At 46.8% G+C, this 1,113,218-nt stretch overlaps 2 protein-coding genes, 1 long non-coding RNA gene and 1 pseudogene across 6 annotated transcripts; 2 read left to right on the top strand and 2 right to left on the bottom strand.

Moving 5' to 3' along the window:
• Positions 1-138,954: 138,954 nt before the first annotated feature.
• MANBAL (mannosidase beta like) lies at positions 138,955-343,839 on the bottom strand. Its single transcript, XM_069652373.1, has 3 exons — positions 343,725-343,839; positions 268,502-268,671; positions 138,955-139,573 (listed from the first exon to the last, which is right to left on the bottom strand). The coding sequence occupies exons 2-3, from the start codon at positions 268,649-268,651 to the stop codon at positions 139,466-139,468; spliced, it is 258 nt and encodes an 85-aa protein (XP_069508474.1). The 5' UTR covers positions 268,652-268,671; positions 343,725-343,839; the 3' UTR covers positions 138,955-139,465.
• A 42-nt stretch (positions 343,840-343,881) lies between these two features.
• Positions 343,882-445,690, top strand: LOC138581204 (uncharacterized). Of its 2 annotated transcripts, none has more exons than XR_011304472.1 (3): positions 343,882-343,997; positions 443,791-443,923; positions 444,926-445,690. It is a non-coding gene; the product is annotated as an uncharacterized lncRNA (long non-coding RNA). The 2 variants fall into 2 exon arrangements; XR_011304471.1 differs by lacking the exon at positions 343,882-343,997 and adding an exon at positions 436,841-436,952.
• LOC138581511 (5.8S ribosomal RNA) lies at positions 359,249-359,400 on the top strand (annotated as a pseudogene).
• Positions 436,416-943,424, bottom strand: PPP1R16B (protein phosphatase 1 regulatory subunit 16B). 3 transcript variants are annotated; one of them, XR_011304470.1, is made up of 12 exons: positions 943,173-943,424; positions 853,686-854,074; positions 684,100-684,209; positions 622,064-622,209; positions 561,163-561,266; positions 551,596-551,720; positions 495,413-495,538; positions 480,188-480,263; positions 449,187-449,316; positions 446,409-446,583; positions 440,054-440,824; positions 436,416-438,813 (listed from the first exon to the last, which is right to left on the bottom strand). XR_011304470.1 is itself a non-coding variant. In XM_069652371.1 (11 exons), exons 2-11 carry the CDS (start codon positions 853,933-853,935, stop codon positions 440,342-440,344), a joined length of 1,725 nt encoding a protein of 574 aa, XP_069508472.1. In that variant the 5' UTR covers positions 853,936-854,074; positions 943,173-943,424; the 3' UTR covers positions 436,416-440,341. The 3 variants fall into 3 exon arrangements, 2 of the variants coding, with proteins under 2 accessions (XP_069508472.1, XP_069508473.1); XM_069652371.1 differs by having other exon boundaries at positions 436,416-440,824; XM_069652372.1 differs by having other exon boundaries at positions 436,416-440,824; positions 684,139-684,209; positions 943,173-943,423.
• Between the last annotated feature and the right edge of the window lie 169,794 nt (positions 943,425-1,113,218).

Below are 1,113,218 nucleotides of genomic sequence, written 5' to 3'. Positions count from 1 at the left end.
TCAAAGGCCCCAAACCAACGGAACTGAAGGGACCACTAAAAAAATGACCTGCCAACCTTTATTACAAAACCTTCACACTGAAAATATGCCTATCAAAGTAGACTGTGGGGATTCTGCAAGTAACAGAAGGGAATGCCATGTGAGAAACACCTACCTGTCATTACAAAAGAAAAAGCAGCATTTGAATTCACAGTGGCGGAAGAAATGCAAAGTCCTTGTCACGTGGAAAGCAGGATTTTCAAACACTGACACCAAAATGACTTTTGCATGGGCGTTTGCAGTTTGAAGCAAGACATGAGAAAAATGTACACCTGCTAACATAAAGATGTCCGGGAAAAGATATGGTGTGTGTTGACAAAAAGTTATGTGTTTTATGGTTCATATGCAAAATACCACCAAACATTTGAAAAGAAAAGCCCACTTTATTTCCATGAAAACTCCCAGTCGGCCTGAGGCAGACCCTTTTGCTTGTTGTGGGGCAAATGTCACAAAGGACTCATTTGTTGAAAGCCTGGCTTGCATCCCAGCTGCTTACAACTGCAAAAAGTGTGGCCGCTAAGGTTGTTGAAAACAAACTTCTCCCACACTGGGAGACTCTGAAAGCTCCTTTCTGTGCAGGGCAGATGATCTAGCCAGTGCATGACCGGAATGTAGGGGTGAGGTGTGAAAACAGTGTCTGCAATCAAGGCTGAACTCTGGAAAAAAATACAGGAAAATGGAAGCTTTCCAGGTTGCCATGGTGGTCCCCTTCAGGTAAGAGGACGGGATGACAGATGTCTGCAGTGGGGGATCTCTGTGTTGGCTGGTGCATCCCAGGTATTTACGATCTGCAGCCTACACTTCAAACAACAAAGAGATTAATAAAAAAATCTTTGGCCACAGGCTGGTCAAGAGAGCTACAATTAGCATTACATGAAGATTTGCTAATCATTTAAAAGGGCTATTATCATTTAGGCATTTTTTCTCATCAGCCATAAGTCATACTGCCTTCATTTTCGTGTCATGTTTAGATCATTTCCAGCCGATTTTGTTGAAATAAAATTCTCCCACCTGCAACTTAGGGAATTGTAATGGCCAGCTAAAAGGTGTTCCTGGCTGTGCTGAACCTGTCCCGGATTTGAGAATTGGCGTGCTGATGGAGGGTAAAATTAGGAACGTGGGGAGAAAACATTACATGTTCCTAACTGTTATGCTTTTTGGAAAAACAACAGAAAATTATCAAACACCCATGCATAATGGTGCAGACCCAGCTGTCATTTTATGATTCCCCTTGATTAGCGGAATCGTAAAATATATACATTATGGCAGTTACTAGTAAATCACAAAGTTTCTGATATAACTAGATATTTTCCAAAAGTTGACATGGAAACAAAAGGGGATTGCAAATGGGCATTGCCATATGTCTGCCCCAGACACCAAAACCAATCGTTAGATCAAGGCTGGATTTCGGAGGAGAAAGAAGGGTAACTGTTGAATCCTGGTTGCGAGAACTCTTGTAGGGAACTGCCCAATATTGAGATCTTGATGGTGTCATCACTGGTATATAAGGTGGATGCAATGTGTGAGAAGGGAGAGAGCTGCTGAAAATGACCATCTGACTGCCACAAGGAAACACCAAAGGAAAATTGAAATTGCATCTGGGTAGAGCTGTCTATTGCTGGGGAGGCCTAAAAAGCAAAGTGGGCCCTATGGTGAAGAGCTGGGGACCATCCTTGAATGTGGAGTGACCAAATCCATGCCCTGTCCTCCTAGAGGGTCCTGAAAGGCAGCTGGCTTTTCTGAACTTTAAACAGAGGTTTTCAATGTAAGTAGAATTGAACCAATTGAAACCAAAGGTGGGGGATCCTGCTTGCCTTAAATCCTTTCCATCGATTTCAACATTTCCAAAAGGTCCACGTGATAAATCTGTGTTTTGGCCCTTCTATCTGGCTGTGACACCTGATAATTACAGTGTCTCATTTGTTCAACAATGTCATAGGAACCATGCCAACGGGAGAGCATTTTATGTTCAGAGGTGGAAAGGAGTACCAACACTTTCTGACCAACAGAAGAGGAACGGGTGATGGTCTTCCGGTCATAGTTGGCTTTTTGATGTTCTTGGGATTTACTAAGATGCAATTGTACTATGGATTGAACTATGACATATGTTCATTTAGACGTTAGGTGGTCTGGGATAGAGGTAACATGGCCTCTTCTCACTCTTCCCATGTTTCTCTTAGCATATCGAGAACATCCCTAGGGTCTTGTCCATTAGAGACTCGAATGGTGAGAAACATAGGGACGCTTGGGAGTTTTTCTGAACAGCAAACGGGGCCCATGGTATCATAGTGTCCCAATTTCTTCCATCAGCTTTGACTAACTTTTTAAGGACAGATTTCCAGGTTTTATTAAATCATTCTACTAACCTGTAGGTTTGTGGGTGATAAACGGACATTCTTCGGGTTTTGATCTGTAGAACTTCTTTTACTTCGGCCACAAGCCGGTTCATGAAAGTAGTTCCCTGTTCAGTCAGGATTTCTTTAGGAAAACGTACTTGGGACTGGAAGGGAAGGAGGTGTTTGTGGATTGGTTGTGTAGTGTTAGACCTCATGGGAAAAGCCTCTGGATATCTGGTGGCATAATTTACTATGACTAAGATATATCGGTTTCCCAGTTTGGAAGGTTCTAGAGGGCCAACAATGTCCCTTCCTATTCTTGAAAAAGGGACATCATGGGGCGTGGCTAGGCAGCACGCCATGCGGTCGTGCTTCCTTTGACCTCCATAGTACAGCGCCCAAGTCAAGGGATTTTCTGCTAATAATGTAGGAATTTTCGTCCGAGGAGCAGCGGAACTGAAGATGGAATTGTAGCACTGCTCCTGAAAGGATAAAGTCACCCGATCACTTTGTCTAGAGTCCTGTTTTAATGAGAAGAGACTGGCCGGCGAGGCTCTCCAAAATGGCGGCACATGTAAACTGGATTAGCATCGGAGAGGAGGACCCCGATCGGGACCGCGTTGGGTTCCGGCAGTAGATCTGGGGACTCGCTGCACGAGTGCGGGTGAAACGAAGTTGGTGAGGTGGAGGAAGATGCTGTAGCCCCCCTGGTGCACCGACGGCGCGGCGGTCCCCTGGTCTGCTCGGGGAGTGGAGGTGGGAAACCACTAAAGAGGAGAAGCGGCTGCCCTGATCGAGGCAGGATCCTGCGGATCCCTCACTTAGAAGCGGGCCCCGTGCTTGACGGTCCACGTCCGGGAAAGGACCTGCTCCTGGAGAAGCGAAGAGGACCGGATCCATCTCGGCTTCATCTACAGCGGGTCGTGGACGCCTTTGGCCTCGCGGGCGGGCATCACGCAAACGGCAGTGAGGACATCAAAGAATGCCGGCGAGTGGCCGCGGCCGGGGCGGCTCCTGACCCTGCCTCCTCGCTGGAGGTGTGGGTGAGCTAGGCGGGTCGGGGGCCTGCACCGCGCGGAGTCGCCCCATTGCGCCCATGTCCTGGGCCGTGTTGTGGAGCGTTCGAACAGCGCCACGGAGCTGCGACCCGGAGGCTGCGTATGACGGCACCCCCGCTGTCCACAGGTACGGAGTGAGCGGGAGGAAGCGGGCTCCAGTACTCTATTAAGCATCTGGTCCCCCTTTTGTACACCTGAGACTCAGCACCCATTCAGGCAGGGGAGGCCAGGACCACTGCCCCTGGGAAAGCTAATCTTCTTTGTTGAATAAAGAGTACCACCAGCCCTGCCAGCATAACAACTTCGATTGGCCTCAGAACAGCCCTCATTGTCCCGCATACAGGCTCTCAGAGTCCTCATGAACCGGGAGGGAGAACAGCTCATCTGGGCAGCTTTTGGTCACGAGCACGGGTCCCAAGATAACTGCATTTAGAACAATTGGACACTCATTCTAGTTCCTGCCTCAACCTCAGAGCAACGTGATCGCCTGGGGGTGAAGGGAAGTGAACCCTGCTCTCGGCTGGGGCTAGAACTTGGAGGGGGACCTTCAAATTTCACGCACCCCCAAGCGCCCTGTGTTCAAGAATATAAGCTGGAAACCCTCATAGGCCACACTTGCTGATAGCATCCGGAGATATCAAGAGGTCAACAGAGCGACATTGGCGACTTTGTTAAGGAATGCCCAAGAACATAACCAAAAAGAAGCTTCACAGCATTCAGGCTTATTTGAAACCACAACCGGGGGACCAACTTCACTCATACCCTACTGCAGCTGATATTCATCCGCCCCCATCTCTGCATCTGCCTGACAACATGGCGGTATCCAGGGAGGACTTGGAAGGAATGTTTAAGTCTTTAAAGCAGGACATTACGCAAGAAATAAAAAAAGAGATTAAAACATCCAAAGACTCTTTGGCGCAATCCCTGGCAGAACTCACATCCCACGTGGGGGGACTAGAGTCCAGAGTCAACGATCTGGAGAACGTAACCTGCGTTCAATCTCATGACACCTAGGAACTAGCGGGAAGAGTTCGGGTCATCGAAGAACACCTTGAAGAAATCTGGGCAAAACAAGCAGATTTAGAAAACAGATCACGGCGGAACAATGTGCGACTACGGGGGATTCCCAGGAAGATACCAGATCGGGACTTAGCTGAATACATGGAAACATTTTTCAGAGCCCTCCTGGAACTGTCACCAAACGAAGAGCTAAAGCTGGACAGAACGCATAGAGTGTACTCCAGGGCGCAGATGAAGAAAAACCTAACTCCAGATGTACTCACCCAGGTGCACTTCTATCGCCAAAAGGAAGACGTCATGGCAGCAGCAAGGACCTCAGACTCATTTCGGTTCCAGGGTTCGGAGATTCAGCTTTTCCAGGTCCTGGCCCCTTACACATTGGCGCGCAGAAGGCGGCTCCAGAAGGTCACAGCTTGGTTGAGAGAGCGGAAAGTCAGATACCGATGGGGCTTCCCATGCAAGCTGATGTTTGAGCTCCATAACCAACATTACATAATTTCCTCAGAGGAAGAAGCGGAAGGTCTGATGGGCGAGACATCACCGGAAGAGGGGACCGCAAACCTGCAACACTGGGAAAAGAATGGATCTGCCTCTGGTGCTCTACCAAAAGCCAGGCGGGGAACATTGCGGCGCCGGCAGCAGCACACCACATCCACGATTCCAAAAGGCGATCCAGGGAAGACATCGGCAACCCCAGGGGAACCATCACCCCAGCTTCATCCGAGGGAGAAAGCTGGGCGGCAACTTGATCAGCCAATGGGGATGTGTAGGAAGGTTTCTGAGGAGGAGCAAGCAGGTTATAGGCCCCGGCTGGGCATTTGTGGACACTCAGGGAGATTGAACAGACCAGCAGGTGTGAGAACTCTGGCCAGCGCTGAATTCTTCTCTTGATTAAGATTATGGAGAGAATCGCTGATCTTCTTGATAGATGTTTAAATCGAAGTCTAGTGAAAGGCTAACACAGAGTGGTTGCAGATTCGGAGGGGGGCAGGTGTGTTTGCATCCCTCTATGTTTTCATGGTTAAGTCAGATGGAATCTGGGCTCGGAGATTCTAGTTACTAAGTTGACTTGGGCGTCGATATGGATGGCGCCCGACATGTTGTGTATCAGATGTAATACACCCTTGGGTCTAAGGAGGTTGCAATTCTTGAGGAAAGTTACATGCTTATTGGTTATGATTTGTTTCTATTATAATTTTTCACTCAATATTTTTGCTCACACCCTTGCCTTAAAGGGGAGAAAATGGCATCTTACTTGGCTTCATCACAACACTCATTTAGATTACACTTCTAGATCCAACCCTAGAAGTTACACCTCTGGGTGGTCGAAAAGAGGCTATATAAGACACACCCTTGTGCTACTGCATCATGGCAACCGCTAGCTACAAATTCATTTCGCTTAATGTACAGGGGTTAAACTCCCCCTGAAGCGCAAAGCCCTCTTTCATAGACTGAAATCCTTAGATGCATCAGTCTTATTCCTGCAAAAAAACATCTACAGCCGTCGGATGAATTTCGCCTCAATGATAGGCTATATCCCACCAAATTTTTCGCATCTAGCGGATTGAAAAGAGACGGGTCGCCATCTTGGTGTGCAAGGGGATTTCATTTAGGACTCGGGGAGTGGTTCGAGATGAAGAAGGGAGATTTTTACTGGTCAATGCCATACTAGAGGGCCGGAAAGTATCCCTGATCTCCATTTATGCTCCTAACACCAATCAAAGTCAATTCTTCTCGAAGTTATCGAAAGCTATATTTGATCAGAGCGAGGGGGAGTGATTCTAGGTGGGGACTTTAATGCGGTGGGCAACCCATTAGTAGATAAAACCTTGCCTCCTACAGCACATGATAGGAATAATTTTAGGGCCCTCACCACCTTATTGAAAGACCACTCCTTGATTGAAATATGGAGATTTTGTCATCAAGAGGAAAGGGACTACACATACTTTTCGACAGTCCATGGAGGGTTTTCAAGGTTAGACATGTTTTTATATCGGATTCCCTGATTCATGATGTTTTGGCAATAGATATACTACCCGGAGCTCTAGCAGATCATTCCCCGGTTATGCTAACTATAACCGCCTCCCAGACCAGTTCCTCTCACGAAAAGTGCCTGGAAGTTAAATGATTTCTTGTTAGACGATCTATCAACCCGGGCTCACATTAGATAAATCATAGGGGCATATTTTAAAGAAAATGACACGGGAGAAGTAAACTGGCATACAATCTGGGATGCAAGTAAAGAAGTACTCAGGGGTCATTTAATAGAACAGTCAGCACAACGGGGAAGAGCCAGGAGGATATTAAGGGAGCAACTGGAAGGGGAAGTCCTCAAGCTTGAGGAGGAGCACAAGAAGAAGCCTTCCCGGCAAACATTAAGAGACCTGAAAATGGCGAAAAAGGCCCTAGAAGCGCACTACATGGGGAAGGCGGCTTATGGGATGTTACGTACCAAACAATTCTTCTATACAAAAGGAAACAAAGCTAATAAATTACTGGCAGCCAAATTAAGTAAACAAACTAAGCAGAACAGGATAGATTGCCTGCGAGATAAATCGGGCAAATACACTCACTCTGAAGAGGGCAAATGTCGTATTATAGAAGAATTTTTTTAGGGAACACACCAGCCCACACAGGGGAGACCCACGAGCAGTTAAAGAGTTTGTAGCTAAGGCGAACCTCCCACAATTGCCACAAGCTTCCTTAGATGTCTTAGAGGCCCCAATATCGACAGAAGAAGTCGAATCCGCCATTAAAACTCTTCCAATAGGTAAAGCTCGGGCCCAGACGGATTCACAAACAAATTTTACAAAACATTTGCAAAAGAACTCACTCCGCACCTCACTAAATTGTTTAACTATATATGGGAAACTGGATCCGTCACCCAATCCATGGCTGAATCAAACACAACTTTACTCCTAAAACCCGGAAAAGATCCGACAGATTGTTCCTCTTAACGGCCTACAGCTCTCCTTAACACCAACGCCAAATTGTTTAGCAAAATCATAGCTCTACGACTGGGGGAAACACTTCCCACTCTAATAGACAGGGATCAAACGGGGTTCATCCAAGGACGATCGGCCCATGATAATATTCGGAGGGCAATAGATTTAATAACCATAGCTCCCTCGATACCAGGCCCCCTTTCCCTGCTCTCGTTAGACGCCCACCGGGCCTTCGATAGTATGTCATGGTACTACTTATGTCAGGTTCTGCAGGGTTTTGGCTATAGCTCACACTTTTCCAAATTGATCCTGGCCAATTTTCAAATCCCCTCTACTCAAGTACGAGTAAATGGTCACTGGACGTCACAGATACGGCTTGAAAAAGGAACAAGGCAGGGATGTCCTTTATCACCTTTGGTATTCGCGTTGGCTATGGAACCTCTAGCTCAGCACATCCGTCTCCAGCATTAAATTCCAGGGTTCGAGGTAGGAGACCAAAGTCATAAAGTAGCATTATATGCGGATGATGTGCTATGCTTTCTGAGAGAGGCTCAGACCTCGATCCCCCCACTCATGAGATTACTGGGAAGGTTTGAACAGGTAGCCGGCTTCAAAATAAAAATGGCCAAGTCAAAAGGCCTGAATCTCTTGGAAACACCAGAAGTGCTTAATGGCCTACAGAACACCTTCGCCCTTGAGTGGGTAAACACCAAGATAACATACCTTGGGGTACATTTAACCCCAACATACGCTGGACTAGCGAGAGCCAACATTCCTTCCCTGATATAAGACGCGAAGGATTCAATGCTAAAATGGGACTGTTAGGAGATATCTTGGCTGGGGCGGGTAACAGCCATCAAAATGACACTACTACCCCGACTACTTTACACCTTTCAGGCGCTCCCAGTCCACATCCCCGAATGAGATTTACACAACTTGCAGAAAGATATAGGCAGATTTATCTGGCAACATAAAACACCCAGACTGCAGTGCAAGATCCTCACCAGAAGTAGGCCACTGGGAGGTTCGGGGCTCCCTTCAATCCTAAGATATTACCGAGCAACGCAAATCGCTCCCATGCTGAGCTGGGCAACGCAAGAGGATCCCCCGAAATGGAGAGACATTGAATGTTTGCAGGGGCTCCCCTCTCTTACCTCCCCTTTCTACCACGGGAAGTTAGGAGTTCTCAGAGGCCCCTTCTCCGAGCTACGAACGCTACACTTCGGTGCTGGGACAGGCAGACAATTTTAAGAGGGCTAACCTCAGGGTTGGGCCCACTAACCCCGATCACTCAGAACCCACTATTCACTGCCGGGCTTCAGCCTAATGCATACCTCAACTGGTCAGGTACGGAGACCCTAATATTACAGGATCTTTATACTGATAATGACCCATTAACTTTCATTCAGTGTAAAGAAAAATTCAACCTCCGAGAAACGGAGAGATTTAAATACATTCAACTTAGACATTGGGTCACTAACCGGGAGGTGAAAAATGCGGCCACTAGACATCACACGGGCCTAGAACTAACGGTTGCAGAGGGACAACGCCTGCATAAAGTGGCTACCTGTTACCGCCTGCTAGAAAACGCCCCGGAGGAGGAAAAACTGTCATACATGCTAGCATGGGAGAAGGAACTGGGGAGGGAGGTAGAGCCGGAGTCATGGCGGAGAATCTGGGACAGAGCACATAGGTCCTCTAGATGTACAACAATCAGGGAGTGCGCACTTAGAATATGTTACAGATGGTACTTGACACTGCAGAGGTTACATGCGATGAATACAGATTACTCTGATTAGTGTTGGCATGGCTTTGGGGGTAGGGGGGATCTGGGGCACCTATGGTGGTATTGTCCGATAATTCAAACCTTTTGGTTAGAGATCAGATCTAGAATTAGGGACATATGCGGTACCCTCCTTCCCTTGGACCCACTCATAATGGTTTTGGGGGACACTCCAGACGATGGATCCTACCCACAATCTGGTCCCAGAGCGCGGCTAATCACACACCTGCTAATGGCAGCCCGCCTCAAACGTGCTCATTTCTGGAAAGAGCTAGAGGGCCCTCACATCGCTCACTGGTGGGTCAAAGTCTGGGAAATTCTGGGAATGGAGAAGTTAACAGCTGCTTTAGAAAACCGAACTGACAAATTTCAGAACACCTGGGGTCCATTTCTAGATCATGTGGAGGAAAGGGAACGCATGTTCTTCCAACCCAGACTGACCAAATTCCTCCTCCAACCCTGAACTCTGTGAGAATAAGGAGAGGACATATGGACCGTAAGCAAAGAAAGGGGGTTCAGAAGGAACCTGGGGCCAATATTTGGAGCTAAAGACGAAATGGTGGAAAGTGTAATCTTAACGGTAACCAACTGCACCCAACTAGGACTGTGGTGAAGAAAACAATCTAAATGAGTTCTCGTTCTTCTCTCCCTTTTTTTCTTTTTTCTTTTTCTTTCCCTTCTCCTCCTTCCTTTCTTTCTCCCGTCTTTCCTCGGGTCAGGCACGCTATAGATCACAAAATGGTGAGATCAGACCCCAAGGGTAACTATGAAACATAGTTGTTAACAAGAATTCTAAAGTTGATAAAATGGAATGTTAATGCACTGACATAGACGAAGTGGAATGCAATGTAGAGTGACAAATGCTGAGCGGTATGAAGTTACAATAAGTGATTTTAGGGACAGGCGCCAGAGAGCGACTGACCGAGGCATTGTTTCTGCTGATTTGCACTGTTACTGTCTTGTTATATTGATGAATTCAATACTTTGACATATCAATAAAAAAGATTTTGACAAAAAAAAAGAAAAAGGGACATCAATAATGGGGAGTGGTTGTAAAGGATTTGGTGGGGCAGTAGGAGTACTGGCTTTCTGACAGAGTGGACAAGTCAAAGTTTCTAACCTCTGCATGTACACCTGGCTATTAAAAGCAATTCAATATTTGTGCATGTATCTTAGCGGCCCCTAAATTTCCGACTGTAAGATGGGCGTGAGCAATTTCTGGAACCACTCTGGTATGGCTGCATGGTACTACAATTTAAAGCGTGAAGTACCATCTGGTCTGACATCACCCCTATATAGTAAACCAAGCTTAAGGAAAAATAAGTTGACCTTCTTTGGTTCTTCCTCTGGGATAACCTTGAGGAGGGCCTCTGCTAACACTGGGTCATTATGCTGTGCGAAGGCCATATCAGAAATGATTTCAGTGTCATCTTCACCAAAGGGAATTTTTCTCACCTCAGTGGCAATTACTAGTTCTATATCGGCCTCACCAAAACCTTTGGATCCTCTCTCAGTATCTTATAGTTCAGTTGTTTCCATTATTCTGGGAAACAGGGATTTTTTCCCCAAAATACCTTCAACTACTTTGTCCCTAGGCTTAATGTGATAGGTTTGTGTGCCATTAGTTTGTAGTAGTAATTTGACATCCCCTCTGAAATCTGGGTCTATTACATCTGTCATTACATCTAAGCCATAATTCCACGCCAGACCTGACTTTAAGGTCAACTTGATTTAAGCCCCATAGGGGGGAAATCAGTACTAAATCTGTTGGTATCAACTGTCTTTCACAAGGTTCTAGGACTGCTTCCCTACTACTGGGGAGATCAAATCCTATTGATTCCTTAGTGGCCACTGAGGGAGTACTAGCATGCTCACTAAGTCTGGTAAAAGTAAGGGTCCCCCAATTTGTATCAACCAAGTCTGATCCCACTCTGACACCATATGTAGGGGTTTAGAAGTAAGGCTCAGTCACAATGGTAGCATATCTTTGGGTATAAACATTATTTGATCAAGAAAGGGTTGGACACATGCCTCTCTATCCCTAAAGCTAAGAGGGGTTTCACTGCCTCAAAGAAAACTAGTTAAATTCTCAGGATGTCCAACACTAAAAAGTCTTTGGCTGTCGTGTCTCAAAAGACTACCTCTCTCCGTAACACTAATAACTTAAATCAACTGTGCAAGGATGATCTCGCCCCAAAATAAAGTGTTCATGGTAGTAGTAAACCAACAGAAAGTTCCCAGTCACGTAATCAAACTGACGAAATAAACAATGTTCACAAATATAACACTCCATGTCAAGGCTGGGGTGGTGCTCCTTTCCCCTAGACTTCCTCTTATTTACTTTCCTTCTTTTTGGGCTTCTGAGCCCAGTATCCACTTAGGTAAATATCACTGGGCGATTCACAAAGATATGAATTTCAGACTCACAGTCCTTTTCCCACCCACTTGGCACACTTACCTACCAAGTGTAGGATTCCTTGTAATTAGTCCTTTTCAGTTTTAGGGTTCTTGACCCACTTAATTTCAACCTCTCATGTGGGTGTGGGTCCCAGACCCGCAATATTCTGAACGGCTTGGTTTATTCTCCTGTCAAGCAACCATCCTCTCATAGACTGTCTCTCTCTCACAGGGTCGCAGACCCTCTTACTCGTCGATACTTTAGACTTTTGTCTCTATATGGGTGTATTCCCAGACTCCCAATGTAGCATTGTATTTGCTTGGTTAACTCCCCTGGCAAACAGATAATTCGTCCATGTTTGCTTCTTTTACAATCAGGGTCCCAGAACCTCTTATACTCGGTTTCTCCTATGGGTGCAGGTCCCAGACTCACAATTCTTTATTGTGAGTGACTGCTTTGTTCATTCTCCTGCCAAACATACGATTCCTCTTTCTCTATCTTCAGACCATCTCATCCCAGCTTCTGCTTTCACCCTCTTGCTTCCTGGACCTCTAGCCCCTCTCAGGTAACCTGCGTACCTTTTTCTCTCTTCCGTGCAGTGTGAGAAACCCAAGGGTGTTCTCCCGAAATAGAGCCCAGGAATCCCTTATTCAGGTGGCCAGGACACAGCCATTGCTGTTGGATCCAGTTCTTGGGGGTGGGCCAGTGGGGGAGGATCACCTGGATGGGGGTGCCTGGAGTTATGCTCGGGGAATCGTCCCATATGAGACGCAGTATTGTACCTGGGAAGGAGAGGAGGACGGTATACCGAGGCCTTTGTATGCTATAATGCACTCACCCACCTTCTTCCCGTTTGATCTATCTCGTCCAAATCTACCATCCCTTCCATATGTAACAAATCCCCTTGGATTCCACACCCTGTTGCATTTAGAAACAATTTCTCTCAGATTCCCTGCTCTCCTGTTCCATATCCGAATACTCCCAATCATTATTATTCCTGTCGCTCTGATTATTATTTCCTGCGCTCCCAACCTGCCCAGGCTAAATACTACAGTCCCCAAAATCCCCTATGTGTCATGATTTCTGCCCCTCATGTCCCCAGCCCTTCAAGATGTCAGGCTGGAGCCAGGCCACGATCACCTACATGGCCTTCAAGGGCCTCTCCATCCCTCCAAAGACCCACTTGGAGTCAGACTTGGTGCTCGTGGCACCAGACTCACTCACTCCCATAAGATAACATTGGGGATTGGATTTGTAGTGCATTGATGGGGACAAGATGGATGCCCCCACATATTTTGGTTGCCAGAACTGCATGTGCAGTCTAGTCTTTTGGGTGTGGTTCAACCCAGAGACACCTGGGATACCCAGAGACTATTTAAGCCACGCCCAAGCTGAGAAACATGCTTTGTGTTTTCTGCACCTGCAGCGTGACACTCACTGTGTTCGGATCGGTCTCCAGTAGGCCTGCATCTTTCTTCTGCGCTCAGCTCCTGCAAGAACAAGAACAACGTTAGGAACAGCCTTACCTTGCGGCGCTTCTGCCCATCATTCATCGCTCCTTCTGTTCTGCGGGCATCTTCGGTGGTGTCATTCCCATCCCGGCACGCCGCTTCCTAAGGAAAAGGGAAAAGAACAGAAAAAAGGCATTAGTAAGCATTCAGCAAATCTTCACTTATTTTTAAAGACTGTACGAGCTTCAAAAGCTTGCCGGAATCCAAGCCGCTCTGGGGGAACTCTTGTCTCCGGAACTTCTTATCCATCTGCAAGAGGGAAAAGAGACTCCAGGTTAGCGTGGAAACATCTAGAGGCGCTGCATACCGTACTTACTCACCGCATTTCTTCTTCATAACCGGCATCCACGCTGAAAACGTCGCGGCACCTAAAAGACACAGAAAAAGAACTCTGTTCAATGCAAATACGAAAAGGTCGCATCGCGCATCGCGCTCTCACTCACCTTCAGCGCTATTCATCTCAGCAGCACGTCCCCATCCCCGGACGCCGGCCATCATCTAAGGAAGGAAAGGAACGAAGTTAGATAACTGTTCAAAAGACTCATTATACTTACCTGTCGGACTCTTGCCAGTGAAGTAACTAGGCAGAAATGAGCCTGCATCAATCAACGCGCCACTGCGCTGAAAGCAGGGCTGAGAGCACACTTTCCAAGAAAACAAGGTGAGCTGTGGGTCAAAGGGGAGGGTTGGACCCGAGGAAGAAGGGGCTCAAGCACACAGAGACAATAGGGAGTTAAACTCTACCAATCCTGTGTTTCAGGCCCAGTCTCCAGTCGAGTAGACTCCAGGGAAGGGTTTGAGGTCGTAAGAGGTCAGAACAGGCTGAGTGACGTCCCTGTGGATACCAGGTGAGCGTTACACTATGTTCTGTTCTCTATCCCGGTTATTCCCGTCCATTTCACAAACCTTCCCTATCCCGTCCCCTAGGATACTCCGACACTCCAACCTCTACCCTTTCCAATGTAAAGACTATCATTTCCGATACCCACACTTTTCCCAGATGTAGGGAACTTGTAATACACCTGTTTACCTGACATGTCCCAACGCAAGGGTCAGGCAAAGTCAGGCAATTAACTTGAATCACGCACACCTGATGGCCTTTCCTTTTCCCCGCAGGGATAAAGGGTGGAGTGAGAGAGCACAGTACGAGCAGGGCAAGTACAGCAGACAGCACGACAAGACGGCTACCACGTGGCAGTTCAAACGAAGGAGAGAGGTGGCAGGAATTGAGAGGGTGGCGAGGAGAGAAGTGACCTTTCCCTTTTCGTCCCAGGCCCGCGGAATGTTCGTAGAGGAAAGCCTAAATAATGCTTTAAAAAAAGGAGGCCCAAATAATTGGGTTCCTCTTAAGAACCATGTGTACAAGCCCATTTGGACCAGGGGCTGTGGAAGATTTTAAATCCTTAATCGGTGTCAGTAGAGTGTCAATGAACCTATCGATCGGCCAGCGCTCGCTGTACATAGCATTGTCTAAGACCTCAAGAGGGCAATACTCCTCTGGAATAGGGGTGATTGGTAGGGACCTCATCTTCCCAATGATGTAATCAAGCCATATCCCCTCCCCAATGGGGTTTAAAATACACTGTTCCTTAGAACGCTTGGCAGCAGTTAATAGTCCATATAGTCCTTGCGTTCTGCTACTTAAACACCTATCAACCACTGCCATTGTGTATTTTGTACCAAGCTCTTCCAGTCTTTTAATCATCTACGGTAGCGATTTTGTATTACACTTGTTTGGTGGTGTAGTTTGGGGCCTGGTGAAACTCTCCCCCGCAGGTCATGCAATTCGCCACACATAGCACGTTTAGAATGGCAGATCTGGACGTCGAATGGGTTTCTGCGGACCTTGACCACAATCGAGGGTCGGCCCATTTTGGTGGATGCCACGCCAGAGGCGAAAACACTTATCCAGTGCTCCATCTCATCAGCACTTAATGATCTCATCAGCACTTAAAGATAGATACACCTGCCAGCAGTCCCTACCCAAGTTGTTTACCCATTGTGTGGCACTGTCAGTACTAGCACCAGACCATCGGATACAATTTACAGAATGACTAAGAGGTCTTTGCGCTTGGAGCTAGTGATATCTGTAAACAGAAGGAGCAAACTTAACCTCAAGGGAGAATGGTCACTATGAGTATGGGGAGATATTTCAAGAGATTGTACACATGCCAAGATATCACTACTACCGAATAGGTAGTCCAAGGTTGCCCAACAATGGCCATTTCTCCAGGACCCCCTACATGGGAATCACCTCTTGCTCGACCATCCGAGAGTACCAGACTCCATTCCCTAATGAAGTTTACCCATTTTCGCCCACAGCCATTCCCTCTCTGCTGCAGCAAAGTGCGCTTCGCATGATGTTCTCAAACGACGGACAGGGGACGTTATCTCTGCAATAGGCATTTAAATCTCTTTCTACTAGTATCAGCTCATTACTGCTTACACCCCAGAGCCACAGAGGTATTATTTCCTATGGGCTGTGCTGCTCGCTTTGCTCGGCACCATTCTTTGTGAGATTTATAGGTGCAGGGAGAAGCCTAAGCAGCGCACCCTGCCAAGTAAGCACCAAGAACGCCTTCATTGTCATCAGCCACAGGCCCCTGCATAACCTCTACCACCTCACTGTCATTGGAAAAGACAGTTGCTCCCATAGTCATGGGCAAACTATACTTAGCCCTGCGCTGGAGTTGCTTGAATTGTGACATCAAATGTTGTAGAGTCCCACCCTAGTGTTGCACATCTTTGTGTATACAGCCACAGAGTTTAAGGAGAATTTTCACAGCAAAGTGCACTGCACCAACATTGAGGTCAGGTATGGAGCTCCCAGTGCTGATGTTTCCTGCACTAACTTGGACCGTCTCTCCTAAATCCCTTATAGGCAGGTCTACTTCTGTAGCTGGATATAAATCAGGAGTTAACTCATGGCATCAGCAGGCCTCTGTGGCCCTGTCCTAGCTTGGTTTTCATCTTTTCTATCTGACAGGGGTCAATCCCTCTCCCTTCCTCCTTTTTTGTCTCTGCCTGTTCACTTGTTTTGTGGTGTCCCCCAGGGCTCCACCCTGTCCCCAATGGTATTTAACATTTACATTGAGCCATTGATTCATCTCTCCACTCCCACGGCTTCTGGTGCTACTCCTATGCCGATGACACCCAGATGCTAGTCCCTTTAGATATTGACCAGGCTGGGGTGTCTTCTCGGCTGTGTGAGTGCCTGTTGGCTGTGAGGAGCTGGATGAGCAGCAATTGGCTGAAATTAAATAGGGACAAGATGGAGATCCTGGTGATGGGTTCTCCTCCTAATTCTTCCCTTTGGTCTGCCTCTTTCTGGCCCACTGATTTTGGGGTTCTACCTACTCGAGTGACGGTGGTTAAGGACACAGGCGTCCATCTCACCCCGTCTCTATCCATAGACGGCTCAGGTTAACGCAGTATGTACGCCAGGTCACTTCCTACTGTGTGGAGTATTGTCCTACTTCCCTATCCATCTTAACCCTCGGGTTGTCGCTGAAGTTGTCATCTGCCAAATTGACTACTGGAATGCATTGTTCTTGACTCAGCCATTCAGTGAGATCCTCCAAGCTGCAACGTCTCCAGAACCTGGCTGCTAAGGTGGCCACCTCTACTGCTTACAGGGCCCATATCAGTCTGGTACTTTCTGCCCTCCACTGGCTCCCACTGCCAAAAAGGATTGAGGTTAAATCCTTGTGCATGGTGCACAAAGCATATTATCATAAAGGGGCCCCTTACCTGCGTGACAAATTTAAGCCCTATGTGCCAGGGCACACTCTTCAATCAGGTGATACACTCCTCGTGGCCATTCTGAAGTTTCATCATCGGAGAATTGGGGGACACACTTTCTCTGTCTCAGCAGCCAAACTTTGAAATGGTCTGCCAACTCCTCTTAGACGTGATGAGAACCCTCTGAACTTTCGTCATCTTCTTAAAACTTGTTTTTTTTAGGGCCCACGGTGGCTTTGATACTCAAGGCGACCATGTGCGTTAGAAGTATTTTTAACATAACAGTATAACAGTCAATGACAACCTCAGTGATTTTCCTGCCTGAGAGACAGCTGAGGGTGAAAGAGGTCGTATTGCAGGTGGAACTCCTTTGTTTGTTAGTACTAACCGCTGATGAGCACAAGGGTGTTGGGCAGCCTCTTGTAATGAATAACAAAGAGCAAGCCGGGATTGGTTGTTGTCTGTCCCAAGAATTGACCGGTTCTCACTCCCAGAGGCTTCTTCATCAATCAGATTTCTTAGTAAATCAACGCCACTCACTTCATTAACCCTACTAGTGCCTTGCACCGTTTTGGGCAAAAATCCAACGTGATTTGACCCTGGGCAGATTTATCAGGCAACAGTCTTATCGCAGCTTCAGGTAAATTGATGTGAGCCAAGCCTAGCATTTCCGTACTGGTCGAACATGAACACGTGTTTGCCTTGATATAGGGCTTGCCCTTGCGTAAATTGTATGCTTTAGACCAACTTGTGGTCTTGCCTGGCATGGTTAAGTAGTCACACCTTATGGATGGCTCAGGCATCAGTAGGGGTGGTTTATTACCAAATATCCCCTGGACACACAACAAATTCAAAATAAGCTCAACGGCTTGTAGCAGAATAAGTTATGTGTCAAGATCCACTCGTACCTCTTCATATGACTACAGTCTGTATGTAGGGAACACCTTCCCCTCAAACAACCTCCAGCGGACCACGGCAGACCATGATCCACTCAGCCCCACAATGGGTTTAATCATTGCTTGACGCTACCCGTCACATGGAAAAAAAAGAGGAGATTTTGCCAATACATAAAAAAAGGATTGGGGCGACTGTGCAAATATAGGACCATATATTTGTTAGGATTCTCTCTCAAAGGTCCATGGTAAGATTCTGGTGACCTGGATGAACTATGGGCAGAGGAGCACCATGTTCTGCCTCACTGCCAGGCAGGCTTCGGGATGGGTATTTCCATTGTAGACCACACGTTCAATTTGTATATGCTCCTCCTGAAATATGTCATTTTTAAAGGTTCAGCATATCTGGTTTTGTGGGCCTGAATGTTGCCATTGCCACCACGCCAAGAGATCAATCGTGTGCCACTTTGCAGATAAAAGGGCTCCCTAGAGTTTGTTGAAAGCTATCTCAAAGTACAGTAATTTTGTGGTGATTAGGTGGGATGGGGTTTGGGGGGGCGGTGTGGTGGGGGACAAGAGAACAGATAATTTCCCTGTTACAAGAGTTGTTAGGTAAGTTTATTTCCCTACCCCCTTTTCATAGCCTTATTATTACATTTTGTGGTAGAAGCCATCATGGAGTTGGAGGTGGATGTAGTGGTACAGATGGGTGCCCAGAAACAGTTTATTCGTTTTAATATCATCTGTCAAGATGAAGGCCTCTCCACTGGAGTGTGTAAAATAAAGTGCATGGTAACAAAAACGAAAGCTTCTATTTTTCATAAATCTAGAAGCAAAGATAGTGAAGCAAGTGGGCAGGTTTGATTATGAGGATTACCAGGAACGCAAGTTGGTGAGATCAGGTTAATAAAAGTGTTTTAATTCTAGCGTGATATGAGGTCACAGTAAAGAAATTTAATACAGGCTTTGAGGGAAGATCTAGTAAGCAAGATATCCATGTCTTTGAAACTAAAGCAGAGAAAGATGCAACTTTTAGTGCAGAAATGTGAGGTGCCAGTAATTGTTCAAAATATAGCAGTCAAAGAAATTAAATGTATGAAAAGCTTATTGATTTTTCGGGCTAGTACACAATCTCCACCACTTTTATTGGAACTTGGTTATCAAGCAGTGAATTATTTAGTGAAACATCAAATACTTTTATATTGGGTAAAGTTATGGTGTTCTCCAAAGCATGTCAATTACAAGAGGGCATTGCTCGATGTTCTACCAACCCCAGGGTCAAACCAACTATACGGGTTCAAAGAAATGAGGTCTTCATTAGTGAAACTGGATTTGTCCCCTTTTTTTGTATAATACTGTGGCCACATGGACCTCAGTGAAGGTGGTAGTGAAAGAAGTCTTTGGGGAATGGTATTGAAGAGACATAAGGAGTATGTTGCTTACCTATAACTCTTGTTATCCAGCATTGGTATCTTTCATGGATTCACATGCTTTGAATATTCCCCGCCAATAGGCTGGGAATCCTCTGGAACATTGTATTGTAGTTTATTATAGAACCTTTTTTTTAACGTTCTTCATTAGTACACTTGGTATCACACAGTGCAACCTCACTGCATACTAAGACAGCAATACAATTATCACATACAGCAGGGACGGTCATGCCTGAACGTGAACCTTCCAAACTGTATTAGGGTAAAACATGTAAATGTAAAGGTATATGTCCATGCAGCTCATGTAGCCAGAGTTCAACGACATGAAAGCAGTTCACTTTTATAATAGGGACTGGGTTGCATCCAGTTCCGTTGTTGCACGCCAGAGATACCATTTAAGTGCATCCCAAATGTCTTTTCGTCTGGATTCAGGTGGCTGCATGTGTGCCCATTGTTCTTCCATATCGTTAGCCCATATCACATCCTTTAGCCAGTGGTCTTTGTTAGGAGCATTCACTCGTCCAGCGCAGAAGGGTGCATCACTTGGCCAATAAAAGACATAGTCGCACAATCTTACCCATATAACCCAGTGGACAGTCAGAAGTATTAAACAAGCAAAGTAATGGTAGAGGGGTAACATTTAGTCCCGTCATTTCTGACAGCATCTTACACACATTGTTCCAAAAGGCAGCAGGTCGTGGCCAGTCCCATAGCATATGGAAGTATTTAGCACAAGGGAATTACAACGTGGGCATGCCCCAGTCGCCTCAGTGGAAAACATCTGCAATATATCTGAAGTATAGTGATAACGGTGTAGTATTTTAGGCTGTATCAGCTGAAATCAGGATTTATATGACACTTTGTGTGTTTGTGCGCACTTGTCGGTCCAGAGGTGGTCAGTGACATCTTTTTGGAAATCGTCTGCCCATTTAGCTTGTACATTGTGACGCAATGTTTCCGAGTGGGTTTGGATTAAGTGATACAGGGTCGATACTCAACTTCTACTGTCACCCGCTGTCAAGACAAATCCTAACAAGGAATCATTTGCAGGTTTGACTGGGAAGCAACTCCATAATTTCTTACATGCTTTGCACAGCCCTGCATACAGCAACCACTGTGAGGACGTGTTGTATTTGAGCCCTGGGACATCAGTAGTTTGTATGAAGTTGGCTTCCATATACAGTGACCCCAGTGTGTGGGACCAATGGCGTGTCCACGTCCCATGCGAGCCAGCATCAACTGACGGTAGGGACAGAACACAGTTTCAGAGAGGGAAGTTTTCATGGTATGGGTCATGTACGCCCGTCTCCTTCCATATTTTGCGCCAAGCTAGTGTGACACTTGTGGGGTCAAATCCGCAGTCATCTGTAAATCTCACGGGAAGAACCAGCGATTGCAGGTCATTGTCCCCCACCGAGTATTTTTCAAGTTGTGTCTGGGGTGTGGGTGAGTTATCAGCAAACAAGAGGGCTGCAAATTGTGCCTGTGCCACCATCCATTACAAACAAAAGTTGGGGAATGCACACCCACCCTTATTTTATGACTGTACTAGTTTGTCCGATTTCAGTCGCACAGCCCCTGAATGGCAGAAGAATTTGCAAATTTAACTTTCTAATTCTTGGAAGAATGATCGCCCAGACCACAACGGTATGTTAAGGAAGAAGTATAAGAGCTTAGGAAAAACAGTCATTTTGAGGAGTGCTATCTTACCAGCTATCGTAATGGGGAGATAAGTCCAGCTGGACAGCTTAGATCATAGGTAAGTCATCTATATCCCGTAGTTGCAGTCATGTACTTTAGGGCTATGTCTTGCAACTATAACCCCTAGGTAGCGTATGGATTCTGAAGCCCACTTGACTCCTTAAAGGTCCTCAGGTCAAGTGATGGTATCCGTGAGGGGAAAGAGTTCGGACTTACTGCAATTTATCCAGAGGCCCGACAACTCCCCAAAATGTAGGATATCTTCCATTACAGGTCGTAGGTGTGTTAGTAGGTGTTGAATATATATCAGTGCATCATCTGCATAAAGCGACATTATCTGTGGTTCACCTGTTATTCTGATCCCACAATGCCCACGCTGAAGCCTTATCATACCTGCCAATGGTTCTATAATGATAGCAAATATCAGAGGTGACAGTGGGCATCCCTGGCGGGTGCCTCTGCCAGTCTCAAATCGTGGGGAGAGCAACTTGTTCATATTGACCCTGGCCGTTGGTGCTGTGTATAGGGGGCACAAGGCCTCGAGGAACCTGTGGCCAAACCTGCATTTAGATAACACAGTGTACATGAATTGCCACTATACAGAGTGAAATGCCTTTTGAATGTCTAATGCGGCAGCCACTGCTTGAACCCTAGGATCGATTTTTGTTAATATATTGAAGAGGCGATGTAGGTTCACACTGAAGCAAAAAGATAAAATTAAGACTAAGGAGAAAGGAACTTTCCCATGTATGACATGTGGCAACTACAACAGCATCATGCTGTAACACCCCCAGAAAAGGCGAGAAATCACACTTCAAGATTATTCCACATGCAACTCCCAATGTGTCATATATTCGATTAAGTGCCCCTGTGGCCTTTTGTACATAGGGTTCAATGCTGTGGACCTGCCCGGGATAAACCCTGTTTGATCCGGGCAAATAATGTATGTCATAAATGGCATCAGCCAAGTTGCCAGAATGTTTACGAACAGCTTTACATCTGTGTTAATTACGGATAGGGGCTGGTAGGATCTGCATTGGTCCACAAGCTTTTCGGGTTTCACCAAGACCGTGATAACTGCCTTGCGTATGGTGTCAGGGAGTGATAGGGATATGAGAGGCTCCCGCCAGACCTGGAGAAGGTGTGGAGCAAGGGTTTCCTTTTAGCGTTATTAAAAATCTGCTGTGGAGACTGTCAGTACCTGGTGCCTTTCCAGATGGCAGGTGGTCTATCGCCTGAGTAATGTCGGATAGAGAGATCGGGTGGTCTAATAGGGCCTTGGTATCATGCGATATCTAACGAAGTGTGAGGGCATCTAGGAATGTATAAATTTCTTCCTGCGTACACATGTCTTTGTTAGTGTATAAATCCTTATAGAAACCTGCAAATACCACATTGATAGCCACAAGTGTGTGAACTGATTCACCCCAGGTGTTCATTATGAGTGGAATGCAACGGTTGCTGCTCTCTTGCCTGTGATGGGAGCTTGCAGTCTGCCAGGACTGTCTCCCTCCCTGTATCTCCTACCGGACATTGGGGTGTCAAAGAACTTGACTTAATGGGCTACATGTGTCCTAAAGGTGTCAATGGCCTCTTTGATCTGTGCCAGTGTCATCATAGGGGGAGTATTAGCTAATTCCTGTTCTATCCTCTGTAGCTCGCCTTTGCTTTTTACTATGTTATGTCGAATGATTTTGAGAGCACTGAACTCTGCCGAAATCGCTATCTCCCAGATGTACACCTTAAAGGTTTCCAAGAGCACACCAGCCGAGGGTACAGAGCCTACATTTTTTTCAAAGAATAGTTGCACATGTTCATCAATGGTGGAGGCAAACGCCACATCCTGAAGTGCCAGTGGTTTAAAGTGACAGTTGCTGCGGAGCCTAGAGAACGCCGGCAGTGTCAGGGAGATACTAACAGGGGAATGGTCAGAGTAGGTGTGGGAAAGCATGTTGGCATCACTGACCCCTCCTAGTAGAGTGTCAGTGATAAGCCATATGTCAATATGGGAGTGGGAGTCATGACTCGACGAATAGCAGAAATAGGAACAGTCCTTGGGGTGTAATGCCCTCCACGCATCCACTAGTCCCAGGGTATGCATGCCCTCTTTAATGGGAGAAGCAGCTTGTGTAAGTGTTCTCTGGGTGTGGATGGATCTGTCTAGTTTCAAATCTAGGATAGTATTAAAGTCACCCCCACACAGCACAGGAATGAGTGGATATTGGGATAGCTCATCTAGAATGTCAGTGTAGAACTGAGGGTCATCTATGTTGGGGCCGTAAAAATTCAGCAGCAGTATTTCTCTCCCTGCAAGAACACTGTACACTAAGACAGATGTGCCTAGGGGGTCCGCCTTTGCATGTTTGTACTGGAATGGGAGAGATTTGTGTATCATGGTCATGACCCCACCCACTAGCTTGTGAGGAGTATGTAGTATAGAAGCGGTTACCAGCTTAGTTTTTAGCAAACCCTTTGTAAGTCTCTGAGAGAGCATGAGTTTCTTGTAAGTAAATAATTTGGGTTTTGTGTCTGTCAATATACAGGTGTATCTTCCACCACTTATTTGGATTACCTAGGCCCAGACATTCCAACTCAGTGTCATGATGCCTGCCCCCGGACATCAGGATCAAGTCCATCTGCCCAGGAAACAGGCATCCAAGCACCCACTGGGATTCCCACAATCCCAGTTAGGGGCTATATGGGTGCGATCCTGGCGCCATAGGCGCCAGGCTCATATTGTTAAACTTACCTCATGCAGACCATGCTGCAAGGAACTTAAGCATAGGCCATTGTGAGGCCTGGAAGGGAATACTTTTCTTTAGGGACTATTTTTTGCTTGGGTGTGGTTTTGGGACTTCTTACCTGGGACTACTTTGAAGGCTATTTAAACCACGCCCGATGAACAGCACACGCTTCGCGTTATTCTGCCTTCTGCAGCGTAACGCTCACCGTGCCTGCAAGCCAAGCATCCTGTCTTCAGCCACGCCCGCCTCGACTCCAGACCAGATCCTAGAAAGAAGGGAAAGAAGAAGGAAAAGTTAGAACAAGGACATTACCTTTTGATCATCAGCAGTTCTCAGAGCTGCCGCACAATCGAATAGAGAAAAAGACTTAAAATTCAAACGCGGCACATCGCCAACTGAAGCACCGCGCCATACTAACCAGTCTTCACAGCATCTCCACGACCCGGCGAAGCCTCCATTGCCTCGTTGCCGAAATCCTGGCATCTGAAAAGACAAAACAAATAACAAGGTGAGCCGAATGCCAACAAGGACAATCTTCTTTCACCACAAGATACTTACTTGAGTTCATCGCCCGAGGCATTCTTCTTCTGCACACCATTTCTTCTTATGCCGCACCTGTAGGGAGACAGAAGGTAGTCAGTTAAATACATTTGTACCATTATTTTTCGCCGGAAAGTTTGGGTAATACAGACTCTTACCTAAGCGCTTCTGCTTCCAAAGAGGTGATCATCCCTCGGCTCAAGCTGCAAGAAAAAAGGGAGAAAAGAGGGGCAAGAGTGAATAACAGACATTTTGAACTCTAAAGAACTATATGCTACTTACCTCTGAGTCATCAGTTGTCTGGAACTCGCCCAACTCCTTCAGACCAATGAAGGAACTGGTTTTCTACGCGCCCCTGCCTTCCACGCAGGATGGAGAGCTCATCTTTTCAAACTATAAGGTGAGACCAGTAAAAGGGAATACAGGAGGTGTTCAGTGGGGAACAATTGAGTGTGTGTATCCTCTCGCCCACGGGTGGCTAATTCCCTTTTTCCTACCTTTAGGAGATTATTCTTACGGGTCAAGCAGTCGAAACTAGGAGGGCCAGTCCAGTCAGCCATCACCGCACTACGAGAGACGCTGGTGGAGTCTGTAACAGTCCAGTTCCGTTCGACGCCCCGGTGGGGTCCAGGTGAGCGTAACAGAATGCAAAGCCTCTCTACAAACATCCACCCGGGCGTCATGGAGACCTCTGAGACTGACCAATTAGCCCAACTACTAAGCAAACTTAGGGCAGAAGTGCATTCTGCCCGTCAAGAGACTAATGCTCTTAGAAGAGAACTGATTGTGTCCAAGGAACGTATGGATGACCTTGCCAGGCAATTACTTCAAACCCAAGTTGGGCACACACCTTTACCTGGACTCGTGGGTGCTGCTGCTCCAGTTCCATCAAGCAACCCAGTACAGATAAACCTACCAGCAACAGTTCCTTTAGCACCACCAGAACGCTTTGCAGGGGACCCAAAAAGGTTTGCTGTGTTTATGAACCAATGCTGCCTGCATTTTTTGTGTAGACCAGGAGCCTTTCCGAATGACCAAGCGAAGGTGGCCTTTGTATTATATCTCAGCGGCGGTGCTGCCGATTGGTCTATCCCATTAGTCAATCAGGATGACCCCATTCTTCGGGATTTCCAAGGTTTTCAACTAAGCATGGAAAAACTATTTGCCCAAAATTCCCAAGGCCAGGCCTTGGATAACGAACCTTTGTCTTTACGGCAGGGTAACCAGGATTTGTTAACTTACATTGCAACTTTCAACAGATTGATAGTAGAAACTGGATGGCCAGAGGTCAAGCGAATTACACTATTTCATCATGGTCTACGAGGTGAACTAAAAGACGTACTGGCACAAGTAGTGAACCCACCCCAAGATTGTGCAGAATACATAGATCTGGTGGTCCAGTTGGATCACAGACTTCAGAATCGTAAGGTGGATCGAGCCAGGTTCGAGAATCGTGTATTGGTAAGACCTAAAGACAACATTATCCCCAAAGGAACTGATGTATCTGAACCTATGCAAATTGGAGGGGTTAAAGGACCTTTAACTCAAAAAGAAAGGGAAAGGAGGTGGCAGTTACAACTGTGTTTGTATTGTGGAACCTCGGGACACTTTTTACGGGATTGCCCAGTGAAACAACCCAAAAAGATGGTAGGAGCTGCTGACAAAAGCAATATAGAGTCTGAGTCGGGAAACAACCACGCCTGACAAGTGTAGAGGTCCGCTTGCCGAGCATGAAGAAGGACAATCCGGCCTCGCACCTAATTATACCAATGGTCCTTATTGATTTCAGGCAACCATCTCGTATGCACGGAGTGAAAGCATACATTGATAGCGGAGCTATAGGAAATTACATGAACCACGAATTGGCTACAAGGATGAACCTACCTCTTTGCAAAAAGACCACAACTGATGTCATTACCACTATCGATGGGACTGGAATTTCGTCCGGTCCAGTGACTCATTCAACTTCGGAGATGACACTGTTGGGTCAAGATGGGCATCGAGAGAGCATTGTGTTTGACTTAATCAAGGCCCCCCAGTTCCAAATAATTCTGGGAATGCCATGGTTGGAAGAGCATAACCCTTGTATTGAATGGCGAGAAAAGAGAGTGACCTTCCCGGATTGTGCACACACTTGTTACACAGTAGAAACCTTGGACAAAGGCCTGGCCACGGTCGCGAACCCGATGACTCAGTTAGCTCAGGAATATCTGGAATTTCAGGATGTTTTTCAGAAAGACCAAGCAAACACGTTACCACCTCACAGATCATATGATTGTCAGATCAATCTCTTACCCGGTGCCCAAGTTCCATGCAGTAGGATCTACGCCCTCACAGAACCTGAAAACCTCCACCTACGGCAATATCTGGATCAATACCTTGCAAATGGGTTAATTCGTTCATCCAAGTCTCCAGCAGCATCAGCTTTATTCTTTGTGCCAAAAAAGGAAGGTGACCAAGGACTTGCATAGATTATCGCGCGCTAAACCGATTTACGGTAATAACCGATACCCGCTGCCCCTGATCCCAGAATTACTGGACCAAGTAAACGATGCCCGTAGCTACACTAAGTTAGACCTTAGAGGGGCATATCATCTGGTACGAGTTAAGAAAGGCGATTAATGGAACACTGCCTTTCGCACCAAGTATGGATTGTTCGAATACCAGGTGATGCCTTTCGGGCTGTGCAATGCACCGGCAGCCTTCCAGTATTTTATGAACAATGTCCTTCGTGAACTCATTGACGTCTTTGTTGTTGTGTACATAGACGACATTTTTGTATACTCCTCCTCAGAATCAGACCATGTGAAACATGTTTGTGCTGTCCTTGAAGAACTACGTAAGCATTGGCTATATGCAAAATTGGAAAAGTTCGTCTTCCACTCTAGTGAGGTTGAATTCCTTGGATTTATCCTGACCCCAAATGGAGTTCAAATGGATTCACGAAAGGTGAACGCTATCCTCAAGTGGCCTTTACCCACCTCAGTTAAAGAAGTACAAAGCATGCTCGGAATTGCTAATTTCTACCGCAGATTTATTCCTGAATTCTCACATATTGTACACCCCATCACGTCCCTTTTGCGAAAGAATAAATGCTTCCTATGGACCGAAGGAGCAGAAAGGGCCTTCCAGGATCTACAACAAAAATTCACTTCTGCTCCCATTTTAAGACATCCACGTCCCGAACTTCCATACGTGGTGGAAACTGACGCATCCAGGTTAGCCATGGGGGCCGTTCTTTCTCAGAAGGATCCTGAGACTGGCCAACTTCATCCAGTGGAATTCTGGTCAAGAAAATTCTCAGCACCTGAACTAAACTATGCTGTTACCGACAAGGAGCTACTGGCCATCAAGTCAGCATTCAAGGCTTGGCGGCATTATCTTCTCGGTGCTAGGTATACCATCACTGTAATCACTGATCACAGGAATTTGCAATACTTAAAGACAGCCAAGGCCCAATCATCACGTCAATTTAGGTGGGCCTTATTCCTTGCGGAATTTGATTTTGTGATTACTTATCGAGCAGGTTGTCGAAATGGCAAAGCTGATTCCCTATCCCGTATCGGAATGGGAGAAGCATGTTCAAGCCCTGACCCAGTACCTATTATTTCGGAGAAAAGAATCCTTGGTATATCCACTCTACAAACTCTAGATGACGTCCATATTAAAATCCATCAACTGTTCGACCCAGCAGCATTACGAGACTAGTTAAACAAGGGTCAAGATTATTCAGTCATTGATGGTCTACCCTACTATCAAGGTTGTCTATTTCTACCAAACAAGGAACTACGGGAATTAGTTATCTCCAATTACCACAACGCTCTGATTGAAGGACACCCTGGAATCGCCAAGACTGAGGCCAAAATCAAAAGACAATTCTGGTGGCCGTCTTGGCGGAAGGACGTAAAATCATTTATGTTGTCTTGTGGTATTTGTGCCCAAAACAAGTCCCAGAAGAAGAAAACAGCTGGTCTTTTGCAACCCTTGGACATTCCACCTACGCCCTGTCACACCTTATCCCTAGACTTTATTACTGACCTTCTCCCATGTAATGGATTTAACACCATTCTAGTTATAGTGTACCTTTTTTCCAAGATGGCTCATTTCATCCCCTTGAAGGGGCTACCTTCAGCTTCAACCTTGGCTAAGGAATTTCTTGAAAATATTGTTCGAATACACGGATTCCCCTCCGTATTGGTTTCCGATCGAGGTAGCCAGTTTATTTCACAGTTTTGGGAAAAATGCTGTTAATTGGCCCAAATCGACATGAGATTATCAACCAGCCACCACCCCCAGACCGATGGTCAGACGGAGAGGACCAATCAAACTCTTGAGCAATACCTACGTTGCATGTTACACCAAACCGAAGGCAATTGGAAGGAAATCTTGTGGATATCCGAATATGCATACAATAACTCTTTACATTCAGGAACTGGACAAAGCCCTTTTTATTCCATATTTGGGTGACATCCACGGACCTCAGAACTCGACTCACCCCAACACTTAGAAATGCCCGCTGTAAACCATCTACACACCACTATTACACAAGCTTTTAAAAGAGCGACTGAACATTTTAAACAAGCTAAAGAAAGATACAAGAAGACTGCAGATCAACACAGAAGCGAGGCTCCGCTATGCCAAATAGGAGACCAAGTTTGGCTGGCTACAAAACACATACCTCTGAAGGGAACTCGGACCTTTAACCCTAGATATTTGGGACCTTACACTATTAAAGCCATTATCAATCCCGTGGCCATTAAATTGAAGTTACCTTCAACTATGCGAATACACCCCGTCTTTCATGTTTCACTTCTGAAACCATTACAACCTGGAACAAGACTCACCAAGCCACCTGATCCCATCCTAATAGACGGGGAACCCGAATTTAAAGTTAAAAATATTTTGGATTCAAAAATAGTCAAATCAAGGCTCTTTTATCTAGTTGACTGGAAGGGTTATGGGCCACAGGACAGGTCATGGGAACCGAGTGACTACATCCATGCACCAGGGTTGCTAAAAAAATTCCATCGGAATTTTCCAGATAAACCCGGACCAGCGAGAAGAACAACCTTAGGAGGGGCCTTGGGGGCAGAGTGCTGTCATGATGCCTGCCCCCAGACATCAGGATCAAGTCCATTTGCCCAGGAAACAGGCATCCAAGCACCCACTGGGATTCCCACAATCCCAGTTAGGGGCTATATAGGTGCGGTCCTGGCACCTTAGGCGCCAGACTCATATTGTTAAACTTACCTCATGCAGACCATGCTGCAAGGAACTTAAGCATAGGTCATCGTGAGGCCTGGAAGGGATTACCTTTCTTTAGGGACTATTTTTTGCTTGGGTGTGGTTTTGGGACTTCTTACCTGGGACTACTTTGAAGGCTATTTAAACCACGCCCGATGAACAGCACACGCTTTGCATTATTCTGCCTTCTGCAGCGTAACGCTCACCGTGCCTGCAAGCTAAGCATCCTGTCTTCAGCCACGCCCGCCTCGACTCCGGACCAGATCCTAGAAAGAAGGGAAAGAAGAAGGAAAAGTTAGAACAAGGACATTACCTTTTGATCATCAGCAGTTCTCAGAGCTGCCGCACCATCGAATAGAGAAAAAGACTTAAAATTCAAACGCGTCGCATCGCCAGCTGCAGCGCCACGCCATACTCACCAGTCTTCACAGCATCTCCACAACCCGACGCAGCCTCCATCGCCCCGTCGCCGAAATCCTGGCATCTGAAAAGACAAAACAAATAACAAGGTGAGCCGAATGCCAACAAGGACAATCTTCCTTCATCGCAAGATACTTACTTGAGTTCATCGCCCGAGGCATTCTTCTTCTGCACACCATTTCTTCTTACGCCGCACCTGTAGGGAGACAGAAGGTAGTCAGTTAAATACATTTGGACCATTATTTTTCGCCGGACAGTTTGGGTAATACAGACTCTTACCTAAGCGCTTCTGCTTCCAATGAGGTGATCATCCCTCGGCTCAAGCTGCAAGAAAAAAGGGAGAAAAGAGGGGCAAGAGTGAATAACAGACATTTTGAACTCTAAAGAACTATATGCTACTTACCTCGGAGTCATCCGTTGTCTGGAACTCGCCCAACTCCTTCAGACCAGTGAAGTAACTGGTTTTCTACGCGCCCCTGCCTTCCACGCAGGATGGAGAGCTCATATTTTCAAACTATAAGGTGAGACCAGTGAAAGGGAATACAGGAGGTGTCCAGTGGGGAACAACTGAGTGTGTGTATCCTCTCGCCCACGGGTGGCTAATTCCCTTTTTCCTACCTTTAGGAGATTATTCTTACGGGTCAAGCAGTCGAAACTAGGAGGGCCAATCCAGTCAGCCATCACCACACTACGAGTCACGCTGGTGGAGTCTGTAACAGTCCAGTTCCGTTCGACACCCCTGTGGGGTCCAGGTGAGCGTAAAACTCAGGCAGGTTATGTCTCCCATTTAGGTGCAGGGTAATTAATGGTGTCTCCATTAACACTTAAATCTGACCTTCCACGTGCCTTTAAGTTCCTGCTTGTGGTTTTTATTATCTTAATTGGAGGTGCAGTGTGCACACCAAGTGCTTTTTTAACAAACTTAACAAACCCCTCCCACCACCATCCTGCATCGTCCCTGGAACTAAGGAGATGATACCACCCAAAAACCATCCCAAACTGTTAACGCAACATTGCATGGGGGAGCTGAGGCACAGGATCACCCGGGCCAGCACAGGACTTAAACACAAATAAGAAGGATAAGTGTTCACGTACTTCTTATATAATTGTCCCAATCAGAGGCAATACACCCACCATCAATTGTGGGTCCACATATAAGAGGGTGACCATTCTTAATATCGTAGTGGATAATACAGTGGCAGTATACAAGGTGCACAACATTTTGTGTGTAGCAAACCGTAGGACTTGGGTGGTCGGAGGTGGGTAGGCCACCATTTTAAGAGCAGTCCTGAGGGATCGTGTTTGTAGTTCAAAGCGTCAGTACTGTATTGTCCAGAAACATCATGGCCTCGCCGGACAGCGTGAATCAGAAAGTCTTGGTGTTCCACTACACATGTAGCTTGACAGGATATAACATTCTGTACTTTAAACTGTGGTCACGCAGTCATTTCTTGACTGCTAAGAAAGATTTCTTCTCCTGCTAAACAGCCACTTTGAAATTAGGATAGACGTGTATTCTGTTTGACCCAAACATCAGGTCTCCCTGTTCGCAGGCCACTCGGAGGATCGTGTCTCGGTCGTGGTAGTTAAGGACACGGGCAATGATGAGTTGTGGAGGTGCCCTGGGTTTAGGTCTTGGAGCCAATGATCTATGTGCACACTAAATTGCAAACTGCAGTGATAGCATTGGGTTCTCCAGGAGCAGCAACAGGGTGGTCTCAATCCACTGCTCCAAAGGTTGCTCAGTATTGTTTTCAGGAACTCCTATGACGCACATCATGATTCTAAGTCGTCATTCTCTCTTTCAACCTGGAGCACACGCCTGGAGAGTGTAGCGAGGTCATTTCCCATGGTGGATACATCATCTTCCCCTGTGCTCACTCTCGTTTCAGGCTCCACTAGGCATTGATCGGTTTTGTCCATGCAAGTTTTGATTGGTCTATGGTGGTGGTCATGTCATCAAGTTTGCTGTGGACCTTGGCAAACCCATCCAGCATGCATGCCATCATACATTGGTCGAAACTAGGAGGGCCAATCCAGTCAGCCATCACCACACTACGAGTCACGCTGGTGGAGTCTGTAACAGTCCAGTTCCGTTCGACACCCCTGTGGGGTCCAGGTGAGCGTAAAACTCAGGCAGGTTGTGTCTCCCATTTAGGTGCAGGGTAATTAATGGTGTCTCCATTAACACTTAAATCTGACCTTCCACGTGCCTTTAAGTTCCTGCTTGTGGTTTTTATTATCTTAATTGGAGGTGCAGTGTGCACACCAAGTGCTTTTTTAACAAACTTAACAAACCCCTCCCACCACCATCCTGCATCGTCCCTGGAACTAAGGAGATGATACCACCCAAAAACCATCCCAAACTGTTAACGCAACATTGCATGGGGGAGCTGAGGCACAGGATCACCCGGGCCAGCACAGGACTTAAACACAAATAAGAAGGATAAGTGTTCACGTACTTCTTATATAATTGTCCCAATCAGAGGCAATACACCCACCATCAATTGTGGGTCCGCATATAAGAGGGTGACCATTCTTAATATCGTAGTGGATAATACAGTGGCAGTATACAAGGTGCACAACATTTTGTGTGTAGCAAACCGTAGGACTTGGGTGGTCGGAGGTGGGTAGGCCACCATTTTAAGAGCAGTCCTGAGGGATCGTGTTTGTAGTTCAAAGCGTCAGTACTGTATTGTCCAGAAACATCATGGCCTCGCCGGACAGCGTGAATCAGAAAGTCTTGGTGTTCCACTACACATGTAGCTTGACAGGATATAATATTCTGTACTTTAAACTGTGGTCACACAGTCATTTCTTGACTGCTAAGAAAGATTTCTTCTCCTGCTAAACAGCCACTTTGAAATTAGGATAGACGTGTATTCTGTTTGACCCAAACATCAGGTCTCCCTGTTCGCAGGCCACTCGGAGGATCGTGTCTCGGTCGTGGTAGTTAAGGACACGGGCAATGATGAGTTGTGGAGGTGCCCTGGGTTTAGGTCTTGGAGCCAATGATCTATGTGCACACTAAATTGCAAACTGCAGTGATAGCTTTGGGTTCTCCAGGAGCAGCAACAGGGTGGTCTCAATCCACTGCTCCAAAGGTTGCTCAGTATTGTTTTCAGGAACTCCTATGACGCACATCATGATTCTAAGTCGTCATTCTCTCTTTCAACCTGGAGCACACGCCTGGAGAGTGTAGCGAGGTCATTTCCCATGGTGGATACATCATCTTCCCCTGTGCTCACTCTCGTTTCAGCCTCCACTAGGCATTGATCGGTTTTGTCCATGCACGTTTTGATTGGTCTATGGTGGTGGTCATGTCATCAAGTTTGCTGTGGACCTTGGCAAACCCATCCAGCATGCATGCCATCATACATTGGTTTTCAGTGAGATCCATCAGTGTTGCTTCTGGTTCTATGCCTGCGGCCACTCCGCTGGTGGTCGGTTGCTCAGAGGTGTATTGGCTCATAGAGCGTTGGTTTTTAGCGCTTCCTTTTGTCCTGCTGTGTAAGGGCAGGGTATACCATCCGAGGTCTAGACAGCCTCAATGGTATCCAGTGCCCTAATCCAGTGATCTGTTGAATCACAATGGTGATAGGTCAATGTTTCTTCATTCATCGTGTTGGTGCAGGTGAGGTTAGCCCTTGGGTGGTAGGGCGGGGTAGAATGATCTCCCTAAACCTCAATCAAGCCCCTCTGTAGTACTAAGTAATCAGAGTGCAAGGTAATGCCAATGCTGCGTGAAGGCCCGTCAAGCAACTGTCTTTGTACTAGATGTTAGGTACTCATTCACCACTGCAGTTGCCAGTAGATGGGGTATGCCGGAGGATCCCCTGCTGTTGTCTATATGTCTGGCAATATTCGCCCAAGAGAGTTGCAGAGCTTAACCTGTGCTTGTGACAGGTTTGGGGTTGAAAGACTGAGTCAAAAATGTTCGAGAGAGAAAACACTGAAGATTATTTTTTCGAAATAATATTCGGTCTTTTCTCCCCTGAACATTTCTGACTTGGCCACACTCCTGCCCCGCCACCACCCCCACCCCAACATACCCCCAAAACAACAACACCCCCACCCCCCTAATTACCTTCCCTCCGACTTGCTAGTACCTGCTACGCCTGTTCCCTTTCACTTCCATATCCCCCACAGCACCTGGTTAGTTCTAAAAAAAAGGTACTACCAAATGTTCTACCCTCCAAAACTCGAACTTTTGATAAGTAGAACATTTGGTTGTACCTATTTTAGAACTTTTAGTTGGGAGGTCTTTTGAATTCGGTCTTTTTGGACGAAACCCTGGTGATGTTACGCTCACCTGGTCTCTGCGGGGGCGTTGGGGCACAGTTGGAGCCTCCATGGACTTGGCTCCCCTGGATCAGCCTCTTTCCCCAGTTGCTGTAGTGTGGGCTGCTCTGGTTGCTGGCACTGCCCCTGAGAGAAGATGAGAGGCAGTGAGAATGGTGCGGTTGGATTGCGATTCCCCTTGAACCCTTCGTTCCAGAATGAGGTGAGCATGCATTTACCCATATAGTCTCCCCTGTTTTCTTGTGAGGATGAGCTCTCCATCCTGCTTCTCATCAGTAGCGGCACCGTTGATGGACCTAGTTGCTTCACTGTTCCGTGTGTGTGGCGGTCCAGACCGGCTTTGACCGAACCACTTTGAAGGTAAGTGTTCGTAACAAGATTAGTCCAGTCCAGAAAAAGTAGACACCCCTCAATGATAGAGGGAATGTATTCTGTTGGCCGAAGACCAACCACCTCATGTGTTTTAGTATTAGAAATACATAGCCATAAGCTTGACTAAAGTGCGGCCATTTTGATGTGATTGAAGTCGCCATTTTGTTTTCTAACATTTGCCTCTTGCTTTCTGTTAAAACTGCTTTGCTGAAAACTTATTCTGCTCCACTAGTACATTATTGTTCATGCATAGGGGGGCGTGGCTTGGAAGCCATGTGAAAGGACGTGCCTGTACGGGAGCTCCCGCTGATCCGTACATAATCCGACTGATACCGCGCAAGGACCGCTCTGATTTGGCGGAAAGTGGGAAGACTGTGAACATGAAGTCCGGCTGCACGCGAAGACACATTTTTACACGGGTTCGTGGTGCGCACGTGTACTTAAGAGCCGAATGAAGCACTGGTGGCGAGATCTCGACGGACGACAAAATGGCCGCCGCCGCTTGACGAGGGGACAAAGGAGCGGTAGATCGGGACCACAGCATACGTGCGCCCTCTCAGCGGAACGAAGGGGGCAGCGCGACCCTGCCTATCTGGGGGGAGCGCCGTACAACAGCGGTGCCTGAGGCTGTCGGGCGAGCTGGGACTCTCAACTGAGTCGTGGTGTATGGGCACGGTGCCTCCCTGGCCTGGACCGGAGCGCGGCCAGAAGGACGCTCCTGACTGGAGATATGTCGAACAAACCTCGTCGCCCAGCCTGGAAGGTGCCAGGAGCAAGGATAAGACTCAGAACAAGGAGATGGCCGCCGGGGGTGCGAACCAGGAGGTCCTCGCTGCGATCGCGGACCTGAAGGCGACGTGGGAGACCAAGCTCCAACTTGCTGTGGTCGAATTGAAGACTGCGTTGGAACTACAGGTCGGGGCGGTGCAGGAGGACGTGAACCTCCTGAGGCAGGATGTAGGAGCCCTGGCTGAGCGCACGGAAACTCTGGAAAAGGAGATGGGCCCTACTGTGGCGGACTGCACTGCATATAAGCGCGATATCCATGCCCTGGTGCAGCGGGTGGGTAACTTGGAAAGTAGGGCTGAAGAGGCGGAAGGACGCGCTCGGAGAAATAACATTCGCATCGTGGGCCTGCCGGAGGGGGCTGAAGGCCAGAATCCCACGGAGTTTATTGAGAACTTGCTGCTGCAGGAGATCACTGGGGGAGCCCTGTCGCAGGGGTTTGCGGTGGAGAGGGCGCATAGGGTCTTGAACAGGAGACCACCGCCGGGGAACCCACCTAGGCCTGTGATCGCCAAGATCCTTAACTATCGGGATCGGGAAAGGATCCTTGAGCACTTTCGTAAGGGGGGCACCATACAGCGAGGAGAGGCGACCATTACTGCTTACCCCGATTACACCCGGCAAGTGCAGCGTAGTCGCATGAACTTTGGGGCGGTCAAGAGGCGATTGCGGGCAGCGGGGTACAAGTATATGTTGCTTTACCCGGCCAGATTGAAGATATTCTTCAAGAATAAGACACTGTTTTTTGACACTCCGGAGGAGGCCATGGAATGGCTCGATGCACAAAATTGTCCTCAAGAGCCAGATGAGCGGATGGCGGATGGAACGGGAAGAGATAAGGGACGCTGCGGGCCCGGTTGGGCTATGAATATTGGGACTGGAATATAGTCGGTGGGACTTTGTTATGGTAGTGTATGCGTTAGGACTTTGAAACATGGTCCGTGTGCGCGGATACGGAAGTGTGGGAGGGGAGCCTCCGGGGGCTGTTCTTTGTACCTCAGTTTGAGTTTAGGTTAGTCACGGTGTGTGGGGTGACACCCTGTCGGGTTCTCTACTTGGGTTCCAGAGAGAACCGAACACAGGGATGCCTGAGATCCAGGGATGGAGCTGGGCAGTTGGTTGGGTTAGGGGGGGGGGGGGTGGGTCAGTTTTTTATATGAGCCTGGGAGAGAAACTGGGGTGGTGGCCCTTGCGGTAGGTGGGAGGCGAGTGGACCTGGGAGAGGGATGGGAGCTACTGATACATCATGGGGGACCTTAGGATACTAACGTGGAACGTTAGAGGGCTTAACAGCTACCTTAAGCGTAACAAGGTCATGTTACACCTAAAAAGACAAAAGATAGATATCGCCTTGTTACAGGAGACACATCTGACACGGGATAAACTGGAACTGGTGGGGAGAAAGTGGAGAGGGACAGTAGTTGGATCTACATATTCTGCCTATGCTAGAGGTGTGCTGATTTGGGTTGCACCACATGTCCCGTTTAAGCTACTTGGGGAGGTTGTGGAGTCTGATGGGAGGCTGGTCATGGTAAGGGGGCTTGTGGAAAATAAAGCAGTGTGCATTATAAATACTTATGCTCCCAACCGTGACACGGCGACATACTTTAGGACACTGACCACAAGACTGGGTGAAGGGATGGGGGGTCCTGTGATTTGGGGAGGGGACTTTAATTGTGTACTAAACCCCAAAGAGGACAGGTCGGATGACAGGGTGAACAGGCCCAGCCCGGCGGCTAGGGTACTGTAGGCGCTGCTGGTAGACCTTGGCCTGCAAGACGTGTGGAGGACGAGACACCCTGGCGTGAGGCAATATTCGCATTACTCGGCCCCGCACCAGTTACACACAAGGCTAGATTACTTTTTCGCCATGCCGGACGTCGTCGCGGAGTGTGACCAGATAGACTACAGGGCGAGAGTCCTTTCGGACCACTCGCCCCTGGTCATGCGTTGGCAGCTTTGTCCCCCACGAGCGCGAATTCCAACATTGCGCCTTAGGGCGGAAGCGCTCAGGGACCCAGTCTTCAGAGAGGAAGTGAGGGAGGAGATAGTTGCTTACTTTGAAGCGAACACAGGCAGCGTCAAGTCGGCGGGTACTTTGTGGGAGGCCTTTAAGGTTGTAATGAGGGGGGTTGCCATTGCTAAATCCAAGGGATTAATGGGAGGAGTCCTGGCAGATCTGCGTAGAGCCGAGATTGAGTTGGAGAGAGAGCTGGGGGAGGGGGGGACGGACACGGAGGAGGTCATTAATCTGCAACAGAGGTGCGCAGAACATTGGGACAGGCTTTGTAATCTGAATTACAGGAAGTACCTTGAGAGGTTGCATGCCGGGGGAGACAAGACGGGCAGGCTTCTTGCTTGGCTGTATAAGAGTGAGACCCCAAGATCCCCGATCCGATCAGTTATCACTGAAAAGGGAGTGGAGGAGGACACCCAGGAAGGGGTGAATGGAGCATTCGCGGAATATTATCAAGCATTATATGAGGATCGAGAGGGGGGAAGTCGGGAGGAGATAGAGGTAGTACTTGAAGACATAGGCCTGCCCAAGATAAGTGACGAAGAGCGAGAGGAGATGGATGCTCCGATCACTCTGGAGGAGTTGCGGGAGATTGTGCGGCAGCTACCCACTTGCAAGGCCCCAGGAGCGGACGGGTTCCCCAGTGAGTTTTATAAAGCTTATGGGGAGGAGGTGCTCCCGTCCATGCTGGAGATGTTTAATGAAGCGTTCGAGGTGGGGCGGCTGCCGGAATCACTCAGGGAGGCGATTATAGTACCGCTCCCCAAACCCAATAAACCGGGGCATGATTGTGGCTCCTACCGGCCCCTGTCGATGCTGAACCAGGACAGCAAGATCCTGACAGCTGTCCTGGCGGCCAGAATGCGGAGGGTAATAGGCAAGCTGATCCATCCTGATCAGACGGGCTATGTCCCGAACAGGAATATTACTCACAATCACAGACGCCTTCACAGGGTGGTGGAATGGGGGGGCAGTGAGGACAGCGAAATGGCGATAGTGGCGCTGGACGCGGTTAAAGCGTTCGACTCTGTTCGATGGCCATGGCTGCTGGCGGCTTTGGGGCAGTTCGGACTGGGACCATGCTACATGAGGTGGGCCGAGCTATTATATAATGCGCCTCTGGCTAGGGTCCGTACGGGTGCAGTGGTGTCAGATAGATGGCAGTTAGGCAGAGGCACCAGGCAAGGGTGTCCTTGGTCCCCAATGTTATACATACTGGCCCTCGAACCCTTAGCAGTTTACCTCCGGCAGCAGTATGATCCGGTGGGCATAGAGGTGGGAGGAGAGTGCCATCTTATATCCCTGTATGCAGACGATATGCTGTTATACCTGAAACATCCGGAAGAGAATTTGCAGTATATCTTGGAGGTATTGGAGAGGTACGCCTGGTTGTCCGGCATAGCGTTTAACCCTCAGAAATCCGTACTATTCCCGCTAGGCAGTTACGTGGGGATACCGGCGGAGAGGTTGCCAGTGCTGCGGATTCCGTGGGCTACGAGCTCCTTCCGGTACTTGGGCATTGACGTGTATCACACGACCGAGGAAGAACACAGGTATAATACTGAACTAGCTGTGGTAAAGATTGAGAGGTGTATGAGGTTCTGGGAAAGATTGCCTTTAGCTATGATGGGTCGCGGATGTGTGTAGGAATTTCCTGTGGCACGGCACGCGCAACAGGGTCGCATTATGGAAATTGCAGAACTCTTACGAGAAAGGTGGCGTGAAGCTGCCGAACTTTGAGTCCTATTATATTGCGGCGCAACTGCAATATGTGGCCAGGTGGCTTTCAGATGAAGAGACCCCCGAACATAGGCTGCTAGGGAGAGACTGTTCCCCCTTCTATCTGCGGGAGGTGATTTGGGTGACTGGCTCATGGATGAGAGAGCGTCCTAAGATGCTAGCCCTTGGCAGGAATATATGGCGGCGTGCCTGTCGGATGATGGGTGACCCCTTGCCGTGTATGCCGCAGTTGCCTTTGATCGCCCTGGCAAAGGAGGACGGGCAGCTGAGAACTATTATCCGGACGTATTGGGAGTCAGTGGGATTGATCACTATGGGCGACATCTGGCAGGATGGGACCCTGATGGAGTTCGATGAACTGGAGGCAGGGTCGGGGCTACACAGGGGTCAATATGTAACATATCATAGGGTGGTCTGGGAGGTCCGGAGCACGTGGCCCGAAACTACTTTGGCCGATGAACCGGATGCCACGCTGGAAATAATGTATGACGCATCAGAGGGTGGGCACGAGGTCTCTAGGTTGTATGAGATGTTGATGACAAAGGTTGGGAAGGATTTGGGGCACCTGAGACTGGAGTGGGAAGCGGAGATGGGGGCCCCGATGTCGGATGGGATGTGGGAGCGCGCCCTGGGGTATCACAAAAAGGTATCGAGGAACGCCAGGTTCAAGCAGATACAGCTCTATATTACGCACAGGGCATATATGACCCCCCTTAGAATTTCCAAATTTCTAGGTAGTGGGCGCCAGGCGTGCCCCAAGTGTAACGAAGAGAATGCGGACATGATACATATGTTCTGGGCGTGCCCAGTGATTGCAACTTACTGGGGTGAAGTGGCGCGGAGGCTGGCAGGGAGGGGTATCACACTTAAGGTGGATTCGGCTTGGGCTTGTCTGCTGGGAGGGTATCCCAGGGCGCGTAAGCTTCGACATGTTGAGAAACTTAAAGATCTGGCCTATGTGCTTGCCAAACGTAGGATAGCCATGGAGTGGAAGAAATGCCACAAGCCGCGAGTGGAGGTCTGGTGGCGGGATCTCCAAAAATGGGCGGATGCCGAAACGACAGCGTGGCAAGATGGCAGTATGGCAGGGGATGAGGAAGAAATAGGCTCTCTCACGGCATGGAAGTTATTGTTAGCTGAGCTGTTCGGAGCGGGATCGGCCTCGGCTGGACTTGAGAGCGATGTGGCCCCACCGCACGGAACGGACACTGATGGCGGACACTCTACAGGCTCATAGGGGGGAGGGATGGGGATTGCAGTGCCTTATTTTTTGTTTGTTTGGTTTTATTGTTTGAAGTGTTTTATTTATGTTTCGTTGTAATGTTGTTTGGTTGAGATAAAATAAAAATATATTTAAAAAAAAAAAAAATTATTGTTCATGCATAGAGCAAGGCCGCGAGAGACTTGTTGAAACATAACGCAGCGACCCAGACAGAAATGCCCGGTCTCCTCCCTCACAAATCCTTTAAAGTAAGCAAGAAGGCATTTAATCATTACACAGGTGCCAGCTAGTCTCGCTAATGTAGTAGAAATGTTAGAAGCGAACATTAAATGTCTTGAATTATGCTCTTCTTTGCGGCCCCCCTTTTCTGAGCCCTGGAGAGCAAGTTGACCCCCAGTACACGAATAGAAACTAGGAGATAGCGAGGCCTGGAATGTGTTTCTCCCCTAGACGCAGCTTGCTTGCAGAGAACAGAAGCAGTGTGTTCTTATAACAAGGAATTGTGTCTGCAGGCTCATGAAATTGCAAACTGTTGCTATATAAATGTCTGAAGGTGTCATACTCGTCACAATTGTCAATCATTGAACCCAATTCAAAGGAAATACATTATGGGCGGTATTGAATGTGTCACCACTGATTGTAAGATGCTTGCTTTGTATATATGTAACTGTTGTATGATTCTCACTCTCTTGCGTCCCTCGGGGTCTGGAAACACACGTCGCGGAGCGTGGGATCCAGTTGGCCAACTGAGACTATTTGCTTTGCAATAAACCCTAGCTTTTGGGAATACAACCTCGTGTCTGTCGTATCAGTTTATGTGTGGTGATTGTGCCTTGTTTCCATTCGCAAGGGGCCCCTACGGGCCCCTTCAAGATGTCGCCCGAATAGGGACCCTCCCCCACTTGTTCCATCGTGTACGTTGTAAAATAACAAAGGCGGAGAGAATGGCGAGGACGGGACGATCGAGCCAGGATCAAGAGGTGTTCGGGGTGCCCCTGTGAAAGTGATGAGAGACTCCTTTGCAGATCTGCACACAACTGATCCCTGATCGACATGCCCGGCCAGAGAACAAGGAGGCGAGGGTCCCGAAATGAGGCAGAGTGAGCCAAGATACGCAGACACGACAATTATTGGTTGCGTCAGTATACGAACGAATCACTTCTTGAAAGACAACTTGATTGATCAGGTGAGTCGTGCCCCAATTCGAAGTAACCCTGATATTGGTTGAGAATTGATTTTGCAAAATCAAACACCCAGTGTAAGGTTGATTAGCCGAGGGTAAGGTTAAAACATGCCTGAGGTATTGTCCACCTTAGCGGGATTTTTCCGCTGTGGTAGACAATCTTTGGAAACTGGCCAGGTCGCGCCACCCGAGGGGTTGCCGGCGTATGAGATGTATGTGAATTATGGTGTAGGGGCGATAATGTTTTGTGAGATTTGGCATAGGCAAACCAGAAAAGAAGAAGATTTGCGGTGGCCGAATCACGGGAGTTTCGAGATCTTGAGGATAGATTACTTGGAGAAGGTGTTGTTAAAAAAGAAAACACGTCCTGCGGCATTTGATATCCTTAGAGACTGGAGAAGGGAAGCTATGCTTCGTTTGAAAAGTAGAGAGAAGAGTGCGCGCAGGCATAAGGCGAAAGCAGAAAGAGTTAAAGAAAAGCAGGAGGAGGAGTGGGATGATAGTTTGAGAAAATCAAATAGACGTGGCAGTTGAGTATAGATAAAATATACCCACAACAAGAGTTGCATTCATCAGATGAATTAATAAACAAAATATTAACTGATACAAAGCAAGGCCCAAGGAGAGAGACTAAAAAGACCGCGCCAGTGACTATTGCTCAGCCCCCTCCAGTTGTTCAGCCCCTCCCTACTGCTCATACCCCAGCGCAGCCACAGATCCTACAATCAGCGCCTCCCATTAGCCAGCCAGCGCCGCAACAGTCACTTCCTGTTCCCGTTGTCCCATCCGCACCTCCCACCCAAGAGATTGTTTCTGTCCCATCCGGCCCTCCAATAATTGAACTTGAACTCATTGAAACAAGAGAGGGGACCGGACAAAGTGAATGCGCTAGAGTGACCCGTAGTGCGATCAGCAAGGAGAGAAAACGAGAGTTGCAAGAACAGGCAGAGATGTATATAAACGGGAATAATGAAACGTCACGCTAGCTTCGATGTATGATTTCAGGAGGAGCAATGAAAGACAGGTATTGTTGGAATGCATGGGGGAATATTTAACGGGGAGATGGAAACAGTTAATTGGGAGACTACCGCCGCAACAGTTGTTGGATTTGAATGCATTAGCACATTGTAGAGAGAGAGATGAAGAGATAAGGGAGCATGTAGACAGACTTTTTGAATTTAAGAATGAACTTGATGATGACTATGCTGAAATGTTTGCCACGCCGGGGAAGAGGAATAAAGATTAGGAGAGATAGGAGGGAAGCGGCGATACCATATGTACAGAGGCAATTTCTGCCGTCGCCAATACAAACAGGTGATAAACTAAAAGTATGTATACGAGAGGCGTTAAGATGGATTTCAGATCCTAGTATTCCCACAATGGAAATACATGAAATAATTTATTGAATACCCCTTGACCATGAAAAGAAAAGCACTGCAGACAATGGTTGAATATTTGATAGACAGAGATATAGATGATAAGAAAGCCAGCCCCCCCAGAAATGATGGCAGTATAAAAGAGAGCACTAGAACGTGGAACAGGAGAAACAGCCTTATCACTTGATTTAGGAATAGTATTGCATATGAAAGAAGGGGGAGGAACAGTGAGTGCGGTATTTTGCATGATAGAAGTCCCACCTACTTTTGTGCCTAAGGTAGAGATTCCTGCAACAGGTGACCAACCAGCGCGGGTAACGGAAGCACATTATACAGCACAATATGTGCATGTCCCCTTCTCCAGACAGGAAGTGAATAACATAAAACAGACGATTCCCAATATAAGAAAGAATCCAGTGGGATTCTATAAGGAAATAGAGTCCTATTTGAAATCATCCATGTTCACTATGAATGATATAGATTTAATATTCCCAGTAGTTGTACCAGCAGATATATGGAAGCAGATAAGAAAGGTGGATGATGAGGTGGCCTATGGCGCCACGTGGGCGGAGCTAATAGCAGAGGATAAGAACAGAGAAGCGGGTGGAAAACCATCAGCAAATATGGCGGCGTTACCAGCACGGATAATACAAACATTGAAAGAAATTGTTCCAGAAAAAAGGATTGTATGGGACAAATTGACTGCATGTGTTCAGGGCAAGGATGAGTTAGCCACAGATTATTTTAATAGATTTGAGGAAGTATTTACAGATTTTAGTGGACAGGATGTAAGCACAGAAGCAGGTAAAAGACTGTTTGTCGATAAGTATGTGAGAGTGTTAATACCTCCAGTCCAAAACCTAATAAAGACATCAGAAAGTGCATGGCAAGCAAAAACGTTGAGTGAAGTATTGCATATGGCCCAATATTATGAGAACAGGGTGGATACAGAGAAAGAGAAAGAGGTGAAGGATAGGGCGAATTTGAAAACAAGAGTGTTACTTCAGCAAGTGGCGGGACACAATAGAGGAAGAGGAAACGCACAAGGCAGAAGTAATTCGAACATGCATGGAGGGCCTCTGGGACTAAATCAGTGTACGTACTGCAGAGAGGAAGGTCACTGGCGAGCACAATGTCCACAGTTACAAAATAAAAATGGGTATGGCCAGAGAAGACAGCATAGGGGGCACGCAGGAACAAATGGGCAGAATAGAAATAATATGCAGCAGCACCAAAATAATAAAGGGAATGTTACCCAGAATCAGAACCAAGCTCAAAATCAGACTGCTTTTAGCCAAAACCAGGGCCAACAGAACACGCAAAATGGAAATAGAGGGAGGGGTGGGAACATTTTTGATACCCAACCAAATACGTACTATAGTAATAGTAGTGATTACACATCGGATCATGTGCTATTTCCTCAATAGGACAGCCCAAGACAGGGGTCGGAACCTGTGTCTATTCCCGTGAATCAAAAAGGACCCTACGTAGAAATGAAAGTCGGGAATAGGGAGCATAGCTTTCTAGTAGATACGGGGGCACAAAAGTGCTCGATAGACCATCACCTGGTTCCGGAAATACCACTGTCAGGGCAAAGAAATATTTCAGTAGGGTTCGCGGGTACACCAGTGATCAATCCAGTGTCCCAACCAGTAGCAGTGACGTTAGGTCAATTCACTGAGTATTGTCCATTTCTCTTAACAGAAAATTGTGGGGAAAACCTTTTGGGTTTAAATCTATTGAAAAAACTGAGTGCAGTTATCAATTGCACTTCTGATGGAGTGTTTTTGAAAATTTCGCCACAGAATGTACCAGTATCTGAATTTTTGTCCAAACCCTTGCCAGGAGAATTGAGTAAAGTGCCAACTTGCACATGGGCGATGAATGACAATGATGTTAGATGCTTGAAAATAGAACCAGTAAAGATTGTTTTGAAAGAAGGAGTAACGTTACAGCGTATTCCACAGTATAAAATTTCAGCAGGAGAGAAAGGGTTGAAGAGTATTGTTTCAGATTTGGTATAATTGGGGGTGATTGAAGAGATTACAGGCAGTACATGTAACAGCCCCATTCTCCCGATGTATAAGAAAGGAGGGAATGAGATACCGTATTGTTTGATGATTGATCTGCGCGCATTATACAAAGTAGTAGATCCTTAATTCCCATTGGTTCCAGACGTCACCACAATTTTGACAATGATTCCCGCCTCGGCAGAGTACTTTAGTGTTATTGACTTGAAGAATGCCTTCTTCAGTATTCCAGTACACAAGGAAAGTAGATATCTGATTGCCTTCACATTAGGAGGACGATCATTTACATTCATGCGCATTCCAGAGGGCTACACAGAGAGTCTGAGTATTTACAGCAGAGCATTGAATGAACAGCTAGATATGCTAGAATTACCGACAGGTTGTGTATTGTTACAGTATATAGATGACCTATTAATCGCTGCTGATACAGAGGAGATTTGTAAAACAAAGTACTGTTTTATTATTGACACATTTAGCAGCGCATGGCCACAAAGCGAGCTTAAAGAAATTCCAATATTGTCGAAAGGAGGTGGCTTATTTGGGCTACCTACTTTTGAGAGAGGGGAGAAGGCTGACCCCGGAAAGGATAGAGAGTATTTATGGTATGCCTATTCCAAAGACACAGAAAGGAGTCAGAGCTATAATATGCATGGCCCCCTATTGTCGGCAGTGGATTGTGAATTTTGCATTGATTGTGAAGCCAATGGTGGCATTGACGTAAAAGGATGCTGTGGTGCCCTTGCAGTGGAATGAAGAATGTCAGAGAGCATTTGATCTGCTCAAAACTGCATTGTGTTGTGCTCCAGTTTTGGGCACACCAAATTATGAGAACATTTTCAGATTGTTTGTACATGAAAGTGAGGGCGTTGGCTGTTTTGACACAGGAAAAAGGTGGAAGAAATAGACCATGCGGCTATTTTTCTTCCGTGCTGGACCCTGTAGCGCGCGCACTACCACTTTGTTTTCAAGCTATTGCAGTGGCTGCTGCATCAGTGAAACAAACCGAAGGAATGTTGTTGGGGCACACCTTGATTTTGATGGTGCCACATGCCATAGACGTTCTATTAAATAGAACGCAGACGCAACACCTCACCTCTGCTAGATTGACTAGATACGAAATTGTCCTCTTTGCGCCACACATCCAAATTATGAGGTGTAGCGCTTTCAATCCTGTAGAATTAATGCCACTGCCCATGGAAGAACTAGGTGAGAATGAATCACCTCCCCATTATTGGTTAATGGTTACTGAGGAAGAAACAAAAGGAAGAATTGATTTAACAGATATCCCACAAAAAGAGCCAGATGGAGAACTGTTTTGTGACGGCTCCTGTTTTAAATTACCTGATGGCACATCAACTGCTGCCTATGCTATCACTACGTTGAAGAGCATTGTAGAGAGTAAAAGAATCCCCTACAACTCTGCACAAGCTGCAGAGATAATAGCTTTAACCAGAGCCTGTGAGATATCTGAAAATTTGAGTGTAAACATATATACTGACAGCCAATACGCCTTTGGCGTGGTTCATAACTTTGGCCGACTCTGGGCTGAGAGGGGTTTCTTGACATCACATGGGGCCAGAATTCAACATGGCCCTTTGATTGTACGGTTACTGTCTGCACTTACGTGTCCGAAGCGCCTAGCAATAGTGAAATGCGAGGCGCATAAAAAAGTAACATGTAAAGTGGGAGAGGGAAACGCATTTGCAGACAGGATTGCGAAGCAAACTGCCACTGATTTGAATACCAAAATGTTGACAGTACAGTCAGAGGAAGTGCCTTGCATGATAGAAGATGGAATTGCTACTGTCAGAGAGATGCAGGCAGATGCCACTGCTGATGAGATACGAGGGTGGGCTGAGGGCTATGCTGAATTAGATCTGGAAGGTTGCTGGGTATACAAGAAAAGTAAAAATTGGATGCTGCCCAACTTCTATGTAACTGCAATGGTCACAATGGCCCACAGCCCTACTCACATTTGTGCCAAAAAGATAGTTCAGCATCTAACCACAGTATGGGAGAACACACACAAAGAAAAATACACGAGAGGCTGGTCCAAAATTGTATCACGTGCCTACAACACAATGTGGGGAAGGAAACGGTGACTCCAACAGGCAGTTTCGGCCCTCCCTCTATGCCATTTGAGGTAATGCATTTTGATTTCATAGAGATGGAGAGGTACCAAAACTTGAAGTATGTTTTAGTGGTTATATGTGCATTCAGTAAGTGGGTGGAAGCATATCCATTAAAAGACTGCACCGCCATGAGCACTGCAAAAGTAATGTTGAAGGAGTATTTCTCCCGGTTTGGTCTGCCCCGTGTCATATCGTCAGATAATGGCCCGCATTTTGTGGGCGCAGTGATACTAAAGATTTGCGCAGGTCTCCAGATTGACAAGAGATTCCCTTGTTCTAGGCACCCCATGATGCCGGTCTTATTGAACGTCACAACGACATTTTAAAGGCCAAAATAAGTAAAATTTGTGCAGGGAACAAGTTGAGCTGGGTAGACGCATTACCGCTAGTGTTACTGTGCATGCGCACATCTGTGCAGGCAAGAACTGGGTTCTCCCCATACGAGATAGTGATGGGGAGGCCGGCGAATGTTTGGTATGCACCACAGCCAAAACGGCTAAAGGAGATTGAATATCCTGTGCTCAGCATTTACTGTAATATGTTAATTCAAAAATTGCGTTGGATTCATCAGCAGATGCAGGAGGCTCTACCCATCAGATACACTGGTCCGGGGCATTCACTGGAACCCGGAGAATGGGTTCTTGTCAAGAATTTTGAGAGAAAAACATCACTTGCACCCAGATGGCGTGGACCCTACCAGATACTTTTAGCAACACAAACTGCAAACTGCGTAGATGGAAGGAAGGCATGGATACATGCAACGCACGCTAAAAAGGCCTCATCGCCGCTTGAAAAGCTGCCTGATGGAGACGACCAGAAAGAGACAGCGGTCCCAGAAACAAAAGAAACTGTTGCCAGTCCTTTGCCACAATATCTGTCTGATCCTGAAATAAAGCCTGGAACGAAGCCTGAAAAGATTGCTATGAAAGAGGAAGGGCAAAGAGTGCCCCAAAGTTGTCCAGCAGAACCTGCATCATTGCTGGCTAACATAAAACGCATACCACTTTGGCGCCCACCATCTTTCATTGCGCCGCAGCCTGAAACAAAACCTGCATCACCACTTTGGCACCCACCACCATCTGCCATTGCGCCACAGGCTGACTCCGAGCTCGAGTCTGGAAGTGCGTCCGCACTATTCATTGATCACACGATACCAGGAGCAAGGCGCTATAATTTACCGGAACCGGAAGAAGGAGTGATCAAATCTTAATTTCTTTTGATCTTTGTTGCCTCTGTTTCCTATCACGGATGAAGTAGGAACCGGAGGCCTAGAGGAGAGCGGCTTGAGGGTTGTGCAACTCGGACAGCCCAAGAGCGAGGCTCCTCGGTGCTAAAAAAGAAAAATCCATGTGCAGATCACCCCTTACGGACAAGAGGGGCTCACATGGTACGAAGGCAATTGATAACTGCTATGGAGTTCTTTGAGCAATGTGCAGATGCACAGAGATCTTGCCCAACGTATAGCAATCCAGGTTGCTAAGAAATGGCAGAACAAACTGTTGACAATTACTGAACTTATTGACATTCGAGCGAGTGCAACGAGAAGAGACATTCACGACGAACATTGGTGGAGAAGAAGAGCGAGAGAAAAATGTCGGAACCAGCTTTTGCCCCCTCCTGCACCACTGCTGATAATGAGTTAACTATAGAGACTGGAAGGTTACAAAAAAGAAATTGCCGAAAAAATGGTATGCTGATCTTAATGATAGTCATGTATGTAAATGGGTATATTAGCCCCAATAATGACAGTACTGGTATTATGGTACTTAGAAGAAATACACCCCTTGGAAGTACTCTTGCCTGCTGGAAACATCTCCACTACTGAAAGCCCGGTCCATGTAATTACTTACACTCTGTCCCCAATGGAAGAAAGACACAGGGAAGGTTATGGGAATAACACATTGCTGCTACTAATGAATATGACTCACTCAATATTCAGAAAAAATAATTGCTGGGTATGTGCCCACTTGCTGCAGCATGGTGGTAAGTGAATTGGTTGGTATGTGCAGCCGTTGCCATTGAGTTCTGCATGTTACGCATCCTAGAGTGGGAAATGGAACGAAAGTGAAACTGGTCAATTAGGTAGAACACATATGAATGAATTCGAAGAGATTATTATGAAACCTGTAGGTTGTTCTATATTTCACAAAGCACGACTGGTCACACTAGTAGTGATGCCACAAGACAGATTATTTGTGCCTTATAAATCATCTGTAATCACGTTTCATATGAACCCAGAAGGAAATAAAGATACAGTGCCCTCCTCCTATACAGTAAATTACAGTCCATGCTCTGTCCCCTTTTGCCTGAGAAAAAAGGGTTCCTATTCGGTGGGGACATTTACTAGATGCATGATTGATGCATGAATATAGCATTCCTTGATAAGGAGGTAGAGCCAGTTTATGTAGGTGATCTTGTTTATTTTATATGTGGAGAAAAAGCATATCCATGGTTACGTAGAAACTGGGAAGGTACTTGTTAGTTGGGATTTTTGTTCCCGGGGGTATTCCTTTCAAGAACAACAGATATAGCAAAATTGGCCAGGTCAAGACCACGGCGAAATGAGGAAGGAGCTTTGATCGCGGAAGACATAGCAAAATCATTCATACCATTTTGAGGCCAAGCAATAAACTCCTATAATATAAGACAACTGTCCAGAATATTATAGAAAACAATAAATGGAACGACAGTTATATTATACAATATGGAGGAAAAAGGAATTAGATTAATGACACTCCAAAATAGGATGGCTCTTGATGTAATCTTAGTTGATCGTGGGGGAGTTTGTAAAATCATGGGATCAGCGTGTTGCGTATTTGTAAGTGACTCCTCCCCTACGATTTTCGAAGCAATAAGAAGACCAACCGCCTCATGTGTTTCATTATTACAAATACATAGCCATAAGCTTGAATAAAGTGCGGCCATTTTGATGTGATTGAAATCGCTGTTTTGTTTTCTAACATTTGCCTCTTGCTTTCTGTTAAAACTGCTTTGCTGAAAACTTATTCTGCTCCACTAGTACATTATTGTTCATGTATAGAGCAAGGCCGCGAGAGACTTGTTGAAACATAACGCAGCGACCCAGACAGAAATTCCCGGTCTCCTCCCTCACAAATCCTTGAAAGTAAGCAAGAAGGCATCTAATCATTACACAGGTGCCAGCTAGTCTCGCTAATGCAGTAGAAATGTTAGAAGCGAACATTTAAATGGCTTGAATTATGCTCTTCTTTGCGGCCCCCCTTTTCTGAGCCCTGTAGAGCCCTGGAGAGCGAGTTGACCCCAAGTACACGAATAGAAACTAGGAGATAGCGAGGCCTGGAATGTGTCTCTCCCCTGCACGCAGCTTGCTTGCAGAGAACAGAAGCAGTGTGTTTTTATAACAAAGAATAGTGTCTGCAGGCTCATGAAATTGCAAACTGTTGCTAAATAAATGTCTGAAGGTGTCATACTCGTCACAATTGTCAATCATCGAACCCAATTTAAAGGAAATACATTATGGGCGGTATTGAATGTGTAACCACTGATTGTAAGATGCTTGCTTTGTATATATGTAACCGTTGTACGATTCTCACTCTCTTGCGTCCCCCGGGGTCTGGAAACACACGTGGGACCCAGTTGGCCAACTGAGACTATTTGCTTTGCAATGAACCCTAGCTTTTGGGAATACAACCTTGTGTCTGTCGTATCAGTTTGTGTGTGATGATTGTGCCTTGTTTCCATACGCGAGGGTCCCCTAGGGGCCCCTTCACTCCGACTTGCTGCTACCTGCTATGCCTGTTCCCTTTGCCTTCCATATCCCCCGCAGCACCTGGTTTTTGTTTTGGGGAGGGGTTGCGGGGGACACACCCGCAGCCCTTTTTTTAGTTCTAAAAAAAAGGTACTACCAAATATTCTACCCTCCAAAACTCGAACTTTTGATAAGTAGAACATTTGGTAGTACCTATTTTCGAACTTTAAGTTGGTGAGGTCTTTTGAATTCGGTCTTTTTGCACGAAACCCTGGTGATGTTACACTCACCTGGTCTCTGCGGGGGCGTTGGGGCATGTTTGGAGCTCTCCCTGGACTTGGCTCCCCTGGATCAGCTTCTTTCCCCAGTTGCTGTAGTGTGGGCTGCTCTGGTTGCTGGCACTGCCCCTGAGAGAAGATGAGAGGCAGTAAGAATGGTGTGGTTGGATTGTGATTCCCCTTGAACCCTTGATTCCAGAATGAGGTGAGCATGCATTTACCCATATAGTCTCCCCTGTTTTCTTGTGAGGATGAGCTCTCCATCCTGCTTCTCATCAGCAGGGGCACCTTTGATGGACCTAGTTGCTTCACTGGTCCGTGTGCATGGCGGCCCAGACTGGCTGTGACTGAACCACTTTGAAGGTAAGTGTTCGTAACAATGATTATTGTCCATGTCCTTTTGCAATGTCCTTTTTTCAATGATTATTGTCTATAACCCTTGTAATGTCTTTTCCCTCCCCAATAGGTGTGAAGATGGCCACGCGGAGTCGCGGTGTTGCAAGCAAGTCCAAATGGTGCCATAGGGGGTTGGGCCGTCCCAACTTAGAAGGTAAGTAGGGTTTCAAGGTTGTATGCAAGGTTCATATGTTGCGCGACCAAGCGTAAGGTATTTATGCAGTCTGTAACCGTGTGTGTTCCTTTTCTCTTGCAGGGATGGCCTGGCGGCGTCAGATGGGGAGCGGCTATCCGAAGACCTGCCGGCGATTGCTGGATGGATGGATCTGTGATGGTGCTGGGCGAGAAGAAAGCTCCCGCGTAGCTGGACACTCGGAAAAGTTGTGGATGCGCCCCAACTTCGATGACAATGGGAATCAGGTAAGATGTGATGCACTGCAGGCGATGGGATTGCAGAGACAGGTAACATGCGCGTCCGACGATGGAGTTGCTGGAGTCAGGTAAGCTGCACGTCAAGCCATGGTATTGCTGGAGGCAGCTAAGATGCGTGCTGAAGATGCAGTGTTGGAATTAGGTAAGCTGCACTTCAAGCAATGGTGTGGCTGGAGTCAGGTAGGTGTGCGCTGAAGATGATGTCTGGAACCTGATGAGATGCATGCTGAGATGATGAGCTGGAAACAGGTAAGAGTGCTTCAGGCAGGGGTAAGCGTTACGCTGCAGAAAGCAGACTAATGCAAAGCACTTGCATGCGGGTGGGGCTTGCTTAACTAGCCTGGCCCCAGCCACTCCCATTTTTCCCCGCCTTGTGGCTCCACCTTGCCCCTCCCACAGACTTCTGCACATGCCCTCCAATGTTTCTTAATGGCCACACCCGGCCTGGATGCGCATGCCCTTGACACAAAGGGTGTGAGCTTGGCGCCAAGGGCGCCAGGACTCCGGCCATTTGGACCCTTTGGATGATAAAGGTAGTGGCTCTTGACTAGTGGCCATGACAAGTGACCAGGTTGCTGGGTGGCTATGCGTCTGTAGTTTTAGTTCTCTGGGCCTTGCAGGGCACAGGATGGTGGGAGGGCCACTGGTACCCCAGAAGGCTGTTTTGCGCCGGTGTTGGATTAGTGGTCTTCCAGGATGCTGCGTAGGGAGGCCCCCCATGCTCAACCCGTAATGGCGACCAGGCTGTCGGTTGGCACTGCGCCTGTAGCCTCAGTTCTTAGGGCCCTGCGGGGTACAGGATGGGATGGACCGTTGGTTTATGTCCATCCAGGGTGCATCACCGGAAGGGCGTGGCCTTTCGTCATACGTATGCCGAATAATGGGCTGCCCCACAGTGCTGGCAGACCCTTTCAACAGTGCTGGTGTCCGGGCGCAGGACCCAGCAGGGTGTAACAAGGTGTTTCTCACTGTGAGGGGAGGAGGGGCTTTATGAGCCACAGCCAGGGGCTACCGCAAGTGTGCTCAACAGGGGGCAGCGGTCCGCCAGCTCCCAACCCTGGCCCATGTAGCTTCACCATGTTAGGTAGCTTGGTTCAGCCGTCCCCGTGGTGTGACAGGCAGCGTGGGCTGCGCTGCATCCCTCACCACTGCTCCGGAGAGGGTCGCTCATCCCTCACTCACCAATCACTGATCGGGCTGGGAAAGGGTCTGTGGGCTGCCAAAGTTGTCTGATTGCTCGTCTCTCGGACGTGGGTGTTGAATAATTGCAGGAAAAAGACGGATTTTACCCCAGCCGGCCTCAGGCATAGAAGCTCTATACGAGGGTATCCATCTTGTTTGTTGTACAACAGCGGCCCCTTCTTATAATAGAACATTTAAACTAACTTTAGTAGCCTATCCATATCATTTTGGGTACATTTTAACCTCAACCCAATGGAAGTCGAGTGACAAGCTCCAACCTGGAGGCCATCTTCAGAGTCTAACCCCAGAGGGATGAAAGTTGGCGTAAAGTAGCCTTGCTCCCTTAGGGGTAGTAGGTGGGCGCATGTGAATCCATGAAAGATACCAATGCTGGAGAACAGGAGTTACAGGTAAGCAACATACTCCTTCTCCAGCATTGGATCTTTCATGGATTCACATGCTTTGAATAGATTGCCACAGCAGTTAACATTTGTAACACGAGGTGTAAAAGGAGAAGGCATACCTTATTGAAACAAGCGTTGTAAGATGGCTCTTCCGACCCTTGCTTCAGCCTCTCCTTGTCCCTGCATGCAGCAATGCTTGACGAAGGTGTGCGGAACTGCTCAGGTTGCTGAGCAGCATATGTCTGACATGGGGACCCCCTGCCCATAGTGCTGCCGAAGACCCCACTACCCTAGTGGAATGAGTGTGAATGGGTCCTTGTAGCGGTCGCTTGGCCTGAGTGTGCACCAGAATAATTGCGGTGGAGACCATTTTGCAATACCTTGCTTTGAAATCGTCTGACCCTTGTTATAGGGGTCGAAAGCTACAAATAGTTGAGATGTTCATCGAACATCTTTGGTTCCGTCTAAGTAGAACTTCAGGACTCTTGGAAGATCTAGTGAATGTACAGCTTGTTCAGCTGTGTGTAGAGAACATGTAGGGTTAGTTCAGTTTGCTGGTGGAAGTTGGACAACATCTTGGGAATGAACGTAGGATTTGGTTTTAAGATGACCTTGTTCTTCTCAAACCGTAGTTATGGGTGTTTAATAGATAGTGCATGTATTTCTGACACCGGTCTGAACGTGATTGCTACTCGAAAGGTAGTCTTCCAGGACACAAACTTTATGTCTGCTGTTGCCTTTGGTGCGAGCTGAAGTTTCATTAGGGCTGACAGCACAGTGTTAAGCTCCACTGAATTGGTGCATTCTTTTGAGGGGGATAGGTGCGGAATAGACCTCTCATGAAGTGTTTTACAAGGAAAGCTACGAAAAATTTGAGCTTTTCCTTGTTTTCTGCTGTATCTAGAAATTGCTGCCAAATGCACTTTTATGGACTAAACCACCTTTTGCTAATCGTAATAGGTATGGTAGGATTTGGTGAGGTTCCACACCTAGCGGATCTAATTGTTGTTGAGAACACCAAGTGCAAAACCAATTCCATTTGTATACATATGACCTGTTTGTGGACTGCGCCCTGGTGACCTTTAGGATGTTTCTTCTTTCTTGCGTGAGTGTGACATCCCCCGAACTCGTTGAAGTCAGGAGCCAGGCCTTTAAGTGTAGTTATCCTGGGTTGTGGTGACTCAGGAGCCAGGCCTTTAAGTATAGTTATCCTGGGTTGTGGTGTCTCACCTGTTGGTTGCACATAGTCAGCAGGTTGGGGTCTTAACCCAGGGGGATTGGACGGTCCTGGGACAGGTGAAGAAGCTCTGAGAACCATGTTTGTCTCGCCCATGCTGGTGCCATGAGAATTACTGTGCACTTGTATGTGGCAATCATTTGTATGACCTTGCATATGACTGGCGTTGGAGGGAATGCAGAGGCGGATATTTCTTCCCATGACATTGCAAACACGTTACCTTGCGATTGAGGGTGCGGCTATCTGCATTTCTTGTTCTGCAATGACGCAAACAAATCGATGGTCTGTGTTCCCCACTTGTTGAAGATTAGTTGGAGATTCCTGCCCGTCAGTTGCCATTCGTGTGACTGGTCGCTCAGTTGATCTGCAGTTTCACTTTCATTCCCTGGAATGTGAAATGCTTGTAGTTGCATGTCGTTTTCAAAGGCCTAGTGCCACAGCTGTCGGGCTTCTCTGGAGAGCGCCCTTGACTTCGTGCCTCCCTGTTTTCGCACATAATACATTGTGGTTGTGTTGTCCGTAAACACTCGTATCACTATGTCCTTGAGCACTGGTTGGAATGACTGAAAGGCGTATGCTACTGCCTTCAGCTCCAGTATGTTGATGTGGAGTTGGGTTTCGGTCAGGGACCAATGGCCCTTTACTGATAACTTGTTTGTGTGTGTGCCCTATCCTGTTATTGAGGCATCCGTGATCAGGATATTTTGAAAGGGCAAATCCATGAATGGGACTCCATTGGTGATGTGTGATGGTGTGAGCCACCATTGAAAGCTGTCCGTTAGTGACTTTGTAACTGACAGCTTGTCATTCCATGTACCTGTTCTCTGGGACCTCCGATCTGCTAGGAATTCTTGCAGCGATATCAGCGTATTTCTAATTCTCCGATTCCAAAGAAATAATGGAAAGCAGGAAATTATCATAGACCACTATATCCGACAGTGATCATCCATAGCTATATCCAAGTAGCGAACATAGAAAAGGTCTCATAGTGATCTGGCAATCTAGTCAATTTGGAGGTCCTCCACTTCCTCCACTTCATGACCTCTGCCAAGGTGACCATTTTGAACTTTTGTTTCTTGACGTATTTGTTCAGACTTCTTAGGTCCAGAATTGGTCACCATGAGTGGTTTGGTTTTTTGACCGCGAGCAATCTTGAGTAGGTGCCCTTGCCCCTTTGATGCTGGTTTTCTCTCCTTCAGCTCTCTCAGAAAAGCCAAGAGGATGGATGTTAGGATCACCTATGACATTCTAATTATTTCTATGCCATTCTCAGCTCATCTATTTGCAAATATAGTACGTAGAAACAATCCGCTGCAGCCTCAACTTTGCCCCCATCTGTCAATGAGTCCATGAATATATGCATCACAGTTTCATTACCATCTCAATGTGTCTTTATGTCACATGGATTGTAGGGTTTAGGGAGGCTAATTGTTGGAGGAGAAAGTCCACTGTGGTCTGCTCAGTTGATCTGGCATCTATGTGTCCTTTGACGCCAGTAGCAGGCATGAATCATCCACTTTGAGTTGGCTCCTATGTCTAATAATCAATTTCTAGATAATGGATCTGTTAGTAAGCATTCGATGGGTGTCAATAATGATATTATCTTAGGTACTCCAAGAGTAATGTAAAATGAAATGTAACTCGGCTTGAAAACAGCATACACCTAGAAATAGAACTCAAACATACCACCTTCTAGAGTGATACAAGAAGAAGCAATCACTGGAAGCCAGCAGGATAACCTCACAATGATGCTATTGCAGGCGGTGGGGTCATTCTCTTTCCCTCCCATGCAAACTACAATGTTGCAGACTTTAAACATGGAACCCCCCTCAGATCAACTTCACTGGTTCTAGGAATTATACTTATATCACAAGTAGGCTTATTGAGTTCCATTCTGAGTATAATAAGGGAGCAGGTCGGAAGAATCACGTACCTCTAGGTTAAAACCCCTTATGAGCCAAGGACCAGTATGCTCGTCCTTTTTGCATAGTCTTGCATATAAGCCTGACACCTAAGGTGTTTCAGCGTATTTCTAATTCTCTGATTCCAAAGAAATAATGGAAAGCAGGAAATTATCATAGACCACTATATACGACAGTGATCATCCATAGCTATATCCAAGTAGCGAACATAGAAAAGGTCTCATAGTGATCTGGCAATCTAGTCAATTTGGAGGTCCTCCACTTCCAGGGGGATGCCACTAGCAGGGACAGTAAAGCATGCCCCGCCTATGTTTCATTCAATGTCTTACCATCACTTCTGGCTATCTACAGTTCTCTGCAGATGAGCATTAGTGTGATTTGGGAGGCATACACGATGTGGCCATTTCATCAATCACCTGGTCCATTACTTCTGAGCATTTATTTTGGTAGTTGCTGCAGCATTTCTCCTGTTCTGTTTCGACATTTATCACCACTATGCAGCATGCACACATCTCATGCAGTTTATCGTTGCCATCCTAAAGGAAGTGGGAAAGATTAACCAGAGGAACCATTGGGGGAGTGTCTTGGAATTAGAAAGCCATTTTGCTTAGCTGCTAGCCATGCCTTTTTGTCACCATGTTTGTCAGTCTCCATTTGCCAGTGCAATGTTTTACAGTACCAACAGCCACCCTGCTTTGTGTGTTTGCGCTCCTTTTAGATGGGGCATTGCATAGGCCCTGCTTTTTTTCTGGACCTTTTTGTGGCCTCAACCTTAAACAATTCAGAGGGGAAGACACAAGCTTCATACGTATCTTTTGCCAGCAGTTTTGTTATGGTGCTTGTCCATGCTGCAGCCGTTTGCACAACAACTGAATAATTACAAACTCATGCTCCTTGGGCACTGTTATCTACCCTGCCTGTGTTGACTCCACCTCAATATCTTCTGAATTGGCATACTGTGCCTCCATTTCATAGGCAGTCCAACATTGTTGCGTTCTGCACTGTTGACCCAACAGTGCCTAACAACTACTGCCCGATCACAACAGTCCCTTTCCTCCTAAAGATCCTGGACAGAGCAGCATACAAACAAATACAAAACATCGTAGAATCCAACCACATCTTGGGTGTGCGTCAGTCAGGCTTCTGCCTAGGTCATGGGACAGAAACAGCACTGCTAGGGCAAAAAAATATATTTATATAATACAAATTTTAAAAAAAGAGTAATGTTATATGAAATGGAACTCGGCTTGAAACAGTATACGCCTAGAAATAGAACTCAAACATACCACCTTCCAGCGTGATATAAGAAGAAGCAATCACTGGAAGCCAGTAAGATAACCTCACAATGATGCTATTGCAGGCGGTGGGGTCATTCCCTTTCCCTCCCATGCAGGCTACGATGTTGTAGGCTTTAAACATGGAATCCCCCAGATCAACTTCAATGGTTCTAGGAATGATACATCACAAGTAGGCTTAATAAGTTCCATTCAGAGTGTGTTAAAGCAGCAGGTCAGAAGAATCACATACCTCTAGGTTAAAATCCCTTTTGAGCCAAGGACCAGTATGCTAATCCTTTTTCAATAGACTTGCATAATAGCCTGGCACTTAAGGGGTTTCAGTGTATTTCTAATGCTCCAATTCCAAAGAAATAATGGAAAGCAGGCAACTATCCGGCATGCACACAACTCCTGCAGTTTATCGTTGCCATCCCTAAGGACGTGGGAAAGACGTGGGAAAGATTGACCAGAGAAACCATTGAGGGGAGCGTCTGGGGATTAGAAAGCCCTTTTGCTTAGCTGCTTGCCTTGCCCTTTTGCCACCATGTTTGTCAGTCTCCAGTTGCCAGCGCAATGTTTTACACTACCAACGGTCTCCCTGCTTTGTGTGTTTGCATTGTTGTGTTCTGCACTGTTGACCCAACAGCGCCTAACAACTACCGCCTGATCACAACAGTCCCTTTCCTCCTAAAGATCCTGGACAGAGCAGCCTACGAACAAATACAAGCGAAGTGTAGTGAATACTATTTCAAAGTTTGAACTTTTAGTATCAAATATTTCAATTCATATGGTTGTTTCAATCAACCAACGGTGGTTGAATAAATGCTGATTTGCACTTTTGTTTGAGCTTATACACATCAGCTTTAATTTCTTTCAACATTCATGTGCAGAGGCCCTTAGCCGATGCATTTCGGACAGTTCGTCCTTCATCAGGGCGGGCTCTAAAACAAATCAACAAATAAGAGGTTAATAAACCTCGGTTACTCATAATCCACCTCTCAAATATTTTAAACATAAAAATTATACAGTTTCTCACCAATACATACCAGTCAAAAAGTAGAAATCCTAATTATCAGAATGTTGTGGTCCGTTTACATTACATCATTCTTTTGGTCATAAATCCAACATCTTTACATGTATCCTGCATGCTGCAATCAAAACAAAATAACAATGACATATTGTCAATCTGTATACTAATATGCGTGCATCTAACGACTGATTGGTTGGGATCTAAATTTACTACCTTAATCTTATGCAGACCGTGGCCTCGTGCTTAGTTACAGGAAACTGTCTATTGTAAATGCCAATGCAAAGTGCAGCCATCGCCTTTCCTCTCTGATGTATCTAGGGAAAATAAAATAATGCCATGTTCTAAAAGGTATTAGAGGTAAAAACCACCTGATAAGATTGAGCTTCAGGTTTAATATCGTGGTGTGCTTACGTTAAATGAAGACATCTTACCGATTCAAAGCTGTATTCTAAGTCAAGAGCGAAGTAATGGGTCAGCCTTGCTGTATTGGAGTTGCTTAAGTACTTCTTATTTTTTTTGTGTAAAATGGAAAAATACGCATATCAGTAGATTTGCTATGCTTCATATTACAGATCAATGTATGGAACACTTAATTTACGTCTACATCATGGTACACTTACCTATAGTGCACGCAACTCTTGACTTGTCAGGAGTGAGTGTAACATTGGTTAATCTGCTTGCAGAATAATGAAGCCTGGTCCTGTTTAGAAGAGAGCGTGCGTAAATACTTGTAATGCAACAGTTCTTAGCAGTGTATCTCCGCTGTGAGCGGCTGCTATCTTACCTGGTTAATGGGCAAGCTTCTGTGTGTCAGTTTCTGTGTGTCAGATGGAGGTCGGTCGGCGTCTCCGCGTTCGCATCAACAGTGGTTGCCTGTGCCAACGGGGACGCCGCAACCCTCTATCGAGATAAGTATGGAAACGTCATTGTGTAATGGCACTATGCCATTCCATGGCTATTACAAGGCTCAGTGGGAATTGTAGTTGCAAAGTGGCTTGAGTGTGTCGTCTGTGTTAATGAAATAGTTTACCCTGTCATAATTATATAACCATGGAGATTCACATCGGATATCATGATATGTCAATGAAAGACAATTAGATGGCTGTATTTTCCTTGACAATTAATTGAACCGAGCGTTCGCAAAAGGGCATTGTTTGTACATACAGACGGCGTCTTGAGCATTGCATTATGACTGGACCAATGGAAATAGATATTGTGTCACTGATATCCTAATAGGACTCTGCTCATTCAGGCAGTTAATGCTAATTTACAAATATGATACATGTTGACACGTAAGAGGGCTTACAACAAGAGAACTCGCAATACGAAGACAAACTAGTGAACTTTATTGGCATAGCATGCCAATTAAATCTTAGAGAAAGGGGTAGTAAAGTCCCATTTAAAGAGATTTACCTGCATATATTCTGCATAGACGTGAAGCAGAAAATGTGGTTTATGAATGGTTAGAAAGTATTCAGAGATAGACATGTTTGACTTATTTGGATTACAGAAACCCAGTACAGTTGAGACAGATGACACGTTCTTAAATATAAAGCATGTTCGAGTATCTTTGTTAGATTAGTCTGAAGATCCTTGATTTTAATCACTTCTAATATCTGAAAGCAAATTTGCACAAGCTGGTGTTTATGTTCTTGGAAATACCTTGCAATGGGTGAATGGTGATTGTTAGTTCTTATATTTGACTTGTGTTCATCCCATCTTACTCGGGATTTGCGACTGGTCTGTCTTACATATGATGATACACATGGACATTTGATGGTGTATATAACGTTCTGGCTTTCACAAGTTGCATGGTCTTTCAATTTGATTTTCTCCCCTGTTCTGGAATGGGTAATGTTACCCTTGATGACGTTCTTGCATGCTAAGCATGGATAAGTTCCCGGATGCTTGCTGCATTGATACGAACAAATACAAAACATCCTAGAATCCAACCACATTCTGTGTGTGCGTCAGTCAGGCTTCCGCCCAGGTCATGGGACAGAAACAGCACTGCTAGATCTAAAAAAAATGGCTTAATGCCTTGATTGATGAAGGTAAGCCTCCCCTCCTACTACTCCTGGACCTCTCTGCTGCCTTTGACTTGGTGAACCACAAAACCCTCTGCAACCATCTCCTAGCCTCCACTAATTTCTCACATAAAGCCACTGCTTGGGTATCCTTCCTAGAAGATGGATCCATGAGAGTCTTCTCTGACACTGCTCATGCCTCTCCCATCTCCATTGCCTTTGGAGTTCCCCAAGGCTCATGCACCTTAAGATATTTACGAAACCCCTCTTTGATCTCCTGGACTCCATTGCCATAACCTACACCAATTAGGCGTCACTCAAATACTAGTTCCACTCACAGGCATCTTTGACGCAGATTCCATCACTTTCAATAGAATCGACTACACAATCCGAGCATGGATGGCCACAAGCCACCTATGACTCAATGGTAAAAAGACACAGATGCTGTTAGTAGGGTCCGTAGCCATGCTAAAAAATAAACTCAACCGTAATTCTCTGCCTTCAAAATAGATGGCATTGTCATCACAGTCTCACCATCAGTCAAATTCCTGGGCGTTTTTCTGGATGCCTCACTATCCCTCTCCAGGCAGGTCAATGGCATCACCTCCTCCGAAGCGGACACAACGAAACTCATCAACTCAGCCAGGCAATTCCTCACACCTATAGTTGCCTCACCATCACCAGAGCAATCACAGGAACTTGACTGGACTACTGCAACGTCCCATTTGCAGGGACCTCAAAACAAAACATTAACAAAATGCAAATAATCCAGAATAATGCCCTCCGAGCGGCACTCAATATACCAAAGAAAGATCACATCTCAGCAGCCAGACAGGAGGCGCACTACCTTCCAATCGGAGAAAGAACGATCTTCAAGACACACTCCATCACACACAAATGCATATAAAACACTGTCCCGGAATACCTTACACAGTCAATCACAAAACCACCATCCACCAGTACAGTAAGGATGATCCACGCCCACCGCCGCGCTCATCCTACACTGCCAAACACTGGAATGCCCTACCCCGCCCTAGCCCCCTTACCACCTCCCTCCTCGCCCCAAGAGCAGAGAAGTCCTACTGGCCATTCCACAGAGCCTTGAAGACCTGGCTATTCACCAAAAGACTTCACTCATGATGACTGGGAAATGCCATGGTCTAAGCACGAAATATCCCGCCTGACACACTCCACTTTCTCTTGTCTCTTGTAATAAGATGTATATGTGTAACTGGTTCTCTCAACAGCACCTTGATGTCCCCGGGCTTCGCCGCTTTACAAATGTGAAAAATAAATAGTAAGAATAAAGGACTCCAAACTGGTGCTCAGACCAGGGTTACTTCTCCCTTTGTTCTACAGCAGCTGATCTGAGGCCCGCAGACCCGACCTGCTGCAACACGACCGCTGCAACACGACCGCTTTATTGCTCATTGTACGACAGATAGCTACCCAATCCATCCCATCTGTGTCCTCTAGCTGATTTTTGGTGGCTCTGGTGAGATCTATCATCTTTTTGCAACTACTATGGCAAATCCATCCTTATCCGACATTCTTTATGGACTTCATATGCACCACGGCCTATTCTAAGATGGCCAGCGTAACGCGGCCTAAAAACGAGGCTGCATTTGGTTGCTAAGCAACCCAACCATTTATTGGGCCAACCGGATCTGCCGGCCGGCGGAAGCCGGCCATGGAGAAAGCAAGGAAAAGGCTCTGTGAGCCCCCACGCACCAGCGCCCTGCGACGAGAGCGGGCCAGATCCCATCTCCCTTTGTTCTACAGCAGATGATCCGAGGCCTGCAGACCCGACCTGCTGCAACGCGACCGCTGCAACACGACCGCCTTATTGCTCATTGCACGACAGATAGCTACCCAATCCATCCCATCTGTGTCCGCGAGCTGATTTCTGCTGAGACCTATCATCTTTTTGCCACTACTGTGGCTGATCCATCCTTCTCCGACGTGCTTTATGGACTTCATATGCACCGCCACCTATTCCAAGATCGCCAGCGCAACGCGGCCTGAAAACAAGGCTGCATTCAGTTGCTAAGCAACCGCAACCGTTTATTGGGCCAACCAGATCTGCCGGCAGGCAGAAGCCAGCCACGGAGAAGGCAAGGAAAAGGCTCTGTTTGCCGCTGTTTGCTGCAGTGAGCCAGAAGCCCCCCTTCTGTAGGGGTAAGTTTTGACTCTCGTTATACTGCCACTAGTCGACATTTACTGTCAAGTATTGGCAGAACTCATCGGTGTTAGGACGCCGTAATTATCCGGCTTCCACGGCTTCCACGAGACCTAATACTTATGGATCTCGTATTTGCCGACGAACGGTGGTTACGGTCACTTTAAGACCTCGTCTGCCGGGAGCTTGGAAGTTGGAATGGAGACAATGGCGTCCTCTCACGGCTTTCAGTTTTCACCGTGCACGCTGAAGGACGTATTGTGCTCATGTGATTCCTATTTAAGCCACGCCTGTACGTTTTGCCGAAGCTTCTGAATCTTGTATTCTAGCGGCTTGCATTTCCTCGTATCCAGGTTCTTGTCTTTTCTGCCTTGTTTTCCCCGTGTTCCTCGACCTCGGACTGCCACCGGACCTGCCTTGCTTACTCCCTTGTACCTTTACTGCCAGCCTTGCTCCCTGACCTCGGACCACCACCGGACCTGCCTTGCTTACTCCTTTGTACTTTTGCTGCCAACCCTGCTCTTCGACCTCGGACCGTCAACGGACCTGCCTTGCTTACTCCTTTGTACTTTTGCTGCCAGCCCTGCTCTTCGACCTCGGACCGCCACTGGACTTATTATACCTTGCCGGCCAGCTTTTTGTACTGTTTCCCGCTTACGGTTTCCACTTCTGCATTGGAACTTTGCACCACTGGTACACGAACTAGAGACTGCCTTAAATGTACCTTTAGGCGTCCTCGTGCCGTAGGGTTAGGTGTTGCTCTTTGGACATCTGCTTGGATCCGCCTCCTGTTTCCTGCTTTGCCTTCACTTCTGGTTGATTCCTTGTCATTTCGTATTTGGGTTTGCCACGAACACTTCCACATTATTTCTTCTCCTTCCTGGGGATATTCTGACACTCTGAAGAACTGCACAGGTTAGTGGTTGGTTTCTCTTTTGATGTCTGCATTTTGGCATAGAATTGCACCATTGTGATTGTTGCTCTTATTGCAGTTGTCTGGGGGTCTTGCCTGTACACCTTGAGAAGACGTCTCGTACCAGTATCCTGTTCCATGCGGTTCTGGGTTCTTCGTTGGCATTCCATCTTTCTGCCAATCAATTGTTCTGGTTGTTCATTGTATCAACTAGTTCGGTAGATTGGCGAGAAGAATTCCTCGGCTACACTACGAAGGCAAGAGCGCTACTGACATATTCAGAAGCCTTCTATATAAATGGATGCCAATGAGTCTTTGACAGCCATCATGCAACTGGTGGCGGATTTACGCAAAGAAATGGCTAATGCCCATGCTGCCACCGAAAGACGCATTGATGAGCTGCAGGCTGGTTTTCAGCCCACCGGTGCCGGGGCGCCTTCGCCCGCTGTGGCATCGGGTTCTGGGCTACCTCCTGCCCATTCTGACACTGGGCCAGTGTACATGACTGCTCAGTTTCCCCTGGCTCCCCCAGAGCGGTTTTTAGGTGACCCTAAGGCCTATCGAACCTTCCTTAACCAGTGTAGGTTACACTTTCTAAGTAGGCCAGCCTCGTTTCCGGATTCTACCACAAAAGCGGCCTTCTTGTTGTCACACTTGGGTGGTACGGCGGGGGCATGGGCCAATCCACTACTGGAAGAGGGCAGTCACCTCTTGTACAATTGTGACGCTTTGATTGAGGCTATGAGTTGGGTTTTTGATAAGCGGTATGCCACGCAAGCCACCGACTTACAATTATTGGCCTTACAGCAGGGGACTTCTACCCTTTTGGCTTACTTAGCCAAGTTTAATCAATTGGTTGCCGAAACTAATTGGCCAGAGGAGAAGAAGGCATCCCTATTTTATAAAGGGTTGTCTGATTCCCTTAAAGATACTCTATCCACAGTACCTGTAATCCCTACCGCTTTCCCTGAGTTGATTGACTTGGTACTGCAGATTGACTCTAGACAAGCAGAGAGAAGGGGGAAACGGAGGCCGCTTCCTCCTTTTACGACCACCACTTCCACTCCTGCCACCGGGTCCTCAGAACCAATGCAAATCGGAGCATTGCGGGGACCTTTGTCAGCAGAAACAAGGGAACACAGAAAAAAGAATGGCCTTTGTTTCTATTGTGGGTCATCGGATCATTTACTACGATCATGCACTAAGAAACCTGTTAAGAAACAGGGAAACGCGAAAGCCCGGCAATAGAGGGGGTTCAGTTGCCGGGTGGTTTTTGCAGTGACCCCCTCATGTCTACACCTTACTGTTTTCCATTACTCTTGCTTCCACCTCCCTCGGTAGGCGGGTGGTTCCAGTTGTTTTGGACTCAGGTGCCACGGGTAACTATATTGACGGTGATTATGCTCGAGAGCTGGGTATACAGATTGTTTCCAAAGACTGCCCCGAGGTCGTGAATGCGGTCGATGGCTCATCCCTGGTTTCTGGTCCTGTGACTGAGCGTACTGCTACTTTGGTCATGAGGACGGAATGTGGGCACACTGAAGAAATCTCTTTTGATCTGATTGCCGCCCCACAGCTTAAAGTTATCCTGGGGCTTCCTTGGTTGAAACTACACAACCCCGTGGTGGACTGGCAGTCGGGAGAAGTGAGCTTCCTTTCAGAACATTGTGACCAGTTCTGTTTGACATCAGTTCAGAAAACCTCTAGCCCAAGCCATGCACTCATGGATTCTGCCTCCACGATAGGGGCTGTTATTAACACTCAATTACCCCCAGAGTATCGAGAATATCTGGATGTCTTTGACGCAAGTGGGGCAGAAATCCTTCCTCCCCACAGGCCTTTTGATTGTCCTATAGAATTGGTTCCAGGGGCCAAGATACCATCTGGTCGGATTTATTCGTTGACACCCAATGAGGATGTCATCCTTAAAGAATATATCGACAAATCCTTAAAATCAGGCTTCATTCGGCCTTTGCGTTCTCCGGCAGCTTCCCCTCTGTTTTTTGTTCCGAAGAAGGAGGGAGACCTTCGCCCTTGCATTGATTATCGGGCCTTGAATGCTGTTACGGTCAGGAACCAATACCCGATTCCCCTGATATCAGTCTTGCTCGATCAGCTCGGCTCGGCCAAGGTCTTTTCTAAGCTAGACTTACGTGGGGCGTACAACTTTGTACGCATACGTGAAGGGGACGAATGGAAGACCGCCTTTAAAACAAAATACGGTCTATACGAATACACTGTAATGCCCTTTGGTCTAAGTAACGCCCCGGCCACTTTCCAGTTCTTCATCAATGAAGTCTTTCATGACATGTTGGATCAATATTTGATTGTTTATCTAGATGACATCCTGATCTACTCCCCCAACCATGAAACCCATGTTGTTCATGTCAGTAGAGTCTTACAACGTCTGCGGGACAATCATTTGTATGCTAAACTGGAAAAGTGTCTCTTCCACGTACAAGAGGTTGAATTCCTTGGCTATAACATCACCAACAAAGGGGTTAAGATGAGCAGATCTAAGGTCTCTGCCATTCTGGATTGGCCGGTTCCCAACAATCTGAAGGCGTTACAATCCTTTTTAGGCTTTGCAAACTTTTACAGACGTTTTGTTCAAGACTTTTCAGCCATTGTTTGTCCCCTTACGGCTCTGACTAGCTCTAAGAGATCTTTTCATTGGAATGGGGAAGCTCAACAGGCTTTTGATTGCCTGAAGTCCGCCTTCACCTCAGCACCTGTGCTCCAGCATCCGGACCCAACCCAACCGTTCATAGTCGAGGCTGATGCTTCAGATGTCGCTTTGGGTGCTATCCTGTCTCAACATTGCCCAGATGATGCAGGTTTACATCCAGTAGCCTTTCATTCGAGAAAGTTAACGCCTTATGAAAGGAATTATACTATCACGGAGCGCGAATTGTTGGCTATCAGGGACGCCTTCTTGGTTTGGAGGCATCATTTGTTAGGTTCTCGAGTGCCTGTCCAGGTGTTCACAGATCATAGGAATCTCTTGGCTCTTCACTCAGTGAAGTGCACTACTGCACGGCATGCTCGTTGGCATGAGTTCTTTTCGATGTTTGATTTCACTATTTCCTATCGTCCTGGTTCTCAGAATTCTAAAGCGGATGCTCTCTCTCGTCTACATGGACCCGCCAAATCCTCTCACGCCACTGGTGCACCTTTATTACCCACTCAGGTGGTGTGTGGTTGCTCCTTACTTCCGTCACTTAAGTCCTTTATACAGGAATGGCTTCGAAACGATCCGCCAGAAGTAGCCAAATACAGACTGGAGATTGTAAATTCATTACCCTATAACCAGGGTAAAATATTCCTGCCTACTCCGGGGACGCGACGTACTGCTATACAATGGTGTCACGATTCGTCTCTGGCTGCTCATCCAGGTATTAGGAAGACGGTTGATCTACTAAAAAGATGGTGTTGGTGGCCATCTTTATTGCAGGATGTTACTGATTACATAAATACATGTTCGGTTTGTGCTCAGTATAAGACATCACATGGCAAACCCGTGGGTTTGCTACAACCTATGCCTCTTCCAGATCGCCCTTGGTCCTCCATTTCCATGGATTTCGTTGTGGAACTACCTGTGGTGGAAGGTTTTGACACTATTTGGGTGGTCATCGACTATTTTACTAAAATGGCACTGTTTGTACCTTGTCAGGGGATCCCTACTGCTCCTAAACTGGCGGATCTCTTTCTGCGGAACGTTTTTAGGTTGTTTAGTCTTCCTTCTATGATCATCTCCGACCGCCGTCCTCAGTTTACTTCACGCTTTTGGAGAGCCTTGTCAGCTGCTTTAGGTATTGAAGCTCGGTTTTCGAGTTCCTACCATCCTCAGACGGATGGGCAGACCAAACGTCTGAATGGCACTATGGAACAGTATATAAGATGTCTTATCTTTCAGCACCAGGACGATTGTCTTTCTGTACTGTCAATGGCTGAATTTGCTTATAACAATTCGCTCCACACTGCTACACAGGTTTCTCCTTTCTTTGCCCTTTATGGACAACATCCACGTTCCTTGCCTCTTGCCCCTGAATTGCCGACTCATAACCCTGCTGCTCTTGCCTGTGTTAGGGACATTTCCGGCACCCATGTCCAGGTCAAAAGACAGTTGGTGGAGGCTCAGAACAGGACCAAGCTTTATGCAGACCGGCATTGTACCCCCGCTCCGGTATATCACCCGGGCATGAACGTGTGGTTATCAACTCGCAATTTACGCCTGCCTGGTCAGAGGAAGTTACTCCCACGTTTTGTCGGTCCATATGCTATATCGCATGTCATTAACCCGGCAGTGGTGCGTTTGGTTCTCCCACGTTCGTGGAAACTTCACCCAGTATTCCACATGTCTTTGATTAAACCATGCCGTCATGATACCCGTCTCCCCTCTCATCCTCCGCCTGTTAGGGTTCGGGGTGCTGTGGAGTACGAGGTTTCAGCGATCTTGGACACCAAGGTTCGGAACGGTAATAGACTCTACTATGTTGACTGGAAGGGTTATGGTCCGGAGGATCGCACCTGGGAACCATATGAGAACATACATGCCCCGGTTTTGTTGTCCCGTTTTTGGAAATCTCGGAATGTGGGGGCCTCCTTGGGGAAGGAAACTGTCAAGCATTGGCAGAACTCATCGGTGTTAGGACGCCGTAATTATCCGGCTTCCACGGCTTCCAGGGGACCTAATACTTATGGATCTCGTATTTGCCGACGAACAGTGGTTACGGTCCTTTTAAGACCTCGTCTGCCGGGAGCTTGGAAGTTGGCATGGAGACGATGGCGTCCTCTCACGGCTTTCAGTTTTCACTGTGCACGCTGAAGGACGTATTGTGCTCATGTGATTCCTATTTAAGCCACGCCTGTACGTTTTGCCGGCGCTTCTGAATCTTGTATTCTAGCGGCTTGCATTTCCTCGTATCCAGGTTCTTGTCTTTTCTGCCTTGTTTTCCCCGTGTTCCTCGACCTCGGACTGCCACCGGACCTGCCTTGCTTACTCCCTTGTACTTTTACTGCCAGCCTTGCGCCCTGACCCCGGACCACCACCGGACCTGCCTTGCTTACTCCTTTGTACTTTTGCTGCCAACCCTGCTCTTCGACCTCGGACCGCCACTGGACTTACTATACCTTGCCGGCCAGCTTTTTGTACTGTTTCCCGCTTACGGTTTCCACTTCTGCATTGGAACTTTGCACCACTGGTACACGGACTAGAGACTGCCTTAAATGTACCTTTAGGCGTCCTCGTGCCGTCGGGTTAGGTGTTGCTCTTTGGACATCTGCTTGGATCCGCCTCCTGTTTCCTGCTTTGCCTTCACTTCTGGTTGATTCCTTGTCATTTCGTATTTGGGTTTGCCACGAACACTTCCACATTATTTCTTCTCCTTCCTGGGGATATTCTGACACTCTGAAGAACTGCACAGGTTAGTGGTTGGTTTCTCTTTTGATGTCTGCATTTTGGCATAGAATTGCACCATTGTGATTGTTGCTCTTATTGCAGTTGTCTGGGGGTCTTGCCTGTACACCTTGAGAAGACGTCTCGTCCCAGTATCCTGTTCCATGCGGTTCTGGGTTCTTCGTTGGCATTCCATCTTTCCGCCAATCAATTGTTCTGGTTGTTCATTGTATCAACTAGTTCGGTAGATTGGCGAGAAGAATTCCTCGGCTACACTACGAGGGCAAGAGCGCTACTGACATTTACTATGTATTTTCACCTCTGCCTGCCACGTCTGCCTAGACATGATTAGGACTTGACTCTCTCACCAAGTACGCCTCCAAACCTGATTATCTGTTATCGCCATTATTCATGTACTTGCCTCACATACTGGCGCTGCATCGGGCCATCATGCTCGTCCACTGTATTCATGTCACTCTAATATAATGTGTTGAAAATTGTTCCTGCTTGGTGCAAAGTATGAACGTATCTACCATTCTTTCTTTGTGAGCCTGCCCACTGCTCAGAGCTAACTAGCCTGCGGTGTATGTACTGAACTAGCCCTTTGTTCTTGAAGTAAACTAGCTTTCTGTATTCAAAGTGAACTAGCCTACTGTCTCCTAGTGAGCCTGCCCACCACTCAAAACTAACTAGCCTACTGCTCACCTGCTGAACTAGTCTACTGTACTCATAGTGAACTAGTCTTCTGCATTCATAGTGAACTAGCCTTCTGCATTCATAGTGAACTAGCCTACTGTACTCATAGTGAGCTAGCCTTCTGCATACAAAGTGAAGTAGCCTACTGCACTCATATTGAACTAGCCTATTTTATATTAGTGTGCCCACACATTGCTCTCAGCAAACTAGCTTACTGCTCATGCACTGAACTGGCCCACTTTATTCATAATGATCTAGCCTTTTGTATTCAAAGTGTACTAGCCTACTGTATGTATAGTGAACTAGCCTACTGTCTTCTAAGGAGCCTTTCCACCACTCTATTTCACTCAGAACTGAACTAGCCTTCTGCACTCTTGTTTAACCAGCACCACCAGCCCACCTACCTTTCACACCAAAACACCCCTGTCTACATGGCCGCCCCTAATCTTGGCAATTATCCTCCCTCTACTCAATTCTAATTCATCCTGTCTGATCACCTACATCCATGCAACCTTCTCCGTTGCTGCACTACCGCCCCCCCAGGTCATATCTCAACCTTTGAGGAAGATATATCTGACCTACTGACCAATAACACAAAACCAGGGTCACACATAATCCTGCTTGGTGACTTTAACCTAGGCCTCCTTGACTCTTACGACCTCAATGCCACAGCTCTGGAAAACTCAATCTCCCAGCTCGACTTCAACCATCGCGTCACGGCTCCGATGCACAATAAAGGAAGAACATTGAATTGGCTGGCAGACCTCAACTGCTCTACCACCATCCTTCAAAATGAACCCACAACCCGGTCTGACATCACTTCATTTTATTTACCATCAAGGGGAATGCACCCACCCCTCCAAATCCCCATATTTCCCCGCAAGTCCTCGCTAGAAACAACCGAAACATTACGCCCCCTGATATAGAACATCCTAGACCCAGCCAACTACAAGGATCTGGATTCTAACAAGCTAGTTGACCTCTACAATAATACACTCGAGGCTACTGTGAACAGCATCGCCTCCATTAAACTATCCAATGCTAAACCAGTAGCCCATCTCAACAAATGGTTCACCCCTGAACTAAACGTCCTCCGGAACGCCAAAAGAACAGCAGAATCCGTATGGAGAAATTTGCCCAATTCCACTAACAAGGCGCTATTCACCTCAGCTGCCTCCTCCTACAAATCTGCTATCCTCAAGGCAAACAAGGAAACCTATGACAACCGAATCCTCAATGCCAATTCCAAAACTAAAGAGCTCTTTAGCATTCTCAGGGAACTTGAGTCCCCAGCACCACCATCAGATACCTGTGTGAAAGACGCAGTCTGGTGCGCTAACGTACAGAAAGCTCTCGCAGACAAAATTGCTATGCTCCAATCTAAAATTTAGCAAAAAAAAAAAACAGCCTGGCCAAGAACGCCAACCCAATTCCTCCAACTATCCACTGTGTCCCAGACTGCCCATTCTTCTCCTTCTCACCGGTCTCCGCCAAAAAAAGTGGAAAAGATCATTAAAAGCCTCAAACCTTCTAGGTGCCAAGGAGATATCTGCCCAGCGGCAATCATTCAGGAAGGCACCGAGGACTTGGCCCCTTTCATCTCTGCATTAATTAACTCCGAGACTAGTATGGTACCCAACAACCTTAAGGAGGCTTGGGTCATGCCGCTCTTAAAAAAAACCTAACCTTGACCCTAATACACCTACCAATTACAGGCCCATCACCACTGTTCCCTACATCCTAAAGATTTTAGATAGGCTACTCGATCTTCAAATCCAGAAACACTTGGAAGACTATAACTTACTGGGCCTCAGCCAATCGGACTTTAGGCCAAGACATGGAACGGAAACAGCCCTCTTGAACCTAAAAATTCAAATGGATGAGGAAAAGGACAATGGTAAGCTAGCCATGCTCCTGCTGTTAGATCTATGGGCAGCATTCAATCTTGGTGATCACCAGATCCTCACTGATCACCTGCCTACAGCAGCTGCCTTCTCCAGCAACGCCTCTACCTGTATACAGTAATTCCTGTCCAATCACACTACCAGAGTCTTCGCACCATCAGCCTAAGCTGACCCAATCCCTATCCACTGCAGCATACCGCAAGGCTTGTGCGTCTCGCTAACGCTTCACTAAACTCCCTTTTGACCGTCTTGATAACCTGGGTATCACATACACGAATTATGCAGATGACACCCAGGTCTTCATTACGCTATCAGGGTGCTATGAAGATGATTCTAAACGGATTAACGAGATATACTTGGAAATCCGGGGGTGGATGGCAGACCACAGCCTTTGCCTAAACGACGAAAAAAACGAGATTCTGATCGTCGGTTCCCAAACACGGCTTAACAAATTAGACCTTTGCTATGCTTCCATCAACATCGATGGAATCCCGATCAAAGTGGCCAAAGAAATCAAAACTCTGGGGCTATACTTAGACTCTACCCTCTCGCTCAAAAAACAGTGAATGCCACAGCTTCTACTACTGCCTACACTAACAAGCTGATTAACGCCTGCAAGTCATTCCTCTCGCCTAGTAGCTGCATTACCTTAGCCAGGGCTCTAGAGTTGTCCAAAATTGACTACTGCAACACCGTTTTACTAGGCACTTCTGAACGGAACTTCAACAAACTCCAGGTCCTTCAAAATAATGCCTTAAGATCAGCATTAAGCATCCAGAGATCTACTCACATCACTAGCTTCAGACAGGACGCCCACTGGCTTCCAGTACGGGATAGAATTGCCCTTTGCACGCTCGTCAGCACCCACAAATGCCTATCAAATTCCACCCCGAAGTACTTGGCAAAGTCAACAAACACCAAGCAGCTAGACTGACCAGAGCTGTGTACTCCCATTGTATTACCGTCCCTAGATTCCACCTAAAAAGAGCGGGGGAAGCGAGCTTCCCTGTGTTAGCTGCCAAACAGTGCAATGCCTTACCCCTCAGCCTTACAATGGAACCCTCATTCTGGACCTTTAGAGCTAAAGTAAAGAGTTGGCTCCTAGGTAAGAAACGCTGTTGATCGGCTATCTCACCTCTCAATATACCTGCCTACTTAATCTCTTTTTGTCTTTCTGTATCACCAGCAGCCTGGTATTGGAACTGATTCTCTTAATTCTCGACCCCCATGTAACCTTGACCGACTTGCACTTATTGTTGTTTTTGTTGTTGTAAACTGTCTAACATTCGCTTAAGCTTTTGGCGCTCAGTTACCTGAGGGTTTGGTGCACGGTACAAATAAAGAAACTAAACTTCACCCAAAAAAGGGGGCGGGGTGGCTGGCTTTCTGACCTTCCACCAAGCCTCTGGTAGTTCCCAAAACAACAAAAAACTGTTCTTACAAAGAAAAACTGTCTTTCAAAAGTTCTTCTTAAGTACAAACAATCTCGTCCACTCCAGTCCTTGTGCTTCATCCTTCATATTGATATTGATATTTCATTTATATCACGCTCATACACCGGTGTTTCAGAGCGTGACAAGGCAAGACAGGGGAACAGGGGAGGACAAAACAACAATCTTGCTAGGCCCAGTGACATTGAGAACACGCAAGTGCATGGGGAAGGGAAACGTGCATGGAAGAAACAGAATAAATAAATAAATAATAAAATCAAAAAATGGTAGTGCATCCAGCATGTGGCAAGTGCTGAGTCTAAGGCAGCAGACAGGCTAGGTGCAGGAGGAAGAAAAGGGGGGCTCTATGGGTACAGATACAGACCCCAGTGCAAGCGGTGGCCTGGAGGCAGTGCGGTATCGTGGCAGGGTGAGCAGAAACCTAGGCCCGGAGGACAGAGTGTGTCCAGGCGCACAGTGCCAAGAGAGAACAGATCAGCAAGGGAGAGGAGCGGGGGGCGAAGGCAGAAGCAAAGAGGAAGGTCTTGAGGTACTTCCGGAACCTGAGATGGTTTTCCTCAAGTAGGTTTTCATCCAGGGATAGGTAGACTTGACAAGACTAGGCAATTACAAAATGTTCTGTTCCTAGCCCTTCCAACACTTTCTCGTACTTCTAGTGGGGGTCGTCCCCCTCTCAGTCCCAAGTGGACTCCATGCGTCTCCTGCCCTGCTATCTTCTCGGCTTTGTCAACCCTGCATTTCTCAGGTTGGTGCTGTGCCTCTTTGTAGAGTAAAATAGCTAGAATAGAAATGTTTTCAATAGGCATTTAAAAGCTAAATGATTCTCAGAAGTCCTCAAGGATGGTGGCAAAGCCTTCCATAGCTTTGCAGCTACAACCAAGAAGCCATGCCCCCCAGTTCTAGACAGCTGTTACAGATGCATCTCGAGGAAACTATCCATTCTGAGATTGGAGATGTTGTCCCGAAATATACAGACGGATCTTTGCTTGGAAATATTCTGCACCTTTACTGTAAAATGCATGGTGAAAAATACACTAAGCTTTAAATTCAGTCCACTTTACTACAGGGAGCCAGTGCAAATTATGGAGCTGGGCTCCATATGGAGTACCAGTAGCTACTCTAGCCCCAGATTTCGTAGAAGCTGGAGATGACGAATAAGGTAATGTGGCTGGGCTAAGTACAGGGAGTTACAATAGTCGATACGACTCAGTACCAATAAAGCCACTACCGGGGCATCAAGTGATGAGGAAAGAAATGGCAGGAACTTCCGAAAGATCTTAAGGTGGAAGTACCCTGATTGACACATAGCACTAACTTGAGCCTCCATGGATAAGGTGGAATAGATTTTAACACCAAGATCCTTGGCCACAGGGACAGGAGAGATACTAAAGAAGAAGTCCAAAAAAGGAGTCCATAGAGAAGTGGCAGACGTAGGGCCAACAATCAGAACTTCCGTCTTGTCCCCATTTAACTTTAGCCACAGTCTCCAAGCAACCCCTAAGCTGATACAAGGTGTTAGGTTGTAACAGATCAAGCTGTTCAAAAATCGTAGTATCATCAGCATAGGAGTAGCAGCAGAGACCATGGGAGTGGATGAAACCAGATAAGGGCTGGATGTATACGTTGAATAACATAGGGGATTAGGCGGTGCCGTAGGGGACGCCACAGGAGCGAGGAGTAGAGCAAGAAAAAAAAAAAGAGGTAGAAAGAGTTGACCTCTATCCTACAGAAAAGAGGTAAACGAGGACAGGCGTGGTCGACCGTATCGAAGGCACCTAAAAAATCTAAAAGGAATTGGAATATCTTCTCCCTGATCAAACATCTGAGCCAAAGACGCACATGGTGACTCGTCCAGGATAAAACCCTTATTGGAAAGAGTAAAAAAAAGTGCGAGTCCTCCAAAAAGAAAAACATAGGCGAAATAGGGATTCCAAAAGCTTCAGAAGAAAGCGAAGGAGAAAGATTGGATGGAAATTAACAGGGACAGTAGGGTCAAGATTGGGTTTCTTCAAGAGTGCAACAACCAAAACCTGCTTGAGCTCTGAAGGAATGTAATTTAAACAGTGCTGCAACAGGAATTAACAGTTTGAGTAACCCAAGGAGTAATGTCGGGCATAATCTCTTTCAAGACCCCCAAGAGGAATGGGATCAAGAAGGGAGGCAGACTTGAGTTAAGCAGTGACAGTCATAATATTTTCAGAAGTGAAGAGTGGAAAAGCAGTAACTGAGGGGCTTGCCAAACTATGAAGGGCAAAGCCTGTAGGAAAAAAGGTATCTGGAGGAGCCAGCTGCAATAAAGGATCCCGGGGTACAAACCCATGTTTCTTCAGAATCGCCGAGTTAGAAGATATGACCGCCCAGGACGTGCACAGACAGGCAACTTTGGCACAGGAGGCTCGAGCCTGCTGCACTCATCTGCTTCGCTTCCAGCCCTCAGTGTTTCTAATAAAACACACGATAATGCTGGCGCCAATCCACTTCCTCCTCCAGAAGGGTAGGGAGAAAGACTTCCGCGCGGGCTGCGTGCGGGGTGTTCGGTGTCCCCCTTGTGGAGTTGTCTCTCCTTTAGCCCTTTCCCGGGAAGTGGACTCCTAGGGCCTGTGCCGTGCCGTTTCCTTCCCCATAGCTCCTCTTGGGTTTTGGGCTTCTCAGGCCCTGGTGGGTTCATTAAGTGTGACCCTCTTTGGGCTCTAGTGGCCTGCAGGCCCGAATGGCTTCCTTATCTGGGCAGCCTCAGTGTAGGATGTAGTACCTTGCCCCTCAGGTTATGGTGCTTCCTGCCTTAGCAGTCTCTCTGTATCTGTGGACTCCACCTTCAAATCTCCACCGTCACGTATGCCTCCTCCTCCTTCCTCCCAGCACAGCATTGATCTGGAACTTGGCTTCTCCCCTGCACGTTTCTGTGGATTCTCGTTCGCTGGCAACTGGCAGCAGCTCCTCCTCTCTATTTTGGGTTTCTGGTCCTTGGAGGCTGGTGAATCCATTAGTCCATTAGTCAACATGACATTCCCGTACCAGTGAAGATAACAGGTCAGTTCTCCAAGCAACCCCCTAGAAGGGTCCCCGATTATTATTGAGATGTTCAGTGCCCATGTAACCATCAAACACTGGGTTTGAATGAATGGGATGTAGGTTGTGAGTATCAACTTGGCATACCATATTCCCAGAGGTGGACTTGCCCCCCCTACCCCAGTGGGATCCCACTTGTCCTGACACCAAGGAGGGTGTTGTGTAGTGGGCTCACCTCCCTAGTCCCAAAGGCGGTGGGCTACCCTTTTGGGGAGAATCCAAGGGGCAAATTCACTGGATTTGTGAGAGTTTTTTTCAATGTGGGCTCTGAGAAAACAATGGTGGCACCTTTTGGGCATCGAGCCACAAGTACCTTTTATTGCAAATTGTCATTATTTAAATGGAGTTCTCCACATGGATAATCAGGGCCAGGGGCTAGAAGCCAACAACTGTCAAAAATCATATGGGTAATTTTCTTTAAAACCTGCCCTTATGCTGAATATCTGTTGTCTGAGGGTGTTGACTTGCATGAGCATTGTAGGGAAATACACACTTAAGATTGGTATAGATTGACAGGAAAGCTCCTATTGATGCCATGTTTTACTTTGTGTTTAACAACTTTTAATATTCAGTCCACCCTCTAGTGGTTGGTCCAAAGCACTGCATGTGAATCTTAACAGATTTACTAGGCCCAAAAACACAACTTAATTTTAAGGCTACAATAACAAAGCTGTGTACTGCCATCTAGAGGATTGTTTCTACCGGCCGAACCTTATTGGGCATCTTAACATTACATTATTTAATTGTTTAATTTTAAAATAGCACGGATGGCACAGAAAATACTTGTCTTGAGGACAGTTAAAGGATTTCTTTTCAAGGAAAGGTCCAAAGGCCGCCCTCTTGCTCTTGTCGGCCTATGAACCTCCTCCCTAATCCAGGCGTCTAAATGGCAACCCCTACTGTCTATGATCTTTGCTTCTTCTATAGAGGTTACCTACATGCAGGCTATCTAAAATTCCTCAGGCATTTCCTAACTGTACCTGCTTTAGCAATGGGTTAGTGCTCTAATGGGAGTTTGGGTAGTGCCTTTCACTCACTCATGCATTCAGGCTAGATCAGTCATGTCTAATCACCATTTCCTCTCTACTCTTACTATCACTCCCCTCAAATGAGTCCTCCAGTTCTTTGTCCCACCAGTGTTTCACTACTCCTATGCCTCACCTCCACCTATTGACATAACAACTCCTTCCAATCCACTTCACCACTCCCCCATCTGTCACTACCCCTCTTCACCCCATTACTCCCCTCCTCCCACTAATACACTCCTCCCAGACTATTTCTTACTACACATTCTCCTTTCACCTGTTATTAGTCACTTCCCAGACACTCCTTACACCAATGTCCTCTTTTCACATGCCACACTCAAACCAATAACTTGCCTACTGTATCAACCCCCTCCATAATCCACTGCTCTTTCCTTTCCCTTGGTTGTCCATCACTGATCTCACCCGTTATTATTATGGCTAGGGTTTTTATTGAACACAGACCTAGCTTCAGGAAGAAACTGAGGACAATCGGAGGGGGGAGAACAGAGTGAGGGAAGCAGAAGAAAATAGTGGGGGGCTAAAAGGGGAGGGCCTGGTGGGCAATTGGCAGAATGGGATCTACAAGTAACCGGGGGTGGGAGGGTGCAGACAGTTTGGAGCAAAAAAGACTGGGGTGGGGAGTGCAGGGTGTATGGATCAAGATGCTAGGGGGGGGGCATTCCTTGAAGCGGAACGTCTTGAGCACTTTCCTACACAGCAGAAATAATGGGGAAAGTCTAATGTTGACAGGAAGGAGGTTCCAGAGTCTTGGAACATAAGAAAGAAGGCCTGTCTTTGGATTCATTCCTTCCTGCACTGTTGTAATTCAAGTCTGCACATTCCCTTATTTCGGTTGGATCGCAGGCCTCCGGAGATGCTGAGTTACTGGGGACTTCAGGGTGACAGCCCTGCAGATGATGCAACAAGATTTGAAGATGATACAGGCCTGCAGTGGGAGCCCGTGCAATTTGATGAGGGTCGGATGATGTAGTTGAATTTGTAAGTGTGAAGAGCCAGGAATGAGACACAGAGGTCTCAAAGTGGCTGTTACAGACTTTTATTGAAACAATAAAGGGGTTGGAAAATGCCTCACTATCCCTAATTTAGGAGGTATTTCCCTACCTCCTCAAAACTAAGGGTCTGTCAAGTCTCCATATGTCCAAAGCAAAAAATATCCAGTGTCTGAAATCCTATCCTAGCCTTTACATTCAAACACTAACTCTAAGGTGTAAAGGAGCATTGTCTTATTAAAATAAGTAGTTCAGCAACTGGTACAACTCTGACATGAAGGTTCCAAGAATCAATGTTCACAATTCCAAAAGGGATGTCTCCCTTCCCCAGGATTTGCTTCAGAAAAAAACAAACATTTCAAACAAGTAACCACATTCTTTCAGTGCTCAAGAGGTTAACCCCCCCCTTGTATTGAAGCTCTCCCTTGCCCAAGATTCCACATTCAGTACAATGTGCAGCTTTTGATAGGGTCCATCGACCTAGACTCTGGCATAAACTGGATCTTTTGGGCTGCCCGCCATATCTTCCCCAGATTATTAGCTCACTCCACACAGACACCAGGGTACAGGTCAGGCTTGATGGTGGGGGTCAATTTACTGATTGGGTCACCACCACACAGGGGTGAAACAGGGCTGTTTATTAGCCCCTCTTATGTTCTACCTATACATTTGTGATCTCTCCAAAGGTTCAGGGCAGTTGCCCACCACCCTCCCAGAGTAGAAAAGGACTTGGTCTCCTCCTTCATTTATGTAGATGATCTGGTCATATTTGACCTTACCTATATGGGTATCCTCAGTGCTCTTAATACTCTGGGCACATATGCTAGCTAGATAAATTATTGTAAATTCGAAGCAATGCTTCTTAATGTCCGGAAGATTAGAAAGCTGCCACTGGTTTTAGACTCAAGTAATTGAGTATGTGCCTAGTTATAGCTACTTGGGAATTGAACTGGGTTTAACAGGGTGCTATAGTGAATTGCCCTCTATAAAATCCACAAGCGCGGGACAATTGACTAGCCAATTCTCGAACTTTGCTGGGCGGACAGCCGGATACAGCTTGGCCAGCATCAGAAAGTTTTAAACACAATGCTACTGTCCGGCCATATTCTATGGCCTGAAATCAATAGTACTTGCTAATTATGACTGGCTAAATGTGCTGGAGGGTCGCTTTTGGAAGCGATTACTTGTGCTTCCCCAGTTTTTGCCTATGAACTTATTAAGATTGGAGCTGGGTTTGACCTCGCTCAAGACCATGCCTTAAAACATTGGGATGATCTTTATTTCAAATCACAGTTCTTCCCCTCTTATCCTGAATACCTTAGCAGGTTACCAGGGAAATGAAATCAAAGTAAGGAGGCAAATGTAGTTCCGCTCAATGAAACATTGTTTTGAGCTATAAATTGGTCTCCCGAGGCTTACTCCCTTGAAGAAAAGGAGAATTATCATATGTTTAAAAAGTGTTTTAGTAATAACATTTTACTTTAGGCTTGGAATCTCAACTGTTCATTATCTTGACATTTTAAATCCTATTCTATGGTGGGGCGACTCTCCGACTCATTTTTGGCACCTCAAAATTATTTGATGGAATGCCCAGATATAAAAGTTAGACAATTGATTTTAAAATTACACGCAAACCAGCTTCCGGTATTATCAATTATAGGACCTCGATTGGGCCTGGATCATAGCTAGAGATCATGCAGAATGTGTACATTTTCACATATTCTTGAGACCATTTGACACATTATTAATAGGTGTCCGAAATTAGGAAATGTGTATATATCCAACTTGGGGAAATGTGTATATAACTATAATGAAAGCAAGATTAAACATTTCTGGTTCTACTGCTTGAACTCTGGCTTGTTACAATTACAGATTGCTTTATACCGAATATGGGTAATAGTTGAAAAATATCTGAATTTAGAAACTTATTTGTTGTATATTTTGTGACCTTTATTTTATTGAAGGAAATATATTATTAATACTGTTTTATATGTATATGTTTTAATGAAGGCTATGTGATAAGTTCAATATGAGCTAAACACATTAAAATAAAAATAAAATAAAAAAAACACATCAATTCTAAGGAGATGAGTCTTCCTTAGGATTCTCCTTTGACTCCCTTACCCAGGATTCCACATTCAATACAATTAAATTCTTAAGGGTATGAGCCTTCCTTAGGATTCTCCATCTAAGATTAACAACTTGGGTGCGAGTCCAAGACTCGCAAAGCACGTGGTATACTCTCCTACCAGGACATAAAAATGCAATCACTATTTCTCATTCAGCACAAGGGGGGAGGGGACTTCCCCTAGTTACTTTATGTCAAAGTACTGTGACGATGAAGATGACACCGATACCAAAGAGGATTACTTGTCTCCCCCCCCCCACACTTGGCAACAAGCAATTCACTCCTTCAGTGCCATTTTGCTTCTGTTCCTCTGTGAGTGTATGTAGGCCCCTCACCCTCCTCTAGTCCCCCGTGAGTGTATGTATGTCCCCCACCCTTCTCTGGTCCCCCGTCAGTGTATGTATGCCCCCAACCCTCTCGTGTCCCCCGTCAGTGTATGTATGCCCCCCATACCCTCTCTGGTCCTCCGTGACTATGTATACCCCTTATCCCCCCTCTGGACCTACGTGACTGTATGTATACCCCCCATACCTCCCTCTGGACCCGAATATATGTATGCCCCCACCCCCTCCCATTCTCCATCCCACCCCTCCTCCCCTCGTCAATGTCAATAGCTCTTACTCCATCACTAATGTCTCCCAACCGGCTTGATAGCAGCTGTTTGTCTTTCCCCGCCACCTCATTTATTCTCCTACCTCTCCCACTTCAGCACTATCTGAAATGTCGTCAGGCCTAGTGGGATTGTCGCTTGTTTTGTTCGTCTCCTCTCCCTCACTCACTCCAACACTTCCACTCCCCACCCCCTCTTATTTATTTCCGGCACTACCTCAATTGTCATCAGGCATAGTAATGTAGCCACTTGTCTGTCTCACTCTTCCTCCCCTTCCTCATCATTGTCTATAGCACTTGCACTATCTGAAATGTCGCCATGCCGATTATGATATTTAATTTTTTCACATTCTGATTGTATCAAGGACTTGTAAGAACGTCACTGTATTCTTCCATGTTCCCTCCCTGCTTTGAAACACATTGTGTATAGGCGCTATATAAATAAACAATGAGTTTCTGCATCCCTTCTGGGCTTACCAGCAACTTCTGCGTTCTCTCAAGCCACTCACATTTATTCGGTTCCTTGCCTCTGTGTCTGCTGGTCGAGCGGCTTTCCCAGTCAGCGGCATGAAGCATTCTCGCTCCCTGCATTGGAAGGAAGCCCGTCCCGGTTTTCAGTTCCCACTGCAACTTCCTTCTTCGGGCGCTTCTACGGTTAACTGGCACCGCTGTTCTACCCGGACGGTCCGCAGTTCCCCTCTTCACTTTGCCAACGCTCTACAACCACGTCTCCCGGTCCTGCCTGCTTCTTGGTCTGCCCGACCAGTGCAGAGTGCTGGGGTTGGCTCCCTCTCTCACTGCCTCCATTCGCCTGTCTTAGGGGTTTGCCTCCAGGTTAGGACACAGTCTGCACTGCACTGCAGTGCATGCCACGTCTCTTGCCAGCTTCCAAGCAGATGCTTGGAAAAGAAAGGTCTCCATCTTCGTTCAGCAGCCGATTTAAACTCCCGCCTTCATGCTGGAAGATACCCTGGACCAATTATATTCCTCCAAACACTAGACTGCTCATTATGGGTTACACTCTTGCTCATTGCAGTCCTCTTCCTCGTCCCAGTACATGTTGCTTCAAAAGGTGAAGAAGGTTAATGAGTTTTGTCATTAGCTTTTGCAGGGTGTGGAATGGGTTCATCACAATATGCCATTAAGGCATGGGGAATAGTGGGGGTATCCCTAAAATGAAATGGGGGATACCAAGTCTCATCGGATGATGCCTGTCCTTCTCCCTGAGGGTCACCTTCCCTCATGTGATCCTTCCTCACATAGCCATAGTCAGGATCACGTAGCTGCTACCATTCCCCGGCCACATGAGAGGCTACCCCCGGGAAAGGAGTGATGAAATCATCAGATTCATCACATTGAGTCTTGCTGCAGCATGCAGGACACAGTTCAGGCGTGCTAGAGTAGTCACTGGAACGATCTGTGTAATCCGACCGCAGCTTCTTTAACCGCAACAGAAAAGTTTGCTTGGGAAATGCATGAACACAAAATGTTCGTACATTTCCCATGCGAACATATTAAAAACACTACAAAACCCCCATCCACAACACACCCCCACGCACACCCTACTTACCTTGCACCAGTTCCCTTTCACTTTTGTGAACGGGATCTGGCGCCGCTGGGTCCTTTTCTTTTCTTTTGCAGGCAGCTGCAGAGGTGTCCGCCTGCAATCCCGGGCACTATACTTTGTAGTATAGTGTGCGGGGTGTTGCAGGGGACACCCCCGCAGCGCCCGTTTTTTTTCTTTTTCTCTGGAGTGCTCTGGGGGTGTCCCCCGCAACACCCACTCACCATACGTTATAGTATGGTGAGCGGGGTGCTGCAGGGATATCCCTGCAGTTTTTTTTGTTGTTTTTTTAAATGCATGCCACCAAAGGTTCAAACCTTTGGTGTTGGAACCTTTGGTGTCATGCATTTACGACCTTTTGTATAGGTTGAACTTTTTTTTTCTTCGTTAATTTCTACCGATACCCACTGGAAGGCTTTCCAAATGGGCACTGCCAGTCATGCCAAACCCACAGCTTCCTTTTCCTGACTTATATTACCCCTGTTCTAGTGATTGGTCCTCTTTTCTTAGCCAGTAGTTTCTGGTGGTTTCTACCAGGGTTGGGTATGTGCAAGAAGGGATAAAACGGGGACTACACCCTTCCCACTTCTTTCATTCCTTCCAGCCGTATAGATTCCCTGGTGGGCCTGGCCAATTTTGTATGTGGGGGCTGGCTTCCTATGCTCTCTAAGGTAAGTCTTTGCACCAGGTTCCCTAACTTGTTGCTGGTGGTCTAGCTTTTACAGGGAAGCAATATGTGCTCACCCGCCAGTATGATGCAGTGAGTCGCCAATTGCGCAACGAAGTCCTGCAGCTCAACTCCCTATCATGCCATGCCTTTGGGTTGCTGGAGCGGTATGTCTTCTACATTGGGTCCAAGGTGGTTGGTGGTCCTCACAGATATCTCAGTTACCGGTTCTTGCCCCGTGGAGGTGTGGGGCATTAGATCTCTCTTTCCAGGTGTATCGTCTTCCTCTGGTGTGCTAAAACAAATGGAAAAAGACTGGCGAGCATTATGTAATGGAGCAGCATCCGTCAGTCAAAATAATGTATTTCGGCATACATACCATTAAAAAAATAACATGTATAAATACAGTTCATGTACTAAAATATTTACATTTAAAACAATCCAACAATTTAATACATGATTTAATTTAGGTAGTTAAAATTACTACAGACAGCAAGAGATGTCACACACCCTATTTTTTCAATATTAAATTAAATTTTTAAAAAATGATATATTTAATTCAGTCAAATATTTTTAAAACAATGTACACCTCAGCCACCAAGCTTTTTGAAAATATTGTGTCATTGCCCATAATGTTGTATCTTCTTGGGAAATAAGACAAACAATTAAAGCCTGAATAATCATATTTATATAGGAGTTCCTGAACAGTGGAAACAGTCATTTCTTTTCCTCAAGTTACTGGTGACAGAAAAATAAAAAATGTAAGTGCGCCTTTTGTCCATAAAGAAAGTTTATTGTACAATGGCCGTAGGGCTGGGGGGCAGCTTAGATGATATCCAACAGTCAAACTAACCCTGGTCTCCATATACCACACAAAGAACACATATTATATAAAGTTTGCAACAGTTAATACACTCCCTCAGATACTGTTACAGAGGCATCCCCCCAAACATTATAGGTTGCCCTGTACAGAGAAATCTAAAACCCGCACAGTTCATTAGACACAGACATTATAACACAATTCCCTAAACTAAAAACATAAAATAATAATAATTACAAGGTTTAAGTTTTCAACACACCCCTTCCCAACAATCTCTCCATATTTGGTGGCAGCCTTGTCTCTTAGTTACACAATAACAGAATTCCTATTAATGACGCACACGGACCTACCCTAAAAATACCTAAGCACATAAAGATGAGAGAAAGACACGTGGATTCCCTTTGACCTATTCGTGTTGGCTAACCGAATTGTCCAAACCTGTCCGGTGTCTGATTTTTAGGCCTATTGACCCTTCCTATTCACATGAGTTCCGCCCACTCCATGACAACACAATTGCTCTCCTGAAATGTATTACTACTGATCTCCGTAAGTGTCCTAGGTGAAGCCATCTGATCAAAGAACCCCATGGGTTTCACAAATGCCTATCCCTTACAACAATGAGCTCTCCTGTTTACCGGATTTCATATCTTTCCTTCGCCCGCACTTGAGTCATCTGCAAACTGACCACAACCACCCTGTTGACCAGTTTACGAAACCTGTTCCCTGACTGTTGACGGGCCTTTGATATGATTGCGTAAAATACCTGTCACGGATGGCACTCTGTTAAGAGTGGCACAGGACACCCAGGAAGGGTTTTGGGTGGTTGTGCCGAAGTAAGGTGGACAGATAAGTACACAGAGCTGAAAGCAATGAGAACGAAGAGTAGACAAGTGTAGCAAGGAATAAGGTACAACAGAATGGATTCCCTCTAGGGGTGTATGCAGATATAGGAAAAGAGTATTCCATGGACCTTAGGAAAAACTCTAGCCTTCTGCACAGTTTTCTATAACAGGGGCCCACACTGTTTGCTCATGGCTTGGAACAACAGCTATGGGTGTCTGTAATGTAGAAACGAGACAAGGGAAGGGGCAGAGGTTGCCTGACGGAAACCAACAGACAAGCTCTGTACAAAAGGGTCTACAAACAGTACAAGAGAAGATACTAACAGACAAATCCAGGAAAAGGAAGTCGATAGCAAACTAGCAGAAGGAAATGAAGGAAAAGTTGTATAACAGGATTGGATAGCAGAGGACGGTAGGGAACAAGGTTGAGAGCTCAGAGGAGCAGGAAAGCAATGAGCAAGCCCACAGGAGCAGGGCTGTAAGGTAGAGAGACCAGAGGGATAGGGCTTAGGGTAGTGGAGTAAAGCAGGCTGCACGGCAAGGAGCCCAGAAGGGCCGGGAAGCAAGGAGTGAGCCCTGGGGGGCAGGGCCGCTGACCGTAGAAGGCTGCAGAGGACTGTAGAGGGCTGCTAGGCTGAGAACCCAGCGGACAAAGGCTGTAGGTAGCAAGCAGCGGAGCGTGATCGGCTGCAAGGTAGGAAGCCCCGAGGACAAGGGCTGTTGGCAGCGGAGAGAAGCAGACTGTGCAGCAAGGAGCCAGAAGGACCGGCAGCAAGGAGTAAGCCCAGAGGAGCAGGGCCGCTGACTGTAGAACGCTGCAGAGGACTGTAAGCTGCCAGGTATGGAGCGCAGAGGACAAGGGCAGTAGGCAGCCGGAGTGAGACAGGCTGCAGAGCAGGGAGCCCAGAGGACAAGGACTGTAGGCAGCCAGAGTGAGGCAGGCTGCAGGGCAGGAGCCTGGAAGACCAAAGTGGAAGGTAACAGCTGAGCGTGACCGGCTGCAAAGCAGAGAGCCCGGCAGAGCAAGGGCGGAAGCAAGAAAACAGCAGAGCGTGATCGGCTGCAATGTAGAGAGCCCGGCAGGGCACTGGAAGAGGCTGGAAAGCAGCAGAGTGTGATCGGCTGCAATGTAGAGAGCCTGGCAGGGCACTGGAGGAGGCTGGGAAGCAGCAGAGTGTGATCGGCTGCAAAGCAGAGAGCCCGACAGGGCACTGGATCCAAAGCCGGAGTAAGGAGGAACCGCATACAAGATCCGTAGCTCGAAGCAAAAAGGTGCCGGAAGGACTATTAATGCAAGAGACTGAGCCCCTGCAGGCAGTAGCTTTTATGCCGCCCTACCCAGCACAGAGGCAGACTAATTGGTCGCACCTGGATCAGCACACCTGCAAACAATCGGCCACCTCCCTCTCTGTTCCTGAGCTGGTGGAAGCAGAGGAGATCGCTAGGGCTTCTGGGGATTGTAGTTCCGAAGATGACGAATAGGAATGGCCAGGAATAGATGGTTATAGCCAAATGCATTTTGGTAAGTGTAGTTTGTTGGGAAAAATAGAAAAGCACCAAAGTCTCGCAAATGGAAAATAAAGTCCATATTGATCGCAAATGTATGCGCCCATGTCGCAGGCATGACAATACCCTTCTAATTAATCCGCAATACGGAGACGCATGATACACAGAGCAACCACACCTCACATATATAATATTTTTTACTAAATTCGAGAAATACTTCCAATACATGTATACCATTATGTGTGCATTTTATACCCATTATGATCTCCTCTCATGACATGCATAGGTTGATCGCCTGCAATGTTTCATCGTTTTATTTCTGCACGCATGTAAATCTACAAATGAATCACCTCTACACAAAATAACACACAGTAACCTAAATATAACACTTACCCAATTTACCATAAATATTGTAATATTTGTAACAATTTGCAAAAGTGACAATGACAATGATGACGTGTCCACCCCCCACTCAGTGGTATGGCGCGCAAAGTTCAAACTTTTCCAATTTCCCAACAAGAATTTCCCAACATTTGTTCCATAAAAATAGTCAGATTGATGATTTGGGAATTGGTTTGTTAATGGATTAACTAAAGGGGGCATTGAGCCCCCCTTTAGTTAATCCATTAACAAACCAATTCCCAAACCATCAATCTGACTATTTTTATGGAACAAATCTTCACAACGGTTTTTCCATAATCCTCAGCTAGACAACTCCAATTTGACTGAACATTTGTTCTGCAATCTACCAATTGTTCCACACATTCACTCCAACCTGGGGAAGGACGCAATCCCCCCACACTACCTTCAATCATTCCAAAATCATTTTGAGTGCCCATGCGAAGAGCATTTGTCCTATACTTAGCCTTAGGCAGAGTTACAAGAAATATGGCAGTACTCCTCGACATATGATTCAAACAGTTAACAAGAGCAAAAAAGTGTTAGAGGAAAAATCATAACAGGTGAAAGTACTTTAAGATTATGTTCATCCACTACGTCATCCAAGAGAAAAGAGTCCAAAAAGGTATTGTCAGTAATTCCCGCCTCCCTTTCCACGCACCCTTCAGAGTTTGCAGTTCAGTAATTGAGCCGAAGTTCCGTCATCCAAGCCATTAAGAGGCACATATGTGCAGCAAGTATTGCCCAATTTTCGGCACATCACACCCTCCATAGCTGTTAGGAGGTCCAAGATGTGGCAATTTTGCAGGGCTACAAGACACAAAGCCCGAAGTTCTTCTTTGATGGCACTGAACGCTAACAGAGAAATTGACAAATAGTAGGAACTCGTAAGGGTTATCTGAAGCCATTTGCACGCCTGGGGCCAATAGGGGAGAAAAAAAGTTTCTGTGTGGCTAAACAGTCAAAAATTCCTTAGAGCCTCAGAAGATACTGCTGACACATAGTTAGATTCCGTTTCTTCAGAGTCCTGCAAAGTTCATAGATTGTCCATGTCCGATATTACAAGGGATGCAAGGGGCACAGAGAACAAAGGTGGCACAAATGTGGACTCAGACAGTGTCAGGTGGCTCTGAAGAACCACGAGGACGGGCCCGTGAAAAGTGGTGATGCTGCATACACCTCTCCAGACCGGAGGCTATTGCTTGTACGAAAAAGGGCCCACATGACCAGAATAAAATCGAGAATCGCTCCCTTATCTCCTGCCAAATCAGGATAACTCAGAGCGGTGCCGCAGTTTTGATTTATGCCCACAGGCACTGTGCCATCGCCCCTAAAATCTGGTTACTTAGATGTTCTTTCTGAGTTTTAACAGGTTTCTCAGGCTCCTTGAGCCATCTTAAGAAATTCACATATTTTCTTCAAATATTTCCAAATGCCATATTAGTTTGTGCTGCCCTTTCTTCAGAGTCCCAACATCTCTCCAGCCTTGCAACTCATTACCTCTTGCTCCCATTTGTTTTTCACAATTATCTGACCCTGAAGGTTAAGCTGCACTCTTTGCATACAAACATCTTTGCAATCTTCCCCAGTTGAAATTGAACATTCATCGAACGGAAAGACAGAAGCTGCTACAGATTGCCCCTGAAACTGCCCTTAAACCCTGCATAGGACTAGGCGCACCAGACACCTTACATTCAACATACATACAGGTTTGTGTCTCTGCGGCATCTAACAACTCGGCCGAACTCTTTAAAATCTGCAAGGAGCTGGCCAACCCTGCAGCACTCTCTACCCCGCCTGTTGCCTCCCAGGCTCTTTGCAATGCCCTTGCCTCTCACTTCATTTCAAACACCCAGGACATCCTGTCTACCCTCTTCACACACACCCCTCCTCTCCCCTCCCCATCTGTGCTTGCTGACCCTCCTTTAGCCACCCCCACCATCCTTCTTGTCCTTTACTCTTTTCTCCCCTGACGAGGTCGCTGGAAAAGTCTGATCTATGAAAGCCTCGTCAAAACAGGTTCATCCCTGTTCCTCCAAAACCATCAAGGACCACATTGACACCCTCGCTCTGGCCCTTGCTGATTTTAGCAACCACACCTTTGGCTCTGGATCCTTCCCCTCCCCTCTGAACCACTCCTTTGTGCATCCTCTTCTCAAGAAACCCACAGCTGATCCTTCTTGTCCAGCTAACTATTGCCCAATTCCCATTACTCCCTTTCTTGGCAAACACCTGAAAGAATTGGCCATCTCTCAGCTTAACCTTCATTCTAATTCTGTTGGCTGTCTCCATGACCACCGGGCTGGCTTCAGAGCTGCCAGAAGCACGGAAACTGCTCTCCTGAACATTTGTGAAGATCTGCTCTCCAACCTTGACTCTAACATTCCCTCTGTCCTCATCCTCCTCGATCTCTCTTCTGCCTTTGACACCGTCAACCATACCATCCTGCTCAACCGTCTCTGTGAAAACCTGGGTATCACTGATCACGCTCTGGCCTGGCTGAACTCTTCCCTCTTCCTTTCATCCATCTTCCTCTCTACCTGTGGTGTTCCCCAGGGGTCTAACTTCTCGCCCTGGCTTTTCAACCAATACCTGGCAAATCTCGCCCACTGCATTGCCACTTTCTGCTCAAATTTCCAGTGCTACGCTGCTGACACTCACCTCATTTTCAGGCTGCCCTCTGCTACCTCCTCTCCCTCTCTCCTCTCTGATTGCCTAACTGCCATTCAAGAGTGGTGTGCCGCCAATGATCTTTGTCTGAATGCCAGCAAGACGGAGATCCTCCTCATCGGCACACCTTCACCATCCTTTCCCCTCACTCTCTGGCTGGCCTCCCTTGGCCCTCCTCCTACCCCCACCTGCGAGACTAAGAACCTTGGGGTCATCTTTGACTCCACCCTTTCCTTCTCCGCCCACATCGGAGGTCCCTAAAAAGTCAAATTTCCGACTGCACCTCCTCAGAGGTATACTGCCTTGCCTCTCCTTCCCCCAGAAGCTCATGGTATCCCAAGCTCTGGTTCGCTCTACCTTGGACTATTGTAACAGCCTCTTTCTAAATCTACCTGCCTCTACTCTCCACCCTCTGCAACTAATCCAGAACAGGACTGCAAGACTTGTCCTTGGCCTCAAGCCCTGGGATTGTATCTCTCCAGCTCTGAAATCTCTCCATTGGCTCCCAGTGGATGCAAAGATTAAATTCAAAACCCTCTGCATTGTCCACAAGGCTTTCTGGGGCCTGGTTCCAAAATACCTTTAGCTATCCCTCCGCAAATATCTCCCCTCTCGAGCTCTTCTCTCCTCTACCTCCAACTCCTTCAGGGTCAGTCGTTTTTCAAAGAAACGAGCTGGGGGTAGATCTCTGTCTTCGTCTGTGGCCTCCCTCTGGAACAGCCTCCCTGTCACTCTAAAACTTGAGGAGAACCATTTCTGGTTCCGGAAGCACCTCAAGACCTTCCTCTTTTCTTCTGCCTTCGCTCCCCTTCTTCCCTGCTGATCTGTTCTCTCTTGGCACTGTGCACCTGGCCACCCTCTGTCATCCGGGCCCAGGTACCTGCTCACCCTGCCACCCTCCCGCACTGCCTCCGGGCCACCCCTTGCACTGGGGTCTGTATCTGTACCCATACAGCACCCCCTTTTTCTTCCTGCACTTATCAGACCTACCCTGTCTGCTGCCTTAAACCTAGCACTTGCAAATTTCTGGCTGCACTAAAACTGTTGCCTTTATTATTTATTTATTGTTATTTATCTGTTTCTCCTCTGCTTCACACTTTCCACTTCTCCCCCTTCCATGCACTTTTCCCCTTCCCCTCTCCCATGCACTTGCGCGTTCTCAATGTCACTGGGCCTAGTAAGATCGCTGTTTTGTTCTCCTCTGTTCCCCTCCCTTGCCTTGTCGCGCTCTGAAACACTTGTGTATGAGCGCGATAGCAATGCATACCACTTCTACCTCATTAGGAATAAATAATCTAGAGACACCAGAGGCATGGAGAGCAAATGTAACATGATCCAGTTACTCTCTCCCTTCCAAATTCTCTATGTGCTGGTACCATATATTATCAGGTGCAAAACTGTGTGCATCATTTACAATTTATAAAGTCCCATCAGAATCGTCAGATGCAAAATCAATTCGAAACATTGTTGCATTTCTGATAGTGCATCCATTGTACCCAAATATCCCAATGTTTCCTCCCCCTGTAAACATTTTCCGTCTAACACATTTGACCCAAAAAGAAAAGAACTCTATAAATTGCTGAACACACTGTCCTTCAACAACCAATTCCTACTAAAACAATTCTAAATTTTAAGACAATCTTTTAAAACAATTCTCAGATTTTGTACGCTCTCCTCCCCCATGGATTGAACCGTGATTCCTTAGATTCCAACTTAATTATTAGTGGACTCCTGTTCCTCAGGCATCAGTGGTAGCGTACCAGTGTCCCTCCGAACATCATGGAGATGTACCCATGCTTTAATGCCTTCCACTCTCACAGCCATAGGAGTAGAGAAGATGACCCTATGGCGTCGGTGGAATCGATGGTCGTTCCAGCGACAGACAAAAGAGCGAACAAAGACCCTCTCCCCGGAGAGTAACAACGGATGCTGATGCTTGTTTGGTCCCATGCCACCTTCGCTCTTGTTTTGCTGATGAGATGCAGTAGCCTGTGAGGGCACAATTCTGACACACTTTCTTTGCTTAAAGCCTTAAGATAGTCCCCAAGCTTATTCCGCAAACAAAACAATGCCAATGGAAGGCAATATAACCATGACTTATTCAAATCAGAACACATTTTTGACAATTGAGTTTTCAACAAGCAATTGAGACGCTCCACAACCACGTTGGCCTGAGGGTGGTACACTGAGCACAACCTATGCCGTATACCCAAAAGCGAAGTAATTTCAGTGAACAAAGCATTAAATAAGTGAGTCCCATTATCAGACCTTAACACTTCACAAATACCCCACTATGGAAATACCTCCCTCACCAAGAAGCTGGCTGCTGATTTGGCACCAGGATGGGCGCAGGGTCCAGCTTCAAGCCATCGGGAAAATGGACACACAAACACAATTAAATAAAGATAGGTGCTGCACCTTTGCACCATATCAATGAAATAAACATGTTATTCCTTAAAAGGACCTGAAGGTCGGGGTATAACCCCTCTTACCACCCTCATAGTATTTCCTGGATTTAATTCTATACAGAGTGTGCAATTACCAATAAACCTACAGGGTGGGCACAAACCAAACCTCCTGAAGTTCTGCTGTAATTTTTTGCTGAGGAGTATGTGCCGGGAAATGCAGTTGTTCCAAAGCCACAAGAAGCTACACTATGGGCATCACTAGCTTCCCCATTAGGTCCTGCCTCCACAAAAAATTGGTGGTCTAGAACGTAAAAACCCCTCTTTGCCCAAAGCTCCTATTCCTCCTGTGGTGCTTTTCCCTGCAGTTCAACAATTTGTAACAAGGGGACTGCAGTATACAGGACCAGCAACTGTGCCTGTTGGGACATCATTTCAATTTTTGCAATATCTAGTAGGGGCAAATAAGCTGCAGCCTTTGCCAATCAGTCCACTGCATCATTACCAAGTGCTACAAAATCAGTTTTGCTAGTATGCTGTTCTGCTTAATTCATGTTTGGTTCAAAATGGCACGGGCGCGCGATGCATTCTGGGAGCGCTCAGAGCCATGTTGGATATTTACTTCACTCTGCAGTGAAAGGCTGCACACATTTTGCTGAAGTGCTAGATTCACAGTGCTGAGACAAACATGCTTTTTCAAACTTGGTATGCAGTCAAGGCCATTTCTGCGGGGGAAAAGCTAACGTTGTTATGACTTGCTACTGTTCTCCGTGGAGCATGTTTTTAGAGCAGGGAGGCCCTGCGTTCCTTGGGGGGAGCTCTCGATTGACCCAGCTGGCAACTGACGGCTGTTCCTCAACTGTACAGGTGCAATTCCAGAAGGTTCGAGAATTAACTCCCCTTTTGTGGAGTTCCTATATATGCGGAAACCCGCAGGGGTCAGGTGAGACTTCAGCCAGAGAAGGACGCTCTGTCTGGCCTTCCTGTGAGCTGTAGCACTCTCTTCCTGGCTGCCCCCCGGAGTCTTCCAGCCGCTTCTGGATGAGATGAGGACAAGAATTACGCTCACGGTGATGTATTTCTTTTGACTTCTTTATTTCTTCTGCGATCTATGTCCATGCTAGTTTTGTGAGTTATTCCTGTGTACTTGTAAATTTTTAATAAATAGCTGATTATCTTCTAAAGAGTGCGTGGTTGTGAGTTATTGTGTCTGTCTGTTTATGGGTTGAAGTATTTGCTCTATAATTGCATTGGTGATTTATGGTGGTTCCGTGCACTTTTCAGAGGGGAGCAATACATTATGGTGCTGTGAGCAGGGTTATTTGTGATGAAGTGTTCCAAATATTCCAGCATCTGTTTGAACATAGATAGGCTTCGGTTATCTTGCAAACCAAAGTAAGTTGGCAGTGAGTGTTGAACTGTGTTACGCTGTTTTTTTTCCTGCTGGTGTGTGCGTGCTTGTGCGAGTGATTGCAGAGAAAATAAATAAAATTGATATAAAGAGGTTTTGTACCATTTTGCAGTAATTAATAGTTTGTCCGGAAAAAGAGTGTTCCCGCTGGTGGTGAATGCTCTGATGTTGTCATTCCCGGCTGGACTAAGAGTCCATATGATAAGTTGGCTCAGGCATGGGCCTGTAGTGCCGGACTAAGTGAGACTTGGGATCAAGGATTGGGGGATGCCGATCCGGCTGATGTAATTGTATGCTTACAACAAGTTTTAGTAGAACGTGGTAAAGAATGTGTGGCATTGCGCAGGCGAGGTTGGGTTCTTTTGCACGCTTATAGGAAAATACATCAGAGACAAATGGATATGAAAAATGAGGTTTTGCGATTAGAGAGAGAGCTAGCTGCAGAACGGCAGACTGCGTTAATGCAGCAGATTTAAATGAAACTGTTTAAAGATAAGGCCGACACATATCAGGCTGTGGCCGAGAGGGCAGCAGTCAGAGTAGCTTGTTATAAGTATAGGAAAAGACGGGAGGGGTCAACAAAAGAAAGGTGGCAACTGTAATCGCTACCGCTGGCGCAGACTGGGATCCAGACAAATGGGATGGGGATATTTTTGATTCCACCAGTCTAGAAAGTAGTTCTGCAGAAGAGTCTGACCCCAAACCAGAGGTAAAACAGAAAACAGTGGCGGCGAAGCCTGTTAGAAGGCGGCGAGCCGGACCACACCCGCAGAATCCTGGTGGTGGTATGGTGGATTTAACTACTTTGGAAGATTACACACAACAGGAGGTTGGGGAAATTATTACCCGTTTGAGGCAAAAATCAGGGCTCCTGATCACATGGGAGCCGTGCTGCTCTCAGTTTCAACTCGCAACATGGTGATTAGAACTGCGCCACCCGCATACAAAAGTATCATTATGACTTTGCTCGTAGGTATGACGGGCAAGGCTACTGATGAGGTAGCAGATGCCATTAGGCAACTTGCAGATTTGGGAGAGTGGGACAAGAGCGATAAGAAGCCACGGGAGAGAGAGGGGCGCAGTGAGCGAAGAACTGAAGGCAGGCAGCAAGGTAGCAGAGACTCCCGAGTGTCCCGAAAAGGCATGTTTTTGGCTTTGTTAAAAGATGGTGTGCCACATGAAGAAATTGATGGCATTGAAACCAGAGTAATGTACAAATTATACAAAAAGCGAGGACTTGCAGCAAAAGAGCGCTATAAAGAGGTTACGAAACAAGTAGTCACCACACCACAGGGGGATGCCTCACCTTCTGCTCCCCCTGCAGAAGAACAAGATGAAGGGTCTATGGGGACACCTTCCCCGTACCAGCCGACATACGCTGATTTGCGAAAGGTGGTGAGTGCAATGCTAGAGGCGGAGTCACACTCATTCGAAGTTTGACTAGGACTTCGGCCAAGCTCCGGCAGCGTCTGCCCACATAAAAGTGGATAAACGGCCTCATGTTGATGTTAAGATTTTTTGGGGGCCAGGAAATACACAAGGGGTGCAAGCATTGATAGACACCGGGGCGGAGGCCTCTTTGGTTCATGGTAATCCGACACGATTTAAAGGCAAACAGTTTACGATCACAGGTTTAGGGGGAAAGGAGACCCCCGTAGTGCAAACGCAAGTGGAGATGAAAATAGGCAATTTAAAGAGGCAGAAATACCAAGTGTTGATTGTCCCGATACCTGAGCATATAATTGGCTTTGACATTTTGGAAGGGCTAACCTTGGGACTTGGCGATAAAACGTACCAGTTTGGGGTGAGTGCACTGATTTGTACTCCCATTACTGTAGGCAAATTGAAGATGGCCCCTGTGCAAGTGCCAATAGCAACCAAGCGGGTAGCAATGAAACAATACCGCATTCCTGTGGGGCACAAGGAAATTTCAGACACCATCAAAGAGTACGTGGAGGCGGGTGTATTGCGCCCTATTACCACTGTGATGCTGGAAATGCATCGGAGGGACAGGGCCTCCGTATCCTTGTCCTTTGCTGCTTTTTATCGTGTGTTCTGTCGTGTTTTCCACACAGGCGTTCATGTGGGACTTCTGGCGGTGCAGCTCTCTCTCTTTTGGTTTGGTGAACGGACCCGTGGGATACCCTTATGGCACCCATGGGTGGGGGTACAACCCTGTGCCCCTAGTGTATGTTTTTGGGCACCTGTGGGTGGCCCGCAGAGCAGGGTATGGGCTGGTGGCAGCTCCATGCTGAAATTGACAGGTGCGCGGAGTATCCTCCATTTTGGGATACCCCGGCCCATCCATTGGGATCCGTTGATTCCTTTTGGAAAACAAGATGGCCCCTGTGGCCTCTTGCTTTCTATTCCCCATTACCTTGTTTTCCCAAAGTCCTGGGAAGCCCCGACTCTGTCCCTTCCCCCTGACTGGCTGTTGGGTGGAAGTGCCATATATGGTGTTGTTGTGAAGGCCCGGCCAGACTAGCTGGAGCCTTCCCGGTGATGTATGTTGTGGGTACCTCCTGTGGGTGGGACCTGGGTGAATAGAGTGTGTGACGAATATGCATTCTGTGTTGTGGGTGTCTAGTATCTGGTGGTTGACACAATGACTGAGGCAACCCTGCCCGAAACCGGTATGAATGCGGCTCGGAGTGTTGAATGGCTCGGTACTTGTCCCAATACACATAACTTGTTGTGAGTGTCTGGAGAGAAGTGAATGGCCCGAATACCTCGTGTGCCTGATTGGCTGCCTGCCTGTATGAATGCCCGTAGTCGTGATTGGATGCTTGAGTGGGACCCAGCGGAATGAATGGGAGATCAACAGTTTATCTGGGGACCTCTCACTGCTAGGAATTGTGTTCAGAAGCTGAAGTCCACTATGACAAGTAACTGGAGTAACGGACGCTTGACCTTGAAACCCCCCGCTGGATGAGAAGGAGTGCTGTGGCTCTCCCTCGCTATCTGAAGGCCGCTGTGTTTCCAAGGACTGACCCAGAGAGGACCTGCTAAGGCGCCCTCTTCCCGAGCTACAAGGGACCATCGTGCACAGCTGATCTTTGCCAACGCTCCCTGGTAGACAGACCTTCGACAGCCTGCCGACCCGATACGGGGACTGCTGCGGAACTCCAAGGAGAAGCACCCGGACTGTTGTACGCCACTGTCGACAACCGCCATCGCCGACCAGAGCCACTGTGCTCCCGTTTGCCTAAGAACTTCAATTGATCATCGGACGCTCTCGTCTGCATCGACATCCGCTTGTCTCCTGCTGGAGAAGGCCCGACTGTCGACGCGCCAAGGAGCATCCACCGGTGGGTTTCCCGCCACCTAAAGACCACAGAGACGCCGACGACTCGACGCCCTTGCTGGGCCACAGTTCTTCATCATCTTTTTGCGGTCCAGAACTATCGTCACCGAGGTGCCCCGCAAGCCTCTTCCTTGCAGGACGCCAAAGCTCTGTCGTCGACGAGCACCGCTAGGAACGAAGCTGCCACTTCCCTGCCGTAGTTCACCCTGTTCACCGTCGGACGTTCGACGACCCGTGACTTCTGCCTTAAAGGGAGGGCACTCAAGAAGGGCCGCTGATTCCTCGACACCGAACGCCAAGTTCCCCGACACCTCTCGACTATCCGCGGCTCTCACCTGAAAGGGAGGCACTCAAGAAGGATCGGTCGACGCATCGTCGGAGAACTCTACTCCACCAGGTATATTGGGGGGGGGTAAAACCTTAATAGGAAGAAGTAAGACTATCGAACATTATATGGGCTGGGCTTGCGCTATATATCTTTATTTACAGGTTTCCCAGGTGGGGGGATCTCCACACAGAACTGTGCCTAGTGGTAGGGGTCAGTATTCTGCCTATTGTTTCAACCATCTTGCGTTCCTTCCTATCTCTATTGCTGGTTTCCTCGTTATTAATCTGTGTGACATTTTAACCATACAGTTGATGCACTTTAATGAGATTTGATAACATTAGTGGTACCACTTTAGAATTGTATATATTTATCATTATTGACTTCCGAGTACAAAGTGAGTTATTGTGATCGTGTACATACCTTTGAATATTAATTATATAAAGACTGTGTTTTCAGTAATACAGTGTGTGGACATTCCTTTGTGGGGGTTCGGGGACTACACTGTACTTAAGAACCAGCCCGCATCACCTCCTGAGAAGCTAGGCCTTAATTGCTCGTCCATTGCTACCTTATAGAGAATCTTGGTTTGGGTCTTCTGTGCCTCTCCTCTACCATATAGAGAGCAGAAATACAGACACCCCCTACCAGTCTTTACAACCACATCATGGAACAATCCGCTCTGGCCCATTAAAAAGGGGGATGGGTCGTGGAGGATGACAGTGGATTACAGGGAGTTGAATAAACATACTCCCCCCTTAGTGCCCGCAGTCCCAGATGTCATTACCTTGATTGAGAATGGCCAAAAGTTCGAGGGGACTTGGTATGCAGTGATTGATTTAGCCAATGCATTTTTCTCCGTGCCAATTGCTGAAGAGTGTCAAGAGCAGTTTGCATTTACGTGGGGTGGACGTCAGTACACTTTCACGAGACTACCCATGGGGTACATGCACAGTCCGACCATCTGTCGCCGGCTGGTGGCAGAGCACTTAAGATACCGTGTAAACCTGACATACAAATCTCTCATTACATTGATGACATTTTGATTCAGGGCAAGGATGAGCACAGTGTGCAAAGTCAGTTAGATGTCATTATAGAAGGATTGAAAAAGGAAGAGTGGGAGATTAATCAGAGTAAAATTCAAGATCCAGCTTAAACAGTGATATTTTTAGGGATCCAGTGGCATCATGGGCATCGAGAAATGGTGCCTAAAGCTCGACAGAAAATACTTGAATTCAACACTCCAACGAACAAAAAGCAAGCTCAGCAGTTTATAGGACTGTTTGGGTTTTGGAGACAGCACATTCCGCATTTAGGGCAGATATTGGCCCCCCTCTACAAGGTGACACGAAAGAAATATGAGTTTCAGTGGGGGGAAGAGCAGCAGAGAGCCTTTGAGATGGCGAAAGACACCGTTCAGCAGGTGCCTGATTTATGGCCCTTAAAGGAAGGCGAAGTGGAATTAAATGTGTCTGTGCAGGACAATTATGCTAACTGGAGTGTGTGGCAGAAACAAGACAGGAAACGTGTGCCATTAGGGTTTTGGAGTCGTAAGTTGCCCAATGCTGGTAACTCATATACTCCGTTTGAGAAACAATTGCTGGCATGTTATTGGGCTCTTGTTGATACTGAGCAAATGACGGTGGACGATGATGTGTTGATGAGGCCAGAAATACCAATCATGCAATGGGTACTGAGCTCTCCTAAAACACATAGAATAGGACATGCTCAAGAAGCCAGCATAATTAAATGGAAATGGTACATTCAAGACAGAGCCAAATCAGGAAAGGGTGGAGTGGCAAAATTACATGAGCAAGCAGCCACCATACCGCCCTCAGATTACATACGACCGGAGTGCCTGAAAAACGTGAGTCTCCCGTGAAATGGGAAGTACCTTACAGAGATTTGACCGTGGAACAAACAGAGCATGCTTGGTTCATGGATGGTTCAACCCGATACGTGGGAACTGAGCGGTACTGGAATGCAGTGTTGTACAATACCAAAACCAAAAAGATGTTGACAACGACAGGGAAAGGAAAGAGCAGTCAGTTCGCAGAACTTTAAGCAGTTTACCAAGCATTGAAACAAGAGACCCCTGGTCAATGTTATGTGCACACAGATTCATGGTCAGTGGCGAATGGATTGGCAGTGTGGTTGCCAACTTGGCAAAAGAATGGATGGAAGATTAATTCAAAAGAGTTGTGGGGAAAAGAACTGTGGCAAGATATTGCAGAAAAATGTTGTTACAAAGTGAAGTCACTGTATATCATGTGGACGCGCATTGTGCCACAGATTCATTAGAACGTTGGTTTCATTCTGTTGCAAATGAACACACCAAGATTGCCTCAGTGGATGCAGAGGCTCGGGAGGACGATCTGGAGGGTTTGGCCAAATGGGCCCATCAGAAATGTGGGCACCTTGGAGAAAAGGCTACTATCTGGTGGACACAAGCTCGAGGCATCAGTCTTCCTTTAGAATTAGTGAAAACCATTATTTTGCAGTGTCCTGTGTGACAACACCAATTGCATAGACCTATACCTCAAATTGTTCGAGGCACATTGAGAAGAGGAAAATTACCAGGTCAAATTTGGCAGATTGATTATATCGGTCCTATGCTAATCAGCAGAGGTTGTCATTGTGCATGCACTATTGTAGATACATACTCAGGATATTTAATGGATTTGCCGTGCAAACGTGCAACCCAATTGAACACCATCAGATTGTTAGATCAGATCATATTACATTATGGAGTGCCTTTGCAGATTCAAAGTGACAATGGGTCACATTTCAAAGGCAAATTAGTGCAGGAGTTTTGTCAGGAAAAGGACATTGAGTGGGTATATCATATTCCCTACCACTCAGCTGCAGCAGGGCTAATTGAACGAATGAATGGGTTACTGAAAGAACAGTTGCGCAAATCTGGAGAAGGCAGTTTGGCAGGCTGGCGTGATCGTGTGTTTGATGCGGTGCAAGTATTGAACAATAGGCCTGTGTATGAACATGAAACTCCTTTGATGCGATTAATGACTCCTACTTTGCAGGTTCAACCCAATTCAGTCAGAGAAAAACTGTTATACTGGGAAATTACACCAGGTTCTTTAGCTCCCTATCGAGCAACTCCAGAGTCAGCAGGGGTAGACTTGCATTCTAATGAAGAAATCAGATTAGATCCAAGAGGAATAGTTGTCATTGAAACAGGGATTGGAGTACAGATTCCCCCAGAGCATATGGGATGGATTGCCCCTAGATCTGGCCTAGCATTGAAGGGAGTTCAAGTGTTGGGATGGGTAATTGATGCTGATTACCAAGGCGAGTTTAAAGTCATCCTAATGAATAGTGGGGATCAATTGTTATCAATCCACAAGGGTGATTGAGTGGCCCAATTGATAGTCATTCCTATTAAGTTGTCCTTGATTAAGAAAGGGGAGCCTCCTAGAGTGTTAACTACCCATGGGGATCGCGGCTTTGGATCTTCAGACAGCATGGTACCTGGTGCAAAGCTGTGGGTAGAACAGCCAAGTGGTCCACCAGTGCCAGCAGACGTCATTGCATCAGGCAAAGATCATGGCGCCTCGTAGAAGGAAATGGCAATATGTACCCGCAGACAAATGTTACCTAAGAGAGTGATGTACAACACTGATATCTCTTTTCTGGGTTTGCTTTGTAAATCCTGGGTCTGGTTGGTGTGACTGTGGCACTAAATGGACTCCATTTGGACGGGTTAAGAAGTCTTCTGTCACCAGCAAAAAATGTCACATCTGTGCCAGTGATCAAGGGGATATGGATAGTGATGAATAATGTTGTCCCCAAGCAACCCTATGCCAGTGCCGACAAGCCCGCCAGACCGAAGACATGGATCCGTGAATTGCGACAAACACATCAGGAGCAAGTGAAAACCTTGATGCCAGTTGCACAGGAGCCCTTTGTAGGACAGAGAAAACACTCTCCTATGATTACTCAAGAAGAAAATATGTGGACCTATTTAGCACAGCAAGTACTGAATATATCATACTTTTGTTTATCTGATGTGCCCAATGCTGAAGCTTTATTGGCTACATGTTTAGTAGAGGTGCCAACACCTGTTCCGGTTTTAAAGCATATTTTCGGCATCACACATAATGATTCTTTAGTTCAAGACTCAGACATTAGACAATCTTTTTCAGTCTACGAGTATTGCCGATTCTGCCAAGAAACCGACAAGAAGTGGAGAAATTTGACACGTGTGATCACGTACAACGTAACCCAAGGTGATGTGTGTTATATTAGGACGTGCAAAGCACAAGAAATTGGTAAATGCAGACAAATAGAGTTGACCGATCAATACAATCATACCACATTCGAGAGGAGACGGTGTTCACGAATGTCACGCAAATGCACCAGTGTAAATAACACTACGTCTTGCAATCATACAGTGATAACTGCTGGCCATTTGAATCATGTGAAACTTCCAACAGGATGGCTCTTTTCATGTGGTAACATTACATATACTTATATTCCAGCTAACATTTCTGGAGGTCCATGTGCTTTGACTCGATTAGGACTAATGATGTTCCCTTTACACTCAGCGATAACTCGAGGTAAAAGGTCAACCTTTGAATCTATGGGACTATCTCCTGACTGTGATTCACATGTACATTTGCTATCAGAAGCTGAGGTTTTAGCATTAGCCCTTTCATTAGTAGGTGTCTGGGGTTTAGCTGCTGGAGGTTATAAATCTTTGATGAAATTAGCGTGTTTAGCAGTTAAAAGTCTTAACTATACTTCGCAAGCTTTAGAAGAATTACTCCTTGATAGTCAAGTTATTAGAAAAGCTACTTTGCAGAACAGAGCTGCTGTTGATTACTTATTGCTGAAACATAATTTAGGGTGTAATGCCTTTGAAGGTATGTGTTGCTTCAATTTGAGTGACCACTCACTATCCATTGAAAGTCATATTCGAGGTTTGAGGGAACTCATTTCTCAAGTGTCTCAAGATCAAAACAGAAACTGGTGGGATTGGTTATTTTCATGGATACCTGATATTGGGGGTACACTACGTTATATTTTTGCTTGCATTTTTATTATTCTATTATAATTGCTTGTTGTTGCTGCCTTCAATGTATTCCCAATTTAGTTTTAACATTTCGTAGGTTTCAGAGACCAGTTCCAGTGCCACCTGGCTATGGAAGATAAATATCCAAAGGGTGGAAGTGTTCTGCTTAATTCATGTTTGGTTCAAAATTGCGCGGGCGCGCAGTGCAATCTGGGAGCGCTCGGAGCCATGTTGGATATTTACTTCACTCCGCAGTGAAAGGCTGCACACATTTTGCTGAAGTGTTAGATTCACAGTGCTGAGACAAACATACGTTTTCAAACTTGGTATGCAGTCAAGGCCATTTCTGCTGGGAAAAGCTAACGTTGTTATGACTTGCTACTGTCCTCCGTGGAGCATGTTTTTAGAGCAGGGAGGCCCTCCGTTCCTTGGGGGGAGTTCTCGATTGACCCAGCTGGCAACCGACGGCTGTTCCTCAACTGCGCAGGTGCAATTCCAGAAGGTTCGAGAATTAACTCCCCTTTTGTGGAGTTCCTATATATGCGGAAACACGGAGGGGTCAGGTGAGACTTCAGCCAGCAGAGAAGGACACTCCGTCTGGCCTTCCTGTGAGCTGTAGCACTCTCTTCCTGGCTGCCCCCCGGAGTCTTCCAGCCGCTTCTGGACGAGATGAGGACAAGAATTACGCTCACAGCGATGTATTTCTTTTGACTTCTTTACTTCTTCTGCAGTCTATGTCCATGTTAGTTTTATGAGTTATTCCTATGTACTTGCAATTTTTGAATAAATAGCCGTAAAGAGCTGATTATCTTCTAAAGAGTGCATGGCTGTGAGTTATTGTGTCTGTCTGTTTATGGGTTGAAGTATTTGCTCTATAATTGCATTGGTGATTTATGGTTGTTCCGTGCACTTTTCAGAGGAGAGCAATACATATGCGCAGTGCATTTAGCAATCCCTACCTCAACAGGCAATGTTAACGCTTCAATTGATCATGAAAGCAGCGCAGCATGCTGGACAGGGGTCTCATCAGATCTTCTAAAACCTCTTCTCTGCCATCTAGATAACCCAGAATGTAATGTTGTGGTAACATACGCAGAGTCTGAGTAGATAGTGACTATATTCCCCTTACTCATTTCCAGCTCCTGAATAAGCATCACCAATTCAACTGCTTGCGCAAAGTAATGCGACGGAAATTGCTTCTCCACCTCCACCCGGTTTTCACCACCCACAAGACTTACAACTGATGCTCCTGTGTGTCACTCAGTGTCCAGATCAATTGATGATCCATCAACAAAAAGTGTTCCTCTGGTCTCCAAAGCATCTTCTTTAATACTTTTTCCCTCATCTCCCTCAAAGGTCCCACAATCATTAACATCACCAGGCTGCACTGGGTCAACCAAAAAAAGTCTCTGGGTTTACTACGTGACACCTCACTGGTCGTACAGAAGCATTTGACAAAATAATCTTGTACCCAGAAACTCTGAGTAGTTTGAAATTGATTTTGCGTCTTATTGGACTTTAGAAATTGTAAATGACGCACACAGTTTTGCAGCTGATAATATATGGTACCAGCACATAAAGAGAGTGGAAAGGGAGAGAGTAACTGAGTCATGTTACATTTGTTCCCTCATTCCTCATATCCCCTGCCAACTCTTTGCCTTTATCCCTACAAACCTGTCTAGGTCATGCTGTACTTCTTTAGGAAGTCCCTTTTTCTACAAATGATTAAAAAAACATAGCCACATTTTTGTCTCATGCTTCTCCAGTCTCTGCTCTCTTCACATTTCTTGAATCAACTGAATGTGGGCAGTGGGATCCTCGTCTATCTTAGTTGTTTTGGCCAAAATGGAATTTATGTCTGATGTATCAGGATACATTATCCTCTCGGCTCCCCAAACTTATGCCCTATAATTATTGAAAACAGCTCTATTGTGGGTATTTGTGTCTAATTGAATTCCTGGATACCCCGTTTTCTTCCACAACTCGTCTGCCCATACCCCTATCATGGCCGTGAAAAGGTTTACCATGTCGCCAATTGCCAAAATGACACAGGCAGTTTGTTTTTCTAGAGCATAAATCCACTTCCCCATCCCTGCAGTGAACAAAGGAAGCGTCTTCATTAAGTTATTCCAGTCCATTTGTGACCACAAGACATAATAAGCCCTCTCCTGAACCTTCAGAAGTAGTGGGTCACTTGTGCTTTTACTAGGGCTTCCCCTATCTGTCCTCGCCCTCTTGCCATGCAGGCTCCATGGTACGTCCGAAGACCCCATGGTGTACTTTGCAGAGTCCTTACTAGAGCAGGAAGCGTAGCCTCAGTTTCCTATCCTCCTTGCTCGTTGTCTGCCTCCCAGTCATCCTCCTCTTCCTCCTCTGTCCCTTCCATCACATACCCTGATCCTTTTGTGCGGATAATCACACCCTCTGGACTGCTATAGCAGGCTGCCTCTCTTCCCCTTTGTTTTAATTCTGCATCTATAGTGGCGCTTTCTTTTTCCATGTCCACACGTACTCTCTTGACAGATTTATCTAACCGTACGAGAATCTGACCATGTCTCCATCATCCTTCCTCTGCTTCCTGCATTTCCCTGTTCTTGTCTTCCTGCGTTTTACCCTTATCCTGTTGTACCCATGCCACTTTGCTCTCTACTAACCTTGCCACTTCTTTCAGATTCTGCTGTTCTTGCCTTTCCACTACTCTCTGTAATCTAGCCTCTATCCTGGAACCGGGGGCAATTCTCCCCTGGCTGACTTTACACCTGCTCCTTATAACCCTCTCTCGCTCTGGCCCGGTGTGGTCCCAAGGTTAATGCCGATTTATCCTTAAGATACACTTTTCTTGTTTTCTCTTCCCTTTGGGGCCTGCCAACAACCTTTTATAAAGAAGGCGTCTCTCCCATTCTTGTCTCCCGAAAATTGGTGCAGACGGAGGTGTTACCGCTGACTGTTTCGTAACCACCGGAGTAGTCACGGGAGAATATGGAGGTTCAAACTCTGAATTTGTATACCCTTCTGCAGGTGACAAAGAATAGCAGTGATATGGGGGTAGTGCAGAAACAATTCCTACACCTTCCCTCCTAGTCCCTTCTTCCATAGCCACAACCTTCTGGTCCTCCATGCCCTTCTCACATAACCTCCACAGCTCCAAGATATTAAGTCTATTGTCCAAATGTGACCCCTTATGTTTGGTCCCTAAGAAAGTACGCAGATTTTCCAATATATCCTTATCATAGAACCCTTCACTAGGCCATGGTTTAGACATCTTGCCCTTCGTTTCCCTCAACCATTCCTGATATTTCAAAATGTTTATTTTATGACCAGGGAGCACTTGATATAAATGATTTAATGGAGTTTCCATGTTTTTTTAAAAAAAAACAATTCCCCCAAATCCTGATATTATATTAAAAAAAACCCTTTCAATACAAAAATTACTAACCAAAAATTCCTTTTCTGGCCCTTAAAGGATTTTCCCCACACTCACTCTCTGCACTCACTGCTTCATCATAATCGCCTCAATAACTATGTATTCCTCAACCGTACACAAAAGACAACATCTTATTAAAACATGCCGGCCCAAATACTTTACATTTCTTTGAGATTTCACCTTCACTTAAGCATAGAAGGAGCACAATGTTTTCCACTACAACACCACTCTATCGCTTCCTCTTTTCACTAGTATGGCCCTTTCTAATAAAGATCCACCTTCCCTGAAACTACCAGAGGAGAACCACACTACGTTAGACTAACCAAGAAACTGGAGGTGCTGGGTCCACTCATGCAATTAGTACAAGTAAGGCCTTACCATGATATGCCTCAGAAAGGTTATCTACGGGTGGTTTTACCATAAGGTGCCACCTCACTCAAAAGTGAGGGCTCCAACCAACCAGACAAGCAACCTGAAGGGTATCAAGCCTATCCCCATGAGTAACACACTGCGCTGAAAGGCTACACCTCTAAAATAAGAAACTAGATAAAAAAATGTTTTAGCAACATAAAATGATTCATACGCTTCCTTAACACATTCAGTCTTCAACCTGTTTAGTCCCTTCTAATTCCACAAACATATTTCTTGCCCTACCTAAAAACCCTGTTTCCCTTTTCTCCTATTACACCCCACTTGGTTTACCTGACAAAGATGCACTTAAGTGGACGTCGAAACCTCAAAGTGCTCTGAACTGGTGCTCCCCCCAAACAGTTCTGCTTCACAGCTGGGCTGCAGAACTTCCGCCTCAGGACCAGACAGGCCTCTTGGTGCCTGCAAACCGCTTCTTTTTCGTGCACGAGCCGGTCCCTGCAGAGAAGGACCACAGTCGAGCTGGATGAACAGGAGACCCCCAATATTATTGGAGAGGCTAAGGCTCCTACCTGGCTCGCCAAAATTTAGGCGTGGACCTTTAGCTCTGCCACCTTTACCCAAATTAGGCCCACCTTTAAAATTAGGAAGTGCACCTTTTGTCCATAAAGCAAGTTTATTGTACAACGGCCGGGACGGGGTTTAGATGACATTGACTAGTCAAACTAACGCTAGTCTCCCTGAACCACACACAGAACACACATTTTATACAGTTTGAAACAGTTAATACACTCCCCCAAACAGGATTGGTTGCCCGGTATAGAGAAATCGAAAACCCACACAGTTCATTGGACACAGACATTTGAACACAATCACCTAAAAACGTATAATTACAAGGTTTACATTTTCAAAACACCCCTTCCCAAAAACCTCTCCATATTTGGTGGCAGCCTTGCCTCTTAGTTACACAAGAACAGAATTCCTATTACTGACACACACAGACCTGCCCTAAAATTACCTAAGCACATGAAGATTAGAGAAAGACGCGTAGATTTCCTTTGACCAATTCATGTTTGCTAACCGCATTGCCCAAACCTGCCCGGTGTCTGATTTTTATGACTATAGACCCTTCCTATTCACTTGAGTTCTGCCCACTCTCTGACAACACAATCGCTCTCCTGAATTGTATTTCTACTAATCTCTGTAAGTGTCCTGGGTGAAGTCAGCGGGTTTCACAAATGCCTATCCCTTACAACAATGAGGTCTCCTGTTTACCAGAGATCATATCTTCCCTTCCCCCTCCAGCACTTGAGCCACCTGCAAACTAACCGCAACCACCCCGTTGACCAGCTTACAAAACCTGTTCCCTAACTGCTGACGGGCCTTTGCCATGATTTCGAAAACATCCTTCAAAATAATCCACAATACGGAGACCCATGATACACAGAGCAACCACGCCTCATATTTAATAGCTTTTACTAAATTCGAAAAATACTTCCCATACATGTATACCATTATGTGTGCATTTTATACCTATTATGATCTCCTCTCATGAGTGCCATTCATACAGCTAAACTCTGCATGCACATATTGATCGCATGCCTCACCTGAGTGTGGAGGGGCCCTCAGTGTGACACCGTTTCATCATTATGTTTCTGCTTGCATGCCAATCTACAAATTTATCGCCTCTACACAAAGTAACCTAAATGTAACACTTATCCCATTCACCTAAAATATTGTAATATGTATAGCAATTTGCGAAAGTGACAAAATGATGTTGATGACGTGTCCACCCCCAGTCAGTGGTATAGTGCGCGAAGTTCGAACTTTGCCAATTTCCCAACAGTAACTACAGTTCATATACTAAAATATTGAAATTTAAAACAATCGAACAATGTAATACACGATTTCATTTAGTTAGTTAAAATTGCAATAGACGTCAGATACCCTATTTTTAAAGATTAAATTCCATTTTTTTAAAACTAAATATTTCAGTCAAAATATGTTTAAAACTATTTACACCGCAGCCACCAAGCTTTTTCAAAATATTGTGTTATTGCCCATAATGTTGTATCTACTTGTGAATGAAGACAAACAATCAAAGCCTGATTAATCTTATTTATATTGGAGTTCCTGAACAGTGGAAACAGTCATTTCATTAAGTTAAGATAATGATGACAGAAAAATTTTAAAAAATGTATTGCGTCTTCTTCAGTGTCTTGACAGAAGATACATTCCTCTTGCAGATCATCTATCCATTTTCTTTTAGGACTTCTCATTTTCAACAATCTATTTTAAATAAAAACAGGCCTCACTTTCCCTATTTTATAGCTATTCCTGCCTAACAAAACTAACTACAGTGCTTATAGTCAATTTGTGAAGTCCAAAAGCAAAGTCATTCTTCAGCCTAAAACAAAACTATGCTGACCCTACCACCAAGACAAAACAACTAAAGCACAAGAGAATGACTCTGTTCTCCTGGAGTGGCTTCCTCAGCCTTAATATAGAATCTTAAGATAGTTCTTGGCTATCAGTTGCATCCCCCTTCTGCCTTTGTGAGATCCTCTTTCTCTGCGTTCCTCACCTTAGAGTTTCCTTCACCCCGCCTTTCTCCCTTGTATTTGAAAGTCTCTTTCTCTAGTATCAACTTTATCTTTTGAGAAGTAGAACCAATCTTCCTATTGTTCCAGTTCTTAGTCTTCCTCTGGTTATTTGACCACTCACAGGGACAAGTATGATGCTTTACATAACAATTCTCAATCTCTTGTTCACTTGCACTCTCTCTCTGGGATAGTAGGATGGACCCAGTAATGATCTCACTCTCGTGGTCACTTGCTGTATCACTGGGACAAGCAGGAAAACCCCAGTAATGATTCTCACTTTCTTGGTTAATGACTATCACTGGGACGAGTAGGTTGAGCCCAGTAATGAGTCACAGTCTGGTGACATTTCACGCTCTCACTGGGATGAGTAGGACGACTCCATGTATGATTCACAGTTTAACTTTTCACTCTCACTGGAATGTAGACGATTCTGGTACTCAGTATTTTTGGGCTCCCTCCCGGGTCACCTTCTTTTCTATAAGTTTGCAGCACCGGCCTGCTTGCAGGGTGGGGATTACTTTTTTTCTCAGGACAGCTTCTTCCTTCTCTCCGACACTGCGCTGTGCTAAAGTCATAGCGGTCTTGGTGTAGTTGCCTGACTGCACAATCCACCACTCCTGGGTCACACCACCACTCACAACTGGCTCTCTTCTTTGGGGTTTCCTTCCCCTGATTTCTCCTGCTTTAAGCAGTCTGTGCTTCCCTCACACGCCAGCTGGTTGCCTCATCAGCATGCTGGACTTCCCTGTTTCTATCAACTTCTACAACAATGCTGGTTTGAACATCCAAGGCTTCTCTACTCTCTGATAACGTTAATTCCTTCTCTTTTTATGACACATGGCTGGGCCCTCCCCAGTGGAGGATCATAGCCCCCTTTCTCTTTCAGTTGAGCGCTCGCCAAAACACGCTCATCATTCTTCTTCACAGTATTGCCATTTTCTGACAAGCGAGGGATCTGCATCAACCATTCACTCCTCTTCATAATGTTTGAAACCTTTATTTGGCGTAGGCCTCTCGGTACATAAATTAAATAATTACATTCGATTTAAAAACCACAATACAGGATGTTAAAAAACACTTCAACGAATAAGAACCAATATACTCTAGCATCACTAACAGAGGATTCGAAGGGATTGTGTCCTCCGACGTATTCCTCATCTTAGATATCTCCTTCCAGCTCTGCTGGCCTCGGAAAATTTTTTCTCTCTAGAGGGCGCTGCGCGTCGACGTCCTCCGAGTCGATGTCCCTCGACAGCCGCCGTATCGACGTCATCCTGCCTATAAAGGCAGCGCGCAGCGTCCGTTGCTCAGTTCCGTTTTTCCGCGCTTACTCAGTGCCTCGGAATACCGTTGCTCAGTTCTTAGTCAGATTAATCCTATTTACCTCGAGTCATTCGATCCGTACTCGATGGCTTCCTCGTCGGAACCGACAACTCCTCGATCCGGCTTCAAAAAATGCCGAGATTGTGGGAAAAAGATGTCGTTGACTGACCCTCACAGAGTTTGTCTGTGGTGTTTGGGAGCTGAACACCATTGTTCGGAATGCGAGGACTGTATGTCCATGACAGCTAAGGCCCTGAAGGAGCGCAGGGGGAAGCTGGAGAAAGGTAAGACTTTTAAAGCTTCTTCTTCGTCGACGAAGTCGAGACACTCGTCTCCTCGTCACCATTCGCGCTCCAGGTCTCGGAGTGGGTCCCATCACTCCTCGAGATCGAAGCACTCGAAGAGGAGACGCCGAAGATCCCCTTCTCCGTCTTCCTCTTCCTCTGTTTCGCCAAAAAGAATCCCTTGCCCCACGAAACATAGTTCCCAGGCTGAATGGGAGGAATTCCGCAAAAATATGATGAGCGTCTTCGAGAAAGCGGCCTTGACCCCCTCGAAGACTGCCGAGAGCGATGCACTGGTCTAAAGACCCGAAGGTCAAAAACGCCGCGAGTCGCAGTACCCGGCGAAGGAAACCTCTCGAGCGCGTCTCGAACCCTCGAGTAGGACTATGACCTCCAAACCTTCCTCGAAGGTTCCGTCGACGCCGTTGTCGAAGGGACCTTCGACACACGGGTCTGTCGACTCGACGCCAGCTTCGACACCAAGAAAAGTCACGGTTACGACACACCCAGTGACTATCCCCAGGTCCTCGACGTCGATGGCTTCGAGATTGTCGAGTAGAATTCCAATTCTGTCGAGGTCTTCGAGGCCTCCGCCTTTGTTTTCGACGCCACGTTCGAAGCCTTCGACGTCGGCGTCGACGACATCGACGTTTTCGAGGCCGATAATGACAAGTTCGGTACCCTCTGCCTTGGAAATGGGATTTACTCCCTTTATGAGTTCAGAACAATTGAAAAATATGATGCTATGGCAAAGAAAGTCTTTTCAGCATGTAGCATGGCGTTAAAATCTGTTAATGCTACTTGCACCCTTGCTAGGTTCAGCCATACACTTTGGGAGAGTGCTTCTACAGCGGCTGACTGCATCCCGGAGGGAGAAGAAAGGGATGCATTCCTGAATATTATACAGGACGGTAAAGACGCTATGTGCGAATCCCTCCAGACGGGCATTGATTCGTCTGACAGTATCAGCAGAGCAATGGCGGCAAGTACATCAACCAGGAGATTCGCTTGGTTGAGAAAGTCTGGTTTTGCCCCAGATGTGCAAGCCAGGCTCTTGAACATGCTCTTCTTTGTTTGCGAAAAAGGCGGATGACAGTTTAGAGAAACTGCAAACTTCAAAAGCAGCAGCAAAATCCCTAGGAGCTGCAATCCGTCAGACTCCTTTTCGTCCCACAGGAACCTCTGCGAGGGGCAAGTCCTTTCGCTTCTACTCCGCATTCGGAAGAGGTAGAGGACGACCGGCTCAAAGGGGACAAAGAAGAACTACCCGAGGTGGACGGGGTAGATATTCAAAAGCCGCAGCAACAGCAGGTGCCTCTTTGCCATCGGCATCTGCATCAGCCGCCCCAAAACTACTCTGAGGACTTCCCTCACAGGACACCTGTAGGAGGCAGGTTGACTCAACATCTGGCGGTATGGCAGGCTATCACGTCAGATGCTTGGGCATTGGAAACAGTTGCCCAAGGTTACTGCCTGCCTTTCCTACGTATACCTCAGAGTCATCCACCGGGGATCAGCTCTCAGAAAGCTCCAGATCCGCTCCTCTTGCAGGAAATTTTGGACCTGCTAGAGAAAGGTGCCATAGAACCGGTACCTGTAGCGGAGAGGAACAAGGGCTGGTACTCCCCTTACTTTCTCATTCCAAAGAAAGACGGAGGACTGAGACCCATCTTGGACTTGCGAGAATTGAACAAATTCCTCAGAAAAGACAAATTCAAGATGGTCACTCTTTCTCAGATCCTCCAGGCCCTTCAGTTCCAGGACTGGTTGGTATCTCTGAACCTTCAGGACGCTTATTTCCATGTGCCTATCCATCTCAAACACAAAAATACCTGAGGTTCACAATTGGCAACTCTCACTATCAATTTCGTGTTCTGCCATTTGGGCTGACCTCCGCCCCGAGGGTCTTCACCAAGTTAATGTCGGTAGTGGCTGCAAGTCTAAGGAGGGAAGGGATTCACGTCTACCCCTACCTGGACGATTGGTTGATCAGGGCTGTTTCTTCGGAACAAGCTCAGATCCAGCTAAATCACGTGTGCCACTCCCTTCACAGACTGGGCTTCTCCCTCAATTTAAAGAAGTCACAAATGATACCATCGCAGAGACTCCAGTTCATAGGAGCGATCCTGGACACCTCCCTGGGAAAAGCCTTGCCACCAGAGGTGAGGGCTCAAGATATTCTACAGATGGTTACGAAGTTCCAACATGCCCAACGTCTCCCAGCCTTCGACTTTTTGAGGTTGCTAGGCCTCATGGCATCCTGCATTTTCCTAGTGCCAGAGGCTCGCCTGAGAATGAGATCCCTCCAGTGGGCACTGAGGACTCAGTGGTCACAATTCTCCGGGAGAATGACAGATCTTCTTCAGGTTCCCGGCAGGGTGGCTCGAGACCTTCAGTGGTGGGCCTGTCAGGAGAACATTCTGAAAGGAGAACAGTTTTGGCAACCCTGGCCGGAGAGAACAGTAGTCACGGATGCCTCACTCACGGGGTGGGGAGCCCACGCCAACAACTTGACCATCAGCGGTCGTTGGTCTCCATCGGAGTCCAGACTACATATCAACCTGTTAGAGCTGAGAGCCATCAGACTTGCGCTGAAGGCGTTCCTGCCAGCTGTACAAGGGAAGAACGTCCTGATAATGACGGACAACACGGTGGCCATGCATTACCTCAACAAAAGAGGAGGCGTAGGATCACTACCCCTGTGCAGAGAGGCGATGCAGCTCTGTTTTTGGGCAATCCAAGAAGGAATCTCTCTATCGGCAGTTCACCTTGCCGGAGAGAAGAACTTGACAGCGGACGCTCTGAGCAGGCAGAACACAGTCTCCCACGAGTGGGAGCTAGCTCAGGAAGTCCTTCAAGAGATCTTCGCCCTTTGGGGAACCCCTCAGGTAGATCTGTTCGCCACCAGCCTAAACAGGAAATGCGACCTGTTCTGCTCAAGGGAATTTCCCCCGAGAGGAGCTCTGGGAGACGCGTTCGTAGTGGACTGGGAGTTTCCGCTTCTGTACGCGTTCCCACCGGTCCCTGTCATTCCTCAAATGATCAGGAGGTTGAGAAGATTCCGGAGAACCATGATCCTAATTGCCCCGGATTGGGCCAGGAGAACGTGGTACCCGGACCTTCTAGACTTGTCCATCTGCCCTCCAATTCGACTTCCACTCAGAGAGAACCTACTCTCACAGAAGGGAGGTCAGGTTCTCCATCCAGACATCAAAACCCTCAACCTTCACGCTTGGCTTCTGAAAGGCTGAGGTACAAGGATTGGGACCTCCCTGATGATGTTATGGAGGTGTTGCTTTTGGCAAGGAGGCCAGCAACAAAGTCTTTATACCGCTGCCGTTGGAACAGATTTTGCAGCTGGTGTAGAGAACAGAATATCGACCCTTTTTCATGTGGTACACCAATGGTTTTGTCCTTCCTACTATATTTGGCAAATTCAGGCCTTCAAGTTGGCACCATTAAGGGCTATCTCGCAGCGCTATCCATCTTTAAGCGTACTGCGGAAGAACCATCCTATTTCAAATTACCCTTGGTAATACAGTTTCTAAAGGGGTTAACCAATGTTTATCCCCCAAGACCATTCCAAGTTCCCCTATGGGATTTAAACTTAGTACTAACTTTCCTGATGGGCACACCTTTCGAACCTCTCCATTCTTGTTCGTTAAGATTCCTTACCCTTAAAACTGTTTTATTAATAGCACTTACATCTGCTAGAAGGGTGAGTGAATTACAAGCTCTTTCTTGTAAACCCCCCCGCACAATATTTCATAAAGACAAAGTTGTCCTGCAAGTGAAGCCTAATTTCCTCCCAAAGGTGGTTTCTGAATTCCATATCACTCAGAAGATTACTCTACCATCTTTCTATCCTCCTCCTCACCCGGGGAAAGAGGAAGAGAGGTTACACAGGCTAGACCCTAGGAGAGCTTTAAGTTTTTACATCAGTAGACTAGCCAGGATAAGACAGGCAGACCAGCTGTTTGTAGGTTACGCAGGTCACAAGCTGGGGTTACCAATAACTAAGCTGACCATTTCCAGATGGATCATTCTAGCCATTCTGGAATGTTATAAACTGGCAGGGAAAGAGCCCCCTCAAAACCTTAGGGCTCATTCGACCAGAGGTATTGCAGCTTCATCGGCCCTCAAAAGAGGTGTGCCGGTTAAAGACATCTGTGCGGCCGCTACATGGTCGTCTGTCCATACCTTTACACGTTTTTACAATTTGGATTCCTCCTCCAGTCAAGAGACTAGGTTTGGAAGGGCTGTACTGCATTCTATTCATCAATAGAAGACAGCGTGAAGTCAGTACTCCCTCCTCCGATAATAGAATACTGCTATGGGAGCCTATCTAAGATGAGGAATACGTCGGAGGACACAATCCCTTCGAAGAACAAGTTACTTCTTACCTTGTAACGTTCTTTCGACGGGATGTTCCTCCGACGTATTCCTCATCGACCCTCCCATCCATCCCCGCAGTTCTACTTCCCTTGTTGTTGCAGCTTACGCTCCTTCAGGGTGATTAGTTTAGTCCAGAAAGTATTATTGTGGGCTACAAAACGGAACTGAGCAAAGGACGCTGCACGCGGCCTTTATAGGCAGGATGACGTCGACACGGCGGCTGTCGAGGGACATCGACTCGGAGGACGTCGACGCGCAGCGCCCTCTAGAGAGAAAAAAATTTCCGAGGCCAGCAGAGCTGGAAGGAGATATCTAAGATGAGGAATACGTCGGAGGAACATCCCGTCGAAAGAACGTTACAAGGTAAGAAGTAACTTGTTCTTCTATGGTAACAATGACAGTTGATCAATAACAGTTCAAAAATAAAACACTAGAAATATTTGGTTAGATTAAAACCTCCCTACCTTACTATGTGCATATTCTCTAAAATGAGTCAAAACCCTAAGCCATTACACACAAGAGCCTTACTTCTCCTTATCAAGACTCTATGAATGTATTTCCAAACAAAATAGGCCACACTCAAATCTGTGCTCTGCTTGCACAACTGCAGAGCATCACCGGTTGTAAGAGCACAATGCAGTCGGAACAGGGTTTCATATACCTTTCTCTAAGATCTTTCAAATTGTCACATAGTAACAAAAAATTAACCATTGTTTCCAGTGCATTTTCACACAAAGGGCACCCAGAATTTTCTGTCCCAGCCCAGCTTTTGGTGAGTTCTCATACTGGTAAGGATCCAAAGCGTAATCGAATGTGCAGGGCCCAAGCACATGCTGGATTTAAGCATGTTAAGATAGCTTTAAAAAGCCTGAGACTGTTTCATAGCCAGGTACCTTGGCCCACAGCTAAGGCCACTGTGACTGTCATAGCTCTCGTCATGTTGTACCTCCGAAAGGCTTCTTTCACCCTGGCCTTTGCATTACTGTCCATTTGGCGTGGGTTTTGCCAATAAACAGAAAGACCCAACAGGGCTAGCCATCCTTTGACAGCGATAACACATGCTCCAACATCTTGCAATATTTCTCTAGGCCCTGGTTGCCCCAAAGCCTAACCCAATAGATTAAAGGTTTTATGGCTATTTCTTCATCAATGGGGCAAGATCACACTCCATGCGAGTGGAACTATTTGGAGTGCTTTGGGGAGCAACAGAATTGCATTCAAGCATTTGTTTTCCAACGTTCTCAAGGTTGATGTATCTGCATAACCCCAAATCTCAGCCCCATACGATGCCTTTGCTTGTGGCTGGTAGAGATTGAGAGCCCGTTCTAGGCCCCCAACACCCCTCCCATGTCTTGCATGGTATGCCTTTACCACCCCACTGGTTTTCTGTAGGATGTGTTGGCCTTCTTTACCTGGTCTTACCAAAGTCCGCCATTTGAGAACCGGATCCCCAGGTAATCATACCAATCCACCTGCTCCAAGGCGCTGCCATTCACTTACAAGTTTAAGGGTTTTCTCGTCACCTGTTTTAATGCAAAGACCATGGCTTGAGTTTTTGTTGCATTGATCTCTGGCCCAGCTTACCACACTCATACTCCAATGCGGCCAAAGACCGCTACAGTCACATCGGAGAAGTGGACAGCAGTACAGCGTTGTCTGTAAAAAAAGGGGACTGGGATACATTCCTTCATCCTCGGGGACCCGTGTTCTCCTCTAGTAGCCCCTCAATAATCTAGTTAATATAGAGGCAGAATATAACGGGGGAAGGATGCAACCCCCTAGCCGCCCGGAGTTTCTCAGTGACTTTGCACCCCAGTCCCCATCAGACTACTTCCATGATATTTCCATACAAGAGTTGGTATGGATGTAACAGCAGGACGGTCCAAAGAATATCTCGCCTTTAAATCCACTAAGACCCCATACAAATGTTCTATTGCAATCTTAGATGTTTTTGGATCACTAGGTGAAAACGAAAGCCCTGATCAGCAGTGCCTTTTCCGGCTTGAAACCCAGCCTGTAAATGGCTTAGTTGATTAGTTTCCTCGACCCATGCTGTGAGATGCTGCAAGAGAACCTTTGAAAGGTTTTTCCCGCTGCATCCAACAACTAAATGGGCCAGTAGTTGCCGGAGTCTGCCCTGTCCCCCTTCTTGAATATGGGGATGCTCACAGCTGATGTCTAGCTTGCCGGTACCTGTTCCAAAGTAGATAGTAGATGCCCGACTGCCTCCTGCATAATGGCATAATTCATACCTATATTTTTGAGGAGAGTATTTAAATTGCAAATTATTTCGATTTGAATAAGAATGTTATTATATAGCACTGGAGCCAAATCCTCCAAGTTAACGTTCGCCCATTTGACAGAGTGTCGGGCGTGCCCATGCACTGACATGTTGACCGGCTCTATCCGGCAATACAGCCAGTAGTTTGACTGGATTCTTAAGAGAAAGCATAATCTGTCTATGGTCACTTTCTAGTCAATCCAGAAACTCAAACCCCTCCGCTTGATGCCATTCTACACCTGAGACCAGGGCATAATCTATTCTAGAGGTGCCATTTGGCCCACAATATGTGGATTTTACTGGTTGATCGGTAAGAAACCAACCATTACAGCAACTCAAGCCAATGTTATTGAGTCTCCTTACCGTCTCAAGGGTCTCTGGGTGTGCTCTCCCTGCAACAGTCGCCATTACATCAGGAATGCCCCAGGCCGCGTCCTGATCGTCCCATGAACCATCCAACATTCTGGGCAATTCCAGTGAAATATGAAAATCTCTCAGAATAATGAAATTTGGTCCCTTGGTGGGCATCCCCATTTGCTCTATTATGTCACACAGGGCCAACAGTTATTTGTTTTGACCTGCAACCCGTTATAGACATTAAACTGCAGTGCCCTTCCCAGGTTTGGTACAGCCAACTCCAATAAGAGTAGGTCCTGGTACCCTGTATTTAGCTGCCTGGCTTCCCAGTTGAGTGCTGTCTTAATCCCGACCACCAACCCCCCAAAGGGTCTCCTTTTTGGGCCTTCACCGCAAAGATCTCATAGCCCTGAATCCCTATGTCCTCCTAGGCCCATGTCTCTTGGAAGACGATGATATCATATGGCTGCAGGGAGCCGACCCACTCCTCATCATAGAGGTGTTAGGTGAGGCCTGCTATATTCCAAGACAGTAACTTGATTGGATGCAGTCTTTGCGCCTTAGGCAGTGTCCACCTGCGCCAGTCAATCAACACCTTCGAAGTTGGTGTCTCTTTCCGGGGGGGCCACCTCCATTGGCCGTGACCCACGGGCCCTGTACGTACCTTGAACCTGTAGGTCCCCAGGGATTATCTCTTTTGGGGGCGGGGGCAAGGCCAACCCAGGGGCAGACAATCCCACGAAATTCTGGAGGCTTTTATTACGATGTTGCAAGCCAATGGGGGGCTAGGTTCGTGTTTCAATGCCTAACAACCCGTGAACGAACCATTCCGTGTTTAAAAAAAAACCTGCATGCAGTCTGTTCCTGCACTAGATGAGGGGATTCTTCTGCAGTATGAGATGTCATCACGTATAACCGTGGTGCATCCCATAACGTAGCCAGTGTATTACTTTGTTAACAAGTGCTTCCTGGTACTTAAAACTCCCCTCTGTGACTTTCGGAACTTTGATTAACACCACATAGTGGTTGTTTTGAGTAGAATCATCAGTCCTAATGTTAAAAGCCCCCGCGGTTAACCGTGTCTGTTTCTCCCCGTGGCCTGAAGAATGTAATGGGACAATGTGGCTAGACAGTGGAATTCTTCGGGAAATCAGGTTACCACGAGACGGGATGCTCGCTTTGTCCACTGGACTCTTATAACCTCTAATAAGGGTTTGGCCCAGCTGCCGCTTCGGCCTCTTCCCCTGAGCGGAACCCTGTACACTACACTTTCAGATGTTAGTGGTGGCATTTCTGTAGGCTGGAGTTCCATCACATTTGTAGGGGAGTAGTGTACGGGTTATGGAATGCCAGCTACCAGTCCTTGGGCCAACGGTCCAGGGCAGGAGATGGGCCTTTTATTGAGGAGTTTTGACAATCTAGCTAACTCGGTCAACATTTTGGCCATAACCTTTTCCATGACTGTCACCCCCTCCTTAAAGGGATGGTCTAGTAAAAAATATTATTTAAAAAATAGATAGGCAACATAAAAAAAAAATACTAGCATTCTCCGTTTTAAAACTTCCTATGTAAAATTTTGAGCTATTCAAGCTCAAAATTCGCAAAAGCAAGCACATGGGCGCATCCATTTTGTGAAATGGAGGCCCTCCTGTGCTGGCTTTTGCTTTTGCGGCACTAATGAAGGAAAAGCCAGCCAGCTGTAGTAAAAGAAAGCTACCGCTGGGTGGCTTTCCCTTCATTAGTGCTGTAGGCGGAGGACGGGGACCGGAGACCAGAGCAGGAAAGCTGCAGCTGAATCTCGGTAAGTGCTATTTATTTATTTTTTCAAAATAAGCATTAGCTGGGGTTTTTTTTTTTTATTTTCCGGGCTGGAGGAGCCCGGAAAACTTAGAAATAAAACCGCAGCTTTAAAAACGTTGTATTTATGTTTGCGGTCGCTTTTGAAGCGACCGCAAACATAAATACAACGTTATTGTGTTGGAAAACGCTGCGGTTTTTCTTTCCAAGTTTCTCAGGCTCCTCCGAGCCAACACAACCGCGTGTGTTTCTGCCTGCTGTGGCTATCACTTTGGGTCTCTGGTGCTCCTAGGGGAGCACCGGAGAACCAAAGTGAAAGCCACAGCAGGCAGAAACACACGCGGTTATGTTTACATGCCGCGGAGTGTTTCTACCTGCAGCTGATTTCCCATTTGGGGCTCTCGGGCTCTCTGTGGGGAGCCGAGAGCCCCAAATGGGAAAGCAGATTTAGGCAGAAACAATGCGGTTGTTTTCCGCAATGCCGCGTTGTTTCTGCCTAAATCTGCTTTCCCATTTGGGGCTCTCAGGCTCCCCACGGGGAGCCGAGAGCCCCAAATGGGAAAGCAGATTCAGGCAGAAACAACGCGGTTGTTTTCCGCAATGCCGCGTTGTTTCTGCCTGAATCTGCTTTACCATTTGGGGCTCTCTGGCTCCCCGGGAGGAACCCGAGAGCCCCAAATGGTAAAGCAGATTCAGGCAGAAACAACGCGGTTGTGTTGGAAAACGCTGCGCTTTTTCTTTCCGAGTTTCTCAGGCTCCTCTGAGCCGGAAGAGCCTGAGAAAATTGGAAAGAAAAACCGCAGCGTTTTCCAACACAATAACGTTGTATTTATGTTTGCGGTCGCTTCAAAAGCGACCGCAAACATAAATACGTTTTTAAAGCTGCGGTTTTATTTCTAAGGTTTTCTGGGCTCCTCCAGCCCAGAAAACTTAGAAAAAAAAACGCAGCTAGTGCTTATTTAAAAAAAAAAAAAAAAAAAGCACTTACCGAGATTCAGCTGCAGCTTTCCTGCTCTGGTCTCCGGTCCCCGTCATCCGCCTACAGCACTAATGAAGGGAAAGCCACCCAGCCGTAGCCTTTGTTTACTACAGCTGGCTGGCTTTTCCTTCATTAGTGCCGCAAAAGCCACCACAGGAGGGCCTCCATTTCACAAAATGGATGCGCCCATGTGCTTGCTTTTGCTTTTGCGAATTTTGAGCTTGAATAGCTCAAAATTTTACATAGGAAGTTTTAAAACGGAGAATGCTAGTATTTTTTTTTTTATGTTGCCTATCTATTTTTTAAATAAAATGTTTTACTAGACCATCCCTTTAAGTACTTCAATGGCCCCATCCAACCCTTTGGTAGCGCCATCGGTAACCTCCTTCCCCTCAGGTTTCTTCCTTGCCCCTTTCCCCCTGGATTTCTAGTCGATTGCCCTAGAGATTCCCTTCGCACCACACACAGAGCAACCACAGTGACCCTGGCAAGGGTTTGGAGCACCTTTCCCCTGTTCACAGCATGCTTTTTTCAGGGTAAGGTTAAGGGGTTTGATCCCTTTGTCAAAATCCCATGCATCTACCTCCATCCCTCTGTCTTCTTCATTCGTATCAGACCTGAGGTTTACAATCTTGAACAAAAGGAATGGGTGCCCTTTTGGACTGGTAGCAGATGGGGCAAAAAGACCTAAGAAACAACAAAGAGAGGCCTGCTACCGTTGTTGGTACTTTGTTGCTTATTTAGTTTAACCTAATTGTATCAACATAACAAATTATTTGTTTCATTCGTTGTCATACCTCCAATGTGTCGTAGAAACCAATCGGATATAGTAAATGAGACAAGAGGTTAATGTTACCAGGTGAAAAGCACACATGAAACTGGTACAATTAAACCCTACTCTTTGAGTAGAAAATAAATAACATTGAAATGGAAAATAAAGGGAAAAGTTGAAGGAAAGAAAAGACCGAGTGAAAATATCGAAAAAGAAAATCAGGAGTAAAAAAGGAAATATAGCAGAGCCTAAAAGACAAGGTAAATACTCATGACAATTAAAGGTTTTGAAAAAGCTAGCACATTCATTGATCATCAAAACTTTAGATACTTTAGAGATGACAATACGAGTTCTGAAGTTGTGCAGCAAATACAATTTTTAAAGACATAGTAATTCAAACTATGATTATTACTGCTGAAACAACGTGGAAACAGTGAAAAGTCACATGCACTCCATCATTAATTTGACTGATGTGTATAATTGCTCTCAAATAATGTCCATTTGGATCCCTTGCCAATTTAAAAGGGGATTTTTCTAAACCAAAAGAAAGAAACCAATGGGTGTGCCTACGTGACAGTAAAAGGGAAACTTATTTCCGTGCTGGGGTGGGGTTGTCTTGAATGAAGTGAGAAGGGACCCCCAGTCCAGGTCACGTTTCGGCGGCGTTCAGTTGTGCAAGGCTGCCTTCTTAAGGGCATGGCTAAAAAGACCCTGTAGATACATATATGAATCTCATTAGAGCTAAACATATGTAGGTATGGAAATGAGAATAAATCTGGAGGAGATGGGATTTTAGCTGGAGAGGGAATTCCGTAGGGGTTGAATTTACCCTGGAAAAATAGAGCTCCAAATCTCATAGTCTGGGTGGCTTGGGCACACTCAATGGTACGTGGTGGGGACATCCACTATAAGCAAGCATAGCCCTAGCCCTGGTTGGCGAGGGCTGCTTTTAGAGTGAAAAATAGGGGGCCATCTGTCTTCAAAATGCAGAAGATCCTGGTTGTTAGGCTCTGAAATGGAAGCAAGATAGGGGTGAAGGGATACATTAGCCTGTGGGTAGCACACTGGAATGGACATGTGTGAGAAAACGCAGCTCAGAACATGAGTGGACAGGGACCTGCCACTGTGTACCCCAAAGAGCAGGAGGCTTACCGAAATGGAGCCAGCAAATGGCAAGAGTCGGTCAGTGGATCATCGTATGGATGGAAACGCAAAGGGCCTTCGTCTTGGGAATGCGGAGGATCCCGATTGTTAGGCTCTAAAAAGGAAAAGGTGGGATAAATGCCCCTATGGGTAGCACACTCACATGGGTATTTCAGCGTGGGCTGCTGTTCAGGGCAAAAATGAAGAGGAGACATGCCTATTTGCAGATTCAAAGAAAGGGTAAGCTTACCAAGATTCGGCCAGAAAATGGAGTGCGTAGGTCAGAGGGTCATCATGTAAGGATATACATCGTGCTTCAGTGTTCATGTGCTGAGGTGCTGTCGGTAAGGCTGTGGTGTCCTTGGACCGCAGGGGGTCCCGCGATGAGTCTGCTGTGTGTCAGGGAAACATCAAAGGCTTTTACGTACGGCTACTGGTAATGCGAGACACATCCGTTGTCGTGACAATCCGTACACAGTACTCTGTGTTGCTAAGCAACTGGAAACGCAGGACGTGTCGGGCCGTGGGTGGGTCTCTGAGTTGGGGCGAAAGGGGTGTCTCAGACCTACTATGAGAGGTGGATTCAATCTGCAAAGGCAATAAAGGTGAATCCCTTTTGGTGTACCGTGCTGTGCTGTGAATGGTGAGTGGAGCTTGAAACGCTAGCTCGGTTCCGGGGTCGAGCAGCTGTGTGCTGCTGTAAACCCATGCGCATGCACAGTGCGCAGAAAATGAAAGCTAGCACTGGTGGTGTGGTCATTGGCTGGGGGCAGTGTGGCCCGGAGCTCAATGGTTGGTTGTTGGGAGAGAGACAGTTCAGAAATGAGGATGATTTTTTCTTTGCCAGTGATTTCCGGCCTGGCGACGGGGAATGTTCATGGGCATGTGAATCCAGGCCAGACCCATGCTGGAGAACAACAGTTACAGGTAAGTAACTTTTTCCTTCTTTCCCCTCTGGTTACAGTTAAATCTTTCTAGAAATGCTTGAAATTAGGCTGGTTTGATTGCGTCTCGCTTTTATTCCAATGTGGTTATAGATGTGAAATCAGAAACAGCCTTATTGTATTTGTCCACATTACCAATATGTCTAGAAATCCTATTCCCTCCTGGTTCGCAACTAGGTTCGCGAGCCAGGATAGATTGGTATGAGGTACTTCATACACCATTCTAAGTGTGATCATGTGATGGTCCCTTAACTCTGACTTTTAGACCCTCATTTCCTAAAATGGAAGAACAAGGCAATTGAGACGGCGAAGTAGTCCAGGAATGAGGACTTCTGACCTGACCACCACCTGTTCTTAGGCGAAGAGTCCCCAGATACTCATCGTTCATCATTTTCAAACTTCCAAGTAGCAAAATATTCCACCCATAGTTTACCATCGACTAGTGATCTGTTATTTCCCAAGACTTCCCCTTTCCCTCAATGATTGATAAGCTATCAGTATTTAGAACCCTGCCACCATAACATCTGTCCCATTACTGTCACAAGAGAGCTTCTCACAGGAGGCACCCAAATTCTTCAAATTATTTTCAACTGCAACACAGCTTGGATTGTTGTAAATATTCACCAACAGGACAGACCTTAAGGATGGTATTGGATTCCAGCAGCATGGTATTTTTTTTTTTTACCACATATACTATGCCCCCGAGGCTCCCCCCGTTAACTCTTTGCTGCTTGTTTAAAGACCATCTATGATTGGAGAATCTAATAGCCACACCTCTTGCAAATAAAGGCTTTCATATTTCTCAAAGATGTGTTGCCTCTCGTTAGTCCCCAAAGGTTCTAGCTCAAAATGTGAAGATTTTTTTGACAGTTTTTTGGCTCGAGGCCAGTTCCATGATCCCCCCCCCCCCCGTTTCCTTTTGGAGTGGGTGAGTGAATCGGCAATCTAGTGCCAGTCCTAATGGGTCTTTGTTCGATCTCTCAAAGTGTGACCCAGCAAATTCTACCCTCACCACTTGCTGAGCAAAAGATTTTTACCGGCCTACGGGAACCCAATTGGAAAGGTCCAGGTGCAGCTTTTCCTCCGTCGTAGGCAAACTGCTCTCCTTGGTGGACACTTTGCAGGTCATATCCCAATGATCAATGATCTTCAGTAATCTATTTCAGAGAAGATCATGGCCACCACACTTCTTGATTTGAAATCCAGCTGCACGTAGTGGGAAATGCACTCTGTCCATGATTCATTAGCATGGCAATCTCAACTGTGGTTTCTCATGGAAAGGTTAACCTGATTACATCTATTGAGCAATATTCTGCGTTGTCCGCGTTAGGCACAACCATGGGGGAGACTACACCAGCCTTGTCCTCTTCGTATTGGGTAACCCACCTATTAGGTCTGTACTACCCAAGTCGGTAGTGTGACTGAGCAGCCAGACTTATCTCAAGAGGGGTAAATGTGAGCTGTAGAATTGAAATTCACCAATAGAAGTATCCAAGTAACACTTACACTCAAGGTTTTCTAGTAAAATAATTATGGTTTTAAATAAGCATTCTTTAAAAAGGGCAATGTGCAACAATACAAATTCACTTCAAAATACGTTGTCAAAGCAAGTAGATTCTCTTTAGAGATGCTTCATACACACTTCCTACACCCCGAGGTGACTTCACTAACTAGGACAGTAATGGCATTTCTCCAGCATGGGGTCTGGCATGGAGTCACATGCTCATGAATATTCCCCATCAGGCTGGGAATCCAAGGTAAAGAAAAATTCAGTTTCATTTCTGAACTGTCTTTCTTCTAATCACTGGTCTCTGGGTCATACTGCCCCCAGCCAATGACTGCCCTCTACCTAAGCCCCTCCTCTGGCAGCCATCTTCAGATTTTTACTGCACGTTCAAGTGTTGGGAGTCCTCGTGCTTAGCTCTCGAGCTTTTACTGCGTTTTGTGTTTTTTGAAAGAGTTTACACATTTTTTTTTTCAGTCAATCGAGCTTTGCGCTCCATCGATCTACCTTCCGATTAACTGGGACCCGTTTTTCGGATTCTTCAGCACCCCTAAAGGGTGGATTTCGTCAAGTTTCTTCGTGGAGTATTTTAGGAGTTTCTCCAAGGCCTACAACGCATGGACATGTCGGAGGAGAAGGATTCAACTCCCTTTGTCAAGATTTGCTCTGACTGCGGCTTGCAGAATGTCTTCTCGGACGACCAGCATTCCAAGTGTCTCTACTGCCTGTACCCGGACACAACACGCGTGGAGGAGGACTGTCTGTTTTGTCAGGAGATGGTGCCCTGGACACTGAAGGATTGGCATTGGCGGCTCAAGGAGTGGCTGCAGGATAAGGCCCCTGCTCTGGGTGGGTCCCAGCAGCATGCCTCCCTTGCTACCAAGAACACTGAGCGGTCTTCTAAGACCTTTGAGGGCGCCCCTCCCTCGGGGGCCCAACAGAAGGCCAAGCACCGCAAGTCCACCGTCAACGGGATCAGTGTTGCGATGGGCTCCTCTGCGGCCAGGGCAAGTACAGCGGCTTCGGTCACCAGCCAACGCTCGGATCTTCATGAAAGAGGGAGTCGGACCATCTGGGCAAGCTCAAGGAGTTGCCCAGGCCTGACCCGCCAGAGAAGGCCAAGGGGGAGCGGGACGCTGAACCTCCCCCCAAGGATAAGGCCACAGGTCCGACCAAGGCCGTGAAGACCCAAGTGCATACGACGAAGGCCCAACCGTCCATCGAGGGGGTGGTGGCATCCCTCATGCAGGCCACAGGACGCATCCCAGAAGGCTAGAGTCTCCCTGCCTGCAAGGAGGGAGTCCTTTTTTCAGCCCTTAGAGAAGACACTGGAGAAGATGCCAGTCATTTCACCAAAACCCTCCCCCCAGGTCGCGGAGAAAGGGGGGAGGCTAGGTAGTCCTCCAGGGCAATGATATCTCCTCAGAGGAGGAGCTTACTGGCCTCCAGACCATCCAAGAGGAGCGGTGCGTCGAGGGCAGGCCCTGCAGCAAGGTTTCAGCCGAGGGCGATGATTAGGACAATGAGGATGACGAGGAGACCGACGAGGAACAGCAGGGCATTGGGGGGCTTGGGCCACTGTCACCGGCTCAGTGTTTGCCTCCGTTACCACAGCAGCCTAAGCGGCCATCTGGATATATCTCGGCAGACATTCTCTCTGTTTGCATACTCTGGTCTCGGAGATCCAGACAAGGATGCCTGTTGCACCCGCGGCACCGAGACAGACGAGGAACCACCTACCAAGAAGAGGAAAGTCCACCCTCCACCTCCTTGCTACCCTTCGCCCTCCCCGCCCCCCCCCCTGAAGCGATGACGGCAGGTTGGGGGACCACTCATCTCCACCTCCTAGATCTTAGCCTCCTGGCGAGATAGGCTCATTTCATGCCATGATCTCCAGCTCGTCCCTGAGGAGAAGAAGGATTTCCTATACCAGTGCCGCGAGCCCAGGAGGAAGACCGTCCTGTCAGTCCCACTCTTGGATGACATTTGGGACAAGGGGTTGGCTCTCATGAAGAACCCGTCCACAGCCCCGGCGAAGAGGGACCGTTGCAAGAACAAGTACAGGGTGCCGGACTCTGCGCTCAAGTGCTTGTGGGTACAACTGTCGCCAGACTCTGGTTTGAGCAGCAGCCAAGAAGTAGTCTTCGGTCTCCTCTTTGATGGCCTCCACCCCCCCCCCCCCCCGGACAGTGGGGGGAAGAAGTTGGGTGGCATGGGGCAACGAGTTATTTCATGAGCAGCGACTACTATCAAGGCCGCCAACGTGCTCGCCATTGTGGCCCGCTACGACCGGGAGCTGTGGTTCAAGATCGCTCCCCTCCTGGACTTCCTTCCCGACGACAAGAGGTCAGAAGCTTTGGAGATACCGCTTGCTTTGTTGACTGCCATGAGGAAGGATGTGGCAGGGAATCCAGTTTGGAAGCAGCTTTAGGGGCTGGTTGATGCTGAGTGAGTAGTTTGACAATGATTGTAATCTGTTTTGGCCTGCTTTATGTAGTGTTGAGTTTTTTTCAATCGTTTTTAGTGAGCACTGTGTGCTAATCTGGTGGGTTTGCCTAGTGTTTTCGTGGCCTTTCACCCTGTTTATCTGTGCTGGCCTGCATCCTGAGGGTGCAGTCCGTGGTTTGTGTCTGGCCTTTTCCCAGTCCCACCCTACCACCTCCCAAACCACCACCTCCCCAGATTGGTTCTTCCACCTGGTCATAACTGACCTTCCCAGGGAAACTCTCTGCCCAGCAGCCGCTGCGTCTAGGGCCCGAAGGCAAAGGGCAGCTCCCACAGAGGCGACTCCAGATTGTGTCTGCAGGTGTCAGCAGGGGAAGCCAGTGGCCAGCCGTCAACCAGCAGCAGCTCCCAAAGTAAGTGTGGCACAAGTGGGGAGTAGAGCAATCACTCTACTCCAGAAAGCCCTGCCACTCAACATTACCTTACCTCCCAAATGCGTCGCGTCTAGACAGGATTGTGAATGTTAGCAATGCCGCACTTAGCATGATTTGTGAACATTAGCCTGCGCCAGACCCAAACAGTATTGTGAATGTTAAGCTGTCCATCTTTTAGAGAGAAATGCGAACATTAGCCTGCGTCGGACCCGTACAGGATTATGAATATTGGCAATGCCCCACTCAGTTAGAATTGTGAACATTAGCCTGCATCACATCTAGACAGGATTGTGAATGTCAGCAATGCTGCACTTAGAGATAAATGTGAACATTAGCCTGCACCAGACTGCGACAGGATTGTCTAGGTTAGCCGGAGTCACTTCTAGATTGAAATGCAAATATTGGCATGTCCAACACTTGAGTGGAGCTGTGAACATTAGCCTGATTTGCAGCTGGATAGAAATGTAAATGTTAACATGCCCCACACGTGTATCACTGTCTACCCTGCTTTCCTGTTCCCCATGCTGTTGCTATATATCCGTATCCCCCCTTCTGTCGCTGTAAGCCTAGCCCCCTGTCTCTGTATCCGTGTGTTCCCTGTCATCCTGTTCATGTGCCTGATCTCAGGCACTATCACTACGCTTACTCACTGCTATACACCATCATTCAACTAGAACACAGCTATACCCTGGATTAATTCGACCTAGCTTTTCACATACAAATACAAACCCATGAACACCTCATCACCCTAATAGAACGCAGCTAGCAGAACACTTTCCGGCCTAGTTGCGCTCACATGTGTCCTTTCAGGCCTAACGCAGCCAGAGCCCACTCTGGGTATCCACCCACCAGACTGCACACATCCAACTGATATCTTCAGCACCACACCTAACGCTAGGATGCAGCTACCATCCGGCAATTACATCAGCTGCACACATCTGGTGCACCCACGCACCTTACGACACTATCTCTCTCTCTTTACTGACCAGAACTACGGTTCCCAAGGGCGTTCAACCTACCAGCGCTTTGAGGTCATACCAATGATATATAGAGCAATATATAAATGCCAAGTAACATAACAGAACATAACTGGGTTATGTAGAGGTGCCAGGCAGGCGACCACATGTCGAGGCGTTTCTAATCTCATCATCCCAAGCCAAGGGCACACATCTATTTGCTGCAGATATAAGCAGAGACACTTCCACCATCACCACAACCTCCACATCCTGGCCCCTATCACCACTCCCCTCCCCACATCGACGCTGTAGATTTTTCTCAAGGATGAGTTGGTCTTCCAGGGGGGCTGGGCATCGCACCTTCAACATTATCTTCCGGGAACCCGTTTGGCACTAAAGTAGATAGTAACTCGATCACACAAGGCGCAACCCTTTTTCCGGAATCAAGGTTCCCCTACCACAAATATGTACGCTTTTTCCTCTTGCTGCCCAGCATTCTTCTCTATAACAAACTCAGCAAGCTTTTCCATCTGTATGGGTGGGATCTTCATTGCGCCAACTCTTACTAGTGGTTGGTTGCTCACTGAGGTGGGACAGTTTAATCCAATCTCTGTAATGCCATTGTCCTATTCCCAATCACACAATAGGATTTGAACTTTCTATTCGTGGGGCCCTCCTCAATATGATACAAAAGATCCTCAAGTTCAACTATTAAAACATTGGCATCATGTATTGGTTTAAACATTAAAAAAAAGTCTCTTGGATCCTGATATTTCAGTGGTAGCCTTCCTTTTTAACAAAGTGTCTCTGCCACTTACAACCACTTACAGCATAGTTTAGGGTGAACAATAAAGCTCAGGCTGTTGGGGGTCGCTCTAGATCCCCCCCCAAACCAGCCACCAACCGGCAAGCACAGCTAGGACAGGTTGGAAACTGCTCAATGTGCCAATCAAAGTCCGTCCCAGGTTCCACCTCTGGGAGAGGATGAGGATAAGTGGCAGAGCAAGGCACATCCAATAGCCTACGGGGCCGCCTTAGTCCTTCTCCACCTTCTCGCTGCCGCGACCCTCTGGACTACCAGCCTGTGTCGGTTACTTGAATCAGTTAAATACCCCCTTTCTCCGGCCCTCCAAAACGGGACTACGGACTACACACTCAGCCGGCTCGATGCCAATGGCTTGGTTTCTTGGTTATTGGATTCAGAAGGCCCTTCAAGTTACAACTAAAATGGCAGGGGCTCCCCAAAACCCCAAAGTACTTGTGGGTTACCGGAGGTTACTTCCTTGTTGCTTGGCCATGAAGAAACAAAAAAAAGGCTTGCAGGAAGAGGTATGCACCACTGGCTCATTCGAATGGTTAGCAACCAGTCGATGGAACGTAGATGAACATTGCTTCTGATGCGCCAAGTATAAGTCGGCCGAAGTGCCTCGGTCACGAACAGCCACGACAGCAAGCAGCGGCCCTTACATCTGCCAGGCCGCTCCGGGGCTTCGGTCCAGTTATTGTAGTGGGGGGGGGGGACTCTTGGCTCTCAGCAATCCCGGTGGGTGAAGCAAGCAGCAAACAGCCGCCCTTACGCCGGCCGGGCTTTCTTCTTCATAGTATTATTACAATATATTTCTTCAGGTTGAATTTGGGGTCTGATGGTACAGTAACAAATAGTGGTTGGATCTTCCTGGCCCGCCTGAAGCCTTGCTGTTATTGACGGTTCGAGAGTGAGTAACCTAGGGAGTTCTTCTGTGGAACGGGAGTTCTTGTCCACAAAGGGGTGGAGTCTCTCCTGGTGAGGTCCCGTTTGCCTCAACCCCTAGGGAGGGTATTGCATAGTGGGCGCATACTCCTAGCTTTACAAAGGAAAGCTCCCTTGATTAATTACAGCGGCCAATGGTAATATACCCAATCTAAAGTTTAGAAATAATCTTTCTGCCGCATTATCTTCCACTTTTATCAGACAGATTACCTGGCCAAATTGATTTTTATTTTCTAGATATTTACTAATCAGGCCTGTTCATTTTGTTTGAGAATTGACAACTACAATACCATCCCTCATATTTCTTTTTAATTTGGATCTTAGAGATGGACTACTTTTGCAATTTCTCTTTTAATGAAGCCAAACTGATTCTTTTCGAGAGATCTATACCTTAATCTAGATTCTTCACAAGGTTACTACTGTGGAAATGGCAGTATCCATATGTCACTGGTTTACTGTGGGTTTTCATTTTACCAATGTATTGCATGACTTTCATGTTTGCCAAATGTATTTTCCACCTTGCACTGTATATGACTGTATATTCAATGCACTGTTTATGCTAGCTGGGTGACCCTGCCTTGCTAATTCAGGGGGAAAGAGGCATAAGGGGGCAGAGTCCCCTTCTTGGGGACTTTAACCTAGGTTTCCAAGACATTACCGATACTAACACCTCAATGGTAGCCAACACGATTCACGCACTAGGCCCAACTCAAAAAGTTGACAAGCACACGCACTTGAAGGGGAGAACGCCAGATTGGATAGCAGACTGTAACTGCTCAGCCACTATCTCCTCCATAATGCCCTTACCCTGGACAGACCACTCACTGGTTTCCTTCAACCTAGCCACCTCCAGACCCAACCCTATGGCCCCTCTACTAGCGCCACCATGTTTAACCAGAAACAAAAAATGCATTACTGTAGAGAAAGTTATCCCAGCTATATTACCCACCCTCAACGCACTAACAGAAAATCTAAATCCTAGTACCTTAGTGCATTAATTCAATAATATTATGCTCTCTACTCTAGATAAACTGGCAGCTTTCAAACTTTTCCATACTAAAAGAACTTGAGTGCCCAATCGCCATACAGGACACCTGCAACAAGGACAAATCCTGGTGCACAGATATCCAACAGGCCCTAGCAAATAAAATGATCACACTCCAAAATAAAATTCAGCTAAAAAGAGAAACACTGAAAATTCAGGATTTGCCTAAAATGCTCCACACTAATAATCCTTTGGCGCATAGCAATCCTTTTCACTTCGCCAAAATGACTGCCCTGGAAGCAGAAAAAATCATCCTTTCGCTCAAACCTTCCAATTGTAAAGGTGACATCTGCCCAGCACAACTTATAAAAGACGCTGCCAGAGAATTATCTCCCTTTATCACTAAGTTAATGACTCCTTTCCTCAGGCACTATCCCCGCCAACCTTAAACAGTCTTCGGTGCTCCCCCTCCTTAAAAAGCAGACCTTAGACCCCCTCATCCCTACCAATTACCGCCCCATTACCACGGTACCGTTTCTTCTTAAGATACTGGACAAACCTGCGTACAACCAGATTCAAAAGCATCTAGAACTACATAACCTCTTAGGAGAGAGACAATCAGGCTTCCGTCCTCTACATGGAACGGAAACTGCCGTAATTGATTTGAAATCCGAAATTGACGAGCTGAGAGACAAAGGGAGGACAGTACTCTTGCTACTTCTGGATCTCTCAGCTGCCTTTGATCTAGTGGATCATAAAGTCTTCCGTAGTCACCTGGACTCTGCAGCCCACTTCTCCTCGGAGGCCTTCAGATGGATTGAGTTATTCCTGAGCAAAAGAACCATGAGAGTCTTCTCTCCCTCAGCAGCTGCAGATCCCACCCCCATCTCGTGTGGTGTCCCCCCAGGCTCTTGTGTCTCCCCAACTCTATATAACATCTTCACCAAGCCCCTGTTTGATGATCTGGACCATCTAGGTATCACCTACACTAATTATGCAGATGATACACAGATCCTCCTCCCGCTTTCTGGGGATCATGTGAAGGACACGGAATTGGTGAATAAGGTATATCTTATCATCCAGGCATGGATGGCCACTCATGGCCTCTGTCCGAACGATGATAAGACAGAGTTGATAATCTTGGGCACCCATGCCAATATTAAAAAACTAGGCAAGGAATTCTCCTCCTTCAATATAGATGGGAATATCATCCAAGTGTCCAAGGAAGTAAAAACCCTTGATTCTATCTTGATTCCACCCTATCACTTGATAAAAAGGTAAAATCCTTGGCCTCCTCTACGGCCTACACCTGCAAGTTGATAAGAGCCAGTAAACCCTTTCTCTCTAATAACAGTTGTTTAATCCTGGCCAGAGCTCTAATACTCTGCTGAATTGATTACTGCAATGCACTTTATTCTGGAGCCAATAAAACTATAATTCAAAGATTACAAACATTACAAAATAATGCCTTGAGAGCAGCATTAGGCATAAACAAAAGAACCCATATCTCCTCCGCCAGACGCCACCACAAATGGCTGACCACTGATAACAAAATACAACTCAAGATGCTATCTCTGACCCATAAAGCCCTCAATAACTCCACCCCCAGCTACTTGATAGACACATTTCACAGGAGAACCTCTCTCAGACCGACCAGAGCTGTCAATTCTAACTGTTTGATAATACCTAACTTCAGACTTACCACGATCGGTGGAAATAGCTTCCCTGTAAAGGCTGCTAAAACTTGGAACTTACTGCCACAAGACTTGAGAGGGGATCTGCCTTACCCTCGTTTCAGAAAAAATGTCATTCAACTCCTTACCTCCACTGCCCTTTAGCTGACCTGTGTCGCCTACCTCCTACTGTAATCATTCGTGGCATACCTTGCAAACCATACTGTATATTTCTGTAATTCCTATTGACCATACCATGAATATTGTATATTCTGTAATTATCTGTGATTTGGAGACTTTTATTGTACATTGCATATCATTCTATGTTGTAACCATGTAAACTTTGCATTTTCTTATTGCTGCGCCCTGCTACCCATGGGTCTGGTGCGCATAAAAAGTGAATAAAGCAAACAAAGAGGCAGAGGGGGGCAGAGGCAAAGGGGGGCAGAGACACGAGAGAAGCAGGGGAAGAAGAGACAGCCAGGAGACCCACTGGTGGAAAAATAGATTTGGGGAGGAAGGGAACCAGGGGAAGGCCAGACAGGGGGAAGGGTACCTGCCGGAAGGGCCTCTGCCCCGAACCCACGTCAGCACACCACACCACCAGCAGCCAAGGAAAAAAAAGCCCCCAGGTCCCCCTCCACAGACTTATTTAAGGTTGTTGTTGCTGCCCAATGCCGGGCCGATTTCTCACAGAGGCAAGTGTTTGTTTGGGCAAGTGTTGCCAGGGTCGTTTCCAGGAGAGATGGGATGCAGAGGGGGACCTACACTTTCAGGTATTCTGTGCGTTTCCAAGGTGGGGGAGTCAGCAGTTTGAGCCCAGAGTGGATGTTAATTGTAGGGTATGGGGAGATGAAATTATACAGTGCAGAACAGTTGGGGTCAAAAGGCAGGCTAACACAAGTGGGACTGGTTTTTCAGGGCTCAGAGAGGCCAACAGGCCATGCAAAGACAAAAGGGGGGATTGAAAATGGTCAGGCCAGATTGTTCGCTCTGGAATTCTGGTAGCAGGGCGGGAACAGGTTTAACTGGTTTTTGGAGTCCTTTACCAGGGCTGGGGGAATTCCACCAATCCCCCACATACCCCAGGTGCAGGGGACAGAATGGACTAAACCCAATGGCAGAACTAGCAAGACGGTGTCATCCAGCTAGCATAAACAGTGCAGTGAATATACGGTCATATTGAGCAAGGTGGAAAACACATATGGGAAACATGAAAGTCACGCAATACACTGGTAAAATGAAAACCCACAGTTAAAGTGACACATGGATACTGCAATTTCCACAATCCTGCCACACCCAAGGAAGAGTTTTAGCACTATTATGTTGCAATGCATATTTACAACATTTTGGTAAAGGATGAGCTGTTTGGACGACCTCAGTGTCAAATGTGCCAGTTTCGTCACTCACCTCTGACAACACCTCTTCATCCTCACCGGTCTCAAAAGAGCTGGTGTGCTTCTCCTTTCCTCTTCTCCTTCCCTGTGGTCTCTTCTTCTTGTGGTAGAGGTAGGGTCTTTCTCAGAGGGAAGCCACTATGCCTGCCTACTGAGATTGGCTGGCTAGCGGCCTCTTCTCCGAGAAAGCCGGAAAGGGGAAAAAGCCTGTTCAGGCTGAAGAAAACGCTTGTTGTCGTGAAGATCCGACTGAGATGGTGCGCTTTAAATTCCTCACAAATGTCCAGATACAGGTGAAGGAGTCCCAGATCGGAAGAGAAGGAGCGTTGAAGTGGAGAATCCATTAAGATAACAGTAATATTCCCCTCGTGGAACTAACAGGAAAGCCTCTTGGGAGACGAAGGGCGAAAGGAACCCTTGCAGAGCAACGAGAGGCCAGATGTGGGAAAAAGGAAAGCAGCGAAAAGTGAAAGAAAGGAAAGAGAGAAGTGCCACGCTGAAAGAGAAGCGCTGGGAATTTGCCACCTGAGATAGCAGCCCCAGAGGAAGGGTGCTAGCAGGGAGAGACGGGAGAGAACAGAGACCCGGGAGAGCACCAACTGACAAGCGGCAGAGCCGCAGAGAACCAGAGAGAGATCGGAGCCAATAGGGAACGGCAACGAAATGGGCAACAGATGAGTGAAAGAAAAGCCAGAAGGAAGGCAAGACAGCTCAGGGTCGAGCGAACACAGGAAAACTAGTGCTTTACCCAAAAAGACAAAAAGGCAGCTGGGTTGCAACGCGCCGACCGCCGGGTGCATAGTGAATAAATGCAGCCCGGCGGCAGCCATGTTGGAAAAACAACTAGACCCGCAAGCACATTAGGAAAAGAACGTCCTGTGCATGTCAATGGAGCCGCATTCTCCATCTGTTCCCAAGGCGCCACCGGGGGGGGGGGAGTCTGAAATAACAAAATAAAGTCTTTAACTTGGCCCATTATAATTTCAAACATAGCAGCAATGAAGGGGTACGTTTGGGGAGAGCCAATGCATTTAGCAAGGATTCTTCCTTAGATCGAAGCCTATGTACACCCTGGCATATCCCCAGATCTCGGCCCCATAAACTGCGGCTGAATTCGCTCAGGTTTTCAAAACCTCCACTTCTCATTTGGTTGTCCTACAACCATGTTTATGGGAAAACACACAAACTGTTCCTCCTTGACTAGCATAGGTTAACATACTTTTGTTCTTTGTTTCTACCACAGACGACCTTCATCCAATCCAACCAAATCATTAAATGCAACTATCAATTTCAAAATCAGTTCAATTGAAATTTAGGGAAACAGTTCTCCTTTTGGACCAAGTACAGCATTTGGTTTTGGTTACATTTAATTCTAAACCCAATTCACTAAACTTAGCTGTAAATATAGTGAAGGACTTTTGTGCCTGATGGGTTCTTACTGATTAGCACCGAGTCACCTGCGAAAAGCAGAATACCCAGTTTCTTAGCCCCTAGAACAAGTGCATCCATATTAACATCTTCTATTGGGGTAGCAAGTTGGTCAATATATAGACAAGAGTGTTGGTGCAAGCAACTCCACCATTTGTTAATAATGATTTTGTATGTTCCCCACCTAAGCCAAAACAAACCTGTGCATTATCATTCTAGAGATTGGCAATGGTTGCTATTAAATCCATCCGAATACCTACCTTTATTAAAGGTAACCACAGCAGGGATTAAGGAAGGCATTGAAATAAGTGCAAAGATCAACATAAATTTAAAAAATACAAATTCTGGCTCCTTCAGTGTCGTATATTTTTCATGCAATAAAAATAGGTGAAAGATTTGATCTACTGGGCCAACACCAGATTTAAAACCCGCTTGGAGGTCTGAAATAGCATTATTTTCATTTGGCCATGTTTTATTTATCCACTGGGTGTGATCTTCTCAACCAAATCTTTCCGTACATTTTGCCACCGATATCTAAAAGGGAAATCGGCCGATAATTGGTAGGATTACTCAAATTTTCCTTTTTCATGTATGTGTACAATCCCTGCCCCTCTCCATGTATCTGGGATCTCAATACCAGAGGTTCTATATTCTGAAACATTTTATGTAAAACCGGAGCCCAAATGCGAACTTCAGATCTGAATAATTCTGATGGAATAGTATCCAACCCTGGATCTTTGTTGGCCCTCTGAGCAACTATTGCATCTCAAATTCTGTTAATGAGACATTTAATGTATAAAATGTGGGGATGATATTTTTAATATTAATTCTAAAGTGATTTTTTTCTTAGCGTCATGGGATTTGTTTTACAGATTCTTAAGTGGTTCTCCCACACACCTTTGGTGATATGCATATCCAATTGAAATATTTAATCAATTTTCCTATATGTATTTGCCACAAAGCCCTGGGGTCTTTGTTTATGGTTGCCACCTTCAGTTTCCTCCCTCTAGCTCTCCTGGGAATAAACTTCTTTTTTTAATTTACTGACTCCTTATCTTCATTTCTTCCCAGTTCTAACTTCAAGTTTGACTTCAAAGGAGTTTTTAAAGGCATTGCACTCTCCTTGTCGTAGCACCTGGATTGCCGCATCTATTATTTAAGCATGTTACAACTCCTTGCAACAAAAAAAAAAAAGAAAAAAAAGGGGGACAAAGCTTTCAAAATTCCATGCCATACGATCCTGTACTTAAAGTTGGTATTTTCTAAAAAAAGAGCTCCTCTGTAAAGGGTATTACAGTTTCATATATTTTAGAAGTTATGTCTCTACAAACAATCTCACCCCCCTTGAGTACTCTCCTCCTGTTTGGTGTTTGTAATCAGGGGCCTGCAATCTGCGACTCTCCAGATGTTTTGGACTACAACTCCAATGATGCCTCAGCAGTGACTATGCTGACAAGCACTGATAGGATTTGTAGTCTAAAATACCTGGATAGCCAAAGGTGTGAGACCACTGTAATTGAGGCATGGCTGGAGAAGGGTCTGCAGATAGGCACTGTAACACAAAAGGTGGGCCAGGAATGGGGGCGCCCTCTGTTGCCACCTTCTACCTTCTCAGGGGCATGACTGTCTCTAGATGGCTCCCTGATAGCCCTCCTCTCCAAACCCAGCTGAGAGCGGTTGTGTCCCCTCTGGACAAGCCCAGATTACTAGCCTTGTCACACAAGTTAATGCAATACTTTTGAACACACACTATACATTGTTTCATTGTATTGTTGCCCCATGATATTTTGCTCCCTGTTGACCACTGCTCTTACCTGTTTTCCTAGATTGGTGCTCTACTGTATGAATTGTTAGCCCGAGATGTGTTCTGGGTATTTTATTTCCTGGTGCTCACTCTACTCAACCTTTGCCCTAGATCAATTGCTGCTCCACTGCATAAATTGGCAGGCCTACATTTTTTACCCCATGGTATTATGCTCCCTGGTGTCCTACATGGTTGACCCCACTGCTTCAATAGTTTGCCCTATATTGTTACTTGCTATACTTAACTGTTGTCTTAGACACAGGGTTTGAAATGCCAGGAGCTGGGAGCCATTTAGCTCCTGGTTATATCCAAGGGGAGCCTGGTCAGCGTGAAACCAACATCTACCAGGAGCTGCTTTTCACTCCTGTGGCAAGTGGGCCCATTGGAACATAGCTATGCAATATTTACTGTGTATGTTTGGGAATGTATATAAAGGAGGGTAAAGAACACACCCAAGAGACTTTAGAGCATAGTTAATAGTTAATCATATTAAATGGACAAAAAGTTATTTGCATTTTGCGCAAAGATAGAGATTTGATGTACACTATATTCTAGCTCCTGGTTAACCAGAGGTAGCTCCTGCCTAACTCGTTATGCCCAATACCCAGGAGCTGCTCTTTGCTCCTGGTCAGCAAATCCCAATTTTGATCCCTCTAGACCAATTGTATGAATTACTCCCCTCCCCCCTAGACAAATTGCTCCCCCCTCTGTATTTTGCATCCTGTCATTCCAGATTGATTGTTGCCCTAAGGGAGTCCTTAATATTTTGCTCCCTGGTATCAAAGGGCAATTCATGCCCAATTATTCCACTGTTACCCAACTTGCCCACCTTTTTCAGATCCACCAGGGTACCTGTAGACCAGGCAGTGGGGCACAATATAAATTTAAATAACATTACATACTGATTCACAATAAATGTTTAGATTATAGGTTTACATTTGAGAAACAGAAATACATGAGGAGCTACGCATCAATTGAAAGGAGTATTCTGTATCAGTAACATTTAATAATGAACTCTTTTCACAACTGAACATGAAATGCTATATCTGAACATCAGATTGCCAATAGCAAGGATACACAATTGCTGAAAAGAGAATAATGTGTTATGTCATGTTGGTGCTGCTGTCTGCCAATATCGCCAAGAGGTTACTACAAAGCGCATCATTGAAACACATGATGGAAGAGGTTTCATGAAAGGGAAATCTGTAATAAGTAAGAGAAAGAAAGAACAAACATTTTAGGTTTGGTTAGTTGTGGGAAGGTGAGTGTTTGTTGAACCTTTCAGGTGTTAGGGGGCTGTGCCCTGCATCTGTCGGCTGCAACTGTTTGGCTTAAACTGACCTTCTGCCTTTCCAAAATGTTGAAAGGTGGGGGAAAAGGAACGGGCAGTGACAAAGAGAAGGAAGGACACAAAACAATCAAAATAAGACTAGAGCTCTCACAACAACACAGTTCATAATATTGAGGCAGTCAGGACAATGGAATTTCCCAGGTGAACACAGCTAGAGAACCAGAAGAGTTTCAGATAAAGTATGACATTTTCCACTGGAAACATTTTGACAGAAATTGCTAACTTGATATCCCACGATGAACACATGCTCGAATTGTGAGAGGTGAAGGCTTCATTGAGGAAGGTCTGCCCTTTACAACTTTCACTAAAGGATAGAAGAACAGAAATAACGACCCCCTGAAAATGCTTAATTGGTACATTTTCAACATCTTTATTTAGTTGTCAAAAGCTTCACTGAATCAGTGATAATACATGCTACCATGCAAAGAAAAATTTAACCAAAATATCCTTATAAAAAATAATGTGCATCAAAATGCTGATGGGCAATACATGAGTCAAGTAGTCTTCAAGTTGAAGGGCAAGAGAATATGAATAACATTCATCAAAGCATCAGGAAAACACAGTCAACACTAACACACAATGGACACTTTGAATGTATAAAAGAGACTGTCCTAGGAACCTGGGTAAAGCAATCAATACTTGTTGTGTCGGCACAATCTTCATTCAAATAATGCCTTTTGTCTGAAGGTTGGTTTGAAAGGATGTGCTGGTAACTCATAGCTACCCTTGCAGCACAACAGGTGAGAACCACATTGTCTTGTCCCAAGGGGCATATGCATTGCGTGATGTTGGGACAGTCTGGTTAAGGTCACTCAATAGGAATCTTGGCTTGGCTGGGTGGTGGCCAGGCTCCATGCCATGCCTTTTATCGCTTCTTCTTTGGTTCCTTCTTTAGCTTCTTGCCGACCTGCGTAGTTACAGGCTTCTGCTTCTTTGCCGGCTCAGAACATTTCACCTCGGAATGATCAGCATCCTGTAGATTTGGGAGAAAAGGAAGAGTGAAACACAATTAGACCATCCTACTTTGTAAACACCAGTTTCTGAATACATTAAGATTCATCAAAATCAGTAGCCTGGATACTCCAAAAGGAAGCTTGTGGGAGGAGCTAGTGTAAAAAAGCGACATGTATTCAGGCCAACTTCCTTGAACAAGAAAAGGTATCTGAAAGAAATTGAAAATGGTGTGCAGCTTCCACAGCTATGTAACCACAGCAGAAAGGACTATAAAGAATGGCTTTTCTGTGGTCTAACTGCAACTAGTTGGTTGTCCCAATCCAGTAAATAGTAGGGACAGGCTTTTGATCTAGAAGTAACTCACTGACTCAAAGATTTCCCGTCTACCCTGCCTCACAAAAAGTGAGATCCTAGAGAACCAGTATCCCCAACCCTCCAAAAAAATAAAATAAAAAAACAAAACAATGACCAAACCTTTGCGATTCAGGAATTCACCCCACAATTCCTTTGTGAAAATTGGGTGAGCTGAGAAACAGAAGATAAACACCAAATTAATGCGCAATATAAATATTTCAACAAAGTGATTACTGACAGTATGCATATCACCAGACGCTCTGCAGCAGTACAAGTTTCCTCACATGGTACTCTGTTCAAATGCAATGTCATCAGCACAGGTGAAATTGCAGAGCTACTGTTACGTTGGGCTAACATCGGATACATTTGTTTAGGGCAATACCTAACTTAAGTTTTGCTATATTGTTTGGAATCCCTTGCAATTAGAAACATAAAACATTAATGCCTCTAACCAATAAGGTATAATTATAAACATTACCAATTTGAATAATAACTGTGTTTGCATTTCACTCTTTCAGCCCAGGTCAAATTCTTCAATGAAGCCCTTTTGCATTTAGGCACGCCGCTTCAAAGCCTCAAAATGGAATCCCATTTTAAATTTCTGCTCTTCTGGTTCGTAGTTCTGTATTGGGCAATTTTCTATTCCTGGTCTTTGGGTTATACTGAATCCTACACTTATTAGTGGCTTTTTAAGAATATGTTTTATGTAGCACTTTGCACTGGACTCCTCCTCCTTCCAAGAAGCTTAATAATTAAGCATTATAGACTGCTACAGGTATCAGATAATGCCCCTTCCCAGGTCTTTAAGGCAATTTGCTGTTTGTGATTAAATGAAAGTGTATGCAATACTGGCCGTTTGGCAAGGCCTTAAGTCGATGCTTGGAATGTGGTCAATAATAGATTACTGTCTGCATGGCAAGATTTTCGACTGGTTTAGAGTAGGTCAGTAAGGATTTCCATATGTTAGGGAAGGGTCATTATCTCAAGCTATAACGACCACTTGCAAGGTCCATCAGGCTTTTAACACACGATTTAATTGCACTAAAATTGTAAATTGGCTTTAAAAAAATACAATGTTTATTTTGTTTGCTTTCCTTGAGACGCGCTCTTTTGAAGAAAAGAAAAAAAAGGAGGGTTATCATTCCAAGGTGCACAATCTGGTACACCCTTAATGTGCGGTTTTGTAATACCCCTCGGTCAAATGGCATTAATGAGGATTCCTGGCTGCTGTGCATAAAATACAGGTATTGCGTAGACTTACGAGGTGGTGTGTGAGGGTATGGCCCCTTATTCTCCCCTCATTCTCCCCTCCAGAACTATCTGAAATGTTGTCAGGCCTAGTACGATAGTCACTTGTTTTGTTCCTCCCTTCCCTTTCTCCACCACTCTCCCTCACCCTTTGTTTTCTCCGGCTCTACCAGAAATGTTGCCAGGCCTAAATCCGTAGTCGCCTCTCTGTTTCCATTTCCTTCCCACCCCCCCCCTCTTCCTTATCTATGTCTTAGCTCTTGCACGATCTGAAATGTCGCCAGGCCAGATAGTTAATTTCAGATCCTTACTGTTCATGGCCTGTAAGAATGTCATTAGGTCCTAAGTGTCACTCAATGGTGTAGGGAGAGAAAGGCTCCCTCTTACGGTCTGGTTACAAAGCCTTCTTTAGCCATACACTGTCTGTGGTCCCTATGTTTCCACAGATATTTAATCCGTGGTATCAGGTTATTAGTTGTGAAGCGTGATGTTTGGGTACTGCTGCCTAATATCAGTCATGTTTGACTGCCACTAATGTACACAGTAGGTTCCAAGAGTACTTTGGTGTCTTTTAAGGCTGGCACTCATTCCTGGTGTTTGGAAACAGGGCATTTTGTCGAGTTAGCGATTTCCGATCAGGCTCGGACTCGCTCATAGGGCAATACTAAAAACGCAAAATCCTTGCGTGGGCCCTGTTTTTTGGGTCAAAGTGGGGCACTTTTTTGGCCAATGTGGGGCAGTTATATTAGTTACGTACTTTGTGGCGAATAGCTTTGACAAGTATTGCTAAATAAATATGGTTTAAAATCACCTTGTATCAAAAACCTCCCCCTTGGATACTATTCAAACAGCATCACAAAAATAATTAATTAAAATTTGCAACCGTGGGCTACTTTTTTCGTTGGAGTCCGAGACATTATGTTAATGTCTTATTTTCCTTTGCAGCAAACAAATAGGATTTCCACCTGATTTTGAGAAACTGGTCATCAAGCAATCAGAATAGTAGTCACCTGAATTCTCCCAAGGTAAGTTTACATATTCGTTCGTCCAGCTATGTTCATTTGACCAAGCACTTGCTGTTGTGTTGTTGTGATATATTTCCCTGTTATCTACATTACTGCATGGCAGCTCTTCTCTAGCCATAAAAGACAGCAGTCAAATGGCGAACATTAGTGGCGTCACGTGTTATCACTACGTGACATTATGTAGGTAGCTGAGGTCAACTGATGTTTTTTTAATTCATTGTATCTAATTATTTCTATAAATCACAGGGAAAGCGATGCACTTTTGGTACAAAAACAGAGCAGGGCATAGGTCGTTGACAATGGGGTGAGAGAATCTGACTTGCAGACCATATGTTGCAGGGGAAGGTACTGAGACTGAATTTGAAGGACAAAGTGAATGTCATGCTGAATGTCATGCTTCTTCGAAGTGTAAGTAGTCTCCTCTTGTAATTTTTCCAATAGGCTTCTCTGACATTGAGCAATGCCCCACAAAAGCAAGAACGCTGAGGATTATGCACGGGAACACAAAGATTTTACAGTAGAGGAACGGAAATCAATTGTTAATTTGCAAGGCTTGCAGAGTAACAATTGTATTAGTTAATGGAAAGACCTCAAGCTGAATCGCTGAGCATGTTTCTTCGAAAACGAACTTAAGGTTAAAAAATCCACCAAAATTTGAAAGTGGTCTGTGCCAAATGTCCCTTACAGAGACACTGACCCGTTTTAAAAGAAAACGTGATGAGGAAAAAGATGTGGCCCATGAATTTGCACGCGCCTTAGTGCAGGCAGGAACCAGCTTGCACCAGGCAGATGGCCCGATTGGTAATCTTTTTCACAGACGGGCCCCAGCAGCCACAACATTACCACGATCCACGCAAATGTACGAGAAATACCTACCTGAGGTTTTTATGACAGACATTGCCCACATCAAAGAGTTAGTCCAAGGCGAAGTAAACATTTCAATCACTGTCGATGAAACGCCCGAGATGCATGGTGATCCGGCAGTGGCAGTCCTCTTCACTTTTTGTGATCCAAAAAGTGGATGAGTGCGCCGTACTATCATGGCAGATTTAGAGGTGGTTGAAACTTGCAATGCAGTTTCAGTTGCAGCATTACTTCATAAAGTCCTCAGCAAGTTTGGGAAAGACTGGAGAGATGTAGTGTGTGTTTGTAGTGATTCAGCAAGTTATATGAAAAAGTTGTGTGATGATCTGTCCAAGGGCAATGCTGATTTCAAGGCCTTCCCCATGCGCGACCCCTGCCACTTGCTTGATGGAGTCCTTAGATTTGGTTACAGGTGTAGTTGACTTTGTGGTCCGTTCTGGTGCACTATTTAGATATGCACGTGAACTGAAACGCAAATACCTATCATTTTGCACTTTGTATGGCATGAAAGAAAAGGTCATCCTAACTGTCTCCTTTAGCTGGTGGTTCTCTGTATTAGAGGCAGTGAATGTCATACTATTGATGTGGCGACCTTTTACCGATTTCCTCCTTAGTGATGATGCCTCAGGCAAGAAATGTGAGGATCTGAGGGTGCACATTGATAGTGAGGTGAAGAAAAGTACTGTCTGCTCAGATTTTTGCAAGAGAACATGACCGCTGTAGTTGATATAATGAAGAGGTTGGAATCCGAAAACACATATGTTTACCAAGTGTACAATGTCATTAGTGTGGAGGTCAAACTCTTATTTGAAAGAAAGCTGGGTGACACTTTCAGTGACTTTGGGCCCATGACATGTGCACTGTTGGAATGTCTGCCACTTGTCAAACAAAGGACTGTTGAGGAAATGTTTAGGATATTCTACGCAACAATGCATGAAAAATGGAATGCTGTGTCGAAATATCCCATCAGCCACCATGTCATTCGAACTGAGTGAAGCCTCTTTGTGGTATTCCATACAAGTACTAGATCCCTTCCGCAAAAAAGAATTTAGTCAAAATTTTGAAAATTATGCATTTATTTTTAACCATTTTAAAGACACTGAGACTGTGTGCAGCCAGTTTAATGCACATTTGGCAGAGCCTGTGCCTGAGAATCTGCATCTTCAGGTGCATGAGTATTGGTTGGGAAAGCGCCAACAGTGGGCAGATTTATCAGCTTGTGTGTTGGATATTTTGGCCCTGCCCGTGTCCAGTGCCAATGTGGAAAGGTCTTTTCCCAAATAAAAGTCTTTATGGGAAGAAAAGAAAGGGCACAGATGGGCAAAGAGTCCTTGAAGAAGTATTGCATGATTTATTACAATAATTATGACTTGTAGGAATGCAACAGATTACTGGATTAAGATGAAATTGTTTAGAACATCTCACATTGAGAGATTACCCTACATTTGCATGCAATGAAGCAATAAAATAACATTTCTGTGTTTACACCTGGAAAAACAGTTGTCCGCGATTTTATGAAAGGGACAAATGGGTAAACACTGATAAACACAGATTCTGAATTTTTAGAAAACACAGGAAAAACACCCCCAGAAGTAAAAAAAAAATAAACCCCTAAAACAGGAAACCCTAGTATGAGGAATACCATCCCTTGTTCCTCTCCTCTACAGGCACTCGTTCTATAGCACCTTTCTCCAGCAGGGTTAAGATTTCCTGCACAAGGAGCGGATCCGAAAGCTTCAAAGAGCGACTCCCCGGTGGATTGTCGTGAGGCCGCTTTAGGAAGGGCAGGCAGTAGCCGTGTGCTATTGTCTTTAGAACCCACTCATCTGAAGTAATAGCTCGCCATTCTTTGAGATGCTGAGACTGTCTGCCCCCAACCGGCGAACAATGGAACATGGCCTCATAGTTGTTTTGGAGCAGCTGTGGCAGCACCTGAAGACAAAGAGGCTGCTGCTGCGTAAGCGGCTTTGGCTCCTCCATTTCCCCGACCACCATGGGTACTGCTACGTTGACCCCTTGGATTGCTGGCTACTCTCGTCCTACCAAAAGAGGAATAGTAACGAAAGGAACCAACCCTCCACTGTTGTCCCTTAGGACGAAAAGGCGGAGGTTGACGCACAGCTGCGCTCAAAGATTTAACAGCAGCATTGGAGGTCTGCAACCTCTCATGGCTCTCGTCACCCTTGCTGCCAAACAAATGAGAGCCATCAAAGGGCATGTTCAGAAGACGGGCCTGTACATCTGGAGCAAAACACAACTTCCGCAACCACGAAAACCTGCGTATAACGGTGCTCGCAGCCATGGACTGGCTAACACTGTCGGCCATGTCCAACTCAGACTGAAAAGATTCACACATGGCATCCTTGCCATCCTGCACGAGAGCAAGGAACCCATTATTACGCTCACCTGGCATCCACGGGGACGCCACCCAGCCAGTTGGTCACTGGTATCCTCTCAATGATTCCCTGGATGATTCTCGTGGAAGTTCTGCCTGGAAATACAGGAGGACTGTGTTTAGGACTGGCCGACCAAGGTAAGTTTCCCCCCCCACCTCCGGTGTGACTTCAGCCCCTCTGGACCCTCTTCTCACCTTGTTGTAGAAGTTGGCGTGCTCTCCGTCCTGCTTTCTAGGCAGGGGCGCGTTGACTTTAGTGGGCGTGTGCGGTCCAGTTACTTCACTGATAGTGGCCCAAGTAATGTCTTTCAGGTAGGGCTTATTGCTGTTTATGAGTTGTTATTCTTGCATGCCTTTCTCGGTTTGATAATGTCTCTTATCTCCTTTAGGTGTGCGGAGCATCCACGTGGCGAACAGGCTAGCTGGGCCTCGCCGGCCAACGATGGCGCACAATAGCGCTATGATGCGGTAAGTAAGCGCTATGCGCAGCAATGTCTTGTCTTTGCTGACCTGTGTTTCTCCTTTTTTCAAAGGTCGCGGTGTGCTCCCAACGCATGTGGGTTTCCGGAGCGATGCCGGCCGAAAGGCGATCAGCCAGGTAAGTCTTTTCAGCAATTCGTGGTTGAAATGTCTCAGATACCTCCTCTAATGAGGTCTTTTCTTCCTTTTTCAGGTCCTTTGGTCCGGGCGAAGCGCAGATCCAACGGAGCAACCCAGGAGCTGCGAGCAGTGAAGGATGGAGATTGCAGGTAAGATGTTGCTGCTAACAATGTTCTTTTGTCTTTCTGCAGGTTCTGATTTCACAGGCTCGCGAGTAAGCTGGACACAGTGAGCGTGTTGTCTTGTTCGGGTGTAGTTTAAATAGCCTCTGCAGAGTAGTCCAGGTAAAGTAGTCCCTAGGCCACCACACCCAAAACACTATACCGCATAGCTTGGTTCTCAGGAATCAAGCTATGTGGATGCCTCCATGTTGGATAAAAGCCTAAATAAAGTAGTTCCCTGAGCAGACATCTTTCACTGTGCATGAGCCTGGTGCCAAAGGCGACAGGACTGGCCCCAAGAGGGCCTGAGGCATGGATGCCAGGCCTTATTTGAGATCAGAGTCCTGATTTCACCTGGCCAATGAGCTTGCCAGTGGGGATCAGGGCTGAGGGTTGTGACAGCACTCTTCCCCCCCAATGCCCCCCCCCCCCAAGGCCCCTCTCACAGTGTTTCTTCTGTCTGGTCCAGGTTTAGTTGGGAAGTTACGATGAAACTTTCTGAACAGACATGGTGCGTGGATGTTCTTACTGGGCTCCCTGGATCTATCTTGAGGTCCAAATCCCTTCCAGTCGACGAGATAATATAACTTGGCTCTAGAGTATTTAGAGTCCAGGATGCGTTTGACTTGGAATTCAGGTTCGTTCTCCATCAATAAGTATGGGTTTTGGTGGTGTCTCAAATCGTGTACTGGGTTGCATTGGTTTTAAGAGGGATACATGAAATACCAGATGGATTTGTAGATTAGGTGGTAAGTCCAATTTGACTGCTGCCAGTTTGATAATTGCCTTGATGGTATAGGGTCCAAACATCGTGGATGGAAGGTCCGGGTCCCTTTGATGGGTATAAATTTGGCAGCTAACCAAACCTTGTCTCCCACTTGATAGTCTGGGGCCTTTTTTCCGATGTTGGTCGGCGAAATGCTTTTGCTTTTCCTTAGCCTAAATGAGATGTTCCTTCGCTTTTCTGAAAGCCTGAGTGATGGTTGTGTGGAGAGTCTTTACTGCAGGCATTTCCAAGCTGGCTGGAAGGTCGAGTTCTGAGGTACGTGGATGCCTGCCATATAGGGTGTAAAAAGGTGTTTGTCCTGTGCTAGAATCTACAGAATTGTTGTACGCATACTCGGCTATCCAAAGTAGGCCTTTCCAATCTCTTAATTCATGGTGCAGCATGCACCGTAAATACTGCTCGAGGGTCTGGTTGGTCCTCTCAGTTTGGCCGTCCGTTTGGGGATGGTGACTGGTAGATAACCGGAAGTCAATCTGCGCCATTGCACAACATTTTCTCCAAAAGTTGGATACAAACTGGCTGCCTCGATCAGAGACCAGAATGGATGGAAAGCCATGTAGCTTAATGTTCTCCAGAAACACTTTTGCTAAGGTGGATGTGTCTGGGAGGCCTTTGAGAGGAATAAAGTGTGCCATTTTAGAGAATAAGTCCACGACTACAACAATGGTGTTAAACCCTTGACTGGGAGGCAGATCAGTGATGAAGTCAAGGGAAAGTGTGTGCCATGGAGTGGGAGGAATGTCCAATGGTTGTAGGAGACCCGATGGTTTTTGTGATTTATTTTGTGCGCAGACACCGCAAGACTGAATATACTGGACAATGTCCTTTCGCCAAGTAGGCCACCAAAAGTTGTGTTTCACTTTAGCTAAGGTTTTGGCGATCCCAGGTTGTCCTTCGATCAGAGAGTCATGCTAATCTGAAATAATATGCTGTTGTATTTCCTTCTTGGGTACATATAGCCGGTCTCTAAAGAAGAGCAATTGATCCTTGATGCAATATTGTTCTCCTTGAGTTTGCCATGTGAGGAAGGCATCAGAATCCATCACCTGTCTAATTTCGCTTGGTAATTCTGCTTGTGTTAAGGCTATCATGATACCCAAGAATTTGTCTTCAGGTATGATGGGCACTGGGTCTGGGGTTGTATATACCATTTCATTGATGCCCATACGAGATAAGGCATCAGCCTTTCCATTCTTGACCCCTGGTCGAAACGTGATTACAGTCATATTTGGCGAAGAAAAGGGCCCACCACAATTGGCGCGAGGACTGGGCCTTAGCTGTTTTGAGATATTGCAGGTTTCGGTGGTCTGTGAGGACTGTAATGGTGTGTCTAGCCCCTAGAAGATAGTGTCGCCATGCTTTGAAAGCGGATTTGATGGCCGTGATGGCTTAATTCATCTCAGGAGGTGAGAACATTTTTGACCAAAATGCCACAGGATGCAGATGGGCAGTTTCTGGGTCCCTCTGTGAAAGGACAGCTCCCATTGCCATACTGGAAGCATCAGTTTCCACGACATAAGGGAGGTCTGGACGAGGATGTCGCAGGATTGGGGCAGAGCTAAATCTTCGTTTCAGTTCCTGGAAGGGTTTTTCCGCTTCTTCGGTCCAAGCACATTTTTTATTGTTTTTTCGTAGCAGTACAGTGATCGGGTGCACAACCTGAGAGAAGTCTGGGATAAAGCGGCAGTAGAAGTTTGCAAAGCCCAGCATGCTCTGTATCCCTTTTAGAGACGTTGGTGATGGCCATTTTAGAATGGCGTCTACTTTGTGTACGTCCATTCTGATGCCTCCTGGCGTAAGGATGAAACCAAGAAACTCTACTTTGGTGACGTGAAAAAAGCATTTCTCGAGCTTTGCATATAAACGATGTTGACGGAGCTTGGTGAGGACTGAACGAATGTGCCTGATATGATCTTGTTTCGAGGCTGAGTACACTAAGATGTCGTCTATGCACACTAAGGCGCAAACATCAATCAATTCTCTCAAGACGTCATTTGTGAAATATTGAAAAGCTGCGGGAGCGTTGCACAACTCGAAAGGCATGACTTGTTATTCGTACAAGCCATATTTGGTACGGAAAGCGGTTTTCCACTCATCTCCGCTTCTGACTCGGACCAGGTGGTACGTACCTCGAAGGTCCAATATGGTATAAATCTGGGCATCTTTGACTTGGTCCAGCATTTCAGGGATAAGTGGCAAAGGGTAGCGGTTCTTCACAGTGATCTGGTTTATTGCGCGGCAATCAATACAGGTTCTCAAATCCCCTTCTTTTTTCGGTACGAAGAACAAAGGACTGGCTGCCGGGGACTTTGATGGGCGGATAAATCTGTTTGCAAGGTACTGGTCTAAATAGGATTTCAAATGAAGGTTTTCTGGTTCGGTGAGAGCGTAGATCCTGCCGCAAGGGATTTGTGCACCAGGAAAAAAGTCAATCTGAAAGTCATATGGCCTGTGCGGCGGCAATGTGTTAGCCTGGTCCTTTTGGAATACGTCCTGAAAATCGTAGTATTCATGTGGCAAGGTATTAGTTACTCCTAGGGTAGATGAACAAGTTACTTCTTACCTGGTAACGTTCTTTCGACGGGATGTTCCTCCGACGTATTCCTTAACTTTGATAATACGTTTCCAGCTTGCTGGCTTCGGAAATTCTTTTCTGTAGAGGGCGCTGTGCGTTGATGTCCACCGAGTCGATGTCCTTCAACGGCCACCGTATCAGCGCCGACGTCACCATGCCCATGAATAGCCACGCGCTGCGTCCGTTGCTCAGTTCCGTTTTGTAGCATAAGAAAAGTCATGCCTGAATTGGTTATTGACCTTGAAGGAGCGTAAGTTGCAACCACAAGGGAAGTTATCACTGCGGGGATGGATGGGAGGGGCGATAAGGAATACGTCGGAGGAACATCCCATCGAAAGAACGTTACCAGGTAAGAAGTAACTTGTTCTTCGAAGGGATTGTGTCCTCCGACGTATTCCTTATCTTTGATAGACTCCCATAGCAGTGGCATGTAATTGGAGGTGAGAGCGTTATGTATCCCTTTAGGGATGGACCGAATGTAATACGGCCTTGCCAAATCTGGTCTCTTGAGAAGTGGAGGAATCCAGATTGTAAAAGTTTGTGAATGTATGTGCGGAAGACCATGTGGCAGCCGCACGTATGTCCCAGACCGGTACCCCTCTTTGGAGAGCCGAAGAGGCTGCGATACCCCTGGTTGAATGAGCCCTGAGATTTTGGGATGGCTCTTTCCCTGCTAGTCTATAACATTCCAGGATGGCCAAAATAATCCACCTGGAGATGGTTTATTTTGTTATGGTAGTCCCAACTTGTGACCGGAGTATCCTACAAACAGTTGGTCTGCTTGCCTGGTCCTTGCCATTCTGCTGATGTAAAAGCTGAGAGCTCGCCTAGGGTCCAGCCTATGTAGCCTTTCCTCCTCTTTCCCCGGATGGGGAGGAGGGTAGAACGAGGGTAAGGTAATTTTCTGAGTAATATGAAATTCAGAAACCACCTTTGGGAGGAAATTAGGCTTCACCTGTAGGACAACTTTGTCCTTGTGGAAGATTGTATGTGGGGGTTTACAGGAGAGAGCTTGTAGCTCGCTCACCCTCCTAGCAGATGTTAGTGCTACCAATAGGACAGTTTTAAGCATGAGAAATCTCAGCGCGCAAGAGTTAAGTGGTTCGCATGGAGTGCCCATTAAGAAGTTTAAGACTAAATTTAAGTCCCATAAAGGAATCTGGAATGGTTTTGGAGGGTAAACATTAGTTAGTCCCTTGAGAAATTGTACCACTAGAGGAAGTTTGAAATACGATGGTTCCTCCGCAGTGCGCTTGAAAATAGAAAGCGCTGCGAGATAGCCTTTTACAGTGCCCACTTGAAGGCCTGAGTTTGCCAAGTAGAGTAGAAACGATAACACCGTTGGTGTACCACATGAAAAAGGGTCGATATTCTCTTCCCTACACCAGCTGCAAAATTTGTTCCAACGGCAGCGGTATAAAGACTTTGTTGCCGGTCTTCTAGCCGAAAGCAACACCCCCATGACGTCATCAGTGAGATCCCAATCCTTGTACCTCAACCTTTCAGAAGCGAAGCGTGAAGGTTGAGGGTTCTGGTGTCTGGATGGAGAACCTGACCTCACTTCTGCGAGAGACGATTCTCTTTGAGTGGAAGACGGATTGGAGGACAGATGGACATATAAAGAAGGTCCGGGTACCACGTTATCCTGGCCCAATCCGGGGCAATTAGGATCATGGTCTTCCGGAATCTTCTCAACCGCCTGATCATTTGAGGACTAACAGGGACTGGAGGGGACGCGTAAAGGAGTGGAAACTCCCGGTCCACTACGAACGCATCTCCTAGAGCTCCTCTCGGGGGAAATTCCCTCGAACAGAACAGATCGCACTTCTTGTTGTTGCTTGTGGCGAACAGATCCACCTGAGGGGTTCCCCAAAGGGTGAAGATCTCTTGAAGGACTTCCTGAGCTAGCTCCCACTCGTCGGAGACTGTGCTCTGCCTGCTCAGAGCGTCCGCTGTCAAGTTCTTCTCTCCGGCTAGGTGGACAGCCGATAGAGAGATTCCTTCTTGGATTGCCCAGAACCAGAGCTGTATCGCGTCTCTGCACAGTGGCAGTGATCCTACGCCTCCTCTTTTGTTGAGGTAGTGCATGGCCACCCTGTTGTCTGTCATTATCAGGACATTTCTCCCCTGTACTGATGGCAGGAAAGCTTTCAGCGCTAGTCTGATTGCTCTCAGCTCTAATAGGTTGATGTGTAGTCTGGACTCCGATGGAGACCAACGACCGCGGGTGGTCAAGTCATTGGCATGGGCTCACCACCCCGTGAGTGAGGCGTCTGTGACTACTGTCATCTCTGGCCATGGTTGCCAAAGCAGTTCTCCTTTCAAGATGTTCTCTAGATAGGCCCACCATTGAAGGTCGCGGGCTACCTTGTCCTGAATCCGGAGGAGATCTGTCATTCTCCCTGAGAATTGCGACCACTGACTTCTCAGTGCCCACTGAAGAGATCTCATTCTCAGGCGAGCCTCTGGCACAAGGAAGATGCAAGATGCAATGAGGCCTAGCAACCTCAAAAAGTCGAAGGCTGGGAGACGTTGGGCATCTTGAAACTTGGTGACCATCTGTAGAATATCTTGAGCCCTCACCTCTGGTGGCAAGGGTTTTCCCCAGGGAAGTGTCCAGGACCGCTCCAATGAACTGGAGTCTCTGTGATGGTATCATCTGTGACTTTGTTAAATTGAGGGAGAAGCCCAGTCTGTGAAGGAAGTGGCAGACATAATCTAGCTGGGCCTGTTCCGAAGATACAGCCCTGATCAGCCAGTCGTCCAGGTAGGGGTAGACGTGGATCCCTTCCCTCCTTAGACTCACCGCCACTACCGACATCAGCTTGGTGAAGACCCTCGGGGCGGAGGTCAGCCCAAATGGCAGAACACGAAATTGATGAGTCACCAATTGCGAACCTCAGGTATTTCCTGTGTTTGAGATGGATTGGCACATGGAAATAAGCATCCTGAAGGTCCAGAGATACCAGCCAGTCCTGGAGCTGGAGGGCCTGAAGGATCTGAGAGAGAGTTACCATCTTGAACTTGTCCTTCCTGAGGAACTTGTTCAATTCTCATAAGTCCAGGATGGGTCTCAGTCCTCCGTCCTTCTTTGGTATGAGAAAGTAGGGGGGAGTACCAGCCCTTGTTCCTGTCCGCTACAGGTACCGGTTCTATGGCACCTTTCTCTAGCAGGTCTATAATCTCCTGCAAGAGGAGCAGATCTGGAACCTTTAGAGAGCTGTTCCCCGGTGGATGACTTTGAGGAATGTGTAGAAAGGGTAGGCAGTAACCTTGGGCAACTGTTTCCAATGCCCAAGCATCTGACGTTATAGCCTGCCATTCCGTCAGATGGTGAGTTAACCTGCCCCCCACAGGTGTATTGTGTGGAAAGGCTTCAGAGTGGTTTGGGGGTGGCTGATGCAGATGCTGAGGGTAAAGAGGCACCTGCTGCTGCTGCGGTCTTAGTACTTTTGACCCGTCCACCTCGGGTGGATCTCCTTTGGCCTCTTTGAGCCGGCTGTCCTCTGCCTTTCCCGAATGCGGAATAATAGCGAAAGGACTTTCCTCTTCCAGAGGTTCCTGAGGGGCGAAAAGAAGGTTGGCGGATAGCAGCTCCTAAAGATTTTGCTGCTGCCTTAGAAGTCTAAATTTTCCAGACTGTCATCAGCCTTTTTTCCCGAATAATGAAGAGCCGTCAAAGGGCATATTCAAAAGTCTGGCCTGTACATCTGGAGCAAAGCCCGACTTTCGCAACCACGCATGCCTGCGGATTGTTGTACTTGCTGCCATGGCCCTGCTGATACGGTCTGCGGAATCAATGCCAGTTTGACGTGATCGCACATGGCATCCTTGCCATCTTTAATAATGTTAAGGAAGGCTTCCTTTTCCTCTCCTTAGGGTATGCAGTCAGCCGCTGATGAAGCACACTCCCATAGTGTGTGACTGAACCTGGCGAGCGTAGAGGTGGCGTTGATGGACTTCAAAGCCATACTACAGGCAGAGAAAACTTTCTTCGCCATAGAGTCGTACCTCTTGTCATCTCTATCCTGTGGGACAGTAGGGTAAGCGGTCCTACTGCTCGATGAAGTTGCCGCTTGAACCACCAGGCTCTCTGGAGTCAGGTGTTTTGATAAGTATTCAGGGTCAGCAGCCGCTACCCTATACTTGGTTGACAATCTTTTATTGACTGCAGGGATAACTTCGGGAGTTTCCCAATTAGATGCAAGGAACAAGTTACTTACCTGTAACTGTTGTTCTCCAGCATGGGTCTGGCATGGATTCACATGCTCATGAATATTCCCCGTCGTCAGGCTGGGAATCCTCGGTAAAGAAAAAACCAGTATCAGTTTCGTTTCTGATCTGTCTTTCGTAGTAATAACCAATCACTGGTCTCTGCGTCATACTGACCACAGCCAATGACTGCCCTCTACCTAAGCACCGCCTCTGGCAGCCATCTTCAGATTTGGAAGCACGTGAAGTGGCAGTATGACCAAGTGAAGAGCCGCAGAGGGGTAGGCGGGAGGGTTTGCATGTGAATCCATGCCAGACCCATGCTGGAGAACAACAGTTACAGGTAAGTAACTTGTTCCTTCTCCAGCATGGGGTCTGGCATTGATTCACATGCTCATGAATAAAGAATACATAGCAGTACACACATGCACAACCACGGGAGGTGGCAAAGGCTCAACATTAAGCATCACATCAACTCAACATTAAGCATCTTACCTCCTCACCAGGCTCACCTCAGGCGAACAGGTTGCGCAGCACTGCTTGGCCGACCCTGGACTCCTCCCTGGAATCCCGGTCGACGCAGTAGAATTTCGTGAAGGTGTGCGTCGACCTCCACGTAGCAGCCCTGCATATGTCCAGCAGGGGCACACCAGATAGGAACGCCGTGGTAGCTGCGATCGCTCTGGTGGAATGGGCTCTCGGACGGCCAGGCAGCGGTCGGTTTGCCAACCGGTGACAGCACATGATACAGCCGGAGAGCCATCTGGAGATGGAAGCCTTCGAGAGAGCCTTCCCCTGATTGATAGGTCCAAAGTTCACAAAGAGTTGTGACGTCTTCCGAAAACCCTTCGTGCGGTCCACGTAGAACTTCAGCGCTCTAGCTACATCCAGCGAGTGCAAAGTCCTCTCAGCCGGCGACGAAGGCGACGGGAAGAACACAGGTAACACCAAGGGTTCGTTGAGATGGAAGTCCGACGGTACCTTGGGCATGAAGGAGGGGTGCGTCCTGAGCACTACCCTCGTGTCGTGGAAAGTCAAGTACGGGGCCTTGCAGGAAAGGGCCTGGATCTCTCCCACTCGTCGTGCGGAGGTGATGGCCACAAGAAAAGCTGTTTTCCACGATAGAAACTTCAACGGGGCCGAGTGCAGAGGCTCGAACGGAGGCCCCATGAGCTTGGTCAGCACCACGTTGAGCTCCCACGCCGGGGCCGGAGCCTTCACCGGCGGGAACGATCTGAACAGTCCCTTCATGAACTCTTTCACCAGACAATGAGACCACAAGGACGCCCGCCCCGTGGTTCTGGTGTATCGGGAGATCGCAGCAAGATGAATCTTGATGGACGCGTGTGCCAGACCAGCTTTGGCCAGCGTCAGCAGGTACGGCAGTACTTGGGGAGCCGTAATCCGTAGAGGGTTAATCTTCTGTGCGTGGCACCAGACAGAGAACCTCTTCCATTTGTGTCCGTAGCATTTAAGAGTCGAGGACGCCCTGGCCTTTGCAAGAACCTCTCTGCAATCGGCCGGTATGTCGTATCCTCCAAACTCTAGCGCTGCAGGAGCCAGGCCTGCAAGTTCAGCGACTTCGGGTCGTGGTGGAGGATGGCGCCTCCTTCCCTGGAGAGTAGATCCGCGTCCGCCGGCAGCTTGATCGGCGGGGACGCTGACAAGTCCAGAAGGTCCGGGAACCATATCTGCCTCGGCCACGCAGGTGCGACGAGGATCATCCTGCACCGTGACCTCTTGAGCTGGTTGACGAGCCGGATTAGCAGAGGCAAGGGAGGGAACGCGTAGAGGAACAGGCCCTCCCAGGGGAACGAGAAAGCATCGCCCATGCTCCTCGTCTGGGGAAACCTGCTGGCGAACCTCCGGCACTTGGTGTTCGTCGCCGTCGCGAACAGGTCGATCTGGGGTGTGCCCCACCGTCGGAAGAGGCGATCCACCAGATCCTGCCGTAGTTCCCACTCGTGGCACGAGCGCAGCTCCCTGCTGAGTGAGTCGGCGATGGTGTTTTTTATCCCTGCCAGATGAAACGGCACCAGAAAAATCCCTTGGGCGACGGCCCAATGCCACAGGTCCTGCGCCTCCTTGGACAGCGCTGGGGACCTGGTTCCGCCCTGTTTCCTGATGTAAAACGTGGTGGTGTTGTCGGTGAAGATCCTCACCACCTTGCCCTTGAGGGACGGGAGGAAGGACCTGAGGGCCCAAAACACTGCACGGAGCTCCAGGACGTTGATATGCAGGGACTTCTCCGTCGGGAGCCAGAGTCCCCTTGCGTGCAGATTTTCGGTGTGCGCTCCCCACCCTTCCAGGGAGGCATCCGTGGTCACAGTCTCCTGGTGGGCTGGGGTCTGGAAGTACATGCCCGCCGTCAGATGCGTGCGGGTGCCCCACCACCGTATCGCTCGTCGGAAACTCTCGTCGAGCTTGATCCTTTCCTCGAAGCTGCCCGTCGTCTGGATCCAGCGCGCATCCAGGAATTCTTGCAACGGGCGCATCCGGAGCCTGCACATGGGAATGAGGTAGATGCAGGAAGACATCATCCCGAGGAGGGACTTGATGGACCTCACTTTGGCCGCGTCGGCCACCAACATCCGTTGCACCTTGCCCAAGATGGTCCTGGTCCTCTCCTCCGACGGGGAGGCCAGAAGGGACACTGTCGAGCCTCGCTCCCAGAAACAGTGCGACTTGCGCGGGCACCAGGTGGGATTTGGCGTAGTTCACGGAGAATCCCAGGTCCGTGAGGAGTTGGACGGTCCTTGCCGTGTGGACCACGGCGAGCTCCCTCGTCTTGGCGCGGATGAGCCAGTCGTCCAGGTAGGGGTAGACGTGAATCCCCTCGCGGCGCAGCTGCGCCGCCACCGGTGCGAGGCACTTGGTGAATACCCTGGGTGCCGACCGTAGTCCGAAGGGAAGGGCTTTGAACTGGTAATGACGCCCTTGGACCACGAATCTGAGGAATTTTCGGTGCCCCTTTAGGATGGGAATGTGGAAGTAGGCATCCTCCAAATCCAACGACGATAGGAAGTCTCCTTCCTCCAGCTGACCCAGGACGTGCTGGAGGGTGACCATCCGGAACTTCTGCGCCTTGATGAACTTGTTCAGACGTCGCAGGTCTAGGATGGGGCGCCATCCTCCCGTCTTCTTCTTCACAAGGAAGTATCTCGAGTAGACTCCGGAGCCCCGAAGCCTCTTTGGGACGAGTTCGATGGCGCCCTTTCTGAGCATCGCCTTTACCTCCAGGAGAAGTTGAGGGACGTGAAGTTCTTTCCTGGCCACGAGGGGGACGCGCGGGCACCTTCTTTGAAACTCGAGCGCGTGGCCCCGGGCCAGGGCGTCCAGCACCCAACGGTCGGTGGAGATGGACTCCCACACGCTGACGAAGCCCGCCAGCCGGCCTCCCACCGGGGTGCTTCGGTGGGGGCCCGACCCCACGGCCGGTTCAATCCTGCTTGGACGCGGCCTTGCCGCCTTGACCTCCTTGGCGACGACGGCGGGGTCCGCTAGACTTGCCTCGTCCTCTGTAGGCCTCTTGCGACGACGAGCGGGCCGCTTGACGGTAGGAAGCGAAACCGCCGCCGGAACCTTTGGAGGCGCCCTTGCCTCCGCCGCTCCGAAAGGGCGTCCGTCGTTGCTGCAGGACTCCAAGGGCCCGGGCCGTCTCAGTATCCGCCTTGATGTCCTGAAGGGAATCGTCCACTGTCTTCCCAAACAGGTTGTTCCCGTCGAAGGGCATGTCCAGGACTCTGGTCTGGACGTCCTGCCGGAAGTCCGTAGCTTTGAGCCATCCACGACGTCGAAGGCAAACGCCGTTGCCCAGCTGGCGGAACCCAGTGTCGGCGATGTCCGTCGCCACGGTGATGCGTGGTCCGAGGCCACCTCACCTTCCTGCAGGATCTCCAGGGCCTCCGCCCTCTTGTCGTCCGGCAGAAAATCCAGCAGGGGAGCTATCTTGTACCAGAGCTCCCTGTCGTAGCGGGCCACGATAGCCAAGGCGTTGGCCGCTTTAATCGTCGTCGCTGCCGACGAGATGACTCTACGTCCCATAGCATCCAATTTCTTTCCCTCGCCGTCCGGCGGGGAAGTCGATGTGGAGGCCGCACCCCCCCCCGCTTTCTTCCTGGCTGCCGCGGAGACGACGGAATCCGGGGTAGGCTGCGCCCGGAGGCATAGGGGGGCCGTGTCCGGGACCCGGTACTTTTTCTCATACCGGTCTCTTCTAGCTGGCGTCGTGGAAGGGTTCTTGAGGAGGGAAAGGCCCTCATCCCAAATGTCGTCCAACAGAGGCACTGCGAGGACCGTCTTCCTCTTGGCCTCGCGCCGCTGATAAAGGAAGCCTTCCTTTTTCTTCTCCTCAGGGCAGAGTTGGAAAAGCTCGGAAGCCCTGGAGATCATGGAGTGGAAAGATCCGATCTCGTCGGGCGGAGAAGCCCTGGTGGGAGGCGACGACGGAATATCCTCGTCGAATGCCTCGTCGTCCGTACCCGTCGCTGCCGTGTCAGTCCCCGTATCATCCCCTCGGGTGGACGGGGAGGAGGGCTGGACGGGGCGCGACGGTTGAAAAGGAGGTGGTGGATGGATCCTTCTTTTCTTGGTAGGGGGAACACCAGAAGGTCCCGGTTCTGGATCCCCCGACGGGAGAGGTTCCTCCGTCGGTAACGGTAGCCTCGTCCTTATCTCGGAGCATAAGGACTGTATGGCCAACAAAATGGCCGCCGAGTTGTCTTGCGGCGCTGGCAGAGGGGAATCCGACGGGCGAGCAGGGGCCCCGTCGGTATCCTCGACGATGTCGTCGTCGTCACCTGCGTCGGGGTCCATTCCGACGGGCTGGCCTTCTTCCACGCCTAGGCCGTGGCTTAAGACCTCGATCAGCTCCTCTTCTGAGGTTGAGGCCGAATCTACGACGACGCCCTGCCCCCCCTTCTTCTTCCCCACGGAGGGTTTCACGGGGGTCCTATCGATGGGCACAAAAGAAGACTCCCTCCGAGGAGGCAGGGAGATTCTGGGCCCTGAGGTCGCCACCACTGGTGCAGCCTCCACAGGCTGAGCCAGGGCCGCCGCGACCGTTTCGATAGAGGGCTTGGTCGGATGGATCAAGGCCTTCACCACCTTAGGTGCGCTCACCGCCTTATCCTTGAGGGAGGGGGCACTGCCACGCTCCTCCTCTGCCTTAGAGCTCGACCGGGGCCTCTCCAGGAGCTTCGCCGGGTGCTCGGCCTTCCTCTTACCCGACCCAGAGCGTTGGCTCGTGGTTGATGGTGCCGGGGAGGGTGCGCCCTGCCTGGCGCCCGTAGAGCCCGACCGTTCGGCGCTCCCGGTGCCAGCGGACTCGCGGTGCTTGGCCTTATGTTGGGCCCCCGTCGCCGGGGCGCCCTCAAAGGTCTTAGAAGACCGCTCGGATTTCTTCTTCTTCTCGCCAGACGGGCTCTTACCCTCCAGCCAGTTGGCGAGACGTTGATGGCGGTCCTTCATGGTCCGTTCCGACATGTTGCCGCAAAACGCACAGTCCTTCTCCACGTGCGTCTTGTCCTCATGAAGGCAGTAAAGGCAGAAAGAGTGTTCGTCCTCCTTAAAGACGTTCTGCAGCTGGCATCCAGGGCAGACCCTGAACAGCTTTCCGGGCGTCGAGCTTCCCTTCTCCTGGGCCATCTCCGAGACCGGGCCTGAGAAGCTTCTGGAGTCCTCCGAAGTGTAGCTCGACGAAATCTTCACCCTTGAGGGGCACAGACGAATCCGACACGGGTCCCCGTTGATCGGATGTAGGATCGGTGGAGCTCGAGGCTCTTTTGACCGAAAGAATCGAAGTTTTTTGTGAAAAAGCGCGAAAAATAGCACTAACGCTCGAGAGCAATAGCACGAGGATCCCAACACATGAACGTGCGGTAAAAATCTGAAGATGGCTGCCAGAGGCGGTGCTTAGGTAGAGGGCAGTCATTGGCTGTGGTCAGTATGACGCAGAGACCAGTGATTGGTTATTACTACGAAAGACAGATCAGAAACGAAACTGATACTGGTTTTTTCTTTACCGAGGATTCCCAGCCTGACGACGGGGAATATTCATGAGCATGTGAATCCATGCCAGACCCCATGCTGGAGAATTTTCCTTTGTAAGGCTGCATGGAAGGGGACCACCACCGGGTCCTCCTGTGGGCCTTTGTCTAATATATGTTAGGTCATCCTGTTGAAAAACAGGTGAAGGTGCAGACCAACCCATAAATTCAATATTTCTTGCCATCAGGGTTCTATAGGGTGTTTCGGCATGCTCCCCTGGGTCTGGCTTAACAAATTCCACTTCTGGGGAAGTGTCCAGTCCACTTGCCTCATGTAGTGATTCCTGTAGGTCCTTCAGCCTTCTTTCCTCAGAGGTGAAATCCTCTGCAATAGGCAGTGTGGTCCTCTGTTACCCAAATGTTTCCTGGTCAGAATCTTCCCCCTCTTCATAAATTGAAGAAAGTCCAGGGTACTCTGACCTCTGAAATGGAGTAAAACCCATCTCTAGGGCAGAAGGAGCCAAACTTGTCGTTATTGGACGAGAAAACGTCGATGCCGATGGAACAGGCTTCGAAGGCGCCGAAAACGGCATCGAAAAAACTGGAAGGGGTCTCGAAGAACTCGAGAGGATCGGGATCCTACTCAAGGGCTTCGACGACGGTCTCGGCATCGTGCCGGAGGCCCTTGGAATCACCGTTGGCTGTGGAGTGGCCTTGGTCCTCTCTTTCATCGGCGTCGAATCGATCGACCGATGCATCGAGGAACCCTTCGACAACAGGGTCGAAGGCTCCGATCCGTGCGTCGAGGGAATCTTCGACGACGGCGTTAAAGATGGTGCCTTCTTACCCAATGGCTCATGGTGCTCTCGGGTGGAATGTTTCGCCGGGTGCTGCGACTCGCAGCGTTTTGATTTTTTGGGTTTTCCACCCGGGGTATCACCCTCAACTGTCTTCGAGGGGGTCGAGGCCGCGTTCTCGAAGACGCTTAACATTTTCTCGCTGAATTCCTCCCACTCAGCTTGAGAACTGCGTTTAGTGGGACAGGAGACCCTTTCTGGGGACACAGAAGACGACGAGGAATGGGACCTTCGACATCTCTTTTTTGAGTGTCTTGATCTCGACGAATGGTGGGAGCTACTTCGAGATCTAGAATGGGAATGTTTTCGACGGAGAGGAGACGAATGCCTCGACTTAGCCAACGAAACTTTCGAGGAGGTTTTGGCTGACCTACCTCTCTCGAGCTTCCCCTTGCGCTCCTTCAAGGCTTTCGCCGTCATGGACATGCAGTCCTCACACTCCGAACAATGGTGCTCGGATCCCAAGCACCATAAGCAGATCCTGTGTGGATCCGTTATTGACATTTTTTTACCGCAGTCTCGACATTTCTTGAAGCCGGATCGCGGCGTCGTCGGTTCTGATGAAGAAGCCATCGAGAACGATAAGGAATATTCAAGTAGAAATAGTTATCCTGACTGAACTGAGCAACGACGTTCCGAGGCCCCACGAAGCGCAGAAAAACGGAACTGCGCAACGGACGCAGCGCGTGGCTATTTATGGGCATGGTGACGTCGGCGCCGATACGGTGGCCCAAGGACATCGACTAAGCGGACGTCGACGCGCAGCGCCCTCTAAAGAAAAATATTTCCGAGGCCAGCAAGCTGCAAACGTATTATCAAAGATAAGGAATACGTTGGAGGACACAATCCCTTCGAAACTGCTGTTTTGGAAGTCTTGGAGATACAGAAATCGGGTTCCGGCTTTGGATAATATCAGGCCAGAGAGCAGTCACCGGGGAAGGTTAATTTACGTGCCCGCCAGTCTATCAAAGGGTTGTGAGCAACTAACCATGGCATCCCTAGTATTAACCGGAACTGAGGTGCCTTAATGAGATCGAACAAAATACACTGCCGATGTCCATCCTGGCACAGCAGGGTTACTCCAGCTGCGCACAGGGTTACTGGTCCGGAGGCGATTTCTGTCCCATCCACGGTAGTTACCTTAACCCTGGTTGACTTGGAACATAAAGGAAGTCCCATCTGTGCTGCCAGCTCTTGATCAATATAATTGCCAACTGCTCCGCTATCGATGTACGCTTCTATTGCATGCACCTTTGAGGACTGTTGGTGGTTTATTAAGATCACTGGTATTGCAAAGTGCGAGGTCGGTGGCTCTTTCTCCTCACTCAACAAACTGACCTCTACGGTTGCCGAGCTTGGTAGTTTTCCCGATTTCTTAACTCCCTCCTTTTCTGTAGCCCGACTGTCCTCCTTGGGGGTTTTACTGGGCAGTCCTTCAGGAAATGTCCTGGTTTTCCACAATACAAACAAAGTTGTTGCTATCTTCTTTTATCCCGCTCTTGTTTTGTTAATGGAGGTCGTATCCCTCCGATCTGCATGGGTTCTACAGCATTTTCTGACACCCGTGGTGCGTTGTCCCTTGATCGAACATAAACCATGCAAGAGTCTGTTTTGGACCAGTCTGCTTTTCGATCCTGCAACCGGTGGTCTAGCTGCACGACCAGATTTATGAATTCGGTACTGTCTCTGGGGGGGGGGGGGATTCAATCAACTACCTGGGCTAAGACGTCCTCTAGTTCGCCTCACAAGCCTCGATGGAATAACGTGGTTCTTTTGTTTTCTGCCCACCTGGCTTCGGCAACCAGTCTATTAAAAATAGCAATGTACGTCAACAAGTCCTGATTGCCCTGCCGGAGAGGTAAGAGTTTGTTATCAACTGCTTGTTCCTGGGTAAGGGGAGCAAAGCGTTTTTCCATTTCTCTCTGGAACCCCCCAAAGTCCTGTAACAGTGGATCATCATGGGTTACCAACGGCACTGACCAATCCGTTGCGCTTCCAATCAAGTATTGTAAGACAAAAGCTACCCGAGCTTGGTCGTTTGGAAATGCTCCAGAGCGACAAAGGAAATGAAGACGACACTGATTTATGAATGCTGCATACTTCTGTGGGTCGCCTGAAAACCTTTCTGGTGGAGCCAGGAGAACTATTCCAGATAACGTGATCTGTACTGGAGTAGGGGTAAAAGATGAGGAGGTGGGATTTTGCATTGATGGATTTCCCCCAGGCAGAGGAGTCTGTCCTGCCTGTGATTGCAAGAACTGTCTACCGATCTCCTCGGTGCGATCTTTGGTTACTATTAGGTCTCTTTGGAGTGCATTAGTCTCTTGTCGGGCAGAATGAACCTCGGCACAAAGGTCCCCCAACAATTGGGCCAATTGGTCAATTTCCGATGTCTCCATGTCTCCCAGGTGGATTAGTCATGGTAGGCCTCGCATTCTGTTATGCTCACCTGGTATCCACGGGGACGCCACCCAGCCAGTTGGTCACTGATATCCTCTCAATGATTACCTGGATGATTCTCGTGGAAGTTCTGCCTGGAAATATAGGAGGACTGTTTAGGACTGGCCGACCAAGGTAAGTTTTCCCCCCACCTCCCGTGTGAATTCAGCCCCTATGGGCCCTCTTCTCACCTTGTTGTAGAAGTTGGTGTGCTCTCTGTCCTGCTTTCTGGGCAGGGGCGCGTTGATTTTCTTGGGCGTGTGCGGTCCAGTTACTTCACTGACAGCGGCCCAAATAATGTCTTTCAGGTAGGTTTTATTGCTGTTTATGAGTTGTTATTCTTGCATGCCTTTCTCCGTTTGATAATGTCTCTTATCTCCTAGGTGTGCGGAGCGTCCGCGTGGCGAACTGGCTAGCTGAGCCTCGCCGGCCAACGATGGCGCACAAAAGAGCTATGATGCGGTAAGTAAGCACTTTGCGCAGTGCAGTCTTTGCTGACCTGTGTTTCTCCATTTTTCATAGGTCGCGGTGTGCTCCCAGCGCGTATGGGTTTCCGGAGCGATGCCGGCCGAAATGCGATCAACCAGGTAAGTCTTTTAAGCAATTTGTGGTTGAAATGTCTCCGATACCTCCTCTAATGATGTCTTTTCTTCCTTTTTAAGGTCCTTTAGTCCGGGCAAAGCGCAGATCCAACAGAGCTACCCAGGAGCTGCGAGCAGTGAAGGATGGAGATCGCAGGTAAGATGTTGCTGTTAACAATGTTCTTTTGTCTTTCTGCAGGTTCTGATTTCCCAGACTCGTGAGTAAGCTGGACACAAGTCCATTGGGCGCTGTTTGAGATCTTAAGTATTCAGTCATGATAGAACCATGTAGTTCTGTCCTTATTAGTTTTTCCTTAGTACCTCTAATTCATTCCATTCATCACCTTTTGTTTGTAAGCCAATTTGTTCATCTACCCCCAGGATAGAGGGATTTGCTAAAATGCCTTCGACTAGTTCTTCCGCATATGCCAAAAAAAGTTGCTTCTGTCATGATGGCGATGTCCTTTGTCCTATTTGTATCCGTCCCTGTAGTCATGGACTCCAATGGCCCGATATGTACCTTTCACTTCTCCATTTTATAGTGTCCTTATTGGTACACTGACTCACGGTGTATCAACACCGCTCGATAGACCATCAATACACTTGAAGTCATGTGGGTATTCGGATTCTGACTCCTTCCCTATACATTTTATCACATCCTGAGCAGAACCAATTATGTCACTTTTTTTATAAAATTAAACCTTACGCTTTTGTACTGTAAATAACTAAATGTCTTGCTCCAATAAGAGACTCGAATGATCAGGAACCATATATTCAGTATGTGAAATGTATATATAAAAAATAACAAATAATAAATATGAATGAATCGCAATTTGAACTGAAACTTAATTTCTCTTTGAGATCAGGTACAATTGTTGGGCACTCCGTAGCCTCAGAACCGTGCTGATACATTGAACGTTAACATCGAGCACAATCTAAAACGAAGAAATAGCCCTTCCTATTAGGAAACAGATGACAAACCAGAGATGAGGGGCATAGAGACTAAAAAAGGACTAGGGTCCCGGAGACAAGTATATACGGGACACACTCCCAAGATGGCGGTTGAACAGTACGCAGAAGATGGGAGGAAACAGACGTTAAGCGATGAGATCCACAGGAGCAGGTAAAGACTGGCACATATGCGAATCACCATCCGGACGGGGAATATGATTCTTTCCCCCCCTGTTTTTGTGTAAAAATACCCGCTTTAGAACTACCCGCTGGAATTTAAAAAGAACGCCGACATAGCTTGGGGGAAGATAAAACCTGAGAAATGAACAGGTGATATATACCTGTTTCACAAATACTGGACTATGGTGGAATAAGGGAGAGAGCTTTTAGAGCAATTCCAGTCCGTTCCGTGTACATGCCAGAAACAACCACTTGTAACCGCATGAGAAAACACACCTCTTTATGACATTCTGTTGCTTCTAGGTGCCCCATGAGATGACCTACATGCAAAATATGAAAGCACTTTGAAAGGACATGGACACCCTGGACATATAGAACGCACAATTTGTGCCTAGCCAGGGTAAATGCTTTTCTCAATACTTAAGACCGAAAAATGAATAATAACATCAAGAATATGATCCAGGTAGAATGTAACACTCATCAGTGACGATTCTCCTCATAGGGTCCCATCAGACAAAACACCAGACAAATCACAGCAACCGGAATCACAGAGATCAAGCCCCAAAGGTTCCGGTAAGATTTATTTAGGAGATCTGAATATTGGGAATAGTAGTCATGCCACCTCCAATCCCCTGATATGTATGTATTTTCCCTCACAGGGAATGGACGCAATGAAGAAATGTCCCATTTCTGTGGAAGAGATCCGCACCAGTTAAAGAAATTAAAAGACAGCCAGAACCAGAACTGTTCTTTTTAAACTAAGTGCTCACATAGGGCACTAAAATAGGTCCTGAAGAAAGCGGCAAACGAGTTACCCCGCTGAAACTGGTCGACACAACCCACCAGACTCACGATAATTCAATAGTGTTCTGGGTGATAGGACATAGAGAATAATTTTTGAATCAACAGATTGGAAATACTTCTATGAGACGGTGGCCATACCACCTTTTTATGATAAGACACAAAGGGTTAGCAACACCATTAAAAGAGAATTGTTGACTGACCTCAGTGTGCATTTTTAGCATAGGATAGTAGTGAGCCAGGATAGGGAGAACGTTCTACGCCCCCTTTTCCCTTCCCTTCCCATATAGATAGAGGCGACACACCAGCGCCTAACTAGGGACACTACACTCCAAGGAACAGTGAGCTTTTTTCTGGATAGGGACATTTAGATATTTACAGGGACAAAAGCGTAAGGTTTAATTTTATAAAAAAGTGACATAATTGGTTCCAATCAGACTCAGGCCTGCCAACTTCCACCTCCGGAGATGTGTCCAAGCCACTTGCATCACAGAGTGATTGGTGCAACTTTTTCAACTGACTGTCCCCAGAAAAGATAGGAGCCACATCAGGCTCAACAGGGTCAAACTCCAAATCAGACCTCTCCTCATCCTCATAGATATCATCCAGAGGAAGGAAGAACTCCTGCCTAGGGACAGAAGTGGGTCTGGATTCCTTAACAGGCTTTACAGACTTGGATTTAGCCTTCCTTGGAGGATCCACAGTACTAGGGACCTCCATCAGCAAATTCCGGCCAAAAGGACCCGAAGGCACCGATGGCTTCGATCAACGGTACCGAGGGCTGGTGTGAAGGCAAAGCTTCGTCGTCCATATCCGACGGACACGGCGCAGACGGACGGAGCGCCAACCTTGAGCCCTTACCAGATTTCTGCTGTTTCCCCGGGACGAAGACCGAGACCTGGATCTAGCATGTCTCTGGCGATCAACCTGAACCTTGTCCGAACATGACCTCAACGGTTTCCGATGAGTATCGCACAGAGGACCCGGGTCCAAAGGCGCGCAAGCATCGGACCGAGACCGTTCCCTGCTGGCTTCTTCCCCAGGCGCTGACGGAACTGTGCCCTGGGATTGAAAAATAGCCAGCATCTGCTCCCTGAAGGCCTCCCATTCCTCCGGAGTTGAGGACTTAGTGGGACAAGCCACTTTCCTCGCTGCGCCATCATCTGACGAGGACGGGAAAGGCGACCAGTGACGCCGTTTCCAGGAGTGCCGAGACAAGGACGAGTGGCGGGACCCACTCTGGGATCGAGATCCCCAGGACTCCTTCCGATGAGGAGTCACCCCTCGAATCGTCGATGGACATCCCTTTTGCAGATTTTAGGGACTTACTGGGTATGCTACCCCGACCTACCTAGGACTTCCCTTACGCTCCTACAAGGCCTTAGCAGTCAGCGACTGGCATTTTGAACAGTCGTCGGTGTCATGACTCTCGCCCAGAGACCACAAACAAATGCAGTGCGGGTCCATAATCTTAGTCTTACAGTCCCGGCAAGTCTTAAAGCAAGACCGCGGAGTGGGAGGGGTAGATGAAGACATTCACGAAGAATACACGAGGCGCGCCGAGTTCTCGAAGCAAACACATTTGCAGAAAAAACAGAACTGGGGCTATGGGTGCTGTGCGTCCTATTTCTGACATCCGGTGACGTCGCCCTCGACGGAGGCCTTTGAGGGACATCGACCCGACAACATTGACGCAGGACGCCCTGTGCTGAAAAATTTCCGACGTAGCACAGCTGTGGACATTACATCTCAAAGATGTAGAATACGTTGGTGGACACAATCCATTCAACTTAAAATATGAATCCTCCTCTGAAGGGCGCTTGAAAATGGAAAGCGCTGCTAGGTAGCCCTTAAATGTTCCAATCAGGAGCTCCAGATTTGCCAAATTTAACAAAAAGGAAAGCACCGTAGGTGTGTCACATAGAAAGGGATCTGCATTCTTATCCCTGTACCAGTTGGTGAACTTCCAACGGCACAAAGATTTTGTTGCTGGCCTTCTGGCCGTAAGCAAAATCTCCATTACGTCATTTGGGGGGGTCCCAATCATTGTATCTCAGCCTTTCAGAAACCATGTGTGAAGGCTGTGTGTCTTGACCTCTGGATGGAAAACTCGACCTTCCTCTTGCGAGAGAAGATCCTCTCTTTGTGGAAGACGTATTGAAGGGCAGATGGACATGTCCAGAAGGTCCGGGTACCAATCCAGGGCAATGAGGATCATCAGTTTCCCAAACTTTTTTAACCTCATGATCACGTGAAGAATGACGGGGACTGGAGGGAACGCATACAGGAGTGGAAATTCCAAGTCCACCACGAACGCGTTCCCTAGAGCTCCTCTTGGAGGAAATTTCCTCGAGTAAAACAGTTCGCACTTCCTTGACACCAGTCTCTAACAGATCCACTTGAGGGGTTCCCCAAAGGGTGAAGGATCCCTTGAAGGACTTCCTGAGCTAGTTCCCACTCGTGGGAGACTGTGCTCTGCCTGTTCTGCTCTCCGGCTAGGTCAACTGCCGATAGAGAGATTCCTTCTTGAATTGCCCAGAACCAGAGCTGCATTGCCTTTCTGCACAGTGGTAGTGAACCTACGCCTCCTTTCTTGTTGAGGTAGTACATGGCCACTGTGTTGTCCGTCATTATCAGGACATTCTTTCCCCGTACAGAGGGCAGGAAGGCCTTCAGCGCTAGTCTGATTGCCTCCTGCTCCAAAAGGTTCATATGTAGTTTGGACTCCGATGGAGACCAACGACCGCTGAATGTCAGATCGCCAGTGTGGGCTCCCCACCCCGTGAGGCGTCCATCACTACCGTTATCTCCAGCCATTGCTTCCAAAAAGATTCTCCCTTGAGAATGTTGTCTTTGCAAGCCCACCACAGAAGGTCCTGACCAACTCAGTTTGGTACTTGCAGGTGGTCTGACATTCTGCCTGAGAACTGGGACCACCGAGTCCTGAGAGCCCATTGAAGGGATCTCATTCTCAGACGAGCCTCTGGCACCAGAAAAATCTAAGATGCAACGAGATTGAGCAACCTCAAAGAAATCGAAGGCCGGAAGATGCTGCGCACTCTGGAATTTGGTAACCATCTTCAGAATGTGTTGAGCTCTCAGCTCGGGTGGTGAGGCTTTCTCAGAGGATGCATCCAGGACAGCCCCAATAAATTGGAGTCTTTGGGATGGTATCAAGTGAGACTTTTGTAATTGAGTAAGAAGCCCAGTTTGTGAAGAGTGGCAGGTTACGCTGAGATGTTCCTTGGCCTACTCGGGTGAATGAGCCCTGATCAGCCAATCGTCTAGGTAGGGGTAGATGTGAAGCCCCCCTCTCCTGAGACACGCTGCCACCACCTTCATCAACTTGGTGAAAACCCTCAGGCCGGAAGTCAGCCCGAATAGCAGAACTCGAAATTGATAATGAGAACCACCAACCGCAAACCACAGGCACTTTGTGCTCGAGATGGATTGGTACATGAAAGTAAGCATCCTGAAGGTCTAATGATACCAACCAGTCTTGGAATTGGAGAGCCTGACCGATCTGAGAAAGGGTAACCATCTTGAACTTGTCCTTCCTGAGGAACTTGTTCAAGTTTCTTAAGTCCAAAATGTGTCTCAATCCTCTGTCCTTTTTGCGAATCAGAAATTGTGGGGAATACCAATCCTTGTTCCTTTCCGCTATAGGTACATGTTCTATTGCACCTTTCTCTAGCAGGGTCAAAGTTTCCTGCACAAGAATTGGATCTGGAATTTTTAAAGAGTTGTTCCCGGGAGTATGATCCTGAGGCCTTTTTTAAAAAGGAATGCCATAACCTTGGGCCACAGTTTCCATTGCCCAAGCATCTGAAGTAATGCCCCGCCGTTAATTCAGATGCTGCGTAAGTCTGCCTCCTACCGGGGTCTTGTGAGCCAAGGCCTCAGAGTGGTTTAGAGGCGGCTGAAGCAGCGGATGAGGGTAAGGTTGCCGTTACTTGGGCTGACTTATCACCTCTCCCTCATCCACCACGAGGGAATCTTTTCTGACCTTTGACCTGCTTGTCCTCTTCCTCTTCCCAATGAGGAGTAGAATCGAAAGGACTTACCCCTCCAGAAAGATGAGCATGAATATGGTTGTTGAGGCTGTCTAATGGCGGCGCTAAGGGATTTAGCCACTGCCTTTAAGGTCTGCAGCTTTTCTAAACTCCCATCCGCCTTGCTGCCAAACAGCCTCGAGCCGTCAAAGGGCATGTTGAGTAGTCTAGCTTGCACATCTGGCGCACACCTGGACTGCCGCAACCACTCAAATCTGCGTAATTCTGTGCTAGCCGCCATGGATCTGCTGGTACTGTCTGCAGTATCCAAACCTGACTGGATACATTCACCCATTGCCTCCTTGCCATATTTGATTGACAGGAAGCCATGTCTTTCCTCTCCTTCCGGGATGTGGCCAGCTTCCATAGCAACACAGTCCCAAAGGGTAAACGCAAATCTTCATAATGTGCAAGTCACATTTATCGACTTCAATGCCATACTATCCGCAGTGAAAACTTTCCTCGCCCAGGCATCCACACTCTCATCATCCCTGTCAGGATGGATGGATGGCTGGCTGGATGGGTAAGCTTGTGAAACCAGATTGTATGGAGAAGCCTGGTTTGTTATCATTAGAGAACCATTACCCATTGTTACAGAATCATTACCCATTTAGGGATTCAGTTATCCATCAGTCATTGTGATTAGTAGTGACATGAAGTAGTGACATTAGACTATCCACATATATGTAGCCATTTGCATTTGCAATAGAAAGAGGCCTGTTATATTTGAAGTGCCATGTAGAGACACATGTTATATTCTTAGACACATGTAGAGATATGTGATGTATTATGTATGCATTGTAGAGAGACACGTACGAGTATGCATTGAGTCTGCATTATAGATAGTGCTTGGAATGAGTGAATGTGTTAGGCACTACATTTGAGAATAGAAAGCATGAGGCCTATGATTTTGAAGCCATTCCATTGAGACAGAAGAGAAGCGCCACAGACTGCGAAAGATGTTATGAGTTAGAGTGTGCGAAGAATGTGTAAACAGTTTCTTAGCAGACACAGATAAGAGGTTGCCTTTGCCTTAGGAGAGAGCGGAGAAGGGCATGGTATTTTCAGCCCTGGGCTGGTGTTCGCAGACAGAGATGGTGGGGGCCATGCAGGGAGTGCTTTTCCTCACATAGAGACATGCAGCAGAGAGGGATTTCAGTGGAGTCAATAGAGAAATATGAGGAGATGGTAGGATGGTGAAAGCAGACAGAAGAAGGCCATGGTATAGATATGATGTAGAAATGTCACGATGACAGAACACACACTAATTGAAAAGTACAAAACATGCATCAGAGACTTTTAGGCACTGCTCAGATTTAGAAATGCTGACGGATAGACAGAGGCATTTTAGCTTAGAGAGACATGTAACCATGGAGTCATTGAACAGTATAATGAGAGGTGAGGCTGTGGTAGTTTCTAGTTCAAGTTTGGAGTTCTAGATGGAATTTTGGATGGAGCTGCTCTCTGAGATGGAAGAGAGATGTTTGGCGGTTGCATAGGAGAGACGTTTGGATGACTCAGAGGAAGCATTGGGGAAGCATTCTGATGAGAGCTGATGAGATCGATCTGGCAGAGAGAGACCACTGAGAGGCCTGTCCCTGACTGACTGGTTGCAGAGTTTGCTGCAGAGGAGAGACAGAGCAACAGGGGAGTATTGAGAATAAGACACATGCATGGGGAATTAGGACAGACACTCGCACAGAGCTTTGGCTGACATGATAGATGGGGTAATCAGATAGGGATTGTCTGAGAGAGAGTGTGAAGTGTGGTGTGAATTGGAGAGGAATGGTGTGGATTGGAGTTGCTATTAGATTGCTTGCATTAGAAGCCTGTAAGGCTTATAGTTATTACATTGTAGATTTTCACCAAAAGCATAAAAAGGTGCAAATTCGAGATTTGCATTATAGTAGTGTTTGCATCATGCATTGCTGTGCATGAACAAATGTATTCTATTGTTATAATTGAAACTGACTTGTGCGTTTACATTTTGTGTCCATTGTGCATTTTATTTTATTTTGGGTCTATTCTTATGGTTATGGTAATAGCTTATGTTTCTGTGTCCATAGTATAGTAACTTAGCAGTAACAGTCCACAAATCGCCCTGAGATGCAAGAGCAGGGGGGGGAGGTATAGTGATCCACACCCCCCCCCCCCCGAGGTAGATTTGTCTGGGCATGACAAGCTGACTGTAGCAGCCTGAACCACCTAGCGTTCTGGTGTGCAATTCTTAGTGAGGTACTCCGGGTCACTGCTGGATGGTCTGTACTTCCTTGCAAAGTTTTTATTTACTGCAGCTGCAGTTTTTGGTGTCTCCCAATTTGCTGGGACCCTTTTCTGTAATGCCATGTGAAAGGGCAAAATTGTGTCTTTCTGAGGACCCTGGTCCAAGATGTCCGTCCCCTTCTCCTGCTCAAAAGAGGAGTAGGTCTACTCCATCATAGAAATTCCATAACCATAAGTTTTCTATACGAGTCAGCATGCTCAGTTGTGTCTGGTTTGCCAAACTAACTCTGCCGAGGTATTCAACCCACAGGCTGACTGAAGGTCATCGTATAAATCTCTTGACCTGGACTCGGATATTAGTTCCTCTGGCACATTAGGGGAGACAAACTGTAATCCAAAAGGTGGTGTACTGTCATCAGAAGGAGGTTCCTCCTCATACATGGCTGACAAACTTAAAATAGTCCTTTTTAGGTAAGTCTATAAACCTTTTCCTGTACCACTACAGGCTTCAACAATGTTGAAGTGGTATCCGGTCATTGTATCGACAACCAAAGCATCGACAGCCATACCATCTAAAAAAAAAGCATCTAAAAAAGAAGGTAAAGGGTTTAGTTTACTAGAAATGGGTTTTAACGGTTAAAAAAAGGGGGGGTGTTTGGGGGAGGACCCCCCCCATTAAAAAAAAATAAATAAAAATGCATTAGATGTTTTTTTTTTTTTTTTAGAGATGGTATGGCATTAGATGCTTTGGATGTCGATGGCATGACTATAAACCGGAGTAGTCGTCATAGTCGACGATGGCTTCGAAATCGGTGCCGATTTAGTTGGCGTCTACTTCGGTTTTAGGCGCTGCCGGCTCCAACACTGACAGAGTCGGCGAAGGCATTGAAGTTGTCTACTAGATGGGCTAGGTACTTCACTCGAAGACTTCAACGATTTCTCATCAGATCGAGAACTTTCTCGATGCAAAACATACTTCAAGATTGGTTTCGAAGATTTAGTCTTCGACTTCCCATTGTCGTCCTTATGCGGAGCGACTGGGGCATGGCTTTTCTGCTTGTCCTTCGAGGGGGTCGTGGCCGCATTCTCACTAAGAAATGAGTCCCATTTAGCAGGGGAATCAGATTTCGTACAACACCAATTTACCTTTACGCTCCAGGAAAGCCTTCTCGGTCATCGCCAGACAGGAGCCACAGTCTGAGGTACGGTGCCTGGAACCCAGACACCACAGACATAAGCTGTTGAGGTTGGTGATAGACTATCTTCGACCCGCAGTCTTGGCACTTCTTAAAAGCCTGACTTGAGCGTCGATGGTGTTGACCAAGAAGACAATTAAAACAAAAATCACTATTTCACTAAAGCGTGCCGTATTTCTCTCGAAGCATTGGCTTGGAAAAACAGAACTGAAGCCAACGGGCGCTGCGTGCCCTACTTATACTGATGATTACGTTGACCGTTGAACAGAGTCCTCGAGGGACATCATCGATGACACTGCACACCGCACCCTCTGTCGAAAAAGAAATTTGAAGCAGCTGAAGCTGGACAGATAATTATAAGATGAGGAATACGTGGGAGGACATGATCCATTCGAATAAGGTCATTCTATAGGACCCCTTCGCACAGGAAATTCCCGGAATCAGTGGGTCATCTTTAATCGCCTTCATGATAAAGGGGATGTGTGCAACCCTGTCTTGTACCTCGTGTGGGCCCAAATCTCTTGGAAAAGGGGTCATTGACCATTATCATATCTGTGGGGGTGGAAACAGAGGGAGAATAGTTCCTTAATAAATGACTCCCCAAGGCACAATCCATAGAAAGGCTACACGACTAAAGGCTTTTTTCAGCCTCAAGTGCTGCCAGACGCTGATGCCTTTGTCTTGTGGGCGATGTCCATCAGGTTAATGACCCTTCTGACATTATCCGCAAACTGCTTATTTGCAATTAAATCAGAGTTCTATATCCCAATGAAGTCAGGTAGTACTTTCTCTAATTGCATTGCTAGTACTTTTACATATATTTTTCATTTGTGTTGGGAACCGCAATAGGGTGGTGGGAAGCGCAGTGTTCTAGGTTTCATCCATCCTTGTGTACTATTGTGATTTTAGCTTCCCCCTACATGGTGGGAACGTCACCCTCTTCCCATATGTAGTTATAGAGCTCTAGCATCTGACAAAGAATGGGTTGGCAAGAAGACGGCCGAGAAGCCATCCAACCCAGGAATTTTTCCTATCTTTAGGAACTGTATTGCTGAAAGCACTTCTTCCCTGTAATTTCCTTCTTAAGGGTTATCACTTATCACAGGAAGTCTGATCAGATTTAAAAATGTGTCCGTCAGTCTGTGCCGGACCCTCTGATGAACACACGCCTTTATAGAACTGCCTGATTTTCTCTAGCTTTTCTAAATCTGACTCCAACATGACCCCCCCTTGTGCCTGATCACACCTATGTCAGGAGCCATAGTTCTAGCCTTTAACATATATACAAATATTTTCCCTGCTTTGTTGCCCCATTCATAATATTTTATTGGGTTCTTAGCATGACATGTTTTGCATCTCCCTAAAAGCCTTACGAGAGCCTGGTTCCTAATATCTTTTTTGTGTCCAAAGTTTCTCTCCAAGTGTTTCTTGCTGTCTAATATTAATGAGTCCCATCTCCTTTCTATTACTAAGCCTGTCATATAAGCTTTAAATGCATCTGTAAATCTACCTGGTCTTTTGGGTTGTTAGTAAATAAGTTTTGCAGTTATTTTCGTATCACTGGTAAGTAATGCCAGATACAGACTCCATAGCCAAGGTTTCCTCACTTGTTGCAAGGATTGTATAACAAATAGGGGCATGGTATGAGAATCCTATATACTAGTTTGTTACTCTTTATATGATGATCTTGGTCGATTGTTAAGGTTGAGGGGTGGGATGGTACATTCACCCAGCCAATAATTGACGGCCGTTCTTGCATATGATAATGACTGGATGAGAAGAGATGAACAAGTTACTTATCCATGGTAACGTTCTCTCGACTGGATGTTCCTCTCACGTATTCCTAATTTTATGCTATCTCCATATCCAGCTTTAGCTGCTCCGGATTTTGTTTTCCAGCAATGGGGCGCGAGTAGACTCGATGTCCCTCAAGGACCTCAGTCTCGGTGTCAATATCATCGATGGTATACAGCACGCGCAGCAACCGTTGGCTTCAGTTGCGTTTTTACGTGTATTGGCTTATCCTACACTCGACAGCTACTCGCCCTGGAAGAGTGTAAGCTGCAATGACAAGGAAATTCTACTGCCGAGTAGGTTGGGAGGGGCGATGAGGAATACGTGGGAAGAACACCCAGTCGAAACAACGTTACCATGGGTAAGTAACTTGTTCTGCGAATGGATTGTGTCCTCCCACTGTAAGGAAGGCATGGCATGGCATCAACAGTAAGACAGACACAAGTGACCACAGCTCAAGGGTGTTTATTGAACTAAAAAAAAGGGTTTGAAAAACGCCTATCTAATCCTAAATCTACAGATGGGAGCCAGCTACGACCATCAAATAATAACACAGTCCTAGTAGTTTCTTGTCAAAATAAAAGGGCCTATACTAATAAACCCATTGCCAATCCTTACTCCAAATACAAATAGTGTGGGAAACAATGTTACAAAAAAGAAAAGTGTTCACAAAATGATATGTCAGGATGTTCAGGCCGTTGGCCTTGCTTCCCCACATTTTCAGCACGAGACAAGGTTTCAGGACCACTTTGACTTCACAATTCTTTATCACTCTTCACATTTGTCACCTTTCAGCTGAACACCTAACAGAGACTTTTGAATGAGCACCCATGTGGTGCCGGACCACTCTGTCTAGGGTATCGTGTCTTGGCTTCAAAGTTCAATCACTCATCTGCTTTTTAATGGTGTGTGCGTTGCTTGCCACCTACGCTTCATACAATGTTCTCTTCATTTTTCCCTATACATTGTTGCCGCTTGCAACCTTGGCTTCAACACAGACTGGTCTGGTATCAGTCTACCCAACTCACCGGCTGTGCTGACTTCACTGACGCTGCTTTGTTGTAGGAGCTAAGAACAGTACCACATCAGCAAACGATTCTCCTCGCCTTGACCATCGATGCAGGAGAGCCCCGGGTACCTCTGACACATAATGCAGGATTTTTCAGCCTTGATTCCCAGCTTTAAATTTCCTATTCTCAAAGGTTCATGAAAGTAACAGTTTGTCATTGAAAAGGTCAAGGGCAGTTCCCGCATTGCAATCCTCTTTGGTTTTGCCATCTTTCGCCTTGCATTAAACTACCATCTCAGAACTGCTGCTTCTTTGTGTGCTTTGCTTTGCTGAGAGTGTGCTTTCGTGCTCCACCTTTTATCCGTGTGGGGAAGTGTAATGGAAGTCAGGTGTGTGTAATGGTCAGTAATTGCCTGATCCTGCCTGACCATTGTATTCGGACAGGTCAGGTATACGGCTCGGGTGTAAGTATTTTCTCTCATAGTGAGCCGTCTGTGAGAAAGTGTGTTGGGAAGGGGGTATGGGGGGCTTGACTTCCTAAGTATCCTACCTTGTAGGATGGGGTAAAGGTGTTACAGGAAAGGGGATACAGCATCTCGCCTTGCGGTGTCCCACTTCCACTCCCGAAGACCCCACACCCAGGTGGATCCTCCCGCACTGGTCCACCCCAGGAACTGGATCCAAAAGCAATGGCTGTGTCCTGGCCAACTGGACGACAGATCCGCAGGGACTAGCAGGCGAGACGCCTTCTGGTTTCTCACACCACATATTCCTCATTTTATGATAGACTCCCAAAGCAGTATTTGCATCTTTGGAGGAGGGAGTCAGAACTTACAGTTTCCAATTAGAATATTGGGGTTACTTATTGGTCTGCATGTACAGAATGTAACACTGCCTTCCAGAAAACACCTTCTGGGCTTGAGGAAGAGTCCAGACTATAATGCTTGGTGAAAGTGTGGGCTGACACCCATGTTGCAGGCGCACACATACCCTTAATTGGGACTCCCCTCTGTAGAGCAGAGGAAGTAGCCATGCCCTTGGCCGAATGTGCTCCGGGGCCCTCGGGAGGATCTTTTCCAGCAAATCTGCAGCATTCTGAGATTCCTAGAATCATCCACCTAGATAAAAGTTTGTTTTGAGACCGCCATACCCAACCTATGGCCTATGTAACCAACAAAAAGTTGTTCATCTTGTCTTAACATTATGGAAATGTAGAAACTAAGTGCCCGCTTTGGGGCAAGCCTATGTAGCCTCTCCCCTTCCTTTCCAGGATGAGATGGGGGATAGAAAGCAGGTAGAACTATTTTTTGAGCTAAATGAAACTCAGACAAATTGTGGTATAAAGGTAGGTTTAACCTTAAGGACCACTCTATCCCTAAAGAAGACTGTATAAGGAGGCTTGCAGGACATAGCTTGAAGTTCACTCACCCTATGGGCTGATGTAAGTGCCACTACAAGGATGGTCTGTAAGGTTAACCATCTTAAAAGGACAGGAGTGGAAAGGCTCGAATGGAGCACACTTTAGGAATTTCAGAACTAGGTTGAGATCCCAAACCGGGACTTAAAAAGGGACCGGAGGAAAAACATTAGTCAATCCTTTCAAAAACTGTATAACCAGTGGAATCTTGAAGAAAGATACCTCTTCAGAGAGCTTGAAAATAGATAGCGCTGCTAGATACCCTTTAATTGTACCTAGCTGGAACCTGAGATTGGCCAGATGTAATAAGACTGATAACACCATATGTGTACTGCATGTAAAAGGGTCCACATTCTTATCCCTGCACCAGCTGCAGAATTTGTTCCAACAACAGTGGTACAAGGATTTCGTTGCTGGCTTTCTGGCAGAAAGCACACGTGAAGGCAGAGTGTCTTGACCTCTGGATGGAGAACCGGGCTCTTCTCACGCGAGAGAAGGTCCTTTCTTTGTGGAAGACTTATTGGAGGGCAGATTAATTTTATTTTAATTTTATTTATACCGCGCTCAAGACAAAGCCCGGAGGCATAGGGGCACCAACAAAACATAAAAAATACAGAGGAAAGAATCTACAGAGAAAAATAGAGGTAATGGAGAGTACGTAATTAAAAAATAGGCATGAGTTTACTCAAATAGGTGAGTTTTCAATCTGCTTTTAAAGAGCTGCAAATTGGAGCAGGATATAAGATCCGGTGGAAGGGCATTCCATAGCCATGGGGTAGCATGGGGAAAGGATCTGAACTCAACATAGGAAATGTGCACTCTTGGCGTATTTAACAAGTCAGTCTTAGATCTCAATACTCTTCATGCTGAGAGGCGCGAAATGCGGCTGGCCAGATATTTAGGAGCTTGCCCCGAGATACCGTTGTGAGTAATACACATCACGTGATAGATAATGCGGCTGTGAATGGCTATCGAATGTAAAGCTCTCCTAGCCACTGTGACGTGTTCTCTCCTCTGCAGACCTGTGACAATTCGCACTGCATTGTTCTTAACCACCTGCAACCGGGTCATATCTTGCTTGTTGATTCCTAGTAGTAGGCTAGAGCAATAGTTCACTTTAGCTCCTATGATGGCTCGCACCACTATTGCGCTATTGGCTGATGACAGAAAGGACTGTAACTGAGCTAAAAGCTTCAGATGGTAGCATGTACAGGAAACAAGCCCATTAATATGATTTCTCATGGACAATTCTTGGTCGAGGATCACGCCAAGAGTCTTAACCTTGCGCTGAGTGTTAATAATACAGTCTGCAATTTTGAAGGAGAGGTTCTTCGAATTGAGCTTCTTCAGCTGCGTTGCAGTCAAGTTCTGTGTTAGAACTATTGAGGGCAAGCTTATTGACTTGTGTCAAAGATTGAAAGATTTCATAGGTGGAGTTTATCGAGGCAGAGTCAAGAGTGTAGTCCCCTGTCAGGGGCACAAGGCACTGTGTATCGTCTGCATAATTAGCCTACACCACTCCATGTTTGTCTAGTTGCTCAAATAGAGAGAGTATAAAGATGTTAAGAGTGGGTGCAATGAAAATCCTAGCTCTACAGTCTGTCAGTAATGATTTGACCCATTCGATCGCTGTATCAGAGAAATGTGCTGCTGTCCGCAACACCTCTGCCAAAATTACGTGATCAATGAGATCGAACGCGGCAGAGAGATCAAGAAACATAAGCATTGTGATTTTGTCCCTGCCATGTCCTGCATTATGTTTTAAGTTCTGGAAGAGTGGTTTCCATACTATGAGCTTTTCTAAATTCTGACAGTTTAGGCCCCAAGATGTCATGTGCGACCAGGTAGGCTTCGATCTGTAGATGCACCACTTTATCCAAGATGGACATGTCCAGAAGGTCTGGGTACCACGTCCTCCTGGCCCAATCCAGGGCAATTAGCATCATAGATTTCCCTCTTGGAGGAACTTCCCTGGAGCAAAACAGTTTGCACTTCCGGTTGACATTGGTCGCAAACAGATCGGTTTGCGCCCAAAGGGTGAAGATCTCTTGAAGAACCTCTTGAGCTAGTTCCCACTCATGGGAGACCGTGATCTGCCTGCTCAGAACGTCCGACGCCGTATTCTCCTCTACGGCTAGGTGAGCTGCTGATAGAGAGATTCGTTCTTGAATTGCCCAGAACCAGAGCTGTATTGCTTCTTTGCACAGTGGTAGTGACCCTATGCCTCCTCTCTTGTTGAGGTAGTACATGGCCACTGTGTTGTCCGTTATTAATCAGGACATTCTTTTGCTGTACAGAGGGCAGGAAGGCCTTCAGAGCTAGTCTGATTGCCCTCAGCTCTAACAGGTTAATGTGTAGTTTGGACTCAAATGGAGCCCAACGACCGTTGATTGTCAGATCGTTGGCGTGGGCTCCCCACCCGGTGAGTGAGGCGGCCGTCGCTACTGTCACCTCCGCCAATCATTGCCAAAAAGGTTCTTCTTTCAAAATGTCCTCACAGGCCCACAATAGAAGGTCACGTGTGACTCTGCTCGGAACCTGAAGGTCAGACATCCTGCCTGAAAATTGGGACCATTGAGTCCTGAGGGCCCATTGAAGGAATCTCATTGACAGGCGGGCCTCAGGCACCAAGAAAATGCAGGAGGTCATGAGACTGAGCAACCTAAAAAAAAAAAATTCAAAAAAATATTACGTTTTAACAGAAAACAAAGGCAGAAGACGCTTGTCACTCTGGAATTTGGCGATCATCTGCAGAATGTCTTGAGCCCTCACCTCAGATGGCAAGGCTTTTCCCAAGGAATTGTCTAGGACAGCTCTGATGAATTGGAGCCTTTGGGATGGGTATGTGGGACTTCTTGAAGTTGAGGGAGGTGCCAAGTCTGTGAAGGGAGTGACATGTAGAGCCGAGATGTTCCAGGGCCTGTTCGGGGGGGGGGGGGGGGGAACATGCCCTGATCAACCAATCGTCCATATAGGGGTAGACGTGAATCCCCTCTCCGGAGATTCGCTGCCACCACCGCCATCAACTTGATGAAAACCCTTGGGGCGGAGGTCAGCCCAAAAGACAGAACTTGAAACTGACAAATAGGATCGCCAATAGCGAACCTCCGGTACTTTGCGCTTGTGATGGATTGGCACATGAAGTAATCATCCTGAAGGCCCAATGATACCATCCAGGGGAGGTCTGAATAGCACCATTCTCTAGCTGGGTAAAAATTTCCTGCATAAGGAGCAGATCTGGAACTTTGAAAGAGCTGTTCCCCGGTGAATGATACTGAGGCCTTTTTGGAGAGGGGAAGGCAGTAACCCTGGGCAACTGTTTCCAATGCCCATGCATCTGAAGTAATACCCTGCCATTCTTTCTGATGCTGTGAGAGTCTGACTCCTACCGGTGTCTTGTAGAGTAAGGCCTCGGAGAGGTTTTTAGGCGGCTGAGGGTAAACCAGCTGTTGCCTGGGCGGTCTTAGCACCTCTTCCCCGTCCACCATGGGAGAATGTTCTCTGCCCTCTTTGATTCAACAGTCCTCTCCCTCTTCCAACTGAGGAGTAATAGCTAAAGGACCTACCCCTCCAAGGTGTTTTAGTAGTGGCTGTCTGATTGCAGCACCAAGGGATTTGGCTGCTGCATTTTGATTTGATTTATACCTCACACCACTGACCCTGAGGCTTAAGGGTGCCGACATACAGACAAGTACAAAAAATCAATAGGCCAAGTACTAAACATAAAATCCAGAAACAAAGGCAGGTTAAGCAAAAACACCAAGCACAAGACAAACAGCAGATATAAGAAAACATAAGCGGATCAAAAAAAACAAAAATCAATTCAGAACAATTCTTAACTTGTTGGACGAGGGCAAGTCCTACAGTTTTGGGATTCTCTTCAAAAACATGGGTAAGCTACTGAAACCAACCTATAATAATGCAATCAGTATTATCAGTGGAACAGTTCTACGGAGAGCAGGTCTGCAGCTTCTCCAGGCTCTAGTCAGCTTTGCTGCCAAGAAAATGTGTGCTGTCGAAGGGCAGGTTAAGAAGTCTAGACTGCACATCTGGAGCAAAACCTGACTCTTAACCAGGCAAATTTGCGCATTATAGTGCTACAGTCTGGAGGGATTTGCACATTGCATCTTTCCCATCCTTGACAATGTTTAAGAAGCGGTCTCGTTCTTCCACTTCGGGAATATGTTCAGCCACCATCGTTATGCAATCCCATAAGGTGAAAGTGAACTTGGCCAGTGCACAGATTTAAGGGCCATACTCCCCAAAGAGGAAACCTTTCTAGCCAAAGCGTCATAACACTTGTCATCTGTCCAGGAGGTGTGGAGGGGGGGGTGTAGTTGGGTATGCATTTTGTTTGGATGTAGAATGGGCAGCCTGAACTACCAACATTTTTGGGAGTTGAATGTTTAGTTAGATAGTAAGGGTCACTGCTTGACGTTCTGTACTTGCTAGTCAGCTTTTTGTTCACTGCTGGAATTAATTCTGGCATCAACTCTCCTTTGCAAAGCTACATGGAAATGAAGAATAAGGTCCTTCTGCGGTTCCTTATCTAAAATACCAGTGAGGTCGTTCTGCTCAAAATGTGGCGCAGGCCTTTTCCATCCCAGATAGTCTATGGCCCTAGACATCAGCTGTCTCTGAGATCCATTGGCATGGTCTGAAGGATCTGGTCTGCCAAACTATCTCTGGAGAAGTTTCCAAACCACTTCACGATTGCAGGGTTTCATGAAGGTCTTATATTCTTGAGTCCTCTGAGATGAAGGCCTCTGGAACATTTGGCGTCCCATACTGTGACCCATTCATCCAAAGATGGCTCATCATCCTCAAATTGAGGAAAGCGTCTTTCTTAGGCACTGGAGTGAAAGTTATCTTTACTTCTTCGAGGGTTTAGCCAAATTGCATCAACAATGGCTTCTAAGTCTTCGACGTCAAGGGTTTCGACTGTTGTGGAGTCGAGGGAATTTAGGCATCGACTTTGAGTCTTTCGGCGCTGATGGCGTAGATGATTTTGGCTTACAAAGAGTCTTCTCTACCCGAGGGAACCTTTGGGGGCTCCCAAGGAGTTTTCTCCTGGACACTCGGGCCCGAAGTCACACAGGTTTGTCCTTTGCCTTTTTCTTTGAGGGGGTCAAGGCTGCATTCTCAAATACTTCTCCCACTCAGCCGGTGAGTCCAATTTGGTCGGGCACAAGACCCGTTCCAAGGAGGGACTCAGAAGACAAGGATCTGTGTTGCCTTTTCTTCAACTGCCTTGAGGATGACGAGTGGTGTGAGCTACTGCGTGATCGGGACTTCTAGCTTTCTTCCGACAAGAAGAGTCGTGTCTCTCCACTCCTCATAGGATCGCTTTTTTGACTGGGTTGTGAAAGGGGATTTATGAGACCTACCTGCAGCTAACTTCCCTCTACGCTCTATCAGGGCTTTCGCTGTCATCGATAGGCAGGACCCACAGTCCGATGTTAAATGAGTGGATCCTAAGCACCACACGCACACCCGATGGTGGTCCGTAAGGGGATTTTTTTGCCCCACAGTCGTTTATTTGAACCCCAATCGCAGAGCCGAAGATGCAAGCGATCTTTTTCACTAAATACAAAAGGCTTTACAAGAAACCGAAATGCGCCGATATTCTGAAGTGATGGCTCTCGTGGAAAAATGGAACTGAAGCTAACATCGCTGTGCCTGCTATATACCATCGATGACGTTGAGACAGAGGCTCTCGAGGGACATCGAGTCGACAGGCATCGACGCGCAGCACCCCCTGCTGGAAAAAAAAATCCAGAGCAGCTAAAACTGGATATGGAGATAAATAAGATGAAATACTTATGAGGACACAATCCATTCAAATGTGAGGTTAAGTAGGAAGCCACTACTCTGATAAGAATTCAAGTTAGAATTGTTTAATGTGAAGGGGTTAAAACTCCCTGAATAAAAGGATGCAACACATTCACTTCCTGCAAAGAATGCACGCGGACATGTTTTTTTTCTCTCCAGGAAACACATCTACTATTAAAAGATACCACCAGACTAAGAACTAGATTTCAGCGAAGGTAAAGAAAGAAAAGGGGGACGGACATAATAATTGTCCTCAAGCAAAACTTCCAGATGAAAGATATTAAGCAAGTGAGAGAGGGCAGATATTTACATGCAACAGAAGAGCTAAATGGGGAAACACTAACCATAACCACCATGCAAGTCCCGAATGACTGGCAAAATAAATTCATACAAGAAGCTCCAACAGATCTGGTGGCATTTGCAGAAGGCCATGTTATTCTACCTGGGGACCTGAACCTGGTCATATACACAAACTTGGACTTTCAGAAAGGGTCCTATTGGAAAATCACTGAAAGTTTAAAAGAGACATTGAAAAACATCAGTCTCATGGATTCTTGGACACACACCTCCGAAGGATAAAGATGATGTTTTATTCACAGGATGGATATACTCCAGAATTAATTATATCTTTGTTGGGACAGTCTAATTGGGAACTTGAAAGAAGGAGAAGTAGGCAGTATAGGATTCATTGTCAAGAGCGTACACCAAGAAAAGAGTAGAGATCCTCTACAACAAGGATTTGAACCCAAGTAAACAGAAAATAAAATATGATTTATAACCACATATAGTTTGAACATCCTTACAAGTGAGAAAGATCCATAACAAACATTGGAATATACTCTGTTTAGACAAAGTGGAAAAACGGACCTACCGCAAAGCCCCCACAATAAAAACAAGCAAGCCCAAGTTTCTTGAAGCCTAAGTCAGTAGAGCAAGGTACCATATTACAATCTCTTTGGAAACGGCCACTTCTATCTGGTAATTCCAAATTTGGCAACTGCAAGATCTGCCCAAATGATGTATAAGGAACTACCAAATGTACACCACAAAATGCAATACACAATTTGTTATATAATGAATTAAAAGCCATTGTAATAAATGGTACATTGAAAGCCCAATACACCATCTACAATTGCGAATATTGGAACACTTGAGAGCAATCAAGAATGTTGACAACAGATACCCTTTGGCAGTAGATCATAATACAGAACAGCGCAATGAATCAGTTGATAATCTACAATTCATTGGACTAGAGACAGTAGAAGCATCACCTTGAGGGAAGAGAACTAACATTAAGTCAAGAAGCAAGGTGGATACACATTGTGGACACCTGTAATACAGGTTTAAATCAGGACAATTAATTCTATACCTACCTCTAAGACATCAATACAGGTCATGAATTAACCCATTTGTCACATTGGCAATCTGATTGTGTCAAAAATATTTGCAATCAATGTTTCAATTTATTTTGAAAATGAGTAATAATGGTGAAATGATCTACCATCCTTTGACAATTGTGAATATTAGAACTCAGATAATATCCTTTAATATTTAGCAATTGTGCAAAATAAGAATTTTGGTTAAATCGATAAGCAAAAACCACAAATGTGATTAAGAAAAATACAAGTCAAAATGGTCGATCTCTACATGGGAATTCAGTGACGTCAACCTGTTTAACGTAGACGTGATGCCATCATTCCCGCAAATAAATAAGAGCGCGCCATTTTGGAATGTCATTTCTTACACACGGAACAGCATTTCACAACCCGCCACCAACGAGACTATCACACTGAGAAACTGATCTCTAAATCAAGAGGTAAAACAATATACAAATTATCTGCATCCCCACTGGGTGCAGACCTACACTAATACTATCCCTTTGTAAATATTACATGTTAATGAAGATCTCTTGGAATAATATGTGAATTAAGCACCATAGTGAGTGTTCAATTTGCAAACATAAAGCTAACATTAGCTACAATTATTTGGCCAGTTGCCAAGAACATGACACAAATGTTCTTTTGTTTTTCTTTTTCTCCGTTTGGCACAAACAGACATTGTAACAAAAAATCATCCTGATGAGTTACTACACAGGGTGGTGAGACACGTGTTGAGGTCTCCTACTATTCAATACAAGGCTGAAATTGACTAAAACATTTTTAAAAGAGCAAGAATTTTTGTGAAGAAAAACCTCAACACAAGCCTAGATTTGAACACAATGTATCTGAATGAGATATTTAAAAGTTTGGTTTTAAGAGCCATTTCAAACACTCATTAGTATAAACAACGACCAAAATAAATCCATCTGGTGCTCTGTCAACCCTAAAAATATGACTTCATCTATGTATTGGGCAGACACAATCAAGTGGGTTGAAAGCAAGCAACAGGATTGCTGAAATTCAACAGATCATCGCCAACTAGATAATGTAGGTTTGCAACTTTAACTGGTCATTACACCAGACTCAGATGTATGAATCAAGACTCTGAGCCACCGCTCTTTCACACAGCGTCTCCACGAGTAGCAGGCTCCGTAGGAGCGGGAAAAAATATCCACTTATCGTACTCAATTTTGCTCACTTGCTTCTTAGTGAGGATCCTTGGAGGTTGCTGGCTGTAGTGTGGCACCCTCCTTCGGTTGTCGAGGACCAATGACCTGTCTCTCCATGTGGGTTTCTTGAGCTGGTTTCTCTTCCCGTACTGACACTTCTGGATTGTTTCCATCTGGCGCACTACGCTCCTGCCACAGAAGTGAGAGCTTCATACAAGGATGCTGGCATGTAAGGAATTTACAGAGGAAGGGAGAGGTTGTAACCCCATGCCTTCCCCACTCCCACCCAGGTCATCATAGTTTCTTCAGAAGGCAGCCATCTTGGGCGCTGCTGACCATGCCCTGGCCTGCTCCCCCAACAGGTGGATTTTTACAGTTTTGTTGAAAAATAGATAATGGAAGAATTTACTCTGATAATTTATTTGGTGCTGGAGGAAAGTCTGTCAGTTGAGAACTCTGTTTCTTTTCATTGACAATAAGAATTCCTTGTCTTTTTTTGGTGTGGAATGCAATTTTGGCGTTTTGAGGTGTAGCACTGTGCCTTTTAAAGTTGTGTGATTAAATGCATGTTTTCATGAATATGCAAATGAAAAATGGGATATCAGGATACGTGGATATTAACAGTGGCAATGTGCCCACGGTGGCTTTCTTTATGCACGAGAGTGCACTGCAAGGAGAAACCTTGTTCTTTACTATTTAATAATGTCGAAACACTGATTTATGCAGGTGTTCATCTTTAAACAATCACGGAAGCCAAACCCGTGAGTAATCAAGTTTAGACAAAAACCAATGGATGAATAAGGAGGAGGAAGAAAGGAATGTGCAACATGCCGAGACTCGGTGTGGCTCACCGCACTGCGAGATTGCATGCTGAAGCCAATAAGGACATCTATAAGGGTATGGTTCTGGCACCCTTTACAGGAGGAGTGTGTAGCTTCTCATTTTGGAGCGATAAGTTGCTACACTTCGCCTGCGTATGTGTGCGATGTTTGTATCCTCAATGAGAAAGGCCAGGACCTGCGTGTCATTAAAGTGCAGCCGCTTTTCTCAAAAGACATTGAAAGGTCAACGCGGTCATAAACTCCCTCTAGACCAAAATGATGCCCATAAGGCTAGGTACTGCTCATTCGTGAAGCAGAGCCCATGTCGAAATGCATAACCGGGTAGAGCCAGAGAATTCATAAGGGCCGAGCCTGAGGCTCTGGCCTGCCTATTAGAGCCAAATCGGAGCAGAGCCTTGGGAAAGGTTGAGCAAAACCGGGGGAAGGGCACGTGCTGCTCAAGAAAAGGGTCTAAAGCGGATGGGGTAACAAAAAGGGCGAAAGGGGCAAGAAAGGGGGGGAGGGGCAAGAAAAGGGGCCGAGGGACAACAAAGGAGGGGGGGGGTGGCTGGAGACAAGAAAAGGGGCTTAAGGTTTTCAGAGAAGAGAAAAATGGGCTGAAGGGGTATACGGGCAAGAAAGTATACGGGCAACAAAAAAAAGGGCTAAAGGGGCTAAAAGAAACTGAGGCAAGAAAAGGGGCAAAATGAACATGGGGCTGTTAAAGGGGTTGAGGGGAAATGAAAGGGGTTAAATGGGACATGAGGATCAAGAAAAGGGGCAATACAGGTCTGGAGCAGCTAAAGGGGTTAATTGCATTTTATTTTTAGTATTTATGTAACGCCCAAACCCATGGGTATCACGAGGAACAGAATACAAACAAAGGTTTGCAAGGTAAGTTGGTCATATTTGTCAAAAAGACAGGTTTTCACAAGTATCTTGAAGGTAGGGTAGGGAGTTCCAAAGGGGGGTGAGGGAGCTGTGACAGAAGAAACCAATGCCTCCCGTTCTGGCGTGTTTAAATCGTGCAGTGACCAGTGAGAGGTCGCTGGATGAGTGGAGTGAACACGTCGGTTGTCTCTTGGCAATGCTATTGTTCAGGTAGAGAAGGGGCAATCCAAGGGGCTAAATGGGATGGGTGTCAAGAAAAGGGGCAAAACGGTTCTGGGGCAGCTAAAAGAGTTAAGGGGCATAAAAAAAGGGGGCCCAGAGCACCAAGTGGATCTCAGGCCGGCCTAAGCCCGGCCAAGCTAGCCCAGCTCTACTAAAGGATGTGGCGGGTACACACTGCCATTTCCCCTCAAGCACAGCAAAGCTCTCCCAATGCTTCAAGAAGCTGGATAAACGGGAAGGGAGAAGTGAAGTGAGGCAAATGAGTTAGCGCTTCTTTTTACTGGTTCTGCAAAAATAAAAGTGGAGGCATAGAAACTGATAGGAAATTGCACATTTACACTGAGGAGAAAACGACATGAAGGGAACAGCTTTGCCAAAAGGGCTGCAGGGGGAGGTGTAGAATACCACCTCACTTTGCATCCTGAAGACCATAATCTCACTGCCTTTGCCATCACTCCAGTGTATTTCTGTGATAAAACTATTTACCGCTTCCAAACACGATTACCATCACTCTTCATTCTTAACGACAATATCACAGTGGGGACAGGATCAAGGCTTGGAACCCACCCACTGTCCAAGTGCATCCTGGGTTGCAATGCCAGCATCTGTTACTATGTGCACAACTTACTCTTCAAGGTGCCAGCAGCTGCTCGATTACTTTCTTGCCCTCACATCAACTTGAGGCCGTCTCTACTTCACATGCCCCAGCAAGAAGTGATGTCACTGCCAATTCTCTGCAGAACTCAGTTGGGCCTACATAGTTGCCAACAAGATCCATTCCAATCCGTAGGTGCTTATCCAGTCATGGTTTTTTCTTTGCATTGTGGGAGTTGTATGAGTTTTATAATGGCAAAAGCATAACTACATGTCCTGGAATAAAGAAAGAAAAGTGCTGGATAAGCACCTACAGATTGGAAAGGATCATGTTGGTAACTACCCCTGGTCCAATGCAAGTACCCTGGGTCCCAGGCATTATACCGACAAATCTTGAGGCCAATGATGAACAATCCAAGCCTGAATGACAGCCTGCCACATTTCACAAAAACCTGGTAATAGAGCGACAGAGGCTCTTTACAATTACTTCACCTGCTGCACAAGCACCTAAGGCAAGCAGTTTCATAAAAATACAAAATGCAGTAATTGAGCAAAAGAAATTGTACAATGGCCATCAGCTTCTGGATCCATTGACGACTTTGTGACTGCGCGTGTGCTTTCAGAGATGTCAGTGACCAACTCATTTAAGACCAGCTCATTGTCCAGTGCAATGATCCCAAGATCCAGAAAGCCTTATGAAGAGACAAGAGCCCTCCTTTACCAATCACTCATGAAAGAAAAGGTTACTCACCGTAGTGATTAACGTACTCCTAGTCCAGAGTCCCCCTTCCTTCATACTTATGGGACACTCCATCCATTGGGACGGGTGCACTAACACCAAAAACGCTGTCTTCTTTAATTTAATTTTTACACAAGGGCCAGTGCATGTGCAGCCTTACCTCGACCTTCCTGTGCCCAATTCCAAGCCTCACGCTTCAGTTCTTTTCCGATTGCCAAGATCAGTGATTGAAGGTTATTTTTAAGATGGTAAGGTGGGCGGGCATATGGAGTAAAGGGGACTCGGGCCTAGGAGTACATTAATCACTACAGTGAGTAACTTTTTCCTACTTCTACGTCCCGTCCCCATTCCACCATACTTATAGGAGATTTTCAAGCACAGGAACAGGACTATTGGGCGATGGTCCCAATACAAAATTAGTTTAAAAGCTTTTTGTTAACCGCCTGCCCAAACTGATAATCTGCTATGGAGCTCTAGTAATAGGGGTACTGCTCGCAGAAGGGCCACAGGGATGTCCCTTGCAGTTGTTTTGCAATGGACTCCTAGGTAACATATTTCCGACAGGCATCCAAGGCTGCTTTGCCCCCTACTAGATGTGCATGAAGGCCCTTCAGTGGTGGAAGACCCTGAACAGAGTAGGCCTCCAAGATACAGGAAACTAATCACGTGGAGATGGTGGCTTTAGAGGCCCGAGTACCTTTTTTTGGAATTCTGAATGCGACAAAAACATTTGACAACAGTCTGCAATGTTTTGTTGCGTCGAGATAGAATTTAAGTCCTTGCCTAATGTCTTAGTAATGAAGGATCCCCCTTTCTGTGGCAGAAGATGGACCAGGAAAGAAAACAAGTAAGGACATTTCTTGATGGATATGAAATTCCACCACAACCTTCAGTAAAAAAAGAAAAATGGACGAGTCCGAAGGATAACTTTATCCTGATGAAAGGTTGTGAAAGGTTCCTCGGTGCAACGAGCCTGGCACTCGTTAACCCTTCTTGCAGATGTTATGGCCACAAAAAAAAGAGAGCTTCCATGAAACCAACTTAATGTCAGTAGTCATGTTCTCAAAAGCTTTATGGCAAATTGTATAAAGTTGCGTTCCCACTTAGCACGAGGGGATTTAACCAGAGGATAAAGATTACAAAGACCACCTAAATGGTGTTGACGATCAGATTTGACAAAGAGAAAGAATATGTTCTGGCCAAGTTATTCGAAAAAAGTTCAGTGAAAGGCCGATTTCATCGAACAGCGGCCTCTTGGGGAACTGCGCATGTGTTCACTGCGCACCGCACAATGAGGAAGACGGGATCTACTAGGCAGGCAAATGTGAGGGGTAGGGGTGTGTGTATGTCGTGCTTGTGTGTGTGCGTCGGGGAATGGCTGGCAGAACAGACCACTAGGGCTGAGAGAGAGAGGCAGGGAATGAGAGGGAAGTGGGTGCAGAAAGGGAAAGATCTTTCTCCTCGGAGTGGACATCGGGCCTGAACAAACCAGGCTTCGATAAAATAGGCCTGTGGGGATACAACGTAGAAGCAAAGAATGAGTTTCAGAGCTTAGATATGCAGCTCCAAGAGCGGAGAGATAGATTCTGCATGAATCCATCAGAATCCCTGTAGCCGCAAACTATAAGATGAGTGATAGAACCGGATCTAAAGAAGCTGACAAAGGATGCATCTCCTTTTTTAGAGGCCGTTGGTAAAAACAAAGTCATTTGTTGTTAAACCGAAGTAGTCTAGAGGGCTTGTGTGCTGCTTGAATAATGCAAAGATTCTCCTCCGAAAGGCAATGGGGTCTTAGAGACCCGATCTCAGTAACCATACTTTGACAGTCAGTGATCGTGGGGAGGGATACAATATTAGCCGATTCTGCAAAAGCAGGTCGGGAAGACATAGGTTGACAAATCAAGAGGCATATCAGGTCCCAGAACCTGGCTGGCTACCAAGGGGCCATGAACACCAGAATGCAATTTGTTGTATTCCCGAGTTTCAATAATGCATGATGGATAAGTGGTAGAGGAGAAAATGCCCACAGCAACATATTGTCCCAGGAGATCACCAGAGCGCCCCCACAGTGAGTTTAAGTCTAAACCCTCTCTCGAGGCATACATGGGAAGTTTTCTCTGGTCAGCCATTGCAAACAGACTGACTTGGGGGAATGTCCCACTCACTGAAGATCTGATTTAAGACATTCATGTCCAGTTCTCATTTGGGATTTGCTTTTGCCCGGTGACTGAGGGAGTTCGGAGCTGAATTCTCCAATACCGGAATATGAACGGTGAAAGTAGGTAGTCCCCAAAAATGCAATTCAACTCCCCAATGAGAGTCAATAATGGACACACCCCAGGAGGGAATGAGACCAAGACCAAGTGCGGGTGAAAGTAAAATTAAAGTTTATCTAAAATCAAAAATAGGACAAGCAGAGAACTCTGCAAACCCAGAGAGCGCTCGGCCCAACATTACTCTAACCATACTTTAAAAAGGGTTACAGCATCATAAATGAAGACATTCCATATGTTACATAAGTTACATTTTCATTGGTCGAATCACGGATCCAGTATGGCTGTGTAGGTGCCGCCTCCAGATGATTGGATAGTTGCTTGGCGGGAACGTTCATCAGCCGGGCTGGTCAGTGTGAGGTAAAGGTCATGGAGCTCCAGATACGGTGATTGATACTAACTCTCTAATTTAAACACCACTTCAAAGTATGCAATAAAAAGACACTCATAAAAAGTAACCATTGAAACCATGATAGTTGGGGGGAGAATCATATTTCACACTTATGTATAAAGCATTTGTCTTGAGTCCATGAGAGGGGGAAAGGTATGGGGTCATCTTTGTGTCAGGGGCAGGGGGGGGCGACATTCTGTGCGGGCTTAGCGGAAGTAGGAGAAGATACATTTGTTACAATAAGGAGATATGGGCCTTTGGCCGCAGCACTATCATAGGAGGAATAAAAGGTGGTATCCCTACAAAATATCCCCACTAAAAATATCGCCATACTTATGGCCGTTTGTCTCGCCATAGGCAATATTTTTGGGGGGGATAATTTGTGGGAGCAGGGGTTGCAGGGATGTCCCCCGCAGGGTCCATGGGTCAATATCGCTGCAAAAATATGGCGATATATTTTTATCGCCACTTCGTGCGTGGCACTGCTGGAGAGGGGAGAGGGAGCCCTTAGGCTCTTTCTTCAAGCGTGGCCCAGTTTGATTCGTGGAATTATAAGTAAACCAGTGGAATGGGGTTCAAACATGTTTACTGTCACTTCATTTACAACAAGTAGAAAGCAGGTTCTGACTATATCGTGGGCTCTGTCTTTACATATAGCATGGTCACCTGTGCTACAGAATTGCTTTTATTTACATTAGTCTTGTGGCCGCACCTTTTGTATACAGGAACCTTATAACATCTTAATACATTTGTGAATATGCGCAGTACTTAAAAACAAGGGAGTCTGTGGACTATACATTTTACATCATAACATATGTATCACCTCGCACCTAATACATTTGTAAGAGCATTTGGTACTGAAAAACATGTAACCCATAATATAGAACACCAATATGTGGATCATGATACCGCATTCATTGCATTCAGGTTAGATGGATTAAGTATTGATCATTCTTTTACATCTCATAGGGACAGCTCCCTTACACGTTAACACAGGAGGGAATTTATGACCTCATATGGGATTAGCGTTGTGGGTGAAGCTGGGTGGCGCACAGCCGTGGGGCATGCATCTGCCACATCAAAAGGGGTGTGAGGTTAGGGGGTTATACATGTTATATATCTTAAGGGTAGCATCTGCAAATAATGAGGCATGTTTATGGAGATTAATGATTTTTTCCAGGCCCAGGCTCTTGCCTGATCATTCACAGGTCAATGATGTAAGGAAGAAGGCGAGAGATACAGTGTTCAACTTGTAGCTGTTCGTGCCCAGTCTTCTGTGAGAACAGGGCAGCTACAGGGACACCAGAGAGGAGGAGGTGTGGGGGTGTGGGGGTGGGGGGTGGGGGGAGTAGCTGGATAACTGTGCGCAGCGACGGGGGAGAGCTGCAGGCTGGCTTTGCTGTGAGACCTGCTTTGCCATGTACAAAATGGAGTCGGTAATCAGCCATCTTATGGATGCTGCACCTGTATGTGTCGTCTCGAGGCTGACGGCACCTCTGGCCACACGCGCACGTGTAGGCGTGGGCCGAGCATAATGTGCGTGCGTGAGAGAGAATGGAGGGGAGGGGGCCTGAACGACATTTCCTCCCATACATTCCCCCCTTTGGTTACTTAAGTTACGAATATTGTAATTCAACCAAGCTTTTACGCTCTTCTTCCTCTACTACTGCCTCATCCCATGCGGATGTTCCCTTTCGTGGCATCCAGGCTCTGCATACTGCCCTCAGGCTCTCTCCTGCCTGGGCATACTCATCCGGGGTGCAGGTCATAAAAATGCAACCCCCATTCCCTTCCAGGTCAACCCACACTTCATCACACCATGCTAATTCACAGGGTTCTTTAATTGTTGTGTGATACAGCCTGTCTACAATATACCGTGTGTTGTATATGGCCGTCATGCTATATTTTGGCTCTGAGTCATCTCCTGTTTGTACTTGTGCCTCGTGTGTCATTGTCACCATCATCATTGCACTAGCACCGAAGGCCTAATTGGCGCAAACAAAAAAAAAAAGACAAGAAAAACGTTGGTGGGTATTAATAGTTTGACAGTCATTCCAGGCCAGGACGGTACCCACGAAAACATGTCGTCGAACCAAGTGCTGGGCTGTACCCCTCCTTTCATACGCTCGCCAAGATTGTGCGCGACTGCTATGACATGCAATAGAGTTCCTTTGTCCACGTCTGTAGAAGGTACGAAAGTGCAACATGCGCTCCCGATTTTTTGGTAAACACCTCCATCCATAGCGGTCAAAAGGTCTAGGACAGGGTTCTCCAAACGGTCGTTTGAGCCTTTTCAGTCGCTTGCAAGCTAAACGCAGAGAAAAAAACCCACTGTTTGCTGCACATGTTGCAAATGAGCCCAGAACGAAACAAGACATTAAGTATAATGGCTAAATGTCTCAGTTGTGTCCTGGGCTCGTTTTAATTCAGAGGAGCCACAGTACAAACGCTGGGGCTCTGGCGAGCAAGCCCTGGTAATTTCTTAAGTGTGCCAGGCTGAAACGGTGTCTGTGTGAAAGACTGCCATACGGACAACGTTTTCAGCTTGGCACAGTGGGGAAATGAGCAGGTCTAGCTCGCTGAAGGCCCATCGTTTCTGTGCTTGCTTGTTCTGTGGGTGACAGGTGGGCAAGTCAAGAGAAAGTGGTTGCTAGTTAGAATGACTTTCTGCTTTCCATTTCCCTGCAACCACCTAATTCCATGGAGGCTCCTTTTATATCCTTCCGGGACGCAGCCTGCCTTCTTTTCTGTACTTACCCGGCTTGGTGATTCACAAACCCATACTCTGAAGTGACCCCACGCTGTCACATGTCGAGTCAGGCAAAATGAACACTATGTATAAAATGTTAAATAAAAAGCGCTGCGGCTGGTGTCCAAGTCAATCGCCTTCCCCCTCAATGCCAGTCTGTGTGATTTAGCCCCAAGGCTGTTTGACCGATTTGCCTCGCCTTTGGGTTGCTTCAAATTTGTGTGTGTGTTGATGTGATGGCTTGTGCCTTTTAGCCAGAGCACAGCTAGCTCTTAACCAGATGCTTCCCCTCGTGTCATGTTTTTATAGCACCTTGATGCAAACTGTGCTGTACTTGTTCCCTTTTGACCTCGGTAGGATGAAGGCTCAAGCTGGCCATGCCATTGTGATACGAAACTGCCCTAGCAGGCTCAACAGCGATATCTGCTGCGAGCGCTTCCCTGACAGAGCTGCCCTATTTCACCTGTGTCCTGTACAATAAGTTATGCCCCCGAGTTTTCCTTCCCAGCGAATGTGCCAAGCGGGTGCATGACTCGTGCCACAGCCCATTAAAATCATTTCCCTACACTGACCCAGAGTCTGAATTCACCATTTGAAATCACTGCCCTTATGTTTATAGTGCCTTAATGCTGGATTACAACCGCTGCTAAGAGCTGGGTGATAATGGTCGGGTCTCAACTCCCCCAACCCACACACGCTGACAGACTGGCCGCAAATGGTCAAGTAATTACACCCTTTCGACCTGAGGACGATGAAGGCTCAATGCCACTGTGATTCCGAACTGTGTGAGCAGGCTCAACAGGTCAGTTCAGCATGCTTTCCATGCTGACACAATGCTGGAAATAAAAAATAAAATAAAAAGACTTTTCTATTTGAGGTGTAAGCAGCCGCTTGAGCTAGAAGTTAATTTGTTTATTTCATGTGGACCCGCTTACTATTGAACTAAAAGAGAAGTGTGAAAGGAACTTTAGAAGAAATCTGTATACTTTTTTTCCAGCCCTTTCAAAAGTTATCCTCAATGTGGAGCGCAAGGAAAAAAGTCTCCAGTAGGACTGGGGTTTTGGATTTAGCATGTCTTCTTAATTGTATTCCTTGGGACAGAGAGGAAAGCAACCACGTCCTCTGGTTGGTTGCATTTGTCAGAAAGCTCTTAGTACTTTTGCTAAAAAATGTTAACACTTTAGCATATATCTGACATGATTTAACCATATGCATATATAATACCTTCTCAGTTACTCATTTGTTCGCCACAAAGTGCCTTCCCTATTAGCATCAAAACGTCAAGTCTTAACCACAGAAAGTGACAGGGGAATCTCAAATGCCGGCTGCACTGGAGCACTGAGAGGTTCACAATGCTGACACAAATCTCACCCTGCACGCAAAACCCAAATATTCTTCTCCATCTGATTAACTGGTGGGGAGAACCTGCACCTGCCCACTTGCCACCCTGTTCTCCAGCAGCAGATGGGTAGCAAAAGAAACACTGGGCTTATAAGAATGACTGATTAGCTTTTAGGCAGCAAAGCTAAATGCTTTGGCTGTTTTCTGTAGAAAGATGGGTGGGCAAGCTCAAGCTACAGCAAAGCACACAGATGCAAATAAACCACCCAAATGATTAGGGGTACAAATTCTGATGCTTATGGACATCCCCACCCCGATATCGCCCGTTAGTAGCTCTCCACTATTGTCCCTCAACTACAAGTAGCTCCAGCTAGCATAAAGGTTGGCGACCCCTGACGCAGAGGCATCAATTTGCATATTCTGATCTCCCCTCCCTGCTGAGGTAGGTAAAAGGTAACTTTATAATCGAATATGCCATAGAAACTCGAAGGAGATGGTTCGACAGATTATCTAGAGAGGTTAGTACAAAACTAAGAGCTATGGTGTAATCTTCAAGCAAGACCGAAGCGGTTTTCGAATTTGCAACCCCACTGCTCATCTGCATTTCATTTAAGTGAAGAGACACAGGAATATTTAACCATAATGTTACTGATGCCCTCACATCTTTCAAGGTTCGATTCATTAAAGGCAACACTTGATATTTTTTCAAAGATGCCATTTTAAGGCAATAGTGTTTGCCAATAAACAATTAGAATGATCAATTAATCATGAAGACTTCCTGGATGGATTAGACTCATGGGGGTACCACCACTTGCCGAGTGATGCCAAATGCCTCTGACTTGGACAAGATCTTATCATTAGTAGAATCTGCCCCCCCAACCCAAAAAAACATAGCAATTATTAACAAAGTTTGTTTTTTCACCAACTACAACAGAGGTACTTTAGGTTTCTCAATTGTATCCCATTCTAAATTAAAAGGCTGCCCAACAGGTGTAGAAGGAACAAGTTACTTACCTGTAACTGTTGTTCTCCAGCATGGGTCTGGCATGGATTCACATGCTCATGAATATTCCCCGTCGTCAGGCTGGGAATCCTCGGTAAAGAAAAAACCAGTATCAGTTTCGTTTCTGATCTGTCTTTCGTAGTAATAACCAATCACTGGTCTCTGCGTCATACTGACCACAGCCAATGACTGCCCTCTACCTAAGCACCGCCTCTGGCAGCCATCTTCAGATTTGGAAGCACGTGAAGTGGCAGTATGACCAAGTGAAGAGCCGCAGAGGGGTAGGCGGGAGGGTTCGCATGTGAATCCATGCCAGACCCATGCTGGAGAACAACAGTTACAGGTAAGTAACTTGTTCCTTCTCCAGCATGGGGTCTGGCATGGATTCACATGCTCATGAATAAAGAATACATAGCAGTACACACATGCACAACCACGGGAGGTGGCAAAGGCTCAACATTAAGCATCACATCAACTCAACATTAAGCATCTTACCTCCTCACCAGGCTCACCTCAGGCGAACAGGTTGCGCAGCACTGCTTGGCCGACCCTGGACTCCTCCCTGGAATCCCGGTCGACGCAGTAGAATTTCGTGAAGGTGTGCGTCGACCTCCACGTAGCAGCCCTGCATATGTCCAGCAGGGGCACACCAGATAGGAACGCCGTGGTAGCTGCGATCGCTCTGGTGGAATGGGCTCTCGGACGGCCAGGCAGCGGTCGGTTTGCCAACCGGTGACAGCACATGATACAGCCGGAGAGCCATCTGGAGATGGAAGCCTTCGAGAGAGCCTTCCCCTGATTGACAGATCCAAAGTTCACAAAGAGTTGTGACGTCTTCCGAAAACCCTTCGTGCGGTCCACGTAGAACTTCAGCGCTCTAGCTACATCCAGCGAGTGCAAAGTCCTCTCAGCCGGCGACGAAGGCGACGGGAAGAACACAGGTAACACCAAGGGTTCGTTGAGATGGAAGTCCGACGGTACCTTGGGCATGAAGGAGGGGTGCGTCCTGAGCACTACCCTCGTGTCGTGGAAAGTCAAGTACGGGGCCTTGCAGGAAAGGGCCTGGATCTCTCCCACTCGTCGTGCGGAGGTGATGGCCACAAGAAAAGCTGTTTTCCACGATAGAAACTTCAACGGGGCCGAGTGCAGAGGCTCGAACGGAGGCCCCACGAGCTTGGTCAGCACCACGTTGAGCTCCCACGCCGGGGCCGGAGCCTTCACCGGCGGGAACGATCTGAACAGTCCCTTCATGAACTCTTTCACCAGACGATGAGACCACAAGGACGCCCGCCCCGTGGTTCTGGTGTATCGGGAGATCGCAGCAAGATGAATCTTGATGGACGCGTGTGCCAGACCAGCTTTGGCCAGCGTCAGCAGGTACGGCAGTACTTGGGGAGCCGTAATCCGTAGAGGGTTAATCTTCTGTGCGTGGCACCAGACAGAGAACCTCTTCCATTTGTGTCCGTAGCATTTAAGAGTCGAGGACGCCCTGGCCTTTGCAAGAACCTCTCTGCAATCGGCCGGTATGTCGTATCCTCCAAACTCTAGCGCTGCAGGAGCCAGGCCTGCAAGTTCAGCGACTTCGGGTCGTGGTGGAGGATGGCGCCTCCTTCCCTGGAGAGTAGATCCGCGTCCGCCGGCAGCTTGATCGGCGGGGACGCTGACAAGTCCAGAAGGTCCGGGAACCATATCTGCCTCGGCCACGCAGGTGCGACGAGGATCATCCTGCACCGTGACCTCTTGAGCTGGTTGACGAGCCGGATTAGCAGAGGCAAGGGAGGGAACGCGTAGAGGAACAGGCCCTCCCAGGGGAACGAGAAAGCATCGCCCATGCTCCTCGTCTGGGGAAACCTGCTGGCGAACCTCCGGCACTTGGTGTTCGTCGCCGTCGCGAACAGGTCGATCTGGGGTGTGCCCCACCGTCGGAAGAGGCGATCCACCAGATCCTGCCGTAGTTCCCACTCGTGGCACGAGCGCAGCTCCCTGCTGAGTGAGTCGGCGATGGTGTTTTTTATCCCTGCCAGATGAAACGGCACCAGAAAAATCCCTTGGGCGACGGCCCAATGCCACAGGTCCTGCGCCTCCTTGGACAGCGCTGGGGACCTGGTTCCGCCCTGTTTCCTGATGTAAAACATGGTGGTGGTGTTGTCGGTGAAGATCCTCACCGCCTTGCCCTTGAGGGACGGAAGGAAGGACCTGAGGGCCCAAAACACTGCACGGAGCTCCAGGACGTTGATATGCAGGGACTTCTCCGTCGGGAGCCAGAGTCCCCTTGCGTGCAGATTTTCGGTGTGCGCTCCCCACCCTTCCAGGGAGGCATCCGTGGTCACAGTCTCCTGGTGGGCTGGGGTCTGGAAGTCCATGCCCGCCGTCAGATGCGCGCGGGTGCCCCACCACCGTATCGCTCGTCGGAAACTCTCGTCGAGCTTGATCCTTTCCTCGAAGCTGCCCGTCGTCTGGATCCAGCGCGCATCCAGGAATTCTTGCAACGGGCGCATCCGGAGCCTGCACATGGGAATGAGGTAGATGCAGGAAGACATCATCCCGAGGAGGGACTTGATGGACCTCACTTTGGCCGCGTCGGCCACCAACATCCGTTGCACCTTGCCCAAGATGGTCCTGGTCCTCTCCTCCGACGGGGAGGCCAGAAGGCACACTGTGTCGAGCCTCGCTCCCAGAAACAGTGCGACTTGCGCGGGCACCAGGTGGGATTTGGCGTAGTTCACGGAGAATCCCAGGTCCGTGAGGAGTTGGACGGTCCTTGCCGTGTGGACCACGGCGAGCTCCCTCGTCTTGGCGCGGATGAGCCAGTCGTCCAGGTAGGGGTAGACTTGAATCCCCTCGCGGCGCAGCTGCGCCGCCACCGGTGCGAGGCACTTGGTGAATACCCTGGGTGCCGACCGTAGTCCGAAGGGAAGGGCTTTGAACTGGTAATGACGCCCTTGGACCACGAATCTGAGGAATTTTCGGTGCCCCTTTAGGATGGGAATGTGGAAGTAGGCATCCTCCAAATCCAACGACGATAGGAAGTCTCCTTCCTCCAGCTGACCCAGGACGTGCTGGAGGGTGACCATCCGGAACTTCTGCGCCTTGATGAACTTGTTCAGACGTCGCAGGTCTAGGATGGGGCGCCATCCTCCCGTCTTCTTCTTCACGAGGAAGTATCTCGAGTAGACTCCGGAGCCCCGAAGCCTCTTTGGGACGAGTTCGATGGCGCCCTTTCTGAGCATCGCCTTTACCTCCAGGAGAAGTTGAGGGACGTGAAGTTCTTTCCTGGCCACGGGGGGGACGCGCGGGCACCTTCTTTGAAACTCGAGCGCGTGGCCCCGGGCCAGGGCGTCCAGCACCCAACGGTCGGTGGAGATGGACTCCCACACGCTGACGAAGCCCGCCAGCCGGCCTCCCACCGGGGTGCTTCGGTGGGGGCCCCGACCCCACGGCCGGTTCAATCCTGCTTGGACGCGGCCTTGCCGCCTTGACCTCCTTGGCGACGACGGCGGGGTCCGCTAGACTTGCCTCGTCCTCTGTAGGCCTCTTGCGACGACGAGCGGGCCGCTTGACGGTAGGAAGCGAAACCGCCGCCGGAACCTTTGGAGGCGCCCTTGCCTCCGCCGCTCCGAAAGGGCGTCCGTCGTTGCTGCAGGACTCCAAGGGCCCGGGCCGTCTCAGTATCCGCCTTGATGGCCTGAAGGGAATCGTCCACTGTCTTCCCAAACAGGTTGTTCCCGTCGAAGGGCATGTCCAGGACTCTGGTCTGGACGTCCTGTCGGAAGTCCGTAGCTTTGAGCCATCCACGACGTCGAAGGCAAACGCCGTTGCCCAGCTGGCGGAACCCAGTGTCGGCGATGTCCGTCGCCACGGTGATGGCGTGGTCCGAGGCCACCTCACCTTCCTGCAGGATCTCCAGGGCCTCCGCCCTCTTGTCGTCCGGCAGAAAATCCAGCAGGGGAGCTATCTTGTACCAGAGCTCCCTGTCGTAGCGGGCCACGATAGCCAAGGCGTTGGCCGCTTTAATCGTCGTCGCTGCCGACGAGATGACTCTACGTCCCATAGCATCCAATTTCTTTCCCTCGCCGTCCGGCGGGGAAGTCGATGTGGAGGCCGCACCCCCCCCCGCTTTCTTCCTGGCTGCCGCGGAGACGACGGAATCCGGGGTAGGCTGCGCCCGGAGGCATAGGGGGGCCGTGTCCGGGACCCGGTACTTTTTCTCGTACCGGTCCCTTCTAGCTGGCGTCGTGGAAGGGTTCTTGAGGAGGGAAAGGCCCTCATCCCAAATGTCGTCCAACAGAGGCACTGCAAGGACCGTCTTCCTCTTGGCCTCGCGCCGCTGATAAAGGAAGCCTTCCTTTTTCTTCTCCTCAGGGCAGAGTTGGAAAAGCTCGGAAGCCCTGGAGATCATGGAGTGGAAAGATCCGATCTCGTCGGGCGGAGAAGCCCTGGTGGGAGGAGACGACGGAATATCCTCGTCGTATGCCTCGTCGTCCGTACCCGTCGCTGCCGTGTCAGTCCCCGTATCATCCCCTCGGGTGGACGGGGAGGAGGGCTGGACGGGGCGCGACGGTTGAAAAGGAGGTGGTGGATGGATCCTTCTTTTCTTGGTAGGGGGAACCCCAGAAGGTCCCGGTTCTGGATCCCCCGACGGGAGAGGTTCCTCCGTCGGTAACGGTAGCCTCGTCCTTATCTCGGAGCATAAGGACTGTATGGCCAACAAAATGGCCGCCGAGTTGTCTTGCGGCGCTGGCAGAGGGGAATCCGACGGGCGAGCAGGGGCCCCGTCGGTATCCTCGACGATGTCGTCGTCGTCACCTGCGTCGGGGTCCATTCCGACGGGCTGGCCTTCTTCCACGCCTAGGCCGTGGCTTAAGACCTCGATCAGCTCCTCTTCTGAGGTTGAGGCCGAATCCATGACGACGCCCTGCCCCCCCTTCTTCTTCCCCACGGAGGGTTTCACGGGGGTCCTATCGATGGGCACAAAAGAAGACTCCCTCCGAGGAGGCAGGGAGATTCTGGGCCCTGAGGTCGCCACCACTGGTGCAGCCTCCACAGGCTGAGCCAGGGCCGCCGCGACCGTTTCGATAGAGGGCTTGGTCGGATGGATCAAGGCCTTCACCACCTTAGGTGCGCTCACCGCCTTATCCTTGAGGGAGGGGGCACTGCCACTCTCCTCCTCTGCCTTAGAGCTCGACCGGGGCCTCTCCAGGAGCTTCGCCGGGTGCTCGGCCTTCCTCTTACCCGACCCAGAGCGTTGGCTCGTGGTTGATGGTGCCGGGGAGGGTGCGCCCTGCCTGGCGCCCGTAGAGCCCGACCGTTCGTCGCTCCCGGTGCCAGCGGACTCGCGGTGCTTGGCCTTATGTTGGGCCCCCGTCGCCGGGGCGCCCTCAAAGGTCTTAGAAGACCGCTCGGATTTCTTCTTCTTCTCGCCAGACGGGCTCTTACCCTCCAGCCAGTTGGCGAGACGTTGATGGCGGTCCTTCATGGTCCGTTCCGACATGTTGCCGCAAAACGCACAGTCCTTCTCCACGTGCGTCTTGTCCTCATGAAGGCAGTAAAGGCAGAAAGAGTGTTCGTCCTCCTTAAAAACGTTCTGCAGCTGGCATCCAGGGCAGACCCTGAACAGCTTTCCGGGCGTCGAGCTTCCCTTCTCCTGGGCCATCTCCGAGACCGGGCCTGAGAAGCTTCTGGAGTCCTCCGAAGTGTAGCTCGACGAAATCTTCACCCTTGAGGGGCACAGACGAATCCGACACGGGTCCCCGTTGATCGGATGTAGGATCGGTGGAGCTCGAGGCTCTTTTGACCGAAAGAATCGAAGTTTTTTGTGAAAAAGCGCGAAAAATAGCACTAACGCTCGAGAGCAATAGCACGAGGATCCCAACACATGAACGTGCGGTAAAAATCTGAAGATGGCTGCCAGAGGCGGTGCTTAGGTAGAGGGCAGTCATTGGCTGTGGTCAGTATGACGCAGAGACCAGTGATTGGTTATTACTACGAAAGACAGATCAGAAACGAAACTGATACTGGTTTTTTCTTTACCGAGGATTCCCAGCCTGACGACGGGGAATATTCATGAGCATGTGAATCCATGCCAGACCCCATGCTGGAGAATAAGAGCATACGCTTGCTTTGTATCTAGCGAGGATGTATTTAATGTCATGTATAAACCCTTCACACTGTGCCAAACGCGACCATAGGGTTCTTTACGCATAGATATAGTGATGAATCTGGAGACTTCGTCCCTTATTCCCTAAGCAAAATCCTCTCTAGGAGTTTGCGAACATACTGGGAGTGACTCCCCTCCAAGGGACAAGGACTTCCATTCCCATGGGGAACTCCCTACACGCCAGATATAATCTGTTTACGTACATTGTAATCTGCTTGGCACATGGTAATTATGAACGTTCCACCTGTTCGCCAACCTGTGCAGAACGTTATACCATCTCTCATTACAGAAGCGAGAATAAAGAGCCAGTGACCCTTGAGTGGAGGAGGAGAAACCCCACGCAAAGGCAAGGATCGGATGTGAGTACGTCAGCAAGGGGCGGAGTGTGGGCTTTAATCAGAGACCCAAACAAACATAACTGAAGAGCCCACTAGCAAAATGACCCGTCAGCCTTCAAAAACATTCACACTGAAAATGGGCCCATTAAGACAGACTATGTGGGTGCCTTTCCGCAGTTAAAATCCAGAGAAAGATGAAGATCATGTAATCAGATTGGAGATTGGAAAGGCACATCACATTGCTGGCTGAGAGATATATGCAGCATTGTCACTGAAACTGCCACTCATCAAATTATGAAAACTCAGACCCACTTTTCAGCATAAAAATGAACAGCTGATCAGTAAAATACACAGTATTTCAAAGGATCAAGGCTGATGTTAGAAAACGCAATATGTGAGTTCATTCAGCCAAGGACAATCTGTGGGTCTCTGGGCAGAATTCGAAAATGGCTTCTCCCACTGCAAGCCTGCAACTCTTGATCTGGAGAGGGAATTCATTTGAAGCTATTGCATCCCAGCTATTTACAACTACAATAAAGTGTAGCCTGCCCCTAATGGTGTTCAAAACAAACTTCCTCCATTGCCAGACCCGTTGTCTCTGAAAGCTCTAATCTTTGCAGGACACATGGCCGAGTCAATGCATGACTGGATGTAGGTAGGAGATGTTTATGCAAGGGCTGCAGTTAAGGGAAGCTGAACTCTGAAAAAAAATACAAGAAAATAGAAGGCTTTCAGATTGAAATGCTGTCAACTTCAGATAACAGGACAGAATGCCAGATGTCAGCATAGCCTTGACACATCACAGAGCCGGCCTGGCTCATTGTCTGCAGTGGGAGATCTCTGTAGCCGATGCATCCCAACTATTTATGACCTGTAGCCCACCAAATTCAAACAGCAAAGAGGCTAATGGCTTTTACCCTGGCCCTAAAAGAAAAACAGCCTAGAAGGCCCTAGTCGCATATTGGCCAAGAATGGAAACTGGCCTGAAGAAAGGGGAGCTAACGTTTGCATACATATGAAGATTTCCCATTAGTTTAAATGGACTATGGACTACGATGACTGATGCATTTTCTCAGCAACCACAAGTTGCTAAAAATTGCCACACACAGGTGCCACATGGTGCGGTCCGGCTGTCATTTTCTTAAATCCCCCACGATTAGCTGAAGCACATATATATATTACACGGCCTGCGGTAGCGGCCGTGTAGTTATGGTCAAGTTGCTCAACCCATAGGAAGCGCACATTTTGGCCGGGTTATAACTTTGCCTTCCCTGGATGAATCCTCACAAACTTTTCAAAAGAAGTATATGGCCCTGTGGGATTGATTGATTCCTTTAGGTTTGTTGAGGTTTCATGCAGGGGGGGCAAAGTTATAGAGGGGGGCCAGAAATGGGTGGTTTTCCCCACAGACGCAATGGAAAAAAAAATATATATAAATTCAAACCGCTGAATGGATTTTCATTAATTTGCGGCAGGAGTGGCGGCTTGGTCCCGAAAGCATTCTTTTGTAAATACATCCACTAGTTTTATTTAAAACGACCAAAAAGCATGTAAAAAAAATAGTGATATCTGGTTTCGGTCTGCAGACGGGTCTCCGATAGGCTCAAATGGACGACGTAATGGCCGCAGACATCGGACGCGCCCGCTGATTGGATGGTGAAAAGCGTGAGGCGCGTCAGATTTTTGGAAACGCTGCCTTGTTGGATTTGCGGGCAGAGGCTGGTGTCTGTGGATAGCGAGGTAAAAACATTAGAAAACACAACATTGCATTTGTCAAACTAATGAAACAATCTCTGGGGAGGAGAGAGGTGATGAGGATGGGATGCGATTTGGCCTTAAAAAGCCCCAAAAAAACACTTTTTTTTCAACTCCGATGTCCGCAAACAGTCCAGATGTCCGGGCAGTCCTGTGATGCTCGCGAACATCCGAGACGTTCGGGGACATCTATGCCTATTTCTGCATTATAGGGTTGGTGAAAAACTGTTTTTGGATGGCTTATAACCTTGGTGCCACTCAATGAAACTGCATGAAATTTGGGAATTCATAGTGTGGTGCTGTTTTGTCAAGAGGGAATAAAATTAGAGGAGGGGGCTTGAACCAACATATTTTAAAGGCTTTAAATGTGGTGCCATTTGATGAATCTGCACAAAAGATTGCAAAGAGATTTTAGACCTAGATATACATATTTTCGAAAGGTTTGGTGGGATTTTGTCAAAAGGGGCAAAATTAGAGGGGGGTCTCAACATTTTTAGATGGCTTAACTTTGTTTCCGCTTGACGAATGGGGACAAAAGTTTGCAGAAAGAATATAGACCCCAACCTTGAATGTTTGGCCAAATGGATTCTGTCAAGTGGGGGCCAAGTTATAGGACTATTTTATGTATGTACATTTTACAAAAAATAAAACATGGCGGATTTGCAGCAAACATTTGTAAGTAGCATTGGCAAGGACCTGAAAGCATGGTTTTGCAAATGTGTCCGTGTTTTATGTTTTGAAAAGTGTCATAATGCAGGTACGAAAAATAGTAATATACCTTTGGTGACTGAGGTATAGCCTGTGGCCATGGGCAGTGGCCATGACCCAGACAATCTGGCTACTGGCCATGACCATGAGGGACCAGCAATGGTTAAAGTGGGCATGCCCACCATGGACCGGCTATGTGGTGAAGTTTTTTTGAAATTGGTATAGGTTTGAATGGGAAACAAAATTCTGCTCGAGGGTACAGGTTGAAGTGCTGGATGGGATTGCAGCAAATATGCATGAGGAGGGTCAGGAAGAACTTCAAAGCATGGTTTCGCAAATATGTCCTGCGTTTTATTTTTTTGAAAGTGTAAGTACACGACAGTGATATAACATTGGTGTTTGGGCAATGGGCCTGGCTGTCAGCAAGGAGAAATGTGTACTGTAATTTGCTTATTGGGGCACGCAGCATGGCCAAAGCGGTAGGTTTGAATGGGAAAAAATATTCTGCTTGCGGTAACAGCCTGAAGTGGTGGAATAGATAAACTTGCGTGATGAGCATTAACAAGGACCTGAAAGCATGTTTTTGGAAATATGTCTTACATTTTTACACTTTAGGAAAATAAAACACAAGTGGAAAAACTAGCGATACACATTTTGTGTTTGGGTATTGGGCCTGGCCATTGGCAAACACAAATGTGTACTCATTTGCTTATTGAAGAATGCAGCATGGCCAAAGCCCATGCCGCATGGATTTGGAGACTGGCCATGGTTTGAAGCCATGAGCAGTGTTCATTGGTTAGATTATTAGGGTACAGTGGCCACTGAGCTAAGATGCAGGGTCGGTGCAGTGAATAATAGGGGTGGTTTGGTTGTGCTGTTGTCATGTTTGAGCCTTACACCGTAGGCAATTGATGTTACGGTTAAGATCATCCCTCTCTTGAGACTCCTCTGCTCCAGTAGTTAGCCAGTGGCGTCACACCTTGGCATCCATTAGCATTTCCCTCCTGGGTTCTCATGAGCACTTGCCCATCCATACTACCCCTCCTATTTATGCACTTCTCTCACTGCACAATGCATACGTACATCTATAGGAGCACTGTGTACAATGTATTTGTAAAAGGGAAAACAGAAGCAAAAGATTTGTAGATATTTGGGGTGTTTTTTTATTTTTTATTTTTTTTGCAGAGGAGTTCAGAAAGTTAGGTGGGAAGGGAAATGAGGGAACAGTCACCAACCATAAATATGGAAGTGCAGGTAGACAGGGGAAGATGTTGCGCATATGTTCCATCCAAGGTAGGAGGCAGCGTTTCTCATGCTCCTTGATTACAGCTTCAAAAGCACTTTCAAATTGCTCCCCCCTGCAGAGTGGTGTGTTGCAGTATATATAGAGTACTGTTATCTTCGAAAGATCTGGTCAACAGCCTCTTTTGTCGCTTGGAATATAGATGGTGGGATTTTGTGTCCCACAGAAGTAGGCTGTGTGGTTACAGTATTGGTTGAGGAAGATAAGGTGAAGGAAGACAGCCTACAACTTCCATTGCAGTGGTTGGATTTGGTGTTGCGGTGCAAGGAGGTGGTCCCGTAGGAGTACTGTCCAAGTAGTCCGCAAAGGAGTACACCGTAGCACTCTGTGCATTTCACTTTGGCAGCTTTAGCCTTTGGTACATTCCCAACAGTGGTAAATAACTGCCACACAGATGATTCCCTCTGGGTGCTAGAAGTAGGCACTTCCTCTACCTCATCTTCTTGGTCCTCTTCATTGTCTTTTGACGTACTGAGATTTTTGTTTGTTGTGTGGGTGCTTCAGCTGGTGGTGGCAGCTCTTGGGGAGGAGGGATGGCAATAGATGATGCCATTTTTAAGTTAAAAAGCAGTTTTGCTAATATTCTTCCAAGTGTGTGCTGTGTGCTAGATTGTTAATGGATAATGACTAAGAATAGGTGTAGGAGTTGTGCAAGGGTACATTTTGAACTTCAAAATTACTAGATAGCTGAAAATGCAATTCCGAACTGTTCTCGAAGTGCGGACGCGTTCACGGACACATGACACTGTCCGGAAACTCTGCAATGACGTCAGCCGTTCACGGACCGCGAAGAACACAAAAGCAGAGGAAAAAGTTGCAAAAAGTGTATAGAAGTGTTCAAAATGATGCTAGAAGGTGGGGAATGACAGTTTTACGGTGAAACTTTGTAAATTAGACAAAAAGGTTGATATATTGGGGTATGTATGATATTAGTGAGTTGTAGGAAGTTAGCGTGCACTAGTAAAAACCCATGAAATTTACTGGAAAAAACGTTGTTAAAAAGGGACGTTATAGTTGCAAGGAAAATCGAGAAAAAAAAACAAAATTTGCGAGTTATGGTAAACTAAGCAACTTTAACTTACGCCACCACCGTGCACTGCTAAGACTACCACCCAGGACATGAAATATGACATCACAAATGTCAATTATGACATCACTTATGACATTACACATTAAATTAATTTTAATCATCAGTTCCTAGAAGGGGTTGAGTTTATAATGTTGGAAAAAAGATGTTAGGGGTGATTGGAAGACCTATCATGAACTACTTAATGTATCAAAGAATGTACTCATGTAAACAAATAATTATATTCTAGTATTGTTAGTAGATGAACCTAATCATGCATACATATAGGCAAAGGTTAAGTACAATGTTTATAATCTGGTAATTTCCAATAGTAAAATAATAAATGCTACCTTATGAGAGTTTTGAGTCATGTTAAACATGAAATAAATAGGTAACAATTGAAAATGTACCAGGCACTTGTGTTAGTAGAACAAAAAACATAAAAACATGCAATGCATACAAATTAGAGGCACATAAATTAGAAGCACATACAGGGAAACTAAAATAAGGAAGAAAGAAACCGTACCAAAAAATTACAATAACAGAGTTAATCATCATGTACACAAATTGTGTGTTTGAGGCATGCTTATTGCTTCATGTATGTGCACTAGGAGCTCAGATTAAACTCCAACAAAAGTACTTTAAGAACATATAAAAAGGTTAATGTTTAGATATATAGCACCCTAGCCTAATCATGTTAGTAAACAAAAAGAAGTAGCCCAGATAGAGTAACCTCTCTTGGCCCTCTTCCTGCTCCCACCAGCAAGGATATCAACCTTGGGGTCATCTTCGACTCACATTCTCCTTCTCTCCTCACATCTCTGATGTCTCTAAGAAGTCACACTATCAGCTGCACCCTCCTCAGAGGCATTCTTCCTTTCCTCTCCTTCCCCCAGAAGCTCACTGTCTCCAGAGCTTTGGTTCTCTCAAGGCTGGACTATTGCAACAGCCTCTTTCTAAATCTGCCTGCTTCTACTCTCCGCCCTCTGCAACTCATCCAGAACAGGACTGTGAGACTGGTCCTCGGCCTCAAGCCCAGGGATCGCATCTCTTCAGGACTGAAATCTCTACTGGCTCCCAGTGAGTGCAAGGATTAAGTTCCAAACATCTGCATTGTCCACAAGGCCTTCTAGGGCCTGGGGCCTCAATACCTTCCACTCTCTCTTCCTAAAGATCTTCCTTCTCGAGCTCTTCCCTCATCCGCCTCCAACTCCCTGAGGGTCAATTGCTTCTCCAAGCAACGAGTTGGTGGTAGATCGCTTTCCTTGGCTGGGGCCTCCCTCTGGAACTGCCTCCCTCTGGAACAGCCTCCCTGCCTCTCTGAAACTTGAGGAGCACCATCTCCGGTTCCAGAAGCACCTTAAAACCTTCCTCTTTGCTTCTGCTTTCTCTCCCCCTCCCCCCTGCTGAATTCCTGGCTGTAACTGAAACTGCACTGGTTACTTGGACACCCTTCTGGTCTCGGGCCCAGGCCCCGCCAGTTGCACTGCCTCCATGGCATCCCCCGCACCTGGGGACTGTTTTCTGTATCCCTACAGTCCCCTGCCAGCACTTATATCTGTACTTACCTTGCACTTGCCACCAGCTGACCGTATCTTTTATTTCTCTTATTTATTCTATTATCCCATGTACTGCACTTTCCCCTGCCGCACTTTTCCCTTTCCCCCTTCCCATGCACTTGCGTGACCTGAATGACACCTGCTCTAGTAAGATTGTTGTCTGTCGTCCCTCTGATCCCCCTCCCTTGCCTCGTCGCGCCTTGAAACACTTGTGTATAGGCACGTTATAAATGATATATATATATATTTCAGTGAACAAAAACTTTAAAAGGGACGTTATGGTTCCAAGCAAAACCGGAAAACCCCTGAAATGTGCCAGTTCTGGTAAGCTAAGCAACCATAACTCGCGCCACCTCCGTGCAGGACACTAAATATGACATCACAAATATCACTGATGTATGGATATGGCATTTATAACGTGCACGGTGGTGGCGCGAGTTATGGTTGCTTAGCTTACCATAACTGGTGAATTTCAGGGGGTTTTCGGTTTTACTTGGAACCATAACGTCCCTTTAAAGTATTTTTCATGGAATTTCATAGGTTTTTAGTAGCGCAACTTAACCAGAACGTTCCTGTTGCAAAGTTTTTTCACTGAATATAGATATATAAATAATGTAAATTTGATAAATGTTTACTAGGATGCCCTTAGTTTATATACATATAACATAGAACATACTGAACCCCGTACCTGAGCTAGTGGGTCTGATATCCGTGGGCCATGCGCCCGTTCGCAGACGGACCCAAAAGAAAACGAAAAATATAAAACAACAAAAACCAACAAAAAAAAGAAAAAGGCTCTTTTCAGAGCACCCTTTCACAGTTCAAAAAGAGAAGTGTCAATGAAATGCGCAGGGCCCTGTGCATTTTAAGAAGTCCGCTGACTGTCCGTGGACATCTAAAATCTGCCCTAAAACAACCATTGCACTTTTCTCTGGGAGGAAGTGGTGGCTCTGAAAAGAGCCTTTTTGTGGTGTTTTTTTGTGTTTCGAAAAACTTCAAATGGTCAACACCTACTGCAAAATAGATTGCTATAATTCCAAAAAGGGTCGCAATGCATTTTGTATATTCTGCATAAAGATCTGATAGCCAGCATAAGTAAGATGTACTCCATCTCTGCGAAAAATGTGTGTACCGCCAAACATAATATTTTCACTGTGAAAAGAGAACATGGCAACATCTCTCAAAAAGGCACGCACAGCCTTGTTGACATTGTGCCTTGCTTTCTCCATTTGTGGACCAAATGAAGAAGAACGCAGCCACATTTGTCTCTGTGCAATACGAGAAAAAAATTACTCGGGACATTGGAAACATGTCCATGACTTTCCCCAAGTCCTTCTTTCATTGCAAATTGCAAAGAGATTTCAGAGACATGTCGTAAACTGTTCCCTCCACAATGAATAATAATGACTGGATGACACTGTCACCAAAGTAGCACAAAGAGGTACCAAACCCAGCCACTTCATTCGACGCACTCCATGCCAGTGCACTTGCACATGAGGGAATCCAAGATGTGCAGCCACTCCACAGCGATCTGCATGCACCTCCAACCAATTTATCCCACGCAGCCCTGGTTGGATGATTTGCACTCTCGAACCCTCTCCCGGTCCCTTGGTAAAGCCTCTAGTTAATGATGGGTCTGCAATATAAGAGAGCTGGATTCAATACCAGATTGTCTTTAGGTTTTCCCACCTCCCTTGGCCTCAACTCCTTCCTCCACCTTGGGCCCTCTCCTCACTTTAATATTGTAAAAGGTGGATTCTCTGTCCTGCTCCTCGTGGCAGGGGCGCGTAGATGTGGGGGGCGAGCAGCGACCAAGTTACTTCACTGGTGCAAGCCCCCCTGTGGGAATCCAGGCCTGCTGCGACTCCGTAGGTTTGCTGCTTTACAGTCTTTATATGCAGTTCTTATGTTCCTCTTAGTAAGAATAATAATGTCTTGCTTCTTTCCTTTTAGGTATGGAAAGGTATTTTGGTGTTGTCATGCAGTTTGAAGATTAGCATGGGCCGGTAGGCGAAAGCGTGGTGTGCGCGATGCTGTCCGGTGAGTAATGCGCAAAGCTCTGCGCTGTTTCGCCTTTTATATTGCTAACCTGTGTCTTTTCTCTCCTTGCAGGTTGCAATGTTCCTCGCTGAGCGCCGTAATGTTCCAGCAATGATACTGACCAAGAGATGACTACCCAGGTAAGAATTGCATGGCTTTCTTCGATAGGGAGGAAACGTGAGTAAACACTTACTATGCTGTCTTTCTTTCTCCTCTTTCCAGGTTATGGTATTCCAGGATGCATGCGGTGCCGGATGATGGAGTTCGTACCTTCAGATGAGTGGAAATGAAGCCGGCGATGGATTGAAGATAGGATACTGTTCCAGGTAAGTTTCGTAGTGTTCTTTCCCTCTCTGCAGGTCCTTGGTTTCAGGTAAGCTGGCATCAAAGAACTGGACACGGTGAGCGGTATGCTGCCCACAGCAGAATAACGCAAAGCATGTTCTGCTGTTTGGGTGCGGTTTAAATAGTCTCAGGTAAAGTAGTCCAGGTAAAATAGTCCTAGGCCTGCCACACCCAAAGTAGTCCAGGTAAAGTAGTCCCAGGCCTGCCCCCCCCAAAAGACTAGACCGCATAGCTCAGTTCCTTGTGACTGAGCCATGTGTGTGCCTCCATGTTGGCTGAACCCCCCCGCCCCCAAGTTAAATAGTCCCAAGTAAATAGTCCCATTCTAATGTTGGTATTCATGATGGTTATGAGCCTGGCGCCAAAGGCTGACTCCAAGAGAGTCTTGGATGAGGTTTTAAGGCCTTTAACCTGGCCCTAACTGGAAGGCTGACTTGCCAGTGAGGGCCAGTGGCAAGGGTCATGACACAAACCTGGTGTCTTTCAAGGCAAAACTCAAGGCCCATCTGTAAAATGATATTCACAGTAAATTAAAACAGTGCGATTACGGACCCTATTCACCCAAGCCATAATCAATGCATGCAAGAAGACACCACTTAAAGCGAACACAACCCTTCCAAGAGGCACATGTTTTTTTCTGGGGACCTTTTCTGTTCGGGTGTCTTCCATTTGATGACTGAGTTTGCTTTAAAAACACAACTTGGGGGGCGCTGTTGAGCAGCCAAAGGAAATGGCTGCCTAGCCCTTGAGCTCCGTCTCTGCCCACTACAATCCATCGGACATCGGCGTAATACTGCTAAGTTCACCCACGAGACTAGCACGATTCTTGCCCCCCTGTCTCCCTGCACACTAGGCTGAAATTTGGGGTGGAGACGTCGCTGGTGGACGAAGACACGGACCTTTGCCCCTGCGGGGCGTCATTGCCTCCTGCCCGGCCCCGGAGGCGGCGGCCCGCGGCCTTCTGACGTCTCTCCCCCGCTGGCCCGGAGGCCTCCCTGCTCTACCCGCGTCCGAGCGGACCCCCCTGGAGGCACCCGCTGCCTGATCCTTCGCGCTGCGAGATCCGCGGCTCGCTGTCGCTCCGGCCATACCTGCAGCCTCTGATCGCCCGTTGGAGCGGGCCCCTGCATGGTGGGCGGCCGGCTCCTGAGGGGCCTCCTCTTCATCGATCCCCCCCGCCGACTGATCCGTGGGCTGCGCCGTGGGACACTGCGAGTATCGCTGGCCCGTGCGGTGCGGCGCAGCCCTTGCACCGATCCCAACGGTGTGGGGCCGTGCCCCCCTGCTTCGCCTTCCCCCCGGAGGCGACGGAGCCTCGGCCGGGGCCTTCATCCGGACCGCCTCGGGGCGGCGGCGCCGGAGCGCCTGCGCGGCTGTCTGGACGCGGCCTGGCCTCTGCGGCCGCCTGGGGCCGCGGCCTCCTGGGGCCGTGCTGGTGCCCAGCGACTGCTCCCATCGCTGGAGGGTACGGGCGGACTGCGGCCCCGACGTGCTTGAGGTGGGTGTTCGCTCCGGATCGGCGCCGTCTGGTCCCCCGGCGCTGCACATACACGGTTTGGGACGGCTGGCTGGGTAATTACGTACTGTACCCCTCCTCCACTTGACAACTCTACGGGTCGCTTCTACATCTGGGTTACGTCTTGGCCTCCTTGGGCGCCACGGCGGTGTGTGGACTTTTGCGAGGACCCATTCTGCAGGTGCCACCATACCCGGGCCGAATTTAATAACGCCACGGCCCGCTAGAGCATCGGGGGTATGCATTGACCGCTGCGGGAGCTACTACTGGGGGTTGAGTACTGCGAGGACCCATCCTGCAAACGCCACTATACCCGAGCAGACACCCCTCCCACCACTGTAATGCCCAGTAAGTCGAAGCCCAATGGTAAACCTGGCGCCATGGACAAATTCACCAAGTTAGCGCCTAGGGCGGAGCATGCTTCGGCGCTGCACGAGGAGGATGAGGGTGGGTCTGAGTCCAATCGAGCTGACCTTACTAAAATGATGGAATCCATGGCCAAGAACTTTGCAGCGGTTCACGAAAAACTGGACGATATTAACGCAAATGTGGCCTCAATGAGAGTGAAGATTGATCAACATGGGTCTAGAATTGCTGAGACTGAGCAGAGAATCGGGTCTGCTGAGGACAATGTTCATACCTTGCAAAACACGGTCTCGGAACTGGTCAGGGACATGAAGCAGGTAAAAGCTAAGTGTGACGACTTGGAATCACGGTCCCGGAGAAACAATCTCCGCATAGTTGGGGTTCCCGAATCGGCACTGAGGGGCTGCATGGAAACGGCGGTCGAACAACTACTTAAAGACCTCCTCGGCGACCCGCCATTATCTCCCTTCTTCACTGTGGAGAGGGCACATCGCTCCCTGGCACCTCGCCCTAAACCCGGTGATTTCCCTAGACCGATCATAGCAAAACTTTTGAGCTATAAGGACAGAGACCTTATCCTCCGATTGGCCAGGGAAAAAGGGGAACTTAGGATGGATTCTCAAATCATCAGAATCTTCCGGGATTTTTCGGTGGCGGTCCAGGCGGAGAGGCGACAATTCAATGGCGTAAAGAAACTGCTAAGGGAGCGAAAGATTGAATATGCAATGCTCTTCCCGGCCCGCCTAAAATTCACCCACCACAATAAACACTACTTTTTCACGGTCCCAGATGAGGCGGTCAAATTTATCGAAGCACAGATCCCGCCGGCTCCTCCTCCAGAGGAGCGCATGGAAGACGACCAACCGCCAAACCTGTGATCTACCGCACTGCATAATGTATTTATGGTGGCAGAGGCACTATAAGCCACACTGGCGGGCCAAGGGTTTTCCCGCTCTCTATATGGCGGGGGTCAACTTGTGGCCCTGCAGCACTGCACTGCGGCCATACTTGTCCATGCGAAATACGAATGAGGTCCGTTCATATATAAGTACACGCACCGTTCTAGTGCCCTGCAATTTGGTGCGGGGATGTGTAGCACTGCCATTGGGTGTGGGGGCCATATTTCTGTGGCTCTTCTCCGCTGGGGTGCTGCATATAGAAGCTATAATGCTCCAGTATCCGCTCCCTGAAATTGTTTATTTGTTAGCTGATGTCCAGTCATATATGATCCAAATGTAACAGTAGTCAGTACAAGTGGGCAGAACGGCAGCGGCAGCCCCCACTGCGATTGCAATTCTTATTCTTCTTGATCTTAAATGTTTGTGTTCTGGCCCCTGTTGGGCTACTTCTCCTGTGTCTCCAAGTTGGGGATGGCGCGCAGGTGGGATATGTACGGGTGGGGTTTCATGCACTGCTGGTTGGGGTAGGGCGGTGAGGGTGGGGCTTGCTGAAGTTGGGGTAAGTTATACACAAAATGGCGGAAGAGTGGAGACGGGCTCGAGAGGTTGGCACCCGCATGTTGTTGCGGCACGCAGGTTGGGCACGTATGATGAAGGCTTTCACTGGGATGTTCCCTAGTGTGGGACATGGCGGTTAGAATGATGTCCTGGAATATCCGGGGGCTGACAAATTTTACGAAATCTCGCAGGATTACAGCCTATGCACAGAGACACGGGGTTAAGATCCTTCTACTACAGGAGACTCATGCTCTAAAACATCTATCGTCAAATATAGCACACAATTGGGGCTCTAATAGGCACTATACTCAATACTCAACCCAGGCTAGGGGGGTCCTGACCCTTATTCATAAATCCTTACAGTTCACACTCCACGTGTCCCACATTGATACTGAGGGCAGATACGTTATTTTACACTGTAGCTTGAACCATGAAGACTGTATACTGGTCAATGTATATGCGCCCAATACTGATTCCCCCGAGTTCTTTGACAAAGTGGCCTCCATCCTAATGAGATATCCGGACGTCCCCACCGTATGGGCGGGAGACTTCAATCTGATACTCAACAATGCCCTAGATAGAACTACAACCACCCGCAGAACCACCTCGCGCGCAGCTGAACGGCTCCGTGCACATATGGAATTCCTAAACCTGCATGATATATGGAGAACTCTCCACCCCCACGATAGGGACTATACGTTTTACTCCTCGGTGCACGATAGTTCTTCTCGAATAGACTTGTTTTTGCGCTCGGGCGGGTTAGTGGGCAGGACGTTGGACATTAAGATCCTCCCGCGCACGCTATCTGATCACTCCCCGGTGCTGCTACAGATACAGACTGGTAATGTGGGCCCGCCACGTCCTGCGTGGCGTTTCAAGTCTACCGCCCTCTCGGATATTGTATTCAAGGCTGAGATATTAGCGGACATTACCTCATTCTTTGAGAACAACAGGGTGGCTGACACCTTGGAGGCGGTCAGGTGGGAGGCATTTAAGGTGTACATCCGGGGGATGTGCATCTCTAAAGAAGCAGGAGTCTTGAAGGCCATCAGGCAAGCCCTGAATGCTTCAGAAACTAAACTAAAAACCCTCGAGCAGAGATACCTCACTACTCCTTCCCCGGGGATACTGGCAGAAATCAGGGTGGAGCTGGAGCAATTCGAATCACAGGCCTCTATGGAGGTGCAATATCATGCCCGTCCCATAGCCGCCCGTCGTTATGGAGAGGGGGACAGACCGGGCAGAACACTGGCTAGACTGGTGCGGGCGGAGGGCGGCGGGACCCGGATTGATTGCATTACGGATGAACAAGGACTAAAACACTGGTCCGACCAATCCATACTTGACATATTTGCCACCTTTTATGCCGATCTGTATGGGCCCCGCCTTGGCCACTCTGACCAAGATCTAGATGACCTCCTAGAGAGCATCCCTATGACGATAATCTCCCACGACACCAGAGAGTGTCTTGAAGCACCGTTCACCCTGGAAGAGATAGTCCAAGTAATATCGGATCTTCCCAAAAATAAGGCGCCTGGTCCGGACGGACTCACCGCTGAGTTTTATCAGGAACATGTGGCCGCTCTGGCTCCAGTACTACTCGGGGTCTGGTCCGAGGCGCTCCGGCTGCGCACCCTCCTGCCCTCCTTAAGGGAAGCCTTAATAACGGTCCTCCCCAAACCGGGCAAGCCTCCTGAAGAATGCGGGTCCTACAGACCCCTATCCCTAATTAACACTGACATGAAAGTTTTCGCTAAAATAATAGCAAATAGGTTTCTCCCCTTTATGTCCCATATGGTGCATCCTGACCAGAGCGGGTTCATACCTGGCAGATCCACGTCCCTCAACATCCGTCGCCTATTCAATGTGATGGCCAGAATCGACCCGTGTGCAGAGGCGGTTGCTGTGACCATAGATGCCCAAAAGGCCTTCGACATGGTCTCCTGGCAGTACCTGTGGGCGGTGCTGGAGAAGATGGGTGTGGGCCCGAACATGCTCTCTTATATAAAGCTTTTATACACAGACCCGGTAGCCAGGGTCCTGGTAAACTCTATCCCTTCCTACCTCTTTAAGCTTCACCGTGGAACCCGCCAGGGCTGCCCTTTTTCACCCATACTCTTCGCCCTTGCCATCGAACCCATGGCGGACCATGTCAGAGGGCGGCATTCCAACAAAGGCATCCGGTTGACTGGGGCCCCTGAGTTAATCTCACTCTACGCGGACGACGTCCTTCTATATGTTAGAAACCCATCCACTAATCTGAACCCGATCATTCGCGACATCACGAAAATAGGCACGTTCTCCGGGTTCACAATTAACTACTCCAAATCTGAAATTTTCCCCCTCACCAAAACAACACAGCAACCGGCATGCGAATACCCCCTGCGCTGGTCTCCTGAGGGAGTCAGGTACCTTGGGGTTCATTTGTCGTTAACCAAAAGTGCCCTCCTGAAGGATAACTACGAGGCCATGGCCCAGCTTATCGTCACCAAATTCTCCAAGTGGCGGCATTTACCCCTGTCCTTGGCGGCCAAACTCTCCCTGATAAAGATGACAGTGGTTCCCAAGCTCCTGTATGTGTTTGCCAACGTCCCTGTCTGGCCCGGAAGGCAATACTTTGGGAGGCTCCACTCCGAATGTGCCCAGTTTCTTTGGCATCCGGGGTCGGTCCGTATGAAGTGGCACCACATGACAGCACCATGCGACAAGGGTGGATTTGCGGCTCCTGACCTGCGACTGTACTGGCACGCGGCCCAGGCCCAACACGCCTCCCATTGGTATACATTCCAAAATCCGCCTCCGCATGTGAAACTTGAAAAAATGGCTGGAGGTGGAACCAACATTATGACCCTACTGTTACACCGCTCGCTCCGTACAGATTCCCACGCAGACCCAGTAACCACCACGATTAGAGCATGGAACGCTATTCTATATACTGAGCAGATTGATCTCCCGTATTACAAGTGGCTCCCCCTGTGGCAATTTCCTGGTCTCTCCCCCACACACAACCAACACCTTACTAGACACTGGGAGGGCCTGGGATATCGGTGCCTGGCAGACCTCTTCCCAGAAGGTAAATTTGTTACCCCTCAAACGTGGCGTCCAGGTCACACTGATTCTCTCCTTGAGATGTTACAGTACTACAGACTCCGAGCCGCGGTACGCTCCGCATGGCCGTCATATCCGGATGAACCCCCGGAATCGCCCGAACTCCAATATATAGCAAACTCAGCGTGCTCCAAAGGGGTGTTATCCAACCTGTACAAACGGCAATTGGGTGGGAGAATGTCTGGGGCCCTCAAACCACGTATGGCTTGGGCTAGTGAGCTCGAAATGGAGATACCCGATGGACTCTGGAACAAGATGTGCACAAGTACACGCGGGGTGTCCCTATGTGCCAGATTCCGATGTATCCAATTTAAATTTCTTAACAGGCTCTATTATACACCAACGAGGGTGGCGAGATTTGCTGGTGCAGTGTCCGGTACATGCCCAAAGTGTAAATCTTCTGATGCTGACCATATCCACATGTTCTGGGCGTGCCCTGCGATCAGCGCCTTCTGGATGGAGGTAGCAGAGGCGCTCTCAGAAATAGTGGAATCTCCAGTCGACCTGGACCCGCTTGCCCTGCTGTTCGGGGTCTGGGAAGGCGAGAATGTACGGAAAATGTCTGAATTTTTGAATGTCGGAGCTATTGTGGCCAAAAAATGCATATTGCTAAACTGGAAACATCACAGCCCCCCCCCCACCTTCGCGATGTGGCTCACAGCCCTTACCTGGACACAAATGCGCGAAGAGGACTACATTGGATCCTTGCCTCCCACATCGCGACCAAAAAATGTGTGGTCTGCATTCCGCACCTATCTGAACAATAGAGACGATGCGGAGGAGGTAGCATCCCCTCCCCACACACCCCCTGCAACTACTTGATACTGTAATGTCTCCTCTTTGTCCTGGTGGTCACACTACGGATGCCGTTTTTTTTTTTTTTGACACACACAATGATACTGCCCGACTGTGTTGTACTGTGTTGTATTGATGTGCATGTTGCAGATCCGCTTGTTCAATGCTGTGTGCCTTGCCCTGTGCCTGTCTTAACTTTGTGCCAATAAATAAAGTTAAAAAAAAAAACAAAAAAAACCCCAACTTAAATTGTGTGAAACACTGCATGCTGTCCCCGTGAGCCTTATGGCATCTCATGCACTATGTACCCTTCTTTGCTTATCTTGCTTTCATCACTACCCTTGCTTCCTACCCTTGGTTCCTACTCTCGCTTCATTCCCTAACCACACTTGCTACCCTCGCTTCTCTTTCCTTGACACCTTGGCTAGCTTTCCTCACCGCCCTTGCTAGCTTTCCTCGCTGCTACACCTGCTTGCATTTCCCAGTGAAGAGCCCTTGGCTGCACTTCTAGCCCTGTTTGAGAGAAGGGATACAAATGCCAATGTCTCCAGGGACGGACTGGCCTGTAGGCCTTGGCACACTGGCCTCTTGTGTGATATTTCCACATATTCCCATAGGAAAAGGGTTAGGCCTGCTGAAAATGTGTAGTATGGGGCCACTTTTAACATTATTTCCAGGGCCTCTTTTGGTTCCCAGTCCACCCCTAAGTTTGACAGCAGCATTTCAAACCTCTGCTCTTACAATTAAAAAAATACACAATAGCAGGAAAATTGTCCATACAGACTAAGGGGAATGCGTTTCCTTTTTTACACATTTACATGCGCATCAATGTGAATTTAGGATGCAAACTAAAATGTGTAGAAATGCCTCCTTATTTGTGCAAATGCTCAAATGGGGTTGAAAAGGGCATCTGAATGGGTGCATCCATGACGCGTGCATTCACATGTTTTTTACTGTCTTGAGAAGCAGTATTTCTCATGTGCTGGAAAATGTTTTTAGAAAACCAACAATTCGGCTCACTATTCGGCTTTGGCCGAATACTTTGGCCAACTATTCGGAATTCGGCCAAATAGTAATTTCATTATTCGGTACACCCCTACTACCAAATCAGTGCTCACATTTTTTAAAACATTTCCCCTAAGCAGCCCAAATACCACAATCAAAATGTTTGGTAGCATCGTAGAGTTATGCTGCGGTGGTTGGGGCCAGGGCCTAGAGTCTTGGGTGCATGGCCTACGGCCTTTTGCCATGCACCCAAGACTCTAGGCCCTGGCCACAACCACTGCAGCATAACACACGGATAGAAACAAACATCTACCAAATGACCACAACCCAAAAACATAATACATCCACCTCAAAATTATGCACTTCAATTAAAAATCCAAAAAATAATTACAACCAACGTACAAACTCTTCAATACATACCGTCTTCACCCAATGCTCTTCTAACGACCCAAAACCAACATCATACTAAACTAAAATAGCAAGTAGTGCGTCCAGTGTTTAGTATGTCCGCGGACAACCGCGGTGACCGCGAACACATCACGGCCTTCTCCCACCTAAACAAATACAGCACTTGACCCATCTCTTACTCCCCCACCCTCTTCAAGCACTCATACACACCAACACAATCCCCAAAATTGGATTCATGCTCGCTTCCAGTGCATGTCCACGCATCCAATAAGGCGGGCGCATCGAAACAATTTGACGCACCTCACGCCTCATCCCAGCCAATCAGAGAGCACGTCACGTGTCTGCGGACATAACGTAAGCCAATTATCCAATCGGTGTCCTGTCTACGCAGCGAACAGGGAAGTGTGTCCGCGGAGCGGACATAGATATCATATTTTTTTAGACCTACTTTTTGGCCGTTTAAAAAAAAAAAACTACTGGACGGATTTTCACCAAATTTACAAAAGCACGCTTTCGGGATCAAGCCGCTGCTCCTGCCGCAAATTTGGTGAAAATCCATCCAGGGGATTGGGCTGTAGGCGTGACAAATGTTTTCTCCATTCAGTCTATGGGAAAAAAATACATGTTGGGACCCCCCTCCTATAACTTTGTCCCCCTCCCGCCCCCCCGCATCCCTGGACCAAACCTCACCAAACCCTTGCAAAAAAACTCTCAGAGTGGGCCATATACTTTTTTGCAAAGTTTGGTGAGGATTCCTCCAGGGGGGAGCGAAGTTATAAGCCGCCCAAAAAGTGCTCTTCCTATGGGTTTAGCAACTTAACCATAACTACACAGCCGCTACTGCGGGCGCTATATATATATATATATATATATATATACACATATATACATTACTCACCGTAATCGTATTTCTGATGCTTGTATCTGCTTAGATGCACATGCTGTGCATAGGCCGACATCTAGTGGAAGCTGCGGAGTATTACAGTTTGTTTTTCGAAACTCGAAAAGGGGCATCGAACTAGGGCGTGCCAGTAATACTATCCCTAGTGTGACGTCCACTGTACCCATGATCCCTCACGTGTGTAGGACCCTCAGATTGTATTTTTTCTGACATGAGGTAGCATGAGGAGCAGCGTGAGTACAGAGTATCCAAGCAGATAGATAAGACTACAAGCATCCATGCGCCTTATCTCAGAGGAGAGGAAGGGCGGGCGCATGTGAATCTAAGCAGATAAAAGCATCAGAAATACGATTACGGTGAGTAATGTATCCCTTCTGGGGCTTGTGGAATCTGCTTAAATCACATGCTGTGCATAGATTAGCAAGCAGTGCTAGAAGAAGGAGGTGGGATGTGAGAAGGGTCATGAGCGAACAAATGTCTTAGAACCACTTGTCCCACTTGAGTATCTGTCTTGGAATGAGTGTCAATGCAGTAGTGCTGAGTAAAAGTGTGAATAGAGCTCCATGTAGCTGCTTTGCAAATGGTGTCAAGGGGTACATTTGTAATGAAAGCCAGAGTGGCCCCAGTACCTGTAGTGGAGTGGGCCCTTGGCGTAAAAGGCAGTGTCTTTTCTGAAAGGGAGTAGCACAGCTGGATACATTTAACTATCCATTTAGAGATGGCACCCTTAGAGACGTGATCTCCTTCTCTGCCTGTAGCTACGGAGACCAAAAATTGATCTGTTTTTCTTAGCAGTGTGGTCTTATCTACGTAGTAGCGGGCCGCTCTTCTCACCTCTAGTGTGTGTAATTTCAACTCAGCTGAGCTTTTGGGTTCTTGAAAAAAGGCTGGTAGCTCAATGGACTGGTTAACATGGAATTTGGAAATAAACTTAGGTGAGAACCTAGGGTGAGTTTGTAAAACCAGTTTATCCTTATGTATGGTAAAGAAAGAATCCTGCACTGCCAGAGCCTGAATTTCACTGACCCTTCTTACGGATGTAATGGCTACTAAGAAGGCAGTCTTATAACATTAAGGTCCCACCCTGGTGGTGGGTTAGAAATTGGATGGTGGAGTCTCCTCACCCCTAGAACTAGAGAAGGACTGGGTTTTTATTTAAGAGAGGTCTAGGACGGTGCCCAAAAAAAACGTATTATCAAAAACAGAAGGGTCCCAGCTCCTCTCGTAACTGCTCCCTTAGGGATACAAATTCAACTATTTGAAAACCTTGCTGCTACACCCCCTCAGTTGCAACTAATTACACTTACAGCTGTGGTTGAAAAAATATACATATTATTATACTTTATTACAAAATTTCATGTTATAAAAATCCATTTAATTTTCTTTTCTTAAAAATAGCATACCGACCACAATAATCACAATGTATTCGAGCAGGAACAATCAATGACTGAATGCAAAACTAATGAAGAATAAGTGGAGATAAGAGAAGTACTCCTAGAATTCCATGTGTGCATGAAAAAACTACCGCCACCAAAATAGAAAAGCGTAAAAAAAGCAAAAAAACAATTATGATTACAAATACTGCTATATTGTGGTGGTTGTTACACGACTAAAAAGACAACATCCAATTGCATGATAAACAACAAAAATGACATAAAAAAAAAATATATAAAAAGCATTAGCATCCTGGATTAACCCACATTATGGATGTCTAAATTGCACCTCTTTAGTAAATGATAATTTCCTATTACTAGTCCTGGATCCAAAGCGACTCTCAATGCCTTATTATAACTGCGACATCTTTCTCACAGAAAAAAACCCTTCCATAAAGGCTTTGACAACTGGCACCTTCCACCATGACACCTTGTTATGGGAGGTGGTGTAGGCTGACAGCGCCGCCAGGTTTACCTTGAGTGAATTAAATACCAACCATGCGTCCAGTAAGTGGAGCATGCAGGTGACAATATTGGAAGGAGTGCAATCAACTGGGTTGATTTGTTTAATCTGGCACCAAATAACAAATCTTTTCCACTTATCAAAGTAACAGTGGCTTATGTTAGGTTTCCTTGATTCTTTTAAGATATCCATACATCTCTGTGGTAAATTGAGATGGCCAAACTCTATGACTTCAGGAGCCATGCTGCCAAGTTCATCGAGCTGGGTTGAGGATGCACTGTTTGTCCTCCGTGCTGGGAGAGTAGGTTGTACCAGCACGGGAGTCTGATGGGTTCGCACACCGCCAGTTTGCGCAGGTGCGGGAAACACGGTTGTCTCGCCCACATAGGAGCAACTAGGATGAGCGTCATCGATTCCCTGTGTATCTTGTTGACCACCTTCCTCATCAGAGGGGTTGGTGGAAAAGCATAGGCAAACATCCCTGACCAGTTCATCCATAGAGCGTTCCCCTTGGAGCCTGACTGGGGGAACCTGGATGAGAATCCTGGGCATTGTCTGTTATCGCTTGTGGCGAATAGGTCTATAGTGGGGGAACCCCACTGTGAGAAGAGGTCTCCTACGACATCTTCGTGTAGACACCATTCGTGTTCTTCTGGGAGGGGATCTCTGCTCAAAGCGTCCGCTAGTGAATTGAGATCCCCTGGAACATGTTGAGACAACAGGTAAATGTTCCGTCTGAGTGCCCATATCCAAATTCTCTGGATAAGTCTGGACAGATTTGGTGAACGAGTGCCCCCCTGTTTGTTTATGTAAAACATTGCGGTTGTGCTGTCTTTTAGGATCTGCACTGACAGGTTGATTAGGTGGGGTTCGAGCACCCGAAGCGCTCTGAAGACTGCCAAAGGTTCTAGCAGGTTGATGTGATTCTGAGCCACTGTGTGAGACCAGAGACCCTGAGCTGTGTGTTGAAGGAGGTGTGCTCCCCACCCTGACAGGGACGTGTCTGTTGTGACTAGGGCCTGTATTTCTGGATTGTAAAAGGGTTTCCCCTTTGAAAGATTCTCTCTTGTCCACCAGCGAAGACTCTTTACTAGTGTTGGCGAAACGACCACTAGATCGTCCCACTGACCACTTGCCCGAGACCACTGTTTCTCCAACCATTCTTGCATGGGACGCATGCGCAGGCGGGCGTGGGGAACCAGGTAAATGCATGATGCCATCAGGCCTAGTAAACACATCGCTTTGTGCACTCTTATCTGGCGACTGGACTAATATTGAGGAATTTGCAGTAACAGATTCCAAATTCTTTCTTCTGATAGAAAGGCCAACCCCTCTTTGGTGTCTATGACAGCTCCTAGGAACTGTTTGGAGGTGCGTGGCACCAGGCTTGATTTTTTCTCGTTTATTGAGAAGCCCAATTGAAAGAGGAGGTTGATAGTTCTTTGAATGTTGGATCTGCAAATTACGGGGGTTTCCCCTGTGATGAGCCAGTCGTCCAGGTAAGGGTACACTGGGATTGCCTCCCTGCATAGGTGCGCCGCCACCACTGCCAGTACCTTGGTGAAAACCCTTGGAACCGAGGTTATACCGAAGGGCAGCACCTTGAACTGGTAGTGCTGGCTGTCTACCTTGAAACGCAAGAACCTTCTGTGCGCTGGGAACATGGAAATTTGAAAATAGGAATCTTTCATGTGAAATGTTGCCATGTAATCTCCTCTTTTTAGTAGGGGGGAATTACCTCTTAGAGTGTAGTCATGCAAAATTTCTGAGGCTTGACATAAGTCTAATACTGGGCGCATTGCTAGATCTTTTTTTGGCACAAGGAAATAAGTTGAATAAATACCCTTGTTTACCTGGTTGCCCTGGACGAGTTCTATCGAGTCCTTTGCAAGAAGAATGACCATCTCCTCGAGGAGGATTCTTTGGTGCTCCAAGGAGTGTATTTTCTGTCTTGGAGGATGGTCGCGGGGGCGTTCCAACAGTTCGATACAGTATCCCGCGGACACTGTGGACAGCACCCATCTGTCCAGAGTGATCCCTTCCCATGCGTGGGTGAAGGTGGAAATGCGCCCCCCTACTGGGGATGCATGGGAAGGGACCTGGAGCGGAATGTCACTGTTTGTTGGGAGGCGTAGTGCCTCTACCTGGGCTGCCTCTCCCCCTACCATGGCCCCTCTGACCTCTGGCGAAACCCTGGGTAGCCTGTTGGTTGCCTCCCCACAATGGTCCTTGGCCTTGAAAGTAATTAGACCCTCTCTGGTAATTTTGGCTGCGAGAGCGACGAAAATTATTATTCCCTCGTTGGTTTGTGGGTTTATTAGTTAGTTGTCCAAGGGACTTCAGGGTGTCATTAGTCCTTGGCTGTTTTGAGCGCCTCACTCCACCGCCTTTCCAAACAAGACATTTGGTTCCACCGGCATGTCGATGAGGGTGGCTTGGGTCTCGGGTTTAAACCCGGACTGCCTCAGCCAAGCACGTCTCTTGATTACTGTGCTCTCTGCGATAAGCTGGCCTGCATTGTCTGCTGTGTCAAAGGTAGCCTTGAGAATGTATCCGGATACCGATCTTCCTTCCGACGCAAACTGGGCAAACTGGCCCTTTAGAGGTTCAGATACAGAGGCAATGAGGGCAGCTACCTGTTCCCAATGGTGACAGTTGTAACTTGCCAGCAGAGTGGTGGTATTAGCAATTCTTGCCTGGTAAGCAGAAGTGGAAGCCCATATATCTTTTTGCTCTCCTTGTCTGGGGGATCTCCAGAAGATGCTAGAGGTATCCCCACCCTCATCCTGGTGGTTGTAACCACTAATGAGTCGGGTTTTAGCTGACCCCTTATGTAAAGTGGATCGGAGGGGGCAGCCCTGAATAATTTCTCTATTCTTGGGTGAGCAGAGAAGGGTCAATTCTGCGTTAAATAGTGTTCAGAATTGGTATGGCTTGGGCAATGGATTTTTTGTGCCCCATAATTTGCTCTGCAAAGTCCCTCTCTTCTTGAGCGCCCTGAGTGTATCTGGAAATGGGCTGCAGCTTCAGCTAAGACCTCGTTCAGCAATGGCTGATTATCCACAGGTGAGTCATTCACCGGTGGGTCCTTGGGAATAGGGGAGTCGAGACTATAGGCCTCTGCCTAGTCTTCTTCCTCCTCCTCCTCCTCATCCTGGTCCTCATCGTCTCCATAATAGTCGACCCCTGCCTGGTCGTCCAGTGTTTGTATCTCAGGAGCCTCACCATACTGCCGTTAAGGTTCAATAGTGAATGGGTCTGAAATCAGCCCCTAAACTGGAGTCTCAGTACTGAGTCCCTTAGTAGGAGGTTGAGGGTCTTAGGATCCCGAAGGGGCAGAGGTAGCAGGGGTATTCTGATAGCTCTGGAAGTAATCAGGGTTTTTTTTCTCGTAAAAATTTGCCATAAAAGACATTCTCCTCACTACTCTGTTGATGTCTTCCGAGCTCCATTCTTTGGAACTGGGAATGACCCTTTCCTGCTGTGGTTCCTCTTCTATTGCCATATACTGGGGAGTGGGAGGGACAACTTTAGGCCTAGTGACAGGGTCCTTGGACTTCTCTAAAGATTTGGGGTGTTTCTCCTTCTGAACCCGGTGTTCAGAGGCTTTTCTCTGTTGTTTCTCCCCTTTCTCATGTGTAGAGGCATGTTTTCCTGACTCTTTGGCTTTCCCTGAATCTTTCGACGTCTGGCATCGAGATTCGGAGCTGGGTTCACGAGGTTATGGAGTCTTAGAGGAGGGACTTCGAGACTCAGAGACAGACGTCGAACGAACTGCCGGAATCGATTTCGAACGTGCTGCTTGGGGTAGAGGTCTAGAGGTCGGATTCATCTTCCGACGACCATACCTCTGTGAACTTAGGTAATGTGGCACTCTTAGCAATCGTAGACGGTTGCTCTGTGTCATGGGGCGACCGTGACCTGGAACGCCCAGAGGACACCGATTCTGCGGACCGCTCTCTCTGTGCCTTTTTCTGCCGATCACTCGACACACGTGTCGAATCTCGGGTGGGGTTAGTGTGCTTAGATGGTGTGTGGTTAGCGCTCTTGCCGCCGGTTGTTGTCCCCATAACTGCCCCGCCGGACCGTCCTCTGAGGTCGGGGGCTTGCGTTTGGGTGCCTATGGACACCCCTGTGCCCTCGCCGTTGGATATGGCGGCGTTGCTGCCATTACTGAAGGAACCCACAGCGTCCATGGCCTCAAGCTGCCTGGGGTAGTGGGCCCAACGTTTGGTGGAGCGGTCCTTAAGTGTCTTTGCTTTGAAGAGCTTACAAGCTCTGCAATTTGCTTCAGGGTGGTCCCTAGGAAGACACAGATTACAGATGTTATGCTTATCTACCCAAGGGAACTTCCGGTTGCACTTGGGGCAGAATTTAAATGGAGTACTCTCAATATGTTAATATCTGGCAGTGGGCGAGTATGTAGGAAAATAAATGAGTGTATGTCCACCCCCCACTCTCCCTACTTGCAGGGCCGAGACCAGAGGCCTTCCGAGGCCCAAAGTCCGTTGTGCAGACTCGACGGCTGTTCGTTCTCCAAGTACCGGCACCTATCTTCGGAATCTCAACGTGGGATTTGAGGAACGGGGATTTTTTGTTAAATTTATGATAAATGGCTAAAAGCCAGGGAACTCCGCAACTATGCTTCCGACAAGTATGGTGGAAAAAAACAATCTGAGGGTCCTACACGCGTGAGGGATCATGGGTACAGTGGACGTCATACTAGGGATAGTATTACTGGCACGCCCTAGTTCGACGCCCCTTCTCGAGTTTCGAAAAACAAACTGTAATACTCTTCAGCTTCCACTAGATATTGGCCTATTCACAGCATGTGATTTAAGCAGATTCCACAAGCGCTATATATATATACACACATATATATATATATATATATATACATACACACACACACACACACATATACACACACACAGGATACATTACTCATCGTAATCGTATTTCTGATGCTTGTATCTGCTTAGATTCACATGCTGTGCATAGTCCGACATCTAGTGGAAGCTGCAGAGTATTACAGTTGTTTTCGAAACTCGAAAAGGGACGTTGACAGGGCGTGCTAGTAATACTTTCCCTAGTGTGACGTCCACTGTACCCATGATCCCTCACGAGTCGAGGTCCCCCAGATTGTTATTTTTCTGACATGAGGTAGCATGAGGTGTAGCGGGAGTACAGTTGTATCCAAGCAGATACAAATATATCAGACAAGCTCATAAGCATCCATGCGCCTTCTCTCCGAGGGGAGGAAGGGTGGGTTGCATGTGAATCTAAGCAGATACAAGCATCAGAAATACGATTACTGCGAGTAATCTATCCCTTCTGAGGCTTGTGGAATCTGCTTAGATCACATGTTGTGCATAGATTAGCAAGCAGTGGAAGAAGGAGGTGGGATGTTAGAAGGTTTGTGAGCGAATAAGTTTCTTAGAACCGCTTGTCCCACTTGTGTATCTGTCTTCGAATGGGTGCCAATGCAGTAGTGCTGAGTGAAAGTATGTATAGAGCTCCATGTAGCTGTTTTGCAAATACTGTCTAAGAGGACATTTTCAATGAAAGCCAGAGTGGCTCCAGTACCTCTTGTGGAGTGGGCCCTAGGCGTAACGGGCAGTGTTTTATTTGAAAGGGAATAGCACAGTTGGATACATCTGACTATCCACCTAGAGATGGGATGCAATCTCCTTCTCTGCCTGGTGCTATGAGACAAACAGTTGATCTGTCTTTCTTAGCGGTCTGGTCTTGTCTAGGTAGTAGATGTCATGCATGTACCCACACCAGGCACCCCAAACACACCATGCACCACAAACACACCTTTCGAATGGATTGTGTCCTCCCACGTATTCCTCATCTTATGATAATTCGTTATCTCCAGCTTTGCAGCTTCGGAAAAAATGTTTCTCTCTCGGCAGAGGGCGCTGTGCTCGAGGTCGTGGCGTCGATTGTCCCTTGACGGACTCCATATTCTGTCGACGTCACCGATGGTATAAATAGCTCGAGCCGCGCCCGTTGCTTCAGTTCCGTTTTTCCGATCGCTTCGCTATCGAGAACGGCGCGCTTGAGATTTTCTGTGAAGAAAATGTCATCATCTTCGACTCCTTCGACACCCAAGACTGGGTTCAAGAAGTGCATAGATTGTGGATCAAAAATGTCGATCACGGATCCTCACCGGGTTTGTCTCTGGTGTCTCGGTTCCAGTCATCGGACCGACGACTGTGGTTCCTGCCAATCCATGACCGAGAAAGCTCTTCGTGAGAGGACAGGTAAACTGTCGGTGGGGAGGGAAGCCTCTAAGAAGGCTTCATCCAAATAACATAAGAAAGCGACTGATTCGAAGGAATCGGATCGCCATAGGCACTCCAAGAGATCTCGATCTAGGAGTGGATCGAGACACTCCTCTTCCTCGTCCAAACAAATGAAGAGAAGATGTAGATCTCCCTCATCATCAACTTCAGAGTCGCGAAGAAATTCAATGTCCGACAAAATCGGATTCTCCCAGAAAATGGGAAGAATTTCGTAAAAAGATGGAGGCATTCGAGAATGCAGCCCGACCCCCTCGAATGAACCTCGGAAAAGCCATACCTCTAAAGTCGCTCCATTGGACGACAAAGGGAAGTCCAAGACTACCATGGTAAAAACCGGTAGTGTCGAGGATACTCGAAAAACTCGGGTCGACGCCAAGTCGTCGAGGACTCTTCGAGAGTCGAGCACCTCTCTGGTGCCATATAAAAAACATAAGTCGTCTAAAGGTTTCGACGATTTCATCGATGCCGTCAACTGTTTCGGCATCGAAGCCAAAGACAACCTCGAGGCCCGTGTTGAAGTCATCTTCGAAGTCATCGAAGATTCCTTTGACAACTTCGAAGGATTTCTCTATTCCTTCAACGCGTATGGTAGAGGAAGAAAGATGATTCACTCTGTTGCCCAGATCAGACTTTTTTAAGTCCATGTCCTCAATTTATGAGGAATCTGGCTCAGAGGAAGACGAAGTTACTCCTTTTGGAGTTCCATATGGCACAAAGCAAGTTCCTGAGGAACTCATTGATCAAGAATCTAAAATGAGAGACCTGAGTGACACTCTACATTCTGCCAGTGGAATTGACACCTCCCCAGAATTAGAGTTTGCCAGACCTGATCCTGCAGAGCATGCAGACGCTGGGAACAGGAGTCTTATGACCAGAGTAATTGAGTATATGGGTTGGGGTAACACTTCACCCGTTTTTGAACAGGGTGACATGACGGATATAATTGTCAGAGGTCCTCAAAAAGATCCAGTTCTCCCCTTTCACAGGGCTCTTCAGAGGACGGTGGAGAAAAACTGGGAAAAGCCTGAGAGCATTGCTGCTGCAGATAGTAATTTTCCCAAGAAATACAGACCAGCTGGTACGGATCCCGAATACTTAAACAAGCATTGGACTCCAGAAAGTCTAGTCATTTAGGCAGCATCCACATCAAAGCAAACTGCATATCCCACTATCCCTCCAGATAGGATAAAAAAGTGAATGCCTGGGCACGTAAAGTTTTCACGTCAGGCAGTATGGCCATTAAATCTACAAATGTCACCTGTACCCTGGCCAGGTTTACCCATACCCTGTGGGACTGTATTTCGGCGGCAGCTGATCATATTCCGGAAGGCGAGGAAAGGGAAGGCTTCCTGAATATAGTCAAAGACGGGAAGGAGGCAATGGGGGAATGTCTGCAGTCTGGACTGGATACTGCTGATAGTATCAGCAGATCCATGGCTGCAAGCATTGTGCTACGCAGATTTGCGTGGCTGAGGAAGTCGGGTTTTGCACCAGACGTGCAAGCCAGACTCCTTAACATGCCCTTTGATGGCTCGAGGCTGTTTGGCAGCAAGGCTGATGAAAGCCTAGAAAAACGTCAGACCTCGAAAGCGGCAGCTAAATCGCTTAGCGCCTCCATGCACCAGCCTCTAAAACCCTATTCCGGCTCATCTTCCTGGAGGAGTTGTTCTTTTCGTTACTACTCCTCATTTAGTAGAGGAAGAGGACAGGCTTCTCAGAGGGGCAAAAGAAACTTCCCTCGTGAAGCACGAGGAAGAGTGTCATGATGCATACACCCGGGCATCCAGACCACGTCCATCAGCCTCGGGAGCAGGCATCATGTTGCCTTGAGAAAACCTGGCAACCCCTGTTAGGGGCTGTCTGGGTTCAGTCCTGGCGCCTATGGCGCCAGGCTCATATGGGACATCAGTCCTGGCGCCATAGGCGCCAGGCTCATAGGTGCTCACTTACCTGATGCAGACCATGCTGCAAAAAGATCCAAACCCATGTGAGGCCTAGAAGGGATTACTTTACCTTAGGGACTATTTTGTTACTCGGGTGTGGTCGTGGAGGAATACCTACCTGGGACTACTTTGGAGGCTATTTAAACCACGCCCGAAGAGCAGCACATGCTTCGCGTTATTCTGCATCGAGCAGCGTAACGTTCACCGTGCCAGCAGCAGCATCCAGCCTTCTGCCACGCCCGCCTCGAACCTGGAGCACCTTGAAAGAAGGAAAGAAGCAAAGGTTAGAACAAGAGTATTACCTGATTTCTTACCCGATTCCGGATTCATCGCATCTTCAAACCAGAGGAAAGACTTTGTTTTAAAAGCGTCGCATCGCAGCAGCATCGCCGCGCCATGCTCACCGTTCCACGCAGCATTTCTTCGATCCGGCGCTGTCTCCATCTTTACATCGCCGAATCCTGGCACCTAAGGGAGACAAGAAACAACAAGGTGAGCAGAGAGAACAGACAGACAGAGACAATCTCTTTAGCCGCCATATGCTTACCTGATTTTACCGTCGGAGGTATTATTCATCAGCACGCCACATCTTCTTATGCCGCACCTGTAAGAAAAGGAGAAAGCAGCAAGTTTAACCCTTGGCATTATTTACCGGACAGTGTTGGGTAACAGACTTTTACCGGAGCGCTTTCAGCAGTCAGTCTTCTTATTGGGTCAAAGTTGCAAGATAAAAGAGGAATTGGGCAAGAGTGAATTCCAGACATTTTGAACTCTTACGAACTATACACTTACGGCTCTTCGCCAGGACCTTTTGGAGTCAGGATTCGTCTACAACTCTTCCAATATCTTCAGGCCAGTGAAGTAACTGGTCATCAACGCGCCCCTGCGTGCTTCGCAGGATGGAGGGCTCATCCTTCAAGACTATAAGGTGAGATTGCTGAGAGGGCACAGAGGTGATTAGTGGGGAGGACAGCGGGGGAGCTACCACTTGAATACACAAGTGGCTAAATCCATCTCTCCACTTGTAGGAGAATATTTCTACGGGTCAAGCAGACAAGATTAGGAGGGCAGATCCAGTAAGTCATCGCTGCACTACGCATCACGTGGGTGGAGGCCGCAGCAGTCCGGGTCCGACCGACGCCCCTGTGGGAGCCAGGTGAGCGTAACAAAGAGGTGCAAAATCAGCCTCAGGAGCGGCATCTCTATCCTCAGCCACTCCTGGAGCCGCCTCCAAATCCCTCTGAGACCTTGTTGCACAAAACACCAGTGGGAGGCAGGATCTCTCAGCATCTGAAGGAATGGCGGGACATTACCTCAGATGCTTGGGCACTGGAAACAGTAGCCCAAGGTTACGGTCTCCCCTTCCTAAAAAGACCTCAGAATCATCCACGGGGAGGCAACTCCGTCAAAATTCCAGGTCCGCTCCTGTTGCATGAAATTGTAACCCTGCTAGAGAAAGGTGTCATAGAACCTGTAGCGGAAAGGAACAGGGGTTGGTACTCCCCATACTTTCTCATTCCAAAAAAGGACAGAGGACCGAGACCCATCTTGGACTTGAGAAATTTGAACAAGTTCCTCAGGAAGGACAAGTTCAAGATGGTGACTCTTTCTCAGATCCTTCAGGTTCTCCAACTCCAAGATTGGTTGGTATCATTGGACCTTCAGGATGCTTACTTTCATGTACCAATCCATGCAAAGCAAAGAAAGTACCTAAGGTTCGCGATTGGCAATTCTCATTATCAGTTTCGAGTTCTGCCATTCGGGTTGACCTCTGCCCCGAGGGTTTTCACCAAACTGTTGGCGGTTGTGGCAGCGAGTCTCAGGAGAGGAGGTATTCACATATATCCCTACCTGGACGACTGGTTGATTAGAGCAAGTTCTCCAATACAAGCTCAGGAACATCTTTCGATCACCTGCCATTTTCTCCACAAATTGGGCTTCTCCCTCAATTTCAAGAAGTCCCATATGATACCATCCCAAAAACTCCAGTTTATCGGAGCAGTCTTGGATACTTCCTCAGGAAAAGCCTCACCTCCCGAAGTGAGAGCTCTCCACATCCAGCAGATGGTAACAAAGTTCCAGAATGCCCAACGTCTACCGGCCTTCGATTTTCTCAGGTTGCTCGGCCTCAGGCATCCTGCATTTTCCTGGCACCAGAGGCCAGGTTGAGAATGAGATCCCTTCAATGGGCACTAGTTGCTCAGGATCTTCTATGGTGGGCTTGCAACAACAACATTCTCAAGGGAGAATCTTTTTGGCAACCATCGCCGCAGATAATAGTATTGACGGACGCCTCACTCACGGGCTGGGGATCACACACCAACGATCTGACAATCAGCGGACGTTGGTCTCCATCGGAGTCCAAACTACACATCAACCTTTTGGAGCCGAGGGCAATCAGACTAGCGCTGAAGGCCTTTCTGCCCTCTGTACAGGGCAAGAATGTCCTGATAATGACGGACAATACAGTGGCCATGTACTATCTCAACAAGAGAGGAGGTGTAGGGTCACTACCACTGTGCAGAGGCGCAATGCAGCTCTGGTTCTGGGCAATACGAGAGGGAATCTCTCTATCAGCAATTCACCTAGCCGGAGAGAAGAACACTGCGCCAGACGCTCTGAGCAGGCAGAGCACAGTCTCCCACGAGTGGGAGCTAGCTCAGGAAGTCCTTCTGGAGATCTTTGCCCTTTGGCGAACCCCTCAAGTGGATCTGTTCGCCACCAAGATCAACCGGAAGTGCGATCAGTACTGCTCAAAGGAATTTCCTGAAAGAGGAGCTCTGGGAGACACATTCGTGGTGGATTGGGAGTTCCCCCTACTGTACGCGTTTCCTCCAGTCCCCGTGATTCCTCAAGTAATCAGGAGGTTAAGAAAGTTCAGGAAAACCATGATCCTAATTGCCCCGGATTGGGCCAGGAGGACGTGGTACCCGGACCTTCTAGACATGTCCATCTGCCCTCCAATACGTCTTCCGCAAAGAGGATCTTCTCTCGCAAGAGGAAGGTCGGGTTCTCCATCCAGAGGTCAAGACACTCAACCTTCACGCATGGTTTCTGAGAGGTTGAGATACAAGGATTGGGATCTTCCGGATGATGTAATGGAAGTTTTGCTTTCGGCCAGAAGGCCAGCAACAAAATCTTTGTACCGATGCCGCTGGAACAGGTTTAGTAACTGGTGCAATGATAAGGATGTGGACCCTTTTCAATGTGGCACTCCAGTAGTGCTCTCTTTTCATTACATCTAGCCAATCTGAGGCTCCAGATAGGAACAAAAGATACCTTGCTGTGCTGTCCATTTTCAAGCGCACCTCGGAAGAGGTTTCATATTTCAAAATACCATTAATAATTCAATTCTTAAAAGGGCTTACTAACGTATACCCTCCGGTACCTTTTCATGTCCCAACTTGGGATTTAAATTTGGTACTAAAATTCTTGACTTACATACCTTTTGAGCCTCTCCACTCCTGTACATTGCGGCTTTTAACACTAAAAACTGTCCTTGTGGCTCTATCATCAGCCCGCAGGGTTAGTGAACTTCAGGCTCTCTCATGCAAACCACCATATACTATTTTTTATAAGGGTCGTCCTTAAAGTTAAACCTTCCTTTTTAGCAAAGGTAGTTTCGGACTTTCATTTGTCACAAAAAAGAATACTACCAACATTTTATTCTCCTCTTCATTTGGGCAAGGAAGAGGAGAGACTACATAGACTAGATCCCAGGAGGGCTCTTAGTTTTTACATCTCGAGGATGTCTAAATTACAACAAGATGACCAATTGTTTGTGGGTTATACTGGTCATAAACTGGGCTTATCAGTAACAAAACAGACCATATCCCGCTGGATCATTTTGGCCATAATTGAATGTTACAGATTGGCGGGAAAAGACACATCAGATGGGCTTCAAGCTCATTCTACAAGGGGAATGGCTACTTCTACGGCTCTAAAGAGTGGAGTACCGGCAGCAGATATTTGTGCAGCTGCAACTTGGAAAACAATGCATACTTTTATCAAGCATTACTGCTTGGATACTGCCTCCTCCAATGAGGGGTTATTTGCCAAAACAGTTCTGCATTCTGTACATGAAAACAGTAATTAGTACTCCCACCTCCAAAATTGCCACTGCTATGGGAGTCTATCATAAGATGAGGAATACGTGGGTGGACACAATCCATTCGAAGAACAAGTTACTTACCAACTGTAACATTCTTTCGACTGGATGTTCCTCCCACGTATTCCTCATCGACCCTCCCATCCTACCCCACAGTACAGTTTGCGTTTTCTTACACTTTCCTCTCACGAAGAGTGCATCAGTTATGGGGCACGCCTGGGTGTTCCTCCTATATCTTTCATCGAAAAAACAGAACGGAAGCAACAGGCGCGGCTCGAGCTATTTATACCATTGGTGACGTCGGCAGAGTACGGAGTCCGTCAAGGGACAATCGATGCCACAACCTCGAGCACAGCGCCCTCTGCCGAGAGAGAAATTTGTTTTCTGAAGCAGCGAAGCTGGCGATAACGAATTATCATAAGATGAGGAATACGTGGGAGGAACATCCAGTCGAAAGAACGTTACAGTTGGTAAGTAACTTGTTCTTCCCTGTCTCTCTTGTGCCAGTCCAGCAGCGGCATGTCAGTAGAAGTCGCTGCTTTCTCCCTTCGACAGGACGGGTACCTTCACGCTATTTCCTCCGGTGTTCCTGGCGGCTGGGGCTGCGTTGGAAGGCTCGGTCGCCTTGGAAACTGAGGGAGGTGCTCAGTGCACATCGACCCTATCAGCTGCTACGACGGGCTGGTCAGGTGACGTGGCTCTGGTCACGTGATCACTTGTTGTCGTGATCGCGTTGCGGCACAATAAAGGAAGCCTGATCCTACCCTTCCTTGCTTATCAGCTGTTCTGACAGTCTGCTACGCACCTCCACATTTTGATACTTTGTTTCAACCAGAACTTTGTCTATGCTCTTGGATCTTCCTTGTCTCACCCTCGGCTACGACGACCCGGCTGCATCTACTTGACTCAGTTTTGGATCTCTGCAAACGTTATAAGGACTGCCTGCACGCCCCTTTTGCTTCGATGACTCGGCTACATTGCATTTGACTACAAACTCACTCAGATTGCTTTGGGCTACCCTTTTCAGGCATTTTGACCTCTGCTCCTGCCTGGTATATTCTGTTTCACCAGCCCTTATACCCCTGTGCCTCTGCTGCTGCCCTGCAACTGCTGGATACGACACTCGTAACTCCTGGTACCTTTTTCATTTCGGGGTGGAGCCTCCATCTATTGGGACCCCCAGGCAGTTCAAGCCTTACTCAGCTACATCTTAGGTAGGTGTCCTTTAAATCCTGACCTATCAAGAAGTTCGTTAATCTTGTACTTGGCACTTAATCACCGTTTTTCCTTACATCTACCTGGGGCTCCAGCACTTCCGTTCCAGCCACCTGTGGCCCCAATAACCAGTCAGCGAGTGCTTTTTCATCTTTCTCTGACTGGTGCTTGGGGACGGAGGTATTTATAGTCTATGTGGATACCGATTCATGACATCTAGTGTGTGGAGTTTTACCTCAGCAGAGCTTTTGGGTTCTTGAAAGAAAGCCGGTAGCTCAATAGACTGGTTAACATGGAATTTGGAAATTAATTTAGGTGAGAACCTAGGGTGAGTCCGTAAAACCAGTTTGTCCTTATGTATAGTAAAGAAAAGATCCTGCACTGACAGAGCTTGAATTTCACTGACCCTTCTTATAGAAGTGATGGCTACTAAGAAGGCAGTCTTATAAGTCAGATGTTTTGTGCATCGGCTCGAATGGGGGCCCCATGAGCTTAGCGAGTACCATGTTTAGGTCCTAACCTTGCGGTGGGATAGTGATTGGAGGGTGGAGTCTCTTTACCCCCTACATGAATGCCTTGATGACAGGTACCTTCCACCATGAGACTTTATTCCGGGAAGTGGTGTAGGTTGACAAGGCCGCCAGGTGGACTTTTAGGGAGTTGAACACTAACCCCGCATCTAGAAGGTGGAGCATGTAGGTAAGCATGTCAGATAAGAGTACAATCAATGGGATCGATTTGCTTATTCTGGCACCAAATTACGAAACGTTTCCATTTATCTTAGTAACAGTGCCTAGTGTTTGGTTTTCTTGATTCTTTCAAGATATCCATGCATCTCTGTGGTAGATTGAGATGCCCGAACTCTGACTTCAGGAGCCATGCTGCCAAGTTCATAGAGTGCGGTTGTGGGTGCACTGTTAGTCCTCCGTGCTGGGCGAGTAGGTTGTACTGGCATAGGAGTTGTATGGGTTTGCACATCGCCAGTCTGCACAGATGTGGATACCACGGCTGCCTTGCCCAGATAGGAACAACAAGGATCAGCATCATTGGTTCCTTGTGTAACTTGTTCAGCACCTTCCTCATGAGAGGAGACGGGGGGGTAGAGGGGAAAGCGTAAGCAAACTTCCCTGACCAGTTCATCCATAGGGCGTTCCCCTGGGAACCTGGCTGGGGGAAACTGGACGTGAAGTCTGGGCATTGACGATTTTCGCTTAAGGCGAATAGGTCTATAATTGGAAAACTCCACAGAGAAAAGAGGGGTTCTACGACATCTTAGTGTAGACGCCACTTGTGTTCCTCTGGCAGGAGATCTCTGCTCATTGAGTCTGCTAGAACGTCGAGTTCCCCTGGAACATGTTGTGATGATAGGAACATTTTCCATATGAGTGCCCATTTCCAGATTTTCTGTGCAAGTTCAGATAGATTTGGAGAACGTGTCCTCCCTTGTTTGTGGATAAAAAACATTGCTGTGGTGCTGTCTGTTAGGATCTGCACCATCAGGCTTGTTAAATGGGGTTCGAATACTTTAAGGGCTTTCAACACTGCCACAAGTTCCAGCACACTGATGTGGTTCTGAGCTGCAGAGTTAGACCACAGACCCTCAGCTGTGTGGTGAAGGTAGTGAGCCTCCCACCCTGCCAGTGAGGCATCTGTTGTGACCACTGCCTGTATTTGTGGATCGTAGAAGGGTTTCCCCTTGGTCAGATTCTCTCTTGTCCACCAGTGACGACTTTGTACCAGTGTTGGCGAAACGACCACTAGATAAAGATGTGTTATTTATATAGCGCCTTAATCCAAAGCGCTTTACAGAGCACATATTTACATACAATATCACCCAACCGAAATTGGTACTCATTTATCGACCTCGGAAGGATGAAAGGCTGAGTCGGCCTTGGCGAGATTCGAACCTGCGACCTGCAGATCACGCTCAGATCGCAGCAGCGAGCGCTCAACCCGCTGCGCTATCTTACCGGCCTACTGCTAGATCCCACTGACTGTTTGCCTGAGACCATTGTTTCACCAACCACTCCTGTAAGGGTCGAATGCGCAAGCGCGTGTGGGGAACCAGGTAAATGCAAGATGGCATCATGCCTATTAAACGCATCGTTTTGCGTACCCTTATCTGTTGGCCAGCATGATAATGTGGTATTTGCAGTAACACATTTTTTATACTTTCCTCTGAGGGAAAGACCAACCCTTCCTCTGTGTTTAGGATAGCTCCTAGGAACTGTTTGGAGGTGCTGGGCACCAGGCTTGATTTTTTCTCGTTGATCTAGAAGCCCAATTGAAAGAGGAGGCTGATAGTTGTTTGGATGTTTTGTCTGCAAATCGGAAGCGATTCCCCTGTTATGAGCCAGTTGTCCAAGTAAGGGTACTCTGGGATTGCCTCCCTGCGCAGGTACGCTGCCACCACCACCAGTACCTTGGTGAATACCCTTCGAGCCAAGGCTATGCCGAAGGGCAGCACCTTGAATTGGTATTGCTGGTTTGCTATTTTGAATCACAAGAATCTTCTGTGCGCTGGGAACATTGAAATATGAAAATAGGCATCTTCCATATCCAACGTCGCCATGTAATCCCCCTTTTTTAGAAGCAGCATTACCTCTTGTAGCATGGTCATGCAGAACTTTTGTGGCTTGACATACTTGTTTGCAGGCCTCAAATCTAATACAGGGCGCATTGTTAGATCTTTTTTGGGCACAAGGAAGTAAGTTGAATAGATACCCCTGTTTACCTGGTTGGCTGGGATCATCTCTATGGCGTCCTTTAATAGAAGCACTGTTATTTCCTCTAGAAGGATCCGCTTATGTTCTTCTGGGTGGACCTTCTGTCTCGGGGTGATCGCAAGGTCGTTGAAGTTCTACACAGTAGCCCCCTGCTACCGTGGACAGCACCCATCTGTCTGAGGTGATACCCTCCCATGCGTGGGTGAAGTTGGAAATGCGTCCTCCTACTCGAGACGTATGGGAGGGTACCTGGAGCAGAAGGTCACTTGCTCTGAGGTGGGGTGCCACCTCGAGCTTGGCCTCTGCCCAGAGTACCACAACCTCTTTGTTGTCCTCGTGGATAGCCTTGAAAGGATTGTCCTTGGTTGTTGCCATAGGAACCCTGGCCGTAGTTGTATCCTGACCCCCTGTGAGAATTTTGACCCCGAAAGCGGCATAAATTGCTGTTACCTCTCTGTCCCGTGGGCTTGTTCGTGAGCTGGCCTAAAGACTTAAGAGTGTCGTATTCATCTTTAGCAATTTTAAGTGCGTCTTCTACAGCCTTGCCAAAGAGCACATCTGTTTCCACTGGAATATTAATTAAGGTGGCCTGTGTTTCTGGCCTGAAGCCTGATTGGCGAAGCCATGTGTGTCTTTTTATGATAGTGCCCTCTGCGATGACTCTACCTGCATTGTCTGCCGCATCACCATTTGACTTTAGGAGGCAGGTAGACACCACTCTACCGTCTGCTGCCATCTGGGCTAATTGAGACTTATGTGGCTCAGGTGCGGATGAGAATAATGCGGAAACCTCCTCCCACTTGTGGCAGTTGTAGCTTGCCAAAAGTGTAGCATTATTTGCGATTGTTTGGTAGGCCGCAGAAGAGGCTAACTTTCTGCCCATTGCATAGGTTTTCTTGCTCTCCTTATCTGGAGGAGCATCCAAGGAAGCAAGGGGAGTGCCTGCTCTTTTACGTGTGGTGGTAACCACCAGAGAGTCTGGTCTTAACTGGCCTCTTATGTATAGGGGGTCAGAAGGTGCAGGTCTGAACAGTGTCTCCACACGTGGGTTAACAGCCCGTGTGAGGTTAGGTGCCTCTATAAACCGGGTTGGATTCTGCGTTGCACAGACTTTAGCAGTGGAAACATTTGTCCTACTGTTTTCTTATCTCCCAACAATTGCTCAGCGAAGTCTCTGTCTTCTACAACTTCTTGTGTGTCTATGTGGAAATGTTCTGCCGCTTTGGTTAGGACTTCGTTGAGGAGGGGTTGATTGTCTACGGGGGAATCTACCACAGAAGGGTCTTGATTAATGGGTGAACCTATGGAATACACATTTGCCTCCTAGTCCGGGTCCTCATCGTCCCCATAATAAAGTCCTCATCAATAAGTTGAGGGTCAGATGTATCGACAAACGAAAGGCCATCCTGTTTTTCTGGATGAACTTCAGGGTCATATAGATCTAGAACCTTGCCCTGAGCTGGGGCATCAGAACAAGCCCTCTTGGTAGGGGGTTGAGAGGCAGAGGGTTGAGAGCCTGAAGGGGCTGAGGTGGGCCGGGTGGCCTGAAAACTTTGAAGATAATCAGGATTTTTTTCAAAGAAATTTGCCCTAAAGGTCATTCTTCGCATGACTCCGTCGATGTCCTGCGAAGGCCAAACCTTCGAGCTTGGATCGAGAATACCCATGTCTTCATTAGTGGAGTGGCTGCAGAGTGGCAGTCTCTGCTGTGTTCTACGAGCTCCTGCTAATTTCTGTGTTGGAGTCTGTCTTCAGTGCTTACTACTGAGAGAGGGTTGGACTTTCATACAAAACCCCTCTTTCCCGCGGAGCGGCCGCGGAGTGGCTGCAGAGTGGCAGTCTCTGCAGTCTATGGCAGCTAGGGCAGGGCGGCCTGCTAGCAGAAAAAGCCGCACTCCCCGAGTGTCCCTAGTGTCCGCTGCTGCGGTGACCAAAAAGTCTTTGACTGGCGGTTTGATCTCGGCCGCTTACTCGGTGTCAACATCACTGCAAACTGAGACACAGGGTCCCCGACTGCGGAGCGCCAAAGCAAAGATGATCCTTGCGCCTAATCAGTCTCACCTGGATTCCGAGGCTGACTCCGAGGCTGACTTTTCCGGAACAAGGCCGGTCTTCACTGCATCCAGACCTTCTGCATCGGCACACCAAGACTCGGGAGCACGCCGGCTGGACGCCCGGATGTCTTCACCATCTGCTAGCCCCCCGGCTTGTCTTCTTGCCTGCCCCCAGCCAACTGAGAAGTCCCCCGCGGCCACCGGTCACCCCCCGCCGCTTGAACCGAGTGCGGAGTTCCCCCTCGGAGGAGAGGAAGCACCGTGTGCTGCAGGTGAGGAGGGACTGGTGGGCCGGGGGGGGGTGAAGAGAGGGCGGCGGGTGACAAGCTCCCTTCCACCGACCTTCGGTGTTAATCACGCCCAAGGGCTCGAAGCCCTAATCTTCAGGTGGACGTGGAAGTCAGTGGACCGGCAGCACCGGCAGATGATCTGTCAGCTCAGATAAATTTGGACGTAAACCGCCTTATAGTGGCGCCGACCCTGCATCCCCCCCCCCCAGATGGTGGAGAAGCTCAACTCGGGGCACTCCCTCTAGAGGTGGACGCGCTAAGGGGAGCGATCCTAGCGGTTTCAACTGAAGCGGCTCCTCCTGACCCGGGGGTGTTCGACCCTCTGATAAGGGCTGCTAGAGCCGATAGGGTAAACAAACCAGCTCAGGCCCCCACACGCGTTTTGCATCCAAAAAAGAAAGGAGGACCGGTCCGTAGGAAACGTTGTGCACACCCACCTCAAAAGTTGGGGCTGAAGGTCTATCAAACACAGCGCCCTAGACTTTCTTGCGCCCCGCCTTACCTTCAGCATAACCAGCAGAAGGACGACAAAATACATCAGCCGGTAAACAACCGATTCTTCGCAAATCTTCTAAAAAAGAAAGTTTCACCTTCAGAGGAACTTTCGGATGCAGAGATTTTAGAAGTAACAGCGGACCAAAACACTCCCATACTTGGCAGGGGAGGCCCCACTGACTTGCGCCCAGTCTTTTCACTTGAACCAGCACGCTTTTCTTTTGCAGGAACCGTGGCAGATGCTAACATCAGGTGGCACTTTGGCTCTCCCCGTACTGGTGTACCACCCTCGCAAATTCCCTCTACCAAGTCCACAATTGATCTGGAGAAAGCTACTAACCCTTCAAACTCCCATTTATCATCAGCTGTCTTTACGGCCCCTGAAGCAATGGACCCCCTTCCTAGGCCACTGCCGGATGGGCCAGGGGCTCTAGCAGTTACACCACCGACAGCAAAGTCTCTATTGCAGAAACAGGGCTGTTCAAACCCTCCAATGTCCGTTATCATTGACTTAAGTGATGCCGAAGATTCTGCCTCCATTTCCTCTCAAGTAAACGACACAGAAATCAGTCCCCTAGCACCTACGACTCCGGATCTTTTTGACCAAGGGTCCAGTGAGGTGCCCTGTTTAGCTACGCAAGGTCCAGTCCGGGTCCCCACTGAGCCTTTCCCGCAAGAAAGAGGCCGCGCAGCGGGGGCACAAACGAGTCCTGGTTTCCCTAGTCCTTCAACTGGCTCGTCGTTTGGGAGCACCCAAACGGTATCAAGCTCAACGAGCCCTATACGTGTAAATGAGAGTGGAAGAATACACACAAAAGACACCTCGCCCAAAAGGACGGATTTAAGACTCATTATGTCAACGGTAACTCTGGCCATGGCCCCTTTCTATAAATTATACTTGTCAATAAACGACTCCATGAGAGATCACACCTCCATTATAGCAATGATGAATAGCCGTCTAATCTTCTTGGAAGGCTACATCAACGCACTGAACAATAAAATGGAAAAGGGTGCCAAAGACGAGGAGTCTGGTAAGTCCGTACCACAACTAACGAAAGGACCATTGGTGGATGTCAGCTCCCAGACTTTGGCCCCAAGCTCGCAACTCTTATATGAGGAGCCAAGAACAACGGTTAGCCACAGGCCTCGGTGTGAGGGTCCGATAATGACTAAGTCATTGCCCACCAAGTCAAAGGGAAATGGAGCAATACGTGATGAACCAGATGAAATCACAACAGATAAGGGGGCTGTCCTGGATAGGAAAGCAAAGGAGACCACTCTGGTAACGAAAGGTCAAACAGCGACCCAAAAGCAACTGACTATTAAGTTCTTTTCCCCGCAATCGACCACTAACAAAGTACAGGCGGGTAAAGACAAAGGTGAATGGCACTGTGGCTCTGGGACCCCCCTTACTCGTGAACCATCCAAAGCAGCGGCTGAACGGGAAACCCGAAATCTGAAGTTGGGGCCAAAGGTACTAGACAGCGTACCTGTAAATAAGGAATCTGAGCAGGTGACAGACGAGGACCTATTGAATTGTAGTGTTTACACCCTATCTGATGATCAGGAATCACTCAACAATTCTTATCAAATGGACGAGGAGCCCTCTCCCTTTTGTACTTTGGAAAGTCGTTGCAAGAAGCTTCAAAAAAAGTGTAGCTGGGGGGAAGGTTTGCGGGATGACAGTAGCCCCAAATGGCATTTTTCTAACTTCCAAGTCGAGGGTAGGAAAGAGTCAAATTCCGATAACCCTCACTCAAGACTGGAGGGTAGAAGAAATGATTCTCCTGCGAGACCAAGTTCTCCCTCTGAAACTAAATGGGTGCACGCCACCCGCGATAAACAGCTTCCGGTCAAGCAAATTTTCCCAGTTACAAATCGGAAAGAGAAGCAAAAGTCGCACCAATCTAAACTGGGAGAAAACAAAGGTCGAGGGTCATCGGCACACGTTTATAAATCAAAACGAAACTTCAAAATCGAACAGTTGCCAAACAACAGAAAGTACGTGATACTGAATAGAAGCTGCCTGTTACAACTTCTTAAATGCGTACCATCACTCCGAAAAGTCGAATCAAACGACCTTGCCAGGGTCGAACCTTTCCATCAAGGTAAAATGGCATGCGCGTATCTACACGTGCAGACGAATTGGGCCAAAGTGAGGATCTCCGAGGCGGCTGAACATCTACTAAAAATGGGTTTCGACCTGTTTGAACTGGAAGAGACTGCTCGATTTACCTCGCCCAGGAAACCATCAGAATCAACAAAGTCTGCTACGGACACGAGGAGTAACAAACCACAATCGCACTTAAGACCTGGTGAGGAGAGAGGATCCAGACTTATTTCAATACACACTGAGCCTTCTTTACAGAACGCCTCTCCCCGGTCTTCTCTTTCGCACCCTAGCGGTAAAGAGGGGAGCCAGTGCCCTAAAACGGCCACAAAGATAGAAGGAACTGCCCTAAAGGATCCTTTGGGTATAAGAAGGTGTCCTCAGGGACCCAGGCCGAGGATCGTAAGGACCATATATCAACCACCGGGGGGAAACAAGACTGGCACCCATGAACCTCAGAAACAAGCCTCACCAGCGGAACAATGGGCATTGTTGCCCAATGCATTGACAATAAATAAGAACAGATAGCAACCCGTGGAGCGCTTGTCCGCTCCACTCGCCTCTACACTACTAACGGGTAAACCTGATCTCTCCCTGGGGTCATGGAACACTCGTGGATTCCAGCATTTAACGAAACAAGGAGACATAAACTTGGGATGCTTAGACATCATTTGTCTGCAAGAAACTTGGATGATAGAACGCCCCTCCATAGACGGATACGACTTGACCTTCGCTCCAGCTGTCAAAGGTCCCTTTGGCCGACCGTCATCAGGCCTTATAACTGCAATACGCTGCGGATCCGGTTTACATCTAATGAACACTCAGAGTGTCAACTCACCTATTGACCACGGAAATTATCTGGACTGAGGCCGAGGTGAAAAAGGGTAAGCCTAAAACGCAAGTTATAATCACCCTAAATGTTTACTGGAATCCGGCGAGTATGACCGATCCACTCCTCATAGCACTGATTGAGGATTCAATCGATGAAGCACGAGTAAGGTGTCCTGAGGCCCTGTTAATCATCTGTGGAGATCTAAATGCCACCTGGTTACCACATGATTCAGCCGGTGACCCTCCTCTTTTTTCGACCTTAAGAAGTAAACGCGGTGTGGCTTGGCTGTCCTTGATGTCATCCCGTGACCTGCTATGTGCTGAGGATCTATTCCCCAGAAGTGACAGGCCACCCACCTGGGAAAGAGGAAACTCTTCAGCAGACCTCGACCACATCTTCATAAGCAGGCTCTTAGCAGCTTTGACCACTTCGTTCGAGGTATGGAGGTCCTCGGCTAGCGACCATAACCTGCTTGTACTGAAATGGACGTCCACGAAGCTCGTGAACTTATTCATGCCTGCACAAGTGGAGGTAAACAACCAGCAAAACCGCTTAAGACTCTCAGAATCCTCGATCCTAAAGATACAGGCACAATATTTGGCAACCGGAAACGAGCACAACCCACTGAGTGACCTGCAATTACCAGATTACCAACCTCTTCTGGTACCTTTCAGAGCTAAACCTGCTGGCCCCAGACAAAACAACGAAGGTGCTAGACATCAATACAGCAAAGAACTTGTCCTAAGACGGAGATCAGTAAGGCGTGCCAGAAGAAAATTTGGTGTCTTTCCTTCACCCGAAAATCTGGCAACCTTGAACCAAGAAAAGAAATCTTACAAATCATGGCTCAGGTTCCATCGTAGTAATCTTTACCAACAAGACGCCGAAGCGATGCTGAAGCTTGTCTGCGGTCACCACCCCCGTGAGTTCTGGGCGCTCTTAAGATCTTCTCTGTCACCTCACGAGACCTTACCATCAAATCCAATCGGGGAAATAACCTGGATAACATTCTATTCAAATCTGTTCAAAGCTCCCGCATTGTCAACCTCTTTTGAACTTACAACAAAACGAGTACCATGGATAGATTTGAGCGATGAATCTGAGATTCTCAAAGTCCTGCAGAATTTGAAACCATCGCGAGCACCTGGCCCGGACGGAATAACAAATCTCGACCTAAAAAAATATCCAAGTCAGTGGGCTGTGTTGATTAGTGAAATCTTTAAACGCTGCAAACAGGCTTGGCAAATTCCGGCATCATGGACAACATCCATCATAGTCCCGATATTCAAAAAGGGAGGGAAAGAAGATCCTAAAAATTACCGCCCGATCGCACTTCTGGATACGGTTGGCAAGGTGTTTGGTTCTCTATTACTTCAAAAACTTCAGGACTGGGCCAGGGAGGCCGAATGCGCCGACCCGTTTCAAACGGGATTTACTAAAAACAGCGGTACGACCACTAACATCATGTTTCTCAGTACACTCAAAAGCAAGGTGCTGGGAGGAGGCCCTAGAGTGTTTCTAGCGTTCATAGATCTGGCTCAAGCTTTTGATCAAGTAAATCGTGAGCGCTTGTGGAGAAAACTGAGTCTTTGGAAATGCCCGGCCGAACTGCTTCAACCGATTCAAGCTCTACACCAAGAAACAAGGGTGCGAGTGAGACTAACTCAGGCTGGTTTGTTGTCCTCTGAAATCCCGGTGGATCGCGGTGTGAAACAGGGTTGCCCCCTTGCTCCGTCACTCTTTATTGCTTACCTCGGCGACTTCAAAGCCTCGGAGCAAACGATCCGCTCCTTTCCACCGACTTTGGGCAAAGTGAAAACATCGAGACTACTCTACGCTGATGACCTAATCTTAATGGACTTGACTCCTATCGGTCTTCAGCGTCAACTCGACCATCTGGCGGCATATATTCAAACGAACGATCTAACTATAAACACGGCCAAAACAAAGATCCTGACAATGGAAAAACACAAGCGACCAAAGGAAAAACTTGCCTGGTACCTGGATGGGGTAGCACTGGAAAAAGTCACAAACACCACATACTTGGGAGTAGCATTGGACTGCTCAAGTATAAATGCAACTCTCCAAAGTTGCCTAATGACTAAAGCAAGAAACCTAGCGGCACAAGGCAGGGCATTGGACAACAAGTTTGGAGGTTTTTCCCTGTTACCCCTGATAAAATTCTACAAAATGAAGGTGGTGCCATCCCTCACCTATGCCGCAGAAGCTCTCCCGCATACACCTACAAATTTGTGGCTGAAGTTAGAGGGTCTATTTTGGCGCACTGTTCTAGGTTTCCCCAAGTCTGTGCCGGCTTTGTTGATCAGAAGAGAGCTTGGCCTATTATCGTTGGAAGGGACCATGGAAACTAAATCGATGATGCTGTACAGGAAGATGCTACTTTCGGACTGTCCTTATGTGCTAGCTATTGTACGCACGGAACTATTGACATCTTCCTCTTCTGTGCTCAAATCTTGGGAAAGGGCTCGTAAAATGAAGCTTGCGGAAATCAATTCCTCGGAGCAGGATCTTATCAGCAATCCGCTAAAAATAAAAAGGAAAATCAGTGAGCTTGACTAGATTGAAACCCTGAACAATGCATCTAAAGCTAAATCAGTCAGCCATTTGCCGCCCCATGAGAGCAAATTAAACACTGTTCCGAATTACCTGAGTAAATTCCCTAACAAAGCCGCCAGAAACTTGTTTTTGAGAGCGCGTCTAAATTTACTGCCGACACACGAGATACTAAAACTCAGAGGACAAAGTAATTCGAACACATGTCGTTTTTGCAAAAATGAGACACACGTAGAAACTATACGCCATCTCCTTTTAAATTGCCCAGGAACCAGAGCCGTAGGCGAGAAATTTCTGTTACCACACCTTTCTGCATCGTATATCAGGGAAGAAGAAACGTGGTGGACGCGCCTGATGAGCGGAGAAAGAAATACCTGGACTATAGCCACCACACAGACTTTGAAGTTTATTCTATCTCTCTGAAAATCTAGCCCAATTTTTTTTTTAATTTATTTATTTATTTATTTTTTAATTTTTTTTTTTAATTTTTTTTCTCCCACTTCAGCTTCACCTCGCTTCAGTTTCTTTTTCTTTCTCCCTCTTATTCCTTAATTTCGAGCTTCATCCTTTGTTCTTCACTTCGTTTTGATTCCAATTTCGTTTGTAAAAATCATTAATTTGATTAAATCAACTAAATAAATAAAATAAGAATACCCATGTCTTCATTAGGAGGAGGAATAGGCCTAGGCCTAGAGTCTTTAGGTTTCCCTATTGGTTTGGATAAGATACCCTTTTGTGAGGACCTGTCCCTAGTAGGGCTTTTGTCTCCATGGGTGGTCTTAGAGGGTGTCTTATGGTGTTTTTCCCCACCCTGGAGCCCAGAGGAGTGTGTAACTGACTTTTTGGGACCTGACGTCTTACCAGATGAAGGTCGAATTTCGGGTGTGGGGGCCAAGGTTTCGTCTGCACACAAACAACCTTCGGACAGTGTTTTTTGTGTGACACCCTACCGTCTTTCGACATCTTATCCTTGTCATGCAGCGATCGGGAAAGAGATTGCCCAGAGGACAGGGATTCGGTGGACCCTTCACAGGGTGTTGAACGTTGCCAGTTATTCGACTCATCTGTCGAATGTCGACTGGGGCGTGTGTGTTTTGTGGTGTGTGCCCTTGGAGCACTTCCGCCACCGGGTGTAGCCCCCACAACATGGCTGCCGGCCTGTCCTACGGGGTCAGGGGCTTGCGCTTGGGTAGCTAGAGCTACTCCAGTGCCCTTGCCATCCGAAAGTGCGGCGTCAATGCCATCGCTGAAGGCTCCTTCTATCTCCATGGCCTCAAGTTGGCTGGCGTAATGGGCCCAGCGCTTAGTGGAACGGTCCTTCAACGTCTTGGGCTTGAAGAGCCTGCAAGCTCGACAAGACGTCTCGACGTGGTCTCTCTGGAGACAAAAATTGCAAACTAGATGTTTTTCTACCCAGGGGAACTTACGGTTGCACTTAGGGCAAAACATAAATGGAGTGTTCTCCATAATACTGGGTAAAGGGGATGGCAGCTCGGCGAACAAAGTGTAGGAAGGGGAGAATATGTATTCTAAAAAGGGCCTCCTAACAATGACCCTACCCCCCTCTCTCCCTACTGTCTGGGCCGAGGCCCTAGGCGGTCTTCCAAGGCCGTACGGTCCGTTGCGATGTCTCCAATGGCAGTATTTTTCTTCGGCGTGGTGTTACTAAGTCGAAGAAAGGATAGAAAGAAAAACTATCGTAATTAACAAATTCAATGGCTTATCGCCGAAAGTAACTCTGCTGTACGTGTCTGTCTAGCATGGCAGAAAAAAACAATCTGAGGGACCTCGACGCTGAGGGATCATGGGTACAGTGGAGGTCACACTAGGGATAGTATTACTGGCACGCCCTGTCGACTTTTCGAGTTTTGAAAACAACAACTGTAATACTCCGCAGCTTCCACTAGATGTCGGACTATGCACAGCATGTGATCTAAGCAGATTCCACAAGCCTCAGAGAAAATATATTTCAGCTGTCTCTCATAGTGCATTCCACTTTATATACCAGTGATGACACCATCAAGATTTCAATATGAGCAGTACCCTGCAAGAATTCTCGCACCTTTGGTTGGTCCTTCACATTTCTCTCCAACTCCCAAGCCCATCTCCTGTTTAAGGATTGGGTGAGGAGTCGCTATATGGAGATTATATATATATATATACATACATATACATATATATATATATATATATATATATATATATATATATATATATATATTGGAGTGAATGCACTATGAGAACAGGGAAGAGCTGCTAAAAATTACAAACAGAGAGCCGCTTAAAAGATTACAAAGAGACAGCTGCCAAAATTGCCATAGGAGATTTGCTGAGGTTTCATCTGTGTGGAAAGATTGCTGTGGCAGGACAAAGACTGATATGTAGTGGACATTTCTCTTCTGTGAAAGGATGGTGAGCTAAAGCATCTGGTTGAGACTCTAACCAGGGATATATGCCAGTAGAGACACACTCCCTGGACCCCCCTTGTTTGTGCATATTATGTAGCTTTCACCCTAAGATATTAGGGTAATCCAGAGGTGGAACCCTTGCTCACTGTTCTTAGAGAGACACAGCTCCACCTCACTGACGAGGCCCAACCAGGCTGCAACAAGTGTTTGGGGTTGCCATTTGTACTCTTGTCCAGAAGAGAATTGCCTGGCATTTCGGTGATGGACTGCCCTTGGGCAGGACACAGAGTGATATGCAATGGACATTTCTTTTCTGTGAAAGGATGGTGAGCTAAAGATTCTGGTTGAGACTCTAACCCGGGATATAGGCCAGTAGAGAGTTACACCCAGGACCCCCCCTTGTTTGTGCAGACTAGAAAAGCACAAGCTATGATTCCTCACTGGAGCCAGAGAGAGAAAGTGATGTGGGATCCAATTGACAGAAGTGCTGGCTACAATCCAGTTTTTCCCCTACAAGCAAAGCTACTCAGTCCCTGAGTGCCTAGCCTTGAGATTGATCCAAAAGTAAGTAGATTATCCAACAAAAGGTCAGTGGGGGTGGGGGGGTTGTTCTATTTAATTAACCCATTTCCTTTAATTGGAGGGTTCTTTCCAATTAGTGGGTGGGAGGGGGCAAGGGGGGTAAGTAGATCCTTAGCCTATTTGACTGATTATAAATCTAATTCATTCCCATTTAGCAAAACACCCCGGGGGGGATTTTTGTTAACATTCGGAATTAACAAAGCTTATTCCCAGTGTGCGCTGAAAACTATAGCCTGTAATGTCATTGGTTAATCCTATTTGTCCTGTTGACCCACACTTCGTAAAAGGAAAAGGGGCGTCTTTGTCCATAAACAAACAAAAAAAATCCCTAAACTGCAAACTTCCCCAGGTTTGGGGTGTGATCAGCGTCTGAAAATCCCAAATTTCTAAATTTTCTAAATCGTCCCCATTATACGTTCCAACTTCCCCAACACAGGGCCTTAAGTGGGTGGGTGAGTCTGAAAAACAAACTTGTAAACTGTCCCTATTCCCTAGACCTGGCCTTTGAATAGAAGGGTGCTGAATGTAATTGATGCTTGTGTTTTTGAGGTGGGGCGGCTTGGGGGGGGGGGGGGGGGTGATTGCAAAAGTGAGACCTTGTCTACCCCACATCGTAAACCAAAACTGCTAGCCTTTTTAAGCATGCAGGAAAATCCAAATTACACAGCATTGCACGTGTAAACTGATTTTGTTCATTGACCAGTGTTGATTCCTTGAATTGAAATCTGTGTAAAGTAAGTTTTGTGATTTGTGTTTTCCAAACCAACTTGTGTGATTTATTTATGTACAAAGAAGTTTAATTGTGAGCCACAGACAAGGTGGTGTGTGTAGTCTTAGTGCAATCTCCATTACCTTGAATTAAAAAATATGTTTTCTGTACACTGGCCTAGTTCTTGGCTCATTGGTGGCACAGGGGGAGGGTTCCAAGGGTCATGATAGGAGTCTGAAATAGGGCTGAACAAAGAATCCATTAAACAGTTTGTTGTGGGACACCTTGATTGGGGACGGAAGGGACTCCCCATGTTGAGAGTGTCCTCTCAATAAACTGTTACAAATTGGGGGTTGGGGGGAGGCGTCGTCCCAGGATTTGGCTGGCTATTTTTGCCTCAAGTGCATCGTGACAGACATTTTGATGTAATTGCATGGAGGTGGAGGGTAAGTCATCTTTGCTTTGTTAAACTGCTGTGAGAACTAGACACCCGAGTTCCAGGAAGGTGTATAGGTGAAAAACGAAGATGGAGTAAGAATTGATTTGGCATTGTGAGTGGAAATTAAGCGGCAACAGGGCAGGTGTGTGTGATGCCAGGAAACATCTCACAAGCACTTCATTTGTGGAGAGTGGACAGAGGTGGATAAGGGGAGCTGGCAATTTAAAATGATGCAAGAGTTTACATCAGTAGGAACTGACATTTGTCTCGAAGGTGTGGGGGGGGGGGGGTTACACAAAGCGTTAGAGGCATTTTACATGACCGAATCAAGGAACAGATTCAAATGGCTCAACTCACGGCTAATTTCTGTTATCAATTAGCTGCGATTGCAAATGAAATACCAGTGTCTTAAGTCAAACTGACAAAAAAGGCTCATCATTGATGTGAACAAAGGAGAAATGGCAACAGCGCCTAATTCTGGAGGTGAAACATGAAGTTATCGTAGAACAACTGAAAAGTGAGTTAAAACCCTATTTGCAAGCCAGTGCAAATCGAGAAACAGAGTTTGCTACACTCTAAGACACCTAAAGGAAGTGTGCAGGAACTGTAACCCACATTCCAGGTAAAATTGAATGTTCAGACTGTTCATAGTACTGCATTGCTGAAGGAAATAGTGGCTTCCAAGCAAATCATCAAGGAAATGAAATATGGAAAAAAACAGTTAATTATGAAATGGGTTGACACCCAGAATGAATTTGACCAGTTGCACCAAGATTTAAAGTCTTTAAAACAGAAAATGAAACTGGTGAAAGAAAAGGAGACCTTACAGTAGGACAATAGTGTCCTGTTACAAAATGAAAACCAACTGAAGATAGATACATAAAAAAGTGAGCGTGGGTTCCAGAAACTCACCAGAGTGAGAGAATAAAATGGAGAGCTTCTATAGCATTTGATGTGCTGACCTATTTCAGGCAGCCCAGAGATGCTCAGGAGAAAGAAGTAGCCAGTCTCACAGAGAAGCGGCGGGAGCAGGCGCACATTTTACAACAAACTCAGAAGGAAAATGAAGCCCTCCAGGAAGAGGTTCAGGCAGTGAGGAATGGGTTTGCGGGGCAAAGTGTAGAGGGGGAGCCAAATACTCCCATCAAAATCTTGGCCCCCATGTTGCCCATATTTTGGGATCCAGAGAAGAGTACACAAGCAGTGCCAGGGGGTATACCTATACCGCAAAGAATCTTCGAAACAAGGTATCCATTTAGACAACCCTACATACACGCACAAAGAAATAGTGTTTTTCTGGCTGGGGTTCCAGAAGTATGCATTTGAATAAGAAAGGAGACTGGTGAGGTCATACAAAGAAATGACTGACGCGTCCTGAAGAATTGTAAATAAAGAAGAATATAGACATTCTATAGAACTGAAGATGAAGTATAGAATTCTAGCAGCATTTCAGGATCATAATGAAGATGCTTGTGCAAAGAAGCACTGAAGAAAATGCTAAGTCATTTTACACCTGTACAGATGCAGTAATGCAAGTAGGGAAAAATAATCGTAAAGGCTGACTATGTAGTGAATTACATGTGGCGTTGCGCCAATGTATACATATAGGAATGTACAAAACCTGGGTATGCACTTTAGCAAGGCTTGAAAACTCATACTTGGAGAAGATTTTTGTGTGGCGCAGTTGGATTTAAAACTGATGGCGAAGGAGAATTTTGAGAAAGGCTTGGCTGGCCCAGCGCCAAGAAGATGAGGCCACAGTGAAATTGGGCGCCTTTCAAAAGGATACAACTAACGTGAGAAAAGAACAAACTTTGAAGCAGTATGAAAAAACACTGAAGGCACCAAGAGTTCATTTAATAGAATTAAATACAGCAAAAGGCTCAAAAGAGTTGTCTCCAGTCATATGGTCAAGATCGAAAATAGCCTGGGCCAAGCTACATCGAAACCAGGAGATAGAATGATGCTACACTCTTTATTTCTCAGGAACAAGCAGCTTCTGCAAGGCCAAGTTCAAAGCCTTAATTGACTGGCAGACTGTAGGAGTGATGATAGATGTTGAGCTAATTGGTGGGGAGGCAAGACTACGCCAACAATACATGCACCTGGGATGCTTGCCTGCGTACTGCTAGCGTGTGGAATATTCCAGAAGGGTACAAATGTGCCAAACCAATTGTAGAGGGCGACTTAGTTTTCCCCATTCAGATAAATGACTTTAGGAGCCCTATAGTTTGTACTACCAATGAATCGTCGTGTATTTAGTGACGATGAAGATGACCTTTCACTTGGGATGGGCTTAGTTGCCCACCTGACAGACACCCAATTAAAACCCTCGGCTATATAGAACGTATACTTAGATGTTCCCTGAAAGCCAATCACCATTACTCCTAGGTTTTTGTAGTTTGCCACGTAACATGACGGCAGTGAGGACATTTATTTGGTTAAAAAGTTGTGCTTTTCCTAAATCACATTGAGACTGCTTTGCGATGTCAGATGATGCCCATTGTAATTCCCCGTTTTAGATAATGGATTTTAAAACAGAAATTAACTTTGCAAACTTTGAGTCATTTTAATTATTGATGTTAGAGTAATTTCTGCATCCCCGTCCACCTCTAAGTGTTGCTGCCTCATGTTCTCGGGTCAGTTCAAAAGCATCGCTCTTGAAGCCAGCCAAGCATCAGTGTCAGAGCTAAAAGGTCAGCTCTCGGGGTACCAGAAGGAAATCTGGACAGAGAAAGGCAAGAATGAAAAATTAGATGAGGAAATTAGGAAATCCAAACAGGCTCCGAGGCACCCCGACCAATCAGGATATGGGACAAGTCCCACTGATTGGTCGGGGTGCGGTGCCCCTCCCCCATCAGGGGCCTTGGGCCAGTCATTTGCAATCTCCCAGGTACAAATGGGAACGGACCTCATGCATGCCACGGAAAAAGAACAGGAGAACATGAGGCAGTTGGACTTACCCAGGTTTAGCCCAACTGACCCAGAAGGCCAGTCCTTGTCCGATCCCGATGAGTCGTACCTCTGCCATACAGAAGGGAAGAGGGCCAAACCAACATGCCCTGCGAGACTAAAACGACTACAGTAATTACTTCAGACCATGAAAACTCCTATGACGAGAGTCGGGGCTTTAGATTGGCTGAAGATGAGACTACAAAGAGACCATCTTGCCCACTTTACTGAAGGAGAAAAGCGAGACCCTGAGAATAGAAAGGTCATTCTAATAACCCTTGTACACTAAGGGGAAGGAGGGAATTCCAGACTCCTTGGAAGGAGGGATGATGAAAATGTATTATCTCCTGTGCCAAAAAGTTACTACAGGGAAAATGACCCTGAGAATTCACAGCGGCACAGGCAAGAAGAGTCCAGACTCTCTGGTTCTGGGAGACATTCCCAGTCTCAGAGATAGAAAGCGACTAGAAGACAGGGAATGGGGTACCAGTAGCAGCTCCGAGTCAGAAGGTCAATAGACTCCGGTGTAGAGGAAGAAAAAGACAGGGAAACGGAGCAATGGTTTTGTGAAAGACCCAATAAGACAGATCAAGGTCATAAAGAACTTCCTGACCCCAGACCACAAGAATGCCAAGTATTCAGTTGGGAGCGCCTGGAACTTTACGAGTAGATGATGGCACCATTTCAGATCACAAATGATGTAAATTGCATCGCATTTGCGAAGTGGACATTCTCAATCCTGTTTTTTTGCAGGACAAAGATTATAAATGGTCCACCTATACGGTGGCCATTTTAGAACATTTCTTTTCACACAGAAACCCAAAGGAGGCCTGTAAGGCTGCATTCAATTTGCAATGTGGGGTGGATCCGTCGCCTAGGGAGTTTGTGCAGGAGCTAAAACAAGCATTTGCTCAGACTTCCCGGTGAGTGACACACATAGTAGGGAGTTCCTAACCACCTATTTCCATGCGCTCCGCTCCCCAAATACATAAATAATCATCTTGTGCATGATTATCATGAACACAGGACCCTGGATTGGGTAATTGAACAAGCCACCAGGATCTATGAGGTACAGAAGCCCACTGAGAATAAAATCCCACAAACCCCTAAACCACCTAACCCATCTGCTGCTGCAAAGTTACTACAGGGAAAATGACCCTGAGAATTCACAGCGGCACAGGCAAGAAGAGTCCAGACTCTGTGGTTCTGGGAGACATTCCCAGTCTCAGAGATAGAAAGCGACTAAAGACAGGGAATGGGGTACCAGTAGCAGCTCTGAGTCAGAAGGTCAATAGACTCCGGTGCAGAGGAAGAAAAAGACAGGGAAACGGAGCAATGGTTTTGTGAAAGACCCAATAAGACAGATCAAGGTCATAAAGAACTTCCTGACCCCAGACCACAAGAATGCCAAGTATTCAGTTGGGAGCGCCTGGAACTTTACGAGTAGATGATGGCACCATCTCAGATCACAAATGATGTAAATTGCATCGCATTTGCGAAGCGGACATTCTCAATCCTGTTCTTTTGCAGGACAAAGATTATAAATGGTCCACCTATACGGTGGCCATTTTAAAACATTTCTTTTCACACAGAAACCCAAAGGAGGCCTGTAAGGCTGCATTCAATTTGCAATGTGGGGTGGATTCGTCGCCTAGGGAGTTTGTGCAGGAGCTAAAACAAGCATTTGCTCAGACTTCCCGGTGAGTGACACACATAGTAGGGAGTTCCTAACCACCTATTTCCATGCGCTCCGCTCCCCAAATACATAAATAATCAGCTTGTGCATGATTATCATGAACACAGGACCCTGGATTAGGTAATTGAACAAGCCACCAGGATCTATGAGGTACAGAAGCCCACTGAGAATAAAATCCCACAAACCCCTAAACCACCTAACCCATCTGCTGCTGCAAAGGTGGCAGAGGTGAGTACTCCTCTCTTGGATCTGCAGACGAGGCACAGGATAGCGGGGGAGATCTAAAAGTAACCCTCCTGCCAACAAGCAAAATGGAATGCAGAAGAGACCACCCACACCGGGACAATCGAATGGTATTCAGGCAGGGGCACAGAACAATCATCTCTTAGACTCTGCCACCTATGTAGGCCTTAGGTACAAGGGTACTAAGCCAATCCTAGGGTATGTATACATTCCGCCGGCCAGGGGCGGGTTCAGGAGAGGGAGACCAATCAGGTTAAGTACTGCCTCGGGAAACTTCCCTCAGGAGAGATGTATTACTACACCTCCCAACCTGAACTTTTTCCACAGCTATCCCAGGAACCAGAACGTCCAAAATAATACTCTCTCTCCCAGATTCCAGGACAATAGATCCCTGAACCCGGGAGAAGGGAGATTCAGGATGGAAAATTAAAAGGGGGACATTTCCAGTACCAGAGCTACTATGGGAGAAGGGACAGTTACCTTTTTCAGGAGCAGCAGAGTTATGGCTCGAGACCTCCTTACAACCCAGAAAAGGTCTGGCAGCTGGAGTCCAGAAACTGACAGACGATTTGGGGAGCATGCTGAAGGCTCAGCCAAACCCTCAACCTAACCCTACTTCCCAGAATTCCCCAACACCCAGGGCTGATGCCCCAGGAGGGAGAGGGGGGGCAGTAATGATGGGAGGAAACATCCTACAAACCACAGGTTCCTGAGGAGGTGGCTCGGGTCGAGGGGAAAGGCAGAGCCCTAGACAAAGCTTCCTTTCTCACCCAGAAAGAACCCCTAGATACCTCTCAGCCTCAAAGTGACTCTTCTACCCCCAAAGAGAAAAGGGTAAGTAAGTGAGGCCAAAGAAGAACGCCCCCTCAAGATTATCCCCTTTATTTAATGTTTTTTTTAAGTGCATAATCCCATACCCGAGTTCAGTGTCTAAGCGTGGATCTGGGATTCGAACCTCTATTGCTCTGCATGGGCTTGCTTTTAAGACCAGCGCGTTGCCCCTGTGCTATCCTCCGTTCACTCACTTTGAAGGAGAAGAGTCCCTGGAGGATTCAGGTAAGCAAACCTTCGGTTTCAGAAATGGGACAGGAGGGGGGGGGGGAAATCCCTCCCAAAGAAAAATGGCTCCCAAAAGACCCTGATTCGGACAGGGTAATTATGGAGGCCGACCCAGGACTAGAAATTATTCAACCGCAAAAATGTGATCCAGACAGAACAGAACTGGAGGTGTCCTTCCACTAAACAGGTTCTGAGAACTGCCTCCAGGTAAAGGGGGACAGCAAAGAGTCGGGGGAGAAAGAGGATTCCCCAAATCCACCCATTGTTAGTTGTAAACATTTTCTTACAGATTTCCAAACTCCGACATGAAAAACTGCCCAAGATCACACAGTGTCAGAGTTCAATCCTAAGAAAATGCACACCGGATTGGCAAATATCTAACTTTCGAATGGATTGTGTCCTCCCACGTATTCCTCATCTTGTGATAATTCGTTATCTCCGGCTTTGCTGCTTAGGAAAAAAAAAATCTCGGCAGAGGGCGCTGTGCTCGAGGTCGTGGCGTCGATTGTTCCTTGACGTACTCCGTACTCTGTCGACGTCATCGATGGTATAAATAGCTCGAGCCGCGCCCGTTGCTTCAATTCCGTTTTTCCCATCGCTTCGCTATCGAGAACGGCGCGCTTATATTTTCTGTGAAGAAAATGTCGTCACCTTCGACACCCAGAACTGGGTTTAAGAAGTGTGCAGATTGTGGATCTAGGATGTCGATCACCGATCCCCACCGGATTTGTCTCTGGTGTCTCGGTTCCAGTCACCGGGTCCTGCCAATCTATGACTGAAAAAGCTCTTTGTGAGAGGAGAGGTAAACTGTCGGTGGGGAGGGAGGCCTCAAAAAAGGTTTCGTCAAAAAGACACAAGAAAGCGACTGATTCTAAGGAATCGGATCGCCATAGGCACTCAAAGAGATCTCGATCTAGGAGTAGATCGAGACACACTGTCATCATCGAAAAAAATGAAGAGGAGACATAGATCTCCCTCATCATCATCATCATCATCATCTTCTTCAGAGTCGACCAAAGAAATTCGTTGTCCGACTAAATCGGATTCTCACAGTAAGTGGGAAGAATTCCGCAAAAAGATGGAGGTTTTTGAGAATGCGGCCCCGACCCCCTTGAAATCCCTCGAAAAAGCCATACCCCTAAAGTCGCTCCACTGGACGACAAAGGGAAGTCCAAGGCTACCATGGCTAAGACCGGTAGCGTCGAGGAATCCAAAAAACCCCGAGTCGACGTAAAACCGAAGACTCTTCGAGAGTCGAGCACCTCTCCAGTGCCATACAAGAAACACAAGTTGTTGAAGACTTCGACAACTTCGTCGACGCTCTAGACGTCGATAATTTCGACGCCAAAGCCAAATGCGTCAACAACGCCATTATCGAAGTCATCTTCAAAGACTTCGAAGACACCTTTGAAAACCTTGAGGGATTTGCCAATTCCTTCGAAGCAGATGGAAGAGGAAGAAAGGAGATTCACTCCTTTGCCCAGGTCAGACTTTTTCAAATCTATGTCAGCAATCTATGAAGAGTCTTGCCTCAGAAGAAGACGAGGTTACTCCTTTGGGAGTTACTTATGGTACAAGACAAGTTCCTGAGGAACTTATTGACCAGGAATCTAGAATGAGAGACCTGAGTGATACTCTACATTCTGCCAGTGGAGTTGACACATCCCCAGAATTAGAGTTCACCAAACCTGATCCTGCAGAGCATGCAGATGCTGGGTACAGGGGTCTTATGACCAGGGTAGTTGAATATATGGGTTGGGGGTAATACTTCACCCATTTTTGAACAAGATGACATGACGGATATAATTGTCAAGGGACCTCAGAAAGATCCTGTTCTCCCTTTCCACAAAGCCCTCCAAAGGACTGTGGAGAAAAACTGGGAGAAGCCAGAAACTATTGCTGCTGCAGATAGCACTTTTCCAAGAAAATATAGACTGGCTGGAACAGATCCTGAATATTTGAATAAACATCCAACTCCAGAGAGTTTAGTCATTCAGGCAGCATCTACTTCAAAACAAACTGCTTATCCAACTATCCCTCCAGATAGAGAGGATAAAAAAATTGATGCCTGGGCACATAAAGTTTTCACATCAAGCAGTTTGGCACTTAAGTCAGCAAATGTCACCTGTACCCTAGCCAGGTTTACCCATACCGTGTGGGACTGTATTTCGGTGGCGGCTGATCATATTCCGGAAGGCGAGGAAAGGGAAGGCTGCCTGAATATAGTCAAAGACGGGAAGGAGGCAATGGGGGAATGTCTCCAGTCTGGACTGGATACTGCTGATAGTATCAGCAGATCCATGGCTGCAAGCGTTGTGCTACACAGATTTGCGTGGTTGAGGAAGTCGGGGTTTGCACCGGACGTGCAAGCCAGACTTCTCAACATGCCCTTGGATGGCTCGAGGCTCTTTGGCAGAAAGGCTGATGAAAGCCTAGAAAAACTTCAGACCTCGAAAGCGGCAGCTAAATCACTTAGCGCCTCTTTGCGCCAGCCTCTAAAACCCTATTCCGGCTCATCTTCCTGGAGGGGGTTGTTCTTTTCGATACTAATCCTCTTTTGGTAGAGGAAGAGGACAGGCTTCTCAAAGGGGAAAAAGAAACTTCCCTCGTGGAACACGAGGAAGAGGTGCAAAATCAGCCTCAGGAGCGGCATCTGTACCCTCAGCCACTCCTGCAGCCGCCTCCAAATCCCTCTGAGACCTTATTACACAAAACACCAGTGGGAGGCAGGATCTCTCAACATCTGAAGGAATGGCGGGGCATTACCTCAGATGCTTGGGCACTGGAAACAGTAGTCCAAGGTTACTGTCTCCCCTTTCTAAAAAGGCCTCAGAATCATCCACCGGGAGCCAACTCTGCCAAATTTCCAGATCCACTCCTGTTGCAGGAAATTTTAACCCTGCTAGAGAAAGGTGCCATAGAACCGGTACCTGTAGCGGAGAGGAACAGGGGTTGGTACTCCCCATATTTTCTCATCCCAAAAAAGGACGGAGGACTGAGACCCATATTGGACTTGAGAAACTTGAACAAGTTCCTCAGGCAGGACAAGTTCAAGATGGTGACTCTTTCTCAGATCCTTCAGGCTCTCCAACTCCAAGATTGGTTGGTATCATTGGACCTTCAGGATGCTTACTTTCATGTGCCAATCCATCCAAAGCATAGAAAGTACCTGAGGTTTGCAATTGGCAATTCTCATTATCAGTTTTGAGTTCTGCCATTCGGGTTGACCTCCGCCCGAGGGTTTTCACCAAACTGTTGGCGGTTGTGGCAGCAAGTCTCAGTAGAGGGGGTATTCACATATATCCCTACCTGGACGACTGGTTGATCAGAGCAAGTTCTCCAGAACAAGCTAAGGAACATCTTTCGATCACCTGCCACTTCCTCCACAAATTGGGCTTCTCCCTCAATTTCAAGAAGTCCCACATGATACCATCCCAGAAACTCAGTTTATCAGAGCAGTCTTGGACACTTCATCGGGAAAAGCCTCGCCTCCCGAAGTGAGAGCTCTCCACATCCAGCAGATGGTAACGAAGTTTCAGAATGGCCAACATCTACCGGCCTTCGATTTTCTCAGGTTGCTCGGCCTCATGGCATCCTGCATTTTCCTGGTACCAGAGCCCAGGTTGAGAATGAGATCCCTTCAATGGGCACTCAGAACTCAGTGGTCCCAGTTCTCAGGGAATATGTCGGATCTTCTGCAAGTCCCGAGCGCAGTTGCTCAGGATCTTCTATGGTGGGCTTGCAACAACAACATTCTCAAGGGAGAGTCTTTTTGGCAACCATGGCCGGAGATAACGGTAGTGACGGACGCCTCACTCACGGGGTGGGGAGCACACACCAACGATCTGACAATCGGCGGTCATTGGTCTCCATCGGAGTCCAAACTACACATCAACCTGTTGGAGCTGAGGGCAATCAGATTAGCTATGAAGGCCTTGCTGCCCTCTGTACAGGGAAAGAATGTCCTGATAATGACAGACAACACGGTGGCCATGTACTACCTCAACAAAAGAGGAGGAGTAGGGTCACTGCCACTGTGCAGAGAAGCAATGCAGCTCTGGTTCTGGGCAATACGAGAAGGAATCTCTGTCGGCAATTCACCTAGCCGGAGAGAAAAACACGGCGGCAGACCCTCTGAGCAGGCAGAGCACGGACTCTCACGAGTGGGAGCTGGCTCAGGAAGTCCTTCTGGAGATCTTTGCCCTTTGGGGAACCCCTCAAGTGGATCTGTTTGCCACCGTGATCAACCGGAAGTGCGATCAGTACTGCTCAAGGGAATTTCCTCAAAAAGGAGCTCTGCGAGACGCATTCGCAATGGAGTGGAAGTTTCCACTGCTGTACGCGTATCCTCCAGTCCCGATTCCTCAAGTAATCAGGAGGTTGAAAAAGTTCAGGAAAACCATGATCCTAATTGCCCCAGATTGGGACAGTAGGACGTGGTACCCGGACCTTCTAGACATGTCCATCTGCCCTCCAATACGTCTTCCGCAAAGAGAGGATCTTCTCTCGCAAGAGGAACATCGGGTTCTCCATCCAGAGGTCTAGACACTCAACCTTCACGCATGGTTTCTGAGAGGTTGAGATACAAGGATTGGGATCTTCCGGATGACGTAATGGAAATCTTGCTTTCAGCCAGAAGACCAGCAACAAAGTCTTTGTACCGATGTCGCTGGAACAGGTTTAGTAACTGGTGCAAAGACAAGGATGTGGACCCTTTTCAGTGTGGCACCCCAATGGTGCTCTCTTTTCTACTACATCTAGCTTATCTGGGGCTCCAGATAGGAACAATCAAAGGATACCTTGCTGCGCTGTCCATTTTCAAGCACTCCTCAGAAGAGGTTTCATATTTCAAAATACCGTTAATAATTCAATTCTTAAAGGGGCTTACTAATGTATACCCTCCAGTACCTTTTCATGTACCAACTTGGGACTTAAATTTAGTATTAAGATTCTTGACTTGCATACCTTTTGAGCCTCTGCACTCATGTCCATTGAGGCTTTTGACTCTAAAAAAAAAAGTCCTCCTTGTGGCCCTATCATCAGCCCGCAGGGTTAGCGAACTTCAGGCTCTCTCATGCAAACTACCATATAATATTTTTTATAAAGATAAGGTAGTCCTTAAAGTTAAACCTTCGTTCTTGCCAAAAGTAGTCTCGGACTTCCATTTGTCACAAAAAAAAAAAAAAATAGTACTACCAACCTTTTATCCTCCTCCTCATCTGGGCAAAGAAGAGGAGAGATTACACAGATTAGATCCCAAAAGGGCTCTTACTTTTTACATCTCAAGGATGGCTAAATTGAGACAAGATGACCAACTGTTTGTGAGTTATACTGGTCATAAATTAGGCTTATCTGTAACAAAACAGACCATTTCCCGCTGGATCATATTAGCCATAGTTGAATGCTACAGATTAGCGGGAAAAGAACCACCAGATGGGCTTTGTGCCCATTCTACAAGGGGAATGGCTACTTCTGCGGCTCTAAAGAGGGGAGTCCCAGCAGCAGATATTTGTGCAGCTGCAACCTGGAAAACAATGCATACTTTTGTTAAACATTATTGTTTGGACACTGCCTCCTCTAACGAGGGTTTTGCAAAGGCAGTTCTGCATTCTGTCCACGAAAACTGAAATTAGTACTCCCGCCTCCAAAAATTGATACTGCTATGGGAGCCTATCACAAGATGTGGAATACGTGGGAGGACACAATCCATTCGAAGAACAAGTTACTTACCAACTGTAACGTTCTTTCGACTGGATGTTCCTCCCACGTATTCCTCATCGACCCTCCCATCCTACCCCACAGTACAGTTTACGTTTCTTACACTTTCCTCTCACGAAGAATGTATCGGTCATGGGACACGCCTGGGTGTTCCTCCTATATATATATATATTTCATCGAAAAAACAGAACTGAAGCAACGGGAGCGGCTCGAGCTATTTATACCATCAGTGAGTACGGAGCACGCCGAGGGACAATCAACGCCACGACCTCGAGCACAGCGCCCTCTGCCGAGAACATTTTTTTCCGAAGCAGCGAAGCTGGAGATAACGCATTATCACAAGATAAGGAATACGTGGGAGGAACATCCAGTCGAAAGAACGTTACAGTTGGTAAGTAACTTGTTCTTCTCCGCACCTTGGAGGAGAAAGAAGGCCAATTTTATGCTCTGGTCAAGGTGCAGAGTCAGTGTGAGTCATCAGTTCTAGTGGACACTTGATTCCAAGCCACCCTCCTGTCCAAAATGGCCTTTGACCAACTAAACTCAGGATGGGGAGGGTCACCAAATTCCCCTCACACCACTTCCCGGACAACTTCAAAATTTCAACGGGAATGACATGTCTGTCGAAGGGACTGCAGCTATGTAAATCAAAATTGGGCGACATTGATTAAAACATACATATCACCTCTGATTAACTGTAAACAAAGTACACTGGAGCCGGACTAACCAGCCTATAAAATTAAAAAGGAGTCCCAATTATGTAATCATGAATGGTACCTGCCATTTAATTGATCAACTTTCTGAGAAAGTAGAATTCCATTTCAAGTATAACCAAGTCCCAGACATCACTGTCGTCTCTGTAGGAGAACAAACTGGAGATGTGAACCCTTCTCCATTCTTGAAAAATCAACCTTCCTCCCAGTTTTGTTTGGCAATCCACACTGGAAGGGAACACCCTAAAATGTAACACCAGCCCAAAATCAGACGAAACCTTGAGTCCAGTGAAACCAGACAAGGAAGAACTCGCTCAAAGTCTGACGGGCATTCAAAAGAGGGCGAACAATTGTTTTTCCCCATTCAGATAAATGAAGGGGGGGGAGCCTGTTTTCGTCAGAGTATGCCCGAACAATGGAAGGAGCTTCATCAGCTGAGGATTATTCAGAAAACTCTCAAACTATCAGACCATTCCCACATTTAAATTGATTGACAAATGGCCTGGAACCCCCACATGCGACACATCAACTGCCTAGCAGGAACATAATCGGGACACCTTCTCCATCCTTTCCCCTCATTCTCTGGCCGGCCTCTCTTGGCCCTCCTCCTACCCCCACACCTGCAAGAACCTCAGGGTCATCTTTGATTCTACACTTTCCTTCTCTGCCCACATCTCTGAGGTCTCTAAAAAGTCAAACTTCCTACTGAACCTCCTCAGAGGTACTCTACCTTTCCTCTCTTTCTCCCAGAAGCTCACTGTCTCCCAAGCTCTGGTACTCTCTAAATTGGATTATACTAACAGCCTCTTTCTAAAGCTACCGGCCTCTTCTCTCCGCCCTCTGCAACTAATCCAGAACAGGACTGCTAGACTTGTCCTTGGCCTCAAGCCCTGGGATCGTATCGCTCCAGCTCTGAAATCTCTCCATCGGTTCCCAGTGGATGCAAAGATTAAATTAAAACCCTCTGCATTGTCCACAAGGCTTTCTGGGGCCTGGGTCCAAAATATCTTCAGCTACCCCTCTGTAAATACCTCCCCTCTCGAGCTCTGCGCTCCTCCTCCTCCAACTCCCTCAGGGTCAGTCGTTTTTCAAAGAAACGAGCTGGGGGTAGATCTCTGTCTTCGGCTGGGGCCTCCCTCCGGAACATCCTCCCTGCCACTCTAAAACTTGAGGAAAACCATCTCAGGTTCCGGAAGCACCTCAAGACCTTCCTCTTTGCTTCTGCCTTCCCCGCTCTCCTCTGCTGATCTGCTCTCTTGGCACGTTGCACTGGGACACCCTCTGTCTCTGGTCCCATGTTCCTGCTCATCCTGCCACCCTACCGCAGTGCCTCCGGGCCACCCCTTGCACTGGGGTATGTATCTGTACCAATACAGCCCCCCCCCCGTTTTTTCCCCTCCTGCACTTCTCAGACCCACCTAATCTGCTGCCTCACACCTAGCACTTGCCACTTGGCTGCACTACCACTTTGTGCTGATTTTAATATTTATTTATGTGTGTTATTATTTATCCTGTTTCTCCTTTGCTCTGCACTTTCCACTTTCTCCCTCCCTTCCATGCACTTTTCCCCTCCCCCTCTCCCATCCACTTGCACGTTCTCAATGTCACTGGGCCTAGTAAGATCGTTGTTTCGTTCTCCTCTGTTCCCCTCCCTTGTCGCGCTCTGAAACACCTGTGTATGAGCATGATATCAATAAAATATCATATCTTTCTGCAGTTGAAATCCAGAGAAAGCTGAAGAAAATGTAATCGGAGGAGTAGTGAGAAGATTATAGAGGCGGATGCCTGAAGAGATGAGAACATCTAAGATGTGTCCTGTAGACTGAGCTGGACCGGAGGGTAGAATGGAGAGGGAAAGAGTTGCATAGTTTGCGGAAAAGCCCAGAGGGGTCAGGGGAGTCCAGGTGGATGTTGAGATCCCCAAGGAGGAGAAGTTGGTAAGTAGAGGAAAGGAGTGAGGAAGGGAGGTCAGCCCATTCAGAGCGGAAGAGGTGGCCTGTAGATGGTGGCCAAGGTCAGAGAGAGGCCAGGAGAGATAGAGAGCCTGCAGACCAGGCATTCAAAGGAGGAATAGGTCTGAGTGGGGATGATGCAAGCAGGGATCCACTCAGGAAAGAACAGGGCCACTCGCCTCTGGGACCATTGGGCCTGGGCTCGAAGAATATCTTGTAGCCCTCAGGGGGGAGTGTGTCAAAACTTGTGACAGAGCTGGCCTTGAACCATATCTTGGTAAGAGCGAGAATACCCAGATCCAGGAGTTCAAGGAGCTGGTAGATGTCAGAGGAGTGTGACAGCAGAGCGAGAATTGAGAGTTGCCACATGGAGCAGGTTGCCACTTTTGAAAAGACTTCAAAGGGAGGCGTACAGGGGAGAGGAGTACCCATCGGAAGTGACAGAGGAGCCAGAGAGGTGGAAGAAGGAAGTGGGAGAGGAGCCAAAGAGGTGAGGCAGATGGCAAGGTAGCCAGGGGAGAGGTAGCTGGCAAGGGAACCAGAGGGGAGCCAGATGGCAAGGAAGCCAGAAAGGTAGCAGATGGTATAGGAGCCAGAGCAGTAGAAGGAGGAGGTGGCAGAGGAGCCAGGGAAGTGGTAGAAGGAATAACAGGAGAAGGAAGTTGATGAGGCACCCATCAAATAGTAGGAGATTGGGCTCAGGGCTCTGGATCATGACAGTGCCGTTTAGATAGCAGTTAAGGAGGACTCTGGAGGACTGGAAGGGAGCCGAGAGGACCTCCTGCCTGGTGCCACCATTAATGGGAGAACAGGAGGAAGAAGTGCAACCATATAAAGGGTCCATAGGTCGGGAGAAAGAACGACAAAGAGGATGTTGGTGAGAGTCTGTCTAGAGGAGGAACTGACATGTGTCAGCGATGGGAAGGCATGGATTGGAGACCAGGGTGTCCTTCTTGAGCTTCTTCCTTCCAGTCTTAGTGAGAAGAGTAGAATAGGAGATAGAAGAGCAGATAGAGAAGATGGGGGAAATGGAGAGGAAAGAGAAAGGGCAGACAAGGAGAAGAGGGACACACTGCACAGAGCTACGCCACACAGGGTGCACAAGGAGGGAATTGGGAAAAGCTGAGGGTAAACACAGGGAACAATGGGCATTAACAGCGCAGACGGAAACCAGTACACACGGGCTGCAAAGGCAGTTAGTGGAACATAATCAAATATGTTTTTTTTTGATAATCAAGAAATGTTTAACAAACTCTGCTAATCAATTTTTGAAAACTAATTCATGCCCTAGAAACAGATCCCACCCAGTACCATTGCATTAATAACTTTGTGTATTTCCCCACAGAGCATTACATGACTCCTTCATAGAATTCCTTCATAAGAGGTTGACTAGGTAACAAAAGCAAACTATGTCAGATCCATTGCAATACCATTATCCCCTCCAACTCTGGTGTAACTCTTAAAGCTGAAGGCCATGTTGGACCTCCCAGCACCATAAGACCTCTACCTCAGCGCCTGCAATGGGGCTTGTATTGAAAGACTTGCTGCTTAGCAGCGGCATGCCAGGAACAAAGATTATGTAATTTAAGTGGCCCATAGGAATTTGGGCATCTATTCCTTCATACCTCAATCCCCTGCATTTTCTCTGGGCCAAATCTGGTTGCAAGTTTGGATCCCCAACATAATAGTACAAAAAATGAACAGTTGTGGGTCTAAGGAATATGTAAGAAATTGAGACAGTGATATGATATATGATAGGTTATTTATAACGCGCTTAATACACAGAGGTTCCTAAGCGCAGACCCAGGGATCAAACCTGCGTTGCTCTGTGTTGTCTTGCTTCCAAGGCGAGCACGTTGCCCCCGAGCTATTCTCCCGAGATCACAAGTGGTCACCATTGCAGATCTTATGAACCAAAGGATGGGTTTAAAAAAAAGAAACAAACAAATACTACTTGCTTACTTTGTGAAAACGTTACCTTACCATCTGCTGAGACATCTTAGTGGGATAGATTATGGCCAGAATGCACACCAGCTGGAAAATGGCCCCTATAAAAAGCCCGTAGTGAAGCAGATTCTCCAGGAAGGTGGGTTCAGGTATGTCTGGAGGAGAAAGGTCCAGCTCAGCTGCCATGGTATCAGATCCACTGGTATCTGCAGAAAGAAAGAACAGTTACCACAAAACCAGGGATAAATGCAGTTAGCATTGTCCACATAATATATGGGGTTGGACACTGGAGCTGTACTATAGAACTACATAAACCATCACTATAGTGATGAAAATAAAATCCCATTATTCTATGAATTCCCATAGAGACAGTATTGCAAGGTATCAGTTCACAAGTGGGTAATACATGCTCACATTCATATAAGCTACGCCACAACTCATCTGTATGTTTCACATTTCTGCTATCATTAAAAAAGAAAATGGATTTATTAACAACTGGTAGACTACAAGGACGTACCTACCGAACTAAATGTACAAGTTTACAGTCACAAGCAAAAAAAACATTTCACATGTCACTGGAACTGGACCAGTAGAGCACAGAACATCCATGATGATTTGTTAGTTATTCTATTTTACGTTAAGAGGAACAACCAGTACCACAATGCACCTTGGTCCATATGACAAGACCAGGCCTGGAACAGGAGTAATGAAATGGTTACCTTATTGAAACAGGACTAGTCCTTCCCCATTCAAGAACCAAATGAGAAACCCAACACAGGGTCCCCAGAATCACTACAGGGGAATCGTGGAGCGGGGGCACTGGAGGCCGTCAGGGAATGTGCTGTAGGGAACCCAGGGAACACTTTCAATAACCCATTGGAACAGCTACCTACTTGATCTAGGAAAGAAAAAGAGTGCAAAACAAAGAAACGGACACTGTATGGCAGGCTGGAATGAAATAAAAATTGAATAGGGGACGTGGCTTAAAGCTCTTAAGATGACACCCTGGGGAAATTCAAATATGCAAGGGCAGAGATGGGAGGAATTGGAATTAGTTTAGAAAGAGACTGGGCTATACAGGAAGGGGAGGGATATAAAATCCAGCAGAGGAAGTTGTCATAGAAGAGGTGAAGGAGGACCAAAAGACCAGATGATTGTGCAGCAGGTAGAGAAGGACTGAAGAAGAGTTGTGAGTGGCATTTTTCTAGACAGTGAAGATAGGATTTTGGGGATTGGTAGAGTGGTACCAATTAAGGATGTTTGTATGTGGGTGGGCGAGTTAGAGAGAAGACCAGGCCAGGAGGATAGCTCAGGGGCAACGGGGTTGTCTTGGAAGTAAGACAATGCAGAGCAACACAGGTTCGAACCTTGGCCCAGTGCTTCGGGACTGGTCTCTAGTATGGAGCTTGGTATAAATTATTAATTTAAGACAGAGGATAAAGGAGGAAGAGAGGTTGGAGAAGGAGCATGGCATTACATCCCTGGGTGTGATTTAGTGAGGAGAGCACCATATCCTGTTGGGTGCCTTACCCACGTTTGGACTATTATGCTGCAACACTTGGTGCTGTGGGTTTAGGAAATCCAAGAGGGCGGAAAAGCCCACATTTGCGCCAGAATCCTGGAGAACCGCGTAGTCTTTGCGCACAACAAAATGGTTGCCTGACCTGCCACCCACCAGCCTGAGCGTGAGGGGCCAGAAGCACCATGAGCGAAATAAGCGCTAAGGAATATGGTGCTGTTCAAAATCTGTGGTTATTAATGTCAAAAAAGGGGTGCAATACTGGTGCTCACCACTACCAGAAAGCCGGCGTTTTAAAAACACCGGACACTTGTGTAAAACTGAACAAATGAACCAAACCAGGCCAAAGAAAGACTTACTAAGAGGTGGATACAATGTAAAACTATATTCTGAAATTACTTGAAGGAAGTAATTGTCTAATGTATGTATTGAAAATAGCTGGGGATGTCAGCAGCTTAAGTGAATTTGGGTTTAAAGACACTACAATCGAAATGTTTAGAATAAATGAGTGACCTACTTTTGAGTAGCCAGCGTTTTAAAAACACCGGACACTTGTGTAAAACTGAACAAATGAACCAAACCAGGCCAAAGAAAGACTTACTAAGAGGTGGATACAATGTAAAACTATATTCTGAAATTACTTGAAGGAAGTAATTGTCTAATGTATGTATTGAAAATAGCTGGGGATGTCAGCAGCTTAAGTGAATTTGGGTTTAAAGACACTACAATCGAAATGTTTAGAATAAATGAGTGACCTACTTTTGAGTGTCACATAGGTTGCAATTGTTTAAATGTCATAGTTTTGAACTTCGAATCAGTGTTCTAGCTGCATGTGTAAAAATTGCAAGTTTGGTTTGAATGTAGAAAACTGGGAACCAAAGTGACATTTAGCTGATGCCTGGCTTAAAGAGATTGAATTCTGCTTGACAACTACCCCCGACAGGAATTGAAATTTGATCATCAGCTGTGTTCCCAGGCCTGGTTGCATTCTGCTGCCCCTGCCAAAAGGAGATGACACCTCTCTGATTGAATTAGGGGAGTGGCACCTGGGGACTGCAGGAAACTGAACAAAGCACTGTCTTGGGCTCAGGCAAATGTTATATAGGGGGGGGAGATCGTAAAATAACTTCCTCTTGGGAGAAATGGGAGGAGAAGTGCCTCTGTGAGCAAGCTGAGCTTGGGCAAAGTGGACAAACCAGAAATTCCACCATGTGCTTTGGAAAACCACACCCCTTTGGGGCCAGAGCATAATTTTAAAAAGATGGATAATTCATAGTGCGGACTTGTAAAAATTATATAAATAATATCATTCTTGTGATTTTTCTGTGCACACTTTAAGAGGTGTCAGGACTCTGTGGTATGTTCTGGGGAGTAGTAGCGGAAAATAAGGTTGTTAATCCAAATGTATGCATGTTAAAAATCTGACATTATCATCTGAAACCCATATCCCTTGTGCACATTTGTGTAAAATCTGGAAAGGTTTAGAGGTCGTTATCTGGATGAAAAGGGCAGAATTCTGTCCAAAGGGGACACGACATCTTACAAAGACAGGGATCGGAGGGTTTGGTGCTACAGAAAATATGTTAACTGGACATATAATATTAGAAAAATGGTACATAGATAAATGGGTATTTGGATCAGAAATAGATTTGTGTGCAATTTGACAAGGGGAGGATCCTCTGACCATAAATCTACCTCATCACTCTGACTCACTGTTCCCTTCTCAAATCAGGTCAAAGAGAAATCCTTGACCTATCAAATCGTGAGTGGGTTGAGCAAAGAAAGTTAGCATCCACACCCATTTTCAAAAGACATAAAAAGAGCCACTGGAAGCCAGACAGCGACATTCACTTTCCACTTTCTTGCGGGCGCTTTGCCGGGAGACTCCAGACTTCAAATCCATCAATCTCCAGAGACCGGAACTTTGAATCCAGAACTTGTAGCAGAGAGGCCTGAATCCACAAGCTGAATCCTTTTTCAGCAGGCCTCAAAATCATTTGCAAATTATTCAACAGCCGGGCGAGCTGTTTGAATTCTTTGCCAAGAACTTTTGCCAGAACCGATAGCAGACCCAGAAAGCAGTGCTGTAACCAGAGAGACCAGAGATCCAGAGAGACCAGACCCAGACCAGATCGCTGTGCAGTGCTGAGAGCTGACCCAGATCGCTGTGCGCAGAACCAGTACCCAGTGGCGAGAGAACCACAGCCAATCCTGATCCGATCCGTGACAAAGTCGCATTCCTGTCCAAAATATAGTGCAAGTACTAAGCCAGAACTGTGCAAAACCAATCTCTTAGTTTAAAATAATCTAATTCAAACTATTTTAACCTATTGAGAACTGCATCATAGAAATTGTGTCCCTCCTGTTGATTCAAAGCTGCAAAACTGTCATCTATCATTCTGAGCTTTACTTTTATTTTGAGAATCTACCTTCACGAAATCGTCCCTATCTCTTGAACCGTTTGTGCTAGAAGCGAGATTTAACTTTCATTTTAAAGCTAAGATTCTGGGCTTACCCAGACCCGACTTTCTATTCATTATACTTTTTCCGTAATCGCGCTTGACGCACTCGGAAAAAGTGCCGCGATTTGGCTCAAATTTCTTCACGTGTCAAAATAGCAGCTTCTTGCTTTCCTTTGCTGAAATTCGTTTGCAACCTGACAATCATTCATTGAGCATTGCTAAAGTGATCCTGAACAAATTTGAAGTAGCTATCGCTCACCCTGAATCTCTTATAGGGAATTAAAATCATTTTTAGCATATTTTTCCCTTCTTTACATACCACCTTTAAAGTACTTTGCTGTGTTTAAAATCATCCCCGTTTCTCTGAGCTTGCTAGGGGGGGAACTGAATTCGTATTGTACTGTGATTGTATTCCTGAAAACTGTGTGCGTTACTTCCACCTCCTTACAGGGGGGGGGGGGGTGAATTGCCAAAAGGGAAAAAGTGATTATATGTTTTGCTGAAATCATATCAAGTTTATTCCTGTGTTGCTTCTTTTCCACCTTGCATTTTCTTGTACCATATAAAGCATTCTCAGCTACCTTATCCTCTATACTACTCCTAAGTAATTAAACCAGTGTGCTAGTATATCATCATCCATTGTTGATCACTCACTGTCATATCTCTAAGTGTGATATCAAATATTAATTTATTATCAAATTTATTATCAAACTGTGATATATATCTATTGTTTAATTTTTCAAATAAACCTTTTTAATTTGCAACACAAACCTACTTCTTGGCTCAGTGGGGTCAGGGGATTCTAAGAGAGGGGTGTTATACAAGGGTTCATCACCCAGATTATAACTTGTCATAAAAATATATAAATAAGGGCTTCCCTTGAGCAATCCCAGCCAAGGCACTGACTTAGTGGGAATGCTTGATTGGAGTCATTAACAATCCCTAGAGGTGGTTGGATGGGAGTAGAGACAGGAGTAGTGATAGGAGCGTGGTAGAGATTACAGGCAGGAAAAGGGAGAAACAATAGGTCAGGGGATGGAGGGTAGAAGGGGAGCGAGAGAGTTAGGATGGCACAGAACAGTGCAGACAAGTATATTGAGAGGGGAATGAGATTAAAAGGTTTAATAAGATTATAGAGCCCAGTCTAGAACACTTGGGAAGTCACTGAGGACTAGCAGAAATGATCCCTAGCTCTCATTAATCAAAGCTATGACCTTTAGGCACTTCCTAAATCAGAGACAGACTAGATAGTAATTGTTGCCGGGCTATAGAGAATCTGTACTTTGATAAGGGCCGCAGGGAGATTGAAGCTTGGGTGGAAGACTCCATCAATGAAGAGGGGAAAAAAGTACAAGGACCACCCCTCGACTTGGAAATAGTTAATTTTTTTGCATATATTTAATAAAAATTGAAATTATATTGCAGGCATCAAGCTGCCCATTATCACAGTCAGTGAAAACACTGTCACAACACACGATGATGTGTATAAAAAGATAATGCAAGGCTTATGGCTCTCCTCCGGAAGCAGTGGACATGGTGGCAGTTCCAAGTTATTGTGATAAGGAAAGTGACGTTGACAAAAAAATGATACCACAACTGCGACAGAGATAACAATGTCAAGTTGCCAGCTACCAGTCAGGCATAGAAAGTTACTTGCCCCCTCAATGCTCACATGCAGAGAGAGCACCATTTCTTACTTGCAAAGAGTCCATGATCACTACGAACAACTAGTGACAAGTGCACATTTTCAGGCCTGCTGAGAGAGGTGTGTTCATATAGATGCTGTTTATATTGTACACACACCTATGTGCGAAATTAGTTTCCTTTGCAACGATTCAGTTCTCCATCTCCTATGTTGTCAGTATGATAGAATTTAATAACATCACCAGTGCAGCCAGTCACGAGCTGTGGTATAAAACAGCAAACAAGCTATATAAGTCCGAATATAGGTTGATCTTCTTGAATGTCACTTTAGGCACCCTCAATTTCTCATTACCATGGCCTGCCTTTCAGGTCACGTTTAAGTATCCACATAGTTCCACAGGCACAGCATTTATGTCTGGCACAGGAGAAAGCATATTCACCATGAGTAATAAGACGGGTATGGAGGGTTGGGTACGGCCCCCTGCAAATTCTGTGCTTGAAGTGTTTACAAGGTACAATTAATTGATGAACATTTGGTCACTTAGAGAAAGTGGCTGGTTTTATCACTGTGGCACAATGTCATATGTTGATTAATGAGAGCTAGGGATCATTTCTGCTAGGAGCATTGTCACCAAGGAGCTCCTGATGAGCCTAATCAGGAATGTAGGGTTTGAAATTGCCAGAGGATGGAGGCTATTTAGCTTCTGGTTAGAGCCGGGCCAGCTTGACACCAACAGCTACATTTGGCTCCCTACACCAACTGGTGACATAAAAACAAACCCTTGTGAGTTTTACTCAGTGTATAAATGATCACTAAGACACACTTGAAATACATTTAAAAGCATAATGGGCCATATATAATGGACAAAAAGTTTGTTTGCATCTGTCTTGGGGGAAAACAAAATTGTTCCTCCATTGATGTGCTATTCAGCCATTCACATACAAACGCTCGGCCACTAGCGGCTGCCATGGTAATCTGTGCCTTACTGCCTTTAAATGCACTGCCCTATGCTGTTGCGAGCATGTTAAATGAGATGCATTTGGCACAGGCAAATATGTTTTAGATCACTGCTACGCCAGGCAAGATGGCTGAACAGGCAACATAAGTTGGACAAACACTACCTAAGCCATGCGAGGACCGCAGTTGCAGTAAAAAATGGTGACTCACTAAGAAACGGATCATGAAATGTCTGCTTCGAAGGGATTGTGTCCTCCGACATATTCCTTATCTTAGATAATTCGTCTCCAGCTTGCTGGCCTCGGAAATGTTTTCTCTGTAGAGGGCGCTGCGCGTCAACGTCCGCCGAGTTGGTGTCCCTTGACAGCCACTGTATCGGCGCCAACGTCACCATGCCCATAATTAGCCATGCGCCTCGTCCGTTGCTCAGTTCCGTTTCTCCGCGCTTCGTGGGGCCTTGGAATATCGTTGCTCAGTTCAGTCAGATAAACCTCTTATATTTCCTCGATAAAACCAACTTGTACTCGATGGCTTCCTCATCCGAACCAACGACTCTGCGGTCCGGCATCAAAAAATGTCAAGACTGCGGGAAGAAAATGTCGCTAACGGATCCTCACAGGATCTGTTTGTGGTGCTTGGGAGTCGAGCACCATTGTTCGGAGTGTGAGGACTGCATGTCCATGACGGCGAAAGCCTTGAAGGAGCGCTAGGGGAAGCTCGAGGGAGGTAAGTCAGTTAAAACCTCCTCGAAAGTTTCTTCGGCCGGGTCGAGGCATTCGTCACCTCGCCGTCTAAAGCATTCCCATTCTAGGTCTCGAAGTAGCTCCCAGCACTCGTCGAGATCTAGACACTCAAAAAAGACGTCGAAGATCCCCTTCCTCGTCATCGTCTGTTTCCCCAGAAAGGGTCTCCTGCCCCACAAAAAACAGTTCTCAGGCTGAGTGGGAGGAATTCAGGAAAAAGATGCTAAACGTCTTCGAGAAAGCAGCCTCGACCACCTCGAAGACAGCGGAGGGTGATAGCCTGGGTGAAAAACCCAAAAAATCAAAACGCCGCGAGTCGTTGTACCCGGCGAAAGAGTCCACCCGAGAGCACCACAGGATATCGGGTAGCAAGGCACCATCTTCAACGCTGTCGGCGAAAGTCCCTTCGGCTCATGGGTCGGCGCCATCGACGGGTTCTTCGACGCATCGGTCGATCGAATCGTCGACATCGACGCCGATAAAAGAAAAAAACCACGGCTACTTCACGGCCAACGGTTATACCCAGGGCCTCCAGCACGACTCGGAGAACGTCGTCGACATCCTTGAGCAGGATCCCGATCCTCTCGAGTTCCTCGAGGCCTTTTCCAGTTTTCTCGACGCCTTTCTTGGCGCCTTCGTAGCCTTTCACATCGGCATCGACAACAATCGACTTTTTCTCGACCAATAATGATAAGTTTGGCCCCTTCTGCTTTAGAAATGGCTTTTACACCATTTCCGAGGTCAGAGTACCCCAGATTATCTTCAATCTATGAAGAAGGGGAGGATTCTGATCAAGAAAGACCCTTCGGGCTGCAGAGGACCACACCACCTGTTTCAGAGGATTTTACCTCTGAGGAAAGAAGGTTGAAAGACCTACAGGAATCCTTACATGAGGCAAGTGGGTTGGACACTTCCCCAGAAGTGGAATTTGCCAAACCAGACCCAGGGGAACATGCCGAAACCCCCTATAGTACCCCGATGGCAAGAATTATTGAATTCATGGCTTGGTCTGCGCCTTCACCTGTTTTTCAACAGGATGACCTTACAGACATACTAGATAAAAAGTCCACAGGAGGATCTTGTGGTCCCTTTCCATACAGCTTTACAAAGGAAAATGTCATCAAATTGGGAAACTCCTGAGGTTATCCCTGCAGTCAATAAAAAATTGTCAGCCAAGTATAGGGTAGCTGCGGCTGACCCTGAATATTTATCAAAACACCCGACTCCAGAGAGCCTGGTGGTTCAAGCGGCAACTTCATCAAGCAGCAGATGCGCTTATCCTACTGTTCCACAGGACAGGGATGACAAAAAGGTACGATTCTATGGCAAAAAAAGTATTTTCTGCTTGTAGTATGACGTTGAAATCCATCAACGCCACTTGTACGCTCGCCAGGTTCAGTCACACACTCTGGGAGTGTGCTTCATCAGCGGCTGACTGCATACCGGAAGGAGATGAAAGGGAAGCCTTCCTTAACATCATTAAAGATGGCAAAGATGCCATGTGGGAATCTCTTCAAACTGGCATCGAGTCCGCTGACAGTATCAGCAGGGCCATGGCGGCAAGTACTACAATCAGCAGGCATGCGTGGTTACGAAAGTCTGGCTTTGCTCCAGATGTACAGGCCAGACTTTTGAATATGCCCTTTGATGGCTCTTCTTTATTCGGTAAAAAGGCTGATGGCAGTCTGGAAAAGTTGCAAACATCTAAAGCAGCAGCAAAATCTTTAGGAGCTGCAATCCGCCAAACTCCTTTTCGCCCCTCAGGAACCTCTGGGAGAGGAAAGTCCTTTCGCTATTATTCCGAATTCGGGAGAGGCAGACGACAGCTGGCTCAAAGAGGCCAAAGGAGATCCACCCGAGGTGGACGGGTCAAAAGTACTAAGACCGCAGCAGCAGCAGGTGCCTCTTTACCCTCGGCATCTGCATCAGCCGCCCCCAAACCACTCTGAGGTCTTTCCTCACAAAACACCTGTAGGGGGCAAGTTAACTCACCATCTGACGGAATGGCAGGCTATTACGTCAGATGCTTGGGCATTGGATACAGTTGCCCAAGGTTACTGCCTACCGTTTCTACGCATCCCTCAGTCATCCACCGGGGCAGAGCTCTCTAAAAGTTCCAGATCCGTTCCTCTTGCAGGAAATTGTAGAGCTGCTAGAGAAAGGTGCCATAGAACCGGTACCTGTAGCGGAGATAACAAGGGCTGGAACTCCTCCTACTTTCTCATACCGAAGAAGGACTGAGGACTGAGACCTATCTTGGACTTACGAGAATTGAACAAGTTCCTCAGGAAGGACAAGTTCAACACTCTCTCAAATCAAATCCAGGACTGGCTGGTATCTCTGGACCTCCAGGATGCTTATTTCCATGTGCCAATCCATCTCAAACACAGGAAATACCTGAGGTTCGCAATTGGCGGCTCTCATTATCAATTTCGAGTTCTGCCATTTGGGCTGACCTCGGCCCGAGGGTCTTCACCAAGCTAATGTCGGTAGTGGCTGCAAGTCTAAGGACGGAAGGGATCCACGTCTACCCCTACCTGGACGATTGGCTGATCAGAGCTGTATATTGGGAACAAGCTCAGATCCTGCTAGATTATGTCTGCCACTTCCTTCACAAACTGGGCTTCTCCCCCAATTTAAAGAAGTCACAGATGATACCATCACAGAGACTCCAGTTCATCGGAGCGGTCCTGGACACTTCCCTGGGAAAGCCTCGCCACCAGAGGTGAGGGCTCAAGATATTCTGCAGATCGTCAACAGGTTTCAAAATGTCCAACATTCCCAGCCTTCGACTTTTTGAGATTGCTATGCCTCATGGCATCCTGAATCTTCCTTGTGCCAGAGGCTCGCCTGAGAATGAGATCACTCCAGTGGGCACTAAGAACCCAGTGGTCACAATACTCAGGAAGAATGACAGATCTCCTCCGGATTCCGGACAAGGTAGCCCACGACCTTCAATGGTGGGCCTATCCAGAGAACATCTTGAAAAGGGAACTGTTTTGGCAACCATGGCTGGAGATAACAGTAGTCACAGACGCCTCACTCACGGGGTGGGGAGCCCATGCCAACGACTTGACCATCAGCGGTCGCTGGTCTCCATCGGAGTCCAGACTACACATCAACCTATTAGAGCTGAGAGCGATCAGACTAGCGCTGAAAGCTTTCCTGCCATCAGTACAGGGGAGAAATGTCCTGATAATGACGGACAACACGGTGGCCATGCACTACCTCAACAAAAGAGGAGGCGTAGGGTCACTGCCACTGTGCAGAGAGGCAATGCAGCTCTGATTTTGGGCAATTCAGGAAGGAATCTCTCTATCGGCAGTTCACCTAGCCGGAGAGAAGAACTTGACAGCGGATGCTCTGAGCAGACAGAGCACAGTCTCCCACGAGTAGGAGCTAGCCCAGGAAGTCCTTCAAGAGATCTTCGCCCTTTGGGGAACCCCTCAGGTGGATCTGTTTGCCACCAGTACCAACACGAAGTGCGATCTGTTCTGTTCAAGGGAATTTCCCCCAAGAGGAGCTGTAGGGGATGCGTTCGTAGTGGACTGGGAGTTTCCACTCCTTTACGCGTTTCCACCAGTCCCTGTTATGCCTCAAATGATCAGGAGGTTGAGAAGATTCCGGAAAACCATGATCCTAATTGCCCCGGACTTGGCCAGGAGAACGTGGTACCCGGACCTTCTGGATATGTCCATCTGCCCTCCAATCCGTCTTCCACTCAAAGAGAATCTTATCTCGCAGAAGGGAGGTCAGGTTCTCCATCCAGACATAAGAACCCTCAACCTTCACGTTTGGCTTCTGAAAGGTTGAGGTACAAGGATTGGGACCTCCCTGATGACGTCATGGAGGTGTTGCTTTCGGCCAGAAGGCCAACAACAAAGTCTTTATACCGCTGCCATTAGAACACATTTTGCAGCTGGTGTAGAGAGGACAATATCGACCTTTTTTCATGCGGTACACCAACGGGGTTATCGTTTCTACTCTACTTGGCAAACTCAGGCCTTCATGTTGGCACTGTAAAAGGCTATCTCGCGGCGCTATCAATCTTCAAGCGCAATGCGGAGGAACCATCGTATTTCAAACTACCCTTAGTAATACAATTTCTCAAGGGATTAACTAATGTCTATCCTCCAAGACCATTCCAAGTTCCCTTATGGGACTTAAATTTAGTCTTAAATTTCCTAATGGGTACTCCCTTCGAACCACTCCACTCTTGTTCGCTGGATTTCTCACTCTTAAAACTGTCCTATTAGTAGCACTAACATCTGCTAGGAGGGTGAGCGAATTACAAGCTCTATCTTGTAACCCCCCCATACAATTTTCCATAAGGACAAAGTTGTCCTACAGGTGAAGCCTAATTTCCTCACAAAGGTGGTTTCTGAATTTCACATCACTCAGAAAATTACCTTACCTTCGTTCTACCCTCTTCCCCATTTGGGGAAAGAGGAAGAAAGGCTACATAGGCTGGACCCAAGGCGAGCTCTAAGCTTTTACATCAGCAGACTTGCTAGGATTAGGAAAGCAGACCAACTGTTTGTAGGCTACGCAGGTCACAAGTTGGGACTACCCATAACAAAACAGACCATTTCCAGGTGGATTATTTTGGCCATTCTGGAATGTTACAAACTGGCAGGGAAAGAGCCCCCTCAGAATCTTAGGGCTCATTCAACCAGGGGTATCGCAGCCTCTTCGGCCCTCCAGAGAGGGGCACCGGTCCGAGACATATGTGCGGCTGCCACATGGTCGTCCGCACATACATTCACAAGATTTTACAACCTGGATTCCTCCGCTAGTCAAGAGACCAGATTTGGCAAAGCCGTATTACATTCGGTTCATTCCTAAAAGGGATACATGACATTCTTACTCCCACCTCCAATTACATGCCACTGCTATGGGAGTCTAAGATAAGGAATACGTCGGAGGACACAATCCCTTCGAAAAACAAGTTACTTCTTACCTGGTAATGTTCTTTCGATGGGATGTTCCTCCGACGTATTCCTCATCGCCCCTCCCATCCATCCCCGCAGTAATACATCCCTTGTGGTTGCAGCTCACGCTCTTTCAAGGTCAATAGCCAATTCATGCAAGACTTATCTTATGCTACAAAACGGAACTGAGCAACAGACGCCGCGCGCGGCTATTTGAGGGACACCAACTCGGCGGACGTCGACGCGCAGCGGCCTCTACAGAGAAAACATTTCCGAGGCCAGCAAGCTGGAGACAAATTATCTAAGATGAGGAATACGTCGGAGGAACATCCCATCGAAAGAACGTTACCAGGTAAGAAGTAACTTGTTCTTCTTGTTGCAAAGCTTACTCGCCAAAGTGTGAGAACCTTAATAATGCTTCTAGGTTGTATTATGAGAATTATGTTGTTCAAGCTGTAAACCACCTTAAACATTTAATACTGTTTCCACCATATGATGCACGGACTAACCCCTTTCAAAGAAGAACCGGTGTGCATTACTTTATAAAAACACTTTAAACCCAAGAAGGGGGGCATGAGGGGGATTGCTGCACCTATAGAGTTTGATCGTTGGTTCTGTGCCCGGTCCTGTGGAACTTTATGTGTCCTGCCTTGTTGTCTGCCATTAAAGACATGTACCAATCTACCCGAAGAGTCTGTGGTTAATTTGCCATGACAGATCGCATATGGGCTGTACATTTGTGGCATGCAACATAGTAGCTCCTGGTTGTCTGGAAGTAGCTTGCGTCTACTGGGAGATGCCGAATACCTAAGAGCTGCTTTAGCTCCCGTTAACTCAATCCTTGTTTTCGCTCCCTGGGAATGTCACCATGGCTAGACAAGCAATGGAATAGGACATTGCCTGTACTGAAGTCAGATTTTCTGAATGTACAGCAGCTAACTATCTGTGAAGATGTACAGGATCACGTCTGGCCCAAGGAACCCATTGAAGAGTATGTGTTCCTCATCAACTGTGGCTATGGAGAATCCTCTAGACGTACAGCAGCTGGAACTGTCAGTGATTTCAAGGCTCCATTACGGTTCATTTGGCAATTGAAGATACTTCGGCCCCTGCCAGCCAGATCCTGCCAGGTCCACATTGAGGTTTGGGTCGGATGGTACACTGCATTGTGTGGCAGATAAAGATTGCCGGACAGTATGCTAGTTTTGTGCTCAGTGCCCCAGAAATAACAACCACACGTCAGGACTGGTCTCCGAATGAATGGCAGTTTTGGCCCTTCGGACTAGCCCAGTTGTAATATACCGGAACACTGGAGCCAGGTCAGAGAGTATGATAGAAAGTAGGATGTGTTGGAGGGGTTGGGCCAAGGGTTCTCACCAGAGGGGATGGTATCCCCTAAGAGATATACATTTTATTCTACACACATGCACTTGTCCCCACAATGTATTTTGGCCTGTGGACAGGAAGAGGTTGCCAATTCTCCAGGATGATATTCCCTTCGATTTGTCCACATACTTTCCTCATTGTTTCCCAAAACCTTAGAGATTATGCCTCGGGTCCAATAAATATCTGAGATACGTAGGCAAACACACCTCACGAAAACCATATTTGATGTGGAAAAAAAGAGCTTTTCAAGTTGAATACCGATAAGCCACCCTGTGCACTCCTTCAGATTTGTTATGTGGGGCAACAAAGTGTAAAAGGCAAAACGTTTCGCCTCTTGGAGGGGGCGGGGGAAGGTTGCGTGAAGAATATTTCCTGTTGCCTGAGCAGGTATAATAATGTGTTGTTGATGTGCTAATAAAAGATCAGCAAATGTTTACAATGTTAGACCACCTGAACATTGCATATTCTATTTGCATAGAGAAAGTGATGATGCATTTGAATCACATATTGATGTGCCCTGAAAGTGACGGAAAGCGCAAGGCCTGATAAAGTGACGATTGATGTATTCAAATCAGAGCTAGAAATGTAGGTGCCCATACTGGAACACCTTTTTAATGCCCTGGCACCGAACTGTGTCCCAGGGTCCTGGACCAAAGCAGAAATTGTGCTCCTGTACAAAAAAAGTAGAGCCTGTCTTTATGCTTTCTTCACTGTTTTGAAGACCGCAATTGACGGGCTACCCAGAGTTGTACTATGGAATGAGCTTACCTCTACAAAGGTAAACGCCCACCAATTTTTTGTTAAAGGGGGGTCAGTATCTCAAAACAGGAGAACAGGGATAGAAGCACTATACTAAAATGAGACAACTGACTACCCCACTCAATGTCAATACAGGGCAGACTTGGTGATCTATGGTATTGTCTTCATTATCAATTACCACCTTCTAGGTGGATGAAACAATCCAAGGTTAATCTACATACTACCTCATGTGACAAACGCCACATACACTTGAAGGAAGAAGAACCATCGTGTTTACATACATTAAAAAAACACTAAAAGATTACCGTTCTTAAATTAGTCCATACAAAATTATTTTAAGACCAATTTAGTAAAACTAAACAAAGAGAGGACGATTACATATGTACAAAACAAACCAGCAATACATGATCTTCTCAATCTATTCTTAAAAACAGTATAATCTGTAAGGGGTTAATTGCATTAATGAAAAACCGACTGTTCCCTTAAGCAGTATAAAGATACAAGACTTCATAAATTCGTGAGTCTGTTGTCATGTGTCGACATGTTTCGGCTCAAGATCAAACAGAGAGATTAAGGGACAACAACCACAAATTTATGAAGTCTTGTATCTTTATACTGCTTAAGTGAACATAGTCGGTTTTTCATTAATGCAATTAACCCCTTACAGATGATACTGTTTTTAAGAAGAGATTGAGAAGATCATGTATTGCTGATTTGTTTTGTTCATATGTAATCATCCTCTCTCTCTTTTCTAACGCCCTGGTTCATTCCTTTTCCGTCAGCTCCCAACCAATATCTGCTTCCCATGCACCAAGTCTTTCGGAATGGCCTCCACTAAACCTTAATATAATCTGGACACTGTGTCCTCCTTCTGACACATCATAGAGCAATCCTAGCATTCCATTCTCATTTTGGGAGCTTGGGAGGGGCAGCCATTTCCTACGCATTATATATAGCATTCGAAGGGATTGTGTCCTCTGACGTATTCCTCATCTTAGATATATCCTTCCAGCTCTACTGGCCTCGGAAAATGTTTTCTCTAGAGGCCGCTGCGCGTCGACGTCCCTCGAGTCGATGTCCCTCGACAGCCGCCGTATCGACGCTCGACGTCATCCTGCCTATAAAGGCTGCGCGCAGCGTCCGTTGCTCAGTTCCGTTTTTCCGCGCTTACTCAGTGCCTCGGAATACCGTTGCTCAGTTCTTAGTCAGATTAATCCTATTTACCTTGAGTTATTCGATCCATACTCGATGGCTTCCTCGTCGGAACCGACAACACCTCGATCCGGCTTCAAAAAATGTCGAGATTGTGGGAAAAAGATGTCGTTGACCGATCCTCACAGAAATTGTCTGTGGTGCTTGGGAGCTGAACACCATTGTTCGGAATGAGAGGACTGTATGACCATGACAGCTAAGGCCCTGAAGGAGCGTAGGGGGAAGCTGGAGAAAGGTAAGACTTTTAAAGCTTCTTCTTCGTCGACGAAGTCGAGACATTCGTCTCCTCGTCACCATTCGCGCTCCAGGTCTCGGAGTGGGTCTCATCACTCCTCGAGATCGAAGCACTCGAAGAGGAGGCGTCGAAGATCCCCTTCTCCGTCTTCCTCTGTTTCGCCAAAAAGAATCCCTTGCCCCACGAAACATAGTTCCCGGGCTGAATTCCGAAAGAATATGATGAGCGTCTTCGAGAAAGCGGCCTCGACCCCCTCGAAGACTGCCGAGAGCGATGCTCTGGTCGAAAGACCCAAAGGTCAAAAACGCCGCGAGTCGCAGTACCCGGCGAAAGAAACCTCTCGAGCGCGTTTCGAACCCTCGAGCAGGACTATGACCTCCAAACCTTCCTCGAAGGTTCCGTCGACGCCGTCGACGAAGGTCCCGTCGACGTCGATGTCTTCGGCGCCGTTGTCGAGGTCCAAACCTTCCTCGAAGGTTCCGTCGACGCCGGCGACGAAGGTCCCGTCGAGGTCGATGTCTTCGTCGCCGTTGTCGAGGGGACCTTCGACACACGGGTCTGTCGACTCGACGCCGGCCTCGACACCGGCGTCGACGCCAAGAAAAGTCACGGTGACCACACATCCAGTGACTATCCCCAGGCCCTCGACGTCGATGGCGTCGATATTGTCGAGTAGAATTCCAATTCTGTCGAGGTCCTCGAGGCCTCCACCTCTGTTTTCGACGCCACGCTCGAAGCCTTCGACGTCGACGACATCGACGTTTTCGAGGCCAATAATGACAAGTTCGGCACCCTCTGCCTTGGAAATGGGATTTACTCCCTTTATGAGTTCAGAACAATTGAGAACTATATCCTCAATTTTAGAAGAGGGTGATTTGTCTGAACAAGATACATTTGAGTTACAGGGACCTGTAACCCCAGTTAGAGAGGAATGGTCCTCTGAAGAGCGCAGATTAAAGGATCTTCATGATTCTTTACATGAGGCAAGTGGGTTAGACACTTCCCCTGAGGTGGATTTTGCTAAGCCAGACACGGGGGAGCATGCTGAAACCCCCTACAGAGCCTTAATGGCCAGGATTACAGAGTTCATGGGGTGGTCTGCACCTTCACAATCTTTCCAGCAAGATGACCTCACAGATATTCTTGACAAAGGCCCACAAGAAGATCCAGTGGTGCCCTTTCATAAAGCTCTTCAGAGAAAGATCATGACAAACTGGGAAACCCCAGATGTAATACCAGCAGTAAATAAAAAACTGTCTGCAAAGTACAGGGTATCTTCCACAGACCCAGAGTTTTTGTCAAAACACCCATCCCCAGAAAGTCTGGTGGTATAAGCAGCATCCTCTACCGATGTCAAGACGGCTTATCCTACAGTCCCACAGGACAGGGACGATACAAAATATGATGCTATGGCAAAGAAAGTCTTTTCAGCATGTAGCATGGCGTTAAAGTCTGTTAATGCTACTTGCACCCTTGCTAGGTACAGCCATACACTTTGTGAGTGTGCTTCTACAGCGGCTGACTGCATCCCGGAGGGAGAAGAAAGGGATGCGTTCCTGAATATTATACAGGACGGTAAAGACGCTATGTGCGAATCCCTCCAGACGGGCATTGATTCGGCTGACAGTATCAGCAGAGCAATGGCGGCAAGTACATCAACCAGGAGATTCGCTTGGTTGAGAAAGTCGGGTTTTGCCCCAGATGTGCAAGCCAGGCTCTTGAACATGCCATTCGATGGCTCTTCTTTGTTCGGGAAAAAGGCGGATGACAGTTTAGAGAAACTGCAAACTTCAAAAGCTGCAGCAAAATCCCTAGGAGCTGCAATCCGTCAGACTCCTTTTCGTCCCACAGGAACCTCTGCGAGGGGCAAGTCCTTTTGCTTCTACTCCGCATTCGGAAGAGGTAGAGGACGACCGGCTCAAAGGGGTCAAAGAAGAACTACCCGAGGTGGACGGGGTAGATATTCTAAAGCCGCAGCAATAGCAGGTGCCTCTTTACCATCGGCATCTGCATCAGCCGCCCCAAAACCACTCTGAGGACTCCCCTCACAGGACAGGTTGACTCAACATCTGACGGTATGGCAGGCTATCACGTCAGATGCTTGGGCATTGGAAACAGTCGCCCAAGGTTACTGCCTGCCTTTCCTACGTATACCTCAGAGTCATCCACCGGGGATCAGCTCTCAGAAAGCTCCAGATCCGCTCCTCTTGCAGGAAATTTTGGACCTGCTAGAGAAAGGTGCCATAGAACCGGTACCTGTAGCGGAGAGGGACAAGGGCTGGTACTCCCCTTACTTTCTCATTCCGAAGAAAGACGGAGGACTGAGACCCATCTTGGACCTGCGAGAATTGAACAAATTCCTCAGAAAAGACAAATTCAAGATGGTCACTCTTTCTCAGATCCTCCAGGCCCTTCAGTTTCAGGAGTGGTTGGTATCTCTGGACCTTCAGGACGCTTATTTCCATGTGCCTATCCATCTCAAACACAGGAAATACCTGAGGTTCGCAATTGGCAACTCTCACTATCAATTTCGAGTGCTGCCATTTGGGCTGACCTCCGCCCCGAGGGTCTTCACCAAGTTAATGTCGGTAGTGGCTGCAAGTCTAAGGAGGGAAGGGATTCACGTCTACCCCTACCTGGACGATTGGCTGATCAGGGCTGTTTCTCCGGAGCAAGCTCAGATCCAGCTAAATCACATGTGCCATTTCCTTCACAGACTGGGCTTCTCCCTCAATTTAAAGAAGTCACAAATGATACCATCGCAGAGACTCCAGTTCATAGGAGCGATCCTGGATACTTCCCTGGGAAAAGCCTCGCCACCAGAGGTGAGGGCTCAAGATATTCTACAGATGGTTACCAAGTTCCAGCATGCCCAACGTCTCCCAGCCTTCGACTTTTTGAGGTTGCTAGGCCTCATGGCATCCTGCATTTTCCTTGTGCCAGAGGCTCGCCTGAGAATGAGATCCCTCCAGTGGGCACTGAGGACTCAGTGGTCACAATTCTCAGGGAGAATGACAGATCTTCTTCTGGTTCCCGGCAGGGTGGCTCGAGACCTTCAGTGGTGGGCCTGTCAGGAGAACATTCTGAAAGGAGAACAGTTTTGGCAACCCTGGTCGGAGATAACAGTAGTCACGGATGCCTCACTCACGGGGTGGGGAGCCCACGCCAATGACTTGACCATCAGCGGTCGTTGGTCTCCATCGGAGTCCAGACTACACATCAACCTGTTAGAGCTGAGAGCCATCAGACTTGCGCTGAAGGCTTTCCTGCCAGCTGTACAAGGGAAGAACGCCCTGATAATGACGGACAACACGGTGGCCATGCATTACCTCAACAAAAGAGGAGGCGTAGGATCACTACCCCTGTGCAGAGAGGCGATGCAGCTTTGGTTTTGGGCAATCCAAGAAGCAATCTCTCCATCGGCAGTTCACCTAGCCGGAGAGAAGAACTTGACAGCGGACGCTCTGAGCAGGCAGAACACAGTCTCCCACAAGTGGGAGCTAGCTCAGGAAGTCCTTCAAGAGATCTTCGCCCTTTGGGGAACCCCTCAGGTTGATCTGTTCGCCACCAGCCTAAACAGGAAATGCAACCTGTTCTGCTCAAGGGAATTTCCTCCGAGCGGAGCTCTGGGAGACGCGTTCATAGTGGACTGGGAGTTTCCGCTTCTGTACGCGTTCCCACCGGTCCCTGTCATTCCTCAAATGATCCGGAGGTTGAGAAGATTCCGGCGAACCATGATCCTAATTGCCCCGGATTGGGTCAGGAGAACGTGGTACCCGGACCTTCTAGACTTGTCCATCTGCCCTCCAATTCGACTTCCTCTCAGAGAGAACCTTCTCTCACAGAAGGGAGGTCAGGTTCTCCATCCAGACATCAAAACCCTCAACCTTCACGCTTGGCTTCTGAACGGCTGAGGTACAAGGATTGGGACCTCCCTGATGATGTTATGGAGGTGTTGCTTTCGGCAAGGAGGCCAGGAACAAAGTCTTTATACCGCTGCCGTTGGAACAGATTTTGCAGCTGGTGTAGAGAACAGAATATGGACCCATTTTCATGTGGTACACCAATGGTTTTGTCCTTCCTACTATATTTGTCAAATTCAGGCCTTCAAGTTGGCACCATTAAGGGCTATCTCGCAGCGCTATCTTTAAGCGTACTGCGGAAGAACCATCCTATTTCAAATTACCCTTGGTAATACAGTTTCTAAAGGGGTTAACCAATGTTTATCCCCCAAGACCATTCCAAGTTCCCCTATGGGATTTAAACTTAGTACTAACTTTCCTGATGGGTACACCTTTCGAACCTCTCCATTCTTGTTCGTTAAGATTCCTTACCCTTAATACTGTTTTATTAATAGCACTTACATCTGCTAGAAGGGTGAGCGAATTACAAGCTCTTTCTTGTAAACCCCCTCATACAATCTTTCACAAAGACAAAGTTGTCCTGCAAGTGAAGCCTAATTTCCTCCCAAAGGTAGTTTCTGAATTCCATATCACTCAGAAGATTACCCTACCATCTTTCTATCCTCCTCCTCATCCGGGGAAAGAGGAAGAGAGGTTACACAGACTAGACCCTAGGAGGGTTTTAAGTTTTTACATTAGTAGACTAGCCAGGATAAGACAGGCAGACCAGCTGTTTGTAGGTTACGCAGGTCACAAGCTGGGGTTACCAATAACTAAGCAGACCATTTCCAGATGGATCATTCTAGCCATTCTGGAATGTTATAAACTGGCAGGGAAAGAGCCCCCTCAAAACCTTAGGGCTCATTCGACCAGAGGTATTGCAGCTTCATCGGCCCTCAAAAGAGGCGTGCCGGTTAAAGACATATGTGCGGCCGCTACATGGTCGTCTGTCCATACCTTTACACGTTTTTACAATCTGGATTCCTCCTCCAGTCAAGAGACTAGGTTTGGAAGGGCTGTACTGCATTCTATTCATCAATAGAAGACAGCGTGAAGTCAGTACTCCCTCCTCCGAATATAGAATACTGCTATGGGAGCCTATCTAAGATGAGGAATACGTCGGAGGACACAATCCCTTCGAAGAACAAGTTACTTCTTACCTTGTAACGTTCTTTCGACGGGATGTTCCTCCGACGTATTCCTCATCGACCCTCCCATCCATCCCCACAGTTCTACTTCCCTTGTTGTTGCAGCTTACACTCCTTCAGGGTGATTAGTCTAGTCCAGACAGTAATACTGTGGGCTACAAAACGGAACTGAGCAACGGACGCTGCGCGCGGCCTTTATAGGCAGGATGACGTCGAGCGTCGATACGGCGGCTGTCGAGGGACATCGACTCGAGGGACGTCGACGCGCAGCGCCCTCTAGAGAAAAAATTTTCCGAGGCCAGCAGAGCTGGAAGGATATATCTAAGATGAGGAATACGTCGGAGGAACATCCCGTCGAAAGAACGTTACAAGGTAAGAAGTAACTTGTTCTTCTGGAATACGTCAGGAACTGTCTGTTGTGTATCGCAAATCTATCGATCACTTCCTGAAGCGTGAAAAACTGCTCCGAGGAGAGCAAGTCTCCAACCAGCATTTACTTTCCCAATGTGATCTAACCTGCTCCAGGTCTTTGGTGTCCCTTCCGTAAATGGCCGTCAGCGGTATCTGGCAAGTAGAGTTCTTTCAGTTTCAATATTGCCTTGGTTCTAGCCCAGATCTTCCTGACTAGCTGTAATAATTCCGGGGATCAATGATCCTACCTTCTCCCAACAACAATGCTTCTTTCAGCAGCAGAGGGTGAAACGGAGGGAACGGACGAAGCAGAGGAATGGACGAAGCGGACAGGAACGGGAAGGAAGCAGACGGGAACGGGAAGGAAGCAGACGGGAACGGGAAGGAAGCAGACGGGAACGGGAAGGAAGCAGACGGGAACCGGAAGGAAGCAGACGGGAACCGGAAGGAAGCAGACGGGAACCGGAAGAATAAGATGGAATGGAAGAAGAATTGGATAGAACGGAATGAAGAGGGAATACAAGAAGTATCCTGAACAGATGAAATGTAACGAACGGATCAAATATAACAAACAGATCAAATATAACGAACGGATGAAATATAAAGAACGGACAAGTAGATCGAAAGTGCTGGAGGGATGGAGTGGACGGATAAAGTAGATAAAGGAATGAAAGGTTGGTTGAATTAAGCAGAGGGAGTAGATGGAACAGATGGAGTGGATAGAACGAATGGATAGAGCAGATGGAACGGATTGAGTGAATCAAACAGATAGAGTGAATGCAACGGATGGAACAGAGAGCTGGTTGGAATAAGTCTACCTGTCAGAACGAACAGATGGAGTGGATGGAGCAGATGAATCGACGGAATAGAGTAGACGTACTGGTTGGAATTAATGGAACGGATGCTATTGATGGAACAAAAAGGAATAGATGGGACGAAGGGAATACGGAACAAATGGAGCAGATGGGAACGAAAAGAAAAAAAAAATGGAAGTGGATAGAACGGATGAAGTGACAGAACAAATGAAATGGATGGTACGGATAAAATGGATGGAATGAAGCAGTGGACAGAATGGATGCAGTAGATAAAACGGATAGAATCGATAAAAAACGTAGAGTAGGTGGAACGGGCGGAGGGGATGGAACACAGATGGAGTGGATGCAACAGATGGAGCGGATGGAACTGATTGAGCAGAACACACAGAGCGGATCGAATTAATAGGAAGGATGGAACGGATGGAACACACTAAACAGATGGGAAGGATGAAATGGATCAATGGATTGGATGGAGTAGTTTATGCGGATGAAGGATTGAGTGATGGAATGAATGGAAAGACCAGTAAATTAAATGATCAACCAGACGAAATGGAATGAACGGACAGAGTGAATAAAACGGAAAGATGGTAGATGGTACAGATGGAGTGCTCGATCGCAAGCGCCTTACTGATAACCATCATATCACACTACCACGCTTACTCTCTCCTATACACCACCACTCAACTAGAACACAGTGATACTATGACACATTCGGTATAGCTGTTCTCATACGAACACCCGCCACAAACTCCAGGCTAGCTGAGCACACACCGCTAGCTTAAGCGTCTCTGTTAAGACGGATTTCTGAACTCTGTCCTGGTGGCGCAGAAGTTCAGAAGGCCAACCTAATTACTTGGAACAGGGTAACCTCTGGACAAGCCAGACCAATCAAGGTAGCGATCGCGGCGGTCAAGACTAGGTCTCAAGAGGGGTGAGGGTGACTGAAAGCCCGCAATGAGCACACAAAGCAAGAGCGCTTACAAACTACTCCAAACAGTTGTTATATCAAAAATAGATACACATTTATTTTAAGGCCTTTAAAACAATGACCGTAGCGAGAAAATCACAATATCACAATATTAAACCAACACATACCATATCAACACAATATATATACAAATACACAGTCGCAAGCGTTTAAAGCACGAAATATGTAGTCCACCTGAAAGGAAAGGAAAACAGGCAGTGCGATAACGCTTTAGACTCAGTTCGCCTTCAGAGGCACCTAACTAGATGGAAGTCCGAGCCCTGCGAAGAGTGGAGCCTTGTGCTCAAAGTACCTGCCACGCCGGTGCCAACGGGCAAAAGGGGAAGCTCTTCGGAGGAAGTCAGGCAGTTCGGGTTAGGGCACAGCAGAAGGAGAACAGGATCCGCAACTCAAGCGCAGCCTCCACAGCGAGCAGAAGCAGAGCGCGAGTACGGCCAAAAGGGTGCTGTTTTTACACAGCAGGGAAAAGCAATGGGATACTGCAGGAGGGCGACCAGGTCCTAGCTAAACTACTCACCGGTCCCCGAAGCAAGCAGACCCAGGCTTCTCCACGTTAGTTTCAGCAGCTGGCAGGTTCAGAAGAGCAGGGAACGCCTCGTAGTCGTGTAGAGCAAAAAGACGTCCCAATCGACGAAACCAGCACAGTTTTGTTGCCGCAGCAGGACAACGGAGCGGCTGTGTGTATTCAAGCCAAATGTACACTCCTCCCTTCAGACCTGGGGACGCCAAGCGTACGAAGCGTGGGAGAGTGACAAGGACTCGAAATACAACACAACCTGGCGGCAGTTGCAGAGCAGGACTCCCTTGTAAGCTGGTCAGTCAACTGGATGGCCCAGAGACACTTCCGAAGGCTTACTTGGCAGGAGATGATGAAGTCGCCGAGAATAGCTGTTCCTGCTATTCCAAAGGTCGAAGCACCAGTACAGGCCTTCTGGTTCGATCCAAGGAGGAAAGGGTTTCACAGGACGACAGCAGTGCAAAGGAGGATTCCTTCAGCGGGTCACCAGCGATTCCTCGGTCCAGCCTCTTGGTTGCAGGATACTTGGCTCCTGTATTCCTTCGTTCGTGAGAACTCAGGAGATCGACATGGTAGTGGTGTTTCCAGCTCCCTCTTATCCACGGTTCCCTTCGCGCCAAAACGGAGGGGAGCCAATGGGAGATCCGCTCATCAACACACATACCATACGTGGACCAATCACGGACCACGGTGGTCCCAGGCATTCACACTACCCCAGACTCTCTGGCACCAGGATGTGTATTGGGACCAGACATCCCAGCCCACACCCTGGAGGAACACAAACGACATGTAGAAGCCCGCGAAAGCAACCACGTTTCGCGGGAAAGTACATGCCCAAATAAGGAAGGCCCCGGGTCGTCTGACCTGGGGAAGGTGAAGGGAGCAAGACGGTCAGTGGACAAGACAAAGGAGCCTCGCGGCCTGGCCATTTTGGAAGCCAGGCCACCATTTTGGGTTCAGTGCAAAAACGTGCTCAGAACGCCAAAAGGAGCTCAAAATAAACAAAACGATCGCTGCCACCATTCGAGTCCCTGAATGACTTGCACCGATCAAATACCATCCTAAAAGAGTATCTAGGGCCTGTAGAAGGCTAGAGACCCAAGAGAGCTGTAACTTAGCTTACAGTGCCCTCTTGTGTCGTGTTGCACTAAAGCTGCGACACGATAAAAGAAACTACGGGAAACCACGTTCCCCGGTACTGACTGTCTTAAGGGCATGTCAGTTTCCCCGTAAGAAAGGAGCGAAAGCCCAGAGAAGTGCGGCAGAAGGCTGTACTTCTCTGGCAAAGTCAACAACAAGGTTAAAAACAATAGCAAAAAGTTTAGGGGTTGCCACATGGAAGGAAAATTCCCTACAATTACGAAATCTTTCCTAACACTCGCCCCTCCCAGACCTTGGACAGGGGGAACTAATCCACCCCTGGATGAGTCTCTTGTTCAGGTCGGTTAAACATTCTGGACAACCCATCAGCATTGCTATGTTGGACACCTGGTCTATGCTCAATAGTGAAGTCGAAGCCTTGAAGACTTATGGACCACCTAAGCAACTTTGGATTCTCCCCCTTCATGTTCATTAGCCACTTTAACGGCTTATGGTCAGTCTGCACAGTGAAGTGGGTCCCATAGAGGTAGGGCCTCAGCTTCCTTAGGGCCCACACAACAGAGAAACATTCTTTCTCTACCGTGGACCATCTGAGCTCTCTGTCCTTAAGCTGGCGACTAATAAAACCGATAGGGTGTTCCTTACCCTTCTCATCTACTTGTGATAGTACAGCTCCTATCCCAGTGTCAGAGGCATCCGTCTGCACGATAAAAGGTCTTTGATAATCAGGGGCCCTGAGCACAGGGGCCTGGCACAAGGAGTCTTTTAAGCCATAGAAGGCCTTCTCACACTCGTCGGTCCAAGTTACCTTCTTGGGTTTCTTCGGAGTTGTGAGGGCAGTCAGAGGAGCAGCTATGTTACCATAGTCTGCCACAAAATTGCGATAATACCCCGTGAGTCCTAAGAAGGCTCTCACTTGGGTTTGCGTAGTGGGGGTAGGCCAGTCTTGTACTGCTTGTACTTTACTGGGTAGAGGCTGTATCCTCCCTCCACCTACTTCATGTCCAAGGTAAACCACTGAGCCTTGTCCAATCTGGCATTTACTAGCCTTTATGGTCAAGTGGGCTTTCTGAAGAGCCTGGAGCACAATCCTGAGGTGTTTCACATGGTCTTCCCAGGTGGCACTGAAAACTGCTATATCGTCCAGATATGCAAGACAGAATTCGTCCAACCCATTCAACACATGATTCACAAGCCTCTGGAAAGTGGCAGGTGCATTCTTCAACCCGAACGGCATTACCCGGAATTGGTAAAGGCCGTCTGGAGTAGAAAATGCTGTCTTCTCCTTGGCATGTTCTGCTAAAGCTATTTGCCAATAGCCAGCAGTGAGGTCAAACGTGCTGAGGTACTTGGAGGCACCCAAAGTATCCACCAGCTCATCTGTTCGAGGCAAGGGGTGTGCATCTGTCTTGGTGACAGCATTCAGAGCCCTGTAATCCACGCAGAACCTCAATTCAGAAGTGCCTGCTTTTGGAACCAAAACCACAGGACTGGACCAAGGACTACTAGAGGGTTCAATCACCCCAAGGTCTAACATCTTGTTGACCTCGGTCTTAATATAAGACCGTACTTTATCTGACATCCTGTATCCCCTACTTTTGGTAGGTACACTGTCTCCTGTGTCAATGTTATGTTTGCACCAAGGTGTCAAACCAGGGGACTGTGAAAACAGGGGGGAAAACTGCCTAAGCAAACTTTTCACCTCAGCCTGCTGATCAGAAGTCAGGTGAGGGGCCACTCGGACACCCTCAACGGAGCTATCTGAAGGACCGCTTTGGAACAGGTCGGGGAGAGGTTCTGACTCCTCTTCCTCAACATCTGAAGCCAGTAGCAGTGCTGCGATTTCGACTTTTGGGACGAAAGCCTTCAGCCTATTTACGTGAAACACTTTTGGAGCCTGTCCAGGCCTTCCAAGGTCCACTAAATAGTTCACCTCACCCAGGGGCTCCACCACTGTGTAAGGGCCTGACCATTTGTCCTGTAAAGCGCGAGGCCTTATTGGATTCATGATCAGGACTTGCTGACCAGGTGTAAAGTTGATGAGGGAAGCTTTCTGGTCGTACCAATGTTTCACCAGCGCTTGCCCTGCCTTCAATTTATCACTAGCCAAGCCCATCAGAAGTACCATCCGTTTTCTGAGCCCTAGCACATAGTCAACTACATTGGTAGTAACAGGGGGAGTGGGCATCTCCCATCCCTCCTTGACAATGGCTAAGGGTCCCCGTACGGGATGACCGAACAGAAGTTCGAAGGGGCTGAAGCCAACACCCTCCTGTGGTACCTCTCGGTAGGCAAACAGTAGGCATGGTAAAAGAAGATCCCATTTTCTTCTCTGGGGCTCCTCCAGAGCCCCAATCATGCTCTTTAACGTTCTGTTGAAACGTTCCACCAGACCATTGGTCTGGGGGTGATATGCAGAAGAGAACTTGTAGGTGACCCCACATTCTTTCCACATAGCCTGCATATACTTCGACATAAAGTTGCTGCCACGATCTGACACAACTTCTTTAGGGAAGCCAACCCTAGTAAATATGCCGAGTAAAGCTTTTGCAACTGACTTGGCAGTTACAGTTTTCAATGGGATGGCCTCAGGATACCTGGTTGCATGGTCGACCAGCACCAGGATAAACCTATTGCCCGAGGATGTTTGCGGGTCAAGGGGACCAACAATGTCGATCCCTACCCTTTCAAATGGTACCCCCACAACTGGGAGCGGTACCAACGGAGCTTGGATTGTCGCGCCAACCTTACCAGACAACTGGCAGGAGGTGCAACTCCTGCAGTGACTTTCTACTTGCACCCCCATCTTGGGCCAGTAGAAGTGCATGGATAACCTTTGCTTGGTCCTCTTCATACCAAGGTGACCAGCAAGGGGAACTTCATGCGCCAACTGCAGGAGGAAGGGTCTAACAGCAAGGGGAACCACCAACCTCCTATGGTCTCCTTCTGTAGACTCTGTGGGCTCACTATACAGGAGTCCACCTTCCCAATAAATCCTATGCTTCCCAGGAGGTTCACCCTCAAGCTGGGAGCAGGCCTGTCTCCTTAGGCCTTCCAGAGATGGGCACTCACGTTGGCCTTTACTGAATTCGTCCCTATCAGGACCTCCTTCAACTAACAAGTCTTTTAGTTCAGGATGATCGTTGGGGTCGAATACTTCAGGCATCGCCACCTCCTCGTCAGGCCCGGGCGATTGACCAACTTCCTCCACCGCAGTGGTAGGCGAGCTCGGGGGAATATTCTCTTTCCCTCGTCTTGACTTGTAGACTCCTTTTGCCTTGGGTTTCCCCTTCGGCTGGGGCGGCGTATTGGACATGGCCAATGCTGCCCGTGTTTGAGACCGTGTGTAGGGTCTTTCGGCAGTGTCTCCTACGAGCCCTAAAGCTCTGAGATCATTACCCAACAAGACCTTTCCCGGGACGTTTCTCTGAATGCTCACTGGAATCCTGACTGCTGTACCATTTAAAGTTAGATTAACAGGGATCACGGGAAACATACGGAGGGGGCCGTCAGCCAACTTAGTGGGCATCAGAGTAGCTCTGGCAACTTCCTCTGAGTCCACCAAGGTAGAATCCACTACAGTTCGACTGCACCCACTATCCCTAAGAGCTGGAGTATCCACTCCATTGATCAGCACACTGTCTTTAAAGTAGTGCTTGGTATTATCCGGAATCCTAGCATAAGCCTCTGCGACTTTAGGCTCCCAGGAACCCAGGGACACTAAAACTACCTCAGCCTCTATTCCGCTGGGAAATGAGTCTGAGGAGAAGGATGCTCCTGTAATCTCTTCTTCCTCGTAGGAGGAGAAGGCCAGATTAGCGGAGTGGACCCCCAAAGGTCTAACCTTACAACGGGGATCCCCCTTCACATGGTCAGTTGCTCCACAAGAAAAACAAGCCCCAGTGGGTCTGTTTACGTAGGGAGGCTTATTGTAACCAGAGTTCTGTTTTGGAGGCGGACCTCCACTACCCTGTGAGTTCTCTTGTGTCTTACCCTTGTTTTTCTTTTTGTGGCCCTTATGGGAAGAAGATTTAGCAGATTCCCCACCCTCCATATCTTTGGACTTTTTCCCTTCCTCCTGCTTACCAGGATGAGTTTTGTCCTTATGGGACACTCGATGTGACACCCATAAGTCTGCTGCAATGGCCAGCTTCTTAGGATCTATCTCCTTCGAATCGGCCAAATGCTGCTTAAGCTCCGGGGAAGAAGAAGCAAAAATGTGTTCCAGCATGACCAGATTGATCATGCCTTCGAAGGTAGAAACCTTATAACCTTCGACCCAGCCAGTTAAGTTTTTCAAAGATTCAGCGACATAAGATACCCAAGTACCACCTTCCTTTTTCTTATACTCTCGAAAACGCTTTAAATATTGGGCCGGAGTCTTCCCAAACTTTAAAATGAGAGTCTGCTTTAACATTGCGAAATCAGCCCGCTCAGCCTTCGACATTTCCATAATGGCACTACAGCCAGAATGGGGCAGTCTACTGAGCAACCACGCAATCTTATCAGCATTGTCAACTTCCTGGACCTCGCATGCATACTCAAACGCATTCAGCCAGTCCATAATGTCATTCCTCTCTTCATACACACTGAGCAGATCTTTTGGAAACCGTGGATGAGAGGAAGCCCCAGAACCATGTCCAGGACCCTTGGATCCATTTGCAACCTGAAGCTTGGCCAGTTCCAACTGGTGATCCCTGTCTTTCTGTTTTTCTGCCTGTTCGATTTTTAGTTTGGCTATGCTGAATTCAAGCTCCTGCTGCCTAAACCGCAGCTCTTGCTTCTTGAATTCAAGCATAGCCTCCCCATCAACACTGGCAGAGGAAACATTAGACATTACATCCTCCCTGTCCTCGTGGTCGCGATGGATCAGTGCAGCGGCAGAACCGTCGGTTCTGCCAGTGAGAGCAGCCCCACCACCTTCTGCACTGTCCTCGGAAGTTATAGCGTCAAGCTGCGCTTCTTGCCACGCCACGATTCTCTGGATCATTTCCAATTTTGTGCCTTGAGAGGAAACACCTCTCTCCGCACACATCTTTTTCAGCGTTTCTGATTTGGAAGCATTTAAAGTTAACAACGTACTTGTTTCCATACTGTTTGATAGGACTATGGCCTTTTTAAAGTTATATTACAACAATTCACTACGTGTACTGTTTGGAATAACCTGAAATGCCCTAGTTCGAGCGCAACACTGGATACCTTCAGTCGTATCCCACCGCTGTACACCAATTTGTTAAGACGGATTTCTGAACTCTGTCCTGGTGGCGCAGAAGTTCAGAAGGCCAACCTAATTACTTGGAACAGGGTAACCTCTGGACAAGCCAGACCAATCAAGGTAGCGATCGCGGCGGTCAAGACTAGGTCTCAAGAGGGGTGAGGGTGACTGAAAGCCCGCAATGAGCACACAAAGCAAGAGCGCTTACAAACTACTCCAAACAGTTGTTATATCAAAAATAGATACACATTTATTTTAAGGCCTTTAAAACAATGACCGTAGCGAGAAAATCACAATATCACAATATTAAACCAACACATACCATATCAACACAATATATATACAAATACACAGTCGCAAGCGTTTAAAGCACGAAATATGTAGTCCACCTGAAAGGAAAGGAAAACAGGCAGTGCGATAACGCTTTAGACTCAGTTCGCCTTCAGAGGCACCTAACTAGATGGAAGTCCGAGCCCTGCGAAGAGTGGAGCCTTGTGCTCAAAGTACCTGCCACGCCGGTGCCAACGGGCAAAAGGGGAAGCTCTTCGGAGGAAGTCAGGCAGTTCGGGTTAGGGCACAGCAGAAGGAGAACAGGATCCGCAACTCAAGCGCAGCCTCCACAGCGAGCAGAAGCAGAGCGCGAGTACGGCCAAAAGGGTGCTGTTTTTACACAGCAGGGAAAAGCAATGGGATACTGCAGGAGGGCGACCAGGTCCTAGCTAAACTACTCACCGGTCCCCGAAGCAAGCAGACCCAGGCTTCTCCACGTTAGTTTCAGCAGCTGGCAGGTTCAGAAGAGCAGGGAACGCCTCGTAGTCGTGTAGAGCAAAAAGACGTCCCAATCGACGAAACCAGCACAGTTTTGTTGCCGCAGCAGGACAACGGAGCGGCTGTGTGTATTCAAGCCAAATGTACACTCCTCCCTTCAGACCTGGGGACGCCAAGCGTGGGAGAGTGACAAGGACTCGAAATACAACACAACCTGGCGGCAGTTGCAGAGCAGGACTCCCTTGTAAGCTGGTCAGTCAACTGGATGGCCCAGAGACACTTCCGAAGGCTTACTTGGCAGGAGATGATGAAGTCGCCAAGAATAGCTGTTCCTGCTATTCCAAAGGTCGAAGCACCAGTACAGGCCTTCTGGTTCGATCCAAGGAGGAAAGGGTTTCACAGGACGACAGCAGTGCAAAGGAGGATTCCTTCAGCGGGTCACCAGCGATTCCTCGGTCCAGCCTCTTGGTTGCAGGATACTTGGCTCCTGTATTCCTTCGTTCGTGAGAACTCAGGAGATCGACATGGTAGTGGTGTTTCCAGCTCCCTCTTATCCACGGTTCCCTTCGCGCCAAAACGGAGGGGAGCCAATGGGAGATCCGCTCATCAACACACATACCATACGTGGACCAATCACGGACCACGGTGGTCCCAGGCATTCACACTACCCCAGACTCTCTGGCACCCAGGATGTGTATTGGGACCAGACATCCCAGCCCACACCCTGGAGGCACACAAACGACATGTAGAAGCCCGCGAAAGCAACCACGTTTCGCGGGAAAGTACATGCCCAAATAAGGAAGGCCCCGGGTCGTCTGACCTGGGGAAGGTGAAGGGAGCAAGACGGTCAGTGGACAAGACAAAGGAGCCTCGCGGCCTGGCCATTTTGGAAGCCAGGCCACCATTTTGGGTTCAGTGCAAAAACGTGCTCAGAACGCCAAAAGGAGCTCAAAATAAACAAAACGATCGCTGCCACCATTCGAGTCCCTGAATGACTTGCACCGATCAAATACCATCCTAAAAGAGTATCTAGGGCCTGTAGAAGGCTAGAGACCCAAGAGAGCTGTAACTTAGCTTACAGTGCCCTCTTGTGTCGTGTTGCACTAAAGCTGCGACACGATAAAAGAAACTACGGGAAACCACGTTCCCCGGTACTGACTGTCTTAAGGGCATGTCAGTTTCCCCGTAAGAAAGGAGCGAAAGCCCAGAGAAGTGCGGCAGAAGGCTGTACTTCTCTGGCAAAGTCAACAACAAGGTTAAAAACAATAGCAAAAAGTTTAGGGGTTGCCACATGGAAGGAAAATTCCCTACAATTACGAAATCTTTCCTAACAGTCTCCTCAGGCCTAACACAGCCAGATATCAGTCTGGGTGTCAACCCTCCAGAATGAACACATATACCTGACCTTCCAACCACCACATCTAATGCTAAGAATCAGCTATCATGCAACACCGGCTGCACACATGCACCTTATTTATGTATATGTCACTCACTCATAACTGACTTGAACTACGGTTCCCGAGGGCGTTCAACCTACCAGCGCTTTGCGATCATACCAATGATACATAAGGCGCTATATAAATGCAAAGTAACATAACAGATAAGCAGATATTCCTGCACCTGACAGGGTGTGCTCTACGTTATCTGTACCAGCTAGCCATCTCGCTACATCCTGTAGCTGTCCTGCTAAGTAATAGAGCCCAGAATGTGGAAGCTGCATACCCCCATACTAATATTCCATGTGCAAGATGTCCAGGGCCACTCTGCATTTACCCACTCCCCATACAAACCCCCAATCATAGAGTGTATTTCTCTGAAGAAGGACCACAGTATAAGGTAGGGTACATTAACAAAGTGATACAGCAATTGGGCAAGGGCCACCATTTTCAGAAGCGCAATCCTACCCGTCACAGACAGGGGTAATCGCCCCCAAAATGTTATCGATCTTTCTAGTCTAGATCTTATCCGTAGTGTATTTTTCTGATGGGTTTCTGCCGTGTCACGATAGATATCTATTCCCAAGTACCTAAAAGTTCTAACCTTCCATTGTCGTCCTAGACATGGAAGTCTCGCTTCCTCTACTCCCACCCAGCTTCCCAGCGGAAAGATACAAGACTTTTCCTTGCTAACTGATATTCCTGACAATGCAGCAAAGTTCTTTAGGACCTCTAAATACAACTCTGTTATCCTCCGGTTTTCGCACATATAACAACATGTTATGTTGTGTTAAGGTCACTTGTATAGCGCACGGCCGCCAAAGGGCATCATGGCGCTGGAGAGGCAAGTAACTATACACTAGACAGAACAAGCAAGTCATAATCGATCTCTGTAGAAACAGAATAGATGGGTTTTTAATGCTTTCCTAAAAGCTAAGTGATTGGACAGCAGTTTCATTGGCAATGGAAGACCATTCCAAAACTGAGATGCAGCAATGGAGAACGCATGTCCCCCGACCCAAGCAAAACAAAAAGAAGGCACACAACAGCCCAGCTGCAGCTGAACGCAATGGCCGAGTGGGGATGTTGCATACAAACTTGGCACCGAGATACTCTGCTCCCTGGTCATGCAGAGCCCGGTGAACAATACACAGAGCCTTAAATTATATACGCTGAGCTAGTGGGAGTCAGTGAAGGGAGCACAAGACTCAAGAAATGTGAGCCCCGTAAGGTGTTCCAGTAGCCACCAGTGCAGCCAGATTTTGAAGGCGTTAAAGTCGACAGACCAAACCCTTGAGCTGCGCAAGGTAAAGAGAATTAAGTAGTCCAGCCGACTTAAAATCATAGCCGCAACCACCGGAGGACGCAGAGATACTGGGATAAGATGGAGCACCTTTCTTAAAATTTTCAACTGGAAATGGCCAGTCTGACATACAGCCTATACTTGGCTGGCCATGGACAGATTGGCCGACATGATTACCCCAAGATTTTTTACCTTAGCTGAATGCTCCGGGAGCAACCCCAAAGAAGGTGGCCAAAACAAGGCATGTCAGAGTGAAGGATCAGGGGGGATACCCCAGCATCAGCACTTCCGTTTTGTCCCCATTCAGTTTCAACCAGTTGTGGCCCATCTACACCCCCATGGCCGTCAGGCACTTATGAAGACCACCGACACCTCAGACTGATAAAGATCAATACAGATCACAATCTGGGTGCCGTCAGCATATGAATAGCACCAGACGCCGAAGGAGTGGATGAGACGCAACAACAGAAAGATGTAAATGTTGAAAAGAATGGGGGACAAAGCAGACCCCTGTGGGACACCCAGCTGAAGGGATAAGAATTGGATGTGAAAGGAGGAATGTAAAGAGATTGAGATCCATCAGATAGAAAGCAGAGCACCAAGCCAACACTTGACCCGCAATAACAATCTGGCCTAGGCGGGTGAGGAGGGTAGCGTGGTCTACGGTATGGACCGCCGCATCTGCACAGGTCATCTGCGTATAATGATATTACACGGTGCACCCCGTCCACCTGCAGCCCTGTGTCTCTAAATTGCCTTGTTAGGAATAATGCAAGGGGTTCCAGGGCTAAAATATACAACACTAAAGGGCTTTCTGGTTTCGTGCCTTTTTGTATAGGAAATGGCTTTTATATGAATCTGCCCATTTTTACCCTTGCTACTGGTCTCGAGTAGCACAGCTGGACCCATTTCAGAAACTTGTCACCATTCCAAAGCTTCTTAGGGAGGCAAATAACCATTCCCACCTGATCAAATAAACGGCTTTGATGTCATCTAATGCTACTACTGCACATCCCTCTGGCCAGTCTTGTGTCCTGTCAATTACTACGTGTAACCTTCTCAAATTGTGTGTCGTAGCGCTACCCCGGATGTATCCCGTGTGGTTCGACTGTATTAGTGTTCCAATTACTCTCTTTAGTCTATCTGCCAGAACTGCTGTGAGAATCTTGGGGTCCTAATTCATTAACGAGATTGGTCGATATGATTCACATTGTTTCCCTTCCTTTCCAGGCTTCAGGATTGCGATTATAATAGATTCCTCCATACTCTGGGGTAATCTACCTACCTCATACACCTCCTCAAAGGTTTGTAATAATTACAGGGTCAGGCCGTCTATAAACTCTTTATAAAATTCTGCTGGTAGGCCGTCTTCCACAGGAGTCTTGCCTGTGGGCAGCCCAAGTATAGATTCCCTGCACCTCCTCTATTGAAAGTGGTGCTTCTAACAGTTCATGTTGCGCCACACTTAGGGTGGGCAGATATATCTCACTAAGTGTCTCTTCAATCTTTCGCCTCTTTGTATCTCCCGATTCCCCATATCGGTGTCCGTAAAAAGCCTGAAAGGTCCCATTAATCACTTTCTGCAACTTCCACACTTCCCCGCACTCATCTTCTATCTGAAGGATGACCTCTCTGTTGTCCTCACCTCTACATAACCCCGCCAATAACCTCCCTGGTTTTTTTCCTTGCTCATGGATTTTCTCTGTATATTTCGCATAATATTTTCCCAGCCTTTCCCAGTATGTCAAGCATTCCTGGCTGAGTATAATGAGCTTCACTTCAGTCTCTAAACTTCCCTCTTCTGTGCTCTCTATCTGCTTGATCTGTACTTCAGTGCCTGCTAACTTGTGCTCCAGCTCCTTCTGCAGCACCCCCCCCAGCTTTGGCAATGGCCGCCCCCGTACTATCACCGTAAAGGCATCCCAAAGGGTTTGTCCACTCTCTACACTGCCTGTGTTGAAGTCAAAGTAGTCTGTCGGCTGACCATACATTTTCTAAAGGGCCCATCTCACAGGGTCTCAGCTCGGAGCTTCCACGTGGATATCAGGGCAGGTTTACCCATTCCACTATCAGGGGTGAGTGGTTCGAGAGGGTCCTTCCTTCATATGCAGCCCCCATAAATTCCCCCAGCTGATCTGTTTCCATGAGGAAGTAGTCAATTTGCGAGGAAGTAGTCTATTCGTGTGTAGACCTCATCCACCCCCGAATAGAACAAGAATCCTGTCCTGGGACCCCGCAGACTTCTCCATGTCTCCTGTATTAGGACCTTTGGGGGGGGGGGGGGGGGTGGGGTGGCAGTGTAGATTTGCTGTAGCACCCGTCTAGCCTTGGGTCAATCACACAGTTGAAGACCCCGCCCCAGAGCCAGGTAATTCCCCCTGGAAGGGGCAAGCCTTGCGTAGAGGAAATGAAGGAACGTAGCAGCGTTGTGAATGGCTGCATATGTATTGATTAAACAGAACATTTTGTCCAAAAACCTGTGTACTAAAACCATTCTCCCTTCGTTGTCCGTATGTTACAAATAACTACTCCCCCAACATAGCTATAGCATGCCGATCCATATCCTTTCCCTCCCCACCATTTTATCACCTTTGCTTGTGTTGCGGCTGTAAAGTGCGTTTCCTGGTGGAGTACTATCCTAACCCCCTTCCAGCGCAAGTGCGTTGCCACCTGTATTCTTTTTACACAATTCTTTAAACCTCTCACATTCCAAGAGGAGATTTTCAACACCTCAGCCGTTTGGTCTACTGTTGTCCCCCCCCATTCCCTTTCTCTCGCTGACGTAACTGCAGGGTTCCCATCCCTTCATTGAAAACTTCGGGGGCGACTGCCAGTTTTCTATTGCTCCTTTGAACCAAGCCATGTCGTAACTGAGAACAACCTTCACTAACAACAACATAAATCAACTGCCCATCAGAAAATTCCAGTAGAGGCTGCTCCACCATTTGATCCGCCCATTTCTTTTGGGACCTGGTGGTCGGGTACCTGTCGATACCCTAGCATGACTAGATCCACGGGTCACAGTCAATGGTGACAGTTCAACCTCGAAAACCATAAAATCACCCTCCATACCTCCCATTCTACATTGTAACATTTAGGTGTCTGTGCACTTTAAATCAAAGTTATACATTACAAGAACTCTTCTCGCAGCAGATCATCTAGTTTCATCATTATTCTGGCATTTGCTTTATCTGATTGGAATGCATCTAATTGTTCACCTCCTCTGCGGTGTCAAAAACAAAGACTTTCCTTTATATAGCACCTTCAATTTTGCAGGGTACAGCAGCATATATTTGATACCCTGCCATCTCAGTCATTCTTTCATAGGGATGAATAGGCCTCTCATTCTTTGGACCTGTATTGTATAATCTGGGTAGATCACCAGAGAAGCCGATCCTCTGCAAATCACTCCTCCAGTTTTGGAAATGGACAGGATCTTTTCTTTGTCACGGAAGTTCAATATTTTGGCAATGATAGGACGAGTTGGGGCTCCAGAAGGGGATTTTCTTGTCAGTGCGCTGTGGGCCCTTTCCACTGTAAAGCCAATATAGTGCGCCTGGGCCAATCTTCTGAAGGAGCATGTTTTCCACATACGTGGTGGCAACGTTTATTTCCTCTTCTTCAGGCAGCCCCAAAATTCGGATGTTACTTCTCCTCGCCTTTCCTTCAGCATCCTCCGAGCGGGCTTGCAGCTGCCTCAGCTTTACCTTCAAGTCTTGGACTGTTTCTTGCAGTCCTTGGAAGTAGCCGACAACTCCTCCCATCCTACTTTCATTTTCACACGCTCTGCCTGCTAGGTTATGCAAATCTTGCCACAGCAGTCCTACGTCGCTCTTAACTTCGCTTATATGAGTTTCCATGGGCGCTCGCAAGGCTGTGTCGTTTGTACAGGTAGACGGAGGCCTCTGGTCATCCTCCATCGATTGGCCATCATTCCTCCAGGGCATCTACTTAGGCTCCCCTTTCCTGGTAAACGCATCCAACTTAGTCTGCCATGGCTTCAGTGTGCTCTTCTTTCACCCTTTTTCCGACATCGGTCTTCTGATCACTGCCGGGCCCCAGCCGACTGCAGCTAGCCTGGAGCTCTGCTCTTCCACGGTCAGTGCGCTCCCTGTCGTGGTACGTTTGCCGCCCCTGTGCCGCACCCCCACTTGTCTGTAGTCTTATTCCGGAGTCCCATTGGCCGGCGACGCACCCATAGGTTATGTGGCTTCCCCATGTGGTTGGCTCTTGCCCCTCTTTAGTCGTGGGCTCCGTATGGTTTGGGCGCTGGGCTACATCACCGTGGAACCAGGGTTACCCTTCACAAGAACCCACCGAACTTGGCCCTATCTTCTTATAGACTGGGTTGGAGGGTAACCCTGGGTTAGTAGGCATAAGTGCTAAGGAAAGCACCTGCTCACATTCTCAGTCATCTACAGGTGCAACTCTCAGCTGCATCCAGAGTGTCTTGTTTCCCCGCTTTCTGCACCGGTTTTTGGTGCTTCACGTTATTGTGCTTAGCGGTGCTGCAGGTGTCCCTTATTCAGCCTACTCTGCCTTGAAACCTCGCATATCCTCTTTGTCGTGGGGGTTCGCCCAACCCTCTTCTCACTGCGTGAGCCTGCCTCCGATCACTGTCACAGCGTAAAGTTTTGGGACCGTACTGCCCGAGCTTCGCTGATCCAGCACGCTGCAGTTCGCTCAGCCCCACCGTTTCCAACCTGTGATGGCTTTATGGATCTCTTTTCATGCGCCGCAACGCGCCGCTCTCTTACCGCTCTACTCCGTGTGTCGAGCGTGTACATCTGCCTCCCCTCTTCTCCGGGTCGGGTCGCCTGAACCGCCGCCTCCTGGATCAGAGATCTTTGTATCAGGGTGTCTCTGATCTTCCGGACGGCCCTTCACATCCCACTGAGCTACCCGACTCTGCGTCTTCCCACTCAGTAAGTTGCGCCCGCCATTTTGGATCCAATGGGCCAAGCCTTCGACTACAATTTCCTCCTCCCCTGGAGGGTCTGGATATCCTTTTTGCCGTTTTATAATTGCTGGGGAGTCGCTGTTCATGCTTTATTGATCGCTTGGGTGCACGGAGAGTGTTAGGCAAGATTGTATGCCGTATTCCTGTGGGAGACTGCACCCTGCCTTGTCCTCTTTGCAATAGTTAACCCAACCTTTGGTATAGGCCTGTACTACACAAGTTAGTAGTGTGACTGAGTAGCGAAGCTGATCTCAAGAGGGGTCAACATGAGCTGTAGGGTTCTAACAGAGATTCACAGTGACAGGTATTCAAGTAACACTTACACTCAAGGCTTCTTGGTAAAATAATTATTTATTAAAATGTAACAGTCAGTTTAAAGTAAGCTTTCTTTAGAAGGGAGCAAACATGTAACACTTAATGTTTCAATAAATCGGTAGATACCCTTTTGGGATGGCACACAGACACTAACTACACCCTCAGGCGACTTCAGTAACAAGGACACTGTGGACATTCATATATCACTGGTATATTTAGAGCAATACTGAGTTTGGTGTCAAAAAGGAAAAAGTTATGGAAGGAAACAATGGTTAATAAGTTTCTGAAACAGGTATGCACTTTTGAACCTCCCCACTCCCCAAATGCAATGTAGATTAACCCTTTACCAGTGATACGAGTAAAGAATGTATGACTTTTTGGAGGGACAGATCAAAGCACAAACTCAGACGTTTGAAGAGTCTATCATGGAGCAAGGACAGCCAATGTCACTTGAGCAAAGTCTGGTGGAGTTGAAGTTCTTCTTGAAGGTAAGTAAAAAGTCTTGTACAATATTATAAAGAGTTTTTGTTGAAAATGAAGTCACTGTTGGGCCACAAGCTGGTAGGCTTTTGAAGGGCAGAGCTGTAAGGCTCTCTTTTTTTTCTCATGACTGAGTTGGGCTGCCAGGTAGTACCTCGCCAGGTTTGGCAATTCCCCCCCCCCCCCTTTGTCGTATGGTCAATATAGCGTTGTTAGTGCGAGTCTGTGACGGGCAGTGCCCCACAAAAAACTCTCGGATCAGCACTTTCTAAGCAACTCTCCAAAAAGCAGTAAATGCAAGTTTCAACTGAGAGCAAGCAAACTACACAAGAGGTAAGTACCCCTTAGTTCACAATACCTTAGGTCTGAAGAAATTGGTTCCAGCTAGCTTCTGTTCCTGTTGAAGTATGGCAGATCCTGTTTCTGGGCCTCAGTCGTGGGGACAAGAGGGGGGACGTCTGGGGACTCATTCACTACGATTCGAAGGTCAGCGGCAGCAATGGGCAAAGTTCAGATCAGCAGCACTTCGCGGTTTCAGCTTCTCGCGAATAGCACCACCGCGGTTCTTGGACACCTTTGGACTTTCCTTGCTTCTGGGGTCCAGCACTCTTGAGGTGGCTCAGGCTTGGTCAGACCTGCTTCTCGGGAGTCTGGAGGAACTGCCTGGAGCTCAGGTCCGGCTTAAAAATGAAGCACTCGATTCTGGTGCTCTTCTCCCTGGCACTCGATTCCTGCAGCAGCAATGGAAGTGCAGCCAGCAATGAGAGGATGTCCAGATGTGTTCGTCTTGGGGTCGATTGGTCCCACCAACACAAGAGGAAAAGTCATCCTTTGCAGGTTTGCAGGGCTTCTCTAGTTGAGGTGAATTCAGAGCTTCAGCACTGCAGCATGGCTTCACCAGGCAAACCAACAGTCTAGGAGTTGCAGCAAGTGCCTCTTCCAATTTCTTCTTCGGATTCCTTCATCCAGTAGTCGACTGCTTTCCAAGCAAAAGACCTCCCCTTTTATGCAAGTCTCTCATTCATTTGCAGCCTAGCTGTCCCCGACAAAGCAGAGTGGCTGTCCTACAAAGACAGCCAGCCAGCCAGCCAATCAACTTTGGGTGCATTCCTGTAACCAAGGAGACTAAGCACAGGGAGTTTCTGGAACCTCCCTCGCTTTCTGCCCTGCCAGACACACTGGCGGCAGAGGCGGGCTCCAGCAGTGACCCCAGCCAAAGACAAAACGAACAAAGAGACCAAACCTAGTTTGGCACGCAGAGTCAATCTGAAGAAGGACCTTTACAAGAAGGACCTTTACAACAAGAAATGGCGAAAAAAAGACCGGGCCATTTTGACAAAATGGGCACACATGGGTGCAATACTGCAGCAGAGGCTTCAGTCTGCGGTAAAAACACACAATGGTAGGAAAAAGTAAACCTCTGCCACCCGCCATTAATTGTAGAAAGGGTAACATAAAAATGTTACACAAGAAAGTAGACAAAGGGAATACAAAGTAACCCCTCTAGCACTCTATGTAAGATAGTGTGTGCTCGGTCTAAAAAAGTTACGAAAAGTAAAGTCAATTTCACTTTACTGCTCTTGGAAACAGTAGTTTATCGAAGAGAAGGTATTTAAACCTTTGGGAAGTCTAAAAGACTGCACCGAATGTGCTGTGTGTCACAAGGTAAAAAGATTGATTCCTATGGAGATTGTCAGACTCCAAAAGAAACAGTGTTCAAATCAAAGAAAAATACTTGAGTGGGAAAAAAGGTTTCACTCTCTCCAGGATAGAAATTAAAAGTCATGAAGTCCAGCAAAAGAGCTGGCGGTCTCTGATCATATTTGGGAGGACAGAAGGTAGAGGTCTTTCTCACATCGCCGCTGGCCATGCCCCAGAGTCAAGGTTAGTACCACATGCTTCGCCACACCTCCCCAACTCTGCGGTTCACCTGGGAGGGTCGCTGGCATCCTTGAAACACAATGCAATCTTCACTTGTGGGATATTGCCTTCTCCACATGTCTTTCGCAGTATGTCTGAGGCAACAACCTCCAGTAGGGTACCCTTTGGTTTTCGGCCGGCTGCTCTCGTCCCTTGGTCCGTTCCTCTGTTCCAGTAGGTGTGACTTCGTCCTGGAAGTTCTGCCGTACTCGTGTTCCGCCTTGCTCAGAGTTTGTCTTTAGCCTTTTATTTGTGCGAGGAGAGCCAACTGGTAACAGGTCTATGCACTTAGTGTAAAGTGCCTGACTTTGCCTGACCCAATTAACGGGACCAATCTAGTACGATGTGAGCAGGGTCGTACTGGGATAAGAAATAGGCCCAGTCACCCAAAAAAGAAAAGTGGCCCAGCCCTCGCCTCACAACCCTTGACCTCTGATGACATCACCAGAAGTGATGTGATTTGATCCCACCCCAAAGGGACATCCCGGGAAGCGATGAAACATGACATTTCACAGGAAGTGGCATCAAATAGCATTGTTCCTAAGTACACTAAATTACTGTGAATCCATGCAGACATCCAAGGCCAAATGATAATATGTTATTGTATAACACTTAAGATCTTTTTTATAGAACATATATGCATACAATATCACCCAACCTGTGTTGGTAGCTTTTTGAAAAAAAAACAGGAAAAAAAATAAAAATTGTTTTTCCAATTTTTTTCTTCTTTTAAAACGGCCCAGGCATGGCTAGAAACCGGCCCACACTCCCCAGGGACGAGGGGCTAATCCGACCCTGGATGTGAGAGAGTTAGTCTGGTTACTCTCAGTCACCCTCTTCCTCAGCCTAGTGTTTGTGTAAAAAGGGGGCAAGGGAGGAGATGGGACTCGGAAATTCCTACAAAATAGAATGGGGTAGATGAACAAAAAGGGGGGGTAATACCGCGTCTCACCATCGGCTGTCTCACCCCACTCCCTGAAGACCCCTCACCCAGGTGATCCTCCTGCACTGGTCCACCCCCAGGGTCTGGATCCAAAGGCGATGGCTGTGCCCTGGCCACCTGAGAGAGCGAGCCACCCGGAGGGCTAGCCGGTGAGACACCCTCTGGTTTATCCCAGAGTCAGACAGGACTGTGTACTGGCTCCAACTCTATTTTGCATATTCGTTAATTGGATAATAGATTAGCTCATACAGACTTCCAGCATTTCCTTAAAAAACCTTTTGCTGATAATGCGATCTTGATAGCAACACCACCACCTGGGCTTAAAAAAGAAAAACCACGGCTGTTTAATGAACAATGCAAGACCACAGGCTTGGAAATAAATATTAATAAGACCAAAGCAATGGTCTTCCATCAGCCGCACAAAGACCCCTAGACTCTATGTATACTTTGGTGACACAAGATTAGAACAAGTCTCTGCATACAACTATCTTGGCATCACGGACCTGGCACTGGACTGGTTGACATCCCTATCTGACCAACCATTTTCTCTCCTCTGCCACACTCTCCACCTGCAGCATCCCTCAGGGCTCTATCCTCTCGCTCTAGCTCTTCAAGATCTTCCTTGCCCCTCTGGCCCACCTGATCCCCACCCTCTCTCCTCACTTCCAGTATTATGTGGACGAAACAGCTCTCCTTAAAGCTTCCCTCCACTGCTTCCTCTTCTTCCTCTCTCATTCCTGACTGACATCTATTCAGACATGATGCGCTGCTAATGATACCTGCCTTAATGCCAGTAAGACTGAGATCCTTCTCATTGGGTCCCCTGCTCCCTGCTTCCCTCCTACTCTCTGGCCGCCTCCCTGAAGGCAGGCCCCTAAACGCTCACACCAGAGAGAATACAACCCGCTGGGGACGAAAGGCCCAGTCGATCTTGTAAGGATTACAAGTTTTAATCTCACACGCATATATGATGATATGATAGGTTATTTATAACAGGCTTAATACCCAGAGGTTTCCAAGCACGGACCTGGGGATCGAACCTGTGTTGCTCCACGTCATCTTGCTTCCAAGGTGAGCTTGTTGCCCCTGAGCTATCCTCCCGAGACAATAGGAGAGCAACAGCAAAGAACTCTGCTGCCAAGAACTTTCTGCCAAAAAGAAGTACAAGCAAAAACCTTTAAACAGAGTGATAATAATGCAACAACATACAGTAAAAACCTGCACGGCTGATTGTATAGACCCTATACACGTTCCACCTTTAACCATAGGGGGTGCCAGTTTATTGGTCCCAGTCAGTCCGTCTTCCATCACATGGGTGCTCCAGGGCTCATCTTCTCACGTCGAAAGTCAGAAAAAAATTAATTGTACTCCTACCATACGAATATTTTATCCCTCTCCATGTTCACTTGGCAGGCCTTGAAATGGACTCTGGGGTTCTGGGGAACTCTAACCTTCTCACACACATTTCACTCACTCCCCTCCACGCCATTCAGCTCCAAGGTCTCCACCTTGATTTTGAACTAGAATGTATCCCTAATCACAAAGGACTTGTTATGGGGTTGGTGGTCAAAGGGCACCTGGTGCCATGGAATTCAGGGATCTTAAGGTTGAGTCAGTTATATGGGCTACAAGTCATGGTGACCCGGGAATGGGTCGGGTCATGCTTTGGCCAGTGTGCGATAACATGCTCATCAGGCGCTGGTCTCTGATCGCGGCCTTGTAGGGCGCATTTTCTCTTTGCAACACTGTTAAAACAATGAAGAGGCGTGGCGGTTGGGGGTGTGAGCTGTCCTCATGGGGCAAGGCTGGGGATTTATGTGGTCTTGTGAATTTGGGTATAGTGCACGCAATGCCGCATTTTTGGCGCAGGCCTTCACTTCCACCTAGGATTACTAATATCTACGCAAAAATAGTAATGCTGCTCTCGCCTTGGGCCATATTATGTAGTTAGACTATTTGGTTATATTAAAATTGGGTCCCATTAGACGGGACGGCCTCCCTCTAATTGCCCCCCTCCTCACTGGCCTCTCAGTGCCTCAAATGCATCTTCCATCACTTTAAAGCACCTACGGGGGGGGACAGGGCTATCCCCTTCTCAACAACCCCCCTTTCGTTACTTCTACAGTTATAAACTCTGGATGGAATGCTTCTGAGCTCCCGCTTCCCCGTTTCTGCACCCATATATGGCAGAGTCCCCTTTATTGGCGCCCAGGCCCTACACACCAATCACAAACCCTCCCTTCTCCCCCTTGCGCACATACTCTTCAGGTGAGCAGGTCCTATAAATACATCTCCCCTCCCCACCCAAACCTCTGAAATGTTCTGGGTCAGCAGGTGGGGAAAATAATGGTGTGGTATAGAGGATCAACTGCATTTCCATACGGAATGGGGAACATTCCATACTTCGGGCCATCCTGTAAAATATCAGTTTGTACCTCAATATTTTTGTTTCGCAAGGTGTTTTTGGAACCCCAATTGATACCAATATTCTTGTGCCATCAGGTGCCACAGCATCGAAGGACCAAATGGCAAGTGCAGAAAATGACCAGGATGAACGCAATGATGAACATTCACTTCTTCACGATCGTTCCAAGCCACAACGGGGCCGCAGTTAAATGCCAGTCAGCCAATCACTGTCATGTTTTCCTCCCTCCTCCTTTATGGAAACACCCAGGCCATGTACAGATGGAATGATGTGCGATAATGATGTATTCTCCACATCCTCTGGAGGCACGAATGTATAACAGGATTCGCCACATTTTTGCAAACCCCACCTTCCATTGCTGTTACCATGTCCAGCAGGCAACAATTTTGCACTGTTATAAGCCACAAATCCCCCCAGCTCGACAGTCATCGCATTGAACCCATTCTCTGTGTCATTTGTGAGCTGTACCAGTTCCCACCTTACTATCTGCAACCATTTGGCATTAACTGCGGCCTGCACTCCCTGCAAGAGTAAGGATGCAAAAAAAGGTTTCTGCTGAGCTGAAAAGCTTGTATTCTTCTGTTATTTAAGCAAGCAATGCAGAAGAGTTTTCGGATCTGTAATTCTATCTTTTCACCCTCTGGGGTTGTTGGAACTATCCTTTTCCAAGCCGGATGTGGGGCTCTTGTGCGAGTACCAAGCTCTTTTCTTCATTTTCAACTGTGGTGAAACTCGTTGGCCCCTCTTCAGGCAGTGCTCCCCCTTTAGGCGTTCTTCTGGGATTACTAATAGCGCCGAGTGCATTGTGGCCAGAGAACAACAGCCCCTCCATGATGGTGGGAGGTGCAAGTAAGCTTGTTAGCCGCAGACCCAGTAGTAATCCATCAGCGCCGCCGTTCCTTTCTTCATGTCTGATCAAGAGAGTCTTATTGTAATGTTCATTTGTGCTGACACAGACTGTACCTTTGCTGCGGAAGCAGAGTCTATATTGTTCTTCCTTTGGCACTCGCACCGGCTTTTCCATTGTTGTAATCCACGTCAGCTTTGTGACATTCTCTTTCCAGATTTGCGCACAGAAAGTGTCCACTCATGCTATCCTTTCCTTCCTATATGTCACAAGTGCCTCTGCCAAGCAAGATAGTGTGATGTCCTGCCAGTTATTGACATGTTTCTGCCCTTTCACCATCAGACAGGGTAGCTCCGCACACTTGATGTTTTTTGGATCGTCGTCGTACTTTTCAAAATCTGAGCCCAACATTTGCAGTTGCACACTACGTACCTGGAACGCCCCTTTTATTCTGCATAGCGCAACATGAACTAGGCATTGTGCCTCCATAATTGGGACTGCTTGCGGTACTAACACCGTGGGAGTCCCTGACGTTTGTGGAAAAAGAATGAAAGCACTCCCAGAAAAAGAAAAATACAGAGCTAGCAGTTGAGCTTTGGCCAGTCACTTGAGCTTGCCACCACACCCGTATCGCCCCTGGATAGGCCAGTGAGATAGTCGAGGTGCAAGTACCGTTACCCCGCTTTTCAAGATAACTGATGCACCAGTGTATTCTCTGTAGGTCCCCTACGAACGTCAGAGAGGTGGACCAAGCAGCGCAATTCCTTCATTTTCACTGCGAGGGGAGTACAAAACACCACCTTGTAATGCCCTTGGAACTGAAGGTTATTCCATCTGCATACAGAAATGCGGACATAAGTAAAGTCCCCAGGCAGCAGTGGTCATTTGGTCAAATGCTCTGGGTCGGTCACCGTAGTATTCTTGGCATCTGTCGCCACAATCCTGGGAGGAGCAATCTGTCGGGAGACATGTTTAATGGCCCTAGTTGGTGTAATCAAATACTCTTTGAACTCCTAGCCTAGCACTGCTGCAGCCCCATGTGCGTCTGAAGCCCCTCTTACAGGGGATATGGGAGTATGCATATGCTGCCAGTGACCACTTTGTGATGTGACAAATGGTGGTCTTTGAATGGCTGCGTGCATATTCTGAAGAGGGCCAGGGGCAAACAGTGCACCTAGTTTTTCTTCAATGTGGTACACAGTTTGGATAATTTACTTTTACGGTACCCATTAATTCTCTCCACAACGCTATAGGCCTGTGGGTGATAAATCAAACACATCCAATGCTTGATGCCAAGTAGTGCTGCGTGTTGAAATCACACATTGCAAAAATGCGTGGAATTATATGACCTTAAAACCTCGCACACCCACCGTCATGGTAAAACTTCCTGCACTAAGAATCTTGCATCACACTTGCCATCTGGATGTGCACACGGCCCTGCTTCCACCCACCGTGAGAAAGGACAGACCACCACAATGAGGTACCTAGATCCATTACAACGCTCACCCATATCTGTGTAATCTTATGTGTAATTCACTGAACTGCCCAAGGCTGTAGTGTTATCCCTGTCCAGAAACTGACATGTAGTGCAATGTATGACCATTTCTGTAATGCTTTCCTGGATGTTAGGTATAACCCAAACCTTCTTTATATCTGCTGCCATGTGCTGCTTTGAGCTGTGATAACTGTTTGAATCTTACTGCTAGCAGCTCCTGGGGCATTACTGTCTTCCCAGTGGTCTCTTGCCTCCATAACAGATCTGTCGGGGATTGCTTGCAACCTATCCGTAACCACAACTCTTTCTCCCTTTCAGGTGCCCTTTCTTGTAGCTTGATAGTCTGGGAGATAGGCAATGCTGTGTAAGGTGCTGGATGTTCGCTTGTGGGCAGGGCAGTCACAACATACTCAGCGGGTATTTCATTTGGCAGATACGCCGCCATTTTGGCTGCCGCCTCTGCGTTCCCCATTGATATTTCGTATGTCCTGTTAGTGTGGACAGCGCCTATAACGACCGCCACGACAGATGGCTGTGATAACGCTTCTATCAACATTTCTAACAGTGCTGCATGCTTCACTGGGGATCCACCGGCCCTCCGAAAACCCCTCCTCTTCCAGTGGGATAAACCAGCATGTACCGCTTTTGTAACGTACGCCGAGTCTGAATATATTGTGACATGACACCCTTGTGATGCTCTTAGTGCTTCGATGAGCACCACAAGTTCTGCCGCCCGTGCAGAATAATGCGTAGGCAACCTTTTCTTGACCACCGTCTTGTACTCCCCTTCCTCAAGTCGTACCACTGCTGTGCCTTTCCATCTCTGCCCACCCTCTGATCAATTGTGGAAGACCCGTCAACAAAAAGTATCTCACTCTCCAACAAAGCACAGTCCCTTGCTTTGGGAGTTTCATGCTCCTCCCCCTGGTATGTGGCGCAGTCAAATCCTCTGTAGTAGGCAAAAGTGGAACAGAGTCCCTTAGACTGTGCTGTTCACTGCACTAGACTAGCAGATCATCCACGTAATGGATGATCGTGCTAGGCACCTGAATATTCCCAAGATCGGCATCCAGTATTCTGTTAAATATACTCATGCTCTCGTAGTACCCCTGAGGTAATCTAGTGTGTTTGGACTGCATCCGGCCCTGTGTAAATGCTGTGAGGTACCTCGACTCCGGATGGAGTGGAATTGAGGATAATGCATTTTTCAAATCCACTACAGTAAAACATGGGGCTTCTTTGGGGGATGCTGCATGAAGCAGGATTCGTAACGACTGGACATTCTTTCTGTACAACATCATTTAGGGGGTGCAAGTCCTGAATCATTCTCCAATTGCCCCCTGTTGATTTTTGGACCGGGTATATTGCTGTGTTAAACGTGGACGTAGATGGCACGATAATCCCCTGGTCCAGTAGGGCCTGTATTGTTTTTTCTAATCCCCCTCATCTGCCTCTCTCGATAGTGGATATTGTCTTACCCTGGGAAGCAATGCACCCGTCTTCAGTGTTATACGCACAGGTGTTACATCTTTCAATAATTCGACATGTGGATTTGTAGTCCAAAACTGTGACGGCATATGTTGTAAATCATCATCAAAAAATTAAGATGAGTTAATACTGCCATTAAGGGACACTGCACTCTTCGGTACTGTATCATTATGTCACATGGGATGCAGAACCCTAGGATTTTTTTCCCCTCTTTTTGTTGTTATTTTCAAACAATTTATCATCCGTCATTTCTTTTAGCTGCACTATTGGATATACACAGAGCACTGTGCGCACATCACACCTGTCCCTGTCCATTCACAATAGGACAACCCTCTTGTCCGAAACCAACAACCCCTGTACATCCAGTGATAATATCGTCCCCACCTCCACCTCAGGTGACACCGCTGGATGAAAGATAAAATCAGTGGGCACTCGACAACACTGTTTGGCAATCTCAGGCTCCGCCTCCGCAAGCACCGTAATACCATAAATTAACATGCTGGATCTACAGGAATCCTGCGGACTACCACCTCTCTGGTCATCGTGAACATCGCCCTTACAGCGCACAGCTGTCATGATCCCTGCTTCCAAGGGGTCAGGACTTGCCCCACGACCTTGGAAGCAGGCCCATAACTCTGATCCCAGGAACCAGCCAGTCCCGATTGGGACCTTTTGGACCTTGTCCTGGCGTCAGTGGCGCCAGGCTCATGATGGTGACCGGTCCCGGCACTGGAAGCGCCGGGCTCATATCTCATATTAGGTAAGAGTGCTTGGTGGACCTACCTGTAGCAGACCATGCTGCTTACTTACCAGCTAACTGGTCTCCTGATCCTTCTCTGCCTGGGACTACTTTTCTGTCTGGGTGGAGCAGGAGCCACTCCCTGGAAGCAGAACACAGGAACTCTTCTAGAAATCTGGAACTCTTTTCTTACCTGGGTGGGGCCGTGGAAGAAGACGCCTAAGCACTACAGAAGGCTATTTAAATCACACCCGATTGGTTTCACGTGCTTCGCGTTATTCTGCATCTGCAGCAGGACGCTCACCGTGTCAGCTCCAGGAAACCTCCAGCTCCAGATCCTGTGAATCCGAAATAACCTGCTGGGATCCAACCTTCAGTCTTCTTCAGTCTTCGGCAGCTCCTGCAAGACAAGGGCACAGGTTAGGCTAAAGCAAAGGCAGCGAATCTACTTACCTAATCCAACGGCAGCATCCGAAGCGCCTTTTTCTGCCTTTCTCTTCCGGCATCCGACATCTGCAAAGAGAAAGAACATCAGTCAGTAATATTTAACTACAGAGCCTGCTTACCTGTGTTACGCCCATACCAACTCAGCTCGCGCTGCATTCCGGCACCTGCAAGGCAAGAAACTTTGGTTAGTAACGCTTACTGCTCACCTGTGTTACGTTTGCTTCCAATCTGTTCGCGCGGCTCCTCGGCACCTGCAAAGACAAAAGAGACATTACGGTGCATTCTACAGCGCTAGAACAGTCTTTCTACTTACGTGCCATTAGAAGGATAATCTTCATCGCCACAGCATCTGAAAAGGGAAAAAGACATAGACTTTAAAGACTTAAGACTTTTGAAAGAGAAGAGAACAATCTAAAAGGAACTTTATTACTTGCAAGGCACGCTCGTGCATTAACGGCGTCTTCGCTCTCAGCAAATCCTCTGCTATCAAGAGGCAGAGCTCGCATCCAGTGAAGCAACTGGACCCAGCGCCCCTGCACAAGACGCAGGATGGAGAGCCCGGCAATTACCTATATAAGGTAAGCGCAATATCAACCCAGTTCCACGGGGAAAGAAAGGGCAAGAGGGGCAAGGAACTTTCCAAACCTTTCAAACACTAATACCTTGGTTTACCCTTGCAGACATCTCACTCTTCAGCTTAAACTGTCGGTGGGAAGAGGGCCGAGTCTGGGAGCAAAACGAACCCTGCGCCTAACACTGAAGACAGTATCCTCGCCAGATCAAGACCTGCGCCTCCGGGGGAACCAGGTGAGCGTTACAGAACGCGAAGCCTTACCACATAATTCCCGCCCAGGCGCAATGGAAACCTCAGACACAGACCAGTTGGCCCAATTACTCGGGGAGTTGAGGGCGGAAGTACACGCTGCACGTCAGGAAACAAATGCCCTAAGGAGAGAGTTAGTGGTCTCCAAAGAGCGAACAGACGATTTGGCTAGACAATTGCTGCAAGCCCAAGCTGGACAAACTCCTCTACCAACCCCAAGTGGGGGCCACGCTCCTCCAGCTTCCTCGAATCCGGTGCAAATCAATCTACCAGGAAATATACCTTTGGCTCCGCCCGAACGCTTTTCAGGTGATCCGAAAAGGTTTGCTGTGTTCTTCAATCAATGTCGCTTGCACCTTTTGTGTAGACCCGCCGCTTTTCCAACGGACCAGGCTAAAGTGGCCTTCGTGCTCTCTTATCTCAGTGGCAGTGCCGCAGATTGGTCTGTTCCTTTAGTGTCTCAAGATGACCCCATTCTCCATAACTTCCAGGACTTCCAAGCCATTATGGAGAAACTGTTCGCAAGGCACTATCAGGGACAGGCCTTGGACAATGAACTTCTTTCACTACGACAGGGCAATCAAGATCTTCTGACTTATATTGCATCATTTAACAGACTAGTGGTGGAAACCGGATGGCCGGAGGATAAGAGGATCACACTGTTTTACAGAGGTCTGCGTGGGGAATTAAAAGACGTTCTGGCTCAAGTGGTAAATCCTCCACAAGACTGTTCCGAATATATCGATCTGGTAGTGCAATTGGATCATCGTCTACAGAATCGGAAAGCCGATCGATCCAGATTTGAAACCCGACTTTTTTCAAGGCCACAAAGTTCTACGAAAGGAACTGATTCTGTGGAACCCATGCAAATAGGGGGTGTAAAAGGACCTTTAACCCAAAAGGAGAGAGAAAGGAGGAGACAACTGCAATTATGCCTCTATTGCGGAAACTCAGGGCACTTTCTTCGAGATTGTCCAGTGAAGCCCAAGAAGAAGATAGTAGGGGCGTCTGATAAAGGTACCGAGAATTCTGAGCCGGGAAACAACCTCGCCCGGCAAGTGTAGAGGTCCGCTTGCCGAGCGTTAAAACCAGTTCTTTGACCTCGCATTTCATCATGCCCATGGTCCTCGTGAGTCCTGAACAACCTAATCGTATGCATGCCATTAAAGCATACATTGATAGTGGCGCAATCGGGAATTACTTGGACTGTGAACTGGCCGCCAGGATGAATCTATCTCTTTGTCCAAAGACGGTGAAAGACGTCATTACCACCGTGGATGGGACGGAAATAGCTTCCGGACCCGTAACTCACACCACCATGGAAGTAACGTTAGTAAGCCAAGATGGGCATCAAGAGAAGATCGTGTTTGATGTGCTCAAGGCCCCGCAGTTTCAAGTCATCTTGGGAGTTCCTTGGTTGGAGAAACACAATCCTCAAATTGATTGGCGAGCAAAGACAATCCGGTTTCCAGAATGCGCTTCTACCTGCTACCCTCAGCCCTCCACCAAACTAGCTGCAACTGTTTCTGAGAGTTCACAACTGCCTCCTGAATACCAGGAATTCCAAGATGTCTTTCGGAAAGACCAAGCTAATTCTTTGCCTCCCCATAGATCATACGACTGTCAGATAGACCTGATTCCCGGATCCACTCCTCCGTGCAGTCGGATTTATGCCCTTACTGAACCTGAAAATCTCCACCTAAGGCAATATTTGGACCAGTACCTGGCTAATGGATTCATCCGTCCTTCGAAGTCCCCGGCCTCCTCAGCTCTGTTCTTCGTACCAAAAAAGGAGGGAGACTTAAGAACGTGTATAGACTACCGTACCCTGAACCAGATTACAATTAAGAACAGGTATCCATTGCCATTGATCCCAGAACTACTTGACCAAGTCAAAAACGCCTGCATATATACTAAGTTGGACCTCAGAGGAGCCTACCATTTGGTGCGAATAAAGGAGGGCGATGAATGGAAGACGGCCTTTCGTACCAAGTATGGAGTGTTCGAGTATCAAGTGATGCCTTTCGGGTTGTGTAACGCACCGGCCGCATTCCAGTTCTTTATGAATGACGTGCTCCGTGAACTCATTGAGGTGTGTGTAGTTGTATATATTGACGACATTCTGGATTATTCGTCCTCTGAGGCAGAACACCAAAAACACGTCACCGCAGTACTGGAGAGGCTCCGCAAACACAAACTTTTTGCAAAATTAGAGAAGTGCGTCTTTCATGTCACTGAGGTCGAATTTTTGGGATTTATTTTGTCACCTAACGGAGTTCACATGGACTCGAGGAAAGTAGACGCAATCATCAAGTGGCCCTCACCAACATCTGTAAAAGGGGTTCAAAGTATGTTGGGCTTCGCCAACTTCTATCGCAGGTTTATTCCAGACTCCTCTCGGGTAGTCCAACCCATTACAGCTCTCCTCAGAAAAAACAAACGTTTTGAATGGTCTAACGAGGCAGAACAAGCCTTTCAGGAGCTAAAGACTAAATTTACCTCCGCCCCGATTTTAAAACATCCCCGCCCGGAACTACCTTACATCGTCGAGACCGATGCCTCCAGCCTTGCTATGGGAGCAGTGCTTTCACAAAGAGATCCAGAAACCAACCAGTTGCACCCCGTGGCGTTTTGGTCTCGCAAATTATCAGCCCCAGAAATCAATTACACCATTACCGATAAGGAACTGTTGGCTATTAAGTCCGCCTTTAAGGCCTGGCGGCATTATCTCCTAGGTGCCCGACACACAGTCACTGTCATTACTGACCATCGTAATCTACAGTATCTTAAATCAGCCAAAGCTCAATCCTCCAGACAACTTCGCTGGGCATTATTTTTTGCCGAATTTGATTTTATAATCACCTACCGACCAGGCAATAAGAATGGTAAAGCGGATGCCCTCTCTCGAATTGGAGTAGATGAACACATGGTTAACCCTGAGCTCGTACCCATTATTCCTGAACAAAGAATCCTGGGTCTGATCAGCATGCAATCCATTGAAGAAATTGAAGCCCAGGTTAAACAACTTGTAACTCCAACAGACATACAAAAATGGCAGCTTCAGGGGGAAGACTTCACAGTAAAGAACGACTTATTATACTTCAAGGAACGACTTTATCTACCCTGTACCAGCTTACAAAATCAAGTCATCTCTTGTTATCACGACTCCTTAATGGAAGGACACCCCGGAATGGCCAAGACCTCGGAAAAGGTCAAGCGTCACTTTTGGTGGCCATCTTGGAGAAAAGACATCAGAAACTTTGTCATGTCCTGTGGAGTGTGCGCCCAGAACAAGAGTCCTAAGGAAAAACCAGCAGGCCTCTTACAACCAATTGAAATCCCACCTCATCCCTGGCATACCCTTTCCATGGACTTTATCACCGACTTACCTCCCTGTTCCGGATACAATACAATCCTGGTAATCGTAGACTTATTTTCAAAAATGGCACATTTCATCCCACTAAAGGGGTTACCGTCAGCAGCAATCCTGGCTCGAGAATTTCTTGAAAACATCGTTCGGTTGCATGGCTTTCCTTCAGTTTTAATCTCAGACAGAGGAAGTCAATTCATCTCCCACTTCTGGCGGAGTTGCTGTCGGGTGGCTCAAATTGATGTGAGGCTTTCCACCAGTCACCACCCACAAACCGATGGTCAGACCGAAAGGACCAATCAGACTTTGGAACAGTACCTACGCTGCATGCTGCAACAGACAGGAGGAACTTGGAAGGACATCCTTTGGATAGCCGAGTACGCTTACAATAACTCAGTCCACTCTGGAACCGGAAAGACCCCGTTTTTTCTTTTGTATGGTAATCATCCTCGAACCTCTAACCTGGATCCACCTCAGGATCTTGGAACACCAGCAGTTGACCACCTACATTCAACCATCACCCAAGCCTTCAAGGAAGCTACTACCCACCTTCAAAGGGCCAAGGAACAATACAAGAAAGGAGCAGATCAACATCGAAAGGAAGCCCCTCAATACCAAATAGGAGATCAAGTCTGGTTATCCACCAAATATTTACCCCTAAAGGGACCACGCACCTTTAACCCAAGATACCTGGGACCCTACTCTGTCACTGCCATAATAAATCCAGTAGCGGTCAAGTTGGATTTACCCCCTCGCATGAAAATGCACCCAGTCTTCCATGTTTCACTACTAAAACCTGTTCAACCAGAAACCCGATTGACTAAATCTCCTGAACCTATCCTAGTCGACGGAGAACTTGAGTTTGAAATCAAAAATATCCTGGATTCCAAGATATCCAAATCAAAACTACACTACCTGATTGACTGGAAAGGCTACGGCCCCCAAGAAAGATCTTGGGAACCTGCAGAACATGTACATGCACCCCGACTAATCAAGAAATTTCATCGGACATTTCCTAACAAACCAAGACCTCCGGAGAAGTCAACCTTGGGAGGGGCCTTGAGGGGGGGTGCTGTCATGATCCCTGCTTCCAAGGGGTCAGGACTTGCCCCACGACCTTGGAAGCAGGCCCATAACTCTGATACCAGGAACCAGCCAGTCCCGATTGGGACCTTTTGGACCTTGTCCTGGCGCCAGGCTCATGATGGTGACCGGTCCCGGCACTGGAAGCGCCGGGCTCATATCTCATTAGGTAAGAGTGCTTGGTGGACCTACCTGTAGCAGACCATGCTGCTTACTTACCAGCTAACTGGTCTCCTGATCCTTCTCTGCCTGGGACTACTTTTCTGTCTGGGTGGAGCAGGAGCCACTCCCTGGAAGCAGAACACAGGAACTCTTCTAGAAATCTGGAACTCTTTTCTTACCTGGGTGGGGCCGTGGAAGAAGACGCCTAAGCACTACAGAAGGCTATTTAAATCACACCCGATTGGTTTCACGTGCTTCGCGTTATTCTGCATCTGCAGCAGGACGCTCACCGTGTCAGCTCCAGGAAACCTCCAGCTCCAGATCCTGTGAATCCGAAATAACCTGCTGGGATCCAACCTTCAGTCTTCTTCAGTCTTCGGCAGCTCCTGCAAGACAAGGGCACAGGTTAAGCTAAAGCAAAGGCAGCAAATCTACTTACCTAATCCAACGGCAGCATCCGAAGCGCCTTTTTCTGCCTTTCTCTTCCGGCATCCGACATCTGCAAAGAGAAAGAACATCGGTCAGTAATATTTAACTACAGAGCCTGCTTACCTGTGTTACGCCCATACCAACTCAGCTCGCGCTGCATTCCGGCACCTGCAAGGCAAGATACTTTGGTTAGTAACGCTTACTGCTCACCTGTGTTACGTTTGCTTCCAATCTGTTCGCGCGGCTCCTCGGCACCTGCAAAGACAAAAGAGACATTACGGTGCATTCTACAGCGCTAGAACAGTCTTTCTACTTACGTGCCATTAGAAGGATAATCTTCATCGCCACAGCATCTGAAAAGGGAAAAAGACATAGACTTTAAAGACTTAAGACTTTTGAAAGAGAAGAGAACAATCTAAAAGGAACTTTATTACTTGCAAGGCACGCTCGTGCATTAACGGCGTCTTCGCTCTCAGCAAATCCTCTGCTATCAAGAGGCAGAGCTCGCATCCAGTGAAGCAACTGGACCCAGCGCCCCTGCACAAGACGCAGGATGGAGAGCCCGGCAATTGCCTATATAAGGTAAGCGCAATATCAACCCAGTTCCACGGGGAAAGAAAGGGCAAGAGGGGCAAGGAACTTTCCAAACCTTTCAAACACTAATACCTTGGTTTACCCTTGCAGACATCTCACTCTTCAGCTTAAACTGTCGGTGGGAAGAGGGCCCAGTCCGGGAGCAAAACGAACCCTGCGCCCAACACTGAAGACAGTATCCTCGCCAGATCAAGACCTGCGCCTCCGGGGGAACCAGGTGAGCGCTACAACATCCCAGACGTGCAACAGACTACCCCATGATCTGTAAAGGATATAGACATGCTTAACTTGCTGAGCAAGTCCCTACCCAGTAAATTGAAACAGGCACTCTCGGAATACAGCAAGGGCGCCCGTACTACGTTCCATCCCATGTTTACATATAGCTGCTCACTGTATGGACCTTGGAAATAGCATAAAAAATATTTTCCCGATAGTGGAAAGTGTCCTTCCATGATACATGATTTAGTTACACCAGAGTCCACCATGAATAGGAACTGTTAATTTCCCCATCTCCGCCCCCACCAAAGGTTCCTCTTCAGGGAAGGTAGTCAACAAGACCGGACATGAGAGAGCTCTCTGTGGGCTGTCCTAATCAGGATATGCGTTTGTTCCAGGAACGAGAAGAGGCTACCTCCTACCACTGCTGCGTGAGCGGCAGCCCCACCCGGCACCCGGTTCACCACCACCCTGCTGTTGTTGTGGCAGGTGCTGCGTTTGTGTATCCAGTGCTTGGGGCTGCCGATTATAGTTTGGTATTGCCCCAGTCGATACTCTCGATTTTGAAACCCTGACCCCCGGGCCCTTGGCCATGCTGCTGTGAGCCATAATTATACCAGATTGCAAACCTGCTCCTGCATTACCTTGTGAAATGCCCCCACCTTAAACAATTCCAACATTCTGACTGTCCGAACTCCCCCTCCTGGGTCCAAATCCTCCTCCTCTTGCTCCTCAAAATCCTCCTCTTCCTTGATGGAGCCCCCTTTGCTGCCACTGTGTGCCGGGGTACTGTTGCCCCCACCCACTGTACTTGTTCTTCAGCCCATAGTGCCGCAATAGTGGCACTCATGTCTTGCTGGTTACACTCTGATCCTTCCACGTGTACTGGTGTCGATACAGGACCTTTGCCAATTTTTTCTCCACCAATTTCATTTCTTCCCCCTACCGCCTTTGGATCGTTTTCCACTCCCACTCCTTAACCCTCTTACAATCATACACTATTATACTCTGTATTTCTGGCCACCCGTTTGTCTCAATACCCAAAATCTTATCCAACACCTTCTGCACTTCCTTCGGCAAGCAGCCTCTTCACAATGAAATTAGAATAATGGTTTTGACTGATACCAAGGCCCTCCCATCTTAGCTCTCCACTTCTCTTGCATATTAAGAATAAATCTAGCTGGATCCTCGTCACCCATAGTATACTGCATCAAAGACTGTAAATCAGGGGTATCTGGGAAGGCCCTCTGTAGTGTGTCCTATACCATTACCCTAACGCCATTGACTGGTGCTCCTTCATGTGCATCGCCCCCCAGGATTACACCCGGGTATCCAGCCTTAACCCACACCAGCGAGCTCTTAAGATCCCCCCTCACCAGCGGCACCCCTGCTGTTTGGTTTTCGAATTCGTATATCCACTTGCTCGCCATTGCTGTGAGAGTGCCTTAATTAAATTATTCTTATCCATTTGGGGCAAGGGCATATACTGTGCCCTCCGGCCCCTTTATGTATGAAGCGCATCTGCATCTTTGCCCTACTTCCCACAACCTTCTTCATGGCTCCTCTTTTCTTTACCTATGCCATCCGGCTGGCCCTATTCCTCAACCTGCCCCATGCCCATAGACCTTCTACTTGGGGGGGATATTCTCAGCCGCCTCTTCACCCCTCCCTTCTCCTTCACTCTGATCCTCTAAACGGATCATCGTCCTCTTTTCTCCACATTCTCCCCTTCACTGCATTCTCCTCTCCCATGATTCTTTCTCAACACCTACACGTCTTATTCCTGCAGTAGCCATCTTAAGCTGCACTTCCCCCAATCCTTCTCTTGATGCCCCTATATCTCTTACTGATCTTGGGGATGTCTGTATCCTCAGTTCTGTTAGTAATCCTGTCAACCTATCCTCAAACTCCCTTGACCTATAGCCCACCGAAGCCAGCCCTTCAGGCAGATGGGTATACAGAGGTGGGGGCAGTAGCCTGCAACGAGGGGTCCCTATTGCAACAGGTACATAGCTTGGATGAGTGTACCCTTCTGCTGGACATGTTGTCAAGAGATATATCCCCCCCCTACCCTCCACTGGCGCCCTGCTTTCTCCTTCTCCCTTTCCGCACTTCCCATCTTTCTATCTCTGTACCTCCACTCCATTCCCATGATCTTCTGCATCTTCGAACATATGCCAAAGATCGAGATTCTTTTTCCTCTTCTGTAGCTGCTTACCTATTTTGCTACTAAAAATGTAGACATGTGTTCCAAACTGCTCTTGTGTTGTGAGCCCTGCCATGGACAGGGCATCCCCCCGCCTCGTGTCTCCTCAAGCCACTTCTTATGATATTTCTCCACCCTGTCACGATACAGTGGTAGGGCCTTATATATATGCTCTATTGGAGTTTCTCCGCCCCCATGCTAGCGATGTCCATCTCTTACTGACATCGCAAAAGTCCCTGTAACGCACCGTGCACGCTGCGGCTTGCTTGCGACAACAAAAAAAAAAAAGAAAATCAACCCCCCCACCCGTCTCTATCACCCTTGCATGCACACACACACTGCTCCACAAAAACTGAACACCCCACCAGACCGCGACGCAAACAATTACTGCTCTTCTAGGGCCAGTTTTTCAACCAAAAAGCACAACCACAATAGATTGAAACAACACGCTAAACTACCAACCACGACTTATTCCAGGCCTACTACTTATACAAGGTCACCTCAACACTCCATTCGCAATACGAATTTTAACAACCAATAACTCCGACCTCATCCGCGTCACATCAATGACCTCGCTCTCCACGCACTCCCACATTTCAAACTTGCCCACTTTCACATCAGTCCCCTACTTGTTATCTCTTACAAGAGTCTACTCACATGTGCATGCTCATCCGAACTCCTCCGTCACAGGGTTCCAACACCGGCCTGCACTCCCCTCGAGCTGCGCTCCGCTTCAAAGAGCAGAGAGGACTTCTCTTAAAATGGCTCTTGCTAAACCACTCGGAATGTGTTTTTTTTTGGGACCGGTCGCTGTAGGTAGCGTGGCTCCTTCTGGAGAAGCGGTCTGGAAGCGTCGGCAGGTACCGGGGAAACTGGGATCATGTCTGGGTCACCAATTAAAGGCAGGCCCCTACACGCTCACACCATCGAGAACACAACCCGCTAGGGAAAAAAGATCCATGTCTATCTTGTAAGGATAACAAGTTTTAATATCAAACGCATTTCTTTTTTGGCAGGTCATTAATCTTGCTGCTACCTCTCATTTAGTCTTTACTTATCTTGGCACTACATATTTCTGTCTCCTTACTGCCACATTTTCTCTTGACACCTCTTTTTCTGTGATGTGACCTCTCTCACTCACTCTCTGCTGCTGAATCTAGAACGAGGCCCTAAAAACAAAGCATGTGACAAATCTAACGTCAAATGAGAAGCAACTACACTTTGTGTTGCAGGTCTTTCAGTAGTTTACAAAAGTGTCTATTTTTTGTTGCATCATTGGGCATAGAGAGGCAAAAGTAGCTCCTGGTAACTGTTGATGTCACGCCAACCAGGCTCTTCTAGATCCCATCCAGGAGCTAGATAGCTCCCAGCTATTGCAAACCCTGCCAGAGTTGGAGTACTCACAACAAAATCACTTGTCCCAGTGAACAGGTTTTTTTTAAAAAAAATGCGTTTTTGCACCCTCTAGATATCGGCCTTTCTTGTGCGTCCTCTATGGCCTCACCACACTTCAAGTGAAAGAATTTCAAGTATTAGGGATAGGATGGAGTGGGGATTTCCTGGGTAGCATTCGCAGAGTGACTAATGTGCGTACACGGTCATACCTGACATAAAATTGTCTCGGGCACCAATCAAAAAGTGTCCCACGGTTGCAAATGGCAATTCATTCCTTTTGTGATAGACTATTTAAGTAGCTCCCAGGGGGGAGGTTTTTAATCAAATGTGATGCAAATTGAGTATTTTAAAGAATATTTAAGTAACACTGGTCAAAACGACTAGCCGCATGGTGAAGCAACTTATCAAACTGGTCCACATGGGCCAAAAAAGTGTCCTACTTTGACCCAAAAAACTGGCCCACACTAGCATTTTGTGTTTTTGGTTCGGGCCTTGCGCTATAGGCCACCCTGCTCTAAAAGGATGACTTTAGAGACCATCCTGAGGTCATCTGATGATCATCAAACCACACTAGAAGTCATTCCCACATCAGACGTCATCACGCTGTTAAGTCATCCGCAAATATCTCAGAATAGTTGGTGATGATTTGGGGATGAGCTTAAGATGACTTAATCAATATGCCGACATCATTCCTATTTTAGAAAACTCTTTGTTCCTGATGCTTTAAGGAGGACTTGCTGATCACTTCAAGAGATTGCACGTTTGTCCTTGATGATTTGGGGAGGATTCTGGGTTTCTCATAGTGGTCGACTCTGCCTCTAGTCCCAAAACCCTCGCCTTATAAGCAGATTTCGCCCATTCATGCATAGCCTAGGCTGTCAATCACACAGAAGGGTGGCTGTCCTGAAAGGGTAGCCAGCCAGCCAGCCAGCCAGCCAGCCAGCCAGCCAGCCAGCCAGCCAGCCAGCCAGCCAGGACTGGTTGCATTCAGGCATTCCTAGAGACAAAGGACAGGGGAGTTTTGTGACCCTACCTCACATCCGGTCATTCCAGACACACTGGAGCCCGCCAAAGGCAAGACAAAGGGCTTCAATCTGTTTCGGCGCACAAAGTGAAAAAAGACCTCACAAACAAAAAATGGCGAAAAAAGAAAGACAGGGGCCCTTTTGATAAAATGATCACCCATGGCTGCTATACTGCAGCTGGAGGGTTCAGCCTGCGGTAAAAAAGCACAATGGTAGGAAAAATCAAACCACTGCCACCAGCCATTTTAAGTAGGGAGGGTAACATGAAAATGTTATACGAGAATGTAGGATAAGGGGCTACTAGGTAACGTCCCAGCACTCCACATAAGTTGGTGTCTGCTGCACCCACAAAGAGAAAAGGTAAGTAAAGTCAATTTCATTTCACTATTCTTGGGAACAGTAGTACACACAAGAAAAGCCATTTTAAACCATATGAGAAATCTAAATTATTTCAATCCGACCCTAATAAACAGAACCCAATTCAAGTGAGAACACATAAGGGAGTGGGAAAAAGGTTCTCACTCACTCCAGGGTTAAAATTAAAAAGTTCTACAGTCCAGCAAAAGAGCTGGGGGTCTCTAAGGAATTAGCACAGAAAAGAGAAATCTCCCTAACTTAACTGCACCAATATAAGCCAGTATTCACATGTACTCCTTCACAAAGTATTCATGTTTGCTTTGCGCAAAATCAACAACCATAACCAAAAGTACCTCCAGGATAAGAAAAACACACAGGATCCAAAAAAGAACGAAGGAATAAACAAATGGAATCACAAATTCCCATCAACCGAGGTCTCAACTACCCACAACCTATCAAATACAAGCAACAAATCACAAATGGCAAAAACTAAACCCAAAAAACAGGAAAAACACGAATCGAAAGAGGACACCCACTAAGGAACACAACCCACACATCATGCCGCGCCACAAGAAAGACAAAGAAGCCAGAAAAGACAACAGCAATAATAATAAGTCCCAAACCACTTGGGAAGTCACCGACCAGCATGATCCCAGAACGCCAAAAAACTCGACAAACATCTGAGATGTCCCAAGGAGGCACACAAATAACACAGCAAAGACAGACTGCAATAATGCTCACTACCTGTCCACGTACGACAACGTGGTAAAGAAAAACAGCACAGCAACAACGAACCGACAGCCAACAAGCGGCACAAATACAGACCCAACCAGGACACCAAATGGAAAACGACAACTAAAACCATCCCGGTCTCAAGCATGGACTACCACAACCAGAACAAGGAACACATTGGAATCCATCACACTCTACACCCCCTATATCACCAAAACTGGAACAACAGAGGGGTAACCAACCCTATTTACCACCCGGAATGAACCAACCCTGCCATAAACCTTATCGGTCTACTCAACAAAGAAACTAACCAACAAAGAACCACCCCACCCAAAAGACAACCGGCAAAACACACTGGTCAGAACAAACACTAACAACAACACGAAAGGGAAATCAAGCAAACTACACTGCAGCCTCCTCAACGTTAGATACATGGCAAAACACTTACAGAAATCAATGACCTAAGCGAAGGAGCAGAAACCTGGCTATCAGACAACTATAAAGCCATCGCCAACAAAGCAATACCTGACAATTATAAATTAATACATGCCAAGAGAGAAAACCGAAGGAGGCGGAATCGCAATTATACACAAAAAACATGCCTGATCATCTCAACTAATGCAGAAGATTATGAATCCCTCCTAATCAAGATAGAACTCAACGACCAATCCAACATAGTATTCCTCCTGATCTACAGACCATCTTCCTACAACCCTAACTTTTCAACAAATTTAGCGGTTTGAGGCCGCCATGCTGTCAACCCACCACGACAACCTAGGCGAAAGAGATCCCACCGATACAAACAGATACAACGGCAGACATACTCAACAATTGGATCGCCAAGGCCTTTGACCAATTAGCACCAGCTAAAACATTAGAAGCAACACCCAAAAAATAAATACATAAAAAAACGCTAAATGGTTCACAGAAGAACTGAAAAAAACGGCAAAATGAAACTAAATGTAGAACAATACACCAGACAAGACAAAATAAAATACCAAAGGCAACTCAAACTGTACAAAGCAACAGTGCTCAAAGCAACAAAAAAAAACTAAGCCACAAGAATAGAATCGGCAAACAATCCACAGAAAGAATTCTTCAAAATGAGAGATGAAAAAAAACTCTTCCTGGAAAAATTCTATCACCCCTACACAAACACGTTGTGACAAAATCACCAACCACCTGAGAGCCAAAATAGACAATGCAGGAGACCATCAACTTAGCCTGGGCAAATACAACCACGGTACCAGACGAAACACAGATTAAAGCAAAACTCATCTGCCTAGAACCAATCACAGAGGAAACGTTTGCCACACTGATCGAGGACACCAACCTTGCAGGATATCCAAGGGACTTCTGCTGCCCCGCGGTCTTCAAATGAATCCTCACCCACAGAACCCCAGCGACACGCTTCCAAAACCTAATGAATCTATCACTTAAAATAGGAATAGTACTGTCCTCCTTCAAATCAGCATACATCAAATCACTGACAAAAAAAAAAAAGAAAAAAAATCAGAAAGTGCAGAAGACCCAAGCAACTACAGATTGATAGCAAACCTGCCCTATCCAGCGAAGACCCTGGAGAACCACGTCTACAAAATTCATCTTAAACACATAGAAACAAGGGGGTGCTGTCGAGCAGCCAAGCAAGATGGTCGCCTGATTCAGGAGCTCTGGCCCCACGATATGCCCAACGTTTGAACAAACTGCTAATTGCTGTGGCTGGGGATAAGGCCAGAGCACCTGGGGACTTAAATTGGCATTGATCCATGGTGCGAGTGAGGAGCAGCCGTTACTGTGCCGATGACGAGTGCTGCGTACCACTGGAGGCCCAACGGCTTCTACATGCATCCTGACTGAAGCGGCTTGGCGGACCGAGTTGAGAGAGGTGCTTGGAACCTGTCTCTCAGCGAGTATCCTGCCACAGAAAAATCGGTGGCTACTTCCGAATTGCCCTGCGGGTGCCGGCTTATGGTGAACGCCTGCGGACGTGGCTGCGGGCTCCCTTACTAGACAGGAGGAGCGCAGACAATGTTGCCACCGGCCCCTAGTGCCATGATGTTGATGGGAGGTGCGGAGTGCCACAGAGGGCTCGGGTGGCACTGCACCCCTGTTGAAAAGCTACTAGCGACCCAGAATCAACCATCAAACCTCTAGGTCACCTGGGCTCCCGGTTGTGTCCGGGGATACAGGAGGTGGCAGGAGAGGGCGCAGGGGGGCACACAGATCGCCTGATCACACACTGGCAAGGAGGTGGAGTTAATTGTGCATACCATGCCTCTGATATATATTGCTGCCCTCTGCGGTCGGCTGCACAACTACGGGTAAATACTACGCACTGCGCTTGGGCATTGGACTCTGGGTGCTGGCCTGAGAGGTGCAGAGGCACCTTTATAATCATCGTCGAGTTGGACCTTGAATTCTGCTACGAACCCTACTTCAAATGTGGGATAGTCGTCAGCTGAACTTGCAGCGTACCCTACTTCACACAGTGAGATACTTGTCAGCAAGACTCACTGATGCCTACCACTTGCAAATGCACATGCCACCACCCATGATCCTCTGCACACCGAGGCCATATACAGAACAGCTTCAGGCTGCCGCTGAACCGTCCCTACTGCTGAATTGTTACCTGGACATTGGGGGAGCGTGCCCATTGTCTTGAGGTCGGGACCTGCAGTGAGGTGGTGACCCTGCCTCCCCCTCAGCAGCCGAGACCTGCGGCGGGGGCCACGGAGTGGAGGTGAGTGGGGCCCCGGTGAGCCATTGTCCTTTTTATCGCACCCCTGAATCTGACGCACATAGAACACAGGGTATAAGGGGGATACCAGTGAACCTCCTGGCCAGTTGTAAATTGTGCAGGCATTGGAGTGCCACAAAGTCCTTGCACAACACCCCAGACACTCTTCAAAAGTTGGGCTTAGTGACATAACACCATAACCCTTGCATAACCCTCTGGAGTTGGCAGAGATCAGGCGGACAGACATTTCCAATGAGAGGTGGTCGTGGTGCCTTTACTAAAACATAAGGACTGTGGAGTGTGGGCGCTCTGGGGTGACTGCGGGCCTGGCCCTTGTGCTGGTCATTACTGTGACAAGCTGGTGTCCTAGCTGAAAACACTGAGGAGCAGGGCCCAGTGTGCGGGGGGCACGTCTTGGGGAGCCTGTGCTGGACTGATAATACTAGGCTGATGTCTAGATGAAGATCGAGGAAACACCCTGAGATTCTGGACACTTGCCTGGTCGAGAGGCACTTCATACAGTGGGTCTAGTAACCTTATTGAGCCTAAAGAAACATATGCCTCTGGCAGGTGCGACTTATGGACCAAGCCCATCTGACCTCTTTTCCACTATTGTGGTGTAAAAAAAAAAAAATTATAAATAAACGCAGTTAGGTTGATTTGCTACTGGTCGATAACTGGCGCTTTGTCCCTCCGAGCTAGGATACTACAGTAGGATAACTGGAGGCGTGTGTCATTTTTTTTTTTTTTAAAGAAGTGCCCTGCATGTACTCTGTGGGGAGGCAGTATGATAAAGGGCTCTGGAGCCAAGAAAAAAGTACCAATGGACTCTACACTAACACCACAGCTAAAACCCTGGGACCTACAGAGCCGCCAGCCGATGAAGAACAGCATACCGCTTCCAACACCACCAGAGGTGACCGCCTTCTTGCGGCGATGCAGAATGGCTTCATGGCAGTGAACATGAAATTTGATTACATTGTTTCGACCACAGGATCTGGAGAAGGTGGATGCTCACATCAAGGAGGCGGGTGAAGATTAGCGAGGCAGACGATAAAGCTGCTAAACACGAACGTGATATAGCGTACTTTCAGCAGGAGGTCAGCAAGATCCGCAATAAATGCAATGACCTGGAATCACGTTCCCGATGAAATAACATCAGTATCATTGGGATTCCGGAGGCGGCCTGTAAAGGTCTGATGGAACACTTTGTTGAGAATCTGTTGAGAACAATGTTCGATCCATCTGAATTCTCACAACACTTCCTGGTGGAGAGGGCGCACTGCGTTCTGGCTCCTGTCCCCAGGTCGGGGCCTGTAGCACCCTTGCTAAGCTCCTAAACTACAGAGACAGGAACCTAATTTTGCGCATGGCCAGAGAAAAAGAGTCTCTGCGGTATGAATCCTCAGATATCCAAACATATCCTGACTTCTCCGCTAATGTACAGGCTAAGCGCAAGTTGTATGGCTCAGTTAAAAAGCTACTGCGCATGAGGCAGGTCCCATATGCGCTACTATACCCAGCAAATTTGCAAATGGTGCATTTCTTTGAAAATCCGACAGAAACAACAGCTTACATCGAATCCTCCCTTCCCATACTGCTCCCGAGGAGAGACCGAGGTGGTGGGGACAGACGGTCTGCGTGCAATAACGAGCCAGATAATATGGACAACAACTGATATTTCACATATGGTGCTATGTCATTCCCCATCATTAACTATGGGTTCACAAATTCTGTGAATTGGTGTGGGCTGTTATAGGGCGCCCATCTGATAAGTACCATTCACTGCTCAGGATGCTCTCCAGGGGATATCCAAGTGTGTTGTATTGTTTTATGGGTTCTATCGTCGAGTTGGGGTGATGATGACGGTGGGCGGGAGGGAAAGTGTCAAGATTGGGGCTGATGACACACAAGTAAGGCATAGATTTATCGGAGTCACAAGTTTATGGTTTGATGTTGTTACATATAGGGTTGGAAAACCGTGCAGACTGCTCCTCGACTAGACATTATAATCTTGTCCTAGGTTTCGTCCATCTATACTTGGGCCCCAATTTGCCACAATTATGACATAACAGATAATAACATTGCATTGATGTCATGGAATATCCAATGGCTCAATCCCCCTATTGAATCACGAAAGGTGGTGGAGTACATGAACCGCCAAGGCCCTAGGGTGATGATGCTACAAGAGGCGCACACCCTCGGGGTCCTTTTGCTCCGGCCCGAGGTCCTCAGCGAGGCTACACTAATTATGCATCGCAATCCCGTGGGGTCATGACGTTGATACACCGCTCTATCCCTTTTCAAGAAACTAAATGCTGCAAAGACCCACTAGGCAGATATGTTATTTTATGGGGGGAATTTGCAGGTATCACCACACACATATTATTTGGGGAGGGGACTTCAATCTGATATTAGACTGTGTGTTGGACAGATCCAGATCCACTCAATGGGAATTAACAAATGCAGGCCGCACAGTTTTGAACATAATGCAACACTTTGATCTTCTAGACGTATGGAGACGCCGCAACCCTGATATACGAGAGTACACTTACTATTCATCGGTTCACGACACCCATTCAAGAATTGATTATTGGCTGATACCTGCCGCACTGATGACACAGGTAAAAGATAGCAAGATTCTCCCTCGTACAATTTCTGACCACTCCCCTATCACTATGACGTTGATGTGGGATGAACATGCCACTCCCCTTCCCCATGACGTATGCCCCATGCCCCCCGCATGCCTGTTAGACCCGGTCTTTCGGGAGACGCTTCATAGTGGAGAGAGTTTCCAAAGAAATGACGGAACGGTACAGCAGCACAGTCTGGGAGGCCTTCAAGGTGTGGGCCAGGATGGAGATGATCTTTATTTCAATCGGGTACTCTGAAGGACACTGGATGGGAGCTGGGAAGGGTAGAAACAGACCTCAAGAAGCTAGAGGACGAATATGGCAAAACACAAGATCGTGCCCTGTTGGGTTGTATTAAGGATAATCTCTTGAAGTTAAGGGAATTGCCGGATGTGGTGGTCCATTTGTTGTATTATCCCTTTCCAGCGCGCAGATACGGAGAAGCCGATAGACCGGGCCAACATCTTGCTAATGCGGTTAGATCTGAGAAGGGGGTACAGCATATTACGGCAATAAAGGGATTCGCTGGACTCACTCTTACTACCCCAAAGGCGTTTAATGTGAATTCCATAGCTTTTATGAATCTCTCTATTCAAGATCCAATGGCTGTTCGGCTACCGAGGTATTTAGACGAGATACCGCTTTCACTATTGCCATTAGAGGCGCGACTGACAATCAGCCAATGACCAACGGGGAGATTACTGATGCCATTATGTCACTTCCGCCGGGCACATGTACTGGAGCTGCCCGCGGGTAGCTCAGTTCTGGCAGCTGGTTGCAAACTGTTTCTACGAAATTACAGATGTGCCTCACACGCTTTGACCCCCCCCCAAATACTTGCTCAGTGACATTGGCAACGTATCAGCTAAAATATGCTGTCTCGTCAATCTGGGTTGTTTGATTGCCAAAAACTGTATCACTGGAAATCGAAGGTTGCCCCAGATATTCAAATGTGGATTAGAGAGATGACCTATGTTAATGAGAGTGAGGTGGGCTACGTTTTCCTGGTGACACCAAGTTGCAGGCCTAAGGACGTTTGGTAACCTTTCCGTGACTACCTGCGAAAGCAGAGATCAACTCAATAAATGTGTTGCAACTTGATGTTAAAATCAATGCAAGCTTAATAATGTCCGATTATATGTCTACAATTGTGCTGCTCAAAGTTGATGGCAACATAATGTTGTGTAAAAGGTGTTTGAGGATGTATGCCTTGTACTGCACTAAATAAAGTTTTTTTTTTTTAAACACGTCGAAACATATGAAATACTTGACCAATCACAAGCTGGCTTCAGACCGATGAGTGTAACAGAATCAGCACTTCTATTGGTATGGGACGACCTGAAAATAAACACAGACAATACCCAATCAGCCATCCTTCGATTGGACATTTCAGCGGCTTTTGACACAATCAGCCATGCAACACTAATAAAAAGACTGATGGAATGCGGCATGCAGGAATCCGCACTAAAGTAGATTACCTTATTCCTAGCAAACTGAACTTAACCTCAAAAACCAAAAATATATCATGCAGAGTCCAACAGGGCTTCAGCCTCTCCCCTCTGCATGTGCCCACTGATGAAAATCATTCGATTCTACGGATTTACCGCCAACAACTACGCAGACGACACAACCGATTGTGAAAACAAAACACAGGAACAAAATAACAACCCTCAACAAATCCCTCACAGACATATACAACTGGATGACAATAAACAACCTCAAACTGAATCTGGAAATAATGCTCTCACCCGCAGGGTTCGACAAAGGGAACCCACAATTGGACTGGCCAATTGGCATGGGAACGCAACCAGAGACTACCAATGTAGTAAAGAACCTAGGACTACTCATGGACAACGGACTATCACACGAAGCACAAGTCAACGCAATCACCAAAAAATGCTTCTTCCTCCCGCAACTACTCAGATCCCTGATACTCGCAAGAATTACCTATGCAAACAGCCTCTACCTAGGAATGCCACACAGACTCACAAAGAAACCTCAAAAGAGTGTAAAATACAGTAGCCAGGATCCTACTAAGACTAAACAGAAGAGACCACACAACTCCAGCACTGAAAACACTACACTGGTTACCAGTAAAAAAGTGCATCAAATTCAAAGCACACTGCATCGCCCAAAAAGCATTGCACAGACAAGGAGCAGAATTCCTCCAAGACAAGATTAGCCGGTATCGGCCAGGAAGGGAACCGAGATCCTGCAACGATCTACAAATAGAGGCAAAACACCACGAAAAAAGGACATTCGTTGGACCAGCGTTCTCACGTATAATTGCTAACACCTGGAACAACATGCCAAAAGTAATTAAAACCACAGAAGACCGCATCACCTTCATGAAACTGCACAAAACCTGGCTATTCAGCAGACAATGACAACCTAGAAGGGACACCAGCAACAAAAACATTGCAGACAAACAAATACAGAGGAGGCGAGAGGGGAAAAGAACTGCAAACAAGAACCTGGCTAGATACGTCAAGCGGCATCCAAAGGGTCGCCCCAGAGAGACCACAATGAACTGACCGACTTTACTAACCCTCTCCCTTTCCTGCTCCTCCTACATAACTGATGCCTCTACACCAGATCTTGGACTAGCCACACTCATAAAAATACAGAGAACCATTATTATGCCAACATCCAGAGTGAACCACCCACATAGCCCAATACCATCTAAAATGCAACACACCAAGATGCCGGACTACCTTACTGCTATGACCACCTGTGACTCTGAATCCCTTATGGACACTATCCAACCAGTGCACACGACCAACCCATCATAATCACACAACACGAACACCAACACAAAACACTACCACACACCAGAGGCATAGAATCTTACCCATATGGTTACAATGCGCGAAGCCGCTCACAAGTGGCCACATGCAAAACACTCACAGACGCCACTTCCTCCTGGTTCTGAACATATCCTCTCACCCCCCCACACCAGCCCCCACCCCACTTTTTTGCAGATCCACGTGAGCACCTGGAGACTGCCCCTGGGTGGTAGCGGTGCGGTACAAATCAACTGAACATAAACATAATGCCAGTAATGATACTATAAGAAAAAATGCCCATCATGGCTCTGCATCACACTCCTGTTGGCTTTGCCCTTAAAAATGTCTTGTCCCAAAAAGAAAATATGTCCAAAATGGCTGCACAATGCAGGCGAGTCTAGATGCGTAATAATGATATGATTTGGAATTTATAACGCACCTATACACAAGTGTTTTAAGGGGCGACGAGGCAAGGGAGGGGAACAAAAAGGAGGACAGACAACAATCATACTAGGCCAGGTGTCATTCAGATCACGCAAGTGCGTGGGAAAGGGGCAGGGACAGTACAGTTCATGGGAAAAGATAATAACAATAAGTAAGTAACAGCAAGCAAGTGGCAAGTGCAAGGATGAGTGCAGACACCAGGTGTCAGAGGTTGGTAGGGGGGCTGTAGGGATACAGAAACAGTCCCCAAGCGCGGGGTTTGCCAGGTGGGCAGTGCAGGTGTGTGATGATGGCGGGGGGAGGGACCTGGGCCAGAGATCAGAGGGTGTCCGGGTAGCCAGTGCAGTTCCAGTTACAGCCAGGAGGTCAGCAGAGGAGGGGAGGAGAAAAAGCAGAAGCAAAGAGAAAGGTTTTGGAGGTGCTTACGGAACCGGAGATGGTTCTCCTCAAGTTTAAGGGAGGCAGGGAGGCTGTTCAAGAGGGGTGCACCAGCCGAAAAAAAAGATCTACCACCAACACATTGCTTGGAGAAGTGACTGACCCTGAGGAAGTTGGAGGCGGATGGGTGAAAAGCTTGAGTAGGAAGGTATTTAGGGAGAGACAGTTGAAGGTATTGAGGCCCCAGGCCCCAGAAGGACTTGTGGATGATGCAGAGGGTTTTGAACTTAATCCTTGCAGCCACTAGGAGCCAGTGCAGAGATTTCAGTCCTGGAGAGATACGATCCCTGGGCTTGAGGCCAAGGACAAGTCTCGCATTCCTGTTCTGGATAAGTTGCAGAGGGCGGAGAGTAGAAACAGGCAGATTTAGAAAGAGGCTGTTGCAATAGTCCAGCCTAGAGAGAACCAGGGCTCTGGAAACAGTGAGCTTCTGGGGGAAGGAGAGGAAAGGAAGAATGCCTCTGAGGAGGTGCAGCTGGTAGTGTGACTTCTTAGAGACTTCAGAGATGTGAGGAGAGAAGGAGAGTGTGGAAGATGACCCAGAGGGTCATAATAATAATGCTCATGTTTGCTTTACCCTTGATACCCAGTGATAAAAGCCACGACACAGTAAGAAATGGCTTGACTGGCTGCCCTAAATTGCCAGTCTACACACATAATAACACACATCATGCTTGCTTTGTCATAGAATCCGTCGGACGGTGGAGGAGCCCATCAGGAAGGAGCTGCCTGTGGTATGGGAGGCCCACCGGGGCTGGATTCATGGAGCAGGGGCTCCACTGCTGGCGAGCAGCAGCGGGAATATCGGGGCGGGACCGATCCGCCCCTGTGAAGCAGCACCTCATCTGAGAGATCAGGAGGATCTGGAGGGGCAATACCCGTAGCCCACTGCTCAGAGCTGCGCAGCGGAGAAGATCACCCGGAACATCCAAGAGGCCCGGGAGGGGACGCACAGCAGAGGCAGCAACCCTGAGGGGCTCAATTCCGTTACCCCCATTTGGGGGGAGAACCATCACAGATCAGCGTGCACCCTGGCCCAAGGAAAGAGTGCAAGCAGGCAGAGGCTGGCCAGTGCAGGCAGTGATCAGCAGCTTTGAGCAGAGTGACGTTGAGGAGTGGGTGAGCGTGGCGGGAGGGCCTCTGCATAAGCTTTGAAGGTAGCACTTTGCAGAGAGGACCAGGGGAGGCCCTGTGGTGTTACAGCTGGGGCGGCTGGAGGCCCATTTGAGGTACATTTTGGATTTTGGAACTGCATATAGTGCCTTAGCCAGCGCACACCCATCCCGAAGCACGACAAGGGAGCAAGAGATAGGAGACAGTGACTGGTGGGCCTCTTCCCCCGGCCATACCTGAGGCCGAATAGAGGGCTAAAGAGTCCATCTACATCTGTGGTGGGCAAGGAAGAATAAGGGAGCGGCCATTTTGTCAGCCTCAGGGCAGAGGGATCCTGGTACCAAGGCCAGGAGGAGGGTCATTTGAAACCCGAGGAGGACAAACAGTGGCTCAACTGCGCACAGTTAGAGGGGAGTTCCAACCCACCCGAACAGTCAAGGGCAGACCCACAAAGCGGCAGAGGTTGGAGGTTCCTTCCAGGGACGTCATTTGGGGGTTGCCAGGGGTCGCAGGTCTCGTTTGCTACCCCTGCTCCTTGAGATTAGAGACAAGCCATATGATCTTCAGAAAGAAATTAAAAACAAGCTTATTCAAGTAAGAGATTAGCCCTATTCTATAAAGAACCCGGCTTTCCCGTTCATTATCCGTTTTCCGTGTCTATATGTACGCGCCCTGATGCCTGTAGGCTCCAGCGCGATATAAATAAATAAAAAAAATATACCCCTGTTGTCTCCCTGGCTACCACTAAAAAAAAAAGAAAGAATTTTAAATGTTTTTTTAAATATAAGCTCATGGGCTGTGCCCAGCGCTCTGTAACTCTTTATTTGTGGAGTGCTAGCTTTCTTGTTCAGGCCGCTAAAGCAAACAGGGGGTTCCGAAAGTGTAACACTCTGAGCAGTGACTCTATATATAAAAGAAAAAAATAGGAATAACAAATACATTTGTCTTTCTGGAATGCTATATGTCATAATCACGTGCATGGGGTCGGGCGCGTGTGTGATGTGCGTGCAGGTGATTGTGACGTGAATGGGCCTGCAGCGCGATACTGAGAGTGACAGCTGGAGTGAGCGGAGGTATCTGCAGGGATGTTGGGAGCTGGTGTTTCTGTCGTCCCTTCGCGTCTCGTGTAACCTGGTGTGATAACTGAACTTCAACAATAAACGTAAGAACATAAGTACCGGAGTGGCAGTACTTTTATTTACGTCACTATACAATAATTGCTAGACTCATTATTAAAAGTTTATTTCAGGCACAGGGGCGAGTCCCCGATTTAGTCTGGTCATACACCTCAACTCAGCCTTTCATCCTTCTGAGGTTGATTAATGAGTGCCAACACTGGTTGGGTGATATTGTATGTATATTATATATAAAGCACTGAAGTGTAAATGCTATATAATAACAAATCATTATCATTTGCCCTTGGACATCTGGTTGCATTCACAGTAATCTGGTGATATGGGCCTAGACACTGATATTAACACTACATATGGTAATCCATTCTTGTATGAAATGCATATCACATAGTGATATTGTAACTATATTTTTCATCGTGTTCTATGTGACACCACTTCCTGTTTTGCCATGGGGTGAAAAGGTCATGTTCCATCGCTTCCTGTGATGTCACTTTGGGGTGAGGGTTAAATGACATCACTTCCAGTGATGTCAAAGGTTGTGTGATGTCACTTCCACTAACCCTGGAACTTTGGTGAAGTTACATCCCTGGTTCCTACACCCTGAACATTTTTCCAGAAGAGGTCCTAAGGATGTGAAACAATATCAGGGAGAAGAGGAGGGGCCAGGGCTCCCTCCCATCAGACCTGCCTACGCACAATGTCCAAAAACACAGGGATGGCCTTGCAAGCTGCCCCCAAGTCTGTGAAGAAACAACAGGAGGGCAATCTGCAGAGACAGCGAGCTACCGGCTGGGGTTGATCAGGGGCAGGAGAGGATTTGGGGGTGCTGGCTACTCTCCCCACAGCAATCACACCCCACACTCAGGGAAATGTCACCCTCCAGGGACCAGGGCAATTGGACCCCGGGCAGCTGCCTGCTTCACACGGGTCAAGAAATTGGTCTGATTATTATATAGCTCCCAACTCACACGCTTTTGGCGGGTGTCACCCGCCTTGTAAACAGCGGACTCACCCGCCAAACCTCATGCACGCCCATTCATTTCAATGGGCCTCTCACCCGCCAAAAGTAAAACCGGGTGTTTTCACCCGCTTTTGCGACATAAATGGTTGAGAGCTATGTTATTATATATGTAGTCACTTACACCAGAGCAGGGTCTGTGTAGTAGCTGCACAGCAGTGGTGTCATTAGGGGGTAAGAGAAGGGGGGGGCGTTCCGCGCCCCACTGAAATCCTGGACCCCGCCCTTTTGTTCCTCCCCAACTCAGCTGGGCTGCTCTCTGCACTGTCAATGCAACACAACACAAGAGCTGAACAGGATGGTGTACCATTGTGCAGAAATCGATAGTGGAGACTATCATAAGTCTTCATAAGCTCTCGGCTTGACTCATAAGCACAACAATCAAAACAGTTCAGTTCCCTCTGCAACTAAGACCAACCCCCCAATCAGAATGCAGCACACGAAACTGCTAATGATGGGCCATTAGTCACTGAATAGTTTCGTGCCCGCATTCTGTTAGGAGGTGTGGGTAGTTGGTGTGCACAAAAGCCTCTGCAGGAGGGCTTGTGACATCACACACTCCGTTTCATAGGCACTACCCCACCTACTTTTGTCTTTGGCTCCCTCTGTGCCCCTCCTAAATTTGATTCCTGCAACACCCCTGCTGCACAGCATTTACTGCGTCCACGAGCCTTCCATAGCCTGAACCGTACCGTAAATGCGTTTCGGAGCAGCTACTGTGTCTAAAATGCCAACAACAGGCTGCCCCATGTGATTAATAACCAGATGTTTAGAAAGTCACGTACTTACAATGTTTAATTAAAACATGTGATTAGTACAATATAAGTAATTACAGCTTCAACGTGCAATTCTAGAGGTTGCAAAAGGGTTCCTCTTACCAACACGTGATTAGTACAAGACAAGGAATTACAGCTTCAACGTGCAATTCTAGAGGTTGCAAAAGGGCTCCTCTTACCAATATAACAACAAAGGGGTGCGAACGTCTAGGTTAATGGATGCTAAAAGAAATGCATATAAAATTCACTACAAGAGTAGGATGCACACACTCACCTGATGCTGCCCGGAAACAGGAAGTGAACGCTACTTAAAGGGTAGTGTCTAGTTGCCATCCGAGAAACGGACCATAGCAACGCTCCGCCTCCACTTCATCACGTGGGCCGCTTTCATCACGCGGACTGCTGTGCATCACGTGGGCGGCCCTGCATCACGTGGGTTTCAACGTTCCCTTCGTCATCTTTTTTGCACGAGCGGGAACGAAAGGCGCGGGAGAGATTCTGCTGTTACAAAGCATATTTCGTATAGATGTTTGTTATTTGGTTTATGGTGAGTCTCAAAGTTATCTCATGTTGATTGATACTTTAATGCAGAGTGGCAAATTTGGGAGGGGATATTTCTGTGTATTTCGGGGTTTAGGCGGATTCCGTTTTTTATTTTTAGTTATTTCAGTGTATTTTGGGTATATGTAATGCGCATCACATGGGTGAGGCAATATTGGTGAGGGGGTATTTCTGTGTTTTTTTGGGGTTTCTAATGTGCATCACAGGGGTGAGGCAATATTGGGGAGGGAGTATTTCTCTGTATTTTGGGAGTTTGTAATGTGCATCAGGGGCGAGATTCACTTAAAGTACAGATGGATTCAGTTGTTTTTTGGGTTTTCTCATGCAGGTGGGCGATTTGCCCGGGTGAGATGTGTGGTTTATGGAGTAGGGCTGGGCACAGTGCGTTCCTCCCTTCCCAATGGGACTTGCACTGCACCAGTATAGCGAATATAGTTAGTTATCCTCCCCGCTGGAGAGGGGATGGGGGGCTGGAGGATTTGTTATGTGCAGCAGATGGGATATGTGTTTTATGTAGACAGACACATTTGGGTACGAATTTCCAGCATAACAGTTCAGTTATTTTTTCTCCTGCATGGGGGTGATTTGGCATTCTCCTGGGAGCGGGTTGTTCATTTGCCCCTTTGTAATGTGTGCTAGAGAAGGCTAAAGGGAGGGTAGTGACTAGTTCCCATCCGAGAAACGGACCGCCTACTCTTCCTCACGTGATCCTACGTCATCATTGTGATTTTTCCAGAGCAATGAAGCAGTTCTGGAGCAATAACATGAAACTGGTAGGCTCTGGCTGCAGGTGCAAGTGCAACCGGACTCTGCGTGCCTTTGGCTCCAGCTGGAACTCGAGGAGGCCCTGGCTGCCAGGCTGCAAGAGCAGCAGGAATCGCGGGATGGCTGTGGCTGCCGGTGAGAGTGTAACCAGCCTTTGGCTTGCAGCAATTGGGGTGGGCATTTTCTTCAGGATACCGGAAACGTTTCTGCAAGACCCCCAATGGAGTGTCCGACTTCGTCTTGTCCCTCTTCGTCATTTTTCTGAGCAGGCACCGGGAAGGCTCTGGCTGCAAGGGTGCAAGAGCAGCAGCAATCTGTGTGCTCTTGGCTGGCTGCAGCGCTGGTCATTGGGCCGGCTCTCGCTGGATCTGAGATTCGGCACCAGATGTGTAGCAGGATCTCGGGATTCGGACAGAGTCAGCCATGCTCTGCGCTGGATAACATTGGAGAGAAAAACATTTGGAAAAAAAAACGCCCGCAATGGCACGGAGTGGGGGTGGGTGGCGGAGCAGCTAGCCATGACGGTCTGCTGGCTCTGCCCCCCTACATGTACAAAGCAGGACTTTCGATACAGGTTGCAGTTGCAGGACATGCAAACTAACTTCCAGAGGAAGTTTATAGTCCTCGGCCACGACTGGGTTTATTTATTTATTTATGCAATGTTTGTCGGATACAATGACCCAAATTATTTATTTATTTATGCAATGTTTGATAAACATTGCATAAATGAATATATCCGACAAACGTTGCATGAGTAAATAAATACCCCTATTAACAGTGAAACTATCCCACATGATGCAGCCACCTAAGTGCTTTCAGAGGGGAGCTGCAGGAGCTGTGCCGGTGTGGGGTTCAAGTAAAAGAAAACTTTGCTTATGGCGAACAGAAAACAGCTGGTTTGAATAGTACCCACGGGGGAGTTTTTTATAATAAAATGGGATGCAAATTGTGTATTTTAAATAATATTTACTCAGTGGTTTAAAGTTGAATTGATATATAGTTTGGTAACGAAGCAGCATGAAAGCAATTGTGCCATTTTAAACTATTATTTTGGACATTTCCTCTGATCGGAGGTCAACTACCAGCTCTACCAGAGAAGGCGGATTGCACCATCTGAGTGTGAGGTAGAGGTAAAGCATATGGGTGTGGCTCTGGGGGGTGGAGCTTTTTTTATAGCTTTTGGGAGTTAATTCCAGAGTACAGCCGCTGCTACAGAAAAGGCGCGGCCTCCAATCCGCGCCCGGCGAATAGAAGGCACGCATAAGCGATTGGCAGATGCTGATCGTAGGTTGCGCATGGGACGGTAGCAGGTGAACTTGGCTCTGAGAAATTCTGCCCCCTGGTCGTGAAGTGCCCAGTGAACAATACAGAGAGCCTTAAAATCAATGCGAATGCACCACAGGAAACCAATGGAGAGATTGAAGCACTGTGGAGGTATGAGCTCCATAGGGCGTGCCATTAGCCACCCGGGCAGCAAGATTCTGGAGGCACTGAAGCCGCTGTATCAGCCTCTTAGGCTGTGCCAGATAGAGGGAGTTGCAGTAGTCCAGCCGGGATAGCACCATGGCTGACCCCAATGGAGGGAGAAGAGGAGCTGGAATCATGGGCAGCACTTTCTTAAGCAATTTGAGCTGAAAATGCCCTGACTGACAGACAGCTGACACTTGATTATCCATGGACAAAGTGGCGGACAGGACTACGCCCACATTTTTTACTTTCACCACCGGTGTTGCCAAGGGGCCGAGAGAAACGGCCCAGAAAGAGGACACCCAGAGTGAAAGGTCAGATGGGGATGGGGACATCTTGGTGTGGTTCTGGAGGGAGTGGATGTAGGCACATTGGTGTCGGTTTGATGGGAGGGATGGGGCGCATTGGTGTGGGTTTGATGTGATGGGCGGGGCACATTGGTGTTGGTTTGATGGGAGGGACGGAGAACATTGGTCTGGGGAGGGATGGGGCACATTGGTGTGGGTCTGGAGGGAGGGATGGGGCACATTGGCGTGGGTTTGATGGGGGGGATGGGGAAATTGGTCTGTGTTTGGGGGAGGGATGGTTCACCCATGTGTAGGGCTGGAGCGCAGGATGGCGGCATCTTGCTGTGTGGATGGAGGGATGGAGGCATCTTGGTGGGGTCTGCAATGGATGGGCTCACATTGGCGTTGGTCTGCCGGGAGGGATGGGGCAACCTGGTTTGGGTTGAATGGGGACATCTGTGTGGGTCTGGATGGAGGGGATGGGGGCACATTGGTGTGGGCCTAGGGAGGGATGAGGGCATATTGTTGTGGGTCTGGAGGGAGGGATAGTGGCATCTTGGTGGGGTCTGCAATGGATGGGGGCACATTGGTGTTGGTCTGGAACAGGTATGGGGCATCTCTTGGTCTGGAGGGTAGGATGGGGCATCCTGGTAGGGGACATCCGTGTGCACCTGGAGGGTGGGATGGGGAATCTAGGTGTGGCCCTGGAGGGAGTGGCTGAAGGCACATTGGTGTCGGTTTGATGGGAGGGATGGGGCACATTCGTGTGGATCTGGAGAGAGGGGTGGGTCATCCTGGTTTGGGTCTGGAGGGAGGGATGGGGGCATATTGGTGTGGGACTGGAGGGAGGCATGGGGGCATATTGGTGGGGTCTGCAATGGATGGGGGCACATTGGTATTGATCTGAAATATGTATGCACCATCTGTTGGTCTGGAGGGTGCTGTGGGTCATCTGAGGGTGGGATGGGGCATATTGGTGTGGGTCTGGAGGTAGGGGATTGGGCACATTTGTGTGGGTTTCATGGGAGGGATGGGGACATTGGACTTTGTGGAGGATGGATGGTTCATCTAGGTGTGGGTCTGGATGGCGGGATGGGGGCATCTTGCTCTGTGGATGGAGGGATAGTGGGATCTTGGTTGGGTCTGCAATGAATGGTGGCACATTGGTGTCGGTTTGGAACAGGTATGGAGCATCTGTTGATCTGGAGGGTGGATTGGGGCATCCTGGTGAGGGTGGGATGGGGACATCTGTATGCAACTGGAGTGTGGAATGGTGCAACTTGGTGTGGCTCTGGAGGGAGTGGATGGAGGCACATTGGTGTTGGTCTGGGGAGGGATGGAGCACATTGTTGTGGGTCTGCAGGGAGGGATGGGGCATCCTGGTTTGGGTTGGTTAATCTAGGTGTGGGTCTGGAGGGCAGGATGGGGGCATCTTGCTGTGCATGGAGGGATGGTGGCATCCTGGTGTGGTCTGCAATAGATGGGGCACATTGGTGTCTGTCGTAACAGGTATGGGGCATCTGTTGGTCTGGAGGGTGGGAAGGGGCATCCTGGTGTGGGTGGGATGGGGACATCTGTTTGCATCTGGAGGGTGGGAATGGGGGCACATTAGTGTGGGTTGGATGGGAGGGTCGGGGCATATTGGTGTGGGTCTGGAGGGAGCTATGGGGCATGGTGTGGGTCTGGAGGGATGGATTGTCTAGGTGTGGGTGTGGAGGGCAGGATTGGTGTATCCTGCTGTGTGGAGGGACTGATGTTGGCATTTTAGGGGGTGCAATGGACGAGGGCACATTAGTGTCGATTTGGAACAGTTATGGGGTACCTGTTCTGGAGGTTGGAATGGGTCATCTAGGTGTTGGGAGGGTGGGATGGGGCATCCTGTTGTGGGTAGGGTGGGGACATCTGTGTGCATCTGGAGAGTGGGATGGGACATCTTTGTGTGGGTCTGGAGGGAGGGATGGTGACTCTTTGTGGGTCTGGGAGGGATGGGGCACATTCGTCTGGAGGGAGGGATGGGGCACATTTGTCTGGGTCTGAAGGGTGGGATAGGGTATCTTGGTGTGTGGAGATAGATATCTTGGTTCTGGAGGACAGGGTGGGGGCTTCTTCCTGTGTGGAGGAAGGATGAGGCATCATGGTATGGGTTTCGAGGGGGGATTGGTGGCATCTTGGTGGGGTCTGGCATGGAGGTTGGTGGCATCTTGGTGGGCTCTGGAATGGAGGGATGGGGCATTGTGGTGTGGGTCTATAGGCATGTTGGCATCTTGGTGTGGGTCTAGAGGCATGGTGGCATCTTGGTGTGGGTCTGAGAGGGAGGTATTGGACATCTTGGTGTGGGTCTGAGAGGGAGGGATGGGGCATGTTGGCGTGGGTCTGGAGGGAGGGATGGGGACATTGTTATGGGTGTGAAGGGAGGCATAGGACACATTGGTGTGGGTCTGGAGGGAGTAATGGGGCACATTGGTGTGGATCTGGAGGGAGGGATGGGGGCTCATTGGTCGGGGGAGGGATAGGAGCATCTTGCTGTGCAGAGGGAGGATGGGGCATCATGGTATTGGTCTTGAGGAAGGGATTGGGCAGCTTGATGGTGTCCAGATCGGAGGGGGGCATTGTTGATCTGGAATGGAGGGACAGGGCATATGATGGGGGCATGTCATTATATGCTGTTGAAGAAACCCACATTGGATCCTAAAACACCAGGGAACTACAGGCCTATAACTACAGTACCCTTCCTACTGAAAATCCTGGATAAAGCTGCATACCTTCAAGTCCAGAAAAACCTTGAAACCCATCACCTACTGGGCCTAAGACAGTCAGGCTTGCGCCCTAACCACGGAACGGAAACCGCCCTCTTGGACCTCAAGAACCAAATAGATGACCTCAGAGATGCAGGCAAACCTGCCCTATTATCACTTCTTGACCTATCCGCAGCCTTCGACCTGGTCGACCACGACACCCTCTGCCATCATCTCTCAACCGCAGGCAACTTCTCACCCAACGCCACGGCATGGATCTCCTCCTTCCTTAGCGGTAGAGTAATGAAGGTTTTCTCAGACCAGGCCTGCGCCCAACCACATCTAATCAAATGTGGAGTTCCTCAAGGGTCCTGCATTTCTCCCACATTGTGCAACCTCTTCACAAGGTCCCTATTTGGTGTACTCCATGGGCATCACGTACACCAATTACGCTGATGACACGCAGATCCTCATTCCTCTCTCGGGTCATTATGAAGCCGACCAAACAACCCTCAACACCATCTACGCCGCCATCCAATCCTGGATAGCAGAAAACTGGCTCTGTCTGAACAGCGAAAAGACCGAACTCCTTATCATCGACTCCCCGAGCACAATCAGAAAGTTGGGCTCTCAATACGACACCTTTCTCATCGACAACACCCGCATTCCCACATCTCAGTCAGTCAAAACTCTGGGAATATACCTGGACTCAAACCCACCATGACCAGACAGGTTAATGCATTATCATCAGCAGCTGTTTACCACCGAAAACTTATCATAGCCGTCAGACCATTCCTAACGCAACAAAACTCCCTCACCATCGCCAGAGCAATCATTGGATCTCGCCTCGATCCTTCTAGGCACGTCAACAAAGAACATCAGGAAACTACAAACAGTGCAAAACAATGCCCTCAGAGCAGCAACAGGCGTCTCCAGACGAGAGCATATCTCATCCACAAGGAAATCGGTCCACTGGCTTCCCGTTAAGGAACGTATCCTTTTAAAATCTCTGGCACTGACCCATAAATGCCTCCATGATACGGCACCACGGTCAGAGATTCTCTGCGCCCCCTGGAACAGACCCACTCGTTCCAGTTACTCCAACGGCCTCGCCATCCCCAAAAGCCTTAAAGCCCAGGCAGGCGGCTCAAGCTTCCCAGAGCTAGCAGCCACCAACTGGAACCAACCCCCTCCCCCCTCCACAATCAGAAGCATCGAATCCCACACTGCCTTCAGAAAAGCAATCAAAACTAAACTGTTTGTATAACCTCACCCAGGATCTCAGTGTTAGGCATTTGCTACCTGTAACGCTGGCATTGCCTTTTACCGTTTGTACCCCAATGTAGGCACTTTCTACCTGTAACCACAGCAGTGCCTTTACTTCTTGTAACTAAGTCACTTTCTTGAAATAGCGCCTCGATGCCTCCGGGCTGCTAGGCGCTTTACAAATACAAAAATAAAATAATAAATAAATAAATAAAAATGTCAGGGAATGATGGAACATGTGGGTCTGAGTGAGGGCTGGAGCACTCTGGTGGGAAGGAAGGTGGGCATCTGGGTGTGAATGGAGGGATTGGGTATGCATGTCTAGTGAGAAGGATGTTGGTTTATCGGAGGGGTAGGAGCATGTGTGTGTCGAAGGGATGGTAATCGGGTGTGGGTATAGAGAGAAGGCGGGTGGCACCATCTGAGTGTGAGCTTGAGGTAGAGGTAAAGCATATGGATGTGGCTCTGGGGGGTGGAGCATCTTGGTGTACGTATGGAGGGACGGACGTTGGTGTCTTTGAGTGGGTTTGGAGGGAGGGATGGTGGCATGTGGGTCGGGAGGGAGGTGGCATTTTAATCTGGAATGTGTGTTTGGAAGGAGAAATGGGGCATTTGAGTGTGAATTGGGACATGTAGGGCTGGGGTATCTGCTTGTGAGTGGGGGCATGAAGGATCATTAACAGCGTAGCAGCTGGAGGGAGAGCCGCAGGCCTGACCTTGGTTGCATCCCAGACATGCACACCCACAGCCAGGGGCACCTCTCGCAGAGCGGTCTGGGGCGCGTGGGTAACCGAGCGCCGGGTAGCGGGGATTGCCTTCCACCGGAGGGGGGTCCGCGACACAGCAGATGGACAGGGACGCCTGGCAGGGTTGGGTTAACCTGCTGGGGATGTCCCCAACCGCGCACTGGAAAGGGATCCCTGTGCAGCCTCTTCTCACTGAGCTGGCCGCATCGCTCCTCTCTCTGAAATGCCAGCGGGTGGGCATTGGTGGGCGCACACCGGTCAGCAGGGAGCCGAGGGAAACCTGACTGCTCTCGAGGGGCGCATCCCCAGGCAGACAGGGGCCCCGCACACCAGATGCAAGCCCTGAGCCATGGCGCAGCAGGCTTACTCGATGGGCGGGCATTGAGGCTCCAGCCGCCCACATCTGTGGGTGAGCGACGGCCAGGCCTGCCGGCACGGCGGGTGTCCTTCCCTCTTGCCCAGGAAGCTGGAGCTCGATCCTGTAGGGCCGGGCTGGGGTTTGAAGACTCTAGCAGTACCACCAGACCCCCTGACTGTGCTGTCTATGGCCCGCCTCGCCGTCCGTCCCTCATCCCCCCACAAAAGGGGAGCGGAGGGGGTTGGGGACGGAGTCGGGGAAGGATGAGTGGATCGGGCCGGGTGGGCCGGTGGCGGAGCGGCCTGCCTCCAACCTTTTGGAAGCACTGTGTTGCTGCAGGCGGTGGGCAGGCTTTCCGGGCTGAACACCTGGATTTCTTTTTTTTAAACCACAATTGTCTCGGCCGAGCTAGACAGAGCACTGGGCTGTCTTGCCACAGGCGGTGCTGCCTCCCTGTCAGGTCCAGTCTTGAATCTTCCTGCAGGAGTGATGCTGGCCCACCAGACCCCCTAAGTATGCTTGCCCAATAATCTCTTGGTATAAATAACTACCAAGCTGGCAAACCAAAGGGGAAAGGGAGAAAATAACAGATACAGATCTTCACTGGCTCTCATGGTAGCAAGCCCACTGGAACTGGATTGATGGATGATTCATCAGTGTCTGTGAAAATCTAAAAACAAATGTACACAGATTAAAATGTACTCAGTTCTACATTCTAAACTACTGCTATAGATATGATTTACCACCCGTGTCCAAAATACCTGTTGCCTATGCTTGATTGCTGATAGGCTTCTATTTACTTGCAAATTAATCTTCTTTAAATCTTTAATACGTCTTTTCCTTTTTCTTAACTTCTTAGAAATCTTTGTTTTTCACTTGGATCAGTATTTATGTAGTTACATAGTATTGATCTTGCTTGCTGATATAATTCAAATCTTTCTGAGGATATTTCTTAATCTAAAATGTTCAAAAGTCTTTTTGTTGTTAAACTACTCCTTTCTTTGCAGGATAAAATATTGAAAATATATATACAAAAAATGTATTGAAATAACAACTTAAATATTTAAAGTTCAAAAGGAAAGAAAATGAACTACTTTGTTTGCGATTGCTGAAGACACCCGACGCTCTGCAGAAAAAATAAACAAAGACAACGCTCTGGACACGTTTATTTCCAGCTGATCTGACGAACCCGAAGCATAGCGCAATCAGGAAATTGAGATGAACATGACGAAGCGCGCAATCAGGAAGTAAAGATGAACACGACGCACCGCGCAATCCGCACAATCAGGAAGTAATAAAGAACACGATGCTCAGGACGCGATACACCCGTATCGGGCCCTTTCCTCTAAAGTTCAGTTGAATAACTCTTGTAAGAGTTCCAAACTACCTCACCACTTCTCTCCTCCAATCACTGTTGTTCGAAGGGATTGTGTCCTCCGTCGTATTCCTTATCTTGATAGATTACATCCCAGCTTGCTGGACTTGGACATTTTTTCAGTAGAGGGCGCTGCGCGTCGACGTCCCTCGAGCTGGTGTCCCCCGACAGCCACCGTCTCAGCGCCGATGTCATCATGTGTATAAATAGACTTGTGCAGCGACCGTTGCTCAGTTCCATTTTTGTGCGCTTCGTGGGCCTCGGAATCGTGTTGCTCAGTTCTTTCTTCAAGAAGATTCAACGTATTCCTCGAAGATATCATCTTTATTCGATGGCTTCCTCATCCGAACCGTCGACCCCACGGTCCGGCTTCAAAAAGTGTCATGATTGTGGGAAGAAAATGTCGTTGACGGATCCTCACAGGATCTGATTGTGGTGCCTGGGATCGAAGCATCACTGTTCGGAATACGAGGACTGTATGTCCATGACGGCGAAAGCCTTGAAGGACCGTAAGGGGAAGCTAGAAAGAGGTAAGACTCTTAAAACTTCTACTCCTTCGAAAGTTTCTTCGGCAGAGTCGAGACATTCGTCTCCTTGCCGTCACAGGAAACATTCCCGTTCAAGGTCTCGAAGCGGTTGCCATCAGTCTTCGAGATCGAAACACTCTAAGAAGAGGCGTCGTAGATCTCCCTCTTCTTCGTCTTCTACTGTTTCCCCGGAAAGGGTCACCTGCCCCACGAAACACAGCTCTCCAGCTAAGTGGGAGGAATTCCGTAAGAAAATGCTTAGCGTCTTCTAGAAAGCGGCCTCAACCCCCTCGGAGACGGCTAAAGGTGATACACTGGGTGAAAGACCCGAAAAATCAAAAAGCTGCGACTCGTTGCACCCGGCGAAAGAAACTACCTGAGAGCGTCATGAACCCTCGAGTAAAGGCAGTAAGACTGCGTCATCGACGCTGTTGTCAAAGGTTTCTCCGACTCATAAATCTGCGTCATCGACGCCTTTGTCGAAGGGTCCGTCGACGCATAAATCGGTTGCATTGACACCGTCTTCGACGCCATTGTCGACTCCGATAAAAGACAGACCTACAACTGTCACTACATCTCAGTCAGGAGAGGTGCCGAGGACTTCAACTATGACCTTGAGGATGCCGTTGACAACTTTGACGACTCCGAGTAGGATTCCGATCCTCTCGAGTACTTCGAGGTCTCTTCAAACTTTTTCGACACACTTTTCGGGTTTGTCGAAGCCTTTGACTGCCACGTCGACAACTTCGACATTTGCTCAACCGGTGACAACAAATTTGGCTCCTTCTGCTCTAGAAATGGGTTTTAAACCATACCCTAGGTCTGATTACTTTAGAGCTGTGTCCTCTATATATGAGGAAGGGGAGGATTCCGACCACGAGAGACCCTTTGGGTTGCAAAGGACCACACCACCCATACCAGAGGAATTTATCTCTGAAGAGAACAGGTTAAAGGTTCTTCAAGACTTTTTACATGAGGCAAGTGGTTTAGATACTTCTCCAGAAGTAGAGTTTGCTAAACCAGACCCTGGGGAGCATGCTGAGACCCCTTATAAGACCCCTTATATGGTTCTGATGGCCAGAATAATAGAGTTCATGGGGTGGTCTACACCTACACCTTCTTTTCAGCAGGATGACCATACTGACATTTTAGTTAAAGGTCCACAGGAAGATCCTGTTGTTCCTTTTCATACTGCCCTGCAAAGAAAAATCTCTGCTGTTTGGGAAACTCCTGAAGTTATCCCGGCAGTTAACAAGATACTATCTGCCAAATACAGGGTATCTGCTACAGACCCTGAATATTTGAGCAAACATCCAACTCCAGAGAGTTTGGTTGTACAAGCAGCAACTTCATCAAATAGTAGATCTGCATACCCTACTATTCCACAGGACAGGGATGATAAAAGGTTTGACGCTATGTCTAAAAAAGTCTTTTCGGCATGTAGCATGGCGCTTAAATCTGTTAACGCCACTTGCACGCTTGCAAGATTCAGACATACACTTTGGGAGTGTGCTTCATCTGCAGCTGACTGTCTCCCGGAAGGAGATGAAAGGGAAGCATTTTTAAACATCTTTAAAGATGGGAAAGATGCAATGTGCGAGTCCCTTCAAACAGGCATTGATTCTGCTGACAGTATCAGCAGGGCCATGGCAGCAAGTACTACAATCCGCAGATATGCGTGGTTGCGAAAGTCTGGTTTTGCTCCAGATGTAAAAGCCGACTTTTGAACATGCCCTTTGACGGCACTTCTTTATTTGGTAAGAAGGCTGATGACAGCCTGGAGAAGTTACAAACATCTAAGGCAGCAGCGAAAACTCTTGGGGCTGCAATCCGTCAGACTCCGAATTGCCCCTCAGGAACCTCCTGGAGGGGTAGGTCCTTTCCCTTTTACTCCGCATTCGGAAAAGGCAGAGGACAGCCAGCTCAAGGGGCCAAAAACGATTCACCCGTGGTGGATGGGTTAAAAGTACAAAAGCCGCAGCAGCAGGTGCCACTTTACCCTCGGCATCTGCATCAGCCGCTTCTAAACCCTTCTGAGGTCTCCCCTCACAAGACACCAGTAGGGGGCAGGTTAACTCAACCTCTGGCAGAATGGCAGGCTACTACGTCAGATGCTTGGGCATTGGAGACAGTCGCCCAAGGTTACTGCCTGACCTTTCTACACACCCCTCAGAGTCATCCACCGGGGAACAACTCTTTGAAGTTTCCAGATCTTCTCCCTATGCAGGTGATTGTAGACCTGCTAGGGAAAGGTGCCATAGAACCGGTACCTGTAGCGGAGAGGACAAGGGTTGGTATTCCCCCCTACTTCCTAGTACCAAAGAACGACAGAGAACTGGGACAAGAATTGACCAAATTCCTCAGGAAGGACAAGTTGAAGATGGTAACTCTTTCTCAGATCCTTCAGGCCCTCCAGCTTCAGGACTGGTTGGTATCCCTAGACCTTCGGGATGCTTATTTCCATGTGCCAATCCATCTCAAACACAGGAAATACCTGTGGTTTGCAATTGGCAACTCTCACTATCAATTTCGATTTCTGCCATTTGGGCTGACCTCCGCCCCGAGGGTCTTCACCAAGCTAATGTCGGTAGTGGCGGCGAGTCTAAGGAGGGAAGGCATCCATGTCTACCCCTACCTAGACGATTGGTTGATCAGAGCAGTTTCATTGGAACAAGCTCAGATCCAACTAGTTTATGTCTGCCGCTTCCTTCACAAGATGGGCTTCTCCCTCAACTTAAAGAAGTCACAGATGATACCATCACAAAGACTCCAGTTCATTGGAGTGGTCCTGGACACTTCCCTGGGGAGAGCCATGCCACCAGAGGTGAGGGCCCAAGATATTCTGCAGATGGTTACCAAATTTCAAAATGCCCAACTTCTTCCAGCCTTCGACTTTTTGAGGTTGCTAGGTCTCATGGCATCCTGCATCTTCCTAGTGCCGGAGAATGAGATCTATCCAGTGGGCGCTGAGAACTCAATAGTCGCAATTCTCAGGAAGAATGACAGATCTTCAAGTCCCGGACAGAGTGGCTCGAGACCTTCAGTGGTGGGCCTGTCGGGAGAACATTTTGAAAGGAGAACAGTTTTGGCAACCATGGCCGGAGATAACAGTAGTCACGGATGCCTCACTAACGGGGTGGGGAGCCCATACCAACGACTTGACCATCAGTGGTCGTTGGTCTCCATCGGAGTCCAGACTACATATCAACCTGTTAGAGCTGAGAACAATCAGAGTAGCGCTGAAGGCTTTTCTGCCATCTGTACAGGGGAAAAATATCCTAATAATGACGGACAACACAGTGGCCATGCACTACCTCAACAAAAGAGGAAGCGTAGGATCACTGCCACTGTGCAGAGAGGCGTTGCAGCTCTGGTTTTGGGCAATTCAAGAAGGAATCTGCCTATCGGCAGATCACTTAGCCGGAGAGAAGAACTTGACAGCAGACGCTCTGAGAAGGCAGAGCACAGTCTCCCACGAGTGGGAGCTAGCTCAGGAAGTCGTTCAGGAGATCTTCGCCCTTTGGGGAACCCCTCAAGTGGATCTGTTCGCCACCAGTATCAACAGGAAGTGCGATCAGTTTTGTTCAAGGGATTTTCCCCTGAGAGGAGCTCTAGGGGACGCGTTTGTAGTAGACTGGGAGTTTCCACTTCTATACGCGTTTCCTGCAGTCCCTGTCATTCCTCAGATGATCGGGAGGTTGAGAAGATTCCAGAAAATTATGATCCTAATTGCCCCGGATTGGGTCAGGAGAACGTGGTACCCGGACCTTCTGGAAATGTCCATCTGCTCTCTGATTCGTCTTCCACAAAGAGAGGATCTTCTCTCGCAGAAGGGAGGTCAGATTCTCCATCCGGACATCAGAACCCTCAACCTTCACGCCTGGTTTCTGAAAGGTTGAGATACAAGGATTGGGACCTCCTGGATGACGTCATGGAGGTGTTGCTTTCAGCTAGAAGACCAGCAACAAAGACTTTATACCGCTGCCGTTGGAACAGATTTTGCAGCTGGTGTAGAGAGAAGAATATCGAACCCTTTTCATGCAGTACACCAATGGAGTTATCTTTCTTGCTCTATTTGTCGAATTCAGGTCTTCAAGTTGGTACGATCAAGGGCTACCTCGCAGCGCTGTCAATCTTTAAGCGCACTGCGGAGGAGCCATTATATTTCAAATTACCCCTAGTAATCCAATTTCTGAAGGGGTTAACTAATGTCTATCCCCCAAAGCCGTTCCAAGTTCCCTTGTGGGACGTAAATCTAGTCTTACATTTTCTGATGGGTACTCCCTTTGAACCACTCCATTCTTGTTTATTAAGATTTCTCACCCATATGCATATGTCAGAGGAGTGAGTGAATTACAAGCTCTTTCTTGCAAACCTCCTCATACAATTTTTCACAAAGACAAAGTTGTCTTACAAGTGAAGCATAATTTCCTCCAAAAGATGGTCTCTGAATTCCACATCACTCAGAAAATAACCTTACCTTCATTCTATCCTCCTCCCCATCCAGGGAAAGAAGAAGAGAGGCTACATAGGCTGGATCCAAGGCGTGCCTTCAGTTTTTATATCAACAGACTTGCTAGGATAAGGCAAGCGGACCAACTATTTGTAGGCTATGCAGGACACAAATTAGGATTGCCAATCACAAAATAGACCATTTCAAGATGGATTATTTTAGCCATTCTAGAATGCTACAAATTGGCAGGGAAAGAGCCCCCTCAACATTTTAGGGCTCATTCAACCAGGGTTATCGCAGCCTCTTCGGCTCTCCAAAGAGGGATACTGATTCGGGACATATGTGCGGCTGCCATATGGCCGTCCGCTCATACTTTTAGAAAATTCTACAGTCTGGATTCCTCCTCTAGCCCAGAGACAAGATTTGGCAAAGCTGTGTTACATTCTGTTCATTCTTAAAGGGAAATATTCCATTTTTACTCCCACCTCCTCTTTCACACCACTGCTCTGGGAGTCTATCAAGATAATGAATACGTCGGAGGACACAATCCCTTCGAAGAACAAGTTACTTCTTACCTTGTTCTTTCGATGGGATGTTCCTCCGACGTATTCCTTATCGCCCCTCCCATCCATCCCCGCAGTAAAACTTCCCTTGTAGTTGCAGCTTACGCTCCTTCAAGGTCAATAACCAATTCATGCACAGCTAAATTTCAAGCTTCAAAACGGAACTGAGCAACGGTCGCTGCGCAAGTCTATTTATACGCATGATGACGTCGGCGCCGAGACGGTGGCTGTCGAGGGACACCAGCTCGAGGGACGTTGATGCGCAGCACCCTCTACTGAAAACATTTCCGAGGCCAGCAAGCTGGGATGTAATCTAACAAGATAAGGAATACGTCGGAGGTACATCCCATCGAAAGAACGTTACAAGGTAAGAAGTAACTTGTTCTTCTATGGAAACTCCATCTTGGCTTGGGGAAACAGATACTTCCTGTATATTCTTTCATTAAGGAAAATTGACATATTCACAATCTTAATTCATACTAAATTCAAAACCCCAAACATTCTTTTACTAACACCTTCACCTAAAGTGTGTAAATGTTGAAATTAAAAATCTGCATGAACCTCCTTAGTGAAAGTTTTCTGAAGTAATATGTTTTTGGAAATTTGTAAATATACCATGGAATCCTGACACTCCCCCCCGCCTCTCCTGCACCGGCAGGGTCAGGCTGATGTCTGGAACAAAGAAAGTTGCCAGTGACTCTTGGCGGTGGATCACTCGGCTCGCGCGCCGATGAAGAATCAGCTAGCTGCGAGAATTAGTGTAAATTGCAGGACGACACATTGATCAACACTTCGAACGCACCATGCGGCCTGGGTTCCTCCCAGAGCTATGTCTGTCTGTGGGTCGCTTGTAATTCAATCGTCCGGGCGTTCCCTCCCAGGGGCGTGGCTGGGGCTGTCGCAGGGACCACATTCCCCATCGTCCCCCTAAGATCAGAGCACGATCAGCACTCTCGCAAGATCCCTGGACCTGGCTTGCGGGCTCATTGCCAGCGTGTCCCAGCCTCCCAAGTTTCCCTGCCTCATGCTGGTTTCGGGAGGGCTGGCGTGCCCCGGATGTGTTGACGGCAGCGGGCCTTTAAAAAAGGCTGGTGCACCTTCACCCTACCCCTCACTGGCCGTACTGTGTGTGGTGTCCCAGGGCTGCCGGCGCAGGATGGCCATGGAGCCTCGGGACCATTTGGGCTTCGGCCGCAAATCGGGACAGCGCACACTCGGCTGTGCCAAAGGCACAGGGCTGGGGCTACCCCCCGTACGGGCTCGAGGCCAGCTGCCCCGAGCTATGTGCTCCCCCGACTATGGCCTCAGATCAGACGTGACGACCTGCTGAATTTAAGCATATTACTAAGCGGAGGAAAAGAAACTAACCAGGATTCCCTCAGTATTGGCCAGTGAAGAGGGAAGAGCCCAGCGCTGAATCCCTGTTCAGCAGCAGGCATGGGAAATGTGGCGTACAGAAGACCGACTCTCCGGCATCGCTCAGGGGGCTCAAGTCCTTCTGATAGAGTCTCACCCCGTGGACGGTGTTAGGCCGTAGCGGCCTCTTGCATGCCGGGATCAGATCTTCTTGGAGTCAGGTTGCTTGGGAATACAGCCCAAAGCTTGTGGTAAACTCCATCTACGGCTAAATACGGATGCAAAACCGATGGCTAACAAGTACCGTAAGGGAAAGTTGAAATGATCTTTGAAGAGGGAGTTCCAGAGGGCGTGAAACCATGGAGAGGTAAACTGGTTGGGTCCATGCAGTCCGCCTGCAGGATTCAACACGGCAGGCAGGTTGGTCACCTGGAATGGTGGATGCCCTCACAGGACTGCAGCCCGGGGACAACAGGCCCCCGCAGGGCGCATATCCTCTGTGGCGGTGCACCGTGACCGGCTGGGAAGGCCCCGGGGGGGCAGGTGGCTCTTTGCTCCGGCAGAGAGTGTTACAGCCCCCTGACAGCAGTTTTGCTGTGTCTGCTGGGCCGTGCCCTTATCCGGCAACCGTCCTGGCCCCTCTTGGGGTCAAGACTGGCCTGCTGGGGGTGCTCTTCTGAGCACTCCATGGGATCGATTTGGCGCACTTGGTCCGTCTAGGGTTGGACTGCTTGGTCAGCCTCTGCTGTTGTTTCAAGCAATTCGCTTCCACTGGCCTTGGGACTGTGTCAAGGGTATTCCCCCCTTGGGGAGGGCCCCTCGTGTGGGTGGCTCTGCACTCGGAGCAGAGCGAAGGCCGAGCAGAGTGAAGGCCGAGCAGGCCGGCCGTTCCCCAGTGGTCAGATCAGAGTGGATGGGGTCGGGTGGCCCTAGTCCCAGTGTGGGCCCCGCAAGCCACAATGTGGCCCCTCATCCACCGAGCACGTTTCTCCAGCAGTTCAGAGCGCAAGTTCTGTGGGGTGCTGACCCCCTCTGTCGCCACACCGGTGGCGGTGTGCGGGCGAACCCCCTACCGCTTCAAGTTGTGGTGGCGCCCACGTGACCAGCCTGTCCACCCGACCCACACGCATCTGGGGACGCTCTTTGATGCTTGGGTCCTGCGGACGGCCCCAGAGGATGCGAAGGTCAGCTCTGTGGTGGGCGCGCAGCACTCCCCGTTGACACCCTCCGGCAGGTGCGGCTACCTGGTTGATCCTGCCAGTAGTAAATGCACATCTCAAAGATTAAGCTGTGCACATGTTGGTGCACACGGCCGGTACAGTGAAACTGCAAATTGCTCATTAAATCAATTATGGTTCCTTTGATCGCTCCATCTGTTACTTGGATAACTGTACTAACTCTAGAGCTAAAGCATGCCGACGAGCGCTGACCTCCCGGGGTGTGTGCATTTATCAGAACGAAAGTCGGAGGTTCAAAGACAATCGGATACCGTTGTAGTTCCGACCATAAATGATGCCGACTAGCGATCCAGCGGCATTATTCCCATGACCCGTCAAGCAGCTCCCCAGGAAACCAAAGCCTTTGGGTTCCGAGGGGAGTCTGGTTGCAAAGCTGAAACTTAAAGGAATTGACGGAAGGTCACCACCAGGAGTGGAGCCTGCAGCCTAATTTGTCTCAACACAGGAAACCTCACCCTGCCCGGACAAAGAAAGAATTGACAGATTAATAGTTCTTTCTGGATTCTGTGGGTGGTGGTGAATGGCCGTTCTTAGTTGGTGGAGTGATATTGTCTGGTTAATTACGATAACTACTGAGAGTCCTCCATGCTAACTAGTTACGTGACCCGCAGAGGTCAGCGTTCAACTTCTTAGAGGGACAAATGGCGTTCAGCCACACGAGACCGAGCAATAACAGGTCTGTGATGCCCTTAGATGTCCAGGGCTACACACGCGCTACACTGAACGGATCAGCTTGTGTCTACCCTTCACCGACCGGCGCGGGTAACCCACTGAACCCTGTTCGTGATAGGGATTGGGGATTGCAATTATTTCCCATGACAAGGAACTCCCAGTAAGTGCCGGTCATAAGCTCGCGTTGATTAAGTCCCTGCCCTTTGTACACACCGCCCGTCGCTACTTCCAATTGGATGGTTTAGTGAAGTCCTTGGATCGGCCCAGCCGGGTTGGCAATGGCCCTGGCGGAGCGCCGAGAAGATGATCAAACATGACTATCTAGAGGAAGTAAAAGTCGTAACAAGTTTTCCCGCGGGTGAATTTGCAGAAGGATCATTAACAGCGGGGCAGCCGGAGGGAGAGCCGCGGGCCCGTCCTCGGTGCGTCCAAGACGCGCACACCCACAGCCCGAGGCGTCCCTCGTGCTATGGTCCGGCCAGCGGAGCATTCCGCAGTCGGGGCGCATGGGGGGTCCAGGCGCCAGGGAGCGGGATTCCCTTCCGCCGTAGGAGGGGTCCGCGACCCAGCAGACGGACTGGGACGACAGGCAGGGTTGGGTTAACCTGCCGGGGAGCAGCCCTCATCCTCTCCTCACCAAGCCGGCCCCTGAGCTGCGGCAACGGGTGCAGGCACGCTCCACCCAGAACAACCAGCGGGCGGGAGTTGGTGGGCACACCCCGGTCGGCAGGTAAGTCCCAAGTAGGAGCAGCCGGGAGCCGAGGGAAGCCAAACCGTTCTCGTGGAACGCCTGCCCAGGCAGACAGGGGCCTGGCCCGCCGGACGAGCCCTGAGCCATGGCGCAGCTGGGCATACTCGAAGGGCGCGCGTCGAGGTTTCGGCCATCCACCTCCGTGGGCGAGCGATGGCCAGGCCCGCTGGCACAGCGGGAGACCTTCTCTCTTACCCAGGTAGCTGGAGCTCGGCCCCGTGCGGCCAGGCTGGGGTTTGAAGACACTAGCGGTCACACCTGACTCCCTCCTGTCTGTGCTGTCTCTGGCCCGCCTCTCCATCTGGCCCCCGAAAGGGGAGCATCGGAGGGGGTTGGAGTTAGGGAAGGATGAGGGGGATCTGGCCGGGTGGGTCGGCGGCGGAGCAGCCTGCCTCCGTCACTGTGGGAAGCCATGCTGCCATGCTGCTGCAGGCCGCAGGTAGGCTTCCCGGGCTGAGTGCCTGGATTTTTGTTTTCGTTTTGTTTTAACACCATGATGGTCTCGGCCGACTCCCAAGTGGGGAAGCTAGATGGGGCACTCGGCGGTCTCGCCACGGTGGGTGGGACGGACGGCATTGCCTCCCCCAGCCTCTCCTGCACCGGCAGGTTCGGGCCGACTTCTTTAGACCCTCTTGTCCTGTATAATTTTCGTCCCATTTTGCTTCTTCAATGTCTTTTTTTTAAAACATATTTATTTTAAACCGGTTGCACAAGTGGATAAAGGGAACACAAGCGACATTCCAATAATTAAGACTGAGCAGTCATAGTCCGGACATTCCAGAATCCTCCCCTTCCTGCCCCCCCTCCGATCTCAGTTGAAACCCCTTCCTGGCCCAGCGGGACAGAATCGTCTGTGAATAGTTCCGTGCCCGACTATAGAGCCAAATGGGCCGGACGAGGCTTGCGGGTCAGCACAAGGGTAGTTTCTGTCATATTCCATAAGCGGGGCCCAAATGTCCGTGAACCGATGTAAAAGACCGCCTTGGCTGCGATGACCTTTTCTGCCACCAAGATATCCCAGAGTTTGATCCACCACAGTATCATAGAAGGGCCCTTAGTGGTTTTCCAGGTGCAGGCAATGGTGATTCTCCCGCCAGCAGGAGTTGTGTAAGGAGCTTGGCCTTTCTCCCCGATCTTGGGTAGACCTCTGGAGCCTAGTAAGATAATTTACGGCTCCGTAGGGATCTTCACATGGGTTATGTCTTCTATTGCGGAGATACACTGGTTCCAGAAAGTTTGTACTTTGGGGCAGGTCCACCACATGTGGAAATACGAGCCGGGCCGTCCACATTTATGCCAGCACTCGGGTCAAGGGATTGGTCGAAGTGATGAAGGCGGGTTGAGGGAAAGTACCATCACAAAAGCAGTTTGTGGGCACATTCACGATTAGTGATGCAAAAGGAGGAAGCGTGGGTCCTAGACCATATATCTACCCAGGTTTGGTCTTCTAGAGGGTGTCCCAGGTCTGCTGCCCAATGTGCCATATAAGGGGGCCTGGTGGTAAGCGTGTCCTCCTGTAGTACTCTGTAGAGAGTGGAGGTTTTTCCCCTAAGCAGCAATCCCTGTAAGGTAAATTCAAGAGGAACAGCTTGTTGAGTCTGGGATAAGAGCACCAATGCCGGAGTTGCGAGTAAGAGAACCTCTCGGCTTCAGTTAGTTGAAAGGTTGATTTACAGCGTTCAAAGATGCAGGGTTGGCCATCCTCAAATAGTTGTCCCAGGGATTCAAGTCCCCCTGTGGCCCAGTTCCTAAAGTTCAGCGGGTAGGATCCAGGAGAAAAAGCGGGTTGTGAAAAATCGGGGAGACAGGGCTCAGGCCACGTGGGATGCCTTTCTGTTGGTTCAATGCCCAATCCCATACATCAAGAGTGTGTTTGGTGGAAGTCCGGGTCCACACCCAAGTCCTCCGTAGGGGGGGGGAGCAATACGTGGAAGAAAGCAAAGGGGAAGCGTGAGGCGGGACTGCTCCAGCTCCACCCATTTCTTTGGCCCAGTGATCTTGTCCCAAGCTTAAATGTGTGCCAGCTGTGCCGCTATTTGGTATTTACGTAGTTCGGGGACCGCCAAGCCACCTAATCGCGAGCTGTTCATCATCGCCGTCTGAGATATCCTTGCCTTCCTACCTCTCCACATAAACTGAAGCATTTCCCTCTGCATACAGCGAAGAGGAGATAGTGGAATCGCAACGGGTAGGGAAGAGCAGGCATAAAGGAACCGTGGGAAGAGACACATCTTGCAGACAGTGATCTGCCCAATGAGAGAGAAATCTCCTGTGAGGTCCAACGTTCACGGTCCCACTCCAGCTCTTTAAAGAGCCGGGGGAAGTTCCGCAAATATGTGTCTTTAGGGCAGGCCGGGATCTGGACTCCCAGATAGGGGATAGATTTCCCACTCCATTGAATCAGGCATAGGGGCCTCAAGTCCTCCCATTCCCAGTGCTCCATGCCCACCCCCAATGCTGGCGATTTTCCTGAAGTTGATGGAAAACCCTGAAACCTTCCCAAAGTTTTGGTACTCACGAAGTTTGTCAATGATTCATTTCAGTTATATCTAGTGCCAGACAATTAAAAAAATGCCTGGATTACGCCTCTTCTAAAAAAGCCAAATCTGTGTCCTTTAACATCCTCCAACTACAGACTGATTACCAACACCGCCTTTCTTTTGAAAATCTTGGATCGAGTTGCGTACATTCAGATATCTGTATTTTTGGAACAAAATCAATCTTGCACAAATACCAATCAGGCTTTCGTACTAACCACGGAACAGAGACGGCTCTTCTTGCCCTTAAATCTCGCCTTCTTCAAGGCATGGATAAGGGCCAGATTGCCCTCCTGATGATTTTAGATCTCTCCGCAACTTTTGACCTGGTGGACCATTCCATCTTTTCCACCAGGTTAAGGAAGAATGTATCCTTCTCTGAAGATGCAATCCAATACATATCCTCTTTTTTGAAAGATAGACAAATTAGAGTGACTAGTGAGTCGGCAGAAGCCGATCCCATGCTCTTATTGTATGGGATCCCACAGGGAGCATGCGTGTCACCATGTTTTTATAACATCTTTATGATCCCCTTCTTCCAGATGTTGGAAGAGAAGGGGATAATATTCGCTAATTATGCAGATGATACGCAATGTGTTCTACCTATTTCGGGCACACATCAAGAAGACGAAGCATTCATTAATAAAATCTACCTTTAAATCCAAAATTGGATGGTCTCCAATGGGCTGGCTCTGAATAGTGCCAAAACTGAATTTCTTCTGGTGGGCTCTCCCAGTAAATTGGATAAACTGGGGGCCGACTATAAGCATTTCAATTTGGATAACTGTCATTGAGACCTTGAATAAGGTGAAAACACTAGGTGTGTACCTGGATAAACACATGAATATGAAGGCTCAGGTGAATAGTCTTATTTCTTCATCCTTCTATTTCATCAAACTCTTCCGCCACCTATGCCCCCTTATTTCTGAAAATAATTCTGAAACCTTGGCGAGGGCCCTTATTGGATCCAAATTGGATTACGGGTGCATCCTACTGGTGGGCCTCCCACAGGCAGAGATTCAACGCCTCCAGGTGATCCAGAATGGGGCGGTGAGAGAAGTGAAGGGCCTAAATAAAAGGGATCACGTCTCTGAAGCTAGGAGGAGCCTCCATTGTCTACAGTTCGGGGCAAGAGTTTTGTTTAGGTTTCTTCTCATTACCCAAAAAATTTAACATGGGTCAAATGCCATCTTATCTGAAGGAAGCTATTGTCTTGAAAGATAACGCTAGGACCTTAAGATCAGATAATACCAATCTTCTTAAGGTCCCATGTAGTTATTCTAATAAGACAAGACGGGTCATTTGAAGTAGCAGCTCCAACAGCCTGCAATGCCCTGTCGCCCACGCTAAGAATGTTAGCCTCGACAGAACTGTTCAAGAAGCAGCTGAAGACCCTGCTCTTTGCCTAGAGAGTTCTTGTAGTCACACATGCCTCTGCTTATCGTTACTCTGAGTTTTGTCTTGTCCTCCGTTTGTTCTATGTTTCTTGTGTGATAGTCCACGCCCAACAGCACAAGGGTACCAGGTGCGCTCTATAAATGCTTAAAACATAACATAACAAAACAAATTTACAAAGCTCCTGTAGAGCTGATGTCAAGGAAGGACAGATATCTGTTATGGATAACAGTACGTCATCAGCATAGAGTGAGATTTTGTGCTGGGAGGTACCAACTGGAAGACCTTTGATGCTTGATTCTATTCGAACTCACTGGGCGAGGGGTTCCATATCAAAACAAACAGGAGGGGGCAAAGAGGGCATCCTTGTCTGATGCCACAGATTAAGGGGATCGGATCTGATAGGTTGTGGTTAACCCAGAGAAGAATTTTTGGGGACTGGGCTAAGACCATTTTGCGAAAGCTCAGGCCAAAGTGAAAGACTTCCAGGGCACGCTGCAGGAAGGCACAGTCTACTTTTTCGAAGGCCTTGGTGGCATCCAAAGCTAACAGAGCCAATTTATGCGAGTCTTGGGTTGCTATGTCCACCAGGTTTAGGGCTCTTTGAATGTTGTCTCCGGTTGATCTATGCATTATGAACCCCACCTGGTCGACCAAGGTGGGTGGCCGAGATGGCAGCCAGGCGATTTGCCAGAACATTTGAATAAATGTTGGCATCAATGTTTGATAAGGAAATGGGCCTATATGAACTGTTTTCCTTCTGTCTTTGCCGGGTTTAAGCAAGAGCCTGGTTACAGATGCTTGCATGGATAGGGTGATAGAGCCAGAAATCCCAAATGAGTTAAAGAGGGCTGTTAGTGGGGCTACCAGTTGGGGGCGAAACAGTTTGTAAAATCTAATCTTGAATCCGTCTGGGCCAGGGTCCCTGGCCTTTAAAGACTTGATGGATTCCTCCACCTTCTCACCTGTAATCGGGGCGTCCAATCCCTCTATGTCGGGCTCTTCCAGTTGTGGAAGGGCAACATCCTGCAGGCACTTAATCTGCTCTGCCCTGTCTCAGGGAGATGCCGACATTGTTTCGGAGAGAGATGGGCCGCTGCCATATGTAGTTTATCACGATCAGTGTATTGGACCCCTGGGAGTCGCAGAGGCCCACTATCGTGTTCTTTCTCTTGATCTTAGCTAGCTTCTCCACTAGAAGTCTATTTGCTTTGTTGTTCTTCGTGTAGTAGCCCTGCTTGGATTTGGCTAGTAAGTATGCTGTTTCTTCTGCATAATGGCCCTCCAGCTTCTTCCGGGCTGTTTGTAGGACACAATGGGTTTTCAGGGACCGATCTTTTCTTTTGTGATGGGTGTCTGCCCTTTGGACCTCCTCCTGCAGCTCAATGCGGATTCGGTGTTTGCGTTTGTGGTATGCCGCCCCTTGCACAATCAATTCTCCCCTCACCACTGCCTTCATGGCGACCCAGGTAGTGGCTGGGGATGTGTCCTCCACTGGGTTCTCCTGAAAGAAGTTCCAGATCACCTTAGCAATCGAGTCCCTCAGTGGCATCTCATTCAGGATGGGGTCATATAAGTTCCACAGGCTTCGAGGAGGTGGTTCAGGGTCGTAGGCCCGAAGAGCCAGTGTAATCGGAGCATGGTCCGAGAGTACTTTCGGCCCTATGGCCACTCTGTCTACAAAAGCAAGGATTTGTGGGGAGGTCAGCACAAGGTCTATTCGAAAGGAATCCCTATGTACCTGTGAGAAGAAAGAAAAGTCCTTCTCGTCTGGATGAAGCAGCCTCCATGAGTCCACCACCCCTAGAGTCCGGAATAGGTAAAGGGGTTTTAAAGTCTCTGGGGGCCGGAGGATGTGATCTTTCCCACTGGGGGTCTGGGACCCCGTTGAAGTCTCCTCCAATAATTATTTGGCCTTCGACAAAGGGAAGGAGGGAACTCCAGTACTTCGTGGAATGCTTCCTGACCTTCGTTGGGGGTGTAAACGGAGATGAGTAAGTAAAGCTGGACGTATATAAAGTCCTTGACTGCTGAGTATCGACCCTCTGGGCATTGTAATGTCTCAAGCACCTTGAACTGCACATTTCTGGCAAAAAGGATAGCCGTATCCCCTTTTTTAGTCCCGTTAGAGGCATGGTATTGTAAAGGAAAATGCCTACTTCGGAAGCGTGCGAAATCGTGCGGGTCCAAGTGTGTTTCTTGTAGGAACACCACTGAGCTTTCCATATCCTGGAGCTGTTTCAGGGCTGATTTCCGTTTGAAGGGGAAGGTTAGGCCCCTAATGTTCAATGAAATGAAGTGTAATTTCTGATGGGGTGGGGGCTCTTCTGGGGCGTTCACATTTCCGCTGGGGAGAGGTCTGGGCCGGATGTAACTCAGTCGCCATCTAGATCTGTTATCTTCATGCTTCCCCAGTGCAGCTGGAGTTTTTTTTATTTTTTTTATTTGCTTTTATTGGTTTTTATCATATACAACAATAATTACAAAAAAATAAAAAAAATAAAAATAAACAAAAAGGAACAATGAAGAAACATCAAGATACATACGAAATAATGCACCGGTTGACACAGTTGGGTAAAAAACAAAAACAAAAAGGCTTGGTGTCAGCTCACAGTGTCATACAATTATCTCAGTTCTCAATGGAGGTGCATTTCCTAATACTCAGAAAGAAAAAACTAACTCCCCTTTCCCCTCTCCCCCCCTCACTTAACTTGGCACCAGTTCGTTTATCACAATTAGAGCGTCGAGACGTTGATAGGGCAATGTTTCCGACTCCAGTGTCTAATCAGACAGTATTCACTCGTGTCAAGAGATTTTCCCCTTTTTCTTTTTTCAGTCACCACTACCTGGGCATTGGATTTCCATTAGGTCTCCTCAGGTTCATCTGATAGGGACCCCTTATCTGTCGTTAGGTGTCGACTTCTAAAGTCCATCCATAGGGTTTCGCATTGGGTTGACCTTCCATGCAGAGCGGCCGTTATGGTTTCCATCAGGTAGATGTTGGTGGCTAGGGCAATCCATTCACTCTTCCTAGGGACTGTACCGCATTTCCATTTGATCGCCAGGAGGGCCCTGGCGGCCAGGAGTAGGTAGGGGGTCAGGCCTGTCACTCTGTTCCACTCGTCCACATCTCGTTCCAGGGCAAAAAGCACCAGGTAGGGGTCAGAATCTCTCTGAATACCATCAATTTCCTTGATCCACCCCAGTACTTCGTTCCAGAATACTTTGATACGCGGACAACCCCACCACATATGCCAATAATTAGCCGTTTGCCCACATTTCCTCCAGCATGTCGGACTCATTGTCTGAGACATTTTGGAGAGCCTGAGGGGGTCGCATTGCCACCTATGCAGAAGTTTGATGGCGTGCGATTTGTACTGACACGATAGCGATGTTCTACAGGCAGCCCTACACATTAGGTTCCATTGCTCGTGGTCTATTTCTTCCCCAAAGTCCTTTTCCCACCTAGCTTTCAGAGGATCCGTGGAGCAGTCTCCCGCTGCTATTAGTTCCTGGTACATTATTGATATGAGACCTTTCCTCTCCACTCTAGAGTCCAATATTTTCTTGAATGGGGTCAATTCTCTGTTCAGCTTGTCCTTCCATTCAGCCTTCGTCAGGACCCCTTTCAGTTGGATGTATTGGAACGTGGATAGTGTACCTATGCCCAATGCTTCCGTCAGTTCCGGGAGGGAGATATAGGAGTCCTTCCTCTGGAGCTGGCCCACTCTCTCTAGGCCAGCTTCATACCAGGATTGGTATCTGCCAACCTCTGGTATGCGATCGTTCATGCTAGGAGACCATAGATGGCTGAGAGGGGATGGCCAGGTGGTGATCCCGCGCATCTCCCGATTCGCACGCCATACACTCCTGATCGTGCTCAGTATCGGATGGCCCTTGATTTTCCGTAGTATCCTTTTGTACGGGGCTCATAGCCATTCTGATACTGTGGCCGGTGCAAAGTAATGATTGTCCATTTGGACCCATTGGAGGTCATTGTGTTCTCTGAGGTGGGGAATCATTAGTCGTAATTGTGAGGCGATGTAGTATGCTCTCAAGTCCGGGAGCCCAACCCCTCCTCTGTCCTTGGGAAGTATCAATGTGGTGTATGCAATTCTCGGTTTCTTACCCTGCCATATAAATCTCATCAAGATCTTCTTAGCTTCCCTGAAAAACGATTTGGGTATTTCAATTGGTAGCATTTGGAATGGGTACAGGAAGCGTGGGAGGAATGTCATCTTAATCGCGTTGATGCGGCCCAGCCAGGAGATCGTAAGTTTTCCCCATTTCATAAGGTCCGCAGTGAACCGCTGGAGGGGTGGAGGGAAGTTAGCTTCAAATAAGTCATTCAGGTTCCTAGTGATCTGTATACCCAAGTATTGTAGAGTGAGGTGTTCTAGCTTGAGACCTAGAGGGCGAAACTTAGAGTCATTTTCTGTCATAGTTCCCTGCAGGGGGAATAGAATGGATTTTGCCTTGTTCACTCAAAAGCCGGAGAATTGGCCATACTCGTCCATTAGTCTAAGGACTTGGGGAATTGACTCTGTGGGATTGGTCATGTGTAAGAGAATGTCGTCTGCATATAGCGCTATTTTATATTCCACCGGGCCTAGTCGGATCCCTTCTATCGCAGGGTCGGATCTTATCCTTTGTGCTAGGGGTTCTAATGAAAGGGCAAAGAGGATCGCGGAGAGGGGGCATCCCTGTCTAGTCCCTCGTAATTCAAACCAACAGGAGTATTCCCCATTTACGGCTATCAATGCTGTAGGAGCTGTATATATCGCCCGTATGCCCCTCCTAGTTTTGGGGCCTATTCCGACCTTCTGCAAAACGACTCCCAGGAAATCCCACTCGACTCTGTCAAAGGCCTTTTCGGCATCAATTGATAACAGGACGGGGTTCCCAAGGAGGTCGCGGCCCACATGAATGAGGTGCAATGTTTTGCGCATGGAGTCGGCTCCCTGTCTCCCGAGTATGAACCCCACTTGATCTGAATGGACAAGGCGGGCACTAGCGTTTCTAATCTAGCCCCCAGTACCCTGGAGTAAATTTTGGCGTCAAGGTTGAGAAGGGAAACAGGGCGATAAGATCCGCAGCTTTTGGGGTCCCTACCCTCTTTGGGAATCACCGTTATCAAGGCCTTTTTAAAGGAGTCCGGGGCCTGTCCTGTCTCTAATATTACATTAAATAGAACTGCGAGGAAGGGGGCTAGTTGAGTGGCAAAGGTCTTATAGAAACCGGCGGTATAGCCATCTTCACCTGGAGATTTGCCTAGTGTTAGCCTTTTGATCGCTTCGTGCACTTCTTGTTCATTAATCTGGGAGTCCAGAAACTCAGTTTCTGCGTTCGTTATCGTGGGCATAGGGATTGAAGACAGGTAGGCTGATGGGTCAGGTCGGCCGGGAATTATCTCAGAAGTGTAGAGTCTCTCATAAAATTTGGCAAAGGATTCTGGGATATTGGGTGGGGCATGGGGAGGGGGGGCAGGGTCCTCAATGATTTTGTTCACTCTACGATCAGCTCTCTGTTCCCTAAGTCGTGCTGCCAGTAAGGCGTCGGCCTTATCGCCTTTCTCATAAAATGTCTGTTTTAAACATTGCAATTTACGTACTACTTGATTGTGATCCAAGAGCCTCAATTCTTCCCTTTTCAACAGCGCAGTTTCCAATTTATTAGGGTCAACTCTCTGTTCCTTTTTCATCTCCGCTTCTAATCGACCTATATCGGCCCTCAACTTTAGCTCTATAATTTTCCGTTCCCTTTTCTTTGTGGCCCCCTCCCGTGTTAGAGTCCCTTCCCATGTGGCCTTCCCTGCCTCCCAGATCACTTGTTTGGAAACCTCCCCATCGTCATTAATTTTGATGTACTCTTCGATTTCGGTCTCCATCGTCGCTTTGAAAACCGGGTCCTTCCAGAGGGTTTCATTACACTGCCATTTCCCCTCCCATGGTGGATAGGTCCGCCCAGGAAATGTCAGCTTGCACCATGTCGTGGTCCGACCATGTTATTGGAATAATATCTGAGTGCTGTGTGGTTGGTATGAGGTCGTTCGACATGTGTATATATAGTCAATGCGCGTAAAAGTGTGGTGGGGATTTGAGTAGAAGGTGTATCCAGCTACACCGGGATGCATTATTCTCCATATGTCCCCCATGTTGTACAAGTCCATTATCTCGACGAGGTCGGTACGTCCCTCTTTAATCTGACTCCTTGTGTCTGGGTTCCCCGGTTTCCGATCAATACCTGGGTCTGCCCATTGGTTGAAGTCACCCCCCAGAATTACGTGCCCTGTTGCCTCCATCATTATTTTTGGGATTACTCTCTGTAGGAATGCCGTCTGACCAATGTTTGGGGCATATGCAGTAGCAATAGTCACTTTTACTCTGGCTAATTTCCCCGTGATCAGGAGGGCCCGACCTGCCACATCCGACCATGTCTTTTCTACCTCAAATTGGATGCCTCTCTTGAACAGGATGCCAACCCCACCTTTTCTCAGTGGGCCTGAGCCCCAGAATTCCAGACCTCCCCGCTTCCCGATGATGCTTCTCTCCTCCCCCTTGGCGAACTTGGTCTCTTGCACCAGCATTATGTCAATGTTGGATCTGCTGAATTCCCTTGCTACTAATGACCTTAGTTGGAGAGTTCAGCCCTTTTACATTAATGGACGCCACTCTGAGTGAGTCTTTCATTTTTGGGTTATCAAAAGACGCCATCTTTGAGTGTCTCTGCGGTGTCTCTCAAGACTGTTGGCCAGACAGTTGCTCGCTTCTCAAGGCCCATATCGACGTTGGTGTTGCAAACGAATCCAAGTGGTGCTTTCATTATTCCCACATCCCTTTCCCTCGTAAGTTGTTGAGGCTCAAAGAAGCCCACAAACTGAGGGTGCTGCATCGGCAGCTTTTGGCGGCGTCCGAAACAGACTAGGTGACAGTGTTCCGTCCATTGTCGGACCATCAATGGGGACTGTTTCCTCACGGTCCCATTCAAATTTTGCATCACAACATAAGGTTGAGCCCCCTTCCCACTCCCCGCCCCCTCGCTTCATGTAATACAACATCTATAACAACCATAACCATACAAAGATATAACAGCATAACGTTACGTGCATTCCCGGGGTCGTCTCACTCGGGTTCCTACCCCCTCTTACTTCAGAGGGGTGTTCTACTTCCCTCGTCCCCCGAGCACTTGGCGTCCCAGCTCTCGGTCTCCATATGACCAGCGTCTCATGCTTCAACCATGGGTATTGGTGCTTCTGGTCATGGCATTCAGGAGGAACATCCTCACTTTTCGTTATCGGGTGTGTTATTGGGGCGTCGATATTTTCTGGATCCTTTTACTCTTTTGCGCCTAGGGCCCTGTAGGTCCCATTGCATTCCGTCTCGTCCGTCATCCCCATTTTCGCGGTCTTTCGGGCCTGTATTCAGAAGGTCGGCGATGCATTCTTTTATGTCATCCTCTGATCTAAGGACGATTTTCTTACTTCGGAGTTCAAAAGTTAGTGAGAATGGGTAGCCCCATCTGTATCGTATGCCCTGTTCTTTGAGTCATTTTGTCAGGGGGCTGCAAAGGCGTCTGAGTGCTAACGTGAGTGCAGATAAGTCCTGAAAGATCGTAATTTGCGCCCCTCCCATCGTGAGTGGGCCTCCAGATCTGGCCTTCTCAAGAATCCTAGTCCTGTCCTGGTATCTATGAAATTTGTCCAGAACCGAGCGGGGGCCACCGGGGGGTCCACCAGCTCGATGTATTCTTTCAGTTTTGGGCTCGTCGATTTCTTCATCGGCCGTTAGAATTTTTATGATATCGTGGATCGTGTCCTTGAGATCCTTTTCGGTTTCCCCTTCATGTTCCGGAATTCCAAAGAAGTGCAGGTTATTCCTTCTTTCCCTATTTTCTAAATCGTCCATTTTAAGGCGCATCTCCTCTTCCTTTTTCTCAATGTTCCGTAACCTCATGTCCATTTGTATCTCGAGTGTATCGAGCGACGTCTGATTGTTTTCGACACCCTCCAATCTTTCTTCGAAGCTGTCCATTCTCTGGGTGATCTTATCGATCTTGCCACCAAGGTTGGAGCCCATGCTTTTGATCTCGCTTAGTAGTGCCGCAATGTCCCCCCTCGTGGCCGCGGCTCCCTCCTCCGAGGCCTCCAGCGACATGATGGAGATGTGCCGCACAGTCGAAGAGGATGGGGTGTATGCGAATCTGGAAAGTCTGTCGCACGTTCATAAGATGCACCTACCGTCAGAGGTGGCACACGCCCCTGGCTTGGGGGCCCTGCCCTCTGCGGGGTCGCGTGGGGCACTTAGCACCGGACAGATTCGGCTGCCTCACTTGTGATGTCGGTCTTCAGTGCAACCTGGGTTCTGCTTACCACCAGGCCGCGGTTCCTCTTCCTCAGGCCGTTCACTCAAGCGCAGGGGCGCTCCTCATGCGTATTCAATGTGTCTGGGTTCGTGGGTCTAAGGCACAATGGTAGTGTGGTGCCGTAGATCTTCGTGCTCCTTGATCGGGGCTCGGGTCCGGGGTGAGAGGAGGCACATGCCCCGAGTCGGGGGCCTTACCCTCTCCAGTGTGTCACCGGCGATTGAGTTGCGGGGGCGTTCTTGCACTGATACAAGGCTGTCGTTCTGGGCGTCAAGGCAGGGTGCCCACTACTAACTCGGATCCTCACCCTGTAGCCTGATGTCAGGGTTGGGCCACAGTCTATGACCGGCCAGAACGAGGGTTTCCGCTCGGGATTCTTACGGAACGGTATTCGTGGGGAACGGGCACGCTAAAGTGGCTGGGCCCTCCTTAATTACTGCGTTCCGTACCCGAGAGGCACATCCATCCACCTTCAGCGGGGGCTGGGCGATTCGCCTTCCAAGCACCGCCCTCACGATCAGTGGGCACAGGAAGTCTTCCGCCGGATTGCCGTGACGCGAGGGCGCGGTCTCACTGTGGGGGGGGGGGGTCCTCATACAGCTCCTCAGCACTTCTCAAACGGTGGGGGGGTCGTGAGACGGGGGCTCAGGTCGCCTCAGGGACCATGGGTGCCGGAGCTCACGCGGAGGTGGTGTTCATCCGCACGCCCCCTGGTGGCCAGTGGAGCAGCTGGAGTTTTAACTTGCGCTTCAAACGTGAAGTTTGAACAAAGAACATAGCGGAAGCCAACCTTTCTTGGCCGGGGTCTTCCGTAACCAACTGAAACAAACAATCTGTAACTCACCCCAAAATCGTCCAGACGGCATCCACCTTGGAGTCAGGCATGAGCCATGTGAAGCCCGCCACAGATATCCAGGCATTCTGTGTTCACTAACCTTCCGGTATTCGCCGGACCTGATGTTTGAGATCAGGCAGGTTCGGGCCGACATCTTTAGACCCTCTTGTCCTGGCTAATTTTCACCCCATTTTGCTTCTTCAATTTCTAATGAAGCTTTTTGAAGCCTTCGTCTGCCCTTGCTTGAGTAGTCTTTCTTCTTCCACATTTCCCAATCCGGTTTTCGTCCAGGATGTGGCACATAGGCGGTGCTGGTCTCGAAGCTGTGGGTGCATGGATGTGTAATAGCTGGCTCAAGTTGAATGCGGGAAAAATTGAGGTGTTGGTGGTGGGCCCTCCTTCCTCTACTGTTCTTTCCTGGTTTTCTTCATTTCTCTCTGACCGAACAGTCAATTTCCCTCCCCCCTTTTCACTCTGTGCCCACTGCATTGACATGTGGAGTCCCTCAGGTTTCCTCCATCTTCCAGGTTTTGTTTAATAGGTACATGCAACCTCTTACCAAGCTTATCTGCTCTCACGGCTTCCAATGTTATTCTTAACAGATGACACAGATTCTGGTCCGTTTAGATCTCTTGTCGAGACAGCGACCAGATTTAGGACCTGCCTCGAAGCTGTGGGTGCATGTATTTGTAATAGCTGGCTCAAGTTGAATGGGGAAAAATGGAGGTGTTGGTGGTGGGCCCTCCTTCCTCTACTGCCTTTTAGACCCCCTTTTTTTGGCCATCTTTAGGGGTAAATATATATTAGCTTTTCTGTCTGCGGAATCTCAGATAAGTCCAGTATGTCAAAGGAGCTATCTTAAACTAAAAACCCTCACTAAGGTTCTTTGTTTACTCCTTTCTCAGTTACGTGCCCCTTTGGTGTCCTCACTTGTTATGTCCACCATGGACCACTGCAACACCCTACTTCTGGCACAACCAGTCTACCTCTTATGGCACATTCAGGTCCTGCAGAACTCTTATGGTCAAGGCCTAATGTCAGGTCATCATGCCTTTTATAGAACTAGTGCAGAATATCTACAGGCCAAATTCTGTCTGTACATTCCGGCTCAGACACCCACTTGACGAATGCCTGATGTTAAAGGAATGGTTTGGTCAAAAATGTTTATTGTCCCTACGGGTCGGCCATGTGTTTTTAAGCCTAAGTCGCTCGATTTTAGAAAAATGTCCTATTCCTGTGGACCTTACCTGAGTTTTCGTCCAGTAAACGCACGCGAAAACAGGCAGTAGGGCGCCGCCATTTTGTAATAATCCTATCACTTGCCGCATCGCCCTGGCTGACCTGCTTTTGCGGCACTAAATCATATCCCCCGCCCCTGAGCCTGACATTATCAAAACATTCATATTCCCCGCCTCTCTCCGTGAAGTTACTGTGCTGCGTAGGCAAACGCGCCCAGTCGTCTTCTACGCGACTTCACACAGAACCCGGAAACCAACACAGATCAACTCACAACACAGCGCGCCACAATTCGGAATATGAAACTGTACTTTCAAATCAAACAGCAACAGGGTACATTTGGTAAAGTACATTTATTTAACATTAAATGTTTATAGAATATTCAGCAATTGGCATATTAAATCGGAGTGTCATTTATTTTCTTTTCTCTCTATCCGCAAATCCTGTTCCGTTTTATTGTGAGTCACGTGCTGTTCCTTTATGGTACACAGGGTGTTGGTTTTCGTTAAAAGAAGCACTGTGGTCGCACAGTGAACCGCAAGGCTGTTCCATCAACTAGGCACTAGGCCAGCGTAAAGGTGGATATGTTGCTTCTAGCCGCTATTACAGCGTAAGGGCATATGGGCCCTTGGCGATCGTCCCATAAAATCGTCAAAGTGGTGCAGTTGTTTACGATAAGCTGCAGCTGGCAGTTGAAAAAACCATCTGCCGGGGTCTGAAACTGGTGGCAGTAGCAGTAGGGTAGGATATACCTGTTTTGAAAACATAAAAATTATAATTAGTCTCGCCAGCCGATCCTTATTAATATTAATCATTTTATTTATCACGGCCGATCTGAAACTATTTGCTTTCAAGGATAGTGCAATGGTGTATGTTCGGCTCTAAAATCAATGCGAAAACTAACAAAATAAATTGAGGTTAACACACAGTGAGAAACGACTGTTTGTCTACATGCGTGTAGAATGTGGACCTGCATGCCCATGTGCCCGGTACAAAGACGATCCAACAAATGTTTTACTTGCTCTTCATTCATTCATCCATTCATTATTCTTCATTCCGGTATAAAAGCGTCTAAAGAGTTACCTACATTATATTTGCAATTTCCATTGTGTCTCTGCGTAATGCAGTCCGTAAATCCCACTGTGCTCTTGACAACGATTTTTCGTATACTGAACTAACATGAAACTCGGTCTAGTTTCAGAATTTTCTGCCTTATCGTCTTTTACGTTATTGCACCTCTCCTTCAAATGAAGTCCTTTCGGCATGGTCCCTGTCTCTCAAGGTCAAAAACAATAGAACCTTATACTGCCAGTGCGAGTTGTGGGCCTCTTCAGGCCGCCAGCTTAAAATCAAAGCCGCTGACCTTCACTCTAAATGAGCATACATTCTTGCTTTGAAACATCCTGTGTAAAGCCATCTTAAAGAACTTGAATTTTCGAATCCATCTATGTACTAGGACTCAATGTGCAAATGCGAACTGGCTTCTCTCCCATCTGTAACGGCTCGCTTGGCGCGTTCTGAGGCCCCCAATTTTGTCCTCGTTGTCCGCCAGCTTTGCAGCCCTAGAGAACCATAACTATGGAGACATCGACTTTTTGGGGGAAGGTCAGGGAAAGTATAACATACCCGAGGAGTTGAGTTGAAAGTGAGATTTATTGTTTGTTTTATTATTTGCAACACGCAAGCCTCCCCCCGGTTAACAGTGCGCAGCATTTACATGAGATTGTGAAACTTAGTTACAAAATATAATACAACAAAAATATATACATACACATATTGACAAGGGCAGCGATATGAGGTGAATAGAGAGCGAAGTCAATGATGATACCCAGTTTGTTCACCACCCAGGATGGTGAAGGGATGGGTTAGCATACTTTGTATGTACACGGTACAATAACATTTATTTACAAAAAGACAATCATATTACAATTATTTAAACCAGGATTTGTACTTCACAACCAGCTCTGATTTGGGTGGACATGGCACAGTGGCAATGTTTGGTGGCAATGCATCAGTGCTCTGCACAGAAACGTTTAAAATTCCATATCTGTGCTTCTCGAGTACAGCAACAATAAGGCTTTTTACAAAGTCGAACTCCATTTCCTCATAGACTGGTTTGATCACCCATTGCTTACTTCTTTTAGAAAACACCTTAGTGTAGTGAGGCATCCTTACATTACCCGTAGTCCTAGATTGTTCACGGCAGAGATTCTCGTTATGGGCCAAGACCGCAAGTAGAGTCCTATGTTTCATGCGCTGTATGCTGAAATGCAAGCACTTTGGCCTGTACTTTAGGCACATATTGTGGAACACCTCCAAACCTCCTGTGTGACAGAATTCTGTCAGTCCCCTCAAATCTCTTGATAGAGTTTTATCGAAAACAATCTTCTCAATGGCTTTGTGTGTCGGTGAAGATGGAATCAACCACTTCTTCTTCCTTGCCTCCTCTGGGGACAAAGGGCCATGTTCACATTGGTGGAAATGTAGGTTTTCTGACCAGCGGTGAACCTTGGTACAGTGGTGCATCAGTGACCGCCATTTTTCAAGTAGTATTTCCACTGACCCTTCACAAGTTTTGGAGCTCCACCAAAGATGGTTGCTGATAGACTGGGAACACTGTGAAATTCTTTCCAAACCTTTTTTTCCCTGCAGCCGAGATTTTCTTATTGATTGATTTAGCAAGATGCCATACATCAAATTGATGTTTAATATGTGGGAACTGCTCTCTCATTGTCTTGGCAATTCAAACGTGTCTGTCCGTGGCTATGAGGTCGATGTGCATTCCCCTCGAATGTAGATATTCCACTGATTTTATAAATCCTAGTTTCTCCATGGCCACTGAGGATGTACATTGTGTTACCTGCACGACCACCAAACTCAAAATTTTCTTACTATCCATGTGCTGAAAGTGGTAGGTGCAGTACTTGGCAGAAAATCCAGGGCTGTCGCACTGTCCATCGCCGGCTAGCCTGAATCGTTTCCCTTCGAATGTACTTGCTGGAGACAATTGTTCAATTTTACAAGCATCACTAATGGCCGGAAACAGATAATCATGTTGGTATTTGTAGTACTGCGTTTTAGAAATGAAATGAAGTCCCACAAACTGAAAGAAAGACTCTAACTTTCTAAAACTGGAGCCACTAAAAAGTGATGCAGCTGCACACAGTAGATTGCCTGCTGGCAGTTTCCCCAGCATCGGTTGTGCACACCATGAGAACGTATGATTTAATCTACAGGCGGCATGTATTGTGACGTTATTGCCTTGTCTTTGACGAGTCACATGAATCAATGGCTTCCCACATACTTTCCCTCTGACGGAATGCCCACATTTCAGCATACTTATAATATCCATCAAACAACTGTCGAATACTATGTATTTGCCCTCTTTCATTAGACTGTCATCCGGCATCACACTTGTTTCGGACTGCATCGTTGAGGACATATCAGCAGCATTGAAAGAAATATCGCCGATATCAGGTTCTGATGCGTCGGTGAATGCTGCTGCTGGTTCATTCTCTGTCATTTCCACATCTGTTACTTCAACATTGATGGGAGAACACAACAATGTCAACAGCTTTTTGGTGGCAATTTTTTGGCAGCTGTAGATTGTGTGAATTGTTCTGCGACTACTTCCGAGCCATCCTCAAAACATTCAGTATCATCTTCTTGTGGTGGTGCAGTCGCACTGTAGCAATGGTCCATTACAACTTTACTGGATACTCCGGACACATTCATTTCATGTTCTGGCCATTGGATATGAGCAGCTCTGGTCTCAACACGCAGCGTCTGAATTAATAGTTCCTCCATAGTGTAAATGGTCTGGCAAGCAACATCTCTCATTCGCTTCACTGTCTGTGTATGTATAGTTCGTACACCTATGCGGTAACTAGAGGACAGATTGGAAAAGGGATGTTCAGTCTAAACACAAGATAAAGTATAGTACAATTGACTGGAAAAAACATAAAATAGTCCCCAGCACAAAGAAAGTCTAAAGATATGAACTGTTTGTAACTAACCTTATTTTTGTTTCTTTTCTTTGCAACTTTTTTGACTTAACCTTCAACATCTGCACGCTGTAGCTCCGATTCGTTTCCGCATCTCTTCCCTTCCTGTTGCGCTGCAACGACTATATTTTCTGTATCTGCATAGACAGCACGGAATGAGGCTCCATCGACTCCCTGAAACATAGTACTTTCATTACTATGTATCACAATATTGATAACATAAAACACACGTGAGGACGAACACACAGGTACATCTCAATAGCTCAACACGAATGAAACATTGTGTAGAACAATCAAACGACAAGTATTCGAACTCTGATGACCTAGTTCCATGGAGCTGTCAGTATCCATACCTCTGGGTCTGCATGGACTGCCATGAATGATTGTATTGGAGAGGAGGCATCAGCAACTCCCTGAAACACAGTACTTGCGTTAGTATGGTTTTCAATATTGTAAACATAACACACACTTGGGGTTGACGGCACAGGTACATATAAAGAGATAACCACAAAGGATGCATTGTCTAAAAGAATCAAGGAATGTTTAAATATGATCAGATTTAATTGACTTATTTCTCTGATTTCTTTACATCTGCATCATCTATATGGGATCTTGTGATTGTAGTGGAAGCTCCATCGTCTCCCTGAAACACAGTACTTGCGTTAATAAGGAAGAAAGTATAGCAAATGGAATCACGTTATATGATCACGCTCGATGGAGCTGTCAGTATCCATACCTCGTGCTGCTGAAGAATATCTATGGATGTTGTAAATGTGGTGCGCACTTCCGAAAGCTGTTGCGACGATTCATATCCGCATGGTCCCGCTTCCACTTCCCCTGGAATTACTTGAATGTCAGGCTCCGCATCAAGTGCGTGGGTTGACGCTTCAACAACTGCCTGAAACATAGTATTTACATTAGTAAGGATTACAATATTGAAAACACAACACACACTTGGGGTCGACCGCAAAGGTACATATCAATGGCTAACCACGAATGAAACATGGTGTAGAACAATCAAACGACAAGTGTTCCAGTCCTGATGATCACGGTCGATGGAGCTGTCAGTATCCATACCTCGTGCTGCTGAAGAACATCTAGGGCTGTTGTCAATGTGATGGACGCTTCAGCATCTCCCTGAAAGACAGTACTTGCATTAGTATGGGTAACACTATTTATAACTGAAAACAAACACCAGGGGACGACAACTAAGGTGTATATCAATTGGAAAGCACTAACCAAACAATTGGTAAAATAATCACACGATACATAAAAGCTATTACTTGACATGCATAAAACAAGTCTGTAGCAGAATAGCCAAGTATGATTACCTGAAACGTGCTAGAAGTGGTTGATAACTGTGGGCATGTCACGGATGTAGAATGTTCTTGCTTCAGATTCAGTGGATAGTCAAGCAGTTGTAAAGGTAAATTATTGTTTGATAATGAAATGCAAATATTAAAAAATTGCCATGTAAACCGAAAGAATACTTGAGAATAATGCTTTTGAAAATGCGCATTATAGCACAGTTCCCTGTGCCCATGAATAGATTTCCTTTGGGGTTATAAAATCGAAAAATAATTTATTGATAAATGTCATTATTCAAAAAGCTATACACTCATATCAATATCGAAAGTATTACAAGGGACACAACACCTAAAGTATCAATTAATCCATTCGGCTACCTACACACTACCGCAAGGCCTAAAGCTAAATCTGGACACTTGACTCACCAGTGGCGGAATGTGGACGAATAGAGTTGGAATAGTGTTTGCGAGAAATTTTCGTGTTGTTCGCCGTTTATTCTTCTTTGTTACCCAAGATGTGGCGTACATGTTCAAGGAAAAGTGCCGGCTGCAGATGCGGTATCGATCACCCCTCTTGTCCTCAAAGACTTGCTGGACTCTACTTTCAAGCTCTTCCGGTGGATATCCGCAATGTCTGACCCATTCTCTTATTCCATCAACAGTTTTAGGGAATACATGCATTGTAGTGCCTTCAGATTTAGCATGGGTCTTCGAAGGGCAACTGCTAATCGAACAGGCAGGCATTGTTGAAAATTCTGAAAAGTAAATATCTAGATTATTATAAAACCTTGATGAATAAAAATGTCATAAAGTAAATGAACCATACCATGTTCAATGCAGGGTTTGTTTTGGTCGCCGGAACTATACCAGTTCATCATGTGCGGCTTAGTGTTTGCATAAGTTAAAGAAATTTTTTAAATGATGTGACTAAACTCTGAACATGTGACTCGTCCCTTGGATGTTCTGTCTTGCACGAGAAGGAAACATGCTTACTTTATAGACTGGACCCCCGAAGGATGCAATTCGATGACAATTGACACAGATGAAAATAAATATATCTATTGATAGCATAACAATTGAAACTCAAGTCAATAGCAATGAGACCAATGACCATAGCACTGTTGGGTACTTTAATCGCAAATAGATAGAAATGTAAAAATGACCGAAATATGACTAGGATACATGGCCTTACCTTGACCAACAAACAGTTGGATTCAGCAGCCCGAGCAGTATGTTGCAGGAGAACAGGTAGATGGCCACAGGTAGCACACTGACGAGTTTGCTCGAAGCGGTCACAGATAGCACGACGACGAGCAGATTAGCATAGATCTCAGCGCTTCTCAGGTAGAAGGTTCAGGAGTTGACTTGCAAAGCACAAAGATGTTCTCATGAGACATATCAAGTGGTTTATAAAGTATTAGAAACAGGGGTGTGTTTGTGAATGAATGACGTGTGTATGCCGTGGTATTATGTGGTTTGCAGGGGGGCGGCCTGCCTCAGGGGAGGCCTGCCTGGAGACACGGGGTCTGAGGAGGCCATGTGAGCGATGGCCCCTGGGCGTGGGACACCTTTTGAAGTGTACATGCTGTTTGGCACCTTGGCCGTTTTGCGCCCGTGACAGCCCCCCATTCCAGCGCTCATCCCTGGGTGCGAACCGCCTTTGATAGAGGGGGGTGGGATGGATGGGCCTGGGGCGTGCAGATAAGGCACAGGAAGACTGCTGAGTGGAGACACACTTATGTGGATTGCAGGGGGGCGGCCTGCCTCAGGGGAGGCTTGCCTGGAGACAAGGGGTCTGAGGAGGCCATGTGAGCGATGGCCCCTGGGCGTGGGATACCTTTTGAAGTGTACATGCTGTTTGGCACCTTGGCCGTTTGCGCCCGTGACAGCCCCCATGCCAGTGCTCATCCCCGTGCGCGAACCGCCTTTGATAGAGGGGGGTGGGATGGATGGGCCTGGGGCGTGCAGATAAGGCACAGGAAGACTGCTGAATGGAGACACACTTATGTGGATTTTAGGGGGGCGGCCTGCCTCAGGGGAGGCCTGTCTGGAGACACGGGGTCTGAGGAGGCCATGTGAGCGATGGCCCCTGGGCGCGGGATACCTTTTGAAGTGTACATGCTGTTTGGCACCTTGTCCGTTTGCGCCCGTGACAGCCCCCATGCCAGCGCTCATCCCTGGGTGCGAACCACCTTTGATAGAGGGGGGTGGGATGGATGGGCCGGTGGGCGTGCAGGCAAGTGTGTGGGATCGAGGGGCCATCAGGCCACTCTCATCCTTTACTTCCCAGTAGAAACTCGGACCAAGTGCCTTCGCCCCTTGCCCTTATGTGATGTTAACTTTGGTTGACATTTGCGTAGATGGGACCACGGAGCAGGACACGGGACATCCATTTTTGTACCCCCTTTCCACTCCATCTTGGTGACCAGGCCTCACTGCGCAGAGCACATGGCCCCCACCCTCGTTCCCACTCTGACTGGAAAACTCCAGAGGTATTTGCAACAGCTAATAAATGTAACACGTCACTCTTCCTCTGAGATCACTGTCCTGCATGTGACCCAGCCTGAACTAAGCACATAGCTCGTTCATCTCCACAAACGTGTCCTTGCCCACGCACCCTCGCCAGTGGAAGCTTACTGCCATTCTGACCCTGTGTCCCTGCAAGGTATTCTCTTCATGTGCCAGACCACTGACCACGTCATGATGCCCACCTAGCAGATCCCCAACTAACATTAGACCCCTACTGCAGTATATCGGTGCCTATCAATAACAAATGCCACATACCGGAGATTCTTGTGAGCACAGACCCACACTTCAAACAGTGTATTATAGTGGTCAAGACCCTTAAACTAAGGCCTGTATAATCCAATGTTAATTGATAGTATAGATATATGTGTGACTTTTATAGAGACATAACCGACTGAAAGACTTTGAACAAGTGTTATTTAGAGCATGCATTATTGAGAATATATTATGTTAGCTTAGATAGTGACCACCCTGCTTCACAGTGACCTGACCTTCACCCATTCGGAGCACAGATGTCTGACGTCCATCCTTGAATGGAGACACACTTGATTCATTTAAAAAATCGAAACAACCGTTGTTAAAATATATGTGGTGTTTTATTTTGTATCTTACTTTGATGACACAAAAATACAAGACTTTACACATTGTACAGGTCAGGTTGCAGCACAGCAAAGAAAATCCCCTGTACTGACCGCTGTCACTTGGGAAAGTTTTTCTTATGGCACGAACGGCACAGGCGATTACTCTTCGAACGCGGTGTCCAAGCCTCCCGTGAAGCCACCATGTAAAGGAAGGATAGGCCACCAGCCTGTACCACCTGTGAAAAGGAATGAAACAAACTGTTTTTAAATGACCAAGATATGTTTAATAAACGTTTGTTGTCAATGACAATTCTTGTAACTAATGGCATTCTGCTCGGACAAATGCTATCTAGACACTGCACACTATTGAACGACTTTCATGCGTTACAATGATATGTATATGCCATTTTGGATATAGTAGAAGACCATGAAATAGGAGTGGCATGACAAGCAGAGTATACTTACTCGTTACTCGGATTATGAGGACGAACAGTTGCGCGAAGTTCGTGCATAAGAACCATCATTATCCTCAACACGGACCGTGTGAGGCAGGCTGCCCTGAAGTCTGGCAGCTCGGTGATGCATTGCGGTCGTGGCTCGCCTTCCGAAATGTAGGCCACGCATCCCGAGTTTTCACAGCAGCAGCAGTTCTCGTCCTCGGTTGGCATTAGCTTGCACCGATTGCATGTGCACCAGGTGGAAACCCCATCCATGCGACTAGGTCCAGGCTCTTCAGCTGTTGAATCGTCCTCCCAACTGCCGTCCCAAGACCCATCGTTTTCGCGTGTTTCCCTTTCCAGTAGTTCCTCCTCGGTATACTCGGGCTCGTACATGTATGGCATTATTGTAGCCATTGTGTGTTAAACAAACTAAAATAATTTATAGCGGTGGTACTGGTATCTGTTCACACGGGCTACAAGCAACAAAGGTAGCTGACCAGAGCACAGAAACGAGTCACAGAATACTCAAAGTAACACAGAGAGAGGAATGGAATTGAAAATCTGCTACTGCGTGTTGTGAAACGGTCTGTTTATACTTATTGAGGAAAGAGGCGTCCTGCCATTTCCATGGCGACACGTCATTAGCTAAAGCGCAGCGAATGTTGACACGAGGCGTGCTTTGGCGTTGTGAAATGGGCGGTACACGTCTGCTGATGACAGGCTCAGGGGCGGGGGATATGATTTAGTGCCGCAAAAGCAGGTCAGTCAAGTGATAGGATTATCACAAAATGGCTGCGCCCTGCTGCCTGTTTTCGCATGCGTTTAATGGACGAAAACGCGGGTAAGGTCCATAGGAAATTTTTCTAAAATCGAGCGACTTAGGCTTAAAACACATGGGCGACCCGTAGGGACAATAACATTTTTTGACCGAACCATTCCTTTAAATACTGACAAAACTGCCTTGTACATACAAATCCATTATACCTCCATATAAAAGTGCTGAGTGCAAAATGTTTCATAAAGTCAATGTAGAACCATATTACTTCACCAAGGCAAATCGTAAATATTGGAAATGCCTGACTAAAGTGCAAAGAGTATAACAGATTCAAAAAGTGGCAGGTGCGCTTCAGAAAGGTGTCAAGTGTTTCTGAGTTCCTTCCACTCTAATCACATTTTTAATTTTAGGCAGTGTGAGTTGCTTTTCATGTTATTTTAACTCACTGTCCTATAAATCCATATTTCGATCGACATTTTTAACTTGAAAATGTTCTGAGATCTTTAGTTGTCTATTGTTTACCCGTACTTGTTCACACTACAGCACCATTATGCAAAGCAAATAATTTATACATCGATAATTGTGTCACAAACCTCCGGCACTGTGTATCAGCGTGCCCCTGCTGAAAGTGTGAAGTCATCATATCTGTTGATCCCTTACAGGAAATGTTGTGACAAAAGATTGTGAACATTTGCAACAATAAAGTTTACTTTTTCTGTTATCAAATTCTTGCAGCTTTTCATGTGCAGTTATGAGAGCTATTATTCCAGAGATGTTTCACTATTCAGCTTCTTTTTCTTTCAATCCCCCCAGGTAAAGCAGGTTCACTCCATATGGCTCCACCAATTCGATCTTTGGTTTTAAAAAGGCAACTGTCAAATATACTGTGTAATGTATAGTATGTATCTAGTCTACACATGTATATGTACTATTTGTTGCTTTACAGTGTAAGGTGTAAGTACTTGTCATAATAAAAAACACTTCCATTACCCAATTGTCTATTTCTTTAAGCTAATGTGTTATTAGTTTGTAACCCCTTAACTGCCAATGGTTGCCCCGACCCCGTGCCAAGCCCTTTTTTGGTGGTTTCGGTATGTCGCCATTCAAGCCCTTGTAAGTTTTTCGTTACATGTGATATCTCGGCCAAATTTGGCCCCCTTTCTTCCCACATGTATGTGGTCCTAACACCACCAAGGAATCCCAGTTTGCTGTATGGGGGTGAGAGAAAATGCCAATAAAATGATGTACAAAGAAGACTGTGGTTTTTTCCTTGTAAGAGCTAGGAGCAAATGGTTTGCTGTGCTGAAAACGCCATTTTCCAGGCTTTCAAGAACAGGTTGAGTGGAAACCAAACAAAATATATTTTTATAAGGTTATTATCAATTTTGTGAGAGGTAGGAGATTTTACCCTTATTTCCCAATAGTCCATCAGTGGTCGGAATAAAAGAGGAGGGTAGGAAAGCTGAATGGGAAGACAGAAATGCATACATTTCTGAAAAGTAGACAAAATTGTAAGTTTAGGAAAGGGTGATTTACACAGGTCAGGCAACAACTATGTAGGGAAAATTCTCAGAGTTTGGGGAACAATTGTAAAAATGACAGATAAAAAAGGTATGTGCTGGACATGGTTGGACCTGTAAGGTAATGACTTCTGTGAATATTGTGAAAAGCAATGCCCCGCTACATTCCCCCGACTCTTCCAGTTAGGAAATTACACATTATTTGTATTGTTTCACAAAACAAGCAATACCACAAGCCAAAAATGGAGCCATGGTACACAGGATTTTTATGCTGACAGCCTAAAAAGACATACTTAGCACGTGTAAATAAGGAAAACAAATGTGAGGAATGGCAAGCCATACCATTTTTGAAAGAGCACAGGCAGACCATGTGAAGGGTAGGTGACTTGTGCAGGTTACAAAAGTGTACAGTGCCTAAATCAGCAAATAAATGTAGGTCACATTTGGGAAAACAAAGAGTTGTGTAACAAAGTGCAGTAGCAAATGTATGAACATGTTATGAAAACCAAGAGAAAACAAATGTCCTACCTTCCCACAGGTGTCCCAATGAAAATGGTACCTCACATGTGGAGGTGCACCTCCCTGGGCGCAAAGGGAAAAGGCTAAACCACTGGTAACCTCAAGTGTTTCGGCAGAGCAAATTTTGCAGGAATTTGCTCTTGTGGACAACCTACAGATTTGGGCCTGGGATGTCGCAGCCACCAAGGAAAACGGAGAACCTCATGCATTTCCAAAAAGGAGACACAGTGGGAATCCACTGAGTCTGATTTGTGCAAATCGCACCTCCAATCCACCAAAACACACTGCCAACAACACAGGTCATACCTTCCTGTGTTCCCACAGGTGTCCCAACGAAAACTGTACCTCACATGTGTGGGTGCACCTACCTGGGCGTGAAGGGAAAAGGCTAAACCACTAGTAACCTAAGTGTTTCGGGAGAGCAGACTCCAGTGGGAACCCGCAGAGGTCTGACTTGCGCAAATCGCCCTAGAATGTATTACCCAAAAGCCTGGCAAAGTCTGAAATTTAGGGACAATTTTCAAACATTTCCCACCTGGAAACTACTGAAACATACTTCCAACAACACATGTCCTCCCTTCCCACATTCCCATACGTGTCCAGATGAAAACAGTACCTCATGTGTTGGTGCACCGACCTAGGTCGAAAAAAAAAAGTGTCGACCCAAGTCCATCGGCAGTCCCAAAGAGCCCCGGCAGGGTCCCCATCCGTTCCCCCAAGGGAAATTTTGTAATGCTGCCTAGCCAAAGCTGCAGGATGGTCGAGGGTGATATCCCCGGCCTTGGACGACTCTACCATGTGGGTCCACCATCCCCAAGCGCTGCTGCACTCCCAGCGAGCCCCGACCTTTCCCAGAGCGAGAAGCTGTAACACAGGCCAGCCAGAGCTCCAGGATAGTTGGGGGTGATGTGCCTGGCCTTGTGCAGCTGTCTTCCATATGGGGCAACCATCTCCAAGTGCAGCGGCTGTCCCAGGGAGCCCCGTCAGTGTCCCCATCCCTTCCACGAGGGAAATTCTGTAACGCAGCCAGCCAAAACTCCAGGATGGTCGGGGTGATGTCCCTGGCCTTGGGCGGCTGTCTCCTATGTGGGGACAATATCGGGGCTCCTTGGGACTGCTGCTGTGCTTGGTGATGGTCGACCCACATGGGAGTCAGCCGCCCATGCCCGGGGACATCACCTCCGACCATCTCGGACCTCTGGCTGGCCTGTTCCAGCTTTTCCCCACCTGGGAGCCCCGGCAGTGTGCCAAAAACCTCCTGGAGGGAAAAGCTGTAACGCAGTCCAGCCAAAACTCCAGGGAACTTGTATAATGCATGTCAGCCCAGAGCTCCAGGATGGTCAGGGGTGCTGTCCCTGGCCATGGGTGACTGTCCCTTATGTGTTTTGACCATTCCACAAACCCAGCAACGGTTCCTCGGCAGGGTCCACATCCTTCCCAGAGGGGGAAGCTGTAACGCAACTAAGCCAGAGCTCCAGCACGGTTGGGGGTGCTGTCCCTGGCCTTGGGCATTCGTTTCCCATGTGGGTCTACTGTCCACAAGCACAGCGGCTGTCCCAGTGACCCCTGGCAGGGTCCCCGTCCTTTACCCGAGGGAGAAGCTGTAACGCAGGCCAGCCAGAGCTCCAGGTAGGGGGGGTAATGTCCCTGGCCTTCAGTGGCTGTCTCCCATGTGGGATGACCGTCCCCAATCCCAGCGGCAGTTCAATGGAGCCCCGGCAGGGTCCTTGTCCCAGAGGGAAAAGCTGTAACACTGGCCAGCCAGAGCCCCAGGATGGTCGGAGGTGATGTCTCCGGCACTTGTCTCCCATGTGGGTCGACCATTCCCAAGTCCTGTGGCAGTTCCAGGTAGCCCCCGGCAGGGTCCCCATTCCTCACTCAGCGGTGAAATCTCTAACACAGCACAGCCAGAGGTGCAGCCTGGGCTTGCAGACTGACAACCCAAATGGGAGACAGCCGCTTCCAGGGAAACACAAATGTTTTGATGGCATGGGAAGCAATTTGTGGCCTGACCCTACATTTGTGTCCCAGCCCACCAAAATACCTCCCCAGACTGCCCAATCCCATTGAATAAATAAACTACTTGCATAACGTTGCACCTCCTTGCGTAAAAAAAACCTGTAAACAAAACAAAAAACATTCATTACCTATGGTCAGCCCAGCAAAAACAAATCATAACTATCACACTGCGATCACCGCCCCCCCTCTTTCAAGCAATCCCTGGTGGTCTAGTGACCTTCACCCCCCAGTTAAAACACATTTTCCCCTTCCTAGGGGCAGATTTCTATTAAGAATATTAGTGACCATAACACCAGTTAGTGTAATTTATAGGCTTATGGATTTTGGTTGACCCCCCCCTCCAAACTGGTTGATATTCCCCTCCCCTCAATTTCTTTAAATTAGAGAAACAGCCCTCCGACCTTGAGCGGCAGAAAGGTCCCCTCGTCTAATGGGAACTAGTCTACTCATGCTGAAGCAGCTATAGAGAAACGGCCCTCCGACCTGGAGAAGCAGAAAGGTCCTCTTGTCTAATGGGAATTAGCCTACTCACATTGAAGCAGCTAATTCTGGTTGGGATGAATTTAGCTACCATAGAGAGTCTAGGGGCGGACCTAGCAATAGTGGAAGGTACTCGAGTTGCATTAGAAGGAGACAGCCTCATTACAAGTTTGTCGGTAGAAATCCTGTGTTACCGTGATGTCGGTGACACAGGTTCCGTCAACGCATGGAGGTCGAATTACGTCTTGGCGGCCGCGCGCATCAGCAAAGTGCGGAACCAGTGCCACAGCCGGTACGGTAACACCGGCAGAGACGAATGCACCTTCGCAAATGTCAGCCTTACATCCGTATCCGCCCCGTGCATGCCAGACATAGCAGAGGTGGAAATACCAGTGCCGGAAACACCGGTATCGCCGAAACCGGAAAGAGGGCAGCTGCCATTACATAAATCACAATCCACTGCAATCCCCCGGTACCAGAAGGCCCACAGCTACTGTGACAGCCAACAACTAAAGATGGAGATGTCATCCAGGATGCCAGTGAGTCGGTTGCACAAACCCTGCTTCAGTGAAGTGGAACTCACCCTGCTTGTTGACCACATAGTTGACAATGCAGGGGAGTTGTTCACAGAAGACCAGAGGTGCAGCACGCAGCTGAGGCAAAAGTCCCTATGGGCTGAGGCTGCCCGGAAGGTGTCAGCTGTGGGGGTGACACCCCGTTTGGTCAAGGACTGCCACAAGAGGTGGGATGACCTGCGTTTGTGGGTGCAGAACATACTAGCAGCCCACAGACAGCGGCGCAGTGCTACAGGAAGTGGACCACATTCCCCACTGAAGCTGCTACCGTGGGAGGAAAGGTGTAGCAGCATGCTGCACCTTGAAGGCATTGAGGGAGTCGGTGAAGCGGAGGCTGGAGCAGTGATACCTGGTGAGGCTGGTGAGTACAGACAGTGCAAAGACATGAATGTGAATCAAGCTTAACCTGTCCCCCCCAGCAATGCACAAAGAGCAAAATATATCACAGTCCCCATCAACCCTAGCACATCCAGTACCCCATAACCCCCCCAGGCTAACCAGATGACATGCATCAAAGTGGAACCCCATAAACACCTGCATGACCGCAGCACACGTCAATGCATGTAACCGCATTCTGATGCTGCTTGAGGAGTGTGTTGCATGTAATTGTACCATACACATCCTGTGACGCCACTAACAGCATGCCTATCAGTCTCCTACAGGAACATCATCTGAGGCTGACGGCGGTCATCCAGGGATGTCAAGGGGCACTGGACGTGGCCATCGTCGAAGACGACAATTGACATCCGGTGCAGGCACCTCCGACACTTGTGGTGCAACGATGGTCCAGGAGCACCACGCTCAGCAATCCATCACCCCTGCAGCGCTGGAAAACCAGCAGGCACCTGAGCCAAATCCCCCTGCAGCACCAGAAAACCAGCAGGCACCTGAGCCAAATCCCCCTGCAGCGCATGCAAACCAGCAGGCACCTCAGCGAAATCCCCCTGCTGCCACTGCAAGTACACCTGAATGTGCAGCACCACCACAAGACCTGCCTGAGTCTGATGGCCCAGATAGGACCCAAGACCGTCATGCCAGTGAGGCACCTGCATCAGGAAATGAGGGGTACCCCTCCTACCCCTGATCATCTAGGCAAATTCAGCCCAATGGGCCTCAGAAGTCGAATGCACTCCCCAACACCATCAATGCAGGAGTTAACCTGTCGTCTGCAGCGCATAGAACAAAAGCAGGACAGGCTGGCCACACTGGTGGAGCAACACCTGGAGGCGACCAGGGTCCAACGCGAGGAGTCAAGGTTGCAGTGGGAGAGCAACGAGAAGTCAGTCTGCATATTAGCACATGCCATGGCCGTGGCCGTTGTGCCAGCTCGAACATGCTGATGTCTGGAAGGGTTCGTGAGGGCAACAGCGTGCAATTCAACATCGCAGAAGCAATGTCGCTGGCCCTGCAGGCCATCATGAGCCGCCTACCCCCACAGAAACCCTGCTATGCCCTCCATCAGCACCACTCCATCAAGCTCTAAGGCAGGGAGCCCCAGGAGGAGGTCCACGCAGCTGTCGGGGCCAACTCAAAGGGACATTCATGGGCCCAAGCATGGGAAGAAATCGAGTGTACTCTTAGATACTGAATTTTCACATGTTACCATATTGTGTGTTGGGCCTGGGCAGTGGGTGGGTACGTTGGGGCGGTGGGGGTGATCCATAGTGGGAATAGGTAGTTGAGGCCTGGCCGGTGGGTGGGTACGCTGGGCAGGTGGGGGTGGTCCATAGTCAGAATATGTAGTTGGGGCCTGGGCGGTGGGTGGGTACGTGTGGGTGTGTATATTTGTTGCACCAGTTCCTATATTTATTTCATAATACGCTGGGTTGAAAATCATCAGAACTACGAGTGGACAATCGACTTCTGTGTGTGTATCAATCATTTCATTTAAGTGTCACAGACGGATGTGCACCATGTGCATTAGGAATTAATCAGAAAAAATTGTCAATAAGTGCTCCCCGTGCATGTAGTCCATCAATGGCACCCCAGCCTGGTTGGACACCCATCCCATCATCATCGTCCTCATCCTCTTCATCCTCATCTGCTGGCTCCATGTCTGGTGGCAGTGGAATGTTTCTGCGTATACACATATTGTGCAGCATGGAACATGCCAGCACAATTTTGCCTACCTTCACGGGGCTGTACAACAATGCCCCGCTGGATCGGCTGAGGCAGCGGAACCTGGCCTTCAGCAGTCCAAAGGTCCGCTCTATCATGCCCCATGTCTGTATGTGTTTCCGGTTGTAGGCCTCCTCATGCCTGTTCCATGGCCATCGGATGGGTATCATGAGCCATGGTGTGAGTGCATATCCGGCATCACCTGCATGGGAGTGACAGTAAGGTGATGTGTTTGTGGTTTGTTTTTGGCAATGATAGCATGTACAGACTCTCTGTATAAGATCAGCAATCGACATAGTACAACCCACAGATGTCAATGTGCTATATTGACTTTGATTAACTATTCAATTTTGCACACTTGGGTCACACATTCCTACAGAGACTGTTTTGTCTGATGTCTCCATTTGTGATGTGCTGCTAGGCAACTACATGTACATTACAATTTGCACAATGGTGTGTTCAGATGTACTAGGTGCCTCATGTATTGTAAGGTGCTGGCAAGATCTGCGTCAGACAGATGCGGCCCACACGATTGTAGAGACTACTGCGCACAGCACGATGAGTAGCCATTGTGCACTATTTATTCACCCGTGGAGATACTCGCTCCCACATGTTGGCATTGCATGGTGTGCCACTCCATGGCTAGGGGGTTTTCCATTAGCCAGGGTATGTATTCCCGTGACATGGCACACTGGCATTTGCCTGTTGCTGCGGTAAGATGGGTGGACTCTGGTGAGTGTCTGTTACCCCCCCCCCCACTACACAGAGGTAATGCATTGGTTGTTCTACTCACCCAACAGCCAGGGAGACTCTGGTGAGTGTCTATTTCCCCCCACTACACAGACGTCATGCATTGGTTGTTCTAATCACTCAACAACCAGGGAGATTGTGGTGAGTTTCTATACCCCCACACTACACAGAGGTCATGCATTGGTTTTCTACTCGCCCAAAAGCCAGGTCCTTTCTCCCACATAACGTGCCATGTACCCTGGCAACGTGGAGTACCGCAATACCATTGAGTCGTGTATGGACCCTGGGAAACATGCACAGCAATGCATGATGAGTTGTTGTGCATCACAGACCATCTGCACGGTGAGTGAGTGAAATTGCTTCTGATTGTTATAGACTGCCTCAATTGCATGTCTGACAGTCAACTCCACATGCGTGCAATCTAATGCACCAATGCAATTGGGCATGCCGGCAAGGGCATAGAAGCCCACTTTGGTGACATTGACTGTGCAGGGGTTCAGGGAATGGCAATGTGGTCTGACACATGGCGCAGCAGCGCATCCAGTACCTGGAAGAGTATCCTTGAAAAACAGGGTTGTGACAGCCCGTGTAGCTCCCCAAAAGTGTGCTAATAGGTTCCATAGGCAAGGAAGTGCAGTACCGAGACTACCTTAATCAGGGGTGGAATAGCAGTCTGGATGTTGATTATGCTGCTGATGTCTTCATTGATGAGGGTGACAATTGATTTGATTGTGTCGCTGTCAAGCCAGTATAATGTGTGGATTTGACTTGGGGTCAGGTTCCAGCATATGGGCCTGATGCAGGATATTGGTGGCTGCCTGCGAGGTGGTACCTGCTGTACATTGATGTTTGGGATGGCCACTGGGTTTCTCATTTGCCTCCTGCGCCTATGCCTCCTCCTCTGCCTCAGTGCTGCTTCTAACTCCACTGCTGCTTCCAGGTTCCCCATCCCAATTGCCAGCATGGTTGTGTTGGGAGGTGGGTTGGGTGTGGCCCTTTTGTAGATTCCTAGTAGTGGCCAATGATGTGCAGCTGGCCTAATTTTGCACACCTGGGGCTTGTTGCAGCTCTACTGGCACTGTTTAACGCCTGGTACGCGGTGCCGGTATTACAGGCGTGGTGTTCACAGTGCTACCGCCATTTTTATGGCAGTGTTTCCGTGTACATGGTACTCGTAATGTACCCGGTATAACTCTGTGCTGGTAATTCAGGGAGGTCCATCGAGTCGTCCCGCTGTTTGTTGTCACGGCGCTACCGGGTTCGGTAGCACCGTGGGGATCACTTTGCGCTGCCAGTGTTTACACCACTGAAGGTCTGCATGTGCCAGTCCGGTAAACGGTGCTGGTACGGTGCTACCAGCCCCGTTGTTACCGGACCTGCAAACTTGTAATGAGGACATTTAAAATAATTCTTTAGGAGGCCACCAGGGGGCGCAGGCAAGATGGCTGCCTGACTGCTGTGCTCCGTCCCCATCCTGGGGAACATAGTGGAGTTATTGAGAAGAACTTGCCAACACGCTCCCATGTACTGAAATTATTGCATGGGAACATGAAGCCAACCGACTGTGCCTGAAACAAGATCGTGAAACTGTCTCGGCACCTCAGAGAGAGCCTGGTGCGTATTGGTGCCCTTCCCCCCAGCCACGCTAAGTGTTTACAGTGGGGGAAAGTGAAACCGCTTGGCACAAGGGTGTGACGACGGCGGAGACCCGAGCTGTGTCAGAGAGGAGCCCGGACATGCAGCCGAAACTGCTGGTTGCCAGCCTTGGGCGAGCTTGGGAGAGCTTACGGGCTAACTGTGAGGAGCCCCCAGCACGGAACCTCCCGCCGATGTGAGACAGTGGGGGCAGCGACCCGGCTGAACGCCGGACACTAAGGAGGTGAGGAGGCATACGAGGCAACCTTGGCCCCCCCCCTCACGGGTGTGGTGTGTCGGCCCCCGCGGTTCCCGTGCATACTGCTGGCCGGGTGCACGCACTGGGAGTCTCTGGGCAGCCAGGCAGGGAATTTGGTGCTGCACCAATGGACCCGCAGGTGATTGCAACCCCCCTCCCCCTTAGCTTCTTGTCGGCATTTCCAGTACGGCGAAGTACACGCCAGGGATGCCCTCTCTCCCCCCTGATATATGCCCTGGTGATGGAGCCATGGGCAGTAGCGATCAGAGGGAATGAAGGCATCAAAGAGGTTAAGGTGGGGGTGGGTACATTGCAAGATAAGTCTCTTTGCAGATGATGCCCTACTTTACATCACTAGGCCGTCTCAATCGGTCCCTTGTCTGCTGGCTAGTTTGGAGCAATGCAGGAAATTGTCGGGCTATAAAGTTAATCTAGGGAAGTCAGTGATGTTTCCAATTGGAGGGATTCCAGTTGAGGAACATGAATATGTGGACGGCTCCCTTTCAGAAGGCAGAGGGAGATGTTTCCGGCATTTTGGGATACAGTTGACACAGCTTCCTAGGGATCTCTTCTCCAGTAACTTTCTCCTCCTGTGGACGGCGGTAAAACGAGATATGGAAAGATGGGCGGGATTGGGGTTGTCCTGGGTGGCGCGGTTGAATTTCATTAAGATGGTAGTTCTCTTGAAATTTCTCTTTTTGTTTTAAATGTTGCCTGTGCCATTACCTGTGTCCTTTTGGTTAGAGATAAAGCGATGTATGCTGTGGTTCCTTTGGGCGAGGACGAAGCACAGGATCTCTTATGAAGTGCTTACTAGGCCGAAGGAGGAAGGGGGAGTGGGATTCCTGGACCTTGCTACATGTTATAAAGTGTCTCTGTTGCGAGTCCTGGTAGAACACCTCAACCCGGGATCAGGGAAACAGTGGGTGGCGATGGATAGTGATGTATTAGTCCTGGTCACACTAGATGAGTGGTTATGGGTCCCCAAGGCCCACATCCCAAATAGGGCCCTGCGCCACCCATTCCTGGAGGACCTGTGGTCCGTATGTAAAGATGGAGGGGGTAGTAGATGGCTTGAGAAATGGCTGTCGCCACCGAGTTGTATATGGGCACCCCCTCTTAGGGATGGGATCAAGGAGCCATTGGCATTTCAATCCTGGTACGAAGCAGGACTAAGTAGGGCGGGCAATTATGGGTAGGTGATGCGTTCATATCTCTGGGGGAGACTGAAAGAGGCCTTGCGAATAGGCAGATTGTTGCCCTTCTGCTTCCCTCAATTGAAAGGGGTCCTGACGGAAGGAAAGTGGGGGGGGGGTAAACCTCAGGAGGGAGCTGACAGATTTTGAGAGATTTTTGATTACACATCAGGGGTCCAAAGGGTTAATAGCGGGAGCTATATAAATTACTTCTCCTGGCGGTCCCAATGGACCCCCCTTCAAGAGTCTACTGGGGTCGAGACCTGGGTAGAGATATCGAGGACTTACTTTGGACCCATATGTGCAGGCGAGCCCATCACTCCACTATGTCGCTGCAATCTATACACCAGGCCCTGAAACTGTTACATGGATGGCACTACCCCCCAGTGAAGATAGCCTGGATGTGTGAAGGATATGACCCGTATTGTTGGAAGTGCCACAGCGAAAAGGGAGATTATATACATATGTGATGCAGGCATACTGGAGGGAGGTTTTGTCTTGGATGAAAGGGGTAAATGGAACTCAATGGGACCTTTCGCTCTGGCTTATTCTTTCTGGTGTCAGCACGGAGGAGGAGCCTGAAGTTGACTCGGGTCACATGTCTTAGATAATGTTGGTTGCTGCACAATGCTACTTGGCCCAAATGTGGAAAAACTCACAAATGCCTGGGGAAAAGGAATGGGTTTCCAAGATCAGGGCCATATATGACATGGAATATCTAACCCTCCTCTTAGCTGAATCCAAGACTAATATTGAGGGTATGTGGCTCTTTCTTTGAGAAATATGGACGCGCAGATTGGAGGGCCTGAGAAAGGGTGGGGGATGGAGCTGGGAGGAGGTAACTCACCTACTAAGAGGAGGCACTGCAGGTTCCGGACTATATGGCAGTGGTGAAGGGGCTATGTTCACATGCCCAGCGTTTGGGCGTACCCGCAAGGAGGACCCTGACTTTGAAAGGAGATATTACTGTATGTCCACTCTTTGTACAATGTGGTTGTCTTATCTTGTTAAAATTAAAATGCCAATAACATTTTTATTTAAAAAAATAAAATAATTCTTGATCATTTGGAAGCACTCCCATGACGTTGAAAGGTGTACTTATGTTCCATATTCCTGTTGTCCGCTCCCTCCCTTCTTTTAGATGGTCAGCCCAGATAAAAGAATTTCCCCCAATAAATTCCTAATGCAAACATCATTACTGCAAACAAAATGGCTGTAAAGTGGAGGCCGAAATTATAGCTACACATTCTAGTGCTACTAATACTTTCTCTACTACTGCTGATGAGTATCTGGGTGAGGTCATTTCCATTGCTGGCATACCTGTAATTTGGAAAAAATGGGAAGGGGAAGGGAAAGCGAGGTGGGGAGGGGGTGAGGAAGGAAAAAAGAAAGAAAGAGAGAGAGATTTTTAATTTACATAGCTGATACTGTAGCAGCAATGCACGTTTTCTCACTTTTTACACAGGCACTTAATATAATAAGCAAGAAGCTACGCAAGTTGAGGTAGTGTTGTTGTCTTCATTTTAGACACTTTTTGTTGCGTCCAGAGGGGCCCTGCGAACGTCTGAGAGGTGTATCCAATATCTCAACCCCTTCACTTTCACTGTGAGGGGTATGGAAAACACCACCTCGTAGGGCCCATGGAACCTGAGGTTGTTTCAGTTTCACACAAAGCTTCTGACATAGACCAGTTCCCCCGGCAATAATGGCTGTGTGGAGCTGGTGTCAGTTTGTGGGGCAGTTGTAGTTTGTGCTTCTTCTGTGTGTGGCAGAGCCATTTGTTTCGCAATACATCTGATTGCACGTGTCAGTTGGGACAGGTATTGTTTAAATTCTTCTCCCAAAATTGCTGCTGCTTTATGAGCATCTGATGCTTTCCTCACAGGTGATAGGGGTGTCCGCATTCGCCTGCTAGTTACTATTTCGTGGGGGGACAGGTGGTGGTCCTTACTGGGCTGTGTGCACACATGGAACTGGGGCAGGCAGAACACCCAATTCTTCTTTAGGGTGTTGCATAGTTTGGACAGTCTGCTCTTAAGGAGGCCATTGAACCTCTCTACCATTCCATTCGCTTGTGGGTGGTAAATTGAATACATATGAGGGTTTATTCCTAACAGGGCAGTTATTTCTTTGAACAGCGTATTAAAAAAAAGGGTGCCGTGGCATCTGGTTGGGCACATGGACCAGCCTCAACCCATCGGGAAAATAGACACACCACCACAATTAGATATCGTGCCCCATTGCATTGCTCCCCCATGTCTGCATAATCAATGTGCAGTTCACAGAATGGGCCAACAGGGTGGGGCAATGTTCCTCCCAGTGTTCTTAGTGTCATGCCTGCACTGAATACCTGACATGTACATTGCACCACCATCATTGTGAGGTGCTCCTGTAGGTTCGGGATGAACAAATCTTCCTGAATATCTGCTGCAATGTGTTGCTTAGAGCTATGGGATGGATAATGCAATTGCTTGAAGACTATCTGCCATAATTCCATTGGCATTACTACTTTCTCCAGCATTGGATCTTTCATGGATTCACATGCTTAGAATATTCCCCGTCGTCAGGCTGGGAATCCCCGGTACATTATATAGACCCTTTCCCGTAGGAAAACTTTTTCGACGCTTATGCGTCCTATCCGCCTCGTTTTGTATCATGCGTGCCCGCGCCGTCAGGACGCCATGATATAAATACAGGACCCGCCCCCGCGCTCCCTCAGATTTCAACCGTCTTTCAAAGTAGTGGGATCCTCGCGGTTACTGCTAATTGAAGTTAGGTTGTGTTTTCGCTTCGGCGAAGTTACGTTCTGAAGAAAATATGTCTGGAAAAGCTTTATTCCGTCCTTGTGCGACATGTGGACTCAAAAAAGTCTATGAAGGTGATGCCCACATGGATTGTATCTACTGTCTCCACCCGCACCACACGGCGGATACATGCGAGATATGCCAGGGTTTCTCCCAAAAAACCCTTAAAGACCGAAAAAGGAGGTTGGTCGACTGGCTTAACGACGGAGCGGGTGCCTATCCGGCATCAGAAGTTGGCTCCACGGCCTCCAGGAGCAAGTCGGAACCTCCCTCGAAGAAGGTGAGGCCTGTCGAAAAATGCCCTGCGGACAAGCATGCGGGGAAGCATGCTGGGTCTTCCTCATCACACAAAAAGTCCTCCTCCTCCTCATCCTCTAAGACGGAGAGGCAAGCGGCATCAAAATCCTCCTCAGGGGACCGTCCTAGGTCTTCCATGAGTCGAGACGCTTCAGCAGGGAAGTCGGCAACGAAATCGGCTACGAAGTCTAAAGGCTCGGTGCCGGCGACTGGCTCGTCGACCCCGGTATCGCTGATGATGCCGATTACTATTCAGGCAGCAGCGGTGGGGATTCCTTCGTCGACGGGGACTCAATTTATGGCCTGGCAGCCAGAGGTTTGTGAACCGGCCCCCCCTGAGGTCCTGCTGCAAGACACGGCCTTGCTGGGGTCGTCGGTGGAAGGAGAAGGTGACATGGTTATGCAGCCGTCGGACTTGGGCCTACGGCCTTCCAATACGTCGACGACGAGTGCGAGTGGGGGTGTGGTCCCTCTATCCTCGACGTTGCTGACCCCCCAGACGGTTTTGTCTCTGGATGTGCTTAATACACTTCAGAAGCTCCTGCAGCGTCTGGATACGCAGATCCCTCAGCCTGGCACTTCATCGTCGATATTTTCTGCACCTTCCGTCGACGAACAAGCTCAAGCAGCTCGCACGACGACCAAAAGCCCTTCGACCTCCCAGATGGTGAAGGATCGTCCTCGAGCGCAGGAGGAGGGTGAGCTATCGGAGTCCGATTCTATACGAGGTGACTCGGGGTCGGACATCTCCCTTTCACCGTCGAGAGACCCAACATGGAATTCGGATGAGTCTACGAGGAGCCAGGCACAACCATCTCCGCCGGATGATGTGGGAGCCTTCCATGCAATGATGGGGAAAGCGTGTTCCGAGTTCGGCTTAATTCCTGAGGAGCAAAAGAAAGATTGCTTTCTTTTTGATCACATGGGTCAAAGGAGGAAATCGGTATTTGCCATCCCAATCCTGGACCACGTATGGCAAGAAGGCCTCAAGACGATGCGTCATCCGTTCTCGGAACCGGCTATTAAGGGGCGTATTGAGAAAAAGTTTAAAGCTCCGGAGCCCACTCCAAAATGTCTAACATCACAGCCACTGTCAGACTCTGTGGTATCGGCGGCAGCGGCTAGGAAGGCCAGAGTACAGCAAAAATGTTCAACCCCTCCAGAAAGCGAGGCAAGGAGACAGGACGCCTTCGGGAAAAAGGTGCTCTCAGTCGGCGCCACGACGGTAAGAGCAGCCAACTCCTTGGCGATTGTATCGCGTTACGATAGGGAGATGTGGCATAAAATAGCCCCTATCCTAGAACACCTGCCGGAAGAACATCGCAAAGCAGCCATGTTACTAGTACGGGATGGTGAGGAGGCCTCGAACCATGCAATTAATATTGCGGTGGACCTAGCAGAGTCGGGGTTCAAACAAATCAATCATGGTGTAGTACTTCGTCGACAAGCGTGGCTCAAATGTACTACTTTTAGACCTGAAGTCCAGTACAAAGTTCTAGACATGCCATGTGAAGGAGAACATCTGTTTGGAGACAAGGTTGATGAAGCCTTGAAGGGGATGAAGGAAGACACGGATACCGCTAGGTCTCTTGGCGCCCTCCAGACAGGTAGAAGTTTTCGTCCTTTTCGCCCCTTCAGGGGCGCCTCCGGAAACTCCCGCTTTGGAGCCTCTAGGGACCGTGGATTTAACAGGCCTTCATACTCTTCGCTAGGCTACAGACGGGCATCCCAGTCGGCACGTAGAGGCAGAGATTATCAAGCCTCCAGACGACGAGGCTCGGGTCCCTCGTCGACGAAGGACAAGCAAACCAGCAACCAATGACGGCCTTCGGAACGTCCTGGGGGGTCGAGTCTCTCATCATATCGACCAATGGGAATGCATCACCAGAGATCGATGGGTTCTGGACACGGTTCGCATGGGTCATGCGCTGCAATTCAAAAACAAGCCTCCAAGTCTTCCGCCAGTGTTTTCGGCCCAGCCCCACCTTCGAGTTCTAAGACAAGAGGTGGCGCTTATGCTACAAAAAGGAGCGGTAGAACGGGTTCCGGTGGCACAGGAAGGACAAGGGGTTTATTCCCGGTTCTTCGTCGTCAAGAAGTCAAATGGAAAATGGAGGCCCATTCTCGACCTGAGGGTACTCAACAAATGGATAAAGAACTCAAAAATTCAAAATGCTAAAGCTCCAGGAGGTTATCAGGTCAGTGCAACCCATGGATTATCTCTCGTCGCTAGATCTTCAGGACGCATATTTTCATATCCCAATACGTCCACGACACAGGAGATATTTAAGGTTCGTCGTCGGGCAAAAGCATTTTCAGTTCAAGGTCCTCCCGTTCGGTCTCAAGTCCTTCCCCAGGACGTTCACCAAGTGCTTGGCCCCCATAGCGGCCCATTTAAGGAAGGACGATCACCATGTCTATCCATATTTAGACGACTGGCTGGTCAGAGGCTCGCCCATGGAACAAACACGAAACAGTCTGGGGGCCACGATGTCCCTTTTACAGGAACTGGGCTTCGCGATAAACTTCAGCAAGTCCTCCGTAGAGCCTTCGAGGACCTTGGTCTTTCTAGGAGCGGAGTTTCATACGCACACAGGCCTTGTAAGACCATCCAGCGAAAGAACACAGAAGCTACAAAGCAAGGCGTCGGAATGGAAATGCGGTACCAGGGTGTCGGTGCGCAAATACATGTCCCTGCTAGGGACCATGTCGTCCTGCATTCCGTTGATAAACAACTGCCGCCTGTTTATGAGACCTTGCCAGGAATTTCTAGCGGACCGTTGGATGCAGAGCCAAGGTCGCTGGTCCGACAGACTGGTCATCGACGAACAACTGGTACAAGCACTCCGCTGGTGGAGAGTTTCTTCTCATCTAACGAAAGGAATGCCTCTGGTGGAACCGGAGTTCCAGAAGACGGTGGTGACGGATGCATCGCTGAGCGGATGGGGAGCTCATCTGGAGACCTTACAAGTTCAAGGCCGGTGGTCGTTACAAGAGTCCTCCCTGCATATCAACCTGCTAGAACTGAGAGCAGTGCGGTGGGCTCTAAAATCTTTTCTTCCTCAACTGAGAGACTCTGTGGTGCGTGTCATGACGGACAACACGACTACAATGTTTTACTTAAGGAAACAAGGAGGAACACGTTCCAGGTCCCTGTCGACGGAGGCACAGAAAATCTGGCATTGGGCCCTGCAACACAACATGCTAATCTTGGCGTGAGAAATGTGGAGCCAGATGCCCTCAGCAGGGAAATGAACGAGGTTCACGAATGGGTGCTGAACGACCAGCAACTACAACATGCATTCAAGAAGTGGGGACATCCTTCCATCGATCTGTTCGCGACGAAGGACAACAGAAAATGCCCGCAGTATGCAAGCAGATGGCCTCAGCAGAGCTCACTGGGAGATGCGTTCTCCTTCCCATGGACGAACAAATTCCTGTACGCATTCCCTCCTTTTCCTCTTATCCGGAGGACGTTGCAATGGATCCTCAAGTACCCATGTCGGATGATTTTGGTAGCCCCGTATTGGGCCAGACAAGTGTGGTTCTCAGACCTGCTGCACTTGGCTGCGGCGGAGCCAATGAGGTTCAGGAAGATCCCCAACCTTCTGTCTCGACAGGAGGGTATCGTTTGGCATCACGACCCGGACAGCCTCAAGTTGACGGCCTGGCTCCTGACTTCACCGAATTTGGCCAGCTAACGATTCCGGAGGAGTGTCGTCGTATTCTGCAAGCGGCAAGAGCACCTTCCACAAACACTTCATACTCGTACAAATGGAGGAGTTTCTGTCAGTGGTGTGGGGATCAACCAGGTTTGGATCCTCAGTCGATTATGCCGGAACAGCTCCTTCCATACTTGCTGTTCTTAGCTCAAAAGGGCTTATCGGTGTCGTCGATAAAAGTACACCTGGCCGCCATCTCCAGGTTTACACGTCAACGACATTCCGCACCGTTATTCAGCGACCGCCTGATTAAGCACTTCCTTAAAGGGTTGTTCAGGAGTTTCCCTCCCGAGAAGAGATTTCCTCCGGTGTGGAGCCTCAATCTGGTGTTAGCGTCTCTTATGAAACCTCCTTTTGAACCAATGTCATCGTCGTCTCTAAAGTTTTTGTCCTGGAAATTGGCCTTCCTGGTGGCCATCACTTCAGCCCGACGTATTTCGGAAATCCAAGCTCTAATGGTAGACCCACCATACTTAAGATTTTTTAAGAACAAGGTGGTCCTTGCCACTAACCCACAGTTCATACCGAAAGCGCCTTCAGTGTTCCATAAACATTCCTCTGTTGTCTTACCTACGTTTTTTCCAGAGCCATGCTCGGGAGCGGAGCGCACGTTACACACATTAGACGTGAAAAGGGCTCTCAAGTTTTATCTTCATCGCACGCAACCTTTCAGGGAAACGAGGCAATTGTTCGTGGCCTATGGTCTGGGTGCTAAAGGCAAAGCCATTTCAAAGCAAGGACTGTCAAGATGGGTATCGTCTACCATTTCGTACTGCCATTCCAAGGCTGGGAAGCCTCTTTTGCGACGCCCAAGAGCTCATTCCACTAGAGCGGCGGCATCGTCGACGGGGCTGTGGTCTGGAGTCCCTCTGGGGGACATCTGCATGGCGGCTACCTGGGCGGCTACACACACTTTTACCCGCCATTACTGCCTGTCACAACAACATGCCGAAGATACTCGGATGGGACAGGCGGTGCTTCAACACCTATTCCAATAAGGTAAGCCCCGGTTGAGGGGTTAGATCTGGTTGCAATTATGATTGAATATTGTTCGTTCTCTATGTTAACTATTGCCGATGGGTGCACGACCATAGAGAACTGGCATTGTGAGGAAAGTATGTGAGTTTGCATGCACGCCTCCTCTCTTCGGGATGGTACTGCTATGTAATCTATTCTAAGCATGTGAATCCATGAAAGATCCAATGCTGGAGAAGGGAATAGTTTCTTACTTGTAACTCCATTTCTCCCGCATTGGTATCTTTCATGGATTCACATGCACCCGCCTGCCTCCCCTGGCCATGCAAACTGGTTCCCCCACTACTTTGGGGGCCGAAATCTGAGGGAGCGCGGGGGCGGGTCCTGTATTTATATCATGGCGTCCTGACGGCGCGGGCACGCATGATACAAAACGAGGCGGATAGGACGCATAAGCGTCGAAAAAGTTTTCCTACGGGAAAGGGTCTATATAATGTACCGGGGATTCCCAGCCTGACGACGGGGAATATTCTAAGCATGTGAATCCATGAAAGATACCAATGCTGGAGAAATGGAGTTACAGGTAAGAAACTATTCCCTTCCCGATGCTCTGCTGTTTCCAAAAGACTTCCCTGGGTGATTGTACAAACCCACACTTGAGCCATATGTCCTGTTTCACTTGGGGTGCCTGACGCTGCAGTTCGATCACCTGTGCGATTGGGAGTACAGTATATACATCTGTGGCTGGCCTAGTGTTTACTGTGGTCACAACGTAATCAGCAGATGTTGGCACTGGAAGATATGCTGCAGCTTTCGCTGCCACGTCAGCAGCTGCATTTCCCAGCAATATTTCATCTGTGTTGTGTGTGCTGCACATTTGATGACCACCACCACAGATGGTTCTGCAAAGGCGGAAATCAATGTGTTGAGCAGGGAGACATGCTGTACTGGTGAGCCATCTGCTCTTTTAAACCCCCTCCTTCGCCAATGTGACAGACCTTTGTGGACCGTGGTGGTGACATAGGCAGAGTCTGAATAGATGGTGGCATAGCACCCCTTAGAGTAGTCTCCTCATTACCAATGCTTCATATTCTCCCTCCTCTAGGCATACCACTGCTGCCCCAACATGTCTTTCACCTGTGTCCTGATCAATTTATGCTGACCTATCAACGTACAGCATTTCTCCCCCCTATAGGGGGCTGCCTTTGGGGACATCCTCATCTTCCCCTTCATAAGATGCACCGTCATGCTGTTGCAAATCTTCTCCAGTGCATGGCTGAGTGAGGAAAGTGGCAGGATTTACTGTCTTGCACCTCACAACATGGATGTGGGGGCTCGACAATATTTTTTCATATGCTGATACTCTGTGTGGCGAGTGTGGACTTTGCAAGAGCTTGTTCACGTGCAAATTATCCCTGCATGACAGAGTCAAGTGTGCCACTGTATTAGGCAAATGGCCTAAAACCCATTGTGCTCTTCTGCGTCAGTGCTGCTGTCATAAGTGTGCCATTTGAATGTGAAAAAAGAAAACATTCCTGTGTGTGATCTGGGATGGCGAGGACAGGTGCTGTTGAAATGACCTCTTTTAAGTCATTGAAACTAGTAATCATCACTGGTGCACACTCTATTTTGTTGCTCTCTTTTTGTTCCTCCTTGAGGCCTTGTAGGAGTGGTCTCATGTATGCTGTGTAGTCTAGGATCCATGTCCTGCAATAGTTGCTTAATCCTAGGAATTTTTGCATGTCTTTTACTGTGAGTGGTTTGGGAGTGGCACGTAATGTTGCTGCCCTGTCAGGACTTATTCTTTTTCCGTCTTTGGAAATGAGTTGCCCTAGGTAAAGCACCTCCAGTTGACAGTATTGGAGTTTCGCCTTGTCCACTTTGTACCCTTTTCTTGCTAGAAACTGCAGTAATGTAATAGAGTCCCTTCGACAGCTCTGCTCGCTGCAGACCAGTAGATCATCTACATATTGAATTATCGTGCTGGGTACTCCGTTGTTCCCTAGGTCTTCATGCAGTAATCTGTTAAATATGCTGGGGCTCTCACAGTTCCCCTGGGGCAAATGAGTGTGTTCATAGCGCTTTCTGCCCAGGCTAAAAGCTGTGAGGTATTGTGAGTGTGGATGCAGGGGAACTGAGAACAAGGCATTTTTCAAATCCACAAGAGAGAAATGAGTTGCCTCTTTAGGGATGCTGCACAAGATGGACGCAGGGTTTGTGACAAGTGGAAACTCCTTCTGTACCACGTCATTAAGGGGTCGCAAATCCTGGATCATCCTCCAACTGTCCCCTGTTGCCTTTTTAATAGAGTATATAGTGGTATGCATGGTGCGGTGGAGGGTACTATTATTCCTTGGTGTAACGGGGCCTGTAGTGTTTCTTGAATCCCTTCCTTCGCTTCTCTGGACAGTGGGTACTGTTTCACCCGTGGAAGTACTGCTGCTGGTTTAAGTGTGATTATTACAGGGGTCACTTCTTTAAGTATTTCTACATCGTGTGGGTTCGCTGTCCATAAATGTGTGGGGACATATTGCAAGTCACACTGAATGGGGGTGGCGCTACTCCTACTACAGCCATTAGGGGGCTCTGAACTTTCCTATATTGCACCATGATCTCACAGGGTACACAGATCTCGGGGATGATTTCCCCATTATCATTACCATCCTCAAAGAGCTCTTCATTGGACAATTGTCATAGGGGCGCACGGGGGTCAATACATAGTACAGTGCGCCACTGGCACCTGTGAGTATCAGTACCCAGCACTACAATCCATTTTGTAGATACCACTAGGCCTTCCAGATCTAATGATAGGATTGTGCCTGCAACCAACTCGGGGACTACTACAGGCCGAAAAATGAAGTCAGTGGGTGCTCTCCACTCTTTTCTGGTAATCTGGGGGACTGCTTTGGCGAGTACCTTGATGTCATAAACAAACATGTCAGCTTTGACAGGGATATCTCTCACTGCCACTTCACTTACCACGGCATGTATTACCAATGAAATCGTCATGTTCAATTTGCTAAGCAGGTCCCTAGCAAGCAAGTTAACAGGATAACTCTCAGAATAGAGGAGGGGGGCTGGTACAACCTTCCCTCCTACCTTGACATCTAGATCTTTTGTGTAATGAACCGTCAAAACAGCCCCTGAAAATCCCTGCGTGTTGTGAGTCTTTCCTGACAACAGGAAGTCACCTTCACTGATGTACAAGTCCACCATTAAGATTAATTGTTTATTCCTTTTCTCTGCCCCCACCAGCAGCTCCTCTTCTGGATTTAGGGTCATTAACGGGACTAGACAGCTCTCTGTGGGCTGTCCTAGTCAGGGTACATGTCTGTCCCAGGGAAATAGAAAGGGTTTCCCCCTACTACTGTAGCTCCTTGATATGGGGCTGCTGCGCCATTGGGTGTAATGCCGAAAGGGTGTCTGTTTTCTTTGGGCTGCTGGTTGGGACGGGGATACTCATATGGTTGCTGATGGTAGCTGTGATTCCCTCCCTGCCTGCTGCGGGATTCTCTCTAAAAATGGCCCCACCTCCCACGTGTCCAGCACTGTCCAGGCCTGCCACCTCTTGGTCCTGGACCCCCAGAACCCCCTCCTCTAGGCCCTCAGAACCCATGTCATCCTTTTTCCTGTCCTCCTTGCCACTGGGGTCCTGAAAAGTGCTGGTTTCCTCCCCACTGTCCTTGGCCACCTTCAGCACAAACTGCTGCTATTCTTTCCTGGGTCACAATGGAGGTGCACCCCTCCTCTCCCATCTGCTCTGGGTGCGGCCCTGTTGACACTGCCGCTACCTTCACTAGTATATTTTGAACTAGTTTTGCTTCCTCTGCCTGCCGCCTCTGAACAGTTTCCTTCTCTTGCTCTTTGATCCTCCTGCAGTGGTGAACTATAATACTTTGAATCTCACCCTGGCTATCTTATCAAGCACCTTCTGCTCTTCTTTGGGGAGTCCTCTTTTTACAATGTAGTAAAATAATGACGTTGATTGATCCCAGGCACTGCCCGTTTCTGCTCTCCACATCTGTTGAACCCTAAGAATGTATTGCGCAGCATCTTCCTCATCCCCCGTTGTGCATTGCATTATTGATTGTAAATCTGGGGTTTGTGCCAACATGCGTCGCAGCGCATCCCATACTCGCGCTCTAACTTTGTTGAAAGATGCTCCATCATGGGCATAGTTACTTAGCGTTACTCCTGGATACCCAGCTTTAACCCACACCGTCTCTGCTTGATCTCCCACTGCTGCGACCAGCAAACTCTTGATGTCCCCTATGGCTAAGGATACCCCTGTGTTTTTCTCGAATGCATAAATCCATTTCCCTGCCCCGGCTGTGAGTGGCAGGAGTGCCTTAAGGAGGTTATTTTTATCCATTTGTGCCCAGGGCACATAGTGAGGCTGTCCCGTACCCTTGTGTATCAGGGGCATTTGCAGCGTTGCCTTTCCTTTCCCACCCTTAGTCGTTCTTCCCTTTTTTCCGTGCTGATGTTATTCTTCCAAATCTTTTCTGGAATCTTCCGTCCCATAGACGCTCTAATCTTGGTGTGGTTTGGGGTGCCTGCTCGACCCCTCCTTCATCGTCTTCTTCCGTGTCATCAAAATCACTCCAGACGTATTGTGGGGGTGGGACTATACCTGGTGTGGCCACCATAGTGCCCACCGACACATATGTCAGGTTTGTATACCCTTCTAATGGGCGTGTTGCTAATGGGTATAATCCCTTTTTCGTCTCCCCACTTTTCCCAATCTCCTCTGTACTCATCTTCTTGGTACTGTCAGGTGTCGTCCTGTCCCCTTTTGGGGCCTCTGTTTCCTCGAACATTCTCCAGAGGTCCAATACTTTCCTTCTATTCCGTAATGGTCTCCCCTTGTACTTTGCAGTCAAGTACGTAGACATATGTTCCAGGGTACACCTGTCAAAAGACCCATGTTCGGGCCAGGAGTGGGGCATTCCCTCCACTTTAGTCTCAGTCACCCATTGATAGTGGTACTTTTTTTTTTTCTCGCCATATCGGGTCAAGGCCTTACGTATATGGTCTAGGGGAGTGTCTGTCACCATGGTCGTGTTTGGCGGTTGTTTTGGGTCGGGGCTGCGCCTATACTACTGCCCCACAGTCAGAATAGAATTTGTCTAAATCAGCTAAAACATATACAACTTAGACTTGTCTTTAGTACATGTCAATGCTGTCAACTAATTTGCAGAAAAAAATAATCAATTCATTTTTCCCCTTCCCATGTTCCCCACTAGAGCTTCTTCATACACTCCCCACACGCTTTCCTGATGCACTCACACACGTCACACACACCCCTCCTGCACTTCCTCCGTACACCTTAAAATACACCAACAAAACAAACTAAAATAACAATTACTACTTCTCCCAAGCGCTCTAATTATACAGAGCTCCTATATTTCTCCTTATATTTTTCTCCTGCACTGCTCGAGACAGTGCACGTGGCGCCACCGTCCCCACTTACTGGGGGGCAGGGGATCCTGTATTCCTTTTTTCCTTATCCTTAATACCCGTAAAAAATAAATAAAAACTGGCCAGAAAAAATCAACACAATCCTTAAACAAAGCACACTCTCAATTTGAGGCACTGCGTGTTCACTCTACTCAAACTGCTCCATACACCCTACCCTACTTTGTTATCCCTTGCATACTATACTCACATGTTCATGTTCTTCTGAAAGCCTCCGTTCACGGGGAATCCACAATAGGCCTGGGCCTCTGCTTGGGGCTGCACCCCGCTCCAATGAACAGGCGGGATTCTGCAAAGAAGGCACTCACAAGGCCACTTCAGCCTACGTGTTTTGGTACTGGTCACCGAAGGTGCGCACAGACCTTTTGGAGAAGCCGCCTGGATTCCTCCACAGGTACGGGGACGATGGAATCACATCGCAAGGGTCACCAAATGAAGGCAAGTCCCCTTTTAACAAAGACTACAGAATACCACTCTCTAGAGAAATAGGCCATGAGATAGCTTGCAAGGAAAGCAAGGCTTTAATTGTACAGAATACAAAATATCAGCAAAGCACTCTGCTGCTCGAGAGCGCCCTGGTTCTCCTAGTACAAGCAGAAGCTTAAAAATCCAAATGGCGTCAACATATACAGTACACACTGGTGCCACTGATTGGTGGGACCCTACACACAGGCCTGCTCCATAGGGGATGCCAGGCTACAATTGGTTGGTTCTTTTCTGTTGATCAAGATCCATGTGGTTCAGCAGGGCTCATCTTTGCGGTGAAGGTCGAGGCACTCATAAAATACAATGTTGCTTCTAAACTGAACATGCTAATCCTACTTACTATATCGCTGTGGCATGCACCTGGGCAGCTTGGGGAGTTGGTGCCAGGGGGAAGGGAGGGTAAAATACAGTCAAGCTGACCCACACATTCAGGGCTTTGTTGATACTGCACCTCCCACACTCAAGGTGTCCACCCTGAGTTTGATCTTTCATTTATGCCTTTCTATACCTCGTGTTACAAAGGATGTATTTTATGCTGGAAGAAAAACAGTCGCGCTTGCTTAGATCTTTTATGGGTACTTGATTTGTGTTGGGACAGGAGGGTTGCCTGTTTTTCATGGAATGCAGAGGTGTGGGGGTCGGGTCAGTGGTGTGAGGCTGACTCAGGACTGGCTAGGTGCAGGTTAGAGGCCTGCTGGCAGTGTAGTGATAATGAATGGACGCTGCACAGAACCTGGTGTTGTCTCACGCTCTTGCAGGGTGCATTCCTCTGAACGATGTTAAATGATTGCAACAGTAAAGGAACATGGGGGAAGTGGACTTCCGCGGGAACTGGTGGTGTGCATTCGCTCTGCTATGAGGGTGTTGGGTCTACTAAAATCATTCCATGGAGCTCGGCTGGTGCAGCGCAGTCACACAAGCCTGTGTTTTCGCCATAACTACAAATGGCGTTTCTTTCTATGCATCTCCTAATGCCATGCATCTGCTGTTCGCGCAATATTGCTTCTGCACCGAGTTTCATAGTGCACCCCCATCTTGTATACTACACTATCTCGTAGGGGATTCGCCTCACTTAAAAGCGCTTAGGAGGGTGGGATATACTCATTTCCATCCCAACACATTGCACCTGTGCAATCAAAACACAAACATTTTGTATTGCAGATTGTGACGAATCCAGGAAATTCGTGCCTTCTCCCCAACGGGACCTACGCCCTTGGGCCTAGGGAGGTGAGCCTGCTATGCTTAATCGCCCCAGGGGACAGAGCAAGCGGGATCCCACTGGCGGTGACCCCCTTTTAGGGGACAAGGAATTCCCAAGCAGAGTTTTAACTTAACCTTCATTTAATACAGACTCTTGAGTATTTGTTGACTATGTGGGAATTGAGCAGGGCAGTAATGTACAGGCAACACCGCGCAGATGGCATGGTGGGCAGTGGAATGAAGCAGCACACGTAATGCTGCAACTTCCAGCAAGGCGGGGAGCCTTAGGAGGTTGGTGCCGCCAAGGAAAAAGGAGAGAAGACCGTCTCAGAAGCAGCCTATTGGTGACCTCCATATGCAACGCTAAAGTCCTGTGAAGCACTAATGGGAGGAATCGACAACAGAAGAGAAGTCGGAGTCACTGTTGCACAGCGGCCAGAGAGACCAACTAACCGACGAGCACTGCCACCGAGAACCAGGTTCATGACATGAAGCAAGGAGGCCAGGCCACAAGATACTCCACAAAGGGTTGGGAAACCTCATAACCAAGAAGTGCTGAGAAACCAAATAGCCCAAGCTGGGCTGAAATCCAAGATATCAAAAAACAGGGTGAGAAACCTGATGACCTGATAAGGACTGAGAAGCCAAATAGCCCAAGCCGGGCTGCAATCCAAGATACCATAAAACAGGGTGAGAAACACAATAACCCAAGCATGGCTGAGAAAGGAAAGCGACCAAAAGCAGCGAGACTCCAAGTACCCTGAGCTGAGGTGACAGACATGAACATTTACGAAGAGACGGGCAAAACCAAACAGATAGAGAGCCTATTACCCCTGAAGTGGAGAACAAATGCAGATATAATGGACAGATCTGAAATTCTGAAATTTGGGTGGAGACCTGGACCAAGCACCACCCAGAAATGAGAAACACTACAAGAGACTTGGAACTGCATAACCAGGCACGTGACCTGAGAGAGAACCGAGAGACATTTGAGTTGGGGGTAAGAAACCAGCCACCATTTTCCAACTTTAGGAAGATTCTGTTTCTAGGCTAAGTTTATGTTACTTTTCTGTATTAGTGGTAAGGACAGATTCTAGGTTAGATTTGGAACACGGGGACAGATTGTGTATTGTACAAAACCCAGACAAGCCCAACTTTGGTTTTTTTGTAGAACAGGGAACTTCACTACTGTGACGGATCAGAAGAAGGACACAGACACGGTAAAGCATTGCTACTGTGAGGTTTATTTAAAGTAAAATAAGGCTGATCTTTCCCTATGACTATGGAGTGTTCCCTACCTTTACTAACTAAGGTGCTCGTCAGTCAGTGTAATTGTCCACAACAAGTCCGTCCACTGTCCAAATCTAAGCTGTCTGACCCTACCACTAATATAACTAAGACCAGGAGAATGGCTCCCTTCACCTAGCTACTGTGTTTTTCACAGGGATTCTGATTTAATGTTTCTGTTCAACTCAGTGGACCAAATGCAAAAAGTATTTTGTTATCTATTTAGTTAAGTCCTGTAGCTCCCTTAGGCGACTGGTAGTTTGCTTATTCTCATTCTCTCTAATTATGTTAGTTTGATTCAAGTTCATTCTCTCTCTCTCTCTCTTGTAGGGTTCCAGGTCCCCTTGCATTTTGTTCTCCTCTCATATACTTTTGTCAAGACGTGAGTACCGCGTAGACTAAAATACCTCTGTCTTGAAGCACCAGTCAGGGAGATAATGGATTACTCGTCGACTGGTTATTGGGGCCACAGGTGGCTGGAACAACAGCACCGGGTCCCCAGGTAGCTGAAATAGAAACAGAGCAGGTTATAGACAAAACACAGTATTGTCAAATGCCAGAGAAAAACAAAGAAAACTAGAGGAATTGCACCTATTAGCAGAGTGGCTGGGGACAAGCACTGAAGTGAAGAAGGAAGAAGTGTCCCTGAACTCAGGAAGTAATTCCACCACTAGATACAGTGCAGTGTTGTGGAGTGGCAACAGTCCAGTTGGAGGTCAAGACCAGTCAGTAGAGTCCAATCGCATGAGAGCGAAAAAACGCCATAACTAAACAGTGTCCAAACACGAATCCGAGAAAGCTTTTGCCGAGGTCAGAATCCAGGAAGTCAGGAATACTTGAAACGAGATGTAAGGAGGTAACGCTTAGAGCCGGTAGGAAACACAGCTGAGAACCGCTGCGTCACACATACCCTGTCATTGACAGCATGCAAAGGAGCCTGAATGAGTCTGCACATAGTAGCTTGAGCCTCCTGAAGGTGGGCAAGGGTCTGGTCGTGTACAACAGTGAGATCCCTAAAACAGGCATCGGCAGCCAGTGTGGGAGATGCAGATAGATCACAATAGGCAAGACACAGGGGTGTTGACCGTACAAAGAATAGACTGGAGAGAAACCAGTGGAAAAGTGTGGTGCATTACTGTATGTGAATTCAGAAATGTGGAAGACCTGATACCATGAGTTCTGGTATTGTAGGGATAAACAACGTATCTACTCTTCGAGTGTTTGGTTAACACGCTCTGTTTGGCCATCGGTCTCGGGATGGTATGAAGAAGAGAATTGTGCATCAATACCTAGCAGTGCAGTAAGAGCCCTCCAAAATCTTGAAGTGAATTGAGATCCCCTGTCTGTGACTAAAACGTAAGGAAGTCCAAAGAGACAAAACACAGAACGAATGAACAGTCTGGCCAAGGTAGGGGATGAAGGAATGCCGCTACAGGGTTCAAATCGTGTCCTTTTCATAAAAGCGTCAACCACAACCCAAATGGTGTCATAGCCCTTCACCTTCGGCATGTCCATGATATAATCCATGGTTACAGTATGCCAGGGTTTTTGTGGGAGCGGCATAGGTTGTAGCAAGCCCAGGGGTCTTCCCTTACGGTGCTTGCACTGTGCACAAATGGAGCAACTGTTTACGTACTGAATGATGTTTCTGCGCATCAAGGGCCACCAACACCAGCGCTGGAGTGGGCCAAAGTGTGCTTTTGGCCTGGATGACCATTGATAGCTGCGTCATGAGACCATTCTTGGGCTTGTTTGCGGGTGTCTTGGTTGGGCAGGAATAACCTATTCTGAACAAACGGTAGGCCTTCATGGAAGACTGGGTTCCAGTCCTGTACCAGGTCAGGATGGTGGGGAACCGACTGATGGATATTGGTTAGTAGGCACACTGGAGGGGTACACAAACAAAATGTGACTTATCTAACAAGTGGTCTGGGAAGACAGGAATGGCATCTCCACCAGCCAGACGTGATAGGGCGTCAGCCTTGCCATGCACCACACCAGGGCAGTGATGGATGGTGAAATCGTAGGTGGAGAAAAACAAATGCCAACGAACCTGGCGACTGTTGAGGCATTTCATTGTGGCGAGATCTTGTGTGTTACGATGGTCTGAGTAAACCATTATGGGATGTTTGGCCCCGAGTAAATGGTGTCTCCAGGCTTGGAAGGCATCTTTTACAGCCAGGAGTTCTTTTTACGTGACGGTATAGTGTGACTGTGTCGGGGTGAATATACGGGAGTGGTAGGCCACAGGAAGCAGGAGTCTGGTGGTCGGACATGACTGGGAAAGAAACTCCCCTAAGGCATACGAAGAAGCATCTGCCTCTACCACAAACGGTAACTCGGCATTGGGGTGTTGCAGTATGGGAGCAGTAGTGAATGCTGATTTTAAGAGTATTGAAGGCCTCCTGGTGAATCGGGGTCCAGACAAAAGGGTTCTCTGGGCTAGTGAGTTTGGTTAATCGGGAAACAATGGCAGAAAAACCTGAGATGACCCTTCTATAAAAGTTCGCAAAACCTATAAATTATTGCAGAGACTTGATGTTGGTGGGGATGGGCCACTCAAGGACCATCCAATCTTTCGATGTGTTCATGGAGAGACCCCTGGGCGTGATGTGGAAGCCCCAAAATTCGACTTTTGAGGCATGAAAGAGACATTTTTCTGGTTTTGCATATAATGAGTTGGCCTTGAGGCGAGTGAGAACCTCCCGAACATGTTGTACGTGTATGTGAAGTGACGGGGAAAAAAATCAGAATATCGTTTAAGTAGACAATGACATAGCTGTCGATGATATCATGGAATAGGTCATTCATAAACCTTTTAAAGGTTGCAGGGGCTTTGCATAAACCAAATGGCATGACTGTATACTCATACAGACCGTGCCGGGTGCAGAAGGCCGTTTTCCATTCGTCACCCCTTCTGATGCGGACAGGTTGTACGTCCCCCTGAGGTCTAGTTTGGTGAGCACTGTGGCATGAATTAGTTGGTCGAGCAAGGGAGCGATCAATGGTATGGTGTAACTTTTTTTACTGTTATCTGATTGAGCCGTCTGTAGTCCACACAAGGGCAAAGATCACCTTCCTGCTTAGGAACAAAGAAGATGGGACTGGCAGCGGGAGATTGGGAAGGCCTGATCTGACCCAGTCGGAGAGAGGTCTGTATGTGTTCCTTCAGGGCCTGGTCCTCAGATTGTGACGTGACAAGGAGTAGATATGACCACATGGTATTACTGCCCCAGGGATAAGGTCTATAGGGCAGTCGTATTGACGGTGATGTGGCCAAGACGTGATATTGTGCGGGGATGCCAGGTGTGACTGTGCCCACAACGTGGGTTGGTGGATCTTGTGTCGCAATCAGGGATCATCTGGTGTTAGATGCACAATGGCAAGTGGTGGCATTGGGAAGTAGGGATGTTACTGGAGATAAAACTGTGTTCCTGGCAGTAAGGTGATTCAAAAAAGACTTGGCCTTGAGACCAATCAATCAAGGGGTTGTGAGCCCTGAGCCATGGTATACCTAGGATAATGCCGATCTGGGGAGTGGTGATTAGATCGAAAGCTACTACTTCTTTATGGGTATCATGAAAAATAAGCGTAAGGGGCAAAGTCTGCTGTTTGATTGGCCCTGAAATCAGAAGATAACCTTCCACAGCCTGTACAGGCTCAGGGTGACTCTTGTATTGTAAAGGCAGGTTCAGGGAAGTGGCTAACGTGATATCGATGTAGTTGCCCGTGGCACCGGAATCTATCACCAATTGTGTCTACTATCAGTTGAGGGGATCAGAAGGGCTTGGATCACCATCGGTGCCGCAGGGCTAGTGGTGTGGGTTTGAGCCAAGGGGGTCGTGATCGGGCTCATCCATGCCCCCATGTCTAGGGATTAGCCTTCTGAAAACCTGAGGGTCTCTTTGGGCATTCTTTTACGAAATGGCAGATCAGACCACAATAGAAACAGGCATTGGAAATGCGGTGTCGTTCCCTTTCTAGATATAGGGCCCTGTACCCCCCGCCCCCAATCTGCATGGGTTCCCCTGAGGAATCACCAGACGGATGACCGACAACAAAAGGCAAGGAAGGACTTCTGTCGGACTCTGATTTGCGTTCCGCTCTACATGCATCTACCTGGAGGGCTAAATCCACCACTTCCGGGTGTTGTAAAAACAGCCAAAGCGTTCTTCATGGTATCACTAAGACCTCTGTAGAAGACTACTGCCTTCTTGTTTTCAGGCCAGGCTGTTTCTACTGATAACTGATTGAATCGGGTTATGTACTCAATCAGACTGGCTTTACCATGGACCAAGTCCATTAACTCCAAATCTCAGGTTTGAGCTTTATAACGTGCATCAAACACTCTGGTCATTTCAGCCGCTAATTGGTCGAAGTCATAAAGCACTGGGTTGTTGCTTTCCAACAGTGGATTGGCCCATGCGGCAGATATGCCGCTCAGATGTGAAAGAGTAAAGACCACCTTGGTGGTGGGATTGGGAAATGCTTGGGGCCAACAAAGGAAATGTAATTTGCATTGGTTCAGAAAGGCCCGGAATTTCCAGGGATCACCTTGGAATTTCTCAGGGGCCGCCAGGGGAAATGGAGTGGGTACATAAACAGGATTCTGGGGAGGAGTGCTACCTGAAGGACCGGGCTGGACAGGTGGAAGTGCATGGCGCTCGCTCTGAATGGAATCTAAACGTTGGTGTATGGCAGTAGTGGCAGAGGCTGTGTCGCCCCGTAATACTGTGATTGCCTGTACCAGAGCGACTACTGGGTCCCCAGCGGCAGCATCCATTGTCTATGCGGTATAAAGGCTTCTCAGTCTGTCAAGACGTGAGTACTGCGTAGACTAAAATACCCCCGTCCCCAAGCACCAGTCAGGGAGATAATGGATTACTCGCTGACCGGTTATTGGGGCCTCAGGTGGCTGGTACAACAGCACGGGGTCCCAAGCTAGCTGAAATGGAAACAGAGCAGGCTATAGACAAGACACATTATCGTCAAATGCAAGAGAAAATTACAGGAATTGCACCTACCAGCAGAGTGGCTGGGGAGAAGCACCGAAATGAGGGAAGGAAGCAGTGTCCCTGAACTCAGGAAGTAATTCCCCCACTAGATACGGTGCAGTGTTGTCGACTGGCAACAATCCAGCTACCTAGATGGTAAGTCCAATGGAGAGCAGACCAGGATACTGCCACAAGGTAGCAGCGTGGATGACCAAGGTACGGGCAGCAGGAAACGTGGTATATAAGTTTGTGCTACAAGGGGAAATCCAGGAAGCAATCAAAAAGCAAAATCCGAGGTCAAGAGCAGTCAGTAGAATCCAATCGCACGAGAGAAAAAACACAGTAACAAAACAGTGTCCAAAGAGCAATCCGAGAAAGCTTTTGCCGAGGTCCGAATCTAGGAAGTCAGGAATACTTGAAATGAGATGCAAGGAGGTAACGCTTGGAGCCGGTAGGAAACACAGCTGAGAAGCGCTGAGTCGCGCATCAAGCCTCCTTTTATGTTGTTGCTGTAGTTACCGATCACATGACTGCATAAGTGCCACGTGATCGGGTGACCACGCTACCCGAGCGTCCCCTGGTTTCCATGGCAATTGCCATCGGGAGCGTGGCTGAAGCAGCCAACGAAACAACCTCCGTGAGAGGCCAAGGTGACTTCCTTGATGGCATGTGTAGCGCTTACTTACAGAACGTCCTCCGCGCCTCTGGCTGGTAGACCGCCCTTGTGAACGGTGAGCGTGCCTATTAGGCACTGGATCTTTGTGAACTGAATGCGTGACAACTTTCCTCCCGCTCCTGGTGTCAGTGTTATACAGACAGACTGCCCACCATGACTGCTTTGTGGTCCCACCTTCACCGAACTCTCTCTTCCACCGGACCTGAATTTCCTTTGCTCAGACATGCCGGTTTCCCGACATTTCTCGATTTGCGTTGGAGCTGCTCTGGCTTACGTGAGCTGTGCATTCTACGACAGCCCCGCCTTCTTCTGTTCCCTTATGTACAGCGGGCTTCTCCTGGTTCTCTCGGAGTTCCATTCTCTCCTCAGTTTCTTGTTGCTGTTGATATTGGTTCACTTTATCTTCATGAAACTGATAACACTGTGGTGTATTATACAAGGCCATGTAAGCCATCACGTGGATGGCCTCAGGGAGTTTGTCATGGTAATGGGAGTCCTTGTCCCCAAAGAGGGAGTCTCTCCGGGTGAGGTCCCACTTACCTAGACCCGTAGGGAGGCTGTTACGGAGCGGACTCACCTCCCTAGCCTCCCAGGAATCCGATTTGTCACACTACCTTAGAATTAGGGATAGGAGAGACTTTATTTCCTTTAATAAAACTGACCTTGTCCGACTCCTATGTTTGACGTACCTCATGATCATTTCAAAGAAAACTTCAAAAAGCAGAGAGAATTCCAATGTGCACTGAGTCCTACCGGTTCCCACCGGAAAGCAAGCCCAGGAGCTAGCAGCTAGCTTTCCGCCTGGCCACTGCCAACCACCCAACTTATGTGAGAAGTGCTGCTTCAGCTTACTCTGGGGCCCAAGTACCACATGGTCTCAAATAGAATCTATTGTCTTGCCACAGAGCCTCTCTCCCAATAGAGGCCCCAGCAATTCATGTAGAAAACAAAACTTACATAAAGCCACTAACCCAACTAGGACCTCACAAGCATCTGTCCTCGAGTCTGACAATAAACATGATGGACTTTGGGCATAGTGTCGTTTTATGGCTGCTCCTAATTATTTGAGGGATCTGCAGGAGCCACTTTGGGTTGCTAGGTGTTTTTAAATGTTATAGAGTCTGGTTTCTACTCAAGATAAGTACTAGGAACTAGGAAGGGAAGCTTATATGTGCTTACAAAGAATAATGTTTGATCACTTCACACACTAGACTGTATTTTTTGTATATCTGCTGTTATCAGGCACTCTTCAGGACTGTCTCTTGTTCCTCGGTGTTTCCCCACATGGCGCCTCCCACATAAGAAGGACACAGAACCAGGAGTGGGGGCTTCACCGTATTAATTCATCAGCAACTTGCCAAGACTCCCTGTGCCCCATGTCACTGCTCTCCTCCCCACGTCATTTGTAGGGGTACTGGACGGGTTGTGGGCGTTATAACGCAGCACGTGGAGCACTCTTTTAGTAATTCTTCTTGGAAACCAAAGATTCTGCCTCAGAAGTCATTTTGTTGATAAAATACCCCTCTGTCCTTCATGGGCTAGTTGCATTCCCTGGCAATGCAGTGTTGCTGGAATGACCAGGTTGTTTCCTTTGAGAAGATGACCTTCTGCTGACATAGATAACTCCTCATTGATCATTAGGAAATTCTTGATGTCGCTCTGGACCTCTTATGGTTGATATGATATTATATGAATGGTTATTTATAACGCACTTAATACGCAGAGGTTTCTAAACGCGGACCCGGGGATTGAACCTGTGTTGCTCCTTGTCATCTTGCTTCCAAGGCGAGAGTGTTGCCCTGAGCTATCCTCCCGTTCCACGTCTTTCTTGGCCTGCTTCCATCTCCCTGACTTGAGACATTCCATGATGTCCTGTTCTGCCTCTCGAAATATCTGTTGATTATCCACCCCTTTTGGATCGGCTTGTTGAACTACAAAGTGAATGTACCTGTCAGCCACTGATGGCTCCGGGAAGTCTGATTTCATCGGATGTCAGGAGAAAAAGTCAGCTGTGTTCTCTTCTTTTCCTAGATGATGTATTATCTTAAATGCATAGTATTTCAACCACAAACCCCATCGTGCAATTCCTGGGGGCATTTGCGCCTGAGGTTTGCCATACATCAACAGTGATGCCTCATGATCTGTTATTATGGTGAACAGATTTCCGTACCGAAACAGGTGGAAGTGTTCACAGGCCCACATGACGGCCAGACTTTCCTTTTCGGCTTGGGAGTATGCTTGTTCTGTTTTTGACAGACTCCTACTTGCATATGACACTATGTGACGTTGGTGAGAAGCGTCATCATCCACTTGTGCCAATATGGCCACTAGTCCCACTGGACTCGCATCCCCCGCCAACTCTGTGTCTCTCATTGTATCAAAGTAGGCCATATTTTCGGCAGTTGATATTCTCCGGCATATGCTCTCAAAAGCCTCCTGGCATCTGGCCAACAACGCACAATATTTCAACTCCATGTCACAGCACCAGGCTAGATTTCGCCTTGAAACACTTGACGGCTCAAGAAGCCGGTAGTGGACTTGATCGAGCGGACTACAGCGGCTGGATGCGCTCAACCAAGCAAGGCGCAGACCTGGACAGCGTTCCCTTCCAGCCGTGGGTCCCGTGGATTCCTTACCACTCCTGCATCCAGGATCACAAGCAGCCCGCCATTGCTGCGCTACTACGAGGACAGACATGATTTGATCACCACTTGAAGACTCAGTGTCCTGAAGAAGATGGTCTACAACTACCTATAACCATCGAAACCGGTCGACCAGACCTGTTGTGGCTCCTCCATGACAACACACGGCGCCCCCAAGACCAAGAGGGGGTACCGACAAACTGAACTCAAAACCCAGACAAGCATGGGCTTTTTAGCACAGCCCATGGACTAGTTGGACTGTGCAGTTTTAAAGAAAAAACAAAACACCTTGTTGATAAACCAGATCTTATATATTTTTTGTGGGCAAACACCCACATGTAAAGGGTTTGTGAGCCATCAGGGTGAATAAAGAACTAGCCACAGAAATCCTGATGTCTCTGACCTGCACATGTTAGCCAAAACTGCTTTGGTCCACCACAACAAGATCTAATCCCCCTCTCGTATCAACCCACCATCCTGTTGGTTGCTCCCCCCCTTTCTTGTAGGCTGTTGCTAACTCTGCACGCGGCACATATTTAACCACATGCAGAGAGCTGAATTTAGTTCCTATTCCTTCCCTCCCAGACAGGTACCACACCATCCCCTGTCCACAGCCAGGCAACCTGAGTAAAACCACCCCTCCCAATCTTTCCACCATTGGTAGGGGTTTGATTGTCTGACCAGAGGGCTAGAGCAGCTCATCATCTTGTGTCCAACGATTAGGACTACCACAACCACTTCTTTTTCCTTGCTTCTACCTGTAAGTTGTTTCCCCATTAAACCGTCCATTGTGTACCATTATGCCCTTACGGTTTGGGATGGCAGTTGCTACCCTGGCTTATGCAAGCCTTAATTGTCACAGCCAGGCTCTGAATATTCCAAATACTAAGTTCACGGGTATAGGGATTACTGTTCTTGAATTCTTTGGCTCAACCTAGTCCAGGCATGGACCGTGCATGAGACCGGATCGAAGGGGCACTTATCATTAGTCATCATGGACACTAAGCTGCCCTGCAGAGAATGGGGATGGACTGACCTTCACTCAACCCGAACATGTGGGAAAGGCCATGAACCCGACATCCAGTATGAGGCAAACAAAACCTGAGCTGTCAGGTAGCATAGTTTCATATCTGGCACGCTTAATACCCCCCTGTTCCCACGACCCTGTCAAACTGTGGTACTGCCAAAAACAGCACTTCTCTGTCTGCCTCCTTCCTAAATTGATCAAGAGCTACTCTAATCGCCACCAGATTCTCACTGGAGAGGAGCACACTCATCTCTGGATTGTAACACTTTCAATTCGACCTCCAGACCCACCAAGCGCATACGAATCGCCTTGAGAACCCCATTCTCCAAAGGGATGCAATGACCACGCAAATAAATCTTAAACGTCTCCCAAAGTACCCCAACAGATGTCATTGCTCCTGCATTGGTAGCAATGAATGAATGTACACTTCATTCTGATATACCACATCCAGGGGAGTCTGGCCTTTAAAACACCAATGGGTTAAGGACAAGGTTCTCCATTTGAAACTGCCACAGAATCAGAAGTGATTGGATAGTGTTCTTAGTAGCATAGAGTATTCTAAATTGTGGACCAGGTCAGGCCCAACCATGATATAGTCTATACAAGAGCACATATCGTGAGCTGAGAAATAAAAGGAGAACTCCCTTCCATCTGGGTGCAAAGTTCTGCAGCGATCTAGCAGCCCAAGATCATTCAGCCCCCCATGAATCACTTTAGCTGCTAGGGACAGTGGCTTCAAGCTTGCTGTTGATCTATCACATGCAGCATGCAAGATTGTATCATAGTCTCCTGCCACTATTAATTGCGTATGCGAGAATGGCAGACACTTAATTCAGAGGGAGTTGTAAAACACTGGGTCATCAACATTTGGCCGTACCCACTCACAAACGTTACCAGCTTACGGGCCAGCATCCCTGAGACAATTACATACCTCCCTTCACTGTCACATTCATGGTGTAGCGGTTGAAGCCCCAATGACTTATGGATAAGAATCATGACCCCTTTGAAATATGATGAAAATTAGGTGAAGAACCTAGAATCTCCCCATGATTTAGCAAATGCTTCATTCATCTTCGCCATTAAATGCGTCTCCATGATGCTCACTTTAGGCTACGATCCTACGCATCTTAGCATGGTTATTCAGGCCACTTACATTCCAACTGATGACCCTATATCATTCTGGCACTTGTCTTAGTCTCCATCAGCCCATTTTATGGATGTCAGTGCTTCATGAAGCTTTTTTCAACTACTCAAGTATAGTGTGCAGCATAATTCCGCTGGGGTTAGTTTTAACAAGCCGGATATTGGGTCTTTGGTTGTAGGAAAACTGAATTTAAAGAAGTCAGTCTTAAATGCAGCAAAACAATTTGTGATCCAAATGGATCAACAGGCAGGGACATCTCGGTCTCCTCCAGAGCGATGGTTACGACTGTTGATCTGAATGCTCTAAGACAATTAAACTCTTCTAAGCTAACTAGCAACACCACATAGAACAGAAAAAACTAAATACCAATGAGAATGACTAGGACAACCTTGCCAGCCGAGGCACCATTATACCTACCACCTACCACCAGATTGTACTCTGTATGTCCTTGTTATATCATTAACCAAGGTTAATGGGGGCCTATGAAGGAGGAGGTACCTAGCTTGATAGACAAGGCAATGCACTGGATGAAAAGATCTTATATGGAAGGAAGAGTAAAACAGGAAGATATCCTTATGGATAGGAGAGTGTCATGGGTGCACCAGATGAACAAACAATGGGATGAAGATTGATATGTGTTGACTCTAAGGAGGCCTGGACTAGTATTTGGTATTTTACACACAACATTCTTACCATATTGTAAAATTGTTCCACTTGATTGTTTCTATTCGCTGTCAAAGACCATCATTGTTCTGGCAGGTTTTATGGTTCATGGTGCCCATAGGTGCCAGCAAAGAGTATGAGGACTGTTGGGGAAACTTGTTTGTAGGGTGGTGGTTCACCTTTTTTGGCATTAAGAACAGATTTGTAACACACATCACTTTAGAGGAAAATGACTGACTTAAGGATACAGGAGATACTTGCATTCTACGTAATGACCCATCCTTTAATGTATCCTCCTCTACCCAGAAGCTCCTTTAATAGGTACTTGGAATGTTGCTGGTCTAGCAGCCGAGTTAACGAAAGAGTCCTTATGGGACTTTATTAGTTAGTTTGATATGTTTAAAGTGCAAGAGACCTGATTGTGCAAACATGCTGTGGTCGAGGCTTTACTTGTTATTAATCTAAAGCAGAAAGCTTTAGCTTTAGAATGCTAAAGGTAAACATCGGGGGGACTAGTGACTTGTGTCTCCATCGAATTGAAACTTCAAGATGTCAAAATTGTATTTAGCTCAAAAATCGTGTCTGCTCTTACAACATTATTTGGTACAAATGTGAGTCTAGTAATGATTAATGTTTCTAATTCTATGGGCAATACTAAGACAGGGCCACATTATCACTTTTCCAACCCTATCTGATCAATCCTTTGGAGAGTAATGATAAGCAGAATGTGTCCTTACTGAAAGGGTAGATTTTATTTTGAAGCCGGGCTCAGACAGATCTACTGATCCTGTTGATTTTTACCAGGATCAGGCTTTGGATCCTCTGCCTTCGGCTCTATTCAATATAAGAAGGGTTTGTCATGGTACGGGTTTTATTGCATATATGTTAGATGTCGGTTTAAGGGCATGTAATGGAACTATGCCCTAGGAAAATACCCATTAAAGGGTGTAAAGCAAAGAAGCAGTGCAATAGATAACTCGGTGTGTTAAATTGAAGAATATTAAAATATTGATGAAATGAACCATTTTGAGAGTGATCACAACCCTTGAGTATTCACTCATGCCTACCGATAAATGCTCCCCATATTGGCTCCTTGAGAGCATTTGTGGGGCAGACAAACAATAATAGGAGAGCTTTTAAACTGCTTGAATCACGATTTACAAACCAATGGGCACACTTTGAGCTTGATACATCCTTACGCTGAAGCTATTAATGGCTGCATTGATCCCAGGATAGTGTGGAATCTTTTAACAATATTATTGCTATATTTAGAACTATAACAAAAGCAGATCTGCCAAGCTGAAAGCCCTGGAAAAAAATGGGATATGCGGAAGGAAGTAAATAGCATTAAAACCTCAGAATTCTTCAAACTGACAAACTAGTGTCGCGGACCATCAGCAGGCTGCCATATAGGCAATCAGGCATCTGCCTAATAATTATATTCTGAACCGCATAAATTATCTGTTACACAGAAACCCAACACATGGCCGCGTTGTATTAATTAGGATGAAAACTAAAGGTTTGAAAGCCCTGAAGAAGACCTTAGCAGGTTGAAACACATGTCGGTTGACACATTGTGAATACAATTCTGAAAATCACAAATAGTTGTGACGTTATTTTTATGACTATAACTGGTGCAGGTTAAGAGTGATTAACACTCCCATGCCTCATAAAACATCAGGCGTACATTTTGGCTCCTTGTTTCGAAGGGAATATCAGGCTCTGATATTACCTCTCTCTTGAAGGCGAATATATTGGAATGTGATTGGGTGGCATATTTTTCCTTGTTGTAAGGTTTCCATATGAAAGAGACATTATATGGTACAAACAAACACAAACTGTCTGTAGAGACATGCCCGCAGGTGATTTCAATTTGGTATCTGGGACGGGAGAACTAAAATCAGTTATACTTGGAGAATCTTGATAAAAGCACAGCCCCGGATCATTATCATATGGACATGTTTAAAAACAATATTAATTTCTTGGCCCCAGTTTTACAAACTGTCTTCAAAACTGTGTTTAGTAGCTTATTTAGATAGCTGGAAAAGATCATTACTTGTACCTGTTTTTTAAAAAAGGTTACTGACAATACCCAAAATGTTACCTGAAAATGTCTTTGTTGGATGCAGTATTAAAGTTATTTAAATGATTGCTGCACAAAATGTTTTTGTAATAGTCTATAGATCAATAAACTATATCAAAAATACAATTTGGTTTTAGGAGTGGTCTTGGCACAGTCAAACGCGTGCTCAACCAGTCTTTTTCTGTTAGTATTCGCAAGAATGTGCCAGGCCTTTTTCACTGGTATTCATGAATTTATCGATCGCATTTGACTGTATTGACTGGGACATGTTTGCCCCCTCCGAGCTGCAAAGGTATTATGGCTCTCTTTTTTGCGCATGTTGAGAAAATTGAGCGCAAGTGAGATTTGACCTTTATGGTGGTCAGTCCGCTGTTTTTTCGTCAGCTTGTTGCTTTCTGAAGGGGTGCGTCTTCGCATTGCTGCTTGTCTGAGATAGCAGATGTATCAAAGCTTGCTGGGCATTTTTTTAAGATTTGATTGTATGCAAATGATGAGCTTCATTTGGCTAACATGTATGGACGCATGCAGCTGTTAATTAATAGTATAACGAATTTATGGATTCTATTGCTCTCTTGGTTAATACCAACAAATCAAAGATAGTGTGCATGTGCACAAACTCGTTTCAAGACATTGTCCTGGCATACATTTGGAATGGATCATCAAATGTGATTATTTAGGTATTAGCTTTATGGGTCACTTGAATGGAATGATGCTCTCCAAAGATCAGTATTAAAAATGAATCAATCCAGTCCTTCACTCTTTCAAGTAGAAAGTAATATGTGGCCCTGCCCGATTAAAACTATGCTTTGCCTTATCGAGCAAAGGTAGTGGAGCTGTAGCATATGAGGCGAGTATCCTTGATATGTATTGCTTAATGTGTACATGAATAAGTGCCAGGATCCAAATATTTTGTAGCATGCCTTGGCCACTTCCGGGAGGCAGCTTGCAGCCCACTGCTGCTACATCCACGGCTAGCGTCATTGTCAATATATTTAGGGTCGCAACTGCCATTAGGGGCGTGATGTGCAGCACCAGTCATGGCAAAATTACATTACATAGTAGCTGTTCCTTGCACTCAGGCACCAAATGTTTTACTGCTTCTTTAAAACATTTTCCTCATTATACATTTCTTCTTTTTCTATAGGTGACAAGTGGAATATAAATAGAGTAAATAGAGCAAAAGGGCATTCTTCATAAAGCAAAGTGGTGGACAAATGCAGAAAAATTCAATGCTAAATTGATTAACCTGCCTGTCACCTCAGCAAGATCTTTTAAGTTGACATTCAACGCAGGCACTTCTCCTTGGCAGTGGTAATTTGCTGTGGGCTGTTGACTGTCCTATTGTTCTCCATGTGCCTGTTTGTCTAAATAATGGAACCAGTGACTGTACAGCACCAAAACAATGGGGGTCATTACAAGTTTGCCGGGAACTACGGTACCAGTAAGCTTGCCGGTACCGTAGTTCCCGGACCGGCAAACTACAGGTTCTGCTCGCGGGTGCCATTACGGTCACCAGGCCTGTCCTGGAGGCTGTACCGGCACCTGCGAGCAGAGCATGTCGGATGCACCGGCACCATTTTCAATGGTGCCGGTGCATGTGCATTCGACCTCCCCATTCCCATTGAGCCTTATCATGATCTCATGGTTTATGACTAGGGAGGCTTTTGATGCCAACTCATGTTGGATCTTGAATGCCAGTTCCGTTACAAGGCGTGGATATGAAAAAGAAACCATTGAAAAAAGCAAAGCTTCTGAACGTTTTTATTTTTTGTTAAAGCCCATGTAAGATATTGGGCTTTGTCTAATGTGGGTGAAATATTTTCAGGCACATTCACTTTTCTAGATTTAGGCTGAATGATGATGCTAAGTACTGGCTATGTCCGATAAGGCCGAGGAGGACAATGTGTTGCATTTTACATGTTTTGCCTGTTTATGCTGCTCATAGACAAAGGACTTCAGTTTCGGTATGTAAAAAGGTTCCTCTTAGGCAGTGTCGTCCTGCTTTGATATTTTTGTAAATGCTTGCAGCATGTTTTGCTGTCGAGAAACCTTTGATTGACGCTTTTAGAATAAGGACATTTTATTTGAAATTGTAATGGGTTTGTTTATGCTTTTATGAACATATGAATTTTAACTGAAAAAAACCATTGTACTTTGAAATTAACCTTTTGTGGCCTGAGAATTTTCAATGTGCCAGAAGGATTGGAAACCTTGCCCTGGCTACGTAATGTAAAATCTTGTAAATGGGTGATTGTGTGAGTTACTGTGGCGTGTGAGAGGTTTCCAGGTTCCATATCACCAGAAAGGTTCTATGTCTAAACACTGCCCGTTGAAGGCTGCATCCAAAAAAGGCCACTTTTTCAGGCTGATGTGGAGCAGCCTTCAACTGGCAGGAAATGCATATTTGTTTTTTTGAAACCCCCCAAACCTCTCTTGAAGCTGCTCCCTAGACCGCCCCATCACCTCCTCCAGCGCTGTTCATCAGGGGGTTTCACCCGCCCCCTTCTTCTCCCCTCACAACCAACCCAATAAATGTACACTTACCTGCTCACGACGCTCTAACTTCTGTCTTCTGGGCCGCTGAAGAATGACTATCCGCTCCTGCGCGCACTCGTGTACAGCGTGCGGCAGGGCTCGGCCTCGGTGAGACTGTGGGCAAAGACTGTATATTGCCAGAAATGGGTCGATATTGTCAGAGAAGCAACCAATCTACCACATTAAGACCCTCAAATAAATAAATTATAAGTAAAAATGGTCAGCAATAGTGATGTATTCTCATTTAAATGTGTGCTTACCAACAAAGCTATATTCCCTTGCATTTTCCTTTCCAGATGAGAAGAGATGTCCCTCCCACTCTACCTCTTGTTTTGTAATCCCTATTTGTTTTAGTAGAAGTGGCAGGACCACTGCATACAGATGGCACTCACCTAGAAGGGAAGCAATCACTATGGTAAACATGATATTGTAGATAACCCCAGTCCCATGCATCAAAAGTTTTACTCCACCAGGATATATATAGTTTTGGTTGACCATGGCAACAGGAGGAAGTTGTACAGTGGAGGGTTATTACATATTTCTATCAATTAACTTCTCCAGCATGGGGTCTGGCATGTATTCACATGCTCATGAATTCCCTGTCGTCAGGCTGGGAATCCTCGGTAAAGAAAAAATCAGTATCAGTTTTGTTTCTGATCTGTCTTTCTCAGTAGTAACCAATCACTGGTCTCTGGGTCATACTGCCCCCAGCCAATGACTGCCCTCTCCCTAAACCCTGCCTCCGGCAGCCATCTTCAGATTTTTACCACGCGCTCAAGTGTTGGGAGTCCTTGTGTTTAGCTCTCAAGATTTTGCTGTGTTTTCGCGCTTTTTCAAAGAGAATTTCTCATTTTTCGGTCAAATAGAGCCTCAAGCTTCACCTTCTCTACATCCGATTAACGGGTATCCGTATCAGATTTTTTTCTACACCCCTCAAGGGTGAAGATTTCGTCGAGTTACGCTTCTTGGGGGATTCCAGAAGTTTCTGCTGCCTACCCGAACATGGCCCAGGAGAAAGGAAGCTCGACGCCCGGAAAACTGTTCAGGGTCTGCCCTGGATGCCAGCTACAGAATGTGTTCAAGGAGGACGAGCATTCGAAATGTCTCTACTGCCTTCATGAGGACAAAACGCACGTGGAGAAGGACTGTGCATTTTGCTGGAACATGTTGGTACGGACCATCAGGGTCCGACACCTTCGTCTCTCCAACTGGCTGGAAGGAAGGAAGGAGTCCGTCAGGTGAGAAGAAGAAGAAGTCCGAGCGGTCTTCTAAGTCCTGTGAGGGCGCCCCGGCGACGGGGGCCCAACAGAAGGCAAAGCACCGCGAGTCCGCGGGCACCGGGAGCGCTGAACGGTCGGGCTCTTCGGCTGCCAGACAGGGCGTGCCTTCCCCGGCACCATCACCCACGTGCCAACGCTCTGGTTCGGGGAAGAGGAAATCTGAGAACCCGGGTAAGCTTCTGGAGAGGCCCCGGTCGATCTCGAAGGATTTGGCTGAGGGGGAGCGAGGCGGTGACCCTCCCCCCAAGGTGAAGGCCTCAAGCACGCCTAAGGCGGTGAAGGCCTTGATTCACCCGGCCAAGGCCTCTATCGAGGGAGTCGCGGCGGCCCTGGCGCAGCCTGTGGAGGCTACACCAGTGGAGGCGACCTCGGGGCCCAGAGTCTCCCTGCCTCCACGGAGGGAAGCCTCTTTCAGACCCATCGAAAAGACCCCCGTGAAGACCCCGGTGGAAAAAGAGGGGGTGGGGGGGCGGTGGCCATTGTGGACATGGACACAGCATCCGAGAAGGAGCTGGTAGAAGTCTTAGAGGGCCTCGACGAGGGCGTATAAGAGGCCTGTCTCCACGGGAGGGATCCCGACGAGGGTGACGACGAGAGTGACGGCGGCACCGGCGAGGGTCCTAGTCACCCGTCGCTTCCGGAGCCGAAGGATAACTCGGCGGCCATTTTGTTGGCAATACAATCCTTATGTTCAGAGATAAGGACGGGATTGCCCTTACCACCAACGGAGGATCCGGAACCAGGCTCGATGGAGGAACCAGAGCCGGGCCCAGCAGGAAGCCCCCCGAACAAGAGAAAACGGATACATCCGGCCCCGTCTTCTCAGCCCTCGTGCCCTGCTCGGCCTTTACCCATGTCCCCCGTCCCTGGGGATGACACGGGAACGAACATGGCCACGACGGGTACCGACGACAGCGGTGACGACGGGACGGAGCTCCCATCACCAGCCCGGGCCTCCCCGTCCGACGAGATCGGATCTTTCCATGCAATGATTGCCAGGGCATCCAAGCTTTTTCAGTTCTGCCCCGAAGAAGGAAGGTTTCCTTTACCAACGGCGCGAGGCCAAGAGGAAGGCAGTCCTTGCTGTGCCCCTGCTGGATGACATCTGGGACGAGGGTCTCACCCTTCTCAAGAACCCGTCCACGACACCTGCCAAGAGGGCTCGGTACGAGAAGAAGTACCGGGTCCCCGACGCGGCCCCTTTGTGCCTTAAGGCACAACCGACCCCTGACTCGGCCCTCTCAGCGGCGGCCAAGAAGAAAGCAGGGAGGGGCATCGGCCTCAACGTCAACTTCCCCGCCTGACGGCGAAGGGAAGAAGCTGGACGCAATGGGACGACGAGTTATCTCGTCGGCAGCAGCAACGATTAAGGCGGCCAATGCCCTCGCGATCGTAGCCCGCTACGACAGGGAGTTATGGTACAAGATCGCCCCCCTGTTGGACTTCCTACCGGATGACAAGAGGGCCGAGGCCCTGGAGATCTTGCAAGAAGGCGAAGTGGCATCGGACCATGCCATTACGGTGGCAACGGACATTGCCGACACCAGTTTCCACCAGCTAGGCAACAGCGTTTGCCTTAGACGACGAGGTTGGCTCAAGGCGACGGATTTCCGCCAGAATGTACAAGCCAAGGTGTTGGACATGCCATTCGACGGGAACAACCTGTTTGGGAAAACGGTGGATGAGTCCCTCCAAGCCATCAAGGCGGACACGGAGACAGCTAGGGCCCTAGGCGTTCTCCGGCAACAAAGGCCGTCCTTTCGGAACACCGGAGGCAAGCAGGGTGCCTCCAAGGGATTCGGCGGTGGCTCCTCTACGTACCGCCAAGCGGCCTACTCCTCGTCGCAGGAAGCCTATAGAGTACGAGGCAAGTCAGGTGGGCCCCGCCGTCATCGCCAGGGAGACCAAGGCGGCAAGGCATCCTCCAAGCAAGATTGAACCGACAGCAGTGTCGGGCCCCCACCGAAGCACCCCGGTGGGAGGCCGGCTGGCGAAGTTCGTCAGCGTGTGGGAGTCCATCTCCACCAACCGTTGGTGCTGGATGCCCTGGCCCGGGGGCACGCCCTCGAATTTCTAAAAAAGTGCCCACGCATTCCACCCGTGGTCAGGAAGGAAAATCACGTCCCTCAACTGCTATTGGAGGTAAGGGCGTTGCTCAAAAAAGGTGCCATCAAGCTTGTCCCGAAGAGGCTCCGGGGCTCTGGAGTATACTCAAGGTACTTCCTAGTGAAAAAGAAGATAGGAGGATGGCACCCCATCCTGGACCTGCGACGACTGAACAAGTACACAAGGCACAGAAGTTCCGGATGGTCACCCTCCAGCACGTGCTGGGACAGCTGGAGGAGGGCGATTTCCTGTCATCGTTGGATTTGGAGGATGCGTACTTCCACATCCCCATTCTGAAAGGACACCGAAATTTCCTCAGGTTCGTGGTCCAAGGACGGCACTACCAGTTCAAGGACCTCCCGTTCGGATTGAAGTCGGCACCCAGGGTGTTCACCATGTGCCTAGCACCGGTGGTGGGGCAGCTGCACCTGCAGGGGATCTACGTCTACCCCTATCTGGACGACTGGCTCATCCGAGCAAGGACAAGGGAGCTCACTGTGGATCACACAGCAAAGACCGTCCAGCTGCTCATGGACCTGGGATTCTCCATCAACTTTCCCAAATCCCACCTGGTCCCGTCGCATGTCGCACTGTTTCTGGGAGCCAAGCTCGACACAGTGGCGCGTCTGGCCTCACCGTCGGAGGAAAGGACGAAGGCCATCCTACGCAAGGTGCAGCGTCTGCTGGCCACGGACGTGGCCAGGGTGAGGTCCATCAAGTCCCTCCTCAGGATGATGTCCTCCTGCATATATCTTGTGCGCCTGTGCAGGCTTCGGATGCGCCCTCTGCAAGAGTTCCTCGACTCCCGTTGGATCCAAGCAACGGGCAGCTTCGAGGACGGGATCCCGCTCGACGAGACCTTCCGATGAGCGATCCGGTGGTGGGGCACCCGCGCTCATCTGACGGCGGGCACAGACTTTCAGACCCCATCCCGCCAGATAACGGTGACGACGGATGCCTCCCTGGAAGTGTGGGGAGCACACACCGGAGAACTTCACGCAAGAGACCTTTGGCTCCCGGAGGAGAAGACGCTCCACATCAACATCCTGGAGCTCCGTACAGTGTTCTGGGCCCTCAGGTCCTTTCTCCCGTCCCTCAAGGGCAAGGTGGTGAGAATCTTCACCGACAACACCACCACAATGTTCTACATCCGGAAGCAGGGAGGAACCAGATCCCCAGCCCTCTCCAACGAAGCCCAGGATCTGTGGCATTGGGCCGTCGCCCAAGGGATGTTTCTGGTGCCCTTTCATCTGGCAGGGATAAAGAACACCATCGCCGACTCACTCAGCAGGGAGCTGCGCTCGTGCCACAAGTGGGAACTACGTCAGGATCAAGTGGATCGACTCTTCCGACGATGGGGAAAACCCCAGATCGACCGGATAGACGACGAACTCCAACTGCCAGAGGTTCGCCAGCAGGTTTCCCCAGCTGAGGAGCATGGGCGATGCTTTCTCGTTCCCCTGGGACGGCCTGTTCCTATATGCGTTCCCTCCGTTGCCGTTGCTGCTCTGACTCGTCAACCAGCTCAAGAGGTCCCTGTGCAGGATGATCCTGGTCGCACCGGCGTGGCCGAGGCAGATCTGGTTCCCGGACCTTCTGGACTTGTCAGCGTGCCCACCAGTCAAGCTGCGGAAGAACGCAGATCTTCTCTCCAGAGAAGGAGGCGCCATACTTCATCACGACCCGGAGTCGCTGAACTTGCAGGCCTGGCTCCTGCAGCACTAGAGTTTGGCGGGTACGATATCCCGGCTGACTGCAGAGAGGTCCTTGCAAAAGCTAGGGCGTCCTCAACTCTCAAGTGCTACGGACATAAGTGGAAAAGGTTCTCTGTCCGGTGCCATGTGCAGAAGATTAACCCTCTATGGATTATGGCCCCTCCAGTGCTGCCGTACCTACTGTCGCTGGCCAAGGCTGGACTGGCTCACGCCTCCATCAAGATACATCTGGCTGCGATCTCCCGATACACCAGAACCACAGGACGGGCGTCCTTGTGGTCCCATCCCATGGTGAAGGAATTTATGAAGGGACTGTTCCGATCGTTCCCACCGGTGAAGGCCCCTGCCCTGGCGTGGGAACTCAACGTGGTGCTGACCAGGCTCATGGGGGCGCCATTCGAGCCCCTGCATTCGGCACCGTTGAAATTCCTGTCATGGAAGACTGCGTTTCTTGTGGCCATCACCTCCGCACAGCGAGTGGGAGAGATCCAGGCCCTATCCTGCAAGCCTCCATACTGGACTTTTCCCAACACGAGGGTGGTGCTGAGGACGCACCCCTCTTTTATGCCCAAGGTGCCGTCGGACTTCCATCTCAACGAGCCCTTGGTGTTACCTGTTTTCTTCCCGTCGCCTTCGTCATCGGCCGAGAGGACTTTGCACTCGCTGGATGTGGCTAGAGCGCTGAAGTTCTACGTGGACCGCACGAAGAGTTTTCGGAAGACATCACAGCTTTTTGTGAACTTTGGACCTGTGAACCAAGGGAAGGCTCTCTCGAAGGCTTCCATTTCCAGATGGCTCTCGGGCTGCATCACGCACTGTCATCGGTTGGCAAACCGACCGTTGCCTGGCCGTCCGAGAACCCATTCGACCAGAGCTATCGCTGCTACCACGGCGTTCTTGTCTGGTGTGCCCCTGCTGGACATCTGCAGGGCTGCTACGTGGAGGTCGACGCACACCTTCACGAGATTCTACTGCGTCGACCGGGATTCCAGGGAGGAGTCCAGGGTCGGCCAAGCGGTGCTGCGCAACCTTTTCGCCTAAGGTGAGCCTGGTGAGGAGGTAAGAACTGCTTAATGTTGAGTTTTGATGTAATGCTTAATGTTGAGCCTTTTTTCCACCTCCCGTTGGTTGCGCATGTGTGTACTGCTATGCATTCTTATATTCATGAGCATGTAAATCCATGCCAGACCCCATGCTGGAGAAGGAACAAGTTACTTACCTGTAACTGTTGTTCTCCAGCATGGGTCTGGCATGGATTCACATGCGAACCCTCCATCCTACCCCTCTACGGCTCTTCACTTGGTCATACTGCCACTTTGCTTGCTACCAAATCTGAAGATGGCTGCCGGAGGCGGGGCTTAGGGAGAGGGCAGTCATTGGCTGGGGGCAGTATGACCCAGAGACCAGTGATTGGTTACTACTGAGAAAGACAGATCAGAAACGAAACTGATACTGATTTTTTCTTTACCGAGGATTCCCGGCCTGACGACGGGGAATTCATGAGCATGTGAATCCATGCCAGACCCATGTTGGAGAACAACAGTTACAGGTAAGTAACTTGTTCCTTCTTCGGCCCAGCAGGGAAAAATATTCTGAAAAATGTTGGTTGCTGTTTTGGGAGCATTCATTGCTTTAACGTGTACATACAAAAGAAACGTACTAGTGTTTTTATCTCTTTTTTTTATTTAAAAAAAATAATCTTTTTGGAGCGTCAGAACTTTGCAGAGAGCGCAATCAGATATGAAAGTTTGGCAAAAGAGTTTTTTAAAGAACATCCGGATGTGTACTGTTTGCGATTAAAGTCACTGTTAAGAATTACGTGGGCAACTTGATACAGTAGGAAAGACATCATATAAAAGAATGTTGAAATATATTAAACTCTGCTGATTTTAACAATATTTTACACAAAGTTGTAGACACATTTCCTTTGTCGTTCATTACATACTTTTACACTACCGTTACGATGTAGAAATACTGACACTAGACCTTTGTTTCATTGATAGAGACAGCCAATTATATGTCACATTACTTTTCTCCTGAACATGTGGAATGGAATGCATTGTTCAACGTGCCCTAACATCAGGAAACAATCAGATGAATGGCAAATGACCTCAAGTACTTTGGCAAGCTGATATATCATTGGTAGTGGAGCAACATGATCTTGCGATTTCAAGTGGAATTTTAAGTGCTTGTCTCCAAGGTAAATTTTGCAATTGGTTGATTGACGACGGTGAATCAGATTAGAATTCAGAATTAGACAGTAAGTAATGGTTATACCTGCATTGAGTGAATTGGAAGAACAAGAAATTCTCTTTGCCAGTGTGTTACATTTGAATCATTCCCTTTATATGTGCCTCTGTGTCCATTTGACAAGCGCAGTGCAATGACATGCAAAGTATAGTTTAAATTCTCTCTCTGGTGGGGCAGCCTTGATTGGCATTCTGCTTGAAATGCACTACAATGAAAGCGCTATTAAAGTAACATTGAGAATGTAGCACCCACAATGAGTTCGTCCCTTGCAGATGCCCAAGATGTCTCTTCAAGTCTGGGTTTCCGGTATTTAGTGGAGACTATAATATCCTTTGACAACTGTGGAGGGAGGTTTTTCGTCGCACACAATCCTACAAACACATGGGTGGAACGGCCTCACATTAGTTGCTGCTGACTATGGCTATAACTCCCTGTTCACTCTTGCATGAACATCATAGCAATCGTATGTGCTGGCAAAGCGTGAACAATCGAGGGTGAGCAGGGATCTGCATAGTAGCACAAGGAGCAATGTAATGGAAGAAGAAGCGTTTGTTTTGTACCAAATGCAAACTGGAGAGTTATTGGCAATGCTTGCTTAGTAACAACAGGCTTTTGCAGGTCACCACGGGCAATAGAAGGTAGTCCCGGTAATCCCCTTCTTTTAAAGTAGTCTTTCATGACTGCAAAACTTGGCAATATGGTTTGTCGTCTCAAGATTGTTCCCTGGTACTGTGACACATTGAATCAAAGGATGCTGTAGTGACTCTAGGCTTCAATTATTGATGGTATTGTAGCATGCCGTTGAACGAATCTGGCGTGAAACACCAGGCTCATTCTATAGTAAGGCAATTCAAGTAGTCCTACCAAAATATCAAACGCAGAAGGCATCAAGAAGTACATGAATGGCCTGTAAACATCAATTCTGGACCTTTTGAGAGTAAGCTGGAATGGCAAAGTGGCAAGCTGTATGAGGTGGCATAAATCCTTGCCGGCACTTGGTTAGACACACCAGTTCCATGATGGCCACAGCCATAAACCTGGGTTGTGATTGTGATCTTGTGCTTTACACTTTACATGGATGTGCATGTGTATGCATTGCTGCAAGGAGGGGGTGAGAAGTGGGCAGATAAATTAATCAAACCTCTTCTGGCAAAAAGATCTTCAGTGAGAAATGTAAACACAATGAGTGCTGTGTCTAATTTTGAAATGTTTACTTTGATGGGATGAGGTATGTGAAATGTACCTACAGGTCACCTCTAGAACTAGTGTTCAAAGCTCTGGAAACACACACACACACACGACACACATACATACGTGTGTGTTGGACATAGAGTAAACATTCCTGAGGTGCCAGGCTGATGAAATGGTGTGCAACTTTGGCGACAATGCAAAAAGAAGATCATGAAAGATACTCCATAGACCTTGACCTTGAGTCAAACCCACATTCTAAGACATTTCTTTGTGCGTAGAAAATGCCACAAAATCTACTTTTTGCCACCTATATTAGTGGTTTGAAATGCTTCATTAACCAAAGCTCTTGGGCTGCCCTTGTTGATATCTTCTTGTTACTGAACGAGGGGCGTCTGACCGTCCTGGACTAGGTCTGTCTTAATCTTAAAACTGGTGCTGTCACTTGTTAAATGGAGAGATCCTGATTAAACATGAATAGAAGAAAGTCTATGATTAGGTGACTCAGAGGAGGTGTCACATATCTGAGAATGTTGTGTCTTTGGAGGTGGTCACTCAGGTCCTGCGGATTACAACTTTATTTTTCAGTAGTCAGAAGTTGAAAGTTCTCAGTGATTGTGGCTCTGTAAACAAACGTATTTGTTCATTAAAAGAAATGAGGGGCATGGCTACATAGATCATACATGCTTTACACAATACAATGTCCTACTTGAAAGCGTAGAGAAACATCCCTTTTTTCAACACTTCTTTCTGTTGTTACCAATATTGTTTGACATGTTGCTGCCTGGTGAAATGATGTAACCTGAGTAGTGATTTGTGGTGACTATTGGCAACAATAAGTTGGAGGCGTTGTGCCTTCCTCACAACTTTGCCACCCAAGACATCAACTATTCCCACTCAATAGCGATTACGACTGACCTACAAAAAATTCACTGTCACTTCCCTTCATTTTCACATTCTCTTATCCATTTGGTCCCTCTCTTTCAATCTCTCTTCTTCCCATAATAATATATATATATATATATATATATATATATATATATATATATATATATATATATATATATATATATATATATATATATACACACACACAATATTTCTGTAAAGAAATTGTAAAGCACCACTTAATGCCGGTACGTGCCCTATTTCTGATTGTTCACCCGTCTCACTGCACGCGTGATTGTAGAAATACAGCAGTAACTGAATGTGGACGGATAGGAGCTTGTAGTTCCAGTCAAGGTGAGCTTCACCATCAAACCATGGAAACAAAGCCTTGGTAGTTGGAGGCTGCATTAGGTACACAATAATGAGGTGCCCACCGAATAGCATCTTGATAAATGTAAGCTTGATATATGAAATGTCTTGTTAAGAATCATATAGGTCATAGGACATCACAACAGAACTCAATAATACATCAGAATTGCATTGGCTGTTCACTAACATCCAAAACATATCTGCCCCCACCAAAGCATGATCTGCCAGATTACATGGTTTTACTTTTCCTTCAGGACTGGCAGTATGTAGTATAACACTTTATCGTAAAAATGTACACAACTTTGAGCAGAAAGTAAGGTGTAAGTGACATCGACAAAGGATCCCAACTGTGTCTTGGTGTACACCGTTAAGTTACCCATCTGTCCTCAATCTCCACTTTCGTTACAGTGCTACATTTGACAGTCTGGGCTAGTGTAAACGGAGGGCCATTTTATCACCAAACTCGTGGCCACCATAATCCCCTTATAGCAACCTCTGTAGCAAAGGTCTTCAGATGATCTTGCATATATGTTACGCAAACATGCAGGCTCATATTATCTGTACTGCATTTGACAATATAGAGTCGTCGGTCCCAAAGAAACTTACCAGACCTGTGTTGTTGTGCCCTGTCTTTTGTAATGATTTACTGACATGGATGCTGAGCTCAATACAGAGGTAACATATGGACTGGAAAAAATAACCAGTGGTTTGAGTCTTCTGTAGTCCAACTGTGAAAAGGCCAGTGTGCAGTTTTTTGTGAATTTGTCTGAGTGATGGCTGTGCTGTTGGGTAAAGTCTGCACATAGTAGAGAAACAGTGAGAGGGTGAAGCAAGTATGCCCTTTCTCACCTGTACGCCTCGAAAGCTATTCTTGATCTTTCCTACCCAGTCTAGTTAAGCAATTCGGCAGCACCTGTGTACTTTTTCCTCCATTTCCTCAATGGGAGCCTTGAACTTCAGGAGGGGAGGGTCCCCGCTGCTCACTGTGTAATATACCGAAGTCCCATTGGGGCAGAAGGAAGAAGTTCTTGAGCCTATTAGTTGCACCTTGGTGTCGCCGCCATTCTCTGCACCATTTCCCATCTGGGAGCCCAGAATTGGGTAGCTCAGTCTATTGATGGCTGCCCTCTGACGCTTCAGTTCAGCAAGGGTTTGATGTGTTCGATCCTTGCAGGCACTCCAGGGGGGATCTACGTCCGGGTATGTCAAAGTGCTGTAGGGAATTGCCTGGCTGGTGACACTGTCTGGGGTTTTGTGCATCGGGGAGGGGTCCCCATTGGAGACCGAATACTGGAAAGTAAATCCATTCTGCAGTCGTGTTTCGCAGGCACTGTCCTCGCTCTTCGGTAGAGAGGTGAGTTTTTCAAGACTCACAGTCTGCCAACATAAGGAAACATAACAGTAGTCAGAGTTTTGACCATAGAAAAGTGTAAGCTTAATAGATTCACACAGAGCAGATCATCAAAGCAAAGCACGACACATCTTAAAAACCAAATAGGAAAGAAATGCACAAATCATAGTAATCTTAGCTTGTCTTTGGCAAACAAGAGGCAGCAGAAAGGTATAATCTGACCCTCTTCAATTGGAGCTACAACTGCTTACAATTTGCCACAGATGGACTATGGTAGGCTCTTAAATTGGACTGAGAGGATCATGTGACATAAGACTGCAGGCCCTAGCATTTCTTCTCCCCGACATTTGAATGTGAGAGAACATTCAACAACTGTCTGCCCACTCTTGCACCCCTAAATCAACAAAGAAGAGTCTTTATCCTACAGAAGCGTTGTGATGGTACCCAGTACACGAATGGAGAAGAGGGAAACAAGCGAGAAGGGGAGCAGGATCGAGAGTTTACATCGATGGGAGGGCAGTGTCGTCGTGGCCTGTGAAAAATAATTGAAGGTCGGCTGCTTCTTTACTACAAACAGGGCAGGTGCAACATGCATTGGCAAAGTCAATAGTTTTGGCTGTGGCATAGGCATGGGGTAGGCATATTGTGAAAGTGCCTATCGAATGCTGTCTAATGCCTATACAAAAGCCAGTCTGTTGTTTTTACAAGGAATTATGTGTAAGGTACAGATGCAAGGACACACTTATTGCCTATATATAAAGTGGCTAACTCAGTTAAGCAATTGTTTTAGAACAACCAGGAGCCTGTTTATAGCTGCATAAGGCCATTATCTATCAGATGACTGAAAGAGATCACAGGGTGGTGTTTTGAGAGGGAGCAGAGCAGGGGTGTTGCTAGGTCTGGAAAAGATCAGGGGCTAAGGTAATGTCGGGAATGGTGGGATTCGGGGCTAGCTATAGCCTTTTGGTTGTAGTCCCTGAGCTTCTATCCGGGGCTACAACCAAAACACCCGGGGCTATAGCCCCTAAGCCCCCCCCTAGCAACGCCTCTGAAGCAGAGGCTAGCTGGTGGTAATGGCCATAGGTACTAGCATGGCCAAGGGTGGTAAGTGGGTGGTAAAAAGCCGTTCAAGACCCACATATTGTGTGTCTCTCCTTACTTCCCATCTCTCACCTGTCGTCACTTCCCATGCCAATAGTTTCGGCTTATAAGCAGCGCTTACAGTGCAACCCAATAGCCAAAACTAAACACTGACATTAGTATTATAACTCTAAAAGAGAGGGAAGAGAGGGGGCCGAGAGAACTGTGGCACTTATGTGGGAGGAGAGATACACTGGTCCTAATTTTGAAAAAGAGAAAGATGTAGGGAGAGAGGGGGTGTAAAATATGCTTACCAATAATTAAAAACAACATTTTTGGCGACCATTTTAGAAAGGTAAAAGAAGCCATGAAGAATGTATCCTGCAACCTATTTTTACATACATCAAAGTAATGTGATGACATTTAGGCGATGTCTCTTTCTCTATTAGCTCTTCACCATGTACATTCTCTTTACTAGTTTTTAGACCAATTGCTTGGTTTGGTTTCTATGCCCTGCACCTCAATACTGAGATAATGCTGAGTTCAAAGATTCTTTAATACCCAGGGAATTAATTTGGGGTGTAATAGTCTTAAAGGATGGCTGAGGGCATGGGGAAGTCTCATATTACTTGGAAATCGTGTTTACAGCACGGCCTCCACACAGGCTTTAGTGTCTCATTTCGGTAAAGAGATGCTGATGTTGAGGGTAGTCAGGTGCCTCAAGTTACCTGTATCCTAACTCTCCACTCATCCATCCTTGACTCTCCTTCCTCACAATCAATACTACTCTTCCCTCCACAGCATTATGTCACACAATTTTACGATAACTCATTCACTACTTATACAAATCTATTGTTGGGTCTCTGACCCACAAGGCCATTTCTGGAAACTTACCAACAGCATCCTTTTGTTTGACCTATTCTCAGGGAAACTAGGATGTCTTAAAGTCCTCTACTACCAGTTTGAGAGGCTCAGACAAATATGCTTTTGGGTTAAACGGCAAGTTCTCTTGAACAGCTTTCCTCCGAATCGTAGTGTGGAGAATAATCATATAACATTTAGTAAAAATTCCCAAAAGATCATACTTGCCTAGGCCACTTATTTTTTCTGTAATGCCTGCGCCCATGAAGAGGGTGTTACTAGGTTTTGAAAGGATTTGCGGCTACGCCATTGTAGGGACTTTTGGGACTCTGGGCTGCTAAAATTTTGGTTGTAGCCCCTGAGCTTCTATCCGGGGCAAAAGACCCAGGGCTATAGGCCCCTTCAGTCCCCCCCACAGCAACGCCTTGGCATGAAGAACAGTGCCTCGAGGCGGCCATAACTGCGTACTCACTGGCAACGTGAGCCAAGACATAATGGTGATGGAAAGGACTCCAGCATAGATGAAATAAAGTCTCACAATCCGATTCCAGATGATAGGTTGGTGCATCAGTAGTGGTAACTTTGTGCAGTAGTGACAGTGAGAGTCATATGATGTGGTGAAAGTCCTGCAGCTTTTCATACATTGGCATGGCAAAGATCTTTGGTGCTAAAAGCCAGCGGGCCTTTGGTGTTGTGGAGGTACCGAGAGAGAAATGCTTACACCCCCCTTGAAGTGCCCCCAGAAAACCACACACAACCTCCCATGACAGAAGAAAAGACCCCATCAGCAAGAAGACAAATGAAACACATTATCTTATTGGTGGAATTGCCTGGGAAGTGCTTTATTTCAACTGTAGCCAACTAGTGTACAGTCCAGGAACACCCCTTTCATCCCCAGGGGCAGCATTCATGTGAGGCAGCATTCCAGCCAATCTGCCCTTTGTGTAAAATTGCTTTGTGTGATTTCAATAACAAAAGACAGCAATGTTTTCATGTGAATTATTTGGTGAGCCAATTCTTTGTATTTTCATCTGTTGCTCATCATTTCTAGCTCACCCAAAGGAGCCACGGATTGTTCCACCTTTCTTTATCCCTCAAGTTGAGCCAGCACGATATGACCCAGAATTCTGCGTGGGCCTAGGCTCAGCACTCCATCATCTCCTCAGTGGCTGTGCCGTCATCCTGTAAGTACTTCAAATATTCAATACTGGGGGTATCTCATATGCTGCCTATTCACAGATGTGGATATGATATGATATGGCATGTATAACGCGCCTATGCACAAGTGCTTCAAGGTGTGAAGAGGCAAGGGAGGGGAACAGAGGGAGGACAGACAACGATCCTTCTAGGCCAGGTGTCATTCAGATCGCGCAAGTGCGTGGGAAGGGGGCAGGGACAGTGCAGTACAAGATGATAACAGTAAGTAAGTAACGGCCAGCAAGTGGAAAGTGCAGTACAAGATGATAACAATAAGTAAGTAACGGCCTGCAAGTGGCAAGGGTAAGTGCGGACAATAGGTGTCAGGGGCTGGTAGGGGACTGTAGGGATACAGAAACAGCCCCCGAGTGCGGGGTTAGCCAGGTGGGAAGTGAAGGGGTGAGACTAAGGCAGGGGGGACCTGGGCCCAACAAAGAGGGTGTCCGGGTAGCCAAAGTGGTTCAGGTTTTAGCCAGGAGGTCAGCAGAGGTGAGGAGGAGAGAAAGCAGAAGCAAAGAGAAAGGTTTTGAGGTGCTTCAGGAACCGGAGATGGTTCTCCTCAAGTCATTGGTTGTCCCATAGAGTTAGGGGCCATACTTACAAAAGCTAAACATTGAGATCCAGAAATAAGCAATCCCCCTGTTGATGTCATTCTGTAACGATGATGTAGCTCCATCCCAGTCTTCTCCTTAGCATTTAACTGTTCTCCTCAGACATATTTAGTATCAGTAGGCTTTTATTTGGTGCTTGATCCATGCTGCACTGTAATATTTTACTACTTCTCCCACTTTCCGCCCTCTGGGTGAGGGGTAGTTTCTTCACCTTCTAGTACGTTATATGTAATCCACCAATCATTGCTTTCCCTCTTACACATTCATCTGTCCTATTCATGTTCTCAACATTTGTCAGGATCTGGTTTACAACCACTGCCTTCACTATGAATGTTCTCTAACCCCCTACTCTTGTTTCACTTGTCTTCTCCCTCCTAGGTCAGGATATGGGATGCAGCACCCGAAATTAGCTGCGCATGTCTCTTGGCCTTCCAATCACCCTTTCCTTCCCACAGCTTTGAAGCAGTTAATGGTTGCAATGTATCACTTCAGAACATATTCAATAAAGCTATACAAGTAAATAAAAGAGCTATATTTTCAAGAATTTGGAGAACAATTCACATTTAGCAGTTTTGTTTTTTACGTTTGATTCCTGGTTGCAAATCATGTTCATGTCTTTCAAACTTTCACTTTAAAACATCGTTCTTTTGCTATATTAATATTTAAAATAGATCATTATCCTGCATAGAGCATATATAGTATAAACATTTATACCACATGGATACCATTTATCAACCTTAATACATGTGCTCAGGAACATCAGATGTTTTTATATATTAATGTTTTATGACTATTGTGTGTTCTCTGATGAAGACGTGGCTAAACTGTCATCAATACGTCGAAACCGGTCAGTCCTGATCCAAAAGCCTGGAAATGGGATCATGAAAATGAACTAACATCCACTCCAGGGAGAGAAGAAAAATTGTTATTAATTGCAATGGTTTCCAAAAATACTTTTTATGTGTGTGAATGTGACAAATGATTGCAGATATGGATATGTTTGCTCAGATTGAGGTATTATGCCCAGTGTGGATCTAACAGATAATTAGTTGTAATTTTCCTGCATTATATTGTTGTTCTTTGATTTATTCTTGATTTATTCAATATTTTTCTAATAATTACATAACTTTTCACTTTTGTAAATTGCATCCCCTGGATTATTTCTTTCTGTTAAAAAAGTTGTGTATTTCCCCAATCCAGAGAGTGGGGTTGCCTGCTCTTCAGTATGTTATGGGATCATCTTTGGGCAGGGGATTACTAGCAAATGTACATCATGTGTTCAGATCACAAATATATTTGTCTTCGAAAAAAAATATTGAAATCATTGATCTAATGAGCAAGATAAATTAAAAGTAGAAGTCGTAGTGGCTACTCTCTTGTTTCCCATGATGCACGTTGGAGTTTCACATATTAATAAATGAACCCTATGTGAATCCATTTTTAGGAGCTCTTGGGCTCATTTCAGGTTTTTGGAGTTTTCAGCCTATGAGGATATGAAGGGTTCAGTGGGATGCAGGTTAGTGTAGTCTTGTTTTAGTTGATGCTCAAGTGGAAAACACTAAAATATGAGGTATGTTATGGTCTCTTCAACCCTCCAAGGACCTCCCTAGAGTATTGGCTCTCATATCTCTCAGTGCATATTTAATTTGCATTGTATCTGTTCCCAAATGTATGCTACCTGTGTTATTGTGTTATCAAGCATCGAAGCTCTGCACACAGCTCACTCCTTACCGATGAAGTTCAATGGCTCTATCTAATTCAAGAAACTCTTTTCTGTTACTGCTTTTGCATTTTGATAGTTGAGACTCCTGAATGCTTTGCAGAAAATGGAACCCAGCAATGACAATGAGTGCCATTTCACCTGAATGGGATCAGAGTTCTCTTGGTCGGAGCAGACCTCTCGCTCATCACTGTTGAAGGCTGCTTGTCCATGTTCCTCTGTGGTACCCATCTGCTGCCACACAAAGGCCTCTGTCTCATATTCTTTCCGGTACAGGTTTGTGCGATCCGATAGGCTTGCCCGTCTCACCACCTTCCTGCATGAGAGGGTGTAATAGATAATTGAACAATACTCTACTGGAAAACAGGATATATCTTCCACTGCACATCAAGAAACAGCCATGAAGGGTTTATTTTTGTGAGTGTAGTTTCTGATACTAATGCATTGCCCAAAATGTAGTTTGTTGTAGAATAAACAAGGGGTACTCTGTAGGATCGAAAATTAAGATTAAATAATCATAAGCTAAAAGCAGAGCTGGATATCCGGCCTTAACCAGTGGAGCAGGAGCTACCACTGGGGAACAATCAGCTAGTACAAAGAGGTCCTCTAATCTAACCTTCACGTAATATGCAAACATAACAATTTGTCCATTATTTATGAGTTCTTATGCTTTACATGCCATATAGATGTGTACTAATGCCTATTTATAGAGTGTCCCAAACGCATAGAGTTAATGTCACATAGGTATGCTTGTTCGGCATTGTTGGCATGGGGAGCCAACGTTAGCGCCTTGTAGCTGTTGGTGTCAAGGTAGCCAGGCTCCTCTAGGCTACAACCTAGAGCTAAATAGCTGCCAGCTACCATCAATTTCTTCCTCTGCTCTAGTCACTTGCTATGGACCATGTCCTAATCTTAGCAAATGTAATCATCTAGATAAACAGCCCTAAATCCTTGTCTGACTTCTCTGACATAAACATGCATGTTCTAGGCCACTTCTTCACTACCACTAACCACAGCATACATGTTGGCTAGACGTAATGTTCTACAAAGCTATCCAGATCAGCCTCCTCAGCATCACCCTTCGAATTTGGTTTGACCACTTCCTCATCCTCTTGGCAGTGGCCCTTCTTTGACCTCTTGCCCTCCAGCAACACCATCCCAACCATTGCAGCTGGCAATTTAGAACCAAATAACAAGATCTTCTTACAAAACTACAAACCATACTACAAATACTCCTTCAACCACTGTCTTGCCTCTCATTTCACCGTGCATGCAACCTCATAAATACCCCACACTTTCAATCCAAATTGGAGCCATCCCAAACAATACACCCAAAGGCAGCTTTGGTGGAAATAAAATGTGGCACCAACAATGCCACTGTCAATCTTGACCAGACACAATTTTGAAAGGGCCATCATTATAGGTAACACATACCTAGACAGCAGAATCACCTTTACCACCAATAAACTAAGGTAGCTCTTTGAAGGCACTCAGTTTTCCCAAACCACCATACACCGAAGATCTGATATCGCCTGAAACACTCAAATGTTTACTTAAACACATTCTTTGTAAGAAAAGTCAAAGCCAACAAAAAGTCTGCCAACCTGACCTCCTTCTCCCCTGCACCAGGTCACAGTTTGGCCCATACCAACTATGCATCCATCTGCTCTTCACCAATTGAATCCCAGAAAACTGGATATTTCCTTAATGTCCTTCAGCCCTCTCAGACCTACAGCAAAAGACTGCCCCTGACCAACATCACAAACTGTTCCCTCACCACACAATCAGTTCTCTGTGTTTTTAGAGAACCTACATACATGCCTATGCTGAACAACCATGCCTTGACCCTGTCATCGCTTAAAACCATTGAAAAGGTAATTTCATCTCAGTCACAGCAATTCCTGGAGGAATACATTTTTTTTACAATGTCCAACTGAACATCCATCCCAGACACAGAGCTTGACCTTATCTAGGAAAATATCTATTACTGACTTACTCCAAAACTTGACCATTCTCATGTTACTCCACTGCTGCTGTCTTCTATAACTCCCTCATAGACCACCAACAGACTATAGACAGCCACTATCCCAATGGACCCAATTGTATGTAGTTAAACTCTTTTGTGAGAAACCACTCCTAGCAATTAAATCTAGACTCTTTCCTCTGTAGGCTTGTCCAGTTAACCTAAGGGGTATGCCAAGGGACCACATCTCACCAACCCATTTTAATGTCTTCATGCTCCACCACCATTCACTAATGAGAGATCAATGTCTCCCCTTCTACTCCTAGACCGTTGGAACACAAGTATACATCAACTGTCTCCACCTCCTTCTTTAACACCCCAAATTCCTATGCCAAATATTCAAGTCCTAGTTTAATATCAAGCAGAGCATGTCTGCTCGAATAAAAGCAGCAACGAAGAGTGTTTGTACCACTTCAGTGAAAAAGTCTTCCCTTCATTTTTCCCAACCTTTGCCCCCATTGGTAATGCCATTATAAACTTAAAACTATAGTATGTTGTCACTCTGCATGCAAGAAACCCTTCCTTATAAACTCAGTGGCATAAATAGTGTGGGGTGCGGGAACTTCCCCCATTTCCGCATGGCCCACCCAATATTCTGGCCAAAACTCAGCTGTGCTCAGACCAGTTCTGGATGTGCATATTTGCTTGTTTGCCACTGATATATGACGTATTCCAAGTTACATGTTGTGTCCAAAAATACCTACAAGCAAGTGACTTTATCAACCAGTGTCTTTTGGAGTTTGTCTAAGTCTTAAAAGTAGTATAATCCATTGGGCAGGCCCTCAAGTTGTACCAAGCCATGTGGGAAATAATTAACCAGTCTTCGCTTTTAGGCTCATATCATATTGCATTCTGATACTTGTAGGTCGTTATCTTTGAACCGCATGGGCACTTACCCCCGACTTCCAGCACTGGATGTCCTTCGACTGAGGGATGACTTGTTCTTCAGCTGTGATTTCATGATGATATCGTGTTTGTGCTTCAACTCCAGCAGCAAAGCTCTGAACTCTTCATCCTCACATAAATCTGCCAAAGAGAATATGAATTTTATGCACAGCAATAGAGTTCAGGTTTAAACTGTTGACACTGATTTACAGAATGCCCATGAAAAATACTGTTAAGATCTACAATCTACCTCATCTAACACAGTCAACAGATAACCTTACAATTTCCAAAATGTCTAACACACCTTACACACCCTCCACGTGCTTGTATTCTCTAGGGTTCGAGTGCTATGTAAGAAACATTCAACGTAAACAATGTCTAATGTTTAAAGCAAGTTTTTGGAACCTGTAGAGTTACTGTTACTCAGACCTTAAAGTGTGAGGGGTCATAGTGCAGCTTTGGGAATATCACCTGGTTTAACCATGACATTTACTGGCCAATCCAAGGACTACGCTCGCCAGAACACACAGGAACATGAGGGTACTGTTTAGAGTCCGCGTTTACTTTGTTTGCATAGCTCAACTGTGTCACTCAGGAGAAAGGTAAGGAGAGTTGTGTAAACAAGCAGAGTATTGAGTTGTCAAAAGGGATAGCATATGTAGAATATAATAAACATCACTTATCCAGTAATCATCTTTCTGTGGCTTCTATCTGCTTAGAATCACATGCTTTGCATAAGCTGCCATCCATCTAGTGGTTGGTGTGGGTTATTACAACTTGTTTGTCTTGTCGATTTCGAAAAGGGGACATCGATAGGGGGCAAGCCAGTTGCACTATCCCTATTTACCATGTACAGGTACTGTGATGAATCAAGGGAATTTGTCTCTTTCCCAAAGTGGGAGCCCCCCCATGAGGCTAGGGAGGTGAATCTGCTACGCAATACCTTCCCTAGGGGTAAAGGCAAGTAGGACCTCACCGGCAGATATTCCGCCTTTGGGGACAAGGACTCCCATTCCCATAAGGAACTCCCAAGAGAACCTTTCAAAGTAACTTCCTCACACCTCTATGATGACAATATATATGTAGAGACAACCTGTATGTCTTATTGCCAACAGGAGATAGAAAATCCTCTCCAAAGTTCATATTCCACTGGGAAGATCAAGAGGACGTATGGAGAAGAAAATACAAGAGAGAAAGAGAAAAAGGAACAAAGGCTTGTGCAGGAGATGCCCCCTATCGATGTCACTCCAAAAAAGGGAGGAGCCTATGGAAACGAAGAGTGAGCCCATGACTTTCAAAAGGGTTCACACACGGAGTGCAGAGAGAAGGAGAATTGAGACGCACAGCGTACGGCAGGTGTGAGAGGCTGAGAAGTACAAATCACGATACAATTGGTAGCCAGGAAGCCAGAGGAACTAGAATGGGAAGCTTGGTGTCCTGAAGCAGAGAGAGCAAGAGGGATAGAGAAAGAGCCTGGGCTGGTGACATGACCACAGGAGATTTGTGCTGGACCAAGGGTCCTAGCAACAATGCTGCCACCAGTCTGTCCCGGCAAACACAGGAGAAGCCGGTACACAAAATACAGTTTAAACATCCAAGATGAATAGATGGAGGAGAACTTGGTGAAAGGACACGAAATGGCAGGTTTAAGGGAACAGAAGCTGATTCTGAATGAGCGAAAAATCCAGCGACATTAACCCTGAGAGCGGAAGGTAAAAGGGATAACAGGATACCCGGGGGAGTGAATGCAAACCATTATTGGAATGCTCATACTCGTCACAGTCAAGAGAATGACCACATAATGAGAGTGAATTAGAATTATTATTGGAATGCTCATACTCGTCACAGTCAAGAGTAAGATAATATAACAAGTGAGCATCAGAATCTTTATTGAAGTACTCGTACTCGTCTCATCAAGAGATACATATTGTGAAGTTCATACACAGAGCAGTGAATGAGAAATATTTTGAGAACACCTCAGCTGGTATCAATCCAAAACAAGAAGGTCTAAATAACCTAGAGGCCCAAAGGTTAAAAAATACTGAAGACATGGTGCACATTGTGAAGATAGGTATAGGCAAAGAACAAACAGAAACCAAAGACTATGAACTGTCTAGAAAAATATGAAACAAACAAGAAGGAAAAGATACTTGCTTGATCAGTTTACAAGGGGAGGAAAAAAGGATCAACCCTTATAGGGAGAAACAAGTGAAGAAACAAAAGTGCATAACAAGCCTGAATGAACTGTATGAACTGATAAAAATGGTCACTAGAGACTATCTGAAGATCATCTATTAAAAAGTAGTTGCAGAAGAAACCAAAAAATCTCAGGAGAAAGGTAACCCCCTGACTTTCAGTTGTTAAGATAGTGTTAGGGTCAGATAGGCTTAGAGTTGAACGGGGACTATTTTATTTATGGATATTCACTGACAACTGACGAGCACCTTAGATAGTTTTGTTAGGTAGGGAAATCCCATAGTATAGGGAAAGATGGGCATTATTTATATTCTTTAATAAACACATCAGTGAAATGTCTGATCAGAGTTCTTGTACTTCTTCTGACCTACCACAGTACCCATAATCCCTAATGATTACAGTTTCAATTTTTCTGACCTGAGGTTAGTACATGAAGTTTTTATTTTATTTTAAATTTTTATATGAATACATGTATGATCGATTTGTAGCACTGTGCCTTTGATCCCAAGAGTGGATGGCTATGAGTCTAAGCAGATACAAACCACAGAAAGACAGTTGCTTTGTAAGTAATGTTTGTGATGCTGGAAATGCATCGGAGAGACAGGGCCTCCGTATCCTTGTCCTCTACTGCATTTTATCGTGTGTTATGTCGTGGTGTCCGTGCAGGAGTTTATGCGGGACTCCTGGCGGTGTAGCTCTCTGTTTTGGTTTAGTGTATAGACCCGTGGGATACCCTTATGGCACCCATGGGTGGGGGTACAACGCCGTGCCCCTAGTGTATGTTTTTTGGCACCTGTGTGTGGCCCAGAGAGCAGGGTACGGGCTGGTGGTAGCTCTGTGCTGAATTGACTGGTGCCCTGAGCGTCCTCCATTTTGGGATGCCCAGGCCCTGTCATTGGCCTCTTGCCTTCCATCGCCATCTTCCCGAAGTCCCAGGAAGCCCTGACTCTGTCCCTTCCGCCTGACTGGCTGTTGGGTGGAAGTTCCATATATGGTAGTGTGGGGGAAGTGCCTACCAGACTGGCCGGAGCCTTCCCAACGACCGTATGTTGTGGGTACACCTGTGGGTGGGACATGGGTGAATGGACTGTGTGACGAAAATACACTTCTTGTTGTGGATGTCTGGTATCTGGTGTCCGACACAATGACTGAGACAGCCTTGCCCGAAACTGGTATGAATGTAGTGTGTAGTGTTGAATGGCATGGTACTTGTCCGAATCCACATTCTGTGTTGTGTCTGGATGGAGAAGAATGGCCTGAATGCACTGTGTGCCTGATTGGCTGACTGACTGCTGAATGCACTTCTGAGTGATTGGTTGCCCGAGTATGACCCAGCAGAATGAATGGGAGATCATCTAGTATATCTGGGGGCCTCTCACTGCTAGAAATCGTTCAGAAGCTGAAGAGAAACTGGAGTTGAAACTGAAGCTTGACCTTGAAGCCCTACTGAAAGAGAAGAATTGCTGTTGCTCTACTTCGCCGATCTGAAAGCGGTTGTGTCTCCAAGAACTGATACAAGAGAGGACCTAGTAAGGAGACCTCTCCCCAAGCTACAAGGGACCATTGTGCACCAGCTGATCTTTGCCAAAGCTCCCTGGTAGACGGACCTACAAAAGGCTGCCGATCGGAGACGGGGACTGCCGCGGAATCCCAAGGAGAAGCGCCCGGACTGTTGTCCATCACCATCGACGACCGCCATCACCGACCGTAGTTGCAGTGCTCCCGTTGCCTAAGAACATTTGATCCAAATACGCTCTCGTCCGCATCGTCAACCACTTTGTCCCGCCGGAGAAAGTCAAGGCCGTCGACGCGCCGAGGAGCATCCGCCGGTGGGTTTCCCGCCACCTAAAGACCACAGAGATGCCGGACGACTCGACGCCCTTGCTGGGCCACAGTTCTTCACACTCTTTGCGGTCCTGAACTATCGACATCGAGGTGCCCCGCACGCCTCTTCCTTGCAGGACGTCTACACTCCATCGTCGACGAGCACCACTAGGAACGAAGCTGCCACTTCACTGCCGTAGTTCACCCTGTTCATCGCCGGACGTTCGACGACCCGTGGCTCCTGCCTTAAAGGGAGTGCACTCAAGAAGGGCCGTCGATTTCCTGACTAGGAACTCTACAACACCAGGTACTTTGGGGTTGCTGAACTATTGGAAAGACTCTTGTGAACAACATATGGACTGGGCTTGTGATATATCTTTATTCTACAGGTTGCCCAGTTGGAGGGATCTCCATACAGAACTGTGTCTAACGGTAGGGGCCAGTATTCTGCCAATTGTTCTAACCAACTGCTTTCCTCTTATAACTATTGTTGGTTTCATTTACAAACTGATTTGTGTGACATTTAACCGTACAGTTGATGCACTTTAAAGAGATTGAACATTTATTTTTTAAAAACAATTTTTTATTAGTTTTTACAATTTTCAAACAACAAAACTAAAACACACCCGACAGTGCAATCTCCAAGCTTCCCAGCATCATGTACATTTACGTATATTTACCACTGCCATTAACTAACCCCCCCCCTTAACTCGAGGCTACTCTACTGCCCTTTCAGTTGTCATTCCTCAGGGGGCTCTCCTCCTTCCGTGCCCCCGGAGGTGTCGTGTTCACTTGGACTGGCCTGGTTGGACCCAGATAATGTGGCGACAAGTTGTCTCCAGGCTACCAGTGATCCCACTTCATCATCCTCCCCCCTATTGGCTGCTTCATACCATACTACCGTTTCCGCTTCAGCCCATTTTAGAAGATTGTGCCACCACACCTCTATCCAGGGTTTATGGCACGCCTTCCAGCCCATAGCTATTCTGCGTTTGGCCAGAATGTAGGCCAAATCCCTAAGTTTGCTCACATGTTTCATGTTACGTGGTCTTGAGAATCCCCCCACCAGGCATGCCCACACGGATCCCACATCTAGCTTGATTCCTTTCTCAGTTAGGTGATGGTTGACTTCACCCCAGAATTTCCCAACCTCTGGGCATGACCAGAAGATATGTATCATCCCGCGTTCTCCTCCCTACATTTAGAGCATGTTTGTGTCTCTGTGTTCTTGAATCAGGCTATCATTTGAGGGGTCATGTACGCCCTACGGGTTACATATCACTGGATCTGTAGTAGTCTTGCGTTCCTGGACACCTTTTTATGGTATCTCTGTGCTCTTTCCCATTGCCTGTCTTGCATGGGTTCCCCTGCGTCCTCCTCCCACTCCTGTCTCAGCTGAGTCACTTCCTTTCCCACCCTGGACATTACCAGTTCATAGATGCGAGATACCTCATGCCCCCCCCCCCCCCCTCCGAGATATCATATATTGTTTCTGTAGCCATGTCTGGTTGGTCTTATAGTTCTATTTCGGACCATGTCTCTCTTACCTGCCTCACCAATCTAGTGTAGGTGATTTATTGCCCAGGGTGTACTTCAGTTTCTTCAATTAGCATTTGGAATTCCAGTATCTTCCCATGTCGCCACACATTTTCCAATGTTGCTATGCCCACCGGTTCCCAGTGTCTACGAATCGTCTTTCTTAGTTGCTCATCCACTCCCCCCAATGCCACTAGCGGTACTTGCGGGGAGCACGGAGTCGGGTCCTCCATAACCTGACATGCCTTGCGCCATGCCTTCCAGCCTAGTTCCAGCAGCTTTGAACGCCCTTTTAACTCTGATTTGGGCAACCATATCAGTTCTTTAAAAAAAGAAAACTGGCCGCATTCATCTTTCAGCAGTCTGGATTCTGCTGTTGTGTCCTCCGTTAGACACTTAGCCACATACTGTAGCTGCCCGGCCAGATGGTATATCTCGAAGTTAGGCAATTTTATGCCCCCTCTATCATACGTGTTTTGTAGTTTCCATAGGGTGATCCTATTTCTGGGATTGTGCCAAATAAACCATCTACATAAGCTCTGAAGTTTGCCAAAGAAGCGTTTGGGCAACAAATGTGGGATATTTACAAAAAAGTGTAACAGCCTAGGCAATACCAACATTTTCAACAATGTCACCCTCCCCACCATGCCTAGGGGGAGTTTAGCCCAGAACCTCATGCTGTATTCAATGTTTACTACTGCTTTCTCTGTGTTATGTTTGCATTCATCTTCTACCGCATGATAGATGTCGATCCCCAAATATCTAAGCGTTCTGGTCTCCCAGGGTATCAGTAAAACTGGTAGGTTTTCTAGTGGGATGCCTTTGTATCTCCCTAGGGGGAATATACACGATTTCCTCGGGTTGACCACTATGCTGGAGAGTGACGCGAATCGCTCCATTACTTCTAAGATGTATTGCAGGTATTCCTACGGATACCTTAGGTACAGCAGCACATCGTCTGCGTACAGTGATATTAGATGCGCCCCCCCTTAGTGTAGACTCCTACCTCTTCATATTGTTGTCTCAAGTAGATTGCTAGAGGTTCTAGGGCAAGGATGTAGAGCATCGGAGACCATGGGCAGCCTTGCCTAGTTCCTCTGCTGAGTTGCCATTTGTCCCAGATAATCGCTCCCGTTTTAACTCTGGCTAGTGGCGAGCTATACAATAGTTTCACCCACCTCAAGTACCCAGGCCCCATTCCATATTCCTTCAAGGCCGCCATCAACCAGGGCCATTTTACGGAGTCGAAGGCTTTTACCGCGTCCAGCGAGACAATTGCTATTTCACTTGCATCTCCTCTGCCTGTTCTATGATGCGGTGGAGCCTTCTATGGTTGTCAGATATACTTCTAGTCGGAACATATCCGGTCTAATCAGGGTGTATAAGTTTACTTATGACTAGTTTAAGTCTGAGTCCAGCACCGCCATGAGTATTTTGCTATCTTGGTTTAGCATGGATAGCGGTCTATACGACTGTGCTAGACTTATTAGGTTTGAGGAGCGGGATAATTATTGCCTTCCTTAAGGATTCCGGTAGTTTCCCTCTCTCGAAAGCCTCATTTAGCAATGCTAATAGCGGGGGGAGAAACTCTGACCCGTATGTTTTGTAAAACTCACTAGGGAGCTAGTCGCCCCTGGGGCTTTACTAGTGGGTAGTTGTTTGACCATTGTTTCTAGCTCTTCTATTGTAATTGGGGCATCTAGGTTCTCTCTCTCTTCTGCACTCAGTTTGGGAAACCCGATATCCTCTGTCTCCCTTATCTCTTCCGCATCCGCCCCTCTAGCATCTCCGTACAGGTGCTGATAGAATTTAAGAAATCCCTCATTTACACACTCTTGGGTATCCCATATTTGGCTTTTTTCACCCTGTATTTCTCTTATCGCTGACCTGGGCATCTGGTTTTTATAAAGCCATGCCCCGGCTTATCCCCTCCTGCATGTTGTCTTTCTATATATTTCTTGTAATTTAAATTACATAATCTCTCCCAGTACTCGTCACATTCTTGTTGTAATTGGCTCATGGTGTTGGCTTCCTCCTGTGAGGTGTCTCCCTTACTCATGATTGCTTCTAGTTTCCTTTCTGCCTTTTGCACTGCTCGTGTTATGCCCCCTTGGATTTGGATATAGCTGCCCCTCTCACCACCACTTTAAACGCCTCCCACAGAGTACCTTCCGATGCCACGCTGCTGGTGTTCCTCTCAAAATATTCTATTATCTCCTCCCTCAGGTCCTCTCTAAACCCTACGTCTTTCAGTGCTTCGGCTCTGAGCCTTCACGTTGGGATCTTCGCTCTGGGGGGTAGGTGTTGCCATGTTAGGACTAAGGGTGAATGGTCTGACAGAACCCTTGCATTGTACTCCAAGCTCTCCATCTCCCTGATGAGTTCCGGATTGACGAACATGTAATCTAGTCGCGTGTATAAGTTTTGTGGAACTGAATAGTGAGAGTAGTGCTGCCTCCATATATCCTCCAGCTGGAAGTCGCCCAACAGGGTCTTTAGCGTTTTGGCTGCGAGGGTGGGCCTGTCTAATTTTGTATCTGATCTGTGCACTCTGGGGTCAAGTGTGCAATTAAAATCCCCTCCCCATATGATCGCCCCTCCCAGGTAGGGCTAACTTTGACATACAGGGCCTTGAAGTAGGCCACTGTGTCCTGATTTGGGGCGTATGTATTGATAATGCACAACTCTCGTTTTCTAGCATTCTCTGTATCACCACCTCCCATCTGGCTCTGCCGTGGACTGCAATAGCTTGAAGGGGATGTGTGGGGCAACCCAGGTGATTACCCACCTGGCATATGCTGAATACATAGCTCCAATAGTGGTTCCCTTCCATTTCTTCTTTATCACTGCTTGCTTTTCTTTTGTGAGGTGAGTTCCCTGTAGTAAGGCTATGTCTATTTTTTGTCTCCTCAGGTACATCATGATGCTGTTCCTCTTTAAGTAGCTATTACGTCCCCTGACGTTCCAGGTTGCTATCCTAAGGTCTCCCAACTTCATCCATATCCTTCCCCGCCTCTGTCCTCCCTTGTCCTCAGCCTAATGCATGGTGGTGCGTAGGTGTAAGCTTGTTTCCCCCCTCTCGTTTTCCACATCTTGCGTAGTAGCGCATGTGTGTAAGCTCGTTCCTCAACAATTACCCAACTCCCCAACCTCTCTCCCACCCTCTCCCCTGCCCAACTCAAACTCCTCCGCTGCCAACTCCCCTCAACTGATGCCCAGCTCTATCCCTGGATCTCAGGCTACCCCGCATCTAGCCCTTTTCCCGGCTCCTGCCAGTACTCGGAACACAGCAGGAAGGTATCGTCCTATTGGCGACTCATCTACTATAACCACTGGGGGTAAGTCGTGCTCCTCATGCATCTCCCGTATTAAGCTATAGTATGTCGCGCGCGCCAGTACATGTCTGTTTTACACCCATATATATTCCAGGCCAACAAGTCCACATGTTGAGTGTGCAAAATCGTCAATAACTGCACCCTACTGAGATGCCCCATGCACCTCCATTAATTATCCCTGATACTTTAATGCCCAATCTAAGTGGTCAATGGTGTGGTGCTGGTTCACTTATCCTGTCTGCCTCGCTCTGGTCCATCCGCATCCTCAGGGCAGCCTTGGGCGTCCAACCAGTCCGTGGCCTCCTCTGGCGCTTCGAAGAAGTGTGCCTTGCCCTTGTGTAGGACCTTAAGCCTCACGGGATACAAAAGCATAGATCTGAAAACGGCCGCCCTCAGTCGCCTCTTCACTGTTACATAGCTGAAACGTTGTCTCTGCACCTGCAGAGTGTAATCCGGATACACGGTGACAGTCGCCGACGCTCGGGTTATCGTTCCACCTTTGCAACATACTCCAGGATCTTCTCTCTGTCCCTGTAGTTCAAAATGTTCTCAATAATTGCGTGGTGAGGAGCCCCAGGTTGAGGCCTCCTCGTCTGGGCCCTATGTTCTCGTTCAATCGCAAACCCTTGGGAGAGCTTACCGGCCCCTCTTTCCTGGATTAGCATATTCTCCACATAGTCTGTCGGGTCCAAGCCCTCTTCCCCTATGGGCACTCCTACCACGCGAATGTTGTTGCGCCTTGCTCACCCTTCTACCTCCTATGCTCAGTTTTCCAAGTTGCTCAGTTGTTTCAATATGTGTACCTCCTTGGCGCTGGCAGTGCTGACCTTGGTATTAGTTTTCACTGCACTTTCCAGGCCAATTGTGCGTTCCGCTAGCGCTCTCACGTCCTGTCTCAGGAAGTTGACATCCATGCCCACTGCATCGATCTTGAATTCCAGTGCCGCCCTCAGTTCCGCTATTGTGGTCACCCACGAGGATTTCAGCTCTGTTATGGCATCTAGGATCAGGTGTTCATCTCGTGACGAGGCCGTTGTGTCCTGTGCTTTAACTTTCTCCTCTGCGCGTGTGCTCGGGGATTGCGGTGGTTTGGTAAAAATGTCCATTGCTGGCTGTTTACCTTTAACTTTGCCACCCTTGAGGACCATTGTCCATGTCGTCACCAGCTGGCTTGCCTACTACCGAGGTCACGTGGCACTAATGCTGTGAAGTTCTTATGCTGGTCATCAGCCCTCCTGCAGCAGGTGCGGGGGGCTCTCAATGGCACAGATTCTTACTTGCTTTCCTCCGGGTGGGCCTGATCTTCGTCACTCATCCACTGGCCTGCCGTCCCGTGTGGTCACTGATTCCCTAGTGGGGGCTCCTAGCACCCCCTCGGACGATTTCCGTCTTTTGCCACAGTGTCGACCGGGCGCTACTTTCCATCGGCGCTGTGGTCCAGAGTGCAGTTGGAACCCATCTCTATGTGGAACTGTATTGCCTTTCCTGCTCTAGGCAGTAGTGGGCTTGTGCAGTCTCGCCCTCGTCTCTTGCACCCTACAGGGCTTATTCTGTGGCAGCTGAATGCTGTGGCCTTGTCGATGTTTGTTTATGTTTCTTTACTCGGTTATAACTTCAGGGTCTTTGGATTATTAGGAGCCCCGGGGTCTGCTTTTCTCTTCCGTGGCCCTGTAGCCACGCCCCCTTTGGCCTGTGTAGTTATTGTGTTTATGCTACACACCATGTGGTCCTTCTCTGCTCAGGAGCTTCAGCAGTTGCATTATGTAGGAGGCCCCAGCAGTGCCTCTATCATTTTGTTTGTGGCCTTCTTTTCACTGTGAACTGTGCCCGTGTGGGACTCAACCCAGTATCCCTTTTACAGAGGATCTCTGCATCTCTGGGAATGTCAGTTACTTTTGTCGTGCATTTGTATGCAAGCAATTGTATCTTCTCCCGGATACAATAATGCACTTCTTTGTGTCCGGAAACTCCCGACATGCGGTCAGCTGTTTTTGTCGTTTCAGATTACAGCCTGAGCGCTCCGCCGGTCGGCTGTTAGCGAGGGACTGCGGCTGCCCGCCTGGCAGGGTTTTCCTGGCTTCGGTGTGCCCCTCATCAGCCCCGCTATGTAGATGTGGAGTGCCCACCGTAATCCTGGCCAGCCGATCCCTGGGGCGCGTGATGTGGCTACGGGCTGATCAATGAGAGCCAGGCTCCGTAGTTCCACTTTACGGGCTCCTCGTTCTTCTCGTAAATTATGCACTGAGCCTTGCGTCTGCTCTGGGGTAACAGTGCAGTAGGTGCCGGCTCTGTCCGACCTCTGCCGTGCTGCCTTGTTGTTGTTACCCTTTGTCCTTATGGCGCCATCTTTGCTCCTTCAGCCTTCAGTGTGCTTCACTCTTCGTATGCCTGTTTCTCAGCAGCTTTTCTATCGATTTCTTACGGCATCGGACCGCTGCATCCCCAACACGTTCCGACACACGTGGGTGTCGTTCAATCCTTGTTTGCTGGTCACCAGTGCTTCATTTTGCCAGGATCATGGACAGATCTACGTGAGTACTCGAAAGCCCAGACTATTCTGTGGCCATATAGCCACGCCCCCCCCTTAGAGAGATCGAATAGTTATTGTGGTACCACTTAGAATTGTTTAGATTTGCCAGTGTAGATAACCGAGTACAAAGTGAGTTATCGTAATGTTGTACATAACCGTGAACTTAATTATATAAAGACTGTGTTTTAACTAATACAGTGTGCGGACATTCCTTTGTGGGTGCTTGGGGACTATACTGTACTTAAGAACCAGCCCGCTTCACCACCTGAGAGGTTAGGCCCTGATTGCTCGTCCATTGCTACCACCAATAGAGAATCTTGGCTGGGGTCCTCTGTGCCTCTCCTCTACCATATAGAGAGCAGGAATACAGACCCCTCACCCTCCAGTCTTTACAATGTTCGTCTTCTGAGGCTCATGAATCTGCTCAGATTCACATGTTTTGCATAGACTAGCAAGCAGTACCTGATGATGGTGGGTGAGCTTAAGGAACACTTTTGTTGCTGGGCAGATGTTGGTTAAGAGGCTGCCCATGATTGGACAGCCCTTGCCCATTTGAATGGTGCGGATTCTTACTATCTGTGGGCATGGGTTGATCCAGGCTCAAATTTAGGATAAAGGGAAGGGGTCCTGCAGCCATTCTCCAGATCACTGTTGGAAACAAGACCAGCATTGCCTCCAGCCGACTACTGGGGAAGGCCTGCATCTCAGGATTCATCTCCTAATGATCCTCTTCAGTGCATTGACCCCTGGGCTACTGGGACCACCCAGTCCAGACCCCTGCATGCCATTACTGCCCTCTGGAGCCCTCAGAAGTGTCCCCTTAGCTGTTGGCTGACAAGTTCCGTCCAAGGGATCTGCTGTGCATCAGCCCCCATCCTGCGTTTCGTTTGGGAGTTTGCGGGTCATCAGCTTGTGGCTTAAGAACAGTCCTCCTGCAGCTGCTGCTGTCCATCACGAAGAGGGGCCTTTTTGGAGCTGTTTCTTTGTGTTTGAATATAAGTGTATTGAGTAGATGACTAAATACTATACAGAGAGGGGGGTGTAAAGGACTCTCTCAAACTGAATGTAGTGGAGATAGACCCCCCATCTACCTCAAACCGAATGATTTTAAACTATTTGGGTGATCAGTGATTCTAAATGGTGTAGAAATTAGAATTATACTGCTTCGCAGGAAAGCGCTTTGAAGGACAATCCATGTTTATGGAGTCGGAAAGTTATGTGCAGTAGAGAATGTGTCAGGTAGTACATGTTATATATTATCAAATTATCTAGATCCAAATTGGGGCAGGTCCCAGGTTTTAGGTAAAAATAGGATAGTCAGGCATTTCATAAGTGATCCGGCTTTGGGACAAGATCAGGCACTCTTAAATGGATGCTTGTTTGAGCAGACAAAATGGTCGATTTTTGCTAACTCATTATGACCTCACCGGACAGTCTTTTTTTAATAAAAGTTCCTACAGGGGACAATGGTGGGGAGTAAAACATGTTCAAACTAGTTCTGAGTGGCAGATAGACCAGCGAATCACAAGTAGGAAGCGGAACTGCACATTGATCATGCCATATAAGTCGAAAAATCACAGACAGGAAATGGTTTTTACTTTTGATTAGGCTATTACCTCACCTTCTTAAAGTGTATAAAAGGCAGGGTGAGCTGAGTGATTTTCGCAGAGTCCCAGAGATGTCCTGGAAGCTGTATGATATGTCCTGCCTGGAAGAAAATAAAGCTGTCTTTGAAAACCAGTCTGAGACTCCTGATGTGCTCCAGAATGTCTTCCTGACCCAAGGGATGCCAAGGCCCAGCAAGTGGGGGTGGTGGGACCCTCCTGTAAATAGGTCTCCTGCCACTGCCTGAGCATGGTGTTCTTCTGTGCTGCCTGCTTCCATCGTGTCCTGGGGGTGGGGGGGTCTACTGACATTGTGGGACTTGTAGTGGTGTCCATGTCAAGGTGCCTGGGTTGTCCAGCTGCAAAAGAGTCAGGAACTGTCTCACCAAAATGTGAACGGACACCTGACCAGACCCTATTCCAATCCCAATCCTGAAAAGGACCTCTGCTCCCACATCTCCTGTAGCCCCTGCAACAGAACCAACAATCAATGTAAGTGGGCCTAGTGCTTCAAGGAACACTAGGGGTGGTTTCTAGTGGAATCGGATTAAGGGGGTGAGCTTGCATACTTATTTACACCCCTCAACCCACCATAGGCTTGTATGGGTGTAAAGTCCTCACCCTACCTCTCCTTCCCTGGTCGTGAGTGCAGGAGTTCTAGTCAAGGTTCTGCCCCTTCCTGCTGGCTTCCCCTAGAGTGGTGTGATTGGAAGAGTACTCCTAATCTTTGGAACTTAGCTATATTTCTACATCACTGGACATGGTTACCTACCTATTGGATTTGTCAATACTTGTGTCATTACTTTAAAGACCTCTGACTCCCTGCAAAAGGTAGCTTTTGGGGAATGTCACTTTTTGGGGCACTAAGCCTGCAAAGTACTACTTAGGGGCCTTATTTAACTGACTTCCATTGGTTTACATTGCATTTAGAGTATTGTACATTGGTTTCTTGAGTTAAAATTGCTTTTGCATTACTTACATGTTTTTTACCTGCTTTACTAAGTACAGGGTTTAATGTTTTCACATTTGAATCACTTATAACTGTATTAGAAATAAAGTAATAAAGTGTGGGTGATCTATAGTGAAATCACAAACTGTGAATTTATATATGTTTATAGTATTGTTTTAGTGGTACTAATTAGCTATGATTTTCATTGCTAAGAGTGTATTCAGGCCTAATAGTGTATTTTTAAACTTAATATCTTATTTGATTTACACAAGCGATGTGTGTGTGTGTGTGTGTCATTGTACTACTACATTACCCCCATATCACTTGAAGTCTAAGCCTTAATGTTCAGCTACTCTATCACGATTGAGTTTTGCTAGACCGTCTAGCCACTAGACCTAAGTGTCTTTTTCCCTGTTTCCTAAAATAGGGTGGCAACTCAGAACCCTCTCTCAGGGCTGCTTCTAAAAATCCAACCTTACAGCATTGTACGGCTTTCAGGACTTGCCTGAACGGATGGACTATTGTAGTGGGGAGGATCTAGACCCTCAGGACTTTCCTGTTATGTGGCATTGTGATTGTCCCTGCCACGTGGCAGGGACCTATGTAGGGTGACCAGGCGACCTTCCCCATACCACCCTTGGACACAACTTCCAATGGCACAGGGTAGCACCTGGCCCCCTTAGTCACCATCTTGACAGTCCACAGAACAAGGCATGGGCTACGTCATAGGCCTCTCTCTGGTCTTTATGAACGAGAATGTCTTTGTTGAAATTGAGACTGGCTGAAACACTGCTGCCTTTGGCCCCAAATGCCTTGGGTGGGTGGAACTCCCTGATACGACTGATGTATGACTGGAAGGGGTGGGCACTATAGCATCTTCGAGTGGTAGCAGAGCGTTGACGCTAGAGTGTGCCCAGGAGATGGTGTAGTGACTTTAGCACCTCCTGTTCATTCTCTGCTTTTTCTAATGCTTCGTCTACTTGTTTTCTGAAGAGGAGCTCTCTGTCCAATGTTTAGTTTGTCAGCTTAGCCTGGGTCTCAGGCTGAAGATCAGTAACAATCTTTAGTATGTCTTTAGGATGCTGTACTAGCTACCTGATATTGTGCAGTTTCAGCTGCCTCTTAGCTGTTCTTGATCATTGCATTTGCTGCTAGTTGACTTTCCTAATGATGACGTGCCCTAAGCCCTTCTGGGATGCCCTTTTGCAATGCCTGCATATTATCGCATTGTGCCCGGTCATATCTGGTCACCAACACAGTGGTGCTGGAAAAGCGAATGTTGTAGGCCGCTCTCTTCGACTTTTGTAACACACTGTTCATGTACAGCCCTTTGTCGGGTTCGGTTTGTTCTAGACATTATTTTGGATTGTCGGCTTCCCTCTAACGGGCTTACTCTTGCCAGCCTTTACCAACAATTCCTCATGGAACTTTTAGACTCCGCCCCTTTTCATTAGCATCCCTTGTCCGGGTTCACTCCTGCTAATTTCCATGAAACACAGTTCATGTGCTATTTTTCAACATGCAGGATTCACTTCCCTTAACTTTCACAGTTCTCTGCCGGTCAAAGACTTTCGATGGTACAGAGGATTTTATGAGACCCCTGTATGACCACTTACACCGTTCTTCTCCTCTTCCCACGGCCTTCTGGTTACGGTAGTCTTTTCAGTTGGGTAATCACCCACAGTTTCCTGTATGAGCACCCAAGTGGTGCCGGACTCCTCTGTGTCTGGTTTCCCCCTCTCCTTTGTCAATAGTATTCCTTTGCTTTTCAAAGTTCAACTTAGCCTTTGTCTTCTTTTCAATCAACACAGTTCGGTTTCTTATCGAGACTCCCCAGCTCTGATGAACTGCTTGGCTTTCTTTTACCTCGTAGTCCAGGTTGGTACCACAGAGACAAGCGTCTCTCACCGGCTTGGCAATCAGCGGCGGAGGGTCTCCCGTACTGCTGACATCTGGTGCAATACACGCTGGCTATTGTTCGCTGACTTATCATTCCCTCAGCAGAGGTTTTATGTGCCTTGGTTGGAAAGGGCAAGGTCGATTCTCTCCTTGTCTCCCTCTCGGTCTGCGCCGTCTTTATCCTTCTCTTGAACTGCTGTGTTGAGTTAGCTCTTACGTCGTGCGGTTTGCCTTGCTCGTCGTGTGCTCTTGTGCTCCACATTTTATCCCCGTGGGGGAAGGGGAAGGGCCATCAGATCAGGTGTGTGTGATTCTTTTCAATTTCCTAAATTTGCCTGACCCTGGTATTGGGACAAGTCAGGTAAACAACTCTGGTGTTTGTCCCTTGTCTTTCGTGTTGTGCAAAAGTATTCATGTGGAGAAAGGGGGGGGGGTAGTGTTTTGGAATATCCTACATGGTCGGATGGGGAAAGGTGTCAAAAGAAGGGGGATATTGCGTCTTGCCCATCGGTGTCCCCCTCCCCAAGGACCCCCCGTCCAGGTGATCCTCCCTCACTGGTCCACCCCAAGGAACTGGATCCAATAGGGATGGCCGTGTCCTGGCCACCTGGATGACAGATCCCCGGGGACTAGCCAGGGAGACACTGTCAGGTTTCTCACAGGCTCAGACCGTTTTCGGATGTTGAAGACTTTCAAATGTGTGTGGCTTTCTATACAGACCTCTGCAGGATCACTTTGACTCAGAGTTCACTATTCAACTTTTTACTCTCCCCTTCTCTCGTGGTTAATTTTGCTTATATCGCTTTTGCAGTTCATTCACTTTTATCACTACATACAATGTACCTTTCACTGAATGTACCTTTCACTGAAACCTTCGAGTGGGCTACTTCCTTGATCGTTACTCAGTATTGCTGTTTTTACAGCTGTCCTTACTTCAAAAGTTAATTAGCAGGTTTGCCTTTTGTCGCATCTCATCCACTTGCATGCAGCCTTCACTTGCGATAAAACGTTACCACTTCAAACTTTCTTTAACACACACCAGTCTCTAAGGTTGCTTGCAAACTCACCAGCTGTGTGTGTTTCTTTCTTGGTTTTACAATTCCCATTCACGAGTCAAGATAAGTGCTACAGGCTTGGCCTCACCCCCCCCAATGCTGCCTTTCACCTGGGAGGGTTGCTGGCATCCTCTGAACACAATGCAGCCTTCTGTTGTGTGATCTGGCCTTCTCCACGTGTCTTTTGTGGCCTCTCGGAGGCAATGACCTCCACTAGGGAACTCTCGGGATTCTCTACCCGCTGCTTTCGTCCCTTGATCCATCGTTCTGCTCCAGTAGGTATGCCTTCGTCCCGGAAGCTCTGCTCATACTCATGTTCAATCTTACTCAAAGGTAGGTTCTGTCTTTTAGCCCTGTGAGGAGAGCTAATCGGCATCAGGTTTATGCACTTGGAGTCAAGTGCCTGACTTTGCCTGACCCGGTTAGCCGGACATGCCCAGTACGATGTATGAGAGTTAGTCTTGTTACTCTCAGTCACCCTCTTCCGCAGCCCAGTGTTTGTGTAAAATGAGGGGGTGGGGGAGGGATGGGTACTCTGAGAATCCTAACAAATAGGATGGGTTAGATAAACAAAAAGGGCGGAATATGCGACTCACCATTGGCTTCCTCACCCCCCCTCCCTGAAGACCCCTCACCCAGGTGATCCTCCCGCACTGGTCCACCCCTAGGGTCTGGATCCAAAGGCGATGGCTGTGCCCTGGCAACCTGACGAGAGATCCCTGGGGACTCGCAGGTGAGAAACCCTCTGGTTTCTCACAGTCTATATTCTTTCTGCTAACTTTTCAGCAGATTTGTCAAACTGCAACAAAGTTATAAGCCATCCAAAATATTGAGAACCCTCCTCTAATTTTGCCCCCTCTTGACAAATTCCCACAAAACCTTGCATAAACATTGAAATCTGGATCTAAAATCTTTTTGCACATTTTTGTGCAGATTCGTCAAACACCACAAATTTATAAGCCTTTTCAAATATTTTTGAACCCCCTCTAATTTAGCCCTCTCTTGGCGAACCATTCAGGTTCGGTTTAAAATAATATTGCAGGATTCCAAGCTATTTGTTTGAGTGGCACTAAAACTATAGGCCATCCAAAAACTCCTCTTCACCGACCTAAGTATGCAGAAATATGAATGGATGTGCCCGAACATCTGAGATGTCCGTGGACATTGGAGAAAAAAACTGCTGAAGTTTTGGCTTTTTCTGGCCATATCTTATCCCATCTTCATCACCCCTCACCTCCCCAGACGTTGTTTCATTACTTTGAAAAGTCCAATGTTGTGTTTATCAATATATTTTTATCAATACATTTTTGTTGCGATTTCCACGGATAGCCGCTGTTATCCCCGGATATTGCGGTAAAAATATATTCATCATGGCGACCATTTCAAAAATGTTGATGAACCTCACTTTTTTTTATTAACTAATTGTCATGAATGGACGTCTTTGGAAGCTCTGGGCTAACTGGAAACTGCGCCATTGAAGTTTCACTACGTCTCTCTGTCAACTTTCTATCGCAGACCAGCTTTCACCCCGTGGTCATGTGATCGCTATTTCTAGGGCTTGCTCTGCCCTCTGCTTCACGTTGCAACCCTCATAGTTTTCCACTTGATTACCAATGCTAGTTTTCCTGTCCTCTGTTCCTTTGTCCTTTGATCTGCCTTCCCGGATCTCTGCTGTTTTCTAGCTGATTCTTGCCTCTCTTTTGCTCTCGCCCTTATGCTTGCCATTTTACTGGATTTCCGCTCCTGCTCCGCCTGGCTGCTTGTTCTGCACTGTGTTTACTGCAATTGTCTACCGCCACAATTGTCTACAGACTTCGACTACATCTGCCTGCCGGTAGTATCATTCAGCAGGGTTTTTTGTGCCTCCCTGGCTTTTTCCCTACTATCTGGCTGTTTCCGGGATGCTCGCCCCTGACACCCTTTGTTACCATTTGTAGGGCATATTGGCTATCTCCCGGAACATACCCTATCTCTTGGACAAGAAGGGTACCTCCAAGCTGCACTCAGAGGATGCCAGAGCAAGCCCTTCAGTTCCATCCGCCTCTTCCTCTTCAGGTGTGAGTGAAGGGGAACTTGGGGTGAGTTGTGAGACCAATCAGCGGGCGTGTGTCATGATGCCTACCACCGGGGATCCAGATCAGGTCCAGCAGCCCCGAAAGCAGGCATCATGTTATTCCAATCAAGCCCAACAACCCCTGCTAGGGGCCATTTGGATGCAGTCCTGGCGTCTATGGCGCCAGGCTCATATGGAGAGTCATGGCGCCAGGCTCATAGATTAAAACTTACCTGATGCAGACCATGCTGCAAACTTACCTGATGCAGACCATGCTGCAAGAGCTCCAAGCCAAAAGAGTCTTGAAATGGACTACTTTACCTTGTGACTATTTTCTACTCGGGTGGGGTCGTGAGGAATACTTACCTGGGACTACTTTGGAGGCTATTTAAACCACGCCCGAAGAGCAGCACACGCTTTGCGTTATTCTGCATCCAGCAGCATAACGCTCACCGTGCCTGCAGTCAGCATCCAGTCTTCTGCCACGCCCGCCTCAAGTCTGGAGCTCCTAGAAAAAGGGAGAAAGAAGGAGAAAAGGTTAGAACAAGAGCAATACCTTTGATCCTTACCTGAATTCCCGATCCACCGCGCCTTCAAGCTGGAAGAAAGAAGTTATTTTATGCGCGTCGCCTCGCCTGCTGCAGCGCCGCACTGAACTCACCAGCCTTCGCAACATCTTCATTATCCACTGCATCCTTCTGCATGTTTCCCGCCGCACTCCGGCACCTAAGGGGAACAAAAGGACAGCAAGGTGAAACAAAGGGACAAACAAGGGGAAACCTCCTCGCCACAATAGACTTACCTAATTTTACCACCGGAGGCATTATTCCCCGAGACTTCATATTTTCTCTCAGCGCCTGAATAAGGGAGAAAGCAACAGGTTACATACTGACATTATTTTATCGAACTGTGTTGGATAATACAAATCCTTACCTGAATATTACCGGTTGCCACGAGGAACTCTTCGCTAGGGTCAAGCTGCAACCTGCAAGTAATCGGACAAGAGTGAAAGTCAGACATTGGAACTCTTACGAACTACAAACTTATGGCGTCTTGCCGGAAATCTCATGTTCTGGAACTCAACAATTCCTTCGAACCAGTGAAGCAACTGGTTATCTATGCGCCCCTGCGCTCAATGCAGGATGGAGAGCTCATCTTTCCAAACCATCAGGGGAGACTATAAGAGGGGACATCAAAGGTGATCAGTGGGGAGAACAGCAGGGGTGGGGGGTTTACGCTCAACTCCACGGGTGGTTAATTCCCTTTCTCCATTTGCAGAAGAATATTCCTGCGGGCCAAGCAAACAAAGCTAGGTGGGCCATTCCAGTCCGTCATCTCGGCACTATGCATCACATTGGTGGAGACCGCAGCAATCCAGTTCAGATCGACGCCCCTGTGGGAGCCAGGTGAGCGTAACAGCGTGTTTGATGTCCGTGGACATCACGGCAGCCACTGAACCAATTAGGGGCCTGTCCGCGGACCAAATAGGGAAGTGAGTCTGCGGACTGAACCCAGATATCACTATTTTGGTTTTACCTACTTTTTGGCCATTTTCTAAAAAAACTACTAGACGAATTTACATCAAATTTACAGAAAGATGCTTTTGGGACCAAGCCACTGCTCCTGGGGCAAATTTGGTGAACATCCGTCCAGCAGTTTGGGCTGTAGGCATGTGCAACACTTTTTTTCCATTGCACCGATGAGGAAAACCACAAATGTTGGGACTCCCCTAAAACTTTGCCCCCTCTGGATGAAACCTCACCAAAGGGGGCTGGTCCCTCTCATTAATGCCTTGTTAAGGCAGGACATCCTGGCCGTGGCACAGTCTCCTGCCAGTACCGCCATAATGGCAGTGCAAAAGCCCAATTTGAACACCTCTCGCCTGGTTCAGGACCCCAGACCCATTAACATTCTAGTGGAGACCCTAACGGCTGCACTCTGAGCTGCCATCCCTGTGACTGCTTCCCACTTCAGTGATATCCATCTTTGCAGTGCCTTCTTCAGTGTTCCTCTGCATCCAGACTCCTGGCATCTCTATGCCGTTTCCTTTTAAGTGTGTACAGATGATCTGGAAAGGAATGCCAATGGGGAATATCCATGCCCCTACAGTGTTCTCCCAAATTCTACGCTAGGACTTCTTGGAGATACTGCTTCCCAGATCCAGCAAGCTTTTGATATACGTGGATGATATGCTAATCTGCTCTAAGACAGAGGAACTGTGCACTCTTGACACGGTTCATCTGCTCACTAAGCTGGCTAGCAGAGAGACGCCACAAGGCATCAAAGGCAAAGCTGCAGATCTTCAAAACTTAGGTGAAGTATCTGGGATATCATCAGCAAGCGTTGCAGGTGCCTGTATTCGGAGAGAGTGAAGGCTATCTCAATCCTACCTTCCCAGGCCACTCAGTGACCTGCGCTCCTTCCTAGGCATACTAGGGTACTGCCGGTAGTGGATCTGTGAAAATGCCATTTTAGTAAGACCACTGCAGGAGGCCATCCTGTCGGATCCGCTAGACCCTGTGCCTTGGGCCCCTGAGCAGATGGAAGCATTTGTATGAGTCAAAGCAACCCTGTGCAGTGCACCTGCATTGGGCTTGGCTGGCTACGACAAACACTTCATCCTTTACTGTCATGAGGAAAGGAATAGCTTCAGGTGTACTGCTTCAAGATCATTGTGGTACACTGCGTCCTCTGGCCTTCTACAGCAATCCGCTTGACCCTGTCGCTGCTGCCCTACCCTCTTGCTTGCATGCGGATGCAAGCTCTGTGTATCGCTGGTTCATTGGAGCATACATATTGTGCTGGACAGTGAGCTTCTTGTTAGGGTACCCCACTTGGTGCACGCTCTCTTGACACATAGCAGGAACCAACATCTTTCTCCAGCCGGCAAACTGAGATATAAGGAAACCCTTTTCAACAGTAACAACATCACTGTTGAGGGTGCTCCTGATTTCAACATTGCCTCCCTAGTGCCAGCGTGTGATGAATATCTCAAGGAGCACGACTGCCTCCAAGTACTACATCAGCAGGTTAACGTCTGCCCTGACCTGTCTGACACACCAATCCCTGGGGCCAATGCACTATTTGTGGACGAGTCCGCCAAACGGAGAATGTCTGATGGGGCCCTCATATCCAGTTATACCATTGTGTCCATGAAGTAAACAACACCTTCAATGTCCTGGAAGCAGAGCACATATCCCTCCTGTGTTCTGCCCAAGTAGCAGAGCTTGTGGCCCTCACCAGAGCTGCACACTGATGTGAGAGAAGCAGGTTAATATCTTAAATGGCAGTAGGTATGCACAAAGTGTGTGCCTAGATTTTGGCATTATCTTGCAGGAAAGGGGATGTCTCACATCGTCTGGGACCCCAGTCAGGAAGGCTTCCCATGTGGCTGCCCTTTTAGATGCTTTGCTCCTATCTGCCAATAGCTCAATAATGCACTGTAAAGCGCAAAATACCAGAACATCCTGGCAGGCAACAGGTAACAACTTGGCAGACCACACAGCTAAACAAGCTGCCAAAAGCACTCCTGAAGGGACACAGGACACGGCTCTCATACTCCCCAATTTGTCTGTACGAGATCCTGTCGCAGAACTGACAACATTGCTACGAACTGCAGGCTACCCTAGGAAGACAAGAGCTAGAGGCACTTCGAAGGATAGGGTGCACCCAGGATGAATCAGGACTGTGGCGCTGCCTGGAAGGGGAACCTGTGGTACCAATTTTGCTGAGGAATACCTCATTCGCCTGACAAACAAAAGTGGACCAGTGGGTAGCAATGCCATCACTATCTATATAAGGAATACCTGGTTCGCCCCTAGCGTGGGAGAGAGACAAAATGCTTTGTTTAGCAGTGTCACATCTGCCAGCTTTGTAACATTGGTAAGTCAGTGAAGGTTGCCACTTGCTCTTCCAACCAGCCCTGGTCTGAGATCCAAATGGATTTAATAACCCTGCCACCAATGGGTAAATACTGGTATGTTCTGGTGCTCGTTGACATGTTCAGTGGATATGTGGTGGCCTTCCCATGTATCTGACATGACGCTATCACAGTGGCCTAAATATGACTTAGGGAAATGTGTCCGAAGTGGGGAGTGACCTCTGTTCTTTGTAGTGACAGAGGCCCACATTTTGCCAACCAGGTGATGATTTACATGTATGAGGCCCTAGGGATTAACCAAAGGTTGCATGTACCATACAGAGCTCATGGAAAAAGGAAAGGAGGAATGGGGAGCTCAAGAACAAGCTGTCAAAAGTGTGCGCACAGACAGCACTAAACTGGCTAGATGTGTTGCCCCTTTCCCTCATGTACATGAGATATATGCCCAGCCACTTTGCCGGACTCTCTCCATTTGAGATCCTTATGGCAAGACCAATGTCCTTCCTGGCTGCTGCTCCTCCCTCTGTGAACAGGTTGCTTTTGACACTGACTGATGATTCAGTTCTGGCTTATTTCAAACACCTTCTGTCATGAGACAGATCTACCGCCAGGTCAGCGAGGCACAACCCATACCAGGACAGCAAAACGACATTCAATACAGGAGGGAGATCTAGTGATGCGCAAGTACTTTGCCCATGAAAATAGCTTACAACCCAGGTGGAAAGGACCATTTACTGTCATTATGACCACAGACACCGCCTTGAAGCTGCACCGTGTAAAGTCCTGGGTTCATGCCACCCATACCAAGAAGGTGAGGCTCCCTCCTGTTACTGAAGTAGAACTCCTATTAATGGCTACTGTAAACCTGGGACCCTGTCCTCCACTCCACCTGGCCCTGAAGGGTCAGGGACTCGACCCAGTGGATCCCCGCTATAACCCGAGGCCCAGGAATTAACCCAGATCCCAATCTATATATTTAGTCAAAATCTGCACACAACCCTATTCTGAAGCACTCCCGTCATGGGAACAGTCCATCTTCTCTAACCTGGGGAAGTGACCATTTCTCAAAAGACAGCACAGCCTATACATCAATATTTTAATTTTTGCATTTTTTGGGAGTGCGATTTTTATTTTTTTAAACATTTCTTTTTTTGATTCTCTGTTTTTGGAACTCAGTTTTTGATTACGGGCTCTTGATCTCTGATTTTGTTGGATGGCATTTTGTATTTTTTTTTACATTTTGTTTAATTTTGAAATGTAAGTTTCATTTTGGAATTTAAAATTTTAAATGTTTTAAATTTTATTTTAATATTAGTTGTATTTTTTATTTTAATATTTTAAACTTTTAAATTTAATATTCTATTTTAAATGTTATGATTGAATTTAGTTTTAAATTATAATTTGTTATTTTTGGATTTTAATTGTGGAACTTTCCATTTATGTTTTTATCTCTTTAAAAGCTGATATCCTTTTATATAGATTTTTTGTGAACATTTGTCAATTGCAATATTTGGAGTATTATATGTTTGCAGTTTGACCTGCATTTTTGAATGCCCCAAGTATCTCAGTGTGACCACCATACAGCTACAGTGTACCAAGATCGCTTTTCTTTAAGGTTCATTATTTTTCATTTTCTTTTCCAATGTACCAGCCTTGCCTTTCATCTTTCGTTATTTCAGTAGGTCATTGTCCTGCCTTTATATTTGATTTCTTTCCAGCTTGCTTTCCTGTGAGATCTCTGCTTTCCCCTAGATCAAGTGAACTCTTCATCTGCTCCCTGAAGGACTTAAAGGACAGAGACACCCTGACTCATCTACACACACTCTGCACTAACTGGTGGTCTTGCTCCCCGGGGGTCCCGAAAGCCAATCCGTAGTGTCTGCCCTCAGCCGGTTAATCACGCTTGCTCTGCTCCACTCTCCTGCACTGACTACCAAAAGAACTCTTTCTTCCATATCTGTCATTTGGCACCCCGCAAACTCAATCAAACCACCCGCTGGGTCTGTGCCCATATGCCCCCCCACCAGGGGGCAGAGTTCCTGCTCCAAGCCTTGCCTGCCAGTGTCTCCGAATTATTCCTCTGCCATCCCGGGAAGCCCAGTGTACACTTGGAAACAGCATCTCTAATGGTGCTGTACAAGGCCACCTTTGCTGTGTGGTTCAATTGGGAAGGTAATGAAGGGGCAGAAGATGTGGACACCACCACCAGATACCAGTTCATGACACTTCGGTCGCACAAGCGCCCCCTGTTTGTGAAGAAACTTGGACAATCTAACATGGATTGTCCTGATAACCCAGCGATTGTCCTGACAACCCAGCTAAACAAACATCCTCTCCCTGTACAAATGGGCCAACTAATTGTTCAACAATACAGCCCTGCCTCCTACCTTACATTGGATGCCAGGTAGGGACGCTACCCTTGCCTGATGGCCAGCCAACAGACACCTGGTTGGCACCTGAAGACCTCTTCTGGTTCTGCGGCAGCATAATATACAAGCAGCTGCCTCAACTCTGGAGTGGCAGATGCGCCCTAGGACACATGGTGCCCACCATCATGGTCGCCAAAGAAAGACTTCCCAGCAAGATCTGAAATGCATGTGACCTACAACAAGCCTGGAACATAGTAAACACCTACACTCCTCTAACAGATGCACAGCTGTATGGCACCGCATTAGAACCACAGATGGGTGTCACGAGAGTAGGGCAGGCTGTCTATTGGTTGCAAGCAATTCTGGAGGTCTGCTGTCTCGGGAGGATAGCCCAGGGGCAACGCGTTTGCTTTGGAAGCAAGATGATGCAGAGAAACACAGGTTCCGCACTTAGAAACCTCTGGGTAGTAAGCATGTTATAAATAACCAATTATCATAATAACAATATCACTGGAGACATTGGCCACCGAGCAGAGGGAGTTTAAAAAACTGGCTCTCCAAAACAGTTTGGCACTCAACATGATATTGGCTTCCCATGGTGGAGTGTGTGCACTTGTTGGGTCATAGTGTTGTGTATTTTGTGCCAGACTTCTCTATGGTTCAGCTCCTTCTGGGTGAAAAATGCTTTCATATGTCCTGTATGCTGTTGGGGGGTTACTTGCACAAATTGTCATCTGAAAAGTACTCAGATACTTCATATCAGAGTGTTGCCAGCCCTCTAAACCCTACTTGATCATGGCGCATATCCCCTTCACATCTTGGAATACGGACTCCCTAAACCAAGAACTTTACAGACTGGCCCAGATTGAGGTGTGATGCTGGTCTGCAGCAGAGTTGATGTGGCCTCATTCAGGACCATAGAGGGCTGTGGAAATGGATGTGCATGACTTTTTATGTTTCCCAAATGTATTTTCCATCTTGCACTGCATATGACCGTATATTTGCTCCTGGCTACAGTTTCTGCGCCGTTTCTGCTCATTGTTTAATTCTGAGAAGTGCTTGCATTTCCCCTGTGTGTGTATTTTATCTTGTGTTCAACTATTGCATTTAACGCTTCACTGTACTTCATTCCAACATTCCCTGAACACTCTGTTTTGTACTTTTACTTATAATCCCTATAGTTGCCCATAAGAGAGAGAGAGAGTCTGTCTGTCTGTCTGTCTGTCCCTACCTTCCTATGTGGACCTTTGTTGAGTTCCTGCTATTTGGTTTATTCCACTCTGTCCCCTGCACCTGTGTTATGTGTGGGGGTTTGCGGAATTCTTCCAGCCCTGGGAAAGGATTGCAAAAACTAGTAACCCATGTTGTTAAACCTGTTCTCAGCCAAGCTACCAGAATTCCAGAGCTAACAATCTGGCCTGACCTTTTAACCCACTTGTGGCCTGCCTGTTATTGCCAGAGGGGGGGACCCAGCCCATCTGCGTACACAACATACCCCTACTGGGTCTATTGACTCCCTGGCCCATAACCGTGGCCCTGTCTGAGGTCTCCCACACAGCCTGCCCCATTTTGGCCTGCCTCCCACTTCCACACGTTTGGTGAAAGTTGCAACCGTGCATTTTGAATTTAAACCGGCAGTAGCCAGTGCAAGCCGGCCATTGTCTATTTGTACCAGGCCAATGCAGCCTATACATTCACCACCCCATACATGTACAGGGGAACTAAGTTGAATATATGTTATTGATTTAGGTGTTTATTCTCCAATACCATCCTTGTCTTGATACTGGAGAAAATCAAATGTTTTAAATACCTAATGTTGAAATGTAGTTGGTATTTATACTGACGCTACTGGAGAGTAACATTTTTACAATGTCTGTTATGTTTCAGAATACATAATTTATATGTGGACTTGTAATTTGATTTCATTTTGTGATGATTGGATTTGCTGTACATATAATGTGGTGATCTCCATAGTGAAAAGCTGGAGGCCACCTTAGCTGAAGTTGCATTATTCTTTTAAATACATTTCAATTTTTTAATACCACACTGTCCGTTCCTTGCACTGAATTGAGGAGTCAGATTGTATGAATGGGGATGTTAAAATGGCATGCCACTTCTGCGTGAGCTACTAAGAAAAATGCAAATATGTCTACATACTGCCCCAAACTATTAATCTTGGAATGATAAACTTTGATTATAAAATAATTTGTGCTTTTGTTATAGGTTTTAATAATGTGTTTTGCTCAGTGACAAAAGTGTAACAGTCTTACAATTACTGCAATATATACTGGAAGTGAATTTTAGAAATATAAATAACATTTTACAACAGTAATCTTACAATGAAATAATTTCCTTTTTTAATAGTTACATTTTCCTGAGAATACACACATTTTGTCTAACAAAGTAATTTCTTCCTCATGAAGGATTATACCCAGATTAAACTCAACAATCTACTTCTTCTGTGAGAATCAAAGCAATGTTTATTTTGCATGTCAGCCATGGATTGGGTGGTAGTGCTGCTGACTCCACAAATGTGTTATAGAACACACACACACTACTAATTAACAAAAAAACAAACAAACTACAAATGCAGTACTAGACCATGCAGTGTGGTTGTCTGGTCCCTTACCAGGTCTGTCAAAGCCCAGGTCACCCTACAGGGCCTATCCACATCCCCTCACAGCCGCCAATATTGGCAAAGCATCCTCAGTGTGATGTTGACATTCCTTCAGGACACACCCAATGACAATATATGTATCCAAACACCAGCTTGAAGGATGCCTCTGGCCCTGCTGCTGTTATTCTACCTTTTAACCATAATAACATAGAGACACCCCCAAACCCTCTTCAAGATATCTGTGCTTTTTCTCGGGGGAGGCTGCTCCCAGCAGTAACTGTAGTAGGTGAAGCAAATATGCACATGACATTTCTACTCTCGCACAGAGAGAGAGAGAGAGAGGATACCGAGATATACAATGAGACAGAGAGAGATAAAGAAAGTGCAGAGAGTGAGAAAGAGGTGAGCGAGAGTTAGCGAGAGAGAGAATGCTAGATCAGTTAATGGTACGCAGGACCAGCTAATGTTTGCATCAACACACATTTTTAGGACCCAGAACAATGTAATGTTATACTCTCAATCTGACATCAGGGGGAGCAGACTGATATCACTTTTAAAAATGTGCAAAACATCAAACATCATGGCATACTATATGTAAATCTATACATGTAATGACAAGCAAATTGATAAATCTTATCACATTAAAAGTAAATATAGTGCAGCCAATATTGATGGTGTCTCATTAGCAGTCCAAAATAAGATAAGCATTCTAGGTTAGCTCGTTCATTGATAGCAGCAATCTCCGAAGGCTTCTAGCTACATACTGTTCAAATAGGAAAACATTTATCATCTGTAAACCTATGTACAATGTTGTATCAAGAATGATACAAAAAAGCTTATTGTAACAACCTTTGCTGAGAATTGCCAAAGCAATTGCTCTTGAAACCCGAGCTGAAGAGGCAGTGTACAACACTCTGGTACTGAAGATACAGCCCTCAATGTAATTTGAAATTAAATATACCAACCTCAGTTTGTGAAAACTTCAACGGAATATCAACTTGCTACATAACTGACAGAATTGAGTCGTACACCTAACTTAAGCCTTAACTTCTTCCACACCAAAACTCCATCTGTTGCATTCCCTCAGCAGTCTGTTGGTGAATGTTACTGCCAATGAACTAGTGGCTCTTCTCTTGGGGACAAAAATACAACCTGACCTCATCCAATTGTGCAGCATCTTGACTCGTTCTTTGACTATCAGGCTTACTTACCACATCTGTCTGACTCCTCTTTAATGTATGTCCTAAAAGATGACCTGCCTTTAAAGACTCCTCCTTGGTATCAAAACCTCAAACTAATTCTGTAGTTCACTAATAGATGCTCCAACTATTCAATCCATGACTTGGCAGGAGTTTGCTCTTTGGTGCTAAACCATAACAGGCACTAATTCCATGGTGGAGCAGTAGGATTCCTGTCAGGATGCCTTTATCAGAACCCTGGACACCTGCCTGTTAATCTGCCTATCAGGGCACAACATCTTCTAATGGACTACGGACCATTCCTTGATTTCTCAGACTTAATATTAACTTCTAGTGCTTTGGCATATGCCAGACAGAATTAATGTGAGGTGAGATTTGGGTTATATTATACCAATATTATACCATGCCAACATGTATGCCACATCTCCTTCCCACAGATTGCAACCTATGCTCTGCAAGTGTACCTTTTTGCAATATTTCCTCCAAGACCATATTCTAGAAGAATGTCCTGTGCTGCTATTCACATATGCTGTGCATTGAGTAACACGGTGATCAACTAAATGTGTTTTCTGAAGAGCAACAACTGTATGTAGCCTTTTTGGGTAAAAACCTTTGAGCCAAGTTACAGCTAACTTTGGTCTGTTGTTGACTTTTCAATGTATAGGAATTTGGGTACAAACTATGTACAATAGCTGGGAGAGGACAGATGTATCAGCATCCCAGGCATGGGGAGAGATTGAATAATTTATGAATAAGATGTCTGTCTAGAGGACTGTGGGTTGAATGGGAACTGTCTTCGTAAGAGAGGGCTCAGTTACGTGAAGACCTTTTAGAAAAGATCCCACTACTGTGCCTCAGTTCGCCCCAGCAGGATATTTCAATTGAGAATCTACAACTTCCCTCCTAATCCAGTGACTTCAAAGATAACACTTCTAACATATAGTGTTGGATAAAATAGCTCACTGTCCCATTCTTGCATCATGTATTAGGAGGGAAATGAATATTTGAATGCAAGATGAATTATCTCGATTGATAATTTGAAATGTATCACACTCTACGTGCTCTAAACTATCAGAGGGCGATACTGCAAATTTCTCAATGATTACAGCTGAGCCCCTCAAGACTTGGCAAGGGTTGCTCTTCATGTGCTAAACCATGCCTGGTGGCAATTCCATGATGGAGCAGGAGGATTCCTCTTAGGATCCCTCTATCAGAACCCTGGACACCTGCCTCTAAATCTGTCCAACAGGGCCCAATATCTTCTGAGAGTCCTCTGGTATCTAGAGTCTTCTGGAAGCATCTGAACTTGGGTCTACCTTTCAAAGAGCTGTTTGTTTCTAACAAGTGACTTGTGGCCACTGCTGGAAATAACACTATTGATCATCTTGGAAGGGAGTTCAGTAATCCTATCTATGAAATAAAATAACTGTTCTGACTTTTTATCCATTTGGGGGATTTGAGCCACTAGAATCGAGGAAGGATCACATTAAACATAAATGTAAGATTTTGGCACAGAGAGAACTAACTTTACTTTGACTTTCCAAGTAACAGCAAAGGATAACATTGATCTGCTTTGTTTCCTGAGGTTGTGTTTGCTCATGATATTATGCTCTGTACTTGCTCAATTTTGCGGTGAGATTACAGGAATGAAAGAACAATGAAGCTATGACGTTGACCCTTTTTCTGAATTTCATGTTGGGTGTTCTATTTAAAGGCTATTGCCTAGTTGTTCCATTCATTCACAGATCAAACCAATAACCAGAACATACCTACCTCATACCATCCATTTCAAATATTGTACCTTCCTTAAGATAAATATCTTGTCTATAACACAGGCCTCTCAAAGATCATGCCTCCTCAACGGCAATATCTTTTTCTAAACTATACCTCCTTACTGGGCAGCATTTCTTTGAGATTTCACCTTCATTTAGTTATACCAGTGATGTATACAAGAAAAGTAACTGACCTAGTGGTGTTTCATCCAACGATGTCTTGGAACTTAAACTGGCTCCATGTGACACCAGCAATTCTGCCATGAGTATCTGCAAGAGAAAATGGCAAACTCTGAAACATTAAACCTTTGCCATATGAGTCACTCTTATACAGAACATACATTTTGAATCCCCCTAGCCCTGGCATTTTGGAGATATTGCTCAAAGGAGGACAGAGTTAGGCACCTATTCCAGGTATGGTTATGAGCAAGTGTAAATGTGGGTTTTGGATTTGAGGCAAATGGAAACTTATATCCAGAAATGGGGGTGACCAGTACTGGGAGCAACACTGAATTTGGGGACAAGGGAAAGGAAATTGATGTCAGTGATAATGGACTAATGGTAAAGGGATGTTTGATTTAAACCACATATAGAAAGGCAGGTCCTGATCTATGGGGCAATATTTAAAGCAGCGCTCGCAAAATCTACTAGCCCAATCGCATTGGAAAGGAGAGTTTATTACGGTCGAGTGCCATTTGGTTGGTACTCGACTTTACTGGCGAGTATGAGGATGTGTGAAACTTATTTGACATTTACTGCAAAAAAACATGGCTTGCAGCAAAATGGCAAATAAAGGTTTCACTGTGCATATATGCACTTTGGGGAGCAGCATTGCACCAAATATTAGGTGTGCTTATGGTGGCATGCACACTTTTACAGTAAGCACTGGTAAATATTGACACCCGTCACCATGGGGCAAGTGCATTTCTCTTTGGTTGAGTATGTTAACTAAGGAACTCTCCCTTCAGATCTACTGGGTTTTTTAAGAATTTGCAAGGCCTGGAAGTACTTCAAAACAATGACAACGATGCAATTTTGTAGGAGGTGTAATATTAATGATGTGTTACGCTCACCTGGTATCCACAGGGACGCCACCCAGCTGGGTTACTCGATGGTATGCTTCTCAGCCTTGCCCTGATGTGGTCTGCGGGCAAGGTTCTGCTTTGTGATAGAATTAGGCGTGCTCTCCGTCCTGCCTTCTTTGCAGGGGCACGTTGTCTTTCATGGGCGAGTGCGGTCCAGTTACTTCACTGATGCCAGCCCGTATGATAATGTTCAGGTAGGTCTTATTGCTGTTCTTTAGTTTTGTTGCTATCCTGCATGCCTTTCTTTGTTTAAAATGTCTCTTTTTCTCCCTTAGGTATGCGAAGGTTCAGCGCGGCGAACTGGCTTGGTTGAGCCCCGCTGGTAAATGATGGCGCATTAAGAGCGCTATGATGTGGTAAGTAAGTGCTATGCGCAGCGCTGCAAAGTCTTGCCTTTGCTAACCTCTGTTTTCCTTCCTTGTAGGTCGCGGTGTTCTTCAGCGCGAGTGGAATGTCCGGAGTGGCGCCACCCGAGAGACGACCAGCCAGGTAAGCCTTTTGAGCAGTTTGTAATTTGTAAATGTCTCTACAGCTTTCTTTAATGTTGCCTCTATCTTCCTCTTTCAGGTTGTTTTGTCCGAGAGGCGTGCAGATTCGCGGAAGCTGTTCTCAGTAGCTGCAAGTGTTTAAAGATGAAGACTGCAGGTAAGATGCTGCTGCTAATGATGTTCCTTTTGTCTCCTTGCAGGTTCTGCTTCTCCGAGGTTCGAGGGAATAGCTGGACACGGTGAGCATCATGTTGCAAGCTGCAAAGTAACACGAAGCATGTTCTGCAGTCAGGGTGTGGTTTATATAGCCCAGGTAAAGTAGTACCAGGGAAAGTAGCAGAGAAAGTAGTTCCAGGTCTGCCACACCCAAAACGCTAGACTGCATAGCTTGGTTCTTTCGAACCAAGCTATGTGGATGCCTCCATGTTGGCTGAGAATACAATAAAGTAGTTCCCAAGCACATTGTTGTTCATGGTGTATGAGCCTGGCGCCATTGAAGAGGATGCCAGGCTCTAGAGGCCCGAGTCCTGACTCCACCTGGCCAATGGGTTTGCCAGAAGGGTTTTGGCCGAGGATCGTGACAGCACCGCCCCCCCTAAGGCCCCTCCCATGGTGTTCCTTCTGTCTGGCCCAGGTTTGTTTGGAAAGTTCTGATGGAATTTCCTGATTAGACGTGGTGCGTGGATATTCTCACTGGGCTCCCAGGATCTATCTTGTGGTCCAAATCCTTTCCAATCGACAAGATAATATAGCTTGGTCCTAGAGTATAAGAGTCCAAGATATTTTTGACTTTGAATTCTGGTTCTCAGTCAACAAGTATAGGCTTAGGTGGTGTCCCAATCCGTGTGCCGGGTTGCATTGGTTTCAGGAGGGACACATGGAATACCGGGTGGATGTGTAGATTAGGTGGTAAATCCAGTTTCACAGCTGCTGGGTTGATAATTGCCTTAATGGTATAGGGTCCTAAAAATCTGGGATGAAAGGTCCGGGTTCCCTTGATGGGTATGAATTTAGCGGCTAACCAAACTTTGTCTCCTAATCAGGGGCCTTTTTCCGGTGTTCCCTTTTGAAAGCCTGAGTAATGGTTGTGTGTAGAGTCTTTACTGCTGGCATTTCCAAGCTGGCTGGAAGGTCTAGTTCAGAGGTATGTGGATGTCTGCCATGAAGGGCATGTCCCATGCTTGAATGCAAAGAATTGTTATATGCATATTCGGCTATCCATAGTAGGTCTTTCCAATTCCTTTGTTCGTGGTGCAGCATTGCTGAGTGTCTGATTGGTTCTCTCGGTTTGGCCGTCCGTTTGGGGATGGTGACTGGTAAATAGCCGAACGTCGATCTGCGCCATTGCACAGCATTTTTTCCAGAAGTTTGAAACAAACTGGCTGCCTCGATCAGAGACCAGAACCGAAGGGAAGCCATGTAGCTTAACCACGCCCTCCAGGAACACTTTTGCTAAAGTGGCTGCGTCTGGGAGGCCTTTGAGAGGAATAAAATGGGCCATCTTTGAGAATAAGTCCACAACTACAAGGATGGTGTTGAACCCTTGGCTTGGAGGTAGATCAGTGATGAAGTCAAGGGAAAGAGTGTGCCATGGAACTGGAGGAATATCCAATGGTTGTAGGAGACTAGATGGTTTTTGTTTCTGTGATTTATTTTGTGCGCTGACACCGCAGGACTGAATATACTGAATGATGTCCTTATGACATGTAGGCCACCAAAAGTTCTCTTTCACCTTAGCTAGGGTTTTGGCGATCCCAGGATGCCCTTCGATCAGTGAATCGTGATAGTTTGAAATAATATGCTGTTGTAATTCCTTCTTGGGTACATATAGGCGATCCCTAAAAAAGGGTAGTTGATCCTTGATGGTATATTGTTCTTTTGGAGTTTGCCATGCGAGGTAGGCATCAGGATTCATCGTCCGTTGGATTTCTTTTCGTAGTTCTGCTTGTGTTAAGGCTGTCGTGTTTGTCTTCAGGTATAATAGGTACTGGGTCTGGAGTTGCATATACTATTTCATCTATGCCCATGAGAGATAAGGCATCCGCCTTTCCGTTTCTGACTCCTGGTCGAAATGTGATTACATAATCATATATTCGGCAAAGAAAAGGGCCCACCGTAATTGGCGCGAGGACTGGGCCTTGGCTGTTTTGAGATATTGCAGTTTTCGGTGGTCTGTGATGACTGTAATGGTGTGTCTGGCCCCCAGAAGGTAGTGCCTCGAGGCTTTAAAGGCGGATTTGATAGCCAGGAGTGCCTTGTCCGTGATGGCATAATTAATCTCTGGAGGTGAGAACTTTTTCGACCAGAAGGCCACAGGATGTAGCTGGCCGGTTTCCGGGTCTCTCTGTGAAAGGACAGCCCCCATTGCGAGACTGGACGCATCAGTTTCAACGACATAAGGGAGGTCTAGATGAGGATCTCGCAGGATTGGAGCAGAGGTAAACCTTCGTTTAAGTTCCTGAAAGGCTTCTTCTGCTTCTTCGGTCCAAGCAAAATTTTTATTGTTTTTTCGTAATAGTACTGTGATTGGGTGCACAACCTGAGAGAAGTCTGGGATGAACCGGCGGTAGAAGTTCGCAAAGCCCAGCATGCTTTGTACCCCTTTCAGAGACGTCAGTGAAGGCCATTTCAGAATCGCATTTACTTTGTCCATTCTGATGCCTCCTGGAGTAAGGATAAAACCAAGAAATTCTACTTCAGTGATGTGAAAAAAGCATTTTTCAAGCTTTGCAAAAAAGCGATGTTGACGGAGCTTGGTGAGGACTGAACGAATGTGCCTTACATGATCTTGTTCCGAGGCGGAGTATACTAAGATGTCGTCTATGTACACTAAGGTGCACACATCAATGAACTCCCTTAAGACGTCATTCATGAAATATTGGAATGCTGCAGGAGCATTGCATAACCCGAAGGGCATGACTTGATATTCAAACAAGCCGTACTTAGTACGGAAGGCAGTTTTCCATTCATCTCCTTTTCTGACTCGGACCAGGTGGTACGCTCCTCGAAGGTCCAATTGGTATAAATCTGGGCATCTTTAACTTGGTCTAGCATCTCGGGGATAAGTGGCAAGGGGTAGCGGTTCTTCACGGTGATCTGGTTCAATGCATGGTAGTCAATACAGGTTCTCAAGTCTCCTTCCTTTTTCGGTACGAAGAACAAAGGATTGGCTGCGGGGGACTTCGAAGGACGGATACATCCGTTTGCAAGGTACTGGTCTAAATAGGATTTCAAATGAAGGTTTTCTGGTTTTGTGAGAGCGTAGATCCTGCCGCAAGGGATTTGTGCACCAGGAACAAGGTCAATCTTACAGTCATAGGGCCTGTGCGGCAGCAATGTATTGGATTGGTCCTTTCGGAAAACATCCTGGAAATCGTGGTATTCACTTGGCAAGGTATTAGTTGCTCCCAAGGTTGATACTGTTGCTCCGGGAGTCATGGGGATACAGACATTGGGTTTCTCCTCTTGGTAATAGCAGGCAGGGGAGCAGTCACCGGGGAAGGTTAATTTTCATGCCCGCCAGTCTATCAAAGGGTTGTGAGCATCCCTAGTATTAGCCTGAACTGAGGTGCCTTGATGAGATCGAATGAAATAGACTCCCGATGTCTGTCCGGACACAGCAAGTTTACCCTGGCTGTGCACTGGGTTACTGGTCCGGAAGCGATTTCTGTCCCATCCACGGTGATTACCTTGTCCATAGTTGGCTTAGAACACAAAGGAAGCCCCATCTCTGCTGCCAGTTCTTGATCAATATAATTTCCAACTGCTCCGCTATCGATGTATGCTTCAACGGCATGCATTCTTGACGACTGTTGGTGGTTAAGATCACTGGTATTGCAAAGTGCGAGGTCAGCAACTCTTCTCACTCGACAAACTGACCTCTACGTTTGTCGAGCTTGGTAGTTTCCCGCTTCCTTAGCTTCATCCTTCTCTGTGGCCCCGACTGTTCTTCTTGGGGGTTTTCTGGACAGTCCTTCAGGAAATGTCCTGGTTTTCCACAATACAAACAAAGCTGTTGTTGTCTTGTTTTGTCCCGCTCTTGTTTTGTTAATGGAGGCCGTATCCCTCCAATCTGCATGGGTTCTACAGCATTTTCAGGTACACAGGGTGTGTTTTCTCTTGGTCGAACATACACGGTCCGAGGGTCCGTCTTAGACCGGTCTGCCTTTCGGTCCTGCAACCGGTGGTCTAGCTGCACGACTAGCTTTATGAATTCTACACAGTCTCTGGGTGGATCAACCACCTGGGCTAAGACGTCCTTTAATTTGCCTCGTAAGCCTCGATGGAATAACATGGTTCTTTTGTTTTCTGGCCACCTAGCTTCGGCAACCAGTCTGTTGAAGGTAGCAATGTAGGTTAACAACTCCTGATTCCCCTGTCGGAGGGACAAGAGTTCATTGTCTACTGCTTGTTCCTGGGTATGGCGTTCAAAAAGTTTTTCCATTTCTCTCTGGAACCCCCCCAAAGTCATGTAATAGAGGATCGTCATGGGTTACCAACGGCACCGACCAATCTGCTGCACTACCACTCAGGTATGATAAGACAAAAGCTACCCGAGCTTGGTCGTTTGGAAATGCTCCAGCCCTACAAAGAAAATGAAGGCGGCACTGATTGATGAATGCCGCATTCTTCCGTGGGTCGCCTGAGAACCTTTCTGGTGGTGCAAGGGGCACTGTTCCAGGTAACGTGATCTGTACCGGAGTGGGTGGTATGGCAGGGTTTTGCATCGTTGGATTGCTTCCAGGTAGAAGCGTCTGTCCTGCCTGTGATTGTAAGTATTGCCTGCTAATCTCTTCAGACCGTTCTTTGGTCACTATTAGGTCTCTCTGGAGGGCATTAGTCTCTTGTCGGGCAGAATGAACCTCAGCACGAAGTTCTCCTAGTAATTGGGCCAATTGGTCAATTTTTGATGTCTCCATGGCGCCCAGGTGGATTTGTTATGGTAGGCCTCGTGTTCCGTTACGCTCACCTGGTATCCACAGGGACGCCACCCAGCTGTTTTACTCGCTGGTATGCTTCTCAGCTTTGCCCTGATGTGGTCTGCTGGGAAGGTTCTGCCTTGTGGTAGAATTAGGCGTGCTCTCCGTCCTGCCTTCTTTGCAGGGACGCGTTGTCTTTCATGGGCGAGTGCGGTCCAGTTACTTCACTGACGCCGACCAGTTTGCTATTGTTCAGGTAGGTCTTATTGCTGTTCTTTAGTTTTGTTGCTATCCTGCATGCCTTTCTTTGTTTAAAATGTCTCTTTTTCTCCCTTAGGCATGCGGAGCTTCAGCACGGCGAACTGGCTTGGTTGAGCCCCGCTGGTAAATGATGGCGCATTAAGAGCGCTATGATGCAGTAAGTAAGCGCTATGCGCAGCGCTGCAAAGTCTTGCATTTGCTAACCTGAGTTTTCCTTCCTTGTAGGTCGCTGTGTTCTTCAGCGCGAGTGGAATGTCCGGAGTGATGCCAGCCGAGAGGCGACCAGCCAGGTAAGCCTTTTGAGCAGTTCGTAATTTGTAAATGTCTCTATAGCTTTCTTTAATGTTATCTCTATCTTCCTCTTTCATGCCATTCAGTCCGGGAGGCGTGCAGATTCAAGGAAGCTGTTCTCAGTAGCTGCGAGTTTTTAAAGATGAAGACTGCAGGTAAGATGCTGCTGCTAATGATGTTCCTTTAATCTCCTTGCAGGTTCTGCTTCTCCGAGGTTCGAGGGAATAGCTGGACACGGTGAGCGTCACGTTGCAAGCTGCAAAGTAACACGAAGCATGTTCAGCAGTCAGGGTGTGGTTTATATAGCCCAGGTAAAGTAGTACCAGGGAAAGTAGTTCCAGGCCTGCCACACCCAAAACACTAGGCCGGATAGCTTGGTTCTTAGGAATCAAGCTATGTGGATGCCTCCATGTTGGCTGACAATACAATAAAGTAGTTCCCAAGCACATTGTTGTTCATGGTGTATGAGCCTGGCGCCATAGGCGCCAGTACTGGCCCCATGAGGGCTTTTGAAGAGGATGCCAGGCACTAGAGGCCCGAGTCCTGACTCCACCTGGCCAATGGGTTTGCCAGAGGGGGTTTTGGGTGAGGGTCTTGACATGATGTGGACACACACTGGACCACATAGCCACAAAGAGCAATTGCTTGAACTGTGGCTACTCATGACAGGAACATTAAATGTGGGTCTAAAGATTGTACCTCATCACCCATTTAGTGCTAATATTATCTATATCCTACTTAAAGCTGTTTGCACGTCAGGGCATATCTCATTGTGCAGCAGATAGTGTGCATCACTGTATATAGTAGAAAGCAATGGGGGCTCTGCACATTTAAAAGGGCCAGTGACAGTATCCCCTTGTGACCAATATATATATTGGAATTCATTCAGCATCCCAAAAATGTAGCCGTCTTCCACAGATAATAGTTCAGGATGTAACCTCTTGTTCTGTGACAAAAATAGATTTATGGCACATTCGTGCTTCATTACCATTACCGTATTACTGTTTGGCATCAGCCATTCTTCTTTAAGCAAAAAAAATAGGATCATACAGTCAATGAAAAGTGGCATTTAAAAAACACATCACATTTGTCAAGTTTTCAAAATAAAATATATACATGGACTCACATATTCGTCCCGGGTCTTTGGACCGAGTGTTATGAACCACCCCTAAAAAAGGCCATCCAAGAAACGCTGCCCACAGAATTCTATGGCGCAAGAGGGCCGGCACATAACAGGCAGTGCAGGTAGGTGGATTGTGCGGTCGAGGGATTGTTGAATGGGGTGGTCACCTGGAGGTCGAGAGGTAGCTTAACCTGGAGGAATCGGGCCAGGTGGCGGAGGTGGACGAAGAGACAAGGAGGACACGACTCATCAGTCGTTGTATATGGGATATGGCTGGTGAAGCCCCCTGACGGGCGCAAAATCCCAGCCATTGGTGATCGCCCTTAGGCGGCTTTAAAAAGCTGGTGTTTTGTAGGAGCAGCCTCCAGCGGGCGTGATAAAGACATGGAACCAAAGTATGTTCTTGAACAGATTCTATGATTATGTGGATCGGTCAATAGATCAGGTCATCTGAGGGAAAGATGTGAAGGTAAATAGGCTGCTTTTTATATACTTTGACTACATTTGGGGTTCAATTAGACGGTTCTTCTTTTGACGCCAGTCATTTTTAGCAACATGAGTTTTAGCCATTCACAGTTTAATTCCCTCAGTCGCCCCTGCAGGATCTTGTTTTTGGGGCCTACTGGCATTTTTATGCAGTGCATTTGGAAAGGCGTAGGTGATGACAGAATTCGCTGGAATTAAAGTTAGGTTATGGATCTTCATATTGGCTGCAAAGGCCACGGCCTCTGTATCCCTCATATGGACTGGATTTGGTGAGTATTGCTTGGGATTGCCATTTGCACAATTACCTTAATTGCCATTATTCCTTGCACTTCGCAGGCATTTGAGACAAATCCTTTCCATTACTGTGTAATATTTGAGTTGGAAAATCTGTAAGCGCACGTTGTACTGATTTTGGGTAGTTTTATTCAATCTGGTCTTTTCTGTTATGGATGTTTGTGTCTTTATTCCTTTAAAGCCATTTTTGCATGCCCATTTCTTTCAGAAAACCCCAAAATACACAAACAGCAATCTGTTATTTTTGGCACCATCCTCTTAGATGTGCAACGACAGTCCTCTAATTTTCTTCTTTAATCTACATCATCACACGCACATGGAACAGGCTTCCACAAAACACACAGATTATTTTTTATTCACACTAGAAGCTTCTGTTCCCTGTGGTATTTTTCAGTCCTGTGCTTCAATATGAAACAAATCATGGGTTCCTGGGGATTTACCAAATGGACATAATCCCCCATTCTCTGATCCCCTCCATTCAAACGCGAGCAAAAGCAAATCAGTGGTGGCCTTTTCATGGATCCTTTCTGCTCCTGCTCACTCAGACCTCTATGTGCTTCCAGCAGTTAAACAGCTGGTGCAAGAAGACATAGGTAACGTGGCCTCTTCCCCACCCAACTGCTGACCACTGCTAAACCTTTGGTCCCATTTTGTTGGCGCTCCTCTTTGCCAAACACCTTTCTTTTGCCAGTGAAGCTGTTTTCAAGCCTCTCTTCTTTTGCAGCTGGTGCAAGTGTATCTTGGCTGCATGGCCTCTGCCCCATCCTCCTGCTTAGCAATGCCCCTTGGTTTGCTTTCTTAACGCTTAGATTGTAGGGCATCTCTCCCCTGGGTATCCATAGCAAAGGGCAGACGATGACAAGGGCAATTGCTGTCTGGTCCTCTTAAGGCCTGGAAAGGGAAAGAGCCCCGGCTCACCTGTGTCCCAAAGAGCAGGTGGATCTCGATCGTTAGCCTGTTGGCTCGCTTGGGATTAATTTCTTTTCCCACTCAGCTTGGGCGTTTAAAACCCACATTTGAGTGAGAGTTGCTATGATCACATGATCACTGCACCACTGCATCCTGGCTGCTGATTCGCTGGTTAGTGCTTCCGTCTTTTTCCCCGCACAGCTAGAGCATTCTAAAACCAGTTCCATCAGGCCGCAGCTGAGCCTGGGCTGTTTTAGTCACATGATCACTGCTCTGACACTTCCTGCCTGGCTCATTAGGACTTCATTTTTTTTTCTATCCAGCTCTGGCATTTACAAGTCAAATCCAACAGCTGACGGTTGAGTCAGGGCTGCTTTGGTCACGTGATCACTGCTCCCATGTCTCCTCCTGCCCAATGGCACGTTAGGACTTCGATTTTATTCCTACCTAGGTTGGGCATTAAAAAGCCAACTCCAGCAAGTCACATTAGCGTCTGGGCTGCTTTGGTCACGTGATCAATGGCCTGCCCTGTACTGCTTGCCCATCGGCACATTAAGTCGGTTGAGTTTGGGCTGCTTTGGTCATGCGATCACTGACTCGCCTCCTCCAACATATTTCATTGGCTCACCGAGGCATACTTGTCTCAGGCATCCTTAGCCAAGTACAGACAAAGACAAGGACTTCACCTGTTTGGGAGTCTTAGGGTCTGGCAGGCCCAAACTTGCAGGCCCAAAGGGCCAGAGTCGCTGTCCCATGGAAGCCGCTTAGACATTACCAGGTGTCTCTTATAACCACAAACCATCTCCATCCTTGCAGGGTTAATTCCTGCAAACAAACTCATCAGCTTTGTGAGGCTTGAACATCGAACCACACAAATCTCACCCAGGTTCCCCTCAAAATCATTTCACCACTCATAAGCCTGATGCCATTTCTCTCCCCCACCTTCTATTTCTTTAACATCCTTGGTCCACCCTGATACAGTATCCAACATGCTGACTGGTCTGGGAAGATTACAGGAGGGGTGGCGGTCATCCATAAGATACAAAGGCCCTGCACTGTGTACAGCCAAACAGCATGCAAATTCACGGAGCTCCCTTTATGTCACTTCCCACTATCACAGAGGAGTCCACCACCTTTCCCCTTGTATGCCGACCTCCTTATAGGTGTGACACCTTCATGGATGGAATCACTGATCTGCTCTCGTCTGCTTTGTTTGCCCACTCTACCATCAACTTCCTCAGAGACTTCAGCCTGCCCGGAAACCTAGGGAAATACAACACTAGAGATGCTGTCATTAGCCTAGCAGAATCCCTGCGCATAAAGCAACATGTGTAAACCCAAACTCACATCAGGGGAAACATCTTTAACTTTGTTTACTCCTCTTTTCCCCTCATCAAATGCCCAATCCCACTCATATGGACAAACAATGCCACAGTCCTTTTAAACTTATCAACCACCCTCCCTTCCCAAACCTGCCATATCCAAAAGTCTCGCCTTCAAAAACGTCCCAATGGAAGCATTGGATATCAGCCGGACCAACCTACTGCAGCCACCAAAATAAATTCCCTAATGGAAACCGTCAACCAAACCTCAAGGTAGCTGATCGACACACATGCCCTTTGGCACACCAGAGCACACAGAAAATGTGGGTGCAAAATAAGCAATCCTGAAGACCTCATCACTTTTAAAGCCTTAACGCTCAAAACACCATACACAGATTATTGAAAACATTACTATTAAACAATTGCAGCAGCCACTAATATGAGCAAAGCCATCTTTGTAAAACTGAAACAAAGCATGGAGCTCTTTCCAAACAGAGAAATGCCCGAGTCTTTTGAGAAATACAATGGCATTACTGATTTCTTCATTAGCAAAATCAACAAAATTAGCCACAGGGAAAAACAACAGTAAACGGTCCTACTAGGCCTTGTGACATTCTTACTGTGCAAGTACAAACACAAAGAAGTGCAGGGGGAGGGTGGAAGTAGGGGAAGGGATGCAATGGGGGCAGATGAGAGCGTGTGACGTGCAGGAGTGGGGGCCCAAGGGATGAGCAAGTGCTGAGGGGAGCCACAGAGGGCAAGTGCTGGGGGAAAAGTGGGGAGGGAGGACAGGTGCAGTGGAAGAGGGTGGACCAGATTCAGGAAAGTCTGGGAAGGGTGCCCGAAGATATGTGCTGGTAGGGATGCTGGGGGAAGAGTGTTCAGGGAGGTCCAGGCCCCTGATAGAACTCATAAGGGACCAGGCACCAGTCTCAGCAGCAGAGGGAGATTAGCACAAGAGGGGGTGAAGGAGGGAGGAGGAGAAGGGGAAAGTCTTGAGAAGTTTCCGGAATTTAAGAAGATCCGGCTCAAGTTTGAGGGGGCAGGGAGGCCATTCCAGATGGAGGCTCCAACCGAGGAAAGGGATCTGCCTCCCACTCTCTGCTTGAAGAAGCATCTGATCAGCAGAGAGTTTGAGCTAGAGGACCCAAGAACTCTAGCATGGAGGTGTTTAGGTAGAGAAAGTTAAATGTAGAGAATTCCCAGGCCCAAGACCACCTTGTGGATGTTGCAGAGGGTCTTGAACTTGATCCTTGCGATCAACGGGAGCCAGTGGAGAGATTTAAGGGCTAGAGAGATGGAGTCGCTGAGCTTGAAACCAGGGATAAGTCTTGCAGCCCTACTCTGGATTAGTTCAAGAGGGCCGATGGAAAGAAAGAGGCAGACTGAGGAAGAGGCTGTTGCAATAGTCCAGCCTAGAGAAAACCAGAGCTCTGAAGACGTTGAGCTTCTGGGGGAAGGTCAGGAAAGAGAAGAATGTCTCTGAGGAGATGAAGCTGAAAGTTGGACTTTTTGGTAAGTTCTGTGATGTGTGGAGAGAAGGAGAAAGGGGAGTCAATGATGACCCCCAAGGTTTGACGATTTATGAGGATGGCATGATTGACTGTGTCAAAAGCTGAAGAGAGATTGAGAAGGATCAGAACAGAAGGGTAGTTAGAATCCAGGTTTGATAGCAGGTCATCACAGGTGTTCAGGAGACCAGTTTCAGTGCCTATGGATGCTTTGAAGTCAGACTGGTGGTCACTGAGGCAGCCAGCTGATTTGGTGTGGTGGGTTAGTTGGGGGATGACCACCCTTTCCATGAGTTTGCCCAAGAAAGGGGTGATAAAGATAGGACGATAGTTAGCCAGGCGAGGGTCGATAGACAGCTTTTTTAGGAGAGGATGCTCTAGAGAGTGCTTGGGGGGTTGTGGGAAGGAGCCAGTGGCAAAGGAGTGGTTACAGAAGTCAGCCAGGGAAAGGCTAAGGGAGTAGATGTTGTCCTTGATAGTTCTGGAAGAGCAGGGTAACACCTGTTTGGAGGAGACTTTCATAGAGTGGAGAACTCTAGAGATCCCATCCGATGCAATGGGAGAGATGGGGGGAGGGGAGCGGGGCCAAGGGAGGCAAAGGGGGGGATTGGGGAGGGGAGTCAAGAACAGCGAGGACAAGATATTGTGAGTTTAGGTGGAGAAATAGGAGGCTAGTGCGGTGGACCTGCGAGGGAAGAGGAGAGGAGGAGACTGCAGATGTTGAAAAGTTCAGCTGTGTTATTGATGGCCCCAGAAATGCAGGCTTGGGCATGACCCCTCTTCTTGGAGCAAATGATGATACGATATTGTCTTTGGAACAGATGGCAGACCAGTTTGTCAGAGGATGTACCTGAGGCCTGCCACTTCCGCTCAGCAGCTTTGCACCTACGTTTCAAAAATGACGAGTTGGAATCATACCAAGAGTTGCATTTGGAGGCAGGCTTGATGTGGATCCTCATGACAGGGGTAAGGATGTCCAGAGTGTTAGAGATGGAGGTTAGACAGTAAACAGTCGGTAGGAGAGTCAAAGGTAGGGGAGGGAGGAGGGATGAAGGTGGCAGCAAATGCAGCGACTGTCACACGCATCATCGGTCGAAGGACGGAGAAGGAGACTGGCAGTGTGGGCAGAGGCATTGTCTGGGGGCCAGTGAGCTCAAGGTGGAAGGAGGGGAGATAGTGATTAGACCAGGAGAGAGGAGTAGTTAGAGGGTTGGAGAGAAGGATGTCTGTTGAGATGTGTCACAGAGGCCAGATCCTGAGAGTCAAGATGGATGTTAAAATCCCCAAGGAAGAGAATCTTCGGTGAGGAGGCCAGAAGAGAGGAAGAGAGGTCTGCCCATTCTGATAGGGAGAGGAGGGTAAGTACGGGGGGCCTGTAGATAGTGGCAAGAGTGAGGGAGAGGGTAGGAGAGACAGACAACCTACAGACGAGGCATTCAAAGGAAAATATGATTGAGTGGGAATGATGATGGCCGGAACCCACTCAGGGAAAATCAGGGCCACTGTGCCCCCAGACCGGGTGGGACTGGGATTGGACAAGATCTTGTAGCATTCTCGGAGAAGAGTGTCAAAAGCAGTGGCCTTGAACCACGTCTTGGTGAGAGCAAGGATGTGAAGGTCTTCAAAGAGGAGACAGATGTTTCACAGCAGAGCAGGAATTGAGGGTTGCTAAGTGAAGCTAGTTGTTCCCTTTAAATATTTCTGAGGGAGGTTAAGGGGTGGGGTACCACACTGGAGGGGCGAGGAGGTGAGAAGTTGAAAAGAGACGATAGACACTTGTCAAGAAGGAGGAGCTTGGGCTGAGAGCCCTGGGCCAAGACAGTGTCATTATGATAGACATTGATGATGCATCTTGATAAGTGAGCCAAGAGCACTTACCATCTGATATCACCATTAGTGGGTGAGAGGGAGAAAGGGGAGGGGACAGAAACCATATGAGGAATCCACAGATCAGGAGAAGGAAGGACAAAGAGAATGTCAATGACAGTCTGTCTGGAGGAAGCATTGATGTAGGTGTCAGCTATGGGCAATCAGGGTTGGAGACCAGGAGAGCCTTCTTACATTTCTTTATTACAGACTTCAAGAGAGAGGGAGGATAGGTGATGGAGAAGCGCCATAGGGACAAGAGGTGCCTGGGAGGGAGAGGGACCAAATTTTGCAGTGCACGTTAGAATTAACCAGGCAGCCTAGCAGCCGAAACAGGAGCTGAAAAGACAAGGCATATATACAGGAACCCAGTGAGGGCAGCAAGTTAGATGTAAAGGATACAGGTTCAGGTATACATGAGGAATGTCAGAGCAGGGCACACGTGGATTACAGTGAACAGAAACAATCACAGACACCCAAGCAAAAAGTCTTTTCAGCACAGAAAAATACCTTGTCAAAATCTTTTCAGCACAGAACAATGCCTAAAATCAAAATCTTTCCAGTACAGAAAATGCCTAAAATCAAAACCAGTTCAGCACAGGAAAATGCTTAAAATAAAAACTTTTCAGCACAGAAAAATGCCTAAATTCAGAATCAATGAAGCACAGAACAAATCGGAAATGCACCTAGTCAGAGAACAGAAACACAGTGAAACACATATTGAACTGAGGAAGGTACAATGGGTTAGGAAACATTAATTGTGAGATCACAACGTAACAGTGCAACAGAACAGTAGACTTCAGTAAGCAGATTTCTTTTCTTCCCATAGCCACAGAAAGAAATAGGATAATATTGTGTGTGCACCTGTCCCCAGAAGGCGGCAGCATGGAGTGGCTCCCAGTTGTCTGCATCCTTGATGTCCACCCTGGCTCCGTGCTCCAAGAGGATCTCTGCTGCATGGATGTACCCATTGGCACCAGCTATATGTAGCTGTGGTGAAAAGGAAAAGAGGACATATTCAGGCAACAGGATCAACAGGAGCAAAATGCTGAACTCTGATGTCAAATGTAAACATATGTATGTCACGGAAAACCTTTTATGACTAGAACGTATGACCGTCATGAGAGGAAGTTATATCCATGAGGTATTGAAGCAAAAGCTACTATACATGTAAACATCTTTAGACTGCGTAGGGAAGGTGTGAAACAACACATCCTTTTTCAAATTAGGTTGCAGTTTGGGATTCCACTACAATACCATCACAGAGTTTGAAATTAGGATTGGATAAGCAGGAGCTAAAAGCAGCTCCTCGGTATCCCACATTAACCAGTGACCAGGAGCTACCACTGGGGCGCGAGAAACTATTGCATAGCGTTGTGCAAATCTAACTTCCACGTAAGGAAAGGTTAGCTCAGTGGCAACGTGCTCACCTTGGAAGCAAGACGACATGAAGCAACACAGGTTCGATCCCCAGGTCCATGCTTAGAAACCTTTGGGTATTTAAGCACGTTATAAATATGCAACTAAGACAGCAAAAAAAAGAAATTCTGTAACAGCGCCTTGATGCCCCCGGGCTATGGGAGCGCTTTAAAAATGCAAATAAATAAATAAGACGCAAAAATATAATTTTGTCCTTTATTTATAGCCCTTTAAGCTTTAAATGAATATAGATGTGTCCTAATATTTATTTATAGATTGTTCCAGAAGCACAGAGTTAAATTCACAGAGGTGTGTTTGTTCGTCATGGTTGGCCTGGGGAGACAAAAGTAGCTCCTGGTTGCTGATGGTGTCAAGATAACAAGGCTCTTTTTAACTACAAGCAGGAGCTAAATAGCTCTCATCTCCCCTCATTTTCAAACCCTGCATCAATGCTTTTTCATACTTATTGGGCCACACTTTTTAGACTTGTTGCGCTAGGTGGTTGGACACATTACATGTAAAACATTGGGTACATAACGTAGGCCACTGAAAATGTTATTTCTCAGCACTGCCGGAGTTCAGAACTGTTTTTCAGTGGGTACAAGTATGCGTCCGTTTCTTTTCTCAAATGTGTTAACCTGTAGATAAAAGAGCCATCTGAGGACTGAATTCTTTGCATGCTTTTTCCTGCAGCCAATGGAGTTTAAAGTGAAAAATCCCCTCTACCTTTTTTCTTTCTAAAAGATGTGCCCCGTTTGCTGTTTTTCTTTGTTTCTCATTTTATCGTGTGACTACCTGGGACTTCGAAAGCTTATGAATCTAACCATCTCAGCATAATATTTTCAATTAGTCCAAAAAAAGGCATACAAACTTGTAGTTTGGGTGCAGTAATAAGAACAACATAAACAGCAACTAGCTTTTAAAATTGGACCATAGCATCAGAACCTCTTCAGTGACATATATTGTGATACGCCGAGTTTCGAAAAACAAACTGTAATACTCGGCAGCTTCCACTAGATGTGGGCCTATGCACAGCATGTGATCTAAGCAGATTCCACAAGCCTCAGAAATTGTGATACCTTACTGCAGACCATAATGTATAATGAATATATTTTCAGTTGAAATCCCTATGTTAACCCTGTATATGTTCAAAAATGAAATTGTGGTGGCTCTAATGTCATCCCAGCAAGAACGGTCAACACTTCACTGTGCCTTATCGAAGTGGGAAAGAGATAAGGACACACTGCTGTGAAGTGGGGAAGAGATAAGGACACACTGCTGTGAAGTGGGGAAGAGATAAGGACACACTGCTGCATGTGGGGAAGAGATAAGGACACATTTCTGCGGTGTGAGCAAGAGATAAGGGCACACTGCCGCAGTGTGGGGAAGAGACTAGGACACTGCTGCGAAGTGGGGAAGATAAGGTCACACTGCTGCAGTGTGGGGAAGAGATAAGGGCACACTGCTGCGGTGTGTATCTACAAGAAACTTGCATGATCTGACAGGAAACAAACCTATTGATGGTCAAATGTGGAACTCATTCCATATACAGAACTTGCATTTCAAATATAGAGCACACATTCCAAAGAGAGAATCTGCCTTCCAAACAAGGATATCATATTCCAAACATAAAATGTGTATTCCAAACTTTTTATCCCGATGTTATGTTAAGATAAAGGATATTTATATTGCACACTATCACCACCAGAGTGGTCCCCTGGCACTCTGGTGGATCTGAAAAGCAAAATGGTAGGGTAAGTTAGTAGGACTGGATGGGCAAAAATTGCAAGAGAGCTTTGATGCTCTGTGTTGGCAGCTTCAGTTTGATTTACACTGTTCGCTGAGCGTAGGTGTGATTTTTCAGTTGGTAGTTGTGTGCTGTTGTGCGGGGCTATGTGTGGTTAGTTTCGTTGTTGCGGTGTAGTAAAGTGCATGCAGTTCGTTGTGCTTTATAGGTGTGGTTGGTTTTGTTTAGAGTTTGTGAGGTGGAAGCAGAGGGAAGAGTTTTTTTAGCGGGTTGGTAACTAGTGGTGCTCTATCGTCCCCCCTCTGCGTTGGTCACCATGGTATGCAAACCTACCATTGTCGCCCTTCGTGGTGCACTAAGGGTGTCTCCCTCCTGTATTCTGTGCAGAGTTGTGGGTCGTCTGCAAGCCTATTTAGTGGTGATGCCTCCTTCACCCCACCCTCCCCTCGTGTTCAGACTAATGGATTTCTGGACCGCTTTGGCCCTGGCATATCATGGTGTGCAGCTGCAATGGCCTCCCTAGCCCCATAAGGGGGCGGGGAGGCTCTTGCCTGTGTCCTCGAGTTCCCTGGGCCCTGTGGTTTATTTGTTTGGTCGCTACTCTTTCCCCTTCAACTCTAATGCCCTCTGTCTGTGGTTCAACGAAGGATGCTCCCAACTCTCTAGCCTCTCCTCGATCCCTCCATGGGAATGGGTGCACCCAGGACTCCCTCCCAATCTGATGTCTCTCCAACTCCCTGCACTTTGTCGTGATAGGGTCTGGTCCTCCATCTTGACTTGTGTGTGTGTGGGTGTGTGGTGTGTGTTTTGCTCATTCGTGTTCGTCCGGTTCTCCGTTGAAGAGCCAGGTTTTCTGAATTTTAGATGGTCCTTCATGTTTTGTATTTCTCTCGGGAGGGGGTTTCACATTTTTACAGATAGGCAAGAGAATGCTGATCCACCACATTATTTCCTTATGTATGGCTTAGGTTCCAGGTGGATGTCGTTGCTAGATCTGAGTGTTCTGGTCAGCTCATAAATGGTGATTTTCTTTTGTAAGAATTCTGCTCTTTGGCCGTGATTGCTCTGTGTATTATGCACATTGTTTTGAATGTGATTTGTTTTTTGATTGGAAGCCAATGCAGCATCTTTAGCGCAGAAATGATGTGGTCCCTTCTTGAGAATTTGAGAAGTCTGGCCACTGCGCTCTGTATACATTGCAGTTTCTTCCGTAGATACTCTGGCATTATGAGGTATAGGCTATTGGCGTAGTCTATCCTGGACATGATGAGGGAGATGATGGCCAGTGTTTTGTGCCTGAAGGAGAGGAATGATAAAAATCTCTTTGATTGTCTGTAGGTGGAAGAAGCATTTCTTGATTGTTGCCTTTACTTGCCGTTCTAGGGTTAGCTCGTTGTTCATTAGGATTCCAAGGTTTTTGACCATTCTTGATGGCGTAGAGGTTGTTCCTAGTTCTGTGGGTCATGGGATGTATTGGTTGCTTCATTCGATTTTGGATATAATCATGATTACTGTCTTTCCCAGGTTGAGTTTGAGGCTGTTTGTATTCATCCATTCGTAAAGTTCTTTCAGACAGTCTACTAGCGTTGTGTTCTCCTCTTGTACATATTCGATTTTGTAGATTTGGGTGTCATCTGTGTAGTTGTAGCTGGTGAGGCCGTGCCTTTTGATGAGGTTGATTAGAGGAGTCAGGTAGATGTTGAAGAGTAGTTGGGGTAGGGAGGATCCTTGTGGTACTTCACTGGTGTGTCCCGCAGTGCAGATTTGAATGGTTGTATCCATACGGTTTCTGATCTTTCAGATAGGAAGGATTTAATCCAGAGCAGCGCTGTGTCAGTGATCCCTATTTTTTTTAAAAAACCTTTATTTAACCTAGCAGCAGACATGTTACCTTAGTGACAAACCATATGATCGTAGAGATTGCAACACAATAAAATACAAACATTGCACTACCTCTGCTTGTTGGAGTATTAGATGACATAGTATTGGTTGCAGTACATTGTCCCACACCTATCAATACTAGATGGTCAGTCCAGCCGTTCCCTCACCTTCATTTATTCGCAACACGTAATCTCGGAATGGTCCCCAAATGTCCTTTGTCCTGCATCTGGGCACAATCATTGCATTGTAGTCATCTTCCCTTTCATTAGTGTAAGTTAGTTCCTTGAGTCATTCAGTTGCAACAGAGGCAGTTCTGGATTTCAGAATACATTTTCTAGCAATCATACAACTCAAATTGAAGACCCTGCGGACCGTTACAGGAACCTTTACGTTGTCTCCCAGCAGGTATTTAGGGGGAGAGAGTACCGGAGATATTTTGGTAATATCATATAAGATGTCTCCGACCCCCGGCCAGAATCAAATAATCCGCGGGCAGTCCCAATACATATGGAGGGAGTCCGTAGCAGCCCCACCACACTCCACACTTTCATTGTTAACATTCAGTGCACAGTTTGAAATGCATGCTAGGGTGTAGTGCAAATGGTTCAGTATTTTAAACTGCATTAGCCGGAACTCCATGTTAAGGGAAACCTCTTTTGTCAGGCGACACCAGCGCAACCATTGTTCTTCATTTATGACAGTGCATAAATCTTTCTCAGGTCTCTGCTGCACACAATCATTTCCACAGGCTCACATCTATCTGGCTCACAAGGAAACAAAGGCCACTGGCGACAAGTCGCTGCTATCATTCTAAGGTATTGCAGTGTCCTAATTGGATTATCACCCAGTTTGGCAGCAAATACCTCAAGTGTAACGAACACCCCATCAGGGAACACATCCTGTAAGGTCATCACTTCCCCCACATCCCACATGTTCTTAATGTCTTTGTCGTATGTTGGAGGAAGTCCTGGGAAATTCCACAGAGGAGCAGGTCCTCAGTATGCGGCCGTCGCAGCGAGCCTCTTAAATAATCTTGACCAGGCGTTTACTGTCGTGTGTGTCGGGCCAAACAAACACAAATCCTCATGTCGTTCAGCAAAGATAATAGACTTCAAGTGTGTTGGTGCAGCACAGTATGCCACTAGGGTCTGGTATATCGGGTTATTATCGATCGAGTACCAATGGCCAGCATACTGAGCTTGTGAAACAATATAATAAACCTCGAAATCGCGTGCTGCCAGGCCTCCTTGTTCAAATGGCTCAGCCAGTCCTTCCCATTTTATTTGTGGCACCTCTGCCCCCATACATATTCAGTTGCCAGAGAGCGAAGTCTATTAAAAACCCTTGGCTGGGCCATATTGGAATATTACAGAAGTAATATAGTAATTTAGGGACTACCACCATTTTAAGTAGTGAGAGTCTGCCATATAATGACATTGGAAATGTGGCCCATAGCTGCAGCTTAGTTGCTAGTGCATCTAGATATATTTCATGATTGTCTAGAAAGAAAGAGCTATGTGAGCGGGAGATCAACATGCCCAAGTACTTGAATCTATGTTGGACCCATCTAAATCCCAACAAGTCCACCGGCATGTGCGTGACATCGGTCAATGGCAACAGTTCTGACTTTGATTTGATACCCAGAGTAGAGCGTACATTTACATATCCTTTCATCATTGGAGCTACATTTTGTTCCGCGTCATGGATATATGTGTGTATAGTCAGAAAACAAGGATATGACCTGTGGTGGCCCTGCCATGCAAATCCCCATATGTCCGAGCTTATCGTGCATTATTCCTGCCAGAGGCTCTATTTTTAACATAAAGTGTATTGGGGACAGCGAGCAGCCCTGCCTCATCCCACACTCCATATGAAAGGTGGATGACAGCATGCCGTTAGTGCAGACTTTAGCAGATGGTTTGATATACAACAGCTGCACAAACTTTATAAAATGATCACCCAACTGCATTCGGCGTAGGACTGCAAAAAGGAACTTCCATGATATTGAATCAAAAGTCTTTTCTGCATCTAGCGAGGATGCCACTGCCTTAGCCTTAGGGTTTATTTGAGAAATAATACAGAAGAGTCTATGTAAGATCCAGATTGATCTGAATGAACCAGTGCTGGGTAGATAGGTAGTAGGCGGGTAGATAAAATGTTTGCGAAGACTTTGGTGTCGGTATTAATCAGTGATAATGGTCTACACGAGGCCATTTCAGACGCCGGTCTATTTGGTTTCAATAGCCCCATAATCATGGCCTCTGAGACTATAGGTGGTAATTGGCTGACCTGCAGGGATTCTTCCCAGAATTTTAACAGTTGGGGTGCCAACAGTTGTCGAAGTTCCTTGTATAGCTCTATTCCTATCCCATAGCCTTCACAGGTGGCAGGGCCATAATTGCACCTCTGGTTTCTTCTAGTGTAAGTGGTTGAATGAGTATTGCGTGTGTCTCATTGGAGAGGCACGGAAGAGGGACGCCTTGTAAATATTGGGCTAAATCATCATAAGTACTCTCATCCGTATTAGGATATAAGGCCTTGTAGTATTGGTGGAATTCACAGTTCATTTCCTCATGTGTAGTTAACATGTTACCTGTCTGTCCTTTAATCACAGTTATATGTTGTGTCTCTTTTTCCCCTCGGATTCGACCTGCTCAGAAACTGCCTGGATTATCTGCTTCCCCATATCACCATGCCTGGGTAGGTTGGCTCATCATGTGAACCTCTCAATCAGCTAGTTCTCTAAATTGTAATAGATTCCCCTTAATGAGTCCCAATAATGCTCTGTCGTGTGAAGTACCATAGTCATTTTCAAGTTGCATCAGATCTATTTCTACCATCCTCAACACCCTTCTAATCTCTTTTCAATCTTCAGGCAGTTATAGAAATAATGTATCCCCTCAACCACACCTTGAAGGTGTGACAGACAGTAGAATAATGGGATACAGATCCCTCGTTTCTTTGAAAGAAATCCTCAATCTTATCTCGTAGTAGCTCTAACAGGCTTGCATTGAGTACGCATGAAGGGGGCATTCTCCACGATGGGCGGGGACTACTAGGGCCCTCCCACTGCATCAGCAGCAGCACTGGTGAATGATCTGAGATGGTTCCTGGTTGTATTATACAGTCCCGCACCCATGACATCACACTCCGCAGAAACCAGCCAATAGTCTATCCTAAACTGTACATCATGGACCGCCAAGTAATAGGTGTATTCTCGCACGCCAACGTTCCAGTCTCACCATACATCCACCAACTCCATCTGTATCATAATTTGAGGTACCATGCACCCGTGCTAGATAGACTGCGCTAAGGGTCTGTCGATCAGTCCAGTACACAATCCACAATTGTATTAAAGTTGCCCTCCGCCAAATAATCGGGGCGGCAGACCCCCCGTAAAACTCGGGTCATTTAGATTGGGTCCATATGTATTAACCAGCAGTACGGTTACACCAGAAACCTTCCCGCATAACATCACATATCTCCCTGGAGGGTCTGTGCATCGTTTATCCTCTTGAAAGCATACTTTTTAAAAATGTATTTGCTTTTTAAAAGCACTCACAAAGCCCGGGGGCATTGAGGCGCTTTACAGGAATATTTCTCTTAGTTGGGTATTTATAATGCACTTAATACCCAGAGGTTTCTAAGCGTGGACCCAGGAATCGAACCTGTGTTGCTTCGTGTCATCTTGTTTTCAAGGCGAGCACGTTGCTGCTGAGCTATTGAACGATGTATCAGGGTCATCACCCCCTGACCTGCGATGAATAGTCAGTATAGCCTTGTTGATCTCCCCAACCCCAAATCCCTTATTGAGCGCCCCCTGGACATGGGTTTCTTGCAGCATTACTATCTTGGGACTATGGTGATTTAAGAATGCAAGCACTTTCCTCGCCTTGATAAGGTTATTCAACCCACGAATGTTCCATGCCAAAAAAGAAACCTTGTCACCTATAATGTTTCCTTATCTCACATAATAAGTACATCTCACACTCATATTTTACACAGTGTTCTATTCTCGTGCTTGTCAGGAAACATGTCTGCTCATTTTCAAAATATAACAGCTCAACCTCATTCCCCCCCCAAATCCCCACCTTTTGATAACCGTATTCAACATTAACCCCAACTTGACGAATGTCACCCAAAGCCCTCTCATCATCGGCCCCAACTTGATGATGTAACCCAACGGTAACTATGGAAATCTCTTGGGGAGCATTGCAAACAGTCATTGGGATCGGCGAGCGACTAGTTCCAGTATTTCTTCCAGTCTATTTATGAGGATGTTGTGGTTGACTGTTTCGAATGCTGCAGAGAGATCAAGTAGTATCAGTGCTGAGTTTGTGTTGGAATCTGCGTTGGTCTTTAGATCATCCCAGATAGAGAGAAGTTCCGTCTCTGTCCCTCTCATGGGTCTGAAGCCGACTTGTGTCTGGTCCAATAGTTGGTTTTCATCCTGTTCCAGTGTTTGTTCGTGTACATAGGCCTCTAGCAGTTTTGCCGGATAGGGAATGTTTGATGTCGGTCTGTAGTTAGAGAGGTCTTCCACATCACCTGTAGCATCCTTGAGGAGTGGTTTGATGTACGCAGGTTTGAAAGACTGCAGTACTCTCCCTGTTGAGAGCGCTTGATTGAAGAGGTTTCTGTGGCATTCCAGTGGTGTGGCCTGTGTAAGGATTGAGGTATAGATGTCTGGAGGGCAGGGGTCCATCGGGGAGCCTGCTTTATTGCTATGTTTCACCAACTTGATGAATCTCTCTACTGATATTTGGTTGAGGCTTTGCAGCTTCTTCTGTGGTTCCAGGGTAGGTGGGGCATGGCGTATAATCTGTTTGATTGGACTGCGATATATGTCAGTGATTTTATTTTTGAAGTGGTCTGCAAGGTCGTTGCATGGTTTTTGTGAAGGTACCAATGTGTTGTTGCATCCAGGTGGGTTTCTCACTCATTTATGATGTTGAATAGTTCTTTGTGGGTGTTGGTAGCTTCTGTGATTCGGTTGTAGAACATACATTTCTACAAATGTATAGATTACACATTCCAAACTAGGAGTTAATACTGCAGACAGAGCTCACAACTCAAACACACAACACATATTCCAAATGTGAAACTTGCATTGATATCAAGAAGTGGTATTCCATGCAAAGATCTAACACTTCAAATGCATGACACATATTCTACATGTAGAGCTCACTTTTCAAATTGTGACAAAAAAGTCTAGATTGAAAGAAATTCAAACTCAAATGCAAACGTGGCTTGTAAAACAGAGTCTTTTTCTTTAGCTTGAGATTTTAAGCCGACGAATATCATGTTATATACATCAGTTTTCGTGTAATACTAAGAAAAAGGTCTTGCACGGCAGAACATTTTTAGAAACAATTAATATGGATGACATAAGTACTGCAACGTCAGCAAAAGAAATGAATCTTAATATTTGTAAGTCTAGAAATTATCACACGTAGATGTTTCTCTTAATGGCTTCAGAGTCCAATCAGAGTAAAACATGTTGGTTCTATATCTTTATATCGCCCGAAAAAAATAGTTTCAATTAAATACTGATGACTACATTTTGGTGCTAAAATAACGATTAAGCTTTAGTAAGCTGTTTCCACCGACTTATTGTTGCCAGAGTCAGGGCCGGTGCAAGGAATTTTGCCACCGTAGGCAAACTGTCAGATTGGCACCCCCCACCATGATCTTTACGGGGCCTAACCGTTCTCAACCAAACGTCACCATTTTGTTACTGATTGCTGCAACCCATTACGTTACCTTCACCTGTCACATTGCTTATGTCTTCTGCTGTGTATGGATTCCAATGCACTTTCTTCACATTAAACTGCAAGAGCACTAGCATGTCGCTGGCACACTGTATCCAGGCAGACTGGCTTCCTTTAAAAAGGCTATGGGATGCAGTTGTGTGTCCGCTGCACATATGCTCACAGCGGGTGATGGCAGGTTGAGAGATGGTCAGGAGCAGCAACCGAGAGCTAATCGCTTGTCCAGGGCTATTATTCAAAGGGACTCTTTCACAGTGCATGGAGCATTCATGTCAGTGAGACACTTATTGTACACATGGATGCACACAGGCTTTGCTTGTATTGATGACTGCTGCTGGCTGATAAATTAAAGTAAACACAGTCTGGCTTTCTTTTGTTTTGCTATCACTCAACTTACCCTCCACACGGAACCTGTTGGTTGTCTATGTGACCATCAGTCTGGCTTTAGAGCATCAAGAGGCACGGAAACTGCTCTTCTGAACACATGTGAAGACCTGCTGTCAAATCTTGATTGTAACTCTCCCTCTGTCCTCATTCTTCTCGACCTCTCTTCCGCTTTCGTTATGGTAAACCACAACATCCTGATCACCCATCTCTTTGATACCCTGGGCATCACAGATCAGGCCTGGCGTGGCTCACCTCCTTTCTCTCTGACCGGCCCTCCCAGGTGGAACTTGGGTCCTTTTCTCCTCTATTACTCTCAATACTTGTAGTGTCCCCCAGGGATCTAACCTATCACTCTGATTTGTCAATATCTGCATAGACCCCTTGGCCCACATGATCTCTACCTTTACCTCTAACTTTCACTGTTATGCGGATGACATGCAGCTCTCTTTCAAGCTACCCTTGGCCTCCTCCTCCTCGCTCATTCCTGACTGTCAATCTGTAGGTCAGTCTTGGTTTGCTGCTAACGATCTTTGCCTGATTGCCAGTAAGACAGAGATAGTACTCGTTGGGACCCACTCTCACACTGGCCGACCTCCCTGGGTCCTGCACCCTCATCTACCAATTAGGCAAAAAATCTAGGGGTAATCTCTCCTTCTCCTCTCACATCTTAGACATCTCCAGAAAGTCCCACTACCAACTGCACCTCCTGAGAGGTATTCTGCCTTTTCTCACTTTCCCCCAGAGACTCACCACCTTGCAAGCCCCGGTTCTCTCTAGGCTGGACTATTGCAACAGTCTCTTTCTCAATCTTCCTACCTCTACTCTCTGTCCTCTACAACTCATCCAAAACAAAACCACACGACTTAACCTTGGCCTCAAGCCCAGTGACTGCATCTCTCCAGCGCTGAAATCCCTCCACTGGCTCCCTGTGGCTGCAAGGATCAAGTTCAAGGCCCTCTTCATAATCCGCAAGGCTTTCTGGGTCAGGGGCCTGCACTGTCTACAACACACTCTTCCGAAATACTATCCATCTAGAGTCCTCCACTCGTCGTCCTCCAACTCTCTGCGGGTGAGCCACTTTCACAAACAGAGGTTTGGGGGTAGATCTCTATCCTCTGCAGGTGCCTCCTTCTGGAACAGCCTCCCTACCTCTCTCCATGTTGAGCTGGAGCATCTTAAGTTCCGTAAACTCCTCAAGACCTTCCTCTTCTCTTGCTCCTTCTCTCTCCCTCTCCCCTGCTAACCTCTGTTCTTTATCTCTCCACCCTCCTTCTCCTCCCTAACTTAGTTCAGTTTTGCTGACTGATTGCCTGGTTCACCTCCAGAGCCTTACAGGTCCCAGGCTCCCCCACCAGTCTTTTGCGCTTGTCTGCGGTCCACTGTAATATGTTCAGCATTACTGCACTTTCAGATCACGCTCCATGAGTGGAGCAATATCTCTGCACTTAACCAAGGGCCCTGCTGGACTGGACTCCCTGCTTCCCCCCAGGCTCGCACCTCCGTCTGTATGCATGCATGACCTAAATGTACCAGGACTAGTTTGTTTGTTTGTTTGTTTATTTGTATAGCGCTCAGGACCCAGGGGTATATGGGCGCTTAAACATCAAGTTACAGGCAATGGTGAGGAACATTTGTACATTAGTGCAACATATGTATAGTTACAAGAAAGAAGATAGTACCAAGCAGACATAGTACAGGATACATTCGTACATTAGGCATAAGTGGTTATTTATTGAGTAACCAAGTGATGACCTTAGTTCTGAAAGGTTGGAAGGTGGGGGTGGATTTGATATCCAGTGGGATAGTGTTCCACAGTTATGAGGCTAGAACTGGGAAGCTGGATCCACCGGCTCTTTTGAGGGAGTATTTGGGCACCGTCAGTTGTAGTTTGTTGGAGGATCTGGTGGTTCTGGTATTCTGTCTTAAGGTGAATTTATTGGTTAAATAGGGCGGGGCTAGGTGGGTGAGAGCTTTGTAAGTGAGGCAGATGGTTTTTAGGTCTATTTTTTGTTAGATGGAGAGCCATTTGCATGAGGTTCTTGTAGCCGAGATATGTTCTCTTCTAGGGATATTGAGGGCTGCACGGAGTACATTGTTTTGTAGAACTTGCAGTTTATTGATTACTGTCTTGTTGGCACCTACATAAAGGCTGTTACAGTAATCCAGTTTGGATTGTATACGTGCTCTGGCTAAAATGAGGCAGTTGTTGGGGGAGATCAGAGGTCTGCAGGCCCCAATTAGTTTATCAGTGTAAGCGGTGGCTGAGGCAGTCATATTAATTTGTTTGGCGAGGTTGGTATTCGTGTCTAAATAGAAACCAAGAGTTTTTACACTTTTGGCGATGGGAATAGTGTTTTACCGTCAATGGTGAAGCTGGTGTAACTAGGGCTAAGATTCCGGGTGGTGTTAGGTGAGCCGACAAGGAGAAGTTCGGTCTTGTCATCATTCAGGCAGAGGCCATGTGTGGCCATCCATGCCTGAATGATGGAGAAGACTTCACTGATCCGGTTGGCGTCTGAGTTGTAATTGCCGGACAAGGTGAGGAGTATCTGGGTGTCATCTGCATAGTTAGTGTAGGTGACGCCCAGATGGTCCAGCTTGTCGAATAGGGGCTTTGTAAATATATTATACAAAGTGGGTGAGACACAAGAACCTTGTGGGACACCGCAAGTAATGGGAATAGGGTCGGCCGCTGGTAGTGGGGAAAAGACCCGCATGGTCCTGTTGTCAAGGAAGGATTGGATCCATGTGACCGCGGCGTGGGAGAAGTGTGCTGCCAATGACAAGTGGTTGCACAAGATTTTGTGGTCAACCAGGTCAAAGGCAGCGGAAACTTCCAGGAGAAGAAGGATGGCTGCCCTACCTTTATCTTTGAGTTCGTCTCTCTGGCTCTTGAGGTCAACAAGGGCCGTTTCCGTCCCATGTTGAGGACGAAAGTCAGATTGGCGAGTTCTTAGTAGTTGGTTTGTCTCAAGGTACTCCTGAATTTGTAAATAGGCCACTCTGTCAAGAATTTTTAGTAGGAATGGGACAGTGGTGATCGGTCTATAATTCGTGTGTATATCTGGGTCAAGAGTTTGTTTTTTTAACAGTGGTAGGACCCAAGATTGTTTCAGATTACTTGGGACCGTGTTATTGGCGAATGACAAATTTATTAATTTGGTAATGAAGGGGGAAAGATCACTAGCTGCATCTTTTATGATCTGTGCAGGGCAACTATCCCCCTTACAGTTCGAGGGTTTCAAGGATGCTATAATTTTTTGTACTACAGGTACGGTTACCTTTTTGAAGGTGAAGCCAGAGCTCGTGGTGGTGAGTGGAGGAAGGGTGGGTCTGGAGGTAGGACCATGAGTGAGTTGTTGTCGTTTGTTTTCAATTTTAGTTTGGAGCCCTGAGATTTTGTTAGCAAGGGCATTCTGGATCCTTGTGCACCATGGTTCGTCCTTAGTGCAGGTATCTGCAGGAGGAATGGGGTTTTCTAGTTCCTTTAGGATGTTAAAGAGCTCGTTTGTGCTATAGCCTGCCTGAGTGATCCTGGAATTAAGAGATTATTTCTTAGCGCATGTGATCTCATTTTTGTAGAGGGTGGAGATATTGGTAAGATTAGTTCTGTTATCTACTGAGGGCACTGATTTCCATAGTGCTTCAAGTTTACTTTTTTGTTGTCGGAGAGTTTTGAGCTCCGGGGTGTACCACGTATTCAGGTGCACTTTTGGTTTCCCTTTGCGCATTTTTAGTGGAGCAATGATGTTGACAGCTTTAGCCATGGAATCATTATAGGCGTTGACCAGCAGGTTTAAGTCAGTTGTAGCTGGTAGAGCGTTCAGTATAGGGGTCACCAGGTGTATTAGGGCTTCCGCTGTGATGTTGCTCTTTTTCCTAGTTAGGCAGGCCGGTGCAATGACAGGCCTTTTATGCACTAGGTTACTGATATTAATGTCGAATGGGAGGAAGTAGTGGTCCGTCCAGATGAGCTGTACGGGGTCTTTCAGGGTGATGTTGCAATTAAGGGCGGTTACCCAGTCAAGGATTCTACCCTTCGAGTGGGTGGGTTTGGAACAGAGTTGTAGGAGGCCATGCTCCTCTAGTGCCGTGGCCAGGGCAGTGGCTGGGGTTTGGCTGTCCTGTCGGTTACATGTAGTTATAACGAATGAAAAATAACGAATACCATGATAACGAATACCATAATAATGAATTCCCAAATAACAAATTCCATTATCGTTGTTTTTGGGGGGGTTCTGCCTCCAAACCCCCCATTTTCTGTTCTTAATACTTTCCCCCAGCCCTAAAACCACTATCCCCCTCCCAACCCCTTTTTATGTTTTTTTCTGAATTCAATATTTTGGAATTTGTTATTTTAGGTTCGTTATAATGGTATTAGTTATTTTGGTATGCATGATAATCACTGCATACCATCCTGCCCCCCCCCCCCCCTTTTGTGTCCCTTCTCCCTAGCTTGGTCACTACTGTACCACTTCATGCACTTGCACTAGGTGAAATGCCGTCAGGCAGAATATGCTAGTTTTTCTGTCAATCACTCGGAAACTTCAAGGCCGAAGAGTGATTACGGTATTTCCTTGTTCCCTTCCCGCCTTGAAGCGCTTTGAAGCACTCCACCTGTGTATAATCACTGTATAAATGAACAATAAAATAAGTAAAAATAAATACATTAGTGTCATGATGTTCCCTTAAATAGGTTACCTTGCACTCCAGTACAAGAGGAAGTTTGATGAGCCGGCACTCCTCACAGCCCCCAACTCCCCTTTTTCTTTTATAAGCAACAACTGTCTTTCAAAGTGACCTACTTGACCAGAGCTGTGACCGAGCAGTAATAAACTGCACTTACCCAAAACATCTTTTGCCGTTGGTGCAGCCTGACTGATGGGGACGAGGGCTGACTCTGAGATGACCTCTGGTGATATGGGACTATTGGCTTGAATAAAGCGAGCTCAAAGAGTGGATGTGTTTTGGGCAGGAAGTGGGTGGCAATGGCTGGCCGTAGGGATTAGCATGGCTTTAGGTAGTCAATGGACTGCAAGCTCAAATGGGCACAAGTGTCCCACGAAGGCAGATGGGGCAACTCGGCCCGCTCATGTTCCTCGCATTTGATGTTTGTGTGTTTGTTTGTTTATTATATTTGTATGGCGCTCCAAACCTAGAGGTAGAAGGGCACTTAAGAATTTGGTTACAGCGTTGAGAAGTATCTTAGTTTTGCATACTTCGTACAATTTTATAATATATTCATATATGTACAGTGATCAGTAAACAAGAGCAAATGCGTATAATATACAGTTTTCAATATAAATACAGTGTCTAAACCAGTTACTGCAAGGTCTGGTGTTAATGGCGTTATTCTTTGTTTAGAAGCCAGTTGATGACCTGCTTCCTAAAGATCTGGAAGGATTCGACAGTTTTGATGTTAAGCGGTAGGGAGTTCCAGAGTTGGGGGGCAAGCACTGTGAAGCTTACCCCTCCAGCTCTTTTTAGGTGGAACCTGGGCACTGATAAGCAAAGAGTGTTGGAGGATCTGGTGGATCTGGTGGCGGGATTCAGCGTGAATTTATTAGCTAGATATGGTGGTGCTAGGTGATTGAGGGATTTGTACGTGAGGCAGATGGTTTTTAGATCAATTTTTTGGCGTATGGATAGCCGTTTGCAGGCTTTCCTAGTAGCGGAGATATGCTCTTATCTGGGAATGTTGAGGGCTGCGCGCAAGGCGTTGTTTTGTATTACCTGCAGCTTGTTGAGTACGGATTGATTAGCACCTAGGTACAGGCTGTTACTGTAATCGAGTTTGGATTGTATTAGGGCCCTGGCAAGGGTGAGGCAGCTATTGGGTGATAGGAAAGGTCTACTGGCCCTAATGAGCTTGCCGGTATAGGCAGCGTCTGAAGCGGTCATATTGGTGTGTTTGCTAAGGTTGGTGTTGGCATCTAGATAGAAACCAAGGGTTTTTGCGCTTTTGGCTATGGGGATGGCATGGCCATCTATGGTGATGTTGTTATAGCTTGGGTCGAGTTTAGTTAGAGTGTTGGGGGAGCCGACGATTAGGAGCTCTGTCTTCTCATCATTCAGGCAGAGGCCATGGGAGGCCATCCATGTCTGAATGATGGAGAATATTTTGTTGATCCGGGTGGAGTCTTCTTGGTAATTACCAGAGATGGTGAGGAGTATCTGGGTGTCATCTGCGTAGTTTGTGTAGGTGACACCCAGACTGTCCAGTTGGTCAAATAGAGGCTTTGTAAATATGTTGTACAAAGTGGGGGATACACAGGATCCTTGTGGGACCCCGCATGTGATGGGGATGGGGTCTGCTGCAGCTGTAGTGGAAAAGACTTGCATGGTTCTGTTTGCCAGGAAGGACTGTATCCATGTGATGGCAGAGGAGGAGAAGTGGGCTGCGGTGGCAAGGTGATGACAGAGGACTTTGTGGCTGACCAGGTCAAAGGCCGCTGAGAGGTCTAGTAGGAGTAGGATTGCGGCATTGCCTTTGTCTTTAATTTCATCAATCTGGCTTTTGAGATCAACAAGGGCGGTTTCAGTTCCGTGTTGAGGTCTGAAGCCAGATTGACGTATTCCTAGCAGTTGGTTGGATTCCAGGTATTCCTGAATTTGGATGTAGGCAACTCTGTCCAGGATTTTCAGTAGGAAGGGGACTGTGGTGATGGGCCTGTAGTTGGTGGGTATGGCCGGGTCGAGGGATAGTTTTTTCAGGAGTGGGAGAACCCATGATTGTTTTAAGTTGCTGGGGATAGAGTTATTGGTGAAGGATAGGTTGATGAGTTTGGTAATGAAGGGGGAGAGCTCTCTGGCTGCATCTTTTATGATCTGTGCCGGACAGCTGTCTCCCTTACAGTTAGAGGGTTTTAGGGAGGTGATGATTTTTTGAACTTCCGGGATGGTGACTTTCTTAAACAAGAAGCCTGTGCTAGTGTTGTTAGGTGTGGGTAGGCTAAGGTTGGTGGCCTTATTAATGAAGAGTTGTTGCCGTTTGTCTTCAATTTTAGTTTGGAGTCCTAAAATTTTATTGTTGAGGGCGTTCTGGATGATGGTGCACCAGGATTTGTCTTTCAGGCAGGTTTCTGGAGGTGAAATAGGGTTTTCTAGTTCCTTCAGAATTTTAAATTATTCTTTAGTGGAGGATCCTGCCTGAGTGATCCTGGTGTTGTAAGCATCTTTTTTGGTCCGGATTATCTCGCTTTTGTAAAGTGTGGATAAGTTAGTGAGGTTGGATTTGTTTTCCGCTGTGGGGTTAGTCTTCCAGGTGAGATGAGCCTTAGCTTTCTCTTTCCTGAGTATTGTGAGCTCAGGGGTGTACCACGAGTTCAGATGAGCTTTGGGTTTAACTTTGCATATTTTTAAAGGGGCAATTGTGTGCATTGCTCTAGCCATGGAATTATTGAAGGTGTCGATCAGCAAGTTTAGGTCAGGGTTGGCTGGGAGAGCATTGAGGGTAGGTAAGACCAGTGGTAGTAGGGCTTCAGCAGTAATGTTGCGTTTATTCCTGGTGGGACATGCTGGTGCCATGGGGTGCTTATTGGGCAGTGCCTGATTGGTGTTGACCTCAAGAGGGATCATGTGGTGATCGGTCCATGCCAGAGGTTGGGGGTCTTTGCAGGTTGTATTGCAATTGTGAGTTGCTACCCAATCAAGGGTTCTGGCTTTTTGGTGGGTAGGGAGTACAATGAGTTGAGTAAGACCATGATCGGTTAGGACATTGGCTAGGGATGCAGCATGTGCATCGTTCGGGTCTTGGTAGCCGAGATTGAAGTCTCCGAGTGTCACGTCTCGGCTAAATTGGAAACTGCCTTGGCGATTGTCTGAGCGCTATCCGGCACGTAAAACTCCTTGAAACTACAACTCCCACAACTCTTGCTATTATAGCCACGTGATATACACACATGACGTTGCTGTGTTTTCATTTGTTGGGAACTACATTTAACTCCCATCTATCCGGAGATCGAGTGCTCCTAAACTGCTGTTAGTTACGAGCTCTGTTCCCGGATACCCGTTTGAATCCTTGACTACCTGGCGCTTGAATCAAGTTATTGTCTTTGCCTTGTCCTTGTCTGCCTCCCGACGCCTGCCTCCTTCGATTGTTCCCCTTGGATTATATGAACCCGGCTTACCCATTATTGACCTCCCACTTCTAAATCCTTAAGTTTTGGTGACCCGATAACCCGAACATTTCCGTAAGGGAAATAGCGTGAGGTGAACGCTCGCTTCCCTGATCTTTTCTTTTCTTTCCTTGCCCACTCCTGTTGCTTTGAACCTTTTTGGGACGCTCTGCTGTTTACACTTTGGATTGCTTCGAACCTTTTTTGGGACGCTCTGCTGTTTACACTTTGGATTGCTTTGAACCTTTTTTGGGACGCTCTGCTGTTTACACTTTGGATTGCTTTGAATCCTTTTTGGGACGCTCTGCTGCATTGACACTGGATTACTTTGAACATTTTTTGGAACGTCCTGCTGCTTTCACCGTGGTGTTCCTAGGATACTGGCACACCTTCCCTTCACCCTTCATCCTCCTTGTTTTCTGCATTTCGATACTAGTAGGTTACTGGTATATAGTTCCTACGGAGCAGGTAAGAGTGGGTAATTGTGGGCGGTGTTGGCTGTTTATTCTCCGGCACAACTTGGCTGCATTTCCTGAACAACTGTATTGTTCTTTGTCCCTCTAGCTCTGACGATTCTGCTCCGGCCTTTTCGCTCAAGCCCCCGGCCTGCCAGGTGTATTGATCCCTGTAGGCTGAGCTCTTGGGAGGGAAGTCTTTGGCACATCACCATAAAGACCCAAGGTTCCTTGAGTGAAAGGAACTTCCCTAGGGGAAGGATTATCTGCAACGACCAGAAAACAACCTCTGAGTTGTGACAGATTTAGGAGCCTTACAATAACGCCTATTGGTTATGGAGGCTGCATCAGACCCGATGGCAGCTCTCATGCAGGCTTTTTCTGCCTTGCGTACCGATATGGCATCCGCCCATGTGACCTTACATCAACGCATGGATGTATTACAGAGCTTCGTGCAGCCATTACCCCATGATGAGGAATTCGGTGATGCCGCTGCAGCAACACCTCCTCCTGTATCCCCCCCAGCTCCAGCTCCGGTTGTCCTTCCTGGGCCCTTTCCTTTGGCCCCACCCGAACGCTTTTTGGGGGATCCCAAGGCGTATCAGACTTTCGTGAATCAATGTCGCCTTCACTTTCTTTGTCGTCCCTTGGCGTTCCCAGACGCTACCACTAAGGCGGCCTTCGTTCTCTCCTTTCTAGGTGACACTGCCGCAGCATGGGCTAATCCTTTGCTGGAAGCTAATGATCCTGCTCTTTATGATTTCGATATACTAATTCAATCCATGAACAGCGTTTTTGATATGCGATATAAAGCACAAACCTCGGATTTGGAATTTTTGGCTATTAATCAAGGCAAGACGGATCTCTTGACCTACCTGGCTCGTTTCAACCAGTTGGCGGCTGAGACCACGTGGCCAGAACAGAAGAAAGCGGCTGTTTTCTACAAAGGTTTGTCGGATGATCTAAAAGATGCCTTATCAGTGGTGCCCGCCCTTCCACCTGGTTTTCCCGAGTTACTCGACCTGGTTCTTCAAGTTGATGCTCGGATTCGGCAAAGACGGGGCGAACGTCGGTATCCTGATATTCGTACCTCTTCCCGATCAGATGGCACTACTCCTGTTTCTCAAGGCGAAGCCGAACCCATGCAAATTGGGGCCGTCAGGGGTCCATTGTCCAAGGCTGAACGAGAGAAACGGGTACTGAATAACCTATGTTTCTATTGTGGCCAGTCAGGACACTATATTCGGTTATGTCCTAAAAGACCCGCCAAACCGGCGGGAAACGCCAGGACTCGTCCGTAAACCGGGCCTTTAGGATGAGTCAAATGTACCCGGGCTCGGATGAGTGTTTTCCGTCTTCACATGTGTATCTTACTATGTGTTTCAAGGTCCCTGGCATCAAATCTTTTTCCAACCCTGTAATGATAGACTCAGGGGCTAGTGGGAATTATATGGATTCTAGGTTGGCCAAACATTACGGACTACCCATAATTCCCAAAATACGACCTGAGGACATACATGCTGTAGACGGTTCCCGTTTGATATCCGGACAAGTTACGGAGCAAACGACTTCACTACAAATGTCCACCTTACAAGGTCATTCAGAATCTATCACATTTGACCTTATTACGGCCCCCCAGTTCGGTATGATTCTGGGTCTATCTTGGCTGCAAACCCATAATCCTGTAATCGATTGGGTTGAACAAACCGTGCGGTTCTCTTCCTCTTTTTGCATACAGAAATGCCTTGGGTCTCACGAGGCAGCAGTCTTCTCTCCTTGCCTGGCCCTGGTGACTAGTGTTCCTTCCATCAGTGCCCTATCCTCTATCCCGGTCCCTGTACTTCCATTGGAATACCGAGAGTACTCGGATGTGTTCGATAAAGGCTTGTCAGAAAAACTGCCTCCACACAGAGACTATGACTGCCCCATTGATCTCATACCTGGGGCAGTCATTCCACACGGTCGTATCTACTCACTTACTCAAAAGGAAGAAGAACACCTGCGAGACTATGTGGACAATGCTTTGCGCTTGGGACACATACGTCCATCCCGTTCACCAGCGGCCTCCCCGATATTCTTCGTACCTAAGAAGGAAGGGGATTTATGCCCATGTGTGGATTATCGTGCCCTCAATAATGTCACGATAAAAAACCAGTATCCACTGCCACTTATCACGGAGCTCCTTGATAAAAATGACCTCCTCTACCGTCTTCACCAAGTTGGATTTACGGGGAGCATACAACTTGGTGAGGATACGTAAGGGGGATGAATGGAAAACCGCATTCAAGACGAAATTCGGGCTTTATGAATATTGTGTAATGCCCTTCGGGCTTTGCAATGCCCCAGCGACGTTCCAACACTTTGTTAATGATATTTTCAGGGACTTGTTGGATTGTTACGTCGTAATATATTTGGACGACATCCTGATATATTCAGAATCCTTATCTCAGCACATACAACATGTACGCTCTGTCCTACTCCGTCTAAGAGAGCACTCCCTCTTTGCAAAACTGGAGAAGTGTGTGTTCCATGCATCGTCTGTAGAGTTCCTGGGATTTCAAATATCTCAAAAGGGAGTGCTTATGTGCACCTCCAAGGTCCGGGCAGTACTGGATTGGCCTGTCCCGACTTCAGTAAAAGCCCTCCAATCATTCTTGGGTTTTTCTAACTTCTACAGACGCTTCATCGCTTCCTTTTCCGAAATAGTTGTGCCACTAACTCGGTTGACTAGTCCGAACGTCCCTTTCCCTTGGGATGAACAAGCGCAATCTGCATTTCACAAATTGAAGGAGGCTTTTACCACCGCTCCCGTCTTGCAGCACCCTAATCCGGCCCTTCCATTTATCGTGGAAGCCGATGCCTCTGCAATTGCCGTGGGGGCCATCCTGTCGCAAATTTGTCCAGCTACCCATCGACTACATCCGGTGGCTTTCCATTCTCGGAAACTTACGCCAGCCGAACGTAATTATACGATCATGGAGAGAGAATTACTGGCGATTAAGGTGGCATTTAATGAGTGGAGACATCATCTATTAGGTGCTAAGCATCCCATTACTGTGTATACGGATCATCGGAATCTCCAAGCATTGTCCCATGTGAAATGCACCAATGCTAGGCAAATACGGTGGCATTTGTTTTTTACCATGTTTGATTTCACAGTGACATATCGCCCCGGTCCGTTACATGGAAAGGCGGACGCATTGTCACGTATTGGTACAGATATGGAAACTATGAAACAGTCAACCCCAGTATTATCCTCAGGGACTGTAGTGTGTGTTTGTTCGGTTTCTCCGTCCATCCTAGATGGGTTAAGAAGATGGGCTAAGGATCATGCTCCTATTCTTAAGGAGTTGGACGCCGAACTCATCACCGGTCTTCCTTATGTCAAAGGCTTACTATACCTGCCTGATAATCAAACTCGGCGAAAAGCTCTCAAATGGTCCCATGATCTCCCGTTGGCAGCTCACCCTGGTCGGGCTAAAACCTATGATCTTCTCCACCGATGGTGCTGGTGGCCTGGTATGAAGAAGGACACCGAACAATATGTCTCCAAGTGCGCCGTATGTACACAGTGCAAAAGACAACCGGGCAAACCCGTAGGTCTTCTAATGAGCATGCCATTACCCCCGTATCCGTGGCATACGGTCACCCTTGATTTTGTGGTGGAACTCCCTTGTATCGGGGGCATGTCCACCATTCTTGTGGTTGTGGATGTTTTCACCAAAATGGCACGATTTATACCGTGCTCGGGAATACCTACTGCTTCTATGTTAGCGAGTCTGTTTTTTGACCATGTGGTACGTTTTTTTGGACTTCCTACGGTTCTGATTTCTGACCGGGGGTCTCAATTTACCTCGCGCTTTTGGCGCTCCCTTACTTCCTCTTTGGGTATCGATGCCCGCTTGTCCTCGGCCTACTATCCTCAGACGGATGGCCAGACTGAACGTACCAATGGCACTATGGAACAGTTTCTTCGCTGTCTGTGTCTGCAACATCAGTCTAACTGGTTCTCGCTACTAGGTGCAGCAGAATTTGCCTATAACAATTCGATACATTCATCAATTGGCTGCTCTCCATTTTATGCTTTATATGGTCTGCACCCAAGGACTCTGCCGCTTTTCTTGACTTCTTTAAAGCAGTTTCCCGCAGCTAATGCTGTGAAGGATTCCTTACTTGCCATCCGTAAATCAGTGTTATCCCATTTACAAACTGCACAACGTCGTACCAAAATGCAGGCTGACAAGCGACGCGCACCGGCTCCTTCGTATTCTTGTGGTGACCGTGTATGGCTCTCTTCAAAACATCTGGCCATTAAGGGTAAAAGGAAACTGTTGCCATGTTACCTGGGTCCTTATACGATTCTACGGTGCCTTAACCCTGTCACTGTTTGTCTAGAGATTCCATCTCATTGGCGGGTGCACCCGGTATTCCATGTCTCCTTGCTTCGCCCTTTTGTACCTGGCACACGGTTACCTGCTGTCCCCACCCCAGTTAACGTCCATGGGGAGGACGAGTATGAGGTGCGTGCCATCATGGACACTCGCCTATGTCGTGGGGTTCGGTCTTACCTGATTGATTGGAAGGGGTATGGTCCAGAGGACAGGTCCTGGGAACCGGCCTCTAATTTGAACGCACCCTGTTTGTTACGTGCCTTTTGGTCTCAACGCTTGCAAAGACTCAGGAGAGAGCGCTCTTTGTGGAGGGGTACTGTCACGTCTCGGCTAAATTGGAAACTGCCTTGGCGATTGTCTGAGCGCTATCCGGCACGTAAAACTCCTTGAAACTACAACTCCCACAACTCTTGCTATTATAGCCACGTGATATACACGCATGACGTTGCTGTGTTTTCATTTGTTGGGAACTACATTTAACTCCCATCTATCCGGAGATCGAGTGCTCCTAAACTGCTGTTAGTTACGAGCTCTGTTCCCGGATACCCGTTTGAATCCTTGATTACCTGGCGCTTGAATCAAGTTATTGTCTTTGCCTTGTCCTTGTCTGCCTCCCGACACCTGCCTCCTTCGATTGTTCCCCTTGGATTATATGAACCCGGCTTACCCATTATTGACCTCCCACTTCTAAATCCTTAAGTTTTGGTGACCCGATAACCCGAACATTTCCGTAAGGGAAATAGCGTGAGGTGAACGCTCGCTTCCCTGATCTTTTCATTTCTTTCCTTGCCCACTCCTGTTGCTTTGAACCTTTTTGGGACGCTCTGCTGTTTACACTTTGGATTGCTTCGAACCTTTTTTGGGACGCTCTGCTGTTTACACTTTGGATTGCTTTGAACCTTTTTTGGGACGCTCTGCTGTTTACACTTTGGATTGCTTTGAATCCTTTTTGGGACGCTCTGCTGCATTGACACTGGATTACTTTGAACATTTTTTGGAACGCCCTGCTGCTTTCACCGGGGTGTTACTAGGATACTGGCACACCTTCCCTTCACCCTTCATCCTCCTTGTTTTCTGCATTTCGATACTAGTAGGTTACTGGTATATAGTTCCTACGGAGCAGGTAAGAGTGGGTAATTGTGGGCGGTGTTGGCTGTTTATTCTCCGGCACACTTGGCTGCATTTCCTGAACAACTGTATTGTTCTTTGTCCCTCTAGCTCTGACGATTCTGCTCCGGCCTTTTCGCTCAAGCCCCCGGCCTGCCAGGTGTATTGATCCCTGTAGGCTGAGCTCTTGGGAGGGAAGTCTTTGGCACATCACCATAAAGACCCAAGGTTCCTTGAGTGAAAGGAACTTCCCTAGGGGAAGGATTATCTGCAACGACCAGAAAACAACCTCTGAGTTGTGACACCGAGGATCATGATTTGTGCTGATGGTTTGGCGTTTTCGGTGATGAGGGATGTGATGTCTTCTTCAAAGGTCCCAGGGGGGCCTGGGCGTCTATATATGAGATGGATGGGGATCGTGGTTGTGGGGGATGTTTGTAGCTTGGCTGTGAGTAACTCACAGGATGTGAGTGCGACTGTGTCGGTTGGTCTAAGGCCTAGGGCGGATTTGGAAATGATCGCTACACCTCCACCTCTGGCGTTTGGTCTGTCCGCTCTGAGGATAGAGTATTTGTCTGGGATGGCTAGCGATAAATGGGGTCCGGACGCCTCATGAAGCCAGGTTTCTGTTAGGGCTAGAAAGTCAAGGTCGTTGGTAAGGATAATGTCTGCAATTTCTGTGGGGTGGGCAGCCAGGGATCTGACGTTGAGTAGGGCGCCTTTTAGTGGGGGAGGTGTGGGCTTGTTCGAGGCAATGTGCTTTATATTAGTTTTGGTGTAAGGTTTGGAGCTGGGTCTAGAAATTGTGGTGGGGAGCCTGGAGCCTAATCTGTCATTGTGGGCTGTGAGGTTGGGAGTAAGGGATGGGGTGGTTAGGCTGGGCGGCTTAAAGCGGGTGGGAGGTTTGGTGGTCGGTTTAATTTGGCTAGACTTAGCAATGGGGCGGCTGTTGGTAGGTGGGCCATGGATGGCAATGGAGGTGGAGGTGGGAGGGTGGTTAGTGGAGGGGAAGGGGGATGCGGAGGGTAGGAACGGAGTGGGGCATGGGATGGGGTGGTGTCTAGGGCACCCTAGTTTAGCCAGGCCGTCCTGGTGGGCTATGTAGCTATTGTTGCTACAGGGTACGTTGTCGTGTATTAAGCAGAATGGGAACATGATTAGGGTGAGCCAGAAGATCATTGTCTGTAGATAGAGATGTTATCACTAAAACAACGTCAGAGAATCAGGAAGACTCCGCAACCTGCTGGGACACTGGGATTGCCTGCATTCCCGGGTCTCGGTAAACATCCCATATTTATTCCACGTGGTGATTCCATGAATTTGTTGCCTCCAGCTCCAATGGATGCTTTGAAAAGCTATATTCCGAATCCCCAAATGGGTAGGGTAGAGAACTGGCTACATTATTTGAGGTCCTGGCTCTGCCAAGAACAAGTGTTGCCCCAAGGAAGGAAATGGCAGCCATGTTATTGATTGACCTTCGAAGGTTGAAAGGTTGAGTCAGGCGTGATTGCATTAGTGCCATTGCCCAGAAGGGTTTGTACTGCACACAGGCAGGGCATCTACAGCAGGCGTGTTACCAAAGTGAGCTAAGTTAATGCATAATATATTGCACGCACGCACCTCTGCCTACACTGCGTGCTATTTTCCACTGTTATAGTCAGTGTATTTAGATTAAGGGTACAAATGGGCGTCCAACTCAAACTGTTTTAAAGGTGTTTGAAGGGGATGCACTGACTTTCGTATAGTGGAGTGTGAAGGAGACACAGGGCACACACGAGCATGCAATCTGCACAGTGTCAGTCTCCTAGTGTTACACGCGCAGCACAGCAGAGCACACATGTTAACGCAGGTACCGGTTCCTCCTAGGGGGATTTGAAGAGGAGGAGGGAGTGTACAAAGGGAGCAGGGTCGATCCTATTAAGGCAAGGCAGTATACAATTAGTGTGGAGTCCTCACCTGCGTGACGTCAGACTGTTCTCAGCACAGGCTCCAATACAGGCAGGGCCCAGCCCCAGAGCCGCTCTCACAGCTCAGCATGGGCTGCCGCTTCCAGGATGGGTGGCCTACGCGACAGGGACTCACTGGCCTGGTACACTGCACAGCAAAAGCCTGCTGCTGGCCTCCAGCCAGGGTGTGCAGGCCACCACTTCTGATGGATGATCCGGACGGTGGACCAATTCAAGTTAACAGGCTCAGGGCAGAGGGCTCAGCTAGGCTGCACAGTTCACTGCAGCATTCCCTGATAGACTCACACCATGACCATCACGATGATCGGTCGAGACTTGAGGGGGCACGTATGGTGCTTCGTTCATGGCCTGCCACGTGGAGTGCAAATGCGCAGATGCCGACCGTGCCAGCGCTGCCATGCCCATGCCACTCGTGACCCTGACCCGACACCAAACTTTGCGGTGTGGCTGTGCCGCCTGGTCTGCTGCTGCTGCAGCCAGCCTCAGCTTGCAGACAGTCAGGGTTGGTGCTATCACATGCAAGGTAGTTAGTATACAATTAGTGTGGAGGTGTTAAAGCAGATTTTGCTGCTCTAACATTTCCACATATAGGCAAGCGCCTAACCTTACCTAGTGATAGCACCGGCCCTGGCCAGAGTTATCTCCAACATCTTATCTCAGTTTTCATCGTTTGTTTCCTTCTTGAATGGAATGTAACATATTGTTTCTCTGTCCTGCATTGCCATCTAAGGGACATTTGTGATATAACAAGACAGAGACAACAATACAGGACACATTTTCGAGTCCCCCTGAGCTGAATGAAAGCGCCAAAGAAAGGCATAACTGTTACGCCTGTCTTAGTACCTCAATTTACACTGCAGGGGGTTTTCATTGATTTTAAAGACAGAGGACAGGAGCGGAGCGGGTGTTAGGTTTCTGACCCCCATTTGCCCTCTGCCTTTGAAAACAACTTGGTTTTGCGCCCGCATGAGATTTTGATGCTGCCGTGGAACCAATGATTTCCTGTGGACTACGCTTGCTTTTTGCAGTAAAAAGCAGGTAGATTTCGCAGGAAATCTTAGTAAACATCACTTGCCATGCATATCTGGCAGTCAGCGTTTACGCTATTTGCCCTGCAGAGTGCAAAGGAGAAGTGAAAAGAGACTTACGCTGTCTCTTATCTTTTGCGCTCCACCGTGCAAATGACAAAAATGACCCAGAGGGGACCTGTTTGCATGTAAGCCAGTTAACATACAAAATGAGCTCCTATATGTTCAACACTTACCCACAAAGAAGATTAATTATGTGTGTGTTTAATGTTTTTGAAATAAATGTTTAGAGAGGGGCAGTACCCCCTTAAAGCCCATTGCCCTAAAGCCACACACACAACCCCATCCTTCGTTCTAAAGTTATGTCCCTAACCAGCCACCCACAGATAATTGTTCCCAAATGAAATTTATTTAAATCGATCTATTTTGTTTGCTGTTTTTCAATTCGGTGTTTTATACACCAATAATATGGCTCAATGACAACATTTGAGTACTTTGCTGCATCCAGGGCCTTATTGATGTAATTATATAACGTGGGCTTCCCTATGGATTTTGCAGTCATGTGCAGGAGATATGAGGAGCTACGTACACACCCCCATCAGATCCCTAAAAACAATTATGATGGGGCAGGAGCATACAGGAGCGAGAGAAAGACCTTTAGATTGTTTTAATTGGCTGGAATTGCCTAGTGATGCTTCTTTCGCCCCACTGTAGACCTCTCCTCACTTTGAGAGTAGAGTAAAGGGGCACACCATTTGCAAACATATATATATATATTTTTTATTTTTATATTTATTTGTGTGTAATTGCGTTAGCAATTTTTACAAAAGTGATGCTGGTCATCTTACAAGAGCCACACGATGAAATGGAAAGTACGACAGTCAGACAATTGAGGCTCTGACTGGGGACGGTTTCTCCCTGGCCGACCGATCTCCCCTGTTAAAGTCCATGCTCCGCATCAGTGACCTCATAATCAGTCATCATCGGGGTTTTTGAGGAAATTGATTCAAAAGCACTTTCCAAGATTTTTACAGTTGCTATAGTCCATTTTGTTTTCTCCCCTGACATCAGCCTGTTCCACCACGTTTTATCTGCATCTTCTAAGATTCCAGAGTGATCCGTGCACAGACTAGTCAGGTATGTGGCTCTTGCTTTTCTTAGATAAGGACAGTATATCAGAAGATATTTTATCGATTCTAGCTCGTCTGGTTGGTTGCACAGACGACAGGCCTTTTCGTTAGTTTGTCTCCTGATAGCTTGGATTTCACGTGTCGGAAGGAGATTGAAGCGCGCCCTCATGAACAGTTTTCTGAGTTGCTTGTTTGGAAATCTGTTACAGTAACCCATTGGTTCTTTTAATTTGTTGAAATTTGGGGGGGAGCTCTTTAGTCAGTTTATTCGTCTGGGCTTTTTCCAAAGTTTCTATCCAATCCTGGGCTTCCAATTTTGATTTGACTCTTGTAGGGTTGTTTTTTAGATCCTCTTCAGTGCACATGATCTCATTAAGCTTTTCTCTCAGGTTATCTGTCCATTTATTTAAGATATCCAAGTGAACGTTTGTCATTTCGTCAGCGAGTATTTTATAGATATGCAAGCTGTCTTTTATAAGAGTGTTCCTCCAGAGTTGCATAGCGTTTAGCCCCACTGTCGCTTCGAGCGAAAGTAGACCCAAATCTCTTCTGATAAGTGCCATTGAGGTAGCATTGGGCAGTCCTAGGACCGGTTTCCAGATGTGGCTCTCTAGTTTCCGCCAGATTTCCTTTGGCATGCTCAGTGTAGCTCCCATGCCATATGTCAAGGTTGGCACCACCTTCCCTTTGTAGAACTCTATCATTGGGACTAAGGAGTATTTGCCATATTTTCGGTCTATGGTTTTCATTTGGGCCTCAAGGTTTTTTGTTTTTTCCCATAGAATCCCCTGCATTGTTACTTCCTTTGCTCAGTGGTCGATGTGGACTCCTAGGTATTTCAAACTTTGGACCACTTCGATTTCTTCTTTATCCACCGCCCAACTGTAACCCGCCTGGATCTTCTTAGCACTTTTCCCAAAAATCAGTATTTTCGTTTTCGATTTATTTATTTGCAGGTTGTTTTGCTCCATATATTGTGCCAAATTTGCAAGTTGGCGTTGTAGGCCGATTTGGGTTTGGTCTAGTAGTATTAAGTCGTCTGCATACATTAAGCGTGGTATGTTCTCCTTCCCCAGCTTTGGTGGAAAGGCTCTTACTGCTTCTTCTGACTCTTTGAGGTCCCCAAAAAAGCGATGAACAAAGCCGGGGCCAGGGGACAACCTTGCTTCATTCCTTGCTCCACCGGTATCTCTTACGATAAAAGGCCTTGATTGTTTAGGCAAACTCTTAGCTTGGTGTTAGTATGTAGAGCCATCACAGGATCTAACAGTTCCCCGGACAGTTCCATTTTTCCAGTTTGTTCCAGAGTATCCGCCTATCCACTCTGTCAAAGGCCTGTGACAAATCCACAAATGCCATGTATACAGTTGGCGTCCCTTGCTTGACCTTGCCTTTTATCAAGTTGAGAATAAAGATGTTGACTGTTGTGCTTCCCTTCTTTAAGAAACCCATTTGAAAGGGGTAATTTGCCGGTGATGATCTGGCCCAGTTTCGAAAGTGGGTCAGAAGAAGCGTTGCAAAGATTTTGCCTTTGATGTCGAGTAAGGCGATGGGTCTGTAATTACTCGGTTCTTCTTGGTTCCCACGTTTGAAAATCGGCACCACCACTGCACTTACCCATGACGCCAGGAGAGTTCTTGTCTGTCTACATTGTTCAAAGATGATACTGATAAAGGCAGCCCAAATATCCAGATTCTGTTTTAAGTCATTATTAGATAGTCCGTCTGGACCCGGTGCTCTGGATTTCTTTAGTTTCATTATGACGTTCTTTATGTCATCAGTTGCCGAAATATCGATCCAAGGCGTTTCAACTGGATTTTCGGCCCTCGATATTTGATATGGTTGTGCCTTAAACAAATTTTCGAAGAATTTCACCCAAGCTCTTTCACTCACTGCATTTACTATTTGATTTTCAGTCTTCTTCTCTGGTTTATTGATGAGTGCCCAGAAATCACCGTTTTTTTTGGTACTTATGGTGCACAGCATTTCCTCTGCGTCTTTTTGATACATTATGTGTCTATGATCTCGTATCCAAGTTTTGTATTTTGAGATTTCCTGTTTCAGTGCATTCCATGCTGTTAACGAATTCTCCTTGATAGTTTGTCTCTTCAGTTTTCTCAGGGTTCTCTTTCTTTCTACGACCTCCATGTCGTAAGTATGTATATTTTGTCGTAGCTTTTGGTTTTTACCCTGCGGCTTCATCCTGTACTGGAGTAAGAGAGGTATACAGTCCGGGCTTTGTTTCTTATCTCCTCGTGCCTGGATACCATTTTTGTATTTTTCAGTGATGCATTCAATATTTGCTGCAGTGAGCCGAATGCGGGTTTGTTGGTTATTCAGTTCAATTGAATTGTTGTACTTCTGTGGTACCGATCGTCGTGAGTTCCATTTTATAGCCACTAAATTGTGGTCGCTTTCTTGTGTTTTGGTCACCGAGTAGTCTTTTATACTTGTTAGTAGACTGTGCGAGATGAAGAAATAGTCAATATCAGCTCTGGATACGCCCCTTTCCCATGTGGGAATCTTTACCATCCAAGATTTCAATGCTGCCACATTGTGGAGATTTCTCGATTTCATGAGCCTCATCCACGATGTTCCTCTTTCTTCTGCCGGAGATTTCGTTTTCTTCGGCATAGTTGTCCCCTTATCCATGGTGCAGTTAGCATTTAGATCTCCACAGATTATTATGTGTGCCAGCGGGTCTTCCGCGATGATGTCATCAATTGTTTTGGCTACTTGTTTACAAAAATCTGGTGTCGTGGTTCTTTCCGGGTTCCAGTACGTTGTTATAAGGGCGATTTTTGCTTTTTCAGTTCCATTTCCTTGAGTTTCTTCCTGGTCACATGTCGTTAGAACTGCCAGTATGCCATATGATTCCACTATGGTTTTTACACTTACTATTCCGATCCCTGACTTTATGGCTATCAGGAGCCCTGAAGACGGTCGCCCAAACAAGCCTTTCGACGCTGGCGAAAATGCAATTTCGAAGCCATCTAAAGCTGGCTTTTCAGTTAGCCAGTGCTCCTGAAGGCATAGAATATCGTACACCCCAAGGTCCTGATTCTCCGGGTTTGTCAGGTGCCGGTGGCCTCTCGTGTTCCATGAGGCCATGGCTACAAAATCTTGCGTTGTAGTTTCTTGCTCATGATCTTGATCAGTCGTCGGAGGGGGTAGGATCTCTGGACCCACCTCCTGATGATTGCTACTTCTCGGTGTGTGGCTTTAACGTCGCTTTTAGCCAGTTCCATGGTCCTTTTGGTGTTCTGTTTTCTCGTGTGATTTCACTCTTTGGTTCTCGATCTTTTTCTTTTCTGCCATCTTTTTCTGAAATATCCCTCTTTGTCCGACTTGTCTGGCGCTTGATGAGAGATTCAGATCTGTCTCGATCTCTTCTATCCCTTGACTGACCCCGCTTCTCCAAGTGCTTTTCATTTAGATCTTCACTGACTTTAAGATCTCTCCTTCTGTATCTCTCATTCCTTGGTTCTCGTTTTTCCCACTCATAGTGGTGATTGTTTTCATATCTCATACGATACAACGGTGCCTGTCTCTTATTGTTGTATAGATCTCTAGTTTGGGATATGTAATGCACTTTATGGTCACCAGTTTTTTCTGTGGACTGCACTTTTCAGTCTGTCTTGGGTATGTGTAGTTCTGTCAGGGTGTATCCTGCTTGTTGTAAGTCTTTGTATGCTTCCTCCGCAATATCTTTTATTGCCTGATTTTTAATGTGAAGGTACGATTTGGCCTTTTGGTCCCTGTGATAGGGTTCTATTAGTTTGAAGTCATCCGACTTTAAATGCTGCAGACAGTGGATTTTGCTTCGTATGTAGAGTACTGTTTTCCTATTCAGCACGATATATTTGCTTTTACAGGACGTTTGCTCTAATTTGAAAATTCTTAGCTCCTTGTGAGGGCTATGTGGGAGCTTTGATTTCTCAGCCTGTGGTTTGTCTGACTTTGCCCTGGTCTCTTGCTCGTCTCTTCTCCTTGAGTTAACTTCCTGCTGACTCTGAAGTTGTTGTTTCAAAGAGGTTGATCGCAAGTCTTTTTCTTCTAAAGGTGCTGGTGCTGTTTTTCCTGTCACCTTTTTATCTCCTGTTTCCCTTCTACTGTCAAGATCGCCATGCTGTTCCTCTGCAGATCCCTCTAGAACCCTAGGGTTCTCTTCTTTTGCTTCTGTATCAAGGTGTACTGAGAGGTCCATCAGTGGACTTGTTCTCATAAATTCCTCCAGCGTTTTTGTCGATTTTTCTGTTTTTTTATGACTTTTCGCTGTAAATTCACTTGTGCCTGTAGGTATCGTAGGGCTTTGCATTAGATTAATTATTTTGCTTTCTTTTTTTGAATTGGGGCTCTCAATTTTCTTTCTATCTGTTTCACCTTTATTGGTGTCGCTTGCCAGTCGTAACCCCAGTTTTTTCTTTTGATTTGTCACTGCCGGTGAGGTTGTTATTCCCAGATTGAAACTCTGCTTTTGTTGCCCAGGCAGGTCACTTGGGATTGTCGCTTTCTGTTTAATGAAAATTGGTTCCATCTCTCCCCTCTCCTTTTGTGAAGTCGTCTGGGATGCTCTGTCCATAGTGTTTTTTACCATCTGTTTTTCTCTTGCAACTTCTTTCCTTTCTGCCTCTAAGATGGCCCATTTTTCCACCCATTTTGTTTCCTGTTTATTCGTTTTTGCTTCTATGGCCGTGATGTAACCCTCTAAGAAATCCATCTTGGATAGGATCTTACCTAGAATCGTTGTCTTATCTTTTGTTGTGTCTCCTATAGTTTCATATAATTTGCAAAATGGTGCAAGGGCAATTGTAAGCGCCGCCATAATTGTGGTCATATCTTGTTTATTGTTTGATGATGGTCTTGGATAGTCAGATGCAATTTCACTGTATCTTCTGTGCTTACCCGGCGTATTCTGAGATTCCCTACTGGGGCAGATGTTAAATTGTTGTGTAGAGGTTGCACCACACACTCGCCCATTTATGACTCCTGATGTTTCAGAGCCATTGAGCGAGGTTCTGAAAGGGTTCGAGTTTGACGTTATTCCTTCTTTGGTTGGTATTTTCAGCTTTTCACCCTTTTCCAAAGGCTGCAGGTGGGCTTTTGCCCACAATTGGTCAATCATTTGCATCTTTGCACCTATGTCACAGTCGTGTGATCTCCTTGACTCCATGTTTATTCCACTTTCCCACCGATTCTCAGGTCTCAAATTAGGCCCTATACCGACGTTGGGCTCGTATCTCTCTGTCTGTTCCATTCCGGGCATCTTGCGTGGGGAGTGGAGCTGTTTTTCGTTCGCCGATTTAGTTTGAGAGATCACCTCTTGCTGTGACTGTGGCTGTGAGCCGATTTCGACTGTTGCCTCATTCCTTAAGGCAGCCTCCAGACTTGGTCTCTGAGATCGTCTTTCGGCCATTGTTCCATTCCTAGACGTCGGACTTTCAGTTAGGGGGAGCGTCCCTGTAGGATTGGTGTTTTCAATGTTGGTGGGTTTCGATCACGGGCGGCATCCTCTAATCTCTGCTGGGGTTGGCCATCCGCTTCATTTGGTTTTGAAGGGATCTTTGCGTCCTCATCCATTTCCTTTGAGGCTCCCATATTGATGTGGCTTTCTCTGACATCTATAGATTGGTTGATAAGGACTGCTTTTTGTTCGGACTGTTTTTGACTCTGAGTGTTACTTTCTTTAGGGGTTGGGTGATTTCGCGTGGCTACTTCTGCTTGGTTTTCCTCCTGCGGTTTGTTTTTCCTCGGGCTTATTCCTCGCATGTCCCCAGTTGATGGCACCCTCTCCTCCTGTCTTGTTGTTTCTTCGATGTCTGTTTCCGTTTTTCTTGCTTTGATTTCCGGGAACGATCCCTCAATGACCTCCAGAATATCGGTGTCAGATATTCATCCTCTGGCTCTAATTTTCGTTTTCTTTGGTGGGTCTTAAAGAAGTTAAATACAGCATTTGATAATATGAATTTCTGGCTTGTGCCCGTGCCTGCGTCATGTTTTTTGACTACCAGACGCGTTGGTTTTTTTGTTTCTTTACTGTTTGTGTTGTTCTCGTTTTGCTTCAATTTTCCTTCATCTTGGCGATTAGGCTTTGCAGGACACCTCTGAGTTGGTTGTTTTCCCCTTTGTTTCATGGTATATTGTCGTTTTATTGCACTTGTCTTATTGATCTTTTTTGGGTCATTGGTAGTTTCGCCTGCCGGGTGGCTTAGATCCACCCATTCCCCCTGCTCGGGGTTCGTTTCCATATTAATGCTTTCTATAAGTACATCACTGGAGTCCGTAGTCAGTTTTTTTTCGAAGGATCTTGTTTGCCCCGGTTTCGACAACTCTGTTTAAGATTGTCTGGGGAATGCTGCTCCTAGTAGGGCATTTCGATCTGGCTTCCACTTCTCAATCTCTGATGGGGATGTATTTGTGTGGATTAAAGCCCTAATCATTGGCAGAGGTTTTTCTGTCAGCCCTGACGCCCCCGGCCCGTATGGTCCAGAGCCTACTGTTGTAGTATTGGTGTCTATGCTTGGAGTCTGGCTGAATTGGGGCAGATTCCCCTTTTTCTCCAAGGTTGTGGTCATTTTTGCTTGCCCGTTCTTGACTGATGTCGAAGTCAGTAGTAACGGTTCCTCTATCGTGTTCACTCCTGGATTTTCCATATGAGTATTTTCTCTGTACTTCGGATCTTTATAAGGCTCTGTGATCCTCCCGCACTTGTTGGTACACAGGACCAGGGCAAGGTCCAGGTCAGTCCACCCTCCGGCAGGCTGAGCTGGAAGACCTCTTGCCCAAGCGGCGCTCTGGTGCTGTGTTAGGTCCGCCTCATCTGAGCGGTAGCGCAGGGGGGCGTTGGCAGTCTCCTGAAAGGGGGCCATATCGATCTCCCTCGGGGTCTCAGCCGTGTCTCTGCTCAGGCGATGCTTTGCATTCCTTCTCCCGCCCCCACTGTGACCAGGGGGTGTGTCAGGTGCTGTGGCTGCCATGGGTTTAGCGTCTACGATAGCAGTCTCGAGGTTCTTACCTCTTTTCGCCGGTGATCTTAGTTCCCGTTCCCGTGGAGGAGCTGACTTAGAATTGCTCTGCAGAACTCATGGCGTGGGTGACGGGTCCAGTATATCCACCAGTTCTGGATACGGGTCTAGTTCACCATGCCCGCCGTCCGGGAAAGGCGGCCCTGCTGCCTGCATTGCCTGCAAGGACTGCAGGACTGCCGAACTTTGCGAACGTCGCGTGCTCCACGTTCTGCTCCGCTGAAGTCTGCTGGGCTTTTGTGGATACTCCCATAAACGAACTGGAAGGCAGACTCAGCTGCAGGACTGCCGAACTTTGCGAACTTTGCGTGCTCCGCGGAAGTCTGCTGGGCTTTTGTGGATCCTCCCACAAACGAACTGGAAGGCAGACTCAGCTGCAGGACTGCCGAACTTTGCGAACTTCGCATGGTCCGCGTTCCGCTCTGCGGAAGTCTGCTGGGCTTTTGTGGATCCTCCCACAAACAAACTTAATGATTTTTAAATAAATGTTTAGGGAGAGGCAGCACCCCCTTAAAGCCCATTGCCCTAAGCCCCCACACACAACCCCTTCCTTCGTTCTAAAGTTATGTTCCTAACCAGCCACCCACAGATAATTGTTCCCAAATGAAATGTATTTAAATCGATCTATTTTGTTTGCTGTTTTTCAATTCGGTGTTTTATACACCAATAATATGGCTCAATAACAACATTTGAGTACTTTGCTGCATCCAGGGCCTTATTGATGTACTTATATAACGTGGGATTCCCTATGGGTTTTGCAGTCATGTGCAGGAGATATGAGGAGCTACGTACACACCACCATCAGATCCCTAAAAACAATTATGATGGGGCAGAGGCATGCAGGAGCGAGAGAAAGACCTTTAGATTGTTTTAATTGGCGGGAATTGCCTAGTGATGCTTCTTTCGCCCCACTGTAGACCTCTCCTCACTTTGAGAGTAGAGTATAGGGGGACACCATTCGCAAACATATATTCATAAAAAAGCTTAAAGGATGGAGGGAATAGAAGCGAGGTGGAGGGGGTTAATAAATAGGTACAAGGCGGCGAGGTGGTGGGGAGTAATAAAAAGGCTGAAAGCCTCAAACTAGTCTAATGCATTTTACTTAAATAAATGGATTGTCTGAACTTGTCAGTTCAGCATTTTGCCAATGCCTTCCACCAGTCTCTGGCATCCTCAGTCCTGTTGCTTTTCACTGCAGTTCTGCCCGCTCTGCCAATAGTGGCCCATTTCCCTTCATGCAGGTAATTAGCTGACACCTTTGATATTCCTTAGACCTGCTTGCCCGGGAGTGGCTCCATGGAAGATGTAGCCTTCAGCCAATCAAGACATGTATTGCTTTAGTGAAGAGGCCAATCATGTAGGCACCATTCATCTCTGAGGACTAGTGTTTTCATTTATTTATTTATTTTTAAGATGGCAGGATGCAAGCAACACAAAACAAATGTAATTTTGGTGCTTAGTGCAGATATTACCAGCAGTACATTACACACCCATTGAATGGCTTACATTCCAATGAGGCTAAAAGTACTAAGGGACCTAATTCAACCACACAGTCATTACAAACACATACATTCAAACACGCACGCCTGAAGACCATACGCATATACACACATGCAGTCAAAACCCTCATACAAATCGATCACATACAACAATCCCATATAATCATATTTTACCATCTCTGACAGATGAGCAGAATCACAAATACTGATCTAAATATATCGGTCGCAGAAGCACACACAGATGCAAAAAGCACACAAAGATACAGAGACCGTCACACTTTGGGAAGCACACGAAGACACATAAAAACACTTCAATAACCAACATGGAAAATACCTTGTGTCAGGCACATACAGATTACAAACACACAGATATTATATGCAAATAAATCACAAACACTCACACATGCGTAGCTCTGCAACACACGTGCGCTCAGACGATTCAAGCACATAGGAACACAGATCGCAAACACAAGAACAGACTATAAATACACGAAGGTCGCAAGCCAAATAAGCCCTACATATACAAAGTGACAAACAGACCCCTGAGACTAAGAAGCACTGGCTCCAGAATACAGCTACATGCAACCCACAGGAAGTGGGAAGACGGCTGTGCAGTTATGCACTCAGGTAAAAACCTTCACAATGTCAATCCCAGCTAAGGGGGTGGAGTTGTGTACCACACCTTCTGAATGAATCACACCTCCTCCGTTTAAATGGTGAGTGTGATTCAGGCTCGGATTGGCCGGTAGGACAATAGGACCATGGACAAACCAAAAACACAAAATGTTGGTGTGAGCCAGTTTTTTTGGTCAAAGTGGGCTACTTTTTTGGCCAATGTGGGCCAGTTTGATGAGTTAATTAACTCTGCAGCTAGTAGATGTGACCAGTGTTGCTGAATAAATATTCTTTATAATGCACAATTTGCAACACATTTTATAAAAAATCTCCCCCTTGGTTACTATTCAAACAGTGTCAAAAAAGGAACGAATTTCCAGTTGCAACTATGGCACACTTTTTCATTGGTGCCTGAGGCAATATTATGTCCCAGTCCGACCCTGGTGTGATTGCAATGGGTATTTCGCTGAAAGATGTGACTTTTTTTTTGTATCATGATGAGGTCGTGTTAGTGACGGTGTGTCATTGGATTGTTAACCCGTAGCTAGGAACCAGGAAAAACAAAACCAATCATTACTCTTCTAATGGAAGTACCAGCTGCATCTTATTAACTAACAACTCAAGTTTTAGAAATCACTTTGCAATCATAAACAGGCGCGTCCCTCTATTTCTAAATTCCCCAGGCAAGTATCTCAGTCGATTATCCAATTTCTCCCACTGAGGCTAGTCATATAGTTAAATAGGCACTGCAGAGAGTGCTGCCCTAAGGCTTGCGAGTACTGGTGTCCCTACTTACTGTGAGAGTGATGTATGTTTGCCTGCGGTGTGTATGCGTATGTCTGTCATGGCCCCTGTGCAGTGTTATGGGTGAGGGCGTTTTGTTTTGCATTGCCTAACTTATTTCCACATGATTTGACCCCCTGGCAGTTGTGTGGTGCTGGACTCAGGGCATTGGAAAATCAAATCTGCAGTAATCTGAGTCTATTTGGAGCTTCTTGCTGCTTGGTGGGTTGCTGCGCCTGGTAGGTATTCTGGTTTCGATGACCTTTGCTCTACTGGCGCCACAGTCTAGCAAACCGTGGATCCAATGTGCAGGACACTTTACTATTGTTTAAGGCCAAGGGCAGTTTGCTTGCTACAGAAATGTTAATGGTATACTTTGAGCACCATGCTGTCCATGTTGCCCCTTCTTGCTTACTCTTCAGTGTCCGGGGGTTGGATGCTGTTTAATTCACTTGCCCGGGAGTTACATCAGGGTGACTGGGTCACCGTGGATGAATTGTGTGCCTGGTATGGCTGCGTGCGTGCGCCACAATATGTTTGGGTCGTTCTCTGCTGAAGTTGACTCCTACTGGATCAAATTCAGTAGTGTCATTTTTGGTTTCTGTTGTGTGTTTTGCTTGGTGCTTGCTGTCCACTGGTTAGTTTATGGGGCAGTCAGCATTTTGGTTGCTTGAAGATTGATTCGCTATGGCTGGTGAGGTATCCTTTGACCCTTTTGTCTGCCTGGTGGAAGTGTTTTTATCATTGACTCTTGTGGGGTGTGTGCTACTATTTGGCTTTTGAGGATGGTGCATTGGTCTTAATCCTGGTATGTGCGATGCGCTCTGTAAACCGTGCTTTCTCTTGGTGGTGATAGCAATATTCTTCCCATCTGTCCTAACTTTGCTGCTTGCATGTGTGAGATAATTAGTCTGTATGAGCTGCTGAATGTTCTATGTAGGACAGATAGTGTGAGGCTGGCTTGCAGAGAGGGTGTGCCGGAGGATGTCCCCGGATTCCTACTTATGCTGGGCACAATCCAATAGCCTGTAACAGCAGCTGCAAGAAGAACGCTTTCCTTTTAAATTTGGGGGCTCCTGCTGCGCTTTACTGATGTCTTCTATCTTAATAGAGCCCAGCTTAAAGATCAGGGGCATCGGCCGCGAGGCAGCAGGTGAAGGCACTGCACGCGTCCTAGTAATGTTAAACCTCAGGTTTTAATTGCAATAACCAGGGCGATGCAATAGCCCTCAAGATCCTACCTCTAAGAAGCAGCAGGGCTCTAGGATTTGAACCTTCTCTGGTGTTAATTCTTGCTTTTTTCGAAGATTTCAAAAAGCTAGATTGAGTCTGTCCCCCCGACCCTCCTTTCCCCCACTCCGCTTAGGTCTCTTGTGGAATCGCAGTATGATCGCCCCCGCTGCCAGCACTTTTCATATCTGATATCAAGTGTCCTGAAGTTCACAGGTGACTGCAACCTCCTCTACTGCTTCATCACTGACAGCACACATTTCTTCATAGGCATCCGCAACAGGCAGAACTAATGGAAAGCCCTGCCACCCTGACTATCTGCAATTAGATCTTAGATGGATGGGAAAGTGTTTCTGAAACCTAAATCGAAACAACACTGTACAACTATTCCTGCATGCCAAACCCCAACTCACCTCCCAACCATCCAACATTCACCAATCAGCCTCAGTGGGACATCACCCTTAAAAATGTGACTATAAATCCTGCCACTGTGACCACGAGTTCGGAGGAAGACACTCTGACGCCCAAACACTGCTGCTATAAAACAAGACAATTAGAATATTTCACGCTAAAACCAACCACCTTACCAACCGAACATACACTAATTATATTAATTCATTTCTCACTGAAGCGTAATACTAAGCAGACCTTCCGGGTGATTCAGTTGACCGGGCTGTGCTATGTAATCGTATTCATTCATCGTGGCTATGCTGCCACTGTAGACCGAATTCTGAGTGCGCAATCGTAAAGAAAAATATGGCACAACCTCTTGGCTAGACGTCTATGCACCCTCGCGTGTTGTCGCATTCAAAATATAATTTGAACATCTCCTGTAACAGACCCAAGTCTTTTTTCCTCTATGCACACATAAGAAAGAATTCTGGTGATTGTGTTTTGAAAGGCAGTCTTCATTCTAGCCACTAGAGGGCAGTAAGAGACCAGAGAAAGATGATGCTGTAATTCCACGTGTTTGAAGTTTGAAATGTCATGAATCTGATGTGTACATAATTGGGTATAAAGCCCACGAGTCGAACAAGGCTGCAGAATTGTCCCTGAAAACATTAGAGATTAATTTAATATTGGCTGTATTTCACAGGTACTTTCGAAGTGCAGGCGACCCCTTTATATTTTCATTTAAAAATATGTTTTTCGATGTACGTTTATTCTGCTCCAATGATGTAAATTATACATTATGATTGAACCGCGAACAATGATTATAGGTAATACTGTATACCATGTGCGCATTATGAGGAGTTTAAAAGCCAGTGAGAAGCTTTGTGCCATACAAAGCACAAGTGTGCAGACTAGGTGCTTTAAAAAGTCACAGAACTCCATGATCACTAATAATATATTCATAATTCATTAGTTAATGTTAATGTTAAAGGATATTTGTAGCACGCACTATCACCACCGGAGTGGTCCCCTGGCGTTCTGGCGGCTCGAAAAAGGGAGAGGGGGGGGGGGTGAGTTAGTGGGAGTGAGCTGGAAAAGTGCAAGAGAGCAGTGATGTGCTGTTGGCAGCCTCAGCCCGGTGGGTCTGTTGGCTGGGCTTGGGGTGTTTTACGATCGGTAGTCGTCGTGTGCTGTTGTGCAAGTCTATGTGTGGTTTGTTTTGTTGTTGCAGTGTAGTGAAGTTTGTGCGGTTTGGTGTGTTTAAGGCTTGTGGTTGTGTTTGGTTCGAGTTTCAGAGGTGTGTGCAGAGGAGTGGAATTGTTATTGGGTTGGTTATTGGTTCATGATTGCATGCTTGGTCCAGGCTTGGCAGGAGAGTAGTATATCATTCATTGAATTACATTTCTATCTAGATGCGACACAGGCTAGGTTAAGGATTCCACCTAAGTGCGGAACATGCTAATATGCACAATTCTATCCAGATGTGGTGCATGCTAAGTTTAGGAATTCCCTCTATGTGTGCACATGCCAACATTCACAATTCTGTCTAGATGCAACGCAGGCTACATTGAGGATTCCATCTAAGAACAGTATATGCTGACATTCACAATTCTATCTAGATGCGACGTAGGCTACGTTGTTATGCAGATAAAATAGCTCAATGCCCTGTGATCTATGTTTCAGGTTCGAATCGCGGCACGCTCTTTCGTCCATCCGAGGTGAAGACAAAATTGTATATGGGCCAAAATATCCTCTACTGTAAATTATGAGGATATTGGAGAGGAGTTCTGCGACCAAATAGAGGAATGAGGCCAAAAGGGAAAGTTCCTTTATAATGCCACATAACTCCGTGGTGACTTGCAATATCCCTTTTGCATGTGGTAGAGGGTATTCTATTCCTCCTAATACATGACCACACACCATCATCCCGTTTAATGCCTGGCCTTCTTACTCTAATGTAAGAGATCTTTACGTATTTGATACATATAATCATTGTAGAATCTGGATTAAAAAAAACAAATATGCAAATTGTAATGTTTTTCAGAAAAATATTTTAAGTAGTTTACTAAAAATACTTTAAAGAACCGTTTTGTTGTTTACAATAAGTTATAACATTCAGATAGATTCTTACTCTCATGTGTTAAACTTCCACTATGCCAAATTATCAATCTCAGTTATCAATTAATGAATGGCTGGAAAGTGTCACAGAAAGGTATTTTTAGAAGAGATCTTCTATGGCAAATGAAATTCTGGCTCTGCACTTTCTCAAGCAGCAGGCATTGTGCCATCACAATCGAACTGTAATAAATGATTGCAGTTGCAGTAGTGATGACATTTTACTATTACATGTGAGTGGTGATGTTGCAACAGGCTTGTATTAAGTCCATTATTTACAAGTCTTATGCATAACGTATGGGTGAGCCTTAAATTGCTTGACTCGCGAGCCACCGGAAACCTTTCACGAAAAGGTTCAAATGGGCCTGAGCCATTCGAGCCTCCATAGAGAGGGATCACAAGTCAAGCGTCCATAGAGAGGGCTCACAAGTCGAGCGTCCATAGAGAGGGCTCACAAGTCGAGCGTCCATAGAGAGGGCTCACAAGTCGAGCGTCCATAGAGAGGGATCATAAGTCAAGCCTATAAATGTCTGATTTGGCTCAAACGAGTCCAACCCAATTCAAGCCAGAGATGACTATTACTTGAATTGGGTTAAAAAAAACTTTAAAACTCCATATCCATTTTAAAGACAGTGTGGGGCAGATTCTCAGATTTATTTTGGGACACAATAGATGAGATGCTTCGCTTGCACATCTCATCACTTGCACCAAGAAAGTGCACCTTGGGGGTGCTGTTGCGCAGTGGAACTAAGCAGACGTGAGCGGCCGTAGCTCCCGAGCCATGGCAAACATCCTGCAATCTCGTCCCGACTCCCTGCCGAGAAAATAGTGGCAAATGACAGCCCCGGACAGCGGAGGTGTCGGGCTGCCGACGGCTGCGATCCAGAGGAGAATCGGAGCTGGGATCCACTCTAACGGACCGCCTAGAGCCCAGAAGGGTGACAGGCGCCATCTTTTCCCGCGCCTGCCTGCATCGAGGCCCGGGACGCCGTTGCAACCCAACTAGCCACAACTGGCCACAAGCACCGAGGTGGACCTCCCTCCAGGCCCACGGATCCCGACCCGACTCCAGTGGTGCCTGCCGGATGTCTGCCAGAGATCCTAGGACCGGCACCCATTCCCCACCCCTGTGAGGCAAACCGCAGCGCAGATCAGATGAGGAGGAGGGGACCCGACGCCGCACTCCCCCACTGCAAACAGCCCAGCGGCATACTCAGACTCCCCCGCTGGGACTTGTATGAGGGCAGAGCAAAGCAGCACACCCAGACTCCCCCGCTGGGACTCGCAGGAGGGTAGCAGCTCGGCGGCATACCAGAGGGTGGAGGGAGAGGCTTAAGTGCCTGCAGGACCAGGGCAGCCCTCACCTGCAACAGGGGTCTGAACCCGCAGGAAGGAGTGTGGGGTGGATCCGGGTCGCCAGTCCCACGCTACGGAACGGAGGGCTAGGAATTCACACTCTGGCACATATTCTGGGGAGAAAAACAAGCAGCCCCACACATGGTCCCGGGGAGCCCCCCGACCTGTGCGCTGCAAAATCTGGCAGGGCAAAACAAGGGCCCCACTGGAAGAGACCCGCTCGATAACCACCAGCCAGGAACATAAACCAGGAATAAGGCACAGGGGGAGACTGAACAATAGAGTCCAGCGCTGATGCACTGGACGCCCGGCACCATGAGGCGCAAGAACACATTCCCCTTGCAGCGGGGCCAAGCCCACCCCATCCAGACAAGGCAGAACACGAAGGAGCAGGAGGGGGCGCTGCGCCTAACTGAGCGCTACATGGATCAAGCACCCCACCAGCACAAGACCTCAGCCCCCACCGCCACAACACCTCAAGCTGAAGCCCGCAGTGCTGTGGCCCACCATCATAACACAATGGGGAAAGATAAAGTAAAGAAGGCCGGTCTTCAAAGCAAGATGGATGAGTACACAGTGGGGGCCTCTCAAGCAACAGGGGCAAGCACTAGCGGAACAGAGGAAATGGAAGTGGGGCTGACTGATTCCCAAATTACGTTAGCAACATAATGAAGGCCATAGGCGAATCCAGATCCTCTATGGAGAGAAAATGGCGGGACTCTCGTCGGAGATGAACCTCATCAGACAGGACATGAGAAACATGAGCTCAAGAGTGGGGGAAGCAGAACAGCGCATATCAGACTCAGAGGACGCCATAAAGAAAATGGAAAAACAATTAGCGGTGGTCACCCAGAAACTCACGCAACTAGAGAACCGCGCAGAAGACAGCGAGGGGAGAGCACGGCGGAACAATATCCGTATTCTCAGAGTATCAGAAAAAGAGGAGGGACCCAACATGGAGCTCTTCTTGGAACTGTGGCTGACCGAACTCTTTGCCCCCAAGAAACATTCCAAATTCTATTCAGTTGAAAGAGCGCACAGGATGCCAACGGGCGGTCCCGTCCCCGGGGCAACCCCCGGCACCATAATGGCGTGCCTGCTAAACTACTGGGACCGAGACTCCCTGCTACAGACCGCTGGCCCCATTACGTACAATGGCAACCGAATCAGATTCTTCCCAGACTACACTAAAGAAGTTCAAAAAGCCTGCCAAACTTTTGAATCTGTTAAAAAGAAGCTACACTCACTAGGCATTAAGTACGCACTCTTTTTTACGGCACAACTCAAAGTCCAGTATGTGGGTAGGGTGCACCTCTTTCACAACCCAAAGGAAGCATGGCTGTGGCTCGAAACGCATATCCTATCGCAGCCAGAACACCGTACACACAGTGGACGACCCAGCGGAAGACCACACCAAAGCTGCTCTCCAGTGTTGATTGGGGCACGGCCGGCGGTACCAGCACCTCCCGCTGAACCCGAACCCGAGGGAGAGAGCAACAGATGATCTGGGACCCCAACGGCACCCTCTCAGGTGGCACAAGAGCAGGAGACCCTAGCGGCCTCAGGACCGGAGGCAATGGCTCTCGTATTGCACTGCAGCCACCACCCTGCAACCGGTTGACTCCGTTTTTCGCACCCAGTTGGCGCAAAGTTAGGGATACAGGTGCTTCCAGTTAGGGAGGAGTACAGGGAGGGTTAAGGGGTAGATTAGAAATCACAGTTGGGTTGATTATGCTTCTATCAAAGTTTCAATTGTACGTAGCATGCATTGGCATCCCTTAGGGGACCGGTACACGCAGAAAAGGGTGGGTGGATCGCCAGATCAAGGCGGGAGGAGGAGGCACCACACGGGTAGATATGGGACTCCCCTGGGTTGATGGCTCCTGAAGGGAAAATAACAATGATGACCTGGAACGTAAGTTTGTTATGTTCGGGGATAAAAAGGAGACTGGTCTTGCAATACCTCAACAGGCACTCCCCCGACATTGTGTTCCTTCAGAGACTCAGCTGGCAGGGACGGAATGCAGGTTTTTCTTTAGGACCAACTACAAAGTGGCCTTCCACACAGGCTTCTCCCGGGGACCCAGGGGCTACTCATACTCCTGCGCAAAAGGGTCCCATTTCAACTGATGGAGGTGAAGGCTGACCCAAGGGGGCGATATGTCCTGGCCAGGGGAGAACTGGGGGGCAACACCCTGGGAATGGTAGCAGTATATGCCCCCCCACTCTCTATGGATCTCCTGACGGAACTGCAGGAACTCACGACGCAATGCCACACTGACACCTGGGTACTAGGCGGGGACTTCAACAAGGTGATGGATCGTGGCATCAGGCTCTAGAAGCCTGTCGACCTTCACTAAATTGCGATCCTTCACTGAGGCTCTGGGGTGAGTGGACACGTGGAGTTGGCTACACCCCACCGAGAGGGGATACTCCTTTCTCTCGGGGGCCCACGCCTCGATGTCACACATTGACTACCTGTTTGTCCGTGCCAATATGACACACCGGCTGCTCGCAGCTAAATTCCTAGTAAGGGGAATTTCAGATCACTCCCCCCTTATCACTGAACTAAAGAATGGGAGGGGCAAAACCCCCAAGGACCCTGACGCCTCAACGCTTACTATCTGGGGGACCCCGAGTTCGCTGACGGCCTTGCAGCCAAAACTGATGAATACTTTGAGCTAAACACAGGGACGGTAAACAGCCCAATCACATTATGGGAAGGGTATAAGGTTATGCTGCGGGGAGAGGCCCTGTCAGTGGTCGCAGCCAAAAGGTGGTTCAACAAACGTAGGTAGAGTTCCTCTCCTCCGGGGTGCAGAGGGCCAAGCGAGCACTCGTTACAGGACAAGAGTCGCTACACAGCATTGCGCTGGACAACGCCAAAGAAGCCCACCAGGTCTGTCGGAGCCGGATCCATGAATTTGGGGATAAGGGGGGCAAGACGCTGGCCTGGCTGGAAAGGAGGGAGGAAGGGCCGAGGCATGTCAGAGCCATAAGAAACAGCCAAGGAGAAGAACTCATGGGGGACACAGAAATAGCCAAAGCCTGCGCACAATACTACGAAGCACTATACAGCGTGGGTAGTGGAGACTGGCAAGACTGGGACCCGGCAGCTCTTGAACAGGTGCCTATCCCGAAATGATCAGCTCAACAGGCTTCCGGATTGGAAGCTGATATATCAGAAGAGGAAGTTTCCAGTCGCCCAGCTACAGCCAGGGAAGACACCCAGACACAATGGGTTTCCGATAGAGGTGTGGAACCGACTGGGGAATAAGATTACTGGCCATTTACATCGCCTCTTTTTACAATGTAAAACAGATGGGGACCTCCCACCCGACCTCAAGCGGGCATGCATAGTTGTCCTACCAAAGCCAGGCAAACCCCCGGAATACTGTGCATCATACAGACCAATCTCTTCAATAAACGGGGAAGACAAGGTCCTGGCTCGAATTCTAGCCAACCGCCTAATGCCAGTGATAGGCTCACTAATACACCCGGATCAGTGCGGCTTTATGCCCTCCAAATCCACCAGAATGAACATCCGCAGGGCTCAACTGTCCATTGATTTGGCCACCACAATACCGGATGAGTTGGCGCTGCTCTCCATAGACTTTGAGAAGACGTTCGACTAGGTGAGATGGGAGTCCCTCTGGGAGATACTGAATAGAATGGGATTTGGTGACTACTATACACCTCCCCCTCAGTCACTGTAAGGGTAAATGGGATTACATCCCGGACCTTCTCACTCGAAAGAGTCACAAGACAGGGCTGCCCCTTCTCGCCACTACTCTTTATCCTTGCGATAGAACCACTTGCAATACGGCTCAGGGAGGGTACAAACTGGGAGGGATTTAAATGGCCATGGGGAGGAGAGGACAGGGTATCACTTTATACGGACAACCTTTTAATTTACATGAGCAACCCCACAATCTCATGCCCTATCATGACTGGAATATTACAGGAATACCAGACATTTTCCGGCCTTAAAATCGACTGGCAAAAGTCGGTCCTCTTCCCAATACGGGGTGAAATGTCTAGGCCTCCTCGTGAATGCCCACACACGGTGTCCACAGCAGGCTTTAAATACCTTGGAATACAGATCAGCCCCCAACTGGGAGAATATACCCAACTCAATCTAACCCCGGTGAAGAACAGGTTCGCCTCTGACGTCGCCCACTGGCAATCCCTCCCACTGACCCTCCTGGGAAAGGCAGCCCTGTTTAAAATGCTGGCACTGCCCAAATACATTTTGCAAAACGCCCCACTCCCAATCCCCAAAAAGACTTTCACTAACATTGAGGCATCCCTAAGAGGGCTCCTGTGGGGTGGGAAACAACGCCGGGTGGTACTACGGACACTACAGAGGTCTGTTTTGGAGGGTGGGATAGGCCTACCCAATCTGCGAAGGTATTACTGGGCAGCACAGCTGGGGTCAGTAAACGACTGGCTGCACGGAGTCCAATCCCTTCCACACATTGCGGCAGAGAGAAGACGACTGGGAGTGAGGACACCCAGGCAAGCCCTGTATGGGGGGAAACGGTACCAGGGAACCCTACCCGGGCCAATGAAACACACGTGTCGGGTTTGGGCTGAAGCTCATCATGATATCGGATGGGGCCAAAAACCGACCCTTGCACAACCCATTTGGCACAACACACTCCTTGGGGAACTCAAGAAAGTGGGGTACCTGGAAAGCTGGGCAAAGAAAGGGATAGACACCCTGGCAGACATTACAAAGGACGGAAAGCCTACGCCGTTCCGGGAACTACAATTGCAATACGGGCTGTCCACAGCAGAGGGTTTCAGATACATGCAAATATCCCACACCATCTCAGTCTAGTTCCCACCCTAGAGCAACATCCCTAGCAACTCCCCGCTGGAAGCCAACGTATTTGGAGCAGGCATTCCCACTAAGGTAACATTCACCTTATATCAAGTACTAACGGCATTCGGGGTAGAGGACCTAGCCAACTTGCAATGCAAATGGGAACAAGATCTGGATGGTATTGAACATGAAGAATGGGTAGAGGCCTTGATGTTCCCAAGAGAAATCGGGATAGCGGTACGGCTGAGACTGATTCAATTTAAAATCCTCCACAGGGTATACTACTCTCGCACAATGCTAAATAAGTGGGGGAGAATAGATGATGACACCTGCCTCAGATGCGGAACGGAGGGCGGCCCATTCTACCACACACTCTGGGAATGCCCACAAATTAGAACCTTTTGGGCCAAATGCACCTGGAAACTGTCCATCATAATGAGGGCCCCGATCCCCTTGGAACGCAAACTGGCATTACTGGGAATCTGGGAAAGCACAGACTTTAACAGCTATGAGAAAACCTTTCTGGCGTAGCCCTAGGGCTGAGTAAAAGACTGATAGCAACCGCATGGGGCTTAGCGGAATGCCCTAAACTGAACCAATGGGTGTCGGACATGGACCGCTGTATGGGTCTGGAAAGGAGGGTATATAGAGCCAGGGGTAACCCCAGGAAATTTACGAAGATATGGGGGAAATGGGAAGATAAGGCCTAACTGGGCGGTACGCCTGAACACTAAGAACTGGTATGTTCCGCCATGAATTTTCCACACCGACGCCCGGAAGTCATGCTCTCAGACCAGCAAGAATCCTATGTTGTACCTTAACTATATCATGCATAAGTGTTGTTATGTATTGTTTGTTTAGTAAAAACAAAAAACAGATTTATTTTAAAAAAAGAAAAGAAAGTGCACCTTATTCTCAAAGGGCATATGAATGTGCACAATACAGATGCACACATTCAGACGCCCTTTTTCAACCTCTTTGGGCATTTGCGCCAATAAGAGTGTGTGTTCCTGCCAGTGGAGTAACTTTGCTGAAAAAGTTGGGGGGGACATGACATCTGAAGAAAAGTTGCCCCAGCCAAATGAATGGGGACAAAATGGTGTGCCATGAAAGTTGGGGGGCGAGGGGACAAACACCCCTGCCCCCCCTAAAACTTCCCATGGTGCCTGCACATTTCAAAGCTCATCCCAAAACTTCAAATGAAATGCTATTGGAAATGCACAGAACATTGTTGCATTGCCCTATTTTAATTCTGAATATTGCTGCAAGGGGATTAGCAATGCATGACAGGGTAATTGCAGACCCTGCCATGCATTTTATTTTAAATCTACCAGGCATAGTTTGAACTGCTGCTCTCCCTCAAACTTTAACCCATCAAACAGGGATAGAAAGGTTTTTTTCTTTTACCATTTCACAATGATGGACCCCTCAAGGGCCTGCCACTGTGAAATGGGCTAGCCTGTCATACATTAGTATTAGGAGCCGGCTTGTTATACTAATGTATAGAAGGGTGCTGGCTAGTGCACCATTTGCATTTTTCTCTAACACGTTTATGTTGTGAGTTGCATATTTTTGTGTCCACGTACCTTGTGCAGTGAGTTCTTGACAATAGGCTCCCAACCTAGAAGTGAGGCATTCAATGTGATTGTAGCCTGCACTGTTGGAAGTTTGAAGGGCCTGCCTTCAAAGAGGTTTTTTTAGTCCACCAATGGAGAGCACTATGACCTCTTCTCTTACCACCACTAGATTGACCCACTGGCCCGACATTTGGGGCTATTCAATGAGAGCCATTGTTGAATGTTTCTCATATTTCGGCATGCATGTGGTACTATGTAGATGCATGACACCATCATGCCTAGTATTTTTCTTATCTTTAGTACTGTTATCTGAATGCCTGTCTGGAAACAGTGTATTATGGTTAATTGTTTGTCTTGTGTCTAGAATGGCTCCTAAGAACTGATTTTTCAGTAATTTCGTTTTGGTTATGGTGAACCCCAGCTTGAACAGGACGTCCACTGTTCTCTGTGTGGTTTAAAGGCAGCTAACCTGTGACTCCTCTGTTATGAGCCAGTTGTCCAGGTAAGGGTAGATCGGAATGTTTTTCCTGTGTAGGTGTGCCGCTACCACCGCAAGCCCTTTTGTGAATCCATGAGATCCCACCACTATTTCATAAGGTTTGAACTGGCCACGACATTTTCCTATTTTGAATCTCAGTAATCTTCTGTGAGCAGGGAGCTTGAAATATGAAAGTATGCATCTTTCATGTCTAGAGTGGTCATGAATACCTCCCTTGTAAGGCGAGGCATGTCTTGTAATGAGAGGAATTACTTCCTGTATGTGGTCATTCTGAACGTTTGGGTCTTATGTATTTGTCTACTGGTCTTAGATCTAATACTGGCCTCTTCGTTGTTTCTTAGTAAAAGGAGTAAAATGCCCTTGTTTACCTGGTTTGGAGGGACTTGTTCAATGACACGCTTCTGTAGTTGGGCATCAAATTCTTTTTCTAAGAGCTTGTGATGGTCTTGCAGTAATATTATGTTGCACGGAGGTAGGTTGCGTGGTGTTTCTAGCAACTCTATGAAGTACCTCTTTGTGACTCTGTCTAGCACCCACTGGCCTGGTGTTATCCCCTCCCAGGCCTGGGTGAATGGTGTTATGCGACATGGGACATGGGAGGGGACATGGATTGATGAGTAATGGTTTTGAGGTCGACGACGCCCCTCTGGAGATGTGTCCTCTTCCCCTGGGCTTCGCTCTATGCTGTTGTCTAGAGGGGATGAATATGTGTGTTGCTGTTGTGTGCCCAAATGCAAGAGTTGATTGGAACTGGGCTGCTTAGTGAGAATATGTATTGACCCAAAAGAAACAGCAGTTAGCGGGTGCGCCCCATGGCTGGAAAGGTCTGCCAGACATTTGTCCCGGAGTTTTAAAGGCGTCATGAGCTTTCTTTTCCCTCTCTAGAGATTCATCCAATGGCTTGCCGAATGGAAATATGTCCTCTATTGGTTTGTCTAAAAGGTTTGCCTGCGTCTCGGTTTAGAATCCTGAGTCCATAAGCCATGCATAACGTTTTCTAACCGTGGAGATGTCTCTGCTGTGTGTGTTCTTGTTGAAGGCAATTGCCATCTTTTTTCCCTCCATTTTGATTTTGCGGATGTCTCCCTGGAACTCAGTCGGGATATGTTTCTCCACCTCCTCCATATCATCCCACTGTGGCTGATTGTAACTGGACCTTAGGACTGTGGCATTAGCAATCCTGAAACTATTTGCCACAGTGGTTGCTGCTTTTCGCCCAAATGAATATATACGTCTGCTCTCCCTGTCTGGAGGGTACTTTGTAGCTGACATAGCTGCGTTAGCTCTTTTCCTAGCTGTAGTGACAACTCGTGTGTCTCTGGGCCAAGTTGGCCTCTGGTGTACATGGTTCAGAGTAAGGCATTTATATGTCTTCTCCACCCTAGAGACTCGTTTGGATAAAGATGGTTTTATCCTCTTTCTAAATGGCGAGGGGAATCGGATACAATGTGATAACAGCATTTTTCCGCTAGATGTCTTCTATAAAGTGCTCATTCTCATCTGGTTTCTCTGTGAAGATATCAAACGGTTTAGTTGCCCTCTTCAGTAAATCTGAATTTCTGAAGTTATCCTCTGTTGGTGATGAAGTTACCGGGCATCGAGGGACCGCATTATGTAATCTTCAGGGTCAAGGTCTTGGTACTCCTGATGTGAGTCTGAAGTCTGAATACACTGTAGCCTAAAAATACTCCTAATCTGAAAAAGGGTCTGGGGCAAAATTCACCTAATGTGTGATTTTTGTTTATTATTTGGAGGTTCTCTTGGAATGTTTTCATGTTTCTCCATAAAGGACTTCATCTTGGACATGGTTTCCCTAAATTCTTGCATCGACTACTCTTTTTGGTTTTGCAGAGTGAGCTTTAATGCAGTCGAGCTATGGATGGGGGTTTTCTGATGTAGGCGTCGAGGAGACGCCACTGTAGATGGTGTTTTGGGTGTTGTATGCTTGAATCCCCTTCCCTGTTTGCTTTAGTTTTAAAGGAACCTGTGTTCTGCCTCGTCTTTCTCTGAACCTTTATCATTGGAAGCTCAGCTCGACATGGTGTGACCTTTTGTTTGTGTGACATGGTCAAACTCTTTTCACTTTTTTCTCATCTACCCTGGTGTTGGTGCCTGTGTTTGTGTGAGATGGCAGCTTCGTGAACACCAGAAGACTTCACCATAATTCACCCAGAGGTCGAGCCATCAGAAGTGGGGATCATCGCAAGGCTTTCCCAGAATGCGCTTCCTTGCAGGACTGTGGGGGTTGGGGGGGGGGCTCGACTCTGACTAATCCTGCTTGCATGGCATGCGAGGACTAGTGCTTCTGACAGCGCTCCCGAAGGGTCTTTGGTTTTATTTGTATGCATTCCCCGCAGCGAACCTCAGCGTGGTCCTGTGGAAGACAGTGAGTACACACCTTGCGTGTGCCTTATCAGGGAAACATTGAATTACACTAGAGACAGTATTTAAATGGGGTATATTCCACATGGCCTCTGGGTATTGACCCTGCCCTGGTGAAATAGTACAGGTAGTTTAAGGAGACCAAAGACATTCTTTAGGCCTCTAGGCCTGTAAGAATATCAGAACATTAATCTGTGCCCCCACTCTCCCTACTCTATGCCTCGTCTTCGTTTCGGTCGAGAAGTTCTCACGTCTGACACTGCTTCGGTGTCGAAGTTGGTCAGTGGAGTCAAAGTGTTTTCTCTGCTACGTAGCTCTGCTGCCAACCAATGGCGTAAAAAAAACCAAACTCCGGACGTCGACGTGTAAGGGATCATGTGGTACCTGTGCACTCACATACAATAGGGATAGAATGATAGATTTTTAAAATGTTTATATGAAGTATTGGATTCAGGAAATTACCTACTGATTAGTAAATGACAGACGCTCATGAATAACAACACGTAGGTCAGTCGAATCTTGTTTTTATCTCAGTTATTTCAGCAATGTAATATTTATGTTTTAAAGCTATTTATGAAATTAATTATGTTTCTAATGTATCTTACGGTTTTAGAATATACTTAATTCCTTCTTTTACCATGTTACATTTTTGGAATGTGATAACTTGAAATGCATTTTTTGCTTTTTTTTGTATTTTATACATGACTTGTGAAAGGTTTTAATTCAAAACTATATCACAATAATGATGAAAAAATTTGGATGGTATGACACGAACGAACACCCCTATTGACACCCTATTTTTCGACTTTGAAACACAAGTGTTTTACTCTGAGCCAACCACTAGATGGCGGCGTTTCAACGCATGTGAATCTATGCAGATTCACACGAAGGGGGACATTCCGGCGCAGCTGATTAGGCGCCGGCTGTTTCGGCAGAGCTCCCATGCAGGCGAGCGCTATTGGCCAGGGGGGCACAGGGAGCTGTTTGTGCTGGGATTGCACTTCAAGCAGTAATATCACAGCACAGAGACCTATCTGCGCTTGGATATTACAGTTTGCTTAAATATGCTGTCATCCTAGTCACTAATACATTCAGGGCTTTGGGTGACATTTATATTTGAGCCAAACACCACACGCTCAGTGCATGTAACTGTAAAGGGTTCCATGTACTGAGCACTTGGCGTTTCACTCAAATAGACTGACAGCCAAAGCACTGCCGTTTTTATTAGTGCTTTGGGTGACAATGGGCCTCATTACGCAGTAGGTGGTAAGGGATTACCGGCACCGGGAAAGTCACCGGTGCCGGTAATCCCTTACCACCCTATTCCGAGGTCCCTTAGCGGGTCCCTTCCTCAACGCCTGGTTTTACCAGGCGTTATGGATGGGACCCGTTAAGGGCGATCAGAGCTAATAACGGTACCGCAAATTGCGGTACCGTTATTAGCTCCATCCCCATTCCCATTGAGCCCTATTGGGGCTCGAATGGGAATGGGGAATGATTCCCGGAATGGGGACTTACCGGGTCCTACAAGGTTGGAATGACCCGGTAAGTCCCTGTTTCGGGAACCCGGACCCAGAATGCGGTAAGGGGTAGCCATGGTGCTAACAGCACCATGGCTACCTCCTACCGCGTAATGAGGCCCAATGGGCCTCATTACGAGTATGGAGGTGGGCATGGCTGCCTCCATACCGGGTTCCAGTACCGGGTTCCTCCAATGAGGATTTACCAGGCTATTCCAACCTTGGAGGACCCGGTAAGTCCTCATTGGAAAAACCCATCCCCATTCCCATTTGAATGGAATGGGGAGGGAGCTAATAACGGGTCCGTTAATAACAGGCCCGTTATTAGCTCTCTGGTCCCCTCGCGGGACCCGCTAAGGACGCCTGGGGCCTCATTACGACTTTGGAGGCAGCCATGGTGCTATTAGCACCATGGCTGCCTCCAAAGTCGCGTCCGGGTTCTCGGAATGGGTACTTACCGGATCATTCCAAGCTTGAAGGACTCGGTAAATCCCCATTCTGAAAACCATTCCCCATTCCCATTCGAGCCCCCATAGGGCTCAATGGGAATGGGGAAGGAGCTATGAACGGGCCTGCAAATAGCAGGCCCGTTATTAGCTCCCTGGTCCCTTAGCGGCTCCCGCTAAGGGCAGCTGGAAAAACTAGCCAGCCTTAATGGGACCCGCTAAGGGACCTCGGAATGCGGCAGTAAGGGGTTAATGGCACCGGCATCCTTACCGGTGCCGTTAACCCCTTACTGCCGCACTCGTAATGAGGCCACTGGTTTTACCAGGTGTCCTTAATGGGTCCCGCAAGGGAACCTCGTAATAGGGCGTCCCGTAAGGGTGCTAGTCCCGTACCGGCACCCTTCATTACGGGAGCGCCAGTGTCAGAATGAGGCCCAAAGTGTAACAGAATTTCTGTGGCTAGTGAATCCAGTATGCCGGGTTTTAGCTCAGTTGATAAGGTGCCGGCCGATTCAGCGCGGCGCCTTTGGCACAGCTCCCATTGAGGTGCGCCATGTTGGCCACAGCCAATTGTGCGTAGGGAGCTGTCCGCGCAGGGATAGCACTGCTAACAGTAATATCCCAGAGAACAGACCTATCTGCAGTAGGATATTACAGTTTGCTTAAATATATTGGGCCTCATTACGATACTGGCGCTAAACCATGGCGCTATTAGCACCATGGTTGGTGCCGGTATCGTAATGAGTCCGCCAATGTTCAATGGGGAATTACCACCCCATTCCAAGGTTGGCGGGCGGTAATTCCCCATTGAACATTGGCCCTTCCCCATTCCCATTTTTGCCCCATAGGGCTCAATGGGACTGGGGAAGGCGCTAAGTACGGTACCGCAAATTGCGGTACCGTACTTAGCACCAAGGTCCCTTTGCGGGTCCCTACTTTTAACGGCTGGTCTAGACCAGCCGTTCAGGTCAGGTCCCGCAAAGGGACCTCGTAGTAAGGCGCTAAGTGTTTAATGGCGCCGCAGCCTTTTACGGCGCCGTTAAACACTTAGCACCAGGGTCCTAATGAGGGCCAATGTTACAAAAGAATAAATAGATACAAAACAATTGGCAGCTTTCTTGCATTCTTGTTAGCTCGGCTATACATCACCACACCTGTTGGTATAGTGGACACCACTGCCCCACCTGCGTGGCGGTGGGTACCCCACTATTCATGGCCCCCGATATTGTTCTAAGACCTATGTATGTCTCTCAGTATCCGAAATATCAGAGATCTCTTACCATGAGTGTCTAAGGGTGCCCCTCATTTTGTGTTATGCCACTGGCCGCCCTGCCACAGCTCTCCCTTCAGTTTGGATCTAGCCCCTATCCCCCACTCACCAGTGATGCTCCCTGGGCGTCTGTCCTGTTCAGGTCCTGACCAATTGCCACCAGGCCACGGATGTCAGAGATCATCTGCTGTTCTGGCGCTGCCCGCATCTTGTTTATTTTCTCTTGGGTGATACCTGAAGAAAAAGAAACACAATTGTCTGTTGTTCAGGTACGTTGTGTGCTTTGAGCAGGACTATCGCTACAGGCAGAGGGTGACAGCACTGGATGGCAGCAGCACAAAGGAGACAGACGCAATGTTTTGGAGTCAGGCTTTTATTTCCGGAGCAGAGACTTTAATCTTTCCGGGTGGAAGGAAGTAGACTTTAAATACTCGCACGTCTCGTTGTGGAGTGTAACTGCATTCTTTGATTCATTCACGTAACCTTTAGATGTGCTCATCCTCTGGTTTTGAGCTCACCACAATGTTGACGTGAAAATGATCACTCCGGGAAAACCAACCATTGCGCTTTTACTGATGTTTCGAAACATCAGCCCCTGAGGAGATGACAAAGTTGATTTCCTTGTACCATCCTGTACAATCTGGCATGGACGATCCACAATCTCCTAGGCTTCAAGCATGCTTCACACCACGTATGAGGCGGAGACAGGAGGGATGTTTACACACACCTTTATTCACCAACTCGCAATCTCCAACTGCCGTTGCCCTCCCATCCCGTGTCCCACTGTCCCTTGTCACGTGATGTGAGCCTGTGAGGACACCACAAACCCCCCCTCCCTCCCCCAATACTAAACATGAAGTCCACTTAGTTCATTTATTCAATTAGCCTCTGAGGCTTCCTTCGTGCTCTTTGTGGCCTCGTGCTCTCGTGTTCTTCGATGACTTCTGGAGGCCATGGTGCTGTCTCTCCACTGGATTCTTCTCCGTCCCCTTCACAGGGTGAATCCCAATCGTGGCTGGTGATAGCTGATGAGTGGTCAGCGATTGGAATAGTGCCAGGCATCCGCCTAAAGTGCGCAGAGTTTCTGGAGATGGTTTTCCTGTTACCTTCAGCCGTGATGAGGGACCCTTTCACTCGAAATACTGTTAAAGGCTCCTCTCCAAAAGCAGCCATGCTTTTCCGCTTTTGAACTTGCCGAGCTATGACAACATCCCTAGGTTCCAAGTCATTTTCCTTGGCTCTCCGCCGTTCATCTGCCCTTCTCTTCATGTCTTCTTTGGCTTGTGAATCTCGTTCTCACATCTCATAGTCTTCGCTGTATTTTTCATCTTGTTTGTTTGTTTGTTTGTTTATTTATAGGGCGCCAGAAAACCCTTGGGTAGCTGGGCGCGCAGAATAACAAACATACTTAGAACTTGGTTACAGGTTACAGTGTTATCACATGTTGGTATTATATGTTACATGTAGTAATTACATTATATACATTCTTTACTTTACATTTAGGTACATATTATAAGCAGGAGATGCAGTGTGTCCATTTACATGATAGAGTGGGTGGGAGCGTGTGGTATCAATACACAATGCACAAAGTCTCAGGTTTTAAAGGTCATTGCGACGGAGCCAGGTGCGGGTATGGTGCCTGAAGCCTGGTAGGGCATTCCAGTACTGAGCTGCCTGCAAGGGGAAGCTATTGCCTCCTGTTTTTTTTAGTCGGAATCTTGGGGTTTGGAGGCAGAAAGAGTTGGCTGTTCTGGTAGATCGTGAAGAGGTTTTTCTTATTATTCTGTCCCGGAGGTGTGGAGGGGCAGCATTGTTCAGGCATTTGAATGTTAGTGTGACAATTTTGAAGGTGATCCTATCGCTGATTTTTAGCCAGTTGTAGTTTCCACGTGCATTTGAAATGTGCTCTCTGACTGGGAGGTACAAGGACATTCTGAGCGCGTTGTTTTGCAGGGTTTGGAGTTTATTGATGATGTGTTTGTTAGCGCCTGCATATAGAGCGTTGCAGTAATCCAGTTTTGAGAGGATCAGTGCATTGGCTAGTATAATGCAAGTAGCTTTTGAGAGGGAGGGTCTGCATGCTTTAATGAGTTTGCCTGTGTAGGCCGTGGTGAGGCCAGGGAGTTCACTTGTTTCTTTAAGGATAAGGTAGAGTCCAAGTAGAAACCAAGGGTCTTCACCTCTTTGGCAACAGGGATTATATTGCCGTCGTTATTGAAGGAGCTGTAGTTGGAATCGAGTTTTTTTAAGTTGTTAGGTGAGCCTAGAATGAGGATCTCTGTTTTTTCGTCATTCAGGCAGAGGCCATGGGTTGCCATCCATGCCTGAATGAGGGTGTACATTTTATTTACTAAAGCTGTATCCGTAGCGAAATTGCCCGAAAGGGGGATGAGGATCTGAGTGTCGTCTGCATAATTTGTGTAGGTGACGCCCAGTCTGTCCAATTTGTCGAATAGAGGTTTAGTAAAGATATTGTACATTGTTGGCGAGACACAGGAGCCCTGGGGGACGCCGCATGTTCTCTGGATAGGGTCTGCAGAGTCTAAGGTGGAGAAGACTTGCATACTTCTATTGTCGAGAAAGGATTGAGCCCAGGCTATGGCTTCACTTCTTTGACTATATGTGGTAACCTTGTCCATATATTTCTCCCAAACATCACCTCAGACAGTGCCTTTCCTGTGGTGCTGTGTGGAGTGTTCCTATAGTCTATCCATAGCTGGCATAGCATCTTCTCCAGGGGCTCTCCAGTTAAGCTATCAATTTGTGCTGTTCTTTTTATGTTGCTCATGAAGCGCTCCACTGTGCCGTTGGCCTGCGGCCATAGTGGCATCACTTTCCTGTGGTGGAACCCCATGTATTCCGAGAATGTTTTGAAGTCTTGTCCGGTGAATGGGGGCCCATTGTCTGACTTTACCACTTTCGGGATGCCATAGGTGGCAAACATTCTATCAAGTGCTGGGATGGTGTGGAAAGCTGAGGTGGAGGGTAAAATCTGGATGTCAGGGAATCGAGAATATTTATCGACTGCTAGTATGTGGTCACCCACTTCCAAGGGTCCAAAACAGTACACTGCAATTTCTTCCCACGCTCCTTCTGGAAGGGTTGTCATGCATAGGAGTTCAGGTCTTGTGTGTGAGTTGATGATTGCGTAGGTGTCGCAGTGTTTCAGCAAATCTTCTACTTGTGCGTCAAGGTGAGGGAACCAGAGTTTTTGTCTAAGCACCCTTTTGGTGGAGACAATGCCTCTATGGCCCTCGTCTGCGAGTTCCAAGATTTTCCGTCGCGGAGATCTAGGGATTACTAGCTTGGTGCCCTTTAGAAGTAACCCCCCCTCTGTTTTTGCTAGCTCATCCTTGGCGGCAAGGAGACAAGTGATGTTCTGCTTTATTTCTTCGCTTGCACTTTCTCTCAACTGACGAGTCTGTTTCCAATGTCCTGTTTCCAAGCATCTCAGGATAATTTGCAGCCCTTGATCATTGTCTGTTTTGTGGGCTATTTGATGAGGGTCGAGACCTTTTGGGGGGGTCTTACTTGTATCACGTAGTGGATATATTGATCTGCAATAGATGGGGGCGGCTGGGACGCCTTACAAAGATGCCGTGAGAGAAAATCGGTATTGTACGTTTTGACCGTATCTAAACGGTTGCACGTACAAAAAGGTCTAAAAATGCTACCACCAAAGGTTCGAACACCAAAAGTTCGAACCTTTGGTGGTAGCATTGCAGGTAAGTAAAAAAATAAAAATAAAAGACTGCCGGTGCTGCAGGGTTGTCCCCCGCTCACTATACTGTGTTGTACAGTGAGCGGGGTGTGCGGTGGACAACCCCGGAGCCCACCCGCAAAAAAAAAAAGAAAAAAACTGGGGCTGCGGGCATGTCCCCCGCAACACCCCGCTCACTATACTTGATAGTATAGTGAGCGGGGACTTGTGGGGGAAACCCCTGCAGTCCCTGTAAAAGAAAAGGAAAACAAAAAAGAAAAGGACCTTGCGGAGCCGGTTCCCGATCACGGAAGTGAAAGGGAACTGGCGCCGCAGGGACTCATCGTGAAGAAAAAGGTAAGTGGGATTTGTTTATGTTGGGGGTATGGGTGGGGGGTGTGTCATGGGTGTGTTGTCGGTGTGTCATGGGTAGGAGTGCGGGTATGTCTGTGTGTTCGCATGTGAAAGGTGCAAACTTTTGGTGGTTTGCACCTTTCTCATGCAAACTTTACGGCCGCGGGCAAATCAGCCATGTACGGATCACGTAGATCCGAGAAAATCAGCAGGGTTGTGATCCTTTCTGGATCTGTGTATTATGTCAAAACTGTAGTCCTGCAATCGTAGGGCCCAGCTTGCTATGCGCGGGGGAATCTTGGCCTGAGGATTTCCATAAATGAACAGCAGGGCCTGGTGGTCTGTGACAATTGTGAACGGTTTCCTGTATAGAAATAAATGAAAATGCTCACAGGCCCACACTACCGCTAGCCCTTCCTTTTTGGCCTGTGAGTATGCTTATTCAGTCTTGGATAAACTCCTATTGGCATAGGATACGCTGTGTCTTGATTGATTGTCCCTTTTGTCTATTTGGGTCAGGATAGCCCAGAGGCCTACCAGGCTTGCGTCCACTATCAGTTCAGTTGCCCGTCTTGGAATGAAGTAAGCCATATTCTTGGTGTCAGCTATGCGCAGTTTAATGAGGTGGAAAGCCTGTTGACATTTATCAGTCCATATGAACTCCGTGTTTTTCTTGGTTAGCGCTCTGAGGGGTTCGCTAACAGACGCAAAGTCCTTTATGTACCGGGTACAATAGCTGGCTAGGCCAAGGAATTAACGTAGATCTGATATGGAGTTGGGTGGTTCGGCGTCTGTGAGTGCACTGACTTTCTCAGTACCGGGGCCATTATCTTTGAGGAGAATATGCGTACAAAGAAGCAGAGTGTCTGTTTTCAGAACTCACATTTGTCCTTGTTTAGGGTGAGCTGGGCCTCCTCTAGGGCCATGCACACTATCATGAGTGTGTTATCGTTTTGCTCTTGGTCTTGCCCAAACACTAAGATGTCATCACTATAGTTCAGGTATCAAGAAAAAGGAGAGGGTAAAATCCCAATTTTTTGTTTACGGGGGAACAATTCTCAAAAGGGACAATGCACGTGAAAAAAGATGTTGCCAGAAGCACAGAGAATTGATTAACCCTCACTACTTTGACCCTAGGAGTAGTAGAGATTGAGCGATTGTAGTCACACAAGATTAAACATAACCATAACACATTTCAGACAACAGCAATTCTGCTAATTAGCAAAAGAAAGCATATTCAGCAGACGAAATACACAAAAAATATATATAATTTTAATAGTATAAATATTAAAAACCAAAGAGAGTTCATACATCAATGCATCAAAAATGAGACATACAACAAATATCTAACAAATGAGACATAAAACGAGGAAAAGAAGAAAGAAAAAGAAAAAGAAAAAATGGGTAATTAAATAAACCCTACTTTCATATGAAGTTGTTTAACTATAATGGCTAACTTTAGACATTATTAGAGACATGGGGTGCCAAGTTAGCCTTATAGTTAAACAACTTCATATGAAAGTAGGGTTTATTTAATTACCCATTTTTTCTTTTTCTTTCTTCTTTTCCTCTTTTTATGTCTAATTTTTAGACATTTGTTGTATGTCTCATATGGTTTTCAATATTTACACTATTAAAATTATATATATTTTTTGTGTATTTCGTCTGGTGCATATGCTTTCTTTTGCTAATTAGCAGAATTGCTGTTGTCTGAAATGTGTTATGGTTATGTTTAATCTTGTGTGACTACAATCGCTCAATCTCTACTACTCCTAGGGTCAAAGTAGTGAGGGGTAATCAATTCTCTGTGCTTCTGGCACCATCACTATAGTTCAGACAGTTTGGTATGTGCTTAATGACATTATGGATCTCAGCTTGAAAGGTTTCCGCTGCAGATGAGACCCTGAAGCTGAGGCGCTTATATTGGTATAATCCGAGATTTGTGGCGAAAGTATTGATGTATCGGGACGCTTTGTGGAGTTCCAGTTGATGATACCCCTTGTTGAGGTCTAGCTTGAAAAATATTGTTGCTCTGTTGAGGAGGTGTACCATGTCCGTTATGCGTGGTTGCGCTCCCAGACGATGGCTTCGTTGGGCCGCCGCATGTCCACACATATGCAGATGCCAGACAAATCTTTCTTGGGTACAGGGACTATAGGGGATACCATGGGTATGTCCGCTTCTAGCAGTTTCATCAGTTCTTCCTCCACTTGTCTTTGTATGTTTATGGGGATTCCCCGATAATGTTGTGTGACTGGGGGAACTTTAAGGTCAATGTGCAGTTCAATTTGGCGGCCTTTTAGCTTTCCCAGTCCCTTGAAAAGGGAGGGAAACCCTTGCTCAATTTTTGGTGCTGGGATCCAAATACTTGTGTACCATGAGTCTGTAAAGGATGTGGATGAGGCCCATGTCAATTGTGGCTTTGTAACATAGGATACACCCGCCCCCAGTAGCTGCTTCTAGCACATGCATGGGAATTTCCTTGGATTGGCCTTTATAACTGCATGATGCTGTGAAGTAACCCTTGCAAGGCCGTGACACTTTTGACCCGTATGGATCAGTAATTTAGCAGGCTTTAGACGCGGGGCATGAGGTATGCTGTTGTATATCTCTTCATTAATAACATTTACGGTTGCCCCTGCATCATCTAGAAATTCAGCTGCGGTTTTGTTTATTTGTATAATCAGTGTTGGACTGTGCTCCTTTGCTGTTGGGTTGCCCATGGCATAGAGATATCCTTTCCTTCGTGGTTCTTCCCGTTGTTTCTCCTTCGTTTTGGAGGTGTCCTCCGAGGACGCACTAGACCCACTGTGGGTTGTGAGTGTTCGACCAAATATATTACATATCTTCTGGTTCTCCTTCTTGATCTGGGGGCTGATGACCTGCTGTCCCTCCAGTCACCTGACGTCTGTTCTCGTTTTCTCTCTGGCTTCTCCTCCTTATGCCTGCGTTGTGGGGCTTCGCATACTTGGCTGTTTGGTCTTAGTGGGCTCTGTGACAGTATTTCTTTGTCCTGCAAAGGGATTCCGCCCATTTCTTCACCACGCATTTGACTGCGGAATATGCGGCAGACCACCTTGAAGTGGTTTTCTCCGCCACACGCTGCGCACTGATGACCTATGGCAGGGCATTGCCCCTCATACGGGAATTTGTATCTGCATCGATAACAGAATGGCTCACTATTCCCTTTGTGAGAGCCTTCCAGCTTTTTGATGCCCTTGCTTCTCCCATGAGTGATGTTTATTTCGCCTAGTCGTTCCACCTGTGATGCCAAAGCAGCATCTGAGGGAGCTAAATGCGAGATTTCCTCCAGGTTGGTGGTTTTTGCAACAGTCTTTTCTGAAAATCTGCGCATTTGCATCCGACTATAATTTGAGAACATAGCACCTCTTTGTTGGAGTAATTGTTGAAGTCGCAGTGCTTCATCTTAAGTCTCAAACGCATCACAAAGGCATCCATGGTCTCACCCTTCGTCTGCTTGGTCATATGAAAGATGTGTCTCTCGTAATCCACATTGGTGTGTGGAGTGAAATAGTCTGTGAGTGTTGATTTCAGGTTTACATAGGTGTCTGTGCTACTTGTGGGAAGCTCATCCATGATGTCCCTGACATTTGAGCCAATTGAGAGTGTCAATAGGCTGTGTTTCTTCTCCTCATCCACATGGCCAATTGCCTTTATGCATACTTCAAAGTCTCTCATCCACCTCTTCCAGCGTGGGCCTAGTGTGCTGGATTCTGTGAGGTCGAAGTTTGTGGGTAATTGTGTTATGAGGCTATCTTGCATCCTGGAGGGGAGTGCCTGAGCTGGCATCAGTGGGACGGTTAATGTGTCGACCTCAGACATCCGGACTAGCTTTCCTCTTTCTCTTCCTGGTATCCTGTTAGTAATCCCTTACATTATCCTACCTCACACTTCCTCATCCCTGTACCTGGTTAGTGATTCATTTCTGCCACGTCCCTCTTTCTCATCCAGGTACCCCGTAAGTAATACATTCAAGTACCCCTGCCTCCCTCTTCCTTGTCCCGGTACACCATTTCTAATCCATTACATTACCCCCTGCTTTTTTGTCCCGGTACCCCATTAGTAATTCATTACATAACCCCCAACTCCCCCTCCCTCATCCAGGTATCCTATTAGTAGTCCATTACCTTACCTCCACTTCCCTCTTCCTCGTCCCAGTAGCCCATTAGTAATCTATTATGTAACCCCTCCTCCCTCTTTCTTGTCCCAGTACCCTAGTAGTAATCCATTACACTGCCTCACATGCATCCCTGTTTCAAGTCTTTCATGGTCATCCCCTGTCACATTACCTCACAGGCATCCTCGTCACAGTCCCGTGTGTGCATCCTCACCACAGTTCTGTGATGGAATCATTGTTAAGGCCACTTCCTCTTCCTCTTCCTCATCCCTCTTCCTTGTTCCTGTCCCTCTCCCTCTCCCTTGTCCCATTTCCTCCGCTGTTGCCTCATCGGGTGACAAAGCACAAAGGTGACAAAGGGCTCAGGCCATCATCAAGGTCTATTTCCTGGGCAAAGTAGCCATGGGCCATTGCCATAGTACATGTCCCATGGCCCACGTATCCACATTGGGGAGAACCCCATGATACGTAGCTTAGACACATGATGCTGCTAACTTTGCATATGCATCATTTATGAAATCACAATGAAAAACTTTAGTACTGCATGTGGTGTGAAATGTAGCATAACAAAACCCTTTCAATTCAGTGAAAAAAAAAAACTTTAGTTAAGAATCGCGGTGAATCAGGTCAATGCAACAAAACCCTTGAAATTCAGTGAAAACACTTTAGTTGAAGTGACGTTAAGGTGCTCGTTTAATTAAATAAAACCTATGGAATTCAGCAGGTGTTGGAAGCTATGGCACCTTAACGTCACTCCAACTCAAGTTTTTTTTCACTGAATCAATTTTAAAATTGTGTATGAGCTTGACTTGTCTATGGTGAAATGGAAGTCTCCCTAAGAGGCCAGTGTCTCTGTGGAGTTGTTAAGTCTGTATCCGAGTAACTTTTGAGCTCCGTTTTCCACACGTTGAGCTTTCAATCAGTTTGTTTCATTGGCCTTGGTCACATCTGGACTGATCGGATCTACTCTGATGAGTGGTAATGAGAATGAAACACATGCCAGGCGTTATTTTACATTATTTTCGCTGTCCACATATGATGGTGGCTGTGTTAGTACAGTTTTTTAAAAACAAAACTAGAGATTATCAGTTTGGATACCTTTAATTGAGTCTATTCTCAGTTAACCCATATGTTGTAATTCTCTCCCGACCTGGTAATTACATGGCATCTTCTATTTTTGGTTGAATGGTATTTCACTAATCTGATGCTTTAAGACTTACCAACAACAAACACGTTTGACCTGCATAACAGTGTTGCTGATGGATTAACACATTATCCCTGGAATGCTCTGCACTGAGAATGGGAGCTTTCTCACCTCCCAGAGACGTGTTGCTTTCATTGATGTTGATGTATGTGTCTCTCCCCAAGCCTACAAAGAGTTGGGTTTTTCTGGTAAATAATCAACACCTATGCGCAGACTGCTGATTTACTAGAACTGCCAGCGAATGCTCACCTTAAGCCCAGCATGGTCTTCTCCTACATACCTTTATAGGCCATGCAAGTCTCAATGATGTCCAGTGTTGATTCATCTTCACAGAGGTCATAGGGCATGTTCCCGTCAGCATTCACCGCCAGAAGATCTGCTCCACTGCAAAGAGAAGGAATGGCCAGTGTGAGAAGAAAGAGACACACCTACAACATGTAACATAAAAAGCAGATGCCAAAAAACACAGGAGGCCATTGTGCATTTTTATGGACTTAGTACTGATATGTTATGTTGTTTATAACGCGTTTAATACCCAGAGGTTTCGAAGCGCATATTGAACCTGTGTTGCTCAGTGTCGTCTTGCTTCCAAGGTGAGCACTTTGCCGCTGAGCTATCCTCCCGATTCGAGAAATTAAAATGCTTACGCCTCATTCACAGGGACCCACTGTCAGGTGCGCTAAAACAGGCTGTGGTTTTTACATTGCCACACTGGCAGTATATCACTATCCCCCTCCTCCTTCCCCTTCTATCTGATTACGCATTATGCTATATTTTGATTTCACCCATTTTCTTCCCTTTTCCATAAATACTCGTTTGTGGCAGTTTATGTATGTGTTTTGTGAAAAGTAGCCATGCATGTGTGCTTGCCCGGGTGGTAGGGCAGTATCTGCGTGTGTGACCATTTCACCACGGGTTGTCTCGTTGAACTCGCCAGCTATTCCAGATGTTAAGGGGGTACAGCATACATTGCGGTGTTGTGACCTCCAAGATAGATGCTGGGCATGCTCTCGTTCTTTTCATTCGCAACGAGTTGGACAGGAAATGGGGGAGGTGGCCCTAAAATAAAGATGGAAAGATGTGTCTGTTTTGGTTTATATCAAAAATGAAGGTTTAATCACCTACCGTACTAAGGCTGAACCTCGACTTCGAAGTGATGCTTGTATAGCTCCACATTATGTGGTTTACCCTTGTGTAGCGTATGGAACTTTTTGTCCTATACCCATACTACAGTTATGCATTTGTTACCCGACATTACTCTCAGTACTTGCTGAGAATGATGTTTAGAACTACTGTATAATACCCGTAGTGCTTTTCCCAGACGCTGTCTGGGACCCAAGGTGCCGCCCCATGGCGACACCTTACGCACTGAGGCTGTACCTGAATTGTTTATTGATGCTTGAATAGCCCTACCTTATGTGGTTCACTTTGGTGTACTCCCTCACTGTCCATTGAATTTCATGTTGATTTGTGCTAAACATTGTTTGCGCATAACATCACCACTTCTGACCGTCTGTTAGAAAAAATACTCTCACGGGTCGATTGTCTATGTCCATTATTTTTGCTTTTTGATTTTATTTAGATTTTGGCATTACAATATCGAGCACTAACATGTTGGGTCTTATAAATCTCTATTATTTTCATTTATGCGGTCTTTGGCCAGTTTTACATTGTTGTTCGTGACCACCGGCATCCTACAGATGCGAGGCAGTCACGTGCCTCACAAAAGAACCGTCGTCTAGACAACGGCTTCACACGGCAGTCTGAGTTACTGCCTTGCAGCTGCACGAAGGAGGATCTGTTTGCTCCGTGTGCTGCTAGGTGAGAAACTGACCACTACTCTTTCCCCTTGCTACACATCAATGCTCCTAAAGATACGGCATCTAATTAGATTTTTTATGAACTACAGATCTGTTATCCTGTGAATACGGGTGGAGTTATTCCATTCCTCTGCATATAACGCTATCTACGACCCACTGCTTAGTGGGCATGAGCGCTGGACGTTCTGTTTCTCACCATTGGCCACACCTATGAGGTAAAACTAAGCTTGATTCGTCTTGGTTTCACTCGCTCACATTACAAACCATTCATTGGCCCTCATTACGACCCTGGCGGAAATCGAAAAACGATGGCGGAAATGCAATACCGCCATCGAATAGCGCTCGGTGCGATTATGACCCGTCACCGCAAAGTACGATGCCATTAGCGACACCGCATTGAACGCCAACGCTAACTGCACCAAATACGCGCGCGCGCGCCATGCCAAACCGCAATTACCACCATGGCGCAACGGTACGCGAATTCTGACCCCAGCGGACATGCACCTAACGCCATCAAGCACGGCGGAAAGTACCATTCCGCCATGGTGAGAAGTATGGCATCGCGAACCAACCGTAAACGGCCCTACTGAGTGCCTGTACACCGCTCCCTGGCCACATTGTACAACTCCCCGTAGGTGCAATGAAGCCACACAATGCAACCAGTGAAATGTACAAGTCATCCATGCCTGCCAACGAACAAATGAATCTCAAGAGGGGCCAATGGGAACTGCAGGGCACAGATGGCACGAATACAGATGCAACACACATGAACATGACCTCAGTCTCCCTCCAAGAAACGCACGCAAACACAGGCACCTGTGACCAGCCATATTCTGATAATCACATCATACCACCAATCCAACTGGCTGACCGGCATCTGTTACACAAAAGCCATTCCCCCGCCCCTGAGCATCACATCATCAAAACAGTCACATTGGCAGCCCTCATCCCTGACCTCACTGGGCTTCGTAGGCAAACGCGCCCAGCACAGTACCACGCAACTATACTCCGAAGCTGGAACCCAATGCAGATCTCCTCACAATACATCGCTCCCCAAATAGGAATATGACACATCACCTGCAAAGAAGAACGCTACACGGTTCATATCAGAATAGGAATTTAATGCACAACAAATTCACCAAGCCCATACAGCCATCAGGCCATGAACTCCAAAATACATTTCACCATTGTGGGCTGCATCCGCAATAAATGACCAGCTACTTCTTGTGTGACGCCCTGTACCCTCATGGCACACAGGGGCTACATTCTCGTACGAAAAGGCAACATGGAAGCGCCTCGACCCGCAGGGCCGTCCCAATAGGGAGGCACTAGTCCAGCTGAAAGGCCGAAATGTTGCTCCTAGCCACTAGTACTGCGTAAGGGCATGTGGCCCATTGGCGATCGTCCCATAAGATCGTAATGCTGCTCCACTGATTAACACGAAGCAGCAGGTGTCGGGAGTAAAATCCATCGGCAGGAGTGGCATACAGATGGCAGTGGCAAAAGGGGAGGAGATACCTGTCACCCAAACGAAATGAAAAAGAATAGTATGGCCATCAGAACTACATTTGAATTACTCACTTCAATGATCACACCAAATCCACAGCCATATGCATGCTAGCCCACTCCAAAGGAACATCACCAACCAAAAACCACTAGCGAATCATAACTATCTATATCGAGGTGAATACACTATCACAAACGCCTGCTTCCATACTCACATGACATGTGAAACTTCCATTGAGTCTGTGCGTAATGCAGCCTGCAAAAACCACTGTGCCCCAGCCCGTAATTCCAGTGTTGTGAAGCAACATGTAAATGGGAACGTCCGGCCTTATCGCCCACTTCGCTATTGCGCATCCCATACTATTCATATCAATCATTGCATCCTCGCCATGGCCCCTGTCCCAAGGACATTGAACAATAGAACGTTATATTTGCAGTCAGACCTGTGGGCATCTCCTCGCCGCTAGCTGAAAACCGAAAGCGCCGTCCTTCGAATTCCTCATTTGCAACATCACGTCGAAAAGGCATCTGTGGCCGCTTGAAATCACAAATTAATCCATCTAGTGCGGCTGTGTGTGAAAATGGCAACTGCCTTCACTCACAAATGGGACGCCCCGCCCGTCGGTGAACCTCGGTGCAGTGTTGCATGAGGGTCCACCGTTACTCGAGTACTACGTTCCACTGACCCTTCACAAGTCTGTTCGCGAGTGCAAAGATAGTATGTGAAACAATGGGACCAAAGCAGAATGAACATATCAACCAATGTTACACTGCCATCGGGTACAAATACATGATTGTAATGGCAAGATGCCATTCGTCGAATTGCAGCGTTGTGTGCGGGACGTGGTCGCCCAAAGGGGAGAGCAGCTTGCACAGGTGGAATGAATCACCACAGGTGGAGGCCATACAGGCTGGAAACACATAAATTGCACACCCAACCCCCTCCCACAACCACACCCACTCCGAAATGCTACCGGCAGGACTAGCCATGTTGGCCCTGGGGGACCTGATAGCACTGCAAGTACTCCAACTTCAAGAAGAAGACGAACACCGACTACAACCGGCCGCACGGAGGAGACGCAGGAGGAGGAGGAGGAGGAGGGCAAGGCAGGGCCAGCAAGGGCCGCCAGCACAGCCACTACCACCACGCAGGCAGCCCGCAATCCCACGCCTCCGAGCACATCCGTTCAACCTCACTGATGAGCAGATCCACACCCTCTACCGTTTGGACCGGGACACCATAACCGCCATTGTGGACATGACACAGGCTGACCTTGTCAGCATGATAGATAGCCCAACCGCCATCCCACCCCTACTGAAGGTGGTGTCTGTACTCCACTTCCTGGCCACCGGCACCTACCAGCACACAGTCGGACAGTTGCATGGCATTTCACAGCCACTGTTCTCACGGACACTATTGCAAGTGCTCGATGCCCTCCTGCAGCACGCAGACGACTACATCTCTCTACCACGCTCGGAGCAGGAAATTACGAACGCAAAAGTGGGATTCCATGCACTTGGCGGCATACCGGGTTGCATTGGTGCCATCGACTGCACCCATGTGGAATTGGTTGTCCCACATGCCATGGAGGCCCAGTACCGCAACCGAAAACAATTTCATTCCCTGAATGTACAAATGGTGTGTGACTCGAACAGGATCATTACACATTGTTGTGCCCGATTCCCAGGATCAACCCATGATTCTATGGTCTTGAGGAACTCTACTATACCACGCTACATGGAGCGACATGCAGGGAACAGATCCTGGCTACTCGGTGAGTCTCATTTCAAGCATGATAGTGTGGGGTATGTGATGCGGCAATGACCTGGCAGGAAGGGGGGGGTGCGTACGTAGCAATGGCATTCCTCAAAATACCTTCATTGTCCACATACAGGTGATGCCGGGTATCCACTGAAGAGATGGCTCCTTACACCAGTCCGCAACCCACGGGACCAGCATGAGGAGGACTACAACCATGCCCACTCACCTACCCGTGTAGTCATAGAACAGGCATTCGGCCTACTGAAGACTCGTTTCCGCTGCCTCAGCAGGTCTGGCGGGGCACTCCTGTACCGACATGAGAAGGTTGCAAAGATGGTCATGGCATGTGTCATGCTACACAACATGTGCGTACGTAGAAATGTGCCCATGCCCCCTGACGCAGAACTGCAAGCACCTGAGGATGGTCATGATGAGGGTGGGGATGTGGCAGCACCTCAAGGTGTCTGCGAGGCACAGGAGGGCCGTGACATTCGTCAGCATATCATAGATGCATGCTTCTAGCACTCACGCCTGGTGGCTGATACATGGACACGGGACTTGTGGCACTGTGTGTGTCTGGAACATGCACAATATGGACTGTACGCCTATAATGGCCTCGTACACAAAGATCAATGTCCACGCATCTCATTGTATGATCGTGCATTGTTTATGGCATATGTGATATCATGTTAAACACCCTATCGACCCGCCACCCAAGTGAGCCCAACACACCCCCTCCACCCTCCTACCGCCCCCCCGAACACCAGTGTCCAAGGATGCTCATAGTCAGTGGGCAGTCGCTATTGCAAGCCCCCTCTCCGGGTATCAGGGGCACCCCTGCCTGTGGAGCGCAGGTTCCTCCCAGATCTACGTTGGGGGCTGCCCTGGACGGAACTTGCAACGGATGATGTCTCTGCCTGCTCACGTCCATGCATGTCCCTAAGGGTTTGTGAGAGCTCAGTGAGCACACGGCGCACAGCGGCAAGTTCAGCACATACGTCTTTGGACGTCGCATGCAGTTCCCCCCTCAGGCTCTCAGTGCTTCTCTCCATTTATACTCTCAGGCTCTCGGTGCTTCTCTCCATTTGTACTCTCAGGCTCTCGGTGCTTCTCTCCATTTCTGCCCTAAGTGTCTCAGTTGATGTTTCTATGGCTGCCTTAGTACCCCCACATTCATCAGCATGGTCCTTGAGGAGCGTGGCCAGTTGCTGCTGTTGCACGATCACCTGGTCGAGGGACTGTTGCCTCTGCTGTGCCATGGCCATTTGCGGTGGTGTCACAGAGGGGCTGGTCACCTCATGTTGCCTTGCCACAGGGCTTGTGGGGGATGGCCAGTCGTCGTCTTGTGGGTGCCCCTGCGTGGTATCCTCATGGTGTACGGGATGAAACAGACAGGGGGATTGAGACAGGTCATGGATGGATCTAACTTCGACATCCCCGTTTTCTGTGTCGGAGCATGCTGCCATTAATGCAGTGTCACCTATGGTGCTGCTGCCACCAGAAGCAGTGCCTACTGTGGCATCCATTGGGGGGACCTGTGGTGGTGCTGTTGTGGGCATGCTGGCTGCTGGGGTGCCTGTTGGAGTTCCCTCCTGTGTGCTGCCACTCGATTTGTGCTGCTGCCGTGTCTTGATGCGTGCAGCTGAGGTGGAGGGTCTTTGGCCGTTGGTCTTGGCCCTCTTTGCAGGTGTGCTGGTAGGGGTGTCCTGGAGCTCGTCGTTTGAATCGGACCCTGTGGTGGAGTAAAGGAGGGCGAGCGTTACAAATGGGTCTGTGGAAATTGGAATGGCAATGTATCACATGCATTGGGGTGGTACCTGAGGGTGATTTGGGTTGGGGCCTTGGAGGTGGTTTCATTTGTGTGTGGAGTGAGGGTGCAGTTGTTTTGCAGCCTGCAGTTAGGGTGTGCCTGCTGCACGTGTAGAGGGTGTTTTTAGGATTTTTAATTATTTATGTATTTAATGTGACTTTTAAAGTGTGCTATCAGGCCTATGCATGTGGCCGTTCTCCTGGACATGTGTTACTGTTGCACTATGTGGACACGTGGTACTTCACATGATTGGACATTGTGGTTTTGGCATTGTTTAATTTGGGGCACCTACCTGATTCTTCGGTTGTCTGCACTCCTTTCTCCATCCCTCCGACTCCCTCTATACTCTCCATTCCAATGGTGGAGGCACAGATTTCTTCCCGGGGGGTCAACTTGATGGGTGATTCCGATCCCCCACCGGTAGCTGTGGCAATGTTGCGGTTGGCAGAAAGTATGCTACGGACGCGGATCCGCAGGTCGTCCCATCGCTTTCTGCATTGCTGTGGGTTGCGTGGTGCGGTCCCCACCGCACTTACCCGCTGTGCCACCAGGGCCCATATGGCCTTCTTGTTCGCAAGTGCCGTCCTGGTCATTTGCGTGGAGAAGACGGCGGCAGCATTCTCCTGGAGGGTCTCTGTGAGCACGGTGAGTTCCTCACGGGAGAAGTGGACCTGCCGCTTGCGGTCGCACGCTTTCTTCGCAACTTTTCCCATTATTCTTGGTTTCACTAGGGTGGCTAACGGGTTGGGATGTGTCTCAGGGTAGTGTTTTTAATGGTTGTGTGGAAATAGTGTTTTTATAGGTGTACGGCGTGATGTTTCCCGTTCCGGGACCATGTTTTTACTTCCGTTTCCGTATATTTCCGGTCACCGTACTTTCCGGTTGCCGCTCATTGCGGTGACCGCTAAGATGGGTGGCGGAATTGCACCTAGGGCGCCGTACGGCGGCGGTGTGGGCCGTTTTGGGGTCATTTCCGCCATCGCGGACTTTGCACTTCCGCCATGGTGTGGTGCTCGTGCCCGATGGGTCGGAATGAGCCGCACTTTGCTCCGTCGTGCAATGGCGGAAACGCTATTTACGCTATGGCGGTCCGGTCGGTCGATTTCCGCAAGGGTCGTAATGAGGGCCATTGTGTTTTTCTTTTTTGTCTTCCATATTAATCTATTATGAAACATCAACTGATTGGTATGTTCTACTTTTCCATTATTCTTTTCATGAATGTATGTTTTTATTTTGACTATCATGTATACGCATTATGATATATGTTTACACTTATTACTTGTATAATTAAACTTGCCCTGATGAAGGAAATGTTTTCCGAAATGCATTGGCTTATTTAGTCTATTACATATGGATTGTGGCAATTGCTTCCTCACTAAGAATTATTATTGACAGCTTAACATTTGAATTACTTTGGATAAACCTTCATTTTTGATATAAACCAAAACAGACTCATCTTTCTATTTTTAAGAAGTATGGTACACCATGGATACCTGAACACATTGGGCCTCATTACACGGTATTATTTTACCGGCATGAACCATGGTGCTAATAGCGCCATGGTTCTCCGCCTACCGTGTAATGAGGCCCAATGTGTTCAGGTATCCATGGTGTACCATACTTCTTAAAAATAGAAAGATGAGTCCGTTTTGGTTTATATCAAAAATGAAGGTTTATCCAAAGTAATTCAAATGTTAAGCTGTCAATAATAATTCTTAGTGAGGAAGCAATTGCCACAATCCATATGTAATAGACTAAATAAGCCAATGCATTTCGGAAAACATTTCCTTCATCAGGGCAAGTCTGATTATACAAGTAATAAGTGTAAACATATATCATAATGCGTATACATGATAGTCAAAATAAAAACATACATTCATGAAAAGAATAATGGAAAAGTAGAACATACCAATCAGTTGATGTTTTAAGAAGTATGGTACACAATGGATACCTGAACACATTGGGCCTCATTACACGGTAGGCGGAGAACCATGGCGCTATTAGCACCATGGTTCATGCCGGTAAAATACCAGCACCGCCTTGGTGGAAAGGGGAATTACCGCCCCATTCCAAGGTTGGCATGGCGGTAATTCCCCCTTACACCATTGCCCTTCCCCATTCCCATTTTGCATAATGGGAATGGGGAAGGCGCTAATTACGGCACCGCCAATTGCGGTACTGTAATTAGCTCCCTGGGTCCCTTTGCGGGTTGGTTTTTAACGCCTGCGGAAGCAGGCGTTAAATTCCCCAATCCGCAAAGGGACCTCGTAGTAAGGCGGTAAGGATTTACCGGTACCGGTAAAATACCGGTACCGGGAAACCCTTACCGCCTACCGTGTAATGAGGCCCATTGTCTTGAAACAGAAATAATTACGTGACCAAGGTGGGCCCAAATGAGAGCGGTTGTGTGACCTAGTACTTTTACTAGGTCTCTAGCTTGTGTTGTAACTATAAGTCTGGGTGTCTCTAGACTTGTCACAGCCAGCTCCTCCTTAACTGGATGAATTTCTTTGAACATTTAATTCTGACTTTATACCTACCTGAACATTTTGAATAGTTTGAACACCTCGTGGTGCCCACTCTCCTCTCTTTTTCCTTAAATAAAGATGCCCAATAACCGAAGCTCCAGGCATAATAGAGCGCACACATGCACATTTAGCCTGACTCGAAGATGGCCACCTAGACATAGGTTTGGCCGAGGCACGAAAACCATTCGCAAAGATGGACACCTTGACCTCCCAGCCTGCTCTTCACCTATTTTAGAAGGATAAACTACAAGCATTTATGGCAAAAGACTGCCACAATCACACCCCTGGTAGAGAATTCCAAGAAGGGTTATCCCGATGGGCAAAACGGGCATGCATAGAAATAGTGCCACCTTTGGACAGAGAGTGCACACAAAAAAACATTTTCCCATCCTAAATGTGTTTTTATTTTGTGAGCCTATTCTCTCTGCCCCTTCTCCCCCTTTTGTCTTTGAAACTATTAAGTCACTGCAAAGGGGGTTGTTCTTCCTTCCTAGAACGTTTAGCTAATTGCTTAAGTATTTCCAAGAACATTTGAGATGTTATGGTTTAGCCATTACCATTGATTGAACTGGATTTTGCTATTGGAAATTGATGGCTACAGAGCAAATAAATACAAAAGGAACCAAGTGGACGTTTTCAGCAGCCATTTTGGGAAAGCGATGCGTGCATGTGCCAGCACATCAGCCGAAAGACCAATGGCCTGTTAGGATGCAGGGATGATTACTTGGAAATATTGAGGGTGCAACTTCCATAAGAGGCACAAATGACTCATCCAGAGACTTGTACAATTGGGCATTGAAACAAGACAGGAGAACCTGCGTTGCCACTGCACTGAACAAAGTGGAAAATGGCAAACTAAAAGAATCCACCAAAAGCAACAACTTCAGGTAACATTGACAGCAGTAAAAACTTCAAGAAAGACACAAGAAAGCAGAACAGGAAATGGAAATGTGAAAAAGAAACCCCAATGAAAGGAGAAACACTATCCTCGCCCTCCATTAAAGTGAACCAGGAAATGTAACAAAGTCTGATTTTTAGCTAACCTGGGTAGAAGTTCAGAACCTTTTCACCATTGTGTACATTGTTATGAGAAGGATAATGTTTCAGCACTTGCAATGATAACATCAAATCGTTGTTGTCAAAACACGGACTCATCAAAATTGTAGAGGCTGCTAAGAATTCTGATTTGAGTCATGCATAAAGAGGTGTCCGCTTGAAGCACCAATAAGTCATCACAAGGATTCAAAGCACTGGCATGACCAAGTGCATGAGTAAGCCTGTCAGATGGGCACAGAAGATCTCAAACAGACATGTGCTCTATACCGGTATAAACCAACAGAAGAGTGGGATATGTGAGGTGCCGGACCGTGCAACCGGAGTTAAGGGTGTTCAGTGCAGCAAGAAGGATCATTGTGTGGCACGTGCATGTCTAATTTGGAAGGACCTATGATGCAAGCATAACCAGTGTGCCCAAATTCATGCGTGTAGCAGCATCGATGTGGATCAGGAGAGAACATCTCACTCACACACTACCAGAAGACCATTATAGGCCTGATTGCAAATTCAGTGCAGAAGACTTGCGTCCCTGATGCTATACACTGTGTTGCACATGCTTCGGGTTTAGTGGGCATAATTCAAGACACCCCCCCTAAATGACAAATGTGCAACACACTGCAGGGTGTCAAAGAGCTCAGGGCTGCCAGAGGACTATATCAGCAGTCTTGTTCTATGTACAAGATGGCTAATACAAGGCGCCCGTGCCTCCTATCGGCTGGAGATAGGGTCAGCTGACTGACCCCACCATGAGACAAAAGCAGGAACAGAGAAATGACCAAGTGCTGGATATCCACCCCTCCTCGGAAGTGATTGCCTTCCTGCCCGGTTTAGGAGTAGAATCATGGCACTGTGTAACACTGTGCAGCCTGTGCATAATGATGGGAAACAAGACGAAGGAGGGAAAGACTGCTTCCGGAGGGACTGAAATTAGGATTGCTTTTCCAGGAGCAAAAAGCAGGTCCTGGGTATCAGTCCTCACACATTAGGCAGGAGCTACTAGTGGGGAACCAGCAGCTAATACATGTCGCACAAGATGCACACTCTAATTTATTGTCTATTATATATTATCCAATAAGCTTTAAATGCCCATTAGGTGTGTCCCGAGTTCTCTTTTGTACACATTCCTAAACCTGCACAGTTAATATCACATAGCTATGTTTGTATGGCACCACTTTCCTGGGGAGTCAGAAACAGCCTCTGGTCGCTATAGGTTTCACGCTAACCGGGCTCTCCTTGGCTATGACCAGGAGCTAAATAGCCCCCAGCTCCTGGCAATTTCAAACCCTGCTGCCACTACTCACACACATGTGTTCATGAGTGGTCATGGAGGAGGATGATGCTCTCGGGCTGGCAGGGGGAGTTCTGTTGATCCTGTGAAGGGGATGGCTGGGTCCTGAAGGCAAAGCAAGGTTTACAGGGCATTTCTGGGGGGCAAAGTGAAGTGTGTTGCTTGGGAATATTCTGCTACCGCTAGTATGTGTCACATGATAGTTCTGGGGGCAATGTGGAGTGTTCTGGGACAATATGAGTGGCAATGTGAGTGTCATGGGACAGTTCTGGGGCAGGTGTCATAAGGGAATTTGGGGTATAATGTGGTATGCAATAGGGCAGCCTTGGTGGCAATAAGAGTGGTATGGGGCAATTCAGGGGGACAATGGGGCATGGCATGGGGCAGTTCTCGAGTCAAAATGGGTACCAGTGGGCAATTTATTGGCAAATAGACTTGGCATGGTGTAGTTTATTGGGCAATGTAGAGGCCTGTTAGAGAAGTTACTTACATTGTTCAGGCTGGCATTGCCATTGCTTGGGAGCAATGCAGATCTGTCTACATTGTACCCTGAAAATGGGGATGGCAGTTTAAAACCGTCCATGCCAGTGGGACAACACCACTATTAGTCTGTTGAGACTGTAATCACAATTTACTGAGGGTTTTATATACACCATCATGATATTGTGTTTTACTGTGGCAATACAGTGATAGATTTTTTAAAACTGGCATTGCAATATACATTGCCCCCAGAAAATTGTAATGCCAATTAAATAATTCTGGCTTTGCTTTCTTGAGACTGCATCACAATTTTGTGGTGGCAATGTAGATAACAGTATGGCAATTTGTTTTGCTTTGCTGTGCGGCAACCCTAGCATTGCTGTGATGAATGTAATGCAGATACCAACATGAGAATGTGTGTTACTGGCACAACACGGTCATGTCATATTTTAGACTGCCATCACATTCTTTCTAGGGAGGTGATGTAGATGTGTCTTCAGCACTCCATAATATTTTGATTCAAGTTTAAAAAAGCAGCTAATGCTGCTCCATAAAAAAAATACATAACCATACTAGCATGATAATGTGCTTTACTGGGGATACACGGCTTTGCTTTGTTGGGATTGGCATCTGAATGTTCTGGAGGCAAAGTAGACGCCAGCCTGAAATTGTGTAGGGTTGCATGTTCTCAGTGTTTGTTTTGTGACTCCTAGCAGTCTTTGTCAGTTTTTCAAGAAAGTTACAATCTCGTTTGTATTAGTGTTAATCCATGTTCCCTGGCACAATTGCACACAACAGTACTTTCCCTGCGTTTAGAAAATAGATGTTGCTTTTACTACCGCCTGTAAACATGCACATTACTTATAAAGACAAAACACCACAGGTCAAATACAGGTCGAATTGTAGCAGAATTGTTAAGGGAAGTATTTGAGAGAGCGAGGGGGTTGGGGGGAAGAGAGGGCAGGGTGTCAATTGCGAGATTGAAGATGGGAGAGACAAAAAGAGAGAAGGCAATCAAGAGAATGAGAAAAGGTTTGAAAGAGAGCGGGGCAAAGAGGGCTAAACAGAGAGAGCTAGACTGAGCGATAAAGACAGTGATGCAGAGAAAGCGAGACAGGGGGAGCGGGAGAATGATGGAGGATGGGAGAGTGAGAGGTAGATCAGGCGTTGCAGGAATTGGGTGCTCAGAATGCTCATCGTCACAAGGGTAGCACATTCCAGCCCTTTGTGTTCCTCTTACACAATCACTATCATCCGTTGTATGTGTTCGTCTCGCTCTATTGGTTCAACTAAAGTGAATCAGCACGAGAATTCCCAGAATGCCAAACCAGAAAAGAAGGCTAGATTACCTGATCAGGCACTGGACGAATATAAATCATCATGCTTGATTAAGCTGACTTGGAAGCAAGATGACACGGAGCAACACAGGTTCGATCCCCGGGTGCGAGCTTAGAAACCTCTGGGTATTAAGCGCGTTATAAATAACCTATCATATCATATCATATCTCACTCCTCCTCTGTCCTGTCCTCTGCCACATACCATCCTTCCTACTAGACTATCTGTTGTGAAGGCTGATGGGGGCTGGGAAGGATCCTGGAGCAGGGATAGGAGGAGACAGGAAGGCCAGATGATTAGGATAGGGCATCCATGGAATTTCCAGTGCTACCAATGAAAAGCAAAGAAACAGGTCCTGACTGCAAGCAACCCAACATTCAATGTAAACTACAGGCATAACAATGACCCAACTACTACCCAGCTCAATGGGGCCCATTTTATCCACCTCAGCTGATTATAAGTATATGCATCTTGCACCCAGACTTTCACATAACCCTGGAGATTGCTGGTGTTCTACATACAACACCCAGCCTCATAGGATGAATTTAACTGCCATTAGTAAATGTTTTTCCTCTCGAACCATAGCAGCCTGGATGCAAACTAGCTGCTGAGTAAGTATCTTATTACGGCTGTTGCATCTAGTAGTAATGAAAAACTACTGTCCAGTTTTGTCACCATGCACCACTTCCTAATTCTTCCTTCAGCCACAAAAATATGCACACGTGGATTTTTCAAGGGATCTTTCGCAGAACCAGTCTTTTTACCTCATTTCATTTTGCATTCATATACATTGTTAATTTCAGAGTCTAGGCCTCTTTCGCCTGAACTCCCTTTTACTTCTGTCATTGCTCAATCTTTTTGTTACAAAATATCTGTCCATAATCTTTGCATTGTTTCAAATAAAGGGGTGGTATTAAGTATTCATATGCCCCGCTCCCCCATCAGGACATTGGGCAGCAATCTGACAAATAATGTAACCACCTCTTAGTGCAACACCAAAGCAGGCCATATCCCTCCCTACCGTTTACTGAGAAGGCGAGAATTCATTTTGTTGGTGGTTTATTGATTTTTATTCAGCTTAGACAAATATTCCTAATGCATAATAATTTGTTTAACTATGTGAACACTGGCATGCCAGCTACTATTAACACTATCATGACATTGATTACCCGTTTGAAATTAGCTGTGCAATATGAAAACTAGCATGGACCTGTTTAAACTGACAGACTGGCACCTTGTGTTGAACTTTGGGATAGTTGGCAGTTATCTTGTCAGTGGAAGTGGAGCAATGCCACGGGACCCCTACCCTACCTACCAGCCAACCACTAATTGTCTATGTTTCTCACACTCTTTTCACCTGTTCAAATCGCCTCTTAACAAGGCTTCCAACTTTGTTCTCCTTTGCAGTTGTTTAGCCAGTGCAGGTGTAGCAAGGGCAGACAACTCCTGTCCCACCACCAGACAAGCACGGCTTGACTTTGGTTCCCAATGCTTTTCCCTATCCGACCACTTAACTTCCTGTCTTGCCTGTTAGCTCATAGGATGTCTCTCACACAGGCATCTCAAGCAAAGGGAAAACAAAGACTTCGCCTTCTTGGAGCGGTTAGGCCATGGAAGCGTCAAGGCCTAGGACCTTTGCCTGTCTCACCTTAGGTAGGCCGATATATATGTGCACCACACTAAACATACCACTTCCGATCTCTACCTTCGACCATGAATAGGAACAACTACCAGCAGCCAAATTCGCTGAAACCCGCTGAGCCTCATTCACATCCCAAACCTCAATACCACCACCTTCCCTTCCAAATAATCACATAACCTTACAATCATTAACACACACTCGGCAATCCTTCGTACCACCGACATTGCTGATCCTGTTGCATACCACTTAACCTTTTGTATCAGAACTTTGTCCTGATTGACCCTAGCTCAGGGAACCTGCATTTATTGATATCAAAGGGTAATCGTAGTTCATCTTCTCTCATTTTAGGTGACCAAGGTGGTGCTGCGAATGTCCCAGAAGAACACAGGATCTGTATTACAGAGCCATTAATTTATCATATTATCTCTTACCAAACGAGTGGACTCATACTACTAAGCGAATGTGAGAGCTTAGACAGATGATCCTAACATTACAGTCGTTAGGGGAAAATGTGATCTTTTGCATCTTTGAGTCCGATGGAAAAATTAAATACATTTATTTAAGACAGCCAAGGTAAAATTTAGTACATTTTGCTATAGTAGCTGTTTTGTTTTTGACATAACAATGTATTGTGTAATGAATGGTTTATTATTGATGGTGGGAAGGTAATGCTTTTGTTTTTTTATATGTCCTCGCTTGGATTAGTTAGGGTTTATGCCACTACATTTAAAGGAGTAATGGGATGTGGATGTGAAGTGGGAGCAATATTCTTGCATGGGATCCTATAACTCTAAATAATTCTGGTTCTGGAGTTCCACTGGTCCCTTGTGGGGGGCTTGAAAGTAGAAAGTGGATCAGTGGTAATAGGGGGGTAAGGGAAGCAGAAAATAGTTGTTTTTCCTTAAATGTTATAGTTGGACTGTCAGTGGGTTCATCTCAAAGGATAAAAAGCAATCTGTTCATGTATGTATGCTCTTCAATCAATGCAATGTAGCCTTCCTCCAAGAGACACGTCAATATTACAGGGAGAGACAGAAGGTATTACCTTGTGTGTGTTACCTTCTAATATAATCCCCAGGATTTCCCATGGTAGTCCTTAATCCACAAATTAGGGTGAAATAGAATGTGGAATTGCAATATTAAGGGGATGAGGAGAGTATTCCCTGATCAGTGATGATTATTTATTCTTCAATTAGAAGAATACTTGGCAGATTGACAGAATCACATTATGGTATGTTGCATTTTTTTCGTGACACTAACACTGACTTGGATGAAACATCTAGTAGGAAATCGATGGGCAGGAGGGCTCGAATGCATATCTGCAGATGTTTCCAGCGGGTAGGTGCATGGCAGGTTCTTTATCCCCAGTCTTGCAAGTTTTCGATTTTTCTAAGATTCATGAGCGATAATCACATATTGATTTAGCTTTTGTTGCAATTACTCAAGTCTCCTGGGTGGCTTGCTAGATAAAAGGAGGCAATGTTATCTGATCATTATCTGTAAATGTTACAACTTTTGGATTAAGTCTCTGTCGATTCAGCAAGAACTGGGCTATTCCTAGGAGGCCTTTGCTCATACACCTGACCTCTCTCTGTTGTGAGACACTACCAGGATTTTCTTAAGGGGGTTGGACACTGATTACTCTTTCCGTCATTTCAAATATGAACTGGGAGGGAAGACTCCTCCATTACCCCCAGCCGATGGAGATCTTCTGCATTTGGGGATGCGTGGTAAATCTGATGTGAGCAGAATAGCGAGATATCCCATGTGTGTGTCTGAGCAACTAGTGCAGCACCGCCAAACAACTGCCCACACTAAGGGCCTCATTACACGGTAGGCGGTAAGGGTTTACCGGTACTGGTATTTTACCGGTACTGGTAAATCCTTACCGCCTTACTACGAGGTCCCTTTGCGGGTTGGGGAATTTAACGCCTGCTTTTTGCAGGCGTTAAAAAACAATCCGCAAAGGGACCAGTGGAGGTAATTACGGTACCGCAATTTGCGGTACCGTAATTAGCGCCTTCCCCATTCCCATAGAGCCTTATGGGGCAAAAATGGAATGGGGAAGGGCAATGGTGGAAGGGGGAATTACCGCCCGCCAACCTTGGAATGGGGCGGTAATTCCCCTTTCCACCAAGGCGGTGCCGGTATTTTACCGGCATGAACCATGGCGCTATTAGCGCCATGGTTCACCGCCGTCCGTGTAATGAGGCCCTAAGGCTACAATGTTTGCGTCCATATTGAGAATCACAAAAGGTCATTTTAGTAGCTTCGGATGTGGGTGGGCACAAACAGTACCATAAGTGGGTGAACTGATGGCATTTGTCATTGTTTTTTCCACCATGCCCAAACCCTCCAGGAAGATTATTATTATTATAACTGCTCTTTTATAACGAACTTAATACCTGAGCTGGTTTATAAGCGCAAGACCAGGATTTGAACCGGTGTTTCTATGCGTTGTCTTGCTACCAAGACAAACGCGTTGCCCCTGAGCTATCCTCCCGATCACCACCTATGTCCAGAAAATCCCCATCCCAAGGAAGAAACCCAAAACCCAAATGTAGCAGTGGCCAGGTTATTCTCCCTGCTAAGAAGAATATGGTACTCGGGAGAAAACCTATGTGCATGTTAAATGTTATTTCCTCTTTTTTGAAAGTTCTTTATTTAAGCATGATCCAGTGTACACATGTCTCGAGCGTTTCAACTCTGTAACAGTTATTTAGGGTGTGCGCAAGCACCAGTAAATTTTGTTATCATTTTTGTAAAACATTAAATAATACCTCTAAACTCTCCCCCCTTAAGAAAGATAGGGTGCTTCATTATTCCGGCCGTAACTTGGTGGGGTCCCAAGGACAAAAACGCACATTGGTGAGAATGGACAAAGATCTTGTCGTCAGCACCTGAAAAGTCTCTGAGTCCAGGGGTGCATTGTCTCTCAGACTTGGATCTCTCTCCCTCCTGCCCGCACCCAGCATGCTCAACCTTCGCGGAGGTCCCCACCCGGTGAAACAGCTAGCAATATTTCTGAAGAAAAATCATTCATTCCATTTCTCTCGAGGGACACAGCTCGTGTAGGGCCCCAGTAATGTTTTCCATGTCAAAAATCGCTCTGCTGTTTAGATCCCGCGTTCTCGGTGGGGAGCGTATCACACTTCCATCCTATAGCAAGGCAGAACCTTGCCGCCAGTACCAGAAAATGAGGCATGTGGGGGAGATGCCCCCACCTACCTTCAATGTCCTCTAGACCAAACAACTCTAGCAGCGGGTTACAGGCTCTTTCTATTTATTCCATCTAGTTATTTTACCCATCCCAGTACTTCCTTCCAGAAGCTCTGTCCCTTTGGGCAAGACCACCACATATGCCAGTTGTCTGTCCTCCAACTGAACCCTCTCCAACACAGTGGGTTGGATCCCTGACACATTCTAGATAGTCGGATCAGGTCGTATTGCCACCTGTAGAGGAGCTTTAGCCCATGTAACTTATATTGGCAGGAGAGGGACGTTCTGTGGGCATTGCTACAGAGACGCTGCCATTGACTGTCCTGGATTACCGCCTCTACCTCCCCAAGTCTTTTTCCCACCTCTTCCACAGAGCTTCCCCTCCTCCCCCTCCGGCCCCGAGCAGGGCCCTGCAGATAAGCGTGATCAGACCCCTGGTGGTGGTGGCAGTACTCAATATTCCCTCCATGGGTGTGAGCTCTCTCTGTAGGCTATTCCTCCATTTGATCGCCATCAGGAACCCCTTTAGCTGTAAATACAGTAAGACTGACAAAGTTCCTATATTGAGCCCTTTCTCCTGTTCTCCTAGTGACGTGAAGGTAATGCCCTTTACCATCTGACCTACCCTTTTCAGACCCGCCTCAAACCACTTTTGGAAGCAGAGTAGCTTCTGAATTTCTTCCCTAATCGGGGGGAGGGACCAGATGTGGCTCAAGGGCGAGGGCCATGTGGTAACTCCCTTCATCTCGTGTTTGGTCCACCATAACCTCAGTAGTAGGCCCATTATCCTACGGCTGAGCACCTTTCGTAGGATTGCCGATTTCGGGGCCCACAACCATTCCCCTAAAGTTACCGGCCTAAAAAGGTAGTTTTCAATTCCCACACATTGTTTGTCCATATCCCCCCTAAATGCCGTCCCTGGTGCTCACACGGTACACAATGCGTGTATGCAACACGGGGTGGCCTTTCTATTGTACTCTGGCGCATGGTGTGATTACTCTTCCAGCTACGCACAGACTATGACGTACAGGTGTGTCATATATGTACAACTGAACAGAAGAAAGGAAACAATCAGAATCCTTGCCATGATCTAATCCCACACCTCTCCACAGTGCAGAAGAGTTGTGCATGTTTGCATCACATTTTTTTAAACTAGCAGAAGTACCCATTCTCCAAATTGGTTCTGTAAGCAGACATGATAACACTCTCATTAATTGTTGAAAATGAATGATCCTGTAGGTTGCTGTTCTAACTCACCCTGGCATGTTGCGGTGCAAATATCTTGGAAACCCTGCATCCTTGACCTCGAGTTTTGTTCCTCGTGTCAGGACTGGTTGAGAAACAACATTTTTTGTTTCCATTCCCTGTGAACATGCTACGTCGGCAGGCACCATCTTGCAAAAATCCTCCGGAAAAGTAATTTCACCTAATGCATGCAAACATTTTTGTGTATTACTTTGAAAATTTTGCGTTTTTTTGTTGTTTAATAATACGGGGGAGACCACCCTGTGCCTGCCCCCTCGTCTCCCTAAACTAACTTATACCCTCAACCCAGATCCCACTTATTATTTATCATAAATATACAAAAATACCGACCATTTTCGATCAAACAAATTCAGTCATTTCTCCTTTGGTTTTTTTGTATTAATTTCCCAGTGAACATGGTTTACGGCTTCGTCAGCAGGCACCATCTCGCAAACATTCTTTGGAAAAGCTGATACAGCAAAAATGTTGAAACTTCTTGAATGCTACCTGCCTTCACCTTGGTCTCTCCGGCCCATTCGCCTCTCATACATTTTTTGTTTCCCTTCCCAGTGAACACGGTTTACGGCTTCGTCAGCAGGCACCATCTTGCAAAAATTCTTTGGAAAAGCTGATACAGCAAAAATGTTGAAACTTCTTGAATGCTACCTGCCTTCACCTTGGTCTCTCAGGCCCATTCGCCTCTCATACATTTTTGTTTCCCTCCCCGGTGAACATGGTTTATGGCTTTTTTGCCAAGCCACAAACCTACAAACAAATTTTAACTTTTGGTGAAATCCGGGGAAAGGGATGTGGTGTCCAAATGGCATGTTGCCAGTAATGTCCGAATGGTCCTAACAGGTAGCTATGCAAAATGTGGTGCAGATTGGTGAAACAGTGTGGAATTGTATAAGGAACAACGCTTTGCCAAGTGACAAACCCACAAACCTCACCAATCCCACCACACACTCACAGAGATATTTTTTATATTTATAGAATAAGCAATAAATGATGCTTCGCTCGTGTTCCAACAACCTAATCAGTCTCAGAGTGTTATGTTATCACCGTTTAGGAGGTCGTCAAGTGTATTGGGTGTAAATAAGTATGTGTTTGTTATATGTTTTCTGCTGCAGGAATCTTTGATTCTCTGAAGTCAGGGCTTCTTGCAGACCCATTTAAACTATGTAACTCGCTCTTCTGCTATAAACAAGATGTGTGACATCATTCCCTTGGTAATAATCAGGAGGGAGAGGGGGCCCCCTTTGGTTACAGACGTGGTGCAGGAGACCTAAGTGTTTACGGAAGCTGTTCGTGGGAAGGGGTCTTCGAATTTGGGAGTACCCTGCACCTCCTCATTGCACTCAAGCCTCTATAATCTGCGTCAACAGAGGGCCTTACTGGTAATAGTACAATACAATTCTGAGTTCAATTGGTGGTCTGGGAGGAAGCGACAGAGACTTGCTTATCCCACCCCACCCCCCTCGTGCCTCCCCTCTCTGGCCCCCTTGTCTTATATTTGTATAGACCCATATAGTTAATCAACACCAATGCTAAAATGCTTGCCAAAATCTTAGCCGATAGGCTGCTGTGAAACAAGCCTGTGGTTGTTCATCCTGTACTGTCTGGATTCTGCATCTATTTTGTGTCCACATTCCTGGACGTGGAAATGCCTTTTAATTCCGTATGATGGAAGGACTTACGTGCTGTAATGTGTAATAACTAAGATGGGCCTACGTGAATGTTTTCTTGACTTAGTGCGCCGGTTCCATGCAGAGATGAAAGCCACGGTGTGTGCAGCTGGATTCCGAGTTAAAGATTCATGCAGCGCCTTGGGATCAGGCAGGGGTGCCTGCGCTCTCCAGTATTACTTACACCCGAACCACAGGCATCCTTGATCACAATGAAGCATGCTCAACACTTATGGTGGCTCTGGAAAAAGGCTGGGCTATTGCATCACTAAGTGCAGATGAGATGGCATGCTGCTTTCTGTTAAGAATCTTCTAGTCCGTCTTCTCCGTGTACCTCAAGATGAGACGTGTGTGGATGTTTCCATCTTGAGGAGAGAGACTGATCTAAGTCCAATTTGCGCTTTGACGGACTCGGATCTGCATCCCTCTGAAATTCCAACCAAGTAGTGACATTTATGGGTTTAAGAGCTGGAGTGAATCAAATCTCAACCATTACACCTGTTTTGAAGTGCTAGTGTTGCTCCCTTTTGCTCTATGGTTCACAATTGAAAATATGTGTGATTTACAAAGTTTTAATGTTATTTTGCAAACATACATCTTTGTCCTGGCAGCACGATTTTAGTAAACTGCACTCATCACTGGCATACCTGGCTGGGCAAACCAGAGGTCCCTGGAATTAGGTGGCATACTTTCATCAGGCCCTATCCTCAGAGTAGTCTTTCCGCTCCTGACTTGGAGTTATGCTTTATCCTGGTGCAGACACAGTTGCGTTTTTCTTATAAGGTCCTGAATCTTTTCATCTGCATTGTCCACTCTACGTACATGTGTTCCGTATCCTGTGCAAATGTCCCGGGAAAAAAGATAGTCACTACAAAATGTCGCCGGCAAAAGGCTGTGTCTCCACACATAAAGTCGACGAGTCCCATTATAAGATCAATGGCAGTGGGGGCTGCGGGCATGTCCGGTGCTCCCCTTGAACGTATCATGGGTTTGGGGGCTGCAGTGGTGTCCCTGGCTTCCATTACATGGAATGCGGGGGACAAACAAAACGAAACGCTGATATGAAGGTATCTTAACAGCTTTTTTCTGGGATATTTTCCCACGGAACCCAAGTGTTCAGCCTTACTTTCCTCCTCTGGTCAAGCAGAGTACTTAAGACCTCTAGATTTGATCCTGGATGATGCACTGGTTCAGACTGGACTAAGCAGCTATTTTTAAAAAACCCTGCACATCTCCAACACCCTTGTGGGATAATTAGATGATTGCTCCTACATGTTGCTCCTCTACTCGTATGGTGTGTGATAGATCTCCGACACCTCGGGTATATGTTTTTCTGAGTGATCTTTTGCATCTTGGATGCTATTCTCTACCTGTATGGCAGGTGGTTCCCAGAAAACACTTCCTGTATTGCCCCATTCAAGGGCCTTTAAGGGCCACTGGGATTGTTCCCGACTTGAACCTCTTGCTTTGCCCTTGTTTGGGTATATAGTGGATGCGACTGGCTGTAGGCCAGAGGGTCTTGACATTGTATCGCATGGTACAAAGTGCTGCACTGCTTAGCTCCACTGGTTGGGAAAAAATGCGAAAGGGATCACCATGGTTACTGATGAGCAGTGGCCACTTATCTGCAAATACTCTCGAAAAATATCTCACTCATGGCACAGATGAATCTAAGTGAATTTCCTGAACATGGCATGAACCTCTAGCAGGAATTGGGAATTGTAGTGTTGGATCATACACAAACTGCCCGAGGCGCAGCTCAGTACATCATCATCATCATAATCATCAATAAACGTTATTCCGCCTAAGAGCCACAAATGTTCATACAATTAAAACATAGGTACAACGCAAGATAATGTTAAAACACAACCTGATAGACATTCATTGCAAAACAAGCAAAATAATCTGACTAAAGTGCAAAGTGCACAGTGAAAAAACAATAACTGTATAGCCGCTCTCCAGAGTCTAGTAGGGAGAATACAATCGTAGCCCTGTTGGTGCTGGTTCTTAATAACGTTGGCAGCTAATCATTTTTTTGTCTTAAAAGCCAAGCTCTGTGGTCGTATCTAGCCGCACCACTCACAATGTACGGAATAGAAATTCCCCTACAAAATCCCCAAGCCTCATTGATTGTGCGAATTCCCACTTCCCTAAAAAAGGGGCGCAGGTATTGCACTCTCAGGGCTACAGCACAGCACACACAAATAAAAAAGGAGCTATTGTTTCCTCTCCCAGTCCACAGAGAGGACAAATCGTGGATCCCCCCAGTCCATTGATATGTTACGGAAGCTGTTTCTAAAGTCCCAAACCTGAGACAGACATAGAGAGATCTTGCATAAGGAGGGGTTAAATGATTTGGTTACCTTTCCAAGCAAAACTCAAATTTGCAAGAAAGGTAGTCTACACCTAAATGTAGCTTATTGGCATCTTCAATCATCTTCTTCCCCGTGAGCACAATGGCTGCTGCTTTCATTTTTCTGGACAAAGTTCCTATATTGAGCCCTTTCTCCTGTTCTCCTAGTGACGTGAAGGTAATGCCCTTTACCATCTGACCTACCCTTTCTCCCACAGTCTGGCCTCATTCAATTCGAACACGATTTTTCTAACAAAAGCCACCCAAGGAATACTTTTACCACCCTCAAGACTCAAAAGATGTTTCAGGGCATCTTGATACTTTCCCATTCCATTGGTGCTCCAAGGCCTCACCCAATACAATATTGGGTGCAAAGAGACCTGGTCACCTATAGGGCATACATCAAGCTCTAAATGTAAAAGGGCAGCATTGGGAGTACTTCGAGGTACATATGAAAGGTGTATTTTCTTCTCTATTTAGGCTTATTATAGTAGCATCGCCCCACAATTCAGAGCCACAGAGAGAGGCAGGAACGGCTTCCTGATTGTATAGCTCAATGGCAGGGTGGAGTGCCTATTAAAGAATGACATTGTAGCTCCACCGTGCTTCCACAATCTTTGAACATGTCTTATCTACCTGTGAGGTCCAAAGACCGTTCTCACTAAATCTAATGGCCAGCTGATCAAAGAATTTGACTTGTTCCAATAATCTCCCCTCCACGTTAATACTCAGTTTACAGTGCTCTGCAAATTTAGGTTTAAAGACCAAGACCTTTGTTTTTTCGGCATTCAGGCTTAGATCAAGGTCTCTACATTTCTTCATAAAAATTCATAAACAGGTCTTTCATTATTGCAAATATTTTGTGAATGCACAGTGGTCATGCATGTTTGGTGCACCATTCTATTAAAACGGAGGCATATCGCTGTCTCTTTACCAGTGGAATTTGTGAATTGTCTGTTGGAGGGCTTTTAAGATCTTCCATCCAATGCTATGAATTTGATTTCCATTGGCCTGTCGCTTGCTACGAGGCAATCCGGATGGCTTGTAAAGGAGGAGGACTGGGATCAATTTCCAAATGGCTCTGTGACATGATTTGGTTTGCTGCCTTTGGGGAGTCTTCTTGTGGCCTCTGGCCACCTGAAAAAGAATGTGTGGGAGTCTTTCTGATTGTATTCGTTGAATATTACCCGAGTGTGCCCTTCCATTGCTTGGAAGGTTAAACGCCATTTTGTACTATTCTCTTCCTGTGCTGAGCCCCTTACTCTTCCTGGACAGAGTGGCTGTCTTGTTTTACTCTGCTAATCTAATTGGCTGTACCTTATATGTGCAATTCTCTGTTTCATTGTATTCTGCTTAAATAATTTATTTGATTAGTGTGATGAATTATGCTACTGCCACGCATTGTATAAACTTGTGCATGTATTGTGAGTAATACAAATACTTTTTGAAAATGATAATGTGAAACAAAGGTAGTCTACTAGAAATAAAAGACATTCATCAGGAAATAAAGAAAAGATGAATAAAATACGCACAAATCAAAACATTTAAGACAATTTGTAATTTTTGGAGAATATGTCAGTTAATATTGTTTCATTAAACACATGACGACTGCTTGTTTCTCTAACCTCTCAGGTGACAATCTCTTTCAAATAGTTAGCTCATTATATCATAGGCTCTAGCATAGAACAGACGATCTACCCCCTAAATCAAGTGTATGAGGCCTGCCATAAATTAGACCTCTTACCTGAAGGCTGAACACACATGTCTGTGGTGAGCACTTACCTCTATGAGCAATCATACCTGGTGTTTGGTATTGCAAGGCCATATACTTATTTCAGAAGCAGACTCCACTACATTGGAGCAGTATTCTGGCCTTAACACCATGTTTTCTGTTGTTCGAGCAGCTGTCTGGGCTTAAAGTCATGTTTGGTGCCTCTAACTCTGTGTATTTTGCCACGTTAATTTTGTAGTTCTTTATCATGGCAAACAGCGGTAAACTGTTTCTTATCACCATTTGCCAGGGTTTGGTTAGAAAAGTAACCATATGTTTTGAGGTAGGCAAAAAAAGGGTTGTACAATCTGTTAACCATTCCCAACAAATCTTGTATATTCCTGATTAATATAGTGTACAAAATAGTACATATATTAATAGATTCGTTGAAAAAAGTGTATTAAACATATCCTTGCAACAAGACGGTTTGGGATCCTATTTTGCAGGCTAATCCCCTTTTCCACTCCCATGATCTCCACTGCAGTTACCATTCAGGAGGGGTCGTTTGTTACCTCTCCGTCCCATTGCATATAGAACACCCCCTCTGGACCCTCCTTTTTTTGGTTAAATTGGGCTGCAAAATCTTTTACTGCTGAGAAATTGCGGCTGTAAAGGAACCAGCTACAGACCACATAAGCAGCACATAATAGTAAATTGGAGTAGTTGCATAGTCGCATCTACGGCAAATCTCAGTAGTGTCATCGCCAGCCATCAGTACACCATATATACCAGTTCCACATCCTAAAAAGAATGTAAAGTGGCTCTGACAGATGATAATCCTCGTCAAATTGTAATGCAATTACCGTTTGCAATGTGATAACATAACATCCTAAAGAAACAGGAAAGAAGGGCCAAAGATAACATGAATCACTGAGAATTCTTGTTGGGATAGTCTTTATAAATCATACAAAGCTTGGTTCTAGTCTGAGGTTGGGTTGGGTTGGGGGATGGGAGGCGGGGGTGGAGTAGCATATGCCAGATATTTTATCCCTCTGCTGCTGGAATTCTGGCTCCAAGCTGCATGTGTGGGAATGGCAGTGCAGCCAGCTGACTGAACTGACATAAGATGCAGATCTTAGGCTTCTCTTAGCGATGCACTCTATGATACTTCGGTTGGCTAAGGGGGTCAGTCTGTTCCTAGACTTCAGTGAATAAAGCAGAGGGTCATCAATAAGATCATTTGCTCTGTTGGTAGCTAATTGAGAGTTTTAAAGAGCAAGGGTGGTATTTGAAACTCCAGTTGTTTTTTGGCATAGATAAATCTGTGTTTTATCAATTGAGGTGGGTGAATGAGATCTTTTTAGCGACCCATGTAGCTCAATATCCATCCAACGCATTTTTCTCTATGCCCATAATCCTTTGCGACCTATGCATCAGGTGTTGGTGTTTTACAGATTGATGCAAAGAGAAGGAAGATTAAAGCAACTGCATAGCTCTTTTCCAGTGCATGAATTATTTTCTCTTCATGAAAACATTTCTCTTCAGTCTCGGGAGGATAGCCAGGGGACATTGTGCTCGCCTTAGAAGCAAGACGGTTCCATGTGTTAATATCCCCGCAAAAATATCGCCATATTAAAATCTCACCATATTTTTGCAGCGATATTAAGGCTTGGAACCTGCGGGGGACACCCCCACAACCGCTGCATTATTTTTAAAGGAGCTGGGGACACCCCTGCAATCCCAGCTCCCAAAAACCCCCAAAATTATCCCCACTAAAAATATCGCCTCTGGCCGTTCCAAACGACCATAGATACGGCAATATTTTTGGTGGGGATAATATGTAGTGATACCAGCAAGACACACGAAGCAACACTGTTCAATCCCGGGGTCCGCGCTTAGAAACCTCTGGGTATTAAGGCGTTATAAATAACCAATTACAATTACAAAAATTACAAAAAGCTGGCTGGTTTCAATTGGAACCCAGATTCATTTGCACAGAGCATGTTGATTATACTCTGGGGATCATTTTACAGGACACTTACATTTCAATGCTGTATTCATTTGAATGTATCTGCAAACGGTCCCATTCTGTGCAATTGTTGTCATTTCCAAAATGGAGTGCAAATGAGAGGAGTAAAACAGCCTTCGCTCTTCTTTTGCGGTCCGTTTTGGAAAAATGTAAATGCCTCCTGCCAGTAATGTTTTGCAGACATTAGTTACAACGGATTCGTATGGAACCCACGTGCTTTCTTCAGGAGCAAATGTCATAGGCATTCAATAGGAACCCTTAGGTTTTCCACCAAAATAAAAATACATCCGGCTGGAAAACCTTAGTCCGATTTGAAGGCATAGCAGGATAGCAGCACAGAATCGTGTATTCCTTGGCCCCACTCCGTCGTCAAATTGCTTGAAAATCCCCAGATCCTTAAAATGAAGCACAAATAGCATATGTTTTGATGTTACACTTAATTTTAACGATCTGGGGTGAGGGGAGATAGACAATGATTACCTATGTCTCATCAGTTGGGTGGATGTGAACTTTTCAGGGATATGTGGGTTACTATTAGATTTCTTTAGAAGGGGTGAGATAATGGCTGCTTTCAGTATGTGTGGAACCTCGTCTCTTATTAGTGATGAATTATAGTTATTTGTCAATACTTAAAAGTATGTGAATGTATTATTTATTTATTTATTTATTTATTGATTTATTTGCATTTGTATAGCGCACTTGCAGCCCAGGGGCATCGAGGCGCTGTTACAAGAATTTGTAGGAATTTTGCTTCATATGTTAGACAGGGGACCAGCCAGAGGTCTCTTAGTTACACAAACACAAACTATAGTTACATACAGAAGCAGGATAGGAAGCTTACTTTTACAGATTGAAATCATTTATATTTCGAACAAAAAGCTTAGTTTTAGTAGCTTTGCGGAATACTTGGTGGGACTCGATCATTCTTAAGTGAGTGGGTAGTGTGTTCCAGTGGGTGGCGGCCAGAGTGGGAAAACTGGAGCCCCCGGCGGGGACTTTATGCCTTTTAGGCGTGACAATCATGTTGGAGTAGCACTTCCTTAGGGGTCTTGTGGCAGTGTGCTTGGTGAATCTTTGGGTCAGGTATGGGGGAGCAAGTTCATGGAGGCATTTGTAAATGAGGGCAAGGGTTTTGAAGACAATTCTCTCTTTGACCGGGAGCCAGTGGGCCTGTCTTCTCACTTCGGAGATGTGGTCTTTTCTTGAGGTCCCTGCGGCCGCCCTTAGTGCGTTATTTTGGACTTTGATTACTGTTGTAGGGCGGGCATGGCATTGTTCTGGCCACGATTGAAATGTCCTTTAATTATTCCTTTGTCATCTGTCCTTGATATGCCACTCAGACAAGTCCATATCCCTCTAGTGATGAAGATGGCAAGGGCCAATCAAATGGGTCGCATGGGAAAATCTCGGCGCAAGTTAAGCCCTGGGTGTTGCTGGGAAACAGATGGGGGGGGCCACAGATGAGTCCAACGACACCTGGGGGCAAAATTAAATGGCATATCCTTGAGGCCTTACTCTGGCTCGCCTCTTGGGGACTTAAAAAGTTTGAATTGTGGGTCACTGACGGTTTTTCTTTTGCTTCCACTTTCAGTCGCTTCACTGACCTACTACGTGGTTCAGGCGAGCCAATCACTGCACAGGCTCAGCAAAGGCTGCAGCCGGGCAACTACTTGATCAGAGGGCTGTGCTGTGCTACTGTGGCACAGTTGCAGTTTCAGAGCCATGCGTCTAGTTTGTTTGCAGCAATATTCTGTGCTTAGAGCTCTGTGCGGTGTTGTTACATTTTATTCTGGTTTCAGAGCCATGCTTGTGGTCATTAGGCCGGTATACTTGGTTATTAGAGTGCTGTATAGTGTCGTTGGGGAGGTATTCCAGCCATGGCTGTCATCATTGGGGTAGTTGTGAAGCCTTAGGCCTACATGGTTCTACTAGGCAATGTTCGATTTTGGCTACATAACTGTTGTCATTGAGGCAGTCCTTGATGCTGGCACTGGGGCTGTAATCTGGCTTTAGAGCCTGACTTTGTGCCACTGTTGGGAAGTGTTATAGAAGAAAAAACATCCATCTTTTTTTATTAGGGAGGTATTCTCTCTTCAGAACCTCTTCCAGAGCGGACGGGGCAGTACTCTGGTTTCCAAAACCATGTTTGGAGCGTAATTTGGGTTTCAGAAAAATGCTGCTTCGTTGAGCATTCTGGCAGATAACATCTAGGGATATTTGTGAGGCACTTTTCATGAGAAGACCGAGCCAGACACTGGAGAACAAAGAGGAACGTGCTGCAGCTGCTTTCTCTCATTCCGTCATTCCTTTCACTGGGTTATTGATAGTTCTCTTTTATTCGCAAGAAGTCTTTGTCTTTTTGCATTTCCCCTTCCGCCTCCTTCTTTGTATCCTCCAAAAGTCTTTTCTATGTCCCCCCTCTCTCTTCTCTTGCTCATCTTCATTCATTTCCCTCATTTATGGCAATTCATCTCTTTGTTTTTCCCCTTCTGTTCTGGCTTTTTGCAATGTGATCTTTTCTGCTGCTTTTTTTTTCATTTCACGTTCCGAGGAGCCCCGGTTTTCTTTCTCTTTCGTCTTATCTCTCCATTGAATCTTCTTTTTTTAAAAAAATAATTTATTTTCAAATATGTAGAATTAAAAAATATATACAAGATAAATTCGACACATCAATCATCAAACGAAAATCAGTACAGTATAAGCAGTTAGTCAATCAGAACTATGGGCAATAACAGTAAATGCATTTAAAAACAGCCCAACACCCCTCTGAACCTCACCCAACCCCCTTACCCCACTCCATCGAAGCTTCTGTCTCTCTCTCTCGCTCTCTCTCTCTCTCTTTCTCTCTATCTCTCTCTATCTCTCTCTTTTCTTCCCTTTCTCCATTTAAAACCCTGTGATAGCCGAGCTCGTTCAAACACTGAATGTGGAATCTGTTTAAAGTTTAGGATTGCAGGCTTTCTGTCATCAGTTATCATTTAATGTTTCATCCATCTCAAGACAAAACAACAACTTTAGATTGGATAGAAATTGGATGAAGTGCTTCTCACAGACGGCCCTTAAGGCTGTCTGTCCTGGTGTACCTTTTCATCTTTGGGAACCCCGTTTTGGTTTCAACAGGCTTGCTGTTTGGCATGATCAGTAATTAGGGTGTGCCCATAGTCATGTTCGTATTTCATTTCAGGATTTAGTCTCTGCTTCTGTACAGTGTTAATCTGCTGAGGATCCATATCTTGCTGTTTTTCAATAATACAATGCTGTTGATTACTTTAAAGGGTTTCTCTATATTGAAACAGTGTTATTGTTCTCACTATTGAAGTTGAATTTGTCCCAGTTACCAGCTTATTTGTTACTAGTGTAGAAGCCAGTGTAGACTGGTGAAAGTACAGGTTTACATTGGCACACTAGGACCACTACGCATCCTAAGGCAACAGCGCCCTCTTGCAGTGGCAACAGGCAAAGCTACTGCATCCGAAAGACATACAGGGACACACATACATCTGGCCTTTTATTATATTGTTAGGTGGTGTTTGTGGCATTGAAGAAGTTGAATTCCCTTCCCCCCTGTTGGTTTTTCCCGTTTGTGGAAGTCTCACTTTCTCCATCACAAGGGTTTGACCTGCAGTCTTGCAGGCATTAGTCTAACAGCGATCTGCCTCTCCTGAGCAGAAGGGGAGAATGCCCATTGCAGAAATGTTAATACCTCTGTGAGCTGCTGAGGCATCTTGCATTGCGTCAAGGCAACCCTTGCCACTGCCTCATGTCAGCTGGTGGCTTTCACCCTTTCCGACTGGCCATTTCCACTAGGATGTAGACCACTGATGTACAGTGTGTTATTCCAAAAAACTCTAGATAGTGCTCTTCATAGAAGTGAATTTGACATAATTGTGCGATACCAAGCACGTAAGGTATCCTTCACTTTCGAAGATTTCCTTAAAGAGGGACATGTTACAGCTGATAGTGAGCTTCTTTAAGAACCACAGTTCTATCCATTTTAAATTGTTAGTTGTGGGTCCTTCGTGGTACCCTTTGTTGGAGGGCAATATACTGTAAAAGTCCAATGAAGTCAAAGCTGTCTTTTCTGTATACTATGTCCATCCTCTCCACGCATTGCTGGTCATTGTTGTCTCCTTGGCATTTGCCACGTTCCCAGCATATGATACATTTGGCTATGCTGTTTTCCAACTTCATGTCCACAACTGACCACCAGTACGTTTACCCAAGTCTTGTTTTGATCAGACTAATCCCTAAGTGTTCTTCAGCTCTCCTCTTACGAGTTGTGCAAACGCTGTCCCTCTTTCTTACTTCCTTTTCATTTTCACCAATCCCTTCTTCATTTATGCTGTTGTAACCTTCATGCCCTGGGCTATGGCCCTTCAGTTGATATCTGATAACTCTTTCAATGGGGTAACATCCCGTCACCTCATGGGGAATCTTTCGATGACTGCTTAAGATTTGTGAATTGTCCTGAAGCTCTTCCCGCCGAGGCAGCCACCTTCTTCTAGTCATTAGTCCTTGATCTGGTGTGGCCACATCATTTTGCTCTCTCGCCAGTCTCTTCACATCTCTCTGGCTCACCTTCCCATTCTCAGAATGTTCCACCACTATGCATTTCCCCCATTCAATATTAACTGAGCATCAGATCCACAAGTTGGCAATAAAGATGCTCTCTATTTGCACATGACCCAAAAGTGATCTCTCTGATCACATCCCACACACATTGAACAATGGCCGAACACCGACCTTTGTGCGGAAATGTAAACCCACATCTATAACACAATCTTCTCGGTCTACTTCTGTTGATATCATTCCATGCGCTTTGACAGAGTAGCATGCTTGATTATCTGGGCTGTTTTTGTACATTACTTCTGATACAAGCTATCGTTTTCCAGCTCCCCCTTGTTTTCCATATTGAGCACTTATTTCTCAATTCTTTCATACATTTTCGCTAATTCCAGAATCTCTTTCAACGGGAAGGGCACCCTTAGAAGATGTTTCTGAAACTCCGACGGTGTGCTGCTCTCAATTATTCTCAGCCTAATTGCTTCTTCATTGTCAAAGTTTGCGAACTCACAATACGTTGCTTTCTCTTGTAATCGCAACACAAACTGTGCAATTGGTTAAATGCATATTGTTCATAATCTCTGTTAGGAGGAACTATTAAAGTTTCACTTATAGCAGCAATAAGAAGCTGGTATAATGTTCTCTCTTCAGTTGTTGTTATTGCCTTGATGACACTCTTCATTTCTTTTCTTACCAGATTCATAAATATGTCTAATTTGTTTGGAATATTCTTATTTCCTAGTGGTCTTAGAAATTCTTCAAACTCATTTACCCACTCTTGCCAGCGCCGTCCCTGGTTATCATGTGGCTCAAGATTGAGTGAGCCTGGACGGTGTAGATAATTGACTAAACTCGTGGGTATAAGGATTCCCCACATGTCTTGAGCTGGGTTTAGATCTCCACTCATATTGTCAGATGACATTTTGAACTGGTAGATAGTCTTTTCGCACTTTGACTTTTTGTGTGGGCACAGTTTGTTTGTTGCCCGGCGCAGAAATATTGCACCGGTATCGGCGGTGCTGTGCAGGTGTAGCAACTTCACTGCTTCAATTAGGGACCTTGGGCCTTTTCCTGCATCGCTCTCAGGTATGCACCAGCGATGCCACGGTGCATGGTGCGCATGCTGCATTTGTGGACTTCCTCTTCATTAGACTGCCGTGAGAAAGCACTCCCCTCATTATTTGGTGGGCACTTTCACCACTCTGCATATGTAGTCTTCCTTAATTATGCATGCATTGTTTATTTGCTATTTTGTGCCGGGGCCGAACCCTCTTGGTAAACATGCGCTATGCTGCTGTGCATGATGCAAGGAAGGCACGGGCCATCATTGTATTACTTTAGGGCTAGGCTCGCCTTTATGACTTGTGTAGTCTTTATTCTTTGTGGTTTGTGTAGACTTTGTTAGTTAACTTACCTTTCTCTATTATTCTTTAATCCTGTCTCCTCTTATAGCAGCCGCATGGATCTTGTGAATCATGAAGATGCCGTGCTGTTAAATGTCAATGAGCTTTCTTCTTGCCAAACATACGCAACACACTCCGTCACTGCCACCTTCCACCATTGTTATGATGTGCACTTTACATCCTGCATGACTTTTGTTCTGCGTATTTTCTAAATGTTGCGCCGCAACAATGACAGTAATTTCTGATTGTGTGTTTTTATTTCTGATGTCTGTAACGTCTGAGTAACTATCCACAATCTGTGATAAACTTAATGGACTTTGACTGTTCTATTCTGTTTTGACACAGTCTATTAGCATTAAAAAAAACACTGCATTAACAAGATATTTTTCCTGTTAATTGTGCACACTATTGCATTTCATTTATTTCATAGCATCTGTGATGCTGCATCCAACATTTCTTTCATTTGCACTTTAGTACTATTATGGCAACATTCATGTGTTCGCTTCCTCCACATGCCATTGTTCTCCACTCCTATTTCCATCATGTACAATTTTTATATGTGCTTTGTATTGTACTTCATCTGTCACTGTGCGCTGGTTTGATTCATTAACTTTTTCCTTGCATGTAACGTTAATGCGAATGCAATCATATCCGTAACGTTGCGTTCCCACTTGTTATGTTGTCAAAGCAACAGTTGCATATAACATTGTCATTCAACCCAAAATGGTCACACGTTTTTGCACGTGCCTGGGTCCTTTCCTCTAATGTTTTCCTTCTTGCGTGCTACGTCACACGCTCCCACTCCCACAATGCCTTTATCCCATGTCCTAGAACTTCGGGGCTCTGTGTTCTAGTAAGTTGCACGAGCACACATTATTTAAAAGATGCCTTCGTGTATGGTGGCTTACTATCATTGTTTATGTTCAATCACAATTATCGCAGAGCCCATATCTTTTTTTTTAACTTTTGTTTATTGGCAGAAAGAGAAGATAGGTACAGTACATCTTACACAGAGAAAAACTGAAATCACATTGTTACATTTGGGCATTGCATCATGCATCTCTCTCAAGATGTCACGGGATGGGGGGGAGCTTGACCACACTGGGGGGGTCAAGCGTTCAGTACTTATGGTGATGTGTCGGGCTGGCCCGGCGGAGGGGCGGAGCTCCAATCCACCTCGTCCTTATTGTTCAAATAGCTGCAAAAATCTGTCCACACATTCTTCGGGCGAGACGACGCCGGCAGGGACCCAATATACTCCTCCTCACACGTTTGTACCCACGTGAGGGCCCTCAGCCACATCTCAAGGGTAGGAGGGGAGCGGCGCTTCCAAGTCTGTAATATACATCTTTTAGTGACTATTGCACTCACATTTAAAAATTTTGACATTTTTTCGCATTTTCTCCGGACCACATTCCAAACAGCAGGGCCAGCGGGTCCAGGTCTACTGGAGACCCAATTATCTCTGAGAGCGCCTTTGTCACCTCCAGCCAGAACTATTCAGTGCAGCACAGGACCAAAACATATGCACGTGATCAGCCTCCCTAGAGTTACATTTCGGGCAAGTATGGGACGGAGTATGTGTGAATTTCGCTACTCTGTGTGGCGTGTAGTAGAGTCTGTTGAGGAATTTATATTGTATACATCGGAATCTAGCGCTGAGGGAGACTTTGCACGTGTGTGCACAAATTTTGTTCCACAACTCATCAGTGATCTCCATTTCTAGCTCCCTAGCCCAAGCTTCCCGTGGTTTATGGGATGTATTAACTCGTTTTTCCAGTTGCATTTTGTACAAAGAGGATATCATGCCCCTGCCACCAGTAGAGTTTGCTATATATTGGAGTTTGGGTGCGTCTGGGGGCTCATCTGGGTAGGAGGGCCACATTGCATGGATCGCCGCCCTCAGCCTGAAATATTGCAGTAGCTCAAGCGCTGAGTTGGAGTGTCCGGGCCTCCATGTTTGGGGGGTAAGGAATTTACCGTCTGGGTATAGATCGGTTAGTGCTCGATATCCCAGAGCCTCCCAGTGTCCCACGAGATGATGGTCATGCGTGGGGGAAAGTCCTGGGAATTGCCATATGGGGAGCCATTTCTAATATGGATGACGGTCCTGTGTTGCGTTCAAGATCGTATTCCATGCCTTGATTGTGGTGGCCACAGGGTCTGCCGGGGCGTTTGTCTGATATGTGTGGTGTAATACTAGGGTCATGATGTTATTCCCATCCACTGCCAGCTTCTCTAATTTGACGTGGGGGGCAGGTTCGATTGTGCGTACCAGTGCGTAGCATGTTGAGCCTGTGCCGCTATCCAATACAGCGTCAGATCTGGGGCCGCAAAGCCCCCTTTATCGTAGGGAGGGGTCATGTGTTGCCACTTCTTACGGATGGCTCCGGAATACCAGAGTAATTGGGCACACGCCAAGTGGAGCTTTTTGAAATATTGCTTCCCGAGCCACACTGGTACATTGGCAAAAATGTAGAGAAGCTTGGGGACCGCGATCATCTTTACTAGGGACAGTCTGCCCGCCAGGGACAGTGGGAGGTTGTGCCATCTAAGCATCTTGGATTCAATGAACCGCGCCGTTATCCCGTAGTTGTCGGCCAGTAAAGAGGCTTTTGAAATCGACACCTGTACCCCCAAGTACTTAAATGCCACCCGGGGACCAGCGTAGGGGGTATTCGCATGATGGTTGTTGGGTTGCCACAGTTAGGGGGAATATTTCAGATTTAGAGTAGTTGATGGTAAAGCCGGAGTATGTGCCTATTTTAGTTATGTCTCGAATGATCGGGTCCAAGTTTGTGGAAGGGTTCCTGACATAAAGGAGTACATCGTCGGCGTACAGGGAGATGATCCCTGGTGTATTCTGCAGGCGAATCCCTTTGTAGGTGTGACGATCCCTGACGTGGTCTGCAATGGGTTCAATGGCTAGCGCAAAGAGGATGGGGGAGAACGGACATCCCTGGCGGGTAACCCTGTGTAACTCAAAGGGAGAGGAGGAGATGGAGTTGACTAGTACTCTGGCCACTGCGTCCACCTTCGGGTCGATTCTGGACATTACATTAAACAATCGGCAGATATTAAGTGCCGTAGAGCGGCCAGGGACAAATCCACTTTGGTCTGCATGGACCAAGTGGGGCATAAATGGAAGGAACCTGTTCGCAATTATTTTAGCAAATAGTTTCGTGTCCGTGTTGATGAGTGATAAGGGCCTGTAGGAGCCACATTCATCTGGAGGTTTCCCTGGTTTGGGGAGGACAGTGATTAGGGCTTCCCGTAGGGAGGGGGGGGGGTGGCTAACCGGAGCGATTCGGTCCAAACCCCGTTCAATACGGGAGCTAGGACGGCAACGTGTTCCCTGTAGAACTCAGATGTGAGCCCATCAGGGCCCGGGGCTTTGTTCTTCGGAAGGTCGGAAATCACCTGGACTATCTCCTCTAGGGTGAACGGGGCATTGAGTTGTTCCCTAGTGTTCTGGGAGATAAGAGCCATAGGTATGCGTTCTAACAGGTCGTCCAGGTCGTGGGCATTGTGTTCCAGCTGGGGGCCGTACAGGCTGGCATAAAAGCTAGCAAAGGTGTCAATGATGGCTTAATCAGACCAGGGTTGTAGGCCTTGTTCATCTAGAATGCTATATATCCGGGATCTACCCCCTCTACGCATATTAGTTTGGCCAGGGTTCTACCAGGTCTGTCTCCCTCCCCATAATTTTGGGCTGCCACGGGGCGAGCAAGGTACCGCACCTCGCTCGGGGTGTGGGATTCAAAGAGTTCTAGTTCTCTCCTGATTTTCGCTAGGGTTGCTGGAGCTGGCGCGGAGGCATGCTCTTGTTCTAGAGTCTTGAGTTTCGTTTCGGAGCAAGTTAGGGCCTGCCTTATGGCTTTGAGGACCCCCGCCTCCCTTGAGATGCACATTCCTCTAATGTATACTTTGAAAGCCTCCCAGCGGGTCCCCTTAGGTGTGTCTTGCACGTTGTTGTTCTCGAAGAAAGTGTTTATGTCAGACAGGATTTCCGCTTTAAAGACAATATCAGACAGGGCCTCGGATTTGAAGCGCCAGGCGAGTCGGTGGTGGGGTGTTTCCAAGTTGGATCTATAGTAGCACGGGGGAGTGGTCAGAGAGCATGCGCAGGAGTATCCTGACGTCTGTCACCCCACCCACCAGGCACCCAAATAGGAGGAACACGTCTATTCTCGAAGAGCTGTCATGTACCTAGGAGTAGAAGGTGTAATCTCTGTCTTGGGGGTTGAGCACTCTCCACACGTCATGTAGATTAAGGAAGTCCATGTGTGCATGGAGTCTTTTGGCGGCTTGAGGTGTGACCCTACGGGTTATGGATGTTCTATCCCAGACATTGCCAAGTATGAGATTCAAGTCTCCCCCCCATATAATGGGAACCTCCACATATCTCATTAGGATGGCGGCCATGGCATCAATGAATTCAGGGGAGTCGGTGTTGGGGCCGTATGAGTTCACGAGCAAACATTCCTCGTAAGCCAGAGTGCAATGAAGAATAACATATCTGCCCTCTGTGTCAATGTGGGATGTGTGGAGTGTAAATTTTACGGATTTCTGGATGAGGGTCAGGACCCCTCTGGATTGAGTGGAGAATTGGGTGTAGAATCTGTTAGGGCCTCAGGACTGTGCAAGGTTGGATGATAGGTGCTTCAGAGCGTGTATCTTCTGCAATAGGAGTACCTTAATCCCGTGTCTTTGTGCATATGCCGTAATCCTGCGGGACTTTGTAAAATTCGTCAATCCCCGGACATTCCATGTCATCATTTTAATAGCCATACTGACAATTTATGGTACATCCCAACTGAAGGATATGTCTCTGTTCAAACACATGTGTACAGCGGTCTCAACAAAACCAGTCGTTCCCTTCCTGCCGATTTTTGGATAACATTCCCCAACTCCCCCCCCCCCCTCCCTCACCGCCCGAACCAAAATAGCAGTGTAGAAGTACCCACCCCTGGAGCGGCCAACTGCGTGCCAATCCAAACTTGGCAGCGCTTGACTAATAGCCCAACAGGGGCTTAACCGTATACGCTCCGCCTTTGGAGGCATTGCAGCTGCAGTGGGAGCTACCGCTGCCGTTGACCCACATTTGTTGATACATATTACATAGTACATCATTCATCTTTGAACGGCTAACATGTCTGAAGGTTACAAAATAGCAAATACGTTCTTAGGTAATGAGGACTGAACAACCATCTGCCCAGGCCGGCGCCAATGAGTAAGGCTCAGGTATCAAGGTACGGGCCCAGTGTGCGCTACTCTGGTCAGGATATTGAGGAGTGTACCCCCTCCAAAGGAAACGTTCTTAGATACAGTCATTGGGGCTATATTGGGCCCAGGATATAGTAGAGGAGGGGGGACAGGTACGCCCCAGGAGGGGGCAGCCCTTCGGTGTGGCACAGTTGGCGGGGACACCCATAGGACCATGAAAGCCATAATTGTAGTAATCGTTTACTGGCTCATCCGTGGGATCCGCTAGCGGGATCTGTGCCTCAATGAATTTGACTGCTTCATCTGGGACCGTAAAGAAGTACAGCTTGTTGCGGTGTGTAAATTTTAGGCAGGCTGGGAAGAGCATCGCATACTCGATAATCCTTTCCCTCAGCATCTTTTTAACGCCTCCAAATTGGCGTCGTTCCATCTGTACCCCTACACAAAAGTCAGGGAAAATCCTAATGATTTGTGAGTCTAGCCTTAGTTCCCCTTTCTCTCTGGCCAGGCAAAGTATATGGTCTCTGTCTTTATAGCTTAGCAGTTTTGCAATTATGGGTCTGGGGAAGTCTCCTGTTTTAGGCCGGGTGCTAGTGAGCGATGTGCTCTCTCCACTGTGAAGAACGGCGACAGTTCAGGGTTATCCAGGAGGTCTCTGAGAAGTTGTTCGACTGCAAGTTCCATGCGACCCTTTAGAGCTGATTCGGGAACCCCCACTATGCGAATGTTGTTCCTTCGTGAACTCGATTCGAGGTCGTCGCACTTAGCCTTGACCTGTTTCATGTCGCGGACGAGCTCAGTGACTGTGTTTTGCAGGGTATGAACGTTGTCCTCGTTAGTGCCGATTCTTTGCTCTGCCTCCGCGATTCTGGCCCCATGTTGGTCTAGCTTAGTTCTCAGTGAGGCCACATTCGCGTTAATATCATCTAACTTTTCGTGGAAGGCTGCAAAGTTTTTGGCCATGGACTCCAGCATTGTAGATAAGTCAGGCTGGGGGGTTTGCAGAAGGATATCGCCCTCCTCAAGTACTGTGGAAGAGGATGCCTGGTCTGCTCTGGGCGCTGCCTTCGCAAACTTATCCATTGCGCCCACCTTGCCGGCTCCACGTGATCTGTTGGACATTGCTGTGAAGGGGAGGTAGGCTGTGGAGATGGTGACCGTGGGACAGGAGCCCAGTAGTGGGATTGGTAGCTGGCCAGTTGTTTGGCGTGCTGCAATCCGCGCCTGGTGATGCAAGTGTTAGCCACGACAAGTCAGGAATGGGCCGGTCCAGGCTGGGGAGCGGCGTTGGGTGTGCTGCAGAGCAGGAATATCCAGGGGGCAGGATGCTGGTGGGAATAGAAGGTGCCGGCCTCAGGAACTACTGGTGAAGGTAGTTGTAGGAAATCAGGAGGGTCCCTGTGTAGCCCGCCTCACTTCAGGTTGCATTCAAGCTCTCTAGGCAGAAATACAGTTGGTGGGTGTGGGGGGGTCCGCTGGGCTAAGAGGCGTTATTGCAGTAGATTGGGAGCGCTCGTGTGGCGGGGTGCATTCACCCTTTATGGTGTCTTATGTAGCCAGTTCCTTAGCAGTAAGTTCCAGGCAAGTGCGGGGAAAAGCCTTCTGTTGTGGGGCAGCCTCCTGAAGTGACCATAGACTGTAATGCAGGGCTGTAGTGCCGCCCGCAGTATACGTTGCGCTTTCCCCTTTTTAAAGGTGCCCAGGATCGGGCTTCCAGTGTCTCCGCATCGCACTAGACGGCACCAAAGCCAGGATCTATCAGTCAACCCACGGCGGGTCTGAGGCCCGGGCCGGCCGCCACACACCGCCGCCACGAGCCGCAGGGGCGGGAGGGCGGGCCACGGCGGGAGTCTCACGGAGACGTTGGTCACAGGCCCGGGTCACCGCTGGTCCCCGCCGCACCCAGGTGGGGGGTGACGAGTGTTGTTGGTGCTGATGGGGGGGGGGTAGGGGTTGAGCCGCGATCACCCGATGAGTGACGCAGGGCCGGGGAGAGCACGGTGAGAGCACAGTGGCAGGGCCCGCGGCGGCAAACGTGAGGAGCTCTGGATGGTGCCACAGGGCGGCGGAGTGGCCTTCATTCCTCCACGATGGGGCCGCTTCGGCAGCACTTCAGAGGGCCCGCTGTCTGTAGTCTCTCGGTGTCCGCGACGGCGTTCAAGGGCGTCGCGGCAGCGCCGCTCCCCGGCTCCAGGAGGCAGGCCCAGCAGGCGTATAAGGCGGGCAGACCAGCCATATCTCAGCCACAGATGAGCCACAGGCGGCGGTTTTCGCACAGTGTGTGTGCTCCGTGTTTAGGGGAACAACCCAGCGCAGTTTTTGGGGTCTAGAATAGCAGGATTCCGCCGTTGTTTGTAGATGGTGATCTGTGGGTCACGGAGCTCTGAAGCTAAGCGGCCATCTTGCTGGCTGCTCAACAGCGCCCCGCAGAGCCCATATTTTATCTGCACTTCACTACAATCATATCATTGCAGAGTCAGTATTTTAAAGTGGCTGTGCTGCGCACCTTACCGCTTTTGAGCCTGTCGTAGCTTTCCTTTGTTACAGCAGCGTCTGTATGTTTCATGAGCTATCCTTCCTTACGATAGTTGCCCACTCGCAACTTGCTTTCCATATGATTCTTTACTTTTCTTGTCACCTATCCACTTCGGTTATGACCTCCTTTTTTAGGTTATTCACGTATTTGTTGTTCTCCAGCCTTGCACTTTCAGCCTCTTCCTTCAGCTATGTGGCCGCCCAGCGCTATGGGTTGCTACGCACTTCTCACCATTTTGGCTATTTCCTTTGGTATCCTCTGCACCCTCTGCACATTGTCCTTCTTCCTCACTTTTCTGAGTCTCAGCCACTCCACGCACAGTCTTCTTTTCAGGCTGCCAATATTTCTTGATCCTTTGAGTTAACCTGGCGGGTTATTTCCCCTCGTCGCCAAATGTTGTATACCTCCATCATACAACTTCAATGACATTAAATAATACCCTGAGACAGTTCACACGTCTATCCTTCTTTATTGCTCCATATTAACTGCCTTTACATTCCATCCCCATTCCAGTTCTATCCCGCTGCATTCCACATTCTACAAACCACAACAGGGTGTATCAGCATAGCGGATTCAGCTGAGCTTTCAGACACCACCTTCAAGAATGGCTGTCATTCCTGTTCTTTGTTTTTTCTTGCTTCACCAACCTTCTTGAGTGTATTGTTGTGTGCATGTAAGGGTGCAGTCAGCTGCCTTGTGCTTGACCCACTTGATTCCACTGATTGTCCCTGGTGAGTCCTTTTTCCACTAAACATATGTGCCCAACCCAGTCATCTACATGGTAGCATATACAAGGAGTGTAGACAAGTCATCAGCTTTACCGTTGCGCTAGCCTGGAACATACTTCACTTTAAAGATTAACTCCTTCCAGCATGACTGGCTAACCTTGCTGGGACCTTCAAAGTATTGCCCAGTATGAGTATGTTGACCAAGCGTTCGTGGGTGATATGCAAGAGGAGCGCCAAGGCAGTTCCAAAGATGTTCTTTTTCCCATGGGCAGGCCAGAGTTTCCTGCTCAATTGCAGAATACATATTATCTTCAAGGATTAAGGATTGTAGTGTGAATATGATTAGGTACTCACCAGACTTGTCTTTTTAGATCATGATGACACCTTTTCTGGCATTAACTGTTATGATCATAATCCTATACACCCTGGCCAATTACATTCAGCCTACAACGCGATCAATGAACAGTTTTAAACAATATACAAAGCAGATGTAACAAAAATCTGTGACCCTTAGCAGCAAAGCCAGCCCTCTGATCAACCCCTGCCCACCGAACTACAAACAGCTTCTTACAAGGAAACACCAGCTGTCTACTTCCACAAATTAATGACCAGCTCCCTCAAAACAGGAATTGTACCAAAAGCTTTCAAGACTTCCTATGTCAAACACTTCTGAAAACTCTGCTGGAGAGTCAGAAGACCCTTCCAATTCGTTATCCTATGTAAAGCTCTGGAGAGCTACCTATACAGTCAAACCTTGGAGTATATACAGTCTAGTAACTTACTAGAGTGCTCACATGTCGGTTTTAGACATATCAGAGTCACTGGATCAGCAGTTTATTCAATTTGGAATGACCTCAATACCACAGTGGACAACATATCACTAAGCAATTTTACTCCTGAACATTTTAGCAGCCTTAGACAGTGTTAACCACAAGTAAACTAATCAGAAGGAGTTAGGAAACGGTACTCTATAACATAACTCTACAATGGGTGAGATTGTTCCTAACGGACAGAACAGAAATCTCCTGGCTTCTACCTCTTGATTCAAACCCACAACCAATTACCTACGAAGTATCCCAGGGATGAAACTTCTTGCTGCTCTTCAACTTCTATATGACCTTTTAATGAATATCATAAAATCATATGGGCTCACCTTTTACAACTATGTGGATGACACATAAATCATGCACAACATGACAAACAATGAAAACTCCAGCACCACACCCTCAAAAGCCGCCTGAGTGCCTCCAAGTAAATGGATGATGACCAACTACCAAAAACCCAACCAAGACAAAACGGAAATAATGATAATCTCACCTCATGCTGCACCTGAAACACCTATACCATGGCCTTTGCAAATGCATAACTGACCTAAACCATCTAAAGCGATGAAGAGCCTAGGCATATTAATGGACAACAAACTCAAGCTGAAACCCCAAGTCATTGCAACAGTCAAGAACGTGCTTCTAGCATCTCTGCTCTATTTGGTGGATTATGCCCTACAACTTCTTAGCACACTGAGTGCTCGCTGTCATCCCCCTGCTTCTTTTAAGACTCGCATAGCAAACATTATTAGCCTAAGTATGGCATATGTTCTTTAGTCTTGGGTTTCCCCTTTGGCTTGGGTATAGTAGTGGTCTTGGCCAGTGCTGCTCTTGTTTGTGACCTTGTGAAAGGTCTTTCTGTTGTATCTCCCACAAGCCCTCAAGCTCTGAGATCATTTCCAAGTAGGACCTTCCCTGGGACATCTCTCTGAATGCTCACTGGAATCCTGACCACTGTACCATTGATAGTAAGATTTACAGGTATAACTGGGAACTTGAGCGGTGGGCCGTCAGCCAACTTAGTGAGGAACAAAAGAGCTCTGGCAACTTCCTCTGGGTCTACCAAGGTAGAATCCACTACAGTTCTGCTACACCCACTATCCCTAAGGGCAGGAGTATCTACTCCATTAATCAGCACACTACACTCTCCTTAAAGTAGTGTTTGGTATTATCAGGAATCCTAGCATAAGCCTCTCAGACTTTAGGCTCCCAGGAACACAGGGAAACTAAAACTACCTCAGAATCTATCCCACTGGGGAAGGAGTCTGAGGAGAAGGATGCCCCTGTAATCTCTTCTTCCTCATAGGAGGAGAAGGCCAGATTAGCAGAGTGGACCTCCAACGTTATGACCTTACATCTGGGGTCCCCTTCACATGGTCACTTGCTCCACAGGCCACACAAGATCCACTGGGTCTTGGGACATAGAGGGGCTTATTGTAACCAGAGTTCTGTGTTGGAGGATAACCTCCAATACCCTGTGTGTTCTCTGGTGGCTTACCCTTATTTTTCTTTTTGTTGCTCTTTTGGGAGGAAGTTTTATCAGATCCCCACCCTCTTTATCTTTGGTCTTTTTACCCTCCTCTTGCTTTCCAGGATGAGTCACCCTATGTGACAACCACAAATCTGCTGCTATGGCTAGCTTCTTAGGATCTAACTTCTTTTAATCCGCCAAATGCTGCTTAAGCTCATGGGAACAAGATGCAAAAATATGTTCAAGCATGACAAGACATATCATACCCTCAAATGTGGAGGCCGTATAGCCTTCAACCCAGCCAGTCAAGTTTTTTAAAGAATCAGTCACATATGACACCCAAGTACTTCCTTCTTTCTTTTTGTACTCTCTAAACCTCTTCAAGTATTGGGCAGGAGTCTTCCCAAACTTTAAGATGAGAGTTTGTTTCAATATTGCAAAATCTACTCTTTCAGCTTTTGACATTTCCATAATAGCACTGCAGCAAGAATGGGGTAGTCTGCTGAGCAACCATGAAATCTTATCAGCATTTACAACCTTTTGAACTTCACATGAATACTCAAGTGCATTCAACCAGTCCATAATGTCATTCTTCTCATCATAAACACTGAGCAGATCTTTAGGAAGTCTTGGATGAGAGGAGGACCCAGACCCATGTCCAGATCCCTTGGATCCATTTGAAACTTGAAGCTTGGCCAGTTCCAACTGGCAATCCCTGTCTTTCTGTTTTTCTGCCTGCTATATCTTCAGCTTAGCCATGTGGAATTCAAGCTCCTTCTGCCTAAACAGCAGATCTTGCTTCTTGAATTCCAGCATGGCCTCAGCATCAGAGCTTGCAGAGGAAACATTAGACATTACATCATCCACATCCTCATGGGCTCCATGAAGGAGGGAAGCGGCAGAACTGTCAGTTTTGTCAGCGGGAGCAGCCCCACCTCCTTCTGCACCTTCATCAGAAGCTATGGCACTGAGTTGCAACTCTTGCCATTCCATGATTCTCTGGATCATTTCCAATGTTGTACCTTGAGCAGGTAAACCCCTCTCAGTGCACATCTTTCTCAATGTTTCTGATCTAGAAGCATTTAAGGTCATAAAGGTGTTAGGAATTATTAGATTTCATACTTGTATGTAATTTTCCCTCCATGTGGCAACCCCCAAACTTTTTGCTGTTGTTTTACACCCTGATCTAGACTTTGCCAGAGAAGCGCAGCCTTCCGCCGCACTCCTCTGGGCTTTCGTGTCACGCCTGCGCCACGGCGCATCCATTTACGCTCAATATGGACTATTTGTTTATCATTTATTTACAACAGACTCTTGGATCCATCTATATTTACTTTGGGAACTTTATTTCCCACTTGCAAGACTTTGGTGCTTTATTATTTTTTCCAACAAACTACGTATACCACAATGCACCTGGCTACAAGCATCGATTCCTGGCTGTTCCTATTGGTTATCAAAGGAACTACATCCCCCAGAAGCCCTAGGGACTTGCCATGCTTCCACCAGCCCAGGAACAGAAAGGGAGGTGGCCGATTGCCTGCAGGTGTGCTTAGCCAGGTGCAACCAATTAGCCTGCCTCTGTGCTGGGCTAGGCAGTATAAAGGCTGCTGCCTGCAGTGGCTCAGCCTCTTGCATCTGAGAGTCCTTCCTCCACCTTTCGCATCTTTCTACGGATCTTTGTATGCTGTTTACCATCTCTCCTGCTTGGATCCTGCCTTGCAGCTTGCTACACTCTGCTGCCTACAGCCCTAGCCTTCTGGGCTCCCTACCTCAGTCCAGCTCCTCTGGGCTTCCTGCCTTGCAGCCTGTTACACTTCGCTGCCTCCTGCCATTGCCTTCCAGGCTCCCTGCCTCACAGCCCTGCTCCTTTGGGCTCTCCACATTGCAGCTGATCACGCTCTGCTGCCTTCCAGCTTCCGCCCTTGCCCTGCCGGTCTCTCCACATTGCAGCCGATCACGCTCTGCTGCCTTCCAGCCTCCGCCCTTGCCCTGCGGGCTCTCTACATTTCAGCTGATCACGCTCTGCTCCTTTCCAGCCTCAGCCCTTGTCCTCTGGGCTCCCTGCTCTGCAGCCTGCCTCACTCCGGCTGCCTTCAGCCCTTGTCCTCTGGGCTCCCTGCTCTGCAGCCTGCCTCACTCCGGCTGCCTTCAGCCTTTGTCCTTTGGGCTCCCTGCTCTGCAGCCTACCTCACTCCGGTTGCCTACGGCCCTTGTCCTCTGGCCTTCCTACTTTGCAGCTTATCACGCTCTGCTGCCTACTACCTATCTTTTTCCGCTGGGTTCTCGGCCTAGCAGCCCGCTACAGTCCTCTGCTACCTTCTACGGTCAGCGGCCCTGCCCCTCAGGGCCCACTCCTTGCCGCCCGGCCCTTCTGGGTTCCTTACCGTGCAGTCTGCTTTACTCTGCTGCCCTAAGCCCTTTTCATCTGGGCTCTCTAACTTACAGCCCTGCTCCTGTTGGCTTGCTCATTGCTTTCCTGCTCCTCTGAGCTCTCAACCTTGTTCCTTACTGTCCTCGGCTATCCTATCCTGTTACACGACTTTCCCTTCATTTCCTTCTGCTAGTTTGCTATCACCTCCTTTCCTGGATTTGTCTTTAGTATCTTCTCTTGTACTGTTTGTAGACCCTTTTGTACAGAGCTTGTCTGTTGGTTCCCATCAGTCAACCTCTGCCCCTTCCCTTGTTTCGTTTCTACATTACAGACACCCATAGCTGCTGTTCCAAGCCATGAGCAAACAGCGTGGGCCTCTGTTATAGCAAACTGTGTAGAAGGCTAGAGTATTTCCTAAGGTTCGTGGAATACTCTTTTCCTAGATCTGCATACACCCCAAGAGGGAATTCATTCTGTACCTTTTTCCCTTGCTACTCTGGCCTACTCTTTGTTCTCTTTCCTCTCTGCTGTGTGTGTACTTATCTGTCCACTTTATTTTGGCACAACCACCCAAACCCTTTCTGGGTGTCTTGTGCTACTCTTAATAGAGTGCCGTCCTTGACAGAATGCAAGAGCAAAACATTTCTTGTTCCATAGGCCGAAAAGGCACACACAGACCAAAGATGCTTTCCTTTCGAGTTAAGAAACCTTTGCATAAACCTATGGTTTCCCTAAAGACAGCAAATAAGAACCTTAGTCTAAAGGACAGTCTTGCCTTATTAAACAAAGATTTACAAGCACGGTACTATACTCACTGGCTAGCTGACCCTTCTTCCATGTACAATTATTATGACATTTGCGACTATGATCCGCAGTCCTTATCTGTTGCAGAGCTACAGCAAGAAAATGAATTCTTACAGATCTTGTTAGACCAAACAGTGAAAAACTTTCCTGCGTCTTCTGACAAGCCTTCTAACACCGCAACAGCTAAGGATATATCACTCATTGTGGGAGACTCTAAACCAGAATACGCTGTTGCCAGAGTGATATGCGCAAGATCAGCTTGGCAAGCCCCCCAGAATGCTGGAAAACCTTATTTGACAGGACAAGGCAGTCATTATCCTGAGGTTTGTGCATCTGGTCCTGGGTACAAAAGACCTATACTAACCATTGGTTGTCTAAATGCTTCCACAGTATCTACTAACCACAATAACCCTAAGGTCAGTCTTCCCATTGCTGCAACCGAATTTTCTACCACACCAGCTTCTGAAGCTTTAGATCAAACAAATGATACTTACCTGCTACACGAACAACTCCTACGCCTTAAAAGAAAGACCGAAGACCTCTATGATGACTTTGTTTATTTGCATTATCAGAATCTTATGAAGGGACACAAGTTACCAGACCATCTGACACTATGTCCAACACCTGACATCTTATCTTTAGAGATCGACATGATAAGGCCTGGAATTGCCACGCAGAAAAGGATACAGACTTATACCAAGCAGATGGAAGACCTAAATGTAGCATATGTATCCCTTCTAAAGACTGACACAGCTCTTTCATCTTCCAGCCACAGTAACTCAGGTTGTTGTACTGACAGAAAAGAATTAACTCCTCCGGTGGTTCAAATCACTCACACAGCCATAACACCACAAAACAAGGGTGGCCTTCTAATTGGAGATCCCTCTGAGTCAAAGGATGGTTCCGCCCTCACCCTTGCCTATTGTCCAGTACTCACACTTACAACCTCTTCTGAAATGACAACGGCAGCTGAAGAGACTGGCACAGTTCACACCGAGCATGCGGAGTTGGCAAGCGGGGCTTGCCAAAGTGTGGCTGTGCTATCAGACAACACTCTTGAGCAATCAACATCTTCAGTTTCTTCGATACCCCCTGAATCGCCAGTGGTTGTGGTACCCGATCTACCAGTAGTTGCAACACCTGAACTGTCTGTAGCTGCTACAGCACCCAAACTTCCAACTGCTATTCATGATCCTCCTGCTGCTATGGCTCCTAAACTCCCTGCCACATTTGAGACACCTGAAGTCCCTGCTGCGAATCTTGAGGTTGCTATAGCTACTGTGATTCCTGAAGCTACCGCTATTTCTGATGCTCCCGATGCCCAGATTTCTACTTCCTTTGCAGCTGTGCTCGCTGCAGCAGAATCCTCTGCTACACAACCTGATCCCGCAGCACCTTCTCTTCCTGATCCCTCATCCGCCATGCTAACTGTTGCAAAGTCAGCGAAGGGTTTCCCTGTTAAGACTACTGTTCCAGTTGTTCCTGCTGGTGTATCTATAGCACTAAGACTGCCAGACTCTACTCTACCAGTCTCAGGTGCGTTCCAGCCTGCTGGTTCTCTCATGGCACCCACACACCCAGTTGCTACAGCCTTGATACTCTCTACAGCCATTCAAGATCTCACTGCTGCTGTAACCTCTGAACTGTCTACTAATCATGGGAAAACCACCGCTGTGACTCCTGAACTCTCTGCGGCTCACCTTAACGTTGTCATTGCTGCTCCGGATGTCTTGGAAAACCTTCCTAAAGCTACCAACTCTGCTGTACCTATGGCTCCACTTTCCAGCACCATACTGTTGCCCGTCAAAGCAAAATCTATCATGGAGCCTGCAGCAGTTTTTCGCAGTTCCTCTCTTCATGCACACACAGTTGGGGTCTGTGTTCCAAGGACTTCGTCTATTCTGATTTCTACATCAAAAGTTCAGAACATTGGTACTGTCTCTGTCATTCAGGACTCTCACCTTGCAACCCGTTTCTGGTGCTTCATGATGTGCCTTTTTGGATTAAGACTCTTGTACGGTGTGACAGACATTCTTCCTGTAGGTCGGTCTTCGGGGAGCCTGGAGAGGGGCCTGGAGAGGGGCATACTGTCACACCTGCGCCACGGGCGCATCCATTTACGCTCAATATGGACTATTTGTTTATCATTTATTTACAACAAACTCTTGGATCCATCTATATTTACTTTGGGAACTTTATTTCCCACTTGCGAGACTTTGGTGCTTTATTATTTTTTCCAACAAACTACGTATACCACAATGCACCTGGCTACAAGCATCGATTCCTGGCTGTTCCTATTGGTTATCAAAGGAACTACACCCCCAGAAGCCCTAGGGACTTGCCCTGCTTCCACCAGCCCAGGAACAGAAAGGGAGGTGGCCGATTGCCTGCAGGTGTGCTTAGCCAGGTGCAACCAATTAGCCTGCCTCTGTGCTGGGCTAGGCAGTATAAAGCCTGCTGCCTGCAGTGGCTCAGCCTCTTGCATCTGAGAGTCCTTCCTCCACCTTTCGCATCTTTCTACGGATCTTTGTATGCTGTTTACCATCTCTCCTGCTTGGATCCTGCCTTGCAGCTTGCTACACCCTGCTGCCTACAGCCCTAGCCTTCTGGGCTCCCTACCTCAGTCCAGCTCCTCTGGGCTTCCTGCCTTGCAGCCTGTTACACTTCGCTGCCTCCTGCCATTGCCTTCCAGGCTCCCTGCCTCACAGCCCTGCTCCTTTGGGCTCTCCACATTGCAGCTGATCACGCTCTGCTGCCTTCCAGCTTCCGCCCTTGCCCTGCCGGGCTCTCCACATTGCAGCCGATCACGCTCTGCTGCCTTCCAGCCTCCGCCCTTGCCCTGCGGGCTCTCTACATTTCAGCTGATCACGCTCTGCTGCTTTCCAGCCTCAGCCCTTGTCCTCTGGGCTCCCTGCTTTGCAGCCTGCCTCACTCCGGTTGCCTACGGCCCTTGTCCTCTGGCCTTCCTACTTTGCAGCTTATCACGCTCTGCTGCCTACTACCTATCTTTTTCCGCTGGGTTCTCGGCCTAGCAGCCCGCTACAGTCCTCTGCTACCTTCTACGGTCAGCGGCCCTGCCCCCTCAGGGCCCACTCCTTGCCGCCCGGCCCTTCTGGGTTCCTTACCGTGCAGCCTGCTTTACTCTGCTGCCCTAAGCCCTTTTCATCTGGGCTCTCTAACTTACAGCCCTGCTCCTGTGGGCTTGCTCATTGCTTTCCTGCTCCTCTGAGCTCTCAACCTTGTTCCTTACTGTCCTCGGCTATCCTATCCTGTTACACGACTTTCCCTTCATTTCCTTCTGCTAGTTTGCTATCACCTCCTTTCCTGGATTTGTCTGTAGTATCTTCTCTTGTACTGTTTGTAGACCCTTTTGTACAGAGCTTGTCTGTTGGTTCCCATCAGTCAACCTCTGCCCCTTCCCTTGTTTCGCTTCTACATTACAGACACCCATAGCTGCTGTTCCAAGCCATGAGCAAACAGCGTGGGCCTCTGTTATAGCAAACTGTGTAGAAGGCTAGAGTATTTCCTAAGGTTCGTGGAATACTCTTTTCCTAGATCTGCATACACCCCAAGAGGGAATTCATTCTGTACCTTTTTCCCTTGCTACTCTGGCCTACTCTTTGTTCTCTTTCCTCTCTGCTGTGTGTGTACTTATCTGTCCACTTTATTTGGCACAACCACCCAAACCCTTTCTGGGTGTCTTGTGCTACTCTTAATAGAGTGCCGTCCTTGACATTTCGCTCAATTCTTATGGGGAAACTGACATGCCCTTAAGACAGTCAGTACTGGGAGACTTTGTTTCCCTTAGTCCTTTCCTCATGTTGCAGCTTTTGGGCAACATGAAACAAGAGTGCATCGTAACTTACATTACCGCGCCCTTGGGTCTCTAGTCATTCCAAAGGCCCTAGAAACTCTCGCTGGACTTATTATGAACTGTGCAAGTGTGTCACGGCGGGACTGGTGGCAGCTATTGTTTCCCTTGTGTTTTGAACCCTTTTTTGCCATGTATCCTCGCTTACCGCGTATGGCACGAATAGGTGGCCTGGCTCCCAAAATGGCCATGCCACGAGGTTCTTTGTCCTGTCTGCTGACCGCCTTGCCCCTTCACCTTCCCCCAGGTCGAGCCGACCTGGGGAAGTCCTTATTTGGTCATGCACTTTCCCGCAAAACACAACGTTTTTGCGGGCTTCTGCATGCCTTGTGTGTGCCTCCAGGATGTGGGCTGGGATGTCTGGTCCCAATACACATCCTGGGTGCCAGAGAGTCTAGAGTGTCTTGAATGCCTGGGACCACCGTGGTCCGTGATAGGTCCACGTATGGTGTGAGTGTTTGTGAGCAGATCTCGCATTGGGTCCTCTCCGTTTTGGCGCAAAGGGAGCTTTGGATAAGAGGAGGCAGGAAACACCACTACCATGTTGATCTCCTGAGTTCACACCGAACAAGGGATAAGGAGCCAAGTATCCTGCAACAAGAAGCTGAGTCGAGGACCTGCTGAAGGTTTGGCACCCTGAACTGCTGTCGTCCTGCGAGACCCCTCTGCATCTGCTCATCCTAGAAGGTCTGCGAAGGCACTTCGACCCATTGGAATAGTGGGATCAACTATTTCCAGCACCTTCATCAAAACCTGCAAGTAAGCCTCTTCGGAAGTGTCCCTGGGCCAACCAGTGGGCTGACCAGTTTACGCAGGATGCTTTGCTCTGTCACCGCCGCCGTTTCAGGGAAGCCCTCGAAACTTGGTCTGCTGCTTGCTCTGTGTCCACGGCACCCTCACACCGAATTTGTACACTTGGCATTCCCAGGTCTGAAGTGAGACGAATGCGCCTGGACCAGAGTAAACGCGGCTGCTGTGTTGCCCTGCTGTGGTAACAACCTGTGCACGTCCGCTGCATTTGGGACACCCTCTACCCCGCATCCTGCTATGCAGAATCTACACGGTGTCGAGAGGTCCTGATCATTGTATTTGAACCTGTCAGAAACGTGAACTGAACTGGAGAAGTCTGGGTCAGAGTTCAAAAATCTGTCTTAACAAATTGGTGGCAGCAGTGGGATAGGACTGAAGGTATCCAGTGTTGCACACTAGTGAAGGCATTTCAAGTTATTCCTCCCCAGGACACATAGTGACTGTTGTAGTGATAATTATAAAAGGCCATAGACCTATCTTATATAATGGAAGCAAGTACCTTTTGTTAAAATGGATTTCTGATCTCTGACCTGAAGGGGCAGAGGTTCAGAAGGCCATCCTAGGGCTAGGGCCACCGGTTATGGTTGCGATTACTCACCGAGCCCCGGCTCACTCCGGACCAAACTTCGGCAGTCGAGTCCACTTTGGTTGCAGGTTCAAACGTGGCAATCTCGCAGGCTCCTTGTTGTTTCATATGTGCATTACAAACCTTTCACAGTAGTACCTTCAGTGAATGTGTATGGGTCTCAGCGTTGATCTTTTCCAAGGGGGAGAATTGTGTGTAGCCTGAAAGACTTTAACAGCGAGGCGCTAGGCTTTATGGGTTGGTCAGTGCCAGCACCTGCCCAAGATCAAAAATAAGACAAAGACATGTCCCTGTTTGCTGGTTTAAAAATCAGAATGACTCCAAAAGCAGCACCGCCGCCAAGACTATTAAGCCGTGCAAAGCAAAAAAGAGAGAATTTCCCTGATTCAAATGAGAGGTGCAGCTTCCCCTTTGCATGTGCCTACCAATGGAAGGATACGTTTGTAAAAGGAGTGTTGGTATGCTGATGTATTGCTCAAGCACATCTGACTACCCACAATTCTTTGCAAACTCACTTGCCCTAATCATGTGAGTAAAATATTTCCTTCACAGTTCTTTGAGTAAGAGGCTGAGTCACCTATGACAAAGACTAGCAGAAATGTGTTTTCTTTATTTGTTTGGGCTTTTAAGCACCTCACCTTGGTGTGATGTACTATAAGGTCTGCCCCATCTCTATAAATTCCTTTTGTATAGCAAGCATCACCTAAGAAGTCAGGGCCCAATAGGGAGGGAGACAGGGAAGAGGACTGTGGCGAAGGAGAGTTAGACCCGGAGAAATGAAGATTACAAATAAGTAATTTGGTCATTAACTCTTGCTCACCTCTTTATCACAGGCCTATAAGTATGACATTACTTATAGGCCTGTGAGCAACAGACATTGGGGCAAGTAAAAACTTGTGTCACCAATATTTCTGCTAACACACTTTTTTTGTCATCACAATTTCTGCCTACACACATTGATATGAGTGTCTGGAGTATACAAGCAGCTGATTTCTGACTAGTATCCAAATTCAATGAATAACAAAGAACAAAGGTGGAATGAGAGGTCCAAATTGCATCCTTGCATGTTTTTTGAATTGGGACACCTTTGGCCACCACTCACAAGGCCACCTTATTCCCAGTGGAAAAGCACTTCACATGTTCAGTAAGAGGAATGTGATGCCGCTCAAAAGCCGGCATGACTGTCTCTTGAACACACCTACACAGCCCCTCTGCCCAGACAGCCCCCTCGCGAAGGACCCTGAGCAAAGGACAGCTCCAGTAGAAGCAGCTCTAGAAGGTGTCTGCCGGTGTCAGCTGGGGAAGCAAGAAGCCTGCAGCTGTCAACCTGCTACTACTACTAAAGGAAGTGTGGAGTGTCAGGGAGAGAGCAATCACTGCACCCCACTAAACTGACCCGCCCCATTTAATAACTCTCTTTCTCATCGCACCACTTATTTGCATTGCTGTCTGTTGTTAAAACTAGGCCTTTTTTCCTCTTTTTAGGAAAGTCAAATCTAGCCGTCTTTACAGTGCACTATCCCCCCTGTCTTCCGTCCACACTGCTCCTTCATTCCCCTGTGGTGTGCTGCCTGTTTTTTGCCTCCTTTGTTCCTCCTTCAGTGTGAACCCTACCCCTGGTGATTCCTGTGGTACTCAGCTGTCGGATGTGCTTCTTCCTCCCTCAATCTCCCTTCTTTCCTCCTCGTACCCTCTATGGTGCTCTCAATCTCTCCTGTCTTCTCAAACTGCTACTCTAGCTACTATTCTATCCCTCTCACTAAGACTGGATGGAAAAAAGTTAAAGAGGGATATCCTGGTCTCCAACCCAGGCCTCCCTATCGCTTATACCTACATCAGCGCTGCCTCCAGACAGACTCTCATGACATTCTCTTTGCTGTTCCCTCTCCAGACCTATGGACCCCTCATATGGTCTCTCTCCTCTATCCTCCTCTCCCATTAATGGTGGCACCCAGTGAGAGGTCCTCTTTGCCTCCTTCCATTCTTCCAAAACCATCAACAATGTCTCTCTAAATGGTACCACCTTGGTCCATGGCTCTCAGACGAATCTCCTCAGTTTCGACAGGCGTTTCCCACGATTTATCAACTTTCTCCCTTTTCCTGCTACTCCCTCTAACACTTCTCTAACTCCTCTGCCTCCTTCTTCCTCCGCAGCCTCTCTGGCCCCTATGCCACCTCTAACTACTGCCTCTGACCACTCTCTGGCCCCTCAACCACCTCTGCTGGGTGTACCCCACCCCAGAAGTCTTTAAAATGTGGCAACCTGCTCCACGTCGCTACTCTTAACTCTCGCTCTGCTGTCAAACAATCCTCTGACATCTTCCACCTCCTCAAAGACCTTGGCCTGGATACTCCTTCCTCCCACTGAGACATGGTTCACGGCAAGCTCTGTCATGAGTTTTGACACTCTCCTTCCTGAGGGCTACAAGATCTTCCCTGTGCCCAAAACCAACCGGCCTGGATGTGGAGTGCCCCTGATCTTTCTGGAATGGGTCCCTGCTTCTATCATTCCTACGGAGGCCTCTTCCTCCCTTAAATGCCTGGTCTGCAGGCTCTCTATCTCTCCTGACCTCTCTTTGACTGTGACCACCATCAAAGAGGCCACCTGGCCAGGTCACCTTCTTCGTCTCAGAACAGGCTGACCTCCCTTCTTATCTCCTTACCTCTACCTCTCAATTTCTCCTCCTCAGAGACCTCAACATCCAGACGGATGTCTCTAATCCCTCCTCAGGGCTATTCTGCAAACCTTTGCAACTCCCTCTCCCTTTCCATCCTATCCTTTGGTCAGACACATTCTGCCGAACAAACCTTGGATGTTCCATCTACTCAGACATCCCTCTCTCTAACCCTCTCACCACTCCTCTCTCTTGAACTGACCACTTTCTGCTCTCCTTCCACCTGAAACATTTTGTCATGCAAAGCCTACCCCAGCACTGCCTCCTTTCTTCTCTGTCATTTAGCCCAGGATGCAAGTGTCAGTGGAAGCCTTTGCCTCTACTTTCTCTGTCCCTCCTACTGCTGTGGCGTACTCACACTCTGACACAGCCCTCTGTAACCTGCATCTTACTATCTCCAACACTCTGGACATCCTTGCCCCTGTCATGAGAATCCACCTGAAGCCTACTTCCAAGTGCAACTCTTGGTATGACTTCGACGTTGTCACCCTGAAACGTAAGTGCAGGGTGGCTGAGAGGAAGTGGAGGGCTTTGGGTGCATCATCTGACAAACTGGCCTGCCGCCTGCTCCAAAGGCAATACAGACTCTCTGTCATCTCCAAGAAGAGGGTCCATATCCAAGCCTGTGTTTCTGCGGCATCTAACAACACAGCCAAACTCTTTAAAATCTGCAAGGAGCTGGCCAACCCAACTGCAGTCTCCACATCTCCTATTCCCTCCCAGGCCCTCTGCATGGCGCTGGCCTCTCATTTCACCACAAAATCCCAGGACATCCTGTTCTCACTTTCCTATTCCTCTACCTATCTCAGCCCCCCTCTGACCGCCTCTCCCTGTCCTCTACCTTTTTCCTCCTTCTCTCTGACAACACCTAACAATGTTTCTGGACAAGTCAGATCTATGAAAGTGTAGTCCACAAAAGGTGTTTCGCTGCTCTTCCAAAACAACCAAGGACCACATTTACACCCTTGCTCCAGCCTTGGGCGATTTCTGAAATCACTCTTCACCACTGGATCTTTCCCCTCTCTCCTCAAGCACTCCCTTCTGCACTCCCTCCTTAAAAAGCCTTCTGCCAATCCTACCTGTCAGAAAACTATCGTCGATTTCTATCACTCCTTTCCTGGGCAAACTCCTAGAGAGGCTGCCCATATTCTAGCTAACTCTCCACACCATATCTGTTGGCTGACTCCATGGCCATTAGTCTGGCTTCAGAGACATGGAAACTGCTCTCCTGATCACCTGCGAATATCTGGTCTGTAACCCTGACTCCAGCTCTCCCCCTGTCCTCATCCTCCTTGACCTTTCCTCTGCTTTCGACATGGTCAATCACGGCACCCTGATCAACTGACTCTGCGTGAACCGGGGCATCAGGGATCAGGCGCTGGCATGGTTGTCCTCCTACCTCCTGGACCATCCCTCCCAGGTCCAACTTGGGTCCTTTCTCTCCATCACCTGTGGTATCCCCTAGGGCTCTATAAACCCACGCTCCTTTGGGCCACCTGATCTCCACCTTCTCTTCTAACTTTCAGTGTTATGCAGATGACACTCACCTCTCTTTCAGGCTTCCCTCAGTCTCCTCTCGTCCCTTGCTCATTCCTGACAGTATATCCATGACTCAGAATTGGTGCACCTCCAACAATCTTTGTCTTAATGCCAGTAAGACTGATACCCTTATCATTGGGACTCCTGATCCCACATTCATCCTCTCATTCTGGTCACCCTCCTTGGGCCCTCTACCGTCGCCTTCTTGTGAGACACAAAATCTTGGCGTCATCGTCGACTCCACTCTCTCCTTCTCTCCTCACATCTCGGACCTTGCTAAAAAAGGCCCACTTGAAGCTGCACCTCCTCAGAGGTATTCTACCTTTCCTCACTTCCCCCAGAAGCTCACTGTGGTTCTCTTCAGGCTGGACTACTGCAACAGCCTCTTTCTCAATATAACTACCTCTACTCTTTGCCCCCGGCAACTAATCCAGAACAGGCAGGAGTGCAAGATTTATCCTTGTCCTGAAGTCCAGGGACTTTATCTCTCCAGCATTGAAATATCTCCACTGACTCCCCGTGGCTGCAAAGATCAAGTTCAAGACCCTCTGTATCATCCACAAGGCTTTCTGGGGCCAGAGCCTGCACTACATCCAACTCTTTCTTCCGAAATACCTTCCATCTAGATCACTTTGCTCAGCTACCTCCAGCTCTCTGAGGGACAGATGCTTCTGCAGACAGAGAGTGGGGGTAGATCTCTCTCCTCTGCAGGTGCCTCTCTCTGGAACGTCCTCCCGCTCCTCTCAGACTTGAGCCGGGCCACCTGAAGTTCCGAACCAGCTCAAGACCCTCCTTCTCCCTTCTGCCTTCACTCTTTTCCTTCCTTGCGAACTTACCTGTTTGCTGCACCTACTGGTTTCTTGGTTCCCTCAGATTTTCACTGTGTCCCAGGCCCCTCCACAACCAGTGTTCCTTTTCACTTCCTTTTGGCCTACTGCACACTTAGGGGCTGCAACTGTAACCCCTAAAGCCCCCCTGCCTCCATACACTTACCCAAAGCCTTTCTGCCCTGGCTGCACTTTCTCAGAGTCTTGCTGTGCTGATCGCACTTCCTCTCATTCCTCTCCCTTGCACTACCCCCTCTTCTTCTCATTGCACTTCTTTTGTCGCACTTGCACGATCCGTATGACACAAGGCCTTGTACGATCGGTTGTCTTGCCCTCCCTCTGTCTACCCTCCCATGTCTTGTTGCGCCTAGAAACACTTGTGTTCAGACGCGTTATAAACCCCACATCATATCATGATGACAGACAAACATCATGGTGATTTGAGTCTGGGGAAAAAAGGTCAGCAAAAATCATGCTTGGGCTGATAAAATGCAGCTGGGAAGAGAGTTTACTCGCGGATTTAACAACTTGAGTTATCACATATGTATGATAGAGCCTCCAATCACATGTATTTATGGAGGATACCATGATCATTGCCTTATCTGTTTCTCCTGCTTATATATTTCTACATCTGTGCCTCAAGATCTATTGCCTCAAAATCTGACGCTTTCCATCCTCCTCACCCCACCTTCATTTAGCCTCTCCGTTAACCCTCCTACCAATTTCTCCTGTCCATCATTTTTCTCTCTCCCTCATTTTGACTTTTTTTCCTTTCCACTGTGTCAGAATTCGTTTCCCTTTAGTTGGCATAATTCCCCTTTATTCTCGCTTCACTTTTCTTTTATCCCTGTCTTTCTATTTTCTGACAATGTCTGCATCATGTTTCTTTTAAGGTCACATTATTTTAATCGATTTTCCTCTTTCTTTTTTCTCAACTCTCTTTTGTCTGTCTGCTTAGTTGTCCTTTAATTAGTTAATGACATTAACAACATCACATTTACATACAGCCTTTCATTCCAGGATCACCCCACTTTTAGGCTCTGCAATAATATCTATCATTATTTTTTTTATTACAAAAAATAAATAAATGTTTGTGTTTCAACCAAGTAATCGACTTTTCACAAACCAAACAGCATAATATCAAAGCCACAATGCAAATTCATCTAGCTATAAAAACAATTATATACAAAAAATACATCTATTAATATTTGAATAAAATTAGATAAAGTTAAAATTCACTTAACATTTCCCTGCTCTTCATTACATTTCCTTAACCAGTGTTTGCCCCGAGAATAATTCCCATGCCTTAATGCTTTGCAATGAACGAACCCCCATTTACTAATTTTAACTAAGCTCCATAGTTAACTAAAGGGCGATTATGTTTTTATGAAGCCCAATGCTTGTAATACTTTAATAACATACGTAGTGAGCTGAACTTCATGTCCCGCAATTAATCTCTCCCAAAAAATCTCAGAAGATAGACTGTCCTCCCGTGCCACAAAACGACCCAACAGTCTGACTCTCGTCTCCCACGTACCTTTGCACTCAATCCTAATATGTTTTAGAGATTATGTGCCTTCCTCTTTACAATAAGACGAGTATGGACAACTCTTGAGCACATTTTGTGGCAAGACAAAATCTAACTCGTACCGATCACTTGAGACGGAATCTTAAAAACTCTTGTCTAAACCTTAAGTTACGAAAGTATCTCAGGTACTTGGGCAGCAAGCCTCTTGGTTTATCAAAATGGCAGAGAGATTTAGCCAGGACTAACTTGGAGATGCCTTCAATAGTACGGATCCAGACCCATCTGACCCGCGTTTTCTTGATGGCCAGTGGATTGGCGATAAGATCTGCCTTGGAGCAGTCGCACTCACTCAGAACTCTGATCACCAAGTTCTTTAGATTCAACAAAAATGGACTCATCCACCTCTCCAATGAGGCATTAATATCCTTATACAAGGAAGTTTCCTGTATGGTGACTGTCAGTCTATAAGGTGAAATAAGATGACACTTCGCGTGCATCTGCATGGAGTGTACTATCAGCAGGCTCTGAGGTAACTTCGACACCATCTTTCAAATGTCTCCCTCTATTTTGGTCCAAATGACTTTCCCCGATAATTACCTTATATCAACACCATAGAGCAGGGCGGGTAGCACCTTTGCTGTATAGAATCTTAGTAAGTAAACATGTGTAGTACACAGCCAACAATTTTGACATCTGGCAGGGCAACTGGACGACTTTACCATTCCACTCCGACTCATACTGTATCAGTGTCCGGAACGAGTACAATTTAAAGCCTAGGTACCATATCTATCACTATGAATAGTACTTAATTTATAGGCTCTGGAAAGAGCCTGTGATTTTGAACTTGCTTAGTGCATGCTGGCCCCAGGTGATAGGCAAGCACATACACCACGTGCTACCCACTAGGCTTTCGTTAAGGCCCTGTTTTCTGTGTCTGCATGCTGCCTGAAATGGGCCCAGTCTCCTTCGCCTCTCTTGTACGGTGAAACCCTTTCGGGAACAGGAGGATTACAGAAAGACAAAACAGTAATGGAAACAATACCTGGGCCAGAATCCCACAGTTAGAAACCTATGCTGTATTTGCTGAGACTCTGATGGTCTTTGCAGCACCAATTCAGACCCCCAAGTCATCTCACCCGTGGTTCATATTTAGGAGCATTTTTTAGTGATGATATGGACATTATATACCAGAAAATAAAAGGCTGGTACCACCAGGTGCATTTGTGGTTTGAACCAGGCAACTTGAAAAGTGCATAACCAAGTCTTGAATTCTAGTCTTTTCCACTAGATTTGAAATGTGTAAGACTGGTTGTCATATAAAAACAGAACTTCAATTTTTATAATTCACTGGGCTACGGATTGTAGAAGCAGGAGTTGCCTACGCCATTACATTTACATAATTAGGATTACTTTGGCGGTAGCCATCGATGCCACTTAACCGAATGAAGACTTTAAGAATAAACAAGTTCAAAATATATCAATACCCCTGGGATAGATAAGTCACTGAGTGTTGTTATATTTCACAGTACCTCAACAGCCAATGTGGGGGCTGTCCAAAGGGGTAATGAAATGCATGTATTACCATGAAATGTTTAAGGCCATTTGCACCAGGAGAAATCATTATTTGGTTAGTACCTGCTTAAGGCAGGCATTAATAATATGCCCTTATTTCTGAAAAAAAGCCCACATGCCAAATGCAGACCAGCTGCCCCTCCCCAAAGGAAAACACATCATAGAAATGTAGATTAAATAAGGAAAGAGAGTCAGGATAAGGCTGAGCAAGAACATGGCGAAAGACAGACAGGTAGAGCTAAGGATCCAAGCAGGAAATGGAAGGTGAGCACACAGGCAAGATAATCGAGCCCGGATGTAAGGAGGGAGTGAAGACACATTGGCCAAGCAGTGGACCTAAGTAAGAAATGGTAGCTCTGAAAGGATGAGACACCTACTACTGGATGAGGATCTTCACCAGGTTGATGTGGCCGCAAGTGGCCGCAGCATGTAACGGCGTCCACAGCTCATTGTCCTTCGAGTTCACGTTAGCACCATGGTTTAGCAGCAGCTTGATGACCTCTTCAAAGTTATCAATGCAACACTAGGGGGGGAGAGAGAACCGGAAATGTGTGTTATGAATTACAGGCTCAGTGCACACGAACAGACCAGCAGCACATGTTAAAGCAAAGCAAAGTAGGTGAACAGAACTGGACAAGACCTTGTTTGATCCAGTCTGAAAAATCCATATCAGATGAATCAGCTCAATGTGTGTGGCCAGGATCAATCAGGCCTATTAGACAAAACTGCACACACTAAAGAAAGAAGTACAACGTTGTGTTAGATTTTGGAGTCAACTGTATGAGGAAGGATTAATTGAGGAGTTCACTGTCTAAGGATAGCACCACATGTTTTTCCTAGTCCCAGCACCATACCTTGTAATGTGTGAACTACACGGCTGTGTGATACCTAGCAGCATATTCTGTATGGACAGAATCACAAGACTGTGCTATTCCAACCAGCAAGTTACTTATGCATAGAACCACACATCTCTATAATGCCAAGTTGACAGCAGAGCCATATGGCTGTGTTAGACCAAAGATCACACTCTGTATGGTCAGACCCTCGTGGCTGTATTATGCCTGGCAGTAGATCCTTAGTTCAGTGGCAGATCTAGGAATGTGCAGGGAAAATGTAGTGTTGCAAGCCATGTTGCTACTTTTATTTAAGCAAAGGGCACCGAAGGCTATAGCAGACACAGGAGCAAAGAGTGCAATGACAAAACTGCAATAGAGTGCATGGCAATGAATGATGTTATGCGAGCACTAGGCCTGAGCACGCTCTCCTGAACAAACTCAAATCTCATGAATTTCTGGTGATTCGTCCTGGATGACCTTAGGACACACTTCCAAAAATGTGTGTCCAAAGTTCGACCACATAGCTTAAAGGAGGACATGAGATTGGAGTGACTCCTATTCATTCTCAGCCAGTTTTTACAGAGTTAGGAGGTTTTTGCTTGAGGTAAGCTTAGTATAATTAGGGAAGAGTTAATAAACTGGAGTAGGGATACATTCGTTGTAGGAATATGTTAGGGAGAGGTAGTGAGTTATTGAGGAGTTATTGGGACCCACTCAGAGAGTGAGATTTAGGGTTGGGTTTGCTTCTGCAGAGCTGTCTGACACATTCAGTAATTTGGATTGGGTGAAAAGCACAAGTTCCACCAACTATGTTTTGGGCATTGGAGAGCGACACAACAGTTAGTGTGAAGTACACACATCTGATTTTGTTGGGAGGGAGCATGAGAGATCCAGGAAGGTGGGTAGCACATTAGTCAGTGTCCGTCTCTTGAAGTGAGTGGATGAGACACATGCCATCTGGTGACAACTGGAAGGAAGCATTGGAGGACTTGGGAAGCCTTGAAGGCAGCTTGTGGGAGAGCTACATTTGCCTGATTTTGCCCAGACACAGTGAGTGGATGCTATCTGGTGACAACTGGGAGGAAGCACGGGAGTACTCGGGAAACCCTGGTGCAGCTTGTGGGAGAAGCAAACTCACCTGATTTTGCTCATGGGTGACAGATGCGAGGAGGAGTAGAAAGAACTGGGAATTCCTTAGGGCAGCTTGTGAAGGAGGCACGCCTGCCCAATTTTGTTGTGACGGAGCAACAGAGATTCACGACATGTCCATCAATTTCCATCTATTGAAGTGAGTAGACAATACACATGCCATCAGGTGGCACCTGGGAGGAGGACTGCGAAGAGCCAGAAATTCTGAGGGCAGCTTGTGAGAGAGGCAATCTTGCCTGGTTTTTCTGGGAGGGAGCAGGAAAGGTTTAGGGGGTGGGTGACTCACAGGTTCTATGTCATTCCATCGCCTGTTTTTATTTCGCTGCATTTTTTCCGCAAAAATTAATCACTTTTTTTTGTTTTGTTGGGGGGGATACCCCCTCAAGCCCCCCTTCCCACCTATTTAGGATATAGTCCCATAATACCCCAACACCTTATATCACGCTACCCACCCCCCAATATTTTTTGATGGGTTTATGCCATAAAAAATCTGCGGCAAAAAATGCAGCGAAAAAAAACGCTGATGAATGGACGTCGTACCGACTCACAGGCCATCAGGTGACACCTGGGAGGAGCTGCAGAAGAGTCAGGAATCAGTCATGTATACCTGTGGGCAGCTTGTGTGGGAGGCATGCTCATGCGATTTTGCTCAGAGGGAGCAGAAAAGATTCAGCGGGTCTTTACACTCCTAATGCAGAACTTGGTGGGTGCACTGATGATGCCAGAATTGCATGTGATCAGTTGAAGTTATTGTCCAACTCACATTCCACACACACACTGAATCAAGCCACTCCGGATTACAAGTGCCAGTACAGGAAAATGCACAGCTATTGCACTACGAAAGTGAACATCCATCAAAACCCACAGAGGAGGTTACATTTTCAGTATCGTGCACTGTCTCAGTGGCAGAAGATAATAACAGCACAGAGTGCTTGAGCAACATGAGGGGATTGAAATTCCTGCATCACTATCTCCTCTGCCCCCATCCATTAATAGGTCAGACAATAATGTTGAGATTGCTGGTGCTATGCTCCATCAGAGTCCATGCGGGAATGAGCATTGCTGTTGGAAAGCAGTGATATGGAGGAGAAAGTGGACAATGACATCACAGACCCAGAGGCTGTATTATATGAAAAGCTTGGCCCAACCTTTATACAGCCTCTTTCGGAAACAGCCTTCCTGTTGCAGATCAGAAAAAACATCACATCATAATGTAGCACCAGCAGATTGCTGCCAGCACCATCACACCCAGATGAAGCCAGCCTGAGTGCTAGCCCGCTACAAAACACCCACTACCAAAGCATTGTTTTGGTGAGAAATTCACAGGGAATAAACAGCAACTGAATCTGGCCACTTGCACACTTGCTAGAAAACGATGTGCTGAAGGAAGTCGGGGACCACCTTGGGTACCACAACTATGCAAACGCAGATATTTCAGCACCATGCTCAGTTATGGGAAGAAGTCAAAAGATCCAAGGTGCATCCCTCTGCATACCAATAGAAAACCAGCTTTCCTCTGGTCTGCACAATAATCCTTGAAAATACTTCAGTTGTATACGTGCTTGGGGTGGGACACCACGCTCTACCCCCAGTACTCCAGCGGTGCATAGCAGTAATACCTCATTTCTTCAGGGCAGCGTTATGGAATGTTTGGGCATGGCAAAAATATGACAAGTCCCATGTCAGCCAGCACCTGCTCAATGATAACCTGGTTATGATCCTGGAAATAGATCTCTTGCCTTACTTTTTTGTGGAAAAACCCAGGATTCTGGCAGCTTATCGGAAAAGTTGATCACCACTGGGAAGTTTCCAGCTGACATTTTTTCTCTCGCAAAGCAGTACCAGAATTGTACAATGACTTTATGGCTACAATAGGTTGGGTACTACAGCCAATCTGTGGGGCAAAAAGTCCACTTCACCATGGCCATGTAGTTCAGTAGTCAGAGAGTTGATGACATGGTCATCACAGTACACAGTGGCCGTTCCTTCCTCTATAAACCAATAGGAGCACAAACTGCACAAACTGCAAGTCTGCATCTGATGCCACTGCAATCTGTAAAACCTCAGTGGGCCCTGTTAGAACCCTTCTTTGCCAATGTTGGACAGGCTCTCTGAGCAGTGCAATGCCATCACAGATTACTGCAACACTGATAGTAGAGCTGTAGAATGGGCATTTGTACACCATATCAGTGACTGCTGCATGCCACTTGGCTGGTTAGCGATCACAATCCATCCCTTAGTGAGGCTCCCCCGTTGGTGCACATGCTTGAGCTCAACCATGGCCAGGGCCTGTGCCTTTGCAGGTGATGCCAATGCAGCACAGCTGGTGATGGCCCTGCTTTCAACCACGCCTGGTGATCCATGCGTAGTTGGATTTAAAGGTAAAATTAAGTAGCTTCTGGCTCCCTTTATTGACCCATGTTTCAAAGTAAAAGTGTATGGTTTTCAAATGCATATTTCAGTGGAGGAAGATTTGCAGCAAATATCATGAGGAGACACACAGGGTTTTGCCACATTCATTGTAGAGAAGCTTTGCGAGCAATGCAGGCACAGCCTATGGAGAGGAGTATCTGTGGGACACCCTCCACAGTGACATACAGATGGATCACCAGCAGGAACAGACAGCAGACTATCAGCTCCACATATTCTTGATGCTTAACTAATGTTCACTTCACCTGTGGGAAGGGATGATGACCCATTAAAGTAGTGGTACAACAAGCAGTCCGTCTGGCCAACGACACTGGTGCGAGTTGTTATGGAATCGCTACACTTCCCACCATCCAAGGTGTTGTCTAAAAGGGTTTTAATGTGGCGGGGCTGTTCTCTTTAACTGCAGGAGAAGACTTGCAGTGGTACATGTTCAACAATTGACATTTATAGTACTAAATAGTGACTTCACTGCAGAAGATTATGGAATGACATCTATCCATAGCCAACACACCAGCTTTGATGATGGTGATGATGTATTACTTGGCACATGCCAGACACTGAACAGCAGAACAGAGTTGTGCTGTGTGTGATTTGGAAATGGATAGCTGTAGGAGTGACTGTGACTGCGAGGTCCCGACCAGTTGCTGCCTTGCTCCTGTTATTGACTACAGTGCAAGTAATGTTTTTGAATTCATTCTTGTTTGGCCTTATGATCACACCACTTGTCAAAAATCCTCATGTTCTCCCACAGGGTGAAGCCACCCACTAAGGTTCTCTGATTCACTCACTGGGTGCAGCCACCCACTTAGGCTCTCGGGATCATACTCAGGGTTTAACCCCAGTAAGGTTTGCAGGCTCTTTTACAGGACTCATCCGACCACTAAGGTTCTAAGGCCCTTTCACGGGGTGCAGACGCCCACTAAAGGTTCTTGGACTCTTTTGCAGGGGGTAGCTGCCCACTAAGGTTCTCAATCTCTTCCACAGGCTATGACCATCTACTAGTCTTCTTCAGCTCTTTCACAGGGTGCAGCCAGCCAATTACCTTCTGACGCTCTTTTGCAGGGCGCAACCACCCAGTAAGATTCTTAGGCTCTTTCACATGGCACAGCTACCGGCTAAGGTTCAGTCATGAAATTCCGCCCCTGGTCCATCTGGTCTGATTTGCGTCCCTCACTCCATTTGCTGCACTCAGCGTTCCTTCCCAAGATGGCAAATTATGCGTCAAACAGAAATCAGTTTCTTCGGTCTAGTTGTTAGAGCCGGCATCCTCCCTGTTCTTCTGGTTTTCATGGTACACATACAGTTGATTGCCCTTCAATCGCCGCGTCTCAACGCTAGGTAAATGCTAGCCCAGCGCTCCTTCAATAATTTTTTCTCGTTTCTAAACTCCCTATTGTTTCCTCAAAAACTTCCTCCTTCTCCAGTCTCGTTATTCTGCCTTGTTTTCTTGGATTGATTCCAAAATTGCTCTGCCTTTTTGCTATACCAAAATTGCAACGTAAATTGAAATTCAACTTCAACCTTTTGAATTCTGGAAACAGGTTTTTCCCATCTAATGAAGGATTTTTTCCTGGCAGTTACTCTGGGGCTTCCTTGGTCTGGCTATTGCTTCTAGCAGGCAATAGGGCTACCGGAGAAGCTCGCCCCTATCTGCAGGACTCCTGCACCCGGAGAACCAGCGGGCGCAGTCAGCAGTCAATCACTGCCAGATCTGCCTTGCAGTAAACCTAAGGTGAGCTCAAAACCTGATAGGTTCTTAGGATCGATCACAGGGCACAGCTACTCACTGATGTTTTGATGTTTTCTGGCTCTTTTATAGGACACAGCCACCCACTAAGACTCTTGGGCTCTTTCACAGGGCACAGCCATCCACTAAAATTCTTGGACTCTTTTGCAGAGTTCAGCTGCCCGCTTAGGTTCTCAGACTATTTCACGGGGTGCAGCCGTCTACTAAGATTCTCAGCCTCTTTCACAGGGTTCAGTCACCCATTAATGTTCTCAAGCTCTTTCACAGGGAGCATCCACTCGTTAAGGCTGTTGAGCTCTGTCACAAGGCAAAGTTGCCCACTAAGGTTCTTTCGCTACTTTACAGAGCATAGTGACCCAGTAGGGTTCTCGGGGTCTTTCTCAGGGCACAGCCACCAATTAAGGTGCTCTGGCTGTTTTGCAGGGTGCATCCACCCACTAATGTTCTCAGGCTCTTCCACAGAGCACAGTGACCCATTAATTTCTGTGACTCATCCACAGGCTTCCGTCCCCACTAAGATTCTTAGGCCCAGAGTGCAGACACCCAATATGGTTCTCAGGCCCGTTAAAATAATGCAGCCACCCACTAAGGTTCTCAGGCTCTTTAACAGGGCATGGTTTATACAGAGACTGGTGCTACTCTAGTGGATCGAGAATTTCCCTGCTCCTTAATTGCTGCCTCATTCCATCCCCCGGAACAACACCCTACCCTGTGTTGTCTAGATCCCCCAGCTAACTGACTCCCTGCAATAAAGGCAATAGATACCGTCATGCCTCATTCGGTAGTCCAGGAGGTCCTAACCAAATACAGGCACTGCGAGTGGGGCACCATTCTAACCCACTTGTTCGATTGCTGCCAGTAAAGGGGGCCTGCCTCAAGAAACACTGCCCCATGCCACTGGCACCAAATGGGTAGGCTGGATGGATGCAGGGATTTGGTCACCAACCATTGTGCTGCACTTCAGCCCTTAGATGTTCTACTCTGCCCCTCCTCCTCACCGCAACGGGAGGGGGCAGCGGTGGCTGCATGGTTACAAGGAGCCTTCATGGAGACAGAGGACTCGTAGGCCTGGTACACCTCCTTGTGCCACTGCCGCCCGTCGTTACTCATGGCCGTCTTCCGTAGGGCATGGCCCTTGCCCTTTCCTTCTCCAGCTTCACCTTCTTCTCACAGCCCTCTGCCATGTCGAAAATCTCAGGCCCCTCTCCCCTGATGGTCTTCCCTGGTGGCAGGGCAACATGATGATGATTTGTTATTTATATAGTGTTTTTGCTATAGCATTGTATCCAGAACATATTTACATGCAATGATCACCCAACCAAAGTTGGTACTCATTTATCAAGCTCGGACGGATGAAAGGCTGAGTTGGCCTTTTGCCCGTATTCCAACCTGCATCCTGCAGATCACACACAGAGTGCAGCAGTGAGGGCTCAACCATCTGAGCAGTCTTGCCGGCTATAATAGTCCCACATGCAGGACCATGTGGATTCTGTAGGAGGTTGAGATTGTCGCTTCCTGGGGTTCCTCCTGTGCATGACACACCTCTTCCACCATCTCCCGCTCTAGCTGTATGTTCTCCCCTGCCTCGGGTAGAAGCACCGCAAAGAAAGAGGATCTTCTGCCACATTGGTTAAACTCATTTTGATGCCAGTAAAGACAATTCCATATTAAATTCCAAAAAGATGTATTTTTACTTTTTTCGTGATTAATAAGTCAAAAGACGAACATCAAATAATAATCAAATATGACCACCATGTCTAAATACAGTATTTTAGAATTTCATATCATCATTCTAAAATGCATACTCTCTCAATCACACGCATACAATCAATCAGTCTATCAAACAATCAAAACACATCACCTATATGCACAGAGACCGTGATGCAAGAGAAAAGCATACATGGCTGTCTGTATCAAGTTAAAGAAAAAACAGTACAAATGGAACTGATTCAAGAAAAGCAAAAATAGTGAAAACCAATGATTATGGGGTACTGCAAACCAATGGCAGTATTTAATGTGTCTGTCATAGAGAAGTGCAAAGAAATGCCTAGTACTATTCAGAAGCCTGTGTAGCAGATTGAAGCGGCATTGGTCAGGTTGGAAAATAATAATGGAACTTCTTGTATCAGTTCCCATAGAAAAATTGCCTCCTCGAGTTTCGGCTGAAATGGCTCTGTCTTTGTTGGCAAGCCCAGCCTTCTTCAGGGCATAGTAAATGTTGCTTATAGTGGAAGAGATGTTAACTGCCTGCATCGTAAAAGATAGGAGAAAGTGGTGCCAAGCTCCACTATTCGCATCCCTAAATTTGCATTCCTAAATTTGCATGATCAAAATAAAATTGTGAATACCTGGTAAAACTTGGAAACTGCAAGGGTGGTCACATCCATGAGGTAGGCCTCACAGTGCCTGTCTTGGGCCAGAGACTGCCAGGGGGCGGCCTTGGACAGGTAGCCTCCTATATACAACATTGCGTAAAATAACATTGTGCATGTGAATTGATGGAAGTAGTAGTCCAAAGTAATTTCAAAACCGCACTGGACTACTAGTCCTCTATAGTTGGACCAGGGGCTTTGCCACAAGGCCATACCAGCGCACTAAGCAGAGTGTCCTGCATTGGGGGATATACTACTCACTTATATTAGTGTGTGTATCTGTGGGTAGGCTGGGCGAGGTGCTCAATCGCTGCTCACTCTTTACCCCATAGTGTTATTACACGCGGCCCAAGGTAATGTTTGTAGACCGTGCACAGAAGCTGCAAAAGCAAAAATATACAACCCTCATCAGGATTCGAGTCCTCTCATATATATAAATATATGGTGCGATTGGGGCCGTTGGCTGCTCTTATAAGTGGAATTGGGACAACGCGCAGCACTACAAACAACGGGCACTGATATTGTTCTCACTCTTCCTAAATGGTTCTTGGACCCGCAATAGTTGGTTAGAGGCTTACCCCCAATGTTGCGTTGCTGGTGTTGGCAGAGATTGCCTGCGTGGTGGGAATTGAAAGGGCATGTGTTACAGACTTCTATTGGGACACTTGTTTTGAAAATCCTGTCTGTCACCCAAAACTCGTATTGGTGCGGGTATTAGGGCAAATAAACCACCATATCGGTCATAAAGTGAAAGCTCCACACTCCTATATATGTTGCATTTGGCCTGCTGCTCTGCGGGAAGCGGCTAGCTCTCGAGTTTCAAATCACACAGATGTGTGTTAGACCTGATTCAACACACACGATCATGCATAGAGAAATATATACAAAAGCCTGATCAATACATTGCTCAAATGTTGCATTAGAGTCGCTCATCTGTCTAGTGACTGAGAGAAACCCGGATGTCTCATCTATTGCATGCTTAATCTATCTGGCATATTCACCCACTGCTTATATCTTAAAACAATATTTTTGCTGTAGTGAGGGAACTTAGGCGCGAGACCTTCAGAGCTGTCTCTGTCCTCCGTCAGCCAATCCGCGTTAATGGTAGGGTGTGATCGTCGTCGTCTACCATATAGAGAAGCGTGGAGGTTGCAATACAACAGGTCGCAACGTGTGGGCGTTGGTCGTAAGGGGGTGCTGAAGTAAAACTAATGGAGAAAAAGGCAGAGCCTGGGCCGCCAACACAGCCTGCCTCCATATTGGAGTGTGAAAAATGCTGGTGATCTTGTGTAGAAGTGCACTGGTGTCCGTGTTTGTAGAACCACCACCAGTGGCAGTTCCTCGACAGGCTGGTCCTCCCCCTCTGCCTCCTCCTGACAGACCTCCCCCTCATCCTCAGCTGTACCTTTGCCCTGCTGGGTGGAGACCACTTTTTCCTCTAAGCCACACACCTTGACAGGAGCATCCTCCATGGTGCTTGTTGTGGCTGTCCCCTTCTCCCTCATGAGGAAAACACCCTCCTGCTCCTCCAATGTCGGCTCTTCACTGACTTCTGCCTCCCCAATTTTTCAGTCTCCCCCACAAACTGGCACCCACAAAGCGAACTAGCCCCCATACTCCTTCTCATCAATTATGGGAGAATTATCTTCTTCCTGCAAGGAGAAATGCAGCTTCTTCTCACCCCCAGAATTCTTTTCCTTGCCCTCCCAGCATCGCAGCGGACCATGACAATACTGAGAACCCTAAGAACCCAAAAGTATGAATACAAAGTAGCCCAGGAGTACCAGAGTTCAAGCCCAATTGAATATTCTAAGGGGTTCTAAGTTCTTCTAAGGGGTTTCTTCCTTTAATTGGACTTCTTGAGAAGGCATTCTTTCTCTTGGGAAAAGACCTGGGTAGATGGGCTAACGTCCCTTTTTGAGTCTACCAATTTGCCAATGTTTTTTTTTAGGTATTTAGCTGCTTCAGAATGGGCCTGGACAGCCTGGATGGCTGTTTCTAGGGAGGATTGGGGCTGTTGTAACATCCCTCACTGTAGGGACAAAGGTAGGCACGCCCATGTCCAGAAGAGTCTATTAAGGTTGCGTGTCAACTACCGCCCCATGAAGGGGGGTTTTACTTGTTATATAAATGATGTCATGAAGCTGATGTTCTGGAGCTCTTTGGAGGACAAATGTATGGGGAGTGGCCAAAGGATTAAATGGCTCAAACCTCTAAATGAGTGATTCTGGACATAGCAAGAGATGTTCTTAATCAGGTAATTCATAGAATTCAGGCAACTGAAATCCAAGCAAGGTAGTTTAAACTGCACTCAAGTCTGAATACTCAAAGAGTGTAAAGATGTTTTAGTTACAGGAACAGAGTCTCTTTTTCACATGGCACAGAACAGGTGAACAACTTCATTCTGCACTCTCGAAAGATTAACACCTTGGGGCAAGAAAGTCCTCTACAGAAAGGGTTAGCATACGTCTGGTTTCCTCATCCTGCACAGCTCGGGCAGGATCAGCGAGCAGAGGAAGGCATGCAAATCAGATGCACACATTCAGGAGGGGCAGACAGAAGCAAACCCCTGCGCGCCATTACAGAGATTTCCCTGCACCACGTTTAGTGGTAGAGACCAAATCCACAAAACCGCGTTGTGCGGCCATTTCACCGCTTTTGGCAAAACAGCAGGTTTGCCAAGAATTTGTCTGCATTTTGTTGGGGGTGGGGGGTGGGGTAAGGGAACATTCATTACAGATTTCTAGGGTAGGGTTTGGTTGGGAGAGGAGTGGAGAGTGTGGGTGGGGGGTATGTGTGGCTTGAACACATAAAAGAATAAAATCTGCAAAACAGCAAATGAGACGAGGTGTCCCAGATCCGTAGAAATACTCTGCCATGTATAATGCTGAGCCACTTGCCTTCAACATCTGCAGAACAACTGATAATAACTGTGTGTAAATGAGAGCCAGATGGTGTAGCTTTCTTTTTGTCATATACACGCACCATAACTCCACAGCTGGTGACAAGGGACAGGCTTCTTCATGGTACAGAGCAAAATGCAGGTCAGCCACCCCACCACCACTGCTTCAGCCAACAGCAGGCTAGCCTGTGATGCCATGGACGCAGTGGACCCCGGTCTTTGAAATCTATGTAGCCGGCATAGGAGACTCTTTGTATGCAGAAACAAGGATAGAGGTGATGCTGCTTAACGCACTAGGAGTTGAAGGACAAAGAGTGTTTGCCGGCGTGACGGCTTTCCCTCCTCCAAGTGGCCAAACAATGTTTTACTGAAACCATGCGCAGCCTAGAAAGGAACAAAGACACACTGTTTAACTTCCTATTCATTTCTACAACCATGTGCATGGCCACGAGGAGCCAGTATCTAAGATGAAGATCGATTTTAAAGGAAGAAAATCCAATACTATATGAGGTAAATGCACTGCACTGGGAAGACAGGGCGGAGAGGCCACCTTGAGGCACAGCAGAAGTGGAAAAGGGCCGTGAGGATAGCTCAGGGGCAACGTGTTTGTCTTGGCAGCAAGACAACGCAGAGCAAAACAGGTTCAAAGGTTCAAATCCCAGTCAGGCACTTAGAGACTAGTGTGCGGTATTAAGCGCATTATAAAAGATTTGTTAATTACTGGGGTGTCAAGAGTTCCGGAAGTAACAACATGTATCAGGTGTGGCAACCATTTACACATGTCCAGATAAGCTCAAAGACTGTTCACAGTGTGGAAAGCAAATTCACTTTGCAAAAGTATGCTTTTAGAGGGACAGAAAGATCTTGAGTGGACATGCTGGGGTCCAGGAACGAAGAATCCTGGTCGGAAGATACAGGGCTAACTATGTTGATGGCCGAGTGCACCAATCAAAGATGAGCCAGAACATAATGCGAACTAAAAATGATGGCAGAACAACAAAACCCAAGCCTGACTCTGGTTTTTCCATAACTCCCTTCGTTATGTATAAGTGCATGGTTAATCAAAACAAGATCACGGTTAGGAAGATAAAGCTGGAACTGACAGCATATGGTGGAACAAAAATGTGACTCCTACAGTATCTAAGATGAAGATCGATTTTAAAGGAAGAAAAGCCAATACTATATTTTAACTTGCTGAGAGAGGTCCTACGGGCTTGGGTTGATGTCTAATTTCAGGTGAAATTAGACATCAATTTACATCCAGAAAAATAAGTCAAAGTGCTTGCCATGGAAAACAGAAGGGGCTGCGAAACACCATTTTCAAAGACTACAAACCCCTATTTTCCGATGTTATGGGATGCATAAAAGGTACTCCTATTAACCATGGCTATGTCTAAGTGGGCAGAAGAACTGAAAGGATGGGACCTAACAGGAAAACGCTTGATGGTGACGATGATGCTGTCTTCTTCGCTAAGTCGAATTCAGCAATGGAGAAATGAAATGGTGGCATTTATGCAGTTTTACTGGACTATTTCTAGAAGCCTTACATTGAAAGAAATTGCCCTGGCACCTAGCGTGTCCAAAATGCCCCCAAAGAGATTATACTGCCTCCAATGCCCCTTTATCAGTGAGTAATCAATAGAATACCCTAGAGTGGCTGGAAGGCATGGATTGAGTTGAAGTTTCTTCTGAAGGGCAATGTAATGAACATCTACGGATCAAAAATGCCCCTGAAATTGAGGATACATTGATTCATTCCAACACTACTGTTAACAAAGGCTGCTCCATGATTAACATTGTTTCTTGGAATATGGCTGCTCTAGGCTCAAAACTGGAAAATTAAGATTTGATGGCATTTTTAAAAGATGTTAATATTGTATGTCTCCAAGAAACCTGGTCTAAGTATGAAATTACTATAGACGGTTTCATGACTATTGTCAATCCAAAAGTGCCAAACCCAAGGGGGAGAAACTCAGTTGGCCTATGCACATTGGCTTCCCTGTCTAATTTTAAATCTTGCATTTGTCATGTAAATTCATTTGAATGCCTACTGGTTGGGCTAGTGACGTATAATGATCGTAGTATTTTGATATGTAATTGTTACCTGAAAAACAGGTGCAAAAAAAAAATAGATTTTTTTTTATTCAGTAGACAAGGAATTAGGTGAAAGTTGTAACAAAAGATCTTACTCCACAATTCTATGTGATGATTTCATTGGTAAAATAGGTGCACTTAACAATTCTGAGCTTATAGATGAGGAAGAAGATAGTAAGTATGATTTATCTCCATTTTACGTTAAAAGATCTCAGGAATGACGCAGATGGTCATAATTTATTTACTATGGTGCATCAATGGAACTTCCAGATGGTAAATGGAAGACCCTCATTTCCGTCAGCTGGTAATTGTACTTTGCTGGGTGCTAGAGGCTCATCAATTATTGATATATTTTTATAATAGTGGAGGAAGGGCCAGGGCTACTGATATGACTATTGGAATTTGGCCAGATAGTGAACTTCTCTCACATACAGTAGCAATTCCAGATAATCCAGATAATTAAGTGAAATCAATGATGACTCTGGAAGGGGATCCAATTGCAACCAGATGTAAATTAAGATGGGATTTTGTTATCAAACATAACATGGGGTAGCAAGGCTAGTCATTCATCAAAGTTATTTCCAAATGTCTAATCTCGGGCGCACCTGGCCTCGCAACTGGTTCCCTAGGATACCTTGTCCAGAACCTAGTGGAGCCCTTATTTATCTTCCATCCTCCCTGTACTCCCCTTCTCCATTTATGCCTTCATCTTGTCCCTTGGATTCTGAAACTTTCTTGGTCTGGCTGGCATGCAGGAATGGCCCTGCTAGGACAGTATACATTAGTTTTTCTGCCAGTACTTTTTCGATGTGATTTTTAATGAAAATGTTCCATTGAAAAATAAAGGGGTGGTAGGTAAAGGTATGAAAGGGGTAGGGGGTTAGGGATAGGGATTACATAATAGGGAAGAGGGTCTGGGGGAATGACCCCAAAAATATTTTAAAAAGTCAACTCGTTTTTTCGTTTAACCATTTTCTTTAAAAAAACATTGTGAAAGAAATCGGCGGCAAACAAACACAGAACCGCTAGGATAGTAAGGGAAATCCAGAATAATGTGGAGGGATGCTAGAGAAATTTGAAATGTGTTTACCAGCTGTTATTGGGGACTATACAGAATACCTAAGAATATTACCGTAGATTTAATCGAATACCATTTCACCTAATGAGATTTCACTGAATTCATTTCTCCGCAAATGGTAGGTGAAATGGTATATGTGTAATGCATAATAGGTGGGGTGTGGGGTAACGGTACAAGTTAGGGTAGGGAGTGGTGAGGAGGGGCTGCGAGTGGTCTCCACTGCATTAAAAAAAAAGAAGTAGAAAAAGTAAAGAGTTCATTTCGTTTTTCGGTGAAACAGATTCTGTGAAATCTCCATTAGATTAAATATTTTTGAAGAAATCACATACACCCAGAAAGGAACACATTCAGATCTGGATTTTAAAGCTTTTATGACAGTAACTAATCTATTGGAAGAGCAGCCATCATTTATGGGTGACGATTTTAACAGTGGAGGAGATTAAAACAGATATTGCTCAAATGAAGGGAGGAAATACCCCTGGACCAAATTACTTGCCTGTGGAGCTAGAGTAGAAACTAAAAGCAAAAGTGAAAAAAGCCATTTATGGAAATTATCTTATAAACTAGGCAAAGGGGTGTGTTTTGCTCTAACCTGCAAGAGGCAACTACTCAAGGAATCCACAAGGAGGGTCAATATTTAGATGTATGCAATTAGTTTATGACAATCTCAGTGATAAATGTTGAGATCAAGATCCTGACCTGACTTCTAGCCCACCACTAATCAGAGCTTTAGGAACCTGATACATGAATTTCAAAGTGGCTTGATCCCAAGTTACTTCGCAGAGTCGAATTTAGGGAGACTATATGGCCTTTTGGACTGAGCCTTTGTCTCATTTCATTGGAGCTATATGTTTGCTTTATTTGATAACATGGCCTTCGGATGGCGCATTTGCTTACATGTGTGAAACTTCGCTATCATTGAATCACCACAATGGTAAACGTTAATGGAATTATCTCAGATAAATTTCACTTAACCAGGGACAGAAGAAGAGTAAGGCTGACTCCATTGGATCTTCATCACAACCTACTTAAACAAGGAGGATGCGCGGAGCAGTGGGGAAGGCTCCATACAACCTAGTTGAGCAGTCTAGCTTTCAAGCAGGAAGTGGCTTAAAGATGGAAGAGATATTAACCAGTGTGTCAGTCAATACCATGAGGCACTGCGAATGAAGCACCCATAATGCGAATGGCAAAGCTGAAGCTGCTGACTGGGACATAGGCAGTGGAACTATAGCGTTCCTCTTTGCTCTACCAAGGTCCAGCAAACCAAAACCTGAAGAAGCAGGTAGTCCAGGTGCAGAAGAGTGTCGTATGATGTGGTAACACAGAGGTGCGCAGCCAGGCTCCAAAGAAGTGCTGTGGAGTCACGTATGGCAGTGCACAAACAGAAAACAACTTTGAAGAACCGTTGGAAGACGCATAGAAACCGGAGACAGAGGTGAGAGACCGGGAATCCATACAGAAGGTATGGTGGCAGCCCCAGAACCTCTAGGGAGCAAGAGAAGCCCATGTGAAGGGGTCTGAGACCCGAGAATGAAAAACCAAGATGAAAAGGCCTGGGACCCGAGAACGAAAAGCCAAGGTGAAGGGGTCTGGGACCAGAGAACAAAAAAAATCCAAGGTGAAGAGGCCTTGGGACAGAGAACAAAAAGCGAATGTGAAAGGGGCTGGGACCTGAGAACAAAAAGGCGTTGTGAAGGGGTCTGCGACCCAAGAACGAGAAAATGCTGTGAACTGGGGAGAACCTGGCATGGGAGTGTACCGGGGATACTGGAGGAATACCAGTTGGAAAAATACAGGGTCAAGGACCTGACTGCGACTGAGGAGGAGATCCTCAGGCACACATCTTCCTTCTGGCAGTACTTGGGGGAATATACCAGGTCTACCCAACTGAGCCACGGGAAGCCTGAGGAAGGTCAGGGGAAAGGAGACATTCCCCCTACTTTGTGAACTATACCCATCCAGAAGAAGGGATTCATTCTTCTGGACTCAGAAGAGACAAATCTAGTTTAGTTTGGTTATAGGTGTAAGGGATAGATGTAGGGTTTTGACACAGGGCAGTGGACTTTTTAGTTAAGGACCGTCAGACATTTCCTTAGTATTTTGTTGAGGCAGGGAAACCCCTCTTAGAGTTAGGTATATGTAGGTTTTCTCTTCTTTTTTGTATAAAATAAAGTCTTTGCCCGACCGAAAGCATGCCACCTTTGTGTCAGTCTCGTACTTCTGCACCTTTACACATGATAGTGGAATTTGAGCGAGATGCGGGCCTATGCAGACCGTTGGGGGAGTTGACCCTTTTCCCTGTGAAGGATGGGAGCGATGCAGTTCTAGTGGGCTCTACTCTCTGAGTGGCGGAAGAAATGTTTAAATATCTAGTGTTACAAATTTGGAAACATTATGAAATGTTCTGGGACAACACCCTCTCCTGAGCAATTTCATGCTTTGTAGCCAATGTATCTCAGTGGAGGCATCTCCCGCTGTCTATCTGAGCAATGCTGCTCTCTTCAATATGATTTCTCTCTCAAGACTTCCACACCAAATTCAAATTGATCATTCTTGTGGCAGGACAAAGTTCACCAAATTGTTATGGCAACCCTTTACACCACAGTGTGGGAGGGATAGTGTGGGGGGGGCCTTGGCCTCCCAAATTTGCAACTGTATTACTGGGCTTCCCCAATGGGGGTGGCAAATGAGTGAGAGTTCAGGAAAGGGAAGTGCACTTTTGTGGTTCTAGGGTTGTAAGTTTGGTAACAATGAACCAGGGAAAAGATGCTTTGTGGCAAATACAGGAATAATTTCTTGCAGGTCACAAGAGTCACTAATGTCTGGAAGGAAGCAACAAAGTGAGTCAGGTGTGGAATTAGACGCACCATGAAATCAGTGCTATGTTCAAATAGTACATTTCACGCAGTTTCAGGACTGGTTCAATTTGGAACTCGGAGGGATAAGGTATACAAGGTATACAAATATTGGAGAATGTCAGTAAAAGTCAGAGAATTAAAGATTTTCAGATCTTGTGGGAAGAGTTTGCGCAAGAGGCTGGTGACTTCTGTAAATACTTAGAACATCGGAATGCCCCGGGGGCACATTTCGCTCCGACAATAAACAGCTTTCAATCTTTCCCTATTGAATTGAATAGTTTAGAAAAGGCAATTGATTCCAAACAGTTCTCCAACATCTATAAGGACCTACAATCATAGGCAGCCAGTCCGCTCTACAGGTTGAGAGGTCGTTAGTCTCTGGTCTTTAGTGTTCTGTCAGAGGAGGACTGGAGAAATTCCTTCCTTTATCGAAGGGAAGTGGCTGTTTATGCAAAGTTGTCACCAGTTCAATTCAAATTTGCGCACTGGGTGTATTAGTTCAGAGAGGAACTTTTTTAATGTGGGAAAGATTAGAACGGAAACCTGTTGTAGGCAGAGGCGTTGCTAGGGGAGGCTAAGTCTTTTGGTTGTAGCCCCAGATAGACGCTCAGGGGTGAAGCCCTGGATCTTTACCGAACCTAGCAACACCCCTGGTTGTAGGTATTTAAAGGAAAGGAGTACTTTCTTTCATTATATCTGGAAATGCAAAAGAAAATCAAAGATATGGGTAAGAAATTGTTGGGAAATGGCCACTTATAGTGGGGTCGATCATAAACAGCTGATCCTCGGTTGATTGTACTGGGGATATGGGCAAATATGGATATGAATGGTTATGTCAAATTGTTTGGTACTTGCTCGAAGAAATATTGGAATGTTCTGAAACAAAGTCGGGAAGCTGACTATATTGAAATGAAGCGTGGGTATGGACACAATAAGGGCTTGGGATGAGATAGCTTATGAAAATAAAGGGTGTCCACAAATTCAGGAAATTTAAGGAGTAGTTGGAGGCAATTCCAGATAATAAGATTATCAAAATAAGGCATAAGATGAACGAAACTCATATTCATGGTCGAGGTGGATCATACATGTAATAGAGGGTCATGGCTAGATTACTACATTCGGTCATTTAACTGGTTTGTGTGCAAGATTGGAAGGGTCAGAAAAGGGTGTGGCATGCATACCTAGAAGGGTGGTATGAATGATTCAAACAATATTGTAAAATCTTCAAATTGTTTTGTTACTGTTTGTTGTTATTAAACAACAATTGAAATAAAAAACATAATAGAGATCCTCCTTGTGGCACTGTTCTGTTGGTCCAACTAATACAAATATAAGCACAGAGCTTTGTGGACAGAAGCAGAGGGCATAATCTTTTGTGCCCACTGTGTCATGTCTTTTGTTCTGAGCATTTTTACTCCTCCCAATTCTTTTGTTGGGAGTAAAAGTGAATGTAAAGTGTGCTTATCTGTAAATTATGGGGCATATTCCACCACTCCAGGTCATGTCTTTGTCCTACCAAGTGTCAAGTGAGGCCCTAGTGTTGGTGTCTGCAACCGTGTTTCTCCAGATATTTTGGACTATAACACCCCTGGTCCATCAGCACTGCCCTAGTGCACTGTAAACATGTTAGTACAACATCAGCCAATCACATTACATTATCATTATTAATATTTAAAATGGGCTCACAGAATATTAACAGACCCAAAAGAAAATATATTTTTATGGATCTGTGGCTCACATTTATGTTTCCTTTTTAAAACGCTGGACACATGTTCAGTAACGCAAGCAAGCATGTGAGTTCGCCCAGAGGCCTACTTCTTCAGGTTTGGCATAAATCCTTCCAGTATTTTTTTTCATCTAGGGCAACACTAGTGTTTAATTTGTGTGGGTGTTTGCCCGGGGGCCCAGCCCAAATTCGCAGCCCTGGCACTTATTGTCTCACACTCCCTTTGAATATGATGTGGATTTTTGACAAGTTTATTATTTTAACTGCTTGTCAGTTGTAGTCACACAGCAAACAACACAAATCCACAATGGCCAGGGTATCTGCATCCTGGCCTGGTCATTGTTATTTATAAACCTAATAACCCAGGAGGGCAGGGCCAGTTTGTGGCCTAAACACCCCGTTCCAAGGGCTGAAATGGAGGGTAACGACCCGGCAGCCGAAGTAAACAGCCTGAGCCACTTAAGGGCAGTTAACGAGGGCACCGGACCATTACCCCCATTCCAGCCCTTGGAACGGGGGTGTTAACGCCATTAGCACCCTAGGTTACCAAGGCGGTAACCCGGGGTGGTAAATTGATTTTATTTGTATTCATTGAACAGGACATCCCACGCATCCCATTCAATGAATGAAAATACTGCTTGAAAATGGCTGCCACGGTTATAGAAGGCGGGGCTGTGTATGGAGCCCCTCTTCTATCACCTTGGTGACCAGAAAAGGGAAGATGCTGAGGTCACCGTGGCGCAATCAGGTGAGTTGGGATATGAGGAGGAGGGCTAGTATATTTTTTTTTAAAAAGATATGGGAGGGCGGGTCGGCAGGGGGGCAGATGGGATCCTGCAGCGGGGGAGGCAGCCTGCGGGTTTCAGGTTTCAGCCTGTGATCTGTGGAACCTGATTGGCTACGCCACCAGCCCCAGGTGCTAATGATGGATAATAATGAGTTGGAATGTGACAAAGCTGGTTGCTCATGATGACCATTCCCACACACTGTACCGTTCAGCCTGCATGACATTGGCACAGCTATGTTATTGCAACAACCAGCAGCACTACCACTGCAGTGGGGCTTGATAACATGACAGTCATCAGCTAGTGGCCCAGCACATGTGCAAGGCCAGGTACAAGCTTACGGCCACTGCCAAAGAGGAGTGCCTGTCATGAGTGCCAACCTATACAAGATCTTGCTGCAGTTTTTAGCAGGCAAGTTCATCTGTTGAGTATTTTTCCTGCATGTGGCCATCGGTTTACCATAGGGGGGGAAGCATGCTCGCTCTTCTTTCTGTGGATATAGTGTCAACATGTTCCACTAGCTGCCTATAGAATCAGAAGAAAATGCGAACAATGATGGTGTGTATAAAGAAGGTCCTAAGCCTTTATCTGGTTTATGGTCTTTCCATCTAATGCCATTGCATCTAATGCCATTCCATCTAATTTTTTCCATCTAAAAAATGTGCATCTAACTTTTTTTTGTTCTTTTTTTGGGAGAGGGGGTCCCCCCAAACCCTGTTTTTTTTTACCCTTTATAATGCACCTAAACAAAATGTAACCCTTTACCCCACAGAAATATGCATTCGATGGACATTTTTTAGGTGGAAAAATGTTGATGGGATGGCATTAGATGCACTGGCATTAGATGGAAAGACCAGATACCGTTTATCTTATTTCAAGACACAACTAGTATCTTCTTTTTTGTTGTGTTGATTGGAATCTGTAAATTGCATCTCTCTTGGGTAGTTCATCCATCACACCCAATGTAACTGTTGGAAGTTTCAGCTTTAACCCCAAGCATGCTGAGACTGTGAGGAGCAGATGTGGGTGGCAGCAACAGTGGTCGGGGAGCTACCTGTCAGGATGTGTCAGAGGTGTACCAGAAAGCACTGGGCAGCACAGGTTGCATGTAGAAATGTGAACGAGATTTGAACATTTTTGGGGAATCTCCCCTATAACTTGCACCCCTAGGACAGAACTTTATAAAACGTTCCCAACAGATAAGAGTTGAATGCATATTTTTGGAAAGGATTTGTGCAGTCCTATCGATTGATGACCACATCGCCAGTATCCCAAAAAGTGCTGTTTTGATGGGGAGTCCAACACTGTAATACATTTGTATTTTTGCATTTATTTGCAGGGCACATAAACTGTAGGTATCTAGGTGCTAGTTTCATTGTGGAAGTGCAGGTTATTTATAAGTGCTCGTTTTTAATTTCAAGCACGGGTCCGGGATTCAAACCGTGTTTGCTCAGCATGGTCTTGCTTCTAAGACCTGCGCGTTGCCACAGAGCTATCCTCACGTAAATACTTAGCATTCATACACATTCAATGGACTAAAATGTTGCTGCAGTGAATAATTCAATGCATTGAAACACGAACGTAAATAACATGTCTTAGGCATTTCAGCCATTGTATGGGACTGCATTGTGCGAAGCTGCAATCCAGTGAACAAAAGATATGAGTCAAGGCAATCAGAGGGGGAGAAGCACAACTCGGTTTAACAACAGACAGAGATGCAACCGCAAGAGACACCAAAAATGTGACCCCCCCCCCCCCCCCGCTGCTCAGCAGGAGATTTACAAGGCCATTCCAGACAGCGAGGATGTGTGTGTGTGTGTGTGTGTGTGAGAGAGGGAATCACAAGGCAGCCTGACTCACTCGGTCTAACCACTTGACTAGCAGAATGCAACTCAGTGTCTCATGAAGAACAGCAGGAAAGGCATTCTTGAGTTTCGGATCTGCTATTTTGGAAGTAGTGCAAGGTGGGTAATATGTTATGAATGCATGTCTCTTTTGTTTTTCAAAAGTGGGACATCATTGTCAATTTGTATCTGAAAGCCTCTCTTTTGGGGATTTGCTAGAACCTCTTCTAAGTTATTGGCCTTTTGGATCAGGGTCACGCCTTCTTCCCTAAGGTTTCAACCCTACAGAAAGTGCTTACTCGGCTAGGACCTAGATTTGAACGGGAAACAGAGCACAACTGGATCCCAACCAATATCAGTCCTGGGGCAAAACACAGATCTGCTAACATGACCTGTCATGCAGTTCCCCCATAATGTTCTTACAACAAAGAACTTTGCGAGTCACTTCAGCCTGGCCCTAGAGCTCCCCTGCACTCATCTAGAATTGGGAGCAAGCCCAGCTATGCCAACAAACTTCAGTTCCAATCTGAGTTTCCCTTTACTAACAGTACATAATCTACATGTATCAATTATCCAGACTCTACACAGAACTCCTAGCACACCTTAGATGTGGTCTGAAAACCCTTATATGCACCAACATGCTAGTGTTAGGACTCTTGGCTGCATTACGAACAGGCCTCTTTCCTGACTGTGACAAAACTGGACTGTTCGTCCCTTCTCCTCGAGCGGAGGCACCCTCTTTGAGGCTAGAGAGGCGAGCCTGCTAAGCAAGACCCTCCCTAGGGCTCTGGGAAAGTGGGACCTGATTGTGAGTGACTCCCTTCTCGGGGACAAGGACTCTCATTACGATAAGGAACTCCCAGTCCAGCGTACATTATCTGCCTACATGGAAATTGGAAAGTCTGTTATGACTTCTGTTTTAAATACCTTGGTTTTGGATTCACCGAATAGTAACATTTCTTCAATCTTTTTGGCTTCAGGTTAGCCTGGATCTTGTCTGAACTCCATAGTCAAAGAGGAAAGACACACCTCTTTTTTCTCTGATGACGTACATAAAACCCAGATGAACTTTGAATAGAGAAGAGAGAATATTACGCAAAGGTGAGTCTCTGATGGGAAGACGTTCTGGAGGGGCAGAGCCATGCTAGACCGCAAAGCCAGCTGTCGCGTGGAGAGTCAACAAGATGTTAGCCGGACGCCCGAAGGCTGGCGTCCTAACCGACCGAGAAGCTAAGGTCAGGAAAGAGACGGAGAAGGGAAAGCAACTGTCTCATCTGGTGGCAGGACCAAAAAGAAGCTGTGTTGGGCCTGGGGCCCGGTAACCAATGCTGAGTCCAGATGGCAGAGGGGAGCCAGGGTCACTGAGCTCCGCAAGAGAAGTTAATTTGCCACTAAGATGAGCAACAGAAGGGAAGCCAATGCTCCAGAGGAGAGAAAACAATTCAGAGGTATGAACATTGATAATAAAGGTTGGGGAAGCCGACAGGGTTGCGGGAGCCTGGTAAGCCCGAGCAGAGAGAAAGCAAGCCCAGCAGAGGGCCATAAGGCTTCAGAGAGTCCAGAGAAACTAAGAGGCTGTTAAGGCCGGAGATGCCGCAGAATTTACGGGAGCCTGATCAACCCGAGCAGCGATAAAACAAGCCTACAAAAGCACCAGAGGACTTCAGAGAGTCCTGAAAAACGGAGATACTTTGCTTCCTTTTGGCTAAATGCTCCCGAAGAGGTAACACTGTTGAGAGAGATGGACACAAGGGTTTGCCGGAGCCTGGAAAACCTGAACAGAGATCGCAGAGAAGGAACAAGTTACATACCTGTAACTCCTATTCTCCAGCATTGGTATCATTCATGGATTCACATGCTCAAGAAAATTCCCTGTCATCAGGCTGGGAATCCTCGATATTGATTAAGCTGTTTTTCTTCAAACTTATTGGTGCTTGTGTAGCCTATTGCTATCACTTTGCATCATACAGCCCCAGCCAATGCCGGCGGTCCTCCTTAGCTCCACCCCTGGAGGCCATCTTCAAACTTAAAGTACACCCAAAATGGCAGTAGGAAACAATGAAGAGCCATAGAGGGGATCGCGGGAGGGTTGCATGTGAATCCATGAAAGATACCAATGCTGGAGCACAGGAGTTACAAGTAAGTAACTTGTTCCTTCTCCAGCTTTGGATCTTTCATGGATTCACATGCTCATAAATATGATTGTATAGCACTACATACACAACAACCAATGGGAGGTAGTACAGGACTCAACAGAAGCAATGGAAACTCACCCCTGCAGGACTCACCTCAAGCAAAAAGGTTGAGAAGCACCTCCTGGCCTACAAGGGACTCCTCCCTGGAATCCCAGTGAAGGCAGTAGAACCTCATGAAGGTGTAGGTAGACCTCCATGTAGCAGCCTTGCAGATGTCATGCAGGGGAACACCAGACAGGAACGCTGTAGTAGAGGCCACGGCTCTGATGGAACGCGCCCTTGGTCTACCTGGCAGTGGTCTGTATGCCAGTCGTAGACAATAGGAGATGCAGCCAGATAGCCACCTGAAAATGGAAGCCTTTGACAGGGCCTTCCCGTGTTCAACAGGTCCAAATGTTACAAAAAGTTATGAAGTATTGCAAATGTCTTTTGTGTGTACTTTAATGGACAGGCAACTGCCAGTGAATTCAATGCCCTCTCCACCGGTGAGGTGGGAGAGCCAAAGAACACAGGTAGGACCAGAGGCTGGTTCAGGTGAAAAGTCGATGGAACCTTTGGCACATGTAATAGCCCCCAGAAACACAGTCTTCCATGAGAGGAACTTTAGAGGTGCTCCATGTAGAGATTCAATATGCAGGTCCATGAGCTTGGAGAGTACCACATTGAGCTCCCACAATTGAGCTAGTGTTTTTACTGGAGGGAATGTCTGGTGCAGACCCTTGAGTAACTCCTTAACCAGCCTATGAGACCATAGGGAAGGTTTTCCCGCTTGTGCGCGTGTAGCGAGAGACAGCTGCAAGATGGAACTTTATGAATGTGTGTGCCAGCCCTGCCTTTGCCAAGGACAGAAGATATTGCAGTATTTGATTAACCTTGATTGATTTGAAGAGTTTCCACATGTGCTTGTAGCAGGAGAGAGTGGACAGAGCTCCTTTGTCCATCCTTGCCTCTTAAAGGTGAGTGGCTATCACTCCTTCACCTGCTTCACTTCCTCCTTCCCCACATAAATCCTCTTCTTCCTCCTCCAGACCTGCATCTGCCTAGTCATGTTACTCGTCCTGCTGGTCCTCCTTCTACTACCCGACTTCCTACTTTTGAGTGGCATACGGCTGGTGTTCCACCTCCTGCTCCTCTGCCTCCTCCAGCCCAACTTCCCCCTCCTCATGGTCCTACTCTTGTCATGGGTACTCCTTATTGTGTTCCTCCTGCTGCCCCTCCATCTCCTCCTTCTTCTATCCTGCATCCACTTCCTCGTGTTCCACCTCATATCTATCCATATACTTGTTCATCTGCTCCACTTCCACCTCCTTGCCTTCCTTCTCGTCCTGCCCATTACCAAAATCCTCCTGTTAAAACTGCTCCCCAATTGTTGCAGCCCCTCCTCCAGCCCCACAGCCACCATCTTCTGCATAAGAAACTCACAAGCTGTTGCCATCTCTTACCACACAATTTGAGAAACTTCACCCAATCACTTCATTGAACTCTGTGCCTGCTTCCTTCCCAACTCATTCTCACACTGTTGCTGTGCACTACTTGGCCTATCTTCACAATGCCCTAATATAACATTATCCACTGCACCTCTAATGTCCCCCAAACCTATGACATATACATCATCAGACGAGGTGTCTGGCTCATTCTTGATAAGTTGTGCATACACTGTGACCACATCTCTGACATCCAGTTCCTCTTCATCTGAAGGTGAAATGTTGATCCAATCTAACATCTTTTGCCCCTCTCTAAACAAAAGAGCTGAATAATAAATCAGGAAGGGTGTCACAAAGATCTTTACAAAGGTTTTTAACAAAGGGCGTTTCAAAGAGGAGTACAAATGTAAGGCATTTCACAAAGCTCACACGCTAAAAAGAAGTCGCAGGGAATCGAAATATACAAAGCTCTGAAATGGCTGAATCCCAAAATCCTGTGCTCAATCATTGTGTAGTTCAGCCTTGTTTCTCTCTTTTACAACCAAGCATAACCCACAAAGAAACAAGAAGTTAGCTGGTACTTTTATAAGGCAGCTGAGCCTCCCTCGAGAGTCAAGTGCTATAATTGGCCAACCGAATGCCCTTTAAATGTTCAGTATGTGTGATTGGCTCAATACTCTAGCTCAACTGCCTAATTCACACATGAATTAGAGCATGATTTTGTACCTCAGGCATATCTCACTAGAATTTGCGAGTCTGCTGACTCGCGACTCCAGGATTCAGTTTGACTTGTGAATTTGCTTTGGTGTAAGTTCGTTCAGCACTAGAACTGAGTAAAATCTGCGAATGTCCGAGCCAGTACACCTCTAGCATGGCTGGCAGCTCCTCTATATCGTTCAATAATTAAGAGAGACCCTGACACATTCCTTTTGGTACATCTCTACCGTACCCTTTCCTTCTCTAACATTTTTCTAGAATTGATACTTTAACACATGCCTGTTGGCCCACCTGTAATGTAGTCTTCAGCTCTGCCTTATTATTCTAGAATAGAGAGACTGAGACATTTCTGCTCCTATGCCTCTACCTTGGCCTGTACTTCTCTTATTTGATTAGGTATTCAGAGCCTGACACATGCCTGCTGATACACTTCTTCTCTGGTCTGCACATTTCCTATATTTTTTTAGAATTTAGTTGCTCCCATATTTTGGATGCTACACCGAGACCCTGGCCTGCACCTCTCCTATATTATTCTAGAATTTAGTGATGCCCCGTCACATGACTGTTGACACAACTCTCTTTTGGCTTGCGCTCTTTTATATTATTCTTTAATTAGGACACATTACATTAGGAAAGGTATTGACATCTAGGGTGCAACTAGACAACATAACTGATTCGTGGAGGAAAGCGTACATTGTACCGATTTTGAAAAAAAGGGGATGTGAGGAACCCTGGTAACTGTAGATCTATCTCAATATTGGATTCCTCCTCCAAGTTATTTGCTGGTTTGTTATTGGAAGATCTACCAACATGGACAAATGGCATTGGAAAACCCACAAAACATCAAACCGGTTTCCGGAAGAACTGTGGTACCAAGTTGAATGGACTTATTGGCCAACTATTTAAAGAAAGAGCTTTAGCTAAAGAGGCTTCTCCTCTGTATATAGCAAGTATCGACTTGGCCATTGTATTCAACACAGTCAATAGAAATAGACTATGGAACAAACTCCATGACTGGGGCATTCCAGGTGGCCTACTGCGACTTTTGGTAGACATTCATACAGGCACAAGTATCCAGGTACATCTTGATAACTTTGGCAAACTGAGTTTCCCAGTGAGTACAAATGTAGGCCTTCGACGGGGTGCGTGCTTGCCCCCTGTCTTTTTAACCTATACTTGTGAGACATTGCTCAGGGAGTGGAAGGCTGTAATGACTTGCCCCTTAGACTGGGTGGTTTAAAAATGTCAACATTGCTTTTTGCTGCCGATGTCCTTGTTTTTAATAAGACAGTAATTGGACTCCAGAGAACCCTAGATGTAGTTGCACTCTACTTGTGTGAGAATAGCCTAACAATCAATCCCCCAAAAACTACAATATTATCAATTACCAATAATAAGTCAGGCAATCTGGATCTTGCTTTTTGCAAAAGCAGAAATTGCAAATAGTGAGCAAAATGAAGTACTTAGGCTTTTTGATCTCAAGTAAGGCAAAGTGCAGGTCACTTCCTACTTGACCAAAGCAAAAACAAGGTTACTTGCGCGCCCAAGGTAGGAAAATCCAGTTGAAGTATTGTAGTTACACTCTACAGCCACTGCTAAGTTATTATAATGGGAAAGTGATGCCTATTCTGCTGTATGGACTGGAGCTCATGAAGCTGGATTGGATCAAAATAGAACGTTTACAAAGCACCTTTTGAAAAAGGTTGCTAACTTCACCCATGGCTCTCCGTATGTTTTGACCCGTCACGATCTAGGGCTAGTTTCATGGAGGCGGCTAGTTCAAATAGCCTAATTGAGGTCACATAGCAAAATCCCAGCACCCCTGAAGAATTCCTTGTTTGAGGACCTAAAGAATTAAATCAATGGAACAATGGCCAGGTCCTACTCCTTAAATATGAGATGCATTCCATTTTAGCAAATCATTACAGGTCCTATCTGAAACTGCCAGAATATATCATGAAATTTCCTGACTACAAATAGCGGTCTGTATTCATGCGTTTCCGGTTCAATATACTGGGTACTCTCTCTTGAAAGGTGGGGTAGAATAAGAGGCCTACCGAAAACTGAATGGTAATGTAGATTGTGCAAAAAAGAGCCTTTGGAGTCCATAAAACTCAGGGTGTTCTTCTGTCCTGCGAGTAAAGCTTTGAGGATGCACTACCTGGGGAGATTTGTGGCAAAGGAGGACAGCCTGGATACATATTGGTTTTGGAATTAATTATTGGAGGGGAGAAATGCCTCCTTAAGTCTATTCACTCTACCTTGGGTGAAATTGTTTATTTGTAAAATGTGTGTAATGTGAATTTTAATATGTGTATTTAATTTTGATGGAATGGTAAGTGTGTTTAACATTTTCTTTTTTCATGTGTTTAAGTTTTGTAAACTAATGACGCAATAAAAAACCTATATATATTACAGAACTGAGTAAGGCTCTGACACATACCTACTGCATGACCAGCAGTTATCTTTTTTTATTCTAGTACTAGCAAAAAGTACTTGTTCTCCAAAATGGTTCTGTGGACAGACATGACAACACTATCATCAATTGTTGAAAACCAATGATCCTGTAGGTCACTGTTCCGATTCGCTTATCGCTTGATGTGCTTTGCACTCTGAAGTAAACTGCACTGAGAATGGGCGTGTGTGGCTGGCTGACATTCCCCAGAGCAGACGTTGGGGGAGGCGAGCGTTGGTGTGCTGCTGAATACTGGTCCCTACTGTGCTTTGTCCCCACCTATTGCCTCATCCTGACATAATGCAGTTTGTTGTGGTGCATTGCGGTGCAAATGTTCCAGACACTGTGCATTCTAGGGTTGAGGACCAGTCGTTCTACGACCACATTGATGTTTCACCGATTTCAGGCAACCGTTTCATATGTGAAGATGCTGAAATCCATGGAAAGGGGTGGGGTGTCCAAATGTCATGTAGCCAGTAATGTCTGGAGGATCCTAACAGGTAACTATGCAACATTCGGTGCAAATTGGTGAAACAATGTGTAACTGTATAAGGAACAAAGCTTTACCAAGGCACAAACCCACAAACAAATTTTGACTTTTGCTGAAATCTGAGGAACGCTGTGGGGTGTCCAAATGTCACGTAGCCAGTGTTGTCCAGAGCATCCTACCAGGTAACTATGGAAAATTTGGTGCAGATTGGTGAAACAGTGTGGAATTGTGTAAGGAACAACGCTTCACCAAGCCACAAACCTAGCCACAAACCCACATGTTTTCACTTTCATAAATATAGATTGTGGCCTTGACACACAGTCCTTTCTGGAACACATCTCTCCAGCCATTTTAAGTACTGAGCCCCAGATAGGTAGCTAGTGGATCACACCTATACTGCCATTTTTAGAATCAACACTCTTGGCAGATGCCTGCATGCACACAGATAGCCTGGCCTATATTATTCTAGAATTGAGTGGCGTTCCAGCGCATGCCTGCTAGGACATCTCTGTCATCACTTGCACCTCTCTTATATTATTCTAGAATTGAGTGAGGCTCTGACTCATGGCTTCTAGAACACCTCTCTCCTGCTCCTGACCTCACCTCTCCTGTATTAATCAAGTGCTGAGATCCCGAGTGTTAGGGAGAATTCTCTGTTTAGGCTGAATTTCCTAACCTATTGAGTCCCCCAGCAGCTTTGCTGGATTTCTGGAGTTTGTTTTTTTCTCCTGCCAAGAGTTTTCTTCACACTCTTGGACATGATTTGAGGGGTTCCTTTGACTGTTAATGTGTTTTATGGGCTATGGGGTCCTTTACTCCATAGGGTCTCATGTGTTTTTACTATGTGTGTTACACAGCACCTTCCGTGCAGTGACACAGGGGTGTCATAGTGACACCCCACCATAGACTCCATACCCTGGGACTGACTACTGTCTCCCAGGGCATGTAAAGTCACCATTGGCTTTACTAGTCCCAAATTATTAACAGAAACCATTAAAAACCATCATATTGTGGACGTACTGTTTGGGGCAATTCGATTGCCCCGGGGTCTGTTAGTCGAGGGGGCACATCACCGTCCCCCCTGATCGAGTTTTGGCTGGTGGCAGTGGATACTACTTTTTATATTCGACCGCGAATATATCTCTATGGGATTTTCCCATTGTTCGAGGTTACCAACTTTAATTATTTAATTCTCATAGCCTCGAACATACTGCTGGTTTATTTATTTAATATTAATTCACCGGTTGGTATTTTTTGCCAGAACTCGATTCTAAAATGGCGTTTGTGTTCTCTTTTTTGACTCCAACCCAAGTCGAGCCCTTTGTTCCACTTTTTGGCGGGCTTCTCCACAGAAGCCTCCAAAAGTGTTGCCACTCTGTCTGGGTACCACAGGGGGTGTGGGAGGGGATTTAGGCACCCAGGACTGAGTTACCTTGGTAACTCAAGTCGCACTCTGGTGTGATTGGCCCAAGTGGTGAGCCGGCCGGCTCACCACTTAGCATGTTTGATTGACAGCTAGGCTGAGTGAATGGGGGTGTTCTGCATAAAAGCAGGGCTTTTGGGACTGGAACTTTAGAAGTCGCCACAGGACCTGAGAATCCGACGAGGGAGAAGCTGAGCCGACCTGCTACGACAACACCACCGGTGAAGCCATGCAGAACTGACTCACCACTTCCCGACGACAGAGAAGATCTCCGGGCTGGAGAGTCTTCTTCCCCTGACTGGTGGGCACAACCAGTTTACCTTCTTTTCCTCGCATCCCAGGACGTCTTGTGGTCGAATTGCCTGTGCCAAGCACCCCGGCAACCGGAGAGCCACTTACCACTGGACCGCAAATAAAAGGACCGCTCCTTTTAACTGAGAACTCCGCGGCTGGTTTCTTCCCTGGCAGTGCAACGGACTCCTGCTTTCCTCCCCGACGAGATCCTCTCTTCCTCTGGACCAAGCACCGACTTGCAACCGCTGCCAGGAACAATTGCCCCCGCTGGAGTATTCTCACCACTAAGGTACTGTGTCCGCCAGGCCTCCCTTTCTAAAGATTGCTACAAGGTAATAATAATCCCTTAACCTTCTGGACTGGGCTGGCCGCCTTGACCATCTAACTGGTCCCTGTCTTTTGGTCCAACTCTTTCTGAACCTTTTCAAGACTTTTGTGCACTTTTCAACCGTGTGACCTTGGACACATTTCGTTCTGATCCTCTTAAAGTGGATCCGGCTTTCTGACTCTAACTTCACGGTTTTATTCTGCCTTCCTCTCTTGCTGTGTTCTTGTGAAAGTGTTGGGATCTGTTTCAATTTATACTCTGCCTTTCTCTCCCTTTTAAACCGAATTATTAGAGTGCCATCTGCGTTAAGCGCTCACCGCTGTCTGAAAATAAGTGGGGCTTTACTTAAGACTTGTCTAATATTCTTTTAAGGGAGTGTATATCTTTTAGTGACTGTGTTTTTGAACTGCTTAATATTAGTGCCTTTGTGTTTTATTAGATGTGGTTTTAAATAAATAATTATATCTCTTTTACACCAAGCTCTGGTCAGTGTTTGCTTGTTCTACTGTGTTCTTTTTGACCTATTGTGAATACTCTGTATACTGCCTAACTCTTCTTGAGGGAAGTCTGACTGCACAGCCACAGCTACCAAGTGAATCTGTGTGGTACAGACTGCTACCAAGTGGGTTTACTGCCAAACCCCTGTAGTCCTAAATCATTTGCAGTGGTCCCAGAGGGAACTGCACAGGTTTCTGCCTAACACCGACATACTATAACTGATGTCTTGGAACACTTCCGATGATGACTGCATCATCCCCAAGTTATATATAAGTCTAACACATTCCTGCCAGCCCTCTCTGGAGACATCTCAGTTCTCACAGGCAACACTCCTGTCAATTCTGAACTGGAATCAATGAGTGCAAAACACTGTTCTTCCTATGCACCTTAAGCAATGCTATTTCATACGTGAACAAGAGCTTTTACAACCCCGCAACCCCTCATGCAATGACTAAAACCCAGTGCCACGATCCCTCAGTGAATGCATGTTCCCCTTTTTAAATCCCACAGACCTTGCTGTCTTCCTCAGCCCTTTCTGAAGCACAGCTTCACTATTCTGTAAAATGAGCAATCTCAGTGTGCTCCACAGCGAAGTGAAAAAAAAGGAAAGAAAACTGTAAGCATTGACAAATCAACTGATAATTATCCATTCAAATATTGTTCAACTATGAACAAGCCAGACAAAGAAAGCCCCAGAGTTGCCTGCTCTGTGAGTGTATTGTGCATCTAAAACACAGGGACGCCGAAGTGCAGAGGAAGCTACTGGCAGCAGGACCTTTGTTGGCTTCGCCAGACCTGAATGGAGGTCTTTATACTGGGGTCCAGGCAAGAGAGCATCATCTGAGCGAAGCCGCCTCCGGACCCAGCTGCACAACAGTGGATGTAGTGAGAAGCCGACCGCTCGCTCGCCCCTCCCTCCCTCCTCCGCCCCCATGGTAACCAGGGGTGGAGTGTGCACTTCCATCTCCACTGCCACATTCGACTGCTTGCCAGTGGATGTAAGGAGGCGGTGACGTTTCAGAGACACGCCACTACATCATTACTCGGCTTGTGGCTCCTGCTTCAGTTTATGTGCATCTGCTCAATTGCCTGCATGACATTGCCCAGTCATTCGGCAACACAATGTAACTCTAATGCAGTGGTCTTCAAATATTTTTGTCCTGGGCCTCTCTGAGCAAAATGTGAGTAGGCCGGATACCCAAAAATGCCAAATGGGCAGTAAATCCAAATTGCTATGAGTTATCACGTGCCGTCACTGCACCCTGCTCCCAATATAGTCCCTGGGCTTCCCCACCTGCTCCCATCACAGTCTCTGGACTCCCTCATCCCACTCCTAAACCATTCCACTGGGCTCTCCCCAACCCACTACTGTCCCTAGGCTTCCCCCACCCTGCTCCCAGCACAGTTCTAGGGCCAGCGGTGGCTGGTGAATGTTTTAAGTGGAGGGGCCTATCTATTTCCTTCAGATATGCCATTGCGACCGAGCGCAGTGAGGGAGCCCGAACCAATCGAGGAGGTTTGGGGGAGGAGCGGGGGGTTCTTCCCCCGGGAATTATTTAAAAATAATTCAGTAAAATGTTGCATTTTAAAGCAGACTTCTTTTTAATTAACCCTGTTTACCACTCTCACCTCCCATCCCTAAAATGCAAAGGTTTCTAGAACAAGTGTTATCATGTGAAGCAGTAGAAGGAAAGAAGCAGCAACATGAGTACTCCAGTCAAGATTCTCGACCAAAAAAATGCATTTACATTTTTTAAATTCAAACTGTGGGTGTGCGACCCCCTGGACATGAGACTTTGGCCCCCCATGGGATCCCGCCCCACAGTTTGAATACCACTGCTCTAATGGGTCGTCATGCACACAGGACGCAGACAGATCTCGAAGCGTGTGCATAGCGGCTTGCTTTGTATATCTGAGTTCTTGTAGAACCACCAAATCAAGAGCTTGCTCTTCTCGGAGGCCTCAGTCTATTCTTTTAATAGAAGACTGGTTGATAGCTAACTCCAGGGGAAAAAGGCAAGGACGGAGGCCTTTTGCAGGCGTTAGGCATATCCACTGATTTCATTTTATTTCTTGTATATGTTTTTTCTAAAGTGTCCAGGCTACCCTCCTTCAATTATTCCCCAAATTCCCCAAACCTCACATCAGTTTTAAAGTGGATGGATTTTGGGCTCAGAGACAAGAAACTGAACATGATAATGTGTCCTGGAAATCTATCCCCTGCTCCCTGAGTCTCTCACATGATCTAGCGATGCTACTTCGGCTTCCTTCTTATTGCCTAAAACCAACTTCCGGTGCATTGCTTTTAGTACATCTGTTTTTTATATAGTTAAGTTCTAATCTGTGTCTGTGGGCTGGATGTAAAAAAACACAGGAGGGACAAAAACACACCATACAGACAGATCATCTTCTAAGAGACTTAAGTACTTTAGAGTCTGGAGACCTTGGTCAATGGGAGGGATAAATGGCATTTCATCATCTATAAGGCCTGATATAGAGTAGAATGTATGGGTTTGACCAATGGAAAAGTGTGCTATGGCCACTTAAATACAATGTAATGGCAGGCTGCACAGCCTATTCCACCGGGTCCCCCCAAAACAGGCCCCAAGAAAATGAAACAGGTAAAAAGGTTGGTATAGGCGGGTCGCGCTCCGCCTTATCGCTATTAATTTGTCAAAGTAAATTCATATGAAAAAAAAAACAAATCTTCATCTGATGATAGTTTTTAATTTGTCACAAAGTCAGCCTACACGTGTTTCGACCTTAGTCGTTCTCAAGGCTCGTTTTGCAAGATATTGTCATCTTTTTCATCATTTATCATCAGGGGATTTCCCTGTCACTACTGGGAACTCGCCCAGATTTAAATATCATGAGATTTTAAAGTATATTCAGGCCACCACAACATTGAACTATTTCTCCAGTCAACAGGCCTTGAGAACGACTAAGGTCGAAACACGTGTCGGCTGACTTCATGACAAATTAACAACTTTCGTCAGATGAAGATTTGAAACAGACTACCTTCGAGAGTAGCTGTGCTTAGGTTGGAGCTTCACTGCAAACATAGTCAGTTTGTATTCGAGAAGTGGGCCGCTGGGGGATCTAGGCAGGTGCCAGTGTCTGTGTACATTTCGCTGGGTCCTTATGATTGCAGGTAGAGCCCGGGGCATTAATGAATACATGGTTGGGTTAAACATTTTCCTGCAGTCTTTCACCTTTTGCGAATAATATTTTCTGTCACATCCTAAATGCTTTTGTCGTCATTTATCAAAAAGATATTTATATATAAAACATTGAAAAACTTTATCAACATATCATCAAGGTTTTGCAAAAATTGCTTGTATGTTGAGCTGGTATGTAAGAATACCATACGCAGAGTACAAAGTACCTGGCCTGGTTATCACACTGGGAACTGTTGCTATTGATGCATGGTTTCCACTGCTCTATTAGTCTAAACTTGCACATACAAAGGAGATTCCAAGTTGTTTTGGCTTTGGTGATTTCTACAGATGATCTATTGCCAACAATTCCATGCTGGGATCAAAAATCTTAGAGAAGAGGGCGCTGGGAAAGAGTGAAGGGGCCCAGAGGTAGGGAGGTGGTCAAGAAGAGCCTAGCCTTTGGATATAATTGTTCGACTGGTCAAAATACTGGCAGGTTGCCAAATCCTCTCCACAGACCAGCCAGTCTTTGAAACTGCTAAGGGCAAATGCCTGACCAGACTTTACATGTTAAGGGGCATAACTTATCCTTGCACTTTCTGGAGAAGGATCCAAAGACTTGAGAAGGAGGAGAAGCAGACATCAGTGTCCTGGCAAGACCAACAAGTTAAGAAAGAAGTGTGGGATCACTCAAATAATCCAAGACTGTGGGAGCAACCACCAGGAGGATGGAAAGTTCAGCAGATAGGGAAGAACTCTGGCCCATTGCCCATAAATGAGAACTTAACTTGAAGTTTGATTTGTGTTGCCCTTTCCCACTCAGTTGACCTTTTCCCCTCTAAATACCACAACTTTACATGTTACTTAATGTTTGGTGCTCTGGTTGATCTTACTCAGCCTTGTGATGCTTTGTGTTGGGAGTTGATCATAAGATGTTTTGTAGATTCAATCGTCTTTTGTTGTTTACAGAATCTACATAAGCTATGAGAGTAGCCGAATGGTTTCCTCCTATACATGATTTCCTTAGTTTGATCTAGATTCAGTTTTAACCGCAGATACTGATTCCGATAATACGTACTAGAAAATGTCCGTAAAATCGTTTTGTAATGTATTGATTGTCTGTGGTTCCCATGGATATGGTGCCAACAATTTGTATTGCACTATGGCAATTTGTGTTGCAATCCAGTCGTTTTCTTTGACTTTGGTTTTAACTGTTGTAGAGGAGGTACCAGACATGGCCTGCACCCCTTCCCCTCATTTCGAGGTACCAGGAGTGTACACGCCAAGGTATGTGACGTATGAAGAGCAAATTAACCTACAAAGAGCTGCACTGGGAATCTGCCCAGTATACATCAGAAGATCCATACCGGTTGAAGCACCCATAACCAGACAACCCTGGGCAGCACGGTACCCTATCAGACAGCCATACCAGCCGCTGATATGAAATGAGGAGTACCTACACACGGTCCACGAAGAGACCCCAAAAGCCTTAATGGAAGGCCAGTGGAAATGACACAAGGGCCTGAACAGACTCGTGAATGAACAAAAGCGGCTATCGAATACGAGCACGCCAGTGCGAGTAACGACGGAAATAAATGTAATGGACACAGAGAAGAGACAGTGTTAAAACGTGAGGAAACGGTGCTAAGAGACAAGATGGAAGCAACCGACCTGTTAAACGTGTGTAAATAGGCTTGAAACGCAAGATGCTAAGAAATCGATAATGCTTGAAATGCTTAGTAGAACATAGAGCGGCAAGCGCTAACCATATATCTACCTCAATAAGGCACATTATACAGGTGCGACTCCATTTTGTAAAAGCAGAAATGTACCCAGGCGGCCAGAGGCCTGACAGGCCAAGTTTCGTAACCCAGCCAAGGCAAGAGAAGGAGCGGAATCGAAACTCAACAAAGAGTGGCTTATGCCTAGGAAATCGAGGTCACCCAGCGAAGAGGTACCACTGCCTGATGTCATCCAGGACCCGAGGATGCCATAACTTTTCCTAATAAGAGACTACAGTTTCGAGGCCATCCCTAGCCAACTAATTGACACATTGCCCTAAAACACTGATTGATGGAAGGGAGGCAGGGTGAAACTTGGGACACCAGGCACAGGGGTGTCCATTCTGCATGCTGCTAATTAAAAGTGGAAATTTATGTCTAGGGGTGTAACCTGCCCAATCACAATGGACCAAGTTATCTGGAGTTCTATAGATACTGTAACCAATAGGACGTCGTAGTTGTAGTGACGTCTATCACGCATGATGTAGAGGGATGGGCGTAGACGCCCACCCGATAAGAGTTATCCAATCCGCATGCCCTATTATAATATACAGATATAACACCTATACTTAAGTTACCTTTCCTAACAAATTATATTGCATGATGATTTTTTATAGAATTAGACGTCAGTGAAGATGATTTTTGCCTATAAGAATTGCTGTTCGACTGAGGTTCGAGGAAGTCGGAGCGAGACAGGTGATCGCAATGCTGCTGATTTCCATTTGTTTCTCTGTTTGATGTACTTGTCATTAAACGGACTTCCCTTTGCCAACTTACTGAGTCCTCATTATTGAGTCGTGTTGGAGTAAGTGAATCATGCACCCCCCTTCCTCACATGGTGCAGCTATCTTGTCTTACAAGTTCTAGAGGGTGAGCGCTGACCTATGGGCCCGTCAGTGATTTCCTCTCCTCCAGAACACTTGGTAGCGTGAGGACGGTTTTGGCCATTAAGTATTGATTATATAATAATAAGACACCTTAGACCGACGGCACAAAGTAACTCCGGGCCTTCGGCAAGATCATGAGTCCTTTCGCCATTCCGGCTGAGTAGACTGAGAAGCTCCCCGTGGACAATGATAGAGTAAAATTTCACAAATTTGCAGTGGGTCTGAAGGAACCCGCCTTTCCAAGCATAACCCTTCTCATTCCCACGGGCAGCCAATCGGACGAAAACCTTAAAGGCGGGAAAAGGAAGGGGCGGTGATCCCGAAGTTCCAGAGAGGAAAAGATGCGATTGGTGACCGAAACAATAAACTCGTTACTTTGGCAAATGTCTTGTAGGCATTGAAGCAAGTAGGGGAAAGGTAACGGAGGGCGGCGGAGAAAAAATAAAGTAGTTAGAAGTAGAGAAGACTGTATATATATAGGGGTAATGACTCGAACATAAGAAATAAAGAGTGGATACCGGGGGGACACCTGAGATAAAACGTAAGGATACCGGGGGGACTCCCGAGATAAAACATAAGGATACCGGGGGGACACCTGAGATAAAACATAAGGATTACCAGTGGGGCACCTGAGATAAAAACGTAAGGATTACCAGGGGGGCACCTGAGATAAAAACGTAAGGATTACCAGGGGGGCACCTGAGATAAAAACGTAAGGATTAACCTTATTCCTGCGCTTTAAAGAGTGGTCAGAAGAAACGTGAACTCATAGCCCACAGTGGGGGGACGATTTAGGCTACGGTGACAATTAAAGACGGCATCAAAGGGGTTCGTTTACACCCCAATGCAGGGTATTGATTAGAAGGCAGGTATACATGTGTCCAGCTGGTGTTCGTCTAGTCTGTCAAGTGTCTGTCATATGTGTCTTGTTGTATGTCAAATGTAAAATAATTGTATTAATGATTGGTTGAAATGCATTTTGGCTTTACGCGATTCTGTAACTAAGAGGGAATCGCCATTGAATTGATGGGTTTTGAGTAAATTGTTGGTATACATTTTGGCGGGAAAAGATTGGAATGGAGCTTGCGTATGTGGTGCTCGCTCATACTATTGGAAGGTTAAAGAACTGTATAAATACTGTTAGTGACGAAATTAAAAATGGAGGAAGTTACCCCGCTTGCGCATTTGTGCATGCAACTGCCCAAGCATGAACCAAAACTAAAGAAATACAGCACGGAGTGGGTTAAGGGTACCACCAATAAGATGTTTATGCCTTGACCCCAGAACGGGTCACTCTCTAAGGCTGTTTTACAGCATATGACTACCTTCCTACATGCCACATATACAGGCAAGAAGCTAGAGAAATGTCTTGCTGTTCTAGAATTGTGGAAAATATTTGAAGAAACGAAGGTGGAAGAACCACCCACAGACTGGATACTAAATGTATGTACGGAGGGGGGTGAGACGCCTACCGTGCCACCAGCCCCGCCTGAGCCAGTCATTGAAGAAAGTAAGTCAGAGGGTCTGTACTCACTAAGAGAACTTAAGTCAGCCACGGGGTATAGCAACCCCGCATATGAATCGCCTACGTACAGTAGTAATGATAATAAGGGAAAAGAACAGGCAGGAAAACAATATCGCCTCCACGGTCTCAAGGGACAAACAGAGATGCGAAGATGAAGGGAAAGATTGGGCACGGAGTTGTGCACCTCCAGATAAGGAGAAAGAGGGAAATAATCGTAAAGGAAATGAAGGTAGAGGTGATGAGATAGCATTCGCGAAAGACAAATGGATGGGAGGTCAAATATTACTGAAGTTGGATGGAAAAGGAAGTGATGATTTGAGGCCAAGGGAGAGGTCTGATGAGACGCAAAGGAGAGAGAGAGAGAGAGAAAGGGATGGGAGAAAGGGATGAAAGGACAAGAAAGAAAGATAGGCTAAGGCGAGAACAACTATATCGTGAAGAGCAAGAAATACCGCTCAGTCGCACACAATACGCAGCCTATAAAAAGTACAGGCAGAACATGTTAAGGTTAGAGGAAGAAAGGAGAGTGCACGAAAGGAAAGTAAAAAAGCTGGAAGACGAGGAAATTAGAAGGGCAAAGGAACGTAGAAATGAACGGATGAGGGATGTAGATAAGGCTAGAGAAGAAGGGAAGAAGCATAAGGAAATAGGCGAGGAAGTAGAACGTAAGCACAGACAGAGGACACAGGATCTCGAATATTTGGAGCGGGAAGCGATTAAACCCAATCCTGCAGTAGAATGGGAAGACATAGAAGAATTCTTTCCTGCAAGTGATGCGGTACCAGGTACAAACGGGACAAATATTGAAGATGAGTCCGACACCAGAAGCATCAGGGAAACGATCGATAAAATATACGATGAGATGGGGCTAGAGCAGATATCCGAAGGGGGAAGGGAAGATAAACGCTTAGAGAGCACTCAGCTATATGACACTGAGGATGTCACCCGAAGTAGTGGGAGCAGGGGACTGTCCCTAGACAGGCTGGAGATTGAGCAGAACGAAGAAGATGCAAGGAGTTGTGTAAACTGGGAGTATTCACAATCTGACTCTGGTGGGGAAACGGAGGATGTGCCGCATGGAGAAGGGAGACAGTGCGAAAAACGGCTCCCAGGGGACCGAGGGGTACGATGGTCAGACACTAGTGAGTCACAAGTAGGACACCGAAGTCTGCCGCTCAGTCCGGCCGACATAAAGGAACACCCCACAGTCAGAGGGGGGCGTCAGCACCAGGCTATACAGACAGACTAAGGGCATTGCCAGGCAGATGGCAAGGCGGGAATGCCACTCCGGCAATAGACCGGAGAGCTATGGGGAATGAGAAGGAGGACTGTGCATTCCAATTCCCGTTTCTAGAAAAGGGGGGAGCAAGACCACAATATATTCCATGGACACACATGGACCGAGAGAACCTTAAAAATAAGCTTCCAATGCTGACATCGGGAGCCGGAAAGTGGATACATGAGTTAGAGAAAATGACGGGGGGTGTCACCTTAGCTATAGGGGACATTAAGGGCCTCCTAACTGCCATACTTGGTGAAAGAGCAGATGATGTATGGAAAAGGGCAAGCTATCCTAGGGTAACCCTAACTAGCACCTCCCATGACAGAGCGCCATTTAATAACTGTAGGGCAGCAGTGTGGAAAGCGCTGCGCTGCTATATCTAGACACTTCTGATATGGGGGCTATAATGACTCGGAAAATGAAAGAGTCAGAGGATCTGTTGATTTATATCCAGAATTTTCAAGACGCGTGGGTGCTCGAAACGCATGAGTCTTGGACAAAATCTATCCCTGTATTCTACCACATATTATGCCTGGGGTTGCCTGAACCGGTGCAGAAGCAGCTCAAGAAATTGGTAGGAATAGAAGCTAAACCGTGGGCCGAAATACAGTTGGCAATTGCACATTACTGTAGATTGTTGCAAGAAAAGAATCGGAAAAAGGAGGCAACTCGTAAGGGCGAGGAGGCGAAGCTGGTGCAAAAGAAGCTCTCGAAGTATGCTCTCGAGGGAGCCATGCTCACCAGCCCAGCCGAACCAAGCGCACAACAAGCGACCAACCCATCACAGAATAATCAGGGTAATGCAGGATTTTACCCAAGAGGAAGGGGTTTTGGAGGAAGATGATGGCAGAGTAATCAAGGAGGGTTTCGGGGTAACCAGGGAGGATTTCAGAATAATCAAAATGGCTTTCAGAACGCGCATATGGGTGGTCCAGCTGTGACAGATGGCCCGACCACCGCCAGTGTGTTGGCTGTGTGGAATGTCAGGATATGTTGTGCGTATGTGCAAAAGCCAAGGCATTTGGCAAAACAGCCAAGGGATGGGGGCAGGCAAGGTGAATCAGCCTGCCGTCCCGCAACAGGGTGGTGCACAAAATTACACAGTGCAGCCGCAGCAAGGTGCACAGCAAGTGGTTCCACCACCTTACATGGGGAACTTGCCGCAGGGACAATCCCGGCAGGCACCACCGCAAATGTCACAGGACACTAGCTCCAGAGGGGGAGTTAACCCTGGGGCTGAGGGAAATCAACAACTATACAGTGGGCCGAATTTATATATGAAATAGTACAGCTCACGGGGGACTCTGATGTGCTCTATCCTATCAGTGAAACCAGACCCTAACTGGGAACCAAGGGTGAATGTCACCATAGGGGTAAAGAATATTCCTTCTTAGTTGACATGGGTGCAACGTGCTCGTGCATACGAGAGGGCACATTTTCCTTGTCCAGCGAGGCTATAGATACTCAGAGTTTCACTGGAGCTCATAGTAGAGTTCCCTTTACAGACGCACTCCCAGTCTCAGTGGGAGAACGCAAAATGAATGTTCCCCTATTATATTCACATCAGACCAGTAAATATTCTGGGCCGAGACCTGATGACTAAGTTAAACATGACCATCTCGTTTACCGAGAATGGTATAGTGTGCTCCACTCCAGGAATGCATTATTCAAACGTGTGCGAAATGATCAGAGCATACTCAGGATATATAGCCATGAGAGCTGTACCATTAGAGCCAGAAGTCTTTGCATATGGCGTGCAGGTGCTTATGGCAGGACTGCCAGGCCTCGCAGACAAAACTATGAGAACCTCTGATGAGTTTCTGTTCAGACCAAGAATAGCCATGAACGAAGAGGAGGCACAAGTATTTCCCTTAATCATACAATCTGCTGCAGTGCGATGGAAAGTGATATTGGTCGAAGGATATGATGACGAAGGCAGACAATGGTGTGCGATTATAGCCATCGAGGAAGGGTATCGAGTGACTGACGTCACCGATGACGATCTGTTCGAAGAGCACCCTGACCTAGAGGAGATGAGAGTGGAACTAAGTCTCACATTTTGGGTCAAAATGATCAGACGGGAGGTGCCACAGAGAATGATGTTGGCGCTGGTACGTCCAGAATACTTTGATGACGACATAGCCCAAGTGCATGCCGCAATATGGACTACAGGGCCCTATGACGTAGGTCTCCTGAAGGGGGCAGGTGAAGTGAAAATTAAACTGAAACCAGGAGCAATTTTACCACGAGCGCGACAATATCCCATGTCCAGAGAGGCAGATGAAGGGATTGCAAAGACAATTTCCACCATGATGGAGCAGGGCATCCTAGTAACATCAGAATCACCTTGCAATACGGTGATTTACCCTGTCAAAAAATCAAAGGGAGGGTCCTGGCGTTTAATCCAAGGTTTACGAGCATTAAACGATATAGTTGAAGCCGAGTTCCCTCTAGTCCCCAATCCATCCACAATACTGTGTAACATACCCACTGAGGCAAAATATTTCACGGTGATCGATTTGAAAAACGCATTTTTGCGTCTGAAAAATACGAGGTTGCCACAGGGGTATTGCGAGTCCCTGTCTATTTTCAACAGAGTCCTGCAAATGGACCTAGGCAATATTGCGGTGGACAGTGTTGTTTTACAGTACGTAGATGACATTCTGATCTGCAGCACCACTGAAGAGCAATGCAGGCGCGACTCTGTCAGCTATTGACTATACTGGCTGAAAAGGGATACAAAGTTGATAAGGAAAAGTTGCAGTACTGTCAACAGGAGGTGTTGTACATAGGGCAACTGATCTCTCATGAGGGTAAAAAGGTGACTCCAGAAAGGGCTGAAGCCATCATCAATACGGCCAAGCCGCACACGATAAAACAAATGCAGAGCTTCTTAGGCCTGTGCAATTATGTCAGAGCATGGGTCTTTGACTACAGCTCGTATACCAAGCCCTTGCTTCAGGCTTTAAAGAAAGCCCAGGCAACAAAAGGAGAAATTGAATGGACTGAGGCAATGGAGAAAGGGTTTGCAGAACTCAAGGGGGCAATTTGTAAGGCCTCAGTTCTCGGGATTCCTAATTATGCAGAGGAATTCTACCTGTTCTCACACTCTGATGGTAATTTAATGACGGCAGCACTCGCGCAGCGAACCTAGCTGGGGTACAAGCCCCTAGCATATTACAGCGGGAGTCTGGACCCGGTTATGAAGGGCCACTTCCCATGCGAACAAAATCTAGCTGCTGCCGCATTCGCTATCAAGAAGGCGTCATCCATCGTGATGGGGTGCTCCATGACATTGTATGTTGAACATTCGCTGTTCGCCATACTAGAGAAGCCAAAGGGCACACTGACATCTCAAAGAGCATCCGCCTATGAGGTGATTATCTCTAACCCATCGATCAAAATAGTGTGATGTAAAACTGTAAACCCTGCTACGTTCATAGCTGAGCCAGTCACAGAGGGAGAACCTATACACGACTGTGCGAATTATGAGGAATTCTATGATGAGATCCCCAGGGTAAAAGAAAACGCCCTGGCAAGTGGAGAGATCGTCTTTATTGACGGTTCTTCGAGAATCGACCAAGAAGACGGACAAAGGCATACAGGCGTGGCCATGGTAAAACACCTAGTGAATGGAGAGTTTTGAGTACTCGCCAGTGCGCGAATACCCTCTCACTATTCTGTGCAAGCTGCAGAACCGATGGCACTGATACTCGCCATTGAGAATCATGCAGACCAGGAAGTAACAGTGTACAGTGACTCAGCATATGTGACGTCCAAAGTACATGCAAGTCTAGCGTGCTGGAAAAGGAGGGGCTACCTCCAAGCAGACAGCACGCCAGTGCAACATGCAGCCTTATTGGACAGGCTGATAAAAGCACTACAGCTCCCAGTGGGCATAGCGGTCGTGAAATGCGCCGCCCACACCAAGGGGACAGATTTCGTGTCACGTGGAAATCATGAAGCTGATGCAGAAGCCAAGCGCATGGCATCCAAGAATGAAACAATCATGGACGTGGAGGTGGCACGTAACCATGAGCGGATTATGGTAGCGTGAGCCACACCAGAAGCCTATAGCAATATGGGGCAGGCTCAGCTAATGGAGCTCCAGGGGGAGGCACCTCAGGAGGAGAAAAGTTTCTGGAAGCATCAAGGGTGTTCTTTAAACCGCTCTGACGGGTTGTGGAAGCAAGACAGCACTGATAAACCAGTAATGCCTGTCGCCCTTCTAAAGGTAGCATTAGAACAACTGCACTACCCCATCCATATGACAAAAGAAAATCTTGCTGCAACACTCGCAGAAGACTGGTTCACACCGAATTTAGCAGAGCATGTTGCATTTTTCATGGTGAACTGCATAATCTGCCAGCAATTCACCGCTGGCACACATTAAAAGTAGTGAGAGGGATCATCCCCAGACCGAATGGACCATTCCAGCACTTGCATATCGACTACGACGACATGATTCAAGTGTGCAACGGGTACAGGTATTTAATTGTGGTGGTGTGTCCATTCTCTAGATGGATAGAAGCAGGTCCCTGCACACACCCTGACGCTACCTGTGCTGCCAAGTTCCTAGTGAGGGAGGTATTCCCTAGATGGGGGGGGTGTGCGAAGTAATGAGAACAGATAACAGGGCTCACTTTGTTAATGCAGTGTTCGAACAGATTAGCTTGTTGCTTGGTATAAAGCACAAGTTCTCGTCGGCGTATCATCCTGAGGGGAATGGGATATGTGAACGGATCAATGGCTTGCTTAAGGAAAGGATAGCCAAGTTGAAGCTCATAGCCAAGTTGAAGCTCACATTAAAGAAGGGATGGCTGTACTGTCTACCATTGGCATTGTATGCGCTTCGGAACCAACCAGGCTCGGACCATCATCTCACGCCGCACAAGATAGTTACAGGCAGAAGGATGAGGACCCCTCTTACCCCCCGAGATAGAGCTAGTTGTGATACCCAGCCGACTAGAGAGGTTCTGGGAACAGAGATGCAAAAGTACCTTAACTGTATGACATCCAGCGCCTCTATCATTACAGGCCAGCTGCATCGATGGCAAAAAGGGGACGGCGCAGCACGAAACACAGCAGGAAGTGCTGAAGCAGACACTGAGCAAGGTGTACACGCGCCCCTCATCTTTCCTGGTGATAGCATGCTTGTGAAGAACTTTACCAGGAAAAGGTGGGACGAGCCAAGATTTAATGGCCCTTTCATCGTAGAGGACTGCACCCCCTCCGCCGTCAAGCTCCAGGGCAGGAGGGCATGGATCTTCCTAAATGACATTAAACCCTATATACGAGAGAACCCTCCTGCTGCATCCAACTGCACAGACAACGGGGAATAACCTCAGCATGTGCAGACAAGATCCATGGCGAGGAAGAAGGACGCATGAGCAGAAAACCAAGAAAAAGAACCGGATGCAAGTTGTGGCATAAAACTGGACAGGTTCCCCAAGCAAAGGGGGAATAAGGACATAGCGAACACTCTGTACATCCCAGTTGCAGGGTAAAGAGAAGCACATCCAAAGCCACAACATCATTGATAAAAAGAACTTGTGAAAGCACGACATGCCCAAGTAGTACAAAGAATCAAGACTCTGATAAAGTGCAAATAAGACATTGCCTGAGAGTGAAACGCAATATCCTGAAGCAACCAGTATCAAGACTTTGTTTTGCAGAACGTATGACATCCCCCAACAGGAATATTACAAGAGATGTGCTGTCCTGTTTTCAGTTAGTGCTAGAGACATATCCATCGCTTGTAGGGAGAGTTACCAGTATCACAGACTTTGTCCAAGATCCTGCCAACAATAAAATAATCTGGCAACTACTGACTGTCATCACGCAAGCCTTCATTGTACTGCCCGAGTACAGTGATAAGGGTACAGATGCTTCCACCACAAGTGATCATTGATGAGCTGACATACTCGCTTTTCTTTCGCATCATAGAGGAATTGCCAGGACTCGTCAGGAGAACCACAGATACCTTATCCTTTATCAGAGATCCAAGAAACAACGAATTCCTAAACCAAGTGTGGTACAAAGTGAATTACGTGGTCGCAATCAACGCAGCAGGAAAGTGTAAAACCTGTTCACATCACAAAAAAGGCCTATGATCTAGAGACTATATAATAAACAAAAGAATCAGGATGACGAGATCCAGACCAAGTTCTGTGTGTGTGTGTTTATTCGCATCAACACAGAAAGTTTCAAGTAATCAAGACAATTTATTTTACAGGTCTTTCGATAAGCACGAAAGGTACAATGTGAACGGACAAGGTTTAGTGATAAAAGGTGATAACACATATGTGTGTAGACCTCGAAACTGCAGAGGTCAAAACTTCAATCAAAAACAGATTTCCCACAGTTGGAAGGGGTAACAACCCTAGTAGGCAGGGAAAGGTGTGCTCTCAGACTTGCGTCAGTCCAAGGCATGATTAACACATGGTGCACACAACACAATTTACATGAAACGTACACAAGGGGGGTGGAGTTGTGACACAGGGATCGACACGGGGTGTGTTTCGGCCAAAAAAGAGGCTAGAATGGCGCCTGTCTTTGCGCTGGCCTTCGTCAGGAGATGCACCTATGGCGGTGCTGTCCGTTGTGTCTGCTATTGTGGTAGCAGGAGGCTGTTATGAGGGTCATCCATGAAAAATGCAGGATTGACGGTGCATGAATGGCACTTGTTCTGTCGGCTGTCTCGGTGGACGGGCCGATTCGTCTCAGGGTCCCGTGCAACTGGTGTAGGCCGGGATGGGTCCTAAATCGCAGTGAGCTCGCAGGTGCTGCGCTACGTGGTACCAGGACCTCAGGAGAAGTAATTATGTTCATCAACTACTGAGGAGATCCTTGTGAAGAGGAGATCCCAATAAACTCTCCGCCGTGGAGCAGATCGAGGAGAAAGACACTGTTCTTCAACTTGTCACCGAGCGACCGATTGAAAGGAGCGGACACAAGAACTTCACCATTTTATTTTCATTTTTCTGCATTTTATCCTATTTTTTCATATGTTCACTTTTTTTTTTTTTAATTTTTTTATTTTTACACCATTTTATTTTTGTGTGATTTTTAGCAGCTCCATCTCTTCATTCTTTCGCATTGAACAGATTCCAGCATGTCCTCAGGACCAAAGCAAATTCGAGGAGTGCACTGGGATCTCACCTATTATAGATATGCATAATGGATGTGATGTAACAAAGTTGCTAGCCTAACCCTTTTACATAGTCTAGCACAGAAACTGTACTGAGTACCCAGAGACTACCGTCGTCACTCACATGAGGGGGGACATTTGGAGAAGTACCTATCACTTTAATAGTAAAGAACTCTCGAACTACTAGACCAGAGCAAGAGAAGGAATAAATAACTGACTATGAACTCATTCGAAATGGGGGACCAGAACAGTAACTTGGTTTTACCCCCAACAGAAGGGCGGCCCCACTTCCCTGGAAGAAAATGCTGCAAATTGTCGTTCCGAACGATTATGTGTATATGTATAGTTTTTATTATTGTTTTTCTGTCTTTAACAATCAGAACTGCCTTCCTTATTGGTGCGCGAAGTGTCCCAAACTCAGTGCACCCACCAGATAATAAACGTCTGTGGCCTACGAAAGCACCCAGACCCTATATAGTCATCCCAGTCCCAAGAAAACCTGATGATAAAAGTAGTGAACTAAATTTAAATGTAATAAGCAATGATTTAGACACATTTGAGGTAACAAATGAAGAGAAAAGCTGGAGACAGGGTCAGCACGGAATGAATGAAAACGCTGCACTGACCACTGCAAGCACCCACACACAGGATGCACACAGACAAGGGCAAGTGTCAATGGCTACAGGGCCTCCAAGGAAGGCATCAGAGAAGGGGAGACTGCCTACCGAACAATCTGTTCCAGAAAACAGTGGAAGTACCCAAGAGGAGCCAAGTGAAACACTAGAGAGAGAGGGCATTGCAAAATCCCTCAAAAGAACAGAAGTAGCCACAAAGGAATTCACAGAGAAAACTCAAATGCTGATAGACTATTTGTTCCCCTTCATAGTCAGAGCAAAGAAACTGCACAAGGAGTTGGAAAATAGAACTGCAGAGACTATAACGACAAACACACCAGCTCAAGCACTGCAAACAAACACCAGATCTATGACTCAGCCTCACGTTGAGGAGATGGTGAGCAAATGGCGGCCAGAGAACCATAATGAAAGACAACAAGAGGTTAGGAAGAGAAACACAAAACCTTCTCCTACCACAGCGATGCAGTCGAGGCAGCCTGCTCCACCGAGACACCCAGAGAGGAAAAGCAGCACAGACACATTTAGAGACATAGGGCCTCATCACGAGTTTGGCGGTAACCCTTAAATCCGGCGGTCGCGCTATTACCGCCGGATTTAAGGGTCCGCCAAATCAGGGCTTTGGCGGATTTCTCCCCAACTCTGAGCTGGGGGGAAATCTGCCGAAAATTCACGTTATTACCGCCGGCGAGAAATCCGCCAGCGGTAAGACTGCAAAAATTCCCCATTGAGCCCAATGGGGAATGGGGAATTCCATTACCACCAAACCCGTGATCCGGCGCTAATAGCACCGGGGGGGTTTGGCGGTAGGGCTAATACCGCCAGCGGTAATACCGGACCATAATAACTGGAGCGTTATTATGGACCATTACTGGGCGTGTGGATCCAAGGCATACATAAGGCTGCCGAAAAACCGGGGAGGCATATGCACACTAGTGAAAGTCCACGTTCCCGCGCTAGTGATCCCTAAGAATGACCTGAAGTTGGACAGTTTCCCAAATGCAGATGCTCATCTAATAAGAAGGAGATCTGTGGAACTGGTATCCAGGATGAAGAGGGAAAATTACTTTTCTACCAAATCAGAAGAGGCATTCCATGCAATCCTGTATGAACACAGGCTGTTAAGCCTCCTCAACAGTATTCACAACACTACTCTTGCCCCACATCCAAGTTGGAGTGAATGCTAAATGGTTGCAGATAACCAGATTGGAGTTATTGCAGACCATCAATACCACTATAAAAGGATTCAACGCGATCAAAGAAGAGCTGAGAGCAATCAGACTGATGACCCTTCAAAACAGATATGTGCTTGACATGATCACTGCAATGGATGGAGGTGTTTGTGCAAAAATCGGAGAATCATGTTGCACATTTGTACCATCACACGATGAAGAAAACGGAACCCTAACAGAGGCCATAAGCATGTTGACAAGCTTGAAAAACCAGATGATCGATGAAAGTGATGAAGTGGACGATGACAGCTGGTTTGGAGACCTATTCTCGTAGGTCCCACAATGGATGGCAGATATATTCAAGTTTCTGGGAGCTCTACTAGCAATGATATTGCTAGGATTCTGTGTTATCAAGTTAATCATTACACAGTGCCAGAAAACTGCGAAGAAAGCCATAGGAATGAAAATAATGGTTGATGTCGAGCCAGGGTGGAAGCACAGAGACCTGACTGATGAAGAAATAAGAGATTTTGTGAAAGCCAGCAAATTTGCGCCAGAGAGAACAAAGTTCACATACCCTAAGAAACGAAATAGGTATGAAGGAAAATGGATCTACTGCAGCCCAAATGGACAAAGTCAGCTAATGACATGGAACAAAGACGAACATGTGAAAACAGCAGCGAGTTTGAAGGGAGTGATAAAAATATGGAATCCAAAGGCTCACACATTCACACCATCATGTACAAACGCTGAAGACGATGAGCATGACACCGAAGAATCAAAAGAAATGAATACAAAGGAGGTTGCAGAAGTGGTCGATGAACTGACCAGAGGGGGAAGTGTAGAGGAGGTCCCAGACATAGCCTGCACCCCTTCCCCTCATTTCGAGGTACCAGGAGTGTACTTGCCAAGGTATGTGACATATGAAGAGCAAATGAACCTACAAAGAGCTGCACTAGGACTCTGCCCAGTATACATCAGAAGATCCATACCGGTTGAAGCCGCCGATACGAAATGAGGAGTACCTACACACGGTTCACGAAGAGACCCCAAAAGCCTTAATGGAAGGCCAGTGGAAATGACACAAGGGCCTGAACAGACTCGTGAATGAACAAAAGCAGCTATCGAAGACAAGCACGCCAGTGCGAGTAACGACGAAAATAAATTTAATGAACACAGAGAAGAGACAGTGTTAAAACGTGAGGAAACGGTGCTACGAGACAAGATGGAAGCAACCGACCTGTTAAACGTGTGTAAATAGGCTTGAAATGCAAGATGCTAAGAAATCGATACTGCTCGCAATGCTTAGTAGAAGATAGCGCGGCAAGCGCCAACCATATATTTACCTCAATAAGGCACATTATACAAGTGCAACTTCATTTTGTAAAAGCAGAAATTTACCCAGGCGGCCAGAGGCCTGACAGGCCAAGTTTCGTAACCCAGCCAAGTCAAGAGAAGGAGCGGAATCGAAACTCAACAAAGAGCGGCTCATGCCTAGGAAATCAAGGCCACCCAGAGAAAGGGAGGAGAACGTCAGCTAACAAGACTCAAACTTCAGAGCATACCAGCCTGCCTCATGAAGGTCAAGATAAGGGGGGCCCATGCAGGTGGCGAGGCTGAAACAGAATTAAATGCACTAAAAGCTGGAAACTGAAGCAGATTCATGGTGAACTAACACGTGACCAGCCAGGCACGAAGAGGTACCACCGCCTGATGTCATCCAGGACCCGAGGATGCCATAACTTTTCCCGATAAGAGACTACAGTTTAGAGGCCATCCTTAGCCAACTAATTGACACATCACCCTAAAACACTAATTGATGGAAGGGAGGCAGGGTGAAACTTGGTACACCAGGCACAGGGGTGTTCATTCTGCATGCTGCTAATTAAAAGTGGAAATTTATGTCTAGGGGTGTAACCTGCCCAATCACAATGGACCAAGTTATCTGGAGTCCTATAGATACTGTAACCAATAGGACGTTGTAGTTGTAGTGATGTCTATCACGCGTGATGTAGAGGGATGGGTGTAGACGCCGACCCGATAAGAGTTATCCAATCCGCATGCCCTATTATCATATACAGATATAACACCTATACTTAAGTTACCCTTCCTAACCAATTATATTGCATGATGATTTTTTATAGAATTAGACATTAGTGATGACGATTTTTGCCTATAAGAATTGCTGTTTGACTGAGGTTCGAGGAAGTCGGAGCGAGACAGGTGATCGCAATGCTGCTGATTTCCATTTGTTTCTCTGTTTGATGTACTTGTCATTAAACAGACTTCCCTTTGCCAACTTACTGAGTCCTCATAATTGAGTCGTGTTGGAGTAAGTGAATCCTGCACCCCCCCTTCCTCACATGGTGCAGCTATCTTGTCTTACATGTTCTAGAGGGTGAGCGCTGACCTATGGGCCCGTCAGTGATTTCCTCTCCTCCAGAACACTGCATGTGGGTTTCTTATTAGTATTTCTGTTGTCATATCTAACTGAGTCAGTTTAGCCATACATAACTTTTGCCACTCTCCTAACAGCCATGGTTGATCTCCAATCACTTTTTGCCATAAGATTTTGTAAGGTACTGCTGCATATTGCATTAACGTTTTGCTAAACAAGGCAAGGCTTTCCACAATATGATTGATTGCAGTGATTGCAGGCTGAGTTTGCATCTGATTGCTGTTATTGGCACACTTGTTGGTAAGCAAAGCACTTTTTTCCAAAAGCAACCTTCTAGAATGTTCCAAACTTCATTGGTCATATTTAAACCTGTTTCACTGCCATACATCACTGCTGGTATTACCTTCTGTTTATAGAATGTTATTATTGCTATGAACGTAAATTTTAATATGATATTTGGCTGGTTAATTGTCACCAGTCTACTGGAAGGACTCGTGTGGATATCCCACTAAATTTCTTCTTATTTACTTTGTATAGAAGTTGCTTTTTGTATTTGATTTCTTCAATAATTCTTAAGAAAATGTTGATAATTATGACCGAAATGCATTGAACAGTACAATGTTTGCTAAAGGCCTCACAAAAATACAAATGATTGAATAAAAATATTTTTACCATAAATTCATCGGAATTATCAACATTTTCTTAAGAATTATTGAAGAAATCAAATACAAAAAGACAACTTCTATACAAAGTAAATAAGAAGAAATTTAGTGGGATATCCACACGAGTCCTTCCAGTAGACTGGTGACAATTAACCAGCCAAATATCATATTAACATTTTTTACCTCCCTAAGCAACGGGGAGGGATCTGGCGACAGGACTAAATACCTCACCGAGTATAGACTACCCAATTAACTAACGAAGTAGTGCCCACTCTTTCTCTTATTTGGACATTATGAACGTAAATTTCCCATATCTGGCATGGATGATCGATCCTTCTGTTGCTAGCACTTTCCTTTTCACTCTTAATTTGTTTATCCAGACCACTTCTCCTAATGATTTAGAAAAGTGGATGCTCAAGTACCTTATTGACTCTACCTGTTCTAATATTTCATATAATATAGTCCATTTGAACACAGCTTGTTTTTTAATTCTTTCACATTTCTCTGATAGATTTAGGATTTTGGATTTTTTGATGTTAATCGTAAAGGTATTTTCTTGCATGTATCTTTGTAATTCATCCAGTTTACGTTGTAAACCAATTTGTTTTGAGAACGTCCGAAGGTCGAAACATGTGTCAGTTGTGATCAATATCGCAATTAAAAATATTCCTATAGACATGACAATGAAGGAATGCGCTTCTTTTTCTTTGTCTATGTAACACAGTCAAGTGTATGAATCCGTTGTCACAGCACAAACCTATAAGCATTAGCCCAATTTTTGAACTTTACTGTTTAGGAAGGTCAGGGGTTTCTTCCAAATGCTGAGACTGCTGCTTATGACACAACTTATAGTTTACGGTCATATCACACCCTACCCAGGTAATACCCCAAACCTTAGTTTAACTGCAATCTGCGTCTGCTATATCAGCATTAGATCATCTGCATAAATGATCCATGATGTGTGTTCATTATTTATTTCTGGGGGAAAATCCTTTACCTTGTTCATAAATTGAGGCAAGTCCGTCAAATATAAATTAAACAGCGTGGCTGCCAATGGGCATCCTTTTTTAACTGCACGCTCTGTATTTATTTTGGCAGATAACATTCCTTGGTTATTGAGTCTTACTTGGATGGTCGTATTGGAATATAATGTTTTTATTGCTTCAATCTGGTCACACGGGCACTTCCAATCTGCCAATTTCTTCCATAGAATATTCCTATTGATGTATCGAAAGCCTGTTGACAATCAATAAAGGCTAGGTAAAGCTTTCCTTTCATTTTGATCCTATGTAGTTTAAGCATATTCAAAATTGACAGATTTAATTCTGTCCCCACGTCCTTAGTGAACCCGGTCTGCCTGGGATCTTGAATATTGGCTTCTTTAGACCACTTTACTAGGTGTTTCTGTAGATTAGATGCAAATATTTTTCCTATCACGTTCAATAAATCCATAGGCCTATAATTCTTTGGGTCATCCTTTTGCCCCTGTTTGAAAATCGGAATTAATATTGCCGTTGACCATGAGTCGGGAATAATTTTCGCTTTTATTATTTGCTGAAATAATATCTCTATGAATTCACTCCATCTCTCTGGATTTTTCTTGAGAATGTTGTCCGTTATCCCATCTAGGCCAGTGGCAGTTGACGTTTTCAGTTTTTTTGATTGCTCCGCATATCTCACTCTTGTCGAAATTTCATTGACCATGGTGTCGAAATTATGTAATCTTCTATTGTTTCTTTTGGTTTTCTGTTTTGGAATACATTGTTGAAATGATCTATCAATTTTTCCTCTGAAACTCCACTACTGAGACATGCCTCTTGATTGAATATGTTTTTTTTTAAAGTGACCATATATCACCTGAATTCCCTTGAATAATTTCTTTGAGCATTTCCTCACCTTGTTCTTGGTCGCGTAATATTCAAAGGTTTTGCTGCCAATTTGTATTGCGTTGTTTTCTTTTCTTAATATCTGCTTCCATTGTTCTGGTATGCACCTTCTCTATTGCTTTTAAGTCTGTTCTGAGATGGGTTTTTTTCTTTGTCCACCTTTATTCTATAAGGATTCTTATTTTGTCGATTTACATTTTTGAATCCAGTTTGTTTTTTTTTATAGAATGCTAGTAAGGGCAGGTAGTTCACTTTCACTTCCTTCTCCTGCATCAATCCCATAAATGTGGCAGTTAGGTTCGTAATGTTGGTTTTATTAATTTGTAACCAATTTATTCCTTGGTTTAACACAATTTTGCCTCAAGTGTGGAGTTTCTTTGGTATATTCCACACTTTCCAAGTAATGAGTAACATACTATGATTACTATCTTCTGATGTTATTATATCCAATCAATCTACAAAATGCATGACATTTTGTGAACTCCAGATGTAATCTATCATTAAGCACAGGTCTCTGTTAGCCAAAGTCGGCTTCCCTGGAATATCTCCTAAATATCCTAAATATCTGTCCATTTAACATTTTGCAATGTTGTTCTGTGAGATCACTACACCATCTCTCACTTTGTTGCTCTTTAGATGTTGTCAGACTGATTTCAAAATGTATTGGTGTTGCTTTTATATCTAAGCAATGCATATTCATTTCTCCACAGATTAAGATGTGTTGTTTTTTATATTCCATATAACATTTATCCAAAGCTTTATTAATTTCTAACATGAAATCCTTAATTGTGATCATTTTCAGATTCCAATATATATTCATTAGCTCTGTTATCTCTGGGAATTCAGTGCTCTTTTGATTTTGTTGTAGAACTGTTAATTGAATAAACGGATGTGGGATTATGGTTACCACAATTTTCCATCCGGCACTTATCTTTATTAATGTTAAAAGACCAGAAAAGGGTCTTCCTCTTGGACCTTTCCTGGTGGGATTTAACAGGGTCACATATACATCCCTCTCTGGTGCTTCACAGAGCCAAGTCTCTTGCAAACATATTGCTAATACATCACTTATATCCACAGAATTGGGACCGCATAAAGGTCTGAATCCCTGAGTATTCTATAACAGGAGTAAACCCCTGATGGCCTTTCCCCTCTTCCTTTGCTAGTTCTTTCTTTCAACAATCAGTGCTCGTGGCAACCAGATCCGGTTTTCACCATTTTCCTCCCTCATATTTTGAGTAGAATTCTCTTGTTCTATAACCACATGTTTGTCTATGCTCTTAAAGGTGACAGTTAATGGTCTCTGATCAACCATTTTATTAGGGTCCTGCTTGATAAGTTTGTTTTTGATTTATATGATATATTTATATGATACTGTGTTGATGTGTTGATGATACTGTGTGATGATCTTATGTTGGAGAAATTACTTGATCAGTGTGAGGTAGAATAAATTGACACTAATTTGATATCATGATCAATAAACACAAATCACCAGCTGCATGTCATGTTAATTCTCTGCAATATACTATTCTACAATTAGCATTTAAAGTGTTGGAGTTGATAAAAAAAAAGTGCAAGAGGGGATGATAGAGTGCACATGTTAAAACAACACATGATTCTTCGGATCTGGTGACTGAACTCTAAGTTATGTGGTTGTCATGTAAGTAGTAATCTTAAGAGTGGGCCTCATTACAAGTTTGCCGGCCTGGTAACTGAGGTGCCAGTAAGCTTGCCGGTACTGTAGTTACCGGACAGGCAAACTACGAGTTCTGCTCGCGGGTGCCTTTTCACCTTCCAGGTCAGACATGTTGGGCAGAATGGCACCCGCGAGCAGAGCATGTTGTATGCACCGGCACCATTCTGAATGGTGCTGGTGCATCCGACCTCCCCATTCCCATTGAGCCCTATGGGTCTCAAATGGGAATGGGGAGGAAATGTTTCCGGCCCCTGGCAATGGGGAAATACAGGGTCTGCCAGGGTTGTAATGGCCCTGAATTTGTAAACGTGCAAGCTTGGTGGCACCCTGCCGGTTTTACTGGCAAGGTTACCACCAAACTTGTAATGAGGCACAGTTTTGCAAAAGCTTCAAGCATTACTAAGGAGTATGCAATGCAATTGTGGGAGATCTTCGTCTACTATGTGCACCGATCGAAAGGGTTTCACACCCATCTGGTGTTGGCCAAGGCAGTGGACATTGCTTTCCAAGACACGTCTCCCTGGGACATATGTAAATCAGCCACATTGGCTTTGCCTTATGCTTTCTTTGACCATTACTTCTTGGATGCGAGTTCAAGGGGTCATGCCTAATTCTGATGAATGGTACTGCAGAACATTGTTGGCTGACTATTCTCGTCGTTCTCGTTCATGAGGTCAATTCACTTGCTGCATCCTATTGGTGTTCGGTGTTTATGGAGAAATCTCCCAAACGTATGGGGGGAAAGGAGATGTGGGAGAAAGAACTCAATTCCTACCATAGTGACTACTGTACTTCTAGTCCCCTTTCCTCTACGTGGTCTTCCCTACATCTGATTTTTCAAAAGTGCCCTGGTGCGCTATAACAAAGATTGGCTTGTGGGCATGGCAGTGTGTGTGAGGGTGGGGTGAGTCATGGTCATATCAACACATGTCCCTGGTCCTGTTTTTCCTTTTTTCAGTTTGCGCTTCTTTGCTGCATGCTTTGGTCCCATGCTGCCTGTGGCCTTCAAGCATAAGGGAATGGGGACTATGGTGTAGAAGTACAATATGGTTAGTAACGTGTTCTAAATCAACACTCTTCCACATTACAGAAACCCCATCAGTGATCAAATGTCTTAAGCTCCAATATAGGATACAGGAGCCGGCAAACAGCATTCACAATTTTGGAGCACATATCAAGCTCCAGTCTTTCTAAGACCACAATGTTCGTACACTTCTGAATACTCTCTAAATCAGGATGTACAGAGATGAGGTAGATTGGCTCTTCCTTTGGCCGGATTGACTGTCTAAAAGAACTTTCACCACCGGTTTCCCGGTGTTGTACAAAGTACCTATTTGGATACTTTCTTGAAACAGTTCAATGGATCAAAAAGCACATTGTTAAATTGATCTGATGTAATACCCGAGAGTCTGAACACATTCAGGTCAGCGCGGGGATTTGGCTTTTGTTACCACAAACAATAGCCAGTCTAGATTTTGAGTGACTGGGTGTGAAGACCGCACTGGGAAATTGGCTTGGGTAGAAGAAATAGGATTGAGTCCTTATTGCCCATCTGCATATTTGTACAGTCAACCCTTCTTACTGAAGGAAGTATTTCAGGAAATACAGGCTATCCTCTCCCCAGTCACCATTGACTTAGTATCAGAGCTTGGAGAAAGGCACACTTTTCTGAACCAGTCATTCAGAGATGGTACCACTTGTAATTATGAACCATGTAGGACAGGGTTTGCAGTGGGTCAGTATGAAAGATTTCATTATGTTGAACTTATCACTGGTGAACGCACCCCACGATTTGGTAGAAAGGTACCCACCTCCATAAGTCATAAAATCTTTTGTTCTCACAAAGCACCAATTATCTGGAGTTTTATAGCAATTTAAGTCTCTTCTACAAACTGTTGTAGACACTGAAAGGTATTTTCCCCATGGGATTTTGTTTCCTTAATGGAGAGAATGTGGGGGGTTTGGGTGATGTACTTAACATTAGTATGTGTCTGGTCTGCTACACCAGGCAATGCTTTTGCTATGTGTCTCTGCTATGCTACACATGCTGTCTTCTCTATGTTCTGTCATGCTTTAAATTGCCAGGCTTTCTTCAGTTTGGTACAATACGCTATGCTATGCCATGCCATGCTTATGCTGCTGGGAATTTCGTGTAATATTGGTATATTAGTATCTATGTGTTTGGTTCCCAAATGCATCTCTGCAGGGGAAGTGAACTTGGAATTGTGCTTTTGATGTACACGTTCCACTTAGTTTTTAGTGGGTGGTGCTTCCTCCCACCCACACGCACACCCCTCTTTTGACTTCCACTTCCCCCCGCACTGCATCCGTGCGTGATCCCTACTCCACCAGGGTGTCTGACATTTCAATTCAACCTGCCCAATTGCAATCTTGACCAAATTGCATTTTTTGCATTTAAGTGAGTGTTGCTAAATTTTCACTTTTGATTATCCATTCATTTATTTCATGCCCCCTTCATTTGTATTTTTAGGGCAAAATACCTGTTTTGTAATACTAGCTGGTTATGCTGTGTCATACTAGGTTATATTATGTCATGTTTCCTTATGGCATTTCACATCACATTACTGTCATGTTGTCCTTAGCAAAAACGTTAAGCGAATTAGAAAAGCTACACAGTGACAGTTAACACTACCACAATACCCAATTAAATAATAAAACACGAGTGGCACTCATTTCATTGAAAGGCCGATAACAGCTAACATAGACTCTTGAAAGTAAGCTGCTAAACAGATTCCCGACCCCTGTGGATCCAAGATCCCCATGATGGCCTCATATTTGAACAGAATAAGATTACGGTAGCCCAGGTTGAGAAGGGTGTACAAGTCTAGATTATGTAGATTAACTTCCAGAGGAGCCCCGCCTCAACCCAAGAGGGAATTATTTTATCCATACCACTATAATTATCTCCATATGGTTCTAAGCTGGTACCAAGAACTTCCAGGAAGCCTTGCACAAGGCTTTGCTCCCAGAGGAGGCAGAGTTCAAAACTCACCCTTATCTACAAAGGCCCGCAGTTCCTCCCAGCTTTCCTGTCTGTAGCACGTGGACGTTCGTGGCTTTGTGGACTAAGAAGGAGGGCATTTGCTCCCCTCTTCCACACACTGAGGCTCCCCTTAGCACTGGCATTTTGGGAGGCTTAAAAGCCTGGCCACCCCACGGCAAAGACTTAGGTGCATCAATGGAACATTTCCCACCAGTCACTGTACACATAAGGACAGGAATCTGCCCCATCTACCACTCGTAGGCAGGGAGTTCAACATATGGTTTCTCACTATAGAAGAGTATGTGTTACTATAATTTGATAGTCTACTCCCAGATACAGCACCACGCTTTCAGACATCATCTAACATTGACCAGTCAATCTCATCCCTCATCATTTGCCAAGCAGGTGTGGGTGTGGGAGGATCAAAATACCTCATTTTCCCACTCAGTTGTCCCCTTGTATTCTCTTCACATTCACCTTTACATGGCCAACACTTGGTTCTGACACTTATAACAGGTGGCTTGGCACTCCCACATTATCCTCCTCGTGTATTTGGACAGATGTTTAAACAATGTCATGTGACGAAGCCTCCATACTTCAAGGGCTTGCTTGAGCACAAATCAAGTCCATCAAATAACCATGGGCCAATTTATTTTAATACCACTAAATCGCTGTACTAGAAACTGGCCCCACAGAACATTTCTCAGCATCAAAGGCATTCACATCCATTTCTTTCCAAAGCTTATGTATTTCACCAAATACAAATGATTACACATGCACCCTCCCCTTCAGCCCCCTTCTTCCATTCCATGTTTTCTCTGTCTCGTTCCTATCCTACTTCTGCTGCCCTTATCCCCTCAGCCATGTCCCCTATGTCCTTACTATGCACAGTTAGCCGCTATCCAGACACGCCTAAGTGCTTGAAGACCACTTTGGTGATGGGTGAAGTATAAAAGATTTTTAACACAGCATGAGATATATCATAGAAGTATAAATACTTCAGAAACCGGAAACTTCTCTGATGAACCTAATGGTCGTGGAATGGCAATGAAGAGAACATTCATTCTGAGGCAAAATAACATTCAGTTGTGTTTGATCCTTTAAGCTGAACTGCGTAAGTGTAAAGGGACTCGTTTTGAAGAATATTTTCATCCCCATTTTAAATCGGGCGGTGCGGGAAATGAAGACGTACTTGCAAGGTGCAATGCATATATGCCTCCTTTTCCCGCTGTGCCACTTTTCTTGCTGACACAGGGCAGAGGAGGAGCATGGAGCGGGGATATGATTGTGGCCGTGCTTACATTCTACGTCCTGTGTGAGCAATTTGTTTTACACCTGCATGAGATTTTCATATAGGTGTAAAACTAACGGATTCCTATGCAATCACCTCCATTTTGCACCTGCTTAAAATCAGGCGGATACCAAAGGAATCCATTATTAGAACCTGGGGCAGGGGAGTCAGCCAATCAGGTTGCTCGGATCGCAGACCGAATCCCACGATCCAAGCCTGTGTTCCGAGCAAACATGAAGGCTGCTCTCACCTGCCCCACCATCTTCCCTCACCTTCCCCTTTCCTACGGTCTCGTTCCCCTCGCTCCCCATCCGCACCCCCACTGACCCGCTTCCTTCGGCGGCGGCGGTGCTGCCGCCACTCCAGCCTCCAGGCCACCGTGGAAATGGAAGAGTGGCAGCTCATGAAGTCCACCTTCCATCTCTGTGCCGGCCATCTTAAGTAAGTATTTTGTTTGAATGAATGGGACCAGGGGTACACTGGCTTAAAGGCAACTCTGGAAATGTCCTGGTAGGCCTCTGCACCCTGGGCCTCTTTTGTGTAGTATTTTCAAATGTTCCCATAGGAAAAGGATTGGACTTGCTGAAAATGGGTAAAATGGGGTCACTTAGAAAATTACTTCCAAGGCCTCTTTTGGTTCCCAGTCCACCCCTGAATGGGATGCCGTAAGCGCGTCGTGTTCATTCAAACAAAATACATTGCTGTTTCACCCCGGATTCTTAGATTGAAAACCTGGGTTGCTAATAGCAATAACACCACACCCGGCCTGCCGCTTGGTAACAGCGCAATGGCCCATTGTTGCGGCTCTCTCTGCTCTTGGGCCTATAACTTGGACCCTGGGCCGAACCACCCGATCCGACAGGGTCGGGTGTTATTACTATAGTAAGCTCAAACAGCGTTGACTTTTCCACGAGACAGAGAGGAAAATGGAAGAGTAAAAGTGATTTTACCTTGCTTTTACACCTTCCTGGTCCTCTCCACTGGGTGGACCTTTAAGTTGAATGCATGAGACAATTTAGCATGTAAGTGCTAACGTTGGTGGGCCCCTGAATGTAATTGCCGCTTCATGTAAAATACCATGTAATGGAGTAGATTAGTTGTGAACAGCCAACAGGTGCACAAAACGTAACTAAATAACCTGAGACAAGCACGGATGACTTTAATTTGAATTAAGTGTGCGGGTGACATGCGTGTACTGCAGTTATAAGCCCTCTCCTAATAGCCAAAAAATCACCCACCCAGGAGGATGATTCATAATAAGTGGCAATATTACCAGATTAGAAAGCCAGATGTTCATGAGAGATATCCACAGGAAGCAAGCCTTCAAACCCTCTGCATCACCCCTCCCCCTTATTTTAAAAGGGAAAATCCCAGGAGCTTTGTCCCCAACACTCCCAGGCCCTGCAAGATGAGCATGTTCCTCCCTCGCCCACCTCCGCCTCCCCATCCAAACTATATCCATGGTCTACAGTCATTCGCGCGACCTTATGCTGGGCATCTCCCAGCTTCTATCGAGCTGGGCTTGTGCTGTATAAATCCCAAATGCAAGGCACTTTCACACTGCTACTCCAATGTCATGATTTTCCAATTTCCGGCTGGAGTGAATTTGCCAGTGGTCATTTCTCTAAGGAGCTCTCTACGTGAAAAGTAATTGTCTGGAGATGTAATCACAGTCCCTGTAGTAACTTCTATGACTAGTCAAACGAGCACCCATTCAGTGTGTTCCTCCACTAAGGATAAAATAAATGTAGTATCAAAACTGCACATGATAAGGCCCATTATTTAAAAGTTGAGTTCCATCTCAAGCAACAAGACCACACCCCTTTGTCTATCCAATTCTTAGCAAGCATGATTTCTACTACAAGGGCCATGTTGGCAATGCTGGGTTTACCGCTAATGACCACAGCAAGTGCAGTTCAGCTATCCTATCCAGCCGCTTGGAGGCCTGGTCTAGCATAGTGCAGTGTGCCTATGGCCCAGTAGATCTAACCAGGGCCGTTCGTCAGTTTCACCCAGTGTAGTGCAGTTTGTCTGCCCCCTAGTAGATCTCACTGGATGCAGTGCGGTTTTCTACCACTTCTACCCTGTTCAGGAGCACTGCATCCATGCAGCCACCCCTTTGGCTCTAAACTGCCTCTGCCTCTCACCTGATGAAGTGCACATGGGTAGTTCTCACTTGATCTAGTGCGGCCTGCCTCTCAGCCATGCAGTGAGGTTTGTGCGCCCCCTTGTGGGTCTCACCTGCTGCAGTGCGGTTTGTCTATCCGCTGTAGGTCTCACCTGATGCAGTGCAGTCAGCCCGTCCTCATTGCACAGGTCTGGATCCACATTATTTTTCAGCAGGAATCGCACTGCGGGACAAAAAGGAAACAATAACGCTTGTGAGTGGATGTGAAGCACGGCGATGCTCTCAAACGCGTGCTTTGGAACTGGCAGGCAGGAGGGAATATTAAGCCGCAGTCATCCATTGTCCCCTCCCATCTTATCCCTACCCAGTGTTCTGTCAAGCAATCTCTTCCCTCCCCTGAGGTCCTCGATGGCTTTCAATGGAAGCGGTACAATACATCTCCAGGTGCCTCGGGGATGGCACAGAGTCATTCACTCATTTTAAAAGAAAGATTTTCAAAACCCTGCGTCTTTTGTCCTTCGGTGCTTCATGTACCGTGAAACTAGAAGGCATTGACAAAGCCTGTAACCCTGGCCTTGTCAGGCACTGAAATGCTGCAAAGGTCTTTGGAGGTGGGCATCCCAATTATTGTTCTGAAGCAAGTCTTTGTTTACGTTGCCTGCAAATGGCCTGGGGGTAGGAATACAGGGTTGCAGATTAAGTTGCCTTAGTAAGGCCTACTCTCGCCTTCCCCAGAATAACTAGCCACCTCTCATAACACTTTGCACACATATAACCCCCCACAGAGGGCCACCACAGGCCTAGCCGTTAGCACATCAACACTAGCCAAGCCACAACAAAGCTCTCCTCTTAAGCCCTGTCACACTCTCCCACATCAGCGGCTAACCAGACCCAAAGCGCTGCAGTCTTGTTAGCTCTGGGCTCTTCCCTATGGATAACATACTCCCAAGTTTCTCCGTCAAACCCATATAAAGTAGATTGTCACTCAGAGGCATAGCCAGGAATGTCTAGCAAGTGGGGCGTGGAGCTAATGTAATTGGGCCCACCATAGTGACATTAACATCTGTAAAAGCCCGCACAGCGCTGCTGAGTGGGCATTTACAGATTTTTGGTGGGGCTTGCCCACTCAGGCCCTACCCTGGCTACGCCTCTGTTGTCACTCAGGAACCGGGTACTTCCGGCCTGCACTCCTCACCAACACCACAGGTTTTGCATCTGCCTTTGCCACTGTCCCACTAATTAATTCCACCTTCCTTTTTTCTTACAGAGCCAAGCGCAGCTAGGTCACCAACAGCGGCAGATGAGCACTATACAAGACCATTTATATTGCACTAGTGTAACAATAGATATTGACATGGCATCAGGTTACACATCTTGGTTTCATATGCATAACACAACAACATTAAAGATATAAACCTGGTCAGAATTAGAATGAATAAACATGATCAGAATTACAAGCCAGTTGCCCCCTCCCTGCTGATTGTTGCCTTGACCCCAATCAGACCTGAAGCACGAAAACCCAGCACAAGTTTATAACAAAAATCCATTATTGGCCCTTTTCGGATTACCGAGAGAACTTGGTCTAGTGAGGCCATACCTGAAAAATTACAACCTTAGTCACCTGAGAATGTATGGGTGTCTGTGGCCTGTAGAGGCCATATACCGAGATACCGAGATATTGATGGTATTCATTTGGCAATGACGACACCACCTCTCCAAGGGCATCGCATCCACATCTCCTACCCTGGCACGTATTGCTATCTGCTTCTTCTGCTTTCTTAATGAACTTGGCCACTGCAATCTGGACGGCCATGTGCAGGTGAGTGATGAGCTTCCTGTATAGTTTGGGCAAAACTATTGCATTACAGTACGGATAGGGAGGAATGGCATATGATGATGGACAAACAGCCTGTAGGTGTTGTTTGGTTATTTGCCCACCCATTGACTGCCAATGGCCATGCTAATCCCTATGGTGTATCCCACCCAGGTCCTGCCCCTCCCTGCTGAAAACACCTCCTCATGGGAACTCTTTGAGCTGCTTTAATCAAGCCTTAACAACAATCTTTTCACTATAAGTGCCTGTCAGTGTTCTTTCAAAGCAGTCTTCTGAAAGCTAATCTCTTAATTGGAGTTGTAAACCTGCTACTGGTTTAATAAAAATGTCAAACAGGTCTGCCTCAAGCCACCTGCCTGTCCTTCACTCAAGTCCTGTTGAAAACAAGCATTGGCAAAGCCAACAGTTTTGGCTTGTGCATAAGTATGTGCTCTAGCACCTTGAAGCGTCAATTGTGCTAGTTGGAATTACCAATAAAGCTCCCAGACCAAATAACCAGACAGACTCAGAAAATATGGCAAAATACTACTTTATTCTCAATTCAATAAAGCAGGGCAAACTGACGAACAACGGACTGATGCTCGCACACTCACACACAAACCTGATTATACAGAGGTTATATACCCCAATATGCATCATCTATGATGTCATGCTACATGGCAAATTGAAAAACCTATTGACGTGAAGGATTGGTTCACAGAACATATGTACCTATGTTATACATAGGGCTTAGTACTTGATTGGATGCCCCTTATCCGTATGGCATGCCTTGAACTAGATCTAAATATGTATAATACTGATTATAGCAGAGAAAATGGCAGCAGATTGTTCTACGCAACATTGTATAGCATGTTGCCCCATACACCCTCTGATTGGTTGGCATGCTCAACCAACTTTGGACTTTCGGCTTGTTAGCAGCATGTAAGCAAAAAAAAGAAACAGGTGCTTGAGTCACATCAGATTACGCCCTACTTTCCAAATTAGTCCATCATCTCTCATCAGTCCAACCATAAGCCAAAGGTTCCCGTGTGTAGTTGACCTTGTAGCCTGCTCTCTGTTCTGGGACATTTGAGGGAGTGTAGGCACATCACTGTCTTCATCCAAGGCTTAATGAAAAGCCCTTGTTTTCTACTTCTGAATCACGTGTGAGGAGATGGCAAATGTGTCAATTTCAACCTCCTATTTACTGCTATTTGATTTACTTAGAATGGGTGTTCTTGCTCCTCTTGGCCTCTAGAGACTTGCTTACTCCATTTTGTATAGACCTTGTCCATTGTTAATTGTCGAATACTTGGCTCTTGCAAATGTTTGCTTCTTCTTTAATCTAAGATAAATGTGTCTTACGTACATGGCTTATCCGTTTGGCTCCCATTGTGCCTTGCAATTATTCCTTAAAATAGCGCCATTGATCCCAGGCCAACACACACTCCTCTTTATTTTGCACAGAAAGCTGTTTCTCCAAAGTCTCCTTACTCTGCATCACTGGTCAATCTCTGAGGTAGCTGGATTGAATCTTTACACAAGCCGACATCCATCTTCCTAACATGGCCGTCCTTGCCTCGTTATATTTTGATCTATAGCAAGCTTCTATATGTCTCACCTACCTTGCGTTACTGTGTATTTAAACTTATTGGGCAGCAAGTTACTTCATCTTTTTTGTATATGATTACTTCATAATTTCGTACATGTTTCTCTTGTCACTTCAGTTACATCGTTACTTCTTAAGTATTTTCATATTGTTTCAGTATGTCCGTGTATATCTTCTTCATGACGTCACTCTGGCCTCATCAGGTTTACCTCAACACTACAAGATGTCTAAAGGTGCATGCTGATATCCTTCCACACTTTCAGTACGTTCAGTATGGTTGCCTGAGTGCATATCCACTCTCATAGACTCGATGCGTTATAGGCACAACACACAGGGTCCCACATATAGCCCTTTTCCTGCTGTTCCGGTACGACAGCGGTGAGGGTGTCGGAGGTAGGGAAAATGCATCCACCTGCTCCTCTACAAGTATTAGGCATTTGCCAGGCACTGCTATTAGCTGCGTTAAGTACTACAATCAATGGTCAGGCAATACCACTATGGCTGTGCCTGGCAAATGCCTTTTCCATGCCTACACAAAAGCCTAAACTGTTGGCATTGCCAATGCTTGTTTTAGATTAGAAGGTGTTTCTAGTTTGTTCACATTTCACACCTAGGATTAACACTCAGGCAACCTCATTTGATAAATACTTTTGATACAAATACTTATTTCCGGGAAGTCTGCCACACTGTTATGTTCTATGGTGTCAGAGAAGCCCATAATTGCAGGAAACTGTGGGGACATTCAGAAAAGAAATACAAGGGGCTGTGCAGATATCTTTAAACTGGTCACAAAGGGGCGGAGGAGTTATTATTCACATTCTTCCCTGTTTCTTATACTTTCAGTTTTTGCTCATTGATTTATTCAGGAACCATAAATATTAGTTTTAGTGGAAATTAAGGTTCATAAAATGGTGCACATGCTCTAGTTTAGGATAAGCTATATCTGCTTCAATCCACGTTTCCACTTAGGGGCATGACGTGTTTCTTGGCTGGCTCATCATCAGCTTTATCCCACAGAGGAAACCGTACACAATTGCTTCAGTCCCAATAGATCTCTGGGATCTTCGTCAGGACAAACTAAAAATAACAACAATGCTTTTGCGCATCAATAAATGTACAAAAGCAGCAAGTCTTGCTTGTAATGTGGTTGTAACATCTAGTGCTATTTCAAAGCCCATCCTGCTTGCTATATTAGTGTGGCCCTTAGTGTTGGGTTTTGAGGCTACCAGTGTGTGGCTGGATGCTAGCTACACCTAGGTATGACCATAGAAGATATGGAGATATCATAGAGTGGAGCCTCCAGATCTCTACATTCAGACTTCTGCCTATGGTGTGTGGCTGGGTGCTTGCTACACCTAGGAATGACCATGGAAGATATGGAGATATCATAGAGTGGAGCCTCCAGATCTCTACATTCAGACTTCTGGCTATGGTGTGTGGCTGGGTGCTTGCTACACCTAGGTATGACCATGGAAGACATGGCGATATCATAGAGTGGAGCCTCCAGATCTCTACATTCAGACTTCTGCCTATGGCGTGTGGCTGGGTGCTTGCTATACCTAGGTATGAACATGTAAGATATGGAGATATCATGGAGTGGAGCCTCCAGATCTCTACATTCAGACCTGTGCCTATGGTGTGTGGCTGGGTGCTTGCTACACCTAGGTATGACCATGGAAGATATGGAGATATCATGGAGTGGGGCCTCCAGATCGCTACATTCAGATCTCTACCTATGGTGTGTGGCTGGGTGCTTGCTACACCTAGGTATGACCATGGAAGATATGGAGATATCATAGAGTGGAGCCTCCAGATCTCTACGTTCAGACTTCTGCCTATGGTGAGTCTAGGTCCGAGAAGAGGAGGTGTTATCACTCCTAGTGTCAATATCGGGGGAAAGAATGGTGGCACACGGTCCTCAGCATGTTATTGTAAGAGTGGAAATATTATCCACCCATCCCATTTTTGGTCATTTGTAACACATCTGCACTGCAGTCCCTTATATACATTCATTTGATTCTGATCAGTGTCCAATAAGAAAAGTTGCTTTCTTGACTACTCTCTCACCACAATGCATCAAGAGGTCATTCAAAGGGCAGAAGCCGTGCTCAATAAGATCCAATAACACAACATGGGCTAAAATAACATAACATATATGATGTACCAGCAGCACCGGCATCCTGAATGCCCCAATACAACATGCAGACACGGCATGCGAGGATTCCAATGCAGCATAGAGATGTGGGGCAGTGGTAGCCAGGCTGGGACTAGCCTATAGGGCAATAGCGCAATGCCGAACCAAAAACTGAAAATGCTGGTGTGGACCTGTTTTTTTGGTCAAAGTGGACCACTTTTTTGGCCAATTTTGGCCAGTTTGATAAGTTACTTCACTATGCAGCTAGTAGTTTTGACCAGTTTTGCTGAATACATATTGTTTAAAATGCACAATATGCATCACAAAAAGCTCCCCCTGACTACTATCCAAACAGTCTGTCACTAAAGAAATGAATTGTCATTTGCAACTGTGAGCCACTTTTTCATTGGTGCACCAGACAATGTTATGACCCAGTCCGACCCTGGTGGTAGCACAATGCCATGAAGCAGCATGGAGACGGGCACCAGAAGCAAAACGTTGCAATGCGGCATGAATATGGATGCGCAGAACTGAACCCTGTGATCCGGCCAAGGGTCATAAAATGCTAAGGGAGCAGCAAGTTGAGTCCCTCTGCATAGTCTCTCTGGGAAAAGGCCAGAACATCAGATCAATAGGGAGGCACGGTATGCCTGCCCACGAAGCCGAAGGGGGGCTCCCCGGGGAGGTTTTTGGCACTGCACACGGCCAGCGAGTGGCCGTGGGGTGCAGAGCACCTCCCTGGGGTATTTAAGGGTCCAGGGAAGGTTCGGGAGGCAGGTGACGGTTGGACTTGGCGATTGTTGGTCAGTCCTGTCGCCTGCTCCCGAGCCTTCCCTGTGTAGCGGGGCCTTCGTTACGGCAGGCTAGCGTAGGTGAGAGGGATAGGTTAGCAGTGGGGGAGGTTAGTTGTAGTTAGGAATATTATTTACAGCATAATTTTGTTTCAATAGCCGGGGGTACCGTAGATAAGGTACCCCCTCTTACCTGCAGGCTCCGGGTCCAGTGTGTCTGTGTGCAGGCGCAGGGGGTTTTATTTAGATAGGTATCGGCAGTGCGACACGGCATTTTCCGTACAGTGCTGCAGGGGGTGGGGGTGAGGTTCAGGCAGGGGAACGCGGTGCAGCAGGGAAGGAGGGCAGGTTTAGCGGGCTGTTGGGCTCTTTGCCTCTCGCCCACGGATTGTTTCGGGGGGTAGTGGGAGGGGAACGCCTGGTCCCTGTTTTCGGCTGGGAGAGGGGAATTCTGTACGCGGTAGCCTTCGCGTGACAGAGGGGGCGGTGTGCTCCCATTTAAAGGGGTTGCGTTGTTTATTGGGTTCTTTAGGTGCGGTGCTGCTTACACGCCGCCAGGGTGCAGTGTGACACGGACGCATCTCGGCCCCTGTGCTAGTGGGACTTGTGGTGGTTGGGGCTTTCTTTTACTTGTGGCACTTTATTGCCTGGGCAGAGGGTTGCAGGGTCGAAGGCAGTATTTTTAGGGAGTAATAGGGGAATTTAAAAAAAAATATATATATTTTTTTTTATAATAATTTTTGGAACAGTAGGGGGTATTTTTATATTAGCGGGTGGGTGCTGGCAAGTACTCAGTTAAATCGCTCGTAGTTGGTAGTGGTCAATTTAGGGTACAGGTCCACGGGTAGTTTTGGCTCGGGGTTTAGTTTTGGCTAGGTTGATTTTCAAGGGGTATAGATATTTTAGTGCACAACCAGATTAGTAGTGCATGATGGTGGGCCAGGGAGGCAGCAAGAAGGGTCTGGTTGATGCTAAGGCTCTGAGGGAGGCCTTGGAAATAATTAGTAGGGCATCTAGGGCCCAGTTGGAAGGAGCAGTGGGGGAGGTCACTGGTGGAGAGGGCACGGGGGAGGGGGAGATAAGGAGTGGTAGGCCGCAGCGTAGAGCAGCGGCAGATGGGGCTCTCGCGGCAGTGGTGGCTTGCACCCCCGCGGCGGGGAGAGGGGAGGTTTGGGAATCCAGGGGCAGGAAGATGAGGAGGGAGATAGACAGGAGGGCGTCCGGGGGAGAAATGATTTCGGGTGGGCAGCCATTGAGGGAGGGAGTGAATGATAGCCCTAGGGAAGCTGGGAGTGCTCAAAAGGAGGTGGCTCAAGGGAACCACAGCGGGGCCAGTGATGGGGCGCAGAAGGGGGTGACAGGGCAGAGGGGAAGAGGGGGTAAATACCTGCAGAAGAGTGCAGGTGGGAGAAGGAGGGAGAGGTCCCCATCAATTGAGGAGGTTAGAGTGGGGCGCGGAACGCCCCCCCTGGGTAGGAGGAGTGAGGGTGGAGGGCGCTGCGCAGCCCCCGCTGGTCAGGTGGAGGTAGAGGGTTTTAGAACGGCCCCTCCTCGGTCAGCACCTGGAGAGCCTAGAGGGTGCAGCACGGCCCCTAGCAATGAGGACTCCAGGGTGGAGGATGGAACGCCTCGCCAGAGAGAAGAGGACCAGGCAGGGGTTTCCGCGCCCCCGCCGAGAAGACGTCAAAGGAGTGGCGGGGCGGACGCCCCGGGCTCGCAAGAGGAAGATCAACTCGACTGGGGCACGAGCTCACATCCACAATGGTATTTGAGGGGTGATGAAGTTGGTTTGGAGGATTATGTGGGGCAATGGGAGGTGGAAGGTTATAGGGCGGTAGGGGAAAAGGGGCAGGAGAGAAGAAGTTGGTGGTGGGATCTGGAAAGGCAGGTGCAGGGTGGTCGGGGGCAAGAGGGCGGGGGAACTGTTGGCTGGGTGAGTCTGCTGACATGTTTTGTCCCAGCAGTAGGAGCCCTCTAAGAAAAGAGATGAGGAGCATCGGTGTGGATGCCAGACCGCAGACGGCAGGCGTGGAAAGAGGTGAGCGGGAAAGGGAATGGTCATCTGCATGGCAGAGAGGGGTCACAAGAGGGGGGACGGGAAATGAAGGGTCTGGATTGCAAGGGATAAGGAAAGACATTGGGGTACAGGCCATTGGAGCCTTGGGGGTTGAGAAGGGCATTTGCTCAGTGGAGGTCCACACGGACAAGGTGGTGGAGCCATTGGTGCTCGAGGGGCAAGCTGGGAAAGAAAAGGAGTTGGAAGTGAAAGGCAAAGAGAAAAAACTGCCATACATGCGGATAACAAAACCGTTGGGGGCGCACTTAATGGCAGCAACCAGGGAGAAGATTCAGGCGGGGGAATTTGTAGATGTTTTTAAATTGCTCCATAGGGAAGTGAGAGCTAAGGAGGGGTCTAAAGAAGAAGTGAGGGAACTGGCTTTGCGCCCAAGGGTCCCGGTGACTATTGAGAAATGGTCGTCATTTATCATTTATGCCAGTGTTTATTGTGAAAAATTCCCGGAGCGTTGTGTGGCCCTGCTTAAATATATGGACGTAATTAGGAAGGCTTTCACGAGTTTTCGGGGCTTTGCCTGGGTAAGGTATGATGAGGAATTCAGAGCGAGAATGGCGGAGGATAGTCAGGCGGTCGGGGGGGAGATAGACATGGATCTTTGGCTGCAATGGATGGCCCCAACGAGGCCTGCCCCGACATTGCACACAGCAAGTGGGCTGGCGGTGCCTTTCCGGCCCTTTCTTGGTCGCCCCGCCCATGAGGGGGTGGGGGAGGAGGCAGAGGACAGTCCACAGCAGCATGTTGGGCGTTTAATAAGGACGGCTGCACAAGGACCCTGTGTAGGTTCAGGCATGAGTGTAGCAAGTGTGGAGGAAAACACCCTCTTACTCAGTGTTTCCAACAGGGAGACAGGGGGAGGGGGAGAGGTTCAGGTAGAGGGGTTGTGGGGAAAAGCTTTTACTCCAATTAAAGTGGGGGTGCTGCAAAAATGGTTGCAATTTTATCCAGACAGGGAAGGGGCTAAGATTTTGAGTGAGGGGTTTTGTCAAGGTTTCAGATTGGGGTACCAGGGCCCAAGGGTGCGCCGGTGGGCTGAAAATCTGAAGTCAGCCAAAGAAAATGTTGAAGTGGTAAGACAAAAATTGAGCAAAGAAATAGCGGCGGGAAGGATTGTAGGGCCATTTGATGACCTGCCGGGTGACTTAGTTATATCCCCACTGGGGGTGGTGCCCAAGAAAGCTCCGGGGGAGTTCAGATTAATACACCATTTGTCATGGCCGGAGGGCATGTCAGTCAATGATTTCATTGCCCTGGAAGAATGTGGGGTTGTATATGCAAGTGTTGACCAGGCAGTGGAGCTGGTAAGGAAAGAAGGGCGAGGGGCCTTCATGGCCAAGTGTGACATCAAGGCTGCTTTCAGGTTATTGCCGGTGCACCCGGAGGATTTTGGGTTGTTAGGTTTGCAGTTCGAGGACCGCATATACATAGACAAAGCCTTGCCAATGGGGTGCGCAATTTCATGCACGCTGTTTGAACGATTCAGCTCCTTCTTACAGTGGGTTTTTTCATTTAACTCGGGTTGGGAGAGTGTGCTGCACTATCTGGATGATTTTTTGTTCATTAGCGGGGCAGAAAGAGAGGGGGAGTGCAAGGGAATGCTAAAGTTGTTTCAGGAGTTAATGGAGGAGTTGGGTGTGCCGTTAGCGGAAGACAAAACAGAAGGGCCTGCAGTGGTGTTGACATTTCTAGGAATTGAACTGGATTCAGTGGCCATGACCTCACGCTTGCCGCACGACAAGGTGAGCAAACTGGTGGTACTGCTGGAGAGAGCGGTAGGGGCCAAGAAAATGATGCTGGTTGACATGCAGAGATTGGTAGGGCATTTGAATTCTGCATGCAAGGTGGTGGCCCTAGGACGGACGTTTTGTAGGAACATGGCAAGGGCTATGGCGGGAGCAAAGTGCTCACATCATCGGATAAGAGTATCAGGGGCAGTGAGGGAGGACTGCAGAATTTAGCTGCGTTTTTTGGAGAATTTTAACGGGGTGTCAATGTGGTTGCAGGGAGACCCGGTGACATGGGAAGTACAGATATTTTCTGACGCAGCAGGAGCAGGAGGTTTCGGAGTATTTTGGGGGGGGAAATGGTGTGCGGAGAAATGGCCAGCTCTGTGGTTGAAGGAGGGAAGGAGTATAGCATTCCTTGAATTTTTCCCATTGCTGGTGGCAGTGGAGTTGTGGGGGAAGGATTTGCAGAATAGGAAAGTGAATTTCAATGTCGATAATGAATGCGTGGTCCATGTGGTGAACAGGCAGTCAGCAAGGGATCAGAGGGTGGAAAGACTTATGAGAAAGTTTGTGCTGCGCTGCATGGAATGGAATGTGGTGTTTAAGGCAACACATGTGCCAGGGAAGGATAATGGCATCGCTGATGCATTATCTCGTTTTCAATGGCAGAGATTCCGTGGATTGGCTCCAGATGCGGATCAGGAGGAGCAGCAGATTCCGGAGGAGCTGTGGAAGATAGGAAGATGGGAGCGCTTGCTTTGGTGGAGGGTTCATTGGCCGGGGCGTCTATGGAGTCATACAGGAGGGCCTGGGAGGATTTTATTGGAGGGGGAGCTTGTAGTTGGAAGGGTAGATGGGATGCGGAAGAGTGGAGGAGGGATGATGTCATGAACTTCCTCCTGAGGTGCATGGACAGGGGCTGGTCAAGAGCAACTATAGCAGGGAAGTTAGCAGGGATTGCTTTCTACGGGGAATGGTTCTGGGGTTTTCAGCCGAGTGGGGGGGAAATGGCCAGTAGGATGTTGGAAGGATGGGCAAGGGAGAGTAAGAGGGACAAGGACAAGAGGAGGCCGATATCGGCGGAATTGCTGCAGAGGTTGGTTAAGACAGTGGGGGGAGTTTGCTGGTCGGTATGGGAGGGGGAGCTGTTTGCGACCTGTTTTACTTGGTTATTCTTCGGGGCTTTTCAGGTTTCGGAGTTGGTGGGGGCAATGGGGGGTCTAGGGGATTGCAGTGGGAGGATGTGCAAATTACAGAATTGGGTTTGGACATCAAGATTAATAGGTCTAAAACGGACCAAAAGGGAAAGGGTTTTTGGGTTTTGTTGGGTCAGGGGAGCAAGGACTTATGCCCAGTGCAGACAGGCAGGTTGTGGAAGGAGCGTTGTGGGGGTAAGACAGGCTTGGTGTTTAAGCATGCGGATGGGATGCCGGTTTCAGCGGCACAAGTCCTGGGGGTATTGCGTAAGGCTCTGGTAGTGCTAGGAGAAAAGGCAGGGGATTTTGGTACACATTCATTCAGGATGGGCGCAGCATCGGAGGGTAATAGGCTGGGTTTCTCGGAGGATAAGGTGAAAAGTTTGGGGCGTTGGAGGTCCGGGAGATACAAGGGGTATGTCAGGGAGTTTTATAAAGGGGAATTTTGAAGGAAGGTGACAGAGGTCTTGGTTGACAACAGCGTGTTAGGAGAATGTATTATTGTAGTAATTTTGTAATTTCTTTTTTCAGATGCTGTGCGAAAGGAGGGGGAGTTGGCGCAAGTGTGGATTGTCGGCCATTCAATTGTTAAATGGGCTGGGAAAGAAGCGGAGAAAAGGGTTCTGCGCAGGCAACTGGGGTGTAGCTATAAGGATGTGGTGGTAAGATGGCACGGGTTAGGGGGTCTGCGCTGGGACCAGTTGCTTCCTATGTTGGCAGGGTTGCGGGAACGCTATGGGGCTCCAGAGGTGTTGATTATTCATGCTGGAGAGAATGACCTGGTAAGGGATATGGGGGTGGCTCTGATAAGGAAAATGAAAAGGGATTTAGTCTGGGTGCGGGAAATGTGTTGTGGATTAAGTTGTTGCCGCGGAGAGTGTGGAGGGGAGCGAGAAGTGAGGGAGCGATAGAGCGGGCTAGGAAAGGGATCAACAGAGAGATGGTTAAGTTTTGTGCCTCTGTGGCGGTGCAGGTGATGGAACATAAGGAAATAGTGTATGAAGGTTTCATGATCTTTAGGGAGGATGGTGTACACTTGTCGATTTATGGGAATAATCATTATCTGGCGGACCTGCGCTCTTGGCTGGAAGATTGGTTAAAGAGTTGGAAGTAAAGTAAAGTGGTGGGGGGATGGGGCAGAAAGAACACTTCGGGGTGGGTTTTTCTGGTCCCGGGTGCATGGCCCCTTTTGATGTGGGGGGAGGGAAGCACAATGGGGGAATGACATGGGAAAGGATGGGGTGGTGCTGTTTGAACAAGCGGGCCACCCCGGGGGAACAGGTATTGAGCCTGGAGGGGCATGGCCCCAGGGAGAAAGCGGGACGCCTGGAAAAGGGGTAAGGAGATGGTAGGGTCCAAGGGACAGTTAGGGAGGAAATGGCTTATTTAATTATATTAAATAAAACTTAATTATAAAAATGTAATAAAAATTAAAACAACGCATTGACGAACCCACCCATATCAAGGGCAGGACGCTGGATTGGATTACTGACCTTAACTGCAACACATCCATAAGCTCCAACCACGCCTGTGCCTGGTCCGACCATCACATTATCATCTTCCACTTACCAGCGACCAACCCCCACACTGCGCCTACCATAGCTCCAGCCATTCCCACCAGGAACAAAAAAGACATCACTAAGGATATACTCCTCCCTCTCATCCTTCCCATCCTGAACAAATGTGTGTCCATGGAACATAATGACCCCACAGTTCTAGTAGACATCTTCAATCAAACACTGCTTAAAGCCATTGACAATATAACACCACTCAAACTACGGAAAGCCAAACAACAGGCCCACCTGAACTCTTGGTTCACACCGCAGCTAAGAATTCTACGCAAAGAAAAATGTAAGGCTGAATCACTTTGGAAGAGTCACTCATGTGACCTTAACAAAGATCGCCTCATCATTACTACCCATAACTACAAAGAAGCGATCCTACAAGCCAAAAAGGAGACCTATAACCAACGCATCGCTCAAGCGGAATCCAACACTAAGGAATTATTTAAAATCCTTAAAGATTTGGAATCACCATCCCCTGCGCCTGATACCTGCACTAAAGACAGTAAATGGTGCAATAACATCAAAAACGCCCTCCTCACTAAAATTACCACTTTGCAATCTAAAATTAACGCTAAACAAAATACCCTACTCACCAACCTCCCCACCAAACCTTCCTATACTCCGACGGCCTCATTTACTCACACCCCTTTTAGTTTCACCCCACTCACCATCCCTGAGGTCGAAAACATAATTGGCAATCTAAAACCCTCTAATTGCCAAGGTGACTCCTGTCCAGCACCTATCATCAAGGAAACAGCACATGACCTTGCTCCCTTCATAACTGCCTTCATTAACTCCTCATTCCGTACAGGCACGGTACCTAACAACTTAAAGGACGCGTGGGTTATCCCCCTCCTAAAAAAAACGACACTAGACCCTGAAATACCAACTAACTATAGAACTATTACCACCGTACCGTTCCTACTTAAAATACTTGACAGAGCAGCTTACTTGCAGATTCAGAACTACTTAGAAACCAATAACCTCCTTGGCTCAAGACAATCTGGCTTCAGACCTAAGCATGGGACTGAAACAGCTTTACTTGATCTCAAAACGCAAATTGATGACCTTAAAGACAACAGTAAATTGGCCCTTCTACTATTACTGGATCTATCAGCTGCTTTTGATTTGGTCAATCACCAAATACTATGCAGGCATCTGAAGTCAGCGGCCCACTTCTCTGACAAGGCTTCCAACGGGATCAAGTCATTCCTTGACAATAGGCACAAGAGAGTCTTCTCTGCTACCGCATCGGCTGATCCCACACCAGTCCCTTGTGGAGTCCTGCAGGGTTCTTGTGTTTTCCCTACTCTCTACAATGTCTTCACCAAACCTTTATTTGACGTGCTTGACTATCTGGGTGTCACCTACACTAACTACGCTGATGACACCCAGATACTCATACCCATCACTGGCGACTACATTGCTGATTCCAAAGCCCTTAATGACATTTACCTTGTTATACAGGCTTGGATGGCCCAGCATGAACTGTGCCTTAACGATGACAAGACTGAGCTTCTCATCTTAGGCACACAACAGAGACTTAACAAACTAAGTCACCTGTTCGGTTCCTTCAACATTGATGGCAATCTGATTAAAGTATCCAAAGACACCAAAACTTTGGGTATATACTTGGACACCTCCTTGACACTCACTAGACAAACCAATGCAGTGGCCTCCACATCTGCTTACACCTGGAAATTGATCTCATCCTGCCGCCCTTTCCTCACGGCCCAGAACTGCATCACCTTGGCCAGGACCCTGGTCATGTCCAAACTGGACTACTGCAATGCATTGTACCAGGGCACCAACCAGGGTAATCTTAATAAACTCCAGATGACCCAAAATAATGCCAGTAGAGCAGCCCTTAATATCCCCGATCCGCCCACATCTCAGAAACCAGGAAGAACCTCAACTGGCTCTCAGTCGCCCAAAGGATCTCCTGAAGGCACTGGCCCTCACCTACAAATGCGTCAACCACCAGGCTCCCTCATACCTAGCCTCACGCTTCACTCAATATACACCAGCACGAGCACTCAGATCTGCACAAAACCAAGGTCTTGCGATCCCTAGATTTAAGCTTCAATCTGCTGGAGGCGCTAGCTTCCCTGTCTTGGTAGCCAAGCTTTGGAACACTGTACCACTCCTGATCAGAGCCTTACCTTCATTCAACCAATTCAAACATAAAGCCAAGCTTTGGCTAGTTACTTCCTACTAACAACTTCCCCTCTTTACTGAATGGGCCATCTGGGACCCTACATGCACTGATGATCGTTTCCTGATTTGTAATGTCTACTGTTTACTTGTTGCAATTTGTCGGGACTATCGTGATGTTATCTAATGTACTGCTCCCTTACCTGTAAATATAATGTAACTGCTTTACTAAGATATGCGCCCGGTTGCCCTTGGGCCTGGCCTGCACTATATAAATAAATTAAATACGAATACAAATTAAATACAAATACAAATTGTTGGGGGAAAATGAAAAATGTGTAATTAGTTAATTGGTTGTTTAAATATTTTGTTAGTCTGTAAGGCCATGGAGCCAGGTAAGCGTTTAATTGTAAGCTTTGGCCTGTCACATTAAAGCGACCTTTTCCACTTTTAAATGAGTCTGGGTTTTTGTGCAGTAAGCCAGAACATGGCTCTCTGCCCTGGCATATAAAACACTGGGAGATGGAAGGGGTCGAACCAGAATGCCAAACATTAACACCTGGCACTTGGAATACAGAGCTTTCTCAACAAAGACCTGGTGGACTCTGATGAGCGAAAAGGGGGCAAAACCTCTTACCTGCAACTGGCTGAAAGTTCCATGGTCCATGGCCCGCATGATTTTTCAAGACCGAATGCAAGAGGGAGGATATTCTCTGCATGCTCTAGGAAGAGCTGGAAAAGGAGAGGATTCCAGAAGGAGCTCCTGACCTCTAATCTGAGCAGAGCAACCAATTAGGCCTGGGCTAAATATCAGAAAGTGTTTGCTCTTCTTCTAATACCATACCAAACTGTAACTGCATTGGTGCAAAGTTTCTGTAATGAAGAACCAGAAAGGTAATTAAAGGTTTTGCCCAATCAAAGGAGTGTGTGAGTCTCAGCTCATGCATCGTCTCCTGCTTGCCGGTACAATGAGGGCTATTAATGTGACAGTTTAATTTAAAACCCAAGACCACAAAGCAACAAGCAAGTGAGTATCCCTTGTCCAAAGAAGGGTCCTGCGGTAGATGAAAGGCTCAGCTGTGAGCACAAGGGCCTTGTGGGCTGTGTGACTTAGAAAGATAATTGCCCTCCATGTGACCAACATCTAGATATGTGCTGGCAACCTCAACCCAAATGTTTGGAGGGTTGGGTGTGCCAAGGTCTAAATGGGCTCAGCACCTCCAATGCATTCACCTGTAATGCATTTTTTACATTCCTAGCCCTATTCCAGGGGTGGCAATGTAATTAAAGAGTAGGACCACTTATGATGTGCATTAGCAATCCTCAAGCTCTGCATTGATTGTTGCTGGAATCCTCGTCAAACTCCCCCCTGCTATGGCAGGACTAGTGCCCTGCTTCCGTGCAGCGTTGGTCACTTTTTCGCCAGTCTGGCGTTGGCAACTCACAGTCCTTCCCTGTCTACCTCAAGTCAGTCTCCTTATTCCCCCTTGTGCTGTGTGCCTACTGCCACCAGCTCTTGCTCCGTATGGGATACATTACTCACCGTAATCGTATTTCTGATGCTTGTATCTGCTTAGATTCACATGCTGTGCATAGGCCGACATCTAGTGGAAGCTGCGGAGTATTACAGTTTGTTTTTCGAAAGTCGAAAATGGGCGTCGACACAGGCGTGCCAGTAATACTATCCCTAGTGTGACGTCCACTGTACCCAAGATCCCTCACGCGTGTAGGATCCTCAGATTGTATTTTTTCTGACATGAGGAAGCATGAGGAGTAGTGTGAGTACAGATAATCCAAGCAGATAGACAGAAAGGTAAGACTACAAGCAATCATGCGCCTTCTCTCGGAGGGGAGGAAGGGTGGGTCGCATGTGAATCTAAGCAGATACAAGCATCAGAAATACGATTACGGTGAGTAATGTATCCCTTCTGAGGCTTGTGGATCTGCTTAGATCACCTGCTGTGCATAGATTAGCGAGCAGTACCAGAAGAAGGAGGTGGGATGTGAGAAGGGTCATGAGCAAACAGGTGTCTTAGAACCGCTTGTCCCACTTGTGTATCTGTCTTGGAATGAGTGTCAATGCAGTAATGCTGAGTAAAAGTGTGAATAGAGCTCCAAGTAGCCGCTTTGCAAATGGTGTCGAGGGGAACATTTGCAATGAAAGCCAGAGTGGCACCAATGCCTCTAGTAGAGTGGGCCCTTGGCGTAAAAGGCAGAGTCTTTTCAGAAAGAGAGTAACACAGCTGTATACAGTTGATAATCCACTTCGAGATAGCGCCCTTAGAGACGCGATCCCCCTCTCTGCCTGTAGCTACGGAGACAAACAGTTGATCTGTTTTCCTTAGCGGTCTGGTTTTATTTACATAGTATAGGACCGCCCTACGCACATCTAGGGTGTGTAGTTTCACCTCAGCCGAGCTTTGCGGGTTTTGGAAGAAAGCCGGAAGCTCGATGGACTGGTTTACATGGAACTTGGATATGAATTTAGGTGAGAACCTAGGGTGTGTGCGTAAAACCAGTTTGTCCTTGTGGATAGTAAAGAAAGGATCCTGCACTGACAGAGCCTGAATTTCACTGACCCTTCTTATGGAGGTAATGGCTACTAAGAAGGCCGTTTTATAAGTCAGGTGTTTGAGACTACTTTTATGCATGGGTTCGAATGGGGGTCCCATGAGCTTAGCTAGCACCACGTTGAGGTCCCATCCTGGCGGTGGGTTCGAAATAGGAGGGTGAAGTCTCTTTACTCCTTCCATGAAGGCTTTAACCACTGGTACTTTCCACCACGAGACCTTGTTATGGGATGTGGTGTAAGCCGAGAGGGCTGCCAGGTGTACTTTCAGCGAGTTAAAAACCAACCCTGCATCCAGCAGGTGGAGCATGTATGTCACAACGTTGGAAGGAGTGCAATCAACCGGGTTGATTTGTTTATTCTGGCACCAGATAACGAATCTTTTCCACTTATCAAAGTAACAGTGCCTTGTATTTGGTTTCCTGGACTCCTTTAGAATGTCCATACACCTCTGTGGTAATTTGAGATGTCCAAACTCTATGACTTCAGGAGCCATGCTGCTAGGTTCATAGAGTTGGGTTCCTGATGCACTGTTTGACCCTGTTGCTGGGACAGTAGGTTGTACCAGGCTGGGAGTCTGATGGGCTCGCACACCGCCATCCTGCGTAGGTGTGGAAACCATGGTTGTCTCGCCCACATGGGAGCAACTAGGATGAGCGTCATCGATTCCTTGTTCATCTTGTACACCACCTTCCTGATGAGAGGAGTTGGTGGAAAAGCGTACGCAAACATCCCTGACCAGTTCATCCACAGGGCATTCCCTTGGGAGTCTGGCTGGGGGAACCTGGATGCAAATCCTGGGCATTGTTTGTTTTCGCTTGTGGTGAATAGGTCTATAGTGGGGAAACCCCACTGAGAGAAGAGATCTTCTACTACGTCTCTGTGAAGGACCCATTCGTGTTCTTCTGGGAGGGAGTCTCTGCTTAGAGCATCCGCTAGGGAATTGAGCTCCCCTGGAACATGTTGCGATGACAGGAAGATGTTCCGTCTGAGTGCCCATATCCATATTTTCTGGGCCAGCTTGGACAGATTTGGCGAACGAGTCCCCCCTTGCTTGTTCAGATAGAACATGGCTGTCGTGCTGTCCGTCCTGATCTGCACCGACAAGTTCAGTAGATGGGGCTCGAACGCCTTTAGCGCTCGGAATACTGCCAGAAGCTCTAGCAGATTGATGTGGTTCTTGGCTACTGAGTGAGACCAGAGACCCTGAGCTGTGTGGTGGAGAAGGTGAGCTCCCCACCCAGTCAGGCATGCATCTGTAGTCACCACGGCTTGTACTTCGGGATCGTAAAAGGGTTTCCCCTTTGCGAGATTTACTCTTGTCCACCAGTGTAGGCTCTGTACGAGTGTTGGCGAAACGACCACTAGATCGTCCCACTGACCACTTGCCTGAGACCACTGTTTCGCCAACCATTCCTGCATGGGACGCATGCGCAGACGCGCGTGGGGGACCAGGTAAATGCATGACGCCATCATGCCCAGTAACCGCATAGCTTTGCGTACTGTTATCTGTTGACCTGACTGATAAGGCGGAATTTGCAGAAGTATATTGCGAATTCTCTCCTCCGAAGGGAAGGTCAATCCTTTCTGAGTATCTAGGATCGCTCCTAGAAACTGTTTTGAGGTGCTTGGCACCAGACTTGACTTTTTCTCGTTGATAGAGAAGCCTAATTCGTGGAGGAGGTCGATAGTCCTCTGAATGTTTGACCTGCAAATTCCTGGGGTTTCCCCCGTTATGAGCCAGTCGTCCAGATAAGGGTACACCGGGATTGCCTCCCTGCGTAGGTGTGCAGCCGCCACCGCCAGTACCTTGGTGAATACCCTTGGTGCTGAAGCTATCCCGAAGGGCAGTACCTTGAATTGGTAGTGGCGACTGTCCACCTTGAAGCGCAAGTACTTTTTGTGCGCCGGGAGCATGGAAATATGAAAATAAGCATCTTTCATATCCAAGGTTGCCATGTAATCCCCCCTTTTTAGGAGGGGGATTACCTCTTGTAGCGTGGTCATACGGAATTTTTGGGGCTTGACATACTTGTTGGCAGGCCGTAGGTCCAATACTGGGCGCATTGTCAAATCTTTTTTTGGCACAAGGAAGTAAGTTGAATAGATACCCTTGTTTACCTGGTGTCCTGGGACGAGTTCTATCGCGTCCTTTTCTAGCAGAATGGCGATCTCCTCGAGAAGGATCCTTTGATGCTCTAGGGAGTGCACTCTTTGTCGTGGAGGATGGTTCCGGGGACGCTGCAGTAGTTCTATACAATATCCTGCGGATACTGTTGACAGCACCCATCTGTCTGAGGTGATCCCTTCCCAAGCTTGGGTGAAGGTGGAAATGCGTCCCCCTACTGGGGTTGCGTGAGAAGGGACCCTGATCTGAGCGTCACTGTTTTGGTGGAGGCGTGCCACCTCCCTTGTTGGGGCTGCCTCTGCCTCTTCCACTACCTCTCTTGTTACCCCTGCCGTAACTCTGGGTAGACTGCTGGTTGTTATTCCATTGTGTACCCTGTCCCTGGGCATAGTTGCCTCTTTGTGAATTTTGGCCGCGTGGGCGACGAAAATTACTGTTCCCCCTCTGGTTAGGGGGTTTGTTGGTAAGCTGGCCAAGGGATTTGAGCGTCTCATATTCATCTTTGGCATTTTTAAGTGCGTCTTCGACCGCTTTCCCAAACAATAGGTCGGGTTCCACTGGCTTGTCTATTAAAGAAGCCTGGGTTTCTGTCTTGAATCCCGACTGCCGTAACCACGCATGTCTCTTGATAACAGTACCTTCTGCTATCAATCTCCCTGCGTTGTCAGCGGCGTCGAAAGTTGCTTTTAAAATGCAACCAGACACGGCTCTCCCCTCTGCCGAGATCCGAGCCAGCTGGCCCTTTAACGGTTCTGGAGCAGAGGCAATGAGCGCCGCGACTTCTTCCCATTGATGGCAATTGTAACTAGCCAACAGGGTGGTGGAGTTCGCAATCCTTGCTTGGTAGGCGGACGTTGAGGCTACCTTCCTGCCAAACCCGTAAAGTTTTTTGCTCTCCTTGTCGGGAGGAGCTTCTGATGAAGATAAGGGCGTGCCAGCCCTTTTTCTAGTGTTGGTAACCACTAGGGAATCTGGTTTAAGATGTCCCCTTATATACAGAGGGTCAGACTGGGCTGCCCGGAAAATCTTCTCAATTCTGGGGTTGACAGCTCTGGTGAGGTTAGGATTCACCAGGGAAGGATCTATTCTTCGTTGGATGGATTTGAGGATAGGGATGGTCTGTGCGACCGGTCTTCTCTCTCCTACAAACTCCTCCGCGAAGTCCCTTTCCTCCTGTACACCGTGGGTGTCGATGTGGAAGTGTTCCGCTGCTCGAGCGAGAACCTCGTTAAGGAGGGGCTGGTTATCAACTGGAGAGTCGGTAACTGGGGCTTCGCTTAGTACTGGGGAATCTACTCTGTAAATTTCCTGCTCATCTTCTCCCTCCTCCAGGTCCTCATCCTCTGCATAGTAATCTGTCCCGGTTTGTTCTTCCATAATTTCAAACTCCTGGTCCTCTCCAGGGAAAACTTGTCCCTGGTAACTGGGGAGTGGAGTAGAATATGGAGAGTAGGGCTGAACCTCGAAGGGTTCAGGACTTTCGAACCGGGGCTTTTTACTTAGCGGGATAGGATCGGAGGAGCCTGAGGGTGTGGCCCCTTGAGGGTTATATGAAAGAAAGTGGTCTGGGTTCTTATCATAAAAATCAGCCAAGGAAGACATCCTAGACATGACCCTGTCTATGTCTTCACTGGACCATTCCCTGGAACAGGGTATTACTTTAGTAGGTGAAGATTTATGGGATTTTAGAAGGGTAGACTTGTGTTTGCTTGTCTGCCTAGGGTGAGAGGATGGCTTTACAGGGGTGGAAGGCTGTGCTTTCCGCTGTTTCCCCCCCTCCCCGTGCGTGGAAAAATGTTTTCCCTGTCCCTTGGAGGCCCCAGAGACTTTCGACGCCTGGCGCCGAGGGTCTGGAGAGGTAACTGTGTGCTTCGGGCGTGGGGCCTCACTGGTGTTAACCGCGGTCTCGGTATCTTGGAGCGCGGCTTGGGGGTGGAAGTCGTCTTCGTCTCCCGACGATCGAACTTCCGTTAATGTGTGTAGCGAGGCACTCTTGGCAAGAGTGGATGATTGCCTTGCGTCGTGAGGTGATCTCGATCGAGAGCGCCCAGAGGACACTGAGTCGGACCGTTCTTTTTGTGCCTCCTTCCGGGAAGTCGACGTCGTCGAAGTCCGGTTGGTCTTAGTGTGTTTAGTGTGTGTTAGGTGTGTAGCGCTTGCGTCGCCGGGGGTCTTCCCCATAGCCGCCCTGCCGGACGACCTTCCGAGGTCGGGGACCTGTGCTCGCCGGCTGTCTTTCGACGCCGTAATGCCCTCGCCGTCCGAAAGTACGGCGTCGCTGCCATCGCTGAAGGCGCCCTCCGCTGCCATGGCCTCCTGCCTGGCGTGGTGGGCCCAACGCTTTGTCGAACGGTCCTTAAGTGTCTTAGGTTTAAACCTACTACACGCTCTGCAGTTCGCTTCGGGGTGATCCCTCGGCAAGCAGAGATTGCACGTGGCGTGCCTGTCGACCCAAGGGTATTTGCGATTGCACTTGGGGCAGAATTGAAAAGGGGTACCCTCCATACGCACCTTAAGGCAGCGGGCTGCGAAGTGTAGGAATATATAAATGTAACTATATATCAAGAGTGAAGAGTATGTACCACCCCCCACTCTCCCTACTTGTAAGGGCCGAGGCCAGCGGCCTACTAGGCCCGGGCCGAGGCCAGCGGCCTTCCGAGGCCCAGATCCGTCGTGCAGCAGTCGACGGTCGATGACTTCTCCAGCCGTCGTCGAGGTTGAGGGTCGACGTTGGGGTGGGGAAGGGAATGAATAAGAATTATAATTATAATAACAGCAAAAGTAAGGCTAAGGCCAGGGAACTCCGCAAGATGCTTCCGACCAGTATGGCGGAAAAAAACAATCTGAGGATCCTACACGCGTGAGGGATCTTGGGTACAGTGGACGTCACACTAGGGATAGTATTACTGGCACGCCTGTGTCGACGCCCATTTTCGACTTTCGAAAAACAAACTGTAATACTCCGCAGCTTCCACTAGATGTCGGCCTATGCACAGCATGTGATCTAAGCAGATCCACAAGCCTCAGAAACTGTGTTACTCCAAACACCCGCCCTTGCTGTCATGTGTCTGCTCCGTGTACTGTTTTCATTCAGTCCCAGTCCTTGAACCCTGGGCTCCTCTCTTGCCACTTTCTCAGGTTTCTTTAGGCTCAACCTTAGCATGTAGATATATTTTCTTCTATTTGCTTATGTTTACTTCGGTTTTAGTTCTGCGTCCTATGCCCCCGGTTTCTACTTATTTCATAGCTAGATTGTTTGCAGGCCAGTGCTATGGCTTGACTCAGTTACCCAGCTTCCAGTACCTTCCTACATTTGCTTATTTCCAGTCCCTTGCCACAAGTGCCTTGTTACTAGCTCCCATATATCTGCTCTGCATTCTTGTCTCCTTAAAACCGACCTTTCTTTTTTTTCACTTTTCGTCTCCCAGTGTCTTGTGAGTGTGACCACCTGTGCCTTTGTGTATTCCTTGGATCAGAGATTTACTCTTTTATCCTAAGACACAATCTGTGTCCCTTTTTTGTCTTTTCTTGCTGTACGCTGCATTCACAGAAGCCTTCCGCGCTGAGTCCACTGTGAGTCTGGTCAGACTCCGATATGCTTGCCTTGCTTGATCATCCCTATTTCTGTCTTAGAATCCAAACACACGAGCCACTCGTGTTGCCCTAGTTCCATAGGCTTGCAAGCTGAGTATCTGTTAGAGTAATTGGCACAGAGGCACTGAGCTTCCCTTTGTTGATTTAGGCAGTCTGAAGTTTAATGTGTGCACAAACCAAGCAAGATTACAGATTCTTCATTTAGTGGTGCATGGTTCACATTTCCAATTGTTCACCATCTTGATCTGCCTTTTTTTCCTGTTTCCTTGCCTTATTTGCCTTAATTATACTTCCTCCTTGTTCACTCTCCTGATAAATGAGCTATGCTGGACTTTTTCACATAAGCTTTGCACTTTCCAAACCTAAACTGGATGTTCCTCTCCGAGCCTTCTGACCCCAGTCTGTCCATACTCTGTCTTCTACAGTTCCTGCTCTTTCCATAAGGCTGTTGTGCATGGGTAGCACTACCCAACTGGCTTGAGATCCAGCCGTCTATTTTTACGGGCCCCTTCTTTTCTTTTGGGAGCTTCACATTGACTGACCCAAAAGTTGCCTTAAAGCCATCATGGCAGGCTGAGCAGTCCAGTTCTCCCGCATATCTGTGGCCGACAGTACTTTTTGGTGTCCTCTGTTCTGACCACACAGACAAAATGTGCTCAGGTGCTCATTAGAAGCCAGAGATTGCCCTGGTTCTGAAGAACCCTTATTGGTGAGCTGGAGACCTCATACAAAGTAGACTGTTTGAAAGACCAGGCTGAGTGGTAAACACTCAAGATGGAGCTGCAGCAGCAGCATTGATTCAGAGCCACTGCTCTGCACAGTTGGTCTGTCAGTGCAACTATGGAGAAGAGCAGAGTGAACCCCAGCCATTGCCCACTCAGTTGAAACTTCAGACTCTTCATGTCTATAACCCTAGTTGAGAGTGAGGTTGGGAGCTGCAGTAGGTGAAGAAGCTGAGCTCCTAGGTTCGAAGGCAACATGGCGGCGATCAAGAGTGTTGGGCCAGAGCATTTACACTTCAGTATCTATGTGCTGGACCAGGGATCCTTGGCGGCACACTGAAGTGTGTAGCAGTTTAACGAGAGGAACAACCGCATGGAGTCATGCAGATGCTGGGTGGTTGCTGAAGCTGACAGTGATGAGGGTCGCCGGATCCCAGTGGGAACAGCAGGTGTGGGTGCAGTGATGCTGACAGACAAGGGCGTTTGGAGTTTCTTCAGCTGTTTCTTGATGGGAAAAATCCAAAATAAGGTACCTAAGTTTTGGTTTGCGACAATGTTTCTCCACAGCCATCTTGTCTCAATAGGCCATCTTGGTTAAATGGGTGCCATTTTGATTTGTGTCTAGTGTCTGTTCTAATGCTGACATCCATTTTGTGTAGAAGATCAGGTTAATATTTGTGGGTTGTAGAAATGTGACATAAGGTCTAGGTTTAATGTGCTCACATGTGTTTGGTTCAGTTACTAATTCAAGGGACGTCCTTCCTGACAAGTACATGTAAACGGAAAAGGGTACCTACGATTGCTCTGTTAGTCTTTACTGATCATAAACCATTGTAAAGTGGGCTCAGTCTATGTGCAATCCTATGTAATGAATTACTAACCAGGCCTCTTTTCTCTGTATATAAGCACTGTTGCCTTTGACTAGCATGAGTCATTTGTGTTAATCACACAGTTATGCAAATCCTCCCGGCCGTAATGCAATAATAGGGAACTTCCTTTGGAGCACGGACCTCTGTCGAATGTGATTGTGTTTTTCTTTAATATTCCACTACATTCTCTTTGAGATGATTGTATATGCTCTACACTTGACTGAATACAAAGCAGACAACCAGCAGTCCCTACATACTGTGGACTGAGCAGAGGAGGCAAATACATGATGCCCAAACACAGTAATAAAAATGACCAAAACAACTAGCATCCCAACTCTTCTACAAGCAACACTATGAAACCAGTCTGTGAATTAGGGACAGTGGCCGAAGTGAGTGGGAACGGTCGGGAGCAGAGTTCCAGTACTTTTATTTTTTACTGTTAACAGTGGCACTACTTTTTGCAACCATTTTTTCCATTCCTGAACTTCTTTAGGAATTCAAAGCACACTTCTCAACTTTACCCACCAATAGCAGTTACAGCTAAACTGAAAGCTGTTTCACCTCAATTGGCTGTCAACCAGCATGGCTGCAACCCTTGGAAAATGTGTTGCTGGGGTCACAGTTCCACTATTTTTTTTGGTGCACTCTACCACTGATCAGGGACCCCAGACATTACATTATTTTTCTGCAGGAAGCCACCTAAAGGCAACCAGCTAAATTACACTGCATTTAAAATCTATGCACTGAGGTTCCATGCAATGTGTGGCCAAAATGGATGACCATATTCTTCCACAGAAAAGGCCCTCTTGAGGCTGATATGGTATGCAAAGCCAAAGAGGGAAGGCTTCTCGTTATCTTTATGTAGCACAGCAGTCTCCAAAGAGCAGGATTTTTGCGACATCAGGGGGTTTCACCCCTGGAAGCCCCATGCCCAGCTGTATTCCCTCCCCGTACCTTTCCCACCACGTCTTGGCTACCAAATGCTCACTCCGCACTCGCCCTCCCCGAAGCAACCATTTCCCTAACCCGATCCTTCCCAGCCCCTCTAAACACTTTACTACTACCATGCTAGTGCCCTCGACTTCCTACAGGCCCCACTGCGTACCATGCCAGTTCCGGTGTGGTCTTCTTTGGAGAGCATTTCCTGTGTGGTCTCTGTAAGAGTGAACCAGGAAATGCTGTCTAGAGACCGTAAACCAATTTTACAATATTCAGCGATTGAAGACTACACACTCAAAATGGTCACCGCCAATGATCGAGCCCCCAGTGCACACAATTGTGAAACTGGGAGTTTCATGAATTGATTTTACCTGATAAGGAGCATAAAGCAAAGATGCCCCGTTTTATCCCTATTGTTTGTAGTATGCTTACAAAACATTAGTAGTATTCAGGGAGTTTCATGGGGTACAAGTCTGATAAAATAGGATTTTTTTTACTGAAGGCAATGGCTGACCCAGTCACTTTCTTTCATGGGAGCTACATAAAGTATCCGGCTTGGAAGTGAACACATCCACATTATAGGTACTGAGTCTGAACCTCTCAAAAAAGGAACGTGATGTTCTAAACCATTCAGTACCATACCAGTGGCCACAGAATCTAACAGAAAATTGGGTGGTGGATATTATTCAGTCTCATTACACCATATGCAGGGTTAACTGGCTAAAACTCTTTGATTATATACAAAAGGACCTTGCAAAAGTGAAACATCTCTTTATATTAATGGGGGTTGTGATGACCCAGCGGTAAGTACGAGATGAGGTGGCGTTAAAAGACAAATAAGAAACATAAAGACATATATATATATATATATATATATATATATATATATATATATTTATTTATTTTTATATATACATAGGCCACAATGAGTCAGACTCTCATAGGAACCCCTCAAATTATTATTGTGAATAACTTTGGATTCGAGTAACAGATTTCACAGAAATTTCGAAAAGTGATTAAGGACTCTCAGGCCACCCCAACCCCCAGACTGCAAAATTTTGTAAAGATTTGTTAAAAAATAAAGTTATTAAGAAGACAAAAAATATTTTTGGGCTTAAGTGCGGCCAACTTCCCATTCATTTTCCCATAGACAAACAAGATCAATTTTTGTAAAAGCGCACAGCCCAAACTGCTGGACGGATTTGGACCAGGTCCGAAACAACTTGGGCACAAAGCATTGACTCATAATTTGACTCACAATCCATGCATGGTATGGGGTTATTGTGTGCAGTTGTTTTTAAAATATTTGACGAAGAAGGGGGTTCCCCTTCACAAAAATAGATAGCTATATCTCGCGTATTTACCCAAAACCAGGGTTTTTTAGAAATGAAACAAGCGCCATCTTGATTTTCTCCCAATGCAAGAGATACCCGCGGCTATAGCCGAGGATATGGGAAAATGGCAACAGTCTGGGGGTGGGTGTGGCGAGAGGGCACCAAGTGAAATTTGAGAGTAAGAGGAGGTCTAGGGACTGAGTTTGCAACACAAAGCTTTCTGTAGCCTCGGCTATTGCCGACATCTCAAAGCAACCTGCGTCACAGAAACATTGTGTGTTGTGGGGCGAAAGGGAGAGGGCAGGGGAGGTGAGGAGGCCCTCTGGGGAGTGGGCGGAGCTGGCACAGGTGAGGTGGGCACTTGGTGAGGGCCTGGAAAGCATTTGTTTTCCTGCCATTTTTCCAATATTTCTGGCTATAAAGGACTCCAGATAGACGAGGGTATGTGTGGTTCAGTGCCCACTGTTACAGGTTTCTTTTTTACCAAAGGTATTTTTACGGCTATAGTGATGTCGGGGGAAAAATCACTGGCCATGGCCATTGACACCACTGCCATCCAGGTCTCCCATCCATGCAGTAACCGGGAGAGGTCCGGCTTAGCTTCAAAGTGAGAAAGGAGCCAGCCTCATCAGGCCTTGTTGCCTTATAAATTAGTCACGCTTACAATACCACTTGGAGAAACGGGCCGGGCCTTTCCTTGGTTTGAAGCGGTTACTGCAGGGATGGGCGACCGAATGAGAATCTAAATTATAGTTTTTTTTTAAACCGTTCTACTGTCAGTCCTTGAAAGTTTTGCACTCTGAGACAATTTTTTGCCTTTTGCTGAATTGCATTCTGGTATTTGTAGTTTCAGTCAATAATATAACAAAAAAACAGATATTTTTACAGCAACAGTGTGTTTCCTATCCCAGCAGTAACTGGGACGAACCCTGCTTAGCTTCGAAGAGAGGAAGGATCAGCCCTCTACGGCCGTGTTGCCAAATAAATGAGCCCAACCTACAAGACCACTAAGAGCAGCAGTATTCAACCTGTGGGGCGTGCCCACAGCAGTGGGCAGCGCCCACTTCCCTGGGGGGCTGTGCAAGCCCAGCATGAAATGTTAAAAATAATAATAATTTTAAAAAGACGTATTTCTTTTTTTTTTTTAGATTGGAAGAAATGGGCAGGGGCAGCTCACATGTTCGGGCTGAAGCACGAAACTGTCTCAGGCACCAATCAAAAAGTGGCCCGCGGTTGTAAATGGATATGCATTCCCTTAGTCACCGACTGTTTGAATAGTACCCAAGGCTGTGCTTTATGTTAAAATGTAAGTAAATTGTGATATTTCAAAAATATTTACTCAGCAACAATTGTCAAAATTACAAACTGCATAGTGAAGTAACTCATCAAACTGGCCCACTTTGGCCAAAAAGGAGGCCCATTTCGACTGGCCCACACAAGCATTTTGGATTTTTGGTCCAGGCATTGCCCTATTGCCCTATAGGCCAGTCCGAGCCTGGCAGCTCATCCATAATAGAGAGGGGGCGCCCACCCAGTGGCCCCCTTAACCGTTATGGAGGCGCTAAGGAGCCAGCCCAGTGAAACAATGAGTACTCCCTCAGCTGCTTTTTCCACCATTTCACTTTAACAGTTCAGTTTAGTTCCCCAGCCGCAAATGCTCACTGAGCCATGCAAGTGCTGGGGCGTTTTGCTTCACCAGCATTGCGTAGCTCATTGGAAATGCTGACTGGGCCACTGCATGTCTGTATGTGTGAGGGGGAACTCCTGCGCCTCCTCGCACATACGAACAGAGCAACCTGGAGCAGGGCGTTTCAGCACCCACACTCAGGCCAATGCAGAAGGTATGTTTATGTTCATTTTTTTTCTATTTAAACATGTGTATGGATGCGTGTATGCTTGTGTTATGAGTGAGTGTATGGTGATGGATGCTCGTGTGAATGATAGAGTGATTGGTTTGTGTATATAATATACAGTGGGCACGGACGAAGGCCGTAGCTAGTGGCTGGTTAGTCTTGTATAATACACTGTGGGCATGGCCGAAGGCCATTGCTTATTGCATTTTATTATTTTAAAATATACAGAGAACACGGCCAAAAGATCTACAAACTGCTCAAGGTCAAAGGCCATGGCTAGTGGCCCTTTATGTTGGAATATATAGCGGGCACAGCCAAAGATGTTGGACACTGGCCAGTAATGTGCTAAGGTCCATGTCTAGTTCCTGATTAGTGTATATAATACACTGTGGACACGGTTGAAAGCTGTATCCACTATTAAAGGGCAAAATCTATGGTTGGTAGCCTGTTTGTGTTTTAAAATATTCAGTGCACATGTGTGAATGTTGTGACCATGGTTCATAACTCAAGGACAAGACTGTATATATATGCAGCATAGTCGATTTAAGGCAAGTCACACATTCCACAACGCCACCTCGCAGCCATCGCCGGGAGTTCACCTCTAGTTCTGAGCCACAAAAGCAAGGCATTGTGGGTATGCAAATTAGCCCAAATGCAAACCTTTTGAAAACATGGACCAATGCTCCCACAAAAAGGCTGTCAGGACTAAACTAAACTGAACTGATGATCCCTAATAAGGGTGAACCCAGGTATGTAGTTGTCCTGAAAGCCTTGAAAAATGGCTGCCTTGGGTTGATTACGCTATGCATAAAGTAGCACTGCCTCTTAGACAAAGACAATTTCCTGGAGAAAGGGTTTGCATTTGGGTTAATTTTCATACCCACAATGCCTTGCTGTTGTGGCTCAGAACTGGAGGTGAACTTCCAGCAACGGCTACTAGGTGCTGTTGTGGAATGTGTGACTTGACTCAGGTGAAGTATCCTACTCTCACATTTCAGATGAAAGGTTTTTTTCAAACCCTTTCAAGCCCACCATAACTTTCTTTGTGTTTTGTATGTATATATACACAAAGACACACACACACAAAGGTCCCAAGTAACCTCCATTTGGAGAGTCCTGTCACAAATGTACCCTTATTTCGTATCTAGAAATGACAATGTTCATGCCATGACACTCCAAGATAATCCTACAGTCCAATCCATTTCAATTGAAAGTGAATTTAGACCAGCATTTGAAGTCTCATTGAAGCCTGGGAGTTTGCTCTGAGATGCATCTATTTTTGAGCAATTCTTTGGTTTGGGAGAATCTCAGACTGAAACTTAACGCTGTGTAGTCTTTTGAGATTGTAGGAGCTTGGCAATACATCCTGAGAAGTGTTCGACACTGCTGCCTGTGCAGTGAGTTGCAATTGGAATCAGCCAAACATCTATTGGCTGAGTGCTCTTCACTACTGAAACGAGGGCTGCATGTTCCAAGTTCAGCTGTCTCGACAGAAACTCTACAGCTGAGGTTCATTGGAATCTTTTTATGAATGGATTCCATGAAGTATGCATAATATTTCTCACTATTCTATCGAAAAGAATTACTAACATCATGGAGATTTGGGCATAATGTGTGTAGACGAATGCAGCGTAAGCAAGCAGGCAAATCGATGATTGGGCTAAGATCATTATTGTATGATGTTATTAATGGATTTGTTTAATGTTTAGTTTTGAAGTGATTTGGGGTTTACTACTGTGTGGCAATAAAAGTTGATCTTTTGTTAACTGTATAATACTGCAATAATAAAAAAGAAAGAGGTCTCGTTTGAGGAATACAACTGAGCTCAAGTGGCAGCACACCCCGAAGTCCTGGGCTCATGTTGAACTCATGGCTACAGATGAAAGTGCAAAGAAACGTGTAAAATAGGCAATGCAAAACGTTTCTGCTTAGGATGAATATATCAAGGTGGGTGTGTCAATCTGTGGGAATGCCAACTTGCCGTGACATGATACCATGCATTGTTGCATACCAAAAGTTTCATTATCACACGTTTTGCTAAATGTTACTAAGCACATTGTTTAGCATAGCTTTACCCATGGCTTGTTGGTAGTCCTTGGACCGTCACGTGGTATTAATCTTCTAAGTAGCCAGGCTCTGCTGCATGCCACTTATAGGAGCCATACTGATTTCCTCGAGGAATTGTGATGTATTTTTGCTTTAATGGCGCAATTACTCATGCATTAGAGTACTCGAAGTAATTAACTCGGGCAACATGATTCTGTCAATCTAACGTGTGTACCCAAAGAAATCCTTTCCAGGGGGAGTGAAACTTGATGAATCAACATGCACTTAAGCCCCCTTTAGAGCGGGCGGGAGCACTTCCACACAGTGACCCGTGCAAGCTCAGCGCACAAGGTGGCAAATGACTGACATTCTGCAATAGGCCACGTGGTGCAGCCCCCAGGTTCTTGCTGCAGAGAAAGCTGAATGGGGCAGGGCCTTGATATTGATGTGACTCTATTCTTATACCTTCAACCCGCCTAAAGGTGAACTTGAGTCGGATCACAGTTACCTTGTATAGGAAGGCTTAGTAATAGAACACTCGACATTGTGCCTTTATGCAATGTGTAGCACCCGCCTTACGCCCCCCCTCCCCACGTGACGATGAATGAAAGCTGAAACATGATCTTGTGATGGTTCTTGGGGTTGGCTATCTTACTTCCTGTACCATGCACTAGACGCTGTAACGCATCTCTCCTGCACCCACTGGCCAGGCCCTGTGATGCTCGTGCCCCTGATTAATGGGATACTTGTGTCCCTTGTCTCAGAGTGAATTATATGTCATATCTGAAAGCAGTCCGGTTGCTACCTTGCTCATCTCTCACTGAGCAACCTACTCCCCTGGCCTGCGAAGCCCCGCCTTGATTTGCCCACACCCAGTCATTTGGGCTGCCTTGCTTGGCAAATACGGTTTCATTTATATAAATCCATTACTTGTTTGTTTTATTTATATAGCGCGCCTGACCCAGAGGTATCTGGGCGCTTTATTGCGTGTTTTGACAGCAATAATATACAGATAGAGTTTGCGGGAGGATGCAGTTTATCCCCGGCCTAAAAGATGAAAGGCATGGTATTGTTATGGGGTGTCAGCTCAGCGATTGCCACACAGCCGAAACATCTTTCCAAAAGAGATAAGGGCAGCTAGTATACCTAGAAGCACCAGGAAGACAATGGGCTTAGATAAGCAGACAGCGTTATCTGAAGAGCACCCTTCGTGCCCAGAAAGATGGGTTCCCCTAATTTATAGCCGTTCGAACTGTGTGGAATATTGTGTCAAAGCACTTGAGGGTGGAGCACTAGATAGGCAGAATCAAGGAAGGACACGCGGATTATAAATTCAGCGGCAGCTCTACGGAGGCACACTTTCTCCATCAGACTGGCCAGGACTGCCTTCCCACGTCAGGGGTGCCTGACGCCCAACAAGTGGCTGCCCTCGGGATCTGAAGGAGCAGAAACTGAATCCGCGTGCACGTTTTTCTTATCCGACGCGTCTGCAGTCAATCACGCCACGCCCCATTTCCCTCCCAAACCTAGAGCCGAATGCACCGCTCACACAGGCTCAGCCACGGCCCATCCTGTCCATCCATCTTGGGGGAGCAACAGGCAGGGCCTTCCTACATTCCAAAATCAGGCACTTCCTTCATCGACTTTCTTCGTACTTCCACGAATTGTTCACACACGCACAAAAGAACATCTTGGTAAAAAAAACAACAACAACTCCCCGTTATGTTTTCCATAAAAAAATAATTGTGTTAGTCTTTTAAGAGGGGCTCAGTCTGAACATCTCGTGATGGTGAATGGCGCATACTAGTTACCAGCACAGGCTGAGATAAAACAGAAGCCCAGGCACAAAAAGAAACGCAGCCCACACTTGAGGGCTACAATTAGCAACTTTTTACAAAGAGATATACCTAAGGTGGAATATTGGAAAATAATATGTGGCAAGTGATGTGTGATAAAGCATCCTGGGCCAGTAACAATGCTCAAACGTACCAGCTGCACAGTCCACCACGCCATTAATTGGGCCCCCATTGCCACACAGTGCCTCGGTGCACTGTCCTGCTGTGCCGGACATTTGGTATTGCCCAGTTGCCCTCTAAGCTAATCAGGGGCTGATCCGTGCACATGAAATATCAATCTGTGCATTTCTATTTCTGGAATATATTGACTTCTAGGTAGCCACATAGCTTGCAACAGTTATACATAACCACTAGAAATGTCCTACAATCGAAAAAAAACAACACTTTGCTTTAACATCTCTCCAAGTACTTCAACCCACTCATTCCTTCAAGTGTTGCCAATCCTCTTACAGCAATAACTCACTAGGTGCTTGTTCTGTATAATATTTTATTTATTTATTCATTTATTGAGCGTTTGTTAGGCACTTATACAGTAAGTCAATTCTGTTTCAAAACGCCCACAGGGAATCAGGGAGCAAACATGGGATTGAAGCATTAAATACAGTGGAGGAAGAAGGACAAACCTATTATGCCTTGTGAGTATTCAGAACGTGCAGGTGCAGCAAGGAAGAGGGGAGTGGAGCTAGGTGCTGGGATGTCAGTGCTCGTGGGTGAGCAGCAGATGAAGTGCATAGTACAGTTAGTGCTTAATGGCCTGTAACCGCCTTGGGTGGAAAAGTGCAAGCCTATAGGACGAAGGCCGGAGGGTACCGAGGCAAGTGCTGAAAGGTAGACCGAAGCTGGGGCGATTGGGCGTGGAAGGCCAGGGCCCCAAGGATACATAAGGGCTCTGGTCACCAATCACAGCAAATGTGAGATTTAGCAGAGGAGGAAAGAAGAGAATGAGGAGGTGAAGAGGAAGGTCTTGAGGATATGTCCGGAATTTGAGGAAGTCCTGCTGAAGACACAGAGGAAGGGGTAGGCTGTTCCATAGGAGGGAGCCAGCGGAAGAAAGAGATCGGCCTCCTGCTCTCTGTTTAGTGAAACATTTACACACAAAGCGTTGGAGCCAGAGGAATGTAGAGGTCTAGAGGGAGAGTAGAGGGAGTACTCTCTGTAAGGAAGGCTGATGTAATGCCCTACAAAGGGATGTGTGTTAAGTATTCCTAGGGCTATAAATGGGTTTGGCCCAGCTGGTGCCAAGCCTTGGCGGTCTTCAGAAAGGGCTCCCGAGCCAGGGCCCTGCCCAACCTGACTAGCCACAGCCATGCCGACACCTCAGGCAGCCGTGTTGCCGAAGCGCTGCACAGTTACACAGACTGCCTGACAGTGTCAACATTTCTGAAGTACTGATATTAGCAGACAGCTAGTGTAACCATGGCTTCGGGTACGCAGCTGCCAGATCACTCTGAACTCTGAAACAGGAGGAGGGCTGGAGGGCCCAGTCTTTCCTTTTGTTTCCAAGTAAAGAGTAATCATGCAGCATGAAGCCTTTTAAACAGAGCTTCATAATGGGTGATGACTCTTTACTCGGAAACAAAAGGAGAGACTGGGCCCTCCAGCACTCCTCCTGTTTCAGAGTACAGAGTCATCACAAAGCAGACAGCCCTTTCATTCAAGTAGCCTGTTGTTTTTAACTATGTAGGGTCTTGAATGAAAAGGCTGCCTGGTGCTTGTGAGAGCTGGGGCACACAAGGTAATAATGCCAGTGAGCGCCAGCTCCCCTGCTATCACCAGACCCCCTCCCCCACATTGGCATGGGTGGAGACTCTTGTTAGGGGGCATGGCCTAAATACACACATACTTAGGCCACGCCCCCTCATGAGAGCCCCCCTCGATTTAGCATCCCACTTAGTCCACTGCATATTGCCCAGCACTTCACATTTATAGGCAATCTCTCCCACCACTGCACAATCAGGCGCCAACAGGGTAACTGCCCCTTTTAAGAAGGCAAGTTGGATGAAACAACCTACAATTTGCCAAAACAGAATGGCCATGACATTTGAGCCACTCAAACTGCACGTGCACGGAACATTCGGTCACTCTGTTCATATGGAGGTTCCATCAGGTCTGATTTGTTTTGGCCAATCAAAGAGTCTGGAACATTCAGGTTTCTCTGATAGGCCTGAACACAGTGATTTCCAGCTAATCCGCTGGCAGCAAAACCCTAGACCCATAAAATGTAAAAACATAAGATGAAAGCGTTACATTGCTTTCCAGTTGACAGAGAGTGTTCCCCACTCAGCAGTCCACGCTCTCATCTGGCAGTGCAACGTTCCACCCACTGCTAAACGTAATCTCTGAGGGCAGAAAATATCCGCATTGAAGAGTGACATGTAGACAAAGTTCTAGGTCAGATCACACTGTGGTTGTCATCAGTTGTGAATTTACTGAGAGATTGTCACAGCTGGTGAATGTATTACTGTGCATTGTATTGCGAAGGTCCGCCCTCCTAGCATCACATATTTTATGCCTTCTCCCCTTTCAAGTTGCTTGTGCCCCATCCAAGCCTGTATTGTTGCTTTCTTAACTCCACTGTGTATCCATGCCACACCCTGCCGTAAGCCCCTCCCCATCCTAGTGTGTGCCTCACCACTTCCCCTCTCCCTACGGCTTTAAATGTACTGCTTCCTCCCATAGCTGTGTGTCCTTGATCTGTCCTGCTCTGTGTCCTGCCATGATATGGGTAAATTGATCACTAAACTGTATCCATGGTGCTCTATTTCCACCCTTCTCTCTGTACTTCTTCCACTTGTACACTATATTTGGTGTCCTTACCCTATCTCACTGTGTCTCTACCCTTTTCCAAGCGATATGTGCCGTTTTACCCTGCTCTCTCCTCACTGCAAATTCCGTGCAACCCCCACTCTGAAATCTGTTGAATTGCAAATCTGCTGTCTGATTGTGTTGGAAACTCCTGCTGTGATATCCCTTGTACATTATCCAGAGGGTATAACCCCCACTATGAATTCACTGGTGGCATGAATGTGGCAGCGAATTCACCGACACCACAGATAATACATATGTAATCCAAATGTCACTAAATCAACTGATTTCCAGACAAATCTTGGTGACATTTTGTTAATAGGTGATTAAGTAGATATCAGCAGTGGGGATATACAACCATATATATATATATATATATATATATATATTCAGTGAAAATACCTTGATTAAGAGGGAGTTAAGGTGATCAAATGTAACACAACAAAACCCCTGAAATTCAGCAATTGCATTTTGAGCAAGTCCACCTTAACTGTGCGCCGCCTGCTGCACAGCGTATGACCACAAGGATGCCATCACAGATGTTATCACTGATGACATCACTAATTACATCAAATGTGACATTACTGATTAAATACGTTAGAATATTTGTGTTCACCTCTTTTGATACATATTTTATTTTATTACACATAATAATAACAGCAACATGACATGGGACAATACACTGATACAGAAGTATGATATGATTAGCTGTGGAGCATTCATTTGTACTATTTAACTTATAAACTTTTAAAAAAAAGATCTCACATCATAAACATTACTTGAATGTCATGTATTGGTAAACAATTGTAGAGGAGGTCCCAAATAAAGCCTGCACTCTAGTCGCCCATTTTGAAGTTCCAGGAACGTTCACACCGAGATATGTGACGTATGATGAGCAGATAAACCAGCAGAGAGTTGCAGTAGGGCTCTGCCCAGTACCTATTAGAAGAACAGAACCTATTGAAGTACCAATACCAAGAAAACCATAGACACTAAGGTATCCATTAAGAAAACCTTACCAACAAATGAAACGAAATGAAGATTGCCTAAGTACAGACCCGGAAGGAACCAAAAAGGCCTTAATAGAAGACGAATGGTGATGTCACGAGGGCCCGAACAGACTCACAGATAGAAGAAATGACGACCCGAGAATGACACAAAGAGATGAAACGCCATGAATGAGGATATTGTGAACCTAAAAGTGAAAGAACGATGCCGAAATACAAAGAAGTTCAAGCTGTAAGCAAGATGAAGATATTCGACCAGTTAACACCTGTAAATATGCTTGGAACCGCAAGAAAGCTAAGAAAACAGTGCAGCTTGGTATGCTTAGTAGAAGAATAGTGCAGCAAGCGCCATTATACATAATCTACCTCAAACGAAGCACAGTATTATAAGTATATTTCTACTTTGCACAAAAGCAGAATCAACCCAGGTTACTAAACGCCAAATGAGAAAGATTAATATTTTGCAAAATGAGAAGAGACGGCTGAATCGAAACTCGACATAGGCAACTCGTGCCAGGGAAGCCAAGGTCATACTAATAAAAGAGGCGAACAGTAGTTACATCTAATTGAAAATGAAAACAGAATATCCTGCCTCTGAAAGGTCGAGATAAGAAGACGTAGGCAGGTGGCGGGCTAAATGAGAATCAAATACACCAATTGAGAGAAAAGAGACAAATTCACGGTGTAGGAATCACGTGACGTGACCAGTCGAGCAAGAAGAAGCGAGGGTTCACACCTACGCTTGGCACCGGACCAAGCAGAGATATCAGAACATTTCCAGACAGAAGATGCAGTTTCGAGGCCAACTGCAGAGAGCTAATTGACACATGGCTACTAAAGTAATGATTGATTGTAACCATAATTGGAGGTAGGCCTGGTAACTAAGGGGCACCCTGCACCTGGCTGACCATTCTGCGTGCTGCTAAGTAAAGTGGAAAAGTATGCATGGGGTTGGTGCCAACCCAATCACAATGGACCATATAATCTAGGGTCCTATAGTTAGTAGAACCAATGGGACATCATATTTTTAGTGACGTCTACAGTAGTCCTTTTTGAAAGAAGGGCTTAGATGCCCACCTGACAGTGTTTACCCAATCCCCTCACTCCGTTACCATATACAGATATAGTACCTATAGTAAAGTTACCTTTTCCTAACAAATTGAATTGCATGTTAACTTTTGAGTGTTACAGGTCAGTGATGACGAGTTTTGAGTATAAATGTTGCAACTTGTATGAAGTTCATTGAGTTTGAAGCGAGAAGGACGATCGCATCACTGCTGATATCCATGACTCCCCGTTTTCTGTACTTTAAATTGACTCCTTTTGCCAAACCATTGAGTTGTCCTTATTGATTGGTGTTGGAGTAATGAATCTGCACCCCCAACCATTTCAAGGGTGTAGCTATCTCGTTTTAAAGTACTTCTGAGCAAACCTCGGCTCTATGCGCCGGCCAGGGGTCTCGGAGTACACTTGTTAGCAGAGATTGATGGCTATCAATTATCAATTAGAATAAGACATCCATTGACCGTCGACATAAAGTAACTCTAGGTCTTCGGCAATATCACAAGTCCTTTGCCATTCGGCTGAGTAGACCGTGAAGCTCCCCGTAGACAGTGGTAGTGTAAGAAATAAACCTACAGAACAAGGTCTGAAGGGACCTGTGTTTCCCCACGTACCCCCTTCCCATTCCTACAGGCAGCTGAGCGGGAGAAAAGCCAAATAAGGCGGTAACGAAGGCAGTGATTGCAAGGGTCCAGAGAGGAAACATGTGAACGGTGAGTGAAAAAGTGTTTTGGCAAAAGTGCATGTTTTAGAACAAGTAAAGGGAAAAGGTAATGTAGGGAGGTGGGAAAACAAAATATAGCTAGAAGTGGAGAAGGGTGTATATATATATAGGGGGAAGGGAATAATGACTCGAGAATAACGAAGTAACTAGAGGAAAGATACCGGTGAGGACACCCGAGAAGAGAGAGGTTACCAGGGAGGACACCCGAGAAGAGAGAGTATTCGCCTTATTACTACGCTAATATAGCGGCTAGAAAAAAACGTGTATCCAGAGTCCCAAATAAAAGGGGAATGAATAGACTACCACAGCGATTAAAGGTGCCGTGAAAGGGATACGTTTAAACTGCATGTCGGGGTCACTTTAGAGGCAGAGATACATGTGACCAGCTGGTGTTCGTCTAGTCTGTTAAACGTCTGCCTTACATGTTGTTTGTTGTGACATCATAAGTTGAACATTTTCTTTAGAAGAAATGACTTAAATTGTACGCGATTGAATAACTGAGATATTATAGTATATGAATTGATGTTTTTGTGTAAAATAGAAGATATAACATTTTGTGAGAAAATCTGGATTGGAGTTTGTGGTGATTGGTGCTCGCTCATATTGTGGGAATTGTTTAAAGTCATGTGAAGCCTTAACAAGTGGTATATAAGGAGAAAGGGAACAGATTCAAACATGGAGGACATAATTCCATTAGCACATCTGTGCAAACAGTTGTACGCCACATACACGGGCAAAAAGTTAGGCAAACGCCTAGCTGTTCTAGAACTTTGGAAGATGTATGAACAAGAGAAGGGAGAGGAGCCACAAATAGATTGGATACTTAATGAATGCACGGGGGGGGTGAGATGCCAACCGCACCACCCGCCCCAGCCGAAACAAAGAAAATAAAGATGAGGGGTTATACCCGTTGAGAGAAATGAAAGCAGCTACAGGGTATAGCAACCCGGCACATGAGTCACCTTCGCAAAGTAGTGACGAAAATCAAGGCAAGGAAAAGGATAAGGATATCACCTCCACAGTCCCAAGTGACACGGAGAGACGCGATGATGAGAGAAGGGACCAGGCACAGACACGTGCATCTCTCAACAAACAGAGAGAAGGCAAAAGATGGAAAGGAAGTGAAGATAGAACTGATGAGATAGCCATCCGTGGTAGAGGGGTTAACACTAACACTACCTTCCCAAAAACTTCTAGTATTCCCCTTCGTAAAGTCTCACCTTATAGTTAGGAAGGGTGAACTCTCCATCCTGCGTTTGGAGTGCAGGGGCACGTAGAACTTCAGTTACTTCACTGATCCAAAGGTATTTGGCAGAGTTCCAGACAAATAATGACTCCGAGGTAAGTTGTGTGTAAACCAAATGTATAGTTATTTTAGAGTTCAAATGTCTGTTTATTCACTCATGCTCCTTTCATACCTTTCCCCATGCAGCGTGGTCCGAGGAGCGAGCTCGCCTCGATGGTTGAAGGTAGCACCTTGGCAAGAGTCAGTTTGCACCAAGCACTGTTTAGCAAGTAATATTGTCCCAAGTGCGGTTAACCAATAGTTCTCTATCTTCGTTGCAGGTGCGGTGCCTTTGCGAAAATGTCGAGCGTAGAATGGTGACCGGCGCTGCCTCGAGCGGTAATATGCCAAGTAAGTATCTTGCGGTAAGTAAGTGAATGCCTTTGGCGGAACCCCGCTCACCTTTTGTTTGTTCTTGTTTTTGCAGATGCTGATGTTGCGAGCGGCGATTCAACGGGCCCCGCGCTGGTTCATGAAGATGCTCTAATGATAGGTGAGTATGGCGCGGCGCTGCAGCTGGCAATGCGACGCGGTTGTTTTAAATGTTTTTTCCCTTTCTCACAGGTGCGGCTGCTCCAGGAGAAGATGATGACCAAATGGGAATCTTCCCGTTCTAACCTTCTCTTTCTTCTTTCCTTTTCTCGAGGATCGGCTCCAGACACAAACGGGTGTAGCTGTAGACTGAATACTGGACTGCAGACACGGTGAGCGTTAGGCACCTGAGACGCAGAATAACGCGAAGCATGTGCTGCTCTTCGGGCGTGGTTTAAATAGCATCAAAAAAGTAGTTCCCAGTTAAAGAGTTCCAGTACCACACCCAAGTAGTAAAATAGTTCCTAAAGGAAAGTAGTCCCTTCATGGCCTCATGATGGCCTGTATGTGAGTTCTTTGCAGGATGACCTGCACAGTTTAAAGATGGCAATATGACCCTGGCGCCTAAAGCGCCAGGACGGAACCCATATATATAGCCCCTAGACAGGGTTTTGGGAATTCCTGGGTCTTCGTGGATGCCTGTTCCCTGGATAGATGGATCTGTTCCGGATGTCTGGGGGCAGGCATCGTGCCAGCACTCCCCCCCAACCCCCCAAGCCCTCTCCTAAGGCGGTTCTCCTTACATGCCCCGGCTTGTCACGGACATTCTGGTGGAACCTTTTCACCAGTCGAGGTGCATGAACATTGCCACTTGGTTCCCATGACCTTTCTTGTGGACCATAACCTTTCCAGTCAATCAGATAAAAAAAGTCTTGATTTGACTATTTTTGAGTCCAGAATATTTTTTACTTCAAATACTGGTTCTCCGTCTATTAGGATGGGATTAGGTGGTTTGGTTAGTCTTGTCCCTGGCTGTACTGGCTTTAAAAGTGAAACATGAAAGACTGGATGAATTCGCATATTTCACGGTAACTCCAACCTGACAGCCACAGGATTAATAATGGCTTTAATAGTGTAAGGTCCCAAATACTTGCGGTTAAAGGTGCAAGTCCCCTTTAAAGGTATGTGTCTTGAAGCTAGCCGAACTTGGTCTCCTAGCTGGTATTTCAGAGCTTCGCTTCTATGTTGACCTGCGGTTTTCTTGTATCTCTCTTTAGCCTGTTTCAGATGTTCGGTTGCACTTTTAAAGGCCTGTGTTATAGTGGCGGGTAGGTTGCTCACGGCGGGCATCTCTAAGTTTTGAGGCAGGTCGAGTTCAGAGGTTCAAGGATGCCATTCATATTTAGTGTAAAATGTACTCTGTCCTGTTCCTGAGTGCAATGAGTTGTTGTAGGCATACTCGGATATCCACAAAATTTCCTTCCAATTGCCTTCGGTTTGATGTAACATGCACCGTAGATATTGCTCTAGTGTTTGATTGGTCCGCTCAGTTTGACCATCGGTTTGAGGATGGTGGCTGGTTGATAGTCTTACATCGATTTGGGCCAATTGACAGCATTTCTTCCAAAGTTGAGAAATAAACTTGCTTCCCCGGTCTGAAACCAGTACGGAGGGGAATCTGTGCATTCGGACAATATGTTCTAGAAATTCTTTGGCCAAGGTCGAGGCTGAAGGTAGACCCTTTAATGGAATTAAATGAGCCATTTTGGAAAAAAGATCCACTATTACTAGGATGGTGTTGTACCCTTTACATGGGGGAAGGTCAGTAATGAAGTCAAGGGATAAGGTATGCCAAGGCGTAGGTGGAATGTCCAAAGGTTGCAATAGACCAGCTGGTTTCTTCTTCCGGGTCTTATTTTGGGCACAAATACCGCAAGACAGTACAAATGACTTAATGTCTTTCCGCCAAGTAGGCCACCAGAATTGTCTTTTGATCTTGGCCTCGGTTTTAGCGATCCCAGGATGCCCTTCTACCAAAGACTCATGATAACTGGAGATAACATGTTCTTGTAGTTCTTTACTTGGTAGGTAAAGACGTCCTTGATGGTATGGTAGGTGATCGATGACTGAATAATCTTTGCCTTTGTTTAACCAGCTTTGTAAGGCTGCAGGGTTGAAAAGCTGCTGAATCTCTTTATGGACGTCGTCCAGCGTCTGTAGAGTAGTTATTCCAAGAATTCTTCTCTCTGAGATTATGGGTACTGGTTCTGGATTTGAATATGCTTCTCCCATTCCAATAGGAGATAAAGCATCTGCTTTGCTATTTCGACAACCGGGTCGGTAAGTTATCACAAAATCATATTCCGCAAAAAATAAGGCCCATCTAATTTGCCGTGATGATTGAGCCTTGGCTGTCTTCAAATATTGTAAGTTCCTGTGGTCCGTGATTATGGTGATGGTGTGTCGAGCTCTGAGAAGATAATGCCGCCAGGCCTTGAACGCCGACTTGATGGCCAGTAATTCCTTGTCGGTAACTGTATAGTTTAACTCAGGTGCTGAAAATGTCCGTGACCAGAATGCCACCGAGTGAAGTTGACCAGTCTCAGGATCCTTTTGGGAAAGGACAGTGCCCATGGCTAAGCTGGATGCATCTGTTTCAACCACGTATGGAAGTTCTGGGCATGGGTACTTTAAAAGAGGAGCTGAAGTGAATTTCTGTTTTAGGTTTTGAAAGGCATTTTCTGCTTCTTCAGTCCACTGGAAGCGTTTATTCTTCCGCAAAAGAGCTATGATGGGGTGTACAAGATGTGAAAAATCAGGAATGAATCTGCGGTAAAAATTCGCAAATCCAAGCATACTCTGTACCCCTTTAATTGAGGTAGGTGAGGGCCACTTGAGGATTGCATCCACCTTTCGTGAATCCATTCGAACTCCATTTGGGGTCAGAATAAATCCAAGGAATTCGACTTCCGAAGTATAAAAAACACACTTTTCCAATTTTGCATATCATTTATGCTGACATAGTTTTTCTAATACAGCATGAACATGTTTCACCTGGTCTTGTTTAGATGAAGAATATACCAAGATGTTGTCTATGTATACAACAACACAGTCTAGTAGTTCGTGAAGGACATTGTTCATGAAATACTGGAAAGCTGCCGGTGCGTTGCAAAGCCCGAAAGGCATCACCTGGTATTCGAACAATTCGTATTTGGTACGGAAGGCAGTCTTCCATTCATCGCCCTTTTTTACGCGTACCAGATGATACGCCCCTCAAAGGTCCAACTTAGTGTAGATACGAGCATCTTTCACTTGGTCCAGTAGTTCTGGGATCAGGGGCAACGGGTATCGGTTTTTTACCGTTATTTGATTTAATACGCGATAGTCAATACAAGTCCTGAGGTCCCCTTCCTTTTTAGGAACGAAGAATAAATACGATGCCACCGGGACTTGGACGGCGAATGAAGCCATTAGCTAGGTATTGATCCAAATATTGCCGTAAATGAAGATTTTAGGGTTCTGTGAGGGCGTAGATTCTACTGCATGGGACTTGAGCGCCAGGTAGGAGATCGATCTGGCAATCGTATGATCTGTGGGGTGGTAACGTGTTTGCTTGGTCTTTTTGGAAAACATCCTGAAATTCCTGGTTTTCCTGGGGTAGCTGAGTTGTCGGATTAGTGACTGTAGCCAGTTTTTTTATCAAAGTTCTTTCAGGGTAACAAGTGTGTGCGCAATCCGAGAAGGTCACTCTCTTTTCTCGCCAGTCAATACAAGGATTATGAGTTTCCAACCATGGCATCCCCAAAATTATTTGGAACTGTGGGGCCTTGATTAAGTCAAACACAATGTTCTCTCGATGCCCATCCTGACCCAACAGTGTCATCTCCATAGTTGAATGAGTTACTGGACCGGAAGCTATTTCGGTCCCATCGACGGTGGTGATTACATCAGTTGTGGTTTTTTCGCAAAGAGACAGGTTCATCCTTGTAGCCAATTCTTGATCCATATAGTTTCCTATGGCTCCGCTATCAATGTATGCTCTCACTGCGTGCATACAAGATGGCTGTCGATGATCTATAAGGACCATTGGTATGATTAGGTGCGAGGTCTGAGTGTCCTTCTTCATGCTCGGCAAGCGGACCTCTACGCTTGTCAGGCGTGGTCGTTTCCCGGCTCTGATTCCATATTGCTTTTGTCGGCGACTCCTACCACCTTCTTAGGTGGTTTCGCTGGGCAATCCCATAAAAAATGCCCAGAGGTTCCACAATACAAACACAATTGTAACTGTCGCCTTCTGTCCCTTTCTTTTTGAGTCAAAGGTCCTTTAACCCCCCCAATTTGCCTGGGTTCTGGTACATCAGTTCCTTTTGGGGCGACGTTGTCCTTAGGTCTTACCAATACTCGATTCTTGAATCTAGCCTGATCAGCCTTTCGATTCTGAAGTCTGTGATCTAACTGAACAACCAGGTCAATGTATTCAGCACATTCTTGAGGTGGGTTCACTAATTGTGCTAAAACGTCTTTTAGTTCACCTCATAGCCCACAAAGAAATAGCGTAATCCACTTGACTTCTGGCCATCCGGTTTCTACCACCAGTCTATTGAAAGTTGCGATGTAGATCAGCAAATCCTGGTTACGCTGACGCAAGGACAAAAGTTCGTTATCCAAAGCTTGGCCTTGAGAATGTCGGGCAAAGAGTCTCTCCATGCTTAGTTGAAAACCCTGAAAATCCCGAAGAAGAGGGTCATCCTGGTTGACTAGTGGAATAGACCAATCGGCTACATTGCGGCTGAGATACGAAAGTACAAAGGCTACCTTTGCTTGATCATTCGGAAAGGCTCCAGGTCTACATGAAAAGTGCAGGCGGCACTGGTTCATAAACATGGTGAACCTTTTAAGGTCCCCAGCAAAGCGTTCTGGTGGTGCTAAAGGGACTGTCCCTGGTAAAATCACTTGTACTGGATTACTTGATTGAGCTTGGGCAGGAGCTCCCCCATCGACTGCACTTGCCCACTCAGTTTCGTCTGCCTGGCCCGCAAGAGGATTTTCCTAGAAGCAGTAAAGGGAATTAGCCACCCATGGTAGAGGGGTTAACACTAACATTACCTTCGTGAAAACCCCTTCGTAAAGTCTCACCTTATAGTTAGGAAGGATGAACTCTCCAGCCTGCATTTGGAGTGCAGGGGCGCGTAGAACTTCAGTTACTTCACTGATCCGAAGGTATTTGGCAGAGTTCCAGACAAATAATGACTCTGAGGTAAGTTGTGTGTAAACCAAATGTATAGTTCTTTTAGAGTTCAAATGTCTGTTTATTCATTCATGCTCCTTTCATACCTTTCCCCATGCAGCGTGGTCCGAGGAGCGAGTTTGCCTCGATGGATGAACGTAGCGCCTTGGTAAGAGTCAGTTTGCACCAAGCACTGTTTAGCAAGTAATATTGTTCCAAGTGCGATTAACCAATAGTTCTCTAGCTTTGTTGTAGGTGCGGCGCCTTTTTGCGAAAATGTCAAGCGTAGAATGGTGACCAGCGCTGCCTCGAGCGGTAATATGCCAAGTACGTATCTTGCGGTAAGTAAGTGAATGCCTTTTGGCGGAACCCCGCTCACCTTTTGTTTGTTCTTGTTTTTTCAGATGCTGATGTTGCGAGCGGCGATTCAACGGGCACCGCGCTGGGTCGTGAAGATGCTTTAATGATAGGTGAGTATGGCTCGGCACTGCAGCTGGCAATGCGACGTGGTTGTTTTAAATGTTTTTTCCCTTTCTCACAGGTGCGGCTGCTCCAGGAGAAGATGATGACCAAATGGGAATCTTCCTGTTCTAACCTTCTCTTATTCTTTCCTTTTCTCTAGGATCGGCTCCGGACACAAACGGGTGTAGCTGTAGACTGAATACTGGACTGCAGACATGGTGAGTGTTACGCTGCTGAGATGCAGAATGACGCAAAGCGTGTGCTGCTCTTCGGGCGTGGTTTAAATAGCATCAAAAAAGTAGTTCCCAGGTAAAGAGTTCCAGTACCACACCCAAGTAGTAAAATAGTTCCTAAAGGAAAGTAGTCCCTTCATGGCCTCATGATGGCCCGTATGTGAGTTCTTTGCAGGATGACCTACACAGTTTAAAGATGGCAATATGAGCCTGGCGCCTGCGGTGCCATACTGAACTCATATAGCCCCTAGACGGGTTTTTTTTAATTTCTGTGTCTTCGTGTTTGCCTGTTCCCTGGATAGATGGATCTGTTCCAGATGTCTGGGGGCAGGCATCGTGACAGCTAGACAATGTACAGAGAAAGGAGAAAAATAAGGAATTGGGAGTTGAAAGAATAAGGAAAAAAGATAGACAGAGATGAGAACATTTATATCGCGAAGAGCAAGAAAGACAGCTCGATCGCAAACAGAGAGCAGCCAATGATCAAGACAGACAGGAGCAGCGTAAGTTAGTGGAAGAGCAGAGGATCTGAGAGAAAAGACTAAAGAGACGAAGGAATGAGGAAATCCGAAGGGCAGATGAGCGTAGAAATGAAAAGAAAAAGGAAGAAGATAGGGTCAGAGAAGAGACGAGGAAGCGCAGAGAATTTGATGACGATGTAGAACGTAAGCGAAGACAGAGAGCACACGATCTTGAATATCTGGATAGAGAAGTTAAAGGACCCGATCCAGTAGTAGATTGGGAAGATATAGAAGAATTCTTCCCTGCATACGATTCAGTATCAGGCACATCTAGGGCAAATATTGAAGATGACTTCAACACCAGAAGCATCGGAGAAACGATCAATAGAATATATGACGAAATGGGGCTAGAACAAATACCCCAAGGGGAGGGGGAAGACGAGTGCCTAGAGAGCACTCAACTTTACGACACTGAGGATGTCTCCCGAAGTAGTGGGAATAGAGAACTATCCCTGGATAGACTGGAAATAAGTAGGAACAAAGAAGACACAAGAAGTGGCACGAGTTGGGCACAGACAATGTCCGACTCAGAAAAGGAGGAGCGTGAGGAAAAGGAGGAAGAGAGAAGGAGCGAAAGACGAATCCCAAGGGAGAAAAGGATAAGGTGGTCAGACACTAGCAAGTCTGCACCGAGGACATCAGAGTCAGCCACACAGTCAGACCGACACGAAGAAGTATCTCACGGCCAGAGGGGTGTGTCACCACCGCCCTATGTGAACAGGCCAGGCTTAGGTCATTGCCAGGCAGACGGCGATGTGGGAATATTACCACTGCAATAGACAGGAGAACAATGAGAGAAGAGAGAGAGAGCTATACATTCCAAATTCCGTTACTCGAGAAAGGGGGGGGCAAGACCACAATATATCCCATGGCCACACAATGATCGAGAGAATTTGAAAAACAAGCTTCCAATGCTGACATCGGGAGCCGGAAAGTGGACACACCAGTTAGAAAAGATGACAGGAGGAAACACGTTAGCTATAGGGGATATCAAGGGTCTCCTAATAGCCATACTTGGTGAGAGAGCAGACGATGTGTGGGCAAGGGCAGGTTACCCTGGTGTGACCACAATTAATACCGTGCATGACAGAGCTCTATTTAACAATTGCAGAGCTGCAGTATGGAAGGCACTACAGTGCTTTACCCAGACACTTCTGATATGGGAGCTATAATGACACGTACAATGAAGGAGCCTGAGGATCCGTTAATTTACATACAGAATTTTCAAGATGCGTGGGTACTCGAGACTCATGAATCTTGGACGAAATCTATACCTGTGTTCTACCATATATTGTGCCAAGGGCTTGCCAGAGCCGGTACAGAAACAGCTCAAGAAATTGCTAGGAATCGAGGCTAAACCTTGGGCAGAAATACAGCTGACCATTGCAAACTATTGCAGGTTACTGCAAGAGAAGAATTGCAAAAAGGAAGCTGCACGAAAGGGTGAGGAAGTGAAATTGGTGCAGAAGAAATGGTCAAAATATGCCCTTGAGGGAGCCATGACAACTAGCACAGTTCAATCGAGCATGCAGCAGGTCAATAATCCACAACAGAATAATCAGGGCAACACAGGGTTTTTCCCAAGAGGAAGAGGATTTAGAGGAAGGGGATGGCAGAGTAATCAGGGAGGTTTTCAAAATAATGAAGGAGGTTTTCAAAATATGCAACATGGTAATCAAGATATGTCAAATGGGCAAATGATCCGACCACTGCCAGTATGTTGGTTGTGTGGGATGACAGGGCATTTAGCGCACACCTGCAGAAATCAGGGCATGATAAAAAACAGTCAAGAAATAGGAGCAGGCGTGGCAAATCCACCCGCCGTCGTACAACAGGGAGTTGCACAGAATCACACGGTGCAACAAGAAGCGCCAGGAAGGCAACAAGGTTTGCAACCTCAGAATATAGTGAGTTTTCCACAAGGACAGTCCCAACAGTCACCGTTGCAATTGTCACGAACGATGAGCACAGGACAGACCATGAACCCTGGAATGGGAAGTAATACTGGGAATGGGGGAAATCCATCAGCACACAGTGGGCCCAAGCTATATATGTATTAGGACAGCTCACTGGGTACCCTGATGTGTTTTATCCCATCAGTGCCACCAGACCCTCACCGGGAACCTAGGGTGGATGTCGTTATAGGGGATAAAGAATATTTCTTATTAGTTGACATGGGTGCAACATGCTCGTGTATACGTGAAGGCAAGTTTTCCTTGTCCGGTGAGGTCATAAATACTCAGAGTTTCACAGGAGCTACAAGTCGTGTTCCCTTCACAAACGAACTTCCAGTCTCTATAGGAGAATTTGAAATGAACGTGCCTCTATTATATTATTCACGACAGACCCCAATAAACATTTTGGGTCGAGATGACAAAGTTAAATATGACATCTCGTTCACGGAGGAGGGCATAGTATGTTCAACTCCAGGAATGCACTATTCAAGCGTATGCAAAATTATTAGAGAATATGCAGGACACATAGCCATGACGGCTATACCATTAGAGCCAGAAATATTCGCGTATGGAATACGTGTGCTAATGACAGGGCTGCCAGGCCTTGCAGACAGGATCATGAGGACCCCAGATCAGTTTCTGTTTAGGCCAAGAATACCTATGCACGAGGAAAAGGGACAAGTATTTCCCTTGATGATACACGCAGCTGCAGTATGAGGGAAAATGGCCTTGATAGATGGTTATGACTACGAAGGCCGACATAGGTGCGCAGTAATCACCTTTGAAGAAGGATACCGATTGACTGATGATGATCTGTTTGAAGAACAAGCAGATATGGAAGAGACCATAGTGGAGGTGAGTCTCACCTTTTGGGTGAGAATAATCAAAACAGTAGTGCCTCATAGAATGATGTTGGCACGAAACCATCCTGATTATTTTGATGACGACAAGGCCCAGGTGCCTGTCTCAGTGTGGACCACAGGACCCTATGACGTAGGCCTATTGAAAGGGGTTGGAGAAGTGAAAATCAACCTGAAACCAGGAGCAATTCTACCAAGAGCTTGACAATATCCCATGTCCAGAGAGGCAGATAAAGGTATTTTTAAGACAATTTTGGCTATGATGGAGCAAGGCATCTTAGTGACATCAGAGTCGTCATGCAATACTGCGGTTTATCCGATCAAAAAAATCAAAGGGAGGGTCTTGGAGGCTAATTCAGGATTGACGCCCAAATGATCTTGTTGATGCCGAGTTCCCTCTAGTCCCGAACCCGGCTACAATTCTATGTAATATATCTGTTGAGGAAACATTTCACGGTGATTGATTTGAAAAATGCATTTTTCTCAATCCCGTTGCACCGTGACTCACAAGATCTGACGTCATTCACGTTCAGACAGATGTGTTTTAAAAGCATGAGGCTTCCCCAGGGGTACTGTGAGTCTCCTTCTATTTTTAACAGAGTCCTGCAAATGGACCTAAGCAATATTGCATTCCAAAGCGTTGTCCTGCAATACGTGGATAATATCTTAATCTGCAGCACGACAGAGGAGCAATGCAGGCACGATTCTGTTCAGCTACTGATTATACTAGCTGAGAAAGGATATAAGGTTGACAAGGAAAAGCTACAATCTTGTCAACAAGAAGTGCTGTACATAGGCCAGCTGATCTCACATGGGGGAAAATGAGTGACCCCAGAAAGGGCTGACGCCATACTGAACACGGCTAAGCCACACACGATAAAACAGATGCAGAGCTTTTTAGGCCTGTGCAACTATGTCAGGGCATGGGTCTTCGACTATAGCTCGTACACTAAGCCTTTACTTCAGGCCCTAAAGAAGGCCCAAGTGACGAAAGAAAAAATTGAATGGTCTGAGACCATGGAGGAAGGATTTGCTGAACTCAAAAAAGCCATTTGCACAGCACCAGTTCTAGGGATTCCCAATTATGCAGAGGAATTTTGCCTGTTTTCACACACGAATGGCAACGTTATGATGGCAGTGCTCACACAGAGAACCACATTGGGGTACAAGCCCCTGGCATGCTATAGTGGAAATCTGGACCCAGTAATGAGAGGCCATTTGCTGTGCGAACAAAGTTTAGCTGCCACAGCGTTCGCCATAGAGAAGGCTACAACCATTGTGATGGGTTGCACAATGATGTTGTATGTCGATCAATCGCTATTTGCTATTCTAGTGAAAGCAAAGGGCACACTGACATCTCAGAGAGCTTCTGCTTATGAAGGGATCATATCGAATCCATCGATTAAAATAGTCTGATGTAAGATAGTGAATCCAGCTATGTTTATAGCAGAGCCAGTCACTGAAGGAGAACCAATACATGACTGTGCGAACTATGAAGAATTCTATGATGAAATTCCCAGGGTAAAAGAAAATGCTTTGGCAGAAGGAGAAAGTGTCTTTATTGACGGGTCTTCAAGAATCGATCAAAATGATGGGCAAATATATACAGGCGTCGCTGTAATGAAACACACCGAAAATTGAGACTTTCAAGTACTCCTTAGTGCACGAATACCATCTCATTATTCAGCACAGGCTGCAGAATTATTGGCTTTGATACTCGCAATTGAGAATCACGCAGACCAGGAAGTAACGGTGTACAGTGACTCCGCCTATGTGACGTCAACAGTGCATGCAGGCTTAGCGTGCTGGAAAGGGAGGGGCAACCTCCAAGCAGACGGCACACCAGTGCAGCATGCAGCCTTATTAGACAGGCTGATCAAAGCAGTACAGCTCCCAGTGGGCATAGCGGTTGTGAAATGCGCCGCCCACACGAAAGGGACAGATTTTATCTCACGCGGAAACCAAGCAGCAGACACGGAAGCCAAACGTATGGCATCCAAGAATGAGACAATCATGGAAGTGGAAGTCACCCATACCAATGAGAGAATGATGGTTGCACGAAGTACACCTGAAAGCTATAACAGTCTAGGGCAAACACAGGTGATGGAACTCCAAGGGGAGGCCCCACAGGAAGGGAAAAATCTATGGAAACAGCGAGGGTGTTCTTTAAACCCCTCTGACAGTTTGTGGCGACAAGACTGCACTGGTAAACTGGTGATGCCTATAGCCCTGTTAAAATTAGTGCTGGAGCAGTTACATTATCCGGCACACATGATAAAAGAGAATCTAGCGGCAAAGCTCACAGAAGACTGGTTCATACCGAATTTAACCGAGCATGTTGCATTTTTTATAGCTGTATAATCTGCCAACAATTCACACCTGAGCACACATTAAAAGTAATGAGAGGAGTCATCCCCAGGCCAAATGGGCCTTTTCAGCATTTGCACGTCGATTACGTCAACATGATTCAAGTATCCAATGGGTACAGATACTTAATTGTTGTGGTGTGTCCATTCACTAGATGGATAGAGGCAGGTCCATATGCACACACAGACTCTACCTGTGCAGCCACATTTTTAGTGAGAGAGGTATTTCCCAGGTGGGGGTGTATGAAGTCATAAGATCAGATAATGGAGCTCACTTTGTAAACAAGATTTTCAAACAGATTCGCTTGCTGCTTGGTATAAAGCACAAGTTCTCTTTGTCATATCATTCCCAAGGTAACGGACTCTGTGAGAAGCTCAACTGCTTATTAAAGGAAAGGATAGCCAATTTGAAGCTTACTCTAAGAAAGGGATGGTTGCACTGCCTTCCCTTGGCACTATATGCACTCAGGAACCAACCCGGTTCCAACCATCATATTACGCCACACGAGATAGCCACAGGAAGAAGAATGCGCACTCCCCTGACACCTTGAGATAGAGCTAGATCTGATGCCTAGTTAACAGGAGAAATCTTACGGTCTGAAATGCAAAATTACCTGAATTGCATGACATCTTGCCTTAGTGTAATTTCAGACCAGCTGCAACGACGATGAAAGGGGTGCAGGGCAGCACGGAACACAGAAGGAGATACTACTACAGACACAGCTCAAGGACTTTGTGTACCATCCATTTTCCCTGGAGATACTGTCCTTGTAAGGAACCATACGAGGAAAAGGTGGGACGAGCCAAGATTTAATTGTCCCTTTGCAGTGGAGAACTGCACTCCCTCCGCAGTGAACCTACAAGGCAGGAGAGCTTGGATTTTCCTGGGCTTTATCAAACCCTACATCGGAGAACGCCCCCTGCCTGCATCCCAGCACGAGCAGACTACGAGCAACGGGGAAGAACCACACCACGTGCAGGCAAGATCCATGATGAAGAAAAAGGACGCATGACCAGCCAGACAAAGACAAAGAACTTTTTTGCAAATTGTGGCTTAAAATTGGACACTTCCTCTGAGCAAAAAAGGGGACAAGGACATAAACGAAGGACACTCTGTGCATCCTAGTTGCAGGGTTAAGAAGAAAATTGCACGTACAAGCCACAACATAGTCTGTTGAACTTGAACTTTAGAACGAGACACAGTAAAACTATGACGAGGAAATAACATGCCAAATCTTGATCGAGGACACGTAAATTGGAAGAAAATACAGTATCCAGACTCATTTCACACCGAGACCCTATTTGGAATCACTCATGGTGTCCCACAGTACTGACATCACCAAAGATGTGGTAACATATTTTAATCTAGTGTTAAGATCATACCCTTCATTAATGGGAAGGCTCACCAGTGTCACTGACTTTCTTCAAGATCCTGAAAATGAAAAGACAATAAGAAGATTGCTTACTGTAATTGCCGAACAATTTAAATGAGCTTGTCAATACATTGTTCTTTCGAATAATTGAAGACTGTCCAAATCTTATCGGAAGAACAACTGATGTACTCATGTTTCTTCGAGACCCAGCAAATACAGAAAATCTAAGCCAACTCCTAAATAAAATTGTGATCTTAGTTGCACTCCATGCAAACAGAACATGCAGATATTGTTTACATTAAAGTGAAATCATACAGTCCTAAACATCAGCAGAACGAGACAAATATCCCTGTCACCAGAAGACAGCAGGTTGGCCCACAACGTTCTCTTTCGTTTAGTCACTGATTTTCCAGAGCTATTGGGCAGACCGATCGATGTGGACATCCTCACATTCATCAGAAACCCAGCTAATATTGCACAAATGGGCATGCTCTTGCATGGAATAGTACTACAAGTGGAACTCTCTAACCATCAGCAGAACTATCTGAGAAGATTCTTAAAGTTTTCCGCCGAGGGACAGATCGAGAGAGCATTGCCAGAGATTTCCTTACTTATATTCCACTAACAAAGGCAACATGTCTTCGGGGGTGAAGCCAATCAGGGGCACGGACTGGGAGCAGACATACTTTGAACATGCACAGTAAAGAGATTTGCTGAATTATCACTTAATTTTGACACTTCCCATATTTTAGTAAAAGAACTGTATCCTAAGATAATAGACAATTCATTATTCAAAAGAGAGGGGACAATTGTGTAACACCTGAAACTCACAACAAAGAATCTGAAAGACAATATTGTTTAAAGGAATATCGTAAATAATTAACATTTTAGCGAATGATCGAGATGGGGATCCAGAGCAGCAACCTTGACCTCCCGCAGGAGGAAAGAAATCCACGTTTCTCTGGAAGTAAATGCTGCCGCCTGACATACAGGGGCATAATGTATTTGTGTATTATATTTATCATTGTTTTACTGTCATTAATGATCAGAACTGCATTTTTTGTATTGGTGCACAAAGCGTTCCAATTCCAGTGCACCCACCTAATGATGTACGCATGAAACCCACAAAAATACCCAGACCTTACATAGTCATTGCAGTGCCTACAAGATCTGATGGTGAAATGAATGAACTTGAGATGGATGTGATTAGCATTGACACACACACACACTTTTGGTGACAGAAGAATCAAAAAGCCAGAGACAGGGTCGGCAAAGCATGAATGTAACAAGATTACTGACAACCACACACATACAAACACGGAATGGACACACAACAGGCCTGGTGTCAATGACTGCAGAACAAAAGTTCAAAGCCTCAGATAAGAAGAGACTGCCTACTATGGGAAATATCACTATAAGTAAAGTAAAGAGCCAAATGAAGGAAGCAGACACAGTGGAAAGACTAGAGGGGCTGAAGAAGAAACCCCACAGAGACAGCAGTTCCAGTGAAAGGGACAAGTACAAGTTCTACAGTACAGCCATATACCGGACCGATGTCAGGGTGGATGAGATGGGCATTTATAACCAGCAGAAAGAAGATGTATGAGGACAAGGAAAGAACTGCCAGACTTTCCTCCACTCAAATGCCACAGATGAGGAGGCCTGCACCATGGACCAGGATACCTGAGAATCCTCCAGCAAGAGGAAGCCATACAGATGCATTCAGGGATGTAGTGATAGCAAACTACATGAAAACCTTAAGAATCAAGAGAAGCATGCATGGAGACGACAGCGAACTAAACGATTACTTTGGATAGCACAGCACATTTGGGAAACAACATATGGTACCAGCACATGAAAGAAGTTGAAAGACGGATTTCAGAAGGTGAATGTTTTGTTTGTGCTCCTTCCATACAGCATGGGGAAGTTCAAGATCTTCGTAGCTGTAGAAATTGATGTCCAGACAGCACACTGTCTTTCACACGTAGCCATGTGCAAAACCAGAGGCCAGTTTATGGGAAGTGATGCTTCCCTAATATGGGCAACTGAAACAGCCTATCCAGATGAAGATGATTATGTCCAAGATATAAAGACAAGTAATAGAGCTAAAAACTAGAAATCACGTGATCAGGAATGAGAAGCCTGGAGTCAAAGGAGCAGAAATCAGAAGAGAAGTGAATCAGAAGCTAAATGTCCAAGGAAAAACTCCAGAAGAGGCTCAAAGTTGGAAGAACAGAGGCCAAATGCAGATTTGTGGAACAGTGCTTTCACAAGACGGATGGGAAAAAGGAGTAGTAATTTGTATAGCCTGGATGGTCACTGGTCGTTACCAAGGCACCATCGACATTGTACAGAATGGATGCAAGCCATTATAGCCAAAGTTTGCAAAACTACTGACATGGGTCGAAGACAGAGGAGGACCCTTGCAGATAGTGCCACTGGAGAGCCCGAAGTTCTGCTTCAGGAATAATGGCACAAGAAAGATGAGAGAGAATCAGAATTGTGGACAAATCTTTGATGCCCGAGTCATGGAGCACGGAATTATAGTAATTATGGATCATTATTGGGCATGTGGATCCAAAGCATACATCAGACTGCTGAAAAACTGGGGAGGTACCATAGTGAATGTCCACGTTCCAGCACTGGTGATCCCAAAAAGTGACCTGAATATTGACAGTTTTCTGAAAGCAAATGCTCACCTGAGGAAAAGAGATCTGTAAAACTGATGACTCGATTGAAAAGGGAAAATTACTCCTCTGCCAAATCAGAAGAAGCCTTTCATGCTATCCCATATCAACACAGGCTGCTCAGCCTCACCTCATCAGTGTTAGCAACAATTTTCATGCCAAGATTCCAAGTTGGAGCAAATACTAAATGGTTACAGATAACCAGATGGGAGTCACTGCAAACCATCAACACGACAATAAAAGGATTCAATGCAATCAAGGAAGAGTTAAGAGCCATCCGACTGATGACTCTCCAGAACAGATATGTTCTTGACATGATAACAGATTTGGATGGAGGAGTTTGTGCAAAAATTGGAGAATCATGTTGCACATTTATACCTTCTCACAATGAGGAAAATGGAACCCTAACAGAAGCCATAGCTGTGCTGACAAAACTGCAGAACCAGATGATTGATGAAACTGACGAAGTTGATGGTGACAGTTGGTTTGGATCACTATTCTCATGGGTCCCACAATGGATGGCAGATGCACTCAAGATCCTGGGAGCCCTGCTAGTAATGATATTGCTAGGTTTTTGTGTTATCAAGATAATAATATCTCAGTGCCAGAAAACTGCAAAATGAGCCATAGGGATGAAGATCATGATTGATGTCAAGCCAGGATGGAAGCCCAAAGACCTGACTGATGAATAAATAAGAGACTTTGTGAAGGCCAGCATTCACACACCAGAGGGAACAAAGTTTCTCTACCCCAGGAAACATCAGAATTATGTGGGAAATGGGTTTACTGCAGCCCAAATGGACTATGTCAATTGATGACATGGAATAAAGACGAACATGTAAGGACAGCAGGAAGCCTGGAAGGAGTAATACAAATATGGACTCCAAAAAGACACTTCTTCAGACCATCATGTATAGATCCAGAAGATGAAGAAGGAATTAACCCAGGCCATGAAGTGAAGATGAATGCAGAAGAACCGAGTAAGATGAATGCAAAGACGGAAGTGAAAAAGGTCTATGAATCGCCCAGAGGGGGGAGTGTAGAGGAGCCCCAAATAAAGCCTGCACTCCAGTCACCCATTTTGAAGTTCAAGGAACGTTCCCACCAAGATATGTGACGCATGATGAGCAAATAAACCAGCAAAGAGCTGCAGTAGGGCTCTGCCCAGTACCTATTAGAAGAACAGAACCTATTGAAGTACCAATAACAAGAAAACCATGGACAGTAAGGTATCCATTAAGAAAACCCTACCAACAAATGTGTGGCCCACATGGGAGTGTTCAATCACCGACTTTTGGGACACGGGGATTATCAGTTGCGTCCCCCGGAGCTTGCATGACCTGAATATACTCGGATTAGTATGTTTGTTCGTTCTGCCCCTCCACCCCACCCCCTTTTGTCTCCTCTCCCTAGCTTGGTCATGTCAGAAACACGCAATGCACTTGCACTATGAGAAATGCTGTCAGGCCTCCATGTTCCAGTATGGTACATTTTTGTTAGATCATTCAGAAACGTCAAGGCCTAAGAATGACTACTGTATTCCCTTGTTCCCTTCCCTCCTTGAAGCACTTTGAAGCACTCCACTTGTGTACTCCGGTAAGATAGCTCAGTGTCGGTAAGATAGCTCAGCGGGTTGAGCGCTCGCTGCTGCGATCTGAGCATTATCTGCAGGTCGCAGGTTCGAATCCCGGCAAGGCCAACTCAGCCTTTCATCCTTCCAAAGTCGATAAATGGGTACCAATTTCGGTTGGGTGATATTGTATGTAAATGTGTGCTCTGTAAAGCGCTTTGGATTAAGGCGCTATATAAATACCACATCATTATCATTGTATAAGCGCTGTAGAAATAAACAATTACAATTACAAAGCCAGTAGGCTTTGACAATAGTTGTTTTATTATTGTAGAACAGTTAAACCAACCGAAGCATTTGCAGTCTTTGAGACTGAAGCAATGAGTGTCTTGTACTGAATTATTGTGAAATCAGTGTCTCTCCCTCACCATGGCTCATAGTGGGAACGTGTCAGTAGATTTTTCTGTTCCTTAGAATGGTCTAGCTGCACTGGATACCTATGCCAAAAGTGGTGTGAAAGAGATTCTAACCTGCAACTCAGAAGGGGAAGCCACGCACCAGTTTCATTTTGATGGGGCAGTTGAAATTAGATGATCTATATAAGCCAATGCACAACCACTGCCTGTGCACTCAGCAGTCCCAGGAGCTTCGACTTCTGCCTCCACTTGACCCATTGACATAGCACAGTGTATGGCAGAAAGAACTGCTGAACTGGTGCATCTCCACTTGAGCAAAACAAAAGAGGTGATGGCTGGAAGGCTTAGAATTAATCTTAACCTCTGGCATCGCTCTGGGCAATCTTCCAGACCATCGTTCTTTGCCTGCCAAGCCATTACAAAAGGGGAATGACCATATGCAAATCAGCCTTGGTCCAACCCTAAAAGGGGCAGTCCAGCCCAAACTGCTTGGTCACATTCCTTCTGCACGAGACGACAAACATCCCCAAACATGTTTCGGCCTTGTTGAGCCTCATCGGTGAGGAGTAGCTTGGGTCTCTCGGGCCAAGAAGTAGGCACAGGACCCACGTCTGGGCATACCCGTCCCACTCAGGTTAACTTACGCAAAACAAGAGAGGTGATGGCTGGAAGTTTTGGAATAAATCCTAACCTCTGGCATCGGTCTGGGCAATCTTCCAGACCATCATTTTTCACTTGCCAAGACATTACAAAAGGAGAAAGACCACATGCAAATCAGGCTTGGTCCCACCCCAAAGGGGCAGTCCAGCCCGAACTGCTTGGTCACATCCCTTCTGCCCAAGACCACAAGCATCCCCAAACATGTTTCGGCCTTGTTGAGCCTCATCAGTGAGGAGTAGCTTGGGTCTCTAGGCCGAGCAGGCCAGCACCCACGTCTGAGCATACCCATCCCACTCGGGTTGACTTACGCAAAACAAAAGAGGTGATGGCTGGAAGGTTTGGAATTAATCCTAACCTCTGGCATTCCTCTGGGCAACACTCCGGACCATCGTTCTTTGCCTGCCAAGCCATTACACAAGGGGAAAGACCAAATGCAAATCAGGCTTGGTCCCAATTAAGTACCATTTAAGTGCCATTTACAATATTATTAATGCCTTATGCTGGTCTAGAGTCACTTTGACCAATAGTGTTGTTCCAAAATACTGTTGCCTAGGGTGATAACATGCATTAATGCAGCCTGGAGAGGCCATAGTCATAGATTAGGTGTTTGTGCAACAGAAATTAGTACATGGAATTAATTGTATTTAATAAGAATTGTGTTCAGTCCCTTATCTTTGAATGCACAAACAGATGCATGTGTAATGTGGCAGGGGGCGTTTTTTTAATAACAATGTGCATGTGGCGAGGGAATAATATATCTCCAGCCTGAAAATACACTCGGTCTGAAAAGTACATACAGATACATTAAATCTAAACATACAGATTGAAGACAGAACATACGCACAAGTGAATTTAGAGCTGCATACATGTCCGTATTCAAAGTCACACACAGGTATAAACTGGAGTTTACACACCCTTACGATTAACAGACATTTTTTTTGTTAGGGTGAGTATTTTGATGAATAAACTGAGCAGGGAGCTCAGCTTCCATTACTTGCCCAGAAAGGTTTCTTGTGGAAATCACTAAAACAAACATATTTCAAATATAAAATGATATGGGCATTCTAATGTTCCCTAAATTCTCGTTTATGCAAATTGTCATGCTTGGGCTCCTTGAAGCAGTAGGGTGTGGCTGACCTGGGCTCCACCCCCCCACCGGCAGAGTACATTTTTTTACATTTCCAGCAACAGAGGTGTGAAGCTCTTGCTGCGCATTAGTGATTCTCCTGAGCACATGTCACAGGTCATGTCAGCGTGCAGATCGTGTGTGCATCCTTGCTGCTCCTACAGGAACCAGGATGGCCACTGTTAGGCACAGCACTAACACTCCCAGCGATAAATCTCTGGGCTGCTGCTTTCTGAGCCCCGCTGATAGAGCTGCAAATTTGATGCTAATATTATTAGGCAAAATTCCCATTTATTTACCAAGCCGTGCAATGGCAGATAAAAGGGAAGCGTGGTTAAAGGATAATGTGAATATCAACACATGTACTTGCGTTTCGAAAGGCAACCCCTTAAAACCGGGGATTACTTTTTTACCAACTGCTTACAGGCGATTGCCAGCGGTGCCCTCGAGAGCATCATGGTGCATGCCACAATGGTACATGCCACAGTAGAAAGCAGCACGGAATGCACCAAAAAGAACTATTTCCTCAGGTGTAGGGGCCAACCCTTTCCTTGATTGGTCTGCTTGTTACTGCCAACAGTGGCATGGTACATTCATTAGTGCGAGTAAGCAACATTCAGAAGATCACATCTATATTAAACTATGCTTAGTACTACAAAATTAGCAGAGGTACTGATGTTAATATTGCATCAGATCGTCAACTGTCCAATCAACCTGGCCACATTGTCAAACGAAATTCTCAGCAGATGGTCTTCACATTCAATCCGGCGCCTATTCCAGTGGGCAGCAAACCCCTAAAGTGGGGAAACAGCAGCTCACCCTACGTAGTGTGTGCTACTCACCCCAGAGTTCGGGTGTTGGTAACGCCTGTCGTTTCCTTGCGGGTGCTTCTGTTCTGCCTTTTCGGTGCCTGGTCATGTGTGGTCTCCTGCAGACAAAGTCAGGTGTCATTTGGCCCGGAACATGTTTTGTTTTGCCATGGAACCGTTTTCTCTTTGTGAGAGAAAACTATTCTCTTATTGACCACTGCATCATGATTGATTAAGTCACTAAGGGGACCTTTGCTGAGCAAGAACTTTCCCTTGTCGGGCACCTGCGGGTGAGGGTTGAATAACAACAAGTGGTTAAGCTCCTCGGGCCTGCCTAACACTTTCCCTTACAAAGATCTGACATATAAGGTTGTGCCAAATCTGCAAGGCCTGGTCATATTCCTGGATCTTTCATGTTTGAGATTGAGAACCCTGGAAGACATCCTAAAATGATAACCTCAGCCCCTGTAGGGAAAACAATCTTCTGGATAAAGTTCCCCTCCCGACAGGCTCTGGTTCTTGCAATAGTTTGGCTTGTGCACATCCCACACCATGTGAAGGATCTCTCCAGGTACATTATGCTGTCACGTGTCCTTTTATGAGTGTGTCACAGAGGGGCATTTGGCTTCTGTATTCTATATCGGCAGTTGAGTTTATGCTTCTCCCATCTGTGGCAGGATGAGGGCAATGGAGTGTCTGCCCTCTTGTTTCTTTAAGTACCCGGACCAATGGTGTAAGGGGGACACCCGCAGCCCATGCTGTGTGGGGGGCCCCCATGCTGCCCATTCCCAGCAGGTGGGCCCAGGGGCAGTGGGGAGGGCCTCAGCAGGCCTAGCAGGGAGGCCCCCACATGTTGTGTCACCAGTGCCCGGATCCTATGACTTTAAGAAGACATTAGCATTTTCTGTGTTTTCCGTGGTATGCCGCGGGGTGCGGCAAGACTCCGATCTCTGTTAGGCTGTCCTAAAGAAGCATGGCTTTGTTCTTTGACTGCAAAGGGTTCCTTTCTCAAAGAAACGAGCTGGTGTTAGACCTCTGTCATCAGCATGGGCCTCTCTCTGGAACAGCCTGCTTGCCACTCTGAAACTTGAGGTGAACCATCTCTGGTTCCGGAAGCACCTCAAGACCTTCCTCTTTGCTTCTGCCTTCGCTCGTCCTCTCCCCTGCGGATCTGTTCTGCTTTGGCATTATGCACCTGGCTACCCTCTGATTCCGGGCCCAGGTAATTGCTCACCCTGCCATGCACCCGCACTGCCTCCTGGTAACCCTTGCACTTGGGTCTGTATCTGTAACCCTCCAGTCTCCCCCTTTTTCTGCACTTATCAGACACCCGCTGTCTGTGCCTTAAATCTAGCAGTTGCCACTTGCTGGTTGCACTACCACTGTTTTTTTTTTTATTCCTTTGCTCAGCACTTCCCACCTCCTCCCCTCCCCCCTGCACTTTTCCCCTTCCCTCTCCCATGGACTTGCGCGTTCTCAAGGTCACTGGGCCTAGTAAGATCGTTGTTTTTGTTCTCACTTGTTCCCCTCTCTTGCCTCGTCATGCTCTGAAACAATTGTGTATGAGCGCAATGCAAATAAAATATCAATATCAATATCCTTGGATTATGTTAGCTCTTTCTGCATGGGGAAATCACTTGGGACAAGTAGACTTGGGGATTGCAGTGACTGCTCCATCTGAGTGTTCCTTAGGGAAGAAAGGGAAGGCTCTTTGTAATGTTCCATAACGAGGAAGAAAGCGTCTGCTCTGTTTGCAAAGCTGTGCCCCAACAAAGTATTCTGACATTAAGAGAGATTCTGTTAAAGGTGACACCATTTTCATGGTCCAGCTTCCATTGGATAAAAATTCAACCTGCCCTGCATTTTGCTAAGTACCAGATTTCTTTTTAGTTTGCTGTGGTCTTGCACCTAAGCAATACCGCCAGCCTCAGACACATTTCAACCTCATTAAGAGTCATCGTTGTAGTACATTCTAATATCCTATTGTTGGTACTTTGGGGTATGTTTAGCAAACACCATCAATGTTATGGTCGATTTAGAAATGAATGCAAAATACCTACATACGAGATTCAAATAGACTGCAGCTAACAAGGCACACATGCGCAGTGCCACTCAGTTGGCATCCTTGGAAGTTCACGTCCAGTTCAGAGCCACTGAGCATTGCATTGCGGGCATGCAAATTAGCTGAAAAGCACGCATTTCTGCTCCAGAAAACTGTCCTTGTATTATAGGATAGCACTATGCAATACATTGTTTTACCATCCCAAGACAGACAGGTGCACTATTTTATGCAAAGCTTTATCAAAACAAAGCCGACAGCTCTCAATGATGCAGTCACGCAGTGCATCCCTTATTGGGGATCATCAGTGTGGTACACTATGTCTTCCTCATGAATGGAGCATTGGGGTATGTTTAGCAAACACCATCTATGTTATGGTGGATTTTAAAAAATGCATGGGAAAACTCTTCTACCTGAACCATCGAAAGAAAAATAGGCCACTGACGCCAACAAGCACCACTGTCCAGGGGTGAACTGGGAAACAAAAGAGGCCCTGGAAATAATGTTCAAAGTGGCCGCCTATTACATATTTTCAGCAAGCACAACCCTTTTCCTATTGGAATATTTTGGAAATATCACACAAAAGAGATCCAAGGTGCAGAGGCCTACCAGGAAATCGCAAGAGTTCCCTATAGGCCAGTCAACCCCTGCCACGGTCTCCCATTAGCCATACATAAAAGCTGACTTCCAGTTCAGAATCCACTGCTCAATGCATTGCAGATATACAAAGAAGCTGCACAGCATGCATTATTGTTCCAGAAAGTTGCAATTCCCTTACAGTGCAATATTTCTTTATGTACAGCTATATCAAGCCAAGACAGAGAGTTCTCAAGGGTACAGGCAAGCACATACCCAGGGGACACAAATTCAAGTTGCAAGCTACTAACCAGCAATCAAAAAGTCACTTACCACCTGAATTCTGACCATACACACAACACACAATTTCTTACTCACCAAGAGTCAAATGTCACTAGCCAGTAGTGAGTGCAAATTGTGCACCCAGACATGCATACACATCACCAGTTGGATATGGTCTGACATCCTTTTGATTGGAACAATGAGGTATCTTTAGCAAACACCATCAGTGTCTTTAAAAATGCATGAAAAACCCCTCTAGCTGAAAAGGGAGAGTAGAAAGTGGTATTTCAGCTAACAAGACGCACATGCCACAGCGCCACCCAGTAGTCTTCATGAAGGTCCACTTCCTGCTCAGAGCCAATGAGCAATGTGGGTACATGGAGGTCCACCTCCTGCTCAGAGCCAATGAGCAAAGTGAGTATAAATATTACCTCAAATGCATGCAATTTTTGTTGTTTGCTAAGGCATAATTTCCCCCCTCGTGCCTGTGCCCGTGTTTGTCTACTACCCTGTTCTCTCCAACTAACCTCTAAATTTCCAACCACCTTACACTACGCACACAATTCCCCCCACATTGTTACCGTAGACCAATCGGTTACCACATCAGTATTAATTGTGCTATTACGATCCTCTCCTCTTTAACTCTAATACACCCCATACATCAGCAGCTAACAAAGACCAGGAACCCTCTAATCTATCAGATCTTGGGCTCCCCCTTAAAGAAAAACATATTCCCAAGTATCAATGCCAAACACATCGAACCACACCTGACCTCCGAATTCAGGTACTTGCGATCTGCACGCACCAACACCACAGGGTTCGCATCTGCCTCGCACGATAGCCAACTTAATCCCCCATCCCGACTCCCTCCACTAACCTTTTCTTACAAGGCCACGAACAGGGAGGCAACATGGGTGAAGGATGATGCACAAGGCCACGGTGTCTACATACATGAAATATGTTGATTGCGTAGGCAGACACAGTGCTGATCGTGCGATACCGTAGACCACCCAAGCTCATCCATAGCTGACAGCGGAGAAACTAGGAGTCATCTCCGACTCCAAGAGGAACATCTCTTTTTCAGGAAAGCACTGCAAACACATCTGTCTCCCAGAGCCTTCCCAGCTGAGCTTGGCCCTTCTACACGGATGTCTAAGGTCTGCGCCAGCCACCTCTTCTCTCATCCTACCCACACCTGGTGTGTGACAGGATTACATGCACATTCGGACCCTTGCTCTTATCACTGGACAATGGCCAGGGCTGGATGCCCACATGAACCAGCTTCCAACAAAATAAATTGGCATTAAGCAGGCAGGTATGTCGCTGCAAGACTTACTGTGAACAAAGTTTCCCGCACCTAGCCCATCCCCATCTCCTCTTATTCCCGTTAGGTCATTCCCATTCCCAACCGCTCCCATACTCGCACTATAAAGCCATTTTCTCTGCATGCAGATTCATAGAAATACGAAATCGTTGAAATAACATAAATAACTGTGGTTTATCAATGGTCCAAAAAGTAAGTTTGCTCAATTCAGTTTCTAAATGTGTGTGTGTGTGGATGAAATATTCTGGGGTGCGTGGCGGAGTGGGAGGAACAGGACAGGGGCGAGTGCATCCTTACTCCCTCAATGCTAGTGTCAAAACCAACCAAAGGAAACAACATGAACATACGCATGTCCAAAGTATTAGCACCAAAGACCTCACAAAGTCACCAAAACACTAGTTAGTGGACGACAAAAATGATCAGACAAGCCTGCCATGGTGCAACACAATAAAGGACAGTATTGCAGGAGAGTAATATGAAGGAACCGGTAACCCCTCCACTTTGACCCATTACTAAATAAAGTATTTTCTTATGAGATGGATTTAATCATATCAATGTAGAATAATTTCAAGTGTGAACGAGTGGCTTCCTAATGTACCAGGGGCCATATCACATAAATTACACGCGTGAAAGTGAAATTTTGCATGGGAGCAGTGGTAAAATGGCCCTACTGCAAAAAAAAAAACATTCCTTTAGTGTATATTTGCAACAGGGCAAAGTTTGCACTAATGATAATACCATTCCTTATTAACACTTGGGCGAATGTTGCCGTGTGGCAAAAATGCATTGCAAGAATATGTTTTTGGCAAAAGGCACATTTTTGCCCTACTGTAAACATCGTACAATACTCCACTTCCACTAGGGCAACGTTTCTGTAACACAACCGCAGATCTTTTAAAAGCATCATTTCTGAGTATCTTGGCGCCCAGGCCTTTGCTAGGAATATGGGTTACATTTCATTTGCGAAATGTAGGTGTATTTTAATTATTTAGACAGGATTTAATAAGAGAGCTGTACTGTATGCACCTTCTCTGTATCTGGCTGGAAGCCTCCCATCGTAGGCTTTTACGTTTCCTACCACTCAAGTCTAAACATTGCAAGGCGGCCATTTTCCACATCTGAAATTGTGGGAAAGACAACCTACATTGAATCATCAAAGAGATAATAGGTCAAGAACGGTAAGCAGGACACATTTTGGGGAAATTTGCTATAGCGTCCAGCGTGACGCAAAATAGGTGATGGCTAGAATTTTGGAATTAATCCTAACCTCTGGCATAGCTCTGGGCAACCCTATAGACACTCACTTTGCAGCTTGCCAAGCCATTAAGAAAGGGGGAAGACCATGTGCAAATAAGATTTGGCACTACCCCAAAAGGAGCAGTCCAGCTCGAACTGCTTGGTCAAGTTCCATATGCACAAGACCGCAAGCAACCCCAGACATGCTTCAGCCTCATTGGGCGTCATCAGTGAGATACAGCCAGTGCAGGACACAATAGCCAGATACAGTATTTGCTCAAGCCACTTGGTAGGCATGACAGCCATAAACGAAACAACATGACATGGGGATGTAGAGGAAGAGTCAAAAGCCCCTACCAGAAGCTCTGCCCCATGTTGCCTATATGTTGGGTACCAGAAATTACGACATGTGCAGTACCAGTGAGGATGCAAAGAATTCTTGAAACAAGGTATCCACTGAGAAAACCCTATATGCATTCGAAAAGATATGATGGTCTTCTGGACAGAGTCCTGGAAGAAGTATGAAAATGGATGGAGAAAGAAGACTGGTGACGTCATGCGGAGCAGAAGTGACACATCCTGAAAAGATGCACAAGAGGAAAGAATATAGACATTCTATAACATCTGAAGAGGAGGTGTCAAAAATGAGCACACTTTTGGGCTTGAAATGAAGCACCTTTCATAAAACCCTTAAAACCACCATGTTAAACTAGCCCCCTTTAGCCCCCCCTGCCACCCTTCCCCACCGACCTGGCCACCACCCCCTGTAATTGTTGCAGCCCCAAGATCATGTAGCGAAGTTTGGTTTCTGCATACTCTGTAAATACTAAGATTTGTTTTTTTTCCTATGTAACCAGCATGTATCTCTATAACAGCACCACGATGCCCAAGGGCTGCTGTGCGCCTTATAAATGCTAATAAATAAATAAATAAAGATGCTCATGCAGAGAAACACTCAAGAAAATGCAAAGTCATTTTACAATTGTACAGATGCAGTATTTGCTCAAGCCACTTTGTAGGCATGGCAGCCATAAATGAAAGAACATGACATGGGGATTTGAAAGAACGGGGTGTGGCAAGTGGGGAAAAGAGGCATACCGACATACCTCGCGTTCCCGAGTGACAAGCAAAAAAAAAAACTCATGCTGCCAGCCTGGCACAATCGCATAGATTGAAGCAGCCACTATACCTTTCCTAAAATACATCCACCTAGATTTGTTCAGGGGTAAACATTTCAAGTTGTAAGCTGCTAGCCAGCCATACAAAGTCACTTGCCACCACAACTCTACAACTACAAACAGCACACCATTTCTTACTCGCCAAAAGCCAATTGTTTCTAGCCAATGGCTTGGAGCAACAGCAACCTTTGAACATTGTATTGAAGAGAACCGCTTAGGAGGCCATGTGGCTGGTGTACGTTTTGATGCAAGAGGGGGAGAAGGTCTCCTCGTGCAGCATCGCGTTAATTCTAGGTATCACACAGACACAGACAGATCTGAAAGAATCTGTATGGGGAGGTAGGTAAAAGCCACAGAAACCTGCCATTAGACTGGCATGCCATCATGGTACTATATGGTAAGAATGCTGTCATAGTTCCATGTAAGCTGAAGACCATTTGGGTGGCATGTGACAGAAATGCCAGTAGTGGGCCAGGTAAACAGAATGCCACTGTGGGCAACATTTGAGAGTAAGGCTATGAGGGCTACACTTTGTATCAATTCCAGGATGGCATTAATGGGTAGCAATGTCACAGTCATCATGTGGTAGAGATATGACCATGTTTGCGGGGAAAATGGATGCCAGATTGTCATCAAGAGACCACACGGGAAGAAAGGTTTACCCACTGCAACCTGCATGACTTTCAATAGAAATTGCTTCGTCTGGATTCCCGGCTTTCTACAATGATCCTTTAATTTGCATGTTCCAACCTAACATGTACGCTGCGCCCTCAACTGTAGTCAGTTGCCCTAGGAGTCTATACACTTCTTAGTCCCACTACCTTGCCTCGTGTAGCGCGGCGCCCTATAGCGTACAGCTGAGTCCCACAAAAAATGTGATCCAGCTGTCTCATACTCGCTGCCATTTTTCAATACAACCCGCTCCTCTTCTCTAGCCACCCTTCGTCTTCCAACGTATCTCTACTACACAGCTCTGCTTTTCCTGAACACTTCCGAACAGCTCCTTAAACCATTATGGCTGCTGCATGCACTGCGATGCTCCTTTCTCTTGTCTTCCCAGGCTATGATCTTCAGAAGGGACCTCCTACCTGCAGTGCTTCCAAATCCTAACAAATGGCAGAGTACAAATACAAGATAACACGTAGGACACAATGGGACTCATTGTGCACAAGGTGGTAACAGGAAAAACATCTGATTTAGGCAGTTCTCTCTGTGTAAATATTCCATGTGTTTACTACGCATTTATAAGTGGTATTTTAATTTTGGTATGTATTTAGAGTACTACCGTTTTCTACTGTTACCGCTATACTATATATGTATACAACGTGCTACAGTGGCGTCGCCAGGAATAACATTTAGGAGGGGCATAGAGGGGGCCAAAGACAAAAGTAGGGGGGCACAGACAAAAGTAAAGGGAGAACATGATCACTGCTCATCTTAGGTAGGGGGGGACAAGTGGGGGGAACAGGGTTTCACAGGGGGGGCGGCCCCCCCAAGCGACGCCACTGACGTGCTAGATGGGTGGATTGGACATATATCGTGCTACCCTGCCGAAGGAATGCCAAGAATTAGGATTGCCTCGGAGCGCGACGTGGCAGTGAAGCCGTCAGCGTTTCACAAACGCGCGCCACTCCCGAGTCCAGTCAGGAGCGGTTCATTTGTGACGGTTGACAGCTAATCACCTTCATGACTGGTCCATTTAACAGACTCATTTTGGATCAACCTCAGAGCGTTAGGTGACGAGGAACTTTCGTGCACAGCGACTCATAGGCCAGCACACATCGAGCCCCCCACCCCGCCCCCTCCAGCCCTAGAATCAAAAGGCGCGGTGTGTTATTAACGTCCTCAATCTACAGAGAACAGCAGCATCAGCGTAGCGCAAACTGGATCCAAGCAGGTTGGGGTGGCCTTCTCCAGACCTCTTTACACTTGTTCCAAGCAATTACATGTTAATTATTCACCGCAAGGGGAATTAATAGAAGCGTGTTCTTTTGGCAGGAAGAGGGGAGGCGGAGTCGGTGGTGGTGATTACTTGCTTCTCATTGGCTGCACACATGAGCCTGTTTCAGTTGCCTGAGTGTAGAAAAACCAAGGACGTTTTCCGGCTAATTGCGACAGCACCGAGAGCAGCCAAGGCCTACATTTTCCAACGTTCGCCTCTCTGTTAGTTAATACAACAGTCAATGTCCTTTACTTCAGAGCACTGTATTGTAACAGCCAGTGCGTGTGGGCCTTGCACTAGCCTCCCAACAGGTGCGGCTGCAACACAACAATTTATCAGTCAATGATAGAGGCATGGGCATGCCATTCAAACTGGTGCATCTAAAATGCAAAGATAAAGCAGCCAATGACTGTGCCCATGGCCTCCATTCAAACAGGCTAATTTGAAAGGGAAAATTAGTACCCGGCGGGGGTGTGCCTTAGTCCTCCCAGCCAATGAGGAGGCATAAAAGGGGGACTTTACCACACTCCAAAGCCCCCGCCAAGCCTCCTCAGAGCAGGAGGCTGCCATATTCCCCCACTGGGTGTAAGGTAAGTGATCCCCTTGCCCACGTCCTCAATCTTCCGCTCCCAACTCCCATTTCTACTTATTTTCCCCCCGACGCCTGGCCCACTTACCTTTCTCTTCCTTCTCTCTTGCCTGCACCGGGAATAGTAGTGTTTCCGGAGCTTTTCTGCAATGGAAAGGCATAAGGGACTACAAGTAGTTCCCTTTCCCAGATCCATGGCAGACATTATTATTATTTTTTTCAATATTAATTTTATTGATTGTTTTCAAGGCATGTATCAGCCTACATTTGCATATTAAAGCTCACGTAATCAACTCAGAAAAAATTGTTACCAGTCATTTGGTCGAAAAAAAATTGGTCGACTGGACAAATGGTCGAACCAATTTGGCCGAAAACCAAATGGTCGAATTTTTTTTTTTATTATTTTCACCCCTTTCTTTTTGGGGGGGGGTCACCCCAACCCCCCTTTTTTTCTAAAAAAACCTTTTTTTAAAAAACGAAAACCCGAAAAATAAATATATAATTAAAAAAAAAAATTTGACCATTTGGTTTTTGACCAAATTGCGTCGACCAAATGTCATTCGACCAGTTTTCAGTCGACCAAATGACTGGACACCGGAAAAAATACCACTTTGTCCAACATTTAACTTTTAACTTAGTTGCAACTCCCACCCCACTTAAATTCCCCCCACCTCCCCTCCCCTGGAGACAAGATAGGTTGAGAGTGTTACTTCTTGGGTCTCGGGCGATTCAATATTTTTAAGTTGAAAAACGGCAATGATGTTGATTCACAACTTAAACACTATGGCCCTTATTACGATACTGGTGCTAAATGGTTGGTGCCGGTATCGTAACGAGTCCGCCAATGTTCAATGGGGAATTACCACCCCATTCCAAGGTTGGCGGGGCGGTAATTCCCCATTGAACATTGGCCCTTCCCCATTCCCATTTTTGCCCCATAACGCTCAATGGGACTGGGGAAGGCGGTAAGTACGGTACCGCAAATTGCGGTACCGTACTTACCTCGAGAGTCCCTTTGCGGGTCCCTACTTTAACGGCTGGTCTAGACCAGACGTTCAGGTCGGGTCCCGCAAAGGGACCTCGTAGTAAGGCGCTAAGTGTTTACGGCGCCGCAGCCTTTTACGGCGCTGTTAAACACTTAGCGCCAGGGTCCTAATGAGGGCCTATTAGTACCCTGGTACAAAGTGCCGGGGTACCAATAGCAATATTAACTGAGCAAAGGGGTCTAAAGCCGCAGCGAACTTCTGCCCGGGGGCATTACCTTGCCCTGTAATGTCCCCTCCTCCCCGCTTGGATTATATTGCTTCATTAGAAGGTTGGAATGTTTGCAGACAATGCAAAGGAAGAGTAATAATGGCTAGTGTAAGTCCTTTGTACCGACATTCCAATGTCTTGCCTTTGTCTCTCCTAGCTTTACACAGAACATTCTACCCTCATTGTGTGGAATGTTCAAATAGCAATTGTCCCCTCCTCAGGGTTTTAACTTGGGGCTGAGGCTCATTACCAGCTGGTCATGCACTGGAAATGGCCTTACTGAAGACTCATATAGAGTCACACAAATCGCCATCCCTGTGCCCACAGTGAGCCAAGAACCAGGCCGGGATATAGGAAATATATTTGTATTTATTTGGAAGATAGATAATAGACATCACACTAAAACAACACACGCCACCTTATTTGTGGCCAGAGGCATTGCTAGGGGTGGGCTAAGGGGGCTATAGCCCCAGGTCTTTTGGTTGTAACCCCGATAGAAGCGCAGGGGCTACAACCAAAATGCTAGATAGCCCTAAGTCCCAACAGTCCAGACTTTAGCGTAGCCCCAGATCTTTTCCAGACCTAACCAAACCCCTGTTTGTGGATCACAATTAAACTTCTTGTTACACAAATAAATGATGCAAGTTAGTTGGTAAAAATTCAAATCACAATACTTTCTACAGATTTCACTTCAAGGAATAATCAAACTGGTCAATAAACGCAAGAAATCTACACATGTACTGGTGAGCAATTTCGATTATCCTGCGCACTTAAAAGACTAGCAGTTGGGTTTAGAGATTGTACAAATGCCTATGGCAATTATGATTTCACCCACAACTTTGCTCAAAACAAGCCACAGGGTGATTTAGCAGTGGGTTTTTCAGACCCCCCTTACATTGGTCAGTGTTGGGGAAATCAGACAGAAAACATGGTATGATTGAAGAATTTGGGATTTCAGACCGGCCTCCACTTACAGGCCTGTGTTGGGAAAGTTGGACAGCACAAATTGGGATAAGTTGAGAATTTTGGACTTTAGATCCCCCTCCTCTTAAAGGCCTGTGTTGGGGAAGCTGTCAGTTTAGGGATTTCTTTAGTTTACGGACAAAGACACACCTCTTGCTAAAAAAAAGTCGGGGTCAACAGGACAAATAGGATCACCCAATTCAATTACAATCTATAGTTTTCAGCGGACAACAGGAATGAGCTTTGTTAATTTCTAATTTTAACAAAATCATCACGCAGTGTTCCGCAAAGGGGAATTAATTAAATTAATATTTGTATTTAAATAGGCTAAGGATCTACAAGTTTTGCCCCCCAGACCTCACTAGAGTTGGTGTTTCCCTGCAGATGGTAAATTTCAGCAGCTCTGTCTGACGGTAATTCTTAGTGGCTCTCCCCTTCCTCATTTTGCATTCCACTTTATATAGTAGCGATGACACCATCAAGTTTACAATCTGGGGAGCACCCTACAAGAGTTCTCGCTAATAGGATGGGACAGTTACCCTTCTCTCTCTCCTCCCAACTCCAGCCCATCTCTAAGGATTGCTTTAGGAGTCTGTAGCTGATTTATGGCAATTCCCATTTGTAATCGCCATTTGTTCTCATGTCAATTTTTGGCAAAAATGAGTAATGTATCAAAAACTTTGTGATTTACTAGTAACTGCCATAATGTATATATTTTCCAATTCAATAAATTAAGGGGAATTTAATAAAACCACAGCCAAGTCTGCACTATGTTGCACAGCCGTTTGGCAATTTTCCGCTGTTTTTACAAAAAGCGTGATAGCTAGGAACATGCAATTTAATATCCATATTCCTAATTTTACCCTCCACCCCTTCACCAACTCTCAAATTTGGAAAATGTTCAGATCAGCCAGAAACCCATTTTAGATGGCCATTACAGTTCCCTGAGTCGTAGGTGGGTGAATTGTGTATCACCAAAATCACCGAAGATGATAACATGTCAATCAAGAAAGTACAACTTATGGTTGCTGAGAAAAAGGCCTAAATGATAGCAGTCCTTTTTCATTAATAGCAAACCTTTGGGATATGCATATTGGAGCCCCCTGTCCTCACCGTCATTTGCATCTCTGGGCCAGTGTTTTTATTAGTCTTTTTGAAGTTGGTTGTTTGAATTCCGAGTTCAGTCTTGATTGCAGCCCCTGTTTTCACACCTCCCACCTAGATTCCGACATGCATCAGTCAAAGGAAATTGTCTTTTGCACAGACAGCAAGTCTGAAGAAAGTTTGTTTTCCAACACCCCTGAGGTAGGACCCATTTTATTGCAGTTGTAAACAGTTGGAATGCACAAACCAGGCTTTCAGTGGCAGAGTTCTTTGTGAGGTACCAACAAGCCAAAAGGGTCTGCCTTGGGACTAAATGATATCTTAATGGCAACAAAGTGGGCTTTTCTTTTCAGATGTTTGTTGGTATTTTGCATGTGAAGCATAATATACATTACTTTTTGTCAACACATACCAAGTCTCTTCTCTGACATCTTTATGTTGGCAGGGGAATATTCAGGGGAATATTTTTCTTATATCTTGCTTTAAACCGTAAACGCGTAAGAAACCATTTCGGTGTCAGTGTTTGAAAAACCTTTTTTAAACTACCAAAACAGGCAAATCGCATTTCACTCTCTAACCAATTTACAAACAAAATAACCTCTGACACTAAACAACAGACACACTGGACGCCACTCATACAGATACAGGAAGCCCCAGTGCACCAAGCAAAACGAACCCAGAAAGCCGACACACACAGGCACCAGTTGTTCCTGGTTCTGCATGCACCAACAGAAGAGCACAACATCTATCCCATCCCTCTCTCCCTCACTAACTATCCCAACCCACCTTCCCTTACACAGTCACGTGACCACCTGGAGACCATAGAAATGGCAGCGGTGTGCGGTATAAATCAACTTAAAATAACACAACAGCCTATCAGTGGACTTTTGGCCTGTCATTCAGACAGGAGCTTTGCTACAAAAAGAATGGATCTGCCTGACCTTCAATTTCTATGTATGCCTCTGCAATGAAGTGATAGAACATGAAGCGGTAGGAGCTTGTTCTAGTCTTCTCACAGGCACCTCTAAAGTCATTGAAGTCAAGCAACAGAGAGATTCCCACAGATTCTCCTGCAATTTCAGCACCTGCTAAACAGTGTCAGGAACCTAGGTCTGCCATTCTCACTGGTATCTTTAATAGACCCTTTCTTTGGACTGTGTAGCACCCACTATTTGTGACCCTAAGCGAGGAGACCAGATAGAGGATGATGAAACATGGAACAACTGAGAGATCAGGTGTTCTTCTTCAGGATGTGACTGGGAAGGAAAATGCATGGCAAATCGTAAATGGTAGGGATATTAGGGAACACAGGGTTCCAAAGGAGCCTAAGAAAAGGTTAATAACCTTATTTAAGTCTGGGATAGAAACAGTGTGAACGTCCTGACAGTCAGCCAGCAACATGTTTTATATTGATCCCCCTTAAAACTCGTCTCTTCCCGCGTATTGGTCATCAAGAGAAAGGTTCTGAACTCCCCTTCCAGGTTTGAGTCTTGATAACTTTTTCATGGCCCAACTTGCCTCAATCTCTGAATTGGCCTTAAAGGAGTGGTAGCATATTAAAAAGGAAAAAGCAGTCAAATAGCACCTTGAATCATAACAATAGACTATATGTAAATATGCAGATTAGCCCCTGAAATAAACCCTCAAAACAGACTTCATTTGGGATCCATTTTAGGATATTTCTTTGCCCCTTTGCAGGAAATGTTACAAGGTAATGATGATAGATTAATAACTGGAAGAAAGACACTGATCACCTGCAGAGTAGACATTACAACAGAAAATTACATTTATATCTATCTTGCCATCTGGAGGGATGGATACACATGGAAGCAGGTGTGTAAGCACAACCAGAGATGTTTGTGTAGGATGAGATATGTGCACATTGAGGTGTGTAAATGCAGGGCTCGAAATTGCTGGGAGCTATTTAGCTCCTGCTTCTAGCATAGGAGAGCCTGGCTAGCTTGAAACCAACAGCTACCAGGAGCTACGTTTGGCTCCCCGGGTCAACTGGTGCCTTACAAACATTTCTATGTGACGTTAACTGAGTTTTGGGGAATATGAATAAAGAAGAATTAGAGCACATCTAGTGCACATTTAAACATAATGGATCATACATAATTAGCAAAAACTTAAAGCTTGCATCTCATGTGGAAGTTAGATTTGTGGTGCGCTGGGTACTCACTCCTGGTTCCCCAGTGGTATATCCTCCCTACTGGATGATGCCTCACACCCAGGCTTCTGCTCAGTGAATCTTAATTTCAAACCATGGTAAATGTATGTGCAATTCTGTGAGTGTCGGCCAACATGGGTGTGAAGATGTCACTGCAGGTGTTCAAGCATGCATAGAGGTGTGAGTGTGTGGACAAGTGTGTTTCAGATGTGTTTGTTTATACTTCATAGGCAAGCATGCACATAGCCGTGTTTGCATACAAATCTGTGCTAGATCATGCAGCTATGTGTACACGTGCATAGATGTGCATGGGCATAGAAGTGTGAGTGCTTACAGGAGTGTGTGAGGACACACAGAGATGTGTGTATGCATGTGTATATACAAGTACGACCATGCATACAGGTTTATGAGCATTCATGCAAGTGTGCATGTGTTTGTGTGTGTGTATGTGTGCACACATACATGCATGGTGGTGTGTGTGCATGGTGTGTATGCATACATGCAAATGTGAGTGTAGGGAGCATACATGCACACAGGTGTGTGCGGTTGTGTACAGAGTTGACTGTACAAATGATGTAAAGGTGTGACTATGAACAGGTCTGCAGGTCTGAAAGTGTGAAGAAAAGTATGAGAGCATGTATGTAGAAGTATGCATACATGGAGGTTAGTGAGATAAGTGTATGTCTTATGGTGTTTGTGTATGTTGAGTAAACATGCAAGTTTGTGCACACACCTCTGCATCTGGCTACACAACTCTACATGTGGGTGCTGTGCACACATCCACACTCACACAAACTTACACACAACTAAATTTGTGCGCACACTTGTGCACACACACGTTACCAGATGTATAGTAACTTTAGACCTGAACACTTTTTAAAAATGTTGTCTACCCTTTGCATAGTCTAATGTTATTGATGGATGACTGTCTGGGTAGTGGGGTGCCCAAAATCGAGTTTCACGGCAAATTCAAATCTGCTAGTCTTGTGTTTATTGAGGACGGATTCCTTCGGGAGTGTAGGTAATGGTTATTGTGCCCAAGATCCACCAATACATTGTCAGTTCAGATGTTTTCTTGGTGTTGTTGTTGTCTGGGCTTTGTGGGAGTGCATGAATGGGAATCTAGATTGATCAGTATCAACTGGTCTTCATTTTTCCTTGGTTGCGTATTCCTGCAAGAAAAACAGGACTTGCAGGCTTTCCGCTGCTTTTGATTGAGAAGTGTGGATGCGTGGAACAGTGGGTATTGCCTTCCTCAAGGGATGCAACCATGTAGCGGCCTTATGACCTATGCAAGCGCCATTATCCGGGATGACAGTTGGGATGTATGATATGCCTTGGGCCTGGCTGCTGCCAGGTTAGAGAGTTCTCTGCCTGAATGAGTTCCTTGGAGATTAACATCAGTTGGTCTTGGGTTTCCCTAAGGAAGCCTTCCCGTGAACAGTAGAATGGAGGAATTATGACTTGTAGGCCTTACCCATGGCCCATGTCTGTGTGTTAGATCTGGTGAATGGTGTGCCTGTCTTACTACCTGTGCCGGGAAGCGTAAGGCTGTCCTTGGGTGTCTTTTGGCAGGCTGTGCTTGTGTAAGCCTTATTGAGGGTGTGGTTTGGTAGTAAGTGTCACTGAAGGCTCTCTAGAGTACACAAGGGGGTTTCACTGCCATAGTGGTGAGGTTTCTGAGATATGCCTAGTGTTGTATTGTCTGGAGGAGCCCACAAGGACAGTCGGATATAGTGCCCTTTCTTGTGCCTTAATTTGTGGTTTTGGTTTTTGTGTCAGGAAGTGTATGTTATCCCTGTGGTTGCTTCTAGTGTAAGAAGTGGCTTGTGTAGCCCACGTTGGGCCTTGCTTGGTGTTAGGCAGCAGTGGTGGAAATGGAAAAAAATGTGGTGGGGGATCCCACAACACAAGGGTAGGGGGAGGAGTTTGGGGGAGTCGGTGCCCGAGGGGCGTGGTCTAGAGGGGGCGGTGCTTGTAGTGGACATCCAGCAATGCTGGAATACGTACAAAAAAACCAAAAAAAAAAAAAACCCCTGCCACGGCAGCATTGCCTTTTCCCGTAAAAGGTAATGCTACAGTTGGCACTGGTGTGTAATGCACAACGCTTGCTACATGTACAACTGATTCCTTGACGCCCGGTTGCCAGAGCACACATCGCTGAGGCGAGTACTTCACTGACTAGCTATCTCAACAGTTTGAATCAGAGGAAAGTTGGACTGTATGGGTCATCTGTCTTCTTTCAACTTGAAAAACACCGTGAGGCCCTTTCACTAAAGGCTCCTATTGCCAGTGTATCCACTATACCTCCCGCCACTGAAGGCTCCTCGGAGCTGGAGTGGCAATGCCGTGTCCTGTTGGAGGCGCCTCCAGCGAAGACTGTCTCAACCCTAGGGCTGGAGGTATATGTTATAACATACCGCGACAGGTGCTTTCAAACCATGAAAAGGCCAGCTGTCCCCTTCCATTTGCCTTGACAGTGAGGGGTCAGAGGCCCCGCGACCTCTCCCCTTACACTGACAGCGTGTACACACTGCAAAGGCAGGTGGGCGTCTTGCAATCCGAGGCGAGCTGCCTCTCAGCAGCTGGATTTTTAATCTTAACATGATCCCGCCTGTAAGAGGAGGACGTATCTCATGGGTTAATAATAACAAGGAGGTCGCAGGGCTGCTAAAGTAGTTGATTCGATTCGTTTCTGGGGTGCGCTTTATGATGGTTGCATTTTCCGGATGACGAAACCTTTTAAGTTCAATTGTGCTCTGGGCTGAGTTCGAAGCAACCCCCGTGCCCCCCATTGCCCGCCCCCCGTCCCCTCCCACCGCCACTTGTGATTCAGCACATGCAGCAGAACACATAGTGTTCTGAAGTCGAGTGGGTGGGTGGACAGAGTCCACCCACATTTTTAAGAGTTGAACCACAGCCATAAGGTTTGCAGGCCGGACAACCCACCGCTGCTCTAAATAACCTGATGAAAAACAACTAAGGTGAAATGTCCAATTTCGGTACTGCACAATTCAAAGAAAACATTTGTATTGGTACTTGGAGTTTACATGTGCACATTTTAACGTGTTGATTTAACGGATGTCCTATGCAATTTGGGTGGTTGTGAAAAGCCAATTTAAGGAAATATGCATATTTGAATTTGAACTGCACATTTCTGAAGTCACATCACATTGCAACAGAGTTTACCTTTTTGACATGTGGGCGGAGCCATGTGCAAATGGGCGGATTCTTGTGAGACTGTGGGCGGGGCATACATCTCAGTGTTTTTGATTTTCAAATGTAGGCAGCTGTATGGTGCGTTGGTCTGCGTCTGCTGACTTCACTGCTCTTCAGGATACAGGATTCTGCTGTAACATTATGTTGGGTTACCGTACGCAGCCTGGAGAACACAGACTAAATCCCAGAGCGTTGTCTTGCGTAAGCTGACGCGAAAAAGCAAGCATGCGACACATCACCCTGGCTGTCAGCCTTCAGATCTTAAACAGTTGAGGCGGGCAGGGAGCAGGTAAGTGGGGGACAGCCATCGGAATGCATGGACCCCAAAAAAGGGATAAGCCGAGTGGAGAAACAGAAAAGGTGCCCTTGCAGGGGGCAGCTGAACAAGGTGACCCTGAAAGAGTTATGGGGGACCGGGGTCTCCGGTCCCACCATTGTGGTAGTGCACCTGCTGGTGGGGCGACCTGATGGGCCCATACGCCGTGCTGGGTACAGAACGGCAAGGAGAACACGGAAACAGCTTCAGTGGTCAACTAGCTGCCGAGCGGGAGACCGCTGGGTTCTTTTATTAGAGCGGGCCATGTGTCTACCCACGTGGCCCCAACATGTGACTTTGGCATGAGCCACAGTACTCGTGCTGACGTCACTACAGAAAGTACCCCTTTATCCTTCAAAAGTACACTTTTCACTTCCACGGCTATGCCTCAGTCAATTGGAAAACCCTTAGTGCATAGTTAACAGAGCGTTTTTGAATGGGGTTTTTCCATTATAAAACGCTTCTGTGATTTAGGCCCTTAGAATGCCTTGAAGAATATTCCTGGATAATATGTCACACTCGCCTCGTTCTGTGGGGTGAGTCCAGGATAGCATTGCATAGGACCCTACACGCTAAACTGCTTTTACGTCCATTTGCATTACAGTCAGAGCGTTCTCTTTTCTTCCCATCGCAATCCATCACTCGGCTCGGGAGCACTCATTCTCACAATATCACAGCCTGCTTGCTCCCTCATCCACATCTTGAAAAGCTGCATTTAGTGTGAAGGATGCACAAAGCCTCTTCAGTGGTTTTCAAGCACATTTCTCAACCGCACGTCTTTAAATACTCCTCTTTCCTTAGATAACAGGCAGTGCACACCGGGTGGCACCTCCCTAACTTTACCATCTTTGCGCCCACCTTTCCGCGCCTGATGTGGAATATCAGTGCTGCAATTTATTTATTTATTTACACATAAGTCAGCATCAGAAAATCGGCAGGCCCTCTGCCTGGCGGCAGTACATATGCTCCAATCTTCTTTATTCCCGCACCCCCCTCGCTTGGTATCCCATCAGGTTTTTAGCTCACCAATGTACATCTTTGTCCATAATCAAGGTCACGCTCCTTCAACCTTCCTGAGTCTCCCGCGCGGGATGGATCATGTGTCCCCCGGTATCGGGCTGTGGGGAGCACCGTTATTTCGTTTGTTTTCACCAGCAGGGGCTGGATGTTGAAAAGGGGGGTGTGGTGCACCTTTTTATAAACCTTTCAGCCCCGCTGTGCCGGGCTGTACAAGGGGCTGATTACTCATGGTCATTTCCTCTGCAAATAGGCTTCTGCTCTGCTCAATCGTCTGTGTGATCGCCCACCATCTGTGACAAAACATGTTGTAAAAACGTAACCATACCTGCAAAGGGAATTAGTTAGGGAGTGGTGGGTAGGAAACACTAACACACCGCTGCAGGAACCCGGAATAAAGAGGCAGCTCGCAGCTCGCTGCTGATATTTAAGCCCCTCGCTACTGATGCCACCTGGGCAGGTGTGAATTCACTTTCTCCGGGCCAATCCTAACCTCACAACTGCCCTCCCCTCCATGAGTGGTCTTCCTCGGGGTCAATGTGATCTCATAGGGAGAGCTCCTTGCAGCCTGGGAAGGGTCTTCAGATAGTCCAGAACAAGGCCGTGCGGAGATCGTCTGGAGCTCCAATCTTCACAAGGATAGCTGACCTTCACAGAGAACTGGACATCGAGATGTTGGACGAACATCTAGCGAAGCTGAGTAAGAACTTCTGCCAAGGACTGGACCAGACCCCAAAACCTCTGATCAGAAGACTCACTGCCACCACTGCAAACCCTTTCGACTGCTACCCGCAGCCCATCACGGCGAAGACCCTGTGAAACCAGCCCTACTGTGACAAGTCCACACAGATCAAGAAGAATCCTAACCCACGACTACATACTCAACCCAAGAAAATGGAGTAATGAGGCTCAAGCCTCGGTATCCAAAAATCACAGCTGATGGATAAAAGCTATCAGCAAGAAGATGACAGACAGCATGGGAAGGGGGTGGGGCCTAGGCCTTTCACCATGTTATGGTATGGCGGCTTAATGCCCCCATCTTCAGCGGCTACGCCATTTCCTAAGTGCTCCGACATCTTTGAGTGCTTCACACATATATGCTGCAAATCAAATAATATTTCAGCATTAATCTAGTTCCTCAAGAAATTACATTGTTGGCCAGCCCACCCATCTCACTGAAAGACCCACAACAACAGGAAGTGTGTAAGTGGAAGGTCTGCAACAAAAGAGATGACTCGCTTGTGCCACCCTTGTGGTCACAGTAACCCTCCCAGAGACCACTGCCTTTCCCTTTGGGCTAGCACGCCTCTATTTGAATGTGCGTTGGAATTGATTCTAAAACATGTGAACAAATACGCTCCAGGGGCACTTGGCTCTGCACCAGAGACTCATTTTGCACACGCCACAACCAGAAGGTACCTATACTTCGTAGAATTATGCACTTGCACACACTCTGCCTCAAAAGGGATTGCAAAATAGAGCCATTATTTAAGTTATCTACTATATTTGATTAAAGGCACAAGCACTGTAGAATTGGAAGTTCTTCAAATTGTTAGGCCCTGAAAAGTTTATTTATTTATTTTATTTTTATTTATTTGTATATTTGTTACACGCCCAAACCCTCAGGTGTCACGGCGAGGTTATAAGATAGCTTAGGAATTAGTCACAATCAAACATTACAGACAGTGCAATACATGACATAGTTTATAACATATTCACAAGAAAATATACAGTGGCCTAAGTGTTCACAACAGTGTCCGATGGAGGGGTCCTATCTAAGTGTGCTAATATTGGTTAAATAGCCAGGTTTTTAGCTGTTTCTTAAAGAGCTTGAAGGAGGGTGCTTTTTTGATGGTGATGGGTAGGGTGTTCCAGTGTTTGGGGGCTAAAGTGGTGAAGCTGCTGCCCCCTGCTCTAGTGGTTTTGAATCGAGGGGGGTCCAGGAGGAGTTTGTCGTTGGATCTCAGTAATCTTGTGTTAGTTTTAGGATGCAGAGTGTTATTGAGGTAGGTAGGTCCTTTTTTAGTAATGCATTTGTGGGTGATGCATAGTGTTTTGAAAATGATGCGGGCTTTGATGGGGAGCCAGTGGGCATCTTTCCTGGTCTTGGAAATATGGTCTGATTTTTTGATTTGTGGAAAGGTAGACAATACCTTTAACACAGAAGGAAAAATTATGTATAACGGGCCCCAAACGCTGATCACTTCCTGCATCAACTGAGGAACTACTAATAGGTAACCACAGTGCACTGTACTTCCCTTTCATGTGGAGTCTGGCCACTGCAACATGCACACACACATCCACTGTATGCTGGGCAAACAAAGCATGCAGACAGTCTTAAGTGGGTTTTTGGTAAGAACCCTGTTAACATGGGTGCTGGAATACTGGTAATATTGGTTGTGACTTGAAAGGTTAACAATGGTGACGAAGCATGGGGTGGGATGGCAGCAGTAGGCCAGCAGCACCAAAATGAGGTTTAAAAGGGGGTGGGAGGGCACAGGAGAATATCTAGGATCAGAAGACTCACTGCCACCACTGCAAGCCCTGTCGACCGCTACCCACGGCCCACCACGGAGAAGACCCTGTGATACCAGCCCTAATGTGACAAGTCCACACAGACCAAGAAGAATCCTAACCCACGACTACATACTCAACCCGATAAGATGGGGTAATGAGGCTCAAGCCTTGGTATCAAAAATCACATCTGATGGATAAAATCTATTAGTAAGAAGAAGACAGCAGGAGAGCATCAGCTCATTCTGCTCTTCCTGCCGACTCTACGACACCACTCATCACCTGGACCGCCACCACCCTCATGCCAAAAGGACCTGCAGCCCGACAGAGAAGTTCCTGTTTTCTCTGTTCCTTGTTACTGGTGCTCCTGGACATCACTGGGGGCCGCCTTCTGAGATGACTTCACCCTCCTGCCACTTCGGAACACTCCGGCAAGCCATGGGTCGAGCAGAGTACTGGCGTACGGCCCCAGGCTCGAGTGACCGGCCTGAAGAGGTAAGGAGAGGGAGGGGAGGGTGAAGTGTGGCTCCGGGTGGTGGAGGGGGGTGACCGGTAGCTTGGGAGCAGGGATGCGGAAGTGGGCAGGGTCTTCGTATGGCTATATTAACGGCTGGGGCTGGGTGACGGGATTGTGTGCAAAAGCAATGGATTTCTTTGTCAGAGTGCGGCAGATTGGCTGGGGGAGAGAGGAGGAAAGGAGATAGATGCTGTGTTTAGTATACTTACAGCACAGCTAACGGAAGTGCAATACTGACATCTAAATTTAAGTAAAGTGATACACTAGTTGCCAGTAGTTAAGGGGAGCAAGGCTCAGGCAGAAACAGCACAGCTTAAACAGACACTAAAAATAACCGCAATTGAAGTGCAGCTGTGTGTTGGAGAAAACTGGTACAATATAAAGGGGAAATCATAAGAAAATAAAGCATGACTAATGTTCGGGGAAGCCATATTAGATATTGAAAAGTGATAGCAGTACATCAGGCAATTGTAGGGAGTACACGTGGGGAAGTATTACAAAAGAGAGTGATAGGATATGGACCCAGCCAAGGTGGCAGCCTTGTTTGCACTATTGCAGGACAGGGGGATAGATTCTGTCATGGACCAGTTAGGGTCCAGCACGGGGGGGCAACCTCTGGCGGCAGGTACAGCAGAACAAGGGGTAACTCACCCTAGAAGGAAAAGGAGAAAAGGGGCAAAGCGAGGACGGGGAGAAGGGGCCTGGTAACTACAGAGGAACAAGTTGGTTCCTCGAGGACACCTGTAGGGGGCAGCGTAACAGCAGGTGCAGTACCTCCAGAGGCACCCACAATATGCAACATGAATGCAGTTGCAAGCAACATGGTGTCAGTAGCGACACAGGGAGCAGCAATTTCCCAGATTTGCAAAAGAGTTGGGGGTGGCACAGGGATCAGGACAGGGTACATTGGAGGAGCGGGGGTTGACACCACAATGTCTAGTGATGCAAATGATCCCAACAAATGCGGGTCCAGGGGCATTACAGTCAGTGACCCACCCATCCGGTAGCGCAGTAGCATGGGTGCACTGGGACAAGCAGGTGTCCCAGCAATGAGCTCCCTGGTACAGGCAACACCAACATCCATGATCCCTACACAACCTTGGGAGGCAGGAGGTAATATGGGCAACAGTAATGGGTGGTGATAGGACCAGGCACAAGCCAGTGGGGGGGTGTCCCAGGCCACGGGGGAGAAAGACCACCAGGATATGGTAGCGGGGCACCTCCGGGTGGCCTTCACAAGGGGGGCCCAGGCATCCAGGAAGTACAAGAGGCCACAGTACTGGTGAACGGGGGATCATTGGCGTGTCAATGGGCCAGGAAGCATAGGTGTGGGGGCGGGGAAGTACCGGAGCTGAGGCAGGTTCATCAGCAGGGGCCTGGTGTGCCCCAGGAACGATCCATGATACAACCACGCGAGGCCAGGAGGGCCCAGGCAGAATGCAGTAAATACAGGTACACCAATGGCCGGGGCAAGGACAGTAGGTGCACAAGGGTCAACTGGACTTCCGACAGCGGTCACCTCTGTGGGGGATACAAGGGCCCTGGCAGCTCCCATCTCCAACCCATCAGGTATGCTCACATGGCACATTTCTCTTGAATTAAAAGATAAGATATGGAGGCATACATTTGTTGATATATTTTCCTTGATCAACAACACCGTGTCAGAAGAGGTTAAGGATGCAAAGGGGGAAATAAAGAAAAGAAGGTGCAGGTGTAGAGGTCAATAGTTAACTGGCCCACAGGTTTTGCAATTTTTTTAGCAGTATTGGTCCAAAAATTCCCTGAGTTGCATCAGAAGTTATGGTCTTTCCTGCATTTAATACTGTCCATGTACTGGGAGTGCACATTCGGTGCATGGCTGAATTATGACGAGGGGTTCAGGACATCAAAGGCAGGGAGTGTGCAGCTGGGAGCAGGGTGCTGGACCTATGGGCCAGCTGCACGATGGTCTGGCCTCAGGCAGGTCGAGCTCAGAATGTTTGGTCACCAAGGCTTGGTCAGTCCTTTTCGGACCCCTACCCAGGCCGGGGAGACAAAGGGCAAATGTTGGGCTTTTAACACAAAAACATGTACCAGACCGGTTTGTAGATTTAAGCATGCATGCTCCTTCTGCGGGTTGTCTGAGCACCTGAAGCAAAAATGTAACAAAAGAACGAAAGACAGGGAACACAAATAAGACAGAGGGTAGCCTCAGGCAGCAGGGCGTCTTGCCTGCACCTTTTCTGGTGAATGCGCTACGGCTATGGGCAAGCAAATACCCGAGGAAAGTAGACGCTTGATCATTGGTGGAGGGATCTTCTGTAGGGTTTTGCATCCCGGAGCAGAGGTTGGTCTGTCCATCATTACCAAAGAATCAATGCTCTGCCGCAAGTAACATGGGAACTTTAATGGAAAATATAGGTAAAGAGAAAAGGATGGGCAGAATAGGTGGCCCATTTGGTCAACCGCCATCCCCAGCTTTTGTATGCTCCCTGGTGGGCATAGTGTTAAGACGGATTTCTGAACTCTGTCCTGGAGGCGCAGAGGTTCAGAAGGCCAGCCTAGTTTCTTGGAACAGGGTAACCTCTGGACAAGCCAGACCAATCAAGGTAGCGATCGCGGCGGTCAAGACTAGGTCTCAAGAGGGGTGAGGGTGACTGAAAGCCTGCAATGAGCACACAAAGCAAGGACACTTACAAATTACTCCAAGCAGGTGTTATATTAAAAATATATACACATTTATTACAAGGCCTTTGTAACATTGACCGTAGTGAGAAATCACAATAAAACTCAAGTAAACCAACACATACCAAACCAATACAATATATATACAAATACAAACGAGTCTAACGAGTTAGACGCACAAAATGTGTAGACCACCTCGATGGGGAGGAAAACAGGCAGTGCGAATAATAATTAGACACAGTCCGCCTTCAGAGGCACCTAACTAAAAGGAAGTCCAAGCCCTACGAAGAGTGGAGCCTTGTGCTCAAAAGTACCTGCACACGCTGGTGCCAACGGGCAAAAAGAGGAGTCTCTTCGAGAGAATCGGGCAGTTTAGTTTGGTGAACAAATGAAGATGAACAGAGCTCCGTGACTCAAGCGCAGCCTCCACTGTCGGCAGAAGCAGAACGGAAAGGCGTGCTGTTAGACACAGCGGGGAAAAGATATGGGCTCCTGCAGGGGGGCGACCAGTTCCTAGCGATGCTACTCACCGGTCCCCGATGCAAGCAGACCCAGGCTTCTCCGTGTCAGTTTCAGTGCTGGCAGGTTCAGATAGGAGCTGGGGACGTCTCGTCGTCGTGTAGATTCCGCAGCAGCAGAAGTTGAGTTGAGGGCGTCCCAAACGCAGTGAACCCGCACAGTTTGTTACCACAGCAGGGCAACGGAGTGGCCGTGTGTATTCCAGCCAAAGTGTACACTACTCACTTCCGACCCGGGAAAGCCAAGTGTACGAATCGTGTGAGAGTGACAAGGTCTCATAATACAACACAACCTGACGGCGGTTACAGAGCAAGGCTCCTGGGTAGGCTGGTCAGTCTGCTGGATGACCCAGAGACACTTCCGAAGGCTTACGTGCAGGAGATGGTGAAGATGCCGAGAATAGTTGTTCCCACTATTCCAAGGGTCGAAGTACCAGTACAGGCCTTCTCGTTCGATCAGAGGTAGAAAGGGTTTCACACAGCGACAGCAGTGCAGAGGAGCAGTCCTTCAGCGGGTCACCAGCGATTCCTCGGTTCAGCCTCGTGGTTGCAGGATACTTGGCTCCTGTATTCCTTTGTTCGTGAGAACTCAGGAGATCGACCTGGTAGTGGCGTTTCCAGCCCCCTCTTATCCACGGTTCCCTTCGCGCCAAAACGGAGGGGACCCAATGGGAGATCCGCTCATAAAACACTCACACCATCTGTGGACCTTATCACGGACCACGGGGGTCCCAGGCATTCACACCACCCTAGACTCTCTGGCGCCCAGGATGTGTATTGGGACCAGACATCCCAGCCCCCATCCTGGAGGCACACACATGCCTGTAGAAGCCCGCGAAAGCATCTGTGTTTCGCGGGAAAGTACATGCCCAAATAAGGAAGGCCCCGGGTCGGCTCGACCTGGGGGAGGTGAAGGGGGCAAGACGGTCAGCGGACAGGACAAAGAGCCTCGTGGTCTGGCCATTTTGGGAGCCAGGCCACCATTTTGGGCTAAGCACGAGAAACGCGATTAAAACGCCAAAAGGAGCTCAAAAACACAAAGAAACGATCGCTGCCACAAATCCCGTCCGTGATTCACTTGCACCGTTCATTTACAATCCAAAGAGAGTATCTAGGGCCTGTAGAAGACTAGAGACCCAAGAGAGTAGTAACTTAGCTTACAGTTCCCTCTTGTGCCATGTTGCACGAAAGCTGCAATATGATAAAGAAACTACGGAAAACAACGTTTCCCGGTACTGACTGTCTTAAGGGCATGTCAGTTTCCCCGTAAGAATGGAGCGAAAACCCAGAGGAGTGCGGCAGAAGGCTGCACTTCTCTGGCAAAGTCTAGATCATGGTGAAAACAACAGCAAAATGTTTAGGGGTTGCCACATGGAAGAAAAATTACCCACAATTAAGAAATCTTTCCTAACACATAGTTCCCAAGAAAGAGAGGGACAAATACAGAATGATACACAATATATCTTTCCCAAAATGTGCCTCAGTTAATGATACTATCAGTGAGGAGGTGTGCTTGGTAAAATATGCATCCTTTGACGCCCTCAGGCAGCTACAGGTGTTGGGGAAGGGGGCACTGCTGGCTGAAGCGGATATCGAGTAATTCTTCAGACTACTGCTAGTGCACCCGGAGGATTACCGGCTGCTGGGCTTCCAGGCATGTGGACAATTCTACTTTGACAAATGCATGCATATGGGATGTTCCATATCCTGCAGCTATGTCGAGGCTTTCAGTGGCGACGCAGCAGCTGGGAGGTGCCAGGGTAGTACACTATTTGGATGATTTCTTGTTCCTGGGGCCACCAGGGTCAGGGAAATGCTTGATACTACAAAAGTGTCTACATTCCCATTTATGAAATGGCATTACCACACAGAAACATTCATTTTTAAAGAACATTTAATCAAAAGAACATGCTTTCATTTAATTTTTCAATGACTTTTCATTTCATCAAATGTAACAACAAAGGACTGAGATGTGAAGAAAAGGAAATAATGAAAACAAATCAAAATCATAAACAGTGTGGCCTATAATAAGGTTGGCTGCGGTGGATTCCAAATGTAAAGGCCTACGCGTGTGTTCCCCAATTGTGATAAATGGTGCTATGCATCGGGAAGTGAGATAGGCGAAAAAGAACATAAAAAGAGGAAGGTTTCAAATTGTGCTTGAAAATACCATTCTCGCTTGCAGTAATAATTGTTTATATAGAACCTGAACATAAATCCACATGAACACAAATAAAGTAAATCAAATGAATTAGGTATTATGAATGTGAACAAATGATCTCCTATGTCCTGCAAAGCATATTCAATATCTAAATAGCCGGTGTCCATGTCCAAGTGAGCTATTGCCTACGTCCCCACGTAATGTCATTGCACATGACCAGCATGCGCATGTGAATAGAGTTAGATGTTGAACTTCTTTCTGCTCAAGGGCCTAATGAATAGTCCCTGGGACGTTTCGGCGGGCTGATGCTGTGCTAACTGTCGTCTTCAGGGCAGGACTACATAGGAAACCCTGCAAAAAAAAGAGAAAATGCTTTTCAGTCAAAACAATCTTATCCTTTTCGTTTTACGACAAATCTATGAGTCAGTGTGTATGCCTTTTGTACATAACTAACCTTATTGCTTGGCTCCAAATAGCTAGACCGTTGGGTCCCACGTTCCCAGGCATAAGACTTGTGAAAACGAAGGGACATTTTAAAAAAAAAAAGATCCCTCAGTGTGGATCATTGGTTTCTTGAAACCTGTGGCATAACAGAAGAGAAACGAGTGTGATATGGCGTCTGTTGCGCATAAAAGTTTATTAACCTAAAGGTACACAGAATATAAATTAAGTTGATGTTGTCCTGTTGGAGTCATTATGGAAAAGACTCCCTGGCTGCTAACCTGGGCAGGTGTACAAATGATAAGTTTCCTTGATGAGGTGTCCTCTTCTCATAGGAATCCTGGAGACAGGGTCAGTGAAGTGAAGTCTCCTGGAGCACAAAGCGAGACAAAACAAAACAAAATGGAAGAAATGCTTGAGCACACTGATGGCTTTACAGAAGGCAACCGGGCGACCATTACTTTCTTAGGTATGATATGGGATACATTACTCACCGTAATCGTATTTCTGATGCTTGTACCTGCTTAGATTCACATGCTGTGCATAGGCCGACATCTAGTGGAAGCTGCGGAGTATTACAGTTTGTTTTTTGAAACTCGAAAATGGGCGTCGACACAGGGCGTGCCTGTAATACTATCCCTAGTGTGTATCGCGCTCATGCACAAGTGTTTCAGAGCGCGAAGAGGCAAGGGAGGAAAACGAGGGAGGACAAAACAACAATCTTGCTAGGCCCAGTGACATTGAGAACACACAAGTGCAGGGGGGAGGGAAGGGGGAAAGTGCAAGGGAGAGGGGAGGAGTGGAAAGTGCTAAGCAAGGGATAAAACAACAAGTGCAATCATCAAGGTGGCAAGTGCAAGGTTAAAGAGCAGCCAGGGGGTGTCTAATAAGTGCAGGTAAGGGGACTGTAGGTTGACTCTATACAGGGGATATGCCGGCTCACGACAGGAAAGGTGGAGGAATTTAAGGAATCTGTATCCGTCTGCCTGCGGGTCAAGAAAGTTACTTTGGGGCGACTGCATCGCTTGATGAGGCAGCAAATCCTCGCACTAAGGATCATGCCTGTGGGACGCCCATTCTCGCGTGCAAAAGAGGGAGCAAATTCAGGGTTGAAGGAGAAACACCATCACGCAAGGTTGTCCACTGGAGTAAAGGAGGACCTAAGGTTCTGGGACAGGTTTTTGTCTGAATTTAATGGAGTGCAGGTTTAGCCAGAAAAAGCCCACCCTAACGAAGAGATAGGGTTGTACACCGACGCTGCTGGGACGTGGGCTTCAGCGCCATATGGGGAACACGTGGTGTGGTCAGCAATGGCCGGACAGATGGTCCAGCAGGGCGTTAACAGAGAATGTTACATTTTTAGAGCTTTTTCCCATTGTGGTGGCCCTGGCAATATGGGGTGAGAGGTTGCAAGGAAAGCATGTAATATTCTGGTCTGATAGCATGTCAGTGGTGATCAACAATCAAAGGGCATCGTGCCCATGGTACTTTGGTTATTGAAACATATGGTGTTGGTATGTTTTAAAGGGGGAGTGCATTTTCAGGCGCAACATGTCCCAGGGTGGTCAATAAGTCAGCTGAGGCTTTCTCTCATTTTAAGATGCAAGAATTTCGGAGATGGCTACCTCAGGCGGAGGTGGGGATGACCCCCTTTCCCGATACTCTCTGGAGTCTTGGTGCCCCGTTATAGCTCCATTCATCGCAGGGACACTGACGAAGAAGACAAAGACAGTTTACGAGAAAGCATTTGAGGAATACAGGGGATTTTGCTGTGACACAGAGGGGTGTCCTATTCCACAGGGATACAGTGATCTTGTTTTAGGGCACCTGAATAGCACAGGGGTATCAGCTGGGACTGCTAAGGGGAAAGTGGCAGCTGTGAGGTTTGTAGCAAGCCTTCTCAGGGTCCATAGTACCTCTAACAACTTCGCTGTTTAAAAAGCACTAGTAGGTTGGCGGAGATTGGGCAATGGGAGGGGTGACTATAGGAGGCCATGGGACCCGCCAAAACGGAGGAAATTGTTCTTGCCACTGGAGGGTATATACAGGGATGCATATGAGGTGGCACTCTTTTGGGCTGCATTTGTGATGACAGCCTTCTTTGGGGCTTTCATTCTGGGGGATATAGTAGGGGCCTCTAAAGACAACAGAGTAAATGGGCTGGCCTTCTCGGATGTACAGTTTGGGGAGGATGGCTGGGTGCACATATGGGAGAGGAAATCAACGAATGACCAGGAAGGAAAGGGGGCAAAACTCAACCTCTCAAGTAATGCAGACAGGATTATTTGCCCTGTGGCAGCATTAAGGGAGTTCATGGCGTTGCGGGGGTGAGGGCCCCTTCTTCAGGCATAAGGATAGGTCAGGTGACTCCAGGTTGCAGTTCGGAGTGGTTTTTCAGAAGGCCATTGAGGGAGAGGGCCTTGGGGGCTTGGTTTTCGTGCCACATTCTTTCCGATTAGGAGCAGGGACCACGGCAGCCGGCTTGGGCTTACAGAAGGACGAAATGATGAGAATACGGAGATGGAAGTCAGGGCTTACAAGGGGTACATCAGGCCCCATCTATCCTGCTAGGCCAAGAGGGCAGGGGTAACGGGGTGGGGGAGGGGTTGTGTCACTGGATAGCTTGTTCAAGACATGTGTACCTTGCGTAACCTATAATTTTCTTCTGTTACCTATAGAGGATGCTGCTGATTCGAGTGGTTTGGGTGATGGACACTGTTTCATAAGGTGGATGGAAAAAAATGTGAGGACTGGCCGGGAGTGATGAGATGTCCAGGGGTATCGGTACACTGGATCAATAAAGGGGGAATGCGGATTTGCGACATGCGTGGCGCAGTAGCCAGATGCAAGGCAGAGCGTCGGCTGCCCGAACCGTATTTGGTGATCTTCCATGTGCAGGGAAATGATTTGACGCCCATGAGATAGAAGGAACTGCGCAACCGGTGTCACTTTTCGGTTGGGTGGACAGGTTCTGTCCACAGGCAGTGATCGCTTGGTCACAGATTATCCTGAGGACAAGATGGAGAGTCCCAGGCCCCGCTATGCCATTCAACAATTCAGCGATAAAACAAAACAACAAACTGGCATGCTGGTGGGGTGAGCGGAGACCGCTCCAGGTGGTTGCCAATGTCTTGGTGAGAGCATAAGAGAATCTGCATCACGATGGTTTGCATCTATCAATCAAAGGAACTGATTTGTTACTAGAAAACTTTCTGGCATTAGTACACTCCACACACACATTGGGGGGAGTGCCCCCGACCGGCAGGTCGAGGGCCCTGTGGCAGGTGGGGGAGGACCATTTGGTCATTGATATGCCCCTCCCGGGGGACCCTGATGCTGGTAGGGGGCAGTGGCGAGGGCACGGTCTGCCTCTCACTGGGGGTTTCGGGCCAGTGGGTGTCCAACAGGGAGGGGAATAAAAGGGGGGACCAAGAGGTGGACAGTTTCGGACAAAGAAAGGGTGCCTCCTGGGATCGCACCCCATCATAGGGTATGGTGGGAGGTCCATGATGACACAGGGGGGCCTCACTGCTGTATAGCGCCCCTGGGGGCAGAGTTTGCGGTTCCACCGGGACCACCTGTCACATGGGAAACCACTGATGATGTGTACATAAAATGTTGATGTGTTTTTTAATAAGTATGCTTTTTGATTTCAGGGTCACTTTTATACCTCTGTATTTTGATGTGTTTAAAAAATAAAAGTGACTGTATCTTTTCCAAAAGCAATGTGTCTGTGTGGTCTCTAGTGCTGCATGATACTGCCTCCCTGCAGAGCCCAAAGCATGCAGAGAGCATGTGCCATGACCAGGTTTGGGCAACATCACATCATGAATATACCAAGAAAACCAGGACTGGATCACCTTCTTCTGATGTCCAAGCAACAGCGCTCAACCACAAGGCCACACTTACTGTGGGCATGGATGGGCAAGAGGCGAGCAAATAACACACGCTAAAGCGTGTCTTCCTTTTCAGTGGGCTCAAAGGAAGTGATGTGAGAATCAGTCGTGTGCCTTGAAGCTCTCTGGCTGTGTATTGTAGTAGGGTGAGTCCATTGTGTCCAAGTGATTAAAAAAGGGTTTCTTAAAAAAAGTTAAAGGTATCACAAAATACATGCGCTGAAATCGTCCACCTAGAACCTGACTCGCCTTGTGTAGGGACTAGCTAAAACTGGCCGTTTGGTTTGATATTTTTATTTTATTTTATTTTATTTGTATTCAGTTCCAGAAGAACATTTACAAATTACAAATCATAATTACATTAAAATCGGTCTATCAGTTCACATCATAGTATACATGGTTTGTCAGGTTTCACTACCTCTAACCTCTTATTTAGAATCTCCTATTCAATTTATAACATCACATATAAAAGGTCTTCCAGCTAATCTAAGTGCAACCCAGTGAAAGTAACCGTTCTTGTATATACATTTCCATGAATGCATAAGTGTGTCAGTGCTTAATGTACGTAGTTTATAAATATACAAATAAAACCATTAGAACATTTGACCATAAAATTACATTTAAAAATTACATTTAAAAATAGAGTTAGCTCGGCGTGTACTGATCCCATAGATTAAATTAGGATTAGACAGCCGTGCTCTAATAATACACTATAACCGGTAGAGAGCAATCTGCAGGTTTTGGTCTCAGTATTGAGACAATAATTCCTGAATGATTCCTGCTTTATTGACTCGTGATTGTGCATGAACCTCCCCAAGATGGTCATATATACAGTGCCCAGAGTTGCACATTCAGTGAAAATGTGCTTTGCTGTCTCCAGTATACCCGGCAATTTACATATACAACAGCCCCTGTCGTGTACAGGTAGGCCCAGTTGAGCACCACGAACCGTAAGTAGTGGCAGCTGGTTGATGTTCAGATAAATAAGGAGCCACAGTTAATACATAACATCATCAGTAACTTGTATATATATATGGGTTCTGTAGACAGACATAACACTCCTATCAATTGTTAAAAATCAATGATCCTGAGGGTTGCTGTTCTGAGCCGCTTATCGCTTGATGTGCTTTGCACTCTGAAGTAAATTGCACTGAGAATGGGTGCGTGTGACTGGTTGACATACCCCAGAGCAAACATGGAGGGAGGTGAGAGTTGGCGTGCTGCAGCATACTGGGACCTTCTGTGCACTCTCCCCACCTGTCACCTCATCCTGGCACAGTGCTGTGCATTGCGCTGCAAATATCTTGGAAACGGTGCCTCCTAGGGCCTTGAAACGTGGTTTCGAAGCCTTCGAGTTTGGTTCCTCACGTCTATATAGTTAAAATGTGCTTTGTCCGGTCCTTCTATGACTACATTGATGTTTCACCAATTTCAGGCAACCGTCTCATGTGTGAAGGGGCTGAAATCTGGGAAAAGGGGTGGGATGTCAAATGTCATGTAGTCAGCAATGTTGGGAGGATACTAAAAGTAGCTATGCCCACTTGGTGCAGATTGGGGAACCGTGTGGAATTGTATAAGGAACAAACTAACAGATTTTCTGCTTTATACATATAGAGAGATATTTTTTGTAGGCTCTGCCCTCTCTGTTCAATATGCCAGTGAGAACGACCAATTGATTGGATTTAAAGATAACATACATATTCAGTTGCTTTGATAATATTTGTATCTAAAGCCCAGATATCCGATCAGGCATCCCCCTTTAAGCAAAAGCGACCACCAGGATACAGTGCAAAGTGTGCCACAAACCCAACTTTCACGTGAGTTACAAACCATGTCCATTATACCATTGTATGCCAGCGTAAAAACCTTTTCACACTGACTGTGCCCATACATTTCCATTCCGGCTGTACCAAAATATGCCAATATTCTCAAATTTGAGCATACTCATGTTTTCTTTGGGCATAATGCCAGTAATGATACTATAAGAAAACCTGTCCATGTGGGTTCTGCCAATATATGTCAGTATCCCCACATTCTGGTGGCTTTGTCATTAAAATTGCCATATCACAATAAGAAAACATGTCCTAAGTGGCTCTAAAATATGGGCCAATCTAGACACTTAAAAAAACGTATCAGGCTTACTTTACAAGTGATTCCCAGTAGAAAATGTCAATCCACAGAAATAAATGGGTAGACTGGCTGCACCAAAATGCCATTCTAGCCACATGTCACATATCATGCTTACTTTAACAAGGATGACCACTAAAATTATTTGTTTAGCAAAATCCCCCTTCCCCACCCAACTCTCCCCCCCCCCTCCAAATCCCTCAACTCCTACCCTCTACCCACAAAAAAGGTCCTTGGCCCAGTATTACACATAAGTGCACACACACACATACCGACACACGCATTTACAAAACATTCACTTACTCATTTAAAAATACCCGTGACTCACACCTCCATTCACTGTACGCTCACTCATTCACTTGCACCCAATCTCCATTCATCATACATTCATTCACACACACACATTATGTAATACCTACAGACACTCCTTGCACATATGCATACATACATAATGAGCTAACAGGTAACAATGCTTCTTTCACGTCTCTGCTTAACAAAAAGCAAGTGCGCACATCAGCCCCCTCTCCTTGGATGTGTAAGAACACATAACGTTGTTATATGTTGGCTCGCATCCGTGGGGAGAGGGTAGAGGGCTGATGCGTGCATTTGATTTTTGCTAGGTAGAGATGTGAGATGTGAGGAAAGCCTTTCCTGAAACTAGCAGCTTTAAAGTTTTGCTGCGTGTGTGCAAATACATGTTTCTGCACGAACACAGTAAAACTTTATAACGCCGCCAGTTTCAGGAAAGGCTTCCCTCTCCTCTCTCCCTAACAGAAATCAAGTATGGAAGCTCTGCCCCTCAAATCGCAACTCGGGGCGGAGGGTGGCTGGAGCCCGGTTAGCTCAATGGCGTCGCGTGCCTGATATAACCCTTTGTGCCTGACTCCTCCTGCTTCTAAGCACTGTAGTAAGAGGTGTTGCTATAAGTGGTTCATGGTACAACCCATGCTATCAATGAGCACCCAGTCTGTAAAAAAAAGCCTGCTGGTTGGCATATATAAAAGCTGAACATGATAAAATGGGAAACTATTTTTAGTATGGTGAAAGAGGAAGCGTGGTCCTACAAATAAAAAGGAATTGAATAAAGTTGGTATTCTAATACCTGTATAATAAAAGTGTTATACGCTGGTTTCGCAAGGAACCAGTGTCTGTCTACCTTCCTATCAATAGCCATTATGATTGTGTACCCTATTTTCAGGCAATAATCAATTCAGAACTGAGGGGACTGGCTACCAGTGATGCAGTTATTGGAAGGTGGGGAGTGGGGGTGATGGGGAACCCAAGAGCAATGTTTAGCCTGTGGGGCTGATGCCCCCCTGCAGTGGCACGGAGGATGTTGGGAGGGGGAGGAGGTGCTAGGCCCTTTGAAAAGGGATGAAGGTGTTTGATTTTTGTAGAAAATATGAGCAATTCTAGCGTTTGGGGGGCTTACCAATAATATATTTTGTCTCAGGGGGGGCTCATTTGAACTAGCATTGCACGTTTTTCTGTCGTGTGGCTTATGTTGAGCGATGTGATGTTTATTAGCTGTTATACTGCTCCAATCCCCCACACTACTAGTTTCTGACAGTCTAAACTTGTCCCTGGAGTGGCGCACTGCGCTATCCAGAGCCCAGGGGCAACACGCTCGCATTGGAAGCGAAACGCAAATTTGAGCAACGCAGGTTCGATCTCCTGTCCGCACCCAGAAACCTCTGGGTATTAAGTGCGTTACAAATAACCAATTACAATTACCTTATGGTGCAGAAGGAACATTGAGCAGGGGAAAGAGAAGAGGATGGGAAAGAAGGGGATAGAGGCTGCAAACTAAGGGAAGGAGGGATGCAGCAGGCATTGCACGGGAGCACATCGGTCTTGCTATGTGGACCACAGGCCTCAAATGCAGAAAGAAGGGTATGTCCTAAACTGCTGTGATCATTGCATTATGGCTCCGAGACTGACTGTGAGACTCGGAGGCATTGCAATGTTCGGATGGATGAGGTGCTCGAGAATTTGCTCAGGGGGTCCTAGAAGTTTGGTGGCCTTAGTTATGCATTCACATTCTACCACGGGCGCACTTAAGAATAATCCGGAAAGCCTGAGGACATAGAGTGGCCTAGTCGAGAGATGACTGCGTAGAAAAGGTGACGATTGAATATATTAAATATTGACAGCCTGCCATTTTCAGAACAAGATGTGTAGTTAGTTATTTCTGGCGTATTCAGGTCCTGCTGGAATATATTTAATTCCCAAGATTACTTAGAAGACCTGCCTTGTGCAACCTATAATCGGCCTAGGTGCCCAATTCCGATAATCCGGGCATCTAGTTTACAGCACGACCGCCGGTAAAATGCCGGACATGCCCAAAGGTAAAAACGGCGAACGGCAGCGAGGTGGCGCACCCATCCCACTAGGGCAACCGATCCAGAGCGAGCCACATAAAATGGCGGAGCCTTCAGGTGAAGGGACCCGGATTTGACCCGATTGCATAAACTCATCCAAATGAAATACCCTGTTCAGAAATGTATGAGATCTGATGTTAAACATTGTAGGGCAGTATTTTTTATGGATGTAAAACGATGGATAAATAAACACAGAAGCTTTAAATGTTACAATCAATACCTATTAGGCTTTAATGCTAAGAAGAAAGGGATGATGAAGTAAATCAAAATGGACCAGAGCGCACTACACATGAATGTCCGTGCCATTATAAAAAAAAACCTGTTTACCTGTACAAAATTCATCTTCGTGTCGTGTGCATTCCATTGAAGGACCACAGGTACGTTTAAATATTGCTGCATGGATGACTTTATGGGGATCCTGTTTGCACAACGTATATCTTAATGTATGTTAAGGTTACCAACTCTTTATCCAACACAGTTAAACTTCTTATTCTTGACTGTGGTCTTTGAAGCGAGCGGCAAATCACAGAGAGGGCAGGCCACGCAATAATGCCATGCTCACTGAATATAGTCCGGCATTAGTGGCTCAGAGAATGCTCCTTTGTTCTATTTTTTCTACAGCAGAAGCGTTTCATCTGCTATTTAAAGTGTCGCTCTGTTACTATCTTGGCCTCGTTCTTTACGAGCGGCCTGCGGTGGATTAACCCTGGGGGAACATTTAGAAACTGTTGCTTCTTGCTACGCCCTGCTAACGGAGGGGGTGCAACTACCGTCCCCGGGTCTTTAAACGCCTAAACCAGAAGCTGCACAGATCAGTGGAGCCCGTGAGGACAGCCTCTTCCGGGGCACAGGTCATTTCCTGAGTGAGGCGCTTCTTTGTCGTTTGGAATGTCTGTAGTCTGCCGTTTTTGGACAGCTGATGGCAAATGAGTTCTGCTCTGACGTAGTTTCTCCCTAGTTGCCAAACTATCTATTACAATCTGTCGGTGCTTATCCAGTCCTGTTTTTTTCTTTGCATTCTGGGACTTGTAGTCCTGCTTTTTCCCCATTATTAAACTCACACTAGTGGGAACCTCATTTGGGAGAGCTAAGCATCACCGCCATAGCAGGGCCTCTAATTTCGTTCAATTTAACTTAGTAAAGATTCTGTGCCGTAAGCTAGACTCAGTAAAATATTTGATTTATACAGCCAAATTTGCGGGAGGATAGAAAAACGTCCCAATCTCTTATCCGCCATTTTCATTTGGGCTGCATAGGTCCTGATTACAGACAGAAAAATCTTATAACTATGATTATCCCCTTGCTTGGAGAAAAGGTTGGCCCCAGGTACTTACATGTATTCACTATATCGATCTTTTGTCCCTCTAAGTGGCAATTATTTCTTTTAATGTTTTTTCACTCAGCCGGTTTCTAGATCAGAATTTTTGTCTTCGTGACATTAATCTCCAAGCCCAGGGGCCAGATTGCAGAAATTTTGCACCAGTGCAAGTGCAAACTTGCACGGTATTAGCACTAGGGCAAAGTTTGCCCTTTTTAAAAAAAAAAACACTGGGACACATTAAAAAACCTTTGCACCTCGACAAGTGCAGTTTGGCATATTAAAAGCACCAGGGCTAAAATTGCCCTAATGCTAAAAAGATACATTTTGTATGCATTTTTGCATCAGGGCAAAGTTTTCCCTAGTGCTAATACCATCCCGTATTAGCACTAGGGCAAACTTTGCCCTGGTGCAAAAATGTACTGAAAATTCATCTTTTTTGCACTTGGGCAATTTTTGCCCTGGTGCTTTTAATATGCCAAACTGAACTTGTCGAGGTGCAATGGTTTACTTTATGTGTCCCAGTGTTTTTAAAAATTGGGCAAACTTTGCCCTAGTGCTAAGACTGTGCAAACATTGCACTTGCACCGGTGCAAAGTTTCTGTAATCTGGCCCCAGCAGGTCTCCTAAATAACTGTCCAAGTTCTTTAATGACCTCTGAAGACCAACAGGCGTCTGGTCAAGCAGTACTAAGTCGTTGGCATAGGCCACATACTGGATAGGCAACAACCCCAATCGAGGTGGGCAAGCGTTCCTTCCTTCCTGCTCCCCACAATGTACAATGTGCTTCATCTCACTGTCCAATTCAAATGGACAAATGTATGCTATGCAGTGTTTTGCTCTTCATGCTCTTTGCACACACAGAGCATGGACTTCCTTTGCTGCCCACCTGTTGTTAATGCTGCATTTACCCTAATTTATGACTCACGTGTATCTGTATGCCTTCTGTAGCCCCACATACCATGAGGCCTGGCTGTGCTGGACTTGTGTTTACACTAACTAACTGACTCACTTGTATCTGTATCTGTATGCCTACTGTACCCCCCATACCATGAGGCGTGGCTGTGCTGGACTATGCGTTTACCCTAGCTAATGACTTACATGTATCTGTATGCCTACTGTACCCCCCATACCATGAGGCGTGGCTGTGCTGGACTATGCATTTACCTTAATTTATGACTCACCTGTATCTGTATGCCTACTGTAGCCCCCCGTAACATGAGGCGTGGTTGTGCTGGACTATGCATTTACCCTAACTTTGAACCAGTCAAGTACCACCTGTACGCTGTAATGTATGCGTGGGCCTGCACTCTGCACTTACTGTAACTAGCGCCATGATACCTGAGGGTTTGGTACACTGCTATAAATGCAAAACTAAATTAAGAGCCGTTCAAATCAGCTATGTACAATTTAAGTAAAAAGGGCACTAGGACGCATCCTTACCGAAGACCTTGATATGTATTTGTAAAACAGGAATAGTTTCCTTCTAGATCAAGTCGTACTCTAACCCTTGCTTCAGAGTGCAAAGCCACCAAAATATAGAACAACAGGGAACAATACAATATGATGCTCCACTTTTCCAACATAAAAGGTGGGACTTTGAGGCAAAATGTGTTTCTTTTTATATCTGACAGCAAACACAGCATAAAAATCAGACCCCTATGTTTTTGCCCAGTACAATTATTGTTATGTCGTAATTTTATTGGTCATTTATTGGGCACTTATACAGCTAGAATAGTGTTTCAAAGCGCCACATCGCAAAAGGTAAGGGAACAAAACATGACACTGGATTAAAATGACAATGAAAAACAAATAACAGCGGTCCTACTAGGCCTTGTGACATTCGGAGGGTGCAAGTGCAGAGAGAGAGAGGGGAAGAGGGTGGGGGTAAGTGCTGGATGGGCCCCCCGGGGGGGGGGTGCCGGAGTACCAATCGCAGTGGCAACAGGTAAGAGCGAGGCAGTGACCAACTGGTAAGAGGGAGGTCAACCACCGATCCAATGAGTGCAGATCTGAGGAAAACCGTAGGCCAGTATGGGCCCAAAGACAAGTGCAGGGGGCAGATGCTGTATGCGATTGGGCAGAAGGCCAGGACCCAATAGGACCCTTAAGGGCCCAGGCCACCAATCTCAGCGACTGTGGGGAATCCATATTGCACAAGCAGCAAAGATGTTGCGACGTGTGTGGTACATTTTTAGCACTGACTCATGCGTGAGATAATCTGGCGCCAGGGATCTGCGATTTACTTTAGCACATGGACTTCAAAGGATGCTCACTCAAAAGTGAAAAATAGAAAGAAAATTGTATCAGTCCATGACCCCTCCACTTGAGCAAATCGGCCATTGAATACAAACAGCAACAATTAAATTCGAGGTTTAATTGGTCACTGAACGCAAAACTCCTGAAACAAGCCACCATCTAAACATGTTGCTGTCTGTTTTCTAGTAATTGTTCTTAAAATCTAATTCCACAATCAATATGCCATTTATTTGTTATTGTACAGAATTTGTTTCATGGTACCTGGGGTACGATACTGTGAAAAGTGTAACTGTTCTCCCATGTGCCCCCATCCACCCTCTGTTTCCTTCTCTAGCCCCCCTTGGTCTAAATCGTTTCAAGAAGCTTGCTGCTGAAGGCGGGACAGCCTGCATTCACAACAGGTGCTTTTTTCCATTTTCTGCTGAGGCTAGATGGGTTGTCTTTGTTTCTATATATGGGACGAGAGCGATTTCCGCAGTCATGCATTTTAAACAGTGAACCGGCAGCCATTTTTGGTTTTGTAACAGATTAGGGGGCTGTGAATGAAAAATACTTCAAACTGTGCAGCTGTGTCACTTGCTGCTGGCGGATTAAGGGCCTCGTTATGATGTGATGGTACATCAATGACTCAGCACCGAGCTACCTGACAGAGAGGTTCAAAAGAAGAGTTGCATCCAGACCCACTAGAGCAGCCTACACAAACTGCCTATCATTCCCCCCTTCAAAATGACTACAACCGGAGGAAAGAGCTTTCCTGTCAAACCGGCCCAACTGTGGAACTTCCTCTTGCCCACTCTAAGGACTGACCAATCCTACCCACACTTTAGATTAAACATCATCAAGTGGCTTAAAGGAAACAATCTATAAGTTCTAGCTATATCAGATATTTGACTTAGCAACCAAACTGGACCTTGCTCTTCTACTGTGAATCCTTACTTGTAAATGATTATGTACTACGTGCTGTATTCGTATTGACCTGTATTTATGTGACCATGTAACCCTGTAACTTCTAAGCTTAAAGTATTCTTGTTCTCGCGCCCTGATACCCTCGGGTCTGGCACACGCTACAAATAAATAAACAAACAATCTGTGATTATTTTTTCATGTAATAACTGCCAAACTCGCTTACTGTTACCGCCACTTGACCTGGCGGATTTACCACCAAATTACGAGTAGTGGTTACATGGTGATTTTTGTGAATTACCACAAACAGTAATTCTGCTGCATTAAAATGTACCTCCAGCTGCATTATGGAGGTAGATCCTCCACTTCAACTGTAAACTCAGAATTCGGTGAGGAGGGACAGTTGGCAGTATGGAATTACTGCCACAAATTATAGCACTGCCGTGTTCAAAATGAGGCATATATGTTGTTCCACCAGGTCACCTGGAACCTGTGAAATGGCATAATAATTCACCAGTAGTCTTATTGCTCTGAGTCCTGGTCTTCCGTGCAACATTCATACATCATTTCGTAAAGGATTGTGGCGAAGAAGACAAACAAGGATGTAATACCCCAATTATTTACTGCTAATCTTCATTACTCTGAGTCCTGGTCTTCCTCGTCACAGTGCTTAGTAAATTATGTAATACTATGACAAGGAAGTAATGGATCAGACTGGGGAATGATCAAATCCCAGGATTTCGTTTGGGCCAGAAGTCTCCCTATGGAGTTCTGAAGAAGCTGAAAAGCAGACGTTTGGTAGTTTGATTGTCTAATGTACAGATACTTTGAGTAGTTCAGTCAGGAGTATGTGGTTCCCTAATACTGCTGATTTGACGCCTAAGAGGATGAAGGCTGTCAATCATCGGAGGTGATGCAGAAATGGATGGATAAACATGGAAAATATTATGTACAAACCATGGTCGTTCATGGCCCACCATGGAGTAACTCAGCCAGCCGTGGTCTGTAAATGAACAGATACACTGGTACTGCCAGCAAGCTGATTAATTAGAGGTCGAGCTCTCTGCACTTGCATAATCTTGTGTTAACACATGTTGCAAATTCCGAAACCCTGCAGTGCTCGACGTGTTGACCAAGTGGCGTGCCATTGTTCACACTCTGCTGTGCCTGATAACTCATTTCCTCGTCTAATTCGCCGAGTTCTTCCTGAAATGTCTCAAGGGTTGCCTCGCCATTTAGAGATTCCGAGGCCGAGGGAAGGTAGATAAGGCTAATGGTCCTCAACACTCCCATTCCCCTTCACCCCATTCCCTGGAAACACAGTTAACCTTCCTGTTTGGGTGTGTGACGCAGCTGTTAAATGTCGCTTGAAAGCGCTGCGTGGAAAGCGTTTAAAGTTGTGATTTAGGAAAAGCCTTTGCACCCACATCTTTCCAGTCAACGCCTACTGCATGCGCCTTCACCGTGAAAGCCACAGCTGTCAACCACGGAAGGACACGCCGCCCCCAAGTGATACAAGTGCCCTGCTGTGGGAGGAGGGCAAAGGTTTGAGTTGAGTTGACAGCACATTTGTGAACAAATATCACTGATGAGCAAAGAATTAGAATAACATAGCGCCATTAAGCTAGCCAGGTTTATATCACACACGCTGTGCTGGAAAGTACCGTGCCGTTTCTGTAAGTGAGCAAAATACAAGGGAACCAAATATATTGATATGGTGAGTTGACATATTACTTATTAGTACCCGGCGAGAGTCAAGCAGAATGCAATACGCATTCTGATTGGCTCTCGCCGAGTCATTACCTTGCCTAGAATCCCTCGATTCTCGGCCGAGATTCCAGCCGCCTTGTCCACTGCGGGGGGCGTGTCAGCCCCTCAGCCAATGAGGAGGCTCGAAGCGGGGTCATCCCTGCTCCGAGCTTCCCCACGGCTGAGAAGCTGCCATCACCACCCGTCAGGGACTCAGGTAAGGGTTTTTTTTTTCTTCCCCTTTCCTCCCACCTCCCTGCCCTCCCCACCCCACTTTCCTACTGCCTCCTTTGTCCACAACAGGGGACGTTGGCAGCCTCCAGCCGTGTAGAGCCTCGGAGTGGGGGACCATCCCCACTCCGTGCCTCCACACGGTTGGAGGCTACCATCGTCCCACGACAGGGATTCAGGTGCGTCTATTTTTTTTGTTTCCCTCCCCCAACCCCACTTACCTTCTTCTCTGTCGTCTTTCGGGAACGGCCGCGCTGGGAACAATTTTGTTCCCAGCGCGGCGGCTCCCGATGGGTGCCATGGAAAGGGAAAACGGACTCTATTTTCCTTTTTCCGGCGGCCATTTTCTTGGTCGTTTTTCTTTTTTTTCTTCCCCGAAACGCCACCGCATTTCGGGACAGAAAACATTTATTTTAGTGCCCCAGTCACGCAGATCGCTACCGGCACCGTTGCTACCGTACCGCCACACTAAGAGTTCTGCTCGCGGGTGCCCTTGCAGACACCAGGTCTAACCTGGTGGCCGTACCGGCACCCGCAAGCAGCACAGGGTGGTAGCACAGGTACCCTTATTAACGGTACCAGTGCTACCACCCTCCCTATTCCCATTCAGCCCTATGGTGCCGAATGGGGATGGGGAGTCCCTTATTACCGGCACCCACGAATGGGCAATTACCATTCGCGGGTGCCGGAAATAAATTGATACCGGCGGCAGCCGTGCCTGTACTACAGATCCTGCCTCGTAATGAGGCCCATTGACTTTCAATTGTTCTTGATTTAGGATTGAGTAACTGAACCCTCCATGTTACCTAGTTCCAAGTGTTCAAAAATGTGACTTATTTTTCTAGGGCTCCCCAAAGCCCCCTGGCCCTCTGATTTGCTCAACTCAGCAGGATCTCTCTTGGGCATCCAGCAATCAGGTTTCACAGGCTTCCGTAACCCTTTTGGCTTCTCCAGCTTCTTGTCTTGCTCTCTTTAGTTAAGAACCATTTGCTTTCGTATTTGCTTCACTCAGGGATGTAACCGTCCATCCCTCTCCCTGGCTTTACCTTCTCAGGAGTGCTTGCTTCCCATTGCCTGTCCGGCTTGGCAGTTGTCACACTTCTCATATTGAGATAGTTGTGGGTTTTGGTCTCTCTGTTGCAGTCTGGTTTAGGTGTTGGTTAAACAACGCCAGGCCCACCACAGGTAAGATGGTCTTTCTGTCTTAGTCAGTTCTCTGTCCACGCTACCGCTGGCTCCGTGGTGTAGCGTGGCTGTGCCCCTCCAGAACAACTCTCACATCAGAGGCTCTCCTCTGCGTAGGATTCTTCTTCCATTCCAGCTTCCTCGTTGATCTCCATCCATGACTTCACAAGAATCCCAGAATTGCCTTCAGCCCAATGTCTGGGAGTAATGTTAGTATGTTGGGTATGCCAATCCACAGCAATAATATCAGTCTTTCTATTCCCATATAGGCAGACATAGGCCCTCATTATGAGGTTGCCGGTAGGCTGCCAGTACCAGCAACCTCGGCTTATCATTTCTGTCGCCCAATATCCCGGTGATACCGGGATATGATGGGTGGCAGTGGAATAGTAAGTTTGAAGCACCAGAACCATTAGTAACGGTGCCAGTGCTTCAGTGATTTATCTACTGGTAAGGGTCTGAACTACCGGCAGGACAGGCCTACAGGAAGTTCACTGCCCCTACTGGCAGACTCAGAGTATGCCGGTTTGAAAAAGGTTCTGGTAACCGATGTTAGCAGCACTTTTTTCCAGACCGGCATGCTCCTAATGAGGGCCATAGTGTTCTTTGCAGGGAGTTACTGGTAGGAATGCGAGTCTGTGTCTCCTAGAGCGAAGTCACTCCCAGTGAGTTCCCACTTTCCCAAACTTTTACAGAGGGTCTTGCTCAGCGGGCTCACCTCCCTAGCCTCAAAGAGGGTAGCTCCCCCCTAGGAAGAAAGGACAAATTCCCCAGATTCATCACAGTAGGAAGGAGAGGTTGGTTTGGTGGTGGAGTGTGAGGTGGATCAGGGGTTTCCACAGTCTGGGAAGTACATTTGGTGTGAAGTTGAGATTTCAATGTGTTGTGCACCACAGAGATACCTCATTATCTTTTACCAGTCTGGTCGACTTGGATGAATTTGAAGTTAGTGGGGATGAATGTGTGTGCTATTCAGGGCTTTAAGTGGGCCGGGGCCTGCCGGGGCTGGGCCCCGGCAGGCTCCAAAATTTCGCTTTGAGGCGGGGCCCTGCCGGGGCCGACTAATCTCCCCTGGTAGCCCCGGCCACTACACGAAAAGGCATTTTTTTCTACAGCCAGAAGCTCTCGCTCGTGTGCGAGAGCTCCGGGCTTCAGAAAAAAATGCCTTTCAGCCATAATGGCTGCGCCGCACCTGCGAGGCAACACTTTCATCAAGTGATGCACTTGGGCAGGCGCCACCATTATGGAGAAAACGTGAGGCCGCTGGAAGCAGAGGCCTTGCTTTCTAAATACTGAAGCTCCCGCGGATTCGCGGGAGTTTCAGTCTTTAGGAAAAAGGCCTCTGCTTCCAGTGGCCTCACCCTTTCAGCCTTAATGGTGACGCTGCCCCTCCCCAGCTGGCGAGGGGCAGCACCACCATTAAGGCTGAATAGGCGAGGTGCCGTCCCCTGCCAGGCAAGCCTATACAAAATAAATGCAGAGATCAGCACCCTCTCCCCCAGAGGGGAGAGGGTGCTAATCTCTACAAAAGGCTGCCTGGCAGGGGTGCCAGTAGCCCATTGAGCCGGGGCTCGTCAAGGTGGCGTGGCCTAACGGGCCATCAAGACCCCCGTTGTTAGGCCACGCCCACTCGATGAGCCCCGGCTCGATTTGTAGTGCCACTTAAGGCACTGGTGCTATTACCTTGTAGTCATTTGACAGTCAGATTTCCATTGTAAAGAGCATATCAGTTCCTCCTTCGCTAAGAGTTTCATTAATCTGCATTCTGTGTTTACAAGAGGAGCTGGCATTGATCAGGCTGCAGTGTGACATGTCTACTCCCCCTGGATCACATGTCAGTGGATTCCCTGCGTTGCTTCCATGTTCTAAGTGCAAGTCTGGGTTAGGGCTGTCAGATGGATGCATGGCTGTGGGGTTGGGCAGCTGCATCGTGTTTGATGCTTCGTTGTTAACCAAGTTAAGTAGGTTTCGGGTTGGTTTGCTTATTTCATCCAAGTCTTTCAAGAATGTGGGCAATGTTTTGTCTGTGGTGATGAAAGAAGTTTATGGGTACAGGCGTTTTCCTAAGGTCATGCGGTCTCGGGCATCTGTGCCATGATGCATTCTTCAGACTGCACAGTTCCCCCATGAACCCTTTGGTTTCACTCTCTAATCAAGGGACAAGCAGAATAGAAGCCTCATTGTTTCCAAGAAGCAGCTCAGGATAAGATCCTAATGTGTGAGCAGTATCACCTTAACCATGACCTGGTCAGCAAAAGGCAAATATATCCAGGGACTGAAACTGCTGGGAGCTATTTAGCTCTAGCTTCTACCCTAGGAGAGCCTGGTTAGCTTTAAATCAACAGTTACAAGGAGCTACGTTTGGCTCCTGAGGCCAACTTGTGCCTTTCAAACATGACTATGTGACATTAACTTTAAATGTTTGAGAATGTAAATGAAGAATTAGGACACATCTAGGACACATTTAAAGATAATGAATCATACATAATTGGCAAAAATGTAAGCGTGCACCTCGTGTGGAAGTTAGATTCATGGTGATCTGGGTACTCTCTCCTGGTTCCCCAGAGGTAGCGCCTGGCTTCTGGATGAGGCCTAACACCAAGGAGAAGGTTTTAGCTCCTGGTCATCGAATCTTAATTTTCGAACCCTGTATATCTAAGAAATATTCCAGAATTACTAATGTTTTTAATCTACTCCGGGATATCAAGTAGTTAAAGGGATGTTTCTTAATTCATTTTTTTTGTTTCTCCTTTATTTCAATTTATGTAGCTCCCGCATACATCAACACACTAAAGATCTGAATGAAGAAGGGCTGGGGCATCTAGAAAAGTAATGTTCTCATTTTGCTTTGAAAAAACTGCAGGTCAGGGAGAGGGTTCCATTCCTTGGCTGCTTAGGCTTGGAAAGATCTTTGCAGAGCTCTGCTATGTCTGAACCAAGGGATAGTTAATGGGATTTTCGCTAAAGCGGAGTGGGGAGGGATGCAGGTTTGTACCAGGTAGCTTTGTCCTTCAAGTAGGCACAGATTTTACCATACAAGGCATTATCCATCAGTATGAAAATCTTGACTATTGGCCTCATCATAAGTTGGGCGGTATCCCGTAGGTGTTATCGCCGGGATACTGCCGGGGCTAATAGCGTTACCGCCAAACCTGCCAGTGCGATTAGCACCAGATCACGGGTTTGGCAGAATGGGAATTCCCCATTCCCCATTGGGCCCATTCAGGAATTTCCATTCCCCATTGGGCCCAATGGGGAATTTTCGGCGCGACTACCGTCGGCGGTATTACCGTGCAGTAATTGCACCGAAAATCGGCAAATTCACTGTGGATTTACCCGAGCACATAGCTGGGGGTAAATCCTGTCAAACCCGTGATTTGGTGGACCCTTAAATGCAGCAGTAATATCATTACGGCCGCATTTAAGGGTTACTGCCAAACTCGTGATGACCCCGTATGACTCTGGCACTTAACGTGAGGCACCAAAGTTTGCAAAGGACGAGAGTGATGTGATTGGATCTAGGAGTAATGGTGACAATCTTGGTCGTCACATTTTTTAGGACCTGCAATTGGTTCAGGATCTTCTGACAGCCTCCCACAAACAGAACATTGCAATAGCCTAAAATGGTTTTCCCATAAATTCCTCCCATATATGGCACATGCAAGGATGATGCAAAGTATGGCCTGAAATGTCCCATTAGCATCTACTTACGAGAGAGCTTAAATGCGAGACCATAGACAAGGTTGGGCCAAAAATGTCCTGGAGAGTTTTGGCTTTGTCTCGGATTTCAATGTTGCTATCGGCGATAGGGAAGGTAGCATTAGTGGTTTTCTTTTTTTGTTGGCTTTTCCTGCATAAGTAGGAGGAAGAGCTTGGTCTTACCTTGATTTAGGCTGAGCCTATTGTTCATCCATGCTTCGATAACAGTGAAGAACCCCTTTACTTTGGTTTGATTCGTGAATAAGCTGAGTGTCACTGAAATTGAACTTCCTCGTGCAGTAAAAGATTGTGGAGTGCAGTGGAGTAACTTTGCTGAAAATGTTGGGGGGGGCATGATATCTAAAGGAAAGGGGCCCCTGCCAAATGAGTGGGACAAAATGGTGTGCCACGAAATTTGGGGGGGGGGGGCAAACACCATTGTCCCCCTGTAAAATTACCCCCATGGCGGAGTGGCTGTACAACAAAGGCAACAATCAGGACTCCTGCACCACAATCTACCAGTGGGGCAACCTATTGTTATTGTTTGCTTGTTTAGCCCCCAAACCCAAAGGCACAAGAAGATCTAAATGGCGGGCATATTTGTATTCTTCAGGGGGAGGAATACATTTGAAAGGGAACGGTTTGAGGCGTTTCTAAAAGGAAATTAAGTTGGGAGCAAGTCTAAGACATTTAGCTAATAATTTCATGTAAAGGCATCCATCATGGACCACCTTCTTCAACCGGCTGATTTTTTAAGTTCAATTTAGGGGAAGGAGTCAAATTAAGAAAGGAGTATTGTAAGGTTCGGGCAGGAATAAGGTAATCCATCAATGAAGTCAGATCCTTGGGGCAGTATTAGGAAAGCATTTGAAAATAGTGTAGGAGCTTTGAACTTGACAGTAGCCTCCAGACAACCAATGCAAATGGTAAAACAAAATAGTGTAGCCTGGGCTCTTGGAGTTGCCTTGGTCACGGTTTTGTCTATACCATTTTGTGTTGCCTGGAGTGGATTAGTAAAATAATAAAATATTTAGGGCATCTCATGTAGAGAGCTTTGATGTAGTGAAACACCGACAGTAGCTCTGCCGATTATGCCAAGGCGTTCCTCCACTACGTACGGGTGAATCTATTGGAATAGCCTGATGTAGTAGCTACAGCTACTCACAATGGCATTTATATGAAGGTTCATAGTAGGTTAAGGGTCAAACACCAAGAGTCTTCACTTTCATCCTCGTGAGTAAGGCGTGGTTAGATCTTCTGTTGTATGTTGATGGATATAATCCAACTCGTTTTTGTTACTATTCAGACTCAACCCTTTCTCATTCATGCAATGCTTGATGCTGCCAGAATTACCTTCAGCTCTTAGCTTAGCTTGAGCCGACCGGCAAACTTGCAGTTAGCCGGAGCAGAAACATGTCGGTATACGTTCATACTGGCAGGCTAATTCCACACCTGACAACTTATAATGAGGCCGTGCAACTGAAGTAAAGAATGACCCATCTCTGAACTTTATGAGGACAGAATCACCTTAGAAAGCAACAAAAAAGAAAGGAAGACATTGTAAAATAGCAACTTTCTAACTATCTCTGAAAAGGGTAAAATGGAGGGAAATCAAGAAGAAGCTGGCCTGTCCATTGTGCAAGGGGATCAGCAGTCTCAGAACCAATGAAGCCGCACCACCTTCGTGATCCCGTAATGGGCCATTTATAAAGGGAAAAAATAGGACTTTGTTGCCATGGCTGCCAATAGCCAATAGCCAAGCCCACAATCGAGGCTTGCACATCCAGGTGACATCCCCAAAATCAAATTTCCAGGGCTGCCCCCGTAAAGGAGAAATGTCCAGGCGCAGATGCCAGGATCGTGCCCACCCTTTGGGCGATGCCTCCAAATTTGAAGGCATGCCATCAAAGGACAGTATCAACTTTTCCTTTTAAGAGAGAAAACCAGAAATGCCTCTGCAATTATAATAACCAGTCATATAAACGACTGAACGCAGATCTAACCTTTTGGCGCCCAATGCATCCAATTGTAGTTTATTATGATTGTTGGATGCTCGGAAACTGCCCTGGACCTTATGCTTTGTTTAGTTGGCTCCTGTTTTTCACAGATGAATGGCCAATTTTAGAAGCCCTTCCGCCTCTCACAGGCTGCAATGGCTCCTTAATCTTCAACACCCAACCAGTCAATCCCTTGCAACCAATGAGATAAGACCACGCTTCCGTCCCACAAACAGATCAGTCTAAAACCGTGAAGGCTTCACCCTGAGTTCCTCGAACACAGTATGTATTTTTAAATGCTGCTATTCTTGTCTCCTTGAGGTTTTGTGATAAGCTCATTTACTTAGTAAAAATCCAATCTTGCTAGACTCAGAAATGTCGGATCACTCTCTGTGGAGATTTCTATTAATAGAGCCAACGAAGGAGCGCACCATTCCCACATGAGAGCCCATTTTTCATTTAACACAGTACTGCATTTTCACAGTGCTGTAAATATCAGGTGGTGCATATTCTGCAGATTTTGGAAGGACAAAGATCTGCGCTAACCTAGGGCCTCCTCCTCACCCAACGCACGGCCCATGGGCGAATGGAACACCACTTCATTTGCCCTGCAGGAGGCATACTTTGGTACTACCGAAGGGGCAAGAAAGCCCTTTTTTGTAATGTCGAATTCTGTTCATTGCAGGAGCACATTAATTAGGGCCAGCGCCCTCCTTTGCAAGGGGAATTGCGCTGTTTGAGTGCACCACCCAGAAGGTGGTAAACCTGCACACCACACTGAAAGAGGGCAGATTTGACAGGGGAAGCATGGGACCAGAGATAAAGGGGATACAATGGGTGGGGAGGCGGATGGAAAAACACTGGCATGAGACATCTGCCACAGGAGGTGGCACAGTGGAGCCTCTTGCCCTGACACCATGGGATTAAAAAGCCAGCAGCATCCTCCATATTGAAGGTATTGAGGATGTTGGGAGTGGTGAAAGGGAGCCTGCAGCCAAGGCGATGCTGGTGCGTATGAATGTTGACTTTCATATGACAATTCACTGGCTAAATTCACATCCCATGCGTGTGTCTCCCAGCATAGATGGACAGGCCAATTGTCAACCAAATGGCAATGTGTACAAAGGCACTGCTACTACATGCTTGTGCAAGGGAAGGTGCAATACGCATGCAATCTAGGGGAAATGTGTATGTGATCCCATGCAACCCTGAGAATCCCCCATATGTGCTGAAAATGGCCATCTGGCAAAGTGAACGCCCTGCGCCAACAAATGCAAAAGTCATATCAGCTGGGCAACTGCCAATGAACCCATGCATATGCGCTGTAGATACTCAGCAGACCCTACTCCCACCTTGCATGAGCCCTTCTCTTTGCTGTGCAACTGACCGTGCCTATGAGACCACGTGGGTGTAGCATGGACATATATCATATTGCATGAGTGCCTTGCTAGCCCACGTACAAGTATGCATGATGACTGACAGCATGTCATTGCACAGCCAACAGGTTCACAGTCGACTCACGGAGATGAGGCGGGGCATCAGCCTCCTAGGGCTCATCCACTGCAGCAATCACCTCAACCTCCAGCCTTGCACCGCTCAGCCATGGCAAGAGCAGGGTGATGAGCAGGAGCGAGGCACCTGGTCCAGGGCACAGCAGCAGCATGGCAGCCATGCCAAATAGACATGCTGCAAAAGTCCAGACAGGTGTGGCAAGTGACCCCTTCCACCAGTAGTGCACGTGCCACTGCTGCCACACCGCCTGATGACAGCACAGCATACACAGCTGCAGCACCCCTGGCAGCTGCAACTGCCACTCCACAGCTAGCCCCTGCGGAGATGTGTGAGGCACCACATGCAGCTACTGCCATCCATGCCTCAACACCCACACCCAATTATCTGCCCCTTGACTCCCCATCGTCACCTGAGACATCAATTCAATGCCATCAGCAGCATGGCATGGACACAGGGAGCGATGAGGATGCCACTAAGCCACTTGACACATGTGATTGGGGGTTCAGACCCTCTGCTTCAGTCCCAGCCCTGTCCGCAGCTCTCAGTGACTGCCTCAGCATTTCCATGAACCGATCTGGAGGAGGCTGTACAATATAGAACAGCAGGAAAGTACGAATTGAAAACATTGCTATAATGCAGGTGCAGCATCTGGTGGCCTTTTGTGACTCAATGCAGGACTCAACAAGCATGATTGACAGGACACTGGATCGGCAGTGCGAGCAATTGTTTGTGGCAACTGCTGCCATAATCTGTTTTGGGCCAGAGGGTGAGGGAGTTCACCAAGGGCATTTCAGCATTTGCTGAATCAATGCGCAGAAGCATGCTCCTCACCTTTCCGCACATCCGGGGCTAGGAGTCTGATCCATCCGCCTCGGTCACCGAGGGGTACGAGGGGTATTGTCTGGAGCTGTGGACACAGACTCACAGATGACATTTTCAGGATGGTTTATTAAAATCAGAATTGTAAGGCCTAACCTTTCCTATAACTATGGGGTTTCCTACCTATCTTACTAACTAATGTGCTTGTCAGTCTGTCGTGGAAGTCGAAATGAAGAAGTCTGCGGTCCGTAACTACCCTAACTGACTCTAACACTATATATAACTAACAAAGTCTCAGAGATTGGCCCTCATTCCGAGGTTGGTGCTAGTCATGGCGCTATTAGTGCCATGACTAGCACCAATACCGGTACCGCCACTGATGTGGTGGTATGGGGACTTACCGGTCCATTCCACCCTTTGCGGGACCGGTAAGTCCCCATTTGAAATGCCATTCCCCATTCCCATTTGAGCCCCCATAGGGCTCAATGGGAAGGCGGCAATAACGGTACCGCAAATTGTGGTACCGTTATTGACCCCGGTATCCCTTTGCGGGTCCTGTCCTTAACGCCTGCTAAAACCAGGCATTAAGGGAAGGACCCACAAAGGGACCTCGGATTAGGGCGCAAAAGGATTACCGGCACCGGTGTCATTACCGGTGCCCGGTATCCCTTTGCGCCCGGGTCATAATGACCCCCATTGACTCCCTTCTACTTAGGATACTTCTAGTATCAGTCTGTGAATTAGTATAGGATCCCTAAATATCCTCTTGGTACTTCTTTGATCAGTCTCTGTGTTTCTTTGCATGAATTTGTAAACTTTCCCCGTTCTTTAGGGATTTCCTTGATATACCTTTTACAACTTTCCCCGTCTTGATTGTAGGTCTCACTACCTCCTTGTCTATATTTGTGGCTTGGGGCTATTATCCCCCTTGGTATATTACAGTTTGGTTCACTTTGGTGTTTCTGAACTGGTAGCTGTGGTACTACCTGTGCTTTTCCCCAAGGTATTATTATCACTGGCTGTTCTGTCTCTTCATTCAACCTTTGAATTACTCTGAATTTACTTTAGACTCGTTTCCCTTTTCCCTGGCCATAGGAATAAAGGGTTCTTCGACCCCCTTTATTCAGCTTTGGAATAGTGTCTTCTTTCGATTTGTCACTCTTTGGATTCTCTTGGTTCAAGATTAACTTGGTTTCATAATTAGTACTAAGACGAGTTGGCTCTATAACATAACGATTCCCTCTTCGAGGCCACCCACGAGTCATGTACTTTGGTTAGCCTTTTCTTCAAGGGAGAGCGTCTTCTGGAGAAGTGTTCCTTGGAATCTTTCTCGTTTGGTGCTTTTCTCATGTCAGTGTTTGTTTTCTTTCGGCCTCTCGTCTCTTCTTGGTTTCTTGATTCGTCTTGGTTCTCCGGTGTTCGACTAGGGTATCAGAATCTTCTGGTCTCTTCCTTATGATGGTCTCAACAGAGTTGGTTGGACCAGCGGCCCACCACAGATATTTGCCTGTGGTCCTGCCACCATGTATTCTTGGGTGCTGGCCCTGCTGGATTCTCACGTAGGTGCTATGCTGCAGCTCTGGCATTCCGCTCTGTTCAGTCGAGCAAGTTTGAAACTCGAGGGCCTCCTGCAGGTGTAACGCTAGTCAGTGTCCTCCTGGGCCAGCGTATGCTTTCCTCTGTTTTTCTCCCTCACTCTTGGTTCCTTGAAGTTACGTTCATCAACGTACTCATCTCAGTCATTTGGTTATTTTCATTTAAAGAAACATAGTCCTTTTCATTAATATAGTGGTATCTCGGCAGAGTTTCTTCATCCCAGTATTGATGTAAAGGGGATTCTGGTATTTGAGAGCATTCCATGTAGGTCATGATCTGTGTAGCTTTAGGAATTTCCTCACAGGAACGGGAGTCCTTGTCCCCTTATAGGAAGTCTCTCCTGGTGAGTTTCCTCTTACCTCTACCCCTAAGGAGGCTATTGTGGAGCAGGCTCACCTCCCTAGTGTCACAGGAAGGGGCTCTCCCTTAGGGAGAAGGGATGAATTCCCTAAATTCATCATAGAGCCCACGTTGCTGTACCCTGCAAAATGTTGCCCCTTCACTGCTGGTACAGTCTGGCAAGAGCATGAGGCCACGGAAATGAAATAATTTATGTTGACACTATTTCACAGGGTACAAGTGAGGTGGGTGGAAATGCGTGTTGGGAATTGAGGGAGGTGGGTGGAAATGTGTGTGGGGGATTGAGGGAGGTGGCATTCCATTACTACCACCTTCACTGCATACTGCCCAACTCGTAATGAAGCCCTGGTCATTGCCTGCCTGCTCAACAAGTCACAACAATCTCATTCTTAAGGGTATCTCCCCTGCACACCCTGTCTTCTCTTCTCCACTGTTTCCCCCTTCTTCTCCTTCTTTGCCTCATCAACACCTTTTAATGTGATCATACCTCCACCCAGGGTTTGAAATGGAGGCGTCCTGGGGGCTATTTAGCTCCTGCTTGCAGGCAAGAAGAGCTTGGTAGCTTGACAGCAGCAGCTACCACCAGCTACCTTTGGCTCCCCAGGCCAACTGATGCTGAACAAATACATCTATTAGAATTTTACTCTGTGCATTTGGGACAATCTATAAATAAACATTAGGCCACATCAATAACATTTAAAGAATAAGGGGTGAAATAAATGGACAAAAGGATACGTTTTCATCTTATGTGGAAGTAAGATTTGCGAAACATGATATACTAGCTCCTAGTTCCCCAGTTGTAGCTCCTGGTCACTGATTAATGCTGGATACTTAGGAGCTGCCTGCTTGCTCCTGCTTACCCAAACCTTAACTTCGATACTTGCCTCCACCTTTCCTTAAATCTGCACTTTCAGGCATGTAACTTACCTGCTCCTTCTCTTCCAGTCTTCTAACGTCCTTTTTGTTCTTTCACTTCTCTTTCTACCCCATGCCTGTCCCTGTTTACCTTAGGCACCCTCCTGGGTGTCTTCCACCTCAATGTTTCCATCTCCTTCCTTCTGATGCCTACTCCAAACCCCTTCTCAATTGACTCCCCTTCTCCCCTGTGATAGTTCCAACAGCCGACTCCTTGATGTTTTCCTTTTCCCTCCTGGTTTCTTTGGCAACCACATCACCAATGTTCCCCTCCTCCTAAACTCTTCCTCTTGTGAACTCTCACTTTCCACTGTTCCTCTTAACCACCTTCACCATTTTCTTCACGTCACTCCTTTGGCACCTCTCCCCTTTCATCAACTCCCTGGTCCACTGCCACCGGTTTCTCTGTCCACCACTAATTGTGATGAACTCCCACTAACTCTCTGTCTCCTTCGCAAACATCCATCCCCTTCTTGTTCACCTAACTGGTCGTACAGGGGATTAGCCCAACCCCGGGGACCACCCATGCCTGAGCTCTCTAAAGTGTGGGTCTTAACCCTGTCTTGACACTGATGCCGGCCTCCTTTATCAATCCCTAAGGCACTCGTGGCCTAGGAGAAAGCTAATTGTATTTTGTGGGAGGGAGAGAAGCACAGCCCATTTTCTTAACCTGCTGCCATCTACTCTGAATCACCTGGGGTAACGTTACTAACATAACGTACAGTTTTGGAAATACTTTGTAATTTTTGAATTACCATTGTGTGTTTAAAAGTATTCTCTTGACATTTCTGCAACGAGCAAGCACTCGTATTTTGTCTATCTTGCTGCATTTATTTTGGAACTACAGGCTCCGGGAACTACAGCTCCCAGGAGCACTTGCCGCCTATTTTAGGATACGTCAGGCGCTTTCAGCGCCGGCGCTTTCAGGGGCAAGCCGGTCTGCGCCGGTCCTCGCCGTCCGCGGCGTTCAGGGCGGAAACCGCTGCCCGTCTTCTCATAGACCGCTGTAACATCCTCACAGGTAATCATGGGGTTGCTCCCCTATCGCGTCAGATCTCAGTAAGCTTGCGCGCATTAAACTGGTCCAAAAACCGGTGGACACTGTCCTAAACCGTGCCAGTCAGGACTCAAAGGAAAAAGTAGCCATCAAAAGGCCCCCCAAGAAAGAAAAACTGACCGTCCCCCCCCGGAACCGTCCCGAGTTTCACCCTTCAAATAAGATAGACCTAAAAATGTGCTTGCTTAACACGTGCTCTCTCAATAAACATGCACAATGTGTTCATGACAGGATTGTCAATGAACAAATAGACATTTTCTGCATAACCGAAACCTGGCTCAAGGACCCTATCGGCCCCACCTGCGACATCGCAGTCCCGGAAGGCTACTCCATCTTCTACTCAAATAGAGAAGAAGGCCAGGGGGGTGGTGTAGCAGTCATTGCAAGAGACTCTATACACATGTTTCCCAGCAGCAGAGCATGTACAGGCTGTGAAATACTGCACCTCAAACACACCCCTACGGCAAACAGTAGTTTAAACTTGATTGCCCTCTACAGGCCCCCCACGTCCATCCCATAATTCAACGACGAAATAACGCATCAACTCAATATGCTTAAAGGACCTAACACAGCCACATTAGTCACAGGCGACTTTAACCGCTGGTATGGCGATACCAAAGACAAAGAAGCTGGTAAACTTCAAAGAGCCCTAAACAACATTGACTTTGAGATCAACAACCAAGAGCCCACAATGGACAACGGCCATCTTCTTGACTGGGTCGTCTCTAACAATCTCGAAACCCGAGAGTTTAAGACGGAACCTTGCATATGGTCAGACCACCATAGCATATCCTTTCATATCACTCTGCCTCTTCCCAAACCCAAAACCCCTAACTGCCCGACCCTCTCGACATACCGTAACTACAAAAACATTGATAGGAACCACCTCATACAATGCCTAGTTGAGGTGGATAACAACCAAACCAAGAATGACTCCTGTGAAATAACGTTAGCAAATCTACTCAGTCACCTTGAAAAACTTATGGGCCAAATAGCTCCCCTCCAAACCAAATCAACTAGACCCACCCAAAAAAACAACAATGGTTCTCCAAAGAACTAGCAGAACAAAAAAAAGGACAAACGAAATAGAGAAAATGTCTGGCTAAAAGATCCTTCATCAGCCAATAAAGCCTGTTGGAAGGAAAGCGAAATAAAATATAAACATATGATAACCAAGGCCAAGAAAAACTTCTACAATGAACAGATTTCTACAGGCGCTAATTACACCAGCAAACTGTTTAATATCCTTAAATCCATAGAAAAACCCAAAGCCATTACCCCTCCTTTCCTACCCTCTCAAGAAGAATGCGATGCCACCCAGATCGCCTTCTTCAACAAAATTTCAAAAGCCAGGGACGCCATCATAAATTCTCTGACCAACAAAAAAACTACAGTTACCCTGCCAGTTCAGACCGCAACATCAGGCATTGGAACCTTCAAGTTCACAGAGATCAACAACAGCGAAATGATCAAGGTACTGGCGACCATGAAACCCACGACCTGTGCAGAGAATATCATTCCACCCAAGATAATATTGGACAACACAGACATATTCGCCCCCATTCTGACAAAGATCATCAATGCCTCTTTCAGAGACCAGGAAGTCCCTAATGCCATCAAAAAGGTCACAGTAACACCCTTGGTTAAAAACCCCAATCTTGACCAACGCGATCCGAATAACCTCAGACCCATAACAAACTGCAACTTCATCCTCAAAATCATGGATAAGATCGCCACCATGCAGCTCCAGGCACACGTAGAGGAATCTAACTCCCTCCACCCACAGCAGTCTGGTTTCCGCCCGGCTCACAGTACCAAGACGGCCATGTTAGATCTTCAGGCCAAAATGCTCGGTATTATTGACAAGGGTAAGACAGGCCTCCTCATTCTACTTGACCTCAGCGCCGCATTTGATCTCCTCGACCATAACCTACTCCAGAATGCGCTAAAAAAGACCACCAACTGCTCTGATGAAGCCATCAGCTGGATAATGTCCTTTCTAAAAAACAGAATATCCAGAGTTCACTGGGGGGACAAGTTCTCCCTGGAAAAGGAAATCCTCTGTGGAGTTCCCCAAGGGGCTAGTATGTCACCCCTACTGTTTAATCTTTACTTGAGGTACCTATGCCTTGTTCTCAACCACATAAACACCTATTTCACTAACTATGCTGACGACACGCAGCTTGTATTCGAACTAAGTGGCAATTATCAGAAAGATAGCAAGCAACTTACAACGGTATACAACCACGTGGAGCAATGGATGGACTCCAATTGGATGTGCCTAAACGGGAAAAAAACGGAACTCATGATTTTCGGTTCATCCTCTGCTCGTGCTAAGCTATCCTCATCCTACACATCCTTCCACATTAAAGATACCCCCATACCGGTCCTAAGCAAGGTTAAAACCCTTGGTATGCTGCTGGAAGCACCCTTGGGGGCGGAAGCCCAAGTACAGTTCATCATAAAAAACTGTGTTTACACCTCCGTCTAATAAAAGCCATCAGACCCTTCATATCTGAGGAAAACTGCGCGACCATAGCAAGAGCCACCATCTTGTCGCGCCTCGACTATGGCAACGCCTTCGTCCTGGGTGACTCCAAGCAATGCCTACAAAGCTACCAAATTGTTCAGAACAACGCGGTAAGAATTGTCAAGCTCAAAACTAGAACAGAGCATATCAGCAACTCCAGAAGGGAGCTTCATTGGCTGAAAATCGAAGACAGGGTGCATTTCAAGACCTTAACCATCGTTCACAGATGTATCTACGGAAAGGCACCAACCTACTTAAAAACAAGGATCAAACCATACGTTCCTAGTAGAATACTGAGATCATCCCAACTTGGTAAAATCGCAACGGCACCACACAAACTCAAAAGTGGCTTAGGCAGAGCCTTTCCGACCCTTGCAGTCAACCTTTGGAACAACCTACCAGACCACCTTAGACTGGAAACCAACTATTCGCGCTTTCGCAAACGGGTAAAAACCCACATCTTCAAATAAACCGCCTCACTGCCCAAACCTCAGTCAGTTTAAATCTATGTGATTGTCCCGTCCGCTCTGTCTAATCACCGTCTGTCTATTTTCGTGTCCTTGTTTCTGCGCCCCGAGGCTCGCGAGTTACCGGCGCAATATAAATATTAAAATAAAATAAATAAAATAAATGAAATAAATAAATAAAAAAATAGTTTGTTGGTGTCAGTACATGGGATTTCCTTTACTTCACCTGCCCCGACTCTAAATCCGCAGAGGCGTGGCCTGAACTTGATTAAGGATGGCCGACATCTTGGATCAGTCTCAGCTTTCCCTACAGAGGGAATGGTTGTTCAGGATTGTGATGGCATTTCCCCTAGAGGTACTGTTTTCAATGGGGCTTAGAGGTGGAGCAAACAAGCCCCCGAAATCATGTGGCATTCCCAGAACCTCAGGGACTGCCCCTTCCAACAGTCCACTTTTAAGTTGGGGCTCTTGATGGTCTTTCCACTTTTTCCTCACTCCTGGAACCTTTCATGACTCTGGCGGAACCATGCTCCAAACTGGGTACAGTAAGTCCCTAAAATGACCTCTTTGTGCAAAGCATTTATGACAGCGATGTCTACCTTGACCTGCTGCATGCTTGTGTTGACGTTGATTTGGGCCTTAGAATAGACCTCTCTCTCAGACATCAACTTACCCCGATAAACACAATCTCCTCAAACAGCAGTCTGTCTACTTTCTGAGTCCAAGCAGGTCAACACTGTCCCTCTGGTTCCAGGGATAGATAATGTGTTCCTTCCCTCATTCCCTTGGGTCAACATATCCTTTTCTCGTTCCTCCTTCTGTGTCCTCTTGCGATTACGTTTGTATCCACCAAGCCTCCCCTCGCTACTCTGCTCGACTGGCATGCAGTAGCAGGTGTAGTTTGGGTGGTAAAACTTTGGGACAACTTTTTGCAATGTGGACCCTACTGGTAGAAGAAATCACGGGCATGCTACCTACTCAGCAGATGGCCCATCGGTTCCGGAACACTTGTATTGAACGCACAAAATAAAATCCCTGGTGTTAAAAAACAAATGTGTCCAAATTCCATGGTTACCTGTGGCCTACCTGCTGAACCAGCATGACTTGATATGGCTTTGGTGCAGTCGCCTTTAGATAGCTAGCAATGCTATCACGTTTTGATTGTACGCATCCTTATTTGCTGCATAGGCCAACAATTCATTTAGATGCCTTGTATTAATGACGTCACTCATACGTTGATAACCAGAGGATACAGAGTGGACTTAAAAAAGTGAGGTTCAGGCCAACTGCAGGATTGCCACATCTCAGACACAACATTCAAAAGAGAGTATCTTTAGTAAAATAGTATTTTATTTGTTTTTAAAATTCAAGCAATACAGTGCAAATTACACATCAAAGGCAAAACATTTACTCGGTTTGAAGAGAAACCAGAGTATGAGATCAACATAAATAAGGGGTGAAAGGTTCAGCTGCCTTGCCAGCTGTGTATGCCACTTCCCTTTGTCATTTACATCTAGATATACTACAAACTCAGCTGGGAGATCCAAATACATCTGGGATCGTGTCCACCATCTTACGATGGGAGGTATTTTTTTTTTGTACACCAGTTCAATAACTTTACTACGTAGAAAGTGAACTCCAAATGGGAGGAAATTTGATACTCCCGCCCATCTTGTCACTCCACTTAGCATATTTTGTTCAGGAAGAAAAGAGCTGCCCGAAAATAGGGCCAAGCCATTGATGACCCATCACATTCTGCCCTCTGGAGCTTGTGAACTTCCTACTAGCTTATATTCATTATAGTCTATTTACCTCCCCCAAGGGCTACTCCGGCAGGTAATGGACCAGATGCCCACTGTAACGCTCAACCACAGCGACAAGAGTTAAAATGGGTTTAGAGTTGGTGTAGCCTGTGAGAGAGGCCTTACCATCTTTCAGTACACCGGGGACAGGCTGTGTGTTCTGCATGTGCCCAGGGGTACTACTCGTGGGCAGGCAGGTCAGAGAAAACGAAGGAGAGGCGGTATTCCACAGTGAGTTGCCGGAGTGATCCTGTGAGCCGATGACGTGAATAATAAGACTTAGGGTGTTCACGGGGCACGGCTGGAAGAGGCAGGGAAATGGAGGCACTGAGTGTGCAGTGTCCTGTAGGCTGGGATCGGAGCGGACTACAAAGTAGAGAGCCCTTGTCCTGATAGGTGCCGAGGACGGGCAGGAGGAGTTTAGCCTGCAGATTGACCAATGGGAAGGCGAGACTCCCAAGGAAGAAGGCACTAGCTATTGTGTTATGATATGTTATCACATCCATTGACACAACCTTGTAGCACGATTGATTGATGTGTTGAATGTGTGGTGGCAAAGGCTGAGGCGAGGTTGGCTGAAGGTGTGCTGACTCGTTAGAAATGGTTGCCGCAGATAATTGCAATGGGACATGATGACGAGTGCAGGTATTACAGACTTAGAGTATGCATGATGATAACAGTTGAAGGAAAGAGCTGACATACATAAGGACACAGATGAGCATATGACCCATATGCTAATGTTAGAAGTGGAGTACAGGTCATGGGTAAAGACAACTGGTGGCTTGGAGTGAGCCAATGATCTAGCAGAAGAGCTTGGCCTGGAGTAATATCCCTCCAGTTGGCTCAAGTTCAGGGCTGAGAGTGTTGCAAACATGGACACATTTCATTGCATCAGGATACCCCTAGGCTTGCGTATTGACAGTATTTGAGACTGTATTTGCGGTCAGGTAGAGGCATAGACAGGGTAGGGCATGAACAGGCAAGGCTCACCCAAAATCTGTAAATGCCCACTCAGCAGCACTGTGTGGGCATTTACAGATGTTCATGTCACTGCGGCGGGCCCAACTACATTAGCATTAGGCCCCACTTTTTAGATAATCCTGCGCTGTCAAGTCAATGAACCAAATGCTTAATTGGGGTGTACTTTGCTGATGCATTTTTTAAGGTTGCCAGATGATGCCATGTCACCCTACTATTCCAGTCCTGAACTCTGGTTTTACTTCAGTTTTACCAGCATCAATTGAAGAGGCCCAGACTACAAAAGCCAGAATGCAATTAGCGTATCCATGAATGCCTAGGATAGGGCAATGCTGTTCCTACTGAGATGAGGTCTGGTAGCCTTAGGTTAGGGTGTGTACACCGGTCTTGTTCAATAGTCACAGGGCCACTTCTACAATAATGCAAATCCAGGCAACTGCACAGAATGCATGCCAACATTCTGCATTCAATGCATGAGCTAATCGCCCAGAACTGGCTTTAACTTTGCACTCTGAGCCTTGTAGTCCGGGATTTCCCAATTATAAACTGTGGCCTACAAGTCTCACAAGGCAACGTTAAAACCAGGACTGGACTGGCATCTCCCGGCTGGAATGGGGCATGTTAGCATGTATGGCACATGTCCCAGGTGCTCCAGTACAGGCTCCAGAAGAGCCTGGTCTGGCTGTTTACAATGGAGGAAGAGAACCAAAGTGTCCTTTTCTCTTGGGCGACCCCTGCTGCACCGACCCTGATTAGGCTGTCAAGTGCAGAAGGGATTCCTTAGTGCACTTGCTACCTGGCTTGCCTTGATGTGGAAAGTTATATTGTATATTGTTGTTAAGGCCCACACGAACCTCCCTATCCTAGCCCGCTTTGCTTGGTGAGGTATTTTGCTATGCTACGCGGGCTTTGCGGCCAGGTGTCAGTGGGGGTCAAGGCGGTTTTGTACAGCGCGGGGCCCACACTCCTGCCTCCTGCCCGTAGGGGGCGCAAAGGCTGCCGGTAGCCGAAGCTCTGACAGAGAAGCACGCCTGCATCTGAAGCTGGCCCTAACAGTTGCCAGGGAAACCGAAGTGTAAGGCAACATTAGCCGCTGTCTTCAGGGAGAGAGGTGTGTGTGTGTGTGTGTGTGTGTGTGTGATGAATGGGGCGGCTACCGACTCGTAGGTCAGACGAGACAAGGGACGATGAGTCAGGAAAGGATAGAGTCGAGGAACGTCAACAAAGAGGGGGAAAGGAGGGGACAAGGTACACAGGGAGGGGAGGAATTCGGGTGGCGAGAGGTAAATGCAAAGTTCTTTCGGTACAGCGAAGTTCAGGTAAAAGGGAAAATGTCGGAAAAGGTGACAGGTGTGAGAGAGGGCATGCAGAGAATAAAACAAGGCGTTAGCGAGGGAGTTAGGAAAGAAAAGAGATTGGAAAGTTAGGCGGCTGCGGGTGAGGGAAAGCTAGAGAGAGAGGGAGAAAGACAACGACTGTGCTGCAGAGGAGAGCTGTACAGTGTAAAAGCAGAAATAGGCAGCCAAGGCCACCTCAGAGCTCACTCAGCACTCAATTTACTTCTGGCTGTTTCTTCACAGACCCTACACGTTCTCCAACGGTACCTTTGTTTACTGAGAGAGGGAGAGAGAGAGAGATAGAGAGAGAGAGGAAACGTGGAGAGTCGCAGCATAGATTTTAATGGAGAGGGCAGCACATAGAGAATGGTGGAAGAAAGGTAAAAAGATGAGTGATGGCGAATGGATGGAGAATGTGCAGAGAGTGGAAGGGAGCTAGATATCAGAAACATTATTTCAAAGAAGGAGAATAAGGCAGAATGCAACAAAAGAGAAAGGGGAACATGGATTGGGGAGAAGCAAAAAAAGAAGAATGTAACAACTGGAAAGCCACCATTTTGTCTTAGTTAAAGGCACATCCTTTGGACGTACAGACTTCCCCCAGGCAAAGAGACCAGGGAGGTGGTCTGCCTGCCAGTAGGGGCAGCGCCAAAGGAGAGGAGGCAATCATCCTTAGGCTCCCGGGGTCATACTTACCTTCCTAGGGCCGTAGCCTTTTATGTTCATGGTCTGTTGCGCCACTTATGCCATGCAACTAGAACAATAGCTTGGCTCTCTCTGTTGGTGCCAAAGCACCATATAGGAACCAAAACTAATGGGGGTGCTAAAGTACCACAAATGAGCCAAACTATGTAAAACTATGAGCCACAACTACTGGTGGCCCTAAAACGCCACCCATGAATATCGCTGTGTAACCTCAGTAGAGCGTTAAAGGCCACCTATGTGTCAGAGCAAATGGTGGAGCTAAAGTGCCACTTATGAGCCTCCACTGTGCAGCCTCACTGGGCGGTGCTAAAAGGTCACCTTCCAATCAATAATAAAGGTGATGCTAAAATGCCACCCATGGAACAAAACTAGTGGAGGTTCTAAAGTGCTATCCGTGAGCCAGAACTATGTAACATAAAGATGCATGCAGACTTGCTCCACCTCCACAGTGCCACCCCTTAGACGCACGCCTGCGTGTGCGCGCGCTCTCTCTCTCTCTCTCTCTCTCTCTCTCTCTCTCTCTCTCTCTCTCTCTCTCTCTCTCTCTCTCTCTCTCTCTCTCTCTAAACCAATATCATTAGTAATCATTAAAGAGGACTGTGGATAAGGGGAGGAGGAGTGGACACAGAAGGACAATAATGCACAGAGGGTAGGTTGAAAGGGAGGATGTGATATATTGTCATTCTGTTTTCTTTCACCAATACTTTCTTGAATGATGCGCCCCTCCGGTTTACCCGTAACAGAATCAAGTTAGTGCCAAGGACGAGTGTGCTCGTCCTTTTTGCATAAACTTGCATAATAGCCTGGCAGTTAAGGTTAAAGGCCTCATTACCATTACCACTAAACTCGGATCCCATTTCCTCCGCTCTTAATCGGGATAAATCTACCTGATCACGAGTGTCGGAATGGCAGTGTTGATCCACTTTCCTGGTGCCCATAGGACTCCGTGGGGAAGATGGAGGTAAAACCACAGTGGTAATTCTGCCAGTGGAAATCTCTCCGTTTTTCGGAGGGCAAGTGGAGGGGCTCTCTCCAAGAGCCGGGGGCATCTTGTAATGCGGGAAAGTGGCAGGGAAGTAGCCATATTTGGAATTACTATCATCTTACCTCCACCGTTTCATGCACCGCCAAACTCGCAAAGAGGATCTAAGTGATTTCCTCGAGATTGTCCCAAAGCATCAACTACACCAAGTTTGAGGGGGACTCAAGTCGCCAGAATCCAGAGGGAGCACATTAATTGTGAAACTGCAAGACAGCTGAGAGTGAAAAGCAAATAGGAGGCTGGAGTAAAGGTTAATGGCGTTAACACATGCACCTGTACACACTGCAGAAGCTTTTGAGTCAGCAGTTTAACTTTGTGCAATCAGAAACGGCTGTATACTTAATGCCCCAAATGTACTAATGTTACCTTCTAATTTGGTTAGCCTTTGTTCCAGGAATTGTTAGTCCTACACAAAAACAATTAAGTATTAGAGCATTGGATTGTTGACAGTTGCAGTGCAGACAATGCAGTGGCAGAGGGCAATAACTAAGCAATAATATCCATGGCCGTGGGCTTCGTCAGCCAATAAAGGGCAGAGGCCCTTTGTCAAGTCCCTGATTTTGCTCAGACCATAACGCTGTGCCTTGGTGCAGTTACCAGCAGATCAGGTCCGCCACCGCGGGTGTTATTGCTATCGGCACCGCACAGGGAGCCCTCCAGGCAGTGTGCCAGATAAGATTTGGAAGTGGGAGTATTTTACTCCCTATTTTTTAAAGTTTGGAGTAAAATAATGTTTTATGGAGTAAAAATGTAAGTCCAATTCTCAATGGGAGTATTTTTATGAGCGAGTGGAAAAATAGAAATGTTTTTGTAATATTTCTTTCTTTGCACCTAATTATTCAGGCACATTAAAAGATACATGGTTACTTCTTCCAATCGGGCAGTTTAAGTAGTAGTTTTATCCTGTGGTAATATGTGCACTACTGGTCCAGACATAACCATGGAGCTCTGAGGGTGGAAGCAGGGGCGCAAGATTCTACATGTCTTTTACCTATTTTTTGTTGGGTGTGTTTTTAGTCGCTATTTTTTAATTCTTGGGAGTATTTACCAATTTTTAGGGAGTTAAATTGGCTGATACACTCTGTATCTCTAGGGCTGCCTCCAGGTACTAAAAAGGGAATACTTGTGAACAAAAGTAGCACAAGCATGGCATGTGTGTCAGGCTTGAAATGGTAAATGGGGCACTGAGCATAACCCCTCCTGGCCGGGGGAATGTGACTCTAGTGTGCCGGAGGAGGAAGGTGACGTCCGTGGGGGAGTGAGATGCTAGCAGAGGAGACATCTCAGGGGGGGAGGTAAGGTGGTAGAGGGCTGGATTCAGAGTACAGAGGGCAGCAGGGTGGTCACAGGGCTAGGGGGAGAGGTTGGCAGGGAGAGCAATGTGGGTGGATGTGTGGGGTGGGTGGGGCCTGAGGGGGGGGAACAGTGAGGCGACTCTGCAGATGTGCTCGGTCAAGCAGCGTGCGAGTGAATGCAATCCTACACCGGTGAATCCAGCGTAAGTTCGATCACAACTGATTGGCTGAGCACACCTTTACGGTGGTAATGGCTGCTATAGGTTTTCTGTCTCAATATTACAATGTTCATCCTTTGTTTTCTATTATTTAAGCAGAACATGCTACCCTATAGGCATGGCATGTTCTAATAGCAATAATTCCCCCCCCCCATCCCTTAGGCCATTGTCATATGGTAACGTCCCTTGGTTTTATTTTATTTATTTGTTTGTATCGCGCCGGAGCCCGCAGGCATCGGGGCGCCCATGTGAACACAGAAAACTCTTAACAAAGAAGCAACAAGACAACGTGTTTCATAAAGATTACAGATAAGGGACCGTGGACTAACTCAGGGGGAGTTTATTTAAACAGGTGTGTCTTGAGTTTTTCCAGAAAATACTGTATGACGGCTCGAATCTTATTAGTAATGGAAGATTATTCCATGAGCTAGCAACTTTGATGTGGAAGGCTTTGCCCAGTCCATTACTTTTCCTAAACCTAGCGATTGCTAGTTGGCCCTGGGCTTCAGATCTGAGAGCACGGCCTGGCACAGAAGCGACCAACTACGTTTTGAGGTAGGAGGGGGTTTTCCCATGGATGCACCTGTGAGCCAGAGTCAAGGCTTTACATTGAATTCTGTCTTCTACGGATAGCCAGTGAAGGTTTCTCCTGTCTCCGCTAATGTGTTCCTTTTTCATGTTGCTTTTTATAATTCTCACAGAGCGCTGTTTTGAATTTCTTGGTATTTTGCAAGATGCCTCAGTATACTTACACAAAACCCAGCGCCCAAAGGAGACACTTCAGAACTCACTGTGGCTTCTATTCCTCCAACATCCTTCTCTTTTCCACATTCTCTGTTCAGTCCTACCATGTTTCCTCTCAGGAGCAACCCAAACGTGCATATACAAAAATATATTTTATTCAATGACAAAATTATATAAAAATATATACTATAAATTCCACCTGAAATTGAATTTTTACAAATCTCAATAGTTTGATCAAATGTTGTTGTGATGGGGGTTAGTAAAGTGCGCCTACATTTTCTTCTAATTGAATGCATTTTTTTCTTTGCCAAAGTTCACTACATCCAACACAGCAGGTGGTCTGGACTATGTGTCTATGCATCATGACTGGCCGTTCCAGTTAAACATAGTCACTGAACAAGCCTAGTTGGCACACACAGAAGGTCAGCAAAATCAATAGTTGGCTTTGTGTTTCCTGTCTCAGACTTGCATTTACGTAATAATGCACTGTGTTTTAGAAATGCAGAGGTCTAATTATACGTATACCTCCTGGCATTGCCCCTTGGAATGCAGCTCTATGGTCTCTAGGGGAGAAGGCACACACAGGTAGTTATTGGCTGAAGATGTATTTGAATGGTTCAGAAGCAGACTCCCTTGGAGAAAACATTTACTGTGAATCAGACCTTGTGAATTTAGGTTTGAATCAGAAAAACCTTGCAATTAAAAGTAAAGCTATTTTCTTTTTTTTAAACAAACTTTTTATTCATTTTATAACAGCAGAGAAATTCTCGTAGCCAGGTGATGCAGACAAGTAAATAAAATGTCATTATCTAGTGTTCTTCATACCGCTCAACCTCCCTTTCCAACCGGATCCCTGCCCCTCCTTTCCTGTGTGGTATAGCCTCCCCCTGCGCCCTCCTGATGATATCCGCCCCCTCTTGTCCCTCCTTCCGATTCACACTGCCCCCTTTGCTACCAACCTTCTCTCTCTCAGTCCCATCCCCCCATATCTTCTCCTACTTATGCAGGCAGCCCCTGGTCCGGTATACAAGACGGTCCATATATTTATGATGTCCATACTCATGGTTGGGGCCTCTGCTCCCATCCATCGTTCCGCTATGCCCGTTTTTGCCCGTACACACGTAATGTTCACAAATATTGAACTAGGGGTCAGTGGCAATGGGCTTTCTGGTACCCTTTCTGCTTCCCACTTCCCTTTGCACTCCCCCCACAGTATTCCCCTAATACCGGGCAGTTCCAGGTCATGTGATAAAAAGTGCCTCCCTCAGATTTCCCTGTAGGGCATGTGCCAACCTCTCCTCTCCCCATCCATCTCAATCTTTCCCTCAAGTAATAGACTCTATTTAAGTACTTACATTGTAACCGTCACAGCCTCACCACTTCTCTAGGGTGCTGTAGTGTATCTCTCCCCTCCTCGTCCTCTATGGTCCCCAGATACCTCCCCCATCACTGTTTCAAGACCTCTCATTTTCTTGTTGTATGGAATGCATGTGATTTATAGAGGCTTGAAACCCGCTTCTCTGTAATCTCCCGGTCTAACACATTTCGTTCCAGTGGGAGGCCTATGCAATATCCTCCTCCCTCCTTATAAGTGGCTCCAGGGCATGCCTCAGTTGTAGATATTTGTAGTGGTCTGTGTTGCTCAATCCTCATTCCTCCCCCAGCTCCTGGAATGATTTCATATGTACGGTCCCCACCACATTTCCCACTGTTGCTATACCCTTGAGTTGAGGCTGGGAACCTATCAATTATTGGCGGAAGGAATTGTGGCGGACCTCAAGGGGGAAACAGTGCATTCTTCCAGCTTAATTCGGATACGAGTGAATCAAAGCAAACACTGTGGAAAGCGTATAAAACAGTGTTGGGGGGGAATGGCAGTGGTCACTGCAAAAGTGAAAGAGAGAGAGAGAGAGAGAGACAATACACAGAGAAGGAGGCGAAAGGTGATAGACCTAGAGGGACAATGGAGAGAAAAACAGTCCAGGGGGTTGTGGCAGAAGCTCAAGAGGGCAGAGGAGGTTACAATTGGTGCATTGGAGAGGGCTAAGGTGGGATGGTGGTACAAGGGGTGTGGATATATGAGTGTGATGACAAAACGGGGAAGCTGCTGGCATGGTTGCACAAAGTGAGGAGAAGAGTCCGCTGATATACAAAATAGGGATGGAGTACAATGGTACCATGACGCGGGTCCCGCAGGAAATAGGACAAGCCTTTTCAGATTACTATCAGCAGCTGTACGCAACACATTTGGGACAATCGGAAATGCAAATTCAGGGTTTACTGGAGCAACTGCTGATGACACACCTCTCAGAAGAGAAAAGCAGGGCACTTGAGGGAGGATTAAAAGTAGAGGACATGGAGCTACAATGTCGCAATTGGGGAAAGGGAAGTCGGTGGGACTAAATAGTTTGCCTCTGGAACTATGCTTAGAACTTAAGGCAAAGATGGTGGGACCAATGAGAGCCATGCTGTTAGAAAGCTGGAGGAATGGGTGTTTACCACCGGAGTTGAGGGAAGCTACCATAGGGTTATAGCAAAAGAGGGGAAACCAAGGGAGAATTGTGGGCCATATACACCGATCTCACTGATAAATATCGAGACCAAAATATTGGCCACAATGCTAGCGAATAGGCTGCAGAAGGTGTTATTGGAACTAGTGAAGGAGGGAGGAGCAGTGTGGCTTTATACCAAATAGGTCCACCAGTATGAATGAACATAGATGCTTGAACCTGGTGTTAGGTACAGTGAAAGACAAACAGCAGTTATTGGGCATAATGGCGCTCGATGCTCAGAAAGTGTTTCACTCGATCTGACTCGATCAAATGGGAGTACATGTTTGCTGTGATGAGGAGAATGGGAATTGGGTAGGACTTTGTAGGCAGGGTGAGGATAATATACAAAGAACTAGGAGCCTGAGTAAAAATAAACGATACACTATCAAAGAGACTCACCGTGGAGCGTGGTACTAGACAGGTCTGCCGGCTGTCCTCCATGCTCTTTGCTCTGGCACTGGAGCCGTTAGCGGAATGGGTCAGAGGTGATCCAGGGCTGTCGGGATATATCTGGCCGGTGGAGAAAGAGGACCGAATATCGCTGTAAGCCGACATCATTCTCCTTTGCCTGACCAACCCTGGGAGATCCGTACCTAGGGTCATGGCAATATTAAAGGAGTTTGGGCAGTACTCAGGGCTACAGATTAATTGGAATAAATCATTTCACTACCCAGATGAGTGGGGAAAGGGATACCGGATGGTTAACCCACCTCTGAGGACAGAGGAAAAGGGCTTTCAATACTTAGGGGTGTTTATCCAAAAGGATGAATACTTATTTGGGGGACTCAGTCTTGAGCCGACAATACAGAGGCTTGAACAGGATATAAAACAGTGGACGACGCTCCCGATTTCGCTGATGGGAAGAGTGGCATTGTACAAAATGGTTTCCCTTATCAGACTCTTGTACATAATCTAGCGCTCACCCAGGCCAATAAGGATGGGTGAATTTGACAGGGTCGACAGAACGCTGAAAGACTTTTTAATGGGATCAAAAGACCCACAGATTCAAACTGGAGGCCCTGTGCAATTGCCAATGGAAAGGGCTGTTGGGGCTCCCGAACCTCAGGCTGTACTACAGGGGCACAGAGAGCTAAAACGCCATTGGAGATCTCCCGAGTGGGATACAGCCCACAGACCAGACCATTTTAACATTCATCTGTTCCAAGTGGAGGGCTTCCCATATTCTTTGGATTTCATTAATTCACTTTTTTTTTTACTAATATGCTAAACCCTCTTAGCGATACATTGTAAACTGTTCAAACAACTGCTCTTATTTATTTTTATTTATTTGCATTTATAAAGCGTGCAAACAGCCCAGAGGCATCGTGGGGCTGTTACAAGGAAACGATTTGCTCAGAGTTGCAGGTGGGTGGGTGTACAAGCTTAGGCACATGATGTGTTACATGGGGGCGATATGGCTTACTCAAAGGTTACATGGTGTACAGCATATCTTGGCATAGCACATTACATGTGGTAAGTTATTAAAAGTGCACACACTTCCACCTGGGCTGGAGGCACTCCTGGGGTACATAGGGGATTAATGTGAATGATGTGTTATTTATGCAGCGCCTTATTCCAAACCGCTTTACAGAGCACATATTTACATACAATATCACCCAACCTAAATTGGTACTCATTTATCGACCTCGGAAGGATGAAAGGCTGAGTTGGCCATGCCGGGTTTCGTAACTGCGACCTGCTGATCACGCTCAGATCGCAACAGCGAGCGCTCAACCTGCTGAGCTATCTTACCAGCCTCGTTTTGATGGCTTTGCGAAACGCCAGGTGCGAGGGTTCAAATCTGAGGGCGAGTCGAAGGGAGTTCCATTGCCTAGCGGCAGCGGCAATTGATCTTGTGTGACCGTTTCACATCCCGGCCAGCGTTTCTGGGTTATACAGGTTTGTCAGTCCTGGAAGCAGAGCTATCTCTCACATTAAGCAGCCATGGTGCGCAGTTGGTTCAAATTATACAGATGTAATCAAATCACTCGTTTGGGAAATCGCAGTTTATGAATCAGGCTGCACGGGTTCAACTTTGAAGCTTTAGGAGCAGCGCCCCCTCTTCCGTTGCACAATTCACACCGACTCGCTCCTTCGACAGCTGCGCTCTCTCACAGGTTACACAGACCGGAGTTTACGATGGAGAAAACAGAGGCACTGCTCATGTTACCGCCAACTGACTATATAACACGTGGGGCAGCTGGGATTTCCTCGACTTGTGCGATCGTCCGTTTCAAAAGTCACTCCTCCAGCACCAGGCCTTTTACGGGCTCACAGGGTGTCCAGAAAAGCAATGACACTGGTCACACACAGCCGATAGTCTTTTGTTTGGAGATGGATTATAAAATAAACTCCGATTTATTAAACATCACGATTCCGACTGCAGTCACATCAATTGTTACACACATCTGACATTCTCCCACCTTAGAAAGCAAAACAATCTCTCAAGTTACACACATATTGATTGCAAGCTTTAGAAAGCAATGCTAGCTATGCCTCGGGTTACACACACATCTGACCCACAAGCTTTTGAGAGAAAAAACATCCCCGAGGTTACAGACATTTGAGCTATTTAAGATATTGGCGCTACACTTTAGTTACACACAAGCGAGTTACAAGCTTCCGAGCTGCACGCTATCCATCTGGTTCCACACATATAAAACCCATGCAATTCCTCAGCTTGCACACATCTGAGTTACAGGCATTAGAGAGCACTGCCATCCCTCAGTTACAAGGTTTAGTGAGCAAAACTGTTTGAGTTACACTCACCCGAGTTCTAATGTTTAGTGATTAAAGCTACACACATCTGAGTTACACTGTTTAGTGGGCATAGCTATTTCCCAGTTACAGCCTCCCGAGTTACAAGATTTGGTGAGAAAAGCTAGTCCTCAGTTAAACACATCTGAGTTACAGGATTTAGTTAGCAAAACCATTCCTCAGTTAAACACATCTGAGTTACAGGATTTAGTGAGAAAAACTATTCCTCAGTTACACACATCTGAGTTACAGTATTTAGTGTGCAAAAGTATTCCTCAGTTACACACATCTGAGTTGCAGGATTTAGTGAGCAAAACTATTCCTCAGTTACACACATCTGAGTTGCAGGATTTAGTGAGCAAAACTATTCCTCAGTTACACACATCTGAGTTGCAGGATTTAGTGAGCAAAACTATTCTTCAGTTACACACATCTGAGCTACAGGATTTAGTGTGCAAAAGTATTCCTCAGTTACACACAGATGTTTTATACGCTTCCCAAAGTGTTTGCTTTGATTCAACCGTATCCGAATTAAGTGGGAGAATGCACTTTTTCCTCCTTGAGGTCCGCCACAATTCCTTCGGCCAATAATTGATAGGTTCCCAGCCTCAACTCAAGGGTATAGCAACAGTGGGAAATGTGGTGGGGACCGTACATATAAAATCATTCCAGGAGCTGGGGGAGGAATGAGGATTGTAACTGAGATAGTTACAATGTTTAGTGATTAAAGCTACACACATTCGAGTTACACAGTTTAGCGGGCAAAGCTATTCCTCAGTTACATACATTTGAGTTAAAAGCTTTTGGGAGCAAAGCTATCCCTCAGCTACACAAATCTGCGTTTAATGCCATGCCTCAGACAGCAGTTCTCTGTTACCAACTTAAATGGCCTCCTTGTGCTTTCTATTAATGATTAGCCAGGTCATTGAAACTCGTTTTATCAACCACAAAATGATGGCAAACTGAGTTTACCTGTGCGGGGGATACCAAGCTCACCAAGCTATCTTGCTTGCATTAATTAATGCAAAAATGCACATTAATACTTCTCACCTTTGTTGTATTTGTGTGATTTGTACTGGCAGCTCTTGCGCTTATGTATGGAGGCCACTTTTGTTTCTAATGTGATTGTCTCAACTGTGTGTAGTTTGCTAAGGCCCAGAATCTGAGTATTAGGCTCCATTTGTTTCCTGTTGGAATTTAGTCTGGTAGTATGATGTGGCTTCTGGCAGCTTGCGGCTCTTTAGGCATTAAAATGAACATGGCTGGACAACACTACAAAAGAGTGTGGGAGCCCCTCTACTGAGAACGAACATGGATCAGATACGCTGTTCTATGGAATTTCTTCCAGTCAGGAGGGTCTACGACCAGGTTTAGCTCACACCCTTCACAGAGGAGAAATACCCATTTGCACAGTCTTTGTACCGCCCGCGTGGACAGTCCTGCACCGAAATGCTAGTCAATTCTCCTCTGAACAAGAGTACCATCAGTAACCCCAGACACGTGCTTCGGCCTAGTGGGGTATCATTAGTGAGGTGAAACTGAGCCTCTCTAAGACACAGTGAGCAAGGGGTCCACTTCTGGATTACACTGGGTTACTTAGGGTGAAACCCCAACTTTTACAATATTATAAAGGAGTGTGGGACCGTCTCTACTGAGCGCAAGCATGGGTCAAATAACCTGTTCTATGGAATTTCTTAAAAGCATGGCTGGACAACAGTCTGACCCGATTTACCTGTAGGCTTGACCAGAAAAAAAGGACGGATAGGTCCTGCTCTCGTGCTTTTCCCTGAAAAATAGTGCACTTTGTCAGATATTTCTTGGCTTCTTTAATTGAGGAACTGTTTAAATATCACGTGTTCTTTTTTTTTAGCCCGGCGCACTCATTCTTTGAGGAGGTAATATTTGCAGGTCAGGTATAAATGAGCTGGCTTGGATTTCTTCTGTCTCCCGCTGGGGGCGTACTCTAGGCTTTCTCCATCAAGAGTTCCTTCCTTCCTGAAGGACTCTGAGCTCACGGATTTACAATGGAAGGAGAAGAGGAGACTTTCTTAGCACCGAAAACGTGTTGGGTGCTATTACAGAAATGTTGAGGCAGGGCAAGTGCAGTTAATACCAGGGCTACAATCGCCCTAATGCAAAAAAACATGTTTGCCCAGATTTGGGCATTTGCCCTGGTGCAAAAGTGCATTAAAGAAATGGTGTTTGCTCATGTGCTACGTGCACTTGAACCCGTGCAAAGTTTTTGTGATATGCCCCCTTGAAAGTCGGCAGTACAAATAACACATGATATTTAACAATCCTGTAATTAAAGAAAGAAATACATATTTGAAAAGGCACATGTGATCATCACATTTCCTCAGCAAACCATGACTGAAGGGATTGGCACAGGGCCTGATTCACAGAGCGTTTTCCTATGGGATTGCGCCATTATAATAATTCCGTGAATCAGCTGTTCGTCCATTTTAGTTGTGGCTCATACAGGTGGTTCTAGCACCTTTGTGACAGAAATGGTATACAAATCATATTTGGTCTTAGCGTTTTTTCTGGGAATATATATACAGTATATAACAGTAATTTCTGCCTCCAAAACATAATTCTGAAAGCTAACGGGATGAATGCCATTATTAAAGCAAACACTGGTTAGTGAAAACGTCTTCTCACCTAGAGTACCTTAAACCGCTCTATTCTAAGTAATACGGCACTCCAGCACACTAGCCTGTATTAAACAACCTACTATGTCTTAGTGTTTTCTTTTGTATGGAAAAGGTAAAAACTAGTAGTAACAAGTTATTAATTTTATTGGGATCACGTGTACAAAATAATTACAATATAAAAAAGTTATTATGTTAAAATAATATATGACTGCGGGGTGGGGGTCGGGGGGGGGGGGGGGGGTTGTCTGCCAGTAAACACGGCCAAACTGTTAGATTTGCCAATATCTGTCTGCTTCAATGCATTCATTTCAACCCCTGGACCCTCAGCATCACAATACCTCGCACGGTAAAATGTGCATTTGTTGTACCAAATGAACCCCCCTTAAGTACTGAGGGCATACATTTTGTCCTAATGTCTTTGAAGCCGCACCTCGCCCCGTATGTTGTGATCACACAGTTTGGTGCAGGGTCTTGTGCTGCTTGCAGTGCACACCCGGAGGTTGCTGAAGCAGCTGTCTGGCTGAGCAGGAGCAGCCAGCAAGCCCGGCCAGCACCAGCAGGTCGGAGAGTCAGAGTGTGTCGGAGCCGAAGAACTGAGCCGGAGCTGGAGTAGTCTGTGTGGGTGTCCATGTCTGTCTGGCTCGGCGGCAACCGAAGGGGGGGAACAAGAAAATGGAGGGCATGGGGCTGCACGGGTGGCAGCGTGGGCCTGCCAGGGTATGAAGGAAGCGGGTGCAGCATATGGTGATGGTGGCTAGGGCCATGGATGTAGCAGCACAACTCCTGTGAGTACCAGCGGGAGAACACCAAGAAAAAGACATGCAAGGCACAGAAGGTATGGCAGCAAGGTGAGGCGTGGTGAAAGTAGTGTGAAAAGAGGGAGTGTTCAAAGCCCACGGAACCAGCGGTGCCAAGTGATACAAATGCCCTCCCATCCGTGTACCCACGTACCTGTTGACATTTCTCTATAGCTTCTACCCAGCACAAGGTGGCGCAGGCCTTCTCGTGCATGCCAGGACGCTGGGTATTAGGAGCGGAACATTGTAGAGATACCTCATAGTGGAGCGGATTAGCAATCCAGGCAGTCTCTTGCAGCCCCAGCAGTCTCTAGCAGTCCCAGCAGTCTCTAGCACCCCCAGCAGTCTCTAGCAGTCCCAGCAGTCTCTAGCAGTCCCAGCAGTCTCTAGCACCCCCAGCAGTCTCTAGCTGCCCCAGCAGTCTCTAGCAGTCCCAGCAGTCTCTAGCAGCCCATTCAGTCTCTAGCAGTCCCAGCAGTCTCTAGCAGCCCCAGCAGTCTGTAGCATCCCCAGCAGTCCCAACAGTCTCTAGCAATCCCAGCAGTCTCTGGAAGCCCCAGCAGTCTCTAGCAGTCCCAGCAGTCTCCAGCATCCCCAGCAGTCTCTAGCAGCCGCAGCAGTCTCTAGCAGCCCCAGCAGTCTCTAGAAGCCCATTCAGTCTATAGCAGTCCCAGCAGTCTATAGCTACCCCAGCAGTCTCTAGCAGTCCCAGCAGTCTCTAGCAGTCCCAGCAGTCTCTAGCATCCCCAGCAGTCTCTAGCTGCCCCAGCAGTCTCTTGCAGTCCCAGCAGTCTCTAGCAGCCCATTCAGTCTCTAGCAGTCCCAGCAGTCTCTAGTCCCAGCAGTCTCTAGCAGCCCCAGCAGTCTGTAGCATCCCCAGCAGTCCCAGCAGTCTCTAGCAATCTCAGCAGTCTCTAGAAGCCCCCGCAGTCTCTAGCAGTCCCAGCAGTCTCTAGCAGCCCCAGCAGTCTCTAGCAGCCCATTCAGTCTATAGCAGTCCCAGCAGTCTATAGCTGCCCCAGCAGTCTCTAGCAGTCCCAGCAGTCTCTAGCAGCCCATTCAGTCTCTAGCAGTCCCAGCAGTCTCTAGCAGCCCCAGCAGTCTGTAGCATCCCCAGCAGTCCCAACAGTCTCTAGCAATCCCAGCAGTCTCTAGAAGCCCCAGCAGTCTCTAGCAGTCCCAGCAGTCTCCAGCATCCCCAGCAGTCTCTAGCAGCCGCAGCAGTCTCTAGCAGCCCCAGCAGTCTCTAGAAGCCCATTCAGTCTATAGCAGTCCCAGCAGTCTATAGCTACCCCAGCAGTCTCTAGCAGTCCCAGCAGTCTCTAGCAGTCCCAGCAGTCTCTAGCATCCCCAGCAGTCTCTAGCTGCCCCAGCAGTCTCTTGCAGTCCCAGCAGTCTCTAGCAGCCCATTCAGTCTCTAGCAGTCCCAGCAGTCTCTAGTCCCAGCAGTCTCTAGCAGCCCCAGCAGTCTGTAGCATCCCCAGCAGTCCCAGCAGTCTCTAGCAATCTCAGCAGTCTCTAGAAGCCCCAGCAGTCTCTAGCAGTCCCAGCAGTCTCTAGCAGCCCCAGCAGTCTCTAGCAGCCCATTCAGTCTATAGCAGTCCCAGCAGTCTATAGCTGCCCCAGCAGTCTCTAGCAGTCCCAGCAGTCTCTAGCAGCCCCAGCAGTCTCTAGCAGCCCCAGCAGTCTCTATCAGCCCCTTCCAGGCAGAGTAGCACTAAAAGCAATACGCAGCAGAAATGAGCATCGATATTTTCATCATCTTTAGCGGCACCTCTGGAACCCCCCCTTGTGTCTCTGATTGACATATTATGGGGAAATGAAAACTGTAACCACCCCCTGTGTTACCTTCAACAAGAGAAAATGTGCAATGGAATCAAGAGGTGTGTGCCTGGAAGGGTAGGGCAGAGAGATCGAAGCCTAGGATCTCACGAGTGCTGGTTTTGTCAAAGCTAGTCACATGATTGAGTTCTCATGATAGCAAAGACCTGTTTGAATTCTAACTCAATTCGTCTTTCTTTAAAGTGCACATGCAAGTGCACCAGTCTTTCTGTGCAAAGAAAATTGGGACTAGACTGAATACTGCAGTGACTTTTAGTAGCACTTTGGGAAACGTTACACCATCGTTCCAGTGCGAAAAACATACATCTTTTTTTAGATGTTATGTACGGCTGGTCAAAAAAGCCACAACATTGCCAAAAAGCTGGTTCTAAAGATCTGGCAGGAAATTCACAGCCTTGCGCCGGCCCCCATCTGCACCACATCACGAATGGACTCTGCGATTCTGGTTCACAAGGAGGAGGCGACTGCACACAGTTTCCTGTTTCAAAGACTTTGTGGCCCTGAGGAACTGTGGCGTGAAACACTTTAGCCAGTCTGGTGCATTATTCTCGACAAACTGCTTTTTTTAGAGATTCAGGAAATAGCATGCAGCTCTCTCTTCCTCTTGTAATCGCACAAGCATTATGTATGCTTTGGACACAAGTTACAGAGATAACCCTTAACCTAGTAAAACTCACTGAATTCCTATATTGCTGGAAATGATAGGACAACCGTTTAACTTAATTATAATTAGTACCCAGCGAGGGACAATCAGATTGTTACAAACAATCTGATTGGCCCTCGCCGAGTCTTCACCAGCCCGACAAGTGACCGCTCGCCGCCACGTCCCTCAGGGTTCCTTCCCCAGAGTCACGCCCATGGAAACAGAGAAGGTACTACGTGAAGTCCCTTTGCCCCGTTTCATGGTGTGAATTTGATTTGTTTTTTTTTTTTTCTTTCTTTTTAATGGCTGCCACAGAAAGGGAGAAAGGACTTTGTTTTTTTTTCTTCTCCATTTTTCATTTGCTAAGTGCCAGATCGTCTTGCAACTGAAAAAAGATGCAATTAGTACCCCGATCTCGCGGGCCTGAGTACTAATACCAATAATACCCACGCTGGGGGAGCATTACCACTTCAGGTAATGCCCGGGGCCTGTAACTATGATCCCCGGGGCATTACCTGAAACGGTAATGCCTCACCCCTTAGCTCGGAGTTTATTGCTTGAATCGAACTGCCTGTTTTCTTCATTAAAGGGAGTCCACACAGTTATACAAATGCTACCCGTTACTCAGCCACTTGATAGTGGCAGAGGCCAGTAAATGTTGGACAGTTGAGGTGCAGATTTCCCCACGCGGGAGGCCTTCACCTTCTCCATTATCTGAAGAGAACTAGCAATTGTTTCTGAGGGAACCAAAACATACGCATGTTTCCAAGTCACAGACAAATGGATGACCCCTTGAGCCTGAAAATGCTTTCAAAGTGGCAATGAGAGAACATTAAATGTGCGTGTACTGTATAATTCCCCTAAAATATTTAATCCCAAGGGATATTGTGTGTACCACATTGCCAGAGGGAATGACCCCGGGTTATCCGTATCTCTGGAACACCCCACACACAATCCTCATAACACTGGTAGGAATGTCTGCCGCGAGGCACACTTCCAGCCATTTCCAGTAATGACCCATTAGCAGCCGAAAGTTACAGTGAGACTGACAAAACCCACTATCATGTCAACATTGTAACTCATTCCGGACCATGTACCGTGCCTCTTCTTTCTGTGCGTTGCTACTGTTTAAGAGCTCAAGACAGTCCCTCCATGCTTTTATCGACTTTCTGCCACCAAAACCCATCACTGGGCCTCATTACGAGTTTGGAGGTAGCCATGCCATTCTTAGCGGCATGGCTGCCTCAAAACTCGTGTCCGGGTCCCGGAAAAAGGGAATTACCGGGCCATTCGACTTTTGCTGGCCCGGTAATTCCCTTTTTTCGGGACCCTGACCCGGTACACCCCCATTCGAGCCACCATAGGGCTCAATGGGAATGGGGAGGATGCTTACAACGGACCCGTTAATGACGGGTCCGTTGTTAGCATCCTGGTCTGCTCACGGGTGGCGGTGTGCATGTCTGGTCTGGCCCAGACGTGCATACCGCCACCCGCGAGCAAACTTGTAATGTGGCACCGTTCATTCCACGGCCGCCAGCCTCGTAATGAGGCCCATTGACTCTTTAATTTGCCCTCATCATTCCCATATGATATCACACCAACAAAAAAACTCTCGTTCCACGTTCAGCTCCCCCAAAACACCCCAAAAATGCCTTACACCTTTTACAAAACTGGTGACTTCATATAGGGCTCCTTCATTATTCAGACCCTTCCACTCCTCCCTGGGACCACTTCATTGAAAGTATTGCCACATTCTTCATATCTATCCTACCAATGTCAACAACTTTAGTTTCTTCTTGGAGTGGAGACCTTCCCCGGAGATACATCCTCCAAAACAAACGTATGGCCCTTCGACTACAGTTTACAATGTGTGTCGCACAAACACACCAAACTTTGTGACAGAGACGCATTTTTTTTGTTCAAGAAATGAGTAGAGAAGTTCCACACTGTTCATGATCTCTGAGGCAAAAGCCAACCACACCCTCATGTCTGAGACAAGACAGTGCCAAACACACATGCACCGGAATCAGTGGTAACTAAGCCCACGTGCCCCAACTTCAGATCTCCCAATTATTTATCACCGTTCTCTGATCATGTGAGAAATGCTCACTAAATTGGTTGTCTCACGTTCATGGTAAAATCAGAAGATCTTAGCAAATTTAGCAGATTATTCTGTCATCCCCAAAAACAATACTTATTGTTATTTAATGACATAACTACCTCGATAATAGCCCTCACATGCTAGTTTCAAGGTCCTATGTAGGGCATGTTTGCTGTTTGCCAATGCGTGATCTCTTAATATCCCGAGCTATTTCTCCCCAAATGGCATCATACTCCAGTTGTCCTTCCAGAGGAACAAGATGTGATCCCAGAAACAACATACAGCAACAGTATCCTCAACCAAGAAGCAAATAATGAGCTGCTTAAGCGCCACAGCACCCATAAGACAAAATGGCATCCTCTTTGATGCCATGGAGTAATGCACCGTGGGGAGGTGTTGTTTCAGGGCACAGCAGGACAAATGTCAAGGGTTGGGATGGAAGTAGTGGATGAAAACAAATGGTTTGAGCTCTTACTAAAGATGGAGCACAGCCAAGAATCTCACAGAGCGGGAGAATGTTCCAAACGCTTGAGGTGTGTAATGAGAGGCTATATCTCATATTGGCACCCGCGGGGGAGGCTTCAGCCAGTCAGGTGGCCAGGAGCACGGTCAGCCATGGCCCCTGTTCCTTCCCGGCACTTCAGAGCCTACAAAGTGGGTCTGTCTTTTTATATTCTTCCAGTGCATAGGCCTCTTTTCCCCTATCGCCCATACCTCTATCCCCACTTTAATACTGCACTGGCCGACCCACAATCTCCCCTTAGCGTTACTCTCCCACTTACCTGTGCTCCTCCAGCTCCTCTCTGTCACTCGTACCAGTGTTTCGCCCACCACTTCCTGGTTATGTAAATAATAATGGTACAATGTGGACATGTTGTTTCATAGTTTCTTTTTATTGGAATTGGGCATGCATGTGTAACTCGGAGCCACCTTTCCCTGAGAGAAAACAAATAACATTATTAGTGCACAGGATGAAAGATCTGAGCACCAATAGTGATCCTCCCTGCTTTCGGGGTTGGACAGGAGCCGTGTGTCCGCCCCCAAATGTAGGGGGGATCGCTACATTCTTCAATCAATCAATTAACTACTAATATAGCGCTCTTTCACGGAAGGCATCATGGCGCGTAAAGCAGACGATAGGGAAAAAGTGGAGGGAATCAAAACGAGAAACCAGGCTTACCGAAAAAGAAACGTTTTGAGGCTTTGTTTAAAAGAGAGAAAGTGAACAGTGGTTCTTAGATGGTGAGGCAGGGAATTCCAAAGCTTAGGCCCCGTCACTGCAAAAGCTCGGCCGCCCAGCCGCTACTTCCTATATTTGGGTATATGCAGAAATTCTGCGTTCGAGGATCTCAGGAGACGGGCTGGGGCATATCTGTGCAATTTCTCCTAAATGGCCAAGGCCAAACATCCTTTGTCATTCAGTGCCCGGTCCATGATACACAGAGCCTTTAAATTTGACTCTGGCTTTGATCGGCAGCCAGTGGAGGGATTTCCGAGCCCTCGTTACTCCTGCTCTGGCCGGGATATGTGTACCCAAGCACACTGCTGCATTTTGTAGCACTTGCAAGTGTTGGATGAGAAAGGATGGTTGTGCCAAATATATGGTGTTACAATAATCAATACTTCCATTTACGCATGCTGCCACTATGTGGGCATGGAATTTGTCAGGAACAAAGGGGAGGACTTTCATCAACTGTTTGACAAACCCTAATCCGCATACAGTATTTACCTGGGCCTCCATAGACAAGGATTGTGATATCTTAATGCCCACATTTCGAAATGTTTTGGCTGGTTCTGGTAAAGGACCCAGCGATGATGGCCAGAAGTGGCGGGCCAGAGATCCGGATCTCTGTCTTCCCGCCAATCAGCTTAAGCCATTTTGACTCCATCCAGGCCCAAACAGATTCCAAGCAATTTCCTAGTCTACTGCTCACGTCTGCCTGTTTCGGGTTCAATCTAAACAGAATTTGTGTGTCATCTGTATAAGAGAAGACACTGAAACCAAACGAGTGAATGAGAACCATCTAAGTGTGAATATACAAGCTAAAACGTAAAGGGGATAAGGCTGAGCCCTGTGATACACCACAGGTAACCGCGACTGGGGAAGAGCGATACGGTAGAGGGAGACTATTTGGGAACGTTAAGTGAAGAAGGCATAGAACCAGTCCAGTACTGCCCCGGAAAACCCTACCTCCTCTAGTCTAGCTATCAGAATCCCAGGATCAATTGTATTGAAGGAGTATTCTGCTATGTTAGCCTCCTGTTTCAATAGGTCTGTCCAAACATCCTGAGAGCCAGGGGCGTTGCTAGGGGGGGGCTAAAGGGGCTATAGCCCCTGATCTTTTGGTTGTAGCCCCGGATAGAATCTCAGGAGCTACAACCAAAAGACCAGCTAGCCCCCAGTCCCAACAGTTCCAACATCAGCTTAGCCCCGGGTCTTTTCCAGACCTAGCAACTCCCCTGCTGAGAGCCACAGGTTAAACAACCCTGGAATATGGCATTGGATGGAACTATAAAGACCCAGAGTTGGCACGAAGAGGTTGGTTGACAATGGTCTTTGGTGGATCATTCAGTCTTGCTGCATCAGAACTTTGCACTCTCTCTTTTTCCCTCTCTGCATTTCTTTTCCCTGGGCGTTATTTCCCATCTGTTCTGACACTCTGCCTCCCTATTCTCTTGCTCTCTGCTCCACGGCTCCAGCCCGCTACCTCTCACTCTCCTGGCGTGCCACTTCACACTTGTTTCCTGGCCAGTTGCTCCCCCCTCTGACACTTCCTGCATGCTTGCCTTTCTGCCCTCCCTTCCTTGTTGTTCCCCTTAACTTCGTGTGTCCTTTGTTGCAGCAGTTTTTCCCTGAGGCTTCAGGGTTGTAAGTGCCCGGACTACAGGAAACAGGAAAGGGGCGGTAAGTGTTGCCTGGGTAACGTGAATGAACGCCTTCTTTGAGACAAGTCCTCCAGATCCTTGACCTCTACTGCAGTCCTTACTTATCCCCTTGTAGTGACCATGGTATGCCTTTTTGCCTTCATCGGGGATCCATGAAGAGACTGCTATGGACCCTACCCATTTTATGCCCCCCTTCTCACCCAGCATTTCCCAGGGCTGTAGGATCTCTTGGTGTAGCATTCGCCCAGGTATTCTAGAATTTAGCAGGAAGGACGGGATTGGCAGCAAAAAAGTATTCAACAATCTCACAAGAGCATTTCTGAAAAATCTCCCTCACATCGTTTAATGTCACACTTCTTAGGATGCGCCTTAGACCTGCGCCAGAGGACGTGACAGACACTTCTCTATTCACGCCCCATAGCTTTGGTACAGTATTTTTCAGAACATCAGACACAGCGCCTCTGTCAAGATTGAGCTTTTTCTTGCCTATTGATACCACTAAGGCGCCATCTTGTTTGCATTTTTCAGTTGCTCCAATTCACCTCTTACCCACTGAACATCTTAAGGTGATTAAATTAATGTGACCAGATTCTCAATAATGAACACAAATGAAAAAAAGCCAAAAGTAGTCGCGCTCATTGTATAAATGCACAGGTCGTCTTATTCACAAAGGTGACTTGCGCATTTCGGGTGCCAGAGAGACTGGCCAGTAGCGCAAAGATGCGCTGGCCAGCTCCTTTGCATACATTAGTGTCAGGATTGCGCTCCCGACAGTAATGCATGACTGGCTCCCAGCAATTGCGTGGTTGCTGGGAGCGCATTTCCCAGAGACAATCCGTAAAAGGCCCTGTGCCTGTGAAAGGCGAGAAAAAATATATAATTTCCATCCCTGTGTGGGGGGATGGAAATGCAAGCGTGACCGCTGCAATTTAAACCACAGTGATCGCACTTCAAGAAAACTGCTTGACAGGACCAAAAATTACCCTTTCTGGATTTGCGCACTATAACCGCCCTCCCTACGCGTGTTTCCCACAGGCCCTGGCAATATGCCTCATTTCTGCACATTTATAAGGATATCCTGCTTGTGAATTAACGTGATTTTAAATGTGCAGAAACACCGCCTGATTTGCACAAATGCGCAAAGGAGTGAGAAAGGGTAACTTAAGGGGTGCATTTCAGATTCGGCCATGGAGATGCCCTTTGAGGACTGTGCGTCTCCTTTTTTTGGCGCAAGTGATGAGATGCGCTAACTAGCGCATCTCATCACTTGTGCGTAAAAATCTTTTGAGAATCTGGCCCATAGTGGCCATATTACAAGAGTTGTGAATACATAAATACATAAGTTGAAGAACAGATAGAAGCCCCAAGAAGTGGAAAGAGTGGCACATATCAAGTCCTGGGCATCCAGGTGTAAATCTCAGCCTTAACACTCTTTATACTCTTTTAATGAGCTTGCATATATTCTCTTTACAGCAGATGCCGCAAGACCTCCACCATAATATTAAGGTCCTGATTCATGGAATCGTTTGCGCGAAAATCATGGATTTGCGTGCCATTCTGCACGCAAATCCCCGTTCGTCGATTCATGGAATCGACTGCGCAGAACTCTCCCAGGACTTGCATGGATTTCGGGCCGGCCCAGTACGTCTCGGCGAGTGGCTGAGTGCCTTGAATGAGACACCACGCAAAGTGTGGGCGTGGCTTGCGCACAGGGCTTGGAAGGGTGCAGAACTCTGAAAATGGGGAAGAACACAGGAAAATGTGGGCATTACGAGGGACGGCCACAGGCAGTCCCTCGCATGCACACAATTGCGCAGAATGATATTCATTCATGGATCCTACTGCATAACCTCTCAGCAGGGAACAGGCCACGCAAAGCCCTTTCTATCTGCCACCTGAAGGCAGGCTTTCAGGCACTTGCACGTGGAATTTGCCATGCAAAGGTAAGGTTGCATGTCTTGATATAGGAGTGCATGCACACAATTGGGGTTCCGATAGAATCTAGGGGTGCGTGTAAGCGGTGTATCAGGGTGCAGGAGCATTTTCCGAGGGTTCACATGCATATTTACCGGCAAATGTTGACTTTTACGTTAAGTGCTCTGCATGTTGATGGGGCGCTGTGCGTGATTCCAGGGGACCACTGCACCCCTGCTGGTGTGCTGGCTTGGTTGTGGGGGTTCACAGGCAGTCTTATTGGGGTGCATTGATGTCCTGTCGGAGGAGTGCGCAGAGACCCTCTCCATGGCTGGTATGGCTTTGCTTATGGGCGTGTCACGGGCGTTCCTCTTGTAGCCTGTGCATTGGGTAGTTCTGCGTGGATAGTTCCATGAATATGCAGCGTGCACAATTTTCTTCTGTGCGACAGGTCGCCCAGTGTCGTTCTCAGCGCACAGCCTTTGTGGGATAAATGCACACTTTTCCATGAATCAGGCCCTAAATGTGCATGCATACTTGCTGCACAGGTGCACTTTGTACTGTAAACAAGGTAAATGTGCATGCTGCCATTCCCTGTCGCATGAGTTCCTTGTCAATGCCACCGGACAGTTTACCCTCATGGGCCGTGCCTAGGAGCTCCAATGCAATCAGAGATGTTCAATACTTAAAACACTTCAGTGGTGATCTAGTAACCGCAATCTCCTCACAAGACCTTTGCGGTGATTCAAAATGGTCTGCATCTGTAGGCCTCAGGGGCTACAGTCCCAAACAGATCCCTTTTTGTGGGGCCCCCTCACCCAGTAGAAAGGCCATGAGAAGTGCCATGGAGCAGCACACAGTCAGTGTGAACTGGTGCACTTCTGGTTCTGGCAGTGTCCTAGCCTCTATGTCCACATTGTGTCTGTCCAGCCTCTGATCGGCTCAACCTTAGAAGTGAGGAATTCAGGGTCTAGCCATTCAATTCTTGACTTCTCCCGAGGGTTGTGAAATGCGCATTTAGTAATGGCAATGAACCTCATACCCCAATGTCCTCAGTGTTGTCCTCACACTGGAGGGATCGGGGGTCAGTCATAATTTCGAGAAAAAAAAATCTAAAGACAATAATGTCGAAACAATAATATCGAAAAAAAATATTGATTTTTTTAAAAAAAATATATTTATTTTGGGGTCCGGGAATAAAAAAAAATGGGTAAAACAAAAAAAGAAATTAAAAAGGAGGGTTGGGGGGGGGAAGGGGAACCCCCCATTTCGAATAAAAAACGTCATTTTTAAAAAAAGCGAAATTTTGACTTTCGAAATGTTTGTTTTCGAAATTATCACTATAAACCAGAGGGATCACTATCAAGGCAAAGGAAAATGAGTTTTCACATCCATTCTGTCGTTGGCTTTGTTGGGATTCTGTCACCTTTAGGGTTAGAGGGGATCAAGTATTTATGGCAAGAACTGCCAGTATCCTCTTTTATTAAGAGTGGCTGCCCGGGCTATGAATACTCCTCAAGGTAACATGTAAAAATTATCTTACAGTGCTTGGCCACCCCAGAGGGGGTTAGGCCTAAAGGAAACAAACCAAAAGGGAATTCAAAGTGTTTATCTATAAAGCGATTCTTTTCAAGGGTCTGGCTCCTCGACCAACCGAATATAAAGTATAGGAGGGTTTTCAGAAGGAAAATAATTAAACTTTTGAAAAATGATATACGAATATCCCTGTGACATACTTCCTGGGTGATATATGAAAATGTCACTGGCTTTTTTCCCCCAAGGTGGACCAACGAGGCCATCCCTAACCTGCTCTCAGGGTGAAAGAGATGTACTGCATTGATCGCTCTCTCAGTCCTGCCATTGAGGGTGGGCACATCCTTTGCTCAGGCGGGATGCTCAAATCCCTGTCAGAGGCCCGGTGGCATCCTCTCCGAGCATATTTGTTATATTTCTGTTTATTTGAAAATAAAACTTTGAATTGTCAAGAAGTCGTGTCTGCATGCTCTGAAATGTCTGCCTGTTTCCTAGTGGGATCACATTCAGGGGTGATGGAGTACTAGGGCTTGTGTTCGGTAAGAAAGGGGGGCTTTCTCTGGTGCCTGGGATTAATGGGAGGGGCTGTAAATGATGTCTCTTAGTGCTTTAAGATACTGGGCGTCAGAGGGGGTTCACTCTACATGCATCTGCACTGCCTGCTTTATATTAGGTGACATCACTTTTCAGGGGCCTGGTTACCAACAGACCCAGTGTTAGCCGGGAAGTGAATGGCAGCTGTGCTAAGCCCAAATTGTGTCACTGTGTCATCCGTTCAAAACACGGACCCACTAGGTGAGGCAAGGCACTAGAATAAGTAGATCACTACGCTGATCATTAGTGGATATAAGGGACCCTGCTGCCGGTGATAGGGTTCGTAGGAAACGGCACCCTTCCGTCACAAAATTGGGTTAGACAGAGATGGGTAAGAACCCAGGTCACACAGGCGCTGGGTCATTGAGTATATCTCTTGAATAGTGTTATCCGTTCTAAAAGAAATTCAGTGGAGTCTGGACGGTCAGTATCGTGGTGATTTTAGTTCATAGTTCAGCCGACATGTGTTTTCGAAAGATCGCAGAGACCCCTCATCTATTTGCAGAGGCCCCCCCGGAACTGACAAGTTGTAAACTAACATGAGCATTCTACCCTAGAGCTCACCGGTAACATCAACCCAACACACAACTTGAAAAAGACCCAGGAGGGTCGAAACACATGTGGGTTAACTGTGTAATTAAAATCACCAAGATACTAACCGTCAAGACTCTACTGAATTTCTTTTAGAACGGATGGAACTATCCGATAGGTATACTCACTGACCCAGCGCCTGTGTGACCTAGGTTCTTACCCATCTCTGACAAACCCATTAGTGCAGCATGCAATGACAAACTGGCGGGCAGGGGTGTTGCTAGGTCTCGAAGAGATCCAAGGCTATGCGAATGTCAGGACTATTAGGACTCAGGGCTAGCTAGACTTTTGGTTGTAGCCCCTGAGCTCATGGGTGTAATTTTAGGGGAGGACAGGGGTGTTTGTCCCCCCCAACTTTCATGGCACACCATTTTGTCCCCATTCACTTGGCTGGGGCACCTTTTCTTCAAATGTCATGTCCCCCCCAACAATTACAGCAAAGTTACTCCACTGCCTGAGATTCTATCCAGGACTACAACCAAAAGACCTGGGGCTATAGAGCCCACCTCCCCCCAGCCCACCCCTAGCAACGCCTCTGCCAGTGGAATCACCCACCATGCCATTACTGTTTAGCACACGTGCACCCAACCCTCTCTTGAAAGGTAGCCAGCTCCCCAGGTGGAAACTGCACTGACCACCTCATGGGAGAGACAGTGGACAGTTCCTTGCACTCGTCGTCCTTCCTTTGAACGATTCCTAGAAAGCACCGTTAGGGAGGGGTGGGGGAGTCTACATGTGCATTATCGCACAAGTGGCACACACGCAGTGTGCGCCCATAGGGCCTGGTTTCCATTGTGCATGACGTGTTCATATGAAGCATGTGCCCCGAAAACAGGGATTGCCGCATATGCACAGGGCACGCCCCTTTCAAAATGAGCAAACACCCACAATTGAATTGGCACACACAATAACTGCAAGTGCACGTTCGTATTACAGAAGGGGCCTTGCAGTGCCTTAAGTGGCACTACAAATCGAGCCGGGGCTCATCGAGGGGGCGTGGCCTAACAGCGGGGGTCTTGATGGCCCGTTAGGCCACGCCCCCTTGATGAGCCCGGGCTCAATGGGCTACTGCCCCCCCTGCCAGGCAGCCTTTCGTAGAGATTAGCACCCTCTCCCCTATGGGGAAGAGGGTGCTGATCTCTGCATTTATTTTGTGTAGGCTTGCCTGGCAGGGGACAGCGCCTGCCTATTCAGCCTTAATGGTGGTGCTGCCCCTCGCCAGCTGGGGAGGGGCAGCACCACCATTAAGGCTGAAAGGGTGAGGCCACTGGAAGCAGAGGCCTTTTTCCTAAATACTGAAACTCCCGCGAATGCGCGGCAGCTCCAGTATTTAGAAAGCAAGGCCTCTGCTTTCAGCGGCCTCACGTTTTTCTCCATAATGGTGGCGCCGGCCGACGGGAATCTCTTGATTAAAGGGAAGACTCGCAGGTGCGGCGCCACCATTATGGCTGAAAGGCATTTTTTTCTGTAGCCTGAAGCTCTCGCAAACGAGCGAGCGCTTCAGGCTGTAGAAAAAAATGCCTTTTCGTGTAGTGGCCGGGGCTGCCAGGTGGAGATTACTGGGCCCCGGCAGGGCCCCGCCTCAAAACGAAATTTCGGAGCCTGCCGGGGCCCAGCCCCGGCAGGCCCCGGCCCACTTAAAGCCCTGGGGCCTTGTGGTCCCTTCTGTAAGATGAAAGTGTGGCCCCTTGGACGAGTTGTGTCCACCGCGTTTGCACTGGGAACACTGTTTCTGCAATCATGGATGGGCTGGCCTATAGGGAACTCTGGAGATTTCCCAGTAGGCCTCTGCACCCTGGGCCTCTTTTGTGTGGTATCGTATTTCCACATTTTCTCATAGGGAAAGGGTTGGGCTTGCTGAAAATGGGTAATTTTGGGACACTTTAAACATTATTTCCAGGGCCTATTTTGGTTCCCAGTCCACCCCTGTCTGCCATTCACCACAAGGACTAGAGGAAGGTCAGTCGCTTTACCCGCATACACTTTCGTCCTCTCTGTGCCGGTCCCGGCTCATGGTTAACTACTATTAACCAAAACATAACTATGCCATTGAAGCACTTGAGTGCATGCTTCAAGAGTGCGGGGGGAGGGGGAGGCGGTCGCGGGGGCGCACCTTCAGAGTAGTGTGCACGCTCTCGCATTCACCCTACTGAATGCTCTTTTATCACTGCTCGTGTTGTTTTTGCTGAGCTGCTTAGAACTCCATATTGTGTCATTCTTTTAAAACGATTACTTAGTGGCCTAGCAGCCACTGTGCAATAGGGACATGGCTACTATTTCCGTTAGTGGTGACCCTGAAAGACTAACAGAGTTCTGAAGTTCACTGTGTGCCGGGCACAATATCTGTCAGCCCGGATACAGCAAAGACCCATTGTCCAACGGGATCGCTGCCCATTTCACATATATAATAACAGATAATGGGTGTTGCCTTCTCCGTGAAGAGCTTTTGCCTGCTGAGAATGAAGATGTGTGTGTGGTCATGCGCGTGTGTGTCGTTTGTTTGTAGGAAATTGTGTGTGTGCTTTTGTTTATAGATTTGGGAAATTGCGTGTGTGTGTTTGTGTCAACGTGCAGCTGGACACACTCTGGGAAATATCTTCTGTGCTGAGAGGTTCAGCGCAGTATTCTCCCAAGGTCTCTTACTGGGGAGACGGCCTCTCCCAGGGCCGGGTTTAGGGGCAGCAGCGCCCTGGATGAATTGGCGCCGCCCCTCCCGGTGTGCCCCTGGTCAACAGGGGGCTGAGAGGGGGCGAGGCCAGGATGTGGCACTTTTTTTTTACCAGGTGGTAATGATGTGAATAGTGTGCACCCTATTGTTATTAAATGAGCTCTGCCGCCGCAGGTGCCTTTAATAACAAAGGGGTGCCTGCCGCTCCTTCTTCCACTACGCCAGTTTAGGGGAGCCCTTAAAAGACCCCCCAACCTGACGCGGGCGCATTTAATAGCAAAAGGCAGCCTGCCACGCCTTCTCCTAAAATGCCAGCTCAGGGGAGCCCTTGAAAGACTCCCCCTAATGGTGCCCTGGGGGGGCATGGCGCCCCGGGCGGTTGCCCGTGCAGCCCCCCCCAAGGCTGGCTCTGGCCGCTCCATCCCATTTTCACCTGAACAGCACCACTACCAAAGCCGATCAAGCCCCCTCGGCATTAGACAGGCCATGGAAGGAAATTAAGCTTGTCATACCTCTTGAAAAACGTGAATCCTTCAACACCAACCATAAGCAGAACCCAAATGGGAGCATCCGATAAATGACTTATTGGCATTCATACCTTGATATCAGACACCAGTGGCATTACACCCCAAAGAAGTCTTACATCTTCACAGAAGAGACAAGACACTAAAACGCTGATTCATGGAACTGTGCAAAGTGTATTTTTGCAGTGCAAAGTATGTCCAATGTCACTTTTCAGGAATGCAGTCACTTTGAACCGTGCTAAAAATTCCATGAATCGGGCCCTAAATGATTCATCCCAAACCTAATCTCCTCGAAAAAGAAAACCTTAGTGTTGAGAAAATCTTGAGAGAAAGTTGCCTGTCAACAGATAAAATGGCTTCCTACAGGTACCTCCAGTTTTACAGGGAGGAAACTATCAAAGCGAAAAAGGCCCATTAGGCACACCAAGTAGAATGTGCACAACGCAGGCAAAGGGACGTTTTCAAATTATCACAAATTCAAAAACCTGCAGCTTCTAGCACACCATTGACATCATTCCAAGTCCTCTGTGACTCTAATGTAGCATGCTTTGGCAAAATAATTGACCAAATAGAAGACCTCAGCCATAAGAATGGACCAACACCAGCAATTCCAGAAATGGAAAGAGCACCAAGGAAGCCACCGACTTCAGCAATTACAGCCTTTCATCCCTTCTCAATGCAGGTTCTCCTAACCGCAAAGGTAGCAATCTATGCACCCTAAACAACGACAGAGGAGTAACACCACAACCCTGACCTGCCCCCACCTTCGTGGCCCTCCCAAATGCTTTTATTGAACAAATATTGTTCTTCGAGCCTTCAAAACACCTTTCACCAAATCCACAAATGGACCCAATGAATCCCATCAATCACTAAAGCATCATTCAACTAAAAGAAAACCTCTACAACTGTATTTCCCTACAGCTACCGGAACCTGTCCGAAGCAACCGCCCCTCCATGAATCACAAGACGGATAAGGACCAATCAGAGGCACTAACTCCACACTGTATTCTAAAAAGGACGGCCTAAAGAACAATGCAGATGGATGTCAACTCGGCAAGTGCACTCATTGTTCTGGATACTATCGGCCACAAGATCCTACTAAAAAGATTAACCAACATCGATTTAAACAGCACCACTCGCTGGACTGCTACATTCCTTACTAAGAGGGCCAATACAACACACATGGCTCCCTTTACATCATACCCCTGCAATCTCACACATGAAGTACCCCAAGAATGTAGTCTACCCCCCCTAACCCGCACCCATTTTTAGCATTGACATGACGCTGCTCCTGGAATTTATTGAGAATTCAGGCAGACCATGCTTCAGCTATCGGCTGATACACACATTATCTACAAGCTCACAAACAATACACGCTTTGCTAAGATTAACTTCTGGATGATCGCTAATACGCAGAAACTTAGCCCAATCAAAAAGGAACATATGATTTGCGGCACCACAGCACAACACCACTGGACCACACATCAATCCCTTGACCAACATACATGGTGTTTTGCCCTTTTGCCGATGGCCAAGGTCAGAACCCTGATAGTCTTGATGGACAGCAAGATCGTACTCGAACCACAGGTCAAAGAGATCGTAAGGAACTGCTTCATTCAACTCATCCGAACTTCACACACATAATTATGGCAGTGATCACTTTGGTACTTTCAAAACAACCTCTGCTCCGACCCCCGGATTACCTACTGAGCAAACTACAAAAAAATCCCAAATGCTATGATCAGCAGCTAGGCTTCTTCTGAGACTTGAAAGACACAAGCACACTATCCTAGGCCTCGGAAGACTAAACTGGCTTCCAATCAACCAGATGATTCACTTTAAGGCTCACAGCAATGCCCACCAGGCCTTTTATGGCTAGAGACCAGAAATGACCACAAGGAAATGAATGCACTAAACACCATCATGAACGTTCAAAACCAGTTATGCCACCCTAGTAATGCTACCAAGCTGCAACTAAAAACACCACGGAGGAGCCTCCTTCTCAGTTATCTTAACAAAGATCTGAAATTCAGTGTCCAAACATCTATACACCGAGGAAACAACACGCCCTTCGGAAAATCTGTGAACATCTGGCTATTCAAATAAAAAACCAGCACAAGAACAGAACACAATGCTCAGCTCACTCCTCCAAATAGAATCAGACAGAATTGCTGGCGGACTTGCAATAGGCCAGCACACATGGCACCAGCCATGAAGTATAGGAGTTGGGATACTCTCCCTTACATAAGGCACCTTCCAAAAATACAGGTGCTCTGACTCTTTTGGTGGGTTTCCCCTCATCCTTTAAATGAAACCAGAACATCAAGAACCACCATCGACCAAGACGATAACCAAACACTTCAACCACACCAGCCCAGCAGTCTGAACCAAAAGGATCCTAACCAACCCCCAACTGAATCTTCATCTCTCTCTCCAAGTTACATTCTTCACACAACCAACCCTGAACACATGGCGGCAATGCCCATAAACTAACAGAGAAACACCACAGCTCACGTCTCCAGCACCATCATACACCTCCACTCCAGCGGTAACCAGGTATTCAATGACTTAACCTGACTCCAATTGATTAACCGTCTGTCCTCCCCTCAAAATGAAACACAAACCTCGAGGCTCTACTGTCCAATACCCACCTAAAATCACAGCAGTCCTCAGGACACGGGTACTTCCAGCGTGCCCAGCATGAATACCACAGAACTTGTATCTGCCTTTCCCTCTAGCCTATTAACAACCCCTTCCTCTTTTCGTACAGAGCCACATGCAGCAAAGTGGCTAGAATGGCTGAAGCGGACTATACAAGACAATAAGAGAGTACTGCTACCTATTCATAGTCTTAGCAAGAGAGGGCAAAGTTTGATAGGACATACACCCTAATCTCTAGCTTTATGCTCCTGAGCAGGTATAATGCATGCTGGTTGGAAGTGAGGCATGTTCCCAAGAATTCTGAGCCTTGCTACCATACCTTCAATGGAACAATTGCAATACCTTTTATAGGAGAGTGCTGGCACTTGTCGGCAGTGTTACTAAACAGTTAATTGGGCAGTACTTATGAGCATGGTTGCCATAATATTTTGAATATGGTTGTCTAAAACTTCTCAACAAGGCTGCTGTACTTTTCAAAATACAATATCAACAATATCCACTGGGCCTGCTGTATCATATACGAGACAATGGGCCTCATTACAAGCCTACCGGTTCAGGAATAAGGGTGCCGATAGCAGTGTACCGGCACCCTTTCTGCACCACCAGACTACAAGTACGCCTGCAGGGACCGTAGCTCCCGGCAGGTCTGACCTGCAGGCATGGTTTTCACAGAATCACCGGCACCATTAGCAACGTGTCCGATGGGACTCCACGGGAATGGGCACTTACACTTTCCACCACCTGACATCCCAGGCCACCAGGACTTGTAATGACCCTGTGGCACCGGGATATCAGGCGGCAGAACGGTATCACGAGTTTGGCGGTGACTGCCAAACTCGTAATGAGGCCCAATATCCGCACTTCTTAGCCGGTCTGATGCACTTTCTATAAGACAGTAAGGACGGCAATAACGACACTTATCCATATGCCGCTAGACTTGGAAGGGGAATATTTGCTCTTCTTAACATACTTATCTGTAGGAACGACCCTAGAACAACTGCACCATTAACTGGCAGTAATATAACGCACCAAAGAACATACCTGTGTGCTTTCAATGACGCATACCTCCTCCCACTCTCACTTTCCCAAAACAAACCCCATACCTGGGTTCTGCTTTTCCTCCACTCTGCCTCTCAACATTGTGTTTTGCAACTGTACTATCAACACTGAAAGAAACACAGTGAAAGAAAATGCAACTAAAACGGGCGCGGGTAAGTTCAGGCATTGTCACCCATGGCATGCCAACGACTACAGTTACAAAAGCATTTCCTACAAAAAGTGCTTGCCTGCTGCAATTTCATGTGAATCGTGCATTAAAGCAGAAGACCAATGCTCATTACTAGAGGTCCAGGGCTTTATGCTGTCTCGAAATAAATAAAAAAAACAAGCCAGTGTCTGCAAGATTGCTCAGCAAAATGTGGCATTAGAGCATTCCCATCAGGTTGAAGGATGAAGAAGGTCTCAGGTTCGAATCCCCAGTAGGGGCTAGGAAAAAAACAAAGTGTCCTTCAAGTACTGTCCAGCAACCGTGCACTACATGACAAAAGGTAAGGGAACAATGGCTGATTTTTCCAAAAAGTAGGGAAACGTCGGCGCCTTTATTTCCCGCCCACTTCGGCCTGTGGGAAAATCAGTTATCGGCTTGGTTTGGATGAAGAAGCCGAGTGCACATTCTGTTGAGGTTGTGCCGAATTCCGAGGACACACACTCTAGGACAGATCCTATTGGACTGAGCCGGGACTTCGGATCCCTCTGCTCTTCATGGTACATTGCAGACTGTCCTTATTGCAGCCTTCTCTGTCCATCCCAGAGCCTACCAGGGCATACTTAGTTGTATAAGTGACATTATTTCCTGCAGTAATCATGGTATGTGTCTGCTCTCAAGAAGGACTACTTGACAAGATTGCACACTCTGCTATGGAGACCTATCCTCTTTATTTTTTTTAACGTATTGTTGATTTAAACCATGCTAATCGTGAACACAGTCACTTGGCAGCATACCAAGAAGAAGGAAAGGGAAGAAGGGAAGGGAATCTGTGTTCATTCACAGCTTTGGAGCCGTCCAGATGTATTAAGAACAGGGGAGAGAAGTGTCACTTAGGGTTCCATGTCATTTCTACAACAGTAATTACTTCGACATTTTTGTATTCATTTTTTTTAAATTTGGGGGTCTACACATGCCAGTGGTCGAAGTGAGCGGGAGCGGTCGGGAGTGGTGCTCCACTACTTTTTTAAATGACCTTTCACAGCTCTTATACTTTTCTTTTAAAAAGAAACTGTTCCGAACAGTTTCGTTTTAAAATAAAAGTGTAGGAAGAAGTTGAAACTTGCACTTTCAGTGCACTGCACTGGACGTTACCTTAAGCAGCAGTTGCAAGTGTTTGGGGGTTTTGTGGGGAGTGGGTGCAGGCCAGCAGGGAACATAGTTCCACTACTTCTTTTCGTACACTTCGACCACTGCACATGCCCCCTTCCCCCTCCCAACTAGCCCTCTCCACTCCAGTTTTACCCCTTATCCCACAACTACAGGTGTCTTTCTCGAAGTATTTTCTTAGTAATTTATTTCGAAGTAATTACTGTCGTGAAAACAACGGGAGACGCCCCTTAGTTTAGAAAACAAATCGGGCAACTGCTGTGCTATGCAAGTGCAGGAAGGTAAGCAACGATTGGCTAGTTGCAGGTGGCCATACAGGTGGGCAAACAAACAATGCAGCAAACAGCTTCCTGGATCAAGAGCGATAACAAATATACATCAAAGAACACTACAAATACATAATATGATATACAATTAATACAACATTGGATTCCAGTGTAAGTTGTAACAAGCATCTACAATCAATTGCATGAAACATATTTAAGTATCTCGTGAAAAAAGAAAATCTTAATTTGTTTTTGTTGACAAGGCCGTTCTGGGTCAAGTTTTGCAAAGGTTTCCATTAAGAGTTCCAGTGTTAAACTGGCAACCTACAGGGATTGACCCGTCCCGGCCCCTAGGCAAACTACTGAAACAGTGCACTTTCAAATCGGGATAACTCTGTGATCTCCAGCCCAGGCACTGCAGTAAGTCTCTGCTTTATCTTGATCCATTCACAGATTCATACCCACAATGCCTTGATGATGTGGCTCTGAACTGGAGGTGAACTTCCAGTGATGGTTCCTGGGTGGCGCTGTGGCATGCATGGCTTGGCTCAAGCGGATTATTCTACTTTCTAGATGCATCAAGAAAGAGTGATGTCTCAGTAATGCGCAAATAACAGCAGCATGTCTACTGACCTGTGACCCCGCAACCCTTTGTTGGAGAGCTTCTGACATTACCTTTAGAAGATGCAGCAGGATTATATGCAAGGTTACTTGTTATTTGTTAGCCAAAACTACACAAAAAACAAAAAAACTAAAAAATATGCATTGTGAAATAGGAACAGCCATCGGTTGTAAATGTGTAATTTTGGCATTAGAGAGTTTCATTGTGTTTGCATTTTGGCTATACAGTATATTGTTAGGATTAAAAAGATTTGTTTTAAAACATTTAAGTAAAATACATTTCTAAGTAAAAAGGTTAGTGCTCCATTTATTGTGGCCAATTAACAGAGAAACGATTTCCATAAATGTGTGTGATTTAAACAAAAAATGTGGTATATTGGAGGGAAAACCAGCACATTTGTATTTTTAACATACATATTTTTTGGATACTGTGGTCCATTATATGATTACAAGCACAACAGTGCGACAACAACGGTCCTTGACCTATGCTGGATGGACGTGCGCCATTTTGCTATCCGGGTACAGTTCAAAGCGATCACCTATGCCCGCAATGTTCGGGCCACAGCAAAAGCGGAACTCTTTGTGCAGCTCTGCATCAACATAGAGCCTTTCTGATGCACATCTGGCAGCGTGTATCACAACATGGCTGGGATCAGCTGTTCATTCAGCATGGACGATCAGCATCTTGGGTGAGACAAGGAGCAGCTCGCCGCCAGTAAGGGGTGTCTCCAACCCTCCACCCTATGCTAGCTACAGGATACAGTGGTGCATGCAGGGATGTTTGCATTTTTATATTTTAAACAAACACTGAGTCAGGTAGTAGACATGCTTGAGGACTTGGCAGGAAGTCTGTTGGGTACCTATTCTGCTCAGCTAAAAAAAGGCTTCCTCTTTGAGGTTTCAATTTCGTTTCCTGGCAACATCTATTCAACCTACTTTTTTTTTAGATTTTCCAAAAAGCCTGCCGCTGAGATCAACATTTCAGAAGAGAGCTGCACCAAACAACCCCCCAAACACACTTTGAAACAAACCAAGAGTGCAGGAGCCCGCTACTGAGAACGAACATGGGTCAACTACCCTGTAGTATGGAATTTCTTCCACTCAAGAGGGTCTACAGCCATGTCTCAGTTCAAATGTGGTTGGAGGCCACCCTCCTGAGGGTCTTGTACACTATTGTATGCTCTAAAATAATCCACCCCCCAGGTTTTCAGATCCCCATAATCCTGCTAGGACACAAGGGGCGAGGGAGATATGAGGGTGCTGCCTTTAGGGGTGTTTACAAGCAGTCTATCTACGTCTCACTTTTTAGGATATCGACAAAATTGACCTACCACAATAAAGAACCTTCTTGTGATCTGGTTACTGTTTGTTAAGTTTCAGGGAATTTTACAGTTTGTGTAATGTTTACAAGAACAGTCAGTGAATATTTGTTTCTATGAAATGTGCGATGCAGAGGTTACGTGGCATCGTAAAGCTGCAGTTAATGGAAGTTACACATATGCACCCCCAATGGACCTCCTTGTATCTACCTTGGATTCAGTGCAGGGATTGATTGCTTTCAGGGTCTGCAGCTATGAACTGAGGCATGTCGCAGTGAACTGGTTAACTCCAATCGCACCATCAGAGGTAAGGCTGGAGGAACTTCCCCAAAAGTGTCTCGCAAATAGTTGCGGGGCTCATAACCAAAGGTTATGTTTTACGTGAATATTCGTGAGTCACGTTTGGGGAGCATACCAGCCCCATGCAACTCTGATAAGCCCCGCTATGTCTCCCTTCGCTAACACAACCGCTCTGCATTGGCACCTCTCACATCTTAGTTTAGTTTAGTTTCTTTATTTGTACCGCGCACCGAACCCTCAGGTAACTGGGCGCTTAAAGCTTATACAGTAGTTACAGATTTGACAAACAAGAAGAAGTACAACAACAGCCGTGGATAGAAGCACGTGGTAGAAAGGATGTGGAGAGTTGTCTCACCTTAAACGTATTCCAGAGGAGGCCTAGTTCACAATGGGCTGCTAGCCACTGACATACCCTCCTAACTCTAAATGTGCATCTTCGAGAAAGAGAATCTTCACCCTTGAATAACCTACTGCTGAACTGCTGACTACCCCTCAGACAACCGCAGTACTGCTATTGGTATGCAGTAATAAAATTGCGGCAAGAATATCGCCTTTACAAAAATTTGCTGCAAAAATGCCACGGTTTGACCCGTTAAGGGTGTACCCCATTATACCATTTAAGGGGAGCAGGGGTTGCGGGGGTGTCCCCCGCTCCCCCTAATTGGTATAATGGGTCTTGGGGTTGCGGGGGTGTCCCCCGCATCCTTTACATGGATTGCAGCGGCAAAACCACAGCCTTTTTTCTGCAATGTTTTGTGTAAATGGCCATTTTTGCCGCTATTTTAACACATGGAACCCTGCTATGCTACTCTTATGGGAGGATCTGTTGGGAGCAAGGCATTTGCACCCTTGGCGGGAGAAACAACCATCCAGGTTGTTCAGATCGCGGGATGACTCCCACGATCACAGCACGCGTTCCAAGCAGCCAAATGGCTGCTTCCCCCACCATGCCATCTTACCCCACCCTCCGCTCCTGTCCCTTCGGGTGTCTGGTCCCTTCTCACCCCTCCAGCCCCACTTACAAGATTTATTCAGAGGCGGCGGCGGCCCCCGCCGCCGCAGTTGCTCTGTGTCACTGCTGGCCGTCATGAAAATGGAAGAGGGGCTCACCTTCCAGATCCATGATGGCCATTTTAGGTACGTATTTTGTTTGAATTCAACAAAATACATTGATGTTAGCACGGCTGGTTTCTTGATTTAAAACCTGGGTGCTAATAGCAATAAGCCCCTGGTAACGGTGCCGGGGGCCCGGTGTTAAGTTATTGCTTAAATAATATGGGCCCTAAATTCACAGCCGAGCAACCCAACGATTACGGTCACCAGCTCTGGTTAATTCAAGGTGATTCTCGACTTAAGAGATGCATTCAGCACCTGCGGTTAAGAAGCATAGCTTGGAATCCGGCGACACAAACCCCTTTGAGCTACAATGATGTTGGCAGAGTCACTTTATCTCCCATCACTTCCGACTTGTGCCCACAGCTCAGGAGCAAGGGCTGCATTAAACATCGTCGTTCCATTACATGTCAACTTCCCAGCACACCCCAGGATTGCAGATCTGTCCCATGTACATCGCCGTCACCATGCACGCACTATATGGTGATCTCTCAACCCTTGACCTCCCTTAGAGGGGCATTGCAATGCCATAGCGAAAAATCAATGTCAGCAATTAAACACACAGATCAGCAAGACGGTTAACGTAAGCAACTCATACTATTTGACAATTAGCTGAACCTTGGCAGTGCGAAAGGACAGGTCTAGGGAGTTGCAAATCACGGGGGCTTTCATTGAGAAGGTGCTGACTGCCAATACTTGGCCTGACCGGTAGAAGCAGGCGTGCCAGCCCTCAAGAGTGCGGGACATAGTTTCTAAGATCCTGCCGTGTTGGGCAGCCAAGCATTAGCCTGACCCGTAGTCTTGCAGATCTGGAACGGTCCGGCTCATGACCTTGACCACAAAGTGCAGACTTGGCTGAGGCATTAGGGTGTTGTACTCTTATAAAACACAATACACCATTACTCAAGAATTCATTCCTGTGAGCAACTTCCAATCATATCAAAGGGAGGGCTAGCCTGTCAAATAAATAGTAAACGAGCACTGATACAGCCGATGAGGCTGGCTTTGTGTTTATTGCCGAATTATTTAGTGTGCTGTGCACACAGGGGCATTTTATTTGTGCTATTTCATTGTTTATTTATTTTATTAATGGCATTTAATAAAAACACAACCTTTTCTCAAATGGCACACAGAGCACCGTACAAATGAAGTCTGGCAAAAATAAAAAAAAAGTGTAGCAACTCAGAAGAACGGGCAGGTGCATAAGAAACACAACGCGCAGGCAGCCAAGCTAAACCGCCAAAAGCACGTATCCAGGGAACCTTTCTTCCAGAAGTAATGACAACTGTGAGTGAGCCAGCCGTAAGCATAGGAGCAAAGAGGGGGCGTGGGGGGGGTCTTCAGTAGAAGCGGGCTTGCACTGGGCCTCTTGACGGTTTGTACCGATACCTACTGGACCCAAAGCCAGTCCGGTAATGGTATGCGCCAAATGTGTAGGAATAGACACCTGCCATAGGGATGCGTCGTTATTCCCTCCTTTCGTTTGTTTTTGGCTTTGTGATTGGCTCAGATGCAAACAATGCATGTGTGCCTTAGTTGAATTGTTTTGACGCTGCCAATTTAATGAATAGTCCAGCCTCTTGATAACGCTGTGTTCTTGTTGCTATGCATTTCTTGTTTGAAGGGTGTGCCCTTTTTGTGCTAAGCAATTGATATGATAGGTTATTTATAACGCGTGTGACACCCATAGGTTTCTAAGCGCGGCCCCGGGGATCGAACCTGTGGTGTTCTCTGTCGTCTTGCTTCCAAGGCGAGCACGTTGCCGCTGAGCTATCCTTCCGAGACTTAATGATTAATTAAATGATTGTTATGCTTTGTAATTGTCCACAAATCATTGCTAAACTTTAGTCCTGGCATGGACTTTATTTGGAGCTACACTGGACAATGGGCAGCCAAACCCCTTTGCCATTGCCAATGCTTGTTTGTTTTTCGGCCAGTCAAATGTAACTGACGGCGAGGAGAGGAGATGCAAGTTGTACTCAGAATGGCTTGATGAAGAATCAGGGCCTTACAGACCAGCCAAGCTAGTTATAGAACGATTCTTGACTCAAGAGGAATCCAGGGAAGGAAGGAAGGCTACTGGAGGAGGGTATGCTCCCATTTCCTTGCTCTAATCACCAATGAGCATTGAGAGTGACAGGGGGAGGTGGGTTCAAAGTAAACAGCAGGGCATTACCCCCACCAAGAGCCTGTACTGCAGAGCACAACATATGCATCAAGCTGGGTAGCCAGCCATGTCCAAACCGAGCATTGTTATGCAATGTTATGCTGTGTTGTGATATGGTATGTTAAAAAAAGCATGTGTACTGGGCCCAGCAACAATGTGGTGGAATTATTGTGAAAGACCTTGGTGGAAAAGTGATTTCCTAATAGCTGAACCTAGATACAATTGATAATTCGACTGATGGCACTGGTCTTCAAAGGTGCTGAAGTGTACAAGTGGGCGAGCGGGATGATGTACACAGTGGGCACTAACAATCACACCGCCCCAGGCACGCAAATATAAAGCTGGAGACTAAGCAGAGTGAATGGCAGCGTTTCTCATAACCCTAGGTCCGGGCCCCACAGGGGTCTAGGGAAGTCTGTGGGGGGATGCCCTGGAGGTTGGGACGCTAATGGACCCGGTGGGGCCAATGCATTGCCAACTTGGCACATCAAAGAAAAGGAGGGCATGCTACTCAAATGTGTGGAAACCCCTAGTCTGCTTGGTTGGACCGGGCAAGGCGATGCAGCGGACAGGCAAAGCAAGATAGAAGCGCTCCCATTTCAATGTGCTTTACATCTGCAAGGATATACTAGGAGGGATGATTTGCATAAACCATTGGGAAGAGAGCGTACTGGAAAAGGAGGCGACAGACAAGGGGCAGAATGAGTGTGGGGAAGCCCCATATATGTCCCCAAGTGGAAGGAGCAGGTAGGGCAAGGGGGGAGAAGGGAAGAAACCCACAGCCAGGCCAGGAGCGGAGGAGTGGAGTCCAAACACGCCATGCCCAGCTTTAGCCTACTGCTGCAAAGTCAGCGGCTCGCTTCAGTGGTAAAATGTATACCTTTCTATAAACAATGAACTCTGTACTGCGGCACAGCAGCACGGCTTGCCAAGCAATGGCACATCAGGTGGACGGAAACATGCTGAGGGAAGGCATCAGGGATTATGAGTCCCCTTCTGATGCTATTATTTTGTACGAAGAAGATGCCCACCTCATGCCACAGAATCAAAAGACATCATTTTATGTTTTTCCAAAAATTTAAATAAATATTGGCTGAAGGGGTTCCTCCGAATACCCCGCATGGGAGAAATGCATTGTAGGCAGCATCTCCTAAGGAGGTCGTCGAAGCCGTGTGCGGCTTCTTAAATAATGAGGCCTTATCATTACTGCACAAGGAGAAGTCCACCCTCAGAACAAGTCTCATAGAGTCGCGACACGGAAAGGCTGGGGGCGGTTAACAGCTCTTGGATGGACTTACGATTGGTTGCTGGCAATTGAGTGAGTGGGGCTGATGGTGCCTTTTTTCAGGTATGGCCTATGGATTTCTTTGCACCTCTCATACCTCCTTATAAGGCCTTCATTGATGTAGCACGCTCAGGTTTTCTCAAATCCCAACAAAACATTGAAGAAAGGGTCTTAAAACCACAATTTTCAGGAAAGACTTTGGTCTTGAGACTTCACTAATAGGACCTTAGTATTCTAACTCCCTGCCAATGAGACATCTTCACCCTCCTCTGCCCTTTTAGGTAAAAATGCTTAAAACCACCAAAGGGTCAACTCCATCTTTGTCCCTTAGTCTGGAAAGGCATGTGGTCCCATGTGCTCACCAGTATTACTGGCAACTAACCAATTACCTACTCATCGTGAGAGACTGTTCTCTGCCACCCAAACCCTATAGCACGATAGCTCTCTGCCAGCAAGGATACTGATCATGGTTTGGTGATTTATACTGATCATGGTTTGGTGATTTAGCTCTCTGCCAGCAAGCATACTGATCATGGTTTGGTGATTTAGCTCTCTGCCAGCAAGGATACTGATCATGGTTTGGTGATTTAGCTCTCTGCCAGCAAGCATACTGCTCATGGTTTGGTGATTTAGCTCTCTGCCAGCAAGGATACTGATCATGGTTTGGTGATTTAGCTCTCTGCCAGCAAGCATACTGCTCATGGTTTGGTGATTTAGCTCTCTGCCAGCAAGGATACTGATCATGGTTTGGTGATTTAGCTCTCTGCCAGCAAGGATACTGATCATGGTTTGGTGATTTAGCTCTCTGCCAGCAAGGATACTGATCATGGTTTGGTGATTTAACTCTCTGCCAGCAAGGATACTGATCATGGTTCGGTGATTTAGCTCTCTGCCAGCAAGGATACTGATCATGGTTTGGTGAATTAGCTCTCTGCCAGCAAGGATACTGATCATGGGTTGGTTTTGTGTGTCATTTTGTATTTACGAATGATCCACAAGCCCCAAATAGTAAAAGAAGTGTACAGGGTCTGGAGATTTGAGGCCGTGGAAACCAACACAGTTCATTCACAGGCATTGAGATTATGAAACAAGCGCTTGCTCAGTCACCAATAAGATTCACAATTATGAATCGTAGAACTCTTTTTCTGTCACAAAGGAATTCATTGAGGACGAAAACAAATCAATGAATATGCACCGCGGAGGAAAGGGAATGTACATCTAGGCACATCAGGTGGACAGGATGAACTGGATTTTGAAGTGAAATTCACTCAAGAGAGTGCATTTGCCTCCCAGCCTTTTGCGATTTATGCAAGAAATGTAACCACTCATCCAACCTGAGACTACCACAATAAGATGTGTTTATGTTGTGTGCATGGATGTACGTTATCATTGCGAATTCTAAAAAGCTCGAATTACAAAAGAGCGAAGCCCACTTTGCTGCATTTTGCAATTTGAGCTTTTCGGAAATAACGCAATTGTCCCCTGCTTTCTCCCCCGCAACCCCTGTACCTGAAAATACCAAACTAGGGAGCGGGGGACACCCCTGAAACCCCCGCTCACCAAGTTCGCTATTTTCGGGTCTCATCTTTTTTAGCTATGCCGAATGGGACCAATGCTCGCATTGTCTCGCGAGGATAGCTCAGCGGCAATTTGCTGGCCTTGGAAGCAAGACGACACGGAGCAACACCGGTTCGATCCCCAGGTCCGTGCTTAGAAACCTCTGGGTATTAAGCGCATTATAAATAACCTATCATATCATATTCTTCATTTAATATTCGATCTTTTGGTGCAAGCCCGTGTGCATTGCATCAGAACTTGAACATGAGAATGCATACCCACTAAGCCTGAGGCAGACTCTCAGCATCTAGAGAATGGAACATTTTTGTTAGTTCACCAGTGGACGATTTGAAAGAGTGCATTGCACTTCAGTGTGTGGTTTCTTTCAGTGGTCCGCAAGATTCAGGAGTATTTCCAGCCGAGGGTCAAGAGGGACTGCCTGGGGCCCATAGAATGCAAGGTAAGCAAACCTGTGCAGGGGTTGGGGCAAAAGGGGCGGTAGTTGAAGTGGAGCAGATTTTGGATGCTAAGATGCAGGCCCCCCTTTTACGGTGCGGTAATAGCAGTGCAAGGTGTGAGGTGCACAATATTGGCGGGCCAACACAGCCAGGCGGGGGATTCAAGGAACAGCGTCCCTCAAAGCCATTCATAATCAACTTTGAGATATCGAACCAGAGTGTCAACTCATGTTAAGGGCCCTGATCAGATATTGGAATCCAGCGAGTTAGATTCTGACAGTTAAGAGGGCTTAGCCCAAATGCTCTTGTCTGCGGCTCTCACTGTGAGAATTCAAGTCTCCGAATTCCAATGTCTGATTAGGGCCTTTGACATGAGTTGGCACTCATGTTCGATTCCTCAAAGTGAATTCTGAATGGCTTTGAGTGCCCTTGTTCTCCGGCACCAAATAGTTTGTTGCTCTGAAATGTGGGGTCCGTCGATAAATCCCAGCCTTTCTTTCGAAAGTGTCATGAGCGAAATGTTATTCTCTGTTCTCTGGAGAAGGAAGAAAACTATGAATGCCATCGTTGGACTGGTTGTGCTGTAGGCCATGAGTCCAGGTGATCCCTTCCCGGCTGTATTGTAAATACAGGAACAATCAGGGTGAAAGCACAGATCCAATCCTTAGGAACACTGTAACATTCTGATCTCAGTACTCTGCTGATCTCAGTACTGCAGGAAGGAGACCATCCATTCTTGAGTGACTTGTCACCTTCCTTTGGGAAACCAAAGTGCTGCACAGACAGCCATTCATCAATAGTATTGATGGCTGGTGTCAGATTAGAAAGGACAATGGTTTAAACATAGTTCCTAAGCAATGAGGGAGAACTACTAAATGAGTACAGGCAAGAAGAACATGGTCCCTGAGGATGGACTATTAGTCCGCAATCCATTGGACCCAATTACATACTTACTGACTGTGATGTGAGAATAAAATGCGCATAATCAAGAATTGCTGTTCTAAATGTGTCTATGTAATACAGAAACCTTGGACACTTGGTCTATCTTCTGAAAGGGCACAATATTTTTATTCCACTAAGCATCACATCTGTTCACATGAGAGATCCACCCATGTTCCTGACTAAGAAGTCAGGACACAGTTCATACTAAAACAAATCGCCTGCCACCAACACAAGGGCCACCATTTTGCTGCACTGAAACCAAAACTAGGCAGATTCCAGAAAACACCATTCATCTAAATCTTCACCAGCAATGTGAAATTTAAGGTGTTAGAGTGGAAGGCACTACCCAGTCCCTTTGCCTTTAGGTGTTGCCAAACAGATCACAAATGATCATTCAGACAGGAAGGTGTTAAGGAATGAAATCCAGACTCACCCTCAAAACCCAATGATTTACAGAGCAAAACTCAAGACACATTTGATGTAATAAGACTCCCAGGAGGAGCCCCTGCTAGAACCTGCACAAAGTGCCAAGAAGCAATTAACTGAAGCAGTGTGCTAAAAAATTAAGCAAGCAAACATCAAAAGCAATTTTAGAAGCAGCAGGAAGGAGCGCATGAAGAATTGGCCTTGCCTCAGCCTCAGGAGTGTCTTCAGAAAAGGCTGGCAGCTAGATCCCTGCTCTTATGTGATGGGTCAATGTGTCATTAAAATCCCAGCAATTCGGACAGTAGACAACATCTCCATAGAGGGTGTAGCTAGGGAATCAAGCTCTTTGGCATTCTTCTCAGGGATCCAAGATGGTTCCTAGTCAGGGATCAATTGTGATTGCTAGCCAGGTCGATCTAAGGGGCTGCAAAACAACTATGTACTGTTTAAGCCATTCAATGCATGATCATGTATCAGCACATAGAGCTCGTTATTGACCTCCTCTCATCCAATCAGAATGTTCAGAGCGCAGACAATAACTACTGGTATTTCTTGCATTCTGACTTCAAAGCAGACAGGGAAACCGCAATGCAACTTCTAGGAAAAGATTCTTTCAACAATACACTTCCTTTCTGGGAGGACCTTTTTTCGATGCAACATTCTATTTCATGGCAATATTCTTTCACTGTCTTATCAATAAACTGTTTAATATTACATGATGCCTAGTGCATGCTCATGTTAAACCCACTCCAGTGTAACCAAGTTTGCAATTAAAATACTTAATTTATGAAAACAAACTTGCTGTTTAAACACAGCAAAATAAAACCACATTTAATTTAATATCTCGGATTTTCTATTTACTTTTCTCACTGTTCAAGTAACATTTTTACTTGATCACCAAAACTCCAAAACATGCATTGCTACTACCACTATGTTCTAATAGCCTTATAGACCTCGAGTGGGGTCATTACCACCTGGGATAATGTCCCTTCCCCAATTTATGGCCCCCAGTTTCACCTCAGGCCAGAACCTGGTGGCGTGTCAATATCCTGCACTAATGACTCCTTCCCGAGTCTATAAGGCTATATTATTAATGCTAGTCAAAATAGAGAAGATTGTTCAAGTACTAACAGACTGTCAAGCAAGTGTGTGTACAGCCAGCCATCAGCTTAGGCAGACTATTCCGGTGGACTTGCTAGAAGGGCAGCATCTGCTGCTAGAACTGGGAAACAAAATGTCTGATCAAATCTATTACAGGCCTCTGCTGCCATGTCTTTTACATTCATCTCCAAACACTTCCCAAAGCACCTGTCTGAGAGTCCAGCTCTTAGAATCCCAGCAGCCATGCATTGGGCACCACAATCCAGAACATACTTATGCTGCTCTCTGAGCATTTGGATCCCAGGCGGATCTGAAGCCAAACCCCAATCCACCAGGCTCCACTCACTGTTACTGTGCTATCGAATGTCAATAATCTTTTATTTGTACCGATTGCATCCACATTTTAATGCAAAATGTTGTGATACTGTATAAAACAACCAACGTGATGGTCATGCCCTGGAGTGCTGGTTCATGTTCTAGAGCTCACACACGCCTGCCACTGCATCTCAGGCATGCCTGCAATGCCACGTGTTACTGAGCACATTCCGGAAAGACACCCGGACACCTCAATCCTGACGCACACCAGATGTTACGCTGTGCCTCAGGCAAACAGGACACCCCAATCCCGGCCTGCACCATCTCTTACTGAGCACATCATGCAGTCGAAGAACATCCGAACCCTGATCTTCAACAGCACCTTGTACTGTGCCCCTCACGCAAACACTGTGCGACACCTCAGACCTGACCTGTAGCGCCACCTGTTACAGAGCAACTCATAGAGTCCAAGAAGATCGGAATCCTGACCTGTAACCCCGCCTGTCACAGTGCACCTCATGCAACCACGACAAGGCACCTCAACCTGGCCTGCAACAGGACATTTGATTGCATTCCTCGTGCAAATACGCCAGAGCATCTCATTTCATGAATGCAACACACCACCAAAGCTTATCCCTTAAAAGGACCAATTATTAAAGTGATTAGAAGCGGGAGGAACCTGGTGTGAAGCACTATATAAACACCTGACAGTATTGTGCAGACCTCAGCACTGACATGTCCTTATGCCACTTACTGGGCACCTCATGCAGAGACGACAGAACACAGCAACTGTGGCCTGCAGCTCCACCTGTTGTTGAGCATCTACTAGAAAGATGCCAGTGCACCTGAAACTTAACCTGCAACAGCACATTTACTGTGACCTACCTAGAGGTGCCGGAGCACCTTAGCCATGAACTGTTCTGCACCAGAGGCCCCTTCGCTGCTCTGATGGGGCACCTTAATGCTACTTTCTGGTACCTCAGGTGGTGCAGTACTGAAACCAACACACCTATCAATACACATGAAGCCAATCCCCCAACAGTAGCTTAGGTCTTGGAAGCTCCCTGTGCATTAGCAGTTTACATAATACCTACTGTGCAAGTAAAGTGATGCATTAATTAGATTGGTTAAATCCGCACCTTCTTCCACGTCGTTCCGCAGTGAGGCCTCCAGCAGGGCCACATTTGGCTCGAAAGACACCCTCTTCCGGTTGCAGATTGCCTTCTTCTTCTCATGCTTCCGCTTCTTGTGCTGCAGGTCCTTCTCGTACTGGGCCCACTTCTTTAGTTGTTGGGCGCGCCGCTTCCGTGCAGCCCGCAGGCGCTCCAAGGTGGGAGCCTTCTCTAGAAGTTGCAGCTCTGCCAGCAGGTCCACAGGGTTTGCCATCATGTGCACGGGGCTAGAGGGGGCAGCTTGGCGCAGTTCCTCAGGAGCTCCTGGGGGGCGGCGCCAGATGTCTCACCATGATAGGGACTGGCTGCGGTGATCCTCGGCAGGATCTTGTCTCCGAGAGGCGCATGCACAAGCCCTGTGTGGAAAAGAAAAGAAAACATGAACATCTCTTAAAACAAGGGAAGCAGATATGTTAACAGTTAATGAAAACCCTCACAATCTGGACGCACAAGTGCAACCCATATATCAACCCTGAATTTGAAGACATCCTTTTGAGATGGATTGCCTTTCAATGTCGAAACTGTCACAATATTTTCTCTTAATGTACCAGAACTTCCTTTTCATCACCCCGGGGTCGATATCACAACATATGTATGTGTATATCATTGATAGCAGCCCAGTGGCAGGGGCCTCAAACCTTCGGGACATGTGCAACCCTGCTCCCATCGCCTAAGTCCAGTGATCACCAACGTGTAGCTCGGGAGCAACATGTTTTCGCAGCACCTTAAAATGTTGCTCGCCATTTGCTTTGGGCCACTGTGTGGAGGCCAAGGAGGAGGCAGTGCTAGGGTGATGCAACATAGGCTGAGCCAGGAATGTTATGGAAATGTAGCAAATCAGCCTAGCCTGGCAAGTAGAAATGATGTTACTTGTCAAGGCATCATAGCAGTGGGATGCTAGAGGGTGGGGGGTGAGAGGGTGCAATAGACAACACGTTATTTCACTCTCTATCACAATGGGTCGGCAGGCGGGTCTGCATTGTCGGCACCCTGTCCTGCTATACCCACACTGCCTGTGCCATGTGGGTGTGCAATGTGTATTGACCGAATGAGGTGGCAAATGGGGAGAACCTGCATGCCCAAAACTCGGGCAGCCTTGAAAGCCTAGGGAAGAGCAAATGTACTACTGCTGTAATCAGCCACTGATGAACCTGCATTTACTGTGCCAACCTGCCTCAGCAGCACTCTACAATCCTGCACCACTTAAGATCCAGGAGCACTGGCTGGAGCAGGTCCTTAATTTGTTCAGCAACCACTGTAAGCAACTTGGCCTCCTCTTCTGCACTCTGGTAAGGTGCAAAAGGGCTGTTAGCAGAATCTTGCCAAAAGCATAAGGGTGAAATAAGTTGCATAAATGCCCAACCGTCCATAATTGCGTAGGTTCCAGTTAGCTTTTTTGCACTTGCAATATTTGTTTGTATCAATCATTCACATTATTGGCTAGAAATGTGTGCATGCTTAATTTGTTCAGGCCTGGTTTGTGTTACATATTCATTGCAGGGTCCTGGTAGAAAATGGTCTCATCTGATACTTTGTTCATTTGGCATTTGGATAATTGCAAAAAAGCAAGATGCATGCCACATTGTTCATGATTTAAAAAAAAATCCCCAACTGCATTACAAAAGAGTTTACTGCTAATCATTTTTAATTGCAATGCAGTACATTCCTCCAGTACAGTGGCCACTGATTGCTCCACTTTGTGACCAATATTACTGGGCGAATGTGCTTAAAAATGCACCTTTTGCCATTATGTTTGTTTGACAAATTTTCCTTCAGGAACAATCCTAAATCTCTAGTAAAAGTGTTTTTTAAATCCTGCATGTTGTGACCAGTGTTAATGGTCTTCCGAGCTTAAAAATGTGCCATCTACCACTTCGATCACTTGTAAACACTGAAAAGCCAGTCGAAAGTCGCATAGACTAGATTTGCAACACGACTAGATTATTACTCTTGATTGCTGCACAAACACGTTCAATTTATAATATTCAATGTATTCCAGTTTTGTATTGCAAACATTTTGCCACCACCTGAAAGAACATATATTGTTTCTAGATACAAATGTTGCTTACCATTTCATTTGGTAAGCAAATGTCGCTCATTGCCTAGACAACGTTGGGGACCTCTGGACAGGACTCATCACCTCTGTCTTTCTGTGCCTGGCCATTTCCGAGGTCAGCTGAGGGCCTGTACTATCACACATGTTGTCCACGTGCATCTCTGATGTCACCTGGGGGCCTGCACTGTCCCACATTCTCTATATGTGCACCTCTGATAATACCTGGCAGCAGGCACCCTTGCGCATTCTGTACCTGTGCCCCTGTGCCATCTCAGTGCATGCACATCTCCAGTGTCATCTGAGATCAGTTATACCACCCCAAAACAGCCTGTACCAATGCATCTTTAATGCCAGCGGCAGCAAGTAGTTACCCTCACACTTTATAAACATGCGCATTACCCAAGTCATCTGGATGCAGGCACCCTCACACACATGCCTCCCCATCTGTGTTGCTATCGGTAAGCACTGCAGGTGCCCTCACACATTAAGTACATGTGCAGCACTCATGTCACCTGGATGCAGGCACCCAAACATTTTCTCTACATGTGCATCTTCAGTGTCATCTCAGGTAAGGCACCCTCACACATTCTGTCCCTGTGCTTCCCTGATGCCTTCTTCAAGCAGGCACCCTCACACATACTGTCCCTGTGCTTCCCTGATACCTTCTTCCAGAAGGCACCCTCACACATTCTGTCACTGCGCTTCCCTGATGCCTTCTTCAAGCAGGCACCCTCACACATTCTGTCCCTGTGCGTGCCTGATGCCTTCTTCAAGTAGGCACCCTCTCACATTCTGTCCCTGTGCTTCCCTGATGCCTTCTTCAAGCAGGCATCCTCACACATTCTGTTCCTGTTCTTCCCTGATGCCTTCTTCAAGCAGGCACCCTCACACATTCTGTCCCTGTGCTTCCCTGATGCCTTCTTCAAGCAGGCACCCTCACACATTCTGTTCCTGTTCTTCCCTGATGCCTTCTTCAAGCAGGCACCCTCACACATTCTGTCTCTGTGCTTCCCTGATGCCTTCTTCAAGCAGGCACCCTCACACATTCTGTTCCTGTTCTTCCCTGATGCCTTCTTCAAGCAGGCACCCTCACACATTCTGCTCCAGTGCTTCCCGGATACCTTTCTTAAAGCAGGCACCCTCACACATTCTGTCCCTATGCTTCCCTGATGCCTTCTTCAAGCAGGCACCCTCACACATTCTGTCCCTGTGCGTGCCTGATGCCTTCTTCAAGCAGGCACCCTCTCACATTCTGTCCCTGTGCTTCCCTGATGCCTTCTTCAAGCAGGCACCCTCACACATTCTGTTCCTGTTCTTCCCTGATGCCTTCTTCAAGCAGGCACCCTCACACATTCTGTCCCTGTGCTTCCCTGATGCCTTCTTCAAGCAGGCACCCTCACACATTCTGTTCCTGTTCTTCCCTGATGCCTTCTTCAAGCAGGCACCCTCACACATTCTCTCTCTGTGCTTCCCTGATGCCTTCTTCAAGAAGGCACCCTCACAAATGCTGTCCCTGTGCATGCCTGATGCCTTCTTCAAGAAGGCACCTTCGCACATTCTATCCCTGTGTTTCACTAATGTCATCTTGAAGCAGGCACCCTCAAACATTCTGTCCTTGCGTTTCCCTGATGTAATCTTGAAGGAGGCACTCTCACACAGATGTTCTACCTGTGCCTCCCTGATATCACCACAAGACTGCCACCATCACACTTTCAGTACAGCCTCAACACTGACATCTCCGCGATCGTAAGAGACCCACACATTCTCTTACCAGGGCATCACTAATATCTACCACGGATGGGGAGACAGGCCCCTCACCAATGTAGCATCTGGGCCTCACTTATGGTACCACACCCACCCCCACTTGTTCACTTGCATGACTGAAATCATTCCCACGGACAAAGACCAATCTGCATTCTCTATCTGTGCTTCACTGATATCGCCCAGGAAGCAAACCTCAGACCTTCTGTACCTGGACATCAATGTTATCCATCGCACATTCTGTACTTGATATCAGCACTTGAGTCCCAGACTGATATATTTTCTCCCTGTACTTCACTCACATCAGATTCAAACCTTGCTCTCACATTAGGCCACACCACAGACCTAAAGGGAAGCTGTGCCCACAGCACAACTTCTGCTGAAAAAGCATGTACGAGATGCTCTCTGCCTGGTACTGAAGTGATTCCGATTGTGCAATCATAATACTGAAAAACTCAGTCTGGAAGGTGTGCACTGAGGTTACAGCGTGTGAACCTTTTTGCATCTACTCTACGGCAATGGTACCTATCGACCCCAAGATAAGACCAAACAAGCATTGGCCATGCTAACAGTTTGGGCTTTTCCGTACACATGGTGAAAGCGTGTGCCAGGAACAGGCGCAGTCGTATTAACTGACTATTGATGGTAGCAGGTGCAAAATGGTGAAAGTACCTGCCCATCTAATAGAGGAGCAGACATGTACGTCAGTGATAGACTCCGCCCCCTCACCTCTGTCATAGTGCATGAATAATAGGAAGGCTCTGTGCATGACACCAGGTATCATCTCAATACCCCATTGAGTGTATGAGAGATGTTCCGCGCTCAGACAACCGTATCAAAGGTACCCACGTACTGAGGTGGTAGCTGGAGATTTGCAGGCACCAGTGACTAGCGAGAGTTGTAAAGAAGATCTGACAGGTGCAAAGTGATGTCATAAGGAGAAGATAGAATGAGGCACTGAAACGATACAAGAAAACTTAAGAATGAAGATGTAACTGAAGAACCAAGAGTAAACATACGTACAAGTAAGAAGAAACCATATATACAAAGAAGATAAGTAACCAGATGAGTAGTGAGTGCATATAAGCAGAAATGCAAAGTAGATGAGTCACATAGATGCTTGCTGCAGTAGAAAACATAACACGGGTGAAGTGGTTGTGTTGAAAAGATGGACACCGGCTCTCAATGATAGTAAGTGAAGAGTTCGAAAGAGAAAGACCAGAGCTGCAGAGCCGACAGAGGCTGGAAATTCGAATTCATGCATGAACAAAGAATAGCTACAGTCCAGAGAACAAGAATGCCACAGCGACAAGGTACTGAAGGGCACAAGGTGAGTCAACGAGGATAAGTGATCTACGTAGGACATATTTCTCTTAAATTAAGTAAATGAGCATCACTGTCTTGTGGCCAATGCTGGATTTGACTTTTATGGACTTCATTTATTCACTGTGCATCACCCTTTCTCAACTGTCATGCTGGACTTCCTTTGCATCTTGTACTCATGGTGGCCCTGAATCATGCTGTTCCCATCTTCATCTTGTATCCTGGCTTGCAACATTATGTGTTACTACTGACTTCTGCAATTGTATTTGCTCTCCCCTCTTGCTTCTCCACTCTTTTTGACTGCTTACTCTCTGTTCGCTCCTCCTCTCCCTTTCTCCCTTTTCCTATCTTCTCCCCTCCTCCCCTTACTTTCTTCTATGTACTTACTCTATCAGAAGAGATGTTGGACCTTCCTGGACCTAATATGATAGCAACCTCATCTGTCTCCTCCTCCCCCCCCTTACTTTCCCCCTCCCCCGGCACTATCTTAAATGTCGTCAGGCCTAGTACGATAGTCGCTTGTTTGGTTCCTCTCCTCCCTTTCTACACCCCTCTCCCTCACCTTTTGTTTTCTCCGGCTCTACCAGAAATGTCATCAGGCCTAGTACGGTAGTTGCCTGTCTGTTTCCATTTCCTTCCCACTTTCCCCCTCCATTCCTTATCTATGTCTTAGCTCTTGCACTATCTGAAATGTTGTCAGGTACGATAGTTAATTTCACATCCTTACTGTTCATGGACTGTAAGAATGTCACTGTATTTTCCCTTGTTCCCTCCATTGCCTTGAAGCGCTATGAAACACATTGTGTATAGGCGCTATATTAATAAACTATCATATCACATCATATCATAACATTTACGAGTGCCAAGTATTGACAATGAAAGAGGAAGAAAAGCCTATGTGAGTGAGGTAGAGCAACCAAGTCTTCAGAGGCCAAGAGGAGTAATGCCCCCAGCTTAATTGAATTAAATAGCACTAAATAAGAGGGCAAAATTGACAAAATGGTGGTCTCCTCACACAGGATTCAGAACTATAAAGCAAAGCCTATTCATTCAGCTGCAAATGAAGATAGTGGTGTACTTATACTCCCTTAACAGTCCCAGAGAAGAGAACAGCCTGCAAGGTAATCTATGAAGAAGAGACCTTGGTTGAAGGCTTGGCTGATGAGGGATGGTAGACTAATTGGGCGAGTGTGTAGTAGTTTGACATTGTTCTCTGCACCTGAGTTTCATTTTGCTTCCGTGCTGCGAGTGAGCCGAGTGCCCAAGGTTGGGAGAGGATGCCAACCTTTCATGAGGGCTTATGCAACGATGAGCATACAATGTTGCATGAGCCAATCCGCTATTGTGATACTGTTATAATCTGTATTATACGTAGTTAGAGGGAAAATCGAGGCTTGCCTACCAGAAAAGGAGCAGCCACTAAAGTTACTAACATTTATGGGCTCTGTAAGTAGGTATGTTCCCATAACCAATCCCTAAACCGGATAGGTTTTATTATTTGCCATGAAGAAAGACGTCATAGCTGACACATATTGAGGTATAAAGCTGGTGTGTTACTAGTTTGCATTGTGAGTGTGTGGACTACAATTCGTTGTTTGCCAGATTGCCCCATTTTATTAAATTGATAATAAAATAGTACTTTGCCATATTCCTTGAGTCTCTCTAGTCATTTGGGTCCAAGACAGTTTATTATGGCAATTCCATTCTGCGAACAGATACACCCAAAAAGTGCTACTGCACAAGTGCCTGGCAAATGCCAAATACCAATGTTGGCCCCAGGTCTGCTAGCAGCCTGTGCGAGATGTGTGCGCCCACCACCCCCTACCCTGCCCACCACAAATGCAGAACAGCAGGGAGCTCAGTTCTGTTGTTTGGCTGATACTAGAACAAGTGAGAAAAAAGTTTGTTTGTGCCTACACCTCTTTGCGCCAATTTCCTTATGTGGTGAAATAAACTCACAGAGCCAAATTTCTTCATAAGAATATTTCTTAGTTTATTCAGTGTATGTTCCGCCCTTAATGGATGACACGTGTTTCGGCGTGTAACTAGCGCCTTTTTCAAATCCGGGCCTCGCTTATTAAAGTTGAAGTCCCCCTTCCGGGAAATATTTTTTTGTCGAATTAAGTAACCGTGGTCCTAGGGTTCAATCCCTCCTGCAAATTCTCCTGCTTATGCCTCACGCGTCGGTCCAGGGTGAGGCGTAAGCAGGAGAATTTGTAGGAGGGATTGAACCCTAGGACCACGGTTACTTCATTCGACTAAAAAATATTTCCCGGAAGGGGGACTTCAACTTTAATAAGCGAGGCCCGGATTTGAAAAAGGCGCTAGTTACACGCCGAAACACGTGTCATCCATTAAGGGCGGAACATACACTGAATAAACTAAGAAATATTCTTATTTAAAATAAAAAAAAATAAAAAAAAAAGAAATATTCTTATGAAGAAATTTGGCTCTGTGAGTTTATTTCACCACATAAGGAAATTGGCGCAAAGAGGTGTAGGCACAAACAAACTTTTTTTCTCACTTTTTCCAAACGGAGTCAAGGAACTCTATGTCTCTGTGTTGACCCACACCCCTGCGACAACTGAACAACAAAGAAAGGATAACAAAGTCTAAACACGATATAGGGAAGATATCACCAGCTTCAGAAGCATTCATTAACAGGTCGCGAGAGTACACTTTAAGATATCTCCATATAAAAAGTTCCTCCATACCTGAATTGATACTAGAACAAGTTTCAGCCGAACAACAGAACAGAGCCCCCTGCTGTTCTTGTAAAATGTGTTTAAGGGCGCCTTGCCTCCAGCTCTGTGTCATGTAAACAGTGCCTTTTAAAAAATCCCGCAGTTAGGCGCTGTTTACATGACACTGAGCTGGAGACAAGGCGTCCTTTATTAGCTGCGCGGTGGGGGCACCTTGAGCTGGTGCTGCCTAATACTTATACACAAGTAAAACATTTTGGCTTTTTCAAAGGACTTCAGTGAAGGACACACATAGTGCTGAAGGCAAACCTTAAGACATTTGTATTACACCGGCAGGGTCTACAACTCCAATTAAGTCATTGACTATGAGTAAGCTGCTTTGAGAAAACACTGGTAGGCACCTCGAGTGCAAAGTTTGATGGTAAGGCTCGATTAAAGCAAGCTCAAAGAGTTCCCATGAGGCTGTGTTTTGGGCAGCGAGGGGCAGGAGCTCGGTGGGAATGGCCATAAGGATTAGCATGGCCATGGGCAGTCAATAGTGGACAAATAACCAAACAAACTATCAGCTGTGTGTCCCTCCTCATATGCCATGCCTATCTATCTGAGCTCTAATGCAATAGATTGGGCATATAGCTGACACAAGTGCCTAATAGCCCAAACTAGAGCAGCAGAGCGAGCCCGCCATGATGAAAACAAACACACAAAGCAAAATACCCTTTGGAAACCAGCGATGACGGTTCAATGAAAAGCAGGAAAAAACACTGCGACGAAGCTGCGATCTCACTTCCCTTCCTTTCAGTGCTGCCTACCTTGTGAGTAAGGTGTCAGGTCTCGCGGCCTCCTTCTGGCTTGCTCTGCACAAAGCTCCCTCCCACGCCATCCTGCCCACTTGCTCGCGCACAAAGAAACATTTACCTTTTGCTGCCTCTGTCTTCACGTATGTTATCAACCAATGCGGCCTAGCCAAGAAATGTAGCTGCTGTCAGGGGACAGCATGACAACCCTGCTTGTATTTCTGTCACTTGTGCTCATGCCTGTCTCCCCAGGACTGATAGGAAGATTGGTTGAGAGCTCTCCAGTACGTGCCCTAAAGAGCTCTCAAATTCCCCTATGCCATACGTGATGGTTAAAAGGTTAATCCACTGGCGGTTTTAGGTAGCATTCTGGGACTTGTAGTCCTGAACGGACTACAAGTCCCACAATGCAAATAAAGAATAAAACAATCATTGGATGACCTGGTCTCATATGGCATGCAGGAGCTTAAGAGCGCGACTCCTCCCCTGATGCCGATATCTTGCGCAACTCTGCGGCTGTCTAAGACAAGAAGCGAACATAGTGGCAAAGACAAGAGTGTGAAATCACAGTTTCCTTGGCTTTGTCATCCAATGCTTAATTCAGGGCCTGGGCACACTGACAAAAACACCACCAAAGACCATGCTATGCTGTCTGTTGTAAAGTGCTTGTCTGGGAATGCATGAGCTGAGAGAATGTTGGAGTGCTGCTGTGAATGCATGTCAAGGTTCTGCAGAGTGTCAGTTGATGCTTGGTCTGCCTGGGTGATGGGACCCAGTGGTGCCCTACTAATGTTCTTACTGTAACTATCTATGTAACTAAGAATTAAGCTTAAGTATTGAACCAGCTCCTCCATCCTGCCCTGAGGAAGGCTCTGACTATTGATGCCAGTTTGGCATGCCGAAACGTGATTTATATATATGTTGTTCCCTTTAGGAACGAACGTTTGATTCTTTCCTACACGTTGGCAGATTAAATATACAAACTCAGCTAAAATAATATTCTTTTTGCATACCTACCAGGGTAATTTTTTATACACCCTGGAAGGCCTGATGTTGCAGGAACTATGGGTAGCCTGTAAGAATTGTTTTATCTTGATGTGATTAATATGTTATCCCTTCTTTTGCACTTGATGTATTTGTGATGAATGTTCTGTTTCTCTTTATCTGTTCAACTGCTCTATTCTACTTATCTTTTGTTTTAGAAATTGTGTAAAATCTCAAAAAAACTGTGCTTTTAACAATAAATTTATGGTTAGCATTTCTCAGACTGCTTCCTTGGTGTATCCTTAGTGATTTGCCTCGCAAACACTAGCCTTTAAACTACTATGGAGATTTAACTTGAATGTTGGACAGAATCTAGGACTGTCTCGAGTGTGAGTACCCTTTGGTCGGTTTTTGTAAATACTACATACTTTGCCCCCACTCACACTTGCACACAGGGGCTCCCCTATTGTTTGTTACATTAACAAGGTTCTGCAGAGTGTCAGTTGATGCTTGGTCTGCCTGGGTGATGGGACACAGTGGTGCCCTACTAATGTTCTTACTGTAAATATCTATGTAACTAAGAATTAAGCTTAAGTATTGAACCAGCTGAAGAGTACAGAGCTACCTTTTTACATTGGCGACGGAGAAAACTGAAACTAAGAGCACGCGTGCTAACAAGGAAGAAGACTGCTGAGGGGGAAGCAGCTGAAGAAGAGGAACCACTGCCCCCCAAGGAGAAAGAAGTAAGTCCCATCACCCAGGGCAACAAGAAGGGGAAAGGGTAAAGTGCCCTAATGTGATAAGAGACTCCTTCTAAGAAAGTTCTGTGCAGATCCCAAGGGAAAAATCAGAAAGTAATGCAAGACGCAGTATAAAGGAAAAACTAAAACCAGCGCAGGGTGCAGGAAAAGCCCTGCTCACGGGTGGAGGCAGCATCCGGGGCAAAGATAAAGGGAGGAAAAGCCCTGCCACGGGTGGAGGCAGCATCCGGTGCAAAGATAAAGGGAGGAAAAGCCCAGCGCAAGGGTGGAAGCAGCATCCAGGGGAGAAGAAAGGATAACCCCGGCGTAGCATCAAGGGTTAAAGCGGAAAGGTCTGTGATAAGATGTACAGCTGAGGCAAAGAAGCAGCGAGCTGTCATACGTTGAGAAGGGACAGCGTATTAGTGACTATGCATAAAACGTCTTTGAAAGTCTACAAAAGACTGCACTAATGTATTAGAGCGTCTCATGTGTGAAGAAAAAGCAGAGATTTGAGTTAGCTCATGGAAATTAAGCAGTAACCAAGTGCTAAGTGGGTAGTGCAATTGGCGTGGATGGTAAACGTAGTCCCAGCTGTGCGACGGTTGGAGCAGGAGTTGTGTTTTGCTCCTATGCTGAGCTGTGACTGATGATGTCACACGGGTGACTTGGGAGTTGGCGACAAGAGAGAACGCAGAGCCCAACGTTCTCTGTAAAATATGCGAAAGCTATGCAGTTGCTTCTGTTTTCGACAGCTGTAGGGAGTGCGTGAGTAAGGCACCCAAAAGCGTGGGAGTCTACGTAGAATAACAATTGCCTACTTTCAGCAATACACTGATAGCGGCGGAAGTGAAGGGAAGCCCACTTCCATGAAGAGTGGTTAATAAAGAACATCGGTTTTACCAGCATCCTTGCCCGAGAGAATACCGGGTGTCCTATGAGAGGATTCGGGTACCTGACGTGGGACAGATCCTAGTGAGAAAGTGAAGCGGAAAGATTTGGGACATGGTGGAGTTGGCTAAAAAGATGCCACGTATCATTTCTATACAAGTAATAGTAAAATAGGCAATGCTTATTGTTGAAACGCGCAGCAAGTGCAGGTTGAGTTGTGGATCGGCATAGAATGAAAGAGATCTGAAAGAGTGTATCTAGTAATGTTACAAAGAGTATATGAATGTTTTGCAGATTTAATTCTTTTGAGGATTTGCAGGATTTTATTGACTACTTAAGACTTTTTTAGAAATACAGTTATTGTCTTAAGAGTGACAATTAGAAGGGTGTGATGTATGCTTAGAGTGGCGAGATGTGAGTACCGTGTGTAAATGATGAGTTAGAGATAACAATTGTGAGGCTTTACAGGGTTACGTTGTAAAATACAACAAAGACTATTAGCCATATAAGTGACTTTTAACGATGCATGTTGTGTTTGGTCCTAGCAAAACCAAGCAAAATTTTAATAATTCCAATTTGTAGATTATCTTTGGTAAGGATGGTAATAGTGCACTATGTGATCAAAGGAATGTACCAAGGACTAATGAGAGGTCAATGTGATTATGGTCAGCAAATATCCAAAAGTCATCTACCTGCAAATTGGAAGGTTAAGGTTGTGCCTTAACATATGGAAACGGGGAGGTCGTGCCTACCCCAAAAAGTGTATCTAAGATTCAGAGGTGTTCTTAGTGTTTTATAGGAGGGGAAGTAAAAGTTGGTATTCTGAGGTCACGCCTTCAGCCACTTATATGTGGTGGGAGCAGTGGTCTCTCACATATTGAGTGAGAGGTCACTCCTTGTACAAGAGGGGATGATTAGGTTGCGCCGGTTGTCATCCTTTGGAAGAGGGAGTTTTCCCTAGTGGTTGGTACAAGGGGGATCACTCCTCCAAGAATTTCTGAAGGGAGGTCGTGCCTTATACCTATTTGTTATTATTGGGATCAGCAGTTACCCAATTGTGGAGTGAGAGGTCACGCTTCAAACTTCTGATGGTTTGGCCGCGCCTGCTGTCATCCATTGGTTATAGAAGTGTTTACTAATGGGAAAAGGGGGTCATGCCTCCAACAAGGGTGATGTGGGGTCATGCCTGCCACCATCTACCAGAGGTGGGATAGTAATTTCCCATTTGTTAAGGGGGGTCATGCCCACAAGTTTTTACAGAATATCACAACCTCTACAAAAGGTGCACTGTTGTCGTTTGAATGTGTTTTATGAATTTGTCTGAAAAGAAGATGTATTGTAATGTACATTTGAGAGTGTGAGTGTGTCTGTGGTAAGAGAAGGAGATGTGATGTAAGGTGCTTGTCTGGAAATGCATGAGCTGAGAGAATGTTGGAGTGCTGGTGTGGAATGTTGGTCTGTGAATACATGCCAAGGTTCTGTTGAGTGTCAGTTGATGCTTGGTCTGCCTGGGTGATGGGACCCAGTGGTGTCCAACGAATGTTCTTACTGTAACTCTCTATGTAACTAAGAAAACAACTTAAGTATTGAACCAGCCAAAGAGTACAGAGCTACCTTTTTACACTGTCCTCATCGAACTCGCCGCAGTGGTGTTCCCTTGTCCAACACAAAAGAAAGAAATTGTTAATTCGAGCTAATTTTCCTTGATGCCATTCTAACAATAGTGACCAGTGAGGTGTCAGTGGCCACTACAGCCTGTGACAGACGTGCTCTTGGGCCTAACCGACGGTGAAGTTCCCAGATGGAACGGAAATGCTTCGACGTTCTGTTTGGGGTGTCCATGCTTAAGCCTATTTTTTAATATGCATGATTTTCGTTTTTGCACCTTAACAGATTGCAAGCATAAAGTAAACGTGGGTATCAAAACCTACTTCTTTCAGCAGCACACAGCTAAAGGCTGCTTTTGGACTGTACCCATCAGCACCTCAGTGTTTCCGCTCCCGCCTTCCCTGCTATCCCACTAACACCTTGCACACCCTTTTTATTACATAGCCAAACACAGCAAAACCACAATTATTGACAGATGGACAAGATTGCTTTACCTTACCTAATTCTCTCTCATTGCATCCCTGATACCCATGGCAAAACAGGGGGTAATTGTCCCACACCTTTCAAGCTTAGTATACTGTCGTATTCTCTCATTTCAGAGGATAAGTCCAATGAGAGAATACGACATATGTCCCACCTTTTACTTGACAAGTGACACACTAAAGCAAGACATATTATCACACGTGCTGTAATGAAAAATATAAAAACTGTACGTACATTTCTACTGAAACATTATATTTGCCATTATATAGTCAAGCAATTTACTTGGTACTCTTCTAGCATGACCATATCTGGTATGCCCCACCCTCTCATCTGCACTTTCCTCCTCCTGCAATCTTTCCCAAACTCTTTCTCCTCCATCACCCATCCCTACATCTTCTTGGTTCTCCTCTAGTAGTGTCCTCATTCATTTCCTGTTCCTGATACCACTCAGTATTTGCACTGCCCCCGGCCGGGTAGAACATTTCACCATTTTCAAACGTCAACTTGTCTGCCCCACAGCACAAAGCAACCCTGTCCATACTCCACTGTTTCCCATCACTCGTTACTATGTGCTTTTTTCCAACCTTTATTACTCTTAACGGATCAAAGAACCGTAAACATCCCTTTGGAACTTTGAATGGTTTCTTGATGCGCATTAGATCCCCAACACATTTTGCTCCTTTAGGGATGGAGTTTTCTTCCACACAAAGTTACCGTGGGCACATCTGAGAATACATTTTTCTACCTCTCATTTTCTCAAAAGGTGGAACACCGGTAAGTACATGAGGGGTGTCCCTATGCGTCTTCAACGTTTCCAGCACACAATCATTCCATTTTAACCCATTAGCAAATGTCAGGTGAATTTCGTTTTTTTGATGATGCCATTCATTCTTTCAACTAAACCATTTGCTTTGGGATTGTATAATTCTGTGCAATGATTTTCTATGTGATGACTCTCCAAATAATCAGACATTTCATTTGACACTAATTGTACCCCATTGTCCAATATTATAATCTTGGGCTATCCCTCCCTTGAAAATACACTTTCCATTAATTCAATCACTGATTTAGAGGAAATAATAAATACAAATGCAACTTCAAACCATCTTGATGTATAGTCTACAATGACGATAGCAAATCTGTGTTCTGGACCGAACATGCTCATAGGGCCCGTGAAATCAATGCCCACTTTTCCCATGCACGTTCAGGAATTTCTACTTTACCTGGCTCTACTTTCTGGGTTTTAAGTGATTTGTCACTGGAAGAACATGAAATACAACACCATATTTCACTTTCAACCATTGAGTCCATGTCCAGCCACCAAAACCTTGCTCGTAACCTTATTTTAGTTAAACACTTCCCCAAATCTCTTGCGTGGGCTCGTTTAACCATTTCACAGCACAATGATAGAGGATACGTCTCTCCCCTCTTTTTAAACCCATATAAACCTACAATGTAACCTCCTTGCCTGCCTCACCTAAAAACAGCACATAGCTAAGATATCTCCAATTTGACTACAGTTACAGATATAAGCAGAGCAAATTATGTTATCGGTGTGTGTGTGTATTTTATATTTTCCAATGGAAAAAACTCTGTGGGCCCAGAGTGCCTCAAATAATACATTATACCCTAATTGGGCAGCCCCCCTACTTTGCACACATCAGACATGATAACTGTCATTCCCACATTAGCCTCACTCTGCGAGGTTGGCAAACCGATGCATGCCACAATAGATGTTTCTATGTTAGGAGGACTTGAGCTCTCTCTCACACACACACAAACACATGCACACACACTGATAACAAAATTTGCTCCCTTATCGGCATGGCACACTAGAAGCACCTCATGCTTCCTTCATCAGCAACTTTACGCCTTATCCATAATACATAGTCACGGTCCATGAAATCTCACTAAAACACCACAGTTTATCGAACCCCACTTACTTGACTCAGGCTGGCTCCTATAAAAAACACTCAGGACTCACACCGGTCTATACTTACCACTGACACCCTACCACATGCAAAACTATTTACAATACAAGATATGTCCTCGACATCTCATACAACCCTCAAGACAACACACTTAGTACTCCCACACTTTACTCACTCGAGTTCTGTACAAAAGACAACCTCAGGAGAACACACACTCACTATTATCCAACCTGCATAGCCTCCTACATACAACCCACATGAGTGCATAAACACAAGCATGTTGGGGCACACACAAGCCAGGGAGTGAAGAATGTTTGCACAATTCGCTCCCTGTACTGGGGTCACCTCATGTGGTAACCCCCTGCAACTATTTGTTTTCACATGGTTTGTGGGGAGCTGGGGTTTGTTTCCAGGTAATTACGTTTTAAAAGGTTATGCTCCTCAACTTCAAGTTACGAGCAGTTACATTACCTAACGTACTTGGGAACAGTAACACTTTTCATCTAGGTTAGTACATAATCTCTACATTTCTCTACCCACCATTGCCTTCTTTCAATTAAGCATTCATAAGAATTGAGTATTATTACTAGATCGGTGCGAGAGGAGCCCAGGCTATACAATTACTAGATGGAACCCTTTAAGTCAGCCCCTTAGTCACTTATTCTCTATGACATGCATTTATTTATTTATTTATGGCATTTGTGTAACATGTCATAAAACAGACTGCCATGATATAAAATGTTCATACAATTAGGTTTCCCGGCTTTCGCTGCACACAGGACAGATGCCAATCCTATCCCTCTTATCTTCCCTCTATTTCTCGGTTCACATTCACCTATCAGTCAGCCTATTCTTGATTTGGCTAATCTTGGTCTCTAGGTTTAGCAGTCGCAGTATAAATATTCTGGAGTTTGTTTGGCCGGAGAAGTCAAACATATTGCCTTACAATAAAAAGCCTACATGCTGCAAGGAATTCGCTTGAGCGCATCTCAAACCCACCACAAAGCCACTGAGTACATTTATACATATTTTAAGCGTCTCAAAACTGCCTTGATGTAATTACTTCCTGATCCTACAAACACCTTTAAATGTACCTTCTAAAATGTTATGTTATGTTAATTTACACCGTGCACCAATACCGCCCAAGGGCAGTCTCCAGGCGCTTATCACAACGGATTTGCAATCCTTTTTGGCTGGATCAACACACCGCTAAACTATCTCAAACATCATCCCTGTCCCTTTAGCCCATCGTACCTTTGCCTGAATCTCTCTATTTTACTATTAGCGTCTCTCCCTGCCCCATCATTTATAACGCTTATCCTACTCTTCCACGTACTACGATCTTAACACTCCTGAGGGGGCGGGGGGGCACAAAATGTCAACTTCCAGAGGAGCCTCTGTGCTTTGAGACCACTACCATGGTGACCTGGTGCAAAATAAAAACTTCATAACATCACATATTACCTGACAGCTATCAGTGCAAAGAGGCTGAATACGTTTTTGCACTCTATAAAGGCTGCACAACATAGCATAACACCCCCACAACAAACTGCAGCAGTACCACATATGCACCATGCATTCCACCAGCATGCACTCTGACCAGCAAAATACTACACCTCTCCCTCCGTATATCACCAAAAATGCCGAACGCATTGCACAACGCACAACCAACTCCCAGAACGATCCATGGCCACTGAATGGAACAGGAGACCCCAAACCCTAACACAAAATTAATCCTAGCCTTCTGCAGAGTTGCAAAGGCAAACACTCCCTCATGTGCAGACCACCATGAACCGACGACTCAAGATCCAACCCTCCAACACAACTAAATCAACACAGCAAGAAAAAACAGAACAGCACCACCAAATGAACCAAAAGACACACCATAACTGCCACTGCTATCCGACCGGATTAAGAACTACCAAGGAAACACCTTTTGCCCAGGGTTTCCCCCTCCACCCCCCTTGCAGCCTCACACACACCGACCGGATTAAGAACTACCAAGGAAACACCTTTTGCCCAGGGTTTCCCCCTCCACCCCCCTTGCAGCCTCAGAGCTGCCACACCTGAGCACAACCTTTGCTCCTCCTTGAGCAAAACAACCTAACACACCTGACCACTAAGGAACCTAAACACCTTCCGCTTGAGACTGCCACTCTGAAAGCCCCAGGGCTGCCACGCCTGAGCACAACCCAAAGGCTCTCCTCTGAGCAAGACTACAGAAAACATCCACAATCCAGCCGGACAACACCAATTCCCTAAACATACCAGAAGACCATACTTTGCACTAACAACTTCGGCACAGCATGAACAAGACCCACTAACCAGGAAAGCCAAACACAAATGACCCACCAAAATGGCAAAGAAACAAAACGTCACCCAAGCAAAGCTCCAAACTGGGCAAAATAATAGGCAACACAGGATTGCCGCCATAGATGACAAAGTCACAACTACAAAAGTGTAAGACTCAAACAAACAGATGGAAACCAACCTAATAACTGAAAAACACAGTAAACCACCCCCCCCCGCATGACCATTGCACCCAGATGAGACTCACAGAATACCACTGCACCATAAAATGACCCCATGAAGAACACAGGGGCACTCTTAAATGACTCTGTGCACCTAAAAGATGAAAATCTCCTAGTAGTGAACCACTGCACCATGGGATAACCCTCATGCACAATTCCACCGCACCATGACTGCCCCGAAAGGTCAAAATCCTTGCAAAATGTGAATGCACCTAAACTGACCCAAAACATAAAACTCCCTGCAGAATGCCACTGCACCCAAAAGATGGAAACTCCCTGCAGAATACCACAGGCACCTTGACTGTACCAAACAGTACACTCCTATGCAGAACACTACTGCACCTTAAAATGACCCTCATGCAGAATACAACTGCACTAAATGACTCCAACACAGAATACCACTGCACCATAATCTCTGAAACCGGGTAACTATCCCTGCTGCAGCGCCATCTCCCTTGCAACAACACACCGCACCGCCAACCAAGACTCCCTGCAGAAAAACTGCAGCCATGCATCCAAACATCAACATAACAAACACCAATAACAAACACGAGGAACAACCAAGTGAACACAGATTATGAGGAAACAGCTTCCCCAATCCAACCCCGACCCTCGTGTCCACATTAATTAAGGAAAGCGTCCCCCCAAGAGGAAAGCGTCCCACCAAAAACAGCTTCTTCCAACCGACATGTCCGAAAAACAGGAACCAGTAAAACGAAACACAAAGATGTTGCGACAAGTCCCCAAAACTTCACAAATGTTGCTACAAATCGCGGAAAACTTCACAAATGTTCCAACAAATCCGCGAAACTTCAGGGAAAAAACGACGTGTTCAAAATCTCCAAGTGGGCGTTGTGGCGATAAGTTAGAAATACCCAAACAGAAACGGGAACAACGGAAACAAAAACATTTTAAAAGAACATTGTCAGAACCCAGGCACCTATCATCCCTGAAATGAGGCCACAACATGGAGACTGACACAACTCTCACACCAACAAACTGTGGGAAAGGCCTCAAAACCTAACATAAACCCCTCCACCCCAGAGGAAACAAAACTACCCAGCACTAAATACAGACCACAACATGGCACGGAACATAACAATGAAACACTGGACTCTGGACACCTACACTAAAAAGTCTGCAAATTAGTCCAATATGCTATGTGGACCCTTTTGCTGCCTCGGCCCTTTGCAGTCCTTCTCCTTAGCCACCGGACATCCACACAGCGGGCCACCAGTCCATAAAAAGCCACTACAACCCGAGGTTCTGCTGTCAGCCATGCAAAGCCGACGGGAACACCGCTGTGCCCTCTGCCGTTCCATTCCAAGCCCCACCATTAAGCCCAGCGGCTCCCCAGCCACCCGTGGGTGGCCAGCACAACAGGGCGAGATATCATTGGCCCTGCTGCAGTGCGTATGCTGATTGGCTCCCGCAACTGTGACATCATCAGTTCTGCCAGAGCACCAGAGGTGAAATGATCTTTGGCCCAGTTCCTGGCGCACAACAAAGTGACCCTTTCTTCTGCAACGCCGAAGTAGCATTGTGTGCCGTCTGGCTTGCCACCACGTCAGGCAGTGGTAGGGATGACCCCATTGGGACGCGACCCTCGCCCAGGCCGCCACCTTCCCCATGCCCCAGACAGCTGTTAACTTGCTGGCACATAGATAGGGGTAACGTCTTCCGGCCACCGCAAGCTATGGCTGGAGCAAATATCCTCCTCCAGGCTGTAGGCATCCTGCAACACTGGCCCAAACAGTTCTGACACAGGGCCCCCTTGCACCTCAACCTGCGGAATTACCGGGAAGGGCTTCCTCCAGCCAGTTCCAACACTGGCCCACTTGTACCGCCTGGCCTGCAAGTTTATGGGGACCAGCCTGTCCCGGGAGGTCACCATCGTTCCTGCTGGCTATCATGGGGTGAGGATGGATCTTCCTTGAATGGACTGTGGTAATCCAGAATGCTGCTTCCCCTCACAGTCGCCTCCTCTCTCCAGACAAAGCCACTTCGTCGCCAAAATGAAGTAGCAGGGTTTTTCCAGCTAATGAGTACCAGGAGAGTCCAAGTAGGCTAAGTACTTTATTGACAGTGTCCAAGATAACGTCATGTACAGGACACATACCACTGGCATACAGCACCCCCAGCCAGCTCCTCACAACAGCCAGCAAGCAGAACCCCAGGCACCAGAACATTCACCCATGCAATGCAGTCCACGAGCTCCCGCATTAATTCCACCAGCATGCACTCTTAACCGGCCGAATACTACAAAAAGGCTTGGGTTGATTTGGTCAAAATCATTTCCTCGTGGATTTTCTCGAATTTATTGTTGTTGTCATGGTCGTCTTTCTGCTGCATATATATGCAGGGGGAGATCCACCGCAGCCCCCCATTAAACTCCCTACCTTAATTATTGCCCTAAACCCATTCCGCACATTTCTATGCGGCAAAATGTGTTGCGAAAAACGCGACAAATTCTCCTGCGAGGAAATGTAATGCGTAGTAATCTACTAACACCAAAGAAAAATGGTTAACACAAGTGGATAATAATCAACGCAGCAGCTTCCGCTGAAAAATCAGGTCCAATCCAGGTGATTCATCCAGGAGAGGTGGTTCTACTGTCTCACACAACTTTGAAATTGATATCAGCATATTTAATGGCTACCCTCAGAACTGCCTTAGGCGGGAAGGTGATCTGAAGACGACTTTCAAAATGTTTTCTAACAGTATGTGGACCAGAAAATCATGGTTGGACAGAAAATGCCTCATGCTACACTCAGACAAAACCAATGATGTGTTTGTGTGCTGCAACCCCAATCTGTGTAGCACCTGGATTTTCAGCCCTGCCCCCTGCCTGGGGAACTGGATTAAGAATCTAGGCTTGGTTATACAACACATCTCTATTCAGTTCCTCGGGTCAACGCCACTGCTCTTCTTTCTTGGACTATGAATTCTGAGGAAAACTGTTCCAAAGGGGGACTTAATAGGAAATGTCACATCTAGCCTTATATAGTCAAGCCATTTTACTTCAATACACGTCTGCAGTTTACCCAAAACGCTGATGCTCACCTACTCTCTGTCAAGATGGTCATATTTCCCCCTACGTGTACGGGCTTCACCGACATCCAATGGGGCAGCATATTGGAGTAAGGTCCTTTTATGGTGCATCACACTTGCCATCCGAGGAGTAGACTTTTAATTTTACCGGGGGGTAAAGGAGGTGGTGGACACCATTTTAGGGCGTCCCATTGAAAGTATGGGGACTTTCAGCACTGATGACCTTTTCCCGGGGGTGCCCGTGCCCTGGAGCACCTGCGTACTCTGCCCCCCCTGCTTGCTATGGCGCTGGCCCTAATTTTCTAAGTGGAAATTGCAACATTGTCATCTATGGATTCGGGCATCAGTCTCACCATCTTTTTCACCTCTAGTCCCAACCTCCCATACCTTAAGACGATACTGAAAACCTTGTTCTTCACCATCGCTCCCAGTCTCAGTGCAAGAAACTGTGACTCCCAAAATAAAGTGCCATGTTGGTGTAGCCCTCCTTTGCAATGCATCCACAGGTCATGGTGTAAAGGCCCAAATGTCACCCCATAGAGCAGGGGTTGGCAATCTGTGGCTCACCAGATATTTTGGACTACAACTCCCATCATTCCTAGGTAGCAAAGTCAATGGGGAGCAGGTGGATTCTTTGGAGTCCTAGTCCAAACACACTGAAGGTGCACAATCATGTCATAGTGCTTACCTACTGGTGACGCCCCAGGGAGTCACACGGAATTGCTTTATTTTAGTAGTGGCCCTGACTATTCAGCACTCTGTTCAAATAACTCGTTTAGAGTTTCAGCTGTTTCTTTGTACTCGAACATTAAGATCTTTATAGACCTAAACAGTCTAGCATAACAGGATTACATTGACATAGATTGGTGGAATTGTGTTGAGCATTAGTATTTAAGAATAACCGGGGTGGGGGGATGGGGGCTAGGGGGGAGGTTGAGGTAATATCTCTGCGTTTTCTGCTATAGCCTAGCAAGGGTGGTGCCAGAGAGGATGGAGGCGTCCAATCAGAGCAGTGTGTTGGTTTCAGTTCTAGGCTTTTGGTGGTGGAGTAGTTGAGAGATAGTATGCACCGTTAGTGGGATTTCATTGTTTGTTCACAAATTCATGTTGCCCAAAAACGTGCAACTGTGATTGAGTGACTGAAATGTCACCCATTCCTTTGCTCATGGGTGAGGAGTGTTCCTACCTGCACCCCCTTGGGCTTCCACTTCCCATTCGCTCATCTAGATCTAATCTTGTCTTCTCCCAACAAAGGGCTTTTCTTTTTAATTCCGATTGCGTTACCAAAGTTTTTTTTTGTTTAAAGGAAGTTTTGCTCCTTTTCAGTTCGTTTTTTTCTGCACATTACCCCATAGCAGGTTTCCTCAGTTGTGAATTCTGGGATTGCTATGAGGCTTTGTGGGTTTTCCTTTGGTGGTCGGGATGCCCGAGAAGCCTCATCCGAAAGATACTCCATAGCCATGTGACAGAGAATGATTTTTGCTCTTTGTCTCCCAGATCGGAGATGGGTGTGGTTATCCCCATGAGGTCAGACCATCTGTGAATGGGGCATCAGGAATAGCTTGAATTGAGCATCCATGCATTTTACGAATAAAGGCTAAGTAATTATATTGGCCAAACAAAAATAAGAATTTTTGTCTATAGTCGGCTCCTACTGAATTCATGGATTTGTGATAAATCTGAAAATGGTGGATTGCAATGCAGACTTACCCCCGTTTACATAGTGGAACAAGCAAACAAGACTCACAGAATCTACCTACTTTACCAATGCAGTGTTTTCTGTCAACCTGCTTATAGATTCTGGAAACAAAGAATCTCACAGTTGCTTGGCCTTAGTCCAAAGTATGGAATCCAGGTGTGCTCGACTGTAGCCACAGACTGTAGTCACACATAGGACCGCGTTATAGACCTTATAAAAATAATGTGCAGTTTGCTCTAAAAAAAATGTCACCTATTCCTGTTCCTTGAATCACTGGTACAGTCCCTTACATTTGCATTAACTGATTTCTGAAAGGGAAATGTCCTCTATAGTTGGCTTTTCTAATAAAAAAAAGTCCCTACAGACTGCTCCCACAATGTAGTCTGCTATGCAAGGGCAGAAACTCAGTTCCTCACTCAGAATGCTACTGCACGTGGGAATGTTGAGGATTTACAAGGGTCGAAATTGGAATTCATGGAGCTGGAAGTAGCTCTTGGGTGTCGTGGTATTCCTCGGACCAGGAGTTACTCATTGTGACCCAGAGCTATCAAACTTCCAAATGAGATGCAACTATCACTTTCTGTTCATTACATATGACCGTTCAAGCTTGACGTATCTTCTAAATGTTTACTAATGTACCTTTTATACAAATTCCCAGACACAGAGATAATATTCAGATAGGTATATTTAAATGTGTTCATCAGTTGAACTTGGGGTCAAAAGTAGCTCCTGGTAGCTGTTGGCATCAAGCTAGCCAGGATCCTGTAGACCCTATCCAGGAGCTAAACAGCTCCCAGCAATTTCCAACCCTGTTCTATATCCACTAACAGCTGCCTGAATGTGCTTGCGTTGACTTCTTAGATGCAATTCAAGGTAGCCTCTTAAGACCTAGAAAACAGCATATGCTTAGGGATCTGAAAGCATGGAGATCCGGCATTCCTTCCACAACTTGGGCAAGCACCATACAAGAACCACGGCTCCACTGGACCGCTCCTGTCATTGCTTCTGCAACCAATCCTGGTAGCCCTGCCCTCTGATGTGCAGACCTCAAAACCTTGAACAATCATAAGGTGGCATTGAAGTCCCATGAGTGGACATTGATTCCTCAAATCATGTAATGAGGCACTGCCACTTAAGGCCCTACAAGTGTTACAGACTTGTGGAACTGTGTAACTTTAAGAGATGATGGGGCCCATCGTGGCCAGCTTAATGATGTGGTGTAAGAAGTAGTGTTGCACTAACCTACACAATACAATATCATGATTTAGTAGGAAGGATTGCAATTCAATCTGTGGACCACTAAACATAAGGGCGTAGTCTAGCTATTCCCTAGAGAGCAGAATTGAGTTCCGTTAACAGGTATGTGTTAGGTGCACCGTGCGTGGCTCGCATAGTCTCACAGTGCTGCCTCACTTACCTGGTGGATCCTGGTGCCTGTACCAGCGGTGGTGGCCCCTCCCATGGATGGCCGCCGCAGGAAGACATAGGGGAATGCATCAGCCCCGCAATCCACAGAGGACTGGCCCGGCGGCTGGTGTTGTTGCTGCCATGACAGTACGGGACCGACGCAGCAGAGGCCCCGCCCCCCAGTTATGAAGAGTGTGGCCCGGCATCCCTGTTGTCATGGTGATGTCTTCCCGCGCTGGTATGCAGGGTGAGCGTATATGGTCTATAAAAGCTCTTTGGTGACCAGAGGCTAGTGCATCTTAACACTCCCTGTCAGCCTGGTTACCTACTGTGTGCTGCTACGTTTGCCCTGCGTTCTTTTCCTTCCTGCCCTTGGCTTCGTCTTGCTTCCCCTGGGTTGCCTCTGGCCAAACTCTTATCCAGTGTCCTCTTTCCTCCATTTCCAAGCCTTTCCTGTCCTACTGCCTCCTTCGCGCCAGGCTTTTTGCCTTTGCCTTGTTCTTCTTGCCTGGCTACTCGCTGTACCTGTGGTGTTTACAGCTGTGCCTTGCCTCTCCTTACATGCTCCTGTCCTCCCTCTCGCTCTGGAGTATCACCATCTGGAATGCAGCGACCACTAGATCATCATTGCTACCTTCTCGTTGATGCCCCCTGTCAGTGCCCCTCACTGTCCCTCTGCCACGGAGATAGAAGGGACGCCACCACATGGCATAGGGAAATCTTCCCGGGACCCTTAAGAGTGTACGATTCTCTGCGGTTTCCTTGGGGGTGCTTCCTGTGTCCCACGCGCCTTCATCTTCATCACGGCCACACCACCGAGTCCCGAGAAAGGAAGAGGACTTCATATACGCAGCTTACGCGAGCCCTAGTCCATGACAATATGTGCATGCAGTCCAGGATTAGAATACCAACAAGTATTTAGGAGCCCATGTTTCATGTTTAACAACAGAGTTTGTGGTTAAGGCTGGTTCTATGGTAGAGCAAGACAAATGAGATATCTGATACCCCCCCCCTGCTCCCAAAAGAGTCACACAAGTTCAGATTGTATCTGGCCAAGATCCTCGCTTTTACCTTTTGGCCACTGCACAAACCATCAATCCTGCTTCCGTCAGACCCACCCAAATGTGTACATGTAGCCAGCTACCCATATTGAAATGTTGATGGCTGAAATGCAATTGTTTTCACTGGAAACCTTGGGGAGGGGGCATCGTATGACGCCCTTCCACCTCCGTCCAATAGAATAATGATTCTGCAATGGAACAAGGCTGATCACCACAGTCCCTGCCCACACGACTGGTACACTCATCTCACAACCTTCTGACTTTCTCTTATGAAACCTAGACACCCACTTGTACTAGTTCTCACCATTCAAGCCTATCATTTCTACTATTCTACCAAACCGTTCCTAAGACATCCTGAACCAATGCATGGACATGGCATCTTTATAATGCTTCCTACACTTTATAGTTCAGCTTTCTACCCTCCCCTCCTACCCAGTGTTGATGTTCTATTATATAGAGCTTTGCCACCTCACAGGGCTTGGTCCCTGAAATGTAAAACATCCAAAAACATAAATGGCCTCTTTTCAGCCCCAAAAGAGTACACAAACTAGGAACTGTCAATCTCATGGGCAGATTCACTGGTATAAACTAGTATTTAGGGGATCTGCCCCCCCCCACTTTTACTTTCTCAACCCAAGTGCTTGTGTGAGGACGAAAGCCGGTCTGTACATTGAGCCCTCTTCAACGCAGAGCTCAATGAACAGTCAAGCGCTGTGGCCTGGCTACATGTGGACAAGAGTCTGGTGGTCGGGCTGATTTCTCCCTATGGTTACAGTGACATGGAAATGGCCCAAAATGTCGCCCTCGCAATTGCGACAGCCGAAATGGCAGATTATATTTTTTTAAACACCCCCTTTACACCACATATATATGTAGGGGGGGGTAAGGGATATTATATTAATATGGGGAGGCTATGGGGGGTCTCCCCCCGCATATCTATGTGGTGTATTTGGGGGTTAATTAAAAAAAATTAAAAAGTCACCATTTTCGGCCGTCGCAATTATGTGTGGTCGCAGTGATCAGATAGATCACAGTGACATTCATGTAAGTTTCCAATGACCATGATACTCTTTTGCTCATCATCTGTTTAGACCAGGGGTTTGCAACCTGCGGCTCTCCAGTCGTTTTGAACTAGGACTCCCATTGTCCTTCAAAAACCCTAGGCACTCCAGAGGTGGCAGACCCGTGTTTAGATTGAAAGAGGAGGACGCCAAAGACCTGGTCACTTTTTGTCTTCTTGTGTGGTGTGATAAGATTACAATATTTAAATTAGACTTCTAATTACTTGGTACAATACAAAGTATTCCTGTAGCAACTTATGCTCTCGAGTTACCGGTTTGATCTAATTTCATTTTGACCATGTTTCAAGGGGGAAACTGGGCTCAAGGGCCTAGGTATGATCAGGGTCGGACTGTGAAATAAAATTGTCTCAGGCACCAATGAAAAAGTGGCCCACAGTTGCAAATAGCAATTTATTCCTTTTGTGACCGACTGTTTGAGTAGTATCCAAGGGGAGGTTTTTGATTAAATGTGATGCAAATTGTGCATTTTAAAGCATATTTATTCTGTAACACTCGTCAAAACCACTAGCCGCAAGGTGAAGTAACTTATCAAACTGGCCCACATAGGCCCAGAAAATTGCCCACTTTGACCAAAAAAGCTGGCGCACAATATAATTTTGGGTTTTTGGTTCGGGCATTGCCCTAATGGCTTTACAGGCCTGTCCGTGCCTGGGTATGATATTCCACAGCAGGGCCAGGGATACGGTTCTCTTCACGATAGGCCGATTTTGAATACATGGGCAGCTAGATCAGCATCAAGGGACCAATAGCAGAGCTGTGTTTCTACAAAGCAAATTTTGGAGCTAATGCCTGGAACGCAGCTTCCCGTATAAACCTCAACTATTGAGCAGCACCCCAAGTTACTCAAGATCTCATGCGTGTGGTGCTTTTTTCAAAGTCCAAACCACCCATGTTCTAGAACGTGCTCCCCTTACAGATCTACAAGCTTGACACCAGCCTCACCATCAGGAAATGTTTTGAAACCTGACTATACTCCTCCCCTCGGACCTGAAGAGCCCTGATGTACCAAGAGCCAGTGACGTATGCATTATCAGCAGGATGACATGACTTTCCATTCATGCACGCTCACTGCTATGTATTTTCCTTGGCAACTTCTCATCAGGAGTCATTTCACATGGGAACACAATTATACCAACTAAAATGTTTAAAATGAGGTGTAGGCACGGTGGCAATGGGAATTTTCCATTTAAAGTGCAGCAATAAAAAATGGCAAAAGGCAAAAGCAAAATCACAGTCAAAACAATAGGTTCAAACAAAAAACACCAATGAAAAGACATGGAACCATCATCGTCTGACCATGTCTTCCCATTGCCAAAAGGGCCGCAGGAATATCCCTGCATGCAGGGCACCATCGCCACCTTCAGCTGTAATAACTGGGGACGCACCATTACTGGAAACCTTCAACAAATTCTACATGCCCAAGAGTCACATCCGGACACTGGCCTACACATCCGGCATGAATAGCCGGCAGGGGACCTTAAACAAGCCATTGTGGTCCCTTTAACTTAAGAAGCCATCTTTCAATGCTTCAGTGCTGTCTAATTTCTACAGTATCTCATTGCTTCCCTTCTTTATGAAGTTGATGGAAGCACTGTTCTCCCCTCTTCTCTCTTCTTTTCTGGAGTCTTCTTTAGTGTTTCATCCCTTTCAGTCTGGTTTCCGGCCAGGTAGGGGTGAGGAGAGCGTTCTGGTATCAGTCATGGATGATCTTGCCAGGCTGGTTGATGGTGGAGGAGTGGGGGCCCTGATTCTACTCGATCTGTCAGCGGCGTTTGATACTGTCAATCACCCACTCCTCCTCTCCCGGCTTGCTGTGCTTGGAATATCGGGCCCTGTGCTGGCCTGGTTTACCTCCTTATTGCCTGACCGAGGCCAGTCTTTATATCTTTTTCCTTTTCTAGCCTCTTCTCACCCTCTGTTCTGTGGGGTTCCCCAGGGATCCGCCTTGTCCCCGATGTTATTTATCATCTATATTTGCTCTATATTTGCTCTCTGATTATTCTCATCCGCTCCCATGGCTTCAGGTGTTACTCTTACGCGGACGACACACAGATTCTGGTTCATCTTGATCTTGACCGGGATGGTGTGTCATCCCGTTTGTGTGACTGCCTGGCAGCTGTGGGGATTGGATGAGTGACAGTCGGCTTAAACTCAACACGGACAAGATGGAGGTCCTGGTGGTGGGTTCATCGGTTTCTTCAGACTTTTAGTCTTTTTTCTTCTGGCCTGCCTCACTGGGAGCTTTTCCTATTCCGGTCACTGTGGTGAAGAATTTGGGGGTCTTTCTTTCTGCCTCATTATCTATGGCAGCACAGGTGAGTGTGGTATGTCAATCTGGCCATTTTCTGCTGTGAGTGTTGTGTAAGGTCCTGCCTTTTCTCCCTGCTGTCCTCCGCCCGCCGGTAGTAGCGGCGTTGGTTTCGAGCAGGATTAATTACTGCAAGGCTCTCTACTTGACCCAGCCGATTGGTTTGATCCATCGACTGCAGCTGTTACAGAATCTGGCTGTGCGGGTTGCTACTTCAACCCCTTATGGGTCACATATTAGCCCAGTGTTACCCCAGTTACATTGGCTTCCAGTGCAACAGCGGATTGTTTTTAAATCCCTGTGCATTGTTCACTGGGTGGTCTATCAGGCTGGACCTGAATTTCTTCGGGATAAGTTCCAGCCGGTGATCGTTTGATTCGTGTCCCAAGGTTTCGACTCCAGAGAGTGGGTGGCAGGGCCTTCTCTGTAGCAGCTGAGAAACTGTGGAACAGCATTCCCCTTAAACTCAAATCTAAAGAGAATCGTCTGGCCTTTCACCGTCTTCTTAAAGCAACTATTTTCTGCGCAAGTTGTTTTCCTTTTGACCGTAGTTGTTGTGCTGGTCCTCGCGCCAAGGTGCCTTCGGGTGTACGTGCGCGCCACAAATGTTCCTCACATAACATAACATAACAGGGTAACGCCTGCAGTATCCCAATCAGAGCGCGCCGTGGGCAATCATGTATGGCACCCACTTATACTACATAGTTTACACCACTGCTTCGTGCATTGCACCAAGTCACCCTCCAAATGATCCAGCGGGATTCATACGGTGCGTCTCTATAAGGCACCAACCATCTTTTGTACCTACACATGTATGCATTACATGTCTTAACACGACCGCAGCTCCTGGATCAGAACAAAGCCGCGGCCCTCACACGACACGACATACAACAACATCCAAAGATACATTCCAACTGCGTGCCCTTGCACCCAGGCTCCAGCCTACAGCACTCCAACCATGCAACAGATCTACAGGGCTTCGCCAGTGTGAGTTCTATACAAGTGACAATTAACATGAACTCCAGTTTATTGGAAATGACCCGGAAACCCGAAAGAGAGCCACAGTAGCGATCAGGACCCAGCTGCACCGTGGGGGCCGTGTTGAGCTTCTAAGTGCTGCGATAATGAAACAGGAACAGTTCAGGATTAAGTTGCTTCCTCAGAGGCCCCTGGGGCTACCAGTATTGTCATATTAGAGGCAGATACAAGTCCAGAATGCGGTGCACCGGCTCAGCTGCAAGGCCGACACCGGTAAAGGACTGCAAGAGATTCGGAAGCCGCGGCACATCCCCGAGCAGCATAAGCTCCACCTGCGTCACTTTCACATTGAAAATAGAATGGAGCACGCATCTCAAAACAAGGGCACACAGCAGGCTTGCAAAAACAAATCTGCTCCTGTTTGCTGCACACGGTTCATCAGGCAGGCTCCACACTATGATTTAATCCGATTAATCCATGAAATATCATGTTGCGCTGGCCCTGCTCAGAAAAGCACAAACTCGTTTACTGTACTTCCCTAATTCCCAGAGCAGGGAGGATGGCCGGGCGGAAGGGGCAGCTGGGACACCACTCATGTGCAGTGTCTGTTACTCCACCATCTGGCTTTAGAAGCAATGGTCTGGAATTGACGTTTTCCCTTCATGGAACCTTCATAATCCATCATCTTCCAACAAAGGCCGCTGCCAGATACACTCGAGGCTTGCCATTAGCTGCTGTCATCCCCTCAGCACACAGAAAGATCAAACACCTCAGTTGAGCTTAGTATAAAACAAGCACTGGCAACGGCAATCGGGTTTGGTTGCCTGATCACAAATGCAGCCTCAAATTCCGGATTCGGTCAAAATGACCGCATCCAAATGACCTACACCACCCAATTACCTAAAATAGATACTACTAAATGTCCTACTGACCAAATGACCTACACCACCCAATTACCTAAAATAGATACTACTAAATGTCCTACTGACCAAATGACCTACACCACCCAATTACCTAAAATAGATACTACTAAATGTCCTACTGACTAAATGTTCGTAGGAGATTTTGATGTATCTATTTGGTGGTGTAGGTCATTTATTTTTAATTTTATTTCTTGGTCGGAACAGCTACAGTATATTAAGAGGGGCTGCGGGGACATCCGTGCAGCTGACCCGACCAAAAAAAAAAGCAAAGGCCCCTGCAGTGCCATTTCCTGATCACGGAAGTGAAAGGGAATTGGTGTTGCAGGGACCAGCGAGATAGAAGGAAAGGTAAGTAGGGGGTTGGGGGTGGTGGGAGGGGGTTAGGGTTTCTATAGATTTGGGGTTGTTTTACCTTGTATGACCAAATGGGAAATGTACGAACAATTTTGTATTATGTACATTTCTCATGCGGTCTATTGACCACTCGTAGCTTCTGCTGTGCCTCTTTTTCTCTCATGGTAGAGTAAGAACCCAGCAGAAGGGGGCCCATTGAGCACTCGTAGTTTCTAACATGTCACCTTTTCTCTCATGGTGGAATGAGAACCCAGCAGAAGGGGGCCCATTGACCACTCGTAGTTTCTAACATGTCACCTTTTCTCTCATGGTGGAATGAGAACCCAGCAGAAGGGGGCCCATTGAGCACTCGTAGTTTCTAACATGTCACCTTTTCTCTCATGGTGGAATGAGAACCCAGCAGAAGGGGGCCCATTGACCACTCGTAGCTTCTGCTGTGCCTCCTTTGTATTCTCTCATGGTAGAATGAGAACCCAGCAGAAGGGGAGCCTACTGCGAAAAAAAAGTAAACCAAGTTAATTACAAGGTCAGAGAGTCAGATGAACCAAAATAGTAAATGCACCACCCGAGTGCCCATGCAAAGAGGGGCTTCCAAATTGTTGGAAAAAGGTGCACGATATGTTAAATAATATTTTTCTTTTACTCTGCACCAGTCACCGCTGTAGTGGTCTTCAAGTGCTGAGCCTTGGTTGTGTCGACGCAACTTTTACCCCCACCCAGGGTGGCATCCAGATCATGGACTTTAGGGCAAAAAGGAAAAGGGGGCAAGGCTAGAAGGATGAAGAGTGGGAAAAGTTAAGGAGAGAAAAAACTGAAAGACTTAAACCACAAAATGCAGGGGAATGAAAACATAAGGATGAGTGATAGTGATTGTTGGGAGGAATGTAAAGTTTATAGTGTTTAGGACAGAAGAAAATGTAATCAAAAGAAGGGATAAGATTGTCCCTTATATAGACCGGCAGAATCTTCATGGAAGCTATGACTGGTGCGGGGGTGCTCTTTCGTTAATTCAAGTTGTGGGTGCGTGAAGGCCTTGAGCATGCTCATACGTTCTTTGGACTGGTTGGAGCGACAAATGTGATAATCATTTTGGATCCCCTCCTTCTGATAGACGGAGGGGGTTCTGGTAAATCACAGTCTGCTGTCAGATGTGCCTGAGCCAGGAGTTTGCTGTGTGCAGAGTAAGTGTTGGGGGATACACGGATAGAGTTTGACAAAAAAGCATCATCCTACCCCAAGCCATTCCAGATTGGCCTTAGGTGGAGAAGAGGGAACATGTGTTGCTGCTCTTCGATGTAGTGAATTGGAAAATTACATGGAATGCAGTATGAGAGATTTAATTGAGAGATGAGGTTGCAAAATAATGGATGGCACTCTACCTGGGCAACAGGAGACATTAAGGACAAAGCTCTAGGAGAGTAAGTGAGGGCTAAAGTCGAGGGTACACGTGGGTGGACGGAGTCCCCCTACTTTTTTCAGGAGTCGCCCCACTTTTTTCAGAGGGCACCTTGATATTCTAATTTCTGGTGATGGCACATTCAATTGCTATGTTAATGAGTCGCCCCACTTCTTTTTTTCAGGACTTGACCCCCAAGGCCCATACACAGAGGCTGTCTGGCACCTTAGACACAGGCTTTGAGGACTTCCTGCACTGCCCAAGTGCATTCAGGGGATGCCCAAAGGAGCAGGGAGGACACACTCTCCCACTTGCTCCTTAGGCCCCAAACAGCCCCAAACTGCCAGATTCCAATAGACAGGAAAGGCGCAAGGGATCACTGGTGCTCCTAAACAAGGGGGGCTTTCGGTCTGTGGCTCCACTGGTGGGGGGAAGCCCATACACCGGGCTGTCTGGAGTAGGCCTGTTCTTGAGGCCTGCTGGTTGGTAGTTGTCGTGTGGGATGTTGGACTCCTCTTGGTCTGATGATGGGCTCTTCTAGGGAGTCATCTGCATAACGCAGCTTTGACTCCCCTTTGCAACCTAGGCTACTTTTACCTCATTTTGTTAATAAAGGGCACCAGGGTAATCTTAGATTCAGCGGGGTTGTAGAGTCTGCTTTTCCAGGTCAACAGCCGGTAAGATAGCTCATTGGGTTGGGCTCTCGCTACAGTGATCTGTGTGTGATCTGCAGGTTGCAGGTTCGAATCCGACACGGCCAATTCAGCCTTTCATCCTTCTGAGGTCGATAAATGCATACCAACTTTGGTTGGGTGATAGTGTATGTAAATATGTTCTATGCAAAGCACGCAGTCGAACGCGCTTTATAAATAACGTATCATTATCACTACGGTGGGTTACATGGCACTTTGCCTGAGTATTTTCTAATTATTTAGGAGCGTGTCTAGTGGTACATATCACCGTTCAGCTGCTTCCCAGCCCTTGTCAGCCATGTACAAAGTGGCATGAAATTGCAAATACTACATAACAAAACATGACTTAATATGGCACGGGATAACACGTTTCATTACGTTCTCGTGATAACATAACAGCTGTTATGTTCAAAGAATTCAAGAGAGCCGCAAATATACATGTAGATAAAATGAAAAATGTGCGAACCTTTCTTACAAATGAAAAAAGGCCTGCAGTATCAAAATTGAAATGTGCAAGGAAGAACTACATTTAAAAAAACAAGGGTGCAAAGTAGCAGAAGTCCAACAGGAGTGTGGTTTGGGGGGGGGGGGGGGAGCACAGAGGGGTGACACCACAATTAAGGTAGAAAGAAGTTGTACATTAAAAGTAAAATATGGGTAAAAAATAAGTATTTTCACTCCTTCCAAATGAATGACTGCAAATTGGCAGGATTGCATTTAAACCTATGAAACACAAATGAATGTCCTACAATGCAGGCTCCTGGAGCTGGGCACTTTGCCAGCAGCAATATAAAATGAGAATTCTGTGGTTCCTATGCAAGTAAGTCCTTCACAAACCCTTTCAAATAAAAGGCGAGATTACCATACAACCTGTGGAAACCCACCTTCATTTGCACAAACTCTAACCTCCAGAAAATGATTTTTTTCGAGAAGCAAAGAAAGTGTGTTTTAGTTCATTCAGTCAAAATATCTGCAAATACATGTTCCCTTCAAGGAGTTTCCAGAGGCAGCTAGGGCAAAGCATGCCGCCTTCTGTGTGTTGGTGGAGGAAGAAAGCAGGGCGAATGTTGAATGCCCTTCACCCCCTACACACATACCCCCACACCACCGAGCGCAACATTTCCTTTCTACAGAAGCAGAGGCTAACATTTCAGTTCAAGGCATAAAGTCGTGTCCTTCAGTGGAACAACTGAGAAGTCAATCTGAAGTGCTAAGGTGAAGATGGCTAACTGTCAAATGACCCTGAGGCCAGTCATTTCATCATGCTATGGGGAGGGGTAGGAAGGCTTTCACAGAAACAGCAAGGAAAGGAAGCACATACTGTTGTGTTACCACTTGGCTATCCACCAAAGGCTCTTGGGGTGCCTCAAAGCACTGAAGGGGAGTGTAAGTAAGAGAACAAAAAAAGTGAGTGCTAGAGGTTTTCGGTAGATTATGTCATGTTGTGGTGTTTTGTGTGTTAAATATGTTTAATTTATTTATGTGTTTACTAGTGTACAGGCCCGTGTACATGGGTGAAAGTACAGACTTTCATTCACACAGTAGGCCCACTATCAATCTGAAACCTACAGCTCCCTCTAGTGGTGACAATAGGTGAAGCTATGCAAATTGGCATTGTCTCTATGTATCCTAAGGCAACAGCTCCCTCTAGTGGTGACAACAGGTGAAGCTCCTGCATCGGACAAACATACAGGGACAAACATACATCTGGCTTTTTATAATATGGTTAGATTTGATATTGCTCCAGTCACCACCATAGCACTCTAGAAGTGCTGAGGGTCACCCGGAGAACGGCGTACTGTGACACCCTGCAGGGGGATACAAACAGTTTACATTTTTCCACAGGCAAACTCCAGCGCAGTAATTTGGGGCTGCCAACTCAGAAGGCCAAATGTAACCCGGTATAGAACAGACCATGTGAAATGTATTTATTTGATTTATTTTGTGCATTTATAAGAAGTGCACAAAGCCCATGGGCATCTAGGCACTGGGAGAAAAACAGTAATTCCAGAGGCCGTGGTATGGACGAGGAAGCTGGCCCCTCCCGCTATTTTCATGTTGTACCTTGGTGCGACAAGTCCGTGTTTGTAGGCAGTTCTTACTGTTCTGGCTGAGGGGTGTTTTTTTATTTTATCAGCCAGTTGTTGGGGTCATTCTTGGCAAGACACGGGTGGGTGATGGACAGTATATTGAACTTAATTCTGTCCTTGACCAGGAGCCAATGGGCAGCCTTTCTGGCCTCCGGGATTTGGGCATGCTTGCTAAAGTTCAGTGCCGCCCAGAAGGCATTGGCCCTCATTACAACACAGGCGTTAAGAGTTAACGCCACCGTTAACCCTTAACGCCTGATTCTGATTTTAACGCCTGCTTTTAGCAGGCGTTAAAATCCATGGCGCTAACCCGCCATGGTGCTAATTACGCCGCCGTAATTTACGACGGCGTAATTAGCGCCTTCCCCACTCCCATTATGCCCTATGGGGCAAAAATGGGAACGGGGAAGGGAAAATGGGAAATGGGGATTTACCGCCCCACTCACCTTGGAATGGGGCCGTAAATCCACCATCCACCATGGTGTAAACGTAGTTTACACCATGGTGGTAAAGTTGGTGCACTTAGCACCAAGGTTGTAATGACCTCCATTGTTTTGAATTCTTTGCAGTTTGTGTAGATTTTTTCAGAAGTGCCGTATAAAAGTGAGTTGCAGTAATCCAGTTTGGATCTGATTAGGGCACAAGCAACTTTAAGGCGGTTCTCGGCAGTGAGAAAGGGTTTGCTAGCGTTAATGAATTTAGTGGCATAGCCTGAAGAGGAGGCAATGTGGTTGATGTGGCGGGTCATGCCGAGCGAAGAATTCAGGTAAACGCATAGGGTCTTGACGGAGGATGCCACGGGTATAATGTTGCCATCGATGGTGAAGGTTTTGTATGCCTCGTGGAGTTTAGCCAGGCCGGCAGGAGGGCCAATGATGAGGAGCTCAGGTTTCTCATCATTGAGGCAGAGGCTGTGTGTGGCCATCCAGGACTGGATGGTTTCGTAGATAGAGTTTATCCTGAGGGTGTCTTTGAAATGATCACCAGCGAGAGGGATGAGGATTTGGGTGTCATTGCCGTAGTTGGTGCCAAGGTTATCCGGGTGGTCGAATAGGGGTTTTGTGTATACATTGTAGAGTGTGGGTGATACGCAGGATCCTTGTGGCATGCCGTAAGAGGTGGGCGTGGGTATGGCGGCAGCCTCCCCGGTGAAGACTTGGGAGGATCTGTCAGACAGGAAGGAGGAGATCCATTTGACTGCGCCCGGTGAGAAGTGGGCAGCGGAGGTGAAGGTATGGCATAGAATCTCATGGTCCATGAGGTTGAATGCAGTGGAGATATCGAGCAGTAGTAGGAGTGAGAGGGTGCTCTGGTCGTTGGCAAAGTAAAGCTGGTTCTTCAAGTCTGGGAGGGTTGTTTCTGTCCCATGTTTGGGGCAGGAACCTGATTGTTGTGTCCCCAAGTTCAAGGAATGATTGGATCTGTACGTATAGGATTCTGTCTATGATTTTCAGGAGGAAGGGGACCGTTGTGATTGGTCAGTAGTTGGTGAGGATTGCCGGGTCGAGAGAGGGCTTTTTTAGTAAGGGGAAATTCAGGATTCTTTTAGAGAGACGGCAACTGTGCCGGTCTGGAAGTAGGTGTTGATAATGGTGGCAATGAGGCGGAGTAGGGGTTCTGTACATTCCTTTACCAGAGAGGCTGTGCAGGCATCTTCATTGAAGCAGGTGGGTTTGGTGTTTCCCCACCAGAAAATAGAGGTAGTTCAATTCCTCGCACATTCCAGGCTAGACTACTATAACTGCCTCTTCGTTGTTGTTGGCAATCCAATATGCTCAATAAGGTATTAATGCATGAATCTTCTGTAACGCACGTAACAGGGGAGACCAGTCTCTAAGATCAGGATTCAAATCTGTGTTGCTCTGTGGTGTCTTGCTTCCAAGACACACACCTTGCCCCTGAGCTATCTCCCAGCCCAGGTATCTACAGCTTGTCCAGAACAGCACAACCTGAATTCTCATTGGCCTTATAAGAAACAGCCACAACTCAACAGGCCGGGAAAGCCTTTGCTGGTTTCTGCTGGAACAGCGATTCCATGTAAGGCTCACCTGCACTGTCCACTGAGGCAGCAGGCACAAAGATCCCAAATGCCTTCTCAAGCTGCTCTACTGGCACATCCCACCAAAGACGTTGAGGTCCACTAACAACAGTTTTCTTTGCATTTCCAAGTTCACTCAGTGACACAGAGATGGCATTCATTTGGAGTGTCCAGAAACACTGTATGGAACACACTCCGTCCCTCTCTCCGGCTTCAAGAAAACCACTTATGCTTCAGAAAAAAAGTGTAACTCCACTCTTCCAAAAAGCATTTCTTCCCCAGCCTTGATGTCGTTTCACACCCAATCACAACACGAGCCCAGCATAAGCGTATCCCATATTAGGGCCCAATGCACTGATTTAGGAGGTGTGGGGAAGGTGGAACCTCTCTGAGAAGATTCCCTCTCAGGGGATGCAGTCCTCATTTCCTTGAAGCCTACCCGTTGGAGGATCGCCAGCCTCCCTCAACCTTGCAATATTTGATGACACTTACCTCCCCTCTATTACTGCACTCCTGCCTCTGCATCCAAATCCTCAGGACTGCAGCGCAGTGTGTCTTTCCTTACCCCCACCCCTGCACCTTTGCATCTCAGCCTTTGCTGGCTTGACATAGCCCTCTTGTCCCTCACATAGGCAGCCTTCTCACCCCACTTTCTTCTCTGTTCTCCCCATCCCAAACCCCTCCCCCCTCCCCACGTCAGTCATGCACACTATGAACCGCTTATCTTTGTATGCTGGTGCTGTACAAAACAACTAATTACATAATACATATGAAGGGCTGTCGCAGAGCTGTGAAAATGTGGTAGTATGTCTCTGTATGCAGTCTTATTAATCTAACAATATAATAAAAGTCCAGATGTATGTTTGTCCCTGTATGTGTGTCCCACGCAGTAGCATCGCCTTGTGTAACCTTTAGAGGGAGCTGTTGCCTTAGGATACACAGAGACAACGTCAATGTTCATAGCTTTGCCTGATGTCACCGCTGGAGGGAGCTGCTGCCTTTGGATATGTAGTGGTCCTACTGTGTCAATGAAAACCTGCACTTTAGCCTGTGTACACAGGCCTTTAGTTATAATGTATACAAATGAAGTAGTTGAGCTTGCATACTGACATGTTTCACTGGGAATGCTGTCAACAGGAATAGAAAGTTTCACTCTTTGTTTTGCAAGCGGCCTATATTAGCAAGGTCCTGTTCGCATCCTTACAAGGTAAAGCATGTACATTAGCAATCTAAGTTTTCGCTCACTTATGAGCAGCATATTTGATACTGCAACGGAGTGGGATTTTCCATATGTGGTGGCCGTAGAATAAAAAACTATTCTAAATCTTAAAGCTACAATGCATGAGAATATGGGTTCAGGTGCAGAAACAGCTGTCTGTGTAAACAGGTTCACCCCTCCCTCCCACACACCCCTTTGCCCCTTAGAGAAGAACCGAAGAGGAAACCATGTGGTAGCTCTGTCCTGTCTTTATCTGATTCCGTCTCCCTGTGTTATTGTTTGCCCCAATGCCCGCAGGCTGCTGGCGCACTATGAATAGATACATAAATAAATAACTAAAATAAAGTAGCGGGTTGCCGATCACCCTGGGAGTTGTCTGTGGTTGCTCATGGTGGTAACAAAGTTGTTCTGACTTTAAGAACTTATTGTCACAAAACCCGTGGTAGAAGTGTACCGAAAAAAGTAGTGGAACTGTGTTCTCGGCAGGGAAAAGGGTTGGCAGAAGCATAGTGCAACATGTGACACAGTGCTGCGGCCGGGGAATTGTAATAGTCTAAGTGACTAGTAACTAAGGCTCCTATCATAACTTTATACTTGCACAGGGACCTAAATGTACAAATACTCTGTATAGCATAGCTCTCAACTCACACGCTTTTGGCGGGTGTCACCCGCCTTCTAAACAGCTGACTCACCCGCCAAGCCTCCTGCATGCCCATTCATTTCAATGGGCCTCTCACCCGCCAAAAATAAAATCGGGTGTTTTCACCCGCCTTTTTGACACAAATGGTTGAGAGCTATGGTATAGAATAGTGAATATGACAGTAAAAAGTAGAGAAATGGTAAACAGAAAAAAATAAAAGTAGTGGAACACCGCCCCCCGACCGTTCCTGCCGTTCCTGCTCACTTCGATCACTGCACAGAACTGTGTTTATCTAAGAGACACTTTTTTGGTTTCTAAGATGTCTTGCAAAGCACATGCTCTGCGGATATACTTCTTTTCTAAGAAACTCGGCAAAAGGGAAAAATATGCAATAATGGATATTATAGCTTTTTAAACTCAACACGATTCCCATTGAAAGACACCCCTAGCGGTGGGCTAGCCATCAACTCTGTAGCATATTTAAGTTGGCAAATGGATACAATGTTCCCTTTGGGGAGTGAGAGTTTGGTATTGAGGATAACCCTTCCCTGCCATGACGTGAAGTGAGGTGCCCCATGATTCATATGTATTCAACGTTTGGTTGGAGGAGTTGGGAGGGGGTTTCGATGTTCTACAGTGAGAGGTTTTTCCTGCTCTGATATCATTATTTTGAGTGACTTCCACCCCAATCTCTTCCCAGAACTGCTAAGCGAGGAAAGAACCTGTTTTGGTCAATTATGGTGAATTATGATTCTGCTTATTCAAAGGCGCCTTGTGTTATCTTACGATTATTGGGACTTACACCGCACACCACAGCATGGTTGCTAGGCACACTGGTGCGTCAGAAACGGAGGGGGGAGCCTTAGGTTAGTCGGGAGAAGGGGAATATGCAAGAGAACTTAGCTGTCATATTGATGCTTACAGACCAGAAGTACCCTTAGATTTTTGTGTGGGTCTGTTTCTAGGTGACTTGTGTCGCCAGCACAGAAGCATTTGTGTCCCGAGGGGAGCATTGCCATCCTTTGGTGCTGGGATGCATTGAACGGCAATGTGCTACGTACATTGATTGTAGAGGTGTAGCTTTGTTTGATGTCGCTTCTTTTAATTGCTGTGTGTGAGTGGGTTACAAGATATTTGTATAGTGTGTTTGAGCATAGAGATTGAAACATTTAGTGGAGGGAGTTTTAGTGCGGGGCGTGGTGGACAACTTGGAGATCCATACAGTGTGGCCATGGCAACGTCTCTGTAGTGGTGCCCTTCCGGTAAGGTACTTCTGACATGCCCTGATGATCCCTGGAGTTGTCTGGGATCCCTGGCAGTGGACAGTGTGCAGCAACCAGTCCTTTTTGAGAGTGGGGTACACAGGGACAAGTGGAAGACACGGGGAGCACTTAGCTTCAGCATGATACCAGGTGAAGGTGCGATGTCTGGGAGCCAGTCACAAAAATTACATTAGACATCAGAGAGCAAAAGATGTCAGGGCAGTTGCATTGTATTGTATATAAACTTGTAACCATGTACCATGAGAAAAGTGCCCAGATGCCTTTGGGTTTGGTGCGCTATATAAGCAAATAAAACAAACAAACTGGGCACAAATTGTAATGGGTGCTTGGAGGCAAAATCAGGGTAAAACCCAGGAGCAAATGCTCAGTGGTGCAAAACTGACAGTGGGACACACAGGAGCAAAGTTACAGTGGCAATGAGTAGAACCACAGTCGGGCACTTGGAAAAAGTTTAGTATTAGGCAGAAGCAAACGGGTGAGAATGTTTGTGAGAAAGATAAACATGGCCTATCAAGGCATGATAAGGGCATAACAAGTCATAACAAAACATTAGCAGGCGTGGTAAAGCAGTAAAAGGACTAACACACCTGGCCTCCGCACGTCACTCATTATACTGGCAACCTATGCTGGAAGCTTATCTCTCTCTCTCTCTCTCTCTCTCTCTCTCTCTCTCTCTCTCTCTCTCTCTCTCTCTCTCTCTCTCTCTAAGAAGTACAGTGTGCAATCAGCAACTTCCTGATTGGACGATTTTCAGTGTAATCTTAGATTGGGCAAGAAATGATCAATTGCTGCACTTGGTTGGCCAGAGTTGGGCCAAGAACCGCCCCGCCTGTTCCCATGTCAGTTCGACACCTATTGTGGTGAGCAAGATTTGCTAGCACGTGACTTTTACCACAGTCCAGGTAGGAAGCGCACAAGTTAAACACTCTTCCCTCACATGGAGCCAGCCTTTAGAGCAGTGGCCTTCAAACTTTTTGGGCCGGGGACCCCCTGAGCAAAATTTGGGCAGGTCGGGACCCCCCAGAAATGCCAAATGGACAGTATGTATTGCGCACTGTCACCTGCTCCCATCACAGTCGCTGGGCTCCCTCATCCCATTCCTACCCAGTCCCTGGTCTCTCCCCACCCCATTACACACCCTGGGCTCTCCCCACTCTGCTCCCACCACTATCCCATGTTTCCCGCCCATTGTGCTCCCACCATAGTCCCTGGGTTCCCCCATCCCATTCCCAACACAGTCTGAGGGCCAGTGGCGGCTGGTGATTTTTTTAAGTAGAGGGGCATAACTATTTCCCCCAAAAATGCCATAGCGACCGAGCATAGTGAGGGAGCCCGAACCAATAAAGGGAGGTTCGGGGGGGGGGTTTCCCCCCTGTGAATTATTTTTAAATAATGGGTTAAAATGTTGCATTGTAGAGCATACTTTTAACAAAAAAATGGGTAAATAGCCAAACAGTTTGCAATTGGTGTTGGGGGGCGCAGGGGGCAGGCATGACATTTTTTACTGGACATCTATGATAGATGTCCAGTAAAAAGATACCATCCCTGTCCCCTAGGCCCCACTGGGCCTAACACAATCAACATGATTATGTGTGTATGCAAGGTGCTGCACATTCATACAGCAATCACTCTATCATTCACACGAGCATCTATCACCATACACTCACTCATAACATAAATAAAAACAATGAACATAAACGTACCTTCTGCATTGGCCTGCGTGTGGGTGCTGAAACGCCCTGCTCCACGCTGCTCTGTCCGTATGTGCGAGGAGGCGCAGGAGCTCCCCCTTGGACATACAGACATGCAGTGTCCCAGCCAGCATTTCCAATGGGCTATGCAATGCTAGCGAAGCAAAACGCCCTAGCACTTGCATGGCTCAGTGAGCATTGTTTCCCTTTGACAGTTCAGCCAGCCCAGGAGCACTCCATCAGCTGGAAAAAGCAGCTGCGTGGGTGCTCACTGTTTCACTGGGCTGGCTCCTTAGTTCCTCCATAATGGGTGAGGGGCCACTGGCTGGGTGCCCTCTCACCATTATGGATGAGCCGCCAGGCTCGGACTGGCCTATAGGGCAATGCCTGTACCAAAAATGTAAAATGCTACTGTGGGCCAGTCAAAATGGGCCACCATCTTGGCCAATGTGGGCCAGTTTGATGAGTTACTTAACTATGCAGTTAGTAATTTTTACCATTGTTGCTGAATATATCACAATTTACTTACATTTTAACACAAAGCACCCCCTTGGGTACTATTGAAACAGTGGGGCCTCATTACAACCCAGGCGGTAGCTATGCCGGTAAAACCGGCACAGGTGCCGCCAGAGTTGCATACGGATCTGGCACCCGCGAATGGGCAATTACCGGGTCATGCTGAGCTAGGCGGACCTGATAATTGCCCTTTCGCGGGTGCCGGTACCGGTAGATTCCCATTCCCACTTGAGCCCCATAGGGCTCAATGGGAATTGGGAGCTCAGATGCACCGGCACCGTTAATAACGGTGCCGGTGCATCCAACGAGGCCTCGAGCACAACTCGTACTATGGCGGTACGGTAGCAACGGTGCCGGTAGCTTACCGTCACCATTGTTACAGTACCGCCATAGTTGTAATGAGGCCCAGTCTGTGACTAAAGGAATGAATATCCATTTACAACTGTGGGCCACTTTTTCATTGTTGCCTGAGACAGTTTCATGCTTCAGCCTGACCATGTGAGCCACCCCTGCTCTTTTCTTCCAATCTAAAAAAAAAGTAAAAAGAAAAAAAGACATTTTTTTTTTATTTTTTATATTTCATGTTGAGCTCTCAGGGCCACCCCAGTGTTGCACCCGCGGACGCCTGGGGGGTCGCGACCCACAGTTTGAATACCGCTGCTTTAGAGTATACGTTCAAGTGCAGGCTGGGCCAACTCAGCCCTTCATCATCCTGAGGTCATTACATTGCGTATCATAGTATTTTTTTTAATAACAAAAGCTACTATAGCAGAACCTAGAAGCAGAAGAAATCAGACATGAGGCTCTAAAATCCTGATATTATTAAACAGCCTCAAACTAGCTGTATGGGTTTCTGGCTCTTATGCTGGGGGAGATATCTAACAGGTTTGATCATCTCTCTGATCTGATCGGCTTTCCTAAGCGGCTTAGTTGCTGGGGTGGGGGAGGGGGGTGTCTGAGCAAGAAAGACCATTGCTTGACAGGAAGTCACGTTACTCGGCATAATGGGGCGGGGGAGCTGCGATTGAACGTTTAAAAGGCAAGAGGGAGTTTCAGCATCCTACGAGGTAATTATCAAACATGGAGCGCCAAGCACTGCTTAGAAACTAACAATCAGCTTGCCAACATCTCTTACAGTGGAAACAAAAGAGAAATGCATGACGGTATACGGGAAGATTATCTCGCGCGCATTTACTGTAATAACATGAGAGGCTTTTCAGCAATGTTTGCTAAGGGGGCAGATCATTGCAAAGCGTGTGAACAAAGTCACGTCATGCATTCAGATGGGGGAGGGGCTTTAAGTGCGCAGTAAATCACATGGTCCGTGGCTCAGTGGACTAATGCAGCCACTCCGTTGTCCTGTGTTTGAGCTCATAGTCATAGGTTCGAATCCCAGCAGGTCCACTCATCTGCTTATCATACAATGATAAGGTTGGGTAACAATAACCGTCTGTTATCTGCTACCAGCACCAAAATGCCCCTCTGGGGGTGAACATGCCATCTAAAAATGAAATGCACCTGGTATGTTATTGAGGGGAAGCGAGTACCATTGATTTGGGTGACATTAAACATTTGGTATCTGTCTATAGTGTTATGGTATCCCCGTGTGTGCTCTAAAGATACAGCTGTTATAACACACTATATATATATATATAATATATATATATATATATATATATATATATATATATATATATATATATATATATATATATATATATATATATATATATATAGGAATCAATGATGGCCAGATTCTCAAAGCTTGTTTTGACGCGAGTAACGAGATGCGGCAGGCAGCACATCTGATCACGTGCGCCCAAAGACCATCTGAATGGCACACCTCACATGTACACATTCAGACGCCCTTTATCACCACTTGCACGTATATGCATATAAAGGAGTGCGCTTTAAAATCTGCCTCCCGAATCCACAAATTGGATGCTCTTTGAAATGAGAGAAGATTATATGACATTGCCCGATGCCTGATCATTAAGGGTGCATGGGAAGATTATCACATTGCCCTATGGCTGATCATTAAGGGTGCATGGGAAGATTATCACATTGCCCTATTCCTGATCATTAAGGGTACATGGGGAGATTATGACATTGCCCATTGCCTGATCATTAAGGGTGCATGGGAAGATTATCACATTGACCTATGCCTGATCATTAAGGGTGCATGGGAAGATTATCACATTGCCCTATGCCTGATCATTAAGGGTGCATGTGAAGATTATCACATTGCCCTATGCCTGATCATTAAGGGTGCATGGGAAGATTATCACATTGCCCTATGCCTGATCATTAAGGGTGCATGGGGAGATTATCACATTGCCCTATGCCTGATCATTAAAGGTGCATGGGAAGATTATGACATTGCCCGATGCCTGATCATTAAGGGTGCATGGGGAGATTATCGCATTGCCCTATGCCTGATCATTAAGGGTGCATGGGAAGATTATGACATTGCCCGATGCCTGATCATTAAGGGTGCATGGGGAGATTATCGCATTGCCCTATGCCTGATCATTAAGGGTGCATGGGAAGATTATCGCATTGCCCTATGCCTGATTATTAAGGGTGCATGTGAAGATTATCACATTGCCCTATGCCTGATCATTAAGGGTGCATGGGAAGATTATCACATTGCCCTATGCCTGATCATTAAGGGTGCATGGGAAGATTATCACCTTGCCCTATGCCTGATCATTAAGGGTGTATGGGGAGATTATCACATTGCCCTATGCCTGATCATTAAAGGTGCATGGGAAGATTATGACATTGCCCGATGCCTGATCATTAAGGGTGCATGGGGAGATTATCGCATTGCCCTATGCCTGATCATTAAGGGTGCATGGGAAGATTATGACATTGCCCGATGCCTGATCATTAAGGGTGCATGGGGAGATTATCGCATTGCCCTATGCCTGATCATTAAGGGTGCATGGGAAGATTATCGCATTGCCCTATGCCTGATCATTAAGGGTGCATGTGAAGATTATCACATTGCCCTATGCCTGATCATTAAGGGTGCATGGGAAGATTATCACATTGCCCTATGCCTGATCATTAAGGGTGCATGGGAAGATTATCACATTGCCGATGCCTGATCATTAAGGGTGCATGGGATGGTGCAAATCATGACAGGGTCAATTCTGACTCTGTAAAAAAATTTTAAAGTGCAAAAGTACTCAAAAATCACTGCTGCCAAATTTTAATTTCTACCACTCAAACAGGGATAGAAATGCTTCTTTTTTTTGTTTAAATTTCACAGTGACAGGACGTAAATGCAAAAAGTGCTCCGAGCACGCATATGGGTGCTGAGTGCCTGTTATACATTAGCGTCAGGAGATGTATGAAAAGTGGACGGGGGCGCAGCTTTTGTGCTGCTGTCCAGCCCCATCGAAATGCAGAGATCATCTTTAACAATGAGATGACATGTACACATGCCAATCAAGCGCAAATAAAAAAAAGTGCATCCTCTGTGCTTTTATTTGCACTTGTTCATGAAAATCTGTCCCTAAATCGTCTTTTGCTTTCTAGAGCTTCAAGCGGCACTTGGCAATGTCGATGGAAATCTTTAATGGCTAAACAAAGGCATATGGACCTCAATGTCTCATTCCCAGTCATAGAAGAAATGTACAAATGGTACTAGGACCAAAGCTGTACTGGAGAAGTTGGACCACTGTGCCCAGAAAAATGATGTCATCGTTAAGAGTATAGTAACGGCAAAACCATGTGGTATTTTAAATACCTGCAATGTATAAAATGTCACCTAAATCTGTTTGGCTTGTAAGGGGCTATTTACCGCATAGCGCATAGAGAAAGCACTGCAGAGAAAAATGACCCCTACTTATTCAATGACTACTGTCTATGTGCGCCATGATATGATATGCTATTTATAATGCGCTTAATATCGAGAGGTTTCTAAGCGCGGACCCGGGTTCGAACCTGTGTTGCTCTTTTTAATTTAGTTTAGTTTCTTTATTTGTACAGTGCACTGAACCCTCAGGTAACTGGTCTTGCTTCCAAGGTGTGTACGTTGCCCCTGAGCTATCCTCCTGAGACCATGCAGTAAATGTCACATGTAATCATAACCAAAAATTAGATGGTATTTTGAACATTAGTTATTCAAAATACCACTTTTCACTGTTACTGTCATGCAAAGCCCTAAATGGGTTGTGCCATGGCGCCATCTCATTGCCCATCAGTGCCATCACATACATCTTACCGCCTGCCTGCCACTTTAGATTCTGGTAATGTGGCGCCTGCTCCACCATTGGACATGACCCCAAAAGGCAGCCAGTTAAAATGGCCGAACAATCCGGAAATAACACGGACAAGGCAAACATTCTCACTTTTGGTGAAAGGAAACATTCTGTGTTGCCCTGGAATTGGGCCCCTGGAAGTAGGGAACGGATAGGAATGCGCAGGCCTCTGATGTACGCCCACCTTTACATTGGTCATGACGTGTACAGTAAAATGATTGATAGCACAAAAAGGTGGCCTAACGCCTCACATGCTTTCACAGGACCTATATGAAGAGAGCACATGTCAAAAATAGTTGCCCATTTTCAGAATGGGTGGTGCACCTGGGTATCTAAAGCCTGTTAATGACAAAGCAAGGCGTGGAGGACAAATCTTTAGGGTAGCATTAAGGGACGTAATTTCACCAAAAAGCCAGGGGTAGCGGAAGTGACATCCCACGACCCTTGGCCTCTGATCACATCAAAGGAAGTGATGTCATTTGATCCCACCCCGAAGTGACAGCTGGGGAAGCGATGGAACATGACCTTTCACCCTTAGACAAAACAGGAAGTGGCACTGCATAGCATTGTTCCTAAGTACACTACGAAAAATATGGTTAGAATACCACTGTAATGTGATATACATTTCATACAAGAATAAATCACTATATGTATCACTAATATCAGTGTGTATAGGCCCATATTTACCAAATTATATGAATGCAAGCAGACATCCATGGTCACATGATGGTGATGCATAATATAGCACTTATGCTCAAGTGCTTTATATAGAACAAATATACTTACATTATCACCCAACCTGTGTTTGTACTCATTTATCGACCTCAGAAGGATGAAAGACTGAGTTGACCTTGCCAGGATTCGAACCCGCAAACTCCCGATCACACACACATCGCAGCAGTGAGCGGTAAACCCACTGAAGTATCTTATATAGCTCTCTTACCGGCTTCGGTAAAATGAGCAATTACATGTCTGAATGTTCTCAAAGTCAGAAAGCAAATTGCACTCTGTAGAGGATACCATTAAACTGGTAATTGAGATTTAACAGCAGGTCAGTTCATCTGCAGGTGTGGCGCAAAGTTGCCCACATGTCAAGTCTGTGTGGTTCTACTTTACATGCTTCAGAGGTTGGCAAAATACATGCCATTGGTAGGGTTCATAACTGTATATTAAAGAATTTAGAGTAGCGCAGGGAAAGCAGCGCATTGACACGCCACCCCGTACTCTGGGCACTCGTTACCTCATACATGCAAACAAACATCTCGAACAGCATGCCATGGAGATAGGAAAGATAGACACATTACAACAAAGCATTAATTGTGGCACACTGAAATTAAGGGCCACTCTGTGTGCAATGGTCAGACATTTCTGCACTGTGCAAAAGCGTTTAGACACAAAGATTTTGTCAAGTGACCGAGGACACCGAGACGGAATGTCTTGTGATGATCATAACAGAGACAACGGCAGAAAGAACATACTATAACTCAACTTGCGAAAAGCAAAATACATGGTCCAAAAGAGATGCTTCTTCTACTCTAAATGCTTTTTGGACGTTTTCGTCTGCATTATGAATTTGAAATGTTTAAGAACAGACAAAATCAGTGACTCACCCCCTGAAGGGTGCCTGAAATAAACCTTTAATGAGTCTAGCAATTATTGTATAGAATTCCATGAAGACAAATTATTTGTTATACATATTCTTTCTTATTTAGGGTCACTGCTCAAAGAGTTACACTTGTGGAACCCCGTTTTTTTAAGAGGCCTGAACAAGAAAGCCAGCCACTCCAGAAACAAAGAGCCACATGGTGCTGGCCACGGCCCAGGAGCTTCTGTTCAAGAAAAAAAACGTTTTTTAGGCGTAGAAAGGAAGAACACAGGTGCAACCCCTGGCGAACCCCAAATGAAATCCCTGGTAGCATAGGTCGAACCTGTGCTGTGATTAGGGTAGGAATTGGTCCCAAACCAGACGAGATTCTTCAGGTAAGAAGGCACTCTGGCGGCCCATTAAAAGCAAAAAAACAAAAATGATACGGGAATTGTGGCGTGTGATTTTGGCAATGTGTAAATGGATACGGCTGGATGGCTAGCTAACAAAGCTTGTACGTGACCTAGCCCCTCCTGTCCTATGGTCACTCGCCATGAACACTAAACACACACTTCACCCCTTCTCCAACCCCAATCCTTTAAGGAAGGGGGTCAACCCCCACCCCGTTAGCTCATTGCACTTGTTACTAAGCCACCGAGAAACTTGGACATCACTATGCTGTGTCATAGACAGTCTGTGCTACGTAAAACACAGTACCCTGGAGGTGCTGAGAATGGGAATATGGTTTAACCCAACATTTACCAAGGAATGGCTTAAGGGGGAAGTTAAGGGTATGTTCCAACCTGTCTGGGAATCGTGGGAAATCCATAAATGTCACACAATATTGTAGCATGAGATATATCATTCTTCTAAAAACTATCCCTTCTTGGTTATGGCTATTACGTGGCGCTAAAGCACCAGCGATAAGCCAAAACTATTGCAGTTGAGTACAGCTCGGGAGAAATGGCGTTTGAGGAGGGACACAAAGCTTGTCAGTGTTGTTTGGCTATTTACCCTCCCATTGACAGTCCAAGGGCATGACAACTCCCACCCAATTAATGACCCTCCCTGCCCAGAGCACATCCTCTTAAGATCTCTTTGAGCTAACTTTAGCAACCCTTACCTTGAAACTTTGCACTAGAAGTCATGGGCGTAATTTTAGGGGGCGAGAGGGGTGTCTGTCCCCCCAACTTTCATGGCACACCATTTTGTCCCCATTAATTCGGCTGGGGCACCTTTTCTTCAGATGTCACGCCCCCCGCCCAACATTTTCAGCAAAGTTACTCCGCTGCTAGAAGTGCTTGACAGCGTTTTTTCAAAGCAGTTTTCTCAGAGTTAGTGACTTAATTGGAGCTACTCGAATAATAAAAATGCCTGAACCTGGTCTGCCTTCAGCCACTCGATTTAAAAGCACTATGTGTGCCGTTCACTGCAGTCCTCTTAAAAACAAGCATTGGAAAAGCCCACAGTGTTTCTTGAGTATTAGTATTAGGCATTAGCGAGGCACTGCTACTATACGCCCAGGTACTCGAACCATTTTTGCACCTGCTACCATCAATTGTCAGTTAATACCATTACGGCAGTGCCTGGCAATTTCATTTCCCATGCCTATACAAAACTGTGTTGGTATTGCCAATGCTTGTTTAAATATATAACCTGCCCCGTGCAGACTATAGATTTTGTGTGTGCACATTCTGTTTTGGAAGTGCCCATAACTGGATGTTTGTTGTGTGTGCCTGGCAAAACGTACATTTTGTTGCTGACAGCCACGTGTATCACTTTTGCGCAGAATCTGTTTGCACGGATGACTTGGCAATATCGCCTTGCTTAGCCCCTTATGCTGGAAATGTGCTGTTTGTGAACATAATCACTGCACTTAGAATACTAATGAAGTCAGAGTCGTGGGATTGCTGGGCTGGCCTCGTGCAATTTTGGAGGCAGCGAACCTAGTAAATTGGAGGGCGAGAATGAAATGGTGAGTTTATGCCAATACATTTTAATTTTCATATTATTGATGTGCTGGATTTGCAGTATTGCGACAGTGCCTGCGTGACGTTTAAAAATGATCACGTGATGAGTTGAGGTCATGTTAGTGAACAGTAAGCACTATAATAATAATAATAATAATAATAATAATAATAATAATAGGGATTGTTGGTTTTATGTGATTCAGCGCTGCCTCTATGTCTTCGGCTAAAAGCAAAATGTTAAATTTAGCAAACGGTCCTTAGAGCCCCAGTCTCATGTTTTCTCCCTTACAAGCAATCCGTGTGTTCTCGGTGTCCTGGTTTGCTCCTTAAAAACAGCCCCTGCGTTTGCAGTTTCTTAATTCCCTGCTAACCTGTATTAAAGGAGTCTCTTAGGTTCGCCCTTACAAACTGCCTGTACAGGAGCAATATTGTCCCCCCTTGCAAAAAGTCGGTATTTGTACCAGTCTTTGAGTCGCCCCTTCCTAAAAGCATGTATGGTAGCCTAGGAGACACACTCGCGTAGACTTTTGCTCAAACACTTAAGAAGACAATCCAGACACTAAAATTGGTGTAAAATGGCCGCATTTATTTAACATTCGATTCAATCAAGCACTTTATGTACAGGATTGATGGTGACCTCTTCCTGTCATAGAAGAATCGAAGAATAGTGACCATTACCAAGGAGCACTTCCCATGACCAGGAAGCGCTTTCTAGGTCCTGGACAACCTTTAGATCAGATTCTAACCGGAAGTGTACTGATCAGTTATGAGACCCAGAAAAGTCAAGAATTTATGTGGCCAGTCCAGGGACCCGTTCTTCCTCAAATGCCCGGGCAGCCCGGCATACAAACCAAACTCTCTCAGCCTGTTGGCCTGCACGACAACAGGCTATACCCTCACCCACAACCAGGGGAAAACAACACCAGGATGACAATTCATCCACATTGCGGCATTTTGTTTTTAACAAAATGATATGGGGCCCTGTCAATACCAAAGATCAACCATCCATAAATGCGACAAACATGTCAAATCGATTGGCAGAACATGCAGATAAAGGAATAGAGTCATAAACCATAACACCCAATTAATATTTCTAAGCAGAGCAGCTACAGCTCAGAATAATACATCGCAAACAAACCATAAAGCAATTTTTCATGTATATTTATTACAGTAAGACACATCTTCTGGGATGGGCTGAAGAGAAAAAACAGGTCTTGTAGGGCAAAGTGAACCAGAACAAGGAGGCGGTAGCAGGGCCCTCGAGCCTCTAATATCAGAGAGCCCCTGTCGCGACACGCCCTCTACTCAGTGATATAATTTCTGTGGGGTATGCCCCAACGACAGGAAGAAAGTGAAGCAGGGAAGCTCGGCGACATTTGGTGCCCCCTAATGGCTGCCACCCCATCGGTGATGCAGTTTCGTAGCTCGCCTCTTTACTGTCTCTAAAGTAGCAGAGCATTAGTTCAGATCCTTACAACCAGCCCGTACAGTAGCAGCCCCTTAGTTCCCACCTTGAAAACACTCTGTACAGTAGCATCATCTTAGTTCCCATTCTGTAAACAGCCTTTTTAGTAACAATCCCTAAGTTCCCAACTTATAAACAGTCTGTACAATAGCAGCCCCTTAGTTCCCACCTTGTACAGCCTGTAGAGTAACAATCCCATAGATCCAACCGTGTAAACAGTCTGTACAGTAGCAGCCCCTTAGTTCCCACCTTGCATACAGCCTGTACAGTAGCAGCCCCTTAGTGTCCACCTTGTAAACAGTCTGTACAGTAGCAGCCGCTTCCCTTAGTGCACACCTTGTAAACATACTTTATAGTAGCAATCCATTAGTTCCCACCTTGTAAACAGTCTGTACAGTAGCATCATCTTAGCTCCCATTCTTGTTAACAGCCTTTTTTGTAGCAATCCCATAGTTCCAACCCTGTAAACAGTCTGTTCAGTAGCAGCCCCTTAGTTCCCACCTTGTAAACAGCCTTTATAGTAGCAATCCATTAGTTCCCACCTTGTAAACAGTCCGTACAGTAGCAGCCCCTTAGTTCCTACCTTGTATACAGCATGTACAGTAGCAGCCTCATAGTGTCCACCTTGTAAACAATCTGTACAGTAGGAGCCCCTTCCCTTAGTGTCCACCTTGTAAACAACCTTCATTGTAGCAATCCCTTAGTTCCCACCTTGTAAGCAGTCTGTACAGTAGCATCATCTTAGTTCCCATTGTTGTAAAAAGTATTTTTAGTAGCAATCCGTTAGTTCCCACCTTGTAAACAGTCTGTACAGTAGCAGCCCCCTAGTGTCCACCTTGTAAACAGGCTGTTCAGTTGAACCCATATCCCTTAGTGCGCACCTTGTAAACAACCTCTACAGTAGCAATCCATTAGTTCCCACCTTGTAAACAGTCAGTACAGTAGCATCCTCTTAGTTCCCATTCTGTAAATAGCCTTTATAGTAGCAATCCCTTAGTTCCCACCTTGTAAACAGTCTGGACAGTAAGTAGCAGCCCCTTAGTTCCCACCTTTTATGCAGCTTGTATATTAGAAATCCCTTAGTTCTCACTGTGTAAATTATGTGTTCAGTAGCAGCCCCTTAGTGCCCACATTGAAAACAGCCTTTATAGTAGCAATCCCTTAGTTCCCACCTTGTAAACAGTCTGCACAGTAGCAGCCCCTTAGTTCCCACCTTGTATACAGCCTTTATAGTAGCAATCCATTAGTTCCCACCTTGTAAACAGTCTGCACAGTAGCAGCCCCTTAATTCCCACCTTGTATACAGCCTTTATAGTAGCAATCCCTTAGTTCCCACCTTGTAAACAGTCTGCACAGTAGCAGCCCCTTAGTTCCCACCTTGTATACAGCCTTTATAGTAGCAATCCATTAGTTCCCACCTTGTAAACAGTCTGTTCAGTAGCAGCCCCTTAGTTCCCCCTTGTATACAGCCTGTACAGTAGCAGCCCCTTAGTTCCCCCTTGTATACAGCCTGTACAGTAGCAGCCCCTTAGTGTCCACCTTGTAAACAGTCTGTACAGTAGCAGCCCCTTAGTGTCCACCTTGTAAACAGCCTTCATAGTAGCAATCCATTGGTTCCCAACTTGTAAACAGTCTGTTCAGTAGAAGCCCCCTAGTGCCCCCCCTTGTAAACAGCCTTTATAGTAGCAATCTATTGATTCCCAACTTGTAAACAGTCTGTACAGTAGCAGCCCCTTAGTTCCCACCTTGGATACAGCCTGTACAGTAGCAGCCCCTTAGTGTCCACCTTGTAAACAGTCTGTACAGTAGCAGCCGCTTCCCTTAGTGCACACCTTGTAAACATACTTTATAGAAGCAATCCATTAGTTCCCACCTTGTAAACAGTCTGTACAGTAGCATCATCTTAGCTCCCATTCTTGTTAACAGCCTTTTTAGTAGCAATCCCATAGTTCCAACCCTGTAAACCATCTGTTCAGTAGCAGCCCCTTAGTTCCCACCTTGTAAACAGCCTTTATAGTAGCAATCCATTAGTTCCCACCTTGTAAACAGTCCGTACAGTAGCAGCCCCTTAGTTCCTACCTTGTATACAGCATGTACAGTAGCAACCCTTTAGTGTCCACCTTGTAAACAGTCTGTACAGTAGCAGCCCCTTCCCTTAGTGTGCACCTTGTAAACAACCTTCAAAGTAGCAATCCCTTAGTTCCCACCTTGTAAACAGTCTGTACAGTAGCATCATCTTAGTTCCCATTGTTGTAAAAAGTCTTTTTAGTAGCAATCCGTTAGTTCCCACCTTGTAAACAGTCTGTACAGTAGCAGCCCCTTAGTGCCAACCTTGTAAACAGGCTGTACAGTTGCACCCCCTTCCCTTAGTGCGCACCTTGTAAACAACCTCTATAGTAGCAATCCATTAGTTCCCACCTTGTAAACACTCAGTATAGTAGCATCCTCTTAGTTCCCATTCTGTAAATATCCTTTATAGTAGCAATCCCTTAGTTCCCACATTGTAAACAGTCTGTACAGTAGCAGCCCCTTAGTGTCCACCTTGTAAACAGGCTGTTCAGTTGAACCCATATCCCTTAGTGCGCACCTTGTAAACAACCTCTATAGTAGCAATCCATTAGTTCCCACCTTGTAAACAGTCAGTACAGTAGCATCCTCTTAGTTCCCATTCTGTAAATAGCCTTTATAGTAGCAATCCCTTAGTTCCCACCTTGTAAACAGCCTGGACAGTAAGTAGCAGCCCCTTAGTTCCCACCTTTTATGCAACTTGTATATTAGAAATCCCTTAGTTCTCACTGTGTAAATTATGTGTTCAGTAGCAGCCCCTTAGTGCCCACATTGTAAACAGCCTTTATAGTAGCAATCCCTTAGTTCCCACCTTGTAAACAGTCTGCACAGTAGCAGCCCCTTAGTTCCCACCTTGTATACAGCCTTTATAGTAGCAATCCATTAGTTCCCACCTTGTAAACAGTCTGCACAGTAGCAGCCCCTTAATTCCCACCTTGTATACAGCCTTTATAGTAGCAATCCCTTAGTTCCCACCTTGTAAACAGTCTGCACAGTAGCAGCCCCTTAGTTCCCACCTTGTATACAGCCTTTATAGTAGCAATCCATTAGGTCCCACCTTGTAAACAGTCTGTTCAGTAGCAGCCCCTTAGTTCCCCCTTGTATACAGCCTGTACAGTAGCAGCCCCTTAGTTCCCCCTTGTATACAGCCTGTACAGTAGCAGCCCCTTAGTGTCCACCTTGTAAACAATCTGTACAGTAGCAGCCCCTTAGTGTCCACCTTGTAAACAGCCTTCATAGTAGCAATCCATTGGTTCCCAACTTGTAAACAGTCTGTTCAGTAGAAGCCCCCTAGTGCCCCCCCTTGTAAACAGCCTTTATAGTAGCAATCTATTGGTTCCCAACTTGTAAACAGTCTGTACAGTAGCAGCCCCTTAGTTCCCACCTTGGATACAGCCTGTACAGTAGCAGCCCCTTAGTGTCCACCTTGTAAACAGTCTGTACAGTAGCAGCCGCTTCCCTTAGTGCACACCTTGTAAACATACTTTATAGAAGCAATCCATTAGTTCCCACCTTGTAAACAGTCTGTACAGTAGCATCATCTTAGCTCCCATTCTTGTTAACAGCCTTTTTAGTAGCAATCCCATAGTTCCAACCCTGTAAACCATCTGTTCAGTAGCAGCCCCTTAGTTCCCACCTTGTAAACAGCCTTTATAGTAGCAATCCATTAGTTCCCACCTTGTAAACAGTCCGTACAGTAGCAGCCCCTTAGTTCCTACCTTGTATACAGCATGTACAGTAGCAACCCTTTAGTGTCCACCTTGTAAACAGTCTGTACAGTAGCAGCCCCTTCCCTTAGTGTGCACCTTGTAAACAACCTTCAAAGTAGCAATCCCTTAGTTCCCACCTTGTAAACAGTCTGTACAGTAGCATCATCTTAGTTCCCATTGTTGTAAAAAGTCTTTTTAGTAGCAATCCGTTAGTTCCCACCTTGTAAACAGTCTGTTCAGTAGCAGCCCCTTAGTGCCAACCTTGTAAACAGGCTGTACAGTTGCACCCCCTTCCCTTAGTGCGCACCTTGTAAACAACCTCTATAGTAGCAATCCATTAGTTCCCACCTTGTAAACAGTCAGTATAGTAGCATCCTCTTAGTTCCCATTCTGTAAATATCCTTTATAGTAGCAATCCCTTAGTTCCCACCTTGTAAACAGTCTGGACAGTAAGTAGCAGCCCCTTAGTTCCCACCTTTTATGCAGCTTGTATATTAGAAATCCCTTAGTTCTCACCGTGTAAATTATGTGTTCAGTAGCAGCCCCTTAGTACCCAACTTGTAAACAGCCTTTATAGTAGCAATCCCTTAGTTCCCACCTTGTAAACAGTCTGTACAAGAGCATCATCTTAGTACCCATTCTGTAAACAGCCTTTTTTTAGTAGCAATCCCTTAGTTCCAACTTTGTAAACAGTCTGTTCAGTAACACCCCCTTAGTTCCCACCTTGTAAACAGCCTTTATAGTAGCAATCCATTAGTTCCCACCTTGTAAACAGTCCGTACAGTAGCAACCCCTTAGTTCCCACCTTGGATACAGCCTGTACAGTAGCAGCCCCTTAGTGTCCACCTTGTAAACAGTCTGTACAGTAGCAGCCGCTTCCCTTAGTGCACACCTTGTAAACATACTTTATAGAAGCAATCCATTAGTTCCCACCTTGTAAACAGTCTGTACAGTAGCATCATCTTAGCTCCCATTCTTGTTAACAGCCTTTTTAGTAGCAATCCCATAGTTCCAACCCTGTAAACCATCTGTTCAGTAGCAGCCCCTTAGTTCCCACCTTGTAAACAGCCTTTATAGTAGCAATCCATTAGTTCCCACCTTGTAAACAGTCCGTACAGTAGCAGCCCCTTAGTTCCTACCTTGTATACAGCATGTACAGTAGCAACCCTTTAGTGTCCACCTTGTAAACAGTCTGTACAGTAGCAGCCCCTTCCCTTAGTGTGCACCTTGTAAACAACCTTCAAAGTAGCAATCCCTTAGTTCCCACCTTGTAAACAGTCTGTACAGTAGCATCATCTTAGTTCCCATTGTTGTAAAAAGTCTTTTTAGTAGCAATCCGTTAGTTCCCACCTTGTAAACAGTCTGTTCAGTAGCAGCCCCTTAGTGCCAACCTTGTAAACAGGCTGTACAGTTGCACCCCCTTCCCTTAGTGCGCACCTTGTAAACAACCTCTATAGTAGCAATCCATTAGTTCCCACCTTGTAAACAGTCAGTATAGTAGCATCCTCTTAGTTCCCATTCTGTAAATATCCTTTATAGTAGCAATCCCTTAGTTCCCACCTTGTAAACAGTCTGGACAGTAAGTAGCAGCCCCTTAGTTCCCACCTTTTATGCAGCTTGTATATTAGAAATCCCTTAGTTCTCACCGTGTAAATTATGTGTTCAGTAGCAGCCCCTTAGTGCCCAACTTGTAAACAGCCTTTATAGTAGCAATCCCTTAGTTCCCACCTTGTAAACAGTCTGTACAAGAGCATCATCTTAGTACCCATTCTGTAAACAGCCTTTTTTTAGTAGCAATCCCTTAGTTCCAACTTTGTAAACAGTCTGTTCAGTAACACCCCCTTAGTTCCCACCTTGTAAACAGCCTTTATAGTAGCAATCCATTAGTTCCCACCTTGTAAACAGTCTGCACAGTAGCAGCCCCTTAGTTCCCACCTTGTATACAGCCTGACAGTAGCAGCCCCTTAGTGCCCACCTTGTAAACAGTCTGTACAGTAGCAGTCCCTTAGTTCCCACCTTCTATACAGCCTGTACAATAGCAGCCCCTTAGTGCCCACCTTGTAAACAGTCTGTTCAGTAGCAGCCCCTTAGTTCCCCCCTTGTAAACAGTCTGTTCAGTAGCAGCCCTATAGTTCCCACCTTGTGAACAGTCTGTTCAGTAGCAGCCCGTTAGTTCCCACCTTGTAAACAGCCTTTATAGTAGCAATCCATTAGTTCCCACCTTGTAAACAGGCTGTACAGTAGCAGCCCCTTAGTGCCCACCTTGTAAACAACCTTCATAGTAGCAATCCCTTCGTTCCCACCTTGTAAACAGTCTGTACAGTAGTATCCTCTTAGTTCCCATTCTGTAAATAGCCTTTATAGTAGCAGTCCTTTAGTTCCCACCTTGTAAACAGTCTGTACAGAAAGTAGCAGCCCCTTACTTCCTACCTTGTAAGCAGGCTTTATACTAGCAACCCCTTAGTTGCCACCTTGTAAACAGTCTGTACATGAGCAGCCCCATAGTTCCCACCTTGCATACAGCCTTTATAGTAGCAATCCCTTAGTTCCCACCTCGTAAACAGTCTGTACAGTAGCATCCTCTTAGTTTGCATTCGGTAAATAGCCTTTATAGTAGCAGTCCATTAGTTCCCACCTTGTAAACAGCCTGTACAGTAGCATCCTCTTAGTTCCCATTCTGTAAATAGCCTTTATAGGTGCAGTCCTTTAGTTCCCACCTTGTAAACAGTCTGTACAGTAAGTAGCAGCCCCTTAGTTCCCACCTTTTATGCAGCCGGTATATTAGAAATCCCTTAGTTCTCACCATGTAAACAGTGTGTACATTAGCAGCCCCTTAGTTCCCACCTTGTAAGCAGGCTCTATAGTAGCAATCCCTTCATTGCCACCTTGTAAACAGTCTGTTCAGTAGCAGCCCCTTAGTTCCCACCTTGTAAACAGCCTTTAGAGTAGCAATCCATTCGTTCCCACCTTGTAAACAGTCTATACAGTAGCAGCCCCTTAGTTCCCACATTGTATACAGCCTGTACAGTAGCAACCCCTTAGTGCTCACCTTTTAAACAGTCTGTACAGTAGCAGCACCTTAGTGCCCACCTTGTAAGCAGGCTCTATAGTAGCAATCCCTTAGTTCCCAACTTGTAAACCGTATGTACAGGAGCAGCCCCATAGTTCCCACCTTGTATACAGCCTTTATAGTAGCAATCCCTTAGTTCCCACCTTGTAAACAGTCTGTTCAGTAGCAGCCCCTTAGTTCCCACCTTGTATACAGCCTGTACAGTAGCAGCCCCTTAGTGCCCACCTTGTAAACAGTCTGTACAGGATCAGCCCCTTAGTTCCCACCTTGTAAACAACCTTTATAGTAGTAATCCCTTAGTTCCCACCTTGTAAACAGTCTGTTCAGTAGCAGCCCCTTTGTTCCCATTCTGTAAACAGCCTTTATAGTAGCAATCGATTAGTTCCCACCTTGTAAACAGTCTGCACAGAAGCAGCCCCTTAGTGCCCACCTTGTAGACAGTCTGTACAGGATCAGCCCCTTAGTTCCCACCTTGTAAACAACCTTTATAGTAGTAATCCCTTAGTTCCCACCTTGTAAACAGTCTGTTCAGTAGCAGCCCCTTAGTTCCCATTCTGTAAACAGCCTTTATAGTAGCAATCGATTAATTCCCACCTTGTAAACAGTCTGAACAGTAGCAGCCCCTTAGTTCCCACCATGTAAACAGTGTTTATAGTAGCAATCCCCTAGTTCCCACCTTGTAAACAGTCTGTACAGTAGCAGCCCTTTAGTTCCCACCTTGAATACAGCCTGTATAGTAGCAATCCCTTAGTCCCACCTTGTAAACAGTCTCTACAGTAGCAGCCTCTTAGTTCCCACCTTGTATACAGCCTGTATAGTAGCAATCCCTTAGTTCCCACCTTGTAAACAGTCTATACAGTAGCAGCCCCTTAGTTCCCACCTTGTACACAGCCTGTATAGTAGCAATCCCTTAGTCCCACCTTGTAAACAGTCTGTACAGTAGCAGCCTCTTAGTTCCCACCTTGTATACAGCCTGTATAGTAGCACTCCCTTAGTTCCCACCTTGTAAACAGTCTGTACAGTAGCAGCCCCTTAGTTCCCACCTTGTACACAGCCTGTATAGTAGCAATCCATTCGTTCCCACCTTGTAAACAGTCTGTACAGTAGCAGCCCTTTAGTTCCCACCTTGTAAACAGCCTGTATAGTAGCAATCCATTCGTTCCCACCTTGTAAACAGTCTGTAGAGTAGCAGCCCTTTAGTTCCCACCTTGTAAACAGCCTGTATAGTAGAAATCCATTAGTTCCCACCTTGTAAACAGTCTTACAGTAGCAACCCCATCAGTTCCCACCTTGCCTACAGCCTGTATAGTAGCAGTCTCTTAATACCCCGACTTGCTAAGAGCCCGTATGGTAGCAGGGTCTGCAGTGTTCTCATCTATGCAATGTTTATAGCATACAGTTTGGGAGTGGTAAAATGATCACTGCAGCGTAATAGCCCCTGCATACGGGAAGGTATGCAGGGGCCAGACAGGGGAGCCTGTAGAGCGGCGGCCTCTTCTCTGCCTTATGAACAGCCTGCATGGTAGCAGTCTCCTGGGTCTCCTTCCTAAAGACAGATCATGTGCTCTCAGTAGTCTTCTTTTCCCCTTAGGAGTACTCTCTGTTTATTAGTAGACGCATGCTTCTGTTCCCCAGGAATCAATGGCCTGTATGTTAGAAGTTGCTCATTCCCCTTCATTACAAGCAGCACACATAGGGTAAGTTAACATGTTGACTTTAACAAGGAGCATGTGCATTAACATCCTCTTAGTGCCCGTTCTCAAAAACAGCCTGTAGAGCAGCGGCCTCCCGCTTCACACCCTAATAAGCAGCCTACATAGTAGAAGTCTCCCATCTGCTTTTCCCATGAGCAGCTTCTATATGCTGTGGGTCTCACTTTTGCGAACAGCCTGTATAGCAGCAATCACGTGTTTCTCTCACTTGCGTGTAGCCTGTATATTAGCAGCCTTGTGGTTCTCCCGCGTACGAGCAGGCTGTATGTTAGAAAGAGATCGTGCCTCTTCCTCACAGGTTGCCTGCATATAATCGGTAACTTGATTCTCTTGCATAACCCTAGTCTGTTATTAGCAGTTGCCTGACTCTCTCTCTTACGAGCAGCCTGCAATTTAGCAGTCTTCTGGTTATTTGTTGAACAAGCAGCTTCTATATTTATTTATTTAATGTATTTATTTATGAGGCGCGGTAGCCCGCAGACCTCAGGGCGCACCAAAACAGATACACGATGAAAACGAAACAGAGAACACAGGACCAAGAAAGCAACGAAAACCATACATGGTCTGGTTCTCTCCCTTACAGGTAGCCCATTCTTGTTAACAGCCTTTTTAGTAGCAATCCCATAGTTCCAACCCTGTAAACCGTCTGTTCAGTAGCAGCCCCTTAGTTCCCACCTTGTAAACAGCCTTTATAGTAGCAATCCATTAGTTCCCACCTTGTAAACAGTCCGTACAGTAGCAGCCCCTTAGTTCCTACCTTGTATACAGCATGTACAGTAGCAACCCCTTAGTGTCCACCTTGTAAACAGTCTGTACAGTAGCATTATCTTAGTTCGCATTGTTGTAAAAAGTCTTTTTAGTAGCAATCCGTTAGTTCCCACCTTGTAAACAGTCTGTATAGTTGCAGCCCCTTAGTGTCCACCTTGTAAACAGGCTGTACAGTTGCACCCCCTTCCCTTAGTGCGCACCTTGTAAACAACCTTCATAGTAGCAATACCTTAGTTCGCACCTTGTAAACATTCTGTACAGTAGCATCATCTTAGTTCCCATTGTTGTAAAAAGTCTTTTTAGTAGCAATCCGTTAGTTCCCACCTTGTAAACAGTCTGTACAGTAGCAGCCCCTTAGTGTCCACCTTGTAAACAGGCTGTACAGTTGCACCCCCTTCCCTTAGTGCGCACCTTGTAAACAACCTCTATAGTAGCAATCCATTAGTTCCCACCTTGTAAACAGTCAGTATAGTAGCATCCTCTTAGTTCCCATTCTGTAAATATCCTTTATAGTAGCAATCCCTTAGTTCCCACCTTATAAACAGTCTGGACAGTAAGTAGCAGCCCCTTAGTTCCCACCATTTATGCAGCTTGTATATTAGAAATCCCTTAGTTCTCACCGTGTAAATTATGTGTTCAGTAGCAGCCCCTTAGTGCCCACCTTGCAAACAGCCTTTATAGTAGCAATCCCTTAGTTCCAACCTTGTAAACAGTCTGTACAGTAGCATCATCTTAGTACCCATTCTGTAAACAGCCTTTTTTTAGTAGCAATCCCTTAGTTCCAACCTTGTAAACAGTCTGTTCAGTAGCACCCCCTTAGTTCTCACCTTGTAAACAGCCTTTATAGTAGCAATCCATTAGTTCCCACCCTGTAAACAGTCTGCACAGTAGCAGCCCCTTAGTTCCCACCTTGTACACAGCCTGACAGTAGCAGCCCCTTAGTGCCCACCTTGCAAACAGTCTGTACAGTAGCAGACCCTTAGTTCCCACCTTCTATACAGCCTGTACAGTAGCAGCCCCTTAGTGCCCACCTTGTAAACAGTCTGTTCAGTAGCAGCCCCTTAGTTCCCCCCTTGTAAACAGTCTGTCCAGTAGCAGCCCCATAGTTACCACCTTGTGAACAGTCTGTTCAGTAGCAGCCTGTTAGTTCCCACCTTGTAAACAGCCTTTATAGTAGCAATCCATTAGTTCCCACCTTGTAAACAGGCTGTACAGTAGCAGCCCCTTAGTGCCCACCTTGTAAACAACCTTCATAGTAGCAATCCCTTCGTTCCCACCTTGTAAACAGTCTGTACAGTGGTATCCTCTTAGTTCCCATTCTGTAAATAGCCTTTATAGTAGCAGTCCTTAAGTTCCCACCTTGTAAACAGTCTGTACAGTAAGTAGCAGGCCCTTAGTTCCCACCTTTTATGTACCCTGTTTATTAGGAATCCCCTAGTTCTCACAGTGTAAACAGTGTGTACAGTAGCAGCCCCTTACTTCCCACCTTGTAAGCAGGCTTTATACTAGCAACCCCTTAGTTGCCACCTTGTAAACAGTCTGTACATGAGCAGCCCCATAGTTCCCACCTTGCATACAACCTTTACAGTAGCAATCCCTTAGTTCCCACCTCGTAAACAGTCTGTACAGTAGCATCCTCTTAGTTTGCATTCGGTAAATAGCCTTTATAGTAGCACTCCATTAGTTCCCACCTTGTAAACAGCCTGTACAGTAGCATCCTCTTAGTTCCCATTCTGTAAATAGCCTTTATAGTAGCAGTCCTTTAGTTCCCACCTTGTAAACAGGCTCTATAGTAGCAATCCCTTTGTTGCCACCATGTAAAAAGTGTGTACAGTAGCAGCCCCTTAGTTCCCACCTTGTAAGCAGGCTCTATAGTAGCAATCCCTTTGTTGCCACCTTGTAAATAGTCTGTTCAGTAGCAGCCCATTAGTTCCTACATTGTATACAGCCTGTACAGTAGCAACCCCTTAGTGCCCACCTTGTAAACAGCCTGTAGAGTAGCATCCTCTTAGTTCCCATTCTGTAAATAGCCTTTATAGTAGCAGTCCTTTAGTTCCCACCTTGTAAACAGTCTGTACAGTAAGTAGCAGCCCCTTAGTTCCCACCTTTTATGCAGCCGGTATATTAGAAATCCCTTAGTTCTCACCATGTAAAAAGTGTGTACAGTAGCAGCCCCTTAGTTCCCACCTTGTAAGCAGGTTCTATAGTAGCAATCCCTTAGTTCCCACCTTGTAAACAGTCCATACAGTAGCAGCCCCTTATTTCCTACCTTGTATACAGCATGTACAGTAGCAGCCCCTTAGTGTCCACCTTGTAAACAGTCTGTACAGTAGCAGCCCCCTCCCTTAGTGTGCACCTTGTAAACAACCTTCATAGTAGCAATCCCTTAGTTCCCACCTTGTAAACAGTCAGTACAGTAGCATCCTCTTAGTTCCCATTCTGTAAATAGCCTTTATAGTAGCAATCCCTTAGTTCCCACCTTGTAAACAGCCTGGACAGTAAGTAGCAGCCCCTTAGTTCCCACCTTTTATGCAGCTTGTATATTAGAAATCCCTTAGTTCTCACCGTGTAAATTATGTGTTCAGTAGCAGCCCCTTAGTGCCCACATTGTAAACAGACTTTATAGTAGCAATCCCTTAGTTCCCACCTTGTAAACAGTCTGCACAGTAGCAGCTCCTTAGTTCCCACCTTGTATACAGCCTTTATAGTAGCAATCCATTAGTTCCCACCTTGTAAACAGTCTGCACAGTTGCAGCCCCTTAGTTCCCACCTTGTATACAGCCTTTAGAGTAGCAATCCCTTAGTTCCCACCTCGTAAACAGTCTGTACAGTAGCATCCTCTTAGTTTGCATTCGGTAAATAGCCTTTATAGTAGCAGTCCATTAGTTCCCACCTTGTAAACAGCCTGTACAGTAGCATCCTCTTAGTTCCCATTCTGTAAATAGCCTTTATAGTAGCAGTCCTTTAGTTCCCACCTTATAAACAGTCTGTACAGTAAGTAGCAGCCCCTTCGTTCCCACCTTTTATGCAGCCGGTATATTAGAAATCCCTTAGTTCTCACCATGTAAACAGTGTGTACAGTAGCAGATCCTTAGTTCCCATCTTGTAAGCAGGCTCTATAGTAGCAATCCCTTCGTTGACACCTTGTAAACAGTCTGTTCAGTAGCAGCCCCTTAGTTCCCACCTTGTAAACAGCCTTTAGAGTAGCAATCCATTCGTTCCCACCTTGTAAACAGTCTGTACAGTAGCAGCCCCTTAGTTCCCACATTGTATACAGCCTGTACAGTAGCAACCCCTTAGTGCCCACCTTTTAAACAGTCTGTACAGTAGCAGCACCTTAGTGCCCACCTTGTAAACAACCTTTATAGTAGCAATCCCTTAGTTCCCAACTTTTAAACCGTATGTACAGGAGCAGCCCCATAGTTCCCACCTTGTATACAGCCTTTATAGTAGCAATCCCTTAGTTCCCACCTTGTAAACAGTCTGTTCAGTAGCAGCCCCTTAGTTCCCACCTTGTATACAGCCTGTACAGTAGCAGCCCCTTAGTGCCCACCTTGTAAACAGTCTGTACAGGATCAGCCCCTTAGTTCCCACCTTGTAAACAACCTTTATAGTAGTAATCCCTTAGTTCCCACCTTGTAAACAGTCTGTTCAGTAGCAGCCCCTTAGTTCCCATTCTGTAAACAGCCTTTATAGTAGCAATCGATTAGTTCCCACCTTGTAAACAGTCCGTACAGTAGCAGTCCCTTAGTTCCTACCTTGTATACAGCATGTACAGTAGCAACCCCTTAGTGTCCACCTTGTAAACAGTCTGTACAGTAGCATCATCTTAGTTCGCATTGTTGTAAAAAGTCTTTTTAGTAGCAATCCGTTAGTTCCCACCTTGTAAACAGTCTGTACAGTTGCAGCCCCTTAGTGTCCACCTTGTAAACAGGCTGTACAGTTGCACCCCCTTCCCTTAGTGCGCACCTTGTAAACAACCTCTACAGTAGCAGCCCCTTAGTGTCCACCTTGTAAACAGGCTGTACAGTTGTACCCCCTTCCCCTAGTGCGCACCTTGTAAACAACCTTCATAGTAGCAATCCCTTAGTTCCCACCTTGTAAACAGTCTGTACAGTAGCATCATCTTAGTTCCCATTGTTGTAAAAAGTCTTTTTAGTAGCAATCCGTTAGTTCCCACCTTGTAAACAGTCTGTACAGTAGCAGCCCCTTAGTGTCCACCTTGTAAACAGGCTGTACAGTTGCACCCCCTTCCCTTAGTGCGCACCTTGTAAACAACCTCTATAGTAGCAATCCATTAGTTCCCACCTTGTAAACAGTCAGTATAGTAGCATCCTCTTAGTTCCCATTCTGTAAATATCCTTTATAGTAGCAATCCATTAGTTCCCACCTTGTAAACAGTCTGGACAGTAAGTAGCAGCCCCTTAGTTCCCACCTTTTATGCAGCTTGTATATTAGAAATCCCTTAGTTCTCACCGTGTAAATTATGTGTTTAGTAGAAGCCCATTAGTGCCCACCTTGTAAACAGCCTTTATAGTAGCAATCCCTTAGTTCCCACCTTGTAAACAGTCTGTACAGTAGCATCATCTTAGTACCCATTCTGTAAACAGCCTTTTTTTTAGTAGCAATCCCTTAGTTCCAACCTTGTAAACAGTCTGTTCAGTAGCACCCCCTTAGTTCCCACCTTGTAAACAGCCTTTATAGTAGCAATCCATTAGTTCCCACCTTGTAAACAGTCTGCACAGTATCAGCCCCTTAGTTCCCACCTTGAATACAGCCCGACAGTAGCAGCCCCTTAGTTCCCACCTTCTATACAGCCTGTACAGTAGCAGCCCCTTAGTGCCCACCTTGTAAACAGTCTATTCAGTAGCAGCCCCTTAGTTCCCCCCTTGTAAACAGTCTGTTCATTAGCAGCCCCATAATTCCCACCTTCTGAACAGTCTGTTCAGTAGCAGCCCGTTAGTTCCCACCTTGTAAACATCCTTTATAGTAGCAATCCATTAGTTCCCACCTTGTAAACAGTCTGTACAGTAGCAGTCCCTTAGTGCCCACCTTGTAAACAACCTTCATAGTAGCAATCCCTTCGTTCCCACCTTGTAAACAGTCTGTACAGTAGTATCCTCTTAGTTCCCATTCTGTAAATAGCCTTTATAGTAGCAGTCCTTTAGTTCCCACCTTGTAAACAGTCTGTACAGTAAGTAGCAGGCCCTTAGTTCCCACCTTTTATGCACCCTGTTTATTAGGAATCCCCTAGTTCTCACAGTGTAAACAGTGTGTACAGTAGCAGCCCCTTACTTCCCACCTTGTAAGCAGGCTTTATACTAGCAACCCCTTAGTTGCCACCTTGTAAACAGTCTGTACATGAGCAGCCCCATAGTTCCCACCTTGCATACAGCCTTTATAGTAGCAATCCCTTAGTTCCCACCTCGTAAACAGTCTGTACAGTAGCATCCTCTTAGTTTGCATTCGGTAAATAGCCTTTATAGTAGCAGTCCATTAGTTCCCACCTTGTAAACAGCCTGTACAGTAGCATCCTCTTAGTTCCCATTCTGTAAATAGCCTTTATAGTAGCAGTCCTTTAGTTCCCACCTTATAAACAGTCTGTACAGTAAGTAGCAGCCCCTTCGTTCCCACCTTTTATGCAGCCGGTATATTAGAAATCCCTTAGTTCTCACCATGTAAACAGTGTGTACAGTAGCAGATCCTTAGTTCCCATCTTGTAAGCAGGCTCTATAGTAGCAATCCCTTCGTTGACACCTTGTAAACAGTCTGTTCAGTAGCAGCCCCTTAGTTCCCACCTTGTAAACAGCCTTTAGAGTAGCAATCCATTCGTTCCCACCTTGTAAACAGTCTGTACAGTAGCAGCCCCTTAGTTCCCACATTGTATACAGCCTGTACAGTAGCAACCCCTTAGTGCCCACCTTTTAAACAGTCTGTACAGTAGCAGCACCTTAGTGCCCACCTTGTAAACAACCTTTATAGTAGCAATCCCTTAGTTCCCAACTTTTAAACCGTATGTACAGGAGCAGCCCCATAGTTCCCACCTTGTATACAGCCTTTATAGTAGCAATCCCTTAGTTCCCACCTTGTAAACAGTCTGTTCAGTAGCAGCCCCTTAGTTCCCACCTTGTATACAGCCTGTACAGTAGCAGCCCCTTAGTGCCCACCTTGTAAACAGTCTGTACAGGATCAGCCCCTTAGTTCCCACCTTGTAAACAACCTTTATAGTAGTAATCCCTTAGTTCCCACCTTGTAAACAGTCTGTTCAGTAGCAGCCCCTTAGTTCCCATTCTGTAAACAGCCTTTATAGTAGCAATCGATTAGTTCCCACCTTGTAAACAGTCCGTACAGTAGCAGTCCCTTAGTTCCTACCTTGTATACAGCATGTACAGTAGCAACCCCTTAGTGTCCACCTTGTAAACAGTCTGTACAGTAGCATCATCTTAGTTCGCATTGTTGTAAAAAGTCTTTTTAGTAGCAATCCGTTAGTTCCCACCTTGTAAACAGTCTGTACAGTTGCAGCCCCTTAGTGTCCACCTTGTAAACAGGCTGTACAGTTGCACCCCCTTCCCTTAGTGCGCACCTTGTAAACAACCTCTACAGTAGCAGCCCCTTAGTGTCCACCTTGTAAACAGGCTGTACAGTTGTACCCCCTTCCCCTAGTGCGCACCTTGTAAACAACCTTCATAGTAGCAATCCCTTAGTTCCCACCTTGTAAACAGTCTGTACAGTAGCATCATCTTAGTTCCCATTGTTGTAAAAAGTCTTTTTAGTAGCAATCCGTTAGTTCCCACCTTGTAAACAGTGTGTACAGTAGCAGCCCCTTAGTGTCCACCTTGTAAACAGGCTGTACAGTTGCACCCCCTTCCCTTAGTGCGCACCTTGTAAACAACCTCTATAGTAGCAATCCATTAGTTCCCACCTTGTAAACAGTCAGTATAGTAGCATCCTCTTAGTTCCTATTCTGTAAATATCCTTTATAGTAGCAATCCCTTAGTTCCCACCTTATAAACAGTCTGGACAGTAAGTAGCAGCCCCTTAGTTCCCACCATTTATGCAGCTTGTATATTAGAAATCCCTTAGTTCTCACCGTGTAAATTATGTGTTCAGTAGCAGCCCCTTAGTGCCCACCTGGTAAACAGCCTTTATAGTAGCAATCCCTTAGTTCCCACCTTGTAAACAGTCTGTACAGTAGCATCATCTTAGTACCCATTCTGTAAACAGCCTTTTTTTAGTAGCAGTCCCTTAGTTCCAACCTTGTAAACAGTCTGTTCAGTAGCACTCCCTTAGTTCCCACCTTGTAAACAGCCTTTATAGTAGCAATCCATTAGTTCCCACCCTGTAAACAGTCTGCACAGTAGCAGCCCCTTAGTTCCCACCTTGTATACAGCCTGACAGTAGCAGCCCCTTAGTGCCCACCTTGTAAACAGTCTGTACAGTAGCAGCCCCTTAGTTCCCACCTTCTATACAGCCTGTACAGTAGCAGCCCCTTAGTGCCCACCTTGTAAACAGTCTGTTCAGTAGCAGCCCCTTAGTTCCCCCCTTGTAAACAGTCTGTTCAGTAGCAATCCATTAGTTCCCACCTTGTAAACAGGCTGTACAGTAGCAGCCCCTTAGTGCCCACCTTGTAAACAACCTTCATAGTAGCAATCCCTTCGTTCCCACCTTGTAAACAGTCTGTACAGTAGTATCCTCTTAGTTCCCATTCTGTAAATAGCCTTTATAGTAGCAGTCCTTTAGTTCCCACCTTGTAAACAGTCTGTACAGTAAGTAGCAGGCCCTTATTTCCCACCTTTTATGCAGCCTGTTTATTAGGAATCCCCTAGTTCTCACAGTGTAAACAGTGTGTACAGTAGCAGCCCCTTACTTCCCACCTTGTAAGCAGGCTTTATACTAGCAACCCCTTAGTTGCCACCTTGTAAACAGTCTGCACATGAGCAGCCCCGTAGTTCCCACCTTGCATACAGCCTTTATAGTAGCAATCCCTTAGTTCCCACCTCGTAAACAGTCTGTACAGTAGCATCCTCTTAGTTTGCATTCGGTAAATAGCCTTTATAGTAGCAGTCCTTTAGTTCCCAGCTTGTAAACAGTCTGTACAGTAAGTAGCAGCCCCTTAGTTCCCACCTTTTATGCAGCCGGTATATTAGAAATCCCTTAGTTCTCACCATGTAAACAGTGTGTACAGTAGCAGCCCCTTAGTTCCCACCTTGTAAGCAGGCTCTATAGTAGCAATCCCTTCGTTGCCACCTTGTAAACAGTCTGTTCAGTAGCAGCCCCTTAGTTCCCACCTTGTAAACAGCCTTTAGAGTAGCAATCCATTCGTTTCCACCTTGTAAACAGTCTGTACAGTAGCAGCCCCTTAGTTCCCACATTGTATACAGCCTGTACAGTAGCAACCCCTTAGTGCCCACCTTTTAAACAGTCTGTACAGTAGCAGCACCCTAGTGCCCATCTTGTAAACAACCTTTATAGTAGCAATCCCTTAGTTCCCACCTTGTAAACAGTCCGTACAGTAGCAGCCCCTTAGTTCCTACCTTGTATACAGCATGTACAGTAGCAGCCCCTTAGTGTCCACCTTGTAAACAGTCTGTACAGTAGCAGCCCCTTCCCTTAGTGTGCACCTTGTAAACAACCTTCATAGTAGCAATCCCTTAGTTCCCACCTTATAAACAGTCTGTACAGTAGCATCATCTTAGTTCCCATTGTTGTAAAAAGTCTTTTTAGTAGCAATCTGTTAGTTCCCACCTTGTAAACAGTCTGTACAGTAGCAGCCCCTTAGTGTCCACCTTGTAAACAGTCTGTACAGTAGCAGCCCCTTCCCTTAGTGCGCACCTTGTAAACAACCTCTATAGTAGCAATCCATTAGTTCCCACCTTGTAAACAGTCAGTACAGTAGCATCCTCTTAGTTCCCATTCTGTAAATAGCCTTTATAGTAGCAATCCCTTAGTTCCCACCTTGTAAACAGTCTGGACAGTAAGTAGCAGCCCCTTAGTTCCCACCTTTTATGCAGCTTGTATATTAGAAATCCCTTAGTTCTCACCGTGTAAATTATGTGTTCAGTAGCAGCCCCTTAGTGCCCACATTGTAAACAGCCTTTATAGTAGCAATCCCTTAGTTCCCACCTTGTAAACAGTCTGCACAGTAGCAGCCCCTTAGTTCCCACCTTGTATACAGCCTTTATAGTAGCAATCCATTAGTTGCCACCTTGTATACAGCCTTTAGAGTAGCAGCCCCTTAGTTCCCACCTTGTAAACAGGCTGCACAGTAGCAGCCCCTTAGTTCCCACCTTGTATACAGCCTTTATAGTAGCAATCCATTAGTTCCCACCTTGTAAACAGTCTGTTCAGTAGCAGCCCCTTAGTTCCCCCTTGTATACAGCCTGTACAGTAGCAGCCCCTTAGTGTCCACCCTGTAAACAGTCTGTACAGTAGCAGCCCCTTCCCTTAGTGTGCACCTTGTAAACAACCTTCATAGTAGCAATCCCTTAGTTCCCACCTTGTAAACAGTCTGCACAGTAGCAGCCCCTTAGTTCCCACCTTGTATACAGCCTTTATAGTAGCAATCCATTAGTTGCCACCTTGTATACAGCCTTTAGAGTAGCAGCCCCTTAGTTCCCACCTTGTAAACAGGCTGCACAGTAGCAGCCCCTTAGTTCCCACCTTGTATACAGCCTTTATAGTAGCAATCCATTAGTTCCCACCTTGTAAACAGTCTGCACAGTAGCAGCCCCTTAGTTCCCACCTTGTATACAGCCTTTATAGTAGCAATCCATTAGTTCCCACCTTGTAAACAGTCTGCACAGTAGCAGCCCCATAGTTCCCACCTTGTATACAGCCTTTAGAGTAGCAATCCCTTAGTTCCCACCTTGTAAACAGTCTGCACAGTAGCAGCCCCTTAGTTCCCCCTTGTATACAGCCTGTACAGTAGCAGCCCCTTCGTGTCCACCTTGTAAACAGTCTGTACAGTAGCAGCCTCTTAGTGTCCACCTTGTAAACAGCCTTCATAGTAGCAATCCATTGGTTCCCAACTTGTAAACAGTCTGTTCAGTAGAAGCCCCCTAGTTCCCCCCCTTGTAAAAAGCCTTTATAGTAGCAATCTATTGGTTCCCAACTTGTAAACAGTATGTACAGTAGCAGCCCCTTAGTTCCCACCTTGTATACAGCCTGTACAGTAGCAGCCCCTTAGTGTCCACCTTGTAAACAGTCTGTACAGTAGCAGCCGCTTCCCTTAGTGCACACCTTGTAAACATACTTTATAGAAGCAATCCATTAGTTCCCACCTTGTAAACAGTCTGTACAGTAGCATCATCTTAGCTCCCATTCTTGTTAACAGCCTTTTTAGTAGCAATCCCATAGTTCCAACCCTGTAAACCGTCTGTTCAGTAGCAGCCCCTTAGTTCCCACCTTGTAAACAGCCTTTATAGTAGCAATCCATTAGTTCCCACCTTGTAAACAGTCCGTACAGTAGCAGCCCCTTAGTTCCTACCTTGTATACAGCATGTAGAGTAGCAACCCCTTAGTGTCCACCTTGTAAACAGTCTGTACAGTAGCAGCCCCTTCCCTTAGTGTGCACCTTGTAAACAACCTTCATAGTAGCAATCCCTTAGTTCCCACCTTGTAAACAGTCTGTACAGTAGCATCATCTTAGTTCCCATTGTTGTAAAAAGTCTTTTTAGTAGCAATCCGTTAGTTCCCACCTTGTAAACAGTCTGTACACTAGCAGCACCTTAGTGTCCACCTTGTAAACAGGCTGTACAGTTGCACCCCATTCCCTTAGTGCGCACCTTGTAAACAACCTCTATAGTAGCAATCCATTAGTTCCCACATTGTAAACAGTCAGTATAGTAGCATCCTCTTAGTTCCCATTCTGTAAATATCCTTTATAGTAGCAATCCCTTAGTTCCCACCTTGTAAACAGTCTGGACAGTAAGTAGCAGCCCCTTAGTTCCCACCTTTTATGCAGCTTGTATATTAGAAATCCCTTAGTTCTCACCGTGTAAATTATGTGTTCAGTAGCAGCCCCTTAGTGCCCACCTTGTAAACAGCCTTTATAGTAGCAATCCCTTAGTTCCCACCTTGTAAACAGTCTGTACAGTAGCATCATCTTAGTACCCATTCTGTAAACAGCCTTTTTTTAGTAGCAATCCCTTAGTTCCAACCTTGTAAACAGTCTGTTCAGTAGCACCCCCTTAGTTCCCACCTTGTAAACAGCCTTTATAGTAGCAATCCATTAGTTACCACCTTGTAAACAGTCTGCACAGTAGCAGCCCCTTAGTTCCCACCTTGTATACAGCCTGACAGTAGCAGCCCCTTAGTGCCCACCTTGTAAACACTCTGTACAGTAGCAGCCCCTTAGTTCCCACCTTCTATACAGCCTGTACAGTAGCAGCCCCTTAGTGCCCACCTTGTAAACAGTCTGTTCAGTAGCAGCCCCTTAGTTCCCCCCTTGTAAACAGTCTGTTCAGTAGCAGCCCCATAGTTCCCACCTTGTGAACAGTCTGTTCAGTAGCAGCCCGTTAGTTCCCACCTTGTAAACAACCTTCATAGTAGCAATCCCTTTGTTCCCACCTTGTAAACAGTCTGTACAGTAGTATCCTCTTAGTTCCTATTCTGTAAATAGCCTTTATAGTAGCAGGCCCTTAGTTCCCACCTTTTATGCAGCCTGTTTATTAGGAATCCCCTAGTTCTCACAGTGTAAACAGTGTGTACAGTAGCAGCCCCTTACTTCCCACCTTGTAAGCAGGCTTTATACTAGCAACCCCTTAGTTGCCACCTTGTAAACAGTCTGTACATGAGCAGCCCCATAGTTCCCACCTTGCATACAGCCTTTATAGTAGCAATCCCTTAGTTCCCACCTCGTAAACAGTCTGTACAGTAGCATCCTCTTAGTTTGCATTCAGTAAATAGCCTTTATAGTAGCAGTCCATTAGTTCCCACCTTGTAAACAGTCTGTACAGTAGTATCCTCTTAGTTCCCATTCTGTAAATAGCCTTTATAGTAGCAGTCCTTTAGTTCCCACCTTGTAAACAGTCTGTACAGTAAGTAGCAGGCCCTTAGTTCCCACCTTTTATGCAGCCTGTTTATTAGGAGTCCCCTAGTTCTCACAGTGTAAACAGTGTGTACAGTAGCAGCCCCTTACTTCCCACCTTGTAAGCAGCTTTATACTAGCAACCCCTTAGTTGCCACCTTGTAAACAGTCTGTACATGAGCAGCCCCATAGTTCCCACCTTGCATACAGCCTTTATAGTAGCAATCCCTTAGTTCCCACCTCGTAAACAGTCTGCACAGTAGCATCCTCTTAGTTTGCATTCGGTAAATAGCCTTTATAGTAGCGGTCCATTAGTTCCCACCTTGTAAACAGCTTGTACAGTAGCATCCTCTTAGTTCCCATTCTGTAAATAGCCTTTATAGTAGCAGTCCTTTAGTTCCCACCTTGTAAACAGTCTGTACAGTAAGTAGCAGCCCCTTAGTTCCCACCTTTTATGCAGTCGGTATATTAGAAATCCCTTAGTTCTCACCATGTAAACAGTGTGTACAGTAGCAGATCCTTAGTTCCCACCTTGTAAGCAGGCTCTATAGTAGCAATCCCTTCGTTGCCACCTTGTAAATAGTCTGTTCAGTAGCAGCCCCTTAGTTCCCATCTTGTAAACAGCCTTTAGAGTAGGAATCCATTCGTTGCCACCTTGTAAACAGTCTGTACAGTAACAGCCCCTTAGTTCCCACATTGTATACAGCCTGTACAGTAGCAACCCCTTAGTGCCCACCTTTTAAACAGTCTGTACAGTAGCAGCACCTTCGTGCCCACCTTGTAAACAACCTTTATAGTAGCAATCCCTTAGTTCCCAACTTTTAAACCGTATGTACAGGAGCAGCCCCATAGTTCCCACCTTGTATACAGCCTTTATAGTAGCAACCCCTTAGTTCCCACCTTGTATACAGCCTGTACAGTAGCAGCCCCTTAGTGCCCACCTTGTAAACAGTCTGTACAGGATCAGCCCCTTAGTTCCCACCTTGTAAACAACCTTTATAGTAGTAATCCCTTAGTTCCCATCTTTTAAACAGTCTGTTCAGTAGCAGCCCCTTAGTTCCCATTCTGTAAACAGCCTTTATAGTAGCAATCGATTAGTTCCCACCTTGTAAACAGTCTGCACAGTAGCAGCCCCTTAGTGCCCACCTTGTAAACAGTCTGTACAGGATCAGCCCCTTAGTTCCCACCTTGTAAACAACCTTTATAGTAGTAATCCCTTAGTTCCCACCTTGTAAACAGTCTTTTCAGTAGCAGCCCCTTAGTTCCCATTCTGTAAACAGCCTTTATAGTGGCAATCGATTAGTTCCCACCTTGTAAACAGTCTGTACAGTAGCAGCCCCTTAGTTCCCACCATGTAAGCAGTGTTTATAGTAGCAATCCCTTAGTTCCCACCTTGTATCAGTCTGTACAGTAGCAGCCCCTTAGTTCCCACCTTGAATACAGCCTGTATAGTAGCAATCCCTTAGTCCCACCTTGTAAACAGTCTGTACAGTAGCAGCCCCTTAGTTTCCACCTTGTATACAGCCTGTATAGTAGCAATCCCTTAGTTCCCACCTTGTAAACAGTCTGTACAGTAGCAGCCCTTTAGTTCCCACCTTGTAAACAGCCTGTATAGTAGCAATCCATTCGTTCCCACCTTGTAAACAGTCTGTAAAGTAGCAGCCCTTTAGTTCCCACCTTGTAAACAGCCTGTATAGTAGCAATCCATTCGTTCCCACCTTGTAAACACTCTGTAAAGTAGCAGCCCTTTAGATCCCACCTTGTAAACAGCCTGTATAGTAGCAGTCTATTAATACCCCGACTTGCTAAGAGCCCGTATGGTAGCAGGGTCTGCAGTGTTCTCATCTATGCAATGTTTATAGCATACAGTTTGGGAGTGGTAAAATGATCACTGCAGCGTAATAGCCCCTGCATACGGGAAGGTATGCAGGGGCCAGACAGGGGAGCCTGTAGAGCGGCGGCCTCTTCTCTGCCTTATGAACAGCCTGCATGGTAGCAGTCTCCTGGGTCTCCTTCCTAAAGACAGATCATGTGCTCTCAGTAGTCTTCTTTTCCCCTTAGGAGTACTCTCTGTTTATTAGTAGACGCATGCTTCTGTTCCCCAGGAATCAATGGCCTGTATGTTAGAAGTTGCTCATTCCCCTTCATTACAAGCAGCACACATAGGGTAAGTTAACATGTTGACTTTAACAAGGAGCATGTGCATTAACATCCTCTTAGTGCCCGTTCTCAAAAACAGCCTGTAGAGCAGCGGCCTCCCGTTTCACACCCTAATAAGCAGCCTACATAGTAGAAGTCTCCCATCTGCTTTTCCCATGAGCAGCTTCTATATGCTGTGGGTCTCACTTTTGCGAACAGCCTGTATAGCGGCAATCACGTGTTTCTCTCACTTGCGTGTAGCCTGTATATTAGCAGCCTTGTGGTTCTCCCGCGTACGAGCAGGCTGTATGTTAGAAAGAGATCGTCCCTCTTCCTCACAGGTTGCCTGCATATAATCGCTAACTTGATTCTCTTGCATAACCCTAGTCTGTTATTAGCAGTTGCCTGACTCTCTCTCTTACGAGCAGCCTGCAATTTAGCAGTCTTCTGGTTATTTGTTGAACAAGCAGCTTCTATATTTATTTATTTAATGTATTTATTTATGAGGCGCGGTAGCCCGCAGACCTCAGGGCGCACCAAAACAGATACACGATGAAAACGAAACAGAGAACACAGGACCAAGAAAGCAACGAAAACCATACATGGTCTGGTTCTCTCCCTTATCGGCAGCCTATATATCACCAGTCTCCTGTTTGTTTTCCCCATAAGCCGCTTATATATGATGTAGTTCTCTCCCTTACCGGCAGCCTATATATCAGCAGTCGCCTGTTTGTTTTCCCCATAAGCCGCTTATATATGATGTAGTTCTCTGCCTTACGGGCAGCCTATATATCAGCAGTCGCCTGTTTGTTTTCCCCATAAGCAGCTTATATATGATGTAGTTCTCTCCCTTACGGGCAGCCTATATATCAGCAGTCGCGTGTTTGTTTTCCCCATAAGCAGCTTATATATGATGTAGTTCTCTCCCTTACGGGCAGCCTATATATCAGCAGTCGCGTGTTTGTTTTCCCCATAAGCAGCTTATATATGCTGTAGTTCTCTCCCTTACCGGCAGCCTATATATCAGCAGTCGCCTGTTTGTTTTCCCCATAAGCAGCTTATATATGCTGTAGTTCTCTCCCTTACCGGCAGCCTATATATCAGCAGTCGCCTGTTTGTTTTCCACATAGGCCTCTTATATATGCTCTGATTCTCTTTATATTAGCGGTCGCCAGGTTCTGACCTATGCAATAAATCGATCGATTCTCTACTCAGGACATAGCCACCTACCCCACTCCCTCCTGGCACCCTGCTTCCCGCTTTCTCTGGGTCCCTACTCCCAGCAGCAGGACGCCGGCCCCTTCTCTTTCACGATGAAAATACAAACAACAGTATTTGGAGTACTCCACGGGCCCCGCTTGGTAGGCCCATCTGTTTGACTTTTAAATACACACACGCACAGGGAACACTTGGGAGCAGCTGGGAATGAAGTGCTTCCATTTTTGTGTTAATGGTTTTGTCTTCAAGGCTAAGCAACACACTCAACCAAATTAGCTGCAATTCACGAGACCAAACCCCAACTGCCAGTCCACAGGAGGGCATCTTTACAGAAGAGTGACTAGCTCGGTGGGTTTAGCGCCTGCTGCACCCATCTGGGCCTAACTGGCCGTGCTGCAGCGATGCGTGTTTCTGCTGCAATTCGGCCATTTTTTGACGATTTTAAGACCGGAACAAGCCAAAAACTGTCCAATAAATGGGAGGCAGGAAGTCATACGTTTCCATAGATTGCCTTGAGTAAAACATGACTTTCAATTGCCGAGCCTCGGGAGTAGTCTTACAACACCAATGCCAGGGCTGACAATGACGACTCGCCACCAGCCAATGGCGAGTGATAACGGACTCTTGGCGAGTAAGAAATGGAGCGCTGTGTGCATGTAGAGAACTGAAGGGGCGAGTGACTTTTCTGCGTCGCTAATAGCATGTAATGCTGGTGTTAGCCTAAGTGAAATACAAGTGACACTTTCACTGTGGCCAGATGGCAGATTGTTATCTTAGAAATCCAATTGACACTTTGCCAAACATGTTCTTCCCAGCCATGAACATAAGAAGGGGAGGCAATTGTACTGGTCCTTACCCAAATATTGAATTCCTTCTTTTAAGTGAACTGAACCAATTTGACCTCTAAAGTTTTAAGAATTGAAGTATTATCACCTACAAAAATACAGCCCGGCTTCCACATTATCAAGCATGGAATTATTTGCGATTCCCTCTGCCAAAATTGTGACCTGAAGGGCTAGTGCACTTATATAGCGCATAGCAATGGGAAACCGTCTCTAAGCGCTGTGTCTGCAGCCTGTCAGTTGCAGCTTCCAGTGCTGCCCGAACCAACCCACATGTTCATCATTCTGTGCTGGGCGAAAGGTGGATCGTCGAGTTGCAACAACAACTCGTATGTAGGCCCCGATGCCAGGGCTGCCTGAGCCACTGGCACCGCACAACAGTCCACTTGGGAGCTCTGTGCTTACCGCCTAACCCGCCTTGGGGGTGGGTGCACTCGGGGGCCTGTGGTGCCATCGCCGGCACCTCGCTTAAAGCCAGAGGTTAATCTGGGTGACCCGGACACATTCCAGCACCCCTTGCAGTCTCTGCCTGCCACCGACTCCCCTGCAAAACTCCTGATAATCAGCCGACACGTGTTGCATTCCGCACTCCCCCCTCTTTTCGGCATCTCAGGACCGCAGAACAATGCCCGAGAAAGCAGATAGGATCCGGCTTGCACGTTGCTTGGCACTTATTTATTTATACATTTATAGAGCGCACTGAAGCCGTAGGCATCAACGCGCTATTACATGACACGTTATACGATCAACGTTTTTTTTAGGCCTCTGGAAAGGTGTAGCGGGGGAGACAGTGGTACCCTGTGTGAAGAGACAGGTTTTCGGGAGTTTACGGGAAACCCACACCTCATTTGTTTCTTGCTACTTTAAATAGCACGTCTCATTATTACCCAAGTCACTGGCGCCCGTTTATCGACCGTGGGAGGATGAGAGGCTTTTGCGCATCCCGTGCTCCGCACAAGATCCCTCCGGCAGGAGCTCACTTTACTATGATATCTTTCTGGCATGTTTTCTTATATCGCCAAATCATCTCCTTGGTGAGTGACTTTTCCAATGTTGGTGTACATTTTTTATTTTATGGGCCAACGTGGCGCTATGGGTACACTCATAAAAAAGCAATGGAGTAGTGATGGTCGCCTAATGGCTACTATCCTCTTGGGCGAGGGTCCGAGAGGAATGAGAAGGACGCGGACTGCAGCCTCCACTTCCAGGAGAACCTCAGACTTTCAGCAGGAGAATGCCAGCCCGGTTCTCGATAGCAGGGCGCCACCCCGCCAGGGCAATGCAGCCCCAACCCCCCTAGCCAGCACACCTAGGAGGCCAAGCTACAAGCAGGAGACAGCGAGACACTGGGGATAGGGTGGCAGTGTCGTATGCTAGTCGGCAGGGACGGGACTGGCTTTTCCTTGTGCTTTGATATGCAACAGGCCAGGGATAGGGTGGCCAACTCCTACTTGGGGCTTGGCCTCCTAGACGTGATGGCTAGAGAACCTGGCACCCATGGTTGCTCTCCTTTCAGTGAGGCTAGGGTAGTTGCCAGTACTTGTGGCTTGGTATCCAGGGAGAGAGGGCTAGCGGCTAGACAAGGGTCTCCTACTTGTGGCTTGGTCTCCATCTTCTAGCTGTGATGGATGGCTAAGGTGATTGACTTTGTTGTGGCTTGACATGCTAGACGCTAGGGATAGGGCGACTGTGTTTTACTTGTGGCTTGGCATGCTAGGCGCTAGGGATAGGATGACTGTTTTACTTGTGGCTTGGCATGCTATACGCTAGCCACAGGGTGTCTGTGTTTTACTTGTGGCTTGGCATGCTAGACGCTAGCGATAGGGTGACTGTGTTTTACCTGTGGCTTGGCATGCTAGACGCTAGGGATAGAGCGACTGTGTTTTACCTGTGGCTTGGCATGCTAGACGCTAGCGATAGGGCGACTGTGTTTTACCTGTGGCTTGGCATGCTAGACGCTAGGGATAGAGCGACTGTGTTTTACCTGTGGCTTGGCATGCTAGACGCTAGGGATAGGGCGACTGTGTTTTACTTGTGGCTTGGCATGCTAGAGGCTAGAAATTGGGTGACTGATTTGCTTGTGGCTTGGCATGCTAGAGGCTAGAGATAGGGTGACTGTTTTACTTGTGGCTTGGCATGCTAGGCACTAGGGATAGGGTGACTGTGTTTTACTTGTGGCTTGGCATGCTAGACGCTAGCGATAGGGTGACTGTTTTACTTGTGGCTTGGCACGCTAGATGCTAGGGATAGGGTGACTGTGTTTTAATTGTGGCTTGGCATGCAAGACGCTAGGGATAGGGTGACTGTGTTTTACTTGTGGCTTGGCATGCTATATGCTAGCAATAGGGTGACTGTGTTTTACTTGCGGCTTGGCAATGCTAGATGCTAGCGATAGGGTGACTGTGTTTTACCTGTGGCTTGGCATGCTAGAAGCTAGGGATAGGGTGACTGTGTTTTACTTGTGGCTTGGCATGCTAGACCCTAGGGATAGGGTGACTGTGTTTTACTTGTGGCTTGGCATGCTAGACGCTAGGGATAGGGTGACTGTGTTTTTCTTGTGGCTTAGCATGCTAGACGCTTGGGATAGGGTGACTGTGTTTTACTTGTGGCTTGGCATGCTAGAGGCTAGAAATTGGGTGACTGTTTTACTTGTGGCTTGGCATTCTAGAGGCTAGGGATAGGGTGACTGTTTTACCTGTGGCTTGGCATGCTAGACGCTACGGATAGGATGACTGTTTTACTTGTGGCTTGGCATGCTAGACGCTAGCGATAGGGTGACTGTTTTACTTGTGGCTTGGCATGCTAGAAGCTAGGGATAGGGTGACTGTGTTTTACTTGTGGCTTGGCATGCTAGACGCTAGCGATAGGGTGACTGTGTTTACTTGCGGCTTGGCAATGCTAGACGCTAGTGATAGGGCAACTGTGTTTCACCTTTGGCTTGGCATGCTAGAAGCTAGGGATAGGGTGACTGTGTTTTACTTGTGGCGTGGCATGCTAGACGCTAGCGATAGGGTGACTGTATTTTACTTGCGGCTTGGCAATGCTAGACGCTAACGATAGGGCAACTGTGTTTTACCTGTGGCTTGGCATGCTAGAAGCCAGGGATAGGGTGACTTTGTTTTACTTGTGGCTTGGCATGCTAAACCCTAGGGATAGGTCGACTGTGTTGTACTTGTGGCTTGGCATTCTAGACGCTAGGGTTAGGGTGACTGTGTTTTTCTTGTGGCTTGGCATGCTAGACGCTAGCGATAGGGCGACTGTGTTTTACTTGCGGCTTGGCAATGCTAGACGCTAGCGATAGGGCGACTGTGTTTTACTTGTGGCTTGGCATGCCAGACGCTACGGATAGGGTGACTGTGTTTTACCTGTGGCTTGGCATCCTAGAAGCTAGGGATAGGGTGACTGTGTTTTACTTGTGGCTTGGCATGCTAGATGCTAAGGATAGGATGACTGTTTTACTTGTGGCTTGGCATGCTAGACGCTAGGGTGACTGTTTTACTTGTGGCTTGGCATGCTAGCCGCTAGGGATAGGGTGACTGTTTTACTTGTGGCTTGGCATGCTAGACGCTAGGGATAGGGTGACTGTTTTACTTGTGGCTTGGCATGCTAGATGCTAGGGATAGGATGACTGTTTTACTTGTGGCTTGGCATGCTAGACGCTAGGGTGACTGTTTTACTTGTGGCTTGGCATGCTAGACGCTAGGGAGGAGTCAGCAGCCACCCTATCCTTGGCCTCCAGCATACCAGGACTAAAGTAGCAGACAGGCTCCATTGCCCCCTCGTCTTGATTACCAAAGTACAACTAGGAAACATCCAATGTAGCCCTTCCTTGTGGGAGAATACAGAACCAGTAGTAGGGTACAGCTACCCCACTGCTTCCTTTCAGGAGAACACCAATCCACATGCAGGAGACAGCCACTCAAACCTCCTTGGAATGAGAGCGCCGAAAGTAAGAGAGAGCATCCACAACTCTCTCTTATAGTAGAACTTCAAACCATTAGTTGAGACATCAAAGGAAGCCCTAGTCAGTGCTGGATAAAACCCTGTGGAGTCCCCTAAGCAGTCGAAATGTCCCCCCCTCCCTCTAACCTCCCTAGCAAATGATCTCCTAATACGTTCTTCATTTCCTGCCATGCTTTATTTTGATCCTTTGTCGCGGGGCCCCTAAAAGGAGTGGGGTCCATAGGCTGGTGTCTACTTGGCCTAATGGAGAATCCGGCCCTGGCCCCGGCAAGAGACAGCTGTAGCTCTCGCTTGCTGAGCAGCGAACCAGCAGTCGAGACAGCCCTGGATTGCTGAAGGATGCCACATCACGAGCAGATCCCCACTCGTGCGTGCCCCCTCCCCCCTCCAGGAGAGCACTACCTGTCCCAGTCCCTGACAGGAGGAGAGCGTGAGGGATCGATAGAGTATCGGAACAAGGGGCTATTCCAAATTAATAAGGAAAGACCCCAAAGAGACAGCAGTAGCTCATGCAGAACGGGTGCAGACATTTTGGTGTAGCCGAATGGGGCTGGGGAGGAGGGGCGGATTATTAAAAATCCACTGACTCACTGGTGAGCAAGAGACATCTCTCTAAAGTAAAGAAGCTAATTTCACTGGTTCTCGCTCCTCAGCAGGAAGAACAAGGGAGCACACCCCATGGGGGCATGGCAGGAAGCTGGGGGTGCACATGTAATGCCATGGCTGCTTACCCTGGCCGAGAAACCCCAGAGGCACTGCGGGGGGGGGGGGGGGGTAGGGGGAGGGGGTTTGGCTTCCTCGGTGGCTACGCTGGGAGCCTGACAGTTCCTGGCGGCGTGCAACTCCCAGAGGGCCTGGCCCTTCCCAGAGCGAAGCCACGCGCCGGGCCCTGCTTGATCACACCATCCACTGCCAGCGCTCAGTCAATAAGCGATGCCTCGTTATTAATGCACGAAAAAACCTCCACGTGCCACTGAGCGAAGACAGCACTTCTGTGCTTAATAAAGCTCAATAGCGCATGCCTGTGCTGCAGCCGCTGTGCCCCAAGTCCGAAGACTCCCCTGGGTCACCGCTGTCCAACCAGTCGCGCCTCCGTTAAAAACTTCCGTTGCTTTTTGTGTTTATTAGAAGAAGGACAGAGCGCTTCAACCAAAAACACTGTACAATCGGAACCAGGCGCATAGCAGCAGCCCCCTAGTTGGGTGCACGCCCTTCAGAGAGAGCCAGTTGAGGGCAAGGGGCAGAGGCATTGCTATGGGGGGGGTGGGCTTCGGGGGCCATAGCCCCAGATCTTTTGGTTGTAGCCCGGGATAGAAGCTATGGGGTTATAACCAAAAGGCTAGCTTTTAGCTAGCCCCGAGTCCCGACAGTCCCGACATTAGCGTAGCCCGGGATCTTTTACAAACCTAGCAACACCCCTGGCAAGGGGATATTGGTAAAGGGAACTGAGACAATACCGACCAACATTCTGATGCATTGTTTATAATTCTGTGCAATATTTACAGCGTGTTGCCCTGTTGATCCACCTAGCCGCTTTGAGTGTTTTAGATCATCCCACAAACACAAGATGACCGCAGCTGCAACTTCACCTTGATTATGATGAAAACACTTTCAATAAAGCGGCACCAACGTCTGCAGGTCAGTTACACCCGTTGCACATCGCACCGTGTTATGTCTCTGTGTAGCTTGATACATGGTATACTTCCTGCTGGGGAAGGAAGTGACACAAGGAAAAAAAACACGGGTGGGTTTTTGTTTTGGATGGGTTTGTTTTTTCCTGGCCACGAGTGTGTCTTGTATTATTTATTTATTTATTATCCATTTGTATCGCGCCAGAGCCCGCAGCCATCAGGGCGCAGAAGAAAAAGAAAGAAGAGAAGCTTATTTGAAAAGGGAAGTTTTTAGACGTTTTCTAAAGTTTAACAAATTTGTTTCAGCACGTAAATCCTTTGGGAGTTTGTTCCATGCCGTTGATGCCTGAACTGGGAAGGATCTCCCACACCTCTGACCCGTTTGCTGCATGGAACAATCATGCGTGCTTCCTCACAAAGTCTAGTGGTTCTTTTGGCAGCGTGTATTTTCATCCGTTTGTTAGAGTATCTAGGCGCCTGTCCATAACAGCACTTTTGCATGATGGTTAAGGCCTTAATGTGGGTCCTAGCCTTCACCGGAAGCCAATGAAGGTTTTCCAATGCTCCGTCTGTTCACATATTTTTACCAAACGGACTGCATAATTTTGCAGAACTTGAAGAAGACCTAGACTACTTTTGTCTTGCACCCAGAGGCTTTGCTAGGGGGGGCTAACGGGGCTATAGCCCCTGGTCTTTTGGTTGTAGCCCGGATAGAATCTCAAGAGCTACAACCAAAAGGCTACCTAGCCCCCAGTCCCCACAATTCCGACATTAGGATAGCCCCGGGTCTTTTCCAGAGCTAGCAACACCCCTGAGTTCTGCCCATATGAAGGGCGCTACAATAATCAATTCTGGGCATGATCATAGCCCTGATGAGAGTTTCTCAGTTGGTTTCTGAGATATATGGCTTTACCAAACGCAACAGTCTCAGATGATACTGAGTTTTATTCACAGTGTTTTCAATGTGGGCCTCTGAGCTGAGGCTTCAAAAGTAATCCCCAGAGTTTTCACCTTAGGGGAGGAAAGAATATAGTGATTATCAATAGAAAAGTCGGCATACGAAGCCCCAAGCTTCCCTCTTGCCTAAGATGATCCAAAGAGAAAAAGCTCAGTTTTTGCAGCATTCAAACACATATCGTTATGTGTCATCCAATTTTGGATTTCTTCATAAATGTGTGTTACTTTCTTAATGTCCGTTTCGTAAGTGCCACTTAATTCTAAAACCAGCTGAGTATCATCAGCGTAGTTAGAGAAGTGGACACCAAGTCTTTCAAGTAAGGCACGTAAGGGTTGACAATAGACATTAAAAAGGGATGGCTACAGACAGGAACCCTGCAGAACCCCACACCTCAGAACTTCATACGAGGAGCAGGCATCATCGTAGACCACTCTGGAAGTTCTTTTATCAAGAAAAGACACAATCCAGGTGGCTGCTACCTCTATACATCCACCAACTGACTTCAGCCTCATCGCAAGTTTTCCGTGAACCACTAAGTCGAAGGCTGCTGAAAGGTCTCATAATATCAGCAGCCCCACCTTGGCCTTATCAACGAGAAAGAGCATCTCCGTATATAAGTACATGAGTGCACATTCAGTGTCATGATGGGCTCTAAAACCGGATTGCCTCCATTGCAAAGACTGTGTTTTTTCAAGATGTTCCTGAAACTGAGCCGTGGCAACCTTGTCAATAGCTTTCAGGAGAAAAGGGGCATTCGAAATAGGTCTTAGATTAAAATAATCTTTAGGATCCACGCCTGATTTTGTTATGAACGGAGTCACTGACACCCTTTTAAGGGAGCATGGAACTCTATTTGCCCTAAAAGAGGCATTATCCAGGTGTCTGTGGAAAGGGGTAAATAGTTCACTATAACAAAGAATTATTTTAGCAGGAAGAGTTTCTCCCGCACAGGTAGATGGTCTCATAGATTTCAGGGCCTTAGCTACTTCTTCGACATGCACAGGTCTAAATGAGAATCTAGGGTGCTCTGTCAAATCCCATTGAGTCTCCTTTTCCATAGAAGTGTAAGCATTCAGCTGTTCGTTACTTTGAGTGATTTTAGTGTGTGCCTTAGATAATTTATCTGCACACGCCTTCTGGATATCAGCACAATCAGAATTAGAAGGTGGACTAACGCCTGACATAGCTTTTGGTTTTTCTAATTCTCTTAAGGATCTCAAATAGTTTCTCAGAATCGTGTTTAGCTCTAGAAATTTGAGAATCATAGTGATTTCTCTTGGCCAGAATAATTTCTGCATGGTATTTTTTCTCCAAGCCTTTCCAAGCATCCTTATTCATCTGCGTAGTATTTTCCCAGGTTCTTTCTGCTTTACGTTTTTCTTTCTTACGGCTATTCAATGCTGCATTAAACCATTCATGGTTAGTTGATTTAGCTCTAATAATCTTAGTTTTATTAGGAGATAGCTGATCAAGTTTAGACACTATCTTGGTGTCAATTCTTGCTACCAGCAATTCAGGGGAGTCAAGGTCAAATGTTGTTTTCATGACATTAGCTGAGCTCATAGCTAAGTCTTCCTGAGTAATTTTGTTAAAATGTCTATTGCACACCTTCTTCAAAGGTTTTTTCTTATCCCTTGATAAGGTGGGAAGGTTGAAGTCAAACAATACAAGAAATGGTCAGACCAGATACACAGACTAATGATCAGGGGTGTTATATCAAGGTTCTTACTGACTAACCAATCAAGGGTGTTGTCACGCGTATGTGTAGGCTCTTTTCTATGAATTATCAAGTTATTTGCAATGAGCTGTTGAGCCAAACTAGATGCGTCAGAATCCTGTGCATCATTATATCATCTATTAAAATCACCCAATACCACGGTAGCAGCATTTGATTTATTAAAAGAGGAGAGCAATTCCAATAGGTCATCAGTAAAAAGAGGCATATCCCTTGGAGGTCGATAGAGAAGAATAATGTTCAAACAGTTATTAGGAGTGGGAGTAACTTTAATCAGCATAATTTCACAGTCATTACAACTGATAGAGGTCTGAAAAAATGCAAGTCCTCCTGACCAATGTAGAAACTCCTCCACCTTTTCCTGTATCCCGATTCTGACCATAAAACGTATATCCTGGACGTGTAGCTAAGAGAATGTGAGGGCCACTTAAGTATTGCAACCAAGTTTCTGTTAAACACATAATATGTATTTGTTGGTTAACATAATATTCACCTACGTCCACTGCATGTTTGTCTAATGATCTAGTATTAAGAAGGGAAACTTTAATTGGCTGGGTAGGCAGTAGGCCCTGGTGAATGTACATAGTGCCAACTGTGCAGGATACTCAGAGACCCAGTCTCAGTGGCAAATCTGCGGGATACTCAGAGACCCCTATACACAGAAAGAGCCAGCTGTTGGGGTATACGTAACTGGCGAGCCCTGATGGCATAACGAGGAAAGGCAATTCCGTATTGAAACATCCTGTATTTAATCAAGAGAGGAACCGGAATGCCATCCACCTGGAAGACACAACAGAGCATAGTTGGCAAGTCCTCTAGATGGGGGATAGTAGGATGTAAGTCGACCCTCACCTGGAGTAGTTGGAGGTCCACAGCATAGAGCAACATGGCCAGCGCTGGCGCGTCACACGGACATGTGCAGACTTGCTGGACCCTGACGCGCCGACGCTGACACGCCTGAAATCAAACAAATGCTTTCCCGAACTACAGTCCTGATGGGAACTGAAGTTCGTGGCCCAACTTGTTAAGAAAAAAAACGCAATTCGGGCTAACGGAGGGTTGCTAAGCACAAGACCCGCCTCAGAAAGGACCTGCATATGTTCACAATTTAGCTGACGCAGGATTTGCAAATTAACAGTTTGATAAAAGTAGATACATGTTTAAAAGTACTTAAAATGGATTCTAGCAATGTTCCCTTTCACAAACAACATGGCAGTTAAAAATATATACTAAAGCCCTAAAACACAAGTTTCTACCTGATTGAAATACAGAAAGAGCCAAATATAAAATAAATGAGTTTCTACAACATGATTTACTATATGCTATTTGAAAGTATGTACAGCGGAGTAAGGTCTGTATGGGACGTGTTTGCGTGCTACAGCAATTTGAAACAAGCATTGGCATGTCTCGGTTATGGCTTTTGTGTGTGTGTACTAAGTGACCATCGAGCGTAGCAGCTGAGCACTCGTGTGAGCACCCTGGGCATATAATACCAGTGCCTGGCAATTGCCTAATAATAATACAATAGGCAAACCTGTTGGCTTTGCCAATGCTTCTTTTTAACAGGACCTCAGGGAAGGACACAAATAGTACTTATTAATCGAGTGACTCAAGGCAGACTCGGTTGACGATTTTATTACACCAGTAGCATATTTATATCAGACATTAAGTCATTAACTGTCAGAAAAATGCTTTGGAAAAACATTGGCAGGTACTTCGAGGAAAACGTTTGAGGGTAAGGCTTGGTAAAGATAGCTCAAATAGACCCAGGAGGATGTGTTCTGGGTGGGGACTGGCAGAAAGTGGGTGGAAATGGCCACAGGGATTAGCATGGCCAGGGGCAGTCAATGGGTGGGTAAATAACTAAACAAGACCTACAAGCTTTGTGTCCCTCCCACAGAGTTCTAATAAAGAACTAGAGGGCCAACATTTCATACTTTACAAGAGCAAAAAGTGAGGCAGCCATTTTCTATTAATTTAGCAGCCATGGACGCCATGCTGGTGGCAAAACTGCCATAGGAAACAATGGAAAGTGCCCTGTTTTACCACCAGCATGGCATGTCGTACAGGGCTGACATAGCTTCTGGTGGAATGGTGGCCCTCTAGTTCTTCATTAGAACTCTTTGGTACCTCCTCATATCCCATTTCTTCCTAGCTGTACTCAAATGCAATCGTTTTGGCTGAAAGGTGGTGATTTAGCACCACCTAATAGAAAGAAATATAACCATCAAGGAGGAGAAGAAGCAAGGCAGTGCAGGACTGACCAACCGGTAACTCTGGAGATTTTCCAGTGGCCTACTGCACCATGGGCTTCTTTGGTTGTGGTTTTCTGCTCCACATATCTCTCTCCCATGCACCCCACCCCCTTGCCGCCATTCCCCACATCCCTTTGAAATAAATCATTTCTTTTAAAGCTTTGCAATTTGTTGTTCGTGTTAACACATGTTATATGTCATGTTTTATGTTTATCTCTACTAATCCTATATAGGGGCAAATGTCCTTTAAAGTACACTATTTCGACCCATTTTTCCAAATGTTCCTGCGGGAGAACCCCCTAAACCCTAGATGATTGAGCTTGCTCACGCTGAGTAATAGGGGACCACTTTGAGAAAAACAATCCAATCCAGCCCATACCTGAAGCTAGAATGTTGGGAGTGACATTGGCTGCTACCAAAAAAATGATGAATACGAGTATAAGCCTGTAACACCCCAATGTCATCGTTCGGGACCCCAGAGTCTGCCTAGTGAATAGCCCACCACATCGCACAGCGCCATCTGATGGCCATGGTACCTTGCCCAGGGCTTGCTTTACTAATAGATGGTCCCCATCTGATGGGCTTTAGGGGGTCCACCCGAATGAAGGGATTAAAGGGGCACTTGGATTGTGGTGGTACCTGGACACTGGAGGCTAGGGGCAAAGAGAGTGTTGGTCTGTCGTGTACAATAAAATAACCTCTTACAACATCACGACACAGTAGACACCAACCCCCAAGACATTCCTCTGTGGGCCCACTTTTGCCTGGCGAGGCAGGCATTACCTAGCGGTGCACCCACACAATATAGCCATGTGGTAAGAGAGGGTGTTTTATATTTTTGGTGTAAACTATGTGATGTCCCTAACATAAACGGCAGCACGCTGTTATTGCACCCATAACCCGGCCCCAAATTTGGCCCACCCTGGCCCTTACTCCCATTCACCCCAGCAGTGACAACAGATGCCTCTGGGGCGAGAGGCGAGCCTGGGAGGCAGTGGGCGCTGGGCTCGTATCCATAATACCAATGTCTGGTCTTTCTACAACCACGTCTCGCTTGCTCTGGACTCTGGCCATGGGCGACACAAGGACCGCGACCACCGCAGCTCCCTGCACCGGTGCCACCGCGGCTCCCACCCTTTCACGCGGTGCAGCGCCAGACGCCTGCAACAGAAGTGCTTGGCTTGGCTCTAGCGTGCGCCCCCACACTATGGCATAGCGCAGTAAAACCAACAACTGGCCCTAACCCCGTGACAGCACGTTTTCTGTCACTCACATGGCACGCGTCTCGTTGTACTCCTCAGTGTAACCTGGCCATGCCCCTGTTCATGCCCACTTCACGCACTGCAGTGCAGCAACAGACCGGCCTAACCTTTAATCCGACCATCCAAACCCCCCTTACCATGGCTCCAGTTCGCCGCCTGCTGTAACACCACTGCATCTAACATGTGCCCGCGCGGCCGCTTAGTGATCGCCCCTTCTACTGCCATTTACGCGCTGTGTAATAGAGGCAATTCGGTTTCAGTGATCTTTTAAACATAACATTTAACGTTACAGCAATGCCCCTGCCTGGCCTATGGCAACCTCTATGAATGGCCTTATCGATCGTGGCCGTGGACCAGCAGCTGACCACCACACCTTTGCCCCCATCTGAACCATATAGTAAAAGCGACCATTCACGGACCCCCGTGGGAACATAGCCCGTGCAGCGCGCGCCCACCCCCCAGCCCGGACCACCATTCTAAGTCCGCAGCGGCAGCCGCTGCAGCATCCCCCGTGCCCTGCCACGGGGAGGATGGCAGCCGCTCGCTGTCACTCACCCAAAACCCCAGTACCTACCTGGTTCTACAGAGCCACTCTCATCATCCCCGGTGTGCCTGTCGCAGGAGCCGCCGGGATCCGGGGCAGGTCCGAGCCCCCACATCCAGAGGAAATGGAAGAATAGGGCAGGGGTGATCCTGTGGGTCCCCCGGGGCGGAAAGGTCCGCGAGCCTGTTATCCACAGGGGAGAAGGCTGTCCAGGATCTGAAGGCTCAAGAGATGTGCCTCTGCGGGGATCGCCCCGCCCCCTCCAATCCCATCGCGGCAGAGCTCCTCCCCTGGGCGGGGCTGTGAGAGAGAGAGAGAGAGAGAGAGGAGGAGGAGCACTGCGCGAGAGGGGAGGGAGGAGCACGAGGGAGATAAGCGGCGTTCTGAGGAGATTTATGAAGAGCGTATCCGTGATGGGGTGAGGATTGGTAGGCGTCCAAGAAGGAGAGGCGCAGGGGCACGACTAGCGAGAGGAAAGAAAGAAAGGGAACACAGCGATGAGCCTGGGCTGTGAACAAGAGGGTGGGCATTTCTCCCCAGCGCGAGAGGAGAAGGGCTGTGATGGTGTGATGAACAGGACTGCCGGAGGAGGAATGATGAGGCGGTCTCCCCGGGATGAAGGAGCAGAGTTGTGAAAGAGAGACTGAACGAGCAGGGCTATGGGGTGGGAGGGGGGTGGGGGGACAGAAGGAGCAGGCCCGCTATAGGCAACAGGTGTTAGGTTGGCTTTGCCAGTGCTTGTTTATATTGGGAATCAGTGCAAGGAACAGACACAAGTGCACACATATTGCTTCTAATTACGGTGGATGAAGGCAAACTTGGCTAATATATTTTGATCATGCCAGTGGCTGGTTTATAGCTGTTATTAAGTCACTTTTCTGAAAACTGATTAGGAATAACATTTTGACACTCCCTTAAAAGTACAGAGTAAGCTCAACAAGACCTCAGATGTGTGCCTTTTCCTTTTTTGGGGCGAGTAGTCAGTGGAAATGTCCATGGAGAGTCTCATGGCCACCAGAGGTAAATGGGTGGGTAAAAAGCCAAGAAGCACTGACAGGCTGTGTCCCTCCTCACATCCCGTCTCTCTTCTATCTTCTCTTCCCATACCAATAGTTTCAGCTTCTAGGCAGCTCCTTCATTGACACCTAATATCCAAAAACAAAAAGTGGCTCATATATTCGCGATTTGCATTTTTTGACTTTTCACAGCTGTTTGAATCATGCTAGTGGTGATTTCTTTTGGAAACGTTGTAGGAAATGGTTCAATTTGCAGCACGTTACCCAGTAACATTTTAAGACATTTCAACCGCTCAATCATTAAATTGCCCACGTTGTCCCAGACAACTGGACGACACTGATCTATCATGCATGACCTTCTGGCATTGCTTTTTGCCCTATAGGCCACAGTGACATAATGCCATCTGGTGAGGTTGGGATATCCCATTTTTGATTTTTGGAAATACACTGACGCAGGTAATTCTCTTTCTGAAAGGGAGGTGTGCTAATGCGATCCCCCTTTCTGATGTTCCATTCCAAATCATAGGGCACCCATGTACCTGTGTTGTGGTTGTCTCATGGCATCACCAGCAACTGCCCTGCAGTGGTGGCAGCGCAACTTCAAATGACACACATGCATTCCTGACAGCTTGTAGAACAGAAAGTTACAATAGGTAGAGGTGCCCTTTTAATCATCTGCACCTCATATTAAAAACATAGTAATTGTGTACTTTTATCACAAAGATGTCATGTTAAATTGTAAATATAAGCCAGGTCTGGTTACGGGATGGTGCATACTGGGGACACACAGTTATATAGCTGTAGAATTTGGATGCACTATTGGTGTCAGCTTGCTGAGCAGTGCCCTAGTCATGACAGGGCAGGTGTGTATTAGCTGTCTGGTCTCTCTCCGCAGAAAAGCAAGCAGAACCCCGCCCCAGGAAACTGCTCTTTCGATCTCCCAGAGGGAGGAGGCACCTTCCATCAGGTCACATGCATTCTTCTTGGGAGTTCTCCTGGGAAAAAGTGCTTCAAAGAGAGGACTGACATTAAAAAAGCCACTCTCACACCTGGGTGCTGATCATGGGGTCCCTCCAACAAGGCAGGCATGGAAAAAGGAGTGGAATTAGAGTAGCCAGAGGACGGGTTTAGGCCAAAGCGAGGGGTTCAGCCATGTTGTATTCATACACTCCCTATCCCTTGCCCACTTGCAGCAGACTAAGCACTCTGTGTATGACATCAGGCAGCAAACAGCACTTGTTACATGAGCCATTGTGGTCCCCCTACACCAGGCTTACCTTGGTCCAGTCCACCAGGGCACATTTCCTTTATAAGTGAATGAAATACTAACTTTAGTTGATTCATCTTTGGATTCCCAGAAGAAGACTAAGGATTTGCTGGAACTCTCTTGGGAATACAGTCTGTTCCAAAGTCCTCTGCCATAGAGGCGAAGACAGATGGCTCAAAGTCCACGGCAAGCTCTGCTTCCTACCCATCCCAAGAGCAGTTTTGGGGTGACCTGTTGGCTGGGCCAGGCCTACTGTAACTTAGACACTGGCTGTGATGAAGTCAATTCTGCCCTGCCAGAGTACAAGGATCAGCAGAGGCTAAAATGCCCACTCAGCCTTCACACCTCTACAAAGCAAGAGAGAACACAATCATAATGGTAAAACAGGGACAGTTAAAATATATACCTCCTTTAGCTTTTGTAGTAACGTGGGCCCAGGGAAGGATATACCCTCAATAGGGGTATTAATGTGGTCCTGTAGCAACTCAAACACTGGCTCTCTTCAATCAATACAGAAATAAAACATCACTGTGAGCCCCATCATTATTAGACTATAAAACTCAAACTTTAATCTATCCCTGTTCATTCAATTAGGTTTCAGCTCCCTCATGGAGTGATAGTTTGTGAGCCTCATAGTTTTTGAATAAAATAAATAAAATATCATAAAATATCATCTAATATATAACTTGAGTAGATTATAAAGATATACACATTTCATTTTATATAAAAAAACCATATGTGAATTATAATCTACTCAAATGAAGATTGAGTTACTTAGAACTCCTCTAGTTCATTAATAGGTCAATCCTCATCTGAGTTATATAAACCAGGGCTCCTGGTGGGGAACCTATTCTGCCCAGGGAGGCTAATTTTAGAACAAAAACACAGTTGAATAGGTTTGGGAATTCACTTGTGTACTCTCCCTTTTTCTTAGAAGGGAGATTGTGTCCCTTCTAAGGTACCTGTGGTTATTTACTTCCATAGCACTCTAAGAAACATCATATCATACAGCCCCCCGTCCTGAAGAAGGCCGTGTCAGATATGAGGCATATTTAGCCCCTACAGATGGCTGAAACACCACGGTGTAGACACATTTTTTAACCACAGTATATTGTCACTGTCCTTTGAAAGAGGATTTTGTTACTTGTTTTGTTGCCACTATTTTTGCTAAAAAATATGTTCATGTCCTCATTATGTGACACTGCCTGTCAGAGAATGACAGTGAAGGATTCATCCCTTGTTTTGATGCACAAGCAACTAAATTAATTATGGTTCATATTATTGTGTTTTTTCTTTCTGTATGATCAAAAACATGGGATATTTTGTGTTATCCATATGATGTACCTTTCCTGATAAAAACCAAGAAGGTAACATGATTTGAGTGTTGATTTAATTGTTATGGTGATAGAAAAAGGAGAGCACACAAGTGAATTCCCCGACCTATTCAATTGTGTTTTTGTTCTAATCCTCATCTGAGTCAATTTTAAATACATATAAGAATATAGCAACAAATTCGATTTGGTAATTTCATGTGTGAGGTGCATTTGAAGGTCCCAAACATAAGTCCCTTTCACATGAATAGTAAGATTTTAAACACTGAAACAAAAACAGCCTGGCCTTCGTTTTTGTTTTTCAAGTAAAGTTAAAGAGCCACGTGGAAAGGGGACTACCTGTCATTCCCAATGGACAAGCAGCATTTTCATTTACAAAGGAAGGAGGAATCAAAGATCCCTGTCGCGTGGAAAACAAGATTTTTAAACATTGAAAACAAAAAACGCCTGCACATGTGTGTGCAAATCAAAAGGGCTTGAAAAAAGTGAAAGAAAATATCACTGCTCACTGAACAATGTCAGGAAAACAAAACATGATGCGTGGGTTGACAAAAGCAATGCTTATGTTTCACCTACATTTGAAGAGCCAATTTATCTTCATGGAAAATGCCAGCCCAAGGTAGACCATGGTTCTGGCTGTGGTCAAAACTTCACAAAGGAAATCTTCCACTTCTAGCCTGGATGTCACATCTCCCATCAAATCACCACCCACAATAACATTTCCTGCTGAAGGTGTCAACAGCCCAGTATTATCCAGACTTTCTGGCTCTGAAGCAGGAACTTCAAGGAAAGTCATCCTTGACTGGAGCACGACTAATATGTGTGACAATGGGGGCAGCAACTTCAGAACTTTCTCTGAAGTTGGTAGAAACTACCAACTTCAGAGAAACTCATGAAAAACCTCTTGTCACAGGCTGGCTCAGGGAGACATATGGCTGTGCTGGATGAAGCAGACCTCCTATTTGCTGAACATAAAGACTCACAATTAAGTTTAAAGGATTATTATCATTTAGGCCTTTTTCTCAGCAACCATAATGTTGTCGGGGGGAAATTCTGCCGGGGTCGGCCGGGCCGTCCGCAGACCTCCGGGCAGGGAGGCCCCAACTCCTCCCGTATATCCCAAAAGAGATAGAGTATGAGACACACGCAAGAAGCAAGGTGACTCTGCTGTTTATTAGACAAACGGCAGGGATGGGTCAAGGAGCGTACGCGTCCGTCCTGACACACACACAATCGTGGGGCTCGCAGGCCCTTTTTACCTTAGTATGACACGCTACTTGCGTCACTTGGAAAGTTTAGCAAAAAACCTATCTCCACTCTGGATTGGTTACTCAGGTGGTAGGGTTAGTATAGCATACATATAGAGAACGGTATTAGTGGTTGAGGGTTAGTCAGGTGGTATACCTGGGCTGTCCCTTCAATTTGATACATGAAAATTGTTACATGAAGACCTCTGAGGATTGGTCAATGTTAATGGCGTCAGTGATAAGAGCCCCATGTTCTAATTGGTCCACTCGCGAGCCTCCCAGTCTGGGACTATCGCTGTTCCCAGCTCGCGGTGCACCTGTAATTTGCAACAATGTTTTAATATGGGTAGGTGTAAACAATGTGAGGATTTATTCATATGTTGGGAGGTCGACTACTCCCACTGCTGCAGATGTCCAATGAGTCTTTTAATTGTATCTGCCTGTGTCTTGAAACGTGGGATTCAGGCGTCTCCTTCCTCCTGGGCTTGGCATCTTGTCAGGTTTGGCTTTGTCACGTGAGGTGGGACCGTGTTTGAGGCAAAATTCAACACAATTAATATTGTTTTTCCTACTGTGTGCCTGGTTTATCTTGCAGGTGCGACATTGGCGTTGGCTTGCAGCGTGCGAGATTGCAACATCGTGCCCTTGGCGGTGTGCTTTCGCCGGGCTCATTCTGCAGGGTCAGCAGCCCAGTTCTTGCTCATTCAATGTTCATGGAAGCTTTTGCTTGCGGCCTACTTGGGCCTGGTGCATAGGTGGAACCGTTTGATGCAGAGCGCTTTAGGTTACGATATCATATTGCTCTATCCTCAGTATCGTGTCTCCGTTATATTCTTCATTATGGTACATGGTTCTTATAAGAAGCGTGAGCAAGCCTTTTTAGATAAGTTCATGATGCGTCTTGCGTTTCTGTATTTTGAGAGCCTATGTGGAAAATAATAAAGATGCACGTCCGTGAGTATGTCTGTCGCCTACGTCATAGCACTGAGTATATTCTTCGTGTAGATTGGTGTGGGAGTGTCCGGTGTGTATATTTGCACAGGTGTGCTGACCGTTGGCTAGGTCGTCATGGCATCTCTAACGACGTGTAGGTTTAGTCGAGTTGATCCGTGCCGCAGGTGTCGGCATGGACAGGGCGGGCTGCTGGGCAGGTAGATGGGCGCATCCGTATGTTCCTGTACCAGGGTATTTGGTCGTCTGGTAGATAGGCAAACTCCTCTCGTGGCGGGTGTCTAGGCCGTGATCCTCTAGGCCAAGCGCGAGAGGGGAAGGGCGGGAGCCTGGTCTTCCATTCTCCCACTTCAGTCCCCCCTCTGGTCGACTTGTCGACCACAAACATATCCTTTTCTTTATCTCCTCTTACTCTCCATATTTTAGTTATTCCTCCCAAATGTCATATATTCACAGGTTCCTCCAGGCCAGGATGTATTATTGAGGAGAAGAACATAGCTGCTCTGCTGAATAGTCTGTGTTCCGGCGGGATTGAGGTCAGTGCTGTTTCCGACCTTCCCCACAGGTAATTTCCTGTCAGAGGTTCTCTGAGGTCTTTTCCTTCTATTGAGGACAGTGTTGTTGCCATTGCGTCTGTTCTCTGGCCCTTTCCGAGGCTGTGCAGATCTCTTCTTCCTTTTGTTCCCTTCATCCATCTTGGGGAAATTCGCCATATTCACATGCTTTTGGGGTACCACTAGTGATGGTACATTAACGTGTACTATAGTGCATACACCATTCCACAAAGGGGGCAGTGTGTGATATGCCTTGTCTCCACAGGCCCAGTAATGGTCCATTACTACTGCTGTTCCTGCTCCCCCCTCAGGTAACTCCATCACGCTTTCACAGTTGGTATTGTATCCTACATCCACCTCTCCTTTATGTTGGTAGCATACCTTAGGCGCAGTTAGCGGCAGTATTGTTATTGGGTCTTCATCCTTCTCCATCCACGTGAGCATGGGTACGTACTTGATCCAAGTCATCCAACATCTATGGTTATGTCCATCAATAGTTGAAATATTTTCTCTTGTTACCATGTTGCTGCCAACCACTCCTATGTCCCATTTGTTGTCCATGTACACCTTCCCTGTTATTATCATCAGTGGTCTTTCTCAACATCCGTTTTTACCAGGGACTTCAGTGGCGTACCAATCACATGGTAGGTATTGCAGTGTTACTTTCTTTGTTTCTCCTTTTTCAGGACCACTTGTTATGTATTTGAATCCTTCAGCATGTAAACTGCTCTTGTGGTAACTCAAATAAGTCTTGAGGAAGTTGTTTTCATATGGATATGTATCTCGTGTTTTCCACACCAGATGCACCACTGTCCCTTGAAATCTTCCTTTCGTCTGGAACAGTGCCAGGTATATTATACATCGTGCTATTTTTCCATCTATCTCCGTGGCAACAAATGTTCGAGAAGCGCTCATGGCGTATGGGATCAATGAGCAAACGTAGCAGCTGTCTTCTGTTGTCTGCTTACCTATGTGGGTCATGTGTTGATACCATATGTTGTTTGAGATGTGTGCTGAATCTTGTACGTAGTTGTCAATGCCTTTATTATCTGAGTATGTGCTGCGTTTAACTCTATTTTCCTTGTGTGGGATTTTACTAGTACCACCTGACATAACACCTGTTGCAGCTGGGGGTGGGGGTATATTAGGTTTGGGTACAGCAATAATATCAATAGCATAGCTGTACTGCCATACAGAGGCAGCCAAGAACCCGGTGATCATTAAAATCCCTATCAATTTTATTACAAATGCTAATTTCACCGGCATTTTGCTCTTACCTTGCTGCAGTCCGGCAGCTTATTCTTGCGACGTTACAGTTGCCCGCCTGAAAATTCTTAATATGCTCGTTATTAGGGTTAGTTATTGTTATTAAGCTCTCCCTATCAAGTAGTCATTCAGTGCCCAGGCGAAGAGCTGTTCCCACGCCAATCTAAGCGATCTATCTCTTAGGGCAGGCAAGTATGGTTGGAGGTGGGGCATTGAATGTTCTATGGCCAAGAGGAATGCTGTGTAGTAGACACGTACCCTCCTTCTTTTCAGGTACGTTGGCCGTTTTATTTCATATACAAATTGGTGTGACAATTCTCCTAGGTAATTATCATCTGAGGGTACCATATACTCCTGGGCAGTGAATTGGTTAGTTATCTACTTTCTTAACAGTACAATAATACGCTGTACCTGCATGTGCGAGAGAAAAGAAAGAGAACATTCAGGTGTTTACATGTGTATATGTGCAAAACAATGTCCTTCAGTTCAGTTGTTACTACAGTGGGTAGGGGGTCAATGGGCAGAGGGTTTGGGGCTCAACTGGCGGAAGTCTCTTTACCCTTTGATCGTGTAACCATGGGGTGAGCGGTATGGGGATCACCCCTTTATTTTCTAATAGTTGTCTCTGGGGAATCTGGGAGGTGGCAGGGTATGGGGACACTTAGGCCGTTAGTTGTGGTAGAAGTCTCTTCCTCCGTTGGTGACGCTGTCGTTGTTCTTCCAGTGGCCCTGTCGGTGGCACTGGGGCGGGTCTGGAGTTTGTAAATCTTTACGTCGTGTAGGTGGTTCCAGGCACGTTTGTCCTGTAGCTTTACTGCTCTCGTTGATACCTCCTCTACCAGATGGGGGCCAGTGAATCGTGGACTGTTCCACTTTCTGTTGAAATTGTGAAGTAGTACGTGGTCACCTTTAGCAACTTTGCACAGTCCTTCCTTTTCCAATTCTTTATCCACGTCCTCTTGTTGATCGCTGTTAGACCTGCCTCGCGTGCGCTCGAGCTGTTGAGACACAAACGCTACACTAGTAATCAAAGAAGACACATATTGGTACATTTCATCACCAAGGACACTCGCAGTACTCTCGTGGTCGGTAAATGCTCTTGATGTTGGCGTTAGGGGAAGGCGCATTTGACGTCCGGTAACCACCTCGTGAGGGGTGAGGTGGTGGTCGGAACCTGGTCTATTCCTTAGCTCAAATAGGGCTAATGGAAGGCAATACAACCAACTCTTCTTTGTTGTTTGCTGTATTTTTGCAATTGCCTCCTTTAATAGGCCATTCAGGCGTTCACATATACGATTGGCCTGTGGGTGGTATGCACATGCAAATTTATGCTTGATGTTCAGCAAGGATGTGATGTGCTGGAACATTTCGTTTGCGAAATGTGGGCCATTGTCTGACCTCAGTACCTCGCACACTCCCCACCTGGGGAAGACCTCCCTCACTAGGAATTTAGCTGCTCTAAATGCATCTGGGTGTGAACAGGGCCTTGCTTCAATCCACCTCGAAAATGGGCATACTACTACAATCATATACCTATTTCCTTGACATACGTTGATCATATCAACATAGTCAATATGGAGATGCCGGAAAGGTCCCTCTGGCCGGGGTATAGTACCTCTTATCACCTTCAGAGTGTGGCCGGCCGTAAACTGTTGACATGTGAGACAATTGCTGATAAAATTTGACACATGAGAATTTAACTCGGGGCAGAACCAGTCTTCCCTAATTCGTGCTGCAATTACTTTCTTGCCTGTGTGGGCTGGGTAATGTAGTTGGCTCAGGGCGGTGTTCAATAGGGCCAATGGTATTACAATCTTTCCAGTGTCACCCTGCCGCCATAGTGCGTCGGTTGGTGACATTGTGCATCCTCTTTTTACCCATATTTCTTTTTCGGCCATTGGTGCAGCCGCTTGTAGCTCCATAATCTGTGTGGCTGGGAGATGGGTGTACCCTTCTCTTATCAACATCTCCTTAGCCATTCCCCTCCCTCTCCCTCTCTGTGACTCTGGGGGGTTCCATATCTCACCAAAGTATGCAGCATACTTCGCATGTGCGTCTGCTGCTGCATTCCCTTTTGAGATGTGGTCTTCACCATTGGTGTGTGCGGTGCATTTGACCAAAGCTAATTCTTGGGGGGCATTTATTGCTTCAATTAGTTCAGCCAATAGGAGGGCATGTTGCACTGGAGTGCCATCAGCTCTCCTAAACCCTCTTCTTCTCCTTTTCGACAGCCCTGAGTGGACAGTGGATGTAACATATGCGCTGTCGGAATATATGGTCACTCGTTTGTCAAAGCTTTCCTTCAACGCCAAGATCAGTGCAACTAATTCTGCTGCTTGAGCGGAATAATGCTGTGGTAGTTGTACACATCTCATTGCCACACACACCCGTACCTCCATCATTTTTACCACTGCTGCCCCAGTCCTCCTTATACCATCCCTTTGGTCGATAGTTGATGACCCATCAATGAACAGGAGCTCACCTCCCTCTAGTGCGTTTTCGTCAACCTTTCTAGTACATGAGTACATTTCAGTTATTTGAGTACAGTCGTGGGCATAATCTCCCTCCTCAATTACTTCTGCTAGGAACCTTGCAGGGTTGACCGTGCTACATCTAACAATTGATAGTTCAGCTCTGGATAAAATGATCTCATAACCTGATGCTCTTTGCGTGTTTAGGGTGGACTTAGGTTTATTCAATATCGCAAATAGTGCATGTTCCACAAACAGTGTAGTTGGGCACCCCATGGTGATTGCTGATGCTTTCTATACCGCAAAAGCAGCTGCGGCGAGACCTTGTTCGCAAGGGAAGTGACCTAACATCACAGGATCTAAGTGGCCGCTGTAAAATGCTACTGGTTTGTAGCCCATGCTTGTTTTTTGAGCCAACACTGCTTTCATTACTGCTGAGTCGCAATGTGAAAATATAAAGAATTGTCGCTCATAGTCTGGGGTTGCCAGTACCGGAGCAGTTGATATCGCATCTTTCAGTTCATCAAAAGCCTCTCTCCTTTCCATTGTCCACCCCAACTTTTTCTCCCCTTTATTAGCTTCCTTTAACGCCTCAAGCAGGGGTCCTATGTATGAACTGTAATCAAATACCCATGCTCTACAGTAGTTGCACAGACCCAGGAACTGCTGCAGTTCCCTCACTGTTTGTGTCACTGGTGTGTTTGAAATGGCCTGTGCTCTTTGTGGTGCAATCTTTCTTCCATGTTGGGATATGAGCTGACCAATGTAAAGTACCTGTTCTTGACAGTACTGTAACTTTTCCATGTCTACCTTGTAACCTTTCTCAGCCAATATTGTCAACATCTTTAATGAGTCCTCTCTGCATGTTCTTTCGTTGGTACTGCAAATTATTATGTCGTCGACATACTGCAACACTGTGCTTTCCACTTCAATGTTACCCAAATCCATCTGTATTACTCTGTTGAAAATTGAGGGTGATTCGCAATACCCTTGTGGCAATCTAGTGTGTTTCCACTTTGTGTTTCTGTAAGTGAAGCTTGTCAGATCTTGTGAGTCTGGGTGCAATGGTATTGAGAAGAATGCATTTTTAAGGTCGATCACTGTAAATCGTGATGCTTCTGCTGGAATGCCACACAATATTGTGGCCGGGTTTGCGGCTATGGGGTATTCTGCTTCTACTATGTTGTTCAAAGGCCTGAGATCCTGTATGAAGCGCCAAGACCCCCCTTTAGCCTTGCGCACTGGGTATACAGCCGTGTTACAAGGTGATTCTGAGGGGACCAATATGCCATTATTTATAAGGGCCGTTATGGTTTCACATATGCCCTCATCTGCCTCTTTTGATAGTGGGTACTGTTACACTCTGGGGAGTATTGCACCTTTTTTCAATTTTATCCTTACTCCCCCTATACTTTTTATGCACCCCACGTCATAGGGGCTAGTAGTCCACAATGATGTGGGTACCTTTGTCATATCCTCCTTAAAGAAGGGAACTGTGGTGGATGTGGGTGCCTCAAGTGCCATTGCAATTTTCTGTGCTACTTGTTTGTACGCCACTCTTAGCCATATTTCCACACTCATCATAAACACCATTTCACCTTCCTCCTTTTCTTCTGAGAACAGCTCCTCATCTGACACCTGGGTGAGTCTACATCCTTCTGCTAGTGCTATCACTGCCCTCCATGCTCTTCCTTCTCTGTCTTGGGCATGTACAGCAATGTAATCAGCTGTTGCTATAATGCTCTCAATGTCCACTGGAACCACCTTTCCTTCTGGTTCATTGACTGGTGTTTCTGGTCTGAACAAATAGGCTGCTGGCCTCCTCCAGATCTTTCCCTCTATTCCTGGCATCCATGCAAACGCCATGTCTGTCCTGTACTGGAAGAGTTCGCCATCTACTGGCTCCGCCCTAATCGCTGTCTGTCCGCAGTATGCTTGCATAAACTGTCGTGCTGTGAGCATGTTAATCCCTGGAGTAGAGCAAATTATGCCGTCCTCAGTAAAGGAGATCGTCATATTCAACCTGTTCATTATGTCTCTCCCCAGTATATTTACTGGTGAGGCACTATAATATAAAAGTGGAACTGACATGTCATAATCTCCTATAGATAAGGGAATGTTATCAGTAAAAGGAACCAACCCTCTAGCCCCAGAAAATCCTTGGGTGTTCATGGCTTCGCCTGACATCTTAAATTTACCCTCCCTTATGCAAGACCGGGTCGCCCCGGTGTCAACAAGGAATGATAACTTTTTGTCACCTATCGTTACCTCTATGCGTGGTTCCTCCGCACTATTAGGTGTTACTGACAGGATGGGACACACCAAGGCCGTCTGTGGGCTGTCCTATTGAGGGTACAACGATTGACCATTTCCTGTGTAAGGGTTGTGTCCCAGGACCATCACCCTACCCAGTTGTGTTTGTTGTACTTGGGGTTGTTGTGTTATCGCTACCTGTTGTTGTGTCAGTGAATGTGTCTGTGGCTGTTGTTGTGTTATTAGTTGTTGCTGTTCATTTCCCTGTTGCAACGTCTGCTGTTGCTGTATGCCCTGCTGTTCCTGTGTGGGCCTTGGTTGTCCCTGTTCACTCCATGATAGTGTTCCTGGTCTTACTCTACACGTGCGTGACATGTGCCCTAATAATCCACAAATCCAACACACCGGTGGTTCCCTACTCTGCCATGGAAAGCTCCCTGTGTTGTCCTGGTATACTGGTTGCCCTGTGGGGTAGGAATTTCTAAGTCCTCCCACCTGTTGTTGTGTGTTATATCCGTATCCTCTCCCTCTCATAATTCCTCCTCTTCCCCTGTTGTAATTATAATACCCAGCTCCTGGCATTGAGTATCCTCCTCCCATGTTGGTCGTGTATGGTTGGAGTGGCGGCACCTGTTGTGTTATAGTCTGTGAGGGTGGTATTTGGGAGGGATCTTGTGCAGCCACTACTTCTGTGGGGCTTTGGGTCATTGTTGTAGGCGTAGTTATTAGTGCCCCTTACATTGTGTATTTAGTAAGTTTTTTCTGTACTAGTTTGGCCTCTTCCATTTTCCTGTCCTCTTCCTTTTGTTTCATTTTTCCTTGCCATGTCCTGCAATGATGCACTATTGTCAGTTGTATTTCTGGCCATGCTTTTGCTTCCATTCCCACTACTTTCTTCAGTTGTTTCTGAACTCCTTCTGGGAGCCCTTGTACTAGTATATGATAAAATATTGCTGGTGTTTTGTCCCATTGTTCTCTAGTTTCCATGCGCCACTTCTCTTGGATTTCCTGGATATAATCAACAGGATCTTCATTCTCACGCATCTTGCGTGAGGTAATTGCTCCTATGTCTGATGTGTCTGGGTACTGTACACTCAGTGCCTGCCACAGTGCATGTCTGCAGTTTGCGAATGGTGCCCCATCGTGCGATGTGTTTACTATTGTTACCCCAGGGAATCCCGCTCTCTTCCAAATGTCATCCGCTGCATCCCCTAATATCGATATTAGAAGGCCTTTTACATCTCCCACTCCCAGTTTCTGTCCTGCGGTGTGTTTTTCCATTTCATATATCCACTTACCCGCACCTCCACTTAATGATGGGAGCCTGCATTTTATATTTTCTTTGTCTGTATGCTTCCAAGGGACATACTGTGGTCTAACCCCTCCCCTCTCCAGAAGTGGCATTAAGCTATGTCTCGTTTTACCCTTTGTGTTCCATAAAATCGAGTCCTCACACCCTTCCTCTTCTTCCCTCTCTTCTACATCGTCAATTTCGTCCGTATTTCCCCTGCTCGTAACTCTTTCTTCTCCATCTTTTCCCTTTCTTCCATCATTTCCTGTATTTAATGTGGGCATGTGTATTCGTCCTTCCTGCCTGCGTCTAGGGAGGTCCCTAAGCCGACATGCATAGGGTGTCAGTTTGTCTGTGAAGGGCGCAAGTTTTATTGTACGTAACGAGCGTGAGGTGGTTGAGCATGTAGGGTGGGATGGGAGAGGGCGTGATGGGGACGGTGCGGCCTCATGTGTCTGTCTTTCCGCTATTCCTTGCTCTCCCTCCTCACTTCTCTCCAGTTCATCCTTTCTCCTACGGATCCATGGTGAGTCTGTGTTGGTCCGGGTGATGTATAGTTTATCTAGGCTTTCCCTTTCACTGTTTCTTCCTTCCTTCTCCACTCCTTCTTCTTCCTCACTACAAAAGTCAGTCATAAACGGCACCCCCCACTCGGTCTTTTTCCCCTTGATTGTTACTGTTTTTAAGTCTATTAGGTCCAGTTCTCCTTTCTCTCCTTTATCAACCGCTCCCCTTTGCGCTGATGTTGTTGCTACTTCCGTGTCTCTATATACATCCCCCCATACTTCACTCTCACTTCTCCTATCTTCTCTTTCTCCTTCATTTCTCTCCTCCATCTCCCTACCATTTTCCTCCCTTTTCCTTTTTAATTCCTCCATTACTTCACTACTCACCTTTTTCAATATCCTTTCATCCTCTTTCTTCCTTTCCCATCTCACCCTCTCCCTTTCTAATATACTCTCTATCACCCTCCCTTCTTCGTATTTCTTAGTCGTTTCTGATAGTAATCTCCTCTTCCACATTGCCATTTCTCTTTCTTTCTCTTCTTCTTCCCTTTTCTTTTCTCGCAGCACTGCTCTTGATACCCTTTCTGCTGCTGCTTTTACCCTTTCAGCTTCTCTCCTTTGCTCCTCAGTTCGTTCCCTTATTTTTTCCAATTCGTTCTTACCTTCTTTCCTTTTCCTCGCTCTCTCTCTTTCCTTCCTCTGGAGCTGTTTGATCAGTTCATTCTGCTCATCCCTTAACTCTGCTAGTCGTTCCTCCAAAATCTCTTCCTTTTGTCGTAACAGCTCTTCCCCTATCATTCCACTCTCCCTGGTATTATCCTCGTCTGTTTTCCTTATTACCTCCTTCTCTTCTCCTGTTAATGAACCTCATAATTTTAATAGTATCTGTGCAGCTACCCACTCATCATTTCCTATTTCCACAGTTTGTTCTTCTCCAGTCCTCCCCTCCCCTGCTGGCATCTTCCTATGAGCCACATATGGTGGAGGGCTGTATGCCGGGTTCGAGTACCCCTCAGCCGCCCTTAACTGACCTCTTTCTATTTCTCCTAATTCTCTTAAAGGGTACAACCCCCCTCCCTCTGTTTTCACTCCCTTTGCTAGGGGTATATCGTTGCTCGGTTCCTTTTTTATTTCATTTGATTTATTATTCTTTTCTCCTCCCTCTTGTCCGTTCCCCGTATTCTTTGGGTCTTCACTCCCCTTTTTCCCATCCTCTCCTTCCTCCTTAATCTCTTTTTCTTCCGGTATTTCCCCCACAGTGAACATTCCATTTGGTCCTGGTCGGGACCCTTGGAACATCCTCCATAAGTTAAACACCTCCACGTGGTTTGCCAACTTCTTCCCTTTGTATGTATTATGCAGATGGTTTAATAGTGAATGTTGGGCATATGGATCGAAGCTACCATTAGGCGGCCATGGTGTTATCATTTTGTTGTCCGTCCCCTGTGTCCATTCTATGCTATACTTGATCAGTTTCTCCCTATGGGGTGACAGTGTGGTACATATGTGTTGTAGTGGGGTAGTGAGGGTGTTCCCCCACCCTCCCGATCCTGTCCCGTGTGACATAGTAGCGCCCCACTTGTTACCCTTCCCCTATTTGGTAGCGGTTATCTCACTAGCAGTTTACAATATACAGCCTTATATCGTTACCTGGCCCCGTAAGTTTGGGGACTTGCGATAGTCCGCTAAGGAAAATTATTAAAAATATAGTATTTACATTTGTATATTTTCTTCCTTCTTTCTTCCTTTACACAACACCCTTAAGGCCCCCTGCGGCCGAGGCGCACGTAGCCCCCTGCGGCTGCGTACCCCTTATGACGTTCTTATACAGTCGTCCTATTTTCACTTGCTCCTCCTCCTTCTTCTACACTTGCCGTGGCCGGCGTTCTCCGTGCGCCGCCACGTCCCCCGTTTCGCCTTTCCTTGGTCAATTCATTACCGTTTATCTCCGTTTCCACTCCCTTACCACAGTTCTCTTCCCCACCACTCTCAGAAGGAAAGATCCCTTGTGCTCGGGATATCCTATGAAAGCCCTATTGGTGACGTCACCGATCTCTTCGAGCTACTGGTAAGTTCTTCATATATTCTTTAAGTTCAAAATACACTTGCAATCTACCCCCGTTAACCTCACAGCTGTCTTCCTGTCACTCCTGGAACAAGGTAATCAATAATATAATCGGACTGCGCACGCTGCGTCGCCTCACGTGTGATACGCCCCTCGACAGGAGGGCTTAACCAGCCAATTATCTTCCGTATTGGGCAACTAACTAGCTACCGCCTACAGGGAAACGTCATCTACCTATCGAGTTTCTTGCTCGAACAATAGGGATCCTCATCTACTCATTGATCAATAAATTCCAAATTGTAGGAAACCACACCCACACACACACACACACTTACACGTAGTCGCAACCTAGGCCAATCAGTGTCTACGAGCGGCCGCACGTGATGTTTTCATGCTCCGACCCCCTCTCTCGCGTAACTTAACCGACTGCTCTCGCACTCGTTCGGCTACCATTCATTTCATTGCCAACACTAAATTGTCAAAACCTTCGCCGCGCACCTGTGCAACACCTCCCACCTCCCGTATTTAATTCCTCCCCCCTCCCTCACAATTTCACATTGCTTGTTGTGCGTGGCATGCTCACCAAGTTCTCCTGATGCGGGGCCGCTCGACTGCGTGCACCTCTCCAAGCGGCTCGCCACCTCCCCTCGTCTGGACCACGTCTGGACACTCGCCAACCGCGGGCGGGATACTTCTCAACCGGCTCCCGAAGGCCAATATCCGGATTGCGCTGTCCGGTCTTCTCGCAGTTCCGCGATGGTCCTGTAGTCCTCAGAAGGGGGCAACGGCAGAGGGGGCCGCGCCGCCGGGCCTCCTCGCAACGGTAGTACTGGGAAAAAAGTAAAAATAAAAAAGCAGATCTTAAACAGATCTCAGCAGTGCCTCCAACTTGTCGGGGGGAAATTCTGCCGGGGTCGGCCGGGCCGTCCGCAGACCTCCAGGCAGGGAGGCCCCAACTCCTCCCGTATATCCCAAAAGAGATAGAGTATGAGACACACGCAAGAAGCAAGGTGACTCTGCTGTTTATTAGACAAACGGCAGGGATGGGTCAAGGAGCGTACGCGTCCGTCCTGACACACACACAATCGTGGGGCTCGCAGGCCCTTTTTACCTTAGTATGACGCTCTACTTGCGTCACTTGGAAAGTTTAGCAAAAAACCTATCTCCACTCTGGATTGGTTACTCAAGTGGTAGGGTTAGTATAGCATACATATAGAGAACGGTATTAGTGGTTGAGGGTTAGTCAGGTGGTATACCTGGGCTGTCCCTTCAATTTGATACATGAAAATTGTTACATGAAGACCTCTGAGGATTGGTCAATGTTAATGGCGTCAGTGATAAGAGCCCCATGTTCTAATTGGTCCGCTCGCGAGCCTCCCAGTCTGGGACTATCGCTGTTCCCAGCTCGCGGTGCACCTGTAATTTGCAACAATGTTTTAATATGGGTAGGTGTAAACAATGTGTGGATTTATTCATATGTTCGGAGGTCGACTACTCCCACTGCTGCAGATGTCCAATGAGTCTTTTAATTGTATCTGCCTGTGTCTTGAAATGTGGGATTCAGGCGTCTCCTTCCTCCTGGGCTTGGCATCTTGTCAGGTTTGGCTTTGTCACGTGAGGTGGGACCGTGTTTGAGGCAAAATTTAAAACAATTAATATTGTTTTTCCTACTGTGTGCCTGGTTTATCTTGCAGGTGCGACCTTGGCGTTGGCTTGCAGCGTGCGAGATTGCAACATCGTGCCCTTGGCAGTGTGCTTTCGCCGGGCTCATTCTGCAGGGTCAGCAGCCCAGTTCTTGCTCATTCAATGTTCATGGAAGCTTTTGCTTGCAGCCTACTTGGGCCTGGTGCATAGGTGGAACCGTTTGATGCAGAGCGCTTTAGGTTACGATATCATATTGCTCTATCCTCAGTATCGTGTCTCCGTTATATTCTTCATTATGGTACATGGTTCTTATAAGAAGCGTGAGCAAGCCTTTTTAGATAAGTTCATGATGCGTCTTGCGTTTCTGTATTTTGAGAGCCTATGTGGAAAATAATAAAGATGCACGTCCGTGAGTATGTCTGTCGCCTACGTCATAGCACTGAGTATATTCTTCGTGTAGATTGGTGTGGGAGTGTCCGGTGTGTATATTTGCACAGGTGTGCTGACCGTTGGCTAAGTCGTCATGGCATCTCTAACGACGTGTAGGTTTAGTCGAGTTGATCCGTGCCGCAGGTGTCGGCATGGACAGGGCGGGCTGCTGGGCAGGTAGATGGGCACATCCGTATGTTCCTGTACCAGGGTATTTGGTCGTCTGGTAGATAGGCAAACTCCTCTCGTGGCGGGTGTCTAGGCCGTGATCCTCTAGGCCAAGCGCGAGAGGGGAAGGGCGGGAGCCTGGTCTTCCATTCTCCCACTTCAATGTGGATTGATTTCATTTTTGTACAATTTTCTATGTAATTTCTAGGCAATTCTGGGGATATAAAATTCATCTACCTGTGACTCTGGGAACTGTAATTGCCAGTTAAACTAGGTTTAACATGTTCCAAATGTGAGAGTTGGTGAGCAAGTGGAAAATGAAATTAGTGATATGCTTATTAACTTACATCTTCATAACTGTTGCGCTTTTTATGGAAACGGCAGAAATGGGCCACAGGGACATGCTACATCGTACGGATTTGAAGGTCGGCCTATCTATTTCTCCATGATAAGCTAAATCAGAAAATATGTTTAGTATGGCAGTTGATAGTAGAGTTCTGAAGTTGTGATACATAACTAGTTTTTGCAAAAAAGTTGAAAGGTGAACAAAGGATGATGACAAATGGGAATAGACAGATGTTGCTCCACACCCCTAAACCAATCCTGACTTGGACTCTGGGTTGGGGCGGACAGAGTGAGTAACTGTCCAATCCTAGTGTCAGGGATTATTGCAGGGTACTTCCCCAAGATTGTAAAATTGGTGATGTAATTGCTGCTATATAAAGGGGACTGCACTAGGACAGGACACACGAAAAACCAGACAGACAGAAAAAGGGGAAAGACAGGAGGATAGAGAGAAGAGACAGACCATCAGGAAGGCTGCTGAAACTTACCACCTGACAGCTGTAAGGAGACACCAGAGGAGATTGCTGAGAGTGCATCTGGGTGGAGCTGTCTATTTCTAGGAAGGCCTCAAAGCTGACTGGATCCTGTGGTGCAGAGTGGGAGGCCATCAATGGGAGTGGAGTGACCAGACCCCTGCCCTATCTTTCCAGAGTGTCCTGAGATGCAGCTGACTTTCCTGAACCTTAAAAAGAGGCTTTCTATGTAAGTAGAACTAAGCTCTGGAAAACCAAAAGGTGGGGGGAGTCTGCTTGTCTTGAATCCTTTCCTGTTGTAGTGGGCTGTGGGGGTCAAAATTGTGTAGATCCTTAGCCTATGTAACCAAAAATATTAATGTAATTAATTCCCCATTTGACAGAACGCTACAGGGTGAATTTTGTTAAAATTCAAAATGAACAAAGCTCACTTCCCAGTGTGCACTGAAAACTATAGCCTATAATTGAATTGAGTTATCCTTGTTGTGCAGCTGACCCGACTTCTTTAAGAGGGGTGTCTTGGTTCTTTAATCAGTCCAACCTTTTTATCCAGCTTCCCCAACACTGGCCTTTCAGTGAGGGGTGGGGGGTTCTGAAATCCTAACTTCCCCAAAGCATTCCAATTTTTCTGCCTGACTTCCCAACATAGACCAAAGCAAGGGGGGGGTCTGAAAAACAAAGTGATAAATCACCCTGTGTTTGTTTCAAAACCTGTCACGATGCCTGCCCCCAGACATCAGGAACAGACCAGTCTGCCCAGAGTACTGGCGCCCATGGGGACCTGTAAGGCCCCAAAGGATTGCCTAAGGGCTTCCTGGACTCAGTCCTGGCGCCATTGGCACCAGGCTGATATTGCCTTTTCAGGCAAGTCAAGTTATCAAGTGGTGAAACCATGTACAGCCCACCTTGAGGCTGTTTGAAGGGACTACTTTATTTAAGGGAGTATTTCATTGGGTGTGATACAGGGACTACTTTAGCTGGGAAATACTTCTGGGAGGCTTTTTAAACCACGGCCGGAGAACAGAACACGCTTCGCGTTATTCTGCACTCCTGCAGCGTAACGCTCACAGTGCCTGCAGCTCCAGTCCAGTATTCAGCCACGCCCGTCCTGTTCTTTACGATCCGAACCTGCAAGGGGAGAAGAGGGAACAGATCAGAACAAGAGCCTTATCAGATTCTCCATCGCAATCATCTGGGAGTCTCCGCACCTGCAGGAAAAGGAACACTGGTTACCCGTGCTATACAAGAAAGCATCTTAAGAACAATTAGCATAGCGCCGCGTGATACTCACCGATGCTCCGTTCGTCCATGCGATCCAGCGATGCACTCTAAAGTGATCGCCGCCCGCAGTAGCCGCATCTGCAAAAACAAAGAAAAGACAACAGGTGAGCTGTACCTCACTAAAAGACATTCAACCTCGCGCCGCAAGATACTTACCAAAGCAGTATTCATTTGCGGTTTAGCTAATTACCATCACACGATCTTGCTCCGAGAAAGTGCCGCACCTACAGAATAAAGAGAGGACAACTGATTAATCGTGCGAATGAACAATATCGCATGCTAAGACATTTTTTTCTTCACTTCGTGCAAATACTGAAACTTTCCTTGGCATTTACTTCGTTCCCTCGGAGAAGGGGTACCTGTCTTCGGCAATTCTGCAAGGGAAAAAACTATAAAGAAATGGTACAGGAATGGACTGTAAGACAACCAGAACTCTAAAGCAATACATGCTACTTAGGATTGGCATAAGACTTACCTCTGAATCATTGTTGTCTGGAACTCTGCCATAAGATTACGGGATCAGTGAAGCTAACTGGATACCCAAGTCTCAACGCATCCCTGCATACAGATGCAGGATGGGGAGCCCATCCTTCTTAACAATAAGGTGAGACACAGTAAAGAGAACACAGGAGGTCACGGAGGTAGAAAGCAGAAGTATACCTCCTCATATCGGTTAGCTAACCTGCCATTTCGAAGGGATTGTGTCCTCCGACGTATTCCTCATCTTAGATATATCCTTCCAGCTCTGCTGGCCTCGGAAATTTTTTTCTCGAGAGGGCGCTGCGCGTCGTCGTCCCTCGAGTCGATGACCCTCGACAGCCGCCGTATCGACGCTCGACGTCATCCTGCCTATAAAGGCCGCGCGCAGCGTCCGTTGCTCAGTTCCGTTTTTCCGCGCTACTCGGTGCCTCGGAATACCGTTGCTCAGTTCTTAGTACTATTTACTTCGAGTTATTCGAATCGTACTCGATGGCTTCCTCGTCGGAACCGACAACCCCTCGATCCGGCTTCAAAAAATGTCGAGATTGTGGGAAAAAGATGTCGTTGACCGATCCTCACAGAAATTGTCTGTGGTGCTTGGGAGCCGAACACCATTGTTCGGAGTGCGAGGACTGTATGTCCATGACAGCTAAGGCCCTGAAGGAGCGTAGGGGGAAGCTGGAGAAAGGTAAGACTTTTAAAGCTTCTTCCTCTTCGACGAAGTCGAGACATTCGTCTCCTCGTCACCATTCACGCTCCAGATCTCGGAGTGGGTCTCATCACTCCTCGAGATCGAAACACTCGAAGAGGAGACGTCGAAGATCCCCTTCTCCGTCTTCCTCTTCCTCTGTTTCGCCAAAAAGAATCCCTTGCCCCACGAAACACAGTTCCCGGGCTGAATGGGAGGAATTCAGAAAAAACATGATGAGCGTCTTCGAGAAAGCGGCCTCGACCCCCTCGAAGACTGCCGAGAGCGATGCTCTGGTCGAAAGACCCAAAGGTCAAAAACGCCGCGAGTCGCAGTACCCGGCGAAAGAAACCTCTCGAGCGCGTCTCGAACCCTCGAGTAGGACTATGACCTCCAAACCTTCCTCGAAGGTTCCGTCGACGCCGTCGACGAAGGTTCCGTCGACGTCGAGGTCTTCGACGCCGTTGTCGAAGGGACCTTCGACACACAGGTCTGTCGACTCGACGCCGGCCTCGACACCGGCGTCGACGCCGAGAAAAGTCACGGTGACCACACATCCAGTGACGATTCCCAGGCCCTCGACGTCGATGGCGTCGATGGCGTCGATATTGTCGAGTAAAATTCAAATTCTGTCGAGGTCCTCGAGGCCTCCACCTCTGTTTTCGACGCCACGCTCGAAGCCTTCGACGTCGGCGTCGACGACATCGACGCTTTCGAGGCCAATAATGACAAGTTCAGCACCCTCTGCCTTGGAAATGGGATTTACTCCCTTTATTAGTTCAGAACAATTGAGAACTATATCCTCAATTTTAGAAGAGGGTGATTTGTCAGAACAAGACACATTGGAGTTACAGGGACCTGTAACCCCAGTTAGATAGGAATTTTCCTCTGAAGAGCGCAGATTAAAGGATCTTCATGATTCTTTACATGAGGTAAGTGGTTTAGACACTTCCCCTGAGGTGGATTTTGCTAAACCAGACCCGGGGGAGCATGCTGAAACCCCCTACAGAGCCTTAATGGCCAGAATTACAGAGTTCATGGGGTGGTCTACACCTTCACAATCTTTCCAGCAAGATGACCTCACGGATATTCTTGACAAAGGCCCACAAGAGGATCCAGTGGTGCCCTTTCATAAAGCTCTTCAGAGAAAGATCATGACAAACTGGGAAACCCCAGATGTAATACCAGCAGTAAATAAAAAACTGTCTGCAAAGGTATCTTCCACAGACCCAGAGTTCTTGTCTAAACATCCATCCCCAGAAAGTCTGGTGGTACAAGCAGCATCCTCTACCGACGTCAAGACGGCTTATCCTACTGTCCCACAGGACAGGGACGATAAAAAATATGATGCTATGGCTAAGAAAGTCTTTTCAGCATGTAGCATGGCGTTAAAGTCTGTTAATGCTACTTGCACCCTTGCTAGGTTCAGCCATACACTTTGGGAGTGTGCTTCTACAGCGGCTGACTGCATCCCGGAGGGAGAAGAAAGGGATGCGTTCCTGAATATTATACAGGACGGTAAAGACGCTATGTGCGAATCCCTCCAGACGGGCATTGATTCGGCTGACAGTATCAGCAGAGCAATGGCGGCAAGTACATCAACCAGGCGGTTCGCTTGGTTGAGAAAGTCGGGTTTTGCCCCAGATGTGCAAGCCAGGCTCTTGAACATGCCATTTGATGGCTCTTCTTTGTTCGGGAAAAAGGCGGATGACAGTTTAGAGAAACTGCAAACTTCAAAAGCAGCAGCAAAATCCCTAGGAGCTGCAATCCGTCAGACTCCTTTTCGTCCCACAGGAACCTCTGCGAGGGGCAAGTCCTTTCGCTTCTACTCCTCATTCGGAAGAGGTAGAGGACGACCGGCTCAAAGGGGTCAAAGAAGAACTACCCGAGGTGGACGGGGTAGATATTCTAAAGCCGCAGCAACAGCAGGTGCCTCTTTACCATCGGCATCTGCATCAGCCGCCCCAAAACCACTCTGAGGACTTCCCTCACAGGACACCTGTAGGAGGCAGGTTGACTCAACATCTGGCGGAATGGCAGGCTATCACGTCAGATGCTTGGGCATTGGAAACAGTTGCCCAAGGTTACTGCCTACCTTTCCTACGTATACCTCAGAGTCATCCACCGGGGATCAGCTCTCAGAAAGCTCCAGATCCGCTCCTCTTGCAGGAAATTATAGACCTGCTAGAGAAAGGTGCCATAGAACCGGTACCTGTAGCGGAGAGGAACAAGGGCTGGTACTCCCCTTACTTTCTCATTCCAAAGAAAGACGGAGGACTGAGACCCATCTTGGACTTGCGAGAATTGAACAAATTCCTCAGGAAAGACAAATTCAAGATGGTCACTCTTTCTCAGATCCTCCAGGCCCTTCAGTTTCAGGACTGGTTGGTATCTCTGGACCTTCAGGACGCTTATTTCCATGTGCCTATCCATCTCAAACACAGGAAATACCTGAGGTTCGCAATTGGCAACTCTCACTATCAATTTCGAGTACTGCCTTTTGGGCTGACCTCCGCCCGAGGGTCTTCACCAAGTTAATGTCGGTAGTGGCGGCAAGTCTAAGGAGGGAAGGGATTCACGTCTACCCCTACCTGGACGATTGGCTGATCAGGGCTGTTTCTCCGGAGCAAGCTCAGATCCAGCTAAATCACGTATGCTACTCCCTTCACAAGCTGGGCTTCTCCCTCAATTTAAAGAAGTCTCAAATGATACCATCGCAGAGACTCCAGTTCATAGGAGCGATCCTGGATACTTCCCTGGGAAAAGCCTCGCCACCAGAGGTGAGGGCTCAAGATATTCTACAGATGGTTACCAAGTTCCAACTTGCCCAACGTCTCCCAGCTTTCGATTTTTTGAGGTTGCTAGGCCTCATGGCATCCTGCATTTTCCTTGTGCCAGAGGCTCGCCTGAGAATGAGATCCCTCCAGTGGGCACTGAGGACTCAGTGGTCACAATTCTCAGGGAGAATGACAGATCTTCTTCAGGTTCCCGGCAGGGTGACTCGAGACCTTCAGTGGTGGGCCTGTCAGGAGAACATTCTGAAAGGAGAACAGTTTTGGCAACCCTGGCCGGAGATAACAGTAGTCACGGATGCCTCACTCACGGGGTGGGGAGCCCACGCCAACGACTTGACCATCAGCGGTCGTTGGTCTCCATCGGAGTCCAGACTACACATCAACCTGTTAGAGCTGAGAGCCATCAAACTTGCGTTGAAGGCTTTCCTGCCAGTTGTACAAGGGAAGAACGTCCTGATAATGACGGACAACACGGTGGCCATGCATTACCTCAACAAAAGAGGAGGCGTAGGATCACTACCCCTGTGCAGAGAGGCGATGCAGCTCTGGTTTTGGGCAATCCAAGAAGGAATCTCTCTATCGGCAGTTCACCTAGCCGGAGAGAAGAACTTGACAGCGGACGCTCTGAGCAGGCAGAACACAGTCTCCCACGAGTGGGAGCTAGCTCAGGAAGTCCTTCAAGAGATCTTCGCCTTTTGGGGAACCCCTCAGGTAGATCTGTTCGCCACCAGCCTAAACAGGAAATGCGACCTGTTCTGCTCAAGGGAATTTCCTCCGAGAGGAGCTCTGGGAGACGCGTTCATAGTGGACTGGGAGTTTCCGCTTCTGTACGCGTTCCCACCGGTCCCTGTCATTCCTCAAATGATCAGGAGGTTGAGAAGATTCCGGCGAACCATGATCCTAATTGCCCCGGATTGGGCCAGGAGAACGTGGTACCCGGACCTTCTAGACTTGTCCATCTGCCCTCCATTTCGACTTCCTCTCAGAGAGAACCTACTCTCACAGAAGGGAGGTCAGGTTCTCCATCCAGACATCAAAACCCTCAACCTTCACGCTTGGCTTCTGAACGGCTGAGGTACAAGGATTGGGTCCTCCCTGATGATGTTATGGAGGTGTTGCTTTCGGCAAGGAGGCCAGCAACAAAGTCTTTATACCGCTGCCGTTGGAACAGATTTTGCAGCTGGTGTAGAGAACAGAATATCGACCCATTTTCATGTGGTACACCAATGGTTTTGTCCTTCCAACTATATTTGGCAAATTCAGGCCTTCAAGTTGGCACCATTAAGGGCTATCTCGCAGCGCTATCTATCTTTAAGCGTACTGCGGAGGAACCATCCTATTTCAAATTACCCTTGGTAATACAGTTTCTAAAGGGGTTAACCAATGTTTATCCCCCAAGACCATTCCAAGTTCCCCTATGGGATTTAAACTTAGTATTAACTTTCCTGATGGGGACACCTTTCGAACCTCTCCATTCTTGTTCGTTAAGATTCCTTACCCTTAAGACTGTTTTATTAATAGCACTTACATCTGCTAGAAGGGTGAGCGAATTACAAGCTCTTTCTTGTAAACCCCCTCATACAATCTTTCACAAAGACAAAGTTGTCCTGCAAGTGAAGCCTAATTTCCTCCCAAAAGTAGTCTCTGAATTCCATATCTCTCAGAAGATTATCCTACCATCTTTCTATCCTCCTCCTCACCCGGGGAAAGAGGAAGAGAGGTTACACAGACTAGACCCTAGGAGGGTTTTAAGTTTTTACATTAGTAGACTAGCCAGGATAAGACAGGCAGACCAGCTGTTTGTAGTGCTACGCAGGTCACAAGCTGGGGTTACCAATAACTAAGCAGACCATTTCCAGATGGATCATTCTAGCCATTCTGGAATGTTATAAACTGGCAGGGAAAGAGCCCCCTCAAAACCTTAGGGCTCATTCGACCAGAGGTATTGCAGCTTCATCGGCCCTCAAAAGAAGCGTGCCGATTAAAGACATATGTGCGGCCGCTACATGGTCGTCTGTCCATACCTTTACACGTTTTTACAATCTGGATTCCTCCTCTAGTCAAGAGACTAGGTTTGGAAGGGCTGTACTGCATTCTATTCACCAATAGAAGACAGCGTGAAGTCAGTACTCCCTCCTCCGAATATAGAATACTGCTATGGGAGCCTATCTAAGATGAGGAATACGTCGGAGGACACAATCCCTTCGAAGAACAAGTTACTTCTTACCTTGTAACGTTCTTTCGACGGGATGTTCCTCCGACGTATTCCTCATCGACCCTCCCATCCATCCCCGCAGTTTTTACTTCCCTTGTTGTTGCAGCTTACGCTCCTTCAGGGTGATTAGTCTAGTCCAGACAGTAATACTGTGGGCTACAAAACGGAACTGAGCAACGGACGCTGCGCGCGGCCTTTATAGGCAGGATGACGTCGAGCGTCGATACGGCGGCTGTCGAGGGTCATCGACTCGAGGGACGTCGACGCGCAGCGCCCTCTGGAGAAAAATTTTTCCGAGGCCAGCAGAGCTGTAAGGATATATCTAAGATGAGGAATACGTCGGAGGAACATCCCGTCGAAAGAACGTTACAAGGTAAGAAGTAACTTGTTCTTCTACCACTTTAGGAAAATCTTCCTATGTGCCAAACAGATGAAACTAAGTGGGCAGGTGCAGTCTCTCATCACTTCACTACGAGTCACGCTGGTGGAGACCGTTGCAGTCCAGCTTCGTTTGGCACCCCTGTGGAATCCAGGTGATCGTAACAAAACCAAAGGTTTGGGCAAAATTATATTATTGATCAGTGTAATTGTTTTGTGAAGTGAAACTGGCAGAAAGTGTACAATTGTGATTGTGTTATTTTTAACTCACTTTTGTGATTTATTCATTCTGTGAGAATTTGATTGTGTTGCGCCACGGATAAAGTGTTGTTTTCAATATTTTCATGCTAATTTCTATTACTGTTAATTTAAATAAATAATAATCTATTTCTCGTACACTGGCCTGGTTCTTGGCTCTTTGTTAGTTCAGGGGAGAGGGATCCAAGGGGCATGATATTTGTCTGAGATAGGGCTAAAAAAGAATCTGTTAAACAGCTTGTTGAATAAACACTTGAGTGGGGAGGGACGGGACTCCCTGTGTTGAGGGTGGCTTCTCAATACACTGTTACAAAGTCGGGGCTCGGGCTGGGATTTTGCTTCCTACTCCTGACCCATGACAAGTACATTGTGACAGTCTACTCATTTTGATGCAATTGCATTAAGGTGGAAGGAAAGTCATCTTTGTTTTGTTAAAGTGCCATTAGGACTTGACTCCTGAGTTCCAGGGAGGTGTACAGGTACAAAATTAAGAGTGTGTAAGAATTTATTTGACTAAGGAAATCAAGCAGGAACACGGTGAGTTTGTCTCTGCAGAAAGTTTTATTAAAGCGCAAAAAGCCAATTGTGAAAATGACTAATGTACAAATTGGGGAAGCCATGGAGCTCATGAACTGGACATAAAGATATATCAATAAGGGTTTCCATTCAGTATCCCAGACTAGGCATTGACTTAGCTGTAGTGCTGGATTGAATCCTCTTACAAGGGTCATCTTTGACTCCACACTTTCCTTCTCCGCCCATATCTCCAAGGTCTCTAAAAAGTCAAACTTCCTACTGCACCTCCTCAGAGGTACTTTGCCTTTCCTCTCCCTCCCTCAGAAGCTCACTGTCCCTCAAGCTCTGGTTCTCTCTAGGTTGGACTATTGTAACAGCCTCTTTCTAAATCTACCTGCCTCTACTCTCTGCAACTTATCCAGAACAGGACTGCGAGACTTGTCCTTGGCCTCACGCCCTGGGCTCGCGTCTCTCCAGCTCTGAAATCTCTCCATTGGCTCCCAGTGGATGCAAGGATTAATTTCTCAAAGGAGAATGGGTTGAGGACGATGCAGGAAACTGGCAAACCAGAATTGTGCTGGAGGTAACCTTGGTAAGCAATGATATTTGGCTCAAAGTCTCAGGATGATCTGCTTTCAAGCAATATCTACAATCTTTACTGGTCGATAGTACCCTTCTTTCCGGTATTACATTTGTAGGCAAGATGTTGAGCCTGATCCTTAAAAAGAAGTTTCTGTACGTCTTATTCGGGAATCTTTTCAAGTACTCGGATAGCTGGTTCACTTCTGGGAGATATTCTCAGTCTCATAGAGACAGGAAGCACAGAGAAGACAGGGTAGGGAGTACTACTAGCAGATCTGAGTCAGAAGGTGAATGGACACAGGTGCATAGGAAGAAAAACACAGCGAAGCAGAGCAAGGTTTTCGTGAAAGACCCAATAAGACAAATCAAGGCCATAAAGAGCTTCCTGACCCTATACCACAATAATGCAAAGTTGTCAATATGAGAGCACCTGGAACCTTATGAGCAGATGATGGCATCATTCCAGATCAGGAATGATGTGAATTGTATAGCATTTGCTAAATGGACGTTCTCACCTGAGTATGCCAGCTTCTTTGCAGACTGGAGGACTAGGATCATCACAAATGGTCCACTTATAAGGCAGCCATTTTAATCAATTTTTGCACACATAGGAACCCACAAGAGGTACGAAGGGCTGCTTATAACTTGCAGTGTGGGGAAGATCAGGCGCAGAGGGAGTTTGTGCAGGATCTAAAGCGCGCATTTGTTCAGAATACCCGGCGGGTGAACACCAATAGTAGGGAGTTCATAACGACATATTTCCATGCTCTCCCCAAATACATAATGACTCAATTGGTGCGTTACCTTCATGAGCATAGGACCCTGGATTGGGTGATTGAACAGGCCACCAGGATCTATGAGGTCCAAAAGCCTGCTGAGACCACAAATACCACCAAACCCCCCAAACCATCTAACACCCCTGCTGCTGCAAAGGTGGTGCAGGTAAAAACTACCCCTGATATGATATGATATGCTATTTTATTTGTATTGCGTTCGTACACAGGTGTTTCAGAGCGTGACTAGGCAAGGGAGGGGAAACAAGGGAGAACACAAAAGCAACAACGATCTTACTAGGCCCAGTGACATTGAGAACGTGCAAGTGCATGGGACGGGGACAAGGGAAAAAGTGCATGGAAGGGGGAGAGTGGAAAGTGCAGAGCAGAGGAGAGTAGATAGATAAATAATAAATAAAAAATAGAAAGGAGGCAATAAACAGTGATAGTGCAGACAGCATGCGGCAAGTGCTGTGTTTATGGTGACAGACTGGATAAGTCTGATAAGTGCAGAAAAGAAGAAAATGGGTTGGGGGGCTGTATGGGTACAGATATAGTCCATCCAGTGCAAGGGGTGGCCGGGAGGCAGTGCAGGAGGGCGGCAGGGTGAGCAGGTACCTGGACCCAGAGAAAAGAGGATGGCCAGGTGCACAGTGCCAAGAGAGAGTGGGTCAGCTGGGGAGAGAGTGAGAGAAGGCAGAAACAAAGAGGAAGGTATTTAGGTGCTTCCGGAACAAGAGATGGTTCTCCTCAAGTTTTAGAGTGCCAGAGAGGCTGTTCGAGAGGGAGGCCCCAGCTGAAGATAGAGATCTACCCCAGCTCGTTCCTTTGAAAAACGATTAACCCGGAGGGAGTTAGAGGTAGAGGAGCAAAGAGCTCGAGAGGGGAGGTATTTGCGGAGGGATAGCTAAAGATAATTTGGACCCAGGCCCCAGAAAGCCTTGTGGACAATGCAGAGGGGTTTGAATTTAATCCTTGCATCCACTGGGAGCCAATGGAGAGATTTCAGAGCTGGAGAGACGCGAGCCCAGGGCGTGAGGCCAAGGACAAGTCTCGCAGTCCTGTTCTGGATAAGTTGCAGAGAGTAGAGGCAGGTAGATTTAGAAAGAGGCTGTTACAATAGTCCAACCTAGAGAGAACCAGAGCTTGAGGGACAGTGAGCTTCTGAGGGAGGGAGAGGAAAGGCAAAGTACCTCTGAGGAGGTGCAGTAGGAAGTTTGACTTTTTAGAGACCTTGGAGATATGGGCGGAGAAGGAAAGTGTGGAGTCAAAGATGACCCTTGTAAGAGGATTCAATCCAGCACTACAGCTAAGTCAATGCCTAGTCTGGGATACTGAATGGAAACCCTTATTGATATATCTTTATGTCCAGTTCATGAGTTCTGGATGACTACCCCTATATAACACCCCTCTCTTGGAACCCCCCTGAACCCACTGAGCCAAGAAGTAGTTCTGTTTTGCAAGTTTAAACGGTTTATTTGAGAATGTAAACAATATATATATATCACACTTTATAATAAATTAATAATTAATATCACACTTCAGAACATGAGCAGTTAACAACAATGGGTAATGTTCTACTAATAAACTGATTTGATTACCCAGGAGTAGTATAAAGGATGAGGTAGCACGCTTGGGAATAGGAACAGAAGAATAAGGTGGTAGAGAATGCTTTATCTAGTTTCAGATGGATGCAATGTTGAATGAAAATGCAATACAGAAAATACTCAATATGAGTTCAACAAAACAATGTAATCACTTTTCTATGGGAATCCACTCCCCCCCCTTATGCAATGTAAGGAAATGAAGAGGAGAGCACACAGTTCTTAGAAATACAATCAAATGTAATTCAGTTCACCCCAGCAAGCTTAGACTACAGAAGTTTGAAACACAGGCCCACAATGCTTTTATATGTGCTGGCAATGAAGTGAGGAATATGCTGAAAATGGTTTTAATTCCCTTTAGGAGGTTCAGGGTAAGTGAAATATACTTGGGATGAGTTCAGGCTCACTTTAGCAAGGATCTAGGAGTAACTAGCAGGTTAAACGAATTTTTGGCAAAGGAAAGCAAGGAAGCTGCTGTTTTCACACGTGGCTGGATTTTTAACCAAATCGCGAATCGCGGCAAAATTCGTGAATGCGTGTATCACGATTACGGCAGAAGTATAAGGAGCCGCAAGTCGGTCCTAAGCCTGTTGAAAAGCTGAGATACTAAGCTTTCAGAGGAAAGTTAAACCAAGTTCCTAGCCCAAACGGTTCCAGAGATACGGACGATTAAATAAAGGTAGTTTTTCGGATTTGAAATTTTAAAAGTTCAAAGCGACAGGTTACAGCTTGCAGCTAGAAAATGACAGGTGACAGTTCTACTTAGGTTAAATAGATTGAATTATATTATATTAAACTAAGGGATAGGTTCTGAGTTTTGATGAGTACTCACAAGAGATTTTGGACATGAAGGCGACTTTGTCACGGATCCGGTCACTGCGCACAGCACTTCACAGCGATCTGGTCTCCGGTTCCGAGTACAGCTCTGCTTTCTGGGTCACCGGCACTGCTCCTGGATCTTGGGTTCTGCTGGTCTGGTCTAGCACCGGTCTGCTAATATGTCTTTAGGTCAAATATAGATTTGTGGGCAAACTGACCAGGGGAGGATCCTCTGACCCATAAAACCTACAGCATCACCATGACACACATTTCCTTCCCCCAATCAAAGCAGTGCGGAAAGCTTGACCAATGGGCAGTTGAAAGAGGGGCTGGCTAGTGATGCTGCACACACACTCCTAGTCCCGCTTTCTCCGGACACAGCAATGTTCTAGGCAGGAAATTCAAACAGCTTGCCCGGCTGTTGATAGTCTGCAAATGATTTTTGGGCCTGCTGACAAATACTTTTGCTTGCAGTGGGCCTTCTTGGTTCAAAGTTCTGTAGTCTCTGTTTAGCTTGGAAGTCTAAGTATAGGATCTCTGGATGTGAAGTCGTCGGTCAGCATGCTCTGCAGCAAATGGAATTGAATGTCTTCTCTAGCTTCCAGTGGCTCTTTTTATGTCTTTTGAAAGTGGGTGTCTGTGCAGCATCACTAGCCAGCCCCTCTTTCAACTGCCCATTGGTCAAGCTTTCCGCACTGCTTTGATTGGGGGAAGGAAATGTGTGTCATGGTGATGCTGTAGGTTTTATGGGTCAGAGGATCCTCCCCTGGTCAGTTTGCCCACAAATCTATATTTGACCTAAAGACATATTTCATAGATACACAGTGGTTTGAAATTACATGCACCCATCACGTATCACATGAGGTATACTCTGTTCAAACTCTGATGTTTCTAAGAGCTTGCATTCAGAAACGGCAACATTTTGCGTTTTTTAACTGGTTTTGCAATATTGGTTTTTCATTAAAAATTATACACATATACACGGCCTGTCCATACATACTCCAGTAAATTCCCATGTCTCTAGCTTAAACACAGAGTCTGTAGTATACATAAATAGCAGGGTTTTGCCCCAGAACATCACACAAATTCCCAACGCGTCTTAAAACGTGTACAGAAAAATCACAAGAATTATGGTATCATTTAAATAATTTTGACAAGTCCGCACTGTGAGTTATACATCTTTCTTGGAATCATATTCTGGCCAACAGGGGTGTGTCTTTTCAGGTCACATGGTGTAGAAACCAGTTTATCCAGTTTCTGCCAAGCTCAGAGACCCTGCCCCTCCCAGCTTCTGCCAAGAGGAAGCTATTTTACAATTCCCCCAATAAACCATCTGCCTGGGCCCTGGAAGGCCCATTGTTCAAGAGGAAGCCATTTATGACCTCCCCCCAATAAACCCTCTGCCTGGGTCCTTTGTTTAGTCTCTAGCAGTCCCTTGGTAATTCAATCAGAGAGGGGTAACCTCCCCTCAGAATGCAGCCAGAAGCTGGAACTCGCAAGATCTGGGATGTTCTCCTCATGTTCGTCCAATAGATGGTGCAGTTCAGCATCTTTTTCTCCATCCGGTCGGATCGATCGGTTCCCCTCGCCGGTCCTGATGGGAAGATTGGGCGGTACCCCGGGCCCTCGGGTCTCTGCTCCCGGTCTCCGGATCGTCCTCCTTGGACAGTCTACAGGTTTTCTTTCTCCTAGGACGACAAAGGAAGAGCGGCAATACCTATTCATGGACATTTCTCTCCCACCATTGATATAGTGGGGTGGCATATATATTTTAGAACTCAACAGATATGAACATGCACATTTTTTTAAATTAAGAGACAGGAACACATAAATTTGAGAAACACAGAATTTGATAGGCTATATGTAGGATCTTTTAGGGTTGGAATTGAATTACTCTGGAGCGGTACCCTCTGGGATTGCAGAGGACTCCTCCAGTTGCTGCAAAGTGTGCCTGGGATGGCAACACTTCAACTGGTTTATGTGGACCCACTTGTCTTCCCCCTCTGCCAAACCGCCTTTGGGGATGCGGATCTTGTAGGCCACAGGGGAGATCTTGTCTATAATCTCATAGGGTCCCTTCCATGTAGGCAAAAAGTTTCGCTGCTTTGCCTGGTTTCTTTGGAAGTTGTATAAATAGACCCGGTCCCCCACCTGATATTCCTTCCTGGAAGTTTTCAGGTCATAGTGGGTCTTCATACTCTCGGCTGATCTTTCTAGATTCCGCTGAGCATAGGCAAAAGCATGCTGAAGGTGTTTCCTTAAATTCTCCACATACTCATGAGTTGTGGAGGCATTTATCAACGTTTGCTCTTGGGTTCTGTAGAGCAAATGCTGAGGAAGCACCATCTTGCGTCCAGTCATCAACTCAAATGGTGACATTTTGGTTGCAGATGAAGGGGTAGATCTGATGGCCATTAGGACCAGAGGTAATCGGATATCCAAACTTGGCCCAGAATCTGCCACAAACTTTTTTAAGATGCTCACAATGGTTCGGTTATATCTCTCTACTGCCCCAGAAGAAGCTGGCCGGTAAGCAATATGCAACTTCCTTTTGACCCCCAGTATCTCCCACATCTTTGTCATTACTTCACTGGTGAAGTGGCTACCTCTGTCTGACTCAATCCTTTGAGGTAGACCAAAACGGGAAAAGATGTGGTTAATCATCAGGGCAGCTGCTGTTTCTGCCTTGCAGTTTGGGCTGGGAGACATTCCACCCACTTGGTAAACAAGCATGTAACGGTCAACATGTACTTGTTTCCTCTAGACGAGCGAATCACAGGGCCTACAAAGTCGATTTGCAAATTTGACCATTGCAGTGTCATTCCCCTCTTTTGGAGAGGTGCCTGGTGTGTGAGGGATGTTGGCTGAAATTGTGCACACACAAGACACCCCGTCCAGTATTGGTCGAGGTCCTGCCCCATGTGTGGCCAGTATGCAACCTCTCTTAAGATTTCCAGTGTTGTGTGAAACCCCCTATGACCGGCGGTGGCCGCATCATGGGCGTGACTTAACATCAGGCTTCGGAATGAGGTAGGAACCACTGACTGATCATGGCCAGCTTGGGATTTCCTTACCAGCAAATCGTCTTGGATCCGGAACATTTTTGGACATTTCATCAACACTCTTAGGTCCTCTTTCCCAATGTAATCGGTATCCGTCAGGGGAAAGTTCTCAGGGTCCTCAAGGTGTTGGTAAAACTTACCAATAATTGGATCCCCCTTCTGAGCTGTAATCAAATCAGCATCAGGGGTCTCCTTGCTCCATTGGGCAGTTGAAAGATCATTGTGAGCATATGTCTGGGACCTAGTGATAGCAGTGACCTGGATTTCCCCCAACAGGGACTCAATCTCAATTAGATCCTTTTGGATGGCCCCGGTTTTGACCAGCTGATCAGCTAAGTCATTTCCAGTTTTGTCTGGTCCCTCTACTTTGGAAGGACCCTTGATCTTTTTACAGTAGATGGTCATCCCATTCGATGTGACCAGATCGTCAATGTTTTGGATCAACTTCCCATGTTTCAAGGGTTTGTTGTTAGCACATAACATGCCTCTGGTTTTCCAATTAACCAGGTGCTCCACGAACCCGTTCCGTACATAATCAGAATCTGTGACTATGACCAGTTCGTGGAGTTGATGCTGGACAGCAGTGAGGATGGCCTGATGCACAGCCATCAATAATGCCACCTGACTACTTCAGGGACCAATTCTGTATCCAGCGGAGGGTTCTGGGAACTCCTTCACCCATGCATTCCCTACGCCAGCCACCAGTTCTTTCTCCCCGTCGTTGTCAACATGGTAAGAGCATCCATCCACATAGACAGTGGGCATTCCCTCACACTTGTCCTCTTCAAAGACTTTGTGTGGGGAATTAAGGTATGCCTCAGTGTTGTCCTTGATTTTTAGACTTTCGTCCTCGAGACAGTTTTCTCTGGCACAATCATGCAAGTCAGCCAGACCTTGCGCGAGGGGACTCTTCTTGTTTTGGCCATATCTGACCTCCACAGGAAAGCCTTGCATTGACAGAATCCAGGAAGTATTTCGGGAATTACTCACATTTCCGGCCCGGATTCTATCACTTTGGAGATATTGCAGAGGCTGGTGTGGAGTCTCCACTATGATGTGTTCCCCCTGCATAAACGGGCGGTAATTCTTCAATGCCCACACCGTTGCCAGGAGTGCCTTCTCACAATTGTTGAATTTTTCCTCCACAGAGGATAAAGTTTTGCTCGCATCGGAGATTACGTTATTGACCTTGTCATGCTTTTGGTATAATACTGCCGTCAAGCACGTATTAGAGAACCCTGTCTCCAGGAAGAACTCCTTGTTTCTGACAGGGTAAGCTAGGCAAGGCGCTTGTGAGAGGCTTCTTTTGAGTTGTTTTACCGCCTCGGCTTGTTCTGGACCCCATTCCCACTTGACTCCCCCCTTCAGGAGATGAATCAGGGGTCTGGTGATCTCTGCGTAGCCCTCAATGAACTTTCTGCTGTAATTAGTCAGTCCAAGGAGGCTCCTTAGTTCCCGCAGAGTTGTGGGGTCTTTCAGTTTTTGGAGTGCTTCCACCTTCTTTTCCTGGGGACAGAGACCCTGAGGAGTAATCTCATGCCCCAAGAAATTAACACGGGTTCTACACCACTGTGCTTTCTGAAAGGAAAGTTTTGCTCCGGCGGCCCTCAACTGGGTCAGAACATAACGGATCTCCGCTATGTGTTCCTCCACAGATGAACTTTTGATGAGGACATCATCTACATAAGCCAGGTTACCCCTTGCACCCAGGTCGGGCATGGCCTTGTGTAGGAAAATGTTGAATTCATTGCCGGAGTTGAGGTATCCGAAGGGAGTCCGGGTCCATGTGTACTGCTGGCCCCCAAAGGTAAAAGCCAGCTTGTATTGGTCCTCCCTACTGACAGGCACAGTCCAGTATCCATTGGTCAGGTCTATTGCAGTGAATACCTGTGACCCCTGGATCTGGGCCAGCCCTTGGTCAATGTAGGGCAGAGGCCATCGGGAAGTATGGACCCGTTTGTTGAGCTCCCTGAGGTCAGCACAGAGTCTCCACTGGCCGTTTGGCTTCAATATTCCCAGCACCGGATTATTGAAGGTGCTGTGTATTGGACGAATTATTCCCCGGACTCAAGGTTCTTAATTATTTCAGTAAGGGACTCCATGGATGCAAGAGGCAAACGATATTGCTTCACAAACACTGGAGTCATGCCAGGGTCCGTGGGGATTGTTGTTGTGTGGATGTCGGTGCGGCCACAGTCATATGAGTCTACCGCAAAGAGATCTTGGAAATCCAAGAAAACTTGTTTTAACTTTTGCTTTTGTTCCAGAGTCACACAGGCATCAGCTAGGTTGACTCTCTCTTCCACCATCTGCCTGAAGCCTGGAAAGACTTCTGGTTTGGCTATTTCAGCGGCCTCCTCCAGCTGGGTGGAGAAGTCCCTGGTCAGAGTGCTGATTTGGACTGGAGGCTTCAGGTGGGAAAGGCAGCCCTCATGGACCTGGAAAATCACCTCATCCCTCCTGAAGTCACAAGTCACATCTTCCTTACCATAAGGGCAAGAAGTGTACACCAGGAAGTTCCCCCCATGCCGGGTAAAAATCCTGTCTGGTGTTCTATTGTCATCACTGTCACTGTCAAAGCAGTCCTTGGGGATTGGTCCTAACAGTTCATTTCCTAAATCAATGGAAAAATGTCGGTTATCAATCGCCATTCCAATAATGGTGCCTGCGGCTAGAGTAATACTCTTTAAGTCGCTGTTATCCACCTGTATAAGAATGGTGTCATGTTCTATGTTGACTAATGGAGTTGGGTTTACCCCCAACCCTTGCTGTTGGAGAGAAGCGTTTAGATGTATATAAGCATCAGGGTTTTTCAAATGTTGTCCTCTTTTAACTTTCACTTCCAGGGAGAATTGTCGGGTCCTTTCTGGGATGGTGACTTCCTCTTTGATCTGAATTTCAACTGCATAAGGTAGCAATTGAGCTGACCTAAATGCTTTTTCTGGATCATCAAAGCCCATGGGATTATCCGCTAATCGGGACCAAGCTTTGAAGTTTATTAGGTCCAAACTAATGGCAAAGCGATTGAGAATGTCAAGGCCTACGTAAAAAGCGGCAGTGACGTCTCGCACGACCCAACAATTGTTGACTATGCTCTTGTTGCCAACGGAGATTTTGAGCATACACCTGCTTGGCAGGAGATGTTTGGAATTGGGTGCTTCCAGGTCCATTTCCCATTTGTCTATCAGTTTGAATGTGGGAATGGCTGGATCTTTTGGGAGTTGGCGGAACATGGCTTCGCTGATGAAGCTCTTACCATTGTTCACGCACACTCGAGCGAGAACAGAGTCCTTCCCATCATTTAACTGAACAGGGATGAACAACTGCTCTCCAATTCGCTGAATATCAGCCAGGCTCTGAGCTGATTTCACATCTTTCTGGACTATTGGAGTGAGAGTTTCTGATTGTGGATTAGTAAAGAATTTCAGGGTGTTTCCTTCCAGTGTGGAATACCACCTTAAACTGGAAGGAAGGTTTATTTTCAGAAATAGAGAGGACCCCCATCACCAGTCTGTTGTCCTACTGCTATTACTGTCACGTCTGGAGTTTGGTTGTTCCGGAAGTGAAATTCTACTTGGTCAGATTTTTGTTCAACCATGTGGCAGGTGCCGTTTAAACTAACATGGTTAACACTCTGTTTTAATTTTATTGGTCGGCTAGTCTGGGTCCAGAGGACCTTGTTTACACAATCTATTAGGGGTGACAACCTTCTCAGGAGGTCATTCCCTAGTAAACAAGGGGTGCCCTCTGGAGTCACTACTATGACCGGGTGTTCCACCTTGTGTCGCCCAATTTTAATGTCCAAGTCTGCAGTCCCCTCAACGGGAATTTCCTTCCCGTCAAAGTTCTGCAGTTGTCCAGGAAGAGAGGTGAGAGGAATATGGTAATTCTCCCCCCTTCCTGCATTTAGTTAATCAAAGGCCCTTTTGGACAGACGGGTAGCTTGGGATCCAGTGTCCACCAGTGCCGAAATTGTACCCTGCCCCTGTACTTGTACCGGGGCATAGTATCTTCCCTCCTTCTCCTCAAGGGGGCACAGATAATGCACATTTTTAGACAACTGGTGGGCTAACTTTCTGGTGTTGGACATTGCTAGCGAAGAGATTTGGGCAGAATTCTGTGGAGAGCCTTGGGAATCTGAAAGAAAAAGTTGGCAACTGGAGATCAGAGCCATCGTGGGTTCCCCTGGTTCCGGTTCTGGGCCGCCCCCCGCTTTTTGGAGGCAGTCATCAGGATGGGTTTGAACCAGGGGATTTTGGTATTGTGGGTTCTGGGATGAGATGATGGGCGGCGGTAGCTCAGTCTCCATATCTCCCCAGTCTGGATTGGAATCCCTTGGGACCCATTTTTCCTTGGGAGGAGTTCCCCCATCTCTGAAGGAGAAGATCCTTTTCCCAGGATCTTCTGAGGATCCCTCTCCCTCAAATTGGAAGACCTGTACCTCCTCCACAAAGTGGGTCTGTTTGGGTCCTTTGTTTCTCCTACCCCCCTCTGCTCCTTGGGAGGCAGGCTTTCAGGGACAGGAGATTTTGTTTCAGGTTCCTGGTTTTCCAGGGGCTGTTTACAAGTTGGGAAGGAAGCTTCCTCCAAGGCTTTACACCCCCCTTCCCCTATTGCCTCCTCCCTGGGAACCGGTGGGTTATCGGGGTGCTGCCCCCGTCATTGTTCTGGAGCACCAGGTCCAGAGTTTGGGGAATTCTGTGGTGGCATGCTCATCTGAGATTCTGTTGAGCCCTCAGTATGTGACCCAGATCTCGTGCCATATTTTGGACGTGGCGCTCAAGTTGTGAAACCCGCTCAGGCTGATACGGGGCTCTATTTTCTCCCCTGGGCTGATCCCGGGAAGGGTAGCTATCCCTTCTCTGGTAGTACTCCTGGTTGGGAAGATTTTGGTACCCCTCCACCCTTGGCCTCCCCTCTCCCGGATTAGGTTGTCTGGGCTCAGGGAATTGGGGAAAGAAGGATGGATGATTTTGGGGCGGGAAATCGGGTGGATACCTGGGGAAAAAGTTCTGCCCAGGATTTGGAGAATTTCTGCCCTCCTGTGGGAAGTTGGGAGGGAAGTTCCCTGGGTTAGGTGCTTGGCTGGAGGAGTCCACACATAACCCAGGATTGGTCGGTTTCCCTTATAGCGGGGACTTACATAGTCAGGGGAACGGGGGACCCCATTTGTGGGACTACCTCCTCGACTCCCTGTCTGTGACTGGCCCGAGGGCCTTCTGGGCTGTGAATTATTTGGTGCAGGCAGGTTTTTAGGCCCCCCCATCTCCAAATCTAAAACGGGGGCAACCTTTACCTCTGCCACCTTAGCAGCAGCAGGGGTGCTGTTGGTTTTGAGGTTTTTCGGCACGTTATTTTTATTTGCGATAGGCTTCTGCACCTCATAGATCCGGGTAGCCTGTTCAATGACCCAGTCTAAAGATCTTTTCTCGTGAAAATCTCTCACGAGATGGGTCATGATGTATTTGGGCAAGGCATGGAAAAAAGTATTGATAAATTCTCTGCTGTCTGTGCGCACCCTTCTGGTGGACTGCGCAAAAGCACGCTTTAATTCTTGCACAAACTCTTGTGGGGCCTGATCCCCCCCACACTGCAAATTGTAGGCTGCCTTGCGAGCCTCTTGGGGATTTCTGTGAACAGAAAAAGGTTTTAATATGGCCGCCCTATAGGTGGATCACCTTGAATGACTTTGGTCCTCCAGCCCCGCAAAGAAACTGGAGTACTCTGGGGAGAATGTCCACTTTACATATTGGACACACCTTTGGCTGTCCTTCAAATGAAAAGTCTCCATCATTTGCTCATAGAGCTCCAAGTGTTCCCAAACAGAGTACTTGGCGTTCTTATGATAAGGCGTGATGATACTCCTGATTGCCTTAATCTGTTTCAATGGGTCCTTAAGCAAGGCCCTTTTTGCCTTATTGGCCTTTTTGGTTCGGGTAACCCTGGTCCATTCATCCTCTGACTCAGAGGCACTGCTCCCAGAGGTTCCTGTCTGATCTTCCAGGTTTTCCAGGATTCTGTGAGCCTGGGAATGGCTGGCAGAATGTGGGGACCTGGTCTCCTGTGTCCTGCGCCGTTCAGAGGAGTCTTCAGATTCCTCCTTGCTGCCAGGATTTGATGGGTACCCCCCCCCCCCACTGACCTAACTGGGCAGAAGTTTTCAGGATGCCCTTAATGGGCCTATTCTCCTGGGGTCCCCACTAAATTGCACTGTGGTTGGGTGCCCATACCCGGATGCCCGCCCATCCATTCCTGGGAGGTACTGGCCTATGAGCCCCATGCTTCTGGCTGGATAGTAATCTGCCATCCCTGTGGCCCGGTGCTCATGTGCGCCAGGGGACATGGGGGTGGCAGAGTCCAGGGACTGAGAGAGATAAAGGCCTCTGGTACTAGGGCTCCTGAGGTTATGCTCAGTAGTTTCCCTTTCCCAGCGAACCTGGTCTCTATCCGCCCCTGCTCCCTGTTGCAATGCAAGAGCCTGCGCTTTCAGTTCCTGAGTTAAGGCCTTACTAGACTCTATCAGTCGCTCCTGCATCGCTACCTGTTGTTGGAGCCTATGATTGTGCTGACAGAGAGCCTCATTTTCTCTCTGTGCCTCCTGATTGGTCCTGGAGTACTGGGCCAGTCTCTGCTGCAGGAGGGTTACCTCCTGAGCTGTGTCCCTATTGGCCTGCTCCTTTCTTGCCAGAGCATCCTCCACCCTCCTGGTGTGCTCTAACAAGTTCTGGTGTTCTTTTTGGAGGTCACCCAGTCCCTGGAGGGCCAGGTGATTTTCTTCCATTTTCCTTTTTAAGTGGCAGACTTCCTGGCCTAAGGTATCCCTTTCCTGACTAAGAACCTGCATCTGTGCCGCCAGGTCGTCCCTTTGCCTTTGGAAGGCACCAGCTTTCTGGCGCTCCTGGTCAAAATCAGTTTATTGCTCTCTGCCATCTCCCTATCTAGGTGGCTTTGCAGGGTGGCTACCTGCTCTGTGCATGCCCTGTTGAAATTGATCTGTTGCTCCAGCTTTTTCTGGCTCTGCAGTAGGGAGTCCAAACTGTCTTGGCGTTCCTTCTGCAAGGCCAGAATTCTGGTATCCTGGTCAGCCTTTTCCTGTTGCAGTATATCCATGTCCTCTTTTATTTTAATGATATACTGCCTACTATCATTTTCTGCCTCCTGGTTCCTCTGCAGCCTCTGCTCAGAAGAGACCAGGTCAGATTGGACCTTTTATAACGCCATCTGTTGCCTATTTGCCAGATCGTGGCCTTCAGCACATCTGTCTTGCATGGCTCCCATATATAGATACAAATATGCCGCTATCCTAACCATCTTGTCTTGTTCATCCTTAGCTTTAGGAGCCATGTATAGTTCACTCAGGGCCACATGTAAGGGACCCTGATCTCTCCATATGTCTGACCCTGTTTCAGTGACCTGTTGCGTGATGGCCTGCAACCAGACCATGCGGTCCTGGTGAGTCCACTCACCTCTCACAAATAACTTATGTAAGAAGTGCTCTCTGGCTATTTTCATGTCTACTAAGGTCGCCATTCTAGAGATTGGTCTCTGTCCTGACTTACAGAAATTAGTATTTTATTTTTGCAAAACAGACCTTTTCCTTAAAGCGTTCCTTTGAGGAGTGCTTTACAGCGTAACACAGCGTGGTGATCCGACCGGATATGTGTATCTGGTCAGCTGGCACACTGTATTAATCTGCTGTGATAGATCTAACCCAAACGTCCGGCTCGAGCCCCCAATTTGTAAGAGGATTCAATCCAGCACTACAGCTAAGTCAATGCCTAGTCTGGGATACCGAAGGGAAACCCTTATTGATATATCTTTATGTCCAGTTCATGAGTTCTGGATGACTACCCCTATATAACACCCCTCTCTTGGAACCCCCCTGACCACACTGAGCCAAGAAGTAGATCTGTTTTGCAAGTTTAAACGGTTTATTTGAGAATGTAAACAATATATATATATCACACTTTATAATAAATTAATAATTAATATCACACTTCAGAACATGAGCAGTTAACAACAATGGGTAATGTTCTACTAATAAACTGATTTGATTACCCAGGAGTAGTATAAAGGATGAGGTAGCACGCTTGGGAATAGGAACAGAAGAATAAGGTGGTAGAGAATGCTTTATCTAGTTTCAGATGGATGCAATGTTGAATGAAAATGCAATACAGAAAATACTCAATATGATTTCAATAAAACAATGTAATCACTTTTCTCTGGCAATCCACTCCCCCCCTTATGCAATGTAAGGAAATGAAGAGGAGAGCACACAATTCTTAGAAATGCAATCAAATGTAATTCAGTTCACCCCAGCAAGCTTAGACTACAGATGTTTGAAACACAGGCCCAAAATGCTTTTATATGTGCTGGCAATGAAGTGAGGAATATGCTAAAAATGGTTTTAATTCCCTTTAGGAGGTTCAGGGTGAGTGAAATATACCTGGGATGAGTTCAAGCTCACTTTAGCAAGGATCTAGGAGTAACTAGCAGGTTAAACAAATTTTTGGCAAAGGAAAGCAAGGAAGCTGCTGTTTTCACACGTGGCTGGATTTTTAACCAAATCGCGAATCGCGGCAAAATTCGTGAATGCGTGTATCATGATTACGGCAGCAAGTCGGTCCTAAGCTTGTTGAAAAGCTGAGATACTAAGCTTTCAGAGGAAAGTTAAACCAAGTTCCCAGCCCAAACGGTTCCAGAGATACGGACGATTAAATAAAGGTAGTTTTTCGGATTTGAAATTTTTAAAGTTCAAAGTGACAGGTTACAGCTTGCAGCTAGAAAATGACAGGTGACAGTTCTACTTAGGTTAAATAGATTGAATTATATTATATTAAACTAAGGGATAGGTTCTGAGTTTTGATGAGTACTCACAAGAGATTTTGGACAGGTAGGCGACTTTGTCACGGATCCGATCACTGCGCACAGCACTTCACAGCGATCTGGTCTCCGGTTCCGAGTACAGCTCTGCTTTCTGGGTCACCGGCACTGCTCCTGGATCTTGGGTTCTGCTGGTCTGGTCTAGCACCGGTCTGCACGGCTCCTAGTCCCGCTTTCTCCGGGCACAGCAATGTTCTAGGCAGGGAATTCAAACAGCTCGCCCGGCTGTTGATAGTCTGCAAATGATTTTTGGGCCTGCTGACAAATACTTTTGCTTGCAGTGGGCCTTCTTGGTTCAAAGTTCTGTAGTCTCTGTTTAGCTTGGAAGTCTAAGTGTAGGATCTCTGGATGTGAAGTCGTCGGTCAGCATGCTCCGCAGCAAATGGAATTGAATGTCCTCTCTAGCTTCCAGTGGCTCTTTTTATGTCTTTTGAAAGTGGGTGTGTGTGCAGCATCACTAGCCAGCCCCTCTTTCAACTGCCCATTGGTCAAGCTTTCCGCACTGCTTTGATTGGGGGAAGGAAATGTGTGTCATGGTGATGCTGTAGGTTTTATGGGTCAGAGGATCCTCCCCTGGTCAGTTTGCCCACAAATCTATATTTGACCTAAAAACATATTTCATAGATACACAGTGGTTTGAAATTACATGCACCCATCACGTATCACATGAGGTATACTCCGTTCAAACTCTGATGTTTCTAAGAGCTTGCATTCAGAAACGGCAACATTTTGCGTTTTTTAACTGGTTTTGTAATATTGGTTTTTCATTAAAAAATATACACATATACACGGCCTGTCCATACATACTCCAGTAAATTCCCATGTCTCTAGCTTAAACACAGAGTCTGTAGTATACATAAATAGCAGGGTTTTGCCCCAGAACATCACACAAATTCCCAATGCGTCTTAAAACGTGCACAGAAAAATCACAAGAATTATGGTATCATTTAAATAATTTTGACAAGTCTTCACTGTGAGTTATACATCTTTCTTAGAATCATATTCTGGCCAACAGGGGTGTGTCTTTTCAGGTCACATGGTGTAGAAACCAGTTTATCCAGTTTCTGCCAAGCTCAGAGACCCTGCCCCTCCCAGCTTCTGCCAAGAGGAAGCTATTTTACGATTCCCCCAATAAACCATCTGCCTGGGCCCTGGAAGGCCCATTGTTCAAGAGGAAGACATTTATGACCTCCCCCCAATAAACCCTCTGCCTGGGTTCTTTGTATAGTCTCTAGCAGTCCCTTGGTAATTCATTCAGAGAGGGGTAACCTCCCCTCAGAATGCAGCCAGGCCTGAGAACTGCTGTGGATCCAGTTGCACTCCAATTGGGGGGAAGTTGTCAGGCAGAATCCAGTTCCTTAAGCCAGGCCCCAGCTAATGTCACTTCTAGTTACCCAGTTTTCTGCATTCAAATAAAACTAACAATTTTTACACATGCAGCTAGAATGCTGATTGTAAGTTCAAAACTATGACATTTTAACAGTGACAAACTATGTGGCAGTCACAAGTCTGTCCCTCAGTTTATTTACACATTTCGATTTTTGGTAATTTTAAATCCAGTTTCAGTTTAAGCCGCTGCAGACCTGCAGAGCTCAGCCAGTCTTGTTATAAACCTTCAAGTCACTTCAGAATATAACTTTACATTGTATCCACCCCTCAGTAAGTCTTTCTTTGGCCTGCTTTGGGTTCATTTATTCAGTTTTACACAAAAGTCTGGTGGTTTTAAAACGCTGGCTTTCTGATAGTGGTGAGTACTGGTAATGCAACCATTTTTGGGATTTAAGAAAATGAATTCCCCACAGTTCTAGGTTGCTTTTGGCAATCAGCATTGCCATTCCCAATGGTTTCAGGCTATTGTGTGGGTAGCCCAATGGTGGTTTTAGGCAGTGCCCTTCTGTGCCCATAACATCGGCAAAAATGGGTGGCAGCCTATTCTTCATGCATTTCCCTGTGCATATTCTGGGAAGCTCTGGCCATCATGATGTTTTCAATGCCAGTAATGCACAGTTTCTTTTGTTGGGTAAAAACATCCCACACCCCGAAGTTCTTAGCCTCGCAGGTAGGGGTAGGAGGCGGGCTAAAGGGGGCAGGCCAGAGAGTGAGGGGAAAGGATGGAGATGGTGTGCCGATGAGGAGGATCTCAGTCTTGCTGGCATTCAGACAAAGATCATTGGCGGCACACCAATCTTGAATGGCAGTTAGGCAGTCAGAGATGAGAGAGGTGGAGGAGGTGGATGAGGGCAGCCGGAAAATGAGTTGAGTGTCATCAGCGTAGCACTGGAAATTTGAGCAGAAAATGGCAATGCAGTGGGCAAGAGTTGCCAGGTATTGGTTGAAAAGGGTGAGAGGTTAGAACCCTGGGGAATTCCGCATGTAGAGAGGAAGATAGATGATAGGAAGGACCCGAGTTGGACCTGGGAGGGTCGATCAGAGATAAAAGAGGTCAGCCAGGCCAGAGCCTGATCATGGATCTGGAGACGGGGAGGGCTAAAAGTAACACTCCTGCCAACAAGCAAAATGAAAAGCAGAATGGACCCCTAAACCTGGCCCAATCGAATGATAGTCAGGTGGGAGCCCAGAGGGCGGTATATGATGTGGAGGATAATAGTGCAGTTGGCTGACGGGTTAACCTTGAGGAGCATGTAGTTGCAATTGTGTACTAGGTTTCCTTGAACTCACTTGATGGTGATGAACTCCTTAGCAATGAGGGCCTCTCCCCTTCCTTTCTGAGAGCCACCGTCTTGTATAAAGACTGTGTAATCTCCAGGTAGGGCCAGGGCAAGAGCAGGTCCTGAGGCTTCATGAAGCCAGGTTTCACTAATAATTAGTAATTCAAGGTTGGAATTGTAGATAAGATCATGGATGTCCAGCGCATGGGCGGGGAGTGGCCGTGGATTAATGAGAGCGCATCTGAGTGTAGTCATGGGAGCAACTGCAGCCTTAATGGGGGTACATTTTGAATTCACTGTAGTCATAGCACTAGCAGCATCAGTAGGTGCGCGTTGAGATATCACAATAGTCATTGGGGCACCACCAGCATCAATGGGGGCACAGTTTGAGTTTACACTAGTAACAAGGGCACCAGCAGTGTTCATGAGGGCACATTCTGAATTTGCAGTAGTCCTGGGAGTACCAGCAGCATTCATGGGGGCACATCTTGAATATGCAACAGCCATGGGGTTACCAGCAGCATCAATTGGGGCACAACTTGAGTTTCCACTAGTAATGAGGGCACCAGCAGCATTCATTGGGGCACATTTTGAATTTGCAGTAGCCATGGGGGCACCAGCAGCATTCATGGGGGCACATCTTGAATACGCAACAGCCATGGGGTTACCAGCAGCATCAATTGGGGCACAACTTGAGTTTCCACTAGTAATGAGGGCACCAGCAGCATTAATGGGGGCACATTTTGAATTCGCAGTAGTCATGGGGGCACCAGCAGCATTCATGGGGTACATTTCGAATTAGTAGTGGTCAGGGGGGCACCAGCAACACCAGTGGGGGCGCATTTGGGTGTCACAATAGTCATGGGGGCAGCGGCTGCAGAAGGAGAGCATTCTGCCTATAGGGCAGCATCCATCTCTATGCTGGGGGCAGCCATAATGTCAGTTGGGGCGGCTGCGGAGATCCTGGGGGCATTCTCGTCCTCTTCAGAGGGGGCAGGCACTGGGTGAGACCCCTAGGTCTGTGCATTAATCTCGGTTTGCACCACCGTGCTGGAGATGGCATCTCAAGGCAGGGGCGTGGCCAGATATGAGTTAGTGAGGGGCCGGGCCAGGGCTGGACCGGAGCAGCGGCTCTGAGTGCATGTGTTGAGGGGCACCCATGTGGCACGCAAAAGTCCATTAATGGATGCGCATGTTGAAATGGGCACAGCTTTAGATGTGGAGTGGCTCGTGACGGTCTGGGATGCAGGAAGCTGGTCAGCGTAGCACCCTGTGTAATGGCAGCGCGCTCGCCGTGAATGGCCCTTGATGTGCAGAGGAGCCTCGAGGCAAAACGCTCGTTCCTGAGGCGATGAGTGATGGGTTTGTAGATTGGAGGGGGGGCACCGGTGCGGGCACGGAGACGGGCAGTTCTTACCGCAATACTGATGGGATTGCGCTCCTCAGGGGCACACTTAGCGTGCATGAGTCAAGGCTGGTGCATCATCTTTTCTGGCAGCCTCAAGCAGCAGAGAGCAGATGAGAGCAAGATGTCTGGGAACTCCTGTGGCAGCAATTGGATGGTCAGCGGCAGCTACAGGCTCTTTTTGGATCAGCATCACTTTGCGGTTACAGCGCTCGGTAAACAGCACCACCGTGGATCTTCGACACCGGCTGGGCTTCCTTCACTCCTTGAGTCCTGCAATCTGGTAAAGGGACTTGAGCTCTGGTTGTCCTGCTTCTGGAGGGTCCTTGGGAGACTCCTGGAGCTTTTGGCTGGCTTACAGATGTTGCACTTGACTATGGATTTCTCGACCCTTGGCACTCGGTTCCTGCAGCAGCAGAGAAGTACAGCCAGTTGGGGAAGGTCTTCCAGCAAAATTCTTCTCAGGGTTAGTTGGGCCCACTAACTCAAGGGAAGAAGTCATCCTTTCTGGAGCTTCTCTTGTCGATCAGAAAAAGGAGTTTCAGCACAGCAGCAAGGCTTCACAGGGAAGTTCTACGAACCAGGAGGCTGCAGCAAGCTTCGTTCACGGTTCCTTCATCGTGTTGTTCTTCCCAGTGGTCTACTCTGTCTTTGGTCCAAGAAGCTGCACCTTTTAAGCAGGTTTCTGCCATTCATGCACAGCCTAGCTGTCACACACACAGCAGGGTGGCTGTGCTGCAAGGACAGTCAGAGATGCCTATGGATTTTGTCAGACTCCAAAAACAAAGCAAACATATAATCCAAATCAAATCAAAACACCCAAGAGAGTGAGAAAAAGGGCTCACTCTATCCAGGGTGAAAATTTAAAAGTCCTAAAGTCCAACAAAAGAGATGGGGGTCTCTAAGGTTGAAGGGAATTAGTACAGAAATGAGAATTCTCCCTAACACCCTCCACCAAAGAATAGACAAGAGGACAGGTCTTTCTTATGGCTAGTTTAGCACTACGCAAGATTTGCTGGAAAACCTTCAGACACAAATGTACATTTTAGGAATTTGTATAAAAAAGGTCAAGTATTTTAATGGAACACTGTGTGTGAATCTGAGTTCAATGATGTAAAAAATGCTGTTGTCAATGCCCCAATACTTACACTGTTTGACACAGATAAAGAAATATAGATAATGACTTATGCTAGTGGCACTGGATTAGGGGTAGTGCTTATGCAGTCAGACCAGCAAGGTGATTGCATCATAGCTTTTGTCTTTAGGGCCTTAAAGGAGATCAAACAAACGTATTCAGTCATTGAGGAAGAAGCCCTTTCAGTAACATGAGCAGTGAGGAAATTTAAAACATTCCCGTGGGGCAGGAACTTCTCCATAATCACTGACCACACGCCACTGGTGGCAGTATTTATGCCAAAAGGGCTGGATGGAGTTTTAAGATGAATAATGAACTGGGTAACATCTATTCAAGGTCATGACATCATTATTAAACATGTTGCTGGTAAAGACAATGTCATAGCAGACTATTTATCTTGATTCTCAATCAACACATGTGAGGAGGATTTTGATAAGCCGTTACAAGAAGTATTATGGATGTGTGGAGAATCTTTATCCCAAAATGAGTGGGAAAAGAGTCAGGAGGAGGATATTGAACCTAGAAAGGTAAAGGAATTTATGCTTAACGATTGCTCAGGATGGACTGGATAAGGAATGAACTAAGCATTCACGGTACACAGATTGTTAGAGCAGGGTCGAGTTATTCCCCCAGTGACATGAGGAAGACGCTTTAACAATTGTCCCATGATAGTCACATGGGAATTTTCTGGGCCAAAGGAATTCTCCCTTCAGATTATTGGTGGCCGGGGTTAGACTCTGAGGTGGAAGACATGATAAAAAATGGTATCATATGTTCTTCATCAGATAAAGTACTTAGAACACATGTCAATGATTGAAACCTATAGAACTACCCAACATACCTTGCAAATACATTGCATTAGACATTTAGGACCACTGCAGTGAAGGGAAGGGAGAAAGAAAGATGTGATAATTATAGTTGATCTATATTCCAAATGGGATTAGGTACATTCTGTATTGGAAGCTCACTCAAAGACAGTGATTAAGTTTCACCTCTAGAATGATGAAGATATTCTTAGCCAATATGGTGTTGAACATCATAAATCATCTGCATTTCACCCCTTCAGCAATGGGATAGTGAAGAGATGTAATAGGACATTAATGCAAAATATCCTAACGTCAATGCAGGCGGGCAGAAATTCAGAAAATTACATTGAGAGCTTGCATTTACGTAAAGATGATCTCCTCATGCCACCACAGGAGAAGAAAAGCTACGACCCGTGTGTGACCTCCATGGTTGAGCAGAAAAATTCATTTAATGGAATGAGGAGGAACTGAGAGAGAGAGTCAAAATAAATACAGCAGCAAAAGAGGTATACGATAAAAAAGTTTAACACTAGGTTATCAAGTGTGGAACATGGTGACAAGGTATGGGTTTGACGACCAGTGGGGGACTTAAAGGCAAAAGCAAATTCAGTGTTAATTCACGGTGGACAACGTTTTGGATGATGCAGTAGTTTTAAATGATAGTTGAATGTGGAACAAAAGTAGGATTGCTACACGCCAGTTCAAGTAACCACTTCCTCCTGAGTATAGCAAGGGAGGTGTGTAAAATCCTATCACTTAGGCTATCCTTCAAATAAATGTTATCTTCATCATATTTATTTTTGCAATTATTCCCTTAGAGGTGCTTGAATATCACTTGCAATAAAATGCATCTTTTGGAGATGGAGCTATCAAACTGAGAATAATAAACATTTTAGGGTTATTAAAACCATATAAGGAGGTTAATATTGCAGATAACTGCAATAAACAAACATGTTGTGGTTCCCCTTTCAACTGTACCTGTGAACATTTTATCTTCTTATATCTCTTTCAAACTTGTATATGTTGTTGTTGTCATTCACATGCCAAATAATAATAAACATGCTATGTAGTCTCCCTGGACACATCGAATATTCACAGGGTTTCACAGCACTGTATATATATATATGGACACCACCCTCCTTGCAAGGATTGACATCTATTACAGTAGGGCCTTTATTTTTATGGAAAAACATACTTACCAGAAAACTTACCTGGACTCCTGGAAGTTCTTCACTTCAGATACACTCCCTATTTACACATTAACATTTTGTTTACCATCTTTTGGACATTCTTCAGCCTCACAGGCGTTTACACTGCAAGAGGATACCTCTCAAAAGAGAGGCATTATGGATAAATCTCCTTTAGAACTAAATGCGGAAAGAAAATCCTGCAGGAGATATCTAATATTAACACCTCTATTAATAAACTAGATCTTACATTAGCCGTACAAGAAGAGTTTATCTATTTTAAAAAAAGACTTCAAGGCCTTTTCTAATAGGATGGATGAAGCAAAAGACTTTATTTTGTACGTAGACCACAGAATTGAAGGGCTTCAAAATATGCAGATGCATCTGAGACAAATAGAAATGTATAATTTAGAATTTGAAGATTGAAACAGAAGGGACAACGTCTGCTTTTATGGCATACCTACAAAAAGGGAGCATGACAGTCCTATTACGTTTATAGAAGCCTGGATTCCTAAGGCCCTAAGGGTGACTTTTTCTCCACCTTTAGAATTGCAAAGAGCACGTAGCATAAGCCCTCGCTTCATTTCTACTAGTGCTTTACCCAGGTCTTTTATTGTCTGTTTTGTTGGCTAATAGCAGGGCTGACAAGTTTTGGCCAAAGGTAAAAAGCAGCATCGTATTTTCAGGCCAAAAAATATATGTGGTTCCTGATTTCTCCAAAGAAACACAAAATAAAAGCAAGACATTTCTGGATCTCAGACCAAAGCTGAAGAAACGTGGTTTGTTTTTGTTTGAAATGTTTATTCTGACAAAACAATGTCCATTAAACACATACATCAAATATCACAATGCAAAAACAAAGAGAATACATTAATCTCTAAAGTGCAACATTAGTCTCTAAAATACAGTAGTATACAAAATGATTCATAACCACACATAAATTGCCACAATAAGGCAGTACATCAATCTTCTAAAATAAAAAAAAATGGTTGACTCAATTCAAATCCATGCATTACAAAATGATTTATGATACAAAAACACATCTTCTTATGGCTCCCCTTCTAGTGACATTGCCACCTTCAAATAAGAAAGCAGTGCCCAGGCAGTAAATTTAATTTCTGCCTTTTAGAGCTACATCAAGGCTGACCTATAAAAGCGCAGGTCAGTGCATCTCAATACTTGCAATATGGTTTGCTCTCTTATGATTGCATAACCAGGACAAAACAGGATGAAATGAGCCAAATCTTCAAAGGGGGCACCACAGACAGGACAGCTTGGATCGTCTGAATAGCCTGTCCACATTTGCCATGTTCCCCCTCAGGCGCAGGCAATCAAAACATGCCCTGGTAATAAGCTAGCTATGGTGACTCACCCTAGCCCAAGTAAGATACCGCTGGACTAAGGAAACGTGATTTAAGATGTGCCCTTCTTGATCCTGCAAAAATGATGATTACTATTCCTAATGCCCCCAACAAAGAATTTCACTTAATCCTCATACTACGGAAACATCCAAATGTATTACTTCATCTTCAAGGAGTACCTTATCTCTTACAGATTATCAGCACTCTTCTTCAACTCATAAGATAACTAAAAACAAAATTGGGACATGTTCTTTATTTGACTACCAGGATAAATCTAGCGATGAATCCAGATCTCCAATTAAATCATCAGAAGTGGATTTGACTAATTTCTCTGATTCAAAATAAATATTTTTTAGTGAATGACATCTCTAATATAGCTTTTTTCCTCAGTTAATATTCAGTCCTCATGTTACCCTTCTCTTCATCTACAATGGGTTATTTCTATGTTCAACATTCTTGTATCTTTCTCTTCTTTGTCACACATGCTTTACCTATGTCATTTCATTGTGGGTTTATCGAGTTGGGTTACCTTTGCGTCTTCTGGTTCTCTCTTGTGATTTGTTATGACATTTGCAAGATTGCTTGTATCTGTTATTTGTATCAACCATTTATTTTCTACTTATCTTGCTCAACAACTTTGTCAATGTCGCTTCCCCTCCTTTTGTACCTCACCATATACCTTACTTAGATTTCCCATTTTTTTATGTACAAATCAGAATGGACGTTTAACAATGGCATCTATTCTATTAGGTCATTTATATAACTATTGTTCCATGCAACTCATGTAGAACCCTTCAATGTACTTACCATTATACCTCTAAACTTTTCTGATGCCTCTTGAAGTTGTTTCTTGGAATATTAAAGGGGCTAACCACCCAGTTTAGGGGCAGAAAATGTTGACACAGCTTTCTAAATTTCTAAATTCAAGATAGACATAGCTTGCATACAAGACTCACACCTTGATTCAGAAGACGAAAAATAAGAAACATAAAAAGAAATCGGTTGGTCACATTTTCTTTTCATCAGCAAAGCATGAAAAAGGTGATGTGGTTATTCTTATTGCCAAAATACATAACTTTCTATGTTTAAAAGTAGAGACCTACTTATTTGGTCATTGGATTATTCTTGATGCTGTTATCAGTTACCTATTACTATTGTTAACAAGTACAGTCCTTGCTCACCTGATCCTCTTTGTTGGGAGGCACTAAAACAGAAATGAATCTCTTATCATTTGGAAAGAATTATTGTATGTGGCAATTATAACCACGTTTATGATTTTACATTGGTTCGAAAATCAACAACTAAATTTGGTCACTCAAAAACAGGTAAAAACATTTTGAACTTTGTGCAGGAATTGAATCTTCATAATTCTTGATGAATCTTCAATCCAGAAGCTAAATAAAATACTTTATTTTCTCCTCATGTATCCTTTTCATGATTGGATTATATTTTTGTTAATTACAAATGTATTTGTAATTTACAAACTTCTTTTACCAGTGCATTCATTGTATCAAGTCATGCTCCTGTTGCATCCTCATTTGAGTGAAACTAAACCCAATCCTCCTTTAATGGATGGAGATTCAATTCCTCTCTGTTAAAATATTTTAATTTTATACAGCACACTAATATTTTTACTGGGAAATTCCTCAGAATTAACCTAGATGCAGATACCACAGTTCAAAACAACTGGGATTCATTTAAGTTAGAAAAAGAAGGTCATGCGCGCATTCTAGTTCCCAGTCATTTAATCCTGATGAAAGTAATAACAGGGTTACATACCAACAATTTTTCAAAAGATAACAGGGTTGAATACCAGATGCAAGTAGTAACAAGGTTAAGTCCTAACAAATGGTAAAACAATATGAGGGTTAAATCCCAACTGCTGCAGTTCAAATGCACAATAGTTGTACTCCTCCAATTACTTTCAAGTCTCAAACACTCTTCTGGGAGGCTGGGTTCCTTTGCAGGTGTTGCTAATGACTTTTTCAATTTCAGTCTCAAGGGATTCAGGTTACTGTAGTGAAGGCACAATTGTTTCATTCAGGAGACCAGGAACCAACTCCCGTCCAAACACACAAATCCTACTCAAAATTGGGGGGGGGGGAGGGGACCATGACTATGTCTCTCCAAAGTGGGGGCATAATAACCCTGGTGCTGCTGCCTCTGGAGTTCGGGTCTCCTGCAACATTAAGTAGAAAAAGAAGGTCAGACGCGCACTCTAGTTCCCAGTCATTTAATCCTGATGCAAGTAATAACAGGGTTAAATCCCAACAATGTTCAAAAATAACCGGGTTGAATCCCAGATGCAAGTATTAACAAGGTTAAGTCCCAACAATGTTAAAAAAAATACCAGGGTTAAATCCCAACTGCTGCAGTTCAAATGCACAATAGTTCTACTCCTCCAAGTGCTTTCAAGTCGCAAACTCTCTTCTGGGAGGCTGGGTTCCTTTTCAGGTGTTGCTAATTACTTTTTCAATTTCAGTCTCAAGGGATTCTGGTTACTGTAGCAAATGCACAATTGTTTCATTCAGGAGACCAGGAACCAACTCCCCTCCAAACACACAAATCTTACCCAAAATTGGGGGAGGAGGGAAAACCATGACTATGGCTCTCCAGAGTGGGGGCATAATAACCCCGGTGCTGCTGCCTCTGGAGCCCGGGCCTCCTGCAACATTAAGTAGAAAAAGAAGGTCAGGCGCGCACTCTAGTTCCCAGCCATTTAATCCTGATGCAAGTAATAACAGGGTTAAATCCCAGCAATGTTAAAAAAAATAACAGGGTTGAATCCCAGATGCAAGTAGTAACAAGGTTAAGGGGGTTATTTTGAGAATGGGCGGTAAGGGTTACCGGGTATCGGTAAGGAGACCGGTGCTGGTAAACCCTCTCTGCCCAATTCTGAGGTCCCTTAATGGGAACCGCAAAGGACGTGTGGTCGGTCCACACGTTCTTTACGGGTCCCGCTAAGGGACCAGGGCGCTAATTACGGGCCTGCTATTAGCAGGCCCGTAATTAGTGCCTTCCCCATTCCCATTGAGCCCTATGGGGGCTCAAATGGGAATGGGGAATGGTTGGGTGAATGGGGACTTATCGGGTCCGCACAGGTCAGAATGTCCCGGTAAGTCCCCATTCACTCAGACCGTACACGGACCCAGGTTTGGAGGCAGCCATGGCGCAAATAGCGCCAAGGCTACCTCCAAATGCGGAATGAGGGCCTAAGTCCCAACAATGTTAAAAAAATACCAGGGTTAAATCCCAACTTCTGCAGTTCAAATGCACAATTAGTTCTACTCCTCCAAGTACTTTCAAATTGGGATTTAACCCTGTTATTACTTGCATCAGGATTATATGACTGGGAACTAGATTGCGCGTCTGACCTTCTTTTTCTACTTCATATTACACAATATGTTTCACATAAGAAAAAGCCAAAATAACTTGTCCGACCTACTAACCTCAAACAAAACACTTGAATATGGCTACCACCAAAATACTAACGGCATGACTCTTTAAGAGTTAATATTGAAGATTATTGAGTACAACAACATTTGCACTGAGAAAGCCCATGTACTCAGAACAAAAACAAAATATTTTGATGGGTCTAATACACATTGTACATTATTAGGATCCTACTAGAAACATAAAAAAGAAAAAACATGAATCACCTCAATTACCAATGAAGAAGGTAATTTAATTACAAATAAGGACAATATTTCCAAAGCCTTTTTGAACTTGTATACTAAATTGTATAATATTGAATCTGTTTCTAATAAAGATAATATCAATACATTTTTTATAACTATCCCAAATCCTTAAGCCTTAACTATAGATGTATCCCCCTTAGTACCAGCCATAACTATTTATGAAATTATTGAAGCAATTAAGGACCTAAAATCTGGGAAAGTGCATGGCCATGACGAATTTCCAATTACATTATATAATACTATTTGCAATACTCTTGCTCTTTATTATTTAAGTTATATTCTTATTTCTTGAATACAGGATCTAGTAAAGGCTTGTTTACTGAAGCTCTAGTGATCTTATTCCCCAAGCCTGATAAAGAACCTACCCTTATAAAAAAAATTATCACCCCATCTCTTTAATTAATTTTGATGCCAAAAATCGATGCTAAGATTTTAACCAATAGACTTGACCGATTTATGCCTTACCATATCAATACCGAGCAAAGGAAATTCATGAAAGGTTGATATGTGTCCTCTAATGCATGCCTTCTCTGCGACATCCTAGCCCAATAACTGGAATATCAGAACCCAGTCTGTGTTTGCAAGTTTGTTGTGCTTTTAAAGTATTTTACAAGCAAACAGTGCCCAAAGTTAAAAAAAAGGGTTTTCACTTTTGTTTTGGTTTAGCCTCCATTCGGGAAGCACTTTTCTAAATAAGCTATTTTCGAGATTGGCAATACTTCCAAAATTCACCTATTAGGAAGTGGTATGCAGGTAAATAGTTTATTTTGAGCATCTGTCTAGGATGGATGGGGATGGCAACGTTGTTTGGCAACTCTATAGAACAGAAGTGTGTGTAAATGGTGCAGATTATTCGAAGGGCCCTCATTGTGTCCAGACTAGACCAGCCAGGGTTCTTACTAGCGAGCGCCTCCATGAAATTAACACTGAAATAAGAAGGGGTACTCTGATAAATGTCCCTGAGTTTGAATGAACAGTGCGGACGGGAAAGCTACTGTGCAACCCGGGACAATGGGGATGGCAAAAGGAGGACGAGAAGTTGACAGGGGGACCGGGGCCCTTGGTGCACAACCGTTAACACAATGGGCACTGAAGAACCAATGTGAAATAACAGTAGCAAACGAAACACGTTCACAATGAAGCAAGTTAATGGTAGAAGTAATGACTGAGCACAGGGATGCTAGACAGACCTCAGGTTTATTAAAAATGAATTGGCAGATTGCAATGCAAGGTAAATGCAAATAATATACAGCATTGCAACATCAAATGCAAGATAAATGTTAATGATACGTAACAAGGAAGAATAATATGGAAGGTAAATGCAAATGATGTACAGCATGGCAGAATACTAGCAGCTTACTCCAACATAGATAATATGATGTGAAAGTAATAATTACACAGTTCAATATTTAAAACGTTAAATCACATTGAATATTACACAGGGGGAATACATGCAGACAGTTCAAAATACACAGGATGCACTGTATACCGAGGCAATTGAAACTAATCAAATGAAATATTAGACGCTTTAACTTCAACAGAGACAAAACATCATCTTTCTATGGTAATTCCAGTTACAACACAAGATCATTCTTAGAACAGCACATTGTATGTTTTCAAAACTGTTACTAGGTGTCCTTGTAAACCATGAACTGCTTCATATATTCCACACAAGAAACAGACACAGTGAAAATGTGCCCAAGCGCAGCTATGCTGAATTAACTCCATATACTCCCAAAACAAGCATGGATCAAGCAAACCCACCATCAATAACCTCTTAATATTCACATACAACTTGAAAATTGATACTCAGAACTTGGTGCTTATTTTATTATCATTGTATTTTACAGTTAACAAAAAGTCAACTTTTAATACATCGCTGTACCAATGATCAGTTAAAATCCGAGTAAAATATTTAGAATTATCCAAAACAATAGCACATAACATTATTACAAAACATAAGCAACAATAAGGTCATATTAAAATAGCCAAAATCGACATGATCTTCCTCCAAAAAATGACAAAATTGTATAGTACATGCTTCATGACTTCCATCCATAGACATAGCCCAGCGTGCATCCCTCGGGAAAGTACCTTCCATCCTGCTGATCTGAGAGCAATTTGTCGAAGTTTTAAAAGTGAGGGACAGCCAATCATCAGATATTTTACAGTTTCCAAACAAGCATCTACACAAAGGTCGACAGTGTCTGTTTTCTCTGGTTATATTCAGCCATGCTCCAACCACTTCGAGTGACTTTACAACATTACGTTTTATTTTAATGTAGTCCCAACCCAGAGAATTTCCCACAAAATGGTCATTGTAATTTGGATAATTCAACCGGTCCAGAATATAATCTACAAAACGCTTCAGAGTTACTCTTAGTGGCCAGATCAACAATCATTTGTCCACAGCTCCACCTCACTGATGAGGCCCAACAAGGCTGAAACTCGTGTATGGGGTTGCTGTTGGTACTCTTGTTCAGAAGGGAATTGCCATAGCTGTCAGGAGAGGCCTGAGGGTAGAGGTGTGCCCGCTAAGGCAAAGGGAGAAAGGCACACAAGAGGCTGGATTGAAATGAGTCCTGCAGACAAGAAAGGATAGGCAACAGAAGCTGTGAACAAAAAGGGGCAGGAAATACAAAGATAACAAACACTTTGGGTTCCATCTTGGGGTGTATGCAGAATGGGTCAAGAGTGTTCCACAGAACTTGGGAAACTTTTGCCTTCTGAACAGATTGCTATTACAGGGGCCCACTCTAGGAGCACCAGCAGTGGGTGTCTGTATCTGAACCCTAAGGCACAAACAAGGTAACAGTACTCACAAGACTGAAGCCTGTACAGGTCCAGCAGGAACCGAACAATGACTGCTTCCTGAAACAGGAACCAGTACACTGTAAACAATGACACGAAGTACAACGCTGAAATGCGACAAGGGAAGGGGCAGAGATTGCCTGCTGGAAATCCAGCAGTCGAACTCTGTACATAGGAATTACATAAAACACAAGTGAAGACAAGAACAGAAATATCCAGGGAAAAGGAAGTTAAAGAGAGCAAGGTTTAGGACAGAGAGCCGGAAGAAAGGAAGGGCAGAAACTAGTATCTAAATGCAGGGAACGGCGACCGGAAAACAGTACATAGGAATCAAAAACGGTAACTCGGGGCTGGAAAGACAAGAGAAAGTTAGCAGAGGGAAATTAAGGAAACAGTACAACTGAAGAGGATAACCAAAAGGGAGGACTGAAGACTCAAGGAAGTCAAGGACAGGAATCATGAACAAAGGGCTGCAGGCAAGGAAGAGAGCAAGGGAGCAGAAGCTAGAGAACAGAGGGCTTCAAACAAGTACATTTGCACAGGTACACATTTGTTTAAAATTACATGCACCCATCACATATCACAAAAGGTATACTCTGTTCAAACTCTGCTTTTCCTGAGGGCTTGCATTCAAAAATGGCAACTTATTTTCGATTTTAGTGGGTTATGCAACCTTGGGTCTTCATTAAAAGTTATACACATATACACAGGCTGTCCATACCTACTCCAGATCTTTCTTTACACTGGTGGGTGGCAAGTTAGGTAACCATTTTGGTGTGCGCACAAACTGCATGGTTCTCCTGGATTCTGGCGCACATTTGGGCTTTTTGGCCATCTTGGATTTTCTAAGCCCACAGCACCAAATGTTGCAGCATGATAGCTCAAACAAGGCCCCCCCACCTGACTGCACTTTAAATCTGAGTCGATGGGGAGTCGGGTGCAAAGAGTGTTTTGACCCACGTACTGGTATGTCTGCATAATCTTCTTCCAATTCTGCAAATGGCACAGTTCAGCATCTTTTCCTCCCTCCAGTCGATCAATCAGTTCTCCTTGCTGGTCCTGATGGGAGGATTGGGCGGTACCCAGGGCCCCTCGGGTCTCTGCTCCCGGTCTCCGGATCGTCCTCCTTGGCCAGTCTCCAGGTTTTCTTTCTCCTAGGACGACAAAGGAAGAGCGGCAATACCTATTCATGGACATTTCTCCCCCACCATTGATATAGTGGGGTGGCATATTTATTTCAGAACTCAACAGATATGAACATGCAAATTTTTTTAAATTAAGAGACAGGAACACATAAACTTGAGAAACACAGAATTTGATAGGCTATATGTAGGATCTTTTAGGGTTGGAATTGAATTACTCTGGAGCGGTACCCTCTGGGATTACCGAGGACTCCTCCAGTTGCTGCAAAGTGTGCCTGGGATGGCAACACTTCAACTGGTTGATGTGGACCCACTTGTCTTCCCCCTCTGCCAAACCGCCTTTGGGGAGGCGGATCTTGTAGGCCTCAGGGGAGATCTTGTCTATAATCTCAAAGGGTCCTTTCCATGTAGGCAAAAATGTCCTCTGTTTGGCCTGGTTCCTTTGGAAATTATATAGATAGACCCGGTCCCCCACCTCGTATACTTTCCTGGTGGTTTTCAGGTCGTAATGGGTCTTCAGACTCTCGGCTGATCTTTCTAGATTCCGCTGAGCATAGGCAAAAGCATGTTGAAGATGTTTCCTTAAATTCTCCACATACTCATGAGTAGTGGAGGCATTTATGAAGGTCTGCTCTTGGGTCCTGTAGAGCAAATGCTGAGGAAGCACCATCTTGCGTCCAGTCATCAACTCAAATGGTGACATTTTGGTTGCAGATGAAGGGGTAGATCTGATGGCCATTAGGACCAGAGGTAATCGGATATCCCAACTTGGCCCAGAATCTGCCACAAACTTTTTTAAGATGCTCAAAATTGTCCGGTTGTAGCGTTCCACTGCTCCAGAAGAAGCTGGCCTGTAAGCAATGTGTAGCATCTCTTGACCCCCAGTATCTCCCACATCTTTGTCATCACTTCACCGGTGAAGTGGCTACCTCTGTCTGACTCAATCCTTTGAGGTAGACCAAAACGGGAAAAGATGTGGTTAATCATCAAGGCAGCTGCCGTTTCTTCCTTGCAGTTTGGGGCTGGGAGACATTCCACCCACTTGGTAAACAAGCATGTCACAGTCAACATGTACTTATTCCCCCTAGCGGAGCAAATCACAGGGCCTACAAAGTCGATTTGTAAATCTGACCATGGCAGTGTCATCCCCCTCTTTTGACGAGACGCACGGTGTGTGAGGGATGATGGCTGAAATTGTGCACACACAAGACACCCCTTTAAGTAATGGTCGAGGTCCTGCCCCATGTGTGGCCAGTATGCAACCTCTCTTAAGATTTCCAGTGTTGTGTGAAACCCCCTATGACCGGCGGTGGCCGCATCATGGGCGTGACTTAACATCAGGCTTCGGAATGAGGTAGGAACCACCCACTGATCATGGCCAACTTGGGATTTCCTTACCAACAAACCGTCTTGGATCCGGAACATTTTTGGACATTTCATCAACACTCTAAGGTCCTCTTTCCCGTTGTAATCGGTATCCGTCAGGGGAAAGTTCTCAGGGTCCTCAATGTGTTGGTAAAATTTACCAATTATTGGATCCCCCTTCTGAGCGGTAATCAAATCAGCATCAGGGGTCTCCTTACTCCATTGTGCAATTGAAAGATCATTGTGAGCATTTGTCTGGGACCTAGTGATAGCAGTGACCTGGATTTCCCCCAACAGGGACTCAATCTCAATTAGATCCCCTGGGATGGCCCCGGTTTTGGCCAGCTGATCAGCTAAGTCATTTCCAGTTTTGTCTGGTCCCTCTACTTTGGAATGACCTTTGATCTTTTTCCAATAGATGGTCATCTTATTCGAGGTGACCAGATCATCAATGTTTTGGATCAACTTCCCATGTTTCAAGGGTTTGTGGTGTCAGCACATAATATGCCTCTGGTTTTCCAATTAACCAGGTTCTCCACGAACCCGTTCCGTACATAATCAGAATCTGTGATTATGACCAGTTCGGGGAGTTGATGCTGGACAGCAGTGAGGATGGCCTGATGCACAGCCATCAATTCTGCCACCTGACTACTTCGGGGACCAATTTTGTATCCAGCGGAGGGTTCTGGGAACTCCTTCACCCATGCATTCCCTACGCCAGCCACCAGTTCTTTCTCCCCGTCGTTGTCAACATGGTAAGAGCACCCATCCACATAGACAGTGGGCATTCCCTCACACTTGTCCTCTTCAAAGACTTTTTGTGGGGAATTAAGGTATGCCTCCATGTTGTCCTTGATTTTTAGACTTTCGTCCTCGAGACAGTTTTCTCTGGCACAATCATGCAAGTCAGCCAGACCTTGCGCGGGGGGACTCTTCTTGTTTTGGCCATATCTGACCTCCACAGGAAAGCCTTGCATTGACAGAATCCAGGAAGTAATTCGGGAATTACTCACATTTCCGTCCCGGATTCTGTCACTTTGGAGATATTGCAGAGGCTGGTGTGGAGTCTCCACTATGATGTGTTCTCCATGGATAAACGGGCGGTAATTCTTCAATGCCCACACCGTTGCCAGGAGTGCCTTCTCACAATCGTTGAATTTTTCCTTCACAGAGGATAAAGTTTTGCTCGCATAGGAGATTACTTTATTGACCTCGTCATGCTTTTAGTATAATACTGCCGTAAAGCACGTATTAGAGAACCCTGTCTCCAGGAAGAACTCCTTGTTTCTGACAGGGTAAGCTAGGCGGGGCGCTTGTGAGAGGCTTCTTTTGAGTTGTCTTACTGCCTCGGCTAGTTCTGGACCCCATTCCCACTTGACCCCCCCCCTTCAGGAGATGAATCAGGGGTCTGGTGATCTCTGCGTAGCCCTCAATGAACTTTCTGCTGTAATTAGTCAGTCCAAGGAGGCTCCTTAGTTCCTGCAGAGTTGTGGGGTCTTTCAGTTTCTGAAGTGCTTCCACTTTCTTTTCCTGGGGACAGAGACCCTGAGGAGTAATCTCATGCCTCAAGAAATTAACACAGGTTCTACACCACTGTGCTTTCTGAAAGGAAAGTTTTGCTCCAGCGGCCCTCAACTGGGTCAGAACATAACGGATCTCCGCTATGTGTTCCTCCACAGATGAACTTTTGATGAGGACATCATCTACATAAGGCAGGTTACCCCTTGCACCCAGGTCGGGCATGGCCTTGTGTAGGAAAATGTTGAATTCATTGCCGGAGTTGAGGTATCCGAAGGGAGTCCGGGTCCATGTGTACTGCTAGCCCCCAAAGGTAAAAGCCAGTTTGTATTGGTCCTCCCTACTGACAGGCACAGTCCAGTATCCATTGGTCAGGTCTATTGCTGTGAATACCTCTGACCCCTGAATCTGGGCCAGCCCTTGGTCAATGTAGGGCAGAGGCCATCGGGAAGTATGGACCCATTTGTTGAGCTCCCTAAGGTCGGCACAGAGTGTCCACTGGCCGATTGGCTTCAATATTCCCAGCACCGGATTATTGAAAGTGCTGTGGACTGGACGGATTATTCCACGGGACTCAAGGTTCTTAATTATTTCAGTAAGGGACTCCATGGATGCGAGAGGCAAGCGATATTGCTTCACAAACACAGGAGTCATTCCAGGGTCCGTGAGGATTGTTGTTGTGTGGATATCGGTGCGACCACAGTCATATGAGTCTACCGCAAAGAGATCTTGGAAATCCAAGAAAACGTGTTTCAACTTTTGCTTCTGTTCCAGCGTCACACAGGCATCAGCTAGGTTGACTCTCTCTTCCACCATCTGCCTGAAGCCTGGAAAGACTTCTGGTTTGGCTATCTCAGCGGCCTCCTCCAGCTGGGTGGAGAAGTCCCTGGTCAGAGTACTGATTTGGACTGGAGGCTTCAGGTGGGAAAGGCAGCCCTCATGGACCTGGAATATCACCTCATCCCTCCTGAAGTCACAAGTCACATCTTCCTTACCATAAGGGCAAGAAGTGTACACCAGGAAGTTCTCCCCAATCCTGTGTTGTATTGTCCTCACTGTCACTGTCAAAACAGTCCTTGGGGATTGGTCCTAACAGTTCATTTCCTAGATCAATGGAAAAATGTCGGTCATCAACCATTCCAATAATGGTGCCTGCGGCTAGATTAATACTCTTTAAGTCGCTGTTATCCACCTCTATTGGAATGGTGTCATGTTCTATGTTGACTAATGGTGTTGGGTTTACCCCTAACCCTTGCTGTTGGAGAGAAGCATTTAGATGTATGTAAGCATCAGGGTTTTTCAAATGTTGTCCTCTTTTAACTTTCACTTCCAGGGAGAATTGTCGGGTCCTTTCTGGGATGGTGACTTCCTCTTTGATATGAATTTCAACTGCATAAGGTAGCAATTGAGCTGACCTAAATGCTTTTTCTGGATCATCAAAGCCCATGGGATTATCCGCTAATCGGGACCAAGCTTTGAAGTTTATTAGGTCCAAACTAATGGCAAAGCGATTGAGAATGTCACTGCCTAAGTAAAAAGCGGCAGTGACGTCTCGCACGACCCAACAATTGCGGACTATGCTCTTGTTGCCAATGGAGATTTTGAGCATACACCTGCTTGGCAGGAGATGTTTGGAATTGGGTGCGTCTAGGTCCATTTCGCATTTGTCTATCAGTTTGAATGTGGAATGGCTGGATCTTTTGGGAGTTGGCGGAACATGGCTTTGCTGATGAAGCTCTTACCATTGTTCACGCACACTCGAGCGAGAACAGAGTCCTTCCCATCATTTAACTGGACAGGGATGAACAACTACTCTCCAATTTGCTGAATATCAGCCAGGCTCTGAGCTGATTTCACATCTTTCTGGACGATAGGAGTGGGAGTTTCTGATTGTGGATTAGTAAAGAATTTCAGGGTGTTTCCTTCCAGGGTGGAATACCACCTTAAACTGGAAGGAAGGTTGATTTTCAGAAATAGAGAGGACCCCCCATCACCAGTCTGTTGTCCTACTGCTATTACTGTCATGTCTGGAGTTTGGTTGTTCCGGAAGTGAAATTCTACTTGGTCAGATTTTTGTTCAACCACGTGGCAGGTGCCGTTTAAACTAACATGGTTGACACTCTGTTTTAATTTTATTGGTCGGCTAGTCTGGGTCCAGAGGACCTTGTTTACACAATCTATTAGGGGTGACAACCTTCTCAGGAGGTCATTCCTTAGTAAACAAGGAGTGCCCTCTGGAGTCACTACTATGACCGGGTGTTTCATCTTGTGTCGCCCAATTTTAATGTCCAATTCTGCAGTCCCCTCAACGGGAATTTCCTTTTCGTCAAAGTTCTGCAGTTGTCCAGGAAGAGAGGTGAGAGGAATATGGTAATTCTCCCCCCTTCCGGCATTTAGTTCCTCAAAGGCCCTTTTGGACAGAAGGGTAGCTTGGGATCCAGTGTCCACCAGTGCCAAAATTGTACCCTGCCCCTGTACTTGTACCGGGGCATAGTATCTTCCCTCCTTCTCCTCAAGGGGGCACAAATAATGCACATTTTTGGACAACTGGTGGGCTAACTTTCTGGTTTTGGACATTGCTAGCGAAGAGATTTGGGCAGAATTCTGTGGAGAACCTTGGGAATCTGAAAGAAAAAGTTGGCAACTGGAGATCAGAGCCATTGTGGGTTCCCCTGGTTCCGGTTCTGGGCCGCCCCCCCCTTTTTGGAGGCAGTCACCAGGATGGGTTTGAACCAGGGGATTTTGGTATTGTGGGTACTGGGATGAGATGATGGGCGGCGGTAGCTCAGTCTCCATCCCTCCCCAGTCTGAATTGGCATCCCTTGGGACCCATTTTTCCTTGGGAGGGGTTCCCCCATCTCTAAAGGAGAAGATCCTTTCCTCAGGATCCTCTGAGGATCCCTCTCCCTCAAATTGGAAGACCTGTACCTCCTCCACAAAGTGGGTCTGTTTGGGTCCTTTGTTTCTCCTACCCCCCCTCTGCTCCTTGGGAGGCAGGCTTACAGGGGTAGGAGATTTTGTTTCCGGTTCCTGGTTTTCCAGGGGCTGTTTACAAGTTGGGAAGGAAGCTTCCTCCAAGGCTTTACACCCCCTTCCCCTTGTGCCTCCTCTCTGGGAACCGGTGTGTTATCGGGGTGCTGCCCCCGTCATTGTTCTGGAGCACCAGGTCCAGAGTTTGGGGCATTCGACGGTGGCATGCTCATCTGAGGGTTCTGTTGAGCCCTCAGTATGTGACCCAGATCCCGTGCCATATTTTGGACCTGGCGCTCTAACTGGGAAACCCGCTCAGGCTGATACGGGGCTCTATTTTCTCCCCTGGGCTGATCCCGGGAAGGGTAGCTATCCCTTCTCTGGTAGTACCCCTGGTTGGGAAGATTTTGGTATTCCTCCACCCTTGGCCTCCCCTCTCCCGGATTAGGTTGTCTGGGCTCAGGGAATTGTGGAAAGAAGGATGGATGATTTTGGGGCTGGAAATTCGGTGGATACCTGGGGAAAACGTTCTGCCCAGGATTTGGAGAATTTCAGCCCTCCTGGGGGAAGTTGGGAGGGAAGTTCCCTGGGTTAGGTGCTTGGCTGGATCCCCCCCCTTGGGCTGGAGGAGTCCACACATAACCCAGGATTGGTCGGTTTCCCTTGTAGCAGGGACTTACATAGTCAGGGGAGCGGGGGACCCCATTTGTGGGACTACCTCCTCGACTCCCTGTCGGTGACTGGCCCGAGGGCCTTCTGGGCTGTGAATTATTTGGTGCAAGCAGGTTTTTAGGCCCCCCCCCATCTCCAAATCTAAAACGGGGGCAACCTTTACCTCTGCCACCTTGGCAGCAGCAGGGGTGCTGTTGGTTTTGGGGTTTTTCGGCGCGTTATTTTTATTTTCGATAGGCTTCTGCACCTCATAGATCCGGGTAGCCTGTTCAATGACCCAGTCTAAAGATCTTTTCTCATGAAAACCTCTCACAAGCTGGGTCATTATATATTTAGGGAGAGCATGGAAAAATGTATTGACAAACTCTTTGCTGTCTGTGCGCACCCTTCTGGTGGTCTGCGCAAAAGCACGCTTTAATTCTTGCACAAACTCTTTTGGGGCCTGATCCTCCCCACATTACAAATTGTAGGCTGCCTTACGAGCCTCTTGAGGATTTCCGTGAACAGAAAAATGTTTCAAGATGGCCGCCTTATAGGTGGACCATCTTAAATGATTTTCGTCCTCCAGCCCCGCAAAGAAACTGGAGTATTCTGGGGAGAATGTCCATTTGACGTACTGGATGCAGCTACTGCTGTCCTTCAAATGGAAAGTCTCCATCATTTGCTCATAGAGCTCCAAGTGTTCCCAAACGGAATACTTGGCGTTCTTATGATAAGGCGTGATGACACTCCTTATTGCCTTTATTTGCTTCAATGGGTCCTTAAGCAAGGCCCTTTTTGCCTTATTGGCCTTTTTGGTTCGGGTAACCCTGGTCCATTCATCCTCTGACTCAGAGGCACTGCTCCCAGAGGTTCCTGTCTGCTCTTCCAGGTTTTCCTGGATTCTGCGAGCCTGGGAATGGCTGGCAGAATGTGGGGACCTGGCCTCCTGTGTCCTGCACCATTCAGAGGAGCCTTCAGATTCCTCCTTGCTGCCAGGATTTGATGGGTACCCCCCACTGACCTAACTGGGAAGAAGTTTTCAGGATGCCCTTAATGGGCCTATTCTCCTGGGGTTCCCCACTAAATTGCACTGTGCTTGGGTGCCCATACCCGGATGCCCGCCCATCCATTCCTGGGAGGTACTGGCCTATGAGCCCCATGCTTCTGGCTGGATAGTAATCTGCCATCCCTGTGGCCCGGTGCTCATGTGCGCCAGGGGACATGGGGGTGGCAGAGTCCATGGACAGAGAGATAAAGGCCTCTGGTACTAGGGCTCCTGAGGTTATGCTCAGGAGTCTCCCTCTCCCAGCGAACCTGGTCTCTATCCGCCCTTGCTCCCTGTTGCAATGCAAGAGCCTGCGCTTTCAGTTCCTCAGTTAAGGCCTTACTAGACTCTATCAGTCTCTCCTGCATCGCTACCTGTTGTTGGAGCCTATCATTGTGCTGGCAGAGAGCCTCATTCTCTCTCTGCGTTTCATGATTGGTCCTGGAGCACTAGGCCAGTCTTTGCTGCAGGAGGGTTACCTCCTGAGTCCCATCCCTACTGGCCTGCTCCTGTCTTGCCAGAGCCTCCTCCACCCTCCTGGTGTGCTCTAGCAAGTCCTGGTGTTCTTTTTGGAGGTCACCCAGTCCCTGGTGGGCCAGGTGATTTTCTTCCATTTTTCTTTTTAAGTGGCAGACTTCCTGGCCTAAGGTGTCCCTTTCCTGACTAAGAGTCTGCATCTGTGCCGTCAGGTCGTCCCTTTGCCTTTGGAAGGCACCGGCTTTCTGGCGCTCCTGATCAAACTCTGCCTGGGTATCCAGGTCTTTCAGGATCAGTTTATTGCTCTCCTCTTTCTCTCTGTCTAGTTGGATTTGCAGGGTGGCTACCTGCTCTGTGCATGCCCTGTTGAAATTGATCTGTTGCTCCAGCTTTTTCTGGCTCTGCAGTAGGGAGTCCAAACTGTCTTGGCGTTCCTTCTGCAAGGCCAGAATTCTGGTATCCTGGTCAGCCTTTTCCTGTTGCAGGATATCCATATCCTTCTTTATTTTAATTATGTACTGTCTACTCTCATTTTCGGACTCCTGGCTTCTGTGCAGCCTCTGCTCAGAAGAGTCCAGATCAGATTGGGCCTTCTGTAATGCCAGCAGTTGCCTACTCGCCAGATCTTGGCCTTCAGCACATTTGTCCTGCATGGCTCCCATATGTAAATATAAATATGCCGCTACCCTGGCAATCTTGTGGTGCTCATCCTTGGCCTTAGGGGCCATATATAGTTCACTCAGGGCCACATGTAGGGGACCCTGATCTCCCCATATATCTGACCCTGTTTCAGTGACCTGTTGCGCGATTGCCTGCAACCAGACCGTTTGGTCCTGATGAGTCCACTCACCTCTCACAAATAGCTTATGTAAGAAGTGCTCTCTCGCTATTTTCATGTCTACCAAGGTCGTCATTCTAGAGATTGATCTCTGTCCTGACTTACAGAAATTAGCATTTTATTTTTGCAAAACAGACCTTTTCCTTAGAGTGTCCCTTTGAAGAGTGCTTTACAGCGTAAAAGAGCGTGGTGATCCGACCGGATGTATGTATCCCGTCAGTTAGCACACTGTATTAAGCTGCACAAGTGATAGATCTAACCCAGACGTTAAGCTGTCACAAATAGCTTGTCTGTCAGACTGTATTAAGCTGCACAAGTGATAGATCTAACCCAGACGTCCGGCTCGAGCCCCCATTTTGTAAGAGGATTCAATTCCGCACTACAGCTAAGTCAATGCCTAGTCTGGGATACTGAATGGAAACCCTTATTGATATATCTTTATGTCCAGTTCATGAGTTCTGGATGACTACCCCTATATAACACCCCTCTCTTAGAATCCCCCTGACCCCACTGAGCCAAGAAGTAGTTCTGTTTTGCAAGTTTAAAAGGTTTATTTGAGAATTTAATTAAACAGTATATATATATATCACACTTTTATAATGAATTAATAATTGAATATCACACTTAATCTGAGCAGTAATCAATAATGGATAGTCTGGCACTAGCACACTTCTTTATAATCAATGATGAGTGGGTATAGGATGGATAAGATAGCAACAATACTTTTATGGTTTCAAATAGATGCAATGTGGAATGAAAATGCAGTACAGAAAATAACTTGATAGGATTTCAGCAAAAGACAATGTAATCACTTTCTTGGACAATTCACCCCCCCTTTATGCAATGTAAGGAGATGAAGATGAAAAGAGGAGCACACAGTTCTTATGAATGCAATCAAATAGAATTCAGTTCAATTCCCCCCCAGCAGCTTATACAACAGATAGGAGTTTTGAAACACAGGCAAAATGCTTTGAATATGGTGACAATGCAGTGAGAAATATGCTGAAAATGCTTTTAATTCCCTTCAGGAGGTTCAGGGTGAGTGGTATCTAGTTAATATTAGTTCAGGCTCACTCTAGCAATGATTCAGGGATGGTTCTTAAGAGGCAAACGAAATTTAGCAGTTCAGGCAAAAGCAGCTATCTTTTTACAAGTAAAGAAATCGGGCCCAATCGCAAATCGCGGCAAAATTCGCGAATGCGTGAATCGTGAATGCGGAGAAAGTATAAGGAGTAGGAAGTCGGTTCTAGGCCTGTTGGAAAGGTACGATTCTAAGCTTTCAGAGGAAAGTTAAACCAAGTTCCTAGCCCAAACGGTTACGGAGTTATGAGCGATTTTGTGAAGGTTGTTTTTCGGATTTGAAATTTTAAAAGTTCAAAGCAACAGGTTACAGCTTGCAGCTAGAAAATGACAGGTGACAGCTTTGCAGCTGCAGAATTGACAAATGACAGTGGTGCAGCTTTACAAAATAACAAGTGACAACTTCTAGGAGGCAGTTCTGGTTAGATTAAAATAGTTTGGATTAGATTATTTTAACTAAGAGATTGGTTCTGCACAGTTCTGCTAGGTACTCACAATATATTTTTGAAATAGGCCTCGCCACGGATCTGGTCAGATTTTGGACTGGACTCCGGTTCTGGTCTCGGCACTTCACAGTGATCTGGGTCAGCTCTCTGGGTCTGCTAACAGCGGTCTGGGTCACTCTGGATCTCTGGCCTCTGGTTCTGGATACTGCTCTGCCTTCTCTGGGTACAGCACTGCTTCTGGATCTTTCTGCACAGCTTTCTCTGGACACAGCGCTGATCTGCACGGCTCCTGGATGCTGCTACAGCTGCTAGGTTTGCTGGATGCTAAGGCCTGCTGAGAAGATTTCTCAGTTTGTGGGTTTAGGCCCTTGCTTTGAGTTCTGAATCAAGTTCTTTGGAGTTTTAAAGTCTAAGTGTTGGATCTGGTATCTTCTGGATGTTGTGTGGTCCGGTAGAGCGCGTTGCAGCAACTGGATTTGAATGTCCTCTCTAGCTTCCAGTGGCTCTTTTTATGTCTTTTGAAAGTGGGTGTGTGTGCAGCATCACTAGCCAGCCCCTCTCTCAACTGCCCATTGGTCAAGCTTTCCGCACTGCTTTGATTGGGGGAAGGAAATGTGTGTCATGGTGATGCTGTTTTATGGTCTGCAGAAAGGATACTCCCCTGTCAAATTGCCCACAAATCTATATTTGACCCAAATACATATTTGCACAGGTACACATTTGTTTAAAATTACATGCACCCATCACATATCACATGAGGTATACTCTGTTCAAACTCTGCTCTTCCTGAGGGCTTGCATTCAAAAGTGGCAACTTATTTTCGATTTTAGTGGGTTATGCAACCTTGGTTCTTCATTAAAAGTTATACACATATACACAGGCTGTCCATACCTACTCCAGTAAATTCCCATATCTCTAGCTTAAACAAAGAGTAAGTGGTGTCAATAAATAGCGGGGTTTTGCCCCAGAACATCACACAAATTGGAGTTTGGGCTTGAATCGAAGGTACATTTTTTAAATTAAGGCTCTGAAAGTTATACATTCCTGTCATTTGATTACAAAGAGTTATCAGTGTTTCTGTAAAATATATATTTTGCTTTCAATTCAGTTCTCAGAGTGTTGGAGTCCGCCTCCAAGACTTGGGTGGGTCAGTGACCATGCCTCTGCTGGCAGGCAGGCCTTTGTTGACAGGAAACAGCCAAAATCAACATATTCTATTCAAGTGCAAGAGCCTATTGTGTGGTCTCTAGGAGGCTTAGGTCAGCAGACCAGGGGGTCACTTTGCATTTGGTTATTATGACCATGTGATATCCTGGGCTGTGGTGGGAATCTCTTGAGGTGAGAGGGTTTCCCAGGCTTCTGGCCTCTGGGAACAGCAGGTGGCTAATTTTTGATTAAAATGCAGCCTTTGAAGTCAGCTGAGTCAAATTCCTTTGTCAGCAACTGCACTCAGTTCTCCTGTCAGAGTTTAGACCGCTAGCGCCGCCTTGAGGATTTTGTTGGTACTGCATCCATTTTTGGGATCTTTCTTGGATTAATGCATTCCAAACAGGAATGGTTCTTACATGGTAGTAAATAATCCTTGCTTAACATTGTTTTGGTGGGGCTCCTTACAGTAAAATGGTTATGTGGAACCCCACAAAAGGGTTGAATCTTTAAAGTGGTCCGATGAGCCACGATTTCAGCAACTTTTTGACATCAGTAACAGTGGGTTTTGTTAACAAAGATCTTTCTTTACACTGGTGGGTGGCAAGTTAGGTAACCATTTTGGTGTGCGCACAAACTGCGTGGTTCTCCTGGATTCTGGCGCACATGTGGGCTTTTTGGCCATCTTGGATTTTCTAAGCCCACAGCACCAAATGATGCAGCATGATAGCTCAAACGTGGGTCAGGACACCCAACAATAGCCTCTCCTAGATCTGACAAATAGAGATTGAATAATATAGGAGCGAGAATACAGGCTTTTCTTTACACCTTTCTGAGTAGAAATCCACTGTTTGGTCCTATCATGTTGGTTCAAATGACCCTTAACCCTGGTTTGCTGGTATAATTGTCTTATCATCTTTAATGAGCCAGGAGAGATGTTCCGAATAAGCAGTTTACTCCATAGCCTGTCTCTATCCACGGTATCGAATGCGGCACTAAGATCAGTGAAGACTGCATATACCAGGGTCCTTTGAATCATCCAGGCTTGTTGAATAGGTGTAACCAAAGCTAAGCCATTTACAATGGTATTAAATCCTTTTTGGTGTGCAGGGCCCTTATGCATCCTCAGGTACCTGACCTACCAGACCGAATCACCCCCAGCTTCTGTCTATCCTCAGCACTTGCCTTGGCTCACTCTTCTCCCTGGAGGCTCACACTTACCCTTCATTGCGCTTCATCTGTTGCTCACCCATGAGCACATCAGCACCTGTCCCATTCCCCCTCCCTTTTGCACTTGCACGTTCTGAACACTCACAAGGCATAGTAGGTTTTCCCTTCCCGCACCCACTTTATTTAATAATACTTTATGTATTTAATAGTATTGTTTAATTGTTTCATATGCTCATATCCCCTCCCTGTTGCCCTGTGGGTGCTTGGAAACAGTATTTGCTTCATGTATAAACTCCTAACAAGCAAAAAATAAATAAATACATAAATACATCCTTTACGAAACCCAGTTTGGTTAACAGGCATAACATTTTGAGACTCTACCCATATCTCAAGCTCATTCAGTAAAACACGTGCAAAGATCTAAGCTGAACGCATCTGCCATCACCAGAAAGATGATAATCACGAGAGTCTGTATAATTCCCCTTTTTAAAAACAGGGACGATTATAATATCCCTCCATGAGGAGGGAATATTTTGGGTCTCGCTGATCTAATGGAAGAGCCAGTACAAAGTATGAGCCCTTAGGTCCCGGTTTTCCTTAATTCATGAATTACATATCCCTTCTGGGCCCAGGGACCTAGAACACTTAATGGCCCCTATTATACTACGGATACCTAGAAAACTATGCATAAACAACCAATCAGCATTAGTCTCAGTCATCAAAGAGGACCCTGCCCCGTCCCTTCCAAAAGTGTTCTTCACTGCTCTTGAACACCGTTAATAACACTAGCCAGGGGTTGATAAGAATTGATTATCTTCCAAAACTTAACAAAATTATTAATGATGGATGAGTGCAACAAAGTCCCTCCAGCGTGAACATTTAGCCTGGTACTTTTGTTGTTTAACCATTTATGATAGTTAGATTTTATATTTTTCACTTTCAATATAAAGTCAGCCGAGTGGAACTCCTATTTAGCAATGGCACGTAGTTTTCTATGTAACTACCTCTTTTTTTCTTTGATATGCTTGTCAAATATATACCGATGTGATATGTTTGGGCCAATACCTGTCCGCTTACAGGCATGTATCCTTAAAGGGATTTCATTTTCATTGTCTCCATTCATGTTTCATAGGCTATGATAGCTGACTTGGCAGAGGGCAAAGATTTATTAGCTTGAGCAGGTAGACACAACCTAATATATTCACTTATTAAGTCATGGACTACTAACATCACTTTTTTGCACTGTCTGAAATAGATATATGGTGATTATCCAAACAGTACCTCAGAGTGGAATACTGACTGGGTCAAGGGCTAAGGTTCTTTGGGCAAGTTTGGCCAGAGTTTAACTTAGAGCTGTAGGGCATGTGGCAGCAGAGCTCTAATCCAGGTCCTTCCTGCAGAGTTGGGAAGGAATATTGCAGTCCCTCAGCAATTCGGAAACACTTTTATTCTCCTCTGGTCTTCAGACACTTCAGCCAGCAGGGTGCAGTGAAAGGCAGTCATGTAAACCGTCCTTCTCCTTTCAGTTACAGAGGCTGGAGTGTTCTGGTTCACAGTCCAGAAAGTAATATCGGGGGTGTCACAGATCTTCTCCCTGGATCCTGTCTGGTTCTTGAGGTTTGCGGCAGCTTTCTCACATCCTGAGGTGGGTTGCAGCTCAGCAGGGGGCACAGCTAACATAGCCGAGTCCCCCACAAAAGCAATCATATCTTGGTGCAGGACAGGACATAGGGCATAACATCCAGCACCAAGGCATTGGGGAAAGGTCTATCTGGGAGCACAAGTGGATGCAGGAATAGGCTGCTTGGAAGAGGGTCTGGAAATCCCAGGGGGACACAGCAGTAGGCCCCTATGGAAGGAGAAAGATAGGCATGCCTAACCAGTGCATGGATCAGCTTTTCAAGTGTTTGGGAAAATAACAAGGAAGGTACAGGAGAGTTCCAGAAGGATGAATCACTGGAAAGCTGGTGCAAAAACAGCAAGGCGGGAATTAAGATGATGTGAATCTGAACATTGGTAAAAAAAAGTTAAACAATGTGTTATGAACCAAATACAGTGAATCATTCCTTAAATCATCCACACATGCCAGAAGCACTTCCTGGGCAGTTTCAGGGCAGAGGAGGGGGCAACCTCCTCCTCTTCCAGATGAAAGGAAGTCTGTATAGCTACTCAATGTAACATATAGGAGAACAACAAGTGGCATTAAGAATGGTTTGCAACATGAGCTGAAAAACACGCAAACACAGGGTAAAGATGGTGGGCAGGTAGATTTGGTGACTCAGAGTAGTTTCAGAGTACTGAAGTCTGTTGAGTTGTTATCCATTGAAACACATGACTGTCCAAATGTTCAATGCACATTTAAAATAAAGTATTTCCAATCATTCTAATCTGAAAAAACAGCTTTTTCTACCCACATAAACATGGTCAACTTCTCTTAGGGCAGGCCGTGCCTGACTGAAGTTTCAGACTTAACGCATTGTCACAAAATGGTATGACCAGCCTGTCACACTCTAGAGGCCCAAAGGTTTGTCTGTGTTGCAGACATATTTTTCTTACGACCTCTCTTTCCCCTTTCAGAAATCCTTGGCTTTAAGGATTATCCTTCTTGGGTCATTCTAATCGTCCTTTGGTGGAAGTTGTCATAATTGATCGTTAAACAAAGGGAGGGTTCACAAGAGAAATAGAATGTATGTTTTTTGAGCATGACAAGACTTAGAGGGACTGATAATGATGATGATTTCTTATTTGCATAGCACTTTGGCCAAAGCGCTCTACATAGAACATATTTATATGCAATTATCACCCAACCAAAACTTGTACTCATTTATCGACCTCAGAAGGATGAATGGCTGAGTTGGCCTTCATGGGTTTCAGGCCTGCGACCTGCAGATCACACACAAATCACAGCAGTGAGCGATCAACCAGCTGAGCTATCTTACCGATTGGAAATGGGGACATTGCAAGACCATACAGTGGCATCATAGTTCAGCTGCATAACTGTTTCTGGTCTTGTGATGATCTCTTGGGAGCATCAGTGAACGTTTTTGTGGTCTGATCCATCTAGTGGCCAGGCGACAGGTCAGATCCTGAAATATCCAGTGGCTGGGTTGGAGCTTGCATTTCAGGGACATCACCTGGTGGAGGAATAGCTGGGATAGCAACCTAGGTGCCTGCAGGTTACAAAGGAATAGGTAGCATGGTTCCAGGATTAGCCATAGGGCCGGTAGCAGAAACAGAGATGTCCAAAGGATAGCGTATAAGTACTGAGGTTATTGGCTGAGGTAGTAAAGGTGTAGGTACAGAATTCAAAGATGAAGGTAAGAAAGAAGCAGGTATCAGCAAGGCGTGCTCCTGGACTAAGGGTGGAGGTAAAGTTGATGGGTCTTCTTGGGGCCTAGGGCATGAAATCACTGGAAGAAAGTATTCAGGAGAGGACCACCTCAACTGGGTAAAACCTTCTACCATTTCCTCCTTGTTCTCACTTTCTTCAGTCTCCAACTCGTGAGATGTGGCACCATCTCTGCGGTCATCTTGCTGGCTAAATTCATGCAGTTGCCAATAACCAAGACAAATTGTGCTTTGGTGAAGGGTCTGCCTTAGAAAGGTTTTTGATTTGGAAGGCTTTTCAAAGGGATCAGGGCTATTAACATTCCGCCCAGTATTGGGGACAAACAAAGGAGCAGAGAGTTACAGTTCAGGACTTGGGCACCTCAGGGTGGCAGGGCTCCATCTCATCACCTAGCAAGAGAATGTGGTTATAGTGAAGGGTACAGTAGTTCGGTGGCTTCCCTTCTTCTTACAGGTGATAGGCAAATCTTTCAACCGGCACTCCACCAGGTAGGGTTGTGAGTGCCACCTGTCATCAAGCTTGTACTTTCCTGACTATTCCAAACTGCAGATGGGGACAGGGTCATACAGGCCGGAGACTCTTATACCCTTCATTGGCATAATATGTTTTTTTATTACCAGCTTTGCAGTCTGTAGCAGCTTTAGCAATCTGCAGTTGCTGTTGGAGCTGTTTGACATTGCTTTAATAGTTCTTGGCTCTAGTTGCATAGGAAAATAAGCCAAAACAGTGATCTACTGGTAAGTGGGCCTCCCGGCCAAAAAGAACGTAGGGGGAGTAGTCAGTCATATCGTTCTCGATACATTTTTTGGTGTTTTTTAGTGTTGCTACAAATTAGATCCAGTAGGATTACAGGCTGCCTAGCATGTCAAGCACAGTTCCCTTACAACTTTTGACTTGCACATCTCCTTGAGGGTGGTAAGGGGAGGGAAAGTCATGCGTGAATCCAGCAGCTCCAGCAACCATTTGAGCACATGGGGTCCAAAGTCTGGGCCCTGATCAGAATGAATCCACGCTAGCCAGCAGTAATGGAAAAATAATTTCTCCCATAAAACTCTACCTTCAGTCACATCCTTCGGGTATCTAGTTGGAGAGAGTTCAGGTAATTGGGTAAAGTGGCCTGTTATCTTTAAGATACTTTGAATGCTGATACAGCTAATTTCTAACCATAAAAAGACAATACACACCAGGACCATGGGGCCAGAGTTATGAAAATGTGGAAGGTAAGGTGCATGCCAAGCTGGAGTCTTCCAGTTGATGAGGCAATGGACACTCTGGCCCCAATAGTTTCTACATTAGCTGACAGACACTGCCAGTAGAACCTGATGTAAACAAGTAGAATATCTGATCACTACCCATATTTCCATGCTGATCTTACAGGGGCAACAGGGCAGCAGATCTGAATTGTTGGGGCCAAACCAGGCATTGGAGGACCCAGTCGTAGATACAGCTCTCCTTATACAACACTCCTCCTTTCAGTACAAGTCTTCCATTAGCTCATCGGGATGGCATGCTCTAAGTGATGCCCTAGGCCCTTGACTGGAATAGGTGACTGGTCTATTCTCGTTGGACTGTGTCTCTTCTTGGTAGAGGACAGTCTCAATGCCATCCACACTGGCATCCATATGAAGTGTATATGGGTTCTGAAGGTCCACATATGCCAGCACGCGCTCTGTAGTCAAAGTCTCAATCAGAGTCTTGAAGGCTTGTTAGCATACGCCTATCCAGTGGTCAAGTACCTGGTAGAGTGGGCCCATACACAGTGTGGGGGCAAATTTGGCACAGCAGGGCAAAATGATGGTGGCTGTGGTACAGTTGTTTTGCTATGGGGGTAGTATGTACCTACCCCACAAAGACATCAAATGGCAACCTGGATTGCAGTTCTTTATGTATGTATGACTCTGACCACATGTGATGCAAAGTCAGGGGATAAGGTAGTGAGGTCTGCCATGCAAAGGCACATGCTTGCCAAGGCATTAAACAATGAGGCATTGGTACCTATGATCACCAGTGGATTTGGACTGGAGTTCTAATTGCTGCACACCAATGCCAAAGTATTCATGGTGGCATCAATTTCAGTTCAGACTGATCTGTATGTACTTTGAATATTGGCCATGGCAATCACCTATCCCAGTCATGCTGAAGCTTAGCAGAGGTTCCAATGGAAGGTGACATAGATATTGCAAATAATAGGATTCATAGCTAATAGTCACTGTAATCTACTGTCAAGCACAGCTCAAGTTGTCCTTCCCTCAATGATGAGAGCACCGCTGTCTGAGGTCCACTGAGACTTTCAGGGATTCCACTGTATGGCCAACTTCCACATGCTGGGCAGAGTTTGGGTGACTATAATTGGTTGCTGAGGGCAGTGGGCGAGCAAGTGAGATGGGCAGATGGATAAGCTTACTCTGGCTACAGTGTCTAGTCACTGGCATAAGTACTCCCTCAGTACTGAAAGCTACAGTGTTGGTTGCAGACATGTTTTCTGGCTGAGTGACTGGGCAAAGTCTTTTTGTCATTGTCGATGATAAAGTCTGTTTTGGGCAACACTGGTGCTGGTGTTCCCGGGATGATGCTTGGTAAATCTCTGTGTCCCAAGAACATGTACAAGCATATACATATGTGCGGCTTGGGATAGTAAGAGTCTCTGTAGTGCAGACCTTTGAGGCTTTCTCAGCTAGGGTTGCCATAGATGCGGCTGAGCTGTCCAGGCTTTCTGCTTGCATGGTCTGGTCCTTAACACAGATTGCAGTGGTTACTGAAAAACGAGAGTCTTTAGGTTGCACAGCCTAGTCATGATGATGGCAGCCATGACTGTGAGACCAAAGTCTTTTGCAACACCTGATATGCCAGTCGGGTCTGGAGCTGCAAAGTCTTTCGCAGGTGCCATTATTATTATTATTATTATTATTATTATTATTATTATTATTATTAGGGTATTTATTGAGTGCAGACCTAGCTTTGGGAAGTAACAGAGTGCTTTACAATCATAGGGGAAGAACACAGTGAGGGAAGCAAAGTAAAAGGCAGTGGAGAGCTAACCGGAGAGGGTGAGGGTGGGAAATTGGCAGCAAGGGATCTACAAGCAACCAGGGGAGGAGACAGATAGGAGCAGATCACTGAGGCTCAGGTAGGGTGTAAAGTGCATGGTATGTGGACCTAGGTGTCAGGGAGAAGCCATTCCTTGAAGAGGAAGATATTGAACTTTTTCCTCAACTGCAGAAGCAATGGGGTGTCAGAATCCATCTCTACTTGCCCTCGTAGTGTAGCAGACGGATTCTTCACAACAATATAACCTACTAACTGTAGTGTAAACGAGACAGTAGAATCTGTTCTTTGAAAGAATGGATCCAACGAACACCAGGATGAAGAAAGGAACCAACGGAAACCGGGCTACCCGAGAAGAAAAGTGCACTAATTATGACTGTTTATTACAACTGAGTAGAACATATTCTCAAGGGAAAACCAGACTAACCTCTGACAATAGAGAAAAAAACTGCAGATGAACTTCCCAGTGTGCCGAGAGAGTAGATAGCTTCTACCGCTATGACACTTCCCAGGTATTACGTCTTAATCTGAAAGACATGTACCCTGACGTTAACTATATGCTGAAGTATATGTGCAGGGAATGTGATTAATAACATTAGAGACGTATGTCTTACTGTGGATCCGGAAAAAGTTCACCCAGCAGGACAATTTCGATGTAGTTGCAGCAGCAAGTGGAAATGGAGCAACCCCTTTACACTACCCCTGATGAAATGAGAATGCCTAAGCTGGTGAGTCTCTAGTCCAAGACTACCGCGATGGAACGAGGACGCCTAACGGGAGACCGCTAACACATGTAAGGAAGTCTCAAGTCCGTGTATAGCAGTACAAAGGGGTACTCCACTTCAACTCAGCATGAATTTCAAGGAAGATCAGCTAGGTCGGCAAGATGCAAGGCACAAGAAGGCAGAAGAACGATAATCAAAGCAGTCCAAATAGCGTTCTTGGTCATGAAGGAGGAAGGCAGCAGAAACCAGGTAAACGTAGTAGATAAGGACAAAGCGAGGCAATCCACAGGACAGGCAAACTTCCAAAACAAGGTAATCCAGTAGAGCAAAACTATGAGGCAAAATCCGAAACACACTTTCACAAATTCAGAAGCACCACAGAAAAGGAGGGCGGTGCTTAAATGTCATGGGATGATTCACGTGACAGGAAACAGTGGCGTGAGTTGAAACTGGAAGGCGTCAATGCAGGGATGCCAATCGCCACTGTAACCTCCAGTCTCGGCCATAATATCCCCTATTGCGGACTTGCAATGGTCTCTGGGTATTGTAGTGGGGAGACTGCGTTGAGGAGTAGAAACATATGTTTTTTGGCAAAGAAAGCATATGTGGGTGAGAATGTAACTTGTGGTTGTGTTTTCTAATGGTGTGGCTATACCCTGTGTTTCCCAAACGAGAGAGGCGTAACTTAGAGCTAGTGGAGGAAGGTGCAATCCTGACAGTACCCTCTCCCAAAGAACACCTCAGCCTACATGAGGACCAGAAATCAGCCAAAAGAGATGAAGCATGAACATGTTGTGCAGGTTCCCATTTGTGATCTTCAGGGCCGTAATCCTTCCAGTCAATCTGACTGAGGCGCACCCCTTTCTTGACCTTAGTGTCGAGTATGCTGTTAACCTCAAATTCATCAAACCACAACACCGCCGGAGGACGGGAACGGTGGGGAAGATGTACCCCCTCATGCACCAGTTTCAGTAAAGAAACATGAAAGACCGGATGGATCTTCAAAGAAACGGGTAAGGCTAATCTCATTGCTACCGGGTTAATGACATCCGTTATAACATAAGGACCAAGAAAACGTGGTTGGGTTTTTTTTCTGCCTGAACCTGCGATGTTTTGTGGATAGCCATATCCTCATACCTTTGTTGTACACAGGAGATTCGGAACAGTGCGCATCTGCGTTACGCTTGGTGCATGCCTGTGCTGCCAGAAGATGCTGCTTGATATCTGCATGGAGTACGGATAGATCGTGGACGCAAGCGAGAGCAGCCGGATTAAAAGGGAAAACCATACTAGGAAAAGGAAGGGCATGAGGATGCCGTCCAAACAGAGCAAAAAACGGAGAAGACCCAGTGGCTGTATGTAACGAGTTATTGTATGCAAACTTTGCCATTCCTAAAGCTGAAAGCCATGAAGCCTGATGGTGAATGGTGAGACAGCGCAAATACTGCTCAAGTGTGGCATTACCCCGTTCAGTTTGCCCATCTATCTGGGGGTGATAAGCGCTGGAATACCGGTCTTTTATAGCAAATGAACCGGTGAGAGCCCTCCAAAAGCGAGAAGTGAATTGAGAACCTCGATCAGTGATGATGATGTTTGGCAACCCAAAAAACCTGAAGACAAGCCTTAAGAATAAGTCTGCCAATATCGTTGCATTCGGGAGACCCTGACATGGAATAAACAGGGCCATCTTCGTGAAATAGTCTATGACCACCGAGATGGTATCAAAACCTTGCAACGGTGGCAATTCAACTATGAAGTCCATTGATATCATAGACCACAGTCAGGAACCGGTAAGGGCTGTAGTAGACCGATACGCTTAGTGTGTATGTCTTTACCCTGTGCGCATACAGCACAAGATGCCACGTATAAGGCGATGTCCTTGATCATGTCCAGCCACCAACACCAGCAGTGTAATACATCCGCTGTCTTCCTGTTGCCAGGATGAGCAGTGATTTTGGAATCATGGTACCACTGTATTGCCATCTGGCGAGATTCGGTATCTGGTAGATAGAGTTTGCCCTGCACATAAGGTAAGTATTGAATGATTTCAATGTTGTTATCAATAATGACTTGTGGATTCTGTTTAAGTTTGGATGAGAAACTTCAAGGATGACTGTATAGTACAGCCACAAACAACGTGGTTAGGAAGCGACAAGGTGTCATTGCCAATGCATTTCGTGTAAACCTCATCAAGACGTGACAACGCATCAGCCTTAGAATGTAGTGCACCTGGACGATAAGTAATGGTGAAATGGTGCTGTGAGAAAAACTTGTGCCAACAAGCGTGACGTGCTGTGGTACATTTCACAGACTGTAAAGCCAGAAGATTTCGATGATCTGTGTATACTAACACAGGATTAGTGGTACCCAGTAAATGATGTTGCCAAACAAGAAAAACCTCCCTAACTGCTAGCAGCTCCTTTTCAGTAGCTCTGTAATTTAGTTCATAACTCGTCAATTTCCTAGAAGGATAAGCCACTGGATGGAGAGCCTTAGTGTCTTTGCAATTCTGAGATAGTATGACCCCTAAAGCTAGATCTGAGGCATCAGCCTCCACGATGAAAGGCAAAGTCGTATCCGGGTGTTGTAGCACTGGGGCAGAGGTGAAAGCCATTTTAAGGTCCCTAAAGGCCAGGTCAGCTTCTTTATTCCATAGGAAATGATGTTTACTACTTGTAAGCTTAGTCAATCATGTCACAAAAGACATTGGCCCTCATTACGACCCTGGCGGAATTCGGAAAACGATGGCGGAAATGCAATACCGCCATCGAATAGCGCTCGGTGCGACTATGACCCGTCACCGCAAAGTACGATGCCATTAGCGACACCGTAGTGAACGCCAACGCTAACTGCACCAAGCACGCGCGCGCGCGCCATGCCAAACCGTAAACACCACCATGGCGCAAGGGTACGCCAATTCCGACCCTAGCGGACATGTACCTAACGCCATCAAGCATGGCGGAATGCACCATTCCGCCATGGTGAGAAGTACGGCATCGCGAATCAACCGTAAACGGCCCCACTGAGTGCCCGTACACCGCTCCCTGCCCACAAAGTACAACTCCCCGTAGGTGCAATGAAGTCACAATGCAACCAGTGAAATGTACAAGTCACCCATGCATGCCAACGAACAAAAGAAACACAACAGGGGCCAATGGGAGCTGCAGGGCACAGATGGCACGAATACAGAAGCCATCCCAATGGACATGACCACAGTCCCCCACCAAGAAACGCACGCAAACACAGGCACCTGTGACCAGCAATATTCCGAAAATCACATCATTCCACCAGTCCACCTGGCTGACCGGCATCTGTTACACAAAACCCAATCCCCCGCCCCTGAGCATGACAACATTCAAACTGTCATATTGGCAGCCCCCATCCCTGACCTCACGGGCTTCGTAGGCAAACGCGCCCAGTACAGTACCACGCAACTAAACTCCGAAGCTGGAACCCAGTGCAGATCTCCTCACAATACATCGCCCCCCAAATAGGCATATGCCACATCACTTGCAAAGAAGAACGCTACACGGGCCAAATCAGAATAGAAATTTAATGCACATCAAAATCACCAAGCCCATACAGCCATCAGGCCATGAACTCCAAAACACATTTCACCATTGTGGGCTGCATCCGCAAGAAATGACCAGCCACTACTTGTGTGACGCCCTGTTCCCTCATGGTACACAGAGCCACATTCACGTACGAAAAGGCAACATGGAAGCGCACAGAACCGCAGGGCCGTCCCAATGGGGAGGCACTAGTCCAGCTGAAAGGCCGAAATGTTGCTCCGAGCCACCAGTACTGCGTAAGGGCATGTGGCCCATTGGCGATCGTCCCATAAGATCGTAATGCTGCTCCACTGATTAACACGAAGCAGCAGGTGTCGGGAGTAAAACCCATCTGCAGGAGTGGCATACAGATGGCAGTGGCAAAAGGGGAGGAGATACCTGTCAACCAAAAGAAAAGAAAAAGAACAGAATGGCCATCAGTACTACATTCCAACAACTCACTGCAATGGTCACACTAAATCCACAGCCACATGCATGCTAGCCCACTCCAAAGGTCCATCACCACCCAAAAACCACTTGCGACTCATAACTATCTATATCGAGGTGTAAACACCATCACAAACGAGTGTACCTGTGCATGCGCCTGTGAAAACAGAATCCATCTGATGGGATTGGTAACGTGCATGGACACAAGTGTCTGAGGGCGCGTCGAGACAGGGAGGGCTCAACAAGGCCAGATAGACGATGGTCCCACTATGGCAGCCCTGCATCACATAGCGTAGGGGAGGCGGATAGATCCCAAGAAGCCCTGTACATGGCAAACTCTGTATCAAATCACCTGCCCATGCATCCATTCATCATTCCCTCATCCCGGGATTAAAACGCCTGAATATTTACTCACATAACATTAGAAATATCCATTGAGTCTGTGCGTTATGCAGCCTGCAAAATCCACAGTGCCCCAGCCCGTAATTCCAGTGTAGTGAAGTAACATGTATTTGGGAACGTCCTGCCTTATCGTCCACTACGCTATTGCGCATCCCATACTATTCATATCAATCATTGCATTCTCGCCATGGCCCCTGTCCCAAGGACATTGAACAATAGAACGTTATATTTGCAGTCAGACCTGTGGGCATCTCCTCGCCGCTAGCTGAAAACCGAAAGCGCCGCCCTTCGAATTCCTCATTTGCAACATCACGTCGAAGAGGCATCTGTGGCCGTTTGAAAACACTAATTAATCCATCGAGTGCGGCTGTGTGTGAAAATGGCAACTGCCTTCACCCACGAATGGGACGCCCCGCCCGTCGTTGCAACTCGGTACAGTGATGAATGAGGGCCCACCGTTACTCGAGTACTACGTTCCACTGACCCTTCACAACTCTGTTCGCGACTGCACAGATAGTATGTGAAACAATGGGACCACAGCAGAATGAACATATCAACCAATGTTACACGGCCATCGGGTACAAATACATGATTGCAATAGCAAGATGCCATTCCACGAATTGCAGCGTTGTGCGCGGGACGTGCTCGGCCAAAGGGGAGAGCAGTTTGCACAGGTGGAATGAATCACCACAGGTGGAGGCCATTCAGCCTGAAAACACATAAATTGCACAGCCAGTCTCCTCCCACAACCACACCGAAATGCTACCGGCAGGACTCGCGATGTTGGCCCTGGGGGACCTGATAGCACTGCAAGTACTCCAACTCCAAGAAGAAGACGAACACCAACTACAACCGGCCGCACGGAGGAGACGCAGGAGGAGGAGGAGGCCAAGGCAGGGCCAGCAAGGGCCGCCAGCACAGCCACTACCACCACGCAGGCAGCCCGCAATCCCACGCCTCCGAGCACATCCGTTCAACCTCACTGATGAGCAGATCCACACCCTCTACCGTCTGGACCGGGACACCATAGCCGCCATTGTGGACATGACACAGGCTGACCTTGTCAGCATGATAGATAGCCCAACCGCCATCCCACCCCTACTGAAGGTGGTGTCTGTACTCCACTTCCTGGCCACAGGCACCTACCAGCACACAGTCGGACAGTTGCATGGCATTTCTCAGCCACTGTTCTCACGGACACTATTGCAAGTGCTCGATGCCCTCCTGCAGCACGCAGACGACTACATCTCCCTACCACGCTCGGAGCAGGAAATTACCAACACAAAAGTGGGATTCCATGCACTTGCCGGCATACCGGGTTGCATTGGTGCCATCGACTGCACCCATGTGGAATTGGTCGTCCCACATGTCATGGAGGCCCAGTACCGCAACCGAAAACAATTTCATTCTCTGAATGTACAAATGGTGTGTGACTCCAACAGGATCATTACACATTGTTGTGCCCGATTCCCTGGATCAACCCATGATTCTATGGTCTTGAGGAACTCTACAATACCACGCTACATGGAGCGACACGCAGGGAACAGATCCTGGCTACTCGGTGAGTCTCATTACATGCATGATAATGTGGGGTATGTGATTCGGCAATGACCTGGCAGGAAGGGGGAGGGGGGTGTGCGTACGTAGCAATGGCATTCCACATCATACGTTTCTCGTCCACATACAGGTGATGCTGGATATCCACTGAAGAGATGGCTCCTCACACCAGTCCGGAACCCACGGGACCAGCATGAGGAGGACTACAACCATGCCCACTCACGTACCCGTGTAGTCATTGAACAGGCATTCGGCCTACTGAAGGGTCGTTTCCGCTGCCTCAGCAGGTCTGGCGGGGCACTCCTGTACCGCCATGAGAAGGTTGCAAAGATGGTGATGGCATGTGTCATGCTCCACAACATGTGCGTACGTAGAAATGTGCCCATGCCCCCTGACGCAGAACTGCAAGCACCTGATGATGGTCATGATGAGGGTGGGGATGTGGCAGCACCTCAAGAGTCTGCGAGGCACCGGAGGGCCGTGACATTCGTCAGCATCTCATTGATGTATGCTTCTAGCACTCACGCCTGGTGGCTGATACATGGACACGGGACTCGTGGCACTGTGTGTGTCTGGGACATGCACAATATGGACTGTACGCCTATGATGGCCTAGTACACAAAGATCAATGTCCACACATCTCATTGGTTGATCGTGCACTTTTTATGGCATATGTGATATCATGTTGTACACCCTATCGACCCGCCACCCAAGTGAGCCCAACACACCCCCTCCACCCTCCTACCTCCCCCCCGAACACCAGTGTCCAAAGATGCTCATTGTCAGTGGGCAGTCGCTATTGCAAGCCCCCTCTGCGGGTATCAGGGGCACCCCTGCCTGTGGAGCGCAGGTTCCTCCCAGATCTACGTTGGGGGCTGCCCTGGACGGAACTTGCAACGGATGATGTCTCTGCCTGCTCACGTCCATGCATGTCCCTAAGGGTTTGCGAGAGCTCAGTGAGCACACGGCGCACTGCGGCAAGTTCGGCACATACGTCCTTGGACGTCGCATGCAGTTCCCCCCTCAGGCTCTCGGTGCTTCTCTCCATTTGTGCCCTTAGTGTCTCTGTACCTCTCTCCATTTCTGCCCTAAGTGTCTCAGTTGATGTTTCTATGTCTGCCTTAGTGCCCCCACATTCATCGGCATGGTCCTTGAGGAGCGTGGCCAGTTGCTGCTGTTGCACGATTAACTGGTCGAGGGACTGTTGCCTCTGCTGGGCCATGGCCATTTGCGGGGGTGTCACAGAGGGGCTGTTGTCCTCATGTTGCCTTGCCACAGGGCTTGTGGGGGATGGCCAGTCGTCGTCTTGTGGGTGCCCCTGCGTGGTATCCTCATGTTGTACGGGATGGGACAGACAGGGGGATTGGGACAGGTCATGGATGGATCTGACTTCGACATCCCCGTCTTCTGTGTCGGAGCATGCTGCCATCAATGGGGTGTCACCTATGGTGCTGCTGCCACCGGAGGCAGTGCCTTCTGTGGCATCCGTTGGGGGGACCTGTGGTGGTGGTGTTGTGGGCATGCTGGCTGCTGGGGTGCCTGTTGATGTTCCCTCCTCTGTGCTGCCACCTGATTTGTGCTGCTGCCGTGTCTTGATGCGTGCAGCTGAGGTGGAGGGTCTTTGGCCGTTGGTCTTGGCCCTCTTTGCAGGTGTGCTGGTAGGGGTGTCCTGAAGCTCGTCGTTTGGATCGGACCCTGTGGTGGAGTAAAGGAGGGCGAGGGTTATTGATGGGTCTGTGGGAATTGGAATGGCATTGTATCACATGCATTGGGGTGGTACCTGAGGGTGATTTGGGTCGGGGCCTTGGAGGTGCTTTCATTTGTGTGTGGAGTGAGGGTGCAGTTGTTTGGCAGCCTGCAGTTAGGGTGTGCCTGCTGCACGTGTAGTGCGTGTTTTAGGGGTTTTTAATTATTTATGTATTTATTGTGGGTTTTAACGTGCGCTATCAGGCCGATTTGTGTGGACGTTCTCCTGGACATGTGTTTCTGTTGCACTATGTGGACGCATGGTACTTCACATGGATGGACTTTGTGGATTTGGCATTGTTTTATTTGGCCCACCTACCTGAATCTTCGGATGTCTGCACTCCTTTCTCCATCCCTCCGACTCCCTCTATGCTCTCCATTCCGATGGTGGAGGCACAGATTTCTTCCCAGGGGGTCAACTTGATGGGTGATTCAGGACCTCCCCCGGTGGCTGTGGCAATGTTGCGGTTGGCAGAGAGTATGCTGCGGACGCGTATCCGCAGGTCGTCCCATCGCTTACGGCATTACTGTGGGGTGCGGGGTGCGGTCCCCACCGCACTTACCCGCTGTGCCACCAGAGCCCATATGGCCTTCTTGTTTGCAAGTGCCGTCCTGGTCATTTGCGTGCAGAAGACGACGGCAGCATTCTCCTGGAGGGTCTCTGTTAGCACGGTGAGTTCCTCACGGGAGAAGTGGACCTGCCGCTTGCGGTCGCACGCTTTCTTCGCTACTTTTCCCATTTTTCTTGGTTTCGCTAGGGTGGATGACTTGTTGGGGTGTGTCTCAGGGTAGTGATTTTAGTGGTTGTGTGGTTTTAGTGGTTTTATAGGTGTACGGCGGGATGTTTCCCGTTCCGGGCCCATGTTTTAACTTCCGTTTCCGTATATTTCCGGTCACCGTACTTTCCGGTAGGCGCACACTGCGGTGTCCGCTGTGATGGGTGGCGGTATTGCACCTAGGGCGCCGTACGGCGGCGGTGTGGGCCGTTTTGGGGTCATTTCCGCCATCGCGGACTTTGCACTTCCGCCATGCCGTGGTGCTCGTGCCCGATGGGTCGGAATGGGCCGCACTTTGCTCCTTCGTGCAATGGCGGAAACGCTATTTACGCTGTGGCGGTCCGGTCAGTCACTTTCCGCCAGGGTCGTAATGAGGGCCATTGTTGATGAAATGTTGAAATGTGGCCGGGGCATTGCACAAGCCGAATGGCATCACACAACATTCATATAAACTATATTTGTTTTTAATGCAGTTTTCCACTCGTCCCCAGGTCTTATCCTGACCAAATTGTACGCCCCTATGAGATCCAATTTCGTGAATATCATAGAGGAACCTAGCTGGTCCAATAGAACGGAAATCAGAGGTAGAGGATAATGGTTCCTTATAGTCACTGCATTCAATGCACGGTAATCAATACATGAACGAAGGTCCCCTTCTTTTTTAGGTAGAAAGAACAGCGGTAGGCCAATGGGATGTATGAATGAAGCCGGTTTTTAACGACTTCTGAATATACTCCTTGAGAATCTGGTCCTTCTTTTGTGTTAAGGAGTAGATTCAACCTGATGGCAATTTGGCCCTTGGCACCAGATCGATGGGGCAATTATAAGGCCTATGTGGAGGTAAGGACTCGGCAGCTTTGACATTAAATACATTTCAGAGGTTTTTGTACATCTTCGGTAAAGAAGTGGACGTGGTTGCAACTATTGCAGGGGTGTGCAGTAAGAGCGGTCGGTATGGATTGTTGACTGACATACACAAAACTCAAACAACCCTTTTCACATTGCTTGGATACAAACTCCACCTTACCTGCCTGCCAGTATATGACTGGGTTATGTAATACCAACCACGGTAGACCCAAAATCAAACGGTATTGAGCTTCTGCAATCAAATCGAATCAAATGGTCTCAGTGTGACCATTTCCAATGGTCACCTGGGTATTCCCACCACCTCATCCAGAGGTAGTGAATGCAGTTGACGGGACCACGCTGCTTTCGGGTCTGGTGACAGAACAAACAGTGGATCTCACAATGACCAGAGGCGAGGTAACAGTCTTCGGTTGTACAGATGGAGGATCAGGTGGTACAGGAGCAGCCGTTGCATTTGCCTCAGTATTGCTCCAACAGATGGTGTGGTAATGGTACAAACTGGGTAAAAGGCACAATGGTACTGGTGGAGCTGGAACTTACTGGGGTGCAGGTAGGTCCTGACACAGCACCTTGCAGACATCTACCATGGCAAACTTTCCAGCACCATTGCAAGTGCAACAGGAGTGTCTGAACCTGTGACAGAGTTCCCAGGGTTTAAAGGTAATAGCACGTTGACGAGGCATCCTTGGCTCATGAGCATACTGGTAATATGGGATCACCCCTTTCCTGTATGCGAGAGGCAGTATTGCTGCTTTGTAGGCTGCAGGTGTAGAGGCGGCATTCAGGTGCACTTGTAGTAGGTTGATGGTGCAGAGCAGCTCTTCCAGCTGCTGCATCCAATTCGATTGAGACTCAAGAGGAGGCTTGGCCACTTCTAATGATGGGCAGTGAAGAGTGACCCTTTTCTCTGAGGTACAGTCAATGGTGCCTCTTGAATCAGCTCCTGATAGTTTGGCGGCATCAGGGGTCTGTCTATGAGTCTCAGTTGTAGGAGCATGATTACCACAGTCTTGGCACTTTTACAACACTTGTCCTATTCTGACAGTATCCAACTGAGCAAGCAGCTTCAATGCACTCTCTTTTACAGATATCTGTAGCAAATGTTCAAGTTCGAGCATGCAATAAGAGGCTTTCATTATGGCCAGTGGATTGTAGAACTCAAACACCAGATCTACCCTTGATTTAGTGTTGCCAAAATCTCATTCAAGGGTGTTCAGGACTTCCACTGAAGAAGGTTTCTGATGTGTTGCGTGGAAGGACTGCATGTCTTTAAGGGCAGGCCCATCAAGAGACTCAATTAGGTGCTATCTCTTCTCTTTCCAGGCGCTTGCCAGTCCTACAACTTCAGCTGTGCATGATCCATAAAAGCCTGGAAGTCAGTCTAGTCCTGGGAGTGACATCTCATCAGAGAAAGTCTACAAGGGACTGTACTATCTGTTCTCTGAAGATGTGCACCTCACTCAAGTCCATCGTGACAGCATCCATAACTGTGGCGGGTCAGCAATTGGGCATATTGTTTGCCAGGGCCAGGCGGTGATGGAGCCTGAGGAGAAGGTGGACTGGCACCTGGAACAGCTGCCGGAAATAAGGGTGGGGAAAAGGGGTCTAGCTGGCTGGCATGGGGCACAGGAGTGGCTGCTGGGAAGCTACTGATGGAGGGGGCTGTGCCGAAGACGAAGACTCAGGCTGGCTGGGGCCTGAAGCAGATGGTATCACAGGTGATGTGCCTGCCATAGGACAGTCCACAAGTGCCCACACTAGATGGTTTGTTATAGTGGGGCTTTCCCCTTACATGTTTTTGGGGAAATCCTGAGGCTTAGCAGGTTGTGGGAGATATTTATTTATTTATTGGTCAATTATAAGATAACACAGCAATGAACTCTGGTGGTCTGTGGTGTTAGGGAACAAACACAAGCAGCTCACTCTCCCCACGGTGGTCACTAAGTCAGCATTGTATAAAAGAACAGTGGCCTCTGGCCTGTCCTAGGGGACCTCTGCTCCCCTTCCCATGCACTTGCGCGAACTGAATGACACCTGGCCTAATAGAATTGTTGTCTGTCTTCCCTCTGCTCCCCTTCCCTTCCCTCATCACGCCTTGAAGCACTTGTGTATAGGCGCGTTATAAATGCATATCATATCATATCATATCATACCATATCATATCATATAACAGGCCTGTGGCCTCAACACCTCACTCTCCAGTGATCGGATATCTTGCAATTTCTCATGGTGGCGGGTGCAGACAATATCCGATGATAACTGTAAAAGAGACAACAATAACGCTGTACAAGATAGTGTATCTCGTGCAAAGGATATGGGTGTACTGTACAAGAGGTATCCAAAATGATAGACAAATGTGAGCAAATAAACTGTTAACTGAAAATGTGCACTTCTCTGCCTAGATATGATCTTCACTGCAAAACAACAAAAATAACAACAAAAAAAGAATGCAGGGAATTTTGGTTCTTGAAGTCTTCTTGTTGGTCTTAAGCGACAGACTTCTGTAATGGTAAACACAATATACAAATAACAATATGACAACAGACTAATGCTGGGGATACGAAAGAACACTGGAAGAAAAAGACTGGCAAGATTGATAAAAAAGAGAGAGCGGGAGAAATGAAAAATCTAGGCATGGCTGTAAACAGTAGCATAGCTTGCCATGTTAGGAGATCTCGGTCGTGCCTCCTGTGTAACAGAAGTTTATGAAAACAGTGAAGATTACTCAAAAGATCCTCCCTGGATGAGGGCATGGACCAACAAGGATTCTTCCAAGAGAGTGGATCCACAGAATTAGTGCTGAATGAAAAAGAGGTCACTGATAAATGTGTGTGAGTTGGAATCAACAGTGTGAATTGGATAAAGTGCTGTGCAAACCTCGCCAATGGGGATACCTGGAAGAGGGGCAGAAATGGACTTGGGAACCCCGGACCTAGGTGCACAACCTATAAGACAATTGGCAATGAAGAGCCAATGTGAAATAACTGTAGCAAATGAAGCACATTCACAGAAAAGCAAGTTCATTTGAGACATAATTCGAACATACGAATGACCTCAGACCCAAGAAAATGACTGCTGATACCAGGTTTGCTGGCCAGAACTTAGTATTAACAAACATTAATGAGCACAATACAATGCAAGGTAAATGCAATAATATACAGCATGACCAAGCAACATGCAAAGTAAATGCAAATGATACACAACAAGGCAGAATAATATGCAAGGTAAATGCAAATGACATAAAGCAACACAGAATAATAACAGTTTACTCTGACATCGATGTGATGATATGAAAGTAGTATTTACCCTGCTCAAAAGGAACAACTTTAAATCAGGTTCAATATTACACAGGTGAATAAATGCAGATAGTTCAAAATGCACAGGGGATATTGTGTACACAGAGGCAACTGAAACTGTTCAAATTAAATATTGTGCACTTTAACTTATTTCAACAGGGTCACTGAATCCCCTATACATTTTAAAGTTTCACATGATGAGTTAAACCTTCACACAAGATAAATCATAGAATAGTAGACTGTATTTTTTCAAAACGGTCACTAGGTATCACTGTGAGCCATTCACACAAGGAAAACACAGTTTTAAAATATATGTACCGTAGAGTAGCGATACTGGGGATCTGATGAACTCCATGCACTTCCAAAATTATCAGGGTATGAGTTAATCCATCCTGGATAACCTCTTATTAATAATATAGAAATGGAACATTGATGCTCAGCACCTGGGGCTTATTTGCCAAAAACGTCACATATTTACATTTTCTTTTAGAGACATACGGGGATTTGCCAAACAGACATTAAGGAGCGACGACTGGTGGGGTCAAGGGCTAATGAACTTGGGCCAAATTCGGCCATTGGTAATGGAGCTGTACTACAGGTTCTTCCCACAGAGTGGGGAAGGAACTTACTGGGCCCCCAGTGATCAGTATACCCTTTCTTTCTCCTTTGGCATTTTGATACTGCAGCCATCAAGGAGTGGTGAAGGGCAGCCATCACAACTTTCCTTCTCCATACAGTTACTGTGATCTGGGGGCCTGGTGATCTTCTGTTCACAGGACAGGGACCAGTAGCATCAGTGTTGCTTTTCTTTTCCCTAACCCCTCCCTGGTTATAGGGCTTTGGAACTGGAGCATCCGACTCACAGTGTGAGGTGGTTGCAGCTCAGCAGGGGACACAGCTACATCAGCTGTAGTCACACCTGTAGTCACAACAGTAGTCACATCTGGCTGCAGGATAGGACAGGACACAGGGCAAACCAGCCAGCAACGAGGCCTCAAAGCAAGGTCAGCCTCAGAGCACAACTGGCTACAGGAACAGGTTCCCTGGAACAGGGTCTGGAAAGCAAGGGTGATGTGGCGGCAAACTCCTATGGAAGGGGCATTATTAGAATGCCAAACCAGGGCATGGCTCATCTTTTCCAGGGGTTGAGAACATAACAAGTACAGGTGGTGGGAGGAAGGGGGTGAGGGGAGTCAGAAAGGATGTACCAAGTACCAAACCAAAGGTGCGGTGCAATAACCATTATTATTATTATTATTGTTGATGTTGTATTTACTGAGTGCGGATCAAGCTTCGGGAAGCAACAAAGCACTTTACAAATCATAGGTGGAGGACACAGTGAAGAAAGCAGAGGGTCAAGGGAGCGGGAAGCTAACAATGGAGTGGTTTGGGAAGGGTCGGCAATTTGGCAGCACAGGATCTACAAGTAACCAGGGGAGGAAGCAGGAGGGAGCAGATCACCTAGTCTCAGGTTAGGTGAGGAGTGCAGGGTAAGTGGACCTAAGTTTGAGTGAGGCGGAATTTCTTGAAGAGGAGGGTCTTGAGTTCCACCCTGAAATGTAGACACTAGGGGGCAAGTGTGGTGTTGACAAGTGTGTGGTTTCAGCATCTGGGGACAGAGAAGACCTGTCTTTCGATTATTTCCTTCCTGCACCAGCGTATTTCAAGTCTGCACATGTGCTTACTTCTGGTGGACCGTAGGCCTCTGGAGATGCTGAATTTCTCAATGAGGTAGCTTGGGGACTTCAAGGCTACTTCTTTGTAGATGATGGATCAGGATTTGAAGATGATACATGCTTGCAACGGGAGCCAGTGCAGTTCAATGAGGGCCACAGTGATGTGGTCAAATTTGCAGTCTTTTGACAAATTGTGCTGCAGCACATATAACACATCCCAGGGGTGCCAGGGTAGTCACTGTAAGGTATTCCAATAGGACATTGACACCATCCAACTGGGAGAGGACCACATATAGTTTCAACTTTATAAAAATGTATGACTGCAAAGCTGGTGAAAAAACATTGAGACTGAAAATAAAAGATATGCATCCAAACAGGGGTAAAAGAGACATAAAGGGCCTCATTACACGGTAGGCGGTGGACCAAGGTGCTATTAGCACCTTGGTCCATGCCGGTAAAATACCGGCACTGCCTTGGAGGAAAGGGGAATTACCGCCTTATTCCAAGGTTGGCGGGGCGGTAATTCCCCCTTCCCCCATTGCCCTTCCCCATTCCCATTTTTGCCCAATAGGACATAATGGGAATGGGGAAGGTGCTAATTACGGTACCGCAAATTGCGGTACCGTAATTAGCAACCTGGTCCCTTTGCGGGTTGGTTTTTAACGCCTGCTAAAAAGCAGGTGTTAAAGTACCAACCCGCAAAGGGACCTCGTAGTAAGGCGGTAAGGGTTAACGGTCACCGGTAACATTACCGGTGACCGTTAACCCTTACCACCTTCCGTGTAATGAGGCCCAAAATGTTTTATGATCAAATAAATGTAATGCATTAATAAAAACATCCTCACATGCCAGGTGCACATGCAGGGCAGTACTAGGTCAGAGGAGGGGCATACTCCTCCTCTTCCTGGTGTTATTAATTCTGAATTATAACTCACTGTAATGTATAGGAGAACAACAGGTGGCAGAAAGAATGGCAACATGAGTGTTCAATCTGAGCTCACAAACAAGCAAACACAGTGCAAAGGTGGGGGCAAAGGAGACTTGGTGGCTCTGAGGAGTTTCAGAGCTCTGAGCTGAGGAGAGTTCCAGCTCAGCTGAGTAAATGTCCATTGAACACATTGCTGTTCATTCAAAGACACAGCTGTCCGTATAGTCTATAGTTCAATGTACATTACAAGCACACTATTTATCATCATTCTTCTAATGTGAAAAGGCAGTTTTTCCTGTCCACATCAATGAATCTTTTGTCTCCCGTGCTTAGGGCAGGACTTGTCTGACTGCAGTTTTAGACTGTCCGCAATGGCACACTGTGGTATGACCAGCCTGTCAGAGTCGGGAAGCCCCTCAGACCACAGCCTCTGTGTTGCAGTTATACTGTTCTTTCCACCTCTATTTCATAACTTTAAGGTTCACCGTTTCTCAGAGAAATTCACATTCAAACTATCTTGCTTGGTCTGCGTTTATATCTGGCTGGCTCAATGTAATTTATTACAAATGTCTCTTGTGGCCGAGAGTATACATTTTAAGATTTGAGTTTGCACCTGCCATATCTTGTCACGAGCATTCTAATGCATCAAAGAAGATTGCTTTAGTTCACACAGTGTTTGTCTCCTATTTCTCTTTGACAGATTATAACCAATGTTGTCAGGCTCTGTTTTGACACCAGCAATCCCTTTCAGAAGCACGTAGAGTACCGTCACTCGATATGCTTCAGGGAGCTTGTGAAAGGAAAGCCCACGAAGTGCAGTTCCGTTTTATGTGTGATATTAGGAAAGACAAATAATGGCCATGCAATGGATCTTTTATGATTTGCAAATCCACTGGGTGATGTGAAAGTATCATGAAACTAGAAACATACAACAAATACAAAGTTCAAAACAAAATGGTCTATTAAATCAAATGTCATGATGCTTGAAGGCCTAACTTGCCCTATGCTAGGGTGGGATTTCCCTACCTGAACGAAACTAAGCACTGTCTGAGTCAAAAAGTTAAATTTAAAAGTCTGTCTGTGTACAAAACCTATCCTTGCCTTCACAACTAAAGCTAAACAATGTGTAGGGATGTCAACAATAAAAGAAATGGTGGTCAAACAAAGTTCTGAGCTTCTTCCAGCTCTTAGCTTCCTTTTCTGCTTCCCTCCCCAAGTTCTCGAAAGTTCCACAAAAATCTTGAGATTTCCTTTCCCAAGTTCAATCAGTTCCACAAATTCTTGGGGTTCCCTTCCCCAAGTTCAAGTCAACACAGTTCCACATGAAAGGATCTTGAGGGCTCTGTCCTCAATACAACATTGCAGTTCACCAAGCCTCAGGCTTCCCTTCCCCATGACTCCAATGTATCAATTTATACTTGGTTTCAATCTTTCAATGTTCAACACAACTCCAGGTCAACTTGACACTCCTTCTGGACTGCATAAACAGTTCACTGAAAGTGTTCCTTCTAGGCTTGTTTCACAATGTCTTTGACTTTCACAATTGAGGGTTCCCTGGTATAGGCGCAGTTGTTGGACCATGCGGTCCACCAAGCACAGGTCGTGCAACCAGGAAACCTAGGCTCTACAGCCCATACAGGTTCTTCTGTATTTGCTCCCGTGTACAGAATCACATTCACTTAGCTTCTCCTTGTCAGCCTCTTGGCTGTATATGCATGGTCACACTCTCCTTGCTTCTCCTGGCTAGCCTCTCGTGCCCAGCAACGGCATCTGAGTTCCTTAGCAACCATCCTTTCATTATACTAAGGTGCTCGCGCACAAGCTCACTCTACTCTTCACAGGCAGAGCATCGGCAGAGGGTAAGGAGGCTCGATTTGGAGCTCATCTCCACAATATATGAGTATGGATAGCAACAAATTTATACCAGCTTTGTTATTTTATCAATAGCCTGAGACAAGCCTGGTGAACAGCTTTAAACATTATAAGCTGGATGCACACGACAGCGCGATGATTACAGTGATCCTAGCATCACGTTAATCACATAGGTAAGCGAGTTATGCACTTTGTAAAAACCTACTCATGACATAGCACCAGAATAGGTGAATAGAATGGTCATACATCTATAATTTGTTCTTTTGCAGTCAATTTTAAACACAATTTGGCCAGACGCACGCCACCAATTTAGAATAGAGGTAAAGTGGAAATGTACTTACATTAAAAGGATTCTTTCAACAATTATAACACCTGCTAGTACATATTCTGTTCTTTTCTTTCTTTTTTTCATTGTTGTTTCCTTGGGGCACCGTTATGGTACATGGACCTTTGTGGTATGTAATTGTATTTCATATTTTCATCTCTTACGTTGAATTTCTATACATATTGCTGAAAATGGAACTGGTATATATCAAATGTAGGGTTACGCCCTGATGAATGAGTATTGGAACTCCGAAATGCATTGGCAATTCAGCCCTATATGAATTTAAGTTAATGCTGGCCTCTGATTTGAGAATAAACAATTATGTTTTTTTGAAGAATTGTGAATAAATCATATGATTTCGCCTTTGAATTTTGAAAGAACATATCAGCACTAACAATTTTTTATTGACTCATTTGTTTGATTTAACTACTTTTCCATAAGGCCAATTAATATCCACAGTAACCCCTCTTGGGGTACAGTTTGTGAGCGACGGATTAGCTGGGTGTTTCTCATCTAGATTCCGGCTTCACTGGATTTTGAGCCCAGGTGTCCCTGGACCCTTTTTTAGTCAGCTCCTTGAAAACATTGCCTACAGAACAACCCTTGTAATACTTAACTTTGAATTATCCGACACAAGCAGCAAGAATTACGTGGTGCCCACCTATCTTCATAGCTAGCCTCTTGGCTTTGACACAATTTGTCACACATCCTCTGCCAGTCCTTGGCATTGCTGTACTGTATTCATTCATAAAGTTCACTTTGTGGCGGTCTTATTTATGCCACACCTTTCTGTCATCCTCTTTCTCACTTGCGCTCTTATTTCGTATGTTTGCTTTTAAATGGGCACTTTCACTTTTCACTGTCATCAGCTCGTAGATATGCCCACAACATTTTCATTCAGTCTGGTATTCAGTATGCGTGATTTGAATTTGCTGCTTAATGCTTATTTGACCTGTGCTTTGGGTTTAGCTCAATCATTGCATATAATTTCATTCGGCATTCCATTTGCTTCATACAGCATTTCTTACTGATACGTAGCCCCTAGGAGTGCCCCGGCTTCGAGTGACATTCCCCTGCACTCAGCAGTCCTTGGCGTGACCTTCTGGCAGCTACGTCGCTTCACTTCTGCTTCGCTAACTGGCTTGCCGGTCCTGTGAGCCACGTTCGCACTTCGTGTGCTTCTCTGCCCTCGCCGCCAACTCTGCTTCCCTTCCGCAGATGCTGGCAGCATACTTTCTTCTTTCTTCTTTGTCCGCAGCCCCAGCTGCTCGTTTCCGACCACAGAGGCTCCCACACCTGTGAAGGTCTAGTGGCCCAACTCGCCCTGGGCTCCACAGGTCTTTTGGGTTGTCTGCCAGCGTCTTGGCTTCCTCTCAGGTCCCACCACAGCTGCCTCCTCATGAGCAGGGTCCCCTGCTAGTGATTCTCACACAGGCCTCCCTGTTGGTCGTCTTTCTGTTGCTCTTTTGGTTTCTTCTTATACTCCTGCAACCGCTTGACAGGTTGCAGGTGTGAGCTCTCAATTGGACTTGCCTGACTGTAGTTCGAGGGAGATACCTGGCCCACACAGTACTCTGCAGGTATCTTGCTCGTCCCAGTTCTAAAGTGGTGAAATGTGCCACTGGTGGTCACTACTCCCAGTTGTCTCTTCTTCGTCCCACGACTGTCATAGGTAAAATGTGGAAGAATTATGGGAGATGTTTTACAGTAGCCTATAAGGGCTGGGGAGGGTTAGGTTGTTTTTCAATTGGGAAAGAGGGGTAGTATGTCTCACCTGTTGGTACCCCACTCCCAATCCCCAAGGACCCTCTTCCCAGGTGATTCACCCTTCTACCCCACCCCCAGGGTCAGGATCCAAAAGTGATGGCCTTTGCCTGGCCACCTGAAAAGCGGATCCAGACGGAGTAGGAGCTAGGATACCCTCAGGTTTCTCACAGCGAAGAAACATACATTGGGCCTCATTATGAGTCCGGCAGTAGCCGTGCCGGAAAAACCGGCAGGCTGCCAGTGGACCCGAAATACCATTCCGCCTCCATGATTGCCGGAATCACCGGGACATTACAACCCCGGTGACCCGGTAATTGCGGAGGCGGAATATCCGTAAATCCCCATTCCCATGGAGTCCCATAGGACTTCATGGGTATGGGGACAATGGAAACACTGGTTCTGTCTATGACAGAGCCGGTGTTTCCATTTCCACCTGCAGGCGGGTGGCGCAGATTTACTGCCACTGTTGTTTCCAGACCGGCTGACCCATAATAAGGTCCATTGTCTCGTTTCACTGGGAAGTATATTTACATGCAAAATTGGTTGGTGACAGCCTTTTGAGTCTGTAGAAGGTTAATCTTGATACAGGAACAAGAAGGCATCCATGTATTATGCAATATCTATTTGTAATAGTCAAAGAAATTCCAGGGAGTACTCTAAGCCTCGGGTAAATTCCCTTTGTTAAGTGTAAAAAGTAGGAGTCCCAATGTACAGGAGCCGCCAGTGTCCACCACCCAAGTAATTGATGTCCAATAGCCCTCGATTGAACAAAAGGGGAACACATTTCTTAAGTGACGAGACATACACACTCTGACATTACTTCCACTCAGGAACACAGGGGAATGCATAGGGAGAGACCATGTATTACACATCTCCCCTTTCAATAACAAACGTAAAAAATAAAAGCTGGCACACTTATCTCACTGCACACACACCTCAACACACACGCCTCCCTACAAAAACAGGGTCATGCCAAAAAGGAAGGCAACCGCCACCTGGCTGGTTGTGGCACCCAAATAGCACCCACATATGCACCATGAAGCAGAGTATGCATACACATGCAACCTCTCGTGGCCGGGCATACAGCAAACCAATAAGCAGATACAAGGCCACTCGTCTGAGCAGAGTGGAACAAAGGACCAATAAAGGGAAAGGGAACAGAACGGCCAACACTGACCAAGGCAAGCGTCCAGAGACAGACACAGTGCATCAGCTCCGAAGCACCACACATCCACTCGGCGACATGCCACCACTCTGACATCCAGTGCCATCCTTACACGCTAGTCTAGGAGGATGCGGACCACAACATGCCAAAACACATGCCCCTGATGCAATCATGCAACCAGGGGTACTGTACTCACTGTATCTTCACTACAACCACGTGGCATGCATCAGCTGTGCAGCATCACCCGGCTTACCATGCAAGATCCAATGAAAACTGAACTATAAAAAAAAAAAAAAAAACCACACACACACACTTTTTTCCTGTTGAGTGCTGACCATTCTCACTTTACTACACTACAACCACCAGGGCATGCCTCACCTGTGCAACCTCACCCGGCTTTCTATGCAAGATCCATCCAAGAAGTGGCCGCCAGATCGACAACTGTTCAGTGGGGTTTTCTCCACACACAGATGCTCATAGCTCTCAGAACGGTGTAGTACTCCTCTCAACTACCATCGTCGGTGCAAAACTCCTTCTTGCTGTTATACAAATGACACGTCATTGACATGGGTAATATAGCTTACTGGCAACGGCTGGTCCGGGAAGCAAGACGAAGCAGAGCAACACAGGTTTGAATCCCGGGTCCGTGCTTAGAAACCTCTCAGGTATTAAGCGCGCTATCAAAAAACAAAACAATTATAATTATAAATTACGATTGCGCTATACTACATGTTGCTGGAATCTTCTGACATGCAAAATACACAGGCTGAAAGAATGCACCATGCATTGTTGATGCAATTTGCTTGACAACGACATACAAATCCAGTAGGGCTGTTATATCCACTTAAGACACGCATGGAATAACTACTAATACATGTCATGTACTGCAAGTTAATTTGAGAAACTATAATAAAGACCAGTAACAATAGCTTAAATTCATCTGCCGTATGTCTTCCAAAGTTACCAATTAATACATCTTGGACAGGTACTACACCTGCCCGCAAGTCCATCCCTTGTGGTACAGTGTATATGCACCTGAACAAAAAGCGCACGGGACAGGTGTGAACCTGAAGATACACCGACATTGCAAACCTGTGATGAGACAGAAACATTATTGCAATGCTACCTTAACCATGCAAAGTGCTGACATTGGGCTTCATTATGAGTATGCCGGTCTGGTAACAACGGTGCCGATAAGGTAGCGGCACCCTTGTTATTGGACCGGCATACTCCGAGTTCTGCAACCGGGTGCCTCTCCGGCCGCCAGGTCTGACCAGGCGGGTGGAACAGCACCTGCTCGCCCACGTTGACGGTAGCACCGGCACCATCATGAATGGTGCCGGTGCTACCGTCCTCCCCATTCCCATTGAGTCCTATGGGACTCGAATGGGAATGGGGAGTAATATTTTCCAGCGCCTGGCAATGGGGAATTACTGGGACCGCCGGGCTGTAATGCCCCGTTATTCCCCATGGCCAGGCGCCGGAAAAAAACGACTCCGATGGCAGCCGTGCCGTTTTTACATGAGTCATAAGGAGGCCCATTGTTTTCACATTCTTTTTACAACATTTCTAATGGTAACCTACTAAATCTGTAGGTTATCATTAGTCCTAAATCATGGGGCCCATACCATGAGCTGTGGATTAACTCTTGCTTTGTAAAGCTAAAAGGTTTTTCTCATAATGCATAAATTAACAGCAGATGAGTCGCCTTCAAAATAAGGGTCTATGAATCATGGTAGCCCACATTATATATTACTGTAAGTGTTGGAAGCAATGCAGCACAATCTGGCTCAACAATGCTAGTACATGCAGAGAGAATTCTTCTAATGCCTTGTAGATAATGCAACAGTCAAAGTACCTATCGGCCTCACAATCAGAGCACTCCTCTAACCGGCACAGGATCATCAGACTCAGGATGTCTCGTCACAGGTAATTGTAATTGGTTATTTATAACGCGCTTAATAATCAGAGGTTTCTAAGGGCAGAGCCGGTGATCAAACCTGCATTACTCCGTGTTGTCTTGCTTCCAAGGAGAGCACATTGCCCCTGAGCTATCCTCCCGAGAACAAAGGTACCCAGATAATACCTTCCCCGTACAATGCCAAATTTCGCCAGTAACCATGTTCTCCAGTCTTGCTCTGCAAACCAGATGTACATTTTTGGTGACAAATAGCGTGGCGAATTAGGGTGAAGATCAACCTTCCAGGTAGGTTGCTTTATCCCTCTATTGTTGCGAGCGGAACATGAGGTCACTCCAGGGGCTGACACCTCTGCTCCACGTTCCTCTGGTTCCAGGCGTTTGTTTTCCACAGCATGGGGGATGTCCCAACAGGAGTACTTCAGGCAGAGCAACTGACAAGGTCTTGTGATCTGTCCAGATGCTTCTGAGGCTTAACGTCATAATTTTGGCAGAAGCCACAGTAGAGAGCCTCAACCAGGGAGGTGGCTCTCAAAGGCTGAGTTATGGGAGAATGGCAAAGCGGATGGGATACGAGCAGGTAGGGGAGGCATTTGTACGTGGTACAAAGCACGGTTTGGTGTAAATGATGTGGGGGAGTGCAGAGTTGGCACGCGGAGAGGAAACTATCATGAATCAGCTAAAATTGGGTCATGCAGGCTTGAAAGGATGGAAGTTTGAAGTGGGTAGAGTCACTTCTGCGAATTGTGAGGCATGCAGAAAACCAGACGGTCGATCACTATATGCTGGGATGTGAAAAACGAACGAGCACAGATTGCATCTAGTACTGATGAGTATGTAGAATAGATGAGTACATAGAACTGCTGAATGCGTAGAGCGTGGGGCAGACAGAAGTCCATGCGTGGGGCAGACAGGAGTCCATGCGTGGGGCAGACAAGAGTCCATGCGTGGAGCAGACAAGAGTGCATGCGTGGGGCAGGCTGGAGTACGCAGGGTGGACAGGAGCGCGCGGGGTGGACTGTAGCGCGCGGGCTGGAATGCATGAGTGCATGGAGTGGATAGGAGTGCATAGAACTGACTAGAGCGCATAGAATTGCCTAACGTATATAGTATGGTTTGGAATGCAGAGAACGTTTGAAAGAGCATATAACCCATCATATCACACCACCACTCTTACTCTCCCCTTTACATCACCACTCAACTAGAACACAGAGATACTATGACACAATTCGGTATAACTGTTCTCATACCAACATCCGCCGCTCACTCCACATCATTCTAAGTAAACACTGCTGGTTACACACCCCCATCCAGGCGTTCTCCTCAGGCCTAATGCAGCCACATCCGGTCTGGATAAATCCTGACAGAACAAACACATACTCCTGATCTCTCAACCACCACACCTACTGCTAAGAAGCAGCTATTACACGAATACCGCACAAGCTGCACACATACCCGGTGCTCACACGCACCTTTTTGACTCCCTCTACTCTCTCTACTGATCTGAACTTCGTTTCCCAAGGGCGTTCAACCTACCAGTGCCTTCAGACCATACCAATGGTATATAAGGCGCTATATAAATGCAAAATAACATAACATAACTTCAGAGGGAACTGCTAATGGCCAGGATGAGTAGCATTAGAGTGGAAGTGAGGGGAATATCTGACTTGTTTCACCTGAAAATGGGGTCAGAGGACATGCAATTCAGGTTCCTCCTTTAGTATGTTAGAGAGACTGGGAAGTGGGAGGAGACTGGGAAGTGGGAGGAGTTTCAGCTGCAGTGCACGGCTGACAGGGGTGACAAACGGCAAACATCTCTCCAGATGGAAATCGCCAGCTCGGGCCCTTGAGGAGCCATCCTATTAAGAAGAAGAAGAAGAAGAAGTATTTTGCACCAACAGTGGTCACTTCCCCACCACCAACTAGCATAATGCGGGGTGAGTCCTGCCTGCAAGGCGTAGCACTACACTAGGCACTCAAAGGGGCACCAAGCACGCAGTTGCTCCAGGGCCTAGGCACCCCCTGGCAGAATGAAGTCAGGGCTGAGCCCCCCAGCCCCCGGCTGGAGAGAAGAGACGCAGTATGGATGGCCTTTTGTTCCATCCATACTGTGTCTCTCTCTAGTGGCCCGATGAAAGCCGGGTAAAAAACGATGTTTAAAAATTTAGGGACAGATGCAAAGCAAGAGGCTCTTGTTTTGCATCTGTCCCTCAATTTCTAAAAATCGTTTTGGTTTTGGTATCCTTCTACATCTTTGCACCCGGTGCATGGATGTAGAGGTACACCCAACCCAAAGTGATTTTTAGAAATGGAGGCACAGATGCAAAGCAAGTCTGTCCCTCATTTTCTAAAAATCGTTTTGGGTTGGGTGTATTTGTACATCTGTGCACCCCTCTTGGAAACCCAAAACGATTTTTAGAAATGGAGGCACAGATGCAAAGCAAGTCTGTCCCTCAATTTCAAAAAATCCTTTTGGGTTGGGTGTATTTGTACATCTGTGCACCCCTCTTAGCAACAGGGCTTCTATAATTGTAAACTATGCTTTTGTTGGGGCAATGCTAGTTCATTTTAGTGGGGCTGCTATACTTTTGATGGGACAACATCAGCACTTCTCAGTTTAGCTGCTACAATCTTATTGACAAGGGCTCAGCACTTCTGAGCAGATTTATTTATTTTTATTTTAATTGGTTATTTATAATGCACGTAATACCAAGAGGTTTCTAAGCGCAGACCGAGGGATCGAAACTGTGTTGCGCGTACCAAGTGATCGAACCTGTGTTGCTCCATGTCGTCTTGCTTCCAAGGCGAGCACATTGCCCCTGAGCTATCCTCCCGAGACTCTGAAAATCTTCAGTACATTTAATGATAGTGAAGTGGGAGAATGGAAGACCAGGCTCCCGTCCTTCACCTCTCGCGCTTGGCCTAGAGGGTCACGACCCAGACACCCGCCACGAGAGGAGTTTGTCCATTTACCAGATGACCAGATACCCTGGTACAGGAACATACGGATGTGTCCATCTGCCTGCCCAGCAGCCCGCACTGGCCATGCCGACACCTGCGGCACGGACCAACTAGACTAAAATCTACACGTCGTTAGAGATGCCATGACGACCTAGACAACGGGAAGCACATCTGTACAAATATACACACTGGACATTCCCACACCGATCTACACGAAGAATATACTTACATAGGCTTTCAGAATGCAGAAACGCAAGACGCGTCATGAACTCATCTACAAAGCTTGCTCACGCTTCTCTTGAAACCAGTTACCACCATGAGAGGTATAATGAAGACACGATACTGGTCATGGAACTATATGCTACTATAACCTAAAGCACCTATGCACCAAACGGACCACTTATGCACCAGGCCCAAGTAGGCCTCAAACAAGAGCTCCAGTGGACATTAACAAAGCAAGAGTCAGGTTGCTGATCCTGCAGAAAGAGCCCGGTGAAGCAACCAGCCAAGGTCGCAATGTTGCAAACCCACATTCCAAGAACAAATCATCAAAGGCACGATGTTGCAACCTCGCACTCCGCGCACCAACGTTAAAGTCACACCTGCAAATTAAACCAGACGCACAGTGGAAAAGAAATATTAATTGTGCAGAATTCTGCCTCAAACACGGTCCCTCCCCACGTGACCAAGCCGAACCTGACGAGATGCCAAACCCAGGAGAGAAGAGGCGTCTGGATCCCTCGCTACGAGACACAGGCAGATACACTTGAAAGGCTCAATGGACATCTGCGACAGTGGGAGCGGTCAGCCTTCCAGCTATGAATAAATCCTCACATTGTCTGCATGTACCCATAATGAAACATTGTTGCAAATTGCAGGAACACCGAGAGCTGGGAACAGCGGTGGTCCCAGGCTGGGAAGCTCACGGGCGCACCAATCAGAACATGGGGCTCTTATCACTGACGCCAGTAATATTAACCAATCCTCAGGAGTCTTCATGTAACAATTCTCATGTATCTAATTGTAGGGACAACCCAGATATATCACCTGACTACCCTTTGTCCACTAACATTGTTCTCTATATGTGTGCTATACTAACCCTACCACTCGAGTAACCAATTAAGAGTGGCGATAGGTTTTTTGTTAACTTTCTGAAGTGACGCAAGTAGCGCGTCATAATACAGTAAAAAGGGCCTGCGAGCCCCACGATTGTGTGTGTGTCAGGACGGACGCGTACGCTCCTTGACCCATCCCTGCCGTTTTGTCTAATAAACAGCAGAGTCACCTTGCTCCTTGTGTGTGTCTCATACTCTATCTCATCTGGGATATACACGGGAGGAGTTGGGGCCTCCCTGCCTGGAGGTCTGCGGACGGCCCGGCCGACCCCGGCAGAATTTCCCCCCGACAAGTTGGAGGCACTGCTGAGATCTGTTTAAGATCGACTTTTTATTTTTACTTTTTCCAGGCACTCCCGTTGCGAGGAGGCCCGGCGGCGCGGCCCCCTCTGCCGTTGCCCCCTTCTGAGGACTACAGGACCATCGCGGAGCTGCGAGAAGACCGGACAGCGCAATCCGGATATTGGCCCTCGCGAGCCGGTTGAGAAGTATCCCGCCCGCGGTTGGCGAGTGTCCAGACGTGGTCCAGACGAGGGGAGGTGGCGAGCCGCTTGGAGGGGTGCACGCAGTCGAGCGGCCCTGCATCGAGAGAACTTGGTGAGCATGACACGCACAACAAGCAATGCGAAATTGTGAGGGAGGGGGAGGAAGTAAATAAGGGAGGAGGGAGGTGTTGTACAGATGCACGGCGAAGGTCTAACAACTTAGTGTTGCCAATGGAATGAATGGTAGCGAAACGAGTGCGAGAGCAGTCGGCTACGTCACGCGAAAGAGGGGGGCGGAGCACGAAAACATCACGTGCGGCCGCTCGTGAGACACTGATTGGCCTAAGTCGCGAGTACGTGTAAGGGTGGGTGTGTGTGGTTTCCTACGATTTGGCATTTATTGATCAATGAGTAGACGAGGATCCCTATTGTTCGAGCAAGAAACTCGATAGGTAGATGACGTTTCCCTGTAGGCGGTAGCTAGTTGCCTAGTTGCCCAATACGGAAGATAATTGGCTGGTTAAGCCCTCCTGTTGAGGGGCGTATCACACGCGAGGCGACGCAGCGTGCGCAGTCCGATTATATTATTGATTTGATTACCTTGTTCCAGGAGTGACAGGAAGACAGCTGTAGGGTTAGCGGGGGTAGATTGCAAGTGTATTTTGAACTTAAAGAACATATGAAGAATGTACCAGTAGCTCGAAGAAATCGGTGACGTCACCAGTAGGGATTTAATAGGATATCGCGAGCACAAGGAAATTTGGTTTTGAGAGTGGTGGGGAAGAGAAATATGATAAGGGAGCGGACACGGAGATAAATGATAGACGAGTGGATCGGGAAAAGGAGAAGGGGAGAGGGGCGTGGCTGCGCACGGAGAACGCCGGCCACGGCAAGTGTAAAAGGGGGAGGAGAACGGGGAAACAGGACGACTGTATAAGAGCGTCGTAAAGGGTACGCAGCCGCAGGGGGCTGCGTGCGCTTCGGCCGCAGGGGGCCGTAAGGGAGGGAATATACAAATGAAAAACCATACATATATATATATATATATTTTTTTTTAAATTTTTTTTTTAATAATTTTTATTGCATAATCTGTCAAAGGATTGTCGTAAGTCCCCACACTTGCGGGGCCAGGTAAACAATATAAGGTTGTATATTGTAAACTGCTAGTGAAGGGAAGGGTAACAAGTGGAGCGCCACTATGTCATACGGGACAGGGTCGGGAGGGTGGGGGAACACCCTCACTACCCCACTACAACACATATGCACCACACTGCCACCCCATAGGGAGAAATTAATTAAGTACAGCATAGAGTGGACCCAGGGGACGGATAACAAAATGTTAACACCATGGCCGCCTAATGGTAGTTTCGATCCATATGCCCAACATTCACTGCTAAACCATCTGCACAATACATACAAGGGGAAGAAGTTGGCAAACCATGTGGAGGTGTTTAACTTATGGAGGATGTTCCAGGGGTCCCGACCAGGACCAAATGGAATGTTCACTATGGGGGAAACACCGGAAGAAAAGGAGATTAAGAAAGAAGGAGAGGATGGGAAGAAGGGGCGTGAAAGCACAAAGAATACGGGGAACGGAGGAGAGGGAGGAGAAAAGATTGATAAATCAGACGACATAAAAAAGGAACCGAGCAACGAGATACCCATAACACCGGCAGTGAAAACAGAGGGAGGAGGAGGGTTCTACCCTTTAAGAGAATTAGGAGAAATAGAAGGACAGTTAAGGGTGGCTGAAGGATACTCGAACCCGGCATACAGCTCTCCACCATATGTGGCTCATAGGAAGATACCAGTGGGGGAGGGGAGGATTGGAGAAGAGCAGACTGTAGAGATAGGAAATGATGAGTGGGTAGCTGCACAAATATTATTAAAATTACGAGGTTCACTAACTGGAGAAGAGAGGGAGGTAGTAAAGAGAACAGACGAGGATAGTGCAAGAGAGAGTGAAATGAGGGGGGAGGAGCTATTACGACAAAAGGAAGAGATTTTGGAGGAAAGATTAGCAAAGCTAAGGGATGAGCAGAATGAATTGATCAAACAGCTTGAGAGGGAGGAAAGAGAGAGAGTGAGGAAAAGGAAAGAAGCTAAGAACGAATTGGAAAAATTAAGGGAACGAAATGAGGAGCAAAGGAGAGAAGCTGAAAGGGTAAAAGCAGCAGCAGACAGGGTATCAAGAGTAGTGCTGAGAGAAAAGAAGAAGGAAGAAGAAGAAAAGGAAATGGCAATATGGAAGAGGAGGGTACTATCAGAGACAGCTAAGAAATATGAAGAGGGGAAAGTAATAGAAAGTATAGTAGAAAGAGAAAGGGTGAAAAAGGAAAGGAAGAAAGAGGATTTAAGAATATTGGAACAGATGAGCAACGAAGTGATGGAGGAATTGAAAAGGAAAAGGGAGGAAAATAGTAGGGAGATGGAGGAGAGAAGTGAAGGGGAAAGAGAAGGGAGGAGTAGGGAGAGTGAAAAATGGGGGATGTATATAGAAGTAGAGAAGTAGCAACAACATTAGCACTAGGGGGAGCAGTTGGTAACAAAGGAAAAGGAGAAATAGACCTAATAGACTTAGAAACAGTAACAATAAAAGGGAAAAAGGCAGAGTGGGGGGTGCCATTTATGAATGATTTTTGCAGTGAAGTGGAAGAAGGAGTGGAGAGGGAAGGAAGAAAGAGTGAAAGGGAAAGCTTAGATAAGCTATACCTCACTCGAACAAACATAGACTCGCCATGGATCAGTAGGAGAAGGGAGGAGCTGGAGAGAAGTGAGGAGGGAGTGCAAAAACTAGTGGAAAGACAAACCCATGAAACCACACCACCCCCATCTCCATCACGCCCTCCCCCATCGCACCCCACATGCTCAACCACCGCACGCTCGCTGCGCAGAATAAAGCTCGCGCCCTTCATGGACGAACTGACACCCTATGCATGTCGGCTTAGAGACCTCCCTAGTCGCAGGCAAGACAGACAAATAAACACGCCCACATTAAACACAAGAAATGACGAAAGGAGGGGAAAGGATGGAGAAGGAGTTAGGAGCAGGGGTAATAAGGACGAAATTGAAGAGGTAAAGGAAACGGAAGAAGAGGAGGGGTGTGAGGACTCGATATTATGGAACGTAAAGGGTGACACAAGACACAACTTAATGCCACTGTTGGAGAGAGGAGGGGTTAGACCACAGTACGTCCCTTGGAAGCATACGGATAAAGAAAATATAAAATGTAGGCTCCCATCACTAAGTGGAGGTGCGGGTAAGTGGATATATGAAATGGAAAAACACACCGCAGGACAGAAACTAGCAGTAGGAGATGTGAAGGGCCTGTTAATATCAATATTAGGGGATAGAGCGGATGACATTTGGAAGAGAGCGGGATTCCATGGGGTAACAATAACAAACACATCGCATGATGGGGCACCATTTGCAAACTGCAGACATGCGCTATGGCAGGCACTGAGAGTACAGTACCCAGACACATCAGACATAGGAGCAATTACTTCCCGTAAGATGCGTGAGAATGAGGATCCTGTTGATTATATCCAGGATATCCAAGAGAAGTGGCGCATGGCAACTAGAGAACAATGGGACAAAACACCAGCCATATTTTATCATATACTAGTACAAGGGCTCCCAGAAGGAGTTCAGAAACAACTAAAGAAAGTAGTGGGAATGGAAGCAAAACCATGGCCAGAAATACAACTGACTATAGTACATCACTGCAGGACATGGCAAGGAAAAATGAAACAAAAGGAAGAGGACAGGAAAACAGAAGAGGCTAAACTAGTACAGAAAAAACTTACTAAATACACAATGGAAGGGGCACTAATAACTACGCCCACACCAATGGCCCAAAGCCCCACACAAGTAGTGGCTGCACAAGATCCCGCTCAAATAGCACCTCCACAGAGTATAACACAGCAAGTGCCGCCACTGCAATTACACGCACCAAACATGGGAGGAGGGTACCCAATGCAAGGAGCTGGGTATTATAGTTATAACAGGGGGAGAGGAGGATTTATGAGAGGGAGAGGATACGGATATAATACCCAACAGCAGGTGGAAGGACTTAGAAATTCCTACCCCACAGGGCAACCAGTATACCAGGACAACACAGGGAGCTTCCCATGGCAAAGCAGGGAACCACCCGTGTGTTGGAGTTGCGGATTATTAGGACACATGTCACGTACGTGTAGGGTCAGGCCAGGAACACCAGCATGGAATGAACAGGCACAACCTAGGACCTCACAAGAACAGCAGGGCATACAACATTGGGTAGGGTGACGGTGTTGGGACACAACCCTTACACAGGGAATGGCCAATCATTGTACCCCCAATAGGACAGCCCACAGACGGCCTTGGTGTGTCCCATCCTGTCAGTAACACCTAATAGTGCGGAGGAGCCACGCATAGAGGTAACGATAGGTGACAAAAAATTATCATTCCTTGTTGACACCGGGGCAACCCGGTCTTGCATAAGGGAAGGTAAATTTAAGATGTCAGGCGAAGCCATGAACACCCAAGGATTTTCTGGGGCTAAAGGGTTGGTTCCCTTTACTGATAACGTTCTCTTATCTATTGGAGATTATGATCTGTCGGTTCCACTTTTATATTATAGTGCCTCACCAGTAAATATACTGGGGAGGGACATAATGAACAGGTTGAATATGACGATCTCCTTTACAGAGGATGGCATAATTTGCTCTACTCCAGGGATTAACATGCTAGCAGCACGACAGATTATGCAAGCATACTGTGGACAGACAGCGATTAGGGCGGAACCAGTAGATGGCGAGCTCTTCCAGTATGGAACAGACATGGCATTTGCATGGATGCCAGGGATAGAAGGGAAAATATGGAGGAGGCCAGCAGCCTATCTGTTCCGACCAGAAACACCTGTTAATGAACCAGAAGGAAAGGTGTTTGTAATGGACATTGAGAGCATTATTGCAACAGCTGATTATATTGCTGTGCACGCCCAAGATAAAGAAGGGAGAGCATGGAGGGCAGTGATAGCACTAGCAGAAGGATGTAGGCTGACCCAGGTGTCAGATGAAGAGCTGTTCTCAGAAGAAAAGGAGGAAGGTGAAATGGTGTTCATGATGAGTGTAGAAATATGGCTAAGAGTGGCTCACAAACAAGTAGCACAGAAAATTGCAATGGCACTTGAGGCACCCGCATGCACCCCAGTCCCATTCTTTAAGGAGGATATGTCAAGGGTGCCCAAATCATTATGGACTATTAGCCCTTATGACGTGGGATGCATAAAAAGCATAGGGGGTGTAAGGATAAAATTGAAAAAAGGTGCCATACTACCAAGAGTGAAACAGTACCCACTGTCAAAAGAGGCAGATGAGGGCATATATGAAACCATAACGGCCCTTATAAACAATGGCATATTGGTCCCCTCAGAGTCACCATGTAACACGGCTGTGTACCCAGTGCGCAAGGCTAAAGGGGGGTCTTGGCGCTTCATACAGGACCTCAGGCCCTTGAACAACATAGTAGAAGCAGAGTATCCAGTAACAGCAAACCCGGCCACAATATTGTGTGGCATTCCAGCAGAAGCATCACGATTTACAGTGATTGACCTTAAAAATGCTTTTTTCTCAATACCATTACACCCAGACTCACAAGATTTGACAAGCTTCACTTACCGAAATACAAAGTGGAAACATACCAGATCACCACAGGGGTATTGTGAATCACCCTCAATTTTCAATAGAGTAATACAGATGGATTTGGGTAACGTTGAAGTGGAAAGCACAGTGTTACAGTATGTGGATGACATTGGGCCTCATTACGACCCAGGCGGTAAGTTACCGCCTGGGTCGTACCTTTACCACCATGGCGTAAACTATGTTTACGCCATGGTGGTTGGCGGACTTACCGCCCCATTCCGAGGTTGGCGGGGCGGTAAGTCCCCAATCCCCATTTACCCTTCCCCATTCCCATTTTTGCCCCATAGGACATAATGGGAGTGGGGAAGGCGTTAATTACGCCACCGTAAATTACCGTGGCGTAATTAACATCAAGGTCCCTTAGCGCCATGGATTTTAACACCTGCTAAAAGCAGGTGTTAAAACCTCCATGGCGCTAAGGGACCTCGGAATCAGGTGGTAAGGGTCGGCGCTGTTTACGCCGCCGTAAACCCCTTACCGCCTGAGTCGTAATGAGGCCCATAATAATTTGCAGTACAAACGAAAGTAAATGCAGAGAGGACTCGTTAAAAATGTTGACGATATTGGCTGAAAAAGGGTACAAGGTAGACATGGAAAAGATACAATACTGTCAGGAACAGGTACTTTACATTGGCCAACTGATATCCCAACATGGAAGAAAGATTGCACCACAAAGAGCACAGGCCATTTCAAGCACTCCAATGCCACAGACTGTGAGAGAACTGCAGCAATTTCTGGGGCTGTGCAACTACTGTAGAGCATGGGTATTTGATTACAGTTCATACATAGGACCCCTGCTTGACGGTTTGAGGGAAGCCAATAAAGGGGAGAAAAAGTTGGGGTGGACTATGGAAATGAGGGAGGCCTTTGATGAATTGAAAGACGCGATATCAACTGCTCCAGTACTGGCATCCCCAGACTATGAGCGACGATTTTTTATATTTTCACATTGCGACTCAGCAGTGATGAAAGCAGTATTGGCCCAAAAAACGAGCATGGGCTATAAACCAGTAGCATTTTACAGCGGTCACTTAGACCCTGTGATGTTAGGTCACTTCCCTTGCGAACAAGGTCTCGCTGCAGCTGCTTTTGCAGTGGAAAAAGCATCAGCAATAACCATGGGGTGTCCAACTACACTGTTTGTGGAACATGCACTATTTGCAATATTGAATAAACCCAAGTCCACACTAACAACACAGAGGGCATCAGGTTATGAGATCATTTTGTCTAGAGCTGAACTAGCAATTGTTAGATGTAGCACGGTTAACCCTGCAAGGTTCCTAGCAGAGGTAATTGAGGAGGGAGATTACGCCCATGACTGCACCCAAATAACTGAAATGTACTCAAGTACTAGAAAAGTTGAAGAAAACGCACTCGAGGGAGGTGAGCTTTTGTTTATTGATGGGTCATCAACTATTGATCAAGGAGATAGGATACGGAGGACTGGGGCAGCAGTGGTAAAAATGATGGAGGCGCCGGTGTGTGTGGCTATGAAATGTGTACAATTACCACAGCATTACTCTGCTCAAGCCGCGGAACTGGTTGCACTAATATTGGCATTGAAGGAAAGTTTTGACAAACGAGTAACCATATATTCCGACAGTGCATATGTTACATCCACTGTCCACTCAGGGCTATCAAAATGGAGAAGAAGAGGGTTTAGGAGAGCTGATGGCACTCCAGTGCAACATGCCCTCTTATTGGCTGAACTAATTGAAGTAATAAACGACCCCCAAGAACTAGCCCTAGTCAAATGCACCGCACACACCAATGGTGAAGACCACGTCTCAAAAGGGAATGCAGCAGCAGACGCACATGCGAAATATGCTGCATACTTTGGTGAGATATGGAACCCCACAGACTCACAGAGAGGGAGAGGGAGGGGAAAGGCTAGGGAGATGTTGATAAGAGAAGGGTACACCTGTAACGCTCACCTGATTCTCGCAGAGGCGCCGGTCTTGACTGGGCGACTACTGTATCTTCAAAGGTGATGTGTAGCACCGGTTGGCTCTTTGGGCTGGACCTCTGTGCACTGTATGCCTGACGTGTAGAGTAAGATGTCTTAGGTAAGTGAATGCCGAGCTCTCCATCTGCCTCGGGGCAGGGTGCTGTAACCAGTTTCTTCACTGGATAGGTAGCGCAGGCCTCTTGACTTCAGAGGACTGCTGTCCGTCGTTTACTGCACGAACGGTAAGTTTCGAGTCATTCAAATGTCTTTAAAGTCTTTAGTAATGATGTCTCTTGTTTTGCAGGGTTCCGGCGATGGCGGATGACGGGCTGAAGTGAGTTGAAGATGGAGCCCGTGTGATGAATAGAAGCGCCTGGAAGCACGTAAGTAAGCGCTTGTTGCCTGCTTCACTATGCGCTCTAACTGTCTTTTTATTTTGCAGGTACGAGTTCGGAGCGGCTGCAGGGTGCCGGAATACCCACTGGATTAGATGTGGAAAGGAGTAATGGCACGTGAGTATTAAAGTTCCCCAATGTCTTTAAACGCACCTTGTTTTGTCTTTCAGATGCGGGATGCAGCGCCGAAGGCCTCCGGAGCGTACGAAGAGTAGGTAAGCCTTTGCCTTTCAGAAGCCGGAATGCTAACCTGTTCTTTCTTGTCTTTATAGGTGTTGCTGAAGACTGGATTCAGGATGGTAAGCCTTTGCCTTTCAGATGCCGGAATGCTAACCTGTTCTTTCTTGTCTTTATAGGTGTTGCTGAAGACTGGATTCAGGATGGTAAGCCTTTTTCCTTAGGCCCAGGACCGGATGCAGAAGACACGATGAGCGTTCTGCTGCAGAGGATGCAGAATAACGCAAAGCAAGATTCATCCACCGGGTGTGGTTTAAATAGCCTCCTGTAGTGCTTAGGTGTCTCCTTCCACAGCCACGCCTAAGTAAGAAAAGAGTTCCTGGTAAGAAAAGAGTTCCTGCCTTCCAGAAGAGTTCCAGTGTTCTGAATCTAGGGAGTGGCTCCAGCCCCACCCAACAGGAAAAGTAGTTCCAAACAGAAGAGGATCAGAGGCTCAACTGGCAGGCAAGTAAGCAGCATGGTCTGCTGAAGGTAAGTCCACCCAAGCATTATGAGCCCGGCGCTTCCAGCGCTGGGACTGGGCATATTTATGAGCCTGGTGCCACTGGCGCCAGGACTGGGTCCAAAAGGTCCCAATTGGGACTGGTTGGCACTCGGAACCTGGGTTATGGATCTGCTTCCAAGGGAGTTGGGAAAACCCTGACCTTTTGGAAGCAGAGATCATGACAGTACCCCCCCTCAAGGCCCCTCCCAAACCGGGCTTCTCCGGGGGTTTTGGCTTGTCAGGAAATGTTCGGTGAAATCTTTTGATTAGGCGAGGAGCGTGGACATATTCAGCAGGTTCCCAGGATCTCTCTTGGGGGCCGTAGCCTTTCCAGTCAATTAGGTAGAATAGTTTAGATTTGGAGATCTTGGAGTCCAGAATGCTTTTGACTTCAAACTCGAGTTCTCCATCCACTAGGATAGGTTTTGGAGATTTGGTTAGTCGGGTTTGAGGTTGCACGGGTTTTAATAGAGAGACGTGGAAGACCGGATGTATCTTCATGTGCGGGGGCAAGTCCAACTTGACCGCTACTGGGTTTACTATGGTAGTGATGGAATAGGGACCAAGGTATCTTGGGTTGAATGTGCGTGGCCCTTTTAGAGATAGATATTTGGTGGATAACCAGACTTGATCCCCTACTTGATAGTGAGGGGCTTCCTTCCGATGTTGATCTGCTCCTTTCTTGTATTGTTCTTTAGCCCTTTGAAGGTGAGAAACAGCTTCCTTAAAGGCTTGGGTGATTGTACAATGCAGGTAGTCTACTGCTGGTGTTTCAAGATCTTGGAGGGGATCCAACTCCGAGGTTCGAGGGTGACAAAAGAAAAAACAGGGTTTTCCCAGTTCCCGAATGGACAGAGTTATTGTAGGCATACTCGGCTATCCAAAGGATATCTTTCCAAGTTTTTTCAGTTTGTTGCAGCATGCAGCGTAAATACTGTTCCAGAGTTTGATTGGTCCTCTCGGTTTGTCCGTCGGTCTGAGGGTGGTGACTGGTCGATAGTCTCACATCAATTTGAGCCGACCGACAGCAACTTCGCCAAAAATGAGAAATAAATTGACTACCTCGATCCGAAATTAGAACCGAAGGAAAACCGTGCAGTTGGACGATGTTTTCGAGAAATTCTCGGGCCAGAGTTGCTGCTGTTGGCAAGCCTTTGAGCGGAATGAAATGCGCCATCTTGGAGAATAAGTCCACGATTACTAGAATCGTATTGTATCCGGAGCATGGAGGTAGATCGGTGATGAAGTCCATAGAAAGCGTATGCCAAGGGCGAGGTGGGATGTCAATAGGGCGTAAGAGGCCTGCTGGTCTTTCCTTTTGACTCTTGTTTTGGGCGCATACTCCACAGGACATTATAAAGTCTCTGATATCTTTTTTCCAAGACGGCCACCAGAAGTAGCGCTTGATCTTTTCTGAGGTCTTGGCTATACCGGGATGACCTTCCATTAAAGAGTCGTGATAACAAGAGATTACTTTTTTCTGTAAATCTGTGCTGGGTAGGTATAATCGTTCTTGGAAATACAATAAGTTGTCCTTTACTGCAAAGTCCTTTCCCTGCAGATGCCAATTCTGTATGTCTGCTGGAGTTACAAGTTGCCTGGCTTTATCCTTAACTTCCTCTATGGATTCTGTGGCGATTACACCCAGAATTCTTTGTTCGGGAATGATTGGTACAGGTTTAGGGTTGACCAAGTGTTCTTCCACTCCCATCCGAGAAAGGGCATCGGCTTTACCGTTCTTTGTACCAGGTCGATAGGTAATTATGAAGTCAAACTCGGCAAAGAATAATGCCCAACGGAGTTGTCTAGAGGATTGGGCTTTTGCGGTCTTCAAATATTGCAGGTTTCGGTGATCCGTAATCACAGTAACGGTGTGTCGGGCCCCCAGCAGATAATGCCGCCAAGCCTTAAAGGCAGACTTGATAGCCAGAAGTTCCTTGTCAGTAATCGTGTAATTGATTTCAGGAGGCGAGAATTTGCGGGACCAAAGTGCCACGGGATGCAACTGATTGGTTACCGGGTCCTTTTGTGATAGAACTGCCCCCATGGCAAGGCTTGAAGCATCAGTTTCCACGATGTAGGGGAGTTCGGGGCAAGGGTGTTTTAAGATTGGTGCAGAGATAAATTTAGTCTTCAAATCCTGGAAAGCTTGTTCCGCCTCGGTAGACCATTCAAAACGTTTGTTTTTCTTTAACAAGGCAGTGATGGGCTGGACTATTCGAGAGAATTCGGGGATAAACCTGCGGTAAAAGTTAGCGAAGCCTAACATGCTTTGCACACCTTTTACGGAGGATGGTGATGGCCATTTGAGAACTGCATCGACCTTCTTTGAATCCATACGCACTCCGCCAGGTGATAATATGAATCCCAAGAATTCAACTTCAGTCACGTTGAAAACACATTTTTCCAACTTAGCGAAAAGTTTGTGTTGACGCAATCTTTCGAGGACCATTTTCACGTGTTTCCGATGTTCAGATTCCGATGAAGAATAAACGAGGATGTCGTCAATGTAAACAACAACACATACATCTATGAGCTCTCTGAGGACATCGTTCATAAAATATTGAAAGGCGGCCGGGGCATTGCAAAGTCCGAAGGGCATGACCTGATATTCAAATAGCCCACACTTGGTGCGGAAGGCCGTCTTCCATTCATCGCCCTCTTTTACTCGTACCAAGTGGTAAGCTCCTCTAAGATCCAGCTTTGTATATATGCATGCTTTTCTGACTTGGTCCAGGAGTTCAGGGATCAAAGGTAACGGATATCTATTCTTAACGGTGATCTGGTTCAGGGAGCGATAATCGATACAAGTTCTAAGGTCTCCTTCCTTTTTTGGAACGAAGAACAAAGCTGAAGAAGCAGGGGACTTGGAAGGACGAATAAACCCATTTGCCAGGTATTGATCCAGGTATTGTCGAAGGTGAAGGTTCTCAGGCTCGGTGAGGGCATAAATTCTACTACAAGGAGGAGTAGATCCAGGTATCAGGTCTATCTGGCAGTCATAAGACCTATGAGGAGGTAGAGAGTTAGCCTGATCCTTCCGGAAAACATCTTGGTATTCTAGGTATTCGGGAGGTAACTGGGGAGTCTCTGAAGAAATTGCGGCCAGTGCAACACCAGGTGGAGGGTGACAAGTAGAGACACATTCTGGAAACTGGACCGTTCTTGCTCGCCAATCGATCAGAGGATTGTGTTTCTCTAACCAAGGTATTCCTAGAATAATCTGAAACTGAGGGGCCTTGATCACATTGAACACGATCTTCTCATGGTGTCCATCTTGACTTACTAGCGTCACCTCTTGAGTGGTATGCGTTACTGGCCCGGAGGCTATCTCCGTACCATCCACCGTAGTAATGACGTCCTTTACAGCCTTGGGACAAAGAGTTAGATTCATCCTCAAAACCATTTCATGATCCACATAATTGCTGATGGCACCGCTGTCGACGTAAGCTTCAATTGCATGTAATCGATCCGGATTATCAGGGCTAATGAGGACCATAGGTATCACGAAATGCGAGGTCACAGAACTGGTTTTCACGCTCGGCAAGAGGACCTCTATTCTTGTCGGGCGAGGTCGTTTCCCTGCTCAGAGTTTGTAACTTTGGTAACTGCAGCTCCTACTGCCTTCTTGGCAGGTTTCACCGGACAGTCTCGAAGAAAGTGCCCTGAGTTTCCGCAATATAGGCATAATTGCAACTGTTTCCTCCTTTCCCGCTCCCTTTGTGTTAGAGGACCTTTCAGACCCCCTATTTGCATGGGTTCCCCGGAGTCTACTCCTTTGGAAGGAGTTGGCGGTTTGGAAAATACTCGAGCATCAAACTTGGAACGATCGGCCTTCCTGTTCTGCAGCCTGTGATCAATTTGAACGACCAAGTCTATATAATCCGAACAGTCTTGTGGGGGATTCACTACTTGGGCTAAAACGTCTTTGAGCTCTCCACGAAGACCTCTATAAAACAGCGTAATCCTTTTGTCCTCAGGCCATTGAGTTTCCACTATTAGTCTATTGAAAGATGCAATATAAGCCAAAAGGTCTTGATTACCCTGTCGCAACGAAAGAAGCTCATTGTCCAAGGCCTGCCCCTGTGAATGTCTTGCGAACAGTTTTTCCATACTAAGCTGAAAGGCTTGAAAATCATGGAGAACCGGATCATCTTGATTAACTAGAGGGATCGACCAGTCTGCCGCATTGCCACTAAGGTACGAAAGTACAAAAGCTACTTTTGCTTGATCAGTTGGAAAGGCTGCTGGCCGGCATAAGAAGTGCAACTGGCACTGATTGATAAATACTGCAAACCTCTTTGGGTCACCAGAAAATCGTTCGGGCGGAGCCAGAGGTACATTCCCTGGTAGGTTGATCTGCACTGGATTCATAGAGGATGTTGAAGGAAGATTTGCCCCTGATGCGGGTAACGGGGTCTGTCCGGCTTGTGACTGTAGCACTTGTCTAGCAAGATTGTCTGTTCTCTCCTTGGAAATAATTAGTTCCCTTCTTAGAGCATTCGTTTCCTGACGAGCTGCATGCACTTCTGCCCTTAGTTCCCCAAGTAACCGGGCTAGGGGGTCAGTATCCGAGGTTTCCATAGCGCCTGGGCGAGAGTTTTGCGGTAGGCTTTGCGTTCTGTAACGCTCACCTGATTCTCGCAGAGGCGCCGGTCTTGACTGGGCGACTACTGTATCTTCAAAGGTGATGTGTAGCACCGGTTGGCTCTTTGGGCTGGACCTCTGTGCACTGTATGCCTGACGTGTAGAGTAAGATGTCTTAGGTAAGTGAATGCCGAGCTCTCCATCTGCCTCGGGGCAGGGTGCTGTAACCAGTTTCTTCACTGGATAGGTAGCGCAGGCCTCTTGACTTCAGAGGACTGCTGTCCGTCGTTTACTGCACGAACGGTAAGTTTCGAGTCATTCAAATGTCTTTAAAGTCTTTAGTAATGATGTCTCTTGTTTTGCAGGGTTCCGGCGATGGCGGATGACGGGCTGAAGTGAGTTGAAGATGGAGCCCGTGTGATGAATAGAAGCGCCTGGAAGCACGTAAGTAAGCGCTTGTTGCCTGCTTCACTATGCGCTCTAACTGTCTTTTTATTTTGCAGGTACGAGTTCGGAGCGGCTGCAGGGTGCCGGAATACCCACTGGATTAGATGTGGAAAGGAGTAATGGCACGTGAGTATTAAAGTTCCCCAATGTCTTTAAACGCACCTTGTTTTGTCTTTCAGATGCGGGATGCAGCGCCGAAGGCCTCCGGAGCGTACGAAGAGTAGGTAAGCCTTTGCCTTTCAGAAGCCGGAATGCTAACCTGTTCTTTCTTGTCTTTATAGGTGTTGCTGAAGACTGGATTCAGGATGGTAAGCCTTTGCCTTTCAGATGCCGGAATGCTAACCTGTTCTTTCTTGTCTTTATATGTGTTGCTGAAGACTGGATTCAGGATGGTAAGCCTTTTTCCTTAGGCCCAGGACCGGATGCAGAAGACACGATGAGCGTTCTGCTGCAGAGGTTGCAGAATAACGCAAAGCAAGATTCATCCACCGGGTGTGGTTTAAATAGCCTCCTGTAGTGCTTAGGTGTCTCCTTCCACAGCCACGCCTAAGTAAGAAAAGAGTTCCTGGTAAGAAAAGAGTTCCTGCCTTCCAGAAGAGTTCCAGTGTTCTGAATCTAGGGAGTGGCTCCAGCCCCACCCAACAGGAAAAGTAGTTCCAAACAGAAGAGGATCAGAGGCTCAACTGGCAGGCAAGTAAGCAGCATGGTCTGCTGAAGGTAAGTCCACCCAAGCATTATGAGCCCGGCGCTTCCAGCGCTGGGACTGGGCATATTTATGAGCCTGGTGCCACTGGCGCCAGGACTGGGTCCAAAAGGTCCCAATTGGGACTGGTTGGCACTCGGAACCTGGGTTATGGATCTGCTTCCAAGGGAGTTGGGAAAACCCTGACCTTTTGGAAGCAGAGATCATGACAACACCCATCTCCCAGCCACACAGATTATGGAGCTACAAGCGGCTGCACCAATGGCCGAAAAAGAAATATGGGTAAAAAGAGGATGTACAATGTCACCAACCGACGCACTATGGCGCCAGGGTGGCACTGGAAAAGTTGTAATACCATTGGCACTTTTAAACACCGCCCTGAGCCAATTACATCACCCAGCCCATACAGGCAAGGAAATAATTGCAGCACGAATTAGAGAAGATTGGTTCTGTCCCGAGTTAAATTCTCATGTGTCGAATTTCATCAGCAATTGTCTCACATGTCAACAGTTTACGGCCGGTCATACCCTAAAAGTGATAAGAGGTACCATACCCCGGCCAGAGGGACCTTTTCGGCACCTTCACATTGACTATGTTGATATGATCAACATATGTCAAGGTAATAGGTATATGATTGTAGTAGTATGTCCATTCTCTAGGTGGATTGAAGCAGGGCCCTGTTCACACCCAGATGCATTTAGAGCAGCCAAATTCCTAGTAAGTGAGGTCTTCCCCAGGTGGGGAGTGTGCGAGGTGTTAAGGTCAGACAATGGCCCGCATTTCGCAAACGAAATGTTCCAGCATATCACATCCTTGCTGAGCATAAAACACAAATTTGCATGTGCATACCACCCACAGGCTAACGGTGTATGTGAACGCCTGAATGGCCTATTGAAGGAGGCAATTGCAAAAATACAACAAACAACAAAGAACAGCTGGTTGTATTGCCTTCCATTAGCCCTATTTGATTTAAGGAATAGGCCAGGGTCCGACCACCACCTCACCCCTCACGAGGTGGTTACTGGACGTCAAATGCGCCTTCCCCTAACGCCAACGTCAAGGGCATTCACTGACCACGAAAGTTCAGCGAGTGTGTTAGGGGATGAAATGTATCAATATGTGTCTTCTTTGATTACTAGTGCTGTGTTTGTGTCTCAACAGCTCGAGCGCACACGGGGCGGGTCTACCAGCAATCAAGAAGAAGGTGCCAGTACAGAATTGGAAAAGGAGAACTTGTGCAAACTTGCCAAAGGTGACCACGTGCTACTTTGCAATTTCAATAGGAAGTGGAACGATAAGAGGTTCACTGGCCCCCATCTGGTAGAGGACGTATCAACAAGAGCAGTAAAACTAAAGGACAAGCGTGCCTGGAACCACCTACATGATGTAAAGATCTACAAACTGCAGACCCGCCCCAGCGCCAACGACAGGTCCATTGGAAGAACAGCAACAACATCCCCGACAGCGGAAGGAAGTTCTACCACAGACAACGACCCAATTGTTCCCTTACCGTGTCACTACCCAGCTTCCCCGGAGACAATAACGGACGAAGAAAGGGGTGATCCCCATACTGCCCACCCCATGGTCACACGCTCAAAGAGTAAAAATACTTCCGCCATCTGAGCCCAAACCCCCCGCCCATTGACCCCTAAGTATAGTTATAACTGAACTGAAAGACATTGCCTGCACAAATACACATGTAAACACGTGAATGTTCTCTTTTTTCTCTCGCACATACAGGAACTGCGTATTTTGTATTGTCAAGTTCACTGCCCAGGCGTAGATGGTACTCCCAGACGATAACTACCCAGAAGAATTGTCACACCAATTTGTATACGAAATAAAAAGGCCAACATACCTAAAAAAGAGAAGGGTACGTGTCTACTACACAGCATTCCTCCTGGCCATAGAATATTCCATGCCCCACCTCCGCCCATACTTGCCAGTCCTAAGAGACCGATCACTTAGAGTAGCGTGGGAGCAGCTCTTCGCCTGGGCACTGAATGACTATTTGATAGGGAGAGCTTAAAGGAAACAAAAAACTAACATTTAATAACAAGCATTTTGAGAATTTTTAGGCGGGCAACTTTAACGTCGCAAGAATACGCTGCCAGGACTGCAGCAAGGTAAGAGCAAAATGCCGGTGAGATTAGCATATGTAATAAAAGTAATATGGATTTTGATGATCACCGGGTTCTTGGCTGCCTCTGTATGGCAGTACAGCTATGCTATTAATTTTATTGCTGCACCCAAACCTAATATACCCCCGTCCCCTGCTGCAACAGGTGTTACGTCAGGTGATAGTAGTAACATTGCACCCAAGAAAAATAGAGTTAAACGCAGCACATACTCAGACAATAAAGGTATTGATAATTATATACAAGATTCAGCACACGTCACAAACAACATATGGTACCAACACATGACCCGCATTGGTAAGCAGACAACTGAGGACAGCTGCTACGTTTGCTCATTAATACCATACGCCATGAGTGCTTCACGAACATTTGTTGCCACAGAAATAGATGAAAGGACAGCACAGTGCATAATATACTTGGCACTGTTCCAAACGAAAGGAAGATTTCAAGGGACAGTAGTGCACATGACATGGAAAACACGAGACTCATACCCATATGAAAACAACTTCCTCAAGACCTATTTGAGTTACCACAAGAGCAGTTTACATGCTGAAGCATTCAGATACATAACAAGTGGCCCTGCAAAAGGAGAAACAAAGAAAGTAACACTGCAGTATCTACCATGTGATTGGTACGCCACTGAAGTTCCGGGTAAACAAGGATGCTGGGAGAGGCCGCTGGTGACGATAACAGGAAAGGTGTATCTGGACAACAGCTGGGAGATAGGAGTGATTGGCAGCAACATGGTAACAAAAGAAACTATCTCAACTATCGAGGCACACAATCACCGATGTTGGACGACGTGGATCAAGTATGTACCAATGCTCACGTGGGTAGAAACAGATGAAGACCCAATAACAATACTACCGCTGACTGCGCCCAAGGTATGCTACCAGCATAAAGGAGAGGTGGACGTAGGATATAACACCAATTTTGCAAGTGTGATGGAGTTACCTGAGGGGGGAGCAGGAACAGCAGTAATAATGGACCATTATTGGGCCTGTGGAGAAAAGGCATACCATACACTGCCTCCCCTGTGGAATGGTGTGTGCACAATGGTGCACGTCAATGTACCATCACTAGTGGTACCTAAGAAGCATGTCAATGTGGCGAACTTTCCCAAAATGGATGAAGGGGACAAGAGAAAAAAGAGATCTGCACCACTTCAGGAGGAGCAAGGGAACAGGACCAACAGCAATGATACTGTCCTAAATAGAAGAAAAAGACAAGGAGAGCCACTGACAGGAAATTACCTGTGGGGAAGGTCGGAAACGGCACTAACCTCAATACCGCCAGAACACAGACTATTCAGCAGAGAAGCAATGTCCTTCTCCTCAATAATACACCCGGGACTGCAGGCTTACGCAAACGCAAAATGGCTCCAAATAACTAGATGGGAACTAATGATGACCATCAATTCTACAGTAAATGGGTTTAACGCAATAAAAGAGGAGCTGTGAGCTATAAGGATGGTAGCACTCCAGAACAGATATGTATTGGACCTTCTCACAGCAATGGAAGGAGGAGTTTGTGCAAAGATAGGACAATCATGCTGCACGTTCATACCTGCCAACGATGCTGACAATGGTACACTGACAGAAGCAGTTTCACAATTGGCCCAGATGCACTCCAAAATGATGGATAAAAGTAACGGTGTAAACAAGGATAAGAGCTGGTTTTCACTATTATGGTCATGGATGCCATCCTGGCTGTCAGATGGACTGAAAATAATAGTGGGGTGTACTATTTTGGCTGGAGCTACGCTGATCATAATTAGATTTTGGAAGGCCCGGAAGGCACGTACCACTGACGAGTTGCTCGAAATGGTGGGAATGCACCCCTTGATGCCAGCAGATGACAGCCAGCATACAGGTGTGATAATACAGGAGAGGGAGAAGTTGCGCACCCAAATCATCACCAACCATCTAGACCCACCATCAGTGAAGGTCGAGAACCCAAGAAACCCCAGGAGCTACATAGGAAAATGGGTATACTGTACTCCTGGAGGAACCTGTGAATATATGTATTGGTCATTTGAAGATCATGTAAACCATTATGGACATCTAGGAGGAATAACTAAGATATGGCGAGTAAGAGGAGATAACGAGAAGGATATGTTTGTGGTCGACAAGTCGACCAGAGGGGGGACTGAAGTGGGAGAATGGAAGACCAGGCTCCCGTCCTTCACCTCTCGCGCTTGGCCTAGAGGGTCACGACCCAGACACCCGCCACGAGAGGAGTTTGTCCATTTACCAGATGACCAGATACCCTGGTACAGGAACATACGGATGTGTCCATCTGCCTGCCCAGCAGCCCGCACTGGCCATGCCGACACCTGCGGCACGGACCAACTAGACTAAAATCTACACGTCGTTAGAGATGCCATGACGACCTAGACAACGGGAAGCACATCTGTACAAATATACACACTGGACATTCCCACACCGATCTACACGAAGAATATACTCAGTGCTATGACGTAGGCGACAGGCATATTCACGGACGTGCATCTTTATTATTTTTACATAGGCTTTCAGAATGCAGAAACGCAAGACGCGTCATGAACTCATCTACAAAGCTTGCTCACGCTTCTCTTGAAACCAGTTACCACCATGAGAGGTATAATGAAGACACGATACTGGTCATGGAACTATATGCTACTATGACCTAAAGCACCTATGCACCAAACGGACCACTTATGCACCAGGCCCAAGTAGGCCTCAAACAAGAGCTCCCGTGGACATTAACAAAGCAAGAGTCAGGTTGCTGATCCTGCAGAAAGAGCCCGGTGAAGCAACCAGCCAAGGTCGCAATGTTGCAAACCCACATTCCAAGAACAAATCATCAAAGGCACGATGTTGCAACCTCGCACTCCGCGCACCAACGTTAAAATCACACCTGCAAATTAAACCAGACGCACAGTGGAAAAGCAATATTAATTGTGCAGAATTCTGCCTCAAACACGGTCCCTCCCCACGTGACCAAGCCGAACCTGACGAGATGCCAAACCCAGGAGAGAAGAGGCGTCTGGATCCCTCGCTACGAGACACAGGCAGATACACTTGAAAGGCTCAATGGACATCTGCGACAGTGGGAGCGGTCAGCCTTCCAGCTATGAATAAATCCTCACATTGTCTGCATGTACCCATAATGAAACATTGTTGCAAATTGCAGGTACACCGAGAGCTGGGAACAGCGGTGGTCCCAGGCTGGGAAGCTCACGGGCGCACCAATCAGAACATGGGGCTCTTATCACTGACGCCAGTAATATTAACCAATCCTCAGGAGTCTTCATGTAACAATTCTCATGTATCTAATTGTAGGGACAACCCAGATATATCACCTGACTACCCTTTGTCCACTAACATTGTTCTCTATATGTGTGCTATACTAACCCTACCACTCGAGCAACCAATTAAGAGTGGCGATAGGTTTTTTGTTAACTTTCTGAAGTGACGCAAGTAGTGCGTCATAATACAGTAAAAAGGGCCTGCGAGCCCCACGATTGTGTGTGTGTCAGGACGGACGCGTACGCTCCTTGACCCATCCCTGCCGTTTTGTCTAATAAACAGCAGAGTCACCTTGCTCCTTGTGTGTGTCTCATACTCTATCTCATCTGGGATATACACGGGAGGAGTTGGGGCCTCCCTGCCTGGAGGTCTGCGGACGGCCCGGCCGACCCCGGCAGAATTTCCCCCCGACAATAGAGAACCAGAATTATTGAGCAAGTCTGATATCATCTTCATCATCATCCGAATAACTCAACACTGCCGTTGTTATACAAGAGCTAATATATTTAAAGGGATGGAATTACTCAGAATGTAGCAGCACAATTCAATAACCCAAAGTGCCTAAGCATAGTTAACGTGAAACTACTACACTTCTCACTGTTGGGACAGTACTGCCACTTCTCACAGAGGCTTCTACACCCTTTATGGGGCAGCACTGATCCAGCCTACTGGACAGCTTCACTTTTAATGGCACTTCTCAATAGGGCTGCTATACTTCAATAGGAAATGACCAACACTACCCCGCAGAGAATTGCATACTCTTGATGCCACCGAAGCAGCACTTCCACCCACCACAGCTACTTTATTTTTAATGGCACAGTGTGTGTACTTCTCAGCCACTCTGCTTTACATTTAAACAGGCGAAATTGTCATTTCTCAGCAGGACTGCAACACTATACCATTGTGTTCTGTATGTTGAGTGCTTCTTCACCACCAATGAGGGTTCATGGCACTCGCCCAGTGTCTAAACAGTAGATCTGGCTACATTGATTTGGCAACAGGCATGTCCCGAGCTGCCTGCTGTACATAAGCTGCTGCTCAGTATGTTGGAAGCCGTGATGGGGCAAGGGATAGAAGGCTCGAGTCTGTAGGATAGCAGAATCAGCAGGGTCTTAAAACCTGCTCACTCTTTCTGGAGTGAGGGGCCATGGGGCAAAATGAGCCTGATCCCACATAGAGGGGGTTGTTACCCCTTTATCTCTCCTGAATGAAAGAATGAGCTCTCTCAGACACAAGTTATCACCCCTGCACACACAATGAATGAATATTGTATGGATCTATAGATCGAGAAAACTAGAGTGAGAATTCAGTGTTTTAACAGAAATATAATTGTCTTCCCAGATGAGAGACTGTCTCCATTAATATACATGGGGTCACTGAGATGACCAAGAGTGAAACTGTACATTCACTTGTGAGATTACCAGCAATGGGTATGCTATGCTCCAAGGAGTGAGGTGCCCACTCAATATGTCACACTGTTTAAAGGTGTGAGACCCATCCTGAATGCTTGCCCAAAGAGCCTTGGCCAGAGTTTCACACTGAAGAAGTGAGCATGTGATCTGGGGGTCTGCAGGCCACACACACGCATTGGATTCCCATGCACCCACTTGTGAGATTTGCACCAAATTAGTGAGATTGTGCTCCAAGGTAGGAGGCGTGGTCCTGCTACCCTGCCCTGGAGGTTCCTACTTTTGTGGTGCACACGGATCTGAGACTCCAGATACATCCTCATGCATGCTTGAGACCCATTGCATCCAGCTCATGGGAAGGTTTTAAAGAGTAGCATACCAGTAAGCCCTGGGAGACCTGGCCAAGGTTGGAAAGTGCTAAAAAGCCTGCCCTGGAGAACTCTGACCTTAGCTCTGCGGTTCTAAGCACTGGCCCACCATCCCTGAGGCCAGTGTGCAAACACCAGTGGTTTTTTAAGAAGGCTGATGTAAGCTAGTTATATCAAGTTTATCTGTGCCCCTATGCAGCTTAGAACATCTAGTTCCTCCATGAAGAGTTGTAGCCATCAAGAGAAGAGATAGAACCATTGGTCCTCCTTTACTAATTAGCATCTCCCCCTCCCCTGCACTTACACGATCTCAATTTCACCTGGCATAGTAGTATCGTTGTCTCTGTCGTCCCTCTGTCTCCTCTCCCTTGCCTCGTCGCGCCTTGAAACACTTGTGTATAGGCGCGTTATAAATGCCTTATCATATCATATCATCTGGTTCTGAAATGTGCTGATCGGAGCAGATAAAACTGGCAGCTGACTATCTAACACGCCTTTCTCAACTTGGTCAACGCTTGACTCCCATGCTTTTGGCAATGGGTGCTGAGTGCGGTTTGCAAAGTCCAAAGAACATCTCATTCTTTAAACATTGTATTTTTATCCTGAAATGTTCCACCATATACTCTATGAAGCCCGGTCAGTGCTGGCTACCATGCAGTGCATGGCTCGATGGGTGACATTGACAGTGCATGCGATCCTTTCTCATGGAGATGCGAGCGTCCACGTTTATGTATAGAAATGCAGATAAGATATTGTCAGTGCATGCTGTTTATGTTAGCAATTGCCAAGCATTTTAGCACAGATCATAACTGCAAAACATGTTGATGACCATTTGCAGTATGCTAAGGGTGGTGGTCCCCTGCTGCTTTAGAAAGTGCTATGGTGGTAATATTGCTACGGTCGTAGTGCGCCAGATCTCCAGAATGGCTAACTTTTACCAGAGGCGTTGTTGGGGGAGGGGGGCTAAAGGGGCTATTGTCCCAGGTCTTTTGGTTGTAGCCCCGATAGAAGCTCAAGTGCTCCAACCAAAGTGCTAGCTAGGCCTGAGTCCCAGCAGTCCAGACATTAGCTTAGCCCCTGATCTTTTCCAGACCTAGCAACACCCCTGACTTTTACTATGTTATTTTAAGGGTATAAGATTGTTTTTTTAAATGCATACCCCTGGTTGAACATTCATTTTTCTCACTCCACCTCACCAACATCTGTCGGGCACCGGCGTGGGCCTGCAGCCTGACTAAAGGAGGGGATTCAGGAAAGTGTGGGGAGTCCCTGTTTTGCCTTTTTAGCATTACTTACTATAGCAGATAAGTTGGAAAGGAACTCGGGGACTACCATCCTTGGAATACCCGGCCTCTCCCTTCTTGTCAGTTATTGAAAACTTACCACAGCGGGTGCAGAGTTTGCCCAATGGTTTGCAGAACATGGCGACATTTTCACGGTCTAAAACGGCAGTGTAGTGCAGCACAGATCGACGTGGTTTACTGGTACTGTGACACTCAATTCTGACCCCGACTTTAAGGTAGTATAGATTGTCACTTTTGGGACTATTGGAAGGGATTCTGGGGTTTCCAAGTCCATCTCACTGTTAAAGGCTGTCAGTTTAATCATCAACATGCCAATTTATGCATTGCTAAAGCAGTTTCAAACTGTCTCTGTTATTCACATGTTATTAATGTCATGCAAGTTCAACAATGCTTTGCTATTGCAGTAGAACATAATATCATAATAACATCTACATTGACCCAAGACATTGGAATGACAGCACAAGAAATGCTATGACAATGTTGCCACGGCAGAACACATTGCAATGTAATGTAAAGTGGTCTTATATGGCGCCCGGGTGCCAATAAAGTTGGCTTCGCTGTGCATGGCTCCGAAAGAAAGGAAGGCGTGTTAGTCTGATAGCGGGAAGGCAGATGCCGAAACCTTTGGTGTTGATGGACGCCAATCAGAAATACCTGTAACTTTGTGCTGGTATGAACATTTCTATGTTGTTTGTGGTTGGTACCAACTGGGCAGTTTAGCCATATGAGCTCCCCCGGATTACGTGAAGTGCAAAAACTGGTTGTTGAGAGATGATGAATAGGGTCTGCGTCTGCTAAGTAGGCTGTGTGGGAGGTGTAAGGATGCACCATTCTAGTATGCTGTCATACGCTCCCCACTTAGTGTGCGACAACCGGGTCGCTTCCCTGTGTTTTTCCCTGCTCTGCACCGTAACAGGGTACTGCGGCATTCCTGGCATCTTCAATAGCGCCCCACTGACACTCCGAGACGACTGCATTGAAAAATATGCGGGGTCTTGCAATCACGTGATATGAATGAACACGTGATGCACGATGCCGCACGATCCAGGAAGAACAAACCCCGGGCTATTTAAACGCTTCAGGACTAAAACTCAGTGCTTCTCAGCTGCTTAGGCTAGTGGCGTGTTTTGGATTGAGCCTTGCTTTCCTGGTTTTTGACCTACGCCCATGGGACTTCTGGATTATTGCACTGCCTTTGGATTACCCCTTTTTTATTCGGGAATAAATGGATTTTGACTCTTGGATTTCTTGGAACTTGGATTTTGGATTTTCATTACTGGGACGGTTTGGATTGCCCTTGGATTTTGACACTTGGGATTCCTTTTTCCCTATGCCGCTATCCTTAGCTGCGCCCTGGTGCTGCCCGGGAATAGCTCCCTTTCCCTAGTTGCGTCCTCGTTCCGCCCGGGGCTAGGACTTTCCATCCCTCCCTTCTACCCTACCAGCCTAAACCTCACCGCAACGTATCTATCATTCAGGGACAGGTGTGGTGGTTCTTGTTCTTGGAGCTTTGATTGCGCTCATACCCTCTCCTTTGTTTTCAGCTTCCGAGGGCCCGGCGGCACTGCACTTCATCCTACCTTTTGCTTTATTGGTTGGGCAAAGAGTACGCTATGCTTTCCTATGGCTGATCCATAGGGAAGAAGGCCTTTAGTTCACCCGGGACAGCCATCACGGCAGGCGCGCAAGGTTTTGAAATTAAACCTTGTTTTGATGGGTAGCCAGAGGAGAATACGTAATGCTGGCGTGACCTGTTCAAATTGTGTCATTCTTGATTGTTACAGTAGCATGTTATTGTGTTTTATTGGGGCAACAAGAGTATGCCAATTTCAAGCTGGCATATCCATTTTTTGGGTGCAATGTAGATTTACATTGGACCCAGAAAATTGTGATGCCAGTTTGTTGATGTATCGCTATTGCCCATACAAAATGGTGCAGCTAGTCCCAACAATGCCATGCAAGATACGCTTCAGACTCCCCCTTATTGGCTCATATGTCATGTCCGTATACCAGAACTACTAATATACCTTCTTATTGCCTCCTGGTCTGCCCCAGTTCATTTTAATTGCGCGTTAACTCCCTCACGCCACATCCATTGCCTTCCTAACTTCCCATGTCACATTACATTGCCCCTGTGTCTCCTGTCGCTTACATTGCACCCAGAACTGCCCCATGCCACAGCCATTACCCTGAGCTGCCCATGCCACTTCTCATTGCACCTTGATTGCCCCCATATTTCTCGAATTGCTCTATAACCTACACATGTCACATCTTGTTCGTCACCGGATTGCCCTATGCCATTTCACTGACCCCCGAAATCCTACATTACTTCTCATTGTCCCTTATTAGAATTATACCACTCACATTTGCCCAGAACTTCCCAAAGACACATCCATTGCTCCGGGACTGCCCATCGCACTTTTCAATGACCCTGATGTGCCCTATGTCTGTCTCAATGCCCCAGGACTGCCTCATGGCATGTCCATTGCCCTCAGATCTACCCCTGTCACGTTGTATTACCCCCAGTTGAGACCTACGTCTTCCACTTTGCCCTGGAACGGCCCAAAGACACACCCATTGCTGCAGAACTGGCCACGTCACTTCACATTGCTTTCGGATAGGCCCTGTGTCATTCACATTGCCCCATGACTACCAATTGCCATGTCTATTGCCCTCACGACTGCCCAAGAGACTTTTCATTATCCCCAGATTTGCCATAAATATATGACATCGCACAAGACATTCCCCATCCTAATCCCATTACCTCCAGAACTGCCTCCGTCACATCTCATTACCCCCTGATTTATCCCATGTCATTTGTACTGGCTCCAGAACTGACCCATGCCACACCCTATGCCATCAAAACTGCCTTACACCACTAATCACCACAGATATGTCTCAATGCCGCTCATCTACATCAGCACTACAGATGCCCCCCACAAGTGCTCCAAGCCCCGCCCAGCACCCACCACATGCACCTGCAGACACATATGGAAACACACACACACCTACACACCTAAAATATATTTATCTGGGTTCTGAGGTGGGCCTTTGTCTCTCGCTCTGATCCCCAAAACGCCTGCAGAGGTCTGGGTGAGGACACGCAGAGCTGCGCGCTCTACCCACTGCCAAAGAGAGGGATCGCCAGCACTGGATGCCTCCCCTATGCACCCGTGCCCCAGCTTAAGCATCCGGCTGAAGTAGAGGTCAGTAACATGACCTCAGACGCTCCCTCCAACGAGCACAATAGAAGGCACATATGGAAGCGAATATTGCTGCCGGCATCATCACCGGGCAGGCGTGGATGCCCTGACAGCCTGGTCTGTGTTGCCCGTGCCTCAGTGGTGTGCTGCACTGCTGCACCACAGTACACCTGGGCCATGACCAATGCTCCACTAGTTTGGGGAGGGGCTAAAGCAGTGGTCTTCAAACTTTTTTGGCCAGGGCCCCCCTGAGCAAAATTTGGGCAGGTCGGGACCCCCCAGAAATGCCAAATGGACAGTGGGCCTCATTAGGACCCTGGCGGAGTGGGTTTCCGCCAGCGCTAATCGCGGCGGACCCGTCCGCCGTACTACGAGTTCCCTTAGCGCCATGGAGGTTTTCTCCGCCTGGTTTTACCGGGCGGAGAAAACCATGGCGCTAAGGGACCTCGTTGTTAATTACGCCGCCGTACTTTACGGCGGCGTAATTAACTCCTTCCCCACTCCCATTATACCCTATGGGGCAAGAATGGGAATGGGGAAGGGTAAAATGGGGATTGGGGATTTACCGCTCCACCAAGGTCGGCATGGGGTGGTAAATCCGCCAACCCCCATGGCGCTATCGGCGGCTTTCCGCCATGCTCCGCGGTGCATTTAGCACCGCGGATTCCGCCAGGGTCGTAATGAGGGCCAGTATATATTGCGCGCCGTCACCTGCTCCCATCAAAGTCGCTGGGCTCCCTCATCCCACTCCTACCCAGTCGCTGGTCTCTCCCCACCCCATCACACACCCAGGGCTCTCCCCACTCTGCTCCCATCACTATCCCATGGTTCCCGCCCATTGTGCTCCCACCATAGTCCCTCGGTTCCCCCATCCCGTTCCCAACACAGTCTGAGGGCCAGTGGCGGCTGGTGAATCTTTTTTAAGTGGAGGGGCATTAAGGGGAGGTTCGGGGGGGTTTCCCCCTGTGAATTTTTTTTTAAATAATAGGTTACAATGTTGCATTGTAGAGCATACTTTTAACAAAAAATGGGTAAATAGCCAAACAGTTTGCAATTGTTGCTGGGAGTCCAGGGGGCAGGCATTGATATTTTATTTCTATCGCGCTCGTACACAAGTGTTTCAGAGCGTGACAAGGCAAGGGAGGGGAACAGAGGAGAATAAAACAGCGATCTTACTAGGCCCAGTGACATTGAGAACGCGCAAGTGTGAGGGGAAAAGTGCATGGAAGGGGGGAGAAGTGGAAAGTGCGAAGCAGAGGAGAAACAGATAAATAACAATAAATAAATAATAAAGGCAACAAACAGTGGTAGTGCAGCCAGCAATTTGCAAGTGCTACGTTTAAGGCAGCAGACAGGGTAGGTCTGATAAGTGCAGGAAGAAAGATGGTTCTCCTCAAGTTTTAGAGTGGCAGGGCGCTGTTCCAGAGGGAGGCCCCAGCCGAAGACGGAGATCTACCCTCAGCTCGTTTCTTTGATAAACGACTGACCCTGAGGGAGTTGGAGGTAGAGGAGTGAAGAGCTCGAGAGGGGAGGTATTTGCGGAGGAATAGCTGAAGGTATTTTGGACCGAGGCCCCAGAAAGCCTTGTGGACAAGGCAGAGGGTTTTGAATGATAGATGTCCGGTAAAAAGATACCATCCCTGTCCCCTGGGCCCCACTGGTCCTAACACAATGAACATGATTATGTGTATATGCAAGGCGCTGCACATTCATACAGCAATCACTCTATCATTCACATGAGCATCCATCACCATACACTCACTCATAACGCATCCATACACATGTTTAAATAAAAACAATGAACATAAACGTACCTTCTGCATTGGCCTGTGTGTGGGTGCTGCTCCAGCTGCTCTGTCCGTATGTGCGAGGAGGCGCAGGAGCTCCCCCTCGGACATACAGACATGCAGTGCCCCAGCCAGCATTTCCAATGAGCTATGCAATGCTGGCGAAGCAAAACGCCCCAGCACTTGCATGGCTCAGTGAGCATGTGCGGCTGGGGAACTAAACTGAACTGTCAAAGGGAAACAGTGTTTCCCTTTGACAGTTCAGCCAGCCCAGGAGCACTCCATTAGCTGGATAAAGCAGCTGAGGGAGTGCTCACTGTTTCACTGGGCTGGCTCCTTAGCTCCTCCATAATGGGTGAGGGGCCACTATGCAGCTAGTAATGTTGACCATTGTTGCTGAATATATCACAATTTACTTACATTTTAACACAAAGCACCCCTTTGGGTACTATTGAAACAGTGGGCTTCATAACTACTCTGGCGGTAGCTGTGCCGGTAAAACCGGCACGGCTGCCACTGGAGTTGCATCCGGGTCTGGCACCCGCGAATGGGCAATTACTAGGTCATGCCGAGTTAGGCGGACATGATAATTGCCCTTTCGAAGGTGCCGGTAGATCCCCATTCCCATTTGAGCCCCATATGGCTCAAATGGGAAGGGGGAGCTCGGATGCACCGGCACCGTTAATAACGGTGCCGGTGCATCCGACGAGCTGAGGTCAGACCTGGCGGGGGCTGTCAAGCACCCACGAGCACAACTCTTACTATGGCGGAACGGTAGCAACGGTGCCGGTAGCTTACCAGCACCGTTGTTACTGGTCCGCCATAGTAGTAATGAGGCCCAGTCTGTGACTAAAGGAATGAATATCCATTTACAACTGTGGGCCACTTTTTCATTGTTGCCTGAGACAGTTTCATGCTTCAGCCCGCCCATGTGGGCCACCCCTGCCCATTTCTTCCAATCAAAAAAAAAAAAAAAAAAAATCTTTTTTCATGCTGAGCTCTCAGGGCCCCCCCCTGGGATGCACCCGCGGACCCCTAGGGGGTCGCGACCCACAGTTTGAATACCACTGGGCTAAAGGGAGCCATACGTTGTAGCATTTGCAAAGAATGCATGCTTGGCGATATTTTGCAAATGCTAATACAGCACACTGCAATTCAAGTAGCATTGCAAAGCATAACAAAAAAGAACTGTCGCGCCAAAATTCAATAAAAAAAATTGGATTGAAATGCGTTTTTCAGAAATATAGCTTCAAACGAATCAGTTCAAAAAAATAAATTGAGTTCATGAATTTAAATTGTCCTGTCAAATTCGGGTTCCGCGTCCAAAAAACGCGGGTTAAACTATATACAATAATCTCGTCCTCACCACGCGACCAGAGACCCTAATATACATTTAAAAATAGTTGGTTCTTTGGTATGATTATTCTAAATGGGAAAATGCAGTTTTTTTTTCTTGGAGGACATATATGCAACAAATGATTCCATCATCTATTAACTAGTTTGGGAAGTTAGATCTGGGCCTCATCACGAGTTGGACGATAGCCCTTAAATGCGGTGGTAACGCTATTACCGCTGCATCTAAGGGCATGCCCAATCATGAGTTGGGCGGAAAGTGGGACTTTTACCTCCAGCTTTTTGCTGGAGGTACAAATTTCCCATTTCCGCCTGTTTTTGGCGCTAAGAGCTTCACCCGATACCTATTGGGTCCAATGGACCCAATGGAGGAAGGGGATTTACTGCTTTACCACTACTCGTGATACAGCGCTAATAGTGCCAGACAGAGTAGCTGTAACGCAAATAGCGTTGGGCAGTATATCAGCGCAATTAGCGCAGGGATTCCGCCTAACTTGTGATGAAGCCAATAGCCTTGAGGCAGTTAACATCTGTTTATGTGCCTTTTCATTAGTATTGTAAAGCAATTGACAAAAAGATAATGAATATAAAATGCAACTTGATTTGCGGTATACCAGGACACATGTGTGTCCTGGCAACACGTTTAGATTGGGGGCTTTATTCCATCCACCCACAGTGCACCTGGCGGCACTACTTGTGACTTCCTCATTCTAGACAATTTGCCTAATTACGAGTTTGGCGGTGCAGCCAAACCCAGCGGTAATGCAGTGCCACATTACTACCCGGCCGAATTATAGGTTTGGAGGTCAAATCATTCTTACACCGTAATGGCAAAAACCAGCAAAATCAGTAGAATTACCACGGCAGTAATTCTACTGAAATCTGAATGGAGTCCTGTGTATTCCAAAAACAGGGACTAACACCGCCTACCCCACCTGAAATTCACTGGACAAAGTGGCAGCAACGGTAAATGCATTTGGTGGTATTACAGTAGATTTATGTTTATTTACTTTCTATTTATTGCAATTGTTATGCGCCCAAACTTGGAGGTATCACAAAGTAGAAAACTTAGATCCATTATCTGGGTGCACAATGAATTACAAGATAAGTACAATCATACACAATACCATTGTGAGATACATGCTCTGAATGGAAAGGGTCAAACTAGACTTAGCAATGGAATCATGGATGAGATAATACAAATTACATTTATTGAATAGCCATGTTTTGATGAGCCTCTTGAAATGCAGGTGAGAGGGCTAGTTTCTGATGTGCATGGGCAGGGTGTTCCAAATCTTGGGTGCTGCTACTGGGACGTTGGAACCCTCCATCCTAGAGCTCTTCAATCTACAGACATACAGGTGAGTACGAGATCCGGACCAAGGGGATCTAGTAGATATTTTTTGGGAGACACAGTCATTTAGGTAGGATGGGGCTCCCTTAGTAATGCATTTATGTGCAGTGGTCAGTGTCTTGAATAGGATTCTGGCTTGGATAGGGAGCCAGTGTACTTCTCTCCTAATGTGGGAGATGTGGTCATATCTTTTTAGTCCAAAGGCTGCCCGTAAGGCTTTGTTCTGTAGCAATTGCAGTTTGGACAGGTTGGCACTTGTAGTTCCTAGTAGGAGGATATTGCAATAGTCTAATTTTGAGAGTATAAGTGCATGCGCTACTGTGAGGCAATTTGGTGGTGTGAGAAATTGGGGGCTAAGCGAAATTTGTTTGGCAGTGTAGGAAGTGGACGAGGATAGGGCACTGATTTGTTTAGTCATAGTGAGGTTAGAATCTAGATAGACGCACAGCGTTTTCACCTGTTTGAGTTCAGGAATTGGGGTCCCATCGATGGTCAAGACTGTGTAATTGGCATGAAGAGATTGTAGTCGGGCGGGCGAGCCTACAATGAGGATTTCAGTTTTTTCGTCATTGAGACACAAGCTATTGGTAGCCATCCAATTTTGTATGATGCATACATCTTGTTGATGGAGATGGAATCTTGTTTGTGGTTTCCCATGATAGGGATAAGGATCTGTGTGTCATCAGCAAAGTTAGGGCAAATAACTCCCATAGTGATGAGTGCTGCAAATAGAAGCTTGGTGTAGCCATTGTACAAGTTGGGAGATAGGGACCTTGAGGGACCCATAGGGGTACTGTGATAGGGCCTGCAGCTCTATCCCCAATGAAAACTCTAGAGGTGCGTTCAGATAAGAATGACTTAACCCAAGAGATAGCATCAGGGGAAAAGTTAAAGTTTTCTGACAGGGCAAAGCATAGTTTGTCATGGTCTACCAGGCCAAACACAGCCGACAAGTCGAGAAGGAGGAGAATGCCCATATTGCCAGAGTCTCTAATGGTATCCATCTGGATTTTAAGGTCTAGTAATGCTGTTTCAGTGCTGTGTTTAGGCCAGAAGCCTGATTGTCTAGCTCCCAGCAGGTGGTTGTTCTCTAGGTACTCTTGGATTTCAATATAGGATATTTTGTCCACAATTTTCAATTGGAACGGGACAGTGGTAATAGGTCGGTAGTTAGTAGGGGTGGGGGCACCTAGTGATGGTTTCTTAAGAAGTGGGATTACCCAGGCTTCTTTGTTACTAGAAGGGACAGAATTGGTGGTGAAAGAACCATTAATAAAGTTGCTGATAATGGGTGCTAAGGCAGGGGCACAAAGTTTGACTAGTCATGCAGGGAAGCTGTCACCTTTACAATTGGAGGGTTTTAGAGTAGAGATGGTGTCCTGAACCTGGTCCTGAGAGACCATATGGAATTTGAATTGAGTGGTAGTTTTTATGGCAGTTGCGTCAGTCGTGATTGGGGGCATACTTTTGCCAGCCAGGAGATCTCTTTTCGTTAGCATTTTCTCTTGTAGAGTAAGGATTTTAGACGTTAGTGCATTTTGGATTATAGTGCACCAGACTTTGCCTGAATTGGTAGGGTAGCAGCTGGGATGGGGGCTTCTAGTTCTATGAGTATAGAAAATAATTCTTTGGTATTCAAGGAGGCATTGTGTATTTGGGTGTTAAAGGAATCTGCTTTATAGGCTATCACAGTTGATTGATAGGTTTTGATGGCATTTACTAGAGAGTTTGTTATGGTAGTGGTCGGGTTCTTATTGTTCCAACGCTCTTTTGTTATGGCGAAGGATGGTGAGCTCTTCATTGAACCAAAAGTTGGTTTGTTTTAAGTTGTTAGGTATTTTGGATTTGAGCGAGGCTACTGCCTCAATGGTAGATTTGAGGTTGTTATGGTAGAACATGGAGATAATATCGGGGTTTGTATTTGTATTTGTATTTATTTTATTTGTATAGCGCAGGCCAGGCCCGGAGGCTACCGGGCGCATTTCTTAAGGCAATGGTTACATAAGTTGCATACAGTGATAATATATCAAACAATAAATATGGCATAGAAATAGACATAGGTAGGTAGTACAACGATACATGGTTTGTCAAGTAGTACATCCCTACATAGGTTATTGCAACACGTTTTCAGAAAGTAGCTTAGGCATTGGAAGAGGCGAGCCAACATTTGGCTCTATGTTTGAAAAGGTTGAGGGAGGGGAGGTTTCTGATAGTCAAGGGGACAGCATTCCACAGTTTGGCTGCCAGGACTGGGAAGCTAGAACCACCAGCTTTTTGGAGCTTGTATCTAGGTATCAGTAGGCTCTGGTTGAGGGTAGATCTAAGTGAGCGAACTGGAACGTACAACGTGAATCGTGAGGAGAGATAAGTGGGGGCCAGGTTGTTCATGCATTTGTAGGTAAGGGCAAGCGATTTTAGTGAGATCCTTTGGGTGACTGACAACCAATGAAGGTTCTTCCTGGTATCCGAAATGTGTGCGGATCTGGGGATATTGAGGGCTGCCCTGATGGCGTTATTTTGTATGATTTGGAGCTTGTCTAGGTTACCCTGATTAGTGCCCTGGTACAATGCATTGCAATAGTCAAGTTTGGACATGACCAGGGTCCTAGCAAGGGTAGTACAGTTGTGCGAGGAGAGGAAAGGGCGACATGCTGTGATCAGCTTGCAGGTATAGGCCGCGGCGGCCGCAACTGCATTAGTTTGTCTGTGAAGGGAGAGGGTGGAGTCGAGGTAAATTCCAAGCGTTTTTGTGTCTTTGGAGACTTTTATTATATTTCCATTGATGTTAAAGGAGCTGAACATAGGGTTCAGCTTGTTTAGTCTTTGCTGAGTACCTAGGATGAGGAGCTCTGTCTTGTCGTCTTTGAGACAGAGCTCATGTTGGGCCATCCATGTTTGATGGAGATGAGTATCTGGGTGTCATCCGCATAATTTGTGTAGGTGACACCCAGATAGTCGAGCACATCAAATAAGGGTTTAGTAAATGCATTGTAAAGGGTCGGGGATACACACGATCCTTGGGGGACTCCGCAAGGGACTGGTGCAGGGTCAGCCGCGGAGGTGGGCGAGAATACCCTCATCTGTCTGTTATCCAGGAAGGATTGAATCCAGTTTGTGGCCATGTCGGAGAAGTGAGCTGCAGTTTTCAGGTGGTGACAGAGGATTTGGTGATTAACCAGATCAAAGGCAGCAGATAAGTCTAATAGTAGTAACAGGGCTAGTTTACCTTTGTCTTTGAGATCCTCAATTTGGGTCTTGAGATCGAGGAGGGCTGTCTCCGTACCGTGCTTCGGTCTGAAGCCGGATTGTCTCGTGCCTATTATGTTGTTTGATTCCAGATAGTTCTGTATCTGAAGATAGGCTGCTCTATCTAAGATCTTTAGCAGAAATGGGACCGTAGTGATAGGCCTATAATTGGTTGGAACCTCCGGGTCTAAGGTGGGTTTTTTTAGGAGAGGGATAACCCAAGCATCCTTTAGGTTATTGGGTACCACTCCCGATTGAAAGGAGGCGTTGATGAAAGAGGTGATAAAAGGAGCGAGGTCGTGAGCCGACTTCTTAATGATCGGGGCTGGACAGGTGTCCCCTTGGCAGTTTGAGGGTTTTAAGTTGCAGATGATTTTTTCAACCTCCAGAACGGTGAGTGGTGTAAAGCTGAACGGCACCGGGGAGTCGGGGGTTGTTATTTTAGGTGGCCTGGTATTGCTAAATGTAGGGGTGTGGAGGGTATTTTGTTTGGCGTTGATTTTGGATTGCAAGGTGGATATTTTGTTAAGAAGGGCATTTTGTATATTGTTGCACCAGGTGCTGTCCTTGGTGCACGTGTCCGGGGCAGGTGAGGGAGATTCTAGCTCTTTGAGGATTTTGAATAATTCTCTAGTGTTCGATTCTGCCTGGGATATTCGTGAGTTGTATGTCTCCTTTTTGGCTTGTAATATGGCCTCCTTGTAGTTAAGAGAGGTGATTAGAAGGGAGGCTTTATTGGCAGCATTGGGGTGGCTTTTCCAAAGGGATTTAGCCTTGCGCTTTTCTTTGCGCAGCGCGTTGAGCTGCGGGGTGAACCAGGTGTTCAGGTGGGACTGTTTGGCTTTACGGATTTTTAGTGGAGCTAGGCTCTCAATGGCATTGGTCATTAGGCTGTTATAAGTGTCTACTAGGACAGTGGGGTCCTTATCCTTCTGCTGTGCAGCAAGAGTGTTCAAGCAAGGGAGGATAAGAGGAAGCAGTTTCTCCCTGGTGATATCTTTTTTATTTCTGGTAGGTATAGCGGGGGCTATGGTAGGTATGGGCTGGGGGTTGGTGGCTGGCAGGAGGAAGGTAATAACATGATGGTCAGACCAGGCGCATGCATCATTAGAAGTGACATTGGTGTTACAGTTAAGGTCGGCTAGCCAGTCGAGCGTTCTTCCTTTGATGTGTGTAGGATCACAAATACGCTGCTGGAAGCCTAGGTTGGAGAGGGTGGTGTCTACTTCAGTGGCCATGTGGTCCTTGGGATCTGAGAGACCTAGGTTGAGGTCTCCTAGTAGCAGTATCTGAGAGTTGGGCTTGGTGTTAGTCGACAAGGTGGATGCAACATCATCTGTGAATGAACCCAATGGGCCTGGAGGTCTGTATATAAGGTGGTGTGTAGCTATATTGGTAGGAGAGAGCGATAGTTTCACTGAGAGAGATTCTGCAGAACTAAGTTGTATGTGGGGAGCAGCTCTCATAACGATTTTGTTGCTGTGAATAAAAGCGACTCCTCCTCCTTTCGACAAGTTGGAATGGCGGTCGTTTCTGATGATGGTATAACCCCTGGGTAGGGATAGAGCGAGGAGTGAGCCAGAGGCGTCATGTAACCAGGTTTCGGTAATAGCTGGCATTGGAATTTGGGTAGGTCTTCAAAGAGTCAGCTAGAATCGGTACAAGATTTTTTGCTATAAGTTTACGGGTGTTTCTCACTGAGAAAGGGCAGGATTTGGGTAGTGGTAGATCTTGGGCTTTGGTGGTTAGTATGTCAAAGCATATTAGGTAATGTTCCGACCAGGTGATTTCCGAAATGGATTCTAGCATTGTGTTTACATTTAGTGTCAAAATCCAGTCCAGGATTCTTCCTTTGGAATGGGTGGGGGAGTTTACAATTTGAGTGAAATGCATTTCTTGGAGGGCTGCGGCAAAGGCTTGGGCTCTGTTGTCCAGATTATCATTATATCCCAGGTTTATGTCACCGAGAATAATACATTTGGTGTTGGGCTTGAGGAGGGGGCTGATGAGTAGGGGGAGGTCAGATTCGGGGTGGTTAGTATTATTCAGAGGTCTATAGATAATGAGGAAATTGATAGTGGTTTTGGGGTCGGTTGCAAGTTTTAACAAGTGGAGTTCGTAAGATTTACCACCAAAATACTGCCAAACTCATAATGAGGATTAAAGTGTGTGACCATGTGCAATCTTTAAATTTGAAGCATGTTTATACGTCTTAAATAGATCCTATATATCCTATGTATAGACCTCTTAAACCCAAGAGGACTATGGAATCATGTCAGGTATTTTTGGTCTTTGGCAGGGATATTATTAATTTGAGTTCTAACACAGTGAACTGTTTCACCCATTAGACATGATTAGGTGTGATGGAGAGCTTATTCAACAACAAACCTTATGATTCAAATGCTCATTTAGATTATCTGAAAAGAAAGTTTTGATTGATTGATCGATTTGGCCAGAGGGACCAGAAGCAGTTGGAGATATTCAGGATGTGGGGTTCTCCCGGGGCATTAAGGAGGCTAGATGGAAGATAGAGTGGTGCCAAACTGTAAACCCTCCCAACAGCAAACAGCAGATCTTGAATTGTATCTGCCTGTGAATAGGGAACCAATGGACCTCCCGGCACAGCAGAGACATGGAGACCCTTCTCTTCAGATCATAAAGCAGCTGAACGGCCATATTTTGCATCGTGTTCCAACATTGGATCTAAAAGGATGACAAACCAACATAGATACGATTCACACAGTCGAGCTTGGAGTTAATGAAGGAACCCACTATGATATGGTGGTGATCCCTGAGGTAATTATAAGAATGCCTCTCGCCTGGTGGGGTTTAAGAAAAGGTGCCTGATTCACTGAGCCAATCTGAGCATCAAGACAGAAGGTGAATTCCCAATGTTCGGCCAGAGTCATAACATTCTCAGCAGAGAAATTGGGATGATATTCAAAGAGTGACGGGTGGATTAGGAGGTGGGCAGGGTCTTGCAGCACTTGGCTCTAGCAAAAGAATCTCCTTTTTGGAAGAAATAAGCTTAAGGCCCATTTACCTCACACAGCAGCTAACCAAACCAAGATATTGGTCGAACCCAAAAAACCCACCAGCAGGACCATTGACACACAGAAACATCTGTGTGTTGTGAACATACATATGGTATTGGAGACCAAAGGAGTAGAACAGTTTCAAAACAGTGACCATGTACACATTTAACAAAAGAGAAGACAGTGGTTAGCCACTGGGCTCACCATAGTCTATTGCTAGAGGGGAATAATAGAAATGTTCCAATTGGATGCATTTCACCCTCCTTTTCAGAAACAAACAGAACCAATTCAGAGTGCTGGACAAGAAACACTTGTTTATACTTAACTTCTAATTGTTGTCCCTCAAAAGAAGCATCATAAACGAAGACATGCCTGTGGCACAGAGATCCGCCGGTGCGACACAGAGAAGGTGGCACGGGAGGCAGTGCTGGCATGTATACAGCTGGCATTGCTTCACCAGTGTTATGCCATATATCTGTGTGTACTCTTGATGTGAAGAGCAGAGGACTGAAGCGCATGATGTAGTAATAAGACGGATGAAGTTGTAGAATTATAATAGATGTAATTGCCCTGATGAAAACTGTTGTTCACATGGTCAAATAGCACAAGTGCCCCTGTTCTTGTACAGATATTATACCTTGAACTATTTCCACGAAGATAATGCAAGCACAGCTCCTCGGAAATATACACAGAAAGGCACTACTCACTGTTCTTTGGGCCTCCTTGGTCTCATTGTTCCCATGTCCTCTCTGATGGGCAGTGTTATTCCCAATAGTAGGGCCAACGCCCATAAAGGATCAGTCTTAGTGTTAGTGTTCATGGCCAGAGCAGTATATGCACTCTCTGAAAACGGAAAACCAGCCTTTCTGTCCTCTCCATGCCTCTTACCCTGCCACCCCTCCCCATATGCTTCTTCTCGATCACCAACCACTGCAACTAAAGGTATGGTAAATACCTACATTTCTATACGTGGTGGCTCTTTGCCTTCTTATTTTATTTATTTATTTATTTTCATTTTTTATAAAGCGCCACATGCCCGTGGGCCTCAGAGCGCACATTAAACATAACAGGACAAACACCGAAGAAATGAGGAGAGAGTCGTAGCTCAGGAGCAGGCAGTAGAAGGGAGATACTAAATTAGTCAGGGTTGAAGTTCAATTTGATCTCACTGACGCCTCCTTGAGATCTGGCCTCTTGAGTTGCATCATCTTGTAGCGCCATATAAGAAAGAAATATGATTATTATTGTTGTGCTATCATGAAAAGAAAATGAACAACAATTGCTGCACTCATTGAATTAGTTGTTCGGTGTGTCTCCTTCGATGTAAGAGTCCATGTGGCAAGATGGAAAGGCAGAATGCGTAAGCCAACAATTCCAATCCTCAGTGGCTGGCCATCCCAGCTCTTCTGCAAACATCCCCTCCATGGCCCAAGACCTTGTCCTCAACTAATGAACATCTCGGCGAGTAGGCACATGAACAGGTCTGAAAGGCTGACGATGTAACTGTTTCACCTGCAGTTCACCATCCTCCTCTATGAGCCAAGTGCATCATAGGCTATGAAGTCTTATGGGATATCTCTACTGAGAGAGAGTGAATCATGGGATACATATGCATGTGTCTCATGGTCTGTATCTATTGTCAGCAGAAGGGGGATTAGTTTAGTTCTTCAGAACAAGAAATTCAAAGTAATTTCTCCCCAATGTCCCTTATCGATATTAAGTGTCATACGGAATGATCAAAACAAAAAATATGACATTTTCCAAAATGTACTGTACTGCCCTGCTGCAAACGGTGGGACCAGAATCCCAGTGCTGATTTAGTCGAAATCCTCAAAATGGAAGTTGCACTTCTCAGCTTGACATCCATCACAATGCTCTATGCTGATCTACTGGAGGGTCTGGAACATGAATCTGCGCTTTTCGGCACTACATTTGCTACAGTGCCCTGTGGAGTCTACTTTGAGACCTGAAACAGCCATGGACACTTTTCAGCACTACATCATCTGCAATTCATCATGCTGATCTCATGGAATGTCTGGGACCACGACATACAGCCATGGACCCCCCTATTACCATGATGTTGTATATCATACAGCAAATAACTACTTCACCCACTGTATCAGAATGCCATTGACAACGGTGTAGTCACATGTCTTTTGGTATTTCAACACAAAGCGAAGGTGCTCTTTCTGAAAAAAGTGTGCTTTGCTAATCAGACACACTTTCTACATATGCTTTGTGTGCTTTGTGGTTTAGAAGTGATGTTCGTGGTTTTAACCACAGAGAACATCTGGACAGTGTGTCTGACTATAGGACCAGTGAAGGAGCAACATAATAATGACCATCCATGAAGTAGATACTTGTCTCAGGAGGATAGCTCAGGGGAAACATGCTCTCCTTGGAAGCAAGACAACGCAGAGCAACACAGGTTTGGGCCGCGCGTTGTAAATAACCAATTACAATTATACATCGGCTGTGCACAGTCCAAAAACACACCAGCAGTTGAAAGATAAAATGGCCACCTTTCAGATACAACAGTTGAGTTCAGCTTCAAACGTGAACATGAATAAACTGTGTAGCAGATTCTCGTGTTATCTCCCTTTAAGAGCCCACTGGCCCTAGTAGAATTATGAAGATGTCTGTTTGCACCTCTGGGTCTATCATTTCCAGAAGATAGGGTCCAGATAATATTATTATTGCGCCTTGAAACACATTTGTGTATAGGTGCATTATGTTATAGTCATGTTATGTTATAGTGCATTTGTACAGCGCTTTATGTACCGTTGGTGTAATCTCAAAGTGCTGTTTGAACGCCCTCGGGGACCGCGGTGCACATCAGTTGAAAGAGTAGTGTAGCATATAGTGCTTGGGTGCACTTGGTATGTGAGCAGCCAGAGTGGTTTTCGCGGGTTGGCTGCATTCTAATGCTAAGTGTGGTGCAGTGGATTTGGGAAATCAGTATAATATGCTGTGGATTCTGAGTCCGTATTCTCACTGCCATGAGGCATATCTAGGAGAATATGTGAGCCGCTAGGCTGATTATTTTCGTGGAGTATAGCTGAGTTCTAACAGGCTGTTGAAGTGTTTTATGAGCGATATAGATATGTGTGCAGCTAGGCTGAATTGATCGAGGAGTGTCGCTGCGTTCTATTGTTTGTTGATGCAAAGCGGAGAGTGAGCATAATGGTTGGAATGACTGTATGTGGTTATCTGCACATTTCTATCTCCAAAATTCTATCTAGATGCGATTCATGCTTATCTGTTCAATTCTATCTATATATGATGCATGCTAATCTCCAAATCAATCAATCAATTACTTAAGAATCTCTTCTGTGGCTGAAGAGAGAAAGAGAGAGAGAGAGGGAGAGAGAGAGAGGGAGAGAGAAAGAGAGAGAGAGAGAGAGAGAGAGAGAGAGAGAGAGAGAGAGAGAGAGAGAGCGCACACGCCTGGGGGTGCCTCGACATATTGCAGCCTACGGGGGAGTGAGGAAGACAGCTCCAGCACTGTGTGAAGAGTATAGGAATACTAAAGTCGAGGGACATTACCTCTGGCAGTTTCTATTACTCAGCTAGGAAAGGTCTGTTTAGAGACTGTTTTCCGCCATGTGTAGGGGAGGATTGGTCCAAAAGACCCCCCTTGCCTACATCCCCTCCTCCGGTGAGGGCCATGGCTCATCAGGCGTCCCCTCCTTACCACCAGGGCCCAGGTGGTGGATGGCTCACCTGCTGAAGACATTGCCCAAGCATATTGAATTTAGCTAGCCCTCAGGAACCATTTTGTCTAATAAAGATGGTGTGAGCTCGGCGCACTGCAGCGCGGCCCCCACCTTTGGAGAGTTTCAATTATCCCTGTGGTCACAGCTCCCTGGCAAATACTAATGCCAAAACTACCTGCGATGGGCGCATTTTCTTAACACAAACCTCTTCTTGATTAGAAAACCTGTAAGATGTATAGATGTATAGATATGGCAGAATGCATGTTCACATGTCATTAGCAATGAAGCACCCACACCACTGCAGTTATGTACAAATAGTAGAAGCGTCCCGGGGGGTTATTTGTTATGCGTATCTTTGAAAAGTTTAGACCCCACGATCCCGCGCCATAACCAAACTAATGCTGCTAGAGTGAAAAAGAAGACAATTGCAACCATACTGAGGGCTCATGTGAAGGACGCGCGAGAATGCACCCTTCATGTGTGTATGTCCAAGCCCTTTATGTGCCACTACTGTCACGTACGGTGGCAAGTCGTTTTTTATGTGCTCCACCAACCTCACTACTACCTCACTTACTGCACATGTATATGCATATAACAAAATGTTGTAGTTGTTAAAACATAGTGTACAAATAATGTGCTCGGACTGGCTATATTTGAGAGGCATTTAGCAAAGTTAAAATGTAAGCTTTGGAATGATTCAATGAGTATTGTATAATATTCGAAGGTTTATGATGTTTTCACCTAAAATCGGCAACACACGAGGAAGATACCTTTGTGAATATGTGCAAGGCCATTCCCCCTCCCTCCCTGCGAAGCCTGCCAGACGAGAGAGCAGAGGCCCGCGCCGCGCTGCTCCACCTCCCCCAACTAGGCTGGAGCCGCTTCAAAGATTTGTAGTTCCCTCTGCAGCACCCAAGGCCGCGGCCCGCCACCTGCATTATTTACAGCCCAGCAGTAAACCTCCGCCTGAATACACAAATCCAGAGGCGCCCTCTCTTAAACCCCACAACCCACCGGATCACCTTAGGTTAATGGCCCCTGTAAAATTAGGACACCCAATATTATGGCAACATTACAGCAACACATTCATAACGACTTCTAACAAGACAGGAGGACATGTACCGTCTGTCCCATGCCCTGAGACCCAGCCTCACGACCTATGGTACCCGGTCAACAGGACACTGGTAACCATGTACTGATGAATCACCATCAAAACCCTCTCAAGGTGCATTCCTCCTGTGTTGCATTAACCTGTAGCATAACCTATTGGGAGATTTACTAAAGAGGATAATATTGCAAATGACTGAATGACTGCGGTGTGCATGGCCTAGGGCAAAGAAGTCAGGAAAATACATTCATCTCTGACACTGGCCACAATGGCACAACAACACCGCCCAGATGGACCCAGCTGACCCGCCAGGCCCAGCCCAACCCACGAGGCTGACCAGTGACGTCCTCCAGCCAAGACCAACCACATCACAGCAGCACCTATAGCTAGTCGTCGCCACCCAATCCCATTGAACTTGTGCCCCCTATAGTGTGTAGGTTTTGATGACGTTTTTTGTAAATATATACGCCTGTCTTTGCTATTGTCAGACAGAGCGCTCTCGGAGTTTGCAGAGTTCTTTGCATGCCCTATTCCGATTGATAAACTCCCATTTAAGCTCACCCGCACTTTGTCTTGGCCTTATTCCCATTCTGGGAGAGTCCATCATTGTCTCTCATTGCAGGGACGATCGTGCTGGTTGGGGACGCTTGCGTTCAGTGGTGACCCCGAAAGCGTGATTATTATTTTCTCCCAACATATCCCTACCATCCCCTTTGGCACGAAAATCTCCGGTCGAAAAGGGATACGCACGGTGCGCCGGCTCCGGGAGGCTGCCCGCCAACGGCGACCAGTACGCTCAGAAGTGCGCACTCAGCAGAGAGAGGGTACGGGATCCCGGTTGAAAAATCCCCTTTGAGTACCGCTCGCCGGAGCCGGGGCTGACTGTTGAGCGTACGGCAGCACTGCCTGGACGGACCCAGTTTCGGAGACTCTCGGTTCAAGACGGGCACGTGAGTATTGAGTGCGAGCGATCATAAAGGGAGTAGAGGAGGAAATTTAGGACAGGGAACGAGGCGGGGTAAAAAGGGGCACGTTGGGTCTACTAAAGACCATCTTAAACTTTCTTTGCTTTTTCTTTGCATATGGCCATTAGGATTAAGAGGTGATTAAGAGATAAAAGTGCCGGGAACCAAGCTCCGAGAGGGGGTGGAAGGCGGCGCCGCATAGTGCTATCTTGACTAGTACTGGGAATATATGAAGAAGTGGAAAATAAGATAAAGGTGGATGGCAAAGGGAGACATGGAGAATATATTAGTGACTGCTATTCTTTCTATTCTTTAGGGTTACGGGAAAAATAAAAGTGGGGTAGTACAAAACCAAAGAGATAAAGTAAAGAGACAGAGAGTTTTACTCTAAAATTGAAGATCAAACCTATATATATATATATACATATATCTGAATAAGACGGACAGGGACAGCCGGCCAGGGAGGAAAGGGAGGACAAATTGAACTGTGAATAGAGTGTTACAGAGGGGTGTGTGAACATCGTATGTGTCAGGAGATAATTTGGTATAATGATTGTGTAAAAATGGTCAGAAATGTATAGCCATTGAGTGGTCATGGTAATTGTGACCAGACAAAATATCATAAATACAAGAGTAATGTAGTGAAGTGAGTGTGTACCTTTCTGGTTTTTGGGTTAACATTGTTGAGCTTACTGACGGTTTGCTCTTGAACGTGACCCCCAAAGAGAACAGAATAGAGACTGTGCGCAGCCAATCTTATGGTGGCAGCGGTGGGAGGAACACGAAGGTCCCCACGATTCAGTAAGACATAAAATACGCGAACTCACATGGTGATACGTTTGTATTGAGATATCGAGATACATAGCGATACACAAGTACCAGGTGGGCACAAGGTATGGGGGCAGAAACACCCTTATCGCACATTTGCAAGAACCTACCTGGGTACGCGGAATGGATTAAGAAATATCATGACAAATGGATCACAGAGTTGAAGGGGGAGGGGTTGCCTCAGATATGGCCTGAAGGGGTTCATTTGACAAGAGTGTCCTAGATATGGTAGCCACATGCATTTGTTTGAAATACAAGGGGAAGCAGTTGCATAATAGGAGAGAAATGTTAGATCTCTGGAGGCTGTTTGAAGACATACAGCCGCCTAAGGCAAGGGAATTAGATCCTGATCTACCATCTACCACTGATAATCCACTAATGATACAAAAAGATGATAAGGTATTGCCAGAAGAAGAGCAACCGATAGAGGTAACAAGGTTGTACCCAATACTAAACAAGCCAGTGCCCGCAGAGGGATACAGTGACCCTACTTATGTGCCCCCACCGACAACTATCACGACCCAAGGGCCAACAGCACCCCCTCCATACGAGAGTCATAGGGAGCGAGCTCAGGTGAGCACACCAAGGGCGGACATAGAAAAACTAACAGACGATCTAGAATCAAGGCTCTCCATAGCGAAAGACAAGCTCTCGAGGGTAAAAAGCACATTTGAAGAAGGGTGGAAAAAAGGCGAGATACTGTTCAGAATCCAGGAAGAACCAACCCGAATAATTGAACTAGAGACAAGAGAGGGATGTACTGACAATGAAGAGAGGCCTGTAGGAGACAGGGAGGAGCTACTATGTGATATAAGGGATGATTTGGAAGAAAGTGACAGGTTGAGTAGGGCAATGGGAGGGGGAAGCGAAGGGTTGGATGGTGCATGTTCAATGAGGACACTGGATGATGAGTGGACGGGGCGATTAAGGAACCGGGTGGGGAAAATGGCATCATTAGGAAAATCAGGAGTGAAGGCGGGTACAGGTACGACAAAGAAGGGAAAGTTGCAGCTCCCGCTAATACATAGGGGAGGAGGGAGGCCGAATTACATACCCTGGGCTCAGATGGATAAGGCCAACTTACTAAAGTTATTGCCCCCGTTATCCGGAGGGGCGAGCAAGTGGATATACGCCTTTGAGAAACACACTGCCGGGGTACCCCTAGCAATAGGGGATGTGAAGAGCTTGCTTGTATCAGCAGTGGGGGATCAGGCCGACAGAGTATGGGTCAAGGCTGGTTTCCCAGGAGTAACATTAGACTGAGACCGCCATGATGGGGCCTCCTTTAACACAGTGCGTGCAAGGGTGTGGGATACTTTGCGGGAAACGTTTCCAGATACCCCAGACTTGCAGTCAGTAATGCAGTGTACAATGAATGACGGGCAAGATGCTATGGATTACATTTTTCGGGTCCAAGAGATGTGGAGAGCAGAAACGGGCACGCCCTGGTATCAATCGAAAATCGTTATTTTACTTCATTATAAAGAGGGGGCTCCCAAAAGAGGTGCAAAAGGCGCTCGACAAGATAGCAGGTATTGAAGCGAAAGGATGGCCTGAGATTCAGAGCATAATAGTGCACCACTGTAAGCGAATAAAAGAAAGGGAGAAGGAGGTGGCGCAGAAAAGATTGGCAGACGAAGCAAAACTAGTGCAAACAAAGTTGGTGAAGGTCGCAGCAGCAGTAGCCGCACTCCCACACAGCAGGGAGGGAGATGAGGAAGAGGAGGGGCTGGTAGCAATACAAGGAAGGATGGCAACTAATTGGGCAGGAGCAGGACAGCGGCAGTGGAACGAGCAGGAGCAGGGCGGAGGTCCGCAGTGGCAAGAGTGGGCCCCTCGAGTGGGACGAGGTGGGTACAGGGGCCGAAGAGGAGGTGGACCGGGGTACGGGAGAATGGGAGGAAATGGATGGCAGGGTCCCAGAGGTGCGCAAGGGAGTTGTTGGAACTGCGGGAGGTGGGGACATTACTCTAGGGAGTGCAGAAGCAGACCAAACAACGGATTTCCAGAGGCAGAACATTATGGCCATCCCCATCCGGGGAGCCCATACGGTCTCCCAATGGGATAACAACAAGAAACCCAGGCCAGGGGTACAATGAGCAACAACAGGGACACCAATACAGAACACAGAATCACCCACAAAACAATGACACTATGCACTACACGCCAGGCAACCCTTTCGCTACAACAGCAAACGGAGCCCCAGCACCAGCCCCCTATAGTGGCATGTCAGTGGTTTCAGGGAGCGTGTTCAACCAAGGGGGGGGCAATGAGACACCCCGCATAGGACAGCCCACAGAGAACACTTGCGTGTCCAGTTCTATCTACCACCTACGATGCAGCAGAGGAACCATTGGTAGGGGCGCAGATAGGAGACAAGCAGTTCATATTCATGGTGGATTCGGGAGCAGAGAAATCATGTATTAGGGAGGGTAGGTTCCCGTTATCTAACCGGAAGTTAGAGACGCAGGGGTTCTCTGGGGCTGTAATTGAAGTTCCTTACACAGAAGCATTGGATGTGACGGTAGGGGGTAAAACTGTAAAAACACCCTTACTGTATTATGAACATTCACCAATAAATTTACTAGGGAGGGATCTTCTTAGCAAACTCAATATGATGATATCATTCACTGAGAGAGGTATAGTGTGGTCAACACCAGGAATATGCCCACTACGTGGAATGTTGGTAGTACAGGCTCACACAACCACACCAGAAATATGTGGTTTGCTAGTGGACGAGAGAATGTTTATTGAAGGACTAAAGACACTGGCCCTCATAGTTCCTGAGTTAAAAAGAATGGATTGGAGAATTCCGGCGGAGTTCCTCTTCCGCCCGATAGTGTACCCTGACACAGCACCAGGATCGGTGGTATCATTAGACTTGCACGCTGTACAGGTATCTGCGAAAAGGATCTCTGTGATTGGAATGGATATAGAAGGATGTGAGTGGCGTACAGTACTGTGTACCAATGCCAATATTGCCCTGAGACACTTAACTGATGAGGATCTCTTTTCAGATTCGGAAGGGGATGGTGAAATAGTAATGGAAATAGCGATGCCCTGTGACATTCTGATTCAGGCTAGAGAAATTCCTGTCCAGCTGATGGCAGTGGTGGGAGCACCACCGTCATTCTACCATGATAACATGAGGCTAGTACCAAATAATTTGTGGACAACAGGCCCCCATGACGTAGGGTTGTTGCATGGAGTACAACCAGTGATAATAAAGCTCAAACAAGGAGCGATTCTACCCCGAGTGAAACAATATCCATTGTCCCGTGAGGCTGAAGAAGGAATAAAAGAGACAATAAATGCACTACTAGCACAAGGGATAATAGTGCCTTCAAACTCCCCATGTAACACATGCATTTACCCAATTAAAAAAGCAAAGGGAGGGTCTTGGAGGATGATCCAGGATTTACGCCCCCTAAATGATGTAATATAGAAAGAGTTCCCTTTGGTCCCGAACCCTGCATCAATATTATGCAGCATCCCAAAAACGGCATCACATTTCACGGTGGTCGATTTGAAAAACGCATTTTTCTCCATCCCCTTGGCTGAAGAGAGCAGATACCTGACAGCATTTACACTAGGGGGGAAGAGTTATGAACATTGTAGATTACCACAGGGATACTGTGAGAGCCCGAGCATATTCAACCGTATACTACATGAAGACTTAGGAAACTTATCAGTTGAGAGCACAATTATTCAGTACGTAGACGATTTACTCGTCTGTGCACAGGATGAAGAAACATGCCGAAAAGATTCAATATCACTCCTGACCCTGTTGGCCAATAATGGGTACAAGGTAGACAAGGAAAAGCTACAATATTGTCTGACAGAATTTCTTTATTTGGGACAGCTAATATCAAAAGATGGAAAAAGAATAATCCCCGACAGGGTAGAAGCAATAAGATCAGTAAGAGAACCCACAACAGTGAAGGAGATGCAGAAATTCTTGGGAATGTGCAACTATTGCCGAGCATGGATATTAGATTATGCAGCGTACACCAGACCCTTACTGCAAGCGCTCAAGGAGGCCCAACAGGAGACCACGAAAATAGAATGGTCAGAAGAAATGAGTGCCTCCTTCAACTCATTAAAAGAGTTGATTTCAAGCGCTCCAGTGCTCGCAAATCCTGATTATGGGCGCAAATTTTACCTGTTCTCACACTGCAAGGGGACACTCATGACAGCTGTACTGACACAAAAGACGTCCCTAGGACACAAACCTTTGGCTTACTATAGTGGCACTTTGGATGCTGTGATGCAAGGACACTTCGCGTGCGAGCAATCGCTCGCTGAAGCCGCGTTCGCAATTGAGAAAAGTGCCACAATAGTAATGGGATGCCCTGTGACATTGTTTGTGGAGCATTCATTATTTGCAATACTGGAAAGGTCAAAGAGTACACTGACCACACAGCGGGCAACCGCCTATGAAATAATATTGTCCAGCGCCAATATCCATGTGGTGCGATGCAAGACAGTGAATCCGGCAACATTAATTACAGAAGCATGCACACTAGAGGACATGCAGGAACACGATTGTGCAACTTACACAGGAGAAAGAGGGGAGGACACAGTGGTGTGCGAGAATGCCCTGACCGAGGGGGAAGTGTACTTTGTAGACGGATCAGCATCAATTGACGTGGACACAGGAGAAAAACATGTGGGTATGGCAGTGGTGAGATTAGAAGACGGTGAGTATGAGACACTAGTGCAGTACCGCCTTCCATCACATTTCTCAGCACAAGCAGCAGAACTCATTGCCCTAATAGAAGCATTGCACGCAGCCAAAGGGTGCGCGGTGACAATTTACACGGATTCAGCTTATATAACGACAACAGTACATGGAGGTCTGGCAAGATGGGGACGGAGGGGGTTTCGACGAGCAGATGGGACTCCAGTGCAACATGCAGAATTACTGAAGGAGTTAATTGAAGCCTTACGAGATCCCACCATGGTAGCAATAGTGAAGTGCCAAGCACATACGTCCAACACAGACGTTGTGTCTTAGGGAAACGCGGCAGCGGACGCGGCCGCCAAAGAAGCCTCATACTTTGAGAAATGTGAAGCAGGTGAGTACATGCTACAGCACAAGACAAACGAGGAGCTTCCAGAAGGGTACAACACAATGCCTATATCACAAATACTAGAGTTGCAGGAAGGAGCGAGTGCAGATGAAAAGGCGATGTGGGTGAAACGAGGGTGCAGCCAATCAGCAGCAGACTTACTGTGGCGACAAAATAACTCAGGAAAGGTGGTAATGCCAGTAAAATTATTAGAAATAGCGTTTCAACAACTACACTTCCCAGCACACAACACGAAACAACACATTGCAGCAGAGATACAGGAAGAGTGGTTTGTGCCCTGTCTTCAGGAGCACTTATCTAGATTGACATTGGAGTGCACAACATGCCAGATATACAGTTCAGGAATGACATTACGTACACTAAGGGGAACAATTCCAAAACCGATTGGGCCATTCAGAGAGCTACATATTGACTACGCGGACATGGGAGAGAGGTGTAATCGGGCACGTTACATGATTGTGGTTGTGTGCCCATTTTCAAGATGGGTGGAAGCAGGGCCATGTGCACAACCTGATGCTAAAAGCGCTGCGAAATTCCTAGTGAGAGAAGTATTTCCGCGCTGGGGAATTTGTGACGTGATTCGCTCAGACAACGGCACTCACTTTGTAAACGAACTCTTCAAAGAAGTAACAACGCTATTGGGAATAAAGCATAAGTTGTGCTCTATTTATCATCCTCAAAGTAATGGCGTGGTAGAAAAGATGAACGGCCTGTTAAAAGGAATATTATCGAAACTATGCTTTTCATTAAAAAAGAACTGGATTTACTGTTTACCCCTTGCACTGTTTGAGCTGAGAAATCAGCCAAGCAAGACCACCATTCGTCCCCGCACGAAACCGTGACAGGGAGACGAATGCACACAACACACTCCCCACTGCGCGAACACTCAGATGCACACAGAAGCGCTGCGATACTGGGAGATGAGTTCACGGACTACTTGAAAAAATTAACAAGGGCAGCGCGCGCAATATCAAAGCAACTTTCACCACCGGTCACGAGAGAAGAGGGGAACACAACAGGGTCAGTTACAGAGCCTGAAGCACAGGTACAACTGACGCCGGGTGAATTCATTTATGTCCGGAGCTTTGTGCGCCGGTGGAATGCACCACGGTTCCATGGCCCATACGAAGTGGTGTTTTGCACCCCTACGGCTGTAAAAGTGAAGGGCCTCAAGTATTGGATACATTTGACGGATGTACGAAGAGCATATAATAATGTGCAGGAAGAGGTGGATGAGGAGGCACAGACAACAGCAAACAATGCAAATGAACAGAATGTGTGAATATGAACTTGTGTGTGACAGAAATGCACCTGATTGAGAAAGTTGCTGACAAGTATAATTACATTTAAGGGTATTTAAAAAAAAAACAAAAAAAAAAAAATGTTATGAACTTATATGTAAATAATGATGTGATAAAAATACGTAGGGCCTCATTACGACCCTGGCGGAGTGGGTTTACGCCAGCGTTATTCGCGGCGGACCCGTCCGCCCTACTACGAGTTCCCGTAGCGCCATGGAGCGTTTTCCGCCTGGTTTTTCCGGGCGGAGAAATCCATGGCGCTACGGGACCTTGTTGTTAATTACGCCACCGTATTTTACGGTGGCGTAATTAACGCCTTCCCCACTCCCATTATACCCTATGGGGCAAAAATGGGAATGGGGAAGGGTAAAATGGGGGATGGGGATTTACCGCCCCGCCAAGGTCGGAATGGGGCGGAAAATCCGCCAACCCCCATGGCGCTATCGGCAGCTTTCCGCCGTGCTCCATGGTGCATTTTGCACCACGATTTCCGCCAGGGTCGTAATGAGGCCCGTAGTGTTTACTCCCTTGTCTGTGCATCCCCAACCCTACTGCCCTACCCGCTTCCATTCCCTTTCAATATATACTGGCACTGGTAGTGCCAACAAAATGTTTACATTCATGCACTTAATGCACTTTTATATCTCAAACAGGAGCTACCATGGCATCTAATGGGCAGCCTGCAACGGATAGATTTATTAGATATGGAGAATTGTTAGCTGAGAGATGCAGATATTCGTATGAGTGTGGATTGTCTGTGTGCATTACATTGTTTTTTACAATCATGTTTGGCCTGGTTACATATTGGTTCATAGCGTTCATCTCTATCGAGATGAACGAGGGGGGAGGGATTAACAGCACTAATGTGACCAATGCAACAGCAAGTGTAAATACTAAAGAAGGTGATTTTTTGGTATGGGACGGAACTAAACTTGTATGAGGGTATTATACCACACCATCCAATGCTGTCATCTCAAAAAATGAAGGGCCACAGGGAGAAATGCAAAACAACACAGTGTCTCCGCCAAAAATATCTAATTACAATGCCCGCAGTTTAAATGATCGAAACCCCTCTGCCATATCCTGGTTGTATAACACCCCCACCAGCCAGCCTCCCCCCATAGCCAAAAACACACTGTCAGATAACATAAAGGAAGAAAATGAAAGAATGACAGCAACACATGAAATATTGTATGATGATTGGGCAAAGGGGGGGCGGGAAGGAGAAAGGGGGGCCCATTTTGTCCATCGGCCACAAAGCCGGGAAGTACATTAGGAACAAAAATAACAGATGAAAAAGGGAGGTGGGAAGAAGGAAGTATGATGAGTATTATGGGTTAGGACTAGATAAAATGGAGGACCCGCGACACCCCACCAGACAAATAAATGGTATGCGGACATGAGTGCAACAGCTAAACAAACAACAAATGAAAGCTGTTATATCTGCTCCCTCATTCCCCATGCTTCAGGCACGCCCAAAGTATTGTTACCCAAAGAGTTGCCTATTGTAGATGCCCAATGTCTCCTTCATCTCACGTTGTGCAGAATTAAGAACACCTTCCAGGCACATGAAGTAACTTTTAGAATGCTGCAGAACGAGAAAACTTGCTATCCAAAGACAGTAGGAGTAGTATGTCTGGAAGAACCATTCTTTATAAGGGACACTTTTCTCAGATAACAAGTGGAAGGACGAAGAAGTAATGTGTAAGGCTGAAGCGCTGAGGGGTGTGGCACCAGAGAAATTGCAATGGATAGAAGAAACGTGCACACCAGTATGGAAGGAACACATTTCAAAACTAACTTGGGTAACAGCCATTAAAAAACCCTTCAAGCTGCAGAAGGAAATAGACTATGAACTGTGTTTTAAAGGAGAGGGGAAAGCCTCCATGGGGACAAACAAGAACTGTAACAAGACCCTCACCATCCCAGATTTAAGAAAAGGGACAGCGGCCCTGATGGACACGTATTGGGTATGTGGCAACCAGGCATACCTGCACCTCCCACAATCATGGAGTGGCAGCTGCTCAATGGCCACTCTGCACTCAGCACTAATGGTAATCCCAGAAAGCCACATTGATGGGAGCAAAAGAACGCGAGAAAACACCCAACAGAGTGCGGCCCAGCCAACTGCAGAGTCACAAGTCTATGTCCTGTCTTCCGGGAACAAGGAAGAGGTGCTGTCCCGAAACAGACGATCATCGAACTACATATCAAAGGCATTGTCAGAATTGCTAGCGCAGATCCCAGACAGGTATCGATAATTCAGCTCTGCAGAAACATTCTTCGCCTCACTCATCCCAAGTATCCAGGCGCGAGCAAATGCAAAATGGCTCCAAATAACACGTTGGGAGCTGATCCAGCTGGCGAATGACACTGAAGAAGGGTTCAACGTAATAAAAGTGGAACTAAGAGCATTACGGCTGATGACCATGCAAAACAGGTATGTCTTGGACCTGTTGACAGCGATGGATGGAGGTGTTTGCCGAAAAATTGGAAGTGCCTGCTGCACTTTCGTACCTTCCGAAGACGCAGACAACGGCTCCTTGTCCTATGTGATCGAAGCAGTACATAACCTAGGAGAAAGAATGAGAATGGAAAGTGGTGCGGAAGAAAGCACTTGGTTCGACAATATTTTCTCCTGGGTTCCATCATGGCTGGGAATGACTGTGAAATTTTTGATGCCGGCTGTGGTGTTCCTCCTCTTTATTTTTTGCCTGTGCCAGGTGGGTCTTCGATGTTGTGCTAACGCAGTACCGAATGGTGCAATGATGATGGTGACAATGGGCAACACCCGTGGTACAATACAAGCTATGCAGGAAGTGCAGGTACAAACAGGAACAGATGACACACCAAGATATCAGCTAGTGCCTTGGTATCACGACAAGGATATACTAGATAAATTGTGGCATACTACCATTAGAGAGCCCCGTATACTAGAATGGTACAAGGAGGTATGGGTAGACTTGGAAGGAAAGAGGTGAAAGCTTAAGGGGGGTGTGCAGAGCATGGATGCCCATAAAAGGCACACCTGCATGGGATGACGCAATAATCGACGAGGAAGAGTGCAGGAGATTGGAGGATTTAAAGAATTTGTTACTTAAGTAACGAAAGGGGGGAAATGTAGGGGAGGATTGGTCCAAAAGACCCCCCTTGCCTACATCCCTTCCCCCGGTGAGGGCCATGGCTCATCAGGCGTCCCCTCCTTACCACCAGGGCCCAGGTGGTGGATGGCTCACCTGCTGAAGACATTGCCCAAGGATATTGAATTTAGCTAGGCCTCAGGAACCATTTTGTCTAATAAAGATGGTGTGAGCTCGGCGCACGCAGCGCGGCCCCCACCTTTGGAGAGTTTCAATTATCCCTGTGGTCACAGCTCCCTGGCAGATCCGCTGTGAGCCCGTTCCCACGAACAAGACTGACATGAGCTAGTGTAAGATATCAACACTGTAACATTTCACCTTCCGCAGTGTATCACTGCTCCCAACATGACCCGGCCAGCAGAGCCTGGGTGGAAAAAGAACTGTAAAATGGCCCTCGGATAAAAGCAAAAGTTCCCAAATACTAATGCCAAAACTACCTGCGATGGGCGCATTTTCTCCACAAACCTCTTTGATTAGAAAACCTGTAAGATGTATAGATATGGCAGAATGCATGTTCATATGGCATTAGCAATGAAGCACCCACACCACTGCAGTTATGTACAAATAGTAGAAGCGTCCCGGGGGGTTATTTGTTATGCGTATCATTGAAAAGTTTACACCCCACGGTCCCGCGCCATAACCAAACTAATGCTGCTAGAGTGCAAAAGAAGACAAATGCAACCATACTGAGGGCTCATGTGAAGGACGCGCGAGAATGCACCCTTCATGTGTGTATGTCCAAGCCCTTTATGTGCCACTACCGTCACGTACGGTGGCGAGTCATTTTTTATGTGCTCCATCAACCTCACTACTACCTCACTTACTGCACATGTATATGCATATAACAAAATGTTGTTGTTAAAACATAGTGTACAAATAATGTGCTCAGACTGGCTATATTTGAGAGGCATTTAGCAAAGTTAAAATGTAAGCTTTGGAATGATTCAATGAGTATTGTATAATATTCGAATGTTTATGATGTTTTCACCTAACATCGGCAACACACGAGGAAGATACCTTTGTGAATATGTGCAAGGCCATTCCCCCTCCCTCCCTGCGAAGCCTGCCAGACGAGAGAGCAGAGGCCCGCGCCGCGCTGCTCCACCTCCCCCAACTAGGCTGGAGCCGCTTCAAAGATTTGTAGTTCCCTCTGCAGCACCCAAGGCCGCAGCCCGCCACCTGCATTATTTACAGCCCAGCAGTAAACCTCCGCCTGAATACACAAATCCAGAGGCGCCCTCTCTTAAACCCCACAACCCACCGGATCACCTTAGGTTAATGGCCCCTGTAAAATGAGGACACCCAATATTATGGCAACATTACAGCAACACATTCATAACGACTTCTAACAAGACAGGAGGACATGTACCATCTGTCCCATGCCCTGAGACCCAGCCTCACGACCTATGGTACCCGGTCAACAGGACACTGGTAACCATGTACTGATGAATCGCCATCAAACCCCTCTCAAGGTGCATTCCTCCTGTGTTGCATTAACCTGTAGCATAACCTATTGGGAGATTTACTAAAGAGGATAATATTGCAAATGTCTGAATGACTGTGGTGTGCATGGCCTAGGGCAAAGAAGTCAGGAAAAGACATTCATCTCTGACACTGGCCACAATGGCACAACAACAACGCCCAGATGGACCCAGCTGACCCGCCAGGCCCAGCCCAACCCACGAGGCTGACCAGTGACATCCTCCAGCCAAGACCAACCACATCACAGCAGCACCTATAGCTAGTCGTCGCCACCCAATCCCATTGAACTTGTGCCCCCTACAGTGTGTAGGTTTTGATGATGTTTTTTGTAAATATATACGCCTGTCTTTGCTATTGTCAGACAGAGCGCTCTCGGAGTTTGCAGAGTTCTTTGCATGCCCTATTCTGATTGATAAACTCCCATTTAAGCTCACCCGCACTTTGTCTTGGCCTTATTCCCATTCTGGGAGAGTCCATCATTGTCTCTCATTGCGGGGAGGATCGTGCTGGTTGGGGACGCTTGCGTTCACATGCTACACTGTGGTCGTGCTGCAAAATTGATTCATGCACCTGACAACTTTCTAAACTTTGAGCTACTGCCTATTGAACGCCCTAAAAAAGCTACTTGAGATGTCCTGTTTCAAAGCCGCCCACACAACAATGGAGCAACTATGTGCCAATGCCCACTTCACTATATATTTGGCAAACTGTTATACGTATGGTCCGGGGGCACCCATGAAATGAAGATACCAAACGTCTTTATGGTTTGTGGGAGTGTCTGCCTGACTGATGGGAAGACCTACCCTTTTATTGACTCTGTGACGCAGCTGTCACCTGACACAATGCTGGCATGCAGTGTAAGATCCCCCTCAATGTCCCTCGTAACATGAACATTCATAACAGTAAACATTACAGAACAAGATCACTCGCTATACTTGCGGATTCCTGGTGTTCACCCCAGCACATGGTCTCTAAGTTTCTCTGGGGGTCTGCGGCAGGAACGCTGGGGATACCTTATTGGACTCGGCCCAGGTGTTCTGAGGGCCTCCGCTCCTCGGCCATGGTCGCTTCGAGACTCTTCTGTCTCGGCCGAGCCTCCTTCCTTGTTGTGCTCTTGGGTTCTGTCGCTGCTGGCATCAGCAAGGCCCTCCTTTGTCAGTGTACCCCAGATGCAGTGGAACCAGCTGCAGTTGCGGGTGAGTGACACACCTCCTCGAGTCACGGTAATCATGATCCCTTGACGTGCCGCGACCCTCCATGGAACTGGATCGTGGGGTAAACACAACTTGTGCGTAGGGTCCTTTGCCCTTGCCAGTACTGAACTCCAACTGTCAGGGGTCGCTCCAACAACCCACGGCCTATCGACTCCCTAGCATTTGACTGCTCGTGCCGGCCCTGTACTGTTGCTCACTCTACTGTGTTTGGCTGTCAAAACTTGTGTTCTGGAATGGTCGACTTGACCTTTTCGACCTAAGAGCGCTTCAGCCAGAGATACACCTGTAGTGTAGTGCAGCGTGGTGTGGTAGGCCAGCAGAAATTGTGTGAGAGCAGGCTCCAGCGCTTGTCACCTCTCCAGGGCTATGAGGAAGGATCGGGTTGAAAGACTGAGGTAGAAATGTTCGAGGGAGAAAAGACCAGAGATCCTTTTTCTGAAATAACCTTCGTTCTTTTCTCCCCTGAGCATTTCTGACTTGGCCCACACACCTACACACACGCCCACTCACACCCCTATCCACACTCCCAACACACCCTCACCCTCCTACTTACCTTGCTTCCGACTCGCTTTGTCCCTGCAACGCCTGTTCCCTTTTACGTCCGTGATCGGGAACCGGCGACGCAGGGTCCTTTCCTTTTTTTGGGATACCCTCAGAACCCCCGCACACAATATAGTGAGCAAGTGTGTGGGGACACCCCCGCAGCCCTCCTTTTTATTTCTTCTTTCTTTTGGGATGCTGCGTGGGACACCCCACAACCCCACTCACAATATAGTGAGCAAGGGTGCGGGGGACACCACTGCACCCTCCAGCACAGAATGCGTGATCTGGTCAAACTTTTTTCAGCCGTTCAGAATTTTTGAACAGCCACAATTCGGCCAAATCACGCATTTAGTCATTTTTTATCGTCATTTTGGCTGATTCAATGCAGAAGGCCTTGTTGAAGGTCTGCATAAATTTATCAACATCCCAGTTGGCAGGGGGCAGCACTTTGTGATGCTGTGGTGATCAACCCCAAAAGATCTAAGGAATCTGGTCAGTTCTTCACTTTGGAAGGGAGACCCGTTGTCTGACCTCACAGAGTCCGGGAATCCGAAAGTTGCAAACAACAAATTGGACCACAGGAAACTGTGAGACTCGTCCGATATTACCAGGAAGTGCTGTGAATGGAGGACGGTACCAACATCCATGCTTAGGGCTCTCCACAGGGTAACAGCTCATGTAGGAGACGCAATAGATGGGCCCTTGCCCAGCAGTCCACCTCAAGGCACCATGTACATGTGGTGATGGTGTCCTCTACCTTCCTCTCCAATTCTGTGAACCACACCTTTTCACAAAGGCATGCAACATTCTTAGTCACCCCTTGGCGGTCAGCATGTGCCAGCTCAATCACAGCTCTCTGGAGTGATGTGGGTATCACCAGTTGTGTTCCCCATAGCAGAACATGTTCAGGAACTAGCGCAAGCTCTCTCTTAACTGTCCACAGACGGCAGAGAAATGCTTTGGCTTCTGGTGTGCGATTCTGTGTAATGCTCAGGAATGCTTTAACCACCCGACCTCAGCTGCTCTGTCATTTCCTGCATGCCCGAATCTTGGCGGGTCACTTCCGCAATGTCTGTGACTGACAACGGTCTTGGGACTGCTGCTTCCATCACCATTGCCACAGTGACCTCAGTGTCATCCACTGCCACTTCGTCCTCAATGGCCGGGACCCTTGGGTGGCACGACAAATACCTCGATTGTCTGCCCCCGCTCTGAAAAGCAACGTTAGACCACACTCCTGTAACTGGAGGAGCTAGCACTCGAGTCGGATCGCGGCCTTCTGGTTGTGGAACTTCCCAGGATAGGGACAAGGGACTTGTGATCGGTGACCACTGTGACGGGTTGCATGTAAACCTAAATTTGGACGTGCTTGCACCCCCACAGCACTGCCAGTGCCTCCCTCGCATTCTGTGAGTATCTGCGTTAAGTAGGGGTGAGCAGGGCCAGACTGAGACAAGAAATAGGCCCAGACACCTAAATAAAAGTGGGCCACCCCTCGCCTCAAAAAAAGTTACCCTCAAACCATCATCCATGAATTGCGTCAATTCACGACTTTACAGAAAATGCTACTTATGGAGGGTTAATGTGTTTGTTGCATGTTATGTATTGTGTAAACGCTTGAGAAAGTGATAACATTCCTTTTGTTCTTTCAACAACAAAAAAAACATCATCACATTGGTAAATACTTATTTTGCAGAACCAAACTCAAGGCATGTCTACTCGTTGCCACCATTAAGAAAATAGAGTTGCATTTAATAAGCAGAACAGCCAAATGATGACACCGGAAAGTACCTTGCCAGTTGTATTTATGCTCAAATATTATATTACAACACAACTCATAAAATAACATAACTTTGCATACTTACAGTTCTGTGGCAGGGTCCACAGCTGCAAGGCGCAGGAGTGGCATGAACCAATTACCCCCACTGTGGTTTTGGGACCTGCAAGCCGATGCTTACACAGGGCTCTGCAAACCCAGCAGGGAAGGAGGGTTAGGGTGACAATGGTTGGATAGGAAGTGGGGAAGTAGAGAAACCGGAATGAGGTTTAGGGAGAGGTTATGGATAGGTTAGGGATGTTAGGGTAAGGTTTTGACCACTGCGCATGCTTCCAGCGAGCTGTTACACAGGACTCATACAAACATACATTCCTGCTTCTGACTCTACACACACATACAATATCACTATCGCAGTATACAAAGGCACAGCAAACACACATCAGGTAGTGCAGCACTTAGCTTAGGTTAGTTGTCGCCCAGAGTGTCCCTTGTTGTCTCCTGCGATTTTGTTGTACCAGGATGTGTCGTAGTAGCTGTTCAAATGCTGTGAGAGAGTGCTATAATTAGTGCACATATCAAACCCTGCCGCATGTGGCTATTCACGTTTATGTACACATGCAGGAGATTTAGGGAGGCCACAGGTAGCTACTAAACATGCACAGTAGGGGCTGCATGTGGCTCTGGTAAGTGATGCATCTCCTTTATGCATAAGCCCATTAGTGTGGAAATCGTTAAGGCTTGCACAGAAGAGTGATTTTGAATATTATAATGTTTCTCATTTTTCCAGTGCTTAGATTTAAAAGAGATTAGTGATATGAAAAGACACTTTATAGCATTTACAAATTATTAGAATGTTTCTAATTTTAAAAGGCTTTTGCGTCTTACAGCATTTCACTTGAAGCGCCATACACACAAACACTGTCATCTGCGTTCAACATCCCCCACTTTTCCATCCCTGTTGATAACTGAGATGGCGCTATGTGCCCATCCTTACTGGTCAATGGTTGGTGAGGATGGACTCCTTAAGCACCCCCGACTCCAAACCAGAGATCCTAGAACGACCAACTTCCATGCTCTTTCTCTCATTGCCTCTCCCTGTATCAGTGTGTGTAAACTTGTGCATACAACAGAGGTGTCTGGACACGCTGAAAGTAGGGTAGCCCTGGGCTTTCGGCGATATTTGTCAGCCCATAAACCAGGAGACCACTGTTGCATGCTTGGCTGGTCTTGGATAGTTGTCATTGTATAGCCACATATTTCAGTTCACCTATGTGCCAAATGTGGCAGCAGTTAGAAAGAAATTAAATGCCAGTATTGTGCACTGCAGAACAACTGGACGCTGACACATTCTTAAATGGAAAGTTTCAGACCAATTTCATCTACCAATACTCATAGAGTTGACTGTATACTTGACTTGAATTTTGAAAGGAGAGCTCGGCACGGCTGACAGAACATGTGACGCAGCAGCAGCAATTGTAAACACCCATTTTTAGCAGTAGCCTAGGCAGCATATATGGCAAATAATAACAGCACACCTAGTCAGTCACAAAATAAAATCCCACACACTGCGAATCCAAGGCCAGCTTTAAGAACCAGAGCACCGGAGGGGCACTCAAAATTCGAACTTAGGTTCTAAGTGAGCTGGGGGCTGGGCTACAAAAAACCCTGTATAGGAGAACCTTCTGAGCTGAGGCACTGGACGACCTGTCAGGTGTGACCATGCAGCCATTAGTATTAGCCCCTTCATTTGCAATCCAAAGAACCCATTCTAAGAGCAGATTTGGGGACCCCAGGACCAATTTCTTGTAGGTGCAGAGTATTTTCCAGATTTTATGGGATCAAGGGAGGGCCAGGCATCTGTTAGTATTTGCCAGCTCTTCCTCGGCCTCATATGTTGCCCATGAACCCCGACCCATTGATTGCTCGGTTCATTCTCCTGAACTACCTGCCTCGTTGCTAACCCCTCCCATCCTGTAGTTTTCCTTATTATTTGGTAGAGGGCCCCACTGTTTTCCAAAGCTAGGTCCCCGCTGAATCAATACCCAAAATAAAAATGTTAAAAACATAATGCATCAGCATTTTAATAGGATATAAAGTTTAAGTAAATTATTGTTGAATGCTCTAACATACACCAAGGCAATGATGGCCTTTGCGATCAGCGAAAGTGTAGAGGAGGTCCCAGACATAGCCTGCACCCCTGCCCCCCATTTCGAGGTACCAGGAAGGTACTCGCCAAGGTATGTGACGTATGAGGAACAGATGAACCAACAAAGAGCTGCACTGGGACTGTGCCCAGTGTACATTAGAAGAGCTGTACCTGTTGAAGCACCCGTGACTAGACAGCCCTGGGCAGCACGGTACCCCATCAGACAACCATACCAGCCGCTGATACGAAACGATGAGTATTTACAGACTGTCCATGAGGAGACACAAAGAGCCCTAATGGAAGGCAAATGGTAATGAAACGCGGGCCTGGACAGACTCGCACATGGACTAAGGTAACTCGCCAGCGCAAGCAGCCATTAAACATAAATACAAGAGACACGAAAGACAACACGATGCTGAACCGTAAAAGAAACATAGCTGTGAACCCAGATGGAAGAATCGAACCAGCTAATGTGTGTAAATAGGCTTAGAACGCAAGAAGCTAACAGATCGATACTACTTCCAATGCTTAGTAGAAGAATAGAGCGGCAAGCGCCATTCATATATCTACCTCAAATAAGGCACGCTATACAAGTGCGACTCCATTTTGTTAAAGCAGAAGTATGCCCAGGTGGCCGTGGCCTAACAGGCCTGGTTTCACACCCCAGCCAGCCTGGAGAAAGAGCGGAATTGAAACTGAACAGAGGGCAGTTTATGCCTGGGAAACCAAGGTCAACCTAAGAAAGGGAGGAGAGCTTCAGCGAATAAGTATTGAAACTTCACGGCATACCAGCCTGCCCCATGATGGTCAAGATAAGGAGGCCCAGGCAGGTGGTGGGGCCAAAGGGAGAATTAAATACACTAAAAGCTGGAAACTGAAGCAGATTTGTGGTGAACTAACACGCGACCAGCCAGGCGCGAAGAAGAACCACCGTCTGATGTCATCCAGAACCCAGGATGCCATAACTTTTCCCATAAGAGACTACAGTTTCGAGGCCATCCACAGCCAACTAATTGACACCTTGCCCTAAAACACTGATTGATGGAAAGGAGTCAGGGTGAATCCTGGGGCACTAGGCACCTGGGTGTCCATTCTGCATGTTGCTAATTAAAGTGGAGATTTATGTTTGGGGGTGTAACTTGCCCAATCATAATGGACCATGTAATCTAGGGTCCTATCGACACTGTAACCAATAGGACGTTGTAGTTGTAGTGACGTCCATCACGCGTGATGTAGAGGGATGGGCGTAGATGCCCACCCGATAAGAGTTAACCAATCCTCATGCTCTGTTGTCATATACAGTTATAGCACCTATACTTAAGTTACTTTTCCTAACCAATTATATTGCATGATGATTTTTTATAGAATTAGACGTCAGTGATGACGAGTTTTGCCTATAATAATGGCTGTTTGACTGAAGTTCGAGGAAGTCGGAGCGAGACAGGTATCGCAATGCTGCTGATTTCCATTTGTTTCCCTGTTTGATGTACTTGTCATTAAACGGACTTCCCTTTGACAAACCTCATTATTGAGTCGTGTTGGAGTAAGTGAATCCTGCACCCCCAGACCTCACATGGTGCAGCTATCTTGTCTGATAGGTACCAGAGGGTGCGCACTGATCTATGGGCCCGTCAGTGTAATTACACCCCTCTGTACACTTAGTAGCGTGAGGATGGTTACGACCATTGATTATTGATTATATAATTCTAAGACACCTTTAGACCGACGGCACGAAGTAACTCTAGGCCTTTGGTAGTATCACAAGTCCTTTCGCCATACCGGCTGAGTAGACTGAGAAGCTTCCCTTGGACAATGATAGAGTAAAACTTCAAAAACTGCAGTGGGTCTGAAGGAACCTGCTTTCAAAGCATAACCCTTCTCATTCCCACAGGCAGCCAATCAGACAAAAAACCTTAAAAGCTGGAAGAGGAAGGGGCGGTGATCCCGAAGTTCCAGAGAGGAAAAGATGCGAGCGGTGAGTGAAACAATAAACTCGTTACTTTGGCAAATGTCTTGTAGGCATTAGAGAAAGTAAGAGAAAGGTAACGGTGGGTGGCGGAGAAAAAAATAAAATAGTTAGAAGTAGAGAAGACTGTATATATATAAGGGGTTAATGACTCGAGTTTAAGATAAAAAGTGTTGCCGGGGGGACACCCAAGATAAAACGAAGGATTACCAGGGGGCCACCTGAGATAGAAACATAAGGATTACCAGGGGGGGCACCTGAGATAAAAACGTAAGGATTACCGGGGGGCACCTGAGATAAAAACGTAAGGATTACCAGGGGGCACCTGAGATAAAAACGTAAGGATTCGCCTTGTTCCTGCGCTTTAATACAGCGGTCAGAAGAAACGTGAACTCATAGCCCACAGAGGGGGGACAATTAGGATACGGTGACGATCAAAGACGTCATCAAGGGAGTTCATTTAAACCCCATGACGGGGTATTGATTAGAAGGCAGGTATATGTATGACCAGCTGGTGTCCGTCAAGTCTGTCAAGTGTCTGTCATATGTGGTCTGTTGTATGTCAAATGTAAAATAATTGTATCATTGATTGTTGGAAATGCTATTTGGCTTTACGCGATTCTGTAACTAAGAGGGAATCACCAGTGAATTGATGGGGTTTGAGTAAATTGATAGTATACATTTTGGCAGGAAAAGATCAGATTGGAGCTTGCGTATTTGGTGCTCGCTCATACTATTGGAAGGTTAAAGAACTGTACAAATATTGTTGGTGACGAGATTAAGAATGGAGGAAGTTACCCCGCTTGCACATTTTTGCAAGCAGCTACCAAGCATTGCAACACATGATGACTTTCCTCCATGCCAAATATACCGGCAAGATATTAGAGAAATGCCTTGCTGTCCTCGAACTTTGGAAAATGTTCGAGCAGACGAACGAGGAGGAACCACCCGCAGATTGGATATTAAATGTATGTACGGAGGGGGGTGAGATGCCTACTGCGCCACCAGCCACGCCTGAGCCAGTGATCGAGGGGAGTAAGTCAGAGGGTCTATACCCGCTAAGAGAACTCAAGGCAGCCATGGGGTATAGCAACCCCGCATATGAGTCACCTACGTGCAGTAGTGACGAGATCAAAGAGAAGGAGCAGGAAAGTAATCTGGCCTCTGCAGTCCCGAGGGACAAGGAGAGACGCGATGAAGGAAGAAAGGATCAGGCACAGACTAGTGCACCTCTCGAGAAAGAGAGAGAGGGAAAGAAGTGGAAAGGAAGTGATGAGTTAGCATTCGCAAAAGACGAATGGATGGGAAGTGATGATGT

Source organism: Ambystoma mexicanum, chromosome 3p (assembly GCF_040938575.1).
Source record: "Ambystoma mexicanum isolate Mex_15411 chromosome 3p, UKY_AmexF1_1, whole genome shotgun sequence".
NCBI classification, from domain to species: domain Eukaryota; kingdom Metazoa; phylum Chordata; class Amphibia; order Caudata; family Ambystomatidae; genus Ambystoma; species Ambystoma mexicanum.
This window is presented reverse-complemented; position numbering and strand designations above follow the sequence as displayed.

Excerpts from the sequence above, each read along its gene's own strand:
- MANBAL (XM_069652373.1), bottom strand. The coding sequence starts at position 268,651 with ATGGCAGCTGAGCTGGACCTTTCTCCTCCAGACATACCTGAACCCACC. Across the intron at positions 139,574-268,501 it reads CTAAGATGTCTCAGCAGATG|GATGCTGATCATTCCGAGGT; the intron begins GTAAGGTAACGT and ends CCAAATCTACAG.
- PPP1R16B (XM_069652371.1), bottom strand. The coding sequence starts at position 853,935 with ATGATGGCAAACCCTGTGGACCTGCTGGCAGAGCTGCAACTTCTAGAG. Across the intron at positions 622,210-684,099 it reads GACAAACCGCACTGCAGCAG|TGTTGCATTGATAACTTTGA; the intron begins GTGAGACCCACA and ends CTCCCCCCCTAG. Across the intron at positions 551,721-561,162 it reads GACTTGCATGGCCTATAAAG|GTATCACCCAAGAGAAAATA; the intron begins GTATGTAGGAGA and ends CTTTTTCTTCAG.